This window comes from Aspergillus versicolor, assembly GCF_001890125.1.
Source record: "Aspergillus versicolor CBS 583.65 unplaced genomic scaffold ASPVEscaffold_3, whole genome shotgun sequence".
NCBI classification, from domain to species: Eukaryota; Fungi; Ascomycota; class Eurotiomycetes; order Eurotiales; family Aspergillaceae; genus Aspergillus; species Aspergillus versicolor.
In genome coordinates, this window is record NW_024467526.1 from 1 (window position 1) to 1,016,032 (window position 1,016,032).

The 1,016,032-nt window shown below is 52.0% G+C and overlaps 374 protein-coding genes and 12 non-coding genes across 386 annotated transcripts; 164 read left to right on the forward strand and 222 right to left on the reverse strand.

Moving 5' to 3' along the window:
* Positions 1 to 2,404: 2,404 nt before the first annotated feature.
* On the reverse strand, positions 2,405 to 3,353 carry ASPVEDRAFT_519847 (C2H2-type zinc finger protein). Its single transcript, XM_040814556.1, has 4 exons — positions 3,059 to 3,353; positions 2,797 to 2,988; positions 2,616 to 2,724; positions 2,405 to 2,560 (listed from the first exon to the last, which is right to left on the reverse strand). Exons 1-4 carry the CDS (start codon positions 3,110 to 3,112, stop codon positions 2,508 to 2,510), a joined length of 408 nt encoding a protein of 135 aa, XP_040665329.1. The 5' UTR covers positions 3,113 to 3,353; the 3' UTR covers positions 2,405 to 2,507.
* Positions 3,354 to 6,276: 2,923 nt separating this feature from the next.
* Positions 6,277 to 9,296, forward strand: ASPVEDRAFT_38974 (uncharacterized protein). The gene is made up of 4 exons (XM_040811807.1): positions 6,277 to 6,527; positions 6,581 to 6,874; positions 6,945 to 7,606; positions 7,656 to 9,296. The coding sequence occupies exons 1-4, from the start codon at positions 6,387 to 6,389 to the stop codon at positions 9,007 to 9,009; spliced, it is 2,451 nt and encodes an 816-aa protein (XP_040665330.1). The 5' UTR covers positions 6,277 to 6,386; the 3' UTR covers positions 9,010 to 9,296.
* A 213-nt stretch (positions 9,297 to 9,509) lies between these two features.
* ASPVEDRAFT_187839 (zinc-binding alcohol dehydrogenase family protein) lies at positions 9,510 to 11,240 on the forward strand (the record flags this gene model as incomplete). The annotated part of the gene is made up of 5 exons (XM_040809013.1): positions 9,510 to 9,671; positions 9,718 to 9,847; positions 9,909 to 10,118; positions 10,171 to 10,541; positions 10,609 to 11,240. 5 exons carry the CDS (start codon positions 9,510 to 9,512, stop codon positions 10,792 to 10,794), a joined length of 1,059 nt encoding a protein of 352 aa, XP_040665331.1. The 3' UTR covers positions 10,795 to 11,240.
* Positions 11,241 to 11,591: 351 nt separating this feature from the next.
* Positions 11,592 to 12,627, forward strand: ASPVEDRAFT_26370 (Zn(II)2Cys6 transcription factor domain-containing protein; the record flags this gene model as incomplete). Its single annotated transcript, XM_040809896.1, has 3 exons — positions 11,592 to 11,732; positions 11,786 to 12,082; positions 12,121 to 12,627. 3 exons carry the CDS (start codon positions 11,592 to 11,594, stop codon positions 12,625 to 12,627), a joined length of 945 nt encoding a protein of 314 aa, XP_040665332.1.
* A 1,492-nt stretch (positions 12,628 to 14,119) lies between these two features.
* On the reverse strand, positions 14,120 to 14,879 carry ASPVEDRAFT_38980 (uncharacterized protein). The gene is made up of 3 exons (XM_040811808.1): positions 14,815 to 14,879; positions 14,612 to 14,758; positions 14,120 to 14,528 (listed from the first exon to the last, which is right to left on the reverse strand). The coding sequence occupies exons 2-3, from the start codon at positions 14,652 to 14,654 to the stop codon at positions 14,284 to 14,286; spliced, it is 288 nt and encodes a 95-aa protein (XP_040665333.1). The 5' UTR covers positions 14,655 to 14,758; positions 14,815 to 14,879; the 3' UTR covers positions 14,120 to 14,283.
* A 123-nt stretch (positions 14,880 to 15,002) lies between these two features.
* On the forward strand, positions 15,003 to 15,827 carry ASPVEDRAFT_38981 (uncharacterized protein). The gene is made up of 2 exons (XM_040811809.1): positions 15,003 to 15,206; positions 15,258 to 15,827. The coding sequence occupies exons 1-2, from the start codon at positions 15,063 to 15,065 to the stop codon at positions 15,504 to 15,506; spliced, it is 393 nt and encodes a 130-aa protein (XP_040665334.1). The 5' UTR covers positions 15,003 to 15,062; the 3' UTR covers positions 15,507 to 15,827.
* A 72-nt stretch (positions 15,828 to 15,899) lies between these two features.
* Positions 15,900 to 17,148, reverse strand: ASPVEDRAFT_38982 (bZIP transcription factor). The gene has a single exon (XM_040811810.1). The coding sequence runs from the start codon at positions 16,868 to 16,870 to the stop codon at positions 16,049 to 16,051; it is 822 nt and encodes a 273-aa protein (XP_040665335.1). The 5' UTR covers positions 16,871 to 17,148; the 3' UTR covers positions 15,900 to 16,048.
* Positions 17,149 to 18,716: 1,568 nt separating this feature from the next.
* Positions 18,717 to 19,546, reverse strand: ASPVEDRAFT_69949 (uncharacterized protein). The gene has a single exon (XM_040816045.1). It carries the CDS (start codon positions 19,497 to 19,499, stop codon positions 18,984 to 18,986), a length of 516 nt encoding a protein of 171 aa, XP_040665336.1. The 5' UTR covers positions 19,500 to 19,546; the 3' UTR covers positions 18,717 to 18,983.
* A 1,345-nt stretch (positions 19,547 to 20,891) lies between these two features.
* ASPVEDRAFT_26374 (Zn(II)2Cys6 transcription factor domain-containing protein) lies at positions 20,892 to 22,417 on the reverse strand (the record flags this gene model as incomplete). The annotated part of the gene is made up of 5 exons (XM_040809897.1): positions 20,892 to 21,251; positions 21,309 to 21,400; positions 21,439 to 21,925; positions 22,159 to 22,253; positions 22,348 to 22,417. The coding sequence occupies 5 exons, from the start codon at positions 22,415 to 22,417 to the stop codon at positions 20,892 to 20,894; spliced, it is 1,104 nt and encodes a 367-aa protein (XP_040665337.1).
* Positions 22,418 to 22,702: 285 nt separating this feature from the next.
* On the reverse strand, positions 22,703 to 23,228 carry ASPVEDRAFT_520264 (uncharacterized protein). Its single transcript, XM_040814563.1, has one exon. The coding sequence runs from the start codon at positions 23,100 to 23,102 to the stop codon at positions 22,827 to 22,829; it is 276 nt and encodes a 91-aa protein (XP_040665338.1). The 5' UTR covers positions 23,103 to 23,228; the 3' UTR covers positions 22,703 to 22,826.
* Positions 23,229 to 25,538: 2,310 nt separating this feature from the next.
* On the reverse strand, positions 25,539 to 27,393 carry ASPVEDRAFT_520307 (uncharacterized protein). The gene is made up of 3 exons (XM_040814564.1): positions 27,341 to 27,393; positions 26,590 to 27,283; positions 25,539 to 26,526 (listed from the first exon to the last, which is right to left on the reverse strand). Exons 2-3 carry the CDS (start codon positions 27,183 to 27,185, stop codon positions 25,659 to 25,661), a joined length of 1,464 nt encoding a protein of 487 aa, XP_040665339.1. The 5' UTR covers positions 27,186 to 27,283; positions 27,341 to 27,393; the 3' UTR covers positions 25,539 to 25,658.
* Positions 27,394 to 29,249: 1,856 nt separating this feature from the next.
* Positions 29,250 to 29,938, forward strand: ASPVEDRAFT_38990 (uncharacterized protein). Its single transcript, XM_040811811.1, has one exon. It carries the CDS (start codon positions 29,466 to 29,468, stop codon positions 29,622 to 29,624), a length of 159 nt encoding a protein of 52 aa, XP_040665340.1. The 5' UTR covers positions 29,250 to 29,465; the 3' UTR covers positions 29,625 to 29,938.
* A 1,280-nt stretch (positions 29,939 to 31,218) lies between these two features.
* ASPVEDRAFT_81185 (phytanoyl-CoA dioxygenase family protein) lies at positions 31,219 to 32,345 on the reverse strand (the record flags this gene model as incomplete). The annotated part of the gene is made up of 4 exons (XM_040816993.1): positions 31,219 to 31,644; positions 31,710 to 31,896; positions 31,960 to 32,052; positions 32,119 to 32,345. The coding sequence occupies 4 exons, from the start codon at positions 32,343 to 32,345 to the stop codon at positions 31,219 to 31,221; spliced, it is 933 nt and encodes a 310-aa protein (XP_040665341.1).
* A 537-nt stretch (positions 32,346 to 32,882) lies between these two features.
* Positions 32,883 to 33,794, forward strand: ASPVEDRAFT_81186 (uncharacterized protein; the record flags this gene model as incomplete). The annotated part of the gene is made up of 2 exons (XM_040816994.1): positions 32,883 to 33,442; positions 33,518 to 33,794. The coding sequence occupies 2 exons, from the start codon at positions 32,883 to 32,885 to the stop codon at positions 33,792 to 33,794; spliced, it is 837 nt and encodes a 278-aa protein (XP_040665342.1).
* Positions 33,795 to 34,189: 395 nt separating this feature from the next.
* On the reverse strand, positions 34,190 to 36,186 carry ASPVEDRAFT_26379 (Zn(II)2Cys6 transcription factor; the record flags this gene model as incomplete). Its single annotated transcript, XM_040809899.1, has 5 exons — positions 34,190 to 34,827; positions 34,911 to 35,121; positions 35,173 to 35,444; positions 35,522 to 36,046; positions 36,147 to 36,186. The coding sequence occupies 5 exons, from the start codon at positions 36,184 to 36,186 to the stop codon at positions 34,190 to 34,192; spliced, it is 1,686 nt and encodes a 561-aa protein (XP_040665343.1).
* Positions 36,187 to 37,784: 1,598 nt separating this feature from the next.
* ASPVEDRAFT_520563 (uncharacterized protein) lies at positions 37,785 to 65,828 on the reverse strand. The gene is made up of 3 exons (XM_040814568.1): positions 53,199 to 65,828; positions 48,506 to 53,140; positions 37,785 to 48,441 (listed from the first exon to the last, which is right to left on the reverse strand). The coding sequence occupies exons 1-3, from the start codon at positions 65,688 to 65,690 to the stop codon at positions 37,939 to 37,941; spliced, it is 27,630 nt and encodes a 9,209-aa protein (XP_040665344.1). The 5' UTR covers positions 65,691 to 65,828; the 3' UTR covers positions 37,785 to 37,938.
* ASPVEDRAFT_520462 (uncharacterized protein) lies at positions 65,626 to 70,158 on the reverse strand. The gene has a single exon (XM_040814567.1). It carries the CDS (start codon positions 69,911 to 69,913, stop codon positions 65,732 to 65,734), a length of 4,182 nt encoding a protein of 1,393 aa, XP_040665345.1. The 5' UTR covers positions 69,914 to 70,158; the 3' UTR covers positions 65,626 to 65,731.
* Positions 70,159 to 73,751: 3,593 nt separating this feature from the next.
* On the reverse strand, positions 73,752 to 80,775 carry ASPVEDRAFT_102838 (uncharacterized protein; the record flags this gene model as incomplete). Its single annotated transcript, XM_040805583.1, has 2 exons — positions 73,752 to 79,646; positions 79,711 to 80,775. Coding segments are annotated over 2 exons (6,960 nt in total), but the record flags the coding sequence as incomplete, so codon positions are not given.
* A 4,917-nt stretch (positions 80,776 to 85,692) lies between these two features.
* Positions 85,693 to 86,930, reverse strand: ASPVEDRAFT_38995 (uncharacterized protein). The gene has a single exon (XM_040811812.1). It carries the CDS (start codon positions 86,761 to 86,763, stop codon positions 85,843 to 85,845), a length of 921 nt encoding a protein of 306 aa, XP_040665347.1. The 5' UTR covers positions 86,764 to 86,930; the 3' UTR covers positions 85,693 to 85,842.
* Positions 86,931 to 86,940: 10 nt separating this feature from the next.
* On the reverse strand, positions 86,941 to 88,395 carry ASPVEDRAFT_50984 (uncharacterized protein; the record flags this gene model as incomplete). The annotated part of the gene is made up of 5 exons (XM_040814403.1): positions 86,941 to 87,462; positions 87,519 to 87,981; positions 88,101 to 88,176; positions 88,231 to 88,280; positions 88,331 to 88,395. 5 exons carry the CDS (start codon positions 88,393 to 88,395, stop codon positions 86,941 to 86,943), a joined length of 1,176 nt encoding a protein of 391 aa, XP_040665348.1.
* Positions 88,396 to 88,421: 26 nt separating this feature from the next.
* ASPVEDRAFT_520612 (uncharacterized protein) lies at positions 88,422 to 89,181 on the reverse strand. The gene has a single exon (XM_040814570.1). The coding sequence runs from the start codon at positions 89,092 to 89,094 to the stop codon at positions 88,537 to 88,539; it is 558 nt and encodes a 185-aa protein (XP_040665349.1). The 5' UTR covers positions 89,095 to 89,181; the 3' UTR covers positions 88,422 to 88,536.
* Positions 89,182 to 89,453: 272 nt separating this feature from the next.
* On the forward strand, positions 89,454 to 94,742 carry ASPVEDRAFT_163655 (uncharacterized protein). Its single transcript, XM_040808617.1, has 14 exons — positions 89,454 to 89,716; positions 89,773 to 90,531; positions 90,595 to 90,874; positions 90,926 to 91,159; positions 91,215 to 92,120; positions 92,166 to 92,603; positions 92,655 to 92,778; positions 92,838 to 92,909; positions 92,969 to 93,019; positions 93,073 to 93,137; positions 93,203 to 93,821; positions 93,887 to 93,967; positions 94,027 to 94,401; positions 94,465 to 94,742. The coding sequence occupies exons 1-14, from the start codon at positions 89,510 to 89,512 to the stop codon at positions 94,679 to 94,681; spliced, it is 4,428 nt and encodes a 1,475-aa protein (XP_040665350.1). The 5' UTR covers positions 89,454 to 89,509; the 3' UTR covers positions 94,682 to 94,742.
* A 121-nt stretch (positions 94,743 to 94,863) lies between these two features.
* ASPVEDRAFT_38997 (uncharacterized protein) lies at positions 94,864 to 95,972 on the forward strand. Its single transcript, XM_040811813.1, has 2 exons — positions 94,864 to 95,363; positions 95,434 to 95,972. The coding sequence occupies exons 1-2, from the start codon at positions 94,876 to 94,878 to the stop codon at positions 95,879 to 95,881; spliced, it is 936 nt and encodes a 311-aa protein (XP_040665351.1). The 5' UTR covers positions 94,864 to 94,875; the 3' UTR covers positions 95,882 to 95,972.
* Positions 95,973 to 96,155: 183 nt separating this feature from the next.
* On the reverse strand, positions 96,156 to 96,698 carry ASPVEDRAFT_81194 (uncharacterized protein; the record flags this gene model as incomplete). The annotated part of the gene is made up of 1 exon (XM_040816995.1): positions 96,156 to 96,698. One exon carries the CDS (start codon positions 96,696 to 96,698, stop codon positions 96,156 to 96,158), a length of 543 nt encoding a protein of 180 aa, XP_040665352.1.
* Positions 96,699 to 96,953: 255 nt separating this feature from the next.
* Positions 96,954 to 97,409, forward strand: ASPVEDRAFT_81195 (uncharacterized protein; the record flags this gene model as incomplete). Its single annotated transcript, XM_040816996.1, has 2 exons — positions 96,954 to 97,036; positions 97,094 to 97,409. 2 exons carry the CDS (start codon positions 96,954 to 96,956, stop codon positions 97,407 to 97,409), a joined length of 399 nt encoding a protein of 132 aa, XP_040665353.1.
* Positions 97,410 to 98,314: 905 nt separating this feature from the next.
* ASPVEDRAFT_81196 (thioesterase domain-containing protein) lies at positions 98,315 to 99,243 on the reverse strand (the record flags this gene model as incomplete). Its single annotated transcript, XM_040816997.1, has 2 exons — positions 98,315 to 98,368; positions 98,419 to 99,243. 2 exons carry the CDS (start codon positions 99,241 to 99,243, stop codon positions 98,315 to 98,317), a joined length of 879 nt encoding a protein of 292 aa, XP_040665354.1.
* Positions 99,244 to 99,832: 589 nt separating this feature from the next.
* ASPVEDRAFT_187857 (uncharacterized protein) lies at positions 99,833 to 110,895 on the forward strand (the record flags this gene model as incomplete). Its single annotated transcript, XM_040809014.1, has 2 exons — positions 99,833 to 105,373; positions 109,919 to 110,895. Coding segments are annotated over exons 1-2 (6,504 nt in total), but the record flags the coding sequence as incomplete, so codon positions are not given.
* A 2,536-nt stretch (positions 110,896 to 113,431) lies between these two features.
* ASPVEDRAFT_187865 (uncharacterized protein) lies at positions 113,432 to 129,315 on the forward strand (the record flags this gene model as incomplete). The annotated part of the gene is made up of 3 exons (XM_040809015.1): positions 113,432 to 113,970; positions 118,597 to 122,099; positions 126,621 to 129,315. Coding segments are annotated over exons 1-3 (6,459 nt in total), but the record flags the coding sequence as incomplete, so codon positions are not given.
* A 1,154-nt stretch (positions 129,316 to 130,469) lies between these two features.
* On the forward strand, positions 130,470 to 132,354 carry ASPVEDRAFT_163676 (uncharacterized protein; the record flags this gene model as incomplete). Its single annotated transcript, XM_040808618.1, has 2 exons — positions 130,470 to 131,972; positions 132,019 to 132,354. Coding segments are annotated over exons 1-2 (1,824 nt in total), but the record flags the coding sequence as incomplete, so codon positions are not given.
* An 852-nt stretch (positions 132,355 to 133,206) lies between these two features.
* Positions 133,207 to 149,864, forward strand: ASPVEDRAFT_60557 (uncharacterized protein; the record flags this gene model as incomplete). Its single annotated transcript, XM_040815536.1, has 2 exons — positions 133,207 to 149,184; positions 149,265 to 149,864. Coding segments are annotated over exons 1-2 (16,386 nt in total), but the record flags the coding sequence as incomplete, so codon positions are not given.
* Positions 149,190 to 172,132, forward strand: ASPVEDRAFT_520737 (uncharacterized protein). The gene has a single exon (XM_040814571.1). The coding sequence runs from the start codon at positions 149,397 to 149,399 to the stop codon at positions 171,846 to 171,848; it is 22,452 nt and encodes a 7,483-aa protein (XP_040665359.1). The 5' UTR covers positions 149,190 to 149,396; the 3' UTR covers positions 171,849 to 172,132.
* Positions 172,133 to 172,191: 59 nt separating this feature from the next.
* On the reverse strand, positions 172,192 to 173,177 carry ASPVEDRAFT_39001 (uncharacterized protein). Its single transcript, XM_040811814.1, has one exon. The coding sequence runs from the start codon at positions 173,068 to 173,070 to the stop codon at positions 172,417 to 172,419; it is 654 nt and encodes a 217-aa protein (XP_040665360.1). The 5' UTR covers positions 173,071 to 173,177; the 3' UTR covers positions 172,192 to 172,416.
* A 1,008-nt stretch (positions 173,178 to 174,185) lies between these two features.
* On the reverse strand, positions 174,186 to 175,979 carry ASPVEDRAFT_39002 (uncharacterized protein). Its single transcript, XM_040811815.1, has 4 exons — positions 175,679 to 175,979; positions 175,500 to 175,610; positions 175,129 to 175,438; positions 174,186 to 175,072 (listed from the first exon to the last, which is right to left on the reverse strand). The coding sequence occupies exons 1-4, from the start codon at positions 175,965 to 175,967 to the stop codon at positions 174,343 to 174,345; spliced, it is 1,440 nt and encodes a 479-aa protein (XP_040665361.1). The 5' UTR covers positions 175,968 to 175,979; the 3' UTR covers positions 174,186 to 174,342.
* A 494-nt stretch (positions 175,980 to 176,473) lies between these two features.
* ASPVEDRAFT_128900 (MBL fold metallo-hydrolase) lies at positions 176,474 to 177,750 on the reverse strand (the record flags this gene model as incomplete). The annotated part of the gene is made up of 4 exons (XM_040806591.1): positions 176,474 to 176,950; positions 177,007 to 177,115; positions 177,191 to 177,331; positions 177,395 to 177,750. 4 exons carry the CDS (start codon positions 177,748 to 177,750, stop codon positions 176,474 to 176,476), a joined length of 1,083 nt encoding a protein of 360 aa, XP_040665362.1.
* Positions 177,751 to 178,561: 811 nt separating this feature from the next.
* Positions 178,562 to 180,215, forward strand: ASPVEDRAFT_187884 (uncharacterized protein). Its single transcript, XM_040809016.1, has 2 exons — positions 178,562 to 179,530; positions 179,598 to 180,215. Exons 1-2 carry the CDS (start codon positions 178,671 to 178,673, stop codon positions 179,722 to 179,724), a joined length of 987 nt encoding a protein of 328 aa, XP_040665363.1. The 5' UTR covers positions 178,562 to 178,670; the 3' UTR covers positions 179,725 to 180,215.
* Positions 180,216 to 180,828: 613 nt separating this feature from the next.
* On the forward strand, positions 180,829 to 183,117 carry ASPVEDRAFT_81201 (uncharacterized protein; the record flags this gene model as incomplete). Its single annotated transcript, XM_040816998.1, has 3 exons — positions 180,829 to 181,338; positions 181,409 to 182,571; positions 182,637 to 183,117. 3 exons carry the CDS (start codon positions 180,829 to 180,831, stop codon positions 183,115 to 183,117), a joined length of 2,154 nt encoding a protein of 717 aa, XP_040665364.1.
* Positions 183,118 to 183,191: 74 nt separating this feature from the next.
* On the reverse strand, positions 183,192 to 184,256 carry ASPVEDRAFT_50989 (uncharacterized protein; the record flags this gene model as incomplete). Its single annotated transcript, XM_040814404.1, has 2 exons — positions 183,192 to 183,303; positions 183,358 to 184,256. The coding sequence occupies 2 exons, from the start codon at positions 184,254 to 184,256 to the stop codon at positions 183,192 to 183,194; spliced, it is 1,011 nt and encodes a 336-aa protein (XP_040665365.1).
* Positions 184,257 to 185,539: 1,283 nt separating this feature from the next.
* ASPVEDRAFT_39007 (ADP-ribosylation factor family protein) lies at positions 185,540 to 186,450 on the reverse strand. The gene is made up of 5 exons (XM_040811816.1): positions 186,273 to 186,450; positions 186,178 to 186,219; positions 186,043 to 186,126; positions 185,639 to 185,974; positions 185,540 to 185,587 (listed from the first exon to the last, which is right to left on the reverse strand). The coding sequence occupies exons 1-5, from the start codon at positions 186,345 to 186,347 to the stop codon at positions 185,567 to 185,569; spliced, it is 558 nt and encodes a 185-aa protein (XP_040665366.1). The 5' UTR covers positions 186,348 to 186,450; the 3' UTR covers positions 185,540 to 185,566.
* Positions 186,451 to 186,717: 267 nt separating this feature from the next.
* ASPVEDRAFT_39008 (uncharacterized protein) lies at positions 186,718 to 188,293 on the reverse strand. Its single transcript, XM_040811817.1, has one exon. The coding sequence runs from the start codon at positions 187,845 to 187,847 to the stop codon at positions 187,110 to 187,112; it is 738 nt and encodes a 245-aa protein (XP_040665367.1). The 5' UTR covers positions 187,848 to 188,293; the 3' UTR covers positions 186,718 to 187,109.
* A 2,276-nt stretch (positions 188,294 to 190,569) lies between these two features.
* ASPVEDRAFT_50991 (uncharacterized protein) lies at positions 190,570 to 194,565 on the reverse strand (the record flags this gene model as incomplete). Its single annotated transcript, XM_040814405.1, has 4 exons — positions 190,570 to 192,951; positions 193,001 to 193,040; positions 193,097 to 193,253; positions 193,311 to 194,565. The coding sequence occupies 4 exons, from the start codon at positions 194,563 to 194,565 to the stop codon at positions 190,570 to 190,572; spliced, it is 3,834 nt and encodes a 1,277-aa protein (XP_040665368.1).
* A 1,236-nt stretch (positions 194,566 to 195,801) lies between these two features.
* Positions 195,802 to 196,873, forward strand: ASPVEDRAFT_69965 (uncharacterized protein). Its single transcript, XM_040816046.1, has 2 exons — positions 195,802 to 196,262; positions 196,355 to 196,873. The coding sequence occupies exons 1-2, from the start codon at positions 195,832 to 195,834 to the stop codon at positions 196,791 to 196,793; spliced, it is 870 nt and encodes a 289-aa protein (XP_040665369.1). The 5' UTR covers positions 195,802 to 195,831; the 3' UTR covers positions 196,794 to 196,873.
* On the reverse strand, positions 196,394 to 198,844 carry ASPVEDRAFT_148650 (uncharacterized protein). The gene is made up of 2 exons (XM_040808169.1): positions 198,825 to 198,844; positions 196,394 to 198,771 (listed from the first exon to the last, which is right to left on the reverse strand). The coding sequence occupies exon 2, from the start codon at positions 198,609 to 198,611 to the stop codon at positions 196,893 to 196,895; it is 1,719 nt and encodes a 572-aa protein (XP_040665370.1). The 5' UTR covers positions 198,612 to 198,771; positions 198,825 to 198,844; the 3' UTR covers positions 196,394 to 196,892.
* A 2,025-nt stretch (positions 198,845 to 200,869) lies between these two features.
* Positions 200,870 to 202,330, reverse strand: ASPVEDRAFT_60562 (uncharacterized protein; the record flags this gene model as incomplete). Its single annotated transcript, XM_040815537.1, has 6 exons — positions 200,870 to 201,010; positions 201,060 to 201,540; positions 201,588 to 201,617; positions 201,676 to 201,794; positions 201,847 to 201,959; positions 202,015 to 202,330. The coding sequence occupies 6 exons, from the start codon at positions 202,328 to 202,330 to the stop codon at positions 200,885 to 200,887; spliced, it is 1,185 nt and encodes a 394-aa protein (XP_040665371.1). The 3' UTR covers positions 200,870 to 200,884.
* Positions 202,331 to 202,743: 413 nt separating this feature from the next.
* ASPVEDRAFT_39012 (Zn(II)2Cys6 transcription factor) lies at positions 202,744 to 204,715 on the forward strand. The gene is made up of 3 exons (XM_040811818.1): positions 202,744 to 203,301; positions 203,357 to 204,153; positions 204,202 to 204,715. Exons 1-3 carry the CDS (start codon positions 202,758 to 202,760, stop codon positions 204,421 to 204,423), a joined length of 1,563 nt encoding a protein of 520 aa, XP_040665372.1. The 5' UTR covers positions 202,744 to 202,757; the 3' UTR covers positions 204,424 to 204,715.
* A 128-nt stretch (positions 204,716 to 204,843) lies between these two features.
* Positions 204,844 to 205,227, reverse strand: ASPVEDRAFT_26399 (uncharacterized protein; the record flags this gene model as incomplete). Its single annotated transcript, XM_040809901.1, has 1 exon — positions 204,844 to 205,227. One exon carries the CDS (start codon positions 205,225 to 205,227, stop codon positions 204,844 to 204,846), a length of 384 nt encoding a protein of 127 aa, XP_040665373.1.
* Positions 205,228 to 206,588: 1,361 nt separating this feature from the next.
* On the reverse strand, positions 206,589 to 209,035 carry ASPVEDRAFT_69969 (Zn(II)2Cys6 transcription factor). Its single transcript, XM_040816047.1, has 5 exons — positions 208,751 to 209,035; positions 208,631 to 208,701; positions 207,810 to 208,572; positions 207,559 to 207,762; positions 206,589 to 207,472 (listed from the first exon to the last, which is right to left on the reverse strand). Exons 1-5 carry the CDS (start codon positions 208,826 to 208,828, stop codon positions 206,756 to 206,758), a joined length of 1,833 nt encoding a protein of 610 aa, XP_040665374.1. The 5' UTR covers positions 208,829 to 209,035; the 3' UTR covers positions 206,589 to 206,755.
* A 59-nt stretch (positions 209,036 to 209,094) lies between these two features.
* Positions 209,095 to 211,259, forward strand: ASPVEDRAFT_39015 (alkyl/aryl-sulfatase). Its single transcript, XM_040811819.1, has one exon. The coding sequence runs from the start codon at positions 209,156 to 209,158 to the stop codon at positions 211,133 to 211,135; it is 1,980 nt and encodes a 659-aa protein (XP_040665375.1). The 5' UTR covers positions 209,095 to 209,155; the 3' UTR covers positions 211,136 to 211,259.
* A 246-nt stretch (positions 211,260 to 211,505) lies between these two features.
* ASPVEDRAFT_81213 (FAD-dependent oxidoreductase) lies at positions 211,506 to 212,833 on the forward strand (the record flags this gene model as incomplete). The annotated part of the gene is made up of 2 exons (XM_040816999.1): positions 211,506 to 211,703; positions 211,748 to 212,833. The coding sequence occupies 2 exons, from the start codon at positions 211,506 to 211,508 to the stop codon at positions 212,831 to 212,833; spliced, it is 1,284 nt and encodes a 427-aa protein (XP_040665376.1).
* Positions 212,834 to 213,134: 301 nt separating this feature from the next.
* Positions 213,135 to 214,536, reverse strand: ASPVEDRAFT_128238 (uncharacterized protein; the record flags this gene model as incomplete). The annotated part of the gene is made up of 5 exons (XM_040806528.1): positions 213,135 to 213,448; positions 213,498 to 213,943; positions 213,998 to 214,121; positions 214,178 to 214,304; positions 214,360 to 214,536. The coding sequence occupies 5 exons, from the start codon at positions 214,534 to 214,536 to the stop codon at positions 213,135 to 213,137; spliced, it is 1,188 nt and encodes a 395-aa protein (XP_040665377.1).
* A 777-nt stretch (positions 214,537 to 215,313) lies between these two features.
* Positions 215,314 to 217,161, forward strand: ASPVEDRAFT_39017 (FAD-dependent oxidoreductase). The gene has a single exon (XM_040811820.1). The coding sequence runs from the start codon at positions 215,551 to 215,553 to the stop codon at positions 216,940 to 216,942; it is 1,392 nt and encodes a 463-aa protein (XP_040665378.1). The 5' UTR covers positions 215,314 to 215,550; the 3' UTR covers positions 216,943 to 217,161.
* On the reverse strand, positions 217,010 to 218,170 carry ASPVEDRAFT_883251 (uncharacterized protein; the record flags this gene model as incomplete). The annotated part of the gene is made up of 3 exons (XM_040818285.1): positions 217,010 to 217,568; positions 217,612 to 217,973; positions 218,023 to 218,170. The coding sequence occupies 3 exons, from the start codon at positions 218,168 to 218,170 to the stop codon at positions 217,239 to 217,241; spliced, it is 840 nt and encodes a 279-aa protein (XP_040665379.1). The 3' UTR covers positions 217,010 to 217,238.
* Positions 218,171 to 219,061: 891 nt separating this feature from the next.
* On the reverse strand, positions 219,062 to 220,164 carry ASPVEDRAFT_69974 (alpha/beta hydrolase; the record flags this gene model as incomplete). Its single annotated transcript, XM_040816048.1, has 2 exons — positions 219,062 to 220,051; positions 220,099 to 220,164. The coding sequence occupies 2 exons, from the start codon at positions 220,162 to 220,164 to the stop codon at positions 219,062 to 219,064; spliced, it is 1,056 nt and encodes a 351-aa protein (XP_040665380.1).
* A 275-nt stretch (positions 220,165 to 220,439) lies between these two features.
* ASPVEDRAFT_128068 (uncharacterized protein) lies at positions 220,440 to 221,658 on the reverse strand (the record flags this gene model as incomplete). Its single annotated transcript, XM_040806513.1, has 3 exons — positions 220,440 to 220,764; positions 220,816 to 220,911; positions 220,958 to 221,658. The coding sequence occupies 3 exons, from the start codon at positions 221,656 to 221,658 to the stop codon at positions 220,440 to 220,442; spliced, it is 1,122 nt and encodes a 373-aa protein (XP_040665381.1).
* Positions 221,659 to 222,435: 777 nt separating this feature from the next.
* On the reverse strand, positions 222,436 to 223,695 carry ASPVEDRAFT_81218 (M20 family metallopeptidase; the record flags this gene model as incomplete). The annotated part of the gene is made up of 1 exon (XM_040817000.1): positions 222,436 to 223,695. One exon carries the CDS (start codon positions 223,693 to 223,695, stop codon positions 222,436 to 222,438), a length of 1,260 nt encoding a protein of 419 aa, XP_040665382.1.
* Positions 223,696 to 224,376: 681 nt separating this feature from the next.
* On the reverse strand, positions 224,377 to 226,484 carry ASPVEDRAFT_39019 (uncharacterized protein). The gene has a single exon (XM_040811821.1). The coding sequence runs from the start codon at positions 226,312 to 226,314 to the stop codon at positions 224,671 to 224,673; it is 1,644 nt and encodes a 547-aa protein (XP_040665383.1). The 5' UTR covers positions 226,315 to 226,484; the 3' UTR covers positions 224,377 to 224,670.
* A 284-nt stretch (positions 226,485 to 226,768) lies between these two features.
* Positions 226,769 to 230,029, forward strand: ASPVEDRAFT_187913 (uncharacterized protein). The gene is made up of 3 exons (XM_040809017.1): positions 226,769 to 228,841; positions 228,886 to 228,999; positions 229,051 to 230,029. The coding sequence occupies exons 1-3, from the start codon at positions 226,866 to 226,868 to the stop codon at positions 229,733 to 229,735; spliced, it is 2,775 nt and encodes a 924-aa protein (XP_040665384.1). The 5' UTR covers positions 226,769 to 226,865; the 3' UTR covers positions 229,736 to 230,029.
* A 2,510-nt stretch (positions 230,030 to 232,539) lies between these two features.
* On the forward strand, positions 232,540 to 234,434 carry ASPVEDRAFT_128221 (MDR family MFS transporter; the record flags this gene model as incomplete). Its single annotated transcript, XM_040806524.1, has 3 exons — positions 232,540 to 232,836; positions 232,912 to 233,718; positions 233,784 to 234,434. The coding sequence occupies 3 exons, from the start codon at positions 232,540 to 232,542 to the stop codon at positions 234,432 to 234,434; spliced, it is 1,755 nt and encodes a 584-aa protein (XP_040665385.1).
* Positions 234,435 to 236,127: 1,693 nt separating this feature from the next.
* ASPVEDRAFT_69979 (FAD-dependent oxidoreductase) lies at positions 236,128 to 238,102 on the reverse strand. The gene is made up of 4 exons (XM_040816049.1): positions 237,626 to 238,102; positions 236,961 to 237,550; positions 236,554 to 236,888; positions 236,128 to 236,492 (listed from the first exon to the last, which is right to left on the reverse strand). The coding sequence occupies exons 1-4, from the start codon at positions 237,780 to 237,782 to the stop codon at positions 236,240 to 236,242; spliced, it is 1,335 nt and encodes a 444-aa protein (XP_040665386.1). The 5' UTR covers positions 237,783 to 238,102; the 3' UTR covers positions 236,128 to 236,239.
* A 369-nt stretch (positions 238,103 to 238,471) lies between these two features.
* Positions 238,472 to 240,495, reverse strand: ASPVEDRAFT_148664 (uncharacterized protein; the record flags this gene model as incomplete). Its single annotated transcript, XM_040808170.1, has 6 exons — positions 240,162 to 240,495; positions 240,050 to 240,093; positions 239,777 to 239,899; positions 239,259 to 239,713; positions 238,900 to 239,199; positions 238,472 to 238,545 (listed from the first exon to the last, which is right to left on the reverse strand). Exons 1-6 carry the CDS (start codon positions 240,402 to 240,404, stop codon positions 238,472 to 238,474), a joined length of 1,239 nt encoding a protein of 412 aa, XP_040665387.1. The 5' UTR covers positions 240,405 to 240,495.
* A 364-nt stretch (positions 240,496 to 240,859) lies between these two features.
* On the reverse strand, positions 240,860 to 253,101 carry ASPVEDRAFT_163728 (uncharacterized protein). Its single transcript, XM_040808619.1, has 2 exons — positions 252,499 to 253,101; positions 240,860 to 252,440 (listed from the first exon to the last, which is right to left on the reverse strand). Exons 1-2 carry the CDS (start codon positions 252,967 to 252,969, stop codon positions 241,227 to 241,229), a joined length of 11,685 nt encoding a protein of 3,894 aa, XP_040665388.1. The 5' UTR covers positions 252,970 to 253,101; the 3' UTR covers positions 240,860 to 241,226.
* Positions 253,102 to 253,652: 551 nt separating this feature from the next.
* Positions 253,653 to 256,039, forward strand: ASPVEDRAFT_39027 (cytochrome P450). Its single transcript, XM_040811822.1, has 9 exons — positions 253,653 to 254,052; positions 254,108 to 254,171; positions 254,226 to 254,496; positions 254,548 to 254,662; positions 254,725 to 254,816; positions 254,900 to 255,238; positions 255,296 to 255,406; positions 255,466 to 255,626; positions 255,673 to 256,039. The coding sequence occupies exons 1-9, from the start codon at positions 253,737 to 253,739 to the stop codon at positions 255,833 to 255,835; spliced, it is 1,632 nt and encodes a 543-aa protein (XP_040665389.1). The 5' UTR covers positions 253,653 to 253,736; the 3' UTR covers positions 255,836 to 256,039.
* A 75-nt stretch (positions 256,040 to 256,114) lies between these two features.
* On the forward strand, positions 256,115 to 258,604 carry tpcA (O-methyltransferase tpcA). Its single transcript, XM_040808171.1, has 6 exons — positions 256,115 to 256,967; positions 257,032 to 257,158; positions 257,215 to 257,531; positions 257,589 to 257,645; positions 257,747 to 257,957; positions 258,014 to 258,604. Exons 1-6 carry the CDS (start codon positions 256,595 to 256,597, stop codon positions 258,342 to 258,344), a joined length of 1,416 nt encoding a protein of 471 aa, XP_040665390.1. The 5' UTR covers positions 256,115 to 256,594; the 3' UTR covers positions 258,345 to 258,604.
* Positions 258,605 to 258,850: 246 nt separating this feature from the next.
* Positions 258,851 to 259,302, forward strand: ASPVEDRAFT_521389 (uncharacterized protein). The gene has a single exon (XM_040814582.1). The coding sequence runs from the start codon at positions 258,969 to 258,971 to the stop codon at positions 259,206 to 259,208; it is 240 nt and encodes a 79-aa protein (XP_040665391.1). The 5' UTR covers positions 258,851 to 258,968; the 3' UTR covers positions 259,209 to 259,302.
* A 732-nt stretch (positions 259,303 to 260,034) lies between these two features.
* On the forward strand, positions 260,035 to 261,501 carry ASPVEDRAFT_26418 (uncharacterized protein; the record flags this gene model as incomplete). Its single annotated transcript, XM_040809902.1, has 4 exons — positions 260,035 to 260,095; positions 260,177 to 260,430; positions 260,484 to 260,696; positions 260,770 to 261,501. 4 exons carry the CDS (start codon positions 260,035 to 260,037, stop codon positions 261,499 to 261,501), a joined length of 1,260 nt encoding a protein of 419 aa, XP_040665392.1.
* A 760-nt stretch (positions 261,502 to 262,261) lies between these two features.
* Positions 262,262 to 263,719, reverse strand: ASPVEDRAFT_81228 (uncharacterized protein; the record flags this gene model as incomplete). The annotated part of the gene is made up of 2 exons (XM_040817001.1): positions 262,262 to 263,584; positions 263,651 to 263,719. 2 exons carry the CDS (start codon positions 263,717 to 263,719, stop codon positions 262,262 to 262,264), a joined length of 1,392 nt encoding a protein of 463 aa, XP_040665393.1.
* A 2,170-nt stretch (positions 263,720 to 265,889) lies between these two features.
* Positions 265,890 to 267,678, forward strand: ASPVEDRAFT_127362 (cytochrome P450; the record flags this gene model as incomplete). The annotated part of the gene is made up of 5 exons (XM_040806449.1): positions 265,890 to 266,093; positions 266,142 to 266,632; positions 266,680 to 267,157; positions 267,211 to 267,544; positions 267,596 to 267,678. 5 exons carry the CDS (start codon positions 265,890 to 265,892, stop codon positions 267,676 to 267,678), a joined length of 1,590 nt encoding a protein of 529 aa, XP_040665394.1.
* A 1,842-nt stretch (positions 267,679 to 269,520) lies between these two features.
* On the forward strand, positions 269,521 to 270,132 carry ASPVEDRAFT_128983 (uncharacterized protein; the record flags this gene model as incomplete). Its single annotated transcript, XM_040806595.1, has 3 exons — positions 269,521 to 269,835; positions 269,877 to 269,937; positions 269,996 to 270,132. 3 exons carry the CDS (start codon positions 269,521 to 269,523, stop codon positions 270,130 to 270,132), a joined length of 513 nt encoding a protein of 170 aa, XP_040665395.1.
* A 110-nt stretch (positions 270,133 to 270,242) lies between these two features.
* On the reverse strand, positions 270,243 to 271,839 carry ASPVEDRAFT_187931 (LLM class flavin-dependent oxidoreductase; the record flags this gene model as incomplete). The annotated part of the gene is made up of 4 exons (XM_040809018.1): positions 270,243 to 271,044; positions 271,095 to 271,445; positions 271,504 to 271,702; positions 271,755 to 271,839. The coding sequence occupies 4 exons, from the start codon at positions 271,837 to 271,839 to the stop codon at positions 270,243 to 270,245; spliced, it is 1,437 nt and encodes a 478-aa protein (XP_040665396.1).
* A 586-nt stretch (positions 271,840 to 272,425) lies between these two features.
* Positions 272,426 to 274,593, forward strand: ASPVEDRAFT_81232 (sodium:solute symporter family protein; the record flags this gene model as incomplete). The annotated part of the gene is made up of 6 exons (XM_040817002.1): positions 272,426 to 272,510; positions 272,554 to 272,617; positions 272,663 to 273,453; positions 273,510 to 273,732; positions 273,804 to 273,893; positions 273,942 to 274,593. 6 exons carry the CDS (start codon positions 272,426 to 272,428, stop codon positions 274,591 to 274,593), a joined length of 1,905 nt encoding a protein of 634 aa, XP_040665397.1.
* A 60-nt stretch (positions 274,594 to 274,653) lies between these two features.
* Positions 274,654 to 275,799, reverse strand: ASPVEDRAFT_521640 (uncharacterized protein). Its single transcript, XM_040814590.1, has one exon. It carries the CDS (start codon positions 275,454 to 275,456, stop codon positions 274,941 to 274,943), a length of 516 nt encoding a protein of 171 aa, XP_040665398.1. The 5' UTR covers positions 275,457 to 275,799; the 3' UTR covers positions 274,654 to 274,940.
* Positions 275,539 to 276,325, reverse strand: ASPVEDRAFT_522064 (uncharacterized protein). The gene has a single exon (XM_040814601.1). It carries the CDS (start codon positions 276,041 to 276,043, stop codon positions 275,621 to 275,623), a length of 423 nt encoding a protein of 140 aa, XP_040665399.1. The 5' UTR covers positions 276,044 to 276,325; the 3' UTR covers positions 275,539 to 275,620.
* ASPVEDRAFT_51010 (peroxiredoxin-like family protein) lies at positions 276,285 to 277,028 on the forward strand (the record flags this gene model as incomplete). Its single annotated transcript, XM_040814406.1, has 2 exons — positions 276,285 to 276,461; positions 276,531 to 277,028. The coding sequence occupies 2 exons, from the start codon at positions 276,285 to 276,287 to the stop codon at positions 277,026 to 277,028; spliced, it is 675 nt and encodes a 224-aa protein (XP_040665400.1).
* Positions 277,029 to 277,926: 898 nt separating this feature from the next.
* On the forward strand, positions 277,927 to 282,107 carry ASPVEDRAFT_39043 (putative sensor histidine kinase/response regulator). The gene is made up of 4 exons (XM_040811823.1): positions 277,927 to 278,050; positions 278,104 to 278,981; positions 279,039 to 281,588; positions 281,637 to 282,107. Exons 1-4 carry the CDS (start codon positions 278,028 to 278,030, stop codon positions 281,858 to 281,860), a joined length of 3,675 nt encoding a protein of 1,224 aa, XP_040665401.1. The 5' UTR covers positions 277,927 to 278,027; the 3' UTR covers positions 281,861 to 282,107.
* Positions 282,108 to 282,413: 306 nt separating this feature from the next.
* Positions 282,414 to 283,774, reverse strand: ASPVEDRAFT_81235 (uncharacterized protein; the record flags this gene model as incomplete). The annotated part of the gene is made up of 2 exons (XM_040817003.1): positions 282,414 to 283,485; positions 283,554 to 283,774. The coding sequence occupies 2 exons, from the start codon at positions 283,772 to 283,774 to the stop codon at positions 282,414 to 282,416; spliced, it is 1,293 nt and encodes a 430-aa protein (XP_040665402.1).
* Positions 283,775 to 284,612: 838 nt separating this feature from the next.
* On the reverse strand, positions 284,613 to 285,843 carry ASPVEDRAFT_60581 (type I glyceraldehyde-3-phosphate dehydrogenase; the record flags this gene model as incomplete). Its single annotated transcript, XM_040815538.1, has 4 exons — positions 284,613 to 284,910; positions 284,965 to 285,079; positions 285,143 to 285,712; positions 285,759 to 285,843. The coding sequence occupies 4 exons, from the start codon at positions 285,841 to 285,843 to the stop codon at positions 284,613 to 284,615; spliced, it is 1,068 nt and encodes a 355-aa protein (XP_040665403.1).
* A 771-nt stretch (positions 285,844 to 286,614) lies between these two features.
* On the reverse strand, positions 286,615 to 288,138 carry ASPVEDRAFT_118467 (uncharacterized protein; the record flags this gene model as incomplete). Its single annotated transcript, XM_040805630.1, has 1 exon — positions 286,615 to 288,138. A coding segment is annotated over one exon (1,524 nt), but the record flags the coding sequence as incomplete, so codon positions are not given.
* Positions 288,139 to 291,205: 3,067 nt separating this feature from the next.
* ASPVEDRAFT_187942 (sugar porter family MFS transporter) lies at positions 291,206 to 293,330 on the reverse strand. Its single transcript, XM_040809019.1, has 4 exons — positions 292,100 to 293,330; positions 291,706 to 292,051; positions 291,580 to 291,656; positions 291,206 to 291,531 (listed from the first exon to the last, which is right to left on the reverse strand). Exons 1-4 carry the CDS (start codon positions 293,117 to 293,119, stop codon positions 291,298 to 291,300), a joined length of 1,677 nt encoding a protein of 558 aa, XP_040665405.1. The 5' UTR covers positions 293,120 to 293,330; the 3' UTR covers positions 291,206 to 291,297.
* A 1,762-nt stretch (positions 293,331 to 295,092) lies between these two features.
* On the reverse strand, positions 295,093 to 296,303 carry ASPVEDRAFT_127215 (NAD(P)H-dependent flavin oxidoreductase; the record flags this gene model as incomplete). The annotated part of the gene is made up of 4 exons (XM_040806436.1): positions 295,093 to 295,239; positions 295,301 to 296,029; positions 296,122 to 296,204; positions 296,261 to 296,303. The coding sequence occupies 4 exons, from the start codon at positions 296,301 to 296,303 to the stop codon at positions 295,093 to 295,095; spliced, it is 1,002 nt and encodes a 333-aa protein (XP_040665406.1).
* Positions 296,304 to 296,939: 636 nt separating this feature from the next.
* ASPVEDRAFT_51017 (uncharacterized protein) lies at positions 296,940 to 297,729 on the forward strand (the record flags this gene model as incomplete). Its single annotated transcript, XM_040814407.1, has 2 exons — positions 296,940 to 297,302; positions 297,361 to 297,729. 2 exons carry the CDS (start codon positions 296,940 to 296,942, stop codon positions 297,727 to 297,729), a joined length of 732 nt encoding a protein of 243 aa, XP_040665407.1.
* A 453-nt stretch (positions 297,730 to 298,182) lies between these two features.
* On the forward strand, positions 298,183 to 300,095 carry ASPVEDRAFT_187945 (acyl--CoA ligase; the record flags this gene model as incomplete). Its single annotated transcript, XM_040809020.1, has 4 exons — positions 298,183 to 298,282; positions 298,333 to 298,941; positions 298,997 to 299,310; positions 299,370 to 300,095. The coding sequence occupies 4 exons, from the start codon at positions 298,183 to 298,185 to the stop codon at positions 299,976 to 299,978; spliced, it is 1,632 nt and encodes a 543-aa protein (XP_040665408.1). The 3' UTR covers positions 299,979 to 300,095.
* A 216-nt stretch (positions 300,096 to 300,311) lies between these two features.
* On the forward strand, positions 300,312 to 301,594 carry ASPVEDRAFT_81242 (uncharacterized protein; the record flags this gene model as incomplete). The annotated part of the gene is made up of 3 exons (XM_040817004.1): positions 300,312 to 300,600; positions 300,651 to 300,781; positions 300,836 to 301,594. The coding sequence occupies 3 exons, from the start codon at positions 300,312 to 300,314 to the stop codon at positions 301,592 to 301,594; spliced, it is 1,179 nt and encodes a 392-aa protein (XP_040665409.1).
* Positions 301,595 to 301,610: 16 nt separating this feature from the next.
* On the reverse strand, positions 301,611 to 304,009 carry ASPVEDRAFT_60585 (uncharacterized protein; the record flags this gene model as incomplete). The annotated part of the gene is made up of 4 exons (XM_040815539.1): positions 301,611 to 302,920; positions 302,963 to 303,615; positions 303,664 to 303,807; positions 303,859 to 304,009. 4 exons carry the CDS (start codon positions 304,007 to 304,009, stop codon positions 301,655 to 301,657), a joined length of 2,214 nt encoding a protein of 737 aa, XP_040665410.1. The 3' UTR covers positions 301,611 to 301,654.
* Positions 304,010 to 304,302: 293 nt separating this feature from the next.
* On the reverse strand, positions 304,303 to 306,245 carry ASPVEDRAFT_39052 (FMN-dependent alpha-hydroxy acid dehydrogenase). The gene is made up of 5 exons (XM_040811824.1): positions 306,025 to 306,245; positions 305,765 to 305,975; positions 305,423 to 305,717; positions 304,718 to 305,375; positions 304,303 to 304,668 (listed from the first exon to the last, which is right to left on the reverse strand). Exons 1-5 carry the CDS (start codon positions 306,167 to 306,169, stop codon positions 304,511 to 304,513), a joined length of 1,467 nt encoding a protein of 488 aa, XP_040665411.1. The 5' UTR covers positions 306,170 to 306,245; the 3' UTR covers positions 304,303 to 304,510.
* Positions 306,246 to 306,354: 109 nt separating this feature from the next.
* On the reverse strand, positions 306,355 to 307,687 carry ASPVEDRAFT_522375 (sugar phosphate isomerase/epimerase family protein). Its single transcript, XM_040814607.1, has 3 exons — positions 307,235 to 307,687; positions 306,463 to 307,178; positions 306,355 to 306,415 (listed from the first exon to the last, which is right to left on the reverse strand). The coding sequence occupies exons 1-2, from the start codon at positions 307,595 to 307,597 to the stop codon at positions 306,588 to 306,590; spliced, it is 954 nt and encodes a 317-aa protein (XP_040665412.1). The 5' UTR covers positions 307,598 to 307,687; the 3' UTR covers positions 306,355 to 306,415; positions 306,463 to 306,587.
* A 118-nt stretch (positions 307,688 to 307,805) lies between these two features.
* On the forward strand, positions 307,806 to 308,803 carry ASPVEDRAFT_128423 (uncharacterized protein; the record flags this gene model as incomplete). Its single annotated transcript, XM_040806547.1, has 6 exons — positions 307,806 to 308,078; positions 308,132 to 308,188; positions 308,242 to 308,318; positions 308,364 to 308,427; positions 308,483 to 308,565; positions 308,617 to 308,803. The coding sequence occupies 6 exons, from the start codon at positions 307,806 to 307,808 to the stop codon at positions 308,801 to 308,803; spliced, it is 741 nt and encodes a 246-aa protein (XP_040665413.1).
* Positions 308,804 to 309,078: 275 nt separating this feature from the next.
* On the reverse strand, positions 309,079 to 310,570 carry ASPVEDRAFT_81247 (uncharacterized protein; the record flags this gene model as incomplete). Its single annotated transcript, XM_040817005.1, has 8 exons — positions 309,079 to 309,246; positions 309,296 to 309,335; positions 309,398 to 309,566; positions 309,621 to 309,735; positions 309,799 to 309,867; positions 309,920 to 310,293; positions 310,344 to 310,485; positions 310,541 to 310,570. 8 exons carry the CDS (start codon positions 310,568 to 310,570, stop codon positions 309,079 to 309,081), a joined length of 1,107 nt encoding a protein of 368 aa, XP_040665414.1.
* A 93-nt stretch (positions 310,571 to 310,663) lies between these two features.
* ASPVEDRAFT_522458 (shikimate dehydrogenase family protein) lies at positions 310,664 to 311,827 on the reverse strand. The gene has a single exon (XM_040814609.1). The coding sequence runs from the start codon at positions 311,724 to 311,726 to the stop codon at positions 310,758 to 310,760; it is 969 nt and encodes a 322-aa protein (XP_040665415.1). The 5' UTR covers positions 311,727 to 311,827; the 3' UTR covers positions 310,664 to 310,757.
* Positions 311,828 to 311,885: 58 nt separating this feature from the next.
* Positions 311,886 to 313,046, forward strand: ASPVEDRAFT_70000 (Gfo/Idh/MocA family protein; the record flags this gene model as incomplete). The annotated part of the gene is made up of 2 exons (XM_040816051.1): positions 311,886 to 312,988; positions 313,029 to 313,046. Exons 1-2 carry the CDS (start codon positions 311,930 to 311,932, stop codon positions 313,044 to 313,046), a joined length of 1,077 nt encoding a protein of 358 aa, XP_040665416.1. The 5' UTR covers positions 311,886 to 311,929.
* Positions 313,047 to 313,101: 55 nt separating this feature from the next.
* ASPVEDRAFT_81250 (CaiB/BaiF CoA transferase family protein) lies at positions 313,102 to 314,262 on the reverse strand (the record flags this gene model as incomplete). Its single annotated transcript, XM_040817006.1, has 1 exon — positions 313,102 to 314,262. One exon carries the CDS (start codon positions 314,260 to 314,262, stop codon positions 313,102 to 313,104), a length of 1,161 nt encoding a protein of 386 aa, XP_040665417.1.
* A 154-nt stretch (positions 314,263 to 314,416) lies between these two features.
* On the reverse strand, positions 314,417 to 316,573 carry ASPVEDRAFT_81251 (uncharacterized protein; the record flags this gene model as incomplete). Its single annotated transcript, XM_040817007.1, has 9 exons — positions 314,417 to 314,735; positions 314,788 to 314,928; positions 314,986 to 315,169; positions 315,218 to 315,272; positions 315,325 to 315,459; positions 315,731 to 315,958; positions 316,006 to 316,183; positions 316,230 to 316,282; positions 316,334 to 316,573. 9 exons carry the CDS (start codon positions 316,571 to 316,573, stop codon positions 314,417 to 314,419), a joined length of 1,533 nt encoding a protein of 510 aa, XP_040665418.1.
* A 411-nt stretch (positions 316,574 to 316,984) lies between these two features.
* On the forward strand, positions 316,985 to 318,046 carry ASPVEDRAFT_51049 (uncharacterized protein; the record flags this gene model as incomplete). The annotated part of the gene is made up of 2 exons (XM_040814413.1): positions 316,985 to 317,944; positions 317,999 to 318,046. 2 exons carry the CDS (start codon positions 316,985 to 316,987, stop codon positions 318,044 to 318,046), a joined length of 1,008 nt encoding a protein of 335 aa, XP_040665419.1.
* A 101-nt stretch (positions 318,047 to 318,147) lies between these two features.
* Positions 318,148 to 320,051, reverse strand: ASPVEDRAFT_81253 (uncharacterized protein; the record flags this gene model as incomplete). The annotated part of the gene is made up of 9 exons (XM_040817008.1): positions 318,148 to 318,270; positions 318,318 to 318,500; positions 318,547 to 319,215; positions 319,266 to 319,397; positions 319,442 to 319,471; positions 319,519 to 319,533; positions 319,593 to 319,799; positions 319,851 to 319,928; positions 319,989 to 320,051. The coding sequence occupies 9 exons, from the start codon at positions 320,049 to 320,051 to the stop codon at positions 318,148 to 318,150; spliced, it is 1,500 nt and encodes a 499-aa protein (XP_040665420.1).
* Positions 320,052 to 320,676: 625 nt separating this feature from the next.
* On the forward strand, positions 320,677 to 322,652 carry ASPVEDRAFT_522476 (prion-inhibition and propagation domain-containing protein). Its single transcript, XM_040814610.1, has one exon. The coding sequence runs from the start codon at positions 320,873 to 320,875 to the stop codon at positions 322,634 to 322,636; it is 1,764 nt and encodes a 587-aa protein (XP_040665421.1). The 5' UTR covers positions 320,677 to 320,872; the 3' UTR covers positions 322,637 to 322,652.
* A 203-nt stretch (positions 322,653 to 322,855) lies between these two features.
* On the forward strand, positions 322,856 to 324,238 carry ASPVEDRAFT_26445 (uncharacterized protein; the record flags this gene model as incomplete). The annotated part of the gene is made up of 1 exon (XM_040809905.1): positions 322,856 to 324,238. One exon carries the CDS (start codon positions 322,856 to 322,858, stop codon positions 324,236 to 324,238), a length of 1,383 nt encoding a protein of 460 aa, XP_040665422.1.
* Positions 324,239 to 327,402: 3,164 nt separating this feature from the next.
* Positions 327,403 to 327,951, forward strand: ASPVEDRAFT_148687 (uncharacterized protein; the record flags this gene model as incomplete). The annotated part of the gene is made up of 3 exons (XM_040808172.1): positions 327,403 to 327,528; positions 327,587 to 327,729; positions 327,807 to 327,951. The coding sequence occupies 3 exons, from the start codon at positions 327,403 to 327,405 to the stop codon at positions 327,949 to 327,951; spliced, it is 414 nt and encodes a 137-aa protein (XP_040665423.1).
* A 1,039-nt stretch (positions 327,952 to 328,990) lies between these two features.
* Positions 328,991 to 334,083, reverse strand: ASPVEDRAFT_163771 (uncharacterized protein). Its single transcript, XM_040808620.1, has 3 exons — positions 333,308 to 334,083; positions 330,866 to 333,140; positions 328,991 to 330,803 (listed from the first exon to the last, which is right to left on the reverse strand). Exons 1-3 carry the CDS (start codon positions 333,685 to 333,687, stop codon positions 329,025 to 329,027), a joined length of 4,434 nt encoding a protein of 1,477 aa, XP_040665424.1. The 5' UTR covers positions 333,688 to 334,083; the 3' UTR covers positions 328,991 to 329,024.
* Positions 334,084 to 334,360: 277 nt separating this feature from the next.
* ASPVEDRAFT_148689 (uncharacterized protein) lies at positions 334,361 to 335,881 on the reverse strand (the record flags this gene model as incomplete). The annotated part of the gene is made up of 3 exons (XM_040808173.1): positions 334,361 to 335,351; positions 335,405 to 335,638; positions 335,694 to 335,881. The coding sequence occupies 3 exons, from the start codon at positions 335,879 to 335,881 to the stop codon at positions 334,361 to 334,363; spliced, it is 1,413 nt and encodes a 470-aa protein (XP_040665425.1).
* Positions 335,882 to 335,904: 23 nt separating this feature from the next.
* On the forward strand, positions 335,905 to 337,974 carry ASPVEDRAFT_187964 (uncharacterized protein). The gene is made up of 3 exons (XM_040809021.1): positions 335,905 to 336,641; positions 336,707 to 336,958; positions 337,011 to 337,974. Exons 1-3 carry the CDS (start codon positions 336,285 to 336,287, stop codon positions 337,914 to 337,916), a joined length of 1,515 nt encoding a protein of 504 aa, XP_040665426.1. The 5' UTR covers positions 335,905 to 336,284; the 3' UTR covers positions 337,917 to 337,974.
* Positions 337,972 to 338,285, reverse strand: ASPVEDRAFT_522523 (uncharacterized protein). The gene has a single exon (XM_040814611.1). The coding sequence runs from the start codon at positions 338,242 to 338,244 to the stop codon at positions 338,026 to 338,028; it is 219 nt and encodes a 72-aa protein (XP_040665427.1). The 5' UTR covers positions 338,245 to 338,285; the 3' UTR covers positions 337,972 to 338,025.
* Positions 338,286 to 338,596: 311 nt separating this feature from the next.
* Positions 338,597 to 340,944, forward strand: ASPVEDRAFT_127082 (uncharacterized protein; the record flags this gene model as incomplete). Its single annotated transcript, XM_040806419.1, has 2 exons — positions 338,597 to 339,815; positions 339,869 to 340,944. The coding sequence occupies 2 exons, from the start codon at positions 338,597 to 338,599 to the stop codon at positions 340,942 to 340,944; spliced, it is 2,295 nt and encodes a 764-aa protein (XP_040665428.1).
* Positions 340,945 to 341,371: 427 nt separating this feature from the next.
* On the reverse strand, positions 341,372 to 343,303 carry ASPVEDRAFT_26452 (serine hydrolase domain-containing protein; the record flags this gene model as incomplete). The annotated part of the gene is made up of 4 exons (XM_040809907.1): positions 341,372 to 342,200; positions 342,259 to 342,517; positions 342,578 to 342,700; positions 342,763 to 343,303. 4 exons carry the CDS (start codon positions 343,301 to 343,303, stop codon positions 341,372 to 341,374), a joined length of 1,752 nt encoding a protein of 583 aa, XP_040665429.1.
* Positions 343,304 to 344,031: 728 nt separating this feature from the next.
* On the forward strand, positions 344,032 to 345,625 carry ASPVEDRAFT_81262 (Zn(II)2Cys6 transcription factor; the record flags this gene model as incomplete). Its single annotated transcript, XM_040817009.1, has 2 exons — positions 344,032 to 344,108; positions 344,158 to 345,625. 2 exons carry the CDS (start codon positions 344,032 to 344,034, stop codon positions 345,623 to 345,625), a joined length of 1,545 nt encoding a protein of 514 aa, XP_040665430.1.
* A 1,395-nt stretch (positions 345,626 to 347,020) lies between these two features.
* On the forward strand, positions 347,021 to 347,509 carry ASPVEDRAFT_81263 (uncharacterized protein; the record flags this gene model as incomplete). Its single annotated transcript, XM_040817010.1, has 1 exon — positions 347,021 to 347,509. The coding sequence occupies one exon, from the start codon at positions 347,021 to 347,023 to the stop codon at positions 347,507 to 347,509; it is 489 nt and encodes a 162-aa protein (XP_040665431.1).
* A 951-nt stretch (positions 347,510 to 348,460) lies between these two features.
* On the reverse strand, positions 348,461 to 350,118 carry ASPVEDRAFT_26455 (sugar porter family MFS transporter; the record flags this gene model as incomplete). Its single annotated transcript, XM_040809908.1, has 2 exons — positions 348,461 to 349,534; positions 349,582 to 350,118. The coding sequence occupies 2 exons, from the start codon at positions 350,116 to 350,118 to the stop codon at positions 348,461 to 348,463; spliced, it is 1,611 nt and encodes a 536-aa protein (XP_040665432.1).
* A 2,803-nt stretch (positions 350,119 to 352,921) lies between these two features.
* On the reverse strand, positions 352,922 to 353,872 carry ASPVEDRAFT_51050 (SDR family NAD(P)-dependent oxidoreductase; the record flags this gene model as incomplete). Its single annotated transcript, XM_040814414.1, has 4 exons — positions 352,922 to 353,195; positions 353,247 to 353,508; positions 353,555 to 353,779; positions 353,833 to 353,872. 4 exons carry the CDS (start codon positions 353,870 to 353,872, stop codon positions 352,922 to 352,924), a joined length of 801 nt encoding a protein of 266 aa, XP_040665433.1.
* A 365-nt stretch (positions 353,873 to 354,237) lies between these two features.
* On the forward strand, positions 354,238 to 355,834 carry ASPVEDRAFT_51031 (acyl-CoA dehydrogenase family protein; the record flags this gene model as incomplete). Its single annotated transcript, XM_040814408.1, has 7 exons — positions 354,238 to 354,417; positions 354,468 to 354,573; positions 354,643 to 354,668; positions 354,719 to 354,896; positions 354,954 to 355,187; positions 355,242 to 355,331; positions 355,380 to 355,834. 7 exons carry the CDS (start codon positions 354,238 to 354,240, stop codon positions 355,832 to 355,834), a joined length of 1,269 nt encoding a protein of 422 aa, XP_040665434.1.
* Positions 355,835 to 355,862: 28 nt separating this feature from the next.
* On the reverse strand, positions 355,863 to 357,020 carry ASPVEDRAFT_26458 (sugar phosphate isomerase/epimerase family protein; the record flags this gene model as incomplete). The annotated part of the gene is made up of 1 exon (XM_040809909.1): positions 355,863 to 357,020. The coding sequence occupies one exon, from the start codon at positions 357,018 to 357,020 to the stop codon at positions 355,863 to 355,865; it is 1,158 nt and encodes a 385-aa protein (XP_040665435.1).
* A 181-nt stretch (positions 357,021 to 357,201) lies between these two features.
* ASPVEDRAFT_81268 (Zn(II)2Cys6 transcription factor) lies at positions 357,202 to 359,604 on the reverse strand (the record flags this gene model as incomplete). Its single annotated transcript, XM_040817011.1, has 3 exons — positions 357,202 to 358,657; positions 358,701 to 359,467; positions 359,515 to 359,604. The coding sequence occupies 3 exons, from the start codon at positions 359,602 to 359,604 to the stop codon at positions 357,202 to 357,204; spliced, it is 2,313 nt and encodes a 770-aa protein (XP_040665436.1).
* Positions 359,605 to 359,789: 185 nt separating this feature from the next.
* Positions 359,790 to 361,636, forward strand: ASPVEDRAFT_148695 (uncharacterized protein). Its single transcript, XM_040808174.1, has 6 exons — positions 359,790 to 359,969; positions 360,018 to 360,175; positions 360,234 to 360,695; positions 360,755 to 360,878; positions 360,938 to 361,249; positions 361,302 to 361,636. The coding sequence occupies exons 1-6, from the start codon at positions 359,818 to 359,820 to the stop codon at positions 361,567 to 361,569; spliced, it is 1,476 nt and encodes a 491-aa protein (XP_040665437.1). The 5' UTR covers positions 359,790 to 359,817; the 3' UTR covers positions 361,570 to 361,636.
* A 57-nt stretch (positions 361,637 to 361,693) lies between these two features.
* On the forward strand, positions 361,694 to 362,218 carry ASPVEDRAFT_522581 (uncharacterized protein). The gene has a single exon (XM_040814613.1). The coding sequence runs from the start codon at positions 361,774 to 361,776 to the stop codon at positions 362,080 to 362,082; it is 309 nt and encodes a 102-aa protein (XP_040665438.1). The 5' UTR covers positions 361,694 to 361,773; the 3' UTR covers positions 362,083 to 362,218.
* A 427-nt stretch (positions 362,219 to 362,645) lies between these two features.
* On the forward strand, positions 362,646 to 363,069 carry ASPVEDRAFT_126722 (TMEM14 family protein; the record flags this gene model as incomplete). The annotated part of the gene is made up of 3 exons (XM_040806392.1): positions 362,646 to 362,682; positions 362,734 to 362,826; positions 362,873 to 363,069. 3 exons carry the CDS (start codon positions 362,646 to 362,648, stop codon positions 363,067 to 363,069), a joined length of 327 nt encoding a protein of 108 aa, XP_040665439.1.
* Positions 363,070 to 363,212: 143 nt separating this feature from the next.
* On the reverse strand, positions 363,213 to 366,577 carry ASPVEDRAFT_26463 (uncharacterized protein; the record flags this gene model as incomplete). The annotated part of the gene is made up of 10 exons (XM_040809910.1): positions 363,213 to 363,904; positions 363,940 to 364,270; positions 364,318 to 364,889; positions 364,931 to 365,090; positions 365,225 to 365,365; positions 365,491 to 365,579; positions 365,645 to 365,787; positions 365,838 to 366,161; positions 366,218 to 366,295; positions 366,351 to 366,577. 10 exons carry the CDS (start codon positions 366,575 to 366,577, stop codon positions 363,213 to 363,215), a joined length of 2,757 nt encoding a protein of 918 aa, XP_040665440.1.
* A 460-nt stretch (positions 366,578 to 367,037) lies between these two features.
* On the forward strand, positions 367,038 to 369,259 carry ASPVEDRAFT_127619 (uncharacterized protein; the record flags this gene model as incomplete). Its single annotated transcript, XM_040806477.1, has 3 exons — positions 367,038 to 367,296; positions 367,353 to 368,503; positions 368,558 to 369,259. The coding sequence occupies 3 exons, from the start codon at positions 367,038 to 367,040 to the stop codon at positions 369,257 to 369,259; spliced, it is 2,112 nt and encodes a 703-aa protein (XP_040665441.1).
* Positions 369,260 to 369,914: 655 nt separating this feature from the next.
* Positions 369,915 to 371,650, forward strand: ASPVEDRAFT_883384 (flavin-containing monooxygenase; the record flags this gene model as incomplete). The annotated part of the gene is given in 4 exon segments (XM_040818286.1): positions 369,915 to 370,128; positions 370,178 to 370,272; positions 370,325 to 371,606; positions 371,626 to 371,650. The coding sequence occupies 4 exon segments, from the start codon at positions 369,962 to 369,964 to the stop codon at positions 371,648 to 371,650; spliced, it is 1,569 nt and encodes a 522-aa protein (XP_040665442.1). The 5' UTR covers positions 369,915 to 369,961.
* Positions 371,651 to 372,419: 769 nt separating this feature from the next.
* On the forward strand, positions 372,420 to 374,108 carry ASPVEDRAFT_51039 (NAD-dependent succinate-semialdehyde dehydrogenase; the record flags this gene model as incomplete). Its single annotated transcript, XM_040814410.1, has 5 exons — positions 372,420 to 372,455; positions 372,517 to 372,598; positions 372,649 to 372,825; positions 372,879 to 373,482; positions 373,529 to 374,108. 5 exons carry the CDS (start codon positions 372,420 to 372,422, stop codon positions 374,106 to 374,108), a joined length of 1,479 nt encoding a protein of 492 aa, XP_040665443.1.
* Positions 374,109 to 374,879: 771 nt separating this feature from the next.
* Positions 374,880 to 375,404, forward strand: ASPVEDRAFT_81276 (nuclear transport factor 2 family protein; the record flags this gene model as incomplete). Its single annotated transcript, XM_040817012.1, has 3 exons — positions 374,880 to 375,060; positions 375,108 to 375,328; positions 375,378 to 375,404. 3 exons carry the CDS (start codon positions 374,880 to 374,882, stop codon positions 375,402 to 375,404), a joined length of 429 nt encoding a protein of 142 aa, XP_040665444.1.
* A 552-nt stretch (positions 375,405 to 375,956) lies between these two features.
* ASPVEDRAFT_26468 (SDR family NAD(P)-dependent oxidoreductase) lies at positions 375,957 to 376,754 on the forward strand (the record flags this gene model as incomplete). Its single annotated transcript, XM_040809911.1, has 1 exon — positions 375,957 to 376,754. One exon carries the CDS (start codon positions 375,957 to 375,959, stop codon positions 376,752 to 376,754), a length of 798 nt encoding a protein of 265 aa, XP_040665445.1.
* Positions 376,755 to 377,145: 391 nt separating this feature from the next.
* On the forward strand, positions 377,146 to 377,217 carry ASPVEDRAFT_t46. The gene has a single exon. It is a non-coding gene; the product is annotated as a tRNA-Gln (tRNA).
* A 104-nt stretch (positions 377,218 to 377,321) lies between these two features.
* ASPVEDRAFT_60598 (NACHT domain protein) lies at positions 377,322 to 381,635 on the reverse strand (the record flags this gene model as incomplete). Its single annotated transcript, XM_040815540.1, has 2 exons — positions 377,322 to 378,143; positions 378,171 to 381,635. The coding sequence occupies 2 exons, from the start codon at positions 381,633 to 381,635 to the stop codon at positions 377,472 to 377,474; spliced, it is 4,137 nt and encodes a 1,378-aa protein (XP_040665446.1). The 3' UTR covers positions 377,322 to 377,471.
* Positions 381,636 to 382,076: 441 nt separating this feature from the next.
* ASPVEDRAFT_39063 (potassium ion transporter) lies at positions 382,077 to 384,509 on the reverse strand. Its single transcript, XM_040811825.1, has 8 exons — positions 384,457 to 384,509; positions 384,292 to 384,412; positions 384,111 to 384,247; positions 383,968 to 384,061; positions 383,315 to 383,920; positions 382,547 to 383,261; positions 382,446 to 382,489; positions 382,077 to 382,387 (listed from the first exon to the last, which is right to left on the reverse strand). Exons 1-8 carry the CDS (start codon positions 384,491 to 384,493, stop codon positions 382,138 to 382,140), a joined length of 2,004 nt encoding a protein of 667 aa, XP_040665447.1. The 5' UTR covers positions 384,494 to 384,509; the 3' UTR covers positions 382,077 to 382,137.
* Positions 384,510 to 384,915: 406 nt separating this feature from the next.
* ASPVEDRAFT_39065 (uncharacterized protein) lies at positions 384,916 to 386,417 on the forward strand. The gene has a single exon (XM_040811826.1). The coding sequence runs from the start codon at positions 385,013 to 385,015 to the stop codon at positions 386,072 to 386,074; it is 1,062 nt and encodes a 353-aa protein (XP_040665448.1). The 5' UTR covers positions 384,916 to 385,012; the 3' UTR covers positions 386,075 to 386,417.
* Positions 386,363 to 388,263, reverse strand: ASPVEDRAFT_51044 (uncharacterized protein; the record flags this gene model as incomplete). The annotated part of the gene is made up of 8 exons (XM_040814411.1): positions 386,363 to 386,682; positions 386,758 to 386,869; positions 386,940 to 387,027; positions 387,078 to 387,187; positions 387,236 to 387,390; positions 387,450 to 387,804; positions 387,855 to 387,943; positions 388,002 to 388,263. 8 exons carry the CDS (start codon positions 388,261 to 388,263, stop codon positions 386,363 to 386,365), a joined length of 1,491 nt encoding a protein of 496 aa, XP_040665449.1.
* Positions 388,264 to 388,919: 656 nt separating this feature from the next.
* Positions 388,920 to 392,048, forward strand: ASPVEDRAFT_128891 (uncharacterized protein; the record flags this gene model as incomplete). Its single annotated transcript, XM_040806590.1, has 5 exons — positions 388,920 to 389,395; positions 389,448 to 390,216; positions 390,269 to 390,334; positions 390,381 to 391,251; positions 391,327 to 392,048. The coding sequence occupies 5 exons, from the start codon at positions 388,920 to 388,922 to the stop codon at positions 392,046 to 392,048; spliced, it is 2,904 nt and encodes a 967-aa protein (XP_040665450.1).
* Positions 392,049 to 392,375: 327 nt separating this feature from the next.
* ASPVEDRAFT_39066 (NAD-dependent epimerase/dehydratase family protein) lies at positions 392,376 to 393,715 on the reverse strand. The gene has a single exon (XM_040811827.1). The coding sequence runs from the start codon at positions 393,684 to 393,686 to the stop codon at positions 392,679 to 392,681; it is 1,008 nt and encodes a 335-aa protein (XP_040665451.1). The 5' UTR covers positions 393,687 to 393,715; the 3' UTR covers positions 392,376 to 392,678.
* A 221-nt stretch (positions 393,716 to 393,936) lies between these two features.
* Positions 393,937 to 395,769, reverse strand: ASPVEDRAFT_70023 (uncharacterized protein). The gene has a single exon (XM_040816052.1). It carries the CDS (start codon positions 395,748 to 395,750, stop codon positions 394,086 to 394,088), a length of 1,665 nt encoding a protein of 554 aa, XP_040665452.1. The 5' UTR covers positions 395,751 to 395,769; the 3' UTR covers positions 393,937 to 394,085.
* Positions 395,770 to 396,651: 882 nt separating this feature from the next.
* ASPVEDRAFT_187993 (alpha-glucosidase) lies at positions 396,652 to 398,427 on the forward strand (the record flags this gene model as incomplete). The annotated part of the gene is made up of 1 exon (XM_040809022.1): positions 396,652 to 398,427. The coding sequence occupies one exon, from the start codon at positions 396,652 to 396,654 to the stop codon at positions 398,425 to 398,427; it is 1,776 nt and encodes a 591-aa protein (XP_040665453.1).
* A 606-nt stretch (positions 398,428 to 399,033) lies between these two features.
* ASPVEDRAFT_39068 (uncharacterized protein) lies at positions 399,034 to 401,199 on the reverse strand. The gene is made up of 4 exons (XM_040811828.1): positions 400,454 to 401,199; positions 400,055 to 400,362; positions 399,806 to 399,992; positions 399,034 to 399,733 (listed from the first exon to the last, which is right to left on the reverse strand). Exons 1-4 carry the CDS (start codon positions 401,014 to 401,016, stop codon positions 399,094 to 399,096), a joined length of 1,698 nt encoding a protein of 565 aa, XP_040665454.1. The 5' UTR covers positions 401,017 to 401,199; the 3' UTR covers positions 399,034 to 399,093.
* A 260-nt stretch (positions 401,200 to 401,459) lies between these two features.
* ASPVEDRAFT_51053 (Zn(II)2Cys6 transcription factor) lies at positions 401,460 to 403,509 on the reverse strand (the record flags this gene model as incomplete). Its single annotated transcript, XM_040814415.1, has 4 exons — positions 401,460 to 402,476; positions 402,523 to 403,264; positions 403,315 to 403,418; positions 403,468 to 403,509. 4 exons carry the CDS (start codon positions 403,507 to 403,509, stop codon positions 401,460 to 401,462), a joined length of 1,905 nt encoding a protein of 634 aa, XP_040665455.1.
* Positions 403,510 to 404,461: 952 nt separating this feature from the next.
* On the forward strand, positions 404,462 to 408,072 carry ASPVEDRAFT_187999 (uncharacterized protein). Its single transcript, XM_040809023.1, has 6 exons — positions 404,462 to 405,442; positions 405,486 to 405,916; positions 405,958 to 406,995; positions 407,047 to 407,148; positions 407,195 to 407,308; positions 407,352 to 408,072. The coding sequence occupies exons 1-6, from the start codon at positions 404,509 to 404,511 to the stop codon at positions 407,964 to 407,966; spliced, it is 3,234 nt and encodes a 1,077-aa protein (XP_040665456.1). The 5' UTR covers positions 404,462 to 404,508; the 3' UTR covers positions 407,967 to 408,072.
* A 657-nt stretch (positions 408,073 to 408,729) lies between these two features.
* On the forward strand, positions 408,730 to 409,666 carry ASPVEDRAFT_70028 (uncharacterized protein). The gene is made up of 2 exons (XM_040816053.1): positions 408,730 to 409,250; positions 409,308 to 409,666. The coding sequence occupies exons 1-2, from the start codon at positions 408,775 to 408,777 to the stop codon at positions 409,525 to 409,527; spliced, it is 696 nt and encodes a 231-aa protein (XP_040665457.1). The 5' UTR covers positions 408,730 to 408,774; the 3' UTR covers positions 409,528 to 409,666.
* Positions 409,667 to 410,433: 767 nt separating this feature from the next.
* On the forward strand, positions 410,434 to 411,289 carry ASPVEDRAFT_81289 (uncharacterized protein; the record flags this gene model as incomplete). The annotated part of the gene is made up of 2 exons (XM_040817014.1): positions 410,434 to 410,963; positions 411,055 to 411,289. 2 exons carry the CDS (start codon positions 410,434 to 410,436, stop codon positions 411,287 to 411,289), a joined length of 765 nt encoding a protein of 254 aa, XP_040665458.1.
* Positions 411,290 to 411,645: 356 nt separating this feature from the next.
* On the reverse strand, positions 411,646 to 412,941 carry ASPVEDRAFT_39071 (uncharacterized protein). The gene has a single exon (XM_040811829.1). It carries the CDS (start codon positions 412,759 to 412,761, stop codon positions 411,766 to 411,768), a length of 996 nt encoding a protein of 331 aa, XP_040665459.1. The 5' UTR covers positions 412,762 to 412,941; the 3' UTR covers positions 411,646 to 411,765.
* Positions 412,942 to 414,653: 1,712 nt separating this feature from the next.
* Positions 414,654 to 415,040, forward strand: ASPVEDRAFT_39074 (uncharacterized protein). Its single transcript, XM_040811831.1, has 2 exons — positions 414,654 to 414,716; positions 414,769 to 415,040. Exon 2 carries the CDS (start codon positions 414,771 to 414,773, stop codon positions 414,987 to 414,989), a length of 219 nt encoding a protein of 72 aa, XP_040665460.1. The 5' UTR covers positions 414,654 to 414,716; positions 414,769 to 414,770; the 3' UTR covers positions 414,990 to 415,040.
* Positions 415,041 to 419,694: 4,654 nt separating this feature from the next.
* Positions 419,695 to 422,794, forward strand: dppV (dipeptidyl peptidase DppV). The gene is made up of 7 exons (XM_040811832.1): positions 419,695 to 420,201; positions 420,251 to 420,302; positions 420,347 to 420,579; positions 420,627 to 421,632; positions 421,686 to 421,908; positions 421,958 to 422,402; positions 422,454 to 422,794. The coding sequence occupies exons 1-7, from the start codon at positions 420,137 to 420,139 to the stop codon at positions 422,599 to 422,601; spliced, it is 2,172 nt and encodes a 723-aa protein (XP_040665461.1). The 5' UTR covers positions 419,695 to 420,136; the 3' UTR covers positions 422,602 to 422,794.
* Positions 422,795 to 423,107: 313 nt separating this feature from the next.
* ASPVEDRAFT_60609 (ankyrin repeat domain-containing protein) lies at positions 423,108 to 423,717 on the forward strand (the record flags this gene model as incomplete). The annotated part of the gene is made up of 2 exons (XM_040815541.1): positions 423,108 to 423,588; positions 423,664 to 423,717. Exons 1-2 carry the CDS (start codon positions 423,142 to 423,144, stop codon positions 423,715 to 423,717), a joined length of 501 nt encoding a protein of 166 aa, XP_040665462.1. The 5' UTR covers positions 423,108 to 423,141.
* A 3,300-nt stretch (positions 423,718 to 427,017) lies between these two features.
* Positions 427,018 to 428,852, reverse strand: ASPVEDRAFT_39078 (uncharacterized protein). Its single transcript, XM_040811833.1, has one exon. The coding sequence runs from the start codon at positions 428,644 to 428,646 to the stop codon at positions 427,111 to 427,113; it is 1,536 nt and encodes a 511-aa protein (XP_040665463.1). The 5' UTR covers positions 428,647 to 428,852; the 3' UTR covers positions 427,018 to 427,110.
* An 8-nt stretch (positions 428,853 to 428,860) lies between these two features.
* On the reverse strand, positions 428,861 to 429,212 carry ASPVEDRAFT_523000 (uncharacterized protein). Its single transcript, XM_040814617.1, has one exon. The coding sequence runs from the start codon at positions 429,169 to 429,171 to the stop codon at positions 428,956 to 428,958; it is 216 nt and encodes a 71-aa protein (XP_040665464.1). The 5' UTR covers positions 429,172 to 429,212; the 3' UTR covers positions 428,861 to 428,955.
* Positions 429,213 to 431,169: 1,957 nt separating this feature from the next.
* On the reverse strand, positions 431,170 to 432,609 carry ASPVEDRAFT_81296 (LLM class flavin-dependent oxidoreductase; the record flags this gene model as incomplete). The annotated part of the gene is made up of 1 exon (XM_040817015.1): positions 431,170 to 432,609. The coding sequence occupies one exon, from the start codon at positions 432,607 to 432,609 to the stop codon at positions 431,170 to 431,172; it is 1,440 nt and encodes a 479-aa protein (XP_040665465.1).
* A 422-nt stretch (positions 432,610 to 433,031) lies between these two features.
* Positions 433,032 to 434,632, reverse strand: ASPVEDRAFT_188011 (uncharacterized protein; the record flags this gene model as incomplete). Its single annotated transcript, XM_040809024.1, has 6 exons — positions 433,032 to 433,530; positions 433,590 to 433,685; positions 433,752 to 434,128; positions 434,170 to 434,243; positions 434,288 to 434,337; positions 434,439 to 434,632. 6 exons carry the CDS (start codon positions 434,630 to 434,632, stop codon positions 433,140 to 433,142), a joined length of 1,182 nt encoding a protein of 393 aa, XP_040665466.1. The 3' UTR covers positions 433,032 to 433,139.
* A 1,218-nt stretch (positions 434,633 to 435,850) lies between these two features.
* On the reverse strand, positions 435,851 to 437,822 carry ASPVEDRAFT_148720 (FAD-binding oxidoreductase). The gene is made up of 5 exons (XM_040808175.1): positions 437,580 to 437,822; positions 437,087 to 437,519; positions 436,551 to 437,040; positions 436,280 to 436,503; positions 435,851 to 436,217 (listed from the first exon to the last, which is right to left on the reverse strand). Exons 1-5 carry the CDS (start codon positions 437,682 to 437,684, stop codon positions 435,943 to 435,945), a joined length of 1,527 nt encoding a protein of 508 aa, XP_040665467.1. The 5' UTR covers positions 437,685 to 437,822; the 3' UTR covers positions 435,851 to 435,942.
* Positions 437,823 to 440,233: 2,411 nt separating this feature from the next.
* Positions 440,234 to 441,304, forward strand: ASPVEDRAFT_70037 (uncharacterized protein). Its single transcript, XM_040816054.1, has 2 exons — positions 440,234 to 440,855; positions 440,932 to 441,304. Exons 1-2 carry the CDS (start codon positions 440,425 to 440,427, stop codon positions 441,128 to 441,130), a joined length of 630 nt encoding a protein of 209 aa, XP_040665468.1. The 5' UTR covers positions 440,234 to 440,424; the 3' UTR covers positions 441,131 to 441,304.
* Positions 441,305 to 441,671: 367 nt separating this feature from the next.
* Positions 441,672 to 443,221, reverse strand: ASPVEDRAFT_39082 (peroxidase family protein). The gene is made up of 5 exons (XM_040811834.1): positions 442,806 to 443,221; positions 442,531 to 442,723; positions 442,436 to 442,483; positions 442,105 to 442,376; positions 441,672 to 442,022 (listed from the first exon to the last, which is right to left on the reverse strand). The coding sequence occupies exons 1-5, from the start codon at positions 442,927 to 442,929 to the stop codon at positions 441,853 to 441,855; spliced, it is 807 nt and encodes a 268-aa protein (XP_040665469.1). The 5' UTR covers positions 442,930 to 443,221; the 3' UTR covers positions 441,672 to 441,852.
* A 1,948-nt stretch (positions 443,222 to 445,169) lies between these two features.
* On the reverse strand, positions 445,170 to 447,105 carry ASPVEDRAFT_39084 (phosphotransferase family protein). The gene is made up of 2 exons (XM_040811835.1): positions 446,477 to 447,105; positions 445,170 to 446,427 (listed from the first exon to the last, which is right to left on the reverse strand). Exons 1-2 carry the CDS (start codon positions 447,081 to 447,083, stop codon positions 445,628 to 445,630), a joined length of 1,407 nt encoding a protein of 468 aa, XP_040665470.1. The 5' UTR covers positions 447,084 to 447,105; the 3' UTR covers positions 445,170 to 445,627.
* Positions 447,106 to 447,917: 812 nt separating this feature from the next.
* On the forward strand, positions 447,918 to 449,227 carry ASPVEDRAFT_39085 (putative peroxisomal dehydratase). The gene is made up of 5 exons (XM_040811836.1): positions 447,918 to 448,124; positions 448,174 to 448,222; positions 448,279 to 448,596; positions 448,649 to 448,742; positions 448,786 to 449,227. The coding sequence occupies exons 1-5, from the start codon at positions 448,005 to 448,007 to the stop codon at positions 449,126 to 449,128; spliced, it is 924 nt and encodes a 307-aa protein (XP_040665471.1). The 5' UTR covers positions 447,918 to 448,004; the 3' UTR covers positions 449,129 to 449,227.
* A 126-nt stretch (positions 449,228 to 449,353) lies between these two features.
* Positions 449,354 to 449,813, forward strand: ASPVEDRAFT_148725 (uncharacterized protein; the record flags this gene model as incomplete). The annotated part of the gene is made up of 2 exons (XM_040808176.1): positions 449,354 to 449,452; positions 449,508 to 449,813. 2 exons carry the CDS (start codon positions 449,354 to 449,356, stop codon positions 449,811 to 449,813), a joined length of 405 nt encoding a protein of 134 aa, XP_040665472.1.
* ASPVEDRAFT_39086 (sugar porter family MFS transporter) lies at positions 449,508 to 452,212 on the reverse strand. Its single transcript, XM_040811838.1, has 7 exons — positions 451,570 to 452,212; positions 451,283 to 451,511; positions 451,181 to 451,231; positions 450,800 to 451,120; positions 450,684 to 450,755; positions 450,190 to 450,638; positions 449,508 to 450,135 (listed from the first exon to the last, which is right to left on the reverse strand). The coding sequence occupies exons 1-7, from the start codon at positions 451,745 to 451,747 to the stop codon at positions 449,951 to 449,953; spliced, it is 1,485 nt and encodes a 494-aa protein (XP_040665473.1). The 5' UTR covers positions 451,748 to 452,212; the 3' UTR covers positions 449,508 to 449,950.
* Positions 452,213 to 452,246: 34 nt separating this feature from the next.
* ASPVEDRAFT_51064 (MFS transporter) lies at positions 452,247 to 455,561 on the reverse strand (the record flags this gene model as incomplete). The annotated part of the gene is made up of 4 exons (XM_040814417.1): positions 452,247 to 453,218; positions 453,269 to 453,678; positions 454,253 to 454,866; positions 454,918 to 455,561. 4 exons carry the CDS (start codon positions 455,559 to 455,561, stop codon positions 452,247 to 452,249), a joined length of 2,640 nt encoding a protein of 879 aa, XP_040665474.1.
* A 268-nt stretch (positions 455,562 to 455,829) lies between these two features.
* On the reverse strand, positions 455,830 to 456,819 carry ASPVEDRAFT_81307 (uncharacterized protein; the record flags this gene model as incomplete). Its single annotated transcript, XM_040817016.1, has 2 exons — positions 455,830 to 456,699; positions 456,748 to 456,819. 2 exons carry the CDS (start codon positions 456,817 to 456,819, stop codon positions 455,830 to 455,832), a joined length of 942 nt encoding a protein of 313 aa, XP_040665475.1.
* Positions 456,820 to 457,296: 477 nt separating this feature from the next.
* ASPVEDRAFT_81308 (uncharacterized protein) lies at positions 457,297 to 458,796 on the forward strand (the record flags this gene model as incomplete). Its single annotated transcript, XM_040817017.1, has 1 exon — positions 457,297 to 458,796. One exon carries the CDS (start codon positions 457,297 to 457,299, stop codon positions 458,794 to 458,796), a length of 1,500 nt encoding a protein of 499 aa, XP_040665476.1.
* A 48-nt stretch (positions 458,797 to 458,844) lies between these two features.
* On the reverse strand, positions 458,845 to 460,362 carry ASPVEDRAFT_39091 (Hsp70 family protein). Its single transcript, XM_040811839.1, has 2 exons — positions 459,127 to 460,362; positions 458,845 to 459,083 (listed from the first exon to the last, which is right to left on the reverse strand). Exons 1-2 carry the CDS (start codon positions 460,231 to 460,233, stop codon positions 458,922 to 458,924), a joined length of 1,269 nt encoding a protein of 422 aa, XP_040665477.1. The 5' UTR covers positions 460,234 to 460,362; the 3' UTR covers positions 458,845 to 458,921.
* A 631-nt stretch (positions 460,363 to 460,993) lies between these two features.
* ASPVEDRAFT_163836 (MDR family MFS transporter) lies at positions 460,994 to 462,967 on the forward strand. The gene is made up of 3 exons (XM_040808621.1): positions 460,994 to 461,347; positions 461,394 to 462,200; positions 462,251 to 462,967. Exons 1-3 carry the CDS (start codon positions 461,156 to 461,158, stop codon positions 462,896 to 462,898), a joined length of 1,647 nt encoding a protein of 548 aa, XP_040665478.1. The 5' UTR covers positions 460,994 to 461,155; the 3' UTR covers positions 462,899 to 462,967.
* Positions 462,968 to 464,593: 1,626 nt separating this feature from the next.
* On the reverse strand, positions 464,594 to 465,178 carry ASPVEDRAFT_883457 (uncharacterized protein; the record flags this gene model as incomplete). The annotated part of the gene is made up of 1 exon (XM_040818289.1): positions 464,594 to 465,178. A coding segment is annotated over one exon (585 nt), but the record flags the coding sequence as incomplete, so codon positions are not given.
* Positions 465,179 to 465,899: 721 nt separating this feature from the next.
* On the reverse strand, positions 465,900 to 467,401 carry ASPVEDRAFT_51066 (DUF895 domain membrane protein; the record flags this gene model as incomplete). The annotated part of the gene is made up of 4 exons (XM_040814418.1): positions 465,900 to 466,061; positions 466,107 to 466,203; positions 466,246 to 467,284; positions 467,332 to 467,401. 4 exons carry the CDS (start codon positions 467,399 to 467,401, stop codon positions 465,900 to 465,902), a joined length of 1,368 nt encoding a protein of 455 aa, XP_040665480.1.
* A 397-nt stretch (positions 467,402 to 467,798) lies between these two features.
* Positions 467,799 to 468,880, reverse strand: ASPVEDRAFT_188030 (uncharacterized protein). The gene is made up of 2 exons (XM_040809025.1): positions 468,463 to 468,880; positions 467,799 to 468,408 (listed from the first exon to the last, which is right to left on the reverse strand). The coding sequence occupies exons 1-2, from the start codon at positions 468,822 to 468,824 to the stop codon at positions 467,865 to 467,867; spliced, it is 906 nt and encodes a 301-aa protein (XP_040665481.1). The 5' UTR covers positions 468,825 to 468,880; the 3' UTR covers positions 467,799 to 467,864.
* A 329-nt stretch (positions 468,881 to 469,209) lies between these two features.
* Positions 469,210 to 470,872, reverse strand: ASPVEDRAFT_128867 (putative methionine permease; the record flags this gene model as incomplete). The annotated part of the gene is made up of 3 exons (XM_040806587.1): positions 469,210 to 469,339; positions 469,400 to 469,800; positions 469,844 to 470,872. 3 exons carry the CDS (start codon positions 470,870 to 470,872, stop codon positions 469,210 to 469,212), a joined length of 1,560 nt encoding a protein of 519 aa, XP_040665482.1.
* A 679-nt stretch (positions 470,873 to 471,551) lies between these two features.
* On the forward strand, positions 471,552 to 473,183 carry ASPVEDRAFT_39095 (zinc-binding alcohol dehydrogenase family protein). Its single transcript, XM_040811840.1, has 4 exons — positions 471,552 to 471,915; positions 471,962 to 472,002; positions 472,054 to 472,520; positions 472,572 to 473,183. The coding sequence occupies exons 1-4, from the start codon at positions 471,664 to 471,666 to the stop codon at positions 473,105 to 473,107; spliced, it is 1,296 nt and encodes a 431-aa protein (XP_040665483.1). The 5' UTR covers positions 471,552 to 471,663; the 3' UTR covers positions 473,108 to 473,183.
* A 346-nt stretch (positions 473,184 to 473,529) lies between these two features.
* Positions 473,530 to 475,783, reverse strand: ASPVEDRAFT_188041 (flavin-containing monooxygenase). Its single transcript, XM_040809026.1, has 3 exons — positions 475,220 to 475,783; positions 474,881 to 475,141; positions 473,530 to 474,834 (listed from the first exon to the last, which is right to left on the reverse strand). The coding sequence occupies exons 1-3, from the start codon at positions 475,520 to 475,522 to the stop codon at positions 473,557 to 473,559; spliced, it is 1,842 nt and encodes a 613-aa protein (XP_040665484.1). The 5' UTR covers positions 475,523 to 475,783; the 3' UTR covers positions 473,530 to 473,556.
* Positions 475,784 to 476,265: 482 nt separating this feature from the next.
* Positions 476,266 to 478,035, reverse strand: ASPVEDRAFT_81317 (ankyrin repeat domain-containing protein; the record flags this gene model as incomplete). The annotated part of the gene is made up of 1 exon (XM_040817018.1): positions 476,266 to 478,035. One exon carries the CDS (start codon positions 478,033 to 478,035, stop codon positions 476,266 to 476,268), a length of 1,770 nt encoding a protein of 589 aa, XP_040665485.1.
* Positions 478,036 to 478,578: 543 nt separating this feature from the next.
* ASPVEDRAFT_523802 (CFEM domain-containing protein) lies at positions 478,579 to 480,438 on the reverse strand. Its single transcript, XM_040814625.1, has 7 exons — positions 480,264 to 480,438; positions 480,081 to 480,216; positions 479,777 to 480,037; positions 479,666 to 479,733; positions 479,240 to 479,622; positions 479,117 to 479,184; positions 478,579 to 479,058 (listed from the first exon to the last, which is right to left on the reverse strand). The coding sequence occupies exons 1-7, from the start codon at positions 480,285 to 480,287 to the stop codon at positions 478,772 to 478,774; spliced, it is 1,227 nt and encodes a 408-aa protein (XP_040665486.1). The 5' UTR covers positions 480,288 to 480,438; the 3' UTR covers positions 478,579 to 478,771.
* Positions 480,439 to 481,293: 855 nt separating this feature from the next.
* ASPVEDRAFT_39101 (putative phosphoglycerate mutase family protein) lies at positions 481,294 to 482,023 on the reverse strand. Its single transcript, XM_040811841.1, has 3 exons — positions 481,736 to 482,023; positions 481,437 to 481,659; positions 481,294 to 481,382 (listed from the first exon to the last, which is right to left on the reverse strand). The coding sequence occupies exons 1-3, from the start codon at positions 481,956 to 481,958 to the stop codon at positions 481,304 to 481,306; spliced, it is 525 nt and encodes a 174-aa protein (XP_040665487.1). The 5' UTR covers positions 481,959 to 482,023; the 3' UTR covers positions 481,294 to 481,303.
* Positions 482,024 to 482,912: 889 nt separating this feature from the next.
* On the reverse strand, positions 482,913 to 483,673 carry ASPVEDRAFT_39102 (CVNH domain-containing protein). The gene is made up of 2 exons (XM_040811842.1): positions 483,351 to 483,673; positions 482,913 to 483,291 (listed from the first exon to the last, which is right to left on the reverse strand). Exons 1-2 carry the CDS (start codon positions 483,481 to 483,483, stop codon positions 483,104 to 483,106), a joined length of 321 nt encoding a protein of 106 aa, XP_040665488.1. The 5' UTR covers positions 483,484 to 483,673; the 3' UTR covers positions 482,913 to 483,103.
* A 317-nt stretch (positions 483,674 to 483,990) lies between these two features.
* On the forward strand, positions 483,991 to 484,336 carry ASPVEDRAFT_39103 (uncharacterized protein). Its single transcript, XM_040811843.1, has one exon. The coding sequence runs from the start codon at positions 484,005 to 484,007 to the stop codon at positions 484,290 to 484,292; it is 288 nt and encodes a 95-aa protein (XP_040665489.1). The 5' UTR covers positions 483,991 to 484,004; the 3' UTR covers positions 484,293 to 484,336.
* A 1,291-nt stretch (positions 484,337 to 485,627) lies between these two features.
* ASPVEDRAFT_51070 (Zn(II)2Cys6 transcription factor) lies at positions 485,628 to 488,034 on the forward strand (the record flags this gene model as incomplete). The annotated part of the gene is made up of 7 exons (XM_040814419.1): positions 485,628 to 485,716; positions 485,760 to 486,033; positions 486,142 to 486,355; positions 486,404 to 486,435; positions 486,479 to 487,732; positions 487,776 to 487,790; positions 487,837 to 488,034. 7 exons carry the CDS (start codon positions 485,628 to 485,630, stop codon positions 488,032 to 488,034), a joined length of 2,076 nt encoding a protein of 691 aa, XP_040665490.1.
* Positions 488,035 to 488,091: 57 nt separating this feature from the next.
* Positions 488,092 to 489,809, forward strand: ASPVEDRAFT_26511 (lanthionine synthetase C family protein; the record flags this gene model as incomplete). Its single annotated transcript, XM_040809914.1, has 4 exons — positions 488,092 to 488,272; positions 488,343 to 488,907; positions 488,959 to 488,972; positions 489,019 to 489,809. The coding sequence occupies 4 exons, from the start codon at positions 488,092 to 488,094 to the stop codon at positions 489,807 to 489,809; spliced, it is 1,551 nt and encodes a 516-aa protein (XP_040665491.1).
* A 704-nt stretch (positions 489,810 to 490,513) lies between these two features.
* On the forward strand, positions 490,514 to 491,316 carry ASPVEDRAFT_39107 (uncharacterized protein). Its single transcript, XM_040811844.1, has 2 exons — positions 490,514 to 490,800; positions 490,871 to 491,316. The coding sequence occupies exons 1-2, from the start codon at positions 490,552 to 490,554 to the stop codon at positions 491,090 to 491,092; spliced, it is 471 nt and encodes a 156-aa protein (XP_040665492.1). The 5' UTR covers positions 490,514 to 490,551; the 3' UTR covers positions 491,093 to 491,316.
* Positions 491,229 to 492,975, forward strand: ASPVEDRAFT_523938 (uncharacterized protein). The gene has a single exon (XM_040814627.1). It carries the CDS (start codon positions 491,365 to 491,367, stop codon positions 492,916 to 492,918), a length of 1,554 nt encoding a protein of 517 aa, XP_040665493.1. The 5' UTR covers positions 491,229 to 491,364; the 3' UTR covers positions 492,919 to 492,975.
* A 178-nt stretch (positions 492,976 to 493,153) lies between these two features.
* On the forward strand, positions 493,154 to 493,739 carry ASPVEDRAFT_39108 (MAPEG family protein). Its single transcript, XM_040811845.1, has one exon. The coding sequence runs from the start codon at positions 493,181 to 493,183 to the stop codon at positions 493,679 to 493,681; it is 501 nt and encodes a 166-aa protein (XP_040665494.1). The 5' UTR covers positions 493,154 to 493,180; the 3' UTR covers positions 493,682 to 493,739.
* A 21-nt stretch (positions 493,740 to 493,760) lies between these two features.
* Positions 493,761 to 494,856, reverse strand: cyt19 (putative arsenic methyltransferase Cyt19; the record flags this gene model as incomplete). Its single annotated transcript, XM_040809027.1, has 5 exons — positions 493,761 to 493,798; positions 493,861 to 494,007; positions 494,067 to 494,409; positions 494,493 to 494,597; positions 494,653 to 494,856. 5 exons carry the CDS (start codon positions 494,854 to 494,856, stop codon positions 493,761 to 493,763), a joined length of 837 nt encoding a protein of 278 aa, XP_040665495.1.
* Positions 494,857 to 494,982: 126 nt separating this feature from the next.
* ASPVEDRAFT_523957 (uncharacterized protein) lies at positions 494,983 to 495,668 on the reverse strand. Its single transcript, XM_040814628.1, has one exon. It carries the CDS (start codon positions 495,487 to 495,489, stop codon positions 495,109 to 495,111), a length of 381 nt encoding a protein of 126 aa, XP_040665496.1. The 5' UTR covers positions 495,490 to 495,668; the 3' UTR covers positions 494,983 to 495,108.
* ASPVEDRAFT_39110 (bZIP transcription factor) lies at positions 495,514 to 496,009 on the reverse strand. The gene is made up of 2 exons (XM_040811847.1): positions 495,969 to 496,009; positions 495,514 to 495,918 (listed from the first exon to the last, which is right to left on the reverse strand). Exons 1-2 carry the CDS (start codon positions 495,993 to 495,995, stop codon positions 495,607 to 495,609), a joined length of 339 nt encoding a protein of 112 aa, XP_040665497.1. The 5' UTR covers positions 495,996 to 496,009; the 3' UTR covers positions 495,514 to 495,606.
* A 150-nt stretch (positions 496,010 to 496,159) lies between these two features.
* On the reverse strand, positions 496,160 to 497,095 carry ASPVEDRAFT_128231 (uncharacterized protein; the record flags this gene model as incomplete). The annotated part of the gene is made up of 2 exons (XM_040806527.1): positions 496,160 to 496,552; positions 496,643 to 497,095. The coding sequence occupies 2 exons, from the start codon at positions 497,093 to 497,095 to the stop codon at positions 496,160 to 496,162; spliced, it is 846 nt and encodes a 281-aa protein (XP_040665498.1).
* A 535-nt stretch (positions 497,096 to 497,630) lies between these two features.
* Positions 497,631 to 498,038, reverse strand: ASPVEDRAFT_81327 (arsenate reductase ArsC; the record flags this gene model as incomplete). Its single annotated transcript, XM_040817019.1, has 1 exon — positions 497,631 to 498,038. The coding sequence occupies one exon, from the start codon at positions 498,036 to 498,038 to the stop codon at positions 497,631 to 497,633; it is 408 nt and encodes a 135-aa protein (XP_040665499.1).
* Positions 498,039 to 498,333: 295 nt separating this feature from the next.
* On the reverse strand, positions 498,334 to 500,665 carry ASPVEDRAFT_26518 (GATA-like domain-containing protein; the record flags this gene model as incomplete). The annotated part of the gene is made up of 4 exons (XM_040809915.1): positions 498,334 to 498,843; positions 499,165 to 499,252; positions 499,557 to 500,135; positions 500,178 to 500,665. The coding sequence occupies 4 exons, from the start codon at positions 500,663 to 500,665 to the stop codon at positions 498,334 to 498,336; spliced, it is 1,665 nt and encodes a 554-aa protein (XP_040665500.1).
* Positions 500,666 to 502,740: 2,075 nt separating this feature from the next.
* ASPVEDRAFT_51075 (alpha/beta hydrolase) lies at positions 502,741 to 504,165 on the forward strand (the record flags this gene model as incomplete). The annotated part of the gene is made up of 3 exons (XM_040814420.1): positions 502,741 to 503,154; positions 503,213 to 503,397; positions 503,490 to 504,165. The coding sequence occupies 3 exons, from the start codon at positions 502,741 to 502,743 to the stop codon at positions 504,163 to 504,165; spliced, it is 1,275 nt and encodes a 424-aa protein (XP_040665501.1).
* A 511-nt stretch (positions 504,166 to 504,676) lies between these two features.
* ASPVEDRAFT_81330 (cell wall mannoprotein 1 family protein) lies at positions 504,677 to 505,210 on the reverse strand (the record flags this gene model as incomplete). The annotated part of the gene is made up of 1 exon (XM_040817020.1): positions 504,677 to 505,210. One exon carries the CDS (start codon positions 505,208 to 505,210, stop codon positions 504,677 to 504,679), a length of 534 nt encoding a protein of 177 aa, XP_040665502.1.
* A 1,643-nt stretch (positions 505,211 to 506,853) lies between these two features.
* Positions 506,854 to 508,388, reverse strand: ASPVEDRAFT_128176 (APC family permease; the record flags this gene model as incomplete). The annotated part of the gene is made up of 4 exons (XM_040806522.1): positions 506,854 to 507,242; positions 507,289 to 507,898; positions 507,944 to 508,092; positions 508,118 to 508,388. The coding sequence occupies 4 exons, from the start codon at positions 508,386 to 508,388 to the stop codon at positions 506,854 to 506,856; spliced, it is 1,419 nt and encodes a 472-aa protein (XP_040665503.1).
* Positions 508,389 to 512,314: 3,926 nt separating this feature from the next.
* Positions 512,315 to 513,478, forward strand: ASPVEDRAFT_26522 (uncharacterized protein; the record flags this gene model as incomplete). Its single annotated transcript, XM_040809916.1, has 3 exons — positions 512,315 to 512,722; positions 512,784 to 512,893; positions 512,962 to 513,478. The coding sequence occupies 3 exons, from the start codon at positions 512,315 to 512,317 to the stop codon at positions 513,476 to 513,478; spliced, it is 1,035 nt and encodes a 344-aa protein (XP_040665504.1).
* A 588-nt stretch (positions 513,479 to 514,066) lies between these two features.
* Positions 514,067 to 516,668, reverse strand: ASPVEDRAFT_60628 (dynamin family protein; the record flags this gene model as incomplete). The annotated part of the gene is made up of 8 exons (XM_040815542.1): positions 516,336 to 516,668; positions 516,007 to 516,282; positions 515,813 to 515,960; positions 515,677 to 515,764; positions 515,589 to 515,630; positions 515,451 to 515,544; positions 514,436 to 515,403; positions 514,067 to 514,400 (listed from the first exon to the last, which is right to left on the reverse strand). The coding sequence occupies exons 1-8, from the start codon at positions 516,462 to 516,464 to the stop codon at positions 514,067 to 514,069; spliced, it is 2,079 nt and encodes a 692-aa protein (XP_040665505.1). The 5' UTR covers positions 516,465 to 516,668.
* A 348-nt stretch (positions 516,669 to 517,016) lies between these two features.
* Positions 517,017 to 518,118, reverse strand: ASPVEDRAFT_148754 (uncharacterized protein). The gene is made up of 2 exons (XM_040808177.1): positions 517,845 to 518,118; positions 517,017 to 517,790 (listed from the first exon to the last, which is right to left on the reverse strand). The coding sequence occupies exons 1-2, from the start codon at positions 517,961 to 517,963 to the stop codon at positions 517,034 to 517,036; spliced, it is 876 nt and encodes a 291-aa protein (XP_040665506.1). The 5' UTR covers positions 517,964 to 518,118; the 3' UTR covers positions 517,017 to 517,033.
* Positions 518,119 to 518,637: 519 nt separating this feature from the next.
* ASPVEDRAFT_51079 (uncharacterized protein) lies at positions 518,638 to 519,831 on the reverse strand (the record flags this gene model as incomplete). The annotated part of the gene is made up of 6 exons (XM_040814421.1): positions 518,638 to 518,668; positions 518,720 to 518,827; positions 518,849 to 519,153; positions 519,286 to 519,357; positions 519,429 to 519,451; positions 519,723 to 519,831. 6 exons carry the CDS (start codon positions 519,829 to 519,831, stop codon positions 518,638 to 518,640), a joined length of 648 nt encoding a protein of 215 aa, XP_040665507.1.
* Positions 519,832 to 520,883: 1,052 nt separating this feature from the next.
* Positions 520,884 to 522,999, reverse strand: ASPVEDRAFT_60630 (uncharacterized protein; the record flags this gene model as incomplete). Its single annotated transcript, XM_040815543.1, has 2 exons — positions 520,884 to 522,002; positions 522,996 to 522,999. The coding sequence occupies 2 exons, from the start codon at positions 522,997 to 522,999 to the stop codon at positions 521,062 to 521,064; spliced, it is 945 nt and encodes a 314-aa protein (XP_040665508.1). The 3' UTR covers positions 520,884 to 521,061.
* Positions 523,000 to 523,118: 119 nt separating this feature from the next.
* On the forward strand, positions 523,119 to 523,719 carry ASPVEDRAFT_26526 (uncharacterized protein; the record flags this gene model as incomplete). The annotated part of the gene is made up of 3 exons (XM_040809917.1): positions 523,119 to 523,243; positions 523,285 to 523,314; positions 523,410 to 523,719. 3 exons carry the CDS (start codon positions 523,119 to 523,121, stop codon positions 523,717 to 523,719), a joined length of 465 nt encoding a protein of 154 aa, XP_040665509.1.
* A 1,315-nt stretch (positions 523,720 to 525,034) lies between these two features.
* On the reverse strand, positions 525,035 to 525,982 carry ASPVEDRAFT_26527 (uncharacterized protein; the record flags this gene model as incomplete). Its single annotated transcript, XM_040809918.1, has 1 exon — positions 525,035 to 525,982. The coding sequence occupies one exon, from the start codon at positions 525,980 to 525,982 to the stop codon at positions 525,035 to 525,037; it is 948 nt and encodes a 315-aa protein (XP_040665510.1).
* Positions 525,983 to 528,170: 2,188 nt separating this feature from the next.
* ASPVEDRAFT_26528 (uncharacterized protein) lies at positions 528,171 to 528,638 on the forward strand (the record flags this gene model as incomplete). Its single annotated transcript, XM_040809919.1, has 1 exon — positions 528,171 to 528,638. The coding sequence occupies one exon, from the start codon at positions 528,171 to 528,173 to the stop codon at positions 528,636 to 528,638; it is 468 nt and encodes a 155-aa protein (XP_040665511.1).
* Positions 528,639 to 532,567: 3,929 nt separating this feature from the next.
* On the forward strand, positions 532,568 to 534,436 carry ASPVEDRAFT_524208 (uncharacterized protein). The gene is made up of 2 exons (XM_040814633.1): positions 532,568 to 532,732; positions 532,788 to 534,436. The coding sequence occupies exon 2, from the start codon at positions 532,813 to 532,815 to the stop codon at positions 534,364 to 534,366; it is 1,554 nt and encodes a 517-aa protein (XP_040665512.1). The 5' UTR covers positions 532,568 to 532,732; positions 532,788 to 532,812; the 3' UTR covers positions 534,367 to 534,436.
* Positions 534,437 to 535,073: 637 nt separating this feature from the next.
* Positions 535,074 to 536,057, forward strand: ASPVEDRAFT_26530 (uncharacterized protein; the record flags this gene model as incomplete). The annotated part of the gene is made up of 3 exons (XM_040809920.1): positions 535,074 to 535,346; positions 535,408 to 535,533; positions 535,599 to 536,057. The coding sequence occupies 3 exons, from the start codon at positions 535,074 to 535,076 to the stop codon at positions 536,055 to 536,057; spliced, it is 858 nt and encodes a 285-aa protein (XP_040665513.1).
* A 133-nt stretch (positions 536,058 to 536,190) lies between these two features.
* Positions 536,191 to 536,913, reverse strand: ASPVEDRAFT_26531 (putative haloalkanoic acid dehalogenase; the record flags this gene model as incomplete). The annotated part of the gene is made up of 1 exon (XM_040809921.1): positions 536,191 to 536,913. The coding sequence occupies one exon, from the start codon at positions 536,911 to 536,913 to the stop codon at positions 536,191 to 536,193; it is 723 nt and encodes a 240-aa protein (XP_040665514.1).
* Positions 536,914 to 537,865: 952 nt separating this feature from the next.
* ASPVEDRAFT_51083 (F-box protein) lies at positions 537,866 to 539,399 on the forward strand (the record flags this gene model as incomplete). The annotated part of the gene is made up of 2 exons (XM_040814422.1): positions 537,866 to 538,057; positions 538,104 to 539,399. 2 exons carry the CDS (start codon positions 537,866 to 537,868, stop codon positions 539,397 to 539,399), a joined length of 1,488 nt encoding a protein of 495 aa, XP_040665515.1.
* A 29-nt stretch (positions 539,400 to 539,428) lies between these two features.
* On the reverse strand, positions 539,429 to 542,036 carry ASPVEDRAFT_163887 (alpha-L-arabinofuranosidase A). Its single transcript, XM_040808622.1, has 9 exons — positions 541,733 to 542,036; positions 541,652 to 541,667; positions 541,082 to 541,577; positions 540,944 to 541,027; positions 540,821 to 540,897; positions 540,739 to 540,771; positions 540,556 to 540,695; positions 540,000 to 540,506; positions 539,429 to 539,921 (listed from the first exon to the last, which is right to left on the reverse strand). The coding sequence occupies exons 1-9, from the start codon at positions 541,892 to 541,894 to the stop codon at positions 539,526 to 539,528; spliced, it is 1,911 nt and encodes a 636-aa protein (XP_040665516.1). The 5' UTR covers positions 541,895 to 542,036; the 3' UTR covers positions 539,429 to 539,525.
* Positions 542,037 to 542,782: 746 nt separating this feature from the next.
* On the forward strand, positions 542,783 to 543,349 carry ASPVEDRAFT_39128 (uncharacterized protein). The gene is made up of 3 exons (XM_040811848.1): positions 542,783 to 542,957; positions 543,025 to 543,045; positions 543,108 to 543,349. Exons 1-3 carry the CDS (start codon positions 542,826 to 542,828, stop codon positions 543,138 to 543,140), a joined length of 186 nt encoding a protein of 61 aa, XP_040665517.1. The 5' UTR covers positions 542,783 to 542,825; the 3' UTR covers positions 543,141 to 543,349.
* Positions 543,350 to 544,064: 715 nt separating this feature from the next.
* On the reverse strand, positions 544,065 to 544,953 carry ASPVEDRAFT_128640 (pectate lyase; the record flags this gene model as incomplete). Its single annotated transcript, XM_040806566.1, has 3 exons — positions 544,065 to 544,130; positions 544,187 to 544,527; positions 544,584 to 544,953. 3 exons carry the CDS (start codon positions 544,951 to 544,953, stop codon positions 544,065 to 544,067), a joined length of 777 nt encoding a protein of 258 aa, XP_040665518.1.
* Positions 544,954 to 547,354: 2,401 nt separating this feature from the next.
* On the reverse strand, positions 547,355 to 548,206 carry ASPVEDRAFT_126403 (uncharacterized protein; the record flags this gene model as incomplete). Its single annotated transcript, XM_040806367.1, has 1 exon — positions 547,355 to 548,206. The coding sequence occupies one exon, from the start codon at positions 548,204 to 548,206 to the stop codon at positions 547,355 to 547,357; it is 852 nt and encodes a 283-aa protein (XP_040665519.1).
* Positions 548,207 to 549,288: 1,082 nt separating this feature from the next.
* ASPVEDRAFT_26536 (uncharacterized protein) lies at positions 549,289 to 550,947 on the reverse strand (the record flags this gene model as incomplete). Its single annotated transcript, XM_040809922.1, has 3 exons — positions 549,289 to 549,747; positions 549,805 to 550,228; positions 550,277 to 550,947. The coding sequence occupies 3 exons, from the start codon at positions 550,945 to 550,947 to the stop codon at positions 549,289 to 549,291; spliced, it is 1,554 nt and encodes a 517-aa protein (XP_040665520.1).
* A 662-nt stretch (positions 550,948 to 551,609) lies between these two features.
* Positions 551,610 to 552,068, forward strand: ASPVEDRAFT_39132 (uncharacterized protein). Its single transcript, XM_040811849.1, has one exon. It carries the CDS (start codon positions 551,626 to 551,628, stop codon positions 551,965 to 551,967), a length of 342 nt encoding a protein of 113 aa, XP_040665521.1. The 5' UTR covers positions 551,610 to 551,625; the 3' UTR covers positions 551,968 to 552,068.
* A 546-nt stretch (positions 552,069 to 552,614) lies between these two features.
* On the reverse strand, positions 552,615 to 554,252 carry ASPVEDRAFT_524633 (putative pectate lyase). Its single transcript, XM_040814642.1, has 5 exons — positions 553,833 to 554,252; positions 553,588 to 553,769; positions 553,348 to 553,531; positions 553,242 to 553,301; positions 552,615 to 553,185 (listed from the first exon to the last, which is right to left on the reverse strand). The coding sequence occupies exons 1-5, from the start codon at positions 554,123 to 554,125 to the stop codon at positions 552,723 to 552,725; spliced, it is 1,182 nt and encodes a 393-aa protein (XP_040665522.1). The 5' UTR covers positions 554,126 to 554,252; the 3' UTR covers positions 552,615 to 552,722.
* A 127-nt stretch (positions 554,253 to 554,379) lies between these two features.
* Positions 554,380 to 555,663, reverse strand: ASPVEDRAFT_81350 (isopenicillin N synthase family dioxygenase; the record flags this gene model as incomplete). Its single annotated transcript, XM_040817023.1, has 3 exons — positions 554,380 to 555,129; positions 555,189 to 555,257; positions 555,310 to 555,663. 3 exons carry the CDS (start codon positions 555,661 to 555,663, stop codon positions 554,380 to 554,382), a joined length of 1,173 nt encoding a protein of 390 aa, XP_040665523.1.
* Positions 555,664 to 556,035: 372 nt separating this feature from the next.
* Positions 556,036 to 556,523, reverse strand: ASPVEDRAFT_26539 (uncharacterized protein; the record flags this gene model as incomplete). Its single annotated transcript, XM_040809923.1, has 2 exons — positions 556,036 to 556,115; positions 556,172 to 556,523. 2 exons carry the CDS (start codon positions 556,521 to 556,523, stop codon positions 556,036 to 556,038), a joined length of 432 nt encoding a protein of 143 aa, XP_040665524.1.
* Positions 556,524 to 558,143: 1,620 nt separating this feature from the next.
* Positions 558,144 to 558,515, forward strand: ASPVEDRAFT_81353 (uncharacterized protein; the record flags this gene model as incomplete). Its single annotated transcript, XM_040817024.1, has 3 exons — positions 558,144 to 558,264; positions 558,319 to 558,433; positions 558,491 to 558,515. 3 exons carry the CDS (start codon positions 558,144 to 558,146, stop codon positions 558,513 to 558,515), a joined length of 261 nt encoding a protein of 86 aa, XP_040665525.1.
* Positions 558,516 to 560,315: 1,800 nt separating this feature from the next.
* Positions 560,316 to 561,447, reverse strand: ASPVEDRAFT_26540 (arabinan endo-1,5-alpha-L-arabinosidase; the record flags this gene model as incomplete). Its single annotated transcript, XM_040809924.1, has 4 exons — positions 560,316 to 560,451; positions 560,498 to 560,583; positions 560,638 to 561,111; positions 561,181 to 561,447. The coding sequence occupies 4 exons, from the start codon at positions 561,445 to 561,447 to the stop codon at positions 560,316 to 560,318; spliced, it is 963 nt and encodes a 320-aa protein (XP_040665526.1).
* An 819-nt stretch (positions 561,448 to 562,266) lies between these two features.
* ASPVEDRAFT_39138 (glycoside hydrolase family 43 protein) lies at positions 562,267 to 563,746 on the forward strand. The gene is made up of 4 exons (XM_040811850.1): positions 562,267 to 562,708; positions 562,766 to 562,833; positions 562,887 to 563,316; positions 563,377 to 563,746. Exons 1-4 carry the CDS (start codon positions 562,410 to 562,412, stop codon positions 563,561 to 563,563), a joined length of 984 nt encoding a protein of 327 aa, XP_040665527.1. The 5' UTR covers positions 562,267 to 562,409; the 3' UTR covers positions 563,564 to 563,746.
* A 1-nt stretch (position 563,747) lies between these two features.
* ASPVEDRAFT_51090 (transcription factor domain-containing protein) lies at positions 563,748 to 566,259 on the reverse strand (the record flags this gene model as incomplete). Its single annotated transcript, XM_040814423.1, has 4 exons — positions 563,748 to 565,145; positions 565,191 to 565,872; positions 565,954 to 566,103; positions 566,177 to 566,259. The coding sequence occupies 4 exons, from the start codon at positions 566,257 to 566,259 to the stop codon at positions 563,748 to 563,750; spliced, it is 2,313 nt and encodes a 770-aa protein (XP_040665528.1).
* A 240-nt stretch (positions 566,260 to 566,499) lies between these two features.
* Positions 566,500 to 568,855, reverse strand: ASPVEDRAFT_60641 (putative copper amine oxidase). The gene is made up of 4 exons (XM_040815546.1): positions 568,434 to 568,855; positions 567,797 to 568,373; positions 566,773 to 567,743; positions 566,500 to 566,719 (listed from the first exon to the last, which is right to left on the reverse strand). Exons 1-4 carry the CDS (start codon positions 568,763 to 568,765, stop codon positions 566,581 to 566,583), a joined length of 2,019 nt encoding a protein of 672 aa, XP_040665529.1. The 5' UTR covers positions 568,766 to 568,855; the 3' UTR covers positions 566,500 to 566,580.
* Positions 568,856 to 570,190: 1,335 nt separating this feature from the next.
* ASPVEDRAFT_39141 (putative MFS multidrug transporter) lies at positions 570,191 to 572,446 on the forward strand. Its single transcript, XM_040811851.1, has 6 exons — positions 570,191 to 570,507; positions 570,563 to 570,657; positions 570,716 to 571,039; positions 571,100 to 571,258; positions 571,309 to 571,670; positions 571,725 to 572,446. Exons 1-6 carry the CDS (start codon positions 570,327 to 570,329, stop codon positions 572,269 to 572,271), a joined length of 1,668 nt encoding a protein of 555 aa, XP_040665530.1. The 5' UTR covers positions 570,191 to 570,326; the 3' UTR covers positions 572,272 to 572,446.
* Positions 572,447 to 572,470: 24 nt separating this feature from the next.
* ASPVEDRAFT_t65 lies at positions 572,471 to 572,551 on the reverse strand. The gene has a single exon. It is a non-coding gene; the product is annotated as a tRNA-Ser (tRNA).
* Positions 572,552 to 572,768: 217 nt separating this feature from the next.
* On the forward strand, positions 572,769 to 573,117 carry tfb5 (TFIIH complex subunit TFB5; the record flags this gene model as incomplete). The annotated part of the gene is made up of 3 exons (XM_040817025.1): positions 572,769 to 572,787; positions 572,844 to 572,995; positions 573,070 to 573,117. The coding sequence occupies 3 exons, from the start codon at positions 572,769 to 572,771 to the stop codon at positions 573,115 to 573,117; spliced, it is 219 nt and encodes a 72-aa protein (XP_040665531.1).
* Positions 573,118 to 573,797: 680 nt separating this feature from the next.
* ASPVEDRAFT_39143 (Hsp20/alpha crystallin family protein) lies at positions 573,798 to 574,727 on the forward strand. Its single transcript, XM_040811852.1, has one exon. It carries the CDS (start codon positions 573,987 to 573,989, stop codon positions 574,530 to 574,532), a length of 546 nt encoding a protein of 181 aa, XP_040665532.1. The 5' UTR covers positions 573,798 to 573,986; the 3' UTR covers positions 574,533 to 574,727.
* Positions 574,728 to 575,204: 477 nt separating this feature from the next.
* ASPVEDRAFT_t47 lies at positions 575,205 to 575,285 on the forward strand. The gene has a single exon. It is a non-coding gene; the product is annotated as a tRNA-Ser (tRNA).
* Positions 575,286 to 575,832: 547 nt separating this feature from the next.
* Positions 575,833 to 576,845, forward strand: ASPVEDRAFT_127301 (enoyl-CoA hydratase/isomerase family protein; the record flags this gene model as incomplete). Its single annotated transcript, XM_040806445.1, has 3 exons — positions 575,833 to 575,939; positions 576,022 to 576,644; positions 576,736 to 576,845. 3 exons carry the CDS (start codon positions 575,833 to 575,835, stop codon positions 576,843 to 576,845), a joined length of 840 nt encoding a protein of 279 aa, XP_040665533.1.
* Positions 576,846 to 576,958: 113 nt separating this feature from the next.
* On the reverse strand, positions 576,959 to 577,039 carry ASPVEDRAFT_t64. The gene has a single exon. It is a non-coding gene; the product is annotated as a tRNA-Ser (tRNA).
* A 789-nt stretch (positions 577,040 to 577,828) lies between these two features.
* Positions 577,829 to 578,983, forward strand: ASPVEDRAFT_525161 (rhamnogalacturonan acetylesterase RgaE). The gene is made up of 2 exons (XM_040814647.1): positions 577,829 to 578,157; positions 578,212 to 578,983. The coding sequence occupies exons 1-2, from the start codon at positions 578,058 to 578,060 to the stop codon at positions 578,847 to 578,849; spliced, it is 738 nt and encodes a 245-aa protein (XP_040665534.1). The 5' UTR covers positions 577,829 to 578,057; the 3' UTR covers positions 578,850 to 578,983.
* Positions 578,984 to 579,117: 134 nt separating this feature from the next.
* On the reverse strand, positions 579,118 to 581,592 carry ASPVEDRAFT_26547 (isochorismatase family protein family; the record flags this gene model as incomplete). Its single annotated transcript, XM_040809925.1, has 1 exon — positions 579,118 to 581,592. One exon carries the CDS (start codon positions 581,590 to 581,592, stop codon positions 579,118 to 579,120), a length of 2,475 nt encoding a protein of 824 aa, XP_040665535.1.
* Positions 581,593 to 582,336: 744 nt separating this feature from the next.
* ASPVEDRAFT_51097 (Ketol-acid reductoisomerase) lies at positions 582,337 to 583,539 on the forward strand (the record flags this gene model as incomplete). Its single annotated transcript, XM_040814424.1, has 1 exon — positions 582,337 to 583,539. The coding sequence occupies one exon, from the start codon at positions 582,337 to 582,339 to the stop codon at positions 583,537 to 583,539; it is 1,203 nt and encodes a 400-aa protein (XP_040665536.1).
* A 563-nt stretch (positions 583,540 to 584,102) lies between these two features.
* ASPVEDRAFT_39146 (uncharacterized protein) lies at positions 584,103 to 585,366 on the forward strand. The gene has a single exon (XM_040811853.1). The coding sequence runs from the start codon at positions 584,323 to 584,325 to the stop codon at positions 585,064 to 585,066; it is 744 nt and encodes a 247-aa protein (XP_040665537.1). The 5' UTR covers positions 584,103 to 584,322; the 3' UTR covers positions 585,067 to 585,366.
* ASPVEDRAFT_127193 (putative Rad51 family DNA repair protein) lies at positions 585,235 to 586,572 on the reverse strand (the record flags this gene model as incomplete). Its single annotated transcript, XM_040806433.1, has 2 exons — positions 585,235 to 586,455; positions 586,513 to 586,572. The coding sequence occupies 2 exons, from the start codon at positions 586,570 to 586,572 to the stop codon at positions 585,235 to 585,237; spliced, it is 1,281 nt and encodes a 426-aa protein (XP_040665538.1).
* A 336-nt stretch (positions 586,573 to 586,908) lies between these two features.
* ASPVEDRAFT_81367 (uncharacterized protein) lies at positions 586,909 to 587,275 on the forward strand (the record flags this gene model as incomplete). Its single annotated transcript, XM_040817026.1, has 2 exons — positions 586,909 to 587,126; positions 587,188 to 587,275. The coding sequence occupies 2 exons, from the start codon at positions 586,909 to 586,911 to the stop codon at positions 587,273 to 587,275; spliced, it is 306 nt and encodes a 101-aa protein (XP_040665539.1).
* Positions 587,276 to 587,496: 221 nt separating this feature from the next.
* Positions 587,497 to 588,605, reverse strand: ASPVEDRAFT_127557 (TBP-associated factor 8 family protein; the record flags this gene model as incomplete). The annotated part of the gene is made up of 2 exons (XM_040806469.1): positions 587,497 to 588,272; positions 588,335 to 588,605. The coding sequence occupies 2 exons, from the start codon at positions 588,603 to 588,605 to the stop codon at positions 587,497 to 587,499; spliced, it is 1,047 nt and encodes a 348-aa protein (XP_040665540.1).
* A 485-nt stretch (positions 588,606 to 589,090) lies between these two features.
* On the forward strand, positions 589,091 to 589,664 carry ASPVEDRAFT_81369 (cytochrome c oxidase subunit VIIa; the record flags this gene model as incomplete). Its single annotated transcript, XM_040817027.1, has 4 exons — positions 589,091 to 589,117; positions 589,213 to 589,255; positions 589,463 to 589,498; positions 589,585 to 589,664. 4 exons carry the CDS (start codon positions 589,091 to 589,093, stop codon positions 589,662 to 589,664), a joined length of 186 nt encoding a protein of 61 aa, XP_040665541.1.
* A 1,007-nt stretch (positions 589,665 to 590,671) lies between these two features.
* ASPVEDRAFT_127957 (NEDD8-conjugating protein UBC12) lies at positions 590,672 to 591,193 on the reverse strand (the record flags this gene model as incomplete). Its single annotated transcript, XM_040806505.1, has 2 exons — positions 590,672 to 590,824; positions 590,933 to 591,193. 2 exons carry the CDS (start codon positions 591,191 to 591,193, stop codon positions 590,672 to 590,674), a joined length of 414 nt encoding a protein of 137 aa, XP_040665542.1.
* Positions 591,194 to 592,227: 1,034 nt separating this feature from the next.
* On the reverse strand, positions 592,228 to 595,292 carry chsG (chitin synthase class III; the record flags this gene model as incomplete). The annotated part of the gene is made up of 6 exons (XM_040814425.1): positions 592,228 to 592,365; positions 592,424 to 593,247; positions 593,310 to 594,156; positions 594,214 to 594,575; positions 594,632 to 595,118; positions 595,206 to 595,292. 6 exons carry the CDS (start codon positions 595,290 to 595,292, stop codon positions 592,228 to 592,230), a joined length of 2,745 nt encoding a protein of 914 aa, XP_040665543.1.
* Positions 595,293 to 600,212: 4,920 nt separating this feature from the next.
* ASPVEDRAFT_39153 (uncharacterized protein) lies at positions 600,213 to 601,601 on the forward strand. The gene is made up of 2 exons (XM_040811856.1): positions 600,213 to 600,286; positions 600,341 to 601,601. Exons 1-2 carry the CDS (start codon positions 600,250 to 600,252, stop codon positions 601,585 to 601,587), a joined length of 1,284 nt encoding a protein of 427 aa, XP_040665544.1. The 5' UTR covers positions 600,213 to 600,249; the 3' UTR covers positions 601,588 to 601,601.
* A 585-nt stretch (positions 601,602 to 602,186) lies between these two features.
* Positions 602,187 to 604,142, reverse strand: ASPVEDRAFT_26555 (putative endosomal sorting complex protein TSG101; the record flags this gene model as incomplete). Its single annotated transcript, XM_040809926.1, has 4 exons — positions 602,187 to 603,560; positions 603,627 to 603,898; positions 603,931 to 604,039; positions 604,089 to 604,142. 4 exons carry the CDS (start codon positions 604,140 to 604,142, stop codon positions 602,187 to 602,189), a joined length of 1,809 nt encoding a protein of 602 aa, XP_040665545.1.
* Positions 604,143 to 605,386: 1,244 nt separating this feature from the next.
* Positions 605,387 to 606,591, forward strand: preB (alpha-factor pheromone receptor STE2; the record flags this gene model as incomplete). The annotated part of the gene is made up of 2 exons (XM_040817028.1): positions 605,387 to 606,134; positions 606,188 to 606,591. The coding sequence occupies 2 exons, from the start codon at positions 605,387 to 605,389 to the stop codon at positions 606,589 to 606,591; spliced, it is 1,152 nt and encodes a 383-aa protein (XP_040665546.1).
* A 541-nt stretch (positions 606,592 to 607,132) lies between these two features.
* Positions 607,133 to 609,807, reverse strand: sly1 (syntaxin-binding protein). Its single transcript, XM_040809028.1, has 4 exons — positions 609,549 to 609,807; positions 609,274 to 609,490; positions 608,830 to 609,212; positions 607,133 to 608,778 (listed from the first exon to the last, which is right to left on the reverse strand). The coding sequence occupies exons 1-4, from the start codon at positions 609,586 to 609,588 to the stop codon at positions 607,301 to 607,303; spliced, it is 2,118 nt and encodes a 705-aa protein (XP_040665547.1). The 5' UTR covers positions 609,589 to 609,807; the 3' UTR covers positions 607,133 to 607,300.
* Positions 609,808 to 610,823: 1,016 nt separating this feature from the next.
* On the forward strand, positions 610,824 to 614,928 carry ASPVEDRAFT_81376 (uncharacterized protein; the record flags this gene model as incomplete). The annotated part of the gene is made up of 9 exons (XM_040817029.1): positions 610,824 to 611,387; positions 611,440 to 611,612; positions 611,678 to 611,784; positions 611,836 to 612,346; positions 612,702 to 612,804; positions 612,873 to 613,420; positions 613,483 to 613,871; positions 613,923 to 614,785; positions 614,839 to 614,928. The coding sequence occupies 9 exons, from the start codon at positions 610,824 to 610,826 to the stop codon at positions 614,926 to 614,928; spliced, it is 3,348 nt and encodes a 1,115-aa protein (XP_040665548.1).
* Positions 614,929 to 615,780: 852 nt separating this feature from the next.
* ASPVEDRAFT_81377 (DUF218 domain protein) lies at positions 615,781 to 616,801 on the forward strand (the record flags this gene model as incomplete). Its single annotated transcript, XM_040817030.1, has 4 exons — positions 615,781 to 615,860; positions 615,933 to 616,040; positions 616,172 to 616,223; positions 616,292 to 616,801. 4 exons carry the CDS (start codon positions 615,781 to 615,783, stop codon positions 616,799 to 616,801), a joined length of 750 nt encoding a protein of 249 aa, XP_040665549.1.
* On the reverse strand, positions 616,494 to 617,997 carry ASPVEDRAFT_39159 (spindle checkpoint protein MAD2). The gene is made up of 7 exons (XM_040811858.1): positions 617,856 to 617,997; positions 617,779 to 617,804; positions 617,707 to 617,732; positions 617,618 to 617,656; positions 617,530 to 617,558; positions 617,264 to 617,483; positions 616,494 to 617,207 (listed from the first exon to the last, which is right to left on the reverse strand). The coding sequence occupies exons 1-7, from the start codon at positions 617,902 to 617,904 to the stop codon at positions 616,919 to 616,921; spliced, it is 678 nt and encodes a 225-aa protein (XP_040665550.1). The 5' UTR covers positions 617,905 to 617,997; the 3' UTR covers positions 616,494 to 616,918.
* A 323-nt stretch (positions 617,998 to 618,320) lies between these two features.
* ASPVEDRAFT_51108 (DNA-directed RNA polymerase III core subunit RPO31) lies at positions 618,321 to 625,023 on the forward strand (the record flags this gene model as incomplete). Its single annotated transcript, XM_040814426.1, has 4 exons — positions 618,321 to 618,895; positions 618,951 to 620,210; positions 620,621 to 620,719; positions 620,787 to 625,023. The coding sequence occupies 4 exons, from the start codon at positions 618,321 to 618,323 to the stop codon at positions 625,021 to 625,023; spliced, it is 6,171 nt and encodes a 2,056-aa protein (XP_040665551.1).
* A 411-nt stretch (positions 625,024 to 625,434) lies between these two features.
* bud32 (serine/threonine protein kinase BUD32) lies at positions 625,435 to 626,280 on the forward strand (the record flags this gene model as incomplete). The annotated part of the gene is made up of 1 exon (XM_040806608.1): positions 625,435 to 626,280. The coding sequence occupies one exon, from the start codon at positions 625,435 to 625,437 to the stop codon at positions 626,278 to 626,280; it is 846 nt and encodes a 281-aa protein (XP_040665552.1).
* A 58-nt stretch (positions 626,281 to 626,338) lies between these two features.
* Positions 626,339 to 627,760, reverse strand: ASPVEDRAFT_526398 (putative gamma-cysteine synthetase regulatory subunit). Its single transcript, XM_040814671.1, has 2 exons — positions 627,410 to 627,760; positions 626,339 to 627,309 (listed from the first exon to the last, which is right to left on the reverse strand). The coding sequence occupies exons 1-2, from the start codon at positions 627,430 to 627,432 to the stop codon at positions 626,397 to 626,399; spliced, it is 936 nt and encodes a 311-aa protein (XP_040665553.1). The 5' UTR covers positions 627,433 to 627,760; the 3' UTR covers positions 626,339 to 626,396.
* On the reverse strand, positions 627,649 to 628,842 carry ASPVEDRAFT_81383 (aldo/keto reductase family protein; the record flags this gene model as incomplete). The annotated part of the gene is made up of 6 exons (XM_040817031.1): positions 627,649 to 627,801; positions 627,900 to 628,272; positions 628,364 to 628,545; positions 628,595 to 628,652; positions 628,707 to 628,717; positions 628,768 to 628,842. The coding sequence occupies 6 exons, from the start codon at positions 628,840 to 628,842 to the stop codon at positions 627,649 to 627,651; spliced, it is 852 nt and encodes a 283-aa protein (XP_040665554.1).
* Positions 628,843 to 629,486: 644 nt separating this feature from the next.
* On the reverse strand, positions 629,487 to 630,865 carry ASPVEDRAFT_128955 (amphiphysin; the record flags this gene model as incomplete). The annotated part of the gene is made up of 2 exons (XM_040806592.1): positions 629,487 to 630,619; positions 630,682 to 630,865. 2 exons carry the CDS (start codon positions 630,863 to 630,865, stop codon positions 629,487 to 629,489), a joined length of 1,317 nt encoding a protein of 438 aa, XP_040665555.1.
* Positions 630,866 to 632,483: 1,618 nt separating this feature from the next.
* ASPVEDRAFT_39165 (IscS subfamily cysteine desulfurase) lies at positions 632,484 to 634,480 on the forward strand. The gene is made up of 2 exons (XM_040811859.1): positions 632,484 to 633,663; positions 633,872 to 634,480. The coding sequence occupies exons 1-2, from the start codon at positions 632,566 to 632,568 to the stop codon at positions 634,292 to 634,294; spliced, it is 1,521 nt and encodes a 506-aa protein (XP_040665556.1). The 5' UTR covers positions 632,484 to 632,565; the 3' UTR covers positions 634,295 to 634,480.
* Positions 634,481 to 635,582: 1,102 nt separating this feature from the next.
* ASPVEDRAFT_26567 (indoleamine 2,3-dioxygenase) lies at positions 635,583 to 637,066 on the forward strand (the record flags this gene model as incomplete). Its single annotated transcript, XM_040809928.1, has 2 exons — positions 635,583 to 635,873; positions 635,927 to 637,066. 2 exons carry the CDS (start codon positions 635,583 to 635,585, stop codon positions 637,064 to 637,066), a joined length of 1,431 nt encoding a protein of 476 aa, XP_040665557.1.
* Positions 637,067 to 638,703: 1,637 nt separating this feature from the next.
* Positions 638,704 to 640,277, forward strand: ASPVEDRAFT_81387 (FAD-binding oxidoreductase; the record flags this gene model as incomplete). The annotated part of the gene is made up of 3 exons (XM_040817032.1): positions 638,704 to 638,841; positions 638,894 to 640,112; positions 640,159 to 640,277. The coding sequence occupies 3 exons, from the start codon at positions 638,704 to 638,706 to the stop codon at positions 640,275 to 640,277; spliced, it is 1,476 nt and encodes a 491-aa protein (XP_040665558.1).
* Positions 640,238 to 641,041, reverse strand: ASPVEDRAFT_526573 (uncharacterized protein). The gene has a single exon (XM_040814675.1). It carries the CDS (start codon positions 640,985 to 640,987, stop codon positions 640,310 to 640,312), a length of 678 nt encoding a protein of 225 aa, XP_040665559.1. The 5' UTR covers positions 640,988 to 641,041; the 3' UTR covers positions 640,238 to 640,309.
* A 407-nt stretch (positions 641,042 to 641,448) lies between these two features.
* Positions 641,449 to 643,609, reverse strand: ASPVEDRAFT_148805 (Zn(II)2Cys6 transcription factor domain-containing protein). The gene is made up of 6 exons (XM_040808178.1): positions 643,455 to 643,609; positions 643,142 to 643,374; positions 643,035 to 643,089; positions 642,762 to 642,981; positions 642,566 to 642,702; positions 641,449 to 642,512 (listed from the first exon to the last, which is right to left on the reverse strand). Exons 1-6 carry the CDS (start codon positions 643,541 to 643,543, stop codon positions 641,606 to 641,608), a joined length of 1,641 nt encoding a protein of 546 aa, XP_040665560.1. The 5' UTR covers positions 643,544 to 643,609; the 3' UTR covers positions 641,449 to 641,605.
* Positions 643,610 to 643,808: 199 nt separating this feature from the next.
* On the forward strand, positions 643,809 to 645,733 carry ASPVEDRAFT_188167 (flavin-containing monooxygenase; the record flags this gene model as incomplete). Its single annotated transcript, XM_040809029.1, has 3 exons — positions 643,809 to 644,409; positions 644,459 to 645,513; positions 645,608 to 645,733. Exons 1-3 carry the CDS (start codon positions 643,818 to 643,820, stop codon positions 645,731 to 645,733), a joined length of 1,773 nt encoding a protein of 590 aa, XP_040665561.1. The 5' UTR covers positions 643,809 to 643,817.
* Positions 645,734 to 646,111: 378 nt separating this feature from the next.
* ASPVEDRAFT_128257 (alpha/beta hydrolase) lies at positions 646,112 to 647,030 on the forward strand (the record flags this gene model as incomplete). Its single annotated transcript, XM_040806530.1, has 2 exons — positions 646,112 to 646,260; positions 646,310 to 647,030. 2 exons carry the CDS (start codon positions 646,112 to 646,114, stop codon positions 647,028 to 647,030), a joined length of 870 nt encoding a protein of 289 aa, XP_040665562.1.
* An 83-nt stretch (positions 647,031 to 647,113) lies between these two features.
* Positions 647,114 to 650,682, reverse strand: ASPVEDRAFT_127645 (Pfs domain protein; the record flags this gene model as incomplete). The annotated part of the gene is made up of 3 exons (XM_040806479.1): positions 647,114 to 649,290; positions 649,344 to 649,982; positions 650,046 to 650,682. The coding sequence occupies 3 exons, from the start codon at positions 650,680 to 650,682 to the stop codon at positions 647,114 to 647,116; spliced, it is 3,453 nt and encodes a 1,150-aa protein (XP_040665563.1).
* A 52-nt stretch (positions 650,683 to 650,734) lies between these two features.
* Positions 650,735 to 651,588, reverse strand: ASPVEDRAFT_526643 (uncharacterized protein). The gene has a single exon (XM_040814677.1). It carries the CDS (start codon positions 651,477 to 651,479, stop codon positions 650,778 to 650,780), a length of 702 nt encoding a protein of 233 aa, XP_040665564.1. The 5' UTR covers positions 651,480 to 651,588; the 3' UTR covers positions 650,735 to 650,777.
* Positions 651,589 to 652,153: 565 nt separating this feature from the next.
* ASPVEDRAFT_188172 (uncharacterized protein) lies at positions 652,154 to 653,282 on the reverse strand. The gene has a single exon (XM_040809030.1). It carries the CDS (start codon positions 653,273 to 653,275, stop codon positions 652,394 to 652,396), a length of 882 nt encoding a protein of 293 aa, XP_040665565.1. The 5' UTR covers positions 653,276 to 653,282; the 3' UTR covers positions 652,154 to 652,393.
* Positions 653,283 to 653,538: 256 nt separating this feature from the next.
* On the reverse strand, positions 653,539 to 655,193 carry ASPVEDRAFT_39173 (pyridoxal phosphate-dependent decarboxylase family protein). Its single transcript, XM_040811860.1, has one exon. The coding sequence runs from the start codon at positions 655,186 to 655,188 to the stop codon at positions 653,746 to 653,748; it is 1,443 nt and encodes a 480-aa protein (XP_040665566.1). The 5' UTR covers positions 655,189 to 655,193; the 3' UTR covers positions 653,539 to 653,745.
* A 272-nt stretch (positions 655,194 to 655,465) lies between these two features.
* Positions 655,466 to 657,417, reverse strand: ASPVEDRAFT_883604 (FAD-dependent oxidoreductase). Its single transcript, XM_040818296.1, has 4 exons — positions 656,873 to 657,417; positions 656,558 to 656,823; positions 656,135 to 656,505; positions 655,466 to 656,067 (listed from the first exon to the last, which is right to left on the reverse strand). Exons 1-4 carry the CDS (start codon positions 657,184 to 657,186, stop codon positions 655,648 to 655,650), a joined length of 1,371 nt encoding a protein of 456 aa, XP_040665567.1. The 5' UTR covers positions 657,187 to 657,417; the 3' UTR covers positions 655,466 to 655,647.
* A 304-nt stretch (positions 657,418 to 657,721) lies between these two features.
* ASPVEDRAFT_70112 (uncharacterized protein) lies at positions 657,722 to 658,563 on the forward strand (the record flags this gene model as incomplete). Its single annotated transcript, XM_040816056.1, has 2 exons — positions 657,722 to 657,754; positions 657,799 to 658,563. The coding sequence occupies 2 exons, from the start codon at positions 657,722 to 657,724 to the stop codon at positions 658,561 to 658,563; spliced, it is 798 nt and encodes a 265-aa protein (XP_040665568.1).
* Positions 658,564 to 659,478: 915 nt separating this feature from the next.
* ASPVEDRAFT_81397 (uncharacterized protein) lies at positions 659,479 to 662,310 on the reverse strand (the record flags this gene model as incomplete). Its single annotated transcript, XM_040817033.1, has 10 exons — positions 659,479 to 659,592; positions 659,647 to 659,769; positions 659,838 to 659,867; positions 659,940 to 660,020; positions 660,085 to 660,363; positions 660,427 to 660,743; positions 660,793 to 660,953; positions 661,007 to 662,071; positions 662,128 to 662,172; positions 662,234 to 662,310. The coding sequence occupies 10 exons, from the start codon at positions 662,308 to 662,310 to the stop codon at positions 659,479 to 659,481; spliced, it is 2,292 nt and encodes a 763-aa protein (XP_040665569.1).
* Positions 662,311 to 663,516: 1,206 nt separating this feature from the next.
* Positions 663,517 to 665,326, forward strand: ASPVEDRAFT_81398 (Zn(II)2Cys6 transcription factor; the record flags this gene model as incomplete). The annotated part of the gene is made up of 5 exons (XM_040817034.1): positions 663,517 to 663,754; positions 663,804 to 664,020; positions 664,065 to 664,578; positions 664,626 to 665,108; positions 665,159 to 665,326. 5 exons carry the CDS (start codon positions 663,517 to 663,519, stop codon positions 665,324 to 665,326), a joined length of 1,620 nt encoding a protein of 539 aa, XP_040665570.1.
* Positions 665,327 to 666,330: 1,004 nt separating this feature from the next.
* On the reverse strand, positions 666,331 to 666,998 carry ASPVEDRAFT_70115 (regulator of G-protein signaling domain-containing protein; the record flags this gene model as incomplete). The annotated part of the gene is made up of 1 exon (XM_040816057.1): positions 666,331 to 666,998. Exon 1 carries the CDS (start codon positions 666,979 to 666,981, stop codon positions 666,331 to 666,333), a length of 651 nt encoding a protein of 216 aa, XP_040665571.1. The 5' UTR covers positions 666,982 to 666,998.
* Positions 666,999 to 667,476: 478 nt separating this feature from the next.
* Positions 667,477 to 668,744, forward strand: ASPVEDRAFT_526752 (SDR family NAD(P)-dependent oxidoreductase). Its single transcript, XM_040814680.1, has 2 exons — positions 667,477 to 668,103; positions 668,150 to 668,744. Exons 1-2 carry the CDS (start codon positions 667,616 to 667,618, stop codon positions 668,601 to 668,603), a joined length of 942 nt encoding a protein of 313 aa, XP_040665572.1. The 5' UTR covers positions 667,477 to 667,615; the 3' UTR covers positions 668,604 to 668,744.
* A 141-nt stretch (positions 668,745 to 668,885) lies between these two features.
* On the reverse strand, positions 668,886 to 669,420 carry ASPVEDRAFT_81401 (uncharacterized protein; the record flags this gene model as incomplete). The annotated part of the gene is made up of 2 exons (XM_040817036.1): positions 668,886 to 669,266; positions 669,340 to 669,420. 2 exons carry the CDS (start codon positions 669,418 to 669,420, stop codon positions 668,886 to 668,888), a joined length of 462 nt encoding a protein of 153 aa, XP_040665573.1.
* A 357-nt stretch (positions 669,421 to 669,777) lies between these two features.
* ASPVEDRAFT_163989 (putative NF-X1 finger and helicase domain protein) lies at positions 669,778 to 675,831 on the reverse strand. The gene is made up of 2 exons (XM_040808623.1): positions 675,735 to 675,831; positions 669,778 to 675,683 (listed from the first exon to the last, which is right to left on the reverse strand). The coding sequence occupies exons 1-2, from the start codon at positions 675,743 to 675,745 to the stop codon at positions 669,938 to 669,940; spliced, it is 5,757 nt and encodes a 1,918-aa protein (XP_040665574.1). The 5' UTR covers positions 675,746 to 675,831; the 3' UTR covers positions 669,778 to 669,937.
* A 591-nt stretch (positions 675,832 to 676,422) lies between these two features.
* ASPVEDRAFT_883631 (type I polyketide synthase) lies at positions 676,423 to 681,693 on the reverse strand. The gene has a single exon (XM_040818297.1). It carries the CDS (start codon positions 681,649 to 681,651, stop codon positions 676,459 to 676,461), a length of 5,193 nt encoding a protein of 1,730 aa, XP_040665575.1. The 5' UTR covers positions 681,652 to 681,693; the 3' UTR covers positions 676,423 to 676,458.
* Positions 681,694 to 682,631: 938 nt separating this feature from the next.
* Positions 682,632 to 683,738, reverse strand: ASPVEDRAFT_883635 (uncharacterized protein; the record flags this gene model as incomplete). The annotated part of the gene is made up of 3 exons (XM_040818298.1): positions 682,632 to 682,752; positions 682,811 to 683,086; positions 683,152 to 683,738. The coding sequence occupies 3 exons, from the start codon at positions 683,736 to 683,738 to the stop codon at positions 682,632 to 682,634; spliced, it is 984 nt and encodes a 327-aa protein (XP_040665576.1).
* A 291-nt stretch (positions 683,739 to 684,029) lies between these two features.
* Positions 684,030 to 685,789, forward strand: ASPVEDRAFT_81406 (cytochrome P450; the record flags this gene model as incomplete). Its single annotated transcript, XM_040817037.1, has 4 exons — positions 684,030 to 684,129; positions 684,181 to 684,244; positions 684,299 to 685,257; positions 685,314 to 685,789. The coding sequence occupies 4 exons, from the start codon at positions 684,030 to 684,032 to the stop codon at positions 685,787 to 685,789; spliced, it is 1,599 nt and encodes a 532-aa protein (XP_040665577.1).
* Positions 685,790 to 686,686: 897 nt separating this feature from the next.
* Positions 686,687 to 689,995, forward strand: ASPVEDRAFT_128455 (uncharacterized protein; the record flags this gene model as incomplete). The annotated part of the gene is made up of 4 exons (XM_040806551.1): positions 686,687 to 686,983; positions 687,045 to 687,306; positions 687,366 to 689,536; positions 689,585 to 689,995. 4 exons carry the CDS (start codon positions 686,687 to 686,689, stop codon positions 689,993 to 689,995), a joined length of 3,141 nt encoding a protein of 1,046 aa, XP_040665578.1.
* A 545-nt stretch (positions 689,996 to 690,540) lies between these two features.
* Positions 690,541 to 692,208, forward strand: ASPVEDRAFT_81408 (uncharacterized protein; the record flags this gene model as incomplete). Its single annotated transcript, XM_040817038.1, has 2 exons — positions 690,541 to 691,350; positions 691,402 to 692,208. 2 exons carry the CDS (start codon positions 690,541 to 690,543, stop codon positions 692,206 to 692,208), a joined length of 1,617 nt encoding a protein of 538 aa, XP_040665579.1.
* Positions 692,209 to 692,328: 120 nt separating this feature from the next.
* On the reverse strand, positions 692,329 to 693,671 carry ASPVEDRAFT_188186 (metallophosphoesterase family protein; the record flags this gene model as incomplete). The annotated part of the gene is made up of 4 exons (XM_040809031.1): positions 693,563 to 693,671; positions 693,061 to 693,518; positions 692,722 to 693,011; positions 692,329 to 692,665 (listed from the first exon to the last, which is right to left on the reverse strand). Exons 1-4 carry the CDS (start codon positions 693,645 to 693,647, stop codon positions 692,329 to 692,331), a joined length of 1,170 nt encoding a protein of 389 aa, XP_040665580.1. The 5' UTR covers positions 693,648 to 693,671.
* A 646-nt stretch (positions 693,672 to 694,317) lies between these two features.
* On the reverse strand, positions 694,318 to 695,460 carry ASPVEDRAFT_526796 (uncharacterized protein). The gene is made up of 2 exons (XM_040814681.1): positions 695,095 to 695,460; positions 694,318 to 695,040 (listed from the first exon to the last, which is right to left on the reverse strand). The coding sequence occupies exons 1-2, from the start codon at positions 695,232 to 695,234 to the stop codon at positions 694,557 to 694,559; spliced, it is 624 nt and encodes a 207-aa protein (XP_040665581.1). The 5' UTR covers positions 695,235 to 695,460; the 3' UTR covers positions 694,318 to 694,556.
* A 111-nt stretch (positions 695,461 to 695,571) lies between these two features.
* On the reverse strand, positions 695,572 to 698,207 carry ASPVEDRAFT_148820 (ferric reductase family protein; the record flags this gene model as incomplete). Its single annotated transcript, XM_040808179.1, has 7 exons — positions 695,572 to 696,695; positions 696,757 to 696,878; positions 696,923 to 696,975; positions 697,019 to 697,248; positions 697,301 to 697,642; positions 697,686 to 697,726; positions 697,770 to 698,207. 7 exons carry the CDS (start codon positions 698,205 to 698,207, stop codon positions 695,594 to 695,596), a joined length of 2,328 nt encoding a protein of 775 aa, XP_040665582.1. The 3' UTR covers positions 695,572 to 695,593.
* A 1,463-nt stretch (positions 698,208 to 699,670) lies between these two features.
* Positions 699,671 to 700,906, reverse strand: ASPVEDRAFT_39179 (uncharacterized protein). The gene has a single exon (XM_040811861.1). The coding sequence runs from the start codon at positions 700,547 to 700,549 to the stop codon at positions 699,728 to 699,730; it is 822 nt and encodes a 273-aa protein (XP_040665583.1). The 5' UTR covers positions 700,550 to 700,906; the 3' UTR covers positions 699,671 to 699,727.
* Positions 700,907 to 702,396: 1,490 nt separating this feature from the next.
* Positions 702,397 to 703,928, forward strand: ASPVEDRAFT_164002 (cobalamin-independent methionine synthase II family protein). The gene is made up of 3 exons (XM_040808624.1): positions 702,397 to 702,672; positions 702,729 to 703,151; positions 703,207 to 703,928. The coding sequence occupies exons 1-3, from the start codon at positions 702,480 to 702,482 to the stop codon at positions 703,776 to 703,778; spliced, it is 1,188 nt and encodes a 395-aa protein (XP_040665584.1). The 5' UTR covers positions 702,397 to 702,479; the 3' UTR covers positions 703,779 to 703,928.
* Positions 703,649 to 705,520, reverse strand: ASPVEDRAFT_188197 (MFS transporter). The gene is made up of 3 exons (XM_040809032.1): positions 705,103 to 705,520; positions 704,477 to 705,052; positions 703,649 to 704,424 (listed from the first exon to the last, which is right to left on the reverse strand). The coding sequence occupies exons 1-3, from the start codon at positions 705,487 to 705,489 to the stop codon at positions 703,819 to 703,821; spliced, it is 1,569 nt and encodes a 522-aa protein (XP_040665585.1). The 5' UTR covers positions 705,490 to 705,520; the 3' UTR covers positions 703,649 to 703,818.
* Positions 705,521 to 706,103: 583 nt separating this feature from the next.
* ASPVEDRAFT_128330 (uncharacterized protein) lies at positions 706,104 to 707,055 on the reverse strand (the record flags this gene model as incomplete). Its single annotated transcript, XM_040806536.1, has 2 exons — positions 706,104 to 706,751; positions 706,804 to 707,055. 2 exons carry the CDS (start codon positions 707,053 to 707,055, stop codon positions 706,104 to 706,106), a joined length of 900 nt encoding a protein of 299 aa, XP_040665586.1.
* On the reverse strand, positions 706,810 to 709,081 carry ASPVEDRAFT_39183 (uncharacterized protein). Its single transcript, XM_040811862.1, has 2 exons — positions 708,689 to 709,081; positions 706,810 to 708,635 (listed from the first exon to the last, which is right to left on the reverse strand). Exons 1-2 carry the CDS (start codon positions 709,046 to 709,048, stop codon positions 707,256 to 707,258), a joined length of 1,740 nt encoding a protein of 579 aa, XP_040665587.1. The 5' UTR covers positions 709,049 to 709,081; the 3' UTR covers positions 706,810 to 707,255.
* Positions 709,082 to 709,303: 222 nt separating this feature from the next.
* On the reverse strand, positions 709,304 to 711,546 carry ASPVEDRAFT_70127 (uncharacterized protein). Its single transcript, XM_040816058.1, has 5 exons — positions 711,404 to 711,546; positions 711,071 to 711,323; positions 710,421 to 710,997; positions 709,786 to 710,355; positions 709,304 to 709,703 (listed from the first exon to the last, which is right to left on the reverse strand). Exons 1-5 carry the CDS (start codon positions 711,509 to 711,511, stop codon positions 709,502 to 709,504), a joined length of 1,710 nt encoding a protein of 569 aa, XP_040665588.1. The 5' UTR covers positions 711,512 to 711,546; the 3' UTR covers positions 709,304 to 709,501.
* A 1,127-nt stretch (positions 711,547 to 712,673) lies between these two features.
* Positions 712,674 to 714,004, reverse strand: ASPVEDRAFT_39186 (sodium:calcium antiporter). The gene is made up of 2 exons (XM_040811863.1): positions 713,710 to 714,004; positions 712,674 to 713,661 (listed from the first exon to the last, which is right to left on the reverse strand). The coding sequence occupies exons 1-2, from the start codon at positions 713,875 to 713,877 to the stop codon at positions 712,780 to 712,782; spliced, it is 1,050 nt and encodes a 349-aa protein (XP_040665589.1). The 5' UTR covers positions 713,878 to 714,004; the 3' UTR covers positions 712,674 to 712,779.
* Positions 714,005 to 714,187: 183 nt separating this feature from the next.
* ASPVEDRAFT_39188 (uncharacterized protein) lies at positions 714,188 to 715,141 on the forward strand. The gene is made up of 2 exons (XM_040811864.1): positions 714,188 to 714,771; positions 714,815 to 715,141. The coding sequence occupies exons 1-2, from the start codon at positions 714,513 to 714,515 to the stop codon at positions 715,018 to 715,020; spliced, it is 465 nt and encodes a 154-aa protein (XP_040665590.1). The 5' UTR covers positions 714,188 to 714,512; the 3' UTR covers positions 715,021 to 715,141.
* Positions 715,142 to 715,469: 328 nt separating this feature from the next.
* ASPVEDRAFT_81420 (uncharacterized protein) lies at positions 715,470 to 716,977 on the forward strand (the record flags this gene model as incomplete). The annotated part of the gene is made up of 4 exons (XM_040817039.1): positions 715,470 to 715,694; positions 715,747 to 715,809; positions 715,856 to 716,479; positions 716,531 to 716,977. 4 exons carry the CDS (start codon positions 715,470 to 715,472, stop codon positions 716,975 to 716,977), a joined length of 1,359 nt encoding a protein of 452 aa, XP_040665591.1.
* Positions 716,978 to 717,380: 403 nt separating this feature from the next.
* On the reverse strand, positions 717,381 to 721,360 carry ASPVEDRAFT_126945 (DUF3433 domain-containing protein; the record flags this gene model as incomplete). Its single annotated transcript, XM_040806407.1, has 4 exons — positions 717,381 to 717,921; positions 717,988 to 720,457; positions 720,520 to 720,960; positions 721,018 to 721,360. 4 exons carry the CDS (start codon positions 721,358 to 721,360, stop codon positions 717,381 to 717,383), a joined length of 3,795 nt encoding a protein of 1,264 aa, XP_040665592.1.
* A 1,375-nt stretch (positions 721,361 to 722,735) lies between these two features.
* Positions 722,736 to 724,159, forward strand: ASPVEDRAFT_126399 (cation diffusion facilitator family transporter; the record flags this gene model as incomplete). The annotated part of the gene is made up of 7 exons (XM_040806366.1): positions 722,736 to 722,817; positions 722,865 to 722,914; positions 722,965 to 723,009; positions 723,059 to 723,206; positions 723,402 to 723,677; positions 723,732 to 723,811; positions 723,884 to 724,159. The coding sequence occupies 7 exons, from the start codon at positions 722,736 to 722,738 to the stop codon at positions 724,157 to 724,159; spliced, it is 957 nt and encodes a 318-aa protein (XP_040665593.1).
* Positions 724,160 to 726,095: 1,936 nt separating this feature from the next.
* Positions 726,096 to 729,043, reverse strand: ASPVEDRAFT_127771 (uncharacterized protein; the record flags this gene model as incomplete). Its single annotated transcript, XM_040806493.1, has 2 exons — positions 726,096 to 728,053; positions 728,104 to 729,043. Coding segments are annotated over 2 exons (2,898 nt in total), but the record flags the coding sequence as incomplete, so codon positions are not given.
* A 280-nt stretch (positions 729,044 to 729,323) lies between these two features.
* Positions 729,324 to 729,738, reverse strand: ASPVEDRAFT_526937 (uncharacterized protein). Its single transcript, XM_040814682.1, has one exon. The coding sequence runs from the start codon at positions 729,605 to 729,607 to the stop codon at positions 729,383 to 729,385; it is 225 nt and encodes a 74-aa protein (XP_040665595.1). The 5' UTR covers positions 729,608 to 729,738; the 3' UTR covers positions 729,324 to 729,382.
* A 41-nt stretch (positions 729,739 to 729,779) lies between these two features.
* ASPVEDRAFT_39191 (uncharacterized protein) lies at positions 729,780 to 731,335 on the reverse strand. Its single transcript, XM_040811865.1, has one exon. It carries the CDS (start codon positions 731,317 to 731,319, stop codon positions 729,841 to 729,843), a length of 1,479 nt encoding a protein of 492 aa, XP_040665596.1. The 5' UTR covers positions 731,320 to 731,335; the 3' UTR covers positions 729,780 to 729,840.
* Positions 731,336 to 732,379: 1,044 nt separating this feature from the next.
* Positions 732,380 to 734,129, forward strand: ASPVEDRAFT_39193 (putative MFS efflux transporter). Its single transcript, XM_040811866.1, has one exon. It carries the CDS (start codon positions 732,392 to 732,394, stop codon positions 733,778 to 733,780), a length of 1,389 nt encoding a protein of 462 aa, XP_040665597.1. The 5' UTR covers positions 732,380 to 732,391; the 3' UTR covers positions 733,781 to 734,129.
* Positions 734,130 to 735,959: 1,830 nt separating this feature from the next.
* ASPVEDRAFT_39195 (uncharacterized protein) lies at positions 735,960 to 736,449 on the reverse strand. The gene has a single exon (XM_040811868.1). It carries the CDS (start codon positions 736,237 to 736,239, stop codon positions 736,039 to 736,041), a length of 201 nt encoding a protein of 66 aa, XP_040665598.1. The 5' UTR covers positions 736,240 to 736,449; the 3' UTR covers positions 735,960 to 736,038.
* A 1-nt stretch (position 736,450) lies between these two features.
* fbx15 (F-box domain protein) lies at positions 736,451 to 739,271 on the reverse strand. Its single transcript, XM_040811869.1, has 2 exons — positions 738,680 to 739,271; positions 736,451 to 738,619 (listed from the first exon to the last, which is right to left on the reverse strand). Exons 1-2 carry the CDS (start codon positions 738,827 to 738,829, stop codon positions 736,817 to 736,819), a joined length of 1,953 nt encoding a protein of 650 aa, XP_040665599.1. The 5' UTR covers positions 738,830 to 739,271; the 3' UTR covers positions 736,451 to 736,816.
* A 3,491-nt stretch (positions 739,272 to 742,762) lies between these two features.
* On the forward strand, positions 742,763 to 742,841 carry ASPVEDRAFT_t48. The gene has a single exon. It is a non-coding gene; the product is annotated as a tRNA-Leu (tRNA).
* An 899-nt stretch (positions 742,842 to 743,740) lies between these two features.
* ASPVEDRAFT_81427 (YwbE family protein) lies at positions 743,741 to 744,304 on the reverse strand (the record flags this gene model as incomplete). The annotated part of the gene is made up of 1 exon (XM_040817040.1): positions 743,741 to 744,304. One exon carries the CDS (start codon positions 744,302 to 744,304, stop codon positions 743,741 to 743,743), a length of 564 nt encoding a protein of 187 aa, XP_040665600.1.
* A 233-nt stretch (positions 744,305 to 744,537) lies between these two features.
* On the reverse strand, positions 744,538 to 746,641 carry ASPVEDRAFT_883664 (uncharacterized protein; the record flags this gene model as incomplete). The annotated part of the gene is made up of 10 exons (XM_040818299.1): positions 746,265 to 746,641; positions 746,175 to 746,217; positions 745,957 to 746,120; positions 745,692 to 745,886; positions 745,452 to 745,627; positions 745,313 to 745,390; positions 745,057 to 745,263; positions 744,938 to 745,005; positions 744,788 to 744,883; positions 744,538 to 744,719 (listed from the first exon to the last, which is right to left on the reverse strand). Exons 1-10 carry the CDS (start codon positions 746,535 to 746,537, stop codon positions 744,538 to 744,540), a joined length of 1,482 nt encoding a protein of 493 aa, XP_040665601.1. The 5' UTR covers positions 746,538 to 746,641.
* A 175-nt stretch (positions 746,642 to 746,816) lies between these two features.
* Positions 746,817 to 747,765, forward strand: ASPVEDRAFT_148835 (cytochrome b5-like heme/steroid binding domain-containing protein; the record flags this gene model as incomplete). The annotated part of the gene is made up of 5 exons (XM_040808180.1): positions 746,817 to 746,901; positions 746,954 to 746,982; positions 747,027 to 747,155; positions 747,217 to 747,284; positions 747,340 to 747,765. 5 exons carry the CDS (start codon positions 746,817 to 746,819, stop codon positions 747,419 to 747,421), a joined length of 393 nt encoding a protein of 130 aa, XP_040665602.1. The 3' UTR covers positions 747,422 to 747,765.
* ASPVEDRAFT_81430 (Zn(II)2Cys6 transcription factor) lies at positions 747,453 to 750,082 on the reverse strand (the record flags this gene model as incomplete). The annotated part of the gene is made up of 9 exons (XM_040817041.1): positions 747,453 to 748,037; positions 748,082 to 748,126; positions 748,179 to 748,331; positions 748,380 to 748,459; positions 748,507 to 748,734; positions 748,779 to 748,838; positions 748,885 to 748,993; positions 749,042 to 749,115; positions 749,164 to 750,082. The coding sequence occupies 9 exons, from the start codon at positions 750,080 to 750,082 to the stop codon at positions 747,453 to 747,455; spliced, it is 2,253 nt and encodes a 750-aa protein (XP_040665603.1).
* Positions 750,083 to 750,270: 188 nt separating this feature from the next.
* ASPVEDRAFT_81431 (uncharacterized protein) lies at positions 750,271 to 752,160 on the reverse strand (the record flags this gene model as incomplete). Its single annotated transcript, XM_040817042.1, has 7 exons — positions 750,271 to 750,333; positions 750,378 to 750,532; positions 750,584 to 750,854; positions 750,899 to 751,044; positions 751,091 to 751,345; positions 751,522 to 752,016; positions 752,070 to 752,160. The coding sequence occupies 7 exons, from the start codon at positions 752,158 to 752,160 to the stop codon at positions 750,271 to 750,273; spliced, it is 1,476 nt and encodes a 491-aa protein (XP_040665604.1).
* Positions 752,161 to 752,486: 326 nt separating this feature from the next.
* On the reverse strand, positions 752,487 to 753,933 carry ASPVEDRAFT_70137 (uncharacterized protein; the record flags this gene model as incomplete). The annotated part of the gene is made up of 4 exons (XM_040816059.1): positions 752,487 to 752,885; positions 752,937 to 753,025; positions 753,117 to 753,347; positions 753,396 to 753,933. 4 exons carry the CDS (start codon positions 753,931 to 753,933, stop codon positions 752,487 to 752,489), a joined length of 1,257 nt encoding a protein of 418 aa, XP_040665605.1.
* Positions 753,934 to 754,233: 300 nt separating this feature from the next.
* Positions 754,234 to 754,737, reverse strand: ASPVEDRAFT_26611 (uncharacterized protein; the record flags this gene model as incomplete). Its single annotated transcript, XM_040809929.1, has 1 exon — positions 754,234 to 754,737. The coding sequence occupies one exon, from the start codon at positions 754,735 to 754,737 to the stop codon at positions 754,234 to 754,236; it is 504 nt and encodes a 167-aa protein (XP_040665606.1).
* A 930-nt stretch (positions 754,738 to 755,667) lies between these two features.
* Positions 755,668 to 757,697, forward strand: ASPVEDRAFT_60683 (NAD(P)/FAD-dependent oxidoreductase). The gene is made up of 6 exons (XM_040815548.1): positions 755,668 to 755,897; positions 755,943 to 756,125; positions 756,189 to 756,401; positions 756,450 to 757,076; positions 757,136 to 757,212; positions 757,257 to 757,697. The coding sequence occupies exons 1-6, from the start codon at positions 755,715 to 755,717 to the stop codon at positions 757,414 to 757,416; spliced, it is 1,443 nt and encodes a 480-aa protein (XP_040665607.1). The 5' UTR covers positions 755,668 to 755,714; the 3' UTR covers positions 757,417 to 757,697.
* On the reverse strand, positions 757,688 to 757,760 carry ASPVEDRAFT_t63. The gene has a single exon. It is a non-coding gene; the product is annotated as a tRNA-Trp (tRNA).
* An 833-nt stretch (positions 757,761 to 758,593) lies between these two features.
* On the reverse strand, positions 758,594 to 759,214 carry ASPVEDRAFT_26613 (uncharacterized protein; the record flags this gene model as incomplete). The annotated part of the gene is made up of 1 exon (XM_040809930.1): positions 758,594 to 759,214. One exon carries the CDS (start codon positions 759,212 to 759,214, stop codon positions 758,594 to 758,596), a length of 621 nt encoding a protein of 206 aa, XP_040665608.1.
* Positions 759,215 to 761,791: 2,577 nt separating this feature from the next.
* On the reverse strand, positions 761,792 to 763,927 carry ASPVEDRAFT_883679 (caspase family protein; the record flags this gene model as incomplete). The annotated part of the gene is made up of 5 exons (XM_040818300.1): positions 762,628 to 763,927; positions 762,532 to 762,576; positions 762,410 to 762,485; positions 762,043 to 762,360; positions 761,792 to 761,987 (listed from the first exon to the last, which is right to left on the reverse strand). Exons 1-5 carry the CDS (start codon positions 763,433 to 763,435, stop codon positions 761,792 to 761,794), a joined length of 1,443 nt encoding a protein of 480 aa, XP_040665609.1. The 5' UTR covers positions 763,436 to 763,927.
* Positions 763,928 to 764,545: 618 nt separating this feature from the next.
* Positions 764,546 to 764,618, forward strand: ASPVEDRAFT_t49. The gene has a single exon. It is a non-coding gene; the product is annotated as a tRNA-Trp (tRNA).
* Positions 764,619 to 765,240: 622 nt separating this feature from the next.
* Positions 765,241 to 765,567, reverse strand: ASPVEDRAFT_81436 (uncharacterized protein; the record flags this gene model as incomplete). Its single annotated transcript, XM_040817043.1, has 1 exon — positions 765,241 to 765,567. One exon carries the CDS (start codon positions 765,565 to 765,567, stop codon positions 765,241 to 765,243), a length of 327 nt encoding a protein of 108 aa, XP_040665610.1.
* A 501-nt stretch (positions 765,568 to 766,068) lies between these two features.
* Positions 766,069 to 767,717, reverse strand: ASPVEDRAFT_81437 (uncharacterized protein; the record flags this gene model as incomplete). Its single annotated transcript, XM_040817044.1, has 8 exons — positions 766,069 to 766,688; positions 766,735 to 766,940; positions 766,985 to 767,124; positions 767,168 to 767,259; positions 767,316 to 767,401; positions 767,447 to 767,524; positions 767,570 to 767,668; positions 767,710 to 767,717. 8 exons carry the CDS (start codon positions 767,715 to 767,717, stop codon positions 766,069 to 766,071), a joined length of 1,329 nt encoding a protein of 442 aa, XP_040665611.1.
* On the forward strand, positions 767,692 to 769,949 carry ASPVEDRAFT_883703 (uncharacterized protein). The gene is made up of 4 exons (XM_040818301.1): positions 767,692 to 767,935; positions 768,056 to 768,337; positions 768,384 to 768,827; positions 768,884 to 769,949. The coding sequence occupies exons 1-4, from the start codon at positions 767,855 to 767,857 to the stop codon at positions 769,805 to 769,807; spliced, it is 1,731 nt and encodes a 576-aa protein (XP_040665612.1). The 5' UTR covers positions 767,692 to 767,854; the 3' UTR covers positions 769,808 to 769,949.
* ASPVEDRAFT_t62 lies at positions 769,850 to 769,922 on the reverse strand. The gene has a single exon. It is a non-coding gene; the product is annotated as a tRNA-Trp (tRNA).
* A 114-nt stretch (positions 769,950 to 770,063) lies between the features above and the next one.
* Positions 770,064 to 772,067, reverse strand: ASPVEDRAFT_60687 (uncharacterized protein; the record flags this gene model as incomplete). The annotated part of the gene is made up of 1 exon (XM_040815549.1): positions 770,064 to 772,067. The coding sequence occupies one exon, from the start codon at positions 772,065 to 772,067 to the stop codon at positions 770,064 to 770,066; it is 2,004 nt and encodes a 667-aa protein (XP_040665613.1).
* A 237-nt stretch (positions 772,068 to 772,304) lies between these two features.
* ASPVEDRAFT_527555 (Zn(II)2Cys6 transcription factor) lies at positions 772,305 to 774,433 on the reverse strand. The gene is made up of 5 exons (XM_040814692.1): positions 774,071 to 774,433; positions 774,003 to 774,021; positions 773,277 to 773,954; positions 772,987 to 773,223; positions 772,305 to 772,938 (listed from the first exon to the last, which is right to left on the reverse strand). The coding sequence occupies exons 1-5, from the start codon at positions 774,141 to 774,143 to the stop codon at positions 772,389 to 772,391; spliced, it is 1,557 nt and encodes a 518-aa protein (XP_040665614.1). The 5' UTR covers positions 774,144 to 774,433; the 3' UTR covers positions 772,305 to 772,388.
* On the reverse strand, positions 774,398 to 775,903 carry ASPVEDRAFT_128679 (uncharacterized protein; the record flags this gene model as incomplete). Its single annotated transcript, XM_040806571.1, has 10 exons — positions 774,398 to 774,483; positions 774,535 to 774,695; positions 774,748 to 774,845; positions 774,898 to 775,094; positions 775,147 to 775,270; positions 775,320 to 775,369; positions 775,417 to 775,459; positions 775,506 to 775,590; positions 775,710 to 775,802; positions 775,857 to 775,903. 10 exons carry the CDS (start codon positions 775,901 to 775,903, stop codon positions 774,398 to 774,400), a joined length of 984 nt encoding a protein of 327 aa, XP_040665615.1.
* A 248-nt stretch (positions 775,904 to 776,151) lies between these two features.
* efm7 (putative nicotinamide N-methyltransferase Nnt1) lies at positions 776,152 to 777,355 on the forward strand. The gene is made up of 3 exons (XM_040811871.1): positions 776,152 to 776,476; positions 776,533 to 777,105; positions 777,154 to 777,355. Exons 1-3 carry the CDS (start codon positions 776,333 to 776,335, stop codon positions 777,217 to 777,219), a joined length of 783 nt encoding a protein of 260 aa, XP_040665616.1. The 5' UTR covers positions 776,152 to 776,332; the 3' UTR covers positions 777,220 to 777,355.
* Positions 777,356 to 777,514: 159 nt separating this feature from the next.
* Positions 777,515 to 779,207, forward strand: ASPVEDRAFT_39216 (putative RNA polymerase II Elongator complex associated protein Kti12). Its single transcript, XM_040811872.1, has 3 exons — positions 777,515 to 777,550; positions 777,613 to 777,954; positions 778,026 to 779,207. Exons 1-3 carry the CDS (start codon positions 777,545 to 777,547, stop codon positions 779,022 to 779,024), a joined length of 1,347 nt encoding a protein of 448 aa, XP_040665617.1. The 5' UTR covers positions 777,515 to 777,544; the 3' UTR covers positions 779,025 to 779,207.
* Positions 779,208 to 779,887: 680 nt separating this feature from the next.
* On the reverse strand, positions 779,888 to 782,218 carry ASPVEDRAFT_527461 (putative C2H2 finger domain protein). The gene is made up of 4 exons (XM_040814690.1): position 782,218; positions 781,198 to 782,164; positions 780,871 to 781,140; positions 779,888 to 780,812 (listed from the first exon to the last, which is right to left on the reverse strand). Exons 2-4 carry the CDS (start codon positions 782,004 to 782,006, stop codon positions 780,179 to 780,181), a joined length of 1,713 nt encoding a protein of 570 aa, XP_040665618.1. The 5' UTR covers positions 782,007 to 782,164; position 782,218; the 3' UTR covers positions 779,888 to 780,178.
* A 2,415-nt stretch (positions 782,219 to 784,633) lies between these two features.
* Positions 784,634 to 786,712, reverse strand: ASPVEDRAFT_527630 (uncharacterized protein). The gene is made up of 3 exons (XM_040814694.1): positions 786,256 to 786,712; positions 785,018 to 786,187; positions 784,634 to 784,967 (listed from the first exon to the last, which is right to left on the reverse strand). The coding sequence occupies exons 1-3, from the start codon at positions 786,436 to 786,438 to the stop codon at positions 784,917 to 784,919; spliced, it is 1,404 nt and encodes a 467-aa protein (XP_040665619.1). The 5' UTR covers positions 786,439 to 786,712; the 3' UTR covers positions 784,634 to 784,916.
* A 115-nt stretch (positions 786,713 to 786,827) lies between these two features.
* ASPVEDRAFT_51158 (palmitoyl-protein thioesterase family protein) lies at positions 786,828 to 787,805 on the reverse strand (the record flags this gene model as incomplete). Its single annotated transcript, XM_040814428.1, has 1 exon — positions 786,828 to 787,805. One exon carries the CDS (start codon positions 787,803 to 787,805, stop codon positions 786,828 to 786,830), a length of 978 nt encoding a protein of 325 aa, XP_040665620.1.
* A 674-nt stretch (positions 787,806 to 788,479) lies between these two features.
* ASPVEDRAFT_26624 (uncharacterized protein) lies at positions 788,480 to 792,039 on the reverse strand (the record flags this gene model as incomplete). The annotated part of the gene is made up of 2 exons (XM_040809931.1): positions 788,480 to 791,729; positions 791,819 to 792,039. The coding sequence occupies 2 exons, from the start codon at positions 792,037 to 792,039 to the stop codon at positions 788,480 to 788,482; spliced, it is 3,471 nt and encodes a 1,156-aa protein (XP_040665621.1).
* A 1,262-nt stretch (positions 792,040 to 793,301) lies between these two features.
* On the reverse strand, positions 793,302 to 793,754 carry ASPVEDRAFT_26625 (mediator of RNA polymerase II transcription subunit 31; the record flags this gene model as incomplete). The annotated part of the gene is made up of 1 exon (XM_040809932.1): positions 793,302 to 793,754. The coding sequence occupies one exon, from the start codon at positions 793,752 to 793,754 to the stop codon at positions 793,302 to 793,304; it is 453 nt and encodes a 150-aa protein (XP_040665622.1).
* Positions 793,755 to 793,920: 166 nt separating this feature from the next.
* ASPVEDRAFT_39225 (uncharacterized protein) lies at positions 793,921 to 796,120 on the reverse strand. The gene has a single exon (XM_040811874.1). It carries the CDS (start codon positions 795,754 to 795,756, stop codon positions 794,098 to 794,100), a length of 1,659 nt encoding a protein of 552 aa, XP_040665623.1. The 5' UTR covers positions 795,757 to 796,120; the 3' UTR covers positions 793,921 to 794,097.
* Positions 796,121 to 797,871: 1,751 nt separating this feature from the next.
* On the forward strand, positions 797,872 to 800,481 carry ASPVEDRAFT_164065 (alkaline phosphatase). Its single transcript, XM_040808625.1, has 3 exons — positions 797,872 to 798,261; positions 798,317 to 798,519; positions 798,575 to 800,481. Exons 1-3 carry the CDS (start codon positions 798,149 to 798,151, stop codon positions 800,236 to 800,238), a joined length of 1,980 nt encoding a protein of 659 aa, XP_040665624.1. The 5' UTR covers positions 797,872 to 798,148; the 3' UTR covers positions 800,239 to 800,481.
* An 812-nt stretch (positions 800,482 to 801,293) lies between these two features.
* On the forward strand, positions 801,294 to 803,469 carry ASPVEDRAFT_528409 (uncharacterized protein). Its single transcript, XM_040814706.1, has 4 exons — positions 801,294 to 801,635; positions 801,870 to 802,099; positions 802,151 to 802,583; positions 802,647 to 803,469. Exons 1-4 carry the CDS (start codon positions 801,572 to 801,574, stop codon positions 803,411 to 803,413), a joined length of 1,494 nt encoding a protein of 497 aa, XP_040665625.1. The 5' UTR covers positions 801,294 to 801,571; the 3' UTR covers positions 803,414 to 803,469.
* A 580-nt stretch (positions 803,470 to 804,049) lies between these two features.
* ASPVEDRAFT_39228 (MCM DNA helicase complex subunit MCM2) lies at positions 804,050 to 807,509 on the reverse strand. The gene is made up of 5 exons (XM_040811875.1): positions 807,427 to 807,509; positions 807,255 to 807,370; positions 804,905 to 807,198; positions 804,676 to 804,845; positions 804,050 to 804,568 (listed from the first exon to the last, which is right to left on the reverse strand). Exons 1-5 carry the CDS (start codon positions 807,429 to 807,431, stop codon positions 804,472 to 804,474), a joined length of 2,682 nt encoding a protein of 893 aa, XP_040665626.1. The 5' UTR covers positions 807,432 to 807,509; the 3' UTR covers positions 804,050 to 804,471.
* Positions 807,510 to 807,964: 455 nt separating this feature from the next.
* Positions 807,965 to 809,659, forward strand: ASPVEDRAFT_51165 (putative metaphase-anaphase transition protein (Mlo2); the record flags this gene model as incomplete). The annotated part of the gene is made up of 3 exons (XM_040814429.1): positions 807,965 to 808,077; positions 808,167 to 808,221; positions 808,274 to 809,659. The coding sequence occupies 3 exons, from the start codon at positions 807,965 to 807,967 to the stop codon at positions 809,657 to 809,659; spliced, it is 1,554 nt and encodes a 517-aa protein (XP_040665627.1).
* Positions 809,660 to 810,505: 846 nt separating this feature from the next.
* On the forward strand, positions 810,506 to 811,724 carry ASPVEDRAFT_148858 (uncharacterized protein). Its single transcript, XM_040808181.1, has 2 exons — positions 810,506 to 810,965; positions 811,078 to 811,724. The coding sequence occupies exons 1-2, from the start codon at positions 810,754 to 810,756 to the stop codon at positions 811,334 to 811,336; spliced, it is 471 nt and encodes a 156-aa protein (XP_040665628.1). The 5' UTR covers positions 810,506 to 810,753; the 3' UTR covers positions 811,337 to 811,724.
* On the reverse strand, positions 811,725 to 813,956 carry ssn3 (cyclin-dependent serine/threonine protein kinase SSN3). Its single transcript, XM_040811877.1, has 3 exons — positions 813,518 to 813,956; positions 812,889 to 813,048; positions 811,725 to 812,835 (listed from the first exon to the last, which is right to left on the reverse strand). The coding sequence occupies exons 1-3, from the start codon at positions 813,633 to 813,635 to the stop codon at positions 811,764 to 811,766; spliced, it is 1,350 nt and encodes a 449-aa protein (XP_040665629.1). The 5' UTR covers positions 813,636 to 813,956; the 3' UTR covers positions 811,725 to 811,763.
* Positions 813,957 to 814,180: 224 nt separating this feature from the next.
* On the forward strand, positions 814,181 to 816,326 carry ASPVEDRAFT_528501 (putative MFS glucose transporter). The gene is made up of 2 exons (XM_040814710.1): positions 814,181 to 814,618; positions 814,682 to 816,326. The coding sequence occupies exons 1-2, from the start codon at positions 814,520 to 814,522 to the stop codon at positions 816,044 to 816,046; spliced, it is 1,464 nt and encodes a 487-aa protein (XP_040665630.1). The 5' UTR covers positions 814,181 to 814,519; the 3' UTR covers positions 816,047 to 816,326.
* Positions 816,327 to 817,684: 1,358 nt separating this feature from the next.
* On the forward strand, positions 817,685 to 821,301 carry ASPVEDRAFT_128777 (putative phosphatidylserine decarboxylase Psd2; the record flags this gene model as incomplete). Its single annotated transcript, XM_040806577.1, has 7 exons — positions 817,685 to 817,825; positions 817,910 to 817,954; positions 818,057 to 818,272; positions 818,330 to 818,759; positions 818,808 to 820,262; positions 820,318 to 821,069; positions 821,140 to 821,301. The coding sequence occupies 7 exons, from the start codon at positions 817,685 to 817,687 to the stop codon at positions 821,299 to 821,301; spliced, it is 3,201 nt and encodes a 1,066-aa protein (XP_040665631.1).
* A 945-nt stretch (positions 821,302 to 822,246) lies between these two features.
* On the forward strand, positions 822,247 to 824,203 carry ASPVEDRAFT_81458 (Mis12-Mtw1 family protein; the record flags this gene model as incomplete). Its single annotated transcript, XM_040817045.1, has 5 exons — positions 822,247 to 822,466; positions 822,546 to 823,124; positions 823,179 to 823,346; positions 823,397 to 823,565; positions 823,618 to 824,203. The coding sequence occupies 5 exons, from the start codon at positions 822,247 to 822,249 to the stop codon at positions 824,201 to 824,203; spliced, it is 1,722 nt and encodes a 573-aa protein (XP_040665632.1).
* A 3,945-nt stretch (positions 824,204 to 828,148) lies between these two features.
* ASPVEDRAFT_129064 (uncharacterized protein) lies at positions 828,149 to 830,758 on the forward strand (the record flags this gene model as incomplete). The annotated part of the gene is made up of 1 exon (XM_040806604.1): positions 828,149 to 830,758. The coding sequence occupies one exon, from the start codon at positions 828,149 to 828,151 to the stop codon at positions 830,756 to 830,758; it is 2,610 nt and encodes an 869-aa protein (XP_040665633.1).
* Positions 830,759 to 831,739: 981 nt separating this feature from the next.
* On the reverse strand, positions 831,740 to 831,812 carry ASPVEDRAFT_t61. The gene has a single exon. It is a non-coding gene; the product is annotated as a tRNA-Lys (tRNA).
* Positions 831,813 to 831,893: 81 nt separating this feature from the next.
* ASPVEDRAFT_51172 (cytochrome P450) lies at positions 831,894 to 833,784 on the reverse strand (the record flags this gene model as incomplete). Its single annotated transcript, XM_040814430.1, has 5 exons — positions 831,894 to 832,201; positions 832,261 to 832,687; positions 832,741 to 833,081; positions 833,131 to 833,313; positions 833,388 to 833,784. 5 exons carry the CDS (start codon positions 833,782 to 833,784, stop codon positions 831,894 to 831,896), a joined length of 1,656 nt encoding a protein of 551 aa, XP_040665634.1.
* Positions 833,785 to 834,338: 554 nt separating this feature from the next.
* ASPVEDRAFT_39242 (putative vacuolar segregation protein (Pep7)) lies at positions 834,339 to 837,142 on the reverse strand. Its single transcript, XM_040811879.1, has 6 exons — positions 836,635 to 837,142; positions 836,530 to 836,552; positions 835,953 to 836,467; positions 835,531 to 835,899; positions 835,263 to 835,482; positions 834,339 to 835,206 (listed from the first exon to the last, which is right to left on the reverse strand). Exons 1-6 carry the CDS (start codon positions 836,908 to 836,910, stop codon positions 834,585 to 834,587), a joined length of 2,025 nt encoding a protein of 674 aa, XP_040665635.1. The 5' UTR covers positions 836,911 to 837,142; the 3' UTR covers positions 834,339 to 834,584.
* A 253-nt stretch (positions 837,143 to 837,395) lies between these two features.
* Positions 837,396 to 843,275, reverse strand: ASPVEDRAFT_127562 (ion-transporting P-type ATPase SPF1; the record flags this gene model as incomplete). Its single annotated transcript, XM_040806471.1, has 8 exons — positions 837,396 to 837,855; positions 837,910 to 838,046; positions 838,094 to 841,315; positions 841,942 to 842,282; positions 842,347 to 842,411; positions 842,474 to 842,859; positions 842,932 to 843,051; positions 843,123 to 843,275. The coding sequence occupies 8 exons, from the start codon at positions 843,273 to 843,275 to the stop codon at positions 837,396 to 837,398; spliced, it is 4,884 nt and encodes a 1,627-aa protein (XP_040665636.1).
* A 2,766-nt stretch (positions 843,276 to 846,041) lies between these two features.
* ASPVEDRAFT_128583 (GLTP domain-containing protein) lies at positions 846,042 to 846,872 on the reverse strand (the record flags this gene model as incomplete). The annotated part of the gene is made up of 4 exons (XM_040806561.1): positions 846,042 to 846,336; positions 846,431 to 846,549; positions 846,607 to 846,665; positions 846,728 to 846,872. The coding sequence occupies 4 exons, from the start codon at positions 846,870 to 846,872 to the stop codon at positions 846,042 to 846,044; spliced, it is 618 nt and encodes a 205-aa protein (XP_040665637.1).
* Positions 846,873 to 847,307: 435 nt separating this feature from the next.
* On the forward strand, positions 847,308 to 850,526 carry ASPVEDRAFT_51176 (sporulation-specific 71 family protein; the record flags this gene model as incomplete). Its single annotated transcript, XM_040814431.1, has 3 exons — positions 847,308 to 847,382; positions 847,436 to 849,916; positions 849,972 to 850,526. 3 exons carry the CDS (start codon positions 847,308 to 847,310, stop codon positions 850,524 to 850,526), a joined length of 3,111 nt encoding a protein of 1,036 aa, XP_040665638.1.
* ASPVEDRAFT_188299 (putative mitochondrial inner membrane protease subunit Imp2) lies at positions 850,255 to 851,856 on the reverse strand. The gene is made up of 2 exons (XM_040809033.1): positions 851,172 to 851,856; positions 850,255 to 851,089 (listed from the first exon to the last, which is right to left on the reverse strand). Exons 1-2 carry the CDS (start codon positions 851,663 to 851,665, stop codon positions 850,717 to 850,719), a joined length of 867 nt encoding a protein of 288 aa, XP_040665639.1. The 5' UTR covers positions 851,666 to 851,856; the 3' UTR covers positions 850,255 to 850,716.
* Positions 851,857 to 851,896: 40 nt separating this feature from the next.
* ASPVEDRAFT_39248 (macro domain-containing protein) lies at positions 851,897 to 853,700 on the reverse strand. Its single transcript, XM_040811880.1, has 2 exons — positions 852,594 to 853,700; positions 851,897 to 852,543 (listed from the first exon to the last, which is right to left on the reverse strand). The coding sequence occupies exons 1-2, from the start codon at positions 853,226 to 853,228 to the stop codon at positions 852,147 to 852,149; spliced, it is 1,032 nt and encodes a 343-aa protein (XP_040665640.1). The 5' UTR covers positions 853,229 to 853,700; the 3' UTR covers positions 851,897 to 852,146.
* A 6,291-nt stretch (positions 853,701 to 859,991) lies between these two features.
* On the reverse strand, positions 859,992 to 861,575 carry nsdD (GATA-type sexual development transcription factor NsdD; the record flags this gene model as incomplete). Its single annotated transcript, XM_040806605.1, has 4 exons — positions 859,992 to 860,204; positions 860,268 to 860,588; positions 860,641 to 861,472; positions 861,544 to 861,575. 4 exons carry the CDS (start codon positions 861,573 to 861,575, stop codon positions 859,992 to 859,994), a joined length of 1,398 nt encoding a protein of 465 aa, XP_040665641.1.
* Positions 861,576 to 869,149: 7,574 nt separating this feature from the next.
* ASPVEDRAFT_70172 (uncharacterized protein) lies at positions 869,150 to 870,168 on the forward strand (the record flags this gene model as incomplete). The annotated part of the gene is made up of 3 exons (XM_040816060.1): positions 869,150 to 869,441; positions 869,655 to 869,707; positions 869,782 to 870,168. The coding sequence occupies exons 1-3, from the start codon at positions 869,288 to 869,290 to the stop codon at positions 870,166 to 870,168; spliced, it is 594 nt and encodes a 197-aa protein (XP_040665642.1). The 5' UTR covers positions 869,150 to 869,287.
* A 3,894-nt stretch (positions 870,169 to 874,062) lies between these two features.
* ASPVEDRAFT_127476 (uncharacterized protein) lies at positions 874,063 to 874,530 on the forward strand (the record flags this gene model as incomplete). The annotated part of the gene is made up of 1 exon (XM_040806462.1): positions 874,063 to 874,530. One exon carries the CDS (start codon positions 874,063 to 874,065, stop codon positions 874,528 to 874,530), a length of 468 nt encoding a protein of 155 aa, XP_040665643.1.
* Positions 874,531 to 874,770: 240 nt separating this feature from the next.
* On the reverse strand, positions 874,771 to 877,115 carry ASPVEDRAFT_81471 (glutamate--cysteine ligase; the record flags this gene model as incomplete). The annotated part of the gene is made up of 7 exons (XM_040817046.1): positions 874,771 to 875,775; positions 875,827 to 876,412; positions 876,466 to 876,591; positions 876,642 to 876,784; positions 876,847 to 876,912; positions 876,971 to 877,043; positions 877,105 to 877,115. 7 exons carry the CDS (start codon positions 877,113 to 877,115, stop codon positions 874,771 to 874,773), a joined length of 2,010 nt encoding a protein of 669 aa, XP_040665644.1.
* An 893-nt stretch (positions 877,116 to 878,008) lies between these two features.
* ASPVEDRAFT_127103 (cytochrome P450) lies at positions 878,009 to 879,596 on the reverse strand (the record flags this gene model as incomplete). The annotated part of the gene is made up of 2 exons (XM_040806423.1): positions 878,009 to 878,433; positions 878,495 to 879,596. 2 exons carry the CDS (start codon positions 879,594 to 879,596, stop codon positions 878,009 to 878,011), a joined length of 1,527 nt encoding a protein of 508 aa, XP_040665645.1.
* An 893-nt stretch (positions 879,597 to 880,489) lies between these two features.
* Positions 880,490 to 880,931, reverse strand: ASPVEDRAFT_81473 (NADH dehydrogenase [ubiquinone] 1 beta subcomplex subunit 7; the record flags this gene model as incomplete). The annotated part of the gene is made up of 3 exons (XM_040817047.1): positions 880,490 to 880,594; positions 880,672 to 880,793; positions 880,880 to 880,931. The coding sequence occupies 3 exons, from the start codon at positions 880,929 to 880,931 to the stop codon at positions 880,490 to 880,492; spliced, it is 279 nt and encodes a 92-aa protein (XP_040665646.1).
* A 428-nt stretch (positions 880,932 to 881,359) lies between these two features.
* Positions 881,360 to 883,587, forward strand: ASPVEDRAFT_127228 (putative APSES transcription factor; the record flags this gene model as incomplete). Its single annotated transcript, XM_040806437.1, has 3 exons — positions 881,360 to 881,407; positions 881,501 to 881,687; positions 881,744 to 883,587. The coding sequence occupies 3 exons, from the start codon at positions 881,360 to 881,362 to the stop codon at positions 883,585 to 883,587; spliced, it is 2,079 nt and encodes a 692-aa protein (XP_040665647.1).
* A 2,626-nt stretch (positions 883,588 to 886,213) lies between these two features.
* On the forward strand, positions 886,214 to 887,941 carry ASPVEDRAFT_81475 (uncharacterized protein; the record flags this gene model as incomplete). Its single annotated transcript, XM_040817048.1, has 1 exon — positions 886,214 to 887,941. The coding sequence occupies one exon, from the start codon at positions 886,214 to 886,216 to the stop codon at positions 887,939 to 887,941; it is 1,728 nt and encodes a 575-aa protein (XP_040665648.1).
* Positions 887,942 to 888,688: 747 nt separating this feature from the next.
* Positions 888,689 to 890,794, reverse strand: yvc1 (putative potassium ion channel Yvc1; the record flags this gene model as incomplete). Its single annotated transcript, XM_040814432.1, has 4 exons — positions 888,689 to 889,272; positions 889,359 to 890,317; positions 890,349 to 890,676; positions 890,728 to 890,794. The coding sequence occupies 4 exons, from the start codon at positions 890,792 to 890,794 to the stop codon at positions 888,689 to 888,691; spliced, it is 1,938 nt and encodes a 645-aa protein (XP_040665649.1).
* A 192-nt stretch (positions 890,795 to 890,986) lies between these two features.
* On the reverse strand, positions 890,987 to 892,738 carry ASPVEDRAFT_530561 (translation initiation factor eIF2 subunit alpha). Its single transcript, XM_040814737.1, has 4 exons — positions 892,475 to 892,738; positions 892,244 to 892,406; positions 891,975 to 892,182; positions 890,987 to 891,917 (listed from the first exon to the last, which is right to left on the reverse strand). Exons 1-4 carry the CDS (start codon positions 892,550 to 892,552, stop codon positions 891,440 to 891,442), a joined length of 927 nt encoding a protein of 308 aa, XP_040665650.1. The 5' UTR covers positions 892,553 to 892,738; the 3' UTR covers positions 890,987 to 891,439.
* A 614-nt stretch (positions 892,739 to 893,352) lies between these two features.
* On the forward strand, positions 893,353 to 895,688 carry ASPVEDRAFT_126678 (SulP family inorganic anion transporter; the record flags this gene model as incomplete). The annotated part of the gene is made up of 4 exons (XM_040806384.1): positions 893,353 to 893,669; positions 893,727 to 894,353; positions 894,410 to 894,929; positions 894,984 to 895,688. The coding sequence occupies 4 exons, from the start codon at positions 893,353 to 893,355 to the stop codon at positions 895,686 to 895,688; spliced, it is 2,169 nt and encodes a 722-aa protein (XP_040665651.1).
* A 266-nt stretch (positions 895,689 to 895,954) lies between these two features.
* On the reverse strand, positions 895,955 to 897,058 carry ASPVEDRAFT_81479 (uncharacterized protein; the record flags this gene model as incomplete). The annotated part of the gene is made up of 1 exon (XM_040817049.1): positions 895,955 to 897,058. The coding sequence occupies one exon, from the start codon at positions 897,056 to 897,058 to the stop codon at positions 895,955 to 895,957; it is 1,104 nt and encodes a 367-aa protein (XP_040665652.1).
* A 343-nt stretch (positions 897,059 to 897,401) lies between these two features.
* ASPVEDRAFT_70181 (uncharacterized protein) lies at positions 897,402 to 899,283 on the reverse strand. The gene is made up of 3 exons (XM_040816062.1): positions 899,032 to 899,283; positions 898,456 to 898,971; positions 897,402 to 898,396 (listed from the first exon to the last, which is right to left on the reverse strand). Exons 1-3 carry the CDS (start codon positions 899,163 to 899,165, stop codon positions 897,730 to 897,732), a joined length of 1,317 nt encoding a protein of 438 aa, XP_040665653.1. The 5' UTR covers positions 899,166 to 899,283; the 3' UTR covers positions 897,402 to 897,729.
* Positions 899,284 to 900,519: 1,236 nt separating this feature from the next.
* ASPVEDRAFT_883784 (oxidoreductase, short chain dehydrogenase/reductase family superfamily) lies at positions 900,520 to 901,472 on the forward strand (the record flags this gene model as incomplete). The annotated part of the gene is made up of 3 exons (XM_040818304.1): positions 900,520 to 901,126; positions 901,182 to 901,278; positions 901,338 to 901,472. The coding sequence occupies 3 exons, from the start codon at positions 900,520 to 900,522 to the stop codon at positions 901,402 to 901,404; spliced, it is 771 nt and encodes a 256-aa protein (XP_040665654.1). The 3' UTR covers positions 901,405 to 901,472.
* ASPVEDRAFT_531095 (uncharacterized protein) lies at positions 901,328 to 902,684 on the reverse strand. Its single transcript, XM_040814748.1, has one exon. It carries the CDS (start codon positions 902,447 to 902,449, stop codon positions 901,601 to 901,603), a length of 849 nt encoding a protein of 282 aa, XP_040665655.1. The 5' UTR covers positions 902,450 to 902,684; the 3' UTR covers positions 901,328 to 901,600.
* A 1,458-nt stretch (positions 902,685 to 904,142) lies between these two features.
* On the reverse strand, positions 904,143 to 904,213 carry ASPVEDRAFT_t60. Its single transcript has one exon. It is a non-coding gene; the product is annotated as a tRNA-Gly (tRNA).
* Positions 904,214 to 905,577: 1,364 nt separating this feature from the next.
* On the forward strand, positions 905,578 to 907,297 carry ASPVEDRAFT_39269 (slipin family protein). The gene is made up of 4 exons (XM_040811883.1): positions 905,578 to 905,967; positions 906,037 to 906,151; positions 906,203 to 906,695; positions 906,746 to 907,297. Exons 1-4 carry the CDS (start codon positions 905,775 to 905,777, stop codon positions 906,989 to 906,991), a joined length of 1,047 nt encoding a protein of 348 aa, XP_040665656.1. The 5' UTR covers positions 905,578 to 905,774; the 3' UTR covers positions 906,992 to 907,297.
* A 148-nt stretch (positions 907,298 to 907,445) lies between these two features.
* ASPVEDRAFT_51191 (uncharacterized protein) lies at positions 907,446 to 908,483 on the forward strand (the record flags this gene model as incomplete). The annotated part of the gene is made up of 1 exon (XM_040814433.1): positions 907,446 to 908,483. One exon carries the CDS (start codon positions 907,446 to 907,448, stop codon positions 908,481 to 908,483), a length of 1,038 nt encoding a protein of 345 aa, XP_040665657.1.
* Positions 908,484 to 909,370: 887 nt separating this feature from the next.
* Positions 909,371 to 911,265, forward strand: ASPVEDRAFT_126425 (glycosyltransferase domain-containing protein; the record flags this gene model as incomplete). Its single annotated transcript, XM_040806369.1, has 2 exons — positions 909,371 to 909,574; positions 909,652 to 911,265. 2 exons carry the CDS (start codon positions 909,371 to 909,373, stop codon positions 911,263 to 911,265), a joined length of 1,818 nt encoding a protein of 605 aa, XP_040665658.1.
* A 136-nt stretch (positions 911,266 to 911,401) lies between these two features.
* Positions 911,402 to 912,579, reverse strand: ASPVEDRAFT_39274 (uncharacterized protein). Its single transcript, XM_040811884.1, has 3 exons — positions 912,485 to 912,579; positions 912,269 to 912,427; positions 911,402 to 912,117 (listed from the first exon to the last, which is right to left on the reverse strand). Exons 1-3 carry the CDS (start codon positions 912,488 to 912,490, stop codon positions 911,554 to 911,556), a joined length of 729 nt encoding a protein of 242 aa, XP_040665659.1. The 5' UTR covers positions 912,491 to 912,579; the 3' UTR covers positions 911,402 to 911,553.
* A 496-nt stretch (positions 912,580 to 913,075) lies between these two features.
* ASPVEDRAFT_531134 (uncharacterized protein) lies at positions 913,076 to 913,532 on the forward strand. Its single transcript, XM_040814749.1, has 2 exons — positions 913,076 to 913,338; positions 913,443 to 913,532. The coding sequence occupies exons 1-2, from the start codon at positions 913,157 to 913,159 to the stop codon at positions 913,477 to 913,479; spliced, it is 219 nt and encodes a 72-aa protein (XP_040665660.1). The 5' UTR covers positions 913,076 to 913,156; the 3' UTR covers positions 913,480 to 913,532.
* nop58 (RNA-processing protein NOP58) lies at positions 913,270 to 915,638 on the reverse strand. The gene is made up of 3 exons (XM_040811885.1): positions 915,382 to 915,638; positions 915,113 to 915,271; positions 913,270 to 915,049 (listed from the first exon to the last, which is right to left on the reverse strand). The coding sequence occupies exons 1-3, from the start codon at positions 915,504 to 915,506 to the stop codon at positions 913,585 to 913,587; spliced, it is 1,749 nt and encodes a 582-aa protein (XP_040665661.1). The 5' UTR covers positions 915,507 to 915,638; the 3' UTR covers positions 913,270 to 913,584.
* Positions 915,639 to 915,722: 84 nt separating this feature from the next.
* On the forward strand, positions 915,723 to 917,366 carry ASPVEDRAFT_39277 (H(+)-transporting V0 sector ATPase subunit d). The gene is made up of 4 exons (XM_040811886.1): positions 915,723 to 915,862; positions 915,919 to 916,007; positions 916,069 to 916,952; positions 916,999 to 917,366. The coding sequence occupies exons 1-4, from the start codon at positions 915,831 to 915,833 to the stop codon at positions 917,080 to 917,082; spliced, it is 1,089 nt and encodes a 362-aa protein (XP_040665662.1). The 5' UTR covers positions 915,723 to 915,830; the 3' UTR covers positions 917,083 to 917,366.
* An 872-nt stretch (positions 917,367 to 918,238) lies between these two features.
* ASPVEDRAFT_531420 (ribose phosphate diphosphokinase subunit PRS5) lies at positions 918,239 to 919,936 on the reverse strand. Its single transcript, XM_040814752.1, has 3 exons — positions 918,886 to 919,936; positions 918,511 to 918,834; positions 918,239 to 918,459 (listed from the first exon to the last, which is right to left on the reverse strand). Exons 1-3 carry the CDS (start codon positions 919,813 to 919,815, stop codon positions 918,403 to 918,405), a joined length of 1,311 nt encoding a protein of 436 aa, XP_040665663.1. The 5' UTR covers positions 919,816 to 919,936; the 3' UTR covers positions 918,239 to 918,402.
* ASPVEDRAFT_531303 (uncharacterized protein) lies at positions 919,931 to 920,556 on the reverse strand. Its single transcript, XM_040814750.1, has one exon. It carries the CDS (start codon positions 920,376 to 920,378, stop codon positions 920,046 to 920,048), a length of 333 nt encoding a protein of 110 aa, XP_040665664.1. The 5' UTR covers positions 920,379 to 920,556; the 3' UTR covers positions 919,931 to 920,045.
* A 1,331-nt stretch (positions 920,557 to 921,887) lies between these two features.
* Positions 921,888 to 922,622, forward strand: ASPVEDRAFT_51196 (PIG-H family GPI synthesis protein; the record flags this gene model as incomplete). Its single annotated transcript, XM_040814434.1, has 3 exons — positions 921,888 to 922,221; positions 922,278 to 922,480; positions 922,545 to 922,622. 3 exons carry the CDS (start codon positions 921,888 to 921,890, stop codon positions 922,620 to 922,622), a joined length of 615 nt encoding a protein of 204 aa, XP_040665665.1.
* Positions 922,623 to 922,724: 102 nt separating this feature from the next.
* On the reverse strand, positions 922,725 to 924,716 carry ASPVEDRAFT_51197 (pseudouridine synthase DEG1; the record flags this gene model as incomplete). The annotated part of the gene is made up of 1 exon (XM_040814435.1): positions 922,725 to 924,716. One exon carries the CDS (start codon positions 924,714 to 924,716, stop codon positions 922,725 to 922,727), a length of 1,992 nt encoding a protein of 663 aa, XP_040665666.1.
* Positions 924,717 to 925,114: 398 nt separating this feature from the next.
* On the forward strand, positions 925,115 to 926,468 carry ASPVEDRAFT_39282 (putative Rho-like small GTPase). The gene is made up of 4 exons (XM_040811887.1): positions 925,115 to 925,298; positions 925,394 to 925,628; positions 925,710 to 925,829; positions 925,888 to 926,468. The coding sequence occupies exons 1-4, from the start codon at positions 925,207 to 925,209 to the stop codon at positions 926,047 to 926,049; spliced, it is 609 nt and encodes a 202-aa protein (XP_040665667.1). The 5' UTR covers positions 925,115 to 925,206; the 3' UTR covers positions 926,050 to 926,468.
* A 3-nt stretch (positions 926,469 to 926,471) lies between these two features.
* On the reverse strand, positions 926,472 to 927,689 carry rps0 (40S ribosomal protein uS2). The gene is made up of 2 exons (XM_040811889.1): positions 927,444 to 927,689; positions 926,472 to 927,364 (listed from the first exon to the last, which is right to left on the reverse strand). Exons 1-2 carry the CDS (start codon positions 927,611 to 927,613, stop codon positions 926,647 to 926,649), a joined length of 888 nt encoding a protein of 295 aa, XP_040665668.1. The 5' UTR covers positions 927,614 to 927,689; the 3' UTR covers positions 926,472 to 926,646.
* Positions 927,690 to 927,921: 232 nt separating this feature from the next.
* ASPVEDRAFT_188360 (mitochondrial 37S ribosomal protein uS15m) lies at positions 927,922 to 929,422 on the forward strand. Its single transcript, XM_040809034.1, has 2 exons — positions 927,922 to 928,043; positions 928,105 to 929,422. Exons 1-2 carry the CDS (start codon positions 927,998 to 928,000, stop codon positions 928,956 to 928,958), a joined length of 900 nt encoding a protein of 299 aa, XP_040665669.1. The 5' UTR covers positions 927,922 to 927,997; the 3' UTR covers positions 928,959 to 929,422.
* Positions 929,423 to 930,239: 817 nt separating this feature from the next.
* ASPVEDRAFT_26669 (uncharacterized protein) lies at positions 930,240 to 933,047 on the forward strand (the record flags this gene model as incomplete). Its single annotated transcript, XM_040809934.1, has 3 exons — positions 930,240 to 931,527; positions 931,583 to 932,498; positions 932,552 to 933,047. 3 exons carry the CDS (start codon positions 930,240 to 930,242, stop codon positions 933,045 to 933,047), a joined length of 2,700 nt encoding a protein of 899 aa, XP_040665670.1.
* A 770-nt stretch (positions 933,048 to 933,817) lies between these two features.
* Positions 933,818 to 934,648, forward strand: ASPVEDRAFT_26670 (uncharacterized protein; the record flags this gene model as incomplete). The annotated part of the gene is made up of 1 exon (XM_040809935.1): positions 933,818 to 934,648. The coding sequence occupies one exon, from the start codon at positions 933,818 to 933,820 to the stop codon at positions 934,646 to 934,648; it is 831 nt and encodes a 276-aa protein (XP_040665671.1).
* A 118-nt stretch (positions 934,649 to 934,766) lies between these two features.
* ASPVEDRAFT_128869 (transferase family protein) lies at positions 934,767 to 936,323 on the reverse strand (the record flags this gene model as incomplete). Its single annotated transcript, XM_040806588.1, has 1 exon — positions 934,767 to 936,323. One exon carries the CDS (start codon positions 936,321 to 936,323, stop codon positions 934,767 to 934,769), a length of 1,557 nt encoding a protein of 518 aa, XP_040665672.1.
* A 570-nt stretch (positions 936,324 to 936,893) lies between these two features.
* On the reverse strand, positions 936,894 to 938,931 carry spb4 (ATP-dependent RNA helicase SPB4; the record flags this gene model as incomplete). Its single annotated transcript, XM_040806362.1, has 3 exons — positions 936,894 to 938,013; positions 938,067 to 938,579; positions 938,642 to 938,931. The coding sequence occupies 3 exons, from the start codon at positions 938,929 to 938,931 to the stop codon at positions 936,894 to 936,896; spliced, it is 1,923 nt and encodes a 640-aa protein (XP_040665673.1).
* A 195-nt stretch (positions 938,932 to 939,126) lies between these two features.
* ASPVEDRAFT_39287 (uncharacterized protein) lies at positions 939,127 to 940,960 on the forward strand. The gene has a single exon (XM_040811890.1). It carries the CDS (start codon positions 939,511 to 939,513, stop codon positions 940,675 to 940,677), a length of 1,167 nt encoding a protein of 388 aa, XP_040665674.1. The 5' UTR covers positions 939,127 to 939,510; the 3' UTR covers positions 940,678 to 940,960.
* A 765-nt stretch (positions 940,961 to 941,725) lies between these two features.
* ASPVEDRAFT_126432 (Sds3 domain-containing protein) lies at positions 941,726 to 943,342 on the reverse strand (the record flags this gene model as incomplete). The annotated part of the gene is made up of 2 exons (XM_040806370.1): positions 941,726 to 942,796; positions 942,905 to 943,342. The coding sequence occupies 2 exons, from the start codon at positions 943,340 to 943,342 to the stop codon at positions 941,726 to 941,728; spliced, it is 1,509 nt and encodes a 502-aa protein (XP_040665675.1).
* Positions 943,343 to 943,941: 599 nt separating this feature from the next.
* Positions 943,942 to 946,185, reverse strand: ASPVEDRAFT_39289 (uncharacterized protein). Its single transcript, XM_040811891.1, has 2 exons — positions 945,196 to 946,185; positions 943,942 to 945,131 (listed from the first exon to the last, which is right to left on the reverse strand). The coding sequence occupies exons 1-2, from the start codon at positions 945,929 to 945,931 to the stop codon at positions 944,065 to 944,067; spliced, it is 1,803 nt and encodes a 600-aa protein (XP_040665676.1). The 5' UTR covers positions 945,932 to 946,185; the 3' UTR covers positions 943,942 to 944,064.
* A 921-nt stretch (positions 946,186 to 947,106) lies between these two features.
* ASPVEDRAFT_531819 (uncharacterized protein) lies at positions 947,107 to 947,725 on the reverse strand. The gene has a single exon (XM_040814758.1). It carries the CDS (start codon positions 947,556 to 947,558, stop codon positions 947,214 to 947,216), a length of 345 nt encoding a protein of 114 aa, XP_040665677.1. The 5' UTR covers positions 947,559 to 947,725; the 3' UTR covers positions 947,107 to 947,213.
* ASPVEDRAFT_533361 (uncharacterized protein) lies at positions 947,684 to 948,263 on the reverse strand. The gene has a single exon (XM_040814781.1). It carries the CDS (start codon positions 948,105 to 948,107, stop codon positions 947,808 to 947,810), a length of 300 nt encoding a protein of 99 aa, XP_040665678.1. The 5' UTR covers positions 948,108 to 948,263; the 3' UTR covers positions 947,684 to 947,807.
* Positions 948,264 to 949,377: 1,114 nt separating this feature from the next.
* ASPVEDRAFT_51207 (uncharacterized protein) lies at positions 949,378 to 951,035 on the reverse strand (the record flags this gene model as incomplete). The annotated part of the gene is made up of 4 exons (XM_040814436.1): positions 949,378 to 949,785; positions 949,833 to 949,837; positions 950,089 to 950,852; positions 950,914 to 951,035. The coding sequence occupies 4 exons, from the start codon at positions 951,033 to 951,035 to the stop codon at positions 949,378 to 949,380; spliced, it is 1,299 nt and encodes a 432-aa protein (XP_040665679.1).
* A 2,081-nt stretch (positions 951,036 to 953,116) lies between these two features.
* Positions 953,117 to 953,782, forward strand: ASPVEDRAFT_90323 (serine protease; the record flags this gene model as incomplete). Its single annotated transcript, XM_040818749.1, has 1 exon — positions 953,117 to 953,782. A coding segment is annotated over one exon (666 nt), but the record flags the coding sequence as incomplete, so codon positions are not given.
* Positions 953,783 to 954,724: 942 nt separating this feature from the next.
* ASPVEDRAFT_127537 (protein kinase domain-containing protein) lies at positions 954,725 to 956,832 on the reverse strand (the record flags this gene model as incomplete). Its single annotated transcript, XM_040806466.1, has 2 exons — positions 954,725 to 954,980; positions 955,118 to 956,832. 2 exons carry the CDS (start codon positions 956,830 to 956,832, stop codon positions 954,725 to 954,727), a joined length of 1,971 nt encoding a protein of 656 aa, XP_040665681.1.
* Positions 956,833 to 959,165: 2,333 nt separating this feature from the next.
* ASPVEDRAFT_126628 (uncharacterized protein) lies at positions 959,166 to 959,606 on the reverse strand (the record flags this gene model as incomplete). The annotated part of the gene is made up of 1 exon (XM_040806378.1): positions 959,166 to 959,606. The coding sequence occupies one exon, from the start codon at positions 959,604 to 959,606 to the stop codon at positions 959,166 to 959,168; it is 441 nt and encodes a 146-aa protein (XP_040665682.1).
* Positions 959,607 to 961,043: 1,437 nt separating this feature from the next.
* ASPVEDRAFT_127334 (putative AT DNA binding protein) lies at positions 961,044 to 965,105 on the reverse strand (the record flags this gene model as incomplete). The annotated part of the gene is made up of 3 exons (XM_040806448.1): positions 961,044 to 961,574; positions 961,617 to 962,840; positions 962,985 to 965,105. 3 exons carry the CDS (start codon positions 965,103 to 965,105, stop codon positions 961,044 to 961,046), a joined length of 3,876 nt encoding a protein of 1,291 aa, XP_040665683.1.
* A 368-nt stretch (positions 965,106 to 965,473) lies between these two features.
* On the forward strand, positions 965,474 to 967,413 carry ASPVEDRAFT_39297 (aldose epimerase family protein). The gene has a single exon (XM_040811894.1). The coding sequence runs from the start codon at positions 965,839 to 965,841 to the stop codon at positions 967,210 to 967,212; it is 1,374 nt and encodes a 457-aa protein (XP_040665684.1). The 5' UTR covers positions 965,474 to 965,838; the 3' UTR covers positions 967,213 to 967,413.
* Positions 967,301 to 969,287, reverse strand: ASPVEDRAFT_533500 (putative actin-related protein RO7). The gene is made up of 2 exons (XM_040814784.1): positions 967,498 to 969,287; positions 967,301 to 967,402 (listed from the first exon to the last, which is right to left on the reverse strand). The coding sequence occupies exon 1, from the start codon at positions 969,150 to 969,152 to the stop codon at positions 967,500 to 967,502; it is 1,653 nt and encodes a 550-aa protein (XP_040665685.1). The 5' UTR covers positions 969,153 to 969,287; the 3' UTR covers positions 967,301 to 967,402; positions 967,498 to 967,499.
* A 26-nt stretch (positions 969,288 to 969,313) lies between these two features.
* Positions 969,314 to 972,349, forward strand: ASPVEDRAFT_148911 (crossover junction endodeoxyribonuclease). The gene is made up of 2 exons (XM_040808182.1): positions 969,314 to 969,585; positions 969,713 to 972,349. The coding sequence occupies exons 1-2, from the start codon at positions 969,572 to 969,574 to the stop codon at positions 972,153 to 972,155; spliced, it is 2,457 nt and encodes an 818-aa protein (XP_040665686.1). The 5' UTR covers positions 969,314 to 969,571; the 3' UTR covers positions 972,156 to 972,349.
* A 3,009-nt stretch (positions 972,350 to 975,358) lies between these two features.
* On the forward strand, positions 975,359 to 977,322 carry ASPVEDRAFT_128413 (uncharacterized protein; the record flags this gene model as incomplete). Its single annotated transcript, XM_040806544.1, has 2 exons — positions 975,359 to 976,277; positions 976,340 to 977,322. 2 exons carry the CDS (start codon positions 975,359 to 975,361, stop codon positions 977,320 to 977,322), a joined length of 1,902 nt encoding a protein of 633 aa, XP_040665687.1.
* Positions 977,323 to 977,334: 12 nt separating this feature from the next.
* On the reverse strand, positions 977,335 to 978,371 carry ASPVEDRAFT_533959 (uncharacterized protein). The gene has a single exon (XM_040814787.1). The coding sequence runs from the start codon at positions 978,234 to 978,236 to the stop codon at positions 977,691 to 977,693; it is 546 nt and encodes a 181-aa protein (XP_040665688.1). The 5' UTR covers positions 978,237 to 978,371; the 3' UTR covers positions 977,335 to 977,690.
* Positions 978,372 to 978,505: 134 nt separating this feature from the next.
* ASPVEDRAFT_51214 (extracellular serine-threonine rich protein) lies at positions 978,506 to 980,957 on the forward strand (the record flags this gene model as incomplete). Its single annotated transcript, XM_040814437.1, has 3 exons — positions 978,506 to 978,568; positions 978,637 to 978,822; positions 978,879 to 980,957. The coding sequence occupies 3 exons, from the start codon at positions 978,506 to 978,508 to the stop codon at positions 980,955 to 980,957; spliced, it is 2,328 nt and encodes a 775-aa protein (XP_040665689.1).
* A 1,441-nt stretch (positions 980,958 to 982,398) lies between these two features.
* ASPVEDRAFT_t50 lies at positions 982,399 to 982,487 on the forward strand. Its single transcript has one exon. It is a non-coding gene; the product is annotated as a tRNA-Glu (tRNA).
* A 134-nt stretch (positions 982,488 to 982,621) lies between these two features.
* On the reverse strand, positions 982,622 to 982,710 carry ASPVEDRAFT_t59. Its single transcript has one exon. It is a non-coding gene; the product is annotated as a tRNA-Glu (tRNA).
* Positions 982,711 to 984,662: 1,952 nt separating this feature from the next.
* On the forward strand, positions 984,663 to 986,141 carry ASPVEDRAFT_39303 (uncharacterized protein). Its single transcript, XM_040811896.1, has 5 exons — positions 984,663 to 984,834; positions 984,890 to 985,025; positions 985,077 to 985,245; positions 985,352 to 985,429; positions 985,488 to 986,141. Exons 1-5 carry the CDS (start codon positions 984,816 to 984,818, stop codon positions 985,860 to 985,862), a joined length of 777 nt encoding a protein of 258 aa, XP_040665690.1. The 5' UTR covers positions 984,663 to 984,815; the 3' UTR covers positions 985,863 to 986,141.
* Positions 986,142 to 986,572: 431 nt separating this feature from the next.
* Positions 986,573 to 987,848, forward strand: ASPVEDRAFT_164205 (uncharacterized protein). The gene is made up of 4 exons (XM_040808626.1): positions 986,573 to 986,952; positions 987,006 to 987,164; positions 987,213 to 987,707; positions 987,778 to 987,848. Exons 1-4 carry the CDS (start codon positions 986,615 to 986,617, stop codon positions 987,785 to 987,787), a joined length of 1,002 nt encoding a protein of 333 aa, XP_040665691.1. The 5' UTR covers positions 986,573 to 986,614; the 3' UTR covers positions 987,788 to 987,848.
* An 829-nt stretch (positions 987,849 to 988,677) lies between these two features.
* On the reverse strand, positions 988,678 to 990,282 carry ASPVEDRAFT_60750 (uncharacterized protein; the record flags this gene model as incomplete). The annotated part of the gene is made up of 3 exons (XM_040815550.1): positions 988,678 to 989,123; positions 989,179 to 989,779; positions 989,848 to 990,282. 3 exons carry the CDS (start codon positions 990,280 to 990,282, stop codon positions 988,678 to 988,680), a joined length of 1,482 nt encoding a protein of 493 aa, XP_040665692.1.
* Positions 990,283 to 991,088: 806 nt separating this feature from the next.
* Positions 991,089 to 993,726, forward strand: ASPVEDRAFT_51218 (uncharacterized protein; the record flags this gene model as incomplete). The annotated part of the gene is made up of 2 exons (XM_040814438.1): positions 991,089 to 992,488; positions 993,708 to 993,726. 2 exons carry the CDS (start codon positions 991,089 to 991,091, stop codon positions 993,724 to 993,726), a joined length of 1,419 nt encoding a protein of 472 aa, XP_040665693.1.
* A 394-nt stretch (positions 993,727 to 994,120) lies between these two features.
* On the reverse strand, positions 994,121 to 995,127 carry ASPVEDRAFT_127696 (uncharacterized protein; the record flags this gene model as incomplete). Its single annotated transcript, XM_040806486.1, has 2 exons — positions 994,121 to 994,472; positions 994,562 to 995,127. The coding sequence occupies 2 exons, from the start codon at positions 995,125 to 995,127 to the stop codon at positions 994,121 to 994,123; spliced, it is 918 nt and encodes a 305-aa protein (XP_040665694.1).
* Positions 995,128 to 995,719: 592 nt separating this feature from the next.
* ASPVEDRAFT_81519 (ubiquitin-conjugating enzyme E2) lies at positions 995,720 to 999,147 on the reverse strand (the record flags this gene model as incomplete). Its single annotated transcript, XM_040817051.1, has 6 exons — positions 995,720 to 996,093; positions 996,153 to 998,715; positions 998,765 to 998,857; positions 998,922 to 998,936; positions 998,987 to 999,046; positions 999,130 to 999,147. The coding sequence occupies 6 exons, from the start codon at positions 999,145 to 999,147 to the stop codon at positions 995,720 to 995,722; spliced, it is 3,123 nt and encodes a 1,040-aa protein (XP_040665695.1).
* An 877-nt stretch (positions 999,148 to 1,000,024) lies between these two features.
* ASPVEDRAFT_128822 (PRKRIP1 family protein) lies at positions 1,000,025 to 1,000,609 on the forward strand (the record flags this gene model as incomplete). Its single annotated transcript, XM_040806580.1, has 1 exon — positions 1,000,025 to 1,000,609. The coding sequence occupies one exon, from the start codon at positions 1,000,025 to 1,000,027 to the stop codon at positions 1,000,607 to 1,000,609; it is 585 nt and encodes a 194-aa protein (XP_040665696.1).
* A 121-nt stretch (positions 1,000,610 to 1,000,730) lies between these two features.
* On the reverse strand, positions 1,000,731 to 1,002,626 carry ASPVEDRAFT_127380 (chaperonin-containing T-complex subunit CCT3; the record flags this gene model as incomplete). Its single annotated transcript, XM_040806451.1, has 6 exons — positions 1,000,731 to 1,000,817; positions 1,000,870 to 1,001,507; positions 1,001,562 to 1,002,152; positions 1,002,218 to 1,002,426; positions 1,002,481 to 1,002,547; positions 1,002,602 to 1,002,626. The coding sequence occupies 6 exons, from the start codon at positions 1,002,624 to 1,002,626 to the stop codon at positions 1,000,731 to 1,000,733; spliced, it is 1,617 nt and encodes a 538-aa protein (XP_040665697.1).
* A 369-nt stretch (positions 1,002,627 to 1,002,995) lies between these two features.
* On the reverse strand, positions 1,002,996 to 1,004,235 carry ASPVEDRAFT_39309 (uncharacterized protein). Its single transcript, XM_040811898.1, has one exon. The coding sequence runs from the start codon at positions 1,004,190 to 1,004,192 to the stop codon at positions 1,003,107 to 1,003,109; it is 1,086 nt and encodes a 361-aa protein (XP_040665698.1). The 5' UTR covers positions 1,004,193 to 1,004,235; the 3' UTR covers positions 1,002,996 to 1,003,106.
* Positions 1,004,236 to 1,004,522: 287 nt separating this feature from the next.
* On the reverse strand, positions 1,004,523 to 1,006,407 carry ASPVEDRAFT_39311 (putative Zn-dependent hydrolase/oxidoreductase family protein). The gene is made up of 4 exons (XM_040811899.1): positions 1,005,910 to 1,006,407; positions 1,005,815 to 1,005,856; positions 1,005,120 to 1,005,755; positions 1,004,523 to 1,005,056 (listed from the first exon to the last, which is right to left on the reverse strand). The coding sequence occupies exons 1-4, from the start codon at positions 1,006,032 to 1,006,034 to the stop codon at positions 1,004,678 to 1,004,680; spliced, it is 1,182 nt and encodes a 393-aa protein (XP_040665699.1). The 5' UTR covers positions 1,006,035 to 1,006,407; the 3' UTR covers positions 1,004,523 to 1,004,677.
* Positions 1,006,408 to 1,006,560: 153 nt separating this feature from the next.
* ASPVEDRAFT_81524 (bifunctional AAA family ATPase chaperone/translocase BCS1) lies at positions 1,006,561 to 1,008,138 on the forward strand (the record flags this gene model as incomplete). Its single annotated transcript, XM_040817052.1, has 2 exons — positions 1,006,561 to 1,006,710; positions 1,006,786 to 1,008,138. The coding sequence occupies 2 exons, from the start codon at positions 1,006,561 to 1,006,563 to the stop codon at positions 1,008,136 to 1,008,138; spliced, it is 1,503 nt and encodes a 500-aa protein (XP_040665700.1).
* Positions 1,008,139 to 1,009,058: 920 nt separating this feature from the next.
* Positions 1,009,059 to 1,011,192, forward strand: ASPVEDRAFT_26699 (uncharacterized protein; the record flags this gene model as incomplete). The annotated part of the gene is made up of 2 exons (XM_040809938.1): positions 1,009,059 to 1,009,798; positions 1,009,866 to 1,011,192. The coding sequence occupies 2 exons, from the start codon at positions 1,009,059 to 1,009,061 to the stop codon at positions 1,011,190 to 1,011,192; spliced, it is 2,067 nt and encodes a 688-aa protein (XP_040665701.1).
* A 641-nt stretch (positions 1,011,193 to 1,011,833) lies between these two features.
* ASPVEDRAFT_81527 (putative poly(ADP)-ribose polymerase PARP) lies at positions 1,011,834 to 1,014,160 on the reverse strand (the record flags this gene model as incomplete). The annotated part of the gene is made up of 6 exons (XM_040817053.1): positions 1,011,834 to 1,012,409; positions 1,012,467 to 1,012,549; positions 1,012,602 to 1,013,435; positions 1,013,493 to 1,013,822; positions 1,013,885 to 1,013,998; positions 1,014,094 to 1,014,160. 6 exons carry the CDS (start codon positions 1,014,158 to 1,014,160, stop codon positions 1,011,834 to 1,011,836), a joined length of 2,004 nt encoding a protein of 667 aa, XP_040665702.1.
* Positions 1,014,161 to 1,016,032: the final 1,872 nt, after the last annotated feature.

Here is a 1,016,032-nt window from a genome sequence, read left to right on the forward strand (position 1 = left end):
AACCCTAACCCTAACCCTAACCCTAACCCTAACCCTAACCCTAACCCTAACCCTAACCCTAACCCTAACCCTAACCCTAACCCTAATAACCACCCCTTCATAACCGTGCTTTTCGCGAAGTCTCGTGACTTGTGGCCGGCTGGAATAGTGATCACGCACCTGACATAGTGGTGCGCAAATACTTCTTGTTTTGATTTATAAGATAGGCCCCATCTAGACCACGTTACAAGGATATCTCTGACAAATACGCAAAAGCAAAGCTATAATATGACGCGGAAATCTAACATTAGCTACCTGCTTATACCGCACGAACATTATCGAACACTACCGAATATTATGGACGAATATATCTCCCATTTTCTTACTACAGAAGAAAAGAACGCTATCCATCATTAGTTTCAAGACAGCTCCTGGTGCCGAAATTGCCAAGTACTATGGACTAGAATACCCAGGGACCATGCTTAACGATAGGCTAATAAGCATGATATGCAAACATTGACCACTGCTATAGAGCCCCTTATAGCTAAAGAGAGCAAGTACTATTTATCTATGTAGAAGAGCAAGAAGCAGTGGTCCTTGTATATTAAAGGAGCTTCAGCTCTTTTTGCATGGCATATCTGTGAAGGTGAAGAAGTAACAGTGTTAACGCCTCCACCCCCACGCAGGTTCCATCCATCCGGGTTCACAAGTTACCAAGTTATTGAAGAACCCATACTCAAAGGTGGTATGGAAGGCAAACATGTATCTATTATCATATTAGCCCATCCAGACGTGAAAGGAGCGGAGGACTTCAGATACCAGATTTGGCCTGTTGACAAGACTTCTTCCTGGATTGCTAAATTCGGATCCACTCCGTGTACTCGATGTTGGAGAGAAGTAAAAGTCATGCCATTAGTGCATGGTGCTAATGGTCAGAATCTTCTGTACGTGTTTGAGACCGAGCTGATTAGGATTGATGCTAAAATATTCAGTCTGCCGTCCGCTGCTTAGGCTGTGCAACCAATTGTACGCAGACCTAGTTCACTCGTTACCAACGCATGTTGACGAAGCCATATAAATACGTCCTGCTTGTGTGGACAAGCTTGCATTAACTATGCAGACACTCGGCCACATAGAAATAATTCTCGGAAAACTTCGTGCCATCCAATCAAAATGGTCCGGTAATATCTGGCATTGCGCAAAAACAGAACATACTTGGCAATCTTCCCATCACTCGACCCTGCATAAGTAAACAACCATAGCGCGCGGAGTAATCACAAACAAGGAAAACTAGCAGAATCATGCCGTCTAACGAGAAATGGCGATAACTCGGGCTCAATACAGGATACCCGTCCATGCAAAATATTAGGACTTTGCCACTTCTGGGTTCACGCATACTGCTGTGGTTGTCGCTGCTGAATAAGTTGCAAATATTGTTCTTGGGACCATTGGTATATTTCGGTGTGAGCTGAATTCGCGAGTCACGCTAGCGATGTTGGGACAACATTCCTGCTCGTACTCATCGTTCGGTGGAAGAGGGGTGGGAGTAAACAAGCGTATACGTGTCCGGAACCAACGTGCCAACAAAGGTACGGCATTTTTGGTGTTTCTCTGGCAAATCCCAGAGTGAACCTCAGCTGATCCACACACGAAGTTTCCGCCGCAAAACCACCCTCATAAACCAAGAACGCCGCTCACACTCACTGGAGTCCACGACTCAAACGCCGTCGGGAGTCGCAAACTCTGGCCGGTCCTGTGTTCCAACACAGTGCTCAAGCCCTCTCCATCACATGCAGTATCAAGTTCTATCATCGGAGACCATTCATGCCTAAAAGAACTTTCTGTGGAGCAAGGTCATAAAGAGAGTGTCCTGGAAGCTCTGGTTTGACTCTATAAATGCGATTCACCTTTGCGAGTTATCTTGATAAGTGGTCTCTAGGGTATCGCGCATTTTTACTTGTACTTACCCACGGAACTGATCAAAATCTACATGAACAATCTGTCAGGAGCCTCCGAGCTTGTCATTGGAGCATTATCGTTACGACATCTCATTGGAGCATCATCATTAGGGCATCATAAATGGTATATTACAATCGGAACATTGTCATTGTAACATAGCCACCCCTATATCCACACGGCACTGGCCGTATCAGGTTGTTGCTGCTGGTGGATAATTTGCAAGTAGCTATCTTGCGAATTCTGCAACTCATTGAACGAAAGCAAGGGCTGGACCGACTTCGAGTCATTGTGATTGTATGGGGTGGTTTGTGCTTGTGCTTGTCCTGGAACAGGTACGGCAGCGGTGGCCGAAAGCGGAGTCATTGGTAGATTTAGGTGGGAAGCGAGGTCGGGTGTTGGGGTAGCGATATTGGGACGGTAGCAGTACCGGTACCCCTGCTGAGAGGCGAAATGGGGAATGGGTCGTGGAGGCAGAGGAGGAACAGGTATCGGAGGGAAATAGAATTGCTCTTGCTCCTGTCCTTGTTTAGAGGCTGTGTAGGCTTCTGACAGTGTCTGGATGGCCAGATTCAGGGCGTGCGAGCTGTGTTGGTGGTTTGTAAGGGTTGTTTTCCGGCGGAATCTTCATGAGTGTGCGGATTAGCCTGAGAGGTGCTCCATCGGGCAGATAAAAAAACATGAGACTAAGGAGAAATGTAGGCAGTACCGCCGTTTGCACGTTGGCTCAGGACATACATATGCCCGTCTATTTGTGTGGATTCCGCGATGCCGAGTCAGGCTCGAAGACTAACAGATTTTCGTTTTAGGACATCCAACCCCTCTGCGGTCAAACAACGTAGGATAATATACGGATCATACATCAGAGAAAGCACGGTGACATCCTTCAAAACTGCAAATAAAGGGTTTCTCGCCCGTATGCGTTCGTGAGTGGACTGTCAATGCGCTTCGTTGGATAAAACCCTTGTTACAGCCTTCCACCCGGCAGCGATACGGTCTCTCGTTGATGTGTATTCGGTAGTGTCTGCGGAGATCGGAGTTGCGATAAAACGACTGGGAATGGTTAATGTGAGTCTAAGAGTCTGGGGATTAGTTCCATGCTTGGTTAAAAGGGGGTTGGTACCTTTCCACAGTACCTCCATGGACACCCGAAATCACGCCTGTGACCGGAGGCCATGGCCACGAAGTTTTGGTGTTGGGGAGGCCGAAAGGAAAAAAGGAATAATAGATGCAGGTGGCGGTGATGATAAATGGTTCAAGGGAGAAGAGCGAAGGATAGTTTGTGATGCCTGGAGACAAGACTCTAGGGCTCAGGAAAACAGGTCTCAAAGGATATACCCAACGGAACGAAGGTGTGCAATAGATAGCCAGATATATGAGGAAGTTGAGCAATACAGGAAATGAATAGGCTGAAAAGACACGGCCATCGCAGGGATACTTAAATCCGAGAATTTGAGGAGCCTAGAGTTCCAGAATGACAGATCAACCGGGGAAGCTGCAGCTAACTACTAGTAGCCAATAACCGGCAAGATTTTAGTGTAGCGCTCGAACCCCAATGTTGGAATGTGAGGAGCAAAGCAAAGCCCGAAAAAGGTGGATAAGTCTTTGTCAAACGAATGGGCCTATCCTTCAAAAGGAAATGCATACAAGATATCGGCAATGGGGTCGAGGGGAGTGGGTGTACAGCGTGCAAGTGGGGATGCAGTAAGGGTTCATCGATTCCGAACGCAGATTGCGAAGTTTAGGCCAAGCCAAGCCAAGCCAAATGGAATCGGTAGTGGACATCAGGGATCCTCCAACAACATTGTCATGACGACCTCCATATTATACCAGGTGGGAAAGTGTTCGGTGCGTCACTTCTTCGGCGTTCAGTTGCTCTTTCCATAAAGCTCAACTGGGCCGCTTAACAGGGTGTTTCGCTCTGAAGACCGCAGAACGAGCTTGTTTGTAACCAATCACCCATTGTCCCCAAATTATCCAACCGCCCATCACTTGCCCAGTACTGATCAGCATTAAGCTACGTCTGGCCACTGTGCGGGGAAGCTTGCCCTGGTTCCAGCTCCAGTGCGCCGTTCGCTTCCCATTTGCCGACCATTGGTGACGATCATGAGGCGTTTATATTTCATGCACCATCAATTGCAATAGTAATGGCTTCGTCGATCAGTACCTTGACTCTACCGAATAATAGCGCAGCCGCATTGCCCGGATTTACACTTACGTGCAGTCCGACCGAAATCTGTTGTTGCAAACCAATCGAGATTTGAAGATAAAATTGGTGTCCATCAGGATGTGCTTCTTGGCGCGTTGCATTCAAGTGGTAGAAGAGGCTCGTGGACGGACGGCTTGGCGTTACAAAAGTGTACATCGTATTTGCTCGCAGCATAGCATATTACTCCAACAAGAGAAGGCTTGAGCGGCGGCAGCAGGATCCTTCTTGTAATTTTGTCAATTATAAAGTAATTGCCGCCGTTGCGATATTTTCCTAATGTTCCCTGGCCAGGATGTTAGCGCACATGTAACACTCCCTAGTCAAGCCCCTAGCAACAAGGAACATAACTAGGCATAAAATTAGGGTTTATGCCCCCCCCCCCACATTCACGTCTGCTGCCGGACAGAAAACAGCAACTGCGGAAGCAACCAACGGGCCACGAGGCGATGAAATGCGGGCCAGCAGCAATGAGGAATGAGTATGCTTGACATCCGGAAGCCCCGCGTGGCGTGCTTTTGTCCGACGCGTTGGAGGCGAGCGAAACGTTCCGAAAGGGGCTGGTGGTAATTCCAATTGATAACTGAAATTCGAGTGGCCCACGATAGGAGAGTTCTGGGTGCATGAAGCGCTGCTGAACCTCGTATATTAGAATCGTTGCTGATAGAGTTGGACGAAGTATATATGGTGTTTGTCAGAACGGCTCTTGGGTCATTTTAACGCACACCATGTCCCAAAAACAATAAAAGTAGCTTTACCAGCTGTTGTCGGCAAATGCGCACACAAGCTAAAGCGCACCTTGGAAATGTCACTTGAAGGGGAAGGAAATTAGTCATTAAATAGTTAATTCCAATTTCTTCTTTGTTATTGTCCTAGCGAGGAGCAGGTCAAGAATAATTCAGGCTCCTACGGAAAATGAACAAGTAATCCAAAAGAAGCTATGACCATCCAAGTCATACTAGTAATTATCCCACAGTAAAACATCTTTTGATGACTTACCACCCCTTCTCCAGTCGTGTGCTCCATGACAGCACCTAATCTGCCGAGGTGTATCTTTGGCAAGGGCCGAGCTGATCTTTGTCTAGTCTTAGATGGTCTGGCCCTAGAATTAGCCTTATTGAACTGTAACTAAACCCTAGGTATATTATATAGAGACCGGATCTTCGCTTGCATTATAAACCTGGATAATCTGCGCCACCGTCTGCTACTTGATTTTGAGATCGAACGGTCTCGAATTCCTCCAGCGGTGGTCACAGAGTTCTCTACATATATACTGTGTCGTCACTTGTCATCCTCCATTCTTATGTACTACACGCGGTAGCCGCAACCTGCACACAAGTCACATCACATCACATCAGCTCACTAACCTCTCAAAGCGTGCCAATGGCGTGTCGGAACCCGGGATCCGGCAAAGTGAACTGCGTTAGTAAGGAGATACTCTTAACCTAAAATTTTCCCGCCTTCGAAACCTTTCCCTATTGTAAACAACGGTCGGGTCTGAGAGTGCTGTGTGCTCGTAGATTCCAGTAGTTGCCAGGAAACTGTTGTCCGAGTCAAAGAGTATTATGTTGGGCCTTTGGCTGCGAGTCGAAAAATTGTCCCCGCTGCTTATAGTTTCGGCATATTAAGTGCTTGCAGCGCTCAGGCTAACCCTATTGTTATTCAGTATTGAGGAAAGGGTTAGGGAAGTGGGGTATTCTGCTCATTTGCACGCGCGAATGTTGGATATATCATACTGACACTGGGAGGCATTATGGATATGGATTGGTGGGACTCATCGATAATTCAAAGAAGGCAAGTTACGTTAACTACCGTGTCAGAGGTTGGTCGATCAATCTGCGGAGCTCGCGCGTGGTTTACTAGAATATATACGAAAATAGTCAGTAATCAGGAACTGTCACTCGGTCTGGATGAACTATTACTTTGTAGACAAAGCCGAACAGGCCTCAGAAGGAAAATTTAAGTTTAAGATATCTTTATAAGCCATGAGCAGTAATTAGGTTTTACGGTCGAGAAAGGCCTATCCTGGCTGTTATGAAGTCATACCAACCAGAGCAACTTCAAATGTGCGGGGTTTAATGAGTCATCAACCCACAATTGCTCACAGATCGTGCTTTACTCCGCCCTTGAGCTGACATCACCACCTGCCTGCACAGCTTGGTCAAACAGTATAAAACGCCTTGAATCAATTATAAGTCATGATTGCTTCCGGTTCCTTCAACCGCTCAGTTTGCCATCCAGTAACATGACGTCATCTGCCGCTCATACGTACCGGCGCGCACTCGCCCCCTTCCACCACGATGGGCCTTTCAGACCGAGCCTGCCTCTCCCGAAGCGCACGAAGCGATCAAGTGCCTGTACAGCGTGTAAGGCACGGAAGTCGAAGGTATGTGCATCAAAATGATAAGGAGCAGTGGACACCAAGTAAATTAGTAGTAGTGCAGCGGCGCGCAACCTTGCAATAAATGCATCGAAGTCGGCAGCACGTGTATATTTGATACAGGTCTCGATAGACGCAGGAAATATGCCCAGAGACACGCTGAACAGGAGCTTACCTCGTTGCGTCGACTGATCGACGAGATTGTTGATGCTTTTGATACAGGCGACCTAGCACAGCTGGGCGAGCTTCTTTCGAAGGTACGGAGCAGCAGTCGCTCGAGCCAGGCCGAAAACCAAGAGCATAATCTGCCAAGTGATGAGCAGATCGGAACAGACTTCAAAGACATGGTCATGGTATGGGTTACATTATCCTTGTGTCCTTCTAAGCTTCTGAGCCGTAGCTGACATTTACATGTCTATTCAGTTTGTCCCAGGCAAGGATAAGAGGCGAGTCTCTGCCTCTTCGGACTCCTCTGCGTCTGTTGGATCTCTCGACGAAGTCGACACACTGACTGAAGACCCAAACCGGAATCTGGAAAGCCGGGCAGCCGGTTATATAGGCAAGGAGTCTGAGATCGCATGGATGCAGAAGCTGGAGACTGAAGCCAGCAAGCTGAACAATGAATCGCACCATCGATCACCCCCTATTGAAAAGTCTATCATGTCAATGAGCTATCACGTCGATTATCTTCATATAACAGACTCACTTCCTACCGAGCCACGGCTATTACCCCCGAAACCATGGGCAGCACGTCTTGTAAACATCTTCTTTGAATCAATTGCTCCTTCTTTTCCGCTAATTAATAGGCCATTATTTGCATCCCAGTTTAATTACGCCTTCATGAGCTCCGAAGAACCTACACGGAAGTGGCTTGCTGTTCTCAACCTTGTGCTCGCTATAAGTTCAAAGTATTACCAGCTAGCTGATCCCGTTGCTGGCAAGGATGTTGATGACCGCATGTTCCTTTCGAGAGCAATCTCCCTCAGCACTTCTCACAATCTGGCACTAGAGCATGCAGACCTACATCAAGTCCAGATTGACCTCCTGCTCGCCATTTATTATATGGTCTCGGGCCAGGTAAATAGGTACGGCATTTTTCCAGAAGATACCATGCTCGCTGCTCTAATATCTTAGATCATGGCAGGCCAACGGACGTGCTGCACGCTCCGCAACCTCCCTAGGACTCAATCTACGTGCATCATGTGATCAGATAGACGCGGTTTCGAAAGAGACGCGAACCCGCATTTGGTGGTGCATCTTCCACCTTGAATGTCTGCTCGCCGGCATGACTGGACGTTCTTCATGCGTTGACTACCGGTCTATCTCCCTTTATCCGTCCGTCCCGTACGACGAAAGCATGTTCCATCAGCCTGGCTTAGAGGACCTTCTTGGGGATACTGTATTGCGTGAAGAGCGACTCCAGTGGACTTTATACGCCAGCGATTCAGAGCTCCAGACGAGAAGCAGGTGGTTCCGGAAAATCGGCTCTACCCAGGCCGTCTACTTCTTCCATCTGGTCGACCTCTCTATCATCACCCATGCCGCCGTCGCCGCTATATACAGCGTAACTGCCGCTAAAGATGGCGGTCAAACAAAAATTCCGTACTACCAAGGAAAACTCCAAACCTGGTTATCAACCCTCCAGCCCCCTTTTGCATTTACCGACAATTACAATAGCCCATTATTATCCCGCGACCGCCGTGGCCAGGTCAGTCTGGCTCTAACCTATTACAGTTCACAGATAATCCTCAGCCGGCCATGTCTCAATCGGCCAGGCATGAAAGAAGGAACAAACATCCGCTTCCCACGCTCGCGTTTCGGAAACGACACCGCAAGAACATGTGTCCAGTCCTCTCTCGCCCTCATTTCCGTACTCCCTGACCAACCAAGTACAGAATGGGCCCTCAAAATGACCCCCTGGTGGTCCATCCTCCATTTTATCATGCAAGCCCTGACGATCCTCCTCATCCAACTCTCTATCGGGCCGGTACCATTCCTTACCAATAACGGAGAAGAAGTCGGTCAGGGTGGTAGTGATGCCGAAATTGCGGCAACCGAGGACCGAACTCATGTGACCATACTGTCCGCGTCCAAAAAGGCTCTCCGTTGGCTACACACACTAGCTAAGGATGACCCCTCCTCGCGCCGCGCTTTCCAGATCAGCGATGGTTTCATCCGTCGCATCGGCCGCGCCAAGGGACTAGATCTCGCTGGGATTCCCTCTGCCGCGGAGTTATTAGGGAAAGCGCCATCGGCATTTAGTTCAGGCAATTCGTATCCCTGGATAGAGTCGCCGCTTTCGGCGAGCTCATCGAGTCGGCACCAGAGTGGAGAACGGGCTGCGAGTGAGAGCGGAAGGGGAAGTCGCACGACAAGGATGCAGAATATGATGAACTGGGGACCTGATTGTACAGTTTGTGAGGAAGAGTATGAACGTCAGCACCAACCGTTCGCCCTCGATCCGGCGTTATTCTCGGCTGATATGTAACGTAATATGCTTGTTATCAACAATGCTGTGTAGTTCGAGCTTCGGTCTGTCATCCGTTGGTAGATTATAATTGCAAGTAGGTCTCGTTCGTTGGGCTACACCACGAAGACAGAAGATACGTACAATGGGGGAGTCAAATCTCATCTACGCCCGAAACAAAGCTGAATACCACTGGCAGTCATAGCTGAGGAAATCAGTTCAAAAGCCCATTCAATAGAATTCGGACTGATTGTCTATTAATGGGACAAGCATCAGATTTTCGTTTCAAGAAACCTGTCCCATGCTCGATAAGTATGGTCAGGTAGTTAATGATTGGCTAAACGAGTGTATGTCATGCTTCCTTTTAAAATCAGAAAGAGCAGGCGGTAACGATTCATGAACGCTTCATAACGTCACCACATACCTCTCTCATGGTAGAGCATATCCGTGCCCTATGGCCCGAATATATATAACAATTACCTTTGTCCTCCCCACCTGTCCCAGTCCTTCGGAAAGCCAGTATGTTCCATCCTATCAGTAATAACGCTTTAGTTATAAAAACGACTGGAGGGAAGTCATCATTCGAGCAACGTCTAAGTCAAATTCCCAAGCCGCGCGCGAATCAAGCACTGGTGCGCGTCTCTCACGTGGCTCAAAATTCAATAGATGGCAAGATATCCTACGTCTAGAGACCGTCACCCTCCTTCTACTAATGACCGCATAGTTGAGTCGTTTGACAATGGGAATTTCGGAGACGGAGATGTTCTGGGATGCGACTTCGTGGGCACTGTTGAGGAAATTGGAGATGCTGTCTCCAAGCTCAGCAAAGGTGACATAATCGCTGGAATTGTTCTAGGGGGTATTGACCACTATTGTGAAACGTGCAGAAATAATCTGTACAAGGTGCTGATAAGTTACAGGGAAAATCAAGGGTCTCGGAGGGTATAGCGAGTACACTTTGGCTGACGAGGAACTCTGTTTTAAGCTACCGCCCAATATCCCTCGAGAAGAAGCCGTCACAGTCCCGCTGGCAGTTTGTACGGCCTATCTGGGCCTTTTCTCCGCGGGGTGCCTCAACATTGACCGGAAAGAAGGCCCGGAAGCTTCTATCCTCATATGGGGTGCTAGCTGTAAGTCTTTGTCTCGCCAGCTTGATCTTGTTTGCCTAATAGTCTCCCATAGCTTGTGTTGGACGTTTTGCGATTCAAATTGCTACGATTTATAGATTCCGTGTTATAGCAACCTGTAGCCCCAGCAACTTCGATCTTGTCCGATCGCTAGGAGCAAGCCATGTCCTTGATTACCGTGACATGGACGTGATACCTCGCATCCATGAGCTCTCGCCGAGGCTAGAATATGCTTTCGACACCATGGGGTCATCGAAGACTTCATCTACTGTCTCAGAAGCGCTCACTGGTGTCAGCCGTAGGCTATGCACCATACGTCAAAGCGATGCATATCAATCGAATATCTCTTCATATGCATCAATTACTGACGTCTGCGTTTGGAAGGCGTTTTTGCACGATCACTGGGAAGGTGAAAGGCGGTTCTCTGTGAGCTTCTACCTACCTCTCCACCCACTCCCCGCGCCGGTGGCATTCGTTAACCTGAAATCATTAGCCATCAGTAAGCAGCCACAACTCGGCAACTGAATTGTTTTCCGCTGTCGGAAATTGGCTCCGAGATAGTATAATAAAACCAAACCATCCACGAATACTCAAGGGAGGTTTGTATGCTGTTAAATCCGGCTTTGAACTGGACCGCTCCGAAGGTCCCCTTGATTACAAACTCGTATATGAAATTTAAGAAAGTCGTCAATTCTAACCTGAATGACTTATCGTGACGGCTGGCTCTTTCTGTTTGGTTGGGCAAAAGGGTCCAATCACTGCGTGGTTGATCTGCCCGGCATTTCGAACACATCGCTGGCGGTATTGGAAAACGCGATATTTCTGGGGCCTCCTAATTGACTTTTCTACCAATCTCAGAACATGCGATTTAATGTTGCCCTGCCGGAAATCGTTTTGGTTATACCAGGCTGTATTGATATCGCTGCAAAATTGACTCTACCAAATAAATTTATCATTCCGTTATCACGGGGTCATACTAGATCCTGAATATACACCATCTTTGTTCCGGCGGAGCAGCAGAAAATAGTTGACGATACAAGTGCAGTTGGACTATCTACATCAGATATTCGCTTCCCCGAAGTGAAAGCCCATGGAATTAGATTAAAATTGAGCCCTGAAATTCCCCACCCTGAGACCCCTGTTATACTTAGGCGTCCGTAAAATAAGCCAATTATGCTAGTTACTGCCTAGTTTAGCCATAATGGGTCGTTATGAGCTACAGGCGTTGGCTGAGCAAGGTCTAGACAAAACTGCACTTTGCGCTATGGAATCATATAGCGTCTCGGGCAGCAGAAGTGCGGGGTATCACGCTGCTGACGTGTCTGCACACAATCCTCGCCTATCGCACGCAGAGGAGACATTGCCGCTAATATCATCATTTGTGTGGCAGGACAACAGCAAGAAATATAAACAGTCCCAACAATCATAGGCTCTTACTGTTCCCGCGTGATTTAACCGCCCTGTTGGCTCAGCGACATGACGTCACCTGCCAGCCGTAAGTCCTTGGGCTTCCTCGCCCCTTCCCTCCCCGATGATCCCTCCAAGCAGAGCCTGCCTCTCTCGAAACACACGAGGCAATCGAATGCTTGTGCAGCGTGTAAGGCGCGAGAGTCAAAGGTGCGGATATTTGAAATTTTGCAAGACTGGCTAGTAACAATTGACTTGCCCAGTGTATCGGCGGACAACCCTGCAATGAATGCACTGAAATCGGCAGCGTGTGTATCTTCTCTGCGGGTCGTGATAAACGTCGGAAATATGCTCAGAGACAGGCCGCGCAGGAACTTGCTTTAATATATCAGTTACTGGACAATATTCTCGACGCTTTTGATGCCGGCGACATAACAAAGCTAGCAGAGCTGCTCTTGAATGTACGGGACAGTCGCTTGAGACATGCTGAAAGCCGCAACAGGAGCTTACCCCGTATTAGATATAGCAGTACAGCAACCGATTTCAAGGATACAGTTATAGTATGGAAAATACCTGCCATTGTCTTTTCTTTATCAAGCTGTCGGCTGACTTGAACAAGCCTACCCAGCCCGTCATAGGTGATTGTGTCCGGCGGGTCTCTGCATCTTTTGGCCCGTCTTCTGCGTCAGTCGAATGCCCCGACGAAGCTAACGTCATGTCGAAAGACAGTAACTGCGACCTAGGGAGAAGAGCAGCCAGTTATACATGCAAGGACTCCGGAATTGCCTGTCTGCGGAAGCTAGAGAATGAAGCTAGCAAGTTCAATAAAGAAGGTCAACAGCAACTACCGGTTAATAACTCTGTCACGCCAGTGGAATACCGCCCTGATGATGCTCATATACAAGACTTGTCTTCTGCCGAGCCACAATTACTACCGTTCGGACAACGCAGTGAGCGCACTTCGAGGAGGCCGTCGCCGAGGCATACAGACTTCCAGAAGTCTGCGAATCGGAGCTCAGATATTATTGCTTTTTTTAAGTCAGATCATGAACTGCAGCAGTGTCCATTTGCTTGGAGTCCTGACTTCTTTTCGGTCGATATGTGATGGACCGTTTATGGGGTTACTACATGGTTGATATTTCTCCGCTGATTGCACATTCCAGCAAGAACGACCCGTCTTCGCGCCGCACGTTGCAAATCAGCGATAGCTTCATCCTGCATATGTCACGCAAAGTGGCTCGATCTCACTGGTATGTCACGAAGCTAGACTCCTGGGTTGACGAGCCGTCCAAGCCGCCAGCAGAGGAGCGGTCAGACTGCGGATGCGAGCAGGAGCGGAAACCGCACGATGAGAATGGAGGATACAATAAACTGGGCGCTTGGTAGAACGGTATCTCAGATGGAGTGTGAGTGCGAACGCCAGTGGCATTCTTTCGCTCTGGACACGGCGTTCCTTTCGGTAGGCATGTAATGAATTTAACGTGTCCTGACCACTTTTGTCTTGAGGTTGTTCAATGTCGAGCGGAAAATCGGAACTTGACTTTTCCGTTGGGGCTCTTTACTGATAGTATGCCCCTCGGTCGAGCGTGAGATGTGTCTGTGGCTCAACAATTTCCCGTTCTACTGCCACATCCTGGGCGGCATTGGTAACAAACTGATTCTGGTGTAGCAGGTCTAGCTGGTTTATATTCCAAAATCTGGATCCAACTCTGTTGAATCCAACTCATATTTGTCATGCACGCTCTGAACGAGCAAATTGTAGATACTCTTGATATCAAATTTGCGGAGACGCTAAACTCGAACTGGGTTTGGGAGTCAGAAAACAGCATATAGAAGCTCCGAAATGGTAATGCTTGCTTCAGAGCTTCCGAGTCGAACGCTGCTTTGGCGAAACCCCCTGCTGCAGTGGGGTGGACATGACGTCTGCCATTAGGAAGGCTAGGCACCGGAACTCTCGCTGTTCAAAATTTACCCACCGCCAACTTTAACTCCCCTCCACCTCTATAACCAATATCAGGATCCGCTAAAAGGACCAAAAATATGAAAAGGAAACGTGCAGAAGCTAGGCTTTGTATTGCATCTTCCTGTGCGTATTCCTACTACTCCGACCTGGAGTACCTGGCCCTGGACGAGTGTACAGTATATTCTAGCCGCGCCCCAACTTCCAGTTTCTCTAAAGTATCTGCAAAACAAGGATGCTGTGTTAAGCCGCCAACTATTGAACTTGTATATTATTATACTTCATACAAATATTATATACTCTGGATAGGTTCTTAATTTACCCCACAGGCCCGCAACTGATGTTTTATTTACAAGGCACGTGCAATTCTATGTTTAATTCATAACGGGATCGACGGACTGTTGCGGCTTAAAAGTAATTTGTTTACTACAGCGGTCCGTGAATATAATGCTGCGACCAGCGAGGAGTACTTTTGGCGGTTTACTTACTTCAAGTAAGTCAGCAAGAATGTTATATCCAGTATCACTACTTCTTAATGACGGCTCTGTGTCTCTGAATGCCGGTTGATATATCGCAAAAAGGCTCTGTTGTATTGTCAGCTGGCCTATATAAACAAGCCCAGTTTAACACTCGAAATCATCCTTGAGCAGTATCGTGACTTTTATTAAAGTTGCGTAAAAGTTCCTTTATCTAGAACCCCAACAACTTGAGTCCCCAGCGAATCCAGCCACCTCTTAAATTCGAGCAAAACCAATAAAAGCTTGACTGGGAGATTCAGATGCTTTTATCTTCTTCAACAACTCATTGCAATACAATATCAACGCCGTTAAGAAACTCCGCTGTCAAGACCTGACGATCAGGAAGTTGCCGGACAAAATCTTCATCTACTGATATCTTTCGACCTCCGGGGATTTCGTGGATGATGCGGTGAATTTTTATCTGCGCTTTCCGTGAAATCTGGTCCCTCAATTCACATACTGTCCTGTCTGCTATATATATAGCATGGTGGAAATCATTTCCCGGGAACTTAATATAAAAGCATGCAACTTTGAAAGACAGATAGAATGTCCCGTCAGCAAACATGTGTATCCTGAGTCCCCTGTACCTTGTATATATCCCGTGCACTTACCAGGTTTCAGCAAAGTCGAAATCAATTGTTCATTTTGGGCCATAGTTAATTGTTCCAAGGCCATCACTCTAAGACTCGTCAATCGGGAAACTGGGTTAGGATTTCTCTTCTCACTGCCGAGGGATGATGACAATTTTTGATATAAATCTAAGATTTGTGAGCCACACCGCCTAGTTTCCGTGCACTGACGAAATGTTACGTACTAGTCTAGAGTCGCTCAGTAATTCAGTAATTTTCCGTAGGCACTTAGATAATGGCGTGGTCGGCGGAGAGAAATGTTCTTTATCCCTTACTGAAGTCTTTTTACTGTGGGGTTTCATCGTTTGACAATGACTAATCCGTACTTTAGACGAGGGGTATGATAACAAGTGCAAGAGCTGTACTTATAAAGCTAGCGGTAACCCCCGTGCCAACTAGAAAAAGAACTATTAAATTTCTGTTTCTCTAAATTATGGCCAGCCATGCTACAGAATCCTTCTTACGACCACTACTCCCTGCCACTGCGTCGTGCTCTGCTGATGTTCCCGAAGTGAGCCAGCCCAAGCGAAAACGCCAGACAGTAGCTTGCACATCTTGTCAAATAAAGCGTGTTAAGGTGAGTAATAAATTTAATAAGTTTGAATTTAACTAATGCTTACAAATTTAGTGTTCTGGGTCCTTTCCGTGCGATGGATGTGCGGGGACAGACTTTATCTGCTGTTATGATCCGAGAAAGGATAAACGTCGGAAAGAAGCTCTAAAAGATGCCCAGCAAACCAAGGAGGCCTTAAGGACAATAATTAATATTATTTACCAAGGAACTGATAGTGATCTCGATAATTTAAAAGCTAAGCTCAAGACATTTGCTTCTCCGGAAGCAGTCATGGAGGAGTTGCTTAATAATGTACATATTTGAACAAGAGTCCCCTGGTCGGCTCCACTGGATAAACGTTCTTGGTTTCACCTCGCTTTGCCGTCAACCAATTTCGTCGGGATTTTGAACGAAACCACGGATCCTTTCTTGGGACATTTTCCAGGGCCTAAAAACCCACAGCACGTGCAAACGAATAAGTGCCGTAATGTGAGAGATATCAACAGCTCCTTTCGGACAATCAAGAGGTTATGCGACGAGGGGTGTTCGGTAACGGTCTCCCCACCCGACTAGCTGTCACACAATGCTCCACTCCTGCTAAAAGTAAGTTGCATCTAACCCCACGATCTCATACGAGCTCCGTAGCTAGTCAGATATTTCAGATTACAGTAATGACGTTATCTATTGTATATATACAGTAGATGTAGAATAGCACTTTCGAGTTGATTAAACTAGCAAAGGTATACTCTGCAATGGTAATTGATATTGATCGCGAAGAACTAAGTAGTAAACTAAGTACATGATGATAAACGAGCGTGCTTATATTTTCTGTTGCTATCAGTGGGTGTGGTCATTCCATCTCAGGTTCATCGGTAGTAAGTCAAGGCAGAATAATTAAGGCTTGTAGGATTGCGCTTGTCGTGCGTCCCTAGATGGGAGATAGAATCGCGCTTCGTCGCTTGTTTAACCATGCCGCTAAGATAAAGATGGATGGCCTCGTCCTCGCAGCGCGAGTGCAAAAGGATCTGATCCTTTAAAGAAAGTAGTTGTCTGTGCAGTGTTTTAATTTCGTTAGCAAGGCTAGACCTTTTGTGATTCACTGTTTGGAACCGGCTCTGAAGCTCAGTTGTCTCCCGCTTCTTCTTCTGACGTGATTTGCTGGCTGCCGCGCGGTTCCTCTCAAGATTTCTTGCACGCTTGTCTATGCCGGTCTTCTGGCAGCCCAGCGGAGATAGGGATTTGTTGCTGCTCATGTACAAGGGAGGAGAGCCTCGGTTGTTATCGAAGCTGAGCTCCGTACCATGGCTCGCAGTACAACATCTGCTGACTGAGGTGGATGAGAAGCTCGGCGTAGATTGGTACGAGTGCAAAAATGGTGGCGCACGATTGGTTTTAGTGTCGATCGACTCTGTAAGGCTGTCACGCGAGGCTGGTCGGAGTGCGCCGTTGTGGAGGCGTGGTAGGCTAATGTCGTTATCTTCGCTTTGCATGTTTGGTGCCATGGCCTCCATGGAGCCCGTCTGATTGGATAAAAATGGCATCTCCATGTCTTCGTTCTGGCCACCATTCTCTAATATCGATAGAGAGATAAACTCGGGAAAGAAACTGTTTCCCAGGTATAGGGGCTCTGAGGCGATCAACGAGTCCAAGGACGGATCACTCTGGTAGAAAGCAGCCTGGGCAGACATTCTGCAGATTTTGCAAAAGACGATCCTTGGTTCCAAGATATGGCGTACAAATTAACCAGGCCGTGCGTATTGAAACGTCTCTCTCCACTTCTGAAACTTGACACTTTCGTTTTGGCAATGGTGTACGGATTGCTTGAAGTAGGTAGTAGGTTCCCCGCCAACAAGGATGATTTTCGGAGTACGTACTCTCGAAGGGACAGAAGGTCAAAGTAGCATGAGTCCTCGAGGGTGAACAGGAATGGGACAAAAGGTCTCTGATCAATTCGGGTGGACGAGCTTACTACAGAAATTGGACCCAAGCGTCAAGCTTGTTTGAAATCGACAAGGACATTGGCACGGGACTGAAAAAGAGAACAATGGGTTCAGTAAAGTAGAAATGAGCTCCTACATCAATTTCACGGCAACTTGCTGTAAGCGGGGAAACCTACATTTTGTAAGCGAACCCAGATCAGCTAAGGTCTTGACGTTTTCCAAAGAAAGCATGCCACCAATCAACTAGATGTATGACGCTTTCGCAGGTTGACTCATGACAGTGCAGGCTCTCGCCCAATCAGAGGTACAGGAAAACAGGTGCGTGGCGGTTCAGATCTACTCCAAAGAACATGGAATGGAGGTCCGGACTTTGGAGTGGTTCCACAATGGCGTTCCTTCGGAAAGCTCACCTGCGTTCCTTATCCCAACAAACAGAGCGACCGAACGAGCTACTCCAATAGGCGAAGCAAAAGATTCCGGCCAGATAACAAGGAGGCCATGCTGTGAGCAGCGACACCGGATAGCCGATGACTATCTGTCTACCAGCAAAAGAGGGAAGGTGGAAATGGCTCAACAGCAGGGCGTAGAGTCTAGGCTGCATTTCAGGCAAGCAACCTAAATTCTGGAGACATTGGCCTGCCAGACGGCGAGAGATGAAAGAACACCACCTTCTGAACAGTGTGAGTATTGTATATTGGGCGGTACGCCCACCAATTGTCAGGGCCGGAAGCTCAGCTGCAAGCCGGTGATCGGCGGCTATCCGAATCCGGCGGAGAGTATGTTGGGTCCTCTGCGTCATTCGGGACCATTGGGATTTGCAGGATATAACAGCCGGCCTTGGACGCAAGTCTTCGCATCACCACAGGGATTAAGATGAAGTTATTTGAAATCAGATCCTATTTACTGGCAATGTCGCGTATTACTCCTATAGGTGTTCCGTTATGGTGCGCTGTCTTGCAATCCAGGGTCGTAGTAAGTCATTTCCATGGGGTCCGGCGGGCTACGCTCATACCACCTTTCGAGACTACCCTAGCTGCCTTTGAGCTCCCGGGCCGGCGATCAAGCTATCGCACAAACATAGACCAGAGAGAGCAACCGTACCCTGATATTTCCGAAGGGCCCTATTAACTGACGCCTGCCATGACGACCTTCCGCAAACTTCCGCGAAATCCTAGAAGAACTGGAAAAACTCCAAAAACCCTCTACTCTTCCACACTACGTCGTAGTCCTGTCCCTACGACCTTTTTCCATACACAAGGTTCTCCTTGAAGAAAATTTCGCCGGATTGCCTCGAACATTCGTTGACAAGAGAGATATTTGGGTGGATGTGGAAGGACATGCCATGATAAAACGCATCAGGAAAGGGGCGAATGTACGAGCATCCTCGACCGTTTTGAGTGGGAAAGGCGCGCGAGAAGGGGGCGGACTAATTTCAAGTTGATGGAACCAAAATTCAGATGGCGACAGGGTATGAATGGTACCACATCGTTGCGAATGGAGTGCCTGGGTCGCCTTCTGGCAGGGAAGTTATCGAGATATTCCAACCACTACTCAGCACTAAGAGCAAGCAGTCCTAAATTATGGAAATAATTTGCCATGCTCAGAATATGTCGTCCCAGTATTTTCCACGTTAATTGTAATAAAGTAGTTACAAATACAAGCCAGCTACTTATTAGAAGCACTAATAGTCTCACGAGAACAAAATAGAACACAGCCAAATAAACGGTGTATAAGCAACATCCTCAAAAAAACTCTCACAGGAGTAGAAACATTATATCCAGAACCATGTGCAAAGACAGAAAGAGAAAGATCCGAAGGTATATCGAAAATATGACGTGACTTAACGTTGACCACAAATAAATTAATCATCCCAATACTCCTCGCTTGAATTTAAAAAAAACGGTAGGGCCGATTCACCAGAGATAGGGTCGTTGGGGAAGTACGTGTCATTGGGAACTGCAGTGGTAGGAGTACCAAAACCACCGAAGAGAAGGGGATCTTCGGTGCGCGGGGAGGTGAAGAAAGGTGTGGAAACTGGGTATTGTTGGAAAGCCGTCATGGTTGCTGTCGTTGCCATCGGATCTTGGAAAAGCGGGTGAGGTTGGACGTCGTCTGGGATTGAGGGGTTGAAGACGGGCGTGGAGGACGCAAGAGCCGGGAACTGAGTGGCCATTGTGGCGACAGGAGGGTTGACATTATTCTGTAGAGGTTGTGGCTGTGGCTGCGGCTGCGGCTGTTGTGTACTGCCGTAGAGATCTAACTGGTAATTGGTGGTTGGAATATCACTCACGTTGAATTTCAGGCCTGCAGCGAGACGACGGAAATTCCAATCGCATAATTCCCAAGCACGTCTTGAGGCCACGCTGCACTCGGACATGGTGTGGAGGCAGCGAATACCTTTTTTAGCAGCTTTAAGGATGTTCTTCTCCTCTTGGGGTATATGGACGCAACTAAACGAGAGTTCAAGGAGCAGAACGGTGGTAGCCTGTATGAGATAGTGTAGGATACACCACCAAGGGTAGATCTAGTAGATGCGTGAGGTATCAGGCTTATCAGGAAGCAGACTAATTAGCCGCTGTATAGCTTTAAGGGCGGCCACTGATACCTCGTGACTAAAAGAATTTACTTGATTCAGGAAGATTAATGATTGGATATCGCGGCGGCACAAGCAGGGGTAACCTAGTGTAATTTACGCGCTGTAGTAATAGAACGTGAGATAGAGACTTGCTCGGAGTGTTTCTAGGCTCTGCTCATGGCTTCTGGTCCAGTTATAAGCTTCAGGGAGATTTATATACTAATACTTAATCCTTGTGCGAAGCTCCCTAATTTGATTCTCGATCTGGTCCAAAGGTGTCATGATACAGTCGAGAGAGTAGACTTAGTTAATAATCTCCTGGGTAATAACACCGAGGTCGATAAAGTAAAGGAAGAAAAGAGAGGTACTCGGTGGTAAACTTTTCAAGCGTAAGATATCTTGACTCTCTATTGTATTTTGCGCCCCTTGACAGGGCTGTGTATTCATGGGTATCTGCCGAACAAAGCAGCTCGCCACAGCTGATTCCACGCGGTTTTGACAAAGCTCTAGGCTACCGAGCAGCTCTGTAATAATTAGGTCTTGGAACCGATCCTTGTCTACAGGAAGCAGTATTAGTATCGCGCAGATACTATCCAAGATGCCTGTTATACATCCAGTTATAATCCCAAGCAGGTGTTTAAAGGTGTAGAGACACTACTAAACCCTATATCAGGCTTCTTTGGACGCATTGGAGATGATTTTACTAGTGTTCCTGAGATTTAAACCAAGAGATATGCCTGACTAGAGAGCTAATGATGTAATTCTCCATGCTCTAAAATTTCATCAGTTCAGCTGTGAACCCCCTTGGAAGACTTGTGATATATATGTATACTAGTTAATCTGATCAGTAGAAAGTAGGTAAAATGCTGTTAAAGCCTTAACCTGCACCTGCTGGAGATCAGGCTGAGTAAAGATGGAATTACTGTTTATGCTTAGAGCTTGGGCCCTGGCCAGGTAAATGGAGTGATCACGCTTATCACCGCGCCAGGGCGCCAGCATAAGGTGAGCATGGTAGGATGATATGGTAAAAATTAGGTTTAAAATAGCCAGCTATTTATTACCTGGTCGCGCTGAATTATTGAAGAAATTCCTGAACTGTGTAGAAAAGAGTAGCCGGCTGATGATAGGGAAAACAGGAAAAACTGTATTAAGGTAATTCTTAAAGAGCTTGTCTATAAGATGCCGGGGAGGCACCTAATAAAGATACACGGGTCCAGGAGGTATTATGTCTAAATTATTGAGATAATAATTTACAGAATGAAGGGTGAAGTTGTGATCTGGCTGGAGTTTGGCTGGCCCTGGTAAGTTGCGTGTATGGTGATCACCCTCCCTGCCTAATTGTTGCAGCCAAGTAACCTCTGAATTCTTTCCTATATACCCTGTAGCCCGGGCATGTGAGCTGCGATTTAGATCCTCATCTACATGGTTGATCGTATCTAATGACCCAATAGAAGACGGCAGACTCTTCAAATCAGCCTCGGGCTCTTCATTAACAGCAGACACCGAGTTTGTAGATAGCTGGTCGCTCGAGGGTTCGTTCCCAGGTTCGGCGTACTAGAAAATCGCAAGTCAGCAAGCGAGACCACGGAAGGCAAGACGAACAACACAAACTTTGTCAAGAGTATGCTTAATCTGCTCTGACATCCGGCCGTCAATAAGTTGGTTAATCTCACGGAGAAGGTTCTCATAGTAATTCAACTTGGCTGAAAGTTATGCGAGTTATCTATACCAAGCAACTAACAGTCAGTTATCATGGCGCAAAAGATATGGGGTGCCCAGTGAGGTAAGATAGGAGAGACAAACCCTTTTAATCGCTCGCGCCATGAAACTGGGTACTGACAGTTGATTTTTGACTCTAAACACTGTCTGCAAATGGGTGTGTCACCACTGTATTTTGTTTTGCGTATTCTGCAAGTTTCGCATGCCAAGGGTACACGGTGACTATAACGGGTGGTCGTTCCGGACCGTTGGCGAGGTATTGTGACTTTGTTGCTACTCGACATTTGCTTTCTTTTGGTAATTATGGCACTGCGCGGGGTTTCTCGCGAAACTTGTAGGGATGATCCAGGCGGGCCCGGAGGATTAGAAACCGGAACAATGTTGGGATGACTGTTGGATTGAGGTTGTGAAAGACGTTCGCCGCCCTGTCCATTAGCCCCCGCCTGCGGGAGACTGGACGGCTTCTCCTTGGCGTGGATACCGGTAAGACCTGGATGGGTATCGGATATCTGATTATTAGAGATAAGACCGACGTATTAATAGAGCGAATATAACTCCTTTGCGCCTAGGGCCGGCCAAATGCAAGGCAGATCGTTAGGTTGAGAGAAATAGAACACACAAATCAGTAAACTCATAAATCGCCGACCGCAAAGACCAGTTTGGTGCACAATCACTGGGCAACCTAAGAGTGGTTGCAGGTCAGTACTGTCGCGACCCCTTAGTAATCAACTCCGTAGCTCACCCACGGGATATTCATCGCGTCTTCGCCATCAAAGTCAAAGGTGGAAGGCGGACGATTCACCGTTTGTACAATGAAAGAATCTCTCACAATTGGAGCTACACGATGAAACCCACTTATTACTAAGCTGCTATTGTTGCCTCTCTGCCAATACATACCTGTCATGTGCCACGTTGACATCCGTCCACTTACGGATAGGTGTGCGACGCTGAGGATCAATCATCATTTCAACGTAAAGGTTATCGCTGTGAGAAAACTTCATGCTGGAGTCATAGCCGTAATTGCCAGAGATTTTCTGGAAGTCGACGCGACATACCAGCTCTCAGTATTCCTCTTGTGTGATGCGAAGTCCAACATGACCGTGCAGTTCAATGAACCCATGAAGCTCAATCCGAAATTCCACTTAATACGTATAATTCGCTAAATAAACTCCCTTAATTCGAAAGCTCTGATTTTTGTTCTCACCCTGAGTTCCATCAACCTGTGATAATTAAATGGGAGCCTTAGAAAGCGGACGCTGAAAGAGGTCGAACGTCGCATGTTAGGAGCGCAGACATCGTTATTTGGATGGACCCGTGGTCCAGTAGTTCCAAATTGAGCAGAAGATCTCGACCAATATATCTACCCGTCTCTTGAGCCTACGGCTACGAGAACTGGGTTCCTTCTTGCCATTACCGGGAGCCATGTCCAGACCAGCTAGCAATAAGTGCAATGAGATGAGCTGAAGTGCAGATGGAAAGAAAGCAAAGACTTTTTAGCGATTTGGGTGACGCTACGGATCCAACGGATATGACGAGCTCAGTATCCCTAGACTCAGTGAGGTCAACACTCCTGCAGACAGCCTCCGAAACGATTCTCCCTCTCCACTTGAGTCCGCGAGGGTGAACAGGAATGGGAAAAAAAGGTCTCAGACAAATTAGGTTACCGCAGAAATTGAACCTAAGCATCAAGCTTAGTTTGCAACCGGCAAGCTCATTCGCACGGGATTGTGAAAGTTAAGAGAGAACAATTTGCTGTAACTAAGCTGGGAACCCTACATTTGGTAAGTAACCCCAGATCAGCTAGGAACTTGACACGTTCCAAAGAGTTCACCCCACCAATCAACTAGATATATGATGCTTTCGCAGATCGACTCATGACAATACAGACTTTCGCTTAATCAGAGGTACAGGAAAACAGGTGTGTGTCGCGTGTCGGTTCTACTCCAAATAAGACGAGACAGAAAGAGACACATCATTGCCTGGCAGTTGCTTAGCATTTGAACCTCTGCCGTCTGGTCTTTGGGGTGGTTCCACAAATGGCGTTCCTTCTACAAGCTCAACTGCGTTCGTTATTCCAACAAGCGAAGCAACCGAACGCAGTATCCCAATAGGCAAAATCAAAGGTTCCGCCAGACAACAATAAGCCCCATGCTGGTGGTGGCGACGCCGGATAGCCGATGACTATCTGCCCATCAGCGAAAGAGGGAAGGTGGAAATGGCTGCGTTTCGAACAAGCGACCTAAACTCTCGGAGACGTTGGGCGGCCATACCGCGAGACGTGGAAGAACCTCCATCTGAACAGAGCGAATGTTGTATACTGTGGGTGCGGCCCACCAGTCTTCAGGGCCGGAAGCTCAGCGGCTATCCAAATCCGAAGAGAATACGTTGGGTCTCTTGCATCATTTAACATCATTGAAACGTGTTGCATATATTATCCGGTTTGGTTGCTCATAACCGCCGGCCCTGAAGCGAAAGTTAGATCAGTTCGAGAGACAAAGTGATCGGGATGTGAAGAGAAGTGGGCATGCTTATTGCGATATGGGACGAGAAAAACGAGATTAGGTGTCAAGGCAGAAACGTTATTTTATTTTCTTGTTGCTACTCCTCTCTCTGTTGGCTTGTTTTACCTGAATTTCTCTTATCAGCTATCAACGCGAGGTGGCCCATTCATCTGGTTTTGGATGCGGTGATGCAATCCGAAACAATTACGTCAGCTGGTGTAGGTTGCCGCCGGTTGGTAAGGGTTTGCAACCGCGGATCAGTCCTTAAGGGGATCACGCTGGCCAATAAGACGCTTTGATGACGGCACACTGTTGTGGTTTGTCAATCATTGATGGTTTGAGGAATGTAACGGGCCCTCTGCACTGGGATGATGCAACCAGATAACTTAGCTGAAGACATCTATATATATATATCATCTATTCAACATGATGTAGAACAATACAACAACAGCCCAGACATTGCATTGAATTTTCCGGTCGACTGACTGCACTTGCGCGGTGCTAGGTGCTGGATTTCGAAATCAAAGTAAGTTAACCTTTCGAAACCCCGAGCGGTTATATTCACACATGGCAGGATCTATCAATTGCTGCAGACTGTTATTAATCACGAAGCATGCGCCTTATTACAAGTCGCATCATCGCACCTGCAGGCTACCGGCATCTTTAATGATGCTCCATCATTACGCTGAAAATTCTACACGCAACGTGTCGTCTCCTCCATCGGCTTTGCAGAACTTTTCGACTGCTGCGTATGAATGCAACATGAATAGAACTGTCAAAACTGAGGGCTTAAGAGTAGATGTTACTCAACAGCGACACGAAAAGTCTGAAACACGCTCAGTTGCATTGACGGACTATGGGCTTGGCGGAAGTAGCATGTCCACGGCAGAGATGGATGATGCTCTTCACGAGTACTGCTGTTCATTTGACCAGACAAGACTTCTTAGAAGACGTCTAATAATGGCTGAAGGGGCGGATACCAATCTAAACCTACATCCAAAAACTAGGACCGAGCAAGAGGAATGAAAGACCCGCCTTTTTCCTGTATGAAACTTCGGAGTCAAGGGGAGCCTCCGGCATACGCCTCTTTGACCCCCAGACGCGCAGCTTGTATTGAATTGTTGAACCAATATCAGCAAGAGCCAATTGCCAAGTTCTGGCGGAAGGATCCCAAGAGCTCCCCACAACTCCCTGTCGGCTTAGCTTTTTTCTTCATCTAATTTTCCAAAGAGAGCGCATTCTGCCTGGCAAAACAGGACCTCGTCATTCGCCTGAACTTGTGAGAAACCGCGTGGTTTTCTTGAGCCTGCGCAGCTCGTTTTTGAGCTCTAGTGGTCGGACCCCGCCGTAAAGTGTGGTTCCTCGATGAATCTATCGTAGGCGAGGACTGAGCCGAATGAGATGCCGATGAAGTTTGAGAATTCTTGTCTGTAGTCCCCTGGATAGTGTTGGCCTCGGTCAAGTTCGCCCGTCTGTCTGTACTCGGCTTTCTTGCCTCCATCAACCGAGGTCTGTTGAATCGTAATGTCTCGACCGCGGTCGAGATTTCGGAATCCGAAGAAGATCCATGAAGCCCAAGCACACCCTCTTCCTTCTTTTCTTCAAATTCAAATGCACCCTTGTCTACTCCAACTGACCAATCCTTGCCCCCAGGCAAGATCTGTGGGTCGATCGGCGGAAGCTCGGGGCTCGTACTTAAAGGCTCGGACCCGACGCTTGTAGTGAGGCCAGGAGGACTGGGCTAGCTAGAGGTGCAGGGAGAACAGCCATTGTAATCAGGAATATGCTCTTTATCTTTGACAGGACTCTCATCAGTGCCGCTGCTGAGTGTCGGCTTTGTCGTGCACAGTCCGACTAGATTCCCTTCAGTCTCAACAGGGCGCTTCCAGAATTCGATTACAAGATCATTCGGATTGGCGGATGGTGAGCCGGATCCGTTGCCAGCAGGAATAGGGTCGTCGTAGGATAATACGCGGTGATTTGGAGGATCTGGATACTCCCACATGATGATTTGAAGGTCTTCAGGCCGCCCTTGACCGACTTGCCTCCTTTTCTTCTCTTTTTGCCCTAGCAGGTCCTGTCCTTTTCTTTTACCGGCGCCAGCATGCGACGTGACCTGATCATTGACACCTTTGTTCTTTGGCGATTTACCAAGATCACCCACTTGAGTCCAGATTGCTTTATTCAGCCCATGTATATCGCACAAGTGGTAACGAAGGTGCATCTCGGAGTCAAATTTGACGTTGCATAAGGGATGCGAACAGATGTAGTTATCGCTCATCCGCTTGATATCTTCATTGACATGAGCCCTTAACTCATTGCTCCGTTTCCAAGCATCCATGCGTCGGGAGGGAGGAAGTCTATCGCATCCGAGACAAAATGGACAATAGCCAGGCCGAACGAGGGTATGACAGTACGTGATTATTTCGCATCTCCTGGAGATATCGCGCTGGAGATAGTTCTTGCAATGGTCTTCCCACTCTGCCACAGTGAAGAAATCAAAACATTCATAGCAGTACTTCAACTGAGTGTCTTTACAGCCGGAGGCCTTGCAGCGCTCCTGAAGCCGGCAGTTTTGAACGTGATTAGACCGGTCCGCGCGTTTAAGACTAATGAAGGACACATTAAAAACTTGAATCTGGTAGTTTACGGAGTTCAAAGGTCATACTTACCGATCCAGGTCACAACCCCCCACAGGGCACCTTCCATTAATGGGCTCCTCCCCCGGCCGGTAGAAAACATCATAGTCTTTGTTACAATAGACTAGGAGGTCCTCAACGGTGGAGAGCGTCTCCTGATAAGAGAAAGACTTGTCTGATAGCATCAACTCAGCGACACGCTGCCGTTCAGGTTGTGCCTTGAAGAGGCATTGTGTAATATCGTTATACACAACCACATCCAAAGCCTTGCCTCCTGATTTTACCTGCGCCTCGACGCGATTCTGAATCCATTCATCTCGATATTTTCCTAGTTCGGTGTTGTAAAGGCGGGTCCTTTGAACCTGCAGCTGCTTCTTGGTAAGCTTGATAGTAAACTCGACGTCGTCATCACCAGCAACACCAGCGTCGTTATCGCTACCCTTGACATCATCATCGCTCTGCAGCTCTTGAAGCCGCCTCTTGAGCTCTTGTAGGGCTTTATCATGTCCAAGATTATGCTCCCGCTCTGCCGGCAGACATCTCGGATATCCAACCACACGGTACTTACCCACGCCTCGAAGGTATTCAACATGGTCAAGGCGCATCTTCTCTCCAAGGAACGCATCCATAGTGCTAAGTGCTGAGGTACTGTCGATATAGCTTCTTCCAAAGACATTCTTATCTTTCTGGGTAAGTACCTAGCTCCTTTCAGCCTCGGTCGCCACTTCTATAGACAAATGTTAGAATCGAGGATTACCCGGACGCCAAGCTAACTTAAACTTACTATCAAGTCTATTTGCAAGACCACGCCTCAAGCTATGGATTGTAATAATTTCAGGATATCCTGTATTTATGACGACCGCTCTAAATAGCTTGCAGAAACTCACTCGGGTCCACGGACGTTTTGATATACCACCGGCCATGGTGACTATTCGTAGAACGGGCTCCCCTGCGATAGACGGTTTCCATTGAAGAAGTACTGGATCATTATGATCGGGATTCCATCTTTTCAAGGCCTCCAAGGAGTGGACGTGTGCAAACATACCGTCCTGAATCACTATCTTCAACAACCAGCCGACAGGATTGAACCGGAACTTTCTGTACTCCCTTATTGCGAGACGGAAGCTGACCAAACACTGTCAGTAGGTGAGTTTGAGGTTATTAAGGGTGAACATACACCGTATGCTTTGGATTATCATTGTTCTTAACCCAGATCTGGCTAAGACGGAAAAACAGCTCTAATTCACCATCGTCTGGTCTGCGGTAGATATAGAGCTCGATGTCCTGTTACATATCAGCTAAACCAACAGCCTTAACTAGTGAGCAGGTTCGGGTAAAATACTTGGTAGCGTAGTCCGCGCTTGTCTGCTTTAGATATGTCCGGTATAAACGTGCCAATTCGAGCACCCGAGTAGCAATATATTATAATAGTAAATGCCATCTGCACTCTATACCTCAGATGAATGAAAACAGGGTCATCGTCATTCCACAGTGAGACAAGAATGTTCGTCAGGTCGCAGTGGGTGAACATATTTCATGGCCTCTTTACATCTTCGATCTGTTTTTCCTCTTTCACGAGTTTCTTTTTGATGAACTGTTTTCGTTCAGTGACCATGGACAGGTATTCAATAGATGGATTACGAACCGTATACACATCATCAGAATCCTTCTTATCAAAAGCTGACTTTGTAATGCGTGTATATCCGGCAAAGAAACGTTCCGCAAAGTTCAGCACGGAAGATTTTGTAGGACGCAGCGTGAGAATTCCGTCGGTAGAGGATACGTAAAAGCGCACAAAATCTTTGATCGTGGCGAGGTTGGGCACGGGGTATCCCTTCTGAAGGCCTTTCTCTCGGAGAGACTCATCTTCTTCGGACGCCCAGCTGGAAGGTAAGACGGATAAGAAATCAGCAAGATGATCACACGCCACAGGGCAAGGGGATATATTATATACTTACTTAATATAAACTGATATAACTCTATCCTGCATAGCAATAGAGTCGTCGGAATAGATGATCTCACAGCGCTCCTTATCTTGCTCGCGGTGCGCTCCACGATTGTAACCATTCGCTGCCGCACGGGCTTTTCTATCGATCCTTTGACGCCCTCTTCCCTTGGACATTGTTGCAGCAGAATTGAAATTAGGGCGCTTATCCTGAGGGCACTGTGAGATAGCGAAGTGGCAGAAAAAAAGGCGTGACTTGGCAGGGTAAAAGGGTAAAAAGGACGCAAGAGGTGCACTTTACACGGTGTTTGCGAGGTTCAGGAGGTGGGAGAGTAAGAGAGGAAGGGGATATCCTGGCACCCTCCTGCTGGAGCAGCAGTGGGCCGGCTTTGCTCAGCCAGGCCTGTTACCCTCTCTTGTCTCAGTATCTTGACTTCCTGGTGAAGCAGCTAAAGGAATGGTGTCGGCACGAAGAGAGGACGGCGTGAGTTGGGTGAGTATAGATCTCGAAGGGTGAGCGAATCACCTTAGATAGGCATCTTTGAGGGTGAGCGAATCACCTTCGCGGGTGAGCGGATCACCTGACTCACCCGGCTCACCCTCTTAAAGCAGCGACGTCTGGATCAGGCAGGAAGGGAGTGCTCGCAGTTTTTTGGACGGTATTACTGCCTACCTCGCTAGGTCTCGGTGCCAAGGCTCGGCGAGTCATGGCCAAGGATTTGCCAGCTTTGCTACTCCGTCCATCACCCAGCCATTGGAGAATGCATAAGTTTACATATGTCTACGTGTGCGTGTGTGTGTTCTACTAACATAACGCAAATCCTGGGCGAGTCAGGGCCGAAAACCCGCGTCGCCCACGTGTCCCATCTATTTTCAACCCAACACTCTGCCTCCAATCCGTGGCCGAGATAACCAAAAGACCCCTCTCAAGAGGTTCGCATCTTATGAGCTATCAATCACCACCATGATACCTCTAGTGATTCTATACGGCAACATCGCTGAGATTTACGATCTTCCGTGTTCTACACTATGCGCACGCATGACCAAGCAAACCCACCGCGCCGAGAGACGCGCAAATTGCACTCAATTAACTCAATTAGACGGAGATGTTAAGCAGGTGTAGTGTAAACGCCTTTTCGAGCTAGCGATAGCCTACCTTATCGATAGTCCAGCCGTGACTCCATAGGTACCTCAAATCGCTAATCAACTATAGGTCCGCCTATCCGCCCTAAGTATTTCAATCGTAAGGTAGGAGTAGCCTATTCACGATTGCACCGTTATCCAAGCTTAGCTCTACCCTACCCGCTGCTCCTAGTTGTAGCTAGGAGGTAGCTTAAGGTTGTTGAGACGTTGACCCGTTCCGGTGTTAACGATAGCAATAAGCTTGATTTTCTTCCTGGGTTACTAATAGCGCACTCTGTGGCTTATCAGCGTTCGGTTCATTCGGAACATATCCGCTAGCGCTGGCGCTGGCCTAGTTGCTTTGGATCCGATACGTGTACGTAATAGTCTCAATATCCCCCATCTGTACCTACTACGCTCTCCAACGCTAACACCCCTAGGAACTGCCGCTAGGACTACCAGGCAAATCCATAAACTCGCTCAAGCTAGCAACCGGCTAACAGTAACCTATTCACCAGATGAGCCACTAGGCAGAGTCATCAACTTTGAGGTAGGGTAGCAATGCATGAAGCGGCTTCCCCCAAAAAGCAACTGGCAGGGTCGCAGGCCCTCAACGAGAAGACACACCGGAAAGCTACGCATTCAGCACAGCGGATGTATGTGATAGGGGGCGCATCTATCGCAGGGAATAGGATATTCGATGGTCCTAGTCAATCATCCCGTAACATCCCAGGAGGCGTGGGCAACAAGAACAGCCTACCAACACGCCCGCAGGCCCGGTAGTCCTAGCAGCACAAGGAGGCCTTGCCCACATGCAGCCTTTGCTGGCAGGTGGCTAAATCTGGTAATTTTTGCAATTCTAGATAATCTTTTTAAAATATATCGCGTTTTTGATGGTAAATTCCTATTCAACTTTGAAAATATATTGAGAGGCGGTCGGTGGGCGACCCGCCCAGCGATATACGTTAGCATATTTCTGTATAAAAGGCATTTGAAGCTTTGAAGTTGATATGGAATAAATTCTATGTTATATAGAGTATACCATGATTTATATCAATAAATCTTGGGTTTGTCCTTTGTAGTTGACAGATGCTGAGCTGTTACATGTAATATATCATTTGAAACCAGCGGGTCGTACTCCTGGAGGGCATGAAGCTTCGGCACGAATCTTGAACGAATACACAATTTGGCACGTATCAAATGTCTGATACTGACTCGTTTAGAGCGGCCTATAAAGTCGACATGTCCGCTCGCTGACATGACAAGGGGTGTTTTTTCTCCAAACTCTTTGGTGTGATCGGGAAGTAAAATAACGTCCCACGCACTGTAACACATCTTGACATTGAATGTACCTGGTCTTTGCCAGAAAAAAACAGAAAGAAAATGTCTGGCAGAATATTATCTTTAGGAAAATGGTATTTAATTTGATTCCCTATGGTTGACCGGATTCTATAATGTACTGTCACTTGCCTGAAAATTCCGCGAGGTCAAATCTGTCATGATATACAATCCAGCACAAAGGGCAGCAATAAGATAACACCAAGACTCGTCGTCTATGTGATCAACCTCACTCAAGCAGTGAGGGCCTGGGTGGATTATGTAGCAATCCGGCTCGGCAATGATCCATATCCGAACGGATCCTCCTTGCTGCCCAGGAGGGTGATGGGATCCTTCCCATCTAGGTGGCCACAGTTCGGCTGGCTGATTGAGTACCCCAGTAGAGCCTGGACTTCAGGTTCATAAGTCTTGATAACGTCTAGATCAATGCCTAGGTATTGGTTCTCATCCGCGCGCATCGAACCACGAGTCATATGGCACGAATAGATGATCCGGCGCTCGGGTGGGTTCGTCTTGTTCTCACCGGCGCCATGCCAGATGCTGCCGATGATGAAGACCGCGTCACCCTTATTCATCTCGCAGGTTGAGCAGAGGGAGCGGTCGGCCGGTCCGCGAACGGCTGCCTCGGGCCACTTGTGGGAACCAACGATCACCTGTGTGGCACCATTCTCAAAGTTCGTGTCCTGAGATATAATCGCATTAGCACGCCCGTGGCCGATCATTCTTCCACCCGGTCTGCAACACTTACCACGCCTGCAACAAGCAAACCCAGCAGGGAGCTCTCTCCGCTACCCTCGAGATGATCAAAGTGTTGTGCCATGTCGTCGCGGTGGAGCTGCTGAGCGGTTGAGGGGGAACCGCGGTTGAATGCCTCGGACACGGCCAACACTGGATAGGAGACGGTGTTGTATCTCTTCCCATCGCGATACACGTTGCTACACCCCCACATTAATACATATTGTCCCTTAACTCATTTGCCATAGCTGGAGGACACTTACGATTCCTCCTTCAAGAGAGCCTTTGCGACCTCGCGATAGGTTGGGTGATTGATCGCCTTGTGGGCGAAGGTGGGCGATTTCCCCGCGAAACCACTATACAAATATGGTATGGTCAGTCATGAGGGTCAAAAGAACCGAACTCTCACCGAGTATATTCACCTGAGTGGAGGGTCTGCTGCATCGAACAGCTTCCCACAATATGTTCCAAGTTTACTCCAGTACGGCTGGGATTCCTCCTGAATCTTGTCGATCGTTTCAGGGCTCAAGAAGTTCTTGATGATAATACCGCCATCGCGATTGATGACATTCACGATCTCTTCAATAGGAGCAGAGGCATCCAACTCCACTACCTCGGGGTTATGCGCCTGGTGAGAAGGGTTCGGCATCTTGGTACTGTGTCTAGACTCCGAGAGTGCTGGAAATGGCCGTGAGAGAAGTAGAATATGAACCTTTGTCTGATTAAGTCAAAGAATCGTGGATGGAATTGGCAGCTGGCTATAAGGCAATAAGGCCCATGCAAATACCTAAGGGGTCTGGTTCGGATTAACCAGTTATCCATCCATCTATCGCTCAAAATGGATTACGTAGCCTCGCCTATCGCGCATGCTTATCGATACAGCTATGGCAGGAATTACGAATCGGGACTTTGTTGCGCGGGGATGGATTTGCTAACGATAAGGCGGCGCCTCGGTTATCGTGGCTGAAACGGGCAATCCATTCACCACGTGCATTGCTATTTAGAAGTGTAGGAGAATTACATGGCGGATTTCGCTCTAAGGACTAAGCATATTTAGAGACGTGACATCTCATCATGTGTTCTACCAGTGAATATTCCTCCAACCTTCTCGCTCCTTCGCAACCCCCCATCTTGAGTTCTACTTTACGTCTGTCGAACCTGGCCGCTAGAGTTACGACTGCCCACCATGCCTGCCACTGTTAAGCGCTTTCCCGCCGTCGCCGACCCCCATGTGGTTCATCAGTACCTCAAGGCCGACGGCGTAGTCGTCGTTGAGGGTGCTGCTACGCGCGAGAGCATCGAGGAGGTGCTCGAGGAGACTGGGACAGTGCCGGCGGGTCAGACCTTCGCCTTGGCCGCGAAGAGCTCAACATTTGCCACACAACTTCTGATGAATCCACTATTCATTGACCTGACCAAGCGCATCCTCACCGACACATGCATTATATTTTACGAGCAAGAGCGAACAGTATCCATTTCGGAACCTCAGGTCTCCCAGAGCTCTATTCTGTCCGCAGGGCCTGGTTCAGCCTCCTGGGGTTTGCGCCGCCAGGACGATTGTCATCATATCTCGCATCCAGCCAAGCGTGAAAGCGACTTCGGGATCATGTACGCGGCCAACGACGTTACGACGAAGAATGGTGCTGTCCGTGTGGTCATCGGTTCGAACAACTGGACCGATAAGCGCGACCCGACCGAGGAGGAGGAGTTCCTAGTCGAGCTCCGTAAGGGAGACGCTTTGCTTTGGTTAGTTCCTCTTGTGACCCTCTGCTTGTCTGTTTGGAAAGCCAAGGAACGATACTGATACGCCAGTTGTGACAGGCTTGGTTCCACTTACTATGGGCGCGCGTCTAATACTACCGATCAAGCAAGCGTGCTGTTGAGTGCCATTGCCACTCCCGGTTATCTCCGCCAGGAGGAAAATCAATATCTGGCCGTTCCATGGGAGGTGGCAGAAAAGTATCCCACGGCCGTGCAGCGTTTCCTCGGTTACTACGTGAGCCGGCCCTACGGCGGTGCAGTCGAACACATGGAGCCTTTGGACTTCTTGAAGGTGAAAGGCGACTGGTCCAAGTATGTTCCAGTCGATCTCATCTAATGATGACTCCCATGATGCGATCCACATATGCTGGCTTTTCAAATTTCAACTCTCCCCGAGTCCGGGAGTTGGGCCCAATCGTATGTGCCACCCCAATCAACGAAAGCCCTACGTTTCCTGTTTGGGTTGCGATAGCCGATCCGATTCGAGATAACCACCAAATACATCTCTGTGGCTGGTAAGAGTGGTCTGGCTTATTATAGATGTATATCTTTTTATAGTCACAAGGCTCTGCTTTTGATGTTGCTTTTCTTTTGCCTGGGTGTCGAATTTTTCGATAGTGGACTAGATAATGATAAAAAAGGCCTACACATCTTGTCCGGACGCCTCGTCTCATTCGGAGATTAACCCGAACACCACCAGTAGGGGGTAGCTCATGCCTTATAGATAGATCCTCACAGTAAAATGTTTAATTCCATGCCTAGTTCTCGGATAACCTCTCTCCATTTGACCTTGCCTGCTTCGGTGTTGTCCGACCGTTCCCATGCGTGCTTGAGGGTCGAAGCCACTGACAATGGACCCTGAAACCCTAACAAGACATGCATCTCTGTTAGCTTGGTCATAAAACTTGTGCGTGCTGCTTCTGTCTGGGCATGCACGGCAATCATGAACATAGGGAATAGGCACGCCTGCAGCCAGGACAGCTTCCGTAACGGCTCCAACGACTCCTCCACACACGTCTGCAAGTAGTAGTCACTGGGGCCCAGGCTGTAAATCTCGCTATAGATAAAGCACAGCATGCCCAGCCGCCAAATTTCGTTGAAATGCTGGACCGAATCTACGTATTTAGCCTGCACAGCTGAGACACAAGGCTGCCAGGCTTCGATTCTGTGAACAAGGTCGGCAACACGGGGCATCATTTGCAGTAGCTCCTCCACACCCCCGGGAAGCGCTTTTAGTCGGTCCACCGTAAGAGAGTATTCGGTCGCCTCGCGCAAGAATACATGCATCTGATAGTCCGGTAAGTTATCGAACCACTGTGATTGCTGTGTAGCCATCTCAGTGCCCTCAACTGCACCAGGGAAGGCCGACGCTGGATAGACAAAACACAAAGACAGACGTTAGCACATAAAGGTCCGTTTTAACAGCCTAGGTTCATATATGGGTGTTTCCCACCTTCATCGGTGCATTTGAGTTCATCAAATGTGGCGGGAGGCACTAAGCCCCTTAGTAGTGTTTTCCCCATAGTGACGGCCCAGTTGTATTGTAAGAGCACGCACTGAAGTCCAACATGTGTCCCGCTGCCTGGCATCCGGACAGCCATCTCCAGTAGTCGACGACAGCCGATGAGTCTCGAGCTCCACGTATCCATACCGGTCCCAATGATCTACTGAAATCAGGCGGTTATCCAAAGTACCAAGGAATCGAAAACGCGTACATCAAAGACGACGGAAAGAAGAACGGTAGCTCCCAAACTCCAGGCCTCTCCCCCCTTCTTGAGATTATCGCGAAATGACTCTTGCATTGCCGTGCGGTAGTGCTTGATGGCGAACTTGGGTAATTTTCCCAACTTCGAGAGATGCAAGGCAGAGGCGAGCATGATGGCCCTAAAAAGTGGTTCAGACTGGGTCGCTAAATTTCCATAGACGATCCGGTACGGGTTCTGGTCGCGTTTGACTGGGTAGAGCCTTAAAGAGAGGTTGTCCATATCTACGCAACGTCGTCGTTAGCTTCTCAACCTCCCGTCGGGTGGTGGGGGATATCCGGCCTGCGACCAGAAAACATACAATAACGAAATAGGTACTGATCAAAAGGGTCCCGTGGTGTGAGTTGCAGGGTCGGTTCAGGAATAGATGAGAAAGGCAAGAAATCGATGATGCCTTCATCTTCTATAGGCTGATCGCTGGCGGGAAGCCATTGCCCGGACATAGATACATCCGAGGGTGAGACTGAGTTTGTGCGGCTATCCAGGCAAAGGGTATCAAGAACTTCGGTAGCAACTGCCTCAGATGCCGGCAGGACAGCCAGATCTGTGGACGGGAAGGGCGACTCTGGCTGCTCACGATCAACCTCCGCCTGCGGCATTGACGCAGAAGTCGCGACGTTCGGGACATTCTCGTCATGGGAGCTGTCGCTATCAGGGTCGTCTCTCATCATCTTTGACACCATCTGGCCCTTCACACCGCTGTAGGCCGTGAAATTGGTCAGCGTGATGCCATACCCTCCGCATTTAATCCCGCGCAAGTGACAGTTCCAGCACGTGGGTTTTCTCTCGTCACATTTCTGGTGGCGCTTGCGGCAGGTACGGCACCCTGGAAGAATAGTCAAATTCTGTTTGTCTGGAGAATGGGGTCATGGGGAGAGAGCCAAAGCAAAGATAAGGATACGGGGCTAGAGATAGGCAAGACAAACCGCTTCGGGACCTCTTCTTGAACGCATCATTTCCAGGCATAGCAACGTTACTCTGCGGTAATGACATACGACTTGGAGCTTTTATTTGATGTTATTGGAACCGCAGCTGGGGGGAAGTGCTTTTGATCGAGGAGAATCGGCAGCGCGTTCCTCTTATCATGGGCCCTGGTAGGACAGATAAGCCGTAACTTCATGACACAACTCGATAAGCTAACTAACTGTACGGGCTGAGTTTCGAAACTCCCTTGCCAGGCCATGAGTAATGTGGTAATACCCAGAACAAAATTCTATCTTTCAACACGCCGCGTTCGCCACGAACGAACGGGGTGGAAGGGTTTACTAACCCAAGCTGCCCAACGCCGACGTTGACGCTGCGACCCAACTCTCGCACCAAATCTCCCTCTCACGCCCTAAAACGAGGAGCGAAGTGGAGGGGTTTACAGTAAAACCTTAATAGATGCAACTATTTTAGAATTCCTTCACATTTGCATTTATTTAGTGGAGTATTGCATTCATCAAATTTGACTAGAACCCCATATCAAAATATATATAATTAATATTATGCTTAGTGAATTTGTGCAAAAAAGAACCAAAAGGACAGATTATATATAATTTGTCTCACTCTCAGCTTCATCGCCATTTTGACGTTGTTCTGATTTCGAAATCTTAGCCAAGTGACCTTTGAGCGTTCGCCGATTTCTTGGGCGTCAACGGTGGCTGCACCACAGGCTCGTCCGGCACTGCCAGCCGTTGCCGGCAACTACTACTAGACCAACTATACTGACCTACTGCTGATCCCCGAACACCTCCAGCTACTACTACCAAGAGGTTAATATATCACAATCCTGTAGAAGCAGCTGTGGCCTCGTGTATTCCTATTTAGGAAAGAATTAGGCAAAGGAGCTGCATGACAGCCTGACCAGGAGGGGTCGGCTGAGGCAGGCCTCAGGACTACCACTGATCTGCTGCTGAGAACCACCCTAGGGAAGGATCTATATAACACCTCTAGACGCTCTAGTTCCTATAGATCCTTAAGTAATTCATTATGTCTTGAACAGAGCATTCTAATTGGTTGAACTAGTATTCCTTTACTACATTGACATCGCTCGATAGTTGCTAGATCCTTGGCATTATTTAGTGCCTTACACTACTATATAGTTTATAGATAGAGAAAAATATATTTCAGGTTCCTGGGCCTTACTGCTACTAGTAAAGATTACTTAGACCTTACCAGCCTGTCGCCGGTCCACCCTCCCGCACCATGTATCCGCTGTCACGGCCCAGGCTGGACCAGGTCACGGGACTAGTCCTAGCCCTGGCCATGTGCCATGCTAGTACTTACTAGCAATGACAGCATCCCGCCGAGGACTTACTTCGCTGCGCCTACGCCATTTCCGAGCTGCGCTGATTGCCCAATCCCCATGACATGAGGTGAGGAGAGCGCACGGCCTGGCCGGATCAGGCATGATCCAGGCACATTGCATCCTGATACTTGGCAGGAAGAATATGTCGAGCAAAAGTTCTCATTAAACCCCCCTGCCCTACGCGCGGCGAACTTTGTGGTAAAAAAAAATGGATAGATAGAATAATATAGGACTACTTCACAGCATGTTTAAACGGCAAATCATGGAATCAACAAAAGGAGGCACAACAAAACATAAGAGAGTAGTATATAAAGGATGCAAAGAGATGGAATAGAAAGAAAGACAGAAAGACAGAAAGATAGGAGAGAAATCAAGACGAAAAAAAGAAAAACACAAAAAACACAAAAAACACAGGGCCTGCCTACCCCTCACCGCAACCGCATAAGCCCATAAACCGCTGTCAACGAATTTGTCAACGCCCGAATCCCCGCTGAGGTAGTATCATCCGCTGACGGCCGGAACTTCCCCCGGAGAACCCTCGTCTCACTCCTCGCATCACTCCCCGCACCAGCAGCCCGCGTGGTTCCGTACGGATGTACGATCGTCCGCTTGTCCCGGGAGTCAGCCATGGACTGGCGCACAGAAGGCATCGGGTACCGCACGAGCGAACTGCGTCTTGGGTGGTGCTGCGCCTTGTAGGCTAGTAGCAGAGCTTGATCGCGCATCGTCGGGTTTTGGATTATTTCTTCGACTTGGATGTCGAGTGCCTGGGGGCTGCCTGTGCTGTAGAGGGCGCAGAGCTGCACGGCGAAGATGAGGTCGCCCCATATGTCGAAGAAGGGGGTGTCCGCGGTGTAGGTGTCTGGTGCGATGTTGGTGAGGGCCTGGCGCCAGGCGTTCTCGACTTGGGACCAGGAGGCAAGAGAGGAGAGGGGGGATTCAAAGTGCTCGTCTCTGTGCGCTTGGTAGGTGCGGGTGCGGGCGATGGGTGGGCGGTTTAGGGGGAATGGAGTGTGGCAGGGGCTGGAGAGGAGGTATGTGGAGAGAGGAGCTTCGACGTTGGATGAAAGCGTTTGGATCGAGTCTGCCAGCATGTCCGCGAGCTGATCAGCCAGCGCGGGCGGGAATGTGCGGTCCGAGTAGGTAAAGTCAAAGGTGTACTGGCCCTCGTCGGCAGCAGGAGCCGACCAGATCCATACGTCGGCGCAGTCTGTGGGTGGGGAGAAGGCTGCAAGCTGGACGGAAGTAATGGTTGCTGCAGATGTTTCTCCGACCCCATGGCCCAGATTTGTATGCTGTAGGATGGAGCTGAAGCGCGTCCAGCGCGGCCAGTTGGTGCAGTTCTCGATGATGTCCTGGAAGCCCAGTGTCTCGTGCGGGATCGTCGAGCGATGCTGGTCTTGCACCGCGTGGAGGAGGTCTCCCACGGTCCAGCCGGTGGCCATGCGCACCCGCACGGGAATCATGTTGACACAGGGGCCGGAAATCTCCTCGATGCGGTCGTGACGAGAGTTGCGCCCGGTGGTCACCTGCCCGAAGACCACGTCGGTGGTGGAGAGCAGCTGCCCAAGGACGAGCGACCAGGCAGCCTTGATCAGAGTTGCAACGGTGATGCCCTGAGTGCTGAGCGAGTGAGGCTCGACGGTGCGGATGATGGAGCGGTTGACCGGGTTCTGGAAGGCGGGTCGGTCGTGGACGACGAGCTGCGTGCTGGGCGCATTCTCCAGCAACTGCCGCCAGAATGCGCGTTCCTGGGTCAGATTGGCCTGCTGCTGGTAGTGGATGAACAGAGAGAAGTCGGGGGCTGGGGCCAGCGGCGTGCCCGCGTAGGCGAGCTTGATGTCGTTGAGGATAGTCGGGACCGAGACCCCGTCATACTGGGCGTGCTGGATGCGGACGATGAGAGTGTGCTGGTGGCGCGCCTGCTTGGTCAGGATGAATCGGATGCTGCCGGCCCCCAGGCGCACGGGGCGGAGCATGTCCTCTTGGATAGCCGAGGCGATGAGTTCTTGCCTGGGGCAGTCGTCGCTGTCGTAGTGGAGGAACTCGGGGTTGTAGGCGCGCAGCACGAGCTGGTATAGCTGGCCCTGGCGGGCAACAAAGATGGTGCGGAGGATGGCGTGATGCTGCACCACCTGCGCACAGCTCTTGTTCAGGCGAGACGCATCGAGAGGTCCAGTAAAGGGGATGGCAAAGTAGCAGTTGTAGCCGCGTGTGCGTAGGTGGCCCCGGGCCAGGTTCCACGACTGGTGGTCGGTGGCCGGGAGGACGTCCTCGACCTGGGCTTCGGCGCGCGCATGCTGCGGCGGGGTGCACGTCTCGAGGAATTCGCCCAGGCTGACCGTGCCCAGCATCGAAAGCGGCTGGTACTCGTCCACCACGGGTGTGGGCTCGCCCTGAAAGGCAGCCAGGGCCATTTCGCTGAGGCGAGGGTACCGAAAGATGGTCGCGACGTCGAGCTTAATATCTGCGGCCCTCGCTGCCGCCGTCAGCCGCATCGCTGCGATGGAATCGCCTCCGATGCGGAAGAAGTCGAAGTCGGCGCCGATCGTGGTCGGGGACACGCGGAGAGCGCGAGCCCACAGGCTGCGCAGGCGGAGCTCCATCTCGGTCGTGGGTTCGCGCCTCAGCGAGGCTGCGCTGCTGACGTCCAGGGCGCGGTTGTACGCAGCCTCGTCCAGTGCATCGACCCATGCGGAGATTTGTGGGCGGTCGAGCTTGCCCGAGAGGTTGAGGGGGAGCTCCTCGACTGCGAGCCACACCGTGGGGACCATGAAGCTCGGGAGCCGGTCCGCAAGCACGCCGCGAAGGCGGGAAACGTTGAGGACGATACCCTCGTGGTGCTGGACGTCGACGAGGTGGATGGTAGATGTCTTGGTCTTCCCCTTCTGTTTCTTCTTTGGGGCGAACTGCTTGAGAGCCAGCAGGGCGACGAGGCGCTTGGCACACCGGCCTGCGCGTGGCATGGTGACCATGGCATGCTGGACCTGGGCATCACGGAATAGCTGATGTTCGACCTCGCCCAGCTCCAGGCGCTGTCCGTTGAGCTTCACCTGCATGTCTTTTCTTCCAACGATACTCAATGTTCCATCGGTGTTGTACCGAACCAGATCTCCGGTCTTGTACATGCGGCGGGGGGGTGAGGCCCGGCCCTGAGCCTTCCCCTTGCGTGCCCATTCGGGGTCTGTAATGAACGCCGCTGCTGTCTTGCTGGGCTCCTTGAGGTAGCCACGCGCGAGCCCTGGACCTTCAACTAGCAGCTCGCCAACGAATCCCACAGGGACAAGCTGGTGGTGGTCATCACGATCCACCACCCAGAGCCTGGCTCCAATGTGCTTCCCGATATTGGCCGGACTGGACTGCGCTGTAATTCCAAAGGCGCAGTTAGTCCAGACTGCGCACTCTGCAGGTCCGTAGCTATTAATGAGGCACAGCCTGTTTCCCCACCGGTCGAGGTTCTCCGTGGTGGCGTGCTCGCCGCCCAGGACGAGGTAGCGCAGCGAAGGCACTTGATCGGGCTGCAGGAGACTGGCAACGGTCGGGGTGAGGAAGAGCCAGGTTGCCTGCGTGCGGGTGATGGCGGCGGCCAGGTTACTCATGCGTTCGTCCTCCGTCGGCACGCACACGCAGCCGCCGTGCATTAGTGTCGTAAAGATCTCGCCCATGCTGACGTCGTACGTGTAGGCTGCGAACTGCATCACCCGTGCCTCGCGGTTGATGCGTAGCGCTGCGGCGTGTTGGCGGGCGCCGGAGCAGAAGGCACCATGCTCCATGACGATCCCCTTTGGGGTTCCTGTGCTCCCCGAGGTGAAGACGACAAAGGCTACATTGGACGAGGTGACGTTTGCGTGGGTAAAGCGGTCGTGCATGGCGAGGGACGCGATGAGACCTTCGTCAACCACGACTGCATGCTCTACCAACGACGCAAGCCTCTCCTGGTGCGCAGCACTCGTAAGAGCGACCCGCGCCGAGGCCGTTTCAATCAGGAGCTTCTTGCGGGCAGCCGGATACGCGGGGTCCAGGGCGAGATACCCACCGCCGGCCTTGAGGATCGCAATCATGGCCACGACCGCCCAGGCGGACTTGTGGAAACAGATGGGGACTAGAGATTCAGGTCCGACGCCAAGTGTAGTCAGGTAGGCGCCCAATCGGGAGGTGAGCACGTTGAGCTCGGCATACGTGAGCTGCTTGTCGGCGGCACTCACCGCGGGGTGCGACGGATACTGTGCCGCTACTTGCATGATATTCTCGTGGATACACTGCTCGAGGCGTTGGGGCGCCTCGCCATTCCAGGCGAGCATGTCAGTCAGGTCCTGGTGACCAACGAGACTGACCTGGCGCAACGGCACGTCGGGGCTGCGCGTGAGCTGATCCAGGGCGGTTTCGAAATGCTGCAGCATCCGGTCCATCTGGCCCTCAGAGACCAGCCGGCGATCGACCTTGGCTGTAAGGTCCAGCTGCTGCGGTCCCAGGCGGCATTCAAGCACGATCGGGTACGTGAGGAACTCCTCCAGGCCAGCTGAAGCTACATCCTCCAGCTCCCAGAGCCCCTTGCCTTCGCCATTACTGCCACTGCCGACCTTTTGCGCAGGCTGGATGACGAGCAGGTTCTGGAAATTGGTCATGTCTTCGTGCTGCGGACTCAGCGTCTTGATCCGCTGGAGGCCGGCGTGTTCGTAGGGGATCATCTTGGTACTGTGGTTCTGAACGTAGCGCAGGAACTCCATGACGGTTTGGTCCATCTTGACGCCCAGACGCACCGGGACAGTGGTAATGGTCGGGCCCGTGAGCTCGGCGATGCGCTCGATGGGAGCATTGCGGCCAGAGAGCAGGGCACCGAAGACAATGTCGTCCGACCCCGAGTAGTGAGAGAGAACCAGAGCCCACGCCGCGCGGATCAGGGTCCCGGACATGATGCCCTGTCCGATCAACGAGCCAATGCGGACCGTTCTTGTCACGCTGGTATCCGCCCAGGGCATGAAGCGCTCCGACTGCGGGGCGGGGAACGACTTCGGGATCCCCGTGGCGAATTGGTCGCGCCAGTATGCATCCAGCTCGGCCCAGTCAATGCCCTGCACGTACTCGATGAAACGGCTGAACGGCGGCGGTGCGGGCCCGGGAGGGCCGTCGGCGATGTATGCGCGCTCAACCTCGAACAGGATCAACGGCAGCGACCAGCCGTCGTACAGCGAGTGATGCGCGGTCCAGACGAAGCGTCTATCTGCGTGGTTTGGCCGGACGATTGCATAGCGCGCAAGGGCAACTCCAAGCGCCATCTCCTGCTTGCGGTCCTGCGTGATGTACTCGCTGACCGCCGTGTCGACAGAAACCCAAGGCATGGTCTGCTTCATGACGACCTGGAGCGAGCCAGAGGACTCGGTGTGTATGATGCGGGTCCTCAAGATGGCGTTGCGCTGGGCCGTCAGATCCCACGCGCGCTTGAACCTATTGAGCTCGATGTCCTGCGGCAGTTTGAAGACGCTTTGGAACATGTACGAACCCGGCTGTCGGATCGAGAGGAACATGAGGCCTTCCTGCAGCGAGGAGCACGGCATAATCTCCTCCACATCTTCTCTGTGGATGCCGTGCTGCGTTTCAATGCGCTGTAATATCTCCTCGACTGGCTCCGTCGACTGGAGTAGCTCGTATTGTCGATCAGACGCCTTGGTTACATTCCCGTTCGTCTGTACTTCGAGCGAAGCAGCCAGCTCCCTCAGCTGAGGATATTGGAAGACCTGCACCACGCTCAAGGATAGTCCACGCTCGCGCGCAGCAGCCGCCAGGTTGATGGCGGCCAGGGAGTCGCCGCCGAGCTGGATGAACGTGTCGTCCACTCCAATCGAGGCCTGATCCAGATGCAGCGCGTCGGCCCACAGGGTTTGGATGGTCTGTTCCATCTCCGTGACTGGGGCCTCTTTCTTCTCGGCTGCCAGAGAGCTCTGCCGGATGTCGTCGGCCGATAGGCGAGATACAATATCCGCCAGCTTTCTCCGATCGGCCTTACCTGAGGGCAGTTGTGGGAGAGCCACCATGGGCAGGTAGATTGACGGGACTGCATATGACGGCAGATGAGAGGTCAGCGAGGCCTGTAGCCCTCGGAGCATCTGGCGGAGCGCGTCGGTCATGCTTCCCTGTGAGGGGGAGAGTTGCAGACACGCGACGAGCGCCTGACGCTGGCTCTGCGCCTCGAGAGGCACGAAGCAGACGACGACATCAGTCAGGCTAGGTAGTTCACGTCGGATGTGGTCTTCCACGTCGAGGAGATTGACCTGCTGCCCGTGCACCTTGACCTGTGCATCCCGCCGCCCGACAAAGGTGATGGATCCGTCGAGGTTGTATTTGACTACATCGCCGGTCTTGTACATGCGTCGTGGGGCGCCACCGGGCGTGACGGCCCATTTGGGATCCACGATGAAGCTGGCGCTTGTCCGGACGGGGTCGAGCAGGTAGCCTCTGGCAAGCGTCGGTCCCTCGATGAGCAGCTCACCGACACAGCCGACTGCGGCCAGCCGGTCGTGGTTTGCCACATCAACAATCCAGCAGGACGAACCGACGGGGGTGCCAATGTCCAGTGGGTGGGTACTGAAATCCACCGCCCGGTTGATGATGGAAAAGACACAGGTCTCTGACGGTCCATAGCCGTTGATCAGGTGTACCTTGTCTACCCAGGTTTCAATGTTGTCGCGGCCAAGAGCTTCGCCTCCAAGCACCAGCGTCTTCAGACTGGGCACCTGGCTCGGTGAGATCGTTCGCACCAGCGAGGGAGTCAAAAACACCCACGTCGCTTGGAACTCATCGAGTGCTTGTGGCAGGTGGTTCAGGCGCTGCTCTTCCGAGACAATACACACACAGGCACCATTGACCAGCGCAACAATTGTTTCGAGGATACTCGCCTCGAAAGCGTACGAGGCAAAGTGGAGCATGCGCGAGCTGCGGTCGAGGTTCATCATCTCGCCGTGGACCAGAGCCGCGGTGACAAAGGATCCGTGCTCCATCACCACTCCCTTGGGTTTTCCGGTGCTGCCAGAGGTGAAGATCACGTACGCGGAGTGGTCAGGGCTAGCGTTAGGGGAGACGTAGTAACTGTCTGATGTTTTCGCGGGGAGGGACTCGACCAACTCGTCGTCGACGACGAGAACGTTGTGTACAAACGACTCGCACATGCCGCGATGCCGCGCGCAGCAGAGCATGAGCTGGGCTTTGGCCGCTGTCACGATTCCCTGAAGTCTCTCGCGTGGATGCGCGGGATCTACGAAGACGAATGCACCGCCTGCTTTCAGCACGGCTAGCTGTGCAACAACTACCCAGAGAGACTTGTCAAAGCAAAGGGGCACAAACACGTCGGGGCCAACTCCCATCTGAACTAGAGCGGTGGCAACGAGGGATGAGAGCTTGTCCAGTTCGCGGTATGTCAGAGATCCATCCCATGCATCGATCGCCGGAGAATCTGGATATTCAGTGGCGTAAGTTGAGATTTGCTCGTGGATACAGATGCTTCGACGCGGCGGAGGAGTACCGCTCCAGAGCTCGATGTCCATGGTGTCCTCTTCACTGACAAGCTCGAGCGATCCAATGGTCCTGCGCGAATCCTTGGACAAGCTGATCAGCTGGAGGAGGATGCTCTCAAACTGATACAGGATGCGCTGCATCTGGGCCTCCGATAGGGCCGTCGAGGCATAGCGGGCGAGGACGTGGAGATCGCCTTCGGCGTCCGACTGCTCTAATTCGAGAAGCAGGCCGTACGAGTTGGGGTTCACTCGGAAGCGCTCATGTTCGCGGCGGTTCCAGAAGGCCTCGTCGAGGGGTGGGCGATAGGAGGCAAGGTCCATCTGCAGCACCGTGTCGAAGTGGCAGGCGGCGTCTGCCTCCTCGCTCAGGCGCGCAATGTTATGCAGGCCCATGTGCTGGAACTCGGCGACTTGCCTTCGCTGATCGTCGATGGCAGTGAGGAACTGGGGCACCGTCTGGTCTGCGGTGACTACCATTCGCACTGGCACCAGCGATGTAGTGAACCCGATCATGCGCTGGATCCCTGACAGCTGCATGTCGCGCCCGGGCAGCACCTCGCCGAAGACGACGTCGGGTGAATCTGCCCAGCGGCTCATGACGATCGCCCATGCGCCCTGCGCCGCAGTCGGGAGGAAGTGGTGGTTGTGCTGACTGGGGAGGGTAATGAGGTGGCCGAGCTCCGACTCAGCCGGGTCTCGTTGCGTGCCAACGAGCCCCGAGGGGAAATGTGTTGTCTGGAGGTTGGCCATCTGCGACTTCCAAAACGAAGCTGCGCGATCATCGCTGTTGAGATCCTGTACTCGGTGCGCCAAAGCCGCAAAGGGGAGTGTGGAAGGCAGAGATAGACCCTGGTACGCTCTTTGGACGAGCTGCAGAACCAGCGATATGGAGGTCGAGTCACAGATCGCCTGGTGTACGGTCCAGACCAGGGAGGAAGGCTCCGAAAAGGCAAGGCGCATTAGAGGCTGGCCGTATGTAAAGGGGGTGGCCATGTCCTTCTCCAGATACCCATCCAGCTCGACAAACGTGGCGAGCGTTATTTCCTCCTTCATCACCGCCTGGAATGCCTTTTCATGTCGTGACAGGTGGAAGATGCGAGTGCGCAGGATGGAATGTTTGCTGACAACAGTCATCCAGGCGGTTTGCAGCCGCTTCCGGTCGATGTGTCCAGGCAGGTTGAACACGTTCTGTAGCACGTACGCTGAAGGGTCTCGCGCAGTGGCGAGCATCACCGCCTCCTGCGATGGGGAGCAAGGGTGAGCCTCTTCGATCCCCCCTGACGGAAGCTGGTAGTTGTTCCGGATCTCCTCTATCAGCGCCGCCGACTCTGAGTCCTGGGTCTGCTCGTCTTCAGCATTGCGGGCCTGGTCGACCAACAACGCCATATCGCGCAGCTTGGGCTTCTGGAAGACCATCTCGACGGCCAGAGGGAGGTCCTGCCCTCGCGCAAGACTCGCCAGCCACACAGCGTTGACCGAATCGCCGCCCAGGCGCAGGAAGCTGTCGTCAACGCCGATGGACTCCGCGGGGATATTCAGAGCCTGTGCCCACAGAGCCTGCAGGGCCTTCTCCGTGCTGGTCGTCGGCTGCTGCCTCGTCCCGTCGGCCAGGCCGTAGTGCGCTACCTGCTCGGCGCCAAAGGCCGCTGCAAGCTCGCGCAGAGTCTTGCGGCTGGTTTTGCCGGAGACGGTCCGGGGCATGCTCGCGGTGGGGATGAACAGCGAGGGCACCATGTAGGACGGAAGATGTTCGGACAGCGCGTCAATTGTCTTGAGGAACGTCTCGCGTAGCCCATCCGACACTTGTAGCAGATGCTCGACGCCCGGTACATGCTCGAGTTCCTGCTGGCCTTCCAGACACATAAAGGCTGCGAGCATCCCCTGCCCATCGCGGCTAGAGGGCTTAACCAGCTCGACTGCAAGGTCGTCGACAGCGGGGAGGGCGCGGCGCAACTGGTATTCCACCTCGCCAAGATCCACTCGCTGGCCTCTGATCTTAGCCTGTGAGCCCTGCCGGCCCATGTACGTGATCGTGCCGTCGGCGTTGTACTGCGCAAGATCGCCAGAATGATAGCGGCGAGTAGGCTCCTCGTCGACGCCCGGCAGGGCAGACAGCCTGAAAACAGAGGCGGTTTTCACTTCGTCATTCAAGTAGCCAGTAGCCAGCGTCGACCCTTCGATGGTCAGCTCGCCGACGGCGCCCACGGCCGCCAGGTGGCTGGGATGGGCCGGGTCCACGATCCAGACGCGGCCCACGTAGGGGCGCCCAATATTTCTGGGATCGACCGAGTCGCCGCCCGCAATCTCCGCTGTGGTACACCATATGGTCGTCTCGGTTACACCGTAGATGTTGACTAGCCGAACCTGGTCTTCCCACATGGCCACGTCGGTTCGGGCGAGCTCTTCGCCGCCGAGGGCGAGTGTCCGCAGGGAAGGGATATCAGCTGGGCGAAGGGTACGGGCTACTGTGGGAGTAAGACACGCATGGTCTGCCTGCATGGCTTGGATGGCGCTGCTCAAGTCGCCTACGCGATCCGATTCGGATATCACGCAGACACAGCCGCCCTGTGAGAATGCACCTAGGATATCGCCAATGCTGACATCGAACGTATACGCGGCGAACTGCAGCACTCTCGAAGTTGAAGTATAGCCCAATGCGGATGCCTGCGCTGTCACGCTCGTGCAGACCCCTCCATGCGTTTGGATGACGCCCTTGGGATTGCCCGTGCTGCCGGATGTATAGATGACGAACGCAGGGTCGTCCGGATGGATTGGTGGCGTCTCCAGCGCTGCGGACGCGCCGTCGAGTATCAGTTCAGACAATTCAACAACGTGCTCAACCTCGAGGTCCTGTACGTGCTGGGCGCTTGCTGCGGAAGTGACCACGACAGAGGCACTGACCTCTCTGGTGATGAGAGCATTGCGCGCAAAGGGGTAGGCTGGGCTGAGGGGTACACATGTGCCGCCAGCTTTTAGAATCGCAAGCATAGCGATGATTGCCCAGGTCGACTTTTCAAAGCAGGTGGGGACAAAGACGCCCCGTCCGACTCCGAGGCGCGCGAGGTGCGCAGCAAAGATGTCGCTCAACTGGTCGAGTTCTCGGTAGCTCAGACTGCGATCCCAGCCCGCGACTGCAGCGGCATCCGGGCGGGCCTGGACTTGGTGCTGGAACATTTGAGGAACTGAGATTTCCTGTCTTCCGCCACGGACGGGGTTCCAGTCGAGGATCTGCTGGAAGTCCCGCTCGCTGAGCATCGATAGTTCCGACAAGCGGGCATCGGGGGCTGCGAGGAGGGTGTGGAGGATGGTGGTGAAGGTGGCGGCGATGTTCTCGACGTGCCAGGCGGAGAGGCTTGATCGCCAGTAGTTGAGCGAGACATGGACACTTACTGGCGAAGCAACAACGGTGACGGTCATGTCAAACTAGAAATTAAGCAAGGTCAGCTTGTGCTTCTGCTTGGGGAGGGAATGGGGATGCGCGGCTTACCTCTGTAGGATCATGCGAGGCAACCGGCGCAAAGCGCAGACTCTCCGGGGATGACGAAGCAGCGGAGGTAGAGGGGGACCAATGAATAGACATGATGGTGTTGAACAGCGCCTGCTCTGCGGTCCCGAGTGCATGCTGGACGCTGGCCAGAGAGACGTGCTGGTGCGACAGACCTTCCGCGTAGCGCGCCTGCACCTGGGAAACGAGATCCACCGGCCGGGCTTCTGGGTCGATCGAGATCTGTGATATCAGGATATTGATCAGGGGGCCAACAATCTCGTCAATCCCCGCGACATCGGCATCGCGGCCGGAGGTGATGTTGCCGAAGCAGACCTGGGCCATGCCTGTATACCGCTGCAGCAGCAGACCCCACACGGATTGGAAGACGCTGCCGGCCGTGACGCCTTGGGCACGGCAGAAAGTCGAGAGCGAAGGCGCGGCCCAGTCGAGGTCCATGTTCAACGCTGCGTACTCGCGGGGCGTGTCGGGAAGTGCCTCTGGGAGGGGGAGGTGGCAGGGGGTCACTTCACCCAGGGACTGTTTCCAGAACTCGATCGAGTCTTCTACGGGTTTGGACGCGAGGTACTCGACATAGTTGCGGTATGATGGTGCAGGGCCTGCAGGCAGGTCGTCTGTGTAGCCTCGCGTAAGATCGTGCAGCAGATTCGTCATGGAGCTGGCATCGAGGATCGCATGGCTGGCCTCCAGCTGGAGAAGAACCCGGCCACTCTCCGTCTGGACCACTGTCACGCGATGTCGAGGTCGGCGCTCCTCGTGGCTGAGGGGCTTCTGTGCGGCAAGCATAGCTGCGACGGCGTCATCAGCGCAGGTCAGCAAGACAGTGTTGGCCTCGCTTTCCCTGAGGACCAGCTGGTCGTAGAGGGTCCGCGCGTCGGCACTTTCGACAAAGACTGTCCGCAGCATTGCGTGACGGTCAATGAGCTTCTGCCACACGGCCAGTAGCCGCGAGGGATCTGGGTTCCCAGGGCCGGGCAGGGTAACCTCGTAGGTAAACTTGTTTTCATAGGCGCCCGTCGAGCGGCGATGACTGAGGAGGAGGCCCAACTGCATGGGAGAACAAGGGTACATGTCTTCAACATCCTCGAAGCTCCACACGTTCCACTGCGGCAGCACCTCGTCCTGCAGCCGATCCAGATCCTCGTATGACAGAGCCAGCAGGGGGTAGTCGCTGAGCGTGGGCCGGGGGGGCATCACTGCCAGCTGAGCTGCAGCGGCGCGCAGAGTCTGCTCGTACACGCGCACCCACTTGCGCATGTAGGGCAGCTTCCGCATCCGCTTGCTAAGCACGAAGTTGACCTGCAGCAGGCCGTCGCTGACCACCGCCGATATCTCGATCAATGCCAGCCGGGGGGTATTGTCTGCAACGTCCGACACTGCTACCGTTCGCTCCATCTGCAGCAGGCTGTCGGTCCTCTCGAGCTGCTGGAATTGGCCCAGGTAGTTGAAGAGGATCTCGACTGGTTCATGGTGTGTAAAGGCCTCTTTACCCTCCTCGCTCAGGTAGCGGGATGTGAAATAGTCGAATCCGCGGTGGGGGACCTGGCGACGCCGATCCTTGGTCTGCCGGATGATCTCGCTGAGCTCGGTGATTGTATCGTCGACGGCCAGAGGCAGCATCGTCGTAAACCAGCCGACTGTTGTCGACAGATCCATGTCAGGCGACCACGGCTCGCGTCCGTGGCCTTCAGTGACCACGGAAGGCATACGGCGGTCGGAAAAGACCTGCTTGAAGGAGGCAAAGAGGGCTCCGATCAGAACATCCATGGGTTCCGTGCGGAGGGAGACGTGGCAGTCGTGAAGCAGCGTGCTGGTCGTCCTGGCATCGAGGACAAAGCGCTCCGACAGGACCTGCCCATAGAGATTTGACGCATCGGCCATGCCCCAGTACGCAAGGCCAGCTGGCGGCACCTCGAACGGCAGAACCACCGTTGGGGCCGGGAGAGTCAGGGCGTACTCGCGCTGGGCACGGAGCCATTGCTGGAACGAGTACGAGTGCGGCTCACGGTGGGCAAGCTGCCCGTCCTGGATGTGGTTGGAAAGGTCTTCCATAATGATACGCCACGAAACCACGTCGATAACCAGGTGGTGCGCAACGAGGTACAGGAGCTGTCCGTCGTTGCTGATCTCGATCAGGTCGGCTGAGAAGGCCTGTCCGCTCGTGGGGTCGATCGCCTGCTGAGCATGCTGAAGCAGACTGGCCAGATCTTGCCCTTTGCTGCCTGTGATGCTGTGGGACCTCATCGTGTAGCATCCAGTCGCCTCTCGCGGGATCGACTGACTCCAGCGGCCGTCGCGTGTCTTGCTGAACTGCGCCCGCAGCACCGCATGCTTTAGCACCACTGCATGGACGGCAGCCTCAACCTCTTGGACAGATACTGGCCGGTTGAATCGCAACAGCATGCTTTGGTTGAAGCGGTTGATCTCATTCCTGGCCCCGTCGATGTAGAGCTGCTGCACGGGCGAGAGGCCGAAGGGGGTGTCATACTCGTCCTCTCTACTGGCAGCCTGGTCGACTTGCTGCGATCGTGCAGGCCGAACTGACTCAATCACCTCGCGGAACGTTTTGCTGCGCAGGATGTCGCGCACATGGACAACCAAGCCCTGGGCACGGGCGCGAGAGGACACCTGCATCGCACTGATCGAGTCCCCGCCGAGGCCCACGAAGGATCGCGAGGAGATCAGGCGAGAGCGGTCGACGTTGAGCACGTAGGCAACGATCTCCCGGAATGAGGACTCGATGGTGCCCTCCTTCTCCTGGCGCGTCTCGAGCTCGTCCTCAGACACCGTCTCCATCTCCCCGAGCACGCCTGGATCGTCCAGCTCTTCCACCCAGCGCGCCACCTTGACACGATCAACCTTGCCGGACAAATTGAGGGGAATCGATCGGACCACGATGTACACGGACGGAACCATATACGCTGGGAGCTCGCTGGTCAGATTTCGTTGGATGGCACTGCCGCGAGGATGCTGATCTGGGTGGATTTCCAGCTCGCCCGCAGTCTCCGGTGCTCCGGCAAGCGCAAGCACAGCGACCAGGCGAGACTTGCAAACACCCGCTGCAGGGATCCCCACGACGGCTTGGGTGACCTCGCGATGCTTCAGGAGATGGTGCTCGATTTCGGCCAGCTCCATGCGCTGTCCGTGCAGTTTAACCTGCGAATCCTTGCGGCCGAGGTAATCCAGGCTGCCGTCTGGCGTGTATCGAACTAGGTCGCCGGTTTTGTATAGCCGTTCTTCGCTGCTCAGGCCGAGTCGGGAGGCCCAGCCTGGACGGCGGATAAAGGCGCCCTGGGTCTTTGCCTCGTCGTTGCGGTATCCTCGCGACAGCAGTGGGCCCGAGATTAACAGCTCTCCCACGCAGCCCAGGGGAAGGAGGCGATTGTGATCTTGCGGATCAACAACCCACACTCGGCCCAGCAGGGGCTGGCCAATGTTGGCGGCGTGGTGCGACGCAGACGCAGTCAGATCTCTGCACGTGCTGTAGATCGTACACTCGGCAGGACCGTAGCAATTGAAGAAGCGATCGAGTGGAGAGGCGTCGCCGGTCCAGGTGTCAATGACTTGCTGATTGACAGCTTCACCAGCCAGCACAAGTGTCTTCAGGCCCGAGAGTGCAGAGGGGTCAAGCAGGCTCGCCACAGTCGGTGTCAGGCACGCCCAGTTGGCGGCGAGGCTGGTGATGGCGCCGCTCACACTGTCCAGTCGCTGCTGCTCAGACGGAATGCAAACACAGCCTCCATTGGTAAGTGAGGTAAAGATATCTCCAATGCTAATATCAAAGACGTAGGAGGCAAACTGGAAGACCCGGGCTCCAGGGCCAATCTTGAGGCTCCTGGTATGGGCTGCCATACTGCTGCAGACCGCGGAATGAGGTAACACGACGCCTTTGGGTGTTCCAGTACTGCCCGATGTGTAAATAACAAACGCGGCGCTGCTGGGGACAACGGACTGCAGTGGAGACGTCGGCTGACGGGGTGTGCGGAGGACCGTTGAGTCGTCGATCGTTAGTACTGGGATAGAAGGGGCAGCAGATTTTATCTTTGCCTCATGCAGTGTCGACGCCAGGACGAAAGATGGATTGCAGTCTGCCAAAATGGCCTGGTGACGACTGGCAGGGTGGGCAGGGTCGAGCGAGACGCATGCTGCACCTGCCTTCAGAACTGCCAGCATAGAAACGACCGCCCACTTGGACTTTTCAAAACACAGTGCGACGAATGGTTCAGCCTTTTCTGCGGGGACAAGTGTTCGGAAGTGCTCGGCCAGCTCTGTCGATTTCGCGTCGAGCTGTTCATACGTGAGGTCGCCGTCCCAGGACGAGACAGCGGGCGCCGAGGGAGTCAGCGCAGCCTGCATCGACACGCGCTCGTGGACGAGATCCTCGATCAATTCTCCTTGTGCAGCAGCATGCCACTTCTGGATCTGCTGCTCGTCGCGCAGGCTGAGGATGTCGACCGCGGCGGCTGGGCGGTTGGGGTGGCGGATCATCTGCCACAGGGTCTCTTCAAAGGCGTGCGTCACATTGGCAGCCTGCCAGTCCGTTACCTGCGGAGGATAGTAGCTGATGGAAACGGTGTTTCCAGTGTCCGACGTGTTGATCTGCACTGTCAGATCGTACTGTGGAATGTTAGCCTTGGAACATATATATATTGTCGAGTACAGATGTGCAACTCACCTCGGTCGGATCATGAGCGCCCAGATTCCTAAACGAGAGTGCCTCCGGTGCTGCTGCACGCTCCGTCGTCTTTTGCACCGACAGCATCGTGTTGAACAGCGGCCCTTCCATGGAGCGGCCCAGGCCGTGGAGAATCTGCGCCAGGGAGACGTGCTGGCGCTCGATGCCGTTGACATAGGCGTCCTGAGCTTCGCCCAAGAGGTCTGATACCGTTCCTGCCCCGCTGGCGGTGCGCACGCGGCACGGCAGCATGTTGATAAAGGGCCCGACGGTGTCCCCGATGCGCGGCACAGGGATGTCTCGCCCCATCACCACGTATCCAAAGGTGCTGTCCGCGGTCCCCGCGTACGTGCGCAGGACCAGCCCCCAGGCGACCATGAAAACTACCGCTGCAGTCACTCCGTGGCTTGCGCAGTAGGTGCGCAGAAGCTCGGGGTCCACGTTTAGGCTCAGCGAGGTGGTCTTGAGGATCGTGCGATCCGCAAGGGAGCTGCTGTGAAGGGTCGGGAACAGGCAGGGCTCGACGCCGTGGAGATGGGCTTTCCAGTACTCAATGCCCTCTGCAAGCGGGCGATCCTGGAGGTACCGGATGTATTCGCTGTAGGCGGGCCCGGGCAGCGGATCCAGACGGCCTTCATACGCAGCGGCCAGGTCACGTACAAGGATGCCGAGCGAGGCGGCATCGACGATAGCGTGGGAGAACTCAAACTTGCACAGCAGCCTTCCAGTCGGCGTCTCGCACAGCGTCAGAGAATGGGCCAGCTGGTAGTCCTCGGCGGCCATTCGCGGCTGGGACAGGACCTCCGGTGCAACGGCATCTTCATCGCACACCACGCGATGAACTTGGCCGCGGGCATCCTTCAGGATCACCTGGTCATAGATACCCTCGGTGGAAACAGCATTGACAAAAACCGCCCGGAGGAGCGAGTGGCGGCGAACGACGCTCTGCCAGGCCTCGACCAGACGATCGGCGACGACGGGGGCCCCAGCAAGGGCCGTCACTTCGCTGCGGAACTGCGTCTGATACAGGCTCGACTCGCGGCTCTGGCTAAGGAGCAGGCCTTGCTGCATCGGCGAGCAGGGGTAGATGTCTTCCACGTCTTCAACCTCGGCCACACCAATCTCTGGCAGCCGCTCGTCCTGCAGGTCGTCCAGGCCACTGTACGTGGTTTGCAAGAGCGGGTAATCGCTCAGGGTTAGGCGAGGACGGTGATCGGCCAAGGAGCCTACGGCCGCGCGGAGATCGTGTTCGAACTGCTGCATCCAGCGGGCCAGTTTCTCAGCATAACGCATCTTCTGGTTGAAGATGAAATTGAAGCTGAAGACTCCGTGCACGAGCACTGCAGAGACGTCAACCAGAGCCATCCTTGCCGTGCCAGAAGCCACGTCGGACACGGCCAGCTCCTTGGGGAGTTTCTCTTCCTGTCGGAATAGAGCGTCCTCTCGCTCGAGCTGTTGGTATTGCCCGAGATAGTTGAACATGACTTCGACCCTGGTGTGGTCGACAGCCTTCTTCCGGCCCTGCTCGTTGAGGAAAGAGCAGGCAAAGTACGGCCACCCGTTGCCCGGGAGTGAACGTCTCTGGTCTTTGACGTGGCGAACAGCATCCACCAGCGGGGGATGCTGCCCAAGGTGAGCCTGCAAGGGAGCCATGGTCGTGAACCACCCAACCGTGCCGGCGAGATCGATCCCCTGGTCCCACGGTTCGCGGCCATGGCCTTCTGAGAATAAGATGGGCAGTGATCGGTCCATAAAGACGCTTCCGAAGGAGGTCAGGAGGCATGCCATCAGGATATCGGTGGGTTCTGTTCGCAGCGCCTGGTGGCAGCCCGTGAGGAGAAGGGTTGAGGTTTCCGTGTCCAGGGCGAACGATTCAAGCTTCGCATCTGCGAATGTGTTGGCGGTGTCGGCCATGCCCCAGTAGCTCAGATCTCCATTTCCTAGGGTTGAAGGGATATAACTCGCGTCCAAATGGGTCTCGGCACACTGTGCCTGCATCCGGCTCCAGGCCTGGAAGGGAAGGGGAGTGTCGAGGGTCATCTCGAGGCCGCGCAGGAGCTGTTCCAGATCACTCAGAATCACTCGCCAGGAGACCAGATCGATCACAAGATGGTGAGCCACCGCGTAGACGAGTTGCTCGCCGGTGGACAAATGGTACATGTCTACTGCAAAGACAGGGCCCTGAACGATGTCCAGTTTGTTCTGCACAGACTCCATCTTTTCCCAAACCGCCTCACGTGCGAGACCAGCGTAGCTAGAGAAGGGCCGTTTGGAGGTGGAGGAGATCTGCTGCGCCCAGCCCTCGTCGGACGACTGCTCTACGAAGCGGGCGCGAAGCATCGAATGCCGCTGTACAATCGCGTCGACTGCGCGAGCCATCTTCTCGGCAGCGACTGGCTGCGACAGGCGGAGGAAGAAGCTCTGGTGAAATCGGGTCGCGCGCTGGTGTGAGACGGCAAAGTACAGCTGCTGGATGGGCGAAAGCGCAAAGGTCTGGTCAACGGGGTCCTCCACAGCCCTGGGGGCGACAGGCTGGTTGGGACTGAGGCGCGCGGCCAGCTCAGCCAGCGTCTTGCTCTTCAGCACCTCGCCCACCGACAGCCGGAGACCCAGTGCTCGGACTGCCGCCGTCAGCTGCATGGCCGTGATCGAATCCCCGCCCATCGAGACAAACGAGCGATGCAGGGGCACTCCCTTTTCGGGGCGGTTGAGGATATGCGCGCAGAGGGCTCGCAGCTGGGTCGCCAACTCGCTACTCTCTCCCTTGTCTTCTGTCCCTGTCGTTGCATTCTCATCGTCGAGGACAGCTTCCAGTCCAGACGCCTCGAGGTTCTCGATCCATTGGACGACCGTTTTCCGGTCCAGCTTGCCGGACTGGTTGAAAGGAATGTCCGTCACAGGCAGCCACACATCCGGGACCATGTACGGTGGGAGCGCTGCGGAGAGATTATTGCGAGCAGCGGCTATGAGCTCCCTGGTTTCCCGTCGCTCTTCGGCTGTCAGGAGACGCATTGGAACCCTGTGGGCTTCCGGCTGCTCGACAGCCCGACCGAGTGCCAGCACCGCGGTGATGCGGCCCTCGCAGTTGCCCTGGCGTGGCAGAAGGACGACCGAGCTCTGGACCCCGTCCTGGGTCTGCAGCGCCGCCTCGATCTCTCCCAGTTCCAGGCGCTGTCCGTGCAGCTTGACCTGGGAATCGTGTCGGCCGAGGTAGTCCAGTGTGCCGTCTTCGTTGTAGCGGACCACATCGCCGGTCTTGTACATCCGGCGTCCCTGTTGCGGTTTTCCAAACAGGCGCCTCCATGGGGGGTCCATGATGAACGAGGTGTCTGTTCGCTTGGGATCGTTGAGGTACCCTGCAGAGACGGACGGGCCTTCAACGACCAGCTCGCCCATGCTCCCAATTGGCGCGAGTCGCTCGTGAGAATCAATCTCGGTCACCCAGAGTAAACTACCAACTGCACGCCCGATATTGCATGGCCGAACACCTGGCTTGCCGGGGTTCCCGTTCCGGGCACAGTAGAAAGTGCACTCCGCTGGTCCGTAGCAGTTGTGCAGCCCCGTGAGCGGCGGGTCTGCGCGGGTCCAAATGTCCAGCACCTTCTGCGTAACGGCTTCGCCACCGAGAGCCAGGGTGCGGAGCGTGGGGATGTCGTGGGACCGCAGCAGGCTGGCGAATGTGGGCGTGAGAGTCGCGAAATTGACCTCGTGCTCCCGCATAAATGCAGACAGGGCGCCAATGTCCATCCGCTGCTCCTCAGACGGGATGCACACGCAGCCGCCACGCGTGACAGCGGCGAGGATGTCGTCAAGACTCATGTCGAAAACGTGTGCGGCAAACTGCAGACCCCGAGTGCCAGGTCCGATGGCCAGGGCCGGAATACGTGCACCCAGACTGGAGCAGATATTACGGTGTTGAAGCACTACCCCCTTGGGGGTTCCGGTGCTTCCTGAGGTGTAGATGAGAGACGCTACATCCTCGGGTTTGCACGGCCGGGCAGTCCACGGCTTCATCGGCCGGGCCGCGATTGTGCTGTCGACACGGAAGACGGCAACCCCTTGGTTGCGGAACTTGGCTTCCAGCTTGGAGGATGTGAGCACCGTCCGGGCGGCGGTGTCCTTGAGGATATGGGAGAGTCGAGTGGGCGGCCAGGCCGGGTCCAGCGGCACCAGGGCTGCCCCAGCCTTGAGCACGGCCAGGATGGCGACAACGTACCAGCACGACTTTTCGAAAGCAAGCGGGACAATCGTACCGGGGGTGATTCTAGCCTCAACAAGGTCCGAGGCCAGGATGCTGGAATACTGGTCCAGCTCTGCGTATGTGAACGAGCCGTCCCAGGCCGACACTGCTGGGCTCTGCGGCTGCGCGGCTGCTTGTGCCGCAAACTGGTCGTGCACGCACTCGCGGACCAGGACTCCGTCTTCCTTGTCGGAGTTCCAGGTCTGCAGCTGGGCGTGGTTGGCCTCACTGAACAGGTCGATTGCCTTGATCGGAAGCGAGGGATGCTCGACGACGCCACGGATGGCAGCTGCAAAGGTGCTCGCGATGTTGCCCGCCTGCCAGTCACTCAGAGCTGACTGGTAGTAGCTGATGGTCGTCTTGACCCCCTCGTTCGAAAGGTCTACACTGACCGCAATGTCGTACTCCGTCGGATCATGGGCACCAACGGTCTTGAATGTTAGCGGTGCGTCCGCAGAGGCAGAAACGGTGCGCTGGATTGACATCATGGTGTTAAACAAGGCTCTTCCACGCATGTTGAGACCATGTTGGATCTCCGCCAGCGAGCAGTGCTGGTATTCGAGGCTGGAGGTGTACTCCGTCTGGACCCTCTGGACCGCGGCCACAACATCAGCATCGTCCTCAAACACCAGCCTGCAGACGAGGGTGTGGATAAAGGGCCCAATAACCTCCCCGACATCCTCGACAGGGCAGTCGCGCCCGGCAACCAGATGGCCAAAGCACACGTCGCTGGATCCGGTATACGCCCGGAGGACCAGTGCCCATGCAGTCTCGAGGATATTGGCCGTAGTGACAGAGTAGGCGTCGCAGAACTGTTTCATCACCCGCAGGGTCGAGCTCAGGTCCACGTTGATTGTTTTCAGTTGTGTGCCCCGTGGGGAACCGGGCTTATCCACGGGGATATGGCATGGCTGCACGCCTGCGAGATATCCCATCCAGTACCGGTTCATCTCGTCCTGCGAAACGGACTGCGTGTATTCGATGTAGCCGCTGTACAGTGGGCGGTTCTCTGGAAGCTGGTCGGTGTACGCTCGGGTCCAGTCCTGCAACAAAATCCCCAGCGACGCTCCGTCCATCATAGCATGGTTGATGACAAGATTCCCATACACCCGTCCACTGCGTGTGGTGTACAGGACGAGTCTCTGCAGAGGCCGGGATGGGTCGAGGGCGATCTGGCTTGCCTCTTTAGACAGCGCTTCCTCCGTCATGATATCCGTATCACATGGAATAATGGGTACAGGAGCGTCCAGATGCTTGAGGATGGCTTGGTGAAATGAGCCGTCGGAAGACAGACTATCTGTAAAGATTGCGCGGAGCATCGCATGGCGGTTGACGACGGACTGCCACGAGGCCTGCAGACGGTCAAGGTCGACAGCCTCGCCGCTCCGAGGGAGAACCTCGAACATAAAGTGCACCTCGTATGCGCCCGGAGAGAGACGCTGGCCCAATAGAAGTCCCGCCTGGATTGAAGAGCAGGGGTAGAAGTCTTCGAGGTCTTGCAGCCCTCGGATGCCGAATTCGCCCACGCAGGCGTCCTGTAGTCGGGTGAGGCCCTCGTAGCCGATGCTCCGGCTGAAGGGGAAGTCGTTCAGGGTGTATTGCTTCGGCGAGGCCACGAGGCTCTGGACCAGCTCCTTGATAGACCGCTGTGTCTCTGCGATCCACCGACCGATCTTCTCCTGGTGCTGCATGTACTTGTTGTAACCGAGGCTGAAGCTGGTCATTCCCTGGCCGACGACGACGGAGATGTCAAAGAGAGCCAAGCGGGGCGTCGAGCTCCCAATGTCCGAAGCGCTGGCTGGTCGTGGCTCAGGCTTCATCAAGGCGTCGTCCCGCTCCAGCTGTTGGTACTGGCCGAGGTAGTTGAACAGAATCTCCATCGGCAGGTGGTCAGCAAAACTCTGGCGTGCGTCCGGGTTGCTATAACGAGCGGTAAAATACGGCCAGCCCTTTCCAGGCACTTGACGCCGGCGGTCCTTGACTTGTCGCAGCAAACTCAGGATATCTTCTGCTGTCGGGACGTGGAGGGGCACCATGGTCGTGAACCAGCCCACCGTGCGCGACAGGTCGATCTGGGAGTCCCAGGGCTCACGTCCGTGTCCTTCACTGAAAACGGTGGGGATCGCACGATCGGTGAATACTGTGGAGAATGCGTGCAGCAGCCCTGTCAGCATTAGATCCGTGACATCGGTGTCCAGGGTCTGGTGGCAGCGGTCGCTCAGAAGCTGTGCAGTGAGTTCGCTATCCAGGACAAAGCCTCTCTGGAGCGAGTCTCCGTGAGCATTCGGTTTATCTGCCATGGCCCAGTAACCAGTATTAGCTGGTTCGATTGGGAAAGGAAGAACCTGCTCGGCATGGAGGCCTGCCGCATACTCGTGCTGGAGCCGAAGCCACGTCTGGAAGGGCAGTGGCTTCGAAAGTGCCGCTTCACGACCCTCGAGAATATCCTCGATATCCTGCAGAATGACGCGCCAAGAAACCAGGTCGATGACGAGGTGATGGGCGACGAGGAATACCGACTGCGCCCTGCTCGTCTCCACCGACTCGAAGACATCCACGGCGAAGACCGGTCCCTTTTCGATATCCAGGGTCTCCTGTTGCCGAGCGGCAATGATTTGCTCCCGCTGGCCATCAGAGCATCCGCTGTGCGCTTCAAAGTGATACACAGCCTCTTGCGGCACGAACTGGCGCCAGATGCTTCCGGCACGGGTGAGTCGGGCCCGCAGCATGGAGTGAGTCTGCACGAGTCGTGCAATCGCAGCGCGCAGCTCATTCGGGTCAATCCACCTCGTCAGCGTCAAGAAGAAGCTCTGGTTGAAATGAGTGGCTGCCTGGTTCGACATGTCAAAGTACATTTGTTGGATCGGGGACAGATCAAACGGCTCCCCGGTCTCGTCCTCCACAAGATCCAGCGAGGAATCAAGCATTGTCGCACGCTGGGCGACATCGGCAATCGTCTTGCTGCGGAGGATCTCCTTGACGCTCAGGGCCATGCCCAGGCTGCGAGAGCGGGCAACGAGCTGCATCGCCGTGATGGAATCGCCTCCGAGGGAGACAAAGGACCCGCTTAGAGGCAGGCTAGTGACCGGTTTGTTGAGAGTCAGGGCAATGAGGTGCTGGATCTGCTTCTCCTTGATTGTGGTAGGGCCTGAAAGCTCGGCGGGGGCATCTTCCAAGGCGGAACGTATGTCTTTGAACGCATCCAGGCTCAGATTCTGAATCCATCTTGTCATTCTGGCCCGATCGATCTTCCTGGACGCGTTGAGGGGGATTGAGCTCACAACCAGGAAGTCCGTGGGGACCATGTACCCCGGCAGAACGCTGGACAGGTACTCTCTGAGCGACGAAATTGTTGCCCGAGCAGCAGCAAGAGACTGGGGGGAAAGCAGAGTCAGCTCTTCCTCGGTGTCCGCCTGATTGACTGAGCTGAGCTGCAGAACAGACACGAGAGTCTGCTGGCCGTCTTCCTGGCTGCGCACAAGGGCCACTGCTCTTTCAATGCCAGGGCGCGAGAAGACGTGGTGCTCAATGTCCCCGAGCTCCAAGCGCTGGCCACGAAGTTTGACTTGCGAGTCCTTTCGCCCCAGATAGTCCAGTGAACCATCGGGATTGCATCGCACCAGATCGCCAGTGACATACATGCGCCTTTCCTGGCCTGGGGCTACGTCTGCCCACTCCGGGTTGATGATAAAGGAGGCGGCGGTCTTTTCTGGGTCGTTCAAATACCCTCGCGACACTAGAGGGCCTTCAACTACCAGCTCTCCAACAAGCCCAAGTGGGGTGAGCTTCTGGTGATTCGAGGCTTCCACAACCCAGAGCCTGGAATTCAAGCCGAATCCTATGTTTGCCGGCTGGCGCTGCGCCTGGCCAACATTTTTGGCCAACGCGCAGTAGATGGTGCATTCTGCAGGGCCGTAGCAGTTGAACAGCTGCACGTCGGTCTTGTTCCAGATCTCAATGGTCTTCTGGGTCACTGCCTCGCCAGCCAATGCAATGGTCTTTAGGCATGGAACATCGGAAGGTTGCAGCAGATTGGCCACCGTCGGCGTAATGCCCGCAAAGTTGATCTGCATCTCGTTGATTACATTTGCAAGAGAGTTGACACGCTGCTCTTCAGACGGCACGCAGATGCACGCGCCTCTGGTGAGCGAGGTGAAGATGTCCTGAATGCTAATGTCGAAGGCGTACGAGGCGAATTGCAGAACCCTCGTTCCGGGTCCAATGTTCAGTGCTGACGCGCATCCATGGGCTTCCAGACTGCTGCAGACGTTGTCGTGCTGTAGAACCACGCCTTTGGGTACACCGGAACTGCCTGATGTGTATATCACAAACGCCGCGCTGGACGGGGTGGCCACTGTAGCCTTCTGGAGAGCCAGGAACAGGCCTGGCATCACAGTCGTTTCCTTGAGTGACCGCTCGGAGACCACGAGGCTCTCCACTCCCGTAAGAGGGAACCTATCTTTGTACTCTTCCCCAACAAGGACGACAGCCGCTCCCGTGTCGGCAATGACGGTCTCGTGGCGGGTGACGGGATGCGCTGGATCGAAGGGCACACACGCCCCTCCAGCCTTGAGAACCGCGAGCATGGCGATGATCGCGTAGCTGGACTTGTCGAAGCAGAGCGGCACCTTTGTCTCCGCCATGACTCCCTTCCCAACCAGCTGTAATGCCAGCAGGCTCGAAAGCTCCTCCAGCTGGCGATAGGTGAATTCTCCGTCCCATGCACAGATTGCCAGTGCATTGGGCTGCTCGAGGGCCCGCTGTTGGAAGAGATGGTGCACGCATGATTCCACGCGGTTCAGTGGTACTTCAGAGTTCCAGGCCCGGATATGCACGAGATCGTCCTCAGAGATCATCTCAAGCTGGCCAAGGAGGCTATCGATATTACTCGTATCGCGCAGTTGGCCTAAGATGCGAGCAAAGTGTGCCAGCAAGCGTTCCATCTGGGCAGCTGGAATGACATTCTCGTCAAACAAGGCGGACATATCGACGAAATCCTTGCGGACGACGCATTCCACCACCAGACTGTACGTGTGGAACGCGCCGCGGGGTGTTCCCTCCACCTCAGACGCCGGCGAGACTGCTTCGACGCCCATTCCAGATGCCGCATTGTCGTCCGTCTCTCCAGCTGGCTGGATCACGAGGAGGGCTTGGAAGTTACAGGCTGCTTCTGCATCCGCGCCGAATTGCCGAATGTTCTGGAGCCCTGTGTGCGCGTAGGGGATCATCTCCGTCGCTTGCTGGTGTACATCGTGCAGGAACTGGGCGACTGGCTGGGTCTGCAATACGGGAATGCATAGCGGAACAGTCGTTATTGTAGGGCCAACCATGTCCCCGACGCCGCCGACAGGGGCGTCTCGGCCGGAGAGGGTGATTCCAAAGACAGCCTGGTCGGAGTTGGCGTATCGAGCGAGGAGGAGCGCCCAGGCGGCGCGGATAATGGAGGGCTCCGTAGCGTCGCTCGCAGAAGTCTGAAGAAGAGGCACCGTGCGTGTGAGTGTTCTTGGAGCAGGTGTGGCGTCGGCTGCTGGTGGTGGAGGGAAGCTGGGGGCTACGGCTCCCTGGAGCTGGGACCGCCAGAAGCGCTCTTCGACCGCAGAATCAACCTCCACCAGGTGGCGGATGAACTGATTATACGGCGAATGGCGGATCTCGATGGGGGTTGTGCTCTGGTACGCGTGTTGGAGGTCGGCCATGATCAGCCCTGTGCTCCAGCCATCGTAGACTGCGTGGTGCGCGGACCAGACGAAGAACCGTCGGCCAGCCCCTTCGTCTATGACTGCGTACCGGTTCAGATGGCTGCCGTACTCGACTTGGAGTGCTTGTCTCTCACGGAGATAGGCCTGCAGGGAAGAGCTGTCGTGCCACTGGGGTTCATCGGCGATGACGATTTGGTAGGCGCGCGAGGCGATCTCGGAGAAGGCAACACGAGTCCGTAGGATCTCCACAGATCGAACGACATGCTCCCATGCCATTTTGAATGTGGCAATGTTGATTTCCGGAGAGATGGCAAAGGCCATGTCATTCAGATAGGCGCCTGTCTGGGTTTGAGACAGCGCCATCAGTCCATCCTGCAGCGGCGTGGTGGGATATATATCTTCGACCTTGGCGACCTCAACGCCACAGAGTGCCGCAAGCTCCCTTGTTACCTTTGATCGGGTTCCATCATCCAGAAGCGCAAACGGCGCAATAGCCTCTGCAACAGCGGAATCAAGCTCAAGCTTGGTGGCCATGACCTTCAGGACTGGATGGCGCAGGATATCCGCCACCGTGATGTGGGCGTCGGCCTGCCGGGCCAGGGCGACCATGCGCATTGCGGCGAGGGAATCACCTCCGAGCCGCAGGTAGTTGCTGTTGACGCCCACCTGGTCTTCGGGAAGCTGGAGGATGCTGCACCAGAGGGAGCGCAGCCGTCGCTCGCCAGGTGTCATCATCAGGCCATTGTCGCCATCCTCGCCAGTAGCCGCGTCGAGAGAATACAGTGCAGATTCTGCCCCAGACAGGCTTGACGCCATCAGGGCCAGGGCACGTCGGTCCACTTTCCTCGACGCATTGAGGGGGATGTGGGATACGGGGATCCAGAGCGCGGGGATCATGTACAGCGGCAGGAGAGCCTCCAGTGAGGTACAGAGGGAGACCAGCGTCTTTCTCGTTTGGGTGTCCAACGGGAGAATCGTCGTGTCGCTCGCGGCGTGTTGTGGCAGGGCCACGAATGCAACGAGGCCCCAGTCTTTGACCATCTCCACGGCCACCTGGGCGTCTTCCGGGGCGCTGGACCGAATGTGCGACTCAATTTCTCCCAATTCCAGCCGCTGACCATGCACTTTAACTTGCGTGTCTTTCCGGCCAAGGTAGCTGAGAGAACCGTCAGGGTTGTACTGGACCAGATCACCGGTGCGATACATTCTGCGGCCTGAGCCCCCTCCAACCAGGGGTGTCCACGCCGGGTCTGTGATGAACAACGCCTGCGTTCGACCCGGGTCGTTCAAATATCCTCGGGAGACCAGAGGACCCTCAACAAGAAGTTCACCCGCGCAGCCCACGGGGAGCAGAATCTCCGGATTCGACGGATCAACCAGCCAGAAAGAGCTCGCCAGCGGCCAGCCGATATTCGAGGCGGAGTGCGCAGGGTCTGCCCCAACGTTGCCGTGCCATGAGCAGTAGATAGTACATTCGGCAGGGCCGTAGCAGTTATTGAAACTCTGCAGACCCGCGTTTGACCAGACATCGATCGTCCGCTGGGTGATCGCCTCACCAGCCAAGGTCAACGTCTTGAGCGAGGGAACCTGGGCCGGCTCCAAGAGAGCAGCGACTGTTGGTGTAATGCCCGCCCAGGTGACGCCAAATTCTTGGACAAAACTGCTTAGGCTGTTTAGTCGCTGCTCCTCGGAAGGAATGCAGACGCAGGCACCGCGTGTCAGGCTGGTGAACATGTCTTGCAGGCTTATGTCGAATGCATACGAAGCGAATTGGAGCACACGCTGTCCGGCTTGGATATTGAGGCGGCTGCCGTGCGCTTCCATGCTCGTGCACACAGTTTTGTGGTCTAGCATGACGCCCTTGGGGACTCCAGTACTTCCAGAAGTGTGGATGATAAAGGCCAACGTTTCCGGCTCGACATCCGGAAGCGCATCAGTGACGGTAGGAAGGGCATCCACATAGTCCTTTCCAACCGGCAGAGCGGCGTCAACGAGAGGTTTAAATCGATGGGCCAGAGCATCGCTCGTGAGGATCAGCTTCGCATCCACATTGCGCAGAATCGCCTCCAAGCGATGATCAGGGTGAGACGGATCCATCGGCACCACCGTACCTCCTGCCATGAGCACCGCCATCATCGAGACGACTGCCCACATGGACTTTTCGAAACAGCAGGGAACCAATACACCGCAGGCGCCCAGTACGCTCAGTCTGGTAGCAAGCCGGACCGCCGCAGTGTTCAACTCCGCGTAGGTCATGGACCCATCCCATGCGGCAAGCGCGGGGGCTTGCGGCTGCCTCTGTGCCTCCTTGATAAATTCGCGATGAACTGTGGAACGAACGGAAAGGGTGGTTTCGTAGCCTCTGTTCCATTCTCCGAGTAGAGTTTGGCTGCGTGGCCCGACCAGGCTGAGATTCTGGACCTGCGTGGACGGGGCATCGAGCAGGGCCGAGATGGCGGTTTTCATCGCGTCCACCACGTTACGGACCTGCCAGTCACAGAGGACGGAATTCCAGTATGTGAGCGATATAGAAGTGTGGGCGGCGGAAGACATGACATTGACTGTCAGGTCGTACTGCAAGGAGTCAGTCAAGATTATATATTCTGGATGGGAGCAGCCTTTACCTCGGTGGGATCATGAGACTTGACGCTCTCAAAGGTCAAAGACGGCTGATGGGAAGCGATATCTGTCGCTTGCGAAGCACCGCGCTGCACGGAAATAATGGTATTGAACAGAGGAGCCCCTGCGAGTTTCAGATGATGGTGCAGGCTCGCCAGTGGGTAATGCTGGTGCTCGAGGCCTGCCGCATAGTCCGACTGGGCACGCTTCATCACATCCAAAACGGTATTGGCTTCGTCCATATCAAAGCGGCCAACAAGAAGGTTAATGAAGGGGCCAGCAATGCTCTCGATGCCCGGTACTGCGGCCTCTCGGCCTGCGGCGAGGTAGCCAAAGCAGACATTGTTTGATGCGGCGAAAGTGCGGAGGACGAGGGCCCAGACTGCATGGAAGAAGTTGGCGACGGTCGTTTCGTGCAGCTCGCAGAAGTGGCGGAGGCTCTGGGTGATCTCGTCTAGTGGGATTTCCAAGGAGCGCAGTTGTTTCTCCTGACTTGACGCGTCTGGCATTGGGGGCAGTATGCAGGGCTCGACGCCAGAGACATACCTGGCCCAGTACTCATCCGCCGCATTCGGATCCTTTTCCTGAAGGAAGCGGATGTAGTTCTGATATCCAGGGGCTTCCGTAGACAGAAAAGCTTCATCGTAAGCGGCCTGTAGTTCATGTAGCAAGAGGCCGACGGATACTGCGTCGATCAGGGCGTGGTTCACCCTCAGCTCGACAATCGTCTGCGCTGCACCGCTGTTGGAGATGACCAGGCTGTGGTCTGGTTGAGCAAAGCCTCGGTTTTCTGGACGAGCAAGCGCATCCACATTCTTGAGAACCACCTGCAGATACGCACTCTCATCCGACACGCTGTCGACAAAGATTGTGCGCATGATGGCGTGCCGGTTGACGACCTGCTGCCAGGCCTTTTGAAGGCGATGGACGTGGACGGGAGCACCCTCTGGGGCATGCAGGGCGTAGGTGAAACTTATCTGGTAATTTCCCGGTGACTGGCTCTGGCTCAGCAGAAGGCCATCCTGCATGGGAGAGCAAGGGTAGATGTCCTCGACGAGGGGCTGTAGGTCGCCGAGTGCCTGGTTTAACCGATCCAGTCCGCGGTAGGTGAGCGAGGGCAGCAGGTGGAAGTCGGAGAGACTCCGCCGGGGCTGCATCGTAGGCAGCTCGCTGGCGAGTGAAGTAAGACACCTTTCGTAGTTCTGGACAAAGCGGGCAAATAGATCCAGATGTTTCATGTGCTTGTTGAGGACAAAGTCGAACCGCGCAGCCCCCCGCACCACCACCACGGATACTTCGATCAGGGCAAGCCGTGTGGCGCGGAGGCTCACATCCGAAACTCCAGCAACAGGTGCGTGGGGCTTGAGGAGAGCGTCGGCACGCTCCAACTGCTGGTACTGGCCCAGGTTGTTGAACAGGATCTCCATGGGCCAGTGGTGGCCGAATGCCTCTTGGCCGCCTGAAGTCAGGAAGCGCGACATAAAGTACATCAGGCCCCCGTGCGAAACTCTCCTGCGCAGGTCTTTAACCTTGTAGACCGACTCAGCCGGGCTCTGTAGGTCGCTATGACGCGCGTAGACAGGCGACATGGTCGTAAACCAGCCAACAGTCTGGGCGAGGTCAATGGTGTCGTCCCAGGCCTCTCGTCCATGGTTCTCCATAAAGATGGCCGGCAAAGACTCGAGACGACTGGGGAAGGTCTGAGCCATAGATGATAAGAATGCGGCCAGGAAAATGTCGTCGGGTTCCGTGTTCCATGCTCTATTGGAGTCCTGGAGAATGGATTGAGTGACGGAGGGGTCGAGGGTGAATCTCTCGCGAATTGTGTCTCCATACGTGTTGGGCCGGTTGTCCATTCCCCAGTACGCAAAGTCGGCCGCGGGGATGGAGAATCCAAGTTCTTTGGCCGCTTCCAACTGCTCAGCGCGCTCGATCTGGCGTTGAACCCATGTCTGGAAGGGGAAGGGCCGGTGAGATGGCAGGGATTTCCCACCCAAGAGTAATTCCAGCTCACCCAGGATGACACGCCAGGAAACTAGATCAATGGCCAGATGGTGCGCCACCAGGTATAGAAGTCGCTCATTGCCATTATCAATGAAATCTACTGCAAACACCGGGCCTTGAACGGGGTGGAGAGACTTCTGGCTCGTGCCCAGGATTGTCGCAATCTCCTCCGAGGTTACTCCGTGATGTGCAGTAAACCGATAAGCCTCGCGAGTCGGTGCAAGAATTCGCTGTTCCCAGGCATCATTCTGGTAGTTGAATCGCACTCGGAGCATGCTGTGACGGTGAGCGATCTCGTTGACTGCGTGCAGCATTTCCGACTCCGATATGCGGCATTGAAGCTGGAGGAAGAAGCTCTGGTTGAAGTGTGTCTCGGGCTCTTGAGACATGTCCATAAACAGGCGCTGCACCGGTGCCAGGGGGAAGGGCAAATCTATGCTCTCGGATATCTGCCCGGCCTCTGCTGTTGGCGAGGCCTCCAGAACCCGATCCAGCAAAGCAGTGAGCGATCTGCTGCGTAGTACATCTTGCACCTTGACGGCAAGCCCCTGTCCACGAGCCACGGCGACCAGCTGCATGGCGGTGATAGAGTCTCCGCCCAGTCCCAGGAATGAACGGCTGAAGCGCACTCTCTCCGGTGACAAGTTGAGGATCTGGGAAACGATATTGCGCAGCTGGCTCTGTTTCGGGGTCTGCAGTGCGGCGCCGCTCTGGGCAGGAAGGTGTTCTTCTTCTGTGTCGATGACCCAGTCACTGCGCTGCGCTCCCTGCAGGCTCTCGATCCACTTGGTGATCTGAGCGTGGTCGATCTTGCCAGATGCATTGATGGGAATATCCTGCACGGCAATCCAGACGGAGGGCACCATGTAGTTCGGTAACCGGCTCATCAGGCCTTCCTTGACCTCCATAACCTGCCTGCAAGCGGCTCTCTTTTGGTCAGCATGAACAGGCTGCAAGACGCGAGTCGTGCCGGTCGCTGTCTTGGAATCTGATCCAGCACTGGAATGGAGAGAGACAATGGCAACGAGGCGCTGCTGCTCACTGCCAGAGCGAGGAAAGAGAACGACGCCATCCTGAACTCGCTCGTCGCGCAAGAGCGCATGCTCGACTTCTCCTAGCTCGATGCGCTGACCGTGCAGCTTCACCTGGAAGTCCTTGCGGCCCAGATAATCGAGCGACCCATCGCTCGTATACCGGACCAGGTCGCCAGTGCGGTACATTCTCCGAGTGGTCTCGTTACCCGCCGCGGCCCAGGCAGGGTTTGTGATGAACGAGGCCTCTGTTTTGGCAGCGTCGTTCAGGTAACCTCGCGCAACCAGCGGCCCTTCCACCACCAGCTCGCCCACACTTCCGATGGGCTGAAGGATGTTGTGATTATCGGCGTTGACTACCCAATGTCGGCTCGCCAGGCTGTGGCCGATGTTGAACGGTTTGCTCCCCTGGCCGACGCGGCCATTCCATGAGCAGTAGATGGTACATTCGGCGGGGCCATAGCAATTGTGGAAGTTTTCGAGCTTCGTCTCGCCTGCTGGAGACCAGATATCGACAACGCGCTGCGAGACTGCTTCGCCCGCCAAGGTCAAGGTCTTGAGCGTGGGGACCAGCTTGAGCTCTAGCAAGTGGCCCGCGACGGTCGGGGTGATGCAGGCCCAGTTGACCTGGTACTTGTTGATGGCGCCGGGCAGGTCGTTGTCGCGCTGCTGCAGTGAGGGGATACAGACACAGCCTCCCCTCGTGATGGTGGTTAGGATATCCTGCAAGCTAATATCGAAGATATGTGCTGCGAATTGCAGAACCCGACTGGAGGGTCCGATCTTCAAGGCAGATCCGTGGGCTTCCATACTCGTGCACAGATTGCGATGTTCCAGAACCACTCCCTTGGCCTTTCCGGTGCTTCCAGAGGTGTATATCACCACCGCTGCACTCGACGGGCTCACCGTTGATGCTGGGACCTCGTTGGAAGGCAGCTGAGAGAGGTTTTGCAGGTCGACCATGACAACACCCGAGACCATAACACTGAAATGTGTACTATACAAAGGACTTGTGAGTACGACACGTGCGTTTATATCAGTAATAATGGCCCTGTGGCGCTCAGCTGGGTGAGTGGGATCCAGAGGGACAAAGGCACCGCCTGCCTTCAACACGGCGAGCATGGAAACCACATTGAACGCCGATTTGTCGAAGCACAGCGGAACCAGCACCTCCGGTCCAACCCCGAGAGTTTGGAGATAGTGCGCGAGGCGATTTGCCCATTGGTTCAATTCCGCGTACGTCAAGCTTAGGTCCCATGCGCTGACAGCGGGCGCCGAAGGCGTCTGGACAGCGCGCTCTTCAAACACCTCGTGAACGCAGCGAGCAATTGTTTGTAGAGACTGCGGGCTCCACTGGTTAATCTGGCGCAGAGTTTTATCGGTGGTGAGGTTGAGCTGAGCAGCGAGAATGTCTGGTCGGTCAATCATGCTGCAGAGCGCAGCCCTGAAGGTATTCGCAACATTCGCCGCTTGCCACTGCGAGATGCGCGATGCTTGGTAGCTGAGCGATACTCCATGCACCTGAGCATCGGAGAGGGAGGCATTGACCACAATGTCATACTGTTTTTCCCTCGATCAGTGTCTGAAGTTCAGAGATTGCATTTGGGCAACTTACCTCAGTTGGATCGTGCGCGCCGATATTCTCAAACCGAATCGCAGGGATGTTGGCATCTACCCCAGCAGAGCCAGAAGAGCTCTGAATGGACATGATGGTGTTGAACAGCGGCTTCCCCGACAAGCCCAGAGCATGCTGTATATCAGCCAGCGATGTATGTTGGTGCTCGAGTCCCTCGGCATACGCAGACTGCACGCTCTCCAACACCGTTGAAATCCTATCGCTTGATGCAGACGTAACCCGCGACACCAGCATGTTGATAAACGGCCCCACCGCATGGACAGCGTCAGAAACGGGAATGTCTCGGCCAGAGTTGATATATCCAAAGCAGACATCGCTGGATCCCGTGTACGCGCGAAGTACCAGGCCCCAGGCAGTCCGGAGCAGATTGGCCAGGGTCACTCCGTGCTGGGCACAGAACTGCTTCACGCGGGAGTTGTAGTCGGCGATCTCGACATCCACCGAGTTCAGCTGGCCGATCTGCGCGTGGCGGTCACAGTCGGCTGGAAAGTAACATGGCTCGATGCCTTGCAGGTGAGTCTTCCAGTAGTCGATGCCGGCCTGCTTGGGCTTGCTCTGGATGTACTCGACGTACGACCGGTACAGAGGCCTCTCCGTCTCGAGGAAGGTTGGCTTGTTGTCATACGCCTCGGTCAGGTCACGCAGGATCAGTGAGAAAGAAACTGCATCGATAATGGCGTGATTCACCTCGAGTTTGCAGAAGGCCCGCTGGCGGCCCTCGGTCACCCAGATGGTGAAGCGGTGGGGAATGCCTCCAAAGGGGGATATTGTCGTGCAGTATTCGCTGACCACGCGGACTGCGTCTTCGTCTCTGCACTGGCGAACATCGGCCGGGTTGTCAATTGTTTTGAGCACCACCTGGTCAAAGGCCCCCTGCTCTGCAACGCTTTCAATGAATACGGTCCGCAGAATCGCATGGCGATCCACTACTTGACTCCACGCATCAGCCAACCGAGTGGCATTGATCTGACCCTTGACCTCCCACATGGATTGGACGGCATAGGCCTGCTCCTCTTGGGTGTGGCTGAGGAGAATACCCAGCTGCAGAGGGGTACATGGATAAATGTCTTCGACCTGGTCGAAGCCACCAATTCGAAGAGCAGGAAATATTTCATTCGCGAGTTTATCCAAGCCCGCGTAACTCATCGAAAGCAGCGGGAAGTCAACCAGTGTCCGCTGCTCGCGCATCGTGGGCAGCTGGCGCGCGATCGATGTGAGAATGCGCTGACACACGCTGATCCACTTGGTCAGCTTTCCCTGGTGGGACATTTGTCCAGGATACACAAAGTCAAAGTGAGCCTCTCCCTGAGCCACGGTGGCGGAGATTTCAATCAGGGCAAGCCGGGGCTGCTGGAGATCGACGTCAAAGATGCGCGCCTCGTCGGGCAGCTTCTCGGCGGGCATCAGGAAGGCGTCGCTGCGCTCGAGCTGCTGGTATTGGCCGAAGTAGTTGAAGAGGATTTCCATTGGTGCGTGGTCTTTGAACGCTGCCGCCTGCAGATATCGGAGGTTGAAGTACGGCCACCCGTTCTTGGGCACGCGTCGTCGGGTGTCCTTGGTGTGCCGGATCAGATCCAAGATTTCCGGCTGTGCTCCTTCCGCAGCGGAGACGGGGAACAAAGTCGTGAACCAGCCAATGGTCGATGCGAGGTCGATTGTATCGTCCCACGACTCTCTTCCGTGGCCCTCGATGAAGATACTCGGGGTCCGCCGGGCAGGGAACGTCTCTTGGAAAGAGCAGAAGAGCGCAGCAAGAAAGATGTCGACGGGGTCTGTTCCAAAGACATCGTTGCCGGTCCCCAGAAGCACCGAGGTGGTTTCTGCACCTAGGCTAAAATGACCGCTGACCGTGTTGCCATAGACGTTGTGCTTGGGCTCGTTGAAGCCCAAGTATTCGAAATCAGCCGGCACCACACTGTGCTGCAAAACATCATCCACAGTGTAGACTTCAGCGACATGAGCAGCCTGTGCTTTGAGCCAGGCCTGGAAGGGGAAGGGGACTGTGGCCAGCGGTGTTTTGACCGTGAGCAGATGCTCGATGTCCTGCAGGATAATGCGCCAGGAGACCAGATCAATGACCAGATGGTGGGCGACCATATAGAGGAATTCGGCGCCGTCGTCTGTGTGCACCAGGTCGACGCTAAACACCGGGCCTCTCTCGACGTCCAGGCCCAGTTGGCTTGCGTGCATAATCTCTGCCAGCCTGCTGCGAGGCACGAGGTGGTGCTGGAATCGGAACGAAGATCCAATGTCCTTGGATACAATCTGGGCCCATTCCTGTTCACGACGAACATAGCGTGCGCGCAGCATGGAGTGCCGCTGAACTAGATCTCGGACAGCCCTGGCCACGCGGTCTGGGTCGATAGCATCGCGGAGTCGAACGAATGTGCTTTGGTTGAAGCGCGAGGCCGGGTGTCCAGACAAGTCAACGAAGAACTGTTGAATGGGCGAGAGCGCGAAGACGGTCTCGGTTGGATCAGCCGTCGAAATCGGCGATATTGACGTGTCGGTCTCCGTAACAAGGCGAGCGGTTGAAGATAGTTGAGCAATGGATCTGCTCTTGATGATATCCTGAACGCGCACAAGGATTCCCTCGGCCCTACATTGCGCAGACACCTGCATCGCGCTAATGGAGTCTCCTCCGTGGCTGATGAACGATCGGTGCAGCATTACCCTATCGGACTGGATCCCGAGGACGCGCGCGAGGATCTGCATGATCTGCAGCTGGAGATCTGACACTGGGGCTGCGGAGTCTTCTGGGGTCGCCAGGGCCTCGGCGTGCTGGAGATCCAGCTCGGAAAGTGCTTCAGCCCACTCGCTGGCCCGCGCCACATCCAGCTTGCCCGCTGAACTGAGAGGGATGTCTTGCACCACTAGCCAGGCCGTGGGCACCATGTACCGAGGGAGCTGCTCCAGGAGCGTATCCTGCAGCCTTGTTATGGCGGATGCCACAGTCTCGCGATGGCTGATGTCGACCAGGCGGAGCTCATTGTTCTTCCTCATCAGCCCCGGCAGAGAGGCGAGGGCAACCAGCTGCTTTGCGTAGCGGCCTTGGGAGGGAATCAGGGCAATCCCTGCATGGACATGCGCGCTGAGATGCTGCTCCACCTCCGCGAGCTCCAGCCGTTGCCCGTTGACCTTGGCCTGCTTATCCCTTCTTCCGATAAACTCCAGAGCGCCGTCGGGACGGTATCGCACGAGGTCCCCGGTTCGATACAGCCTATGTGGGCGAGGATGAACATCGACTCGCTGGCACCACTGGAGCTCCTCGACAAATGCTTCCTTGGTCTTGCTCGGACTGCCCAAATACTCACGCGCAAGCTGCGGACCTTCGATCAGGAGCTCTCCGGCACTTCCCAGGGGGGCGAGGCAGTGCGGGTTGTTGACTCTGGTCAGCCACACGCGACAGCCAACGGCCCGACCAACGACCTTGGGGTCCTCGTTGGACGACTTGATATGGTGGACGAGGCTGAAAATCGTTGCCTCGGTGGGCCCGTATCCGTTGATCAGTTCCACCTTGTCCGCGTTCTCTCTGATATTCGACGCTCGAATCGCCTCGCCGCCCAGAACCAGTGTTTTCAGATGCTTCGCCTGCGTTGGCTGGATGAGCGAGGCGAATGAGGGAGTGAAGAAGGCCCAGTTGACTTTCATCTCATCCATGAACTGCACAATGTCCAGGTTGCGGTCCTGGTCGCGAGGGATACACACACTTCCGCCGTGGAGCAGAGTTCCGAAGATTTCGCAGACGCTGACGTCGAACCAGAAGGCGCAGAACTGCAGGGCTCGAGAATCAGCGCTCAGGTTCATCGCTGCGCCGTGGTTGACCAGACTGGTCGCTGCCGATTGGTGCTCGACGACCACGCCTTTGGGCTCTCCGGTACTGCCAGACGTAAACAGCACATATATTGAATCGGTCGGATGCACCGAGGGGAGCGGCTGCTGATTATATATTCTGATACCGTGCAGCATCTCCGGTGTGACTTCGAGTTTGACTCCCCTGAATCGGGCGTGGAAGGAGGTGTGTGGGCAAGTAAGCAAGACAGCCTGCGACGGCAACTGGGCGAGAATCCCTTCGTGCCTCTTGACAGGCAATTCAGGGTCGATTGGCACGTACGCGCCCCCTGCCTTGATGACTGCCAGCATAGAGACAACGGCCCACACCGACTTGTCCATGCAGATCGGGACCAATGTGCCCCGGGCCACGCCCAGCGATTGGAGGTGTCTCGCCAACCGGGTGGACAGCTCGCTCACCTCGCGGTAGGTCATCTGCTCCGTGGCAGAGCAGAGGGCAATCGCAGAAGGCTGCTTCTGTGCCGTTTGTTCAATCAGATCGTGGACGCACGCGCGGTTCGTTGTGGGTAGATGGCTATTCCACCCTTCGATGAGATGCTGCGCGGCTTCCCCAACGAGATCAATGCTCTGCAGCTCTGCGTATGGGTTGGTCAGGAAGGATTCGAGCGCCGTCTGCATGGCTTGTGCGATGTTCTGGGCCTGCCACGACGAGATGACGGGGCTCTGGTGCGTGAGCGAGAAGCGCGGATTCGTCTCGGAGATGACCACCCCAACCACCATCTCGTACTCGGTCGGATCGTGACTGCCGATGGATTTGAATGTGAGGCCATCGGGGTCGCCCGCAGACTCATCGCTGGTATCGTGTCGGACGGTCATGATGGAGTTGAAGAGGCGTCGGCCCGCCAGCCCCAGAGAGTGCTGGATCTCCGCCAGCGAGCAGTGCTGGTGTTCAAAGCCGGCGAGATAGTCGTCCTTGATCTGCTTCAACAGCTGGTTGACACGGACGTCTGCACCTGTCGCCGCGCGGCAGACGAGCATGTTGATAAAGGGGCCCACTGCAGACTCGATCCCCTCGACAGGGATGTCTCTGCCAGACGAGAGATACCCGAAGCACACGTCGGCTGAATCACCGGTGTAGCAGCTCAGGACCAGCGCCCACACGGCCTGGAAGACGGTCGACATGGTGACTTCGTTTTCGCGGCAGAAAGCACTGAGTCGGGCTGCGACTGTCGACAGGTTGATCTCCACATGTTGCTGCTCATGTTTCGGCTCATCGCCACTGCTGCTGCTGCTGCTGTTTGTAGGAAGATGTGATGGCTCCAGCCCTCGTACATATGCTTTCCAGTAGTCCAAAGCAGCGTGGGCCGGACAACGCTGCAAGTAGCGAATGTACGCGGAATACACCGATCCGTCCCCGTCGAGGGTGCCGGTTTCGTATGCGGCCTTGAGATCCTGCAGCACGATGGCCATCGACTGTGCATCGATGAGCGCGTGGCTGATTTCGAGCTTCCACAGCGTCCGTGCGGATTTCGTCTGGCAGATTCGCAAACAGTGCGCCGGCGATCCCTTGTCGCCCGCGGTGTGCTGGGCAGGCTGGGACAGGATGGCCAACGCTTCGTCATCATCGCAGGCGGGCACGAGCTCGACGCTGATTTGAGGCTCCTGCAACACCAGCTGGGTGAATACTGCGCCTTCCGCGACTGCGTCGACGAAGACGGTTCGCAGGATCTCGTGCTTGGCCACCACCTGGTGCCAGGCCTGCACAAGGCGATTCTGGTCCACCAGGGTCAAGGTGCCCGTGCGGAGGTGAGAGACTTCATATTGAAAGTGCACGTTGTAGGCCTCCTCGGAGCGATCTTGTGCCAGAAGGATTCCGTCCTGGATGGGCGAGGTTGGGTACATTGCATCGACCTGGGTCAGACTCGCGATGCCCATGGGCTGGAGGCGGGTCTGTACGATGCTTTGCAGATCTGCGTACGAGACGTCCAGTAAAGGAAAGTCGCTAAGTGTCCTTTGGGGTGCGAGATCCGCAAGATCCCGCGCCATGGTCCGCAGGCAGCTCTCGCAGTTTCGCAGCCAGGTCTGGATCTGGTCCTTGCGGTTGGAGTTGGCATTGTACGCAAAGTCAAACACAGTCGAGCCTGCAGTCACGACGACAGACACTTCGATCAGCGCCATGCGCGTGCTCTGCGGATGTACATCACTCAGTGCCGTTCTAGGGCTTTTGGAGACCATGCGGAACAGGCTGTCGTCGTGCTCCAGCTGCTGGTACTGGCCGAGGTAGTTGAACAGCAGCTCCATGGGCATGTGGCTCTTGAACGCGGTGCGTCCCCGCTGGTCGCCGAATCGCGACATGAAGTAGGCTGTTCCGCTGGCCGGTAGCTGGCGTCTCTGGTCCTTGATGAGCCGGAGGGCCTCGACGATGTCCTGCGCCTCGTCGCGGGCAAGGAAAGAAGGGCCCAGCGCAGTAAACCACCCGACGGTCCCGGTCAGATCCATGTCGGCATCCCATTCATCGGGGAGTTCTCTACCGTGCGTTTCGGTGAATATTGTGGGTGGTTTGCGGTCGCAGAAGGTCTGGTTGAACGAGAAGAGCACGGCAGCCAGGAAGATATCGGTGGCTTCTGCTCGGAAGACCTCGTAAGCCCTCGACAGGACTGTACTCATGGTCTCCTTGTCCATCTCGCACACTGCGTGCGCAACATCCCCGTAGCGGTTCGGCTTGCTCTGCATGCCCCAGTACGCATAGTCCGCCCCGGCGACCTCAAAGGGAAGGACGCGCTCGGGGAGCAGAGCGGCAGTCCCTGCCTGGGCCGCTTGCAGCCGAACCCAAGCTGCATATTGCACCGGGGGCTGGGGGAGGGGCTTTGCCGTCATAAGAATATCCTGCATGTCCGCAAGGACAATTCTCCAAGAGACAAGGTCGATGGCCAGGTGGTGTGCCGTCAGGAAGAGCTGCTGCTCGTCGTCCTCGGTGTGGTTGAGCAGGTCGGCGGCAAAGATCGGGCCCTTGTGAATGTCGATGCTGCTCTGGCTGGCGAGGATAGCATCGTCGGCCTCATCCTGTGTGTTTATGGTGTGAATTCGGAAACGATATGCGGAGGACGGAGAGTGCACACGCTGCTGCCATCGCCCATCCGCCTGGAAGAACAAGGTCCGCAGCATCGCATGTCGCTGCACCACTGAATCCAGGGCTGCTGCAACGGCCGAACCCTTGACGGTCCGCGAAATCCGCACGAGAAAGCTCTGGTTGTAGTGGGAAGGCGTCTGGTCTGCCAAGTCGAAGTAGAACTGCTGTATGGGGGAGAGCCCGAAGACAGGCTCCCCAGACTCCGTGTAGGCTTCGTCCGATGCAGTGTGGCGACCGGCCAGCGAGACCAGATGCACGAGCGACTTGCTCCTCATAATGTCGCGGACGCGCAGCCGGATCCCTCGTTCCTCCCGGGCTCTGGCCACCACTTGCATCGCGGTAATTGAGTCGCCGCCTAGTCTGATAAAGGATTTGCTCATGCTGACGCTGTCCAGCGGCATCCCCAGAACCCTGGCCACGAGTTGCTGGATCCGGCCCTCCATCGCCGTTGCTGGCGCAGAGTCGGCCGGCTCGTCGCGGAAAGAGGCCTCGTCGAGCTGCTCGACCCAGCGGGCGATGCGCGCGCGGTCGACTTTGCGAGACAGATTCAGGGGGATCCCCGCCACAGGCAGCCAGAAGCGAGGAACCATGTGGGCAGGAAGGCTGTCTGCAATGCTCTCGCCGAGTCGAGCCAAGGCTGCGTTGGTGTCTTCGTCTCTCGCTACCATCTCCAATACTCCCCCGGTGGATGGGCTGTTCTGGAATGCGACGACCGCGACGAGCTGGCCCTTGCCTGGACCGGCCTTGGGCACCACGACCAGCCCATTCTGCACGTCCGGAGCAGGCAGGATCCGCTGCTCGATGTCTCCAAGCTCGACGCGTTGGCCACGGATCTTGACCTGGGTGTCCTTCCGCCCCAGGTAGTCCAGCGACCCATCCGGATTGTATCGCACCAGATCCCCCGTCCTGTACATCCTCCGCTCGTCACCGCAGCCCTGAGGGCGGAAACGGTCCGCCCACCGCGGACCAACAATAAAGGAGGCTTCTGTCTTTGCGGTATCGTTATGGTAGCCGCGGGCAACAAGAGGCCCTTCAACGACAAGCTCACCGATCGCCCCGATTGGCACCAGCTGGTCGTGCGCCTGTGGACTCACCACCCAGAGCAAACTGTTCAGGCCGCGTCCGATATTCGCCGCGCTCTGGCCACGGGCCCCAACAGCTGAATTGTGCGCACAGTAGACGGTGCACTCTGCAGGCCCATAGCAGTTGTGGAATCCAGTCAATCCGGCGTTGCTCCAGCGATCCACAGTCGCCTGGTCTACGGCTTCACCCGCCAAGGTTAATGTCTTGACGGTTGGGATCGTTGCAGGGTCCAGCAGGCGCGCCACCGTCGGTGTGAGCCCCATCCAGTTCACCTGCTTCTCGCGGATAAACGCGGCAAGCTCGCTCAGATCCATGCGCTGTTGCTCCGAGGGCACGCAGACGCAGGCCCCGCGCGTGAGCGAGGTGAACACGTCCTGGATGCTGATGTCGAAGACGTACGCGGCGAACTGGAGCACGCGGGTGCCAGGTTGGATCCCCAGTGCTGTTCCATGTGCGTGCATTGAAGAGCAGACTGTCCGATGCTCCAGTACTACGCCTTTGGGGACCCCGGTGCTGCCAGAGGTGTAGATGACGAATGCCGGTGTCGTAGGCTGCGGAAGCTGGCGGCGGTTGAGGGGATATGCCGTTGGCATGGACTCGGTTGCAGCCGCGTCGACCACAACGGTTTGATGCCTTGCACTCATGATTTTGTGATTGGCCTCGGATGAGGCTAAGAGGACCTTTGCGTTGGTGTCTGCGGTAATCTGACTCAAGCGATCGGCCGGATGTGCAGGATCGAGGTGGACGCAGGCTCCTCCAGCCTTCAACACCCCAAGCATGGACACAACCGCCCACATGGATTTTGCAAAACAGAGCAAGACCAGATCATCTGGCCCTACTCCCAGCGACACCAGCTTCATGGCGACTCGCGTCGAGAGGTCGTCAAGCTCCGTGTACGACAGGGAGCCATCCCACGCGGCCACCGCAGGGGCAGACGGCTGCGCGGCAGCAACTCGAGAAAACAAGTCGTGGATGCAGTCTTCGATAGCTGTAGGCATCGCGCTGATCCACGCCGTAAGCTGCTGCTCGTTTGCGGGGCTGAACGTGGCGATGTCGGCAACTGGCTGGTATGGGGCGTCGACCATGCTCTGCAGCGCCTGCGCGTACGTGCCGGCCACGTTCTGCGCCTGCCACGGCGAGACCGCGGGGGAAAGATAGCTGAGGGATATGCGGATGGAATCCTCCATCGTGGTTACGTTGACTGTGAGGTCGAACTGTTCAGGGATATGTATGTCAGTGTCCCTAGACGTTTTTGCGCTCATGGTTCAGAGATCTTACCTCGGTGGGGTCATATGCGTCCACGTTCTCAAAGTTCAATTCTGCATCCTGGGAGCTGCCCGATGGGCCTTGCTGAATTGACAAAATCGTGTTAAACAACTTCTGGCCAGCTTGCCCCAGTTCATGCTGGATCTGGGCGAGCGAGAAGTGCTGGTGCTCCAGCGCGGCGGCGTAGTCTCCCTGCACCTTTTGCACGAGCGTGGCGAGAGTCTCCGATGGCTCAATTGCCAGTCTACAGACCAGCATATTGATAAAGGGTCCGACAATCTCCTGGATCCCCCTCACTGGTACATCTCGACCGTACGCAAGAGAACCAAAGCAGACATCTTCGCTGAGAGTGTATGCTCGTAGGACAAGGATCCATGCAGCACGTAGGATGTTGGGAACCGTGACGGAAATGGTCTCGCCGAGCTGGGCAAGTTGGGAGAGGGAGACGGTGAGCTCGACATCTGTGGACTCTAGCACTGGGGGCTCGTTGCTCCAGGTCGAGGGGAAGATGCAGGGCTGTGCGTTGGCGAGGTGCGTCGTCCAGTACTGGACTGCAGCACCCTCGGGCTTGTCCTGGATATACCGGATATACTCGCTGTAGGGATCCGCGCGTGCCTCGGGGAGAAGGTTCTGGTAGGCGAGCTGCAGATCTCGCACCATCAAGCCGATGGATGCTGCGTCGAGGATGGCGTGGCTGGCTTCCAGGCGGACCAGAAGCTCCTTCGAGGGTGCCTCGCAGACAACAAGACGGTGCAGTGGACGAAGAGTGTTCTCGTCGCCGCCGTGCGAGCTTCGAGGGCATCGCTCGAGGGCGTCTAGGGCAGACACAGAGTCGGGCCGAATGCAGATTGTCGACGGCGTGACACGTCGCAGCACCACCTGGTCAAAGAGCCCATCTCCCCGGGCACGCTCGACAAAGACGGTTCGAAGCATCGCATGCCGGTCGACAACGTGGTTCCAGGCGGCAAGCAGATGATCGACATCCACTGGTCCGGAGGCTGCGGTGAGCCGGAAAGTGAATGCCGTCTCATACAGTCCATCCTGGCGGCTCTGGCTGAGGAACAGCGCCTGCTGCATGGGAGAAGTGGGATAGATGTCTTCGACTGCCTCCTCGAAGTTGCCCCCCGGGAAGGCGAGTGCGCGCACCTGATCGAAGTCGTCGTGGGACGTTTTCCAGAGTGGGAAATCCGCGAGTGTCCGCTGAGGCGGCGTTGACGAGAGGACAGTGCACATTTCCACCAGGGCGTGCTTGTAGTTCTGTGCCCAGCTGCGGACCAGATGCTGCTTGGCCATCCGCTTGCTGAAGGCAAAGTCAAAGCGAGCGACGCCCTGGAGGATCACGATCGAGACGTCGAGCAGCGCCATGCGAGTCACCGTCGAACCGACATCGGACACGGTAATCTCGTCACCCTGCTTGGGCTCTGGCTTCAAGACCGCGTCCGCGGCCTCGAGCTGCTGGAACTGGCCCATGTAATTAAACAGGACTTCCATCTGCGCGTGATGTCCATAGCGCTCGCGGCCTTCTGGGGTGAGGTAGCGGGCGGCAAAGTACGGTCCGCCGTGCTGGGGGAGGCTGCGACGCCGGTCTTTGGTTTGTCGAGCCGCTTCAAGGAGGGAGTTTGCGTGTGAGATATGCAGAGGCGAGATGGTGGTGAACCACCCAACAGTGCCTCCGAGGTCCCACGTCGCTTGATCCCAGCTCTCACGGCCGTGGCCCTCGATATACACGGCTGGCAAACTCCGGTCAGGGAAGGTGGCTTCGAACGAGTAGTTCAGCGCCGCTAGGAAGAGCTCGACGGGTTCTGTTCCAAGGGGAGTGTTGCACTCCTCGAGCAGCTGTTGGGTTATCGCCTGGTCCAGCACAAAGCTCTCGGTCGTGATGTCTGCCTGCACGTTGGGCTGCTCTTGCATCTCCCAGAACGCGTAGTCGGCCTGGGGCACCTCGTACGGCAGCACGCGGTCCAGCTGGAGGTGGTCGCGGGCGTGCCGCGCCTGCGCAGAGACCCAGGCCTGGAAGGAGACGGGCTGCAGGGTTAGGGTTTGGCGAGCCTTGCGGAGCGACTCGAGGTCGCTGAGGATCGCCCGCCATGAAATCAGGTCAATCACCAGGTGGTGCACGACGATATACAACAGCTGGCCGTCGCCCTTGATGTTGAAGACATCCGCCGCCAGGAGGGGACCATGGACGGGATCAATGGCAGCCTGGCTGCTGGCCATGTGGGAGGCGATGGCAGTGCGCGAGTCGACGTCGTGTGCCTGAAATCGGTACGATCCTGAGATGTCGGTGGTGATTGTCTGCCTCCACCCTCCATGGTCCAGTCCAAATCGGGCTCGCAGCATGGAGTGGCGGCGCACGACGCTCTCGATGTCGCTGCTGAGGTCGGCAATTGAGGCTGGCTGGCCAAGCCGCAGGAAGAAGCTCTGGTTGGTGTGGTTGACCTGGTTTCCAGCCAGGCCAAAGTAGAATCGCTGCACTGGCGAGAGTGTGAACCACTGGTCCAGCACCTCTTCATAGTGCGTCGTCTCGGCCACATCGAGTTTGCGGGCCGCAAGGGCCAGCTGGCTGATGGAAGGGCTTTGCAGCACGTCATGCACCTTGATCAGGATGCCTTCGGCCCTGCACCGCGTCACCAGCTGCATCGCCGTGATCGAGTCGCCGCCCAGACGGACAAACGACTTGCCCATGGAGGGTGTTGACTCGGTGAGATTCAGCGTCTTCGCAACAGCGGCCTGCAGCGCCACATCCAGCTCGGTCGCGACAATATCCTCCGTGTCATCGTCGCCCACAGCATCCAGTGCCTGCTGGTACAGCGTCTCGTCGAGGGTTTCAACCCAGTTCAGCAGCCCTGCCCGGTCGATCTTCCCAGACGTGTTGAGCGGAAGCGCAGCCAGGGGGAGCCACACCGTCGGCACCATGTACTCGGGCAGCTGGGACGACAGCTGCTGGCGGACACGCGAGATCTGCGCCATGGCCGCCTCTCTCGCTGCCCCTTCCAGTACCTGAATCGCTTTGCTCGCGGTGTCCTGCCCTGGGAACGAGAGCAGGGCCACAATCTTGTTGGAGCAGTGTCCCTTGCGCGGCAGCATCGCAAGCGCCGCCTGCACCGATGCATTGTGCAGGATATTCGCTTCGATTTCGGCGAGTTCAATGCGCTGGCCGTGCAGTTTGATCTGGTTGTCGCCTCGCCCCAGATACCGCAGGCTGCCGTCGGCGTTGTACCGTGCCAGATCTCCTGTTCGATATGCACGCCCGCTACGCTGTACCAGCTGCAGCCAGGCTGGGTTATCCAGGAAGCTCTGCGCCGTGCGGCATGGGTCGTTCAGGTAGCCGTCGGACACAATGGGCCCCTCGACGACGAGCTCGCCAGTGACGCCGATGGGGGCCAGCCGCTGCGGATCGTCACGATCGACGACCCATAGTGCGCCTCCGATTGCTCGGCCAATGTCTCCGACTTGGCCTGTCTGACCGATCTGGCCCTGCCACGCGCAGTAGATGGTGCACTCGGCCGGTCCATAGCAGTTGTTCAGATCCACGGCGCTCGACCAGATATCGGCGGCGGTCTGTGTGATGGCTTCTCCAGCCAGGGTCAGGGTCTTGATGGTCGGAACCTCCGCCGGTGTGAGCAGAGAGGCCACCGTGGGCGTGATGCATGCATGGTTGGCCTGTAGTTGGTTAATCGCACTGGGGAGGTTGTTGAGGCGGTCGTCCTCCGAGGGGACGCACACGCACCCGCCGCGGATGAGTGTTGTGAGAATATCTTGCAGACTGATATCAAAGGTATATGCGGCAAACTGGAAGACGCGCGACTCCGGGCCGATGCCCAGGACGTCTCCGTGGGCCTGCGCGCTGGTGACGATGTTGTCGTGTCGGAGCAGCACGCCTTTGGGCTCGCCGGTGCTTCCAGAAGTGAACATGACCACTGCCAGGTCGTCTGGCCGTACGCGGGATGTTAGGGGTCCTTTATGAGCCTGGTGCTCATTCCAAGGGCTGTTTGTGTCGAGAGTAACCACCCGGCCTACGATTTTCGCTATGGTGGACGCCGTCGACGCCCCTGTCACCGCAATAGTGGCACCAACAGCCTGGACGATAGTGCGTAATCGCCCTTCAGGGTGGTTTGGGTCAAGAGGGACAAACGCTGCGCCCGTTCGAAGTACTGCCAGCATGGCAACGATAGCCCACTTGGACTTTTCAAAGCACAGAGGCACCTTGACTCCCGGCCCAACGACATGGCCAGCGAGGAGCTGAGCCAGTCGCTCGGACCAGTGCCCGAGTTCCCTGTACGTGAAGCTTCCATCCCACGCGCAGACGGCTTGCTCAGGTGCCCGTGTGTCGACTTGCTGCAGGATGCGCTGGTGGATGCACTCTTCGATGCGCGGAGGAAGCGCGGCATTCCACTCGCCAATCTGGTCCTGGTCGAACTGGCTGACGGTGCCAACCTCGCCCAGCGGCCGAGTCTCCTTGCCAATCAGCAGCTGGTTGACAATGTTCTCGAACTGGTGCAGGATACGCCGGATCTGCGGCTGCGAAATCACAACCTCGTCGTACTGCGCCTCGAGCGTCCATTGGTCGGCGCCGAGCTTCACCTCGACCACCAGCGCATACGTGTGGAAGCCCGGCAGCTCAGCAGGGACGTGCGTGATCTCCAGCGACGAGGGTGCTTGGCGAGTCTGGCTGCTGCTTTTTCCCCGCGCCAGCGCAGGCTGAACGACGACCAGGGTACGGAACTGCGCTGCGGCACGGGCGGACGGGCTCATCTTGCGAATGTGCTGCAGGCCGGCGTGCTGGTGCGGGATCATGGCGGTGACTTCGCCCTGGACTTTCTGGAGGTACTGGGCGACTGTGGACACAGCAGGGACGCGGACGCGGACGGGGACGGTGGTGATAGTAGGCCCGACGAGCTGCTCGATGCCACGCACGTTGGCATCTCGCCCGGACAGGGTCATTCCAAACGTCACATCGTCGACTGCGGTATACCGGGCGAGAAGGATCGCCCAGGCTGCGCGTACATAGGTTCCGGCAGTGATGGATCGGGAGGCCCCGGTTGTCATGCGCATCGAATGGTCGAATCTGGCCCCTGCGCGCGGAGCGAATCCCGCGGCGGGGAGGATTGGAAAATCCGGGGGCTCGGCGCCCTCGAGGTAATCAGTCCAAAAGGCCTGGTCGGTCGATGTCGAGCTCTGGCCGGCGCGCAGAGCCCGGATGAAGAGCTTGAACGGCAGCAGCTGCACCTGGCCGGCCGATCCGGTGCGGTATGCCTCCTCCGCGTGCTGCAGGATCAGGGCCATGCTCCACGCGTCAAAGACGGCGTGGTGCGTCGTCAACACGAAGTACCGCCGGCCGCTGGCCTCGTCGGTCACCAGGCCCAGCTGCACGAGCGGTGCTCCGTACTGGACGGGCTGGTTGCGCGCACCCTCGCTGTACGTGCGCAGGTCGGTCCCGGTCTGCCATCCCAGCTGCTCCTCCGCCTTGAGCACCACCTGCAGAGCGCCCGCCTTCTCCGAGGCGACGATGCGGGTGCGCATGATGTCGGTCGCGGCGACGACGGCATCCCATGCGTGGCGGAATCGGTCCAGGTCAACGGCGGCGGCGAGTTCAAAGGTGTTTTGGGCGACGTAGGCGCCAGGTCGCCCGATGGAGAGCGCCATGAGGCCCTCTTGGAGAGGGGTGCACGAGTAGATGTCCTGGATGAGCTCCTTGCGGATCTTGACGGGTTTCGATTTGCTGTCCGCCATGGTTGCACTGTTGTAGGGTTAGCACGCAGCGAAGGGAGGACTTGCCTGTGTATGTGTGTGTGTGTGTGTGTGTGTGTAGTTGTAGTTTGTTTTCTGTCTTTGCGAGTGTACAGCGTTTGCTGCGATGCAATGGTCAACAGCTCACTCTGAGTGTCTCCTCTTGCATGTCCAGCGCGTCTTCTCAGCGTTCGCAACAACAGCAGCAGCAGCAGCTCCAACAGCTCCAAGCAAAGCATCTCTAGTCCAAGACTGCTAGTCGGACGCTGTCCTAGGGCAATCTACGGTAACGGTAATACAGCAGGCGAAGATGATACAGCTGGTAATGCACTAGTATTGCTCGACTCAAGAACAGGGCCCAGGATTGCCACTACTGCCGACCCCTGCCATCTCAATCTCACAACACGCCACCATCTATGCCGTTGAACAGCCCTCTACCCTGCGCTGCAGCAGACTCCGCACGTCAGCCTGCGAGCGATCCAACAGCCAGTTATCCAGCGCGTCCCTCAGCTCCTCCTCCGACCTCCCCAAAACACTGATCCCTCGATCCACCAGCGCCCATTCCACCTCCGTCACAGCCCACCCGCGTGGGCCATCCTTATCGGGCGATGACAAGATGAGCCTGTCGTCGCATTCCAAGTAGTTCACGTGGCGGTCGAGACGGCGTTGCAGCACGCCCCTTGGGGGCCGCAGCCAGCGAGCACGCAAGCCCAGCACGCCTGAGACACGCACCAGTGCCTCTCTGCCGTTTCCATTGTGCGCGATATTCTGTTGCTGCTGGCCGGAGATGCGCAGCGCGTCCTGGCGCTGCCGGGACTTTCTCACCTGCGAGGGCGTCCGGCATGTCCACGGCACCTGGTTTGCCAGCAGGAACACGACGAGCGGAGTCAGCTCGCCGCAGCACACACAGAGGAGGGCGAAAAGGGGCACGCGCCGGATATCATGGCGATTGCGGTGCAGGAGCTGGAATTGCGTGCGCGTCAGACGGCCTTTGGCGATGGCCTGCGGGACGGTCAGGCCTTGGTCGCGGAGGGAGCGCTGGATTCCGCGTGCACTACGGTAGTTAAGCCAGACATGGCGCAGGCCGGTGCGGTAGAAGGCCAGGTAGGCCTTGCCCGTCGCGTACAGGTGGCTCGCGGCGCCTTGTCCGGGCTGTTGGGCGGGCAGGTCCAGCGGCGCGGGGACGGTCGTACGGAGGTCGATGGCCGCTCCTGCCTGCGCTGAATTGTAGCGAGTCTGGAGCAGGATAGACAGCGGCGTCGCAGGGCGAGCGCGAGGGCGCGCACGCAGTTGCGCATGGAGCGGATAGCGATGCAGCAGGCGTTGGCTCAGCATGGTTGCTGGTGCAGTCTTCCAAGTTGTGGCGGAGGAGAAGAGGGAGAAAAACAGGAAAAGGACGGTGGTAGGGAAAGCATTGGATGAGCTGTGCGCGGTGGGGGTGTCTACCCTAATGTGATAATATTGATATCGAACCTTTCAGCTAGAAGCACACTAATAATATCTCGGTCTGATCTACATTTGGCTGATCTCCACGACCAGTGCGCTCGCGCCTCCTCCTCCGTTGCACACCGCAGCACAGCCCAGCTTGCCCCCTTTCCTCTTCATCGCCGACAGCAGCGTCACCACAATGCGACTGCCCGACGCACCCAGCGGATGGCCCAGAGCGACCGCGCCCCCGTGCTGGTTGACTTTGGCGCGGTCGATCCCCAGGACCTGGATGTTCGCAAGGGTCGCAACCGCAAACGCTTCGTTGATCTCGATTCCATCCATCTCCTCCAGCGTCGCGCTCGCCCGACGGAGAGCCTTGGGGATAGCGAGTGCAGGCGCCGTGGGAAACTGGGAAGGGTCGGTGGCGGCGTCGGCCCAGCCTCGCAGACGGGCCAGCGGTTGGATCAAGAGCTCGCGCAGCCTCGTCCCAGACATCAGAAGCACCGCAGAGGCGCCGTCGCTGAGAGGAGACGAGTTCGCCGCCGTCACGGTTCCCCCGCTGGGGAGGAATGCGGGCTTTACGGTCGGCAGCCTCTCTCGATCGAGCTGTGTCGGTCAGATCCTGTGGTTGTTGCCGTTGCTGTTGCTTCTGAGAATCTCACCTTGCCGGGAAGCTCATCCTGGTCCACCACCTGCTGGTCATCCAGGGTAACAGGCGCAATCTCCTCGCTGAACCAGCCCTGTTGTTGTGCAGTCTGCGCCTTCTCGTAGCTCTCCACACTGTATTCGTCCTGCAAGACCCGCGGGATGCGATGGGTCGACGCGCAGATTTCAGCCTTGACCCCCATGTGATGCCTCTTGCCGTACGCATCAGTCAGTCCGTCGACGAGCAGCCCGTTCAGCGCCTGTTGCCGGCCTGCGTTCGGGGGGATGTACAGAGGCGCGTTCGACATGGACTCCATGCCCCCGGCGACGACGATGTCTGCCTGGCCAGAGGTAATCGTCTGGGCTGCCAGCGTAATTGCCTTCATTCCCGAAGAGCAGACCTTGTTGACGGTGGTGCAGACGGTGGTGTTGGGGAGGCCAGCGGCGAGGGCGCATTGTCGGGCTGGGTTCTGGCCGAGACTGCAGAAGGCGAAGAGTCGGTCAGTACGCGCGAGAGGTATATATATATAGATGTGTGTGTGTGTGTGTGTGTGTGTGTGTGTGTGTGTGTGTGTGCAACAGCAAGAGTAGTCACTTGCCCAGCAGAGAGAACATTTCCCATAAACACTTCCTCCACCGCGCTCGGGTCAATGCCCTCTGCACGATCGATTGTGCCTAACAGTGGGGATCAGCACGCCACACGGAGAAGCCTGCACATCGCGAACGCACCCTTGATTGCACACGAACCCAGCTGAATCGCAGAGAGGCCGCGCAAGGAACTGGAAGGGCGTCAGAACTGTAGAGCAACGCATCCGACAACAAGACTCGCCCGCGGAAGGCGCCCTGGGGGGTTCGGGCGGCCGAGACAATGTAGACCTCCTCCAGCTGCGGCATGTTGCTTACGTGCATGGGCAAAGCTAAGGGATAATTCAGGCCAGAAACGTGGATGTTGGTTGCATTGTGATACATTTATATCTCTCTGGCTTACTCCAAGCGCCTCTCTCTACCAGCCTCCCAGCTTCCCAGCTCCCTCGGTCACCCCCAGGCCACCACCACCCTCTTCTTCCGGCCGCGCACCGGCTCAAAGACCCCCTCGACCTCTGTCACTTCCTCCTGCTCGAGACGAGCGACTGGCGGCCCCTGGCACCACACACCAACTGCTGGTGCTGGTGCTGGTGCTGGTGCTGGTGCGGGCGTGAGTGCTCGTCTAAATTGAACCTTCTGCGCCGGAGGCCCAGACTTGGGTATGTTTGTAATTCGTACAGTCGGCAGACTCTTCTGCAGTGTGCGGTTATTCTTGTCACGCCATGCTTTCCACGAACGTAGCAATGGTTCCCGCCGCGCTGGACTCTCGAACAGGTGGATGAGGTCTTCGGTAAACGCCGACGGGCTGTGGGCGGAGGCGTCAAGGAGGGAGAAGAAACACTCCACGACCGTCTCTGCCTCGTCGGCAGCGCTGGTCAATGGCTGAGAAGAAGGAGAAGCAGGAGGACAAGGTAGGGAAGGAGGGTTCTTTGCCCGCCCGGTTTTCTTTGTTCGCCCCATCGTGCAGTTATCCAATCCACCGTTGCAAACGGGCTGGCCGGGAATCATGCCAGACGCAGCGACGGACGCGTGTTCCACCTAAATAGAACGCAGAGATGGTGGTTATGTTCTACTCTGCTCCATACGGAGGTGCCGATCCCTGTCTGCCTGCCTGCAGCGTTGTAGAGTGTTGGAAACCGCCCCCATGGCCCCCAGACTAGCCTGGCGCTGCATTAGCAATCGACTAGCTGCAGAAATTCCCCGGGCCCGTACATACGCCATACGCTGTATTACGCAAAACGACCGGGTGGGCCGGCCGAACCCTGTTCTGCTGCCGGCCAAGGGGGCTTGGGCGCTTGGGGGCTTTAGGGCGCTTGGGGGCGCTGCAGCGGAGAAACGATGCCCTTCTTCAAAACACACCCCCGTCGCCGATGGTTCGATCGTCCTCCAACTTCGTAGCTTATCGTCCCTATCGCAGCTTCCGATGGACTGCACGCTGGACAACGACCGTTCCTTTGGCCCCTGGGCCGGCGGCTGTCGAGGACAGTTCGACTTCACGCTGCTCTTCGAGGAGAGCATTCTCACCCTCATTCCGGCGGTTGCGCTCCTGCTCGTCGGCCCGCCGTATGTCTGGCACCTGCTGGGGAGAGCCCGCAAGGTGCAGCAGGGGTGGTTATTAGCGGGCAAAGTGGTCGGTACGCCCTCTGGCTGCTGGAGAGCTGACACTAACGCGATTGCACCGGCCAGGCTGTTGCTGCTGCGCTGGCCGAGCTGCAGCTCGTCCTGGTGGTCCTGCGCAGCTTGGACGCATACCGCACGCGGGCAACCATCGCCGTCTCGATCGTCTCCTTCCTCGCAAGCCTGCTGCTCGCCGTCCTGGTGTGGCTGCAGCACGTCCGCACCGTCCGCCCCGGCAATGTCATCCTCGCCTTCCTGTCGCTCAACGTCCTGTTTGATCTCGCCATCGTCCGGACGCTGTGGCTCGTCCCCGTGAGCCGCGCCATCCCCATCGTTTACACCACCGCATTCGCCTTCAAGGCCTCGTTGCTCGTCGCCGAGAGCGTCGAGAAGAAGCGAGCGACCCTGCTGCCCAGCTACCAGCACTACGGACCCGAGGCGCTGGCCGGCTTCTTCAACCGCGCAGCCTTTGGCTGGGTGAATCCGCTACTCCTCCGGGGCTCCAGGGAGATCCTCACGCTGCGCGACCTCCTCTCGCTCGACCGCAAACTACACTCGGAGGGGATCCAGGCCAACGTGACGGACCACTGGCAGCGGCATAGGCAGTCCACCTCACGCAATGCCTTGCTGTGGACGCTGGTCGGCTGTTTCAAGTGGACGCTGCTGGCTGGTCTGGTCCCGCGCGCCTGCCTGGTCGCCCTGACGGTTGTGCAGCCTTTTCTGATCGAGACGGCGATCAATCTCAGCTCGGCGCCCTCGACGCCGGCCAACAAGAACCATGGATACGCCATGGTGGGTGCGTATGCGCTGGTGTACACTGGAATTGCGGTTCGTCAGCCCCTTTCCTGCCCTAGTCCCTCTCCCCGGTTTCCCCTGCTCATCCCCACCCAGGTCACCACCGGCCAGTTTAGCCACAAATCCAACCGGCTGGTCGTCGAGATCCGTGGTGGATTGGTCGCCGCCATCTACCGCAAGACCCTATTGCTCCCGTCCAGCGCCGCCAGCCCTGCCGCCGCCATCACGCTGATGAGCACCGACATCGAGCGGATCGCTGGCGGCGTCACGCAGATTCACGAGACATGGGCCAGTGTGGTCGAGCTCGCCATTGCCATCTGGCTGCTGGAGCGGCAGCTGGGTGTGGCCGTCGTGATCCCCGTCGGATTCGGCATTGGTATGTCGTCTTGTCTCTTGATCTGTGATGCAGCCCGCTAACCGGCCGCAGTGGCGAGTATCCTGGCTGTCATCCTGGCCAAACGCGTAACCAAAGGCCAGACAGCGTGGATTCTGGCCATCCAACAGCGCGTTGCCACCACCGCCGGGACGCTGGGCATCATGAAATCGCTGCGCTTGTCTGGTCTCGCCGGCCCAGCATGGCAGATCATCCGCGATCTTCGGAAAGTGGAGGTCGAGGCATCGAAGCGACTGCGCAAGATCTTCCTGGGGACAATCATGCTCAGTGCGTTCTGCTCGCTGCATCACGGCCCTGTGCATATGTGCTAACCATTCTCCAGCAACCGCCACCCCCGTCATCGCCCCGGTCCTGACCTTTCTGGTCTACGCGCTGACGCACCGCGGCGATTTGAACACAGCACGCGCGTTCACCTCGCTCTCCGTCTTTGCCCTGTTAACCGGGCCCCTGGCGACCCTCTACACCGCAGTTCCGACCCTGATCGGTGCCCGGGCGTGCATCGATCGCGTGCAGGAGTATCTCCGTCTCCCCGACCGCGAGGAATCCCGAGTCTGCGGCGCACTCGATCCGTCCACGACCACCGTCAAATCCCTGTCCAGCCGAGACAGCGCCTCCGAGAAACAGGCCCGGGTCATGGCTCGGTCTCTGATGGCTCGCCACACGGTGGTCGTGCACGAGGGCGCCTTTGGCTGGACTCCCGGCGCCGAGCCGACCCTACCAGCCATCAGCTTCCGCATCCAACGGGGAACGGTCAACATGGTCATTGGCCCCGTTGCGTCGGGCAAAACGACCCTCTTGATGGCCCTCCTTGGCGAGCTTCCTGTCTCTGAAGGCTTCGTCGGCCTGTCCTCCGGGGATCTTGCGTACTGTGCCCAGTCCCCGTGGATCCCCGGTGGGACCGTCCAGCAAGTTATTCTTGGGGTCTACCAGTACCAGCCCGCCTGGTACCGCACCGTCGTGGCGGCATGCGGACTGGAGCCCGATATTGCGAGCTGGCCGCTGGGCGATCAAACGCAGGTCGGCAGCAAAGGCGTGACTCTCAGCGGCGGGCAGAGGCAGCGTCTGGATCTCGCCCGGGCAGTCTACAGCCAGCGCGAACTCCTGCTCCTGGATGACTGCCTGAGCGGGCTAGACAACGACACCGAGAAGGCCGTCTTTGACCGCGTGTTAGGGCCGCATGGTCTCCTGCGCGAACAGGGTCGCACCGTCATCTGGACCAGCTCTAATCGTGAGTTTCTCTCTTGTTCCCTGGATCCGTCACTGACAACTGCAGCTCGACGTCTCCCCTTTGCCGACCACGCTATTGTCCTCGGCTCTGAGGGCCGGATTGTGGAGCAGGGAGGGTATGAGGAGCTCCTGGAGCGGGAGGGCTACGTCTTCGGCCTCTCGCTACCCCCTGTGAAGGAAGCAGCCCCCCGGTCTCTAGCGGGCACCGAGACCCCCGAGACCCAGAGCCAGACCCAGAGCGTCGTCAGCCAGCTCCAGGGCTCGGTCGAGAAGGGGCTTGGGATGACACCGATTGCCCCTGATGTAGAGTCAGTCGACGAAGCCGACGCCGGCCCCAATGTCCAGCTCCCCTCGGAAGAGGACCTGGCGCGCAGTACAGGTGACTGGACCGTGTACCGATTCTATTTCAAGGCCTTTGGCTGGTTTGCGGTGGGCGTGTTTTTGTTTTCCATGGTCATCTTTGTGTTTGGGACGTCGTTCCCCAGTGAGTGAAATCCTTTGATCCTCATCCGCATCGCACTGCTGACCAGGACAGACATCTGGATCAAATGGTGGTCCGAGAGCGAGCTCGAGCATGCAGGCGCCGAGACGGGCAAATATGTGGGCGTTTATGCTGCGCTGGGGTTCGGCTCTGTCATCGCTCTCGTCGTGGGCTGTTGGTATGTTTCTCTACTGGAGGACAAGTCACTGCTTGCCAGCGCTAACGGTGTTGTCGCAGGGATGCATTCCTGTTCATGGTCCCGGACTCTGCGCTTCATTTCCATGGAGTCCTCGCCGATACGGTCTCCCAGTGAGTAGCCTCGTGCCCCCTGTCCAGCAAGGGAACATGTCCTCTAACCATTGAACCAGAGCCACAATGCATTTCTTCGCCTCTACCGACATTGGAACCACGCTCAACCGGTTAGCAGCCCCTCGTCCTCTCCCCCGCTCAGAGTGCTAAACCAAGACGACAGATTCAGTCAAGATCTGATGCTTATTGACATGGAGCTGCCCTCGGCGGCGCTGAGTGCAGCAATCGGTCAGTCCTCTTCATTTGACTCTATCTATCTGTCTCCCTAACCGTCACACGCTGATCTCCACTAGCCGCCCTCACCTGCGTCGGGCAGATTGTCTTGCTCGCCGTTTCGGCCAAGTACATCGCCCTCGCCGTGCCCCTGCTCTTCGTCGTCTTCTACTTCCTGCAAAAGTACTACCTGCGCACCTCCCGCCAGCTGCGGTTCCTCGACCTCGAGTCCAAGTCCTCCCTCTACACCCAATTCGAAGAGAGTCTCTCCGGGCTCGTCACGCTGCGTGCCTACGGCTGGCAAGTCCAATACGCGGTGCGCAACTTCCGCTACCTCGACACCACGCAGCGGCCGTACTACCTCCTGCTTGCCATCCAGCGATGGCTCAACTTTACCATCGACATGATCATCGCCATCATGGCCATTGTTCTGATCGTCCTCGCCATGCAGGCAAAGTCGCTGGTCAGCCCCGGGTATACGGGCGTCGCGCTCTTGAACATCATGTCGTTTAACCAGACGATGAAGTTCCTCGTCACCTCATGGACTCAGCTGGAAACGTCTATTGGGTCCATCTCACGTGTCAAGGCCTTTGCCGCTGCGACAGAGCGCGAGGATACGGGTGAGGATGCTTCTGAGCCGCCGGCGGACTGGCCGTCGCGCGGTGAAATCGAGATTCGCAACCTGTCGGCGTCGTATACGTACGTTACTCGTTTGTGTTAACCCTACCCCGGTGATCAGCCACTAACCAGCGAGTGATGCACAGCCGCGGAGAGCCAGTGCTCCACGACATCAATCTACACATCCGTCCGGGCGAGAAGGTCGGCATTTGCGGGAAGACTGGAAGGTACGACTCGTAGCATCTCTCTTTCTCTCCAGCCCGTTCCTACGCTGACCCGGAAACAGCGGCAAAACGTCTCTGATCCTCTCCTTGTTCTGCATGATGGAGATCGAAGGGGGCTCCATCGTCGTGGACGGGGTTGATCTGGCGACTGTGCCGAAGGAAGTGGTGCGCCATCGCCTGACAGCGGTTGCGCAAGACGCGCACACCTTGTCTGGCACGGTGCGCTTCAACGCAGACCCAACAGGCACAGTGTTGGATGCGGACATCACGACGACCCTCCAGCGAGTGAGCCTGTGGGACCCGATTGCCGCGGCCGGCGGCCTGGACGCGGAGATGGCCCTGGTCCCTTTTTCCCACGGCCAGAAGCAGCTCTTCAGTCTGGCACGGGCGTTGATGCATGGGTCCCGCGTGATTGTGCTGGACGAAGCGACGAGCAGGTAGGCCACATCGAATCCAGTCTGTCTCCCCAACACGCTGTTTCAAAACTAACAAGGTTGCAGCGGCGACAGCGACACCGAGGCCCTCGTAGCGGATCTGCTGCAGAACGAGCTCCGGCACTGCACGGTCATCTCGGTGGCCCACCGGGTCGTCTCGCTGGTGGATTTCGACCAGGTTGCGGTGTTTGGCGGCGGGCAGCTGGTTGAGCTGGGCAACCCCCAGGAGCTGCTGCTGCAGGGGGGGGATTCTGCATTCGCGCAGCTGCTGCACTCCGCATAGTCGTGTTGTTTCCGTGTGTAATTCAGTAATCTAGTCTAGACTGTATTCGAAATATACACGCTAGTATTGATACGTGTGCTCCACCCACCCTCGTCCTGCGAACGGCCCCAGCGGCCGGGGCCGAAGGGATGGATATATTAAGATCGCATCGGCCCCCACCCAGTCGGTACATCGTACGCAACGGCCTCCCCGTCATGGCAGACTCGAAGCAGGACGCCAGTCCACTGCCCCCCGTTTACTCGTCGACCTCCACATCCACATCCAGCCCGGGCCTCCTCTTCCAACAGCAGCAGCAGCACCTTGCCATAGACTACACCCAGTATCGAATCGCAGGCGCCGTCCTGCAAGATGACCGCGTGGCGGTGGTAGCGCGCGACGAGCGCTTCAGCTACGATCCTCACGCCCTCCTACAGCTAATGCACGAGCAGGCACAACTGCCCCCAAAGTTACTCCTACGGATACGCGGATCGCATTCCGTCTATGGCGAGGTCAAGAGCGACTTCGACCTCACCCTCAACCTGCTCCCGCTGCTGGTTTCGGACAGCGAACGCTGGTCGTATCGCAAGCTCGACGGGAGCAGGATCTCTGCCAACGGTGAACCGGTTCCCACGGTTGGAGCTGCACCGGCGGAGCTGGAGAAGCTGGTCGTGCAGTACTGTGAGGATCCCGCTCCGGTGAAAAGGTACGTTTGTTGTTTCTCATCTCCTTGGCTGCATGGTCTTCCATGACTTACGGGCCCTCGCCCTCCTCAGCTTCTCGCTCAAGCGCCGCGTAGTCAACTTCGACCAAGACAGCCTGGAGGGCCTGATCCGCAACACGATCGCCACGACGCGGTACCGGGGCGCCCTGGACATCAGCTTTTCCGCCACCTTTGCAGAGGTGGTCGTCCAGCAGGGGTCGCCCAGGACCTCGTTCAAGGACCTCTTCTACTGGAGCGCACAGCCCCCTGCAAAAAGGGACCCCACGAAGCGCTACGAGTGCATCGAGGTAATCTGGCCTTTCGCGAATGTGCCAGCCAATGAGGCCGGACGACGGTGTGCCGTGCAGAGCGAGCAGGACTGGTGGGCCGGCTGGAGGGATGCGGTGCGAAGCGCTGTCCTCGCCAAAAGACACGGCAATGTCACCTTGGAGGACCGTATGGATGTTGCGATGGGGGTGGCAGTGCCTGAGCCGGGCAAGGACTGGGGTGTTCCAAAGTGATTTCTGTTATTCTTCATTTTTTTTTTTTTTGGTTTCTAGGTACATTTGTCTCGGCGGTGGTTAAGTCATTCGTTATGTATCGTTACGCCAGCTCCAATCAAAATGATGCAAATGATGCTAAGTGAGAAACACTGCGGGCGAAGCCAATCTATATGCCTTGGCACTCGAGCGCTAAAGCTTGAGACAATAAGCATTGCTACTCTATCTCGCGCAAGCGTCCAGGCAGCAACAATGGGCAGCCCCACCGCCCAAGGGTGACATTTTGCACCAAACCCTAAGTAACCAACTCGGCAGGACTGCGCTCCAACGTGTGGAACGGGAGGATTTCCGCATTCTCCCAGTCCCAGATCCTTTCCTGCGTGTATATGTCCAATTTGAGCTTCGCGCGGATTGCCTCAGGATCGGTGTCGTTGACGATCATCACGCTGCCAACAAAGGGGCGGTTCTCGACGGGGCCCTTGACGAATGGCCGGGCGAAGATGGGGCCTGTGTTGGTGTTGGTTTCAGCTGAATGCTCGAGATAATCAAGACAGATGGGGGCGATGGAAACTAGAATAGGAAGGTGTAGGGAAACGAACCGGCCCAGGAGACATAGCCCTCCTTGTGGAGGCGCACGAAATTGGGGGAGTGCTGAGGCCGGATTGCGATACGGCGGGCCAGCTAGTACTTTGTTAGTGCTATGTATCGCAGGTGTTGTGTTGGAGATGGTCCTTGCCACTTGAGCATTGTCGGGAAGAATGACCAACCATTCGCGCACAGGTGGCTTGCTGGTGACCACGGTGTGGAGAGCGCGGGCAACGGTTCGAACAGAAGACATGGTCGCGAGGAGCTGCTGCAATGGGAGTCTGAAGAAGCAGTGTCTGCTGGTCTTTCAGCGTTGAGGGATGGTCCGGCGTGAGCCTGGCGGGGGGGTGTCCCATCTTTAGCTTTTGTAGTCGTCCATATCACGCAGGTCTTTCCCAAGGGAATCCTGGCCAGTCCGCGGGCTTCGTAAGAACGGCAGCCGTCTACTCATCGTCCTTTATCTTGATCTTTTCTCCTCTTCTCATTCATCCCCAGGATCCCTTTCACTATGTCGGCGAGTCCATCCATTGTCCGCGTAGCCAAGACGGCTGCTGCTGCTGCTGCTGCTGCACGTCCTCGGCTCCAAGAGTAGTATGTAACCCTACGCTAGTTCTTACCAGAGCCCTGGATAACAGATGCATCATGCAGTCTCGTGGTGATCCGCGATCTCCCACATGGAGATCGAACGTCCGTGCCCACCGCGCCGATCTCCCTGGCTCATCAGACGTTCGCGGGGCAGATTCTGCATGCCCATCGAGAGGACACGACGACTGCATCTCATCGGAAGGCTGCATCCAAACCTGGGAATGTGATTGCCCTCCGTGCGGCCAGTCGTGAGGCGGTTCACGAGCAACTTGCCAATCACCCGTACGCGCAGGGGATCTGGGATCTCAATACGGTGCGCATTTGGCCGGTGGAGACGGTTCATACAAGTGCTTTGGGGTCGAGGGAGGAGGAAAAGTAGGCATTTTCGATGGCGTCAAGAGACGGTGATGGCTCTTTGTGCTTTCGATGTGAACGACATGTTGTGTTGGGTCTTTTGGTCTTCGGACTGTCCAGCTGAAATGCCGCCTACTGTGTGCCATCTCTCGAAGAATTGTCAATGTGCGATGTTAACAACTATAAGACAGGTTTTTCTAGCTATCTGGAGCCTGATACTGCTGTAATACTATCCATGGTAGAATGTATTCTCGGTACATCATTGTATACTCTACAGCGGTGGAGACCCCCATTGTATATACTGAAGGGTTGCTCTTCTTAGGGCATATGGGGTCACGTGTTTTGTGTTATTGCCTCGTTGCCTCGGTAATGCGGCTGATCGATGTCACTCGCCTTGAAGTAATCAGGACGTGAACAGATGGTTGCTGTGCACTTGGGACTGCGTCGCATTGAATATTAAATTGAAGAGGTGTGCGAGGTGACCCCTGTAGCTTAAGACGCTCGTTTCAGCTGGGTTTACAGTAATGTTGTTAGTCGAGAGTGGAAGATGGTGATCTCCTTAGTGGCGGTGCAGTACAAGATATATATCTCGACACATTGAATCTGCAAACTCGACGACGGCGCTTTGGGCGGGCTGCAAAGCATTAATATCAATTAATTACTACACAGACAGCTTATACAGCCAGTTAGATTTACAAAAAATGATGGTTTCGTGGCAGGATCGATGGAAAAGTAACAGGATGCTAGTCGATCCAGGCGGGATTCGAACGCGGAGCAGTTGTGCAAAAATAATACATAAAACCACTCGACCATGGGATTATGACAACTTCCTGTATTGTTATTTGGATTATGAGCAGGCTAGCGCTAAAGTCTGGTTGAGAATTATGCAGAATCTGGGATGCAAGCTTTCTACCCCGTACCAAGACTGATCTACACGTCCATCTCACGAGAAATCCGGCCCAGCAGCTCCGTAACCTTCTCCAGCTGAGCACGCACGTTAGCCTGAGCCAGAATAGCGACTCGTCACGACTCACCCGATCATACCCCTCGAAGAGGTCAAAATGGTGGCCAGGGATATCGTAGACCGCGTGCAGCAGGGGATACTCGAGGCGGTCCCATCCCAGCTGTGCCGAGTCCCGGTGCAGGTCGACGTCCACGAGGCTGCCGGGCTTCGATCCAGCGGGGACGGGCACACGGTCGGTTGCGCGCAGGAGAACGACTGGGGGAGGAGAGCCAGCCACGAGCAGCTCTGGCGGCGGTGGGGGCCGCCCAAGAATGTTGTCCTGCGGGAGGCCGTGCGCGCGCTGGGTCAGGCTTCCGGGCGGCTCAGCCCGCCCCCCACCTGGCCGTGGCTGCTGCCAGCGCGGGGCCCTCCACCCGTCCAGCAGCCTGTCGCACTCATCCATGCGCCAGTCAACCGCCTGCTTCGTCTTGGCCGATGTCGTCTCCGTCACCCAGACATCGGCATCGACGAAGCGGTCGCGGTGATTCGCCCACTCCTCCGGCAGGGGGCTGTCAATCAAGATCAGTCCACGCAGCTGGAGGCCGGTTGCCTCGCCGGCCAGGATGCGCGCAATCTCCAGGGCTGTGAGCCCTCCAAGCGACCAGCCGCCAAGCAGAATGGGCCCCTGAGGTACGGCCGCGCGGATAAACGAGATGTACAGCCGGGCCATCTCCTCCATGCCGCCCTCCCACTGCTCCGCGCTCCCGAATTTGGGGTCCTGGATCCCGTACACCGGCCGGTCGAGGTCGCCGAGCATGAAGTAGTTGAAGATGGTGCCGCCACCATCGTGAAGCAGGAAGAGGGGTGCTGCGGCCGCGGGGCCCGGCTGGATCAGGGTCGGGTTGTCAAGAAGCATCGTTGAGGGAATTGCAGGAAGAGGGAGGCTGGAGAGACGAGTACAGCCTAGTTGTAGAGGCGACTGATATTGCACAATGGACACGATGTCACCTTGCTTTGGCTGTGGGGCTCTCTAATCAGTCTTGTAATCCCCTGCGCCGAACCAGCGATAGGGCACGCCTTGTGTTGGCTTGTCTCACGCTTGGCTTTGCAGCTCGATGTGCTGGCGTTGGGGGCGGTTTCACATCGCCCACAGGGGACTGGTCACCCAGCCAGCCATGACTCGCACAGAGAACTCGTTGCATACACACGATACATACATACCATACATACCATACATACACAAGTACAGCTAGTACTGCTAGCTGTACTCCAACGGACGTTGGCCGTACCCACCAGTAGAGCTCGCATGTTGCTGGGCCCTAGCTCAGCCCTCGTATACTGCCCGACGAGCAACTGCCAGAGCTGCTCACAGAGTCCTGTTGATTCGCTTGACACAGCTGTCTCAGAGCTTCAGGCTTCAAGGTCACCCCGAGCTCGAGTTGACTGTCAGCGTCTACAACGATAACCATAACCAGAACACAAACAAGAAACATCCAAAACCCTAAGACCCTTTTACCCATGCCTGCTGCTTCTCTGAACAAACCCGAGAGTGACTATCAACAGCTAACTGCCATGTCTGACTCCCAGGAACCAACCATGTTGTCCATCGACGCGATCGAGGCCATGGCTCCCAGCTTCGACGTCACCGTGGCCATCAACGACGACCTGCTCGACGACGACGGCGTCGAGATTGGCTCCAATGCCACCACAACCGGGCTTCGCGAGCTCTTCCGGAAGAGCCTGCGCCTCAGCGAGCCCCTCGACCTCAACGCGACCTTCTTCGAGCTGGGCGGAGATTCCCTCGCTGCCATGCGCCTGGCCGCCAGCGCGCAGACGCTAGGGTTCGCGCTGCGAGTGGAGGATATATTCAAGGTGGAGAAGATTGGAAGCCTGCTGGCTCACGCCGACCACACAACCGCACCAGTGGCAGCGACAGTAGCTCCCTTTCAGCTCCTGGGCGACGCGGCAGACGAAGTCCTTGCTGAGGTCGCCGCGCGCTGCCAGATCAAACAAGGCGAGATCCAAGACGCTTACCCGGCCACCGCACTGCAGGAGGGCCAGATAGCCATCTCAAGCCGGCAGCAAGGTGCCTACACGGCGCATCATGTCTATCGGTTGCCAGAAACGGTCACCCTGGGCCGGCTGCAGGCCGCGTGGCAGACCGTGGTCGACACCCTGCCCATTCTGCGCACCCGAATCGTGCATTCCAATGTATACGGAGGATGTCTCCAAGTCGCGGTCTCGCACGCGATCCAATGGCAGACTGGCTCGAGCGTAGACCAGTATGTAGAACACGACCGGGACGCACCCTTCCTCTACGGCGTTCCTCTCGCTCGCTATGCCGTGATCGAGGAGCCCGCGGGCGACCGGTACTTTGTCTGGACGGTGCACCATGCCATGTACGACGGATGGAGCATGCCTCAGATGATCCAGATGGTCGAACAGGCCTACCGGGGCCAGTCTGTAGTCGGTAGTCCCCCTTTCCAAGCCCTCATCCACCATATCGAAGAGCATCTGCCATCGTCGGAACAGTATTGGCGAGAGCAGCTCCGCGATGCGCCGGCGGCCTCTTTCCCTGCCTCATCTCCCTCACCACTATCACGCCAAAAACACATCCACCAGTTTGGCTTTGCTCGTCGCGCTGGGGATTCGGTCACCCTCTCCACCATGGTCCGAGCTGCCTGGGCGCTGCTAGTGGCGCGGTACTCGGACGGCGATGTAGTGGATGATGTCGTGTTTGGAGCGACTTTGACCGGCCGGAACGTGTCTCTTCCTGGTGTGGACGTCAACACGGTGATCGGGCCGACCATCACCACAGTGCCCATCCGCGTCCGCATCGACCCGGGCCAAAGGGTGGTTGACTTCCTACATGGAATCCAGCAGCAGGCTGCCTCAATGATCCCGTTCGAGCACACTGGCCTGCAGAGCATCCGCCGTCTGGGCCCGGCTGCGCAGGCGGCCTGTGATTTCCGCACCCTGCTCATCGTGCAGCCGAAGCAAGAGAGGGAGAGGTCGTCCATTCTGCCTGCAGAGAGGATCGAGTCGCGCAATTTCTTCAACTACCCGCTCGTCCTGGAGTGCAAGCTGGACGGGCGGAGCATCGAGTTCGTGGCCAGCTTCGACGACCGCGTACTTCCGCCAGTGCAGATGCAACGCCTCTTGTATCAGCTTGAGCAAGTGCTGCGGCAGCTCAATGACCACGAGAATAATGATCGACTCTCTGAAATAGACATGCTGACGGCGAGAGACCTGACGGAGATTCGCGACTGGAACAAAGAGCACCACGAGCCGGTCCCTTTGTGCACCCACGACGAGCTCGCCAACCAGGTCCAGCTTCGACCTGATGCCCCAGCGGTGCATGCCCACGACGGACAGCTCACCTACCGAGAATTGGACCAACGATCCACGGATTTGGCGCTGCAGTTGGTAGCCCGCGGAGTCAGCGGCCCTGACGCCATGATCCCCATGTGCTTGCGGAAATCGGTGCTGGCGCCGATTGTCAAATTTGCCATCTGGAAGGCTGGCGGCGCGGTTGTGCCCTTGGATCCTGCCCATCCTCGCGCGCGACTGCACCGCATTGTTGACGCGGTAAAGGCGCCTCTTGTCGTGACCACCACCGACCTGGAGAGCCTGTTTGCAGACGGTCCGGCGCCGACAATGGCAGTGGACGTACCGCTGCCCTCTACTCCAGATGCATCTCTGCCCCTGGTGCAGCCGCACAACATCGCAACGGTCATGTTCACCTCGGGCACGACTGGGACTCCCAAGGGCATTCTCATCTCACACTCCAGCCTGTCCACCAGCATCGCCACCCACGGGCCCGTTGTGGGAGGCACTCCCGAGACTCGAGTCTTTCAATTCGCCTCGTACACCTTTGACGTCAGCTTCATGGACACTGGGCTGGCCCTGTTCCGCGGAGGCTGCCTCTGCATTCCGGCGGAGCAGGACCGCATCAATCGCCTCGCGGCGTCTATCACCGAGCTCAACGCCAATTTTGCAGACCTGACCCCGACGGTTGCCGCACTGATTCGCCCGCAGGATGCGCCGACGTTGAAGACGCTGGTGCTCGCGGGAGAAGCTCCGACTCCTGCGGTGGTCGACGCGTGGAAGGATGCAGTCAACCTGCAGAACCTCTACGGTCCGACGGAAACTTCGGCGGCCGCAGTCAACACCACCCTGGGCATCAATTCCCGGCCTAGCAACATCGGACGTGGCGTTGGCGGTACACTGTGGGTAGTCGAGCCGTCGGACCACCGCCGGCTGGCGCCTGTGGGCTGCATCGGGGAGCTCTTTGTCGAATCGCCGTTCCTGGCGCGCGAGTACCTGAATAACCCGGATCTGACGGCCTCTTCCTTTGTCGACGGCGCCTCATGGCAAGAGACGCCGCGCCGCATGTACAAGACGGGCGATCTTGTCCGCTACTGCCCTAATGGAACTCTCGAGTACGTGGCTCGCAAGGACTCCCAGGTCAAATTCCACGGCCAGCGAGTCGAGCTGGGCGAGATCGAGCACCAAGCCAAGCGGGCAGATACACGCATCGTCGATGTGGCTGCCCATGTTATCAAGCCGACTGCAGAGATCACCAGCGAGACACTGGCTCTGTTCTTCGCCACGGAATCGGCCGCTGACCAGCCCGTCCGGCCGCTGGAGCTGGACGGCAACTCCCTCGATCTCCAGACAGTGATTGCAAAGCTTGCTAATAGTCTCCCATCTTACATGGTGCCCTCGATATTCATCCGCCTCAACGCTCTCCCCAAGAGTGCATCTGGCAAAATGGACAGGCGAAGACTCCAAGAGATTGCCGGCAGTCTGACCCGCGACCAAGTGTCTGTGTACTCGCTGGCAGACGCCCAGAAAAGACGACCAGTGACGGCCGCTCAAAGGCAACTGCACCAGCTCTGGGCACAGATCCTCAACCTCCCAGACGAGGCTGTTGGAGTCGATGACAGCTTCATGAGACTGGGGGGAGACTCCATCGCCGCCATGCGTCTTGTGGCTGCTGCCCAGGACGTTGGCTTCCGGCTTCGGGTCGCCGAAATATTCGCTTCGCCTGTTCTGTCGGAGATGGCGGAGCTGATGAAGCCTCTCCAGGTAGCGAATGATAAGCGAATGGACCACCAGAGCCCCTTTGCTCTCCTGCCGCCTGATATGACTCGTTCGCAGCTCCTGCAGCTGGCATCAGCGCATGGGCTGCCCGCCGACTCGATCGAGGATGTGTATCCCTGTACACCCCTGCAAGAGGGCCTGATGGCCCTCACCCGTCGCCATCCCGGAGCCTATATATTCCGCAACGTTTTCAAACTGCCTGTAGACTTGGACATTGATCGTTTCCGTGCTGCATGGCAGACAGTAGTCGACCACACCCCAATCCTGCGCTCGCGCATCATCGAAGGCGATAGCGGGACCCTCCAAGTGGTGTTGAGCAGGGAGACCATTGACTGGGACTCCTCGAACAGTCTGGATCAGTCACTGAAAACCGCAGCAATCCCCATCGACTACGGAAGCCGGTTGGCCAGGTACAACATCACCACGGAGGCGGCGCAGACCTGGTTCGTGTGGACTGCACACCACGCCCTCTACGACGGTTGGAGCATTCCAATCATCCTCGACGCCGTGGGGGCTGCGTACAAGGGGACCAATCTGCCCACGGTTGCCCCCTTCTCCGGCTTCTTAAGATATCTTGGGCAGATTGACCAGGCTGCCTGCGATGACTTCTGGCGCTCTGAACTGGCGGGAGCCCCCCAGTCCAACTTCCCTTCGCCATCCATGCAAAGCAAGGCCAACCCAGACTACCATACTCTGAGCCAGACTCTCTCCCTCGAGCGCAGCCAGTCCGACGTGACCACTTCTACGCTCGTTCGGGCGGCGTGGGCCATCGTTCACGCAAGATATTCCGAGTCGTCCGAGAGCGTCTTCGGGGCTACCTTGATGGGCCGCAATGCTGCCATTCCGGGCGTCGAGAAGATGGTCGGGCCAACCGTTACCACTGTCCCTCTGCGGATCTCGGTGGATGCAGACCTTACGGTGGCACAGCTACTCTCGCGAATCCAGGAGCAGGCAGCCCGCATGATCGACTTTGAGCACGCGGGCCTACAGAACATCCGCCGGCTCAGCGAAGACGCGCAGCGAGCGTGCGACTTCCAGAGTCTCCTGGTCGTGCAGCCCGCCGAGAACCAGCGTGCCAGCCCCATCGGCCTGCAGCAGACCTCGCGAGGCGGGGCGGGATTCCACTCGTATCCGCTCGTGCTCGAATGCTGCGTGGCGGAGAATCATATCGAGGTGAATGTCGATTTCGACGCGAATGTGGTTCCCCGGGTCCAGCTGCAGCGAATACTGGGCCAGCTCCACCACGTCCTCCAGCAACTGAGCACTTCTGCGGTTGGGGTGCTCGTCGGGGATATCGACGTCTGCAGCCCGTCAGATCAGATGGAGGTGCTCCGCTGGAGTGCAGATCGTCTGCCTTCTCCTGTCGCGAGCTGCGTCCACGAGCTCGTGGGCCGACAGGTTCTCCTCCGTCCAGAAGCAGAGGCGGTCTCCGGCTGGGATACCAGCTTTACGTATCACCAGCTGGACGAGCTGTCAGATTCCCTGGCCAGCCATCTGATTTCTCTGGGAGTCGGCCTTGAGGATCCGGTGGCGGTTTGCTTTGAAAAGTCCGCGTGGACTGTCGTCAGCATGCTGGCCATTCTGAAAGCAGGCGGAGTCTGTCTGGCCCTGGATCCCTCCCACCCCCCTCGTCGCCTGCAAACAACCGTGCAGACTGCGCGTGCCACGCTCGTGCTGGCCAGCGAGGGTCGCGCGCTGCGTGTGGCTCAGGAAGCCATTCACCACCTTCCCATTCTGGCTGTCGGAGCATCCTTCGTGAACCGGCTCTCCTCCAAGCAGCCCGAGACTGCGGCCCATATCCAGCCATTCAATGCTGCATTCCTCATCTACACCTCCGGCAGCACCGGGACGCCCAAAGGAGTTGTCCTCGAACATTCCGCCGTCTGCACCAGCACCATTGCGCAGGGCAAGGTCCTCCAGACGGGCCCGAATTCGCGCGTGTTCCAGTTCGCAGCCCATGTGTTTGACATTAGCATCCACGATATCTTCACCACCCTCATCCACGGTGGTTGCGTCTGTGTGCCCTCCGAAGAGCAGCGGACTGGTAACCTCGCCGCAGTGATGGCCTCCATGAGAGTGACTGCTGCCTGCCTGACCACGACCGTTGCCTCGCTTCTCCCCGCGGATATCCCTACCCTCTCAATCCTCATTCTCGCCGGAGAAGCCGTGACCCGTCGTGCCATTGACCTGTTTGCGGGATCGGCAGTCAAGATCCATAACTGTTACGGTCCCGCCGAGAGCACCATCTTCTGCTCGTGGAACGGAGACGTTGGACGAGGCCGGAAGCCAGCGAATATCGGCCAGGGCCTGGCCAGTCGCCTGTGGGTGGTCGACACTGCAAACCACGACCGTCTTGCCCCGATCGGATGTGTTGGAGAGTTGCTTGTGGAAGGACCGCTCCTTGCACGGGGGTATCTCAATGACCCGGTCAAGACGCAGCAATCATTTATCAATGCGCCGGCCTGGACCAAGGCCCAGCCGTACACTGGCTCGCGCCGCATGTATGCTACAGGCGATCTGGTCCGGCACGAGGCGGACGGGTCGCTCGAGTATATCGGGCGCAAAGACACGCAGATCAAGATCCACGGCCAGCGTCTCGAGCTGAGTGAGATCGACCACCACCTCGACAATGCCATCGTGGTGTGGCCCACATCGGGTCCTCTGAGGGAGAAACTCGTCGCCGTCATGGAGGTGCCTTTGGCGAGCACCAGCATGGCTGGGCTATTCCCTTTACTCAGCTCGCAGGACCGTCAACTGGCGGAGGGCCGACTCGATGCTTTACTCAACCGTGTGGCAGAGGAGCTGCCCCGATACATGGTGCCCACCGTTTGGCTTGCAGTGCCGAATATTCCCAAGAACACCTCGGGGAAGATCGATCGTGCGCATGTTCGCCGGACAGTAGAGAAGCTGGAAGAGGGATATATTTCCCAGATGGCACTCGGCCAGGCAGAGTCCCATGAGGAGAAAACACTGGGAGGAGAGGCTTGCACACCTGTCGAGAGACTGCTCGCCTCGACCGTCGCCCGCGTCCTCAACCTTGCAGAAGACAGTGTCCCCAGAGGCCGCTCGTTGGTCAGCCTCGGTGGCGATTCCATTACCGCCATGCAGGTGGCTGCCCGTCTCCGACGTGAAGGCCTCGTGGTGCGTGTCGAAGACCTTCTCCGCAGTCGCACCATCTCCAGCCTGGCCCTGCTGACCCAGCCTCGCCATGAGGTCTCGTCAGTGAGCGCAACCGAGACTGTCGGTGAGAAATTTGCCCTGTCGCCAGTCCAGCAGTTGTATTTCGAGATGACCGAGGGACAGCTCATGAAGATGCACCAGAGTTTCTTGCTACGCCCGTCACGACCCCTGGAAGCCAGTCAAGTCTCACAAGCATTGGATGCGATCGTACGACATCATTCCATGCTCCGTGCCCGTTTCGAACACCAGGGCGGCCACTGGAAACAGACCATCACCCTCGAGACCGAGGGATCCTACCACGTTGTGGCCGCAAAGGCATCGAGCCGGGCCGATGCTGCTCCCATCATCGACGCCACCCATCAGGCTCTCGACCCCCAGACAGGTCCTCTAATCGCCGCAGCTCTGATCAATCTTCCATCCGGCCAGCTGCTGTTTCTTGCTGCACACCATCTGATCATTGATCTTGTGTCATGGCGAGTTATCCTCCGCGACCTGGAGGAGCTACTGCTGTCTGGTTCTCTGCAGGCTGACTGCCCCTTCTCGTTCCAAGCGTGGCTGCGTCTACAGGAGGAATATGCGAAGAAGCACATTGAGCCGGAAGAGACAACTACTGTTGCGCCTGTCGACCTTTTTGAGTACTGGGGCTTGACGAGCAACGTCTATGGAGATCTCATCCAGAGGTCCTTTGTTTTGGATGCGCAGACAACACAGCAGCTGCTGGGCGACGCCAACCGAACCTTGAACAGCGAGCCCATGGAGCTGTTCCTCGCAGCCGCAATATTCAGCTTCACCCAGGCGTTCGTCGACAGGGCGGCTCCGACTGCCTTCAGCGAAGGGCACGGCCGTGAGTCCTGGGACGAGGCTGCCATAGACCTGTCCAACACGGTGGGATGGTTCACAACTCTCGCCCCCGTCCGTGTTGCCTCAGACGAGATACCCAACCTGGTCGAGGCAGTGCGCCGGGTCAAGGATCGCAGACGCAGCCTGGGAGCAAACGGGTGGAGGTACTTTACATCTCGCTACCTCAACCAGAACGGGCGTGCGGCGTACCGAGACCACTGGCCCATGGAGCTTGTCTTCAACTACCTGGGACAATATCAACAACTGGAGCGCGATGATGCGCTTCTGCGCCAGGAGCCTCTGACTGCGGCAGAGTACGCTTCCAACCTGGCGGACAATCTGACCCGGTGGGCCGTGCTCGAGGTCTCCGTCGTCATCGACCAGGGCCGCCTGCGTGTCGACATGATGTACAACCGCCATGGCAAGCGACAGGAGCAGTTCGAGGCTTGGATTCGTGGGTATCAGCACTGCCTAGAGACCGCCGCCCGAGAACTGCCTCGGCGAGCTCGAGAACCTACCCTGAGCGACTTCCCCCTCCTCCAGACCTCGTACTCGGGCATCGATCACCTACTTCGCTCCCGCCTGCCAGCGCTGGGACTGTCTAGAATGGAAGATATCGAGGCCGTCTACCCGTGCTCGCCAATGCAAGAGGGCTTACTGGTCAGCCAGAGCAAGAATCCAGACACATACAAGATCCGGTTCGACTTTGCCGTCGTGCCCCAGGCTGGCTCTGGTATGCATGCAGAACGTCTTCTGGAGGCCTGGCAGTCGGTGATTGATCGCCATCCTGCTCTCCGAACATTATTTGTAGACTCTGTGGCCGAGCAGGGCGCCTATGATCAGATCGTCCTGCGCCATTTGGTTGCGCCCACTACACTGAATGGCATTCGCAGCCACTCTAGTAAGGGCGCAGTCCGTGCAATGCACCATCTGACGGTCACAGAGGCCCCGAACGGGCATCTGCAATGCAGCCTGGACATTTCCCATGCGGTCATCGATGCTTCCTCCTTCCGTTTGATTCTCCGCGATCTGATCCAAGCCTGCGATGGGGCTGTGCTGGCGCAGGGCCCGTCATACGGCGAGTACATTGCCTACCTGGGCAAGCAGTCCCAAGAGAAAGCCATTCGCTTCTGGACAGAGTACTTGGAGGGCATCCAGCCGTGCCACTTTCCACACTTGGGGTCGGCAACGAGCAAAGAGCTCGAGGCTGTTGCGGTTAGTTTGGAGGATATTCCAGGCGCCGCACTGCAGGACTTTTGCTCGCAGCACAACGCCACTCTGGCCAATGTCTTCCAGGTTGTCTGGGCCCTCGTTCTCGGTCTGTACAGCGGCACTGACCACGTTGCCTTTGGGTATTTGGTCTCTGGTCGCGATATCCCCGTCCAGAACGCCCAAGCCATTGTCGGCCCGCTCATCAACATGCTGGTATGCCGTCTCGACCTCGACCGCGAGGCCCCGGTCGCCAGCTTGATCAACAGCGCACAAGAGGCGTATCTGGACGGCCTCAAGCACCATTACTGCTCACTCGCGAGCATCCAGCATGCGCTCAACTTGTCCGGCCGCCCGCTGTTTAACACGGTCATGTCCATCCAGCGGGTGGACGAACATGCCTTGGCTGGACAGTCCGTTTCGATCCAGGACATCAATGGGTATGATCCAACTGAATACGACGTTACGGTCAACGTCCAGGTGCCTGTTGACCATAGCCAGCGTCCCAGTGTGTCCCTGGGCTACTGGACTCCCGTCCTCTCTGCCCAACAAGCCGAGAGCGTCGCGCATACGTTTAGTAGTGTCCTCCATCAGCTTGTCACAAAGGAGAGTCCTCTAGCCGGCGAGATCGACGCCCTTGGCGAGCGCGATCTCGTACAAATTCAAGAGTGGAATAAAGCAATGCCACCCCCAGCCACAGAGACCATCCACGAGCTCATTCAGCAGCAGGCCCTGGCTCACCCTGATCGCCCGGCCGTGGAGGGCTGCGACGGCAACCTGTCGTACAGCACGCTGGACGCCCTCGCCACCCGACTGGCAACCAAGCTGATCGAGCTCGGCGTGAATGTCGAGTCCAAGGTGGCTCTGTGCTTTGACAAGTCGGTGTATGCAGTTGTGGCAATGCTGGCCATTCTGAAGGCCGGAGCTGCTTTTGCCTCGCTCGACTCCAGCCACCCGACAGAGCGCCTGAAGTCGATTATGGACGATCTTGAAGCCCAGGTTGTTCTGGCTTCCCCGGTCCTCGAACAGCTGGCCCGGAAGCTGGCACCTCACGTCGTCGTTGTGAGCTCGTCGTCACCGCTCTTGCAAGAACCATATTTAGGAACAATCCTGCCCACCGTCTCTGCAGCCAATTTGGCGTATATCATCTTCACCTCGGGCACCACGGGCAAGCCCAAAGGAACCATGAACGAACACGGCGCATACATTGCCAACCTGCGCACCTACGCAGACAGGCTGCAAATGAACTCGTCCAGCCGAGTCCTACAGTTTGCATCGTACACGTTCGATGCTTCCATCCTGGAGATTCTGACGACGCTGCTGGTCGGTGGGTGTGTCTGTGTCCCCAACGAGGAGACTCGACTTCACTCCATCTCCCGCTTTATCGAGGAGTACCAAGCAAACTGGGCTCTGCTGACCCCCTCTGTTGCTCGCACAATTGACCCCGCGAGTGTTCCCAGCTTGAAGACCTTGGTGCTGGGAGGAGAGGCCATGACCGATGCTCATATCGCTACGTGGTCCAAGAGCGTCACCCTGATCAACGCCTACGGTCCCAGCGAGACCGCCGTCATTGCTGCAGTGAATCATACGGTCACCAGTGCTTCCAACATTGGCAAGGCGTCTGGTGGTCTGGGCTGGATCGTGCACCCCCAGAGTCACAGCCAGTTGGTTCCAATTGGTGCCGTTGGCGAGCTCGTGATTCAGGGTCCCTCTGTCGCCAGGGGATACTTAAAAGAGCCCGAAAAGACCGCAGCCTCGTTCGTGCTGGCGCCTGAATGGTCCTCGTCGAGCGGTAGTCGTGTCTATAAGACCGGCGATCTGGTCCGGTATACGCCCGATGGGTCCTTCGCCTTCATCGGCCGCAAGGACACCCAGGTCAAGCTGCAAGGTCAACGCATGGAACTCAGTGAGGTCGAGCATCATCTCTTGCAGGATGACCGGGTTCTCCATGCCGCTGTTCTTCTGCACAGCCCAGCAGAAGGTAAAGGGCGATTGACGGCGATCTTGACACTGCGAGGGCTCAGCAGCGGGAAGAGCGCCGCTCATCAGCTCCAAGTTATCCCCGATGCCCACCGCAAGGAGGCGTCGACGGCAGTTGCTTCCATATCCCTCGCGGTCGCCGAGCGTGTCCCCCGGTACATGGTGCCCAGCGACTGGATGGTGATCGAAGCAATGCCATTCAGCAAGTCCGGCAAGCTGGATCGAAGCGCCCTCGCTCGCTGGCTCAAGTCCCTGGACGAGACGGAATACCGGGCCGCTCTGCTCACAGAGCAAGTGGGCGCCGACGCCGAGCCAGCGACTGAGATGGAGCAAGTGCTGCGGCGCCTGTGTGCCCGTGTTCTGAATTGCACGGAGCAAGAGGTGCTCCTCAGTCGCTCGTTTGTGGCGCTGGGAGGAGACTCGATTGCCGCCATGCAGCTCTCGGCCACCTGTCGGGCTGAGAACATCCACCTTCGCGTACAGGATATCTTGCAAGGCAAGTCCCTGTCTCAGGTCGCACAAGCTATGCGCCATGAAGACACTGTCGCTACTGTGGCGAAGCAGGATAGCCTGAATCAGACGTTCGACCTGTCTCCGATCCAAGGGTTCTTCTTCGAACTCACAGCAGGCAAGCCCTCTCGCTTCAACCAGAGTTTCCTGCTACAATTGACGCGCCGGATCGATTCTGTTGCTCTGGAGAATGCAATCAAGGTGCTCGCCCAAGAGCACTCAATGCTGCGCGCTCGCTTCAAGAAGACTGCCAGTGGGGGCTGGACCCAATACATTACGGACGACCTCGACAAGCCTTGCTCAGTCCAGGTTCATCATGTCCCTTCGCTCGCCGAAGTCCAAGCTACGGTAGTGGAGGCAACCAAGCAGCTCGACATTGAACAAGGTCCCCTGTTCGCAGCACTGCTCTTCCAGACCGGCGAAGGGGACCAGTTCCTGTACCTGGTTGCCCACCATCTGGTCATCGACCTCGTTTCCTGGAGAGTCATCCTGACTACACTGGAGCAGATGCTCCCCGATGGCAGTGAGGCGGGCATCGTCCGGCAGTCGACACCCTTTCAGGCGTGGGCGCGCGCCCAGGCTGAATACGTTCAGCACCAGGACTGGGATGAAGCCAGTGTGTTGCCATACACGATCCCGGCCGCGAATCCATCCTACTGGGGAATGACCTCTCAAGACAACACGTACGGCAACACTGTCAGAGAAACGTTCACCCTGGATGCACCAATCTCCGCAATGCTGCTGGAAACCGCCAACAGCCCGTTCCGCACCGAGCCATCCGACATTTTCATCACCGCCCTGCTCGACTCGTTCGGACACGTCTTTACTGATCGCGAGGCCCCAGCGGTCTTCGGCGAAGCCCATGGCCGCGAGCCGTGGAGCGACGGGCTGGACGTTTCAAGCACGGTTGGGTGGTTCACGACCATCAGCCCCGTGTCTCTGGCTGGCACGGAGTCGCCCACCGAGGGATTCGAGCAGAAGCTGAGAACGATCAAGGACCGCCGGCGACAGCTTCCTAAGCAGGGCTGGCAGTACTTCAACTGGCGCTATCTGACTGCCAAGGGCCGCGAGTCCCGCGCAGCTGCTGCCCTGCCGATGGAGCTGGTCTTCAACTACATGGGCCGGTTCCAGCAGCTGGAGAGGCCGGACGCGCTCTTCAGGCACTGCTCGCGCGGCTTTGACGACGAAATGGCCGACGTCGACCCGTCTCTGTCCCGCACGGCCCTATTTGAGGTCTCTGCGGTGGTGGACGGTGGCTGTCTCCGTTTCCACTTTGCCTACAGCCGCCGCGTGCAGCATCCAGAGCGCATCCAACGCTGGCTCAAGGCATTCGAGTCCACCCTCTGTGACTGCGCCTCCGCCCTTTCCGAGATGGAGCAAGCGCCTACCTTGTCGGACTACCCTCTCGTGCAGACCAGTTACGGATGGCTGGATTCTGCGGTGGATCGTCTCGGCGGATTTGCTGCCATTGAAGGGCTGTATCCCTGCGCCCCGATCCAGCAGGGCATCCTGCTCAGCCAGGAGACCGACCCTTCCTCCTACCAGGTGCAGTTCATCTTTGAAGCCAAGCCGCCGGCGGGCCAGTTTGTTTCGCCCGCCTCGCTCGTTTCTGCATGGGAGGAGGTCGTTAACCGGCATCCCATGCTGCGGACGGTGTTTGTCGACAAGGCCGGTTCATTCGTCCAGGCGGTGGTCAAGTCTGCAGAGGCCAACACGGACTTCCTCGCTATCAAAGGGCCTGCCCAGCTGGAAGATGCAGTCAAGAACTCCCAGCTTGCCCGCGACCCCCTGCGCCCTCCGCACCAGTTCACAGTCATCGTGACCATGACCAACCAGGTCTTCTGGAAGCTCACCGTCAGCCACGCAATCATGGATGCTGCGTCGATACGGCTGGTGCTACGCGATCTGGCCGACGCAGTTGATGGACGTCCTCTCCCCCACAGCCAGCGGCACTACGGTCACTACATTGAATACCTTCACGCAAACCCAGCGACCTACGCACTATCGTACTGGACAAACTATCTCAATGGGGTAGAGCCTTGCTGTCTGCGCGCAACCTTTGGCACTCCTCGCGATCAGCGGCGTCTCGGCCACGTCAAGGTGGTGATCCCCCCCGAGCTCACGCAGCGACTGGCGCGGTTCAGCAAGGCGCACGCAGTGACCGCGGCCAGCATCTTCCAGACCGCATGGGCCGTTTTGCTGAAGCACTTTGGCGGCAGCGATGATGTGTGCTACGGATACCTGGCCTCAGGTCGTGATATCCCCCTGCAGGGAGTCGACGAGATTGTCGGGCCCCTTATCAACCTGCTCCTCCACCGATCCCAGATCCCCGACTCGGCCAGCATTGTGGATGCAGCTCAGCGCGCCCAGCAGGATTACCTGTCCTCGCTCGCCCATCAGCACTGCTCCCTCGGGGAGATCCAGCACGCCCTGAACCTCCGAGGCCGCCCGCTGTTCAACACCCTGCTCTCCACCAAGCCCGTCAACGATGCGCCCTCGTCTACTCAAGAGACGCGCTTTTCGAGTGTGAGCAGCTACGACCCCTCCGACTACGACATGGCCGTCAACATCCAGATCGCGGGCCAGGAGCTCGTCGGAGTGGATCTGGACTACTGGACCAACGTCTTCAGCGACTGGCAGGCCCGCCAGATGTCCGGCGCCCTGCTCTCGATCTTGCACCATCTCTCAGGGTCCAGCGCCACCACCACATTTGGAGACCTTAATCTGATCAGCCCCGAGGATCTCGCGCAGGTGGAACAATGGAACGCAACGGCGCCGCCGCCTGTCGAGCGCTGCATCCACGACCTCGTCTTGGAGCGTGCCCAAGCGACGCCGACCAAGGAGGCAGTCTACTCGTTCAGCGGGGTGCGGTGGACGTATGCCGAGCTCGAGGACCTGTCCACTCGTCTCGCTGGCGAGCTACAGTTGCTCGGCCTGCCGCGTGGAACAGTCGTGCCTCTGTGCTTCGAGAAGTCCGAGCTGATGATCCTGTCAATGCTCGCCGTGCTCAAGGCGGGCTATGCATTCACTCCCTTTGACGCCAATTACCCCATCGACCGGCTGCAGGCGATTGTCGAGGACACCGAGGCCACCGTCATCCTCTCCTCCGTCAGCCGCCGTCCCCTGTGCCAGGCGATCGTGGGGAACGTGGTCACCGTCAGTACTGACCGCGTCAAGAAGATGCCCCTGCGCCAGCTCACCTGCCCCGTGAGCCCTCACGATCTCGCATACGTGATCTTCACGTCGGGCACCACCGGCCGCGCCAAGGGGACCCTGATCGAGCACGGCTCCTATGCCACGAGCGCAACCTACCACGGAAAGGGGCTGGGCTTCGAGCCAGACAGCCGCGTGCTGCAGTTCGCCACGTACACCTTTGACGCGAGCGTGATGGAGATCCTCACCACGCTGATTATCGGCGGCACCGTGTGTGTCCCCGAGCAGCAGACCGAGGGTATTGCGGCATTCATCGCCGCCTGCCGCGCGAACTGGATGTTCCTGACCCCCTCTGTGGCTTCGACGCTTACTCCGAGTGAGATTCCGACCATCCAGACGCTGGTGCTGGGCGGCGAGCAGATCCCCCAGTGGCATATCGAGACCTGGGCCAAGAGGCTCCGGCTGATCCTAGCATATGGGCCGACCGAGACCTCTGCGATAGCAACTGCTCACCCTGCCACAGAGGCCTCGTCCTCGTCCTGCATCGGCCTTCCTGTCGGGCCGCTCGTCTGGGTCGTGAACCCGCAGGACCACCACAAGCTTGCCATTGTCGGAGGAGTCGGCGAGCTGGTCATTGAAGGCGTCACCCTCGCGAGAGGCTACCTCAAGAACCCCGACAAGACCGAGGCTGCGTTTATCGTCGATCCGGCCTGGTCCACCACTCAATCCGGCTGCTCCTTGGCTCGCCCACGGCGCATGTACAAGACTGGCGACCTGGTGCGCTATCAGCCCGATGGGTCCATGGAATTCCTCGGCCGCAAAGACACGCAGGTCAAGCTGCACGGACAGCGGCTCGAGCTTGCCGAAATCGAGCATCACTTGTCCGCCAGCGAGCCCGTGCAGAACGCCATGGCATTCCTCCCGGACAGCGGGCCCTGCAAAGGCGGGTTGACCGCAGTGCTCTCGCTCAACGCAGACCGGGGCCAGCCCGCGTCCGGTGGACTGAATCTCGTCCGGCACGCGAGCAAGGACGGTGCGTCGGCGCTGTTCGCGGCCACCGAAGCCTACCTCCCCACCAAGGTGCCGCCTTACATGGTTCCCTCGTTCTGGCTCGTGGTCGACAGGCTGCCGCTCAGCAACTCGGGCAAGCTGGATCGCGCCCAGATCACACGCTGGGTGCACCAGCTGGACGAGCACGAGTACCGCCAGTGGATTGGCGGCGCTGACGAGGCCGTTGCCCTCCCGCAGACTGCAGCGGAGAGGGTCATCCAGGCTGCCGTGGCCGATGTTCTCAACCTGTCGTTGGGCGACGTTTCCATGAACAGGTCGTTTCCCAGCCTTGGAGGTGACTCAATCACCAGCATGCAGCTGGCCTCGCGCTGCAGAGCCAAGGGAGTCGTTCTCCGCGTGCGCGACATCATGAAGAGCAACAGCCTGACCGAACTATCGCCGAAGACTGCAGAGACCGTCCAAGAAGCGCCCAAACAGGAGCAGCAAGCACACGAGGCATTCGCTCTGTCGCCCATCCAGAGCCTGTTCTTCAACGTGACCAACGACCAGCCTTCTCGCCTGAACCAGAGCGTCTTCCTGCGCTTGAGCAGGACCATTCGACATGAGGAGCTGACCACGGCCCTGAATGCAATCCTGCGCAATCACGCGATGCTCCGGGCTCGATTCTCTCAAGGAGCCGACGGCGTGTGGCAGCAATATATCAGTGCTGCAAGCGACGGATCGATTGCGCTTCAGCATCACGACCGGGTTACCTCTGACCAGATGGTCGCCGCAGTCAACAAAAGCCAGCTGAGCCTGGACATCACAAAAGGTCCAGTTTTCAGATGCGACCTCTTCACCACCAGCGGCGGAGAGCAGCTCCTGTTCCTCGTGGCCCACCACCTGGTTATTGACTTGGTGTCGTGGCGAATTGTGCTCCAGGAGCTGGAAGAGCTGCTGCAGTCTCCCACTTCGTCTACCAGTCTTGTGAACTCGGCAAGCTTCCAGGACTGGCTGCGATTGCAAGCAGAATATATCTCCGCAAACGCCACCTCCCTCCTGCCCAAGTGTCTTGCCTTGGACGTGCCTGCTCATCCAGACCCGTTCGCATACTGGAACATGGCGAACCAGCCCAATGTGTATGCAGACCACGACTCGGAATCCTTCCAGCTGCCTGCTGGCGTCACCTCGCTCCTCTTGTCGGATCAAGTCCACCGAGTCTTCCGTACCCAGGTGACGGACCTCCTTCTGGGCTCTTTGCTCTGGTCCTTTACGCAGACCTTCACCGACCGAACCCCCCCGGTCGTCTTCACGGAGGGTCATGGCCGCGAGCCCTGGAACGATGAGATCGACCTGTCTCGCACGGTGGGCTGGTTCACCACGATGATGCCGATGTATCTCGAGAACATGACCGACAGCGTTACGCGTGCCATCTCGCACGTCAAGGACTGCCGCAGCCAGACTCCTACCAATGGCTGGGACTATTTCTCCAGCCGATTCCTCTCCGCGCAAGGAAAACAGCGCTTCGCCCACCACGGGCCCGTCGAGATCCTTTTCAACTACCTGGGGATGCAGCAACAGCTAGAAAAGGCCGACAGCCTGTTCCAACCGATCCCACGATCCGAAGGGATGGTCTACGACGTTGGTGAAGAAGTGCCCCGGCACGCGCTGTTTGAAATCTCCGCCCAGATCGAGCAGGGAGTCGCTCAGTTCACATTCAACTTCAGTCGCCGCATGGCGCACAGGGACAGGATCTGCAGCTGGATCCAGAGCTGCCAGACGGCCCTGACGGAGACGGTGCACCAACTGTGCCGCATGGCTCCCCAGCCAACCCTGGTCGATTTCCCTCTGCTGAAGTGGAGCGATTCCGGCCTCGACTTGCTTGTTGAACAGCGGATGCCCCTGCTCGGTGTGGCCGGTCTGGACGAGCTGGAAGACGTCTATCCCGTCTCGCCGATGCAGCAGGGTCTTCTCCTTACTCAGAGCCGTGGTGAAGGCACTTACAAAGTGCAGTACGTCTTCGAGCTGTCAGGCAGCACACAGCAGGCTGTCGATGGCGACCGCCTGTTGAGCGCCTGGGAGGTTCTTGTCGCTCGCCACCCGATGCTGCGGACCGTCTTCATCGAGAGCGTGTCCGACAACGGTGTGTACGACCAGACTGTCTTGAAGCAACCTCGCATCCGGTCGACCTTGCTTGAGGCGGCGAGCGAGCAGGCCGCCCTCGAGCTCCTACAAGGTGTCCCCCTGTTGGACTACGGGGATCCAACCAAACCTCCTCACCAGCTGGCCATCTGCCGCATTGCAGACGGCAGCAACAAGATCGTCGGCAGGCTCGAGGCCAACCACGCCATCTTTGACGCGGCCTCGCTTGGTGTATTGCTTCGCGACTGGGACCTCGCATACAACGGCAAGCTGCACGGCACTGGCCCCCGGTACAGCTCCTACATTGCCCACATTCAGTCCAAGCCAGAGGATGTGGCTTTTGGCTACTGGAAGGGTTACCTCGATGGCCTGGAGCCTAGTATCTTCCCAGTTGCGCGTGCAGACAGCACCGCACCGAAGGAAATACACCATGTCTCGATCGACCTTGCAAGCTCCGCTGGGCGGTTGGGCGCCTTCTGTGACAGATACGGAGTCTCCATTGCCAACGTGTTCCAGCTGGTCTGGGCCATGGTCCTCCGCTGCTACACAGGATCCGAGGACGTCTGCTTTGGATACCTGACTTCCGGCCGTGACGTCCCCCTTGAAGGCGTCGAGGACATGGTCGGCCCGCTGATCAACATGCTCGTCTGCCGCATGAACAACGTCGGAGGCCAGCGGGGGAGCGATGTCGCCCAGACGCTGCAGGCGGACTTTATGGCTGCCCTGGAATACCAGCACTGCTCGCTCGCGGAGATCCAGCATGCGCGCGGGCTTGGAGGCCGGTCGCTGTTCAACTCGGTCATGACCATCCAGCGCAGCTCGCGGCACCAGCCAGCGTCGCGAAATGCCGCTGGACTCTCGTTCCGCACCCGAAGCGGTCATGATCCCAGCGAATATGATCTGACAATTGGGGCTGTCGCCTCCGAAGCCGCCCCACAGGCCACTCTGGGATACTGGAGCACTGCGCTGTCCAAGTGGCAGGCCAACAACATTGCTGCTACCTTTGCCACCCTGTTTCACTCCCTCCTGGAGAGCCCTGAACAGAGTCTGGGCGAGCTGAGCCCCGTCGGTGCAGAGAGTATGCTGCAGCTCGACCAATGGGCCGGTGGTGCTGCACCCCCAGCCAAGGTCGACCGGTGCATGCACCAAGTCTTTGAAGAGCAGGCAGTCCGGCAGCCAGCCCGGCCAGCCATCTGCGCCTGGGACGCCAGCTTCACATACGAAGAGCTTGACCGGGTCTCCACAGATCTGGCACACCACCTAGTCTCCCTTGGTGTGCAGGCAGAGACCATGGTGCCCATTTGCATGGAAAAGTCTGCATGGACTATAGTCGCGATGCTCGCAATCCTCAAAGCTGGTGGTGCCTTTGTGCCCTTGGACCCATCGCATCCCCTTCAGCGGCGCCAGGGTATCGTCGAGCAACTCAACTCCGACGTCGTCGTGGTCTCTCCTGAGACCCGCGAGAACTGTGGCTTGGGAGCGGAGAAGAAGACGACTGTCGAGGTGTCGCCCGCCCTGATCGCCTGCCTTCCATCCCCGCAACCTAGACTGACTGGTCGAGCACACGGCGGCAACAGCATGTATCTCATCTTCACCTCCGGCAGTACTGGAAAACCCAAGGGAGTCGTGATTGAGCACGCCGCCGCCTGCACCAGCACCACCGGGCATGGAAAGGCCATGGGATTCGCACCCGATACGCGTGCTCTCCAATTCTCCTCGTACAGCTTCGATGCGGCGATTGCTGAGGTTTTCACGACCTTTGTCTTTGGCGGCTGTGTTTGCGTGCCGTCTGAGGATCAGCGCATGGGCGGCGAGATCGAGGCCGTCATCAACGAAATGCAGGTCAACTGGGCGTTTTTCTCGCCCTCTTTCGCCACAACGCTCAGCCCCGAGCGTCTCACTGGACTGAGGACCCTGGTGCTTGGAGGTGAGGCAATCCGAAAGGAAAACATTCAAGTCTGGGGAGGAGGCGTGGATCTCATCGACGGCTACGGGCCCACGGAGACCTGCGTGTTCTGCCTGTCTCGCTCGATTGCCTCCAATACAGAAGGCCCCCAGGGAGTTGGCCGTGCAGTCAGCACCCTCGCCTGGATTGCGGATCCCAACAACCACGACCGCCTGGCTCCATTGGGTGCAGTCGGCGAGCTGCTCGTTGAAGGCCACTCGCTGGCTCGAGGATACCTCGGCGACCTGGAGAAGACAAACGCTTCCTTTATTATAGACCCTCGCTGGGCCAACGCCCAGGGCCGTGGGATGGGCCGCCGCCGTATGTACAAGACCGGGGATCTCGTGCAGTATCAACAGGATGGGACCTTGAACTACATCGGCCGCAAGGACCACCAGGTCAAGCTGCGAGGCCAACGCTTTGAGCTGGGCGAGATCGAACACCATTTGACCCAGCACGCAGTGGTCCGGGACAGCCTCGTCCTGATGGTGCGGGCTGGCCTGTGCAAGGGCCGCGTCGTCGCCGTCGTTTCCCTCGCAGCCATCGCCCCAGCATCGAGCTCGGAGATTGAACTCGCCGTCGACGAGGGCATCTGGCTGCAGGTCTCGGCTGTCAAAGACCACCTGGCAAGCCAACTGCCCTCGTTCATGGTACCAACGCTGTGGATCGTCGTCCGGAGCGTCCCACTCAACACATCCGGCAAGCTGGATCGCCAGCGTGTCAACGTATTCATCGAGGGGCTCTCGCAGGAGACGTTCAGCGCCCTGACGCAGGCAAACGAGGAGGCCACCGGGACATCCATCCCGGCCACTGCCACCGACCGCCGCGTGCAGGAGATTGTGGCCCGCGTCCTCAACCTGCAGCCCGCGGCCACCTCGCTCAGCCGTTCGTTCGTCGGCCTTGGAGGCGACTCGATCACGGCAATGCAGGTGGTCAGCCACGCCCGGCGCGAAGGGCTCTCGCTGCGGGTTCCGGACATCCTGCAGAGCGCGAGCCTTGCGCAGGTGTCTCTCTGCGTCCGCCCCGCGCGCCTGTCCTCCTCGATCCCCCCCGAACGGCCCGGGGAAGAGTTTGCCCTGTCGCCCATCCAGCAGTTTTATCTGGATGTCTGCAGCCAGCAGCCGACCCTGTCCAACCAGAGCTTCTTCCTTCGCCTCGGAAAGCCAGCCAAAGCGCATCAGCTAATTCAAGCAATCGATGCGGTTGTCCGGCAGCACTCGATGCTCCGTGCTCGGTTCAGGCGATTGCAGCCGGGGTCCAACTGGGTGCAGCTCATCACCAACGACATCTCTGGCTCGTACCACTTCCAGGCGCACCGGCTGACCGACCGCACTCAGGTGGCCCGCATAATGACGGACAGTGCACGCCGTCCAGATGCGCAAAACGGGCCCCTGCTCTGCGTGGATCTCTTCGATGTGCAAGACGAAGGCCAGCTCCTCTTTATGGTCGCGCACCATCTGGTGATTGACATGGTCTCTTGGCGGGTGTTGCTGCAGGATCTCGAGGACCTCCTTCTCGGGGGCACATTAAGCGATGAGCCCGCTCTCTCCTTCCAGTCGTGGACTGCCATGCAGGCCGAACACGCGCAGACCCTTACTGTTGCCACCGCCCTTCCGTATCACGTTCCGATGACCCCAGATATGGCTTTCTGGGGTTTGGAGACCACGTCCAATGTCTACGTGGATGCCGAACTGGCGAGTTTCACCCTCGACGAGCCCTCGACAACAGCGATGCTGGGCAGCTGCAATGGGGCCTTCCGAACCGAGCTGACCGATCTCCTCCTCGCCGGGCTGCTGCTCTCCTACAGCCAGACATTCCACGGCCGGGCACCCTCTGTCTTTGTCGAGGGGCACGGGCGTGAGCCCTGGACTGCAGACATCGACCTGTCTCGGACTGTTGGCTGGTTCACAGTAATGGCTCCTGTATACCTCGCCCCCGAGATGCTCCACAGTCTCGCCAATACGATCCGTGGCGTTAAGGATCTCCGTCGGAAGCTGCCCAACGCGGGATGGGACTACTTCACGAGCCGGTACCTGTCCGCCAGTGGCCGCGAGGCCTTTGGCCACCACGGCCGCCCCGAAATTCTGTTCAACTACTTGGGTCGCTACCAGCAGTTCGACCGAGATGACGCCGTGCTGCGACAGGAACCTCGGACGGCAGCGGAGAGCCAGGTCTTTGACACCGACCTGCATGCAAACAGAATGGCCCTGTTTGAGATCTCCGCAACTGTGCTCGACGGCCGACTGCAGGTCAATGTGGTGTACAACAAGAAGAGCCGGCACCAAGCCGAGATCCAGAGCTGGGTGCAGCTGTACCGCAGTATGCTGCAGCACATGGCTGACACGCTGCCTTTGCAAGCGCCTGAGCCCACACTCAGCGACTATCCTCTGATGCCCATTGGGTACAGCGCCCTCGAGAAGTTCCAGAGGGAATGTCTCCCTGTGCTGCCCGCTGCCGACTTTTCGGCGATCGAGGACTGGTACCCGTGCTCGCCAATGCAGGAAGGACTGCTCCTCAGCCAGCATCGCCAAAAGGGGGCGTACGAGTCCTTCTTCATGTTTGAAGTGGTGGGAAACTCGAACGTCTCCGTCGAGCGGTTGAACCACGCCTGGACGCAGGTTGTTCAGCGTCATGCGATTCTTCGCAGCATGTTCGTCAGCAGCGTGCGAGACGAAGGCCTGTTTGATTCCGTCGTCCTCAAAACCCTTACTCCCGACGTGCAACGATACGAATCAAAGCAGTCGGAGGACGTGGTCTCGTTCCTCGAAAGCCTGCAGCCTGTCGACTACACCGTGGTGCGGGCGCCACACCGACTGTCCATCTGCTGCACCGAGGAGTCGCGCGTGTACTGCAAGCTGGAGATCAACCATGCCATCATCGATGCCGCCTCAGTCGCCCTGGTCGTCCGAGACTTAACCCGGGCCTATGACTCGAAACTGGATTCACGCTTGGTGGCGCCCTCTTACGCGGCATATATCAAGTATCTTCAGCAATACCCGCACGATGCTGCCTTGACATACTGGAGCGAGTACCTGCAAGACGTGCAGCCATGCCTCTTCCCGGTCACCCACCGATCGACTGTGGAGGACCTTGATGCGCAGCTCAGATACGTCTCCCTAGACATGGGCCATCTGAGTGACTCGCTGGCCAAGTTCTGTGAGCATTACAAGGTAACCCCCGGCAGTGTCTTCCAAGCCTTGTGGGCGATCGTGCTCCGGTGCTACACCGGCTCGGACGACATTTCATATGGCTACCTCGCCTCCGGGCGAGATGTCGATGTCGAGGGCATTGATGAGATTGTTGGACCATTCATCAACATGCTGGTTTGCCGGACGCGGTCAGTGGGCGAGCCGACGGTAGCAGAGCTGGCTCAACAGACCCAGCAAGACTATCTCGACAGCCTTGTTCATCAACACTGTCCGCTGTCAGCAATCCAGGGTGTGGCAGGTCTCTCTGGCTCTCCACTGTTTAACACCATCCTCTCCATCCAGCGCTCTGCATCGGCTACACCGGAGGAGACAGGCATCACCCTCAACAGCATTGCCAGCCACGATCCCACAGAGTACGACCTCACGGTGAACATCAAGCACGACAGCTCCAGCAAGCAGATCTTGCTCTTGCTCGGCCACTACACACAGAAGGTCCCCGAGTGGCAAGCTTCCAACGTTGCCAACACCCTCGAGGCTACGCTGTCGGCAATGTTAAATGGTGCTGAAGAGCGTGCCGGCGACTTGGATATCTTCAGCAAGTCAGACCGGACACAGGTCGCACAGTGGAACCCGGGCTACCCACAGCGTCTGGAAGAATGCGTCGACAGCCTCTTTGCGAAGTGTGCCGCGCTGGTGCCCGACATGGAAGCCGTCTCCGCGTGGGATGCCACATTCACCTACGCGGCTCTCGACCGAATCACCAGTCGTCTAGCGACAAAACTCAGCAATATGGGCGTACAGCCCGGATCGTTTATCCCAACCTGCTTCGAGAAATCCGCCTACGCGGTTGTGGCTTCCATGTCAATATTGAAAGCGCGCGCCGCCTGCGTGCCCCTGGACCCGTCTCATCCTGCGAGCCGTCATGAGACGATTCTTACTGACATCCAGGCCCATCTTGTGCTGACGTCTGAAGCGAACCACGGTCATTTCAAAGCCTTGGGAGCTCGGTCTCTCATCGTTGGCCCAACCCTTGTGCAGGAGCTGGAGGGACAGGCTGACGAAACTCCCGCACGAACGGTGCGGCTGCATCGCTCGTCCTCGAGTCCAGCGTTTGTCATATACACGTCCGGAAGCTCTGGCACACCGAAGGGAGTGGTTCTGGAGCACGGCTCGGTGTGTACAAGCATCGAGGCGCATGGCTCCGCCTTGAACATCACGACAGGGACGCGCGTACTGCAATTCGCAGCATTTGTTTTCGATATCAGCATTCAGGATATCTTCACCTCCCTAACCCGAGGGGCATGTGTATGCATCCCTTCGGAGCAAGAGCGAGTGAACAATCTTGCAGCTGCCATCCAGCGCCTTCAGGCCAACTGGGCGTGTCTCACCCCTACCGTCGCTGGTCTCCTGATCCCCAGTGAAGCTCCGTCCCTCCGAGTCCTTACTCTAGCGGGTGAGGCTGCAACGCACAAGGTGGTCGCGGCATGGCGCGCTGCAGGCCTAGATGGGTTCTTCAACTGCTACGGGCCCGCGGAATGCACTATCTACTGCAGCTCTGCCAAAGACCTCGGCCAGGGGACGGGTCGGACTGCGTCCAATATCGGCCATGCCCTCTCCAGTTCTCTCTGGATCGTGAATCCCGACGACCACGACCGTCTGGTCCCAGTTGGCTGTGTCGGCGAGCTCCTCGTCGAAGGCCCGCTGCTGGCACGCGGTTACCTGAACGACGAGGCCAAAACTGCTGCATCCTTTATTCCACCTCCAAAGTGGCGGCAGTCGTTTGCACCGGCACCGTTGGCCGCGCCCCGTATTTATAAAACTGGCGACCTCGTTCGATACAACCAGGACGGCTCCATGGACTATTTGGGCCGCAAGGATAGCCAGGTCAAGGTGCACGGGCAGCGCCTGGAGCTCGGAGAGATCGAACACCACGCCCTCAGCAGCGACCAAGTCAAGCAGGTCGTCGTGACGCTCCATCGTGAGCGTCTTGTCGCCGTTCTGTCGTTGACCGCCATCGATGGCACAGGCAAGGGCCTCGAGCCCATCAGCCCGATGCGACAAGCCACCGCGGCGCAAAGCGTCCGACGCGTCCGCCAGAAGATTTCAGAGCGTCTACCGGGATATATGATCCCCTCTGCATGGCTGGTCGTCGGTGCGATCCCGATGAACACCTCGTTGAAGATCGACCGGGCCCGGATCAGCCAGTGGATCCAGTCCCTTGACGACAGCGAATTCGAGGAGCTGTCCATCACACTCGACCGCGTGGTCGACATCATCCCGGCCACCGAGATGGATCGCCGGGTGCAGGAGACTGTGGGTGCTGTCTTGGGCCGCAGCGATGTGCCCCTCGCTCGCTCCTTCATCAGCCTCGGAGGAGATTCCGTCACTGCGATGCAGGCTGTATCTCGATTCCGCACGTCCGGGATCAGCGTTCGCATGCTGGATGTTCTCCAAGCGGAGACTCTGGCGCAGCTTTCCGCCATGACTGCCTCAGCCGGAGTCCAGGAGGAGACGGCCGAAGACTACTTCCCGTTGGCCCCTGGCCAAAAGCTGTATCTAGAAGACTCGGACAAGGTGAGCCAGAGTGTGTTGCTTGAGATGGCCCCGTCGGTGAAGACAAGCGAAGTGCTCTCGGCAATCGATGCCCTCGTGCGGAGGCATTCAATGCTCCGGGCTCGTTTCCATCGAACTGGTGCAGCCGAGTGGGCTCAATCCATCTCTGGAGAGCTCAACTCCGCCTACCGGTTCACTTCTCACTCTGCTGTCTCGCGCGAGGCGATCACAGGCATAGTCAAGGCCAGCCAGGCCAGCCAGGCCAGCCAGGCCAGCCAGGCGAGTTCTGGCGCAGAGCCAGGACCCGTGCTCATTGCAGACCTGTTCGAACTGCAAACCGGCGAGAACCTGTTGTCTCTGGCCATCCATCAGTTGGTGGTCGACGAAGCCTCTTGGAAGATGCTGCTTCAAGATCTCAGCGACCTTCTGTCCGATGGAGAATTCAAGACCGAAGCTCCGGTCGCCTTCCAGACCTGTGCTCGACACCTGGCCAGTCGAATGGAGACACAGGTAGCTCCGATTAACTTCGCGTACTGGGGAGTCCACAAAAAGACCCTGGCTGCGCAGGCACATACGAGCTTTACTTTGGGCCCCGAGCTCACGGCGGCCCTGCTCAAGCAATGCAACGCTGCCTTCCAGACCGAGATCCAGGATATTGTTCTCGCCGCTCTTTTCAGTGCTTTTGGAAGCACGTTCCAGGGCACCAACCTTCCGACAGTGTATCTCGATCGCGATGGGAGAGACTGTTTTGAGGATCTCTCTTTGCAACCGTCGGGAACTGTGGGCTGCTTCACCAGCAGAGTGCCGATATATATTGGCGAGACGATCAGCAGTCCGATCGACGCTGTCCGCCGGAGCAAGGATGCTCGTCGTCTTTCACGGTCCATTGTGGACAGCACTCGACCGGTGGAGATTCTTTTCCGTGGGGTTGATGGCATTATGCTCGTCCAAGGGTGGTCCAGTAGGACGCTCAAGCAGGTGCAGGGTCCTTCTCCTGCGCCGCACAAGACCTGCAGCCAGGCCCTCTTTGACCTTTCCGCCTCGATCGAAAATGGATCACTCAGGCTGAGCATGTCATACCCCCAAGAGACCTCGAGGCAGAGTGAAGTCGAGCGCTGGGCGGCAACCATCCAGGCACATCTTGTGCAGCTCAGCGAAACTCTTCCAAACCACCCCGAGGAGAAGACATTGGGCGATTTCCCTCTCCTGCAACTGAGCTATGCCGGCCTCAACCGCTTGGTCAACCGTAGCGTACGGTCTCTTGGGCTGTCGGCGCGTGAGGTGCAAGATATATATCCGTGTTCGCCAATTCAGCAAGGCCTCCTTCTCAGTCAGATGCGATCTCCTGGGGCATCTGACGTCCGTGTGATCTTCGAGGCCACCCCAGCGGCCGGCGCTGATTCCGTTGCTGTGTCGCGTCTGGGATTGGCCTGGATGCAGGTGGTGCGTCGGCACGCAGCCCTCTCCACAGTCTTTGCGCAGGACTCTGCGGCCCAGGATGCACTGTTCTACCAGATCCTGGTCTGTGATCCAGAGACCAGTTACCGATTGATTGAGGCCGAGCAGGACGATCCGATCACAGCCCTCTCCGCCATCCAGACCCCTGATATCCACTGCCGCAAAGCACCCCCTCACCATCTCACGCTGTGCACATCCCGCGACGGGCGAGTCTACGGACGCATCGACATTGACCACACTACGTTTGATGGCCGATCCATGGGGCTCATCTTCCGCGACTTGGCCCGGGCCTACGAAGGGACGCTCAGTGCCGACAAAGCCCCGTCGTACCGCTCGTATATCCAGCACTTGCAACACAAGGCGCCGATGGAAGCCCTGAACCACTGGACCGCGTACTTGCAAGGGGTCGAGCCCTGCTACCTGCCTGTTGCAAAGACCCAGTCCGAAGACCGCGGCCAGCTCGAGTACGTTGAGGTGGACCTGTCGGTGTTTGCGAGCCAGTTGCAGGCCTTCCAGCAGGCGACGGGGACAACCATCGCCAATGTCATCCAGGCCGTCTGGGGCGCCGTCCTGCGCTGCTACACGGGATCCGACGATGTCTGCTACGGATACCTGGTCTCCGGCCGGGATATTCCGCTGCCAGATGTCGCGGAGATTGTCGGTCCCTTCATCAACATGCTTGTGTGCAGGTTGAGCGTCGCCCCTTCCAGCACCGCCGCCGACCTCGCAAGGGCCGTGCAGTCCGACTACCTCCAGAGCCTGCAACACCAGCACCTATCTCTCGCAGAGATCCAAAATGTGATTGGTCTGGCAGGAAAGCCGCTGTTCAACTCGATCATCACGATCGAGGCGCCCGCCGATGCGGTGCAGCGTGATGGCTCTTCTGTGCGTTTCACCACCGTCGGAGGACACAGTCCGACAGAGTACGATCTCACCCTTGGGGCCGTCGCATCCAAAGAGCGGCCCAGAGTGAGCATTGGATACTGGACTGCCAAGATGTCGCGATGGGAGGCAGAGAACCTGGGCAAGACGTTCAGCAAAGTCTTTGAGAGCCTCGTCCAGCGACCAGACGCGCGCGTCTGCGACCTCGACATGGTGCCCGGGGACCACATGCAGAGCATCATGCACTGGAACTCGACGCTGTCCGCGGCCACCAGCAGCACGCTGCCCGAACTGATCGGCGTACAGACCCTCCAGCGTGCCAACGAGATGGCGATCTGCAGCTGGGATGCGGAATTGACCTACACAGACCTCAACAGCTATTCAAACCGCCTAGCGCAGCGTTTGGTGGACCTGGGCGTCGGTGCAGGCGCCTTCGTCCCGATCTGCATGGAAAAGTCGGCCTGGGCAGTGGTTGCCATGGTCGCTGTGCTCAAGGCGGGTGGTGCGTATGTGCCCTTGGATCCTTCCCAGCCTTTGGCCCGGCGAGAGGCAATTGTCACGCAGCTGAGCTCCACTGTGATCATCGTGTCGCCCGAGACGCAGGACAACGGCCTATCCTGCATGCATATAGTTCAAGTGTCGAAGAAATCGCTGCAGTTGCTGCCTTCCCCGGCCACTGCTCTCACCTGGCGTGCCGGCCCACACGATGCGGCGTATGTGATCTTCACATCGGGCAGTACAGGCACACCCAAGGGGGTGGTCATCGAACATGCGGCCGCGTGCACCAGCGTAATGGGCCACGGCCGGGCCATGCACTTTGACAGCACAACACGAGCGCTGCAGTTCGCGTCCTATGGATTCGACGCGAGCATCGCAGAGATCTTCACTACCCTGGCCTTTGGCGGTTGTGTCTGTATCCCGCGCGACGAAGACCGCACCGCAGACATTATCCACACGATGAACAAGATGCGCGTCAATTGGGCCTTCTTCACACCCACGTTTGTCACGCTCATCGACCCCAACCAGGCTACACACCTCGAGACGCTTGTTCTGGGCGGAGAGGCGATGCGGCAGGAGAATGTGGACGCATGGGCCTCGAAGGTGCGCCTCATGAACGGCTACGGACCGACCGAGGCATGTGTCTTCTGCCTCACCCGGGAGGTGACGGTGGAGGACAATAGGGCTTCCAAGCTCGGGCGTGCGGTGAGCAGTCGATCGTGGATTGTCGATATCCAGGATGTCAACCGCCTGGTCCCTGTCGGCTGCGTGGGCGAGCTCGTTGTCGAGGGCCACTCCCTGGCACGCGGCTATCTGCACGACTCCCAGAAGACCGATGCTGCGTTTGTGCCCAGTCCCCCCTGGGCATCTCGCCTCAAGGACTCCGCGCCTAGAATATACAGGACCGGCGATCTCGTGCGCTATGAGCAAGATGGATCCCTCACGTATCTGGGTCGCAAGGACGCCCAGGTCAAGGTCAACGGGCAGCGCCTTGAACTCGGAGAGGTCGAACATCATCTCCTGGCCCACAAATCGACCAAAGACGTGGTAGCTGTGCTCCTCAACGAAGGGCCATTCAGGAACAAGCTCGTGGCCGTCCTTTCGCTGCACGCGCTGGCCGACGGCGAGCAGATGGCGCTCATCGACAACAGCAGCAAGACCCTCGCCCTCTCTCTGCTGTCCAGCCTGCAGGAGTCGGCCTCGCAGAAACTGCCCGAATACATGGTGCCTACCGTCTGGGTCCCTCTGAAACAACTCCCCTTGAACTCCTCGGGCAAGATCGACCGCGCAAAGATCGCCAGCTTCCTGCAGTCCGCAGACGAGGAGATGTATCAGCGAGTGTCCGCCCTCTCCGCCGATAGTGAGCAGACCGAGCCGGCCACGGCCATGGAGCGCGAGATCCAGCGCATTGTCGGTGTTGCTCTGGATGTCCCTCCTGCCACGGTCTCTCTCGCCCGGTCCTTTGCCGCCCAAGGTGGTGACTCCATCATGGCGATGCAGATCTCCGCCTCGTGCCGCCAGCAGGGCCTAGAGCTCGCCGTCAAGGATATCCTGCGGTCAAAGACCTTATCCGACCTTGCCCTTGTCATGAGCCGCTTGGCGCCCGACGCCAATCCTACCGGCGACGCCTCGAAGGAGCCATTCCGTCTGCTGCTCGGACAAGAGGTTATTCTCCGCTCGTCCAAGGGGCTGAGCCACCCTATCAACGAGAGCATTGTCCTGGAATTTCCAGGATCAGTGTTGCCGCCCCGTGTGGAGCGAGCACTCCGGACGGTCATTGGTACCCATGCCATGCTCCGTGCTCGTGTGCATCGATCAAGCACCGGATGGGTGCAGACAATCACCGAGGATGTCGACCAATCCTTTAGGTTCACCCACCGCCGTGTCCAGACTGTCCAGGACATGCACCAGCACATGGCGAGTGAGCAGGATGCCATCCACCCCGAGACGGGGCCGATATCTGTCGCAGGTCTGTTCGATGTCCCTGGAGGAAAGCAGTACCTGTACCTGGCCGCCCATGCTCTGTTCGTCGATGAAGCCTCATGGCGCGTCATTGCTGATGACCTGGAGAGTGTCATCTTCAAGGAGACCGAGCCCAGAAAGCCTCCTGGCTTCCAAGCCTTTGTGCGCCAGCAGACTGAGGAGTCACTTGATATCTCTGCAACGGAATTGGCGCCGTCGATCCACACTTATTGGGGCGTCCAGGACAGGGAGACGGCGACCGATGCTGCGGATGTCAAGTCTCTTGAATTCTCCCTGCCACCCGACGTGTCAACAGGCGTTGTGCGCAGTGAGAACGGACTGCACGCGGAGCCTCGCGATATCTTCATCGCTCTGCTTCTTCACTCGTTCAAGGGCGTCTTCACCGATCGAGAACCGCCCGTGGTCCACTGCTACGAGGCGGGTGGCCGAGATACCACGTACGCTCGTACCGTCGGCCGTTTCTCTCGGTTCACGCCTCTCAAGCTCTCGCTTTCCAACGTGGATGACATGGTCAAGACCATGATTGCAGTCAAAGACCAGCGCCGACAAGCTACGCACCACTCGGTCAAGCAGTGGCCGATGGAAGTCGTCTTCCACCACCTCGACCTCGAGGATCAACGCCAAGGGTTACTCAAGGTCATCCCGATGGGCAGGGAAGTATCGACTGTGCAGCCTAACGCAGTCCACCCGGCTCTGCTGGAGGTCTTCGTTCGCGTTGCAGCTCACGGGGTCCAGGTCCAGTTTGCATTCAGCGGGCAGATGCAGTCGAGCAGCCGGCGCAGTCTTGCATGGCTCAAAGGATACGAACAGGCCCTGACCACTGCAGCCAGTGTGCTTCCTGCCCTGCCGTTTACTCCGACTCCCAGCGACTATCCGCTCCTGTCGCTTTCCTACGATGAACTGGAGAGGCTGACCACCGCTCGCCTGCCTGCCCTCGGCGTCGCGAGTGCCAGCGACGTTGAAGACATGTACCCTTGCGCGCCGATGCAAGTCGCCATGCTCCTGAGTCAGACCAAAGCGCCGGAAACTTATCAAGTGTTCTTCACGTTTGCCGTGCGGGACCCGGCGCGCTCCAATGGACTTGACGTGGATGTTGACCGACTGGCTCGATCGTGGAAGCAGGTGGTGCAGCGTCACGGCATCCTGCGCACACTCTTTGCTGACAATATCTCGCGCGACGATGTATTCGACCTGGTTGTGCTCAAGAACGCGCAGCCGGACATTGAGATCCTCCATGCACCAACCGATGATGAGGGTATGGAGATGCTGGCCCGCTGCGAGCTCCCTCGCTACCACGAGGGCGGGCTCCAGCATCGCGTCAAGATGTGCGTGTCGCAGTCGGGCAAGGTGTTCTTCAAACTGTCAATCAACCACACAATCGTCGACGCGGCCGCGACCACTCTGATTCTGCGCGACCTGGCGCTGGCATATCAAGGCCGTCTCCCGGCAGGCCCCGGCCCCTCGTACGCCAACTTTGTCCGCTACATCCAGCAGCACCCGATCAAGAGGTCTCTTGAGTACTGGAAATCCGCCCTTGCTGGCCTCGAGGGCTGCCACTTCCCCATGGAGACTGCCAGCCGTTCCGTGGAAAGGACCACAAGGACCACAAGGACTCTGGAGGTCGACCTGCAAATCACGTCGGATCGTCTGCGCGTCTTCTGCCGCAGCGTTGGAGTTACCCTGCCCTCCCTGTTCCAGGCCGTATGGGCGCTCGTGCTGCAGAGCTACACCTCCAGCGACGATGTGTGCTTCGGGTTTATTTCATCCGGTCGCGATATCGCGGTCGACGACGCCGAGGAGACGGTGGGACCGTTTATCAGCATGCTCGTCCGCCGCATGAGGATTGCCGCCCGCGAGAGTGTCTCGAGCTTCCTGACCGGGGTACAGTCGACGTATGCCGCCAGCCTCGAGCACCAGCATTGCCCGCTGGGAGACATCCAGCACGCCCTGGGCATCTCCCAGACGGCCCTCTTCAATTCGATCATGTCTGTGCAACGAGAAGGTGCAACCGATAGCGGGACCGAGGCTCTCCGCTACGAACGTGTTGGGGCGCAGGATCCTACAGAGGTAAGTCTTTCCCCGTAATCCATCTGTGCAGGGCTGACAGCCTCAGTACGAGCTGACCGTGCATGTGGCCGTTGGCGAGCACCGCTCCTACGTGGGCCTCACGTACTGGGAGTCTCTCATGTCCGAATGGCAGGCCCAGAATGTCGCCAGCACCTTCACCACGATCCTGCACTCCGTCACAGACCACCCCGGACGGAACCTCGCGTCGGTCGAACGCTTCAGCGACAGAAACCTGGCCCAAGTCGCCGAATATAATGAGGGTATTGCGCCGCCCCGGGATGCAGAAGAACACGTGCACATGCTCGTCGAGCGTCAAGCCATCAAGAGCCCGCACCAGCCTGCGCTCGCAGCGTGGGACGGGGACTTGACGTATGCTGAGCTTGTTCTGCTTTCGAGGAAGCTCGCCAACCATCTCTCCTCGCACTGGGGGGTTCAATCCGGGGTTATCGTTCCGTTCTGCTTTGACAAGTCCAAGTGGGCAGTCGTCTCGATGCTCGCTATTCTCCAGGCTGGTGGCGCCTGTGTTGCGTTGGACCCCTCGCACCCGAGCAGTCGTCATGCCACGATCCTCAACGATACTAGGGCAGCGGTGGTTCTCACCCAGAGCGCGTTCAGTTCCTGCTTCGATGAACTGAGTGTTTTTGCACTGGTCGTGGACGACGAACTGACGACATCTATCTCCCTTGAGGCGCCGACTGCTGCCATGAATGAGGTCCAGCTCTCCGACCCAGCGTTCATCATCTACACCTCTGGCTCTACAGGTGTGCCGAAAGGCGTTGTTCTTGACCACCGAGCCCTCAGCGTCAGCATGGAAGCCCATGGTGCTGCCCTCTCCATCGGTCCGGGCACTCGTTCGTTGCAATTTGCAGCATATGTATTCGATATCAGCTTGCAGGATATCTTCACTTCGCTAACCCGCGGCGCGTGCGTCTGCATCCCATCCCAGACACAGCGGGATAATGACCTCGCCGGTGCGATTCGCCAGTACGAGGCGAACTGGGCGTCCCTTACCCCCACTGTCGCTCGCTTGCTTGATCCACGCAGCGTCCCGACTCTGCGCGTCCTCACGCTCGCTGGTGAAGCAGTGACAGAGCAGACCCGCGACATCTGGCGGGACAGCCACCTGGAGGCGTTCAACAACTGCTACGGACCGGCCGAGTGCACAATCTACGCGACGGCGAATCTCCACGTGGCTGAGCCAGCCATCCGAGCCTGCAATATCGGCCGCCCTCTTGCGGGCCCCGTCTGGCTGGTAAACCCGGCTGATCACAATCAGCTTGTTCCGGTCGGTTGCATCGGAGAGCTCCTGATCGAGGGCCCGATTGTGTCCGCCCAGGGCTATCTCCACAGCCCCGACCAGACGAATGCCGTCTTCATCACCGACCCGTCCTGGGTGGCCCAGTTCGGTAGCGCCAGGGGAAGACGCATGTACAAAACCGGGGATCTCGTCTGCTACAATGCCGATGGGTCGTTCGACTACTTGGGGCGCAAGGACTCGCAGGCCAAGATCAACGGTCAACGCCTTGAACTGGGAGAAGTCGAGTACCACATGGTATCCGACGAAGACGTCCACGGAGCAGTGGCTCTGCTGGCTTCCAGCGGACCCTACAGCGGGCGACTGTTTGCGGTCCTTTCGCTCTCTGCCCGCCAAGGCGAGGATATCCAGCTTGTCTCCGACAATGGACGCGGACAAGTCAAGTCTATCGTCTCCCGCATTCAAACCAGACTCAGTGCTGCACTCCCATCCTACATGGTCCCGAGCATCTGGCTGGTGGTGAACGGGATTCCCCTGAATACATCCAACAAGATCGATCGGCGCAGGGTGCAGACCCTGGTGAGCCGGCTCGACAAGGCTGCAATCGACAAGCACATGGGTGTCACACACACAACCGACCACTGCACCCCATCGAGCAGCAGCGAGGCACGCATCCAGGACGTCCTCGCCGAGGTCCTCAACATCCCCAGGGACCAGGTCGCCTTGAACCGATCGTTCGTTAGCCTGGGTGGTGATTCGATCACCGCAATGCAGCTGGTTACCAAGTGCAGGGCCCGAGGACTGACCACGCACGTCCGCGATGTTCTCCAGAGCGAAACCGTCGCTGCCATCGCCCGTGGGCTCCGGGTCGATCACAGCCCTTGGAGCGAGGTCGCCGTCGTGGAGAACCAGAAATTCGAGCTGTCGCCCATTCAGGCACTGTACTTTGAAATGTCCGATAACGAGGTTACTCCCTTCAATCAGAGCATGCTCCTCCGCGTTGCTGGTGACGTTTCTCCAGATGCAATCGAAGCTGCTCTCCACGCAGTGGTGCAGCGACATGGCATGCTCCGTGCTCGCTACCACCAAGACAAGGTGGGCGAATGGCGCCAGCTGGTCAGCGACAACGTGGAAAGTTCCTATCGGTTCAAGTTCCACAAGGATGCTCATCCTCAGCTTGTTAAGAAGGCAACAGTGACTGCGCAAGCCTCCATCAACGTAACGAGTGGCCCGATAATTGGCGCCGACCTGTTCCAGGTGCCAGAGGGCGAGCGCGTGCTCTTCGTCATTGCACACCATCTGGTAATCGACCTCATGTCCTGGCGAGTGATTCTGCAGGATCTAGAAGATTACCTCCGGGTCCACGAGTTTAGTACCCCGGCGACGATGCCTTTCCCCGCCTGGGTGCAGATGCAAAAGGAACACGCAGAGACTCAGCTGGGCCCAACAGAATCATTGCCATTTGACCTTCCGGCGTCGGACTACGGCTACTGGGGTGCGTTGGGCAAGAGGTTCGTCTACGATCATGCAGAATCGAGCATTTTCAGCCTCAGCAGCGAACAGACCGCGTTGCTGCTCGGCCCAGCCAACGACAGCCTCCGAACAAGTCCGGCAGACATCTTCATCGCTGCCCTGATGTTGTCCTTCTCTCGCGTCTTTGTAGACCGAGAGGCCCCCACTGTCTACACCGAGGGCCACGGCAGAGAGCCCTGGATTGCATCCGCCGATGTCAACAACACCGTCGGCTGGTTCACCTCAGTGGCTCCGGTCCGCATGCACCCAGCAGGCTCCGAGTATCCGCCCCCCGGCCCAGTTGATGCGGTTGGCCGTGTCAAGCAGTGGCGAAACGCCCTCCCGGGGAACGGCTCATCCTACCTTGCGAGTCGCACCTGGAATCCGCAAGGGCAAGCTGCATTCCGCAGCCACTGGCCTCTCGAGGTCCTGTTCAACTATCTCGGACAGTACCAGCAGCTCAACAATCCGCAAGCGAGCCTACAAGCTGCCTCCGGCGAGCAGTGGGATGTGGCACCGGACGTGGGAGCCGGCGTGCCCCGGCTTGCGCTGTTCGAGATTTCGGCATTCGTCAATCAAGGACAGGTTCACGTCTCGTTCATGTACGATCCAGCCATCGAGCGTGTGCAGGAGGTTCGCAAATGGCTTGCCGAATACGAGCAGTGCTTGAACGAAACGGTGGAAGACCTGCTGAAAGCTCCAGTTCAACGACCGCTCAGTGATTTCTCTCTTCTTGGCGTGGACGATGAGGGTTTGAAGCAGGTCCAAGAAGCAATCACGGCGCTGCCGCTGGTTAATACCTTTGCCGATGTTGACGACGTATATCCCTGCTCACCCATCCAGCGGGGCATTATCATGGGCCAGAGCCTCAACCCTGGTTCTTACGAGGTCGAGACGGTGTTCGAAGTCCATCCTGCCTCCAGCCAAGATCCGGTCGATTGCGAGAGACTTGCAGTGGCCTGGAAGGCAGTGGTTTCGCACCACCCCGCACTGCGCACAGTCATGATGCACAGCCCGCTCGAGGCCAGCGATGTGTTCCAGGTCGTCCTGAGAGCAGCTGCTCCCCGGCACCAGATCATTCGTGGTCAGGACAAAGACGCCGTCAGTGCGCTCCACAGCATCCAAAATATCCCCAACGCCATGGACGCACCGCCTCACTTCCTGACTATATATACCACGCCGACAGGACGCGTGCTGTGTAAGCTGGAGATCCACCACACGATCATGGACGCAGCGTCCCTCGCCATCATCATGGAGGACCTGCGTGCAGAGTATCACAAGCTGCCCACCAGCCCACGACCCTCGTATAGACGCTATCTTGAATACCTGGCATCGCAACCTACAGGGACAGCACTCGACTATTGGGTGACTCGACTGCGCCAGATCGAGCCGTGCTACATGCCCGTCACTGGCCCTGTGCGCGGTCCTGATCGTGAACTTCGCTTTGCTTCCCTCCATATGAGCTCCGTGTCGGCAGAACTGCAGCACTTCTGCCAGACGCACCGGGTGACAGCTGCAACGGTGTACCAGGCAGCGTGGGCGCTGACCCTGCGTGCCTACACTGGCTGCCAAACCGCCACTTTTGGTTTCGTGTCTGCCGGGCGAGGACTCCCCATCAACCAGATTGAGAAGATTGTCGGGCCGTTTATTGATATGCTGGTAACGGCGGTTGATGTGTCCGAGGATACCCCCGTCAGCGACCTGGTCAAGGCAGTCCAGCGCGACTACCTCTCTGCGTTAGAGTACCACTACTGCTCAATCGCTGAGATCCAGCATGCCCTTCAAATAGGCGGAAAGCCGCTCTTCAACAGTATCATGAGCGTTCAGCTCGTGCAGCCGGCCATTGCAGCCACCTCTGGACTTTCGACCATCTCCTTCGAGACAATCGGAGGTTACGATGCCACCGAGTACGACGTGACCATTACGCTCGAGTCCAACACAGCCACCTCTGAGACTACTGCTACCGTGGGTTACTGGAGTCCGGCCCTCTCGGACTGGGAGGCGAATGGTATCCTCCATACATTCGGCAAGGCGATGGAAAGCCTCGTTTCGAGCTCCTCCTCGCTGCTGTCAACAGTAGACACCTTCAGCCATCGGGACAAGACACAGCTGGAGCAGTGGAAGCGCACCTACGAGACATTCAACGGCCAAGAGCTCTACGAGCCCTTCTGCATCCACGACCTCATCACCCAGCAGGCATCAGCCAAACCCAAATCTCCTGCTGTTTATGGCTGGGATACCAGCTTCACGTACGAGGAGCTGGAGCACCAATCCAGCAGTCTTGCCCGCCATCTGATTGCGCTCGGAGTCGGGCCAGAGGTCATAGTTCCCTTTTGCTCGGACAAGTCTGCATGGGCAGTCATAGCGCTGGTCGCTATTCTCAAGGCCGGCGGTGCATTCGTCGCCCTCGACCCTGCCCACCCCCGCAGCCGGCACGAGACGATCCTCGAACAGGTCGATGCCTGCGTCATTGTCGTCAGCCCGTCCCAAGCTTCCCGATTTGAAGGGTATCCTCAAGCCGTGGTTACCGTCAGTAAGGACCTCCTGGACCTGCTCGAGGCGACTGGGCTGTCGGGATCGACCTCTATTCTGCCCCGTGTCACTCATAAGAACACTGCCATCATCATTTACACCTCTGGCAGCACGGGAGTTCCCAAGGGAATCGTCTTGGAACACGGCTCCCTCTGCACGACAATGGCTGCCCACGCCGACGTGGTCGGAATCAATGGAAACAGCCGGGTTCTTCAATTCTCCTCCTTCATCTTCGATGCCAGCGTCCAGGACATTTTCACAACGCTTACACGTGGAGGGTGCGTCTGTATGCCGAGCGAAGACCAGCGCCTGAATGACCTCGCGGGAGCCATTCGTGACATGAACGTGAACTGGGCCTTCCTGACTCCGGCAGTCGCAGCCGTCCTGCGTCCATCCGATGTGCCGGGCCTGAAGACCCTCTCAATGGGAGGGGAAGCGATCCCACAGAACGTGGTTGACATCTGGAAGGACTCCGGCCTCGGCCAATTCAACAACTGCTATGGCCCGGCTGAATGCAGTATTTACTGCTCGGTCAATCCCCGACTTGGGGTCTCACACAAGCCGTACAATATCGGCGACCCCATCTCGAGCTTACTCTGGGTGGCGGAGATCACGAACCACCACCGACTGGCGCCGCTGGGAAGCACTGGCGAACTTCTCATCGAGGGTCCGTTGCTCGCAAGAGGCTATCTGAACGACCCCGAGAAGACGGCCCTGTCATTCATCGTCGATCCGGAGTGGGCGCTTGTCGACGGAGTCAAGGTTGGCCGTCGCCTGTACCGCACTGGAGATCTGGTTCGCTATAACGAGGATGGCACCCTGGACTATGTGGGCCGTAAAGACTCACAGGTCAAACTGCATGGCCAACGACTAGAGCTGTCCGAGATCGACTACCACCTCTCCCGCCAGGAGCAGGTGGCCAACGCCATGGCGCTTCTCCCCAAGTCTGGAGCTTGCAAGGACCGAATCGCCGCGGTCGTCTCTTTCCGTGACTTTGACCAACCCGGATCCTCGGAGTTGAATCTGGTTGCCGACGCCCATCGAGAGGCAGTGGCTGCCCAGCTCAACCAAGTGCGTCAGGCTCTGGCCTCGAGCTTGCCGCCTTATATGGTACCAACCGTGTGGCTTCCAGTCGAGACCATTCCAATGTCTCTTTCCGGCAAGCTCGACCGATCCCGCATTGCGGCGTGGCTTCAAGACATGCAACAAGAGACCGTACTTGCTGCAGACCGTCTACAGGCACGGGGTGGAGGAGCAGATCAGCTAAGCTCGGCCGCGCAACGCCGACTGCAGGCTGCTCTGGCAAGAGTACTGGGCCTCGAACCGGAGCAGGTTCACTTCAACCGGCCGTTCATCGCTTTGGGCGGTGATTCGATCAGCGCGATGCAGCTTGTTTCGCAGGCCCGCAAGAAGGGGCTCGGAATCCGCGTGCAGGACATCCTCCAGAGCCAGAGCATCTTCGAGCTCTGCGACCGCGCAAAGCAGCTGGAGGCCGCTGTCGACCTGTGGCAAGATCCAGCGGATTCAGTCTTTGATCTGTCGCCCATCCAACAGATGTTCATGGCCATCTCGGACGACAAACCCTCCAGCCACTTCAACCAGAGCGTGCTGGTTCAGTGCACTGCTCAATGCACAGGCAAGCAGGTCCGCACTGCGCTCGACTCGATTGTGATGGCTCACTCTATGCTTCGAGCCCGCTTTACCCCGTCGGCCAGCGGGTGGAAGCAGCTCGTCAGCTCTGCTTCCGTCGCCGCGTATGCATTCAACGACTACACAGCATGCAGGCGACACGAGATGGACGAGGCCATTGTGCGTACGCAGGCCTCCCTCGACATCCAGAACGGACCCGTCTTCGCCGCCAACTGGTTCGAGCTCGATGACGGGTCGCGAGTGCTCTATCTCGCGGCGCACCACCTGGTCGTCGACATGGTTTCCTGGCAACTGATCCTCACCGCACTCGAGGACGCCCTATCCCCAGAGATCGAAGCCCCTGTCGTCAACGCCTTCCCGTACCAGTCCTGGGTCCAGCTCCAAGCCCAGGCTCCACGCGCCGAGATTGACTTCCCCGTCTCGGAGCCCCCCAAGGGGTACTGGGGTGGAGAAGACAAGCCCAACACCTACGGGGACGCTGTGGTGGAGATATTCACGCTGGACCAGAGCACCACCAAGGTCCTGCTGAGCGAGTGCCACCGGGTCTTCAACACCAACATCACCGATCTCTTCGTCGCGGCCGTGACCCACGCTTTCGGCCTGACATTCACCCAGCGCCAACTCCCAACCGTCTTCGTGGAGGGCCACGGACGCGATGCCGACGAGCAGCAGGTCGACATCACCAAAACCGTCGGCTGGTTCACTGCCATCACACCCGTCCACGTCCCCGACGCTGCTGATCTCGTCAACACCATCCGCTGGGCCAAAGACCGGCGGCAGCGCCTGAGTACGCAAAGCTATCTCGCCTCGACGTACTCCAACCGGGGCCCAGGCCACCGGCCAATGGAGATTCTGTTCAACTATCTCGGCCATTTCCGCGGCATGACCCGCAATGAGGGGATGTTCAAGCAAGGAAACATCCAAGATGTCCCAGGCTACTCCGACGTGGCCAATAACGTGCCCCGGATGGCTCTCTTCGAGATCAACACCAGGATCACAGACGGGCAGGCAACTCTGATCCTCACCCACAGTCGCTACATGGATCGGCAGGATGGAATCAGGCAATGGTTCCACTTCACCGAGGCGTCTCTGAAGCGCATGGCCCGCGAGCTCCCATCACTGCCCGCGCAGAAGACTCTCGCGGACTTCCCTCTCCTCCCATCGCTAAACTACAGTCTTCTCGACGGGTTGGAGGCTGCGCTGAGCGCCGACCTCGCCGTCAAGAGCATTGACGAGGTGGAGGACATTTACCCATCCTCTGCGATGCAGCACGGCCTCCTCCTCAGCCAGGGCCGTGGTGCAGACGAGTATCGCACCAGCTTCAAGTTCGAGGTACTCAATGCGTCGCAGCCAGAGAGATTCGTCAAGGCGTGGCGGGCTGTCGTGCGTCGCCATCCCATGCTGCGCACCGTCTTCACCTCTGCCATTTCCGGCGAGGGCAGCTTTGACCAGGTTGTTCTTCATTCCCCCACCCCGTCCATTGTGGTCGAGACTGTGCAGGACGCACAAGAGGCCTCCAGTGTCCTCTCTCGCCCATCGGCCGACACGTACAGCAGCCGATCGGAGCTGCCGCACCGCATGACGGTGTGCAGCACCCGCGAAGGGCGTCTCTTTTTCAAACTGGAGATGAACCACGCCCTCATGGATGCGGAATCATTGTCGATCCTGCTCAGGGACATCGATGCGGCATACCGCGGAGCCCTCGACCATCTCCCTGCCACTCCGTATCGCGACTACATCAGCTATGTGCAATCGAAATCGGTGGATGCTGCCCTGCAGTACTGGACCGAATATTTGAGCGGCATCCAGCCCTGCCATTTCCCCTCTCGGCCGTCGCTGCACGAGGCAAAGGAGCTCAATGTGACGGAGATCGACCTCAACCTCGACCACGAGGCCATCCAGTCCTTCTGCAGCGCCCACCGGGTTACCGCCGCCAACATCTTCCAGACTGTCTGGGGCCTTGTCCTGCAGAGCTTCACCATGACTAGCGACGTGGCCTTTGGATATCTGGTTGCTGGAAGAGACATTCCCGTTCCAGGGATTGACTCGACCGTTGGGCCGCTCATCAACATGCTCGTCTGCCGCATGCAGCTCGAAGGCACTTTCAACGCAGTCGATGTGCTGCGAACGACTCAACAAGGCTATCTCGCCGCCCTGGACCACCAGCATGTGCCGCTGGGTCGAGTCCAGCAGTCGCTGGGGATGAGTGGCACCGCGCTCTTCAACACCATGCTCTCCGTGCAGAGACTCAGTGCAGGCGGAGCAGGAAGTCTGAGCAGCCCCTCGCACCTCTCCTTTAAGAGCCTTGCCTCGCACGATCCCACCGAGTTCGACTTGACGGTCAATGTTCAGCTGTCCGACCACGGCTCGCGAGCATCCATCACGCACTGGCCGGGCACCATTTCCCGCTGGCAGGTCTCGCATGTTGCTTCTTCCATGACAGCCATCCTGCACTCGCTGATCCAGCAGCCCTCTGCTGCCATCGGCTCGTTGAAGATGGTTGGTGCGCACGACCACAACCAGATCCGTCAATGGGCTCCAACCGTCACGGGCGTCTTGCACAGCACTGTTCACGACCTCTTCCGTCACCAGGCCACCCTCCAGCCCGATGCCCCCGCGGTGGATGCGTGGGATTGCCAGATCAGCTACCGGGAATTGGACGAGTGGTCCACGAGACTCGCGGCTCATGTGCAGAGGATGGGAGTCACACCAGGATCCAGGGTGCCAATCCTCTTCCCCAAGTCTGCATGGATTGTCGTGGCCTTCCTTGCTATCCTCAAGGCTGGTGCAACTGCTGTTTCCCTGGATCCTGCCCATCCCAAGGACCGCCATCGACTCATCCTCGAGCACACTGGGGCCAGGGTCGCTCTGACTGCTAGATCGTGTGCATCTCACTGTGACGACCTCGGCTTAACCCAGATGAGCATTGACGAAGGTACAGTGCAATCGCTGGCCCCTGCCCGCCAGACCCTCCCCGACGTGGATCCAGCATCGCCTGCCTTTATTATCTACACGTCCGGCAGTACCGGTGTCCCCAAGGGGGTGATTCTGACCCATGAATCCGTCTGCACTAGCATAGAGGCGCATGGAAATGCCCTAGGTATTGCAGCAGGCACGCGCGTGTTGCAGTTCGCTGCATTTGTCTTCGACATTAGCATCCAGGATGTCTTTACCTCGCTGACCCGCGGCGCCTGCGTCTGCATTCCCTCCGATGGGCAACGGATGAACAATCTCTCGGGTTTCATGAGAGCAAAAGCAGTCAACTTTGCATGCCTGACTCCGACGGTCGCATCGCTTCTCTCGCCAGCAGAGGTGCCTACGCTACGTACTCTGGTCCTCGCGGGTGAAGCCGTGTCCCAGAAGGCGATCGAGCTCTGGTCGCAGGGCACGAGTCTCACCGGATTCCACAACTGCTATGGACCCGCCGAATGTACCATTTACTGTGCGTGGAACGGGCAGGTCGGCGCTGCAGGCCAGTCTCCCTGCAACATCGGGCGCCCCCTGGCAAGCTCGCACTTTGTGGTTGACCCGCAGAACCACCACCGGCTGGCCCCGATCGGAAGCCCCGGTGAATTGATGGTCGGTGGTCCCCTCGTGTCCCCGGGATATCAGGGGGATCCCAAGAGGACAGAGGCAGCGTTCATCGAGCTTCCCTTGTGGAGAAGTCAAGCCTGGCACCACGACACAACCCCTACTCGGTACTACGCCACGGGCGACTTGGTCGCATACAACGAAGACGGGACCCTGGACTATCTGGGTCGCAAAGACACCCAGATCAAGCTTCACGGGCAGCGGATCGAGCTGGGCGACATCGAGCACCACCTGCAGCTCAACCTGGGCGAAGCCAGCCGAGTGGCGGTGGACCTGGTCCAGCTCAGCGACAGCCAGCAGTCACTGGCCGCATTTGTCTCGCTTACGGGCGATGTGATAGTTGGAGGCTCCGTGGATGCCATCTCGATTTTCGATGTACATGCAGAGACGCGAGCGTTGTTTGCTGCAGCTGCCAGCGCCGCCTCCAAGCTACTGCCAGTCTACATGGTGCCCTCGCACTACATCCCCCTGCAGCAACTGCCGCTCAACACGTCCGGCAAGGTCGATCGGAAATCACTGCGCAGCCTCGTCTCTTGCATGAGCAGCGAGCAGCTGCGACCCTTCTCTCTGGAGACAGGCAACGAGGCCAAGAGGGCCCCCGCGACCGCAATGGAGCAGGCGCTGCAGCAGCTGTGGTCGGAGCTCCTCAGTCTCCCCGCAGAGGACATTGGCACGCAGGACCGATTCTTCCATCTCGGAGGGAACTCGGTGGCGGCCATGCAGCTGGTTGCCAGCGCGCGCCAGCAGGCAATCCGACTGACCGTCTCGGACATCTTCCATCTGCCCCAGCTCGCGCACATGGCCGAGGCCGCGCAGTGGGTGGACCAGGAAGACGACGACAGCGGCAGCCTCGCACCGTTCGAATTGCTGCCGGAAGGAGCCTCGACCCTCCTAGAAGAGGCTGCCACTCAGGCCGCAACGACTGTGGACCAGCTCGAGGACGTGTACCCTTGCACCCCCATGCAGGAAGGGCTGATGGCGCTCTCCGAGAAGCAGTCGGGGGCGTACATCAACCAGAACTTGTTTACCCTGCCGCCAAACATCGACTTGGACCGATTCAAGGCAAGCTGGCAGTCGGTTGTCAATTCACATCCGATTCTGCGCACCCGCATTGTCTTTTTACCCCAGGCTGGGACCTGCCAGGCTGTGCTACGACCGGCGCCCATCGACTGGCGCACGGGCCCCAGTCTCGACCAGTTCCTCGTCGGCGACAAGGAGCAGGAAATGGGCTTCGGACGCAGCCTGGTCCGATTTGCGATTGTCGGCGGGCATTTTGTGTGGACAATCCACCATGCTCTCTATGATGGATGGACTGTTGCGTTGTTGGTGGGAGAAGTTGAGAATATATATCGCAAGAGCACGGCTGCTCGATCGACCCCAACCCCTTACTCGCACTTCCTTCGATACCTCAAGAACGTCGATACTGCCGCCGAGGACCATTACTGGAAGACACAGCTGGCCGGGGCGACTGTGTCGAGCTTCCCCCCGCCAACAACATCACGCTCGGTCCGAGTTCAAGGGACCTCGAAGATCCGCGTGCAGATCCCCTCCACGCCTGGGTTTGGACTCACCGAAACGACCCTCATCCGAGCTGCCTGGGCCATTGTGTCGGCAGCGTATAGTGGCGCCGAGAGTCGAGCCTTTGGTGTGACGCTCAGTGGACGCAATGCGCCGGTTGTTGACATCGACCGAATGTGCGGGCCTACCATCACCACCGTACCCTTGCACGTCCGCCTTGATCGTGATATTCCGGTCCTCGAATTCCTACAACGGCTGCAGCAACAGGCCGCCGACATGATCGCGTACGAGCACACTGGGTTGCAGCGAATCCGGCAGCTGAGTGCCGAGGCCCAGGCCGCGTGTGATTTCCAGGATCTGCTCGTCATTCACGCTGCTGGAGAAGAGGAGATCCCTGAATCGTCCATTGGACTGCAACGCAAGGAACTGGCAGGTCCGGACCAGGCCGGGGATACTGGATTCCACACGTACAGTTTGGTCTTGGAATGCGTTGCCCACAGGGATCATGTCGCCGTGACGGCGGACTACGACGAGACGGCCCTGCCTCCAGCGCAGATGATCCATGTCCTGCATCAGTTCGAGCATGTCCTGCAGCAGCTGCACAACGTGCAACAGACCGACACATGCAGGCTCTCCGAGATCAGTCTCGTCAGCACGTATGATCTGCAGCAGATCGAGGCCTGGAATGCAGGCAGCCTCGCCCCGCGAGAGGCCCTGGTGCACCACCTCTTTGAGCGTCAATCCCAGGCTTCTCCGGACGCACCTGCGATTTGCGCGTGGGATGGGGACTGCACTTACGCAGAGCTAGATGCCTTAGCCACGCAGCTCGCTCTGCAGCTGGTAGGCAAGGGAATCGGTGCTGAGGCCATTGTGCCTGTGTGCTTTGACAAGTCGATGTGGGCGATTGTCGGCATGCTGGCGATCCTCAAGGCCGGCGGTGCCTGCGTGGCCCTCGACCCTTCGCACCCTCTGAGCCGCAGAGAGACCATTATCCACGACACCGGGGCACGCATCGTCCTCGCCGGGTTGGAGACCATTGCACAAGAAATGCGCCCGCTCGTCGAAGAGTGCATTGTGGTTGATCGGGAAGCGTGCAGCAAGCAGCCTTCCTTCACCGGGTCGATGCTGACTGCCCTCCAACGCATGAAGCCGGCATCGCCAGAAAATGCAGCCTTTGTGATCTATACATCTGGAAGCACGGGCACACCAAAGGGCGTTGTCCTCGAACATTCGAATGTGGCGTCTAGCATGGCCGCCCACGGCCCTGCGCTCGGCTTTCAACCCGGTGTGCGCGTTCTTCAATTCGCCTCGTACACCTTCGACATCAGCATCCAAGACATCTTCACGACGCTGACCAACGGTGGGTGCGTGTGCGTGGTCAGTGAGGACCAGCGCTTCAACAACCTCGCCGGTGCAGTCAACCAGATGGGCGTGACGTCCGCCTGCCTGACCCCAACAGTAGCACAGCTGCTGAATCCACGAGAGGTGCCGACGCTGAAATCGCTAACTCTCGCCGGCGAGGCCGTCACCGAGAAGGTTCGCCGGATCTGGAGCTCCACCGAAGCTGCCCTGGATCGCTTCAGCAACTGCTATGGCCCAGCCGAGAGCACGATCTACTGCTCGTGGAACGGACAAGTTGACAATCCCGAGCGGCGCCCGTCCAACATCGGCAAAGGATTATCTAGTCGTCTCTGGATCGTCGAGCCTGACAACGTCCACAAACTGGCTGCCGTTGGCTGTGTGGGAGAGCTGGTCATTGAGGGCCCTCTCCTTGCTCGCGGCTACCTCAATGACCCTGCAAAGACCGCTGAGCGCTTCACCCTCGACCCCGACTGGGCCTCGAGCAGAGAGCCAGGCGCAATGGCGAGACGCATGTACAAGACCGGCGATCTCGTTCGATACAATGCGGCCGACGGGACAATCGACTATCTGGGTCGCAACGACAGCCAGGTCAAGGTCAATGGGCAGCGAGTCGAAATGGGCGAGATCGAGCACCACCTCCTCTCCGGGGAGGAGGTGCAGGATGGCGCCGTCTTGCTGCCCACTGCTGGGGTCGCCAAGGGTCGTCTGGTCGCGATTGTCTCCCTCAGAGCCGCCGCTGCGATGGCGGATATGACCGATTCGAGCATCTCTCTGCTGCCCCATAGTGACAGCCGCCTGATCCGGCAACAGCTCGGGCTTGTTCGTTCAATGATTGCCGATGCCCTCCCCGGGTATATGGTGCCCTCCGCGTGGCTGGTGGTGCAGCGGCTGCCTCTGAACCGCTCCGGCAAGTACGATCGCCCTCGCCTGATGCAGTGGCTGGCCGAGATGGAAGGCCAGACCTTTGAAGCCGCCGTGAGCGTGGCCGAGGAGGAGATGGACCACATGGTGCCTCGCACCCTGGTCGAGGAGCAACTGCAGACGAGCGTGTCGGAGATACTGAACAAGCCCACTGACCTCATCGCCATCAATAAGCCGTTCGTTGCCCTGGGAGGCGACTCCATCACCGCGATGCAACTCACCGCACGCCTGCGCAGTCAAGGGTGGATGGTCTCCGTCAAGCAGATCCTGCAAGCGCGCTCAATGGCGGATCTGGGCCACAGCATTCGTCCTGCTAGGGAGCTGTCCATCGCCCACACGAGCCAGGCGGACGCCATCAACACCCCCTTCAGTCTGTCGCCCATGCAGCAGTTTTACTTTGAGCTCTCGCGCGGTCAGCCCACGCACTTCAACCAGAGCTTCCTTCTACGCCTCCGGGAGCCCCTTGCGAGCGGCCATATCGAAGATGCCGTGCGCAGGGTGGTCGAGATGCATTCGATGCTCCGCGCCCGATTCCAATCGGCCACAGACGTGGTGGGTGGCTGGCACCAGCTCGTGGCAGCCCAACAACCCCACGCATATACTCACTACAGGGCACAGACGAGGGAAGAAATGAACCAGATCATCACCCGGACACAGACGAGTATCGATATCCGCCAGGGGCCAGTCTTCGCGGTCAATGGATTCGAGTTCGAGGGCGCACAGGTGCTGTTCATGGTCGCGCACCATCTGGTCATCGATCTCGTCTCCTGGCGCATCATTCTGCAGGACCTGGAGGCTCTTCTTGCTCACCGTGAACCGCCTTCAGCCTTGTCCCCCAGCCTGTCCTTCCAGCCGTGGCTCCGTGCACAAGAGGCCTATGCCCGTCGCTCATTGACGCACCCCGAGAAGGTCCTGCCGCGTGCGATTGCGGTGTCAGATCTCGCCTTCTGGGGTCTTGACGAGGGGGCGAACTTGCATGCGACTGCGACAAACCGGCGCTTCACGCTGGACAAGGCTGCCAGTGCCACTTTGCTGGAACCTGCTGTCCACAGAGCCTTGCGCACTGACACGAGCGATGTTCTGCTCGCCTCGCTCCTGCTATCCTTCCACAAGGTCTTTGGCAGTCTGCGCGAGATGCCTGCCGTGTTCAGTGAGAGTCACGGGCGTGAACCCTGGGACGACTCGATCGACCTTTCGACCACCGTCGGCTGGTTCACCACCCTGATGCCGCTGTACGTGGCGGCCAGCGAGATGACCAGCCCAGTCGACCTGGTCCGCCTTGTCAAGGATCGCCGCCGATCGACTCCGGCCAACGGCTGGGAATACTTCACTGCCCGGTACTTGACGCCGGAGGGACAGGCCGCCTTTGCCGGGCACAGCCAGATGGAGCTGCTGTTCAACTTCCAGGGCCAGTACCAGCAGTTGGAAACCGCCGAGAGCCTCCTTCAACCCGAGGCCCGCGATGGACTCGATATCGCCGCCGACATTGGCCCTGCGACTCCCCGCATGGCCGTCATTGAAGTCTCGTCCATGGTTGTGCAGCAGCTGGTTGCCTTTGACTTCACATTCCCTGCCAACTGCCTGCACCAGGACATGATCGGGCGATGGACGGCCGAGTTTGCACGATCGACACAGGAAGTCAGCAGCCTTCTCCTTGCGACACCCCCTCGTCCCACCCGGAGCGACTTTCCTCTCCTGCCCCTGCCGTACGAGGGCCTCGATCGTCTCGCTCAGCAGCAGTCCCTTTTCGGGCAGCACGGCGACGACCCATTCAGTGCTATCGAGGACATTTATCCTTGCTCGCCCGTCCAGCAAGGTCTGCTTCTGGCGCAGCGCCTCACACCGGGTGCGTATGAAGTAAGATTCACCTTTGAAGTCGCATCCCAAATATCAGGAGCCCCAGTCGATGTCGAGCAGCTGTTCGCCGCCTGGCAACACGTGGTCGACCGTCATGCTGCACTGCGAACCTTCTTTATCGACGGGGTGTCCGAAGGCAACATGTTTGACCAGGTCGTCCTGCGTCAAGTGCAAGCGCCCACCACGCTCCTCCACTGCGTCGACCGTCCTGATATGCTGAGGAGGCTCGCAGCGCTACCGACCGCTGCCAAAGACCCGGCCAGTCCAGCACACCGTCTGATCGTCTTCAAGGGAATGGACGGCGAGGTCTACTGCAGTTTCGAGATCAATCATGCACTCATCGACGCTGTATCCATGGGTCTTATCTTGCACGACGTGAGCCGCGCCTATGCTCGCCAGCTGCCCCGTGCACGCGGCCCACTGTACAGCAGCTACATTGCCTATCTCCGATCTGTGGGTGCAGACACCGCGATCGAGCACTGGACCACCCACCTCAAGGGCATCGAGCCGTGTCATTTCCCTCTGTCCTACGAGCACTCCGAGGGCCGTGAGCTACGGCGCGCGGATATCCAGGTGCAGGTGTCTGGCTCGCAGATGCAGCAGATCTCGCAGGCAACCGCAGTGACCGTCGCCAGCGTGCTCAAGACAGCCTGGGGGCTGGTCCTGCGGGTGTTTGTGCGCCAGCACGACATTTGCTTCGGCTCGCTGGCATCTGGGCGAGATGTGGCGCTGCAGGACATCAACGAAACTGTCGGCCCCTTCATCAACATGCTCGTTGCCCGGATGGTTGTCGATCCGGCCATGAGCATCGCCGACCTTTTGCGCCAGGTCCACGCGGACCAGCTTCGTGCCATGGAGTACCAGCACTGCTCGCTGGCCGACATCCAGCACCGGCTGAATCTCGGAGGCCGGGCCTTGTTCAACACTATGATGTCCATCCAGCGCAGCTCAGCACAGAGCGTTACTGATATGGCTCTTCACTTTGAGGCTCTGAGCTCGCATGATCCCACCGAGGTGAGCCGTGGCATTTCTTCTTGTCTTCTCTCCTTTATCTCCACTTTGAGCTTCATTTTTCTTTTGCTGACTCTATATAGTACGACATTACACTACACACTGAAGTGACGGACGAAGGCCGTGTCAATGCTCATATCAACTACTGGTCGTCGTCCATCTCCGATTGGCAGGCCAGCCAGATCGCGCACACATTCGACGCCGTCCTGCAGAGCATGGCCTGCAACGTTGAGCAGTCCGTGGGCGACATCAACCTGTTCAACACACCGCAATGGACACAGTTGGCTGACTGGGGATACAATCGCGCACTGCCATCCGTGACTGACAGCTGCGTGCATGAACTATTCTCGAACCAGGCGCGGGCTACCCCCAATGCACCTGCCATCTGCGCCTGGGATGGTCAGCTCTCCTACAAGGATGTCGACGAACTCACCGATCGTCTCGCCGCCATGCTCGCTAGGCGGGGTATTGAAAGGGGATCCTTTGTGCCACTCTGCTTTGAAAAGAGCATGTGGACTCCGATAGCAATGCTGGCAGTCCTGAAAGCCGGTGGCACATGTGTTTCTATGGATCCCTCCCACCCTGCCAGTCGCCACGCCCTGCTAATCGCGGACACCGGGGCCAAGCTGGTCCTGACCTCGGAGGCGCAATTGGCACCACACTCTGCCGGTGCGGTGAATGCAGTCAGTATTGGCCCCAAGGCCGTTGCAGGGCTGGGTCCTCAGACAAATCAGCCTTGGCCTGGCCAGCGTGCAGCCCCTGAAACTCCAGCATTTGTGGTGTACACCTCTGGAAGTACAGGCACGCCTAAGGGAGTCGTGTTGCCACACCGAACTGTTTGCACCAGCATGAACGCCCATGGCACTGCGTTGCAGATCGGCCCAGGCTCCCGCGTGCTGCAATTCGCCTCGCATGTGTTTGATATCAGCCTTCAAGACATGTTCTCCACGCTGACGAGAGGAGCCTGCGTGTGCATTCCATCCGACCACGACCGCCTGAATGACCTGGCCGGGGCGATCAATACCCTCAACGTCAACTGGGCCTGTATCACCCCGACAGTGGCTGGGATTCTTGACCCAGAGACTGTTCCTACCTTGACCAACCTCACGCTGGCGGGCGAGGCTGTGACCCAGCAGGTCGTTGACCGATGGGCTGGCTCGCCACATCTCCAGGGCTTCAACAACTGCTACGGGCCCGCGGAATGCACCATCTACTGTTCCTGGAATGGCTCAGTAGGCCAACCAGGAATGAGTCCAGCAAACATTGGGCGCGGGCTCGCAAGCAAACTATGGCTCGTCGACGAGGCCAACCACAACCAACTCGCCCCTCTTGGAGCTGTCGGCGAACTGGTCGTGGAAGGGCCTCTTGTGGCGCAAGGCTATCTCCACGTCGACAGCGACGCCTTCATCATGGATCCCGCCTGGGCCCCGACGGGCGATCGTCGCATGTACAAGACCGGGGACCTGGCCCGATTCAACCCCGACGGAACCCTCGATTATCTCGGGCGCAAGGATGCGCAGGTCAAGCTGCACGGCCAGCGCCTTGAGCTGGGCGAGATCGAGCATCATATTGCCCGGGTCAGCTCCGTCCAGAGCGCAATGGTCCTACTGGCCCGTCAAGGACTGAGCCGTGGCAGGCTTGTTGCGGTCTTGTGTCTCGAGCACTACGCCTCCCCCACTGCCGGGGACGAGGCTGTCCAGCTTGTTGGGCAGGCCCATCGCGAAGGGGTCTGCGCGCAGATCACCGCGCTGCGTGACTCCCTCGCCGCCGTGCTCCCTTCGTACATGGTGCCCTCGTTGTGGATTCCGGCACCGCAGCTGCCCGTCAACAGTTCGCTCAAGATTGACCGCGCATCGATTGCTCGTTGGGTCGACGCCATTGATGACGATATCCTGTCATCCATCACCAGACTCACAGAGCCCGAAGAGCCCACAGAGATCCTCCCCGCGCAGAGCACCAGCCAAGTCATGCGCGATGTGGTTGCCCGCGTCCTCAACCTCGAGCCCGAGGAGGTCAACTTCAATCGGTCCTTCATCTCTCTCGGTGGCGATTCGATCAGCGCCATGCAGACCGTGAGCGAGGCCCGCGACCACGGGATGCAGGTGCGCGTGCACGATATCCTCAAGAGCCGAAGCCTCACGCAGTTGCTCGACAGGGTGAAGGTCGAAGAGACCGCGGATGTGGGCGCGGCACTGCTGGACGATCCGGTCGATGTCCCCTTTGCTCTGTCACCAGTTCAACAGCTCTACTTTGAGGTTTCATCGCAGCAGCCTACGCGGTTCCACCAGAGCTTCACCCTACGTCTGTCGTCGGCGATCAGCCCTGAGCGTGTCCCTGTCGCATTAGAGGAGCTCGTTGCGCGTCATACGATGCTCCGCGCGCGCTTCCGTCAGAAGGGCAATGCCTGGACACAGTCTGTAGCTTCGCTGACGCCTGCATCGTTCTATCTGGAGCGCTGCACTGTCAGTCGGCGCGAAGAGATTGCTCCTAAGATGGCCGCCGCCCAGCAGGCCATTGACATCGTCAGCGGACCAGTCTTTGCGGCTGTCCTGCTTGCCAGCCCCGAGGCAAACCTCCTCTTTATGACGGCCCACCATCTGGTCATGGACATGGTCTCATGGCGAGTCATTATTCAGGAGCTCGAAGCACGACTGCAGAGCTCTGGCACTGCTCCACCTACGCTGGACGGGCCCCTGACCCCGTATCAAGCCTGGAGCCGCATGCAAAGCGATCGTGCCCTGGCCATTGAGCCCCGGAAAGCCCTGCCCTTCCGAGTGCCCCCGACGCAGCCCCGATTCTGGGCCTTACAGGCCACTGGCAATGTCTACGCTGACGTTGCCCAGCGTACCTTTGCCTTGGACGAGAGTACAACAAGCCACCTCCTGGGTGACTGCAACAGTCTCTTCAGAACGGAGCCAGTCGACCTGTTTATCGCCGCGGTACTGCACTCCTTTGGCCAGACCTTCCCAGAGCGACCGCTGCCGGCTGTCTTCAATGAAGGACACGGGCGCGAGCCGTGGGACGACGAGGCCCTGGATTTGTCTCGCACCGTAGGTTGGTTCACCACCTTGCTTCCCCTCCTCGTTTCCGACGCACTGTCTGGGGTGGGCAGCATCGCTGCCCAGGTCAGCAAACTGCGGTCTCAACTGGCCAACGGCCGTGACTATTTCGCCTCGCGCTTCCTTAGTCCTGTTGGACGGCAATCGTTCCGCAGCCACACTCCGATCGAAGTCCTGTTCAACTACCTGGGCCAGTACCAGCAGCTTGAGCGAGCCGAGGGTGCCTTCCAGCTGGAGAGCACTGCCGACCTGGACCAGACGCTCACGTCCGACATTGGGCCCCAGACCCCGCGTCTGGCGCTGTTTGACATCTCTGTGCTGGTAATGCAGGGCCAGGCGCGTGTCACGCTGGCATACAACAAGAAGATGAAGCACCTCGACCGCATCGAGAAGTGGGCGTCGACACTGGAGGCCACCCTGACGGAGATTGCCGTGCAATTCCCCGCAATGGACCTGCAGCGTGTCCTGACCAGCTTCCCCCTGCTGCCGACACTGACGGCCGACGAGCTGAAGGGCCTGCGTGGAGAACTCCAATCCCTTGGCTTTGACCTAGATCAGGTGGAGGATATGTACCCGTGCTCGCCCGCCCAGCAAGGTCTGCTCCTGAGTCAACAAAAAGCAACCGGTGTGTACGAGATCGCCTTCAGGTTTGCCGTTCGTGCAAGGGGTGGTCTTTTGGTAGATCCAACGAAGCTCGAGCATGCATGGCATCAGGTTGTCGCCCGTCATGCTGCTCTCCGGACCATCTTCCTGGAACGCGGCCATTTGGACGAGGGAGGCTTGCACACGCAGGTTGTGCTGCGCGAGACCGATCTTCCAGTGGCGCAGCTGTCGTGTCCCGATGGCGAGGAGGTCGCAACCCTCGCCGCGGCCGTTGATCAAGAGCCCGTCGTGTCCAAGCACCTGCCTCGTTTCACCCTCTGCCAGAATTCCGGGGGAGGCGTGTTCTGCCAGCTCGAGGCAAACCACGCCCTCATTGATGCAGCATCGATCTCGCTGATTGTGCGTGACCTGAGCCTGGCGTACCAGGATCAGCTTCCCGATGAGCCAGGCCCGCTCTACAGCAGCTACATTGAGTATCTCCAGTCCGTCGACCAAGACGCTGCTCTGGAATTCTGGCAGACCAGCCTTGCAGACGTGGAGCCGTGCCTCTTCCCGGCCCTTGACAAGTATGACGAGGGTTTCCACGCCGACCCTGACGAGCTGCGCGCCACCAAGGCCGATTTCAGCCCGCTCGCCGGCCATCTGCACGCCTTCTGCCGCGATAACGGGGTCACCCTGTCGAGCGTCTTCCAGATGGTCTGGGCGATCGTCCTCCGAAGCTATACCGCCTCGGACGACGTGTGCTTTGGGTTCCTGGCTGCTGGACGAGACATTCCCGTGCCTGGCATCGCCGAGTGCATTGGGCCGTTTATCAATATCCTCGTTTCTCGCTTGACCACCACCCCGGGAGACTCCCTGCTCGACCTGGCACTGCGCATGCAGGACTTTTACACCAGCAGCCTGGTCCACCAGCACTGTTCGCTGGCCGAGATCCAGCACAGCCTGCCCTTGCGGCACGACTCGCTGTTCAATACCCTGATGTCGATCCGGCGTGGCTCGGCCTCGTCGGCGTCTGCTCAGGTACAGACCCAGGCCCAGGAGCCCGCGATCGCCTTCGACAGCACCAACTCGCACGACCCCACCGACTACAACATTGTCGCCAACGTGGTGCTCTCGGAGAGTGAGATCTCGGTCTCGCTCAGCCACTGGAGGTCCAAGCTGTCGGACTGGCAGGCGGCGAATATCCTGGGCACCATCAAGGCCGCGATCCTCAGCCTGCTCAAATCGCCCACGACCCCCCTTGGTCAGGTTTCCCTCTTCAGCCAGCGGGACGAGCAGCTCACACGCAGCTGGCAGCACGCACTGCCACAGCCGGTGCTCAAGTCCATTCCGGAGCTCTTTGCACAGCAGGTTTCCGCCCAGCCTCGTGCACCGGCGGTTGATTCCTGGGACGGGCAATTGACTTATCAGGAACTGGATTCGCAATCCTCGCGACTCGCCCTCTTCTTGACCCACGCCGGTCATGTCGCGGCCGCGGACATGGTCCCCGTCTGCTTCGAAAAGTCACAGTGGACGATCGTGGCGATGCTGGCCGTCCTGAAGACGGGAGCCACCTGCGTCCCCATGGATCCTTCCCATCCAGACCATCGCCTGCAGTCCATTGCCACGCGGGTGCGCGCTGCAACGATTCTCACATCGCCCGCCCACCAGCGGCGCTTCACCCAGTCAACCCGCAAGACGATTGCGGTTGACCAGCAGCTTATGGATGGCATCCCAGACAATGTGACTCTGACTCGACTGCCGACCATCTCCCCTTCAGCGCTCGCATTTGTCATGTTTACCTCTGGCAGCACAGGAGAGCCCAAAGGAATCCGCCTGCCGCACACCACCCTTGGGACCAGCATGCGGGCGCACGGAGCTGCCCTGCTCATTGGGCCTGGCAAACGAGTCTTCCAGTTTTCTGGGTATGGATTCGACCTGAGCCTGCAGGAGATTTTCACCTCGCTTCTCTTCGGCGCCTGCGTCTGCGTTCCGTCCGAAGAGCAGCGCATCAATGATCTGCCCGCCACCATGGAGCGCCTGCGCGTCAACTGCGCCACTCTCACACCCACAGTCGTCTCCTTGTTCCGACCTGCGGATGTCCCATCCCTCCGGCACCTGGTTCTGGCCGGCGAGGCGCTCCGTCAGGAGACGGTAGATGTCTGGCGCCCAGAAGCCAGCGGCCTGGCAAGCCTCAACAACTGCTATGGCCCTGCAGAGTGCACCATCTACTGCTCGTGGAACGGCAACGTCGGCCGCGAAACCACGCAACGACCAGCGAATGTCGGCATTCCGTGGGCGTGCCATCACTGGGTTATTGACCCGTCAAACCACGATGTCCTCGCTCCAGTCGGCTGCATTGGGGAGCTGCTGGTCGAAGGCCCGATCGTCTCCGAGGGCTACCTGGACGTGACGCAGAACAACCCGTTCATCCAAGATCCGCAATGGTCGCGGGCCCAGGATGGTGGCCTGGGCCGGCGCATGTACAAGACCGGCGACCTGGTGCGTTACAACGAAGACGGGACCCTCGACTACCTGGGGCGCAAGGATACACAGGTCAAGGTGCATGGCCAACGCATTGAGCTGGCTGAAATTGAGCAGGCCATCACGGCATCTACGCCCGAGCTCCGCTCCGCCACCGTCGACTTGGTGTCTGGCAAGCTGGCTGCCTTCTTCTGCTACGGAGAGGGTGAGCAACACACCAATGGTACTTCTGCCACTGCTCAAGGGCCGCTGCTGCCCGTCACTTCCAGTCTTCGTGCGGTGCTATCGCGACTGGAAATGACCCTCAGCACGCTGCTCCCCGTCTACATGGCCCCTTCTTTCTACATTCCCATCCAGACACTCCCTGTCAATACATCGGGCAAGACGGACCGCCGACGTCTCAAGGAATGGACCACCCAGCTCTCCGAGGAGGAGCTTCAGCACTACGCCCTTGCCCAAGTCACCGACAAGGTTCCGCCGACAACAGTGATGGAGAAGAAGATCCAGATCCTCTGGTCAATCCTCTTGGAAATGCCTATCGAATCGATTGGAAAGCTCGACAACTTCCTGCGGATCGGTGGTGACTCGGTCAATGCCATGCAGCTCGTCGCAGAGGCTCGCAATGCACGGATTTCCCTGACGGTCGCCGACATCTTCAAGTCTCCGATCCTCCAGGATATGGCGTTGGCAGCCAAATCACACGATCCAGATACCGAAGAGAGTGAGCCAGTGGAGCCCTTCGCTCTGATTCCATCAACAGAATCGGACTCTTTGATCCGACAAGTTGGAGCACAGTTGACTCTGCCTCTCGACGCCATTGCAGATATATACCCCTGCGCTCCAATGCAAGAAGGGTTGATCGCCCTCTCGGCCAAGCAGACCGATGCCTATCTCAACCAGACGGTATTCCAGCTCCCATCCACGATCGATATCGCGGCATTCAAGGCTGCGTGGGAACTTGTCTACCAACAGGCCGAGATCCTTCGCAGCCGGATTGTCTACATCGAGGGGCAAGGCAACCTGCAGGTCGTCTGCAAGGGCGTAATCGAATGGGAAACTGCATCGAGCCTTGCAGGATACTCGACCGGACCGTGTGACTACGGGACCACTCTTACGCGGTATGCCATTGTCCAGGAGGCCGGCAAGGACTACTTCGTCTGGACCGCTCATCACGCCGTGTACGATGGATGGACTACAGCTCTCGTCTTCAACATGTTGCAGCAAGCTCTCTCCGATGCACCAGTTACCCCGGTCCGCCCATACCGCGAGTTCATCAGCTATATATCTCGAGTTCCTGTGGTCGAACAAGCAGCGTATTGGGCGACTCTGCTGGAAGGCTCGACACCCAACAGCTTCCCCCCCGCCATCCGCGGAGAGGCCGGGCAACGCCGTGGGAGACAGATAGCAGACACAGTGGACGTTTCTCTCGCCAACGACGATGGGATTACTCGCGCCAACACCCTCCGCGCCGCCTGGGGGCTTGTCCTCGCCAAGTACTCCAGTTCACGAGAGGCTATCTTTGGAGTCACTCTGACCGGCCGGAACGCCCCAGTGCACCAAATCGATCAAGTCGCCGGACCAACCATCACCACGATTCCCGTTCGTGTGGCCTTTGACCCCTCCGAGTCGGTTCGCGACCTGCTCAGCCGCGTGCAGGAGCAGGCGATCCAATCCATTCCGTTCGAACATACCGGACTACAGCAGATCCGCTCAATCAGTCCCGATGCTCATGCCGCCTGCGACTTCCGTACCCTGATGGTGGTGCACCAGGGCTCGGACGAATTGGCCGAGGACAAGCAGGTTGATGGACTCACCCGCATCCGAACAGCCGCCGACAAGGAGTCTTTCCACACGTACAGCACTGTCCTCGAGTGCTCCATCCGAGGAGACAAGGTGGACCTCTCGGTCAATTACGACCAGCGCGTCATTGGGCAAGCCCAGATGGCCCGCGTGCTGGCGCATTTTAAGTCGGTTCTCCATCGCCTACAACGGACTGGGAACCTCGACCAAGCAGTCTCGCGGGTCAATGCGCTGAGCAAAGACGATGTGCTCACCATTGAAGCTTGGAATGCGGAGCCACCTCGACGAGTGGACCAGTGCGTTCATCACGCCATCACCGTTCAGGCAAAGCAGAAGCCTCAAGCCATCGCCATCCACGGCTGGGACGGCAAGTTCACCTATTCCCAGCTGGATGAGCTGAGCAATCGTCTCGCTGCCCACCTAGTCAAGCTTGGGGTCTCTGCGGAGCAAATGGTCCCAATCTGCATGGAGAAATCGGTCTGGGCCACGGTGGCCATGATCGCGGTCTGGAAGGCGGGCGGAGCCTATGTGGCTCTAAGCCCTGAATACCCGACTGCTCGCCGAGAAGCGATTATGAGCCAGCTGGATGCTCAGGTTCTCGTCGTGTCGCCTGCCACGCGCGCGTCCGCCGGTGTGGATGCACTACACATGGTGCAAGTCTCTGCCAGTCTGCTGGAAGAGCTCAAGTATACCCCGTCCGAAGTCGACCTCGCCAACCGCTGCAGCCCCGAGAACCTTGCCTACATCATTTTCACCTCAGGCAGCACGGGTGTCCCCAAGGGTGTGATGATCGACCATGCGGCGGCGAGCTCGAGTATCGCTGCTCACGGGGCCCGAATGCACTTCAGTGCTGAGACGAGGGCCCTCCAATTCGCGCCGTACCACTTCGACGCGTGCATTGCCGAGATCTTCACAACGCTCGTGCACGGAGGCTGTGTCTGCGTGCCTTCGGACGACAACCGGAGCCCCGAGATTGTACATTTCATGAATGAGTACCAGACCAACTGGGCCTTTTTCACGCCGTCTTTCGTCCGCCTCGTTCAACCCTCGCGAGTCCACTCGCTGACAACCCTGGTCCTCGGTGGCGAAGCGCTCCAGAGAGATAACATCGAGGCCTGGGCCGGGCACACCAACCTGATGAATGGTTACGGGCCTACCGAGACTTGCGTGTTCTGCGTCACCAGAGACATCCTTCCCACGACCGCTCCAACCGAAGCAAAACTGGGATTCCCAGTAGGCTCGATTGGCTGGATCGCCGACGTAAGCAACCCCGACCAGCTGGCGCCGATTGGCACTGTAGGTGAGTTGCTGGTCGAGGGACCGACGCTGGCTCGGGGCTATCTCCACGACGAGCAAAAGACGGCGGCTAGCTTCATTATCAACCCCAGCTGGTCTGTGGCTGATGCCGATCCCAGCATTACACGTCGCATGTACCGCACTGGTGACCTCGTTCGATACTCTGACGACGGGTCGATCAACTACGTGGGCCGCGCCGACAGCCAGATCAAGCTACATGGCCAGCGCATGGAGATTGGCGAAGTCGAAGGCCACCTGCTCGCTGACCCTGCCATCCACAGTGCGCTTGTCCTGGTTCCCAAGCTCGGGCTGTGTGCCGGCCGACTCGTGGCCGTTGTTTCCCTCGCCGATGCCCGTGTTCGCGCCGCTGGATCTCCTCTGGAATTGGTCGAGACTGTCGATGCACATTTAACCCTAAGACCTCGCGAGAGACTCGCACACAACTTGCCTCCCTACATGGTCCCCACCGTCTGGCTCGTGGTCAAGGACATTCCGATGAACGCCTCTGACAAGCTCGATCGTGCGGCCGTCTCTCGCTGGATCCACGACCTCGACCAGGACACCTACGAATCGGCCTTATCGGTGGGATCGGAGGAGGCTGATTTTGCAGCGAAGACATCAGTGGAGGAGGCCCTCCAGAGCATCGTAGGGCGCGTCCTCAACCTCTCCCCCAGCCAGGTTCCGCTCAACAAATCGTTCATCAGCCTGGGAGGAGACTCGATTACCGCCATGCAGGTGCTATCCAGCTGCAAGGCCGCAGGAATCTCCGTCCGCATGGGTGACATCCTCCAGTCGTCTGGTATCCACGAGCTCTGCAAGTCTGCTCGTGCCCGCAACACAACGACAATGGCGGTCTCGGAGGAGGTGGACAAGCCCTTCAGCCTATCGCCCATGCAGTCCTTCTTCTTCCAGCTACCGGTGGCCCGGTTATCCCACTTCAACCAGAGCTTTTTTGTGCGAGTAGCGCAACCAGTTGATAGGGATCGCCTAGCATCCGCCGTGCGAGCTGTCGTGCACCGTCACTCCATGCTCCGCGCCCGATTCACCAAGTCCCAAGGGCAATGGTCGCAGATGGTCTCTACCGATATTGATGCCTCGTACCGTCTTACGCATCACGCACCCGTGCGGCCGGAGGCGGTCGAGCCGATTCTCGCTGCCGCACAGCAAGGGTTCGACCTTGAGCAGGGTCCACTCTTCGCTGTGGACCTCATTGAGGTGTCTGGACAGGATCAACCACTGTTGTTCCTCGCGGCGCACCACCTCGTCGTCGATCTCGTATCATGGCGTGTGATCCTGGCCGACCTCGAGGAGGCTCTGCTGAACGGGCAGATCACCGCCCCGACGCCGCTCCCCTTCCAGCACTGGGTCAAACTGCAGGCTGAGTATGCTGCCCATAACCTATCGCCCAACCAAATTAGCCACGGCATCACTCCTGCGGCCGACTACTCGTACTGGGGCATGGCCAACACTGCGAACATCGTGCGGGACACGGTCAAGGAAAGTATGCTGCTGGACGCGGAGAGCACGTCGAACCTGCTGCACATGAGCGATAATGCGTTCCGGGCAGAGCCTGTGGACGTCCTGATGGCGGCTATCCTACACGCTTTCGTTCAAGAATTCCCCGCTCGCGATGCCCCTGCCTTGTTCACCGAAGGCCACGGCCGCCAGCCCTGGGACGACGAGATCGACCTCAGCCGCACCGTCGGGTGGTTCACCACCATGGCCCCTGTGCATGTTGCAAAGGGAGAGCTGGCGACAGCCGTCGAGTCCATTCGCCAAGTCAAAGAGGCTCGCAGTAGGCTGTCGCGCCACGGGTGGTCTTATTTCACCTCTCGATTCGCCAACGACGCAGGCATCGACGCTTTTGCAGCAGACTGGCCGATGGAGCTCACCTTCAACTACCTGGGCCAGTATCAGCAGCTGGAGGCCGTCGATGCATTCTTCAAGGATGAACCACGCCGCCAGGTCACTGAGGCGTCTTCAGACATCGACCTGGACTTCCCTCGCTTCGCGCTCATCGAGCTGTCCGCCGTGGTGGTCCAGGGCCATCTGCGGCTGGATGTCGCCTTCAACCAACGCATGAAGCACCAGGATCAGATTCGCCACTTTGCATCCAGGTCCATCCAGGTCCTGAAGGCAATTGCCGATGCCCTCCCGCGCTTCAGCCCCAACCCGTCCATCGGCGACTATCCACTGCTCTCCCTGACGGAGAACGGGCTGGAGGTCCTCCACGCATTGATCCCGCAGTTGGGCCTGAGCTCGATTGCAGAGATCGAGGATGTTTACCCTTGCACGCCGATGCAGCAAGGTCTGCTGATCGGCCAACTGCGGATGAAGGGCTCCTACGAGGTCGAGTTCCTGTTCGAGGTGGAAAGTACGCACGAGCCAACAGTAGACGTCGAGAAACTCCTCGATGCATGGCAGCAGGTCGTGCAGAGGCATGCGATCCTACGCACCGTGTTTGTGACCGGCCTCGCAGACAACGCCGCATTCTCGCAGGTCGTGCTTAAGGTGGCGAGCCCGCGAACACAGCGGATCCAATGCAGCGATGACCGGGCGATGCATCTCCTGCAGTCAACGCCCAGGATCGACCATGAAGAGTTACGTCCTGCACATCAGCTGCTGCTGATCGTTGAAGAAGACCGCAATCGGGTTCTTTGTCGCTTCGAGGTCAACCACGCCCTCATGGATGCCGTCTCCATGGGGGTCGCCTTGCAGGACCTTGGTGCCGCGTATCGTGGGCTGCTGCCTTCTGGTACAGGGCCCCTATACTCCGCCTTCGTCAAGCACATCCACGAGATGCCCAAGGAGGAGGCCCTCTCGTACTGGACGGGGTACCTTGCCGGAGCACCGCCATGCATTCTGCCTTCGCACACGGGCAGCTCTGACGAAGCAAACCAGCTGCACTCGGTCCGATTCGACGTGTCTCCAGCCTCGACGCGCAGGCTTCGGGCCTTCTGCGAGAGGCACAGCGTCACGATGCCCAACCTGTTCCAAGCGGTCTGGGGCCTGGTTCTCAGGCTCTTTGTAGCAACCGACGACGTGTGCTTCGGATACATGCTCTCCGGTCGCGAATCACCCATCGACGGTATTCACGACGCGGTCGGCCCCTTTGTGAGCATGAGCGTGTCTCGCTTGCACATCGCCGCCACCCAGTCAGTTGCATTCCTCGCCCAGAAAGCCCGCGATGACTACAGCGCCGCCCTGCAACATCAGAACTGCTCCCTGGCGGAGGTGCAGCACGCTCTCCGCAATTCTGGAGAGCGACTGTTCAATACGATGATGTCGGTGCAACGGGCGGCGGCGGAGACGAGCAGCCAGCATGGTCTGGCCATCACGCACATTGGCAACCACGACCCGACAGAGTACGAGATGGCCGTCAGTGTTTCCCTCTCCGACGATGCTGCCCAGGTTCAGTTGAACCACTACACGGGCCGGATCTCTAGCTGGCAAGCGGAAAACGTGGCCGATACCTTCCACGCCCTCCTCCGTCGGGTTGAAGAGCACGGCGATCAGTCTATTGCGGCGTTCAATGCCCTGAGTCCCCGCAACGAGCTGCAGCTGAAGGAGTGGAATGCAGAGGTCCCCCGGGCCAGACAAGAATGTATCCACAAGCTCGTCGAGGCTCAAGCAGCCATACAACCGGAGGCCCGGGCAGTTCACGCGTGGGACGCCGCGTTCACCTACGAGCAGCTCGACGAGCTCTCGACACGTCTTTCCCTGTACCTGACCTACATGGGCGTTGACGCTGGCAGCATTGTTCCTCTCTGCTTTGAAAAATCCGCATGGACAATCGTCGCGATGCTCGCAGTGCTGAAAGTCGGCGCAGCCTTTGTGTGTCTTGATCCAGCGCATCCCAGCGAGCGCCATAAGAAGATCGTCCTCGACATTGAGTCGTCGCTGATTCTTGCCTCTGCCGCGCAAACGGAAAGGGCAAGTTCCCTGGCCGACGATACGATTACGGTCGATCGAACATCCCTCGACTCTCTTCCCCAAGTGAACAAGAAGATCCTGGAACGCGCCCATCGCAGCAACCGATCGCAGCCGTCGCAGCCTGCGGTCATTATTTACACCTCTGGAAGTACCGGCGAGCCGAAAGGAGTGGTGCTAAGCCATTCCAATCTCGCAACGAGCATGCATGCCCACGGGAAAGCTCTGCGAATCAGCAAAGAGTCACGGATCCTTCAATTTGCAGCCTACGTGTTCGACATCTGCATCCACGACATCTTCACCTCGCTCACCCGGGGCGCCTGCATCTGTGTTCCTTCCGACGACCAGAGAGTGAACGAGCTCGCGCTGGCAATGCAGCAGATGGAAGTCAACTACGCCTGCATTACGCCCACTGTTGCCCGCCTTTTGCAACCAAGTGCTCTGCCGAGTTTGAAGACGCTGGTCCTGGCCGGGGAGGCCATCACGCAAGAGACCCTCGACGTTTGGGGCAACAGCCACCTCACCAGCTTCCACAACTGCTACGGGCCCGCTGAATGTACGATATTCTGCGCCTGGAATGGAAACGTCGGCACCGCTGGTATGTATCCCGCGAACGTCGGCCGTGGACTGGCCAGTCGTCTCTGGGTTGTCGACCCCGAGAACCAGGACCACCTCATGCCCATCGGATGCATCGGAGAGCTTGTCGTTGGCGGACCACTTGTGTCCCAGGGATATCTGCACGACGAAGCCAAAACCACTCGTGCCTTCATTACAGACCCTGTTTGGTCTGCGACCCCCGGCGACCGACTGTACAAGACGGGCGACCTCGTTCGCTACAACCAGGACGGATCGCTCGACTACCTGGGCAGAAAGGACACCCAGGTCAAGATCCACGGCCAGCGCGTTGAACTAGGTGAGATTGAAGCACAGATCAGAGCAGCGTCGCTCTTGATCCGCGAGGTTTCCGTCGACGCAGTGTCGCCCAGAGATCGCCCGGCTCCTACTAGGCTGGCTGCCTTTGTGTGCTTTGCAGAGGACGTCGCCGCTCAGGACCATGCCAACGAAGATGGAATTGCTCCCCTGAGCGACAGGCAGCGGGCTATCGTTGTCGATGTGCTGGCAGCTCTCTCCCAGGCCCTTCCTCAGCACATGTTGCCCTCGGCCGTCATCCCCGTCCGCGAGATGCCCCTGAATCTGTCAAGGAAGATCGACCGTTCCCGTCTCCGACAAATGGGCTCCTCCCTGTCGCTGGACGAACTCGTGCTCTTCGGTCCTGGTCAAGCGGAGGAGAAGGAGGCACCCACAACCCCCGCCGAGGAGCAGCTGCGCACCTTGTGGGCTGATGTCCTTGGTCTCCCGGCTGCCTCCATCGGGAGAACCGACAACTTCTTCCGACTCGGAGGCGATTCGATTGATGCGATGCGAATTGTGACTCTCGCCCAACAGGCGGGCTGGGCGATCAGCGTCAGCACCCTCTTCCGCGGGGGTTCCCTAGCAGAGACCGCAGTCGACATGCAGACCACCAGTGGGGAAGCTGACCCTCTCAGCCCTGAGCCATTCTCGCTTCTTCCCCGCGCGGCTCCGGTCTCGACTCTGCGACAGGAGGCTGCGGCACAGTGCAATGTGCGTCGCGAACAAGTACAAGACCTGTACCAGGCGACCCCTCTGCAGGAGGGCCTCGTGGCGCTCTCTCAGACCCAGCCGGGTGCCTACATCCATCAGAACGTTTTTGTGCTGCCGCCATCGCTGGATCTTCCACGCTTCCAATCGGCTTGGGATGTGGTTGTCAACACCACTGAGATTCTGCGCACGAGGCTTATCTACTCTGCGGATGGGACTACGCTGCAGGTGGTGCTCGACGAACCCCCGTGCTGGAACCACGACGGCGATCTGGACGCGTACCTCTCCCGGGATCGAGAACAGTCAATCGGGTACGGCCAGCCCCTGTCGCGATACGCCATCATCGACAACGCTCAAACTCGCCACTTTGTGTGGACAGCCCACCACGCCGTGTACGACGGCTGGAGCGTGGCCCTGATCCTCAACCGGCTCACCACGGCATACGAGTCGCAGACGGTCGATCCATCACCGGCGTTTGCTGGGTTCATTGCGTACCGCCAGGACCTCAAGCCAGAGCAGCAAGAGGCGTACTGGAGGGCTCAGCTTGACGGGTGTGCTCCGCCCAACTTCCCACCTCAGGGTACGCGGTCCGCCGAAGAGGAGCAACAGCATCGCGTCTTCACACAGACGCTCCCCTTCACCCAGCGCAAAGGCTCCCGGTCGACTGCCTCGTCGCTCATCCGTGCCGCGTGGGCTCTCCTTGTTGCACGCTACTCTGGCGCAGACGAGGCCACCTTCGGCTCAACACTGACCGGGCGAAACATCCCTGTGGCTGGAATTGCAGGCATGGTCGGGCCTACCATCGCAACCGTGCCCGTCCGCGTGCAATTGCGACAAGACGAGTCGCTGCAGGCTCTGCTCTCGCGCATCCAGGAACAGACAACCGAGATGATCGGCTTCGAACAGATGGGACTGCAGAACATCCGACAGCTCTCGCCTGGAGCAGAGCAGGCCTGCAGCTTCCGGAACTTGCTCGTCATCCAGCCTGGCTCCGACGCAGAGGGGCCGGCACTTCCTCTGGGCCTGGAACGCTGCGACCGCGCTTCATCCGGCTTCCACACCCTCGACCTCGTCCTGGACGTCACCACGCACACCGATCGTCTTGAGATCCAGGTGGAGTACGATGCAGGGCTGCTGGCTGACAAGCAGATGCGGCGTATCCTGCACCAGTTCGGCCACCTGCTGCAGCAGCTCAACTCGCTCCCTCTCGACCGGCCCGTCTCCAGCCTCAGCCTTGCCAGCCCCGAGGACGAGGCCGAAATCCGTGCGTGGAACTCCCGCCGCCTGCGGGCGGACCGCAGGCTCGTCCAGGAGAACTTTGAGAACGAGGCCCTCCTGCACCCTGCCCGACCGGCAGTCTATGGATGGGACCGATCTTTCACATACGGCGAACTCGATTCCGCAGCTGAGGCTCTAAGCCAACACCTTGTCTCGCTAGGTGCTGGTCGTGGATCCTTTGTCCCGGTCTGCTTCGAGAAGTCGGCCTGGACGATTGTCGCCATGCTGGCCATCTTGAAGGCTGGTGCAACCGTTGTGGCACTGGATGCCTCGCACCCGACTAGTCGACATAGCCTGATCATTAGTGACGTCTGTGCCACGCTCATATTGGTTGGCGAACGGCAGCAACATTTGTTCTCGGAGCACACCGTGCACGTTCTCGTTGTCAACGCCGCCGTTCTCGAGAGCCTTCCGAGCGCTCAACACCTCCCTACAGAAGAGCCCAGCGCTTCGGATATTGCCTTTGTGATCTACACATCGGGCAGCACGGGAGTCCCCAAGGGGGTCCTCCTGAGCCATTCGGCAGTGTCGACCAGCATGGGCGCTCATGGCTCCGCCTTGAACATCGGCTCGTCCTCCCGGGTGCTGCAGTTCGCTTCATACGTGTTTGACATTAGTCTTCAAGAGGTGTTCACATCCTTGAACCGTGGCGCCTGCGTGTGCGTACCTTCGGAAGAGCAGCGAGTCAATGATCTAGAAGGCTTCATCCGCGAGGCACAGGTCAACTGGGCGTGCCTGACGCCAACCATCGCCTCCATCCTGTCACCAACAGCCGTTCCCACTTTGCAGACCCTCACACTCGCTGGCGAGGCCGTGACTCAGAAAGCAGTGGACGTTTGGCGGGACCATGTGCAGAGCTTCAATAATTGCTACGGCCCTGCGGAATGCACCATCTACTGCTCGTGGAACGGCTCCCTTGGAGAGCACGGGACAAAGCCCTTCAATATTGGCCGAGGCCTGGCCAGCCACCTGTGGGTGGTGGAACCGCAGGACCACGATAAGCTCACCCCTGTAGGTTGTGCCGGTGAGCTGCTGATCGAAGGCCCGCTGGTCACTCTGGGCTACCTCAACGACGAAGAGAAAACTCGAGAGTCCTTCATTGAGGATCCCCGCTGGGCCCTGATAAACGACAAACGGACCGGACGTCGCTTCTACAAGACCGGCGACCTAGTGCACTACACGTCTGCGGGCTCGCTTGACTACCTGGGACGGAAAGACCACCAGCTCAAGATCCATGGCCAGCGCGCTGAAATTGGAGAAATCGAACACCAGCTCCTCCGCGGCGGCGAATTCGAGCATGGGCTGGTCCTGCTGCCTGAATCGGGCGCTGCTCGCCAACGCCTCGTCGCAGTGGTGTCTCTCGCAGCCGCCAGCCCTGGCTATGAGCGCATGCAGCTCGTTGCCGGTCCAGACGTGGCCCATGCTAAATCACAACTGCGTCGCCTTCGCTCTCGCTTAGTCGGGGATCTTCCGTCGTACATGAACCCCTCTGTCTGGTTCATCGTCAGCAGCATTGCCCTCAACATCTCGCGCAAGGTGAACCGCAAGCTGGTGTCTCGCTGGGTGGAAGCGATGAGCGAGGATTCTCTACAAGAAGCGAACACACTGGCTGCAGATGACGAAGGAACCATCGTTGCCTGCAGTAGCAACGAGGCACAACTCCAACAGCTCGTGGCCCAGGTCTTGAACCGCAGCCCCGAGCAGATCCTCCTCAACCGATCCTTTGTCAGTCTCGGGGGTGACTCCATCACCGCCATGCAGCTCGTCGCGAGAGCTCGAGCAGTACAAGTCCAGCTTACCGTTCGCGATATCCTCAAGTCCCCCGATATCACCCGGCTGGCAACCCTCGTGCAGACGACCGAGGGCCCTGTCTCGCTCGCCGAGGAGACACCGGACGTGCAATTCGCCCTCACCCCAGTCCAGCACATGTACTTTGAGATGTCCGGCCAGCAGGCCACGCATTTCAACCAGAGCTTCTTCCTCCGCATCACACACCCGGTGCGTCCCAACCAGGTCGCCGATGCCATCTACCAGCTCGTTGCTCGCCACTCCATGCTCCGAGCCCGGTTCCACAAGATCGAGGACCACAGCACATTTACCCAGCTGATTTGCAGCGAGATAGAGGGTTCCTACCGCTATCGCCGCCACGAGCAGCTCGACCGCCCAGCGATGGCTGCGGTGATGGCTGCCAGTGAACGCACCCTCGACATCACTTCCGGCCCGGTGTTCAGCACCGACTACTTCGATTCTCCCGGGGAGCAGCTCATTTTCTTGGCTGCTCACCACTTGGTCGTCGATCTGGTGTCCTGGCGGATCCTCATGCAGGAGCTGGAAGAGTATCTGCAGTCTGGCCGTTTGGCAGACAGTCAACCCTCAGTATCCTTCCAGTCCTGGTCCAGCCTGCAGGCCCAGTACGCTCACGAGAACCTCTCAATCGAGTCCGTCCTTCCGTACGAGGTCCCCGCCGCCAATTACCAGTACTGGGGTCTTTCCAGCGCGGAGAATAACTATGGCACTGCAGCGAGACAGAGCTTCACCTTATCCGCAGAGCACACCTCGGCGCTGTTGGGCGCCGCCAACCAGGCATACAACACCGATGCGGTGGACCTCTTCCTCGCGGCCCTCGTGTATTCTTTCGGGCAAACCTTCCGCAACCGCGAAACCCCCTCCGTCTTTCTGGAGGGACATGGAAGGGAGCCCATGGACGCCTCCATCAACCTGTCCAGCACGGTGGGCTGGTTCACCACCATGGCTCCCGTTCACCTGTCTGCAGCCGACTCCAGCGATATTGTCGAGACGGTGCGGCGGCTCAAGGACCGCAGACGCCACTTGGTAAGCAATGGGTGGCAGTATTTCACGGCGCGCTATCTCGCCAGTGGACCTGGCACCGGCAACGCCTTCCCGGATCACTTGCCAATGGAGATTCTCTTCAACTACATGGGTCAATACCAGCAGCTCGAGCGCACGGATGCCTTGTTGCGCGAGGAGCCCCGAACCGACCTGCCCGGGGTGGAAGATATCGCTGGCCCTGTCACCCGCCTCGCTTTCTTCGAAGTGTCGGCGGTGATCATCCATGGCATCGCCCGGTTCGACTTCACCTTTAGCGACCAGATGCGCCACCAGACCGAGATTAGCCACTGGATCGAGTCCTTCCAGGAGAGTCTTACCGAGGCCGCCACCGTCCTGCCCGTCATGAGCCCCGAGAAAACGCTCAGTGACTTCCCGTTGATGTCACTCACCTACAGTAGCCTTGATCGGCTGCGCAAGGGGACGCTGGCCGACGCTGGCCTGCTCGATCTCGGCGCCGTCGAGGAACTCTATCCCTGCTCTCCGATGCAGCAAGGCCTGCTTCTCAGCCAAAGCAAGGCCGACGGGGTTTACCAGCTGCGCTTCACCTTCGAGGTCAGCAGCAAGCAGACAACCGTAACTGCGCAGAGACTCTTCGACGCCTGGCAGCAGGTTGTGGACCAGCAGCCCATCCTGCGAACCTTCTTCATCGATGCCGTCTCCCCCAACGCCCTGTTCGACCAGGTGGTGTTGAGTAACCTCGTCGCCCGCACACATCTCAGGAAGTGCACAGACAAAGACCTCGGGGGGCTGTTTGATACACCGCAGCCGCGCGATGACGATAACAAACTGCAGCCGCCGCACCGACTGGTGATATTCGAAACGGAAACGCGCCTTGTCTGCTCCTGGGAGATGAGCCACGCCATTGTCGATGCGTTCTCGCTCGGGATGATCCTGGGGCAGGTCACCGAAGCCTATCAGGGCCCACTGCAAGCACCCCCCGCTCGGTTCAGCGACTACATCCGGCACATCCAGGCCAAGGACCTCGGATCCGATCTTGAGTACTGGAAAACATACCTGAACAGCGTGGAGCCCTGCCATCTACCTCTGGACGGGGCAGCCGGACACCGAGCCCACCTGCGGTCGCAAACCGTCGACCTGAACGTTGAGCCCTCGGCCCTGCACGCCTTCTGCCAGGCCCACGGCGTCACCATCGCCAACCTCTTCCAGACCGCGTGGGCGCTGGTTCTCAACGCCGTCACCGGCTCGGAAGATGTCTGCTTTGGCTATCTCGCAACGGGGCGCGAGGCACTCGACCCAGCGCTAAGCGAGGTGCTGGGCCCGCTCATCAACATGCTGGTGTGCCGCGTCGTTGCAGCACCGGCAAAGCAACTGCGTCAGCTGGTGCAGGAGGTGCAGAGCAACTACGTGACGAGTCTCGGCCACCAAGACTGCTCCTTGGCCCAGATCCAGCACGCCCTGAAACTGTCGGGCACGCCTCTCTTCAACACGATGATGTCTATCCAACCAACCGGCGCGCCCAGCGGCGACGCAGACTCCCTCCTTCGCTTCCGCAGCATCGACTCGCAGGATCCGACCGAGTACGATGTCGCCGTCAACGTCGGCTTCTCTGCGACTGAAATCAACATCACCCTCAACTACTGGGCCCCTGCGCTCTCCGACTGGCAGGCGACCAACGTCTGCCACACCCTCGACGCCGTGCTCCGCGCCATTGTCGCCGATCCATCCCAGCTCGCCGGCTCTATGGATCTGTTCACTGATTGCCACTCCGCCCACCTGGCTGCAATGATCGCGTCGCAAACCAGTCCCCAGCCCGTGGAATCGACCATTCCCGCCATGTTCGCCGATCAGGTCGCCCTGCATCCCTCCGCTCCGGCCATCTGCGCCTGGGACGGCAACCTCACCTTCCGCCATCTCGATACCGTCTCCGACCAGATCGCCGAGCTGCTTGTCTCTCGCGGTGTTGCTCCAGAAGTCATGGTTCCGACCTGCTTCGACAAATCCGTCTGGTACACCGTTGCAGCGCTGAGTGTTATGAAGGCTGGCGGCGCATGGGTCGCTCTCGATCCTTCGCATCCGCCAGCGCGTCACGAAGCGATCCTCCAGGATACAAGCGCAACGGTCGTGTTGACCTCGTCTTCTTACCGCGATCGGTTTGCTGCTCACGCTGCGCATGTCATCTGCCTCGATCAAGCGCTCGTCGACTCGCTGCCACCGCCAGGAAGCCTCCCATCGTCCCTTCCTTGTGCCCAGCCCAGCCACCTTGCCTACGTAGTCTTTACCTCTGGCAGCACGGGCACGCCCAAGGGGATCATGGTGGAACATGGCAGCGTCTGCAGCAGTATGGTCGCCCACGGTGCCGTCCTCAAGATTGGCCCTGGAGACCGCGTGTTCCAGTTTTCCGCCCATGTCTTCGACCTCAGCATCCAAGAAATCTTCACCTCGCTCATCCACGGCGCCTGCGTGTGCGTCCCCTCCGACTCCCAGCGCGTCAACGACCTGCCGGGCGCAATGCGGCAGCTCGACGTGACTGCTGCGACACTGACTCCGACCGTGTGCTCGACCTTCAAACCGGCCGACGTCCCCTCGCTCCGGCTCTTGATCTTCGGCGGCGAGGCCGGCAACCAAAAGGCACACGATCTGTGGCGGGGGATCCCCATGCTCGCCAACTGCTACGGCCCCGCCGAAGCGACAATCTACTGCGTCTGCAATACCGAGCTGTCGACCTCCAGTCATGCAGTCACCAATATCGGCATGCCGACAGGGTGCAGGCCGTGGGTCGTGCATCCGACCGACCACCATCGTCTCGTCCCGGTCGGATGTGTTGGAGAACTGGTCATCGAAGGCCCTCTCATCTCTCGAGGGTATCTGAATGATCTGGCCAAGACGAACGCGGTCTTTGTCCAGGATCTCGCGTGGGCCAACGCTCAAAGATCCTCCTCCTCCTCCTCCTCCTCCTCCTCCACGCCCCGACGCTTCTACAAGACGGGGGATCTGGTGCACTACCACGCCGACGGCACCCTCCAGTATCTCGGCCGTAAGGACTCGCAGGTCAAAGTGCACGGCCACCGCATCGAGCTGGGCGAGGTCGAAACCCACATCAAGTCGCTGATCCCGAATGTCTCCCAAGTCGCCGTCGAGCGGGTGCAGCCGCCGGGCCGGGCCGATCGCACGCTAGCAGCCTTTATCTGCTTCTCGGAGACCATTTCCGTCGCTCAAGAGTCGTCCGACGAGCTGCTGCTCCGCATGACCGACAGCATGCGCTCGACCCTTGCATCGCACCTCGAGGCCCTGGTGCATGCGATGCCCGCCTACATGATCCCCACCCTCTTCGTGCCCCTGCGCCACCTGCCGCTCAACCTCTCCGCAAAGGCCGACCGCAGCAAGCTCCGCCGCCTGCTGGACCACGCCTCTGTCGAAGCCCTACAGACCTACCGCCTCGCCTCCGAATCCCCCAAGCAGCCGCCGTCTTCTCCACTCGAGTCCCGCCTCCACACTCTGTGGAGCCAAGTGCTCGACCTCCCCACCCACGCGATCGGCGTCACAGATCCCTTTGTGCAGCTCGGCGGTGACTCCATCACGGCCATGTACCTGGTCAGTGCCGCACGCGAAGCTGGCCTGGCCTTTTCCGTCGCCGAGCTGTTCCAGGCGCAGACCATTTCCCAGGTCGCCAGGATCGCCGAATACATCAGCGAGGACGACAGAACGTCCGGCAGCGACTCGGTCGAGCCGTTCACCCTCATCGACGATGGCAATATCTCGCTGGATTCGTTGTTGGATGAGGTGACGGCGCAGTTTGACTTTGAGTGATTCCTTTCCTTGTCTTTTTTTTTCTTTCTTCGCCGAGCTACACTTGTTTCTTTTCTATGACTGACTAGTCCACTATCTCGTTCGCTCCCTGGTTATTATTTCCTATGTCTGTTGTTTGCCCTTGTTTTGATCTACAAAAAAAGGTAAAGCAAAAAAAAAAATAAAAAAAAAAAATAAAAATAAAAAACAAAGAAAGAAAAAAAAAAAATAAAAATAAAAAACAAAGAAAGAAAAAAAAAAAAAAAAAAGGAAAAAAAAAAAAAAAAAGGGACAAAATATAAAATGCACAGAAAAAGGGCGTTTGAGTTTTTTTTGGTCGTTTTGGGATATGCACACGGTTGTTGGTTCCGAGTGTTTTGCAAGATCGATTATTCTGGTTATTTCGAATACAATCATGTTCATATTTTAGTACCCTCCATGGGTCGAACGTAGAAATTCTGAACAAGTGCGTAGATTCAGGTAGCGAGTTGTAGAGCGCAGGAGGTACATACATCACAAAGCAAGCAGGGGAACAAGAGACACGACAGGGGAAATAAATGAGAAACACCACAAATAGCACAGAGAGAGCTCAAGAACGACCAAACATGACCATCCCCGCCAGGTGGAAGCTCTGGTTCATCGCCAGCATCGCCAGCCCCGAGATAACCGCCTCGTCCTTGACCAACTGATCCATCGCCCCATCCAGCACCTCAAAGGTGCCCACCCGCGCGTTGGAGAACGCCTCATTGCGGAACTTGACCAGCACTTTGCTGTCCCCCTCACGCACCAGCCGAAAGTTCCCGACCGCATTGTCCCCCGAGTCCGTCTCCCACGTCAGGACGACAGGACCCCCCTCGCCAACCAGCCCGCTCGCTCCGCCCACCGACAGCGCCGGCGAGACGAACGAGTACCGCGTGCTCAGCACCTTCTGGCGCTTGAGCTCGATGTTGCGCTGCTCACGGATGCGCAGCATCACGTCCAGGCTGGTCATCTTGAACTGCGCAGTGCACACACGCGATTCAAAATAGTCCTCTTCGTCCACGGGGATGGGCCGCATCCCCGTCCCAGTAGCGTCGGTGCCAGCGCCCTCCGTCGGGGGAAGGTGGCCCGTCAGGCGGATCATTTCCATCTGCGGCGTCTGCCGGCTGACCTTGAGGTGGTAGAGCGGCTGTTTGGTGGTCGCGTCCAGGAGCGAGAGCCGCTTGTCGGGGGTGTAGTTGATTATGATTGTTTGAGGAGCCATGGTGAGAAACTTGAAGGTGGGTAGAGAGAGAAACTTTGGGCACTATACAGTGGCAAGGGTGTTCGGGATATGTAGACAGTCGAGTAGATGCAATCGTAGAAGACGACATGGTCCCTACCCGATAATATATCTTCCTCCATGCATCAGGCCCCAGTATTCCCAATGCCCGGGCTATCCCTCTCGTGGTTAGGTGACCTGTCGCCGATGTAACCCCACCCCTACGACGTCCAGTGGCGCGACGATCCCACTCGTCCTCTCTCTGTTCGAGGGGGCCATTTACCTTCCTCTCGCTCCCTTGATTGGCCCATTTCACCTGCTATTTACAAGAGATAGCAACCATGATCGACTGTGAATCCTTCAACGAGTACTAGGCGGCAGAGATAAAATGCAGTGTCGTCACCGCAAGCCAGTCTGTGGCTGCAGTGCTAACCCGGCTTTCTCAGCTCCCTGCGTCTGCGTAGTAGGATGTAATGACGGAATGCCAAAGGAACCGGGAAGCGGTAACAAGGTGCGAACTTCGGGCCACGGCCGGTGGTATGTCCTCGCTCCGATGCGTGGACAAGACCTATGGGTGAGACACATCATCCCCGGCAGAGCAGCATATCCTCAAGGCTGACGACGCTGGGCTTCGCATACACGAGCAGCTTGTGGCACCACCACCGAGTACTTATATGTTTCCACACAATGAAATGGCCATGTTGGGCATTCCTTGAGTCAGTCACCTGTTTGCGAGCTAGATAATGATACCACCAGGCTATTATCGTCCTCCTATGATGAGCACTGAAGCGGCTTCCTGTCTGGGTGCCTCAGGCATCAGCTGTGAGACCTGGAGCTGCCCTGGCCACGTGCTATACTAGTACCTACTAGATATGTAAGGCTCCTTCAGGTGCCTGGATTCTAGCAACTATTAGTATTAGGTGATGTTAATAACTTAATACATAAAGAAGGAGTAAAAAGAATCTAGTTTAACTAATTAAAATACTCTATTTATAATAGAATAAATTACTTAAGAATTTATAGAACTAGAAATTTAAAAGATTTTATATAAATTTATTCTTAAAGAGATTTCTAGAGATTAATAGATAATAATTTTAAATCTTAATTATACTATTCTCAGGGTCTTACTTTTATAATACTGATTCAGGAAGCAAGCCCTGGTTAGATAGTCACTGCCCCCACTGATACATATATGCTCATCTATAGCCCCAGAATCAGCCGCGCAAACTCGTACCTCGGTCATTTATTTCTGGTGAGGCATTTGATATTTTGCTATTAAGGATCACAAACTTCGCATAAACCACTGCAATTGCCATCATTAGAACCATGCCACAGCTCCTGGCCTGCTGGATCATGAACAGCATTAACCCATGGGTACCTAGCGAGGAGCTCCTTGACGTCTTCCCATCTCTTAACTTTCAAACCCTGCAGTATGTCCTTTGTTATTGAGATCCACTTAGGATGCTTCCATAGACTTAAAGAGGCTGCTCCTATAAAAAGCAGCCAAAGAAAGGTCTCTAAATCATTCTCGTCACTGTTGAAAGGCCGCTGAACCTCCGAAAGTAGCAACCCAACCAAAGCATCGTTCTGGGTAACCGAACCATCCCAGCCATGTAGGAAGGTCATCAAGAAGGCAGCCATTCCCAAATGAACTCTGTGTTGAAGCCGCGAGGTCCCAGGAGGCAAACCTAGGGGTTTAAGCCTGAGTAGGCGGTAGCCAAGTAGAATCATATCTTGGTCCAACTCAACGGCATGTAATTTCGGCGCAACACCGGCAATGGCCTTATTAAGTAGCGAGGCAAGAAGCAATACGTCAATAAATAAATCTCGATCCTTGGCTGGCAATGCCTTCAACGTGTATGGTTCCAAGGTTTGAGGATAGTTCGATGGGTCTGATGGTAGCCTCAAGCTGGGAAAATGTGCTACGGGCTTGCATGCCATTTCGACTTCTTCAAGACTGAATAAAGTTGGCGAGCCTAATTGCAATGCATACTCAAGATCGATCCTGGAGGGACGTTATTACGAGTTTGGATCCTGAGGGTTTCGTATCTTTGGCCCTACCGTAATATCTTCTGTACCAAGCCAGCCGTGCTTGATATTGGGTTGGACAAACAACCTCTCAACTGCACAATCTGCCACAAACCCTGGACATGAGCAGAACCTTGTTGGAGCTTATTCTGGCGATACTCATACTGGGCCATGCTGACCACTGCCGCAATAGTTAGGTCATTAACTGCACGATTTAGAGACAGTTTCTGATTCACTAGTCGGACTGTGTTTGATGCATGACGCAGTACCAGCACCTTGTCCCCTGGCTGGCTCACAATATTATCCATGCAAAGTAGGGCCATAGCCATCGTAGAGTGAAAACCTGCATTTACATCAATGGAAGTCTTGCGATGGGAAGGTTTCCATCAACGCAGAAGACCTACAGGCTTCATCAATAAACATGTTCTGGACACATAAAGGGGCGCCAAGGCCTCCGTAATCAAGACCGTGGTTTAATTCATATGGGAAGCGCATTGCGCTCATGAATGAGATTACTTAATATTCCTCACATGTTAGTTCTTACTTTAGGGTCTGGTATTTTCTATGAGTTTGCGAGGCATACCTTTCTTCACAACACCATTGGATTCACCTGGTAAGAGACCAGGAAAAAAAAGCCCATCACCGACTGGCCGCTCAATTACTTCATTACTGTCGTGCCTTTCAGCCGGAAGTTCCTCCACCAAGGTCAAAGGGATACGGAATGGCGTTGTTGCAGCCAACGTGGACACATCTTTCCTGGATCTACGCGAGATCTTTCTGCCCTTGTTCCTTCCTACAGCTGCATAGCTGCGGATCTGCTTTTTCACGCCATCATTGAGGACATCATCATTGTTGATAAAATGAAATGGCATATCTAAAATTGCAGGAGTTGGTAGTGGGTGATTATTGTGGCGAGAAGGTGTGTCATTTCTCGGGTTGCAAAGAATGACTAAGCATGTCATCATGAACAACCTTTCCACCAAGACATGGAAGGTAACCTGCCACCTGGTTCCAGGGCGAACCTACCTTCTGGCACCGAAGCCCGGCACTTGATCTGCATACAATGGCCACTGCTTGCTCTCCGCACGAGCTTTGCTGCGTCGCGGGTGATGGCGAGCTGAGTGACTGATGGTTACTCGACAGCTGAGTAGACCACCCCAACGCTAGTAAGGCAATTAGTTCCGTTCATTGGTATGATATAGACTACGACAACTATTGAGTTTCTACATTACATCTCAGCTTATCTAAGAGCCGCCACGAATGTGTTTGACACACGTATTGGAGATCAGGAGTGATGCCGATGGATTTACATCGAACGAGCGAGAAGAACATATCTGTATATGATTTGACAACCGTGTAAATGAACATCCTGACTGAACTAGATAGAGTCCCTAGCAACAGCATCTTTGAAATCTTCCAGAAACCTCCATCGACCAGCTTCCTTCCAACCCTTTCTCTTCCACTCGTTGACTCTACTAGGGAAAAAGTCTATGACATCCAAGAGACTCCTATCGTGAGCGATAATGACAAAAACGTCTTCGTTCCCATCAAATAGCATCATCTTTCCAAGGGTAGTCTCCGCGACGGGGACATCGCGGCTGGGAGCGGGTGCCAGTCGGCTATAATAAGGCTCTGTGCGGCTATTTCTTGGGTGAATTGCCTCAAGTACTGAACCAGGGCAGGTCGTCCCCTGCAAATGCGGTGGAACAGAAAATGGCGACGGTGAAACCTCACTCGGAAGGGGGAGAGAATTGTTGGGCCTCAGGGAGCCGCAGTGATGGCACCCGTCAGCCCCCATAAAGATGAATGTTGAAGATGTCGTACGCGCCAGGCCACACATGTGGCCAATAGCGTGCTGGAGAGTTATGTGAGCTTTGTCGGGCACATGTGCAACTGCTAGGTCATACTTACACCTGGAGAATCCAGTAAGTAAAAACTGCCATCCCCGAAAAAGTCCATGGCACGGAACCCGCCGATTTCTAGCCCTGGTACAAAATCAATCTCCCGCAATTGTCGTCCTCTGAGCCATTAGGTTAGTATTGGTCGGCGAGCGAAGCCAAGCTGCCTCAACGTAGATAGTCAAAGAGTAACCTACGCATAGTCACTTTCAAGTATCACCGCATTGGGATCGGCAGGATATCCCGGAAGAAAGGCATCTCTGAACCCCGGGCCGACGACGAGTTCCACATGAGATGGAAAAGTAGAGGGATCGCCAATATGATCAGCATGCCAGTGGCTAGGTGTGCCAGAAGTTTTGTTAGCCACGCTAAGTAGCTTTGCTATGATGCGTTCGTCATACCTCAGGATAATAGAATCAATCTCGCCGGGAAGGATACGGCCATCTTCTCGGAGAATTGTCGCAATATCCTTCTCTACATCCATCTGTAGACCTGCCAAACCACTGCGAATAACCGGAGGGAAGGACTCTTTGTCTGTCCTGACGCCCAGATCGAAAAGGGCTTTCTTCCCCTCAGAGTTTTCGACGAGGAAAACATAGGCTGGGCAGTCCAGTGTCTCGTGGCCTGGCAAAGGGGCTTCGACAAAAAAACCTAACGGGCAGCGAATGTGAGCTGTGCTATTAATGACGCTCACATTGACCACGTTTTGCGAAAGTGGAAACTGGACACTCGGTGCGAATTCAGGCTCTTGGTCCATTACTGCGAGAAGGGAACTCAATGATCTACCGTCGAGAAGTTAATTGCAAGTAGGAGTTTCTCGGCTACAGGAAGCAACCATATTCTCAGGGGATAGGCTATTTAAGCAATTTCGACCTCCTAGGACCCAAGTATGGAGGACACAGCCATAAGAGTTGAAAAAACAAATAGAGTCTATCAAGATCGGTACATCAAGCGCAATCCCGGGTCCACTGAGTCTGTACTGTCGGTAGGTTGCCCAATGGTGGCAAGTAACCTGGACTGGGTAGTTGCGGAAGACCCAAATGCCGAGAGAGAAGTTCGTCGCCGGAATGGGACCTGCGTTCACAAAGGCTGACCGGGTTCGGGAGTTTCTGGTGCCGCCCGGAGGCTCAAAGAGCCGTGAGTAAAGAGATACCACAGGCGAAAGTGTGGCGGGTCCCTTGTTAAGGAACGGTAAATATCATACCGAACAGCTAATCATAACTGCCTCGATAGCAGGCGTCGCCATGCTTGATGTGCGGTCCAATGGGAGAGCGTTCTCCCAATTAGGATTAGCTGAGCGGGTGTTGATTACACCAATAAGGAAACATCTCTTGGGAATGACCAGTCAGAAGCAACCAGCTACTGGAGAAAGTCCACCGCCAACAGCAGCCAATATGAGATGGCCTTCCTAATCCGGCCTAGACTAACTAGTTAGAGGATTTGTGCTGAAGTTGAGCTCATCCAAGAGACTTGCCTACCTAGCAAGTCGTTGACGCCACAAAAGATGGTTTGATAGATAATTGGCTCTTCTGAAGTGAGTCCCGCGGGACTGCGGATCATGGGATATATGCTACCAAAAGCTTTCAGGCATTACTTGCCAACTCTACCTATATAAAGGTGAAGGGTGCATTCTCACGCTTTCCCATCTAACAGAAGCAACCTCAAAGTCGCTCCAAGATGAATTTCCCACAACCCAAGGTTACTCCACTGCCGCCGTTCATCGACCTCCATGGCAAAACTGCTTTGATCACCGGGGCTACTGCAGGTATTGGTTTGGAGACAGCCCGCCAACTGCTCAAGCTCCAGGTCTCTCATCTCATTCTCGCAGTGAGAAGTAACTCAAAAGGTGAAGCCTGCAAACAGGAGCTTCAACGACTCAACATCCACGCAAAAATCACCGTTCTAGAACTTGATATGGACGACTATAATAGCGTGCAAAGTTTCGCCAAAAAGTTGCAGCTTGAAGTGCCGTCGGTCAATATTGTCATTCTCAACGCGGGTATTGGACTTCTCAAGCTTGAACACAGCCCGAGTGGCCACGAGCGCGTCATCCAAGTGAACTACCTCTCAAATGCGCTTTTGGTTGCCGAGCTATTGCCGTACCTCAAGGCAAGCGCAGAGAAGACTGGCCAACCGTCCCGCATCACCTGGGTGGGTAGCCGAATGTACTATAGCACGTCTCTCGAGAAAAAGGCGCCCATAAAAGCCGGCGAATCGGTGCTTGAGCATATGGACTCGAAGGAATTCTTCTTTCCAAATGACAGATACAATGACAGCAAGCTTTTGTGCGCAATGTTCATGTACAGTCTTGCGGCACGACTCGACAAATCCAAGGTGGTCTTCAACATGGTCTGTCCAGGTATGGTCAACACCAACATGACTGATGTTTTGCCGTTCCACATGCGTATGGTGATGGGCGTCGTGAAAGCCCTTCTCGCACGGCCCGTTGAGGTCGGTGGGCGGCTCTACGTCAATGCGGCAGTGGTGGCAGGGCCAGAGTCACACGGTGGTTTCCTCGGGGACAAGGAGATCATTGAGTACGTACTACCCCTCCATCATCGGTGAAAGAAGATCTTTAGGAACTGATGATCCGTTAATGAATAGGCCATCCCCATATCTTCTGACCCCTGCAGGTCAAGCCGTGCAGAAGAAGTTATGGGCAGAAACTGTCGAGGAATTGGGAATATTAACCAGGCTACCAACTGAATTTTCCTTGAAGGAGTCACAGTAGCTACTCGGGTCTTATTCAGTCATTCATCTGCTTCTTTCATATCGCACTTAATGGAATTCTGAGGCATCCCACACGTCGTGAATGATAGCTGACTTGCGCTGTTCTTTGTAATACTCTCCCTGGGATGTCACGCCTATAACGCAACAGCAAATGGAAAGCAAGATCCCTACCAACCTCAGATTTGTTATCCGGCAGCAAATCAGCACCCAAGCTCGCGAAATAGGGCCACTGTGCTAACTGACGGGTATTCAATATTTCAGGAGAAGGCATGATCTTTGGTGAATTCATTTGCTCGAGGATCTGTTGACCGGTGGACATGGAGTAGTCTACCAGAGAAACTAGACGAAAACACACCCAAGGTTTCGTATCCAAAAACTGAAGCAATCTGTGTCTGTGGTTCAAGGTCACGCTTCCAGACTCCCGTTCCGGAGCCCCCGATGGCATTTCAAGAGATGGGGAAGATTCAAATAAATGAATTGTTTGCTAAGCCCAGATGACACATAATCAGTATCGTAGCCAAACTAATTGGAGCGTGACTAAACCAAGAAGGTATGTGTAACCTATATAGAATATCAGAGATGAGGAATGAAGTAGACTAAACCGAGTAATATGCCATTTCTTTGTATAGGCACAAGAATGTTTGGAGGTCGTGACTTCATGCCAAAAGGTGCGCGCTCTACCGGGCGTTGATTTACTTGAACTTACACAATATACTTATTTGTAGACATTAGAACATAAATTATACTTTGGCCAATTGGGCCTGTTGTGCAACTTGCTAGAATCAACTGATATGATACTCCGAGTTATATATATAACGTCAGACTAAGAACAGTATACGGGTCATCACAAAGTTGCTATCCGCCACGAGGGCTGATCTAGGCCCCTTAAGTAAATCGCCTTGTTTCTAATCTGCTAAGCATATAATGTGACTCAGTATGAACTTGAAAATAATAACATCATATCGAAAATCCAAAAATGCGCTAAAACACGTGTGGCGCTAACAGGATTTATGTTAACTAATTGTTGATTTGTCAGAGCGCATCGGCCATCTCCAAACCTCAACAATCAAGGGATGCACGTCTTCGTTCCAGAACAGAAGGTCAAATGCCTCCCTTCGAGGCGTGCCAGATCAAAAGGCCGCGAATATCGCTTAGTTGTCTCGTCTGCCGCCGTCGCAAAGTCCGCTGTGGCCGCGAGCACCCAGAATGCGCCAACTGTGTCCGCATCGAGGAGAAGTGTGCATACCAACCCACGGACCCCAATGATTCGGCAGTCCAGGCTGTTCCAGTATTTACTGAGGCCTCGGACCGCAATGGCAATGGGCCGGGCACCGTCAACAAAGAGCTTACCTGGTCCCACTGGATCCCCGAAGGAGCCGACGATGGGATCGGTACGCTCAATTGTGAGCGGGCGGATGCTGCTGTAGAGAAGGCATCTCAGCCAGTAACCTCGTGTCAACCAGTTGTCCCGCCACTTGATACTTCTAAGGCTGCTACTTATGGTGTAGGCAACACAGTGCCTGGTGTTGTACTCTGCACCGACTACCTTAGTCTACGGCGAGGTGGTCGCAGGCGATACGTTGGCCAAGCTTTCTGGGGTTCGGTTGCTGGCAAGGTGGGTGACGCCTCGGACTGAAAGCGACGTCCTTGGAGAATAAGAGCTGACATCGATGGGCTTCTCCCAGGAAAATGAGAGTGACAATTTTTTCGACAACAACCAAAACTCCAACCCCGATCTTCCCCCCTCACATATATCAGCTGTGGCACTGTTTGCTCTACTGCGCTCTCTACCCACGAGGACCGCTAGCGACGCTCTTCTGGAAATATTCTTCTACGCAGTGTGGCCGATTGCCCCGATCGTCCACGCGTCTACCTTGCGCGCAGATTATGACCAGTTCTGGGAGTGGTGTGCGAATAACAAAACCGCATTGGCCCCAAGCAAGCTCAGCGACGACCCGACTTTTTTCTGCCTGTTGTTTGCTGTTTTATACTGTGGCGCATCGGCGGCTCCAGAGGCCTGCTGGACATCTGGCGCCCTTCAGGGACTCCCGAAGGAGACGACCGTGAGCCAGCTCAGGGAGGCGTACGATACCTCTCTTTCTCTCTGTCAGCACTTGGAACATCCTACAATGAACTCGCTCGTTTCGATGTTGCTGACTTCGCCTTTTACGCCCGGCGCTCATGAACCAATGCGCAATGTACTTTCCGTCGGCACAATAGTTCGACTCGCGCAGCTTATGGGTTTGCACCGAGAAGGTAATATTGGGTCTGCATTAGGAGCCGAGGAGCGCGTGATCCGACGCCGTGTATGGTGGTATATTGTCAGGCTCGATGTGCACGCAAGCATCTCCTCCGGCCTGCCTACATGTATCGGGAGCGAAGCATTGGGTCAAGTCAATATGATATCTGATGCAGGAGAAGACGAAGACAATGAAGCTGCTGGACACTCGATAGCTAGCATGTTCTCTATTGGCTGTGCACAAGCTGGTTGCCTGCAATCAAGGATCGCTGCATGCCTGCAAAGTGGATCTAATATGACCGAGTATAACCTCCGAGCACATTTCATAGCAGCTAGGAAAGTTCAGGAAATGATTGAGTCGCTTATTTCCCGTGTCCCTGCGCAAGGGATCCCGGAACAAGGATTCATCCCATCACGTCTGGCAAATGCCTCCCCACGCACCCACCCTTCACTTTTCAAGGACGATTCACCAGGACTGCCGACAGTATTTGGCGCATGGGCACGCGTTATGCTCACAATACAAAAGATTGACGTGGCTATATTACTCCAGAAGCCACTATTGCCGCCGCCAGATAGTGCGAATTCGCGATCGTGTAAGTCATGGTCGAGGTACGTTTAAATCTCTTCGCAATTTCGCCTAACAAAATTTGGGTTTCAGACTAATGCGTTACTAGCATCGCCCAGCTTTGTGTGAGTTACCTGCGGGTCCTCCTATTGCTGTATCAAACGCCCGCATTTGAGCCTTACATGTGGTACTTGCGCGGATACCATGGGCCTCTTCAATGCGTGTATTTAACGATAACATACCTCGATTCTTTCCCAGGGTCGAATGAGGTTCCGCTTGCGAGATATTTTGTTGACGAGGCTATCGGACATCTTGTGTCGTATTACCAGGCCAGCCGCTACTCACCAGGGGTGGATACTGATAGCCAGACAAGCTCACCAAAGGTGCAAACCCCACTGGCCATTCAAGTTCTTGTTGAGCTACACAGTCGCCTAGATTTGACGACAGGTTCAGTTCCCTCATCAAGGAATCCAGAGGCAACCGCTCCTCGGAAAGTTCCACCAGCCCCCAAAAATCCTCCTTATCTAGACACCGACTTGCTCGCCGTCGTTGCTGAGCCTGAGCCGTGGTCATCCTCGTTGATTGTCTAACGGCTGACAAATTTACATGGAATCGGATTAGGCATATTCTCACTAATGAAACAGCGAATAGCACTCGGAAGCAATCATTGAAACTCAACAGGAAGCGTCGTCAACTTGCGCATCTCCGCCATCGTCCCAGCCCAGACTCTCTCCTGTACCTCCTGTCCCGCCGGCGACATAATATATGGCCCTTTTCTAGAGGACGAAGTTAGCTAGCTGGCCCGATGAGCATGGATATGAGCAACTCACTCCACAATAGTCTTGTCAATCAAGAACCTCCCATGCGACTTCGCCCCCTCAACAAGTGCACTGTGCAGAACAATCCAGGCTCCGCTCTCGGCAGACCGCGCCCTGATCGCCTTGATGACATTCATCACGAGGCGCAGATGCAGCGGGAGCACATCGCTCATCGACGTGTTGACCATTCCGGGACACATCATGTTGATGATGACCTTATTCGGATCCAAGCGTGGGGCGATGGTATACATGAACAGGACGCAGAGCAGCTTCGAGTCGCTATAGCGCTGGTAAGGCAGGAACGACTCCTCTTTGTCCAGGTATGCCAGGACGTTCTTATCCGTATCGGCATCGTCGAAAAATGAGGATGAGAATCGCGGCTCAATACTCGAGGCCAGGTGTCTCCGGCTCCCAACCCAGCTAATCCGCGCTGGTGTCCCTGTCTTCTCGGCGCTCGCTTGAAGATGTGGCAAGAGCTCGGCAACCAGCAGTACGTTGGAGTAATAATTCACCTGTGTCGTCCGCTCATGCTCACTTGGACTCCGTTCGAGTTTGATGAGCCCAATGCCCGCGTTCAGAATGAGCAAGTCGACCATGGGAACCTCCTCGCGGACCCGCTTCGCAAACGCCTGCACGCTGTCGTACCGATCCATGTCGAGCTGCATAACCTGTATGGCAGCCTTCGGGTTATTTGACCGAATGCGATGGTCCCGACGAAGTCTTTCGGCGCAGGCTTTGCCTTTGGCAACGTTGCGGACGGCGAGGATGACGGTCGATATGCGCAGTTGCAGGAGCTGTTTCGTTATTTCAAAGCCCATGCCTTGGCTTGCGCCTGTCACGATGGCGGTTTTGCCGGCTAGGTCTATTCCGGGAGATAAGGGGTTGACTCTGGGTTGGGTGAGCTTCATCATGGTGGATTTCTGGATAGTGCGAGACTCGATGGGACGCGAAAGAACGCAAGCAGGAGGATGTTTACGTGGCAAGGGGGAATTGAAGCGGATTTGTTATTCTTATAAAAAGTCTTTTCTTTTCTTGTCTAAATGTACCCAGGCATGATTGTTAAGCTACAACTTCTCCAGCATTGGAGGGCTTAGAAATGTCTCCCTCGTGACTCAGTATTCGGCCGACGAGGTTCCCAAAACGGGAAGACCTCGCCCGAGCGACACGGCGTCTGCATAGCGCATCTGAATGATCACCCATAGGCCACATTTCTTTGCTCCTGTCTTCGCAATCAGTAGCGAAGGACCCGAATATGGAACCCATAGTTTCAGATAGTAAAATTAATTTATTTATCATGACAAGATATTCACCAAGCGCTCAGATGCTTGCTGGGTTAGTATATTGTAGATGACTCTCGCCCACGGTTTTATGATAGGCCTGAATATGATCATGATGGAACTGGAAGGTCATCAGGTTCTCCCAGTAGTTAACGTAGGATGGACTATCATTGTTTCACCTGGCCTGGTCCAGTTGTCACTCTGTTGTATTGACACCCCTTTTGCACTATTGGCGTGACACCTCAAGCGAACGGCCTCAAGGCCCAAGACAGGTTGTAGTTAGATATCTATCGGGTCGACCTGCATAGGAATATGGAACACTACAGTCGTAGGAGACTCTCAGAAGCTTATTCTATTCCATTCAAGTATGTAGCGGGTTGGGTATACTAAGGAGTGACCACGTACAAATAAAAATCATATATGACTAATGGACAGGAGCACATGCAAGTATTATATTGATTACACCTTTCATGCTGGGGAGATGGCTTTGGGTCAGGCATAAATGTAAACTGTGCGTTTGCTGCCAGCAGCCCAGTTGCGTAGCCCGTCTCTCTTAACTATCTAGCTAACTCTAATCTAAATTACTTTAAAAAAATATATAAAGTTATATAACTAAAAAATATAAAGTCCTACCCCTGGTACAGGCCTCTTTAGCTAATTATAGTAAAACTCTAACTACTCTATAGCAGGCAGTCCTTTAAGGACTCCATGCCGCCTGTGGGATAGGTTTACTTAGGGTTAATTTGACTGAGGGTTTGAGTAGCTGTGCGGTTTCGTATGAGGAAGGTAAGACTCAGGCAGACACGTCTCTACAGTAGCCGGGCAGCAGTGTGCCCATTTGATAATCAGGATATACACGGGGATATGTCATGAAGACATATAGAGCTTAGGAATATAAGATATTAAGCATAGCATTCATCCATAATTCCATATCATTAACATTGCTAACCCCCACCAAGCAGTCCCTATACCAATCAGCCTCATTCAACGACGATCAAGGACAAGAAATAACTGACAGCTAACCAATCCATGCCTTCATCAATTCCATAGCCATTAAGAGCCGAGCACGGGACAACCTTCCACCTTTGATTCTTCAGTGCTTTGGGTTGCAACGCTTCCAATATCTCCCCCGCGGGCTTTGCGCCATGAAGGTCACTTTTATTAGCAAACACCAGAACAGGAATCTCACTATTCTCGTCCTGGAGCCCAGTAAATTCAAGCAAGCATTTCAGTTCATAGCGTGCGTCGTCCAGTCGGTTGGTCTCTGTGGCATCCACGACATATATAACCGCGTCCGGCGTGGAAAAACACTCCTTCCACTGCGGACGTAATTTATCCCGCCCCCCCAGGTCCTGATAGCAAAATATTAAATTAGCAATGGATATCTGGACAGGATAACTGGCTGTTTCTGTATATATACAAAGATAAGGAAGTTTTTGTCCTTGTGCGTGGCGACTTCAAGGTTGAACCCAACTGTAGACACGGGGATAACGTCACTCATGCCCTGAGAACTAGTCAGCGTGCATAGACCATTCAATTCTCACCATCTAAATACCTTGAGTCGATTGTACAGGATCGTGGTCTTTCCAGAGTACCACTAAAGCAAGGGTTATTTCTGGTCCAGGGTCGACAGGAAGTCGGCGAACATGCAAGTCCCCACATAATGACCCGGTATTCTTTCTTTGCCCTGGATGAGGGCCCCAAATTTGGTAGTGTATTTCCCATGTTGTGATATTGGGTGTCAGAGGAATCAAAGCATGGCGGGATGCTTATACGGAGTACCCACTGACGCTCTGCAAGGCCTGGGACTCTGTGCATGGCATGGTTGTCCTTGTGCGGGAGAAGTCTGCTTAATAATCGCTTGGCTGATGCGACCGTCCCACGGATAATGAGGGGCCCTTAAAAGAATGCCAGTGGGACATTTTATTTTGATCACATGGAAATCCAATTCAATTATACAGAAACCGTGGTAATTACCAGTGATGCATTGCCTATTGCCGAGAATTGACTAGTAAGCCTAATGGCGTGGAGCATGATATTAACATAGGAGTAGATAATGGCAGTTGATGAATGATTCATAAGGTAGCATTGGCATGCGCATAGTCCTGTAGCACCCTAATAATGAATCTACCTAGTCCGTTGGCGTGCCTAGATAGACTGTCGACTCTCGGTTCTGTAACTTCTGTTTCCCCTCCGTCCTCCAGGCCTCTGTCAACTCTCCGCCTAATCTCTTTCCTATAATATGGCACTTGACTATCTCCCCTTATGGGGACAACTCCCTGTCAAACAATATCTAATCGTGAGACTCCCCTTCCAGAACCTAATCAAACTCTGTTGTTAACATTTAAACCACAGGAATCCTGGAACCCTGTATCTACTGAACAACCACCCATACAGCGCGCGCGCCCACTTGATGGTGTCATCCCCACAAGGTTTGAAGTAGTCAGTAATACAAGCTATTTGTTGTGCTCAGAACTGAGATTCCGTTCAAAGAGGAAACTCAATAACGACCTTGGTCTCTTCACGACGGTCGAACCGCCCATAGTACTGAGGCGCATCCTCGATCCCGATAACGGCGCTCACAATGGAGCCTGGATGCAAATGACCAGTGCCGATGAGTTTGAGCATCTCAGTGCCAAGGTCCAGAGGGGACGAGACGCCTCCACGCACCGAGAAGTTGTTCATGAAAAGGGGCTTGATGTCAATCGTCTGTGCTTGGCTTCCGCTGCCGTATACTCCAACGACGCCAATGCCCCCCTGTGGCGCCACGACCTGTCCCGCGTGGTGCAGCACAATGCTGCTGTTTACATTACCCTGTGCATCTTCAGCCTCGTACCCAACACAGTCGACGACACGCGTAATGCCAGCCGGCTCGAGGCGACGCAGCGCTTCCACCGGGTCCTCTGACGCAAAGTTAATAGGAATGGCACCGTGGGAGGCAGCCAGATCCAGGCGGTCTTGTACATGGTCTACGACGTAGATCTTGGACGCGCCGCGCACTCTGGCAGAGAGAATGGCCATTTGGCCCACGGGTCCGGCGCCGAATACTGCAACCGTATCTCCAGGACCCTGCCCGGCAAAGTCAAGCGCTGTCCAGCCTGTAGCGAGAATATCCGACATGAAGAGATAGTCATGAAGAGTGGACGAATTTGTGCTACTGTTGATGGGCACGGGCATAAGGGAGTCGTCCGCGTACGGAATGCGCGCATACTCGGCTGCCAACATATTAGGGTGCACGATACTCAGAAGGACGACTGCGATTTACAAAAGTAAACTCATCTTGCATGCCTGTAGATGATGCCGACGGCGCGTCAATCGTGGGTCCATATTGATAATGACCATCATCAAACGCGAATGGAACGACAACCCAGTCGCTCGTATTCAGGGTCTCGACAGAGTCACCAACTTCCTCTATATAACCAATGGCCTCATGGCCTATCTGTTGAGGGTTCTCAGGCGAAGCTGGATTATCGTGGTATATATGTAGGTCGCTACCGCATATGCCGGACGCTGCAATGCGCACAATGGCGTCGGTCCCATTGATGATGGTGGGCCTGGGCACATCAATAACAGTAATGTTGAACGCGCCAGTCAGGGCGACGGCACGCATGAGAGAACCCATGTTCATAAATGTCGGGTGGTTACTGACAGTGCGGAGGCAAGGGAACTTGTATGAAACTGTCTACATATCAAGGCACTTGTTTATTTATATATCTCCACGTCAGTCTCATACGCTAACGCAAAGAGCTTATTGTATGGAGCCTTTCAACTCAAGCGTCATGGGAGTTGTGGTCGAGTGGGGCCCTTGGCGACGTGTGGGGATTACTTAAATAGGGATAAGGTGGAGGCATCGCTGTTTTCTGTGTGTACTGGCAAGAGGTGAAGCTAGATTGGAACCAAGACATTGAGCATATATATGTGAGCGTATGTTTTATCCAGCGGCGTTCAGAGTTCCAAAACATCTCTCATGACCCAGCTGCGTTGCTCATCAGTGAGCAGGCCTGTGGCCCCACTGATCTTCCTCACAAGAATATGGGCCAACGCCTTGTCCAGCAATAGAAAGGAAGCCTGGTTGACCGGCTGAGGGCGGAGAGGAAGCATCCATACATATGCAACCCCCGTCCCTACCAAAAGCCAATGAAGAAGAGTATGACAGGCCCACAGTAATACGCCTACATGAACTCGAGCCAATTGGAGAATATGCTCCATACAGCAAAGAGCCCGAAGGGTCAGTGTCATTTATCCAAACTATTTGCGGAGTTCACATCCACATCCTCGCCAAAAGGATCCTGAGTCCAATGGCGACATCAACACGCAGGGCCAGACATGTACTAGACCTGTCTTTAGTGCTTGCGGAGGTATGCATGACGTGTCAGGCTTGACTACCATCAGTCTTTAGATACCTTATTCTGGTGCCTTGATCTTGGTGTTTATCGTTATCAGTCAATACTCGAGGTTATGGCGATTTTACTCTTGCTACGGGGACCCCTTTCAAGCCCTGAGCCGCCCTACTTCTAGCCCCCAGCAACCCCAAGTGTATCAAGTCCGCAGCTGCCTAAGTCTTATTCCATCCCACTATCTTTTTGCGTGGGACAAGTTCCATCAACACTATCTAATGTGCACACACGGTACCAACTAGAAACAAGGACAAAAAATACTAAATGGAAGACGTCAAATAGACTACATAAGAGAAGCTATACTACCTATAGCTATAAACGCAGCAGTGGAGGCTTAGATAGAGTTTCATCCAAGTTGCTCACCGGCTGCCCGTCCAACTCCAGCCCCGATAGAGAGTCAGCCTTTCTCCAGCCATCCAGAAGTTGTATGAATGCCGGAGACCCGAGGCCATATCGACCAGCCCTGAGGGTCTTCTCCGATATTATACCCTCGTCGTTGTAGTAGCTGGGCGTGCACTCCCGCAGGAAGTCTTCGCGCAGCTTCCCCAGTCGGATTATGGTCTGCACCCACTCCTCCTCAGCCTCCGCGGATGACTCGATCGTGGTCGCTCCCTTCTTCAGGCTCTCAGAGACCACAAAGGCGATGTGCTTGGCCTGCTAGTTTAGCATCTGCGTGAAGTTGGGCGCCACTGCGCTCTGCGTAATGCTCATGATGAAATGATTCGGAAAGTTGCGCGGATAGAGGCCGTGCAGCGTCCTCGGTCCATCCTTCCAGTGCTTGTCAGGGGCAATCCCCTTCCTCCCCCGCATCACAATGCGCATGCGGTCGCTGTAGTCACTTCCGATATACTCGAAGCCAGACGCGTAGATGATGCAATCAACCTCGGTTTCCACGCCTTGCGCAACAATCCCCTTTTCGGTTATACGTTGAATCCCGGCACCCTTTGTGTCAACGAGTGTTACGTTGTCGCAGTTGAAGGTGGGGAGATACTCGTTGTGGAAGCAAGGGCGCTTGCACATCAGGTTATACCACGGCTTCAGAGCTTCTGCAACTGCCGGATCGTGGACTGTGGCGTCGACGGCCTCGTCCGGCGGAAAGTTCTCGTGCAGGGAACTAATGGCCTCCTTTCAGGAATGGCCTACATGCACGAAACGGGCGGGGACCACTTTGGAAATTGTGGCATTATCCGCGAGCTCGGAGCCGCCAACTGTTGCGTCGAGGGCTTCACGGGTATCGCGTCGGACAAGATACGTGCACAGTTTATTCAATACAGTCACTGTTGTTTTGTTACTGTCCTTCTATCGGGTTGTAGTGCAGTATAAATCTCTTCACTCTCCTGCTGTCGGATGTATTCGCCGCTTCGTCTATATCTTCTGGCTGTCGTGCTCAGTTTCGATTTCGCCCGCCCCCCCTCTGTTCCTGTTCCTTTCTTTGTGGAGGGGCAAGAACTGGTTAATGTGAACTAGAAATCCTATCCCAATAAGAAGTGCGAGCCCAATAACAGAAATAGCCCAGTAGAGCTAAAGAAACGGACCGCCCCAGGCCATAACTACCGGCAACCCTGCTTCAACTTGTCAATCTGCGCCATCCCCCCCTTCACTTCGTTCCCCAATTTCGCGATATCCCCAGCTTCCATGGCCCTTCTTGCTTTCGCGGCCCTCGCAAAAAGTACCGGTGCTTGAAATACATCCAAAATAGCAACGCCACCCAGTAGAGCCAAGAAGATCTCACCAGCCCCAGCATCATGCGCGCTAACAATACTATAGATACCAACCCCCACATCCCCAGCTGCACCGATTGCTCGGAGGGTGATAGCAACGGAAGTCAGCTCAACAGAGTCCACAATTTCTCCTAGCCCCGGGATAATGAGGAGGAAGGCCGAGATAAAAAGAAGAATTGCTTCTTCAACCTTCTCCTTGTGGTATTCTTCGCCGATCTCTTCAACACTTTTCATGCTCGCAATAGAGCTCGAGACCATGAATACAAGCAGCGATGCGCCATCTACAATATCGATTGTGTTACCGGGGTACAGACTGCTGTCTGCAAGCATCGAAATGGTAGACGATTGGTGCTCGAAGGTTGTGATGTTGGGGAGTCGGGCTGAGATGATTTCCTTTGGGTTACTGACGGGGAAATCACCCTCGAGATGGGGCATGCCGTAGTTCTTGCTGCCATCGCATGTCGTCTGTGGTCCTAGCGAAGGGTCCGGATTGTTCACGCATCGGGAGTCATCAACGGTGCCCCATGATAGCTGGTCCACTGTGATCCCGGTTGCTTCTTCAAGATCCGCTAAGAATCCCTTTTTATCCGTCGCTAACCAATCGAAGGTCGCGTAGCCCGTGCCCCTTGGATTTGATGGACACGGGCTGCTCACGTTGTCGCCGACAGGCTTTTGGCTCCACGCCTCCATTGTGTAGGAAGTGCACTCGAAGTAATTGGAGGAATTTGCCTTTAAAAACGCCCGGAGAGCCACGGGGAACTGCTCCCTGACGGCGTCCTGGTACCAGTCGAACTTCTTATCATAGTCTGTTTGCAGTACGTCCTTGTATTCCGAAACCGATTGGGTGAGATTGCTCCTCAGGGCGTCTATCAAGTATAGGTTCATACACTCGGGTTCGATAGAATCAGCTGCGGCCTCGACCTCGTCCACGCTGGCGAAGACTTGGTCGCAGTTTGGTAAGGTTGTTGGAGGCAGTACAGTGCCGTCTGGGAGTTCAGCAACGAATTCAGTCAGGTCTACGGCCCAGAGACTGGTTCCGAGGACGGTTCTGTTGTACCACCATTCTGTGATCCTGTTGTTGCGCTCCTTGCGGTCTGTATAGGCCACCCATGTTCCGTTGGCAGAGTAGGAGATTGTCGATCGACTGCCCTCGTCAAAGTACGTCGTAATATTCTGGTCATCACTCTGCAACCACTCGTCAATCTCGGCATTAGCAATATAGCCTGGGGTCTGGGTGCATCGTCCAGGCATAGCTCCTGACTCCGGCCCCGTGAATTTACACTGAGGCCCGTGGCAGGTTGGGTCAACCATCCCAAAAGACCGGCCATAGCTCGCGAGACCTGCGACGATCTTGCTGTTAGGAACCCCGGCCTTGGTAATCATTGATAGAGAGTTCTCGATCTCGGTATAGTTAACGTGAGACCGGAGACAGGAACCGCTGTCGCACCCATTATCCGACCAGCTATTGTCCCAGTCCCACTGACCGTGTAGATCATAGGTCATATATACAATATAATCGACAACGGACGAGATCTTCGCAATCGGGAAGCCCTTGAGATACCAAAAGGAGGCAGGGGCTGCGATTGAGAGTGTCTTGTCGGCGGAGAGTTTGTCGCGAACTTCCTTTAAGAATTGAAGATATCGAGTACCGTCGTCTGGATCGCCCTTGGGAATGCCAGGGATATCAGGGGCGCTAGGATACTCCCAGTCAAAGTCCAGTCCATCAAGGTCATTATCGTCAGCAAACTTTACAACATTGGACGCGAATAACGAGCGCTGTTCATCCGTGACGCCCTTTCGGAAGATGGCGTAGGAGTCCAAGTCTGTGGAAAACGACCACCCACCAAAGGACAGAACCTTGGGCTTCTTGCCCGGGGAGGAGAACTTTTTAAAATCATTAAACTCGTCCTGGACACTGGAAACATCAACTTCGAACGATTCAGTGATGTTGGCGAACGCGAAATGGATGTGGTCCCATGCCTGGGAAAACGTTGATGAATGACTTCCAAGTTGACCACCCCATTCAACTGTATTGTTGATGGCAGTCACATCCAGATTGAGGCATGGCCGGGTGTTCTGGAAAGCTTCATAGTATCCAACCAGTACAGGAGAGTCGCCGAAGCCGCTATTGTCGTAAACGATGTCAGTGCCACAATTTGAGATGCATCCATTAGTCTCGTCTTTTGCCGTGCCAGGTGCGCCGGTCGCAGACTATTCAAATTGTTAGTGCTGCCTAAACATGAATGGTAAGTATCAATACCTTGGTTCTTGTACAGAATTCCGCAGTAGTGCCGCATTGCCTATAGAAGACAGCGTAGTGTTAGATTGATGAATGCAGGCGGGTTGGATGACTTACCCCCAGATATCACAGCAGGCATTCAGAGGACAAGGGTTAAGACTCTCGATATCGTCCCAATTGTCCGGTCTTTTTGTCCCGGTCTTTTGAGGGCCACAGACCGCATTCTTCATGACAGATGGCATGGGCGGGTCTCCTTTGCTGACACAGATGTTTGCTGTTTGGAAATAAATAAGTAAGAAACAATCATATCAATCGAAACGGGAATTCCTACCACCAGCCTGGACATCATCACACCCCGTCCAGCCCCACGTCTTCGCATTCCAGGTCTCAATATCCTTAATGGTAATGCTCTTCGCGGCAGCAATCTTGCTACACCAATCATCGGTCTGGACTTTATAGCTTGCACAAGTCCCATCGTCGTTCGGCTTGGGGGAAAAGTCCGGCCGCGTCCCAGCAGAGCAGCAAACATGTTGCCCAGCCGAGCAAAGCGCAGTGCTCGGGTTGTACTTTGTGAAGTCGGCAGGGGAGATTCCACAGCGGGCTGCGAGGTCGCTGCAGCCCTCGCCGGCTTTGGCCTGGATGGTTCTGCAAGTCCCAGCTCGGCGATGGTGCTTTTCAGAGAGGAGACCCTTACCATACGAGCGCCTATGTGCATGGCTATGTGCGCTAGTTGCGTTGCCCCGCGGATGAGAGACGCTATCCTGGTTGTCCTCATCGGCCTCGCCAACCGACATCTTGGAGGTCGATGTCCCGCTGTATCCGGAAACACACGCCCCTGTATTCCAAGTCGCAAGGGCTTTTCGCACAGCGGCCAGGGCTCGGGCAGGGTCTGTATTTGATTCAGCAACAGCTCCAAGCGTGTAAGCCGCGGAACGGTCACTGTCGCAAACCTGCATCAAGACACTAGATTTGTTGCTTAGTGCTCCCTCGCGAACCTTGGTCAGGAAGGACTCTATGATACATTTGTCCTTGCCCTTTTCCATGTTGGCGCCAATGAATGCCCCAAAGACGACCCCGTTCGAGTAGCCCATGGAGACTGTAGCATTCCGGCTGTCAGGGGCATCTATATGTGACTGTACCAGCCTCGCTACGGCCTCTGTATGAGACTGGGATGAGCTCTGGCTGGTTTTCTCCTCCCGCCATGCAGTCTCCATGTGGGCAATTTTGGTGGAGTACTGTCTGGTGCTTGTACTTGGCGTACTGGTGTCTTTAAATATGGAGGCCGCAAGCTTGTCCACGTTGACTGTAGAACAGGCATATAGTGGCTGGCGGTGATTGGGGTCCGCTGGGCCGGTAGGGCTGCTCGCCACCATGTTCAGAAGCATTGGATCGGTGCATGATTTCAGAATACGAAGGTCGGAGTAAAAGTCCCAGTCATAAGGATTGGCGCTCTCGCAGGCCGAAGGGCAGGCGTTCCATTGCGTGGCAAGATAAGGGTCGGTTACGCGGACCCCGGAATGAGAGGAGGTTGCAGCAGCTAAGATAGCCAATTGGCTTAAGACACTGAAGTGTGCTAACAAACCCATTGTGGCTTTGGCAGGTCTTTAGCACATGTATATATATTGGGGGATATGGACATGGAAAAAAAATGTGGATGTATAAGTATTATAAACAGTTGTAAAAAGGAATGCGGAAGGACTGAACAGAGAGCTGTTGAAAGGAGAGCACGGCAGAAGATATTGTCTAGTCATAAGTAGACCTCCCTCAACTTCGGTCCTGTGGTAGAGACCATAGAACGTAATGGGTAATGGGGCCACTGCGGCACTGCGGCACTGCAGGTGCATCTGTTGTCTTTCCAGACTGAACGTGGATCTGTCGTATTTACAGACTGAAACGTGCATGGATCTAGATCCGCGCCCCACATGGGAGCCAGGATCTCGCCCTCAATGCTTGGGTTTCGATGCTTAGCGTCGCCTGGCAAACGCTTGTTGTGCGCCTCCACTTAAACGAAGATTTTTGCCAGGTCCAGTGTAGGATTCGTGTCTATTGGCCGTGGGAGACCGTGACCACCAGCATATGCTGTTTAGCGCAGGATTAGCTTGTGATGCTACCTGGGACCCCTGGGAACACCATCCCGGTACCTTTTCTGGTTGAGCGCTAACTTGAGCCCACTGTATCACATTTTCCTATCAAGGAATCGCCCATTGCATGAGATGGCCCCCGGTAGGTAACCGCAGCGCCGCAGCGCCGCAGCAGCCGGTCGCCCCTCTAGTGCGGTATTTCTTCGCAGGGCTGATTTGGAATAATATCGAATTCGGGCAGTGCCGGTGTTAATATCTCATTGTCGCTGCTTCATGTGGGAGGTTGCAAGCTCAGCTTCGCTTGTTGCTCGGTTCTGTGCCTGTCCTCGATCTCGACAAACTGTATCAGCTACCAATGCAGCCCTCGCAGCTCTACTGGCGCGTAAATCCGTATTTCTAGGGGTAGGTGGGGGCAACCATCCGGTGCCCTCGTCGATACGCCAACGCTAAGATGGTACTGCGGCGTTGTCCAGACATGCGGCACAGACGAGATGCATTTCCGAGGAGCTCATCTCGTAGTCTGCCCCTGCAGCAGGAGAGCACCGGATCCCCCGATACCATGGCCCATTACAGGGAGTGGTAACCCGGTTACACGACTCCGTATGAGGTGCTAATGGACAGGCTCCGATGTCCCATCTCCCAGCTGGGCAAGTCGTGTCAGCCGGGTCTGTACTTAACGCCATGTTCTGCATCTCGAGACACGAGCTGTTCATTTCCCAATCTTCCTTTCTGTCTACAAGGTGCCTGTTCTGTCTTGTCATTGTCCACACAATGAAATTGCCTCTTTTCTTCTTGTTTGCTCTTTGTATATCCAAAGCAACCGCTTTTGGTCTATACGGCTGCTACGAACGCCTCTTATACTGGCAAGCGTATCAAATGGACGAAGATTCCCACAATAAGAAGATTGCAACGGCCTGCGCCCGAGATTCAATAACTGCTAAGGTAGTGGGCCCGATCACAGGAGGGCGCTGCAACCTGCGGCAATTTCTCTACTACATTACGGACAGCCAGGATGAAAAGGCAGTAGTCGCGGACAAGAACACGCTTAAGGATTCCGACCTGGCCAAGGAGAGAACCGATCTCGACGAAGTTGCTAAGAAGATGTACCACGCTGGAATGGGGGAACCCTACAACCCGAGCCACATCTACCAGGGTCTGCGCTCAAACTCCCAAATCCATGACCTTATTCAGAATGTTGCTGGGTAAGTCTCTATTGCCACCCCGAATGCCTTGCCTGTGGTACAACTGGCAGAAAATCAACTCGAACTTCCACAATATTGACCGCGAGCAACAGATTCATCCAGCGGAAACGTTGGTTAGACGAAGGGGGTGGCAAGCCCGCCCAAGAATTGTTCGATCAGGCTGAAAGGGCCCGAAGCCGAGTCCAGACGGGGCGTATAGCAAGCGGTCTCCGGGATGTAGGAGTTGAGATTCGCAGGAAATACGATCGAGAGGTTTGGGACAAGCAGCCAAAGAACAGAAACGGAAAAATCAAGAAGAATGCCCCTTTGGTTGACGAGGGACTGGTCAGGGAGCAAAAAGTAATTCCCCCAGGAGCCACCGAGGGGTGGATCTCCTGCAATCCGGACGCCGCACAGGACTCACTCAACGCCGCTGGCAAGGAGGTGAACGTGAGAAAGGAATTCATAGACCCTTGGAAAAATAATCAGGACGGTCACCGGTTGAATATCCAGGCAGTCCAAGATGCAAAGCAGATGATCACCGAGTGTTGAGCGTCAGAGGGAGAGACTTGTACGTGGAGGTGTGAAATGTAGTGTGTATTCAGTATCAAGTTTTTGAACTTCCCAGGTTGACATTTCTCAGAATAGCAACTATTTAACTTCTTCCATGTCTAATAAGTCGAAAACTTCCTCCAGACTGGCCGTCGGGATTTCCTTATCTAGCATTTCTGTCTTCCAGGTCTCTCGCGAGACGGCGCAACCAAGGAACAAAGCAATATCATAATCACCAACGCCGCAGTCCATTCCATTGTATGGACCTTCTTCGCGTGCTCCTGGTTCGACGGGGTCATGGAGCCTCACGATCGGGCTCCGTGTTTTTGGAGAGTACAGATTTGACGCCGCGTAGTAGTCCCCCCACCAGTCGCTGTTCGGATGCGCCACCTTAAATCTCTCCGCGGCATCAGGAACCGCTGCGCAGATGTCGTTTTGGAACTTCTTGTTGGATGAATGGCTGGCTTCGTGCCACAAGCCGTATGATGCATGCTTAGATAGCCACCACAACTTGGGATCGTCAGGTTCAGGCAAGCTCAAAGCGGCAGGGAAGTGTATGTCCTTGAGAAGTTCAGGCGCAGCGAGTAGCACGGCATCCCACGTCCATGTATAGTTTGCAACTATGCAGGCTCTTAGGCAATCCTCAATCATGGTTGGTCTTTTATGTGCCAGTTTCTCATAGGTCATGCAGTGAGCGACATTTGGATACCAAATAAGGTCCGGTAGGAATCCCCCAGGAGCATCCACAGTGAGCCAAGTAAGATCATCAGACATGATGCGGCGGGCATTAATCGCACGCCTAATCTTAATCTCGTCTTTCTTTTGCGGGTGTTCAGGGATCTGTGTACCCCACCATTTAGCGAAGGCTGGATGATGGTAGATACCATGTACAACCATGGCCCATTCATCTTCAAGCATCTGTGGTCGTCGAAGCCGTGCATAGCGATCAATCTCGCCATTATATGCAGCAACTTGGATAAGTTTGTCCTTGTTGATCAATGGGAGATCCGCAGGCAGTGGTGTATACACCAGCGGGAAGTAGTCCTCTGGTGTCTCGGGGTTAGGACCCTCGCAGTCATGGTCATCGATTCCCCAGTCTTCGGTAATATTAAAGTAAGGGGGCTGCTTCTGATATGGTGTCCATGGCATATGGGCTCGGTTAATATCGCGAGGACCAGAGTGCTTCGTGCGAATTGTAAGACTCGCGAAAACAGCGGTGTCACCGTTGAGAAATGCAATTCGACGGCCGGCAGTATCAACCGTACGCGTATAGTCGTTCATGATGTCGAATTTAATGGGTTCGGAGATAATAAGGCTATAAATCTGCTGGCTGCCCTTGCTGTTCCTTTGAGCAGCTGCGTACCCAGCTTCTTCTGCAACATGCACCTCGGGGAGAACGTCCAGCTCTTTATACAGATCAAAGTATCCGGCAGCAGCACAGGCCCGAGCAGCTTGGTACACCATATCTGGATATCTCTGTACCAAAGCCCGGAGAGTCTCCTCTGTTGGAATATCTGGATACCAAAAACAGTAGGGCACCTCCTCAGGCGTTAACATGGTTGGGATAATGCCGCTCATGATATCCCGGGCATTCAGGGCGCGCGTGAAGTCAGACGAGACTCCACGGAGCTCCTGGGCAAAGCCATAATGATGCCGTATACCGCGAATAGTGCACAGTCGGTGAGCCTCCTCGTCTAATATCTCTGGAATTCGCGACCCCTGGATTGCGGCCTGGCAATCTTCTCCATTGTATTGGCCGTCGTCTGGGCTGGAGGCCCGCAGATACGCTTCTATGCTATCCCAGGTAGAATCTGCCATTGTATCGTGGCGGGTGAGTAGGAAGTGGGTGGGAGTGAGTGAGAGCGAGCTAGGAACTGTCTGCAGTGCGCACTTTTAAATTGCAGTATTAATTGTAATTGTAATGAGGATACCGCTGCTCCAAGTGGGTCTGAATCAGTTTTTGTTATTCTGATCTACTCTGTAAATGGTTAGTCCTTTCACTGTATTTCAGTTTTTCTCGGGCGGACTTACAGCAGACCCATCAGCTTAGCGGATGCAGGAGATGGGAATGTGATGGAGTGAGTGGGTGGAGCCAGCGGAAATTGCTTGTTTCACAACACTGCGCCGCAATGTATATTCTCAAGGTAGAGGGGAAAGACTTCAGAAACAGTCCCCAATGGAATATTGATACTGGAATAGCAGGTACTGGTGATCCAGATGGAAGAATACTCGATGCATCCTTCTCAACAGTCAGTGACTCAGCCCAACTCCTTAGTAATCAAGCGCGTAAGAATGCGAGTCACTGGGCGATTAGTGGATCAGCTCTAGTTTACCAACTAACGTACGGGCGAGACCTGGTTGCAGGGGTTGCGTCAGGGTCGAGTTATTCTCACACGGTACTAGGAAACTTCCCCGACACGGGCAACTATTCCGCTGGAAAGTAATTGGGATAAAAAAGGTCACTTTGATTGGCTCAATGGTGTGGTACAAACTTGAGCAGTCGAGCACTCCTTGGGGGTCGGCGTTAACTGTGACTGCCGGCGAATCATTGGATATAATGAGCCCTGATTCTGTTCTTGCACCAACAGCCCCGACATGTAGGAGCAGGCGCTTAAGAAACAGCCTTACTTGGTGGTCATTTTTAGTATGCGATGGTTGCTATAAATATGACTCCCAATACCAGAAATCACCACTACAACATGCAAGGATAAATAGATCCCATCACCAGTAAATTTTCGACAGCCATGTGATTGCCGCACTCAGACCTCTTTTTGGCACAACCTGTCACAGATATCGTGGTCAGGGCTGGTCCATCTGAGCCAAACACACCCAAATACATGAAATCGGCCGGCTCAAGCCGCCACAAACAAAGCTTGTTTCCCAGCGGGATAACCCGGTCTGTTCAGCAGGACGTACTGCTCAGCTAACTGATCGAAAATGGGACACCCTGCAGAAAACTTTCTGAGCTATTACGCTGAGGTTCATCACTTCCCGACTCAAGGGGTTCCCCTGACATCCACCTAACAGCCCATGAGTCCAGCATCCCGATCCCGGGACTGCGCGACCATATTCTGGTTCCCGTCGGAACACACAAAGAGGAAGTGATTGGATTGAAACGACTCATCTGCAGCCAGGATCCATGCAGCGGGGCTCGCCTGTATAGAGACTCTATATTAGGGGTTGAATACCCTCGGGAAAATCAGATATTAATGGACCTTGGGCCCACAGCCACAACCTTAAGGTTATAGGGAATAGATCTCCTTGGAATGCGGGGTCCCTAGTTCTGTATAGCATAAATAGTATCTTGTTGGGCCAAAGACCCCCGAAGGCTGCTGGTAGTAAGCCGACGCGGGCGTTGAGGGTTGTGTTGGCGAATATATATAAACGCCTCATGTGCCACTTGACTACGCATTTCCCTATAGGTTATAATAAGAATGCCTCTCGCCTGTGCTATGTGGACATCATCACTGCACAGTCGTTTAACACCTTGCTTTTCCACGGCGAGATGATTGGTTTGTTTTTATCGCGAAGCGAATCCGTGAACACCACATCAGCAGTTTGTGTCTGGGCTACAATCTCGGGCAGATAACCGCAAATGCCCGTTACTGCTGACGGCGTGGAACAATTCTGCTTGACTGGGACCAACGCCAGCCTCCACATTAAATTTTCGAAGAGGGGATGTCATGTTTATGGTGCCATGGGCAGTTGGTTGTCTGAGTTGACTAGGGAGAATTTAGATCGTGAACCCCTGCGCCAGCCGAGGATGCATAAATGCCTTTAATGCCTGGTTGGGGGCTTCTATCGGGTTTTATAGAAGCATTTCCCGCCCAGCCGGTATAGTGGAGCACAGAAAGGGGCGGTGGTATAGAATCGAATGCAACAGAGGAATCAGACATATAAAAGAGTAAACTGAGCATCCCAACGTCATAGCACACTGCGTTGTCTCCAAATCCATTGAAGATGTACTCTATACACTATACTGGAGGGGATGAAACAGGCGATCAACTCACGTCTGTTTTGTCACCATGAATTGATACCGCAGTCTGTCAGCGATTTCAGTGATTGCGTTGATGTAGAACCCTACCAACGCGCTAGATAGCTGCAACAGGCCAGTCATTATAGTTCTCGTCTGGCGTTTGGTACGGACCATAATGAACGGTGTTGCCGCGATCGTTCGTGGCCAAAGGTATGCCATGGCTGATACGCGAGATGACATCCTATATCGTCAGCCTGCATTCAACATTATAAAACCGTCCCGATACTCACAGGATTGTAGATAAACGGTCGACCAAATGTAATCAAATCAAGCTTGCCCTCTTCGACCAAAATATTCGCCTCCTCAACCGTGTAGTCATGGTTGGCCATGAGCAACGAAGGGCTCCCGGGATACTTTACCAGCGGTCCAAAGTCGAGCACCGGATCGTAGTTAGGAGGCAGAGGATAATCACTAGGCCGGCCAACGAGCCCAAAGAAGTCCCCAGTCCCAGCATTCGGATCAGCTCCACGTCGGGAGAGATTGATAATCCCGACCTTGCGTGCGACTAGCTCCTTGATTAGGTGAGTATAGGTTTCCTTCATCTCCTCGAAGGTGACCATGGAGTCATTGGCAAAATCAGTTGGGTTCAGCTTGACACAGATGAACTCAGGCCAGCCGAATACCTTGCTGATTGCATCGACAACTTCAAGGACAAATCGGCATCTGTTCTCGACTGTACCACCGTACCGATCCGTCCGTTTATTGGCACGCCTGCTAGGGGTTAGTATAATATCGAATCTCCCACAGGTCCCACTTACTTCATGAGGAATTGGTGCGGCAGATAGCCACTGGAGAGCACAGAATTAGTTTGACCCTGTCGCTGTACTACAGCCAAAGAACACATACCCCTGAGCCAACAGTTCTACCCCGTCGAAACCGGCATTTTTCGCCAGCTCTACAGAGTGGCGGTAGGTTTCGATTACTTCCCGTGGATCCTCGATCGCTTCCACATTGTCCGTGTGACCCTAGAGATTACCGAGTAAGCTTTATGCCTGCGCAGTGGACGGGGTCTCCTACCGGGGATCCTGGGAGGTCACGATATTTTCCTGCATCAGCCTTGATACTAGATGGTGCCAAAACCGGACCTCCCATTTGTTTCTTGATTGGCATTTGATCATGCTGGCAGCGACCTAGTCAATATTAGTGTTCGAGTATTTATAACACGAAGTTGCTGCCTGGACGCACCGGCATGCCACGCTTGAAAGAAGATCTTCCCGCCCTCCTCATGAACAGCATCCGTGACTCTTCGCCAAGCTTGAGCGTGGTCGTCTGTGATCATGACGGGCGAGTATTTCCACTCGCAGCCTGTCCAATCGACAAATGTTCCCTCGTTGACAATGAGTCCGACTCCGTCTCGAGCCCGGTCGGCGTAATGCTTGACCTGCGCAGGGCCGGGCTTGTAGTCATCGATGCAGCGGTTGCGTGTCATGGATCCCATGACTACACGGTTTCTCAAGGGGAGCCTCTCACCGACGGTGATAGGTTCTAGAAGGCTGGACATGACTATAAGATGTTCGTCGAGGATTGTGATCAATATGAATTCGCAGTCTTGTCATGAACTACTCAAGAAGGGCTGCTCTCGTGCCAATAGGTCCATATTTATACCCGTCCAACTGCTGTCCTCTACTCAGGATGCGACTTGATTAGAAATACTATGATTTCCCCTTCTCATCTGCACGGCTCGCGGTATGGATGATCGCTGATGCTTGCCTTGGGGTCAGTATAATTGGACCAGTCACGGCGTGGCTATTCCGGTAATGTGGATACATTATTCCAGTAAGCCAATAGAAGCTTGCCATTTCCGACAGCCTCAGCGAAGTAATCAACCAATAGTATCCGTCCATATCCGAGTTCCACTATCCTCATCGGAAGTGTCGGCCATCCTTCGCCCTCCACTTTACTCCAGAGTACATCCACTCATCAGTGATATGAAGGCACCAAGGGCATGTCCACAATGTCGGGAGACCAAGCGAAAGTGCATCCGTCCAGGCCCGGGCGAGCCCTGCAGGTCTTGCCAGCAGAGAAATTTGCAATGCGGTTCGCAGTTGAGACGTCTTACGCCCTCGATTTCCAGGCCAGTCTCAAGCGAAGAGCATCCTATACAGCCTCATGGACAAGGCGAGCACAGAAGTCCGATAGATTTACCCTGGGACACAACAGCAGAGCTTGTGGAAATCTATCTGAATAAAGTCCACGACCAACCCCATAGCATCTTTCATCCGCCAACTCTGCGGATGCAGTTGCGTAATGGGTCTCTGTACGGGGCAATGCTGTGTGCAATCTGTGCTATAGGTGCAAAATTCTCATCAAATCCAGACCGTCGCAACTTGGAAGCACGGCTGACGACGGAGGCAAAGCGACTGCTACAGGCAGAGTTGGAGAATGTCTGCCTCGCAAACATACAGACATGCATTCTGGTAGCCACTCTCAGCGCTGGGAACTGTCAGACCTCTTCAGAAGCCTTATTTGTTCGCAAGTTCCCCCCTACGCACTCGGACAAAATATGACAGAGGCTGATGGTGTATAGGTATCGCCACTGGCATGGCGGAGATCATAAACATAGAGTCCGTCACCAAGAACGGCAGAATCATAGAATCTGAGACAGCACGCAGGGTCTGGTGGTCACTCTATGTAGCAGATCGGTGGTGCTTCGCCGGACTCGGTTTGCCTCGTCGTATGGAGGATCTCGGGGGACGCTGTGGCCTTCCCATGGACGAAATGGCCTTCCGCTCGCTGTCACCGGACCAGACAACGCTCATTCCTCCTTGGAAACCGGGGATATGGGCCTACTTAATACAACTGGCTCGCCTCTTCGGTCCGATCCAGGATCTGAATCGCAGGGTTGCTACAGGTGACGCCGATACTGCAGAGTTGGATCAGGATGTCGACGTCCTTGGCCAACAGATTGAAACATGGAGGGAAACCCTTCCACCGGATATCCAGTTTACCATACAGAACCTCCAAGGCCAACAGCACAATCAGCTTGGTGGTCCCTTCATTGCTCTGCATTTGGCCTATCACCACTACTCAACACTACTCTATTTCCGCTTCCTCGAGGACAAGAACCCTTCATCCTCCTATGTCACCCGTTGCAAACACCACGCATCGTCTTTTAGCAGCCTGCTCCAGCTCTCTCGCCAGGTGCAGGGATGTGAGGTGAGTTACCCAACTATTGGGCATATGGCAGCTGTATCCTCGTCTGTCTTGCTGCATACAATGCTTTTCGGTGATCAGACAGAGCTTCCAACTGCACGACGGGAGCTCAGTGCGAATTTCGAGGCTTTGGTCGAGCTTCAGCAATATTGGCCTGCTACGAAAGCAACGGTACGGTACCACGGTTAATCCAATGGTAGTATGGCTAATGAATCATAGATCAATCGATTGATGACGTTCCAGAATATCTGTCTTTTGTCGACTGAGTCTCACAAACTCGATGGATGGATGGTGAGGTTTCTCTTAGAGCATTCTCTTGCTCTCCAGAAGAGGGAGTTGCCATTTGTGCCACCGAGTGTGGAAGTGGAAGAGGAGAACATGACATCCATAGCTAGAGAATGGATGGAACGGGGTAGATATATGGATTTTAGCAGGGAATGATAGAATTACTTCTAAACTTGCTGATCACTCATTCAGCATGCATTTCAGCCGCTTGGTACTCGCAACTCGCAAAGCTTCCATAATACATTCCAGCCTACGTTCATACACTCTATATCATATCGTCATCATATTCCATAACCACCACGTGTGCTCATGCTTGCTCACATTCGTGGATTGGGACATTACGAGCGAAGGGAACACTTAAGGGGAGACTGGGGAATTGACATGGAATAGGGTTATGTCTATGATTTATATGGTTGGGCATTGATTGGCTATACTATTCATTCCAAAGTCCACGAGCCATAATATAGTAGATCGATAATATTGAGAGGGCTAAGCTACATTCTGTTTCTCTTAATACTAAATAACAACACCGCCCCCCCCGTCATGACAGGCAATAATCATTAGAGATGAACCACCTCACGCATAACATCCAATGCTCCCATCAGGGCGCTTCACACACTGGTACGGCTTGTTGCAATAGTATCCATAAAGACAGCAGTTCTGGGTAGCCGGGTTGACGCAGGATCGGCCCTCGCAGCAGATGTTGTTAGGCCTGCAGCACCAATTGCCGCCCTGACAGATCGTGGGATATTCTGGGTCAAGGCAGTCCCGTTTAAATAGCTGGTTTTCATCTGTACGCGTATTCAAGCTGCGGGCCTTGTCATCGCTGTCCGGGTGGAGTGCGTCGACGATCCTCTCGGTGTCGGCCTCAATGATGGAGCCGTCGTTGAGAGTGAAGGATTCCAGGCTCGCGAGGACACTGTTTGCCGAGAGGGCAAGGAGGAGGTATTTGAGCTGCATTGTGGACTGCCGGTATGTTTTCAGAAGCCAGCAAGATGAGGTAAATTGGTGATTATGCTTCTGCTTGGGGGATAACGACACCTCTTATATATGACTTTCCAAGTCCGCCCTTTCTAAATCCTGCCTTTTCGACCATGGGGGGCATTGCCTTCCTGCTGACTGACAATACGAACTGCGTTGAGGTGGTCTGTTGATCGCCAGTGTAGATCGTTCTCCATCTCGTATTGCGGCTCTCATGATAGAGCCTCTGGAGGTAGCCAAGTCTCTGGGCCGGTTCGCGCTACAGCTGATTCGTGCTCTGGCAGTGATATTGCGTTGACACGTTGGCGATCGACTTCCAAGGCAGGCGTCTGCCTTCAGCTGACGAGCGGATGATAAAACTCTGTCTTCATCGGGCCGCGGCCTTGACACGAGCTGGCCGTTTGCCAGTGCTGCACTGATCCCTCCAATGCGGCAGGAATCTCACATTGGAACGTATCAGAACCTCGATTGATCGCATGTGCTCACTGGCTCAAAGAGGGGACGGTGTGGTTGGGCTGCTCACGAACAAGCCTGAGGCTATGGCCTTTACCTCCCAACCAGGCTGGGCGATAACGTGGGGAGGGCCTGCAGTGGTGCCCTTCGGAGGCTCTTCCCAATGGTTCTCAGGTCACATTGAAGCTTACTCAAGGCAGAGACTCGGCCAGTAATTTCCGAGGAAGGAATCACCTAATTGCAGTGTCAGACGAAGCAGTATGGGCCTCTTCAGTTCCGGGTGAGATGTGATTAATCCTCCCGGTGGAAGTCCGTCCTGAAATTATAAGACATAGACGCTGACATAGCACCTACAACCTAACTAATTGGCGTGCTAATCATGATAGGTTACCAGCCATCAGCACGCTTCAAATATCCTTTTGGCTGTAGCTATCCCGCTCGCCACTCAACCGCAGCGTCTTTAGCGTCCACTTTTGGAGGCTGGAAGCAAGGAAGCGATCATGCCATCCACTATAAATGGCCATTCATTCGTGTGATTGATGGCGATACTGCTGTGGGACATGGCCTGGAAGCAATCTTCACCGTAATTAAAGTTGCCTGATTCGATCTTCGATGTCTGAACTAGATTGCGTAATTACTGGCAGGAATCTTGGATGATTACGGGTTCCAGCGTGTTCCAGACCCAACATACACGAGTGAAAGATAAAGTCTTGCAGCAGGTATTGCGAGGGTTACTTAGTTCCTCGGCAATGCACTGTTCCATAAAAGAGAAATAACTACGCCGAAGCAAGTCATCGAACATAATCTGTGCACCGAGTTTCGGCCCATCAACAAGATCTCGGCACAGCTTGCCGAAACAACCGAAGACAGAAAGATAGAGCAAGCTCCTTCATATTTCATATTAGGTACTTCCCCGCATGGGCCATGCTGACGTGTCTCGAATAACAAAATGACCGTTTATATACAACTTGAACATCGGATTCGATACAAAAGAATCTCTCGTGCTATGCCCCATCGGACCGCGATTAACAACCTGTATCGCCTAGTCATGATCTCAGCCAACAAAAGGCAAATTCAGATGATCCAGATCAAATTCGTCGAAGATCCAGTCCATGGTGTACTTCGCAGCCGGGGCCACGGCGTTTTCTATAATGGTGCTACTTGCCCCTGAATCCGAGTACACCAGTGCCATCCTAGGGCACATGTCCTTGGGGAAAGGGAACAGGCTTGTCAAGATTGGAGCGGGGGCCTCATAAGAGGTTGGTAGTGAATCTTCTTTCTGCTGTGTCTCGGATGGGTGAGTTTTCGGGTCGAACTTGGCTGTACGCAGGCGGTCGATGGTCGTCAAGATGTTGTTGGCAGGTGGCCATTTTAGACTCATACATTTCAGTGCAGTTACAAAGGTATCTAAATCTGTATTGCACAGATCTTGATCTTCGGGAAACATCATGATCCGGTGAATCTGTGGAATACACCCTACCATCAGTGACCAGTTATGGACTGGGGTGAGGTAGTTCGTTTCGTCGTGGTCGTCGATTTCCTGGTACAGGCACGCCATGCAGGACGATGCCACTAGAGATGAAATGGGGGCCATATAAGGGTGAATAGTCTGTCCGTATAGATGGAAAACTAATATAATGCACGTAAAGTAGTGGATGTGCATTTCACTGATGCCTCGTCGATACAATTTGCAACCAGATCGATCGTGAAGGCGCAGACTACTTGGAAGGTGCGCAAGCCATTGCTCCAAATCGTTGAGAATCCCTGAAACCTACGTACAGTCTTGCAATTAGCACAGTGCGATTTCGGGAAGCAATATTGGGTAGGTTTAGTAAGTATTCGAAGAGCAGTACGCACTTTTTCTGGGCATATCCCTGCATTCCGATCTTGGAACTCGACAATCCTTTCGAGGACCATATTCAGCTTCGTGTGTGCAATGAATATCTCTGCTGACGTATCTGCGGCCTCGAAATCTTCAAGATCCAAGGGGCGCAGGTCCATGTTCTGGGACAGAAGGAAGGCAGGACGTCCAAAAGCTGCCGCTTGCAGCTTGTCTACGACCTGGATATAACGTTAGAATTAAGTATTACACTCGGAGTTGCACTGACAAAGAGGAACCACATGATTCGGCGGGCAACCCCTGGGTTGGAGAATTTCGAATATCTCGATTCTCGATGAAGACCCATCTGGTATGCAAGTCGCACGGCGACACCAAGCCAGTGGTAGGAGGAATCTAGGGTCACTACCATGGGTGGGGTTACAATCCAGAAGCATAGGATACAAAGAGTCTTCAACAAGGCGAGGTTATCATGCTCCTGTTTCGTATAGATCAGGGTCTTGATTTTGAGATAACACGATTCGCTCAAAGGCGTGGGTGATTGGTGGTCCCTTGGGTATCGCAGTTGGGAACCAATCAAACAGATTACCTGCTGCAGTAAAATAGAAGCTCCTTCAGCAGCCAAATCGGCTCTATCAATGACAGGTGCAATGTGGTAAAGATGTTGGAAATACGTGTCGGCGAAGACCTGAACTTTGGATGGAGATGGTAGGGACACAGCACCAGTAACTCTCAATATCTCATTATGGATGTGCTCTGGGAAAGAGCCAGTATCTGCCATTGCACACCTAGGAGCCGATGAAGAGAAAGACATCAGAGACTGCTCTCCTATATAACCGGACTGGTCAAGCGGCGAGCTGATGGTTTGATGAGAGGCACTGTGGAGCCGGCCTGAGGTGACCACTCCAGGGTGTCCAGTACAAAGGGCTTCATTAACGATATTCAGTGGATTTGAGGCTACAGACACGGGGCTTGCAGTTACCGGTGGGAGGGCCCGGTTCTGTGCCGCACGAGAAGCCTTTTCATTGTGGCGTCTAGGTGCAAGTGAGTCTGTCAGAACATAAGCAGCAACATTATATCTTCAGAGCTTACTGGCAATGTTGACCACGTCTTTCACAGTTGCTACATACGCCGCTTTCCTGCTTTTGGAGATCGCATCGTACCTATGGCGGGGTTAGTTTCGCCAGCAGCCCGAGGATAGATCCTACATGCCTTCCGGGCGTGACAGTGGTTACAGACAATCCTGGCTCTGTCGCGGGCTTTGGTATTAGAAGCGCTTGGAGGAGTCATGGCGAGGCCTTTCTATCACTCTATAGAGGTAAAGTCTAGATGATTCAGGTCTGATGGCTATTCAAGACTTGTCGCTCTTCTCGGTCCGAGGCCCTTGTGGGTTCGCCGAACTTCGGTAGCCCGCGCTCTCTTGGCGATGGATGCGGTGATACAACTCATCCTGCGTTCAACGAAGCTTCGGCAGGTAGGTCTCAGGCCGAGCTGTCGCCGAGATTGTTGGCAAGCTGCCTCGTGCGTTCAACAGGTATATAAACGCCAGGGGAACCCGTCGCTTTGATGTGACATCACGACTCCGTCTTCACGTGGACTGTACATATGGGTCTCACTATGGCGCAGACTAGATACTCATGCATTCTCTTCTTTCTCTTTGCCCTCATTGCGCAAGCAGTCAAATCCGATAAAATGGCCCTGGATAAGACGCAGCCCAAGCCTGCAACCCATTTCATCATTGATCATCAGAAGCAGATCCGACAGAGTCTGCCCTTCAATGACACCCGTGATTTCATCAATGCGAGAAGGGGGTTTAAGGGCCGCCTCAATCCCAACATTATCAAGAATGATAACGATGAGGTTGTGTGGAATAATGATGCCTACAACTTCCTCGGGGAAGACGCACCCGACACAGCTAATCCAAGTCTGTGGCGCCAGTCGCAGCTTACCCGCCTGGACGGACTCTACCTGATCACTGAGGGTATCTACCAGGTACGCGGGCTCGACCTCTCGCATACAACATTTGTAGAGGGTGACAAGGGTGTTATCGTCATTGACCCCTTAACTTCGGAGGAGAGTGGAGCGGCTGCACTTGCACTCTACCGGCAACATCGTGGCACTGAAAGGGACATCAAGGCCATCATATACACGCACCCGCATGTGGACCATTTTGGTGGTGTCAAAGGTTTTGTCACGGACGAAGATATCAAGGAAAAGGGCATCAAGATCCTTGCGCCCCAGGGCTTTCTCGAGCATGCTGTATCCGAGAATGTCTTTGCTGGAACTGCCATGAGCCGACGCGCTGCGTACATGTACGGTGCTGCTCTCAGCCGGGGACCAAGAGGTCAGATCGGCACTGGGCTTGGACAAACTGTCACCACTGGGACTATCACACTGATCGCGCCTACCGAGGAGATTACTCACACTGGCGAGAAGCGAACGATTGACGGTGTCGATATGGTGTTTCAGATGGCACCGGGTACTGAGGCCCCTGCTGAGATGCTCATCTACTTTCCCAAGCTCAAAGCACTATGTGCTGCCGAGGATGCAACTCACACATTCCACAATATCCTGACACTGCGTGGAGCCGTGGTTCGCGACTCACATAGCTGGGCCAAGTACTTGACTGAGACTATAGACATGTTTGGTGGTCAAGCCGAGGTCGTCTTCGCATCTCACCACTGGCCTACTTGGGGTGTTGAGGAAGTCGTGGAGTTCCTTACCTCCCAGCGCGACCTGTATGCTTACGTGCACGACCAGACACTCCGCCTACTGAACAAGGGTTATAACGGACCTGAGATTGCTGAGACGATGGCCTTACCCCCGTCGCTGGATAAAACCTGGAGTTCCCGTGGCTACTATGGTTCCATCAGCCATAACGTCAAGGCTATATACCAGCGCTATATGGGCTGGTTCGACGGCAACCCAGCCCATTTATGGGAGCACACGCCTGCAGAGAGGGCCAAGCGCTATGTCGAACTCGCGGGTGGGATGGACCAGATGATTGTAACGGGGCGCAAAGCATTCGAAGCCGGCGACTTCCGCTGGGCAGCTGAAGTCCTAAACCACGCCGTCTTTGCCAACCCTCAAAACACAGACGCTCGAGCCCTTCTAGCGGACGTCTACGAGCAGCTAGGATACGGTTCAGAGAACGGTCCCTGGAGAAACTTTTTCTTATCAGGAAGGACAGAACTGCGTGCTGGGAATTTCGGAACTCCTACGCAGACAGCCTCAACTGATATGGTGGCGCAGCTCACACCTGAGATGCTTTTCAACGCTCTCGCCGTTAAAATCAATGGCCCAAAAGCTTGGGACAAGAAGCTGGCCATCGACGTTATGGTCGCCGACATGGGAGTCACCTATCATCTGTGGCTGTCGAACGGCGCGCTCATTTACAGCACAGTTCCACAATTGACCGAGGCTGATGTGACGCTCACCGGGACCGCCAAACAAATGACTATACTTGCAGTGGCTGGGCCTGATTCTGAAGCTCTGGAGAAGGCCGGTGTCAAGATCGACGGCGACAAGTCTGCACTTGACACCCTTTTATGCTTGCTCGACCCGGGCGACCCGAGTTTTAATATTGTTGCGCCATAAAGAATGCTGTGAGTGAAGCTCGCTCGAAGAGACATCGATCTATTTGCATGCAGTAGTCGAACCTGCTGCAATTTCGATGTTTATTTTGAGAGATTCCGTAGCATATTGAGTGGTCTGGGGGTGGATATGATATATATAACCAGCCACCAAGTATAACAAATATAATAAACGATTAAAATACCGAAATATAACTGATAAGCTTGGTATTTCCCCGCATCTCACCCGAGCAGCAGGTCGAAGCGAGCTGGTCAGTGCATGATTCATGGTGTCTCCAACTCCAGCTCGTCTTCCGTTCAATCTGTTGAAGTTCAACTCTTTCTCTTGCTTTAATCTCGCCGTAGTGATGCTTTGATTGTGCTGCTACGCCTAAATGCCCCCCTCAATACTGATCCTCGGAGCAGGCTGCTTCGGCGTCTCTACTGCCTACCATCTGGCCTCTCACGGATATTCGAATATCACTGTCCTGGAAAAAGACAGCGAAATCCCCAGTCGCTTTTCTGCTGCCAACGACCTCAATAAAGTCATTCGCGCCGAGTACGCCGATACTTTCTACACAGATCTTGCTCTGGTTTGTTCCCAGTCCGGTAATTCTAGCACATCTAATTGTTACAGGAAGCAATTCGCAAATGGCAGCGTGATCCCCTGTATAAGCGCCATTATCACCAGACTGGGTTTCTGAACGTCACGTCCAATGCTGCGACTCCCGAGACAAAGCAAGTAGTTGATAAATACTTTGCATCGATCCAAAGACACCCTGCATTCCGTGGACAGGTTAAGAAGGTCAATGGCCAAACCGAGATCAAACAGACTGTTCCCAGCTTCACTGGCCCGGTTGAGGGTTGGTCCGGCTACTACAACAAGCTTGCTGGCTACAGTCACTCGGCAAATGCATTGAAAGCTGTCTACAAAGCCTGCGTCTCTTTAGGGGTCAAGTTTCATACTGGAACTGATGGCGTGGTCGAGTCTCTGCTATACGCATCGGCTCGGACTGGCACTGTCTGCGTCGGGGCCAAAACTCGAGGAGGCCAAGTTTATCTTTCGGATAAGACCATCTTAGCCCTCGGTGCTAATGTCCCAAACTTGATTCCCGACATTGGAAAGCAAACGACAGGCCGCTGTTGGGGCGTCGCACATCTCCAGCTCACGCCCGACGAAGCTCGCGAGCTGCAGGGCATCCCCGTCACCAACGTGCGTGATCTTGCATTTTTCTTCGAACCAGATAGACAAACCAACAAGCTCAAGTTTTGTCACATGGGCGGCGCCTACACCAATTACTCCTGGTCCAAGGATGGTCTGTCCTTGCCGTTTCCTGGGCTGGCTGAATCAAAGTTTCTCCCTGGCGACGACGAACGATATATCCGACAGCTGCTGAAGGAAGTCTTCCCCAAGCTTGCAAACCGACCGCTTATTGACACTCACCTCTGCTGGGTTGCTGATACTGACGACTCGGACTATATCATTGACTTTGTGCCCGGAACAGGCTCATCGCTGGTTGTGCTCTCTGGGGACTCAGGCCACGGATTCAAGATGATGCCGATTCTTGGAGAATTTGTTCAAACACTGTTGGAAGATGGGAGGCAATCGCAGCCCAAGTGGCAGTGGAAGGACTCAAAGCCCCAGTCTGGGGCAGCCTGGCGCAGTGGCGAAAGTCAGGAGCTCTCTGACAGTGGTCGCTCGAAACTGCGCTCGAAACTGTAGCTTCATATCAGCTCAATAGTATTCCGTTAATAAATCAGTGAAATGGTTTCCACGACTCAACGGTTCTGAGAATAAGTTGTTCAATTCTGGTTAGATAAGAGAACGGCACGCACTATATTAGGAAAACAATCCCCATTCTGGCCCTACACCGTTTAGAGTCAGGATAATGTAAGGATCTTGAAGAAGGAGATAATGCGTTAAGGATTTACGCGACAAAATCAGGTGGATGTGTATTGGGAAGCTAGCTGCTAAGGTACACAAACCAGGATCTGATGGCGTTGGATATCGCTGCATCTGGCATCTACTGCAGTTCGGCTTCGATAATGCCTTTCGCTTGCCCCTGAGGCAGCCAGAAGTTCTTCGCCACTAATCCCACTGACTGCAGAAGATCTATCCATCCCTGTCGAGTCCGCTCAATTCCTGGGCACCATGCCATGACGATTATATCGGTCAAGGCCTCCTTTAGTCCGGCATTTTGGTCAGGAACGACGTAATCCTCGATCAGAACTTTGGAATATCCCTTATCCATACTAGCGATCGTATGTTTCAAAATGGTCCGGCAACGATCATCGGACCAGTCATGCATAATGTGCTTGAAGTAGTATGCACGAGCCCCTACAGTATCTGTTAGAACGTAGGAGAATAGAACGTGAGCATAACGAACCTTTAACAGGTTGAGGCTGGAAAAAGTCATGCTCGACTCGCTGAATATCAGGATCAAGCTGTTGAATGTCCTTGATGACCGACGGCAAATCCTCCAGTACAAGCTGACCAGGCCCCGATGGGAATTTCTCCTTGAATCCAGCAATATCATGACCACGCCCCCCGCCGATGTCAACAAGCAGCGGACGGTCGGATAATGCTCCATCCAGCAACTGCTTCTGAACAGGAAACCAGTCAGCCCAATGGGCAGTCTCGTCTCGGCCGCCCTCCATGAAGGTATTGAAGCGGTCGAGTGCGTCCGGGTTCTCAGCCAGCCAGTCCCAACAGGTACCGGTGGTATTATATGCATGTTGGAATGGCCCATCCTTGGGATCCCCTGGATTTTTGTACGCGGACTTTTGAAGGAACTCCGGTGTTTTTTGGATGATGGGTAAAAAGTCGACGAAACTGCTGGTGTTAGACCAGAGATGGTCGGTAGTGGCAGAAGTCGAGCACACTTACAGCGAGTCCATTGTCCCAATCGTTTTCCTCTCCGTCATTTGCCTTGACAGGGCAGTTGGCTGATATTGACCGGGATTCACTTCACTGGCGAAACCGTTGCAAACAAGAACTCGCATGATCCGCTCTGCAAATGCGATCAGTATTTGCACGGTGGCCAATGGAAATATGGGAATTACCTACCTACAAGCTGGATGTCAGCGCTCCTCTCTGCAGCCAGCTCTTTGCAGGTGACAGAAGAGGCGGTTTGGGATAACCGCGCGAAGACACCCAGGTCATGGGCAGTCTTGACGGCCATGGGCACGGCTGGCTTTTGGTCCACGACATTAGAGCTAAGTGGGATATCAGCGATATCTGGGCCATACCGAAGCGAACAGTTTGTAGACTGCATCTGCTGGATTTTCTAGAGCTCGAAGAAGTCTCGTAGTACTTTCAACGGCGTCCAGTCGTGCCTGTTCGGTTTTGGCCGTTTGGTATGCACCAATTGATTCCACGGTTTTCGCGGTCAGGCCAGAAAGATCATAATGCTCCTCGATCGCCATGATGAATGTGAGTTATAATCAAGAATTTTGGATCAGCTCATCGGCGATGGTTTTCTGGGCAGTTTGGCAGAGTTGAGGATATATCGACTGTCAACAAAAAAGGCGGGTGTCGCCAGTGTTTCAATTCCTAACAATTAATTGTGATTACAATACCCCTCTCTCGAAAGTGGCCTGCATTTTGCCTGCATTTTGTGGCGCTACTCGAATCGATAGTTGATGCCACCAAGACTGGGCAGGAAGACGGATTCCAAAAGTGCACTGGATCTTATGCTCCACAACAAGACGCATCTCGTGGTGAGAAATGGCGGTATGCAAGAGCCAACAGTTGTCTGGGCCACTGTACCTGAGAATCGACGATACAGAGCATCTTCATCAGGTGGTGGCTGCAGAGATCCGCATTAGCTTCGCCTATACCGAGGCGAGATCCAGATACAAGCGGAGAGTCAAAACAGTCACCCGCATGATGCTGACATGGGTCCCGTATAAGCAGAGGAAACTGAACTGGATTGGCCACAGGGTAGAAGATCTCTGCTGAATCGTTTGTCGAGACCCTCCCGCCTGCAGCGGAGGAAGAGGAGTGGCCAATATTGGTAGAAGGGGTGCATACCGCTGGTTTACTCACAGGGCTTCGGTTGGCAGTTGAGCTAAATGCCAACCAAAGTATGCAGCGATCGATCCTCCAAAGCTTGCATATGGAGGAAGAGCTGACCACGTCAACGTGAGTAGGAGGACCTTCATAGGCCAATTCTGCACCCCGAACCGCCGATTATTACCAAGCTCGTGCACGGCCTGCGATCTCAGCCAGCCACTTGTGATACATCTACAAACGCACTGCAGTTGTTGCGACAGGCGTTTGTTTATTGTGGCCGTCAGCGGGGATAGACAGCGTCGTCTCATGCGCTCGTGCCATATATCCATACCCAACCAGCAACCACGTTAAGTCCACCAGGACCCTTTTTTTTAGAAAAGGACACCCTGGTTAAAAAGCGCTGCTCTGAACTTCCGCACACCACCATGTCTCCCAGTCAGCCCGGCATCCCATTGAAGATCAATGTCATCGGTGCTGGCATCGCCGGTCTCTCGTCGGCCATAGCACTCTCCGACAGCAACCCTCACCACCAGATCACGGTCCTCGAGTCCAACCCCTTCCTCAGCGAGTTTGGCGCCGGCCTGCAGCTCTTCCCCAACAGCACTCGCATCCTCGACAAATGGGGCCTAACACCAGCCCTGGAGAAGGTGGCCTGCCACTCGTCCCACATGTCCATCCGTCGCTGGAAAGATAACGCAGAGCTGTCCTTCAACTTGAACAACCCTACCACCACCTGGCTCTACGGCTGGCCCCAGTGCCAGATCTACCGACCAGACCTACAGCAAATCCTGTTCGACCGGTTAAAGCAGCAACCGAACGTGTCCGTTTTATTCGGCAAGTCCGTTGCATCCGTGGACCACGAAAGTGGGACCATCCACACGGCAGATGGCGAGGTATTCGAGGCAGACCTCACAGTCGCAGGAGATGGAATCTGGTCCCGGACCAGACGATGCCTGCCGGCATCAAAGGACATCGCCCCGACACCGTATCGCGAGCATCATTACCGGGCGGTGATTCCGCGATCGCGGATGCTCTCGAACCCCGTTACGGCGCCGCTCATGTCCTCGACAGAGACGCAATCGTGGGTAGGACCGGGCATGTTCGTGTTGGCGTACGCGGTCGCCTCGAACGAGTTATATAACCTTGTCATTGGGGTCCCGCGGCCGAGCGAAGGGGTGCCTCTGGGCAGGTGGAATCACCCTGCGGATCTAGACATGATGCGTGGGCTTGTATCGGAGTGGTGTGAGGAAGTGCGCGCCTTGGCTTCGCTTGTTGAAGACGGGGAGTGTGTCTCCTGGACCTTGGGTGAGGTCGGCCCGATCCCCAGCTATGTCAGTACATCTGGAAGAGTCGCGCTGGTTGGGGATGCGGCGCATGCCCTCCTTCCTCATGCTGCACAGGGGGCGGGAATGGCGATGGAGGATACCGCCAGTCTGGCGGAGTTTGTGGGACAGCTAAGATGTAAGGAGGATCTGGCCAAGGTGATACACACATGGAGCCGGTTCCGCCAGGCTCGCGTAGAGCATTTGCGTAGCATCAGCCGGGGAAACGCCGTTGATATGACCCTTCCGGATGGCGAAGAGCAGATTGCTCGAGATACGAAATGGAAAGCCATCCGCGATAAGCAGCGGGCGCAGTTAGCGGAGCTTGTACAGGAGCAGATTAGAGAGAAGATCCTGCAGGAGAAACCGGCCCCTGATCCAGCTTGCAAAAGCACGTTTGAGCCGGGGGGAAGAATGTGGATCAATGGGTTTGATATCAGTGAGGAGAGTAGGAGGTTCTGCCACGAGCATTTGAGACTGGGTGTCTCGGCTTAGAAATGATATGACTATATTAGAAGCAAGCCAGTCGCTTTAAACTACTTGTGATCTCAGCATCGTGGGTATATTGGACTCTGCCTAGTCTGAAAATATGGCGTCGTAAGGAGAAACTGAACTTTCGATATACTTATTAGGGAGTATGAGGTGCGGTTACGGATACACTTGAAACATGATACTTTATTATAATCCAACAATCTGCCGATACCAATTCACAGCTATATCTCTTGGTCTGTATACTGAAAGAAAAGAAGCCAGAGTAGCACCACAGATATAAACCCCGATCAGGGTCATCATCACCCATCACTACTACAAGTAATATACCCCGCCTCGTCGGCTAGCCAGCCCAGATGTCGCAATATAAACTCACTGACATGTACGACCTCCTCACGCTGACGGGGGACGTAATGTGTGCCCTTGAACTTTTGAACCTCTCTCTGCGAGCAAGCGGCAGCGAGTTGTCGGGTAAGCCCCTCCGGTATCATTGTGTCATATTCCGCTATAAAATGCATGACTGGCGTTTTGATCTGGGGTTGGTAGAATGATCTGTAGTCTGGATGCTGCAGCATGAAGCCGCTGAAACACACTGCGAATCGAAATGGAGGATGTCGTGTCTGCAAAAACACCTGGTTAGAACTACACCTACCCGTGGATTCCATTTCTACATACCTGGTTTATATCGAGTCTCGTTCTCCGATTGCCTTCCAGTAAGGATGTTATAATGGCTGCGATGCTGGCGCCGGTCGAGAACCCTATAACCCCGTCGAAGGGACCATGTTTTGCAAGGACGTCCATGATCTTATTAATCGAGGCATCAAGTCCCCAGATATGCGTTTCAGCCTCGAAGTCGCCCTGGCCCCAAGTCCATATATCTGACTCCGGGCCCTCGCCGGCCAATAGCGGACCGTTAACATAGAAGAGCTCGATTCGGTCCGAGCAGCGTTTCGTGTCTCTGTCAAGGGCGATTTCATGCAGAGTCTCTATCAGGCGTGTTGGCTTGTGGTAAAAGAATTGACCTGACTGACCATGTCCTGGATCATTATTAGTAAATTCTAAGGAATGGGGGTATGCTTTACGAACCATGGAGCATAAGAATTCGAGTTGGCCCCTTGGTAGAGGGTGTATGGCCACCATTCCCTGGCGCAAAGGGTTCGAAGTACGAGCGGATAGAAGCCATCTCCAGCATAGGGTGGTCGAAACTTGGTACACTACTCTTGGGGCGATTCATGGTGTCGACGGTTGATATAGAAGCCCCAGTCTGATTCAATCGAGTCAAATCAAAGAAACGCCAGCAAACAAACGGCTTTATGTGCTGGACAATGCAATACACGCCCTTTCAACATACTTGAATGACTCTGCACGAAATCCACATCCTCTGGTAAAGGCAACAGAAGAGACGGGTCTCTCTAATAAAGGAACTTGCTCTGGTCAAGAACAACTCGGTTTTATGAGGGCTTGGCCAGTGCACATATCAAGGGCCCAAGGCGGAATTATGTGTATTATCCTAATGTGATGTATCCATGCCTTCCTGCCCACCCACCACCTTTTATCTTGTTGGTGCGCCACACGTTTTTCATCACTACTGGGTGGGCAGGAAGGCACGGATAGTGAATGATTACAGTCCAGCCATTCAGCAGACTACCTAACCATAAAAGACAACTGTAGCAGTTGATGTGAAAGGAATCATTAGATGTGAATATCCCGTTGCACTCACTCTGTTGGATCTTGCAAGGCAGAGGCCAAGTACAATCACAGTCACTGAGTGTTAGGGAAACTATGCTGACAGCCTGTTGACTGCGAGAATGAAAACGCCGGGGATCAAACCGTACTCTGCCATGTTATCGCGGTTAGCATTGATATAGCTGTTCATTTCCAAGCAATGGCCTTTTGGGATTTGACTTCCCCATGATAGCCTTACCACAGGCTATCTTCTAACTGGAATACGGCCATTTGTACACTGAAGCATTCACTAGAGTGAACTTAGAGTTGGTCTGTTCTCCGTGCCAATAATCCTGGTCCCCGAGGGGTTGCAGGTGATATCCACAAGCCAGAGACGCCGATACGGCGACCATTGGCAGAGTATAGAAGTAAATGAAGTCTATTGTGACTGGCAAATATTCTAATATACAATCATGGCCACGACCTCTTCGACCCTTTCCCTAGGAACTTCACGACGTAGAAGCCATCCAAAATGCCAAATAGTATCCTCCTGCGACTTTATCGACTGCTGCAACCGCGGCCAGAGGTTAAAATGGCCATGAGGCATTCCAGGGTAAGCATCTAGCTTGACATCAACACCGTTGTCTCTCAATACTTTTGCATATATGATGCCGTCGTCGCGCAGAGGGTCGAGGCCCGCGACCTGCACATATGTCCGCGGGATAGCCGAGAATGGCGCAGTCGAGTTGAACGGCGAAAAGTCCTCTGACAGAAAGTCCTGCTCGTAGAGAACCTCGTATCCAAGGCCTTTAGAATCCTGTAGAGGGTTTCCGGAGGAGTCTGCGTTCTGCTCGCGAGACACCCACAGCTCCTTGTATTTCTCGGGCACGGTCTCTTCACTCATACACACCGGAATGCTGGCCAGTACTCCTGTAATTGGCGGCGAGAGCTTCTCCTTCACGGCCCGATGCGCTGTGACGATGGACAAGTTTCCACCAGCTGATCCACCCCCGATGACGAATCCTTTGGTCAGGTCTGCGTCGAGAGCCGACTGATTCTCTGTTATCCACTGGACAGTGTCCCAAACATCGCTCGGGGCAGCTGGGAATTTGTGCTCTGGTGCTCTGCGATACGAAAGCTGGACAACAGTGGCGCCATACAGATATGCGACCGTGCGAGCCCAGGCAATGGACTGGATGTTGGTGCCCATGACAAATGCGCCCCCAAATACAAGAACAACGACGGGGTTTGCAGAGGAAGAATTTCTTGGTTTGACGATGTGCAGTTCGCTCTGGTGTCCATCACGCATGGGGATATTCATGACACTCTCCTGCGTGTCGAATGCTGGACAGGAGTCGTATGCTTTCTTCTCGATTGCGGACACTGTTTCGCGCAGCTGCTCGACGGGCAGCGACATGCCCATCGATGGAGCTGGGGTATGTTTGAGAGCCTGATGATTCATATTAGACAATATTCAAAACAATCTGTGGCTCTTACCTCTTGAAGCTCTGGGTCGACAGCTGCTAGCCTGAGGACATCCTCCTTGGTGGTATACTGGTCCATTGCTGAAGTTGAACAGGTGCCTATGGTACAAGTGGTGTCTATATCGTGGCTCATTCAGCTTTCTTTTTGATTTTGTCTGGTTTCTGATATTGATGGGATTTGTTAGGGTTATATACTGCAGTGCCGGATTAGGCAACCCGGCATCATGCAGGCTCATCATGACTCATGCTTGATCATTCTGATACAGCCAGAATTACTGATCTACACCAAGTAAGTCTTGAGGAGCAGTCATTGAGTAAAAGTCTCTAAATAATTATACTATACTATCACATCTCCTATTCATATCCAGTTTGGATGTGGACCGTCTTGACAATGCTCGTCCTCGTACCGGGCTTTTGGCGTCCGTCGATGAGAGACGTCACACTGGCATGGGCAGCATTCATGACCCCAAGCTCGTAATATTGATCATATACTCCCTTGTCAGTCTGATCGACCGCAGACTTCCCATGTGAGACGAGGTTCCCGGTGTTCGCTCGTCGTGAGGTCGTGGCAACATACGAGGGCCCTGACCCAGACCCTTCTTGTCCTCGTACGAATTTGACGAACCCTGGAATCATGGGGACGGCACCAGACAGGATAACGGAGCATACTTCTGCGATGCTGATTGTCTGGGTTAGCAAGACTAGGAGTGGCAGCGGGGAGGGTACGTACGCCCAAAGGCCAACAGGGGAAATCGCCCATGTAAAGTCGCTTGTGTTGGCCAGAAACACACCGTATACAAGTCGGAAGACACTGGAAATACAGCCCCTAGTAAGGTTAGTCCTGCTCAGCTGAAAGAAGAGTGGTACCATACAGAATTCCAGTGCCGAATACCATCCCCAGGATCATCTTGGTTCGAGTAGGGAGCTGCAGTCGCGTAATCACCATCAACGGGAAAAGCAGCATCGTGATATCGGAAACCACATTGATGGCGGACGAGGCAATGAGCGAGCCATTCGACGAGATGCAGCGGCCGGGCAGCTCAGGCTCCCAGAGCTTCTGACGTGGAACACAGGCCAGAATGAAACTCAGGGTGATGGCGAGATAGCAGGGCACGTTGGTCCACAGCAGAACTTCATGCAGCCAGTAGAGCTTGCCCTTCTTGCTGACGACGAACATGCGTTTCATCTGCAGGAGCATCGCCACCTTGGCCCCCAGGATGGTCGGACAGTAGATGATCTCGATGACATTCGCTCGTTCCACCACGCGCTTGAAGTCTGCAACCGACACATTCCACTGGTGAATCCCCTCCCCAAAGCTTGTCGCTGTGACCATCAACAGAGTGAAGGCGTAGAACCCGGCCAGAGACAGCGCCAGAATGTACTCTTCCAGCTGCACGCGACGCAGAACTCGCGCTTTCATGAAAATTCGGAGGACCACAGCAATCGTTGACAGCACCAGCGCCACGGCCGCCGTGGCATAGAAGTAAACACCCAGCGAGAAAGGATTTTCGAGGTTGCTGGAGTGCCCCGGGGGTGGCTCGAGGGCCGGGGTGGTCAGGTCGGAGCTGTCCATCTGGACGCGCAGACAAGAGGACGTCGAAAGGTCGGGGTGGTGAAGTGGGCTCCGATGGAGCCGTTCATTGATTGCCAGCGGACAGCGACAATGATAGGGGTCATTATTGTTTTATACTCGGTCCTGTTCCAAGTCCGAGGGGTCAACAGTAGGAGCGATGTGTGGGGGGCTTCGATAAAACTCCACTAGAAACCGCCACCCAATGGTTCCAAACGCATTTGCACACCTCTCAGTGGTGCAGGGCTCGTATACAAGATCAGCGCTGCAGAATAAGCTTTGCACCAGGCTCGATATGGTGGTTATTGGCCGTGGAGCCTCGTGGTGGACTCGAAGTGGACTCGAAGTGGACTCGTCGGTGGATTAGGATCATTTAGATGCAATTAGACAGATCCCACTCTCCCTCTTACAGCGATTTGCACTGCTCATCACCGTATCCGCGGAGCTCGTTGCCTCTGAACAGTTTCTGAGACTCTTAAAATAGCTAGATCTGCACCTGTGAAGACACTGCCTGGCTCGTGAGCTCAGGATGACACATTAATTGCTTCAAATGGACCCGCAACGGAGGTTACCCGACCTGAAATCAAGGGTAGGCATTAAATGATTACTTGAAGAGCTAAGTCTGCAGGATACAGCGGTAGTTATACGTATGGTATTTCAACTCCGTTCAGTGGCTATACACCAACGGATGATTGCGGTATACTATGGTCGATATGGAGGCTCATTGACAGATCAGTCCCTGTGAACATCATAGCTGTGCATATTGACCGTTGAGGCCGATCAATCAGAGGCGAGAGCATCGATTAGTTTCTTATACCCCTTAACCGCATCCTTTAATTCCCCCACAGTAAGGGCCTCATGGTCGGAATGGGCCACATGGATACTCCCAGGCCCGTAAAGGTACCGCTTCACATTGCTGGCCACCTCGAGGTTTGGAATATCTGTTCCATAGTTAACTGCTGCGATTGGGAACCCAGGGACATCTGTATCGAGATTCTGGGGCGGATATCCAAGGACATTGCCCTTGTCGTCCTTTTCAAACTCAACCGTCACATTCGCGTCCTTGATCTCTGCCACCGAACGACGCACGGCACAGGTAATAGTCTCTGCGGCGTCTTCATGAGTTCCTGCTGCCAGTCGAACTAGTCCGGTCGCGTTCGCAGACGCAGGAACTACATTCGATGCCACGCCGCCTGCTATAAGGCCGATATTCACCGTTGTCCGGTTATACTTTTCTGAACTGGGCAGCCCACCCTCGCGAGGAGGGATATCCCCTAACTTATCCAGCAAGGACAATGCTGGAAGAATCGACGAGATTGCACTCGATCCAAGCCATGGATACCCCGAATGTGCAGCCCGACCGACACTGCGCACCGTGAATCCCAGTGTTCCTTTGTGTCCAGAAACAAGCGCGCCATCTGTCGGTTCGCCGAAGATGATGCCGCGATATTTGCTGCTCTCTGGGTCATAGAGGGTTCTATTCGCCGAGAAGGTGCGCATCCCCATACCGTCTGCTTCTTCGTCCACGACGAAGAGGAGGGCGAGAGGCGTTGAGGGCGATTCTGAAAGCCTCTCCAAGGCAGCAAAGACTTGAGCAGCGACATTGGCTTTTGCATCGACCGAGCCGCGGCCAGATACGATCACACTGTTGGAGTCTCCGGTTTTGTTGCCATTGCGCACGGAGTATGGGATATATGGAGGGACAACGTCAATGTGGCTTGTGAGAAGGACCTGTGAATCCTCGGGAGAGGAGCCAGATGGATAGGCGAACACGTTGAACGGTGCCTTTTCGTCAGCCTTCGAATCACTCGAGCTGGTTGATACGGGTTGTTTGACCACGGTGAAGTTATGCGCCTCCAGGAACTCAGCGATGAATGTGCCAACTTTGGCTTCATCCTTGGAGATAGAGGGGATTTGAACGATGTCCCGATGGAACGAGAGGAAGGGGGAGTCGTCGATGATGCCCTTCAGACTTTGGTCTTCATATTGAGCTGGCGCTGTGTCGTCTCTTTTGGCTGGGCTCAGACTGTTCCTTGCCATGGCCAGTCTGTCTATCGACAGCGAAATCGCACTGGAACCGCAACATACCAGGGCGACAAAGAAAGAAGACCTCATAATGGCAATATTTTGAATGTTTCTGGAGACTAGTATCGAAACCAAGTGCTCTGATAATTATTCTGCAGACAAGAAATAGCAGATACTTATAGACAGCCATCTTCCGGAAAAGTCGGCAGTCTATACCTTTCCATTGACAGAATGGAGGACATATTACTCCAGTATCGCCAGTCACTGCATTAGCTCAGTGGAGCCCGCTCTCAGGGTCCAATCGTCCGTGAGGTCTAATTCCGCTATATGATGTATTTCCTATATAGGCTGGTATGATGTAACCAGAAGTGCTGCGGGGATTGCCTGTCTGCTTTTGTGAACATCACACCTATAGGCTGATTCGAATTGGAGTAATCTGTTCTTGATCAGCAACTTCAGGTTTAAAGTGCAGTGTCATTTCGTCTTGGATATGTAGTAGGATGGCATTAGGGCCGCTTACAGACTGTAGATGGCGTTGATAGCATAGCAACATATGAATGATCCTGTATTCTAGTATCTATAAGTGCATTACTCGCTCCTTACGGTCTCTCAACGCGATTTGGAGTAAAATTGCTAGATATTTAGGATGATCATCCAACCGCGGGGACTAGGAAAGTTCTCCAACGTCCAAGCAGCTGAGCCTTCGCCGACCCCTTCGACCGAGCCTTGAAGCTTGGATTTCGGGATCCAACACGAGTCCGGCCCATGTGGTGCACAGATCCTCGGCGACTGAAAGGCCTAAGCGTACTTTCTCGCATCAAACACCGAATTTTTCATTAATAATATGCCAGTGCATGAGATACTGTCTTCAAAACAATGCCTATCAGTTCTCGATCACCGTACGTGCAATACCAGGCTCAGTAATATACCCGCGAACTGGGTAAGAATAGTATACATGCCACTAGATAGCTAAGCAAGATACACTGTCAGCTACTGCGCAGTTGGCGCATAAGCGTACCATTCCTTGATTCCCACGCCCGCATACCCCCCGCTTCCCCCGGATGCAGACAAGACAGCACGGATGGACGTTGTCTCTATCTGGTCAAATCCCACTTCAACCGGAGTATCGGAGACCTCTAGCGGATAGGGCGAGCTATTGGACACCTCCGTCCAAGATCCATTCTCCAAATACTCGACATGCCATGCAGTCGGGGGCGCCACGCCTTCCGATGCGCCCGCCGGCTGGTCCGCGAAAAAGACCATTGCCGTACCGTTCAGCGTCACTGCCGAGTCCCAGGAATACACCACAGTACTCTCCCCGAGAGAGTTCGTGCCGTCATACGAACTCCAGATGTCCGGTGGAAGTGGGTTGACACTGATAACGCCGTCGTGAAGAGCTTCCACCCAATATTGAATCGGGGTTGCATTCTCAGAGCTCGCATTGGCTGCGCCCGCAATGTTGCGCGTTTGCTCTGGGTCACTCTGTGGTGCAAATGTCTGTTTGACAGTATTGATGGTCGGGGGAGACTGCGAATCGTCCCAGGTGAGCTCGTCAAAGGCCACACTGCGTCGGAAATGATATCCGCCCTCTGCGTCCGCAGTGTGATAGACAAGGTACCAGCTCCCATTGCTTTCGACGACGCCCGGGTGGGAGGTCGTGGAGGAGACGATGTGCAGCACGACGCCCTGGAATGTCCACGGGCCAAGTGGCGACGAGGAGGAGGCGTATGCAATGCATGCGTGGTAGGAAGTCGGCGTGCATGGCGAATCCGCGCCCGCGTTGTTGGCGGCATATACCATGTAATATGTCTCCTGTCTCTTCATCAGCCACGGGGCTTCGAAATACCCAGTCAACGTCGATGTGTCGACTTCAATGACATCGCCGGTAATCGTGGTCATGTCGCTGTCGAGTTGGTACCCCAGAAGACGACCAAACGTGCCAAAGTAGAGGTAAACGCTTCCATCTTCGTCAACAAGGACGGTCGGGTCAATGTTCTGGATGTCATTCCCTGTCGGAACTGACTGGGACACAATCGGACCGTCCGGGTGGGCATCTTCATAGGGCCCTGTAGGGCTGTCGGATACAGCAACCCCAATAGCAAATGGGTCGGTGTTGGGCGAGTTCGCCTCCGTCACGGGCGCATACAGATAGAATTTCTGGTCAGGGCCCTGAACAACCTGAGCTGCGTATGCGGTGCCCTCAGATGCCCAGGAAAACACTTCAGATGGCGCCGCAATGTTGGGATATAACGTCCACTCTGAGCCCGCCGGGTCAGGGCTGGCCGACTCAAACATGCCCCATTGAGGCATCACAAACGAGTTTGTATCCGGTGGTGCATCATCCTTGCCGCTGAGAATGTACACCGTGTTGTTCACGACAAGCGGTGCAGGGTCGCCAGAGTACCATGAGCCATCAGCCAAGATAGGGTTGCCCTTGGACGTGAAAGTAACAGGATCCGAGCCATCGATCTCTACAGCCTGTGTAATCCCTGCTGCAAGGGCAACCGTAATCCCAATAAGCGATCTCATACCCATATTGAGCTTCCACGCCTTGGAGAGGGGTAAATATATGAATAACGAAGGATCGTGCCACTGCGAGGGATATATAGGACCTGCAGACGTTGATGCCGCCATAATCAATCTGAGTCGCCTGAGAGTACTGTCAGACACACTAGGAACTTGGCAACGACCAGATGTCTGATGGTATTATGCAGAATGCGCCTATCAAGGCCTTGTCGAGTGATCTGCAGGGCAAGAGGCCAGCTAGGGACCAGTTCAGGCCTATATCTGAAACGCAAAATGGCTGTGCCATTGCAGGAAAAACAACAGTGGGGGAGACTATTCCTAGAGAGCAGTAACTTCTATTAAATAGCTGACCGTTGGGAATTGAATGCAAATCCTGGTTCCACTTGGAGTTCTTGAGATTACACATCGCCATTCAACGGCCACACTAACGACTGCTGCACCGGAGAATCTCCTTAATTGTACTAGTCCTCTGCAAGGTGACAGCATCTGTCTCATTTTATTATATGCAGATGGCACTAAAAGGCCTCGTGTCTGCGTCCGTTGTCCAACCCCCGGCGGTTTATCCTCAGGAGGGGATGTCTTGAATACAACCTGCAGTGCCAGATCACCTTGTCTGTCGCATTTCTGTCAATAACAAAACAGCAGAAAATATCCTCACCATGAGGGTTTATGCCGCTGCGCTGGCCGCCGTGCTGGCTGTCTCAGCGCAGGCCCAGGATACCCTGGGCCTGGCAAATGGCTACAAGAACTTGTCGACGACCAACTTCGACTTTGATCTGGTGCAGGACGCTCAGGTTCTCTCCTCTATCCGACCAAGCGGGGGGGGCTTTGACTTCTCTCCTTCCCACTTCCTCCAGTACCGTGCAGCAAATGGCCAGTACCACGTCGGCGACATCAACTTCCGCTATCGCCTGTCCAGCACCGGCGAATGGATCGATGTCAGCACCGCCTCATCTCGACAGGCAGTCGAGGACGTCTCATCGACAGAAGCACTGAGTGAGGCTAATCTCGCGAAGACCCTGCCTGATTCATTGCCACTCGACGTTACTCGCAGGTGGACAAACATTGACGGCGACTTGGGACTGACCTTCACGCTGAACAATACGAACGAGGAGGCCGTTGAGCTCGGAAGCTTGGGACTGCCAATCGAGTTCAACAGCATCTTCTACAACTATACGACGGACGAAGCACTGGAGAGATGCTCTCTTATCGATCCCTACATTGGGCTTGGAGCAGGCTACGTCCAAGTGACGCCAACCCGAGGCACTGGCGATGCGCTCGTCATCACTCCCCTTGGCGATACTCAATTCGAGGCGTGGAATTTCCTTGAGGAACCCACTGACGGAGAACTTCCATACCACAGCCAAGTCTTCGAGGGGTTCTACGAGTGGCAGGTCCTGACGAAGGCCCATGCGGAGCAGGACTGGGCAGATGTTGAGCCATGGAACGCGCCAACCTCCAGGACTTTGAAGCCAGGAGATAGTTGGACGGTCGGGCTACGCCTATCCCTGGTGAAGGACGGTATTCGTGGCATTGGAGACGTGGTCGAGGCTACTGGGACTCCTTATGCAATGGGTGTCCCTGGGTATATCATTCCATCGGACTTGGAGGCATCACTGTATATTTTTACAAACAAAACCGTTGCCAATATCACAGCGTCTCCCACCCAGTCGTTCAATATTACCGAAGGCAGTGGCAGCAACCTGTGGAAATTGAAGCCCCAGACCCCAGGCTGGGGCCGTGTTCGACTCTCCATCACCTATGGCGACGGCGTTGTGCAGACTGTACATTACTATATCACAGACAGCGCCTCCGAGGCCGTTGGAAAACTGGGCAACTTCTTCACTACAAAGGCCTGGTTCAACGACTCGAGTGATCCCTTTGGGCGGTCTCCTTCGATAATCACGTACGACCGCATCGCAGAGAAACAGGTAGAGCAAGATCCTCGCGTTTGGATAGCAGGCCTGATGGACGAAGGCGGGTCAGGGGCCTGGCTCGCAACATTGATGAAACAGGCAATACAGCCCGAGCCAGCAGAAATCACGAAGCTGGAGCAGTTCATCGATGAGACTCTCTGGGGCAATATCCAAGTAAAGGACAACCAGACCGGTCCAACGAACACCAGCGCCGATGTCTACGGCGTTCGCAAGAGCGCCTTCTTCTACGAGCCCAGCTATGTTGCCGACTACGAGTACGAGTCGGATATCAACTGGGGTAACTGGTGGAGCTGGAATCGCGCCGACTCGTACTTGGTGGATGGCAGAGCGTACAATTACGTCCATGTCACTGCGGCATACTGGGCCATGTACCGCGTTTCTCGAGCCTATCCTGACCTAGTGACCTCGCACGACTGGGAATGGTACTTGAACCATGCATACGAGACCGTGATGCGATGTTATGCTCAGGATGAATCAGGCACCTACATTGTGGGATACGCGCTGGTGGGATTGATGGGCGAGACCGTCTGGGGAGAGCTGCTCAAAGACCTTCAACGCGAGAACCAAACGGAGAAAGTGAGCAAGCTGGAAACAGTCATGCAGGATCGAGTCGATTACTGGGATACGCTTCCTGCTCCGTTTGGCAGCGAACAGGCCTGGGACTCGACTGGCCAGGAGGGCGTGTACTACTGGACACGGTAGGGACTCCCCCTGTATATGTAAAAGTATACTGACATGATAGATACTTTGGCAACGATGCTCTAGTGAACAAGACAATCAACAGCATCCTTGGATACATGCCCACCGTGGCGCACTGGGGATGGAATGGCAACGCTCGTCGCTACTGGGATAACATGTATGTTTATCCCCAATCTCATGTTCATGCAAATTCATACTAACTAATCAGCTACGGAGGAAAGCTGCAGCGCATTGAGCGCCAGATTCACCACTACGGATCCGGTCTAAACGCACTGCCTTTACTATCCCACTTTCGCTACAATCCGCAAGACACCCACCTGCTTCACGTAGGCTACGGCGGCATGAACGGGCCACTTTCCAGCATCGACTCCGGCGGGTTTGCAGCAGCCTCATTCCATTCATGGCCGGACACCCTGGCCTGGGATGGATACAGTGGAGACTATGGCCCCAACTTCGTTGGTCTGGCGCTTGGCGCTGCGGTTTATCTTGTCGAGGACCCGAAGCTAGGGCAGGTCGTCTACGGGGGAAATATCAAATCGAACGAGTCTACTGTTGTCGTCGCTCCTCGCGATGCAGTGAAGCATCGTGTCTATATCGCACCCCTCTCGCTCTACATCACGATTGATGCTGGCGCAATCGAGGAGTTCGAGTACGATGCTGGCAAGAGTACTGTTTCCTTGATCATTGCGTCAAAGTCAAGCGCCGCTCCGGAGACAGCTGCAGATGCTTCAGCTGTGGTTGTTTGGCTAGAAGATCTGAGTGGTTCTCAGACGTACACTCTTGATGGAGAATACACAGAGGAACGGGGTGGCTTTAAGGTGCCTCTTGGTAAAAGTTCTGCTACGGTCACTGTTGGGTCGAGTTTATCGAAACAGTATTTTAAGGACAGGTAGTCTAGTGCTATTTCTGGGAAAGGCACTAGGTAGAGAGTTGACAGAGGCCTGCGGGATGGAGGCGAAACAGAAGTTCCATAACGGAGAGCCGACAGTCTATCCAGGCACCAGGGCGCCAACCGACTGGATGGGTTGATTATTAGGATGCTACAGGCCTATGCACATATCAGTGCTACTTTTTGAATAATTCTTCAATTGTTATTATTTACCCCTATGTTAATACTAGTGCCTAGCCCTTAGTGGGAGATATCTATACGAGTTCTTTGTCCTGAGATTAGCGCCTTTTACTACCCGGGTTTATATAGGCCTGTATATACACTACTTATTTCTGTTTACTGCGATGCCACGCGTTACATTCCCTAGTTATAGCCCTGGAGGGATTCGTAATTCGTAATTATCGGCAACATGGAATGCATCACCGGCCAGTACCACGGTTCCTGTATAATTGGGTTGAATTTCCATTATCACGCCGCCGGGGGTATGGCCTGAGCAATGATGAAGCGTGACACCCTGGAATAGCTCACACGTCTCTCCAGAGAAGGTCTTCTAGTTCAGACGGTCGACTACAAAGTAGTCAGGCTGATATGTATCCTTCTTTATGCCGGTTGCAGTCGACCAAAACGCATATTTGAGCTCGTCTTTGTGACCCCAGATCTCCACTTCTGATAAAGTGAATGTTTTCTTGTAATTAAATGCTTGATGAGCTACAACTCGGCAACTATCCACCCCCGTCTCCACGATCTGTCAACTACCACCAAAGAATGGCAAAGGCTGGGGTTATTGCCAAGGCATCAGTGTGGATGTGCATGGATCCTGGACTCGTTTTACTGGCAGCTACACTAAGCTCCACGTAATTTGAACAACGGGGCTACACCAGAGAGCCACCCAGGAAGGAAGTTCTAATTGCTAAGAAATTCATTTAGTAATATATAAATGTGTTGGTGGAATGTTTACGGCTGTTGACGTATTCTATATAAAGATCCTAGGCCAGGCTCAGCTTGGAACATACAGTACTTCACCGTTAATATAAATATATAAAAAGGGTTCTCAATTAGGTGGAATCTGGTACAACAGTACAATCCATGGCTAGGAACGAGTTGTCTGCACAACCAAAAGTCCATGTGATCAAGATAAAATTTCCCTACTCGAATTCTTTAATCTTTTTGCCTGTCAAGGAGTAAGTGCCCTATTGTTATGGGAACTCTGTCGGAGCCCTGATATTAACTCTGCCTCAGGCATCATTTCCTGCGGACCCGCCTCAGGCATTCAAGGTCACGTGTCCGCCCCTGTCAGCCATGTCAAAACTCCAACAGCCCCTGTATTACAGTTCTTCAAGTTGAAGACATGGACGTTGGCATGAGAGTATTATCGGCAGATGAGCAGGGGCTCCCGTGCCATCTCAAAGGCGTGGACAAGTTGATATAAGATATTGGCGTTCATTTGTTGATTATCGACTCAACAATATGGCGTCCTATGTTGGGTTAAATACAGTATACCAGGTATATATGATTGTGAGAGAAACTCGGGCAAGGGCGGACCGTGGAATTTTAAGTCTCCCACTACAACGTCAAGCCCCAATCGTGTACTGGATTGACATGATGACCGATAATGCATTTGAGACCATTCTCGGATAGAATGAGGAACAGATGGTACAGAAAGGCCCTTGATGCCATCCAATATTAAGCTATCCCGTTGTTCTTTGGTCCAAACTCAAGCGTTCCGGAAGGCCGGGACGCCTTTCCGAAAGGTTTCCCACATATTCTTCAGCGAGTAAGACCTCAATAATGTCATTTGATAATCCGTGTCCCTGCTTGGGCGGGCGGGCTTCGATGGATGGACCGTACACAGCTGAAGGTAACCGCAGTGGTAGAGAGAAGTGATGGTATAAGCATTATTATTGTATATTGCCGCATTCCCATATCTCCAGAGATTATGCATTGTGCGCGTAACCAGTTCTCCGTTATATAAGGCGTGCCGTTCACCTACCGGCCTAATGGACAACGATCCCATATAGCTTACCTACCGTTGAAGATTTAAAGAAAGTAACATGGAAAAGCAAAATAATAATAATGAGGCGGACGTTATTGGATCGTCATGGGCTACGAAAAGTAATTCAATTGTTCAATAACGGAAATAAGTAGATGATGTTGAATCATCGCAAATCATACGTACCCCTTCAGCCGAAGGATTGAAGTTGAGTGAAGGCTTGCTTCGACAGGGCTACTAACCCTGGGTTACCCCATACAGCTTGTTAATGGTATTTAATAGGGCCCTCTAGATGATTAGGTGCAGGTTATCTCTAATTTAGTATATTGACAAACGGTGGTTTACCCAAGAACTGATACAAGCCCTTCCCATAGTATCTCGTGCCCTCTGCCCATGGCAGAAAGTCACTGAGCATGCAGTATGCCCGTCTCGAGCTGAAGGTACATTACCCTGTGTGGGTGGGTAGCATTCTAGGGAGAATACTTTCCATGAATGCAACACGAAGCCATGGCAGATAAGGTAGTACAAGATAACTGACGCGCAAAAACCCCATCAACCATTCCATAATATCTCTTTAATCATAACCCCTTATTTAAAAGAGTTCTGAGCCCTCAGGAGATATATTCACGGCTGGATACCAATCTTTGAACGAGTTGTGTGAAGCCATTCTTCACCTCGCAAGGTGGGACCTCGAATATTTTATACACATTGGTCTTGTAACTGTCTTCTTCCTCTTGCGGAGAGCGATCTCAGTTCTTATTTTTCCATTCTCAATCTACCCGATGGGTTGACTTTGACGCAAACAGTGCAGAACAAGCATGACGAGCAAATTCGGCCGCCCTTTCCGCCGAAGCCCAGGCATTTCAAGATCGAGGTCGAGGTTTCTCGCTTTAGGAAGTACAGACTCAGTATGCGAGTCTAATACACAGCGTCAGAGCGAAGAGGAACGTAAGGAACAGATTCCCCTGGATTCAGTCGGAGAAAATGCAGCGCCATCAGAAAGCCCACCGCAGGATGCCACTCGGGAGCTGGCTAAGGAACCGCCAGTCGCATCAGCCTGGAAGCGCGCTGCTCTTATGATCGGCCTAGCCCTCGCGATACTTTGTATGGCCCTGGTAAGCCTGCCGCACCGGTCCCAAGACGTACTTCGATGACGGATGATCGCTGATCTGTCGAACGTTGTCATGCAGGACAACACCATCCTAGCCACTGCAATTCCGAAGATTACGGAGGAGTTCACGTCCGGGAAGGATATGGGATGGTATGTTAGTGCCTATATGCTAGCGCAATGCAGCATGACCCTGGTCTATGGGAAGCTGTTTACCTATTACACCATCAAATGGGTCTACCTCTCGGCGCTTGTTCTGTTCGAGGTAGGATCTCTGATATGCGGCGCCGCACCGAGCTCGATGACCCTTATTATCGGACGTGCAGTGGCCGGAATCGGAGGATCTGGATTATTTGTGGGTTGTTTTATCATCGTCTCTGTAATAACCCCTGTGGAGAAACGCCCATTGTTAAACGGGATACTGTCCAGCTTCTACGCGATAGCTGGGGTGTTTGGGCCCCTGTTAGGAGGTGTTCTAACCGATTACGCGAGCTGGAGGTGGTGCTTCTATATTAATTTGCCTCTTGGGGCTGTGACCGGGTTCTCTATACTTCTCGTCTTCCAGGCGCAGAAGCCAACAAAAAGCCCATCAAGCGCAGTCAAACAACTACTGGAACTTGATATTGTGGGACTTGTCCTCTGTATTCCAGGCCTTATCTCCCTGCTACTTGTGCTCCAGTGGGGAGGTGCTGAGTATCCGTGGAGCAACTGGCGCATTATCTTGCTGCTTGCCGTATTTGGGGCCTTGATGCTGGCATTTGCTGCTGTCCAGTACTGGCAGCAAGACAGAGCTACGATACCCCCCGGATTGATCGCGAGTCGGGATGTCTGGGGTCCAGTAATATTTGCCTTTTGCCTTACGGGGTCCGTGGTCGTTTTCAGTTATTATGTAAGTCTCTCATCTATCTACGAGTACCAACCCCAGTACATAAAGTAACATTTCTGTCATTCCAGCTACCAATCTGGTTCCAAAGCGTTAAAGGCGCCTCTGCAACGATGTCCGGCGTCATGAACATACCTCTCATTCTAGCAGTTGCTGTCACCTCCATGCTGGCAGGCTGGGCCGTTTCCTCCGTGGGATATTACACTCCGTTCATGTACGCCACGCCATTGATAGCCTCGATAGGAGCCGGAATGTTGTCAACCTTGAGAATAAATTCCGGTCCTTCCGCCTGGATAGGGTTCCAAGCGCTCTACGGAATCGGCGCGGGAGTCGGATTTGGGCTGCCGGTGGTTGTGGTCCAGGTTACACTCCCGGCAGAGAAGATACCAAGCGGAACTGCTATAGTCACGTTCACTCAAAGCCTAGCCGGCGCTCTGTTCAACTTCGTTGCGCAAAGCGTTTTCCAAACCCGGCTGCTGCGCGCTCTAGCCGAAGAAGCGCCTAGCCTGGATGCAGCGAGGATCATGGAGTCTGGAGCCAGTATGATTCGGCACCTGGTTGAGCCTGATATGTTGCCTGCTGTCTTGCGGGCTTATAATACTGCGGTGATGCGTGCATTTATTGTTGCTGCGGCTCTGGCTGCTGGAAGTGTATTGGGTGTGCTGTCTTTGCGATGGGTGAATGTTAAAGGGAGGAAGAAGAATGAGACAGCTCCTGCCTAGGGCCTGCGCAATGAAGCTGTTTCCGAGGCGTCTTTACTTTGAATGTTATTTGTAGTAGCAACAAAATCTTCAGTCGGGAGGAATGGTGCCTTTGCTTTGACCTTCAGCCATGTAAGCTAGTGATTTATAGATTCTATATAGCTTTGCACGCCAAATGTCGGACCGAGTGAATCAGAGATCTTGTATAAGTACAACCGCTAAACATGCATAGCACCGTGCAACCGAATCAGGGTTGGATAGACCAAAGAGAGCACAAACTGGAAAGCTGTGAAAAGACGTTTATTAGTTCATCTTCATACCAGCATTAACATCACCTTGCACTAAACTCCTCCATTCCTAAGATATATTATCTGTCTCCCTTTCTAAACAAACCAAGGCATATATACGTAGCCGGAGCCAAAAGCCAAATCAGACCCAAAGCCGACCTCGCTCCGCGTGATCCGTCCGTGCACAAAAAGGAGTTGCAAGTCAGTTCGTAGACTCTGGCTCGTTATGCTACCCAAGATACGGAGATCGTGACCTGCGATTCCGACTCTACCCATTTTCTTTCGAGGTTGAGATGTATACCCACCCCTTATCTGTTTCTGGTGTAATTTACCCGGGTTTGTGAAGGGTGCAGGATGGGCGTCGGATATGGAGAGCCGACGTACTTGGAAGGCATCATCGAGCATCACCTCTTGCACGTCGTGATCTGGTTTATTGAGACTTTTTTTGCTTTTAGCTGGTTTCGAAGAGCACGAGGGCTAACACGTAAGGCGTAATCCTAGCACTGTGAGATGATGTGTGCTGAGTAGAATATAATTAGCAGCATGATACATGATGAGAGGCAAGGTGAGGTCGTAAATTAGACCATTGCATCTAATACCCGGCGAATAGGGAAGCTGTAGAGGGCAATGCTGATACGTAAGGTGCGTATAAGGACATGGGCGAACCATATTTCCCCCGAAGTTCCTCTGAATAGCAGTCATGCACAGTTGCATAGTACTAGATAGAATGTCTTACATGCTAAAGGGCGGTGGTCTTTCTCTGGATCACAAGGCCGCATTATGGTGTAGGATATTCGGCAAGGAAGGGTGTTCGCTCCCTTGCGTTTTGGTGTCACGATAGGTTACGGCCCGCAGTCCTCTCCAACGACTTCAAAGTTTGAAAATAACTTCTCGGCCAGTTGGAGCGGCCTATTAGGTGGTAAGACTCGGCGCTGTTCCCCAACCTGCCAGAAGGCTACACAAGTATGCAAGGGATCTGAATGTAACCCTGGAACGAATGTGGCTATACCGCATGTTCTTGTAGGGGACTTTGGATTGTTGGACAGTCCTCATATCGGGTGAAGCTGGGTGATGGTTTAACCCTGCATATGAATGGTCACCATGCGGTCACTGCGGGAAATTTGTTTCCTAGCACACGTAGGACTAAAGCAGCGACTTTATGCTGTTCATCGTGCTGGGCCTGTCACGGAATTGTTTTCTTTTTCTTTCTCTCAAAACAGGCCGTCAAGATCTTGATGGAATTGAACATGGCCATAGTACCAGTGATATATTTCTCTGCGTCTGCTACTAATGTTGACATAAGACTTTATTTAAGGGAATATCATCCAGACACACGCGCTCGACGATGCCTGTTTTATATAGCAGCACGGCGCACTTGCCCTAGTTCCTCTTCTGACATAGGCGTATGACGCTGACCTATGCAGCGGCCTCAACCCTTATTGCAAGGAGTACAATGGAATTCCTCGCCACCGTCTTTCATCGCAATCCACTCAGCGGCTTCCTTGAAATCTGGCACATCGTTAGCAACATCGCAGCGAACTACATGGGGAGCGGAATATCATTACGTTCGGCAGGAATATTCGTCGGTATATAAGCCTCGCCTGTTTCGATAGACCAGCGCACCCGCTCAAACTCCTCGGACGCATAGCTTCTGCAGCAGTGCTCTGCAATCCAGTCAATGATGCCAATTGCAGGAGCTGCTTTTTTCCCCACGCGCTCGTCCACCGGTGTCTCGAACCATGCATCGTTGACTCTCCATGCGTTGCGCTGGATGAAGGTTGCTCGGTGTTTTCTATGTGCTTGTTAGTCCCGTCTATCTCTGGTGGTGGTGGTGTATCCTCGAAGAACTGCACCGGAGCTCCTCCATAGCCTTCAATCCCAGCTTGATGTTACGCTTTCCCGCGCGTTGTAAGGTGATAGCGATCGTGGCGGCATCTTCAATGGCTTGGGTTGCGCCCTGCGCGGAGGTAGGGAAGAAGGGATGTGCGGCGTCTCCGATGACGGCGATGCGTCCCACCGGTGAGACCCAGGAATCCAGCACACCGGCGCGGAGTAAAGGACAGAGAATGAATTGGTCTTTGGACATTTTGTGGACCACAGGGCGGATCTGATCGATGCATGCCCAGTAGTCGATCTGCCCGAGCATCTCCTCTTTGTCAACCGGGGTGGTCCAGAAATTGTCTACCAGCTGAGTCGTCTAGAAAGTAGGCTTTGTTAGGGGAGGATTTACGCTTGATGTAAGATGGGTAACAAAGTTTACCTGAGTGATTCCAAGACAAAACGACGCCCTCCCTTTTCCGCACGTCGCAAGCAAGACGTACATATTTGGTCCTGCAAAGGCAGTCGCGGAATCATTCTTGCTATCCTTATTCAGGAGCCAGTGGCATTGGGGATCGTCAATGAGTGCCGTTCCATCCGCTTTGCCACGGTAGGCTGAGAAACCGGAGTAATAGGGCCGCGTGTTCCTGGTCGAGACAACAGCGCGGCCTCTGCTGTTCGCGCCATCGGCAAAGATGATGCAGTCGCCTACGGTCTCGATGCCATCCACGACGACACTAGCTTCGGTCTCGTTCTCGCGGAATTCAGTGACCTTCACGCCTAATCGGAGGTCTAGCCCGAGTCTCTTGGCCGTCTGATATAGAGTATGGACCAGGCCCCCGCGAGGTACCAGGGACAGCCCTTTATCCGTGTCGGGAATGGGGTGTTGACCAACGTGCACCCCATTTGTATCGTAAACTTTGCAGTTTGTGCAGTTGTAGGACCATTTCTTGACCCACTCCCCTATGGATCCGGTGTCGTCGAGGTCTCGGAGCACTTGATGGCCATTGGGCGTCAGGATCAGGCCATCGCCTGTATGCACGGAATTCATCAGTTGGTCTAGCTCGTGTATATTACAGCTCATTGAGGAGATTGCCCTTTACTGACCATACGGCTCGAGATTTTCGAGCTTCTCGAAGCCGATCACGTGGTGTCCCTTCAAATGACAGGAAAGAGCCGCTGTGAGGCCTCCGATCCCCAGGCCGATGATTATGACGGTAATCCCGGAGGGAGTGGGAGAACTTGAGCCAGTCGGGATAGTCATTGTGCCTGAGTTTGTGAAGAAGATGGAAGAAAGGGAGGGCAAGACAAGCAAGCAAGTTTTTGGGATAAACTAGCAGTAAACCGAAGTGTACGGGGATGTTGCAGCTTAAGAAAAAATGGCATAGACTGTGGAACGTAATGACAACAGCCACCGGATCTATGGAACAGCATCCGGTCTCCAGATTGGGGGACGGGAACATACGGATTCTGTACAAGTGCACGCGGGGAATATTCGATAAATAATACATAGTCGTACAGAATTTAATCAAACATGCAGTGGGAGGCTCCACTGGAATGCATGTTTAGCATAGCTATTACGTGTGGCACTATTCTAGACAATAGGGAAATAATGAAACATTTGACAGCTCGTGTAGCCAGCAACGAGGGCTGTGTTCTTGAGCATGGTTAGCACCCATGCCCTTCGGAGAGAAAGGGGAAGATTATATCACACTTTTACCACCCAGGCAACAAGTGTCAGCCATTCTCGAAAAGGGCTTGTCATGGCTCGAATTTATTTTTGCATAGAATGTAGAGCATAGCAGTACAGTATTTGACCCTGTGCATTCCATCCTTTCCTTGCTGTTTGTTCGTGCAACATCAAACTAAGAGAAATAAATTATACATTATTCAGGTTCCACTGGACCAAAAGCTCCCGGAGCACACCCATTCGCTCGAATGATAGAGTGAAGCCTAGCTCTCCTTGCTGCTGTCCTTGCGTGAGCGAGGTTCGCCCTCGAAAAATGATATTTCTTGCTGCCAGGTGCCTGTGGAAATGTGAGAAGCCTTAGCTGGCCCTGCTTACCATGCAAAAGCTGATTTTAGATCAACATGACACGTATCCTTTCAAAATAGCTCGAATATAGACCTGATTCGTTATGAACCCAAGATTCGGAGGAATTGTAGAATATAGCGTGCTTGTAAGGAAGTCGATTATCTCCTTGCTACACTAAACTCGAACTCACAAGGGCAAATTTAATATCAGCTAAATAAAATGGACTAAGTTCACCAAAGAAATTGGTTTGCATAATTCGCAAAAGGACCCAATGATCTCGCCAACCAGACAAGCAGAATAATACACGCCAGGGAACGTGAAGCTGGGGCCAACTATACTAAAAAACACTCAATAGCCGCCTCGCACGATCCGTCAATGGAGTATATGTTCCCCAGGCGGAACCCTGCTGCAGTGAGCAGTCGTTGCCACTGTTTCTTAGACCGCTCAGCACCCGTGGTGTTCAGGGTGACCAAGTCTTGTGTGGCAGATTCCACATTAACCCCCTTCGGCGGGAGGACCATATCGGATATAACCACACGCTGTGTCTTCTTGTCTGTAATTGCAGTGGCAATGTTCTCAAGAATCCTAACACACGCGCCCTCGGCCCAGTCATGCAAGACGTGGCGGAGGAAGTAGATTGCGGCACCTAGCTCAAATACGTCAGCAAAACTCACAGTACTGTGACAGGTAAGAGGGGCTACGTGCCTTTGACCGGCTGGGGTTTGAAGAGATCACAAGGTATCTTCTCGATTCCTGGGAGGTTGTGCGGGATCGCATCCAGCACATCGGCTCGGTCCTGCAGGATAAACCGACCCTGGATATCCCCGCAAAGTTGGCGGATTACAGCAAGTGCTTGGCCCTGTCCGCCGCCAACATCAACAACCAGCGGGGTATCAGGGTTGGTCGTGCTCAGCTGGGCAAGTGTGCTGCGGAACGGATAGAGTGCAACGGGCCAGGGATGGGCCGTGGAAATAGCATACATGGCGCTATTGAAGATCTTGGATCTTTCCGGGAACTGGGACATGTGGTCCCACATGTCTTTCCCTCCTGTGTTGTGGGCTAAGGTGTAGGGGCAGTTAGTAGCGTCCTCAGGCGGATTTCCTCCGTTGGAGTCGAGGAAGGCATGTAGTTGGAGACATGCAGGGAGGAATTCGTCCACACTGGCAGAGGCGTGATTAGCGTTGGTTGTATAGCAGGGCTTCTAGCGCATTCGACAAACTCACTAGCCCAGGAACTGATTTGTAACGTTGGGGTCTATGTAGGCTGGGAGAAGGGAGTGTGGCTGTATGTCTCGGTGTCGACTTCCTTGAAAGGTCCCCAGATAGTACAGAGTCTCATTAGGCGTACTTTGAGGAAGTTGCGGGCGTTAGAAGGAGAAATCCTGTATTAAGCGGTTGGGGTAGGGTTAATCATCAAGGAGTTCCTTGTCAGAATGCATCTTCCCAGCCAATTCGCCAGCGCTCATGGCTGAGCCGTCTCTGGGAAGAGCATGGAACGCTCCAAGGCCAAACAAGGCCCGGACGGCCCCAATATGCATCACCTGTGAAAATTAATATATTCATCAGCACATTTTGTGGCCGTTGGAAATGAAAACGGCCAAAAGCGCACCTGCTCTGCAAAGTTAAAGACAGAAATAAATGGCCCTTTGATGGAATTGAGCAGAGTATACGTCTCTTTGACGAGTTCCTGGGTTCTGCCATTATGCGCAGCACTCTCAGCAGGCGAGGTCCTCTCTGAGCCATCACTGGGCAGGCCGGAAATATACCCCTCGACGAGGGAGGTGACTCTCGCCAATTGTTCCTTGATGGCGATTGCCTGCTGATCGGCGGTCACCGCGGTTGTTCTTGCCATTCTGATAATTCTTTTTTGATAGTGGCGAACGATTTCGTGACGATCATGAAGATGATACCCACCCAGTTGCTTATTGAGGTGGGGGTTTTCTTAAGTACTTTTTGGAAACTTTTTTTCTGTAAAAGATCATAAGCCTGGGAACAGCCAAGATACTCCGCTAGACCTGTGCAAGGTAGAGATCTCTGAATTCATGAGCAACCCTACATTCTGCAGGCCATGGTGATAACCATCCACCCCTGGAAAGTGAGGTTCAAAACGCCTCTAACCAACGGAATGTGCAACACAAATGTAAGGGTCGCTGCTGTACGACTGTCTTGCCTCGTTTGGAGCCAGCTGGTGGAATGCAATGGAAAACAGCCATGTCTCCTGCGTACCACCAAGCAGCGTCCAGAATGTACTGAACGCATTCTGTGAAGGGGGAATTTCGTGGGAACCTGGCAATTCATTTCGGCGGCCTCGACTGTCAAGGAGCTAGTTTGGGGAATGGGAAGTGGAATTTGGGACAGCGTTGACGGCTAGAATCTATTCGTTCTATTTTACTAGCTGGAGGGGGTTGATCGCGTTCCTATATACAGCACCCAATGGAAAGAACGGGTTCACGTAGATCTATGCTCAGTATCCCACGAGCCCGGATGTCTCTGTGGTTGATACTTGGGATGGATCGAGTGCTCATCTCCATCTGTGGTCGCGGACAACACCAGGATGTAGTTAACATTGACCCCACTGGCGAGGAGCAGGAGCGCCTTAGGAAAATCTTGACTAGGAACGCTGCAACCACCATAAACAGAACGACCCATGGGCCCCTAAACATCTAAGACGCATTTACCTCTTTAGCACTACAGCCACAGACTGATTGCCCTCTTCACAAAGCCGCACAATCAACTCGACCAACCTCTCGTGCAACCTCTTCGCCTCCTCGAGACAAATCACATTAGGATTCGCACAAAACTGAACACTGAGCACATCACCGGCGGGTTCCGTAAAAATGACCACCTCCCGCCCAGGCCTGAAATAGCCCTGTAGCCTGAACTCCGTCTTCAAACCCTCCAGTGGCATCATATGGTGCAGGGGTATATTCTGGTGCTGCACGATTGAATTGAGATATGTCTCCTCTCCCCATTCCGTGCACTCGTCAATGACTGTTTTGATGTCCATATCATCGTGCGCCACAGTCTGCTGGTACTGCTCTTGAGTGTATCGCAGGAGCTCGGAGATTGACCCGTTTTCGTCGGCGAGGCGGACGCGCACGGGTGTGAAATTGAGACAGCACCCGAAGATGCGTTCGATGTTGGGAAGGGCAGAACTACGCCCGTTGACGGTCTGACCGAAGACAATGTCGCGAGAGCCCGTTTCTTCGGCGATGACTAGGGCCCAGGCGGCTTTGACAACGGTCGCCATCGTTATTCCGGGCGGTGCGTGCGGGGCGGGGTTTAGAATGGTGTTCTCCCAAATTGTCGTGCCGTGTTTGAGATCTGTCTTATCGGAGGCGTGGGGGACGAGTGCACTCATTGTTGCGCCTTGGAGATACTTTCTCCAGAAGGATACGGACTTGCTCTTGTCCCGCATTAACCGGTCATAGACAACTGTTGTCAGAGATGTTGCTGGCTGTAGAATTCGACCATGGTAGGCGTCACCAAAGGCGCTGAAGAGTTCTCCTAGCGAGAGGCCGTCCCATTGCGCGTGGGAGAGCCGGAATATGAGTGAATGTCGAGTGCCATCGCGATGGGAAATCAGTATAAAGGAGCAAGGTGGTTGGTCATCATATAGAGAGGCCGAGATACGGTCTAAGTCTCGTAACTCGCGATTGGCCTCGACGGGGTCTGAATCCGTCACTATGTGATGGAACGGAGCAGGTCGATTGGCGAGGATGAGCTGCAGCAGTTGGCCACGCCATTGAATGAATATAGTTCGGAGAATGTCAAAACATTGATATACTGCCTCGCAGGCATTCTGCATTCGATCGACGTTGACATCGCCTTCGACATCAAAGGTGAAATGGTGCAATGTGGGCCGTTTCAAAAAGAAGGCCTGGCCAGCCGACACCGGCAAGATGTCGGCAATTGTCGTTTTCGGAGGCAGCGTATTGCGAGCGTGCAGTAACGCAGGTAGCAGGTCGCGAGCGTCAGGGGGGCACAGGGAGAAGGCCGTGGGACCAACGCGTTCAACATTATCCGTCCTTTGAGCTGCAGCGGCCAAATCCGACAGTCTGGGACGGGCAAAGATATCAGCAACCGAGATCTCCAGCCCCTGTCTGCGGGCCACCGCCGCGACCTTCATTGCAGCGACAGAATCTCCGCCGATTTGGAAGAAATTGTCATCCACGCCAAGAAGATCGGTGTCTAGGCCCAATACAGACGCCCAAATCTGGTGGAGAAGGCATTCTCCGGGTGTCGAGGGCAACTGCGCCGTCTTCTTCTTGCCGAAGGGCCTGTAGTGGTTCAATTGGTCCGCTGACATATCATCCAGCAAAGACTTGAGATACTTGCGATCTGTCTTACCGGAAGAGTTCATGGGCAGAGTGGCGAGCGGGATGAAATAGGACGGTACCATGTAAGCTGGTAGGCGTTCAAAGACCGTAGCGGAGGCTGTGGCTGCCTGTGCTTGGAACTCTTCGTCTGCAGCCATGATGGGTGTAGCGTCCAACTGTAGCGAGGACATGTCACGATCAACCCAAATAAAGGCGAAGAGACCAGGAGTCCGCTGGGGCCCAGTGTACGCCACATCAACGACGATATCCCGAGCCGACTGGAAGCAAGCCTTAACCTGAAACTCGACCTCACCAAGCTCAATGCGCTGGCCGCGGATCTTGATCTGCGAGTCCTTGCGACCGTGGAAGTCAATCCTGCCATCAGGATAGTACCGGGCAAGATCGCCTGTCTTGTACAACCTGACCGTGGGGTCTAGGTCTTCACGCAGCGCATAGAGCCACCCTGGCGGTGGTATGAATGCAGCGTCAGTGGCCGCGGGATTGTTGATGTATCCTCTACTCACGATAGGCCCTTCTATGAGTATCTCCCCCAGACCGCCGACTGGAGCTAGGCGTTCAGTATTGTTGTGGTCTACTAACCAGACTACACAACCAACGGGGCGGCCGACATCACTTGGGCGACAGGACGTGGTCAGATAGGGATGATTGGTGCTAAATACAGTGCACTCTGCCGGGCCATAGGTCTGCACAAAGCGAACATTGCCGCTCCATTGGGCGATATCGTTATGTGAGAGAGGCTCTCCACCACTTACGAGGACCTCCAAATCCCGCAGCGCCGGTGCCGATATTTGGCGCGCCACAGATGGAGTGAGGAAGGCATGTGTCACCCGCAGGCGCTTCATGGTAACTTCTAGATAGTCACGTCGTTCTACCTCGGTGAGTATGCATGTCGTCGCTCCGATCATCAATGGAAACAGGATTTCAAAAACACTGGCGTCAAAAGCATAAGAGGCAAACTGCATCATACGCGCTGATGGTGTCATCCCCCATATCGGAATTTGGTGGTACGCACAAGCACAAAATGAACGATGCTCAATAACAGCCCCCTTCGGCTTCCCCGTTGATCCGGAGGTATAGACGACGAAAAGCGGGTTTCTCGAGCTCATATCTGCCACTTTTGGCTTGCCATTTGGGGTACCAGCGTGCCAGTTATTGCGGCCCTCCCCCACCACAATGACAGTCTTTCCCAGCTTCTTGCATCGGGCCTCTTGATCCCGAGAGCAAAGAATAATGTTGCTCTGAAGATCGTTGGAAATGGACACTAGGCGGGAATCTGGTTGTGTGACGTCAAAAAGGGCAAACCCTGCATGACTCTTGATAACCGCAAGCAAGGCAACTACAGTCCAGGGACTTTTGTCAAAACAGAGAGGAACCAGCGAGCCTGATCCAACCCCGTGTGATGTCAGATGAATACAAAGGCGGTCCGATATTGCGCTCAGCTCGCGATATGTGAACATGCCCTTGGACCAACGGACGGCAACAGCATCAGGTGTAGCCTCGACTCGCTGCTGGATAGTTTCATGTACATGGGTTTCGTCAAATGCCGGAAGTGTGTTGTTCCATTGATGTATGAGACCCTGATGCTGTTCAGATAGTAAGTCGAGCTCCGTTGGAGCCAGATGATCATTTGTTATGATCTGTTGCACAGCGTGCCCAAAGGCCGAGGATATTAGCGAGGCCTGTTCACCGCTGAGTGCTGACAGCCAGTAGCGTAGGTGCATAACAATACGTGTCGGTTCGATGTCTATGTTGACTGCGATCGCATATTCGGCTGGGTCCTCCCGATGGGCCAAGTTCAAGGTTGTCGATGAGGACCCATTATCTGCTGGCATGATTCGCTGGATTGACACGGCTGTGTTGAACTGGGTAGCCTCACCTTTGCGACGTGAAATGTCGGCGGTTGAATAGGTCTGGTGACGCAGATAGGCCAGGTATTTCGTGTGTATGTGTTGAAGGAGCTCCCTTACGGTCGATCCACTGCTCAAGTGGCGGCGAAAAGTTAACATGTTGATCAATGGGCCCACAACGTCTGCAGCCCCATCAAAGGGCAGCTCACGTCCAGATGCAAGGACGCCAAAGCAGACGTCGTCTGATCCGACATATGCTCGAAGCACCAGCGACCATGCGAGGCAGAATATGTTCGCAGGAGTAACCTGGTGCGAGCGGCAGTAAGAATATAGCTGCTCGAGATGCTGCAATTCATGCGTATAGGACTTGTTTTGATCCAGCTCCCTTGGCTTGTGGTCGGTCAGGGATGGAAATAGGCACGGCTGTGCCCCTTCTAGCTCCTTCTCCCAGAACAACCTATCTTGTTCGCTGTCGAGTGTCTGCAGGTAAGCGAGGAAGTCCGCGTAGTCCGCGCCCTTGGTCTGACCCATCTGGCCATCGTATGCAAGACGCAGATCTCGTTGGATAATATTGAGTGAGTGAGCGTCCACCAGTGCATGAGTGATATCAAGACGAAGGTACACTCTATTCAAAGCACTGTGGATTGTAAACCGGCTTGGACATTCCGGTGTCAATCGAGTGCTTTGCATCGCTTTGTCCTGACCGATGAACTCTTCAATCGGGGACCATGGCTCAGACATTACAACCTGATCATATACTGAGTCCTCCGAGACAGACTTGACAAACATAGTGCGCAGACTCGGATGACAGGAGATTACCTGCTCTACGGCAGCCTTTGCCCTGTCTAGTGATGGAGGCTCGTCTGAGGCAGGGTGTATCTCCCACACCATAGCAACATGGTAATGAGAGGGATTTTTCTCCTGGCTGAGTAATATACCCCGTTGAATCGGCGAGCAGGGGTAAACATTTTCAATTCGGGAGGGCAATTTGAACTTGGAGACTGAGGCCACAACGCTCTGCAGTCGCGCATCATCAGCGTTCAGCAATGGGAAGTCCATGGGAGTGTAGACCTGATTAGATGAGTAGAACCCCGTGGCCAACCTTTCCAATGCTTTCTTGAGATTCGAAACCCACTCGGTGATAATCCCAGATTGATGTCTCCCTCGGGGATGAGTGAAACTAAAAGTAAGCTTGCCATCCTGGACAATGCTGTTGATTTCCACTACCGCCCACCGCCGCACCTCAGGCGCCCTGTCAAAGATCCCCACGGAATCAAAAGACTCCACTTGGAACCAAGACCCGTCTTTCACCAGCTGCTGCGCGTAGCGTCCGCCGTAGTTGAAGACTATTTCCATCGGACTGGATGGCTGACGGGCAGTGAAGGTATCCAAGCCATTCCGGTGCAATCTCCGACGAGCGGATTTGACTTGACCGACAACATCGGAAAACTGGGTCATGCTACTAGCTTTGACCATGATTGGAGCCATCGTGGTGAACCAGCCAACGGTTCGGGTTAGGTCAATGGATGCATCCCACGGTTCTCGACCATGACCCTCAGAGTAGATGGTTGGAGCGGGACGATCAGGAAAGGCCTGAATGAACGCAAACAATATGGCAGCGTGAAGGAGTTCCACCGGTTGGGTGCCGAAGCTCTTGTTCGTGTCCCCCAGAAGCAAGTCGGTTGTACGCTGGTCAATCTCGGCGGTTATATCTTCGCTGTTGCCATAGGTGTTGTCCTCGATGGCGAAAGCCCAGAAGTTTTCCAGCCCCCTCCAGGGAAGTGGATCTGTAGGTGGAAGGTCTGACTCTCCTTGCAAGCCTCGCTGGTATTCAGCGAGAAGCTTTGACCATGTTTGAAAGGAGGTAGATGATGCACCAGAAATCTGAGCCCCTCGCAGGACTTGCTCCAAATCATTTAGAACCACGGTCCAGGAGACGAGATCAACGACTAGGTGATGGGCGACGAGTAAAATAGATTGACCCTCCTTGGTTTCAATCAGGTACCCCGAAAACACCGGGCCAAGTGTAATACTCAGGCTGTGATGGCTTTCAGCAAGAACGCTTGCGATGCTACGATCGAAATGCCAGGCGCAGTGAAATGACCCTTCCACTGTGGTCGGAATTTGTTGCTTCCAGTGCCCATTTCCAGACCCGGGCACAAAGCGAGCGCGAAGCATCGGATGTGCCTGGACGATGGTCTTTATCGCGAACTTCAGCTGGTCGAAGGAGATGCGCTGCTTAAGACGCACCAGCAGATTATGGTTGAACCGGTTGGGTCCCTGATTGCGGTTCACGTCGAAAAAGAGCCGTTGTATTGGAGTAAGATCAAACGGTGTGTCCAAGGAATCGTGACAGACGAGTTCCCGTTGCTTGGTGGCGCCCTGTGCTGCGTGGGCGACGATATTCTCAATCGTGCGATGGCGGAAAATGTCCTCAACCGCTATATTTAACCCAACCTGCCTGCTCCGTGCCTGCGCCACCACAAGCATCGCAGTGATAGAATCTCCCCCAAGGGCGAAGAAGCTCTGGTTCAGGCGGACATCCTCAGTAGACAGACCTAGCACCGTTGCCCAGACGTACTGCAGTTTTTGCTCGGTATCGAGCGGAGCGCGGTTGGGAGCATTTTCGTCCAAGCTCTCATACATGCTCAATTCGGTCCATTTTCTCTGGGTGATCTCTCTTTGTAACGCTCGTCGATCCAGCTTTCCAGAGGCTGTCCGGGGCATGAAAAGCACCGGAATCATCAGAGCAGGTACCATATATGCCGGCAGTGTCTGGTGCAGATTAGAGCGTGCGGTGGAGGCACGGTGACTAAAATCTTCCGTTGGCAAGCCGCATAATCTATCCTTACGCTGTGGATTTGCTTCGCTCTCCAGTAACACGAAGCCGGCCAATGTAGGCCTGTCTCGGGCATCACTTGGGCTTGCCACAACTACCGCTACCTCAGCAGAGCCGGAAAAGGATTGCAGGAGCTGGTGCTCGACGTGGGAGGGATCGAGCCGCTGACCACGGAGCTTCACCTGCTGGCCCATTCTACCCATATATCGCAGACGGCCATCGTGGGTATAACAAACCAGGTCCCCAGTCCTGTAGGCTCGACAGGAAGAACCGCGATGAGCCTGCAGCCACCGAGGTTGGATAAACGCGGACTCCGTCTCTGATGAGTTCTTAAAATACCCAAGTCCGACATTTGGCCCCTCAATAATCAGCTCCCCTGTTGCACCGATAGGCTTCAGAATATTATAGTCACGTGGATCGGAAATCCAGGCAACACACCCCTGCGGAAATCCAATATCCTGAGGGTGCAAACGCGGATTTCCATTATTATATTGGACTGCAGACAGAGGTGAGCATTCTGCCGGGCCATATCCGTTGAGGAGTCGAACACGCGGGGCCCAGTACTCGACGTCGGATGAAAGCAGGGCTTCTCCTGCTAGCATAACAGTTCGGAGTGACGGTACTTCTTCGGCTCGAATCACTCGGGCGTATGAGGGGGTGATAATCGCATGGGAAACCTTCCGTTCTCGCATCGCATGGTGAATATCATTCGTTCGCTGGTCCTCCGATGGAACACATATACAGGCGCCGGCGAGTAGAGTAGCGAAGATCTCCAGAAAGCAAATGTCAAAGGCAAACGAGCAGAATTGTAGAACCCTTGATGTGTTGTCTAGTTGGAGTTCGGGGATATATGATCTCGCGGACGCGCAGAAGGCACCGTGGTTGATGATCAGGCCCTTGGGTGCCCCAGTGGACCCTGACGTGAAGATCATATAGAATGCAGCGTTGCTGTCAATTTCTATGGTGGGGAGAGATATTTCGCTGGTTGGCCGCTTAAAGCAATTGCTAGTGGCCGCCACAACAACAGCGTTCAGCTGGAGTTCTTCCACGGTGCGTACCATCTGGTCCGAGCATAGGACAAGCGGAGACTCAACCTGTGTGCAGATCGCGCGGATCCGCTCGACGGCGTAGGAGGAATCCAAGGGGACGATAGCACAGCCGACCTTTAAAACGGCCAGCATTGCCACGATCACCCAGCGGCTCTTTTCAAACAGGACGGGAAGTAACATCCCAGGTCCAACTCCCTGTAAAACCAATTCGCTTGCCAGCTGTGTGGCGTGGCGTTCCAGCTCCGCAAAAGTCAATTCTCCATCGAAAGAGGAAACAGCTGGTCTTTCTGGTGATTTGTGCGAATTTGCTCGGACGACCTCGTGGACTAGATCCCTGGGCCTTTCAGGGACCCTCTTATTCTGTTCCACCAGCCAAGCCATGTCCGACGGGCTGATATGACTTATAGATGAGAGTTTTTCTTGCGGCCGCGAGATGACTTCAGTAAGAATGACCTGTAGATGCTCGAGCAGACGGTGCACCCGATCAGAGTGAATAACCCTTGCATCAAAAGCCACCTTGGCCTCCATTTGACTTTCGTCGTCATTCAGATAGCATTCAATGTTGAGAGCGTAAGAGGCAAACCCGCCTGAGACCGCAGCGCCTTCTTTACAGCTGGCAAACACGGTAGGATGTCTTCCCCAGGCTGGTTGAATGGTCAAATGGCTCTGGAATGAGCAAGCTACCTCTGCCTCCGGGCTATACTTTTGAATATTCTGAAGCCCAGCTTGCTCCCATGGTAACATTTCAATGGACTGCAATTGAATATTGGCCAGGTTATCAGCCACCGTCGCACCTGGTTCCAACCTGGTCCGAATAGGCACCGTGGCAATAGTTGGTCCTGTTAGCGTCTCTATACCGTTGACCTGCGCTCCGCGGCCATTCACCGTAGCACCGTACACCACGTCCTCCAAACTCGTATTGCTGGCGATTATGATGGCCCAGGCCAGACGTATGTGGCTCGCGATTGTGATCTCGCGAAGTACACGGGTCGGCAAGTTGATAGCATAGTCAATGGCGTGGTTAGCGACTGGCGTAAAATCCGGTGCCGGCAATTCTGGGAAGGTGACTGCCTCAATCCCCTCAAATTGCTTGATCCAGTATTCTGCAGAATGGGGATTGATCCCCGATATGTGCTTGATGAATGGCCAGAACGCAATTCTTTCGTGGCTGATGGCTTCTCGGGCCGCACCGACCCGCTGGTCGATCTGTTCGAGCAACTGGCGGGTGGACCATCTGTCGCACAGACCGTGGTGTAAGGTCAGCACAAAGGTTGGGCCCATTTCAGCGCAAGTGTGATCCTTCAGAAGGCATGCGCGGACAAGCTTCTTCCCCAGCCCCATGGGTTCCTGCTCAATAGCCAGTATATAACTGCCAAGATCGTCCGCCTGGTCCCATTCAAATTGCTCTTCTACGACAGCCTGAATAGTACCGTGTTTGGATGATGCAATGAAGCGCGTACGCAGAATATCATTAGCCTGAAAGGTTTGTTCCCAGGCTGCCTGGAAAAGCTTGACGTTTGTATCCGGCCGCAGACGGCAGACGACGCGGGCTTTATATGAACTCGGGTCTTTCATCGAGAGTGCACAAAGTCCTTCTTGCAGCGGCGAGCAAGGGTAGGCATCGGTTATTTGACCGCGATTCAGTTGTGCCTGGTCGGCTGTCTCAGTTATGATGTCAGATCGCAGCGTATTGGGCAGTAGACCGAATGGGTCCCTTAGGACCGTTGATTCCGTCATAGGTACGAGGCGCGTTGCGAGGTCTGTAAGCACCGGGGCTTCAAAGACGTCTTTCACCGTCAGCTTGAAATTATGATGACGCGCCAAACCCGCCAACTTCATCGCTGACACCGAGTCTCCTGCAAGGTGGAAGAAGTTGTCTTCCATGCTTGCGGATGTAATGCCTAGGATTTCGCAAGTCAATTTCTGAACTAGCCTCTCGTTCTCGTTGGCCGGCTGCCGATTTCCAACCTGCATGCCAGCTGCGAGTTTCAGTTCCTGTATTGTCAGTTGATCAAGAAGTGTCCCGATACGCCGGCGATTGATCTTTCCAGTGGCTGTGGTCGGTAGGGCCACCATGGGCAGGAGGAATTGCGGAATCATGTATTCTGGCAGCCGTTTTCGGAGACTGTTCTGCGCATGCTGCAACTCTTCCACACCCCCCGGGGGCAGCTGCACGCACATGAAGTCTTCGGCTCCCTTAACTAGGGGAACCGGATGAAGTTGGTCACATTGGGGAAGGAGAATCAGTGCAGCCAGCACTTGCAAGTCAGAGCTATCCTGTGGTCTGCATGCTACTACTGGCACCCGTTTGGCACCTTCCACTAGTTCCGTGAGATGCGACTCGATATCGCCCAGCTCGACCCGCAAGCCTCTAATTTTGATCTGGTTATCCTTGCGGTAGAGGTAAACGAGTGATCCATCTTCGCGATAACGCATAATGTCCCCCGTCCGGTATAGCTGGCCAGGTTGTGTGTTCCACTCCGACAACCATGATAGTCCCAGCAAGAAGGACTTTTCTGTCCTGACTGGGTCGTATAGGTATCCATGGGCAAGGGAAGGACCTTTGATGATAAGCTCACCAGGTGCACCAATCGGAACTAGCTGGTCGGGGTTCGTGGGATTCACCAGCCAGGCGTGGGCGTTGATCGGTCTTCCTATCGTTGGCTGACTCGAGGGCCCCACGGTGATCCGGTCGGAAACAGTTAGGGTTCCGCTCCACTCTGTCAGGCCGTATCCGTAGCGCATATCTACCTTGCCAGTCCATTGGTGCACCTGAGATTCATTCATCGGCTCCCCCCCCAGGAGCACAAAACGGAGGTGTGGGAGTTCGTTGGGTCTGAGTGAAGCCAGAACTGTTGGGGTCAAAACTGCCCAATTGACCCTCATAGATGTCATGGTCGGCCCTAGGCTATTCAGTCGTCGGTCTGCTGAAGGGATGCAGACAGTCCCACCGACGACTAGGGTGCAAAAGATCTCAATTATTGACATCCCGAACGAATATGAGGCAAACTGTAGAGTTCGTGACTCAGGATTGAGACATAAGGCATCAGTCTGGTTTACCAAACTTGCAAATGCCTTGTGGGACACTTCGCATCCCTTGGGCTCTCCCGTACTACCAGATGTAAAAAGTACATACGCTGGTGTATCATTATTGGCAGGCTGCATGTATGCTGCACCGGACGAACTGGCTATTGTGGCGGCAGAGACACATAAAAGATCCAGATCAACAGAAGAAGTGAAGAGGTTAACGTGTTGTTCTGTTGTTAATACCAAAGTGGCACCAACTTTTCGGATTATCCTCTCTCGTCGCTCGACCGGGTAGGAAGGGTCGAGTGCAACAAAAGCTGCTCCTGCCTTGTTAATGGCGAGCATGGCGACAACTGCCCAACACGTCTTGTCAAAGCAGATGGGGACAAAGGTCCCTGGCCTTATGCCTCTGCCTTGGAGGTGACCTGCCAACCGGGAGGACGCGGCGTCCAGCTCGCGGTATGACCATCGCCCATCCCACGCATCTACAGCAACTGCAGACGGGCGTTCCTTGGCGTGATTGAAGATAGCTTCAAACATAAAATTGAACGAGTTTGGCACGCATGGGACCCGTTGCCACTGCGACACAATCTGTTGCTGCATTACGCTGAATAGATTTATCTCACCCACACGAGCATGGCAATGGCTCATAATCTCCTGCGAGCACTGGTGGAGAGAGCTAGCCAGGACCGTCGCGAATGCCCGAGGAAGGTATTGAGGATTAAATCGCAATGACAAAGTCGGCGCTCTTCCCAGATTACGCAGCGTGAGACTGATTTGCAATGGCTATAATTCTCAGATTCGTCATCTGTCTGTCTTCGCCAATACGATGGAATGGACATACCTTTTTGATCTGCTTGGATTCCATGAAGTCGTTGTCCATTTCTGCATTTTCGATTCGCACTGAGGTGTTGAACAAATGTGTTCCAGGTATATACGGAGATTGTCTCCAAGCCGAAGGTTTCATCAACTCCCCAATAAGCATTTCGCCGGTTATCGAAGTACTATATGCCTCATGGACATACTCCACTAGCGATCGTTTTCCGACATTGTCATCTGCAACAGGGTGAATGATTAAGAATCCCGCTCCGTCTTCCGCTGTAAATTGCGTCAAAGTAATTGCCCAAACGGCCGCAACCGCCAACTCAATGGTGGTATGATATCGCTTGCATGCCTCCTGTAGGAGTATTCCCATCGGAATTTCCAGTTTTTCATGGCTGTAATCATGCTCCAGCTGCCTTTCTCCCAGGCACGGAAACTGGCATGGGGGATGTTGGTCATGAGATGCGTTGAGCTCTTCGGTTTCGATAGCCATTATTCGGTTCGAGGGGCAGGACAGGTTGGTGTTTGTATGTGTGCTAGTGTAATGGGGTTCTCTGGGGCAAATGAACTGGTGGTGGAATCGCTGCAGCACATATAGTACTCCACTGATGGGATACAAACGCTGCTGGTCTGGCATTTAAATGCCATGATGCTTAACCTCCCACTCGAATTCCCGCCGGAAACCAGTTCTGGGCCCTTTCATTGCTGAATTTCTAACGCATTAGGATTCTAGTTCTCCTTGCTTCTGGTCAGCTATACTGGTCGTTGTTTACAGGCTGTGGGGTTATTAGCCCCGTACTTTTGCCATATATGCTTTCAGTGTCAATGGAATTTACAAATAACGAGACCTTACCTTTCGAGACGGAGTCTCCCCCCTGCCGGGAACCATTTCTCGCCCTGTTGCGACGGACACCAGCGAACAATCGCTGCTCCTAGCATTGTGCCCCCTTGCCATTCTACTGTGTAACTAGGTATTAACCCTTCCTCATGTTGCGCAACCACCTGGACAAGCATTGTTTCTTCTGTTGTGTAGCCATCAAGAAAGCCTTTCGCTCCCAACGTACTCAGCATGCAAGGGGTTTGACGTAGTACAATCATTGCGCGCCCTTGGGCAGAATGTGAGAGCCACAATAATGCGAACCCACCAATTCCTCTCTCAGTCCTCGGGCCAACATTCAAAAGTAGATGTAGTCCGAGGTTGGTGCACCGACTATATCCTCCTCTGTATCGACGTTATACATCTACTGCAATTTGTTCACAATGCCGATCGAGACTGTGGCCGCTTCTAATGTCACTGAATCCAATAGTATCGTCGTTCAAGCTTTGCGAGTCGCACGCGAGGCGGGCGAGGCTAATTTCCTACACGTCCGCCTCCACGAGCTGGTTCTAGGTGTAACCTTTGCCTGGGTAGTTGCGGCATCACTTCGGATAGCTGTCAAGAACACACTATTGAGCCCACTCCGAGACATCCCCGGCCCGTGGCTCGCCGGTCTAACATCCTGGTATGAGTTTTACTACGATGTTGTCAAGACCGGCACCTACGCGCATCAACATGCTGGGATGCACGAAAAATATGGTACCATGCCCTTCCCAAAGATTGTCTACGAGTCCCAGATTTGACGAGATGTAAGACTCGGCTGTGATTCGCATTTCTCCCAACCATGTTCATGTGGCGGATCCGGAGTTCTTTCGCACGTAAGTCTCCGGTGCCATTATCTTACATATTAAAAGCCATCTGACGGACGATAGTCTCTTTGCGATGGGCGCAGCTGGATCCCGCTTCCGGAAGGCAAAGTACTTTTATAACTCAATTGGGATTTCTGCTGCCATAGGGAGCCACTGCGATGTCGAGGAGCACCAGAGACATAGGTCCGCCATGGCGGTTGGGTTCACGAGCAAGTCAATCCAGGCCTTTGACTCGACTATCATCGGCTACGCCCGTGAGATTATGGATATTATCGCCTCCCGTGGCAGCGATGGCAGCCCAGTAGTGCTGTCGCACCACGCTCGTGCGTACACGGTTCGTCTGCAGCTCCGTTCACAGCGCTTAGTTTCTAACTCGGCCGTACAGATTGACGTGATTGCGAAACTCTCCTTTGGCAAGCCGGCGGGAGCGATGCAAGAAGCAGGGCGCAACCCGCCAACTATCCTGGCGATGGATGACTTCCCAAGCCAATTCAACTTCAGTAACGCTCGCCCTGGGTCATGAACAACTTCAAGACTGGTTAATTCTAATGTTGCTGCACAGCCAAGCATTTTCCGTCCTGGCAGATCGTCCTGTCTGCCTTGCCAACTCGCGTTTCCAAACGGATGGTGCCCGGCATGCACTATATACGAGAGGTAATCTGCTGCCCTCTGAAACACAGCCTCTCAGCCCCTGTGCTCTTAATACAACCGTGCTAATCTGACTTGCCCGATTGTAGCTTGGGACTGAGCTCGTCAGTGACCTGATCAACGAACGGGCAAAAGAGGGCCGCTCGGACCACGAATACGAAGAAGGAAAGGGGGTAATCTTCGAGTGTCTACTGAAACCCAGTCCCAAAAAGAAATACACCCCTCCAGACATGAATGGCTTGGTGGAGGAAGCTTGCTCGTTTCTAGTTGGTGGCAGTGATACCACTGGACTTACCCTCCAAGCGGTGGTGTGCCTTGTGCTCAGAAACCCCGATGCACTGCGCCGCTTACGCGAGGAACTCAACGCAGCCTCAGGGTTTATCCGAGATGACTTCGATATGCAGCGGGTGTCCAAACTTCCCTGGCTTGTACAACTTCCCCGCTCTCGTTCTTCTGTCCTTGATCATACACGCTAACCCGTATAGACTGCTGTCATCCGCGAATCCATGCGCCTCTACCCGGCAACCCCAGGCCCTCTACCTCGCGAAGTACCGCCGGAGGGAATCCGCGTGGGGAGGCACTTCCTTCCCGGTGGGGTACGTATCTCCTCCCTTCTCCGTCGGTACCATCTAAGACTAAACAATTGCACCGCCAGACCATCGTCTCCAGTAGCTTGCTCAGCCTCCACTACAATCCGACCCTCTTTCCCGATCCTGAAAGGTTTAAACCACAGCGATGGCTGGGAGATGCGGGCGCCGAACTCGTAGAGTGGTGGAATCCGTTTAGCCGCGGGCCTCGGTCATGCCTTGGGCGCCAGTAAGTCTTCTCTTGTTTGAGCTCGAGCGAGGCTAATGTGATGCAGAATTGCATGGCATGAGCTAACTACATTTGTCGCCCTGTTATTTCTCCGATTTGATCTTGAGCTTTACAGATCCGATGAGGGCAATTTGGAGTGGACTGAGCAGATGTTTACGAAGATCCGTGCGCCTATTCAGGTTAAAATTGTGAAGGATCGGTGGGCGTAGGAGAAAAGCGCGTTGTTAACCCTTCTATGGGTAGCATAAATACTCGACAAGTATATCACGCAACGAACAAGTAGTGATTGCGTCGGTAAGGTAGAGGTGCCTAGATTCAAGTTTTATTCCTATCTCATGACTCAAAAAGTAACTTCTATTTACCTGATTTGGTACATGCCTGTCTTATTAAAATTCTTAAAGCGTAGTACCAGCGATTGCGATTCACCATTCCAGACTCTATGCAGCTCCTCGGTCACACAGCGGTGGCTACTGAATACTTCGCACGGAGCAACCTCAATCCGCTTCCTGTCACGCATGCTCTCCTTGCATAGCGCCCCAACCAGTTCATCTCAAAGTATACGTGGGAAGCCTGTGCTCTGGAAAGGGTCGGAGCCGGCGGTGTTTGTAGACAGCAGCAGCTAGACAACACCTGCTACAGTGGCGGTAAGTAAGAGCGTGCTTGCTTTTCCGCCCAAGTTCATCAATTCCCAGATCTAGTCTGTCGTTCATGCAAGGAAGCAAGGTGTTGTTCTGTACCACGTTCGTGAGCCATCCCTTGGAGTGGCGAGGAACTATCATCCGAAGAATGCTGTAGGGTGCGTTCGAGCAATCTACCTTGCACCCGACAAAGGGAGAGGCGGCCTGACACTCGCAGAGCTCCCCGCGGCACTCTGCTGGGAGTTGACAGCGAAATATATATAACACACCTGACCAGTCCTGCCGTTTCTCTGTGGAATAACGCACTATCTTTACACGCATACTGCTACGATGGCAGCAGGTAAGACCGCACCAACAGCCACACGCATCGACACTCAGAAACTAGTCGAGGTCGGCAACTTGATCCAAAGCAGCATCCAAGCCATCGTAAACGAGGGTCCCAAGCAGTGTCCGGAAGCCAGCGCAACGCCATCATGGGCACTCTATGAGGCCCAGCGTACCGTCATCTCCGCGACGGGCTCGCTACTCGAGCTGGTCTCGGACCCTTCCATGCGGTTGATGGAGTTCTCTGGGCAGTACTGGGAATCGCGAGCTCTAGCGATCGCTGTGGCGAAACGAATCCCAGATCTGCTATCGTCTTCAGATCATGGGGTAAGCCTGGATGAAATAGCCTCAACAACGGGTGTTGAGATCGGTAAACTCGGTAAGATCGCTGTTAGAAATTTATTTTGGTTAGTCCTTTTGTGCTGACGGGGTACACCGCGCAGCCCGCGTCCTACGGTGTCTATGTTCCGCGCACATCTTCCAAGAATTATCTCCAGACACTTTCGCGAATAACCGCATCTCGGCTGCCCTTGTACAGAACGAGCCCTTGCGCGCTTATATCCTCATGTTGTACGTGTTGATAGTCTAACCAGCAAGGAAACCCCGCTGATGAAATGAGTTGCCAGCCACGCGGATCTGTTCTCTTGCGCGGAGCACCTCCCCCAAACGCTCTTCGACAAGGAGTTTGGCCCTTCCTACGATGTGAGGAAGACGGCTTTTCAACGTGCACTGGCAACCCCCCAAAGCCGCTGGGAATGGCTTGAGGGTGGAGCGTTGGCCGAGGGAGATAAGATCTCGGCCGCATCAGCACGGCGCACAAATTACCCAGGTATCCCCGGAGAGAACGACCCCGGCACCTGTTCACATGGGCGCCCTGAGCTGGCACTGTTCAGTATGGCCATGGTCGGTGGAGGCCGGGTCACGGCACGGTCTCATGTAGAAGGTTAGTTTTGTGGATGTCTTTTGGGGCTTTGTCTGATTCGCAATCTGCAATATGCAGACTACCCTTGGCAGGATCTTGGATCCGCGACTGTGGTGGATATTGGCGCCGGCGTGGGTGAGTGGCCCCTGTTCTTCATCCTCACGCTGATTAGTCAAGGAAAACTTCGAAAATGCCCTAGCTAGGGCTTCCAACTGACATCATGTCTCGATGAGCAGGTGGTTTCATGCTCGAGCTTAGCAAAAAGCACCCGCGCCTGAACTTCGTAGTCCAGGATTGCGCATCCAACATCGAGCTCGCTCGCAAGGAGGTTTGGCCTCGCGAAGACCCCGCCGCAATCGAGCAAGGCCGGGTTGAGTTCATCGCGTACGACTTCTTCGGGACAAACCCCGTCAAGGGGGCTGATATTTACTGGCTGCGGTACATTCTGTAGGTCAAGGACGCTCGCCCCGCCGAAGCTTGTAGGAAACTAAGTTCGCTCGCAGACACGACTGGGCAGACGATTACTGCTTAAATATCCTCTCTAACATTCGCGAAGCTATGTCCCCGCGCTCTCGGCTGCTTGTCTGTGAGCAGGTCATGGATACTACTGTGCAAGCGATGAGTGGGACCGCACCGCCACCTCTCCCGGCTAACTATGGTGTTGCGAAACGGTACAGCCATCAACGCGATCTGGATGTTATGGCCATTATAAATGGGATTGAGCGGACGCCTGCGCAGTTTGAGGACCTCTTTCGCCGGGCCGGGCTTGTCCTGGAGAAGGTCTGGCCGTGTCGTAGTCAGGTTTCTATTCTTGAGGTCCGGCTGAAGAGGTAATGGGATAGTCCATGACGGTCTTTTGAATGAGTGCGATAAAATGTCTGTGGCTTCTTTATGGTTATTCACTACATGATGTAACTCTGGGCCTTCCTTTTCGTTCATCCGTGCTTGGTAGTCTCTGTGCTTGTAGAAACAACAGGAACCCTACCCTGGCTAAACAGATAAATGCCTGAATGTCCCGTTTGCAATTATAGACTATGTATTTCTATATCTATAGCTATCGCTAGGTAGCAAAAGTCATCAAACGAGGTTCCGCTCTATCTCTGACTTTGTGTAGGCCCTCCCTGAAAGAAACGAGTGTAGGTTCTAGAGGTCAACTCTAGTCGGGGGAAACTGGGCCAGGAAAGGGATATACAAACTGAGTCAATCAAGATGCGGAGCCACCAACACGAAAGATTAGTCGAGACCGTGTCTTGCCCGGGCCTGTGGGCCTCGCAAGCTCAGGGCGTTCCACAGGAATCTCCAGATGGCTGTCAACTGATGTCGATCATCATATGCGCTGGCACCTTTCCTTCCTTTTACCTTTTATGGTCTTCGACATACCCGGCTTTCTGGGGCTTGCCCGGCATGCTGCAAGGAGTAGGCTAGGGGTCGCTGAGGTCCTCGTTTTCGCGCCGTCCAATGGCCCCATCCGAGCTGCCACGCGTTCTCTCCTGTGTGTCTGGAATCGCTGCATCTCTATTCACTGCACCCATCAGCAAATATCACTTCCCGAGGTTCAGTTTGAAAGCGTTGATTCCAACGCTGTACCAACTAAGTGAAGAGCAAAAGTACAAGGAGACCTCACTTGTGTCGCACCTACAATTACAAGCCTGGGGAGCTTCGAAATGGACCGCCTGGTGGGTCAATATGATTTTATAGGCCCGCTGTTTTACCCATTCAACAACAGCTGTTCCGATATTACTCACCGAGTCGTACTAGAATGCTATGTTACCTTTGCCGACTGAGTCATTTCTGTGGATATACAGATTCCTCGCATCGTCGATCACAGCTTACGTGCGGTGACCTTTTCTCGGAGGTACATTCATAAGCAGTTGTCTCTGTCTGTGCATGCAGACTCGAGGGGGTCCAGTGGCACTAGAGCACAAGATAACACGCAGTGTGGCGCAAGCAAAGAGGTGTTTGCCGCTGTGTCTTACCGGTTTAACCGCATTCCCAACATCTTCAGCTTTCTGCGAGGTGGAAGTACTGATCAAGGAGTACACAGTAACACAGACATTCTCCAGTTGTTCACTATATCCGCACCATTGGCGGTTTTATTGCCTACTCGGCTCCGTGTGCCAGGCTTCCAGCTTTTGGATCTACCAATACAAAGATACTGCGCCGCAGATCGCAACGCATTTACCAAACTCGACATCCCTTCATCATCCTGAGTATTTGAGAATGCTGTCCCTGTTGTGTCACCCATCGGATTCCAAATGCTGGGGACAGACAGCGGCTTGTCGGTGTAGCTGGGCAAGGGCGATGATGAGCTGCTCACCGAGGCTGCCTTAAATACAAACCATTTGTGGAAGGCCGAGGAGTATTTCCCTCATTGAGTCTTGATAGTTGGCGATGACGAAGACCTAGCGTTTCGGACATCGCAGGGACCATCTTGGTATATATCGATCTATCTTTCTCTTTCGCGTCTCCTGGTGGCATTCATCATCTGGGGCAGCAACCATTCACTACCCAATCATCTTGCGATATGACGATTTCTCAGAATCGCTGGTGTTGCCTGGATGTTGGTATTGTCGGAGGCGGAATGGGTGTGATTCCTTTTTTCTTTTCTTGATCTATCCATGTTCTATCGTCCACCCGAACCCATACTAAGAGTGACAACCTTCTAGGTGGTTTGGCAGCAGCCATCGCCCTCCGCCGTGCCGGGCACCTCGTCACCCTCTACGAGAGGTTAGATGTTTACAGAGATACGGGGGCATCTATCTCTTGCCCTGCCAATGGTTCCAAATGGCTCGCTAAGTGGGGGGTGGACATCGGGGAAGGGAAGCCGATCACTATTCTCAAGCAGATTCGCCGTGACCTGGGAACGGGTGAGGTGATAGATGTGTTGGATTTATCTGACTATGCAAACACCTGGGGACATGTAAGAAATGATAATCCGATCGTGTTCTTGATGTGGGGTATATCTGACGCCAGCCGAATACTAACAAGGCTTACTATAACTTCTACCGCGTTGACATGCACAGGATGCTCTTGACCACTGCCACCGCAGCACGTGGGGACGGCACCCCAGTGAAGATTAAAATGAATCATACCTGCAACTTCCTAGATCTGGAAGCAGGCACGGTCTGTTTTACTAACGGACTTACCGCGCAGCATGATCTAATTGTGGGTGCTGATGGAGTCGGTGTAAGGCCAATAAAACCTACCTAATTCCCACCATGCATAATGATAGTCCTCTGCTAACATTATACCAAACTAGTCCTGCATCCGCCGGTTCCTGGGAATCGAGCCAGTGCGCAAGCGAGCAACCTCTTCATGCATCCACTGTGTAATCAAGACCTCAGACGTCTACCGCCTTGGTCTCCCCGAAATGGCACGCAACGATGCTCTCGAATATTGGGGCCAGGGGCTGCACAAGATTGTCTACTCCGCCTGCCGCGAAGGTAGCGTGCAATCATTCTACCTCTTCTTCCCACTCTCCAGCGCAGATCTAGACGAAGACCAAGAGACCTGGCTTGAAGGAACAACATACCAGCAAGCGCTAAAGCCATACTCCACGCTCGACCCTAAACTGCGCATCCTGCTCACCCACTCCGAGGACATCCGGCCCTGGCGTCTCTTCGAACACTCCCCGTACCCGACGTGGCAGTGCGGTCGTACCTGCATTATGGGGGACGCCGCGCACCCAATGCTCCCTGACCAGAGCCAGGGGGCGTGCCAGGCTATCGAGGATGCAGCGGCGTTGGGCGTTATATTTTCTAGGGAGTATACCTTCACTAATGATGTTAATGCTGGCTTGCAGCTTTTTGAACGGATTCGGAAACCGAGGGCGAGTAAAGTGCAGGCCGCGAGTGCACGGGCGCGCAAGAATCTTTCGGAGCGGATTGGGTTCTCTAGTAACAAGGATAGTTCGCTCTACCTGGTGGAGAGTGAGGTTGGCAAGCTGACTATTGAGGAGATCAACGGGTTGGTTGCTCTGTTTCTTTTGTAGATGGGGGCCAGACTGACGATATAGGTATAATATGGCTGAACATATTGCGGCCGAGGTGGACGCGAAATTTCGCTCCGTCAAAGGGAAAATGGTCGACGGCAGTAGCGGGAATTTCCTGCCGCTGTACGCAGAATAAGTCAAGGGACTGCTGTTGTCGTGGTGAAGCTATACCATATAACAATATGTAATAAGTGAATCCTGGCAGGATATATATGCATTGTACTATCCCATTACCCCAGAGTATCTCCAGCTATACAAACCACCCCATAGATCTCCAGCCAGTCTCCAAAAGTATGGAGTGCGGAGGTATTCAACGGTATCATGGCGATACTGGTAAACGCTAGCACAAGTACCGAGCTGGGATGCGCCCGACTAATACAGAAGCTACGGACACGTCCAGATGGAGGTCAAAGAGAATACCGATCTAATTGGCAAACTACTCTATAACAGCTAGATGAGCTCCATACAAGCCTAAACGCCAAACGCCTCCTCTCCCCATGGCAGGGACCCAGCCCCTGCTGTTGAGACTAGGCGCTATATGGAAAGAAGCTCGGTCGGTACCTGATACTTCTATTCCAACTGGAATGAGATGCAAATCCTGTGATGCTCTCCTGGTTCCAGTAATGTTTCTGGTAGATCAGGGTTTATATAAAGCGGCGGTATACCCATACGCCGACATAGTCCAGATGCAATGCGTCCGAAAAGGACTGTATGCAAGCAATACCCAATCTGATTTGAATACCGATGCAATGTGAGACAATCATGTCTGTATTCCCACGATATCAGAGGCCCATAGAATCGAGCCCATGCGCTCTGAGCCCAGAAGCTGGGAGATCTCCTTGACCAGCCGGCTCCCCCAGTCGCCCATCCACCATCGGTCGCGTAGATGGTGGAGGACTGCAGAGTAATGCGCAAATATAATGAGAGCAAGGGGTTTCTTCTCGCGCACAAGCTCCAGGTATCGCGGTGGGACACGGAACATCCACCGGAGAGCAATCATGGTCGGCTCGCCTCCTTTGCTGAGCATCTCCAGGGAGCGGTCGAGCTTTGTAATGGCATCATCGTAGACGGAGGTCTCGTGCGATGAGTCTTTCTTCGCAGTGGCGTTATTGAGGTTGCGCATGGAAAAGATCGTGAGTGTGTATGTACTGGGCAGGTGGCGATGTGGATCAGTTTGGGAGAAGAGCGCCTCCAGCTTGCCTTTCTCGACAACGTCGAGGGCTTTGGAGCTGGGCGACAATGCCCGCACTGTTGTGAATATATCAAGGAGCTCCTGGAGCGAGCGAGAGTGTCCAGCAGGAGAGGGAGGGGACTCTTCTTCGTGGTCGCCTTTGTGCTCCTTCTCCTGATCCTGATCCTGATCCTGATCCTCCTCTGGTTTTTGGCTTGAAGGCTCCGCCGATCGCGAAAAGCTAAATCCATCTTCGGCCAGCGAAGGCGAAGTCAATTCGCACATGAAGAGAATGCTAGCGGTGGAGAATGCAGCGTCCGATGTGGATTCGGGGGTGTCGCTGGAGCTGTCGTCGAGGGATGGGAACTCGTCCACGGCGTGGGTATAGTGTCTGCGGGCGTCCTGCAAGAGGCTCTTTCGCTTCGCAGATCCAGCCTCGCTTTCCAGTGCGAGTTGTGCGGCGGTCAGAGCCAGGGTGCTGTGGCGCAGGGCCGGGTATGTAGCCGACTCGCGGCGGATCATGGACTGCCACGACCGGTCCTTGCCCTTGCTGTGTGTCAGCGACTGCTCAGTCGCAGCAGCCCAGTGCTCAAACAGCCGGCGGTCGTCCGGGTTCATGGTGTCCACAGCAGGGACAGCGTCGGGGGACGTTGACCGCGCATTGTCCTTGTCCTCGGAAGAGTTCGACTCGATTGACGAGGAGGTGGAGCTGGCCGTCGACTGGCGATGGCCGGTGGAGGGAGGAGAAGGAGAGGAGTATACGGAGGAGTCAGAAGTAAATGAGCCCTTGGTCTTTCGAGTGCGAGAACGAGATGAGTGCTTGCGAGCGCGAGTGTCGGACCGGCGGCGGGCGTGTTTGGTAGAGCGAGAGGATGGACGCTGCGACTTGCATTCGTCGGGACGGGCCATGGACTATACAAGAGCAGTCAATGAGCTGTCTTTACCTTTACACAGCAGGGCAATACGACAGGAGCATACCTCCATCGGACCGTCGGCGCTCTGGGCGCATTCAAGCGGAGATCGTTGCTGTCGTCTCTGGACAGGCATGCCTGGCAGTCCACGGGTTGTCCAGCCGGTGTCTAGGCTGGCATTGGCATTATCTTAAATGGAATCATGCCTTGCGACCGGCGAGGCGAGACAGGATGAGGGAGGGCGTGCAGGGAAGGAGGCAGCTTTTGGGACAGCCAACTCCAGCAAGAGCATCGCGGGGGCAAAGTCGAGGAGTGTTCACCTTCTCCAAACGAACAAAGCTCGAGCAGGCAGTGTGAATGGACAGGCAGCCGCGAGCGCGATCAGCGAATCCACCGTGAAAGGGGGGTGTTCAACTTCTGCGCAGGCGATCTATATGGGGGGGTGGGCCTGGCCAGTCCTGCTCGAGTAGGACGCAGTTTCACGCCAGTTAGAACCAGTTAGAGCGTCTTGGCTTCTGTCACTGTGACTGAAATGGAAAATGGTGAAAAGGAATAATGCTGGCCAAGTGTCGCTGTCAGTGCGCTGCAGCAAGACTATTGCGCAGACTTCACCGTACACAGATACTCTCGAGTCCAATTCAAGCCCAATTTGAGTCGATGTCACCTCGTCGTCGAGCTAGTCTACTCTCTTTGTTCAAAACCAAAAACTGAGAACTGGGAGACCTGGTAAAGTGGCAGTCTGCAGGCCTGGTCGAACTCTAAGACATTCAGACCCTCGGTTACAGCCCGGAGTCGCCGGATTTAGGGAGTCCGGTTCAGAAGCCAAACTCTCAGGCACAAAGGAGTGACTGTGCCGCAGCCAGGTTCTGGATCCTATTTCTTGGATCTGAGGGGATCGTGAATCGCGAACGGGGCCGCACTCGGGTCCATAATAGCCCTGGAGGCTAGAGTCAATTCAAGCCATCCCACCACAATTCCACCTGTTCTGATATTGGCGGCCATTATTGATGGAGGCGTATGGCTGCATGGAACCAGTCTGAATCTTGCGCCACGTCAGCGCAGGGATAAGGCCCGTGCATGAGACGGAATGCGGACGGCACAGCGCGGCATCAGGCATGCGAGTGCAGATTTGACAGGATAACGGTGGACGGGAGAGAGACGGGACGGAAGAGAATATACACTGGTAAGTCGCTATATTCTTCAGTCTCAGACTGTGCTGCCGTTGGGCTGTATCAGTCTCACAGGCAGCTGCAGAACCCCACAGATCGATCCGACGCTGCAGCGATCGATCTGGTTCGTCAAGAGAAGCGAAGAGAAAACCAGTCTAGGCCGGTGGAACAGCTAGCAGCGACTAATGGACCTAATGAAGCCCATATGGGCTCCCATTTGCTGCCATTCTTTGCGGCGCGCCACTCCCCACCGTCCCAACCAGCCCTCGGGACTTGCCCCTTTTCGCAGAATGCACCACCGTCTCAGCCAGTTTTGCGTCGTTTCCAGTTTCCTGCGGTGGCTCCTGTGGTTCTCTCATCTCGGACCCTGGCCGCGCTCTCGCCGCGGCCCAGCAAATGCACGTAATTCGAGCGCGCGCATGTGCTGCCTGCCATGCCCAATCTCTGGGCCATTTCCCCGAGGCCAATGAGCACCGCGGCGTATTTGCGTTTAACCTCCACGCGAGGGCTCAGGAAACCCAAGAAACCAAGGTTTGCAAGCGCAGGCTAGAGCTCTGGACAAAGCCGGACGCAGCCAGGCGGAGGTTTAAGGCGACGAGATGCCAGATGCTATGGAACGTGGCGTTTCCGAGAGATTCCCCTTCGCTTGCTGTCCCATCTCGGTGGCTCTGACCCTCTCTGGTCTATCTCGCTTGGGCTGCTGCGATTTCATGCCTGTGCGAGTGTGCGTGCGATTGGCCTGCTGTCTCAAGGCTCCTCCGGGTGCTCGGAAATCAACCAGGGGGGTCATCCAGACAAAGCAAACCCTTGGGGACTCTTTCTGACTCTCGAACCGTTTCTTCTACCGTCTCTACCGTCTCGTCCTTTCTCGTAACCTTTGTCTCGCTTCCACCGGCATGGGACCTGCTCCAGCCGTGCTCCATCCGCTGTTAATTATAGGTCATCTTGGACATCGACACCCTCCGCCAGCGGCCCAGTGCTCCAGGGCCATGCAGTCTTCTCGGAGTATTTGAGCCCAGCACGGCCCCAACTGGCGATGATCCTCCGCAAGATCGACGGTGTACAGAGATCTGCCATCAATATCAATAACCATCTCCATCTCGGAGTCCTCGCCTGCTGAGGACGACTGACAGCACCATGTTGCTGAACTTTGATGTCTCCCTGCTGCCCGCCACAGGCATACTGTGTGCCCTCATCTGCATCGTCGTCAAGCTCTTCGAGACCTCCCCGGTGCCCAAGGACATTCCCTGGGTGCTGAAGAAACAGAACTTCCTCCGCCGCGCTGCTGAGCGCTTCATTGGGGTCAACCCCATCAGCTTCATCCAAGAGGGATATGAAAAGGTAAGCAGCAGTAATTCAAATGTGAATGGTTCAATCTGACCTCTGCAGTACTCCAAGAACCAGCAGCCCTTTGTGATGCCCAGCGTCAACGAGGGTGATGAAGTTGTCCTGCCCAAGGAGCACTCAAACCTGGTTCTCTTCGCCAAAGAGTCCGAGTATAGCTTCAAGGCACACATCCTCGAGTTCTTCCAGCTCAAATATACCAGCTGGCCCCTCGCCTTCTCTGAAAAATACGACTTCTTCGTCAAGCTCGTCAGCAAAGACCTTACCGAGACCCTCAAGTCCGATGCCATTGCAGAGGCCCTCGCCCAGGAGGCGCGTGCCTGTCTCTCTGATATCTGGGGCGAGGACCAGGAGAACTGGACGGACGTCTCGCTGTACTCTGCCATGGAAAAGACCGCTGCTCGCATGATCAACGTCCTCGCTATCGGCCCTGGTCAGAGTGACGATGCTAGCCTGCTCAACGCCATGACAAACTGCTCCAATGCTATTGTCTTCGGGGCCAACGTCATCAAGGCCTTTCCTTCATTCCTGCATTGGTGAGCTCTATCTACACACTCCTATGGTCAATGGCTAACTCGACCAGCATTATCGGCCCCGTCGTTGGCCTCGTCAATCGATGGCAGGAACAGGTCTTCCATTCTCGCATGAAACCTCTCATCGAGGCCAAGATCAAGGAGCAGAAAGAGACCTTTGACCCGGCAGCCCTGCAGGAGAACCTCAAGACGCAGGGCAGTCTGCTGGACATGCTCATCAGCACCGGCCTCAAGAGCAAGTGGCCCGTCGAGGTCGACACGATGTGGTTGGCCTACAGAATCTTCATGATCAACTTCCCCGGCGTCCACACCAGCGGTATCTCTGCCACCAGCGCCCTACTCGACATCCTCAGCTACCCCAGTGAAGAGGGCCTTATTGAAATGCTACAAGAGGAGATTCAGAAGATCTCCGCCACCACCAGCGGGAAATGGACTGCTGCTGAGGTGGAGCAGGCTACGCTGCTGGACAGCGCCATCAAAGAGAGCCTGCGATTCAACGGCATCAACGCTCTCTCCCCTACCAGGACGGTAAGCTTGTCCATACCGTCGCTTGCATTGCTGCAGTATGTCTAACTTCTCAGGTTGTTGCACCAAATGGCGCCACCCTCCCCAACGGTCTTTTCCTTCCCTACGGCACCAAGATCGGAATCCCCCAATACGCCGTCCACCGCGACAGCGACCTCTACCCTAACCCCGACGAATACAATCCCTATCGCTTCTACAACCCCAAAGCAACCTCTACCGAACGCCGCGAGAACTCGATGACCAACACGAGTGAATCATACGTAGTGTTCGGCCACGGCCGCCGCCAGTGTCCCGGCCGCTGGATCTTCGCCCATATCTTCAAGGTGCTCATCGCCGAAATGCTTCTAAACTACGAGATCAAGCCGTTTGCCACACGGCCCAAGATTCACCGTAAGTTTCTCCCCTGTGTCGTCATCGTGGATACACGCTCACACTGTCTAGGATGGGGACGCTTCCAACTACCGCCCCTGACGACGAAACTGACTGTGCGACGACGTCAACACCCTCCTATCACGGCGATCTGAATTTCCTGTTTCACGTATTGAATGTTTTTAGACTTTGCATACCCAGCCTCACATTTCATTCGTTGTATTTATTTATGTGTATTGTATAGCGACCTGTGTTAGTAGTATATAGATGGACGCCTCAGGCTGTCCTGCCTTCATAGGCTCAAAGGCTTCAGGAATATCATATGGCCTCATTCTGTATTTCTTCCCATTGTAATTGCGCATCTAGGCAGTAGTTACTTAGCGATGTGGTTGGTGTTGATTATCCCGTCTGCTGCTATATATATATATATCCGAGTCCACAATGCTGCATTAGCTTGCATATCTATTCAAATACCGGAGTAAACGACAACCTATCAACCACTTTCCAGGGCATACTGTACTACAGTGTACTCTGCACCGACGTCACCATTCCCAACGAGTTAGGGTTGAGACGATCGCCACGTCGTTTGAGACTTGGAGTTGGGGGCCATTCAGCCCCTCCAACGGCTTCCCCACAGACAACGGTCGGGGGGAGCAGAGAAGACGACTAGAAACACCTGAAGCAGGAAGAAAAATTCGGTCGGGGCAGGACAGGGGCTGCCACCGCCACCTGCGCCCCCGCTTGATGCCGCAGATGCGTTTGATCCCGTCCCTGGCGCCCTCGGATCGAGATGCCACGATCGCAGCTAGGAGCTCTTCCGATCCCACCAGGCTGCATGATGCAATCGATCGACAGTGGGCCGTCATGAGCCGCCGTGAGCCGTCATCGGCCGAAGCGCGGAGGATCTGCGACTGTCCAGTATAGCCCCGGCTGCCCGACCTGATACCCCCAGATGGCACGGCTTGGATCCTGTAGGGCATCATCACGTCCAGCTGATCAATATCCAGGTGATCAATGATCGCATCAACCAAAACTCCGAGTCATGCAAACGGCACGGCTGGCAGTGGCGGCATACGGGACATACGGGACATCGAGTCTACTGCCTTGTTTGTTGTATAGAGGCCTCCAACTCTGGCCGACATGCTTCTATTCTCGTAACCGCAGCCCGAGCAGTGCTGCCAATTGAGTACGGCATGCATGAACATGTGCCCAACTGGAAATACTTCGGTGTAACCCTCACTCGACCAGTTTCAGATCGATCCACCCTGCTTGGAAAGTCGGGAGACAATGTGCCGTCTCGGGAGAAGACTGTGGGGGTGACCGTGTGACATGCCAGCCCCCGCAAGGGACGTCATTCGGATGTTCAATATATTGCCCTGTATCAGATGTGTTGCAATCTTGTCGGGGGACGCCGACGCTACTGTTTCTGGTTTTCAACACAGCCGTGCCCATGACGTCGTGGTCGCATAGGCAGTCGATATCGGCATAATTCCAATATATTGAATTGTGCAAGAATAAACACTAAGGAGGTCAACACCATGCTCGCTATCAATAGCAGTCCCTTGCATGGAGAGTTCGTTTGACGGGGTAAACATTCGGCGAAATAATGAGAACGTGTTAAAGCGTATCCTACAGCGTCCAGGTCTTATAAGTAAATAGAACGAGCCGTTTGACAGTACCTGAAGGTGAAGCCCAGTAGCTGCTCTATCTGTTGTTTCTCACATCCAATGGAGCGATTGTATAGCTCAGGCTGTCGTAGCTATGCGGCTGATACTCAAGAGATATGTTTGGCTCTGGCCAAAGTGGGCAGCTTTGTAGGGACTCAGGGATTTTGCTTTCTTCTCATCCTATGCAGTCTTTTGCACCGGTATATTTTCTCGACCTTTCACCTCAGCCTGCTATACGGTCCCAAGTATGCGACTCTGCCGTTGCAAGAAAAGCGACATCTGCGTCTTGTCCATGTGGGCATCGTGATGAAGTCCATGGCCACCCCGATCATGATCACGTCCATATTCGCGGTGATCCAGGATGGCTATGCCTGGTCGGATTCGTTTGGGCCCGGCGTGACTGTTCTCGACTCTGTGAGCTTGTCAACATGCCTGCTAGGGGCATCAGCATTGTTCGACTTGATATATGACGAGAGCCTGCGTCCGCTTTACGTCTGCCATCATCTCGCCATGCTTCTGGCCATACAGGGAACGCCGGCATTAATCATGAGTCTCCCTACTAGTAACGAAACCCAGTTGCTGGCGACTTTTGAGGCCATCAAAGTCGGACTCACATGGGGTATGTCATCGAAACTCTTGGATGCTGTCCATCGCTAACGTAGAGTCAGTTCTCTTCTCCAGTTTAGGGAGTACCCTCTCCAGACTCACATACCTTCTGCGAAAACTCTTCTCATTCGAGCCCAGAACGTTGTGCCGGCTGTTTCTGGTCAACCTCATTGCCTTTGCATCTGCTACTTTCCTTGAGGCAGCCATCGTCGCCTATCTCCTGCGTACTCGATGGGAACGACTCCCAACATCGCTGGCCATAGTCGTAGTGCTATTCCAGGTTTTATTCACGACAACCAAATGCAAGACAGTGGGCAGGCTCTTTGGGGTGTATAGAAATCAGGAAATGGACGTTATGAGACTGCTGTGTGTGACAAAATGGGAGAACGGCAAGAACATAAAGTAGGGAATGAAAATTGATGTCTATCCACCATTCATTGTAATATTTACTGGCTGCTGGAGGAGGCCTTCCACCGGTACTTGGCCCCTGGATGATCACTACTCAGTCTCCCATTCTTTGCAAAATCCGATCCAAGATAGTTCTCCCTCGTCGTTTGTCCCTCTGCAGCTGCTGCGTCCCAGAAGACGCCTCTCGACTTCAGCTCGGGGATCAAGTGCTTGACCACATCCTCTAGATCGCCGGGCCCAACTGCATACGAGATATTGAACCCATCGACATCAGTCTCGGAAATCCATCTCTCGAGAATATCTGCAACCGTCTTCGCAGACCCAATAGCCCGGGGATGCGGCCCACCAAGCGCCAGCTCCTGCGCGACACGCTTTTTCGTCCATTTGATGCCCTCGCTCCCAGGAATAGTAGCCCTCCAGCTCGAGACGATGCTCTGAATCGCACCGGGGCCCGTGAACTCAAAGTTGTCATCATCGGCGTATTTTCCCAGGTCGGCACCCGTCCAGCCACCAAAAAGCGCCAGTGACCCGTCGAGGTCCGCGTAGGACAGGTACTCATCATACTTCTGCTGTGCACGCTCGTCGGTTTCGTCGACAATTACAAGCATCCCCACAATCAGCTTCAGTCCATTCAAGTCCCGACCCTGCTCCAGTGCCGTCTGTCGGATGTCGAGAACGCTCTTTCGAACGGATTCAATGTGCATTCCTGGGAGAAACATCGCTTCAGCATGTCTGGTTGCAAACGTCTTTCCAGCCTTGCTTGCCCCTGCCTGGAAGATGAATGGAGTCCGCTGCCTGGACGGCTCGACAAGATGGGGGCCAGCGACTTTGAAGTATTTCCTGCGCTGAAATCAGTACTCTGATAACTTAATAAAGACGATCAGGTTCACCCTTTATGGTCAATCCTTCGAACCCGATCAGGATGCGTGTACGCCTTCGAATCATTATCAAGGATGACCGCGTCGTCCCGCCAGGAGCCTTCAAGAAGCTTGTACACCACATCCAGAAACTCGTCCGCAATCTCGTACCGCTCATCGTGACTGACTTCCTGCTCCAGGCCGAGGTTCTTGGCTGCGCTCTCGAGGTAGCTGGTTACAACATTCCATGCTACCCTGCCGTTACTTAGATGGTCCAGCGTTGAGTATCGCCGGGCAAGCAAGAACGGAGACTCATAAGTTGTCGACGCCGTGATTCCAAACGAGAGCGACTTTGTGACGGATGCCATGGCAGCAATTGGGAGACTAGATGGTTATAAGTTAAGAAGCCATCTAAATGCACCCAGGGTTATTTATAACCTACGAGGGGTCCGAAATTGGGAACTGAGCAGCACCTGGCAGTACCTCCCTGATATTGCCAGGCCCATTATAAACATCATAAATTCCTAGCATGTCGGCGATGAACAATGCGTGGAAATTCCCATCCAGCAGTTTTGCCAGTTCGATCCAGTATCCTATTTCCTTGTATCGATGAGTCTGATTTCTCGGATGCCGCCATAGTCCTGGATTCCATGTTAACCATTGCCAAAGTTCAACAATATTCCCATAATATACCGGGTGCGACATGAGTTGGGCTGCTCATGGAAAAGGCATTGAGGATCCATTTCTTGGGTTCTTGGGCTGGGTTGGTGGTGGCCATATCGCGGGATACGAGTCGAATAATCGGTGACCAAGAGCCAATCTAAGCAGCATTTGGATTCCGTTTTATATCATCCTTGTGTTTGTTACCTGGTTCCCGTGGTTCATGAATGGCATATTACTGTTCTAAGCGCGCTGATCGCTGTCCGCTCGACTGTGACGTGATCCGGCCAAGGTATGGCACTACCAAGGCTGCCAATGCGGAGTGATAATCAAAATTGCTTTTGGAGTCATTACTCCAAGGGATTTGGCGTTCCAAATTCTGAGCCTGATTCATCATCCAGCTCGCTTGGGATTGGTGAGTGCGATTCTGCAACATGACTCGACATGATCCTGAGATAAGCTCTTGCAGGCTGAATATCGCGAAATCATGACGAATATCACACAAACGGGCAGAGTCCACTATACAATGCCAACAATTGTACCGGGAGATTAAGCGGAAGGGTCGAAAGCAAGGTCTGATGCCGAAGGAACCCAGGCGGGCCTGAGGCTGTTGACTCGCGCGGTTGATTCTTATAAAGGCTTTTCACCATGAGCGCGACGTGAGGCATCCAGGTATTCAAGATTCACGCTTTTTGGATTCCACAATGAGCGATACAAGCCCAGCACCGCCGCTATCTCAAGGGGTTGGATATGGAGTCGTCATTGGTTTAGGGGTTGCCTTTGCAATAGGTAAGGAGGTTCTCCAAGTGCAAGGATATACTGACTCTTGCAGGCATGGTCCTCACAACAAGGGCGTTGAAGAAAGTATTTGGAGAAGACAGCCATACAACGGAGACGTGAGGCATCAACTCACTTTCTACAGACGATGCTGACTTGGATAGTTTCATGGTTGCGAACAGAAAGGTTGGGACAGGATTGACAGCATCAGCGGTGATATCTTCATGGACCTTTACGTCGGCGCTTCTAGGTGCTCCCTACCTTACCTATTGGCATGGAGTCGCTCTACCAATCTGGTGGGCCAACGGCCAGAGCGTCATGATCTGCTGTTTCGCCTTTCTAGCAATCCAAGCCAAACTCAAGGCTCCCAACGCGCATACCCTACTTGAGCTTATTCGTGTACGGTATGGCGCCACGGTGCATATCTTGTGGATAGCGATGGCACTTATCAACAATATTTTCAACTTTACGTCGATGCTGGTAGGGGCGTCGACAGCAGTCTCTGCGCTGACTGGCATTAACGTATATGCCTGCACCTACCTCCTACCGCTCGGCGTCGTGGTGTATACGTACTGGGGCGGACTGAGAGCAACGTTCCTGACAGATTATATCCATACATTTATCATCATGATTGTATTGGTATGGTTCAGCCTGAAGGTCATCGCGACGGCAGAGATTGGCTCAATTACTGCACTTTATGACTTGGTCAAGTCTCTTCCCCAGGAAGGGACAGTCGCTGGTAACCACGCTGGATCATATCTGTCCATGACGAGCAACGAGTCTCTGTTCTTTGGGATCATCCACATCGTAACTAACTTCGGAATCGTGTTTATGGACACAGGATTCTGGCAGAAGGGGTTCTCCGCAGATATCGCCGCCGCAGTACCCGGTTATATTATAGGCGGGAATGCCTACTTCGCGATACCCTTCACATTTGGGACGGTTGTTGGGCTTGGTAACTACATGATGATTCAAAGTATAACGGATCCGATGTGCTGACTCGGTTTCTAGGGGCTCTCGCTTTGGAACAAACTCCAATATGGCCGACTTACCCTCGCAGGATGACACAGGCAGAGGTCTCTGGAGGCTTAGTCCTGCCCTATACAGCGTCAGCAGTCGCTGGAAAGGGAGGCGCTGCTGCGATCCTCTTGATCCTCTTTATGGCGTGCACAAGTGTCGCATCTGCGCAGCTCATCGCCGTCAGCTCGATAGTCTCATTTGACATCTACGGAGGGTATTTCAACACAACAAAAAGCCCACTGACCGAGAACTGATCCGCTGGTCGCATGTAGGGGTCGTCGGAAGTGCTCTATTCGTTTCCACCTTTGCGACTGTCCTTCACAAAGGGGGAGTCGATCTCAACTGGCTGATTTATATGATTGGAATCGTCATCTGGTAGGTACCAGCCACTCGTGATGAAGAATTCCTACTAAAGATTTATAGCCCCGGAACTTTCCCGACGTGCTTTGCGCTGCTGTGGAGGAAACAGTCGAGGATTGCAGCCTTTGTATCCCCCATTGCTGGAATGGCTGCTGGATTCGCTGTCTGGTTTGGCACTGCGTATAAACTGTATGGCGGAATCAGCATCACGACGACAGGAAAGACATTGCCCTGCATGTACGCCTGTCTCACCTCGATGTTCGTACCGCTCCCAGTAGCAGTGTCATTGTCATACCTACGACCAGCAAAATTCAACTGGGATGAGTTTCTGAAAATCGAGAGAATCAGCGACAATAACGCCGCAGAAATGCGCTTTGACCGCAACGCTTATTTCAGCCCGGAGCGCGTCAAGTACATGAAGCGGATGTCAAGAATCGCCGCCATATGGGCTATCGCAACATTCTTTGGCCAGATCGTCCTCTGGCCTCTGCCCATGTATGGCGCAAAGACGGTCATGTCCAAGGGGCTCTTTGTTGCTTGGGTGGTGGTGGGACTGGTCTGGCTGTTTATCACGCTGCTGGTGGCCAATTTCTATCCTCTGATAGACGGTGGACTGCAGCAGATCTGGCAGGTCATTGCAGCAGTCAGAAAGACGCGAAAGTCAGCAGGAGATGAGTCGGCAGAGGTGATTGAAGTGGATGTGCAGAAGACGTAGTGAGCAGCTGTAAAAAGGATTACCCAAATATCTATCTACAAGAAAGACCTCGGATAGATTAGACCTAATTTTATAAAGCAATTATTTATTCTTAAGAGAAGGTTAATCAGGGGGTTATCAATAGCCTAATTAGGTTAATGCAACGCCGACTGCAGGCAGTAATTAAGGCAAAGGGTTGGTATACTAAATATTAATCCTAGTTATCAATCACACTTTATATGGAGTCAAAACACCAAGAATTCATGAAGAAATTAACATTTTCAGGCGGTGTAAAGAGACTTTTGACCTATTAGTGTATCACTTCAATTAAACATATCAGCCAACAAATGTGTCAGAATTGAGATAACTTATAAAAGTCTCTGCTCAGTCCATATATTCTCAGCGAACCTTTTCAGCTCTTCCTGAGGTATCACCAAGTCTCTCTCTAAGGGATGGTGAGGGACACGGTTAATAATTTTCTCGAAGGGTAGATTGAGCTGTGTGGTAGTCGTAGTTGTGCCATTCATGTCGGACTCTCCAGTAACAGATGTCGTGTTGTTTGTTCGAGATACTTGGAGGAATGCAGTACAACGCGCTGAAGGAGGAGACGACCGTGCAAGGTCACGGTATCCGCGAGGAGCAATTTCCCATCGGCGCAATATGATCTCGGGGTTGTCGCGGTTAATTCCGATTGTGACCACGAGTTTCACAGATGAAGACCCAGTCTCAAGCCAACCATGCGCATCAAGAGCAAATTGTCGCGCAGACAGTCCTATTTCCACCACAAAACTCAGGCTTGTATCTGTCGAAGCCGGAGCCCAGCAGGAGTCTGCCTCCTTTGTCCAATCTCCAATAGTAACTGTTGTTGAACCAAAAGGCCTCATCTCATGGTAGACATTCGTGGCACGCAGTTCGAGAGAGATCAAAAAATCAAATGATCTTATTGCCAGTTCATGTGCAGGACCTGGTATGACTTTTGCAATTAAGAGTCCTGTTTCTTTATTAAAGGAGAATCGACAGTACTTGCTTGTTCTCGCCCGATCGTCACTTAGTTTAGATGATTGCACCGGGGAAACAGATGTGAAGGCAAGATACTGGTCCTGGGTTTTGTCTTGCTAAGGGCTTGCTGACGGCATTCTAAACAGCTCACTAGGCTCTCCTCGGTGGTGAATGGTTGGTGTTGCACTTCTTTTGCAAGTTGTGCAGGGGGACCCTCGGACTCGGATTCAACTGATAAGACATCAAAGTGTGAGAGCTCAGAACATGAAGGCTCAGACTCGTTCGATGGGGATAGAAGTAAGTCCATGGTGATTGAGAAGATAAGTAAAAAGTAAGAAGAGGCAAGCAGGTAAGAGAAGGCGATGAAAACAACCTTAAAAGAGAACGTATCCAGTCTAAGTTCTGCCTGTTCTGACCGTCTGGTTCTAGAGGAGGTGTCGTAATGGCATATCAGGCAATTGGATCTTACCATCTTTCTCGGGTCATCCGACCGTCCTCCAAATCCAAATTTATGAGAGTCTTACGCCGCGAGACTTACAATTGAAAATAGCTTCCTTCTGCTTACCAGTGCAGGTCCGTGCGCGGAAGTCCAAGGTTATCTTGAACAGCTCCAATAAACCGGGCGCTGAATGTCACGCATCTTTGCCTTCTCTCTTCACTTTGTTCTACCCTCTTCATCCATCTCTCCCGAACTAAACTTAATCGCTTAACCCATGGCAGACCACGGTGTGGCCTCCGACGCGCTGCCGTCAGCAGAGACCCAACTCCAGGTCGCAGACTTGCCAGTGTTTGACCGCGAGGGAAAGGAGCTTCCTTTCAGTGATGTCTACAACGGTCCCAACGCCACCGACCGGACCCTGATTGTCTTTGTCCGCCATTTCTTCTGTGGCGTATGCTTCTTTATTTACCTCATATCCCAAGTCGTTGGGATTTGCTGCCTCCGCTGACATCTTGACTAGAGCTGCCAGGAATATCTCGAGCGCCTATCGGCCGCCGTCACCCCTGACCTCCTTTCGAAATCCCCAACCGGCACCTCCGTCGCTGTTATCGGATGCGGCGACTATCACTTAATCGACTTTTATGCAGAACAGTCGCGCTGTCCGTTCCCCATGTACTCTGACCCATCGCGCAAGCTCTACGACGCTCTCGAAATGATCAATACGTGGGATGTCGGTCAGCAGCCGGGGTACATATCCAAGAGCGTGCCTCGCCTGGCCCTTGAGGGCCTGTGGCAGGCATTGAAGCAGCTGCCGAAGGGGCTGGCTTTCAAGAATGGCCCACCGCAGCAGGAGGGCGGCGAGTTTCTCCTTGAACCAGACAGCCAAGGCGACAAGCGCGTCACCTGGTGCCATCGCATGCAGAATTCTTGGGGTCATACCGAAATCCCTGCGATTTCCAAGGTTCTTCTCGGACACCAAGAGGCGCAAACAGCTACGGTGCAGGGTGGTGAGGAGTAGGTGAAGCTAGATAAAATGGGTTGTCATCTCTGGGGTCATCGTCGCGCCATATTTATTTGGAGTCCTTCGCAATCCGTCCATCAAACCGCGACACTAATGGCGAAATTTGACACCAGGCCCAAGTGTAGATTCAAGACTCGACACTCGACGAAGCCATCCGCGACGGCACGTAGGCGTATTTCATCTTGATTAGCATTAGCGCTGCCTTCCAATATTGTATTCGATGATGTCATGTATTTGCCAAATACTTTTAAATTCCAAGTCCCTTCCATAGCTCTTGCGATAAAGCTGGCGATTAGCTCCTCTACACTTCAACGGCAAAAGTAAGTTTGTTTCATTCATGTTTTATGGATGATCGTGGGTTTACATTATATTGAGGTGTAATGAGCGACTCCACTGTGATGTCTGGCCGAAACGCAGCGTGGGCCCGGATGTGCCAACCAGCGAATGCCTCGAGACTTAACCAGATCAAAGTTGAATCTAGACTGTCTTCGAGCTTGTCAGTCTGCAATGTGGAGCACAAATTGGGAAAAGCAAGTCAAGGAACGCGCAAACATCCATCGACCGAATGTCCGCCGACGGTCCCGTCGCCTTTCTGCGGTATCCCGTAGTGTCTACCAAGAAGACTCCTCGCCTGACTGCCGTCAACGTATTCCGAGTCATCCGCAATTTACCAGGCATGCGACAGTCAAGACCCCGCCAGGCAAGTGACAGCCCAGGACTGCGAATCAGCGTCTGGATTAGAGCAACAGTCGGGATCTGGCGGCCTCGATTATTGGCGGCTGGGGCATTAGGAACAGGGACCCGCCAATAGGAGCTATATCCAGGGTTGCAAGTGATGCTGTGGCGGAGTGACGGTGGGGTGTTCCAGAGGGGCGTGTTTTGCATGTCTTCTGGCCTTCAGCGGTCTCTTGCCTGCAATATCTCGTCTGGCTTCTTGAAGTCTGGCTTCAAAGGGTGCTGATGAGATCCTTGACCGTCGAGGATAGAGAGACCGCCATGGCCCAGGAGCGCGAGTTCTACAAGTACGAGTCCACCCCATTACAGCATTCAATAAATACGTTCTAACCTTCTTCAGGTACTGCCAGCTCCCCCAGCGGCCTGGCCTCCTCGATCGACCCCCAGCCTCCCCCCGGACGGAAGCCAGCGTCGAGCTGCTCCCCCATTCATCGCAGGACACGACCCTCACTGCGCTGGCGCAGCTGGGGGCTCTGCGACTGAACGCCCAACGCTGCATGATCTCGCTCTTCGACCGTCGCAACCAGTACATCCTCACCGAGGCCACCCGCACCTTGAGCCTGCAGGACGACCGGGTTCACCTCGACGGCGACGCCCTCTGGCTGGGCAGCTGCGTAATCCCCAAACAGGATGGCATCTGTCACTATGTGTGCGAAGACTCACGGCTCAACGCTGGTCCGCTGGAATCGGACTCTGCCGGCTGCGACAGACGCTGTGCCTTTGTCGTTCCCGACCTGACCAAGGACGATCGGTTCAATAAGAGACAATATGTGGTTAACGCACCACGACTGCGGTTCTTCGCTGGCGTGCCTCTCCGCAGTCGTCGGGGCATTGTCATCGGTGCCTTCAGCGTGAGCGATGGAGTCGCTCGGCCAAATGGATTGACTGGCCTGGAGATCCGCTTCATGACTGACACGGCGGCGGCCGTGATGAACCATCTGGACATGGTACGATCACACGAGCAGAATCGACGAGGGGCAAACATGATCGCGGGTCTGGGCGACTTTGTCGAAGGAGGGATCTTCCCATCAAGCAGTCTCCGACGCAGAAGCAACGTCAATTTCGATAAAGACGACCAGGATGGGAAGGGGGTTACCGACACAACTGAGGAAAAGGTGCGAAACAGCGCTCTCCGCACGCGCCGCGCTCAGACACGGTCTGACCGGCTGGGGGTTCAAGGTCGTAGCCAGCAAGACAAGTCTCCAGCATTGTTAGGTAGGGCTAACGAAGGGCAACGTGCTCCGCTTTCCTATGCTGACCCTTTTGCTACAGAGCCAACGGACCAGATGGGCTCTGAGTCGTCTGCACCATCCACCCCGACACGCAAGCGTGAGAACGAAGTGACCCTGAAGTCAGGCACTAGGGAGATCTTCGGCCGCGCCGCTCGTGTACTACAACAGTCGCTCGACGTCCAAGGGGTCGTCTTCTTCGACGCAAGTGTCAAATCGTACGCCAGCCTGGTCAGGAACGCCGACGACCAGCCCTCCGATGGCGAGGTCAGCAGCGGCGCCAGCGAGGCGCTCGAAGGCAGCAGCGACAGCGACGATCTAACCCCAGGACACTCGTCAACTGAGTCGGATGACTTGGCGACGTCAGACGTGCTGGGGTTCTCGCTCGAGGACCCCGAACAGCCTACCGGGGCCATGCGCGAGACCTTCCTACGATCGCTTCTGCGAAACTATCCCCAGGGCGCCATCTTCAACGTCGACGAGAACGGCAGTGTCTCGTCCAGCGAAGGCAGCGACAGTTCGTCAGCGAGCACTGTCTCCCGCGAGATCGTATATCGGCGGCACGAAGGCCCCAAGGTGCAACGTCGGTGGAAACAGCAAAAGCGCCACCGCGCCAGCCTGAAAGAAGAAAACAAAGGCCTGATGAAGATCTTCCCCTGCGCACGCTGCGTTACCCTCTTCCCGCTCTGGGACTCCCGGCGGAACCGCTGGTTCTCTGGTCTGTTTCTATGGACCAAGTCGCCGCGCAGCTTCAATCTGGGGCACGAGTTGGCGTATCTGTACGCCTTCTCCAATAGCATCATGGCCGAGATTCACCGTCTAGATATGGAGCTTGCGAACCGCGCGCACGCAACGCTTGTTGGCAGCATCTCGCATGAACTTCGCAGTCCGCTCCACGGCATCCTAGGCAGCACGGAGCTGCTGGGCGACTCATCGCTCACGCCAGCACAAACAGCACTAGTGAACACAGTCGAGCACTGCGGTCGGTCATTACTCGATATTATCAACAACATGCTGGATTTTGCCAAGATCAACCAGTTCACGCACCGGTCGCGGTCGTCGCAGTTGAAGAAGCGCTCCGCGCTGCAGCGACGGCCCCCACGGTCGCATATGCCCAACAAGCCAGGAAATGGAGTCGTAAATCTCATATCCGATGTACAGCTTGACGGTGTGCTAGAAGAAGTTGCAGAGAGCGTCTTCGCGGGTCACTGTTACAACGCAAAGAGCAAGACACTGGCACAAGCACCCCCGTCAGCTCCAATGATCGACCAGCATGGCGAGTTGGTCATTGCAAGTCCGAACGAGCGCCCCGTTTCAGCATTTAACGAATCATTGACTGTTGTTTATGATGTTGCGCCTGATATCCACTGGCTATTTGAGACGCAAGCTGGGGCGTGGCGACGAATTCTGATGAATCTCTTCGGCAACGCGCTGAAGTACACGGAGTCGGGGCATATCGCTGTTTCTTTGAAGTCGACGGCGCCGACGGCCAGTAAGTTGTCGAAGAATTCCCGCGATGATGGTGCTGAGATGGCTGGCGTCACTCTCACGGTCAAAGATACGGGACAGGGTATCGACAAGCAGTACCTGGCGAGCAATGTGTTCAAACCGTTTTCGCAGGAGGATCCATTGTCGCCTGGTAGCGGTCTGGGTCTCAGTATTGTTCATCAAACTGTGGTCTCGCTGGGTGGCACGGTAGATGTATCCTCCGTCAAGGGCGCTGGCACGGAGGTGATTGTTCATGTTGATCTCGCGCGGACACCAAAGGAGGCCACGACAGACCAAAGCCAGAGTCAGCGAGAATTGCAGCAGACAAGAGATCTCGTACGAGCCAAATCAATCGGCTTGGTTGGCTTTGGTACGCCGTGGGAGCAAAACGAAGAGGCGCTGGCTTTGCTGCGGGGGTCTCTCGCGCGGATGTATGTAAACCACTTCGATATGAAGGTCGGTTTTGTCACACCTGGGGCTCAGGATGTCTATGATATATACGTTGTGCAGCAGACGTATCTCGGCAGCATGAAGGATATATACCGCGGGGCTTCTGCGAAGGGTGTGGCTCCTGCTGTGTTGGTGATCTGCTCAACGCCGCAAACCGCCCAGAAGCTGGCTGGCGAGTGCCGACATCAATCGCATGCTCTATACGAGTTCATCAGTCAGCCGTGCGGTCCGTTTAAAATGGCCAAGGCACTGAAGGCTTGCGTCGAGCGCCAGACACAAGAGCGCCCAATAATGGATACCAAGGAGCCAGAACGAAAAGTCGAGGAACTGAAAACACCATTTCCACTCACCATCACTCCTAAGGGCCTGCAGAACGGCACAGTGACCAAAAGAGACGTCGAGCTCAGTCTCACGTCTGCAGTGGCGACCATCACCGTCAATGACAACGAGGGCGCAGTCAACGAGATCCCAGCGACACTTGGAGCCACGCGGGTCGTCCCTTCGGTGTTATTGGTCGACGACAATTCGGTCAACCTGCAATTGCTGATGGCAGTAATGAAGAAAGCCAAATTCCCGTATTTCACAGCCTGCAATGGCCTGGAGGCGCTGGAGGCTTACAAGGCGCACGCGAAGGAAATCCAGGTGATCCTTATGGGTATGATTCCTTCCCTTCATCATTCACTCGTGTAACTAACCAATTTAGACATCTCAATGCCAGTTATGGACGGCCTGGAATCAACACGGGGGATCCGGCTCGCCGAGAAACAGCAGCGCGGCAAAGCCAAACCCACGACGATCATCGCGCTGTCCGGACTGGGGAGCGCGTCTGTGCGGGATGAGGCGCTAAATTCAGGGGTTGACCTGTTCCTCTCCAAGCCGGTGCGGTTTCAGGAGTTGACGAAGCAGATTAGGGAGCTGATGCGATGACGTGATTATTCCTGTTTGATGCATTTGGCACGTTAGCGATACGCAGTTATGATGGAGGATGAACTACCCAGGGTATATACGGAGTATATATAGAGCATTGGTTTCGGAATATATATTCGCAGAGCGAGAATTCACTTGAGATTTCGGTGATTCGATGGTTGGAAGTTAGAATTGTAAACATATTGGCTGAATATATTTCTCACCCAGCGTTGTGTTACCAATTGAAACAGCGACTGCACATCATCATACCACGAGGCCGCACAACACTACAGCCCTTGTCATACTGATGAACTGATAAAATATTACGTGGTACGGGGTACTCTTACGTTGGAAAATACGAGTGATACGACACTTGTCCTGGCATAAATTCGTCATACAAGACAGTCAGACTAGCTACACTGTCAAGAAAAAAAAAAAGAAGAAATCTCGCTTTTGATATGTACAATCAAATGGCACGGCCTGTCAAAAGGGAGGTGAAGAAAAAAGGAACCTCGAAGGGTGACGAAGAGAAATGGGTAACAAAACAAAAAAACAGAAGAGCAACCGGCTTAGACTACGCCTTAATGCAGTACTGGTAACCCAACCACAAGTTTGTGCAATCCTGCTCCAGCCCGGAGTTCAACTCGCGGAGCTGGTCGACTGTGACGCCGGTTTCAGGCTCGATCTTGAGGCAGTAGTCGCCGTCTTGGACGGTGTAGTATTCTTTGCACGACGAGTTGGCGTTGGGGTAGATGGGAGCGGAGCCAGAGGAAGGAGCAGCTGAGTTGGCAGCGGGCTCGGTGGTGGCAGGCTCAGGGGTAGGGGTGCTCGAGGCATCCACCAGGGTGTAAGTGCTGGTGCTGGTGCTAGTGGAAGTCTCGGTGGCAGTGCTGGTGATCGTCGAGCTGGGGGCCTCAGTAGGGGTAGGCTCCTCGGCAAAGACGCCAGGGTCCGCCTGGGTTGGTGACGGCTCAGGGGTGGACTCGGTGGAAGAGGTCTGAGATTCGGTGGAATCGTTAGAGCTAGAGTCGGAGCCAGAGTCGGAGCCACCGCTGAGGAGACCACCAGCAAAGCGGAAGAGGCTGGTAACGGCCTTGTCCAGGCTGCCAATGGTGTTGTCCTCGCAAGAGCTAGGGCCGCTAGACCAACCAGAGAGGCGGTTGGCGACGTCTGAGGAGTAGCAGTGAGTAGCGATGCCCTTGCCCAGGTTGCCCGAGCCATCGACGGAGCCGGAGTTGTAGATACGAGCAGCGGCATAGTAGGCGGACGAGTCAGTGCCGCCAGCCTGGGCGAGACACTGCTTGAGGCCGTCACCATCGGAAGTGCCGGCCGTGCCGTCTTCAATCATCTGCTTAATTTGGGCCTTGGGGCAGGGGGTCTGGACAGAGCCGCCCTTGTTACAGGAGCCCTGGCCGTTGTGGCTCTGCATCAGACCGGGGTTGATGACGCCGTTGTCGGTGGTGGGGGCGCGGACGCAGCCGTTGCTCTCCTGGACGACGATAGCCAGGATGAAGCGCGGGTCAACGCCGGAGGAGCTGGCGACCTCCTGGATGGCGGACGAGATGTCGTCCATCTCTTGGTCGGAGTTGTTGGGAACGTTCCACTGGTCGCAAGCTTGCTTCATGTTTTCACGGTTGGCCTCGAACCTGTACATTTAGCGGTTAGTATACAACACAACAGAGTAAACAAAGGCAGATGTCCGAAAGGCACGCACATTTTCTCGAATTCGGGCCACCAGTTGTCGTGGGACGGCCAGCCGTCAGCGGCCTTGCCACTGCCTCCGAGGACGTTGTAGGAACGCTTCGCAAACGAGGGAGCGTGGTGAGCATGTCGTTCTGTGTGTCTGTGGGCGCCCGAGTGAGAGGACGAGACAGGAGCTCCGGAAATGAGAGTGAAGAGGCTGCCAGCAGCCACGATCAAAGGAATGTTGACCATTTTGGAGAGAGGGGGCGTCACAGACGGTAAAGGAGGGACAGGAAGACTTGCTTGAAGGAAAAAAGGACGAGAGCGAAGGGGGGAGGCGCAGGAATAAAAAGGTTGCAGGGTAATGGGGCCGACGGGGCTGGTGGGCAGAGGGAGCGAAGCTTCTTAGCAAGTGCCCAATGGGGACTCGGACAAGGCGACAATCGCGGCCCAGAGTCAACCTGAAACAGCGAACTCTGCGCTCTGCGCCCAAACTCGTGTTCCTCGCAGGTCCAGCGCTCGTCCCTGGCGAGTCGGTCCAATGGCCGTTCGATGGCGGATCCTGTGCTTGTGATAATCTGCAAGGTGACTGCGCCCTGGTGTTGGCCGGCTGAAGTCAGCTCAAGTCAGCGTCAAAAAGCCGCAAGTAAGTCAAGTCTCAAAGCCGATTCAGCTCCAGTCTGACAGTCGGATCACTCTGATCAAGGTGATCCAGTTGATATTGAGGGCAGATTTGGTGCTTTTATATAGACCATCGTGGGCTGTTGGTCTGCGGTGACGCGGTCAGACCGCCAGTTTTACCGTTTGATGAATCCATCCGAAGGACCTGATCAATAATTCGACGGCCAAGATCCATCTCATCCTTTCGACGAATATTCCACGAGGCTTCGGCGAATTACCAGTCAAATCAAACAATGAAGCGCCCGTGAACAAAAAAACTGGCGCTGCCCAGGCCGCCCCCCAAGGCACGCCCAGGCACGCCCGCCGAGGAACGCCGCCAACACGGACTGACATTATTGTGAATACGTGGTTTGCTTTCATTTCTTTCATGGTTACTGCTATTCGTCAATTGCGGTTGCTAATGAATGTCTCAATTAACTGCTGCGACATGCGCTGTCAGGTCCAGCAGGCGGCTAGAGTACCCCCACTCATTGTCATACCACGCCATGATCTTGAAGAACTGGGGATTCAGCTCACTACACGATGCCGCGTCCACAATCGCACTGTGTGAATTCCCCGAGTAGTCGCTGCTCACCAACTCCTCGTCTGTTACACTCAAGACCCCAGAAAGCTCGCTCTTGGCCGCGCGCCGAAAGGCCCCCAGGATTTCGGCAAGCGATGTGGGCGCCGCGGTACTGACTGTCAGGTCGATCATGGACACATTCGGGCTGACATTCATTAACACGCCCATCTTCACTCGTATATTTGGTTGAAGGACTTACGTGGGAACACGAATCGACACCCCTGTGACCTTGCCCGTTAATTCGGGAAGCACTGTCGCAATCGCCTTGGCTGCCCCTGTCGTGGTGGGAATGATGTTGTCGAATACGCTGCGTCCTGCTCGTTGTCAGCCATAAGCCGTTGTCATAGTTCGCAGTTCACAATTCGGGGGCCGCTTACCGAGCCGTCTGTTCTTCTTACTATACCCGTCCAGGACTTGCTGCGACCGCGTGGCCGCATGCACCGTCGTCAGGAATCCTTGTGTAATGCCAAACTCCCTATGCAGCACCTTCAATACCGGCGTCACACAGTTGGTTGTACAACTGGCGCACGACACCACCCGCCGGGATTCATCCGCGCGGTACTCATCCGAGTTGACCCCGTACACAAACGTTGGAGAATCCGAGCTTGGCGCTGATATGACCACCCGCTTGGCACCCCCATACGTGACGTGGTCGAGAGCCTGCTCGCGCTTTGTGAACTTGCCTGTGCATTCGACGACGTATTCCGCGCCCAGCGCGCTCCAGTCGAGCTTCTTCAGGTCGCGCTCGGAGGTGAGTGCGATGTGTTGCCCGTCGACTACAATCTCAGTGTCGGAGAGGGCGTGCATGGGGACTGAGTCGGGGAGCTTGCCCATGGACGAGTCGTAGCGGATCAGGTACAGGAGGTCTTGGACGGAGGTGCATGTGTGGTTGATGGCCACTATCTGGATGTCTTTCCGGCTGAGAGCCACTCGCAGGACATTGCGGCCTACACTGTTAGCTATCTTCAGCCAAGCACAGATAGGTGTGTTTACCTATACGCCCGAACCCGTTGATTCCTACTCTGCAGGACGAGGGGGTGGAGTCGCCCACGGGGAAGTCGTTGATAGAGGGAGCCATCTTTAGATGTAAGTTTAAGCGAGTCTGATATAGATATGCTTCGTTATCTTGGTATTCGATTGAGCCTGCAATCTTTCTACTGTCCTTAAACTGACGTCTACCAGAGCTTTATATATATATTCTTTATATCTACTCCACCGACCGATATCTATACCCGGGAATACCCTCTCTATCCTGTCCCATTGGCCCCGGTAACTCCCGCGGTTGCTGCCATCGATACAACTACACAGTGCCAGGACCGGAGAAAACCCCAGCTTTGCACACAAGTGCCGATGACCGGCGATTCGGTCGGGCCCACAGACGGCAGAATGACGCAGGCGTGCCGACTGTTTGATTGGACTGATGATTCGAGCGTTGCTTGAGACTCATCTGTGGACTCCTGCCTTGCGCGATAAACGACAACGGAGGAGAGTAAGTGCGGTGGTCAATAATATCCACCCCTGTTTCAAGCGAACACGAGCGTTTCGCCAACCGCGTCAATTACGTCTCCTGAGATACTTTATACATTCTACGAATAGCGATCGTGAAGCCACCGGACGTGTTGTGTCCGGTTAGACGTTACCGGAGCCACACACTGCCGGGGCCATAGCCGGAGCCACGGCCGGAGCCGACGACCGGCAAGAGCACAACCCGCAGCGACCGGAACACCGGAAAAGCAGCCTCGATAGCCCCGCGGGTGAAAGAATAGGCAGATTCATGCGTAGTCAACATTGAAATTTCTATCATATCAAATTCTTCTATCGTTAACTCAATTCCAGCATTACATTAAACGTTTTCCTTCTGTTCCACCCCAGCACCCTCCTTGGTGACTGCCGCCAATTGCGCCTCGGCGACTTCGCCCTCTGGCAGCTTCCTGGCCATCGAGACAATCTCCCAAGGCGACGACGCATCGCGGAAGACCTGGTTGATGAGTTCCAGGTTGCGGTTCATCGTCTCGGGGTAGAAGAAGTACACCGAGATCGGGATGCACGCCGACAGCACAGTGTACATGACATAGTAGCGGTACCCGATTGTGTTCAGAGCGACGGGGGTGACCATGACGATGACAAAGTTCCACAGCCAGTGGTTGGCGGTCGAAACAGCAGACATGGCAACACGAAGGCGCGCCGGCGCGACCTCGGTCGTGTACAGGAAGTTCCCACCGAGGAAGCCGATCGGGTAGAAGAGGTTGAAGAGGAAGATGAAGGCCGCGGACGCAATCTGCGCACCTCGATTGTCTGAGGGCATGCTGTTGGTGATGGACAGGGCGAGCATGCACGCAGCCATACCGCTGCCACTGACAATGAAGCAAACGCGGCGGCCGAGACGATCAATCGCGAAGAACGAGATGAAACAGCACAGGAACTTCCAGGTGAGAGCGCACGAGGCGAGGATCTTCGACAGGCTCTCGCCGAGGTTGAGGTTCTCCTCGAAGATGGTCGACGCATACACGGAGATGAGGTTCCCACCGCACATCTGCTGGAGGAACTGCAGCATGAAGCAGAGGATGAAGCGGTAGAGCAGCCTCTCCTCGTCATCTTTCTTGAAGATCTCCATGAGCGAGCCCTTGTAGTGGGCTGTCAACTCAAGAGAGGTGTGGATTCCGGCAATTTCAGCGCGGATTTCCTCGGGGGTCGCCTGGTCCTTCAACGTCGCGAGACTGCTCTCGGCCGCTTCGATCCGGTTGACCTGAACGAGCCATCTGGGAGACTCAGGGAAGAGGAAGACGGAGGTCAGGATCATGAGGGAGGGGAGCAGCGAGAGAGCGAGCGGGACACGCCATTGGGTCGTGCCCTCGGCGTATGACAGACCAAAATCGATCCAGTTGCAGAGAGCGTAACCCAGGCACATAAACATTCCATCGAGAATGACGTGCTGGCCACGGTTCTTCGCGGCGGAGGACTCACTCTGCCAGACGGGGACAGCGACACTAAACTGACCGACACCCAAACCGAGGATGACGCGGCCAACAACAAACTGAGCAAGATCGTACGATGCCACCTGCAGGACCTGCCCGATGATAGTCAGGATGGCACCAATAAAGATCGTCCTTCGACGGCCAAAGCGGTCAGACATGAACGTCGTCGAGAGGGCACCGATCAGCGCACCGATCTGGAACGCGGCGATGACGGCGCCCTTGCTGGTGTTGTTGTGGTCCTTGAGCGCGCCTTCGGTGTTGAGGGTGTCGATGTCTGGGAAAGTTTCGACCCAGCTGTCCAGGAGGGCCAGAGGGCCTAGCCCAGCCTGGTTGTAACCGAAGACAATGAAGGCCGGGGCGCCGATGAGCACGACCTGGAGGGTGTGCAGCAGGCTGCCGGTGGCGCCGAAGATGGTGGTAACCCTGTCAGCCATGGCGATGAGAGTCTGGTCTGTCACACTGTGCAGAGAAGGGATAGCAGAACCTGGAGAAAACTCTGAAGGGGAGGTAAAGCTGCCTTTATAGCATCGGGGAGACCCCGTGGAGAGGGTGTAAGCCCTCGTTTACTTCCCCTCGTCCCCTCAATTCAAAATTCAAACTCAACTGACCCCATCTGTGTGTCTCCACGTTCAACCGGTGAGACTGAGGAGAATGCCGGAGAGGGATTTCTCATCACGCGGTACCTGGTGCCTCAGCCAGAGTGTGGTAGACTGGGTCCCCCCGAGTCGTGTAGAGGCCAACTGCGAAACAGAGTCGGACACGGAGGGGCTCGCATACCACAGCTCCACCGCACTTTCACACCTCCGGATTGCGTGAGCTTGTCTGCCAATTGACTTTCACAATGGGCAGCTCCATTGCAACTCGCGAGCTGGAGAAGTCTGTGTGTTCGGGGTTCCCCCGGCGCCCATCACAATGTAGTCACTCAAGCCGGCCCATAATTCACGACTTTCCTCATAACTGGCAACTAATGACGCAAACTCGACTCTCCCCTCCACCACGGCGGTGTGGCACGATCGGGTCATCCTCGGACAGTGTGAGAAATCTCCGGTGTCAGGCTGTCCATGTGGAATGGAGTGGAAACTGTGGGCTGCACTCGGCCAACGTCCGAACCCCAGCACTCGGATCGGCGGTTTCGAGCATGCCCAGATCCCGAGTCAAGGCTTGACTGGCCGAGAAAAGCCCTGGTTTGTCTGGCTAAACGCCTAAAGCTTCTCAACGCTTGGCATGCTTAACCCGGGTCCCCGACTCCGGATGTTTTGGTTGTGTCGTTCGCGTGGCACAAGGCTCTGGCAGGGCTGCGACCGCGATCAGCACCCCACGGCATCTCTCGGCTTCCCCAGGACTTGGCTGTTCCAGGCAACTGTGCATGCATATGTTATTCTGTACGTCCACTGTAAGCCGTCAAGAATATCAAAGTCATGGGATGCCGAAGAGTTTTCGCCGTTTCGGGCGGCAGTGGCAGACTCCACGGTGACCCCGACACGGCTCAGCTTGCGGCCGCCATCCTTCGCTCTCTCGGTCGGTGGCAACAAGGTTAAATTCCATTAGCAATCGCAGCTCTCCATTGGCCAATAGGGCCACTTCCCCCCCGGCTGCTTCGGCTCCATTGGGCAGCCTCCCGTGTGGCCCAGCGGTGCGCACTTGCCGGCTCGTCGTGTTGGGGGCCAGTTCTGGACAGCACCAGGTATATCATCGCCCTCCTGCTGCGGCGTGAGACCTCGCCCAGCCTACAATGTTATATTAACCGCCCCCTCGTCCCGGGATATCTTCGTCAATGCGGGGAAACCACTCGAGCCGTCGTCTTGGAAGCTGCGAACCAGCCTGTTATGCAGCTCGCAAACCCCAGCTGCCCGACCGCACTGGGGCCAGATCGCATCTCTGGGGCTGGCTGTGATGGATAATACTGTCAGCATCTGCTCGTTTAACTTCCGGCTCAGGAACCTGGACCCGGTGTCGCTTTGTCATTTTCCGATGGTTGAAGTCGAGAACGAGACACCCACGCGGGCTGCTGACGCTTATTCTCCAACTCTTCCCTTCTAAAGTTTTGCGCTGCCGATCCGAGAGCCGGGATTCGGGGGTGACAGAGCATACGAGAGTAGGGGATGCCTTGCCGGGGTCAGCTTAGTCTGGTTCTGCATCGGGTCCTATAGGAACTGCTCCTGCTACAATGCAACTCTTCTGCTAAGATATTCACCATCACTACGTCAGCCCGCCTGCTATCGAGAACAGCATACCCCTATTCACGCAGTCCCCGTACCGCCGATATCCTGCAAATTTGCGAACCTGCCCTGCGTCCCGATTATCGTCGAAAGTGGATGAGGAAGACTCCATTCCTTAGCCCGGCCATTGGACATGTCGAATCGTCAACTCTGGCGGCCTGACGCCTACCATCGCGTTCAACGTCCGGTAACGGCAGATAATGCGACAAAGTCAAATTGATTTTTTTCGATCCGGATTGTTGAGCTTGGGATCTGGCGCATCAGGGGTTCCGGAGCCCGTCAGTTCATACGAACATGCACACCGGCTTATTATCCATACTGATCCTTGCAGGAGGTTCCTGGTCAGAATCGGTTTTGGCTGACAAATGGCAGAAACGCTGCTTTCTAATCGGGTGCCACTGGCAGCAAGGGCGAGCATAAGGGTCCAGCGAGTCCCAGCGCGGAGATGCCCCGTCGTGATTCTCCGATTGCGCCCTCCAACATTGCATGGACCGGATGTCAGGAGCCACGCCTAAGACACGGTTCTGCCGGATTCTCCCGAGTAGGGTGGTATCGACCGGCTACAGATTGCTCTTTTGGCTGGCTGCGTTGGACCATTCAAGTCGTTAAAACAGCCTGTCATGTAGACAGCCAGTGGCTCGCAACGTGGCTCGCCACGAGAGTTACAACTGGCAAGCTGCAGCCATCGTAGTCGTATGCACCACGGTTATCACCAAGCGGATCAACGTAATTTCTTATACCCACGGCACTGGGTGGTTGGATGTCATGCAGATGCTGTGCAAGACTCCTGTTTATCCCCAGAATCATCTTGACTCGCCGCTTCTTCGTAGCCATAAACCTGTTGACATAAAGTTCTAATGCTGCTCGGCCACGTTAGCCTATACATCGTCAACCAGATGCTCAAGTCTTCCTGCGGGGACGCAAGGCATCGAACACACTCGTATTCGGATTTGGGCGCCGCACGGGCCAAATTGTCGCAGACTTTGCTGTCGTGCACTCTGGACTTGTGTGCGACGGTCGCAAAATCGACATTTATGACAGTCCATGCCAGCTGTCATTATACCTAGTGATAAGCATTGGAGAGGAGCGTCGGGCTCAGACACGGGGTTTTGGGTGGACTCCCTATTCAGTCGGTGAAGGGAGCAACCGTTGGGAGGGAGCCGATGTCATGGGCAATGAAACATTAAATAGTACCTGATGAGGAGTATGTATCGCTTCAGATCTATGAAGAAACGTCTAAAATATTCGAGTGCGAAACGTGGCTTATAGAATTCGTTGTATCAAGCGCTATCGTAATAATTCGGTGATATATATATATACAGGTGAAACAGCCAGTGTCTACGCACCCACAGCCTCATGCTCATCCATCATCTCATTCTCAATAGCCTGCCTTCTAGCACGCTCAGAACTGGACGAGTTATCCTTAAATACATGGTCCATCTGCTCGAGAGTCCGACCGCTAGTTTCAGGGACGCAGAAGTAAGACCAGATAAAGGCGAGGACACAGAACACCGCGAAGAATACGTACGCGCCATAGCCCGTATCATCGATTAACGGAGGAGTGATGAGGCCCTGACACTGTTAGTAAGACTCGAGGCACATCCACTGAACGAAACTTACGATAATAAAGTTAAACAGCCAGCTCCCGCAGGTGGAAAGCGCCACACCCTTGGCCCGGAGGAAGGAAGAAAAGACCTCTGTTACGTGTTAGTAAAGCTTTTATCTCGGTGTATAGTCTGATCATACCTGCTGGCAGCGCCCATCCAACGGAACCCCATGTCCCACCAAACGCAAGCATGTACACGAAGAGAAAGGCGACACTGACCCAGCCCTGGGTACGGTGCGCGGGCCAATTGTCGGAGTAAATGCCGACCAGGGCTGCAATGATGATATGCGAGATCGCCATGATGGCAGCGCCCCAGAGCAAAAGGGTACGACGGCCGAGGGAATCCATGGTCCAGACACTGGTGCAGACACCGACGAGCTGGGTCACGTTGATGATTCCGGACATGAGCAGCTGCATGTCATAGTCGAGGCCCATAGTTTTGAATAGCGTTGGGGAGTAGTAGATGAGGGCGTTGATGCCGACAAACTATACAAATTAGCTTCTAGAAATAGGTGGAATCATAGAGGAACGTACCTGTTGGAAGAACATAACAAGAACAGCAACGTGAGTCCGTCTCCAGCAGCCACTCTTGAAGCAGTCGGCCCATGAGGCCATCTCACGGAGAAAGCTCATCTTAGGCCCCGGCCCTTGTATCTTGGGGTGCTTCTCTGCGTTAAGTTCCTGGTGGAAGCGCACTTCAACCTTGATATCAAGAAGCTCCTGCTGAACACGGTGGTCGGACTCTGGCAACCGTCGCAGCCTGCACAGACTTTGCAAGGCCTCATCATTGCGTCCCTTGGAGGCGAGCCACCGTGGAGAGAACGGAAGCACGACCACACCAGCAAGGAGGACAAAGCTAGGAACCATCTGCAGCAGGAAGGGCAGTCTCCACGACCACTCTCCAGCCATATACCGGGTACCATAGGTAATCCAATAGGCGATGACAATGCCCAGGACGATACAGAACTCTTCCAGAACAAGGAGCGCACCACGACACTCCGGTGGACTGATCTCCGAGATATAAACCGGGGCAACCATGGACAGCATACCGATACCGATACCACCAATCGTGCGACCAACAGTGAGCATAGCGTAGTCCACAGCGGCCGTTTGCAGGACCGATCCGACGATGAAAATGGCGACCGCGACGACGATGGAGTATCTTCGTGAAATCTTATCGGCAAGCCATCCCTGATTGAAAGCACCAACAAAGGCACCCAGTTCCAACATGGCCGTCATCAGGCCCTTCCAGAAGCCCGAACCCGGATGTCCTTCGGCGATCTCAACGAACCTGCCAAGGAACTGGTCCATCACCAATGTCACGGAGATAACCCCTTGGTCATAGCCAAAGGTCAGACCACCGAGGGTTGAACATGCCGCGCAGAGAAGAACAAATGGGTTGGCAATGACACCCCGGAGGCCTGGTGGTCCGTATGGCTCACGTTGTCTGGACAGTTCGGCATGCTGGGTGTCGCCTTTGATGGAGGACTGGCTGTCTCGGATGGAGGTCTCGGGCCTGATCTGGCCGTCGTCCGTTTCGACCATATCAGCCATAGTGAATTGGAAACTATTAAAAGATAACACGAGAAGAAGCTTCAGAGCTCGAGGCTGCTTTCAAAGACGATAGCAAGGGGGAAGAGGGCAGCATTTATGGGGTCGGCTTGAGGCCGAGATACGCACGGCATGGCCATGGTCCTGAGCTGGAGACCGGTCAAAAGCCGACCCGTAGAAGACTCCAGAGAGATAACTGGACGGCCGGCCTGTCCTTGGCCAGCTGTCCCTGGCTCGTGAAGAGAAGAGGAGAAGAATGAATGAGGGGGGGTGGGCCATAGTCCGGGGAGACTCCGGGGAAGACAGCCAATGGCACATCGCGGAATAGCGGGTCTCTGTTTCTCGCAGGATACCGGTACACGGTGATTGGCCATAACCATCAACATGCAGATTTAACTCGCGGCTAGTCCCAGTCGGGGTTAGGCGTTTCAGTCGCCAGAATGAGCAGAATCACAGAATGCACAGAACTGCCTCGAACATTCTGCACTGAAATGCCGTTATTGGGACTCTTTGACAAAATAGTATGGAGATATTTGATAAAGAATGGCAGTGGTGAATGAAGGGCGGAAGGGGAAACTGTGGTAAGACCGCTCGCGTGCAACCCCATGGGGAACAGCAGATCTTTCCGTTCAGGTGTCTTCGGATTCCAGATTCCGACTGCGACGTCATGGCGGCCTGTTTGTCCCGGGCTGGGATTACTGCTCCTGGCTGCTTACTGCTTGCATCAAAAGGGGTTACGCTTCTCCGGCCTCAACTGCATCGCCGGCTGTGCGTTCTGCCCGCCGCCTAATCTTCGGCCTCGCGTCTAATGCAGGTGTATGATGGCCTGAACCGTCCATACTCCATTGGACGGTGTTTATGCTTATCTCTTAGGCAGTAACCGTCTGATACTACCAGCTTGGCATGGGCCGGCACGGCTATCGCCGTCTCTCCACCGGCGGCTATCAACCAGCTTGTTCAGGGTTAACATCATACTACATTGACGCCCGGGGTTGGTCCACTGTTGCGCATAGCCTCGGGCTGCAACGTGTCGCGTATTGAAGCTGATGACACCGGGCTGACCTCCAAGGCTCCAACAACAGTAAATGCCTCACCGTTGGCAGACAGCACTTTCTCGTAGCGCATACTGAAATTGGCTTGCCCCGAGAATTGCCGTCCCCGATCCTGCTATCGATGTGCTCCGTTCAGCCGTCTTACCGACGGACCGCGCTTGGCTTGATGCCGTGGGCGACAACAACGCGAAAAGATCCTCGTGTTTAACTGGCTTAATCTGAGCCTGGGTAAAGCAGCCGCCTGCTACAACCTACAGCAGGACATTGGGCTTGTTGCTCGAGATTGTGGATGGCACTAACGGTGGGTTGGCCTGTAACTTCTATTATTATATAGCTGAAGATATTATCTTATTAAGGAAGTATATTGTTATTATTAGCTTTCCAAAATATAGTTATATATATCTCTAATGTAACTTTAATCTGCGGAGTATATATATAACTATATTATAGCTCTTTACTGGTAGGTCAGCTGAATATAACTTGCTCTAGAGCTCGCAAGACCGGTGCATGCAAGTGTTGGTGATCGGAAGCTCTGGCGGCTGGCCTGCAGGGATTTGGATCCATCCATTGCAGGGTTGCTTTCTTTGTACCTTCGAAGAGGCCCAATGATGGACTCAGGGCCACGACACGCAGGGCCCACGGGGATATTCTAGCATATTCTAGTTGAATATACATAGAGCTGTGGTTTCAATCCCGCTGGTAGAATCCAATAATTCAGGGTGATTGCTACAAACATAGCCGATGTGGATTGCAAAATGCTGAAGAATAAACTAACTAGTGGGATCAAGCTAAAAGCATAGGGATCTGGACATATTGCTCTATAGATTAACACCGTCTAACTGAACCACATGCGGCAGAATTACCCTAGCCTGCAGCAGCCCATATAGCCTAGTTACGTACCACAGGCTGCATTGAACCTTTGAATTAGATCTTACTCTGAGCCGGTGGCTCCGTATAGAGTGTCTCTGACTTTCGTAGAGCATCAATGGCTTCCGACTCTATGCGTCTAAGGAGCTGCTGGCAGGTCGGGATGTCATTAATGAGACCCATGGCTTGACCAGCATACCACACCTGATTGGATTTGTTAGTTCTTGTATAAGTCCGACAATTGCTCTTAGTGATTGTTACTCACACCATAGTTAACATCGCCATTTAAATAAACTTGTCGGCCCCGTTTACCGTCAACATAAGGTTGGACTTCCTTGAAATCGCCGGTCTGGCTGTTCTTCTCGATTTTCACCGCCTCTTGTGTGACCTTGTTGCGGAAAAGCCTAGAAGTGTTCTTCCATCGACGTAAGACAAGGTCTGTTTGGTGCTCGTCCGAGTTAACAATCGCCTTTTTGACGTCAAGGTGGATCGGCGCCTCGATAGTGGCCATGAAGCGGGTACCCATATTGATGCCTTCGGCGCCCAAAGTAAGTGCTGCTGCCAACCCATGGCCATCTGCAAACCCCCCGGAGGCAATGAATGGAACACTCAACTCTTGTCTTGCCCGACTTAACAAGATAAAGTTTGTGATATCGTGTTCCCCAACATGACCCGCGCATTCGAAGCCGTCAATGGACAGAAAATCAACACCCAATTTGACGGCAGACTTGGCATGTTTTATTGTGGTACACTTGTGGAGAATAGTCACGTTCGCTTTCTTGAGCTTCGCAATCACAGGGCCCGGGTTGTTTCCAGCTGTCTCAACAATGCGGATACCTTCATCGATAATGACTTGGGCGTATGCTGGATAGTCTGGAGGTATGATGGCAGGGAGAAGGGTCAAGTTAACGCCAAAGGGCTTATCAGTCATAGTCCTACATCTGCGGATCTCTTCTCGTAGGGCTTCAGGCGTTGGCTGGGTGAGTGCCGTGAGCTGCCGCGGGTGTCAGAACATTCGTGGTCTATAGAATAGAGATTTCGAGCTCCATATTTCCAAAGCCTAGGATTATGAAAAAGGATACGCACAATTCCCAGGCCGCCAGCGTTGCTGACCGCGGAAGCCATCTCTGCGTATCCGACCCATTGCATACCACCCTGTACGACAGGAACTGTTGTTGGTGTTATTAGCAAGTAGCATTACAAGAAAATGCCAACATAAGCTCACTCGATATCCCAAGTTTCCTGGTCAGGGCTGTGTTGAACGGCATTGTGTAAGTGAGCCGAGAAATGCAATATCCTTTGGGTATAGTTTTGAGATTTTTAAGACGAACGTGGATCGCGGTGAGAATCTCTTATAATTTGGCAAGATTAAATACAGGTGGTGAGAGATCACTGCAGATCACCGATGAATTGCTCCGCGGTTGATCACTAAACAGATATGTCTGGGCAAGCTGAGATAGCATAAAACACCAAGATAAGTGGGTCACTCAGTATAGCCCCTGCTTCGTGTCTCGACAAAACATCCCATACTGCCACCAGTATCGAACTGTTGATATTATACACCGAATTTGAATTGGCGCACTAGTGGCTATGAACTGCCGCCCCTAGGAACTGGAGATAATCTCGAACATCCAAGACAAATCTTCCCGACCAAGCCGAGGTCTTGGGTGTGATTAGTATTCACCAACGGCCCTTGGTCCGACAACTGGTTACTGCTCTCCACATTCATCATCGACGCAAATTGTAGACAAACCTAACCTAAGCAAGCACCTTTATTACATCACATCTATTCCTCCATCAGCTTCCAAAAGTCCAACGTCCAAACTCCAAATTCCAACGCAGCCCTCACGCACGGTCAACCACGGTCTCTCATCTTATCCTTCATAGTTCGCACATACTCAACCATGTCACGCAACCCGCAAAAGAAACCCGTCATTGCGGTTGTCGGCGCCGGCCCGGGCATAGGCGAAGCAGTGGCACGACGCTTCGTCCAAGAAGGCTTCATCGTTGCCCTACTCGCGCGCACAGAGGACAAGCTACAAACGATGAGCACCGGCATCGAGGCCGACTTTGGGAAACACACCGCCCACTACTACATCACTGATCTCCGGGTCGAAGAGCAAGTCATCTCGAGCTTTAAATCCATTAAAGAAGAGCTTGGGCCGGTGGATGTCCTGGTGTATAACGCGGGCGCGAGGCGTGTGAATGGGCGCTCGATTCTAGACACTACGACCGAGGAATTCGAAAACTTCACCAAAATCAAACTTGTTCGGTGCGTTCTGGTCTGCCAAATGCGTGCTCCCCGACATGCTATCTGCCTCAAAGGGCACGATTATCTTCACCGGGGCCACGGGCTCACTTCGCGGCATGCCCGGTCTGTCCAGCTTCTCGCCTGGTAAATTCGGACTCAGGTCTTTAGCACAGATCATCACGCGGGAGTATCAGAGTCGGGGTATCCATGCTGCGCATCTCGTTATTGATGGACCGGTAGATGGGAAGTTGATCGGAGGGGTCACCAGGAGGAAGTGGGAGCGGGCGGGAGAGAGGGAGAAGTTAGAGGAGGCAGATAGGTTTATTATGCAGCCAACGGATTTGGCCAAAATCTATTGGTATTTACATACGCAGCCGAGGAGTACGTGGTCGCAGGAGTTGGATGTTAGGGCAGAGAAGGAGACGATGTTTTCGAAGTTGTGATAGAGTACGATCAGATTGAATTGAATCTATATTAAATTCCACACCCAGTTCCGCCATAAATAGACCCCGTGAATCCTGTTGGTATGTCAAGCCTTTTCAAAGCCATCCACTTTATTCTGTGGGGTTTACCGTATAGGTCCCATTAGGATGCCACTGGGCTCAAATGGCCAAAAGACAAAAAGAAATCCCCAACGGGTCCCCTCTGCCGAGGTCTACGCAAGGCTGACTTAATTGGAGCTGTGAGCCAGGTGGACTCGGCACATAGTAAGTGGTAGGCTCGATGATCACTAATCTCCAGAAAAGCCGAAGTCAGGATAGGGTAGGTCTATCTGTGGGGTTCGGCGCCTCTGTGAGATATGACTGACGGGGTAATTTGCCTTTTAAACCGAGCTGTTTCCCGCTTGCTGTTTGCTTTACCTTAAGCCAATGGACTGACCGTCCACTGTTGCGAACATGCCTACCCATTCAGCTCATCCACCAATTTCCGTGCCAGATGTAGATCTGTGGAGCTTTCTTTTTGAACGAAGAGATCTTGAATACCCCGAAGACCACGGTGAAGCTGCATCACAATTCCATCATTGCCAATTGCTAATTCGGCGATAGCAATATTCGTGGACCTATCCAATGACAAGAGATACACATTCCGAAGTCTCCGCCAGACCTCAATAGAAGTCGGCCGCGGCCTCCGCACAAAATGGCAATGGCAAAAAGGCGACGTAATGGCCATCTTCTCCCCCAACAGTGCAGACATCGCCGCCATAGTCGGCGCCACTCTTTGGGGAGGCGGCGTCGTCTGTCCCATTAATAATCTCTACACCGTCGACGAGCTCGCCTCGTTGCTCAAGAGTTCTGGCGCCAGGGCTCTCACCACCCACGCGAGCTGTCTCGATGTAGCCCGTCAGGCGGCGCTCATTGTAGGGCTGCCACTCGATCGGATCATTCTTGTTGGGGATCCGGATGTGAAGGGGAAGGCAAAACATTTCGAGGAATTGAAGGAGGCGAGGGAGGTCGTGGGCAAGCCAAGAATGGAACCCAGTGAAGATTTGGCGTTTCTCGTGTATTCCTCTGGGACTACGGGACTCCCAAAGGGGGTGATGCTCAGCCATGGAAATATCGTGGCGAATATTCTACAGCATTACTCTGCGGAGAGAGATGCGATGAACTGGAGGGATGACTCTATGCTTTCATTCTTGCCCATGTTTCATATCTATGGTGAGCTCTCAGACCACCGTGCTTCTTATGAAACTAGCTAAAATCAGGGCTCTAGGCATCGCAGCTCTGATATTCCAACCCATTTATAAAGGGGTCACGATGCATATAATGCAGCGCTTTGACTTGGAAAGATTCTTATCCGCGATCCAACTCTACAAGGTCACAATCGCATATGTCGTCCCTCCAATTGTGCTTCTCCTCGCCAAACATCCCCTCCTCGACAAATTTGACTTGAGGTCGCTGCGAATCATGCATTCCGCGGCAGCACCACTCACCCAAGACTTGATCGATATGATATATGCTTGTCTAAAGGTACCCATTAAGCAAAGTTACGGCATGTCAGAAACCGCACCCGCAATATCATCACAGGTAAACCCAACCATTCCTATACCCTTTCTTAAACGTCATCAACGCTAACAATCCCCCAGCAAACTGCAGATTGGAACAACCCCGTCGGCTCAGTCGGCAAGCTCATCCCGTCGATGTCCCTCAAGATCGTCTCCAACGGAAGCGAAGTGCCTGCCGGGCAAGAAGGCGAGATCTGTCTGCGAGGCCCAAACATCTTCAAAGGCTACTACCAGAACCGCTCCGCAACGGCGGAAACATTCAGCGATGGCTGGTTCCGCACTGGGGACATTGGGTATATCGACGCCTCGGGGAACCTATTCCTCACCGACCGATTCAAAGAGCTCATCAAATACAACGGGTTCCAAGTTGCGCCAACTCAGTTAGAGGGGCTGTTGCTAGGCCATCCGGCAATCGACGATGTCGCTGTTATCGGCGTGTATAGCAGAGAGAGAGCGACGGAGTTGCCGCGGGCGTATGTAGTCCTGAGTAAGGGGTATGAGGCGGGGGAGAAAGTAGAAGGAGAGATTATGCGGTGGGTAGAGGGCCGGGTGGCGCCCCATAAGCGGCTAAGGGGGGGCGTGAGGTTCGTGGAGGCTATTCCGAAGAGTACTGCTGGGAAAATTCTGCGACGGATCTTGGTGGAGCAGGCGAAGTTGGAAGAGGAAGGAAAGGTGTCGTCGAAGCTGTGATTAAGAGCCCTTGAGATCCATATTTATAATAAAATATTTATATAGTAGTTCATTACTGTAACACCCTCCGCAGAACTCTCTACCTGCTCGCGAGGAGCAGGGCAGAGCCAATTTTCGTATATTTGGAGGAATACCAGACAAGCAAAGAAGCGGAGACAGGCAGAGGATATAAGGACAATGTGATAGGATGGAATCCTGGAATCCCCACTTTTTATGCATTTTATGCACCCAAACTGGTCCCCGCCGTGCACTCATCATGACTCATGAACAACTCTTTCGATAAAAGGACCCGTCTTGACAAGGCTATTGCCCTAATCATATTCAGGAATTACTATGGCAGACAACCATGCTATCGTGTTCGGGGCAGCCGGCCTGCTGGGATGGGCCACCCTGAACCAGCTGCTGTGTGGATATCCCTCATCCAAGCCCTTCTCACGCGTCACTGCTGTGCTCAATCGACCGGTCAGCGAATCCGATCTTCATCTTCCATCAGGTCCGAATCGGCCATCGCTAGATATCGTCTCGGGGATCAATCTCCTACAGGGGAGCAGCGATGAACTGGCCACGCAGCTACGCGAGAAAGTCGCCAACGTGGAAAGCATCACCCACGTCTTCTACTTTGGTATTCTATTCTAGCTATACTAGAGGTCAAATGGGCTAACACGCTATCAGTCTTCGCTCCTTTCAACGACGACCACATCCAAGAATGCAACCAGAACTGCGCCATCATGCAGCGCCTCGCCGACGCATTGAACACCGTCGCCCCAAAACTGAAATCATTCGTTTACCCAGGGGGATCCAGAGTATGAGCCCATAACGCAGTATCCACACCCTCTCGTTACCACTAACATTCCAAGGGCTACGGCGTTTATATCCCAGGCGGTGTCTTCCAACCACCCCTCCAGGAATCCATGGCCGATACTCTACCAGAAGACTACGCAAAGACGGTCGCGTATCCCTGGTTCCGAAAGATCCTGACTGCAGCCAGTAAAGGGCGCGCCTGGACGTGGTCCGAAGTGTGTCCGGACGCAGTCATCGGATTCACCCCGAATGGCTCAGCCTATTCTCTCGCACTGCACTGGGCACAATTTCTCTCTTTATACGCGTATAACCATAGAGATTCCGGGGGAAAGGAGATTGAAGTCCCATTTCCCGGGAATGAGGCTGGGTATCGGTCGCTGTATACCCCTGTCTCTGGGAAGATTCTTGGGCGGATTTCGATCCATGCTGCGCTGAACCCAGATCTTTGTGGGGAGAAGGTCATCAACATGCTGGATAACGACAAGCCAATCAGTGCCAGTGATATATGGCCAGGGATCGCGGCTTGGTTTGGACTCAAGGGTGTTGGACCTACAGCCGAGTCCGAGGATCTCAAGCCTGGAGAATATATTGAGAAACACCGCCATCTTTTCGGGGAGAATGAGAAGCAAAAGGCTCTGACGTGTGGTGTTGGTATTGGCCATAAACAACTGGATGCTATTGGATGGTGGCTGGGATTCGATAGGCAGTTTAGTGCTGAGCGATTGAGGGCAGTGGGATTTACTGAACAGCGTAACCCGCTTGATGGCTGGCTAGAGGCATTTGAAGCATTCAGAGGAGCAGGGGTTATATTTTGATACAGAGGGCGCTATTAAATTCGAGGTTTACCCTCTAATAATGACAGGGGGTGTCCAAGGCTAGACGTAGCCCTGCCTGGTGATGATATCATATCCCAGGTCTTCTATCTGGATATTCGAGTTGACCAGAAATTGCAGCGGCATCTCAACTAATGTACCCCTGATCTTTGACAATTCCTCTTTGACCTGCTTGACTCCCTCGTCACCATCTGAGAAGTTGCTCTTCTGGACATGGCCCCATTGTCCAAAGTGAAAACCATCCGGCCCAATAAAACGCTTCCAGAAGAGCTCGTCGTACTCCAGCCAGCTCTTGACCGAGTCATCTGGAACCGGAGCGAACACCTTTCTAAAGGCAGCGGTGTTTGTATGTGCAACATCGTTCCAATGCTGCAGAAACTCGTCACTCAGTGGATCCGCCACAAGCTGGTCCTCCTTGGACCCGTGATCGTAGTCATCTGGCACAGGTGCAGGCATAAAGTGGCCATCAGGGTTGCGCATGTCCTGAGGAATCAGAAGGCCAAGGTGCTTGCGATAGAGGTACCGGCGCAGCGTAGCGGCAAACTTGCTTGCTTGGAAGGGCTGGCCATGCATGGTCGTCGCCAGGACATCGCCCCCTTCCACGACGAGTCCCATTTCAGAGTCGCGGCTCCCTTTGAGAGACCGGTCATTGAGGTTGGCAGAAGCACAGACTACCACCTTGTCGTCAGCAATAAGCAACTTGGAGTGGACGTACAGCTCCTCGCTCACGAAGGCATCGATGTCAGGGACAGAAGCGTCGGGCCAGGGAACATTCCTGATGTCGTCATCACCAAACATGTAGCATGAACTGACGCTGTCCCAGTTGCTGTTTCGAGGCCGTGCATTTCGCGCTCGAAATTGCGGAATTGGTATCTGGAAGCCGAATAAATTGACGACATTATCAGGCTTCTCCGGTGTAGCCATATTGATGCGGTCGTAGCTCCTCAAGTTGAAAAAGCTGATATACTCATCTGGGTTGATTCCTTGTTTCTGCAATATCTCAAACACACTGAATTCAGCTCGACTAATGGAGTCGTATTGCAGCTTCATGAGTGCCCGCGGTGGCTTGCCAGCAATGGGAGACTGGAGGTCGCCAGCAAATGCAGGGACTGCAGGCAAGACGACGACGACCTTGTAGCGTTTTTGTTCTCTTGCAGCACGAACAATACGCGCGGCGAGTGCATCACCGACTCTGTTCCATATCGGACCGGGCGACTGGTCAGTGGCGGTGATGAAAAACTGCTGCTCAATGTACACGAAATGCTCGCTTTTGTCGATGATGTCGAGATACGCATTATAAATGCTGTGCTAAGTCAGGGTCCCATGGCTCCAATGCGATACACTACACACCAATTGACAGCTCATCGACCCAGCAGGCTCGTCCACCCTCCGAATGTATGGCTTTGGCGGTGGCAAGGGCTTATATCTCCGCAGACAAGGCAAGCCGCTGTTGTATTTCCGCCTGTGAATAAAGTTCCAGCGATCAACAAAGTACTGGCAGATGTCGGCAAGAACAGGGCCTGTAACACTGAGAGAGATATCCTCCCATCCCATACGGGATGTGTCGCGGCGAAGCAGCTCGTTTCGCTCCCAGTTGGCGACATCTTTAAAGTCCATCACTCGGCCATTATTGTAGTCCTGACCAGGAAATATAATTTGATCCCCGTTGTCACAATGGGCATCAGCAATGGGATGTTGTATTGGGTCCCAGCGGCCGTACGAAAGGTCAATGCCTCCCAAGAACGCGACGTGCTGGTCGACAATGACGAGTTTCTCATGGTGAGTCCATAGCAGAGTCGGTCCTCCTACCATGCCAAAGAGCGTCTGCAGTGTCCTATCTGAGATATGGTCCACATCCGCAGCGTAACCGGCACCCACGCTCTCAAATATGCTTCTCGCCGATGAGAGGATGTCCTGCGCATTTTCGATATGGGTTGGGTATCGGAAGACCGAGATGTTAGGGTGGAGGGACTCTAATGCGCGCTTGGTATGTCTCGAAGCCACTATATAAAGTAAGTCGTTATACCGTAACGGAGGAAAAGGGAACTTACGGATCATTATCTCCTTGACCTCTTTGAATACCACAATATTGACCTTGACGCCCCGCTTGGCAGCCGCTTGAAGCATCCGATCGAGCCGGTACTGTTGATTCTCGGATGGCGGTCGTCTCAGGTAGACTTCGGGCGATAGCCACCCTAACGCTGTCAGACTGGACCATTGCACAGTTCATACATCGAGTGGCATACATCCTAATATCCAAACGGAATCCTTCGCTGTAAGCAATGCCTCTGAAACCGCCCAGAAATAGGCGCAGCCAGCGACATGGAACTTGACAGCGTTACCCTCGGAAACGGCCGCAGAGCTCGAGTAACGGGTTTCAAGACTGTTCGAGGCCATCTGTGGCTCGGTGGTCGCATTGTTGTTGGTGTCGATGGTGTCCTTGGGTTTGAGAGAAGGGCCCTCGGTGCTGGCAGACTGTTCGAGAGAACTCATGGTGATATACCCTGGAGAGCATAATCAAAACAGAGTATGACTGTTTATGTGAACGAATAAACAGGATAAATTGAAATGGTGCTGTAGCGCGAGAGAAGGAGCCATCTACCTCGTAATGTGGTAGAAGGCGCGAAGCCCAGTACCATCGGGAAATTATGCAACGACAGCGAGGACTGTCGGGTTATATATTATTCGGTCAGTTTCATCCAATATGTTTGTCATACCGCTGTTCGCCTTCAGGCTCGTCTAAATATAACAAACCCTGTGCTACATGAGTGCTCGTTACTGCAGTCTCGCTTTGGCTATCCAGTACCGCCATCATTATCTTCTTGAAGCCGTAATCATCTACGGCTTTAGTGGAGCATACGTGTCAGTCAATATGGCAATAGTTTGCATAAATTGTATTCATAGATTAGACCGCGCCCTCCACTTGATATAGGGGTGGTTCGGGCTTGAGGGAACCAAGTGGTCAACATCGGCCGTATTGACCAGCCCTGGGTATACTTCTGAAAGATCCTTGATACCGATGAGCTTCATGACACCTTCCATTTCGGATTTGAGCACTAAGATAGTTATGTTAGCTTGGGTAGGTCACCAGACGCGGAAACATACACTGAATCAGATGCTCAACACCCTCAGTCCCATAGTGCAGTGCATACAAGAAACTGCGGCCGATGCCCACTGCCTTCGCACCGAGACAGAGCGCTTTAATAATGTCTGAACCTCTGCGGAAGCCTCCATCCACATAGACTTCCATAGTGTCAAACACCTCCGGGCAGTTCTTGTGCATCTCCAGCAGGAGCAGAATCGCAGGGGGCGTGTAGTCCAGATTGCGACCACCATGGTTACTGAGTAAAATCCCATCGACCTTGTATTGCATTGCAATCTTTGCGTCCTCGGCGGAGGTGATGCCCTTCAGGATAATAGGAAGGCTGGTCACACTGCGGATCCACGCGATGTCTTTCCAGGTCATTCCCTGGTCGATATAACTCCCCATTATTCGGGTGAGACCGCCGCCTGCCTTCATCGGTTTTCCAGTCACTGGATGAGGGAGTTCATCATTCGACTTGAGTCTTTCGTCTGACTCGCGCTTGCCTCGTCCTGCTGCGTCGACTGTCAAAAAGATAGCCTTACAGCCTAGGGACTCTGCCTTCAACAGCACTTCTTTTGACTTTTCTTTCTCCTTGTTGAGATACAGTTGGAATAGAAACGGATAGCCTGGGGTCTCCTGAACGATTTCCTCGAGCGGGTGGCCAGAGTTCGTGCTAACCTATTGACAGTTAGCATGGCAGGTTCAGTCAGGCTGTAAAGGCATACAATTTCCAAAATCCCTGTAGACTTCGCCGCACGGGCGAGTCCCTTTTCCGCATCTGGATGAATCAATCTGGCTACACCCGTCGGACAGATAAATAACGGCATGGACATTGGCAGGCCAAGCATCGTGCTCGACGTGTCGACATGGGTGACATCTTTCATAACCCTCGGCCGGAACCAGATGCGCTTCAGCATCGACTCATTGGCGTCGCGGGTCCAGCAGTCGGTGTCTGCGGTGGAGTAGAACGTATACGCCTTCTTAGACGCACTGACGGCCGCGGCTCGTTCAAAGTCGTAGCTTCGTGGGGTCAATATCGGATAATTATCCGTGCTGGGTGAACGCACCTGTTGATGAGCGAATGCAGCGGGGGTTTCGAATTGGCGACAGACTCAGCAGACTGCGATTTTAAAGGCGTTTTTGTCCATTCTGGGGTAATTGTCGAGGTATCGAGTCTGCCTTTTAAATTTTCTATGGCGATGTTTTCTCTGATTATTGTCATGGCGTGGACCTCAAGGAATGCGTCTGTGGCATCTCGCCCGGCGTGTTTGAGAATAACTGCCAGATACTTAGCGACCTGCCCCGAATAGAGTAACGGATTGCCTACTTGAAGGTCCCCCCGGATGCTCGTTCAGAAACGAGGTCAAGTCCCATATCTCGCCATTGATCCCCACCCAGCAGTCGTCCGGCGTACTGTGGGGGAGGACATCGTGTGCCGAGATCAGTGGTAGACCGCTCGTATCTCTTCCCATCGGTGCGCAGTATAATAAAATCCGGGGAAATGGGGCAAGCAGGTGGGCGAGTCCAGATTATGAATGGGAAGAAGGCTGTCGGTGAAGATCAGCCAGAACGATTAACCGGCCTTCTCTCCACCCAAGTCGGATCACGTCCGATAAACGGAGTCTCCAATACACTTCATATTATTGGTTAAAATAACTACGTGTTTAGATATTGGGGCTAATTAGATTTGGACAAAAATATCGGTCACAGCCTATGCCCTGGAAATTGTCAGACACATTCTATAAAATCTAGGCAGACCACTTACTCGATCTCAACCCACAACGGGGGGCAAGCTTCTTCCACGACTCCATCCCTCTCGCCGCCCAATCATCGGGGACTCTGGTATTTATGTTAGTACTTGTAGATGCGCCAGGTGGAAAGGCCAAAAACTCACGAGGTACGCGTCTCCCACATGTCGGTATGGAAAACCTCCATAGACACCCACCCCCGGTATCCCAAGTCAAAGACTGCCTTCGCCACATCAACAACCGGAAGACAGCCCCCGTACTTCTCTTCACAAGGATAAATCCGACAGTTGCGTGACTGGGTCATGAACGACGGCTGTGCCAGATCCTGACGCGGGTACCCCGTTTGTTTGGAATCTGCTACTATTGCGTCACTCAGCTGGAAGTATACAATATTTTCCGGATTCACGGTGCGTTTCAACTCATTGAGACTAGCCTGTAGAGCAGGAAGTCCGCCGGGGCGAATTGGAGACTCGCGATTGAACGGATCGCCTGCCTCTCGCGATGCGATATGGAAGGTATCTAGGCAGTGGCCGACATTGGGCAGGTTAACAAGGTCTAAGATTTTCTGCACCTGCTGCCAGGTGTTATTATGAATTCCCCACGATGGTGCTTCGTAGGCGACTCGAAGGCCATAACCTTGTGCTAGATGGCCTAACTTGCGCATATTGCCTGCGATGATTGTTGGATCGTCCGTAATCCTCCTCTCGTCAATCCCGTACAGGGCGGTGCAAATCTACCAGAACCTGCGATTTAGCAAAACTTCATGAGTAGGCTGAAGACCTGGCACACCTGAAAAATGCCAATACGCATAATCTGGCAAAGCTGACACCAGAGTTCCGCCTCTTGGAGACGCACGTCTACGTCTTTGGGGTCCTTGAGCCCATCATACGCTCCAAACGGGTTCAGTGCGATGAGCTCAAGGTCCAACGAGGACGCGCCTTTAAAGATATCAGCGGCAGCTGCACAGAGACGCTCCTTCCGAAACGTTAATGAAGTGAAGGTCGAAGCATGAGCGTCGAGGCATTCGAATGCCAATTCGACGCCGTCAAACCCGTGTGCTTTTGCGGCTTGGAGTTTGCGGTGGATGGTGTGTCCTGCGGCGGACTTTCCTAGGGAGTTAGAAGCGACTGCGATTTTGATCTCAGATGACATTGCTATAACCCTGTATCGTACTGTGACATTGCCAGCGTCTGGAGGGGTAAATTAGTGGGAGGTGAGATGCCAGTCAAGGGCCGGTGTCTAGATTAAAGGCCCGGAGGGAAACTCGGTTAGCCACGTTATTAACAACATAGTCCCCGTGGAGTGGCAATCGGATACCCGAGTATTCTATTTACTAAGTATTATCTACAATAAACTCATTATGCAACAAAGAGTGGCCATTGTCACCGGCGGAGCGGATGGTTTCGGCGCCGCCATCGCAGATCGATTCAGCAACGAAGGCTGCCGCGTAATAATCCTTGACTTAAACAATCAGAAAGGGGAAGAGAAAGCTGCCAATGATCCGAATTTGCACTTTCTACTGGGGGACGTGACTCGACAAGACACCTGGAGCCAGGCACTGGCAGTGGCCAGAGAGAGATTTGGCCGCCTGGATGTCGTCGTTAACAACGCAGGTATAACGGGAAGTCAGAGTGTACGTACTGCCTATATAATGTATAATGAAGGCTTATTGCTTACTGCTACAAGTCTGTGCACACCAAAGACATGCTCGAGTACGAACGGACGTTCAACGTGAATGTCAGAGTAAGTCTGGCCTAGAATAGTGCTGTCCGCGAGGCTTGGCTAATGGCATGAAGCCCATATTCTGCAGCGCCCAGGCCATCGTTCCCTTTATGATGGAACAGGGACACGGCGTCTTTGTAAACATTACCAGGTACGTCGCGACTCACATACGAAAGCAATTCCTCTAACATATCAGCACCGGGTGTACTCGGCCCCGGCCAGGATTTGCCTTCTACAATGCCTCCAAGGCAGCAGTGAACGTAAGTACTTCCTGCCTTTGGGCTGTCGATATACTAACAGGAGAAACCATTGTAGGTGGCGACCAAAACTATGGCGTTGGAATATGCACCAACCATCCGATTTAATTGTATCGCGCCGGCAGTGGGTAATACGTCCATGTATGTACCGGTTGCTGTTGTATACAACTTGTATGAGGCTTACGTGTGCAGGCTACAAGCAAGTACTGGAAACGGAGAGGACTCAAGGGAGCGGCTACAGAAGATCGAGGACATGCTGCCAATGAAGCGAGTCACTCAGCCAACGGACATAGCAAATGCGGTATGGTATCTGGCGTCCGACCAGAGCTCTTTTGTGACTGGAACGACTCTGGAGGTAGATGGTGGGCGGGGAGTATAGATAGCATCAAACCACTCTTTAAGATATCCATATTAGGCCTATTAAACATAGCTTATGGCCGCGACTGTTTTACTCAGATGAACTTGAATGCTGCGTACGCAAAAAGGTGAACTTTCCAATTTGGAGTAGATATACTGTGTTATTTAGTTGGATGTAATGAAAAATAGAAAGACGGCTATACAGCTAGTGGAGTTATAGTTGGACAGTATTTCGATATATTTGGCCCCTAGCACTGATATATCCAAAGTTTGCCCGGGGCCTTTACGGAGTCTATTCTACAGATTGCTCCGTCGTACCTCGCCTCGTAAGACCTGATTCACGAAGTTCGGATCCTCTCGCAAGGGCCTACCAAGCCCTATCATATCGACATCGCCGTGTTCCACAGCTTCTGACATACGATGGCTATCACGCCACCCACCGGTAGTTCCAATGACCGCGCGACTCTATAGCACATATCAATTAGAGTCGACGAGGAGTGCGCGGGGTGCTTACCAAAACCTTCTTGAGCTCCTGCGCCCATTCAATGAAATAGCTAGTAAAGGAGATATCAGTATTGGTACATACGCCTCTGCCATCATGAGATACTCTGCTTACCTTCCACGTTCTTTTTGCGATGGGCGCTCGGCTAGCTCTGTCATGATATTTCCTCTCCACGCAGGCGAGGCATAGGTACCGCCAGAGATATCAAAGAAGTCAACCCCGGCGTCTTCGAGCCACTTGATGACCACGCACATCTCTGCAAAGCTTGTTCCGCCTTCAATGACTATGATTGCGGTCAGTAGAGTAGGAAGCCAGGTTATTAGATCAGGGACCGTACAGTCATGGCAATTCAGCTTCGCAGCAATGACGAATCTGTTCGAGGGCAGTATCGCCTTGATGGCATTGACAATTTCCAGAATAAAGCGGGCACGGCTTTCGAGGCTTCCCCCGTACTAAAGGCATACGTGCGTTGGTAGGACATTCATGGGTAGATATCCAGGGTGGACTCGACATACCTCGTCAGTGCGCTTGTTAATCAGGGGCGAGAGGAACTGCTGCATGATATATCCATGACTGGCGTGCAACTACGTATGATTTAGCTTCATAGACATCTCGCATAGATTCAACAGGCCTTACTATAATTCCGTCCGCTCCAGCCTTATCAAGGACCTCTGACGCCCACACATACCTGCGCACCAAATCCTGAATCTCGCCCTTGGTCAGCTGCGATGGCTTGCCGTACGTTTTGTTGAGACACGGCTGCAGCTGTCGATCGGAGGACGACTTCGGATTCGCGTTCAGGAACTCAGGGACCTGGCGTCCGGGGAACTGTAGCTGGGGCAGGAAAAGCGCACCGCGAGACTTGGCAGCTTTGACGGCGGGTGCGAACGCCTGCACGGGATCCCAGGGGTTGTTGATGTCTAGGACTGCATTGTTGTAGTTCTCGAGGTTATCTCGGTGAATAGGGATATTTCCTGTGCAGATGAGACCGGCACCACCGTCGGCGAGTTCTAACATGCATTAGCTAGTTTCTGGGAGGTGCTGATACGAAGGAACATACCCTGGTATAATTCTGCATATCGCGGCAGTGGCTTTCCGCTGTTCTCGACGTTGTCTTCGTCGTAGGTGGACGCGTATTCACTTAGAGGAGTTCTATACATGCGATTTTTGATCACCTTTCCGGAGAGCTTCAGCGTGATGGGCTGTCGTTTGTTAGCACTATAAAAGCCTTTCATGGGATGTACTGAGTGTACTGACCTGGGCCAGGGGAGCTATGTGTGCCGCCATTGTTGCAAACAGAAATTATTAAAACGGCACTGTATTGAATACCTCACGCTAATAAGATGGTCTTTAAAGCATTCGATATAGCTCCCTGACCGGTGCATTGATTTACAGTCCGGTTTGCGGGGATGAAACACTACCCTCGGTTACAAAGTATATGGAGCGGAAAATTATCTTGGATTGTGCTTTGGACCTACAGTTTGGCTACCTGGGCTTTTGTCTTTTCACTCATCGCTGCCAGTGCTTGCTTGATGCCCGCTTCGTTCGGCATTTCTTCAACCCACAACGTCTGTTGGGCCACACATACTCGCACCAGGACATCCGTCCCCGGCACTGTCTCCCACCCTTTGTTCGCTGCTGTCCTCAACAGCTTTGTCTGCGGAGAGGGCATGTAGCACATGTCCATAAGCAGCCCTTTCTGCGGCTTCCGTAAGACTGCGTCGCAGATTGCCGCACAGAGGATCTCACCCGGCTCCGTCGGGGGATAGTCCGGCACGGTCCCAATAATTATATATGGCGCTGGTAGTTGTTTCACCCTGTCAACAGAGTCAAGATGTCTCAGTTGGATTCCTGGAATTGCCTGTCGAAAATATTGCACGATATCCTCCACCTCTGAGTCGAGCCTGTTGGAAATATAGATCTCGGATGACCCAAACCATTTCCAGAGCGCGTAGATGGCACTGCGCGCTGCTCCTCCCCCTCCTACCACCATAGCTGGCTTCCCTTTGGATGTTGAAGGCGCCGTCGGATATCGCTGTAGAATCGCCTCGCGGATGCCAACGCAGTCTGTATTCGTTCCGATATGGACTCGACGGCCGTCTGGTGCAGTCCGGACAAATGACGTGTTCACTGCGCCGATGATTCTAGCTTCTTCCGTGAGATGATCAAGGGAACTGCCAAAGGTGACCTTGTTGGGCATCGTGATGGAGGAGCCGATAGTGTCGTTCGCGGCCAGTATACCCTCGAACGCTGACCGGTCAGTCGTCTGCACCTTCTCATAAGACCATACTGCATTGGCGGACTTGAACAGGATGCCATGGAGGAGCGGCGAGAGAGATTTTGAGATACTCGCACCGAAGAGAAAGGCGTGGTATGGTTTCGATCGTGATGTAGCGGTCAGTGGTGATTTGCCGTATGCGTACGACTGCCGTAGGATATCCATGTTGCTAGGACGTACAGTAAAGCTCAGGCGAACAGATACAGGAATAATGGTGAAGCCAAGCAGATCCGGCCTTTTATCTATGACCGGCGGTTATATCAAGTCCCGAGCTTCCTCCCCCGCATCCGGTTCAATAAATGAAGGATAAAGCATCTACCGTGTGTTGAATTGTACGTCCAAGATAGCTTATTGCGGAAATTATCGTGATGGCCACGACCGACAACAAGATCCATGTTGCTCTTGTAGGAGGGGGAACTATTGCCCCCCTGCACGCAGAGTATTTACTCTCTTCGTCCACCTGCCTGCTAACCGCTATCATCGACCCCTTTCCCCCAGGCCAGAAGCTGGTAGCACAGCTATCAATTCCATACTTCGATTCCTTGCAATCTCTTCTCTCGTCAGAGACCCCAAACCCCGAAGCATATATCATCTGCGTGCCCTCAAGCCTACACATACAAGTGGCCACCGATGTGATCACAAATGGAAACCCCAAGGCCATACTGATCGAAAAGCCCTTCTGCACCGACTCAAAGTCAGGCTGCCATCTGCTCGAGCTAGCAACAGCAAAATCCTGCCAGGTTCTCGTCGGTCACCACCGTCGCTTCCACCCTTCCCTAGCGGCAGCGCGCGACGCCATCGACAGCGGAAAACTCGGCCAAATCACCGCGATCACAGGAACTTGGACGGCAAAGAAGACAGGCGGATACTACTCCTTTGCCGACTGGCGCTCCTCACGATCCGCCGGTGGAGGTCCGGTATGGACAAACTTTGTGCATGATATCGATGTTCTTCACTATATAACGGGCTCGAGGGTTACCCGGCTATGGGCTACTCCCACAGTCCGACGTCGAGAGAATCAGGCTGTGCCGCCAGAAGATCTTGTCGAGGAGGGCTCAGCGATAATGCTGCAGTTCGCGAATGGAGTGGTTGGGACATTCATCGTGAGCGACAATGTGGCTAGTCCTTTTGGGTGGGAGGCAGCCACGGGCGATAACCCCTTGTATCCCCCGGCTCCTGTAGCTGTTGATTCCTATCGCATTTTCGGAACTCGCGGGACACTAACTGAGCCAGACGGCGTACTTTGGACTTATGACCCGGTGGATGCCAGGAGGCTGGGACTGGAGGTGGGATGGAATGTGCCAATTCGGCGAGAGGTATTACAGGCCAGCGAGGGCATTCCATTCCAGCTCCAGACGGAACATCTCGCGAGAGTGATCAAGAATGGCGAACGGCCAAGGTGTGCTGGGGAAGATGGTCTAGCAGCTGTGAGAGTGTGCGAGGCTGTGATTACTGCTCTAGTTGCAGGCGATGGCTTTCCTGTAGATATTAAGCTTGATACAGCCTAGGCCTTGATATATTGATACAGCTAGATCTGCTATTACAATCGAGAGGCATCTTTAACCTGCAATCCCCCGTTGAGCAGTGCGTAGTCCCTCCCCTTGTTCCATCCCATCCACTGCGACAACGCCTGCTCTCCCCCTTCCCCAAGACCCAATACCTCAACATCCCATCCTGACCGTGGCCCCATGTCCAGTGTTGGCGTCCCGTTCAGGGTCACTCCAGGGCGTTGCTCGTATCCAGCGGCCTCCAGCTCTGCATGGGTAAACACAGGCGTGGCACAAGCATCACTCCCATCAAAGACGTCCTCCCATTCCTTGCGTGTTTTCTCGCGGAACCTTCTGCGGAACGCATCTGCAATAGCAGGCCAAACAGCACGATCATCCCTCTTCGCCATCCAGGGCTGATCACTCAATCCTAACCCCTTAACCAACTGCGCGAAGAACTGCGGCTCCAACCCAGCAACAGCCATATACTTCCCATCATCCTTGCACTCATACACATTATAATAAGGACACCCTCCATCAGACAGATTCTCGCCACGAGGACTGTCCCACTGGCCGGGAATCTTCGTCGAAATCCTCGGCATGGTAGCAAGATAGTTCGCCCCGTCAACCATATTCGCATGAACAACCTGGCCCTTCCCAGTGCGAGACCGAGCAAACAATGCCATCATAATCCCAGTAACGCACATATGCCCCCCAGCCGCAAAATCACCGAGAATATTTCCCGGAGGCGTGGGAGGCTGCACCCGGCCGTCTGGGAGACGCGGCGATGGACCCAGCATAGACAGAACCCCCGATACAGCAAGGTAATTAATATCATGGCCCGCCATATTGGCGTACTTCCCATCACGTCGGAAGCCGGTGAGTTGGGCAACGATGAGGCGGGGATTGAGTTTTAGTAGCACTGTTGTCGGATCGAGGTTGAGCTTCTCGAGAACTCCTGGTCGGAAGGGGTCGATTAGGACGTCTGCTTGTTTGACGAGCCGTAGAAACAGGTCCTTTCCGCCTGGTGACTTTAGGTCTATTTGGATAGAGGACTTATTCCGAATGAGCACGTCAGGACTGGGCTGGTGTGGTGGGTTGACTCGGTCGACTCGAATAACGCTGGCCCCGTTGTCTGCTAGCATCATGCCTGCGAAAGGGCCAGGCGCGAGGCCGGCTAGTTCGAGCACGCGGATACCATCAAGAGCGGGCATTTTATTGTGTTCTGCTGAATGGGTAGACGTCTTGTTTTGGGATGTGTTCTGGTTATATAGTTCTAGGCCGAAGCGAGACGGAGTATATATCGGAATTTTAAAAAGAGGCCGGAGTAATTAACTGCACGTCCTCGGCTATACAGTCTACTTCTAATTACAGGTGAGCCTTTGATCCAGCTCTGTCTCGAAGTTTCCGTCGTAGCAATTTTCCAGTGGGATTTCGTGGCAGTTGGTCAATAAACCGCACTCCCCCCCTGAGCTTCTTGTATCCTGCCACTTCACCTGCAACCAAATCCTGGATCTCTTTCGTGAGACTATCCCGGTCAATATTTGTAACGGGGCTGCTCGGCACAATAAACGCCAGAGGGATCTCGGTTCCCTCAGCATCGTCCCAGATAGCAGTGACACCCGAGTCTTTTACCATGGGGTGTCGTCCGATTATCTCCTCCAGCTCAGTCGGGCTGATCTGGAACCTGGGGACACATTAGCACATGGTATTTGCTAAATCCGGGCAGAAGTGTATACCCCTTGTATTTGATGACATCCTTCAGCCGATCTACAATTATCAAGTACCCATTGTCATCCAGGTATCCAATATCACCGGTTTTGTACCAGTCAGGGCCGTGCATGCTTTCGCGCGTCCCTTCCTCGTTGTCCTTGTATCCGCTATAGGACGAGATTAGCAAGTGCTTATACTCAGGATAATTATGGAATACCACTAACAGCATAATGGTAGGCGTAGAAACGACAATCTCGCCAGGCTGTCCACGGGGTACTTCTTTGCCCTGTTCGTCGAGGAACTGGATCTTGACATTGGCGAGCAGAGTGCCTGCGGCGACAAGAGGGGCGTCTTTATCTCGGACGCCACTTTGCGCAATGCAGGAAGACAGCTCTGTGCAGCCGTATGCTGTGACGAGTCAGGGAAGTGATTCCGTAGCATGAGTGAAGGACTTACTTTGGCACAAGCTGACTTTAGGAAACCGTAATCGTAGCTTTGAAGCAATCGCCGGCTATAGAATATTAGTCTGACCAAACCATATAAGTAATATGCAAAAAGCCTACCTTCAAGGGTGCTGCCGAGCAGGAGAAATACTCGAGATCAGGGTACTGATACTTGCCAACGATCGGATTCTCCGCCAGCATAACCGCGACTGGAGGAACGAGCCGGGCCAACGTTGCACGTTTCTCATGCATAAGCTGGTAAATAGACATCAGAAATACATTCAAATATTCAAACATCCAAGGGGCACCGACCCGGCAATACGTTTCGAGCTGGAACTGAGGAACCATGCAGACGTAGCACCCTAGCCACGGACTCATCAACGCACACACGTATAGGCCATAAATATGCGATACTAAGACGACGGCTGTCAGAAGTCTATGGTAACCCTCAGTTTAGTTGTAAGTGCCACCTACATGGCTATAGACAGTCAGTATCGCTCTACCCTTGACGGGGATTAAGGCATACCGGGAAAAACACCTCTCTCATGGACTCTCTCCAGTTGTCAGGGTTGTGAAAACGCAGCGCCTCACATATTCCAGTCAGATTGTAATGGGACAGCATGACAGCCTTGGGTAAGCCGGTTGTGCCACTGGACAATACCAGCGCCGCGCACCTGGTCCGCGCATCTTGTCCGTCCAGCACGTATGCTTCAGGCTCCACTCGCTTCGAGTTCGAGGTCAAGTCATCGGGGAACTATGCAGGTTAACGAGTTGTAATGTGTGGAGGGGTGATATTTTTACCAGAACGTGGCCGTCTAATCTAGACACCATTGTCATTATTGTCACGTCGCCATAGTTCTGTAAGCTCAGGCCCTCGCGCAGCTTCTTCTCGTATATGCTATCAACAATGAGGAACTGAGGTCTGATGACCTTGACGGCATGGGCAATCTCCTTCGCAGATGAGGAGTGGTTAATCGTACTAGATGGTCAGGGCCCGGCACATACAGGAGGAAGAAATCACTAACCTGACAATCCCACCGGCTGCCCAGACCGCATGAGTTGCAACAATGTAGCCCACCTGGCATATTTAGCGAGTGAAGGTCAGCTAAAAACTAGACCAAGAACGTACGCAACTCCTCCCGATTATGGTGACGGTATCTCCTGTCTTCATCTCCAGGCGATGCCTTAGCCCCCAAGCAGCTTTGAATGCATCTTCTCGTAGACCTTGATAGGTAATTAATTTACCAGTCAAAATGTCCTCGCTGATGATCTTGTTGGGGCTGGCGTTCGTCGTGTTCTCGAGCATCATCTGCGTTATCGACCGGTCATGGCGGAAGTGCACCGTCATATCTGAAATTATGGGAGCCATAGTGGGTAAATTGTTTTGTCTGTATGTTGTACGAAGGAAATCTATAAAGGTCTTCAATCACCCTAGATTGGTTGAATTTATTGGATTACATTAACAGCCACCCATATGGAGAAAGTAGGCAATTCTCCGTACAGCCACACCAACACCAGACGGGCCATACTCGGTTAATCCATATAACGGAATAATAACGGAAATTCAGCCTACAGTACGGCTACAGGCACTGAGCTTAAAACTCCGTTGTTGCGGGGTGAGTCGGACTCTATAACAAGTGACCGGCCTCTGACCCACAGCCAGACTGCGCTTTGACCAGGAGCCATTCTTTACCGTTGCGGTCCTTTGCCTCTACAATGACAAATACAGGTGTCATGCAATTGTCATAGAAAGTGCAGTCGGGATTCTGATCACCACAACATGTCGGCCACTCTATCCACAATCGAAAAGCAAATCGACGTTGCTCGCGCCCCAGGGCACGGACCAGACGTGTTCATCAACACCTCGTCATCGTGGCGGCCAGGAGCGCGAGGGATATTCGGGGGATTCGCTATTGCGCAGAGCCTACGAGCTGCGCAGCAGACTGCGCGTGACGAGTTTGTCGCACACTCCCTGCATGGCTCGTTCGTCTTTGCGGGGACCTCGGACGATAGCATTCTCTACCATGTAGAAAGGATCCGCGATGGCAAAGGCTTTTGTACACGGTCTGTTCGGGCGGTTCAAGCAAAGAAGCCTATTTTTATATGCACTGTTAGCTTCGCCAGGGCAGGGAGCTCGGGCACAGCTGGAAAGGAGCTTCAGCATTTCCCTCCTATGCCTTGTAATGTCCCGAAGCCAGATGATACATACAAGGATACAAATGAATTGCAACTCCCTTTCGTCAACAGCAGCGTGGGTATAGTCGACGACAGCCGACAGGGTCGATCGGAGGACAAGCGAATCCATCAATGGATCAAAGCCTGCGGTCCTCTATCGCCATCTGCCGACTCGCAGATCCAGCAGGCAGCACTTGCCTTCATGTCAGACAGCTACTTCCTGGTCGGTGTCCCTCATAGCCATGAGGTGTGGCATTTTGTGGATACGCCAATATCGGAATTCTATCCTTCACCGCATGGTCCTTCAACGCCGACAGAGGCACACGTTGCTATTCGACGGCCGCATTTGGAATGTCCAGGGGCTAAACCCGGTCGTGGTGAACAGACGGTCTCCATGATGGTCAGCTTGGATCACACCATGTATTTTCATAATGTGGAAGATTTGCAAGTGGATGAGTGGGTACTCTCTGAGGTACAAAGTAGCTGGGCAGGGAACGGGCGTGGAATAGTGCAGCAGAGAATGTGGACTAAGGATGGCAAACTTGCTGCAACTTGCATTCAAGAGGTAACTCTATCTAAATTATTCATCCTGGTACAGAGATCTTGCTGATTGAAACAGGGCATTATCCGTTTGAAACACGACAGCCAAAAGCCAAGTCATTTATAGTACCAGAGTATATCACCAATATATTAGAGTCGATAACGTTCAAACCACGCAGTATAGCCCGTTAACGTTTTCTACAGCCATGCCACCGCCTCTAGAGTGCCTCAAGTGCTGTTCTCCATTTCCTGCACACCCACCTTCTCGGTAACTGAATGATGAAGCCGTTCGAGGAGTGCATCGTCTTTGGCGAAGAGCTGGTCGATCTCCTCCAGAGTCTTGCCAGTGGGCTACAGCTCAGTTAGTGGTGGCCAACATCAGGAATGGAGATACACACATCTGGACACATGAAGTAAACAAAAGGCACGGCGATAACATTGAATACCAGCGGCCAGATCCAGATTCTGGCCCCGACTGTCTTCAAGGCTATGCCTCCCCCAAAGACTGTAATGAAGGTGAATACCCATACCCCCAATAGTCCGGCCGCGGATCCAATATGTCGGTATCTCAGGGGTGCAATCTGTCGAAATGTTAGTTTGTGCTATTTTTGGTACTCAGTGGCATACCTCAGGCCCATAGAGCCAGGGACAGCCGACCCATCCCCAGCCATAGAAGAACAGGTATGGAAACATGATCATGGCGGCGGCCCAGCGTGTAGCGTCAGTTTTATTCTCGATCATATTCAGCACAACAAAGATCAACATGCAGACAGTCTCAATTGACGCCGTGAATATCATAATCCTCCGGCGCCCAATGCGCTCTATCGTAGGAATACAGACCCACGAGCCCATCCACTGGACCGTCAGAGAGATCGCGGCAATCAGCGAGGCCATGAAATCAGAAAGGCCGACTTCCGAGAAGATCCGCGTCATGTAATACACGAGAATATTAATTCCCATGGACTGCTGGATTCCCAGAATGATAAACGAGATTCGGATCCGCTTTCCGACCCGGAGGGGCGTGTTGTCCCAAACGATACTAAGCAAGGTCAGCTTAGTCTCCGACTCTTCTTCCACTCTGAAGCTCGTTATAATGGTGGATTTCATGGCCTGGATCTCTGGGACATCATTATAGTTTGTCATCCCCTTGCGGTATGCACCGTACAGTCGTGCCAGCGTCTTATCCCCTTCCTCCATGCGATCACGGATATAGTACCACCTCGGGGTATCCGGGAGAAAGAACATGCTGGCGCCAGAGAGGATAGAGAAAATGGACTGTATTGCGATAGGCATTCTCTAGAGGAGCGGTGGTTAGCTAGCGACTGAACTTCAGAGGTTGAGCTCACCCAGGACACCTGGTTGGTCATTCGAGTGAACCCGAAGCTGATCCAGTACGAGAGAGCTACGCCGAGAAGTAGGGCTGAGCAGTTGATTGCGACTTCTGGGCCACGCTCGCGGGCTTCGATACTCATTTCAGACTGTCTGGTTAGGATATACAAGGCAAGAGATTATGAATGCCTACCATGTACATGGGTACATTGCATGTAATGAACTGCGGTCATCAGCATCGACAACGGTACAATAAACAAGAGGGTATACCGCAATGCCAGCTCCCTATTTACGATGTCAGTACGTTGTACAACAATTCAATTTGACGTGTGGTAGAGACATACACACAGCACACGAGCCACAATGATCTGGGGGACGGAGTAAGAGGCGGCCTGTATGACTCCACCGACTGTGATCAAAGCATTTCCAATAAGAATACAGTTGCGTCTGCCGAGCGGCATTCCAATTAGCATAACAAGACATGACACAAAGGCCGCTGCGATCGTGCTAGAGGACGCAATCAGGGGGATCGTCTCTGTGCCACCGGGATGCTAGTATAGCATATCAGTTGATGGGCATTTGGCCTTGCAAAGATAACTTACGCCAATTGCGTCTAGGAATGGCTCCGTCTCCTGGACACCTCCGAGAACTCCTGCCTGGTAGCCCTCAATCAGAAATCCCTGCACCGGTGTTAGTCGCGCTTTATCTTATCTTCATTTCCATATCGACCAGGCCCTTACAATGGAGCAGCTGAACCTCGCCAGGCGGCGGAGGGATTTACTCTGAATGTACTCATCGAACATTGCGAATAAAGCCTGTAAGGACAGCGCGATATTGTTTGAATACAGATGATAGAGCTTTAGTATACACAATTGCTGGGGATGAGCACTAGGTCCTTTATACTTTGCCCAGTCTAGGCATATGCGGGGAAACTCTGGGGTAGCGGTCCACCCCCATTCTATTGTCAGGAGAATCTCTAGCCCAGCCAGTGTATGAGAATACATTTGTGAGTGCCTGATCCTACGCATGCCTGACACGGGGCCTTTTTCTATTTACCGGAGAGGCGATGGCCGTTCGCTGCGTTCGGAATATATATTACGATCAACTACCTCGGGCCGCACAGGCTGACGTCCATGGCGACGATCTATACACAGCCAGGATACGATATGTTAGAAGTATGCTCATATAACCACTGAGAATATCTATTACTGATACAGTAATTATTGGCGGACATGTGTGGTGGTAAATAAAAGACGTGGTAACAATTCCCAGATTAACTTTGAACCACGCAGTGACCGGTCGTCCGTTCCAAGGTAGAATACCCTCGTAAGCATCAGTTGCTAGGTTCCGTGATCTGCGAACGGCAGTCATAACTAGACGAAAGGCGCGCTGTCATTTCTTCCGCAATGTCCTACAACAGAAGCGGTTGTTGGGTGCTCCCAGACTTAGGGGTTAAACGATCAAGTCCAGACTCCTCCATGTGACTGGTGTCGCCATCGATTCCTCTCTTTACTTGCAGTGAATTATTAGTTATTAACAAGCCTCAGGCTCATATACCCAAATGCTCTCCGTCCTTAGGCTCCAATCTTACACAAACCAACTCTAGTCAGATCTCCCTGTTATCATGATCGATCCAGTCAGCATCGCATCGCTCTCCTTCGAGGTATTTGCCATATGTGTCCAGGGATTTGTCCTGTTGTCCAAGGCCCAAAATCTGGGGCGGGATGCGTCGTTCCTGGTCACGATGCTCAGCGTGCAGGAGTGTCGCTTCCTGCAGTGGGCTGAAATCGTTGGAGTCGACGACCCGGACAGAACAATTGATCCACGCCTGAATAAAGTGCAGGCAAGCCAGCTCATGGGCCAGATGCAGTTGATGCTGGACAAAGACAATATTAAGAAACGATATCACCTTGATCTGGTAGAAAAGGAGGGGTCCACGGACGGGGAAGGCGTCGATGGCTCTGAAGCGCCGCACGACATCCTGTCAAGTGCTGTTTCTGATAAAAGAAGAGCCGACATTCTGTATCGTGCCAAATTGATCAAATCCAAGAACTGCCTCCCAAAGCGGCTCTGGTGGGCGGGAGTGGACAAAGCCAGGCTTGAGCGGCTTGTGTCCCAGGTCCAGCAAACCGTGCAGGGCCTGTGGGATCTTCTAAACCCCATTCAGCAAGCCAGTATGCAGCAGGCAATACAAGAGATCCTCTCCAAGGTCATCGATACAAGAAATGGCGTGAACGAGCTGCGGGAGCTGCGAACTGCCTTCGAAGCGAACAGTGCTTTCCCCCTGGCAGCGAGTGCGCGGGTCAAGGCTGTCGCCATCGCATTAAACGACACCAAAGACACCAAGGAGGAGTCATCTATTCCGAATACAGCCAGCAGTGGCGATCAGGGACAACAGGCCGGTCCCCAACCTGTAGCCGCAAAGCTTCTACGAGACGACCTGGCGTGCATCGAGAAAACGAAGGATGCAACTAGAAGCGTTGCTCGCTACAAAGGCAAACCAGTCCTACTTGAGCATAAACCAGTGCCGGCCAAATATAAATCGAAATTGAAGCATCGGGTAGTTGACCTGGCCACGCTTCTCTCCACCCAAACCCATCCAGAATTCCTGACCCTTCGATGCATTGGATATGTCGAAGACCAGGAAGGCTTCTCTCTCGTTTACGACTACCCTGACACCCTGGACATCACCTTTAACACATCAAACGCATCAGAAGCGCCTCCTGGTCCTAAATCCCTGCTCGATCTACTCAGTCTTCGCGATCCTCCCCTGAAGCCGAGCCTCTCTGCACGACTCAAGCTGGCTCGAGAATGCTTACATGCCATCATACTCCTCCACACAGCCGGATGGCTGCACAAGTCCCTCCGAGCCTCCAATCTTCTCTTCTTCACAACTGAGGACTCCGCGAGAAAGAATCCCGACAGCGTCCTCGCCCACCCATATCTCGCCGGCTTCAACTTTTCGCGGATCGACAGGCCCGCCGAGATATCTGAATATGTATCTGAAAATCCACAGGCAGATATTTACCGGCACCCAGATGCCCTGGGTGAACCACTGGTCTCGTTTGAGAAGGAGATGGACTTGTACTCCCTAGGAACTGTTCTGATCGAGCTAACTGAATGGCGTCCCTTGTGGGTAATAGTTCAGAAGACTGTTAAAGGTGACAACAAGGAGAAGGATGTCCCCCTTGAGAAGATCAAGGGTGTCAGGAAATGGCTGTTGGAGGCTAAGGTTGGTAATGGAGACGTTGCATTTCGTGTAGGAGATGGCTTCGGGGATGCTGTCGCAATGTGCTTGAAAGGGGAAAGTTGTAAGACAGAGACGAGGCAAAAAGTTCTAGACCGGGAATGGGAGATTGCGAAGAAGTTGGGAGCCTGTCATATTTGACTGAACCGTGTTAAAGCAATGCCAAAATAATCGATTATTCTTAGTGCTATGTAGTTGGTACTAAGCAAGTTGTTCAGGCCTAGTTCGTTCTGAGATCGTGAACCCTGGGTTGGGATGTGGCAAATGGTGGGCTGATAGTCGAGTTGATACGGCACAAAACCAGCGATCGTACTTCCAGTATGAGAAGTTCTTCTGGGAATCATTGTCTGTCATATCACTATGTCGGATTTTGGAAGGCCCAGCACCTCCTTTCCCTCCAGCAGGCCGGACGAGGGAAGGCGGTTTGCCTTCTCGCTATACCCAGATGCGGAGTCTTCGGCTCCTATCACTATGCCACAGAGACTGGCTGGAATACCTGGCAGGTCCTATGTTCCCTACGTAGGGGACCTTGTGAATCTAGGAATAGAAAACTCGCGCACAATCCACCAGTATCTGTTCAATTGCCAAGCTGTGGACTTTGCAACCCCCATCGGACGGGGCGCCTCGTTCACTGTGACGAGAATACGAGTTCCAAAGGCAGAAAGATTGGAGCAAACTACGTTCTCGCACGACTTAACCACCACGCTGAGCATAAAGCCCATGCCTACCCCAGAGTTTGTTGCCTACAAGACCGCCCGAGTGGCCTTTGAGCCTACAGGAGAGCCCGTCGAAAGTGACCAGCGAGCAATGTTTTCTGTATTAATTGAGGTGTCTGCCCTAGTCCATGGGCCGCTTGCAAACCATCCGAACATCGTCAAGCTGCTTGGTCTCGCATGGGGTAGCAACCCGTTCGACCCATTACACAAACTGCCTACGCTAGTGGTTGAGTACGCTCAATTTGGCTCCTTGGCGGAACTCCAAGAGAGACAGGTACTTGATTCATGGACGAAGCTATCTATTTGTTTGGATGTTTCTTTGGGCCTAGAAGCTCTGCATCAGTCCGGTATTGCGCACGGTGACCTCAAGACCGAGAATGTTCTTGTATTTTCAGAAAGAGGCTCCTGCATTGCCAAACTAGCTGATTTCGGATTCTCGATTGTGGAAAAGTCCGTGGATGAGATGGTTTGTATTGGTGGGACATGGCCCTGGAAGGCCCCAGAGGCCAATCGTGCAATCCAACGAGATCAGCTCAAGTACACGGATGTCTATTCCTTTGGTCTGATGGTATGGCGTGTAGCCTGTGATGGGTTGTGCCCTTTTGAGTTTATCAGCGCGGAAGACTCTCCTGCTAGTAGAGACAGAATTGAAGCCTTGAAACAGAGCGGCGACCTACTTCGGTTGTGTGAGCTTGAACACTGGTATCCTGACTTTGCTAAAGGCTCACGCAGCTCCAATATGTCGGGTTCAAAAAACCAGTCCACACAAAGTCCTTTGGGAAAATTCACCCAGCTCCTTGGGGCGAACCTCGCTGGGTGGTTGTCAGCAATGTACGATCAAAGTTCGCCTCTCGATAATGCAGCCAGAGACCAATTCTACCGCATCGTGGAGCCCGTCTTGAAGTTAACATTGCAATCGAGTCCTACTTTTCGAGATCTAGCTGAGGTGATCAGGATCATCCAGAATGGTGCGGGACGAGAGCCGATGAAGTATAAACCCTGTCTAGATTGGCTGGACTATTTCTAATGGGAACAGTTCAATTACCGATACTGAGAGACCACGAGGCAGCTTGAAGAGGGAATCGAATGTAAGAAGCTTAGTCCCTTTCAGCCGTGCATAGCATTAACGATGCAGACCCGTGTGCTTTCATGGCGACCTATCGCGATCCAAGAACCCGCTATCCAGGCCTTCCTGGTTGAAACACTTCGACAGCGAGCTGAGAAGGCTACCAGAGAGGGTTTGGCGTACCACGGAGATATGTTTATACTAGCAGCATGTTACATCAATGGCTATGGTGTCAATGTCAACTACGAAGAGGCCAAGTCAACATTGTGCAGGGCAACTGACGGCGGACATTATATATCCATGGCATATTTCTATCGTATATGTCATTCGATACTCCCTGAATTCCGACCATCACACGCGGGAATTCAACACATTTGCGATATGGCATTGTGCGGTTGTCGAACTGCGCTGGAGGATCTGGTTGAACTTGCCCCAGATGTCATTCCGGCAGTCAAATCGTCACTCAAAAATGCCCGTGGAGGAGTGGGTGCAGACTGGTATTTTTCATCGCAGCTGCTGTATGGGATGCATTGGAATCAGTTAATAGGAGCGCTTGACTCGACTGGAGCACGACGAAGTGAGATTCTCAACCCGCAACACATATTTGATTTCAAAGTCAATAGACGGGGGGATAATTTGTTGCATTTTGCGTCTAGCTGTGCCAAACATGAAGCGCTAGAAGCCCTACTGCGTGATGTCCCCTTTGAGATTGACATCGGCAATGACCAAGGCGACACTGCCCTATTGTGCGCTGCAAGGGCCGGCCAAGTTGTGAACACCATGCTGCTACTGGACCGGGGAGCAAACGTGGAGCAAGCATCGGTCAGTGGCGAAACTCCTCTGCATTGGCTCATATCATTTGAAGGAGAGGAGGTCCTCTTAGTCGGTCGAAAGCTTCTCGAAAGGGGCGCCAGGGTTTGTGCCACGACAGTAAAGCAAGTCGCTCACTCGAACTTCCCGGCCACCCTCGAGACAGACCGTCTATACTGCGGAACACCTTTGGGCTGGGCGGTGCAGCGCAATCGCCCGGATATTGTGCAATTCCTACTTGATGGGATCCAGAACCCTTCAACCCTTTTTTCTCTCCTCTCCGAACAGCGCCAGCCTAATCCTCTTGCACAGGCCGCATTCTACCACCATCCGGAATGCCTGGAAGCGATGCTAAAGTCTATGGAAGAAGCAGCACCTGATCGACTAGGGAATGGATACCAGATGAAACCTCTTCTTGTACTAGCAACGTCTGGAGCAGACCTCTTTGGAATGGCTCTCAGGCATGGCTCTCAGTGGGGGAACAGATTATGGGCGACATTCGATCTTTTACTGAAGAGAAGTTGTCATCGAAACTTTTTGGACGGTCTGGGAGAAGAGTTTGGGGAAACACTGTTGTATCACGCCGTTGCAGGTCAGCATGATGCAGTTGTTCGATATCTGTTGTCTCCCCATGTGGAGCGACTCCTGTCTGAGCAAGCGCCAGAAATCTCAGCAGGCGTGTCTTCGCCCACATCAAGAGGGCGGGCCATTGAAGGGCAACAAGATATTGAAGAGGGTGGCGTGAATCATGCACACATCAGCTCAGCTCCAGTTATAGGTGGACCTGGCATTCTTCCCTTTGTGCGCACTCTTTACACAAAGATCAAGGAAGCACTTGGTGGTGCCCAGCCTGCCTCCGATCCGATGTATACCCTAACATTCTATCCCCCTGATCCGGTAAAGTGCCGAGCTGGGGCATTCCACCCTGAAGACATTCTTCGCCCTTGCGCCATCACTCTTCGCCCACCAATTCTGGAAGCCATTCGCTGGAACCGCAAGCACACCTACGACCTCCTGCTGTCGCGGGGCGCAGATCCGAATGCCAGATCGCGCAACCCCTTCCATTCATCGAGCGTCGATTGGACTGCTATCCACACCTTCGCTTACGCAGGCCATAATGCAGACTTTGGAATCCTTGAAGACCTCGTATACCATCAGAATCATCCCGTTGAAGGTCGCACTGGAGATTGTTTTCAGACAGAGACCCCCCTCTTGACATCCATCTACAGTAACTCCTTCCACCTCAGCAAGTTTCTCCTGGAGAACGGCGCCGATATCAATGCATGCAGCACCTCGGCGGGGCCCCTGGCAACAGAACACCCCACCACTATTCTCGGTCATATAATAGCCTCCTCGGCCAACGGTTCCATTGCCAGATTTGAGTTTCTATGCGCCGTCGATTCTCAAAGCCCTGGATTTATTGTTGAGCCAGCTCGAAGCTTTACGGCGCTGCATCGCTGTGCTATGGGATATGGCGAGCTTCATTGGACCGTGGATGGTCAGCAAGTGACTTATCCCGAATATAATTTTGAAAACAACCAGGAGATGATGGTTCATCTACTAGGGCGATGGGCTTCTGTGGAAGACATTAATCGCAGGTGTGATCTTAATGGCTCAACAGCGCTACATCTGGCTGTCGCATTCGCCAACGTCGGCGCGGTTCAGGAGCTACTGGAGACTGGGAATGTGGATAAAAATATACGAAACAGGGACGGTGAAACTGCTGAAGAGATATGTATCCAAGGTATTCGTACCCTGGAGTCTCCCGAGCACGCTGGAGTGTTTCAAAAGTATAGTAACGCTGTATATGAAATCTTGCACATGTTGCAGGATTAATTTCATCTGAACCTGCTATTAATCAGAGGCCCCCGTGCTATGTTCTTGTCTACTAACAATGATGTAACAACTTCTGATAGCAAGCCCTATAACTTCCGGTGGTTTCAGCGCGCGAAGGAACGCCCGGGGTTTCTGGCCAACAATCTGCAGCCAGGATGATGATCTTAATAGCCAAAGTGTCGCCCATGCCACCGTGAGGCCGAACAGCGTCGATCCTAGCTCTTCTCTTCACTGTTTTCCTGAGGCCGATCGTCTTGGCTATGATTTTGTGCCATTGAACTCAACCCTCATTGACGATCGTTGGGGGCCGTTCTTGCAATGCTGCATGGCCCCCGCGGAAAGATCAAGAGATAATCAGTCTGATCCTTGGTTTTGCCCGGTCTGACTGTGCTGTAAGCAGGCATCGGGTCTCAAGGTTCTGTGTATAAATAGGACGCCAATTCTGCCGGTGTGAACATCATCCCAAAAATACTCTCAAGATGATCCTCACCAAGAACCTCCCACTCTTCGCCACCCTGGTCGCTCTAGCATCAGGCGCCTCCGCCGCTGCCCTGGCGAAGCGCGAGGGCGAATGCTCATTCAGCCTTCGATTCGCTCGGGGCCAGGTACCCCATCCACTCTCTCATCGGCAGGTACGCAGCACTAACCATGGCACATCCATAGAACCCGATTTCGGGTGGCGATAACTCCCTCTCCTGCGTTGGGGAGGTCACCTACGCTGACGGGACGACCGAGACTCTGGCGGACCAGTGCAATACTATCAGCCATGACAACTGCTATAGCTCGCAGCTGTCCAACCAAATCTGGTATGTTATTCTAGACTATCAGTCATGCGTATTTCAAGGCGCTTGCTATATTTGTGGCCGATATTAATGTTGCGTAGCATCCACACCAACAGTGACAACTCGGACGGATACTTGGACTATGGCGCTGAGCACCGTGATTTCAACGAGGATGGTTGCACTAAAGACAAGTGGGCGACCATCTCTGGCGATGGAAACGAGACAAAGTGTACCTTCCCATGCTAGAGATATGATAGTTGCCTGGCTGGCTGTCTATATTGTTACTCTTGCGAGAAGTAGTATCATTAGTATCATGAAACTTTGCAGGTATTATCGCAGGTAATTGGCCGTTGTATGCTTTTGCCGTTGAATAAAAGTGCAACTTATGGTGGTGCCGGCCTTATGATTTGCAGTTATTCGTAAGGGATACATCGTAAAGGTGTTCGTACCTTGGAGTCTGCTCCCAAGGGCACCGGGGTTGCGTTTGTCGTAACCCAGTATATGAGATTTGGCGCCTGGGGCAGGATTAATGCATCTCAACCTGTGATCAACCAGAGACCCTGTGGTATACTGTTGTCTGCTACCGATTATTTAACGGCCGATACAAACCCTGGACGAATAGCTGGCTGGAAAACGGGTGCCAGACGCTAAGATACTAGATATATGTCAATAAAGCATGAAGGATGCATGTATCCTTGCCTTGGCTTGTCGCACATCCCCACTTTACAACGTAAAATATCCAGGGCAGCTTAAGCTTATCTATTGTCTAGAGGTTATGGAACCAGACAGTCAAAAAGAATAGGGAGTATCAGCAGCAAGCAAGGCACGAGCGGGCCAGTACGGTAGTCATAGGCCAGGTTGTGAAGTCACAACCTTGTCCCATGGCAGGCCGGATACTGTGGGGAGGCACAATCAGGCATGTTACTATGATCCATGGGCCCCAAACTGTCGACTGTTGACCAGCCTCGCGAATTCCTGCCGTGATCCACAATTACTGCCGGAAAACACTGCAGGATGCGCGCCAAACGTCGCCAAGCAGGCACAGGGCTGAGCAGGACAAGCGAGGCCCTTGCATTCCCTGGCAAGTTAGAGTACTAAAGACGCTTTCTAAGTTTTACTCTTATTTGTGAAATATTACAGTGAAACGGACCCTCGTACATCAGGATCACTATTCTTTATGGAAACTGAATAGTATTCACCTGCTAAATGCTCTTATAGGTCGCAATCGGTTTTTGATATAAAATTGAATTTTCTTTTCATTTCTCTTTTATAGTCTACAGTCTCTATACCTTTATGATTGAGTATTGTTGTAACAGAATTTATGATTCAACATCATTCTCACCTAAAATGACCTCTTTAAGCGCATCCCTCTCAGCATCCTGCTCGACCATACCCCTGAAGGTACCATTCTCTATTCCAAGCAGGTCTCGCGGACTTCCAAATTCCACGACTCTCCCTGCGTCCAGTACAAGAATGGAGTCGAAATCTGCTACCGTGCTCAGTCGGTGTGCGATGACAATTAGCGTCGTGGAGCCGCGACTAAAGGCAGACCGTACAGATTGCTGAACAAGCTGGTCGGTCAGATTATCGACAGCAGAGGTTGCCTCATCAAGGAGCAATACCTTGGGCTTTCGGACTATCTCTCGGGCAATGCAAAGGAGTTGTCGCTGGCCTTGCGAGAGATCGGTGCCTTCTTCAGCAACCGGTCGCTCCAGCTGAGAAGTCGTTGACTGGGCTACCCCGGTCGCCCATGCTGAAGGTCCATCGTCGTCATAATCGTCAGAAGCAGAGATTTCTGCTTTTGAGCGCCAGCCTACTTTTCCTAGAGCATGTAAGAGCTCTGCATCTTCATATTCGTTGAAGGGGTCCATATTGGACCGGACTGTGCCACGGAAAATGACTGGGCTTTGGGGAATAATTGAGAGTCGAGAGCGGAGATCTTCAAGTCTCAGCTTTGAGATGTCAATCCCATCCAGTATAATCTTGCCTTCGTGTGGTTCAACTATACGGAACATGGCATTCACCAGGGAAGATTTCCCAGAACCGGTACGGCCCACTACACCCACCCTTTCATTTCCTTCAATCTTAAAGCCGACTCTATCCAGCGCAGGAGGCAGATGAGGTGCATATCGTACAGCCAAGTTACGGACTTCCAGTCTACCACTTGTAGGCCAGTCAGCGGGAGCATCAAGGCCTTCGTAATTCTCGGCGTTGAGATCGCAATACTCCAGGACCCTCTCCACGCTGTTCATATCTTGCTCCACGTTTGCGTAATACCGAATAGCCAATGCCATGGACAGGGATATTTCCATTGTAAAGCTGATGGCAAAGCCAGCTGCGGAGGCATCAATGCTTTTTAACGACACGACCAGCGCTGCAGAGAGTGCAGAGAACGCAGCCCCGATCATGTTAATTCTGAACCCCAGCCACCGATTCAGCAGCCAGAGATGCCAAAATGCACGGGCATGAGAGTCGACCTTTTGGCGGAACTGTCGCCGATATTCGTCGACTTTCCCGAACGCCTTGATCACGGGCAGTCCGCTGAGGCACGTATCAAAGTGGTCAAAGATCGGGCTCTTTGCCTCGCTCTCCAGACGCTTGATTTGGCGGGAGGCCGTGAGGTAAGTCCTTGAGTAATGCAAATAAACAGCCGTCAGGAAAACGGCTACCACGAGAAGAACTGGATTAACAAGAATTCCAGCAAACATGCCCATGGCCACTTCGGTTGTGAACTCGAATGTGCTTCTGAGGTCTTCACCCATGCGCGAGTCGACGACGTTTAAATCAGACGAGAATCGGTTCAAAACTTGACCAAAAGGCACATCGTCATGCCATTGCAGGGGTGCCCGCAAGATGCTGCGGAGCATGCGATGGAAGAGGTTCCGTGATGCTTGGAAGGCGACCCGGAAGGTAAAATAACATCGAGCCATCCCCACAGTGCATGCTACTGCAGACAACGCGAGATAGAACGCAAGGTAGAAAAGCAGACTGCGATCTACTGATCCTGTCGATGGCTCGTCTTTGCCGGTTACTTGTTCATTCTGAGATATTGCGGCACCAGCATCTTGACTACTAGTCCAGACATTCAACCACCAGGCCTGAGAAGTCAGTATTCGTTAATTATTAAACTGATTTGCTGGTTGCTTATGGTGTTGCTTACTCGACCGAGAATGGATCCAGTATAGCCCAAAAACGCTGTGAACAAGGCGATCCATTGATAGAGGTGGCCACCTTCTTTCATATAGGTCTTGCAAGCACCCCAGTATAAACCGCTATCGTGCTGGTGGTCTTCGGCAAGGCTAGTGGTCCCATTCCACTCCGGGCTTTCTTCACTCTTTGTGGGTAATTGTTGTTCACGCCCAGTACTGACTGACCCAAAGCTTTGTTCCCAGAGCCTTCGGTCCAGCTCGAGATCTCTCGCGTCCAACGTATCTCTCAGAATCCCCTTCTCGAGAGACACCACGTATTCTGCATGGGGAAGACAAAGGCCGACGTGATGCGTGGCTAGAATTCGAGTCCTACCCATAGCCAATTCACCAACCAACGCATGCTGGTAAAGATGCTGCCTGGTATGCACGTCTACAGCACTGAAGACGTCATCCAGGACAAGAGTATGAGCATGGCTATAGAGTGCACGCGCAAGACACAACCGCCACTTCTGACCACCACTCAGATTTGCACCATTTCCCCCCAACTCGGTTCGGTCTCCTTTGGGGAGCCTTTCGAGGTCCTTCTCCATGGCACAGGCAAAGAGGACTTTCGAGTACCGTTCTTTATTGAAGGGTGCCCCAAACAGGATATTATCCTTCACCGTGCCCCGTTCAATCCATGGCACCTGTGGCACATACGCAATCCCCGATGTCAATTCCCAGGGTCGGCTGGCCTCGAAGGTAACAGGAATCGGCGCTCTTACTGTCCCGCTCAGAATGTCACATTCTCCGATGATAGCTGTGAGGAGTAGGCTCTTGCCCGCTCCAGTGGGACCCATGATGACGCTTAAGGCGTTCTTGGGAAAGCTCAAATTCAAATCCTTCAAAGTGCCTCTCTCCGCCGAAGTAGCAGCCCCAGGCCATGCGACTGATGCATTTGTGAAATCAATCGTATCTGACGGCAAAACACTGGAGATTCCCTCTGGCCGTGCAAGGAAACGTCTGATGCGTTGCATACTTACGGAGCTGGTCGCAAACATGGAAATGATTTCCGGCAGAATAGTCAAGGACACCTCAATCGAGTTCAAGATGGCAATTGACGTGAATGCAGTGGCCGCCGAGAGGAACCCATTCACTGCTACATACACTGTCAATGATGAAGCTGAGAGGATGGCCGGACCAAGGAAGTACATGGATACCATAATAAGCTCCCAGCAATACACAGACCATCGAGAACGCAGTTCAATGTCTCGGAGTTGGTTGATCCTCTTCCCCCACTGGCCTTCCAGAGCAGAGAACTTGACATGTCGAATCCCGTGAAGGATCTCTGTGATCATACTTAACCGGTGATCCCGCGACTGCATCAAGTCCCCTTGGGTCTCGGAGTACTTATTTACCGTGTGGAAGTTGGCGAGACCCACCAAGAGGAGGATAATGGCACAGGCAAGTAAGCATTCCCAGCCCAATATCATCAACAGGAACGCCGAAGCTATGGTCAACTTCAAGGGTATTTCGTATAATAAGAACAGGAAACAGACAAAATCCGCCACATTCTTGGCGTCAACTACAGCCATGTGAACCGGGCCCTGGGATCCATGCTCCTGCGACTCTTCGCTGTCAGTTTCGGAGCTACCTCCACCAACGCGGCTTGCCTTGTCGAATATAGCCACAGAGAGCTGCTGCTGCGTGTGGATAGTGAGCTTGTTGTACGAAATCCAGAACTTCAAGGTTTCCAAGGTGGCCGTCGCTAGAACGGAGATGCCTAGCCCGACAACCCACGACCAGACACGGGCTTCATTCCCTTCTCCGTTCTGTCGATCCTCCAATGCAAGCAAGATGTTTAGCAGTGCAAACGACGGGACGAAGCTAATGAACGACGAAGCGACCGTGATGGAAGCCTGAAACAGCAATGCGCGGCTTTGTGATTGTAGAATGATCATCCATAAGCCCGCGGTCCCGGAGCCCGCTTCCTTTACCATGCGATAGCAGGTATCCAGCAGACTGTCGGTCCGTGAGTGATAATCCAGTTCAGGTAAATCGCCAATCTGTAGCTGGGACTTGTCTTTGGCCATGCGCAAAACAAATTCCGTCCATGTGAAACTCAACCAACCCAGGAAGGACGTGGAGTATTGTCCGTCCACGACTGTGCCGTTTCGGTAGACATCAGGACGACGACGGATGAGAAGAGTAAGGACACTGGCACAGAGAGCAAGAGAAATCTGGCAGCCCATGACTACAATGTTGATTGTATCATCGTGACCAGTGACATGATCCGCATACAGCCGACTGCACAGGCTGGGAACTGCAGCTATGCAACTTAATGCGGCTCGCCACCCGATCGCATAAGTTATCGGGGCCGGAGAGTCTATCCAGAGCATGCTACACTGGAAGGCTAGTGCAGTCTGTGAATGGAATTATATCAGCTAGTTCGATTGCAGAATGGGTATCTTGACAAACAATCTCTCACCCAAATGACCATCTGCGCCCAATCGACAATCTGCACTGTTCCAAGCTCCACGATGGCAACCCCGACCTGCAGAATCGACAACCACATCCCAAGTCCGGTACAGACTAGACTGAGGCGAGGTATCTTACATTTGGAGGCGTTTTCGATTGAATTCGGCGTCGCCTCTCCGTCTTCATCTTGGTAAAAATAGAGAAATCGAACGGATTTGAGTCTCTTCGTCGACATCCACGATACGGCATGTTGAACCGCGAAGACACTTAGCAAAAGCACCGCAACGGATGCCGATAGACTGATCGCCCAAGAGAGGGTATATGGACTTAATGACCCTGAAGCCTGTGCTGCAGCTGTGGAGGCTCCACGCTCCATGGCGTACAGCTGTATACTCTGTACTATATATGGAGAGTTCTCGATGAAGTGCTGAAACGGAAGAAATAATTTGGTTTGAACAGGGATTTTTCCCCCTTCAGGGGCATGTCAGAGGCGGAACTCGCTACGGCGATAGTGGTATGTATGTCTCAAGTATGGGGCTGGTGAACGACCGAGGAAGTAGATCATCGAGACGCGATCGACCCGATAAAGCCAATTTATCTCCATCCAGAGGAACCACTCAACGTCATCGGTAAGAGGGTGGACCATGTAAGCGAGAGGCTTTCGTAAAGCAGTGCAACATGTTGATGTCCCGAAGTCTACTGTCCTCCGCCATCTTAACAGCATTCCAATCGAATCGAGCTGAACCCCGTGTCTATAATCCCAGGCCATAGGAAAGACACGTGGCCTTAGATAGTTTATTATTGAATGGTATTTTACTTGGTATAAACACATGTAAATCACTATGAATCGGTGATCAGTGGACCACTCGCTTGGCGATTACCTTACGATTATCCCTGGTACCTCCATGATCGTCCAAAGAGACTTTAGGGCTTCCGGTTCGGCCGAGCCTCGGCGGTGGAATGGCTGCAATAGCGGTGGATTGAAGCTCAAAATCAAGAAATCTCGGACTTGCTGGATATAATATATACACCACGGAAATCACACGAGATCAGCCTTGTGTGGACCTATCCACAAACCGCATCACCTTATTCCCAGTAGCGCTACGCTCGAAGCCCCTGGTGCCCCCCAAAAATGTCACATGGAACAGAGGAGCATTCACCGGGGTAACCTCAAAGACGCGCTCTAGGATTTTTGCCACCTCATCGTCTGGTTTATCAGTAGTACCTCGGAGAATACGAACCTCGCAGTGATGCGCATGCGAGGCCTCGTCATCGCTCAGGATGAGTTGCCACTGGAGAACACCCAGATCTTCTCGCTGCATGAACTCTCGCAGGAAGTGGAACTCGAAGTAGTTCCCCTGCCACTTGAAACTGAACCGCTGGTCTCGGCCCCGCAGGCGGAGGACTTTGAGGTGCTGCGCGGTCTCGGCAGGGATGGAATGCGTCGAAGGGAGCGGGAGAAGAGCGCCGACGTCTCCGCTGGCATATCGCACCAGGGGATTGCGCAATCGTTGTAGCGAGGTCAGCACAAGGGATCCAGTCTCGCCGTCAGGAAGAGGGTGGACTTCCTTCACGGCGGTCTGGTCGTTGGGATCTGCGCCGGTCTGGCTTTCGTCTACTGCAGAAGGTGAGAGCACCTCTACAAGAATTGTACGGGTATCGAAGATAAAATCAGCGGCGTCGTCTGCTTTATCTCCCGTGATAGCCATGTTCATAACGCACCAGGGTCCAGACTCAGCGTTCGCAAACGCAGAGCAGATCTTGACGGACCCAAAGACAGAGATAAGGTAGTTTCGCTGCGAGCGCACCAGAGGCTCCGACGTGTAAAGAATCTTGTCTATGCAAAGAGCTTCACGCATGGCGGCTGGCAAGGAAGCGACATGCAGGGCAAATTGCAGGATCTGAGACGAGTCCCCACATAGAACATTCGCGCGATATTCAAGGAATAACTGGACGAGTTCCGGATGGGGCATGAGGTGCCCAGCACACAAGACGGATCCACCTGCATACTCCATCCTTTCGGCCATCAGGTCCAGTGATCTGCGAATCGGTTAACACATGCTGGATCCCCCGATCTTGAATGCTTGTTTTACCTGTACAGGTTTCCCGATGTATGCACAGTCACTATCCAATCCCCTGGTTCAATCACACCACAGAGCCGCATGAGTCTCCCGCAGTGTGCCCGCTGAGCGCGGTTCTCCGTGGAATCCGTCAGAAAAGCCATTGGGATTCCGCCACTGCCGCCGCCGGTGGTGCTGATATATGAACTGTGTCGGTACACATTACCCCTGCTGCGATCGGTACTCAGGCGTTGAATCGCCTTGTAACTTCACAACATGTGAGCCCTTCTCGCCATCTGGGTTTGGATGGTGCTGGACTTACAGGTCCTTCTTGTAGGTGAGCGGCACGCTGGCCAATGAAGGTGTGTTTGTGTCCTTCTGTTGCTCAAGAATCTGTTTTATCCGTTCTGCATCGGGGGGATATTGAGCGTCCGATCGATAAAAAGGATGGATGGAAGCGACAGTCAGAATGTCATGCAGAGAGTAGGGCGTCGCAGTGGGATTGTCCATACTTGCTACCCTGACGATGGTGGATGGGACAACCTGATTGCCCAGAAATGAACAAGACCCTTTTATAGACGTGGATTTCATCCTCGCCCTGTCGATGTTCGCTTTATGGTGTGTACTACGGAGTACGTACTGCTGGGTTCCACAGATGGACCTAGCTGAGTCGATGCCCCCCATACACCCACCCGATCAACAGATCTTCCGACCCAGGGATATGTGTCCTCCTGCACGGCTATAGGTGGTGAAATTTCTTGACGATCGGACTGTACTCGCAGTGGTAGCCTGAACCATCGACATTTTCGCGGAATTTCTTTTTCTTTTTTTCCTTTCTGCTCCTCATATTGTTCATTTCTTCATTGATCACTGCTCTGTACGTCTAGCTACTCTTTAAATATATTCCGCAATAATGAAGGCTCCCTCAAATACACAATCCATGCACCAAATCTGCCTCAGCAAAAGCCGGGATGGTGATGCTTTGGTGCTTCCAACAGAGGCCGATGCTCATGTCCGGAGACAGGAAAAGCTCCTGGCGGAATCGAGTCTCGAAATCTCCTGCCCTCGCGGCGCATGGCCCAAGGATTCACACCTCAGCTTCTCCCCTCATCCGATGATTGTAACTGAACGGCATAACGCCAGTGTTCAGGCCATCCATGACGCCCTGGTGCTGGCCGTCACCCATATCATCGAGCGGTGGTGGACCGATCGTGGTGCCAAATTCCCTCAGCGGATGCCGCTAGAGCCGCAGGAAGAAGCGCTTTTGCAGGTTAATATTATCCTTCACCCGTGGTATTTTGTTGAGCACATGTTAATGGACGTGATTTAATATAGTGGATGGACACTTTGGATTCAGATACCCTTCCACCGTATCGTGAACGCCGAGGATCCTGGCGACCGGACTTTCTCGTGGAGAAAGTGACGGACCCCATGAACCCATCATTGACCGTTGAACAATTCCGTGTCTGTGAGATCAATGCCCGGTTCTGTTGCAATGGCCTCTTGCACGCGGCGCATGGGCAACAGGCACTGTCCGATCTGGGGGCGGAGGAGAAGGGATTTGCTGGCGCCACTGATCCAAGCCATGTGAGATTCAATATTTATCATAGCGTGCTAGTTAAACGTGCTAATTCTGTAGCTTTTAAACGGCCTGTTTACTCTATTCGATCCAACGAGACCCTTGCACCTTTTGAAAAGCCAAGAAGCCGGAATCGATATACCCATGTTCGCGCACTATGCGGAACACCTCAAAGGCGTTCGTCTCGCATTCATTCGCCCAGAAGACCTGAGATTGATTCCCGACGAAAAGGCCAAGCTCGGACATAGATTGTGCTGTACTGCCAAAATCCCAGGCAATAATAACACAGAGTGGTTCGTCTACAACGGCGAGACACTCGAGGAAATCCACCAGGTTGGATTAGAACTGTACCAGCACGAACTCCGAGGATTGTCACCGGAGATAATGCGTGCTTTGGCAGTCCGCTGTTTCAATGATATGCGAACTATATTTTTCGTCCATGATAAACGACTTCTCGGAATCATCCACCAAGAGCTCGATGATTTAGTCCACAAACACTCCGTCTTGACGGCCACACAGGCAGAGGTTCTTCGCCAGGGCATCACACCCACCATGCTAGCCGGATCACCGGAACTCGACGCTTTCGCCAAACAATGTCGGGCAATTCCCACATACAAGGATGGATTCGTCCTCAAGCCCATCCGGAGTGCTAAGGGAGCGGGGATCTTATTCGGGGACGAATTAACCCCGGAAGAATGGGAGGCCAAACTTGGACATCTCCGTGATGCTTCCATTGTCCCAGGTCAAGTGGAATACATCGTGCAACGCCAAATACGGCAGATCAAATACGATGTCTTCATGCGGGAACGAGAAGGCCTGCAGTCCAATTTCCTCATCGGAACTTACCATGCTATACATGGGGAAAACCTGGGCCTGGGGGTCTGGCGTAGTGGTCCTGGAAGGATTTGTGCTATCAGCCATGGTGGTGCGTGGATGTGCTCCGTTATGCCGACTGGCTTGTTTTAGTATCATTCATGATTAGAAGTCTCCAACACTTGCATTTGTAGATATACATTTTCTAACCCTATTCGGACATATATATGTTGAGATCAGGGGTGAAGTTCTCTTACAACAATCAGCATAAGAAGCCACTGGTGGACTTGGGAAGAGCTTGCTTCAAATAGCAGTATTGTCTTCGCTGTAACCGCTGTCCTATGCGGGACCTATCTCGGGAGAGTGTCGCTTCCCGTGCTTCTGGCACATAAGACGAGACCCTCCAGTAACTTGACAAGGTGAGAGAACACGTAAAGCAAGACAAATAAGAGCTCAACGCATAACAAGATATGCATGACATATTAATATTTCTGCGTGATCATCCACAGACTTCGAGGGCTGAATCGAATGGCTCGGCCTGGCCCGATAATAAGACGCCGGGGGAGTACGCTATTTGTGACCACGGGTATGCACCACCAGATTCTCAACTACGAACCAATCAGCAGCACCAGGCTAAAATCGCCAGGTTTATCCGATTCCCAAATTCTGGCGTCGTGCTAGCCTATCTAGTGCGTCAATAGAAAAGACGCTAGTGCTTCGCACACTTCAGCCTCGTACTCGACCTAGCCCACAAGCAAACGTTCAGCTGAGGCGGGGTCAAATCCGATTGCCAAAGCCAACTCTTTGCACACCTCAATAGATCGACTGTCGCCATGGCAGATCATTTGTTTTTCCCTGACGAGCCTCAAAAGCCCCTCCGGTTCGAATATGATGGCCCGCTATACGATGGAGGCGACTGGGAAACCTACCCTTACCGCAGTGGGTGGCTGGACGAATCCAACGGCATCACGTTTCACTCCGACACTGTTCCGCCGGGATATCGATCGCGAATGCATTGCTGGCTCTACTTTGGCGTGCTGCACCATGTCTTTGGTGATCAGCTGGACCAGTCTGACTTTATTCTTCTCCGCGAGGACGAAGAGGGCGAGAAACGGTACATCACGACTCGACGGCTGGATAAATATGTTGGCAATGTCGACGAGTGGGAGAATAATGGCTGCGGGGCTCGATGCCTGTGGGTAATCCCCAAAGTCCTCTTATGCCTTCCAAAATATCACCTCTGGATGGGCGAGGACATGTTTATGGCTATTCGGCTGCTTGCCCTGGCCCTCTGGAACGTTGCCGTCAAGCGTGCTGGCGAGCAGCCCACTCCCCGCAATTCGGGGTACTTGTTTATGAATCTAAAGGAAGAGGAAAAGCTAATCCAAGATGGATGGTGTCCGGTGGATGTAGTGAGATGTAGTAAGGCCGGTATGCAGTTGGACGCCCAGGTGTATCTAATGCAATTGGCTCGCTCCAAGCCCAGCTGGTACAAGCGAACGCATGTCTCTTGTCAGAAGACGGAATGCGTGGCGGATAATATAGATGAGAGCACCTATGTCACTCGTCACGTCCAGGAGGATTGTAACTGTTCGCATGTCAGTTCAGATATTGAACAGTTACATGCAATCCTTGAAAACGGAAATATCCCGGTTGTGAGGATAACACCCCGTGGAGAGGATGAGTTCGGGAAGAGGAAGTTTGACGTCAAGGTGGTCAAAAACCACAGCAGCCAGCCATACGTGGCTGTCTCCCATGTATGGGCTGATGGCCTAGGAAATCCCCATGCTAATTCCCTCCCGCACTGCCAGCTGGAATTTCTATATGACCATACGAGGCCCCTTCTTCGCAAGAAGGAATATATTCCTCATTACAAAGAGAAGACATTTGGAGTACTCCATAGTGGTGCCTCTCGAATTGCGCATTTTGCAGCGACTGCCACCCGGCGTGGAGACGATTCTGTCCTCGTTTGGATTGATACATTGTGTATTCCCCATCAAGATGATGTTCGCAACTTGGCAATCCAACGCATTCGCGATGTTTATATTGGTGGTCAGTCCGAGCTGCCCAGTCGTTCATTTTACCCCTAACCTGACCAATCCCAGCTTATCGGACAATGATAATCGACTCAAGCATGATGACGATCGACTCCCGCTCATGCACTAAACTGGAGATATGTCTAAGAGTTTTGTACTGCTCAGGCTGGATTCGCCGGCTATGGACGCTTCAGGAAGCGCTTGCTTCTGAGGAGAGACTATACGTGCTTTTGGCAGATAAGCCAGTCAACGTCAGTTCAATCAACGAGGAGCTAGTGACAAAGGCCGACAAAGGGGAACTCCCAGTTCTTCAACAAGGAATGGCTACGCTGGCTGCGGGGGCCTGGTACATATACTTTGAACAGGCACAGCGCCTTAAGTCTGGCGTCGGCCGCATGCTCTACGGGAGTAACCCAGATCAAGTAATTGCTGGGACCTGGTTCAACGTAGCCGCACGAGCATCCAGCAAGGACCGTGATCGAGCGACCGTCTTAGCCAGTGTTCTCGACCTGGATCTTCGCAAAATACTCAAGGTAAAGGAACCCGAAAAGCGCATGCGCACACTGTATGGCATGCTGGAACGGTTCCCCCAAGACGTGTTGTTTCTTGAGGGGCCCCGGTTTGAAGACGAGGGAATGGGCTGGGCAATGCGAGTCTGTCGATTTACTGGCGACTTTTCTCCGCTCAAGGATCCTGGTGGGAAAATCACGCCTCGGGGGCTTGAGGTCTCGCTGTATGCTTCGCTGGTCTATCCGTCTTGCAGGTTCTGGGATATGAACAAATTCTTCGACTCTGAACAAGACCAGAAGCGAGAGGACTTGGAGAGGTGGATTGATGACTCTCAATTTGATCGGACACAGCCCGCAACAGGCACGAAGGTCTTTCACTTGGAGACAGCAACCCCGCTAGATCTCGGTGGGGGGGTGACATATGGGATTGTCATGAAGGAGCTCGAACTGGATGTTATCAGCCACTGTGCAGTGGTGTCGTTGCAGGCCATTGAAGACGGTGCCTACCACGCACGGTATGTTTCATCGGGGTATATACATGCGCAAATTCTGGATATGCGCGATCCAAACTTGTTCGGCTACACGATCAGAGGCACCTGGGATGATGCAGAGAAGCGGACGTGGATTGTGGGTTAAACCATGGCTAGTTTTCTGTTCTACCTTTTCGGTCTTAATTTCGCAGCGAACTCGTGTGATTTCTCCATGTCAGCAATACTATGTTTAATAGCTGTCATCGAAAACGAGGTCCTTAGCAACAGAGAGAATTCGGTGAGAATGTCACCCACCGGGGTGAGCTACAGAGCGCTACGTAAAACAGGCTGCAATCATTATTCTTTCATCTCTGACATAAATAGAAAGAGCTTTTCCTACTTCTGTCCATTTCTTTTTATTGTCCTATAGTCCTTGATTTCTTTCCTGGCACTTTGGGTTCGCATTCCCAGGCAGTGTAGGTAAATTAGGCAACGCCCGGGCCCCTGTACCACAGCGGATGAAACACTCCCTCAAGCCGCTCTATGTGTAGTGCAAGGAGTACCTAACGAACTCGTGAACAATGTTTTTCTTCTTAGACTCGTGTGAGCGTTTGCCGAAAAGCTTGTGGCCTGATACTGATCGCAGAATCACCGGTCCCATTAAATCCAAACACGAAATCATCAAATGCGTTATACCCGTACACCAGGTTATCTATGGTTTCCCAGCTTCGGCACCCCGACTGCAGAAAGAATACTGCATTCTCCTGTGCCTGGACTACCGACGGGTCCAAAGTGCTATACACAGCACGCCAGGCCGAGTAATTTCTTGATTCGAGACCAGTCGGAAACAGGCGCACTGACAAGTACGATGAAATGCTGCTTGATGCCCCGAACGAGGAGATACTGGCATAGTCTTCGAGAACATCATGCCCGTTCATGATCCAGTTCTTCACATGAAGCCCGGATTGATCGTCGATGCGTAACTCAATGCTGCTGTTCGTCTGACGGTTTTCATATGTGCCTGCATAATTAAGCTTTGCCTCTGCCTTGCCAGCCGCTTCCAAGCTTCTCACTAGGGGCTGTAAGACCTGGGTGGCTATGTACAGCTGGTTATCTAGGCTAGACTCTGGGCCTGCCGATAGGACTGACATGGAGAGACCATAGTCGGGAATGACTGCAAAGAGCGCATTGTAGTCAGGGATATCACCGATTCTAGTATAGACATCGATAATGCGCCCGTCTACAGTCAGGTTATTCGCACGGCAGATCTCCCATGGCGCCCCGACTGAGAGTCCCAGAGACGAAGTATGGGTACGCGGCTTCAACCAGGCTTTAGTCCTAATCTTGTCCACCAGCTTATAGCTCAGAATAGCTTGACCAAATTTTGCTAGATCGTTTGCTGATGAATAGAGGCCTCCGTCCCTGAGAAGGTCAATGAGTATCGCTGAGTGGATATCAACAGGGAGTGTATAGTACTTACGCTTGTTGAAATCCCATTGAAGTACTCCAGAAATTTGATTCGCGTGAGATAAACCCAACGCTATCGTCTTTGGGCTTGGAAGCATAGGTGTTGGTCATGTTGAGAGGTGTGAAAATATGGTTCTGCACAAAATCTCCATAGGACTCGCCTGAGACTCGCTCGATAACGAGTCCTAGGATATCATATGCCACGTCGCTATATGCTGGGGTGGTATAAGGTCCGCATGTTGCTTCCTTCCTACCAAACTTTGTCCAAAAGTCTAAGCGATATCAAGTTAATTTTGTTGCATAACATAAGAGCTACCCGTGACGGAGATTACCTTTCCAGGTACATGGTCTCGACGACGCCAGAGCACCGCATTCACTATGACCATCAGGAGGCAGTTCTGGAAGGCCGTATTTCGTGGGATTAAATGCAGGCTGATTAGCCAGATCATTTCCCACTCAAGTTTACGTTAGCATCGTCAAGTGATCGCTCGCATTGAATACCAAGGGCCATACTCACAGTTATTGCCCACGCCTGCAAGATGACTGGCCATGGAATCGATTGTTATGTGATCCCAGTCCATTATTGTGATATCATTCTGCATGCTTTGCTGCCTTTTGAGCTCATTCAACTCTGGTACGTATTTGGTAATAGGATCAGAGAAGCTGATATTGTCACCGAGAAGAAGCAAGCTCATCGCTGTGAACACTTTACTGACACTTGCGATTCTAAAGACGGTGTCATCATCAACTGCATGTGTGCCAGATGTGTTGTAAACAGCCGGGGTGTATGCTAGGCTGCCGAGAATATCATGCTCGTAAGCTGACGAAACTGACACTGCAACACCTGTGGCGTTCCCGAGCAGGAATTCTACTTCTTCTTGAAGCTCCTGGATCCGAGACAGAGCTTCCTTGACTGCTTCATTCTTCGAAGGCTCTTTGGGCGGCGGAAGAACAGCACCCAAAGGTGGACAGTTACTTACAGCAGTATTGCGGGTGACGATTGTGTCTGCGAGGCTATATCCAGTAAGGGCCAACAGGGCCCAGTATTGAGCTCTCATGATGCTGAACCTTGGAAAAACCTTCAAATGTTCGAACTTGAATTGCGTGTTTGAAATACCACCATAGGTCCTTATATACCTTCCCGACGCCCACCTGGGAGTACGGAGATTGGTAGCTTGCGCGCAATTTCCCGTGTTTGAGAGTAATTTCCAGAAACTGATAGGATGGACATCCTTAGGAACCCGCGATCCCCCAGGATCTGCCGCATATAGAAACGAGTTGGCACTGATTATGCATCTTCTATTTCAAAACCTTGGAGCTGTCTTCCTACAAAATTTGTGTGGCGGAAGCGTAAAGCTTCTCCACTCGTTTTCTACAGTAGGCCTGTGGACACTTTATCAATAGTGATGATATTTCAGAAATGGGGCGAGCTGATATCGAATTAAGTGCAATAACTGCTTCATTAAAATCGTACCAACCGATTGGATGAATTTTCGGCCCCAAGCTTCAGCTCGCCTGAAAATGCCCACAATTGGCTACAGCGTACAGAGCGGGTCCACTACAGCTAGTTCGCGAGGCCAATTACGTGGTCAGCCTCAGGATTATGTTGATGGGCGATTGTGGCTTACGGGTGGAGTTTTCCGGCACTCCAGAAGCTTATTTAGAGCCATCGCGCGCTTCTTTCTACCACGGTAGCTTTCATAGATCAACTTTATTCGCTGCAGCGTAAATTTCATCAAACCATCCATAGAAGTGCATTGCGTTTGCGCTAAACAATCCGTGAACGATGCCTAGTCCCATAGAGGTGGGAAAGAAACGTCGAACCAGCGCTCCGAAGAATCGCACGGGCTGCGGCACTTGCAAGTATGATTTTCTCCCCAATGAGCTGACGTGGAGCTCATCCCGATGATAGGCGTCGACACAAGCGCTGCGATGAAACACGGCCGATATGTGACTTGTGTCGCAAGTCAGGATACGTCTGCGACGGTTATTTCGACCCTTCGACAGGGAAAAGTTTCGGGGGTAATTCACAACACATGAGGCATGTCTCCCAGCGTCTCCATCCGGTCCCTCTGAACCACTTTGACAATGAGCAAGAGGCGCAAGGATTCCGGTTTTTCGAAATAGCAACGACACTGCAGCTGGCTGCTGCTCTTGAGAATCTTGGCTGGACTCCACCGCTTCTTCAGCTCAGTCACCATGATCGCGCCATTCGTCATGCAATTATTGCCAATGGGATTATGAGCAAAAGATACCAAGAAAACCAGTTGTTAGCAAATGCGAACTCGCAGACAGATGAGCTTTACCGGGAAGCCTTGGGGCAGTATGGAAAAGCAGTTGCTTGTTTTCGGTCGCAGCTCCAAGACAGTCAAGAGAGCAGCCGTCAGTCGCTCGAGAATTTACCCGCAATGTGCGTTCTTTTGGTTATGTTCGAATTCATGCAGGGGAACGCAGAAGGCTTGTTGCTACATCTCCAGAGCGCAATTAAGCTAGCCTCCAGGGCAAGGAATGGTCCGCAAGCTCAGAATTTCCACAAACTGCTGACATTGATCGATATGGTCGCATCCACGTGGATCAATCTATACCGGTCTCATTCACACACAACGCTGCAGCTTCCAAAGATCACCGCGAGCCAGATGCCATTGCCAATGCCGTCCGATTTGATCACTCTTTCCTACGACCTTATCAATATCAAGAATGATTTGATGACATTGCGCCATTTTGTGGCATCGGCACCCGGGGCAGCAAGCATACAAATCCTAGATCCAAGCAATTTATTTGAAGCGAACCTGGAAGGAATTCAATGTCGGCTGGAAGCTTGGATTTCGGCATTTATCAGACTCTCCGCCACCGATGCTAAGTCCTGTATCTACCGCTGTTCTCTTCTCCGAGCCAATTACCTTCTGGCGATATTAGAACTTGATGCGATCCGCAAAGTGCAACCAGCATGGGGTTCATACTGTGTTGATTCTTCGGAAAAATCAGATTCACTGAAGGCGAAAATGAAGACCTGCTCTGAGATAGTCGATCTCGTTGAAGAAGTCACCAGAAAAGGCTACACGCCAATGCGTTATGATGTCTGTGCAGGTGAAGAATCGCTTGCACCGACTGGCCTGGTTCCCCTCTTCTCATTTCGGCTTAGTTTTATACAACCTGTTTTCTACGTTGCTCAGAACGCTCCAGATATTGGACTCCGTCGAAAGTCCGTCCGAATTCTACTTCAAAATCCATGGCGTGAAGGGGCATGGCACTCCTTGGTTATGGGCTCAATTGCAGAGCGTTGCCTGGAACATCAATCCAAGGGCTCGGGTATCAGCGCGAAACTGAAATACCGACTGTGCCGCAAGGAGTCTGGGATAAGGGTAGCAGTTTGCCCTTAATGGTGAAGGCTCTGTAGTGAGTTTAGCCGTCCTTAACTCCTGATCTTTGGAATGACCTTTTAAAATCTTGATCATTGGCACTACAGCCCTATTTGATTCAGACAATACATTAATCACTTTACTAGTATTTAGTAGTACTTATGCTAAAAGTACTAGAAATAATATAGAAATATTAGAACACAAACTGGAAAGCTATTGCACCTTGTGGCAAAGTCTGGGTTGTGATATACCTGGGTTAACACTGGTTATTTTACGCTTATGTGTGATACCCCAACCAACGCGGCAGGTCGGTAAGGACAGGTTGTAAGAGAGTGTCTCGTCCTAGGTACCCTATGCTGCGGGTCCGTTAGATCGTCAAATTCCTGAAAAATTGCTGATTATACCTTGATTCCTTCGGAAATTCCGTAGTAATAGTACGAGGCGCAGCAACTACTTACGAAAAGGTCGATCAGCCAGAATCTCCTACCTAGGCTCCGCGCCGAGCCTATAAGGTGGTTCAGATTCGACTGTCGCGAGCAGGATACTTTTGTTACTATCGACTCAACGGATACAAAATTAGTCAGGCTTAGAGGGCCTTGGGCTTGTTAGCCGGTTGACATCTGGTTCATCATCTTCATCCAAATCGTTGGCGTGATTACCAGACCACACTGAGTTATCTAACCGGAACTCTCGGTTATAATGAGACATATCCTGGACTAAATGACTTCTCAGGGAATAAATGTCACCTTACCTGGTATACGGTGTGGGTACCACTGGGTCGGGCTTGCTTACTCCCAGCGTATTTGTAGTAGTTAGCCTGTGAGCCCATCCCGGATACGCGTAAGAATGTAGCGACATTGGGGACATAAAAAAAGATCAAGAAACTGGACTATGAGGGGCAAAGCCTCCAAAATCTGCATTATATGGATATCGTTGCCGGCCACTATATATCGGAGAACTGGAACTGAGGTTGACCGTTCTGTCCACAATCCACGACGTACAGAAAAGCCGAACAACACTAAGGATATTCCAACTTCAGCCTTTGGATCTGCATTTTGGTCCATCGTGAGTCAGTAAAAAGGGGCCTCTACAGGTCCTAGGCTGTTTGCTCCATTCTTTGGCCCTTGATAAAGCAACGACGTGAGATCTGCATCCTGGTAAAGTGGATCGATGTAACCTAACAAACCTGGAAGTTGGAGTGCTGCCTTCAGCTCAGCCCTAGCTACTTCTTAGTGTGATCCGTTCTCCCCTGTATCCTGTCACCGGGATTATGCGGTGTGTCTCCGTGGCACTGGCGTGAAAGAGAGGACGCAGGGGCCAGTTCGACGAAGTATAAAAGACTGCTCGAGACCAGCACCAAGCCGAGTAGAAACAACATCTACAATCTCAACAAAAATAAAAACACTCAACGCAATCATGTCTGCTACCCTCAAAACTGTCCTCTTCCTCCTGGCCGCCACCTCGGCCACCGTCTCTGCCGAGCACCTCAAGGTTGTCTTCTCTGCTGGTGACTTTGGTGCCATTGGCGGCGACAACGGCAACTACGCCAGCTTCGCCATCATCAACGACAACGGCGACGCTATTTACAACGACGGTACTCCCGCCGACCGCTCCCCCTGCTACAACACCGGCGATGGCCGCGAGTTCACAATCGAGGGTGACTGCTGGAGCACCCCTCGCACCTTCAAGTGCAAGTCTGACTTTGCTGGCCACCCTTCCACCTGCGAAGTCAAGGATGGCGATGGAAACAGCCTCGGCACCGGCGAAGGCGTGACCAACACCAATTTCGTGGGTATTGCCATTGGCGAGGACTCCACATGTGTCGTTGAGTTCGACTCCGACGACAGCGGCGATGGCTGCCCTGTTGATGACGGCAACGGCCCGCTTCACGTCACCTCTGGGTAAAGGTTCATTTACGCCGGTTATACAGTGTCGATGGAATGGGAGAAGACTCTTTGTACATAGACTCAACATTGTTCTTTCTTCGGACTTGTGGCTCACTAGGAAGTAGCTTGAAATAACAATTTGACGATCTCTGTACAACATGGAATGCCTGTAGAAGATTGTATATATCCATTAGCTGAGTCACTTTACAGCCCTGTATTTCTCTTCCACGGCTGTGGGAGCTGAAGTAAAGCCATGGTCTGAACAGGCAGTGCTGAGAATAGGTATATTCACACAGAATGCTATTAATGGCGATAGATTGCTCTGGAAACCTCAGTAGTTCGCAGTTCCGGGGGTATCAGCCCCATTTATGGAGCCATCGCCGCAATTGACAATTGGTCGGAGCGTATAGAAGCTCATTTTCCGAACCCCCACAGACCCCACCGTCTTTACACGAGGTACAGTAAAACCTGGCTACAACGAATTGAATAAAAATGACGCGTCATCTCGCTATATCCAGAATCTCGCTACAGCCAGGAAATATATATATCAGTTGATTTAAGCACTTAAATAACTTCAAATTCCTCTACAAACACTAATTAAAGTAATTAAACAGTAGAAATAGTATTAAATCTACTGAAAAGAGGTTCTGATATCGCCCTGGACTTATATACTAAATTTTCGGCCAGTTATAACCTTTTTATAGTAGTGAAGTACATGTAAAAAGGCCTGATCTCTCCTTGTCTGCTGTTCCTTATATAATTAAAGCTTTTTAATTGCCTGGAAGGCCTCTTATATAGAAATGAGAGGTATATTACTTATTTTAGTATCCTTATCCTCTTCCTCCACCTCATTATTATTGCTATATTTCATAATTATCCCACAAAAGCATCAGCAAAATTCAAGTATATGGAAACTCCTAGACACAGTAGATCGGGAGGTTTCTATCTGCCACCTCGCCAATCCACGGCACTATGCATCTTCAAGAAACTCCTCCTTCGCTTTAGCATCGTAAAGATCCGAGTTCTGAATCTCACGACGAAGCTGGACTTCCTCCTCGCGCAGCTGCTCCATAATCTGACCATGGGCATGCCATGTGGGTTTTATCTCAAACAACCGATCCATCAATTCCAACGGCACCCCCTTTGTCTCCGGGATGAGGAAAAACACAAAGACAATAGAGAACAGCATCAGGCTCGCAAAGAAGAAGTAAACTCCGTACTGCATTTCCGCAAACATCTGTGGCGTGAAGCGCGAGATGAGGAAGTTCCACAACCAGTTACTAGACGACGCGACACTCTGCGCCAGCGAGCGCATGTTGGGATCAAACATTTCCGAATTCAACACCCAGGGTGTGCCATTCCACGTCGGAGAGAAGGTGGCCGTGTATATGTAGAAGAAAACAATGGCCATGATACCGGCACTGTCCAACCCGGTGTTGGGGCTGTTCTCGGGGTCTCTGATCTTGCTGTAGGCGCCGATAATCCACATGCAGACGGAACCACCAATGCCACCTGCAATCAGCAGCTTGCGGCGGCCTACATGATCAATGAGGACGAGAAGCCACAGGAAAGTAACAACAGTCTTGACGACACCGAAAATGCCCGACATCATTTGGTTCAGCGAACCGGTAATCCCAAGGCTTCTGAAGACAGTAGGACTGTAGTAGTTAATGGCGTTTATCCCAGAGCAGTTCTGCCAGAAAAACAGTATAAAACCCAAGAACAATCGCCACATCACCTTGGGCTTGGTGGCTGCCGCCTGGAAAGGCTTCCAGAACCCTGTACCAATCTTTGCGTTCTGTTCCTCCAGAGCCTGGTCGATGGCAATAATCTCCTCGGTGATATAGATTTCGGTCTCGGGGAGCTGGCGGATCCAGCACAAGTTCGCAATGGCTTCCTGGCGGCGCCCGCGGCCGAATAACCAGCGGGGGGATTCCCTTATAAACAAAACACCCATCAGGAGCAGGCCAGAGGGGATGAGCTGGACTGCAAAGGGAATGATCCACTGCTTTTTGCTTTCCGGGAGCGTTTCCGACACGCCGAACTGCAAACATGTCAGTCCTGTTCATCGATGAAGGTGCGTACGCATACATTAATCCAGAAACCGACCAATCCACCAATCTGCCACCCCAGCTCATAGATACCGACCAGTCGACCCCGAATGGCGGGTGGCGATAACTCTGAGATATAAATCGGGGTTAAATTCGAGCCAGATCCCACGCCCACACCGGCCAGCACGCGCCCGACGTACATTATCCCCAGCCCGCGGCTCCCATTTGCCCCAAGCATCAAGCCAGAGCCTAGAGTAAAGATAAGTGCAGTGATGAAGAGACCCCATTTCCGACCGCAGTAGAAGCCAATGGGGTAGGCGAACAGGGCGCCGAAGAAAGCCCCGACTTGGTAGAGGGAGACAATGTTGGCCTTGACGAGGTTTTGTTTATCTTCAGGCCATTCCCCAAAACGGAACTCATCGCGGAAAGAATTCAATTCAACTGTTTGACCGATGAAAGCGCTGTCATAGCCAATCATGCACGAGGCAAAGGAGGCAACGGTTGCGAGCAGATACACGCGCCAGTTGTACACTTGCGGTGGTGTCGGCCGGTCCTCGACGAGAGAAAGAAGAGTCATGTTGGATATCTTGAGCATCTTGACGGAAGAGAAAATGAGAACCCTATATACAATAGCCAAGAAAGCGCTTTGGGGTTGACCCCATACGGGCAGTTGATTTGGGCACCGGAGTATATCCACCCCCGGATCAGCATCTCAGGGTTGGCGGGGTACCTGCTAGGAAGACACGTATCTAAATTTATATCTAAAGCAAACGGATTGGACACGTCTATAGAACAACGCGATTTACGTTCTGGTAAAAGGAGAAGCGTACCCATTTAATCATCGAGCATAGAACTATGTACTTTTAATGAACCTATCTTCTAGGGGTCTCATGCATCGTTGGTCATATTCCAGATAGATTAGGGTCCAATGAACCATGAGACAGGACATCTGCAACAGCGCCATCCTCACCTTGATTGCCCATTGAAGACACCAAAGCAACTACGTCCAACGGAATATCATCAATCTGCCAAGATAGGGGATCAAAGAAATCTATGGCCGCGGTAGTCTGGAATCCCCAGTCTGTTGTGCCATCGAACTCTAGTTCAGGTGCCGGGTCTGGCGCGCCAGCTACAGCAGAGCAGTCCGATACAGACGCAATACACACCACCGAGTTCAGTGCCCGCAGTGCTCTTTTCGCCGTGTCCAGCCCCTGCGAGAATTGCTCGAGTAGCTGGTAGGCAAGCTGGAAGGATCGGACGCTGTCCTCGCGTTGTTCTTGGGTAGCCGTTCCACGCATGGCAAGGATGAGGTGATAAATACATTCCAGCAAGGCCGTGCTAAAGAAAAAGCCACAGGGGACAATACTGGGGCATGATTCTGTAAATGCCGCAATGGCATCCACGGTCTCACTGGCAAGCGAGATACAGAGACCGTTACATATGCTGTCCTTGCGTTTCTGGATCGGGTTCTGTCGAATAGTCAATCGTAACAGGTTCAGTCTCTGCTACTATTAGCTACATCTACTGTCAGTCTGAGAGAGGCATACAATGTAGACCGCCAATCGACGACGGACAAAAGGCTCTGGCTCTGGCTCCGCCAAGTACTCTTCGAGTAGCTCTGTTTCCCATACCAGCTCGCTCGACAGATCTCGCTGGACCACCAAGATGCGGGTGTCCATGACCTCTACCTCTCTCGAGTCTATAGGCTTAGGCGCAGTAGCAGCAAAGAATGTATCCCATATCAGGGACCACAGTTTGCCCAAGTCCACCAAGACCTGCATATAGCGGTCAGTCCCCGTAGTCGGGGGCTGAGAAAAGTCTGACACCGCCACTTCAATATCGCGAACGAGATACGGGCTGCCTGTTCTTTGGGATATCTTCCGATCGAGGAAATATATCGTCCACCATAGTCTCTTGCGATTGCGGATTTCGTGTTCGGGTAGAATATCCCATACCCTTTCCTCGTTAAGCCGTGCGCGTATGGCGAGTTGTGCCGCAGTGGAGATAGCCTGTGATGCATCGTAGAGTAGTTCCGATTGCATGAGATACTCCGAGCTGAGGGCGTGATACTGAATGAGGTAGATGTCGATGTGCTTCAGCGACGAGCAGTGTTGGATTAGCTTGCGACCGCGAAGGAACAAGGACCATCCACGGCGGACTTCATGAAGGGGACACCCTGATACGCAGAAACATTCGGCAACAGCAAGTATGTTACAAAGTAGGGCGATGATGGAACAGTCTGCGAATTTCACATCAATGATGGGTTGACTGTTCGTGTGCCCCAGCCGTTGCAGCGTGGTATGAATCTTTGCCTGCGTCCCGTCGCGTTCGATGAATGGAAAGAACGAATCTAGGTCGCAAAAATATACATCCAGTAGGAAAATCAGTCTTGAAGGAGGAGGAAGTTCCACGGGGAATATCCGATCCTGGACGGTGTTTCGTGTGAACGGCGGGCTTCTGGCTTCACTTGCTTTTGGATGTACGAGCTCGCGGAGGCATAGAAGCTGGGACGAGAGTGAAACACTTTGGGGCCGGTGATCCTGGACGTCGTACGCGTCGGTCTCGTCGTCATCCCAGTCTGGAGATGAATGGTTACTGTTGACGCCACTGAAGTCGGGCTTGCTGTATTGCCGTCAGTCTCATTCAAGGGCCTAGAATGGGAATCATACCGGAAGAGAAGGCTAACTCCATCACTATCAGGACTGTTTGATTGTTGCACTGGACTAGATTCCTGTATTTGCATTCCTTTCGTGTTTCCTCGAGCGTCACTGGGTGAATATCAGCAACCGCCAGCACGACGTGTAACTAAACAACGTACCTCCCATCGGAATGGCTCCTTTTCGTACCCTGCTTCCTGCCTCGTCGACTCTGAGGCATGTATATACAGTCCTGGCCTCTGACTCGGCAATTGAGACAGACCTTCTCCCCAGAGCACTGCGCACTGTTAGAACAACCCACTACGAAGACGAAAGGAGTACGGTAGAACAAACCTTCACCTTCCGGCGCTTGCAGTCCTGGCTGGGCAGTCATCAGTATTAACAGAATAATACACTTTCAATAATATCAGAGGAATACCATGCTCGCCCGATATACTTCATCCGCTTTCCGTCTGCTGTCCGCAGGGCTCTATCAACGTGCTCTCGAATATTAGGAGAGTAACCGGTTACCTCCAAGGGGCAGACAAGGCTCTCCTCAACAGATTGTTCCATAATGAAGTTCACACGGGTCAGTATGATGTACGGGTCCATGAATTCAGTGAGAAGAGGGGGCCCATCTCCACATTGCGGGGGTCCGGTCTATAAATGTAGTGAAAATACACCGGTGTGGGGGAGCACGTCCCTCAATTCGTATTGGCATAATATTTCGATTTCAAATTGTAATTACATAAACCGTCCCCCAGTGCATTCAATGCAAGTGCCAGTTACATACGAAGACAGTGGACTGGCTAGAAATAGCATCACCCGCGCAGCCTCGTCCGCCGTCCCAGGGCGACCCAGTGGGATATCAGAAACGTCTCGCCACTTCTTTGCATTTTCGGGGATTCCAAGCCTGATAGACTGGCCTCCTAGCGACATTGCCTCCGACTCACTTGGTGGACGCGTAATCCGCGTATCAATCCACCCATACGCCACTGCATTAGCTCGGACGTTGTATCTGAAACAAAAATCAGTATCAACATGTAGGCCGTATATCAAATAGACTCACCGTCCCCATTCAGACGCAATGGTTTTTGTAAGTCCCACGACTCCAGCCTTGGCCGTTGCGTAGTTGATCTGGCCCATCGATCCATGCAGGCCAGACGTGGAGGACACATTGATCACCGTCTTTGGCATCTCCCTGTTGGCCGGGTCCATCCAGTGCGCGGAGAGCGCTCGTGTCATCCGGAAGGGCACGTAGTTGTGGATTTTCATGATGATGTCGAACTTGTCCTCGTCCATCTTGTGGATTGCACTATCGTGGCAGAAGCCTGGACAGCAATCAGCACACTTCTGCGATCAACGTTTCAGACATACCAGCATTGTTGATGAGGCAGTTGATCTTCCCCCATCTCTTCAACACACTCTCCACCAGCCGGGGTGGGAAATCCTCATCAAGAACGTTGCCAGGAAAGCTTTCTGCTTCGCCCTGGAATTCACGAATCTCTCTTACAACGTCCTCTGCTTTCTCTTTATCCAGATCACTAATGGCGATCTTGGCCCCTCTCTGCCCTAACAGTATAGCGGCTGCCCGTCCGATTCCTGGAAGTAGTGTTAACGAACATATCTTCGTTTTACAGACAATACAAATTTACCTTGAGCACCTCCAGTGATAATGACTACCTGGCCATCCATACGACTGGGGTCTATGGCCGGATCACTGGGTTCCAGGTGTTGATGGATTTGACGTAGTCGCTCGCCCATGATGAAGTGTAAAGGCTAATAAAGGGAGTCTGATAATACTAGAGGGTTTACTAGCACATCAAACTTATTAAAACATATTTAATGCCCAGCATATAATGCCCAATATTTAATGCCATGGTTTCTTATTGCCATCTCCCGAGGTTGTCCTGCTTCGGAATTTTGGCCCAGTCTCAATTTTCCGAACACTCCGGGGTCGGCCAGAGCTCCCCAGATTTTGGATATTTATATTGTATTCGCCTGGTTAATTCTCGTGTTATCATCTTTTTAAAACTCAAGTTTACTCAAGCCTTATAAACATGCCTTCTGCTCTCACATCCGAAATCCCCAGTGCCGATCCGGCCTGGCACCGCCAGGACGACCACCCATTCTACAAGCCCAGCCATTACCGTCTGCAGCGCTTCGTCCGCGAATACGTGGACAGGTACATTGCACCCAATGTCGAGGAATGGGAGAAGGCTGCGGAAATCCCTATTGAAGTAGGATCCCGACTGAGCTACATGTTGGTATACGGACTTACAGATTCCAGGCATTCAAGAGACATGCTTCTATGGGCTTCCTTGCCGCATCGGCATTTCCTCTTCCAAAGGAGTATTTGTCTGGGGTTACTCTTCCGGCTGGGATAAGCATGGATGGTGAGAATAAGTCATTACCGTAGCGGCCAGGTGCTGTGTTATATAACAATAACGCTAACAGATATTCAGAATGGGACGAGTTCCACGACGCCATTGTATGTAGCACCATATCCACTACCCAGTACACCCACTAATAAATGAACAGGTCATTGACGAGATGGCCCGCTGCGGCTGCCTCGGGACGGTTTGGGGCATCAACGGCGGTGCCAGCGTCGGCGGACCACCCATCGACCGATATGGAACGCCGGAGCAGAAACAGAAGTATCTGGCCCCTTTGCTCCGAGGCCAGCAGAGACACTGTCTGTGTGTTACCGAGCCAGCTAGTATGTTGCACATCACATTTTCTACTAGAACGCTTGCACGCTAACCATCAGTGCTAGTCGGGTCCGACGTAGCGGGCCTCACGACCACTGCGACAAAGTCTGCAGATGGAAAGTCCTATGTGATCAACGGGGAGAAGAAATGGGTTACCCAAGGCCGGTGGGCAGACGTTGGCCTGATAGCAGCTCGAACGGGCCCGCCGACTGCAAAGGGGATCTCGGTTTTCATTGTGCCTCTGACAACGAAGGGAATTTCGAGGCGCAAGATGGAGAACTCGGGTGTTAGCTCTAGTGGTAAGATAGCCCTCTCTATACTAAAATTCCAACTAACTAATATTCTGTCAACAGGGTCCACCTTCATGGAACTAGACGAAGTCGTCGTCCCAGCAGAAAACATGCTCGGAAACGAAAACCAGGGCTTCGAGATAATCATGTCAAGTATGGTCCACTACATTCCAGTGTTAAGCTACAACTAAGCAATCATAGCATTCGCCCACGAACGCCTATGGGTAGGAATAACAGCGCTGCGACTGTCCCGGGTCGCATACGAAGACGCCTACCGCCACGCCCTGAAACGCAAGACATTCGGAAAGCCGCTCTTCGAGAACCAAGTCATCCGGCAGAAGTTCGCCAAGATGGCGAACAGACTGGAACCGACCCAGGCGTACATCGAGCAACTAGTCTTTCGGTCTGTGCGGATGCCCGGGATCGAGTTCTCGCCGCTGGCAGCTATGCTGAAGGTGCAGGCCGCGCATCATCTGGAGAAGGTATCGAGGGAAACGCAACAGGTGTTTGGGGGGCTTGGGTATTCGAGGGGTGGACAGGGGTGGCGGGTCGAGCAGATCAGTCGCGATGTGAGGGTTCTGGTGGTGAGTGGGGGGAGTGAGGAGATTCTGCTGGATATGATTGCAAAGCAGCAGAAGCGGTTGGCTAATTTGTAATTGTTATATTTATATTATTTTAAATACATCATAACTGAGACGTCCGAGGTTGCAACCGCCGGACTACCATACCAGCTGCTTCTGTAGCCTCTTCCCTACCTCGCCAGAAAGCAGGCAACGCCGTTGCAGCCGCGGTCAGTTTCTGCAAACCTACCATACCACGAACTGCATGGTCATCTGGGACGTGATCCCCTGGCTGGTTCAGGGAGTGGTTGAATACTTCTAGTGAAATCGGCCCCTTATATCCTGTTGCCAGAACCGCCGCGGCAACCAGCTCCACGGGCATATACCCACCACGACTCTGTTCCATTGGAAATAAACGATGTCCTCGAGACCAGGGCAGAAGGGCCGGTGTATCAGGCTCTGCAGGACGAATAGCTGCAGGCTCCACGAGCTCCGCATCACCACATTGGAAGAAGAAGATGCGATCCCCAGGAACCGTCGCAGCCAGGGCCGCAAGGGACGCCGTGAGAATGTCGATCGATTCCTCAAGCGTCGAAAAAAAGCGCCCATGTCCTGCTGGATTATGCGGATTTGCGAATTCCACCGCAAGCACATTAAACGCGTCCACTATCAGTCCGACGTTAGGGCGATTCGCGAACCGCACTGCCTCCCACGACGACGACCAGGTATTTCGCGCGGCCCATGACAGACCCTCGTAGCCGACTTTAAGCATCGGACCCCTGTCAGCCCTTGCATACTCCGCCGCCATATCGCCAAGCTCAGCCAGATCGGCTGCGACCGTCTGCAAATCCGAGGTTACACCGCAGTCGGTGCGAATGCTAGCGCACATAAACACGAGATCGGTGTCGAACGCACGCATGAATGGGAACCGTTTCGCCACGAGGTCCAGTGTTTCGCGGCGTTCTGCAGGATCCTTGACGCCCTCGATCTTGCGCAGCGGCTGGGTGCAGGCAATGCGCATGCCAAGGGATTTTACTAGATCGCCGAGTTTCCGGGCTACTTGTAAATTCGCAGCCGTGGGTTCCCATAGCTGGTCGCCTGGAAGATTGTGTTCTTCGAGATACGCGGCCCAGCACTCGTCGAAGAGGTCGATCCATTTGTAGCCGGTCCTTGCGGCTGCTTCGAGACGTGGTTGTAGGCGGTGCTCCCTCCAGTTGCCGAGGGAGAGAGTGGCGATACCAAACTCGTTGGGAACCGTAGATAATAATGATTGTTTTGACATGTTGGCAAAACTCCCTGGCGTGTAGAAGAGAGCGATGTGCCTCATCTCATATTTTACAGTAGATATTTCCGGGGAAGCGTTTAGCCAGACCCCGCGTTGCCACCGGCCGGTCTCTATTTTAATGCACCGGCTGCACCCACCAGATAAGACAAATATCCCTTCAAAATAAAAAGGCTATATTTTACAGCAAATCCCCAAACCCGGGCCCAAATATCTCGCGGAAAAAGTCCGCAAACCCGTCACCAGCGACACCAGTCTGGTCGGATATTGCCGGCGTCAAAAATGGGTCCCAGTTTGAGACCAGCGGATTTCCCTGGCTCATCTCGGGCCCAGGCTGCCATTCAGACGGTCGGCGGCGGGCGGCATAATCCTGGGTGTGTGGCGGTAGCTCTCCTCCGAGACCAAGGGCTCTGGCGCGGAGGATCATCATAAGATGTTGGCCCAAGAGCGCCGCAATACCGAATCGATGCGGAGGCGTTGTGCCGGCGCGCTGCAGCTGCAGGGCGACCTGACTTAACAGAGCCAGCAGTTCGACATCACTTCCTGCTCGGGGTCCATATAGGGCAGGAAATATTTTGAGAGTCAGAACGGCAGCGTAGGATATCATCGCCCATGTCGGAGCCAGCATGCAGTACAGCGGCTCTCCTACAGTCGTTAAGTCTCGCACGGCCGTCTCACAGCAGTTGACGGCGCTTTCGAAGCAGTCTTGTCGGATGGCGTCCAGGTTTTCCGCGCGGGAGATCGAGTCGCTTAATGCTAGTGACAGGGTCCAGAGACGTCCGTGCTCGTATACATAGTGTAGAAACGTCATGGAGACTTGTTCAGGGGGTGAAGCGGAGGCGATGTCCGCCGGCTTGGAAAGCCACGTATTGCACCAGTCGTACAATGAAGTATCAACCAGGTCTCGGACCCAATGGGCATCGGACTGTGAAAATTGTGCTTGATGTTTTAGCTCCGTCTGTAGCGACGCCAGCACCTTGCGTAGGATAATAAATGCGCTTGTATATTTGTCCGTCATGTCCGCCAGTGGGTGCAGCCACCAGGCATCGATAGACCGAGTCAAGCTGGTCTCTGGAAAGCTCTGCAGTCGACCTCGTGCGGCACTATTTGCCCTCTCCCACAGGAGAATTCTCAGCCAGGTTCGTTCGCGGTTGCGAACCATTCGCTCTTCGTAGACACTTCTGTCTGTCCACTCTCCGTCTAGAGATTGCCGGGCTACCTGATCAGCCTGAGAGCATGGAGACGGGAGGTTCCGATCCCGCTGCGATTGAGACGATCTAGAACAAGCAGTTGGTCCTTCTTGGTCCATTCCCAGATCCGTTGCGACGCCTATTGCATACATTGTGTACAGCCATGATCGTTCCTCGGTCAGGGTTTTCGCCGGCGTAGCGGATAGGAGTGAAATATAATATCCCTGGACAATCTCGACCGACTTGTATCCGCACGTATGTACGTATCTGGACAGTTTATCCCCGTGCCGCCGTAGACGCTCTGCAATGGATGCTGAGGCAGGATCAAATTGGGCGGTTAGCGCGAGGATCCAGGTAAACAGAAGCGAAGAAAGACAACGGACGGATTCCGGCGTATGCAGCACTGGGTCCAGTATCCCGTTGATAGGGTGTAATCGCGCAAAATATCTAAACGTGTTAGCCTCACTCGGAGGGAGTGGTGAATACCTACATCGGGAATAAGTGATGAGCGTCGTCCATCGTAACAAGCCCCAGTTCGACTGGATCTAGGTCTGGACCGATGTCGCGCTGACGAACACCTGTCCGTTTAAAGTAATCCAGGGCCTGGTGTCCAGCATCCGCAGTATTTAGCAATGTATCCAGGCCTTGGACGAGACTCGCTCGGTCTAACTGCAAACCCAGCGAAACGTATCCAGGTCGGTGCAGAAGACGGTGTCCCTCGGATTCTCCCCTTTGGCGATCCGATTGCCTTCTAGATGCTGGGCTAGACAAGGCATTCACTGACGCTGGACTCGTTTCCGTTGCCTGAGCCGCATCGGACGCAAAGGCCAGAAGCGCCAATGGGTTACTCATCGGTTCCTGGACGGGCTCTACTTGAACCTCCGCGTCTTCCCAGTGATCCGCTTGAATTACGGCCCCGGGAGGTCTCACTTCAGGCCGGGCTTCGCCAGTCGGGGAGAACCTCGGAGTATCAGACTCATTCGCCAAGAAAGAGTCAAAAGCAAGGCTCTCGTCTGCCGGTAGCGACACAGAATCATACACTCCTTCAAGCCCGTGTGAAATGTTTGCCTTTTTCGCCTCCGCCTGCAGCTTCCGGTACGCCTTCTCGAGCCCGCGATACCGCCCCAGAGCCCCTCGCCGCCTGCCCAGTGGCCGTGACTCGGGGATTTTGCACGGGCGATTAGTCCGTTTACACCGATCGCATGGTTCGGATGGGGAATTCTCGTGTCCTTGGGGTCCAGTTCGCGTGCATTTCATCTGCATCGCTGTTAGTCCAATTCTCGGTGGAAGGGGGAAACGGATACCTTGAGCTTCCGGCAGGCCTCGCATGCAGCTGCGACTGCTGAGCGGGCCTTTCCATGTGAGGGCTCATCACGATACGACGGGGTCGACATGTTGAGATGGTTTGTGAGAGATAGACTGGAGATGCAGTGAAAAATGCGGGGACGCTTCACTTTGCTGCCTGAGGCATAAACCCGGCCAGTTTATTTGGTCACCGGCTAGGTGGTGCTACTCACGCCCAGTATATTTATGCCGAAGGCCACTCCATGATTGAACAGGATTTTTACCACTGTCATCACTTGAAGTCAACCTAGTTTCAGCTCGCGATGGAATCAATCAATGTCGACGTGCTAGTATGCGGCGGAGGAATGTCGGGCATGGCGTGTGCCTCCTTCGCAGCACAATCTGGAGCTAAAGTGTTGGTGGTCGAGAAGCAGAATGCTGTGGGCGGATCGTCCAACTACTCTGCAGGCATGTTGTATGTAACATTAACCATTGCTTTCTCCCTATTTACTGACAATTACAGCTGGGGCCCCCAATCGTACGAGAAACTGAGATCGTGGGTACCCGATGGCGATCCAGAACTGCAGCGCGCCTGGTTAGACGACTACCTATCAGCAGTGCAATGGATGCGCGAGAACCAGGTACCTACAGCGCCTCGCTTTGATGGAATCATGACAATCGGTACAAGCTATTCCAATTCGACACTTAGCAAACCTCTGTGCTAATACACGTTCCACAGGAATTGGATTCCCGATCAAGATCCCCCACCTCCACGACCTCCATCGCCGCCGAATTGAGTCCAGCCAGACCGGTTCGGAGATCTGGACAAACACCGCGGTAGTCAAGCTTCTCCAGGAGCATCCTGGCGTCTCGGGCTCTCGCATCAGGGGTGCCATCGTTCGTCGCGAGGCGTCCAATGGCCAACCCGCGTCATACTTCCAGGTCACAGCCCAGAAAGTCGTCCTAGCCACCGGCGGTTTCCAAGGCTCGTCTCGTCTGACCGCGGAATACCTAGGGCAGGGCGCGGACAATGTATTTGTGCGTTCCAATAAAGGCTCGGTGGGGGATGGGTTGAATCTCGCTGTTGGAGCTGGCGCCGCGACAAGTCGAGGCATGAATACTTACTACGGGCATCTCATGGCTGCACCCCTACGCGCCGACCAGGTAGATCCAAAGGACTATCTGCCATTGGCTCAATACCGTGCGTACCAGAAATGCCGCATTCTTTCCGGGTTGTTAAAGATATCTAATGTCACACAGAGAGCAAATACTGTCTCCTACTCAACGAGTCCGGGCGTCGTTTTACCGACGAAACCATCGGCGATGAGATAATAAACCAGTACCTCGCAAAGGAGGAGAAACGTCGAGGATTCCTGATATTCAAGTTCGTCTCCCACGGTCCGACGAATGTTAGTGTCTATACTAACGTGCGTATCCCTACAGTGAGAAAACCCGCCTGCAGCACTGCGTAAGTGCATTATTCCCCAACGCCGGTGACATCGATCGTCTCCAAAAGGCTCGCGAGCATGGATGTAATGTCGGTACTGCATCGACACTGGGTGAACTGGTCCAAGTACTCGCAGGATGGGGAGTTGATGGCGTCAACGCCAGGCGAACGATTCAAGAGTACGACAGGGTGATCCGGCAAAATGAACCTGGGCTAGGGCTCGACGCCCCAGTTGGGCGGGGAGGAGCACCTCCCACCGCGCTGGTAGAAGGAGAAGGCCCATTCCACGCAATCGAAGTTCAGCCATCGTAAGGACGGCAATCCTAGAATGTGTCTACCACAATACTGACGATATCCCAGTATCACCTTCACATATGGCGGAATAAAGATCGACAAAGAGGGCCACGCCCTGACCGCAGACAATAACCGAATTCCCGGCCTCCAGGTCGCAGGCGTCGACGCTGGTGGGTTCAGTAACTTGGGGTATGCGGGTGGATTGGCACTCGCATTTGTGACTGGTTTCTGGGCTGCGAAGGAGGTTGCAAGAGAACTGAAGCTCCCTCTGCCAAAGCTTCCGCCTGCGGATCCGAGGGATGCTGAGGCTATTCCGGTCAAGGGGCGACTGTAAATAGACAGGCGTGGCCGGCCCAAATGCGGACAGGGAATTATTAGACTAATCTATTCCACATTGTAAGTGACGGCTTTCGTGTGTACAACATGATGCTCTTAGATCTGTTGCAATTACAAGGCAACTTTACACTTGGCTGTCCTCGTGAGTTACCAGGATGAACATCGCTCTATGAAGATGTCGTGCCAGGTCATAGTAAATTAAATGCAACGGAGTGTGTATTCTAAGACACGAAAGAATAATCAGGAACTAAATGAGTGGAAGGACTCAATCCAGTTCGGGAACATGCGCAGGGCCACACATTCTGGATTGAAAAGAGGACGGAAAGGTATTCAGAGTTTGCGCTTCTTTGCTGGCCGTTCCTTGCCCGGTGGATCCTCCTCAATCAAAGCCTTGGCCTTGAGTACCAACCCGATCTCCTTCTCGTACTCTGGACAATTGACTGTTCTGAACACATACGGGCAGGTTATCCCAAGGACCCGGTGTCCATCAACCCTGCTTTTCCCCTCGTGAGGCTGCAGGAAGCAGAATGGCAATGCCTCGGAAGTATCAGATGACCATTCAAACCGATCACCAAGGTCACTCATAGTTTTGAATCCCAAAACGGGGGTCTGCGCCAGCATATCTACAGCAGATTGGGCGATGTCCTGTAGTATGTAGACAATGTTCCCCTCTCGTTGTTCAATATCCTCCGTATATCTAAGTTTTATCTGGTTCCTTCGAGTGCTTGCATAAATATATCATTGTTCTAATACCGCTCTTTTCCGTCCATGGGTACCTGCCATTATATATATTGGTTCATACACGTACTGCTATAATGAGTCATGCCGCAGTAAAAGATAACACCACCCTGCTCAAAGACTCCTCCCGTAAAGATGGCATTTATCAATCCACTAGGATGTTTGAGTCAACTTCCAGTTGTCGCTGTGTCCGATGGCGCCTTTCCCGCTATTCCTGATACGATCGGACATCCGAGATCCCGTGAATTGATTAATAAGCGACATCACTGTCGTCGAAAACACCACCAGCGCTGAACACTGAACATCTCTCATCCCACTCAACCCAACTCTGCAACCATGGCCGAACACCCATCCTTCACTCTTTCTGCTCTCCGTAAGTTCTCTTACCGCATGCAATATTCACGCCACCGCTGATCTCGAATAGTCTCCGCTGGCGGCGTCGCCGGCTACTTGAAGACGCGCTCCACGCCTTCTCTAGTGGCTGGTCTTGGACTGGGTGTATCGTATGCCGCCTCTGGTGAGCATTCCCGACTGATAGCTAAAAATCTACTGACAAGATTCAGGCTACCTTCTCAAGCAAAACAAAGACTACGGCGCTGAGCTTGCCCTTGGAAACAGCCTGCTCTTGCTCGGTTCCGGAGTCGCCCGGAGCATCAAAACGAAGGCAAAGGCGCCGGTTCCGCTTGGACTTGCGGCCGCTGGTCTACTGGCATCCTTCTACTATCAGAAGAAGGTCCGAGAGTTCCGCTACGGTGTTTAGCTTTATTGCCCCCGGCGTGGCTCTTCTGTACGATTACTAGTATCAAATGTACCATATCTCCTCTCTAATGGTTGATTCTGTTACCTTCCATTCCTTGTATTCATTCCCGGCCATGCATGACCAACTGCACACTAAATGAAACATCATGCCGTCGCAGCCGATACAGTGTTGTTGGTCCGAATTCCCAATGCAATATCAGCTTCGATCCGAGAACGCCGAGCCTGCTCATCGGCCCCAATATTATCCTTGAAAACATAGTCCATCTCCTCCAACGTGCGTCCATTAGTCTCAGGGACAAAAAACCACGACCAGATGAGCGACAAAGTACAAAACACACAGAAGAACACATACGTTCCGTAACCTGTATTCTGCACCAGTGGGGGAGTAATGAGCCCAACAATGAAGTTATTGAGCCAGTTAGACATGGTGGAATAGGCCACGCCCTTCGCTCGAAGAGACGAAGGAAAAATTTCAGCCGGCATCGCCCACGGGATGGGGCCCCAGGTTGCACCGTATGTCAACATAAAGAAGCAGAGGAATGCAACGCAGGTCCAGGCTTCAGCTGTGTGGGCGGGCCAGCTATCTTTGAACTGGCTCATGAGAACAGCGATGATGAGGTGAGAGATGACCATGCATGTTGCTCCTCCGAACAGTAAAGGGCGACGGCCGAATCGGTCCATGCCCCATAGGGACCAGAAGCACGCCACCATTTGACAGATGTTGACGACGCCAGACATGTTCAGCTGCATTTCATACTCCAGGCCCATGCCCTCGAAGAGGCTGGGGGAGTAGTAAATGAGTGCATTAACGCCACCAAATTCTGCCGCGCTGTCAGCTACTTTTCTTTCGTATGGAAGCAATGGGGCATACGTTGGAAGAACATCAGTCCGATACCGACATGAGTCCGCTTCAGACACCCCTTGCGAAAGCAGTCCAGATAGCTCCAGATATGCAACATAATGCGGCTGAGGATGCTTCCATTCTGGAGCCGTGGGTGTCGCTCTGCACTTGCCTGCTTGCAGTAGGCAACTTCCGATCGGATCTCAATCCATTCTCGCAGGACTCGAGCATCATTCTCGTCGGCTCCACGTAGCTTGCAGAGAGCCTTAAGCGAGGCTTCACCTCGCCCTCTTCCAGCCAGCCAGCGAGGAGAGTATGGAAGAAACGGAACACCGAGCCCTAAAATTATAGCAGGCACCATCTGAGGATATCAGTAGTGGATGCAATATGCGATGAGTGGGGAAATACCTGAATCAAGAATGGAAGACGCCATGACCATTCACCAGCGATGAACCGGGTCCCATAAGTCGTATAAAAGGCAGCCACAATTGCAATCACAATAGACAACTCCTGCATCACCAGCAGGGTTCCACGGATCTCCGGCGGCGCGATCTCTGAAATATAAAGAGGGGCCACCATGGCCAGCATGCCAACCCCAACACCACCAACGAAGCGGGCACCCAGCAACATCTCAAAGCTCATCGCTCCAGTCTGCAGGGCCGATCCAAACAAGAAGATCAAGACCGCCGCCATGATGGACCACTTCCTCGATATCTTGTCTGCAATCCACCCCTGGTTCATTGCGCCAATAAAGGCCCCAAGCTCGATCATGGCCGTCAGCAACCCTTTCTGGAATCCAGCTCCAGCAGCGCCTGGAGCCACCTCTGGGAACATTTCCAGGAACTGATCCATGGTAAGCGTGACCGAGACAACACCTTGGTCGTAGCCAAACATTGCACCACCAAGCGTTGCGAAGGCAGCGCACGCGGTCACATATTTGTTCTTGAAGGCACCTTTGAAGCCTTTCGCGCAGTCAGTGCCTATGTATTATGTATCAAGTAGAATAGCATGAGTTGCATACCACTCGGCCCGTATGGCTCCCTTGCATTTTCCATCAGAACAATTCCGCCTGCGGGGGAGATCTCGCCGTGCTTGCTGCACTCAACGTGCTCTGAATCGGAAGGGGGCTTCTCCATAACAACGATGGCTGCTGATATACCGATGGGTGAAAGTGTGAAGCACTGAATGCAAAATAGTAATCAAGTATGAGATGTAGAGACCGGTGCAGACTCAACACGGTACCGGACTGCGTACTGTGGTGAGGATTATATCGGAATACACCCGGTGCCTGTTTAGGGTTTCCTCCCCGTCTCACTCCGCCACCCCCGCAAGTCGACGATCTCGGAGATGCAATGACGCCTTCCCCATGGGCCTGCAGATGCGCTATTTTCGGCCGGCTTTGCACCCATGCTCGGGCACCAATTCCGAACAGCCAATGGAAGTACGTGGTTTCCCACTGGACAACGTTTAGGCTTCAGATCTTATGTATTGGTGGTGGCTTGTGTCGGACATAAGTCGCCGAAAGTTAATCCAGTGTCAAAGAGCTTTTGTGGAATAGTGGCCAATTTGGAGTAGTCCTACAGAGCCCGTGGACAACAAGGAACTTTCTCTACTGGTTCGTAGTAGTTTCAGTATCTCAGCCGCAGCATTGGATTCACTAACAAAGTAATCTACATCAATCGCCCAGCGTGAATCCCACCCGTGATCAAAAGATCATCCGACGTATGATACGCACTCGCATCCGACAGAAGATACACAATCGGGACCTTCAGGTCCGTCCGGTCACCCATTCTACGCATAGGAGGCTCGTTGTTCATGATATCCCCTAACCAAGGGAAGCGACGGCACTGATCCAGAGTCATATCCGTGGCCATATACCTTATTCAGTTAGTTTTTATTAGTAGAGAATTGTGTTTTGGTCGACTCACCCAGGGGATACACTGTTCACACGGATATTCTTAGCTGCCAGCTCAACGCCCAGGGACTTCGCGAGTGCTACTACAGCTCCCTTGCTGGAGCAGTAGTCGCTGGTCGTCTGGCCTTTGCTTGCGACATAGGCGGCAATTGACGCAATGAATACAATTGAACCTTTGCATCCAGAGTGAGGCGAGGGGTCCTGCTTATCCATCTGCGCGGCTGCAAGCTGGGCGGCGTAGTATGTCCCGAGAACATTCACATTGAATGAACGAGCAACTGATTCTGGTGGACGATCGAGGAAGGGCTGGTCCACACATATACCAGCTGCCGTAACTCTGGATATTTGAGCATCAGCGTGCTTCGCTGGGCGATGTTTCTGGGGAGGTCATACAGGCCATGAATTCCACCAAAGTCCTTGACAATCTCGTTAAATGTACCCTTGAGGAGCTCGAAGTTTGTAACATCGCTCCTATTAGCACAACAGGTTAGTATAAACATATCACAAAGTGTAATGTATGACATACTTGTAAAGCTTGACCTTCACGCCGTAGTCCTTTTCTAACTTGTAGTAGTGCTCGTGCGGCGTGTCAATGTAGTCGATAACAGCAACATTGCCCCCAGCCTCCGCGATTGCGAACGCGAACGCCAGTCCAAGCCCACGACCACCGCCGGTGACAACTATCGTCCGGCCCTTCAGAGACAGAAGGTCGTGAATGGTCCTGGTAAGGAAAGAATCGGTGTTGTGTGACATGGTGGCTGGTAGTGTGTGCAGACGAAATATCAGGGGTTTGATCAGGTAAATAGCTAAACTTGATTGATATTTAGAATGCAATATTCGACTTTTCGAAAATGTATGATTCTAGTCACCAGCTGCATATACCCGTACGGAATCCTACCACCGCGGGCATATTCCCGGCCTGCACTCGGGGGTTTAGATACACTGACTTCGAATCTCTATACCGGAATTAGAACCGGTCCAGACTCGGAATTAATGCTCCAACTGGCGCTTCCGCAACTACAGCCTTTATTCGGGGTCGTAAACATTTGGGCAATTCCCGGTGGAAAGTGTTCGGTCGAAAGCACGAAAGGGCGTGAACAGTGGCTCAGAAGCCGACTACATACAAGGGTTTCCAAATCTTTCCAATCCATAACCATCTCGCCAGCTCCTGAAGTCCTTCAATCCACAGCTTGCGTGCCAGTAACGATTCACCATGACAGTCATCGACCCCAAGAGCCAGCAAGCGCTGGCAAACGGAACAAGCAAGCCAAACGCCAGGCTAGACGAAGACGACCTCGCCGTCCTAGCTCTACGCAATTTCATCTTCGACATATGCAACCAAAACGGCGGCGGTCATGGTGGTTCTGCCATTGGAATGGCGGCCATCGGCGTTGCTCTGTACAAGTATGTGATGCGATACAACCCCTCGAACCCAGAGTGGTTTGACCGCGATCGCTTTGTTCTTTCAAATGGTATGTATCCCTTCCTAGCCGGTAAAGGCTAGTTCAATGTTGACAATGCGTTCTAGGGCACACTGCTATGTTCCTATACGCCCTGAACCATCTCACCGGCTTCGACGACTGGACTATGGATGAAATAAAGGGATACGGTAGTGCAAAGACAAACGGATACAAGACTATATGCCACGCCCATCCTGAGATTGAGGTCCCGGGTGTTGAAGTCACAACTGGGCCTCTGGGCCAGGGTATTGCCAACGCTGTTGGCCTAGCCATTGCGTCTAAGAACATGCAAGCCAAGTTCAACCGGCCAAGTTTTGATCTGCTCCAGTCTCGGGTCTACTGCATGACCGGAGATGGATGTCTCATGGAAGGAGTGGCACTCGAGGCCATTTCACTAGCTGGTAATCTGGAACTCGACAATCTGGTGTTGATCTATGACAACAACCAGGTTACGTGCGATGGTCCGCTCGACTGGATCAACACTGAGGATGTCAACGCAAAGATGCGCGCGAGTGGATGGCATGTTATCGAAGTCGACGACGGGTCTTATGATGTTCAAAGAATCGTGACCACACTGCAATATGCAAAGACATTGACCAAAAAGCCCATATTCGTCAATATCCGCACGGTAATTGGCCTCGGGACGGATGTCGCGGGCACTTATAAAGCGCACCACGGAGCTATTGACAAAGCCAGCATTGAGGCTTCAAAACGTCTTGCAGGTCAAGACCCTGCTGTAACGCACCATATTCCTCCACAGCAACTGGAATACTTCAGGGAGCGAAAGGCCCATGGCGAGAAATTAGAGCACGCCTGGAATTCTCTGGTTAACGATTACGGAACTCAGTACCCAGATTTGCTACAGGAGTTCAACACTCGTCGCACTGCTTCTTATGGGACGGAATGGCTCCAGGCCCTCAATGATCTGGACTCAAAACAATTCAAAGGAATGGCGACTCGAGAGGTTAATGGCGTTGTGATTGAGAAGCTCTGGGCCCAGTATCCAGCCCTATGCGGGGGCGGTGCAGACCTTGTCAACTCCAACAAAGTCCCCTATGCCGATAAAGACGTATTCCACCCTTCTGTTGGATATACTGGTCGTTATATCCGGAATGGAATTCGGGAACACGCAATGGCCGCTGTGGCAAATGGGCTGGCAGCGTACAACCCAGGAACATTCCTCCCATTGACTGCCACATTCCTGATGTTCTACCTTTACGTGCGTATCTTAGAGTTATTTTTCCATCGCTTGGCTAATATCTATATATTGTAGGCAGCACCTGGTGTCCGAATGGGCGCACTCAGCCATCTCCCAGTCATCCACTGCGCAACCCACGATTCCTTCGCCGAAGGTCAAAACGGCCAAACACATCAGCCTGTCGAAGTTGACTCGCTATACCGCGCAATGCCTAATCTGACATACATCCGCCCTTGCGACGCCGAAGAGACCATTGGAGCGTGGATACTTGCCATGTCCAAGCGCACCGGACCAACAATGCTATCTCTCGGCCGGGATCCCGTCGGGCCCGTCCCCAGAACAGATCGGTTCAAGGTTGCAAAGGGCGCATATGTGGTGATAGAGTCTGAAAGTGCAAAACTAACTCTCGTCAGCTGTGGAACAAATCTCCACTACGCTGTTGCAGCAGCCGAGTCCCTTACTGCCTCGGGAATTACTACCCGCGTGGTGAGCGCGCCTAGCTTTGAGCACTTCGACCAGCAGGACAGAAAGTATCAAGCGAGTGTTTTCCCGCTGGATGACACACCGGTTGTCAGTGTCGAGGAGTACGTGGCAACTACCTGGGCGCGGTATACTACAGCTAGCATTGGAATGACGGGCTATGGCTACTCGGCTTCCAACCCTAGCAACTATGACCGGTTTGGGCTGGATGCAAAGGGAATTGAACGAAGGGTGCGTAAGTATCTGGAGGAACTGAACGGCGGGAATGCGAGAATGGCGGGATGGAGACAGCTTTGACTTGTGTTATATTCAGTGTCTTTCTAGTACAGTCGTGGCTTCTATAAAATATATCAATCTGTTGGTTGCAGCTGCCTTGAGTGCATTCGGTCCCTCCTGCCATCTACAGCAGTGGACGTATCGGGAAGGAACTACTTTCCGTTATAGCTCGGTCGTCCCTGCTCTAATTGATTTCACCATGAGCAAAAGCTATCTGACGGGGCACTGAGTGGCTGTACAGAGCGAGATATGTTCAGTTCCAAATTGCGTTAGATTATCGGTTTCCGGTTACCTAGCTTTGACTTCTAGTGTGACAGATGACCCTTATGGACCGCACTAGATCAATCCTGTAGCAGCAGACATCCTGAATGACTGTACTTCGGCATTCAGGAGCTGGTCGTCGTAAGCAACTCATCCGATCCGGAAGTGATCCCGGATAGGAGCCGACGGTGTATACTGCCTGCTGCACGGCCCGGCCGGGGGATGTTTTCCACGCCACGTCCGATCTCACCGGTGTCAATTCCAGTAATTTTGTCGGGAATATGTCTGCGTGTATATGGGCTGATCTATGAGTTTATGTCCCTACTGGGGGACATTTGTATTGGCGGAACCCAAAACCCGCTTCCTCTTCCCAGGGCTTCTTCTTCAGGGACCTCGCAGGGTCGATATTTTCTAAGGGAATTCTTCTTCACAATTGTATCACCTTAGTGAGAGCTATTCACAATGTCTGCCTACGCTAAGGAACTCAATGCGATCATCATTGGTGCTGGCCCTGCCGGCATTGCGATGGCATACCGGTTGAAGCATGACTTGGGGTTCGAGGACTTCAGTATCTACGAGAAACTGGACGGTGTCGGTGGTACTTGGAGGACGAATACCTATCCTGGATGGTATGCAAATTCAACCCTTGGTGAATTCATCTAACATCCTGAAACTCAGTGGCTGTGACTTGCCCTCCCACCTCTATTCCTTCAGTTTCAACCTCAATCCAAACTGGTCCAAGGAACTGTGTGAACAGCCCGAAATATTGCAGTGTTAGTGAATCACCCTCAATTAATAACAACTACCAGTGTTAATGACGCCTAGATATGGACGACACCGTGGACAAATTCGACCTACGCCGCCATGTGCACACCTCAGTCGAATGCCTCGGCGCCGAATGGCACACCGACAAGAGCAAATGGGAGGTTCACTTAAAAGACATTGATACCGGTATGGAGTTCGTGCGATTCGCGTCCGTATTCGTGTCTGCCGTTGGGGCTATTTCATTCCCCCGCGACGTGCGGTTCCCTGAGATGGAAAAGTTCCAGGGTCCTATGTTCCACACAGCTCGCTGGGATCATTCCATCTCATATAAAGGAAAACGAGTGGCAGTCATTGGCAACGGCTGCAGTGCTGCCCAGGTAGTCCCTGCCATCGCGAAAGATGCAGGGTTCGTCAAGCAATATGCACGCAGCGGCCAGTGGTTCCACGCCCGCCCTAACCATGTCTATACCGAGTTTGAGAAATTTCTCTTTAGGTGGATGCCTCTCAAGCAGCGTCTGCTTCGTCTCAGTATCTTCCTTGCCGCGGACGAGGAAACAACCACTTACTTCCCTACGCCCAAAGGCCAAAAGGCAAGGCATGCTGTCGAAGAAGAATCCAAACGTTACATTCAGTCAATGGCACCCAAGAAGTACTGGAAGCACATCATTCCCACCTTCCCGCTCGGCTGCAAGCGCCGTATCTTTGATCCGGATTATCTTGAGTCCCTAAACCGGTCGAACGTCGAACTTCTCCCCGAAGGCATCCAGCAGATGACCGAAACGGGCATTATCAGCAGCTCCGGAATCAAGGACGACTTTGACCTTATTGTCCTAGCTACGGGCTTCCAAGTATCCCAATTCCTCACCCCCATGCAGATCAAGGGTGCCAACGGGGAGTATCTACAAAAGCAATGGGATGAATGCCGCGGTGCGCAGGCCTATCTCGGAACTTACGTGCACAACTTCCCCAACCTGGCCATCATATTTGGCCCAAACACATTCCCTGCCAACAACTCTGCACTCTTCGCTTGTGAGACTCAGGTGGCCTACGCAGTCGAGTCCCTGTTCAAACCGCTAATCGACCGCCGCGCCAGTATCATAGAGGTTAAACAAGCCGCAGAAGACCGCGAGACTAATGCAATCCACGCCCAACTGAGAAGCACGGTTTTTGCAGGCGACTGCTCTAACTGGTACATTGGCAAATTCGGCCGCAACGCAGCATCATGGCCTGGCTTTGCGCGGTCTTACTGGTTTAGAACTTACTTCCCTGAATGGTCTGCCTTCAATATGGTCGGCGGTAGCTTCCTGTGGCCGTTCTTCCGTCTTCGTCGACTGGTCAAGACGCTTTCACCGCTACCTCAGGCTGTCTTGGGTATGGCAATTCTAGCCTTTGCTACTAGGTCTTCGTTCGTCGAGACGGCTCGTATTCTTGTCCGGGCTGTGGCAGGTACATTTGAGTCGTGGACTGCTCGCTTTGCCTGAGCTTAACCATTATACTCTTCTTGACTTCACCCTTTAAATTGTCTTTTTGTTCTGCTACATCCTATGTTTGCTTTTATGCCGGTATCATGTATCGTAATTGGTTGTAAGAAAATACAGAACGTCTATCTTTCTATTTGCTTCCAATCTAATACTGTTTCTATGGTATACAGCTACTTCCATAGTATAATACGATTCATAGTCGGATCTTGCCATGCCCAGGAGTGAGGTATAACAAAAAATAAATCAAAGGTCGGATAAAGCCCAGAAATAATCTTGTACGCTCTTCAGAAGCAGACAGCACTCGATGTGAATCCAGCAGAGGGGAATTCAGCGGCCAGGCTGCGGTTGAGTCCCACGGGGAATTGCTAGCCAGATCTACTCGGCGCAAATTCAACTCGAGATCCCATCGACGTATTCAACCCATCGCCGAACCAATCGCAGCAAATACCGAATTCCCGAATAAGGTAAGATGGTTGTTGGCCAGCCGCAGCACCAGCTCGGGATTCCCTCCGGGCTCCGCGGGATTCATATTGCGAGGCCGAATTAGGGCAACGCCACAAAGCCGTGGGTATATGGATCGGAATCTGGCGCAGTTATAATAATATAACAATTCCGGTTAATGACATGTCTGTCAAATGTCCATACCCCGTCCTACTGAAAACTAAACTTCCAATATGGGATCTACATACCACGAAGCTGCTCTCGGAAAGGTAGGCTGCCGTCGCGATCTTGAACAAGTATGCAATAAGCTAATAACTTTTCAATACCCAGCTCAATGACCACTCTTTGTTCATCACTGATGCCTTTATCGATGGAAAATGGGTCAACAAGGATCAGAAATTTAACGTTTACGGTTGGTCCCGCAACCTATATAAACTATCCAGCCTGACGTATACTCTTTAGAGCCCTCGACAGGCACAGTCTTAGGCCATGTCAGCGACTGCGATCTTCAGGATTTCCAGCACGCTATCCAAAGCGCCCACAATGCTCAAGACCCCTTTTTCTCGACGACTACAGGTGCTGCTCGCGGGGCTCTACTTCGCAAATGGTGTGACCTGATTCTATCCAACAAGGAAGACCGTAAGCCATCCACATTAACCAACACATACTTCCAACTAACATGACTTATAAAGTCGCCACAATCCTGTGTCTCGAAAACGGCAAGACCTACGCCGAATCCGCAGGCGAAGTGTCATACGCCGCAAGTTTCATCTCCTGGTTCGCCGAAGAAGCCACCCGTGCCTACGGAATGACAATCCCCTCCTCAACCCCTCGAACAACCCTAATGACCCTCCGCGAACCCGTCGGCGTATGCGGAATCATCACACCATGGAACTTCCCGGCTGCCATGATAACACGCAAAGTCGGGCCCGCTCTCGCAGCAGGTTGCTCAGTGGTCATCAAACCCCCAAGTGAAACACCATATACCTGCCTCGCCTTGACAAAGCTAGCAGTGCAAGCTGGGATTCCTCCGGCGCTTATCCAGGTTTGTCCTACGAAGAACCGACAGGCCGCTACGGAACTTGCGACGAATCCGCTCGTTCGCAAGATTAGTTTCACGGGGTCGACGGGGGTAGGTAAGATGCTGGCGAAACTTGCATCGGGCACGTTGAAGCGTGTCAGTTTGGAACTTGGTGGGAATGCGCCGTTTATTGTGTTTGATGATGCTGATCTGGATCTTGCGATTGAGGGGGCTATGTTCTGCAAGTTCCGGTGCTCGGGGCAGACCTGTGTTTGGTATGTATTCTGGTTATCCTCTTATATAAGTTGCTGATCTTGATAGTGCCAACCGATTATACGTCCAAAAGGGCATTGCAAAGAAGTTCACCGTAAAACTTGTGGAAAGAGTTGCAGCCCTCAAACCTGGCCCTGGACTGGACCCATTGACTACCCAAGGGCCACTTGTCAATAAGGCAGCTGTGGACAAGGTAGCAGAACACATATCAGATGCCCTATCGAAAGGAGCAAAGGTTGAAGTTGGCGGGAATGTCGTTCCATCTTCTGGATTCGTTTTCCAGCCTACAGTCGTTTCTGGTGTCCGCCCAAATATGGTGGTGAGCAGGGAAGAGACATTCGGACCTCTTGCTCCCATAATTGAATTTGACAGTGAGGATGAGGCAGTCCAGCTAGCTAACAACACCGAGTTTGGTCTTGCTGGATATTTCTTTTCGAAGGACGTGGGCAGGGTCATGCGCGTTGCTCAGAAGCTGCAGGTTGGTATGGTCGGAGTCAACACTGGCAAGATCAGTGCTGCTGAAGCGCCTTTTGGGGGAGTCAAGGAAAGTGGTTATGGTGTAGAAGGGAGCGCTCTGGGGCTGGCGGAGTATCAGAACATCAAGAGTATAACGTTGGGGAACTGGTGATTTAGTCATGTTGACAGGTTTGAACTGCTGTTGCAATCAATATATTGACAGTCTATTTACAGCAGTAGTTATGGTAGTCAATTTGGTTGCGATAAACTACATAATTATCCAGCCACTGAATGCACACCAGGTGGTGAACAGCAGACGAGGGAGTAGTTCCAATTCTGTCAGCTGAATCTTCTCGTCGAGCAAAGTATCAGGCAGGCTCTCTCTGCACGGAGGCCTTACCGCTGCTCAACTTGGTCTTGCTGAGACAATTGGTTGCATCTCATGCATGTCAGCCAGCCACACATCCCTGACCCAGGAAGTCGTATCGGAGCCAATCGCTTCACTAGACTGTGTCAATTGCGACGCGGGGGCAACGAAGAGATAGCGCCAATGCATTCTTGTGGACCACGGTTGACGATGTTGAATGATATCGCACCGACTCTGGAGTCTGGCTCCACATATGTGAGCTGCTCCACAGGTTTGCAGGAACCGATTCAAGAAAACCAGGGTGGGACAATAATTTGTCACAGCACGCAGGAAGACATCATCGCGCAGCTGGAGGATCAACAAGGATGCTCTGACTGGACACACGCAGCCATCTGATCTCGGCGAACAAAGAACAGGACCCAGCACGGACGCCACGTTCGCCGATCGGTAGTCTCATTCTTGGGCGTGGAGTTCGCTGCTGAATTCTCTCGTGTGGTATATATTCTGCCAACAATCCCCAGCTCTGTCTACTTCCTGGTCCCATCCTCAGGCGTCCTCCAAGAATACCACTCGACCATGTCAACCACCAACGGAAATATATGGGCAGGCGCCGGCACGCCCGAAGCAATGCAGGTGATAGAGAGGTTCTACACCCTGCTAGACGCCGAAACGCCCGAGGCAGCAAAGGAAATGAGCCAGATTTGTACCGAAGACGCAGTGTTTATAACCCCAGGACAGACATTCAAAGGCCGTCACGGTAATTGCCTCCGTCCAAAGTTCTAGAACAGTCACTAACTGAAAAAGAAATATACACCCAGCGACTCGGATTCTGGGAGGCATTCCCAGGTATCAAACATGAGCCACTCCGTGTCTATGTCTCCCCCTCCTCGCCGCTGGATGTCGTTGTGGTTAACAGCGTCCTCTTTCCCACAAAGGATGGCCAGGGTACCACGTACACAGCAGCAAATTGGACTCTTGCTGAGAGCGACGGGGCCTATCTGGTTCAGAAACTTGAGCTCTTCTTGGTAAGTTCAAGTCTTGAACTGTCATACTTCAGACCTGATTATTGTACAGAATCCAGCAGCGTTTGGCTGGTCATGAGTCACGGTGCACAAATGATTTCACAGTGCGTCAAATTCGACAAAACCGGCGGATGCAAGAAACCTCCACGTTGCATATCTTCGGGGTAACCAGCCCGTTACACAAATCGAGTGAAAAGGGCATGTGACGCAAGTCCTGCAGCAGGCTTATGCATGTACATACATACCCCTCTCGTTCCTAAATATCATTGTCCTCCATAATTCTGCATGCGGGTGGTCGCCTTTCACCGCAGCCATGTGCAGCCAACACCTGCTGCTCAGTGCCACACTGCATAGAAGATGCATACAGCCTTTTAGATACACCCCGCACGGATGTGCATATGGAATCGAGTCATGCGGTTTAACAGGAAAAAGCAATATAGAGGTCAAGGCGCGTTACAGTACTCGGTTTGCCACTTCAGGGAAGCCGCACTGCCGTCATAAAGCTACATAAGACCATTCCTTCCTGCATTTATGACAAGCACTTGCTTTTTGGTTTATATCCTGCTTCTGCTTGTATCCATTACCTACTAGCTTGATATATGAGTACCCACTCAAGGTCAACATAAGCAAAATGACACAAAGCCAGGAGCCCAATAGCAGCACGCACTCCCAAAGAAACACCAAGTTCACCGGCCAAGTTGTGATCGTCACCGGTGCAGCCGCTGGAATTGGCCGGGAGGTTGCACTAAATTTCGCCGCCCAAGATGCACAAGTGATCCTATTCGACATCAACGACGCCGGCCTCCAGGAAACCAGGGCCTCTATCCAAAAGACTGGCGGGAAAGCAGGTATCAAGCTCTGCGACATAAGCAACGAGCAGCAGGTCACATCTGCAATAAACTGGACAGTTACGACCCACGGAAAAGTTGATATCCTAGCCAACCTCGCAGGGATATACGGCTTCCAGCTTCTCGCCGATTTCCCAACGGACCTGTACCATCGGTACATCGGAATCAACCTCAACGGGCCCTTCTATCTCACACGCGCCGTCCTGCCACATATGCAAGCAGCCGGTTACGGACGTATTATCCATACCTCGTCTACCGGGTACGCGGATCCCAAGCCCGGTTTGACAGCGTATGTTGCAACCAAAGCCGCTGTGATCGGACTCGTGCGTAGTGCAGCCATGGAAGCTGGTCCCGGGGTAACTGTCAATGCTGTGATGCCTGGCGTTACTGATACCGACCAAGCGCGGTCTCTAGAAGGGTTTGAGGCTCTCGCTAAGATGACTATTGAGCAACAGGCCGTTAAGAGACAGGGCCATGCGTCGGACATTGCCCACGCAGTCTCGTTTATTGCGTCTGCCGAAGCGTCGTTCTTTTCGGGGCAGGTGTTTAATTGTAGCGGGGGAGCGACATTTAGTTTTTAAGTCAGTTCAGAGGGCTAATAAGCCACCTAGGCCTTACTCTTCCCACTGAGTGTGTGTTCGCTGGGGACTTCTCGCCCTCCAAACGCTTCCTATGAAGTACTATAGTCTGTAGTCTCTCCCTGACTCTCTCCAAAACCCAGGAGATATATGCCGAGTAGAAAACGTATGTCACGCAGGGACTGCGGGGTGACGAGGTGCTGATCTCGGATGTGCAGTGGGACTGGTATCGACTTCTTATTGGCAGTCTCAGACGGTTCTAGATACAGGGGTAGGGAGGGAGTGGGAGTGGATGAATATCGGGGGTGGATTGTAGGAATACAAGTTAGTTAATAATAGGCTTACATACTGTGTCCGGTTATCAAGGCTAAACTGACGCCCGAAACCATCAATCGGTCCTATGATGTAGAGGTTATCATGCCAGATTTTGATTCTGGACACCCGCGTTCGAATCGCGGTAGGACCTCTTTCTTTTTTCCACTTTTTTTTACTTTTTTTTCCATTTTATTTTCTCAACGTTATTTCCATGAATTATTTTTATTCCAGAATAATATAATAATAATAATCGTCATGAAGATTAAATCCAAGTTCTGTTTTTCACATTGTGCAGGTTACTCAAATTTGTCGCTATTTGTGTCGCTTATATATATTCCCCCGCTTCTGCTTCATATGGGCGGATTCTACCACTACTACATACGTCATATACAAAGCAGCCAACAATTACGTAAAAAACGTTCCCCACCGAGATCTCTGTGGCTCCGGCAATGCTTGCATACACCAGGCCGACAGTCCTCCCTCAAAGACAGGATCCGCGGCCCTCCATTCCTGCGAGAACTTCTCCTTCCAGTCGGCAATCCGTATCGTCTGCCTCTTACCATCAGAACTTTCGAGCACCATCATCCCCTCCGGCAGGCGTTCGGAGGCACGAAGTGCAGGGCCGGTGTAATAAAACTCGTGCTGCGGATCGCAGATACCCCTAGGATGGGAATGGGATGCCGCCGCCTGGATATCATGGTAGCACCGTCGACAAAGGGCCGTCAAGGGGCACGAGCGACAGAAGTACCAGTGGCATATCGAGCTCATCTCACGCTTGCAGCATGAACACTCGGCGAGCTGGGCGACCGAGGATGGGAAATCATCTTCATCATCCGATGCTTCAGTTTCGTCATCGTCATCGGGACGATGCCGCTTCGTCTGTCGCTGACAGTCCCTATGCCAGGCCTTGAGCAGGTACAAGGCCCCGTTACGATCTTCGTCGCTGTCTGCAGCAACGAGGAATGTCCTGAAGAGGCTCCTAAGCTCCTCGTCGTTGGAAGGACGATCATCCGACAGCAGGTGGATGCTTCTCTTCACACGACCGCTGAGAGCTTCTCTAGCGTTCGCGATATCACCCTAGTCTCGCAGCCAACTCGATATGACCAAGCAGATATCACCCGATTCAGCCTTTTCGTCTAATCTCAAAGGGGCCTTTACGCAGAACGGGACCTCTGGACGGGAAAGACACACGGCTGCTAAGCGACTTGCTGACCACGCCTGAGCCGCCTCGATACCCCGGCCGGGGTTGTCAAGGGAGATGACTTCGTACCAAGCTTGGATCCCTGCGTTGACCAGGCCGTGCTCGAAAAGCAGTAACGCCAGTAGGTATTTCGCCGCCACCAGGTTATCGGGTCGAGTCTCTCTTGCCGCGATTCTGGCTTGAACTAAGGAAACAAGGTCAATATACTTCCCATCGTCCCGCATCAGCGCATAGTGAAAAACACGATACATTAGCCGGGGCGCCAAATTGATTGTTAAAGCAAGGAATCCGACCAAATCAGCCTTTTCGGTCCATGGAAGGGAAACGGTAAAATCGAACGCATCTTGAACACGATGCGTCTGGTGCAGCTGCAAAAAGATCCAAAAGAACGAATGCAGCATATCCCTGTCTCGGTATTCATCCTTTTGTTCGACGAATGCCTTCCAGGCCTCATTTGTGGTGGCAACAGCCTTGTCGGTCAGGCCCGCAAGTTGCTCCATTTGCGCACGGTTCAGCAGTTTGTTGATAGGATCCAGGCAGCCACGGTTCTGGGAGTCGAGCAGCGATTCGGCCAGATCAGAGTGTTCTAATGCTTCCTTGTACCTCCAGACCTTGGTACATGTACGCGCCATGTCTCTATGAACCACAGAGAGCGCTTGCTTGCTCAATACAGGCTTCCTGTGATGTTCGTCGAGAGCGATTTGGAACCTTTCGAGGGCTGCCGCGTAATTCTGATGCAGGAGCATCGCCTGGGCGAGCCGAGCATGCCAAATGGGCGTCGTCTCGAGATGCAGCGTCTGGGCAGTATGCAGCAACTTGCGAGGCTCCAGACCGGAGAATAACCCCGTAAGCCTCTCATCGGAGGTGGGCTCAGCAACTGCCATTTGAGTGTACACAAATAACATGATGGAGAGGAGCTCTGGTAGTCCATCCTCGTCTTCTATGTCTTTGGGAACGAGCCAAAGCCGGGAGAAAGACTCTGCCAAATTAGAAAAAAGCACCGTGAAGGGACAAACATCGCTTGCCACCTTCGAAGACCGAGCACAGTCCTGCAAGAGCTGTTTCGTGTCCGGGGACAGCCATTTCAGGACCAGCTCTGCCCTCTCGTTTGCCATATCACGATCTCGAGTATTCCACCAGTAGTAGGCGATCTCTGTTGGTAGGGACGACGGATAGGAGTGGTATTCAGAGAAGCGAGTCACAGAGACGTTTTCAATCAGCCAGTGGTGGGGATTGAATGCCGGCTCCTCGGTGAATAGAGCGGCAAGCAGAGCTTGTATTTCTTCTAGATTTGCTGCTTTCTCTGGGGTTGCACGCGAGAGATGCAGCGGTAGGAACTGCTGAGCATATCTCTTGAGCGGCCATAGAAGCCTTTTGGATATGGGTGCCTCGTTTCTCTGGAGAGCGTAGAGCAAGACAAATACAAAGGACGCTTCAGCTTGGTCCAGGTCGACCTGGATGGATCCAGCGCCCACAGGCCTACTAAAGAATTCGTAAAAAGAATTATGCCGCAGAGTGACAATGACCGCGTCGTCTTCGTCTTCATCCCCAGCGGACCGCAGCGAGAACAGGGACGAGTATACCGTTCGGAGATCGTCTTCGAGATTCAGGACCTCCTCTCCAAGGATGGCCTCCAAGATCAGGTCGAGCTGCTCCACCGTCAGCGGTTTCTGAGCCTTTGTCACAATTGAAAGCAGAATGTTGAGCTCGTGAATCTGCGTCGCCATTGCTTCCTCAGATAGCTCGTCGCGCAGTTCATTCGACGATAACTCTTTAGCCAGGCGCTTCAGCTCTGCCTGCAACATTGCGCTGATGCCTCGGGGCATCGTCAGGACCACCTTGCGAATCTGTTCCTTGGTCCGACAGCTTAAAACCGATTTTATCACCAGGTTCGCCCATTCCCAGAGGCCTTCTGCTTGCCCACATATATCCCGGGCAATCTCGGCTTGAAAGTCTGGAGAACCGCGAAACAACCTGGTCTTCTGCAGCTTCTGAGTGACGTATCTAGCGAGGTCGTCCTGGTTCTGGCTGTTGGTGATTTCGATTTCGGGAATCCAGCCAAGAGAGTGCTCTTCGAGCACGCCGCGCACAGAGTCCCTGCTCAAGAGTACGACTCGGATTGATGGAGGCCCCCCTGTCGTATATGTGCTCTCCAGTAGGCTGCAAAGGACCTCTCGCTCCTCTGGTTCTGCCTCATCGATACCGTCAATGACAAGGCACATTCTGGCGCCCGAGTCGAGCAACAGTTTCCTCCAGACAACGTAGCTGTTGTCTGGGTCTTCTTTCAGACAGAACTCCTCCGCATGCGCTGCAAAGGCCGAGCGCTGGACAGCTGCTTGCCATGCCAGCGTCCGCAACGCTTTGTTAACGGAGCGCAGATCCACATCGTTGCTCTTGAAGAAGAACGATGTGACGATGGGCGCTGTTGGGCTGGACGGTTCTGCCGCGAGATCGCTGATGATTTTTGACGCCATGTACGACTTGCCCACGCCAGGGCCGCCGTGGATCCAAAGGAGAGGCTCGGGTCCCTGTGCCCAGGACCGGATCCTGTCTTCAATCCAGCTGCCCGATCCAGGCATCCGAGTCTCGTTGATCGCGGAAAAGACGCGGCCGGATGCAGAGACGGGGTCTAGTGCTTTCTTCACTCTGTCGAGCCTCTCGCGGTCTGCTCTGCTGTTGTCGCGCTCGAGTAACTCTGCTGTATTTCTGAGCGTCTGATGAGTGAGATCGAGCCCATGCGCAGAGACCATCTTGTGCTCCTGGCTCGTTAACTCCTCCAGCTGGCCCAGCAGCGAGCTAATCGATGTATCTTCAACCAGGACGTTCTTCGTCCATTTTGTAAGCCTTGCCCTGAGCGACCCCCGACTCAGTAGATTCTGCGAGACTGCGCAGACACGGAGAAAATTAACCAGGACATTGACTATAATCGTCTTCATTCCCTCGCTGAGAGGAACGCCCCTATACGAGTCCAGCCGGAGAGCAAAATGCCCGAGTCTGTGAAACAAGCCCGTAAGCATTTCAAACGATTCACTGACCCTGCGGGCACCCCGAACCAGAAGCAGCATGGCGCCCATGATGGAACCAGCTGGTGGGAAAGCTGCGGAGGCTGCACCCGCGATCAGATAGCCCCAGTTCTCAAAGGGCGCCACAACTGCCTGCATCGCGTGCAAGAGCGGGCGTTTCTTCGTCCGGAAGTCTTCAAAATGGTCCCTCTCTGCGTCTAACTGTCGGGACAGATCCTCAGGACCGTGGATCTGGGGGAAGTCGCCGTCGCTGAGTGCGATACCGGTTTCTCTGGCATAGCCGTCACAGGCTGAACGCCAGAGGACGGACAGCTTGTCGTCTAAAGGGTTTGTGGTCCGAGACATGTCGTTACGCGTGCAACAGGAGGGGCAGTACGCACAATCGTGTTCTGGAGTCCGACACGATGCCCCTCATTCTCCTTTTCAGGATTAGCCTGGAAACCTGCAGTATATGATACCATTGCAAGCGAGGAACACGCTTAGAAAAGAATCTAGTAAGTGAACTGGACTTAATGATCCAATTCGCAAGTAGGAGATTAATATTAACCCTAGAACATGCTCTAACCGGTCTAAACCTATGCAGGCTTAGACCTGGTAATTAGATCCTTAAAGTGCTGCAAGTCTAGAATCTAGATATAGATACCCCTATTATAAATCCCAGTATATTCAAACTAGAGGCCAGGGTATAATATTTGTATTTAAAAGCAGGAAATAACAATTAGTCTTATGGTCTAATATTCAAAATCTCCACCCCCGCCCCCCCCCTTCCCGGACCAGATCCATAGTATTGTTTCCAGCCATACCGGAGGACTTGAACTACTATATACCTCAACTATCTCTCTGTACTTCAAGTCGTATACGTAGCCTTCAACTTGGACAAACTCGGGTATTTCTGAATCTTATCACGGCTCTCCGCCTCACCCTCCATATCCGCTCTCTCCGTCGGAAGCACAATGGCACGATCCAGCTGGTATGGCAGACACCGGTGCCGGCCACGGATCATCATCGCGCAGATAACCAGCTTGCTGAAGGTTGAGAATTGCCCGGAGAGCGAGGTGCTTACTGTTGGGTAGCCGAGGCTCATGCCGACGTTGCCGCTAGAAGAGTTATTGTTAACGTCGAATTAGAACAGTGAATGGGAAGAAACAAACATACTAAGCCGAGACGACCTCGAAGAAGAGAGGGAACACGGCAAATGCCTAAACACCGACCATTAGTTATAATATTTTAGGATTTATAGGGATCTGGCAACACACCGGCTCAGCAGGATCCATAATCCGCTCCGACTCGGCGATGCAGATACAGAAGATGCCTAGGAAGATATACCAGAGGTCAAAGGTGAGCTGGTTACGGATATGTGTGAGGACGTAGGATCTGCTGTCGCTCTCGTTGATCTCGCCCTCTTTGTGGTAGATGCCTAGTGATTGGCTCTCGTAGGTGTTGGAGGCGCGGATGCTAATGGCGATGGGGAAGATGGCGATGTACATCATGACGAGAAGACTAAACTGTACAGCCGGGTTCACGTTGGCCAGGTTGAAGCTGCTGGTGCCGGTGTGGCGGGCGGAGGCGGATTGGAAGATGGCTGCTGCGAGACGGGGGCCGCCGGGGAGTTTGTTGACTTCGGCGTTGTCGAGGTCGAGGACGATGATGAAAATGATGTCAAGGACGTTCATGACAACGAGAATGGCAAAGAGGATCCAGGTAGGCTTGCTGGGGAAGAGAAGGGTGTAGCAGCGTCGGGGATGTTTGAGGAGAAAGTCTAGCGGCTCGCGCAGAGAGGAAGTGCGCGGGCAGGCTTTGGACATGGCCCAGATAACAAGGCGCAGCATGCAAGGGTAGAATGTATGGCCGGCATAGGCCAGAAAGCTCATCAGGATCATGGGCCACGCTGCGTCCTGGAAGGCGATCATGGAGTCAGGGGTGAGGGTGAAGCCCAGATTGTCCACCATTGTCTGAGCCGAGTAGAAAGCCCTAACCACGGATTAGCGGAGTTGGCTGAAAAGGAAAAAGATGTCAAAACCCACCACCAGACACTGTTCTGCCCGCACTCGCGGAGATAGTCGCGGTACTTGGGGTCCGCATGGCGAATCCACGGCAGCAAGCAGATCACGCCAAAGAGATGGAGGCCAAAGAAATAGCCCGTAGTAATCTTCAGCAGCAGCTTCAGGGCGCGATACTCAAGACCACCAAGCATTTCGCGATCCTGCTCCGTTAGATTGCGAAAGTTTGAGTTGCGACCAACGGTTGCCCGTGAGGACAGCTCTGGTAGTGCCAGCTGCTTGGAGAGCGGCTCCTCCCGCGGCTGGACGATTTCCCGCTTGGTGCTACTGGTCGTGGGGCCAAGGGTGAACAATGACGAGGCAATGTTTGAGATGGAGAGATCGGTGGATAGTTGGCGTGTCATCCGGCGCTGGCGGATACTCCCCGTAACAGTGCTGCTGGCAATGCTTTGACTATCGCTTGTTCGTGCCTGTTCGAGAGCCGGGTCGCTGTCTTCAAAGTCTACCTCCTCAATGCGGCGTCCCTGATCCAGCTCCCGTGGAGAGGGAATGTATAGTGCCTTGTCATGGTTGGGGGGAGGGTCATCGGCAAAGGTGATGCTCCGCTGCACGTTGTTGGAGGGGACGTCACTGGCAGTGTAAGCCGTCGAAACTTCCAGGGAGGGGATCCAGCATACCTTGCTTCTGGTGGGGACTTGTCCTCTGCTGCAGCCTGAACGGGTTCGGCCTCCACATCTGCAGGTCTACTCCTTGCCGGCCGCAGCGTGATGGCTGAGGATTAGATACGTCAGCTTAGTCGCGATGAGGGCCGACAACGTACCAGCTTCCTTCAGACGCTTCTCAAACCAATGCAGCCGCACAACCACAACGAGGATATTGATGAAACCGAGGTTGGTGAGGATGGGGATGAAGTATATGTAGAGCTGCTGGTACGTCTTGAGATCCTTGACATCAACCCTGCGATGGTCAGCAAGCTTCGGCAAGACAATAGGACGCCGTACGTGTTGAGCCCGGACTCCGTAGACGCACTAGCGCCGAAGAAATAGGCATCTATTGCCCTGAGGTTTCCATATGGGTAGAGCACAATCAGGCCCAGGATGCCCATGGAAATAATGTACGCATCTACCGGTGTTAGCTTGGTTAAGGAGCAAGGAGGGACCGCGCACAGTGCAGGTTGATGAAGTTGAGCGACGGCGTCCACATGGCGAACTGCTCTCTGGTTTGCCTGGTAAATGTCGCAGACGAGCCAGGGAAGAGAGGCCGCCTCTTATGCTTTGGTGTGGCTTCCTCGTTTCCGGTCAGGGCTAGAACAGCTGCCGCAATGGCTGTCCAGTGGAGTTGCCGGATTGGCAGAGCAATTCCCGCATACAAAAGAACCACACAACTTGGCTTGCCAAGACTGCAATGAAACTGCAAACCGCACGATAAAGAAAAATATTACCAACAGAATTGCTCACATGCGTCCAATCCATGAGCACGTGTTCGTGGGACTCTATGTCTATCGAGCTGTCAGACGACGCAGGGAGCAAAAGGGAGTGCGCAATTAATCGACCCAATGAATGACGACGTGATATCCGCTGCGCCACACCCCCAGATGGTGACTGCGCAATTTATCTGGGCCATAGATTGAGGCTGACCGTAGATGCGCTGGATATATGTATGCTCCTGGGTTATGTTGTCGCGGTCATGCTTCTCTTTGATTGCATTCTCTTGTCGTAAGACATGCCTATACCGTTCGTCCATCATCTCGTCAAACATGCAGATACAAACATCCCTGATGAGGAGCAGAGTCTCACCAGAGCTAGCCAGAGCCAGCTTTCAATACAGAGCATCACTTCCAACCAACAGCACCACTCTCACACCATAGGTCGCAGACGGCCAACCAGTATCCGGGGCCGGGTCGCCTCTTATATGAGACGGAACACCCCACAGCAATCACCCCTAGAAGAATGGGAACACTGGGCAACCACCAACCTGGCAGACCGGTCAATAAATACCACCACCATGCGCACAATAACACAAAAGTACGGCGAAATCAGCCGTATAACCGCGGTCAGCGCACACGCAGTCATCCTCCAGCTACACAAGGAACAGTACTGCCCACCACTCGACTGTTTCTATGCCATGAAGCTCTTCTGGCAAAGCCCCCGCCAGACCAAACACGAGTACGAGAAGCGCGTACTGGCTGAGTTCGCCATCCTCTCGCAGCTCCACCACAAGAATATCATAACGACATTCGAGCTGATGCCCTTGAGCACCGCGGGCCCTCTCTACGCCTGCTGCATGGAATACTGCGCCGGCGGCGACCTGCACTCGCTGATCGTCGCCTCGAACAGTCTCCGCCCTGCCGAAGCCGACTGTCTATTCAAGCAGCTTATCCGTGGCCTCGCCTATCTCCACGAAGAGGGTATCGCACACCGCGATCTCAAGCCCGAGAACCTCCTGCTCACGCATCGCGGCTGCCTCAAGATCTGCGACTTTGGCACCGCCGAGCGCTTCTACTCCAAGGGAGACGAGCACATCCGATTCTCCACCGAGCGGCGCGGTTCGGCGCCGTATATCTCACCGGAGCAGCATCTCGGGCAGGGATTTGATCCGAGAGCCGCGGACGTCTGGGCTGCGGCTGTCATCTACATTGCCATGCGAAGCGGGCGGAACGTGTGGAAGGAGGCGACAAGCAGGGACGAGCGCTTTGAGGAGTTTGCTTGGAAGCGCGCAATGGGGAAGAGGAGTAGTGTTGTGGAGGATCTGTGCCAGGTTTGTGATTTCCTCCTTCTCCCTTAGACAGTGCCGGCTGATCCTCTGCACGTAGTACGAGAGCCGCAGTATTCTGTACGGCATGCTGAGTATCGACCAACAGGACAGGCCAGGAGCACTGGAGGTTCTCACTTCAACGTGGCTCGAGAGTGTTTATTGCTGTGTCGCAACCGGGTGAGTTCTTGTTGTCAGACTAGTTTGATGATAGGTACATGTAGCATGGTCTTCTCCAGAGAGTTCTTGTATCGGTTTTACCATTTTGATTAGACCATGCGTAGTATATCACTTTAGGAGGAGCAGCTCGCCAGACCATGCCTAGCCATATACTATCCTATCCCAAAACGACCTCTTGGCCTTCTCAGGCGGATAAACCACAATCCTATCCAGATCCGCGCCCTTGTAATCAAATCCATTATACAGTCCACCAACAGTAATGGTATTCGACCCTTTTTTAAGAGGAAGCAGCAAGGGCGTAGAGAGAATAATGCCCTTGTGCGTGTCTTTCTGGTACAGCGTATGCACATTGTCCGTGTCCCCATTAACCACGACACTGCTTACGCGCCGCAGCTGCCAGGTGCCGTTAATACGATCGGGTTGGCCCATGGGTTGGTCGCCAAAGCCCATGTCATCGATATCTAGCCCGCCGTTGTCAGTATCTGTCAAGCTGGATGATCTTGGTGCCGTCTCGGTAGGGGCTGGAGATTGCTCACTTTGATGGTAGAAGGAGACCCACTGCTCAGCGTCTTGACCTTGGACAGTGAATGTAATGGTGCTATCATTGCCGTAGATGCCAGTCGCGATTCTGTTTTCGCTGCCGAATCTCTATTTAATCTTCTTGTAAGTGCTGTGATACAGATGTATTGGACAGGAGGAGGATGATAGTTAGATGTACCGCTTCTTGAAGATGGGCCTCTCCAGCCAAATTGACATCCTTCGAGATATACGTCTTGCCTTTTATGGGCTTCCACTCACCGGTTTTGCTGTATCAATTAGAATAAATCTTAGCATAGTCGACAGAAAATGAACTCACACGTCAAGGTCATAGATGTCGTGCCAAACAACCTCCAGACTACCCTCTCGCTCATCAATCTCGATAGGAAGCCAGACGTTTCGACTTTCCCAGAGTGAATTCATGTCCCACTAGATATAGCATTAGCGATGGAGTTGGGCTCGCATAGAAGAGCTTACCTGGTCCCCCATATACAGATACGTAGTCTTCCTGGTGCCATCGATTCTCCACGAAAACCCCGACTGCGTGCTGAAGGTCCGGGTATACGCTGGCGCGACGAAGAAGGGCTGTGACCAAGGGCCTTCAAGGCTATCCGCGCGCATCGCAACAACATCTAGTGGTAGTTAGTTGCTGAAATATATCCACCTCGTTGTGCTGTGTTGGAAGCCCTACTATTTGGTCGGTATCCAGTTTTATGGCTCATGAGAGCGTAGTAGCTCCTCTCTGTCTGCAGGATGGTAGGAGCCTCGAAGTCATACTTCGGAAACCGATACGTGACCTCCTCGACAGCTGTGGCGTTTTCGTTGAATCGGCTGAGGTACACGTCGCGGCCTTCTACGGTGTCGCCGTTTGAGTATAGAGCGTATGAGCGCCCGGTCTTGAAATCAGTGAAGGCACCGAAGTCCTGCGACCAGTTGCCCAGTGGGGAGGTCGCATCGACAAATTTATATGGGCCAGCGATATTATCAGACGTTGCGAGGCCCTGGAGGAGCAGCGAGTAGTTGTCGTCGTCGGCGTGCCACCACATCTATTAACTGTTAGACTTTACTGTCAAAATTAAAAATAGAGGAGGCATACGTGGTACTGGCCCGTCTCCTCGCTGTATATGACCTTCGGCCGCTGGATGCGGTTATGAGGCGAGATATAAGAATGACCTTCGATAGGCTCTGCATGCCGTTTATTAGATACCTCTCTATGGAATCAATAGAAATGCGCAAACCGTACCCAGAGCCAGCCCATGGGATTCCCAGGTAGCAAGGTCGTCTGAGCTATAGACCGATATCCCGCCGCCTTCGACCTGGCCCTCGACCTTGTACTCCCCAAACCAGTAGAACCGACCAGAGTCACGATCTACGCAGAGACCACCGGCATGCGCATTGAATATGTTGCCGTCGGTGTCTAGCCAACGCGCACCGGGGACGATCCATTTTGCGTTGACGCAGGCGGCAAGTATGGAAGCAAGATTGATCAGCCTGAAGAGTGCCATTTTGCTAGCGTATTTCTCGGAATTGGAAAGGAAAGACAGATGGGCCATTTTAATTGATTTAGGGGTAGGGCTCTTCTACTAAATAGGACAGGATCGTGTCAGTGCCAGAGGTTCGACACTGGACCCTGGCCTGGGCCTTGGAAGGATGAGACGATCCTTCTCGGGGCAGCCCTACACCGACACGTATACCATTGTCATCGAATTTCAAACCGTCGGTGTAGAGGTCGGCGAATTTGATTATTTCACCGTGCAGATATCAATAACCGGGTGCCAAGTTTGCATTTTCTTTCCTAGAATGAAATGCCGATGCATGGAGATATTTAAGATTCATGCATTGCGGAGGGAGATATCCCGGGGATGGGTTGGGGAAGCTCTATGATCAACAGAATAACCTGTATACCAAGCCAACAACCAACGAGTCTCTGTATACTCCATCATATTCGACGAGTTGGATGTATTAACTGCAGCAAGCCAGGGTCCGCTCCATACTCCGTAATTAGGTAATCGGGATAGAGACGAGAGAGACAAGAAATGCAAGCTCTAGTTGATATTCCACGAATCACCTGCAGGCTAAAGTATCAGTGTCTTCTTATATTAGTATAGTGCTACTTGTGATTCTATGTCATTGCAAGGTGTTTAGACTACGACGTATCAACATGAATAAATGTTGTTTTTTCTTTATCCTACTTTGGGGGATTGCATATTCACTGTTAGAAGAGTCATTGGTAGCATTCCAGGATGCTCCGAGGGCAGTTGAAATCGACAATGCTGTGATACTACGAGACGCGAGCGACCCTGTCGGCGTCCAGATTGCGACGGACAGTTTGGCCGAGGATATGGAGGAGATTACTGGAACAAGGCCCCAGATTCTCGAGTGGGATGGAACACGGCCAGAAACATCAGTTCCTGTAGCCATTATCGCCGCGACAGTGGACTCGCCACTGGTGTCCAAGCTTGTCGCCGAGAGCAGGGCTGTTGTCGAAGACATCCAGGGCAAATGGGAAACGTTCCGGACTGCGCTTATCCCAAAACCTGTTCCGGGAATTGAACATGCGCTGTTAATAACCGGAAGTGACAAGCGAGGTACGATGTACGGTCTATTCACGCTTGCAGAGCAGATGGGGAAATCTCCGTGGGTTCAAACCGATATCGCTGCAAATCTTCATAGAAGCTCACATATCTAGACTCCATTTCTGGGCCGACGTCCCCACTGCAAAGCACGACAAGATCCATATCCTCAATAAATCTACAACCCACGGCGAGCCTAGCGTGAAATACCGCGGGATATTCATCAACGACGAAGCACCCGCCCTCACCAGCTGGTGGGCGAAGAAAGGAAATAGACCAGACTACACCTTCGACGCCGAGTTCTACAAGCATGTCTTCGACCTCCTTATCCGGCTGAAGGCCAATTTCCTGTGGCCTGCAATGTGGGGGTCGTCCATCCCTACGCCAGGCAGGATGTTCTTCACAGACGACCTGCGCAACCAGCAGCTGGCGGATGACTACGGGATCGTGGTTTCCACGAGCCACGCGGAGCCGATGCAACGGGCATCGAATGAATGGAAGGACGACCCGAGCCTGGGTGACTGGGACTGGGTAAACAATAACGAGAATGTCACCAGCTTTATGCGTCAAGGTGTACGACGTGCAGGGAGCAACGAGACATACTTCACCCTCGGAATGCGTGGAGAGAACGATTCGCCTATTGAGGCCGATGATCCTATTGCGGTGCTCGGGGAGGTATTCAATAAACAGCGGGAATTGCTCACTGATTACTACGGGAATACCTCGACGCTACAGGCGTGGACCGTGTATAAAGAGGTCATGACATACTATGCAGCTGGCTTGGTTCCTCCTGACGACGTCACCTTGATATTCACAGACGATAACTGGGGCAACGTCCAACGGCTTCCAACTGACGAGGAAAAGAAGAGAACTGGGGGTATTGGTGTATGTTTCCAGGTCTGCAGGGACAGTTATGACCGATATTGACCGATGGCAGTTGTATTATCATTTCGACTACGTTGGTCGGCCCAAGAGCTGGAAATGGCAAAACAACAATAACCTGGTAAGCCCAACGTGCAAAGGCCTTGGAGAGACTAACATATCTCCAGCCTAAAGTTTACAAAGAGCTGTCCCAGGCGCACGCGCGTGGCGCAGATAGAATCTGGGTGATAAATGTCGGCGACATCAAGCCCGTAGAGATCCCCCTAGCCTTCGCGATGGACCTGGCATGGGATGCATCCCGCTTTGACTTCAGCACAATACCTTCGTACCTCAGGGCGCTGGCTGCTCGGGAACTTGGGGAAGAGCACGCAGAAAGCATAGCGGCGGCCTTGCTAGAGTATAGTCATCTGGCTGGCCTACGCAAATTTGAAATGCTTGAACCAACCACATACTCCATTCTCAACTTTCGAGAGGCAGAGCGTGTGCTTGAAGACTGGAGGACCCTTGCAGAAACATCGCAGGCCCTTTATGACAAAACCCCAGCAGAACGCCGCGATGCCCTCTATCACCTCTTACTATACCCTGCGCAAGCTGGGTATAATTACTACCGGATCCTGCTGGGCCAAGGGAAAAACCGCCAATATAGCTTTGAACGGCGAAACTCAGCCAACCAGGTAGCACAGCAGGTTCTGGACCACTTCGAAGACGACTACGACTTGGTCCTTGAGTACGACAACATAGCAGGCGGGAAATGGGACGGCATAATGTCCACTCCTAAATTCGATATGGGGTTAGCCGACTGGCGTCCGTCATCTCGCGATGTGCTCGCAAACCTGTCCTACGTGCAGCTGAGGCAGGACTTCGACTACGGCTTTGGGAATCTAGGGATATACGTGGAGCAGTCTCTAGGAGCGTACAGACAGGCACGAATGTGCGCCTCCATCAACCCCTCATTACCCACAGACGAAGGATTCTCCCCGGTTATGCCGATGATGGATCCATACGGTCCATCAACTCGAATCGTCGAGTTGTTCCACCGTGGCGACCATCGAAAACCTCTGAAATGGTCCATCGAAACCACCTACGCATGGATTAACATGTCAAAAACATCAGGTGAACTTTCAATGCAGCACCCGGAAGAACGTCTCGAAATGTCTATTGACTGGTCGAACGTGCCAATAAACTTCTCCGACACGGTGCAGTTGCGTGTAGAATGGGAACCGTCGCTACCCTACTTTGACCTCATCTATATCCCCGTCCGTAACCACCGCGTGCCGGACGGCTTCATCGGCTTCCCCGAGTCCAACGGGGTTGTCTCAATCGAAGCGCCGCACTATCAGCGTTCATCATCCGGCCCCGTCTCCTTCAAACACATTCAGCATCTGGGGACTCGATCCCGATCCGGCTCGATTGCTGTCCGTCCATACACTCGATCCCGAGAGTTACAGAACAGCACGAAATCCGCATGGGTCGAATATGACTTTTACACTTTCAACGCAACAGAACCGTTCAACGCCACTGTATACATCAACGGTGCCCTTGACACGGATCCAGACTTGCCCATGATGTACTCACTAGTCCTAGATGGAGAAGACGCTACATTCACAAGAGTGCTTGGCGAGCCTGACGAGCCTGGAGATACACCCCCTGGCTGGGCTGAGGCCGTGGCGGATCATGTTTGGAAGAGAGATGTTGAGTTCGGAGCGCTGGGTGCTGGGAGACATACCTTGAGGTGGCAGGTGAACTCGCCCGAAGTGTACCTGGAAAAGATAGTTCTTTCGCTTGAGGAGACCTTGGATAGTTACTTGGGTGCACCGGAGACGACGCTCATCTAGCACGGCAGGGCTCGACCACAGCTGGCTCGGAGGCGAGTTCTTGATAGTACAGGGAAAGTCCTGCTGGGATGCTAACACCCCGGCTACAGCATGTTTAGCATGTCTAACCTAATTCGTACTCTGTATCGCTATATTCCTTTTTACTCGAGGTGAACGTTGAGTTGCATTCAGGGACAATCCCTCTGCTCCTGCTACCTTGGGAACTAGTCTTCAGGGCAGCACTGCCTACCTACTAGAACGAGAAAAATGACCTTGGTGCTCAGTAGGTTAAGTTGGATTGGTAGTTACTGGGCATTTAGGGGTTAACTTTTACTTTCTCACTGCCATAGCTTTGTTCATCGAGGAGGATGATGCCCTAGAAGATAGAACTACCTTGGGAGATACATATTCTACTTTATTCACCATTGGACTAGCTTGATTCTAGCTATAGTAATATCTTCCTCAGAGAGCTCTCTTATCATTGTTCAAATATCGGTTAGTAGCCCAGGGATAATTTTAGGAGGATTACAGCGCACCAAACCATGCCTGACCATATACTAGTTTACCTCCAAGTCCTATCCCAAAACAACCCCTTCGCGCTCTCCTCAGGCGGGTAAACCACAATCCTATCCAGATCCGACCCCTATAGGCTCATCTCTTCGTATACACCCCGGTGCTCACAGCATGATAACCTTTCATGCCTACCCTCGTTGTCAAATCACTCTTCCACTGTTCGCCACGCACCAATCTCCCCACGGTCTTTTCGAATGTATAATTTGGATTCCATCCTAGTTCCTTCACTGCCCTGCTTGAATCATACACTCTGTCGATCCTCGCGAGGTGCTTCCACCCCTTCTCCTTGAAAACAACATCCACATCAGGAAATGCCTTCCTCAGCACCTCCTCGGGACTCCGATTCAAAGCATCGAGAGTGTGAATATCATTGCTGAAAGGTGGCGGGGCGCTTATGATATATTTCCCCCATAGAATATCCTTGGCCCTTCTCATTGCGCAAACCGATGCGCTGACAATATCATCAATGTCGCATCTGCGGTAGGCGAGCTCTAGAACTTTCAGGTTCTCATCGCCCATGGCGGCGCGACGGTCTTCATCGTCGTCTTCCTCGGGAAAGAAGCGACTAGTTCGGAGAACCAAGACGGGCATTCCACTTTGCTTCTGCATCAGCGCGCACATGTCCTCGGCCGCAATCTTCGTCACACCATATATATTCTTTGGGATAGGCACAACAGATTCATCGATCCAAGCAGCTGGTTGTCCTGGCTTGGGACTGAGCGCCATACCAAATGTGCTCGTTGTGCTGAAGAAGACAAAGCTCTCTATCTGCGTCCTGGATCTAGAGGACTCTTCTAGGAGAATCAAAGTGCCGACAACGTTGGTCGAGATGAACTGCTCCTTGCTGTGGCTGCAAACATGCGGTTTATGCAGTGTCGCGGCATGGAGAACGTGGTTTATCGGGTAAGAATCGAAGAGGGAGGCGATGAAGTCTCGGTCGCTAACAGATCCCACAAGTGTCGTCGTTGGGGAGGGGAGGATGTCGATGCCGAGTGGTTTGAAGCCTAGGGAAGGCAGGGTAAGCATCAGAGCGGTTCCAAGATGGCCAGCCGAGCCAGTGACAAGAACATCATACGATGAAGACATTTTGGAATGGATGCTACTCGTGAGAGTTGTCTGATGCGAGTTGATCTGTTGCACGAGGAGTCTCGTATGTGAGTCACTGGAACTTGGCCGGATTTACGTAATGCAACCTTAGGTCGGAGTGTATACGAATTTCATGTAGATTATAGTATCTGCTACAGGGGCATATTTACCTACTCTGTTTATTGTTAAGGAAATGGACATATATTCTATACCACGCCTAATCACATGCTCGCGACAGGCGTTTAAACCAGCGGAGCCATATATTGACCCTGGGGACAGGGCACCGGCTTGCCCTACTAATACCTTGTAAATTGTAATTATACCTACCGGTTTTGATCGAACAGCTTTGTAATAAGCGGTATCTATAGACCTACCTCGTGCGAACCCTGCTACCTATACTTACCACTCCGGCGCAGGACCCCACATACGACCATCCTCGCCGGGCTCCCAAACACCTACCCTCTTAGCCCACTTGTCAAAACTCGCCTCATTCAGCGTCCCCCGGTACCCCTGCACATCCAACCCCATAGGAACAATATCCGCTGTGCGGCGCTTCTTCAACCGCGCAAGTGTATTGTCCGGACCAGACGGGATATTATTATGCGTCCCTATTGCAAAGAACGTCTTGCGCCCACCCTCGAGGAGAAGCAGGTCAGCATTAGAGTGCCACATGATCCGCCTTCTGACACAGATGTCTGCTATGTGTTTGCTGGGGACATGACCTCGCCAAAGATGCTGTAACCGACGTGGGGGGTTCGCAGAGTCGATAACGATGGAGCGGAGTGGGAGGGGTGGTTTGTTCAATGGGATTGCGGATATTTCGTCCTTGAGACACTCGATACCCTCGATGATTCGTTGGGAGGAGCGACCGTATAGTGCGAATGATTCTAGGCTTCGTGGGAGGTGGCTGACAAATTTTATAGATGCGGCGTGGGCACAGTTATTACCTAAGAGGAGTCGTGGTGTGATACAGAGCTGGCGGAGTTTCGTGAACCGGTATAGAGGGCAGCAAAAGGAGAGGTGGCCGTTTAGGAGGAACGGCTTTGGTAGCTCGTGCTGCTTGTTCCAGGGCACCGGCTTTGGCGGCTCGAATAGATCCAGGTATTCGAGTTGACGCCGGAGAGGGAGTATGGCATCCCATAGTTTGTGGTGTATTGATACGTCGAATTGTTCGTTGACAGTGTCTAGTGACAAGGAAAGCTTGGTTAGCTTGGTAGTATATTGTAGCACCGGCCGTAAATTCTCAACGGGAGAATTGAAGACGATCGTGAGTTCAGTCAGTGAGGTATCCCCTGACGGAGTGTCCGAATCAGATTCTACCTCTGCGTCGATCAGGCGCAGCTCCTGCAGGCTAGGTAGACGCAGAAATGGCCTGCGTTTTCCAATACACAATGGCCGTCGTTTACCTGTTAGCTCCACAGCGATGGAGGACGGGGAATCATCGCTCGGGGAGGCTTCTTCGTCGGTCGCGATATGGAGTCTTCGCAGGGACTGGAATGCCAACCTCGGAGGCGCATTGTCAGTTTGCCAGCTTCGAATAACAGCGCTGGTGAGAAGCGCATCCAGGTAGGGGTCGACTACTGCGACGTGGAGTGCGAGAGAAACAAGTCGCGGACAATGCAGGAGAATTAGGGCTAGTATAGGCAAGTTATTTCCCTTGTTCAAGTCACCTTCGGGGTCACCCACATCTCCAAGGCCGGCTTCAGCTAGTTTTTTCTTTGCAAGTGGTGCCGCTTCCCTGTACATTCCAGCAGCGTCTGCAGGGAGTCGAGGAGCCTTGAACTGAGTGAGTAGTCGGAGATGTCGAACATGGACGGCGAGATCAGGACGGTCCATAATGGTCAGCCAGAATACCCATAACGAGTAGATCTTGCCCGGGTGGCCGTTGAATTCAAAGCAAGAGTAGAGCAGCGGGGTCACAGCCCGGTACCACTTTCGATTGACGAGGCACCACTCTGGGGGAACTTGAATCGGCCGATGCGGCCACTGGTCGGGTCTGTCGCCGAGGACACAGTACAAGATCTGTAAGATCAGCTCCTGGGGGAGGGTCGCTGGATCAGGCATATTGAGCGTGAGGTTGGAGGAGAACAGAATCGAAGTGACAGAAGGATTTTTTATGACTCTACGGTAGGTTTTCATTGGTTGATTTGCATCCAGTAAGCTTGCCAAATGGGGACAAATGGAGAGCGAGGACTGTTCGAGTTAGTTTTACCTCTTTGGTAATATCACCGTCTGAACCGGGTTATATACTCTTGGATACTTGAAGCTACTCCAGGTAACTGAGTACAAAATACTAGGAAAAGTTCAGGTATTTCATAAGACTAATACTCTACTGCCACCTGACAACGCGCATACCGAAGCCGGCCACTGATCTTGGATAGATAGGAATGGACTAGAGTTCCAGTATTAACAGGTTAAGACGGCCCCTTCATGCCATGGCTTCGCCAGGTTGGCCTTCCTGTATTCTAGATTTGCTCCAACCCAATTCCCTGGGAAACATCACACCCTGCTACATATGGGGACATATTTGACAAAAGTATATCACGTCTATCGGCAAACCCGACGGAGAACCCGACGGAGGTTGTGCTTATAATATTTCTCCGAACAGCGTGAATAGTAAAGTGGAGTCATATTCCTCAGCATTATGCGGAGAACGCCAGTAAATCCATGCCCAAGTGGCTGATATAAGTGGAGATTGTGCCCCCAGACTCCAACATCTCCCCAGACACCAGCGATGTTAGGGAATTTGCCTGCCAATCAGGGGCCTATGGATCGGCATACTCGCCGTACCAGGAAATCTTCCTGACCTTGTCCAATCGGCCTTACCGAGTGCGTCGATTCCTTCTTGTTTCGCAGATACACACTCGACGATGTAACGTGGGACCTAGGGCTATATAAGAGGGAGTTGGAGACTTTGAAAAGATTGACACTCCAGGGAAATTCTGTGTGCCGATATACGGTGAAAATGCTTCTTCAGAATATTCTGCTGCTGCTGAGTGCAACCCTGGCTGCGGCCTGGAAACCACAGCCCTCTGCATGGTGGAAGGAGGGCGTGGTCTACCAGGTCTATCCAGCCAGTTTCAAGGAGAGTCGCACCGAAAATGCGATCGGATGGGGCGACATCAAAGGAATTACCGACAATCTCGACCACATCCAGTCGCTCGGGGCGGACATTATATGGCTTTCACCGTTCTACGAGAGCCCGATGAAGGACATGGGCTACGATATTAGCGACTATGACTCGGTGGCCAAGCTGTTCGGCGGGAGCCTCGAGGATATCAAGACATTCATCGCACAAGTGCACAAACGTGGCATGCGCTGCATTTTCGATCTCGTCATCAACCACACCAGCGACAAGCACAAGTGGTTCAAGGAGTCCGCCAGCTCGAAGACAAACCCCAAGCGCGACTGGTACTTCTGGAGACAGCCTCAGTATAAGAACGGGACTATGTACCCTCCCAACAACTGGAAGGGTAACAACAACGGCAGCTCATGGACATACGATAACCACACCGGAGAGTACTATCTCAACATATTCGACTACTACCAGCCTGACTTGAACTGGGACAACCCGAAGACTAGACAAGCTATCTTCAGAGACGCCATGCAGTACTGGCTAGACATGGGCATCGACGGCTTCCGCATGGATGTCTTCGCTCGCTACAGCAAGCCGGCCGGATTGCCTGACGTGCCTGCAAATGACAATGAATTCCACGATGCCATGGACCTCTGGACCAACGGACCCCATGAGCACGAATACCTCCGACAGATGAACCGTGAAGTCCTCTCTCGCTATGACACCTTCACCGTCGGCGAGTACGGCATAGAAACCAACATGAGCATCGTCCAAGACTACGTCGGTGCATCTCGCAACGAAGTAAACACCGTCTTCCTCATGAACATGTGCGACATCGGCCGCAGCGGATTCGAGTTCATCGGATGGAACCTCACAGGTTGGCGAGACGCAATCGACTTTACACAGCGCGTAGGTAGTCCCACGACAGGAGACGGCTGGAACTCGGTATATCTCGAGAACCACGACACCCCGCGCTCAATTACGCGCTTCGCAGACGACACGCCCGAATACCGCGTCCAGAGCGGCAAGGCGCTCTCCGTACTCCTGTCGACTCTGTCTGGCACTCTATTCCTCTACCAGGGCCAGGAAATCGGCATGATCAACGTGCCCGACACATGGAAGCTGTCGGACTTCCGAGACCGCGTCGGGATAGACAATTACAACAACCTTACGGAGCATGGCGTGAGTCCCAGCGAGGCTCTGGCAACCCTTCAGCTGCTGGGCCGTGACAACGACCGTACCCCTTTCAACTGGGATTCCAGTGGACGCGGATTCTCCACCAGCAACACTACCTGGATTCCCCGAGCGAACCTCGAAATCAACCTTGCAGACCAGAAGGACCACCCGAACAGCGTGTATAGCTTCTGGGTGAATATGCTGCGTCTGCGCAAGGAGCAAAAGAGCTCGTTGGTGTACGGAGAATTCGAGTTCCTCGAGTGGGAGGACGAGAACTTCCTCGTATACCAAAAGACAGCCAATTCCGAAGAGGTGGTCGTGTTTATTAACCTGTCCACTGAAGCGGGCAAGCCACCAGTGGCCATCCCAGATAACTCCGAGCTGCTTGTGTATACTCACGATGACCCTTCGGGGGCTGAGTTTCAGCCGTTTGAGGCCAGGGTCTATAAGCAGGCAGGTTCTAGCCCCACACCACGAGCAAACCCTTAGTTAGTTAAATATTTGAAGGCTGCTGTGGCGGGAAAACAGATGCGAATATCCGAGTGCAGGGAATGATATTGTGGAGGCGTTGAGGTTTGTTCGCCTACCCTCGGACAGGCAGGAACAGCGCCGACAGTTTCCGGTGACTTCGTTCTCTAGCCTTACATAGGAATGGATAAGAGTACCAACGTCAACGATTTTTGTTCGTTTTAATCATAGCGAGACACGGCTTTAGATAGAACGGATTTTTTTTCTAGTCAAACCTACCTTGTGCGCGCCCTTTCTAGGGCAATCCCCACCAATAGCACCCGGCTATCCGGTCTATATTTCAGGAGAGCGTCGCTGATAAGGCCTCGCTCAATATTTTCTCCCCGTAGGACCCCCCCGTAGGGGGTAAATATTGTAGAAAATGCGGAGCAGTGTCACTGTTGATTGCATTCGAGATACCCAACCTTCTCAAGATAACGCACCTTGGCTTTCACAGCGTCGCAAAGCACAGAAATAGCCAAAGGGGTACCTACCGGGCGTCTATGTGGATTGCGCACAACAATCACTATAAGGCATTTACTTAGTATGAAGATCGCCTAGCGAGCCATCAAACTACACGAGGGTGACTTGGGTGATAAAACGCATGCATTTGAATTATAGATGTCGAATTTCAAGCAACAGCAGAATCTAGCTCTTCGCAGACGACGGCAACCGCGGCAACTTAATAGGCAGCACCAGGAGTGCAGATATAACCGCAGCAATGAGACAGGACCCGAATGCCAGGCGTAATGCAGCCTCGTAGCTTTGCACTACTTGCTCCCTATATGGTTGGTCCAACTTCGCGATTGCGTCGACCGATGCCCGCGCTAGGGCAATGACCTCGTCTTTTCGCAGCCCGTGAACGAAGATATGGAGGTATCGTAGGAGCGCATTTTGAACAACAACACTGCTTAGCGCGACACCTAGGATTGTGCCTATGCTGCGCCAGATAAAAAGAGTGCTCACAATAATGGCCTGCTCGTCATGCGCAGACGTGGCAAGGACTGCCACAGCGGTAGTGGTGTACTGTAGTCCATTCGCAACAGCGTATGGAACTAAGGGGAGCAAATACACCACAGCAGAGGCGCCCCGCTGCATGCAGACCAGCCAGATGATAGAAAACACATACAATGCTGCGGCGCACACAAGTGGCCAATGCAGGCGTCGCGTCCTGGTAATCAAGAACCCGATCAAAGCACCTGTAGCAGCTGATACGATGGCCGGAAGCATAAGTCGGAGGCCAGACGAGGTACCGCTGATTAAAAGCACGGCTTGAAAGTATAGTGGCCTAGGTTCGAAGCATTGTGGTTAGCAGGATTTTAATGAATCACTCGGAGGGGAAAGAAAATGCTGTCCTTACACGTTGAATAGGATGGCATTTGAGATCATCGCACCCAAGAAGTTGGAAAGAATCAGATTAGCTCGTGGCCTGCCAGAGATGAATCTCAGTGGCATAATGGGCTTTCCCACGCGAGACTCGATCAGGAGGAACGCTGGGAAAGAACTGGTAGATGCCATCAAGGAGGCGACGACAAATGGGTGAGACCCTTGGTAGACGAGTTAGCCTATTCCAACAACACAGGGCATAGGCAAGTTGTCTTAAACTTACAAGGAAGGATATTGCCGCCGAGATCCAACCCAAAAATGAGCGTCGACACAGCCAGGGTAAGCAAGAACGCACCAGGCGCGTCAAACTCTCTAATGACCTTTTCTACAGGCTCCCTCTCCCCAACTACGCCCAAGTTATCTGGAATGACTACTCCAACAATACCTAAGCATATTAGCAGCGGAGGAACCTGCACGCCAAACTCCCATCGCCAGCCGATTGCCTCGGCAATGACACCACCAAATGTGGCCCCTAACCCGGCCCCGATGCCGATTACAACGTTGATATATGATAGATAAATCCCTCGACGTCTGTACCATCGTGAGTTCGAGAGCTTGCTTAGGCTTTCGGGGCTATGGAGCCAAGGGATTGAAAACCAATCTTGGCTAGCCGGATACGTACTCGACAGGTATCATGTCACTCATCATGATACTCCCCATTAGCAGAGTGCCTCCAGCACCTATCCCGCACACTGCCCTTGCGACAATGAGGCTTCCTATACTTGTGGCGAGAGAACACCAGAGCGTGGCTACTGACAAAATGGCCGTGGTGCCGAGAAAAAGCGGCTTCCTACCGAGTGCGTCCGACAGGCGGCCAAGAAATGGCTGTGAGACAGTTGACGTTATCATGAAAGCCGTCGAAAGCCAGGATGCAGAGTGGGCGGCACCAAAGTACGACATTATAGCTGGATGGGAGGATGCCATGATGGTTGTATCAAAGAAGCAGATGAACTGCGTCGCGAGGATTTGCGAGAATATAGTCCAGAACCGCGCTGGTGATAACCCGGCCAGGAATGGAGAGGGCTTCCTCGTTGTCTGGTCCTCTCGTGCAGCAGCAGCCTCGTGTTGCTGCAGAAGGTTGACGTCCTCGCTGGAGATTGGGTCAGTGGCCTTGATCTGCCTCCCCAAGCCAACCCAATGGGCGAGCTTCATCTCCCATTTCTTGATCCATTTCCCCGTGAACATGAAGGTACCGGTTTAGGAGTGCCTCGTGGCAGCCCCGGAATTACTACGTGTAAGACTAGAAATATTAACCTTGGTATAACCACTAATTTCCTCAAGAATCAAGGACTGGAGCAACTCACTCCAGCTGTCTTCTGTCGCCACGACTGGCGAGGATGCAGTTATGGTAGGACTTGCTGGTGGAAACCCAACTCTCTGCGACTCTATTTCTGAACTTCACACCCCAAATAAACTGTCTCTGACTTGGGCAAGGAAACAAGAAATGATGCGGAACCCACCACGGAGTCATGTTGCGATGTTGCATCTCGAATGTTTACTGGACCCCTTGCATGGAGTTAGTCAGCTGCATAGTTGATGAGCGACCCTAAGGGGTTGGTTACTCGTCGCGCCTAGGACGCCTTCAGCTGTTCTATACGGTCGAAAAATCAGAAGATCCTGAACCAATGTTATGTATGGTGTATAATATCCAAATCATGCTCCCTCTCCCCCTTCTTCACCTTCCACGCGGCACTATGCCCCAGCTGCACAAGCTCCATCACAAACTCACAAATCTCCTGAATATGCCCAATCTCCTCCGCGCACAGCTTCTCCGTCGGAATCTTGCGCGTGATATTCCCAATCTCCGACAGGATCAGCAAGTCGCTATCCGCCGGCTGTCCGAGCGGGTGAATCAGGATGTTAATGAACAGCGGCATCGCAGCCATAGGCCCATAATGCGAGACCACCCAGACCGAATCCTCCTTCCAGAAATCAACCACGGTATCTAGGAATCGGAAGATGGACCGGCTAGCTTCGATGGAGAGGTCGGCGCTCGAGTGCACGACGCTGTGGAGGTCGTCTGGGAGATTCCGCTCCAGATCGCCGCATTTGCGAACCAAGGTGTGGATGTTTATCATGGTGGAGAGGTAATCGAGCTGCAGATTTATAAGACGCGTGCGGTCTTCAGGGCTCATGCTTGAGGGGAGGGAGAGGGAGTAGTCTGCGGGTGGGATTGAGAGGCGAGGACGGTAGGGCGGGTCTGTGGATATTCTCCATTCTTCGAGTTCGTCGTCGAGCTGGCGGACGTGAGCGAGCAGTTCGCCCTCTGTGTATTTAAATGCACGTGGTGAGCAGAGGAGGCGACTGGCGTTTTCTTTGATCTTTGCGAGGTTCGTGTCGCGTGGTTGATTGTACCAGGTTGCCTGGGGGCTGTATTCGCCCGGGTGGCTTACGTCACAGTAGTCTGAGGTCAGAAGCGGCGTGTTGTCGGTGCGCAGGGAGGCGTCTTTGTCGAAGCAGTAGCATAGCCAGAAGAGCCGTCGAATGTGGAGCCTGCATTGTTCGTCGAATGTGGGAATGTGCTGCGGGACGATAACCAGGCCGGTCAGGAGGATATGTCCGCCGAGGTCGCATACCATGCGGCAGGCAGTTGAAAATGATACCAATGCTTCTCGACATTTGCCTTTCATTTTCTGATACGCCCACTGCTAATGTTAGTTAAACACTAATCGTGGGTTCTTGGTGGCCTACCAGTAGAAGGGTGGCCTGGAGGCTGTCCAGATTCGCTGCGCCATTGACGACAGTCAAAAGACGCTTGGCTTCTTGAATACAGTCTGCTTCTGGAAAGAATTCGACCTGCTGGGCTTCTTCAGTGCGTGTGACCAGCGCAAGCATGGCCCAGAGACACGCCTCTGCTGATGACCGAGTTCCCAGATCGTTCTTCACCTCGTATGCTCTGAAGATGGTCCCCTCAAAAAGGGCCCTGTCTAGAATTGGGAACACAATCGAAGTCTTTGATCTTAGGAAAGCACCAAAGAGATATCTACATGTCGGTTCAGGAGGCAGCGGTCTCTCCCGCTCCGACAACACAGGCGAGGAAGCACATGGTACACTGCCAATGGGATTCCCGAATATGTCAAAGTTCTCTAGAAAGGATCGCTGGCCCGTGCCTTCATATATCCACTGGCGCCCACGGGATGAAAGGATTCCTACACCCTTGAAATACCAGTTGTTGCCGAGCTGGCATCGCGACAGCCTGTAGGCAGGCGCAGGCGTTTCGGTGGTATTCGCCCGGACAGTTTGGACGTTCTCGCCCTGCTGCCCTGTATCTGGAGTATAATTTGTATAATAGGGAATCTGTCTTGAAACCTCGGGGATTGCTCTTTCAGGCCACGAGACACCGACAGGGGTATTCCCAGACGAGGCAGACCGGATAGCCTCCTCAAGCTGCTCGACCCGCTGGGACAATTCCTGCACAACATCGGTAGTAGTCCTGTCACTACTGTCAGATTCAACCTTTGTAAGGGATCGATATCCAGGTACCTCTTGTTTGGGTCTTTGTGGATGACCCTGTCAAAGGTACAAGACAGGCCCTGACTCGTGCACCAGTCACAAGTGCCTCCCGGAGATCTGATCAAGCATTGGATCTGATAAGATAAGTATTAATATCGCCCAACCCGATGAGAAACGACGTACCTTTCGCTTGTAGCAGACGTCGCAGGCGCGACGAGGAGGCATTTCTTATCAGATTGAAATCGGAAGACGGAAACAAAGAAAACAAGCGGGAGTGGAGACGGAAGACGGAGTCCGATTACTAATACCGCAATTACTATCTCGAATATAATGACCATTTCTGTCGCCTGTTTGCGCTGAATACAATTACACTAAACATCAAAATGGCTCGCTACTTTACTGTTAATATGCACTATTACTGAATTGCAGGAGTGAAGGCATCAGCACCGAGCAGATCTACGAACTGCACAATGTTTTCGGGGTTTGTGAGCCCTCGTAACTCGTAACCGCAGCATTGAGTGTGTAGTAATGTGTACAGGACACGGATGGTGGTGGTGAGTCCAACCGGTAAGACCTTCCGCGAGGCTGACGAGGATCACGAGGGCAGATTAAGGGTAAGCAAGTAGAACGAGGAGCTAAGTACAGGTCGTTTGGCAGTAAAGGAGAGAATGGATTTGTCCAGCCCGTAACGGAGAAGTAGCGTACTTGGCGTGATTCCTGCGAGACTCAGGAGGGGAACGTGGGGGAAAAGAACAGCTGGCTATGTCAGAATTATGAAGGGATTTATGGATATTGATGCGTTGAATGTCGCGAATAATGATGAGAAATAATAAAATAATCAATAAGGTGGAGCATCTCCTTTCCGTCTCCGATTACCAAAGGCCCATCTGGCCGATCGTGGCCTCACTGGTCAAATTAAAACAGAATAAAGTAAATAAATCGTTTCCGACTCCGATTAGCTAAGATCGATGGCGTCTTATCAGATCCCACACTGCCCAATGATTCGCGGAGACACAGCCAGCTGGGGCGCGGCGCGCTCCAGATTTGGCATTCATCCGTTGTCCAGAGCTCACAGGAGACCCTGATCTTACTCGATGTGATTTTTCTTACATCAGGGGCGTGGGCCCTTGCAGACCGCAGGCTAAACATGCTGTTGCTGTTATTATACCGTGACCCCCAGATCTGACAAGAATGATCTCGCCTCAACCGTAAGCTTGCTACAGCATGGCCAGCAACTTGCTCGACCCTAATGCCCTGCTGAGCCCACGCCAGCGGTCAGCAAGCGAAGCAGACACGGTCGTCTCCGCCGAGCCCTCGTTCTGCACCGGCGAGACCACCGCGGCGCCGAGTCTCGTCGTGCCCGACCCGAAACAAGCCCTCGAGCCAGACCCCGGCACCGAAGCCGACTTCCATGTCGTCGATAATCCATTCGACTATAGCCCTGGCCAGCTGAACAAGCTGCTGAACCCAAAGTCGCTCGATGCGTTCAGAGCGTTAGGTGGGATCGAGGGGATAGCTCGTGGCCTGCACGTTGATATCGATGCCGGTCTTAGCGTGGATGAGGATGGACAGGCTTCTGCCGCCAGGACTCGAGTATACGGGCGAAATCAACTTCCGCCAAAGAAGCCAAAGTCGATTTGGAGACTGATGTGGATTACGATGCACGAGGCGGTCTTAGTCATGTTGTTGGTGGCGGGTGTGATATCCCTTGCGCTTGGCCTGTACGAGACTTTCGGTGTGCATAAGGAGGCTGGTAGTCCGACGTCTGTTGACTGGGTCGAGGGCGTTGCTATTCTCGCGGCGGTAGTTATTGTTGTCGTCGTCGCGTCGCATAATGACTGGCAAAAAGAAAAGGCGTTTGTCAAGCTGAATACCAAAAAGGATGATAGAGAGGTGAAGGTACTCCGGTCTGGGAAGTCGATGCTCATCAATGTCAGCGATGTCGTTGTAGGAGATATTGTCTATTTGGAGCCTGGAGACCTTGTGCCTGTCGATGGTATCCTTGTCAATGGTCATAATGTCAAGTGCGATGAATCGTCTGCCACCGGTGAGTCCGATGCGCTGAGAAAGACTGCCGGGCCACACGTTTTCGAAATGGAGACGAAGAGTACAAAGGAGCCGGACCCTTTCATCATCTCTGGCTCGAGGGTTCTTGAAGGTAAGTCGTCCACAACTAGCTAATGATGAATGCTAATTTGCAGGCATGGGAACCTTCCTTTGCACCTCTGTCGGCGTACACTGCAGCTTCGGCAAGATCATGATGTCAATCCGGACAGACATCGAGTCCACACCTTTACAGAAGAAGCTGGAAGGCTTAGCGGTGGCCATTGCAAAACTCGGTGGTGGTGCATCAGCGCTCATGTTCTTCGTCCTCCTGTTCCGCTTCTGCGCCAACCTCCCTCAAGACCACCGACCCCCAGAGGAGAAGGCGTCCACCTTCGTCGACCTCCTCGTCGTGGCCATTTCTCTTATTGCCGTCGCCGTGCCCGAGGGTCTCCCTCTCGCTGTGACTCTCGCGCTCGCCTTCGCCACTACCCGTCTGCTCAAGGAGAACAACCTGGTCAGGGTTCTCCGGGCATGCGAAACCATGGGGAATGCCACATGCATCTGCTCGGACAAGACCGGAACCTTGGTGCGTAACGAAAGCGAGGACCTGGCTCCGCTAATTGATAGACCACGAACAAAATGACCGTTGTCGCCGGCTGCTTTGGAGCTTCTAGTTTCACCTCTGATGTCTCTTCATGGGGGTCGAACTTATCCCAGGACATGAAACAGCTCCTCATCCACTCCGTCGCTATCAACTCCACCGCATTCGAAGGAGAGCAGGACGGCACCCTAACATTTATAGGTCCTAAGACGGAGACTGCGCTGCTCCAGCTCGCCAAAGACCATCTCGGCATGCAATCCCTGGCGGAAACGCGGGCGAACGAAGACACTGTCCTTATCGAGCCGTTTGACTCGATCAAGAAATACATGGTCGCCGTTATCAAAGTCCCGTCGGGCTACAGACTGTTGATAAAGGGAGCATCGGAAATCGTGCTCCGGTTCTGCACGACGCAGATGAACGTATCAACTGGTGATATCGAACCCGTGGACCGCAAAGCCACGGAAGACGCCATCACCGCGTTCGCGGGAAAGTCTCTCCGCACGATTGGCATCGTGTATAAAGATTTCGAAGAGATTCCTGACCTCGAGAATTTGAATGACCTCACACTCCTCGGCGTGGTCGGGATCCAGGATCCAGTGCGTCCTGGGGTTCCCGCGGCTGTCCAGAATGCTCTTCGTGCTGGCGTGAGGACGCGGATGGTCACTGGGGATAATATAATAACTGCCCGGGCTATCGCCACAGAGTGCGGTATCTTCACCGATGGAATTGTAATGGAGGGGCCCGAGTTCCGAAGATTATCTGAAGAAGAGCTGGACAGGACTATCCCACGCCTACAAGTCCTAGCCCGTTCTTCGCCCGAGGATAAACGCATCTTGGTTACACGTCTCAAAGCCGTGGGCGAAACTGTAGCTGTTACAGGTGATGGTACTAATGACGCGCCTGCACTGAAAGCTGCAGATGTTGGTTTCTCCATGGGCGTCTCTGGTACAGAAGTAGCAAAGGAGGCATCTGAAATCATCCTCATGGATGATAACTTCACCTCAATCGTCACAGCGCTGAAATGGGGACGTGCTGTCAACGACGCCGTGCAGAAGTTCCTCCAGGTATACCTATCCTTGCATATCCCCTGATGGCATTTCGGCTAATGTTAACAGTTCCAAATCACCGTCAACATCACTGCCGTCTTGCTCGCGTTCATTACATCCATGTACAATGAAGACATGGAGCCTGTGCTCAAGGCTGTGCAACTTCTCTGGGTAGGTGAAATCTCAGCGAATTCACGTTTGTATGCTAATATATTAGATCAACCTCATCATGGACACCATGGCCGCCCTAGCCCTAGCCACAGACCCTCCCACAGACGCCATCCTGGACAGACCACCCCAGCCAAAGTCCGCACCGCTGATTACCATGAACGTGAGTTACCACCATAAGATATCTTACCAAGCTAACCAATTAGATGTGGAAAATGATAATCGGCCAATCCATCTTCCAGCTCGTGGTAATCCTCGTGCTGTACTTCGCCGGCGGAGCCATCCTACACTACGACGTCGGCATCGCGAGCGAAAAACTCCAACTCGACACGATAATATTCAACATCTTCGTCTGGATGCAGATCTTCAACGAACTGAACTGCCGCCGCCTCGACAACAAACTAAACGTCTTTGTCGGGGTGCACAGGAACTGGTTCTTCATCGCTATCAACCTCATCATGATCGGGCTGCAGATTGCCATCGTCTTCGTCGGCGATACGGTCTTTGATATTGACCCCGACGGCCTAGATGGACCGCAGTGGGCTATTTCAATCCTGGTAGCGGCGTTTAGTCTGCCTTGGGGTGTTGTTGTGCGGTTCTTCCCCGATGAGTGGTTTGCCTGGTGTGTTCATCTTGTTGCGCCGCCGTTTGTCGTTTGCTATCGGTATATGTCGAAGGGGTTTCGGTGGCTTGGAAGGCTTTTTAAGAAGTCTGATAAAAAGGTTATAGAGGCAGGGCATTCAGGTCAAGACACGCCAAAGCATCAGAAGATGTCTGCACCGCCGCCGATTTTTGTTGATGTTCAAATGGAAAAGGTGTGATGCAGGGGCAATGGTTCACTCTTACTGCCAGCGCTCCGCTCGCAGCCATTTGTAGACAATACGAGGAGTAATCAAAATACCACCTCAGTTGAAAAGGTTTAACAATGTTAATGTTCCAACCTCCTACTAGTCGTGTGAATGGTCACCTTTCACTTGTTCCCTCCAAGACCCCTTTTTATAATGCCAGCCTTCCACCCGGAAAGCAGCTTGAGCAGATGTCGCTCCGCTAAAAATGTATATGCCATTTCCAGCACCATTCTGGATAGAGACATCAGGTTAACAGGTATTCAAGGGAGTGGCCGGGCTTATAGAGAAGCAGGTGCGCATCAACGGCGCTCACCAACCCGTGTCATTGAACATCAGCCCCAGTGCAGGCACTGTAAGGCGGGGATATTCACTCTTCCAATCGACAGACCAATCCGGTATCACAATAGACGGCTCAATCGCGCGGCCGTTTTGAACTCGGAGTCCGGGGGCTGTGCAAGAGAGCTCCGTTCGCACCACTCACCCAAATGTGGTGGGGCAATCGACAATTGACAAGCGGCTGTACCGGTAAGCTGACGATCTTCGATGAACCTGAACTGTTAACAACAAGGCTAGTAATTTTGCCATCGAATCAACATGCGGAATCAACATGCGAATGCGTACCGCGCCAAGAATGCAGACTTTCGTCGCATCGCCTTAGCATGGCGAGGCGTAATAGATGGGTATAAATGGACCCTTCATCCGCACCATCTCCATTCAACTGCTACGAGCAAGCCCTCTTCATTCTAACAGTCCTCAGAGCCTTCTTATCAACTTTTAAAGCATGGATTCCTCACCGTCCAATTGTGGGTGGCATTCCGCGGTCCGGGATGACATGAGACACTACCTTGCTGGCACTCCTGGTCCATCACCACCCATAGATACCATTCCACCTGAGTCCGTGTTGCTTAATTGGCATGACATCGCTCCGTGCGATTACATATTATCTCATTTTATCCCCCAGACCTCCGCACAAGCGCTCGGCTCCGGAGATAATTCCCCGTATGATAACCAAGCTCCCGCCGTATGTCGTGACACCGATGCCCCAGCGAATGACGGATTGAGCGACTTTTATCCGCATAGGCCATCTAACATCCAGCCCCAGCTAGCCGGGCAGTCTTCTGAACTTGGCGCCCCCTTGGAGCCCTATATTATTGACCCACCCGTTCAGGTGCAGACAGAGCGACCTCGTCTATATCAGTCAGCATCAAAGCCACGGCGCCGACGGGCAGCTCCTAGATCCAAAGCTCAGGAGAACCGGTACTGTACCCGCTCCTCGATTATAAGTGCTTGAGCTGATGTTCTGGTTGTTGACAGGATAAACAAACAACAACCTGTCGCCGGGACATTCAAATGCAAATGGGAAGACTGCCCTAACACCGATGGCTTCTCGCGCAAGGGCGAGTTGCAGCGACACGTTATTACGATTCATCTCTCACCGCGGTCGTTTGAGTGTCCTAAGACGAACTGTGAATGGGCTTTTAATAGGAAGGATAACCTGGGCCAGCATTTGGATCGTGTGCACGAGCCGAACTAGGCTTTTGTACAGGAGGTTCAATTGGTTAAAAGATGCCATTTGGTAGGCAAAGGCTTTGTTTTAGTCAATGATTGTTCGGGAACATGGCATTGTTGGATTAGGTATGGAGTAGATTAGTAGAAGGTATACTCCTTTTGAGCCCCAAATTTAGTTATTAGTTGGTCATTATCAATTCGTGTTTTATTAAGGAAGTTCATGATGATACGCTGCGTTGCTTCGATACAAAATGCCTCTTATAATTCGTAAAATAGTGAGTTGGCTATGCGATGAGTAGTATTTGTACACTCTGTAAGGTTTGTCGTGGGTGGCCAGTGAATACGTATATATATTGGCATGCAAGCGTGGTTTAGCCAGATTTCCCATAGCTAAACCCCTGCTATACTGAACACGGATACAGCAAAATTACCTGTGGATCTTATTTCACATCGTTGATTGGATGCAGCTGACAAGGAGGCTGAGATTCCCTGGTGCCTCTGGGGTTGAGAACCCCCGCCGTTTCGTAGCCACTCACGTCAAAGTGCGGTGATGCCGATCTGAGTCCATGCGGTTTTCCATGATACGGTATGGTATTGTATGCAGCGAGAAGGTTGCAGGGCAAACGGCAAATTACGAGGGCTGGGCTCGGTAATATTCGGTAATCAGACAGCGAAAGGTAACTCTTCATTCAATCCTTGATTTATCATTGGTGGCTCCCCCCCCCTCCGCTCACGCATGTTCAATTGATTTATTATAAGTTGCCATTTCAAGACTCAGGACTCGATGATGGCTCCTTGAAATATCTGACTATATATTAAACAGTTACTTTTTTCTCCTTCCTTCCTTCATTTCTTTCATCGATCTACTCACAACCTCATCCTATCATAGCAAATCACATTCCTCTCCGTCATTCCACCTAGTTGTACTATCATGCCGTCCTTTCCTCCCAACACTGGGTGGCAGCTCCCTAGCCAATCAGACGAGCCATCTAATGGCTGGGGCGACCGATACAACAACGAGCCTGCTCGAGCCCCGAACCAAATGGTATCCATGGGCCTTGGTACTCAACCTGACCTCTCCCAGACCGAGATGTTCAATCATCCCCTACGTTTCTACCACTCCCACGCACCTGCGCCCTTTGTCGGTTCTGCAGATAGCCTTCCGGCCCAGGATTCCGGCCTTAGCTTACTTGATCTGAGTTGTCTACCCCAAGAGGTGCCCTCAAATGGCATGACTGCCGGCTGCAATGAGCCATCTATGCAGGACCAGGCGATCAACTTGTACCCGGCACCTGACACCAACCAAGCACTCTCCAACAGAAATCCCTCAATGCAGCTGTCAATGCCAGTTCCGGTGCGGACGCAGGCGCAGCGACTGGAACCGGCACCTCGCACGCCACAGTTAGGACCAAGACGAGGCCGCCGAAATGCGCACCCCCGCCGAAGCCTCGATCAGAGAGCGTAAGTAGCCCAACACTATCTACCCCGCTCCCTACCTACTGCCCAAGTTGAAAGACACCATTTTGACAACTTCGCTTCTGCCATATAGCAGGCGCGGCGCACAACGGGTTCGCGTATCCCGATGCGAATGGAAGAATTGCGACCAAACCTTCAACCGCAAGGGAGACAGAGACCGGCATGTCAAATCCCTGCATCTATCGCCGAAGGCCCTAGAATGTCCAGAGGAGGACTGTGGCCGTAAGTTCAGCAGGAGGGACAACCTGCGCGACCATGTGAATAATGTGCATCGTGGGGTAGCAACCGGTCTTTTGCAAGAGTCGGGTTGAATTGGACCATTGCACCAAATATTCAGTTATTTGGGTTATTGGACTGGCGGGCATAGACATCGGGTTTAATTTGATTAAGTTTCGGGAATCTGGGATGGCGTGGGAAATTGTTATTGGATTATGGACGGAGTAGTTAAGTAAAATACATTATTTGGATTAATAGTTGTTCATTAGAAATTTATGCAGTAATTTTATGCAGACACCCACAGGATCATTTGCCATCACCCTCCTAGAAGAAGCCTGGAACCCCCCAGCACCTAATAATGGCGCATACGTCTTGCAGTTCTGTAACTGGTTACTCCCATCCATCTCTATTTCGGGTGTTATCGGTTTGGCGTTTAGATTGTTGGTTGATAGGAGCATCTTCAAGATTTATACCAACGCGGTGTATTTGAAACATTCAACCTTCATAAAGTATAAAAGTTCGTTTTTCAGATTCATATCGTTTATGTACATAACAGAATATGCTGGTTATATCACATTGTTGCAGGTCTCACTTGCTCCATAGCACCCGGCTGTGGAGCATTCCCCGAAGCTTTCCTCGTAGAGCCGGACCAGTCGATCCCCGCGCCAGTCAGTGAGGGCGGGCGTTGAGCCGAGTGGTCTCCATTTGCGCCTCCACTGGTAAAGTCGGAGAAGGTATTGGCGTTGCGAATAAACGAGGTCCTCCGCACCCTATCGGCTTGTTTTGTCCTCCGCGTTTTCGTAATAGCAACAAGCCTACCCAGGACCGCAAATTCCAGCTTAACCTTGACGCTGTATACAAACACCTTTAGACAGACCTGGACTGAGTAGTGATTCAAGTATTCCACCGAAATCACGGCGATGTCGAGGATCATGGTGATGGTGTTGATGGCCAGCAGCTCGTACATGATCTTTTTGGCCCGACTCTTTCCCTCGGGACTAACTTTGAGAAGTTTCACAGTTGACCATATATAGATACTAGAGATGAAGAGTTCCTGGACACAGAACCCCGTGACCTGGAGTCGCTCAGTGACAGCATAGGCGTAGTTCCAGGTAGGTGTACCGATGAATGCCGAGCCATACATGGAAATCGAATTCGGGACGACCAGGAGAATGATGACGATAATAATCCCATCCAGGAGGAAGCGGAGGAACGTTTCGTGGTAGAAAACAAGAAACAGGCGTGAGTAAAGGATAAGCGATTGAACGGGGACGGTTGCGATAAAGCCAACCCAAGCCACGGGCAGGCTGGCTGCAAGGGGTGCGACATTCCAGTAATGGAGTATAGACCCAATGGTATAGGGGATCATGCCGATAGATGAGATGAGAAGGCACCAGAAATATAACCCCCGCCATTCGCGAAATGTCCAGCAGGAGAGCGTGATCAGCTCCAGGGAGTTAGAAAGGGCGAGGGCGAGAAAGACGGCCAAGAGCAGCTCGGTGGTAAAGCTGACGCTGTCGTCTATCCCTTGGACGAGCCCCGGGGGCGTTTGATGTAGGTGCACCATGAACGCAGTGTCAAGATGGCCTGCAGGTATCTGTCGGCATTGTGGATATTCGTTCAACCGGACCTGCGGCAGATGATTATGAATTCCGCAATCTAGCAGGCGCCCAGGTCATTTCAAAGAAGGGGAGTTCAGAAACCTGCAATCCCCAGGTTGGGGAAGGTCTCTAATGGTCGCCACACGTCACATGGCCAGACGTTGAGATAGCATCTAGGCACACTCGAACCATAGTTCGCCGGCGGCCACATTGTACTTCCAGCCTACCACCGAGCGGCGCATGTGGACCACGGACCGTTCGAGCTACCCCACTGCGCCAACCGGCTGCTGTCACTCGTCATTGAGACGGAGCATCTATTATTGGCGTATTTTAACTTTTCGTAGTGCGAAGCCTTGAGCTGGCAGACGATCTGGTATAATCTTGTCCTTATATACTTAATGGAGCGTCGTCTATCCCAACGACAACGCCAAGACATTTTTTCTTTGTTTCATGACCTCGTTGCACCTTCACAATAAGCCTGTGATGAGGTATCCCTGCTAGTCAAGGGTGATGGGTGACATCATCCCTTCCGTCACTGAACCACCCTTGCGCCTTCCTTTCTTTCAGCTCTAAAATGCTGACTACCAGTCCTAAAGGGAAGGCACAACTCCCATCGCTCCTTCCATTCTTGAATCCTGAATAGTCCTAAAATAGCATCAACACATTCACGGCAAGTGCGACCGGTCATTCCTCGACCACGACTACGGAACGGGCCGTCTTATCGGTCTTGTCACTTCAGGATGCCGCCACGAGCAGACTACACCCAGACGGGATACCGAGACGAGCTGTTCCGAAACACGAATGAACAGGACCATTCCGACCAACCCGGCACTACTTCGGTATCTCAGGCCGCGACAACGTGCCCTGTGCGTCACGGGTCCCGATGAAAAGTTCTCCCGCCAAGACTTTGTTCCGATGGTGGCCGGTGTTTCCGTATAGACCTCGTAGGGCATGGTCTTCGCCGATGCCTAGAACGGGGCTTTGACCACTTTGGCTCGTTGTTGCATTGAAGCGCCACTGTAAAGAGGCAAGTATTCTGTATGCTTCTACTGCTTGGGGGCTAAAAGGAACGAACGCGGTGGCGATTATAAAATATTTAGTAGAGATGTTGAGTCATAGTTCTTGGTTTTCTTGGGAATATCTGCCAAGGTGAAGACGACGTAATTGGGAATTGAATATTAATTTTCCAGCACGGTGTGGTAAGTATGGGAATATATCATCGGGTTGACAACATTGGAACAACTACCATAAAGCCAAAACACTACAACGTCATGATCACAAGCTACCTTGCAGGTTTGATATCGGTATAGACTCGGACAGGAAAATTTGCACAGTTAGTCAGGCCGAATGTTCGAAGCCAAGCCGGTGGCGATATCCCGGAGATGGCTCGGCGATAGATAATACACGTCATGAACGGCTTACGTGAGTTATGCGGGAGCTATGCTCAAAAGGGAAGACCTAATTAACCAATCACAACTAGCGACACCATTATGTCACCCCACCGACTGATCATCTTGACCTGTGACAGGCTGTCCATGTGCCTCACCCTGTAATAGCGAACAAACTTTGGCCGCCGTCTGGTCAGTGTTTGGGCTGCTGATGAAATGATGCAAGGACGTTAGCAAAAATTTTCGTACAGCTATAGTGGGTCAGGGACAGGTTTTGCGAGCTTTGGCTGGGCGTTTGCGATAATATGAGTCAATTCGGCGATATCATGGAGATGGTTCGGCGAAAAAAAATCGGGTTCTGGGCTGGCATCAAGTGTCAAGAATTTTCACCTCAAATCTATAAGTAGCCCTGGATATCCGGTGAGATGGACATTGAATTTGGATATCATCAAAAACATACCTGCAAAAGACTACAATAATATATTGTCTAATCTCAATACTTCCAATTCAATACATTTACTACTCTTCTACAAGTGAGCATACCCACCCACTCCACTCTGCCGAACTATATCTAACAATACACAGTCATGGCAGACCTCACTATGAGCCGAGTCTCCTCGACGGACAACAAGTCCCAATCAAGCAGCATCCGCAGCAAGGCCTCTTCCATCTCCGTTTCCCTCAAGAAAGGCTTCTCGTCCTTCAAGGCACAATGGGGTCCCGGTTTGGCCGCAAAGGAGCACTGGGACGACGAGTACACCTTCCCTGCTGGACGTTGGGCTGGTCAGGGCCTCGACCCTAGGTAAGCACCGAGCGCAATTAAACTATTCTTTTAGCTGTATCTAACTGTTTCACAGCTGGTGGACTCCCTACGACCGCCAGATCCATCACGCTTGAAGATCAAGCATGAAACGCGATCGCCGGTATATCACCTGCTGATTGCCCAATCACGAATACAACAACGACGAACAACCTCTAAAACAATAATAACAAAACAAAACAAAAAAATGGATCAAGCGAAGGGTGTTAGGACAACTCGACGGAATTTTTCTTTTGTTTGGACTCGATAGATTACTTCACTCCTCGATGGTCACGGCTGGCCGTCGTCCATAGTTATGATACCCTAAAAATTAATCATAATCTTACCTAAAATTTATCCATACTTCCCGACAAAGTAGTTCTTTACAAAGTAGAATTTGGGCGCGGCCAAAGAATTAGTATCGCATGGGTAATCAATTCTAAAGCTAGAAAGCACCAAACTAGAAACCCTTTCTTAGTGGACGAGATGGGTTTACATCCATATGATGCCAACTGACCTTAAGAAACATCGCGAAATTGAGCTGAAGGGATTGGTTGCTACCATTACCCTATCGGGGGTAAGCAACTGACACCACGCATCGCATGCGCATTAACCGTCGTAGATGAAGATTAAACCGTGGAACAAGAAGGCAGAGAAAGACAGAGAGAGGCAGAACCAGGGAGGGTCGCTCCTTCCACTTATCATATTCGAACCATTCCTTCCTATTGCACTCTGAGAGCTATCGCGCCTTCCATGATGGCTCGTACAACTAAAATTATCCCCAAACGGAAGGTGCAACGGGCCGCCGATGGACATGGGATGGATAGGTAGGTACCAGCCGGTGCTTCCCTATTTAACTGAACTGTCGGGTCGTTATTCTTAATTATATATTAGTCAGATGGGCTACCATACTGGAATACACCATTACATGACGCTTCAGGTGAAGTTTCCTACCGACGTGAATAAGATGGGAGTAGGCCCACGCTTGCCCATGGAAGCTGATACCAAACCGACTGACACTACTCATCTAGTGACACGGCAGAAAATTCCAACTCCTGCAGATTAAAACCAGGGATATACTTCGGCCCTGAATTTTGTTGTGAATAGCGCATCGAAGAGGCTAACTTCGTGAGCGGTTGGCATCAATATAGGGTCAGCGACAGAGCTGGAACCATCGATATCTTGACGATCCCGAAGACGACCCTAAATGACAAAGAAATTATACTATGGAATCTTGCTCCTTATTATGTCATTGGTCATCTCTGGGGCGAAAGGGGAACTGCCACCCCTTCAATAATACCCCAGCATGGATGGAACAGGAACAGACTGATGAGATCGCACAGATAGCTGGGACCTTTTCACAGCGGTGACTCCGGCACAGCCACCGACCAGCGCCAAGCGCACAACTAGCCCCGACAGCCATGGCGCGGCGCGGCCGGATGTAATACAATGGAGGCCAGAGACCGGTTCGTTACCCCGCGGGGTATACATAAATCAATGATGGGAGGATTGAGCCATTGCATGGGAGATTAGCCTTGCCCAATCGTCGTTATATATATTTTACGAGGCTGAAACCCGGGTGGCGGAGCAGGGATATGCAACCTTCGTGGTCCAACTATTGGCGATATCTGCAGCTCGAACTCGCACACAGCCTTGTCTGCAATATGACCCTCGCCGTGCGGCGACTTGTGACCTCCCCATTAAAACAGCATCTTGCGCTGTTTTGAAAAAGAAAAGTAAAAAAAAGAGAGAGAGAGAGAATCCAAACCGTAACCACCAACTCTGCAAGCTGAAATACTGCAACTGTCATGTACCGCCATCGATCGCTGATGTTTGAAGGGTGGTTTTGCTGTCGTTGTCAGAACCTGAATAACCCGAACTTGACGGCTGAACATTGTTCGAGCTGCAATCATACAAAATGCATGGGCTGCAGACATCTCGAGTTTCCGAGGAGCTCGCCACGCGAAACTGATGCAGGCGTGCCTGTGCAAAACACAGTGCCTGGACTGGAAACCGAGCCGCGAAACGAGCCCCAAGTTGGCATCCATACCGAGCCCTTGGAAGAGCCTGGAGGCAGAGATCTGAACGATGCATACTCCGAGTCTGACTCTGAGGACGGTCTCTTCTCAGATCAGTCACAATCAAGTCGCACGTCGGCAATGTCCGCGGATATGACGACGGCTGCAACCACAGAGCTGGTGCAATTACTACTCGACGACCCTTTGATAGTTACATGTGTCAAAGAGGCTTTTCGTGAGACATCCATGTCCAGGAAAAAGCTCCAAAATAAGCTGTGCCGACTTCTCAAACCGTGGGCCCAGGAGTTGAAACTGGAATCCGAACCCAAACCGTACGAGAAGTACGTTGCGCCGATAATTATCAGACGCTTATCGAGGAATATATCTTACCAACTGTGTGCTTCCATTACTGGCGAGGACGGTGGACATTTACTTTTAGACACGGTGCCGGACGAAACAGCCTATCGTGCCAAAGTAGAAGACTATATGCAGCAGAGGCGGAAGCATTACCAGCGAAGCAAACGCCGGTCCCGAGATCCCAACGGAGGCTCTGATGACGGCTCACAATCAGATACCGATAGTGAAGATGATGGCTTCGGGATGGACTTTGAGTTCCCAAACCTGGAACGGCTTCGACATTTTCTCGTCAAGAGCCAACCATACCAATTCCTCCGTGGGAACCTCTTCTACCTTGCGTATCCAGATTTACATGAACTGTTTAAGAAACAAATGACCAGCCTCTCTCGATTGCCCATTCTGCCTCTCAGAGACATTCATCAATGGCAAACCGTCATCAGCGAGACGCAGTACGCTTCTCCGCATACCATGTTTCTCACCCGCCTGGAAATGAAGGGGCGGGTCAATGCTTGCCAGGGTCTCATAGAGAAATGGACTGGGGTGAAGTGGGATTGGTGGCCACTGAGACCGTGTACGAGGACTCTGGCTCCCAGTGAACAAAGGCTGTTCTGGATTTGTGTACGTTGGGAGTTTCTCCATCTGGTAGACACGCACTAACTCGACTGTAGCATTGTGGGCATCAAGGATGGATCGAGCTGACTCCGACGGTTGCAAACGCAGTTCAGCGGTTCCTTGACAAATATCGGGCTGGCGAAGTGAGCGCACAGGGGCTTAGGCAACTGCTATCACAAGACACGCGAAACCCGGGCCAGTCCCGCCCCGGTCAGTATAGCAATCGTCCGACTCGGACTTTAAGCACAAATCTACAATCAAACACGCCGCAGTCTGGTTCTATCCGACCACCTGGCCCTGCTGCCCTATCGCAGCCGAGCAGAGCATCTGTTCAAGCACCTCACCAAGTCAATACTAAGGTACATGGTACTGTGAAGCGAGATAGATACGTAATTATTCTAGTGAAGCGAGGAGACAGATACCTCATGTCCCAAGTTGACGTTGGTCAACTCTGTGATCACACATTCTTCCAGTCCCTTCGCACAGAGTATCGTCGGCTGCGCGGGTGGTTGCGGAATCTGCTCAGCGTGTGGCGATATTCGCACTGTGATTTTTACCAGGTATCCGTTTCCACGTGTACCAGCTGTTTCTCTTTCTAACCAAATGTTTTCGAGCAGTTCGAGAATTCGACGACTCCGCGTATGCGCCGAAGTTGAAGAATGACTACCCACCCTGCAAAGACCACTACGATTATAATCCAGTGCCGATGGACATCATTCCCCCAATAACCGAACATGAATTCTACGCGCGGTTCTATGCCTGTTACTCGCCGAGCCGTTCACCGGTGCATATGTTCCATACATGCAGACAGCACACCAGCAACAACAATGATGCCCTTGGCCTTCTTCCCAAGAAAAAGACTAAACTTGAAGAACATGGTAGCAAGCGAGAGCGGTTCTGGGGAATTTACGCCCAGGAGATTGTTTGCTTCCGGTGGGTCGTCGCATATAATCTCGTCTGTATGCTCCCCATGTTGGTCTTCTTACTTCTGTGGATGCTCCCGTTGGGTTATAGAGGAGACCTCCAGAATGCCTCCGTACCTGCCACTGTCATGGTCGGGATGCTCACTCTGTTTTGGACTGTCTTTCTCGGAACCTTAAGGTATCCGGGGTCGAGGTAATTTGTTTATCTAACAAGTGTTTAGTCATGTCAAATCATCAGGCAGAGGTACGTTAAAGAAGTAGTATATGGCTCGTATCTCGAGATGACAGGGATATATCCTCGTAATTGCTATCGTAATCTACTTGATTCGACTCCTTGTCCAACCAAATACGCATTTACACGGGCCAACTTAGCCTTCCATGGGAAGGCCTTGCTGCGATGATGCTTGTTTATTTCCCGGTGATATTTGTCGGTTATCGGCGGCAGATTCGCTTCTCTTTGTTAGTCCAGATACCAAGTTGATTGGCCAGACCTGGCATGGCTGTTATTGTGCGATTGAACCTTCTCATACATCTCTTCATGGATTTACGAGAAGCGTTGACCCTGCTTGACAGTTTGTTGGGGATTGGCCGTCCCATTCTGTACCTGAAGTCATACAAGCGAATGCAAGGGCAAGCCATGGCTAGAAGTGAAGGAAACATCCAGGGGAATATTCTGGAATGGACGGAACCCGCCGATAGCCTGCATGTCCAAGCCGATGTTAAGCTGAGATTAAAGCGATAGTGTCATTTCCCCGCTTATCATGCGATCGATGTCACAATAAAACCAATCGAAGATAAGAATGACGCGAGCTGCAGCAATCGCATCGTATTTCATCTGGCTTTAATTTCGCTGGGAAATTGACCCCGACAGACGTTACATCCAGGCCACCAGCCACCAGCAGCAGCCAAACAATCGAATATCGTGCAGCTTGGCGTTGCAACCTCGGGGGCGCGATTGTTGAGAACAGGGCGGTTCTCCATGCAGACTAAGTGCAGCTAACTGAGTCCCAGGCTGAGATTCGCCTGGAATGCTTTGTCTCACTCCACTCTGCCAGGGATCCGGCCGATCCCTTCCAGCTCCCGTTAACGCCCTCTGCAATAGGAAGGTCAATAAGCACCAAAACATGCCAGACCGTGCGGAGATGTGCCCTGGTTATCTGCGGCCCAGATTACACCATCCCCTCACCCTATAAATAAGGCCCCCTTGGCCTTGGTTTGTCTGCTGCGCGATCACCGGCTTCACAATGGCTGCTTTCAGGTGGCTTTCGCTTGCAGCTGCAGCTTCGGCTGTGCTGGCTCTGACTCCAGAGTACGTCTTCTGTCCGTACGGTACCTACCTATCTAGCTAACAGTCGTAGGCAGCTGATCAGTGCTCCCCGCCGATCTGAGGCTATCCCCAACCCCTCCGGAGTAAGCACAACACTCCCTTTGGTAGGATGCTCTAACAATGGTAGACTGTCGCAATCTTCTCCAGCTCGCAGTACTCGTTCGATAGCCACGAGACCAGTTCCTCGTGGAGCTTGCTCGACATTAAATCAGGCAAAATCCGCCCCCTCACCAACAGCAGCGATGTCTCGGAGGTGGTCTGGTTGACTGACTCAACGGTCCTATACGTCAATGGCTCCAATGCCAACATCCCTGGTGGTTCTGAGCTCTGGGTGTCGGAGGTTTCCAAGTTTGGCTCAGGGTATGCCTCTAAACCGAGGACTGCGAAACCAATGCTAACCCCCGTAGATACAAGGCCGCCTCGCTGCCAGCTGCATTCTCTGGCCTGAAAATCGCGACCACTGAATCAGGAGACGTCAACTTCGTCGCCTACGCCAAGTCATATCCCAATGGCACTGCGTACAACGAGGAGCTCGCTGCCACTGCTCTCAGCAGCGCCCGCATCTACGACAGCATCTACGTGCGCCATTGGGACTACTATCTCGATACCACCTTCAATGCGGTCTTCTCCGGAAAGCTCAGACGAAGCCAGCACACGCGCTACGTCTCTGCCGGAGGATTGAAGAACCTCGTCTCCCCGGTCAAGAACGCCGAGTCCCCGTATCCCCCCTTCGGCGGCGCTTCCGACTATGACATCTCCTCTGACGGCAAATGGGTCGCATACAAGAGCAAGGCTCCTGATGTCCCGCAAGCCAACTACACTACGGCCTATATCTACCTCGTTCCTCACGATGGCTCCGAGACTGCTGCTCCCATCAACGGACCGGACAATGCCCCCAAGGGCATCGCAGGAGACTCCAACAACCCTGCCTTCTCACCCAACGGCAAAAGCCTGGCCTACTTCCAGATGGAAGAGGATACCTACGAGGCCGACCGCCGCGTGATATACGTCTACGACCTCGCATCCAAGGAGATCACCGCCCTCGCAACAGGCTGGGACAGCTCCCCCGACTCCCTCAAATGGATCGACGACCGAACCATCGTAGCCGGCTCCGAAGACCAGGGCAGCGGCAACCTCTTCCTAGTCCCCGTCGAGAAAGCAACAAGCGACGACTTCATCCCGGAGAAACTCACCAAGGGCAAGTTTGCCTCGGCCTACTATCTCCTCCCCAACAAGACCCTCCTCGTCACCGGCTCGACCCTGTACTCCAGCTGGTACGTCGACACCGTCAGCCTAGACCCCAAGAAGGGTGTGCTCAAGACCCTCGCCTCCGCGCACGAAATCGACCCCGAGCTCAGCGGTCTCGGGCCCAAGGATATCGACGATATCTGGTACACCGGCAACTGGACTGACGTAGGCACCCACCCCATACTGTGATAAAAAATGCTAATATACGGTAATGATAGATCCACGCCTGGGTCATCTACCCTGAAGGCTTCGACAAGAGCAAGAAATACCCGCTCGCATACCTCATCCACGGCGGCCCACAAGGCGCCTGGTATAACTCGTGGAGCACGCGCTGGAATCCCAAGGTCTTCGCGGACCAGGGCTACGTCGTCGTCGCGCCCAACCCAACCGGCTCCACGGGATACGGCGATGAACTCACCGACGCTATCCAGAATAACTGGGGTACCTCCCCAATTCTTCCTTATAACTGACAGAAGCTAACTAGCGACAGGCGGCGCACCATACGAAGACCTCGTCAAAGGCTGGGAATACATCCGCGATGAACTCCCCTACATCGACACCGAGAACGGTGTCGCCGCAGGCGCGTCTTACGGCGGGTTCATGGTAAACTGGATCCAAGGCAGCGACCTCGGCCGGAAATTCAAAGCGCTGGTCACACACGACGGGACATTTGTCGCGGACGCAAAGATCTCCACGGAGGAACTGTGGTTCATGCAGCGCGAGTTCAATGGGACGTTCTGGGATGCGAGGGAGAATTACCGCCGGTTTGACCCGAGCAGCCCCGAGAGGATCCTGCGCTTTGATACGCCGCATCTCGTTATCCATAATGATTTGGATTATCGGTTGCCTGTGGCGGAGGGGTTGTCGTTGTTTAATGTGCTCCAGGAGAGGGGGGTGCCGAGTCGGTTTTTGAACTTTCCGGATGAGAATCATTGGTACGTCTCTTCTTGCTTTCTGTTGACTTATGGATGGTGCTAATAGTGTAGGGTTACGAATCCGGAGAACAGTCTTGTCTGGCACCAGCAGGTGCTTGGCTGGTTGAACAAGTACTCTGGCGTTGGAGAGAGTAACGAGGATGCTATCAGTTTGGAGGATACCGCTGTGTCGGTCGTTGATATCAACCCGCCTGCGTGATGCCGTACATATATAGTACACAGTGCTAGTAATCCATATGATGTCAGGGACACCAAAATAAAGTGTAGACTCCGTGACCTAACAGCATAAATATGACCTTGGTCGGCCGAGATGTGTCACTATTATTTCTGTATTTATTAGAAACTGTATCCCGTTGTTCGGCACTCTTACCATAGAATTCATGTTCCGCCAGTAACCCTAAGCATCCCTAAGCATCCCTTCCCCGGTATAAATTCCATCTCAGTAAGTGCTATGAAATACCAGTTTAATACTCTATGATCAATGTTTTGCCATAGGCTGAGGCTGTTGAAGAAGAACAATATGTAATGGATAAACAGAGATACTCTCAAGCATGCCCCTGTTTATACTCTATGTCTTGCATTGGCTATATGTCAGCTCTCACTGAGGAAATTTCCTTCAGCTGCCAGACACGTGTACTCACCATGATTGCTTTTTTGAGCCCTCCTCACCGACTCCCTTCGACGGATGTGTTTCCGTCTCCCTCACTCGGTTTCCACACGACCCTCCGCCCAGTCCACCATGGGAACCAGCAGCGACAGCATCGGCCATGAGCGACTGGAGCCTGCCCTTGTCCGCGCCGCCTCATGTGATGATGTTGAGGCTCTAGCCAATGTTCTCGAGCGCGCGCGCGATAATGGTCAATTCGGTCCTGCGTTTCTCCGCATCGGATTTCTGCGCGGTGTTGAGCAAGGCTCCATCGCAGCCACTGAGTACCTTCTTCAAGCAGGTGCCGACCCTAATGCACCCTCTTTCAACAAAAAGCCCCCAGCACTACTTCGCGCGATCCATCGAGAACGCTACCGAATTGTTCGGCTTCTTCTTGACCATGGTGCCTCGCTCGAAATCGTCGACGAGAATGGCCGCACGCCACTAATGACCGCCGCATGGAGAGGCATGATCGACATTCTATTTCTATTGATCGCACGGGGCGCCAATATCAATGCTAGAGACTTCAGAAGGCGCAATGTTTTGCATAATCTTGCGGCTGATAAAGATTGTCGCTGGGGTTGGGGCGACGATGTTGTGGCGCTACTGTTAAAGAACGGCTGCAAGGCGAACGAGCAGGATAATCTCGGTCGTACGCCGTTACACTGAGGCTTGCGCATTTGGCAAGAGCCGTCTTGGGGAGCAGCTTATTACTGCCCCTGTGGCGGTTCGTGCGGATATTAACACCACAGATCTTCGAGGTCGAACGGCACTCCATGTCGCCGCGGAACACGATCGCTATGAGACTGTACAGCTGTTGTTGAGGAACGCTGCTTCTGTTAATGCTTTCGGTGACGGTGGTTGGACTCCTCTTCACTGTGCATGCCAGGGGGGCTCTGTGGCCATTGTTCGGCAATTGCTGCTCAGCGGGGCACATATAAATAGCCAGCTCCTGAACGGAGTTACGCCGTTACATCTTGCGGTACAATATGGCCATCTCAATGTGGTTGAGTGCCTCCTGGAGCGGCCGGAGTTGAACCGCCGAGTGCGTGATAAATCTGGCAGTACCCCCTTCCTCTATGCGGCCACTTTCAGGCATAAGGATATTCTACATTTGCTTGCCCCGTCCAACAATCTCGAGGCCCTGTCCGAGGACTACAGGGCTGCCTGTACGCAGTTTGATGCAACCATCGCTGATTTTGGAAAGTTCGGCAATCTGAATCGTGTATTGAGAAGGCCCATATTTGATCTTCTATATGGACGTGATCCAGAGAATCCTCGCAAGCAGGCCATGACTGCCACTACAACGGCTAATAAAAAGACCGCTTTTCGTTGGATTCACCTTCCTGCAAATAATATGGTCTGGGCTGAGGCTCTCCTCACAAAGGCCTTTATAGAAAAAGGCGCACAGGATGTCCAGGGTTTTAGTCGTCTTGAAAAATCCTTGGATTATGAGAGCCAAGGTCATTCTCAGTTCATGCTGGGTCAGACATCTCACAAGGTACAACGAGAAGATACAGCTGCAAGTCAGGATGCGCAAACAGGTGTCAGTGTTGGGTTTTTCATGCCATATCTACATCTCGAGACTGCAGAGCGGGTGCAGAAAATGCAAAAGGCAATACGGCGCCCCTTGACATTGGAGATCCCCCGAATAGGCTCGAATAGAGCTCGCACTCGTGATGAGCTACTGGTCGACGCCCATCTTTCAACTACGCCAACACCGCTGCATCTACGCCAAACATTAGATCAATACTTCTACCCGCACAGCAATACCGAGAGACGTGACCAGGACCAAGTTGTCTACCGATATCAAACTCGAGGCCCTGGTCGTGCAAGAACTCCGCACGCCAGCCCTAAGCTCTTCATGGTCGATCGGCTATGGATGTGGATTCTTGGGGAAGATCTTATCATCACCTGCTTTCCCCAGCGTTGGGATCAACCTAGCAACGATCCTCTCAGCGTTATGGACAGGGTCCTCGAAGATGTCTCATCCAAACTGCAAAGCCCGATTGCATCTTTATATGATGTGGCGACAATCATTATCGAGCGATGCCTGGGCGTTTTCGACAACCAACGCCTAGATGATGAAGAGTATCAGTTTTTCGATATGTTCGAGTCTTCCATCAACCTAGCCAATGACCGAGAAGTCACTTTCTTCTCTGATTTCTACCAGGCGTCTAAGCAGGCGTCGAGTTGGCTGAAAAGTCGCCACAGCCCGAGGAATCTCTTCTCTCGGCTCCAGTCCAAATTTCACCCTGACACTTTGCCAGAAGACTCGCATACCGACAATTATGTTCGTTCCGATAGCTCTCCCCACTTTGTCGATCAAATGCTGGACATTGGCGAGGAAACCGATCTTCTCGCGGAAGTAAAGGATATCCGAGATGAATTGAATATAACCCGCACCCTTCTAGAGCACCAAACCCAGGCCCTAACCCGCTTCCAGCAAACACTCCACTCCATATGCCCCGTTTCACAAACCGTACCCTACGAACGTCTTGAGAATCGCCAGCTCATGGTTGATCTACGGCTCCAACACATCAATCGCATGGACCAACAAGCCGATCGTGTCTACCACTCCATGGTGCACCTGCTCGATTTAAAACAGAAGCAAGCAAATGCCTTCGAGGCGCGGTTCGCCCGAGACCAAGCAGAGGGCACCGCCCGACAAGGAAAAATCATCATGGTCTTCACGATAGTGACCATTGTCTTCTTGCCGCTATCCTTCCTAACATCTTTCTTCGCCATCGATATGCAAGAGTTTTCGGACCTGACCGTTCGATTTGTATCCAAATATACATTTGGGATCGGGTTTGCTATTTCGATTCCTCTTATTTTGGTTGCACTGTCGGTGGATGAGATTGGGGTTTTCTTCAATCAGGGCCGACACTTCCTGTCGCGTCGGAAGAGGCGGATATCACGACACGATCGCACAGATGAGAAGATGGACTTACTGCCTCTCTGGTCACCCGGCCCTGGTTCAACTAAACGCCAAGGTCTATAACCCCCGGGCTTTTGCCATGTGCAAGCCACCTAGTCTATATGCGGTGGCTTTCCTATACAGTAGCACCCGACTTCGCCTTCCATGTCGGAAACATAGCGGTGCTCTTTCAAACCCTAATAATTAACACGTTTTATACCTACACGTAATAATACCAGCTCCTTCTTATAGGATGTAAGACAGATACAAGAGCCTAAAATTAGACTCCCAGAACTCCTACAATGCTCTTGTCACGACGCTCCACTCCTGTCACAAGTATGTGGCGTCTAACCCTAGGATCTCGTAAGAACCCGGTAGCTAGTCTGGTATTTCAGATTATAGTAATAGATATGTTCCAAACCTGTACCCTGGCAAGGGAATCCTAATTGGGACTAGTTAGCTGTGACAATACTCATGTTACTGGTGGGTTGCTGAATTTGGTATTGAGTTGGTATTGGTAAACCATATACTAGCTCGCAAAGAGTAGGGCCACTGGCTGTATGTACACAGACAGTGAAGAGTAGTACTGACGAGTTGATATCACTAGCAAAGGTATACTCTGCAATAACAATGTATATTGATCACGAAGAACTAAGAAGTAAACTAAATCCATGATGGTGAATGAGCGTCCTTATATCCTTTCGCTGCCTACCAGTAGGCGCGGTAGCTGGCTACCCTGTGCATACTTGGTGTTCAGGATCCAGCTCAGGACCTGCGTACTCCTTGGTGTTGGATCTGGGCGGTGGATTTATGGTTACTAATGAACCAATCACCACCATAACTTCAATAATCAACTAAATAGGCAATTCTTCTGATATTTAGATAGATGATAGAGATCTAAATACAGGTAATCTTAAGGATTCTAATAATCTCTTAAATATATATATTACTTGTAAGAGCGTGTGTCCGGGCAAGCACACTCCCAACTGGGCCAAAAGGTCACTATAACCAGACTCTACAGTCTACAATACGACATACAAAAATTCGTAGCTGGGTTACCATGCATCAAGCATAATGAATTGTCTATCATAAATGTCACTTAGGACTCAATCCCAAGCTCATAAACACATAATTAAATATAATCAAGCCATCTCGATCTGCTCATCCTTTGACTCCTTCTTCTTGGCCACGCCACCATCCTCATGGGTAATAACATACGTCTTCCACTCACGCACAGGGACACGGTCCTGGAAGAGCCGCTCGATATCGGCATTACTCCGCCCAGCAGTCTCACCAACGCAGAACCACGAGTACGCAAGCAAGAACAGTGTGGTACCGCCGTAGACAAACCCAATCATGGGGCCCAAGTTACCGTCGTAGTACATATAAGGGCTGGTAAAGACCATGAGCCAGACAGTGACGAAGAAGACGCCGATAGCGCACGAGGTGATCTTGTTTCTGTTTCGGCCGACGGACATTTCAGACGCGATGGAGTAGGATAGTGTTCCGATGGAGAAGTTGTAGAAGATGATATTGATGTACGCGAGCACGACGATTCCAATGCCAATACCGCGTGAGAAGGACCCGTCTGCTTGACGGGTGGTGCCCAGGCCACCGACTGTGATGAGCGAGGCGAAGATGCCAAACGAGCAGACGATGAGGTTCGTGCGGCGGTTGATCTTGTTGCCGAAGACGACGGCGACACTGACGGCGATGATCTGGAGGACGTAGATGATGGTGTTGATGGTGAAGGGGTCAGCGACGCCGATGGACTGCGCAAAGACCACGCCGTAGGTATACCAGAACTGGATGCCGTTGATCTGCTGGACGAACATGGCGCCGCAGGCGTAGAAGAGCTTGCGGCGCTCGACGGGGTCGGTGATGAGGGAGAGCCAGGTTGCGTCGCGGGCCAGCTCGCGCTCGGTCTGGACTTGCTCGGTGATTGTCTCGAGGTCGGCAGCGGGATCATAGTCGCGGTTGCTCTTGTTGATTTTGCGGAGGGCCTTGACGGCTTGCTCGGTCTTGTCCTTGTACATGTACCAGACGGGGCTTTCGGGGATGAAGGGGAGGCAGAGGAGCATGATGCCGGGGAGGACGACGAGGAGGCACATGGGGATGCGGTAGGACTGGGCGCTCTGGATGCTCTGCGTGCCCTGGTTGACGCAGGCTCCGACGAGTTGGGAGATGGACTGCATGAACTGGAAGCACATGAGGGCGGGACCTCTGATGGCAGAGGGGGCAACCTCTCCAATATAGATCAGGCAAGTCGCAGTGAACTGGCCGATACCCAGACCGATCAGGACACGACTGACGTAGAAGACTGCGTGCGAGCCGAAGGAGCAGGCCTGCACGACGGCTCCGACGACGATGCAGATGGAAGCAGCCAGGAAGACAACACGGCGTCCGAGATATTCGTTAATGGGGGCGGCGATGATAGAGCCGACGAACTCGCCAACGTAGATAATACTGGCAGACAGAGACAGGAATGTCGTGCCGAGCGAGTATGAGCCGTCTGCGCCTTTCTCGCCATAGTCCTGGGTGAAGAAGGGCATGCCCTGGATACCGGTGTAGTAGATCGTGTCATAACCGTAGCAGAGTGCACCGATGGCAGCCACCAGACAGTAGAGGATGGCCATGCGGTTCGACTTCCAGTCGATATTGAGCTGAAGGCCTCCCATGGTGGGCAGAGGTCAAGAAGTCAGGATGGAAAGAATAGAGCAGAACGCAAAACCCGCAAACGACCGCCAGATCAGCGAACCACGCGGGGCTTTATAGCCTTAAGACCACGGAGAAAGTCCATGACCGGCCCGGCAAAAGAAGAGAAATGCAAGTCGGGGACGGCCGCGTGTCGAGAAACGGAGAGAGCAGATCTCCACGGGGTTGACGGCGTCGTCCAACATCCCCATATCCCCACCGCACAGAGCCCTTGGCAGGCTAGCCTCGTCAGTGTTTCCCAGGTTGGGATGAGGGTTTCAGCAGAGTTGGGCTCAGGGACGAATCAGGGCCCCGGTTTGTGGGGGGACTCGGGCAACCGTGGGATGCATCGAGGAGACTCGGCTTCTGCCCGAGGGGAAAGCCTTTTTCCCCGGGGGGCAGCATTGACTAGGCCAATGGCAGGCAGTGAATAGCCAGCGCCAGAGACCCATCGAGAGCGCTAGAATGGTTTCAGCCTGCCCTGGCCCCGACTGGCCCCGACACGGCATCCCGCCGATGACGGCAATCCTTCTCTATCAAGCCGAAAGCGCTGCCCAGCCGGCCAAGCACGCCAATCGCAGCTTGTTCTTCCTTGACGAGCACTGTATCGGGATCGATCACCGCTTTCTTGCCCGCTCTCCCTTTTGCAAAGTACAGTCGCACCCTCTCAAGACAGACCCACAGACCACGGCGTTTGCCCGATATTGGGCCGGGTGCGGGTCTCGCTCACCGAACAGGGCAGCCCATTCGATGATCGTGAATTCTCTGAGGCCAGGAGAAACTCCGGAGGCTCCTCGGAGAATCATATGAAGGGTGCGGTATTAATATACTTTTAAGCATCAGCCAGACCAGGGTCGGGGTGGGCAGATTTTGCCACTCAACAAAGTTTGCAAACATGGGGATGCCTCAACCATGGTTACAGCGTTCAACATATCTCAACTATTTGGTTATATTTTCCGCCTCCAGTGGTGATTCAGTATGCAACTAGAGTCGAACATATGCAGCGATTTGCCGCGTGCCAACGCCTGTCATACCCATTAGCAGCTTAAAAGAATCGGAACCCAGGACTATTCTAGAAAAAGCAGAGAATAGCGTTAGATGTCAGGTTACTGTTGATCCTCATTCACTCTACCCAGGCCGGCGCCACCATGGAACCTTGTACAGCTTGTTTAACATTCATTGGTGGCCGTTCGTGGGAGCCGTCCGGTATCCCGTCTACTGACATCATGGATGGCCAATCGCTACTGAAACTGGAGGTGAGATCTTTGGTTAAATGTACATTCCGACCATTGATACTCGTACTCGTGCTGTACCCGTGCTTGATTCGTTGCGTGCTGAAATGTCAGATCCAGCCAGGGTGTCCATGGCAGACTGGCGTTATCCAGTGCCGAGCTGGGCATTCACCATTGCTGGTAGAGTTGCAAACTCCATATTCTCATTTCTGCATATTGAGGGTGCTGATGCCCCGATGCTGGAATAGATTGTGGTCCCAAAGCATGAGTGATTGATATGAGACGTTGTTGGGCAGTGCTATGTAAAATATATAACCCGCGTCTATGGTGCGGTTTCCACGAAATACTCGACACTATCGATGTAAGATTCCGGACCGTGCTTACAAACATAAATCCGTCTGGATTTGGGCTTACTGGTATGTAGAACCAGCTTCTCGCGGGGAAAGGTGCTGTGGGGGATATAAACTACTGCGCGGGGGTTAGGCTGCGAAGGCCAAGGATTGCCAGCGGGGTTGATGGCAGCGCTGGGCTGTGGATCAATAAAATTGATACGGACCCAGTGAGGAGATCGCCCTAGATGCGAATTGACTGGTTACACAAGTGTACCCTGTGTATGGTGTTTCTCCCCACTCGCTGTTTCTGCTCCAGGGCATGGGTGCGGTGGCGAAGGATGAGCTACCCTCCAACACCCTCTGGTGATCGCCCACCAATCTGCTGAATGGCGGTTCTGGACGGCTTCCACCGATTGGATCGAGGACTATCGGCCTGGGAGATAGCACCCATCCACTTTGGCGACACGTTGAAGGAGCAGCGCATCATCCGGAATTGGGGCACGGGTTCCTTTCCAGTGTGCTAGCCAGGGACTGGGAGTGAGTTCCGCTCCTCGATCAGGGCTGCACTGATGCGTTGATCCCATGTCGCAGTGAAGATCGCCGTTGCATGACCAGCGGTGTCGGAAATTAATTAGCGATTCTGCTTACGCTGCCCCTGTAGCACTGCGCAGTACTGAACCTATCTTTATAAATACAGTCAACGACCGGCATCTTGGGCCTCGGATGAAGATTTGACCCTGCACTGGCCGGCACCTGTTCCTAGTGAGGGATTCAGAGGCAGGGAAGAGGCTGATACTGTCAATAAGTTACTGAAAGGAATCTAGGACCATAATCCGGCCAAAAGACCGTCGATATCTGGGTTGTTGACGCATCCCTGGTTTGCTGCTGTTGCTGCTATTGGGACAGAATGAATACAGTTAAACGATAATGCATGATCTATCAACTATGCCTGGTACTTGGGCACCTTCTCGCCAGCCCGCCACTTGTATTTACTGCCTGGATGATCCTCTGGCAGTCTAATCTGGCCCTCTCCCAGGTACGCTTCTCTGGCTGTGGCTCCCTCCTTGTCGACCTTTTCCCTGAACAGCCCTCTGGCACGCAGCTCTGGAAGCAGGAATTCAATGACGTCCTCGAAGCTGCCGGGATTCGTGATATGGGCCAGATTGAAGCCATCCACGCCCGAGATCTCCACCCAGCGCTCCAGCTCATCAGCCACCGTCTTCCCACTCCCAATCAACTTGGTCTGGATCCCTCCAACGCTCAAGAACTCGACAATCCTCCTCTTCGTCCACGGCAGGTTGTCCGTCCCAGGAACCGTCGACGCCCATCGCTTGACAATCGACTGCACGCGCGTCGCCTCTGCAAACCTGAAGTCTTCATCATCGGGATACTTGGACAGATCCACGCCCGTCCACCCTCCAAACAGGGCCTGCACGCCTTCCTGGTCTGCATACTTCAAGAACTCGTCTCTCTTCGCAAACGCCTCCTCATCCGTCGCCGCAACAATAATCGTAATACCCACAATCACCTTGATATGCGCCGGATCCCTTCCCTCACTCTCCGCCACCTTGCGAATACTATCAACAGTACTCCTCACCCCCTCAGGCGTCTGTCCAGCAACGAAAATCGCCTCCCCATGCTTCCCCCCAAACCCATTCCCAGCCTCACTAACCCCCGCCTGAAACAAAAACGGCGTCCGCTGCACCGACGGCTCACAGAAATGCGGGCCCGGCACATTAAAGTACTTCCCCTGGTGATGTATCTGACGCACCGCATCAGGCGCGATATACACCCCACTCTCAACATCCTTAACCACAGCATCATCCCGGAAACTGCCCTCCCACAGTTTATAAAGGACCTCCATGTACTCATGCGCGCGTCGATACCGCTCGTCATGCTCGATCTGCTCGCTGAGCCCGAAGTTGCGCGCCGCCGAGTCCAGGTACGACGTGACGATATTCCACGCCACCCGTCCCTCCGCCAGATGATCGACCGTCGTCAGCCGGCGCGCGAGGGAGTAGGGAGCTTCATAGGTAAGACTGGCCGTCACGCCGAAGATGAGGTTCTTTGTTGCGTCTGCCATTGCGGGGACGAGATACAGGGGGTCGTTGACTGGGTATTGTGCGCCTGCGGCGAGGGCGGGCACGACGTTCGCGGGACCCTTGTAGACGTCATAGGGACCAAGCGTGTCAGCGATGAACATGGCGTGGAAACCGGCGTTGTCGAGCAGTTTGGCAAGGTCCGTCCAGAAGGAGAGTTTGGTGTAGTTTGCGGTTTTGTTGCGTGGGTGGCGCCATTGGCCCGGGGCCATGTGGGCGGGCGTATTCATGACGAAGGCATTGAGGATGATTTGTTTTTTGCCGGTAGCAGTTGTATTCGCCATGATGATGTTCTTCTTTCTTTTTTTCCTCAACTGTTTAATTTGAAATGAGGAGGGGTAGCGGGGACAGCTCTCTTAAAGAGCCGACGTTATCGTTGGAGAGGCGCGCCATCTCGTCCCGCAAGCACGCCATCACTGCGCTTTCTTAGCCCTCAATGGCTGGCGAAAGTATTTCTCATTTTGTTTATCATAGAAAGGAGGGGCAGCACGATCACGATATTTTCCCCAAGGTTTCTCGGCCGGGAGCTTTACCGTTGCACGCGATGCTGTCGCAATGTTGTTCCGCAACGGCGTGATATAGCGGGGTTGTATATAAAAGTCTAGATGCATGCAGGCAACATCAGCATTAATATTATGGAGTATGTCGGTATTATCATTTTCATGTACATATGAAGCTGTGCCAGCTTACCAATTAAATCCCAAACTCCAGGGCACCAATGCCCATGCCGTACCCAATATCCAATACCCAATCATCCATATGAAGCTACATCCCAACAAATAACATACAACCCAATAAAGACCGTGACAGCAATTCAAATCCCCGGCGCAACATGCCGTACATTCTCCTCCCTCACACCATCCGGATCCGAAACCCTCTCGCTCCTCTCCTCCGTAACATCCCACTGCACCTCCTTAAGAATCCTCACGCCCGCCCCAGACGCAGAAGGAGAATGCGAATCCGCCATTCCCTCACCATTGCCTGCAAGTTCCACCTCATCAGGAAGCACCGCATGCTCACTCCTCTGCCGTCGCCACGACCGCAGCGTCGTGTTCCCACCGCCTGTCTTCCCGTAGGTGGCGTAGTTCTTGAAGTAGCGCGCCGCGGAGGAGTTCTCGCCGATGAGCCTGGGGGCGTATCGGCGGAGGAAGTGCCGGAGGAAGGGGAGGCAGGGGCAGATGATTATGAAGTTTGATTCGACGTTGCTGGACAGTATTAGTCCCTACTACTGTGGTTGTCTTGGGTGAGTTAGGGTGGTACGTACATCCAGATATCTGTCCAGCCAATGCGGTATGTCGGGTCGGATGATTGCAGGAAGGGGAAAAGGGTGACGAGGCGGATTATACTTGTTATCACGGTTCTATAGTGGACATTAGCATCTCCATACATCCACTGCTCTTCTTGGTAGGTGCTATAAGAGACGCACGCGCAACCAACAACAAACATGAAAAATAGCCCGATCTTCTGAATGCGCGGCATATTCAAACTCGCCAAAACCGGCAGCGGCACAACCAGCAAGGCCACATCGGTAACCGTATTCGTGATAGCAGTCGCAGTGTACAGGCCCTTCTGGTCAATGCAGGTGCCGTTGATACTCATGTCCCACGCCCTCGCAATCGGTTTACATGCGAAAATCAGCGCGAACACAATGGCAACGCTGTATCCTATTACGACTGCCGAGATGACGTACAGGCAGTATCGGAAGAACTTTTGCTGGGCGACGATGCGGTAGTACAGGATGATGAGGGAGGCTTTGGCGAGGGCTAAGGCGGGGACGTAGACGATACCGGCGACGAAGACGGTCTGGAAATTAGATGGATTCACTGAATGTAGAGTGGTCGTACCTTTTGGTAATTTAGATACATCTCCGGCGTGACATTCCAGAGGTGTATACCGATGCCGCCGTGCGTGTATCCGTCTGGACTGTTAGCTGAGACAGTGAGAAGGCAGGCGGCTTCTTACAGAGACACACAGCTTGAGTTGCTATGGAGAAGGCCTGCCGGTATATTAGTCTGGTATACGATGCTTTGCTAAGGCAAATAAGCATACCCAAGCACCTGTTATTGACACTGCAGCTGGTCAGTCAAGCTTCGCATGATAAACAGAACTGGACTCACCATCATCCCAACCAAACTGGTTCAACAGAGAAGCCCTGGTATAAAGCCGCAGTCCCAGGCTTATCGTGCAGAAGATAATACCAGCAATAATCACAGCCCTGTTCTCAAGATACAGCCACGGATTCGAGTAGTCAGGGTTCCAAGTCTCGCCCTCTGGAACGGGCACCACGCCCTTCTGGCCCTCAGACATCACGGCTCGAGTCACTGCGAAACGAGAGAGATGGAGTCGGTTCTATCCGTCCGATCAAGAAGGCTTGCGGTAACCTGAGACTCGACAGGGTGCGGAGAAGTTACTCAGCGGGACCAGCATAAATAGGTCCGCACCAGGCAAAGGAATTCAGGAGAAGCCATTGCCATGCAGAGGCTTACAGCGCCGCGCGAATGAGAGGGATTCGATCCTACTGGGAGGCCGAAACAAGTAAAGGTGCAGAAGAAACTCTGCGAGTCAGACTATCCATATTGGCCTTTTCCGAACTCCGAAAGCACGACAGTCACCAGGAATAACAATTGTCATTGTACACCTAATAGTCGCACGCAAATCGCAGACGGGATCCGAGCACAACAAGGCCATCGGGGGGAAGGATATGGGTTGTGGAGATCCATACACAGAATCAAGGTTCAACGACGACGTTTAGAAGGTTCGGAGGATCGCATCCCCTGTCATTCCTGTTTCACAGATACGCTGAGCCTGTCATAGGGCATCCGGAGTCTCGTGGGTCTACGCCGTCTGGTTGAGGCAGGTTAGACCCGGTGGCATCCAGACCACTCTGGGACCAGGCCAGTCTGGTCTGACTTGGGATTGCCATCTTTACATCCTCGAGAAAGATCGGCTTGCTCCGCGTCTTGGCCATTCGTGCTGTTTTTAGACTCTGGAAGGATGCCCTGGGCTCCGCTGCGGCGCTGCGTGCTGCAGGTGCATTTGGCTAGAATGGCTTACTGTGGATGCCAAGTGGAGATCTCAAAGGCACATCGAGTCTAACACCCCACGATCGGCATCGAGAATCGCAGTGTGCGATTTAGATTGGTTTACAGGGCGCCTGAGGCCCACCGCGTCGCAGAGTTGCTGTGCTGGCACTGCGCGGCCTCACCCTTCCGCAGTCTTGAGTTATCACACGGCATTGAGCTTCTCAACTCAGGCCAGAAGTGGAATCCGTTCCTGGCTGGCTCTTATGGAGATTGGACGTGCTGGGTTAACTTCGGAAATCAACTCCCAGGATCTTCTGGCGGCGCTGAGACCATGTGGGCCAATAAACCTTGTGGAAGAAATCCCCGATCCTTCGATACTGCTCGAGTTCCCACTGGCTGTCTCCAAGAAATCACCAGTTTCACAGGAACGGTCAAATGATGCTGCTTGCGCAGAAGGTTTCACACCAGCCGATTATACGAACGCTGAGTTGGCAATCAACGAGGGGATTGAGGCATCGTTTCATTAGTCTAATGGGAATCTCCAAGTCAATATCAAATGTCTAGCATAACCTGAACCATCTTCTCCAACACTGACTACGCCTCGCTGACCTTGAAGCCTCCAGGCACCTGGGTCTGGAAGACACCATCGGAGTCGTATCGCTGCGCCACCTGGCGCATATACTCGACGCTCTCGTCGCCATATCCAGCGAGCGGGTTCTGCGAGCCATCTGCATAGTTGAGGTAGACGTACTCGTTGTACTTCCCAGAGTCCCTGGCGTACTCGTCCAGCTCGTTCAACGACTCCTCCGTCAGACGCTGGAAGACCCCGTCGTCAGCTTCCTCCTCCCACGTATAATCATACAAAACCTCTGCAGGTATGTTAGCGGTCATTTCTATACGTTAATTCATTTCACATTGGACGGTCACGCACGGATCATGTTCTCGTCGAAACGCTCAAGCCCAAGCACGTTGCCAATGCCATTGCCCGCATTGCGCTGCCAGAAGAGCTTGGGCCAGGGCTGGATGATGACCACCAGGACGAAGTCCTTGCCTTTAGCTAGGGTCTTTGCGTCGTCTATCTTATTCTTCTGGATTTCCAGGGCCTTTCGCAGGATATCAGCGCTGTTGATGTAGGTTCCTGTCAAGAAAGCGTTTCTGCATTTGTTAGCTGGTGTTACCATCTTGGGGTTCAATTAACGAACCGTTTGCCTCCAGCTTGCTGGATTGCAGTAGTCGCTTCGAGCAGAGTCTGGGGCCCGTTTGTGGAAGAGATGTTAGGGATTTTGTAGAAGTCGTTATACGCAGCAGGACGAGGAACAGGCTTGGTGTACTGCATCAGGCTACCGTCAGTGAGCTCGTCAGTGGTCGCATTATACGTCCACAGCCCGATCCACGAAGCATAGGGGTCCTTCTCGATGTTATCGACGAACTTGACAGCCGATGAGATGACCTGCTCCGTCGAGTTGGGCGTGAACACCGTCAGCCCACCCCACATGTGCGCGTTGTCGATGGTCTTCAGGTCGTACTTGGTGACGATGCCGAAGTTGTTGGCGCCGCCCTTTAGGGCCTTGAAGAGGTCTCTGTTGGTGGAGTTGTTGGCGTTGACGATGCGGCCGCTGGCGAGGACGACCTCGTAGTTCTCGACGCTGTCGCAGGCGAGTCCGACGCGGGCGGCGTGGAAGGAGTTTCCTCCTGCTGGGATGAGCTTCAGTCAATCAAGAAAAGGTATCATTCCTACCTCCAAGCAAGAAACCGCCGACGCCGACGGGGCCAGTGCGGCCCCCCGGGACAACAACATTGTACTCCTCCAGAGTCTTGTATACAGCCTGCCAGCGCGCTCCGGGAAGGATAGATGCAACCCCAGCCTCCTTGTCATAGACGGTGCTGTTCATGTTCGACAGGTCAACGGTAACACCGGTCTCGATGTTATTCGAGCCAGCCCAGGTCATATGGCCACCACTGCGCACAGCGAATTTGCAGGGCAACTCACCACCAGCCGTAGTTAGTGTCTTCACGACGGCCGAGACATCATCTGCGGACTGCGGCTGCACAATACAAGTCGGCTCGAGCTGGACATTGACAGACCAGTACGATTGTACGGACTTTTTGTAGGCGGCGCTGTTGGGACGGACGACCTTGTCGCCGACTTTACTCTTGGAGAGAGCAGCACACTAGAAAGTTAGTTCCTGAAGTCGATTTCTCATTCGCACCTCGCAATCTCGGGTACTCACGCATTGATCGGCGGACGCCTGAGGAGAGGTGTCTGTGCCTGTGGCCAGGGTGAGCTCGGACACAAGGCCGAGCAGGGCAGCCGCTACGGTCGGAGCGAGCCTCATGGTGAGCAGGTCAGACAAGGTTTGAACGACGAGGAGAGTGCAGTAAGCCAACCGAGAACAAATGGACGCCGGGTGGTCTCCTATCTCTTATAAGGATGATGCCGGAGTTTTCCCGCTGATGTCCCGTCAAGACGTAGCTATGGGCTGGAACGACCCCATAACAAGTAGGAGTACCGGCTCTAGCAGACAGGAAACACAACCCGGTCAGCCATCTTGCGGCACTTGGGCTGGTGCCAGCGGAATGCGAGTGGAGGTCCCGGGCATAGTGGGGACATTCGATGGAGATCGTGCTGCCAGCATCCTTCCAAAGTTTATTTGCAGTTGATCGGGGCCAAAACTATACTGTATCTGGTAAGGAAAGGCAGGCTCGTGCAGGTACTCGCTGTTGTCAGCCTCTCGCGTGCTGGCCTGATCGATTCGATGCATCGACCCGACCTTCCCAGTCGCCATGCGAGAAAGGATGATTTGGGTCTGCCCAGCCCTCGTAGGCGTAATGGCTGATGAACTGTCAATGGTCAAGATAGTAGATAGATCAGATGTCTCTGCCGGCGTCCCGGTGAGTAGGAAACGTGGCGCTGCAGCGCAGCATCACCATGTGGGCGCAGGATTCCGTTCGACTCACCCGAGAAATGATCTGGAGCATTGCATCGACCAGGTTTATACTGACTCGCGGAGACAGAGAGGGTGGGGATGTCCGGACTCTGTGGCCGAGTCTGACATATCGGCCTTAACCATGCAATCGAGGTCTGAAGTACCCAACGGAATCGAACTGTATAATCGGCAATTATCTATTTTCAAGGTTGGGGTTATATATCTAACCTGTACAGAGTGATCTGACTCAAAATAGTAGAAGGCGACCTTATTGCTTAATTATACACCAAGAGCTGCATGACAGCTGATGGCAGTCATTATCAGGCATCCGATTGGCCAAGCAGCTGTCATACCCACCAGGTTGTTTCATCCAGATAAATCAGGATAGCTCACCGATGTTATACCGAGTCTTGTATATCATAATCATCCTTCACCAGAGGTCAATATATGAATTTCTCGGTTTTATCCACCACGTTCGTCACTGCACAGGTGCAATACCGATATCAACGAGCCGGTACCGACATCGGACACTACCTTTATACGCCTGATATCGAAAGAGATTATAGAAGCGTTCCCCAGGGAAACCGACAGCGTCCATCCTTCCCTCCTCCGCCGTGCCCTAGTCCCTGCCCCCTAGTATACCCTTCAACAAACGTCGCATCCTCCAAGCAAAGTACCGGACAAAATCCAGCATCCCCTCTCGAGAAATCCGCAACGTTGCTTATACTACTGTAACCAAACTGTGAGCGACGTATGATAAAGTCTGTGTGACAGGTTCCCAGGGAAGGTACGATGGAAATTGAATTCTAGGCAGGTGCGACGCATGAGTGGATTGGATGCCTCCAGCCGTACAGTATTCGACAGCTAGACTGGTGAATATCAGGTCCTTATCCCAGCATGTTTCTCGCCATTCTACCGCTTTGGAAAGCCGGAAGCATGGTTGATTTCTTGATAGGTTCTCGGTATCTCTAACAACGTTTTGACAGTCTAGACCAAAGCATCTACTCGACGACCGAGTCAGATCCCACGTTCGCCTGAGGGCTTGTCGTGGCACGAATACGAATACAGATACCAGCAAGGCAAGTTCCCTGATGTTGCCAGCGTTTACGAAATCGATATTGTCCCTTATTCCTGTCGCCGTCGCACGAGATATCTTGACCAAGCTCGGCGTACCTCGATTATATCCCATCAAAATCGTGGCTCCAATTTCCCTTAACACGAACGGGCTTGCCGATGAGACAAAGGCTGACCCTGTAGCCTTGAAGGAGCAAGCCATATATTCCCATATCACGCAGTATTATAATCGAAAGGGTGCTAGGGTGGGGCGGACTTAAAATTTAAGGCCGTGGTTTACGAACACGGCATATGTTAAGGTCCTCAAGGGCTATAACCGCCTTGGATTGTTCGGAGTGAGCCGCTCCATGTCAGGATTATAGGGTACATGCCATGACAGCCTTGGGCAGCGTTTGGGAAGCTTCTGCGTGACACGCCAGGAGCATTACCGATTCGCTCTCCTACCGTCTGCCATGAGGATAGTAATAGCCACCGCGAATGACGACGCCTCTCTTCAACCGAGGTACCAGTGCAAGTAAGGCTTTTCCAGCTGCAGCAGAGATGCTCGACTGACACCAGTCCAACTATTAAGTAATTGCGGAGGCTGTGCTATGCCAGGAATCTTTCTCATCTGGTGAACACAAGGCGAAAACTGCAGGCGGACAAGGCACAATCGACCTTCTTACGTGCAGACTACAGCGCCTGCTTACCCTTTCAGACACTCATTCAGTTATTGGCCGGATCGGGTCCGCTGTCGCAGAATATCCCTTTTCTTTTTTCGTCTCTTTAACCCATATTGGATAGGGCTCATCGGCGGTTCTTACTGATCGGTCTGTTAAACTCTGCTTCCCTTGCGCCTTTTATGTGATGACGAAGCCCTGAATGGTCCCTATCAGACTGCAAAGCAGCCAATGCCTTGAGATGCCTCGATGGGTCGACTTCTGGAAGCCTCCTTTGGTAAACGGCGCCACAGTTGTCACTGCAGAGGCGTAGGCATCCCTTAACCTTGAACTATATAAGTCTCCCTTCACCAGATGAAACGGTTTCTTGATTGCCATGATTTTTTCTTGTCCTTCTCGTCACAGCCGACGTCAAGATGGACCCCCAACGACCACATGAACACGACCGAGACCCCCCATACACCGAATACCCCCTGGATCCTATGACTGCATTGTTTCCAAACATCTATTCATCCTTGTGTGGTGACTGGACTGGGGGCGCAGGTGGCCCTGTGCTGGCTGAAGCGAACACTGTCCAGCAAGCGCAGTTCCAGCATGCGACCACAGCCACTGCCTCGCAGTCCCCGGTCCCAAAGCAACAGGAAAACTTCAGCGATCGCCGCGCCGAAACTTCTGTCCAACAAACCCTGACTGGCGCTCCCAGCTTGCTCGACCCCCTGCAGGAACGCGTGGACTCGGCGCCAAACGGCGCAAACGGTGACATTGCTAATACTCACGCCCAGCTGCATCACGCTGGATTGCAGGCGAATCCCAGGCAGCCTGCCTTCCAGGCCAGTCAGACGTTAAGGTTGGATTTGCCACTTCCCCAGGCTTTGCTGGCCATTCAACAGGCCATCCTGCTGACGCTGACCTTTGCTAACTAGTCCGAGCGACAGCCCCAGGCTGCAGTGCAGATGGGAGGACTGCACGAGAAAAACATGCTTCCGCCGCGAGGCTGATCTGATGCGCCATATCAGGACAGTCCACGTCTCGCCCAATGCTTATGTATGCCCAGAGCGAAACTGTGGCCGCCCCTTTGGCCGCAAAGATCATCTGGGCCAGCACAGGAAGCGTCGTCATTGATTCGTCTTCTTCTTCTTTCCTTCATTTCTTCTTTTTGTTCATCTTCTGAGGGTTTAATGGGACATGGTATTACGACTGTGATGGGTGTTACGAGAGATGGATTTCGGGTTTGTTATCATGGCTTGACGGGGTTATTTCTAGACTGGCATACAAGTACAAATCGACGACATTATCTCAAGTCCCTCATTATGCCTTAGTAACGTGGTAGCATAGCCTTGTCTGCTTACATCGCAAGGCGCAGACAAGAGGCCATCGAGGCAGCCTCGCCGAACTGATCTTCACAGCACTGACTCGCGACGACGCGGCTGAAACGCTCAATGCGGAAAATGTACAGAATGCAGCGACGCAAACTCCCCCGTCATTCTGCGCTCAGGCCTCTTTCCAGTCTAACCTACTTACCTAGGTATGATTGCCGGCGGTTGTGCTGAGCCGCCAACTGCCAGCGCACCGACGTCTACGTATCACAGCCACGGGGCATCCATGATTTCTAGAATATTCCCCTCCAGCCACAGTAAACAATTACAAGGAAGTAAGAAGAGAGACCGTAATCCATATATTAAACCCAATCTATTAATCAAACCAAGCAGGTCCGCAACAGACCCAGAATCGAAGCAATGTGATGTAAATAAGCAAACCACCGCCCACCCACAAGACAGCCAGACGACAGGCAAGTAGGCAGGCAGGCAGGCAGGCAGCAGTATCAATCCAACTAACTCTCCAGTTTATGAAACCGAGTGAGGGTTTCTCTTCTGCTTCCCAGAGCCGGACTCGGTCGACTCCGTAACCATGTTCAGGGCAGCCTTGATCTGCTTGACGACCTTGCCCATCTTCTCCTCGGTGATGGGTTCCTCGCGGACCTTCCAGCCGAGATCGGTAGGGAGACGCTCGTTTTCTGCAGTACTCAGTCAGCCACCATATACAACCAAACCAAGTATATTCATAAGCTAGAAAAAAGAGAGGAAACATGAACATACCAAAGAAGTACTCCACCCAGTCGCGACGAACAGTGCCCTCCTCCATGTTTCCAAACGCAATAATCGGGAACCCAGCCTCGTTGTAGCTGGTCTCCTCGGTGGTCTGCGGGTACGTGTAGGTCGGGTTAAAGGCCTTGGAGTGGATCTGGCGCGCGAGCTTGCTGTTTGCGAGCTGCACGGCCGTGAGGGTGGGATCGGTCCAGTACTGGCGAGTCTGGGCGAAGACGGTGGGGTCGAAGAGGTGGTTGTTGCCGAAGTAGGCGTCAGAACGGCTGCATTATTTATTAATATTTTCAACACGCGAGTACGGAGATGGGAGCCGGGGGGGTACCTGAGACTGGCGTCGTGCTCGAGGAGGTTGTGGACGTTCATTTGGTCGCTGTTTGGTCAGTATGCCATATAGTGTTGGGGTGCCGGGATACGTACAGATCGAACTCCTCGGCTCCCTTGGAGGTGTTGGAGAGGATAGCATTGCCGAAAAGGCCCTTGGCAACCTGAGGGTCGAAGTTCAGAGCGGTAACCAGGGCGTTGGTCCAGGTTTCCTGCGAGATGCTGCGGCCACCGCGGGGGAGGTAGCCGTGGTTGGCGAGGGTGTTGAGCATAGGGCACGGGCTGCGGGCTGTGGTGTGCGTCAGTTCTCTTTCTGATAGACGATACGACACGATACGAAGATAACGATATCGATAGGGGGAGGGGCTCACCATCATCGGGTCCTGCGGGCATCCAGTCGTTGACGCCCTGCTGCTTGCCGACGTGCACATGCAGGTTGAGATGGGAGGTGGCAGAGGCCACGCCGACAAGGCCGACAAGAACAGAGAGCTTCATTTTGATCTGGAAGAGTATGTCTTGTTGCTGTGTGTCGGATAAGGTATCCCACCAATTTCTTATATGTGTGCCGACCTGAATCGTTCGAATCCACGGCCACAATCACAGGGCCAAGGTGCAGAACGCGGAGGCCAATTGCATTCGGATTATTACGCACTTGCCTGATGCAGTCAAGGTTAGGGCTCCTCTCTCCAGACTATTGAAATTCAGGCCTGCCCAATTGCGCCGATCTGGGCTGCTGCTCGTGCTTATTGGGCGTGGGGACCACGAGCGGATCGCCAGGGAACAGACGGCGCCCGCAGGAGAATTTGTCAAGAGGAACCACAGTTACCACACAGTTTAATTACTACTTTTATATCTGGCCTGCCCCCTGCATGATCCTGCATCTTGGACCGTCGACCCCGCCAGTCTCAGTGCGGGATTCTCACCGCTAACTCTGTGCCTGTCCCGGCTGTCTGGACGGCGGCCCCAGTATTCCAAATCGCCCTGCAGGTTCAACAATCCGGCACGTTCATCGCAAATAACATTGCCGCTAACGTCGCACGACTTGGACCAATGCTTGACCTCATGCACCCCGGCCAATTGGGCTGCGCCCATTCATACAACTGCCGGCAGTCCGTGTTGTCATTGCGCCATCAAATCCACCACCGCGGCACAGTCACCCCCTCCACAGCAAATACCACACATCTGAATGAAATCGACTGCTCACTGCTCACTGCTCACTGCTCAACTTGATCGATCCAGCAAGTGGGACTCTCAACTGCACACATCCCTGTCGACTCAACATCCTCATCCATGAACGGTACCCACAGCCACCCCTCCAATTTCAGTCCACAATCCGCATTTCAAATACAAATCCTCAGAATCCGCTTCGACAGCCTCGCGATCTCTACCGGAACGGGCCAGAACGAATAAACTCAGTCACTCACCCGTCCAGCCGGCGGTCCGTCTCCGTTCCTGGATCCTCGAAACCAGTCCAGCCCCGGCTTACAGTTACTTTGCATCCCCACAACGGCCATATTTGTAATGACTGGACAATTCAGCACGGAGCGAAGCCAAGCCGAGGTTTATTTGAGTACCGGGCAGTGCAGCGAGCGCCTTCTTTGAGCCTTTGAGGTCGCCGTGCTGAGCTGACTTCCCATTTCATCTGTGCTTGAATCCGCAGCAGTCATGGGTTGTGAGCTTGAATGGCCTAAATGCGAAGGGTATCAGATGTACACTCTCCGTTTGTAGACCTGTACACCTGCTGAGGTTGTACTATGTGCGTGGTATACCTCGGTTATGGCTTACTGGGATCTCCCACACTATTTCAGTAGTTGATGACAGTTTGTAGTTTTGTCATTCCAGAAAGACGGTGAGAATGCTATAATAGCGGGTTTGAGAAATGAGAACTACGTCCCCTATCATCGCTTTGGGTAGGTCTTACGCAAACTGGAAGGAGTCATGAATAGTTCACTGTTCAAGCCTTGCGAATTCCAGTTGTTTCATGCCGCCCCGAATCATGAACAGAGGAGTTCGTACTTTTGTTTGGACTTGGCTCTAATTAGAGTTATTGCAAATTGGCTTTCGGCTTTTCGTTGCTCGTCAGCTCGCTCTGGCCAAGACTACAAGGAATTGTGCCTTCTTGTGCAGAAATGCCAAGTGCATATAAGCGGCTGGATTAATATATCAGATCAGCGACGTCATAAGTACCGTTAGTTGGATTGGAAAGTGGTTGTCAGCACTGTTGAAATATATATATATATATCACCAAAGTGGGTATTGTAGGGCATGCCAGTAACCACCATCAACAATTACTACCTTGTAGACAAAAATTATCTTCTAACATTTATCCTTCAAAACTAGGACTAATTTCTGCCTGACAAACTGCATCTCGTTGTCGGTTCATGGTATATTGTTCCTGCCACTTGAATCTGCTATTCGAAATTTCACTAGTTGGATTTGTCTATTAAGACAGGAGGCTTTTTGTCGCTACTTGGTCTTATTAGGCCCGTATTTTGAGACAGTCTCCGGCGTCCATGAGTACAGCCTCCTAATAGGATTCAAAAAGCAATTTAACACCACAGCCCATCAAAAGAAAGTACCAGTATAGCGGTTCTCACCAAAAAAGGCCCATCAAATCTTCAACGTGGCGTCCCAACCTTGATTGATTGGACCTCAAATCAAACAAGAGTCTGATCGTCGACAGCCTAGTGTCAACTATAAATATAGTAACCAGTTTTATGTGTCAAACTGAATAGGGCGTACCCGATCTGGGGTTCGATGTTTCTTTGGCTTTGTAGATGACACTATTTAGACTAGCCTTTCTAGTGATTGCTTGCAAACTATATTATTAACTGGCCTCGTCTGTATCCGGGCCATGATTCGTACTTTGGTTACGACAGAAACATGCACCTTCAGCATATAACAGAATTACCCAATTAGTTAAACTCATTACGGCCCGAGGCAACAAGGCAAGTTGTCGGCTAGTTAGGCTGGGCTTTCGACGTCTGAGCCCGCCCATGGGCTACCCAGCCTGAGTTTAAAGAGTCGTCATGCTGTTTGAGGCAGAAGCGCAGCAGAGCTAACGGAGAAGAGGGTCGAGGCCAAAGCAAGTAATAGTTGGGTGATGAGGGATAATCGTTGAACATACAGGCTGCATCCTCCGTCCTTTTGGACAGCCAAAGTCCTAGAATAGCTTTCCCAACTTGGACTGTAATCAAGCAGAGCCGAGAATGGAGGCCACGGCGGAAATGAAATCCCTTGCTGTCATTTCCCCGTTGTCCATGAGGACCTTGTAATGGTCGACCTTTTCCATGACCTCATCGTAAGCTGAGAGATCTTTCAGCTTGTCAGCTACAAATTTTTCGACCTCCTCTGTATCTCCATAGCTGTTCATGCGCTCGTCCCACCACTGCGCACCCTTGTGTTTTCGCAGTTGCATACATGGGAAGGTAATCGAGTCAAAAAAGCCGCTGGATAGAAGCATATGAAACCACATGGCGCCCGTATCTCTAGACAATTTGATTAATTCGGTGAGTTCGTTCCGGCCATTTCCCATCATCTTTGACTCCTCCTCCTCTAGTACACGAACGAAGATCTCGAGACATTTGAAGTAGCGATCAGTAACCCTTGGGGCCTCGCCCTCTTCAAAGTCCCACTCGTCATTGACAGGGCGATCAAGGAGCAGCCACCAGGGAGCAGACCCAAATAATTGAGCTGGTCCGGCATAAACCCACTCGATGTCTACAAGCCCGGTGATTGTAAGGTCATCCTTACTTCGCACGATGACATTTGCCAGGCCAAAGTCATCACATATAAGCTTAAAGGGCCCGCGTTCATAGGTTGTATTGGTCAATTCGGGAATCAACGACCTCAAGATCGTCAACGCTGCATATCTGGATCTTGCACTCCGCGGCCCTGCTATAGAATTTGGCTGGAGTAACAGCTGTTGCCAGTCTTGGCTGTTGACGTACTCAAAGTATTGCCTGGTCGATGAGATGCCGTGAATCCAATCATCTACTATCATTAGCAGAAGCTCACGCCTTAAACTGCCTGTAGCACAAACCAAGCGTCTTGACACCCCCTAGCCTTAGAATCTCATGCCCTTTCCACGTGAGTGGCCGACTAGGGGCAGGGAATTTTGTTTTCGGGGTCGGCAGGTTTCCCATATGGTTGAAATCAATTTTGAAAAGCTGCAACATAAAGCTTGCCATTTGTCTGTAAACATATTTAATGTCGGCATCTAGAACTTCTTCCTTAAGAAGCCTCGAATCGCCTCCACCAAACACATCATTAAGACAAATGCCGTTGATGAATTCCATCAGTATAAATGGACCTAGTCCAAGTTCATTCTCCTCTGCGAGACCCCAGGCGTAAATTTCGGGGACGGGTATCGATATCTTCTCTCGTATGAGAGGAAGAGCCTCGACCTCCATTGCTACCTTTTCATCTCCGTATTCAGGAGAAACACTGCTAGCACGAGGGAGCCGGAGAAACCAAGTCACTCCATCATCAAAAACAACTTGCTGGCCTACATTGTATGAGCCATTCTGAAACCCCCCGTTCAGCCGACATGGGAGTTTTTCAGGATGGAAACCGGAAGCCCAGCGGCAAATACGTCCGTCGACGCGAGCCGTATTTACCTCTTTAACCCAAAGGGCCTCTTCTGCCATGTGCTGGAGGTCAAGGGGCCTATTGTAGTCCATTATAACTCCCGTTGCCTTTTAGGCACAGAAGGACGGATAGTAAAGGATGGAATCAAAACGTAGATGTTGAGGGAAGACGCGCGGCTCTCCTAGGGGCAAGATGGCCTGTTTACTGACCGCCAAGTTGGAAGATGATGCAGGAATATGCAGTGTACCCAAACCGGAGCCGGGAGAAAAAGATTGAGTGTTGCCCTTGATTTACGACTGCCGAGTGTTTTACGTAGGGCATTCAATCCTTACGCACAGGACAGGAGAGACACAGTCAGCAACAATGGGACAGAAGCTAACTGGCTAGATTCTAAACATGACATCGGGTTTTCTATATACCTCAAGTCTAATCATTAAAATCGAATTGACGGATATGATGATTGGAGTATGAGAATCCATATATACTTTCTCAACAAGGCTTTATTGTCCAAACCTTTATTGCCATTCTCGAAGATTTGACTGGTAGACCATCCAACATCCGATAGTGTAGGGTGTATAAAGATGCAGCTTTTGTCCCAAATACTCACCGTGCTTCTGTAAACGAGAGAATCGCCCAATAATCTGCTGGCGCCTTGACCAAAACCGAATTAGGTGCTGTACTCTGCTGTGAATGTCCGATAAGCCCAGACAAATCTTGGCAGCCGTATCTGGTTTTGAACCGGGATGCCGCCTCAGTCTGGACTTCATGTTGGCCTTGAGTACTGAGACAGCATGAGATTCGCCGACATCGGAGATGATGATTAATCGGCCGAGCTGTCACCGGGAGCTCGGCCTGAGGTTCTCCACAGCCGAGGCCCGTTGTCCCCGCATACCATCAACACACCTTTAAGTACTCTCTCTTCATTTCATCTTCCTTTCAACATCTAAAACATTTACTGCATATACCCTACTACCATCAACATGTCTGGTCCCGGCGCAGGCCACCAATTCCCTGCCCAGGAGGTCTCCTGGCTCAAGCGCGATGCCCTGCTCTTCGCAAACAGCATCGGCGCGACCTCCAAGGAGCTGCACTTTCTCTTCGTAAGCCTCGCTAATGAGACTGGAACCTGGGACGCTTCTAACAGAACAGGAACTGCACCCCAACTTCGCCGTCTTCCCTACCTACCCCATCATCCTGCGTAAGCCCTCTCCTCACCCTCACCTTACCCCACTAGACAGGCACTAACAACAGCAGCATTCAAACTCACCGACCAAGAAGTAACCGACTTCTACGGGCGCTCAAAAGGCAGTCCCATCCCGGGCGTGCCCAAGTTCGACGCCCGCCGCGTCGTCGACGGCCAGCGCAAGCTGACCGTGCTCAAGCAGCTCCCGACCAGCAGCGCCGGCCGCAAATTCGAGCTCCGCAACAAGGTCATCGGCGTGTACGACAAGGGCAAGGCCTCGGTTGTTGAGACGGAGCAGTCGGTTGTCGATGCCCAGTCCGGGGAGGTGTATTCCATTGTCAATAGCAGTGCGTTCTATGTTGGGCAGGGTGGATGGGGTGGGCCGAAGGGTTTGTTTACCTCCATGATATTCTGAATGAGACTAACTGACGACGACTGCAGGACCCGCGACATCAAACTACCCCCCTCCCAAGGATCGCAAGCCAGATGCCGTGAACGAGGTCCAGACGACGACCGAGACCGCCCAGCTCTACCGGTATGTGCCTCCTCCGACCCTACGAGTTTTGCTAATAAGATAGGTTGAACGGCGACTACAACCCGCTGCACGCGACACCCGAGCCCGGACAGCAGATGGGCTTCGGCGGAGTCATCATCCACGGGCTGTACAGCTGGAACACGACCGCGCACAGCGTGCTCGAGGCATTCGGCGGGAGCGACCCGAAGAACTTCAAGGAGTTCCAGGCGCGGTTTGCGTCGCCGGTCAAGCCGGGCGATAAGCTGACGACGGAGATGTGGCGGACTGGAGAGGTTGTTGATGGGTTTGAGGAGATCCGGTTTGCGACGAAGAACCAGAATGGACAGGTTGTGCTTAGCAATGGACGGGCTTTGATTCGGGTGCAGAAGAAGGATGCGAAGCTTTGATCGCTGTCTATACATTATTATTACCCGCCTAGCGGTGGAAATATGACCAATTATACCACTTTATGAAGCCGAAATAATGGTAGACTGTTATTGGACTGGATTGTGACATCGTGTCAGATTTTAGTGCTCGATGTGGCTGAACAGGCAGCATCATTCGGCTGATAAAACATCCATAAAACATCCCCTCCATTTCACAGTAATCAAACCAGCATCTCTTTAACAACCATGCAGTACGAACAAATCCCCAAGAACGACACAGACTCCGTCCCTCCCTACGAGGAGCTTGACATGGACCCGCGACCACCGCAGAACCCTATCTCGGGGGTACAACAACCTTGCCACCCAACACCAAACCCTAGACTAACATTAATGCATATAGTACTCCTCCGTCCCCCAAAACGACACCATTCCAGACGAAGAACAAGCACAAGGCCACCACCACGCCTACCTCAATGAATGTCAGTCATCGTCTCGCCGAGGATGTCGCTCCCTCAATCCCCTCCCGCCACCCTCGACATTCCAGCCCCACGTGCACTGCGAATCGTGCGACAAGTTTATCGCGCGGCAGCATAAGATGCGGTACCAGCGGTTCTGCTGCGCGATGGTGTCGCTGACGATTATCATGGCGATGGTGTGTGGGTTGTTATTGGGGGTTGCGATTGCGAATGCAAAGGGAGATGCGTAAACTTTGTAGGGATATGGCGTCCAAGGTATTGAGGTTTATCAGATAAAGATGAAATGTTTTGGAGTCAACGTAGGGCAGTTGTTATAATGCCTTCTGCAATATATGCATCGTCTACAACGATGTTGCTCTTGACTATGCTATACATTGGCTCCCTTCTCAACCCTCTCGACCTGCTCACCCTGCGGTTCCAAGCCCTTCCCAGTAAGATCGCTGTTCAGCGTCCCTAGAGCCCTACCTCCGAATAGCAAATCAATCTCCTCCAGCGTCTTCTGCTTGGTCTCCCTGAAGAAGAGATAAATCGTCGGAATCGTCACAACAAGATCTACACCGTCAGCACCCAAACCAAATACAATAGCAGACAGGGTAAATAACGTACTCCACCCGGCAAACAAAAAGTAAAACTTCCACCCAATCTTCCCCAGCGCAATCGGCGAAACCTGACTCCAGAGCGTACTAACAGCCCAGTTCCCAATGCCCGTGGCAAACGCATTCCCCTTCCCGCGGATCTGCATCGGCATGATCTCAGACATATACACCCAACTGATTGGTCCAAATGAGAACGAGAAGAAGACAGTCACACAGAAGAAGAGGAATACCCCGCCGACGCTGTACCCGTGGCGGGTCCCGTCTTCGTTCTGCGAGTTGATTGCGGCTTCGCATACCAGGGCGAGGGTTATTCCTGCGGCGCCGAAGAGAAGAGGCCGTCGGCGGCCGACGCGGTCGAGCACGAAGACGATGAAGATCAGGTTTGCGATGGGGCCGACGACGTTGTAGATTCCTGTTACCAAAGTGGCGCGATTGCCGGTGATACCGAGGGCTTCGTACCTGTTCAAATTAGCGGGTGTTAACGCAAGGAGAGAAGATACGTACATGATATTCTGGTAGTAGTTGATCACATTGATACCGGTCATCTGGGTAAACACCTGCACCAATGTCCCAAGTCTATAAAAGTCAGATCAGTCCACATCAAATCCAGACGAACATACAGCAATCTCTTGCGCCACTGCGGCACGCGGAACATAACCAACCACCCAGGCGCGGTAATCTCCTTCTCGGCCTCAATAGTCGTCTTGATCTCGATATACTCGCCCTGGATCCAGTCCTCGTTCGTGCCATCATAGTGCAGCCGCCTCATGATCTTCATCGCCTCCTCGTGCTTGTTCTTCTCGATCAAATGCCGGGGCGACTCGGGGAGGAAGAACATCCCGACGGCGAGCATGATGGCCGGCAAGGCCTGGAAGGCGAGTGGGAATCGCCACTGCACGGAGTTTGTGTCTGGCGCGTGTAGAGAGCCGTAGCCGATCCATCTATAAAACAATCAATCAGACCATCGTAGCTGATTCGAGTCAAGGCTAGGAGAGGCATACGTGCTGACAATAAACCCAACACCGATCATCTGCTGCGAAAGACCAACAATCCTGCAAAATCAGAACTTTTCTCTATCCAGGGAAAGTGGAAGGAGAACATACAATCCACGACTCCGCGGATGCGCACACTCAGCCTGGTAAACCGGCACCGACATACTAAGGATCCCAACAGCCCAGCCCGCAATAATTCGCCCGACCAGGATCATCGCCAGATTCTTCGCAGCGCATTGCAGAATGGCCCCGATCATGGCAATGAACCCGCCGATTTGGATCGTGCCTCTACGACCGAGACGGTCGATTGTCAGACCGGCCGTGAGTGCTCCAACGCATGCTAGACGGGGTTATTAACAGCAACAGGGAAAGGCAGGGAATAATGTTGTTGTCCGCACCTCCGCCAGAAAAAGTACTATTAATCGCGCCGATAATAGAAGACGTCTTGGTCGTGTTGAAGAAATTCAAGAAATGCGGCGACGCAATCACATCCGTCATAACACCGGAATCATAACCAAACAGAAAACTCCCTGTCGCTGCAAAGGCAGCGAGGCCGATGGTGTAGCCCTTCCCCATTGTACCTGCAGTCAGCTCAGATCAGCTCAAGTGCGGAGGAAACTGGAGAAGATCAAAAGACAGCGCAGATCGCAGAATCTGGTGGGACCGATTCCCCATATATTCCATAACTTGTGCTGCAGAGTGAGCTGACACTGACAGGCGGAAAAACTGCTGTGAATAATCTGGGTAAATTGGCAAATCATGAAGCTTCCACCTATTATATTTTGAATTGCACGATTTAGCCAGCCTATAGGCAGCGGCTCCGAGATGGCGCATTGACATTTCCACCGGGCTTTGGCCGCTTCGGGTGCGGAGGCTGTTCCGGTGAACAGAATATAAAGGCCATTCTCTTGTTCCAACCGACTGGAGCAGTCGGCCATTGGTCGTTATAGGCCGAAAGCCGAAGCTGGCTCGCTTACAGACAGTATCCAATCATCCAGACCGGTCATAGAAGACCTCCGTCCCAATACTACGGTCCTGCCGACATATGACAAGGGTAATATCTATTCCTTTACCCTCAGACTGCCTGACTATCCTTATTACCAGGACCACTCCCACTCCCATTACCAGCAGTATCAACAGCAGCAACAGTACCCGGCCCAGAAGCAGTATCAACCCTCCTAAGAGACCAACCCCCCCTCCACCCAACCCACCCCGTCTCCTTCGGCCCCCTCAGCAAACCCACCCCCAACGCCGCCGCCGAAAGCACCAAACTGACCGTCCCAGAAATAACCCACCCCCTGGCCGCATAAACCCTATTCCCCACCGCCGTGCCCATAAGCTGCCCGACAAACGCACCAACCATATACCCCGTATTCACGCGATTCCGCGCCTTGGGCGCAACAGTATAGATCGCCGCACGGTTCGCAACCATGGTGGCCTGGTTTCCGAAATCGAGCAGCGCGGCGTGTAGGATTGGGCCGGAGACTGTGAATGTCCCTGTATATGCGCCTATTGCGATACCTGTTATTGCTACAAGGAGCGAGATGGTTGTTGAGAGCTGGGTGGTGTATTTGTCGATAACCAGGCGGGAATAGATCGGGTTGAAGAACATGGGTGTTAGGCCTGCGATGGAGAAGAGGCCGATTGTGAGGGTGTTGTAGTAGTACGGAGGGCCGGAGAGGAGGAAGGTGAGGGTTGTCCAGAAGGAGGTGAATGTTGCGGAGGTGAGGAGGCCCATTAGGGTTGCTTGGGCGAGGACGGGGTGTTTGGTGAAGAGGACGGCGATGGAGGAGAGGATGCGCGGGTACGAGATGTTGGTGTTTGTGGAGGGGTAGTCGGGCATGAAGAGGTAGAGGAGGATGAAGATGAGGTACTGTAGGGCTAGGGAGAGCCAGTAGACGTTGCGCCAGTGGGAGGCGTTGGCGATGATGCCGGAGAGGAGGCGGGCGAAGAGAAGCCCTAGCACGAGGCCGGAGGAGACAATTGAGAGGGCTGTGGCGCGCCGGGCTGGGGGCGCTAGGTCACCGACGAGTGGGAGCATTATTTGCTATATCATTAGCTTTATAAGATATAGGGTGGGTTTAATGGTTGACGCACTGGAGTGACCGTGGTGACAGAGGTGAGGAAGCTGAACGCCAGAAAGACGCTGTAGGAATTCGTAAAACACAGAGCCAGCCACATCGTCGCCGTGATGAACGTCAACAAGAGAACAAACGGCCTGCGTCGGACCATATCACCCATCGGACAGATCAATATCAACCCCGCGGCATACCCAGCCTGACAGCAGGTCGGAATCAGCGAGGCGCGCTCCTGCGAGACGCCAAAGAAGTCCGCCAGGAGATCGAGCAGCGGCTGCGCATAGTACAGATTGGCAACGGTGAAAGTGCCGGCAAAGGCGAATAACAAGTTCAACAACATGTTGAACTTGGGCGGGTTGTCAGGGTTCCAGCGGCATTGCGGCGGTGCCCAGAGCAGCGCATTGACAAGGCGGTTCGACACTTTCCCCTCTACATTCTGGGGCATCGCGATATCCTGGTCATGTTAGAAATACAAATCAACCCAAGTGAAGTGGATACAATTGATTACCTGGCTGGCATCGCCGTCGGCTTTTTCTTGCGCCGCCATGAGAATACACCGCAGCTGAACTGACGAGGGACCCTGGATAAGAATCAAACCAGTTCAGCAATAAAAGACCAAGAAGAATAAAAGAAGACTCCAATTATTTCAACCCCAGGCGTGCAATTATTTCAACCCCACTCGGAGTCTCCAACGCCAAAGTCCGATAGCCGGGAGTATTCCGCGATCTGCACGCTTAGCCGAGTGTCATTACTAACTATCAGATCCTGCTGTTGTTAACCAACTCGTTGTCATGATCCTGCTGTTTGCTGTTTCTGCTGTTGTCTGGTTGGATTGTCTGCCATCATGATCATGTTGTCGATTACATCACAGCGTCATAGCGTATCCGGCCATCCGAACAATCCCTTTGTACGAAAATGATAGGTAACGGTTCATAACCATAGTAAAGCATACATAAACCATAGTGATATATACAGTCCAGCAGGTACTAGCCCATCCGAATACTAAAGCGCGAGCTGCTGGCACTGGAGCTATCCCCTCCCCACCCCCCAGTGACATTCACTCCCCCAATACTCCTGATCCCCATCGCCCCCAGCGCTGCCTGTCCACGCTGTAGCAAGCCCTCCGCCTCTCCCGGAACAGCCTCTCTGCGCTGCACCCCCTGTCTCTTCAGCTCCAGCACCTCTGCCTCCCCCAGAATCTCTCCATGGCATCTCCCCTGCCACGCCGCCTCCCTCACAACAGGCGCCCACAGCTCCGCGGCAGCCTGCTCACTATGCCCACCCGCATAGATCTTGCCAGAACCACCAGGCAGCGACGGATCCGCCACAGTCTGCGACGAGAACCACTCGGACCGGACGACTTCATACCGCCGCTCCATGACCCAGATAATCGGCCACGTAATCAGCCACAGCTGCAGGATGATGCACGCCCAATACACGAAGGCGTTATTCCTCAGCTTATTGATCCAGTGCGGCGAGTAGAACGTCACGAACCCGTTCGCCGTCACGGGGGTTATGCTGATATGTCCCTGGTATCCCGTCGAGCGGATATGCGACGTCAAAGCCGTGCGCATGGGCGCTGCATCGAACCCGTGTAGTTTGCGCCGATACGTAAACCTTGATTAGCTGTCAGCATCATTATAACCATAGTAGTGTAAGGGAACGCACGACTTCACCGGCGCAGAGTCTACACAGAACCGCTCACACCAGCCCTTAATCCCAGGGTAATCCTCTCCACTCTCCAGATCCATCAATCGCTCACCCTCACCCTCTGGGAGGGCAATGCGACCGGATTTCGATTTTCTTTGCCGGGCAGGAATCCTCCCACCGCGATAAGCCTTCTGACCATCCCCATCGCTAACAACAGAGGTATACGACCATCGCTGGCTGGGCCCATCGCGCTCCTCGCGTCCCCACCGCAGAATCGTGCGTGTCAGGTCAATGCGGAAATCAAAGTCCGTGACGTTCTCGGTTTTGGTCTCGTTTCCGCTGCGGCGGGTTTGTTTGTGGTGGCCGTGGACGACGAGGCAGGGGCGCGGGGGGAGGCGGGTTTGCGACGTGATGAAGGCTTCGAGCGTGGAGGGTTCAGAGGAGAAAGTCGGGTCGAGAGAGAGCGAGCCGGCTGCGCTGTGGGCGCCGCGGATGCTGTGCCATTTCTGCTGGCCGGGGATGGCGTAGGCGGTTGAGGTTGAGGCTGGCGATAGGGCCTGGGTGTCGTCGTCGCGGTAGGGGACTGGGACTGGGACTGGGTCGATCTCGTTGTAGGCGGGCAGCTCGTCCGAGGCGGGCGGTGGCAGTTGGATCTGGCCCATTTTACTGTCTGCACCTCAGTCTGTACTCAGTTTGTATTTCAGTCTCTGTTGTCAATTTCTGATCTCTATTTGAGGGGCAGGCACTTTAAGTCTTTCTCGTTTCTCGGGGGCCTGGTGCCTTGTGCCTGGCCGGCCGATATTTCCGGCCCAAACCAACTGGAAACCGCAAAACCAACAGTTAATTCGAGCTGCTAATTTCATTGGCCAGGTTTCTGTGCCACGGACGCACTGGGCGCTAAACTGGGCCGATTTGTTGGTCGATTCAGCCTCATGTGGAGGGTATGGACCCTTTCATGATTCTTCCAAATACTGTCCTGCCAGTCTCGATCACAGACCTTCTCGGTCTCTGCCGGTGCTTGAGGATCCCTTCCCCTGTCGCGATAAACCGCCTAACAATTCCCATAACAACCCCATCCACACTAGTCTTGCTCTCACAGGATATAGTAACAAAACCAACCCCGAACTTCTCCGCTAATTGTCTTCCTTTGTCCACCAAATGATCGCCCGAGTCTCCCCCAGACCCCAAAATACCCGTAGATGAATCCGCAACTAAGCATATCGGCGGCAGAGGAAGAAACCTGTTCTCCGATCTGTATATTTTCCCGCCCTCCCTGTAACAAAACTTATTCACCAGGAGTAAATTCACGTTAATCCCGTTTAAATGCGGTTTCTGGTCGATTATAGCCTCTGGCGAAACGAGACAGGCCCGTAGAACTGCTAGCTGCAGGTCATATGGGAGGCGCGGGAAGTATTTAAACTTGGAAGACCTCTTCCACAATCTCCCTGAACCTGACGATGAAGGTGAAGGTGAAGGTGAAGACTCAAGCCGCCGACGAATGATTTCCAACTCTACCAGTCTTGGCCCCCAAGTCGCACCCACAACAGCCGCTAGAAGTCCCTCGGCTTCATCCAGCGAAAACGACCAAGTCGGGTCATAGACGATGATAAACCCATCAGGCGGCTCAGTGCCTGTACCAAAACAGTGCAGGAGGTGCGGGTTTTCAAGACGCTCGGTTTCGAATTCCCTCGTTACCACCATGACTTCGTCTTCGTCGAGAGTGCATGGCCTGAGGTGGTAGCTTTGGGTTGAAGGTATTATTGTGTTATGGGCTCGACGAGACATTCGCTCGTGGTTGAACTTGGTTGTTAGTACCTGTACTTAATAAACGTGGAGAGGGGATGGTACTGTGTGGAGGAAGGTGACTGTACTCTCGCACCCGCCCAGGATGGCTATGTTGACTGCATTTGGGATGTCCATGGTATAGAAATTGTGGTCAATATAGGCAGGTTTGACTCGGGTACTGCAATTGGTAAAGATAAGCTGATCCACGAGGCTGTCGTGAAGACAGTGCGGGCAATCCCTGAAACACGAGCCGCAGCCCCGCCATCCAAGTAACCAGCTAAACGGCCCCCTTATGAAAGAGATGTCTTATTCACCTTGATATCTCTGGCTCTATACTTGATATACTAGACTTTACTTGGTGGGTATATAGTATCAACGGCGGTTATATATTCTCTTTTGTGGTGCTGTCGCTCCCGCTTGATGGCCAGGGTTCCATTGATCGGTATTGATGATTCTATGCAGGGAAGCGAAGGCTGTGTTCTTGGCTGGCTGTAATTGGCCACTGCGGTCGTCTCAGCCTGGCAGGCAAGCGTACCTGAGAGGGATATAACATTCAGCACGGGGACATAACCTTCAGCACTGCTCCTGCCCTTTGTATCCTCCATCGACAACATGGCAAATAACCTCCCCACCGAGATCCTCTTCCAACTGCTAGACGAGTTCGAATACACCGACGATCAGGTGCGGCTGCTGCAAGTCTGTCGCAGTTGGAACGTCATCCTATGTGCCAAGGTATATTCGCGGATTAAGCTCTGGGGTGATAATAAGGTGCTCCGCTTCGCAGAAGGTCTTCAGAGGAATCCCCGGTTAAGGCCTCTTGTACAAGAGCTAGACTTCCCATGTCTCTCCGGCTCCGATGATGATGAATCTGGTTTCTATGACCGGGCCCTTTTCCACGAGCTTCTACAATCTTTCGCCGACACCGATAACGAAGTAGCTGCCTGGGAAAAGAAGCTAGATCAAGAGAATGGCTTTGCTTGGTTGGCAGTACTCCTCCTTTTACTGCCCAACCTACAGGTTCTCGATGTGCAGTGGGCCTGGAAGCCCGAGGATAATGACAGACTTCTCTGGACCGTCTCAAGGATAGCAAGCAAATCCCCCCAGGTCGGACTACCACTGCAAAAGCTGCAGAAGGTCTCCGTCACCATCTTTGACTCGCACGACAGATACTCAGTTAAGCAATTTATCCCGTTTCTTACACTGCCGTCAATGCAGGCCCTTCACCTTGAAGGCTGTTTCGAGTTTGATAGATCAGAAGGACTTGATCCATCAGAAGAATCAGGTGGTTCTTTTGAGATTCCCTTCGAGATCAGGCCTAGAACATCGCCAATACGTGAGATTTCTTTACTAGACTCGAACATCCTGACCGGGTTATGCGAGCTTCTACCAGGTTTTACCCAGCTCGAGCGGTTTGTGTATCAGCATACCAACGTCGTTGACTCAACCGAGAACCTTGCAAACTTCCGATGTCACAGATTTCGAGATCCGCTTTTGTCTCAACGGCAGAGCTTGCGCGAGCTACGGCTGAATGATATAGGTGTCACGAAACGTACGGACGATGACGACGATTTCTTTTATAAGGATATCGAGGAACCAAAACAGCAGGCCTGGTTCGGAAGTCTAGATGAGTTTACAGCGCTGAAGGAGCTAAGGATGCCGGTATATAATCTCCTGGATTCAGTGGATGGGGCAGAGCCCAGTGTATCTCTGGACAAGCTCCTGCCCCGGGGCCTTGAGATCCTTGCTCTTACAAAGGTTGATTTCACCCATTACGGTATGCTCGAGGGCCAACTAAGGCGCCTACTGGCTGAACGTCAGCGGTTCCCTAGCCTGCGCAAGATACTCCTGCAAACCTTTCAGTTGGAGATTGCCAATTGTGACTTGACGCGTTGGGAATATGATAATCGGAAAGAGTATACGTTGGAGGTTCCCGAGCGCGCGAAAATATCCTTTGCGGGTGTTTCGAGCAGCTTCAAAGAGCAGGGCATCGACTTTGATCTCATCAAGTATGGGGACCACGAGATTGTGGCTGATGGGAAGGTTATGTACGAGGCCAACGAGCTTTGTAGCGAGGCGGATCATTTGGACCGCTGGAACGAGGTATGGCCCTAGGAATTGAACAGTTTACAACATTCTGACCAGCCTCATCCCAGTCGATGTCCGATGATTCCAGCGTTGAGATGGGCGATAATTGCAGTGATGATTCAGACGTGGATCTGGAGTAATTCTATACACTGTCACGGTATATTCAACCTGTCGAGCCCAGCCAGAATAGCCCCCTTTGCGAAAGGGATAGTTCTGTTGTTCACTTCAATCGTTCCTCCAGACTCCGATATACCAGATTTGACGTTGCGGTTGTAGTAATGGCATCTATTGAACCCGCCAACAAGCAGACAGCCCTATTCTGTTAGCATGGTACAAACCTACCATTCATATTCTCACCTGTATCTGTTCATTTTGTTCATGCATAGCATCAACCTGCTCCCGTACAAGTCCCAACGTCCTCTCCACAGCTGCATCAAAACAAGGATATATCTCATCCTCAGAAAACACCATATATCCCTCCAAGATATTCGCCTCAGGACAATCCATCTCAACACCCAAATCCGCCACCCAAAATCCATCCAAGACCTCTGGGGGGAGATCAAACTTGAACTCCGGCCTTCCCAGGACATCCCCAAATAGCAGATCCTTCTCAAATGCCCTTTTCGCCCGAAGGCGCATCCGAGGCTTTGTACGGCCGTGATCCGGAAATCCCGCTTTATTTATCTTATTTCCTGCGATGGTCATGAATTGTCGAGTTACTTCGGCAGAGCCACAAGACGCCACGGAGACGGAGGTTCGGCGGTCTATCTTCAGAGGAGAGGTTGATTTAACTTGATAGACAGCCGCTTCAACAAGATGCCCGCCGCAGTCAAGGACGAGTATATTATCACCAGCGTTAAAAGTGGGCATTGCGTAGTGCGCGTTGAACAAGGCCGCCTCAAGGCTAGATATGAGCTCCAACTTCTCGCCCTGGCCAAAACCTGCCGTCTTGGTTATTCCCCGGAATTTCTCCCTGGTCTCATCATCCCAGAACGCCGGAACGGTCATCATAAATTGAAGCGTCCCCCTGCAGTCCCGCCATGCGAGCTGCTCCTGGATACTTCGCCGCAAATGACACAGGAAGTCAACCGTGATATCCTCAATCGTCTTCCCGCGGGGGAGCAGCCCAGGTTGAGCCTCAGTTGGCGGAAACAATTGCGCCTTGAAGTCCGGTGCAGGATGTATACCTGGTTTGAGATTTCCCTGTGCGGTTACAACCTCGTCTCGATTTGCCAACCCAGACCACCCGACTACTTCGATGTCCGGGCTGTAGTACACGATGGACTGGATTTCTGCCCCTCTGGGAACTTGATCGAAGGACCATTTCACGGCGTCGGGCCAGTGGTGTAAAATGTGGATTTCGGTGCTGGAGTTAGGGCGGTTGAATGCTGCTGAGGAGGAGGTGCTGCCGAAGTCGATTCCTATGATTATTAGAGAGGTGTGTTTGTGTTTATTGTTGTCCATGGTGATGGTACGGATTAGATACTTCGATGTGAGGTGTAACTGGGAGCTGTGGATTATATATTCTGCAGCATAGCCACGATGTGCCTGCCATAGCCACTCTGGATGTTACAGCTGCGCCTATCATAGCAGGAGTCCAGGAAAGCGAGATTATATCGGAGAAATATCTCTTCGCCTAGTATAATTGTATGTGCTATACCTTGACTCTACGGAGAGATATGGCAGTTTTGCACGACGCGCTTCAAATACCCCACGCCCGGATTGTACAGGTCGTATTACTCTTATTTCGTGTGCGGGCGCATGCATCTAATAATCGCATGCATCTAATATTGAAGCTACACGCGTATTTCACGTGGAAATTGCATCATGGTATAAGTCTAAAGGGAGCGAGATTGTTTGCCGACAATGGCAGAAGCAGGTCTACCATCGTATCACAGCCATTATCTGTAACTCGGCTTAAATTTAAAGCTTAATGCACGCTTGGACTGTACCCCTGGACTTAATGTCAAACGCAGGGGTAAAGCAAGGGGTGCAGCCCAGCGTACACTGTCCTGTGTAGCAAGGAGCAAGGAGCTGATGCGCCACGTTTGAGCCCGTCTGAGCACCTCGAACCCAGCCAGCGAACGCCCAAGCCACAGATTTATTTTTGTTTCACAAGGCACTCATCCCTATGTTCCAGAGATCGGAGATGTTTAGTGACGCCACTGCCCACATTTCGCTGATGTATCATATTTGGCCCCAGCCGCTCCGCAAGGGGGCATGCTGGTCGTCAGCGGGAATCTCGAGGCGTGTCAGTGGCATCTCCGAAATAACTAAAAGAAATCCAGGACCCGCTGGCGAGGCGCGATCTGGGCTCTTCAACCTGTCTCGACTTGAAGCTTCTTCGCTCGTCTCATGCCACCACGAGAGGTATCAAAGGATCAATATGCGAGGCCAGTCAATCCATCTTCAACCCACGACTCACGACGACGGCTCGATAACGGACCTGGTGCGACATGACACGCTGAGCCTTTTCGAGACAGACGATGGCAGAAAGCATGAGCCGGTTTATCCACCCCCGTGGAAAGTGGCCATGATCACGGTTGGGCTGGCCCTGGCCGTGTTCTGCCTTTCCTTAGTATGCCACCACCTGATGCAATACTGTATACTAGCTAACTGTTAAGGACAACACAATCCTAGCAACCGCAATCCCCAAGATAACCGCCGAATTCAACTCGCTGGACGACGTGGGCTGGTACGCGAGCTCGTACCTCCTCGCAACATGCGGCTTGAGCGTGCTCTTCGGCAAACTATACACCTTCTGCTGCATCAAATGGGTCTACCTGGCCGGACTGGCAGTCTTCGAGATAGGGTCCCTTGTCTGCGCCCTGGCAGGAAACTCCACGTCTCTGATCATCGGACGTGCCATTTCAGGCATCGGCGCTGCAGGGCTGTTCTCTGGGTCCCTGTTGATCATCGCGGAGACAATCCCTTTGAGCAAGCGGGCACTATACACAGGACTGCTAACCGGTGTATTCGGGGTTGCCGGTGTGGCAGGGCCCTTACTCGGTGGTGCATTCACCGACTATGTGAGCTGGAGATGGTGCTTCTATATCAACCTCCCTCTCGGCGCCGTCACAGCGGTCTTTATTTCCTTCTTCTTTCCCGCGCGCGAACCCATCAAACAGACGCACGGGCTGGCAGATCGACTCTCGCAGCTGGACCTGATCAGTATGTCGGTCTTCCTGCCAGGGACGATCTGCCTGTTGCTCGCAATACAATGGGGAGGATCAGAATACGACTGGAACAGCGGCACCATAATCGGACTATTCGTGGCCTTTGGCATCCTCATAAGCGTCTTCATCGCCCTGCAGTTCTGGAGAGGAGAACGCGCCACCATTCCCCCGCGTTTAATCAGCAACAGGAATGTCTTGGGATCTTCTGCGTTTGCGTTCTGTATGACCTCGTCCATGATGGTCCTGACCTACTACGTGAGTACCCTACCAATATATGTTGTAATTTAGTATACTAACAGCAATAGCTCCCAATCTGGTTCCAAACCGTCAAAGACGCATCCGCAACAAAATCCGGCCTCATGAACCTCCCCATGATCCTCGGCTCCGTGCTCCTAGCTATAATCTCTGGCGCCATCGTCAACGTTACCGGCTACTACACGCCCTTCTTCTACATCTCGCCCGTCATCGCCGCACTCGGCGCCGGGCTGCTCACAACCCTAAAGACCGACTCCGGCAGCGACCAGTGGATCGGATACCAGGCTCTCTACGGGATCGGACTCGGGATTGGAATGGCGCAGCCGACCGTTGCTGTCCAGGCCGCGCTGCCTCATGAGGATGTCCCTACGGCTATCGTGCTGGTCTCGTTCATGCAGACCTTTGGCGGGGCGGTGATGGTTGCCGTGGCACAGAGTATCTTCCAGGACAAGCTGGTGCATAATCTCATCCGGGACGTGCCGGGTCTTGATTTTGCTGCGGTGGTTGCCGCGGGGGCGACGAAGTTGCGTGATGTTGTTGAGCCTGAGATGCTCCCTGCTGTGCTGGAGGCGTATAGCTCGGCCGTCACGGTTTCCTTCTATGTGGGCGTTGTGGCGGCGGCGTGTATGGTCTTTGGGGCGTTGCCGATTGAGTGGATTAATGTGAAGAATAAGTCTGTGGGGGGGATGGCACATTGAGATCTGTTGTATCTATATTGTATAAACGAAGTTACGTATCTAAAAACAATGCGAATAGTTATAGCAACTTTTGATATCAAGTTGATGTCTCTATATCCCCTGGGTATATCCTGGAATCTGCAGTACAAGGATACTCCTAGTATTGTTCTGGATATCATGCAAAGAGAGAAATCAGACGACATGAGGGAAGTTGCTCTACCCCGGTCTGCTAGCCCTGAATTGTTGGGCGGTTCAACAAATACCTCACTCGTCTACCTGACAGGAATATCAGATGGCTTACGGGGTATCAGCCAATAACAATGCATTCCTTCTGTTTGATTAATGCACGACTGCAGCTGTCGGGTTGGAGCGCCAGGTGACGATCCAACATACTTGAACTCCATTGCAGACAGATACTGATAGCTTACGGATATAAACCAATAGCGTCACGCTCTAACTCAGGCATTTGCAACTGCCGAACCCAAGACGCATGATCAGAGCCAAAGCGTCTCGGCTAGGGAACTTTCACGGCCAGTGAGCGGGCTGGGAACAAGGTCCAGGATCCTAGTGCAAGATATCGAAGCTGGGGCGAAGCAAGCACAGGCCCAGTGTGGGGACGGGGCAATGCAGCTGGAGACCTGCAGGGTTGCTTGACTCCAGCTTTCTTCAACTCACTCCACATTCATATCGACCATCGGCCGTCAGAGTCCGGACCCCAAGGTGATCGGCTTTGGCGGTTGATGGTTTCTGTATGCAGCTTGATAGACGAGCGGAACATCCAATCCCCGGCTCGGTTAGAGGTCGAGATCATGCAGAAGTGAAGAAGTTGGCTGTGTTTCCGCACTCCCCTTCGCGGCCATGGTGGGCTTTGTTCTCGTCCTCTGCAACGGGCGTACCTTTCTGCCTCATGGTAACGATACCAACAATAAAGCCCGCCTCCACGTTCGCAATCATTGGCATCTGTTCACTGCGGTTGTGGGTCTGTTTGGCCCCTACTGTAGCGCCGGGTCCCTGATCCACCTTGAACCATCGGTAGCATGGAGAGCATCTGGCATCTGATACTATAGAATGACAGGGGCAGTGAAGCCTGGTGAGGCATATTACCGTCTTACGTCACTACTATAGCGCATACCTGAGTAAGACATACACACAGTCGCCCGATGAATAACCGGCGCTTGTCTCTACGGCGTATGTATAGATACAATGATGATTTGTCAAGCCAGTTCTTGTTGGTTCTTGAGACTGGAACTCATTGTGTCAATGGGATCTAAACACTCTCCGAGTCAAAATAGTCTTGTTCACCGTGTTTTGATTGTATAAACATCAAGTTGGGCAAGAAACCTGGACCTTGAGAGCAACGTGGGGTCCAGTCTCGTATACTTCAGGAGCTAATAAAAATGGGGCAGAACTACTGCAGAACTGCGGATTGACAGACAACATCACTGAAACGGGAAGATATGATCGCCAACAGCAGGACGTCAAGTCTGCACTGCCGCTCTTGCAGTCAATGTCAGTATCATATGATGACTGTCGTTTTGGCCCCAGTCTACTAGATTGTCAAGGTCAGTATGTAGGATAGAAAGCTATATAAACCGCATGGAGGCCCAGTCAATTCAGCTTTTCAATCAGATTCGAACTTCCATCTCAACAATCGAACAAAGCAACCGTGAGCACCTCTGATACCAAGTTCGAGACGTCGACTAACAACTCCAGAAAATGAAGCTCTCTACCGCCATCCTCTCCACGGCCCTCGCAGCCAGCTCTGCCTCCGCTGCAACCCACAACCCCTGGCTGAACTGCGTCCACCCGCAAGAAGTCGAATGCGGCATCACCGACAGCCCCCCCTCGTGGGAAGACGCCACCGGCATGCGCGAACACTGGGCCAAGCTCGCCGTGAACGAAGTCGAGAACGAGGGCGCAGACCCCGAGGAGGATGACCCCGCGAAATGGGGCGGCGCGCAAATGCAGGGCACCGCTGATGCGTACGGGGATGCATGCAGCGACTGGACTGATGGCGGGGATAATGGTGCGCTTGTCAAGGTGTGCCAGAAGCATGCGGATGGGAACTTTAGCAATGTCAAGTCCATCCCTTATGTTTGCTTCTCGCTGTATATGGATGTCATTATGGATGAGTGTCGGGATGGGGACTCGGTTAGTGGCAAGCTTTGGGCTGACCGCTATGGCGCTGGTCTGCAGATTACTACTTAGAAGCTGCTGAGGCTGTATTGTGCCTGTGCGAGATACTGTTGTTGCTGTATTAACGACACGAGGCGAGAGTCTATTATATAGCCCTCTGCTGGGGACGCTTGTTATATGACGCTACTCTATTGTACACAAATACAAATTCAGGTTACACTGCACTATCATATACAAGTGCAGTAATATCCCAGCTCAGTGCAAATATAGAAGGGCAGTTTATATCTACAGAGCCTTGAAGAGATTTGTACCGCTCTCCTGAATAACCCAGTTTAAGGGCCTTGAAGCAGTATAGAACATTGTTTATAGACCCACCATCCCTAAAATTAGTACCAATCAGGTTTCTATAGGCTGGCCCAGCGGAACCTCAATCAATGGAACTCCTAAGCAGAATCCGGTGTCTTGTTCAGGGCTAGTTTGACTGTCACCAAGGCCGTGGTCCGCAGTGACGGTGGTGCGAATCATAAGAACCCTTCTATACCTGGTCCATGTTCTATATATTGTGTAGTGTCCAAGAAGAGCTTCACATCTGGCAACTTTAAACTCAAGTCAAGCCCCAGGGAGTGCCCCCACCGCAGACGTGGCATGGCAGCGACATGAAGCTTATCTCGGCCAGTTATGGGACCAACAATGTCCAGCGTTGAGATGTCGGCAAGCTCCCCATCAGCCCCAATATCAGCTTAATTTGAAAGCGGGATCTAGTATAAAGCCGTCTATCGTTCCGTTGCCCAAGATTGACATCCAGCTTTCCACACACTTGCTGGGCTCTTTTGTTGATAATTATTTACAAACAATAATTAACTACACGTACTACAGGTTAGTTCCCTTATTGCACATTCTGTGCCTCCCTCTCTACCTTCTTGTCGCCGAGTGATACCCCTATCTCCTTGATAACCAACCAGGCAGGGAATAGGGCAATCGCCCACAGGCCAAAGTTCAAGTATATACTCCCAACAGACGCCATAACAGAGACACTGCTCAAGCCATACTGAATTCATTAGCTCGGTCCATTCAATAAAGTGAAATAACTCACCGACACAGCCTGGGATGCAGACTCCATCCCTCTCAACAGCCCTGCGATGCGCACAACCTCTTCCTCGTTCGTAGCCAGATTGCCAACAACAAAGTACCTATCCCGTTAGCCTTTGTCACTGAATAGGCAAATCACTTACAAAAACATATAGTTCAGCTGAAACCCAACAACCCAGAACAAATAAAGAGGAAACCCCCTCCCGAACCCAGGATCAACCCAGTCGAACGTTGGCTGTTTCTTATTAAAGTCCGTAACAACAATAGTCCCCCACAACCACCACGCACCCTGCAGTCCAAGCACAATAGCAAATCCCGCACGACTGCGCATCTTCAGCGAGACTTTACTATCCAGAAACGCACCGAGCAAATTCCCCGATATAATAGCCATAATCCCAGAAACGAACGAGCCCAGCGCGCGCGCCCGCACCGAGAACCACAGCGAGTTATACGTGAACATCACGGCCTCGCTAAACGTCGCTTGCCAGATCAGCGGCGTAATCAGGAGAAAGTTCTTGCTGACCAGCAGCTTGGACATGGCTTTGATCTCGAACCAGACGTCGTTGGCAATGTGAAGTTTCACCGGGATTCCGTCGGTTCTCTGCACCTTCCCTGGGCTTGTCAGGAGTAATCCGCAGAATGCACCTAGGGCTTGGAGGGTGATGAAGATGTAGTAGACCACGTATGAGACGCTACCTGCGGTTGATCGATCGATGTTCACGCCGATATTGATTGCACCGCCGACGATCTGGCCGAGGACGCGGAAACTGAGCCAGAAGCCTAGGAATTTGCCTTGATTGTGTGGTTCTGGGTATGCGAGAGCAATTGCAGACTCTGCCATCCAGAAAACTCCGGCTGAGAGACCGCACAACGCAGCCCCAAAGAGAGTCAGCCAGTCGCTGTCATACCGCACCTGGGTGTAGATCCCGGCTGCGTATGGCGCGTAGCCCATTGTCCCGACAATAAGAGTCCATTTGATGCCGATGAACTTGACAAGGACACTGCCGAAAAAGCACGACAACACCATGAGGCAGAAGGTAAGTGCATTCGCGGTGTTGACAAGATAGGGCTTCGATGCACCGCCGCCACCGAGAGAGTTCATGGCGCCCCAAATGCCGGGGGCGAGGAAGTTGCACATTCCCAGGATGAGGGCATTGTAGAAGGTCGAGCGATACCATTTTACTTTGTTCTTGTTAGTTTACCCAAGTAGTTGAGAGTGATGGGCGTACCTGGGTGCTTGGTGGTGACAGAGTCATTGGCGACTTCTTCGTCGGTGCTGATATCTTTGTCCCCTGTCATACCGAATAAATACAACTTTAGCGTGTATAAGAGTGTCTGGTGTAATCAAGCTGCAGCTTCCTTAGCTCACGGGCGACAGCTCCTGATATACTTCCAGAAACAACTAAAACGCAACAGCCCCAGTCAAAGAACTTATCATGTCAGTTCCTGGCTTGCTGACACCTCCAGGTGCCTCGAATCAACGGTCGAATCTTGAATTCCCATATCCACTTCCCGGCCATGTTCGTGTTCTGCTGGTTGGCGATGTTGCAGTTCCGGCTCAGAATTACGTGCTCGCACGGCATTTACTCAGAACCAGAAGAGTAGCTGGCAGGTATTATACGAACTGAAAAATACTCATCTCTTATCAGTTACCGAGGTAGATTTAAACAAATAACCATAATCATTATTCATCAGTCTCAGAGTTAGCTAGCAAGCAAATATTAACCTAGTAAACGCAGAACGCACTCATGCAAACTCATAATCATTCAGCAGTATCATCCTCATGAAACACCAACGTCCTAACCTCAATACTCTCCCTGGCCGCCTCATTCTCCGCCCCAGGCAAGGCAAACGCGGTATGCGGCACCCGTCTCGCGCGCCCATCAAGCTTCGAATCAAAACACTTGATCAGCGTAACCAGATCCGGACTCTGCCCATACCGATAATACCACTTCGTATCCTTATTCGCGCGCACACCCAGCGTCTCACCCTCCCGGTCGGGGTAGATAAGCTTAATCGGGACGAGATCCGAATCAGGGACAGTATGCGCGTCCGCAACAGCCAGCGGGTCCTTTAGGATCGGCTTTATCGGTCGCCAGACATTTATAATCTGGTAGCGACCCTTGAGTAGTTTCTCGGCTTCTTGGGGCAGGTGGTGCGTGACCCGGTTCTTGGATGCTGGGTAGGACTGGTCGATGTGCACTCTTTGGACGGGGCCTCGGAGTTGGGGGGTTCCTGGATCTCGCGCGTCGAGGGGGGCGCGTCGGATGGTGTGGTCGAAGATGAAGATTTTGGATGCGCCGGTTCTATAAGTATTGGGTTAGTGGTGGGTTAGGCTGGGTGGTATGGTGTGGACGCACGCATCTTTCAGTAGCTGCTCTGTCTCGGGGTAGTAGACGCGCTTGATCTGTTCGTCGTCGAGAAAGTCCTTCTCGGCGCTGGTATGGTAGTAGAACTGGAAGCCGTTGCCGTCGAGGGTGTAGTCCAGTTCATGGCCCGAGACGTCGTGGATGGTTGCCGGGGCTGTCTCGATGGGCTGTGTACGATATGCCGTAGGGTCACCGACGTAGTTTGGGGTTGGGGGAGAGCCGTCTTCGTGGTCCTTGAAGTAGTTCAGGGTTGTATGGACGTGGCGAGGTTTGTCCTGGGGTGTTTGGACAGGCTGGGTGGTGAGGAGGGTGGGTTTGTCGGCTGTTGGGAGCTGGACCGTTGCTGAGGCCATACTGAAGAGTATGCAAGAGTATACAAGTGGGACTGATAGTTGGGAGAGTGAGCTGGAGATGGAGATCCTCGGGCCATGGCAGGGCTATATGTACTGTATAAGGAGGGGTTGCCAATTTGTCAGACCAGCACGCAATCACGAATGTGACGCCTTGCGTTGCATGCTGATAAATCCAATCATTGGCTATTGGATGCTATTTATGATCTTATAGCAAAATCAAGATGTTAACCGGAGGGTTGGTTTATGGATTTGTAATACGATGCTTGATAATACGGATAGCATCATATACTTGATCGTGCAGGAAGTTGGGTTTACGCTTGCATCAGGAATATGGCAATGTACTTCAAAAAAGAATCAAAATTGCAAATGATAGGTTAAGATAATTCTATGTCCGCACCAACCTCGTAACTGTAGTCCCATCATCCAAGACCTTCTCTTCCTCCTCCAGCCTATACCGTCCCCATTTCGGCAGCAGCACCGTCCATACATACCAGTACAGAATCCCAAAGACGATCCTACTCGTGTCAGTCGAGTATCAAAATAGGATGGGTATCTTAGAATAGGATGGTACTTACACTCCCGTCCCTACAATAGCATACGTAGCATAGAAGAAGTCCACATCACCCTGATAATTCGGCGGCGGAATAAACGGCGCAACCAAGAGCGCCACGCATATGACAATTCTCAACCAGACAGCGGGCAACCAGGCTTTGAATGGACGTGAGAGATAGGGCTCTCGATACCGCAGAATCAGTAATCCGATGGTAACAGCAAGACCGAAGATGGTCCCGGGGTAGCCCTCGACGTCAAGGATGAAGTTGTACACGTCTCCCTGTGGAGGAAGAGTGATAACCAAGATAGATGGCACGTAGTGCACGATCAGGCCCCAGAGAGGCGTGCCAAAGGGCCGCGACGAGGAGAGGACGTCACCCCAGGGGAGGAATCCTTGTCGGGCGATCTCTTGATTGACTCGGGCCTATTCCATTAGGTCTGAACATTTCATTAAAAGAAGGACATACCAGTGCAAAGGTGACGACCATGACATTTCCCGCTGCAGAGATGGCAATGGCCAGAGGGAACAGAGTCCCTCCCACTCGCGGACCAAAGAGTCGATCAAACAATAATGCTGCGACGAGTTCTCCGCTCTGTTTTATTTCATCCAGGGGGACGACAAGAAAGTATGAAGCATTGGCCAGCAGATACAGAACCCCTGATGTCACCAAAGCAGCCGGACAGACAGTCTTGACCGTCTCAATCGGATCGCGCACTTCGCTGAGGACATTGTTGACATTGTTCAATCCAGCATAGGAATAAAGCACCTTGAACAGCGACGTCGAGACCAGATTCCAGCTCCAGTTCGATCCCTCCCAGAGCGTATCCCACGCCATTAACTGCTTTTGCTGAGCACCGCTCTCGAGCCCAGACGGACGCAGCAGAATCACCCATATCCCCGTTAGTGAAATCGACCCGATGAGGAATATCTTCAGCCAGCCGAGCACATTCTGGATCCAGATCCCCGTTTGTCGGAAGCAGCCATGGACTATGGTAATTAGGGTCAGCAATCCCGCGGCGAACAGCTTATGCTGTAGCTCGGTCGGCTCGCCGCCAAACGCGAAGAACGTGTACTTTGCGAAGATGATACAGTTGCTGGCCGTGAAGCCGAGCAGGACCGCTTGCACGGCGACCAGTGTAGATGCGAGGAATCGCGGTCGGGGGTATGTGTATTCGAGGTACACCTTGTCGCCGCCAGAGCGAGGCAGCATGCAGCCGTATTCCATCGACACGACCATCCCACAGCCTGCGAGGATCGTGCCAGCGATCCATAGCAACAGCGACAGTCCGATGCTGCCGGAGGATTTCACGATCGAGCCAGGCGTGGCGAATATCCCGCTGCCGATGACTCGCGAGACGACGAGAATGTACGCGGTCGTCCAGCTGAGATATTTCCCAGGGGTTGCTCGTGGCAGCTCATCGCGGCGAGCAAAATCTTCACCATAATTAGGACACTCGTACGGCGCTTCCAGTAACGGCTGTGTTTCTGCCTCCATGGTGATGGTAGTGGTGTTGGAGGGAAGCTGCCCAGCAGCATTCGCGGTGTTTACATGGTGGACGGACAGCAAGGGGGATGAGCAATACTGGCCTCATCAGCAGCCAGTTGTTGATAGCATCTGGCACGCCATTTCCGTCACACTTGCAATCAGACTGATCAGACGCCAGGCAGCAGATATGCTTCCGGTGCCACAGCAGGTGTCAGATCGGGGGTGAGACGGGGGAATGTCTTCATATGTCGCCGAAGCCCCTATCCAGCACAACCAACCCAGTAAACATCAGCAACCAGCAAATACGTATTAATTAGCAGTCCCTGATTATCGCAACGGCCTGCAAAAGCGGTCCACCGTTCACAAGCCCAAATATCCAGCGCAAGTTGCAAATTGCCACACGATCTGCCTCCATCACGCAATCCAACCCCGCGATTTGCAATGCTTCATTCGTGATAGCACACCACAATTGCGTCCCCAGATCCAATCCATGTGCTTGTCGAATTGCAAATTACAACCCCGTTTGCCCACTTTTCCGTTCAGGCCCGATATATCTTACGCTCTCGTGCGAGAGGTATCGCCGATTCGCGCGACCCGCCTGGCCGGTCAGCATTTAGACAGAGATGCACGTAACGGCGTCTTGACTTGGATCCTCCTTCCTGTATTCTTTCTTGAAGGATTTCTGGCTGTCACTTCTGACTCGCGTAGTTGTGTAAATACTTCCGTCCTCCATAATCTATTCTACAACCTCCATATCTTTGCCTTGCGTCTGCATACATACACCATTGCATACATACACCATGACGACTATAACGACAATGACAGCGACGCTGGACGCAAAGCATCCAGCCGTCTACGAACAGGTCATCATCGAGCAGCGGGATAATGTATCAGGCCGGATAACGCATCAGACGCAGACACATCCACCAGTCGTACAAACGCCACGTTCGAGGCAGCGTGCCTTGCTCGTCCATGCGGCGCAGCAGCCTTATTCTCTTGTCAACGACCATGCCATTCCGTCTATTCTGCATAAAGATGAGATTCTTATCAAGGTATGACGCCTATCAATATATAAAATATAATATCTAACATCACCAGGTTATCGCCATCGGCCTCAACCCAGTAGACTGGAAGGGCCCGTACGTCCACACCCACCACACAAGTCACAGACCACCAGCTAACAAACGCAGTGCATACAATTTCGGCCTCCCGAGTCTCCCCTGGGTAAACGGGCGAGACCTAGCAGGGGTAGTCGTCCAAACCCCCTCAACAGTCTCAGACTCCGACAAGACACCCTCCCGCCTGCAAAAAGGCGATCTCGTCCTCGTTCCCTCAACAGACTACCGCGACATCCGCAAGGCCGCGTTCCAGGAGTACGCAGTCACGACGCATTTCAACGCGGCCCGCATCCCCGGTAGTCATAGTGTGCATGCTGCGGCTTCGGTGGGCGTTGCCTTTGTGGCGTCTGTGCTTGCGCTTGGGGTGAGTTTGGGGGTGGACTTTCGGAAGATTCAGCAGTGTCCTGGGCCGAGTTTACCGGAGGTACTCAAAGATGTTAATAAGGAGTTGATACCGGGTGATGTTCGCGATGAGTGTTTCGCAAGTCGGGACGAGGTTGAACGGCCGAAGAAGGGCGATTGGATTGCTATCTGGGGTGGTATGTCCAGCACCCTATCACTATTTGAGGATTCATACTGACGAAATCTAGCATCAACAACAACGGGCCTAATAACGATCCAACTCGCACGCCTGGCCGGACTAAAAACACTCTGCGTCGCTGACGTCGCACGGCACGGGTCCAAACTCCACGCCGCCGGCGCAGACATCCTCATCGACCGACACGACACAGCGCGCGCAGTGGAGATAATCCGTGGCGTAACAGGTGGAAAGCTCCGCTACGCCATCGACATTGTTGGTGCAGACACAGCAACGCTCCTCCAAGCGACGTTAGATCCTAGTATCGGAATTGACGGCTCGCATGCACACCTACTAGGCCTGACAGGGCTACCTAAACAACGAGACGAGCGGATAGTATACCACACCGTCCCGATTAAGCTGTTCCATTCGAGTCCCGAGGTTGGAGAGGCGATGGTTACGTGGTTGGAGAGTTTGATTGGGAGCAGGACGTTGGAGCTGCCGGAGGTGATTAGGGCTGAGGGGGGCCTGGAGGGGGTGAATGCGGCGTTGGAGACGCTGAGACGGGGGGATGCCAGTGGGAAGAGGATTGTTGTGTCGCTGGACTAACTCATTTATTTTCCTATGTTTGCTGTTATGATAATGATACACTACGATAGAGGCGTTAGAGCTAGAACAAATTGATGCTATACCTGGCTATCCAAGAACTATCCCAGATATCTTGGTTCTGATTATCAATCATAAATAACTGACGCAATCGACCTGGCAATGTCGCCACTGCCCCTCTTCATGGAGGGGCACTTTGGTCGCCGATCCTCGGCCGTACCAGCCAGGGACACGGTGATCATGATGCCATTTGGAGACGTTATTGGATGTACCTTTGGTCCCTGGTCTGGACTGCCGGACATCCGTGCAGACCGGACTAGACGATCACGAATCAAGGATTATCTCGCCTTGTAAAGTATCAATGCGTATTTGATATTGTTTCCTGTAACCATTCTATACAACGCAAATTGGGATTATGAAATTCAGCTAAATCGATAGAATAAAGAGACCATCTAAACATCCACCCACGTCTCCATATAAGTCCTCAAATCAATATCCTGCGGCCTCCTCAGATGCGGCGTGAGATCAGCTCCCTCCTGCGTCTCTCTACTCGTCCACCCATTCCCAAAATACGCAAACCGATTCCCACTCGGATTGAAATGCGTAAACTCAAAGTCCTCCCACCTCGGATCCCGCCGAATATAGTTCAGCATCGCCGCACTCCCCGGAAACAGCCCATGGATTCTAGCCCCCGGCCTGCCACCATTATACCACGACGAACAGTCATCCGTCCACACCGTCCGCGGGAAAAACTGATCCGAGTATTCCAGAAAGTCATCTGTCGCTGCCTTGGAGGGAACAAACGATTTGATCCCCTGCGAGCGGAACTTCCTTAGCACCTTCGCGATATACGTAACCTGGTTCTCGACGCCGTTTGGCACGCTCCCGCCGTGCCCGAGCGCATTGGGGCCTCCGATCCAGAGGTAGTTCGGGAATCCCGGTACTCCAACGCCTAGATAGTTATACGGGAACCCGAAGTGCCCGTCGTGCTTCCAGGCTGTCTTCAGGTCGAGCCCGTTCGCCAGGATCGAGAAGGGCGGGCAGTGATCGACGTTTGCGCCGGTGGAGCAGATGACGATATCCACAGGACGCTCTATCCCGTCTTTCGTGACGATGCCTGTGGGTGTAAAGTGGCTTATGTGAGTTTGTATGTAGCTCACGTTCTCCTTCGTCAGGGCTTCCAGGTATCCCGGGCCGGGAGTAGGTCTGCGACAGTTCGGAGGGAAGTCCGGGATGATTTTATCTGCGAGCTCAGGGTGATCCTTTATACGGGCCAGCATGAGCTGGCTCCATTGCTCGCGCAGGTTAGCATTGATAGGCGAGTCCTTGAATATAGCCCCGAAGCGGGAGAAGTAGCCGTCCTCCACGGACTTGCGGTACGCAAGGTACGTATCTGGGTCGTCAAAGGACTCGATATGTTCTTTTGGAATCAGGTTCGGTTCGAGACGGCGCACGCCGACTGTCCCAAAGGAGTCGGCGATCCAGGTACGGTTGCGTGCGTAGTGGTCGACGTGTGCGGCGATCGGTTGGATGGATGGGAGGACCTGGAGCCCTGATGCACCATTTCCAATCAAGGCGATGCGTTTTCCTTTCAGGTCGACGTCGTGGTTCCAGTTAGACGAGTGGAATAGCGGGCCCTTGAAGTCCTTGATACCGGGGTAGTCCGGCAATTTCCACGCATTGAAGTGGCCGATGGCGTTAAGCACGACGTCCAGCTCCTCTTCGTATACCTAATCGCCATCAGTATATAACTTTCAAGATATGAATTGGACATACCCTATTCTCCTTCAAATCTCGCAGAGTAACCCTCCACTTCCCCTTCTCCGCAAACCACTCGGTGCGCTCCACCTGCTGCTGTGCCCGCACATACTTATACACATCATACTTCCTCGCAACCCCCTGCCAGTAATCCCGGATCTCATGGCCCTGCGCAAACTCCTCCGTCCAGCGGGTATTCGGCTCAAAGTTCGACTGGTACACATGTGCTGGGATATCACATCGCACCCCGGGGTACGTATTCTCATACCACGTCCCGCCCTACCAATCCAATTAGCAAACCCCTACAAAACCAACAACAACAACAACAGGGGACTAATGGGTAGGTAGGTAACGAACAAGATCCGCATTCTTATCATAAATCCGTAAATCCAAGCCCGGCAGTTTTGCAGGCAGGAGTATCCCCGCCGTAATCCCGGACAACCCGCCTCCAATAACACCGACTTTAATCGGTCGCACTTGATCAATGGGATGCTCCTCCAGCCGAAACGCCGGTCTGCTTGCACTATCCTCTACACTCCCATCCTTATGCGATCCCAGGATAGGATCCCGAGGCGGAGGTGGGGGGAGCGTGGTTGGCTTGTTGTACGGGCTGTCCAGGATCTCGGTCTGGGTGACCACTGCCGTTTTGACTGCTGCCATTTTCGATCTGCTGTCCTTGTAGAGACTTGGATTCGGCTGCTTGGGTAGTAGGGGCGTCCTGGCGTGTGCGATCTCTCGGCGCGATGTCCCCTTTTATGAGAAGCAGGTAGCGAATCAATGCGGGGAATCCCATGGTGTGATCTTCCGCTTATAACCAGTCAGTAGATAAGTTAACTATTCGGAGGATCCAGATCTTGAGTCAGCGAGTCAGCCTGTCCGAATGTGAGTGAGTGAGCCGAACGTTGCGAAGCGAAACGAAACGTAAACGTTCCTGGCTGGTCTCTTGATGCTCGTCTGCGCATCACGACATTGTGGGCCGCGATGGTGTATAAGGTGTACAAGGTGTATTTGCACGGCGTATTTTTCATTTACTCTGGTTTCTGGTACGTTGGAGACTTGGAGTAGGGATATATAAGCACGTCTTATCTTTGATTTCGCTATTAATACTTTTTTTTTGTTGGAGTTACTCCAATTGCTTTGTGGTTATTTGCCATTATTGCACGATTGTCGCCATCGCCATTGTTGCAGCATGGCAGAAGTTGGCAATATCTTGCTTGCAGTTGCAGTACTGATTCGAGAGTAGATAGGTATGAAATGACAGGAAATGATTGAAAAGACAGGATTGGATATAAAACATCAAGTCGGCCCGTTTTGTGAAGAAGGCATATTTCTCCCCCTCAAACGCGGCCATCCTTGTAACTCAGAATAAGAAAAGCTCCAAACGATAGTAGTACTTGGCGTCACTAAAAGGACCTTGGACCAAAGACAGAGTTATCCTCCAGCAACTCTCTATCAATCCTCGCGCTGGCCGCGTTATTCAACAGCCTGAAGATATTCCTAAACGGCCGGTTCTCCTCCGGGCCGTCTCCCCAGTCTTTATAGAAAGTCGCGAGCCCAACCGGCGACCAGCCTGCATGGTTCTGAGTGTGAAAAGCCCTACTGCCCCGGGCGAGCAGGATGCGGACAATGTCTTCCCTTTCACCACACGTCGCCAGGTAGAGGGGCGTACAGCCTTGTGCGTCCGGGTTATCAATATACTGCATATACCTGCTGGTCTGCGAACTTTCGCCAGCAAGTACATCGCTGGGCCGCGTCCAGGTCTCGGGGTCGGTATCGTCACCCAGCAGGATAACTACCATTCTAGGACTTCCCAGCTTAACAGCAGCAGTCAGGGCAGTGTCCCCGTTTGGATCCCGGGAATTCGGATCCGCGCCTTTCTGCAGCATCAGAGAGACGAGACTGGGCATGTTTAGCGTGATGGCGTGGTGTAGGGGCGGATTTGCAGACCAAGCCCTATATCGCGGCGTATGCTCACAGGCCCCCGACCCGATTAGCAGTACGAGCATCTCTTCATAGCCTGGTCGAAAGACATTCCACAGAAGTGTGGACTTGTCTCTTGCGGACATGGTATCGGATACCCCCGCCCGCAGAAGCAACTCGGCCATTTCCTTGTTATTGTGGGTAGCAGCACACTCTAGCGCCCAGGGCTTACGCGGGCGAGACTTATGGCCAAAGGGCACTGCACGGTGGACTGGTACGTTGTTCGTAATCAGGACCTCGATAGCGTCTCTAAGACCGTGGGTTATAGCTGCGAGAACGACTCCATTATTCACCGCGGAGTCAAGGGTGGCGGGCGATACCCCATGTTCAAACAAGACCCTTAGAATCTCCACACGGTTCAACAGAAGGCTAGCTACCAGGCTATCCCAGCCGTGTAGAATCGGTTCGACGGTGTCTATCAAGGCCCCATTTTCAAGCAGCAGTCGAGCAAGCTCAGTCCTCCCCAACTTGCAAGCCGCTACGAGCGGCGCTCCCACATTGATATCAGCCCCAGGTATCGTGCGCAGGGCATCAAGAATCTTCCGAACGAGCTCAACATCGCCTTTTTGAATCGCGAACCATAGCGGGGTCCGGTTGTTGTCAGTTTCATACGTAACAGACGCCCCAGCCTCTATCAGCAGCGCCGCGGTCTTGATGTGTCCAGCAGTAATCGCATAGGTCAACATACTGTGTCGGCCTATCAAAGCCGGCCTGGCATTCGGATCAGCACCAGCTGTAAGCAGTAAAGTCGCAATGCCGCAGTCATCTCTGTCAATAGCAGCGTACAGGGGCGAGTCTCCACCTCCGAATGCAGCGGCGTTCGCTATATTCGGATCGACTTTGTACTCCTCCAGTAGCAGGCGCACCATCGCTTTACGTCCGTTTCGGCAGGCGATGCAGAGTGGCAATACTATTGGGTCCAAGGGGTCTGCGCCGGCTGCGATGAGCTTCTTCATAGCGCGAACAGCGCCGCGCCCGGCCATCCAGCCGAGGATCGGTGGTTTAGTGAATATACCGTCGGTTGAGGTGTTTTGTAGAATCCATCGGTACAAATGGTGGTCCAAGAGCGCGTGGTTCGTTCTGCTGGTTAGGGCCAGGGCGCTTTTGTCGCGGCCCTTGTCGAGGTTGTCCCATATTATCAGCTTGAGTTCCGGTGGGAGGCTATTGAAAAATGCCCTAGAGGGTGACTCCATTTTGTATCTGCACGGTATAAGTGGCGATGGGTACGAATGAAGAAGAGAATTAAACGTCTGCTTGGGCCTTATATGTCGAGTTCAACAGCCTGTCAAGTTGAAAACTTTCAGGTACATGATAGAGTTATGGGTTGATCTGGTCAGTCAGGGCCATCCATGTTCGCTGGAAGTATATCCTCAAGGTTTGGTTCCTGACAGGGCAACCGGCGAATAGAAGCATGAGTCGGCAATATACAAACTTTGTTCAGTCCGGTATTGTTCCTGAATGCCATCACCTGAGGGTAATACGTTTCGGCGCCGTCGTCTGTTGGTAACACGGAACCGCAAGATAATCCCACAGTAGACTTCCATATGCAGCGGTGAATCACTGGCCGTGCCCAGCAGACACAAAAGAGCCCAAGACGGGCTTCTGGGACCTTCGCCTGGACCATAATTTCGAGATGACAGTTTGACTTGACACTCTGGATAGCAGAAACCGATTTGCCTTTGCCCAACCCGCTTTCTCCAGCCGGGCTCGACAGCAACGAAGCTTCACCGATGACGCTGACGGTGAAAGCTTGTTATCCGACCAGAATGGACTTCCCCATGGGGCCATCTCCCGACGAGAGTCGATAGTATGATCGCTCATCCGAGAACCAGACGTCCCATCCATGGTTCACGGCAGCTCAACATACTTAAGCAGCAAAAAGAATTTCCAGCCTACGTAGGCTGCGGTCACCAAAGCAAACAAGTCAAGTCACGTCTTGAAACTCTCCGCCGAAATCTCCTGCAGACGGATAAACTCGCCCTGTTCACGGTTCGCGCTTTGGAAGGTACGCGACTGCGTCGCCGGCGACGAGAAGGCGTTGCTTCCGCGACATCTCCCTCCCTCGCCGGAGGATGAGTCGTGGGTATACTGCGATGACTTGCTGTTCAGACGAGTGTAGGTGTAGTTGAAGAAGGCGCGGATTCCTGGCATGCAGGCGCAGATGAGCGAGAGATACACTTCGACGAGGGACCAGATGCCTATTTCAACGAGGGTTTCTATATGATGTCAGTGATGATGGACAGTGACGGACAGCTCCACTTAGCAAGTACGCACTGGTGGGATTTTCCTCTATGTTTAAATTTATGGACGAGACCAGACGTAAAATAGAGATGACCGTTACACTGCCAGTGGTTAATATCACCACCGATCCATCTACAGGTAGACAAGACAACTCACACGATCCCCACCGCAAACATAGAGCAGATGGCGAGCTTCTTCCTCCACGAGAGATTCATCCGCAGCAGCGTCGGCATGGGTAGACCGATAATCACCAGATCCAGAAAGATATTAATACTCGCGTGCGCCCAGATGATGTTCTCATGACTTAAACACGTCCCCTCGTGCTCCCCGTCCCACCTAGTCCAGAAATAGCTGAGAGGCCGGCAGGACAAGACCTTTGTGAGGAGTATCGCGACGCCCCAGGCAGTGGTGAATGCGAGGACGAGCTTGGTAGCGAGACGGAATCCTTCATGCGGGAACAGTCGAAGAAAGAGGAGCAGCATAGATATTTTGGTAAGCGCTATGCTCAGGACGTAGAGGACTTCCACCGCGAAGAAGAGCTGGTGTTGTTAGCGACGAAAAATGGTTTGGGGGGCGGCGTACGTGGAGGATTTGGGTGATATGATCAAAGGGGAGGAACCAGATGTCGTGGCCTAATCCAACGTGTTTCACTGAGAGGTCAGCACAGTATTCCAAGCGAAGAGGGCTACTTACGGAGAAACCCGATGACTGTGATGGCAATCGCATTCGCCTGCGCTGTTAGCTGTGCTGGCCTGGCTGCCGGCGCTGTACTCACCAGCGATAGTGCAGTAACTGCGTCGTCAAGACCAAGCGTGGACCCAATCAGTCGGCCAGCGATTCTGAGTATGACGGCAAGGCTGGAGAGGACAATACCCCCAATAAGGATACCTGGGTAGACGTTGTTGTCGACTGTGACGGGGTAGTCGCAGCTGGTGTACAGGAAATTCATGGATCCTGTTCGGTCAGAGAAGGCTCGCACGTCCAGCAGGAGACGTACTCAGGTTATCTTTTGTAGTGCAGGTCTGCAGCCCGCAGGCTTCGACATCTGCTATGAGCGGCGCATCATGGCATATGCAGTCGAGGTCGAGGATTGAACAGCTCGACGAAGACACGGCTTGCGACAGGCAAGCCAGCTAGAGGCTGTCAGCATATGCCCAGTCTGGAGAGAAGCGCAACTGACCGCGCATGATGGTAACCCATCCATTGTTTCTGCACGAGACCCTCCTCGATCTGGGGCGAGAGCAGATTGAATTGGTTATATCGTTCAACAGTGCGGCAAGTCCGTGCAGGACCCAGCTGCCTCAGCCCCCACCCACCGCGGCACTCCATCCTCAGCTTCTCCTCGTGGGGACTGTTAGTTGATGGTTTGCTGGGAAGGATTTGCAGTTCGCTTCACTCCGCGGTCCGGGGAACAGATAGTGCGGTGCTCAGGCCTCACCGAAGATAAACCGGCCAGTGGCAGCCAGTGGCAGCCGGACGGTGGAGAAGCCAGCGAGACCGATCTGCCATGGCAATGCTCGTTCAGGCAGATTTCATCCCTGAAGTCTGGTTCTGGGTCGGGGCTCCCCACAGCTATCCCATGCTGCTGCATGCGGCCGTACTTTGGCAGTTCACCTTAGGCTGGCCAGACCTTGCTGGAGAACGTTTCCGACTCCCAATTCCTTTGCCTCTCCAGGGAGCGATCGCCCCATAATGAATCATTGACTCGACCGTCCAATCTTCACCTGGGCCTCAATTCCCAGCAGGGGCAGTCCGTCCTCGTTCCCTTCTGCCACCGACCCTCGAATCCCAGTTTATCCCCTAACTTCGTATCCTGGCCCGGGAAGGATTGCCTATGGCTTGGGTTCAGCTTAAAATTGGGTCTGCGTTGTGCACGTGCTATTGTAAATAGTCGTCTATCACTCCCGTGAGCCTGATCTGTGCCGTGTCTTGGTGGTCCGCTTGCTTATTGCTGCCCCACTCAGTCAGTTACTGGCCTGCTTGACTTGCGTCACGACTCTGTGGCGCTGTCTCGGGCATTATATCCGTAGATCATTCAATAGCTAATCTCGTTGGAGAGTATTTACGTACAATCTACACTTAAATCTGGCGATCGCCCCTGACAATGGCTGTCAAAAGTTCGTATTCAACTTCGTAGCATACTCGCCTGCAGTCTCTATCTCTGCTCTTTTACCTCGAAAGGAGAATGTTCATCTCATTCATAAACTCTATCACTGACCTCTAATCCAGCCCAGGACACTGCTCGCTCGACTCCGTGACCTCGCCGTACGGGGGTTCGTCGGTCCAGATCAAATCAAAGCTGCATCGTCAATCAATATCGCAGACAAACTAACTAGATCGCGCAGAAACTCACCTGTCACTGGGATACTCGGGTGCGTCGTCGGCCCCCAACTCCTCAATAATGTCCGTCAATGCGTCGTGCTCCCAGCAGATCAAGACGTTACCCTCGCCGTCGTAGTCCTCGATAGCGTCCTTCACACACTCCGGGTCGTCACGGTCGCATGAGATATCGACTTCCAGTCCAAGGTCACCGGCAAGAGGCTGAACGGTCTTCAGGGGTCGGTTTCGGTGGCCATCTGAGACGGGATACAGTTAGCTTTCTGAAACCACCCCCCGGAGCAAACCAAGCTGTCTAGAAGTAATCAAACATACCATCCTTCGGCGTCATAGCCATGATCTTGCCAATGTTATACTCAGACGACGATCCGAAGACGGAGCGGAGACATTCTGCGCGCTGCTCGCCCTTGGCGCTGAGACCCGTAACATCGTCATCTTCGGGCTTCTCGCCGTGGCGGATGAGATAGACCGTAGGATCGGCGGCAGCGACAAGCGTGCTCACGGCAAGAACCGCGACCGGGAGGATCTTGGAATACATCTCTGGTTTTGTTGTTGTTCGGTTTCGGGTTGGGCAACTCCTACCTCAGAGCACAGCAACAACCCCTTACATACCCCTTATATACCCCTTACACCCAATTCTGGGCCCCCACGGGGCAACAGCCAATGTAACCGTCTGTGAACAGCTTCGCAGGAACAGCTCTTCCTGTGAAGATCAGATAGGCAACACCTGATGCGTATACACCACCTGATTGGCCAGCTGACGCACGTGGTGCAACGCTTCGTTGTGTGCGCTCAGCAGGTCCTCGCGATCATCTCGATTGCTTACCTTAGTTTCCCCACTGATCAGGAATGCTTGTTTCGGATGCACTGCGTGCTCGTTTACTGGGATGGGTTTGGTTGAGGGTTGGGGCTGTGATGTGCATGTTGCGGTTGCAGGTGGTGGATTTGCAGCCTTGCAGGGCTGTATCTCATTCCTGTGGTGACGAGTAGCCAGTGTTATGGGTGTATTGGTGCACATGCGACTGATTTATAACAGGATTACATTTAGTATTTTTTGTAGGATATTGGGGTAGATAGATAAGTGCTCTACAAGGCTGGTGAGACAAGGACACATCTGGTTGTTCACGATGTACTCCTTATTTAATCAGTGGTACTTTTGGTCATCTAAACCCAAATATGAGTGATATTAGTGCTGGTTTCGTCTCGAGTGCATTTATTGTACCCATGGAGGCACGTGAAGCAATACTGAGATTGGAAATATATATACAAACTCAAGTCGACCCAAGCTATCCCCAACAGGAAATTTCCACATCTTGCTACGCCGTCTACGTGTATGGATCTCTTTTAGCCAATCTAAATCTGAATAAGGAACTATATCGAAGATTATAGCTTATCGGACAATTCGAAACAAACAAACATATGACGACAGAAGCCAAGCGAAAGCTTGTGGAAGGGTACAGCCGATACTTACCGATATTCCTGAAAGAAGCTTAACGATGTCTGGTTGGTCAACCACGGTAAGATTACAGCTTAGCCAGTTTTAATTGTGTAATTGACGGGAAGGATCCAGCTTCTAGTATAAAGCAGAAAGCCCTGGTCAACGCGAAGTCTTACAGTCGTAGTTTGTATTTGAATATCTAGTTCCATCCAAATATCATGTGCTGCACTATGAAGGGAAACATATCACGAAAAGTCAAAAGACCCATTGTTATTTCCAAGCCGCTCAGCCAGGTTTACATTCGCCTCAACCGGCTCCCCCTCTGCATTGTCCAATGTAGCGCGAAGGACAGGCACACTCTCATCTCCCTCAAGATCGAGACTGATGTCCGAGGCGCTGCCGCCGAATCCGGCTCCCTCCCATTCAAAATGCCCTGTGAGAATAGTCAGTGACCACGGGGTGATGGAAGAAACAAGCAAGCAGGGAAAGTACCATCGGAATTTCCCAAGATCTCATTCAGGTCAAAACGGGCCTCGACGTATTCTTCGTCTTCGTTCAGGAGGTCGGCGACGAGGATGTGGTCGTCCTCAAGGCGGATGTTTTGGGCACTCGCGTGGAAACTCATTTTGGATTTATATCGACTGGATTCACGAGTTATATAGAAAACAGGTAGTTATTCAATAGATGATGAACGAGATTAATGAGGTAGTGGCCGAAATTATGGCATTAAATAATGGCCGTCTCCTCTCAATGCAATGGCTAAGCAGCACATTAGGCAGCAGTTATTGCACTGGAGTCGCTGTATGCATGACAAGATCAACAGGGCAAGACTAGGCTAGCACCCCGGGGGCCCCAATCGCCAAGGTACAATAAGAGACTGACAAGTCAGCCTTGAGAGTGGATCTGGTCCTCTGCGGGTCATCTAGCTGTCAGACCGCTTGGCTTACTATATAACGATGTATGTAAATGGTCGACTGCCAGGCATGTGGCCCAGTTTTTCACTGAATGCAACATAGTAAAAAATTGTACAACTGCCTGGGCCTGGTCGCCAAGGATTGAGCTAGGGCCGCCAAATGCCATGCGATTGCGTTAGGGACATGGTGGGACTTCAGCCCTGTTCTGTGGTCTGTTGCTGCTCTTGGCGTCATGGCGACTCTTGTGCTGGCTAATCTAGTGGACGCACAGGGAGTATATGCGGATATGCTTGCCATTTTAATATTGGTGCCTGCGATGGTGCATGGGATCCTTCCTATTACAATGTCTTTGACAGCAAGGCTATGCAGTGACACACCCATCAGCTCAGAGAAGATTAGGGACATATGGGCAAGCCACATAGCCACACACAGAAATGCCGAGAGACACATATGTATGCCTTCACCGATTAGGAATGCGAGACTGGAGCCACCCGTGACCACCAACTATCAACCGGTTTGACGGACTATAATGCTGCGCATTGGACGCGGATGACGTTTACAAAGTGAGGCTATGTATATCGATCAAACTAGTAGATAGTTGGTGCCAATCATACTCTGTTAGACTCGCGCATCATAATTCATGAGCGCCGCCCGGTCCTAACGCAAACATCCGCTGAGACCAATCGGGGAGATATTGGGCTAAGTTGATTGCTGCAACTACCATCCATACCAGAATTGGGGAAAGATAAATCTCGTTGCCGAACCGAACTCAAATAAGCTGGGAATAGAACTCGTCATTCCAGATGTAGATATAGAACTTATATATAGAGTATGTATTTTACTAGCGATGTCAAATAGATTCCATGAACCTAGGCACAGTAGAAGGTGACATAACAATCCGGCTTTCCATCCTCATCAATCTCGCACTGATCGATCAATGGGAAGAAATCCTCGTTGGGACAGTTCTGGAGGCAGGTTTTGGCACTGCCGCAGGGGTATCATCTGGACCAGTATGACCACGATGCAGCATCCCAGGTGGTCCGGAGACAGTATCTACCGCAACTTGGCTATCAGCTCTTTCACCAATTTGCTTATAACGGCTCTCTCAAGCTAGCTAAGTATCAGCAGTAATTCTCCAGGCCTCGATCCCAGCCACAGTTGGAAGGCCGTCCACTTCGGGAGCAGGGTTAGTGTCTGATGACATGTTTCGCGCCGCATCAGGGCTGCCAACGTGCTTGTCCGACAGCACGATAAAGTCAGTTGAAGCGTCTTGTTCAAGGGGCGGTTCAGTGCGCGGTTGTGTCGTGTTTTAACATGCGAGAATTGATATCAAAGTCTTCTCGCTGGAGAGCAGCAAGGATGTCCTGGTCATTTAAGCCATCGTCGTACATTAGCGCTCTAATCCGAGCATGAAGGGCCATACCCTTGCTTGCCGTGAGATTATTCTTCCCCACACCCGTAGAGAGAGCCGAGACGTGAGCGTGCGAGTTGTGACTTTAATGCCGTACTTCTGGTTAAGTAGATGTACGATGCCTCAGGCCACGAATCTCAGGGGCTTTAAATTGATACTTGGACGAGGCATGATGGTCTTGGGGCCCAAATGCAGCAAATATGTGAGCTGAAGTAAAGTGATACATTGTCGGAGTGCCTACATTGGACAAAAGAACTAAGAAATTTCCGTGTTTTATTTGTTGTCTTTCCCCTTTTGTCTCAACAGGACGTTACTATGAGCTTAGTCATGTCCACGGCGCCCCCCCAATCCTCGGCCTCCTATAAAGAATACCGATCTACACCAAATCCTGCCACGAATTGCTCTGCTTGTCATCACTAACTGCATGAATTAATTTAACACGCAATGCAGGCTCACGGAGCAAGTGATGGTAAAGTCACCAAAGGCCGTCGGACCCGCATTCCTCTGTCTTGCGAGCCCTGTCGCGCCCGAAAGTAGGGATACCTACCGTTATCGATGCTTAGGCTGACGAGATAGACTCAAATGTAACCGCGAGAAACCGTGTCAGAATTGCTCCGTCCGTGGAAAACAGGATGAATGCATATTCAAGGGATCAACTGCTGGAGCCTCGCTGTCATCACGCGCGCCCAGAAATGGGGACACAATGCGCCACCGCATCGACCATCTAGAGGACATGGTAAAGAGACTGATTGACCAACGCCAGAGCGTTCCATCCGGTAATGCTTTATCAGAGGGGACCCAGGAATCTGGCATTGTACCTGGTTCAGACTCAAGCCGCGTTGGTACGACGGTAATTGATGGAGTTCACTCTTTCTATAAACCAACTGATGATTGGTACGATGTGTTACAAGAAGTCAGTTCGCTTCATACCTTGTTATTCTTTGCTAATGTTGACTAGGTCAATGAGCTTAAACAAGCCTGGAGTGATACACTGGATGAGCCTGATGATGTACAGCCGAATCTTTCAGATGTCGATGGGACCAGTCTTCTCTTCGGTCAGGTCGAGCGGGTGGACCTGCCGGTGATACTCTCGTCTCTGCCGCCCAAGGCAGAGGCCGATACACTTTTCCAGTGGTTCTTTGAATATCACAACTTTCCATTGTCAATTCCACGTGGGCGTGTCCTGATCTGCTATTAAACCCCACGCTTACCGATTACAGCCATCATACATCAACCTACTTTTATGCGAGAGGTATTTCCACTCCCCATAGATGTCGGCTCTTCTAATTGCACAGTACGACGCTCACTGGAGTGATCCTTCCAAAACAAATATTATTTGGATAGGACTGCTGTTCTCCGTGCTCGGAATCACCATGATCGCAGTTCAGTTCGGCGGACCACCGGGATACCAGGGAGTCTCTGATGAATACTTCCATCTCTACCGACTACGCACAGCACAGTGCCTACTCATGGGCGACATTGCAAAGTGCCTACCATACACCATCGAGACCCTTCGTTTCAACGCCACCGCCGAACTCAACAGAAACGACGACAATAGCCGCAGTCTGTGGATCATGACCGGCGTCCTAGTTCGCGCGGCAGTCAACATGGGTTATCACCGCGACCCAGACCATACTCCGTCCTTGTCAACTATCCAATCAGAATACCGCCGCCGGGTTTGGCTTTCCGTAGAGAGCATGGATGACGTTGCCTCTTTTTTGTCTGGCATGCCGCGCATGTTGCCAGCCATAAATTCCGACACGAAAGAGCCGCGGAATATCAACGAGTCGGAATTGACTGAAGGCATAACCGAGCTGCCAGCGTCAAAACCACTATCTGAGCCAACCGCAGCCACTTACATGATTGTCAAAGGCCGGATGTTTCACGGACTGGGCGAGGTCATCGATTTCATCAACGGCCCTGGCGCAAATAACTACACGCGGGTACTTGAAATTGACCAGCTGCTGCGGGATCAAAGGGAACAGGTCCCATCACACATGCTGGTAGAGCCGAACAAAGTAGACTGCAGCCATCTGAAAGTCCCAACCGACTATTCAGCTCTGAATCTGGCATGCATGTATCACCATGGGATGTGCACTTTACACCGCAAGTTCATTCAGAAAGACCGCAACGACCCGCCTGGGAATATCTCGCGTTCGCGATGTATTGCTTCGTCGCTAGCACTGATCGAGTACCAGCAATTACTTCAGCCGTCGTGGTATACAGCTTCACGCACTCGCCAGATGCTCGCCCCAGCTGCGATGACCCTGCTTCTCGAGTTGGAATCTCGGCGGACGAAACCGGTCACAGATTCCGAATTTGAGACCGATACTCTACTGGGAGCATTCGAGAAGTCTGTTGCTCTCTGGCAAGAAGCTCCGAGGTCTTGCGAGGAGGCGTGGAAGGTGTGCAGAATCTTGACTCGCATGCTTCGCGGCTTGAAGACAGCCATCCAGCCAAATCACCATGGTCAATCGCCTTTAAATATGATGGATTTACAGCATTCTGACGACTTACTGGAGATGCTAGATGACAAGGAAATCGACTGGGTGAGTTGTCTTCTCTTTGCGATTGCCCACGCTAATTAGATAGGCATGGTGGGATGGGGTCCTTGAGAGTTCCCCACTGCTGAATGAACATATCACAAGTCAAGATTTCGGTCCGTAAATGCCGATCTGCTAAAAGCTTTTCCTTCGTCCATGATGCTAGAACTGATGGGAATAAACAAGCGAGAACTTTATATGAGCTTATGTCACTCGGTGCCTTACACGTCAGACGCGGGGGAGTGGTGCCTGAATGTCCAGCCCATCAACGCCAGCCACAAACTGCGAAAATGCAAAGCACGCCATAAAGCTGCATCTGACCCAATTCAAGCCTCAATCTTAAGTGTACATCACCTTGCACCAAGATGTCGCACCGCCCGCAGTTCTACCCCAACACGCTTGAATTGCCCCAAATTAATGAACCAACACTTCGCCAAGCGCTCACCGACCTTAGCACGGCAGTCCACAATGGCGTCAAAATCATCGAAAGGGGAGATCCTGCTCGTGGACAGTACGATGGGAGAGGCATATTCACAGGGGAACTAGGTATGCACCGCTTGCATAAATAATCTCACCAACATACTACTTGTTGCGTGGAACCAACTAATGTTTACAGGCATCGTCTTAACATATCTCCGCCTCGCCCAACAAGCGCGATCGCTTGAAGAAAGCGGACAGTCCATCCCAAACTTCTACGCTCTATCTGCCGCCCGAATCCCAGAGGATGGCCCCGATCTCCCACTCCGGATCGGCGGTCTCTCGCCTCTACCGTCGAAATCGCCAATCGCTGCGGTTGCCGTGAGGATCCTGCATAGATCTGCCACGGATATCGCGGGGACCATCTCCGACGCTGATATCGCATGTCTTGGTGACGCTGTTAAACTCGCCCTCAGCCATGGCGCGACCGGCTTCTACCACGGGCATGACCTGGGTGCTGATGAAGTGCTGTTTGGTCGGACTGGGCTGCTTTGGGTACTCTTGAATCTTAGAGCCAAGGCCGACACTTTTCCTCCTGCGCAGCGAGACCTGTTACGTCCTGTATTGGGCGACATTCCTGATCTTCTGCGCCGCATCGTTGACGCCGGTAAAGAGGGTTCAGCTCATTATGTCAAGAAGCATGGGGAGAAAGATGCCCTTCCATTGATGTGGACCTGGATGCCGGGGCATTATGGAATTGGCTGGTATGTACCTGCAACACCTTCTTGAGTCCAATCAACTAACACACATACCAGGGCACATGGATTGAGTAAGCTTACCCCCTACCTTAACATACAGCCAACTAATAAACCCAGCCGGGATCATCCCCGTCCTCCTCGCCACCCGCACAGAGGAGGTAGCGCCCTACCTCACCGAAATAGGATCTACAATCACAGGCCTCTGCAAGCTCTGCATCACACACAACGGCCACCTCCCAACAGCAATCCCCCAGCGCCACTCAACCGCCGGTCGTGAGAGCCCCCTCGTACAGATCTGCCACGGCGCCCCCGCAATCCTCGGCCTCCTCGGCTCGTCTATGAAAAACACCGATCTACTCCTAAACAACTGGACACCGGACTGGGAAACCGCCGCGCGCCTAGCCACCGAGCGCGTCTGGGACGAGGGACTCCTCTCAAAGGGCGGCGGTCTCTGCCACGGCATTACCGGAAATGCATGGCCATTGCTGATGCTACATGATGTTTTCGAGTATAACCGTGAACCATTAAGCAGGGCGCGTGAGAATTACCTCGCACGACAAGGAAAACAGCAAAATGAGATTCCCGAGATACTAAGTAGCGATTTCTTCCTCGCTAGAGCGCTCGCGATGATTCTGCACGCGCGCGAAACGCAACCGTATAACCACGAGAAGTCGCCAAAGACCGCGTCGAATGATTATCGCTTGCCGGACCACCCGTACTCCCTCTTCGAAGGATTAGCGGGGGTGCTATGCGCATGGGCTGAAACGGTCCCTGTGCTTCGGGCCCGGCTGCGCAAGATGGAAGTTGGTCAGGAGGGACTCGCCCAAGATGAGGCGTTTAAGAAATACACCACTCAGCAACTTGGGTTCCCGTGTCTTGGTGGGAATGGAGCGGTTGGGGTGCTTTAATCATCATTACCTATCAAGGAGTGGCTTCAACGGCCTCCATTTCAGCTAAACAAGTTTAAGACAAGACTTGCAGTTGGAGATGCACCGATGCAGCTACTATGGAACGCTAGTTGTCTGCAGGTTCTGATGCTGCCATGTCCAAGTTAGTGGACCAGGCCTGCCTTCCCCCAATTCTTCATCTTTCTAACCCTCTTCCTGTTAAAAGTCGTGGATGTACATTTCTATTCTCTATTATAGGCATTACAAGCCTTGGACATTATTCAGTATATATAAAAAAATCACTGAGTATGAATATAAATACTTCGCTGTGCTTAGATGGAATCTGACACCACAATCTCCCAGGCTTTGGCACCACATTATTAGTCTCTCATGTTGCTGCGCAATTAAGGCGCAATAGAAATTCCAATAATAGCCTCGCGGGAATTTTAACTGCCTGAAATCGCGTGCGAGGACGCGAAAGGCTGAAAGGACAAGACCACCCAATGGTAGCGTAGAAATGGAATTCTACACAAAAATCGCCGTTAGCCAAGCTCTTCTACATCCAATGGCAGCATCATACGCGTTATATCGCGAGGCTGTACCCAATAACGCTGACAAGGCTGAAGGATGCCAGACTAGACCCCTCTTCGAGCCATCTTAACGGGGGCCGTGGAATCTATTTAATGCCCCCCATTCCTCAGCTGAGCCTGAACCTTTACTCACCCCCCGTTCCTGTTTTACCTTTAACTTCCACTATATAAACATGTCCAACGTACGAGATAGCCCGAACCTCATCCGCAACGACTACGGCTGCGGCAGATGGGCAAGCGTAATCAACTACATCAACAAAATGCAGGATAAAACAATCTACATCCCGCCCGGACCCGCCACCATCCACAGCTCAAAGGACTACGATCTCCGGATCGACCTGCAGGGTATCTTTCCGGACCACTCGCGGGCTAATGTTACCTGGTTTAACATCCAGGTGCAGGAGAATAGAGCGCGGGGTGGGGTATGTCCTCTGCTTATACACATTCCACCCCTTGGTGATCGTGATAAGTGCCTGACTCTGGAAAAATAAGGATAATACAACCGTTTTCACAACATACGTACACAAAGAAGGATACGAGAGCTGGAGCGCGCATCACCTTAACAGCTCTACAATCCTCAAGGCCATGCAGCAGCAGGCGCTGCATCAACAGCCGGAATGCTGTGTTTTCATGACGCGGAATGGAAATTCGATCTCTTCTGCAAGGATCCCGCGGTCTCCGGATGGGATTAGCTATACGATTTGGACGCCGTAGGCAGATAACTAGGGTGGATCGGGTTGGACATACCCATTTGGGTACTTGCTAGTTAAATGACGCAGAGCGGGAGATGTCAATTGTTTACTGCCGAACTGCCGATCAACTAATCAGAGAAGACAAATGGATCGTGAGGCACGTGCACTGGAATGGATGAATTGGAGTAGGACAACTAGTTAAATTAAATCATCCAACCATCCAAATAAAATTATTTTCCTGCTCGCACTTCTCTTGCCATTGGAATTGCCCGTCTGCAATCCTCCGCAGACAAGATGCGCCGCCACACCCTGGCCCTAACGGCCCTAACACTCTCTCTAACCCAAGGCACAACAGCAAGCTATGCCTTCTACGTGGGCAAAAACCTCACAGCCAGCGGGGGCACAATGATCGGAGGTACAGGCGAAGAAGTCTCGAGCCACTGGCTGCAACTGTTCCCCGCGCGCTCTCACCCGCCCAACTCAACCATCACCGTCGGGGTAACGCAGGACGCGAGCTACCCGGGCGAACTGATCCAGATCCCGCAGGTGAGCCATACATATCGGTACCTGAGCATGGAGTATACGGATTTCGAGGGGTTGCCGCCGCCGCTGACGAATGGCGGGGTGAATGAGTTTGGCGTTGGGGTTCGGGATGTTTGGGCGGATAATCGGGATGAGTTGCTGCAGATGACGCCTGATCCGCAGCGCGGGTTGCAGTATAGTGACCTTGCGCGGGTTGTTATGGAACGGGCAAAGACGGCGAAGGAAGGGGTGCAGATTATCGGGGATATGATCAAGAAGTACGGAGAGGCGACTTATGGTGGGAATTCGCACCTTATTGCGGATTACAACGAGGGATGGGTTGTTTGGGAGATGGCTGGGGGAAAGGGTCTTTGGGCTGCGCAGCGCCTAGGCCCTGATGAAGTTAAAGTGCTGTATCCAGGGTATATCGAAGATTTCCCGGTTGATTTCCACGACAGCCCTGATTACATGGGCTCCGACAACATCGTCTCCTTTGCAGTCGAGCAAGGCTGGTGGAACAAGACCTCCGGCAAGCCATTCAACATCTTCGACGTCTATGGGCCCCAGGATCCCCGGTATAAAGCCCGCGACGGCGGATACAAGTACATGTCCCAGGCAACGCTGGAAAACGCTACATTGGCAATGGCCCCAGTGACAGAAGAAGACCTCATGGCGCGGGTCCGCGACCACCGCATCTCGGACGACGAATCCGGGTACGGACAAGTCCTGACTCTGAGCCCTGGCGTGGACGCAGATATGCTCCGGATCTGGATCGCGCCGACAGGCTCTGTCTCGGCACCATTCGTCCCTTGGTGGCTGGGCGTGCAGTCCATCCCACCTGAATTCGGGGAACACAGATACCTGACCACCGGAGCGTCGAGCAGCTTCTTGAATACCGATTACCAGCTCCAGGAGGCGTCTGAGTTTGCGGGTCGGGTATTCAAGCGCGTGTTGTACTACATGTGCTCCGCGCCGAACCAGTATCTCCCGCTTGTTACGGAGGTGCTGAATGGGTTTGAGTCGGAATCTCGAGAGCAGGTTTACGGGTGGGTTGAAAAGGCTGCACAGGGCTTAATTGATGCCGGGCAAAGGGAAGAGGCGCAGTCGTTGTTGACATACTATTCGCATTCTCGAGCAGCGAAGGCACTTGAGATTGGTCACCGCTTGAATGGTGCTCTTGACGGGTATATCAAGCTCACGGGCAAGTGGAAGAGTCCTGTTGGCAGCGAGATCAACGACAGTGGCGAGGGGAATGAGACGGTCAACTGTCTGGTTGGATATGATCCTGACCAGCCTGCATATCTACAGCACCAGACCGGAGTTTAATGGCCGTCGTCAGTGAGCACCTAACTTCGTGCATGGCAGTAATAGCTTTAAGTATTTGCCTTAGTAGTAAAAAGTCACTTGTATTAATGCACATATATCAAACAGTCGTAAGCACTAGCATTGTCTAGCCCTAAACATCAATTCCGTGGACGAAATCCGATCCGACTGCGCCCGGAATGCGTCACTCATAAATAAGCCGACAACCCAGATTAATCAAAGCTTCCCATTCCCCTCCCAAAACCTACACCTTAATAAATCCACCATGTCCACATTAACCGCCCTCGGCCTCACCACCAACCCCACCACCACGATCCCGCACTACGGCCCAGCAGCCCTCATCTTCAACTTCATTTTCGCATACGGGCTCCTCTCCTCTCGAACCCTAAAGCAAATTTACGGACTCGACCACAATGTATCCCCACGCGAAGACCTAACAAAATACGGCGACGCCGCAGTCCGGGACGGCAAAATCAGCCAGAAAACGCTCAACATGCTGAAACGGAACGAGAGCGCGCATGCGAACGCTGTCGAGAATTATACGCTTCTTGTTGCGGGGGTTGGTCTTGCTACTGCTGCGGGGGTGGATAAGGTGTTGGTGAATCGGGCGGTTGTGGTTTATACGCTTGCGAGGCTTGCTTATGCGGTTGTTTATATTTCCGTTGAGAGGCCGCTGCTAAGTCAGTTGAGGGGGGTTTGTTGGTGGATTGGGAATGTTAGTTGTTTTACGTTGTTGTGGAAAGCTGGGAGTTTGTTGAGTGTTTGATGTAATGTATATTGGTATATGATTGCATTTCGACCATTATATGAAGTTAATACAAGACTGATTCCAGGTTTCCATGTCCTCACTGACCACCTTTCACAGCGTAAATCTGGAATGAACCTACACAGTGGTTAGTCACTTGCCTCAGGAGAAAGAATCAAACAGGAGAATAATAAACTCACCAACCCACTCATTGAAATCGACATCTGCAAACTTCGCAGCTGGTGGCCTAACAGAATCCCTACCTGAATCACAGCAGCCTACCTGACTGGACTCACAGCCCTGCTTGTAGACATTGATATCGGCCTTTGTATCCACGATTACAACATCTGCACCACGTTAGAAACTATTAGCATCCCCGTTCTATTCCTAGTAGAAGATGGTGCACCTGCAAACCCTGCCCGTGTAAGCCACTCTTCATACTCCGGCACCAGGCTCGCCCCCGAAACACACCCAACATAGAGCGCCATATCACCCAGTATATCCTGCGGTAGTTGCTTTCTCGCCAGGATATCGCTGATAGCAACTCTGCCGCCGGGACTAAGGAGCCTTGCCATCTCTGTGAACACAGCGGGCTTATCCTCCTTGGGAACGAGGTTAATAACGCAATTGCTGATGATACAATCGACGCTTGAATCCCCGAGCGGGATGGATGTGATTGTGGACTGGATGAACTCGGCATTCGTCAGGCCAGCAGATTTTGCGTTTTTGCGCGCGAGAGATATCATATCCTGTAGACCTTGTTAATATACAAAACGCTTACCCCGGTGAGAAAGTACAACGGAACCGAGTCGTGCAAATATGGATGGGATACCTCCGTCATATCAACCCCAATAGCCCTCCCCCTTTCACCGACCTTGCGAGCAGCCAGCAGCACATCAATACCGCCGCCACTGCCCAGATCGACGATAGTTTCTCCCTGTTACAGTCAGCACCACGCAATACCAGCAGTCCAGGACGCGCGAGAAGCGTACCGGCTTTATACTGGCAAACGCCGTTGGGTTCCCGCAGCTGACGCCGAGATTCGCTTTCCCAGGGAGCGAAGAGAGGTCGTCGGCGCTGTATCCAAAAGCCTGCGCGATCTTGTCGTCTGCGTCTTGTTGGGTGGCTGAGTTGGATGTGTCTTTGGCGATGTTGCCGTATCGGGCTTGGACGGTCTCATAGGCGTCTTGGTTCATTTTGGGTTAATAGAGTATATGCAAATATAGAGGATAGCGAGGTTGGCAGTGTCTTCCAGCCAGGATCAGAGATGGTCCCTGGCTATTTATGTTATGTTCAGTCCCCCTTGGCTAAGTTGTCATGCGTAAATATGCTGTTTGCTGATTGGGCAGCTACATAAGTGGTATGTCACCGTTTCAGCTATTGATTATCTTCAATATGCCAGATTTTCATGGTGACATGCCAGAAATCCATATTATCTCGCGGATATATCACACAAGTTCTGCAAGCACAGTTAGAAGCGTCCTGTTATCCACTCGGCATCCCTCCCCCGGAAGAGCCGGCATCCTATACCCGTATCGCAGCTTCGTCTCCAGCTCCAGCACATCCTTCCCTGCTCTGTTGCATTGGACAATGAGATGGAACGCAATACTGCATAATGTTGTCTCGTTATTCACCAAGCCTACGGTTGAACCCGTTACGCCGCCCATATTTTGAACCACCCCAGCCAGGTCTTCCGTTATAGTTAACCCAGCGTTGAAAGTAGCTGTAGCCTGGGGTTGAGATTGATTCTGTCCTTGTTCCGTTGGGAGCGACCAAGGCAAATTCAACTGAAAACTGTCGCCGCTCAGAGGAGTAAACTCGTTTTGCATTCCGCGATCGAGAATCAGCTGTGTGGAGGATAGTGGTTGTAGAGCAGCCTCGTCACCTAGAATACCAGAGATCTACCCAGCTTAGTAGCCTTTATTAATGCTGTAGGAGTCTCAGAGTCATACAGTTGGAGGCCCGACCTCCAAGCCCATAAACTGCATCTCAGACGAATCTGCAGCAAGTGCAAGGTCGTGACCAGAGGAAGAAGCAGTAGCAGGACCGTGGAGATAGCTATTCAACGACATCCCATCAAACCCAACAGACTCCAATAGTCCTCTCAGGGTGCGATTCTCATGTTCCAGACTCTGGACTGAGGCTTCAGTCGCTGCAGCCTCGAGCTGCTCGACTCGTCGCTCTAGTTCTAGGACACGCTCTTTCTTGCGATCTCGGGAGTTACGCTGGTTGCGCCGTATCCTAGCGAGGTCTTCGGCCTAGTTATCTATCATTAGAAATTTTCGGAATACTGTATTCTTAGGCTTGCCTTGGTTTTGCGTTTTGGTCGTGGCATGGTGTATATTTTACTTTACGGAGGAATACAAGTTGTAAATCCTGGATCAAGATATGACTGACCCCTCATTCCCAGTCCTTTAGTCAGCAGTAGGATACATTAATTTAGTTACAATACTGCATATGTCTATTGTCTATAATATAGGCCGGCAGCCCATTCTAACACTACGTACGAGCAGCCTTGGCCGCCTTCACTCTCTTCTCTTCCCTCTCACTATACCGATCCCCAAAGAGATCGATATGCGGCCGCATCAGAATCGTATACTTCACAAACTCCTCCATACAATCCACCAACCGATCGCGATTCCCACTGGCCTTGAGCCGCTGATCCCCGGGCTGTCCCTCATCCGGGAAATGCGTATAAGCCTGCGGAATCGACGACTGGTTCGGGATGGTGAACATGCGCATCCACCGCCCCAGAATCCGCAGTGAGTTTACGGCATTGAAGGACTGCGATCCGCCGCAGACTTGCCCGATGGCTAGAGTGCGGCCCTGCGTTGGCCGGACGCTCCCCGTGCTTAGCGGGATCCAGTCGATTTGGTTCTTGAATGCTGCGGTCTGGCAATGGTGTTAGTATGTGATGCGAAGACGGGAAAAAAAAAAAAAAAAAAAAAAAAAAAAAAAATTAAGGGCCATTGCCGTTCGTACCAGGTTACCATGCTGCTCGGGCGAAATCCAGACATGCCCCTCGCTCCACGCACTCAGGGACCGGAGCTCCTGCACTTTGTCATGGTCCTGGTCGGTGTCGTTCTTCACCGGTAGACCCTCAGGATTAAACACTCGGACATCGCATCCCAGACGGAAGAGGATGCGGGCGGCCTCGAATGCCACGAGGCGCGAGTACGAGCGTCGGCGCAGACTGCCGTACAGGACAAGGACCTTTAAGCGACGATTCGTGAGGGCAATGTCTTTGGCCGCTAAATCCAGAACTGTCGTTAATTCCAGCTTGCTGACCCAGTCGTCGTCGGTCTGGTCGGCGAGGAACGGGCGGTATTGCTGGCGGATTTGGATGTCGTCCTCTGTCTCTGGGAGTGCCAATGACTGTGTACTTTCTATCCCGTGAGACTCGCTGGATGCTGCTAGACTGTTTGCGACGGTCATTGTCCTGTTACTTGTGTGTATGTATCGTGGATATTTCAAGGTGCCAGCTCTTGGTGTATGTTTCAACGGTAGCGTCCTCCCGAGGAAAAGAAACATTGGCACGGGCTTGCAAAATGGTATGCTGTGGCAGAAGCCAAATATATAAAGTCAAATGTATAGAATGTTAATTTGGCCAGATTGAGGGTCATGCGAAGCGACTTGGTGGCGTGCTGGGCGAAAAATTGACGAATGTCACTGCTGAGCGCTGATTGGCCGGCACTATTTTCAACATTTATCACCGGAAATCAGGATATCAGACACGCGATGGAGACAGACACTACGCCAGTACATGTTCAAAACATTCTTGATATATACATGACCGCTATATATGCTGATATCAATAAAATACGAACCGCCTACTCGTGCACCATATCTTTCGCAACTATGAACCTTACAATGATTTAGACCCTCTGGCATGTCCAGGCTTTCAACGACCAACCCATTAGCACCGTAAGAAGATAACAACAGGCGCTAGGTCACCCCCTGATCTGAAAAATCAAGCAGTCCCCTGCAACTCAGCAATAAGCCCCTCCACACGACGGCGGATTTCGTCCCGGATCGGGCGTATCGAATCCACTCCCTGCCCAGCCGGATCCTCCAGTTCCCAGTCAAGGTACCTCTTCCCCGGGAAAACAGGACAGACATCGCCGCAGCCCATGGTGATAACGACATCGCTGAGACGGACTGCATCTTCGGTGAGGATCTTCGGTTGCTGGGTGGCCAAGTCTATGCCGTCCTCGCGCATGGCCTCGATTACTGCGGGGTTGACAGAGGCAGCTGGGGCTGATCCAGCAGAACGTACTTCGATCGTGGCACCGGCGAGGGAGGTGAGGTAGCCTGCGGCCATCTGGGAACGGCCTGCGTTGTGGATGCAGACGAACAGGACACTGGGTTTGGATGACATGTTGGCCGGTATAATGACTTGGGACGTAGTCTTCAATAGGAGGGGCAGGAAAATGAGGATAGCTGTAGTATTATAAAGCTAGGTGCATCGCGGTCACAGAATAGATACACACTTCGCAGCGGGAGCCAATCAATGCCCCCCGGTGACATACATCCCAACTCGGTAAGCAACAGGAGTTATGCCCTGACGCTGTATTGTTTCATTAAAAGCTATTAATCCAGAATAAACCCCCCTCAGAAAATAAATGCTCATAAATACAGTAAATACACAAGCAACTTGACCTTCCAGCAGAGAACTAGGCGTGTATCCCTGTAACGTGATTCATCCTGTCGTATAACCAGAATTCGCTATTACTATCCTCCGCCGTATCGCAGCCAAAGTCCACTGGTTCCAGCAGTAGAGCAGCACTTCCAACTCGTTCTCTCCTTGTGATTTCTCGCTCTTTTCGCACATAAGACTTCCAGCCAGCGGCTCTCGTTCGCGTCGTCGTCTCAAATCGGAGTTTCCTTGCAACTCTGGCAGCAAAACCACCGTCCTTGTAATCAGTTCTTTTGCGGACTGCACGCTGGCGTGGAGAGGCACTATCCACGAACAAGGCCCGGCGAGGTAAATTGGCAAGTCGTAGACGTCGTAAGTTTAACGCGCGGCGTTTTGGTGCCTTGCCCGCATCCGAGCCTTGTGCTTTATTCTCTGGCGTGCGAAGCATATCAGCTCGTAATCCGGCTTTTGCTCTCTGCGGACTCAGTAGATAGGTGCAGTTTGCATCATACGCCCCCGTATTGATACGAGTGTCCGCACCAGCTTTCTAGACGGTGTAAGCACTGGCTACTTCAAATGGAGCGGGGGCTCGAGGAATGTACTTCAGTGCGCCGTACCGAGTTACCTTCAACTTCCGGCTGACAATCATTTGACTTCAGGTTCTTCTCCATAATAGTCATAATAGCTAGCGTCGCGTAATAGATGAGACGAACTGGCGTTACCGACACACCCATGACCAGCAGCATAAAACGCGCTTAAATGCCTGCTATGGGTAAACACGCTGTTGTTTATGTTTTATTGCCTTTGCATGGACCTCGCGTTCGGAATGTGCCAAACCAACCCCCTGAGGCTATTCGCTGTAGCGTACCAGAATATGGGAGCTTTTGGATTGGTGGCGTTTGTGGTATGTGCCAGGCTGCCATTGGGTCTGGAGAATGCCAGTGTCAACATTAAGTCTGGAGAAAATTAAGTATATCAAGCATATCAAGAAATTCGGATAAACAATAATTCGACTAGTGAGTATTCATTGTTTATTCATTTTTCCTGGCCAAAGGTAATGTAATTTCTGTGAGGGGGCATTCTCTACTCTGCTATACTTTGCTAGCATTACTGGCCTGCGTAAACATCTTCCTTTCAAGTCACCATTATTGCATTAATGCGAGAAATACAAAGTGTTCGAATATAGGTACACGTATTAAGATTAAGAATTAAATACATAGTTATATAAGCTAGGGAAAATATTAATACAATGGGATATACCTTTTCCACGACCAACAAGGCGCAATCGCCGGCTGCAAATCAGGCACATCACCATGATATTTCAGCGTAGTTGGAGGCAGCGGAGCAATTGTTTGATTCCCACCATAGGACCGCCTCAGATTCACGATATACGACCTATCCCAGGATAGGTCGTCTCCAAATTCCACGTACTCCTTTTCCATCCCTTCCTCGTCCAGTGTTATAGCGATGCATTGCATGACCTCCTTGTTAAAATGGATTCGGCGCTTTCCACTGCGCAATTGAATGCCGCGGGGAGGTTTCACCAGGTCATACAGCTTTTGTATAATTGGCCTAGACTCCGGCTGTTGAGTAGGGCGTCTTGAGGGGTTGCGAGAACGTTCAGACGCTGATGATTTTGCGCGCAGGCGTGGAGATGGAGATCGCTGGAGAATAGCTTCAGACGCAGTCCTCTTCTTCAGAATCGATTTATGCTCACGGCAAGCTTTTCGGAACCGGCAATAGCTTGCGGGGGGTGAAACTTTCACCGGCTTTATCTGTATACGGGAGGCTTTGAGCGGCCCGTATAACCAGGTGTCGTCAGAATCTTTCATCCTGGTACTGCATTAACTCGGGTACTAAATAACGAAGTGTTAAACATACCAGTTCAGGTCAACCGGGGAGATAGTACCCAGGTTGTCTCTTAGTTTGGCCCATGCTCTCCAAGCAGCATTTTGTAGTCTGGCACTATTCTCATATTTGTCTCTATGAGCGCCAACATATCGCCAGGATTCTCGGACATCTGCCTCACTCCACATGTGCGATAGGTAGTCGACATGCCGTGAAGGCTCCTCCTCGACGGATATATCGTCGGCAGCTGGTACTCTGCGGGGTGAGTGCCGTTCTAGCTCATTGCCCTGTGCAACAGGCGGGCTGGAAGATACGCAGTCCTCGTAAGGAGGTGGGGGATCTTCTGGAACAACCATTGGAGAGCCCGACAGAACAGGTGATACCGAGTCCACAGAGCCGTCATATCCCGACAGAGAGGGCTGTACGCAGGAATTGGCTATCAGATCGTCCAGATACTCTGCGCAGTATCTCTGGGCAATAGGACTCGGAGACGAGGGGTGGGAATAACTCTGGACCGCCATGTAGGCGGGGCTATCCCAAGCCTGCTCTCGCTGGTGGTATATGGAAAACATAAGGGACAGATCGTCAACGAGGGATGACGGCCGCAGAGAACAAGAGTAATCAACACCCGATGCCGAAGGGCATTGAGGGTTTATAACTGGATTGCCAATGCCCCTTGGATGGCGACGTTCTCGGGATGGATTGTGCCAGATTCTAAATCATATGGCGAGGAGATGCTGACCAGCACTTGCAGTCAGGTCGCACGGTTTCCGGTCGGATAATAAGCAATAACGGCGAGGTTGAAAGCTTATTCCTGCTATCCTGGGGTAATTTCCTCTGGCCGTGGACGGGAACAGGCACAGGGAAAGTATAATATGCCTGGGCAGAGTTTGGAGAGTATGGAATGAGGAAGGAAATAAAAAGCACGTTGAAAACGGGGCAGGGCTTCAAACGCCACGCTACGAGACCATGACAGGTTACAGCAGCTAAGACCAGCCCAATCTCAAGACGTCCAGGGTCTGGAATCGCAATGTCGGACCCTTCGCCCCACAGCTGTCAAGACAGCCAGGTAGGTGTCCGTGCTGGTTTCCGGATGCGGACCCGGCGTGGTGGACGGAGACGCTGGAGATCGCCCCTGTCATGTCTAAGTTCTCCTGTTCCATTCCTGCTCTCTTGGCGATTCCCCGGCTCCGGTTCGGCTTCGGGTTGCAAGGGATATTCTAATTATGGCGCTTAGGGCGGCCGGGAGTGGATAAGTTGTCGTTGCGCAATCGAATTCTATCCCTCGATCCTCCCTCCTTCTAGAAACTCAACCCTCTTCTATCCTCCTGTTCCATTTCACTCTTCATCGGGAGATTCTCCCCTCTGGCGGTATAAGCTCGGCCTCCAAGCCCGTCTGACCCTGTCCCACTGAATCGGCAGTGTTTCTCTTGTGTTTATCTTGCATTCTGCGAGCAGTAAACGCCCCTTACAGCTCCATACCAGACGATTCAGGCACTGCTTATCTAGTAGACGGTGCTATGACATTCCTTTATATCAATTAACGTGCGATTGCAGGCCTCCATTCCAGGGATGGAAACAGCTTCAAGCATCATATCAAAACATTCATTTAGCATGTCGATTCGATCTCTTATGCCATTGCAAGATATTAATTCGTGTTATTTTATGACTAAGTTCCTCTGAATTCTGTTTAAAGTCCATCGGTTCTAGCTTTGGGTGGCATGCCGAGTCTCGCAAGGTATCAAGGGGCACAACAACATGGACAGACATCCTGACTTTTTCAACACGTTCCTTTGACGATGGAATCAGTTTTAACCGTTCTCATGAGTCAACACGTTTCGATAAAATCAATATTATCCCAAACTGCCGCCTTCGTATTATCAAAGCATAACAGAGGGCTGCTTGTTACTAGACTAACGCAATATCCTGCGTCAGCACTACTATAGAGACCGAATAAACACATCGTATCTCATCATACCGATTAATAACGTACTCTCGCTATCGGGCTCTATTTGCCAAAGCATGCCCCTGGATTGAGCCTTCAGCAATGCGGTTTGCGCATAGAATACTTGATAAGCCACCAAACAAGGGTTTAGACACGCCTCTTCCGCTTCACATACTGCTATAAGTAAATATTTCTTCCACTTTTACCACTGTGACATCTCATGCTTGTTCAGGGTTAGCAAATTCGACGCGCAAAATGACCTGGACGCAGACCGAGCCACCAGCCCTAAACTTCAGTCTCGAAAGAGAACAGCCCGAAGACTTGGAAATTCTCCATTCGATCCGATGGCTTTGGCACTCTGTTTCGCAGGTCGTTGCCCTTGTGCAAGCGGTGCACAAAGTCCTAGGCATATTTCTCTTTCCCTCTAAAGACCGCCTGCGTGCAGTTTGTTTGCTTGTCCCAACCTATGTTTTACAAGACCTCTCTCGAGTTTTTGCAACTGTTCGCAAAAACGGCTATTCGCTTGTTCAACGATGGAATGGGATCCTTGAGGCTGCACAAACCTATGGAAGACAGCAATGGCTCGGTTTGATATGGACGGGCGTCCAGAGAATTTACGAAACCATAAGCGCGTTCCTTCTGTCGTTTACGATGTGCCGTATCTACGCTGTTTGCATCCTCCTTCCTGTTTATATTCTTCAACTCCTCTATCGCCGCCTCTCTACTATTCCCAGAAACTTTCGCTGCGTTGTATCCCGATGGAATAAGCTCATCGGCGAGGCAGAAACATACCGTCGGCAGGCCGCAGTGCAGGCTCAGCTCCAGCTGGAAGGGAAGTATATGTTCCCTAAAAATGAAGTTCTTCGCGTCAACCTGTCTGGAAAGATGTGGGTTAATGGGATTCCGTGGTACGAAAACGTTGAAGAGTTTGTTGTCTGTGGCGCAAGAGTAAGATATATTCATTTAAAGCCGACTGCGAATGGTGCGGCGAATGGCAGCCATTCGAGGAAGAGGCCCATCGTGTTTCTCCATGGGAATAGAGGCTGGAGCTATATGTGGAGAAAGGTTTGTTGCAAAGATACCCTTTCTTGTTCCATTGATTGACAGTACTGACTCCGTGCAGGTTATGACCAGACTGCTTCTAGAAGGGCACGAGCTGTTTGCTCTCGACTGGCTCGGCCATGGACTGAGCGACAAGCCTGTCCAACGAGATGCTCTAACATTCGAGTTGCATATCCAGACGCTGATCGCCTTTGTCAACCATGTCGAGCTTGATAATGCTATCTTGGTAGCACACCACTGGGGCGGGTAAGCACACAGCAGCATATTTCTATACTTCTATGACAGATCTATACCATTCGACAATCTTGCAAAGTATCTCCCTGCTAACCAGATTCCAGATGCATAGCTCTTTCAACAATCCCATACCTGCCCTCCTCATCGTTCCGTGGCCTCGTCCTTATTAATTCCTTTTTACCCCCACGCCCTCAGGAGGTCAGTATCCACTGCTACCTTCTCCACGCCGTCTGGTTCCTCTTAACCGCAGTCCTCGATGGATATGCCTCTCAATCCACCATCGCGCGCTTTATCTCACCACACATCTCTGAGAAAGATGTTGAATGCTACGAGGCTCCGTACCAGGATCTCCCTACAGCCACCAGATCCAGCGCCGAGCGCTTTTCACGCCACGCCCCTGGCATACCACACTTTAGTTTGAGAGGCGTTCGCGAAACACAAGGATGGAAGATGTGCGAGGCCGTCTTGGGGCCTAAGAACTTCAGTGACCTGAACACGCTGGCACTTCTGTCAGAAAGGGATGACTTTGTCAGGTCCTACTGGCAGAGACAGCGCGAGGAAGACCTGGACAAGGAAATCGGGGGCAGACTGAAAACAGTCGTGGCCTTTGGAGCGCGAGATCCACTTGTCAGAGACTACAAGGATGTTCTGGTGCGTGTTGTTGGCAAGGATAATATGGTTGACTGGGCCCCGAATGGGATCTGGCTTCCGAATGCAGGACATTACCCTATGGAGGATATCCCGGATGATATTGCACAATTGATATCCAGGCTGTGCTGATTCTGTAAAATATTTGGGACTTTACTTTTCTTTTATATTCATCGGTGCCCTTCTGTTTCACACCTTTCGCAGGGGGGTTCTAAAGAAATTACATGTTTAATACTTATTCGAAGGCTCACAAATTTCAATTATCCAGGTCTTTTCTTAGTGTTCGCGTCGTCTACTCATTAATTTCCCTCAGATGTAGCTTGCTGTTCTATCCAACTACATGAACAGCTCAGCATCACCTGCATCCTCGCGTTATAACAGTCTTTCCTATATTCCTCCCTTCCCTGTCGATTGATGTGCGTCACGAATGCCATCCAGTGTCAGGCCCAGTCGATTGGTTAAATGGCATTGTATCTTCCCCGATTCCAGTATTACGGCCCGATCAAGACAGTCAAATCATAAAGCATTTAATCATATTCATTTAAATCATAACGAGCGACTACTTCGTGGCCAGGGACGGTCCATCCTCCACTCTTCGAGCTATATAGCCTCATATTCCTTCCTAGACAGTTCCCATGCTCAACTAAGAGTAGGCAGTAATACCACGGTTGATCTCAGTAACAATACCCTCTGCCAACTCAGCAGCAATATCCTGCAGAGCGTCAGGAACTTTGGGGGTAATAGCATCACGAAGCGCCTCAGCAGCCGTCTTCTGCGCCTGGAGCGAGGAAAGCACATCAGCCGAAAGTCCATCTGTGTCGAAATTCGGCTTGGCATCAATCACGGCATCGACAAGGCTGCCGACGTCACCGGTGAGGGTCTGGATGGGCTCGACGAGCGCGAGGGCGTCGGAGTTGCTGAGATCGTCGAAGCCGCCGACGCTGGTGGCTCCCTCGTTGATCACGTCCACGAGGGTGTTTGCGGCATCCTGGACATCGGTTCCTGGGGTTGAGCCACCGACGTAAGAGGCGACGCTGTCGGAAACGGCAGCGACCTGGGTGCTGATTTTGTCGAAGACGCCGGTGTAGTCGGCGAGGGCGCGCTTCTGGGTGGGGATGGGCTCAGCGAAGGCGCTGAAGGCGAGGGTCAGGGTGAGGAGGCCGGATGCGAACTTCATTTTGGGTAGATGGTTTGATAGTGCTGAATTGTTAAACTGGAGAGTATATTGGGAGTTAGTGAGATGGATGTTTGAAGGCTGGGAGTTTGGCCCTTTTATGCCTCGCAGAACATAGCACGAGAAGGGCAGCCTCGGTCTATCGTGTCTCCTGGGCTTATTCTGAGTGCCCTAGACATGTGCTGAGCTTGGGTAGCTCAGATGAGACGAAGATTAAGCAGGGGTAGTTGGATGTTTGGTTGCAAAGATCCCTGCCAGGTTCCCCTTCCCCGCAAGATGAGCACAATAGCTTTGATTCTTCACAATTTTAGGGCGCCACGGGGCGGACTTATTGGGCAATTTCCTCCACGGTCGACCAGGACAATCTCCATCGCATAACGCCTTGCTAGTTGGTAGTGGGCCATAACTTCCACATCCTGGGGTACCCCGTATACTGGGGAGTGCGGCCGAGGATGCTGACGATCACAGGTCTCGAGCGGCGATCGGCCCATGATCGTACCTCAAGTTGCCCGTTCCTAGTTCAAAGGCCTTGCTGCTTATCTGTTGCTCCAGGCGATCATCGTAGGGCTGGACATCGCTGTCTCCATGCGTAGATGCTGGTCAGCAACAGACTGTTTGGTACTTCGTTTCCATGCAGGGTCGAAACTCGCTGTAATACGTCACCCATCTAACAAACATCGTGATAAAAAGAAACTCGACCAGGGCTTGTTGGCGCCCTTGGCGTGAAGGGCTTAGGCTCTGTGAAAGACTTGTGGCATCCTGAGCCCCGAAGAAAGGCCACGGATGCTACCTCACATTCAGATCCACCAATAATTCTTTCCAGACATGTACAGTGAGTGTTTAGAAAGCCGCTTTGCAGGGGCTGTGCGGTGAGCTGTTGGGGAAGTCTGCATTCCAGCCCCGTGCGTTGCAGACTGTTTTGGGGGCCCTCGGCAGACATTTCGCAACCCAATGTATCCGTGATAAGACTAAACGAGTCCGACGCAATTTAGCTCGCCATGCCAAGCCTATTCAATGGCAAGTTTCTTATTCTTGGGTGCGGGGTGGCGCGAGAAGCACTGTTTGTGGTGTGGATTTTGTGACAGTGGAGCCAGGGATCTCCTGGCGCGATCTGCTCGCATTGGATTCAAGACGTGCGATGCAACAGACGCAGCAAAGACAGCCGGTGGTCAAAAAACAGTGCTAGGGATGATACGTGCGGACAGGCGATCGGGGACTGCACGGCTCTGGAAACCTTTGCGGTGGAGGGGAATTGGACGAGATCCAATGCAAATCAATCTATGAAGAAGTGCGGAGAAACGGGGAGCGCGACACGATTTCATGCAAGTGGCTTGGCTATCCCCTTACACGCTTACACGGAACCGGCTTAAGTTGGTCAATCACAGTCTGCTGGCCTTATTAAAAGGGCGGGATCGCAGGCGCCACGGACGGAAAAGGTGCGCACTGTATGGCGCGTTGATGGTATTGGCTCTAGTCTTGGGGCTGGGCCGTGTCGAATAAACGAACTCCAAGCAAGCCAAACACTGGATGGCGCAGTGCATACTCCATTGGGTTGTTTCCAACCCCGTTTGTCTTACACCATGCTCAAATGACGAGGCCGGTATTACAGTCGCAGGTAGAACAGAACTGGAAGTTGTGGTTGGTGTTCAGCTTACTTTCACCTTGTCCCACGACACCACCGATGATCCATCGGAGAGAATCGACTTTCGAGCAGTCCAGACAAACTTTCCATGTCTGGGAAGCACTACCCATGACACTAGCCAATAAATGGCTGCTCCTGAAAGTACGAGGATGGCCACCACGGAATACAACCAAGGTGGGAGCGCCTTGCCCTTGTCCAACGCTGCAGGCACGAATGGAGTGACTAACAGGAAAATCTGCGAGGTGAAAAATAAATATACAATCGGGTTCCAAGCGCGGAACGTGGGCTGAGGGTTTGGTTTTCTACGGATGATAAACAATCCGATAACAACCAGGACGTTGATTATGGCAATGGCGTACTGTCCAACATCCAGTAAAAAGTTATAGACCTCGCCTAGTACGGTTAGTGTTCTGAATCCGTAGAGGAAAGATAGACTGACCAAATGGAATGAACACGATCATTACTGCTGACGAAAGGAAGACCAGAAGGAATGCTGTGGACGGCGACCCAGACGGCGTACTGGCAGCAAAAAAACGAGAATACGGAACTAGCCCTTCCTTTGCAAATTCTCGCACCACTCGCGACATCGAAAACGATGCTGTCATCAAGCTTCCGAATGACGATAACGCCGCCAGTGTTGCTGTCAGCCAGAGCATTGTACTTCCAAAGACCTTCCCGATCAGGAGGGCGACCACTGTGACCCCGGTCCTGCTGATTTCTTCCGGGGTCGCAACAATGAAGTAAGAGATATTGGTTAAGATATATAGCAGACCAACAGTCCCAACACCCACAATACCGGCGATCTTCAGGACTTTGCGAGGGTTGTGTACTTCGTCAAGCACATATGCCGCATTAGACCAACCCTGGTACGTCGCCAGTATCTTGAACAAAGCATTGGTATAGTGTGATACGTCCGATGAAGATCCGGCGAAGGGATTCGCTAGACTACTAGCTGGATGGGGAATTTGTGGTAGGTCGCCTCCAAGAGCGCGCAGCCCGGAAAGAATGATGAGGAAAAGAATGAGGATTTTCACCGAGGCCAAAACATTCTACTATCGTCAGAACGATCTCACTCTCTTAAAAGCTGTTCGTACCATTATCTTAACTCCAAGAGCACAGGACTTTATATGGATCGTGGCTATGATCGCGAGAACTGCAACGGCGAGCCCTCTCTTGACCCAGTCACTGGCGGAGCCGCTCACAGCAAGGAGGATATTCTCGGCCACCACGACACTCCCAATACCTTTTGTTCAATCAGTCTCTATCACATATTAGCCGTGGAGACTCACCTGTAAACCCCAGAAAAATAACATGGACAGCAAACACCGTGGTCACAAGCATTCGGGGCTTCGGGTACGCGGCCTCCAAGTACACCTTCTCACCCCCACTTCGGGGCATGAGAGATCCAAGTTCAATCCATATGAATAGACCACAGTACGCGAGGATCAAACCAGCGATCCAGAGAGCCAAAGCGGCGCCTGCGCTCCCGACACTCTCAGCAATGGCGGACGGTGTCGAGAAGATTGCAGTTCCAATCATGCGATTGGTGCTAAACATATCAGTAACTCGATCAAATGCAGAGCCATAATCTTACATTAAAAAGGTTGTCGATACAAGTCCCAAGTGACGGCGTTGGGGGGCTGGTTCATCATGCTCATGCTCGTGCTCCGAGCCAGACTGCGGCAGTAGGATCGCGTTTTCATCTTCGGCGATCAAGGTCTCATCCCTCAGCAAATAGGGCTGCATTTCACAAGTATATCAGGGTCTCATTTATGGAAGAGAGGAATCAGGACACGCTGTGACGAGAACCTGGTTAGCTGGAGGAAGATGCAGCAAGTTCGTCTTCCTTGCTGATTGTTGATCCCACTGCACGTGACATTTCCGCCTGAGGTGTCTATACAACTGTACACACTACACTACGCAGTCAATCAATGAGGGCTGAAACAGTCATACTGCACAAAATTACGAATCAGACTGCAATTAATGTAGCCTGCGGATGTCGAATTTGTAGCGTGCATTGCCAACATTGGCTGATCTCCCATGCGGTTACATATTTTGACTTCATTTAGCAGTCAGGCAAAAATACATAGCTGCGATTGCGCTGTCTTACATCGGAAAGAAAGTAAAGTTGAATGACATATTATTTGGATATATACTATTCTAATTAACCCCAGTAACAATTAGCGAGCCACAGATTTAAACGCCCTACCCACCGTCGTCCGAATCCACGTTGAAACGGCAAGCACCCCGTACTGCACCACATTCAGCTGCAATTGAGACCCAGAGTTGCCAGAGATAGGCTTGGTACCTTCTCTTAGCCCTGGCAGGTTGAATTCCACGGACTTAGACCTACTCCTCCGGGATTGTTGACCCACATTGACATCAACTATAGGATCACCATTTTGATGTGCGTCGACCATATTGATATCCTCCGTGTCTAGCCTACTAGCTAGGGATAATCGGGACTTGTCCTCCTGAGCGGATACAGGAGTACCAATCACAGATTCAGGAGCATTGGCGGCAATGGCGTCCTGAGCCACTGGGGACTGGCCACTCGTATAAGAATACCAGGGGTGACGAAGCACCTGCTCAATGGACAATCTCTTAGCCGGGTCACCCTCGGTCATCTTGAAGAGGAGATCTTCGAAAAGCTCTTTCTCTTCAGTATCGACTGCGGTACGCCACTCTTGCGACTTGTCACCTGGGTCGATAACATGGGCGACCATCCGGTTAATCTTACGCTGAATAGTATCCCGACGAACTGCAGCTTCATACACGGTACTCTCATCGTCCTCCAGCGAGTTACCAAAAATCTGTTGCAGCGTTATCCAATGTTCCGACCATTCGGACCACAACGGCTCAGGAAGCCGTCCGCATTGTCTGACCATGGAGAAAATGTAGCTTGGTTTGGCGTCATTCCCGATTATACGTGTCTCATCGTCCATTCTGATAGGAATTGCGTCCACGTTGAACAGCTTGCTGCCGAAGCGAATCTCGTATATTGTAGCGGCGAGTGCCCAGATGTCGCTAGCAGGAGCACTGACTTCGCTCAGAGCAAGCTCTGGAGAAGCGTACGCGAAGGGAATGGCTCCCTTTTCTGGCGGATTTGAGGTCTCGAAGCACTCTCCAAAGTCCACCACGCAGATATCACCGGTTGCGAAGGCGGAATGGAATTCATCGTCGAGATAGACTGCCTTGACCAGGTATGGTGGCGGGTTTGCAGTTTGATTGCAGTCTTCAGATTTGAGAATCCGGAGCGTATCGAGCCCCAATCCTTTATTGATCTGCTTCTCTGGCAGGCCATTTAGGCCATCGAGGCGAAGAAGAATGTTGGCGGGGCGAAAGTCTAAGGATGACAAGTTAGTAGGGAAATATTTATGACAGGGCCTGGGGTTATATTAGATTACTGACCTCCATGGCATATTCCATTCCGGTGCAACAAGGCCATAGCCTCCACAGCCTGGCGACACAGACTACGCAGATACTCATGAGGCTCCGCCACTATGTTCCAGACTTCCTCTACTTGCGACCCAGCAACCGGATAGACAAAACACTGGTGTGTGCCATTCGGACCCTCGAGCTTGAACTCATCCAATGGAAGAAGACAGTACCGCTCGAGCTCCGGGACCGTTTTCGCCAGTTCCTGCAAGCGGCGAACATTGGATAGCTCCCTGCCGTCCTCCCCGGAATCACGGGCAACGAGGATTTTCAAGGCGACATATTCCGTTGGCCGGCGGTGCCGGATACGGCAGAGCCATACATTTCCATATCCTCCACTGCCGAGCTTGTTGATGACCCTGTACTGCCCCTTTGGACCGACGAAACAGTCCGTGATACGCACAGGGTGGTGCCCACCGCGAAGGTAGTCCCACTCGTTTTCCACTCGTTCACACAGACCATAAACACCGTACCCATCTTCACCAAGTCGAGCATACTCCCAGTCAATAGTTTCTGGATCATATTCCTCGCTGTCCGTGAGATTCCCTAGATCGCTGTCATCGCCAGACGAGTAATCATCTTGGTCATCGTCACTGGAGTCGAGAGCAGCAGCCTCAGCAGGTTCAGGCGTACGCATTGTAGGCCTGGAGGACTCTTGTTGATTGATCAGATCTGGTATTTCCTGCATGCAGCGCCGTACATCTTCATGGCGCATGTCGACTTCAAGATTGCCAGTAAGGGTCGGTCGAGCGGGCTCGGCCTGAGCAAAGAGAGCATCCTCATATACAGTGTGATCTCCGCTCTCCGTTTTGTTGCGCAAGCAGGTTGTCTGCTGCTCCAAGTGGTGCAAACTATCCATCTCACGCTGAAGCTGCTCAGAGCAGTCATCATGAGATACGTTAGCCATGGCTTTTCGAATGCTGATGGATAATCAAATCAGGTGTTTATTTGGCGGATATAGCGTGAGAATAGCACGTCCTTTGGGATATTAAAAAAAAATGCAAAGTCTCCAGAAAGGTTCTTAGGTTTGGATTCAGCTGCTGTTATGTATTTCGGTTATGACGAGGCGATGATAAAGAAGTGCCCGGCATCGAGTTCCTTTGTCGTTATATCGACAACGTAACAATGAAGCGTTTACAGCATCCACAGACATAAAACAACTGATACACTTCTAGTATGTCCTTTATCTGTCGGCCGACTTCATATCGTGGCTTTGTTCATCTGTTTACTAAACCCGGCCAGAAAGCCTTCCAAAAATAGCCATCGCTTAATGCGAACGGTCTGCAGGCCCATTTATCAAAGCCGAATCTAATTCTAAAGAATCACAAGAGGAATCGAGATGACCGAGGAATCAACAGTAAATTGAAGGAATAATTGTTTCAAGATAGGAGGTTCCTTACCACCCAGTCCTGCGCTATCACATCGTTGACCCTCCATACAATTTACTACAATGGCCGGCACCAGAAGTACCGCGTCATTATACTAAATGACTACCGGGCATGGATAGGAAAATACCACACATTATAGCATGACTATCTTTGGAAATGGCTGGGCGACGAAGATTCCCGCATCTCACGGAGATTACCATTTCTGTCGAACAAGACAGTCCTGGGAACTTCATGAGAACTGCTTCTTCCCATTAACAAAGCCTAAAAGGGCCAGACTGCCAATCAACAACGCTAACCGAGATCCGTGGTACTGGACTCTCGCACTGGACGTGACTTGGCCATGGAGAGGTGGTCAAAGTCGTTCCTATACAAGGGGAAATGCAGTGGACAAGATTCACTGCTCCATCCCTTTGAATGTATCTATGGTATGAAGCATCAAACAAAGCTCTCAAAGGCAACATCTTTGTATTTGACATACAAAGCAGGATAAGAAGCCATAGTGCATACACTCAGTATTAGACTTGCTGAATTCGAACTTGGAACTCCGTAGAAAGACCAACATTGGCGTTTCTCAGAACTACCCACATTGCCTGATACAGCTATATACTGATAAATAACACACTAATATAACTTTCCAGAATGGCACGCGTCGACCCTTATGCCGATATTGAAGAGGGAGAGATCATCGAGTCGCCCAAGGAGATTCCGCAACAGCCAAGAGCCGACTCGACATGGAGAAGAAGTGACAGACGGATGAGTCCTGCACGAGAGGCAAAGCTACGAGCTGAGCCCTACCCTCCCTCTTATACGAGATCTCGATCTCCGGGACCGGTACCCGATCCAAAGGGCCAGGAACCTGAAAATACTCCACAAACTGCACAGGAGTTGAAGATCCAGCTGGATCAGTTTATTTTCAAATGGAATCAGAAGCAAAAGACAGCGAAGGAAATCCCCATGCGCGCAGACGGGTATGCACGCGCCGTTGCGCGCCTTGAAAAGTTTCCCGTCTGGAGAAAGGTTGGAAACGGGACACTTGAGGACCCTGAGGTATGTTCAATGACTTATTATACTTAAAGCTTCACGCCAACTAATTATGGGTTCCATTTAGATCTCGTGGATATCAGAACCTGACGACTCACCCCGAGGGCGAGTAGCTGGTATCGAGAAGACATGCCGCCAGGCATGCTACAAGATGGGAACAAGGAGGCTTTGGATCCGGTAAGTCAACTAACATCCCTATCCACAACAAGGAGGCCCTGCTAATCGATGCGCTTCCTGAACCATAGCAAATACGACCATGGGACAACACGTACAATCACCCGAACCGCATATGGACGGATCCAAAAAACGATCTCTGAAGACGATCCACACATCACCGTGTACATGGGCGACAGCCTTCATTACCTGTATGAAGGCCATGTCTACTGCTCTTACGACGACACGCGTCCCAATATTCCATCTGGATTGGCCAAGCCCGAGCAACGACGCTTCGCGAAGGACGGGAACACCGATCCGATCCCTGTTCTGAATCGAACAGACCTTCGACAGAAGGCCTATGATACAGGTCTTCTGCGAGATCCATGGCGTATGTCCACTACCTATAATAACAAATATACCCCTGATGTGAGAGCCGTTGCTAACAATGCCGCCCATTCAGATAAGTACGATTCCTCTGCAGTCGCCTCTAACAGCAGGGGTTCATGGCGACGACACACCTCGACCAACCAAACCAATGCTGCTACTAGAGACTCATGGCGCCGACCCAATAATGAACCTTCACTCATTGAGAAACTGTGGGCATAAGTATAAGCAAAGCTACCACTAACAATGCACCGGACGCTCTGGATAGGGGTCGGGATCCCGTCCGTCTATATCAGTTTGCTTTGGTTTGTTTGCGTCTACATTGTACTGAACATGGCCAGTATTTCACGACTGATCCATCGCCTCATCTGTGCTGCCACTACTGCTCTCTCTGTTGCTCTACAGTTTGCTTACCACAGGATGATCCCTCCCAGCCGGACTGAGAGTTATATATTGTTATATCGGATATTATTAGAAGTTCTAGGTACTAACCTTTAATATAGGCCGTATAGGTGTTCTTAGGATAGTTATAGAATGCATCAATTGAGTTGACCTTCATTATTTATTTGTACAAAATTTGGAGAGATACAATCTTGTTGAATTATGCGAGCTGTATGACTTCTGGTACTCTCAGGTATCCCGGGATCTTTGTAGAACAATTGCAGTGTGAGATTGTTAGAAACAGATACCTAGTATCAATTGACACATTCTAGTCTAGGCTATGACGATTTAGTAATTGAATAAACAAAATGAAATACTCCAACAAAGATTTCTTGACCAAATTGAGTCCACAGTCTACCACCGGGCGATTTAAATACCAGCCTGCTTTGCGACTTCAAGGGCCATGTGGAACCGCTCGCACTTTGCAACCAAGTCATTACGTGTAGCAGAAGTCGAGAAGTTTTCTCCAGCGATTCGCAACAGCTCGTTGTCGTCAAGTTCATTCACCATGTCCGAGCACAAGGCCCTGACCGGCCCCTCACGCCCAAGAATGTGTCTCTCCACAATTTGGATCACAACATTATCCGCAAAGCGCTTCAAGGCGACTTTGTAGTACGCCTTCAGAATGTCATGAATGTCGTTGACAGCCTGCTGTTCATTGCTCAGATGCACATGTTTCATGATTTGGTTCATATTGACCTGGCTGGTGAAATCCCCCTCAAATCCCAGTTTTCCAACCTTGCCCGGACTCGCTCGTCGCGGATAGCGCTCAGAGTGTCTGCGTAGTAGTGGTTCACGGTTTGTAGAATCCCGGATCTTTCATCGTTGAGGACGTGGTTGAACTCTTTCACGGCCCTTGAGTGAGTCGAGTCTTCGACGCGAGACAAATGAGACGCCAGTTGTTCCCTGACATCTCCGTCACGGATGATCTGAATTAGAATGTCCTTGTTGAACGCCTTGACAGCGCGGGTAACTCGTGAAATGTAAGTTAGAGCGATCTCACCCCATGGTCTGGACTGCTGGCGGAAGAGGCTTTCGAGCACTCGAGGGTTCACAGTTCCAGGCAATTCTGTTCCTCGGGTCTCTCGGAAGACTTGACGGATCCAGATGAAGATATCGTCCTCGTCATCAAACCCTGACTCTTCATCATCACCTGAACCTCTGGCGTAGTCGTCGTCGACCTCTCCACCGGGGGTACAGAACACCCTGGAATGTCCTTCTCTGGCAATGGTCTTTGCGAATTCGTCGCCCAGTGCCCGTACATGCATGCGAAGCTTCAGCGTACTATCAGAAGCAAGTTCCGGGCTGTAGTTTCCATCCAAGGCATCGTCAACTGCGCGCTGATAGGTATTTGCAGTACGGTTGAGGAAACGCCGTTGATCAATCGCAGTCTGTCTGGAAGGCCCAAGAAGTTCGAGGTCTCTCTCAGTGACTGCCAGCGAGGCCTCGATATCCTTCAACACATTGGGGAACTCGCTCCTGATGTGATCATAGAGTAATCCCCCAAGGAATTTCTTCAAGGCGTAGATCCCAACGCGATCCTTGGGGAGCTCAGTCCAAGGAGCAGTGGTGGAGAAAAACTCCCTTTCCTTCCTGTGTCTACCCTCGACTGTGATGCCCTCTTTTATCTCTTGAGTGGATCGGTTCTTTACTGCGAACCAGCCGTGTGTGAGTTTCTCAACTTCATTTTTGGCGATGCGAAGCACCTGGTTGCGTATTAGCTAGGGTTTACTGGATGGGCCTTGGTACGTACTCCTGCTTCATCACCCGCTTCCACAGCGTCACACTTGGTGATGATTCCGACCGTACGTTTGCCTGCTGGGTCTGCAGCTCGAGCCATTGAGAATCTGACAATGTTAGAGTTAACATCACAAGTGGAAAATATACGTACACTCCTTGGTTGGCGAGGTTGTTCCTTGCGTCCATGACCGCACTAGAAATCGTTAGTTATGTTCTTAGTGATGCCGCGGAGGACGAACAGGATAATGGTTCTCTTGTCGATGATATAGTTCTGGATCAAACCGCGGATGATACCTTTGTCTTCTTCCGTCTGATACTTGGTAGGGTCTGCCAAAGTTAGTAGCTGGTAAAACAGTTCTGAAGAAAACAACATACTGTGGAACAAGCCGGGAACATCAACCACACTCAGATGGTGATGATCCGGACCGGACAGCTCGATCTTGAGAATATCGTCGGAGAACCTCTTGTCGATATTCTCAATATCAGTAGTCCCAGGTCCTGGGATACCCATGGCCTCGGCAGCCTGAAAGCTATCAGCATAACACATGTACAGAATGCAAAACACGTACTTCATCAAAAACACGTCCAAATTCATCACTACCAAATTTGTCCGCCTCCAAAACCTTCTCAAACGCCTTGAGCTTTTCCTCCTGAGCGTCATCCTGTTGAGCAGCCGGACCAGGAATGATGGTAATTTTGGCACCCGCCTCATCGGCCGAAGTACGGCGGAGCACAATCTGCGTCGCGAAACGAGTGCATAGGTCGCTTGCAACTGGGAAGGATAGACCAGTCAGTCCCTCGAGAAGGGAGGACTTGCCGCTAGACTGGTCTCCAACGACGACCAGCTGTGCTGTGTTAGTGATTCTCTCTTATGTTCAAGTGTTGGGGTTATCTATACCTGTGGCAGAGACACGCTCTCGCTGACACCGAGCTCACGCAGTTTGTCGATTATTTCAAGCACTTTGGCTCTCTTCTCATTGTGAAGATCGCCGGCGGCCTTGACGGGCATGTTTGCCTTCATCTGCATAGTTAAGGAAGGATTGCACGTTCGAAATGGGAGTGGAATGGAAGAAGTGTGTTGTTTATCCCAAGGACGGGGAGAGATGCTCCTTTTATACCACAACAAAGGCGATAATTAAAGAGAACCAGTTCGACAACGGTAGAAGAGGCTCTGAGTATGGAAGATAGTAGAGGAGTTTCTCTTGTGTTGTGTGTGTTGTGGGTTGGTGTGTGGCACAGCCATCGATTCGCATATGTTGGCTGGCACTCACAAATCTCCTCCACCATTGGATAAATATCAAATCCAACACCAGCCACAGCCTTGCACAGCCTGATTGAAAGCTCATAATATTAGGCAGCCTTGCCCTGATTACCAGTATTGTCGGTCGCATCCGTCATTGCCGCAGCTGTTACCTAAATGTGAGCAAGCATTTCAATCCAACGACAGCGGCAAGGCTAACTCAATGTCAGTCATGCAACAGCGCCAGTTCAGTTAGATACTGATTCGATGCGAAAATCAGTAAAATGTGAAAGGAAAAAAAAAAGAAATTCAAAAGCCACCAGGGCATATTTATCATTTATCCTATATTCTATCAGTCAATCATTCCCCCTCAAGTCCTCCGCCGTATCCAGTCTCTCTAGTAGCGCCCGGCGGACTTCATTATTCGTGAGCGTCCCGAACCCAAATGCCGGGATAATGCGCATCATGCGCGTCAGAGATGCTGGAATCAAATTCATTCGTAACGTCGTTAAAGCCTCGGACATAGTGAGAGAGCCTTGCTTGTTGTATATTCCAAGGGCGATCAGGTGTATTGGCGTGTTCACTATCTGGCCCAGCACGGGCACGAACAGCTGCGCCAGCACAGCCTTCGATTGCGGGTCTGGGATTACTGAGTCGGGGATAGAAGATGATAAGGTAGCCGGGAGAGTAAAGGAAGTGTGAATGGTGATGATATCACGGACGAGGAAGCCAATGTAAGTCGAGAGTGGCGTTCGGGGCGTCGGTGGAGGGATGGAGATCGGCAACGGCTTGCCGGGTGCCGGACCCGGTAGTTTAGGGCACCCAAACAGCCGGGCAAAGACGGTGTCCTTGTAGATCCCAAGAGGCACATTTGCGGATAATGTCGCCAGCACGGTTAATGTGTTTGCGGCTGCCGGTTCCAGGTCCAGGAACCCGGAGTGTGCGATCGAGGTGGCGAAGTTGGCGGTCCCGTATGTGCCAAAGTAGAGCCCGAACACCAGCAGGCACGGCCGCGATGATGCAAACAGGCGAGGTTTCTGAAATAGCGACTTTGCATGTTTCTTCAAAATGTCCATTGTGGGCCGAACTGTGCACGACTTCTCCACGACGACCCTGGGGTGGTTTAGTGGGAGGTCTCAACGGCGATATCGCCCGTGGTGAACGCACCTGTCCATGACTGTCACGGTCGGCGTAACCAGAACGGCAGCAGCAAATGCAGCAAGGGCATCGATCGTGAGACTCTGATGTAATTTCTCCCCTGGAGAGTCGCGTACCGACGGTGCCATTCTCTCTGCAATCAAGTGGCGGATTGCTTCTCAGTCCGGTCCTTGGTGTCAGTGGTGTTGTTCCAGTAGTGTTTCGTTTTTCAGCGTTCAGTGTTCAGGATATCGTGAGCAGAATGTATACAGCGTTATCGAGAAACAATTTGAGAGCTTTGGTATGACTTCTGCAGGAACTAGCGAAGCCTTTGTAACCGGCCCGGTGCCGGATATCGACTCACCGGTGGAGTATGGCGGGTCCTACAACCGAGCGCACAACATCGGGGGATCGCCATGTGTGAGATGCTGTTGAATTCTGTGCTAATGGATATTGAAGGACGGCGGTATTAATCAAGTCGTTGTTTATATTGCAACACCGACGCTCCGGTGTTGACGTGAGGCTACTGCTATGTCTCGGCGTTATGGGATATAGAAGGCAACTCGTCGCGACAGAGTAGCACCGAGCAAATCTTATTGGCAGATTCCTCCGTTCCAGATCATGCTTCCAGAATCCCTGATCGTCTAGTTTGTGCGGAACGTGGGGTTGTGGTCGGGTACTGTCGGCCTCGATTCGCAATATCCTATCTACACCGCAGAATCCTAAAGAACAACATTCAAAGTATAATATTATCCTGAAATAGGAAAAATAGGAACCCAATGCAATTCTATCGGTAGCAAACCAATCTTACGGAAATATGCAGCTAGCTCAGGAACTTGCGCACTACCTCAACCCTATCAAGCCGTTAGCAACCCCACCATAACAGTCAATTCACGCAGACCTACGTCGCAAAGGTCCCAGCAGACACAGGCATCGCTCTCAGCAAGGCTGATCCAAGAGCCTGGAAGAGATCTCGCACACCGGCATCCTCCGAAGTAGCCTGAAACGTATACCTCATGGTGCGATACCGCTACTCCGGCCCAAAGCCATCACTCTGCATCTTACTCTTAATGACATCCAGAGGCTGGCTCAACAGCCACAACGTCTCCCCAGCTAACCCCCCACATACCACAAACTGCCAACTGCTGAGCTGTGCATACGTCCTCTGCTCCCTCTCCTGCAAGACACCCAGGAGCCCCTCATACGCCGCAAACCACACCCCGTAGCAATGGAACTCTCGCAGCAGGGTAACAACCTGTCCGCGATATAACCCAGATAAACCAGCGGTCCGGACAATCTTCCGCACGCAATCCCAAGGTCCAGAATACAGCCTTCCCGTCTTTGCCATGAGGCTGGGTCTGGAGGCGAATCCTGGTGTGCGACAGGGCCCGGGACGATGCTATTGGCCACACCCGCCGAACCGCCGGCAAGATAAAACTGGGGCAGCCAGCGAGAGATCTGCGCCGCCAACAGGTTTGTGGGTTTGATTGTAGTGTTGGATGAGCTGGCGGAAGCTGTGGAATGCGCCGAATTGGATGCTGACCTGTTTCACATGAGGATTTTGAGTATGCAGTTCGAGGATATAGTCTTGTGATGACTCATGCAGGCGCCAACCCCTAACAAGGGGACCAGGGTTCCTAAATAACCATGTCAGTGGTGTCATAAAATAAGTCAAGTGCGGCCAACTGTATACAAAGCGAGCGGCCCTTCTTGCGTCCAGGTACGACGTGCCACCGAGAGTGCTGTGCTCCCGGCCTGTGTCTGTAGTCGGACCTTGATTATCTACCCAGATGAGTACAACACTCTCGCCAGTAGTAATCATACAGGATTCGGTACGAACCAAAAGGCTGCCCTATTGACCTTGTTAGTTCGCGCACTATACGGTACGCTGAGTGGAATTGTTCCCACCGATAAGCACCTGCGCAGCGCCCCCGGCCGCTCCAGCTGCCAGACCTTTCGCGGTCTCTTTCCAGTGTACTGGTGTATTTGATGGTGTATCTTCGAGTTCCAAAGACATTGCGTGTTACGATGCATTTCGTGGTGTATGTTCGATATGGATGTTTCTAGCTCGCATGCTATTTGACTAAGAAACTTGTTCGCCCTTGTCTCCGACAGGGCGTGTTGTCTTCGGGTGGAACGACCGAGATGCATGGGTTCGTACGTTCAATGTCGCAGTAGGGGTATCATCGTCATAGTATTATCCATCCTCCTTATTGGGTTCGTGTGCTATCGTGAAAGTGGTGGGTACTGCGATCTAGCCCTAGGTACCGATTTAATGTTACTCGATGTACTACCTATTATGAGATAGGACAGCGTAATCAATAAAAGCTTCATCAGAATGATAGTAGGATCACACCGATGATACCAACTCTCCTAAATGAAGCCCCTCTTCAGCCGACGCAGCGTTTCCTTCCTGAGTAAATATTCTTCTCTTGTCCGACCAACGGCATCTCTATTCTCAACTGCCCGGCGCAGTAGATAGGACAGGCAATCCTTCAATGTTCCCCAGCATCTTATTCGGTAGTAATGAATTTAGTATTTTGACACCTTTGACTGTAGCTTTTTCTTTCAATGCGCTACTGGTTATTGTCGATTTGGATTTGGCTCGTACAGTCCGGTGGAAGCGGCTTCTGTACTGTTCGTATCGGGGGAAGGCCCGCGAGTATAGTGTAAGGCAGGCCTTTTTTGTTGACATCTCCTCCAAGACAAGATCTGTATCTCAGTAGTCGTGTATACTGTGCAGTCCGTGGACAGATACTTTACACAGAATGAATGGGTTATGTGGACGTGTACGGTACGGCCCGAAGACCCGGACTCTCGGGTGTGTCACCGAAAGGGCGCGCTTATTGTCGAGATCGAGGGAGGCCAGTGGTAGTTCGTATGGGAGGAACGAGTGATAACGGACTTGTCGCCGAAAGGGCGTGCAGATGGCCAACATGTCATGGATGTCCTGTCAACCCCGCCCCCGCATATGGCCTTATCTCCACTCTAGATCTGGCTGGATGGCTTTCTCTTTGGAGGGTATAATCTTTTAAATAACTAAACAGGTAAAATGGTATATTTGGATGTTGGCCGTTGTGTACCGCTTTTCCTTTACAATTCTCAGCCTGATATCAGTTTTATATCCGTGAGAATGTCAATCACAGACTAGACTTTGCTTTTAATTTATTAATAGTTTATGGCATCTATTCATTTCCATCCAATCTTAACGGCAATGTAGTTCTCAATAAAACATAACTTTTCACATCTAATCCTCCCCAGCGAAGAACAAGAGAACGGCTTCAGCCACAACGTCAGAGTCATCGTCGTCCTCCATATCATGCCGCGAAGATCCCCAGATCTTTTCCAAGTACGACGAAAGCCGCGATTCTGACCACTTGAACGTATTCGCAAATTGGTGGCACAACTCCCCGGTAGCAAAGGCATCGTATTCAAAGTGGCCCTGCAAGGTGAGGACACGACCAGGGTTGTATAGCCCTTGGATAGAACAGCGGTCGGTTCTTCCGATACTCATCCAACTTCCCTCGAGAAAGTCTTCCGTGGTTCCCTTTTCACCGTTCAGTTCCTGGTAGGGTACCACGGCATCACCGTGAATGAGCTGGAGGCGAAGCGGATTGGCGGATGAGAATCGCTGAAGAGGTGCGAATCGGCGCGCGAACTCAGGATTCAGTATTATCGGATGAGGCCCGATTTCGTGGCCGTCTGGCATCCGCTTCACCACCGCCTTTCCAGACAGTTCATCATCTTTCGCATCTGGCTCAGCCCCCAGTAAGGCCTGTCCGATAAGCTGGTGGCCAAAGCACGAGCCAAAGATCCTAACGAAGGGGAACTCGCGATACACTCTTTGGATATATGACTGCAGAGCCGGTATCCAGTGCAAGTCATCGTACGCCGCTGCGGCCGCACCGGTCACAAGTATTGCGTCTATCGGGGGTGGTCGAGCATCCGTATAAAGGCCGTCATCGGCTGTCGAGTCCACTCGCAGACACTCCAGGGAAGGAAATACTCCTCCAACCACATCAAACCCCGATACCCGAACCTCTATCTCCCCATTCTTCAACTCCTGTCCGCTCTTGTTTATCCGCTCTGCAGCGGCCTGGAGCAGTCGACGGAACTGAGTGCTATATAGCCCCCGTTTAGCGTACACGCGATAACAGGGAACATCAGTATCCAGCACCGCGATGTGCACTTCAACCATTTTCTTTAATCCAGGCAAGTGATTTCAAAGTCAATGGGCACGACGCTGTTGAATTTCGCCGTAGACAGATCTTTTTGACCCTTGTCATCAACAGGCGCGCCCAATATCGCGGGGTATCTCAAATCCGCAGGAATGTGGAATGTCGAAGACTCTGTGAGTCAGATTCTCCAAGACTTGTTGTGCCGCCATTGGTCTCTTGGTCTGTCGTCTTCGGAGGGCTATCCGAGGCTCGGGAGTCATCTCCGAGTGACATCCCCAACTACCAAGCATAAATATCACGTATCTCTTTGCACGAGAATGTATATTTTTGTAGTCTATCAGAATGTGCAAGCTCACTTTCAATCTGCATCCCTGGCCAGAATAAATTATCTGCATCGCCTTGCGTATTTGGGTCGCACTTTCCTGTCTCGTAGAGCCGGGCCGCATCGCACCTTCCCCATGGGCCACATTTAGGTCTCATCTAGGAAAGAGCGAATGAGGCAGGTGATTTTTACATCGCACCTGCCCTATGCAATTGACTCGCTGTGGACTGGGTCGCACCTGCCTCTAGGTTTCCAGCTGCGAATCCTCCGTCAATTACATCTGTGATGCTCACACATTAAGTGAACTGCGATGCAGGTGATCATTCGATATTCATTCAATATCCATGCAAGAGCTGGCAGTTTGCATATACCACATCCGCAAACTAGCTACTACTAGATGAAAGGAATGCCCGTGATCGTCAATGTGACAATGGCCTCAGCTCTCGCTGGTCGAGAATTACCCGCAGTGGGACCGATGGCTTTGTATGCCGCATATGGGGTACCGGGGCGTCAATCGTGTCAGGTTGAGTCCAGCGTCGGGCTCATTTTCAGCTACAAGAGTATCTCACTCTGGGCGATCGCTGTCCTTGGGAAAAGATCCAAATGCATGGAAACCGAAGGAAGCGGGGTCTAGCAATGTTGGAATCAGCATCGCGAACTCCGGTCCGGGCTTGGTTGAGCCCATGGTACACGGTTTGGCGTCTGTAAAAGGATATTAAATGTAAAACTAGACAGCCATGACTGCGCCAAGCACAGCTCTTGACGTTTGAGGTTATTGGATGGAATCAGACCGGAAAGTTTATCATGAATCAACAATTAATCGCCACGAGGGAGAACCTGTTCGAATACTTGGAATGGTTGTTGCACATGCAACATCTGAGATGTGCTTTTGCCTCGATCTTCCCGCGCCGCATGAATATCCAAGAGTGGTAAGTCGTACATCGATCCCACATTCAAGGTGTTGCTGCAGGACGCATGGATTGGATCATGACTCCGGCAGGTACGTCATTGATCAGATGCACAGCACAGTCCACACTACCTAAATCGGGATGCCCTGCATCTCCGAGACAATAAAAACCCATTTTATACCTGCAGTTACCCCTTTCGGTCTGGTCTGGGCCAAATTCAGGCCGCCACCAACAGATTCCTCGCAGCCAGGGAGAAGCTTCCCTGGGATCTGCCTGGACAATCGATGTGCCATCGGAAAAGGGTCGACAGCGAGTCAGACAGCGAGAGGCTCTCGGTGTCTCCGCGGTCTGTACTCAGCGACAATGAGAGCAATACATCCGATGAACGTGACCAGGACTATGTTGCTGGCCCTGACTCACTAAAATCGATTGCCATGGTCGGCACGGGCTGTTGGCTTGTAAGAAGCGCTACACATGTTTTCCCTGGGAAATGTTGAAGGCTGGCCGCTCGGAGTGGACTCCAGGACTAAGAAAGCAGTTCATCAAGAAGACATTCCAATATCCTTCGGGAACAAGTTCCGGGGCAGTTTCTGTCTTTGGCGGCACAAAATTCCAGTGGCTCCGTAGCTAGACCGGGGCTTACCTGCAGGCAAATGTTCAGCTTATGGTGCTGCCAAGGGTGGGTAGCACTGCACAGCTTGTGCAGATTGTAAGGAGTCGAGGCTTGTGAAAATTCAAGTATTGCATAATTCAATATTTTATTTATGCATCTATTCTTTTCTCTCTTTTTGGTATTTTTATGTTCCAATTGGTTCCCGACACTTGGTTGTAATTTGCCCTATCTGCGTATTGAATATCCGGCTATATATCTGGAATCAGTGTAGCATGTGCAAGTAATTAGATGTATATACACGCAGCTGCTGTTTAATTAATATATTCTTCCCATATGTATTTACATGGAGAATGGACACCGGGTAAATTGAAGTCGATATCTAATATGTTTCAGTTTGATACCTTTTCATTATTGACTGCATGTCACACTCCCAACAATATCGGAAAAAGGGCCCTGGAAAGTGTGTCGAATACGTGGACCTTGTTGAGTGTTGACAAATCTCAAGACCCGCTCTAATTCCAACCCGTGTCAGACGATTCTACTTGGGTGCTAGTACGGAGTTAAACGGGGTACCTCGCCTAATATCGTCGGCAATGTTCACTTCCAAAACAAAACACCCTCCCCATTTACGAACTCCGGAAGCACAAAAAAAATTCTACAACCCCAATCTCGCAGTACTCATCAGATAGCGGACTTGGTAATTCCTGGTGCAGGGTTCCTGCGTATTCATCACGATCTTGGCATCACGTGGCTTGGTCTCCACGGGACTAGCATCTGCGACCCGAAATCCGTACCATAATCGCGGAACTAAGCTTAATTTAGCAGAACCGCTACTTGGGACCTGCTCTGGCAGCTACAGAGGCCGCGAGACATGGGAAGAAAGAGAAATATATAGAGAATTTTGATTGAGTCTTTTTTTTTTTTTTCAGACCTTGTTGTTTTGAATACAAATAATAATTACCCTTGATTCCAATAAATAACCGGTTCGGCTGTTTCTAGCAGCAGCGCTTGCTTGCTATGACAAACTCCTATCCTATCCTGTCCAATCGTTAAATTAAAAAAAAAGTCACTATCGCTCTGTTTGAAGATTCCGCCGCGCTCGAGGTGCTCGGGATATGTAAGGGCACACGTTTGAAAATCAAATCGCGGGTATATATGTGATGTGTATGCATGGTCGCACGAAGTCGGTGGCTAGCTGACTATCGGCGTCGGGAACTTCCTGATTTTGGTCCTGCTCGGCTTTTGGACACAGGCGTGGGCTCGACCTGTTGCATTCGGCAGCGCCCGTATCTGATGTGTTTGTTTTTTGCAGTTGATCGTGTGAAGCGCTGGCCGCACTGCTCGCATGTGAAGCTCTTCGCCCGCCCGCTCTTCTCGCGGAGATGTCGTTCGTAGTTCCCGAGAGACGAGAATGCCCGACCGCCGCAACTGTGCTCCCAGCATCGGATCGTGGTTTTTGTGACGCGGTTTGTTTTAGTGTTTGGGGTGGCCGACAAGGGTAGGAGGCTGTCCGGCTCGGCGGGGGAGGATTGGGTGATCGGTGTTGTTGTTCCTGACGAAGCGCTTGAGTAGTCGGGAAGTGAGATGCATTGAGGCGTGAGCTCGGGAGTACATGAAGCCGCCGTCGGAGCAGCGGAGAATACTGGAGCAGCAAATGTATCGGTCGCGGGCATCCAATTTGCGACATTAAGTGGATTGTCGGGGAGTTGTCCCGTCGAGAATGAGCTATCCGTAGGGGAATAACTGGAGAGTGGTGTAGTGGGTTGGCTTGGCCATGTATCGAGCGGAAGACAGTAGTAATCCGGTATCGGGTAGATATGTTGTTGCCAGTTGGGTTCTATCTCGAAGTTGCTCTCATCTTGGCTCGACACGGGAGAAGAGTTGACATTCCAGCCCGCCCAGAGCGTTTCTGCAAAAGGGGACGATGGTAGGTTGTACAGCGGGGGCTCGAATTCTGCCATGGTCCGAATCGAAGCCCTTGGTGAGCCAGGCTGAAGGCCAGGTTGATGTAAAGTTGAGGAATCCCGTCTAGCGAGCGGTCTGGTTCTTTCCGCCGCTTGGAAATTACGAACTGTAAATGCCAAAGATGAATTGGAGAGGGGGAGCAGGGGGGAATTGAAGGGGAAGCTCTGAGAAGTTGGGAACATGGACGGGAAGATGCACTGCAGGGAGACAGGAGAGAGGCACGCAGATTGGGACTGAGGCTTATTGAAGGTGCAGATTCCAAGACACCTTGGTATTAGATACGAAGCGCCGAATGCTGGCGGGCAGCCAAGTCTGTGTGTCGTCGGTGGTTCAGCTGAACTGGATCATGGATTGGCAATGGCAGCAAGATTCCCCATAGTTCCGGGCCCACAGAAGGCTGGATGCCTTCGAATCGGAAATGCAGAGACCTTTTGCGACACCGGGTGAATGGCCAGGATTCCCTGTCTTGGATGATCGGCACAAGCTTGCAGGCGAGGTTCGTGAATCGTGACTAGTCTGGGTCGTTCCCGCAATGGCTCCCGTTCCTGAGATTGACCACTCTTTGGCCCAGAACCCCGGACGGCTGGTCCACAAATAGAGCCACCCTGCTTGCGGATATCGAGCCACGGCCTGCACGGCAACGAACTATTGGCCCAGCTGGTCCGCCCTCGCAGGATTCGGATAAAGCATTGGCTGCTGTTTCGGTAAAAGAAAAAAATAAAATAAAATAAACACGGAGTCGGAGTTTCTCGCGTATGAGTTCTGCACCACTGCCAGGCCCCCATCAGGCGCCACCATCAGGCTTGCAGACCTTGTCGTGGTCGAACACGCTGATCATCGCTCCTCTGACAAACACCCCTCAGAAGTGGGTTCGTTGCCTCATCCAGCAGGTCGCTTTGGCCCTCTGGGTCTCGCTTTCTTCGCTCCAAAAATTTCAAAAATGTGAAAATCAAGAGGGTTAAAGAAGAATAAATTGGATATGATGATATGCTTGCTATTGCGTCGAGGTGGCCTGGATCCATCTGATCGGGAATCCATCACCGCGGTTCTCCCGAGATTGATGTTGTTCAGCTTCCCTAGCTGATCAAACCGCATGGCACGAGTGCATTAGGGGCGATCGGGACCGTCATCATTCCATCAACATGCCTTTTCCGAAAATTGTGGCAGGAGGACGAGGTGGTCATAGTGCAGCAAGGCGAGATCATGCAGGCTCCTTCTCTGTGCTTCGTGCAGTCACGATGAGGAACTGCTGTTGTGCTACCCAAAGAAAAGCAGAGAGGGTGGCTATTGCGTCAAAGTCTGAAAATCGAAACTTTGCTGACCGCCGCGAGCAACGTGGTTTGTCCGTCCCCAGAGCTCGAAGTCATCAGCGCTGTCACCACTTGTTTGGGTTTGGCCTGTTGGCGAGCAAGCACTAAGGCCCAAGATCCCTTGTAAAATTAACTCCATCTTTCCTGTGTCCGACCCGCTGTGCCGTGACCCGTGGACACCCGAAAATTGTGTCGAAGCGCAAGTGGGCCTGTTGCAGTCACAGATCGCATTTCGAGATGCGTGATCGACAGCCTGGAGGGGAGATACAAAGGACATTAAGCTCGCCAATTTGGGGAAATGGAACTATTCCGGAGTATGCACATTGTACAATGGACAGAATAATATCGTAATCAATGAATCTGTCTTGCCGTGTGTTTTGGATGTGCTTTAGCAGGAGGACTTCCTTCGGGGCCTAGCTCCAGCTCGAGAATGCCTCGTGGCTGCCTCCTGTCAATAGCTACATAATCCCCATTTGGTATACCTCAGGGACAGGCTGGTTTGAAAAGTCGCGAAATTGCTTCTTTTCTTCCTTTCACTTTAATTTCGTAATACAGTGTGGCAATGGCGCTTAATACGCTGGCAGCTGCGGAATGGTCAGGGACGGCCCTTACGGGCAGTGATGCAATCGAGCAGGGCCGCCGAAAGATTTGCGCAGAAGTGCTGCGCCGTCCAGTGGGAAATCAAGCTGGACAACACATTTGCTGCGCAGGAGGGGACTCTCTGTTGGCGATTGATTTGATGGCTTGCTGCGGGGAAGCGGGCTTTACCGTCACTATCAATGACATGCTCCAGGCGACAAGCATCCGGAAGCTACGCCAACCTGTAAAACTGACAGAGGGCAGTGAGACACCAGAATGCTCGATTTCCCTAGCGTCGCTAGATGGGCCTGTAGGAACCGCTGGTCTACTTACCATGCCGTCCTTACTTCGGCGCAGAAACTCTAACCTTCGGCGAAGGCTTGGGATGACAAATTGTGCCAACTGAACGGCGACATAGCGGAGTCGACCGTTCGCAACACGCTAGAGTCACTCAGGTCGTCAGCCACCATCCAATCCTTCAATGAATGTTACAAAAAAACGCGGAAAGAAGCAATTGAAACTCACCTTGGGTGGTGGAACCCACCCTCTTGCGCACCAAGGAGTCGAGAATCCCGCTTTCGATGGCTCTGGGAAGCAATTGATGAACAGAGGAGACGTGGAGCGGGATGGAAATGAGGGGGACCGACTGTTCGCTACAACAGTGTTGATCCAGCAGGGCACGTGCCTGGCCCGCTATCTTCGGCTTGACCTTCACCGCACCGTCACCAACGCTTCATCCCGGAACACATTTCAACGCGATCTTGTTAACGCGATGCTCGGAAGTACTCAAGGGGGTGGACTTTCGCAGAATTGGGGACCTGGGCAAAGACACAGGCTGGCTCGGGTTTCGGGTCCGATGCCCCAGTCTTCGACTCAAGCCGACTCAAGCGGGGTGAAGAAGACAAACGGCCCGGGATACACAGGGCAGGATGGATTCACAAATGGTTGAAACAACTACGGGGCGGACCTAGCTGTTCTAGAAGTAGACGCAGCACGCCTCGCGCAATTAAAGGACAAACCTATCCATGACGCTTGCTGCAATCGGGCTTGTACAAAGAGTGAAGAACATGCGCATGGGTTTTGTGTCCCATTCCAATACACCACCAACCGCAGACCAGGGTTATATTCTGGTCGAGCTCGCGAGGCTTCGGAGATCATCACCCTCAGAGGAGCTGGCACTTCGGGAAATCTCTCAACGTTATGGGCTCCAGAGTCTCCCACCGGATGGTTGGCGCATATCGAGGAATGCTGGGATTAGCAGCAGATAAAACTGTGTCGACGAGCTCAGGTCATGGACCAGACAGCTCTGGGTCGAGTCACAGGCACATTCCACGTTAGCTTGACGCTACCTCGAAGGATCTGAATGCCACGAGTCAGACGTATCGAGATAGAACGACTCTGAGCGACTTCGCTTGTCTTCAACTGGCTCTTGCGAAACCCGACAGCCTCGTTTCATCCAGGCTCAGAGTAGTAATATGTGATCCTTTCCGTGACGTCCAGGCCGTACTCGCTGGCGCTCCCCGACAGGAAGCGGGTTTGGTGGCTCAACCGGTATATCCACATTTGTATTAGTGCTCCTTCGCGGTTCAATTGAACACAGAGAGCTCCGGTCCCGAGCTTGACTTTACACATCTTCAGGACGCCTGGTCCTTCATGGTGAATCGCCGTCCCGCCCTTTGTACAGGACTCATAGAAGTGCTAACCGTGAAGGGCATTTCGACCAAGTGATATGAAAGGAGGGAATGGGTTCGATGATCTCAGTGGAGAACGGTAAAAAGAAACTCGTCCATCAAATTTCCACGCGCGGTTTTGTTGTCTTCAAGAACTATGGGAAGACAGATGAAGGGACGCTTTGCAAAATATCACCGTCCTCGGTCTGTCTTCGCCTCGACATCTCCCACGCCGTAGTAGATGGGCACTCCACCCAAATATTTTTACGGCCATCTCAAATGTACAGTGGCTAGAAGCTGAGCAGTTGGGTAATGAACGACCGAGATTTGTCAACTACCAATCACAGCCCCCAGTGGAACATTCGATGGTCTATTGGTTAAACTCCCTTTCTGGAGCCCAACCTTCCTAAAGTACTTCCCACTCTATGGTGACCCACTGGGCCGCCATGACCACATCATGGGGACCAATCCTCCGCTCGGCACCGAGGGTCTCGGAGAATTTTGTGGTGAGTTTAGTGTCACTCCCGCCAGCATTTGCCAGATCGCACGGGCACTTGTTCTCCAGTCATATACGGGATTGGGATATGTTTGCTTTTCCTACGCAATAATCTCTGGGCGTGATTCCCCTCTGAAGGGAATCAATACCACCATTGACACTTTTCTCAATGCCGTCATCTGTCGCGTAGGGGTTCCACCGACTGCAAAGGCCTTCGCACAGGCTCGGTGCGACTTGTGGGGAGCCTTGTGCATCATTACTATACTGCCCTTTATGCTGCACAGTTTATAAACTTAGCCTGTCTGGAGGGCGGCACGCTGATTTCATGCCAGAGAAAAGCAGCACCCGAGCTGGCTTGATCTGCCTTCGGTGTTGAGCTGATCGATGCCGCCAGCCCCAATGAGGTGGGTGATGCTCGTGCGGCCTGTGGTATCCACAATGCACCGAACTCACCCAGCGATCAGAGCATGATTTTTCCGTAAGCATCCAGATCGGCAGTGAAGAACTGGAGGTCCTCCGTGATGATCAACCACTGGAATTAGCGAATCGGAGCAGCCGCCGGAGCCCAGTCTCTCGAGGAGCCGTTTCTCAGCATCGTCAGAGAATTACCTTCTTCGCTAGGAGAGATCGATATTATTACATCACAAGAGGTCGCAGCTCCGTGAACAATGGACCAAAAACATCCTACAGAGTACGATGTTACGATCAGTGTGTTGCTTCGTGGATATGTCTGTATCCTTACAATATTCACCTGCACACCTCTCTCTCCACAACGCCAACCGATTGCTAAACTGCGTCCAACAGGAAGTTCTCTCATTAGTTACAGATGAAGATATAACGGTCGGGAATCTCAATGCATTAACTGCTGAAGACATTCGGCAAGTCCGCACATGGAACAATGAGATTTCACCTGTCGATGGAGATCGTTTGATTCATGACTTTTGCTGAGCAACGACTCGTTCGCCCCAACGGAATAGCCGTCTCCGCCTGCCGGTGGAGTATCATTGCACAACTCGGCGTAGTTAAAGCTGGTGGTGCTGTGGTTTTCGTGGACCAAAACCACCCCACTCGCACCTGGGGCCTACCCTCAAGGACATCAATACCTATGTCATGCTCACCTCTGAATAATATGGCCGCACTTATTCGCCTGCCCGCCAGGGAAACTTCTAATATATTTCCAAGTACGAACGCTCCTCTACACTGGTGGCAGGTAGCAGGGTGCGCAAATCTCTCGAACCTCTTTTGTCGTTATTTGCAATATCATCGATGCCGCTCCAACTACTGACCTTCAGTCGCACGCAGCTGCCACATTGCTACAGAAATTCCGAGATCTGATGGCATACGTTAGCATCGACGGGTAGGGGAGCCCAGGCATTGCACGATGGGAAGCTAGTTGTATCGAACTGCTCGAGCACTAGGATATCTTGCACACAGCTTATGTCGCCCATGAGCACCAGTTGATCCAGGTCGATCTTAAGGAATACACTCCACGTCTAAGACATATAACAGATCAGCACTCAGACAATCTACCAGGGATCTGATTGCTCAAAATATGAATCGCCCGGCCCAGCTTGGCCATCTGCTCCTCGAGTTCTCGATCATAACCTCTCATAAAGAAGCCAAACACCGGACGATGCTCCGTTGAAGTCACGGGGAATATGATGATATTTCACTTGGGTAGATTGTTAAGACCCTTCAAGAGATCTATCAGTGCCACCCTTGAGTAAATACATCAACTTCAGCCGGTACATTTCCAATCTCAGAATCAAGGACACGGATCCCAGCCGCGATTATTGGCGACAGCTTCTCAAGGGTATTCCATGCCCGCCACTCCGACGAAATGTGCGACAAACGTCTCCCCTTCAGACTAATATACCATGGGCACGAATGACCCCCTCCCGACTGGCATCACCCTGTCAACCATCATGCTTGCGGCATAGGCACTCACTAGCCACGTATGTAGGCAGTCCCGACGTGATCTTCGGTGATTTTGCCTCAGGCCGCACTTCTGGGCCGCTGAGAAGGCCGCTGGGTGCTGCGCCAATATAGATCCCGCTCGGACATCTCTCAACCCATGTGGACCGTTAATGGCTTTCTCCAATATCTCTACCCGCAGCTTATATCCCGCCTACCGCACGAGTCCATAAGAAACCGCAACGCGATTCGGGCATGTACAGATATGTCTCCGGCACATTGTTCAGCTCGCTTCTGAGCCACCTCAATCAGGCAGCTGAATGTCCCTTGGCCTTGATACGGAAACTACAATGTCTCTGATTTCTCCGATTTATCCATTACCTCAACTGTAGGTGCTGGCCATGTTGATACTGCTATGGCGTACCTTAACGATGGGATCACCTGGAGATTTCGGTCTGAGACGGTGAACGCTTTCATCAATGGAGATGTGGATGCCAAGTTGGGTCCAAACTTCCCGTGCCGGGTGGTGACGTTACGCAACCGAGGGTCTGTGTGGCTCCTCAAAATTTCGATGGAGACTTGTCAATGCCAGCATTGTACGGAGTAGCCTCTGCGCTTCAGAAGCAGGGTTATAAAGTGACTGTCGATGAAGTTGTCCGCCAGGGTTTGACTTTTCTCTTTGTTGTTCCTGTTTTCTTGTGTCATTTTGGTTAAACCCTTCTTGTTTAGACTTTCTCATTGAAATTATCCCTTATGTTGCCACGACAGCCGATCACCCCATGGACCCGGTATACAGTTTCCCCGCATTCTCCAATTAAGCTTTGTTCCCCGCGTTTTATCATAACCGAGGGCCCGGTTGTAAAGCTTGGAGCAAAGGGTCCAGCAATGATGTAGATAGTAGGCTTTATAACGGTTGGGATTGTCGAGATGGGACTCCTCATTGGGGTAATCATACCTCCCACGGTATGTATATATAGCCACTTCCCTGTCCTTATCTCGAGCTCTAACCCTCACCCAGAAAAACAACCAAACCATTCCTCACCATGTCAATCCTCCCTCATATATCCGTAAATTCTTACAACCTCTGGGTTGTGATTCTTGTGGCCGTGGGCACAATCTCAACAGCCTACGGCCTCGCCGTGATCGGGTCAACAGTCGGCCAGCCAAACTTCTACACCTACTTCGGCCTGGAAGCCGACACCAGCGCGCCGGGGTATGCACATACAACGAACATGATCGGGGCCCTGAATGGGATTAACTCTGCTGGCGCCGTCATCGGGTGTATCCTACAGGCATGGACTGCAGACGCGTACGGACGAAAAACAACCATCCAGATGGGTGCAGTTGTACTGGTCGTCGGTGGTGCCCTATGCTCAGGGGCTGTCCACATGGCGATGTTCCTGGTTGGAAGACTGGTTGCTGGTATTGGAGCTGGAATCCTTGCCTGTATCGTCCCTATTTACCAGGCTGAGGTGTCAACGGCTGAAACCCGTGGTGCTATGGTCTGCATTACGGGCATTATGTATGCTGTGGGCTACAGCCTTGCGGGGTGGCTAGGGTATGCCTGTTTCTTCATGGATGGGAACAGCCCGGCAGCTTCGTTCGCATGGCGATTCCCACTCGCCTTTCAAGTTACCTTTCCTCTGTTTGTTCTCGGAGGCAGTCCATACCTCCCAGAGTCACCGCGCTGGCTCCTCGCTAAGAACAAAAGGGAGAAAGCACTAACAATCGTCCAACGACTCCACGCCTCCAGCGACACCAACGCAGACGAAGAATTCGCCCAGATAGAAAAGCAGCTCGAGCTCGACCAGTCCCTTCTCACACAGGGCAAGAAGAAAATAGGAACAGCGCTCTTCTCGACGCCCGCAAACCGCAAACGCTCCCTCATTGCTATGATCCTCATGATCGGGAACCAATTCCTCGGGACCTTCGTTCTCACAAACTACGGTGTCCTCATCTACGCTTCCCTTGGTCTCGCCGGCTCCATCCCTCTCCTCCTAAATGCCTGCTGGACCTCCTTCACACTCATCGGCAACACCTGGACAGCCCTGTACGTCGACCGCTTCGGCCGGCGACGCTTCCTCCTCATCGGCGCAACAGGCTGCACCGTATCCGTGGTCTTCCTGTGCGCACTAACGGCATCCTTTCTCGACACGAACAGTGGAAATATCGCGGGCCTCCGCGCCGCCGTCTTCTTCATCTTCTTCTACATCTTCTGGTGGTGTTTTTTCGTGGACGCGACGCAGTTCGCTTACATCGCGGAGATATTCCCGAACCATCTCCGCAGCCAGGGCGTGGCATTGGGTCTAGGCTGCTTCTACTTATCTTCCGAGGTGACGCTCGTCGCTGCGCCGGTGGCGCTGGATCGGATTGGCTGGAAGTTTTATCTCGTGCTGATTTGTCCGAGTGTGGTTTATATTACGTGTATTTATTTGCTTTTCCCTGAGACGAAGGGGAGGACTTTGGAGGAGATGGGGAAGATTTTTGGAGAGGGTTCGCGGACTCTGGATGGAGAGGAGGGAGTTGGGGTTGGTGGATTGCAGAACAGGGAGAATGGGGAGAAGGCAGAAGAGAGGCAGATTGAGGATGTTTCTTAAGACCCGGCTCGTTATATTCTGTTTTGATTTATGAAAAGTGGTTTCGTGGATCATGCTCTATATCAAATGTCTGTTACTGCCTGCGACGGCCTTGAATGCCCACCGGGTTACGCCCCTTGTCTATGTTGAGGTGTCACTTCTATCTAACTAGGAATATACTCATGAGCAATGGCCAAAGTAGTTTATTGAACGCTGTCAGGTCTGGAAATAAACGAGGCCGGTCGGCTCGCAGAGTTGGTGCCGCCGCCTTCCAGGGCAGATGCGCACAACTTACAGGTCCAGACTCGCCTTAGCCCCTCAAAACATTAAATCAGGTGTAGGCAGGGACGGCGGCTTGTTTTGCTAGTCGGTCGTCAGGCTGAGACACAGCCAGTGCCGTCTCGATTTTATATTAGCCAAGTCCTGCTTTCCGCGGGCCGACAGGCATCGCCATCTCTGAAATTAATTTCATAGATATCTTGAATAAGCATCATGAGTACCAAACACATTTTTCCTCAAATCTGGGTATTATCTTTGGCCAGGTGAGTCTGCATCGTCAGGAACCGGCCATTCCCTTTATCCATCACATGCGCTAGAGGCAGGAAGCCGCATATAGGGCTTGCAGCAGGGATGCGAGAAACGACTATATCTATCACCCCAACACCCTCTCTACAGGACCTCGTCAATTTTCCTCAGCAGTCTGTCGTTACTTCTGCCCCTTAATTATAATGCACTTTCTAAAATATCTTTCTCTCGTTTCTTCCGTCGTGGCCATTGCCTCTGCCACTCCAGATGCATCTCCTGATCGAGATGTTGACGCCACGCTCTTTAAACTCTCAGAGCTGACTGGCCCTCTTGTGGACGGACTCACTACGAGCCTTGCTGGTGTTGCTCTGCCAGGTATTAATCTAACAGAGACCAGCACTGAAGGCAAAACAATCAAGCGGCAAGCCCAGAGTCCACAGCAAGGACTCTCCGATGCCTTGAACTCCTTGTTACCGGTACATCTCACTCTACCCCGTTCACTATGTTAAGCAGCTAACCTGATCTTAAACCAACTAGGGCGTCTCCACCATCCTCAACAACGGCATAATCAACCAAATCTTCGACCTCCTCCGCGACGGCAAAAACATCTTCACCCCCGAGTGGAATGATAAATTCAACGACGTTGCAGACCAACTTACCCCCGTACGTTCCCTCACTCACATCCCCTCTCGCTCTCTCCGTCAGCTAATATAATTGACAAACATCAGCTCGCAAACGACCTCGGCCTCTTCCTCGGCTATCTCATCCGCGTAATCCTAACAGGGTCTTTCAGCGGCACCGGGACAACCGATACGGGACCGACATTCACGCAGCCTTCTTTCCCTGATAACACTGACGCAGGGTTCAACTGGCCAGACTTTACTATTCCCTTGGGGGGTGGGAATGCGGAGGCTTCGTCTACGGAGTCCCCTGTCCCTTCTGCGACGTCGACGGGCTCTGGTTCCTCAGGGCTGGGGATTGATTGGTCTGGGCTTGGTGGGAGTGGTGGGTTTGGGTCGTCGTCGGCTGGTATTAGTGGCCCTACGCCTACGGGGAGTGGTGGGTATACTCCTAGTTTGACGACGCCGACTGGGAGTGTGTTTACCGGGGCAGCTGCAAGTGCCTGTATGGAATCGTTTCTGGGGTTGGGGTTCGTTGCAGCCATTGGTGCCGCTGTTCTTGTTTAGCTTCGAAACACTTCGTTAAATAGTTTGGATTTACCGGTAATAATTGGTGATTATGTAGGTTTAATGGATGAGGATATTTAATGACATTGGAGGGCTATTATCAGGTTCGTCACAGTTTCAAATCAATATCGATTCACTTATTCTCCTTCTCCAACGCATCTGCCATCTCTCCCAGCGTGTCAAACTTCCAGTCAAAGATATTCTCCTCCAAATTCCCCATCGTCGCTCCCGGCCTGACAATCCACACTGACTTAACCCCCGCCTTCTTGGCCGGATGATGATCATGGAACTGGCTCTGTGCCGTCTGGAGCACCTGCTCTCTCTCAACGCCAAATTCTCTCTTCACGGCATCAAGCATGTAACTAAAGTTCCTCAAATCCGGTTTATACGACCCGACGTCCTGCGCCGTGATCACCAAGTCGAACTTGACTCCCTCCAGACTGCCCGCATTGGTCTTGGAAAACGACTCCCGGTCCACATTGGAAAGCACAACTAGCTTGTAAACCTTTTGTAACCGCTTCAATGCAGCGACTGTATCCGGGAACGCAGGCCACTTGCCAACCGACTCTCCGAAAGCGCGCGACTCATCGGCCGTCGGGGGCTGGAGACCTAGCTTCGACAGCAACGGCGCGAGGATCGTCGCAAGGACTTCGGTGTACAGCATATCGGGCGTCTTGGTCTGCTGCGCCCTTTCGAACTCGTGGTACGCGGTGAGCAGCTGCTGGCGGGTGAATTTCCCCGAGGCGTTGTTCTTGGCCAGGCTGGGTTCGAGAGCAGCGAGGATGCCGCCCTCCCAGTCGACGAGGGTGCCGTAGACGTCGAAGGTAAGGAGGCGGTAGGAGGATAGATTGGACATTTTGTGGATGGTTGTGTTGCTGTTGAGTGAGCTGAGTTGAGTTGGAGAAGTGAGGGGTGGAAGTGAGGGGCGATAACTCTTTTTATTCTTATCGACGCCTTCCGATAACAACTCCTGCGCCTTCGCACAACGACGCCTTCTCGCGACATCAGCCACGCCCTGTGACATCCAGAATTCATTGATATTCCATTGCTATCGCAGCGATTAACAGCTTTCAACCGGCCCGGTACAGCGTCGGTACAGTGTCAGTTCGTGCCGGCCGGTTCCTAATCAATGACTGCCATACAAGACTTGTATGCAAGACAGTGTCTCCAGCATCATGGAGATACCAAGTGAAATACGCAATTCACTAGGGGAAAACATTAAATGTCAATATTTATACGGCTAAAACCCTATGCCAGTCATTTCTGTCCAATTTTGGTTCTCACCTGTTCGCTTCTGTTCGCCCCTCGGCATGTATAGAGGGGCGGTATAGTGAACAAAAAAGGTACCGAAGGAAGCAGCGAACAGGTTCGCCGGCGAAGAAACTTAGTATTGTATCTCTGCCGCGCATCTCCCGCTGATGTCCCATTCTTTCCCTATAGAGGCAATGTCGCAACCGCGTCAAGAACCCTGGTGGCGCGACGGGGACCTTGGGGCTGAGAGCTCCCCTCCAAAAGATACCCAGCTCCCCGCACGTCTCTTTCACTTTAGCATTATAGCACGATATCCTTGCAATAGCTTTACAATTGTCGTTCCCTATTTGTGTGTTGGCGGTAGACACCGGTTCTTTCTCTTGGAGCCAGCCCACCAATCTATACTTTAACCCGCAAAGCACGGTAATCTCAGGCAGCCAAGTATGCTATACTTCAATGATTCACTGTTCGAGCTAACAATACCAGGAAAAATCCGTCCGGATTGCGATTAACTATTCTCTATACTGTGCAAGGGAGGTATAATCTAGTGGTTCGCGATGAGCACGCTCGACAACCTACCGGAGGAACTACTCGCTCTCGTCCTCCAGAACTGCGACACCTTTTCTCAGCTACGAAGCCTTGTCCTAACGTCTAAAAGACTGCATGATGCCTGGACATGCAACCAACGTGCCATTCTTTGGAACATAAGCCAGAGAGCCATAGTCAGCTTCAGTGACGCCCTCATCGCAGTACGTCCTATCCTTGAGCCTCTTGAGTACCTACTAACCCTTCCAGGTCCGCGCAACAAGAATAGCTACAGATTCCTTTCTCAGCGGTCAACTTCCTCCAGACCCGTTCCCCACCTCACAACTCAGCGGTGACACAGTTAAGCCCTCCATAGACGAGGTGAAGCACGCTCTCGAATTCGCCCATCTAGCACAGTATCTCGAAGGCAAGACCCGCTCCCCAGTCGGAAAACGGAGAGAATTCCTACCAGATATGTGGTACTTTGACAGTCTTGCCTGGACCCCTCGTACATGGCAGGTCTGGCGAGAAAACTATCACCGGGCTATCTATCGGTATCTCACTGCGGGGGCAGTTCTCTGTCGTGCGTATTACGCGCCGCTTGTTTCTAAAAGAAAGCCAGCTGGGTTTCTTTCTTCCCTGCTCTCTACTCTTGAGGGCATAGCTGTGCGAAGCAACCGTGAATATCCAGAATGGTTTACGGAAGATGAACAACGATATCTCTCCACGATCCCACTCTACGATAGTCAGGCATACGCGCACTGGGAATCGGCATTCAAGCCACTCGAAGAAATCTTTGTGACCGAGAGCAAAAAGCAGTCTCGGCTGTTAGGACCGGTCACCCCTCCACAACCAGCTGAAGGCTTATCACAGTGTCTTCAATGCATCTTCGGGGCAGAAGCGAAGAACCTCCAATCCCTTCACCCTACACATGCAGACACTCTCTTCCAACAGACCCTTCAGTTCCTTAGTTTAATCGACGACGACATCCGGCTACTCATCGCTCTACCAGGGGATACACCACTAGAGCCCATCGACAACCCGATAACCCCCCCATCGACGACCGCATTCCTCTTCGGCTCGTTCACGCCCATGAATATAACCATCCGCCGAGGCCAATGCCAGTGTAAATGCATAACCACGTCCGCATTCGCTACACCCCTCCTGCCTCCTCTCAACAGCAAGACCGTCTCTACTGTCACAGCACCGCAGTATCTCTCCTTCTCCAACATGCACAACTACCTCAAAAAGGTGCACGACGCATCCAGCCTCCCAAACTGCTACAGCGACCCGCTCCGGAAGACTCCACCCCCGATAAGCTTCTTCTCAGAATACATGATGCGCAAGTATTTTGGGCTGCGGTTTGCGTGTACAATGTTTGATTCGACGTACGAGATTCGCTGTGCTTGGTATGCATTCCATCAATTTGGGGGTGTTTTTACGGGGTTTGGACCGGGCCCTGGATCGGATGAGGATGATGTAACGTATGTAGGGCAGGATTTACTGGTGCCTGCGGATGATCCGACTCCGGTGCCTTGCTATGATGAGCATGCGTGGTATTACTAGTGTCATTGTCTTTCTTTAGGTATTTTCAGCGTTCGTTACTTTGTTAGAGTTATACATTGCCAAGTAGATACATAATGCGTCTATATGTTCAGATATCATCTAATGCGCGAGCCGTAACGGAACAAGCTAAGAAACAACCAAAACCGCCACCCCATACGGCGGCATATGCACCGTAAACCCAGCACTCCCATTCTTAATCTCATCCACCGTCGGCGTCACAACAATATCATGCGGCTGGTTACTCGCATTCTCCTCCCCCGCGAGCATCTCCAGCGACCCCGTCTCATTCTTCGCGCCGGGAACTTGCACATTCACCGTGTGGTTCTCCGGGTTATAGTTGGCGAGCTTGATCTGGTAGTGCGTGTCATTGCTCGAGGCAACCCAGTAGATAGGCCCGAAGCCGGAGTCAGATTCGACCGGGTGGATTTTCGTTCCGTGGTTTGTTGCGAACATCTTTTGCACGTAGTATGAGGTTGAGAGGGTGAGGGAGTCGGGGTTTGAGTCGAAGCCGAACAGGGTTGGCTATATCGTCAGTTCTATTATGCCTTCCTGTGTACATCCGAGAAGAGAGATATCAAAGTGAAGGAAGGAGGTACATACCGACCACTGCATATACCCAAAATGCTGCAGCAAGGGCGCATAAGCGGCCATCAGAACAGCATCGCTATTCCTCTCCATGCCAATCATATGCACCGCCTCACTACAACTGCCCTTGACAAACGCCCAGAACAACCCATCGGGGTCCGAGTGATTCCTACACCCAAACTCCCCCACAATCACGGGCTGGTCGCGCGGCTGGTTATCCCAGTAATTGAACATATCCACCAGGACGTCCGGCGTGCGGTAGTAGTGGAAGTCGTACATGACATCGGGCAGCGGTTCCTCGGGGAGACAGTTGGGGTTCATATTATCCACGATTAAGGTGAGATTGGGGTAGGCGTCGTGGATTGTGTTGTAGATCTGGATCAGTCGGTCTGGGTAGGTGGCGCAGCCACCGGTGTAGTCGTCCTCGTTGCCGATTTCGATATACTGTACGGGCCAGGGCTCCTCGCGGCCGTTTTCGGCGCGGAGGGAGCCGTAGGTGCTGTTGGTTGGGCCGAGGAGGTACTATAGCTTCGTTAGACTGTTGGATAAGAATCGGTAGGGTATGGTGTACCTCGAGCTCGTCTAGGATGTCGTCTAGATACGGGTGCAAGTCGTCTCCTGAAAGGATCTCATCGTAGGACTTCCCGTCCCAGACGGTGAGCACTGGGGTCATGCCCATGTCTTCGCACCACCAGAGGTATTCGTCCAGGCCTGCGATGTTAGCCCCAGTCTTGTGAGAGGGAGGTTGACTTACCAAGGGCGTCCGTGTTTGGATAGTGCCAGGGGGCTGTTATGTCAGATAGGCGCTTCGATCACTTCGATACGCATGAACTCACTGTCTCGTCCTGGTCGATTGACCACTGGCCCGATTGTCTCATTCCACTTCCAGCGGCTGTCAACATCGATTCCCTCTCTGTCCAGATTAGCGTTGCATCATATACCTGGGATGGAGATCCTACATGTTATTCCCCCCAGGGAAGCGCAGAAACTTCGGGTTAAGGTCGTAGATGGGCTGTATGATATCCGCTCTCAAGCCATTCGCCCTGAACAATTAGCCCCAATACAAACACCCAGACACCATTCAAGAGGGGAGCCACCTATCATTCCAAGTCGGCGGAAACAGCTGCACAAGGCCAAATCGCAGAATATGGCCCTTGGCCTTCTCCGCATCAACCAGTAGCTGCCACTCGTTATCACCCGTCGGTGACGCATCCGCCTCAAAGGTAGCATGGTACTCCTCAAACTCCTGCCTCGACTTCTCCACCGTGACATTATGGCTCGCGTAGACGGTCCCATCCTCGGAATTGACCAGCCGCAGCATCACCGTCCCATCGTACTCGCCCTTCATCCAGAATGTGCTTGAGTAAGTCGCGTCGAGCACCGGCACACCCTTGTACCCCGTATTTGCGAATCCGACGAAGCCGGTCGCGTCGCTGCGCACGGACAGCGCGAGAGTCGATGTGATCGCGTCGCTGAGGGGGGTGTTCGACTCGGAAATGTGCGCATTGCCAATGGCCTTGTAGCCTGTCAATCCGGTGTCGGAGCCCTGGAAGCCGTTGTTCTGCAGGAGATTGCCGTGGATTCCGCCATCGCCTGGGTATTATCAGTTAGAATCGATCATCTAGGTAGTTCGCACGGTCGGCGTCAGCGTTGGTGTCGCGACGAACCTGAATGATCCATTTCCTGCAAATGTTAGCGATGTCTAAACCTCCTGGGGAGATATCCCTGTGGTGCAAATTCCGCAATACCTCAAACATAATCCCCCACAGATGCGGGCTCGACTGGTTCCCCCCATCAGGCAGGACAGTCAGATTGACGGGCGTGGTTATACGCTCGACGATCTCCTCTCCAGCCTGGCGGGTAATCGTGGCCAGAGTGTGTAGAATCTGCGTCCATGCCTCTGTCTTCATGGTGGCAGTCGCAGACTCGCAGTTGTCTGAATCGTCGCCAGGAAGAGGCCAAGGAGAAAGATCTGAGACAAGCAGCGACAGCTCCAGCGACAGCGACGATCAGGGACTCATTTCATTTCCCGGACCATTGGGCCAACTGATTAGCTGATAGCCCCCACGCGTCGTCGTCAACAGTCACGACACGGGGAATGTGACATCACGAAAGCCCAATAATGTGAGATCGGGCCCTGGAGTGATGTCAGCGACACAGGGACCAGCGAGAGTAACAGGTTCGAGCTTAGGAACGGTTCACACGTCCGGACTGGTTACATTGATGACTGGTTCAGTGGCGGGATGGACCAAAGACGGCGGCACTGATCCCCACACTGCATTCCGCATCGCAGCTGGGCAATTAGGGCTTCACTTCCACCCTTCACAGCTTAATTTGACACCGACAGCCCCTTGATTGCTGTGGCCCACGAACACGAGGCTCCAGTTCCCCAGATTCGCCATTCACCTGCAGAATTCGTATTCCCGCTTGGCATGAGGATCGACCGGCGGAGGATCCGACTCCCTCAGCTGCAAACTATAGGCGTGCAATGGAGGAAAAGCCTGGCTGAGACATTCCCAGACATGGAGTCTGCATGAAGCAGCGGTTTACCCTCTCAATTGGACTGCCTCTGGCGCAGCCGGCTGGGTGATATCATAGCATTCTTGGTCGCTGGGCACCTCGTATAGCTCATTGAATCAGCACCAACAACCAGATTCCAATAGACCACGGTCGCAAACACGAGATCCGTCTTCATCTTGTCTCACGCCGTCTCGGCGCTCGTAATATTGATCTCAAAGAGTTGTGTGGGTTGGGTATAAATAGTCCCAACTGTTTCCCCAGATCCCACCATTCCATCACAACAACTCACTTCAAAGTTAATCCCAGCCTCAATTTGCCAAAATGCATCTTTCTACCGTTTTCGCAATTGCCACCGCTGCCTTTGCCAGCTTTGCTGTCGCTGCTCCTGCAGAGCCCGGCGAGCAATGTCTTTTGATCTGCTGGGCTGAGGAGCACGCGTGCGAGGCTCCTTCGGTATGTATCCACGTCCATCCTCTTTATACATTAGTTGTTCTGTGGTATACTAACAGTCTGCGTATAGTACCCAAAGAACCAAAATGGAGTGAGTATATCCTATCCCTCAATAATGAGAAATCTTGTTTGTATACTGACTGACTCTTGCAGTGCTGGACTTGCTGTACTCCGGTATCCTCTTAGGCTCGACGCAGTCTGCCATTTCCTTAGAGGACGAAAGGTTTAAGCAAGAGAGAGTATGGCGTCTATTTACTTCATATGAAGGATTGGGTTTTGTTAGTTGGAAAATATCACACTCATTATGTAGTCAAAGTCTGGAAACATCTCCAAGCCCATTTGCAATGACACATGTATTCCACTGCGAATAATCAAGTAAGCTCAAGCAAGGCCGCTGTCTCTCGAATACGCCTGCTGACCTTTAAATCATAATAACTGCTTATTGCGGATTCCTCCAGTTAACTTGCAAAAGAAGACCCACTAGCCCTTGAGTCGTATTTAGGCTTTAGTTCTATGGCCACTGCGCTGATCTAGAAGGAGTAGATAAGGACATTATCGTTTCTGTTTCTGGGAGGGACAATAATATTGGTCTGTTTTTTTTCTTTTGGACTTTCTGGTTCTATTGTCAACCTTGCTACTGGTTCAATATCATGATTACTTAGGGTACCCTCCGATATCTTCTGGGAGGAATGCGGGGGCGGACCGCAAGTTTATACTTACATTCATACACCTAGACCTAGTGAAGGAGAGCACAGATCACAGTATGCTCTTCTTCAAGCGGACCCCCAGACTCATACTGAAATGCTCACTGGTTACACCACTGTTCGTTCGACACGCAGCTGCTTGGCCACGAATTGCCGCCGCAAAAGAGGCAAAGCTTTATCTTTCGAGTTGGCGACATACAAACAAAGTTGAAAGAGGATATCAGTACTACTGGATATTTCGCCGCTCTTCGACAGACTGTGATCTACTTAGCTACTCCAGGATTCTTTCTATCTCCTTTAGGGCTACAGCAAGCATAACTCGAGCATCAAAAGGTCCATTGTCTACCTAGCAAGGCTAGCCTAGTTCGCCGCACGCAGCCACAGTAAATTGTCCAACACTCAGAATCTAGCAAGCGGGGAGAGGGTCAGAGTACTGGCAAGCATCGCTAGCACCGGTGCTGATCTCCTCGGGCTGTATTCGCTCGTTAGCAAAAGGAACTACCCTTATTAGGGATCGGTCATGCTTACCTCAGAGCCATCGGTAACACCCTCGTACTCGGTGCAGATAGTCTCGGTGTCGGAAACGCAGGTGTCGCTCTTGATGGTCGCAGTGTCACCCATGTTGCTGTTGATTCCGACAAGAGTGCTGGTTCCGCCAACAGCGGTGACGCCCTCGATGGTGACGTGACGCTCGTACATCTCGTCGCAGTTTCCGCAGGAGCGGTACAGCTTGCCGAAGTCATACACGGTGAAGCCGGAGATGCTGACAGTGCCGCCACCGTTGTGCTGGATGACCTTGTCCTCGGCACCCTGGGCACCACCGCCGGTAACAGTGAAGGGACCGTCACCAGTCTTGAGGGAGAGAGCGTCTGTAGATAGCATTAGGCTGGTTTAATCATATATTCAAGAGACTTGGGTGACATACCCTCGCAGACAGCCTCCCACCAGACGTTCTCGATGGTGCAGGAGCCCTGGCAGTGAACACCCTCGATCTGGTCAGCGCCAATGATGGCGTTCTTCAGGGTACCACCATCCTCAACAGAGAAGACAGCGTCAGAGTCGCCACCCTCACCCTCGGAGCAGCTAACGCCGCGGCCGAAGGTCTTCATGCCACCATCGTAGGTCTGGTTGCCGGAGATGACGTAGGGCTCGTCAAAGGTCTCGCTCCCCTGGGATGCAGGGAGGGGGAAGGAGTCGGCGCGCCTGTTGAGTTTGGTGAGGCGCGAGGGACGGAAGGCGGGCGTGGCCAGCACGCTGGTCGCCATGGACAGAGCCAAAAGCTGCTTGATATACATATTGTACAGTAGTAGTAATAAGGACCGGTGGAAAGAATGAAGCGGAAACGAAGGAATGTGATTATGCCGATGATACCAGATCAACGACTTATTGGTGTTTTTTTGGTTTGGATGCTCAGATCAAGCCCAACAATCGACGGCGTCGAAGAGTCTTTTATACCCTCATCCTCGCGGCGTCAACGCATGCCTAGCTGGGACTATCTTATCTTGGCAGGTTTCGAAGTATTTCTCCGAATTAATCCCGTTGAAACTGATCAGCAGTGAAATCCAGCAGGCCACGAGTCGTACTTCTTGGCCTGATTCGTGCACTTGCGAGCCCAACTGTCAAACTGTCACACAGCTCCCCTGCAAGGGCTTGGCCGGCGCCCCGGGAAAAGCTTGGAAGAGCCCAGGACCCTCAGAGGAGTCTCACTGTCAGACGCCACTAGTTCTTGGCAGGGTCAACCTTAGTTTGCGATGGTCGTTTTCGTCTCCGTTTCGGGATATACCACCGAGGGGGTGCTGGGGTTGTTGTCTGATACTGCTGCCGCATGAGGGAAAACGCCGAGGGATGGATCCTGGCGACTCCAGACTCGTCTCTCGTTTGGACTTGTCCAGTGTCAGCTGTTGGCGCTGTCTCGCGGAAAATTTTGTACAGATCATCGCGATCATCGCTATTCACATTTACTATGGGCTATCTATTCTAGATTCGACACGGTGAGTCGTTCTACCATATCAAATCAGTAAAACAATAAACTCCAACAGTTTTACGGGCGCAAACTGTAGAACGAGGACCCTCACGAGGCGGATGGACCGGTTGTGGGCACTCCATCGTGGCTGTGCAGCTAGGGTCTTGTCAGGAGTATATTGGCCTGTTCCTGTTGGCGGTTAACTCAATCAACCTCAAACAAGGAGCCTCCAAAGCAGCAAATAACATCCCGGCATGTTGCTATCGTCCCCATACTGGTCCAGAACTGAGTCCATCCAACTCCATGCTGAGTGCTCGGTTATCGCACTGACTCGTCACCCCCAACGTCGCCAGGCCAAACCCTAAGTTTAATTCCGAGCGGCGCCATGGCCTTTACCTGAGACTGCCTCCTCAGATATCGGCGCCCTCCCAGTTCTTCTTGTTGTCTGGGGTCTGGAATTCCGATACGAAGTATAGTACTCGTATCTCGCATACGAACTTTACGAGGTGATCTCTCACACTGCTATCGATAATGATACCGGCATCCGTGGAGGCCGGTCCAAATGAACGGAGAATCTTCAGGCTTCCGGTCTCCATCGCCCTCTAACCGCACTATTTCAGCCTGGATCCCAGCAGTACGTACTGTGGTCCGGGCCTCCGGGATTCCAGGCCTCGCAGTCGTCGCCTCCCCGGCTCCATCTGGATGATTCATGTCCGTCGTCACCAAACAATTCTTTTACGCTTTGCGGTAAAAGATACGCATTCACTTCGGATCTTTCGGTCTTTCTCTCGGGATGTATATTAAACGCGGGTTGTGGGCCGATATCTAGTGCTAAGAGTAGTTGGCTGACGAGAACAGACATCACTGCATTCACCATGTAGTAAGTGCATTTGTATGAACAAACCTTTTTACCAGTATCATACCCTGCGTCTATCCCTCTGACAATATCATACACAGTACTGTTATGTAGCTGAGATACGGTATGGACAAGTACCATGCCGTTGTCCGTGCATCTGAATGGGCCAGGTGCGGTATTCTCTCCGATTCGAGGCATTAATTTGGACTCGTCGTGTCTCCAGTAGAGTAAGCCAGCCGCTGCTGATCATCCATCTATATCTCGCGTCGAGAAGACCGACGATCTCTGTTAGCTTGCAGGCATCTGACCTTGTTTTCTGCTGGCTGCTGGAACCTCCAGCCTCGTCACGGTGAGAATCATCTCAAAATTTTCTTAGCTGACATCCAGACTATTATGACCCTCCTACATATGCGACCTGGTACAGGTGCGATCTCTAAATCCCGTACAACTTAACAAGGGGCCCGAATCGTCGGACTATAACGTGGCCGGGAAAGTTTACTTGTGGTGCTCTGTGCAGGATCAAATCTAAGATTTCCAGGGCCCATCCAGCTGGTGACATCTTCGAAGCCGGCAGGACGAGTCCAGATGGTGGAAATATATAACCCGTCTGTACTAAGATACCAAGCATCTATTTTGGTAACCTCAGTGTCGCTCAATCACAGTTTCAGATCTCTTGGGGCAACGTCATATATCCCAACAATCCAAGTCACGTTGAGTTATCTGCCTTTCAACAATCATATTAATCTTTTTGTAACTCGGCAGACATAACACTAATGTAGTGTTGACCCTGACTCTCAACCAATGCAGCTTTCAATGGAGCGTGGTAGTCGAGTCAATGGTCTCTGGAGACTTATTTCCGCATTTCCAAAATCATCATCTATTTTACATCCGCATACTTGTCTAGCGCGTCATACAAACGCCCAAAAGTACCCCCATGCCACCCCTTAACCGCCTCCCACTCACTGGCAGGCAGAGTCGCGCGCGACATATGCAACCACCCACCAACAATCAAATCCGCATAGGTAGCCCGGCTACCCAGAATAAAAGGCCCACTGGTGTCCTTCGTGAATAGCTGAGCAAGCTCACCCAGCATAGCACGGAACGAGTCTATAATACTCTGCCGCGCCTCGCCCTTGACCTCAAAGTCGTCCCAAGACGATACGCCAGCGCGCTTCACAAACACGGCCTTGCTTTCTTCGGCACTGTCCGGGGGGAAGGGCATAGTATAAGCCATGATCCCGACGTGGGCAGTGAAGGCCGCATCAACGTGCATGTTGAAGTGGGAGTACTCCGCATACTCATCACCCTTATGCCTATCCTCCGACAGAGGAACAAGCAGCGGAAGATCCTGGTTAACGGTATAATCCAATTTCTGAGGTGGAAAAAGATCTCCCGCCCCTGATCCTGGATACTTCTTCTGCAGATAGATAGCAATATCCAAAGAATCCCCAATCTTGTCGCCCGTGTTAGGATCAACAAGGATCGGAAGGGTATAGTAGTCGCTGCCGTCCGCGAACCTGCGACACGGCGGTATGCCAAGCTCGTCGCGGCGCACTTTTGGGATCTCCGGCAGAGGAATCCATTTGGTGGAATGCGGGATCGCTTTGAAGTTCAGTGCTAACCGGCCCTTCCATGGGTTAACAGCGCAGCAGCTGGATGGGTCGCGCATGGCGACGTCGTAGTAGTCCATGGGCTTCATAGTCTCGGATGATCCCGGGTTGTTTGCCATTGCCGGTTCTGACGGATGAGCGATTGCGTGATGAAGGATTGCTTATTCGACGTAATATTATCTGAGATGGGTGTTTCTTGGTGGCATGCCATCACGTGGTACTTTAAAATGACTAAGCGGTTTTCTCGTCTTTCCTAAAAGGGACATCCGTTCAACTGTAGTCACGGTATTAATATACAACCTGCAAAGGGCTCTTAGAGCTTCATTCAGGCCTCCATATTAACAGTATGTATAGAATAATTTTCATGCGATATGCGAAATAAAACGGTGATCTAATCAATAAGAAGAATTGAAGATGTTGACGCCTACTGCAGTCAAACTATACCCAGCCTATGGAATTCGAAGGCACGTGCTATGAAAGATATGGTAGGTCGCTCCTTCCAGTTTATCCCATACTTAGTATTATGCCTTCCTCGTTCTATATTCTACATATCATAACGAGTAGGGCAGGCGCGAGGTGCGGCTGTTCCTTCCAAATCAGGAGGCCGCGCCTTCCTCATTCTGTAATTTACATGCTTCAACGAATTGAGCAGGCGCGAGGCGTTTCCCGGGTTTCTGCCGGTTGTCCCTTCCCCATTCTCTGATCTCGAGGTTCTGTCAATAGGGCAGGTACGACTCTGCAGGAATTTGGTCGTTGCTTCCCGGATTATTTCCGCCTATGGGGTCTAGATGGTTCAGGATAGGTATTGCCCCAACTTAGTAGATAGGTTCAATTTGACTTCAGGTTCGCCCTGGTGACTAGTACTAGGTATAGGATACACACTCTGACTGTCTGACCATAGTCAGAACAAATATTTTATGTTTTCAGTAATGTCAATGTTGCTGAGAACTATCAACAAATAATATGTGCTCGTACTTAATAATTAGGTAAATGGTATAGACAAAAACACGAAATAACAGGGTATAGATAACTGGTACCACTCGAAAAGCCAAAGCTCGCGAGGGAGTAGAAGTAAAAAGAAGTTCGGCGAAGTGAAGATATCAGTAAAAGAAAATGTCTCGATAGAGGGTACGATCGGCTTGGATTGTAGTATAAAGAGAGTTTGGTTTGGTTCAGTTGAAAGAAAGACGATGTTTTCGGTTTATGCAGCCTGTGAGGGACCTCCGTACTGGACGGGCGCGGGTGCCGGTGCCTGTGCTGGTACAGGACCAGAAACAGCTACATACTGTTGTTGGGCATACTGTTGCTGGGGAGGCGGGGTCGGAACTGGAGACACGGGTTGTTGATACGGGCTCACAGGCTGGGCCATAGGAGGGGCAGGCTGAGGATATTGGTTCGCGGGCTGCTGGGGCTGGGAGGCAACAGGTGCAGCCTGCGAAGAGTCATCGGCTGGAACCTGGGCGCCAGCAATCACAAGCGCGCTGACAAAGGCGGCGGCGTAGAAAAAGCGCTTGAGGAAGACTTGAGCGTCCTCGGACTTTTCGTAGTACTCTGCCTTGCGGTCTTTCTTGCCATATTCCAGGTCCGCGAACCCGCCCATGAGGACAAGGGTTAGAATTAGAGTCGACAAAATGAGGGCTGGGATGCTGATGAAAAGTAGCTGCGAAGTGTTTTTAGCATAGTCCTTTCAAAATGGAGAAGTTCCGTGTAGACTTACTCCCTTGCGAATGTTGGCGCGGCGGAACAGAGCAAGAGCCATATTCGCGGTGGCCAGAAGAGCAGCAAGAAATAGGAAGACGTAGTAGGTCATGGTGACACCCCTGGTGGATTTGATAAAGTCCGCCTTGGGAACCTCGAAGTCTTTGTACATGGCAGTTTGGATTTTAGAAAAGCAGGCGAGGCTAACGAGAAGGAAAATGCCGCACAATGCCAACCAGGCGCCATGTCCGAACAGCGTAATGGTCTTAAATGTTCCGCTACCCTGCAGCTTCAAGCAAATGGGGAGCAGGATCAGCACAATGAGTAGGTATATCGAGAGATTATCGAACCACTTGACGGCGGTAAGTGCTTGTTGGTATTTGTCGGTTCGCATCATGACGCATTGGGAGAGGATAAGGGTAATCATGTCAATGAGGATATATCTGGTGCTTGGTTAGCGACATCTATTGAGTAGACCATGGGGCACGTACAGAATGGCAAAGAAAAGGGAGATCGGGAACAGGAACCATTTTCCAATGGCCGAGCCCTTTTGCTTGCTCTTGAGCAAGCGGAACCCCGCGACGCCGGCAAGGGCAAGAAAAAGAACAAGGAAGATTACGTCAAAGGCAAGGTCAACCTTCGGTGCGTTCTGCTTGAAGGCAGCATCAGAAACGCAGGTCTTGGATGTCTTCTGGTTGGACAAATCGGAGCCACCATATGCACCATAGGCGCCATAGCCGCTAGGTAGGCCGCCTCCAGAGCTTCCCGTGCCAGAGCCACCAAGGGAAGGGTCTCCGTTAGTGGGGAGATCATCCCAGTCAAAGTCGGACGACGTGATGTCCGAAGAGTCGGAGCCCGAGGAGCCAGAGCCAGAGCCAGAGCCAGAGCCAGAGCCCGAAGAACTGGAGCTGTCGTCGTCGTCGTCGTCATCTAGGTAGTCATCATAACTACTTGAGGTCGCCGTAGGGTAGCTCTCCCCAGTCGAGGTGTAATAGTCCGAGTAGTCGTAGGTCTTTGTTGGATAGGGACCTGTGGTGGTAGAGTAGTCGTCGAGGTAGTCATCGAGATATTGATCATAGTCATCTAGATTGTAGTCATCTAGATCATAGCTGTCTAGATCATAGTCGTCCAGATAGTCGTCGTAGTAACTGCTGCTACTCATGATGGGTTACTGATCCTCGGAAAACAACTTAGAATAAGGAAAGTGAAGAGCAGAAAGGACCGATTGAAGAGACGGAAGAAGAGAGTGTGGTGGCTTCGAGCTCGCAGCCGTGGACGCCCATTTTGTATTTCCCCCAAAACATCGATGTTGGTGCCATGCAACAAGGGTCCCAGCCGAACTGGTAATCAACTGCGGCGATCTCTATGTATCCCTCGCTGTGGTTGGCTCAGAGCGACGAGAAATGCGGCTCCAGCACAGCAATACGAGGTTTATTTTAAGAGGAAATTTGACCAAGCCCAACGGAGCAATCATCGAGCAGCTCGGGCAGACTCTTCAGTCACTAGTGGCCCCAAGATCGTATTTAGTCTTTTCTTGTCAAAGAGACTCCAATGGCTCTTCCTCATTTTCAGAGGACCGGATGCCACCTCCCCCTTGAGACTTTGGCTGAGACCAGCAGCACGTTTTGCAGTGCTGACTTCGTGAGCCACAAACATGCAACGCTCCTGGTCATTTCTGCAAGCGCAATCCTGTATGAGGTTCCTCTATTCAGCTGAAGAACCTGCGTGAGGACTGCAGCTCATATCACGTCTTCTGCGGAGCCAAGCCCTTCCTCGTATTCCCAAATAGCACATCCTTCCAAACTCCACATTTGAAGATCGCAGCGAACACCTCGGAATCATGCCGTTGGTGTTGACTCTTTGCCTGACTCAGAATAGTCAGCCCTGTGTCAAACCAGTCAATTCTCTGGGTGTCTGTCGGTTCGCGGTTTCCCTTTGTCAAAGCTCATCACCAGACCCATGGTCGTGCACGCACCAGCCTCGTATCCGACAGGAAGATCGCCATGAGCGGGAAGTGATCATCTCGAGCAACCGTGTCGGTCGCGCGAGGAAGCGTGAACCCGTGGAACTTGTCTTGCTTTTCCGGACATGGACCTGTTCCTGCCTGTCTGCCTGCCAGGCAACGCTGTGGAGTCGCCAAATCTCGACCATTCTTGCCTCACGTCGAAGGAGACGGGAATAAACTCCGGTCAAAGAAAAAAGCCACCAATTTCTTGCTGATGAATGTTCATTTTCTGGTCGCTGAGTCCCTGACTGCTGGCGCAAGTGGGGTGTGCAACCTTGCTTTACGAGAAGATCAGCGCTCGCTCTATGTGACCCAAAACGGAAAAGGGGAAGAAAACATGCAGTGTCCAATCAAACCTTCCAGTGGAATCCTTCACAAAAGACAATCTTTGGGAATTCGCTGTCGAGTGTTGGCTTGTGGTTCGTCGGATGCATTGAAGACGTTGGAATACACCGGCAGCTCCAGATGAGCTCTGTTGTTGGGTGGATTACTGGATTGGCACATGTCAGATCTTTATCGGAGAATATCCCTCTGTATCTTTGATGTGGATGCTTCAACGGCTAGTTTGGATATGTTCAAGCCTTTAAGTCCTGTCCAATGGATGATTTGACTCGAAGGATTGGAGTTGGGCAGATTTTCTTTCCGGCAAACGTGGACAGCAGTCGGGGCCAACTGAAAGCGCCTCCTTGGCTTTCTCGTCCAGGCTTGTGTTACCATTTTTAGGATCGAAGGGAAAGGCAAGAAGCAATCCCATAAGTTCCTGTCGTTCAAGCACGCTTTTCAAGCAGAAACATTGATTTCGCCGGGCCAATCAGTTATATTTACAGTCACCCAGCACTGTCACCTCAGTATATACAATTGTCTCTGGCCCAACTTAAGACCTTAATATTGGACCAGCACACCATTAACATCGAACTTGAGCCAGGCGATACTCACACACTCCAATTTGTCGTCGCTCCAATCTCTTCTCCACTACTCGGCAAAAGGAAATCACTCCCCTCAATCGTTCCATCCGCGTTTCTCTCACCCTGCACCAACTCAGCATCAACACTGACAAAGCTCCCATCATCCCAATCCCCGTCTCCATCCCACGAATTCCCCTCCGAGACCTGCTCCTCGCTCAATGAGGTTGGCTTCTCGCCATTCGACGCAGCAATATTCCCACTAAGTGTAGCCACCGCGGTGCCGAACCTAAACCCGATAGCAGTGTTATTCCACGCCGTGTTCCGGCTCAGTTCAAAGTTTCCGGGCTGCGAGTTATCAGTGAACCCGTCGTGGCTGTTGCCGAAGGCGATGGAGTTTGTTATAACGTGGTTTGCGGGGCCAATGTCGGCATCGTCGCCGCCGCCCAACTTGAAGCCGTTGCCGTCGCCTTCGAAGGGGCTAAAGTCCCATCTATTTTATTGTTAGAGCACAAGTCCTAAGTATTGGATACTAGGGAGTTGGTTTACCGGTTGAAGCCGTTTCCGAAGGAAATTGTGTCTTCGATAGTCACTGCGGACTTGAATTCCCTGTTTCTGTTAATATAAAACCTTCAATTAGGTCCATGGACCATACCATAGATCCAAACCGTCGTCAACGTTATTCCAGAGCCGCGCGCCCCGGAGGACGTTACCCTCGCCGGATCCCTCTTTACAGGCAAACCCATCGGCACTTTCGCCGTTCTTGCGCGGGTCCCTGTTGCCGTACGAATCGAGATACAGGACGACATTATTCGCCGAAGCCCCCTCTAATTGGAAGCCTGCTATCAATTAGTATTCGTCCCTGCAGGCGAAAGGTTGGCTTGGCGTTGCATACCCGTCTCATAGTTGTCCCGTGTCACAATGCGTTCATAGTGGTTGTTTGATGCATCGCGCGCATAAACACCATACGGGCCATTGATCAGTTCTAGGTCATAGAACTCCCAGTACTCTGCATCCTGGATGTGAAGGATACCTCGGTCTTCGTTGTCGAGAGACCCATCTAGCTCAGCGGGAGTTCTGTATGTGTCGTTAGCTACCCAGAGGCGCACTCGTCGTGTATAATGGTTGATGAAACCCTACCCAGGCAGCTCTTCGCCATCAATGATAACCGCCTCTCTTTCATATGCCCGCAAGACAAACGGCGCGGACGACGTGCCGCTCTTCGAAATCTGGATATTTGTTGTCGGCGTATATGTCCCGGCGCGCAAATAGATTGTCGAACCGTTTGTCGCTTCGTCAACGGCTAGTTGGATGGACTGGAATGGTGCATCGATTGTGCCCGCGGCATCGTCCGAGCCGTCTGGCGAAACATAGAGGTCTGCTGCGAGAATTCCACGAAGGAAAGCCGCAATTACCCAGAGAGATCTACCCATGGTGGATTTGGGTTTGATTCGTGATAGCGGTGGTGGATCTTTGGTTTCGACTTTCGAATCGTTTCGGGGTGAGTCTGATACTTAAATACGTATGATGAGACGGAGCCCGCATGGGCTGCCATTGTTGGAAAATTAACCATGCAAACCCGGCATATTCGTGCTTAGCCAAGCCTGAAATTTAGAGTGGTGGTGGACACCAAGCGTTTCAAGTTTATTTCGGTCCCTTATATTTTATTAATCCTTTTGGTCCTCGCTCACTTCCGTGAAGAATCCGAAGTCGAACCGGGCTCCTTTTTTTCATACTCTCCGAGCGCTTGCTCCAAGAGCTCGGGGTACCATCTCCGGCCCACATCCTGGTGACTTATAATCCGGTGGATGAGCGTTCCTTCGCCCGTGCGACCGCTGAATATCTTATTAAAGGTGGCCTCGGCGTCCGACCATGCCTTTTCATCGCCTACAAGCTCCTTGATATGGGCGGGGAATTCCAAATTTATATCCTCAACCGATAGATCCAAGCTCATCCCCTGGAAAACAGGAATAGAGAACCGGGGCCCCAGCGGTGTACCATGAGCATCCACATAGTTCGATGGCGCAAGATTCACTCTATGTGTCGTCGCCGTACAAACACCCCCCGTGATCGCTTCCAAGGCACGTCCGATATTAACAACTAGCGAACCATCCATTGGTGGAGCAGAAATCCATTCTCCCGCCTTGTTCTGCACTTCAAGGCCGTGGTGGGGAGTTGCTTGTAGCAGAAATGTCAGGAACTCCGAATCTTTATGGGCCCCGACGCCCTGGGACTCGGCATCGCTGGGAGGCGTGGGGTACTTGATCAGTTTCATCTTCTGCTGGACCGGATTGTCGAAAAATTGTTTCAGTGCGGCTGGATGCAGGTCTAAGGCCTCCGCAATCAGGGTCTGGAAGTTGTCTGCTACTGGGCTTAATTCAGTGAGATACGCCTCAACAGAGTGGCGGAAGCCTGGGATTGCATTTTCGTCTGGCCACTAATTTTCCCATTAGATATATCATATCAAAGAGTCTCCGCCCGGGTTGAAATACATACCTGATTCGGGCCGCGAATATTCCTATATAGCGGCTCCTCCGGACCAGGTTCAGGCAGCTCCGTCGCAAACTACAAGGTCAAACCAGATTAGCTCCGTCAGTCCACCTATATAACTCCATACAGTAAGCACCAAAGAGGTAGTGAAGAAACGCACATCAAACTGTTCGCGATAATCCTGTTTCCTTGCCGTAATCTCGGCCCCGAGTCGCGAGTAGCCGAGGAAATGCCGGCTATTGACCATTTCGATCTCGAGTTTCTTCTCCAGCGGCAGATCAAACAGCGCCTCGCATTTTTGCTCGAGATCTTGTCTGATCGCTGACGCTATGGGCGCGTTCACAAGGTAAAAGAACCCCACATTGACCAGCGCGTTGCGGAGATCGGCGAGGAAGACGGGTTTCGTGTCCCGGGAGGAGGACTGGGAGTAGTCGAGGATGGGAATAGCTGTAAATGAACTGGACTCGGTGTTGACTGCCATACTGGGTGGATGTTTGTTGCAGGAATTTTGATCACTGGTGGGGGGGGGAAGCAGAGGGTGAAGTACGAGGAGCTTGGGTGACTGTGGGAGATCAGGCGGAATTGCGCCATTTCAGTTCTGAAAAGGAAGATCGCGAACAACCCCAGATTTTATTTCACTTGTCTTAGTGACATGCAAAGAAATGGATTTTGTTTCTCAAATCTAAATACAGTCTATTTGAAGAAGAAAAAAATTAGGAGATTATATGCAGTATGCAGTATGTACCGTGCCTTGGAAAAGCCATAGCAAAATACGAATCAGGTATCAAAAAGCTCAAAAATGATCTTGCAATATATAGCAACCCCAACAACATTGTTGAAATCATGTTTCAACCTAGACGGCGGCGACAATCATCATAGCACCGGCACCGACACCCATGAGGATGTTGGAAGGAGACATGGCAGAAGCGGCACCTTGAGTTTCGTCAGTTAGCTCATTCTTTCTCAACAGGAGACGGGGGACAACATACCAGTGTCAGGGCAAGAGGATTGAAATTCGGATACGGCGTCAGTAAGCTTGCTAGGGTCCTCAAAGTTCTTGAGTTTTTCCGCGTCTTCCTTGCCACACCTAGTACCCTGCTCCTTCATGCACGACGTGAGAGTGTTCGTGGCATCTTCGTCGGTGGATGTCATCACTTGGTCGATGCTTTGGCAAACACAGTCGTTATCAGTGAGAGAGTCACATCCAGTAATAGTTTTGGCGTAATCCGTCCAGCAGCTTAGCACACATTGGGGAATAACATCGCCAAGGTAGTCTTCAGCAGTCTTGTCGGCGGCCATCGCAGACGTGGCGAGGAGGGCGAGAGGGATCAGGAAACGCATTTTGATGGTAGTTGGGTTGGTTGGCGAAGAAAACTGAGAGAGGATAGATACACAGAGATGTTGAGAGACTGAGTTGAATTGGATAAGTGGACGGGGTGAACTGGGGCTCTTTATATAGGGAAAAGGTGAGGTCTTTTCAGAGATTCATTTCCAGGCTGAGCAGACCGGAACAAATCAGCCTGTGGGGTTCAATGGGACCCTCTCTGGAGTGGCAGTGGTGTCTCCAAGTCCAGCTAAGGAAATTGCTGTGCAAATCACCAGCAAAGACCCGCGCTATCCTTCAAGATCCCCCATGGATGCCCAGAAATGGCCCCTGGTCGTCACCCTAAAATTCTGGGTGTTGAGACTAGCGCCAGGGGAGTTTGGGGGCTGATTCGACCCGCTTCACGGGTTTATACACGCCCCTGCAGACTGCAGAGACACTACGCTTGTGAAGCAGGATATACTTCGTTCGCCAACCAATTCGGTGTCTGTGAAAACAGGCCTTTGTCGAAGGTTTGTCTCAGAGAAAGTCAATTGGGAGCATAAGAGGCACGAGGTCCTCGTCCAGGGACGGACGGGCCTGACACATGGACCGGGCTGAAACCGCCTCTGTTAAAAATTGAGACTAAAGTAGCGGTCCCCTAAGGACTCATCGGTATGGGAAGGATCTCAGGAACCACCTATGAGAAACGGTCCTGGATGATCTGTTCATCAGAGTCTGATTATCCAGAGGGCGCAGTAATCAACATGTCGGTTGGCAGTCACCGCTAGATTCCATTATGTTGTTGAGTATTCTCCACCTGAGAGCCCTGTGAGGTGTGAACTGTCCGCAGTTCCACATCCTCATAAAAATTAACGAGGAAATGCAACAATAGTAAGCCATTATTATTGCAATCTGTGAAGCAACAACTGTCAGCCACTGTGAAGCGCCAACACAGCCATACCTCAGCCGCATCTCCGGGACATCGCCGGGCCACCACGGTCGCAGACTCTAGCTCCGCACAGCCCATTCACGCTCTCCAGATTTCTCCCTGTTCAACAATCAACACTCTTTGCCTTGGACATTTCCTCGTGTTGATCGATGCTAGATGGCTTCTCCCAGATTATCCATGATTTTCTGATAGGGTTGTTTAGCGCTGACGAGCTCGGGCGCTCGTGTTGCCAACACTATTTAGACGACGATTTCGCGGTCGCGCCAGACCGTCAGCGCTGAACAACCCTATCAGGCACAGGTCGTGCAGACGGCAAAGTATTATCGAACTGCACTGATGGTTCCAGAGAGTCACTACTGGCTGTGCCTGAGTCAGTAACACTCCCACGAGGACATCGGGCTTTTGAGCGACACCAACCTTGGAACTTCAGTTGATCGACTTCCAGATCCGATGGATCTTGGAACCTTCTCCTGGTCGAACCAGGCAAACTGCGAAGACGAATTCGTGTTCGAGCGAATCATCAAGGCGTATGGAGAGTCGATGACGATGGTTGACATCATTGCTGAACTCAGTCTGTGGGTCAGAGCGTGGCGCGGATGACTAACCCGCCCAGCACAGCTCTATAAGAGTGGCCTCCTTGTCAGGAACAGGAACCCATCGAACAAAGCATTGTCAGTCTTATTGTTCAAGAGAAATTACCATCAAAATGGACAACATCGGAAAGCTCGGCTCCAACCTTGCAGACAAAGTCAAGGGGGGCAACACTGGCGGCGGCAGCGGCGGCGGCAGCGGCGGCGGCGGCGGCCAAACAGATTACCTTGACAAGGGTACTACAATAGACATTCGACTTTAAGCCTACAGTTTAGCTAACATGGTAACAGGTCTCAACCAAGTCGAGCAAAAATATGGTGGCGATTACTACGATGCCGAGAAGATGAAAGAACCCAACAAGAAGATCACCGACACGGTCAAGGACAAGTTCCACGACGCTACCGGGTACTTCTCCTGCTCGATGAGAAACTAAAATGAGCTTGGCTAACACTTCTCATGCAGCCACAACTTGCCCGGCACGAAATAATGTTCGAAGGTCGGGACATGCCATGTGATATGATGATATGTGATAGTCTGGAGCCACGGTGTTCCTGGATATATATTTGTTTACTTTATAATCATCGATACCTCCTCGAATTATGAATTATATCATAACCAACACTATTGCTTCCATGTAGCAAAGGTCCAATATCTAGTAGTCATCAGGGTAGCTGCGGTGTCCAGTGCATGTCTAGACTGCATCACTTGCGAGTCACGGGTGGTTTTTTTTGGGTGTTACTCTCACCGGCCGTTGTCGCTCAGGTCTTCTTCCACGCGTCTCACCAGTCGCCATCCTTCCGGCCGTCCAGATGTTAATCTCCTCGTGAGAAAGAACAAGCAATAATCGCTAATCAACATCCTGGATCAATTTAGGTTAAATCGCCAACAACCGACACGATGCCCTGTGTCCCAAATTCTCAGCTCGCCCCCAACGACATGCACGGCCTAATAATGGCTCCCTAGTCTCTCCCACTACGGAATCCAAATTGTCTACCCCTGGCTTCGTATATTCCATCAGTGTCAAAACTCAGCCGTGCCAAAACCTCGCAGCTTCGTTGGGGCGGTTCAGTTGGACGATCTAGAGGAAATATTGTACCCGAACGATCGAATGAAAAACCATCGATGACTTGATCACTGAGCGAACCAAAGGTCAAGTGTTCAACATTATACCTACCCTTCCCCGGCACAGGAGAGGATGCGACGATCCAAATTTACAGAGTAGCAGCCGAGTTATTCGAGGGACGAGATCACAGGATAGGACAGTACAGAAGAGGCAGGAGCAGGGTTGAAGCGGCCTTAGCTTCATTGAATCTCAATCGAACATGTCTCTCCAGACCGCATCGCGGGATTTGCTTGAATATCAGGATGGAACACCGACGGCTTGTAAGGCTCTAGCCATATGGCACCTGAGTCAGGGCGGCCCCAAATGTGGAGAGCGGGATGCATACGTCTGGTACTTGCACCGCCAGCTGCTGGCTTCAGGGGCACAAGCAAGGATTGTGAAATTCTGGAGGCTGAGAGATCTAAAAAAGTGTTGCTGCCGGGCTGAAATTGGACCAGGGTCTCGAATAGCCTAGTGGGTAAACCAGTGCATCGCATCCACCCTGTGGCGTACTCTCCACAGTAAGCCAGTGTCAATCACCTCAAGCCATGCCAACTCTGAACAAACTACAGACTCACACCCACCACACGGCGCAAATGGATATCATTGGGCTTTGCATGTTTTCCCGGTAATTAACCTTCGGGCTTGTCCAACAGTCCAACGGGTCATAATCAACCTCACCAGAGCTGGGCAAGAATCTACAACAACATCCAACGTTGCTTTCAGCTTCGCCTAACAATAACGGATACTCTATTTGTTGCAGCTAGGACAGCCCGTGATAATCAACTAGATGTCGGCCAGTCCAGGTTGAAGTATCATTTGGCTTGAGAGTGAAAACCCCGACAACTCAGCCCCTGAATGGCTATATTGGAGCAAGTTTGTCTGCCCTCCATATAGATAAATTAATGAAACCAATGGCAAGTTGATACGCTGGTAATAGATCCCGGCATTTGGTCAATCCCATGAATTCCGCCAGTCCAATTGAAGCCGATGTCGGAAAGCAGTACACCATAATTGAGTTACAGCTGCCAGGCTTATCCTCAAAATATCGTTTCTATAATCCAAGCTATTGATACCGAATTGGCATCAGAGTGAGCGCATTTCTCTCCCACAATCTCTTCACAACACAAATAGGAACCACACTCATCTCCTCCTTCATACGCACACTCGATTCAAGGTTAAGGCCTAGACGACGGGCCAACCACTCGAGAAATCGATGGCGTTCCATCCGAAGAGTTTCTGGCCATCAGCATAGCCAATGTCGGTGTCAACATAATGATAATATAAAACGGGGCCGAGAGTTGGGTCGGCGAAGACGCCCCTGTTCTTGTTAGTCATCCAACATATAAAGAGAAAGAAGAACATACTGTCCACCTGGTCCGTAAACATTATCGTGGCTTTCCAGGACAACCGTTCCCCCGCCCTCAGTGCAGGCAACTCCATCTGCATCAACCTGATTTTGTTAGCCTAGGTCGACAACGTTGCATATCAGAGTTGAAAGCCTTACAAAACCACCTGTGGCTGACGACGAGCGGCATGCCTTGATCTTATACTCTTCTCCAGCAGCTGGCATCGAAGTATCATACCCGCAGCATTTACCCACAGAAAAGAAGAGGTAGTAGTAATCGCCGTTCTTAAACAAGTATGCAGCTTCCATAGCGTGGTCGCCGGCCGGCTCGTATGCGATTTGGTAGGACGCGTCGGCAACAGCATCGGGGGAGTTCATGGGTGCTTGATAAAGGTCACTCCAGAACGACCCAAAGTTCATCAACAAGTTTCCACCGTCGTTGAACAGATTACCGTCAATTGCATTGTATGCCTTTGAGGAGTCGGACTGCACGCCCGTCGATCCATGGTCGGTCCACGTATTAAGGTCCATAGTGTCGGAGCTTGCGACGCCAATCGCAGAGTTCTGCGAGCCAAACGTCGAGACTGAATAGTATGCATAGTAAACGCCGTCTACGAGTTGGACATCCGGGGCCTATGGAGAAGACAACGTCAGAACACTATCGAACACTTAATATAGTATGATTGCTTGCAGATCACATACCCAGAGATCGGTGTTTCCCTCAAGATCGATCGACGAACCATCCGGCAAGACGGACCCGATCGCTGTCCAGGGACCCTCGATAGAGGAAGCAGAGGCATATGAGATTTTGTTTCCTGTTGAGAAACGGAAATACGTGCCATCTGACTCGCGCCTGATCAAAGCTGGGTCGTGGATGTTGCACGCACCCGAGCATGCCCCAGGGGAGCCATAGGCATAGGCCGTGCCCACAAGGAGGGACGTCGACGCTGCAAGAATCGGCAGATACATGATGAAAGCAAGACAAGATTTTTATTGCTCCGACGGGGCAGTCATCGCCATGTGATTCTTAAATCTGCTGCAGAGGACCGTCGGTTATATACACAGACTACCAGGTCCCCCACGGGTGCAACTATTTGTGGAAGATACGGACACACATCTCTCTCTTTTGTCTGGTCAAACCGTGAAATTTTGGATATATTAGAAAATGGATCCTCGCTCTACAACGAGAGCTACTCCGGTGGACCTAGTCCGATGCCTGACACCAAGACTGCCGCCGGGATTAATGGACGCTGTTTGAAGATGAGGCTGCTAGTAGCGCCACTGTTTGAGCCCTCTGATAGAGTATTTCACTGCGAAACCCTTGTGGCTGGACGCCCTGTTTATCCTGGGCATTGGACGTTTCAGGATTGTTATATTATTTCCACACGGACCGTAGCTAACGACGACTTCGCTGAAACGGGAACGGGAAGCGATAGAAGTATCATCGCCCAAACACCAAAAGCAAAATATCAATACCCTTATTTCATGATCTCATAACATCGAAGTGCAGGGGTATTCTGCAGCATCGACAGCCACTACGTCGATCGCGGAGGAAATGCGGGGGTAGAGCAAGGTCGATGATCATTGTCGTCGGTTAATACTCCCACCACTTAACCGAGCTTTACTAAACAGAGTCATATCCCGGAGAAACCCTAGCAGCGACTCGCTACTCCGCATGAATGAAGAAAATAGCGGCAATGAAGCATCTTGGCCAACCGGAGTCAAGCCTGCAGGATGGAGAACCGCACCGATGCGATCTCTCGCTTTTCCACCAATGGTACCTGATGGTGCCATTCGCATGAGAGAGCCTTGGGGCCTTGATGCGGTTGTATAAGAGTGCGATAGCTTTTGGACTCTGTTACTCCTTGACCTTTTAGATTAAGCACTGTCTGCAGGTAATCAAACAAGCCGAAGCCTGATCAATCACCAGGATGGCGTCCTCTCTCCGAAGCGTCCTCCGCTTCCTCCTAACAACCCTTCTACTCCTCGGCTCAACCAATGCCGCTACATTCTCCAACCCGCTCAAGGATCCTAACGGTAGCGACCCATACATGGTGTACGTGGATGGGTACTACTACCTAACAACGACAACCTGGACTGACGTCCAGATCACCCGGGCCACAACCCTAGAAGGTCTGAAGACCGGCGAAGTACAAGTTGTATGGAGCGATTCCGATGCCAGCCGATGCTGCAGTGTGTGGGCTCCGGAGTTCCACCTTATTGATGGAGTGTAAGTCTGGGCAGTAACCTTGCTTCATATGCAAATAATACTGACTCTATGTACAAGCTGGTACCTATACTACACTGCCGGTAGTTCCGATACACTCGACAACCAGCGTGTTCATGTCCTCGAGGGTATGTATCCAGTGTCCACTTCTCTATGGTCTGCAACTAACAATTACATACAGGCGGTGCTTCCCCTTGGGACACATACAGCTATCTGGGCCAGGTAACCCCAGAATGGGGCATCGACGGCACCGTGCTAACAGTCGACTCCCAAAACTATTTCATCTGGTCCTGCATGTCAGAAGACATCCAATGTAACTGCATCGCAACCCTCGACACCCCCTCCACGATCGGCGAGACTCATGTCCTTTCCCGGCCAGTCGAGGACTGGGAAACCGTCGAAGTGCCGGTAAACGAGGGCGCTGCGCCGCTCTACCACGACGGCAATATATGGGTAGCGTACTCGGCGTCGTACTGCTGGACAGCGAATTACTCACTTGCGCTCCTTGCGTATGACGGCTCTGGCGATCCTTTGGATAGTGCTTCTTGGACAAAGTCGGATGGTCCTGTCTTTGTTTCTGCAGATGGGAACTATGGGACTGGACATAATGGGTATGTTTCCTTGCGTATATCATATCTATCTCTTGACACAGTATTTCTAACCGAGCGTAGATTCTTCACCAGCCCCGATGGATCGGAGGTATGGAATGTCTACCACGCAACGGCCATTGCCGAAGGGGCTTGCGATGGGAATCGATACACGGCCGTCCAGGCAGTGAACTGGAACGAGGATGGGTCCCCGAATTTGGGCGTTGCGGTTGCTCTAGGTACAGAGTTGGATGGTCCATCCTGGGAGTAAGCTGGGCCAATTGTTATCCAGGCCTTGTTTGGTTCAGACCAAGCGAGCATATAGTAGTTTCAGTAATAGCGCTATTCCAATCGCTGCACATAACTTTCACAATGGAATTCTCATTCATGGCCACTTAAAAAGCCCAATAAAGTACAGGGTAGACTACGATGGTTAGGTTCCAAACTAATGCAGCCTACAGTAAACCAGCCATAACCCTCGTCAACGCCTCGTCCTCAGCCTCGAATGCTCCAAGGGCATCAGTGACCCCGCTCTGCGAAGGTAAATCACTCCCGTTTCCATTCCCAAGGCCTGGATCCACCCTTGGATCAAAGTACAGCCCACCAGCCATTTCAAAGAAACTCGTCAAATCTTCACAACTATTCTCGTCGACCCAGGTGGCGGTCTGTGGTGAGGAAGAGGACCATAGAGAAGTTGAGGGCTGCGGTGTAAGAAGGCCAGGGCTGTAGTGTGTGTTCCTTGGTTGATTGCCTAAATGGCGGCCGTGGTAGGACGTAGGTATAGAAGATGGAGAGGGGTGAATGGAGGGCGTGGACATATTGGCGGTGCTAGGTCGAAGATTTGGCTCATGGGTGAGTCCAAGTCCAGCTGGCCCGCCAATGTGAGAAACAGAGCCCGGTGTCTGTTGTTTTTTCTGCTGTCTCCTGCTCGGCGACTGTGATCTGCTGTCTAGATTCAAGCGAATGAGTTTCAAGCTCCGGATGATCTTCTGCAGTCTGCGAGAGGTAGGTGCTCTCGTTGACGAGCGGCGGACCATATCCACCGCTGCATAGAACTCAGGTCTGCAGACCTGGCTGAATCGGGCTGGGGCATGAAGGACAGCAAGGAAGAGAGCGGCCAGCGCGGAGATGAGGAAGTAGTTGAATGGTTCAGGGCGTTGGAAGTAGATGTCCGAAACGCGAGAGAAGTAATCTAGCATGTGAACTGTGGATTTGGCTGTTTCGACCGCTGTTGAGGCGCCAGCGATGTTGGACTCGATGCTTTCGCTGCTGAGGAGGTTCTGGCGGTAAACGAGGATGCGGAGTTGGTTTGCTTGCAGCGCTAGGAGTACCTGGAGCATTGTCTTGCCACCTGTTGAGTCTGGGTCTGGGTCTGGGTTCTCAGACTGTGTTACACCTGGCGAAGGGTCCGGTTCGAAGCGTAGTTCGCGCGGGATGGATTGAATCCATTGCTGGACTTGGAAGTCTAGGTAAGAACAGTAGTCGGACGTTGCAGCCTTGGTCCGACTCCTCCACCCCATAACAAGGCCCCAGATTTTGGTACTGAGTCGGGCGTAGTTTATCATGCACGTTAGGTATGGCGTTGCAGCGCCTGGCTCGGGGAGGTTTGTGTCCATGTCTGAGTCCTGGATTGCAAATGGGAGGCCGGTTCCAAAAGACCATTTACGGTCAAGGACATATATACACCAGAATAGCCGGGTAGCGAAGGTCCATTGGAGCTCGCCAGGGAATACTCCGCCTGTTCGGAGCCAAGTTTCTTGTCTATGAAGTCCCAGTTGCAGGGATCCTCGAACGGCCATGCCGATGATTCGCCAGGCAATCACCTCGTCGTCACGGTAGGAATGGAATATAGACTTTTCCTGTTAGCCTATGATATATGACAAGGAAAGAATACATACCAGCAAGGTGAGTATAAGCAATTCCTTCATATCCACTTCCGGGATCTTGAGGCGCGTCGCAAATCGATCCTCCACACTGTCCGCCAGCAATGCAGCCCGCTCGCTCCGTCCATGAGACTCCGTCAGCAGTGCCGTCGCCAGCAGTATCTTGAGCACCTCTGCATCTCTCGCAAAGAACCAGTCTTGGTCCGTCATCACCGATGGCGTCAGCCCATCTTTAAAATAATCATTCACATAGCTTCGCACGCTGTCAAGGTCGATACACGGGTACATTAAACCCACGTTGTTCTCGTACACCGTCACCAGCCTCAGTGCCTCCTCCTTTCCCAGACATCCAAGAGGATCATTCGACATAGCCTCAACATCCGACACAGCAGCCGGGCTCGGAGCAGTCGTTGACTCCGACTCCAATTCCTCGCCCTCACTCTCATCAGCTGGCCTCCGCCGTTGAGTAATCCCAAACTCCGCACTCGTTGGACCGATATAATCCGGCGAACCCGGCCGGTTCATGATGCGCTGCAAACCCGCACTAACCGACGACGACGAGATAGAAGTATTGTTAGTGGCACTCGGCGTGCCTGCAGTTGTAGACTCCAGCTCACGCATACGCGCCGACATGACGCGCATCTCGCGGTGCAGCGCCTCAATCTGGTGGTCGACCGTCCTAAACTTATTCGAGAATCTATCGTCCAATAAACATAAGCTCAGTGCTGCAAGAATCGCACGATATAATGCAAAGCTAGTCAGATTCCGATTAACTTACCCATCTTCGCGGCCTTCGCCCAGCGGCGTTGCAGGGGTGTTGGTCGAGGCGTGACTGCTCGGGGTGTAGATGCATTGGACGTTCTGGGCGGAACACCGCGAGCAGACGGGTTTCCCGTCACATTTTAATTTCCGACGCTTGCATTCATTACTATATATATTAGTTAGATATTCATCACCAGTATAAATAATTACCCAACGACAAATACTAGGTGGGGATGTACCAGGCCAACTGGGTGTACTTGGCTCGTTTCTTGCTCCGAGGCGGTTCCGAAGGACTTGACCTCTTCGACGGGCGCCTCTCCATTATTGTGTGACGAGAGACAAGCGAAGGGGTCACGGGGAAAACGTGGTCTGGGGATATAGCTCCACTCAAGAAATTACAAGTAATAATAAAGCGTGAGAATCTGCATGATTGGAATGTGCAGTGCCAGGTGCTCGGAAGTGGCAGATAAGAAGTTTGAGTTCCGAGGTGGGTGGGGAAAAAGTGCGGAATTCGTACCAGGTTTACATAAATGGTTATACAGCAAAAGTTTATGAACAAAATGGTCTAATATATTGGAATTTTAGCATACATATAGTTTAGTATTTCGTTATTCATACACCTCCCTTCTTCCTCGAGAGTTATCTAGATGTGCGCATTCCGACAGCACTCCGATGAGCCTACTACTCTCGAGGCCGAGTTCTTGCCCGAGGGCACGTCCAAGGATGGGTTGGCTGTGAAGAAGTCAGCCGGTCTAATCATGAGTTGGAAGGTTTCCACGGGCCTGCCTTGCTGTTAGCATATAAGTTGTTTAGTAAAGAGGGAAAGTGTTCTTACATGACAGGCCAGTCCTCCACGCGGGGATTGTGCGTAATGCCGAAAGTACTCCAGACAACAACATCAGTATCATTGACGGAATCACCTCGCTTAACGGCGTCTGATACACCCTCAACTTCCTTCTGACTTTGTAGTGTGTAGCGACCACCAGCGTATAACTCGCCATCCCGGTGCTTTGTCACCCAGACATGGTGCTGTGCGAATTGCGCGCGCTGGGCTTGGACGGAATTGGGGTCCGCCAGCAGTCGTTGAGTAGCCAACGGGGTAAATTTGTATCCGACAGGCTTCTTGCTGATAGGGTTGATCTTGTGCGGGTTAACCATCTTAACCACGCGGTTCAATTCCGGCGCGGCATCGAAGTAGCACGCTCTCTCCAGGGTCTCAGTGTTGACCTTGTAGAAGTTTCCGTTGGGGTTGGTAGCCTCGTTCATCTGGACAGGGCGCGATTCCTCGACCTGCACAGAGTTGTTCGCTCCGTCGACGGCGGGATCGATGCGCACGCAGAAAATGTGCTGGTGGTTCTGTGCGAGGACACCTCCGCTGACTACGTTTCCGTACTCGCTGACCTTTCCGGCGTCGATGTTGACGACATTTAGAATACCGGTCGCACGAGACTCGACAGTGATGCCGGCTGACTGGTCGAACTTGTAGGCGAAGACGTACTCGTAGTTTGCTAGAGTGATGATGAACTGTACAACGAGTTCGCGGTTGCGAGTGACCACAGCACGGCCCGTCCTCCAGTTGGAGTGTTTCCAGCCGATACCACCATCCTGCTCGTGCAGGCAAATGGCATTCGGAAGCTTCTGGGCAGTGCCGTCGGGTCCGGTGATAACAGCGTCAAAGTATTTGATGACTCCAAGACAGTCACATCCGATGGAAAGATTGTTTGCCATGTTCCCGCCACCACCATCGCCGAAGTCAAACGCCTGTTTACGGTGGAAGGGTGGACGGGGGTCGGCATATGGAACAGTCTAACACAACCAAAAATTAGCTGGATCCTTAGATTCTCTCCGGGACAACTTACCATTTCACTGATACTCAGGCGGTGCATGACGCTGCGGCCGTCATACCACACATCGTGGATAGTCGCACCTTCACGGGGGTTGAAGGCAACACGGAAGCGCCACTTCTGCCATTCAACAAGCGACTCGTTCGTGATGCGGAATGAGGGGCCCTCAGGCTGGACTACATTGAGAGGCTTCAGGTCCTTCCTCGTGCCCTCGGGGAGCAACTCGGGGACGTAGTCTGATCCCTTGCAGTGGCCGATGATGTCGCGTTTGAAGGTCTGGTCCCGTAATCCCTCTCCCTTACCACCCGTGGCAGGGCGGTCGACTCTGATAATTTCTTGGGTGTGGGCGTCCATGACGGGAATGAGAGGGAGAGGGTATGAGTAGAAATTGGCATCTGGGTTCTTCTTCGTCGCATCTTGGGCAAAACATAGACCTTGGAAGAACCGTCGGTTGGGCTCAACGAGATCGAGTCCACCATATGGCCAGGGCTCGATAATAACCTCGAACCCTTCCGGCAGGTCGAACTCGGTGAGAGCTTGTTGGAAAAGTGGCGAGGCGAAGCAGCGCTCCACAAGCACATCGAATTCACTCCTGAAAGTTTGTTAGCAAGATCTTCGATGCAGGATTAACTGGTAGACTTCGGCGACCTACACAGTCAAGGCAGCGTGGTGCTCTTTTCCAACAACATGGTGTTTCACACTCTTCCCCGCTTCCACGTCTACTACGGTTTCTTCATATGACGGCACCCGGTCAGAACCGATAACATCGTACTGACATAGGGCCAACCGGGGAGGTCGGGGCGTTGTAGGGCTGAGGCGACCAGCGTGTTCAATGGAAAGGAACTCAAGGAGCTGGTCTTTGGGGGGCTCTTGAAGATAGATCTCGCGGAAATCGATGACAGTGTTGGGGTGCTGGGCGACAACAATGTCGCGAGCGAGGTTGATTTCCTCCTCAGAGAGTATAGCAAGGGGGTGAGGGGCCATGGTTGCGCAACAGATAAAGAATTAATCTGAACGCACTCATCAGCAAGGGGGCGCAAGCATTTTGTATTTGGTTGAGGCGTAACGTTTTCCTGATTTGGCCATGGAGGCGACTGTCGGAACTCTCGGAAATCGCGGAACCTTCCGACCCCCACAAAAGACTGAGGGGAATTCGGCTGGACTTGCTAGATCCAGTATAGAGCTCTATTGCTCTGGGGGGAAGGCTATGCATGCCGAATCAAGTATGCGGACAATCCGCCATGAACGACTTCGACTATTTCGGACGGTCCGCTATAGACGATTTGACTAAACTTTTTCGGTGTCCGCGGCCACGCCTTGAAGCAAGGGCTGCCTTTCAACGTGGCCACCCGGCACGTTTGATCTTGTTGATAAGCTTCCCATCGAAACAAGCACATGGATCGTGAAATGGATCACCTGCCAAGATAGCCATGTATCATGTACCTGCTAACTTGATGACAATGTTGATGAGCTCAACTCATTAGATGCACTATTTCTACTACACTCTGCCTTGCCACGAAGTATCATTTCTCCGATAGTACAATAGTCTTTCATATGGAAAACTCTCTACAAGATCAATATGGAAGGAGTGCACGATTAAACACAGCTATGTAAGGCCAATTAATACCCTCCTATTGCTACGCTAGTAATAAGCAAGCTTTTCTTGTGTGACTCTATGGCGAATACTTCGTCTACTCTGTAAACGGTTGATGTCGATCTAGCCATTTTGGCATTATGGAGGAGTTGAAGAGCCGCCCCTTCAGCGGGATCGTCAATGTCAACATTCTACTAGTGCCGATTTCAATGCATCTTACTAGATAAAACAGCATACGAGGTAGCTAAGTGCGTTTATAATTAAATATTAGGTACTAATCATTAAAATACAGCAACAGTAGCGATTATTGAGGCCCTCACTCTATCGAAGAAACGATACTTCTCGTGACCGGAGCACGTACACCGTATTTCCTGCTCTTCACCCACTGGTCTTAAATATACCGTGCATATACACCATATACACTGCTTTTGGTAAAATGACTTCTCATGCAAGATTCCAACCATACAGCAAAATTACCAGAACGGTTTACTCGGTTCTCACAAGATGACACAGTCGGTGTCCGAAGCCAGCACATTTTAGTTGTACAGTCAAGGCGGGTTATTTCGTGGCATGACGTTATTTGGCTAAGGTATGCAAGAAAGACGTTGTTGGGCGACCGTTGGCGATGGCTGCACGGGCGGGCTGCCGATCTGGCCAAACGGGATGGCTGCTTGCGACTGACAACATGAGATGTTGAGCAATTATTGGTTGCGTCAAAATGGAGTTATCTGATAAATCCGCCGGGAATTTGCTTAGAAATGCGTTGTCAGACAGTCAGCAAAAACATGAAAGTTGGAAGTTGGAACAAGCCAAGCCAAGATTCCAGCTTCTCCCTCATCTCCCTTCTGGATCTATCTCAAACCTTTCTCAAATCCCTCGCTATCGACACCCATCACGCAAATGGGTCTTTTATCCAGTAATTCCATCATTTGAACCGTGAACGAAACCACAATGGCTGCACGCCGTGAATCCGATGCCGAGGCTATCCTCGAGCAGGCCTCTCACGATGAGCAGACGCCTCTGATCAGACACGACTCCGACTCAACGGAGCCGCCCACGGCTCCTGTGCCGTTGTCGTTCAGACGAGGCTTGACAATTCTCCTTACCATGGGGGCATTGATATTCATCCAGGGTATTTAATTGCATTACTCGTCCACAAGCGAGCATGAGCTAAATCTCCGCCTTAGCCATCAACATGTCGATGATGACAACGGCGCAGTCTCAGATCGCTGCCGATCTAGATGCCTTTGACGATACGACTTGGTTCAATTCGGCTTTTATGGTATACTGACAGCCAGCTCCACAATGTTGTCATCTTGAGTTCCTGACATTTCTTCAAGATCGCCGCGTCGTGTACAACGCCTATAGCAGGACGACTGGCTCAGATATTCACACCTCGCGTCTATGTTCTCTTTTCCTGCATCCTGCTAGCAATTGGCCTATTAATCACTGCTGCAGCTCCGAGCCTACCCGTCTTCCTTCTGGGTAGGGCTCTTAGCGGCACCGGTGCCGGTGGGTTAATGGTCACTGGGATTATTCTGACCCTGGATCTCGTACATAAAAAGCGGAGAGGCATATTCATCGGTGTAGTCAATTTCGGAATGACCTTTGGGGTCTCTTTGGGGGCAGTTCTAGCTGGTCTGGTAGTCCCAGTACTTGGATGGGTAAGCATCATCACTCATCCGCTCGCAAACTGAGACCCAGGCCTAACTGTTATCATCCAGCGAATCATCTTTTGGGTCCAGTCTGCTGCCACTTTAGTGCTCGGTCCGGCGTTGTTCTTTGCTATCCCTTCGCGTTCACAACATGAACCGGGGGCCACAAAAGCAGCCTTTCTACTTCAAAAGCTGAAGAACGTAGATTATGCCGGTGCATTGACCTTGGTAAGACCCTGTAATCTGTCCGCCTCCTGATGACTTTCTGACTCCACCAGGCACTCTCTATCTTCCTTTTGCTATTCAGTCTTGCTTCCCCAAAGATACCGATCATGCCCATCGGTCTCTCCCTCGTCTTATTTGCTGTATTTTGGATTATTGAGTCCAAGTTCACCACCGAGCCCATTGTCCCCACCGAGGTACTCAAAGCAAGGAGTGTCATGTTCACTTGCCTGGCCGCACTGGCTGCAATGACTGCCCGCTGGTCAGTCCTATTCTACTCACCCGTATATGCAATGGCGGTTCGGGGCTGGTCTCCAGCCTCAGCAGGGCTTATTTTAACGCCAACCAATGCCGGCTTCGGCGTCGGAGGTCTATTGGTTGGTTGGCTCCATATTCGCCACGGGGAGGGCTACTACTGGTGAGCTTACGGCGTTCATTCTTCCGTGGTACATTAACTTATCTCCCTCCGCAGGTCAAACGTCATTGTATATCTTCTCTTTGCATTTTCAAACCTCCTACTCGTCGCGCTATCCACGCAAACTTCACACACCGCTATCTATGTCACGGCTATGTTTGTAAATGGATTCGCCATCGGTGCATCTATGAACTATACGTTTGCCCACATTCTATACCTCACTAAAACCGAGGTACATTATATTGTGACCGCCCTTGTCGGTATGTCTCGTGGCTTCGCCGGCAGTTTTGGATCAGCTATGGGTGGTGGGTTTTTCCAGCGTGAACTCAAGGCGGGCTTGGAAGATGGATTTGCTCGACATGGTTTGTCTGGAAAAGAGGGGCTTGTCCGCAAACTTCTCGGCAGCCCTGCACTGGTGAGGTCTTTGACGGGTGCTGAAAGGGAGGTTGCCACGCAGAGTTATGAGCATGCCATCCGAATGCTTCTCTTCGGTGGCTTCGTGATCATGGTTGTTGCATCACTTGTTCAAGCTGGAACAGGCTGGGCACCACCGCCTGAGGAGCCTACTGACGAGAATGTTGAAAATTCGCGTAGGGAGGACTAGGCGTTTGTTGGATTGTGTTAGATTTACGTTATATACCTCCTATATGTAGAGGCTTGGATTTCTTGGTTTATATATATATCTCTCCTGAAATGGGTCGGCACCACTGTCAAAAATTTATTCACCTTCTTCCCGCCACCGGTACATGACCAAGTCAAAGAAAAAAAGAAGTCGAGTGTAGTATCAAAAGGCAAAAAAGACTCGACAAGACAGAGATTCGAACTCTGGACCCCGAAGGGATTAGATTTCTAATCTAACGCCTTAACCGCTCGGCCATCTTGCCCGAATTGATGGTAAGTGTGGATTTTTTTGACACTATCCGCCTATCCCAAATTTTTTGATCATGTGACAGGGTCGCGACCTGTCTCCACATTTAACTCCTAGCGTTATCGTGTTTCCGCTCCTCAACAAGGCCGAAGATCTCCTCCAAGCAGTGGCTGATTGCAAGACTCCCGGTCTCTCAACATATTCCAAAGTCCTCTTCTGAATATACAAGCAACATGCCCCGCGCCGTGCGAGGTATGAAGTCACCCACATCTGTTTTCGTATGGCCAGTCTAACCTCCTGCCCACCAGGGGTCCTTATCGAATGCGACCCGTCGGTGAAAGCCATTATTCTCAAGTGTGACGAAGAGCGACACGACTATATCGTCGAGGACCTAGATGATGACCGCCACCTGGTTATTAAGGAGAGTCAGTTACAAAACCTGAAGTTACGGCTAGGAAGGGTGAGAATGGACTGGTCCAATTCAGTCGCGTTATTGGAAGGATTGCATTTGCTAATGGGTAATCAAATTACTAGGAACTCGATGAGAAGGTTATGCAACCAGAGGAGTCGGAATCCGAGTAAATAACCAAATACGACTTCAGGTTCAAAACTCTTGCTCGAAAATGTGCCCTTGGCCTCCCGCCGACATCTTACCGACCGCCGGATGGGCTACCCGCTTGCTAGATACATACTGGGGGGGATATTTCAATAATGATTAAGATGCAGTGAGGTGTTAAATTGAACCAGATCATTTGGTGTCGGTCTCACATGTGACCGTCGCTGGATGGGTCTGTTCTTCATGGTTCGCCCAACGGTTGATAACTACCCCAGCAACCAAAGTGGTGGCCAGGCATCTTAGGTGCAGACCATTGAGCTACATGTGAACCAACATGGCGTTTCTAGGATATCCCAATGGGGGTCTTGCTTCTACTTTGGTAGACGTCTTGATGCAGGCGCATGTTTCTTAGAGTTTGATACCCAACCAGAAAACCCCGTGTCTGGAACCGATACTCAATACCGTGCTCGAAATATCGAAATCCCAATGCAATAGTCTCATGACGAACCATGCAAGTAGACGTTGCGTGACTTGCGTCAGTTGTTTCATCGACCCTTCCACCCAGTCTGTTGTGGCGCGCTTCATTCGGGTCACGTGCTGCCATCGAACCACCGAGAACTATCGGGACTATGCCAGATGGTTCATATCTATGATCGCGACATTTCGCGAAACCTCGACCTCTATCCAGAATATCCGAGCTGTATCGAGGACTGGCGATGATTATCATCGCCGAGGGTTCTCGAAAGCCGCCAACGGATACATAAGGGTCCTCAACCCCTCTACCATCTCGACATCAACTCAGAAACAAACAACTCCATCACAAAGCCAAAACAAAACTACTACCACCATTCAAGGCCACTACAACTCAAATACTTTATCACCTATAATTACCAAAATGTCTCTCTTCAGAACTGTTCCCACTGCCGGAGACTTCTCTCCCCTCTTCCGCCTCTTGGATGACTACGACACCCACCGCTCTACCAGAGGCCAGAACACCATGCGCTCCTTTGCTCCTCGCTTCGATATCCGCGAGAGCAATGACGCCTACCACCTAGACGGTGAACTTCCTGGCATTCCGCAAAACAACATCGACATCGAGTTCACCGACCCCCAGACCTTGGTCATCAAGGGCCGCGCTGAGCGAGAATACCAATCCGCCAGCACTGACCAGCAGGCCCAGGTTGAGACTGAATCCCCGACTCCCGAGGAGGGAACCGAAGTCACCAAGGTCTCTGGCGAGAAGCGAGTGTCCACCGCCAAATCCAGCAACAAGCCCCGCTACTGGGTTAGCGAGCGCTCCGTCGGCGAATTCCAGCGCACCTTCAGCTTCCCGACTCGTGTTAGCCAGGACGATGTCAAGGCAAGCCTGAAGAACGGCATCCTCTCTCTTGTCGTGCCTAAGGCTGCACCCCCGAGCTCGAAGAAGATCACCATTCAGTGAACGAGACCGCCAGCGAACCAAATAATCACAGGCAAAATGAATATGGATCGGATCGTTCGATATGAGTTTACGAGTGCTCTTGTTTTTTTAACTGTTTCGTCTCGCATAGCATGATTGGTGGCTTTGACTGTTGTACTTCTAAATCCTTAATACTTGTCTTGTACTATAGTGGACTCTTTACTTGAGTTAATCAATTAATCTTCGCAATCAGTCTTCGTTTCCAATTTCCTTTGCTTCTCGCCTTTTAAGTAAGGTATAAATACTGGGTAGCAAAACATACAAAAATCATAACCATCATTCTATTTGAATTGGTGATAACCCATACGTCACCTAGTAGTCTCCGGTTTTGGACTAATCATATATAGAGAAAGGGAGAGATAATTTACCAACCACCCATCGATCCAAAAGAGTGCTAAGACTAAACCTACCATAATATATATCTGACCACTCGGCTATTTTTGCACAGCGCTTACCCACCAAAGCTGGAATCCTTCTAGATCCTTGACTTATTTAGTATTATTAGAGACTAGGAAAAAGCCAATTTCACCAGGGCAACCTGTTCCCTATGTGTAGGAGCTATACATCCCAAAGGGACAGAATGCTACGCTCTGTAAAGCCTTATATTTATTACTAAAACATAGTCGCACGGGTCTCAAAAATTTCATCAATTCGGGCAAGATGGCCGAGCGGTTAAGGCGTTAGATTAGAAATCTAATCCCTTCGGGGTCCAGAGTTCGAATCTCTGTCTTGTCGATTTCTTTTTTTGCCCTCTTCTCCTTTTCTTTTCTTGTAACTGCTCTACAGTATTGCACTTGTGTTACGGCCAGGTATTCGTTGTGCTCACCTACTGTCTATTGATCTGCTACACATAGTATATTTATGATTCATTGGATCGGTCGCTACTCGCGACTGCGGGCCGAGGCACGTGAAACCGCCTCTTGAGAGCCAGTTTCCATCTGAATTCAGGCATCCAGCTTCTCCCCGCATGAAACTGCCTCCACATCTTTGCTCGATCGTACCGGGTTGCTTGCCCCGTATTTTACCAGGCTGGTTGCGCTTGGATGCACTCAGAAGATGACTTAGTGACATTGCATTGCATATTTGTTCTTACTGAACGCGTGGTCACGTTGGTGACTGGTACACCTATAAGTTACAACTAATCATCTCTCCACTTATCTTTAACCTCGGCTGCCCAGCTTGGCCGCTATCTTAATATATAAAGCACACCAGAACATCTTATAATCAAGCCTCAATAACAGAGTACAACATATATAATAGTTGCATAAACTATACTGACGCCATGGCCTCCAACTACTCACCCAAACATTTCAACGTCACATTCCCCCAAGAATATGTCGCGCACGTCGAAATCAACCGGCCGAACCAGCTAAATGCGTTTTTCGAAGCGTACGTCTAAAACATCAGAATTTCCCCCTTCGCCCCAAAGCAATGCAAATAAATCCATACTGACGCCCAAACCTATATGTAGCATGTGGATCGAACTCGGCCACATCTTCGCCCAACTCTCCATCGACCCCTCCGTCCGCTCAATAGTCCTCTCCGGCGCCGGCGACAAGGCATTCACAGCAGGTCTGGACGTAAAGGCCGCCTCGCAGGGCCTCCTCTCCGATAGCTCAGCCACCGACTCCGCCCGCAAAGCCGTGCATCTACGCCGGGAGGTCGCCTCCTTCCAAGAGTGCGTCTCCTCGCTCGAGAAATGCGAGAAACCCGTTATCGTCGTGCTACACGGCTTCTCGCTCGGTCTGGCGATTGATCTCTCCACGGCGGCGGATGTGCGCTTCTGCGCTAAGAACACTCAGTTCGCTGTCAAGGAGGTAGATATTGGTCTTGCGGCGGATGTAGGCACGCTCAGCCGCCTGCCGAAGGTTGTTGGGAACTTTGGCTGGGTAAAGGATGTTTGTCTGACGGCGAGGCTGTTTGGACCCGAGGAGGCGCTGCGCGTCGGGTTTGTGAGCCAAGTGTTTGATGAGAAGGCGGGTGCTGTGCGTGCTGCGATTGAGCATGCGGGTCTTATGGCGAGTAAGAGTCCCATTGCGGTGCAGGGGACCAAGGAGTTGTTAAATTGGTCGCGGGATCATACGGTCCAGGATGGTGAGTATCTTTTTCTCTCTTGAGATGTTTGCAGTTTGTGCTAGCATGAATCACTGTGTTGGACGCGAGGCTGACAGGCTGCATTATCTAGGTCTCCGATATACCCAAGTCTGGAACAGTGCTGCTCTGCAGACGGGCGACGTCCAGGCGGCGTTACTATCTGGTATACAGAAGCGAAAGCCAACCTTCGAGAAGCTGTAGATTTGCTACCACCACTATTATACACTATTGGATATCCGAAAATGAAACTAAATTAAAATCAAACCTTAAAAAGGAGTTAAAACAATGCAAGAGCATAAGAAGCAAAAAAGAATCGACAAGACAGAGATTCGAACTCTGGACCCCGAAGGGATTAGATTTCTAATCTAACGCCTTAACCGCTCGGCCATCTTGCCCGGTAGATGAAAATCTACTAAATTGAATGCATAATAAACCAAACTTGTAATTTATACGTACTTTTCTCAGGTGTGCTGAGCCAAACTAACCAATATGTAGACTGGTCTTTTCCCGAGTCAAAATGCCTTGGATTGAAGGTCTCACATTATCAGGTAGATTCCAGGTTGCCAAAATCTAATCTAAGCTCTCCTGGGGCCTGGAGCACAAGGCCATAAAGTTAAAACTAAGCGTATAAGCAACAACGACAGATCAGACAAGAAAGTGACAAGAAACCGCTCCCTTGACCCGAATCGGCCCAGCATGCTTACCCACCTTAGACTTTGCAGGATTCCCCAGATTAAGAAATTCAGCCGGTTTGTCAAGGGGCTTCCACGACGCACAGGGACATATTCAATCTCGGAAGGAGCCTTTGATAGGTGGAGAAAGACAACCCCTGGTGGTTTCACCCGAGTCGGATGATCATCGTCGCTTTTGACGCGGGGCATTGGTAGTTGGCACATTCTGCACGATTCATGCTTTTACTTGAATCATAGCCTGTGTGGGAGCTCCGGCCTCCCTCGAATCTCGCTCCCACCTCCTGGGGTATATTTGGGTTGGTGAATGATAGCCGCCTCGCAAACACTAACAGTGTGTTGATTTGATCCACCAGGTCTATACGAAACCCTAGTACTAATGTGACCCGAAGCCACAACGCTCAAAGCGAGTCGGTGACGGATTTCATGAAACGAACTCCCGCTGGGCCGAGTTTCGTCAGCCTCTTTCGGAGTTTATGTGGGGACCGGGAGAATGGTTGACAGATATACCCTTTGTCGGGGGGTAAAACGCCGAGACTGACAACATGTTCCACGTATACGACGTCTTCCGCACCAAAGAAAGTGCCCAGTAACCCAGATACGGACCTGTGAGGTCAGCTGGGGTATATAAAGAGCCATGCGTCGCATTCGAATCGAATGTGCATCTCCGTTCACCAGATAAAACTGAGGTTTCAAATCACGAAAGCTATCAGACACCTTCAACATGAAGTCCGTTGCTCTTTCTACTCTTTCTCTTCTCCCATGTGCGCTGGCACAGACGGTCTACCTGGCTGGTGACTCCACCATGGCGTCGAGCACTCCCGGTATGTACTCCTTTTAATATCCCGAGGGAGTGTCAGGCTAACTAAACATCCAAGGATGGGGCGACTACATCGCGGACAGCCTCTCCGTCGAGATCTCAAACCAGGCAATCGGTGGCCGCAGCGCACGCTCCTACACCAGAGAGGGCCGCTTCCAGGCGATCGCCGACTCCCTCCAAGAAGGCGACTACGTCGTCATCGAGTTTGGACATAACGACGGCGGTTCCCTTTCTGAAGACAACGGCCGCACAGACTGTCCAGGTTCCGGCGACGAGACATGTGAGACCACATACGATGGCGTCGCCGAAACCGTCCTCACATTCCCCAAATACCTGGAGAACGCCGCGCAGCTGTTCCTCGACAAGGGTGCTAAGGTCCTGATCTCCAGTCAGACCCCAAACAACCCCTGGGAATCTGGCGAGTTTTCCTATAGCGCGAGTCGCTTTGTTGAGTACGCCCAGTTGGCGGCTGAGACAGCAGGTGTTGAATATGTGGACCACGGGGCTTATACCGCCGCTATTTTCGAGTCGCTGGGTGCGGACACAGTTAACTCGTACTACCCTAACGACCACACCCACACCAATGATGCGGGCTCTGATGTCGTTGCCGACGCTTTCCTGAAGGCTGTTACATGCAGCGATGTCGCTCTGAACGATGTTTTGTCAACAACCGATTTCGCTGGTGAATGCTTGTAGTCGATTGATGGGTATCGCGGCTATGTATGAAATCAACATATAAACGAGAAGCAATACAATAAATGTGCGCAAAATGTATGTATCGCTGTATGATTAAATCACGAGAAGCAAAGCAAAGAAATATAAGAGAAATAAAGATATACGGCAAGACCAGGCAATGTCGTCAATGATGTTGATTCTTATTAATTATATAGTGGGAACTGGGAATCGTAAATCTCGTTTCATCGTAGCTGCGGGCTCCACTTGAGCTAAATGTTGAATGGGGCAATCATTCTAGCTCCTCGAGTACTGTTCTGACATTGCCACGCTTCCCGACTCGGTCGTAGTACTGGGACAGTTTGGGATAAGTCTTATCTGAAATCGGCCCTCGGGTTTGGACAATGTCTCTTAAGACTGGCCAGAGAGCACAGTCATCGATTGCTAGGGTGCTCCCACCGAGATAAGACTGGCCGGCTAGAGCTTCTTCCCATGGAGCCAGTGCATCAAGCTTGGTCTCTTTGTCCCTTTCACGGCATTCGCGCCATTCCACAAGTAGGCTATCGATGTCGGATAAATTCTTGCCACCGCACAAAACCTCCACACCTGGCCGGTCTGAGCCCGGGGAGCGCTGGACCAGGTAACGCAATATCGCGGTATCACCGGAAATGTTTGTGCCATCGCAATCAATGTACATTGGTAGCTCTGTCTCATCGCCCGATTGCAAGGCAGGAGGTGATGCTGTGTTGTATCTGATGCCATTCTCACTCAAAGCAATCTGAACCCGCAGATTAGCTGTCTCATCTTGGCTTAGTACCAGCTTTGTTGTAGTTGGCGTGACAAAGTTGACAACATCAAAGCCTTTGCCATAAACGGCATCCCAGTCAAAGTCGAGAGACCTATTCTCTTCCCCAAAAGCGCGTACCAGTCGTTCGGTTTCTTGCGCATCACCGTGTATTACGGGGTGCGCTTCACTTTCGACCTTGGACACGGCACCCTGGCCCCAAATTGCATCGCCATTAGGGTCTAGGAAGGTGCCAATATGTCGAAAAGTGAGTGAGATCCTCTGCCCTCCATGGGAGCGCTCCTCAACTGATTTCTCCGACTCCTGGCGTTTATCAGGTTTAATGCCATGAAGCCAGCGAGAGTTCGTCTTTTCACCCAATACAAAAAGCGACTCGTGAGGCATGGGCACACGCTGACTGATCCTACCTGAGCCTTCTTCGTTTTCTGAACCTTTTTGGCGGAGAACCATGACTCGCTCTGCACCGAGACTGACATTGCAAATTGACGAGCCACGGACGATGTCGAGGGTCTTATCTGAATGCTCGGAAATCCGGTCCTGACCATCACGGTAGAGTTGGATAAGCACATGATTCAAGGGGTGTCCGAGAATACGTTCCACTATAAGGCGAATCTGATCCACAGTCGAGGTAAAAGGCTCAAATGGAGGAGACTCGTCCGCAGGGTGTCGGTAGATTGGTATCGAACCATCGGGTGAAGTTTTCCCTTGAACGGCAACGAGACGGGGTACCTGCCCAGACATGTGGTACATCCTCTGCCAAGCCACCTCTTCGCGAATACGCTCAAATGAATTATCGGGCATATCAACATCATAGACGATTCGGGAATCGCCTTCCCCAATGACATCGCCTGGACGACAGACATTTAGAGAAGGCTTCAACTTCCTGACTCGGCGAGTTTGCGTTCGTGACGAGCCGGACTCATTCTGGTCAGGTCGCTTGCGGCGTACCTTTGCTCGTGTTGGCTTGTCTCTCGATTCGGATATGTGGGACTGTTCACCTCGTTCGGCGTAATAAGAGCGATTCCGTCCACGAGTCAATTCAGCAAGCTCCTTGAGGTGGCCATGTTCGTCATCAGACATTTCGGCTATTAGATCGTCGAGCCGATGGCGTCTCAAAGGAGGCTCCGGACTTTGTGGTTCGATGTCTGAGGTTCTGCTGAGTTTTACACCAAGCTCCTCCAGATCCCCTTCAATTCCGGATGGGGGCAGAGGCCTTGCCAGCCGTGGTTCGCTGCGTGCGATCTGATCGGTCTCGTCGCGGTCAAGCTCGTCTAGGAGTTCTTGGGAGGTGATTCCGTTAGCCCCTAGGATGTCGGCCATATATCGCATGGATGCCTCGTGTCTGGAGAAGTTCCGGTAGCCTAAACAGTCCTCGACTAAGTAAAGCGTGAAGCCGTGGCGGACAGCGTCAAGCGCGGTAGCGTAAACCGAGGCGTTGGAGAGAGATCCGCAGAGGTAGAGCTCTGTTATGAAGCGTGTGCGTAACGAAAGAACCAGACCAGGAGATGACAAGGCTGAATAATCTGATTTATCTATCAAGATATCTGAGTCGGCCTCAATAGCGGCGAGTAGTGGGGCGGGGAATTGAGCTCCAGTAGATTGAGGAAGACAGCAGCGCGGGGTCTCGGTCGAAAGAAAGGCCTCCTCATGCACAGGACCTCTCAGCTCAGGATCTGTTGACTGTTTCTTGATCGCGGCTTCGGCCCGGTTTATAATGACCAATTCCTGGCCATCAGCGCTGAGCAGCGGTTGTTGTGACTCATAATACGAGCGAACCCAGATGACATCGCCCGTGCGACGGAAGGCATTCGCAAGCGATGGAAGGATCTCGACGATCTCCGTCGTATTCGGGACACAGAGGCCGCCATTTGAACGGACGAAGTCGTTCTGAAAGTCGAGCAGGAGAAGTGCTTTTCGGGTCTGGATTTGCGGCAGATCACCGAAGGCGGAAAAGAAATCCATATTAGCTGTACATGGCCAAGAGGAGGGGTGCAAAAGAGAGAAGAGTTTGAGAGGAGAGAGATAACGGTCAGCTTTTCAATAAACCTGAACCTCCAAAAGAAAAGGACCCGGAAAAAAGTTGCGCGAGGGATCAGGAAAAAGCCGCAGACGGCTTTCAAGGATAAAGTGGATTGGAGACCATGCGGTACGTAAGTCAAAGTGCGCCGCACTTTGAAACGTACTTTAAAGGTACTTTGGACTTTGGAGTCGCGAAATGCAGACCGAGCTGTACGGAGTACTTTGTTTAGAGAGACCTGAGGCAATAATAGACACCTCAGACAGAAGTGGGGCCGACAATTGTCAAGTTGCAGTATCGGGGGATAGTCGTCGAGAGTTTTGAGTTCGACTCCAGATTCCAGGCCATAGAGAGGCCGGGGTGAAAGTGGCCGGGGTGAAGCCAGGGCATTCCTACTCTGCCCCAAGCGATTGAGTTCATCACCGAGTCTTGCAGGCTCCATCAGCGGAACTAGACGTTGACTCCGAGATCCAGAAAAGGCGGACCGACATCGGGCTCCATTCACCGGGGAGGGTGAAGACAACTCCGAATCACGTGTAGCCCCAGTAACTGGACTCCCCCAGCAACGACTTTATAAGCTTCTGCGTCCCCGTCCGGTGGTGACTCTTTTTTCTCTCCTATCATCCTCCTGCATTTTCAATCCCTTTCAATCCCTCCAATCTCCCCTCCTCACCCTCAATCCTCACACAATGGCTTCCCGTGGTCTTCCCCGTGCCCTCCGTGTGGCTCGCGTTGCCGCCCCACGATCTGTCGTCTCCGCCGCCCTCCCCCGGCCTTCTCTGGCAAAGGTTGCTGCCAATGCCGTTCCCCGTGTGTCGACCCCCATTGTCCCCGTTCGTGGTGTCAAGAACATCACCTTCGCCGACTCCCAAGAGACCGTCTACGAGCGCTCCGACTGGCCCCGTGAGAAGCTCCAAGAATACTTCAAGAACGACACCCTTGCCCTCATCGGTTACGGTTCTCAAGGCCACGGCCAGGGTCTGAACCTCCGTGACCAGGGTCTCAATGTCATTGTTGGTGTCCGTAAGGATGGTGCTTCCTGGAAGGAGGCCATCCAGGATGGCTGGATCCCCGGCAAGAACCTTTTCGACGTTACCGAGGCTGTCCAGAAGGGTTCCATCATCATGAACCTTCTCTCCGATGCCGCTCAGAGTGAGACATGGCCCGCTCTTAAGCCCCTCATCACCAAGGGCAAGACTCTCTACTTCTCTCACGGTTTCTCCCCCGTTTTCAAGGACAAGACCAAGGTCGATGTCCCCAAGGATGTTGACGTTATCCTCGTTGCGCCAAAGGGTTCCGGCCGTACCGTCCGCACTCTCTTCCGTGAGGGCCGTGGTATCAACTCTTCCATCGCCGTCTTCCAGGACGTCACTGGCAACGCCAAGGAGCGTGCCATTGCCATGGGTGTCGCCGTCGGTTCCGGCTACCTGTACGAGACCACCTTCGAGAAGGAGGTCTACTCCGACCTCTACGGTGAGCGTGGCTGCCTTATGGGTGGTATCCACGGTATGTTCCTTGCTCAGTACGAGGTTCTCCGCGAGCGTGGCCACAGCCCCTCTGAGGCTTTCAACGAGACTGTTGAGGAGGCCACCCAGTCCCTGTACCCCTTGATTGGTGGCAACGGTATGGACTGGATGTATGCCGCTTGCTCTACCACCGCCCGCCGCGGTGCCATTGACTGGTCCAGCCGCTTCAAGGACAACCTTAAGCCTCTGTTCAACGAGCTCTACGACAGCGTCCGTGACGGCACCGAGACCCAGCGCTCTCTCGACTACAACTCCCAGAAGGACTACCGTGAGAAGTACGAGAAGGAGATGCAGGAGATCCGCGACCTCGAGATCTGGCGCGCCGGAAAGGCCGTCCGCTCTCTCCGTCCCGAGAACCAGAAATAAATTAATGCGATGTACAAACCTGGGTTGGGAAAAGTTACGAATGTACCATGACTTGATATTTTCTGTTCATACAATAATACCAATACAAGCATTGGCTTAAGACTGCTATCCTCGAATATCGTAGATTTTCTCTCAATTGACTCATACTTTCCCGATTTTTCAACCTGTGGAGACAATTCAATAATGACTCCGAATTTTTGTTACTCAACTACAACAACTCCGCAATCCGCTTCCACCCCACCCTCATGTTCCTCATCCTTACAAGACAACTCACCATCGTCTCATCCTAATTTAAGTCCTCAAAATGTCACTCACAACTCCAACTCCGACCTCCATCCAAGAAGCCTACAATTTGATAACACCCTACGTCCACCGCACCCCGCTCCTTACGAACCGAACCCTGAACACCATCGCCTCAACCCCGCAAACCCCAGATGCACTTGTCGGCACCCCCTTCGAAGGCTCGTCGCCAGCGCAGCCGAAAATAAACTTCTTCTTCAAATGCGAGAACTATCAGCGCATCGGCGCCTTCAAGGCCCGGGGTGCGTTCCATGCGTTGCTGAGGCTAATTGAACGCGTCGGCGAGGAAGAGGTTAAGAAGAAGGGTGTTACCACGCATAGTTCAGGTTCGTTCTCTTCCGCATCGTAAACATTACCCAGACGCCGGTGGATCTGGTTAAGTACGGTTTTGAATATGAACTAATTGATTTTTGGGGGAAAGGAAACCACGCGCAAGCCCTCGCCCTCGCTGCTTCGACCCTTGGTGTACCCGCGTACATTGTCATGCCGCGAATTAGCACACCGTCGAAGATTGCAGGCACACAATCATACGGCGCAGAAGTGATATTTAGCGGGTCGACGAGCGTGGAGCGGGAAGCTGTCGTTGCGGAAGTCCAGGCGCGGACTGGGGCGATTCTTGTCCCACCTTATGATGACTTCAATATTATATGCGGCCAGGGAACTACTGCATTAGAGATGCACGCGCAGTATCTTGATGCCGTGAAGGAGGAGCCTAAATTGAGTGTGCATAATAAGGCTGGAGGTGCAGGACTAGATGCGGTGATTACACCGATTGGAGGCGGAGGGTTGAATTCGGGAGTTGCGACGTTTTTCTCGGATAAAGAGACGAAGGTATTTGGTGCGGAGCCGAATTTCGAGGGTGCGGATGATTGTCGACGTGGACTTGATACCGGCCAGAGGGTTGAGATCGTGAAGACGCTGACGATTGCGGATGGGCTAAGGACGCCGGTGGGTGTGCTCAATTGGGAGATCATTTCGGATAAAAAGAAAGTGGTGGGCGCATTTTCTGTCTCTGAGGAGCAGATCAAGGCGGCCATGAGGCTTGTTCTGGAGCGGATGAAGGTGGTTGTTGAGCCGAGTGCTGTTGTAGGCCTAGCTGTCTGTTTGTACAACGAGGAGTTTCGACGTCTTGTTGAGAAGGAGGCACCGGAGGGTTGGGATATTGGGATTGTCTTCAGTGGAGGGAATACAACTGTAGAGGCTATTGGGAAACTGTTCAGCTCATAGACCCGCTATTAGATATCAGCTTGCTTGGTTTGGACTTAGAAGTAAATCGGAGGACTAGGACGGCATGCAAAGCGAATGATATAACCTCGCCGAAAGGCTAGACTATAGTAGTTTACTACTTTTAGATAGCGAATGCAGTTAAAAGGTCGCGGAACATAGCCAGTGTGGTCAACTAAATGTAATACCCTCCCGCCCAACATTGAAAGTGAACTCTCCGCCTCCTCGCTTCTTGAGCTCCTCCAGTATCCTTCGTGGCCAATCCTCTCGTCCCCATCCATTCACTGACCCCAAGAACTCTCCCCTCATCACTACCTCTCGGCACATGGGCGCATCCTTTTGAGCCTCGTGGACAGTTACATTAGGCGGAAGCGGGCGAACAACTTCCCGTTGTAGTACAAGTCGCAACGTAGGAAATAACCCCCATGGGGGCGGTAAGGGAGAACGAAAAGATGGGGTTTTCAGTACAGTGTCCAATGGGTTATACGAACCCCACGGTACAGATGAATTCTCCGTTGGTTTCCCGGAAGAGGAAGTAGTGGTATATATGACAGAGCAATCGAAAGTATCTTGCAGCCTCTTCAAGCTTGTCACCAAATCAGCGTATATATCTGCGATGTGGAAGCTTTCTTTCTGAAGGCGTTCGCGTTCAATTTCAGCTGCGGGTCGGCCAATATCCTCAGTTCTGGCAATTTCTTCTTGTAGCTTATCTTGCCAGAAGAAGGCAGTTGCGCTGTCAATAAATATAGCATTGAGAGCTCGGTGGGTTGATGGATGTCTGTGGAGCTCGAGAAGATATGCATCTAACGACTGCAGCGTAGCGAGCAGTGCCAAGGACGACTGTGGCCGGAAAACATGGACGTGCCGTAGAGACTCGAAAATCAGGACCTCAATGGAGTCGTATAGCGAGACATCTGACGAGAAAATTTCTACTCTCGTCTGGAGTTTGCTTTGGATGATTCCGCGGGCAACGGTACGTAGACGCTCGGCATCAAAACGGCCATCATTGTCAATAAATACAACGGCGGAATCGAAGCCATCAATTGAGGCTCCATTGAATCTGGAAGGCAGCACTGCCATCGCAATTAAGTGGTATAGTACTTGAGATTTTCCAGCCGCCGATGAGATGCTGGAGATCTCCAAGACAGGATACGGCCGACTATGAAACACCGGCTGGACTGGCACTTCGACATGAGCCGGTCCATGATCTGCTGGGATTGAGGTGAAATGTACCTGATCACCAGCATTGTTCTCCCCTACATTAGACAAGCTATGTAGAGGCTGGGGGGGTGGCCAGAAGATTCCCAGAAGCTCATCGATGGGTACAATACCGAAACGGGCTCTGGTGCTTTGTGAGCTCTCACGATGCAGTACCCTCAAGTCATGCAGCAACTAAAGCGAGAGTCAGTAAAATCTTACATCACATATAAAAGGCGAAGATCAAAATACCTCGGCTAGGCCCTCTTCATGTACTTCGAGTAGTAGATTCTCCCCAAAACTGGCGGCCATTTGTAAGCCTTGTAAATGAGTATCATTAATTACATATTATTTCAAAGGCAAATCATCCGTAAATCAGTGGCAATGGTCTAAGCCATGACAACCAAGGAGGTGGGAAGCCTGAGCATTGGGACATTGAAGTGGGAGATGGATGGGACGATGGATCAATACCGGCGGCTTTTCTTAGTCGCGGTAACTCCGACCATTTGTTCCGCTCTCACCCCGTCGACCTTCCATACTTCTCTACACAACAAACCACCGCCCACACCCCTCTTGTACATAAATACAGTTTTAAAACCTACCCTACGAAAAATCCCCACCTTCTCGCAAAGTTGCCATTCACCACCAATGGCTCCCCTCGTCCCCGTCTTCTCTGCCGAAAAGCTTCCGGAACATGTGAACATTGTGACCAAGAACTTCCAGGAAAAGCGCCGCAAGGGCGGTGCGGTGGAGCTCGAAAAATGCAAGCTTTTGGAAATGGTACAATATTCATGCAACCCTCCTCAAGACGGGGTCCCCAAACCGGGGGTTGTGGTCTGCAAACCGGTGGTACGACTGTTCAGGCGGTAGGTTGTCGAGCTCTTGTTGCACGTTGGAAGATCGCGAACGGGCTGACTTTTCCTTTAGATGCGCAGGAGGATTAACTGTCGAGACAACTTCATGGGAACCTATTCGGCAAGCGGAAGAAGATGCAAAGCGAAAAGGCGAGGCCTAGGATAGATCGAAGGTCTGAAAATCGGCGAGAACGGGCAGCATTTTGCATATACGGAGTTTGGGTTGGAGTTTGCTTGCTTCTACGGATACGACACGATAGCGATTTTCAAGACAATCTCAATTATACTACACATGGGTATCTTATCGAATAATGCTAAACATAAATGTTGCCAAACGCCGGACGCCGCTATGATGCTCATGCCAAACCCGATTGTCGGGTTCTCACACGCTTACCCAGCTCTCAACTCGTGATAGATCTGGATTCTGCTTCGCGTTGGCCGACTTCTCCTCCGGCCTTTGCCTTGATGACGTCGCGTTTCGCCGCCAGAGACCCCTTTCACAGTTTATAATCGGTGGCAGTTCTATGCCGGCTAAGCCCTTGGTCCTACCTGGCTTTGCTTCAGTCTCCGCAGCAGACTCGACCTCCGTCGCATTAAAGCTGCCCGCAGCTGCATTATTCGGCGCCTTTTTGGATAGACTCTTGACTGTCTTCTCAAACATGCCCTCGAAGCTCTCTAGCTTTCTACCCCATTGCTTCTTATCACGGGCCCCAGAGCCTGGCTGGTTGTCTTTGAATGCCGCTCGAGCTAGCTTACGCAAAGCCTCCTCGCCATGCCGCCCATCATCCGCCGCGCGCTCACGGATTTTGCGCGGATCTCGTTCTCGCTCGGTGAAAACTGGTGTGTGGCGATAGGTATGCTTGCTCGGGAACTCGGGGAAATGCTTCGGAATATATGGACTTCTGGCGCGATCATCTTCTCCACTTAACTCTGGTTCGAGAGAAGGCAAGATCTTGAAATCATCCTCTTCCTCAGGCGGAGGGCTCGGTAGCTGTGTAGGGATCGGTTCAGTCTTTGGGGGAGGTTCTAGGTGTGGGAAAAGCGAATCGACAGGCAGCGAGTGACGCTTCAAAGCATATTCAAAATCGTGGGGAATTGGTTGGAGGCGTCGGCTCGAGAGCATCGATGTGCGCACGTATGATACAAGTCGGAAAAGATCTAACACAACTCCGTCAACAATTGCTTCTATAACGATACCTTGTAATCAGTGCATAACATACACTCCTCTGCCGCATCGCGGAAACTCTCAACCGCGAGAGGATCCGCGATCTCAAAGCCAGAGTTCTGTAAGGACTGCCCAATAATGCGATTCATAACCCCGTCGACGTAGGCGTCATCGGCGATAGCAGGCTCCGGTAGGCTCAAGTCAACAGGATCACGTAAACGATGGTGGTGATGGTAGGGGCGCTTGATTCGTTTCGCATCAGGCTCGGCCGGCTGTTCAGAAAGGGTCGAGAATGACCGTTTAACGGCCGGCTCTGGTGGCGCCATTGCAGAGTGTAGTTGAGGGCAGGGTGAATGAGTGAGTTGTTCACGGTTGAGCGCGGTGATGAAGCCAAGCAGCAGATCCCGTGCAGCTCCACGTGACGTTATTTTGGCCTCAGGCATAAACTATTGCTACCTTAAAGTATCAGGATTTCGGGTCAAAGGTGACTCTTTAAAAGCACTGGAGGATGTCTATTTATGAGCTTACTAGTGAATTTTAAGTAAAGAATTACCTGGAGTCGCTTTTTAACCATAGGCAAGTTGTGTGGTCTTGCACTGTCCTGCAACAGAATCAGGCCACTCAAAGCGGTCGCTTACTGTACCGTGCCGGATCGGAAAGCTTCACTTCGGCTTAACATCCAACATCACCACTCATTCCCTTCTTCTCTCCCCTCTCTCACCTCACCACCACAACGCAAGGCAGTTCCGTTTGCTGCAGCATACTCTCAGGATAGACTCTTCTCGTCAATCCCTACGATAAATATTTCGCAATGGCTGCCGTCGCTCCCATCACTGGCGTACGTTACTCATCCCCACCACTTTCGACTGGCACCTTGGGGCCTTTCCGCCATTGCAAGGAAATGCTTGACCGGCTAACGTACCTGTCGTATAGATTCTCCGCCGTGGCCTGGTCCTTGACCTGAGCACCGCCTTCGGTAAGCCCGTACCCGATAGCATCGGCCCACCCTCGAAACCCAGCACAAGCTAGAAGGGGAAATCTCGCATTGGAGGTTCAGATCACGACTTCCGAGTTTGGGGGTGTCAATACACCGTTCAAGTCTCGGTGGCTGCCGTATCATTAGCAACCGCGACTTCCGCTATCACCACTACCAAGACAGTGACTAATTGCTCTATGGTTATAGGCTTCGGTACCACTTTCGGCTACCTCTGGTGGTACGGTAAGTTGAGATCAAACCACTCCTCATTTCACCCAAATGGGCTATGCTGTCGTCAATTCGTTTCTAACATGCCATCTCTCAACCAGGCTACCACCTCCCCCGCGTCCGCGCCCGTGACAACTACTACGCTCGCCTCGAGGAGCAGCGCGCTGCCGGCCAGGTCTAGACGCCTCATTCAAAATTGTCAATTTCCTCCATTAGCCAGTCGACCAATCCCCAACGATGTAGATGCCCGCGCGCTTTCATTTGAATGAACATCACATCTACATCCTGCGAGTTAGCGAGAAATGCCCAAGGACATATACCCGGGCTCCATTCGTCCTTTACTTCGTTTACTCATTATACCCTGTGGATTATTGTTCAAGTCTGTGTCGGCTGTCTGGTGGAGATTTTGATGTGGTGTGACGGAACGAAATAAGAAAGCAAAGCTATGTTAGACTATCTACTATCGACTATTTTCCTTTGTTCTCTGTGCCCGCGCGTTAGTTGTATATATACACTTGTACTATCAACCGTGGTGTTGTATACTATTCGATCTCCGATGCTCGAGTGCGTAGATGTAGATGCCTTGTCGAAAAGCGTGCAGCACCAACCCGCGTCATGATATGCCTGCACGGGGGTCGGTATTCGCCAGAGGACTAGATCATTTATACCACTAACCCCATACTCAAAAGCAACATTAGTGGCATGCAGCAGAGAGAGCATAGCACCACCTTGCCCGTAGCCTTTGCCATATACAAGAGCAGGAAACTGAGGGTTCGCTCCTAGCAGAAAAAATCGCAATAGTCATATTCATGAGGGAATCTATCCAGTCGCTAAAAATAATTCATCAGATAGTAAGCCTTAATAATTGGGTGTGTAGTGGCGAGTCAATCCCCAGTCCATCCCGTATTCCATTTCCATTCCATTCCATTTATTCCCATCCAGCACCGCCATGACTACTAAGTTGGCCAAGCAGTCACAGTGCCTTCACTGCATCACATGCATTGCGTCGTCCTAGCAAATCGCCACCCGAAGGCGACAATTCGCACCGTTGGCTGATGTATTGTATCTTCTTGTCTATCGGACCTTGACATAGCGAGATCCCAGCTCGTCTTCTATCAAAGAACGAGTGTGGTGGTGGTTATAACGTCGCGAAAGAGAGTTGCTCGTAGGTTATCGTATACCACCTACTTATCGCAATACCTTATCGAAGGAGACGCTGCGGACGTTCCCCCCACCCATCGAGTTCCGGACATTGCGCTTGAAAACATCGCGGTTCTGCCGTAGGTCCTCCGCGGCGTCTTTATTCAGCGGATCGGAAGCGTTCGGTTCGAGGAAGAGGAACTAATAATCCAAACCGTATTAGCACCAGAACAAAAGCAATACACATGATGAAACTTCATCTTCCAAAAATCCAACGTAGGATATGATAAAAAGAAAGGTGAAACAAACCTGCATCCCCACAACAACCGCATTCAAATTCAAAACGGGCTTCCAGTCCTCGCGCAGAATATTAAGACAAACGTTCCCCTCGAGATCAATATTCGGATGATATATCTTTTGCGTGCATTTTACTTTCGGCGGGTCATGCGGGAAGTTCTGGTTCACGGCAAAGGTGAAGACGAACGAACCGCCCTTATACATGCCCTCGTCAGGCTCGATCGTAAGCGTGAAGTTCAAGATGTCGTCAGGGTTCGGGAAGGCCATTTTCATTGTGCTGCCCAGGGTGAGTTCTTGGAGGTCTATACAGGTAAAGAACCCAAGTGTTAGTGGTGATGTCTGATATCTCTTTTGCCGGCAGCGGGGAAAGGGCATCTATCCGGAAACGCCCAACGGAAACCCCGCGGAGGTGGATTCAAAACGTACCTCGCTGGACGCGCAGCTGGGCGGCCGTGACCTTCTTCTTCTTTTTCCCCGCAGCGCCTTCGGCATTTTCAGCCTGCTGCTGCTGTTGTTTCTGTTGGGTTGAGGCGGTTAGCCGGCGTTCGCGATGTTGTGATACGTCCGAAGGGCAGTCTAAAGGGCACGGGGAAGAGAGCATACCATAGACCAGATTTTGAGCATGGTGAATGCCGATGCAGATATAAGAACAGAATGAAAAAACTCAGAAACGGTGTCGAGAGAACCCGGGACTTTTATGGGGGGGGGTGAGGATTAATGTGACGGATAATAATCAGAGGCGGCTCTACGAGGGGAAGCGGGTGGGGTCTGGCGCTCTTAGTTACCTTCGCAAGTGTTGCCACTAAGAGTTGAGCCGACGTAGTTTTAATCGCGGAAACAAAGTCCGTCAACAACTTTTGTAGTGGTAATTAGTAGACTGCGTAAAAAAGAAACGCTCGCAGATTACCTTGAGAGAACTGACTAGGTATGGAGTTCGCAAACGGATGGGAGCGGGCGGAGCCGCAGCCTGACGCCATTCAGCCAAGCCTACATTTCTGCCTTGTACACCGTTTAATTCTCAACAAGAAGCAGGCAATCACGCTTCAGATATCTCATTGAATCTAACTATTAGGAATCTACATCATCTCAAGAACTCCTGCAGGCCTTAACATGAGGGTTTCAGTGGGCACAGTGCCGGATGAGGAAGAAAAAATAAAATAAAAAAATAAAACAAACAGTGATTGAGCATCATATGTAAAATACAAGATCACAATAAAATGTGCCAAGAATAACTCCTGGATTCCCATGCAATACATCCACTTGCAGGGTATCTCGTGCTTGACTTTTCATTAGGAAAACATATGCCTCTACCGGCGGGCAAAGCAGCAGAGAAGACCCGTCTTTCCAAGGAACCAAGTGGCTCCAATAAAACGAACGAGAGCAATAACAGCATTAGACCACAGAAGGGCCTGGAAGAAACGTGCGGTACGTTCGGTTGATACGTTCTGTAGGTTTCCGTTAGTTTAATGTCAAATAAGCAAATAGAGCGTCATCAAAACATACCGTAAATCCGAACTTGTTCACACTTTCGCTGGTAATGCAGACGGCCATCAGACCGTTACTAAAGAGCCAGAGAGTGACCAGCCGAGTACGGAAACTCTTGTATGAGTCATCCAGGGATTTTTCTTCCTTCTCCACCGGTGCCACATAAGGAGTCAGGGCCCGCTTGACTGTGGACTCGAATTGACTGTCAATATCAGCCTGAGGCTTGTCGATTTCCTCAATAACCGCCTCCTTGCCTCCAGAGGTCTTCGCGGAGGGGAGCGCATCCGCTTTATCGGAACCTTTAGTACCCCAGGACACATCGTGCCAATTGCTGAAGGCGTAAACGTTCAGGATATTGATGTACGACGACTGGACAGCCATGTACGCGGGGAAAGACGTGAACATGTGCCACGGGTCCAAGTACATGAACGACGCAACGAAGTAGAGACCGAATGTAGCAGCAAGAGCAATAATAATAATACCAGCACCGCTGGATCCGAAGAACGAGCTCAGGAAAGCGCTAACGCCGTGAGTGGTGTCAAAGGACATGGTATCGCTATTACTAAACGCGCGTACCACGAGGTAGAGCGCGTCAACGACAACGTAAAGCTGGATGATACCAAAGACAATAAACGATGCAAGGTATGACAACTTGGATCCCTTCGGTCGGTTTCCAAGCGCGAGAATAAACTGCAGCAGGAGGAACGCGAGGTAGATGTATTTCACCAAAGTGTTGATGATAGGAGTTGCAGTGTAACCGAATGGGAAAGCAGTGTCACCGTTGCTCGAGCTGGGAGTTCCGACCAAGTCCATAATGACAGTAGTTGTAAGCCAGTAAGATGCTATTAAGATGAATGTTAGCGTAGGTAAACAAATAATCCGTAATCGAGAGTCATTGACTTACCGAGAGAAAACCAGGTCAAGAAAGTTGAGAACCAATTGTACAACATTTGAAGATGGAGGAAGAACATTCGAATGATGTTGTGTCCACTCTTGTACATACGTCCGAAGTGCATGAGCGAATAGATACCGGCAGCAAAAGAACCGTTCAACCAACGACGACGCTGGGAGATGAACTCGGGCGCACCTTCGGGTACATCAGTTTCACCCTTGGACGCCTTGACATACGACAAGTGCCATTTGGAACCCGCTTTGGCCACCAGTTCGAAACACAGGATACGATCCTCAGCCAAGAACATGTTCTTCTTGAAGATGTTCATGCCCTCAATACCCTTCTTACCCAGCTGTTTGGAAAGAGTGTGATCACCATGGAAATACTGTTCAAGAGGACGACCCATGATTGCGCGGAATCGATATGCCGAGAATGCACCAGGCAACACACTGACATAGCCAAAAGAACTCTCCAAAGGCTTATCAAGAATGTTACTGATCTTATACTCGAAGTTCTGTGCGGCAACTAAGGGGTTCAGGAGTTTCTTCCATCCCTTACCCAACATAGCGTGAATTTCACCACATGCACCTCCAAGATCCTTGTCGTTATAGAAAGCTTCCCAGAGGTAGAGCAAAGACTTGTGGCCAGGCTTCGTACCAGCATCGAGCAAAATGCAAACTTCAGGGTTCAGAATACGGCCGAAGGCATTGAAAAGCCATCTGTGAGAGTTGATCTTCTTGCTGTTCTTTTGCTTGAGACAGAACATCATTTGCACAGGAGGAAGAGTGCTAGGGCCATCGTCCGTGGGTCGGATGAGCTGCTGGTTCGGGGTGACAGAGAGCTGGGTGGTGTACTCAAACTACTACTTGTCAGTAAGCAAATCCCAGTGAAAATGTTCAAAAAAGTATGAGCATACAATATGAGCAACGGTTTCCTTTCCATCAACGTCACGTTTCATGACACCATCCTGGTATATACCAACCGTGGCCAAGACATCCAAGGTGTCTTTGTCACAAGGGTCGATACCATCGAAAACAAGACAGACAACAATCTTCTGCCAGGCAGGGCCACCTTTGTTCCAGAATTCTGATTTCTTGAGATTGACAATATCGCGAATATTTTGCATAACACCATGCAGTGTACGCGCAGTAAGCGTCTTATCTTCGTTATAATAGGTGATGGCGATCAGCAACTCTGTATGTCTGTTGTACATCGCCGGACGAAGGTTATAACCGTTGTGGAGTGTAAATTCGTTGGGATCGCAAGTCGCGGCAGTGTCTATTGAGGGTTGTCAGTTCTTCGATTCCAGCCCAGGTCCTTCAAAAGCTACTCACATCGCATATGCGTGAATTCTTCACTTCCACCCTCCAGATCATTCCGATACTTGGCCTGAATAGCATTCTGAATGGCGCTAGGAACAGGGTAGTCCACACTCAGGACGGAACCCTGAACTAGCTTAACCTTTCTGGTAGCATAGCGACGAAGTCCGCCACCGCCGCCGCCGCCGCCAGGGCCAGGCGCCTGTCGTTGCCGCCAGGCTTCTGTAGAGGAAGTTTCGCTCCGAGCGTAGGGCGAAGCTACACGTCCCGGAACGCCAAAAGCGGCCGCAGGGTTCTCTGACTGGCCCGAGTAGACCGATCCATTACCACCGTATGGATCATGGTAACCGGCATCTGGAGCGTAAGACTCTGTCAAACTGTATCCAGAGGTCGGTCTTTGAACTGGCGAAGCCGTCAGGCCACGCTGATGGGGGTCATCGAAGGGGCCGGCGAAAGGGCTTTGCTGGTTAGATAACAATCCCCTTGAGGCTTCTTCTTCATACTAAAATGACAGAGAAAAAGTCTTAGCTCACATACTCGGTAAAAAAAAAAAAAGAGTATTCATCGCATCAGTCGGCGCAGAACTTACAGAGGTGTTGGGGTGTCCCAGATCCTGAAGACGATGGGCATCATCGTATTCTTTGGCCCCAGGCGAGTTGGCGCCGTTGTAAGCCATGGTAAGTGTGATTAAGGTATGGTACCTGCGAACTGGGCTTGCTCGAGGTCAAGCAAACACAAGTTGAAGCAGAACGCAAGGACTCGAATGGAAGGGGTATCAGGAAAACAAGGAGAAAAGGAAAAAAGATTGCCCCAACTTCGAAGGTCAAATAGGAGCCAAGACCGCGTGAAGTCCACGCGACGCGAAAGAAAAGAATGAATAAAGATGAACGAAGCGAAAGAATTGAAAAGCGAGATGGAGCGAGAGAAGCGGTTCAGAAATAAAACAAGACAGAAGAGGGAAGTCTTGAGCTGAGCGAGAGGCGCAGGACGAGCAGGAACGTGGAAAAAGCCGCCAGGGCTGAGGAGGAGGCCCCAAAAAAACAGACAGCAAGTGAGACAGCGTTGAACTAGGAAAGGGAGCGACAAGAGAGTGGCTCCAGTATATTTAGCTGCGACTAGTCTTCACTCTTCGCCCGTGGTTAGGGAAGGGAGGCGGAGGCGTGCAGGATGAGAAAAGTTGTGGTTGCAAGAAGGAAACCGGGGCTCAGCGAAGTAAAAATGAGCCACCCTTTTTTCTCTCCCAGCAATCCAGACACGCCGCGAGAGATTGGAGGAGGTGGTGAGAAGGGGAATCGGGGCCAGGATTCCTTACCACTGGTAACTGGCTGGGGCTGGTTACAAGCGCACGCTTCCTGCAGCTCCAGGGGACGGGTCATTTATCGGCTCTACATGCATTTATCTTGATTCTTAGTTTCTTGAGTTCTAAATAGACAGCAGACATATCCATCGCTCTTCACATCAGTCGAGTTTGACTGTATTCTCCTCATTCTGTTCATGGTGTTTTGATATTATTCTGGATATTCTGGATGTTCACCGCCAGGGGACAGACGATGAATTTGCAAATCTCGAATCCACTCTCCGTAAGCCAATCCCGCCGAACACCCGTACCGGTAATTTGCAACCGACAAATGACTACTTGATCTGTTCACTTCAGTTGCGACTTGCGCCGCCATCATGGTGATCTCGTATATTATTTGGAGATTGTCGACAAAGGAACTCTTGTCCTTCGTATAAAACTCTTTTCGTGCATTTCATTCGTTAGCCCCTGAGCGTTGAGGCACATTGAACTGTGCAGCGAGCCCACACCCGTATTGCAACAGTGACCATGTCTTGAAAGGGTGCATTCCATATCTTCTCCCTTGCCAATGGGTCGGTCTCGTTGCACAGGATTCCTGAGGAACCGCGAAACATGGAAGGCGTCGCGCTGAGGCATGCCATTCCTGGTGCTGCCGCTCTTCCGTCATACATGAAGATAAAATACATCCTGAGGCTTCATGATGCGATGAAGCTCTGTATTCTCAGATCGAGTGTTACTAGCCGTCCGCCGTCCACCAGACACTCCAGGCGGAACATTTCAGGGGGCCTGGCGGGGTCATCCGATGGCCCCGAACCGGTTAGCTCTCCGCCAAATATAGCAGACCCTCTTAAGAGCGACTGTGCGAAACCGTGTTTCTTTGCCGTTGGTCGCTCGGGAAGCCAGTTTTGCATCCTTAATTGTTGCCAAACTCGAGGAGATTGTCCAACCGTCCAATCCGAAGAACGCTGGAGACTGTGGGTGGAGTGCCCACTGCCAGCGGGCTTGGTTAGTGGTCAATCATTGTTTCAGTGGCACCGCCACCCAATTTCTCCTATACGGTATTGTGCTTGGTTTTTGCAAACTCGTCTTGCCCCCTAAACCTATCCGTGGCTGAGCAGCGACTAACCGCGATTTTGGCCGTTTTTCGAGTCGTCTTCCATTCCTATTCTTAGACCCTTAGCGCCAGCTCAGCCGGTCTGCTGGAGAATAATAATGGAGATGGATGCAACTCCAATCAACGGCTTCAGCGTCATGCAGAGCCGCAGACCCCTCTTCTGGAGCTGACACTGACACTGACCGCTTGGGACGGGACATGAGTCGCCTGACGGAACAGCCCATGATTAATGCAGTTCCCTCCAATCCTCAGCTGGAGTGGTTGCATTGCAGGTTACCTGAATATCAAACTCACTGCCTGAGGTATGCTACCCTAAAGATCAGCGCTTTTAGCGTCAAAGGCTGAGAAATCTCAACGCCCCTCTCTCTCTCCCTGGTATCTCCTCCACGGCTCTGGTTTTTCTCAGTTGCTCTGTTTTACATGCGACATCCGCTTCGAGCCTTGTGCAGGCATTTAGCATGACGTCGATCAGATCCTTTGAGTGAACGAGTTCTAAATAGTGCAGATGTCAAGTGAGACCAGCCGCCCAACGGCATGGCATGTCCACACAACGGGATGTAATGCTCGCACTTTAATGACACCGACACAATGTCTCTTCTGGGTCCGCTGAGTTTATTTAAAAAAAAAAAAAAAACAAAATTAATGCACCACACTGCTACCGAAGAAGCAGGCTCCCTCCCTTGTAATAGGTGGCCTTTGCACATCGGCTCTGTCGTTGTGATGATCCACATGTATCTATGGAGACGTACTTCTTGTACCTGGCAGTTATATTTCGGATGCAGCCGAGTCCGAAAAACGGAGCATGTACCTGCAGTTCCAAGCGGCAACAGTGTCATGAGTTCATATCTCGGTGATCGGGGGTAATGTCGACTTCACATCGTCGGTGCCTTGTACCTGGGTGAATAAGGAAGTGCTGGCTTCTAGTAGTAAAACTGGAAGAAAACTTTGTAGCATATCCAGCCATGTCGAAGGACCGCTGGATGCCAATTGGTATTCTTATCGTCGAATAGTATTACTCTATATTCGACAAAATTGAATAATGCTTGGATGGTATAGCATGCGATTGGTGTGGTCTACGTTGTATAAATATCTGCTGCTGTGTGGGCTGCCAAGTCATGGGAAAAGTGGTGGTTGCGGGAATATATATCCATTTTCTCGCCTGCAACACAATCCTCAATGACCTTGAACAGGTGCATTTTTATCAGCTGAACCTGGCAACAGCTGATGCAACAGTGTCAAATCTGTTATCCGACTGGTCTAAGTTATCCCGATAACAGACACACGAGATTTTTGATAGATCGCATTGAACGTTGGGCAACAGCCCTGCGTATATTGGTCAGACTGAGATGCCCCATCACCGTGCAGGCCCAGACAAATGTGCGTCAGGCTGCCTTTAAAACTCTGTCACTCTTTCCCGACACATGCAGGAAAACTGTATGATCGACCTACAACCTCACACTGACAGTGAGTTGGCCTCCCCACTCAAGACCGACACTGACAACTCTAGAACAACAGACAGGTTGATGCACAGTGGACTACGGTGGACATTATGCTCCGAGAGAGCGAACCTTGACAGAGCGACAGCACGCTGCTAAAGTTGCTTCACCACAATCTTAGATCCAAGCTCGCCAATCCCCACGTTGGAGTCTGGACAGTGGTCAATAAGATGGAGACAGTCACTGGGGAACGAATGAGTGTTGTGAGACTTTGGGCCTTTGACACTGATGCGCCTTGAATAATCAGCCTCCAGACTCCACCATGATCTGGATTCTTGATGGTGGACGCCAGCAAGCCGGAAGAAGGAAGGATCGGAGGGCAGTCAACGTTGGCATGAGCGTCGCCCTCGTCCTTTTGATTACCTGCCGTCCGTGCCTCAGGCGAAGAAGCGATGTGATTCGACCAGCTGCCCCGGTGTAATCTCCCTCATCTCCCGGAGAGAACGTGGGTTGGTCCAGAACCACTCGCCCGCTCCAGGAACCACTCTTGGGACACGCCCGCCGGCCTCTCGCGCACGCCCTGCGCAGACGGGATCTGGCTCAATTAGCAAGGACGCTGTGTGAGATGAGACACCGGACCGCCTAAGCTCCATGCTAGGGGCCCTGGCTAGACTGTATTTGGCCCGAAGCAGTTCGACATGGCTGGGTGGGCTGTCTGATCGACCCAAGCGCCTGCCAGGAAAGTTGAAGGATAGTGGACTTGCAACGAGTGAGTCGAGAGAAAATCATTGTTACAGTGTTGGTTCTATACCTTTTCCGGACTCGCTGGCGGCTGCGTGACTGGTTCGCTCTTTCATGTCGCGCATCGAGGCCGAGAGTTTAATATAAAGAAACCTCGAAATTTGGAGACTGGTGACACAGCCGGCCTCATGATATGATCGTGAAATAACCAGGGAGTTATGTAGTACAGAAACGACTTCATATGATTGAAAGCAGCAGCCGTGGCAGCGAACAAAGCCGAAACGGTGGAGGTAGCGAGCGGGAGTGCGTGCGCATAATCGAGACTGTCTCTCCCTGGTGCCTTTAATTGTCGTCTGGCGCTCCCTCTTCCTTCATCTCCACTCCCGCCAACCCCCCAGTTGATGAGACAACTTGAGGCCTTTTCTCTTTCATCTCCTTCTCTTGACTGCTTTATATTACCCTTTCTTTTATATCCCCCTCCTACTTCATCAATATAGTTTCTATCTTCGTTGCCCGGACCTTCGCATCGTCGAGGGATTGTTTTCCCCTCTCGGATTGCTTCGTTTCCCCTGAACCGTCGTTTGCGCTCGTACCTGACCTTCGCCAAACGCGTGTCCAACAACGTCAACCTCCTGGCGGCGGACCACCAAGCAATTGACATCGAGCCACCCATCCTAACGACGCAACAAATTGTCCGATTGGGAGGACCCCGGCCTTGAACCTTGATATATTGAATATTTCGGATCCACTGAATAGCAGACTATGACCATTACTGCTTATAGTCGCCCGTTCTAGTGTGCCAGCCTCGACCTATTCAGTTCGAAGAACATCGATTCCTTTCATGATCCAACTATAACTCCCACGACTCGACGTCTGGAGTATCTGCACACTCGTTCTTCACAACAAACCACGCTCTCTACGCCGTTGACCGGCAAGCCGCTCTTTTATTTTTCCAACACCGTTTAATACCCAGCGAAGCCTTCATATTTGTCACGACAGCACTTTGAGTTTTTTTTGTTCCGGCACTATTTCAAACCATTTCACCATGTCTCCTCACGCTCTTGATCCCCTCTCACCTCACGGTATGTGCTGTTATTATGCCGACCGCTAGCAAATGTATCGCTAACAGAACATAGCCTTGTTTGCCCGTGCCGGCTCAGGCTGTAAAGAATGTCCGCAAGAAGCTCCTGCATGTAACTGCCCGTCGGGCACAACATGCATGATGACAGCACAGTCATGCAACGAATGCGCATCTGTAAACTGTGTCAAAACGTCCACAAGCAGTTCCTCAGACTCACAGGAGAGTTCGTCTAGTGGAGAAGGAGGAGGAGGGGGAGGAACCAACGCGGGCGCCATTGCGGGTGGTGTTATTGGAGGTCTTGCGGTGGTTGGAATCATCACCTTTCTGATCTGGTGGTTCGTCATCCGCAAAAAGCGCCAACAACAATCGGACGAGTCGGAAAAGAGCTCGTACGCTCCCCGTTCTGTTGGTGGTGCCGCCAGTGCTGCACAGTCGAGGAAGTCAACTCACTCGATTGCGTCGACCGTTTTGACTCGAGCGTCGAATGTTATTCAAATTGCTTACATTCCGGGCGTCACAAACCGATCTCCTCCGGACACACCTCTCGTACCCCCTGTTCCTCCTCTCCCTGGCGCGTCGGCCGATCAGCATTTCTTCATGCCTGGGGATCTCCGCGACTCGTCCTGGTCTGATATGACAACCGATCGCCGTTCCATGGCCAACACTCTACGAAGTAGTGTCGCCACGACTATCTACCGCAACGACGCTATTGTCAGCCCTATCCCTGCTCAGCAGGTGACCCGCACTCGTGCTGCTGTTGTTAACGTCCAAAATGGCAGTTCACCTAACACACTGAGCCCTGATGCCCCCGCTGTTCCTGCTATCACTCAGTCGCAGCTCGCCAAGGCAGGAGTTACCGACGCAAACAACAACAGCTCAATTGTGGGCCGTGCTGTCACTGCTAAACCTGTCATGGTGAAGACTCTTGGAAAGAAGAACGACGCGGTCAAATCATCGCCCGTCCAGCCTATTGCGGAGCAACCCGAATCTAGTCCCGAACCCTCGTCCAGCACCTCTGCTGCTGATGTGAGTTCGTCAAACGATGGGGGAACTGCCACAACCAAGAACAACACATCCAGCAACGTAGAAACGACTCGGCGATCGCATGCCCCAACAGTGATCGAAGACTCGCCAGCTATCGTCCAAAGCCCCTTCAACGACCAAACCGAAACACCAACCGAGACAGACAACAAACGCAACTCGGCCTTCTTAGACGGGTCCGACGCAAGCACGAAACGACACAGCGGAGCTCCGCCTCCCCGTGGAGAGAGTCCCTTCGCAGATGTAAATGAAGTAAAATAAACCGCTCAAAAAAATGAAGAGAGAAAAACACCTCATTTACCTCTGTTTATTATTCATGACGTCTGATTCTTTTTTTGGTGTTGGGTTCCCATTTGGCGCACGGGGGGGGGGTGGAAATCTCAATCTCAATCTCACCATTTTGTTTATTGTTATAGATGCGATGCTCTTGATTTACCTTTTATTTGACACCGCCACCCTTTTCTCTGTATATGAATGGCTACGCTACGCCTCCTTCATTTCACCTTTTCTTCTATATATCCATCATCCTATCTGGTCCTCTGTTGACTTCGAACAATATCTACCTATCTACCTACCTACCTATCTTTCTCCTTCTCTACTGTCTTTCAGATTGTTAATTCCCTGCTTCTGTAGTGAATGTATCTTACGCCTGAACTGACCCTTTGATGACTTGAGCAAGAGAAAAAGCCGCTAGATGCTTTTATTAGTAGTAAAATATGTATCAGATTCCTAGGGAAGTATTCAAGTACTGACTGAAGCATTTTAAGTATAAATATAGTTCATCTCATCTACCAGTAGATTAAGATTCATCATCTCTAAAGCAAATGCTATCACATAACGCATAATGTCATTTATACCAACTAAAATCCGTGTTCCTCCAGCCCCATCCCTTTCCCAATCTTCCTGATCAGCGCGCGCTTCATGAATGCCTCACGAGCTAGACCACGGGTATGGCGGGACCAGGTCTCAACGCTGATGACGCCTTTGACGAGGGCAGCTTGGAGAGCGTATATAGCCTGCTGAATGCCTCGTTCCTCGGCGACGAGGTCGTAGAGCTGTTTGCCCACGACTGTCGGGGCGACGAGTATTTCGTCGATTGCGGGGAGGCCGGTGGACGCGGGGTCTGCGCTTGAGGAGGGCTGGGTTGTAGAGACGCGGGACTGGGCGTCTGCGATGACGGCGTCTGCGCGGTGGAGGGATTGTTGGAGGACGGAGGTGTTGGACTCGAGGGTTGAGTTGAGGGTGTTTAGGGAGGAGATTTCGCCTTGGAGATTTGTGATTGCGGCGTGGAGAGAGTGCGATTGGGAGGTTAGAGAGTGGGCTGCGGATTCGGAGTGGGCGATGTTTGCTTGGAGGGTTTCGGTGAGGGCTTTGGAGACAGCTTGGAGGAGGGCGTCTTTTTCCGGGTTTGGGGGAATGGGTGGTGCGGGGCCCGTAGGCGTGAAGGATGGGAGGTTGAGCTCGAAGGGAGATGTTAGTAGATCTTCTGCTGCGGGTTTTGGCTGCAGGGGTGGTTGCTGGCTGGTTGGAACAGTTCGAGGCGGCCCCTGATGAGGTGGATGGGGCTGTACTTGCGGAGCTGGGGGAGGCTGTTGGTGGTATGTCGGGCGAGGAAACACCTGTTGCCCTTGGAGTTGAGGAGGTGGATTAGGCGGGGCAATATCGCGTGTTCCGTTTGGGCCCTGATAGTAACCGGGGCCTGGAGTATATGCAGGACCCGGAGCGGGAGCGGTATGTTGCTGTGTAGGTTGGAAAGGTGGTACCTGCGCTTGCGGAGGATATGGTCCTCCAGGGACATTGCCTTGATGTGGTAGGTACTGGGAAGTCCTGTTCTGTGGGCTCCCGACAGCGCCGTGAACTTGAGATATTGACTGTCGATGGCCCTGCTCCTTCGGTGGTAATGGAGGTAGCGGCGGCGGAGTGTTGTGATGTTGCACTTGAGCGCTCTGTTGCGGTGTATCCGTAGCGCTTGGTAGCTGGCCTGGCTTAGGGGGAGGAGGAGGTGGTACTGGGGAAGCAAGCTGAGGGGATTGAATTGCAGGCGATTGAGGCACTGATGTACGAATGGATGAACTTGCGAGTTCTGGGGGTAGAGGAGGACGCGGAGGGGGTGTCTGGACCTGGTGCGCCTGGTGCGGTTGTTGCGGTACAGATTGCGGCTGCTTGTATTTCACCGGCGGTTCCTTCGCAAAGACGTCCTGTAGAATCGACAAGAGATCAAGGATAGAAGAGCGCTGTGGGGTACAATAGTCAGAAGCTGGAGGACGGAATAACTTCTCTCAAACGCCAGTTGTACTAACCTCCCAAGCCCCAGCCCAGTGCGCTAGATAATGGTGATAGACCCTCCCCTCCAACGTCACATGCTGGCCCACTCGAACCGTCATATACTCTGTCGGCCTCACATAGACAATCGGTGGCTCGCGGGGGTAGGTATTCGGGATCCATAATGCGACAGGAAATTTAAAAACGGTACCGCGATAGTTGACGGGTAATGTTCCTGACAGTTGCAGAAGGAGAGCAGAGAATCCGGTCTCGTAGGCTGCACAGCGCGATGCGTCAATAACTGGGTTTGCTAACTGGGTACCAAGAATGTCCGAAGCTTACTGTAGACCGCGGTTTCAGGGGCGAGAGTGGGAAATTTGGCCAGGACGTTTGCGACATCGTAGTAGGTGCGGTTGGGATCTTGATATGTTTGCCTAGGGTCGTAGTGGTCCTGAATGGGTCAGCGGTGGCCATTCCAGACGATGATTTCAGCGACTCACCCTGATCAGAACACTGTACAACCAATTCAGCGTCCTCTGTGGGACCGAAGCCATGTCGAGGGAGCTCTGGGGGCGGGGAGTTGATCGATGGACACTCACTGACACAATTGGAAGCTTGACGGGAGAGCATCCCCGCAGTCTTGGCCCTTAGTCAGTCATCCCCGGTGCCTGAACTAGATACGGTCCACGCCTACAACACCAATCCTCAAGACTAGTTATATTCTATACCTGAATTGACGCAAACATGCGGGGCACAGGCCTGTGCTTAAGCAGAAAAGCCGCCGGCATGGATAATATCCATTGCTTACGATAAGCGTGCCTACGGCCTCAGTGTATAGACTTCAAAGCATGGCGACTGAGCCAACCGGAGGACGCCATTCCACGTTGACATGGCCAAGGAGATCAAGGAGGCCAAGCAAGGGGCCTTTGAAGTGATTTCAAGCTGCACGTTGGTGTTGGAACTTGGAACTGTTCTCAGTTTTAACCCCTTGTGGCTCACAGCGGCCCTGGCACCCGCGAATCCGGCATGAACCACGCTCTGGAGGAATCTGTTACCTAGGGTGAAATTCAAAATAGACAGGAAGATTTGGGCCATGGATTAGCGGCGATCTCAATGGTCGCTAGTCGCTAGTCGCTAATCTACCCTGGGACGAATGCTGGTCTGGAATGCCGGGCTGTCAGACTGGCTGCCATTTCCGGCCTCCGGCTGTGTACTGCTTCTCTTTGTCTCGGAATCATGGTTTCAATGGATGGACCCCCCGAGGTTATTTTTGAAAGAGATGCAATCACGGCGGACCATGGGAGACACCTTATATTATACTGCGCCATGGAGTTGCGCCCCTAGGTGACGTCGTCCGCAACACCTATTGTTCTTCCGCCACTGCTTGCTATTGTTTGTCTCGAGTCAGCACCGGGCCCCAACACAACCAGCCTGCGGATTGTGGGTTGAGGTGACGATCATGAGTGCCAGTCATTTTTCTTGGCTTGCAGCGAACCCTATATTGTTGCATTTCCTCCTTGCCTGCTCTTGATATTGTTTGTCTTGGGTGTTACACCAGGACAGCAAGACATGGCGATATTTCAATCCGTGTGGCTGCAGAATCAGTGATTATCCAGAGGAACACCCCTCAGACCTTGCAGGAGAATCTGCGTGCTTGAATCTCTTATATACAAATCTTCCTTCCTATACCATCTTTCCTCCTGCAATCCCCTTTGGCGAGTCCCAAGCTCTTCTACAGTCTCTTGCGAAACGGACCAACTACCCCGCCACACTACGCCTGCTCCTTGCATCAACTATCATGTCTTCAGATTTTGACCCCTGGGCCCAAAATGTCACTTTCCACCTCGCGGATGGAACTCCGTTCGACGTGCCCATTGCCATGGTCGACGACTTTGCTCAGTATCCGATCCGGGTGTGCATCAACTACGGCTCGCAGCTTGGAGCAACTGTCGTTCTTCTGGTTATACTTCTTCTGCTGACTAGAGCCGAGAAGCGTGCTTCCTATGTTTTCTGGCTCAACTGTCTCGCACTGCTCCTCAACTTCGCGAGACTGCTCTGCTCGATCATCGTCTTCACCTCGGGCTTCTTGAAAGCCTATGCAGTCTTCACCGGCGACTACTCCCAAGTTCCTACCTCTGACTATGCAAACTCCGCTCTGGGAGTCATTTTCGCAGCTTTGCTCCTGACGATCATCGAGGTATCGCTGGTCCTTCAGACGCAGGTTGTTTGTTCGAACCTGAGACGCATCTACCGTCGTGCTTTGCTTTGCGTGTCTGTCGTTGTTGCCCTCGTCCCGACCGGATTTCGGTACTGGCTGTCGGTTGAGAACGTAAAGAGCATTATCATTTCAGCCAACAGTCCGGTGCCCCTCAACTGGTTGGAGAGCACCGCGAACATTGTCCTCACCGTGAGCATCTGCTTCTTCTGTATGGTCTTCATAACAAAACTTGGCTTTGCCATTCGACTCCGTCGCAAACTCGGTATCACCGAATTCGGCCCTATGAAAGTTATCTTCGTCATGGGCTGCCAGACCCTGATCATCCCAGGTATTACTAACCCCCAAGTGAAAAGTGAACCGTCAGCTAACCAACTCTACCAGCCATCTTCTCAATAGTAAACTACTCAACCGACGTCCCAGAACTCTCCACCAATGTCTTAACCCTAGTAACCCTCTCCCTACCTCTATCTTCTCTGTGGGCCGGCACAACGCTTGACAAACCCAATCAAGCCTCTTCCAACGGCCGCAACCTGTGGCAGATCCTCTCTTTCTCAGGATACAAGGGCAGACACCAGCAATACACGATGGCATCCTCTAATTCAACCGCCAAGCAATGCACTCACTGCTATTCCGAATCGCGGCCCTTGACGGAGAAGGAGGACAAGAACAAGAAGAAGGGTTTCAGGAATGAATCTACTTCGGTTTCTTCTGAGCAGTCCGGGATTGCAGTTGAACATGATATTTCTGTGCGGAGTGCGAGGAGGGATTCGCTTGGGATCGTGTGATAGGGCACCACCGCCTTTTTCTTTGTCTTTCGTTTTTTTCTCTGTAGCATAGCATCTCTTCTTTATCCTTTCTTTCCGTTCACTCATGCAGCGTAGCTGCCCTTTACTCGGGGGTGCATCATGGGGGGTTGTTTATTCTTGCATTGATCGTTAGTTACCATGCCGAGTGGCTGGACTCAATGGGCCATGGTATGCATGGGACGGATGCATAGAGCGGGCCATATATCAGATGACTTTCTTTTCTTTTCTGCTTCCTGCTTTTTCTTTTTCTTTCAGTTCATTTCTCTCCAGTCGGACATGTTGCTATTTTCGTTTTCCTTTGTTTTTATGTTCTACCCGTTTACCCGCCTCGATTCGGTCTGGCTTTGACTCGACTATGTGGTCGGTTGGTTTGGCTTAGACATCGTGGGAGCGAATAACCGTTATTCAGTTTACTTATATAGCATATAGCTAGGTAATAATGAGGTATTAACTCATACGCTACTCTCCCATTCTAGTTCTACGGTGAGAATTCCATGATACGGAGCCGTGACGAAAACAACCAAGAGAGTAAAAAGTCATCTTATTCACAAGTTAAGCTAGGCATTAAATTATAGCAAGTTCAAGTTTTGCGAGGCGGCAAGAAATCTATCGTAAACACAACTCCATCAATAGGAGAGAAGCAGAAAAAGAAAAGAAAGAAAAGCTGTATCTAGAGGCATCTAGATATCTAGCCCTCCCTTCCCAATTTTGCCAAGGACTCAGTCAAGAAATCATTAGCATTCATCAAGTCCGTACTGCCGTAGACAACTCTCCGCCTTGGGCCACCAAGAGGCTCATTCCCGGGGCGGTTGTTATTCGCTCCCTCGTTACCCTGTTGCCCGCTTGTGCGCTGTACCCAGTCTTGCAAGTTGCCATACTCATCCATGCTTCCACCGCCGACCGTGAAGACGATTGCTTCGTTGAAGGCTTGGCGGCGCTGGCCGAAGCTCGCTCCTGTGCCTGGACCGCCGGACGATCCTGATTGGGGGTTGCGGGAGGCGGATGCAGGGGGAATGGTTCCACGGGCGTTGGTGCTCCTTGGGTCGAAGTATAGGTAGTTTTCCGTTTTTGCGATTGCGGAGCTGGATGCTGCAGTCGGATCCATGATTGATTCAGTGATTTTGGTGAGGGTTAGGTCTTTGTTGGCGGGGAGGAAGTTCTTGACGCCGGAAATGAGGGAGTCGAAGTTGGCGCCCAGGGCTCCTGATGTGATGCGGTCTGTTAGGCGGTTGGAGAGGGAAGAGAATCCACGGAAGATATCTGATGATTGCTGTTGCGGCGCAGCTGTGGTCATCATTGTCATTCGAGTGAGCTCGCGGACCTGCCTGATATACGCGATGGAGCTGACGTCTTCGACTCCTGCGCGGGTGAGGGCTTCTTCAAACTGGCCGATGTCTGCCCGTGAGAGTTCAGTTTCGGTGCTCAAGAACCAGATTAGGAAAATTCGAAGCTTGTCCGTTGGGTTGGTGCCCTTGGCGGGGTCATTGACTAATTCAAGCATTTGTGCCTTGGATTGCTTTGTGATGCTTTCTTCAAGCTCGAAGAAGTTATCTAGTTGGCGGTCCTTGATACCTTTCAGAAGAGCAGTGGCGATGTTCATGTGCATGTCTAGGATTGACTTGCGTTCTCGCAGCTCTGGCAAGAGGGTAATGGCGGCCTTGAGGTGTTGCGCGGAGGCACTCGTGTCAGCCTGCAGATCCTCGATCGATGAGGCTCCTGTCTTCCTTGTAATTTCAGTGGCATCCTCCTTATATCGTGTTAATTCGGCATCAATCTCTTCTGCAACGTGCGGAAATGGAGCTCCCGCGTTACGCTTCCAGAAGAAGTCATTACTGCCGAGATCATATGCTTTCTTTGTGGTGCCACTGGAAGGGTTCGACTCGTTTAGAGGTGTTTCTACCGTTATACGGTTCAGTCTCATCTGGAGAACATCCTGCACAAGCGATTGGTAGGTCCACGAGTGAGAGAGCATCGGAACCAGATCGACGTTGCGGTCAACGATAACTAAGACCGGCCGCGCGGAAGGAACGCCGGGAGTGGACTTTTTGTTGGTTGAGAAAAGGTTATCCTTGGAGTTTAGTATGTGATCGCGCAACTTGCGATCCAGCTTCGTGGCGATAAGCTCCGCCGCACCGCCTTTAGGACATCTGATGATTGGGATGGCACCTGGATTCGGTCAGCAAGGGACGCACTTTGTTCGACTACGATTTCACATACCCATCGTAACGCTGACACTGAATAACCCACTGACAATCCTATCAACGATTTCATCGAGGTCGGCATCGCTGGTCTTCGCACTGTTGATTCTCCAGTAGGCATCATTCCCCATACCCAGGCTGAAGAGATCTGGCTCGGCAACAATGAAGTTTAGGTACTGATCGTAGACCTGAGAGATATGCTCGGACGTTCCGGTTGTTGCTATTTGAGACGCAAAGTCTTCGAGAAGCGGGCGGGGAACGGATGACAGGAAATTGATGTAGGCGGGGGAGTAAAGGCCGCGCTGAAGGTCGCTTGCAATCGCCTGGATGTTAGAAGCCGTAGGTTCGACAAGGTAAACAACTGGGACGTCGGGGATAGGGTATCGAGTGGCATTGATGCCCCTATTAAGACTTGGTTAGGCGTAATGTCGTCTCGCGGAGGAAAAGTGGGAGGAGCGCATACAGATGGATGGTTACCCCCCAAGCTCTGAGATCATTGACACGCAGTACACTGCTGATAACATCCCGGCCCATGTTGTCAAACACCAACACCTTCCAGATCGGGTCGCCATCTTCGTTGAGTATAGGGGTTGAAATGAGGCCTTGTGCGGAGGGTTCGTGGGTGGCGTCCTCCGCGGTACTCGGGTCGTGGTTCAGGTTAAGGATTTTCTGAATGGAAACTGAGATATTGTTAGCCAGGAACAGCGCGGTAGAATGGAGAGCGAGCCAGAAACCTACCGACCTGACGGTCTCGTAGAGAGGTGGGCTGGGATGCCATGGTGCCTATTCTCAGTTTACCTAGCTCCAAAGCCGTTCATGACAATAAGAAGTCGCCGATAGCACAAGGGCACTAAGCAACCGAGGCAAAAGTGAGATGGCTGGAGGTGCTCGCAACCACAAACCTGAATCGCAAGAGAGCAACCACGGGAACAGGAGCTCAGCACGAGGACGTCCAAAGATCTAGATAGGACTATCTACAACCACACTCCACCTGGCCTCCTCTGGGAGCTTCCCGTTGAGGAGGACCGGCTGAGGTAATCGGGCTAAGCCGCTTCTGACCGCGGCAGCAAACAGAGCAAACACATCACGTGAACCCAGCCAGCGAGCTGAAAGGGGGGAATTTGCAGCTCTGCCCACTCAGTGAGACCCAGCCATCCCGTCGTCACCACCTACTCCCCTTCCCTAACCACTCAACCCTTCCTGTAAAGCGAGACAATGCTGTCTAACGGCAGCTCTGAGCGATTCTTCTGATTAGGGTCATTTCGTTCCATCTTTTAAGGAAACTTCAAGTTTAGGAGAGCCCGTACGAGAGCCGTACGAGCGGGAAAAAGAGTCAAAGGCTGAAAGGGAAACTGAAGAGGGACCGGTTAAGAGGATACTTTGGGGAAGAAAAAAAAAGCAGAAACCCAAGAGGAAAAGGGAACAGAATTATCTACGTCTATACGTCTACTTGGACCGACAGTACTAATTTTTGGTCGGTGTATTCGAACTGCGTTGCTCCAGCCTGTGCATCGCAAAGACCCTTTTTTTGTTCTGCTTTTTATTAAATAAGAGAAAGGCGAAGAGGGTGCAGCAGCGTGGAACGGGACTCGCAGGTATTCCAGGACTATCGCCTGCGTACCTTAACTTGCTGCTAAGCTCTGAGGGCCAGCAGGAGCACAGAAACCAGCAGTGAGCACGTCAAGCACGTCAAGCAAGTTCAACCCCGGCCAGCTCCCACCGCGGACGCCTGCACAACTGTCCCAGTGAAGGTTCCTGCCCTGCGCTGTTCCTCGCCCGGTCGCAGCCAATCAAACAACGCAAACCTCCGATTCCCCAACCGGTTAAAGCGGCACTGGATCCTTTCCTAATTGGGAGTATCGCACGTGCCAGGCGATACCTTGCGTTGACTGTGAACCAGCTTGGTTTCTCAGGCTTCGTTTACCTACATCCGCCGCCTTGTAGTATTTAACTTGGGTTCTCTTCAATTTGCAATCCTAAGCCAATTCGGGCTGGCGGAGGATCTGCGCCATCATGGACCCAGTAAACCCGGCCTCGCTGCCTCCCGAATACTGGAGTCTGGATCCGTATGCCAACCAGGACTCTTCACATCACCATTCACACCCTCCTCAGCAGCAGTCGACTCCACAACCACCACCACAGCAGCCTTTGGGAATAGGCTGGGACCATCCTGTGTTGCATTCACAGCAACTCCAACGTGACCAGGGCCATGGCTTATATCAACCGCCAACGCCCCAGTCATGGCAGCAAAACCCGCTGCATCACCAACCTGCCATGGCTCCCCCAACACCGCAGGAACTGGGGATGCCGGCGCAGTATCGGCAGGTGCCACCGTATGCCCAGGAACAGGTGACATTTGACTCGAGACCCCCAGCATCCGATAATTCTCACTACCAGTCATACTCATTTAATCCCAACTTCTACGCCCCTCAACATATTGCGATTCCGGATGCCTTCTCACAGTCACACTCGCCGCAACCCCCTCAGCAGCAGCCACAACCTGCCTCCTACCCACCACTGCACCAGAACTCTCTTCCGCAATATGCCATTTCCCCCGGGTTCCCTGATGACCCTACGGTAGGCAATTTACCAAACCTTTTCTCCTTGAGTATTTAACTAACTCTAGTAGCACCCCTCCATCAACTTTCCCAATGAATTTTCACAGCAGCCGCAAGGTATTCCGGAGCAGACGATTAACCCGCAGTTCATCAACCCTCCCCAGCCGGTGACACAGAACTCCTCTCTAAACAATCCCTCTTTAAACAATCAATTTGTTTATGTAAACCCCGCAGAGGATCCAAAGTACGTTCTCCCTTCATTACTTCCTTTTTAGTGCTCATTCTTATGCTTTTAACTAGAATGTATAGGTATTTCCCGGATAATGTACCCATGCAGTCGGTTATGAGCCAGCCTAGAATGAACAGCGGCCTTGTTCCTGGCCAGGCTCCGAGGGCTGCGGTCGCTCCTATCAATGGTATGTTTGTGTTAGATTTCATTCTGTAATTAATCATTAACCCCAAAGTAGGCCTTAAAGCTCCACCAGCAAACCCTCCTTTGGCAGCTAAGCCTGCGCCCATACGAGCTAAACCACCCGCTACTAAAAAGCAGTCTCAACCTAAAAAGGCAGCTATTAAAAAGGCAGACGGGAAAGGCTCGGTTTCTTCGGGCTCAGATAGTTACGAGTCTGATGACTCTCTTGAAATACAGGAGCCAGAAGAGCCATCTCCTCTACCGCCTACTCGCCCTAATGAACCTGAAGCTGCTGCACAGTATGATGCGCTCCGTGCTGTGTGGTCTCCGCGTAATAGACGGCCTAAGGTCGACAAAGTTAAGAACGCATTAGTTGCATTCAAAGACGTTGTTAAAAGCCTAAGGGATACGTGGAAAGAAAGCGCCCAGGCTTTGAAAACAGCAGAAAATAAGGGTGAATCGAGCAATACAAGTGAGCTTAGAAAGCAGGTTGCCCTGCAACGACGCCTCATGGATGTCGTCGTCAGTACCACTCTTGCCAAAGGTCACCCTATCATCGTTGAAAAGTATGTGAATTTCCTCTTCCTTTTCCTTTGTTTTGCCTACCTGGCATATTCTTGCCACGGCCATAGAAGTCAGAAACAAATTGAGAGAACCTCTCATGTAATCTCCCTAATATGGTTGCCATCATGTCTTAAAGAATCCTTACATAATAAGGGTGAACTTTTAACTTTGTACTCGGTGACGATTGCCTTCAGCTGCCTGTGATTTATGAGAAGAATGCTTCTTTCCTAAGGAACAGCAGTGAACACCACATAGAATTGGCAAAGCACCACCGGGTTGAAAGTTCCCCAGGCTTTTGGATTCGATTATTTTAATTATTCTACTCGGTAGTGGGTTGGGAAGCTGACTGAAATTTAGGCTGGGTGAACATCCCATGGCTGTAGCAGCAATGTACTCTTTCCTCTTGGACCGGCACCAAGCCTCCGATATTGACGGAACGTTGACTTTGAATATCCTGAAGGTGAATATTTTATGCCGACCCTTCTGCGGTTACTAGTTGTGTGACTATTTGCTGACATAATTTTCCAGTTGCTCGCCCGATTCATCACTGTTGATGAAGATGTCCTCCAGAAAACGAATGTGGCGAAATTGCTCCCAAGATTTGTGAAGAAGGGCACTCCAGAAGTGAAAACTCTTTCACAAACCATACTCGACAACGCCGCCGCAAGGACCAAGCGGAAGCAGGAGAAAAGAAAATCAGATCCACAGGAAGGTTCGCCCGCCAAAAACCCTGATGGCGCAGCTGTAGATGGTGCGCGTAAAGATATCTCTGGGTCTAAACGGCCACGAGATGGGGAGACCAACGGGCAACAGCCGGCTGCGAAGAAGGTAGTAGTTACGTCAAATACCAAGCCCGGCTTGAAGCCCAGCGGGCCATCCACTAATGGCGCGGCTAAGCGCAATCAAGAGGCTGGGCAAGAGAACAAGGCCCCTGGAGGCGCGGCTTCTATTGCCGCACGCCCAAAGGCGAACATTGTTGCACCAAAACCCACGAACCTTTTTGGAACTCTAACTTCCGCGTCCAAGAAACCCGGTACATCGAATGCGGAGAGAGCCGCCGCAGCCGCTAAGACCAGGTAAGTTGACTAGAACTGTCCGCGGATTCTTCTATCGATTTCGTATACTAATGACGTGACAGCACTCCTGCTGAAAAGAAAGATGCCCCCCGACCAGCATTTTCTTTCGGTGATATCATGGCAGACCTTAACAAGCAGAAAGAACCTGCTCCACAGGAGACTCCTGAAAGTAAAACCCCCGAGACAGAAGAAGAACGGGAAAAGAGACTCCGCAAGGAGGCGCGAAGAAAATTGCGCGTCACCTGGAAACCTGATGACTCTCTTACTGATATTCGCTACTTCACCCACGATCCGGATGAGGAGCTTGGACCGGGTGACCGTTCTCGACAAGTAGGTGACGTGAAGGGTGAAGGAAGCGTCCTCAAACTTCACAAGAATCTGGATGAGCTTGAAGAGGATGATGATAGCGGTGCGCGAGAGGAGCAGCTCTTTGAATACTATGCTCCCTCTGGTAAGAACCCGTTGCCATTTAATCTTGTTCTTCCGTATCTAACTGGCATAGAAATTGATGATGGCGACATCCCCGCTGAGGACCGTGCGAGGAACCATATTAAACGTTGTGGCACCCAGAAACCTACGAGTCCCGAAGCGAAGGCTCAGGAGCATCGGGAAGCCACGACGCTTATGGTGTTCCACACTTCGCCTGCGGATGTGCCCCCGTCTGCTAAGGAGCCCCCACCTCCGGATAATGACGAAGAGGTGCCCGAGGTCCTTCCATTTGGAGAGTTGCCAGATCAAGTCAAGGCTAGACAAGAGCGGTATTATTCGATGACCAAGCCTCAGCCGACTCCCCAGGGCCAGCCGAGCGCGCAGAATAATCAGTTCGTCTTTAACCTGCTCAAGTCCATCCAAAACCCTGGCCAGCCGCAACAGTCAACTCCCCCACCTCAAGCTCCCACCCCGACGCAAACCCCTGCTTTCAACCTGGAGCAAACGATCAGCATGCTTCGACAACAGCAACCTCAGCCGCAGCCACAGGTGCCTCAAGTCCCGCAAATTCCTCAGCCCCCTGCAATCGACCAGCGGCTTCTGGCTATGCTTTATGGTGGACAACAACCGCAACCACAACCGCAGCCAGCGCAATCACAGCCGCCGCCTCAGCCTCAGCCTCAACCTCAACCTCAAGCCCAGCCTCAGCAGCCGGCCATACCGCCATATCTTGCTGCCATCATCTCCCAGTTCAGCAACCAAAATCAAACCCAGCAAACGGGTGGCAGCACCCCTCCTCAAGCCGCGGCTCCAGCTCAGCCTCAATCATCGGGGCACTACGAGGACCCAGAGCGTAAACGTATGCGTGAAAATGGTGGCTCTGATGGCGACGATAGGTGGAAGCGGAACCGAATGAACCCACCCAATAAGAAACACGTAAGTATTTGATCCCAGACCCCATACTCGGCTTTATACTGACTCTGAATTAGCCCAAGGTCGGATTAGTTGCATGCCGATACTGGGCTGAAGGAAGGTGTCTCAAGGGCGATGACTGTACATTTCGCCATGACCCTCTTTAACTTAACTTAGTATCATCGACGAAACCTGATACCCCGACGTGCATTTTCACTTGCATTACTTTCGCATTTTACATACTCCAATTTTTCGGTTCGATCTTGATCAACCCCGACGGTGTTCCGGCGTTGTGACTTGACTTGACCTGATCGGGCTTGACTTTTTTTCATCTGTCGCCACATTTCTTTATTCTATCTTTCATCCGCGAAAACACCATTTCATCTACTAGCATGGCGCTTTGCTTTCACCTGCATACAATACACGCATAGTGATTTCTGTGGAGTTAGGGATGGATATCTAGGATTACACTGGGTGGCGCCGTTCTCATCTAATACCTTACAGCGGCTCTTGTTCGGCATTCGGTTCTGTTTCTATGTCTATTTCTAGCATCGGATTTAAGCCATATGATATATCTGGACAGAGCGAGCATTGTACATTACATAGGTACCCAGTATAGGACGGATTGGGGTGTTTGTGCTGGAATTGAATTGCCCTGAATGGTTTGACAGGGCCTCTTTTGAGGATTTTCCAGGCTTATTGCGTGTGTGTAGTCAACCAAATATTCAATATTCATTATTCACAAAAATTTAACCTGTAAATAACCTACCCTGGTCGGGTTCGAAGAGCGCTCCCAAACAGTAGTGACTTGCAGTAGAAATAAGCTGGATCCATGGTGGGGCTCGTCAAGGGAGGTACACCACTCCGTACCACTGCACCTACTTTATAGTAGCACTTATTCCTTCACACCAGCTGGATTAGGAAGGGCCTGAGATATACCCCCAGTTTCTATCGTTATCATACTCTCTATTACACCCCTAGTTACTACTTTACCAATATCCACAGTAAGCGGCGTCCGAATGCCCACACATTTAATCGTCGTCTGCTGCCACGCAATCTATGTGGGCGGACCAAATAAGGGCCAAGACGAGGAAGAATGGTAAGATTAGACTCATTAATGTTATGGGATATAAGATATACCATAGACTGATATATGTCTGATTATTAACAGGCTAATTGAGCCCTTTCAACGCGGGGAAACGCCTACGTTTACAGAGCATGTCAAGGCAGGTATTCGGCTCTTAGCACAGGATGCAGAGAGTTTACTTGTTTTTTCTGGGTATGTGCTATCAATTAACTAACCATATGTTAATCCTGGACTGGTTGAGAGAATTGTCATGGGATTGGATATCCCCTCCAACCCCTTCTATGAGTGCCTGGCCTTGCTAACTCGACGGACGCTGAATGTAGGGGCGCGACAAAACGACCAGCGACTGAAATTACCGAGGGGAATTCTTATCTGGTAAGTTGATTTAGTAATATAAAAAATGCATGGTATAAACTGAGAGCAACTGATTGATAACTATGAAGAATCTTGCAAAAGACAACCAGTTCTTCGGCTACGCATCTCGTATAGATCCAAGCAGGGTGACGGCCGAAACACATGCCGCGGATTCTTACCAGAATGTGCTATTCTCTATTATTCACTTTCGGTTATATACGGGTGTATATCCGCAGAGAGTGACAGTGGTGACGCATGAGTTTAAGCGAGAACGGTTCATGGAGTGTCATTTCCCGGCTGTGGGGATGGGTGAACAGGGTAGAGGGAGTGTTGTTGGGATAAATCCGCCAGAGGAGGTGACGCCATTAGAAGAGTTGGTGGAGGGAGAGGAGAAACGGGGTATAGGGCTATGGAGAGAGGATAAGTATGGCGTTGGGGGCGAGTTGAAGGACAAGAGGGTGAAGCGAGGATGGGTTGATGGAATGGAAAGGGGACTGTGGGTTGGTGTTGGTTTGGAAACTGTGGTTGAGGATTTGGTTTGCTGGGATAGCGGCGAGTGGTTTCCCTGGATAATAGAGCTGCCTTGGTGTAGAGCGTGATGATCATATATCATTGTTAATCATTATGATGCGAGATATCTGTTATATACCCGGAAATAACCTAGAAAACAACAAGGTGACTCCGACAAAACGCCTGACCAGCTTCTCATTTCACGTTTAATCGGCAAGACGGTAGCTGACCATCGTCTCTACCCTGTGGTTGTTGGTGCTGAAGCTCCGAAGTTGTACCTTCTCGGCATTCTTGATATCTTTGGCATCGCTGTCGCCCCATTCGACCGGAACCTCCGAGTCTGCATCTGCGTAAACAAGGACGTTGAATGTGCAGTCGCCGTCCAACACGGGAAGGAATGTAACAGAGGCAGTGATTTGTCGGAAGATAGCCTGGATCTCCTCTTGGATTTGCTTTTCTGTTTTCTCGGCTTCCGGGGATTCGGACTGGGCATCTCTGGGAATAAAGACTGTCAGCGAGTGCACAAATTTGACGTATTTGACAGAACATACCCCGGCGTATCGTTCTCCTTATCGCCTGACTTGCGAGTCGACTGACTCTTGGACTTCTTCCCAAATATTTCCACATCAAACTGCCATCGCTCCACGTGCTCACCAGTCTCTTTGTCCGTAATAACAACAACGAGCTTGGAGATCTTGCCCCCTAGCATCCATTTGTTCAATTGAGACATGATCTTCTTGATGTACGCCTTCACCTGATCATCGGCGGTGACTGAGTCCGTTAACGGGAGTCGCGGGGAGGGGGAGGGTCGACTAACCGAGCATGTTCAAGCCATACTTCTTGACACTGGACAAAAAAATAGTTAGTTTGTACTCCCCCAAAGTATGAGAGGCATTGAGACTTACGTTGTGAAATCCTCTGGAGGATACACCCCTCGTTGGAACCTGGAGCGGCGTTAATGAGCTGATCCGGAGACCTGCGAGAACAAGCTTACAGGATGGAGTTGATAGAGTATTCAAACTGAATACATTAGCATCAACTATGGCAGTGGCAATGGCGGACTCACGAATTCGGCCACAAGCTTTCCGGATCCTATTGCTGGTGAGTCTCTAGTATGCGGGGGACAGAGGGGTGGGTGCTTACCTTTCAAGGAGAGCTTGTGAACCTTGGACTTATCTTTTGACGCAGACATTGCAATCTAATATGTGTGCAATTGAATATCACCAGAAGATGAGTGCGTTTCTGCTGCTGAAGGGGGTTTGAGAGTGGAAGAAGTTGAGCTTTGTTTACTCGCGATAGTCACCGCAGCAATTTGGTCGACCGCCCGGGACTGGTCACTTCTCCGCAGCCAACTTTTTTGCCGATCGATCTCCGGTCGACTGTCCACCACGCAACAACCCGACTCAGATTCCCTGTCAAGCAAGTCGTCATTCCCATGCTATTGCAGCACTCCCAATGCGAGGATGCCTGCAGTTAGCCGGATGGCTGAGCGCGGCTCCGAAATGGCCTGCGTCCAGCCTTCTTAAGGCGTCCAGATCTTCCTACGCAACCCGGTTTTTTACCACCACCTCTTCCTACAATGCCTCAAGGGGCCCTTCGAAAGTTTCTATGACCGATCTCGAAACCAGAATATCCGCGATCCCAATTGAACGATATCGCAACTTCTGTATTGTCGCGCACGTCGACCATGGAAAGAGCACACTCTCCGACCGACTCCTGGAACTTACCGGCACAATCAAACCGGGGACGAATAAGCAGGTTCTAGACAAACTCGATGTCGAGCGCGAACGAGGAATTACAGTCAAAGCACAGACATGTACTATGATATACAACCATAAAGGGGAGGACTATCTTCTGCACCTTGTTGATACCCCGGGCCACGTCGATTTTCGCGCGGAAGTGTCGCGGAGTTACGCAAGTTGCGGAGGGGCGCTACTGCTGGTTGATGCCAGTCAAGGTATTCAGGCACAGACTGTCGCGAACTTTTACCTTGCCTTTTCTCAGGGATTGGAGTTGGTCCCCATCATCAATAAGGTCGACCTACCCTCCGCCGAACCGGAACGCGCCCTGGATCAGTTGGAGCAGTCGTTTGAGCTTGATACGGAAGATGCAGTGCTCGTTTCAGCAAAGACAGGACTGAATGTGGAAAAACTTCTCCCTACAATTGTGGAGAAGATCCCTGCGTACGTTTCTCTCTTTTCCTGCGCGATTCCATGTGATGTGCTGACAACAGAATAGACCGGTCGGCGACTCCAAGAAACCTCTCCGCATGCTGCTTGTCGATTCCTGGTACGATTCTTACAAGGGCGTTATCTGCCTAGTCCGTGTGTTCGATGGTGAACTCCGCAGCGGTCAGCAAGTTGTGTCCTTCGTAACAGGGATTAAGTATTTCGTGGGGGAAGTTGGTATCCAATATCCTACCGAAACCGCCCAAACTGTCCTCCGCGCCGGTCAAGTCGGATACATTTACTTCAACCCGGGTATGAAACGAAGTAAAGAGGCCAAGATTGGTGACACTTTTACCACGGTCGGGTCGGAGAAGCTCGTGGAGCCACTGCCTGGATTCGAGGAGCCCAAGGCAATGGTCTTTGTAGCTGCGTATCCTGTAGATGCAGACCATTTTGAACACCTGGAGGACAGCGTCAACCAGCTCATGCTTAACGATCGAAGTATCACTGTGCAAAAAGAGTCCTCGGAGGCGCTTGGGGCAGGCTTTAGACTCGGGTTTCTGGGGACTTTGCACTGCTCGGTCTTTGAGGACCGCCTTCGTCAGGAACACGGTGCGAGTATTATCATTACCCCGCCGTCCGTCCCGGTTAAGGTCATCTGGAAGGATGGGAAGGAGGACATTATTGCCAGCCCAGCCAAATTTCCGGACGAGGACACGGTGCGCATGAAGGTTGCAGAGTTGCAAGAGCCGTACGTTTTGGCCACTTTGACTTTCCCTGATGAATATCTCGGAAAAGTTATTGAACTTTGCGAAGCGAATCGAGGAGAGCAACAGAGCTTGGAGTATTTCACCTCAACTCAAGTTATCCTCAAGTACCAGCTCCCTCTGGCCCAACTGGTCGACGATTTCTTTGGCAAGCTGAAGGGCGGGACGAAAGGATACGCTTCGCTAGACTACGAGGAGTCTGGTTGGAGAACCAGCAACATTGTCAAGCTGCAAATGCTCGTTAACAAAGCACCTGTGGATGCTGTTGCTCGACTCGTCCACTATAGCCAGGTGGAGAGACTGGGAAGACAGTGGGTGACCAAGTTCAAAGAGCATGTCGACCGACAGTTGTTCGAGGTTATCATCCAGGCGGCGGTCGGCCGCAAAGTCGTGGCGCGTGAAACAGTCAAGCCATACCGGAAAGATGTGCTGGCAAAACTCCATGCCAGTGATGTTAGTCGGCGAAGGAAGCTGTTGGAGAAACAGAAGGAAGGACGAAAGCGACTCAGAGCCGTTGGAAATGTGGTGATTGAGCACAAGGCGTTCCAAGCATTCCTGTCGAAGTAGCGATTTCAGCTGTACATTGTATTATATAGAAATTTTGAACGTGTACATTATTCAGATTTGGGTTAAAAACATTATATACTTCCAATGGACCTCCACATTCAACCGACAGAACCTGGTATAGTTGGGTTGTCGCTGATTGGACGAGATGAGGGGGGAGCTCTGTCGGCGCGAAAAAAGTTTCGTCGCCGACCCCGCCGTTAACTTGACTTGCAGCCTCTCACTCTCCCACCTCCACGGCCCTCTCAGTTCACTTCTAAGGTTTCTTGACGGCGGTGCTTGCCTACTAATTTATCCAGACTATTGCGCCGACTCCTGTTTCACACCCGAGCGAATTTTGTCCCAGCTCCCGCGCCTCCGACCTCCAACCCCGTTGACTCATATCCTGCCATGATCATTCCTTGAAGAGCGTGATGCAGCCTCTGGAAGGTGTGCAGGCCGACCTGGGCAAGGCCCAGGTCATCGACCGCGTCCCTAAAGTGATCAAGGAGCTGAAGTTTGGCGTTCTGTAAGTGATCGCTGGTCGAGGGTTTCGCCGGCGCAGGGAGAGGCTAACGGCTCCGGCTTCTCCGCAGGTCCAACGATGACATTGTCAGCCAAGGCGTGGTGGAAGTATCCGACCGCAAATTCTACAACCTCGAAAATGACCGAGCCGTCGTTCCTCATGGCCCTCTCGACGGGCGCATGGGTATTTCGAACAAGTCCTCGTCCTGCCAGACCTGCGGCGGTGCGCTGCAAGTTTGCAACGGCCATTTCGGCCATGTGAGACTCGTCTTGCCTGCGTTCCATGTGGGATATTTCAAGCGGGTGATTAGTATCTTGCAGGAAATTTGCAAGGAGTGTTCGCATATCCTGCTTCCGGAATCAGAGCGCCGTGCTTTTCTCCGTGAGATGCGCCGCCCGCGACTGGATAACCTGCGACGGTTGCAGATTGCCAAACGAGTCAACGAACGCTGCCGCAAGACCCGAACCTGCGAATACTGTGGTACTGTGAACGGCGTGGTTAAGAAAACAGGCACCAGCTCTCTTAAAATTACCCATGACAAATTCCGTGCCTTTAATGCGTCGACATCCATGAAAAAGGTCCCGCCGCCTAGCAAGATTGTTTTCGATAGGTCGCTCGAAGAGGCGAGGAGTTCGAACGGGGAGGTGGAGAAACACTACAAAAAAGCCCAGGATGATTTGAATGCACTGCGGGTCTTGAACTTGTTCAAGCGCATCTCAGATAGCGATTGCGAGCTGTTAGGCTTGGATCCTAAGGAAGCAAGACCGGAGATGTTTCTTTGGCAGTTCATCCCTGCACCGCCGGTTTGTATTCGCCCCTCCGTGGGTCAGGATGCTTCGTCCACTGAGGATGATCTGACGGCCAAGTTGGGAGATATTGTTCAGAGTAACATTAATCTCAAAAATTCTTTGTTGAAAGGTGCACCTGTGCAGACCATTATGGAATGCTGGGACTACATGCAGCTACAAATTGCTGTCTATATCAACAGTGATGTTCCGGGTCTCAACAAGGCGGACCTGGGAAAGCCCATCCGTGGTTTTGTGCAGCGTTTGAAAGGAAAGCAGGGTCGATTCCGTGGTAATCTTTCCGGAAAGCGTGTCGATTTCTCTGGTCGAACTGTTATTTCGCCTGATCCTAATCTACGTGTTGATGAGGTTGCGGTTCCGGAGCTTGTTGCAAAGAATATGACTTATCCCGAGGTGGTCTCTAGATACAACAAGGAGAAGTTACAGCAACGGGTCCGAAATGGAACAAAAAAGTGGCCGGGTGCCAACTATATCGTCAAGAAAGGCAACCCATTGAAGACTATGCTCAAGTACGGTAACTTGAAGTTCATTGCCGACCAACTGCAGGAAGGAGACATTGTTGAACGCCATATTGAAGATGGTGATATCGTCCTGTTCAACCGTCAGCCCTCTCTCCACAAACTCAGTATTCTATCCCATTTTGCAAAAGTTCGCCCTCACCGAACATTCCGATTGAACGAGTGTGTTTGCAATCCATACAATGCTGATTTCGATGGTGACGAAATGAACCTTCACGTGCCTCAGACAGAAGAGGCCAGAGCCGAAGCAATGGAGTTGATGGGTGTGAAGAATAACTTGGCAACCCCCAAAAACGGAGAGCCGATTATTGCCGCTATTCAAGATTTCATTAGTGCCGCCTATCTGCTCAGCAGCAAGGATAACTTCTTCGACCGACGTACTTTCACCCAGATATGCTTGTACATGCTTGGCCCGGAAACCCGTTTCGATCTTCCAGCGCCTGCGGTTCTTAAACCACAAATGCTCTGGACAGGAAAGCAAGTTTTCAACATTTTGATGCGCCCAAATAAAGACGACCCCGTTATGGTCAACCTAGACGCCGCTTGCAGAGAATTCAAGCAAGCAAAGGATCGGCCAAGGGACCTGGACCCCAACGATGGATGGCTTGTCGTTCGGAATTCAGAGGTCATGTGTGGTGTGATGGACAAGTCTACAATTGGTTCTGGAAAGAAGGACAATGTGTTCTATATTATGCTTCGTGATTTTGGCCCAGCCGCAGCAGCCGAGGGAATGAACCGTCTATCGAAACTATCGGCTCGTTGGTTCACGAACATGGGCTTTTCTATCGGAATCACAGACGTATACCCCAGCGAGAAACTGATTCGTTCGAAGAACGACCTAGTCGAAGCGGCATACGCGAAGTGTGACGAGGTTATTGCACAATACAAGGCTGGAACGCTGGAAAAATATCCTGGGTGTGACGAATTGCAGACCATGGAAAACCAGCTCTCTGGTATTTTGAGTAAAGTCCGTCAACAGGCTGGTGATGAGTGTATTCAACAGTTGAGCAAATACAACTCTCCACTGATCATGGCTACATCTGGATCGAAAGGTTCCAGTATCAACGTGTCTCAGATGGTTGCTCTCGTGGGTCAACAAATTATTGGCGGCCAGCGTGTGCAGGATGGTTTCCAGGATCGAACCCTACCCCATTTCCCAAAGAATGCCCGACAGCCCCCGTCAAAGGGCTTCGTTCGGAACAGTTTCTTCTCGGGTCTTCTTCCCTACGAATTTATTTTCCACGCCATGTCTGGTCGTGAAGGTCTGGTTGACACTGCAGTCAAGACTGCCGAAACCGGTTACATGTCACGTCGTCTTATGAAGTCTCTGGAAGATCTTTCTACTGGATATGATGACACAGTGCGAAACTCGTCCCAGGGAATTGTGCAATTCCAGTATGGTGACGACAAGTTGGATCCCGTGGATATGGAGGGCAAAGCTAGGCCAGTCCACTTCGACCGAACTTTCATTCACTCCGAGTCTACGACCTATGAGAATGATGAGCGCAGTCTGTCCCCCGCTGAGATCATGCAAGTATGTGAGGAAATGCTCTCAAAGGAGCGTGCCAAGCTTCTACGGAAAGATCTGATGGGAACTGAGCTGGGCTATATGGATCGTACTGACCACGGTATTGACCAATTCGAGAGTGCCCGTGACTTCCTCGAATCTATTCAGCAATACGTTGGAACGAAAGCGGACAAGCTGATTTCTCGAGGTGGCGACAGCGACCCGTCCGACGAGAGGACCATCAAGGGGTTGAACCACACAGGAAAGCTCACGGAGACGACGCTTCGGACTTTCATTACTGAGTGTCTGACGAAGTACAAGAGAGCCCAAGTTGAGCCAGGACATGCTGTTGGCGCTGTTGGTGCCCAGTCCATTGGAGAGCCTGGTACCCAGATGACTTTGAAGACTTTCCATTTTGCTGGTGTCGCCGGTATGAGTATCACCCAGGGTGTTCCCCGTATCAAGGAAATCATCAACGCCTCCAAAGAGATCAGTACTCCTGTTATTGCTTGCGAGCTGGTTGAAAAGCAACACGTTGTCGGTGCCCGCATGGTCAAGGGACGTATCGAAAAGACTTTCTTGCGCGATATCGCCCATTATATCCGGGAAACCTGGACCGGGAAAGAGGCGTTCTTGACCGTCAAGATCAACTGGAACACGATTAGAGATTTGGAACTTGATCTATCGATCCCGAAGATCCGTCGTGCGATCGAGAGCACCCGACGATTCAAGGCAGACGACTTGACGTTCAGATCAACGCGCTCCCACATCCACATTATGATCGATTTGGATCCTTCTAGCAAGGACAAGCTGTCCAAGACAGAGATTGCCGCCACTAGTGCGGATCCCTTCCTCCGCTTGAAGGCTCTCAAGCGTCTCCTCCCCGACATCCAAGTCCTCGGACACCCGCAAGCAAGCCGTGCTATCATCCGTACCGACGAAAAATCTGAGAAGAACACCCTCTTGGTCGAAGGATACGGACTCCGACAGTGCATGAACACGGACGGTGTCGATGGCCTCCGTACCATGTCTAACAACGTTATGGAAGTGCGTGACGTTCTCGGAATCGAAGCAGCCCGGAAGACCATTATCCAAGAAATCAGCGAAGTCATGAAGGACATGGACATCGACCCGCGTCACATGCAGCTACTGGCCGATGTCATGACCTACAAGGGCGAGGTACTAGGTATCACCCGATTCGGTCTGGCAAAGATGCGCGACTCCGTTCTGCAACTGGCCTCGTTCGAGAAAACAGCGGACCACCTGTTCGATGCTGGTGGAGCCGGCCGGACAGATCTCATCGAGGGTGTCTCGGAGTGTATCATCATGGGCAAGACGGTGTCTCTGGGTACAGGTGCGATGGAGGTTGTGCGTAAGATGAATTTCTACGAAAACCAGATCGGGGCGAAGAAGACTACCTTTGAAGATGCTTGGAATGATGTTCACAACCAGAAGAGCAAGAAGAGAAAGGCATAGATTATTCCAGTTTCCAGGGAAAAGCATATTGGGCGTTTAGCGTTTGTACGATTGATGGAATACTCATGGTTCACGTGGTGGCTTAGATCTAAGAATTAGTATTCGATATAAAACAATCTATCAATAGTTTACTATCCTTGCAGCTCCTGTAGAGTACAATCCGTGGTGACTCTCCGCCGTTATCTCGCGGTTCGGCCCAAAAGATAAAAAGTTCCCCACCACAAATTTATCAGAGCTTCTTCCCCTCCTACATTCTTCCCTAAACTTCAACCTCAATCCACCACCTCACCAAGCAAACCAAACCCAAACCAGATGCCCAAACACAAAACCGAACCCTCCGAAATACCACAACCAACCCCAAAACACCTAAAAACCGGAGCAAACGAGCCTCGCCGTCCGAAACCGCCCACAATGCCAGGAACAAACCACCCACCCCCACCATTCAGCAGAATCCTCACCACTACCACATCAGAAACAGACTCAGAACTCTCAACTCCGCTGACGCCGATTTATCAAGGCGCCGAAGCGCACTTATACAAAACCACCTTCCTAGACCCAACTACACACGTCGCGCTCAAGATCCGCCCGTCAAAACCCTACCGACACCCAATCCTGGACCGACGGTTGACCCGCGCCAGAATCCTACAGGAGGCGCGATGCTTGCAGAAACTAGTGAAGGAAGGGGTTAGCGTCCCCGCGCTCCTGGGGATGGACTGGGAGGGCGCCGGCGGAGGGAGCTGGCTGGTTATGGAGTGGGTCGAGGGCGGCGTTGTGAGGGCGGCTTTGGATCAGTGGGAGGCGCACATTAAGGGAATTGAAAGGAGGGAGAATAAGGAACTGGGGCAGGTGGTGAATTTGGAAGAGGAAAAGAAGGTTCGCGGGCTTATGAAGAGGATTGGGACGGCGGTTGGGGGGTTGCATAAGGCCGGGGTTATACATGGGGATTTGACGACGAGCAATCTTATGCTGAGGCCTGTGGGGGGTTCAGTACAGGATGGCGGAGAGGGTTCACCGTCTTTGGAGGGTGAGGTTGTGATGATTGATTTTGGACTGGCGAGTCAGAGTTCAGCGGACGAGGATCGGGCGGTGGATTTATATGTCCTTGAGAGGGCGTTTGGGAGTTCGCATCCGCGGACGGAGAGATTCTTTGACGAGGTTCTTGTTGGGTATAAGGAGAGTCATAGAGGCGCTGTTTCGGCGCTGAAGAGGCTGGAAGATGTACGAATGAGAGGGAGGAAGAGGAGTATGATTGGGTAGTCTACCTAAATTCAACAACGGCCTATACAGGCTCAAACAAGATGCATTGCAATCCAAAGCATAAACGCCACGCTTTTACATGCGAAGAAACAAATCTGTAGACGACGAAACTAAAGTCAGGGCTCAACACAGCTCCCAACATCCGCAAGGGCAAAATAACCCTTGTTCTCAACAACACCCCGGTCCTTCACCACAGCCGTATACTTCACCACCCACTGCGTCTCAATATCCCCCTGCACACCATCCTGCGCATCCGCCGTCGATGCCAGAATCCCTGCCCCACGCTCGCCCGGCCCCAGCAACTCTCTCGTCGTCCCAACAGGCAGGATGTCATTACAATCATTATGCGTCAGCAAATCAATCTTCTCTTGCTTCGCATACAGAATCAGACTCTTCGGGACAACACAGCAGTCCTTCAAATTAATCTGGTCCACAGACGGCTTGACCCGCGTGTGCTCGAGAAACCTCGCCAACCGCTCACTCCCGAACTCCGCAACGCCCAACTGCGAGATCTTCCCCTGATCATAGAGACTCTCTAGACTGCGCCATGTCTGCACCAGGCTATCGAAGTCGTCGGACTGCTCTTCGCTCCCGTCATCAACGGAACTGACTTCCTCTTCCTCGCTATCATCTTCCGCATCGAAGAGAATCCCGGGGAAAGAAACGATCAGCAGGTCGATCGAGTCAACATGCAACTCCTTCAGCACGAGATCGATCGCCTGTTTTGTGTGCGCGCATCGGCGTGAGATGGGGATGCCGGGGAGGTAGAATAGTTTGACGGTGATGTCGTATTGGGAGCGTTCCTCGGCGAGTCCGCGCTGCGAGAAGTCCACAGCAGGGATATATAGTGCATCATCGTCCTTTCTTGTCCATGAGGCCGAGTGTTCGGTTGAAGTCCCGTTGCTTGTGGTCGCGGTTGATTGTTGCGCGGTTTGGATGTTTGCGCGGAGGGAGTTTACTAGTTCGACATTGGATTTGAACGTTGACGGTTGGCGGATGACGGAGGGGCCGCCAGAGGTCATTATATTCCTGGTAGATATTTCAGTTAGTCCTTGTTGACGTGCGATTGTGCTTGTTCGAGGGAGGGCGTTGGGTGGTGGGCTAGGTAGGGATGGCGGGGATCACGTACGAGGTGGAAAGGATTAACTTCATGGTCGCTGATTATAGCAGGCTTGATAATACAAAAAATCTATTTTCGCATTCAAGAGCTTCCTTGTTTAAGAGGGAGGCGAGGGCGAGATTGCAGTTGGAGGGTGGTGATGGTGGGGTTGCAGATGTCAAAATGATCGATTGCTAAGCAGCGCGGGGGCCGATCTTCTACTACACTATCTCTTACCACAGCAGCACCAACTATCTACATCCACCCGTCTAATCATAGTCAAGAGTAGGATCCCAGTCCGTTGGCGAATACTCTCCTGTGTGCAGAATATTCATGTCCTCATCCGATAGTTCGAAATCAAACACGTCCGCATTCTCCTGGATGCGATTGGGCGTGACGGATTTGGGAAGTGGTACAAGGCCCTGAAACCAGTTAATTACCATCAAGTCTGTCCGTACACTCTCCCACCAGATGAAGGTCACTTTGATATAGCGGAAAAAGCAAAGAGGGTAGAACTCACCTTCTGCAACCCCCACCGAATCATAATCTGCGCCGGCGACTTGCCATACTTCTGCCCCAGCTTCGCCAACAGAGGTTCCCTCATCCTCTCACCATGCGCCAAGGGCGAATACGCCTCGACAATGATATTTCGCTTTTGTAGCCACTCGATTATCCCGGACCGGTCACACCACGGGTGTATCTCATACTGCCCAACATCGATCTTGCTCCCATCGCCGCTGGACTGGATGTAAGCTTCTAGTTCGTCAAGATGGTGAATGCCGTAGTTCGAGACTCCGATAGATTTTGTCTTTCCAGCCTTCTGGGCTTCAACGAGGGCTTTCCACGAGCCGAGTCGGGCTTCTTTTCCACCGTAAGGGGCGTGGAGGAGGACTCTACATATCACAAAGAAATCACATAGTTAGTCAGACAAGCCGGACAAGCTGTATGATCTAGGAGGGACAAGGATCGTAACTCTCAACTCACAAGTCAAAGTACTCCTGCTCCGCTGTTTTTAGGCTCGACTCGATTGCCCGCTTGGTGGCATTGTACCCCATTGACCCTGGGGGGATCTTGGTAGTGAAGAAGATCTCGGATCGGTCGATGCCGGACGCAGCCATTGCGCGCCCGCAAGGCTTTTCGTTGCGATACATAATTGCGGAGTCAACCTGTTTGGATTAGCTAGGTCCTTTGAATGGTGGGAAACCGTGGTCGTACATGGCGATATCCGATGCGCAGAGCCTCTCGGGTTGTCTCCTCTGTTTTGGATGCTGGACTGGACGATACCTAGTTAGCGCACGTCTCTATATTTGATAAGATAGAGATTTACATCATATAGACCTGGCTTCTGTTAGTGAACCTGCTGGCTCTTGGTGTGGTTGATTGCTTACACCATATCCTAGAATAGGAATCTCGTGGCCCGAGTTCATTCGGTAGGTGGAACGAAGACCCTTGAGGGCAGCCATGGTTGTTTTTATTGCTGGACTGGAATGAGAATAGAGGAATAGGAGAGTTGAGCAAGTTGAGTGAGCAAGAGCAAGAGTGAGAGTCCGAGTTGGAGTTGGGGTATTTATACAGATGAGATCATTGCTTGGAGATCTGGTGGGGCTCTACTTCTTACTCCACGGTAAAGCACTGCGCTCTTTCTCTTCTATACGATTGAAAAGAACAGTTATTGAAGACATTCCAGCCATTATTGCGTCCATATTTTGTAGATTTACGCTATAACTTTAACCTTCATATGTTAGATTTTTGTATTGTCTACTTAATCTGTAAGGCTGGGTAATGAGGGCTGTGGACAATCCTTATATATGAAGATTAAATTACAAGTCTCTGCAGTAGACGTCCTGGTAGATTGTCACCTTCAATTCGATGATGAAATATTTCCCCAAGTCTACACGGACATGGAGAGTGACCCACTGACAGAGTACTGATGCAGTCGTAGTTCAATTGCTGAAAATCAAGAAATATTATATATACACGGTGTCAATGCCATGAGCGCTGCGGTGTAGGCGAAAGGGCCAACGAACGACAATTCTTTATGCGAGTGTAGAAAGCCCTGGTGAGACTCCAACTCCGAAAACAGGTATAAAATTTGCAGGAAATAGAATTAGAACAGCTGTATATTAACTCCGGTCTCATATACTAGTTCAATTGGACATAGTTCGCTGCAACGCGTTAGTAAAGTAGGACAATAGTCCAAGGGGGGAATCTTACCTGGGAACTGTCCTTCTCGTCCGTCAACACGGCCGGTCCACCACTCGTTTGTATTGTCCGTCCGGTGTACGATTTCGATGACGTCGCCAGCAGTGAAGCTCAAATCACCGTGAGCCTGTGCTTCGTAATCGTACAGTGCTGTAACCGTCTCGGTGGCCGCATTGAATCGAGAAGGCTTCGGCTTCGGAGGTGGAGGTGCTGGCTTTTTGGCTGCGGCGGCGGCAAGGGCGCTTCCACTAGAGGAACCGGGGGAGTAGGGAGGTGGTGGGTTCTCGACAACATCGGGGTCGCTGGCCTTTGATCCAAAGCGGCCCTTCTCGGCAGCCAGTTTGTCTTTAACACTCATCTTCGAGCCTGCTCCCGGGCGGCGACCGCCTGTCGTCTTATAATGGACAATAGTGAGTTCTTCCGCTTTCTCCCTGGCGTCCCCGCGCTTCTCCTCGTATGCCTCCTCAATATCCCGCGTTAAGTCGAAATAACCAATGTTAAGGCCTTGCATTTTGTCGTGCAGAGTATAGAAGATGTTCAGCTGCATGTAATAGAAGGATTGAAATAGCGGTCGGATGAATTCGGCCTCAAGCTGGAACAGTTTGGGCAGCTCTTCCTTGAGCAGATCGTTATAGCCGTTGAATTCTGATGTTGCTTGCTCCACATCACCCTCAGCCTTATAAAGGGCCTTCTCATCCTTCAGCGACTTATCCTTCTTATCTTGAAGCTTCTTGAGGGTGGCACGATGACGGTCGTAGTCCAGCTTTTTATGGTCTCGCTTAACGCCAATCTTGCGAATCGCCTTAATCACATCCAAGAGCTGCTGCGCAGGGCTGACGACGCGAGAGTCAATCATCTCCAGCTCAGGCGCTAGTGATTCCTTCAAGTCCTGCACGATTGCTTCATATTCCTCGCAGGCCCGAATCCCTTCAGGGTTTCCTTCAATCGTATATGTGCTTGGGTCGGAGGCACGGCCAGAAATAGGTTTGTATAACTCTGTCATGGCCTTGGAGAATTCGATCTGGTGGTCCAAAATGCCTAAGCGGGGTACAGTGTTAGACCGGATAAGGCGAGAGTCGTTCGTGGAGAGGGAAACCTACCATTCACGGCGTCGAAGTACTTTTTTGACTCATCGTGAAGTTTCTTGGTCTCCTTCTCGAGTTCCTGAAACCGGCGTTCTGCATCCGAGTAGACCGCATCCTGGGTATGCTCGCCGATGTTGAACTTTTGCTTGAAGGTTTGCGGGGCGCGGGCAATGCTCTTCTGGAAACCCTTTAAACTCATCTCGCACACTGGGTGTTTCGGGAGGCAGCGGAATTGCTAGGTATGGAGTAAAGGGGGTTGTTTGAGGTGGATAACGAGAAAGGAAGGGGGGAAGAAGAACGAGAAACAGGGCTGAGGAAGTAAGTGGGGAGAACGTGGGAATTGGCTGGTTTGCTGGTGCCTTGACTTTCACGAACGCTGACGCTCACACTGTTTGCCTGTGGCTGAGCGGTCTATGACATAATAGGGCCGAAATCGTGGCTGTGCCATGACTCGTGACGGGCTCGTGACTGGCCAAGGGACATTCCAGGTCCCACTCTCGTCTACTTTGCACTCTGTAAGGTTCCTTGGTGAACAACAAGTTGATGTTGATGGCTCCTAGTGATGATTATTATTCCCCGACGGAGTGATGAGGTTGTGGCTTCAGTGTCCCTCATGTTACGGGGCGTCGGTCTGTGGTATTTCTTGCGTTTGCTCCGATCAGGCGCATTGTTCCAAGACAGCAAGTCATGCTATCAAGGGCGCAGTGGAATTCCATAAGCATGCATGCCCAGGCTGAGTTCCTATGGACCCCCGCATGAGTTTCTTGGATCAAATACCACCGCGGCTAAAAGCTTCCAGGGAAGCAATTGTCTGCCCGTCTCTTTGATTCTGAATTAATCAGTATCTCTTGGTTGTCTGGGTGCCAACCAATTTACTTCTAAAATTTCCCTCGAACCAGGCGCACCTACAGCACTAAGGTATATCCCAGATAGGCAAGCACAACCGGCGGATCGATTGGATGTGCCTTCTTATTCTGAGATGGGTAACTCCGGTTTTCAAAGGCAGGAGCAAGCCGCGGACTCGGAATAGGCGGGAAAGGGCAAGTACGGTATTTGAATTAAAGCTGCCATTAACGCTGGTGGTATTTTTGTGGTAGGTATGATTATAACTAGGGTTGTATTTATTGATTAGAGCACCTAATTTGTTGTTTTTGCTGGTGTTTACACTAGTGAGGCGCTCGGGATATTATATATATTAAGTGGAAGCGCATGAACTTACAACGAAATTGTGACCCAACAACAATAAAACCCATATCAAGATAATACTAATTTTCTTCTAATGCTTGTTGATACTACGGAGCAATGGCTAATTTAGACAGAGTGCGTGCGGATCCTTCGATATACTAGGTATTCAATACCCTGTCTAGGTGGCTTAAATTTTTACCTCCCAAATCGCCTCTGCAGTACGGGCCAACTGGCCAGCAAAACCAAGGTTTTAAACGCTAGTGAGAAAATTATGATCCATCTTTAAGAATCTAGTTTAAGGATATTTTGGAAATAATCAGGGAATGGCGTTGGCACTGGTCTATAGTTGCCAATGTCGATGGTCTGGAAACAGCCTGAAGTTTGCCGGGAGGACCTGCCTTCACTAGAAAGAGAAAAAAAAAGTTCCTCTTATTCTCTGATCTGGACCCTATAAGAATTGGAACTGCTCCAGATATGATTGCCTAGTTATCTACGAGTGCACTTATAGAAAAGCCCCGTATGTCCGATCTCCGACCCCGGTCCCCGGTCGGATATAACCTGATCCGGGATAGCGGCTTGGCAATGATATAACGGCCCCGACTTTTTTCGCACGTCACCATCAGCTCCTCTAACAAACCTCGGCCATATTGCCATCATCCACCATCACAACACCAGCTGGATCATTTATGTTGGGGCTGTAAATTGCTATCCATCATGTCTAGCGTGGCTCCTTTCGCCTTGAGACAGGCATCCCGAGCCTATGCGCGCCGGCTGTCGTCAGCACAGCTGCTTCCCCGGCGGGCGCTCGCCACCCCTGCTTACAGGACCTATGTCACCGAGACCAAGGCTGGAAATGCTCAGGTCTCCGTCGACACCGCCATCAAGCAGGAACAGAAGGAATTTGTTAAGAAGACTGGCCTTGCTCCAGGCAGCGCCGATCTTCCGGCCTCTGGTGTCTCCGGAGATGCTGCCATGAGCCCGGCTGCGGGGATCCTCGGACAGGCTACGATAATGGACCAGGGAACGCGACCGATCTATCTCGACGCGCAGGCGACTACTCCGACCGATCCTCGTGTTCTCGATGCAATGCTCCCCTATCTGACGGGGATTTATGGAAACCCGCACTCGCGGACGCACGCGTACGGTTGGGAGTCGGAGAAGGCTGTTGAGGAGGCTCGTGGATATATTGCCAATCTGATTGGTGCTGATGCAAAGGAGATTGTGTTTACGAGTGGTGCTACGGAGAGTAATAACATGAGTATCAAGGGTGTGGCTCGGTTCTTTGGCCGTTCCGGAAAGAAGAAGCACATTATTACGTCTCAGACAGAGCACAAGTGTGTCCTTGACAGCTGCCGTCATCTTCAGGATGAGGGCTTCGATGTCACTTATCTGCCTGTCCAGAACAACGGCCTCATTGATATCAAAGACCTGGAGGCTGCTCTGCGCCCAGACACTGCTCTTGTCAGTATCATGGCTGTCAACAACGAGATTGGTGTCGTTCAACCTCTGGAGGAGATCGGAAAGCTTTGCCGCTCGAAGAAGGTTTTCTTCCACACTGATGCCGCTCAGGCTGTCGGCAAGATTCCGCTTGACGTCAACAAGATGAACATCGACCTGCTGTCCATCTCGAGTCACAAGATCTACGGCCCCAAGGGTATTGGTGCGTGCTTCGTTCGTCGCCGACCAAGAGTCCGTCTCGAACCTATCATCTCCGGTGGTGGACAGGAGCGTGGTCTGCGTAGTGGTACGCTTGCTCCTCACCTGGTTGTTGGATTTGGTGAGGCTTGCCGCGTTGCCGCTCAGGATATGAAGGTAAGCTTGCCTTTTTCTTTGATATGTTTCTGTTTTCTTTGCGACGAAGATTATGTGCTTTATTATGCTTTTTGGAGAGGTTACCGGGGTAGCTACACGCTCTGCGTGTCCTGTGGCCTTTGAAGAATGTAGCAGGGGTGATGAGTCGAGACTTGATTCGGTTCCGAAGAAGCATGGAAGCGAGAATCCTAACTGACTGGCTGTTTAGTATGACACCGAGTACATTACTCGACTATCCAAGCGCCTGTCGGATGGTCTCCTGAGTATGGAGCACACCGCACTCAACGGTGACCCCGAACGCCGCTACCCCGGATGTGTCAACGTCTCGTTTGCATACGTCGAGGGCGAGTCTCTTCTGATGGCCCTGAAGGACATTGCGCTGTCATCCGGTAGCGCGTGTACGTCCGCCTCGCTGGAGCCTAGCTATGTTCTCCGTGCACTCGGCAGCAGCGACGAGAGCGCCCACAGCAGTATCAGATTTGGTATTGGGCGATTCACGACGGAGGCCGAGATTGACTACGTGCTGAAGGCAGTGCGGGAGCGAGTGGACTTCCTGCGGGAGCTGAGTCCGCTGTGGGAGCTGGTGCAGGAGGGAATTGACCTGAACACGATTGAGTGGAGCGGCCATTAGTTTACTGGTGTTTTACAGAGTTTCTGCGGCGTTAGATCTTGTAACATATGTACAGAATGATATAATACATTACATGACCTCACTCCATCACATGACCTTATTCCGCGCAGTACTCCGTACACCGGTGAAGAGACTATGGAGAAAAGACAGACCCATATGCAAATCAGAGACAACGGTAGAAGCAGGCAGATCATCCGCACACCGAGACTGAAACGGGGTGGCGTGGGTGGGAGCGAAAGACGCTAACTCTCGCTTAATTCTCGGCTGGTGAATCTGCACCCACACTCTGCAGCGAGTTGCTTCCGGCTCATTCTCTAGCACGCCCGCTACCACTCGCGCTACCACCCACCCTTATCGGACCCCTCTCGCTTCCACCCAACGCCTCGCTGGTGTCTGTCGTGCATCTATAGACTGGACTATAGACTCAACGGCCAAGTATGGGGTATATAGCTCTGTTGTCAACATGCAACTCCCGCTGCATTCACCTTTTCTTCCCCGTACTGCTCTCCTTCTTTTCCAGCACCTTCCCCCGTCTCGTACCCTGCTTGCTCCCCTCCATCCCTATCATACACCCCTCTAAAACACCACGCGAGGCAAATAATGATCCCGTGCTCGCCTTCCAACTTGGCCCACTTGGCCCCCGGTTGACCTCGTAGCTTTTCCGATCCAGCCTGTTTCCATGGTCTCGCTCGTCTTTAATAATCAATTATGATCATCTCGCAGCGAATCGCGTGCCTGGCCACGGCATCGCGAAATTCTCTGCGGCGTTGATCCCCCCAACCTCTGGTTCCTGTCCCCGGCCGGTGTCGGTCCCTGGCTGCTCAACGGGCCTCAAGGTTCCTGCTCCTGCTGCCTTTTTCTCTGGCTCTGCTCGTTTTACTTCCTGCATCTTACATATTTCCGCGCAGAAACTCTGTCTCGCGGGTCTCGCGGATCTTCTTCACCCCGTTTATCTCCGGGATTGACAAATCCGCCCACACGCGCCATTTCCCTCTCTGGCCAGAGACGGGCAGAGCTATTGGATTTAACCTCCCGGGTCTCCTCGCTGGGTGGCGGTCTTTCACTTACCCCCGCCTCTTTCGTCTCACAGCGTCAGACCCTGTCAATGAGAGCTTCATGAGAGCCTATGGCTGGTGTGACCTCTGATCCTTAGATCCTGAGAGGCCTTTCTTTACGTCTCTATTTGCAAATTGTTTCCAGCCAGTCTCTGAAGGCACGTGAAACTTGGACATATTTATACCGGATTGCCTGATACCATCCTCATCTGCTTCACATCTTTTCAGTCATTATGCTTCCTCCTATCCCCATTCCAGCAGACTACGGCGTCTCGCCAGACTCTGGCTTCCTTCCCTCCGAGCCCCCTCTCGAGCAGTTACCCGACCCCTACTACTCCAAATGGGAATGGATTGCCTCAAATATCCAGGGCCTCTTGCTGAGCAGGAGGATACGCGGAGTTGTTGATGCTATGCCGTTGCTATCAACGTCATATCTCCAGACAGAACCAGAGTGGAGAAGAGCATACTCTATCCTGGGGTTCATTCTTCATAGCTACGTATGGGCTGGTCCCATGCCAGCAGAGGTATGTTGTGTTATTCCTAGATTATCACTTGACCACTGTACTAACGAAACCAGAGAATCCCACCCCAGCTGACCGTCCCCCTCCTCCAAGTTTGTGACCACCTTGAGCTACCCCCCGTAGCGTCATACGCAGGCCTAGTTCTCTGGAACTTCAAGCCGATCTTTCCGAATGAGCCACTGGGCGACTTGGATAACCTAGCCTGCATAAACACCCTCACCGGCTCGTTGGACGAGCAATGGTTTTACCTCATTTCAGTTGCCATCGAAGCCCGCGGTGGCCCCGCAATTTCATTAGTACTGCAAGCAATCGCCGGTGCTCGGGTTGGAAACACCCTCGTCGTGACGAAATGCCTGCAGGCGCTGGCGGAAATGATAGACGAGATTGGAACTTTATTGGAAAAGATGTACGAGCATTGCGACCCTTATGTGTTCTACAACCGCATCAGACCGTATCTAGCAGGGAGCAAGAATATGGCTGATGCGGGTCTTCCCAAGGGTCTGCTGTACGACGATGGGAAGAACCCCGAATACCGTCAGTACGGCGGGGGGAGTAACGCGCAGAGCTCACTGATCCAATTTATTGATATTGCCCTGGGCGTCGAGCACCGACCCACAGGAGAGACTCGTGCTGCTCCATCTGAGGAAGAAGGGGTTCCAGCAGCGCCTCGCCACGGCTTCATCCAGGAGATGCGTTCCTACATGCCTGGATCCCACCGGCGGTTCTTAGAACACACGAGCGCTGTGGCAAACATCCGCGAATACGTCGAAGCTCGCAAATCCGACAAGGCCTTGTCTCTGGCCTATGACGCATGCCTGTCGATGCTCCGATCAATGAGAACTAAACACATCCAAATGGTCTCACGGTACATCATCAACCCATCCCAAAACGCACGGGGCCGGCCCACAACAACCCTGAACCTCGCCACCGCCAGGAACAACGAGAAGCCCGACGGCAGCAAACTACGTGGCACAGGCGGCACCGCACTGATCCCGTTCCTCAAGCAGGCTCGAGACGAGACGGGCGAGCCCGCGGTCGACGCCTGGGCCCGGAGATTGCTGACCACCGGGTCTGTGGAACCAGGCTTTGCATCGCTGAGTAAATTGGGCGAGCATCCCGATGGACACCTGCAGGTGGTTGGTCTATCGGGGACGTGGGCTGCAGATGATAGCGAGGGCGGAATATGCCATTGGTAGACAATCAGTAGTCGGAAGCTTCATTTTCGTCCGGGAGGGTTATTGAATGCACCGCTACGCATTGCATTGCGTATTTTTACATACTACAGAGTTAATTAATGAGCGTGTTCCATGATACCGTTTAACGATGCAATGTCAATATTTTTAAGCCCGTCTATTAATTCTCAAAGCCTCTATTAAATCCGGGAATGTATCTCTGGTTTCCACGTAGACCGAAGCTCTATCTGCAACTCGAGAGTCAATAAACCCCGGTAATTTAACTTTAAAATCATTACCCGGACGCACAGGTAATCGGACAGCTTCACCCCAGGGTAATAACTTACCCTGGTCCTGATTTACCCGGTGTCGTTCGAGGTCCCAGATCCCCGGACTATGCCCCTGCCTTCCATCTGATTCCGATCACTTAGTCTGCTGAACTTAGGCATGGCTTGTGTGTTATTGAATTTTGCCTTATACCTGATAGTCGCGAGACGATATTTTGCTTATTGCTTAGCCTAGCAAAGTCCATCCAGGCGATTGGAAGACGACATACCTTAACAATATCATGATCTCCCATATCTGCTTAGGACATAGTGTTAGTAACATCCTACTAAGACAGCCCCAGCCCAGTCACACAGACCTAGACCGGAACGACAGTACCTATCAGGTAGGTCAGGCCAGGTCGGGTCGCACAGTGCTGTACGACGTCGGAGCTTATGTCCCACCACTACGGAACTGAGCTTGAAGCTTTGCCTAGCAGCTGTGAAGTGATAGTGATGGTAATGGTCGTTCATCCGGCCATCCCCGATGCTGTGTTCCGTGAGGGAGTGTTTTGTTTGTAAGGCACGGCGTAGGGCAGGGTATGGAGATTAGGACTTGGGTAACTGCTGCTTCCTAGTCCTGCTGTCTGTACAGTCAAGGGCAGGTTACTGTCACATCATATTATATAACGGTGCAGATATGCAGTGCTGTACAGAAGTGTTTAGTTATTTAATTTGGTTTTGGTGGTAGCTGTGTGATTACTGTGCAGCATGGGATGAAGCTGGTGATATATGGTCCACGAATTATTCCGAGAAAAACAGAACACTCTGCAGTTATAGTAGAATAAAGCCATTGAGATGGTTAGGTCTCAAGAAATTGATCACTTTGGCAAGTATTCAAAACAATGGTGAATTTATATCGACCTTTGGAAGTCCGACTGCATTACCCTCCGCAATACCTGCATATTACTCGATTTCCATAACTTAAAGATCACAATCATCTATGATATTCAATACTTACTGTTAATATGTTTATCCAACCCTCTCCTTGCTGACGTCATTGCTGTCAAAGTGCATACAAGCCAGAGCCATGGATCACACCCCGTCGTTGTTCGCTACGATTGCCTCTATTAAAGCCATCACTAACACCGAGTCCGAATTTCCGCCGCTCGTCTGAAGGTACTCCCAGGTTGCGCATCTATAGCACTGGGCCCTGAGGTATCCATGGTAAGAAGAGCGCATGCCGGGATGGCCTGATCTGATGCCCAGACTAGACTGTTTGCCACAGATTGATTAAATTGCCTCCAACTTAACATTGGCACTCTTCTCGGGTTAAGAATGCTTCTTTTCTATCCTACATTGAATATTAAATAAAAAAGGAAAGAAAAAAGAAGAACAATGCCCTTCCTACCCTTCTCCAACATCCTCAGCCTGAGGAAAGAACTCGAGGGAACCCACGCTGAGATCTTAACATGGGGATGCGACGGCTACAACAACAGCGTCAAGCAATGGAGTGAAACATGCGATACGGAAATTGTAAGAACCTCCATCCCTTATAATGAAAGGCTTAGAAAACTGACCATTCTAGGGCGCGACGGTCCGGGTGACATCAGCCTCAGAAGCAGCAACCGTAGTCCGATTCGCAGCACAGCATAGTGTCCCATTCACCGTGAAGGGCGGAGGATACTCGACGAGCGGCGCTTCAACTTCCCATGGTGGTATTGTCCTTGATCTATCCCGGCTGCGCAGGATCCATGTAGATCCGCAATTGCGCGTTGTCACGGCCCAGGGCGGGGCGTTGTGGGAGGATATTGATGTTGCGGCTGCACAGTACGGACTCGCTGTGGTTGGGAGTACACTCAGCCATATTGGGGCTGCTGGGGCGACGCTGGGGGGTGGGTATGGGTGGTTGACTGGCCAGTATGGGCTGGCGATTGACAACCTGCTCTGGGTGCGGGTGATCCTAGCTGATGGGAGTGTGGTAACGGCATCTGAAGAGGAGTATTCGGACTTATTCTGGGCTATTCGAGGCGCGGGACAGAGCTTTGGGGTTGCTCTTGAGCTGGGGTTCCGCGCGCATAGACAGGAACATCCTGTGTTTGCTGGGACGCTGCTCTTCGAGGCGGACAAGTTGTCTGCGATTGTCGAGTTTGCGAACAAGTTTGAGACCATCACCGATGGGAAGCAGGGTTTCTGGTTTGGATTCAGAATGCAAGATCAGATGGCGCAGTGTTCTATCTTGGTGGTTGTGTTCTATAACGGACCGGAAGAAGCTGCAAAGGAGTTCTTTGCGCCGTTGTTGTCACTAGAATCGGTGATGGATGGGACAAAAATGCTTCCATATGATAGCCTCAATGGTGTACTTGCCACCGCAGAGACTCAGCCTCCTGATAGCCTGACTGGGGTTGAAGCGCCTTATCCAGCAGAGAAAGCCGTGAGCCCTAGGAGGAGTCTGCGGGGGTCGAATATCACCCTCCCTCTGGGCGCGGGTTTTGTGTTTGAGATATACAACGAGTTCGATAACTTATTGAGGCACTATCCACAGGCAAGAGACAGCAGATTACTCTTCGAGCTGATACCAAACAAGCAGATCAGAGCAGTCTCTAACCAGGCCACCGCATTTGCGAGCCGCGGAACTTACTACAACGTCAGCACACTCTTTGAATGGGACGATGCAGGCCTGGATGACAGGATCAAGTCACTACAAGAGGACTTGATGAGTCGGATTGGGGATGAGGGAGGCATATCAAGGAAATCTGATTACAATGTGTCAAAACATGGAACGGGGCTATATGCAAACTATGCCAGTACGTCCACTGCAGCCATCCCAAGACGGAATACTAACAAATACAGGCCCTAAAGTACCCCTGGAGACAATATTTGGGGATAATCTCCCTCGTCTGCGCGAACTGAAGAAGAAATACGACCCGCAGAATACATTCAGGAAGTGGCACAACATGACCATCAAATAGCAAACATGATATACTTCAAATACACACTCTGCTCAACCAATTTTCATAGCCGCCTCTGCAATCTTCACAGCCTCCAGCTCCTGAGTCTTGATAACACTCACCAAGTAATTCGTCCCATAATCGGACGCCGCATGCACAATCACATTATCCCCATACCCACAATCCCTCTCACCAGGCTCCGCCTCCGTATACTCGGCAAAGCTCTCCCTCGTAACTCCATCCTGTTGCGAAAGCAACACAGCACTCGCAAGCCCCCTCGCCTCTTCATAACTCTCAAACGTCCCCTGCACCGTGATATCCCGGACCACACCCCCTTCATCCCCCGTATACTCCACAGCCGCCTGGACAACATAATAAAGCGGAACCCCAACCCTCCCATCCGCAAGATCACTTGTCAGATTCTTATCATTCAGCGTCGTATCAATCCGCACCCGGAACGCTGTTCCATCAGGTGCAGTGGCGTAGACGACCAGATGCGGCGTGCCGTTCTGCTTCTCGAGCAGGGAGTGCTTGGTCTCGTAGTGCTCGAACCAGTCCCGTTCGTAGCCGGCCTCGTAGAGACAACTGTGCGCGGCTGCTTTTGCTGCGAGGAGGGAGGTGTATGTCCCCGGGATGCGAACCTTCTCGACGACGTTGTTAGGGTTTTTCCCGATGTGTGAAGTTGTGAGGAGGACGTGGTAGAGGTGTTCTGGGGTGGTTGTTTCGGCCATGATTTTATCACTATTATTGTTATTTATTATTTATTACTATTTCATGGAGAGGTGGTTTTATTTTTATTTTATTATTCTTTTCTCCGGTTTTCTCTTAAATAAATCGGTTATATACGGGTGGTGGAAGTTTGGTACACCACTCACACCACCGCGAATCGTCATCGTCATCAGGCCTCCAAACTGCTGGCTAGACCATTGTTAGATATTACAGCCGTGGAACTCTTTCGGCCGGAAAGATGACTTGAATGCTGTTTTATCCATCCAGTGTTCTCGGGAATCGGCTAATGTAAAGACCATATCAACTATAGCAACTCGCTTGAATACACCTTTACTGAAGAACCCAATTCAAGCCTACTTAGACTTGACCACTGTTATAAGGGAGGCAGTTACTGTATCTGTTTCTTTGATGTCACCAGAAGATAGAGCCTTGTCTGTATCTAGCCGTTTAAGGCAGCATAAATGGGTGTTCCAACATCTCGATCTCATTGGTTAGGGCTTAAATAATTGATGAATATTTGTATTGATCCAAATATCGAAGAGGGAAATATTCGAAACCACTGCCATAAAATACAAATTAGCATTAGCTGAATTTTATACTTTTATACTGCTTTTATGTCATCAACCGTAAGTCTTCTTCATCTGAGCCCATATATTCGCTCCAAATCCCTTTCCATCGCGAGATGATGCGGCTGGCCAGGCAAACATTGCTAGCCGAGATTGCACAACATTCCAATCTGTCGTTCCAGTGACAGCACTCCAGGCTCGAACACAATCGCCAAACCATTCATAGAGATCCTGAAGCTCCGCCTCACACGGCCATTTTTCAGGCGTGGAGGTCCACGTATCAATACTCATATGTTGAGACAGAGCTAGAGCACCGAGAAACGCCTTCCAGAACCAAAGGGATTGACGAAAGCTACCGTGAATTCCGCCCAGATCGGGACGGGTCTGTTCGACGTCCCGCTTCAATATTAGAATGATGCGGTACAGGAGCCGGTACTCGAGTGGCTCGCCTGCGTTGAGGATGTTGAGCACACTGTGCATGTACAGCTCCACTACTGCAGAGATGCCGCTCCACGAGGAGTGAAGGAGTGGTTGCGACGGCGTTTCTCCAGGGCCTTGGTTCTCATTATCATTGGCAAAAGATGATATGTGAGAAGTAACCAGAATCAGGAGGAGCTTTGTAGGACCGCCATCGTTCCAGACTCGGTTAATATTCTCAGCTGTGGGATTGGCGCAAACCCGATCTGCTGCCTCTGTCATGTTTCTGAGGCAGTCGATGATAGGCACAGCATCTACTGATTTACGCCGACTGCCATGAATCGGGGGCGGGCTGAAAAAATACGGGAACAGGCGTACAGCCTTTAATCTGGTTTCAAGGCCACCGGGCTCTATTTTATGCCACATTTTCATGAGACGCAAGGCCTCGGCTGAGGAATCGTCGTTGGGGTCGATACCATGGGCCATGCGAAAGAGCGTAAAGTCTTCAAGACGACTTTTCAAGGCAAGTACAAAGCATGATGCTCTATATAATGTCCTGTTAGTGGATGATCCTTTTCAGGATCGCCGAATACTTACAGAAGAAGATAGCGACTAGCGAGCTCGCTATCTATATCATCGTTATTATGGGCATTGGCTGCCGGTCCATGAGAGTCGAAAAGGGTCATGACACCGTTGAGGTGAGTCTCTGCAGCAGCCAGGTTACCAAGGCACGCCTGTAAGACGAATTAGGTAATGTATTAACGTAAGCCATTAGGCGAGACATTATTCTCACCTCAGATAGGGAGATCGTCAAGATCTGTCTCACACAGGCGAGAAAGGTTTTGGAGCCAGCAGCCCCAAGCCAAGAATTGACGATGCGTATGCTCTCAACCTTGTGGAAAAGAAAAGCGGACTCATAATCCTGCAAATTGCCGGTGTTCCAGCAATAGTGGATACCCGCAAGCAGAAGCGTACTTCGGAGTGCATGTTCATCGTGCGTTGCCAGAGCAATACTAAAAGGTATGGATTTACTTCAATGATAGAGCACTAGGTTTGTCGAACTAACCAGTCATATTTTGGATCTGCTGGAGCCACCGAAAAGGCCATCCCGGTGTGATAGACTGGAGTAGACCGAGTTAGTAATGTCAATGTTCAGTGATGACCGCAACGTACAGTAGTGGTATAATTCTTGTGACTTGAACGGCATTTTGATAGGAAGTGTATCAAAAGGGTCCATGGCCGAACCCGGTGCCAACTTTCGACCAGTCAAGCCATCTGCCTTTTCCAATGCCCATGGAGCTTGCTGACCAGGTGGGAGTACATTCTTTTGCAGCATCCTTCGATCCCGAAGTGGGACCACTGGGGCAGCATATTTGCATGATCGGTTACCAGCAAGGCATGTTTGGCTGCCGAGATAACTTTTAGCAAACCCATATCGGCACAAAGCACTCTGACAACTCTGAATTCTGACTAGTTGAGTACATACCATGATGGACGGTGCTCGTCGCATCGGACGTGACGTTGTCTGCAGGTCAGACATCCGGCTCTACTCCGAGTATTCCCTCTCTGCGACATCCAGATGACCGGTATCCGCGTCTCCTTAGTGTCTTGGACAGATTGTCGGTGATGGAGGAGTTGTGGATGCGAATCGTGCTTGTTCAGCTGAAGACGTCAGCAGTCAGCACGGGATATCGCTCTTTCCTATTTGGGACGAACAGTCGAGGCTAAACCGCTTTGGGACGAATACGCGAGTATACTTCTAATAATACAAACTTGGAGATATCTAGACTGCGAATATAAATACCCTCTTTAACATGATGAATGAAAGTAATTCACTTCTCTATCAGCCATGTATGATAACTATCCACCCCTGGCGGCTTTGCCGCAGCTCACCCTACACCCTTCCGTGGACCCTGAACGCCTCGATGCAGCCAAAATCGTCAATGACTGGCTTTCCTCTTTCACCGAGAGTCTGTCCCAGCGCCGATCGGAAGATATACTAGGCCACTTCCTTGAAACAGAGTCGTGGTGGCGAGATTTCGTTTCTTTCTCGTGGGATATCGCATGTCATAACGGAGCCGAGACTATATGCAACTACCTCAGCAGTTCAAATGTTGAGTTCGCAGAGCCTAAAGCAGATCAGCCCGGCGCATTACAGCCACAGCTGGCGGATATGGGCGGTCTGCGGTTCATCCAGTCCGGGTTTGGCTTCAGGACCAGTTTCGGCACTGGGAGGGGGTTTCTGAGGCTGGCCAATGTTGGACCGGATCAGTGGAAGGCTTGGACGGTTTTCACCGTGATTGAGAAGTTGAATGGACACGATGAGCTGTTTTCACGCAGGGCAAAGGAAGCCGAGATGCAGGGTGGTGCCTCTAGTAGTGGAACGCCAGCAGCAAGCGACCAGACTGACAGTAACCTGCAAGTCTTGGTAGTTGGAGCAGGTGAGACATCGAGCTTATTCCTTTATAGACGTATCGCTAATATCACCAGGCCAATCTGGACTTGCCCTTGCTGCGCATCTGCAGCACCTAGGCATCACATATCTGGTCGTAGACAAGGCATCTCAAGCCGGAGACTCCTGGCGAGCCAGATACGACACGATCAAATCGCATACTCCTACATTCTCAGACCACTATCCCTTCCTGAAATACCCCAGCAACTGGCCGCGTTTCCTCGACAAGGAACACATTATCAAATGGATGGCCCACTATGGGGATATCATGGGCCTCAACATCAAGCGGGCCACCCTCGCGAGTAAAATCGAGTACAACAAGCTAACGCAGCGGTATTCGGTCGAGCTTCAGAGCAAGGACAGCACCCAGACTATCACTCCCAAGCATGTTGTGCTAGCCACAGGGTTGTTTAGTACTACGCCGATTGAACCTGCATTCCCTGGAAAGGATCTATTCAGGGGCCAGGTCTACCACACAGCGGAACATCAATCGGCAGCCTTGGTGCCAGACGTGCAGAACAAAACAGTTACAATAATCGGAGCTGGAACCAGCGCGCACGACGTCGCTCAGGATTTCGTCAACCACGGGGCCAAGTCTGTAACGATGGTTCAGCGTCAGCCTATCTACGTTATATCCCTTGACTCGAGTGAAAAGATCCAGATGGTGCTGTGGAACACACCGGGAGTGAGTACCGAGGACGCAGACCTTCTAGGCAACTCGCTGCCAACTGCTGTTGTTCGCACTCTTAGTGTTGGTGCGACACAGATGATGTCGGCGAACGATAAAGCCATGCTAGATGGTCTGGAAAGGGCCGGACTGGCAGTGAAAAGGGGAGAACAAGGCGACAGCTTGATAGACCATCAGCTCATCAAAGCAGGCCATTTTTACATTGACCAAGGAGCATCCCAAATGATCATCGACGGCCGGATTCAGATTCGGAGATGTGCAGAGGGTGTGCAGGGGTACTCCCCAGAGGGAATAGTCCTGGCCGATGGAACGGAAGTCAAGTCTGATATTATTATTCTGGCAACGGGCTTCGAACCCAGTGCCAAAGCAATTGAGGCGCTGATGGGTAGGGCTGTGATGGACAAGGTAGGAGAGATGTGTACTTTGGATGATAGCCAGGAACGGATCGGGGTAAGTCTGCATTGATTTATTTCAGCTTGTGTTGGCTAATTGCTTGTAGGTCTGGAGACCGACTGGGATGCCAGGATTCTGGTATACGACTGGGAGTTTTCTGTGGTCGAGACAGTTCGCTCCCATTCTCGCTTTACAGATTGATGCTATAGAGCGGGGGATGAACAGACAGTAGACAAATTTTCGATTAGAGCTAGATATAAATAAAGACGAGACACTACAATATATCTTTTCTTATCCGATTGAAGACAAATATGTAGTGTATAAAACCAAAACAGTCCAGTAAGATTATACAAAGGAAAATAAGAAACACGAAAGCCAAGGTGACCTGTTATCTGATCAGATAATCTCAGTCCATTAATTTGAATTTAACCCAGCAGGGAGATTATATAGAGACCAATAAGCAGCAGAGCAGGGGCCGATTGTTACTCGACCTGGCATTGCCAACTCCCGAATACGAGGTCGGAGGGGCCAAGGAGATCCAGACACGAGTTTTGCAGATATAATTCTGGTCATTCCTTGCTTGCCTTCCACCACTACAGAGTGCGAAATCATGCGTTCGAGACCAGCTCAAGTGTGCATTCCGCACTCCGAGAACTGGGACATCCAGTCCCCCAGCGGAGAGCACTATATCATCCAGATCTCCTGGCCACTGCACTGGACCGAAGACGATCTCTCAGCCAAGAAACTAGCACCGGTTATGTGAGTCACGACGCTTTCAATCCTAGTGTACTGCATCTGACGCAAGCAGATATATCGTGGATGGCAATGCGCTGTTCATGACAGCAACCGAGGCCGCCTGGCGACGAGCCACAGGGCCACACTACTCTGGCGGAGGAATCGTCGTGGCAATCGGATATCCCCTCGAAGGACAAGTCTATGACAAGCCGCGTCGAGCATTTGACATGACGCCGCCCTGTCCTGATGCACCGGAAGAGTTTGGAGGAGCCAACGCTTTTCTAGAATTTATAAACCAGGATGTGCGAGAGCTTGTGAGATCGAGATTCCACCAACTGACTATAACCCGGGAGGCTCTGTTTGGGCATTCCTACGGGGGCCTCTTCGTGCTGCATGCTCTTTTCACAAGCCCTTCACTTTTTGACTGTTACATGGCTAGTAGTCCTTCGCTCGAGTGGGCTGACTATTATATCTTAAAGGAGGAGAAGGAATATATTGGGAGGTCTGATCTGGCTACCCCCGGTCTTATGATGTTCTTTGGGTCCTACGAGCAAGATCCCCCTCGGTGGCATGGCGAGACTCAGGAACGTTACGACCAGCGAAAGGCTGTGGCAGCGGCGCGAGGAACGGGGATTAATATAAAGAAGATGCGCAAAAGATTACAGGGTAGCGAGAAACTCTCTGCGGTAACCTTGAATGAGTACGAGGGAGAGGACCATGGTAGTGTGATGGCTTGCGCGTTGAGCCGTGCCCTGACAACCTTTTTCGAAGAATGGCCGCTGGATGGAAATTGACATTATGAAACCAGTCTTGACCTTGGATGGAGTGTAAGAGTGGACCGGCACTAGTTTTGGACTGGTAGAATAGGAAACCCTGACTACTCCTCGCTCTCAGGACGTATATGAGACAAAAGCAACTTTGCAAAAGCCGCCGCCGAAGCGGCAGCATACTTCTGCCAAAGTTTATTCTTGTGGCTATCGCAGTAGTCACAAATACCGCGGATAATCAGCGATGGTAGGGTATTCATGATCCCTGCTGCCTCCATCTCGAAGCACAGCACGTTGTGCTCCTCGCCCCATCTGTCCCGCGTTGCCGCGTCCCGTATGACCTTGTTTCCGGACGCAATGGTGCCGTAGTGTATCACCGGCTGGGATGATTGTCTCTGTGGCCTTTGTTGCTCGTTATCACGGCTACAATTGGTACATGTGCGTTCGCCCACGGGATGCGGATAGGAAGGCATATATAACGTGTCATTCTCAGCACCGGGATAGCGATACTCCTCTTCCAAGTCTTCGATGTGTTGGAGATAGTCCTTTAGAGGATCCTTTGTAAGGGCCGGGTCAGACTGCATCTCACTCAGAACAGATCGGACCCGGCGTGGCGCCGAGTCCAGACATCCATTGATTTGGAATACGCCCTTATCCAGAGCCTTTTCCATATCGTACGGCAGTACGCCTGGATTGGCCCCCTGACGTTTACTCACAACGACATCTCCTAGTCGGATATCATTTTGCGAGGGAACGCCCCCACCTATCCCCACTAGGAGACAGATTCGGAGATGCGGGAAACTGCGCTTCATGTTTGAGGCCACATCTGCTGCGGGGTTTGTTCCGTATTCACCGTCTGGAAGACAGGTCGATACGACGTTGTGCTTGCACATACTCCCAAAGACATAGGCATTCTGGTCATATCTAGGAACCGATATACCGCCATGGGAAGCATCGAATAGGAGTCGGACGGCTTTGAGCTCTGTAGAGAGGGCGCATATAATACCGATCGTGTAATCGTCCGAGGTCATGGGCGCAGTAGAGGCGGCGGTTGAGCGGGATAAAGGTGTGTTGATGGGCTCCGACGAAAATTGAGAGTCATCAAATCCCCTGATTGACCCAGATGCAGCATATATATCAGAAGCAGAAGAATGTGCCATCCCTCCAATGCCACTGTCATAGTAGGACGGAGAGGCATCAAGCTGAGGGGTAGTGAGAGGCTGAGGGGAGGGCTCGCCAAGATCACCCCAATACCATGGATACAACGTGTTATGGCCAAAGATAAAGGCCCCGTTATCCATATTCTGATGGACTGCGCACTTCGCTTCTAGACGGTCACCCATGCTGGACGGGAGCAAGACCTGGACCAAGTCAGAATGAGTACTCCCATCCCCAGATAAACAATCGCAAGTGCAAGGAAGACCTTCTGGGATATACCAGATGTGTTCATCCGTGAGTCTGACTGGCGTAGAGAATGGGTTACCGCGCCCTGCGGCAATGATTTCCTGAAGGTCTGCACTGCAGACGGCCATGTAGAACAGTCCACTCGGCACCGTCGACCATTTAGGACAGTTATCTGCTGGCCGTATAATGTCGCCAAAGTCTCGGCCGAATAGTGTTATAGCATCAATCGTCTTGATCAAGTCCATCCAAGACCTGGCGGACGCGTCGAGCGTAGCTGCCCGCGGATGAGCTGGATCACGCTCGTTCGCGATGTCGTCGAAATCCCATCCCTCTAGGGCTGACCTAGTCATACCAGCAGTAGGGTCTTTGTTTAGTGTCCCGGACTGATAGTCGATCATCTTTTCCATCACTTCATAGAACCTAGTGACCTGGTCTCGGAAACGTACATGTTCGTCATCATCGGCATATACCGTCAATTCCAGGTTACTTTTATCGGATAAAACCCATCCTGCAGAGTCTGGTCGATATAAGCGGTGCTCTCTGATTTTTGAAGGGTCAAATAATGTTAAAGCTGAAAATTCACTATCCTTCTCTTTCTCTAGGGACGTGCGAACGAGATGCAAGAGAGCAGTGGCTCCATTAATCAACCACCCACGCTTGCTTGCTTCGTCCCAGATCAAAACGAAACGTTTCTTGATCCACTTGAGCCTCTTCGTGTAGCCATTGCGAGTAACATGTGCCGGGATATCTTTATTTCCAATGCTTATTGCTGGGCCTCCCCACACGATCTGCCCCATGGATATGGACAGGTTGCGCAAAGGTGAATCATAAGGCACGCCTGGGAGGTTGGAGTTTTTGACTTCGTAGTTTGCATCCGAGGCCCCTATGTGTGTCAGTTAGGGTGGTGGTAATGGCTTCATAGGAATGGTTATGTACCTGCATAGAGCTTCATCTCAGAACACCACCCGAGGATATGACGAGCATTTTGAAGGTCATATGTAGACACGTTCGTGGCGCATAGGGAAGCCGCCTGATTATAAGAAATCCGATCGCCACTGGAGTTAAATAATAAATGCCACATTATCAGATCGTCACGATACATTGTCGGCACAACGATTGCTGAAAAGCCCTTGATAAAGACACCCCCTGCGAAAGAATTGACATGGTTGGTTTTGCACAGTACCGCCATCATACCCAGAGGTATTTGGAGTCCTTGATATACAGTGGACCTTCGTGGTATCCTATAACCCTCTACAACGAGCGGGTTCCTGAATAGGTTGTGCCAACACTGACCGTTGGACGTGCCGCTCTCGACTTCACTTTCTTGCCGAGTATTGAAGCTGATGACGGCTCCGAATTCATCGCTGCGATTAGGCAGTTGCCAGCATGAGATACTTGGACTGCAGTAGGCAACCCCTTCTGCGTAGGGTGAGGAGCGCAGAGCAGAGCCCATCCAAGCAAGGATTTCCCCTATCTCAGCCACACTGGGTACAGGTCCTTCCACTTGAATAGCAAGAGATTGTTTCTGATCAGGATGCATTTCAGCCACGAGAAAAACATCGTTCTGTAAGGTCACTGTGCGATAAAGCCATCGTTAGTATACTGTAGAAGAGCAGCTGAGATAGACCCAGCACCTACGTGAAGTCGCCTCGGTCTCACGATCTCGAGCAAACTCTTGTACCAGGTTGAGTATCTCAAGACCGATAACCGGCCAAGTCTGCTGGAGATACTGGGCGCATGTTGCTGCTTGTGCGATGGAGGCGGTGCCTGTCAGGGTGATGGCATCACGTATTGCAGTTTCCGGGGCACCCTGGTAGCACTGCCCTTGGACAAAATGGATTGGATTCCATTCAACTATGAATAACATCTGTACAGCAGAAGGAGGAACCTTTATGCGTATTGTTTCGGGAGTACGAATGGCAGCGTAAATTTTTCCTCTAATGTTGTCAACCATGCTTCGCGTCGCAGGTGCCAACAGGCATTCGTTGCGGACATCTGCTAGGAGCTTTTGGTATGCTGGGGATTCTTCTATGAGCGTAGCATATTCCTGAATTTTTGGAAAAGCCGGACCGGCCTGGAGATTAGCGCGATATGTGAAGGTTCCCTCACTTCTTTCAGAGGAAGGCCTTTCCCTTATCCATGCCTCCAGTGCCGCCTTTTGCAGTCCTTCCAACTCTATTCGCGCCTGCAACTCGCCTTGTATTTGGTCTTTGTCTTGTGTTTGGAAGTCTTCTTCCTCCTTTAGACGTGCGATCAAATTATCTACCGATTCCATATCTTCCCTCAACATAAAATCTCTAAAGCAAAGCGTGATGTCGCTACACGTCTTGGTTAACTAGATTAGTTAACACATATTTTCGTGCAAAAGGCTTACATCTTGTATTTGAGAAGAACCACCATCACGCTGTAATTCTTTCCACCAATACTCAATGCGAATTGCTCGAGAAGATCCTGAAGTGCCTCACAAATTTGATCTATAACGTAATGCGTGGGCCTATAGTAAGCAACAGATTCTGCAATGAGCCTGGCGAGCAGGCAAGCATATCTATATTTCATACGCTCTGGGATATGAAGATCTTCCAGGCGAGTGTTTCCCCAAAGCTTAGAGAGGGATACTGGAGATGATGCGCCCAAATGCGGACGAAAACTAGCTGATCCGTATCCAGAGTCCACTGAGTTGAACCCATGCATTGCGGACGGGCTTGCCTCGAAGGGCCGCCAAGGGCTCATCGAGAAAGGATCGGGATTCCGATTCACGGATTTTGTAAAGTGACTAGGTGGACGAAAACTAGCTGATCCGTATCCAGAGTCCACTGAGTTGAGCCCAGGCATTGCGGACGGGCTTGCCTCGAAGGGCCGCCAAGGTGAGCGAGTAGACCCTATTGGCATTGCAGAGGGACCGGATTTAGCACTTTGTGAAGTACCTTCCGCATCTTTAGATATGCGACCGGGTGAGAAAATAGAGGACTCGTATTGAGCGTGCTCGTTATACCCGGGACTGGAGGATGTGGTGCTTGAGGCGTCGCTAAAGCGTACGGCGGACTTTGCGACACGACGCTTGGGAACGTCCATGTGGTGGTACTCGCGCAGGTGCTCGACCAGGTGGTCACGGCGAAGGAAGCCATTGCTATCCTTGCGCAAGCAGTCAGGGACAGGGCAATTCTGCAAGCCTGGGTAGTGGACGGCACTCCGGTGTCGCCTCAGGTCGGCGGGGCGACTGAAGCTCTCGCCGCAGTCGTTGCAGGCCCATACTTGGACGGGACTACCGTAGTACAGTTAACTTGGTTTCCTATTTTCTTGTCGAACTGGAGGCTGGGAGTGGCATGCCTGGAAGGAGGCTCGGGCTTATCCATCGTGGGCCTTGCTTCTTCTTTTCATCGGAGACGGATGACTTTGACGATAAACTTGTCCATGGACGGGGAAGAGGAAAGGAAAGGTCAAGGAGGGATTGACGAGGCTGCGGCGGGGTCAGCCAGCCCAAGACAAAATTAGCCGCTGTGACGGGGCTGTTGAACTGGAAGCAGGCCAGCGACTGCATGCTGATCCCCCCGCATGGCGTTATTGCTGGACGCAGATAAGGTGAGCGAAAATATCGTGATAGGTATTCAAGGAGACCGCAAATAAGATTAAGAACCATAAGTTGAATAAAGATGAATTAAGACTGAAACAGTGGATATACTGATATACAGCGCAGCGGTTTCGCGATAATAGACCAACTGACAGTCATATCGAAATACTGTTCGACTAAAAAGCTCACCAGTGCTATTAGCCGTCTTCCGGAATGACTTCTTGACTGAATATTGATAGAATAAGACCTTTGGTGATAATGCTTGATTGGATGACGGATGGTTGTTGATGAAGAGTTGTAATTCAGACGGTAAAAGGTCTACGGTTCCATAAAAGTATGTACAATTCGCGTTCGCCAGTCTACCTAATTATGCCACTCCAGTGATAGGAACACAAGTACCAGGCCGCAAGCAAAGAAATCAGCTATCCAACATCTCCACAGCTAGACGATAAGCCCTTTCCTTCATCTCCCACCCCTGCGTTCCCTCTCTGGCAAGCTTATCCCAAGCATGGTCACACTTATCCATGCGCTCATGCACAACACGCCGCCCCGGATCCTCATCGAGTCTCTGTGCAAACTTCTCAGCCTCAAGCGCGAGCGTATCATACCCCGCCGTAATAAACAGAACATTCTTGGGAAAGCGACTCGGCTCCGCAAGACTCGGCGCAATGCGCGGATCCCGCAGGCTGAACTTCGGCGACTGCACGTAACTCTGTCTGAACAGGCGGAGCACAAATGCCGGGATGGGACGTCCGCCCTTCTCAGGTGCCACCAGGGTATACGGGTCGATAAAGGCCGCAACACTGGGGTAGAAGGCGAGGACGGAGCGGAATGTGCCTGGGGGGAACAAGGAGGAGCTCGCCACGAGGGCGAGGTTTGCGCCCGCGCTGAAGCCGGAGATGGACACGCGGGAAAGATCGAAGACCTCTGGTTGATTTAGCACCCAGCGCACGACATCCTGGACGTCCTCAATTGCGGCCGGGAAGGGGTGTTCGGGCGCTAATCGGTACTGGACGTCTAGGACGGTATACCCTGCCTCGCGGCTTAACTGGCGACAATATGCGTCGTCGGAGCCATGGGCGGGGATCATGAATCCGCTTCCATGGAAGTTGAGCAGAACGGGCTTGGGATGGTCCTTGTCTGTTGAGTGGTACAGGTGCGCCTTGATGGTGCGCTGGGGATCCCGCGAGGGGATGTGGCGCACGGCGTCCGGGTAAGACAAGATTCGGCCGGGTAACCGGGCGAGCGAGCGGATGATGGCCGCTGCGAGCTTTAGATAGAGGTACCGCAGAATGGACATGCTTGTTGAACTGACGGAGTGAGAACCGTCACTTCAGTTCCCTTTAATGTTGCGGTGTGCCTCGGTCCATCGGGCGGGTCTGATTGGCTGGAATATTGCAGTTCATATGATAACTCAATTACCACTGGATCCGGTATATGCAGGTACCTGGAGAGTCTTATATTATACAATATCATAGGAGGGTTCTCTTAAGTAGATTACCAACTGAAGAGTACCAGGAATTACAACGCCTTTTAGACAATATTATGATCTGCTATACTTGACTGGATCTATTGATTTCTCTACTATCATTTAACCATAAGTTGCCTTATAGTTATAGAAGGCAGTGTTTATCTGCATTAATGGCAACTAAATCAATGCTTGAAGACCTGTCAGGTCAGCGTAAAAGTGCACTGACTAAATGCTGGTCCCTACCAACACTATCCAACTATATTACTTACTACTATAGGAGGCCAATTGTGGTCTCAAGCTCAAGCACCCGCAGCACGGCGGCTAACCGTGCTTTTGGCGACTCTGTCCATCGCCTGGATTGCCCTTTGCAGAAGCTCCCTGGTCAGAGCTGGGCTGATGGAGCAAATGCGCAAGACCACCTTTCCATGAACCTTGGTGGTCAGCATCCCCGCTATATTCTCTGCGAGTAACTGGCCGGAGATCTCGCGGTTAATCTCGTCCAATTCGCTCTCTGTCGTGCCCGGCGGCGCAAACCGAAAAGTCACAATCGCCAAACTAGCTGCACTCAGGATTTTCCAGTGCTCCAGTTCTCGAACCTGCTGTTCGGCGAACTCGGCCATTTTGATTCCATGATCAATCAAGCTGCTGGTCTGGTCCACTCCCAGGACGCGCAGTGTGAACCACAGCTTCATCGCCCGTGTAGGCCTCGTAAGCTCAACGCCCATGTTCCAGTAGTTCGGTATGTCGTCAACGTCTTCTGCATCTTGCGTATATTCTGCCCCCGTGCGGAAGCTCTCCGTCAAAAGAGATTGGTCTCGCATGAGAAGGAAGCCACAGCCGTAGGTCTGGAACAGCCATTTATGTGCATCCCAGGAGATGCTATCTACATCACCTAGACATTTCAGCTGGCTTTGATGGGAAGTAGACAGAACTGCGGTGGCCCCATAAGCACCGTCAACATGCACCCAGATTCCGTGAGCACGGCCGACTGCAGCAATCTCGTCAATTGGATCAATAGCCCCGGTGTTTGTCGTGCCACAGGTTGCAACTATGAGAAATGGATGGCGTCCGGCTTCCCGATCTTCCTCTACCATTGATATGAGTGCATCGACATCCATTCTAAACCGGCCGTCTGTCGGTACCTTTCGGGTTTGCTTCTCGTGGAATCCCAGAATCCTCAGGCCCTTTGCGATTGACGAATGGGTTTGATCAGACACGTACGCCACCCCAGTATGCCAATGTTCTCGGGGAAGATTGGCGTCTCTTGCAACGGCCATGGCGGTCAGATTAGCCATAGAGCCACCAGACACTGCGATCCCCCCGGCCGTTGCTGCCGGCAGACCAGCACGGCAAGCCATCCAGTGGATGAGTGTGTGCTCGATAGCGCTGGGACCGGAGCTTTGAAAGCGTGACCCTCCATGAGCATTGAAGGTCGTCGACACCACATCTCCCAGCCAGGCGAGAGGAAGCACCGGGGAGGGAATGAAGCCAAAAAAGCACGGGTGGTTCATGCGCGTGCGGTAGTCGAAAATCTCGAAGGCTTCGGTCAGCACATCATCCACTTTATGTGGAGAAGCGTCCGGAGTGCCATAGTTTTGAGTGAGGGAGTTTGCTGTGTCGACGTCTGCTGATTTTGTGACGGGTTCAGCATCGAAGTTTGTGGTTTCGGACAAGTACTGTGAAGAGATCCTGTGGATGGCCTTGGATATATCGCCCAGATCATAGGCAGGGCTGCTGTCCATGTTTGTATGATAGGAAGTGTTATAACGATTGTTCCTGCAGCTCATGGGGTCCCTTGTATTTATGCGTCATAGGCCTTCGGCTATTATCGGGATCTGCAAATTGGGGTAGTGATTTTTTTAATGTATTCACAGAACCGGCGGAGTACTCAGGAAGTCAGTCTAGTATCCAAGAATAAATGAGGCTAAGGTATCCTCCTGGTGAACTTCGTCATGTTCCCTGATGCAGCGGGAATAAAGTCCACTTTGAGTCCTCGGTATAAACTAGACGCACACCAGCCCACTCATGTCCCTTTCCGATCTAGCTTTTTCTATTATTCATGCATGGAGCCGGTGTTAGGTGGTACTTTTTTTTAATTTTCTTGTCGATGTCAGCTATTCCGTTTGGTTGGTTAGGGCTAGGCTATCACTTGACTTCTGACCATGGGATTTACGGAAACAGAAGCCTCTGGCCTTCTCTGATCACAATTTTAGTCTTGTACTCCCATTCGCTGTACCCTGGCTTGATTCCATTTCATCCTCAAACAGCACTTGCTTGGGCCTCGGAGGCGCTGCTGGTGATCTGAGTGAAACAGCCGGTGAGAACGTTTGATCCCATCGATCTATAAGAACACCCGGCAGCAGTGAGGGATACTTGGTCAACATAAATTCCTCTAGCTCTGGCGTCTCCATGGCATCCATTTTCTGCCGCTGCCGCCCCATGTCAACTATCTTCGTGACTCGCTTTGCCCTGAGCTCCTGTACTTCTTCAAACATGCTTCGTATTTCGCCCTTTGACATCCTACCTGCGGCCGGCTGCGAAAGCACGGCCAGCAAGGAGTTTGTCATGGCGGCCACACTCTCCAATGCTTGATTACCCCCTTGGGCAATAACAGGAAGCATCTACCCAGTGAAGCGAAAAAAAGTCAGCTAGGGACACAGAGACAAATCCACGGCAGCCTTTTCTTACCGTGTGACCTGCGTCTCCAAGCACCATCATCCGGCCTAAAGACCATTTTTTATACGTAGTCTCCCTCAGGGGCGTGCAGACAAGGTGTTGTTTGGCCTTGTATAAATCTGACATGCGCAGGTCTGGAGTGATGCGATCATTCCAGTGTTCTTGTACGATTCGCTCTTTGTCCTCTTCCGTGAAGCAAGGGATATTCTCGCCATGATATGTCTTTCCCAGGTTTGTCGCCAGCAGCCAATATGCGCGGTCGTCAGGACCGGTGCCGACCACGTATGAATAGCCATGGCCGAGGTTCCATTGCAGCAATCCGTGGGACAAGCCTGGGACAGCAGAAGATAGCCCGAAGAGGCAAGCGTACGTTGCCGAGACCTCTGATGAGAAGTGGTCAGTGTCAATAGAAGGCAATGGTAGACACAGACATACTGTCGTCTGCATATTCGTGGCCGACACCATGCTCATTTGCACGCCGGACCATCTCCTCCCTCACGCGCGAACGCGTGCCATCTGTTCCAATCAAGATGTCTGCTTGGTAAGTTGATCCGTCTGTCGTCACAACCTCAACACTGCCCTCCCCGTCTTGGACAGTCTCGATTCGCTTCTTGGCCAGCAACTTTGACTTATCGGCGATATGGTCATAGAGGGTCTGAAGGAGCATCTTGCGGTCACACCAGAAACCCGAGTAGCCCCATCTGCAAATATCAGAATAGCCTCTACGATAGCATGGGCAACAGGGCATACCGCTCAACCAGCCGTTGACTCCAGCCATTCGAGATGTGCAATGCCTCGCCACTTGGGTCCCGAACAGAGGCCGTGTCAAGCACCCCTTTGACCTGGTCACGGAGATCCTCATAGCATCCGAGCTGGTCCAGCACCCGCAGACCGTTCGGCAACAAGCAAATGCCAGCACCAGCCTGTGCCACTATTTCAGGGTATCCTTCGAGGAGAACGTAGTCAATTCCGGTCTTTTCGAGCGCCAAAGCCAGCGTAAGGCCAGCGACGCCTGCCCCGGCGATAGTGACCCTGCACGGTCGGAGAGCTGTATTGGGTGTCATTCTGGAGAGCTGCTCGATTCGTCAAAGTGCAGGCAGGGCCCTCTTTGACTTAAGACCAACCGGAAAATGCCCCAGCCCCAACACTGAGAATACTCTACGGCGAGACAGCCAGCCTGGCTTATTGTTGTGTGGGTCTAGTGTAACTATCTAGTGTACTACGCCTAAAATATATGGGGCTGCCATCCGTCGTTAGACGAGCCATCCAACCGGCGCCACGATTAAGCCAAAGGCTCCATTAGCGCTGCGCCGGTTTGGGGGCCGAGTGCGGCTGATATTTGAAAAGCCGTCTGACGTCTCAGCCGTTGTGATCGCCGTTGTCTGCCCATCATTACCCTCCATGCCTCTTCCGACGGCGCCGCCTACTCGTGTCCGAGCATGGACGAAGAGATCTAGAACGGGGTGTCGTACTTGCCGGTAAATCCTTGAGCACCCTTTATCCGATTCATTCTGACCGTAGTCCAAAGTGCCCGTCACGTTAAATGTGACGAAACCCCTATCGCCTGCCGCAATTGCGCATCAACTGGCCGGCGGTGCGATGGCTATGATGCTCAAAGACTGGCCCTGGCCCGTAAGTGGGGAGGGAACACCAGCAGGTATAACACCGTTCCACAGCCAGGGCCGGCTAAGGCTGTGACTTGGGCAATGACTTCTGACGAGCGCCTGTGCTTTTCGTACTTCCATGGCCACACTATCCCGACCCTCTTGCAATCCTTCGACTCGACTCTATGGCAGAAGCTTGTCCCCCAGCTGACGCAGCACGAACCCCCCGTCTACCATGCGATGGTGGCCCTTAGCGCAATCCACCGCAGCTCCGAAGACAATGGAATGCAACTGGCAACTCCTGCGAGTTTCAAGGCGCAGGATGCGTGGCACCGATTTGCCCAGGATCAGCTCGGACGATCGATTACGCTTCTCAACCAGCGTTGTGCGTCCCAGGACCCCTGTCTTCGTGATGTGATTCTTGTTTGCTGCCTGCTCTTTGTCCTGGCAGATTTGCTCCGCGGTCGATATGAAGATGCTTTCAGCCATCTCCGTAGTGGCCTGTGTATTCTAAAGGAGCTACAGGTTGCAAATCAGGGATTGGTTGAGCAATGCATTGTCTCGGCGTTTGCCCATTTAGACATACTCTCTTCGCACTACGACCGCGCCTTTCCCATTTTCTCGTCCGACAGCCAACCAGGGCCTACTCAAAGTATATCTCATGGCATTCCAGGCTCTGGACTTTATTTTCGGTCCTTGCCAGAGGTGCGCATTGCATTCGACAGCCTTCTGCGAAGCGTATATCGGCTCGGCTCACGGTGCTTGGGCATGTCAGATGTGGAGGTCGCACTCGATTACGAGACACTCCAAGGGCAACAACTCGCAGTCTGGTCCTAAGTGGTCCGGTTCAAGCAGCCCTTCGAATCCTTTTACTCACATTTTTACGGCGGCCTAAGTCCAAAAGCACAACGCGGCTTGGACATCGTTAGATTACACCTGCTCAGTTTTCCTGTATGCCTTACAAGCCTTCTCTTGGGGAGTAACCGCGCCCCTCTTGCCTATTACACACCTGATCTGGAGGCTGTCTGCGCTCTAACGGAGGAAATTATGACCAGATTTCCGGAGAGGCCTTCTGTCACCGTGGAGAACGGCGTGGTCCCACCCCTGTTCCATGCAGCCACTGTATGCTGTGAATACCGCGTCCGGTGGTGGGCACTTGAGCTGCTGCGATCCTGGCCACACCGCGAGGGGCCCTTTGACTCCAACTGGGTGGCTTTTCTATCCGAAGAGACACTGAGGCTCGAGCTGGAGGCCAGGTGCGCTGAAGACCCCGGCTTTCGCGAAACGGTATTCGTTCTCGGGGGGGCGAGGAACTCTCCGTTCAGCAAATGCTCGCGAAGATCACGCATAGTCAACGCCAGCAACTAGATGGGCTGCGTAGAGCGGGCCACATTAAAGCCCCGCCTGACGAACCACCTTCGGACTTTTTGAGCACCTTCTCGGAAATCAAGGGCATGCAGAGTTGGTCCTGCGTTCGCGCGTTCACCGCCGCCACATCGCGAACGAAGGAAAATCTCCATATCTACAAACAGTAGGCTGTTACTTCCGCTCGGAGCATCATCACGGCATGTGGTGACCTAAACGCCTAGTGTTCTGTTCCGTGGCCGTGTGGCCCGGTTCTGAACCCTCTATATAACCCTAACCCAGCATTGCACCTAAGATGCGACTAGCTTGCATATTAGCCTTGCTACTTTCCTTACCTTTAGATCTACCTCGTGCTATATTCAAAAGTATTATTGAATGCAGTAATATCTATTCTAACGCATCCTTTATGCCTTGCTCTCTGTCGGTCCTATTCCTCCCGCCGAACCGGTTGGCAATTGTGGAATATATGCCGTCTCCAGCCGTTTCCAGATGATTTTCGAGCTGCCGATGGTCAGCACTTGCTCCGTTCAGGGAATGGTAGGCATTATATATTACCTCGGTGTATTTGAATAGGACCCACCCGGAGAAGGTCATAAACATCAAGGCACCCGCTAAGATGGCCATCCACCACCATCCTGGATTGTCCGCGAGGACGTTGATATTGGCGCCGAAAACACTCTGCTAAATGTTAGCAACCTCAGCCAGTTGTGAGTAAGCGTGGTTCTGAAAAGAGTCAGTCAACATACGGCTGCGAACGTGAGAGGAAGGTATATAAACTGATCTTCATATTAGCAGATGCTCAAGGGCTGATGCCCCTCTGTGACTGTTTAGAAAACGCAGGTGCATACAGTAATCCAGCTCAGCCGCTTCATGCTAACGGACATGCTCGTAGACAGCTGTGCCTCGTGGATGGACACTAGGCTGAATTCCTGGTACACGGGGAAATGTTAGTGTTCGACGTGATAGTATAAAGCTTGCTCGTGAGGGATATACCAAAGTGATAAGATCCTGAGTCAGTTGACTGAGTTCCGAAATCTTCATTTTCACGTCCTTTTCCAGCTGCTCTGTGGATGTCGACACGTTTCCAAGGGCTGAATCATCGTGTAGGCTATCGCGTAGATAATCATGGGTCCGATATACCTCGACCTGGCTCGTTATGCGATGGACCTGCAATTGGAGTGCACTAACCAAGCGAGAGCAGTCAAGACTAGCACGGAGGAGCTCCCGGATTATTCTCTTGTTTCTGCCTTCTTGCTGCAAGACTTTGATGCGCTTTCCATGTATAAGTCAGTTTCCCAAATACATCTGGTCTTCCTTCTGGCTATGTCTGCTCACCATCCGGTTCAAGTACTGCAAAGACTGTTCGTAAACCAAGTGCCAGTCAGAATTCATCTCAACCAAAAGATTAAGGCATAGCTCCGCGGGTGACTCGGGGATCCATCCGCAATCCAGAGTCGAGAAGTATGTAACAACTCGTAGTCTGGAATCATAGGGTTTAGCGTCCTGCCAACGGTCCTCGCTCCCTTTGCTTTCTGCCCTTGTCAACACCCAGCCAATAAATTGGCCTTCGGGTGGAATGTCCTGTGCATTTGCTAATGGCTTGTCTTGCAACCCCTCTGGACACTTAATGGAGATGGAAAATGTGATAAAGACTAGATTTACTCAGCCTCTTGATATTCATCTCGGTAAAGATTCACATACATTTATTTTGGGGCAGTCTTGTGAGATGCGTCAACTGCGGTAGGATGGCCTTTCGCTCCCATCTGTCGTGGTTGAAAACACGGAAACTCAACGGACCCATCGCATGCGACGGATCCAGTCTAGAGCGAAAGGAAGGGTCGATACAGCTCTTAGGAAGGAGCCTGAAGTTGGCAATATTAGCATTAATGGCAAGGGATCGGGCCAAGGTACGTACAGCATATTGATTTCGCTGTGTGCGTCGCAAAAGTATGCAGGCAAATCAAGCACATTGAAATTCACATTGTAGCATCGATGAATAGAATATGTCTGGTTCATGCTTCGGCTTATGTGAATATGGGAATCATTATCCCTTTCAGGGGGACCGAGGGCCTTCCACCAGTCTCTGGCGGGAATCCCATCGATCGATGCACCTCGATTCAGGAGTGCTCTAACTAGCGCTCGTGATGGTGAAGCGTGGTTGAGAACAGATGTTAAAAAGTTTCGAGACAGTTTAGCCATGTTCGCGTCATCTATTGATTCCATCAAGCGCTCACATATACCAATGTCCAGCTGCTTTTCAATAGCCATATGGGCCGGACTGAGCCCGTCTAGGTTCAATAAGGTCCCATCGGCATGAGCAGATAGCAACATGTCAATACAAGGTGCAGACTTCACCATAACAGCAAAGTGCAGGGGTGTTGATCCAGTCTCATCTGGCTGATTGACGTTGTCCAAATAGTCAGGCAGTAGCTCCCTCAACCAGGTGTCCCGCTCACACCAAACCAAGGCGTGAAGCAAATAGGTGTTCTTATCTCGTCTTCTTAGTGCATCGACCAGAGACCGATTGCCATTTTCAACAGCAGTTCCAAGGGGTGTTGAAATTGGAAGACGCATATATTGATAATACAGCTGGCGAAAGACTCCGCTGCGTTCACCAAGGGCTTCAAGCATGAAGATGACCAGAACCAAATCGTCACGAAGTTGTCTTTGTGGACTGGCATTGGACATAAGAAGCAATTCCACCATAGCTTCATCGTCCAATGCAACTGCTATGTGCAGTGGTGTAACCCCCCACATTTCATACGCCATCAGTTCACCTTCGGGGGTACTTCTCTCTAGGAGTATTTCAGCAATCGACGAATGACCTTGTCCTAGGGCAATAATCAATGCCCTTGACACGCATAGTTCTGGGTGTTCATATTTAGATATCCCACTGTCCAGGAATCGACGGCACCCTTCAGTACCCTGTGCCGTCAAAGTGCTTTCAAACTCTGTCATGGCGTAAGGGTCGACTGCGAGGCTTGTACTTAGTATATCTGCTGGCACACTCGGGGACTAGGGGCTGCACTTCAATACCATGGATTTTGGCCTCTGGCGCCTGGCATAGCGTCTCTTGCGCACCTGTTTGTCCTATGTTAGTCTATTTAGGTCTCGATATAGAATAACGGACTACAGCACGTACCCATGATCGAAACTAGGCGCAAGCAAAAATATTGTCTCTTGGGTGTTAGTCGAATTTCTGCTCGACGTTGAGCTCATAATAGGGTTGAAAAGAGTTATGAGGTTCGGCGGGAGCCAGGTTCAGCTGAATACGAACGCATCTTGTCTTCACGATAACCAAAGCGAGCAGGCGGTGGGACTGCAGTGACAAATTGGCATTTCCTGCTAAGGAATTGATATACAGAGTAAGGATGAAGATCGGTGGAGTAGTAGCTTCTTAGTCCGATGCTCCGACTGGATCCATCATACTAGCGATGTAGAAGTTATTTAACTGCGTCGGCTGAGAGTAATAACATTCCTATCTATTATATTAATTATGAATCCTATAATATTATAGATATTGCAACGACAATAGAATATGCTTCACAATATCCCATTAGAAGACCAACACGGGAGGTGACTTATCATATCGCAGATACAGTCAGTGTGTACCGTAGATGCATCACCCAAGCTATACGCATACGCACGTATAGGCTAATCGGAAAGTCGGATCGCGATGGCAATTCGGTGATCGATCGACCAAGGCTTGGGCACGTTGCTTATCCGAGACCTGGTTCCAGGTGATTCAAGTGGAGTGAACGTTGTACTTAATTAATAATAACTCACGCTGGATCATGAGATGGCTCCGCGGGGAGATTTATCCAAGTGTTCTGAGAGGCTAGACGGCATATTACCCGTTCGCTATAAAAGAATAAGAATATAGAAGCAAGAGACAGCCTGTTAATTATTATTAATGTGAAGCTTCCAACGTACGTCATCTGCCAAATCCGGGCCCCAAAGCCCGAAGCGAGGGTTATAGGGTATACGCTCGCAACTGACAGTGGGGAATATCAGCTTAAGCTATGCTTTTAATGATTTGCAAGGCTTGTGTAAGCAATATCAAGGTTTCGGGGAATGAACCGAAGAACATCTGAAAGTTAACCTGGGGCAGTACCATTGCAGCAACGCCCCGTGCCAGCGTACTCGCTTAAATGCTAAACAGGCCATTTCCTGTTCGATGTCATGATAAGCGACGATCTAGACCGCGTCCAAGTATTCGAACCAAGGGTTGCAAGCTGTCAATCTTATCCTGCAAACCAGCAGCCATGTCCCTTGGTTCTGACTCGCACTAGATACAAAAGCGGGAAAAGCTTTGGCTGGGTCGAGGAATGGACATAGCGTTAAATGGAGCAGATCGTCTAGGATCCCATTGACAGGGAAGAGTGCTTTTTGTTATTATTCTTGCGATACTGCGTACTGCGCTCGATGGCCGCGACTCATCCTAAAGCGAATCCTAATCACCGACCCCGCCAGCTCTCAGACGGCCACGGGGCCCAAGGCCACGTCGCCTGCGAGGAATGTCGAAAGCGTAAGGTCCGCTGCGATGGAGAGTCTCCCAAGTGCGGTGCCTGCGTGGACGGCGGTTTGACATGTAGAATCATTGCGAGGAAATCGGCCAGAGGGCCAAAGAAAGGTCTTTTGAGGACCCTCCGAATGCAAGTTGGTACGAGCATTGCTCATAGCTGATACGATAGAAAGCTGACCAGATATAGCTGAGCTCAAGGACCGCCTGCAGGAAAGCGGACTAGGAGGCTTAAAAACCGAACAAGACGATATATCTGGAGCGAAGTACCTGCAGTTCAGCCAGGTCGACCAGGATCCAGTTCTATCGACTAGTCTACCTCCTAATGGCATGCTCTCCCCCGATAGCTACCCGGGAGGACAGTCTCCTAACGGAGGTGGTCTCTCCGATCTAGAAAAGTCAGATCTGTGAGTACGCCTTGAGCAGTTGTGGATAAATGCTGACGGCGCAGAACTGATCTATACTTTGACCGCGTCCACCCATGCATGCCCTTCATGCAAAGGCGCCGCTTCTTCAACTGGTCAAGTAGTTCGCATCTGACACCTGGCCAAACATGCCTGAAGCTCGCTATGTGGACGGTAGCTGCGTCGTTATCATCACAGTACACCAGGACCGCCAAAGGCCTCTACCTCCAAACGCGAAGAGAACTGGAGGAGCTGGAACTCAACAGCTTTGGTTTAGACCCTGTCGACCTTGAACAGGTACAAGCGTGGGCATTGGTCTCACTGTACGAGTTCTTGCAGATGTTTTACCGAAGAGGCTGGCTAAGTCTGGGCCGGGCGTGCCGTCTGATCCAGCCACTGGGACTATACAAAATAGATTGCGAGCACAACATTCTGGCTGAAGCAATGGAGCATTCTCCCACAGAAACCGAGGAAAGACGACGCACCTTCTGGATGGTCTACTGCGTTGATCGACTGGTCAGTATACGCAACAACTGGCCCCTCAACTTCAGCGAATTCGTTGTAAGTACCCTCCATACATCTGATTGTTCTATACTGATCGTTTGAAGATCTGCACCCGACTCCCAGTATCAGAACCAGACTTCCAAGACGAAAACCCGCGAATCGGTCCGTTCCTCTCTGAAGCCATGGCCTCCGAGTCTCCCATTTCCGCATTTACGCAGTTAATTATATTCGTCACCATCTGCGGGCGCTGCGCCTCACACAGACAACAGACACTCGTCGAGTCCGTATACGGGAGCACCAACAGCGATTTCTGGGAGCGACATAGGTGGATCCATGCAAGCTTGCGCCAGAAACTGCAGCTTATCTCGTATACATCCGATGCGAGTGTCTGGTCATCGGGACCCATGCATCTGTTCGCGACTATGATGGCCCATGCGACGGTGATATACCTGCATAATATTCTGCGGGACTTCCTTGCCAAGGATGATTTGGGGGAAGAGGCAGTATGTCTGTACAAGGATGCACAGAGTGCTGCCGCCCAAGTTGCGATTCTGTGTCGGTCGTTGGATAGTTTGAGTGTTTTCAAGGTACTTACCTCATTTCCTATATACGGGAAACGCCCATGCTAACAGATAAGATTCATCCATTCACCCCGTACATGGTCTACTCTGCCGCGGAGTTGCTGTCGCATGAAAACAGCAATCATGCCGAGACACATTTCTCTGAACTCGTGTCCTTCCTCCACCGGTTGAAGCCTGTTAATCAACTGGCCGATAGCTATCTGAGACAGCTGCCACTTTTATAGTGGCCGGACCGGCAAGATGGACCAAGGCGGCGAAGGCCATTTTCTCTTCGTGAAGAGTATATTACTTGTGATAATTGGATAAATGGGAGTGATGGTAAAGAATGGGGCTACTAATAATAAAAGTGTTGAGCTTCGTTAGTTGTATGTGCCCTAAGGATGGATAACTATATATTGAGCATAGAATGGTGCATCTCATAGAACTAGCGACAACCGTAAGAGCTTCTACATTCCCATCTACTCTGTAAACTGCCAGACCACTCAATTTTCCTGCTACTTCGTCTCTACTTCCCATCCGTGGTTCCCTTCGCCTTTGGAGCGGCCTAGCCCCCTAACCTTATCCATCCACCTCCTGCCCCGAACACTCTGCGCCACCCAGCGCCCTTTTCCGGCTTGATCTTACTGAACAAATACGCCGCTTGGCCTATCTCACGGCCAGGTTTTACCAAGTCAGCATCCCGATGATCGGGAATTAGGATTGGCTTGATGGCAGTTGACATAGCACCGCGGATCTTGACAGCATCGAGCTTTTGGATATACTCGGTAAGGAGGACATTAACCTGACCTTTGCACCAGATTCCCCAGATGAGGCACATTTGTCACGTATGGCAGAGCGCTGGTGATGAGGATATTGCGCTCCCCGGGCTTGGGGAGGACTTTCTCCGATTTATGCGTTTCTTCAGACATTTATATAGAGGTGATGTTTTCTGATGTCTTGAGCTGACGAGAGAAGAACAAAGGAATGCATCAAGTAATGACCCACGGCTAAAGAACCCTGCAATATGCAGGAAATGCTTTATCAAGCTTAGAAATATCAAAATGCAGTGTTTAAAGGTGTTGGGGCAATCTTAGAGAATGATTTGAGTAATGTCAAGTTTACAAAATGTCGCTGTTTGGTGCGTAATTTCTTAATGCCACTGGTTTAGGCTTGCTTGAGGATATACATGTCTAGTAAAAAAAAAAAAAAAAAAAAAAAAAAAAAAAAAAAAAAAAAAAAAAAAAAAAACTCAAATATGCAACAATCCGACGACATTCTTCGCCTTCTTCTTCCATTTCCCGTCATCATGGTCTATACTGTATTTCCGCCGATACGGCCATCTAAACCACGTACTCCGTTTCACCTGCACCGCAGCCTCAGAATCAGGAGACGTCGGGGCCAGGTACGCTAATTTCGGCACTGCCGGCATACTTGCGGTCCTTGTGTACACCCTATACATGCGACTTTGCATATCGACACTATTGACGAATTCCGCGAAGACGGATGTCCTCAGTGCCTCCGCAATCTGCTGTACTGTCTGTTCCAGAACCCAAGGTTGGGGCGGAGGATAGTGGGCTAGTAAAGCGTGCCGTTGTTGAGTAGTGATGTTAATCTCATTGATAGACTCGGGGAGTATATAGAGAGACACGAGGTTCTGCCATAATGTAGATAGTGCTTCGCGTTGTGGGTGTTCTGTGGCTGATTCGGGTTCCGGGGCGGCCAGGGAGTAGAGGGTCGCGTAGTGCCGGAAGCAAAGGAGGAATTGGAGGGATTCGATGGCATGGCGCTGTGTTAAGAAGTGTTTGAAGGCGGATAGTGTATATGGCTCTGGGGCTATATTGTCTAGGACATCTTGGAATGACGGCTGGAATGGGCGGTAGGGGCCTTCGAAGGAAACCATGTCTAGACTGGTTAAAGGCTGGATAAGAACGGCATTGTTTGATCTTAATTCTGAGGCTGACACTTGTTTTATAGACCCGAGCGTCTAGACTCTCTCATCCAGAATTTGTAATTTCGCCTCTCGCTGCCGTTACATGCGATCGGCTGCAACGGCGGGTGAGCCATGGTATGGAATAGGTCTCGATCCAAGCCATGTGCACGTACCCAAGGATCGACAGATAAGAAACTGGGCTTTCTCCGCGTGACAGGTAGTCAGCCTGTTCCCATGGTACATGGACCTTGACTCATGGGCCCTAACCAGCCTCCCCATGGGGCCCTGTGATTCGGGTTCAGCGGCGCATAGTTTCGGCCGATTCCTAACGATGGTACCTGGACCGATTAGGCTATCGCGAATATACGATACGGACGAGAAATATATTTGTCATTTGAATATTTCACGTTGTGCCTCTATGGATATATCATCGCCGGGATGAAAATGCACCGGCAAATTGGTGGTCTAGCCCTGGGCTCATAGTTGATCTAAAGAGACAAGGTCTAGAAAACTGGAATGGGATTAATCAAGTTTATAAAAGAGCGTATGTTTCTTGAAGATTCAGAAAAGGACCACAATTTCATGACCTATCAAAAAATACACAATGTCGCATACAGATGAAGCTGCTCTTGTCGACCTCCAGGGAATATTCTCCCTCGATGGCAAAGTTGCCCTTGTCACAGGAGGCAGTCGAGGGCTTGGTTTCCATGCAGCATCGGGGTACGTAGACCATTTCATGGAAACACAGATAAGTACAACGACGCTCACAGTGCTTAGATTACTTCAAGCTGGATGCTCTCAAGTGTTCATAACATCGCGGTCTCCCTCTGACTGTGATAAGGCCGTTGCAGGACTCAATGCACTGCTCAACAAACATCCCAATGCAAAGGCAATTGCCGTGCCTACGGACTGTTCGCGTGCCGATGAGCTCGACAGACTAGTTAGTGTGATATCTCAGTCGACCGATCATGTTGATATCGTCTTCGCCAACGCGGGAACAGTCCGAATGGGACCTTTGGAAGAGCATTCGGACAAAGAGTTCTCCGACGTAATGGACCTGAATGTCAAAGGGACATTCCTACTTGTTCAGAAGTAAGCAGCTAGATCATATTCCAATCAGAAATGCTAAATAAAGTAGACTCCTCCCCCTTCTGTCCGCAAAGGCTCAGCGCGAGGACGCATCCCGGATCATCATCAACTCCTCTATCGCCGGAATGATCGCCGGAGGTACTGGACACCTTGCTATGCCAAGTTACGGTGCATCCAAGGCAGCGCTTATCCAGATGGCCAAGTACCTTGCCATAGAGCTGGGCCCGCGAAACATCTTGACCAACGTCATTGCGCCGGGCTTCTACCCGACTAAGATGTCCTCCATTCTTTCTGATAAAGTAGGCGGCCCAGATGTGCTGGCAAGCATGGTTCCGAACCGCAGAGTAGGGACTCCTAATGATATTGCCTCGTTGGTTGTGTTCTTGAGCTCCAAGGCGGGCAGTTACGTGAACGGGGCAACTGCTGTGACTGATGGGGGGTTTGGCTTATTGCATTCGGTCAATGCTGGTGATGCATCTCAGGATGGGACTTTCCTGGGATAGGATAGAAGGAATTACCAGCTGGAAGAAAAGCTTTGTATATTATTATCTACCAGTAGCTGAATCAATTCTGCAGCCGTAAGGACTGCAAGATTGCCCTGGAGAACCAGCGCCATTACAAACCCAATACTCCCATAAAGCCTGGATAGTTCTCAACGCAATCCCAATTTGCACTCTACTACTGCTTCGGCCATGGCCACCGATTTGGCTGTGACTCGTCTCTCGACCAGGGACCTCGCTTTCCAGATACTCGTGGCTTTGCAAAACCTTGACTGGGACCATGGACTACATAAATGAACCAGCGAGTTCTCGGGCCTTATCATCTGAGCTCGACTCAGGCCCGATCTCCCATCTCCATCGCTGTATGTTGAATACCAGGGGTGCATCCATGGATTCTAAATCAGTGCCCTCGCGCTCGGTGATACCCCCGTCATCGTCCTCTCCTCCTTTGGCTACAGGGTCAAACCCTGTTTTCCCCTCGTTGTAATAGCTGTCGAAACCGTCCAGGCCATAGTTATTCTCTGGCCCAAACCCATATGGGTAGAACATGAGCTTGGGGTCACAGTGGTCGTCGTATTCAATGTGGCATCTGGCGCAGAGTGCCACGCCATTCTCTACCGACACCAGGCGAAAGTTTATCAAGCCCTTTGCCTTTAGTATTCGGACCTAATAATCGAACGGGTTGTTTGTTAGTGTCTATTTATTGTCTTACTAGGGCTATGGAATCCAGAATACGAACCGATTCGTCGGATTCTTCGACGAGATGGGCGCCTTGCTGGCCCCGGTGGCCGCACATAAAACACCGCTCATTAGTCGTCATTTCTATTCCGCTCGTTATGGTACTGAAGAAGAGCTGAGAAGGTGGTATAACGCGAATCGCCGGGCTTCTGTTTGGTGACCGTGGACGGGGGCGTGCTGTTGGAACTATTGTGGGAAGGAGCAACCCCAGTGTAGTAACTGGAAGGAACGTCATATAGTGGAGATGGCAAGAGTTATATAGTGAGCAAGGCCAGGCAGAAGTATGTGGGCAGGTCTGTCATGCCATCTCTTTGCCACACATTAGGGTTATGAATAAGTTCAAGTCAGAGAAGGCCACAAACACTACCGACACTGCCGAGTCAGTAGCTGTAGCAGGGAAGCCCTCGAGATTGCCCTGGAGAACCAGGTGATATCATTCCTCGTGACTGCTATGTATGCAATGTAATTTCTCTATTATCTCTGCTCTGTCCCCATAGGTTGAATATCCTCCCGGTCCAGAGATGTGCGTTCCCGGGACTGCCTATTGATATAAAAGCTGTCATTTCTATGTAATGTGGTACTGCCCCAGAACCCAACGATCATATATGCATTCCCCTCAGCCCATCCTCCAAATCACTGGCCCTGGTTACCCCATCAGCCGTCCGGTGATGCTGCCCTCCAACACGCGCACCACATTCCGGACACGTCGACAGCTGCATCGCCCCTCCACACTCCCCAATAGTAAACGGATGTCCATTCTCGCAATAGTACCAGTGTCCTGTTCCCCTGAACTCGCGCGCCATTGCAGCCAGGACGGCTGCGCGTTCCTCGCTCGTCACAGGCGTGTAAAAGGTTGACCCGTGCAGCATGTTCCGGGTGCCTTCAATTTCGTCGGAAAGGCCCCGTGTCTGCTGGGTATGTAAGTCACATAGGCCCTGGGCTTGGTCTATGGCGCTCGTGCCCTCCTGTAACAGCCTCTCAGCTTTCGCGGCGTCAGTCACACTCTGGCGCTCTAACGCGCATAGCTGGGCAAGGAAGATATGCCCCTCGACCTGCTGCAAGACACGGACAGAGGAAGCAGCCTCGTCGATGAGGGTCTTGCTTTGCTTTTTGTTCTCTGCTAGGTTGACATGTAATATGCTTTCGCTGCTGCTAGGGGCCTGTTTCTTTAGGGACAGGAAGTCAGCCAGAAGAGCAGTATCTAGACGGAGCAGAAGCGAGGTGGCCTGGAGGTGGCCCTTTGTTTGGAGAACATCTTCGTCAAACTCGAACTGGCCTAGGGCTTGGTTGCGTCGGTGGGCCCCCTCGACCATGTTGCGGACTTGGTTGTATGGTTGTTCCTCGAGTTTGACTCTGTTCCTGTACGTAGATATCCTATCCCGAAGGTCTAACAGGAGCTTCCACCGCGGTTTATCATGTTTGTTGATATGGGTTGCCATAAGCCGGACTTGATGGCTAGGGGGGCCTTCGATTCGCACCTTCGAGCCGCCGTGGAAAATCCGCTTGGCTATATCCGCTGTCTTTCGTGTCCCTTCTCCATCCCGTAGCTCAGACAAAGCCTTTGGTAAGGCCTGTGCCATTGGTATATATGATTGATTCAAATATACGATGAACTTCTTGGTGGCCTCGTCTAGCAAGGCCCGTCTCACAAGCCTTCCATAGCGAGATAGATTACGCAGCGATCCACGACAAGTCGCGCACGTCCGGATGTCGTCAATCGAGAACGGCTTTAAAGACGAGGCAATAGACACCGGCCTCCCCTCATCGTTCATATTATAATGGCTCCGGAAATCCATCTGGCCGTCCATGCTTTCAATGGTCAAAAAGTGCCCGCACTGAGGGAAGATGCACGGGTTAACGTCCAGGTCTATTTCCTCGTATACATCACCGAGAATGAAATCGACCGGGGTGCTCTTGATACTCTCCGCTGCACACACCTGACAGAATGTCGCAGGGGGACAAGACTCTCCACAAACAGAGGGACACTGGTGGCCGCAGCTTAGGGGTTTTTCACACCGCCGCGAGCAAGGAACGTGGTTGCAGGGCGCAGCGCAAGGCATTGAGCATGTGCTATGAGGGCAGGACGAGAGACATTCAGATACGGCGCAGGGCGGGCATGGATCAGAGCACTTCTGCGGACATCTCGAATGCCCACACTGTACATCGCACGGCGCCGTGCATTCACCGCATGGCGTGCCATCGTGGCAAGGTGCGCTGCAGGAATGGGCACATGTTGAATAAGGCCGTCCACATGGCTGGGTGCATTGTCCATGGTCTGTCGCAACACCCTCGGCAGTGCGCTGTAGACAGTCGGCGCATCTCCGTTTGCAGCTATGGCCGCATGGGAGGATGGTCTGACATGGGCGCCTGCACTGATACTCCACGCTGGCGACATCGACATGGCATGCGATCGTGATAGAGTGCTTGCAATGCGGAACCTCCTTTTTCACGAGCGTAGGGCATTTGACGGTGCTCAGGTCCTGAGACTGCCAGCAGGGCAGACTAGCCATGGAATGGCCACAGGGTAGGATACGTCCAGCATCAAACACTGGAATCTGGCATTTCTTCGGGCACGGGTCTCCACAGGGCCTAGGGCAGGGATGGGTGCATCCCTTCTGAGGACGCTGACAAGGCTCCGTACAGTACACCGCGGCATGTAGCATATCAGAATGACATTTCTGCTTGCAGGGATGGCCGCACCGGAGCCGCTTGCCGCATTGCAGGCTGCAGCCTCCCTCTGGGGCGAGTTGGAGAAAGTCGTCAGGCTCCGATACTGTGATGGGTGTCTCCGGGTGGCGAGGACAGCAGAGGTCAAGACTCGAACCGATATTACCCTCGGACTCCAAGATATTGATCACCTTATTCCACATGTCGACCCCTTTGGATGTTTCTGAATTACCAATAACGTACATTCCGTGCATGGCCCGCGAGAGAAGGACGTTTATCCGGTTAGGCGTCCGGAGGAAGCCGCATTGATTTTGCTTGTTGCTTCTTACCAGGGAGATCACAACAACCTTGGCCTCCTCGCCCTGGAAGTTATCAATAGTGGCGACTCTGAGGGTTTGGAGAAGAGAGGACTTGGTAATAACTTTACTATCCGAGTCTGTTGTCTCAGCCGCAAATCCTGCATTATCAAGGTCTTCCTGGTCCCTTTCGCCCAAGGTGATTGTATAGGAACCAGCAAGTCTCCGCCGTATGCGATGGAGCTGCCCCAGATAGGGCGTAAGCACGGCTATATCGCCAGAGGCATAGGTGCCCTGTCGGATAAGATGATTAACCAAGGCAATCGTCAGGTCTATTTCGTGGTCGTTCCAGTGGGATGTTGCAATGGCGTCGTCGCCAGACGAATCGCCTTCTGCATGTCGGTGATCCAACCAGAACAACCGATGGCGCATCCCCATAACTTCAGGGTACTCGGAGACTACGGGGGAATCCTGCAGTCTTGGGTATAGGGTGTCACGGACTAGACGAGACATGGACGGATGCATACGGCGTTGCGTCTCTAGACTGCAGAAGGGGAGTTGCACCCCGACTCCATCATCAGGCTCCACAAGACGTTCGAATAGAGATCTATCTAGGGAGTACGCTTTTCCAGAGCTACTTTCCCTAGAAAGCTCGTAGTTCTGGATCTGAGGCCGAAGCTGCTGGTGATCGCCAATGAGGATAACATGCTCCAGAGAAGGTAGCAACGAGGTGAGTAAATGCGCTTCGAGAACCTCGCCAGCTTCTTCACATAAGAGAACCTTTGACGGTAAACGACGCAACATGTTCAGGTTTCGGGCCAGACCTGTTGTGGTGACCCCGATAACGTCTGCCGTTCGAAGGCAGCGGAGGTCGATTTCATCCTGTACTCTATCCAGAGAGTGCTTGGTTCCAGAATGCGATGACAGCAGCGACCGTGCCTCGGAAAGAGCCTCCATTCGGGCCCCGCTAGACCAGTGTGCATGTAGGAGCCGGCGTTCTGACACTGTCATCATATCTACATGGACCATGGCCAGTTCAGGTATGGGGCGAGTATGCCCGTGTCGCTGTCCCCCGTTGAGCCATGAGTGCAGGATTCCAAGAGGTCCTGATTTAGACTGCCTCTGAAAGCCATCCGCATCCTTCTGGAAGAGCTGCTGGTAGTGCAGGGGGTTACTCCTTTTGATATACTCTTTCAGTCTGTGCGCTGGGCCTGCCGAGTTGAGCTTGAGCTCCTGGAACGATTCCTCGTCTTCGTCCAGTGACGTGCGTAATAGCCACTGGTTGTGCTTCTCCATCCGGGTCTTGTCAACCTCTCTGGCAACAGTCCGGAGATTCAGTGGCTGCAAACGCTCGGATTTGGATTGAGACCCAATGCGGATGATTTGGGTGGTGATGTCGTTGTCCAACAGGTCTTCCAGGAGTTGGTCAAGGGCATGATTAGTATAGCACACACAGAGAATAGGCCCAAGCCCCTTTTTGACCTTCTTCTTGTTGGCTAAAAGCACCTTGATCAATGCCACTCCTGTAAAACTCTTGCCGGTGCCTGGCGGGCCTTGGATCAGAGCGATTCGTCTCTGGAGTGAGCGCACCAGGGCTGTTGCTTGGGCATCATCAAGAGTGGACTTGCTCTGAAGAGTCTTTATATCGATGGGCTTGGAATGTTCAACAGTTAAACTTGAGCCGTCATTCATGAGACATTTTAGATCGAAGCTGAATCCGGGGACTACCGAGTACAGCGGCGGCGGCACATCTATGAACTCCGACAGGCTGCTTGTATCGCTGGGTGCAATGAAATCTGACATTGGAATATCAGCGGCCTTTTGCATCTTCTGCAAAGCAAGCAGCGTAGGTTGAAATGAGGGCAGAAGAATCCCAGGGAATTCCACCAGCGACATCGCAGACAGGTTCCCTTTCGCTCCATGGCAGTCTAAAATATATTGCCATGTATGCTCTCCTGGCTCAACAAGCTCCAACACTACTGAAGCCACATTTATGTCCCCCGAGAGTGAATTGGCCATTCTTGGGTCCTTCTTCTCCACTGCACCGGGCCTTTTACTCGGAAGATCAGGCGGAGCTACCGTACAGAACACTGCAGTCCCCCTGCGATCCAGAAGGCAAACGAAAGCACTTGCTTGCAGGCGCTTGGATAATTGCCACCAGTCCTGCTGTTTCTGTTTCGACATACCTCGGACCTGCGTTGGCTGCGAGAACTGCACGAGGAACTGCAGCCCGGAACGCTTGTGCAGGTCCACCTGCTTGACGAGGACGTCTCTATAAATGTGCATTCTGGTTTGCCCCCTCCGACCATGTATCGTAGCCCGGGGCCGGAGCTCCGCGTGAATGGCGTCTCTGAGCTGCCCAACAGTGTCTTCTCGCAAGAGCCGGAAGTTCCTGTCTAGCAGTCCGGCCAGCCCAGGAAGATGCCATTGACGCGGGTCCTTCACGGGGAGGTATTCCGTGCGTGATGACAGGATCTCCTGGAAGGTCGGCATGATCTTAACCTTCCCAATGTCGGCGTGGTCATTGTCGTGGCGTTTCCCAGGCGGATCTTTCTGTGCGACAAAGGCAACAGGTGGAGCATTGGATGGGACTTTCCGCGAAGACCCCAGCAACGTTGGTAGAGAGAGTCCAATATTTAGACGGCGCTGGAGTCGCTCAAGGTAGTGGACGGACTGGTGAAGGCCACTTCCACCGTCCAGGCCATGGAGGGCATTCAGGAGGTCTGCGAACCGCTGGACAACTTGCTGTAGCGACTCTTGGATGAAGGCCGTCGAATTCAAGTCGACAATGTGCCAGAAGGCCGATAAGGATGATTCAAGGTATATACAGGAAGCCTCGCCATCTGCCTCGACTTCAAGTTGTATCGTATCGGCTAGAAATTGTAGAAGCGGCGCTGCCCGACGCGCATTAATCCCGAAGATGCAGTTGTATATACTCCCAACGGCCTGTTCCAGGACCAGCGAGGTCAGTAAGCTGGGATATGTGATGACCTCTATGAAAGGCAGCATCTCCTCAGCGAATATAGTGCGTTTCGCTGTTGGCGACAGGACAGAAAAGTCCCGTTCAATAAGCTCTTGAATCCGTCGCAGGCCACCCTCCTTTGAGAGACACTGGATAACCTCTTGCAATGAGCTCTCGTGTCCCTGAATCAGCTTTCTGGCCTTTTTGAAGAACTCTCCCAGCCTGGAGCCGAGTGGTTGACTTGTTCGACCGTAGGCGATCTGTCTCTTCCATGCAGAGAGCTCGTTGAACTCATCGGGTTCGGAGCCTCCACGTCGACCGGGGCCATTTGCTGCCTTTGGTGAGTCTCCCTGGCGTATATGTTCAAATTTGCATGATTTGAATTTGCAGGTCCCATCTCGTGCGAACTGGTAACAGATCCTGTGAGATCATATCAGCGTGACCGTATATGGAACGAAGTGATTTCCTTACTTTCCAACCATTTTTTCAGCAGCAGGAAAAAAGTGTGTGTTTGTGATTATTCAAAAGGAGAAATACTCGCTGCCGGATTCAGTATTATATATTCAAGGGGTCAGTGGTCAAAGTCCGAGTGAGAGAAACGAAAGCGCCAAATCCCCCTCTTTATGACGACAGAAGGCCCCCCGTCCTACAGGCAAGGCTGTTTTAGCCTGGGCCAGCTGTTCATTGATTCCCAATCGCAAGTACAGCCTCACTAGGTCGAAGCGCCGCAGACCTTGCAATCCTGGTTGATTGGGTCGCCGCAAGTCCGCGGCACAGCAAACTCGCAGGTACTTTTATATGGAGGGGGTAAGGCGCCAGAGAAGAAAAAGAAAATATTCATCACTCAGTAGTATTGGTCCTCCCCCATGCTTTGGCCTTTTGAGTCTTATGCGTCGCATTTCTGTCACTAGAAAGGACCCTGGTCGCTCAAGTTGGCGCCGTGATGTAAGATAAACATGACGCTGAAGTGAGTGTGATATTATAATAATTATACTGTTCTCTAACCCCTCCGCTGAACTACAAGGATGCATATAATGTAGATATCATACCATTCTGGCTGAAAGGTTGTATAGAAGACCACTCTTCTTTGGAGGGCTGTGCCATCTCGACTGCAGTCAGTGTATTTTACCTGATCTTATATCTAATATCCTATATAACCATACACATAATCCTAATACGAGATCCAGTATAAAGATCACGCATTGCCACCGAGCTTCTGGGAAAACCACTCGACCAAGTGCCGCACGGTAGGATGATTCCAAGTGAAGTTTGGCGGAACAGACACATTCAACGACTGCTGCAGCTTTCGTCTCAAAACAACACTCATGACGGAATCCAGCCCGTAGTCGCTCATTGCTGCTCGGGAGTCTACATCGCTGGCTGTTGTCTGGAGCACTTCAGCAACACATGAGCGGATATGCTCGTCGAGGTACGCCTTCAGTTCAGGTCCAGAAGTGGGGATAGTGGTAGGGGTTTCAGCTCCATCTTTTGAAGCTGCCTGACCATCAATATTCCTATTAGGCGCCGAGCGAGTCACTATATCCCGAATAACAGGGCAAGGCACGGGCTCGTCAGGACGAAGGGTGCGCGTACGGAGAACAACACCGTGGTCCATGTCAAACTGTGCAAGATGCATCCAGGCTTGGAATGCCTCATGGCGTGTGATATCTGTAACGCCCTTCGCTTCCAATTCCGCAGCAACAAAGTCAGAATCACTCCCCAGCCCCATTCCACGCCAGGACGTCCACTGGAACGAAATTGTATTATCCCCTAGACTTTGACGGTATGTCGCCAGAGTATCGAGGAATGCGTTGGCACTGCCATACGAGGCTTGACCCTGGAACCCTAGGAGCTGTCCGCACGACGAGTACAGGACGAAGAAATCCAGAGACCCTGCTGGGAATGCTTCATGCAAAGCAAGAGCGCCGTTGACCTTGGGGCTGAAGACTCTGCGGAAAGCGGCTTTGGTGCTATTGAGGACCAACTCGTTTTCTACTATACCGGCTGCATGAACGACACCGAGAACTGGTGGGAGACCTAGCTTATTTAGAGAGTCCTGGAGCTTCGTGGCGGCATCCTGTTCCCCTATATCAATAGCGAGGGTGTGAACCGAAACGCCCAACCTCTCTAGTTCCTGGATCCTCGCTATGACCTGCTTATATTCTTCATGAGCCTGACTCCAGGTTGATCGCGGAGGAAGAGAGCGACGAGACAGCAGAACCAGACGACGAGCCCCATTTTCCGCCAGGAACTCAGCGGTCGCAAGGCCTAGATCTCCCAAGCCGCCAGTGATAAGGTACGTTCCCTCAGGACGAGGGAGGCAGCGAGTTGCCTCTTGTGTTCGTGCTTCTAATGCCAACGAGCGCAGTCTTCCGGTCCGTGGTATCCCATCTTGAATGCGGATCACGTCTTCTCCCTGGATATATTTCATTGCCGTTAGAGGGACGGAGAAGCCCTCGCCATCAATAAGACCCCCGAAGTGTTCAGGATGCTCGCTGGCAATTACCCTGCTCAGCCCTACAAGGGGAGCATTGGCAAGCGCTGTTGGGCAATGGCCCTTGATGGCATCTGTCGTCAGCACAAACACCTTCAGCGGTAATCCAGAATGCACGGCATATTTTATGATTTCGAGCAGCTCCAAGGTTTGTTTCTCGGTCTCTTCAAGGACGTCTCCAAGGGACGAAATTCTTGGAGGAATATAAGCAATCACCGTACCCTCGTTCAGAGCATCGCCAGGCAAAGACTGAAGCTCATCACACCGGGAGAACTGCAATGAATGAACGTGGGCAGGAAGAGAGGAGGCGTATTCCTGCATCAACAACTGATTTCTGCCAACCAAGACGACCTGGCTGATCTTGAAAGGGTCTTCTGCAGGTAGGGCTGGTGGCCACGCAAGTCTATGAACTAGACTACCAATCGATGTGGTAGAACCGGAGACAGCTTCGATTTCAGAGAACTGCATTCCACTTAACCTTGTGAGCACCACGCCTTGCTCATCAAGAACCATAACATCCGCACGGCTCTCAGGACCGGGGTCTCTGCGAACGTGAACCCAGCCAAGCTTAGGTGGATTACACGCTGTACAGATCTCCAGTTGCTGGATCTTCGATGGCATCCGTAGACGAGCTTCATCATAAAAGATGCACGACCCTATCGAAGTTGCAGCATCTAGGAACGGTGCCCATGATGATGCGTCCCAGTCCGGTATGTCGACCCCCGGGGCAACGTCCACTCGAGCCAGCATCTCCTGCGAGTCGCCATAATGATCTAGGACTTTCCAGGGGAAGCCCATCGCAGATACTCCAACGCTTGCTAAGTAGTCGATAGTAAAGCTACCGACTTGCCGTTTCATGGCACTACAGCTCAAGTCAACCTTCTCATAAGGGGTAGAGGTTGAGCTGCCGCTGCAGCACGCAGTGGTGTGTGTAAGCCACGAAGCGTCATGACCGGCCTCATTATCCATATTGCTGAGCTGAGACATAATCTTCACCTCGCGGCCCTGCACGACGACCTGCACCGATCGTGCAACATCAACGGCCACGGGCACTTTCAGATTCACCTGCTCGAGTCGGGTACTCCGCGTAGCCTGCAGAAAGGTATTGAGCAGACAGGCAGCAGGGATTATTTCTGTTCCCGAAACAGGGTGGTCTCCAGGGAAGGGCTTCGATTCTTTTTCTAGAAACGTGCTGTATACTACGGTGTCTGTGCCCGCCACTGGAATATGGTGCCCGACGAGCGTATGCTGGATTGGATTGTGGGTTTCTATGGCTCCTGGAGAAGAGGAGAGCTTCGGTAGCAGGGTTTGATGGTGCCATGCCTCTGTCGGTAGTCCCTGGGCCCAAGGACCTGGCATCTGCATTCTCCAGTCAACATCAACTCCGGCGCAATGCAGTTGGCCAAGGGCATGTAAAATGCTGATATCGGCAGGATCATCGCGTCTCATTGTTGAAACCACTGAGAAGTCTTCAACTCCCGTCTCCATCACCGTCTCGGTGATCGAGTGGGATACGATAGGGTGACTTGATACCTCGAGGAAGACCCGGTAGCCGTCCTCGATGGCACATATTATTGTCTCTGTAAGCCGCACCGGGCTGATCATGTTGTTTGTCCAGTATTCGGCATCACGAAGGGCCTGATCACGGGAATTGGGGAGCGATGTTGAATACAACTTCACGGAGGGGCGTTTCGGGTGTAATGTATCCTTGATTGAAGCCACCAGCGGCTTTCCCAGCGGGACCATCATAGGACTGTGGAATGCAACGTCGGTTTTCACAAAGGATGCCTTAATTCCCTGTTCTCTATACGTATCGGCAAGCAGGGCAACCTTGTCCTTCAGCCCCGCAATAACGCAGGATGAAGGCGACGAGCTAATCGCAACAGTCAAATCTGACCGGCCTTTAAGATCCTGGCTGACATCGGTGGAAGACTTGTTAACGAGCGCCATCGCACCCTGGCCCATAAATTGACGGTATAGAACAGCCCGCCGAGTAACGACCAATGCCCCCTCCACAGGCGAGAGTGCGCCTGCGACAACGCTGGCAGCAATTTCACCGACGGAATGACCTATTATCGCATTTGGTAAGAGACCGTTCGATTTTAGAACAGCAGCGATGCCTATCTGCATGATATATGTTAGGATCTGAATCCTGTCGGTGCACTCGAAATCGCCATCACACAGCCACTGAATAGGCGACGAGTTTATCTCCCTCTGTACAATCTCGTCTAGTGGGCTAATTGCATTGCAGAATACCGAATTGCTGAGCATTTCTTTGCCCATGTCCATCCACTGAGCTCCATGCCCTGAGAATACCCAGACGACCTCCTTGCTAAGGTTGGTAGGCAAGCAGCGATTTTCGCACGCCCACTTGCCTGGGCTCCCTCCTTTGGACAAGGAATCAAGGGATCCAAGAGCTTCTGGAATACTCTTGATGACGGCCGAGAATCGGGTTTCGTGGTGGTCACGTCGAGTTGCTAGAGTAGTACAGATGCTCGCCAGATTCTCCTCTGTCCCATTCGCCGCAATCCAAGTTCGCAGAGATTTGGCGATTATGGGCAGTCGTTTCTTCTGCGGTGCGGAGATCATAAGGACCTTAATATCAGGCCCTCGAATATCCTGGTCATGAGTCTGAAATTCCTGATATTGTTCCAGTATAGCATGGGAGACTGTCCCGCCATAGCCATAGGAGCAAATGGCCGCCCGACGTGGCCCATCGCATTCCGGCCATGCTGTCTCCTTTTGGACAACTTTTAGGCCAGATTCCTCCCAGTCGATGCGATTATTTAAGGTGTTCAGGTTCGCCTGGGGAGGCAAGACCCCCTTCTGGACTGCAAGGACAGCTTTGATAACGCCCATAACACCGGCACCTGCTTCCAAATGTCCGATATTAGGTTTGATAGACCCAATATGGCAGGGGGCATCTCGACGTCCCCCATATACAGCACTCATGGCTGAGACCTCGGTGGGGTCACCCAACGGCGTTGACGTTGCGTGGGCTTCAATATACTGAATAGCACTAGGATCAAGATTGGCAACACGAAGCGCATTATCTGCAACGAGACTCTGTGCAGCTGCATTTGGTGCCATGATCCCATTCTTCTTTCCATCGTGGGCTACGGCGGTTCCCCGGATAACACCAAGGATATGATCGCCGTCCCTTACAGCCTGACCGTGATTTTTCAGAATCACAGCCCCTGCGCCCTCCCCACGCCCGTAGCCCTCTGCACCATCATCGAATGAGCGACAACGACCATCGGAGGCGAGGGCACCGGCTTTTTGGAGGACTATCGTTAGCCCCGGGCCATACAGGGCATTGACACCACCCACAATGGCGATGCTCGACTCGCGATTGAGAATTGCAGATACCCCGTTATGTACGGCAACAAGGGAAGAGGCACATGCGGCATCAACAGCGACGCTGGGCCCTTTCAAATCAAGGTGATAGGAGATCCGGTTTGGGACGCCGCAGTAGGCCGTTCCGATACCCATCCAGGCATCAATCGTGCCTAGATCCTCCAGGAGTAACTTGGAATAGTCGTCCGAGTTCACGCCCCAGAATACAGATGTGTCCGTTCCCCGCAGCGACTTTGCAGGAATACCAGCGTCTTGGAGGGCCTCGATAGCAACTTCGAGTGAGATCCGTTGCTGGGGATCCATCTGTTCAGCTTCCTTTGGTGAGATTCCAAAGAACTGACAGTCAAAATCATCAATCCCGTTGAGGAAATAGCCAAACTTTATGGTTTTGTCGAGTATTGCTTGATGTCGAGGGTTCCGTGTATAGTATGGCTTCCATCGAGAGGCAGGGACCTCGCCAACGCCGTCCTTCTGCGAGAGTAAAAGGTCCCAAACTTGCTGGGGATTGTTGACATTCCCAGCGACGCGGCAGGACATCCCGACCACTGCTACTCCATCGCATGTGTCCTTATGCTGGTCAGTATTTGGTACCCGGGGTCTGTAGATTAACGTACCACCGAGCTGTTATCTGTGGTATAGTTCGTAGTTGTAGTAGAACTACACGGAGATTGAGGTGTGTTCGACATGGTGACAATACGATACAGCAATATGGGATCAAATGCAATAATGGTAGTGACATAAAAATATATATATATATATGATTTCGTGTCAAAAACAGATAAATATATGGTGACTATAGAGCAAGGCATCAAGGCCACATAAGGGATACGCCGTATTGTACTGTACATACCTAGGGGATGAACGAGGCCATCGGGACATGCCCGATCCGATAGCAGATTTGCAAGCCAATATTGTGCAAGATGATGGAGCCATAACTGGCACGGGGTATCAGCTGGTCGGTGTTGCTGATCGAATCCAAAACCCGGAAATTGAATATCCTCCATTGCCGCGATGCACTATGGGAAGTGGAAGTGTTGAATCGGTGGTGTCCACTAGTAGAAACGTCGATGTCCTAAATAGGAAGGAGGTAGGGTTTCGTACTTTTGGTGATCCACAACGTCTTTAGTCCGATCTGCCCGTGCCAGACTATGATTTACCGCAGATCAGATCAAACGATTAAAATGAAAGAAGCAAATACTGTCCCCGTGCACAGTTCAACGAACCTAAAACCACAGCCCGGATTTGGAATCCGAAAGAAATGGCGTGGCTAGCTATTGCGTTTGTCGATCAGAGAGACCTGAATTTTGGGGATTCCGTCCTCTGAACTGGGTGCAGCTGCTGGGTCAATGGTACATTACACTATTGCCTTTGAGAAAGGTGAAATGATGTCTGTCTACATCCAAGGCACAGTCAAATCAGATATGATTTCACTTGCTCGGCGGCTATTGTGAGGCGACTTCTACTGTGGGGAACTATACATGATATTCCTAGATACTGGCCAGTTCGATTCGTCTGATTCAAACAAGATTGGCTGATACGCCTGGCACAATGGCCTCCAACTTCTCCATCAGCTCCCTCCAAACCTTCTGCTGGGCTTGATTCCCCTCCTCGCTTCGAACAAAGCCGGACAAAGCTCCACTATATTAATCGTCAATACGGATACCTATTATAGTTAGGGTTGGTGGGAGCAGCTCACTCGTCGATCTTGCAGTCATTCAGGTATTTGCCATGCGATTCCAAACCAAGGCTTGCTGCATGGACCAGGGTACGAGATCCCTGTTCGGCTGTTCTGGCAAGGGACAGCTTCATTATGTACAGCTGCCAGCCCCAGAAGCCCGTAATGCCATCAACAAGGTGGGTAAGACAATACCCAGGTGTCAGCCCATTGACAACGACCTTTGGGCTGGTGGCGGCGATCTTGTTTGCCAGTTCGCGCATACAAAGAACTTCAAGGAGCTTGGATGCGTAGTACCTGTTATCCCGCAGGATTAGCCCTCACAATCACGGTGGGTCAGGTTCACAAGTGCAGAGGATTACCGATCATCGGGGCCAGAGTCCGTTGCAGCGCGCAAGGTATCGAACGTATTGGGCGTCTTCCACTCAGGCAAGTTGGTCATCACATGCCGATCAGACGCCACGATAACCAGTCTGGGAGTAGGCCGTCCATCCTGCGCGGAGGCTCGAAGTTTCGGTAGCACGAGCAGCGCTAGGAGCATCGTGCTGACGACATTGACGGTAATTGTGCTCTCGTCTTTCTCGGCAATGTAAAAGTCTTGCGACATCTTTCCTGCATTGAGGATTGCCACATCGACGCGGGGCAGGGCAGACAAAGACGCAGCGAAGGCCTTGACCGACTCGTAGTTTTCCATGTCGAGTTGAAAGACATCAATTGGAGTGGTTCTGCCAGTGGACGCCTGGAGTTCCTCTTTGGCTGCCTGTCCCTTGGACAGATTCCGCACCCCAAGAATGATGTGGGATGCATTCAGGTTTAGCATGTAGCGTGCTGTTACCAGTCCCAGGCCGGCATTACCACCTGTAATGACCACGGTTTGGGCCGTGAAGTCGTGGTTTGGTACAGGGAGGCTGACAAACAGCTGGGAGTAGAGAAAAGCCGGGGCAGACATGATCAATGAATGTGAGAAAGAGTAAGCTGAAAAAACTTGCAAATTTCACTTCCAAGGCGGGAGAAGGCATTATTAATGCCATCTCGAGGTTCGCGCACGATCAACATGAGAAATCGAGATAACCAACAAGGTTTGGGTGTGATATGCAAATCTAGTGGCCCGTGTACGGGTGGAGCACACGAACTATCACCATCCCTTAGGGCCAAGGAGCCAACAATAAAAGCCAGTAGGGCCTCACTAATGGCGGGGTGCAATAAGTTTTCGAACCACTCCTTTACCCAACCGTGCAAGATGTACTCTGCTCTAGGGTATGCCGTCATCCTCGCCATCCTTGCTGTCTTGTTAGTTCGGCGCCAGTTCCCAGGCCTGCGGGCACCAAATCTGCCCCCTGGTAGGACCCATTCTTTCCACACCATATCCAACGCAGGCTGACTGTATGAAGGGCCTCCATGCCTTCCTATTATTGGAAACCTTCACCAGATACCCCAAACCGGGGCTCATTTCAAGTACCTGCACACCATACTGTATATATATGCACTAAAACTAACACTGGGCTACAGGTTCACAGAATGGGCTGCGATTTATGGTTCGATATTCTCGCTCAAGATGGGACCACAAACTGCTATAGTCCTCAACTCTCCGTATATGATCAAGCAACTCATTGACAAACAGTCAGCCGTGTACAGCAACCGACCCAGGTCATACATTGCAGACAGTCTAGTCTTCCACAACGATCATCTGATGTTTCTGAATCCCGACACTAGATGGCGACGAGGACGACGCCTCTACCATAAATTCTTCAACGAAACGCTCTGCGAAAGCAGCCATCATCACCTTCAAAACGCCGAGGCAGCACAGCTCCTCAGGGATATCTGTCAGAGTCCAGACAATTTCATGAACCATATCAAACGGTTTACGAACAGCATCATAATGAGTCTGGTCACTGGTATCAGAACGCCAACTGCATCGGCAACTCACATGAAGAGCCTCTATGCCGTGCTGGACGGTATATCTGAAATATTCGAGATGGGAGCAACTCCGCCAGTCGACATCTTCCCTTTTCTGAAGTGGATACCTGAGAAGGTCTTCAATAACTGGAAGTCTCGCTCTGCCGCTCTTGCTCAGACCATGGACTCCGTATACGGCCCTCTGGTTGACCGAGTCCTATCACGCCGGGAGAAAGCAGGGTCACTAAACAAGGGAAGCTACCTGGATATGATCTTTGACCAGCAGGATACGCTGCAATTAACTCGTCATGAAATTGACCTTATGCTCGGAAATCTGCTAGAGGGCGGGTCTGATACGACGGCTATAACTACGATAGCATTTATTCAAGCTATGGCCCTATATCCAGAGGTGCAAAGAGAGGCACATGCAGTTATTGACTCAGTCATTGACCACAAGAGAACTCCGACGTGGGAGGACTTTTCCAGCCTTCCTTATGTTGTCATGGTTGTTAAGGAGACAATGCGCTGGCGGCCTGTGATGCCAACCGCCTTTCCACACGCAACAAGCAAAGGTAGCTTTCTCTGCCTTTCAGACATTTATTACAAACTTGCTAATATAATTGGACAGTGAGCACCATCGATGGAATGACCATCCCCGCAAGATCAGCCGTTATCATGAACGTCTGGAACCTTCACAACGACAGCGCCTACCATGACAACCCCACCCATTTCAACCCCCATCGATACAAAGATTGCACAGATCTTGCGGCCGTATATGCATCCTCCCCTGACTACCAAAACCGCGACCATTATGGCTACGGCTCTGGGCGTCGTATCTGCCCTGGCATCCACTTGGCTGAACGTGGTCTTTTCGTGGCATTTGCAAAGCTGCTATGGGCATTTCATATTACGCCCAAAGTAGATAATACGGGAAGCACTGTGCCGATTAATTGTGATCCCATCACTGGGTATACCGATGGGTTTCTGCGGTGTGCTAGGCCTTTTGCAGTTGATATCAAGCCTCGTTCGGAAGAGAGACAAAGAACTATCCTGGCGGAGTTTGAGCGCGCGGAGCAGGAGGTGTTTAGCAAATATGATATTTAAAGTATAGGATATGAGATATACAACCTTTTTAAGCCATTAGTAATAGGACCGTTGTTGGAGATGGTACTGAATTTGAAATAACTGTACATATCCAGGTTTCGACCAGCTTTCTCTTGTTCAACTCTCTTTGATACGCCTCATAGGAAACGCTAGATTTACTTTAACGTTGAAAATACATTTGTAAGAGTGAGTAAGTGTGATTTCTAATGCTTCGTCTGACTGGCAGTAGCAGGATATCCTCATTTGTTCATGGTCGCTTGGGCTTGCCAGTTTAGGGTTCAATCTATAGATTTGATCGGATCACGCAGCAGCGGGTCAGTTCCTACGATGATCAGATGAGACGCGAACAAAGAAAAAAAAATCAATATGCGACTATTTTACTAGTTTCGTAACCACCTCGGAACTACAAAGACAGGCCGCGATTACGTTTGGCAAGTGATAGGCCGCTAAAAACTTGGCTGTGGGCCATGATATCACAAGGTTTATACTATACATAGCCTCCACTACCTTGCACGTAATGATATCTTTCAGCTGCGCCCCTCGATCGTAGGTTCTTGATATGGGTATTCCAAATCCGATTTGCAGAGTGTCGGATGGGACTGCCAACTGGATGTATTGATCTGCGTTTCCTGGGCCTGTCTTGCACGGCTGCAGTACACCCACCCAATTTTTGGGTACGCGGGTCGATTAGATCGATGCCTGCAAGATGGAGCTGCAATATCTAGCATCTCTAACCGGCCGTAACGGGTTACAGTACAGGACAGAGGGTGTATGTGCTCGTTATTTATCGCAGGTATTCACGGCATCCCCCGTTCCGATATTGTCCATGTCCCATTCATCCAGAGTTCCAGGCATAGTATTACACCTCTTTTTATTGATCAGTCTTCGAATACCATAATGGCGACAGTAGGAAGTCCTCCCATTGGCAAAAGGCTCATGGCCCAGGTCATTGATGGTCTGTCAGAGGCAGACCCAGAGCGTAAGGTGTGCGCTATGCCAAAGAGCCCTGGCACACCTGACGACTATGTGGATTTGCGCGTGTGCAAACTTGCCCAGGCAGTCAATTACACAGCCTGGTGGATTGAGAAGCAGTTTGGAAAAGGGAGCTCGTTTAACGAGACCATTGCTTATATTGGGGGGAACGACGTGAGGTATCTGGTGATGGTGGTCGCGTGTAACAAGACTGGCTATAAGGTATGTACATGTTACACAACCCTGCAGAAGAGCATAGTGGCTAAGAGCATCCGCTTCCTAGCCCCTGCTCTCGTCGACTCGGAATTCCCACGCCGCACACGTTCGTCTCTTTGAAATGACGGGCTGCGCCAAGCTTTGCTATAGCTCTGAGAAGAAGCAAAACGCGGACGAGATTTGTGCCGTTGCGTCTCATGTTGCCAGCGTGGAAATACCTTCATTTACCGATATGATAGCACAGGAAGTCAGTTTGTATCCATTCACGGGCACAATCGAGGAGGTCAAGGATAAAGTGGCATTTATAGCCCATAGTTCTGGGACGACAGGTAAGAATATTTAGCATTGTGTGCTTTAAATGTTGGTATCTGACTCGGTCTCATTATAGGCTTCCCCAAGCCGATTCAGCTTACATTTGGGTATTTTGGAGCGTTGGACCATGGAGCCTATGTCCCTATCCCACCAGGCCGCGTTGCTGGCGTCCCAGACCGGCTCAAACCAAACGATCTCATCCTTTCAACGACCCCGTTCTTCCATCTAATGGGGTTCTCACTTCTCATTATGGCTGTATTCCATGGAATCCCCTGTGTGATGCTCCCGGATAAACCACTATCAACAGACCTAGTGACAAGGGTCCTGACGACCACCAAGCCAACAGCAGCTCTCTTTCCTCCATGTATATTGGAAGATCTCTGTGCAGTCCCAGAATCACGCAAGGCCCTTTCCCAACTGAACCGTGTCTATTTCGGAGGTGGTCCACTCTCCCCAGAGGTCGGCCGGCAGGTCAGCGAGATCACGCAGCTCGTCAGTTTCTTGGGAATGACAGAGGGTGGCTTCGTGCTGTCCCTTCGGCCGGAGCAGAACGAGGACTGGTCCTACTTCGAGTGGAGCTCGACCTTTGGTATAAAGATGGAGCTTGTCGAGGGCGGGCTGCATGAGATGGTCATCCACAGAACCGAGACCCCTGAGTGGCAGCCTATCTTCCATACATTCCCTGAGCTGGACTGCTACCACACAAAAGACTTATACTTGGCACATCCGGAAAGACCGAACCTGTGGAGGTTTCACGGCCGGCTGGATGATGTGATTGTGCTCAACAACGGGGAGAAGTTCAACCCAGTCACGATGGAGAAGATCATTGAAGGCCATCCGTTGGTGGCTAGGGCTGTCGTCGTGGGACTTGGAAGATTCCAGACTGCCCTGCTAGTTGAGCCAAACTGGAGACAAGTTGATTCGGAGGCGTATTCAGAGGCTGAATTCATCGACATCATCTGGCCGACAGTGCAAGAGGGGAATCACATCAGCCCGGCACATGGCCACGTCCTCAAGAACAAAATCGCCCTGGCGTCTCAAGAAAAGCCATTTGCTACAACTCCCAAAGGAAGTACGCAGCGAAGGCTTGTAGCGGACAGCTATAAGGAGGAAATCGATGCTCTCTACGCACGGTCTGATGTAGAAGACCTTCCATTCGTCCTTCCGCCGTCGCCCACCATGCAAGATATCGTTTCGTTTGTGCGAAGCCTCGTAATGCATATCTCAGGTGTCAGCTCCTGCGAGGATGATGACGATCTCTACAATGCTGGACTTGACTCCCTGCGCACCATCCAGCTGGCATCCGCTCTGAAGGCCATTGGGCTCCAGGATATCACTCCCCAAATGGTCTACGTGCATCCCAGCATTGGCAAGCTTGCTACTCTCATTTATGGCCTGCTCTATGGGGCCGGGAACGGAGAGACTTTGTCGAGACGTGAAAGAATAGATGGGCTAGTCGCAGAGTACACAGGAAGCCTTCCTCAGCAAGATCACGTCCAGAACATATGCCGTGACACAGACACACTCACGGTGATATTGACCGGATCTACTGGATCACTGGGCAGCTACCTGCTCGACTCTCTGCGCTCAGATCCATCCATCGGCAAGATATACTGCCTAACACGCGACGGCAACCCCGAGACACAAGCCCAAGCCCTACAAAATCGGGGCCTGGACCGAGCCATTCCTAACAAGGTTGAACTCGTCCGGACATCCCTAGGCGAGCACCACCTCGGTATCGAAGATACAAAATATCAGGAGATGCTACAGTCAGTAGACACAATCATCCACAACGCCTGGCGAATGGACTTCAACATCCCCGTCGAGTCATTCGAGCCAGTCCATATCCGCGCAGTGCACAGCCTGGTCGAATTCTGTGCCCAGAGCGCCCACCGAGCGCACCTCCATTTCCTATCCTCCATTGGCGCTGTTGGAGGATGGTCCACATCTGCACTGACAACTGAGTCTGAAGGTTCTATTCCCGAACTCCCATTTGACGACTGCGATGTGACTCTCCGTCAGGGATATAGCGAGGCAAAGCATATCTGTGAGCGTATCTGTCTGGCTGCGTCTGAGAAGTCCGGGGTCCCGACGAGCGTCCATCGTGTAGGACAGATCGCGGGCTCGTCTGGTGGGAGTGGATATTGGAATAGGAGTGAATGGCTCCCTGCTCTTATTGCTACGTCCAAGTATATTGGAAAGGTTCCATCCAGCTTGGGGGCTTTTGCGGTTGATTGGGTTCCTGTGGTGAGTTATTGCTGCTGGTATATACGGATGGATACTAATGATGCCTAGGATTTACTCGCGAAGATGATCGTGGACATCGTCCATTCCCGCAGTAAGAAAGAGAATGAATCTCCATTTGGCGTCTTCCATCTAGTAAATCCCACCTCCACATCGTGGGAAAGTCTCCTCCCGGCAATTCACGCCATGTATAGCCATGAAAACGGATTAGAGACAGTGAGCATGGAGTCTTGGGTGCAGGAACTGCATCAGATCAAGTATCCCAGTGCAGAAGACCTTGACAGCAAGCCAGCACTAAAGCTAATGCCATTCTATGAGAGTCTCGTTGCAGGCGGAGGTCTGGCCGCACTTTCTGTGTCCCTTGATGTGAGAAATACAAATGCTGCCAGCGCCACCATGAGAGCCCTTCCTCAAATCTCGCCAGATATGATGGCCACTTGGCTCAATCAATGGGGATTCTAATATGGCCAGGAGCTGAAGCTCCAAGGGAATTGCTGTTGTATCTAGATAATTGGCGGCCAATATCATCGCTGCCTCACATTTAACTAGGACAGAATGGCATTGATGAAGCTGGAAGACTCGAACTAGAGCATTTCAATATTTTATTAGACTTGGCAATTTTACGTAGTGAGCAGATACCAAGTCCTGAATTGCTGATGGCCTCCTCTCAACATCCCATGAAGCTCGTGCCACTAATACTTTTCGCCGCCTCCTCACTCAAGCAATATTACAATAATCCTGCCCGTAATACATTACAAAACGCGATCTAGTATAAGCTGAGCTCCACATTTGCGGTGCTCGATCTGATCACGCAGCGTGCAGGATGCAGCGCTAATGCAGTTCATGCGACTAACGCCAATAGTTTACAGTTCGCATCAGGCGGAACGCGGAAAGCCAAGGTCAAGACAGTACGTAGCTGGAAGCTTTACCTGTTTGCTGTCATTTATGCCTTGGACTGATCCCATGTTTTCCTGCTACTCACTCTCGCATCCAGCTCAGCTTCCGCTATGACGAATTTCATATCACAGCTTCTTCCTAGTACCACCTGTGGGATGCTGGGTCGCTGGCTCTCAAGGGGTCGTTTCTTCCAGTTCCCAGAGCAGAGACCCGGTTATGTTCTTCCCGAATGCTATTCATCAATGGCTGTATCCCGGGAGTCGGTACAGCAAGAGATATCCAGCAAGAGCGAGAATTGCACAGTCGACCCTGAGATGGCTAGCAGGACGATGCTTGTAACATGGTATGATGCTACGGACCCGGCGAATCCACACTGCTGGCCGCGGTGGATCAAGTTCATGGTCTATTTCCAAATCAACTTTTACACTCTCGTCGTCTACATGGCCTCCTCAATTTTCTCTGCGGCTCAGTCACAGTTCGAGACCATATACGGACTATCAAAAGCACAGGGATCCCTTGGTCTAGGGCTTGTTCTTCTAGGGTATGGACTCGGGGCTCTCCTGCTAAGTCCGCTCTCTGAAATTCCCACTATCGGTCGAAATCCGCCGTATACCATATCTCTAGCACTCTTCGTGCTGGTCAGCGGCCTTGCAGTGAGAGTTGATAGTGCTGCCGGATTCCTGGTATTGCGGTTCCTTCAAGGCTTCTTTGGCTCGCCATGTCTGGCTACTGGTGCTGCTTCACTGACGGATATCACCGACATCATCAATATCCCCTATGGGATTTGGATCTGGGGCACATTTGCTGTTGCTGCGCCTGCGGTGGCGCCTAGTATAGCCGGATTCAGTATCACTGCGCACGACTGGCGGTGGTCCATGTGGGTGGTCCTTTGGGGTGCAGCGCCGTGTCTTATATTCTTGGTATGGCCCCTTTGATTTGTTTTCTTCATGGTCTGATCATTTTCCTTTCAGTTGTTCCTCCCCGAGACATTCGGCCCTGCAATTTTACACGCGCGGGCTGCACGCCTTCGAGCCCTCACTGGAGATGATTCCTTCAGGGCCCCCTCCGAGATGGAGAGCAGCAGATACTCTCCACAGGCCATCGTCAATAAAGCGCTGGTCATTCCATGGAAAATCAATGCCCTGGATCCAGCTATCCTGTTCACAACCGTGTATACTGCCCTCGTCTATGCCATCTTCTACTCCTTTTTCGAGGTCTTCCAGCTCGTCTACCAAAAGATATACCACATGGATGTCGCGCACATGGGCCTCGTCTTCCTCGCCGCAGTCGTAGCAGCCCTCCTCATTATGCCATTCTATGTCCTCTTCATCCACTACGCCATCGCCCAACCTATCCGGACCAGTAACACCTCCCCACCACCAGAACGCCGCCTCATACCCGCCCTCGTCATCGCCCCCTTCGTCCCAGCAGGAATGTACCTCTTCGCCTGGACCTCACGATCCGACATCCACTGGACCGTCCCCACAGTGGGATTTATCCTCATCATGGCCGGCGTGATTACACTGATGCAGTGTATGTTCGGGTACATGGCCGTAGCATACCCGCATTACTCGGCCAGCCTGTTTGCCATGAATGACTTTGCGCGCTCGACTCTCGCGTTTGCGGCTGTGTTGTGGTCTGGGCCGCTTTATGCGCATTTGGGGGTTGAGGGCGGGACGAGTCTTATTGGGGCTTTGACTGTGCCGTGTGTGCTGGGGATTTGGGTGTTGTATTTTTGGGGGGAGAGATTGAGGAAAAGGAGTCGGTTTGCGGGGTGATGGATTATATATATACTCCAGTATGCAAAGTGGCTAAGGAGCTATTTGGCGAGTTAGGACATATATGTAGGTGCCTGAAGTAGACTACCGGTGGCAGAGAATAAGGAATATATTTATCCTTTATACCTGCTTCAGGCTCACCAACAGCAGTATACATATGTAAACCGAAAGAAAATGCTTCCACGGTGAGATGCTCCTTGTTCCGTGACTCGCATTCTCTACATATAGATCACGACCAAAGCTCGAATTCAGAGTAACTCGCCCATTGACCGTCCCATCCTCTAATCGTATCCACGTCTCAACGGGATTTTCACTCACGTTATGATGTAGGAGTATCTGACGCCCACCTCGAGCCCAGTCCCCATATCCTCCATATCCTGTGCGCCGGCCAAAACACATAATGAGTCCGTTGCCTTCGAGGTCCATATCAGGCAACCTCTCGTTCCAATTAAAACACCTAACTCAATCGTTAACGATAGCCCATTAGAAAAATGTAAATAATGTGTTGTCTACCAATTATTCCCATGGTCATGGCCACTAAACGTCGCAATCAATCCTTCTGTCGCTAGTAATGCCTGCATGAATGGAATATCTCGCCCCGTGTAATCCTCACCATCCCATAGATACCCCTGTTGTTTAACCGGTACGTCGTCATTAATCCCTGGCTCAGTGCTACAGTTCAGACCAGTATCCTGGAATGCCCTTGCTGCATATGTAGGTATATGGAAGAAGGCCAATGATGGTACTGCCCTCCCATATCTGTTCGTGATCTCTGAATGCGTCTCGTTGAACCATTCAATTACCTGCAAGGTCAACATCCACAAAGCATAAGGTTTTACAGTAATGACTTACCGACTGGTCAACCCAATCCGGCCTTCTGCCAGATCCATCTGAGTCCGGACACGAAGTTCCACCCCTGGTATCAAAAAACCACAAAATCACCTCTGGGACTTCCAGGGACTCGTTATGCGGAAACACAAGCAGGAAATAATTCGTATATCCAGCTGTAGAGTTAGGAACCATGCTCTGCGTCAGGCTATCCTGATTTCCCGTTTCCCTCTGGAAGACATCCTGCGGACATAGGCTGGTCGCACTCTCATGATTCCCATACGTAGAAGCCCAGGGCACATCATGCTCAATAAATGGCGCCACAATACGGTCAACGTATGAACTAGAGTTAGACCGGTTGATTGCTTCGCCGGTGATCAGATCCCCATTCAGCACGACGAGTTGTGGGTTTTCGATATTGAGGATCGAGGCCATGACGTTGCTTGTGCGGGCGTCGTTCTCAGGCCCGATTGAATATTGCGCTGCTGCTGTTAGAAGAGCCTATATATGAGATGTGCAGGCTAACATTCTCCATAGTGCAGGTCTGAAAAGATTGAGATCTTGAATGCACCGTCTGCAGTGAACCTCAGTGTTTGGGTACTGTTGGCCATGGTGCGTATAATTATAAAGGGATTGTTCTACAATCCGACCGGTTCGATTAATTTTATTTCTGGAAGAAAGAAATGTCTGAACAGCTGATGAATCAGTGATTACATCACAACGACTTGGCTTTCTATATTTGTCGGTCCCAAGGCTCGTCCTGATAGAGTTGTGGTTAGCCGAGACAAACCAAGACTTGGTGGAAGTACCACCAGATGGAGCCATAAAATAAAACAAATACCAAAAAGTAGCCTCATAACATCAAAATGATTCTTAAAGTAAGATTGCTGTCCAGATATGACCTGGTTAACAACTAGATGCCCTGCATCACCAACCCATACCAACACTCAACACTGTCCGACAGCCCGCAGCCCAATACCATGGGTTGGAGGATCACGCTGGGACTGGACAATGTGAATAGCCTCTTCCCCGATAATCCCTTTCGCAACGAGGTGGCGGATAAACTCCATAGTCCACTCCTGGCATCTCTTGCTGGTTGTCTAGAGAGACTACATAAGCAGACGACCAATAGTTCATACAAGGACTCTCACATCATTAACGGGTGCCAAGGGCTGACAATGCCTGGTAACAGAGTTTGCCCTGGCCACTAAATCAGAGTCTAATCGTTGGTTCTGTACCGTATGCTTCGGGATACCAGTGGGACGGTAGCCTATGCTTCTGGTAGAGTGTAACAAGTCGATAATTCAAGGCAAGGACGGAGTTAATAAGCTGCACAATATCAAGTAATATAATTCTAGTTGCCTGAAAGGTTAAACTTCCACCTCCGCGCTTTCTCACCAATATTGCTCGTCCTCCTTGACAGCTGGACACCCCATTTCCCATGCTGACATACGCTCCACTCAACATAGTAGTAGGAAACAATTAAGACTACAGCGTCACTCCAACCCCAGATCATAAGCTTATTCATGGACCCACGAGAGATTCTGCTGCTGCAGTGCCTCAACACTACCCGGATCGTCCGTCCCCGGAAGAGTGTCCGTCACCGGGTCCCCCATCTGCGCGAGAACATACGCCAGACCCCTGTAGCTCTCTCGCGACGCCATTCCCTCACCAACGGCATCGTTAACGTCGTCCCTAAGCTCCGCTGGAAAGGCCGGGGTGATTGCGTCCTGGACGTAGATGACCTGCATACTCAACATCTTCCAGCCCCTCCTCGCTTCCTCGCCCGTGCGTTCCAGCCGCGACAGAAACCGGCATTGCGAAACAAGATCGTAGTCTACGCCGTCCTGGGAGAATCGGGAGATAATGCTGCCAAGTGATACAGAAAACGCCTTATCCCCGTTGAGCGTGATCTGGACGGGGTTTATTGTATGGATAGAGCTGGTTCCCTGCCCCGCCATACTGCTGGACCTTTCCAAAAAGCCGTCGATGTCGCCGTGGTACCTGGACATATTGTTAGATTGGGAGCAGGCTTTAAGTTTGAGATGGTAGACTCGCCTGATAATGTCGATGAATGTTTTCGATGGGTCTGGATGGTAGCAGCGCCGGAGGGCTTCGAACTGGTCGGTGTCGCGGCAGTATCTCTCCTCTACGACCAGGGCCCTGATGGCCATCTCATCAAGGAGGCTGTCAGACATCGTTGCCGAATAGCTGATCGACGTGCTTTGGATGTAGTGGAAAGAAGTTATGAGATGGAGGTGGCAACTTCCCCACTTTACATGGACTCAACGTGTAAAGTGCGGGGAAACCAACATACGGACGAAAGGAAACGAGAGGGTGGACGCGTCCCATCTAAAGGGTTTACTGTAATCGCCAGACGTTATACATATGGCAACCAGAGAGGCATTAGGGTCTGGGGGATACGTGATCGAGAACAGCCGTAGAGTACACCAATATTTATTTAGAAACAGTTTCATCCATCCATATATACCAATCTATCCGATAAGGCCATAACAGCCCGTTTCATATACACATCCACATCTCAATAGATGGTGCGCTACCACCCAAAAGCCTCCTCAAAATACTCAACATCGTACCTCGTGTCCTTGAGGACTTTATGCACAGCAGCCCTAGTCACATCTGCCAGCGCCGCCGGCCCAGAAGCAAACACCGCTGTACGCCCAGGGCAAGGATCTGCCGCTGCAATATTTTCAATGTTCTGCCGGATTAGGGCTGGGATGTCGGGGCGACCGGTGTTTATCTTGACCAGTCTATCCTGGCTCTCAGCGTTTACGCTGGCGCTTGAACTTGAACTTGAACTTGAACTTGAGCTTGAACTCTCCGGTCCTTGTACTGGGCCTGCTGTGGCAAAGTATTCAGCAGTAAACATCCCAGAACCAGCGGTAAGAGCTCCAAGCTCCGTTGCAAAAACCCGGTTTATAAACGCCTCCTCCTTCGCGGGCCAAATCAGATGCACGGATCTCGTCCGCAGAGTCTTATCGCTCTTTGATGTTCTTGAGAAGTGGTCCCGGATATACGGCATCGTAGCAGTAATTCCAGTTCCCCCGGCGACTAATATTACGTGTTCGTATCTGTATAGCGGCGACGGACCGCCATAGGGTCCTTCAACAAGCAGCGTTAGGTCCATTGGGGACGGGGAAGTGGATTTGAGGCATTGGTTCTTCAATCGCGATGTCCAGCCTGAAAATGGGCGGATGTAGAAGGTGAATTTGTTACCGTTATGCCTGACCTCGTTTGACTGGGAGCTGTAGGTGTCGGATGAAGTGTTCGTGCTGGTTTGGGGCTTCTCAGAGTTTCCATCTTGGACTACATCCGGTGTAACTGTGCTGCCATCGGACCAGGCTGCCAGACTAAACGCGTGGTTCTCATATCCCTTCCACCGGAGCGGTTCGTACAGGTAGTAATGCTGTCCCGGTCTAGGCCTGAGAGAGCCAGAGCCAGGGAAGACATCGAGTTTGATAACGTTTGCGTCCTTGAGGTAGACCGCTGTTGATTTTGTTGACTGGCGTTTCCCGTTTGGAGGGAAGGGCAGATTGCAGTATGCGAGGCGGAGGAGGCGGAATGTTCGCTCGAAGCCCCATATTGCAACGATGGACCAGATGAAGGGGTTGTATTTTCCTTCGAAGATGCTGAGGTGGCTGCGCTTTCTGTTAACACCGTTGGCACTGCTAACACTGGTAAGGTAGGCTGGACACATACTAGTAGAGGCCTACTACGGCGACGACTGCGAGGAGGATGTGCAAGAGGAGCCAAAAATCGTAAATCTTCTGACGGACTATGGAGGAGGATAGACCGACCATGACAGACATGGTTGTAAGAGCCTTTTATGTTAGTGATTACACATTGATCAAGATGGTTGACTTACAAGAATACCGCACCGGAACCAGTACTCGACAAGTGTGGTTTTATAAAATTGAACTGAGCAAGTTAGCTTAGCCGGCAATTAGGTAAATTGACGTACGCTCGACACAGTATCTGGTATATACGGACGCGTGGATAATAGCTAGGACCATGGTGATACGGCCAATGGTGCGATGGTAGAGGTTCAACGTCCCAAACCTCCAGCCTGTAGCCCAAAGGATAATATTATTTCGTCCGGAGAAGGCCCATAGAATAGGAAGACTGCCAGTTGCCATGATCCCCGTTCTGTCCGCGACGTGGCGCTGGATCTGGTGCGGTTTTGTGTCGAAGCTGTTCAGTTAGTCGTGCGTCCGGACTATATTATTTTACGAGTGGAACCCACTAGAGACTCTTGTAGTATATGTAATAGTCCATGGCGCAAAGAAGAATAATCAGGATGCAGTAAAGCACAACCACAATTGTTTCCATGCGGGTTGAGATCTGGCGATGCCACACCCATCCGAGCTTGCGGCAGCCAGAGTCGAATTCAGACGGGAGCAGAAAGTGTGTGTTGATCCATCGATGGACTTTGCTGGTGATTCGAGCTGGCAGGCTGAGAGAGGTTTTCTGCTCTCCTTCAACGTCGTGGTCTACTTCGTATTGCTGGCTCAGGAGGAAGGCGTTGAATACGCGGTGGGCTATGCCGAAGAAGACAATCGCGACCCAGAAGACATATGGCATGAACCTATTCAGTCAGACGATGTACAGAAAAAGAGGGTCGTACTGACGAGTAGAAGTGATGAGCTTCTGTTGCGATGTCCCAGCTTTCCTAGTCCAGTCAGATAGCATTCTTATATAAGGTGTGCACTTACCAGAGTCCTGTAGCCCTGGGTAAAGAATTCCTCGGAAAGCAGTGCTGGCTTCTCCAGGAGACCTGCCGCCCCCTCTGCCATGTTATGAATAACCTTCAAGCCCTGGATATACTCCTTTGTAAACGTTGTGGCAACATCAGAGTAGCGCATAAGAGAGACGCCGTAGTCCTCCTGACATTCTTTATTCTTCGCCTCATAGTATGCAGCTATATCGCTTTCAGTGCAGTACTGGTAGGCAGTAGCATAGAGCGAGGTAATCTTCAACTCGCTGGAGCACTGGTTGGCGAGCTTATCAGCAGAGTCCGTCGAGAAGACAACATAGTCCAGCGACGCCGCAGCACCGGCTAGACAGAGTTGGTCCTTGGGTGTCTCCGCTTTCGCTTTCTCTGCTCTCGCGGCCCCAAGGAGGGCGAAAAGGACAAACGAAGGAAGCAGCATTGCTGCAATGCGAGAATGGGGATGTGGCGAAATGTTTTCTTTCGAGAAGACGCCCTGTCATGGGCGAATCAAAGGGTTTAGTATATAATTGTGCTACATCCCACGGAGCTTCGGATACCGCAGAATCAGATTGACATTCAGGAAAGATCGAATGCAGATCCGGGGCATTGTCGGTCTTGAACGACTGGGTAATAATTGGGCTTGACTGGCCTTTCTCAGGAACGGTCCATTCTGTAGGGCGGTTTCATGCATCTAATCAATCTCATAAGAACCTATATCAAGTGCTCATCTTGCCCTATTCGACCTCGCTCCGAGATACGATACCGGCGAACAGGGATTCTGATACGCCCAAACCCTGCTCACAGATCGGCAGTATTAAACAATGGAGTCATTGGTGATTCCGTGAATAAGACTATCCCCAGCAAGGACAAGGTAGACGGCAATTGACCGGACTAGAGCGTAGAAACGGCGACTACATCGTGTATACCCCGTGGGGGTTACCTGTCTACAGACTTTGTTGTGTATTCCGACCCCACATTCGTGCATATGGATGACGTATATCGTCTGGAAGGGTTCCTAGAGGTTGAAAGACTAAGGCCAAGCAGTACTGGAGTATCTTCGTGAATCTCATAAGGCGCCATGCAGCTTAATAATCGGACTCGGAAAGTGCATTTCCTTGTTCATTACTTGGGTTGTTTTGATTGGTCGAGACCGGGAGGATTCTTTGTAATCGAAGACTGAAAGAGTCGGGCTGAATATCTTATCTGATCCTGAAGACTACAACAAAACTAAGACTGACACTGGGGTCCAGCATCTTGAAGTAACAGACCGCTCGGTCAGCATCGGTCAGCAGTCAGCAGAGCAGTATCCCTGTCTCTGTCGGGTCAGGGCAGACTGGCCAGCCCACCGTGAAATCTCCGGAGAACGTCCGATCCCTGAGCATTGCCGGATCAGGCAGTGCATTCCATTGGTAACAATGTCTCAGATTGTCTCTGCCGGAAGCTTATAAATATCTCGGCACCGGCTCAAAACAGACAGGATTGCCATGAAACCTGGAAACTCAAGAGAAATAAGAGTGAAGATCTGCAGACGACATCTGCCCAGCCTTGGCTGACGAAAATTCTTTCTGTGCCGTCTCGCCCCACAACGCATTCCTTTTCTTTTCTCTCCTGGGCAGGGATAGTTGGGTGGTGAGTCCGGGGTTCTGATGACACCAGCAGATTTGGGCAACCGTGGCACCAGATTTGTTATGATTGATGCCGTGAAGAACAGTGGTTGTTAAATTGGAACTGAACAATTAAACTACCCTTTATAGTGCACATTTTTGATTGTAGTGGCTGAGGTATCACTGGAAATACGCATCTCAGCGCAGATACACTTGATTTTCAGTCTGTCTATATCCAACATACCTATAACTTTATCTTTATTCCACAATTAAAGGAAACTACAACTTGATCCTAATACCAGATGTTAACCACTATTTATTATTATATTTACCTATATACATGTTTATATATATACTATGAAAAACCCGTCGGCGCCTGCTCGGTCAACCAAAACTCATCCGAATCCCTCCGATGCACCATGGCAACCAACATGCCGAGCACTGCAAACTCCAGCTTCAACTTGACGCTATAAACAGTCGCCTTGAGAATGACATGGGTATAATAGTAGTTCAAATACTGCAGAATCACCAGCACCAGGTCCAGCCCGATTATAACCATATTGATAACCAGCAGCTGGAAGAGGATTTTATGTCGTCGCTTGTCGTCGCTGGGCACGAGTCGGATTAGTTGTGTTGTGTAGTAGATGTACACGCCCGATATGAAACACTCCTGGATGGTGAACCAGGTTATCTGGAACCGCTCCATGATGAAGTAAGCGCGCACCCACGGCTGTGAATGGGGGAGGTAACTCGACCCGACATTAAGGATGATAGTCGGGACACAGATGAGCATGAGGCAGCCGAAGATCAGCCAGAGCACGATCTGGAGGATGAGTTTACTGGGTGAAATCAGGTGCAGGCGCGAGTATAGCACGACCGACTGGTTCGGGACCATGAGGATGAAGCCGAGATTCTGCAGGAGCATGCTGAGCCAGAGCGGCCGGCGGCCGAAGAACTGCAGGACGCCGCCGATGGAGGCCGGGATGACGCCGAGGATGGCGGAGGTCATCATGGACCAGAAGTAGAGGCTGCGGTAGCGGCGGAAGGAGGAAGGGAGGTAGATGGAGAGCTCGATGGCGTTGTAGACGGCGATGGCGGAGAAGACGACGATGGCGATGTCCAGGGCGTCGTTGACGTCGTGGTCGCCCACTTCTTCAGGCGAGGTGGTGCCGGACATGCTGGACGGGCAGCGGCCGGTCCGAGCGATGCATTTTCTGCTGGATAGGAATAGAGGGGATGAGATTTAAGAGATGAAGGGATGAAGGATGAAAAGGAGAAGGGAAGAAGGAGAGGGAGGTTAAGCTTCAACTACCCCAGATATGGCACCGCAAGCTGGGCGGATTAGCCCAATAAGAACCCATCAATTGGGCAGGACAGCCCAATAAAAAAGCACCAGTTGAGGCATTTCATTTGGCCAAGGATGCGAAATGAGTGGCGAAGTTACGCATGTGGCCCCCAGTTACGTCCATCTGGTTGGCAGGACTGAACTCTATGCTGCCCATCCACGGATCCTGACCGAGTTCAACGTTTGTCCCCAGCACAGAGTTCGGGTCGAATCGCGTGGCTGGCGGCCAGTGACATCTTTCTCCGCATAGGACGGACTCGCATTCTTTCCCCAGATTGGGCGATGGGGCGATGTCCAGCTCTTGGTTGGCAGCTGGAACTCATTTCCGACGCTGCTTATGTAAGATCGCAGTGTACAACTTACATTATAATATACGAAAGACTTGGGATTATCGGTGGGACGTAGGTATATAATTGTCTGGATAGACTATTAAATTCAAAGAAATAGGCTATAACATGTTATATATATACATCACCAGTCGTATTCTACTTCCCCTCTAACGCTACTGTTTCGATCTGCGGAGGTGGCAACCAAGTGGAACCGTGGACATGGAGCCTCTGTCTAAGGTTGATACAATTCCGGGGAACGAGCAGGCGATTGAACGTGGGTTTCGATAACTTCCAGAAGGAATAGAGGTCTGGTCCAGCTATGTGCATTCGGCTGGTTGGTGTTCAGCTACTGATCTCGCCTAGCTACAGTCAAATTTAGATAAATAGATATGATATCGTTTCCGCACAGCTATGAATGAGATTTCAGTCAATCTACGTGGCAGGACAGTGCTGAAACCGCGACAGTCCAACTACAGTAAAACCCGGCTATACCGAAGTCGGATATAGCGAGATCCTCCTTTTAGCGAGATAACCACCATGTCAAAATTAAAATCTCACCTATCTCTTTATACCGATAATTCGTATGATTGTTCCTTTTCGCCATATAAATCTTGTTATAACCAAATATTTTTCTCTGAATTTGAAGCCTTTTATGGCCTAAAATCTTTATGTAAAGGCCCATCGCGTGGCTATTTTACTTAATCAGAAAGCTACTCTCTATAAAAATACGAGAATATCCATCCAGCTCTTAAAAAGATCTTAAAATCTGGTTTTAAGAGCAATTCAACCATTCACCTTTATCTAGTACTATTACTGAGATCTTAAGTAACAAATATCTTTATTTAGATAATCTGTCGACCTCTTTGTTATCCTTTAAAATAGATATCTGTGTCTTTTATTACGGTATATACTTCACCGCTATAAAAAGATTATAACTGGCTGGAAAGTTAGTATGCAGGCCCAGGGTGATATTAGAACCTTTTTTCAGTAGATTTAATACTATTTCTACTGTCTAATTACTTTAATTAGTGTTTTTTAGAGTATTTTGAAGCTATTCAATTGCTTAAATCGACTGATATATATATTTCCTGGATATAGCGAGATAACACATCATTTTTATTCAATTCGCTGTAGCCGGGTTTTACTGTCGCAACTCACCCGAGACGCCGAACGCGAGTTAATCGTTACTACTTTAGTTAATAACGAAGCTAACAGCCATGGAGAGTATTATTCACTGATTGGCCAGTTATAATTGCCTTCTCCACGAACCCCACAAACCCCTCATTCAAGCAATCATTAGGTACCTCGCAGTGCCCCGGTTTACTACTAACTTTATACTCCGTCTCTCACCTGTATACTAACTTTATCCTCCATCTCTCACCTGTACACTAACTTTACCCTCCGTCTCTCACCTTCTGTACAGCCTCACCAACATGTCTCCTGTGTCTCCCCGTCCCTGCAGAGCAGAACATCTGGGCTCTTTACTCCGCCCAACCAGACTCCTAGAACATGCACAAGCAGACGTAACCCTCCGCCAAATCGAAGACGACGAGATCACAAAGATCGTCAATGAACAGGTGAAGCTCGGATTCAAAGCCGTTACGGATGGCGAATACAGGCGCTCTCGTTCGTTACCACACTAACATAACATACTTGCAAAGATCTAACTAACGGCTTAAAAGTGTTCTTCAGCACATTCTTCAACAACATCTCCGGCTTCGAATCGGTTCCAGTTGACGTGAAAGCCCTCGGTTTGCGAGAATACCTCCCAGACGTGCAATCACTGTCGGCGTGGCAGTTCGCGCTCCCGACTGTGGTATTCTGCACGGGGAAGATAAAACATACCGGGCAGAGTAGCACGCTTGACGAATTCCAGTTCATGGAGTCGATCCTGGGAAAGGCGAATGTTGGGGATGTGAAAGTGACTATTCCCGCGCCGAGCTGGTACCACTTTAGACATAAAGATGGCAAAGCCTATGCGAAGGGCGTATACAATACCGACGACGAGTATCTCGATGACCTTGCTACGGCTTTCCGGACTGAGCTGGGTCTTCTTTATAACGCCGGTCTGAGAAGGATCCAGGTTGATAATCCGCATCTTTCATGTACCCATACCATCTTTCAACATACAAGGTATTTTGACTAACTGATATAAAATAGACCTCTGCTCCCCAAAGATCATTTCAGACTGGACCGCCGACCCAGAAAGCATCAAATCGCCCAACGAGCTGCTCGCGACGTACATCGCCTGGTACAACTCCTGCTTCCGGGACGTGCCCAGCGATATGGAAATCGGGATGCATATCTGTCGCGGCAATTATAACGAGGAGCGCTTCGTTTCGTCGGGTGGGTACGACGCCATCGCTGCGCAGCTCTTCCAGGATCTAAACGTGAATACGTTTTACCTGGAGTATGACACGGATCGGGCTGGGGGGTTTGAGCCGTTGAAGAAGTTGCCCATGGGGAAGAATGTAGTTCTGGGACTTGTTTCGACGAAGAGGGTTGAGATGGAGGATGTTGAGGTGCTGAGACAGCGGGTGTTCAAGGCTGCGGAGTTTATTGCTCAAGGGAATGGGGTTTCTGTGGATGAGGCCCTGGATAGACTGGGGGTGAGTCCGCAGTGTGGGTTTGCCAGCCATTCGAGGGAGAATAGACTGTCCAGGGAGAATATGCTAGATAAGCTGAAGCTGGTTAGGGATTTGGCGGATTCTATCTGGCCTGGTCAGGCTTGATCTGTTGACATTAAACATTAAGTATTATCAGCTAGGTATTCTATATTCTATCCAGATCAACAGGCCACCTCTCCCGAATAACCTTCCCATACCGCGTAAAAACAATCGGAATCGGCACAAACACCAACGCCAAAAACCCCAGCAACGAATTCCCCCATCCCAGCCCCAGCGATTCAAACATCTTCGGCCCAGCCAGCGGCAACAACCCCCCAACCAGGGACCTCGTCGCCGTGAGGCTGGCATTCGCCGACGCCGCATACTTCGGGTAGCAGTCAATCACATACGTCTGGATCGGAATGTACACGCCAATCATGGCAACCCCGAATGGGAACATGCCGATTATCGGCACGATCCAGTGGACGTCGTAGTACACTGTCCAGCCGTACCAGAAGAAGGAAATGGGGAGGATGCTGGCGAAGAAGATCATCAGGGGCAGGCGCATTTCGGGTTCGAAGCGGCCGGTCCGCGCGGTTAGTTTGAGCAGGATCTTGTCGTTTGTGCTTGCGGTAAAGGCGATTCCGGCGATGAAGCCGGTGCCGATGCCTAGGTAGGCGAGGCCGGAGAGACCGGCTGAGAAGTTGTACTTGGTTCGGAAAACGGACGAGATGGTCGTGAAGAAGAGGTACAACAGACCGTATACGAGGGCCTAAGGAATTAGCGACTTCATCCCGGATAGTGGCAGGGATCTGGGAGCTCACCATATAAGTAGAAAGAAGGAGGACAATTGGCGACTTGACAAGCAAGACGAACGGCCTCATCAGGCCAGACTTGAGCGCCTGCCTGACACCAACAGCTGCAGCATTCTCATCATACGCACTGCGCAGATCCGTCCGTCCTGTCTCCTTGGCCAACTTCTCCGTCTTCCACTTTATCAGCACCGGCGCAAACGTCTCCTGGTTAAACACTTCAATCGCAAGCGCCATAACACCCCCAGCAACAAGCAAAACCCAAAAAGCCCAGCGCCATCCAGCCTCCTGTCCAATAAACCCACCTGCAATCGGGCCCGCAACAGGCCCAATCAGCGGACCAAGCCCCCAGATCGCAGTAGCCTTCCCGCGCTGTTCAACGGGGAATAAATCCGCAATCACGCCAGCCCCGAGGGTAATACAGCCCGCGCCGCCGATGCCCGCGAAGAACCGGCAGATGATCTCTGTTTCGATATTCTGGGCGAGGGCGCATCCGATCTGCCAGACAACGAAGAACCAGTTTGCCGCGCTGAAGACGATCCGTCGGCCGTAGATTTCGCTGAGGGGGGCAAGGAAGCAGGGGCCGAACTAGGTATATAATAAGCGGCGGATGTATAGAGATTGCTTGAGAGACGTACCGTGTATCCTATCAGGAAAACACTGACTGTGAATGATAGCAGAGTCTCGTTTGTTTCGCGAAAGTCAGCTGCCATGAAGCCGACAGCAGGGGCAAACATGCTTGACGCGAGGGGCGAGATTAATGTAAATGCACTGATCAGGCCTAGAAGAGCCAGTTTCCTCCCTTCAGGGAAGTTCTGGGGGTTATCTGGGTCATCTTGACCGTCCCAGCCGACGATTCCGCGGGAGAGATCTGTTTCTGGAAAAGGACTGGGCTTGTTTGTTGGTGTCGGCTCGTCAGACGAGACTTGCCTTTCGACATCTTTCTCTGTAAGAGCATAGCTGTTGTTTCGTGGTGTAGTGCACTGACTCAGGCTTTTTGAGCCTTGGGCTGTAGTAGTGTCCATGGTGATGGTATGTAACCCTAACCCAGAACTGCATACATGAGAAGGAAGGGGTATTTATATAAGAAATTTATTAGGCAGACACTCAGAACCCATTCCATTAGTTAATGTGTATACTATCTAGACTTTTCTCTTTCACATGCTTCGGAATGCAAGACGGGATCCCGAAGAAAAGGATCGGTGGGGCCGATATTGCACGCCGGACAGGCCGATGGCACCGGCTGATTGGGCCCAGAAAATCTGCTAGGGAGTGACAGCTGATCTGCTGTGGATTTTCACAACTTATACCGATAGTTATGCCCTCTGGACTGGATATACTGGGCAGGCCGAGTCTTGGCCGAGTGGCGCCATCCGGGATGCCGAGGCCACAGCCCTACAGCACAAGCACATGCTTTTCGTTTTATGACAATTCATGGAGATTTATTCCAAGAGATCACTTTCTACTTGTGGAGCCATAACTCACCCAGTGCACAATCACATGTAAATGTTGTTTATATGCATTATTGATTATTATTTCGGAGAGCGACTTCTATTCAAGGCAGATGACCGAAAACCTGGCGAGACACGTTGGGCTAAACCATACACCTCCTGACACTGATCAACAAACAGCATGGCCATTATGTAAATCCACTTTCCGTCTGAAGCCACGTCCCGAAATCCTTCAGACCAGGATGCATCTTCCTCAGCGCAGCAACATCAGCACCATATCCCTCATCATAAAACCACTGAAACATCACGCCCAGTTCCTTCACAGCCTTCATCATCAGCCAAACAGGGAACCTGAACGTGGTCGGAACATCCCTTCCAATCTTCTGCCTAAACACCGTCGCCATCTCCTCATACGTCAACTCATCCCCAGCAAGTGACAAGAACTTCCCCCTGAACTCCTTCGGATCCATAAACGCCCTCGCAGCAAAGAACCCAATGTCACTCGTCGCAACAATCTGCAGCTTCTTCCCCTTCAACCCCATCCCCCACGCAGTGGCAAACACCTTCCCAAAGAAATCCGCACTCAGATTCTCCATGAACGCGGTTGGTCGGAGGATCGTCCACTGCATGCCATTCCCTCCTGCCGTCTTCTCGATTAGATGTTTCTCGATCTGGTGCTTGTAGATGAAATGTGGGACTTTCGTTGGGTTATTGATCGACTTCTCGCCTCCTCGGTCGACGGAGCTGTAGACGAAGAATTTGACACCTTGGGTTATGGATTCGTTTACGAGGGCGATGCCTTGTTGTAGTTCCTGGTCTGATCCGGGTTTCGCGGCCTTTTCTAGTTAGCTTTCTTTTCAAATATAAACTATATCACAGGGTAGGTACCTGCACACTAAACACCCCCCAAATCGGTCTCTCCGTCTGCCGTTTAGCAGATTCAAACAGACCAGCTGGGTTATCCAGGTTCCCCTCCACAATACGAATCTTAGGCGACAGCTGCGCCAGACCTTGCGCAGAAGCAGACTGCGCACTCCGTGTCACGGCGAGAATGTCAAAGGGGGCGTTCTGGGCTAGGAGGCTCTTTATCACGGAGCCTCCTTGCTTTCCTGTGGCGCCGGTTATGAGGATGGCGGACATGGTGGATTTTAAATATAAATGAGTTGGATTTGTATCTGTAACTACTTTACTTGTATTTATACCTATTAAACCCTGCTGCTAGGGTGGTGTGTAATGTGGCGGCGCTCGGGGCTGATTTCAAGGCCGAGGCTGACAAATCTTGATATACTCAAGAACCATGGAATAACCATGGATCGAGTGTGAAATCGAATCGAGTCCGATTATAGAACCCTGAGCCAGTCTTCAACCGAATAAGACAATTCAGACTCAACACCCGGTTTCGTGACTGGCTCCGCACCTCCGTTCCGTACGATGCTCGCTCGCTCCATCAATCGCGCCAGTGGTCTTTGCAGCATACTATTCATGCGGTGCCGCCCTTGCAGCGACATGTTATAGAACTCTGTAACCACGTCCCAGGCATGCGCTACCTCAGGCGAGGCAGGTCGCACACACAGCTCAGACAGCGCAAAGGCGAGGACATGCTGGTGCTTGTATGTTTTGCTGAGCCAGGCCCATTGTGCTGTTGGCTCGTTGGTTTGGAGCAGGTTGGCGAATTTTAGGGTTTCGATGGCCATGTGGAATATCTCGTCTTTGTTTGTGTTGGTGTCGGTGTTTGCGTTGTCGAGTGAGGCTTGGAGACGGACGACGAGCCATGCTTTTGATAGGGCCAGGCGTGTGATGACGGCGGTTATCCATTGTATTGGGATGTTGAGGTTGAATCTGTCGAGATACTCGTTCTCAAGACGGTTGGATAGTGTCGATAGGAGATTGACTCGGTCTATAGTCATCGCCTGTTGAGGGTTGAAAGATTTCCCAACCCAGTATAGGTTTATCATCATTTCACAATGGATAATGCAGAGCGTGATATCAGTGAAGCCTAGTTTATTAGACGGGGGTAGGTCCATATCCACCGTGAGCTCGTCACTGTCAATATTCACCGGGATCTGGGTATCAAACATGGCTGGCATAATCTGGGTTTCGGTCCCTTGGTCTTCAGAACAGAGCATATCGAGAATGCAAAGGTGCCACCATAGCCGGCGCCGCATTTCAGTATCAAAGGGACTTAGTCCGAGAGATTGGCCATCGCGATGTAGGCCTTGCTTTTGCGCAACACGGACTACGATGGCGGTTTCGGCCCATGCTACTCTGGAGTCACCATTGCAGCGTAGACATAGCAGGAACAGCACTGCGGCTTGCAGTATGCGGAAATCTTGGCTGCTGATGAGGTTGGGCCTTGTCAATACCTGCTCCGTGGCGAGCTGGTAATCCAGGACACAGGAATCGTATGTCTGGCCGGAGATGGACAGACACTCTTCGTCTGTTGAACTGACTGTGGCCGCGAAGCAAATGGCTAGAAGAAGAGCTTTCGGAGCTGGATCGAGAAGTAGGTTAGGGGTTGCGCAGAACTCAGTAACCAAGTCGTCAATGGAGGGCTTGTGTAGAATCGCTATCATGGGTGCAACGTTTCTTTTGTAGATAGACCAGAGTATCTTAACCCGTTCAGGCTCTAACACCGACGATACAAGATAGTCATCACTGTCACGTTCTGGGTCAGATTCAGTCCCCTCTTCCACGTCATATGCTTCTCGCAGCTCGCGTATCTACACCAGCCCATCAATACATAACACATCACCAGTAGAAGCAATAGACAAACCTTATCCCCCAGAACCACAGAAGCTTCATCGCCGACATATCGCCCATTCCCGAATCTCGCACCCACTCTATCCCAATTCCCAGCTTTGCCTTCTGCGTCACTAAAACGTTCACATTCTTCCCTCCCCCGCAGCCTCGCTACCTCACCCTCCAACTCCTTAAGCCGCGCCATAACAACCGAAATAGGAGGCCTGTTCAGCACCCGGGGCACTCTTTTGGCAGACCCAGGGTAGGAGCATTCACTTTCAGCGCTGGCCTGGATGCATCGTGCGCAGGGGTGGGCCCGGTCGCAGCGCACCTTTCGCCGGCTGCAGCGGAGGCAGCTGCGTTTTGACACAGCTTCTTCGGGGTGATAGTTCATGTTCTAAGTTTTCGCGGTGGGTTTCATTTACTGGATGGAGTTGGGCATGGTGGTGGGTGGCTGCGTTGTGTTGAAGTGCAAGATGAGATAGCTGATTACCTAAGCCGGTTGATTCAACAAGTTCATCTATTGAAGTAATTAAGTAGCTTGACTACAAGTATATATAGCCTACTCTTGCGGAAAGTATATGGTATCCGTAAGCATTATTTAGCTACGTTACTAGCTCAACAACCAGTTTGGATACCATTGACAGTGGTGCAGGAGGCTGTGCCTTCAGCTTCCCATAAAAGATATGCGTTTGTTTCCTAACCCTAGTCACATTCACCTAGGGGTTAAGTGTTTATATTAATGTGGCCTGGATATCAAGAGACGAAAAGCCCAAAAACGAAGATAAGCATGCATTGAAAGCCTAGGGCACAATCAAAAGGTGTTGTTCTATACACCGAAATTGCCCTAGTCAGTCCTGCTCCATTCTACATATCGCTCTTTACTAGACACCCCAGCACTCAAGCACCGAGAAAACTCCTCGTGAGCGCCCGTTTGCCCGGGTCGCAACTTCAGCCTGAACGGCCACTTCTTAATGACCGTATGTTTTGCCTTCACAACAGCACCTAGAAGCTCGCCCGCTTTCCGGAACTCGAGTTCATCACAATATCTAAAGGAGTCCTCAAAGTCAATACAACAAAATATACTTGCTACGCCCGCTGGAGACAACTTAAAAAAACCATTATACATACCTGTTGAACACATCGTCATACTCCGTGACCAGATCTCGTCCCATGTTGAATTTTATAACCTTCGAATCATATTTAGAAACGAGACTCCCGCTGGGCGGGAGATACTGTAAGAGCCTTCGCGAAGATGTGCTGTTCTGCGTCATATCTCGCATCCTGTCTTCGTCTGTCATGGTTTCGTCCACCGCGTTCATGAAGAGGGTTATCAGCGTTGCATGCGGATTATCAACCTTGTTTTGGAGTAGCGGGATCATATAGACCAGTGTACGGTGGATTCCTAGCCAGCCACTATCCGATATATTGGAGACATCAATTCGAGCGAAGGAGCCCGGTCCGAGAAGCTCAGGGAGAGCAGTCGCGTCGACTTGAAACAGCTCGAACGAGGCCCCTTTGAGGCCGCGAAGGCGAGCCAAGGATGATGATAGCATTTTTCGCAGATAGAAATACAGCTTCCCATATATATCGGCACTAGCTGCGCCAGAGGGTGTACTTGCGACGTCCTCTGCAGGCCACCCGTGCCGAGGGTCTGCATTGTCTGGCATCGGCCACGTTTTATCGTTCTGGAAAAAGGTTCTTTGCCAGGTTAGACTTGCACGGTATCTTTAGTTTTGGTTTCTTTTTATGGGCTCTTGACTCACGGATTAGGCACTTGGAAGTCATGCCTGGGGAAACCAAACGGGAGAAGGAGACCATCCTCGCGGAACCTGCTGAACGGGACTCGGTGAGAACTAGGGATTAAACACATGTATCGATCTCGATAATCCTTCCTTGATTCCGCTAGGGTGACCTTGGTGCGGCGTGTCTGCGCTTGGTGAGTATCTAAGCCGGCAGGCATGTCAAGGAATGACAGAAGACCGCTCCATGACGATTTCCTAAGTATGACCCTGACAGAGCGCTGCCCAAAAGTCCATGTCTTCCCATGGAGAGTAGCACAGGATTTATCTGCAATCTTCGTGCAGACATCAATGATCAGGGGGCGAATCTGCTGGTGCAAGATGTTCAGATCTGACTCGCGGACGAGCGCTGAATACCAGAGATGGACCATGCAATCCGATGCGGCATCAATATCCTCAACAACCATGGCAACCAGAAGCAGAATTATATTGCGCGCTACAATGTCGGGATCTCGGTCATTCAAGGTTATCTCGACTGCACCGTTGTAGCTGCTCGGTAATTGGGCGATGGTTTTGACAATATGCCGGAGGTCCCCAGAAGCTGCATGGAAAAGACAACACGTTTAGAAATTGGGCACAGTATTCCACACCACCAAAGTAATAGAAAGACATACCAGCACACAAAATACGTAAATCGCCATCGTAGTCACTTCCTTCGTTTGCATCCAGCCGTAACAAATCAAAGGCAGGGACATTTCCCCAGAGATATTTCTTGTCGCCGAAGACGACCCCAAGTCCCGCACCCATAAATTCTGGGGTTCGGCTTTCAACAATCCAAGCCGGTTGCCAGGTATCCTTGCGCAAGGGTGACCGGCACGCGGCCTTGTGTAGGGGCCAGTGCGCTTTCTGGCATGACTGACCACAGTACTAGAATATATGATACTATTAGTGCACGCTCCGATGCAGCAGCAGGGCGGGTGCTTTTAAGCCGTGAAGGTCGAACATACAGCGACTAATTGACAATTCTTGCAACCGTACTTGCCACTCTTTTTGCAGTCGGTGCTGCTGGTGCTGCTGGGGGCCCAGTTGGAGCAGATCTGTCCTAGAGATGCCATCTTGCCTCAACTTGGTTCGAATATAAGCAATCGACCCACAGCTCGGGGGCATTCTCATTGAAGTGGACTCTGAATGGAAGTTACTTGGCAGTTGAGACCCCGCATGCATGTCTGCCCAAAAGGCCTGCAATCACTGGCAGCCAAATCAGTTTTTCCAGGATTAAATGTAGTTTGTGTTAATTTAACTGTCTTTTTATACATTTCATTGACTTGCTGTTTAGTGTTTGACAGATCCATGCCTTGTATAGGTTATATTATCTAGACTTCACTTGAGTCAATTGCTATACAAGTATCAAACTAACTGTCTGGTATTGTACCATTTCGTGACTCAACCAAGCTTGTAATACTCTAGGTCAGTATCGGCTTAGTGCACTTTGGCCCCTAGGGTTCAGGAACAGCATTCTTTCTCTTTGGATGGGAAGCTGAAGGCTCATCCCATCTTATACATACTGAACTCAAGAACCAGAAACCCAACTTGGCGGTCTCAGCCGTTGCTACCAGAGGATACAGGGGAATATATTATTTATGCATGACAAACCCTCGGTGAAGTGGCAGCATCTAGAGTGCTCGACATTTCTTGACAGGCTATAAGATATTCTCATCCCTCGGCAACCCTAAGCCCAGCACAGTGAGATTATGCTGACCAGACTCAGCTACCCAACAATACTGATGCTGTTGTTTCCAGCCTGATGCAGCCTCGAATCCCACGTGACAGCATCTCCTGCGCGAGGGGTGCAGCTTTCTGCAGCCTTGACGCCAGCCCCGCCTGAATGTTCCTGGGCGCATTGCACCGGAATGTGATTCATCTACGGTCTTTTCCCATTATCATTGAGCGTAGGCGTGGGCATTGACCCAGGTGCTGCCCTGGGTGCAGGTGCATTTGCAGCTCCCGCTGTTGTCCTGGGTGCGGTTTTAAATCAGATGGGACGCAACGTTTCTATTGCGCATGGTGTGTACCAGTGGAATGTAGAATGTCACCGGCAAGTCTGCAATCGTTGTGCGAGCATTTTATTCCTAGAGACCAGCTTCCCTAGGCTGCGTGGGCTTGGCCTCGGGATGGAGCGATGGCAGGAGATGGCTGATGCAATGGGGCGTACATTCGCGCTACTTGGGCCAGCCCTCCGCGCATTGGCAATTAGTGTGTGAATGTGTAACACGTATCCTGTGATTTACTTATATTGATTTGCAAGGATGTTTTATCAGTATATACCTCCTACCGTTTTATCCACGCGCGAGTGGCCATCTAAAAGTTGCTGCTATCGTATTATTTACCGTTTATACACAGTAAACTCAAGAACCAAAAACACCAAGTACGCAGCCAGCAGAACAAAACCAGAAATCCGACTTGGCGGTCTAAGAAAGACCACAGCGACAAGTAACAACGCAGACATCCAGACTGTAACCAAATCAAAAAGAACAAATGTATCTGCCTGGCCGGCAGCACCTCCGGAGGCAGCAACAATACCGACGCACAGCGTTAGGAGGAATATGTTGCTGCCTGCAGTTGTTGCAACTATAATGCCCCCTTGTCCACGGAAACCACTGAGCACTGAAATGAACTTCTCTGGAAGGGTTGTGGCGAATGCGATGACCGTTAAGCCGAATACGGTGCCGGATAGGTGCAGGGAATCGGCGATTGTGCCGGCGCTGTGGGCGAGGATGTATCCGGATAGAGATAGTGCAATTAGGCCGAAGAGAAGCTGTAAGAGATGGTAGTAGAGTGGTCGTGGTAAAATCCTGCCTTCATCTGCAGTCGGCAATAGAGGATCGCTCTCTGAATGCTGTATCTGATAATCACGACTGGTGGGTATATCGTCGTCACTCTCACTATCTGAAAGCTCAGGCGGCTCGGCTATACCCCTATAAATAGCATAACCGATAGAGACCATGTACAGTACGAATATAGCGATGAGCACTCCTCCGGTAAGTTGATTGAGCTGCTCACAAAAAGCCAACACCACAACCAATGTTGTCACAGAAAGAAGCAAGGCAGAATACATCTTTGCCGTCCTGTCAAACTCCATTCTTCCTGGATGACATAGAAGACCGAGGGAGAAGGCCCCAAGGATATTTGAAACGCTGGAGCCCATCACATTGCCCAGGGCAAGGGGGCTACGGTGTTGCAGCACTGCGGCAACCACAACAGCGAGCTTACTATATCAGTGTTTATCTGAAATTAGAGGAAAATGAAGGAGTACCTCTTCATACTCAGTCCCGGCCGTCAAGAGGGCAATGAGGGTGGGCGAGATGCCCAGGCGCTGCCCCACGACAACGGTGTGGTCGACGAATTTGTCTGCGCCATAGTCAAGGACAAAGACGCCGGCGATGAATGTCGCGATATTGAAGCAGAGGTTATCCCAGTCCATGCTGTCGCAGGAGATGGTGAAGTTGCTGCCTGCCCCTGAACGAGGGTGGAAATAAGTCTGACCAATCAGTCTCAACTACAACGATCGATAAATGGCAAAAATAGCGGTATTGGGAATCAAAAGAGCGTACAAACGGGCAATTTCGGAGCGTAAATCCTTGAGAGAATGTGTCGCTAGCCTGATTAGATGATGATGATTAATACCGGGCATGGCCAATTAAATCTTAGACAGTGATACTTCTTGAGCAACTGCGAAGTCTGTACTCAGCATGCAATAATGAGTACATGTACAAACCGCCGGCCATCCCCAACTCGACATTTCGTTGGCTCAATGGACCGAATTGATTTCGCCGAATGGCACAACGCCGTATGGCAGATTCGGCGAACTCCGCCACAGCCATGCGGGGTGATGATCTTTTCTATACAAAGTATCCCAGTCCCTGGTCGAATGGACAAGATTCCTCCAAGCTTTGCATATTATTTTTAGATTCCGCGCGGAGACTGGAATTCTGGTGCCTTGGATGATCGACGGGGTTTGGATATAAATTCCTTGGATATACATTCCACACTCCAAGGGCACTCATCTCTATAACTTGAACACTTGTTGGATTTGTTGCATTTAAGGATCTTACTACAATGCGTTCATTCTTCTTCCTATCTGCATTAACCCTGGCTGCATCGGTTTCAGCCCAGGATATCGATTCCAACGACGTCCCATCTCAATGCACAGATGCCTGCGCCTCTGTTGTCAGTCTGACTGCCAGCTGCGACAAGTCCACCCACGACGATGACTCGGCTGAGAGGAAGTGCGTCTGCGATGATCCTGATGCGTCGCAGAGCGTTCCCAACTGCGCCGCCTGCCTCGACAAGTACAGCAAAGACGGCAAAGACAATGGTATTTTTGTTAAAGTAAACTCGGACTATGCTAACAGCTTCAGATGCAAATGATATTGTCCGCAAGTGCTCGTTTGCCTCCACCACATATAACCCTACCATGGCCTCTTCCACCAGCAGCCCTACCTCTTCTACCAGTGCGGCTGCCGAGTCGTCGACACCACCTTCGGCAGGCCATTCAATTGGGCTGGCACCGGGGCTTTTGGGAATGGGAATAGGCATTGGCCTTTTGGGCTCGGTTGGGCTTTAAGTCTTGAGAAGCCGGTGGACATTAGAACCCATTAACAATGCAAATACATTATGACTGTGTCAGTGATGTAGCCTAGAGTTGCTTTAAATTAATCTTGGCTCACTCTGGTTACCAAGTCCCGTGGCTGCGTGGCATTGCAGCATGTAGGATGTAACGCGCCCGATATTCCAGATACTGGTACATAAGCCATCGGTAATAGAATACTCCGTAGATATTCATATCCTGAACTGTCAAGTTGGTTTGTAACGTTACCATGAGCAGTCAATGACGTCGCTGGGTAAGTCAGCTCATTACCCAATCCGGAAATATGACGACCCGATGCACCCAACACCACCATACTTATACCGCCATTTTGCCAGTAACTGTACAGGAGAACTCATATTTAATTCTGTATATTTAGTCAGTTTGTTGTAATGGGCTCCAGTAAGGCCGAAGCGGCCACTAGCACCATGACATCCACCCTGTCATATTATGCCCACCCATATGCGCAGCAGATTGCCCTCCATGCGTTGAAGCGGATTAACGGTGCACGGCTAAAGTTTATTCTTCAATACAAAGAACCGCCAGAGGAGATCCAGGTTGGGGAGACCGGATCCGAGAAGTCCGACTCGACTGTGGTGCTCCGCGTTCGCAGCCCCAACGTGTGGATGAGAATATGCTCATGTTTCGACCTAGTAAGAAATAGCTGTTGATATTGGTTAAGGCTTGGTAACTCATGATGTCTAGGGCTTTGCAGAGGCCTATATGTTCCAAGAAGTCGACTGCGATGACCTCGGTCGAATATTCGACGTGCGCATACATACCCTTCAGATTATCGAGATACTAACCAAGATAGATCTACATCAAGAACAAAAACCGCATTGGTTCAGGGAATCCACTACTCCAACTTCTCCCCCGAGTCGCATGGCTCCTCCAACCAACCAACAGCATCCAAGAAGCGCGCCAAAATATCTCCTCCCACTACGACACCTCCAACGAGCTCTTCAGCGCCTTCCTCTCGCCGGATCTGAACTACTCCTGCGCGCACTGGTCCGGCGATCCCGCAGAGCCCCTCGAGTCTGCTCAGGACCGCAAAGTCCGCAACCTCCTATCAAAAGCACAGCTTTCGTCATCACACCACGTCCTAGACATCGGCTGCGGCTGGGGCGATCTGAGTATCAAAGCGGCGCAGATCTACGGGTGTCGCGTAACAGGCCTAACCCTGTCAGAGAGACAGAAGAGTCTCGCTGAGGAGCGGATCAAGGCAGCGGGGCTACAGGATCGGGTAAGTATCCTTCTTTGCGACTACCGGAAGGCGTCTGCGCCAGAGCAGGGTGGGTTCTATGACCGCGTTATCTCGGTGGGAATGTTCGAGCATGTTGGGCCGGAATACCTGGATGAGTACTTTGAGACTATCTCTAAGCTTCTGCATCCTACCCATGGAGTGATGGTGATTGATGGGATTACTATGACCAACAAGGTTTGACCCCTACACCTATTCAACACTATATCAACTAATAATGTGTTATAGCTACGCGAGACGAAATCCAAAATCCCAACATTCATCGGCCGCTACGTCTTCCCAGGCGGCTACTTACCAACAATCCACATGCTCTTCGACGCGCTCCACCAGGGCTCAGGTGGAAGTCTAGAAGTAACATCTGCCCTGAACATCGGCCCCCATTACGGCAAAACCCTCTTGGCCTGGCAGGACAATTTCCTGCACAACTGGGCCAAGATTGAATCGGACTACCGGGCCGCACGCCCGGGGGTGGCAGATGCCGAAGTCGAGGCGTTTCGCCGGCAATGGCTTTACTACTTTCGGTACTGCGATGCGGCGTTTCGTACGAGGTTGTTGGGGAATTACGTTATTGTTGCGGCGAGGACGCCGGAGCAGATGGTTGAGGTGGATGCGGGTAATACTTCTGCGGATGCGATGTTTGAGGAGAAAGTGATCGGCGATGGTATAGCATACTAAAGAGGTATTAGGACTTACTTGTGTTCGTGCTGGGGTCAAGATGTGGCCTGAATATTCTATATCACCATTTAGCGTTGGTATATTGGTAATGCAGGTGGAGGCGAACTATCATATCTATATAATTCTCTGTCAATTTATCAACACAGCACGGTATTATATGGCATCTAATATATCGCTTTAAAATCCAATAGCCAAGCCGATATAAACATATAACATCATCAAAGCATGAATTTTGAATGCTGTGGTCTAGGACTGAACTGCGGGAGACTAGGTCTATAAACACCTTTCATGAGATATCCAGAAATGCCCAATCGTTCGGTTTAGGCTGGCCTTATAACCAATGTCCGTCTTCTCGATTGAAATGAGTAGAAAGGATAATCCGTCTCAAACGGTCGTGGGGTTGTCATACCGCGCCGCCGCAGTGATTGGTATCATCAGCGTCGATGCCGAATCGTCTTCCAGTCTCATCCGCAGAATCAGGCTGGAATGACGAACTATGCCTTCTTACGCTACCGTCTTCATCATTGGAAACCGCACTATCCTGTAGGGAATCGTTGATGTTGTTATCATCATCACTTCGCTCAGTCTCCCACCAGCCAAGCGTAAAGGTCCGTCCTTGGAACACACCTCGCTCTTTGAGCTGTCGGTCATTGCACCACTCGCTGCCGGGGGGTATCATGCCCGTTGATCTTTCGTGGTCGGCGGTCCTGCCAGAGCCGAGAATGTGGGAATCCGCAAGCAGACTCGCCGCTGCGGCAATACTGAGTGGGTTTTTGGGCAGGATCTCTCGAGTGTCCATGAGGAAAATACTGATAGTCCCGCAGAGAGTCATGGCGGCCAGAACGGCTTGCAGGACGCGTGTTGATATCATGTTCTGGAAATGTCTGGCACCGGATGGGTTCTGCAGCGAGGCTTTGTATACTGGTCGGGTTTGGGTGCTGGCGCTGGAGCTGGAGATGGGGCCGAAGCTCGGGCCGGAGCTGGGACTGGCGCTGAAGGTGGTATATGACGTTGCAGCGGCGGGATCCTTGTAGTCCTCCCGGCCTATACTGTTGATCATTTGCGCTGTGATGATGCTCCAGACCCTTTGCAGTTGCGGCGCTAATATGTCCGCGTCGAGTAGGTCCGAGGCCGGTATGTTTGCCTCGCCGTAAATGATGCTTCGGAACACAGGGTCGAGACCTTCCGTGGAGCTATCTCCGGGGTATATATACAGGATGGCAGATGAGATCTCGTCCCCGTCAGGGGCGGCAAGTTCCCCCGGAGATCCCATGTATCCGTCAAATAGGGTCGTTACCGACCCAGGGACAACGGACGGGGGAGATGATAGATCCAAGGTATAGGAGGGAAGCGACAGCTGAATCAAGACATCCACTTGTTCGACCTTGGGTCTGCACTTTAGCAGCGTGATTGCTGCGAGCGTGCCAGGTGTCGAACCAACTTTCCCATACATCACGACAAGCCCGGGACAACTACTCGGTAACTCGTAAAGGTCATCTGCACGAGATTGGTCCAAGGCATTGAAATATACGTTTCCAGATGAGATGCCGGCTGTCCTCAGATGGTGGGCTTCGAAACCGCAGTCCTCAATCAATGCGGTGACGTTTGCACCAATATGGACCTCGTCGTCAGTCCCGGGATCGGGACCAGCGGTGTATTCCTCGGGGGGTAATTCCTCGCAACCCAGATTAAGCCTCAGGCCAGGAACCTGCGCCTTGACAGAGTACCCACGACCGTTCAGTGCACTGGCTGTTTCGTTTGGAAGACTGGTTTGGTTAACCTGCAGTTTCGGAAGTGAGAGGTCCTGATATGTCCACTGTGGGTATGAAAGGTCGTATTGAATGATCATGTCCCCAAGTTTGACATCCTCGTAATCACTCGTCTTTTGATAGAAATACCCCTCGCTCATATTGACTCTGTTCATCTGGGTCAGGGCTATGTTGCTAGTTGTCATAACATCAGACACGGTGTAAAGACCAGAGGTGACGATAGGCAGGAATGGCCCAATCAAGACAGCAATGCCAGCTGCCATGACCGACCACTGTCTTTTCGTGAGAGCTTCCCAAACGCCAACGATTGCTATGCTTCGGTGTTGGTTGTCCATGATACCTGTCTCGGGTGGTGCGTGGCCGCGCTTTAACTCGTGGTAAGGCTGGAAAACTCGCGCGCTGAAGTACACACATTCGTATAGGGATCGGACTCCAAGCATCACGAGGGGCGGAATGTAGGTCCATGTATAACTTAGGTATCTGGAGCTTGTATCAATGTTAGCAAAGCCGTTCGAGCTTCGCGATTTCTGATATAATATCTCAAGGATAATGATGAGCCCGATTGGCGCCAGCAAGATTAGAGCGCGTACTAGAGGAGCTGCTGCAAAGGGTCGCCACCAGGACAGCTGTGAAGATTGACCGGACTTTTCAATCTCAGGGCCATCCTGCTTGATTGAAAAGACATCTCCCTTTGCTGTAGTGGCGTAAACCTGGCTAGAGACGACCTTGCGAAGGTCTGCCTTCGAGGCATGGCCCTTACCGGACAAGGCGTCCATAAATTCATGGCTGTTAGCGAGGATCGTTCCAAGGCCACTGATGGATCCAGGATCTCGTGAGCAAACGGCAGAAGGAAGAAAGAAAATGCAAAACAGCAGAGATACTACAGCCAATAGTCCCAAGATCGACACGATAGCATACACAGACTCATCTCGGACAGTTAGTCGAGTCTCCTGAATCCTCATAGTCCCTGGCTCTGTGCTGCTTTCGGATCTGGGCCTGGGCACCATTAGATAGTCCGATGTAAGGTGAACTGCAAGAGCATGAAACATTTCAGTGACTTGGTCTGTAAGATTCTTGACATCAAACACGTCCTCGAGACCGCGCCCACCTGTGTTCAAAAGCAGATAGGGGGTACTGCGTGCAGTTATACTGCTGGCAAACTTGGCAACTGAAAGGTAAGACCCGTATAATATACTGGATGCACTGACATCCGCTAGTTCAGGGATTTCAACAGGGTGTGCGAGTTTCAAATCAACAGAAGGGTTGCCAGTATCCCCAGACCCCATCAATGTGACGTTGCCACGATCAGTAGAGTAAGACAGCTCGCACATCAGGCCGATAATGTCGACGTAGGCAGTATCGTTGGGGTAACCAGCGTACGGCACCGGATGTCCATTGGGCTCTTCGCGCATCGAGTCTGCAATGTATATCCAGAATCTCCAGTCTATATTTTTGACATCCATGGACTCGTAGTCATTGAAGTCCCCAACGCCTGAGAGGGTGCCGTCACAACTTCCTAGCGCCGTCCGCGTGAGTGGGAATTGATTTATGCTGTAATCATCTATCACCATGGTACAGTCGTCAATCTGCAGCTTCACGTCCGAAACGTGTGCGTATGTTGTTACAGACGTCTCATGGCATTCAAGTGATGGGGTAAACACATCAACAACAGCTTGGTACGTCGTGTTCTCCAAATACATGGGTGTTCCCGCTGAAGGAGTAATGTTAGGATTAAAGTCCACGCAGGGGAGTCGAGTGCCATTTCTTACTCACTTGGACTGGTATCGTAGAAGAAGTTCTGGAAAGCATGTTTGTCCATAGTCCCCTGCGGATGGCTAAGATTATGTTGGGCAACCCCCCACGCTTGGACATAGACCCGCGAGTCTACAGCAGATTCGTTGAAGCTACTCCCTTGGAAGTCTTTCTGTATCTGAAAATCTTTGGTTAGTACCAACTGGATATCTTTCGCGAGGAACAGGCCCGTGGACAGGACTGTCATCAGCTTGATGACCAGTGATACTGCGATCGGAATCGATACCATGTAATGACCACGCTTCAGGGATTTGAACAGGGCTGACACATTCCACATGGAAAGGTAGTCAAGTAGAACGCTATCTGACGCTGAAACAAACCCACGAGACATCAGGCGCCATGGGAAAAGCTGCAGGGCTCGATATTGGACCTGGCCCCATAGGGCGCTGACAATTGTGAAGACTTTACAAGGTATTATTAGCCCAGGCCATTTTCCTTATCACCTTCATCGACACTTACCGGCCGTGGGGCCATAAGTCCAGAGATAATAGTTGCTTGGGTTGACGGTGCTCAGCCCTTGTTCCTTCTCAGAGATCCGCCATATGGTCGTTAATGCAACCAGCAGCACAATAAAGCAGACAGTGAACGCTAAGAGGGCAGTTCGACGCAGGAAAAAGGGCGCCCAGAGTCGTTTTGTGCCGACCGCAATGTTCTGCTCAGTCAACAAGCTGGTGGTGGAAGAGGTCTCGTTCGCGCCCGTCTTAGCATGGCGTTTGGTTGGATCCAAGAATCCAAGTTGAATTGCGCAGCCTTGATCGGCTTCTGGGCCAGAAGCAACACGATGGTGCTTGGTCGCCGACATGGCATCTCAGTGTTGATTTCCAGGTGAGGATTTCATCAGCCTCTATGGTCGGGGTTTGTCGGAGACTTTGTTATAAAATCATTTCCCCTGCAGAGGGGCATCAGCGGGCAGGAACGTTTGACAATCCAGGAGGGATTTATTCGTAGGTGTGTAGCACGAGGCTGAGCCTGGAACCAGGATACAGGACTTATAATATATACTCAGCCACACAGCCCCTGGCAGAAGGGAATCCGACAAACCCCAGCGAATCAGCAGCCAGAAACATGTGATTCTCATGAAAGATGCAGGCCTCAGCATCCCTGTTCAGTTATTAATGAAGATTTAGTCTACAAGGTTCCATGGCTGTGTTATTTAGCCCCTGTGCTAAGCCTGGTTTAGCCTTATCCTATATACCCAGGTGAAAATACTCCAGAATTGTCAAAAGTCCGGCTGCTAATTGCTTGTGCGAGCGCCTTTACCAATCTCCCTCTTGCTTATCCTGTCTCTTTTCCAATGGAACAGACCCAAATGTTGCATCGATTATTGATCTTTAGCGTGCTCTGGCCGAAGTGTCAAGTCAGGACTATATAAGGATCTTTCAGACCAGGTACTTTTGGCATCCTGCGAGAGGCATTTTATAGGTGCCCTGTCCGGCAGGACGAACAGAGAGGGCCCAGGATGGGCCTGCAAAGAGGAGCCTTTTCGGCATCGATTCCATGTTCAATTAAGTGGTCGTCGAGTGCGATGTTGAGGGCAAACTGATCGGCGATGGGGTATAGTAGACCAAATAGGAATTGAAGCATTACTTATATTCATACTAGGTATATCTGTGGGCCTATTTACTCTATATTATTATTTAATATAGGATATTAGTAATGCTGCTTTACGGCGTTAGTGATAGCTGAACTGCTTAATCTATATAATTCTTACTCTATCAATTTATTAGTATAATACAGTATTACGTAGAATTAACTATAACCTTGCTTTAAGCCAACGACCAAGCCGATAAATATATAATATTATCAAATCATAAATATTAATTGAAGCCTGGCTAATTACCGTATCGGATTGAATGGACGCAATGTCCTGCATCCAAATAGGGTTTCCAATAGTAATTCCAGACAGACTTGCCACAACCGGATACTCTTTAACCGCTGGAGGTTATTATCACAGGCTGTTTCCGATATTTAGCCATTCAATAAGAAGCCCTGTATGCACTTTATCGTGCATGAAGAAATGCTGGGTCCACCTTAATGAAACACTCACGTCCGAATCGGGAATATGCCGATCTCTGGTCTTCCTTCACAACTTGCAGTATATGGCATATAAGGGATAGGAAAGTGAACATTGTTTTCGTAATGTTCAATCCTGTTATTGTTAGAGTATATTTGCCAAAATGCCATTCAAACCCTCTCGGATCCAACGCCTCAGCGTGGTGACGGGCATATCAATGACATTCTTCATCGCTGAGATATCTGGTATACTACCCTATCCGTTGAAGGCCCTCATACTCATTTATGTACAGTCGGCTTTTATACAGGCTCTCTCGCTCTCATTGCCGATGCCTTTCACTATGTATGTCGCTAACAATATGTCTACCATACTAGGTGACTGACTGTATCAAGCTTAGCGATGTCGTCGGGTTCATGGTTGCGCTGGTCGCCGCCATTGTACTATCCCACATTAAAATAATCACGGTTCTATACTGATATATAGCAGGTCGAGAAAAAGCATTCGCCACCGCCGTCCTTCACATTTGGGTGGCAGCGATCCCAATTACTCGGTGCATTCTTCAATGGAGTTCTACTGTTTTCACTTGGGATTAGCACATTCTTGCAGTCAATTGAGCGGTTCATCAGATTGGAGAGTATGCATGCCTCTGCCGTTGATTTCAAGTTCAGATATTGACTGCAGTCACTACAGTTGTTCAGAACCCCAGGCTTGTCATGATCATTGGTTGTGTAGGGTTTGGTCTGAATATCATCAGCGTGGTATTCTTGCACGGTACGCCTTTCGAACACCATTACTGAACTTAAATAATTATATTAACTTGTCCATTAAGAGCACGGCCACGAAGACAGACACGATACCCACCGCGATGAGAATTCAGACACCGAACAAGCCATCATCCCACACAAACAGCCCAAGCCCAAGCCAAAGCCAGACCTCGCTCTAATGGCAGTATTGGTACATATCCTGGGCGACTGCGCAAACAATCTCGGAATAATCATCGCCGGCCTCATAATCTGGCAGACGGATTACAGTGGACGTTATTATGCAGACCCCGCGGTGGGAATGGCTATTGCAGTGATGATCTTCCTCTCGTCTCTTCCTTTCAGTGAGTTGTGGACACTGTCTATTTGTTATTAATTTCAGATTCTGATATACCAAGTTAAGCGAGGCGGGCGTATGCTGCTCCAGAGCGCTCCGGACGGCGTTGAGCCGGAGAATGTGAAGCGTGATTTACTACAGGTATGTATACAACCCTTTCTTGAAAGCTCCATTTGCATCTTAGTCCTTGCCCTTCTAACGAAAACAATGCAGATTCCGGGAATTACCGCGGTGCATGAGCTTCACATATGGCAGTTAAACCAGGAGAAGTCCATTGCCTCCGCTCATCTCGTCCTCGAAAACGACGATGAGGTAGACTTCTACAGGCTTGTTAAGACAGTGAATGAGCATTTCTATGGATACGGAATTCATCATGCTACAATCCAGCCGGTGGCAGTAGATGTGAACCAGGAAGATGTCAGTGTTGCTACAGTGGAGAGTGGCAAGCATGGAAGAATGGAAATGACTCAGGTGAGAAGTATTTGGTAGTCATTTCTCACCATTTTGTATTATTTCAAGCCGCGAAGCGGGCAGCATAAGGCTAGTGAACTGGGCTTTGTACATTTATTGTGGCGTTCAAAACGCTTGGGAGGCCATGGTCGGCCTTGGACTGGGAGGGTCCATGTTTATAGACCAGTATACAAAGCATTCTGATATCATGCTCGGTCACTCAAAGTCGCTCTTTCGAACCCAAATGCGTACGGTACCGTCATCTCCGCTAGATGCGAACATATCCGGATTGCGTGGATTTGGTGTGAGAGAACCTACACAGCCTGATTTATGTCCTTCCAAGATATCCACAAGGGCGCCAGTGCCCCGATCCCATACATATATGCGAGGATCTTCACTACCACTGAGGACGAGGTCTACACCAAGGAAAACGCTTCCTATCACGAATCGTTCCTGTCGGCTCCCCCTGAACCGACGGATAACCGTTCCCTGGTTGAAGTCAAGCAGTTGAAGTTCACCACGAACTAGTCTGACAAGCAAATTCCCAGAATTAGGATCTGCTGCCAGAAATGACGGACGAGAATCTGTCGCGAACAAAAGCTTCCTCGCGCGTGTTTTAATATCAATAATGTGCAATTCCCTTTTGGTAGAAACCAGTAAGTGACCATGGTCTGGTGTTATACAGCAACAGGATATGCGTTCGTTGAACGGGTTCCGCCACCTATATATGCACGACCCGGCCAGCGTCCAGTGGCTGAGAGAAGTAAGGGTTGGAACGATGATCTCTTCGTCCGTCATCCAAGGCAGCGAATTATTCGGTGCTGTATCTTTCAAGATACCTACGCAGTCGTAAGTCTGAGATACTGTTAGCGAGCCTCGCAGCTTCAGGTATACAACCCACCTTTGCGTCCCAGATCTTGACGAGCCCGTCCTGAGCTGATGTCGCTAATCTTGTATCGTTGGGGCTGTATGCGAGGCACAAGATCCCTTTTTCATGCCCACGCAGGTTGAATACTATGCTAAAAGTCTTTGTCTCGTAAACTATTAAACGGCCGGTACTGTCTGCTGTGCAGAGGCTGGATCCATCATGGGAAAATTCCAAGACCCAGACTTCGCCATCACGGTCATCAAGAACTCGAGTCTGTATAATGGAACCCATTTGATACGCTGTTTTTGCTGCTATACTGGGCGTCTGGATAGTGGGTTGCGTATCCTTCAGTGGAGACATATCTTGCCGTCGCAGCCTGTTGTCCTCGGGAAATGCAGCTGCTATTTGACCTTCAGTGACCATTAGCTGTCCATTGGGATTTTGCAACAGCAAGACCATAATGTCGGCGTCAAACCAGTGGACAGCAATGTCGAGCACTCGTTTGGTCACGGTGCAACTCGAGCCAGCATTGAGGAAGAGCATTATCAATTCCTTGCGACGCGTCCAAGGGTGTGATGCGATTGCCATCAGCAGTCTTTCTGTGAGAACAAGATCCATATTCCCGTTCTTCAGGAGTAAGTTCACATGGTGAGCACTGTGCTTGTTGTAGATAGCAGCCTCCCAGATATCTTCTGTCGTAACAAACTGCTCAGGTGTGTAACCAAGTAGCAATGAAGCAAGCCTGGTTTCACGCTGATAGCACAGAGCAGCAATCAAGACATCCGGGGTCACGCAGTAATCTGAATCCAGACACTCATTGAGGAAGAATTCCATTACTGCCAACCCCTGGTCAGGGTTCGCTGCTGCTGCTTTGAGCACCTCTTCTGTGACCAACGACTGAAGGCGCCTTCCTCTGAGAAGCTGCAGTAGTTTCGCCATCCAGTCTATACATCCTGCTGCTGCCTTGATTACGGCTTCAGTGACAGGGATTTGGTCGCCTTGTCGGTCTAAGAGGAGTTTTATAATTTTCTCTCCGCTGTCCTCGTTGTACACTGCATCCTTGACCACCTCTTCTGTAATCTGGATCTCACCTTCTCTGCGGTCCAAGAGCAGTGCCAGAATATCTGGGCCACTGTATGCATTTCGTGCGGCTGTTCTCAACACTTCTTCTGTAAGCTGAACCTGATCTCCCTGTCGGTCTAATAAAAGTTCCATAACATCCCTTCCACTCCGACTGTTGTCTGCTGCAGCCTTCACCACCCCTTCAGTAATGGAGATTTGGCTTTCTCCTTGATCTAGGAGAAGTTCCATGACTTTCTTTCCACTCTGCCCATTATATGCTGCACTCTTCAGCACCTCTTCATTGATCTCGGCGTGGTTTTCTTGTTGGTTTAGCAACAGCTTCATGACGCCATACCCGCTTTCCTCGTTGCGTGCAGCAGCTTCTTCGAGTGGTGTAACTCCGCTCGCTGTTTGGAATTCTGCATCATGGTATGTTCTTTCGTGTTGACGCAGTTTTTTCTCAAATCCCCAGAGAATCAAAGGTATAATCTCCCACCTTGCTGCCGCATGGAATATGCTGAAGCCTTCCTCGATTCCATTATATAGCCCTCTGCGCATACGATCGTACCATGCGAGCCATTTCTCCCAAGCCCCTGAATCCGACTCGAAAAATGATTCTTGCTGCGGGCCTACGGCCCAAGCTGTATCGGCATGCCCAGCATGTTCAGGCCAACATTCGACTGCATATTCAAGAAATGGGATTTCCTGATCGCTGTCAAATTCAACCAACTCCAATATGAAGTCGATGCAGCGATTTGCCATATCAGCATGAGCCTTCGTCTCCTCGATTCCAAGCTCTTCCTTAACCAGAAAATCTTTCACTGACTTGTGTAAGAGCCGCACATGCTTGTCTTGAATAACAATCATTAATCGGCACAGTTCAATTAACTCCTTGGTGAATTGAAGACGGCTATCCTCATCGTCATCGGGGTATAGTTGGCAGAGAGCACCAAGTTCAAGCACCGTCAACGGCCGCCGCGCAATTGCAACGAACTTCATCAAATTCTTCATGATTTCTTTCTCGTCATCATCATTGCCTCTGTCAACTAGAGCCGTCTGCAATAACTGCCGATACAAATCATGCAATCCTCGTGGCATTTCCTTGAGGATCTTGGTGGCATTTCTCGATCGTACTTCTGGTCTAGCGAGTTCACTGCAGGCAATTCCTACCCATAGGAATGTTCCCTCAGCCTTGTCCTCTAGGATTCTAGAGATTTCCTTTCTCACCGAGTCTGGGTACTTTTTTCTCGCGGCCAGATCGTCAACTTTTGCTTTGATCATGATCCTGATATCGTGCTTAATCGCTCTGTAGGAGGCCAGATTTTTATTTGTAAAGTTGGATAGGTATTCGCTGATCTCAGGATAGGGACGACTAGTTATAAGGATATGCAGGTGAGACGGTGGTGAGTCTGCCAGCTGTTCTCCGAAGGATTGCTGGATCTGGCGTAGAAGGTCTTGCTGCGAATCCGATTCGCATTCGTCCAACGCGTCAATGATGCAGTATATCTCAACGGCAGAGTCCTTTCCCATTTCCATCAGAATACCCCATAATGCATCGAACGAGTTATTCCAGCCCTCCTTTCTCTCGTTATACTTTGGCAACAGGAACTTGGCCAAGTGTGGACACTGCTTCACCAGAAAATGGATCAGACCACGTAGAATCGAAACAGCCGTACGCTGTTTGTCGTTGCTAGAGTCGCAAAAGAAATAGGCCAGGACTTTGCGTTTGTTCGTAAAGGCCTGTAGCTTTGGGATCTCGTCTGCCATCGTCATCGCCATAGTCGACTTTCCAGTTCCAGGGTTGCCGTGCAGCCACAGGATACTTGAACCTCCTTGGGAATCTGACATTTGAAGCCAGTCCATTAGTTCATCGGTTTCCAATATCCATTCGCATGTTCCAGCCGCACGGCCGCCCTTGCGTCTCCGCAGAGCATTCTTATCATCTTCCGGGTCTGTGAGAAACAGACTCTGTAGACATGCCTCTTCATCTGCTGTAAACCCGACTTCATACTATTAGCACTCTAGTTCGTTTATATTCCATGCAATTACATACCTTTCTCTGGTTGTTTGCTATTATTTATAGTCACTGGAACCGTGGATAACAAGGTTTTGGCATATGCAGCCGCAGTCAGCGCTGCATATGGCTGCCACTCCTTGTGCTTGTGAGAATCACAATAATCACAAATCCCACGTATAACAAGGGAAGGCAGCTCATCCATGATCCCAGCCGCCTCCATTTCAAAGCAAAGAATATCCAGTTCATCCGCAATAGAATCACGCGTCTTGGCATCTTTCATAACCTGGTCCCCGGATGCAATAAGACCATAATGAATACACGGTTCATCAGATTCGTCTCGTAACGGGCGATCGACCAGCTGATCCTGATCACATGCTGAGCAGTAATCAGGTTGTTCGTGATAGTAGTCTGCCTTGAAGAGCATATCCCTTTCCGGACGTGCAAATTGTTCTCTGATTGTATGGTCCGTCTGGCTCAGAACGTCGCGAATCTGCCTTTTTCCCGCCATCTGTTCACCTTCTAAATGTGCCATTGCTTTCAGCAAGACCTGGGGAGGTTTATTAAGCGATCCTGTGCGCTGGAGCTTTCCCTCGCGAACTGTCTTGCCATAATCATACCGAATCACCCCGGATGAAGACCCAATTGGCCTGCTAACAACGACATCGCCGAGGCGAATATCAGCTCGAGCTGGAACTCCCCCTCCAATACCAACCATCAGCCCGAATTGGATATTCGGGTAAGTCGAAACCATATGCGACACGGTTGTGGAGGCTGACACCGTCCCGTAGACTCCAAGTGGTAGGCATACCAACACTACATTATGGCCTTGTACAGTCCCAAGCATGTAGACGTTATGGTCGGTTTTGGGCTGTGGTAGGGAACTGTGAATCTCATCCAGCATGGCTTTTGCTGCGATGATTTCTATCGGTACGGCGCAGATCCAGGCCACTGTGTAGTCATTGTGTGTTAAACGCATCGCGTTGGACAAGATAAAATGCCCTGCGTCCTAATGATGGCAACCTTTGGGTAAGAAGACAGGAATAATAAGATGAAAAGGAAGCTGAGGCGGGGTAGTCAGATTGGCGCTGAACCCGCAGCTGAGATCGGGCGCTTCGTTTTGCAGAGGGGCTGTGATGAACGAGGCTGATCTAGTACTCGTTTGGTGACAGACCAGCATGAACTTTTAGTAGTATTATTTCGGCGAACCCATAAAGGAATACCTTGTCTCCATCTCCTTTGAATGGAAAGTCCCATGCCTTCTAAGTTATGTGTATATAAATATCGTAATCCCTTCTACTCCGTATGTGTAGATTTCTTAAGTTCTAGCGGTTGAAGAATAAATCAGCTTCTCCGTCACATTCTTCAGTGAATATGCAAGTGGTCCTACCCAGCTCAATACAAAGACAAGTGAGCACAACAACAAATGCAGAGCAAACTGGGAACACCATTTATACTCAGAGTATGGAAACGATAATGCTGTGTAATATATTTTGGCGCCAGAGATAAAAATAAAGGTTGTGCCCGTAATTACGACCCACATCTATCCGGTATAGACCCCGTAGATCTTACCGTCCACGCATCGTCTTGTACGTATTAAGCGACGTATTCAGGAAGATTGCTATTGGTATGCATCGGGAAGAGATGAAGATGTCTATGGCTACCTAGCATCTCTATGCCCAATGCGCCTAGAGTAAATCGTAAGAAGCTGAAGTCTGGAATTGCTGAATGGGTATAATACATGGCATCCTAGTCTATCTAAATTTATAACGTCTATTAATTTGAATCTGCCGCCACAAACTCCGGAACTTTAACATCTGGGTTCTCAAACACGGCCTCCCAATGCTCCTTCGTCCGCTCACAGAGCCTGACTTCTGACTCCCAGGATTTAAAAGCCGGCCGCATATCACACACAACGATCAGCGTCTCCTCCCAAAAGGCCTTCTCGACATCCCATCCTAGACGTTGCATCGCCTCGGGAGGGTGTGTCCATAGCCTGATAGGTTCCCCGTTAATATCTGTTAACTTTTCACCTAATAACTCTTTCCCTGGGTTAAATTCTGGGTCTCCGGCATGAATAAAGAAGGCTCGAGGTGGACTAGAGACTGAAGGATCCTTGACTCTCCATTTCCCTTGGCTGGTCAGACTATAGTCCTGGATGGGATCAGCCTGGATATAGCCAGCGTTAATTGCAATATTTGGATCCCATGGATCGGGGTTTCCTATATCCACCACTGTTTCACTAACAGCATAAAAGGTTTGGTTCAAAGCGGTTGCAGCATGGAGGAAGGTATCTTTGTCACCTGCACCCGGCGCACCCTGCCCGAGCAGTATGTAATAATAATCTGGGCCATAGTAATTGTAATAGGCTGCCAGCATTAACGTTGAAAAGTGGGTTTCTTTTGAAACAAGCAGTATTCCAGCCTCTGTTGCCTGTTGGGCAGTGGAGAGCGGTTCATCTTGTCGAGAAATATTCAAGTATACCGGTGCTGCCGAATTAGCCCAGAAATCCGGCCACGTAACAAATCCAGTAGATTTAAAGGACTCAGTGTTTAGTATTGACACTGGATCATAGAGAGCAACGCAGTCCGCGTCCAGCCAGAGGATGCTCTCAAACGAAGAGAATAACATGGCGAACGACTTGATCTGAAAGCCATCTATCCCTGGCATACTCTGCCTATTTTCCTCGCCTGCAACATCCTGACCTGCAAGAATATCCGACAGCACCACGCATTTTGCGCCCAGCGGGGGTAAGACAGTTTCGCAAATTTCAGGTTCATACTCGGTCTGGTCTTTCATAAACAACTCCACCGGCAGAGTCGATCCAGTCCGCCGCAGCAACAAGAGGGATACCAGAAAAGTAGGCAGATAATCACCTCCCGCAGAGGACACTATGCCAGTTGTTCCGTGTACATAGGGACGATTGACTGTCAGATTGCGGATAGCTTGCACAAAGCCATCATGCACTGCTTGCATGGGGAGTTGAATCTCATCAACATTGGAGACGTAGTTTTCACGGGGTGTCTCGTTTATAGCATCAAATCTTCGGGCACCTGCGCTGTCATGCAGGGCTGGTTGAGGACAATCTGGCTTGAATTCCTCAAGCAGGGGGTGAAGCTGCTGCCACAGCTGGGAGCGCCGGTCTTCAAGTGAGATGGCGGGTTGGCGCTCCCAATGCGAGTAAAAATAATAGAAATTAAGTAAGAAGAGACCAGCGCAGAAGTATGCGATTGTTGTTCTTGGAGGAGCCAGCATTTTGTGCACTCCTGCGATGAGGAAAGAAAGAAAGACAGAAAGACAGAATGCAGCTGTTGGAGAATGGGGGGATGTAACATGTCATACAACACTGGTAATATACAACCAAAACAGCGGGCGCCCGTTCTTTGTTGTGAATGGGGCGGGTGAGTCCGCCCTGCGTAAGCCCCTAATTTGATTGGGCTGATCTCGGCTCTTGCCGTCTTGTGTCTTACAAGATTTTGTATTGAAGCCTAAGCACTGCAGTCCTGCCATTGCACTGAGAGTAGCTATTCACATAGTCGATGTATATTTAATCTGTGATCCTACCCCATGTATATCATAACAAATTGGTATTGTCAAGGCCTATGCGGGCCTACATTCAATCACGTTCTACCCCACCCCCGAACAACCTCGTCAAAATGGGACTTTAATCTTCCCTGCCAGCATAGTTATCCTCCCGGCTCTCAGCATCAATATCAAACTTCTGAGAATATCCAAACCGCCCAGGCTGCTACCCCCGGACCTTCCCGGTAACCCGATACTAGGCCATCTTCCACTCATCCCCAGGAACCATCCCGAACACACCTTACACTCGATGGGGCAAGCAGTACAAGTCAGACACCCTATACTTCAACGTTCTATCCCGGCCGATAATCGTTCTCAACAGCATGGAATCTACCCACAATTTACTCAACAAGTGTAGTGCCAGCTATGCGCATCGCCTGCGGTTTGCCCTCTCCGAAGAGATGGGCTGGGAAGCCACCACCATGCGCTAGTCACAGCAAGCAAGATAATTGTTACAATCTTAAATCTTATATGGCTTCAATTTATGCTTGGCTATTGTGCTGTTTCACTAAAAGACGGTATCCGAATACAATCGGGTTTAAATGTCAAGGTTTACGTTCTCAAATGCGCTGGGTGATCTCCAATTACTCCTGTAAAGTAAAGTAACGTATATCTTCCTAGTGCAGTTCTGCTTCCACATTTCCCAATCTTTTTGATTTTGATTTCTAATCACTATTACCTTCTTCTACTCCTTCATTTCACTTCTTGATTTTAGAAAATCTTTCTACCAACTACGCGCTACAAAATGGCCACCGCCGAGATAGCTATACAAGCCCCTGGCTCTACGCTTTCCCCATCCAGAAACAGGGCTGTTTCGCAAGATGGACCCTACGAGATGGACATCTCGCCCATTCCAAAAGCAAATCCTGCTCCTACTACCGACGAGGCCGAACCTCAAGCGACAGACCCAGAAATCGCCCGGACAAACATCCATTGGAAGGCCAAATGGCAGCTGGTCAGCGCATGTCTCATGAGTCTCGGAAATGGAATGAACGACAGTGCCCCTGGTGCTCTGCTTCCATACATCGAAAAGGATTACAGTATCGGTTACGCCACGGTCTCGCTCATCTTCATTGCCAACGCCGTAGGCTTTATCCTTGCGGCTCCGGTCTCGCACAGTATCAATGCAAAGCTCGGCCGCTGCAAAAGCTACGCGCTTGCTACAGGCTTCACTACTGCGGGTTACGTGATTATTGCCTGCCATCCGCCATTCCCTGCGGTCGTGGTTGCATTCACCGTTTTAGGGTTCGGTCTGGCGCTGACTCTTGCGTTCAATAATGTCTTTTGCACAAACCTTCCCAATGTGACTACAGCCTTGGGGTGCTATTCTGGTGCCTATGGAATCGGCGGTGTTGTCTCACCCTTGTTCGCAACAGCCATGGTGTCAAGTGGTGTCCAGTGGTCGTTATTCTATACCATAACCCTGGCGGTATCTGTCCTCAACATGGTATTCGCCTGCTGGGCATTCTTCAAGTTCGAGGACAATGCACCAAATCTCGTCCAAACCAACACCAGACAAGACGAACATCCTACCCGCCGTGAAGTCCTCAAAAACTCCCTCAAAAACCGCACCACCATCCTCGGCGCCCTCTTCATCTTCGCCTACCAAGGCGCCGAAGTCTCCGTCTCCGGCTGGGTCGTCTCCTTCCTAATAGCGCACCGCTCCAGCTCACCCTCCCAAATCGGCTACGTCAGCTCCGGCTTCTGGGCAGGCATCACCCTAGGCCGCTTCCTCCTCGTCTATCCCTCCCACCGCATCGGCGAGAAAATCGCCGTCACAATAATGACCGTCGGCGCCATCGCCTTCCAACTCCTCACCTGGCTGATCCCCAACGTAATCGGCGAGGCTGTGGCAGTCGCAATCCTAGGCGTGCTTCTAGGCGCAGTATACCCTTGCGCCATGGCAATATTCGCAAGATTACTACCGCGGAAGATCCAATTATCGAGTCTGAGCTTTGTCAGTGCCCTTGGCAGTAGCGGGGGTGCAGTATTCCCGTTTATGACGGGGCTGATGGCGCAGAGTGCGCGAGTTGGACTTGGGACTGTTGTGCTGCATCCGATTTGTTTGGTGTTGTATGGGGTTATGGCGGCGAACTGGGTGTTTCTGCCGAGGGTCATGAAGAGAAGCGAGTAATGTTGATATTGGTGTTGTGATGGTGCGTAGGAGAATGTCCTGTAGCCCTGTTTATGGAAGGTGTTGCCTGGTTGTTCTTTCCTGATATATTGAAAAGTTGCATGGAAAGTGGTTTGGCAGATGAGGAAAGCGCGATTGCCAGTTACATGAGGCAAGTGCAGCCCGACCTGGGATTCTGTTCATACGGAAACTACGACATGACTGAATCGAGCTTTCCTTGTTGAGGAGAACATATTGGGAAAGTACGATCGCATCGTTGCAGTGAATGCGGCAGGTGCGGCCTGCGAATGGGTTGTGCAAGTGTTATTGCAAGACAAGTGTATGGTTATTCTATTGATAATTAAGTATAGGCCTAAAATTTTAATAGAGTTTTCATATCTCTGACTTGTCAGGCCATGTGTACCTACGATGTGTAGATGCAGAAATGGAAACTCCAGGAGGAACGACTGCAGTTCACCAACCTCCGTTGCGTAGGAGATAAAATGAGCCTGCTAAAATGAAACTCAACGGGCTTACTGGGCAAGAAGGTGCAACTGGCTGGTCACTCTTTCCTCCTACCGTATGGCATTGCAAAGAGTGGGCGAGGAAGGTTCGAGGGAGAACATGTTCTATAAATGGCAAGTACGGCCACTTCAAAAGCTAGTTGTATCGGGCAGGTATGGATATTAAGGCACGGTTGTTCTTTCCTTGGATTATTATCGGTTCCTTCAGGAAGGCGCGTTTTGGAATGAAGAAGGCGCGATGGAGAAAGTGGTTGTATCAGGAGGAAAGCGCGAGCCTCGAAAGAGTTATACACGGCAAGTACAACGAAAGGGTCTTGTTTGTTCCTTCCTTGAAAGAGGAAGTCGCGATTGGGATGAGCTTGGTCGTGGTTACTCGGTCTAGAAGGGTTTGATGGTGTATGGAGTATACGAGGTATAGATTGCGTGAGGCATCGGACTTCGAAGGCTGACACTATGCTCTACAGTAAGTATATCAAAATGCAGTTAGTTGTATTATTCGCATGGAGGCTTATCTATTATGGTAAGATGCGTCATGTCAAGGCTATTGCCCATTGCTCTTCGGGGCTGCTCAATTTTGGAATACTTATCAATCCAAGGGCAGTTTAACAAAGCAGAACAGAGTGTGCAAGGACTTAGACTCTCTGCTGACAGATAGGGGGTGTCAAAAGGTGAACTCCCGGGATTTTTAGGTCAAATATGCCGGTCCAACTCAGAGAGCCCCTCTTAATCAAGGAATGGGAGGTTGAGACGGGGGATTTAATTCGCTAAAATCCCTTCACCATTCGGGCTTCTTAGATTACAGTCGGTAGATTTTCGGTTCTTCTATCCAGGCTTCACCTTGCTGGAAGTTCATAAAATCGGCAAATGATAGGCGCCTCAATTCAGACTCTCTGCCAACCTCACTCTTATCCACCCTTGTCAGCCGCAAATAAAAAGGACCGTTTGCCGTTTCTGAGACGGTACAGGCCAGAGGATTTCAAAGGGGAGGTAAAAAGCCGATCAGGGAATTGACTCCCGAGAAGAGGACTTTCACTTCTCTCAGGAAGATCTGCACCGCAGGAAGAGAGCCCCCACCAATCCCGATGACTGCACCGACGAGGCGACTCCGTTAACCATCATATATCTCGAGCGGTGAAGAAACCGATCACGAATGGCCAACGGCGAAAGGATCTCCCTGAATGGTGAAAGGTGGGAATATGTGCGTTTTGGCCAATCAGGTGCAGTCAAGGACGGCTGCACCCCATTTGAGAAATCAGATACGACGTCTCTCGTCTTGGGTCTGGAGACTGCATTGTCCTTGGCTTGGCTGTCCTCCCGAAACGGCATGCGAGATCGATCCTTCGGTCAATCCAAGTCCGTCCAGACAAGGTTAAGGCCTGATTTTGCGTGCTCGGAGTTGGGGCCTCTTTTCGTTATGCTCGTATCCTAACCTAGTCAGATGTGGAACAGGGAAGATCGGAGTGGGGAACGATGGGATCATTCTAATCACTTGCGGAGTAGTGGCTCGTGTTGATAGTTCTTGAGTTTCTCGAAGAGAGCCAGGTCCGGGCCCTTGGTGCACAAATTCCCTCTGGCCTCTGCTCACAAAGGCGGCTGTGATTACTATGGCATGACTCAAATTGCCCCACTCAGTCTCGCTTTTAAGCTTCAGCTCCATGTCAACGCTGGCTGTCTTCGTACAAGAGAAACGGGGTCTGATGGCTTGCGAGGTAGTCATGTGGCGTAACGGGTGCAAATGCTGATGATGGCATGGTTTTAGGCATCACAGCAATATCCCTGAGCGGGGAGGAAAAGGAGGTAGGTCTGTGCAGATGAATTACTATTCCTGCCCGGGCGTTGGCGTTTTGTTGCCACGCTGATCAACGACGCTGTGTAAGGATACAGTGGCGTGGCCGAAGGGGAATAAACTCCCGCCAAGTTATATCCCAGGTTGACCCTGCTGCAGCGTTGGCGCATGAAGTATTCACGCAGAAAGAAGACATTGTTAGTTCATCCCCGTAAAGACCAAGACACGAGCCTTGTCGTCCAAGGATGACTGCCCGATGTGGGCCCCGACAGCAACGTTTGTCCCAAAGCAGTGTAGGATATGAAATAAGTCACAGGCAAAAAAGGCCGCAGCTTAGATTGCACAGGCATTTCCTTGGCAAGCCAGTCGAGCTAGTGATTTAGGGCCTAGGCTTGACAAACGAGGCTGAGGGGATCCTGTTTCATCCACTCGTCCAATCTTATTTGCGAGGACGAGTAAGACGGCCATGCTTGCAAAGGGGGTTGATTTGTTTGCTTCCAGCGTCTTCAAGTTGCTTCGCTTTAACTCCGTCGGTTCTTCCGCACTGGGGGCTATCACGCATTTCGCGGTTTCATTGTATCAGACGTAGCATTCGATGTCTGCAATTCTGGATATTATTTAGTTAAGATTACTCCATAAGAGGCTATCCACTACTCCACAATACTGCTGTTGCCTGCAGTGGCTGTGCATAGTGTGCCAAACTGCCTCCGCCTCCTGACCTCGACCGTCAGCCCCTTCGCCCGAGAGTCATCGAAACCAGAAGCCACGGTCGATGGCGAGGTACATTGCCGGCTCTTCCCGGACAGTTGGCACGTTTTTGTTGGCCTGTTTCCCTCCAACTGTTGTCTGCATGGCTGACCGGTCCTGGCCAACGTCACTCGCGTTCGGCCGTTCAATGCCAACCGGCGCATCAGTCTTTGCTGGGGCGCCAAGATGTCTGCCGAAATTCAGTCGCTTCAGCCCTGGCAGCCGCAGCGAAGGGTCAAAGTTGATGAGGATAAACGCCTGGTCGCCAGGCTGGAGACCGTCCCGGTTCACCGAGTACACAATGGATCTATCGTCCGCCAGGGCTTGAACTTGCCCGCTTCGCTTGGAGGGGCATAGTAAGTTATTTAATTCTTCAGGAGCGTCATCGGGGGGCCAGAGATGGACGCCTCGGGTTTCGAAACGCTCCTCGCTGTTCTCTACCAATCGCCCGTCTGCTTCGCTAAGCTCAGGTTTGAACAGAAATCCCGGCTTTACCTGCACACCTTCCTCGTCGATAGGGCACTTCCGCTTCCTCGATACGACGCGTATTCGCATTCGATCACGGGGCACGAGCTCGCCGCTTCGCGCCTTTGGGAGCGGGTCATTCACGAGATCAACATAGCTGGATGCGGAGATATTATATGTGCGGAACTTGGTTTTGGCCAGGATGAAGTCCCGTCTAGGCTGTGGTTCGGCGCCTCCCTCGTACTCGGAGTGGTAGTGTCTGCGGAGACGCTTTCTTGGTCGCTCATAATTGGGTTTGCAGTTCTCGTCCAGGGTCTTAGCGAGTGGCTCGTCAGGTAGAGGTGTCAGGTAGTAGTCAGAGGGCGGCTGTTGTTTGTCGACGTCGGCCGGCGCCGGCAGCTGCTGAACGTAGTACGTTCGACAGTTCTGACTCCCACCATCACGCCACTCTCTGCGGCACTCCAGAATCATTGGCTGTCCAGTTTCTTCGTCCTCTCTGAGTGAGAGGTCGGACCAAGTGTCATTGATCGGGCCCTCTCGGTGCTGTCGACGCCAGGTGCGGTGGGTCTTGACGCCGTCCTTGTGTGTTGTGAGCTTGGGATCCAAGCAGATCCAAACGTAATATGAGGTCCAATCAACTTCCTCCTCCTCGAAATCAACCAGGGTCGAAATAGCGTAAAGATGGTCCTGGTAGACTTCAAAGCAGACAGTTTGCCCAATCTCACTGCCGGCAAATTTATCCAACACAACCATATTTTCACTCTGTGTTTTTCCATCCCTCAGATCCACACAGTTGACTTCCCATTGAGTGTAGCCGTTAAATCCAAGCGCAGAATGTGTCCCGTAGTAAAGATATCTGCTGTTGTGCCGAATGAATAACCGTTGCGTTGATTGAATTGCCTTCCGGCATCTCAGACGGGGACTTTTCCCTGGCAACTGGCGCCGCAGGTCCAGGGCCAAAATGTAAGCCTCAGCCCTGTCGTCCATTTCTACCAGGAATGCAACAATCCAATCGCTGTAATTCATGAGTGAGACCTGCGTCATCCCGTTGTCGGGATTGTAGCCGGGGATTAAGCGCCGCAGAACGTTGGGGAGATTCAAAACCTGCTCGACGCGGCTGGCACCACGCACGTCCAGAGCACGGATTTCATCATTGTAGATGTAACACAGCGAGCCCCCGGAGTACAGGAAAGAACTTCCATAGCCAAGGACAGACGCTGAGTAAGGCTCGGCGGTTGCAAATGACTCCTTGATGTCGTACAGATGGCCGATGGCTTTGCGGTAGCCCGTCTTGGTTCTCTTCGCTTCTCGCCCTTCCCTTGTATGGGAAAGTGTGCTCTGCGGCGGTTCAAGTCAGCGTTTGCCCCGAAAGGTGAAGGGGACTGGGGAGAGACGCACCCTGACGGTGTTACGAGCAATGGAATCGCCTCTGGTCAGGGCATTGAGAGCGCGGTTGGCTTGGCTGAGGTGGATGTAATCATGGCAATCGAGAGTCGAGGCCACCTGGAAGAAGACATCGTATGGGATGGAATCCAGGTTCTTTGTCATTTCTTCTATAGGCAGAAGAGCGGACAGGACGCCGGGAAACTAAAGGAACGAGAGGACAAACGAACCGATGCAGCGAACTGATCTTCGACATCTGATCTCCGAGGTCGAAAATTAAGGGATTGAGCAGCCGAGCAAGTGGTGCTGACTGGGAAGGGAAATTAGTGAAGTGTTTAGGCGGGCAAGACCCTTGTTATGGTAGAGTGAAGCAGGCATTGAACAGCGACCGATTTATTAGGGCGACATGAGGCTCAACCTCGCGAGAGTGTGGAGATAAAGCATGAATTGAAGCACGGGCTGGGAATGAGGAATGGGTCAGTTCCATGGATGGAGTAAAAGCCAAAGATTCCGGTGTGGGTGCTCAAGCACCGTGAGGCTCAAGCTCCCAATTTCGAATACCCGGCGTTCCCCCACCAACACCAACACCACCAAGTTACCACCGTGCAGCACTCGCCTGTCTGGTTTCGCCCCTCTGGGCCATCCGGTCACGATCGTCCAGTAACTCATATCTTTCCCCTACTTCAGTGGCAAGGCTGCTGACTCTCCCTGCTGTCCCCATCTCAGTTTGTGGCGACTCGCCCAGCCACCAGAGCTGAGTCCTCTTGGGCCGATTATTTTGGATCGCTACGTTATTACTTCATCTACAAGAGTTTGCTCATCTTTCACTTGCTGCTGATTCTTTGCTGACGGACGCCCTAAAGCCACCGGTATAACTAAGTCTTGTGATGAAGCCCGGTCGCAGGCCACCAAGCAGGCCACCAAGCCGCCGTACTACCCAGAGTCCAAGGCTGCCAGTCCGGCAAGGCTGAACGCTTGACAACCAAAGTTCTGCTGTTTCCCCAAACTTGCGTCTGAGCAGTCTTGTTTTAGCCGGGCTCTCCTTCGGGAGTTACCCTTGCTCCTAAGAGGGAGGCTTCGCAATCCTGGGCTGCCGCTGCACAGCCTCCCACCGTCCCACTCAAGTTGCTGCAGGAGCTCCGGCCCACGAGACTGCGCTCAACATGGCCTCGACCAAACGTGAGTCTGAAGTAACTCCCCGCGTGATGCTGTCCGAGCATGAAGTGAGTATACTCGACATCCTGCTGCACTGCCAATGCGTAAATCTGCGTCAAGTTTGTCGACTTGGCCCATCCCCTGTCAACGTGTTCACCGGCTTGTGGTCCTAGGCTTCTTTGTTTGTTGTTCCACCTCGGTGAATTTCCAATCATATACGCTCAAGGCTCTCTTCAATCGACAGGCCAATCGCCGTGGGCTCCTGCTCTTATCGTGAGGGGTACATCCAGGCCATTGTACCTGTGCGACGGTGCAGAACAAACTTGACTAACTGCAAGGATAAATCGGAATCCCTGTACTCGCATTCGTTTTGCCCGGGCTAATCGCTCGTGCTTCCCCTCACTTATCTCGCAGTTCCTTTCTACGAAATCCTCTTTGTTCCCTGGACTTTTGTTTCAATTCTCTGCCAAGATAAAGCGCTCAGCACGCAAAGCTTCCAGAACAAAATTAAGAACCTTTAGCATCTATTCTCGACGTTCCAGAACTATTCTAGAACTTCTCTCGAAGCTTTCCTAGTCAGGTACTTGACCGAGGATCCTTGTCGGGTGCCTCTGTCGGATGCTGAAGAAAGATCCCAAAGAGCCAATTGATTCGAGAAACGTGTATACTGCCGAGATCCGAATGCAATGATCCACCAAGTAGTTGTATTTATAGAATATGTTTTCCCCAGCTTCAGAGTTACACAGCACCTCCTGTGCAGGCCAAAGCCTCGTCTCATTCAGAAGCCACGACCATCCCACAGCAAGGACTATCGATTCTGTGTTCTGGCCTCTGTGTTCTAGCCGCTGAGTCCAAATCCATTAAACCTTTCAGGGACTAGGACCGGGCCCCATTGCGGCGCTTCACCGTACATTTGGCATCGGCAGTGGCGAGAAATTGAGCCTCCAACCATCCACCAATAAAACACGCAGACGATGACCTCGCCCTTTGTTGAGCCGCTTCTTGGCAGAGAAAACGAGTCTGTCTCGGGGAAATGGCTGGGATGATACGAAACCTGTCCAACTGATCCAGATAGAAATGAAAGCTTTCCGAGTGCCTCACGACGGCGTCAAGGACTGGCTATCACTTTCTCCACCAAAGCTCGGTCGGACTCCCAGCGTACGATCTCAGAGCCTCATCACTGTGTATAACCTGTATAACCCTGCGGGTCACGTCATTGGCGTTTTCCAGGATTCCATACCTATCACAGATCGTGCTACTGTAGTCCGTGCCATCAAGCTTACGCGGCTGTTGTCTTTCAGATGAGCTCTCTGTTGTGCTGGTGAAAGTCAGCGGCTGGGCCTGTTTGAACAGTATTCCCGAGCCGCCTAACAGCGTGGAGCCTAAACTAGTCAAGCCGTACGGGATGAAATTGTATATTCCTTGGTTCATGATACAAGACTAGGGATCAACTCCACTCAGAGGAAATAGGGGAGGACAATCATCATTGGCAATCCGATCCTCACTTAACCCCTATTCATTATTATTGGCACAATGCAAGCGTTGAATTCAATATCGACGGCGACCACTTCATCCAAGGTTTAAAGCTGATGCGTGACCGACTTCAAGGGCGATATCTAGCGTATGCTCTGCAATGCAGGTGCTGTCACGCAGGATCTCGTGGGGTAATACCTCGTACTTTACTTAAATTATCTCTCGGGGCCCAGCTTACATCCCGGGTCTTAGCATGCTGATTGCTGCACGCTTCATCTGACACTGTTCTCAGACAATATTCTCAAACACGGCCCCCTCATCCATGCGCGATTTGCATCAGAACACACCCTCTTTCCCATCCCTGTTGACCTGCCTAGACCTGATTTGGAAGGACTTTGCTGGGTGATTGGATGGCATTATTCCCGCGTGATTACCCTCACATCCTAGACTAAAGCTAACAAGTGCGTACCGACCTGCTGTCGAGCCACGAAGTCCAGATTCGTTCGTTGAGCACGCGGGGCGGTCTTTAGCTTATAGAACTGGTTTAGTAAAAAGAAGAAAAAGAAAAGAAAGGAAGACAATTCTAAATAAGCCCAGACCACTGCTGGTCTGCAAACTACTTGAAGGCGTGATCACTGTACAAAAGCTCCAGTACCAATGGGGGCTTGAATATTGGGACCGTGCGTGGATGTGTGCTGTGTCATAGTGAGGCTGTGAGGTTGATCCGGGTTTGCCTGTCGCGTTAAGTGCGGGGCATGCAATAGACTTTGTTCGTATCTTTCCTGTCTTGTAGAGATACTTCAACCGTTTCAGGCCAAAGGCTATGGATGTGGGATGTATGTAGGATGTATATGTGCTGGCACCACGCATCGTGGGGTCCCACTCTTCAAGGCGAGGGTGAGGCCTTGTCGTTATCACTGAATCAGCAGTTTGAGCACTTTTCGGGTAGCGAGAAAAAGTGGCTCTTATCGTTTATGATTATGAGAATCTATTATTCACTGGGTTGTTTGAGAAACCCGGGTTGATCTTGTGGTAGACGGAGGATGTTGTCATCTCAGGTGCTCGGCGGCCCTAAGTACTCTGTAGAAAGGCCCAACCCCTGGGTATATTCGCTACCGAGTTAGCCTGCTATGAAAGTCCACTCCACGTCTTGCTTGTGTCTTCATAAGCAAGCCTGTTACTAATAGTCAAAAACGCCTTTGTGCGAGCATTAAGAATCATTAAGAACACTACCCGAAATATATATCGGAAAAGCTATTGTTGAATAACTACAGTGGCCACAGCTCTTTGAACTTATATCTATCAACGATACTATAGTATTATAGAAGTACCCTCCAAGTCTCTTTCATTCCGTAAAAGAATGTTGTTTGTGATGGGTGTATTTGCAGATGCACAGCCTGCAGGCGTCCTAATCTGTTCAAATTAAGCTCCAGCTCTCGTAGCCAAATATTGAAGAATCTTGCATAATCAGATAACGTGGCCGAGTGGTTATGGCGCTAGTTTCAGGTACTAGTGGGAAACCGCGCAGGTTCGAATCCTGCCGTTATCATCTGATTTTTTTTTGCCTCTTTCCGTTTGTTCACCTTGAATAATTTACTTAGAGTTAAAAAATATGTTGCTCGACTGCATCAATACAGTTTTGCCAAGTGGTTTTAGAGTTATTATAGTGGGGAACCATTTGCAGCAGGCAATCATGCACCCTCCTTGCGTCGCCTGCGATGCCAATGGATGCATTCTTTCGCTTCTTCAACCTTCATCTTGCTTCCATACCATCCGCTGTTTCATGCCTGTCTAACTCCTTGCGTTATGCCATCCTTCAAGTTCTGCATTTTGCTGCTCCATCAACCCCTCACCTGAGCAAGCATTCCTCCCAGCACCCGCTGCCTGCATGGATCTCCTTCTCACCATCTTGCAAGACGCCCGATGCACAAGGAATCCATGCGCATGAAACATCCCCCCCTCACTTTCTGTTGCACGAACATGGGTTCCCAGACAGATGGATGAAGCACCGCATACCCTGATTGGCACAAATTCCAGAGTTGCACTTCGGATGCCTTCTCAGTACCAGCGTGATGGTGCCCGGACTGGAAGCCCAAATATGGCAAGTAATCCTGGCGTTGCAAAGTGTGGTCTCTGTCTAGCCCTTGTTATCCAGTAGAATGGCATCTGCGCAAGGGATAGAAGAGCAGATATCGAGACCGCTGTGTTTGTTCCAGCTAGATGGTATGCACTCTGAACGAGTAGCTGAGCGCTGTTTCGCCGAGCGTGGGTTGGCGGGGGATGCAGAATGTCCCTTTCTTCTTTGTAGAGTTGCATCTTCTGCTATTCAGGGGGACAATGTCCTAACTGCCGCCGTCACAGCCATACAGGTGGAATTCGTGGCATGTAGTTGACTGATGGATCCCGAATTGGGACATGGAAAGAGCCTGACGATACTGTCTTGACTTTTCACTCCGCAAAATGGCTTCCCACATGATACGCAACAGCCATTTCATCGCCTTCAAAGTCCCCGCAAACAGGACAAGTCACTGCAGGCGCTTCCACCGGCGGCGGCGGGCTTTCATTCCCAAGTTGCGATTGCTGAGACGCGTCGTGATTCGCACCTCTCCCCCTCCCCCTCCCCTTCCCATTCTGCCGGGGCTTCCTGCCTTGCGTGATGTACGCATCCAGGCCAATATCACCCGATGGAAGCCCCGCCTCGGAGTCCTCAGTAGGTCCTCGACCCCTCCCCCGACCTTTCCCCCTTCGCGGCGCCCAATCCTCAGCCGGTTGCACTTGAGGTGTAGGGAGATCACTGGTACCATCCCCTCCTCCAGTACCCAGTTTCATAGACTGCACCCTCCCCACACGACCATCCGTCAGCCGGACCTTGATACCCCGCGGATGGTTTCCGCGGGTGAGCACATCGGCTATAGCGCCCGAGACGGTCCGGCCTGTGCGCTGGTCGGCTTTGAGGATTATGTTGACTGATGCGCCGGGGATGACGTCCTTTGTTGTTGGGACGCTCGGCATTTTCTATTTAACAGTTTTTGACTGTGGTGGGGTGGGTGTTGGTGTTGAGATGGTTGGTTTGGAGCGTGGATTTTGTGTGTTTGTGCATAAATATACACGTGATGGGCTATGCTTTGTCATCTGTGCATTAATGCGTTTCTACTGGGCGATATACTTCAATATATACTTCAAATGAATCCTTCTCATGGCAGCGCTTCATTCAATTACATATACAAGTCATGTTTAAAGGTATCTCAAACCAAATACCGAAACCCAAGCCCACGTACGCCATTCTCCTCCATGGCCACATCCTCCGCATCTAGTTTCCTATTTTCCCTCCCGAGGCAAATCCGCAGTACTGTCGCAAAGGCACAGCTCATAGCGAGCATGGCGATATTGATACAGAAGGCCTTTGTGTATCGTGGGGCATCTGAGTCTAGCAGTAGTGATTCTGGTTAGTGTTGCGCTTTCGGCTTGCGATGGTGCAGGTTTTTGTCAACTCACTAGGATAGAAATAAGAGGTATAAATCTGGCAGGCATTGCTCAGACATGTTATTATTGCTATTGCCGCGGCGCGTTTGTCTGCTGGTCTGGGGATCACTATTTTTTATTTGTTGTTAGTGTGTACCCTTAGAAGAGACAGGGGGAAGATACCGTTTGAGATATATCCCAAACCAACAATATACCCCGAGTATATCGTGCTGATAAGGAAACACATAGATCTAGGAGCTGTTATTTCTCAACGTTCACCTCAACGAATGCAATGAACTCACATATAACGAGGCACAAAAGATGTAGTCGCAGCGCCGAGAATAAACGCTGCGATTGCAAGGACAGCCGGTATGAAGATATGCAAAAACCGCTCGCCGGTCTTGTCAGAGTGCCAGGCATTCCCAATGAGAGCTACAGCGCCAATCAGGTATGGAGGTGTCGTAAGAAGGAGTGTTTCGACGTCTCCTCTTCCGAGTCCTTTCATTACACTAGCTTCATTAGCATGACCAGAAAAGCCATTATGCATAGGGCACCCACGCCGGGAAGAAATTCGTTATAGAGCCTGCGGACGTTGTGCCGTATACTGTACCAAGGAGGAGCCAGACTTTGTAGTCACTGGGACAGTAAAAGGGAGTTAGCCACTCAATTAGGGTTTAGCGAGGACTTGAGAACGTACAGGAATGCCCTCTTAGCCCCCAGATAGAATGACTGCTGCTCGCCGTCTACCCAGTCGTCTTCTCCGATATCCTCTTCGAGTCTCCACGCGGCTAGTTCCTTCTCTTCTTCACTGAGCCAGGATGTCGTTCGCGGAAGATCCGGTATAATGAAGTACGCGATAAAGGCAACTGCAATCTATCAATCGCAATGATGTCAGTAGTGCAGGTAAAGATTATGGCCAGTGAAGGCAGGGACTTACAGTAATTGCGCCCTCGATGATAAACAACCATCTCCAGGCTAATAGGCCTCTCGCGCCATTCAGATTATTGATAACACCCGCCGCAATAAGTCCAGAAAAGGCGCCCGAAATTATGGAGTCCGAGTAGAGCAGCGCAGTTCGTTTCACCATTTCCTTGCGGGTGTACCAGCATGACAGGAGATATAGGCAACCAGGCTAGTATGTCAAAATATCGTTAGCATGTTTCTGACAGTACCAATATATTCTGACAAATTCGAAGACCCACGAAATAGGCTGCCTCCGCGAACCCAAGGAAGAATCTACAGGCGACTAGGCCGCTGAACGAGGTTGCTGCGGCTGTGGCGGTTGAGATGGTCCCCCAGATCACCATCGCTGTTGGGAGGTAGAGGGACGGTTTCCCAAATTTATTTAGAAGCAAGTTCGAGGGGACTGTCAAGTAAGTCAGTACATACCCTCCATCTTAATGCTTAATTGTGCACCTACCCTGCATCAAAATATACCCAACGAAGAGAATACTGACTGTGGTCTATACATTTTAGACAACAACACCAGACAAAACCAGAAATATCATACCTGAAACTCATTCCCCTGCAGCCCAAGATCCTCTTCCAAACCGCCGAGCTTTGCAGAGGCGATGTTGTTCCGATCAAGGTAGTTGAGGACATACATGACGAAAGTCATAACCAACAGCCTGAAGTCGATTTTTCGAACCAGTTTACGCTCCATCCGAGACCTCTCTTCATCGGTCATGTTTTGGAGAAAGGAGGGCATTGCCGGTAGAGCAACGGCCACGTCCACGGGTTTAGCAATGTCGACATGCTCTGTGCAAACCGATTTTGGGCTCATAGCGGTAAATTATGGGTGATGAGCTCGAAAAAAGAGCGAGGAGTAAAAACTGAGTGCTAAAAAGGATTATGTGCAGGTACTTATTTACTTAACTATTGAATCTGGGGTCTGGGGTAAAACTGGAGAACGTAATTGTCTGTAGGTGATTGGAGGCATATTGCCCATCCGGCTAGTAACGGCCACTTTACAAAGAAATGCCCGTGAAGTTGGAGTACTTTAGGGCATACCAGGAACCAGATCTAGGTTTACTCGGTTTACTCCAACATTTGACACTATACCATGGCCGGGAAACGAGAGTTCTCAAGGGCTCACCTTTCAAGACTTGCCGACAAGAATAATCTTCATTTGCTGATTCATGGAAAAGGTTGGCTACCAAAACCTATGCTGTAACGTCCACTGATGCCGTTCTGATACAGTTTACAATGCTCAAACCTTTGTCAATGAGGTAGGTAGCTTATCGAAACGTGAGCTATTGCTAATATTATTTAGCACCCCGGTGGTGACTTGGTCCTTCTTGGTGAGGGAGGGAAGGACGCAACGAAAGCGTGGGAAGACGTGCAGCATTCCGAGGAAGCAAAAGAGCTGATGAAAGATTATCTCGTCGGATACTGCATCGAGGTGAGTTGAGAGCATACTGCCTATCAATACCCCGAGGTGTACTGACTCGCTTCCTTGTTAGAGTCCTCAAACATCAACATCCGAGTCCAGCCAAATAACTGCAAACGAGAAATCGCGATTGATAGCAAGGTATGTACTCTAAAATAAACACCCATTTACAGTCATTGACATGTGATAAAACCAGCCAACAGCCCGTCCTGGCTCTTTTATCCATCTTCCTTGCTATTCTACTTGGTGTATACTGGCAGGCCCAATGGCCAGTATAACCTTGTAGCATATAATAAACAGATAAAGAATTTATACCATATTCCAATCCATAACCCCGGACGTAAAAGGCTCCCAAAACTCCCTATCTTCGTTCCCAAACAGCGACGCAAGTGGCTCAGAAGGTAAAGGTCCACCCCAAGCTGAGTTCAAAGGCGACTCTTCCGGCGCAAGGCCAAAAAGGGCATCAATATCAGACGCCAGACCCTGAAACGGCTGCTCAGCGACAAACGAAGACTCCCTATTGCCCAGTAAGGCGGGAAGACTGTTATCACTCTCGCCAATACTATCAAGTAAGTTATTAGACATAGAGTCGGACCAGTTCACACTGGTATTTGCAGCCGGCCTGGGCGAGGACGGACGGGTAAGAGATGGAGTCTGCAGGTCTTGATCGCGGTATATACGGCCCAGTAAATTGTGTAAGGCAGAAGAGTAGCGGACGCCAGGATGCTTAGGGTCTGAGGAAGCGGTTGCCATGCATTTTGTGAGCGCGCGGATTAAGCGTAGGATGGCTCGCTTTTGGGATGCTGGAAGGGGGACAATCACGGCTGCCTTAAGGAGGAATACCCCTGCGTGGCTGAAGTAGAGGAAGAACCGGAGTGGCAGGTATGACAGGGCCTGATAGGAGTTAGGGGGTTGTTTGAGTATGGCAAGCAACGCACTTTTGAAGGATGGAGTCTGCCTATTGCGAGGCGGAGGACGTCTGCCTGGAAGTATGGTCAGATCCAGGACGGGGCTTGTACTTTGTGGGTAATATACCGCCGCATTAATAGCTTCAATAATAAAACGTGCATCAGAGGATCCCATAAGACCAGTTGGAAAATAATTCAAAGGGCGATGTGTGTCATTTCCACCAGCCCGCTGCATATATGCTTGCAAAGAGAAGGAGTAGATATACAGCCGGAGATGGTGCTATCAGAGAAAATCAGTATAACAGTTTGTTATAAATGAACCACGCACAAATGTTATCCAAACGCATTCGTTAATAGGATAAGTCCGCCACGTCTTCTTCTGCCATCGACTGCGGAATGCGGATAGCGCTGACAGGTCAGCAGTGCATGCTAACGAATTATAATAAATATCTTACTCTCTGTAAACTCGTCAACATGTTTATAGTAGTGCTCAGCCTTTGCCAAAGCTGCTGAGCGGCTTTTAGAAGGATACAAGAGGTCGTGGGCATTCGAAAGGACCTGCGTTATATGCACCAGACACTGCAGATACCCAGCATAGTCGTCCTGCACACCAGGTATGTCGCGCATCTCAGGAAAGTCTTCAGCAGGATCCATGTGCAGATGCTGATGCGTCATTCCAGGGCCTAGTATTATTAGACGCTTCTCTGGTAAGGGCATTGGCACTCACTCCTATGCCAGAAGGCCTTCCCTACGCGTATAGAAATCTGCCGGTCGAGCAAGTAGCAATCTGCAATCATCAGCAGGTTAGCCATTCCAGACTGTGTTAGACTTACAGCTCCAAGCGACCTTTCCCCTATCGCGATCATGGGCTAGCTTCTCGTCCAAATCCTCTGCTTGCATTCCCAATTTCTCAAGCCCGAGGAGATATCCTAACCTTACAGCCTAGCAAAGTCAATTCATATAAATACAGGAAGAACAGGCTAAACTCACTGTTCCGACAGTCATCCACGACATTCGATCCTCATCACCAAGTCCGGTGCCGTGGCCCATGTTCGGGGGATATTCTGCAACTCTCATTAACTCTGGTATGTCCAAAGCGTCCTGTCACATACCAGAGAGTAGTATCAACCCTTCAATAACCTCGATAGACGCATCTACACCTTTTATTGCCACCTCTGCAAAAAGACTCTGCACCCTCTGCCATAGCCGGTCATGCAGCGCCTGGTCACCCGCTAGAGAGGCCGTAACCACTAGAATTGCAGCCATAAAATGCGGTTCTTCGCCTGCCATTTTCAGGATATGCTCCGGTGTGATCTGCATTCGTTTATAGGGTATCAACGGCGTAACCGGATGGACAGAGCGAACATAGAAACTGAAAAGCCTGAATAGAGCCGTTTCGTCGATGAATCCTTCTTGAATTAGGAAGAAGGGTGGACTGGAAACATTTGAACCCAGAATATTTGCTGTTTCGCCTGGAGTCCCATGCTGTTCATCTTGGTGTACATCCTGAGTATTCGGCCCTCGATCATCCCCAGATTTACCCTCTGTCTGGTCTAACAGTCTTATGGCATCTGATGTATTCCGCAATGGGAACATCGCCAGCCTTTGACTAGCCATCTGCTGCTCGTAGCTCGTTGGTGTTTGATCGAGACTACCCCCAGAGCTAGAGACATCGTCACGGCTCTCAACAACAGGCTCGAACGAACCCATAGATGCCTGCCACGCGGGGTGAGACGTGGAATCACAACCTGCACTATTACCAGGGTTCGGAGTAATCGCAACTGCAGTTCTGCTTCGACCGTCGCGAGATGTCTTCGGAGGACGGCCCTTTCGCTTCTTCTTAGGGAGCACACATGGTAGACTTGCTCTGCGGCAGGTATGGCAGGGTGGGTTTGGACTGGCTGGATCTCCCAAGTTACAGCGCTGTTTCTTGCGCCGGCAGTTTTCGCAGGCTTGATAGACGCGTTTGAAGCCGGGTTTGGGTGAGGCGTCTCCTTGAGAGGCTATGCCTGTGTCTGCTGTGGTTGCCATACAGGAATTTTAATTAGAGTATAGAGTAAGAAGGTAACAAAGCGAATCGAATTTACAGAGGGAGCTGGTATAGCCGAAGGAGGGGAAATGGCCGGAAGTAGCCGTTGGAGAAATAGAATACTACGTGCACGCACTCTCTACTTTAACAATCGCTATGGAATTCTCTGAATAATTCGAATTCACAAAAATTAATGTAAATCTCGCCTTTCGAACCTCTCCCTAACTTTCATGGGAAGACCACCCCGAATGCCCTAAACATATCAGCACTCCGTGAACGTAAAGAAAGAGAACGTACCATATTCATAGCAGCAAGCGGCTCATACACCTTGCTATCATCTGCCAGGATAACATCAAACCGCTGAAGAATGGCACTGGTGATGGTGATGCCCTCGTACGTAGCAAGAGCACGCCCAAGACAGCTGCGCGGGCCCGCGTTCCACGAATGATATTCTAGACACGGTTAAGACGGAATGCCCTGGTGAACTGAGAGTGTATACTCACTGAATGGACTGTAAGAAATACTCTCCCCATTATCCTTGAACCACCGACTTGGCTTAAACACGGCAGCATCTTCCCCCCATACCTCGGGCATTCGCGCAAGAACGTAGTTCTGGTAGCCGACGATATCGCCCTTTTTCACCCGCCGAGGAGGCATATTCAGTTCTGGAACGGCGGGGAGAATATCGTCCTCTGCTGCTTCCATCTGCCCTGCTGGGGAGACGGTGTTGAGCCGGGCAGTTTCGTCCCACATTGCGTTTGCGAAGCGCATTTTCTTCGCGGTTAGTTTATGTTTTTCAGATGGTTGGATATACATACAGGAACGTCTCCGTAGCCAAGATAGCTAGAAGAGAAACCGAGATCGTCTGCCTCGGTGCGGATTCTGCTCACGGCGTCGAGATGGCGGTTGTCGACGTGGTGGATTTCCTTCATGAGCCAGGAGGTGCTGTATGCTGTTGTGTCGCCTATAAAACAGTAAGTATCTACTATCAACCTCAGATGTATACGCACGTCCGGCTGATAGGAAGGAGAAGACCATTCCGCCAAGTTTGTAGACGTCCGTCGTCGACTGCAGGAAGATATCCAGCAAATCAACGCCGGCATCGGGATTAGGCTTGTATCCATTGCGCATTGCCCCCAGCCTCTTCATAATCAGTCCGTCAATCTTCCCATAGAAGAGATCCACCGCCCTTTTAGTGACCTTGTCCTCGCCAGAGAGTCTTTCAGTAATCTTCCAGAGAGGATCCCGTCTTCGTCGGTCAAACACTGCCAAATCAGCCAGGCCCACTATCAAGAGGAAGAGAAACATACAAACAGTAGCCTGATCAAAAGCCCTAATATAATCCGGCTTCGTCTCCAAACTGACCGGATCTCCCGACAGCAAATCCAACGCAAGCCCCTCCTCATGGAACGCAATCTGCAAGAAAAGACAAAACAAGAACCTCCCCATCCCTCCTGGAAGTCAAACTCCCTGTTTTCCCTCGCCAGATTCCCCAGCAACTCCATCAAAACATCCAGCCATCTATGCACAGACGCCGTGATATGCGTTTCGAAATTCCGCTTACTGAACGCCCTCGTCGCCGCCTTGCGCTGGAACTGCCACTCCGCGCCATCGACCGCAAACACGCCAGACCTGTGCAGTGCCCCGAAGACGTTCTGCGTAAATGCGCCCCGGATGTAGTTCTTGCTGTTGTGTTTCTGGATGTGCTCGAGGTAGGTTGGGTGGTTGATAATATGCAGTCGGAAGAAGGGGATTGTGAGCTCGTAGGCCGGTCCGTACCGTTCATACAGCGAGTACCAGGCTTTGCAGCTGGCGGCGCCGTTTGTTTGGAGTTCTTGTACGTTGCCTTTGAAGGGTTTGCCCTTGGGGCCTAAGATCCAGGGGTTTAGAGAGGAGGAGGACCGGAAGGCGCGGTTGCGGTAGATCCAGAGGAGGCCTACAACCAATATTAGTATTTCATTTGACTCTGCTTGTCAGATTGGGAGTTACCGGTTGCTGTGAGCAGGATTAGCACTGCGGTGCTTTTGAGTGATACTACTACTATGTTTAGCACCTGCTGGGCGTCCATGTTGGCCGACATAGTGGGAATTGGTTGGTAAGAGTTTACTGATTTAGGCGCAAGGCGACTCCATTTATGTCTCAGAGAGCACCGCAAGTATCCGAGTCTGGAAAGTTTCCAGTATGGATGGTGGTCCGGATACTATCGGCCATTTTCATATACACTACATTACTTTCAATATTTAGCTTATCATAAAGGATAAACCACGCTGTTTGATTGTTAAAAACTGCCAGTTGGACGTGGATACAAAGGGCTTTGGTAAGCTAGAGAGCATTATCAAAATAAACCACGAGAATTCCGAGTCCATCAAAAAGTGCTAGATATGGGAATTCCGGCCCGTCTTGTGGCTAGGCTTGTTTCAAGCGCACGTCAAGCGCGCCTGTAATGCTCTTTATATCCTGGAGCAGGTCGGCCGTGGCAGTAAAGTAGGAAATGTCCCCCTTGTCTGAGGCACCAAACAACATCCCCAGCACATCACCGTTCGCATCGAAAAGGAGCGACCCCGAGTCGCCAAGCTCGAGAAACGCTCCGGATGGCTGTGTCACTACGTGCTCCCATGTTTGACGACTAACCGTATGCCCGTTCTTCGTTTCATTTTCCAGGGAACATGATTGTAGGGCGCCGAACTGACCAGATGTGAAGCCTGATACACGGCCTATCTTGTACACTTTCTCGTCCTTTGGGGGTAGGGCAGTTTTGAATTGGCCGACATGGCGTCTATGGAGGAAGCCACTCAAGGTCCCGATCTAAAATCCTCGTTAGACATAATAACATGCCTGGACAGGCGAATCACTTACATCATTCTCCCCGGCTGAGCGGCCACTCTTTGGCTGTACCAAGGCCCAGTCGCGAACAGACAACTTGCTCGGATCGCTAGTCGAGGGAACTTCACGGAGTTTCCCGAAGCGGCAAACACATTTCCAAGGACATGCTGGCCGGTTTGAACAAATGACTCTCTTCGTCCAACTCCGACAGACAATCTGATGCCCTCTTCCATCCCTCTTGATCACCGGAAGAACTAGATCTGCCTTGCGCTCTGGCCCCCTCAACTCTTCGGTAGGCATGATCGGCCTTCGTTACATCTATCAGCGACTCCTTCGCGTCAATCCCTGCCTTGATGTCGCGATAGCATGGTGCATCCACAGAGAGCAGACGAGCTGCGTCCGGGTCACCAAAGCGGACTCCTTCTTGCTTCCACTTCCAAAGAACTAAAAAAAAAATTAGTTGATGATATTAAAAATGCTGTAGCAACTTACTCTCTTGATCTTCATCATTTAGTGCGCCTCTTGGGGGAAGGCAACAATGTGTACAGGTAATGGCAAAAGACACCCATTGTCCGGTTCGTGGGCTTTTGAGCTCAACCCACCCTCTGAGAGTCCCAATCGCATCCTTCATGTTGTGCGGGCCTAGGCTATATCCCAAGGGAGGGTCGGGGCGACAATCGGAGGGCTGGATGGGGTTTCTTTCGATGTTGTTGGCTCTCCGGGGCTTCTTATCCTTCCTGATGCGGACCCCAACACTCTCGAGGCCCCGTGAATTCAGGGCACTGACTATCGCTTCCCGAACGACCTTCCAGTCCCTGAATACCTGCCTGTCTATGCCCACCAATACCGTCGGTGGGCAGCGTAGCCGGTCCATGTCGCTCCCGATGCGGAAACACCCAATGGTGTTGATTCCCGTGGTATCATGGACTCGCGCAAGGATATCATAAACGATGTCCGTCCACACCGGGACCACGGCGTCATTGGGATGGCAGCTATGGATTTTAGCGTCCTCTTCAAGCCGTGGGTCCATTATCTCCACTGATAGTCCCGGTAGCATGGCACATTGCTATCGGAAATAGCAGTGGTCACGAGTCCACTGAACTTTGGCATTGGCTTTGCATTCTTTCAGGATCGACCATTCCCATAACTTCTGCTCGTCAACCCACTTATTGTTGACCGACTCAAAGCGATCGCGGATAGCTGAATAGAGACGCCCGTGTTTCTCACGGCAATAGTCGGCAGCTGCTTTCCAATCCTTGGGAGTGTATGCGGAATATTCCTTTATAAGTAGTATGTCCCGCAGAGCGACGGTTGTTCCATCTGCACTGACCTATATGTGGGATCTCTTCTCTTTGTCCTTGTCTTCGGGGGATATGGCCTTGAAGAAGACTGTCTGGCCTGCTTGTATAGTAGTGTTTCTATATTTATCTCGCCGCGGCGGACACCTATCCGACATTATTCTGATAGGGATAGACAACAGGTAATCAGCTTCGGAGGTATCCATGATAGGACGGCGAGGAGGAATAGAAATAGATATACCCAATGAGGAGTCCAGGAAAGGGTGGTATCTGAGATTTGTAAACCGGAAGGCTTGACCAGAATTCAGGATATCATTATCTCGATCATGGTAGAAACCATCATTAACCTCATGGTGCTTTAGTCTCCCCTTCCCCTTGCGGCCTTTTATCTCGATATCGGAAGGTTCCACCAGCACGAGGTTCTTCTCTGGCTTGGACGACAGAACGTTGAGGTAATCGTCCCTAATTTGGCCCTTGTCCGCGCAGATGATACTGTAACTTCCGTGCGATATTCGCCCACCCCCGTTGAGTGACATCAGGCCGGCTCGCGCGTATCAGCAAAGTCACAATAGGATCTCTTTCGGGAGTGTAGATTGAGCATCGCCCGCAGAAGTTTATCGACGGGTAATTCAGACGTTCTCGGTTTCAGATGTCCATCAGATGGGTTATCAGCTGATACCCATTATGGCCGTCAAGCGCTTCATAGTATTCGTGTGTTCTTGGGATACAACGGACGGTCTGGCAGGGTGATTCGCATAGTTGAGGACCTCCCGTCCTAAGATCGACTTCGGCGAGTCCGTCTTGTGTGGGAAATGGCGCTGGGAAAGCTGCCAGATCTCCGGGATCGAACAGATGTAAACCGCACTGGAGGCAGATGACACTTCGGCGGGGATGAATGGCATAAACAGAGGGTTAAGTTGAATGGAAACTGAGATGAGAATGCGGGGGAACCTGGGGCTATTTATATGTTGGGGATACGGCCCTACTGCAATGGCGATGAAGGGAAAACATTAAATGAGTCATAGGACTACCTGTGCCCTTCACCGTGTGGGAGAGAATATGAAGGCCGTGATGAATGTTCGAGTCAGTGCTCCGTCTCAGTGACTGAGGCGGTGGTCTGCTTTGGTTCTGCAGCGTAATTGGCTCTGGGGGAAGTGGAAAGTAACATCCATATTGTTTTATCTGCGTCTTCACGGCGGCTAGTCGTCTCTTTAGAGAATAAAGCTAGGTAGCGCAGTGAGAAGCTGTTGGGTGAAGAGGAGAGTCACCAGCAACAATATACTGCGTATAATTGTTCTCATTCAAGCACTTGCCAAAATATCTTCATCGACGGCAACTTCCGACCCTATTCGGAAGTATACGAAGGACCAATAGAAACAGACACTGCAAGTGCATATAAGCGGCATTATGAATTAATGGCGTGCTATGCAAGTGGGGTCATTCTAGCCATTCTCCAATTTATAACTCCCAACATCACTTCACTCATTCAACATCCGGCAATCAAACAAGCAGCATGTCGCAAAAGCCAGCGGTCCCAAATGGCAGTATCCCTAATTCAACACGCTATGGCTTCCCAAAAGAAGGACGCTATTCACTATCCTACTGGCTGCAGGGCGTCCAAGGCGATCCCCTTCTAAACCACCGCACGACAGCCGAGCTACCTTCATCTGCAGATATCGTCATCATCGGCTCTGGGGTACGTCTACCAACCCTCTATAATGATTGGTAGCTAACGGCACAGTTGTCGGGAACACTAATCGCCAACCACTGTCTCAAAGCCTTCCCTGGAAAAAGCATAATAATCCTCGAAGCACGAGAATTCTGCTCCGGCGCCACAGGTCGAAACGCCGGGCACTGCAAGCCCGATCAATGGCGCGGATTCAGTGCGTATGAAGCGGCGTTTGGAACGGAGCAGGCTCTTAAGGTAACCGCATTCAACTTGCCGTATAAACCTTTCTTATGCTCTGTATGTTAAACTAATGTGTAGATCCTCGAAAACGAACAAGCGACCTGGACCGCCCTGGTCGAATATATAAGACAAAACAACGTCGACTGTGATCTCTGGGTTGGCGATACCCTCGACGTCCCCGTAACGCCAGAAGTGGCGGCCGCGGCAAAGACGAATTTCGAACGGTTCAAGGCTGCCGGGGGAGAAGTCGGGCATATCAAAGTCACGCATGATCCGGTGGAAGCACGCAAGGTAGACCCTCCTCCTTCTTTATATTTACCTAAGGGTAACACTAGATAGATATCACACATCAAATCCGCACAAGCATGCTACGCCTGGTCCGCATCAACCCTCTACCCCTGGAAACTAACAGCACATATAATGCGCGAGAACCTATCAAAGGGCGCAAACCTGCAAACACGCACCAAAGCAATCAAAATCATTGAAACACCAGATTCAAACCCAGAATCTTGGAGATGGATTGTTCAAACCCCCCGCGGCCCCATCAAAACCAACCAAGTCATACACGCCACAAACGCATATAGTTCCGCCCTAGAACCGTCCCTGCGCGGGCTCATCTACCCCTCGCCACATATGTGCAACCGGATAAAGCCGCCGGTGGAGTTCGAGGATCCCAACCCCGCCGGTCTAACTAACTCCTACGGCGTGCTATTGCCAGAAGGAGGGCTGTTCAGTATCAACCCGCGTAGCACGAGGGAAGGATCTGTGCTATTTGGCGGGAGTAACCCCGGCCAAGCGGCGTTTGAGCGGTGGGTGAATGAGCCCGGATATCCGGAGCGGGGGGTTGATGATGGGATTGAGGTGTTTGGGGCTGTGACGGGGGCAGTGAAAGACTTTGCGGAGGGGGCGATTGAGGGCTGGAAGGCGGAGTTTGCAGTTGATGGGTGGAGTGGGATTATTGGCAGGGTATCTCCTTCTTTTTCTCTTCTTTTCTTATTCCGGTGGATTATTGCTAACCGGTGTAGAGCGTCGACAATGTACCCTGGATAGGAGAATTACCCGATCTCCCTGGTCAATGGGTTTGTGCTGGGCACAATGGACAGTAAGTACACCTTAATCTACCATACCTCAATCTAACAGAGACAGTGGAATGGCACGCATATTCACCGCCGCACCAGGCCTCGTCAAGCTCATGGCGGGGCGTCCATGGGCGGAAACGCAGCTGCCTGATGTGTACCAAATTACCCCATCGCGGGTGAATAACCTGAAGCGTGCACGGGATAGTGGAGATACCTCTCGTCTTTGATATCTGACGGATGTGGAATGTTGTATCGCGGGGAGCTAACCTGTACCTCACGTGGAGAAACTGGGGATGTCCGTTTGCGGGGGTAGGATTTGATCATTAGACTATGTTGCACCTATTCATGCGGGGATGGAATGAGATCTGGGGATAAGTCATTGGTTAAGTTAGACCTGTTATATCATTCTCGGCTTTGTCACTACCAATAACAAATATCCACCATAAGGAAAGCAAATAAAGGGAATACAAAAGAAAAGTCAAAGAAAAAAAAAAAGAATGAGGCTGGTCCGTCTCGATCGGGCAACCTTGAGATCTGGAGTCTCACGCGCTACCAATTGCGCCACAGCCCCAATAGGTGGAAGAAAGTTCCCGAGTTTTGCACCCAAGTCGGACAGTTCCCGAAACAGCAGGGGGGAACAGACATCCATCTTTGGTTACATTTTATTTATTTGTGGGGATGATCTATATCACAGCGCATGTATGACGCCATGCAGGGGTCCCATAAATATGGGGATGAGATTTTCAAACGGTCGGAGATCGCGGTTTGGACGAGTCTATCCCTTGGTGATGCAGGTCTGCCTCCTACAGGGCTGGGAATGAGACCAGTCATCCAGGATGGAATCTCGCTTAATTAATACAGTGGACAGTACGCAAAAGAATCAGTTCGATATCAACGTGTTGATTAAATACACCAAAGCCGGCTGGCTGTATACACAAAACCCCGCCCGAGCGAATCGGGGGATATGTACAGATCAGATCAGTCATTATGCTGCTAATAACAAGAACGAAATAGAGGCAGTCCATATATCGATACCCAGCGAATACTTGTAATAAGGAGGGAAATAGTAGGAAAGAGTATCCAACGCCGAAGATGCTGTCGCAAATAATAAATAAACAAAGAAAACAGAAGGCTGGCACAGACGAAAACAAGAGTGGCGCTGCAAGGCAGCGGGTGCTTTTGATGAGTCGCAAAGATTAAGGAGCGCAGGAACGGGTCGCGGATATTAAGTGGCTGATTAGAATTTGGTGGTGGTGGTTCCGATGCAGGAGACAAGTCAGGTTCGTGAAGGTATCCAAGAATCCAAGAATCAAAATAAAGAAGCAAGATCGGTCGGATCATGCAAGGGGAGTCAGCACCCTGCATGTCCAGGTGTAGAGCCTCCTTGAGACCTTCCTGGCTGAATCAAAAATTGCTGGAGCCGATCAGGTTTGGCTGGGAAATGCTGGCATTCCCGCCGCGGTATTTGTTCCTGCGCTGGGAGAAGCTGAGCGACGAGAGCCGGCGACTCAGCCTCCGCAGCGGCTTATTCGAGGCCTCATCGTCGGCCGGGATTGGCGGCGGCGGCGGGAACGACCTCTCGGAGCTGGCGCTAGAGTTGAACGCCGAAGCCGAAGCCGAAGTCGAGGTCCGGCTCACGCCCAGCGTCGGATTCGAGTTGTTGTCGAAGAAAAAGGACGAGAAGGTCGACTGGCGGCGGGCGCGGATGGCGTCGGCGGTGTTGCGGGGGTTGGGCAGGGGCGTGGAAAAGTCTTCCTTGATGTCGTCGAGGGCGCGCGAGAAGCGAACCAGGCGACGGGGACGCTCAGCGATGGAGGGCTCGCGCTCCTCGAGGCCGTAGATCTGCAGCGGCGTGCTCTCTGGGAGGTCCTGGTTCAGAGGCGTTGAGTAGAAGCGAGGATACTTGGGGACCTCTCTGCGCCGGGGCACGATGGTCGGGTACCAGGCATGTTGCTGGGGAGGAAACTGGCTGATGGGGCTGTCGAAGGAGGACTGGGACGAGTTGGACGAGGATGCCGGGAGCATCTTTATTTCTTGTATTGTATGTACTGTATGTATATTGTATAGTGGTGTAGGTGTAGTATAGGTGTGGTGTATGTGTAAGTGTAGTGTAGGTAGGTGGTGTAGGTAGGGTAGGTCAACGCACAGCACCGACCGGTGATGGAGAGAAACGGATCGGGGGATACAAAATAATTATAGCAGGAGGAAAAGCAAAAGGAAAACACGACCAAGGGGAGCGAAGGGTGTGGAACTGCCGGAGACGTGCGATTCAATCGAGTCTCCAGTCTCACTGGCGGAGCCCCAGCATCTCTGGTTCACCCTGCAACCCGGCGCCTCGCCGTTATGGTCATGGATCTTACTGGACGGCGGGCATTACATGACTGGCATTGGCATGGCTGGCGAGGAATGTAGCGCATTGTTCAAGTCACTCCTGCTGTCCTGCCGTGCATTGTCTGTATCCAGCCCCGAGAAGAGAATGCAACATGGGGCAGATCCTGCGTCAGGTTGATGGTGTCTCACGATCCGACATCGCGCCAGACAGAACCAGTGATCCGCCCGTCCAAGCATGACGCGACTCATCCAATCAGGCGAGCACGCCGGAATGTTATAAACATCTCCCATCCCGAGCACCGTGGGCAGCGTGGACCCAGAGCGGAACCAGCGGGCCAACAATCTCGGACTTGACCTCTCCAGTTTCCAGTCTCTCCAGTCAAACACTAAACTCTGAGGTTCAAAACATTAACTGAGTATGTATTAACTGAGCACACTGCAAAGTTTCAACATCAGGATGACTCGTCAGCATCACGCAATGCCCCTGTCAGATAAAAAAAGAACGGTGGCGGTCCCAAGAGTGAGGACTGAACTGCCACACGCTAGCCCCAAGCGGCCTAGTCGGGAGTGCTGATTTTATTCTCAAACACCCCCACTCGCGCCATCTCTCCTTCTCTTGCTGTAATGTCCTCAGGTGGGCTCGTCTGCAAGTCTCCAATCCTGTCCTTGCCTGCCTGAACTCTCGTCTCCAGTCTCCAGGAATGTGCGTGCTCTCTTTTCTGACCTGATTGGCTCGAGGCTCTATCGATGGCAGTGCTGAGCACTGAGGTCAGAGGTGCTGTCCGCATCCGGAGCAAACTCGCAAACTCGGCCGGACAGAGGCTCCCAGGAGGATCGTCGTACGGGGTACATGCCGGACGCAGTGACCGTCCACATGGAGTGGCAGTGGCAGTGGGAGTGGCAATGGCACTCGGAGAACCGAGTGGAATTGTCGCCGGAGGATTTCCAGGCAACCAACCTGTGTTCATGCAACATACATGGGATGCGTGGATGTGGATGCGTGGATGCGCTGGCTGTCCTACAAAGATACAAAACAAACAAACACCAGATTTTGAAGCTGCCTAGCTGGACTGTACCACAACATAGCCTCCTGCTAACACATGATCACAATATTAATGCCCTGATTTTCGTTGATTTTCGGCTATGGACTCGGGAATCGGCTGCCAGCTAGCTAGCTCTCTTTCCGAAGACAGTAAGTCGAGCAGGGCACAGCACAGCACCAGCAAGAGGAAGATCGACCGATCGCCCACTCATCTCGGGGGTAGAAAGAATCGACGTCATGGAGCTTGACTTCAGTTCACTTCCTTCACTATCATAGACAATGGGTATTCAAAGGAGGGGGGGATAAGTCGATAAAGATTCAATTCTTATCCTCTCCGATCTGAAAACTGGAAATACCTCAGTTCGACCTCAGATGGAAACATGATTCGCTCCCGGTGAGACATGTTTGTGCGCTTTTTTGGATCGACAGACGTGGCCCACGACTGGGACTCAGGGGACCTTGGTTGGACTTGGATTGGAGTGCTCGTAGCCTCCCGTTCCCACTCCTGCATTCCCTCAACCACGCGTGAATGGATGGATGATCGCTGCCAGTGTCAGACTCTCTGATTGATTGCGATCTGATCCCCGAGCATGGCCGTGGCAGGCATCTCTGGTTCTGGTTCTGTCCGGTTCCATGGGTTTGCTGCATGTTCTTGTGTGATTTCTAGAAGATATCGTGGTCCAATCACGGCGGTGCCAGTGAAGAAATTATTTAGGAATAGTCCGTCAGACTGAAGAAAAAAAAAATATGCATAAGTAGCAAGTACAGTTACAGTACAGTACAGTGGATGCGAGTCTAACAGTAAAGGGGAAAGAGAAAACCGTTAACCTAACTCCTCGCTCGCTGATGATTTTCCTCCTGCATGGCCACGGATCGTGCCACGATGTTATCTTATCTACATATTCCACCTGGTTAATTCCGAGTTGACTTGACTTTTGGCGGTTTCAACGGTCGGCTGGCCACGCAATATTCGAGAATGTTCGTAGCTAGTCGACTTTGGCTGTCGAGTTCCGACCGGCAGACAAAAGTACATACGTACGTGCGTGCGTTGCTGGTCTGCCATGACTGCCTAGCGCCGACTCAATGCAAGAATAGAAGTAAGAAAGTCGCTGACTGAGTTGACGCGTCTGGCGCGTCCTCTATCGTCGTCGTCGTCGTCTTCGTCGTCATCATCATCATCGCCGTCATCATCGCTATCGTCGCAATAATCGCAGTCATATAGTCCGTCCTCACATAACAAATAACAAATCAGTATCCAGCGGATGACTGCAGCTCAGCTGCGGCTTCTGCGTGTACTTCCCGTCCAGCTCCGCCCGAATCAGATTCAGCAGCTGCACGTAGCTGAGATTCGGGTACCGCTGCAGCACCTTGATGAACGCCCAGCTGAGCGCCCCGCGCGCTTCGCCGTCTTGGAAGGTATCGGCTCTATTTTCGTTAGTTTTCAATAACGGCAGTGACGGGGTTAGAATGGGGTACGCACGAAGTCTGGGTGTCCTTTGAGCCCGAGAACATGACCACGTCTGCGGGCGAGGTCTTGGTGCGGACGGTGCGCTGGCGCGCTGAGTCGCCGAGAGCGGCTTTCTTGAAGAAGCCGATGGCGGTCTGGGCGACGCCGCCGAGGTCGCCGCGGCTGTAGGAGGTGAAGGCTGAGAAGAGGTCGGAGGCGGCTTCTTTGGCGAGGTTTGGCTCTTTCAGGATGCCCTGGGTGGAGTAGATGTATGGGAGGTCGAGGGCGGTGCCCGAGTGGCAGGAGTCGAAGACGGCTGTTAAGCGCACTCCGGGTTGGAGAGGACGGACCCTGTTGAAGTTAGTTTGGTTAATAGATGGGATGGATGGATGGTACTGACATGATGTCGTGCATTTCGTCGTCGACAATGTGTCCGGCTGTCCGGTAATCCACGGGGTAGATCACGTCGTCAAAACCTGAGCCAGTCAGCATATTTCCCTTGATTGATTGCAGGGACCTCACCATCTTCTTCGTCACCGTCGAGATCAGGCGTCCGTCCGCCGTGTCCTATAGATCGTCAGTGTCTACAGTATATAGCACCCGGGGGAGGGTTTGTACCTGAAAAATGAATAAAAAGCGAGTCGTTCGGCTGCGCTTCATGCACCAGCCACTGCATGGCCCGAATAATATTCGACTTGGTAGGCACACTCTTCGGGTTCTTCTGGTCGTCGGTCAGAATCACCATGTCCTCTCTGCGATAGCCCTTGCGCTCGTGCAAGAACGAAGACACGTTCGTGACATCATTGATACAGCCCTGCAGCTGGTTCGGCTGGCCAAAGTAGTTGATCCCAATCAGCAGAGCCTTCCGCCGCCCCGTACAGGCCGAGTACTGGAATCTGTAGTTCGACGGTGCACCGTGCCCGAAATGCTGGGCGCCCATGGGCGGGCGGGGTGGGAGATTGGGGCTCGGGGCCGGGCTGGGGCTCCATGACGGGTCTGTCTGGGTTAGCCGACGCCTGTGCTTTTCAGTGCGGTATGGGTCCGCGGGCCTACTTGAAGAGTAATTCCTCGAATGGGTTTGGCCCGAGGGCGGCCGTTGAGGGAGTGGCGGTGTGCCGTATGACGGGGCCGGGGAGTGGTGAGGCTGGCGGGGAGCATAACCCCCGGGAGGAGGATAGCCCGCAGGAGGGGGGTAATTGGCCGGTGGAGGGTAGTTGTTTGGTGGAGGATAATGTCCCGGAGGATATTGACTATTCAGCCACTTAGCAACATTCTTCTTCGACTCCTTTGAATCCGACTTTGAACGCGATGTAGAACGCGACACTGAGTGGGTTGCTGACCTGTATTGTTGCGGTGGAGGAGGCTGCGCCCATTGCTGAGGCCAACTCCCCGGAGGCGGGGGAGGAGGATGAGGGTAGGAGTACATCTATTCTCGCTGACAATTGCAGGACAGGAACTTCAAATGCCGGACTATGAGGATTCGCAGCGAGAGCGATTCGAGATATAGCAGCGGGCGTTGTGAGCGCGGCCTGGAGGCGGAACTTTCTCGGTTAAGTAGAACAGCAGGTGGAGGCTCTCACAACAACAAGCTCACAAGACTGCAAAGGAAACCCAGCGAGCCTTCACAGCAGTCGACTACGGTTCACGAGCGAAGACAAGAGAAGAAGAAAAGAAGAGAAAAGACGTTGAAGGAGATTGTTGGCCGGGCGTCCCTGGAGCGACAGGGCTGGCTGATGCCTGCTCAGCACGGGCGCTGATTTGCTGCAAGAGACGCCGGCGGGGGGATTTGCTGCTTTTGCTGCTTTGGCGCTGCTCCATCCGTAGGGCAGAGACATTAACACATGGCATGGTTGACGTTTCTCCTCTTGCGGTTAACCCGTGAACTCTCATCTAGGCAGTAGCATTTTGTCACTGTCGGGACTGGTTCGACTCGAAACAACAAAGCCCCTGGCCTGAACCGTGGTACTCTCAACTTTGTCCAGTCAACAAGTCAGTCAACTCAGCCGGGCCATGGCTGCTGACTGCTGACTGCTGTCAGGCCCCCGAGGACTTGATGACTCGACTCGACTCGCCAAGAGCATGTTCAGCGTCTGCAATGCAGTGATCCCCAGTTCCGCCCCGGATGTCGGCAGCGCCTGCGCCCCGCGCCTCCAGCCTTGTCATCGCCATCGCCATCGTCATCGTCATCGTCATCATCGTCATTGTGTGATTGCCCAAGTCATATCCACGGTGGATACCGGGCATCTAAATGTGATCAGCAGCTCACAAATTGGTCAAGTGGTGTGTTTCTTCTCTATAGTGCGTCTGTAAGGCGGGAGGAACAATTACCTCCTACCTTAGTACATCCATCCGGTCGTGACATATGCCAAGACAGGAACACACTCCTACATGGCAATGACAACAGCATACTCTCGTAAACCTCACAGATCACCAAAAATGCCAAAAGTGTTTTGTAATACTCAGGCTTGTAGGATGTTTTGCTGCTGAAAGCCGCCCTGAAAGACAGTGCCAAAAATTGGCCAAAATTTCCACAGTTGGGGCTGTGGCGCAATTGGTAGCGCGTGAGACTCCAGATCTCAAGGTTGCCCGATCGAGACGGACCAGCCTCATCTTTTTTTCTTTTTACCCAACTTAATTTGTTTATCTTAACTTATCCATTTGATAACAAATTTATGTTATCTGCCTTGTGTTGTGTTGTGTTGATTTGATTGATGAGACCAATATATGTAATATGAAGTAGATAATATCAGCTGAATGTTCTATAGCGGTTTTCTGTTTCCAACTACCGCGTCATAAGTAATAAGTAAAATAAAGAAAGTGGCTGAATTGCTTCGCCCTGGTCCGAGACAACGCCGACACAGAACAAGTGAAGAATGAAGAATGGAATGACCGTAGGTATAATGAAACCAGAACGCTTCTATCCGTAGCAATCGATAAAGTAAAATAAAAATAAATCAAGATAATAAACCCCCAACTCCTCAATAAAAGATCGACGCATTGAGTGACTAGTCCAGGCCGGACGTGGAGGGGCCATCCAAAGGCCAACATTGCCAGATGTAACCCCGCACATACCGGTACATGACGGTGTCGACTTCCCCACGCTATGCCAGTACCGGAACCCTCATCCTGAGTGCAACCCCCATCTTTGCAGTGGAAGACACGCTGTACTGTAGTGTGTGTAGTGTGCGTAGTTTGTGTAGTGTAGTGTAGTGTAGTGTTGTATGGTGTAGTCTATAACGAAACGCCCTCGAGATCCCTCGTCACAATGGCCACCTGCGCCCGTTTCGCGGCTTCAGCGACGAGACTGAAGTCTTTCAGGAAAGGTGCAGTCGCGGTCGGGCCGCCGTCCCCGGTTATTTGGTGTGGATAGGCCTGGGACTGTGCTTGTGATTGCGGTTGTGTGGTATCGCTGGGTTGGGGCTGGTTTTGTTGGCTGGGCGGTTGCGGTTGTGGCTGGCTTTGGGACTGCAGTTGGGCTGCGGCGGGAGTGCTGAGGGTGGTTGAAGTTGAGGGCTGGGGGTTTGAATGGGAGAGGCCGAGGGCTGGTGGGTTGTCCATGGTGGTTGAGGAACCCTCGAGAGGGGGAGGGTGAGGGTGAGGGAGGATACGAAGGGCGATCAGTGAGGTGGTGAGAGGGAGGTAAGGATGACCTCAGGTGGTGGGCTGGGGGGTGTGGAGGAGGCGTGGAGATGCGGAGGTTGGAGAGGGAGAACTCAGACGAGGGCGTCCGGTCGGTGATGGCGAGGAGAAGGACGAAAGGAGGAATGGAAGGAGAGAAAGAAAAGAGAGAGAGAGAGAGCGAGAGGATCCACGCCCGATGAGGAATTGCGTCTGCGATCGGATCCACGTGGGGCCTCGATGCCGCGGCAGAGACGAGTCATGACGACGACAGACGGACAAGACGGACAAAGAGCAGAGGTTATGCACCATGGATGACTTATAAGAGATCGAATTACAGTTAGGATTAGGATTAAGATAAGGATCCTGTTCGACCTGTTCGGCCAATCTCATGCACATGATGCAATAAGCTGCATACATCTATACACCGAGGTGAGATCTCTACTCCTTCTTCCCCTCCTCCTCCTCCTCCTCCTCCTCCTCCTCCTCAACCGGCACAATCACCCCCTCCTCCACGAAATAGTTCGTCTGCTTCACATACCCAACCACAACCCAACCCAAACTCACCACCCCCGCTACATAAAGCACCAACTGCAGGATAACCTGATCCCGAATCTGCATTCCCTGCGAGTCAACCGTAAACGAAACACACATGCCCAGACTCACCGTGCCCTTGAACGCCCCCGCATAACGCGCACACAGCGCCGGGTCGTTGGTCAGCGCTGCCAGCGTCCACTGCACCATGATCTGGAAACAGGCGTAGATGACCCCGAAGAGCAGATACAGCACTATCCCCGGCCCGAAGGCGGACTCGGTCCAGTCCACTGCCGGCGGCGGCGTTGCGGAATGGCTGACGTTGTTGCGGATTACCCACGCCAGGAGTCCGCTTACCGCGCTGAGGGTTACGAGGGCGAGGCTGGCTGTCCCTGTGGCGCCGCGGGCTTTGCGCGAGGACATGCGTTTGTTGTCGAGGATCCATGCGAGGAGCATGGGGGTTGGGATCATGATTGCCTGGAAGAGGAGGTTGTTGAGGGAGCGAGTGCGTAGGTTGAAGTAGTACACTTCCTATATCAGTACAGGTAAAGACATGACGAAGGGGGTGCTGACCGTTGATACTGCTCGTCAAGGCCAGGCACATCTCAGCGACAAACATGGCCGGGAGTAGGATGATGATCTTTGGATCCGCCATGACAGACAATATCCCAAGCACTTCTTTCTTGAGCGTCGGTGCCTCGAACACTGCAATATGCTGGCCGTTGTCTCGAACGATGTCTGCTGGATCTGCCAGAAAGAAGAACGCTCCTACTACTGCACTGCTTTGCATTAGCATTGACAGTACGTAGTAGGCGTAACTTACACAGCCATCACCACAATAAAGGCAATATACACTGCGTCGGAGATTCCCCCAGCTTCCGTTTCATGAACTGTCATGGCAAACGCAATGAGAGCACCAACTGTACTCCCCGCGGAAGTCAGGATCCATTGTACAGCGATGTACTATGAGAGTTAGGCAAGTCCTGCAACTGTTCGTCAAGCCTACCGTTCCTTTATCCTTCTCTTCCGGGTACGCAAACTGGATGTACCCCGACGTTGTCCACATAAGCCCAGCACAGACACCAAGGATGCCACCAGCTAGGCGTCGTATATCGTCAGTATTATCCCAGTTCGAGTAGGCTTAAGAAACCAACCTGCGAGCGGAAATGGCTGCTTGCCAATTCGGTCATAGTACCATAGCGAACCAACGTAGAGGGGATATCCAATCCCACCGATTACTCTGTTGTATGTTAGACTGTCTGCTGTGGTGTATGGTTATACTCACGCTGTCCACTTTGGCTTCAGGTGATTTAGAACAGGACCTGCGCACCAGCCCGCGACGGTATAGACACCGTAGAGAATGCTGACGGTGTTAACCAGGATCTACTGTAAAAGTTGGCTTATATACCTATTCGTCAAAGCCGCGGTTTCCTGCGAGTCTGCCTGTCCACCACCAGCCCCAAGACCAGTCAGGGCGATATAGATACCGGGGAGACAGAATAGGACGCTGTTGGTCAGCTCGATCACCAACAACTGGGGCAGCCTTACCATCCCATTATGGTGTTCTGGACAGCGGGCCTATTAAGGCGTATTTTATCTCTCATGTTCGGATTCATGATCATAGTCTTACTTTCTAGTCAATGTCGTTGCTCCTATTTATACAGTATCCCCAGATATCCTGCCGTCCGGGGAAATGGAGTCCGCGTATCTATCGCTTAAAGCAGTTAACCCATACATTAGACGTCTATCTGCCCGCGTATCCATTTCCGAAAGAGTATATTCCCTTGGCCCCGCCCCCGCAGGATGCTTATCTGTCCCAAAAGGGTTCAGGATACGCCATCCACCCAGGTACTTATTCAAGCTGTTATTCTAGGCTGATGTTCTCTCCAAACAGTCAACAATTATTGTGACAATGTCTTTATCCGAACGTATTAGGCCAGCACTCGAAATCCGGGCTCAAACCCTCGAGCCAAGCGCGGTCCTGCCAAAGGACTGCTTGCTCCCGCGAAATGTAATGGGGGTTCCTCGCGCCAGTGGGCTGCTTTCAGACCGTGAGCTTGAATTGACGGAGAAGTACGATGCCACTGCGCTGGTGAATATGCTGGCTGAGGGGGTGGTTACCTCGGAAGCTCTCCTTTTGGCATTCAGGAAGCGGGCTACCATCGCTCAGCAATGTGTATGAATCTTTCAATGAGTATATATGCAATAAGCTAACGAAACAGACAAACTGCCTCACAGAACTAATCCCGCAAGCAACAAACGACGCCCGAGCCTGCGACGAGTTCCTAGCAAACACCGGCAAGCCCATGGGACCGCTCCATGGGCTGCCAGTTTCCGTCAAGGAGCAGATCTCTATCGCTGGGCGACGCACTAACGTCGGGTTTGTTGCAATGGTCGACAATGTCACCAGCGAGGACGCCCAGATCGTCACCTCGCTCAAGAGACTGGGTGCTGTGGTCTTTGCGCGCACGAACCAGCCGCAGTCGCTGATGCAGCTGCAGACGAATAACAATATCTACGGGGCCACTGTCAATCCGAGGAATACGTCTCTTACTGCGGGTGGCAGCACTGGCGGCGAGGCAGCGCTGATGGCGATGCATGGGACGCCGCTGGGCATTGGGGGGGATATCGGGGGATCTATCCGTGTGCCTGCTGCTTTGAATGGAGTAAGTTTCAAACATACTCTTTCTCAAGTTATCCATAATGTTAATACGCATGTCAGATCTACGGCTTCTACCCCAGCGTCGGCCGAATCAGCGGCGAAGGCGCCCTGGTCCCATTGCCCGGCAACGATTCCATCCCAGGAACCCTAGGCCCCTTCACGCGCTCCCTCCGCGACATCTCGCTCTTCTGCACGGCCTACTCTCTCACAAATCCCTGGCTCGACGACCCCTCCCTCCTCCCCATGCCTATCCTCTCCCCCTCGCCAGCCCTCTCCCCAACTAACCCCCTCCGCATCGGCATCCTAACCACCGACAACGTAGTCACTCCCCTCCCACCCGTCCAGTGCGCCCTAAAACAAGTACAAGCCCGCCTCCACCACGCCCCAAACATAGCCCTCGTCCCCTTCCAGCCCTACAAGCATGACTACGCCTGGACCCTCATCAGCGCAAACTACTTCGAAGACGGCGGCGCAGCCATCAAAGAACTATGCAAAACAGGCTCCGACCCCCTCCTCCCAGCAACAGAATGGATCCTCGCGCAGTGCAAACAAAGCATAGACTCACTGTCCCTGCACACAATACAAGCCCGCAAAGCCGCGCGGGACGCATATCGCGTTGCGTACGCAAAGCACTGGAACAAGGCTGCGGTTGATGTGCTGATTGCGCCTGTGACGCCTAGCACGGCGCCGAGGGTGGATTCTAGGGTGCCGTACTGGGGGTATACGGCTGTGTGGAACTTGTTGCAGTATCCGGCGATTGCATTCCCTATTGGTGGATTTAAAAGTGGTCGTGGTGATTTATCGGATTATCAGCCGCGGAATGAAAAGGAGGAAGGGATTGCGAGGGAGTATGTCGCTGAGGAGGCGGAGGGGATGCCGGTGGGATTGCAGATTGTGGCGAGGAGACTGCATGAGTCCGTTTTGGTGGAGGCAGCGCGTGTTATTGAGGATGCGATGAGGTTAGAGATAGGTTGTAGGTTGTAATATGGTATACATGTTATAATAATATAATAAAAAAAAAAAACATGAGGCTGGTCCGTCTCGATCGGGCAACCTTGAGATCTGGAGTCTCACGCGCTACCAATTGCGCCACAGCCCCAATGAGTGACACTTTTTTTCTGTTTTTGACGTCATTTTCGGACACATCCATTTCACTAAATGGACCTGCTCTATAGTTCAAGCATATAGAAAAATAACCTTGTTATTGTAACTTAATTTCCTTATCTAATATGCGCTGTGATTACAACTTCACACAGCACGACTTCCCCGTCTCAACCTCCCTCGACCCATTAAACCCCCTATTCTCCGGCGGAACATCCAGCGCAGGGTTCTTCTCAAAAAACCCTGCCGGCTTCAGATGCACACTGATTCGCTCCACAGGCATAACCGGGAAATCCTCCGGCCGCGGGTTATGCGTCAGCGTAAATGTATGCCAGAAGACCAGGTCGGCATCCACCACGCTCTCGCCTCTGCCCGCCCACGTCTCCAGCCCGCCATTGTCCGTGGACGACTTGCTCTGGTTCGTGAACTCGCCGGCCGCGTAGAGCTCGTTGTCGCGGTACTTTGTGATCCAGACGGGGTGTTCTGCGAAGCGGGCGCGGCGGCGGTTAAACGACTCGGGGCGCATGAGCATCGGCTGTGTGGGGAGGGTCTGGATCTTGTATGCGACTGCGGCTTTGGTAGTGGGGTTTATGATGTTGTCGTTGCGGATTTTGAAGACGCGGGACTTGGATATGTCTGTTTCGGTGTGGCCGGCGGTTGTTAACGGGGTTGTTGTTGCGATGTAGCCGACGCCGTAGGGGTCGGGGATGCCCAGAGATGCAGGCAGTGGGTGGCTTTCTTCGTAGACAGCGGTGTTGTGGAAGCCGTCGATTGCTGGGTCGATGCGCAACGAGAAGACGTGCTGGTGGTTTGGTGCTGTGACGCCTGGTCCGACGTTCGTGGACCAGGGCACGGTGATGTCGTTGTCGATGGGCATTGTAGAGAGGATACCCGTGGCGCGGACCTCGAATTCGATTCCGCCTGCTTGGTCGAGGATCCAGGCGAAGATGTACTCGTAGTTCGAGACGGTGCAGATCATCTGCACGACGAGCTGGCGGTTGCGCACTACAGTTGCATGGCCGTTGCGATAATTGCTGTGCTTGTGCAGGATCCCACCGTCCTGCTCGTGCAGGCAGATGACATTCTTCAGGGTCACGGCGTTACCTTTGGAATCCGTGCGGCAGCCGTCAAAGTACTTGATATGGCCCAGGCAGTCACAGCCCAGGGCAAGCTGGTTGCAGGTGATTCCAAGCCCTACGTCGCCGACATCAAAGGCCTGCTTGCGGTGGTACGGCTTGCGCGGGTCGCCGTAGGGCACCGTCATTTCAGACAGAGATAGCCGGTAGAACACGTTGCGTCCGTCGTAGGTGATATTGTATAGAACCAGGCCCTCGCGGACGTTGAATCCAACCCGGAAGCGCCACTTCTGCCACTGCACCAAGTGCCCGTCAACCTGGAACGACGGGCCCTGCGGCTGCTGCACAATATAGGGCTTCAGATCGCTGCGTAGCGGCTCGTCCAGCAGGTCGTGCGCATACTCCACAGCCTTGACTGGCTTCCAGGCCTGTGTCTCTTGAGTCTCATGCCCACCGCCAGTCGGCAAATTATCGATCCTCACCAACTCCTTCGTGGCAGCATCAAAGACGGGCGAAAAGTCACAGGGCAGGGAATAGTGGTTACTCTGCGGGTGATGCACAGGCACGATGTACATATAGCACTGGTACAACCTGCGGTCCTCTCTCTCGTCATCAGTCCCGTAGACCCACGGGTCCGTGCAAACCGACATGCCAGCCGGGAGATTCATCTTAGCAATCTCCGCGACCACCGCCGGGTGCTTGAGGCAGACCTCCTCCATTTCAACTAGCTCGTCGACGTCGGCAGGGCCCTGGACGTCGCGCGGGAGTTCCTTGATGGAAACCACGCGGCGCTCAGTGAGGTTCAGGAGTGCCTTGAGGAATGAACCTGTATCCAGCCGGTGAAAGTACGAGAAGACAAGACGTGCAGGACGCGGAATGTCGAGGGTCCCCTCATTGCGCCGTTCGGCTTCGATTAGTGGGATGACGGCGGTTTTTATGGGCTCTTGGACGTCGATGGTCTTGAAGCGGACGGGGGTGTTGGGGAGGGCTGCGCGGATTATGGCTGCTGCGAGCTGGACCTCGCTTGGCTGCAGCGGGTCGAAGGGGTGGGCATTGATAGAGGACATTTTATAGATAAATTGTTTCGGGAATGGGAGTTGCGAATGGATGTCTTGTGAACTCGGATCTTTCTCGCCTTTATATACCATCACTACCCAGACAGACTACGTTGAATATTACCAGATACGGTTTGAAATACGCTTCGTCAATTCCTCAAGGCGTCAGTTTGTCTGCAAGAAGTAGAAATTCCTACCAGCGATGCTTTTTCCAGATTTGGAAATGAATACGCCGTCTCCACCCTCAAGCCCTAATGCAACAATATACGTTTATCCTCAGATATTACTCTTTGGAAATCATAACATTGTATGACACTTCTGTTATAATAAATCCTAAGAAAGCATCAAATCCCACTTCGACCGCGCCAACAGCTCCCTCCATCCAATCCTACCACCTACACTACCAGCAGCAAACACCCTCTGCCTCCAAACCTCACGCACAAACGCCCCAACAAAATCCATATTGCCTAGACGGAAATTCACCCCAAGACCCTCCACCCTCTCGAGAACAATCCACGTCTCCTCGGGACTCTCTGCAATACAAGCTACAATAAATAGAAGCGGCAACAACCCCGGCTCTTCGGGAGCCCCAACAGGGACTTGTAAAATCTCCACAATACAATCGGCTACGGCTTGTTCTTTTGTCGACGGAACCAGATCATGCAATCTCTGCCAGAAACACAGAGGCCCTTGTTGGTTCTTGTTATTCTCAGCGACGAGATCTCGTTCGGCGAGACTATCGATGACGGAGTGCAGGTATGCAAGGATTGCGCTTTCGTACGCGCGCGCGACATAGATCAGCACGCTGGTTGAAGCCGGTGACATCTCGCGGGGGATGAATGCGAGTTTCAGCGTCCAGCTTCTCTCTTTGATGAGTTGGAGTCTGGCAAAGTTAATAAGTTGAATTCAACGTACACATATATATACGTACATGGCCTCAACTTCACTCATTAACACCACCCGCTGGATTTCATCGTCGGATTCAAAGTTGAGAAGATGTGAGACGCGCTGTAGAGTTAGTACTAGGTCCTGCGAGATTCCCATGTACGGATCGACAATATACGACGAGCCGTAGGACTCTAAATCCAGAGTCTGGTCGTAGCACGTATTGCCCAGCATTAAGGCTGATTGATCAGTAACGCTGGCAGTGCTGCGATGGTACAAAATACTGACCCCGTTAATTAGCCTATCCACAACAGGAATACAGGTCAAAAGACGTACAAGCTCCGCGCATACATCACCACCTCGGACATACCCGCCCGCTCGTCACTCGCCAGTAAGCGGCAAAATGACTCAATGGCAACCAAATGCGAGCGCCAGTTCGCAACACCGGCTTTGATAATCTCGTGTTTACACAGGAAGATGGACACGAGCACCGCCGTCTCCAGCGACTCTGTATCACCGCCGTACTGTGCTGTGTCCTGGAGCCATGAGATATATGGGATCCACTGCTTGAGATTTGACAGCGCGCGGAGGTAGTATGCTGTAGCAGCTGTCTGGAACTGCGGTTTCTCAATACCTGCACCGTTCGCGCGGTGCTGGGCTGATATTGAGCACACGGCTTGGAGCAGGAGTGGTGAGGAGGTCATTCGTGGTACAATTAGAGAGCGCAGGGGGTTGTATGGTGCATGGCCGTTGAGGAGAAGATCAGAGAGCCTCTCCACGTAGTATTGGAAATACTGCCAGTCTTGCTGGGATAAGGCTGGGATGTTGTTGACTTGAGCGGGCAGTGAGTCTGGAGATGATTCTGGCGATGCCGGCGATATTGATCGAGGTTCATCCAAGCTCAATATTTGCGTTTCGTTAGGGGACTCTTGTGATTCTGGACTTGCAGGCTGGAAGTTCCGAAAGCCATCGCTTTGTTCACATTTGAGGTTTAGGCGCACGCATGCGTCGCATCTAGAGGTTGGTTAGATAGTTTGGACGGGCTAGTTGATATAAACGTGCCTAGGTTTATTTCCGTCGCCTGCACAGCGTTAATCATTACTATTATATGTATATCTGTCTGCACGTACATTTCTTATGTCGTTGCTTGCAGGTGGCGCAGCCTACCCTGGAATAAGCAGCTTTGCGGACTCGACGCGGCATGACAGAAGGCGAGGGATGGTGAATGTCTACAGAAATGGTGATGGCATCTAAACGCGGGGGTGACTGCAGAAGGCCAGATCAAAGACCAGCTATCTCATGGAACTACTTGGAGGAGTAGGATTGGGTCCATCATGGATTTGGAGTCATCTTCCCTTTTGGGTTCGAGATACGCGCGGCCAATGACACTTGCATTCTGTGATCTAACCGACCCACAAGTCCCTCATTCCAGTGCTATCTGTGGAGTTGCTCTTCTCTCACGCAGCCTTTCCCACAACAACCGAGTTCGCGGCGTTCTTCTCGGCCTCTTCGTTCCAGAGGTTGATATTCCATGGTGGAACGACTAGCCAGTATATCAGCGGTGCCCCGCAATATAGGCCATTTGGGAACTTACAAGTCACAGGAATGTTGTAGCGACGAGGGACGCTGCCAATAGCACTGATCGCGGTAAGAGCGCCGTCTGGGAGCTCGATCTCTTGGAAGTTGGCGCGAATACGAGACGGTGTCACCGACTTGGGTATAACACTGTGTCCGCCACTCTGGGCCCATGCAAGCCTACTCTGGTTAACACTTTAAAGCCAATGGGGTTCTGTCATCTCAATCTCACAAGACTTGAGCAGGGGTGGCCGAGAGGCTCTCCGCGACCTGCTTGACTGTCGGGTGTTCTAGAAGAAGCGGTGCCCCGACGTTGTTGTTTCCGAATGCCTGGATGGTATACCATGTCAGTACTAGAACTCCAGCAGAGAAGGACACTGACCGAGTAGGCTGTGATGTGAATTCCCTTTTCCTTGGCGTACTTCACCAGAGTGTCATTCTGTTGCAGGAGAGGATGGCGCTCCACCTGGTTGACGACGGGGCACACTCCGGTAGCGTCGATGATGGCCTTGATGTGCTCCGGTGTGAAGTTGGAGACCCCGATAGCGCGCACCTTGGATTGGGGAAGTTTTATCATTGCTGATTTTGTTTGTTATGTGTGAGCCTTGGCTGGGTAGGGGCATGACCGTACCTTTCCAGGTGTCAATGAGCGAGACAGAATTGTCGATTGCAACTTGCGTGCCATCATTGTCCAGGGGCGAGAGCTGGTTGTCACTGGTCTTTTGAAAGGCAACGGGCCAGTGCACAAGGTACAGCTATTGGGAGGTCAATCTTTGGAGGACGCAGTTAAAGATATGACCTTACGTCGAGGTAATCGAGTTCGAGCTCTCGAAGAGTCTCGTCCAGAGTCTTCTCTACTTCCTCCGGGCGATGCGAGCTGCTTCACATTAGCCAGTGCAACGGTTTAAAATGACAGGTACTCGCTTATTCCAAAGCTTAGACGTCTATTCTTGGTTAGCAAGTGAAATCAAGATATCGGGCTCGCGTTACAATAAATATATCCTCCCTCTTCAAGCCAGGAGTGTCAGCAAGAGCTCTTTTGATTCCCTGTGCAACTTCCGGCTGGTTCTCGTAGCTGCAATATATTAGCATGACTCTGTGTCTTGTGGTATCTTGCTCGGTGACATTACATCTTTGCAAGGTCCTGTAGCGCTCAATATTAGTTGTCCATATGTTGGTTTCTCACTTTGTGACCTTACCAGATGGCGATATCCGGCTTTCAACGCTTCATACACTCCAACCGATACCTCCCCAGGCGATGATTGCCAAGTTCCATATCCTAGGGTACTAGAAGGGAGGTTAGGGCGATGTGACAATTGGAGCCAAATACTCCGTACATACGGAATTTGCTGTCCAGATAAAAGTGTAACTCGTTTGCCAAACGACATTTTGATGGTTGGGTATGAGAGCGGTGTTATCGATATCGATGAAAGAGAAGAGGGTACCATGGCCTATTTATCCTCAATTCCAGGCCAGACTCTAAATCTCCCGATCGGGTTATGATTCCGCATGGTGGAGGCCAGCGCATCAAGCGTCACGCAATAAGCCGTTCCAGTTAATCCGGTTAGATCACATTAGCGAATACGACAACTCTACAATATTCTCTCACTGCAGTGCTAATACCACCATATAATATTGGTCTCTCTACTATGATACTTGTAGATCTCTATACAAGCCGGGACGGTCATGTGACTGCGGGTCCTGATCTGCCACTTTCTCTATGCGGAAACGATCGTCTACCCCGCCGTGAATTATTTCAACTTTTGCGATTGTGAATTCCAAGTCATTGTCCTGACATATCCAGCAATCTCAGCAAAATGGCAGACGAATTCGACACTGGGGACATGTTCGCAGACCCCGAGGGCTTCTATCCCCCCGAGAAGGAGCCTACCTACGCAGATCACCAGATGCTCTCCGGCCAGGTCGTCCGTGTGCGCCTGGTCGGCAGCCACCCTCTATATGTACCTCCCCTCTCACCACATCCCTGTACTATCCCCACACTAACACCTCTATGGAGGGAAACATGCTCTGGAACGCCGGCCGCATAAGCTCAGAGTATATCGAAAGTAACGCCCCCACCCTCATCACCGGCAAGAGCGTCCTCGAAATCGGCGCCGCAGCGGGCGTGCCCAGCATCGTCAGTGCGATCAAGGGCGCCCGTACCACCGTCATGACGGATTACCCGGACCCGGATCTCGTCGATAACATGCGCCAGAACGCCGAGTCCTCTGCGTCGCTGATACCCACCGACCCGCCTTCTGCGCTGCATGTTACGGGCTATAAATGGGGGAGTGATGTGTCGCCGCTGCTGGCTTACTTGCCCGAGGAAGAGAGGGCGAAGGGCTTTGATGTGCTTATTATGGCGGATGTCGTTTATAGCCATCGCGAGCACGGGAATTTGGTCAAGACGATGCAGGAGACGATGAAGAAGGAAAAGGATGCGGTTGCCTTGGTGATATTTACGCCGTATGAGCCGTGGCTATTGCCCCAGACGGAACGGTTCTTTCCGCTTGCTGAGAAGGGTGGGTTTACGGTGACCAAGGTGTTTGAAAGGTTAACTGAAAAGACTTTGTTTGAGAATGATCCTGGGGTATGTCGACTTCATTTTTGTGTCTGGGGTATTGCTAACAGTTCCTAGGATGAGAGACTGCGGAGGACAGTCTTTGGTTACGAGCTCCGATGGGCTGACGATCAACTACGATAGACATGATACCATATAGATTTGCGGATTTGCAGTTAAAAGCATTTGATAGACTTCAAAATTATATTCTTGGACTGCAGTTTTACGCTGCGAAACAGCCACAACCAAGCCAGAGCGATTATACCAAAGTATTACCTGTACAGAAACTTCAAACTCATCAGTAAATCAGTGTATCAGTAAATAAAATAATCACAACGTTGCTCTTCAATGCCCAAGGCGATAAGCAAAGGCGGTCAACACCAAAAAAGCGCCCCGCCATCCCCGCGCAGAAAACCACCAGCAAAATTATTCCAGACCCCTCACTCAATCCGCAATAGCCTCGCCAACCATGCCTGTAAGTTTCAATTCAAACAACCCTATCCCAAGCTCGAAAACAAAATCTAACAACTCATCTAGCTCATAGTCCTAACCGGTTACCCCTGCTCAGGGCTAACCTACCGCGCAAACCAACTCGCCGCGGCCCTCGAAGAAACCCAAACCCAGCTCTTCTCCTCCGACACGCCTCCAAAATCCAGATACAAGATCCACGTCGTCTCGACACACGATAATGTCAACCACCCGCGGACAGTGTACGATACGGCGCGTACGGAGAAGGAGGCGCGTGGGATCGCGTATACCCGGGCAAAGCGCATGCTAGGCAGGGACAGCTTTGTGATTCTGGACGGCATGAATTATATCAAGGGATATCGGTATCAGCTTTGGTGTGAGGCGAAGGCTTTGGGGACGACAAGTTGTGTTGTATGTTTCTCATTTCCCACTTTTTTCTTCCTGGTGGAAATATCCCGGTGTCAGTGCTAACTTGCTGCTAGGTTCATGTTGGCACGCCGATTGACCAGTGCGTTGCGAATAATGAGGCGCGGATAGAGAGAAAGAATGCCTCTAGCGAAAACAAGAACGAAAGCAACGAAAGTGAGAACCAGAACTCGCCCCCCGAGTCTTCACCAAACACCTCGAATGAAGCCGGCGAGGCCAGCGACCCCTACCCCCCCGAACTACTCAACAACCTCATCTTCCGCTACGAAGAACCCTCCATGAACAGCCGCTGGGATAAACCACTCTTCACAGTCCCCTGGTCCGACACCGAGCCCCCCGTCGCCGAAATTTGGACCACCCTAACAGGCGTCCCACACCCCTCCACCATCCCCCAAGAAGGACAGGAAGAACCCTCAATATCCCCCCTCACAGCCGCCCTCAACTCAACATCCCTCTCCTCAGCCGCAAGCACAACAACAACAAGAACCCCAGGCGCAGCCACCACCACAGCAGGAGGCCGAGGGGGAGGCCGAGGCACGCTCTCATCGCGCCCGCGCGTCGCAATTAAACCACACCAGGCAACCGTCCTCCCCGCAACCTCCGACTCCTCGGCCCTCTATAATATGGAAAAGCGCACTTCTGCAATCGTGCAAGCAATTCGCACTTTCACGCTGTCGAACCCGTCTGCAAAGGCCGCCCTCGCAGCGTCCAACCAGCAGCAGCAGCAGCAGCAGCGCCAGCTTAAACAACCCGATGACGCCCCGGATCGCCGGGAAGAGGGAATCTGTATTCCTGTTCCAGAGTCCTCGACACCTATCTTCATCCCCGCGCATATCGTCTTAGGAAGCGTAACGGATGACCTTGCTGCTGCGGGGGGTGTGCTTACACTCCCGCGGCTGCAGAGGCTGAGGAGGCAGTGGATTACGCTGAATAGGGCGTATATTGGGGCGCCTCATGCGGCGGGGAAGGGAGGTGGTGGGTTGAAGGATGAGGAGCTGGGGGATGCGTTTGTGAGATTTTTAAACGCGGATTTTGCGGATGAGGTTGAGGCTTAACCTTAAAAGGTAGTCTCTATACTTGTAGTTGGATTTGAGGGTGTTGAAGGCACGAGACGTTTTGGGTTATGAAGCGTTCGTAGACAACTAGCATAGCATCATAGTATGACATCTTACGATACGATGAGAGAACAAGATTTCTTGTATGATATATATATTCATTCAATAATATAAATAACCCGAAAGTGGTACCTAATGCATCTAGGTTAGGTAGGTAGGTAAGTAAACACAAAAAGACACAAGAATCCGAAAGCCACGACAAGCCAGATCCACTGGCTGTCGAGGTGCACACACAAGAAAAGGAAAAGAATATTCACACACGGAGCAGAAACAATAAAAAAACAAAAGTCTAATAACATATAAATCTCACAACAATAACCCGAAATGATTTCCTTCCATTCCGTTCTGTCTGGGTGTTGTTGGTGTCTGTCGCTGCTGTATACATTCCGAAAAAAAAAAAAAACCAAATCAACCTCCCTTGTTTTTTTTTTCTTTTTTTGTTTTTTCTTTCTTTGCTTCTTTTTTGTGTTCTTTCTGTCTTCCGCAAGTGCTGGAAGAGAGCAAAACAAGTAAACAGAAATCCACCCAATCAGTATAACAAAATACAACAAGTGGTACAAGCATCGAGCGCACGCAAGAAAACATGGCGCGAAACAGAGAAAAACATTTTCAGCGAAAATGAAAATAGAAGAGAAGAGTTAGCGTGAGGAGTGCCAGGGTCCTCGGGTTAAGATCCTAGGAATTCCCATCCCACCTGCGGTTGAGGCTGGGTTGTTGTTGACTTTTTAATCACTGGGTGGTTAACACCAATCAGTTCAAATGATTTGGGTCCAGGTCTACCGGTCGGTCGTGAGCATGGTATGCTTCCTCTAACCGACATTGGGTCCATGATGCGAAGTCAACTCCTCTTGGAAAGTAGACATAGGTTGCAATCCCTGGCAGACTGAAAGAAAATTCGTGGGCCGTTCCAAGCTGCGTTTAGCCATTCATAATGTGCATGTACAGGGAGATCAGTTGCTCCCGGAGCTCGTAACAGAAAGGCTAAGCTCCTATTATGCAGTAGTGGAATAAGTGGTCCCGTCGGGCGATCCTTGAGAAGGACAAGGAAAAGGGAAGGTGGTCTGCAATGTTAAGCATCGTCATGCTTCCTTGATTCATGCAGGGACTCCATTTGTAATCTGGGCAACGGCCTGACTGGCCTGAGCCTGACGGTAGGTGATCCCGAGCGTAATGAGCTCTTGGAGGCTGGCATTAACCTTGTCGTGCATGGCAGAATCCTGGGGGCTAATGTTGCGGAGCTGCTCAAGGAGGCGTCCGTGGCAGTTATAATAGTTCCTTTCAGCGGCCTGAATGTTCTGACCGTGGTGGGCAGTGGTCTGCTGGAGGGCCTTCAATGGGTTTGTCTGGGACTGGGTGGAGCGGGTTCGCTTCATGGTCTGAGCACCGCTGACACCAGTGACTCGGCGCTTGCGTCCAGTGGTCTCCTTCTTTTTGGTCTGACTGGTGGTGGGGGAAGCATCCGGGGAGCTGGGGCGCTCAGAGGAAGCGTAGTCGTGCACTCGCCTCATGTGGTCAAAGAGATTCCAGCGGCGAGGGAAACCGTATCCTGGAATAGAACGGTCACATCCTTCAAAGAGGCAGAGGTGGGGGTTATCTCCGTGTCCGTGGAGTCCATGGGCTTCGCGCTCATGTCGGAATAGGCATGCATTGGAAGAGAAATGAAGTTGAGCATCCATACAGCTCGGGACCCTACAGCGGTATGGCTTCAGGTGGGAATCCAAGTACTTGCTGCTCTCGGTATTAGTCTCCGTAACTTCAGGCACATGCAGGGCAAAATCCGACTTACTGGTAAGCACACTTCTGGGTAGTTGGTGGGTGGTTGCAAGGCTTGTCTCCATTGGCGAACGGGCAGTAGTACTTTCCATCGTTGTGGGTAGGCAGGGAATAGAAAGGGTGGTCACGAGGGTTTCGCGACTCACTGCCATCCTTGGATCTTGGTCGGAGTGGCTCCTTCACGGGAAGTGGTGGGAAAAATTCGGAATCCTGTTTGACCTGCGGCTGTGTCGGGGACAATTGCAAAGTGGGCCTGCGCACACTCTTTGACGGGCGGATGGTCCTGTTGTAAATTAGAACGCTTCTCGGATAGGGGAGGTTTTTGCCAGATCCAACTAACCTGTTGGGGTCCTGTTCGTTGAGGGGTGGTGTGAGAGGGAAAATTGGGTCTCCTAGGTTGATTCCTTGGCCGCCAACGGGAGTGGCTGTGATGTCTTTCAACATGGCATCCTCATGGGACATGAAGGCGGGGTATCCAGAGTGGGAGCAGGAAGAGGTAACAGAGAGATCATTGCTCGCTTCCGTCAAGGGAGGGGAGACAGGCATGTGCTGGAAAACATTTCCAGAGAAATGATCCACGGATCCTTGGTTATATCGGGTGTCCACGATGGAGTTCCAGGCGTCGCCGGCAGGCGAGCCGTGTTCTGGGGTGCACGAGGTGTGAGTGCCATTTTGGCCATTGACATCATTATCAAAGGCAGAGAAATCAAATAGGGATGTATAGTGGCTGAAGTCCTGGGTCTTGGAGAAGTCCATATCAGTCTGTTCACCAACGTCAGGGAGGCCATGGAAATCGGAACCAGCCGAGTACATGATGTCGCTGGCGCCAACTGCAGAGTGCAGTAGTGCATGTTGAGATAATGAAAAGGAGAGCATCTGAACTGCTGGAGAGTCAGGTTTGCTTGACGCAATGGAGTTGCTGTCAATTGAATCCACATCATTCATCGCCCATGGCTTGTCGGAGGTGTCATGGCTGTGGGCAGTACTTGAACACAAGGAGAAGTTATCCTGGCTCAAAAGTTCATCATCCTGGGGTCTTGAGGCCAAATGAGAGTTTCCTTGGATATGCCTTGATTGGGAGTGGTGGTCCATGTGAAGCATTGATTGAGGAAGAGACATGTTCTCTGGGTCGGTCTTGATGGAAGACATTATGAGTTTGTGATCCAGCGGTAAGCTGGTTGGCGTTCAAGGACTATATGCAAGGTCAAGTTAGTAAATCTACAATCCAAATGCTGAAAGCGACATCAAAAATAAAACAAAAAATCAGAACATCATGCGTCCGAGGTCCATAGTCTTAAAAGAGATGCCTACACAATCATTAGTTCCACGTTCGCTGGTCAAGGGCACAAAGAAAACGAACCGTTGAGGTTAAGTCCATAGGGCAGTTCTCCAGGGGCGGTCAAGTCGTCGCTTGGGATTGAGGCGGAGTCCATTACGGGGCGAAGTCATCCAGTATCCAGGTAAAGATCAGATCGAGGCAACGGAAGAACAGAATTCAGTCTGCACGGGGCTATCGGGATCCTAAGAAAAATGTCGAAGGTTACTCCTTGGGAGTTGAGGGCATTCCATAAGACTGGGACTGTTTCCACTCAGTATAGGATCCATTGGGGTATCTTCATTGCCTGGGTCAACGGAAGTGCAACAACATGAGATGCACGGTAATTCCTTTTCTGTCGGTGATACGAGATTCATCAAGTAGGCCATCATCAGGCAAGTTCAAAAGAACTCTTTTGAAATCCAGGGAGATACCTGGGGTCACATTCTGTACTTCTTCAACATGCAAGGTAGGTAGGTAGGTTCCGCTCCGGTTGGAGTTAAGTCCAGGTAGTAGTCACAGATGAAGTCATCAAGAGTCATAAAGTTATCCAGGTCATTAAGATAATGTCATTATTGGTTCATCCATGGAAACGTCCAATCCTCCACCCCAGGTTTGGAGTGAGGTAATCATAGTCCAGAGTAGTAGAGGGGATCCTCGGTGTCGAAAAGAGTGTGCCAAAATTAAACAACACTCGTAGTGTCCAGTCTCACAGCGGACGCTGCAGACAAAAAAGAGTCACGGCCATGTGAAAGTCATCATCATTATTTTGGGTAACCGCGATGCGGCACCGAAGTCCGGTAGGAGCAGGCAAAAGAGAAGTTTCAGGTATCCTTAGGTTGGGTGTGTTGGAATGTCGACGTTGGTCCAGGGGGTATCCATTGGCAGGAGGCGCGCATGTTGCAGAGCAGGAAAAGCAAAAAAACGAGCTAAACAGTGGGACGAATAAGAAATAATCGAGGGGACTACCTGTTATATGTCGAGAACGCTCAGACAAGAAGCCTGGGAGAGATGGAAACGAAAAAGAAACAGAAGCACAAGTCCTATCCTGGGAGCGGATTGGAGTCCAATGGGTAACGGGAGTCCGAGGTGAGTATAGCCAGGGGCTTCAATTGTGTCCAGGTCCACGGGTGAGACTGCTGAGAGAAGAAAACAAGAGTGGTCCTTCAGAGCAGAGAGCAGGGGGGTGATTTGACTGTGACAAATCTAGAGTTGTGGAGAGGAAAGGGTATCGTGAAATGGTAAAGGTAACAGGGTATCAGGTGGTCAAGTGATCTTGGGTATCCTAGAGTCGGCCAGATGAGAATCGTCGATGAGATCCTGGGAGAGACGAGATGAGATAGAACAGAGAAGATCAAAAAGAACGAGGGACGGGAGGGGGGAGGGTCACCTTATAGCGCCGAGAGGAGTGAGATGAGCAGAGAGATGAGGGGCAGCGTGGAAGCACCGCAGAACGCAGCCGTTGCAGAAAAGGGAAAGATGCTGCCTCACTCTGCTCTCACGCGGCGTTTTGATTCGGCAGCGTGAATCCTGCGGGCTTGACGTGGCCTTGGGGGACGAAACGAGTGGTTCAGAGGGAACGGCACGTCCCGATTCTCAATCCTTGGGAGAGGCAGCGGTGAGCACACTACGCCTTAATTGGCGACGGGGCCCGGCGGCATCATGCAAATCTGCACCCCATCGATTCCATCACAGCCAGTCTTACGCTGTTGAGGCAAGCATGAAACTCACCACTGGCGCCCGGGTTGGCCCTGAGCCAGTCACGTTGGAAACTGCTTCAGCTGGCGCTCCTCACCCGCCCCGCCCGCCTGAAGTCCATTCAGTCCTCTGGCTGAACACTCGTCCACGTCAATCCGCGGAACATGGGCCTGCGCTGCAACTGCAGGCTGAATCCCACGACCGCAGATGCCACCGTGTCAGAGGCAGACCCCGCGTCGCAAACTCATCGCGCTGGCCGAAAAAGTACGGCGCAAGCACTGCTCGGAGGCGATGCATCAACTGCTGCCTCGTCGATGATTACTTACAGCCACGTCCGAGTGGTGAGGGTCAAGATAGGAGAAAAAGCACGGACTTGTTGGGCAGCAACGCGCCCAAAGCATCACTAATATGGAAGTTTTCGGGAATTTCGACTCAGGAACCAAGACATTATTTTTCATTTTCTACTACTGAGGCTATCTGAATGGCCCTAAATTTGCGTTCATTCGTCAGCTCATCGAACAAGATCAGGAGATGGTTGCATAACAAGCAGGCGAACGGGCAATGATGTCAGAAGTAAATGGTGATGGTACTGTTGTCGTTCAGCGATCCGAAGATCTCAGGTGAACTATGCTTTATGGGTATGGTGCTCATCATAATAGAAATGGGTCCCGCGGCCCAGCCTCACTAAAAAGAATCGGAAATTTGCTTACCTTGCGCAAGAACGAAAACTTGGAAATTGTTTGACAGCAAAGCAAATTGATCGAGAAAAAAAAAAATGAGGCGCGTCAAGCACCCTGCCGGCTTTCATCCGTCCGACATTCAGCCTGTTGAACGAAGCGTGGCCAACACCTGTGTCAAGACAAGACCAATTACGAGCAAGATAGCTTCAGCCTCGACAGCATTGACCTTCCGACTTTTTTCGACTGGGCCAGCTGGCGTTGAGCCCTGTCGCCGTCGACCATCAATGTTGATGAAGAAAGAAGTTGTTTCGCATGAGAAAGAAGATTTTGTGGAAGAAAATGCGGAAGCGAATCACGTGGTTTCAGTCACATGACTAGTGGGGTACAAACACCAGCCCTGACTACGTTAAAAGTACACTGGACGCCCGGTCAGAAGGGAATCAAAAGTTAAGATATGCTTGGTAGACTTCGTCATTTGCAGTATCCCCATCTGATTGCTCACCCGAGCTGGCTTCCCCGTTCATATTCCCGTCCATACCCCCGTTCAAGGACACGTTCGCGTTGCCGAGTACAGGGCGTTCAGGTCTTCCTTGTCTGGACATTAACGCCCTGACAACTGCACCAGGCTGCTGGCTGCTCATTGGTCGTGGGCTAGGGCTCGATGGTGGAAACTGCGAAATCTGCTGAAAGGTTTGCCCTGGTGCAGAAAGTTGGGTAAGGTCGTCCAGGTCTCCATTAGTTTGAGGCGCTCGCTGGAATATTGTTGCCGGTATTCCCATGGGAGGTCCCCGAGGAAACATCCTTACGGGTCGTTCAAGCGCAATTTGACCCTGACCCAAAGGTTGGGCAAATCTAGATGGGGAGCTAGCCGGAAGCCTTCCCTGTCTGTCAACGAGCGCTTGCGCATCGCGTATTTGGTCGTCGATCGTAAATCGTCTGCGGACTGTTGACGCAGGTTCAGGGACGATAGAGCTACCTCTGTTAGACTGCGATGCCTCCATGGTGTACCCCTGCTCAAGCCATTGGCTCACGGATAAGTGTGGTTCGCCGTTCATTCGAACGTGGTTCGTCATCATCACTCTATCACCATGGCGCTGGAGACCGCTGGAAGACCTGAACAGCGAACTTTCGTTTCTCGCTCCTCTCGCTACACCATTTGTGCTTGGGAGAGAGCTCTGCATGCCAACGCCGTTGTCCACGTCGAGGGGTTCATCTTCTAAAAGCATTGGTTGGGAAGATCCTCTGCGGGCATCTATGGGTGGATAGTATGAAGTTGTGTTAGCCTCAGTCAAACTCGGTAGGCTCATTGGATAAGAGCCGGCACCGAGCATGATATCATCGCTGCCGTCGGACAAGGCGTTTGCTTCATCAACCCGTCTAAGAGGCCTGCCGGGCATCGTTGTAGATTTATTCAACCGTTCGTGGTCGTCTCTCGTAAGTCTTCGTCGCTTGCCGAATCTCTCAGGCTCCTCCTCAGGCATAAAGACAACTTGAATGGGACGTGCCACGCCCACAGCAGCCCAGTCAGCTGTTTCGAGCAACTGGCGCTTTATCCGTTCTAAACGATTGGGTGGCTTCGAATTTGCGTTCGTGCTAGTATTCGACGAAGTTTGAGGTAGACGTTCCTCCGTCCTATTCTATAAACGAGGTTAGATATCCTATCTTGCATATTGCAACTTGATATGATTGCTTCAATCTCACCAACCTCTGAATTTTCCGTACTGCGTTTTAGCTTCTCCACGTCCTGCCTTTTGGCAAAACTGTTGAGAAGAGTAATCTGACGGGGACCGTGGCCTTTGCTAGCTGCGCTTGTACTCCCAAAGGTCTGTTTCCGCGTTTTGGAATTGATTTGGGAATGACGGCGAAGCCGGCCTCCTGTCCAGTTCATGTTAGGAATAACACTGGTGTCGGGGTTTTGAAAATCTCATTTGTGGTGTCGCACGTCGTAACGTCGCAGTTAATGATGGCCAGTCACCTGTGGGGGTGACCGTGAGGTCGCCATTTAGGGAAATCACATATCATGTGATGGTTGTTTGATGCCATCAAAGGGCTCAGCACTGCTATGCACAGGGAAGGCATATCAAGCTTTAGAGTATTCACAAAGTTTGAATAGCTTATAAAGAGTTATAAACATCTCTGTTCTGGAACTTCAATAGCAGCCCTTCCCTATGGACATTGAGCCTTAGGTTCAGATAGACAGTCTGTATACTCTTGAACACAAACACAAAGCGCTGGGTATTCAACAAAATCCACGAGCAAGATCGATATAAAAAGGCTCTAATAGCCCCCTTGGTTCACAAGGACCTCTCTCTGGCCCTGCACAGGGGGCAAATCAACCTCCACAGGCCCAAAATACTCTGTAAACACCCTCTCTAGGTCCTCCTCGGCCAACTGCATATGATTCCCCTGCAGGGTCTTAAACTCCAGCGCGCCCTTCTCATCCAACTCCTTCAATCCCAGCCAATCCTCCTTGTAAATCTCCCTCTCCCGCAATGGCGTTACCTCCCCAGTCTCCTTATCGACCTCTGCAAACCACGACGTCTCCTTCGGGTGTACAATCTTGTCGTCCTTGAACATAAACATTGCAAATCGGTTCAAACTGCTCAGGTTTTCTTTATAGGTCGCATTCTTCACCGCCCGCTCATTATTCACATCCGCCAGGAAATTGCTGTTCTCAAGGTACGCATCCAGCTCAGCAGGATCGCGGAAGTACTGCGCCGGCACAAGCTGCGACTGCACAAAGTTTGACCAACGCCCGGCATGCAGGAGGGCTTCCGCGCCGCGACAAACAAAGTCGCCCCAGCCGCATTCCTGGAACTCGGAGATGCCGTTGTGCTGGCTGCCAAAGGTGACGAGGTTACGGACGGGAGGGTTATTGCATCGCTCGATGTAGGCACGGAGGAACTGACCGCCCTGCGAGAAGCCGAGGGCGTTGACGGCCGGTGCGGTGGAGAGGATGGGTTCGGCGGCGAGTTGATCGCAGACGGTAGAAACCTGTTCGGTGACATTTCCGAGAAATGTCGCCTGGCGATCGGCAGAGGAGGAATCGCCGATGTGGATTAGGTGGACGTAGGTCCCTGGGTTTGTGGACTCGGCGAAGGAGGCGAGGTCTTTGAGGCCTGCGCGCATGAAGTCGTCGCCTAGGCCGTGCCAGATTACGAGGGGGAGCGGAGTGAGTTCTGAGGGTGAGGAGGTCGGCAGTGCGGCAGCAAAAGCTGGAACCGCGAGGAGCGGAAGGTGTATTAAGTGTCGCATTGTTGGGTTTTCGGAGTTGTGTAGGGAGGTAAGACGAGAGGGGGAGAGAGGTATGGAGATGGTGATGGAGACTACGGAGAACAACCCCAGGTCACGTTTGCTGACAGTCTGACACCATCAACATGCATTAAATAATGCCCCTCAACTTGTTTCAAATTCTCAAAGTTCAATGAAAGATATTCTCAACCTGGTTCAATGTATTCAATCTCCTTGTTTATTCATAGGATATGGTATTAGTCTTATAACGGTGACCCTTTTTGCCTTGTTATCTATCTATACTATATAGTAAGGGAAGGGCCCAGTATATAATACCAGCAATCAAGGCATACTACCCACTAAACATTCAACCAAAGATTATAGTACTAGGATAAAGGGTTAAGTACAAAATCTATAATTTTCCATACACGGAGCCATAACATGGTCAAATAACAGGGATATGATACCAAAAGAAATCTAATAGGTGCAAAAAACAGCACAAGGAACGGATGCCGAAGCCTTCCAACAGGCTAGGGTGAGAAAACGGAATGGAGAAATATGTGCAATGGCCGCGAAAAAAATGAACAAAATATACCTGTAAAGGTCGTCGAGAGCTCTCAGAAAGTTCATAATCGGAAAAAAAAAAAAAAAAAAAAGATGCAAGGAAAGTATAGTAAGGAACGTAAAAGATAGCTTGACTAGTACGGGGGCCGTCCAATACCCCCGGTTACATTCCGTCGACCAATGTAGCTCGACGTAGATCTCGGAAGACGGGTGGTATCGGTATCTGACGATAGAAAACCGTCTAAGAGCTTCTCCACGTCACGTCGTTGAGGGTTTTCTTCTACTTCGATGCCGTAAGGGGAAGCTCCCTTAGATTTGCCGTTGATGGCTACCTCTGGGACGTCAAATCCATTGGCGAGCCCAGCACCGGTCCGAGATTTTTGCCTATGAAGCGTTTTGCTATCATTTGAGGCAGCGATATGGGACTTCCCGTTGACCCCGTTAACAGAGTTCTGTTTACGTGAGGCAGGAGCTGTTGAGGGACGGTCAGATGACGACAGCGAGCGCTGGGAGCCATTGGGAAACCCGCCTGGAATAGATAAATCTTGCGGAATTGGTGGTACTGGGGGAATTTGAAACGAACTTTGTGCCTGCCCGTAGAGCGGCCCGTTGCCCGCCAAAGCCCGAGGTGTCTCCACACCATCACCGTATAGTGACTCTTGTCCATCTCTCGTTGATTGCGGCCGGATCGACGCTCCATCTTCAAACTCGGAGTTAGAAAACCCGCTAACCATACTCTCGCTGCTAGAAGAAACAATACTTCCATTGGAAACATCAAGGCGACCACGCAACGGGCTCAACCGCCGGTCCTTGTCTGGGGCCTGTACAGAGAGGACACGCCTCAATTCATTCACATGAACCGGAGAGTCTCTGCTTAAGCTGTAATTTGAAGTCGCTGTTTTGTCCGGCATACTCATTCGGCGAGTGTTCTGTGTGCCTCCTGCTGCGTAGACTGCGGAGGGTGAGCTTGTCGACATGGAACTATTGGTACCATTGGCGTGGGGATGGCCACGCGTGGGTAGGGTTCCTGTTCTTGAGCCACTAAGTGAAAGAGCTTCAGCCTTTTCCCGTTCTGCGGCTTCCAGGGCACTTTGCTTGGACCACGGTGACAGCATTTGCTCTCTGACTGTTGACGGGAGATTATCACCTGGGATCGAGCCGGTAGGAGACATACGTCCTCCCGGTATCACCGGCTTCCCAACATTCCGTCCCGGAGAACCTGGGGGTGTGTGAGTAGATAGCGTATGATTGTAAGATTCCTCGATACGGCGGACAAGCTCTTCAGCGCCATTTTTAAACGGAAGCATCCTATTTGTCTCTCTGATATTATGACTGACAGCATGTCGATCATCTTGAATAATGCTTTCGAGGCTAGTCAGAGAAACACCGATATTATCAAGCCAAATGCCTCGGCTTTTCCGTTTCTCGATTTCACTGAAGATCTCCTTTCCGACTCTGAAAGGATCCAAGCCAAACTTTTCGGTTAATACCCAAAGGTACCCGTACACCAGACTTCCGATGTTCACCCTACATGCAGGTGTGCTGACGCTGTCTGAAGCCGCCATGTCGTCTTGGAGCTTCAATATCATTGGCAATCCAAATCGAACCGCATTTATGCCGAGATTCTCGACGAGGCTGGCCAAAAGTAGGTGAAGTATTCGGATCTCAGTTTCCTCCGATGGGCGTTGAATGGCAGCTTCATAGGCGGTCAAATGAAGCAGGCGGAGAAAGTTCGACTGGGCAATGACTACAGCCTTTTCCCTTTGATGAGCTCCCGTCGCTCGCTTAGCAGCTCTTTCAGAGGTATCTGTCAAATCACGTCTTGGCGATAAGGTAGCAGTCTTGGTTGACCGATCCTTCAGCCTTAGGTCATTTTTGGTGGTTTCCAATTTCAGCCAGTACAGAAGTGCGTCAACGTACGCATACCTAACATCCTTTTGCGGGTCCTGGAGAAGCCAGTGCGTTCCTTCCCAGACGTGGATCCCGACTGGATTCCTCGATTCAACCCCAGTAGACGCCTTGGGCCGTTGAGAATTGGCTACCAGTAGAATGTTTTTGATAGCCTTGAGAGCGCCCACCTTTGCGCTCGCCAGAGAGAGAGACGTGGGGTTTGTTTCCTTGGAGACGTTATCTGGCTGTTCAGGCGCTGTCGAAGGTGAAGTCTGGTCCTGGTTGTGCACCGGTTTGATGCGAGTTAAGATTGCCCTAAGCATGTCGACGACCTGGTCTCCATAGTAGATGTGGGTGGTCAGATCCCCAATGCATCTTTGGAGTAGCAGAAGCAAATCCTGCTCCTTGAGCGAAAGAGCTGCATTTTGATCGTTGTGTGTCTTTTCCTTCTCACCCAGCTGTTCCTCCGCGGCTCCCTCAGGCGCCGGGGACACCAGGATTGCCATGTAACGCATCAAACCCAGCAAGATGTCAATCACACTCAGTCCAATCATGTTCACTGAGGATTTCAACAGATAGTCCATGAGATATACAACGGTAAAGGCCCTGTCCAGGGTCTTTTCCTTGGGAGGAATCTCGAACAGAACTTCCATAGCTGCCGTCAAAATTATGAAACGAGCCTGAACTGGACACCACTTAGCCACTACCTCAATCAATGATGTGGCCCAGTTTTCCTCGTTGGTGCCCAGCGACAAATAGGTGCCGTTCGATTGTCCCTTTCGCAGAATGAAATCCAACACAACCCTCGTGGTGACACGGATCTGGCCACGACTGCTGCCGTTGAGAATCACCTGTTCTAGACAGCCGAGGGCAAGTAGCCTCATATCTGACTCAGCTTTCCTGTCGACATCATCAACATTCTGGACCGCCAATGCCGGGTCTCCCTGCGCCGTGTCAACCGTTTCAACCGTAATTGCGCTGTGTCTTCGTCGTGCGGCAGGGTCCGGGGCAGGTCGTTCCGTTTCGTGAAGTTGGCGCTCAAGGGACTCAATCAATATATCATCACTGTTGTACAGATTCTCCAGAATGACCGGCAGGATTAACTTCAGTGAATCACCACCGTCTGCCGCCAAACAAGCTTCAGAGGAGACAACCCCTTTGATAGCTCGTAGTCCCGCATTCTTCCATCGTATCGTCTGTGGTGTACTGGGAGCAACCTTGCTCTGAGGCTGGGCCTCTTCATGGGCATAACCCGCGTAGATTTTGACAACTCCTCGGTATTGGTCCGCAAAGTCCTGATCAGCTGACAGCGCAGCCATATCTTGATTGTGGCAGAAGGTCTCGAATGTCCCAATCGACTCCTCCACCATGGATATATCGCGAGACCGAAGCACTGTTTCGATGACGGTCAACACGGATCGGGCGAATATCGGCAGGTCGCGGGGGATTTTCTCGATGAGCGCGCTGAGGATTTGAAGTGTGACCTGGACGTTTCTAGCAAGGAGGTTCAATGTCAGCGAAAGGAACAATCCCACCAGTGCGGCAATCAATCAACCCATGATCCAAAACCTCCACAAACTCACCCGATTTTACGGCGCCAGACATCTCGGGCAGCCCTTTTCTCCAAGAAAGCGCTAACCTTGGGGAGCTTGCTGCGTCGCGTGCTCACATAGTATAGGAGGTAGGAGAGTTCGCTGGAATTCGGCTTGACATCCTGAACACCCTTCTGATATTGCGGATAGCACTTAAGGACAAGGATTTGATGCTTTGGGCGGCATTTCTGTCGCACGGATTCAATCGCCATGGTGAATTTAGTGACGTAGCGAATCCTCCAGGGGTATATATAGTTTCACAGGGCGAGCTCCGGCTCAGTCCAACGTGGGAATCCAGGGACAGTCGAAATTAGAAAGGAACGAGGGCGAATTAGGGCGACTGTTTATAAGAAAGACTGCTGCTGTTTAACCATCAGGAGCGCTTGATGTCACCTCGCAGTAGCGATGAGTGGAGACTGGTGAGCCAGAGAAGTTCGCGGCTAGTGCGGGTCAAGGAGAGAAAAGATCCATCTATAGAGCGGATCCAATTTGTAGTGCGGACTTTGCATGCAAAGCCAAAGTTGCTCGAGTACGACAAGGATAGGGGGGTTGTCGCTGGGAAATGAAGGAGGAGGCTCGAAGGGGAACGGGCAAAATAAACGTGGTTGGAGTCAGCGTCAGAGAATCGGCAAATTCACCCTGTCCGAAGACCAGACTTGGCGATCAACTTCCCCCCGGAGAGCGGACAAGAAGACAATTAACGAGTAGATTTTTTAAGGAGGGGTCAAGCTACTATTTAAGATTTCTCCAATGATGAACAGTGCTATTCAGGTTTTCCTTGACTACTGTGGTAAGTGGTTCGCTGTGCCTCACCCGGCCGGCCGATCTTGGTTCCTTCCACCTGCAAGCTGTCTGACCAGGGGTGTCGGGGTTGGGTCACCATCAAAAGGCGAAATCTGAGATTTATATCTCCAGCCTCGTCTCGAGCCTCTGCTCCCCTGACAGCCTTGCCTCAACACGCTAACCGACGCGCGATTGAAGGCGTCGTTCTCAAGAGAGAGAAAAGTCCAACATAGAGAGTATACTTCGGCTGGTCACGCTCCCCCACATTATTCTCCCGGTTGGGGACTTAAGCACAGATGCGCACCCTTGGAGAATAGCAAACGTTGAGAATCTAGCGCGCGCTCGCGTGTGGGTGTTCCTTTCGTTCCATGTTCCCAGAATTACCGGCACCGTTGACGATCACAGGTGCTACCTCGGTCACACATGATGTCCCCAAAAACCCAAGCAAACCCGCCATCGCGGCAAAGTCCACACGCCAATGAAGACACGGGCGATGGAAGAGATGAACCTTGTCCCAAAGCAGATGACGTTCGACCGATTCCTTTTCGGGATTCTATAGGTCTCTCGTTTGCGGGGGTTTCGTCCGATTTCCAACCCCACGGGTGCGTCGGGCTTCCGAATAGTAAAAGAAATGCCAAAAAATCCATCCTTGTCATGGTAGCTTCAGTAAAGGCTTGCCACCGTTGTTTCCCTAAACACCCTGGTCGGTTTTTTTGGGTTGGCCATCTTGGTCTCCGGACTCTGCTGGGCCGCTTTGTTCGCCGTTGACGTCCATCCCCGCCAAACCCTCAATCACCTGTGGACGAATGATATCACGACGAAATGTTTCCTCCTGGAGAAGTCGGAGCGCTCGTAATGTGGCACCGGGATGCGTTAGGAATTGGGAATATTCAGGCGTCTTCCAGTAAGAGTAAAGGTAGGCAAGGTAGGCTGCGAACGCCTCGGCCTCTGGGTCGGAACTGTCGTCGTTCACATCGCTATCGTTACCGGATTTGGAAATCCCTAGCAGGTTAGGGTAGGTTACCGCCAGGTGGGAGAGATAGTATGGGTTCGCGAGGGAGGATACGAATTCAAGCTCAAGCGTAAACCGAGGATTTGTGAGAGTCGCGGGGGGCTGCGCTTGATCAGGATGTTGCTGAGCCATTGTAATCTTCACAACCGATTCTCTTCTTGTCAGGGTTGAAGAGCTTCAGCTTAAGATAGAAGAGGCCTCTGAGGAGTCAAGGTGGGGGGTGTTGCGGTGAAAGCGACGAAAAGTGAAGCATGAGCTCAGCGGTGCTAGCTCGCCAAGACCGGAGATAGCTCGCCGCAGTCCGCATTCTCCAGCTCCAACATCCTCCGTCACGGCGTCACCATCCACGCACCCTAAATCTACAAATTGGGGGATATTTGACGTCATGTGAAGACTATATATATTGCTAATATGTACAGTTGTTTTCATTTCGCATTGGTCCATCGCTCTATCCTCGACAGCACACATCCAGTCCTTACCCTTCCTCACCGAACTCCTTAACGATCCATTCGCACCACTTCTCAAAAGCAGCCCTCCATTCTGTCATCCGGGCAGCCTTCAACCCATTGCCGTGGCCCTCAATTCCCTCAAGCCACTCAGCTTCTGTCTCATCCTCAAAAGCTGCCCATCTAATACTATCCTCCGCCATTGTCGCCAGCCCCGTAAGACCCGTGTTCTCAAACGCTGCCATGACCTGGTAGAAGTCGTGGCTTAATCCATTGTTTCCATGCCCGAGTACGGCCGGGTCGTCGTTGTTCAATGAAACAGCCACGCCGCGCGACAGGAGCGCGGGCATCGGGTGCATCAGAATATTTGAGGTCAGGCGTAGCACTTCATGGGAGATAGGGCACATTTCGATGAGGATTTTCTTGTCCTTGACAATGTCGATAAGGAGAGGATGTTTATACAACGAGAAGGCGTGCCCGATTCTTCGGGAGTTCAATAATATGGCATCGACGATATTACCGTCGGTGCTATTGCCATCGCCTAGGCATTCGCCGGCGTGGAAGAAGAATGGTATTTGAAGTTGCTTCTCGGCACATTGTTGCTCGAACCATTTGGTAAGGGGGAGTAGGTCGATCAGAGTCCGGCCTAAATCTTCCTGTCCGACGTAGTCAAAGCCCGCTATGGAAGATGGGTATGCCTTCTTGCAGGCTATGCAGTGCTTCATGGATTTCTTGATTGGTTCGTCAGAGAATCCACGAAGGGCTGTCCAAATTATCCTCGCGCCCCAGAACCCAGCGCCTTGGGGAGAGGATACGTAAGAATCCACTTCTTCTTGAAAGCATTGCATGAAGTACAAGAAATCGGGCTCTGCCACGTCCGAGCCCTCGCGGAAGAATGGCTGGTTGATACCTAGACGCAGTTCGACGTATCTGATGCCGTCTTCGTGGAGCTGCTGTAACAATCTCGGTATGCAACGTCGAAATATCGGCTCCGTAAAGAATAATCCAGAAATGGCGATAAAACAGGACCCAAACTTCTTCCAGATATCACTAATCCCATGATGATGCTGTAAAGCCTCTTCCTCATTGATAGTCATCCTAGACACAGCCCATGTTTTAAAGGCCTCCACGCCACCGGGATACGTTCTAGCCGCAGCTGACACCGGGACAGGTTGGTTTGGTGTGTAATCCGACTGCCAAATATCGACCTCAGCCCCATCCTGCGCACCAGGCCGATACACAAATTCAAACGGCTCCGACCACTTATCCCCGGGGAACAGCGACTTTGGACTCGTAATGTAAAACCCTGGAATCTCAAGCGCCTGCTCAATAAGCCAATCAATGTCAATCATAGCTTCCATATGCGCATGCAACAGAGAGCCCTTCGGCATAGCCGCAATAATCTTCCACAGCTTCGTCTTCTCCATGCGATCCCGCGACAGGGTAAACGACATGCCCGGGAACATAACCTCTTTCAAATCGCAGCGAGCATTGGAATTGGAAGATGTCGCAGGCGCTGTCCAGAACGTCTCCAGTTCCTTTTTGCGAATGTTGGAAAGGATGGCCGCCGCACTTTTTGCGACCGGGGACATGCTCTGTTTGAAGACGTGGTCGTGTCTACTGAGCTTTTCTTTCTCCAGAAGCGCTCTACGCTCGGAGATGTGTTTTTCGATCCCGGTTTGGGCCATCTTGGCTATGTTATTTGCTATGATTGTCGCTGGTTGAAGCTGAAGGTCTTTGCCTTGCTTTGCGATGTGGTGATTGCGGTACAGACCACCCGCAGTTTTCTTGCGGGGCAAAGTGTCAAAAACACTGGCCTAAGTAGTGATTGCAACGTCGGGATGCGTACTCTTTGGATCTAGGCTCCAAGAGGTACAATAGGCAGAAATTGAAAATATACCAGGATGGTTGCTTTCCTTATCGGTGGCTCCACAAACGCCCAGTCTGCCCAATATGGAGTTCGGAGTTTGCCGAAGAGGACGACGGGCTGAGGAATAGTTTTTTGTGACATTGGTCACAGTAAACAGTTGTTTTAAAATTACCCTGCTTTTAGATAGGCATAGTCTGTATGTATATGCGTGCTGCTTTGTGTTAGTTGTTAAATCTCTGGTCATTTAATGGAGGTATCAGTTATATATATTTGGAACATTGAGTAGTGCTTATTTGTATTAGACCTTTACCAACAACTAAAGCATGCCGGCGCAAAATAAATAACAATACTAAAGTATATTCAACACAGAGAATCGACAGCTTTCAAGTACCCATTTAAGTACTAAATAAAGGGCCGCATGGGTAGTTGGGTGCCTAGGGCTAGCTATCTCATAAGGCATATTGTTGAAACGCAGCCCCTCTGCAGCCGTATTTGCAGACGTAGAATAGATTAATGTCACCGGCGGGACTAGTAAATACAAGCAAAGAGTTTTTTAACAGAGAGAGCTCAAGGAGACTATTCATCCTCATGAATGACTGCACAATATGACTTGCTCAGATAGTTGCTCATTAGGGCAAACTATTTGACAGACTGTTGGTGAATTGAAAGTAACTTACCAAATAGAGGCTAAACCGATTGGAGTCTGCTCGAGTATCCTCCCTGCCAGGTCTGTCTTGCCTGCAAGGTACGCGCTTTAGAGCATCTTGAGCCCTGTAGGGCAACTAGCCTGGTGAGGACCTTGAGAGGAGATCGACAGGGCTCGATATAAGCTTGAATGACAAGCCTTTGATATCAACAACGTGGGCCTATTGTTTAACTATGTGTCTATAGTGATTGTTTGGGTGGATTGTGTTAGAACTACACATGTAACTTGTCGACATGTAGAGGTGAAACTCCATGTCAGCCTATGATGCACATTCCGACGGGATCAAGGATCAACAGGGGTTGTGTGGGGAAGCTCAGCAGCCATCCATGCAGAAAGCTTCTAGAAGTATACCCTGAAAGGCATGGAATTAGAAACGTGCCTTGTTACCTTGGTGGGTATGCTGATCGGTTCGTGTCCTGTTGCGTTGGATAGAGTAGAAACCTCGGAATCTTTGGAGGTTGCATAGTGAGGTAGAAATAGAACAGGTGTGCGATGCTTAGTACAGCTTAGAAATGATGAACTGAATTGGCTGTGATAGCACAAGATCTCGACTTCTGGTAGAACCCTTGGCCATACCTCATATCTGAACGTGGACTCATACTTTACTTAAGGCAACCCACACCAAACGCACGATCCTCTTCCGCAATCAAGAAAGACAAGCGAATATTCGTGTACAGACTTGGACTTTGAAGTTGCTCGGTCATGACCAACAAAAAGTCCCATGTATCGACATGATTCGCACAGGTGAAACCTCGCACGTTGACATCGGACTAACCCCATTCTCCAGATGCCTCTAGATCTGCCCGAGACAGAACATGGTCGAGTTGGGTACTCAGATTGGCGGGAGCAAGGCCACGAGTTGCGCCCCATGATGTGAGAATTCCCACAGAGCGTTGGAGCCATGGAAGGGGGCACTGAGGGGGCTCATTTCCGAGCAATATCGGTTATGCCGGAGGATGATTGCATGTCGGTTCGTGTTCCAATCTTCCATGCATCAACCCCACCCGGAATAGATGGAATCGAGCCGTTCTGCGATCGCACGAGAGGAGGACTGGGGGCCAGGGAAGCCCACTCCTTCCATTGCAGGACCCCTCTCCCAGCACGTGTGCGCCAGAGGAGGGCAAGAGATACTTGGCGCCAAGCAGGGCGGTCTTGGCTGGAAGCTTCATGCCAATCTTTCGCCGCCGCACGTGGACGCGTTTGTCCCTTGTCATTCGCGCTCGTTGCCCAGAATTTACGATGCGTCGCATCTGCCAAGCCAGCTAGGCAGGGGTCTGGATATGCGGGCTGTTGACATCGCCTGGCTCCCGGCAGAATTCCCAGGTGGCCAGGCGAGAGATGGAGAATTCCGTTGCAGCTCTCGCAGCTGCCCTGCCATGCGAGCACTGTCCATGGGAAATTGGATAAATAAAGCGGTCCGTCCCCCTCGTCTGACAGCGCTCTATCGCCATCCACCACTGCCGGGGTGAATTTGTTGACAGTGCTTCACTGCTTCCCGATCAACATGAGGCCCGCTTCCTTTGCCGGTGTGGCACTGTTTGCTGCTGGCGCTTTTGGTCAATATTTCCAGCGTCTGGGTGGCTGCCCTTCCCTGGGCTGTGTCTTCCCTCCCGACCAGTAAGCCCTCCCGCATGCTGTTACAGGGCGATGAAACTCACAATTGAGTCCGCAGGGCCGATTTCCTTCCCGGACAACACTTCGATATTCGGCTGGAGGTCCACTCTCCTGTCAATGGATCTGAGGCGCGCAAAGGCGTCCCTGACCCTAACTTCAAATTCACCGTTGGCAAGAAGGGACACAAAGGCGTCGCTGTGACCGAGTTCTTCGACATCGAGGATTCCAAGCTCGAGAACTGGCAATTCACCTGGTATGAAGGTAGGATAACTCGCCATACTATTGCTACTAGCCGTAGAATGCTTATCCTTTGCAGATCTATTCGCCCAGGATGCCGACAAGCCCTCCCTTGTCAACGTTACCTCCAAGGCCTACAGAAACCTTGCGCTCTACGAACCAGGCGAGTATGAGGCTATCCTGACCTACTACGGCGAGGAGCAGACCGTTGCCAACTGGCTCGTCCGTGATGTTCCCAAGAAGCGCCGCGCGAAGAACGTCGTCCTCTTCATCGGCGACGGAATGACCACCAACATGATCACTGCTGCTCGCTTGATTGCACACAAGAGCATCAATGGAAAGTACCAGACCAAGCTGCAGATGGACAAGTTCCCTGTTCTCGGCCACCAGATGACCCATTCCATGGACTCTTTCATCACCGACTCTGCCAACTCCGCCGCTGCTCTGTACGGAGGCCACAAGACCACAGTCAACGCCCTCGGTGTCTATGCGGACTCGTCCGAGGATCCCTTTGATGACCCCAAGTTCGAGCTTATTCCTGAGATCTTCCGTCGGCAGCACCCCAATGCTGGTATTGGTATTGTCTCTACGGCTTTCCTTGCTGATGCTACTCCCGGTGCTCTTACTTCCCACACCCGTCTTCGCAGTGAATATGACCACGTTATCAGCACCTTCCTCGACGGTATCACTAATTACACATGGACTGATTTCGATGGCCCTGATGTTCTTTTCGGTGCTGGTGCTGAGAACTTCCTCTCCAGCGAGGACGCCCCGCGCGACTACTACAAGCTGTTCACCGAGAAGGGTTACAGCCTCAGCCTGAACAAGACCTCTCTTGAAGCCGCATCTAACGAGGACCGCGCCCTTGGTCTTTTCTCCCTTTCCAACCTACCCACCTGGCTCGACCGTAACGTCTACCAGTCTAACCTCAAGGAGCAGGCCAACCACCCAGACGGATCCGGCCGTGATGCCGAGGACCTGCCCGGTCTCAAGGACATGACCCTCAAGGCTATTGACATCCTCGACGGCCGTCGTCGCGACGAGGGTTGGTTCCTGATGGCCGAGGCTGCCAGCATTGACAAGCAGATGCACACTCTTGACTATGACCGCTCCCTCGGTGAGCTCCTTGAGCTTGACGACACTGTCCGCGCCACCATCGAGAAGCTCAAGAAGCTCGGTTCTCTCGAAGACACGCTTGTCCTTGTCACCGCCGATCATGGCCACGGTTTCGACGTCACTGGTGCTGTCGACACTGTCTACCTCGAGGAACAGGAGGATGACCGTGACAAGCGCCGTGCCGTCGGCGTCTACGAGAACTCTGGCCTGTCTCAGTACACTGTTGGTGGCGCCAATGCTCTCCGTTACTCTGAGGGTGTTCACTTCCCCTCCCGCTGGGACCCTCGCTACGCCATCCACGCCGGTACCGTTGCCTTCCCCGACCACCGTGAGAACTACAAGGTCCATAAGGATGGCCCTCGTACCCCGGCGGAAGAAGGCGGCGACGAGACTATGTACGCAAGCTACAAGGATGCCGTCAGCGGCTTCTTGATCAACGGAACCCTTGCGCCCGATGCCGACCAGGGAGTCCACTCCCTAACGGATGTCCCTGTCTTCGCTCTTGGTCCTTGCCAGGAGCTCTTTGGCGGTACCTACAGCTCCATCGATATATTCTTCAACATCGCGGAGTGCCTGGGCCTGGCCGAGACCAAGGGTGGACATCACGATGGTGATAGCCAGCACTAGGAGTCTAAGTAGAACGATTATTTGACATATTTCCTTCCAACTTTCTCGACGGACAGTCGGGACTGTATATTACGTTTCCACATATATATTAGAACCAATCAATGTTGTCTGTTTTCTTTAGTATGGTTCTGAGAATTAACCGCATAAATGCATGTATTTATCCCAGTCCATAAAGATACAGACACTACGCCGTAATACGGTATACTATTTTTCGTCACGGAGCTACGAATCCGATTCCACCCGCCAAGAAACGCGCAACATTCCACGGCGATCAACACACGACTAAGGGCCTCCAGGCGTGTCAAAGTGGAAGGCAAAAAAGCGTACGCAAGGCGGGCCTCTCAGAAATGACCAAAGTGGCAAGGCCAATGCCAATCCACTCCTGAGTTCGGGCTTGGGAAATGCCGATCGAAGGCTGGGCTAATTGGATTGCTAAATGACGGGCAAGCGACGAATTGGTCCATCCTCGTTCTTCAGGGAAAGACGGCGGACGAGAGCAGGTCGCAAAGGTCGCGAGCAGGGGCATGGAGGGCGAGGATCCCTTGATATTTGTAGCGCCAGCGGGGGTGGTCTTGACCCTGGAGATGGTTGCAGCGATCTTGCATTCCGGGCTATTTATACTGTGGGTGATATCATGGCGGCGGGAGGAATGTGCGGAGCTGACGTACACTCTGAACGCAGACCAACCTTCTGCAATCATCTGGAGGTGCAGAACTGGGAAGACGCGGCAGTGCCAGTGTAGAGAGCAAAGCAATCAGCAGGCCAATATGGTGGTGAATTAATAATATCACGAGACAAACAGACAATCCGGCACTGACGCCGACGCCGACGATCTGCAGCTGCTCAGTTCGTTGTCTGTCACTTCCAAGGGGTCTCTCCTGGCTGTTGCTCGTTCCTGGTTCCGTTCTTCCTCCGCTTCTTCACCTTTTCCTTCCCTTTTTCTCCTTCCTCGTTCTCCCTCCCGTGCTGTCTCTTCTGCTGTCTTTCTTCTTTCTTTCTCTTTCTCTCTTCTCTCCCTCTCTTTCTCTCTCGGACCTATCCCACCGCGCGACCGGGCTGCCTCCGTCGCTCACAGTCTCAAACCCCACTATTGTCGCTCGTGCTTCAAGTGCACCCCTCCAATAATCGCACCCCCCTGACCGACTCCCGCGGCTTCGCTGTTTCAGCAACTTCTTGCGCGCTCTCTCTCCTGACCCGGTTTGAGCTGGTTTTTGTGCCTCGCGCTCGTCCTACGTCGCACCTTTTCGTTTTCCTCGATGGTAATTCCGTCGTTTCTCCAATCATCCTCCCCGGTCGCTTTTGAATCGTAGCTGCCTTGCGCAACGTTGCCAAAATGAGCGCCCCTCAACAAACCACTTTGTCCTACTACCCACCCGGCGTCTCGCTGGGCCCGCAAGGTGCGTCATCTACTTGATAGCTCTTTATTGTGTTATTGGACTGTTGTTTTGTTATTCTTGTCGTCTCCATCGATCTGTGTTTCAAATCGGCGGACGGTGCGCTCCCCTGACACACGATTGCGACAAACCTCTTTGGTCCCTTATTTTCGGTTTCTATATTTGACCTGATTTATCGCCCTGCCTCTGCTGCTTCTGCTTCCACTTCGGAAAACTAACCCACCTCTACATTTCCAGGCTCTCCTTCTCCATCTTCCCAGCAGTTCCCGGTTAACTTGGGCTCCAACAACCCCTTTCGAACTCGCACTCTGTCACCTTCCAACTCTATTCCGTCAGGCGGGCGGCCCGAACGACCAAAGTCGACAAACCCCTTTCTGGATGATACCGATCCCATTTCGCCGCAATCAGCTCCAAGTGCTTCATTGCCCGACCAGCCCGACATGACGCAGAACACACGCGATCTCTTCGTATCAATATAAAGGGGCCAGGCTGACCAACCGCCTCTTTTGAATAAACAGGAAAATCTCTCTTTAAACGCCGCTCCTAAAGCCAATGGAATGCGGCCAGCGCCCCCTCGTCCCGAGAAGCCTTCGCAGAATGCTCCTCTAAAGAGCCGACCTCCACGACCCTCGAGAGAACGTTCCCAAGGTCGATCCGAGGACCCATTCAACATATTCGCTGATCCCCCGGGCAGACCCCCGAAGCCTAATGGATCGGATTCCAGGTCTCGGGATCGCGAAAGACGACCACGCAGAAACTCGGAGTCATCTATCATGGAGCGAACCCCGAAATTGCTAGATGATGATGATGATGGTGAGCGACGCCGACGCGAAAGGCGTCGACGTGAGCGTGAGGGCCGTCACAAGGATGGCAAGTCCCGGTCGTCTCGAAAAGGCTACCAACTGGATATCATCGATAAGCTGGACGTGACCAGCATCTACGGCACTGGAAGTAAGCATTGCCTATTGTTCGTGTTGAAAGTTTTGGAGGACTGGTATTAACTGGCTATTTTAGTGTTCCACCACGATGGTCCTTTCGATGCCTGTAATCCCCACCGCAACCGCAAAGGACAGCGCGCCGCTCCACTGCAGGCGTTCCCCAAGGACTCGTCCAACATGGCTCTTGGTGGTGCCGGCCCCAACAATGAAAAAATGGATCTTGACAGGTTCCACGGCCGGATGCAAGAGGGATACAACGACTTTGCTTCGACTGGCGTGACTGATAATAGCAAGAGTGAGGGAGTGTCGTTTGACCCAACCTCGCGCATCGAGCCAATCCACGGAGATCCTTCCATGGGCCTGGGTACCAGTACCTTCTTGGACGGTGCTCCTGCCAGTCGCGCAGCTATCCGCGAGAACCAAACCGAGCCGACTAACGGTGCCGGTGGCCTGCAGCGGAAGAAGAGTCTTGCGCAGAGAATCCGAGGTGGCATCAACCGTCCCCCACCCCGCGTACTATCTCCGCAGTCATATGGCTCTCCTGGAACTCCAAACTCCCCGCGCAATGAGAAGAACCCATTCTTCCAGGACTACGACGACGCTTGGGATAAGAAAGGCGCTCGGATAAACTCCGCTGATGAGTCACGTATTCCGGAGGGTGGACGAGTCCGTTCATCTAGTAGCCCTAAGCAAGCAACTAGCTCCTTGGAAAGACAACATACAGAAGAGCGAACCGAAGCGAAAGCTGAAGAGACCAAGAATACCGGCGGAGGCGGTTTCATCAACCGAATGAAGAGTCTGCGAAAGCCCCAGCCGCCAAGAAGGCGAGTCACCGAAGACTGAGCTCTTCGATCATATTTTTGAAACTTCAGTTTAAGTTCCATATCTACCAGTCTTTGGCGAATAAAGGCTGAACGGGTAAAGAGTGCATCGAAATATAGCCCGAGGCTACGCTTACCACACTAATCCCGCACTCAACCCGGGTGTCAGAGCTGCCCGGGTTAGCCATACCCTGTGGTGCGGCGAATCTTGTACATCAACAGGAGTGTGGCCCGTAACTCGAATAACGTATGTTACATGCGGCGCTATCTGGACGCATTTCGTTATTAAATTGCATGGCGGGGAAACCGATGGATTTGGCGTGGTGCGATATGTCTTGTATTTTTCTCCCTGTTTGTAGCGCACTGGATGGTGGATTGGGCGTTTGATTTTTGACTTGACAGCTCGTGGCTGGGAATCGGTATGAGCCGGACTTATTTTGTTTCTCACCTGTATTGATCCCATATGATTTTTTTCGTGGACCTTCAGCTAATCATCAATGCATCTCATTTGGAACATTATATCTACCCATTATTTTGTTCAATACGCTCCGGCTAATCTTCTGCTTACCTAGTAAGGGAGATATATTGATCCCTGTGATCGCCAACCCGCGTGGCATCATCATAACAGCTGTCGGACCGTAGCTGAGCACTTCACAGTAAGCACCAATTAAAAATAAATAGATAGAGTATACGACATGCAGGTGAGTGTTTTCATAAAACTCTAACAGTAATGAAACAAACCATAACCCTAAAACCCCATAACCAAATCACATAAAGCATCACATAAAGAAGAGATTTCATCTCGCATCCAAATCCGCAGCCCTAGCCACTAGTAAAATGTAATATGCAGTGTACCACATCAAGAAAGCTGTATAAAAGCCCTTAAATAAGATAGGAGGTGCGGTAGGCCTATGTATATATATGTATGTCTTGCATGTATTGCAAGAAAGCAGGTATAATGAAACGCCGAGTTGGGGGCAAGGGGAAAAAAAAAAGAAGAGAAAGAAGCGTCATGACATGAGTATTAATTTTAAAACTGAGCTATTCCTCTAGCCTATTCCGTCTATTTCATTCATCTATTTACCTTGTCGCCTGCGACCTTCTCGTGTCAAAGGGGCCCTGCGCTGAGATCCCGGCCTTCCGTTTTGATTGTGGCTTTGGTCGGGAGAGTGTGTATCTATTTTAAGCGCGTTAGTCATTTGACTCTCTCTTATGGGTAGAGGGTGGCCATGAGGGGAGAGGGTGGTGAATAGATATGGATGGATGGATGCGATGGGAACGTACTTAGCGAAAGCCCTTGATAACGCGCGCTTGGCGCTGACCTTTTGGCTGCCGATGAAAGAGTCCACGGTGACGGCAATGGCCCGGTCGATGTCTTGAGCAGAACAGTATTCGGAGAGGCGCATTTTGCAGAAAGCTTCGGCGATACGCATGATTGCTTCAAGGTGACGCACCTACAGACATTTTGGGTTAGTTTCACGTTGGGAGGGAAGGGCACTGGAAATGGACATACAGTGATTGGGTATGCGCCTGTGGCGAGAGATTCACGGCGCATGTCGGCGAAGAGACGCGCGATCTTGTCTTGGTCGATCTGGTAGAGCTTCGGGTGGCAATGTTCTCTGGCGTAGAGAATGTATTTGCGGAGAAGCTCTTGCGGGATCTCGCCTTCTTTTTCGTCATCCTCGTTGTCCTTTGCGGCGCTGCGGGCTTCAGACTCATCGGGGCGAAGGGGAAGGCGGTTGCCTTCGTTGTCGACGCGGTAGCCATCCTCATCAATACGTTCACCGTCAGTGTTTATGAGGTTTCCTTTCTCATCGCGGAGAGGCTTTGAGGGGTTCGCGCGGTGGTGAGATTCAATGACGAAGCTGGCTAGGCGCTCGTCCTCGCTGGGATCGACGAGGTCACGGACGACACAGAGGATATCGAAACGGGAAAGAATGGGTTCAGTGAGTTGAACGTTCTCGGAGAACGGGGCACTGCTGTTGTAGCGGCCACCGATGGGGTTGGCTGCAGCGACGACGGCGCAGCGAGCTTGTAGAGTTGTGACAATACCGGCCTTGGAGATGGAGATAGTTTGTTGTTCCATGGCTTCGTGGATGGATGTACGGTCCTGGTCGTTCATCTTATCGAATTCATCAATGAGACAGGTGCCACGGTCCGCAAGCACAAGCGCTCCTCCTTCCAGGGTCCATTCGCTTGTGAGGGGATCGCGGCGGACACTGGCCGTCAAACCGACAGCGCTAGCTCCTTGTCCAGTCGCAAAGACCGCACGGTGGGCAGACTTCTCGACATACTTCAGGATTTGGGATTTGGCAGTACCAGGATCACCAAGAAGCAGGACGTTGATATCCCCACGGATCGACATTTTGCCTTGAGCCTCTTTACGAACACCACCGAAGAGAGAGAGCGCGACGGCTGTCTTAACATCTTGATGGCCGTAGATACTGGGAGCAATTGAACGGATAATCTTCTCGACAACGTCTGGATCGCGAGACAGGGCCCGGATCTCACGTTCGTCTTCTTCTGTCAGATGAAAACCAGCCTGCTGGTCGTGAGATTTGATCACATGGTTGGCTTCGATGATTGTTGCGAAGACAGGGAATCCGTTCTTGTTGTTCAGCTGTGCGTCATAACTGTTACGGTAGATACCAGTGATTTCGATCTCATCTCCAGGCTTGGCTGTGTCGATAAGATCCGCAAGGAGAATCACCTCCCGCTGTCTGGGAAGTCGACCAGCAGGGACAGATCCGGGAGATTCTTGCAGAGTTAGTTTCTGGTAGTTTCTGTACACAGTCCTTTCTGAGTTGACAGTAAATGGGCCTCTAGATGAGCAATTCTGGCAGAAGGAGATCTTCACTTCAGAGCTGGCCTCTTGCTGGAAAGGACCTAGAGTAGTGCCACATTTTCCACAGGTGAACATGACATATTTCAACTGGGGGAAGACACCCGTCCGGCGGGTGACGACTCCACTGACGCGAACGAGACAGTTCAGATGAGACTGGCGCAGTTGGCGGAGGGTGTAGACGATAGGGAGATCGGTAATTCGGACATGAATTTCGTTATGAATGTCATGATATTGTGGGTAGTGGAACAAGGTAACGTCTAGGGCGACCTGGTCGAAGACCTTGAGAACTTCTGTGGGTTCGTTGGCGAGGAAATATCCAAGGACGGCCTTGGTACTGCTCAAGTGCGTGTATGAAACCTCGAGCGAGGCAGAGTTTACCTCACCGAGAGTTTTAATTTTGTTTCCGTAGACCGAGCTACCGGTCGGGTCAGTGAATTCCGTCAAGAAGGCTTTGAATTCTCGGTAAATGGAGCGAAGGACTTGGGGCTGTGTCACCCAGTCGGTAATGTTAGATGATTTGATATCGACTAGCTCTTCTAATGAAAGCTCTTCGAGGCCGTCGTCGACCATCTCGATATCGTCGCGATCCTCGTCGTAAGCGTGTCTACGACGACGCGGCTGTTGAGTCAAATCGATATCGCCATCCTCGTCGTCTTGTAAGAAGGCCGCCGGCATACGGCGCCGCCGTGACAGCTCGAGATCTCTTCTATCCAGTCGAGCCTCGAGTTCACGACGTGCGCCAATATCGATTTCCTCCTGATCATCGTCATCATCAATGTATCTGCCCCGGTAGCGATCGTCTTTTCCGCTCCGATAATCTCTGTCGAATGTGTCACCGAAAAGATCGATTCCATCCTCATCCTCTGCCATCTCCTCGATGTCATCAATGTCTAATTCAGCTTCCTCATCTCGCTCGTCCTCATCATCGTCGAAAGGCAGCATAGGAGGGGAAGAAGGGGGTGCTATAAGCTAGTCAGATCGGTTGCCGCATACACCACAATCTAAAAACAAAACTTACGACTCGAAGGAGGGGCTACTGATGAAGCATCGTCATCGGGCTCTCTGGATCGCTTTCGCCGACCCAGGTTTCCCAAGCCGCGATTCGCAGCAGATGTGCTTGGACGGAGGGGTGAACTAGTAATTGTTTAGCAGAATTAGATTAAAATGGCAGAGAGGGGTCTGCCGCATACCTCATTGTGTGTGTGATGTTATTTGAATGCTAAATCCCCAAAGGTTTGAGCAGAGTGAAGCAATTCGCACAGTTGAGTCTGGGTTTGCAGGCAGGAGAGATCGAACAGCAAGGGAGCGAGTTTTGCTTGGCGGTACCACGATCGACGCGTCGACGCGACTAACCGCGTTTCTGTCAATTAAACCCGATTGGGACATATTGGTTTTCCAGCTCAACGCCGCAACAAGCGTGATTGTGGGGCCTTCTTTTAAGGAATAGGCAGCTCGGAATTGTTCTTCCAATAATAATAAAGTCCCAGAATTCAAGCCGATATCTCTAAAGGGAGAAAACTTCCCCAAGTTTACTCGTGCGCTGAAGGCCGCACCAAATAAAGTGCAAACAAAGCAAACACTTACAGTAAAGCGCTCGCGTTCCCGCGTCGTTGAGATGTACAAGACATGGGCAGTGCATCTATCGAACCTTCACACCTCCACATCAATTTTATCTCTTTTGTTTATCAATTAGTTATCGCAAATTCTTTGTGATTCATGTCAAAGAAGATGAGCAGCGACGAGACCCCCGGAACTCCTGGACTCCCTCAGACAGTGCATGGGGAAGATGTTGTGAACAGGCGGCCTAGCTGCAGCTCTCAGGATTCACAGACTGCAAAACAGTGAGTTAAGAATCAACAATGATGGATATAGCGCATTGCCTCGTAGCTGTATACTGTGAATTTTTATGATACTAACATGCCGTTGGCAGATTCATCGAGTCTCAGATGCGCCTCGAAGCCGACGCCCGCGAAGTGCTTCCATATGTAAGTCGACAAATTGTTCTCCTTTCTCAAGCAAAAGCAACTAACAATGCAGTCATTCGACTCCTGCACACAAAATCTTGGACCTTTACGACAAAGTCTCTTCGCATGCCTTACCTGCAACCCTCCTCCTGCGACCCCGGACGCGCCCTTTACTGCTGCAGGTGTGTGTTATTCCTGCTCCATCATCTGCCACGGAGAACATACGCTCGTCGAGCTTTTCAACAAACGGAACTTTGTATGCGACTGCGGAACGACCCGGATTGTTGAGTCTACGCCGTGCACGCTCCGAAGCGATCCGAAAACCGGCGCAAAAGGCGTTAAGTCAGAAGAAGCGCACCCTGGAAACCGGTATAACGAGAACTTTCAGAACAAGTTCTGTGGCTGTGGTGAAGATTATAATGCACACGAAGAGAAGGGAACGATGTTCCAATGTCTAGGCTTAGGGACGACTGAGACCGGCGGCTGTGGTGAAGACTGGTGGCACCCGGAGTGCCTTATAGGTCTTCCACGGGACTGGTACAAGAACTCGAAGAACAATGAAAGTTTAGAGAACAATACCTCTAGCGAACAAGATGATGGCGATGATGAAACGCCGCTGCCTCCACGATTCCCTGGCGAAGATGATTTTGAAACCTTTCTTTGCTATAAGTGTGTCGAGTCGAACCCTTGGTTGAAGCAGTATGGCGGCACACCAGGATTCCTCCCCCCTGTCTTCAAAGATGGCGGGCTTCAGAATGATGTAAAAGAAGAGGATGTAACTGCTTCAGAAGCTCCAGCAGCCGATTCAGAGAACAAGCCCGACGACAACCCTAGGAAGCGCAAAGCGGAAGACGACGCCGATAGCGAAAACAATAACCAGCTAGCTTCCAAGCGACCCAAAGAAGAAACCAAAGATACGGCCTCTGCACCCGCTGAAGCCAAGCCAGAGTTCGAACAACAGCAGAAGCGGAAACACGAGTCACTCCCCCAAACCATCCCATCAGCTCCCTTCTCCCTTTTCTTCAAAGAAGACTTCCGCGACCAATTCTGCCGGTGTCCGGACTGCTATCCTAATCTAGCCAAGTACCCTCAACTCCGCGAAGAAGAAGACACCTACGAACCTCCTCTTTCTGAAGATGGAGACGGTGCTGGAAGCACGGGTACCGGAAGTATCTATGATCGCGGCGAGGCGGCTCTCAACAACGTCGATCGCGTCCGGGCCATCGAGGGTGCAATGGTATACAACCATCTCCGGGACAAGGTCAAAGAATTCCTGCAACCGTTTGCAGATAGCGGCACAGCTGTTGGTGCGGACGATATCAAGGCCTATTTTGAGAAATTACGAGGCGATGAACAGCACATCAAGGACGCCTCGGGGAAGGGCTCTACAGGCCATGGTGGTGATGATGAGAATGGTAATGAGGACGGGGGCGCGAGGCAAGAACAAAGTGGTATGTGACGACAATTCGGCCATTTGGATTCTCATGCTTTACTAACACGGAATAGGCTACTGAGTTCTCTCCTAACCACCGTATTTTCGGGTTGTTTATGAGGGCTGCTTCTAGTCAGGGCACACTACACAATAATAATGAAATATTAATGCAACGCAGAATATGCACTTTTCATGTCAATATCAATAAGACAAGCTTAATAGCGCAGGCTCCAGCATCCTATATTGCACTCATAATTGCGGAAACACTCCAGTAACCCCAATCGCTTTCCCAGGGAACAATTCAGCGAAGCTCTATTGTTAATCCAGACATTCTAATCCATGTTTCTCGGGCGAAAATAGAATCCCACCCGGACCATCTTATCGGTTTTAAGCACGGCCCGTAACCCCCTTTTTCTCCATGGGATCCAATGGAAATTCTAGGGCAAACCCGGAGAGCATGGTAGTCGCTCCATACTTCCACACCAATCCCCGTCAGAAGATCCTGTACGACTTATGCCTCGTGTACAACAGCTCCATCAAGCACCTCTAGAGGAGAGGTTTCATAACCGCCACGAATAGCCAGCACATCATTTATCTATTTTAGGAGACTGAAATCTATGTCTTTTACAGACTACCACGCTCAGGCGTACACTCATCTGACCCGTCAGCGGATGACTCGGTCTCTGCATGTTTGCCAAGTGAACCTCTAGCCATTATTATCCTTTGACGGCGTGTCCCGGGGTTATTTCTGGCTCTGGACCAATATTAGGTCCTGCGTACGATACTCCCTACACGCACGAGTGGTGCTTGCCAGTGCCCTCACCCAAGTGATTCTGGCCACTCCTTTCCAAGTGTCTTACCAATCAGTGGTACCACCGCCACTCATCATCGGCGATGCGGCTGAGACCTGGCGTCCATACGAGAAAAAGTGAGACATGCTTGAGACATGTAGTCTGTATACATATTCTTGGAGTGCATACAATGGCTGGACCCCCCAACATATAAGAACCAAGAGGGCCTCCAACTTCTGGTCTTCATAATTATCATCACGCTCCCCCAAAACAATCACGCTTTAACAGAAATAGTACAAGTAAAACCAGTTAAACTCCGAACCCACCAAGATGAAGTTTACTTTCACTACTCTCGCCCTTTTCCTCGCCAGCACCTCCGCGGCACCTGCTGCCACGCCAACCCCAAACCCTTACGCATACAGCATCGACAAAATCACCCTCTACCATCTCATCGAAAGCAACACCTGGGATCTAACCATCTCCCTAACAAAGCGAGACCCCTACGGTACCGCACTTGAGTCCACCTCCTGCCACAGCGCCTGGTAAGCCACATACCCACCCACCCATCTAACCTACCTGATAAACTTTTTTACCCGGCCTACCCTTCAAACAACAGGTTTGACAACCTACTAACTCATGAATCCAACCGTACAGGATTGACGGTGCTACTTATGTCGCTCGCGAAGTCTGTCAGGACCCAAACTACGCCTTTTGGCTGCCCAATGGCGCACCTGACCCCAAACAGGGCTGGGATGTCATTGTTGATGGACCGGTGGGGCAGGCCGATGGCGTTATTGAATACGGGCCTAAGTACAGCTGTGGCCCGTATAATGGCGAGATTGGGAATATTGATACCGAGTGTGCGACGAGGAACGGCGGGTGGTTTTTTCTTCATGAAAGAGAATCTGTTTAGCCGTGGGCTAGGTAAACCGCTGCTATACTGGAGGAGCTAGGAGGCTTCGGTATACGTTTTACCTACTTATGTTTGGATAGATTAGTGGGTATTTAGTGGGGAGCCTGTTATAGAATACGTAAATGTACCTAATATATGCTCGGCTTTTTTTTACTGAAAGCTGAAGGGCAAGTCGAAAATTAGATGTGGAATAGGGCGACTATATTCGTTTCTTGGTTTTCCATTGGAAAGCATCTTAAAAGCGAGTAATATTGAGCAGCATAGTTCAATATAGCAAAGTCTGATTTAAGGCACTGTGGACTAATCAATGCAAAGCCATAATAATATCCTGAACGCTCCTAATGCAGCTCCCTACAACGCCCTTGAACGCCAGCAACAAATGCATTCCAAAAAAAAAAAAAAAATGTGCCCATGTTCTAGTACTCGATCACTCTTTCAACCGCTTCGAAGCCCGGCCCATCAAGCTATCATCGGGTAAACCACTCCGCTTGGTTCCAGGGAGACTTCCGGTTCTAATATCGTTGTCGTCTTGGGTAACACGACGGTGGGGATATTTGCCTTCGGATCCATCAAAACAGTTTGCTGGGATCGGCCCTCCATTTGTAAAATAAGGATGTTCCAGAGCTTCAGCTGCTGTGATTCGTCTGGTTGGGTCATAATCGAGTAGCCGCGAAAGTAGATCAAAGCCATCATCGCCGGGTGTGCCGACACTAGACGTGGCAGAATAGCCACCATTCTTCAGGCAGTTCTGATACCAGCTTTGCAGATTTGAAGTCCTGCTGATATGATTCGGAGCGCGAGACATGGTCAGAGACTGGAGCTGGGAGTATTCAGGCATTGATACAATTCCCGGCCAGTTATCTTTGTGTGGTAGGCCCATGATATCAATGATTTTCATCATTTGATTGCGCTGGAACGGAACCGTCTTCTTGCTGTCCATCTTGGCTTCCTCTCCTTTGAATATGGGGCGGAGGGAGAGCAATTCAGCAAATATACATCCAACGGCCCATAGATCCACGGCAGGGGTATAGTGCCGGCTGCCCATGAGAAGTTCTGGGGCACGATACCAGATGGTAACGACCACCTTATCACCAGAGAATAGCGAATTTAGAGGCTTGTAGAACAGTCGCGCGAGCCCTAAATCCCCGATGCGAATAGCACCGCCAGATGTTACAAGGATGTTTGCTGGTTTCAAATCTCGGTGTAGAACCCAATTCGTATGGAGATATAGTAACCCGTTGAGAAGCTGAAAAAGAATCGACCTCACCATGGCCGCTGGAATTGGGTGTCTTTGCGGTTGGGTGTGGTGATGGATAATCTGGAGCAAATCATGCTCAGTATACTCGAAAACCATGAATATACATTTGTCTTCCAAAATGATCTCGGCCAATTGAACTACGTTAGCATGGTCGAGTTCAGAACACAGGGCCATCTCTCGAATTGCAGACTGCGAAAGACCTGTATACTGGATTATTTCGCCTTCTTTGTCCGGCTTGAACCTATTCACACTCAGTTAGTAATCCGAGGGAGAATATAAATTGGAGTCCCTGACTTTTTAATGGCGAATTCGCCTTTCTGGCCATTTTTGCCAAGGGCCTTGTACACTCGGCCATAGGTACCACTGCTGATGAAACCGACAATGTGGTACCTATCCCGTACGCGAACCTTACTGGTATATCCAGTCCCAGGCTGTCTCCTGGAATTGATATTTTCTTTGCATGAGGAAAGAGTCAGCATCAGGGACCCCAATGATCAGAATGCACAAAACCGTCCAAGCGAGCATTGATATAGAACAGATACCGAATGACTTAAAGTAAACGAGCAAGCAACAGCAACAGCAACAGCAACATTGGGTGCCTCTCAAGCTATTAATAGCCTCTGAGGGTTCAAGGGAAAGCCATTACCACGTGGATAAAACCCGCCGAGAGAGTTGAAGAACGGAAAATTCCTTCCAAGCATTATGAAAGGAATACAAGTAGTCAATTTGTTGCAAACCGAAATTCACCGTCAGAGGCCTGAGGTATAGGAAAAAGATTGACAGAAGCCTCTTCAGTCGGTGTACATGCTGATGGACCCAACTAAGTAAAGAACTGGTGGCAATAGAGCTTGTCCGTGGAGAAGGGGATCAAAGAAAATGTGAAAGGGCAAAAATAAAAAATAATAGATATTAATCAATATTACCCTCAACGGCAGTCTGCTGCAGACTCCTTTTTAAAGACAGATTCTGGCTGACGGCGGCCGCTACGGGCCTGGAGGTTGCAGTTAAGGGACCAGACGAAGGCGGGTTCGTCAGACTCATGGAGAGGACGCAGGAAATTGGCAGGAAAAGTGGAAGGTGGAGGTGGAGGCCGGTGCCGGTGGTCAGCTTGCCAGCTATCAATCAGAGCCAAGCGGACAACTCGGGGCCCATGGATTATGGAAGCACAGTGCCAGCGGCAAGCGACACGGAGAAATGCAAGCCCACTAAAGCATCTTACTCAATGAATGCGCAAGGAGTAATTTAACTGACGGTGATTGATGGACGGATGATGGGGAGTTGGAAAAGCGCAGCCAGTGGTTGGCGGCTGTTGAGCATGAAGCCGTGATGGGCGGGCCAGTGGTTAGTCAGCATTTAGCTGGGGTCCATGCCTAGGACACTTAGACAAGGACATGTTTAGGGCGTGTCGAAACGGTCCTAAAGATTCGCAGCCGCCGGGACTAGTCTGTCCAAGAATAAAGGCATTGCTACCTTAATTTATATGATGGGGGCCGAATTGGGCCAGGAATAACGATACGCAAATTGCGTTCCGCTGCACATAGCTCGGGTACGAGAGACCCAGTCAACGGCAAGATACCTGCACGACATGAGAGGCCGATTGGGTCCAGATTCACTTCGCAAAGATCACCCTTGATAGTACAGAGTAATTCTGTGCAGATAACTCCAAATACTAAGGAAATCATACCTATACACTATAGATATGCTGCTTCAGACCTGGGGACGGATGCTATCAGGTGACCTCCGGAGAGATAAGCGCACTAACCCGCCCAACATCCACTCCCGGCTCCTGCGACGTCACTCACCTCAACTCCTACCACAAGTTGACACAAACCCATCATCGACAGCTTCAATTACACCAGTCACAAAATCCCTTTTTCGATGGATGCAGTCAGACGTTTATAGCAGGATAGAGCTCCGATTTTCTCATGACATCTGGTCATATGGCTCAACCAAGGGTCACTCCATATCTCATCTACCTGGTGTTTATCACCACCTTGGGTCCACTTCAGTTCGGTTATCACCTGGTGAGCATACATCCGAGACCGGTCGACCATGACATGATCGTTGCTGACATTTAAATATAACAGGCTGAGCTCAATGCGCCCCAAGCTGTTATCACCTGCGAAAGGAAAAACATCCATTCCTCATCCATCATATCCGAAGGGCTACCGCAATGTATCCCCATGAGCCCATCACAGTTCGGCCTGGTTTCGTCGATTTACACCCTTGGGGGTCTTATGGGAGCTCTGCTGGCAGGGCCGGTGTCAACAAAACATGGACGTCTATTAGCACTACGAGCTACAACCTTTTTCTTCATCGCCGGTCCAGTGGCCGAAACACTTGCATTCAATATTCCAATACTGAGCCTTGGTAGACTTTTGTCCGGCGTTGGCTCCGGGGCAGCTATCGTTGTTGGTCCTATCTACATCTCCGAGATTGCACCACCTAGTGCCAAGGGATTTTTTGGTGCGTTCACGCAGGTCATGACCAATGTTGGTATCCTCTTCACACAAACACTTGGTTATTTCCTGAGCGAGGGGACTATGTGGAGGACCATCCTCGCTGTTGCGGGGGTTATCGGAGCTCTGGAGCTTCTTGGCCTCGCGTTGGTCCCGGAGAGCCCAGCCTGGCTCGTTGACCATCAGAAGCATGATCTAGCCAGGCGGGTCCTACAGCGGATACGCGGCAGGGACGCAGATATCCGTGGCGAAATAGACGGCTCCACAAGGTCCGAGGAGGACGCCGGAGAAGAGCAGTCGCTTCTCACTCCTCCCTCGAGCAACCTAACCCCCAAACAACCTCCAGTGACGATGGCACGGGTATTCATGGACCCTGACTACCGCCCCGCCATTATCGCTGTTGTTGGGATCATGGTAGCACAACAGTTCACGGGAATCAACAGTATTATCATGTACAGTGTCTCGCTATTGCAGAGCATTCTGCCAACAACTGCAGCCCTGCTTTCTGTCTTGATATCCGCTATAAATCTCGTCATGACCCTCGCTTGTTCACCACTACCCGACAAGATTGGTCGGAAGTCTTGCCTTTTGTACAGTATTAGCGGCATGGGTTGTAATTCTATCCTACTAGCTATGGGGATATATTTCAACGTGAAAGCCCTGTCTGCAATCGCCGTCTTACTTTTTGTCGCTTCGTTTGCGGTTGGTTTGGGGCCTGTGCCATTTATTATGGCCTCCGAGTTGGTCGGCCCAGAGGCTGTTGGGGCTACCCAGAGTTGGGCATTGGCCGCTAACTGGATCTCAACGTTTGTTGTGGCCCAGTTTTTCCCAATGTTAAATGACGCATTAGGTGGTCGGGGTAAAATATACTGGCTATTCGCTGCAATGGCCGGTGTTTTCGCGGGGTTTATCTACTGGAGAGTCCCTGAAACCAAGGGCAAGAGAAGCGTGGATGAGGTCTGGGGCAGGGAAGATCAGCGAAGGAGAGATTAACTGGTATTCCACTCGTAAGCGCCATCAAGCCTCAAGTGTCAGGCGACCGGCAGTTTTTTGTTTCCTATTCTCCATGAATTCCTCGTAAGGTATGACAATTCAGCAAGTTCGATCTACATCAAACCGGTCGGACCGAGGAACAGATACGCTGAAGGCGGTGCCGACGTCGACGACGGTCCTCCCACCCCAAGCCTAGCCTTAACCAAACGAACAAGTGGGATGTGCTTAGCATGACTGGGCGACGTAGATATCCTTGTCGGCCACCAACCCTGCTTGCGGCATGACCGCTTTGGGATGGAATGTAAGCAATAATATGGATGTTAGCATTGGGCTCCGGAGAGATTTGGCTCCTCGCTGGTCCGTTTACTCCAGAACCAGAATATGTCGTACACTCAACGTGGGGCAGCCCCTTGCGAGATAACAGAACACATAGCCACGCTGCTGGCGTTGGGTTCAGCCATGGAATGGTAACATTGCAGCAGTGCCAGGGGCTGTCCGTACTTTCGTACTATCATAGTCTCGCGCACTTCGAGACCCGGTTCTTACAGGATATACATCCTCAAACATGGCAAACCATGCAATTTGGGTCCTCGGCAGGGCCTAACGGCATTGCGGGACTGTGCACTCTATTATTGCCACGAAGCCACGGTTGACAGTTCCCCGCCGGTCGAAGTGCAGCGGATGAGGGGCTGGCTGTCAGTTGCGGGATTTTCATGCGGAGAGACTGAGAGTCGTCCAGTTGCAGACTCTTGGATGATTGAGATTCCCCATGGGAGGTTACTCTGCGCCATATCCCTAGCCACAGAGACAGTCTCGGCATACTAGGCAGCCACTTCTTGCACCCAAGAAGTCGGTGGCAGTGAGCACCGAGCAGTTGCCCTCTGGTGGGGTTATTGGTGGATCTGTGCTCTGCCTTGGCCTTGTCTAGCCTCATCGTTGTCTTGTTGAATCCTGTTCCATGTCGATATCAGACGCAACTATAGGTAATTTGATACCGCTGTTGGGGCTTGAGTAGGTGTGGTGATAGGGCAAGCAGGAATCCTCGTTGTCTCCAGGCGATGTCAAACCCTCACACTTCGTGGGCCGTAAGAGTGCGTACTAGGTACTGTAATTGAAGAGCAGCTTCCTGTCTCATGGACCCCACATCAGCCATGTCATTCGGGAGACTAAGCTATTCTTCCTGTTATTATTCACTCTCTGCTCTTCCTTCCACTTCGATCCGCTCTCCCTTGATTGCCCTCTTGATTTCCCTCTAGATTCTTAATTCCCTTCGCCTGTAAACTGTTAAGTCCCTTGTAATCGAAGCGATCTCCTTCCTCGTTCTCGTCTCCTCTGCAGTGACCTCATCTCGTGGTCATCCTGGATCGACTCGGGCAGATCTGAGATCGACCCGTATTCAGCGAACAAGCCAAGGCAATCGCTTCGCAAGTCCGCGACACCTGTCCGCCGCTGGAAGCGCCCCCAGCTCGCACGCACAGGCCAATCCCTTCGTTAATTTCCCTCAATTATATTCGCCGATCTCCTTTTCCCTCTATTCATACCCCAGAATTTCCTCCCAAGTTCTGCCCGGTCCCGTGGTTGACGCGTTTCTTCCGCGGCCGCCTTCTGCTTCTCCCCCCGCACTCTCCGAATAACATCATGGTGCGGTTAATGCCACAACGTCTCAGCTCTCACCTCAGCACCAGAAGCAATGCTTCGACACCGGGTCAGAGTAGAAGCACGAGTCCCATGAGGTCTCCGGATGTCCGGCCGCTGACCCTCAAAGTCTCAGTCCTGCGGGTAAGACGAGCCTTTGCTTGAATTACGTTTCCTGTGCCCCCGACCGTCGTTCATTTCGCTGACTCGTACTGTTCATTCAATTAGGGAAGAAATCTTGCCGCCAAAGATCGAGGAGGAACTAGCGATCCCGTAAGCATTCCCCGAGGAAATTACAAGCACCCGCACACCGGAGGGAGCTCGCTGCACAAGACCACACGCTTTGGTTGAATTTGCAAGCTGACGGCTCTTAAGTATTTGATAGTCACGCTCGGAGATGCCAGGCAATCGACGCCTACGATACCCAAGACATTAAACCCAGAATGGAACGTGACGTTTGAAATGCCGGTCGTCGGCGTCCCGTTGCTAGAGTGTATCTGCTGGGACCATGACAGGTTCGGTAAAGATTACCTAGGCGAGTTCGATATTGCTTTGGAGGACATATTTACGAACGGGGATATCCAGCAGCAGGTGCGTACCCGCAGCTTCCCTGCACCCTTGGGGACATGAGCTCATTATTATCAACAGCCGAAATGGTATACTCTCACGTCGAAACGGAAATCCGGCAAAAGGAAAGATAGCAACGTCTCCGGCGAAATCCTGTTACAGTTCTCGCTATGTGATTCTGTGGACCCTGCGGCTCCGCCGACGGATATATACTATAGGTTCAAGACCTTGGTCTCTAGCGGTGACGAAGACGATTACTTCCCCTCAGTATCTTCGTCAGCTATCATTGAGGAAACTGGGGAGCGCGATGATGAGGAAACGTCAGATGAAACTGATGATCCAACGAAACCAGAGGTGGTTGAAAAACGCAGGAAAAGACTGCGCCTGAAGCGCCTAAAACGCAAGTCTCTGGCAGCCAGAGCGTACCAATTCTCTGGTGTCGGCAATGGCGTGCAGGGTATTGTATTCATGGAGATTGTCAAGGTCACTGACCTCCCACCTGAGCGAAATGGTATGATTGCCGTTGATCGAGTTGATCTGCAGAAGCTGATTATTCCAGTGACTCGGACATCATTCGATATGGACCCCTTCGTCGTGACTTCACTTGGTCGCAAGACGCTCCGAACTCCCGTCATACGTCACAACCTAAATCCTGTATACCACGAGAAGATGGTTTTCCAAGTCATGAAACACGAACAGATGTACACAATGAGTTTCACGGTCATGGACCGAGACAAATTCTCGGGAAACGATTTTGTTGCTTCAGCGGGATTCCCGCTGCAAACCCTCATTCAGGCCGCTCCTGAAACCGATCCAGAGACAGGCCTCTACATGCTTTCTGAAGATGAAACTGGATCTCCAGCGAAATCCGATACTAAGATCAGCCCGGCTCCATCGTCAACTAGTCTGTCAAAACAAGCAAATCCGCTCACAAGATCGAGGAGCTCTACTGCGTCTCTATCGGTGCAGGCACAACCGGAGCCTCCAGCGACCCCTGCACTGATCCTTCCTGATGAAACCACAAGTAGTGGTCTCTCCGACGTTTCTACAGCTGCTAGTCCTGTCAAGCCAATTGGCTACGAATCAGATGGGCTCAGGCTCTATAAGATTCCACTGACGTTGAAGAACAAAGAAAGATGGGAAGATAAGCATTTCCCTGAGTTAATTGTAAAAGCGAAATACCTGCCTTACCGTGCATTACGGCAACAATTTTGGAGGCTGATGCTGAGGCAATACGACGCTGACGACAGCGGTAGCATCGACAAGGTCGAGCTGACAACGATGCTTGATACTCTTGGGTCCACGTTGAAGGAGTCAACTATTGATAGCTTCTTCGAGCGATTTGGCGAGGAGAGTGGATCAAACGAGCCTGTTTGTTTATCATTTGATCAAGTTGTGGTGTGTCTTGAAGATACACTTCAGTCGCTCCAGAAAAACTCTCGGGCTATGGGCAAAAGGCTCAGTCCAACTACGTCGACGGGCAGCCAGGAAAGTGATGGGCTCAGCGGCGACGAGCTCAATGTCGAGACTAGCTCATCCCTGCCGACCAATGCTGATCCTCAGGCTACATCTGTCCCGACGATCCCGACTTCGGAGCAAATCCCTACAAACGACGAAGAGCTCCATCCTGATGATTTGGGCGACGAGCGTGGAGAGGAACACGTTATTGAAATCCGAGAGTGCCCGCTTTGCCACCAGCCTCGACTTGGAAAACGGTCTGATGCCGATATCATTACACACATCGCAACATGTGCAAGCCAGGATTGGCGACAAGTAGACAACCTTGTCATGGGTGGTTTCGTGACTTCAAGCCAGGCGCAGCGCAAGTGGTATAGTAAAGTCATCACGAAAATCTCTTACGGTGGCTACAAGCTAGGCGCAAATTCCGCCAATATCCTGGTCCAAGATCGTATTACTGGGCAGATTAATGAGGAGCGGATGAGTGTCTACGTCCGGCTCGGAATCCGGCTCTTGTACAAGGGCCTCAAGAGTCGAGACATGGAGAAGAAGCGAAGTGAGTCTACCGGTGGTCTTATTTGATGAATATACGGAGCTAACCATTACTATAGTCCGCAAAATCCTCAAGTCGCTCAGCATCAAGCAGGGTAGAAAATATGACGACCCAGCTTCTGCGGCACAGATTCGAGACTTTATCAATTTCCACCAACTTGATATGGCGGAAGTTCTGCTACCTCTAAATCAGTTTAAGAACTTCAATGAGTTCTTCTATCGTGCACTGAAACCAGACGCCAGGCCTTGCTCTGCTCCCGATGAACCCGGTATTGTTGTTTCCCCCGCCGACTGCCGGTCCGTGGTGTTTGATCGCATCACCGAAGCAACGGGTATCTGGGTCAAGGGACGAGAATTCTCCATCAAAAGGCTCCTTGGCAATGCCTACCCCGAAGATGTTTCACGCTACCAGAATGGAGCACTGGGCGTTTTCCGACTTGCCCCTCAAGACTACCATCGGTTCCACATACCCGTAGACGGTGTAATGGGCGCTCCGAAAACTATTGAGGGTGAGTATTACACAGTTAACCCCATGGCTATTCGCTCTGCACTCGATGTATACGGCGAAAATGTACGAATTCTGGTGCCGATCGATTCTGTTGCGCACGGCCGAGTGATGGTTGTCTGCGTTGGTGCAATGATGGTCGGAAGTACGGTTATCACACGACAGACTGGAGAAAAGGTCTCGAGAGCCGAAGAGCTAGGATATTTTAAGTTTGGTGGTAGCACGCTTTTGGTTCTCTTTGAAGAAGGGAAGGTCAATTTCGACAGCGATCTGGTTGACAACTCAAAAGGAGCTCTGGAAACTTTGGTAAGTTCCTACCCGATCCCTTGCTGCATCCGACACATGGTTTCTAACTTGAACTCCTTGTTCGTCTCAGGTACGAGTGGGTATGTCTGTGGGCCATAGCCCCGATATTCCCCAGTTTGAGCCGGATCTGCCAAAGAAGGCAGAGGAGGTCAGCGTTGAGGAGATGCAAGCCGCCAAGCGCAGAATCGAAGGCAGCTTAGCGCCTCCAGCGCATGCCTCAGGGCTGCAGTAGGCGCAATCTGGACTGACACTGTATGATGGATGAGACTTTGTTTAAGCATTACGCATTGTTATTTTTTAAGGCGGACCTTTAAGCATACATACTTTTAAGGGCTGGTGAGATATTCGCGCTCCAACTCAACGTTGAGCGCCTAGCATCCCATTGGTCATGCATACGCACATAGATGAAGATTAGCATATGACGACAAGAATCTATAGATATTGGCTATAACAGTAGACATTATAACTAACACACCGCATATTTTTATTGAACGCTTCAAATGGTAGAGACGTTGATACCCTGTGGAGGGAGCTGGGGGAGACGAGGAGTTCCTAAAACAGACTAGTGCAGTCCCCACGCGCCACGACCGACCAAAACAACCGCGTGCTGCGGCCTTGCAAACCAAACCCCCTCCCAAAGCCAAACGCCAACGTCTAGATCGGTGCGCAGCAGCGCAAGGAGCGGCATTTTGAGGCCTACCCATTTATATTCGGATCATTACTGTCGCTCTCAGCGCCTCGCCTTCAATTGCGGCTTTACGTTCGTGGGTGGACGAAGCGCGACCGGGATACATCGACACACGCTTCCCGAGCCCCCGTTGATGAAAGGCTAACACTGGCTGCTGCGAGACCGCGCAACGCGACTTGTATACGGATATCGAAACGGCTATCAACTTGGTCTAATTACGAAACCTCGAATTTGCGATTATTGGTTTATAAAATCCAATCATTGGCCGCGACTGTCACTGCAGCCGGTCGGTCGGTCGGGACACGCTCCTGTCGGGACCGCCAACACAGCACAGCACAGCAACGACGGGAAGAAGAATCCTCGCGATACGCAAGCTCTTCTTTTAGTTTCCGCCAGTCTGGACCTAGGAACTGTCGCAGAAGGGGGGTATTGTACCGTGTCTTTTGCCCTTTCTCCTAACAGCTGTGGTTGCCTCGGTCCGGCTTTGACATGACCGCCACTGTCCTAGCAACCACTACGACTCAGACGAAGCGTCGCGAACCTCTGAGGGTGCTTGATATGGCAGCGTCCCAGGCGCGGACGCGTCATGCGTCGTCCGCCGGGCCTGGCGGGACCGGTGGAAAAGGTACGGGAAGGAGAACGAGATCGAGTTTGGATAAGCAGGAGAGGAATGATGAGGGTGTGAACGGGGATAAGAAGCGCAAGGCTGGTGAGTTCCCAACTGGCGTGCTCGACTGCGCTGTTTGGCGCGATTTTGGGTGTAGTTAATGACTTGTCGCGCGGTGCAGAAATTTACGACGAGGATATAGAAGGATTTCAGTTCTCACGCATCACGAATAACAAGAAACAGAAGGCATCGAAAGAGGCTGAGAAGCCAGATCTTCCAGCTCCTGAAGAGCCAGCGCCGCAGTCCTCGCCAAGGAGAGGTCGACCGCCGAAGAAGGTCGAGCAGAAACCGAGCAATGTGACAGAAACGAAGAAGGATCCTGAAGGAGCGGTGAAAAGAAAAACGCGAGGAAGCGCTAGGACCGCTCCGGAGCCAGAACCACAACCTCAACCTCGACCCCAAACCGAACGAAGTACACGCGCAACGCGAAGGCAAGACGAAGGGGGACAGGTTCCCGTGGAGAAGAAGCGAAAGAAAGGCCGGCCGAGCAAATCCCATGAGGAGCAGCCCAATGGATTTGTGTCACCAGAGGCACCGCCGGCGGGGACGGCTACTATTGCGCTACCCATGGCGGACACACCGGTCATACAGAGGAACCGAGAAATGAGGGGGAAGAAATCAGAGAAGGGGAGCCGGCGCAGTAGCCTCAGCATGCGGGGGCGGAGGGCCAGCTCATTAATTGATTCTGGGGCATCAAATGGTGAGAGCGTCCAGGTGGTGTTATTGAAAGAACGCTTAACTGACTGCGTATCAGCTTTACCTCACAAGAAAGTGGACCCGGCGGAATTTTATAAACACATCGCTGCGGACGGTTTAGTGGAGCCCAGGCGGATGAGGCAGCTTTTGATATGGTGCGGGACACGAGCAATGGGGGATAAGCCATCGGGCTCCCGTTCAGGGGATGAGAGCGCTCGTTTAGCAGGTATCGTTAGAACTATGCGGGTTTGCGGTTGAATTACTGACGGAGTTTAGCGCGAGTGATCCAAGAAGAACTACTCAAGGAATTTGGGAGCAATTCAGAGCTTTCCAATTGGTTTTCGCGAGAGGATACAACACCCCCGACAGTTGTCGTGAAGAAGGCAAACCCGAAGAACCTACAAAATCAGGAGAAGATCAGGGAGTTGGAAGAGCAAATACAAAAGTGAGTTATTTTGTGCTAGGCTGTATTACGGACGATACTAACAGGTTTCCAGGCTGCAAAAGGAGAGGCATTCTCTCAACGCGTTACTCCGACCTCCCTCAATTCCAAGGGTCGAGCCCGCACAAAAACAGATGCCGAATCGTCATGCAGAGACTCCTTCGTCCGAACCGGAGAAGACAACCCACTCGGCCACCGCGAACATCGATCTATCAGTATTAGACCCCTCCCAACAGCACATCCTAGCGTCTATAGACCCAGACGCAGCAAAGCGATACCAAGACACACAACCCCAAGCCGAGCAAACACCCGAAACCACAAACCTCCCTCCAGTAACACCATCAAGCATATCCACACGTCTGTCCCGATTAACGAGCCGGCTAGCACCAACACTCGACTCCTTCGCAGCGGGGGTTCACGACATCGAACTCTACCGCGCCATGTCAGATACTGTTTCGTCACAGACATTACAAATCTGCGCGGAGCGACTCGAGGAGCGAGATACACGGAACGCCCTTCGACGACTTGCCATTGCGGGAGCAGAAGGGGAGAGCGAACAAAAAGACGTCGCTCTCCGACCAAGACCAAAGGAAGACCTAGGCCCAATTCTGGGGGCTTTGAGTCGGGTGGAGAGGCGGTGACCTTCTCTCCTACACGACCGTTCATTTTCGATTTTATACACCTTGTTTTTGTTTTAGTTTACCGGTCTCACCCACAGCGTGACCGGGAGTTTGGGTTGGTTTGGTTTGGTTCAATCATCTTCTGTTCTGTTCTAGGCATACGCGAGCAAAGCAATGGAGTTGGGGAGTTGTACTGCCCTGTTATGTATGATGAGGTAGGAACCGGATTGGATTGGATTTGATTGTATGGGATGATACTGATAGTTAGCTGAGCTAATGGACCTTATACAAGCACTTTTACTTCTTGGCGGGGTTTGCACAGTGTATGCCCTGAAATATATGCATATACCTAGAAGTGTAACATCTAACTAGGAGATTGTTAGGGCTGTGGAGCTCGGCACAGCACAGGCTATACGAATTCTGAATGGACTATATATTAGAGTATAAGCTCTTAGGCGAGAGGCGAAGAAAACCTCGAATGTCAGCGTGACGTACTGTAGCACAGTGGGCCTAAAGTTCAGGTGGTGTACTAAGTAGGTTGGTAAGCCCATAAGGCTACTGAGCCAGATTCAAATTGTGGATACTGGATTCTAAGAGCTGAGATAGCGAACTGCTCTAGTTTTTAGGGCTGGGTAGGTCTTGATAACATCATAAACTCGGACTTGCTGGAGTATCGGCGCATGGTCACATACTGAGTGAACTGGTGGTATCTACCAAATCTGTCGGACCCAAGTCCCGCTTATCATTGTGGATGTAGACCTGCAAGTCCAGGCTAAGGAAGCAAGGGGAGAAAGACAAGACACCTGACAGTTATCCAAACAAGTTTTTTTTATTTATTAGTCACTTTCACATAGTGTAAGTGGGGGTTTTCCTGACAATGGCAGTGACCAAGTCATCTGAATATACCGCAGTCGAGTTGGGAAGGAGCGACTGAGGTGACTGCCTACCACTTTTTTTCTTCAACCTGAACTCTCTAAACCATGAAAACTCCCAGGTCTATTGACCACATCCCCATCCTGTTGCCAAAGCAGCTATATCATGAAATAACTACTAGTCTAAGATTCACTATCTACGAATTACGATCCAGCTGGTCGTCTCATGGGACCTACGGAGCAGAGGCTCCCCGATTTGAGGATATCGACCTACGATGGACACGCGGTAGATCACTCGGCTCCTTTCTCCCCGGTGCCAAGTTCCAGTTTCTAACATTCTGTAGTTGAAAGCTCTCACCGGAAATCCCAGGAAGAAATAATCCGAGCGTCCCGATTATGAGCCTCGTGAAAATCGACAATCTCTGCTGCATCCCTGAAAGAGAACGGAGTCTAGTCAAGTAAGCTCGAATAAGCTCGGATCCACCAGGAACTCCGGCTCATTATCAGGAAGAATATTTTCCGAAGGTCAGCCAGAATCCTTGGTAGGCATCGAGTCAATAAGAATCCAGATGTTGCCGACCAGTCCACGCAGCCTGGCGCGGTACTTGGCGAATACTTTGGTACCCACTCATACAGCAGCTGGACGGGAGCATACTTGGTCCCTTTTACCTCTCATGCTGGTCTCCCCTCTTTGCCCCCTCTCTTGTAGCACTCCAGCAGCACCTATGGCAGAAGCCATACACCCGGCGGGTCGGCATGGATTGGTTCCGCGGTTAGATAGGTAGGACAGGCAAATGATAGCGGATTCCCAAAGTCTCGCAGTCTCGCCATGTCCACCGTTGACAGTGGTTGCCCGCTCAGGCTTATTAAAGACTGGTCCCTGCGTCTCGGCGGAGTGTGGGACGGGCATCCTCGGCCAAGGGCGCTGCAGCAGGCATGATTGGAGGCGTGAGCTGAGCGGGATCCGTGATTGGGGTGGTACAGTTTGAGGAGGGAAGGGGTGGAAGGGAGTGATAGTGAATAGCCGTTGAGGTTGGTGTGATTAACTCGTTGAGGTGTTGCCGTGATGCTGTATAATTGCCCCGGATAAGGGGGGGGGATTTGTGTCACATCGGCAGCTTCGCAATTTTGTTTTTTTTTTTTGTTTTTGTTTTGTTTTTGTTTTTGTTTTTGTGGTCACTGCCATACAAGATCTTGACATCATATCCAGGAATTTCTGGGCACTTCTGGACAATGGTTAGTATGATGTAAGTTTCAGTCCTTTGTCCTGAACAGGGTTGATACTCGGGCATAGGTACTCCTATCTCTGATGGAACCGATGTAATGGTGGGTCAACTCCCTGTCTATCACGTCAATCACTCAACTACTCAACCACTCAACCACGTCAATCATGGACCTCTCTCGGTCTTCTAGATCCGCCCAATTCAAGCCATGTCCGACCGACGACTGTGCTGGAAATTGATCTAAAACCCCTAGGGCTGTTGGTTTCTGACCCAGCTGTCGTGTAGGTTGTTTGGAAGGGAGCATGAGACACAGCAAAGTATATATCGATCCTGGGGACATTTAACGGCCAAACGTTGCAGGCTTTTAGCGAGAGGCACCAACCAACCCTTATAGCCAAAGGAGGCTACCATTTATTTCCGACCATCAAGGGCGTGGTGCGCAGCAGGAATTGGACTCGTAAGCCCGCACGCAGCGCTTCCTACTGGAAGCAGTAGTGTGCCTCTACGTACTTTTGCCCAGTGGTTCTTCATATCAGTTCCACCCTCGTGCGAGCCGTTCTAGACTACTGCGAACTCCTCTATTGACTGTCCAAGATCCACTTCGGTTTGCCGCTGAAAGACTGAACATGTTCTCTAGTCTTGCCGGTGCCACCGCGTCCAAGGCCCGTGGAACCAGTTTGGATCTCTTTGCTTTAGCTCACAGCCCGTGATCATTCTTTCACGTTTATTATTCCTATTTTCTGAACGGCCAAGGGGATTTCGACTTGCCATCTTGCATTATGGAGCCAGAGCTCGCTGGTCTAGAAAGGCCTGGACAATCGCTTTCGATGCAGGCTCTGGGGCTCCTGATTCATTATTCTTCGCAGTCTGGACCATGATTGCTAATTGCCCTTTCTCCTGTCTCTGGTCTTGGTCTTCTGGTTTCCTCTCAGCTTCACTCTCTGGTTCTGGTGACTTATGTGGCAAGCTCTCTGCCTGGTCTGATACAAAACATCTCGTCTTGCTCCACCCCCCGTCAGAGACTGCCTTTTGAGTCTCAGATTTCCCAAGAACAGAAGCAGGGCCTGCTGCAGATTCACATATATTCATCATCGGTCCGCCGAGGCAAAGTGTTGCTACACAAGATCGCGCACCTTCGTGTTTTCATATGATCAGCTTCGATCCTGTCATTGGACTCGCTGCTGTCTCTTTCGGGAACCGTTTAATCGCGGACTCGGCGTCTTTTGTTTATCATAAGCCCACTAAGGTCTAATCCGTGCCTGCTCCTCCAGTTGCGGTCGAACCCTCGGCGGCGTCCAAAGCTGCCATCGCCTCCGCTTTCGGCATCAACCTCAAGAGACAGGGTCTAAATTCTGATGCTTGTTTCCCCTCCACCTCTGGGCATCTTTTAATTCCTCTCTACTTGGATCCTTCACTACATTCTATCGTGGACGGTCTATCCTTTTTATATCCTGCTTCCTTGCCACCACTGGAGTCTGGACTATGTATCAGTGACGTATCTCCATTCCTTGAAGCGGGCCCTTTACCCCTTCCAACCCACCTGTCTGACTTTCCGACGCTCTCCTCCATTGTTATTGAGTCGGAGAGATTAAGGTATACCGTTCGTGCCTCCATCGCCGTTGATTTATCATCTTTTGGCGCATATCTCCAGGTTCGTGGAAACTTAGTTGTGACTCTGACATGCTCTCGCCCCAAACCGCCCTGATCTGATCTAGCTGTCTAATTGATTTGCTATTCAGATTCGATCAAGAGCTACAAACACCACGGGGGTTAAAATAGAAATAGAAAACAAAAGTAGGAACACGAGGTGACACAGGCCTCAGCTTCCCGTTCTGAAGAGGACGCTACGTCAGTCTGGAAGGGAAGAAACAATGGCCGGCGGTTATTTTGATCTTCCTATATCTTCGTCTTCCCGCCGCTCGAGCCTTACTGATGTATCTGGAGAAGGGCGATCTCCTGGGCCGCGCGTATCTCCTCTGGAGACTTCCAATGAGGGCTCACCGGAAAGGTCGGTACAAGACCCCAGCGAAGCTCAGGGCAAGCAGCGGAATGCAGGCATTCTGAAAAGCGCCAACCGGGTCAAGTTCACAGTTAGCGAGGCGGGAATGGGCTTGAGCCCGGTCCCATCCCCCACACCACAGCAGCGAGTGGATGGAAGGGGCGCGACTCTGCCGCAGAAACCTGTGCCTGCTGCTGGCATTCCGTCTGCTGAGCGAGGAGCACCCGGTCCCCACTCGTTTCCATTTTGGGATATCAGCTCCAGCTTTCCTGCTGGCAGCCCAGCTCACTCCAGGGATAGCTCCCCTGGAATTGCTGCATCTGATGAAGTCAGTCATGAGAAGGGCAGAGCTATCCACTCGGCGTTCTCTGCGCAGGAGCGAGCCCAGAAATTGGCCTCTCATTTGGGGCGTCCCACTAAGTCCCCCAATCTGAGTCCGTGGCCAAGTCTGCCGTCATCTGTTGCATCAACTCCCACCGAGGCGTCACAGCCCGTCGAGGACCGTGATGATATTCCTATGATTCGACTATCTGAGAAACAATTCGACTTCTTCCCCGACGAAGACGATGACCACTACGGCTTGGTAGATGGACAACCACAAAATCGCTCCTCCGAAGCTCACCAGCTTGTCCAACAGATGGCTCGCAGAGACTTTAACATGTTGAACCGTATTCGTGCTCATTCCCCCGTCCTACGTTCTGGCCAAGTCACTCCTATTGAGGAGCGGGACCCCGACACTTACGTCCAGCGCCCTACCCACTACCGTGGGGGGATACTCTCCTCTCTCCTGAAGCTCTACGAGCAACCGATACCAAACACCTCCCGCGGCCGGTATGGCCACTCTCGTCAGAGTAGTTCTGGCGATATGAGCGGCCGCGGCATTTCCCCGGACCCATCCTGGCGTTTCCCCCAGAAGCCCAGGAAGTGGTATGAAAAGTCTCCGAACCAGTCCAACACGTCCCTGTCTGGCTCTACGGCAAAGAACTCGATTGGATCGCCGTTGGGGATGCTCAAACGCTCACGTAGTAGCGGGGCCATCTCTGGGATGCCTAAACGGATGGGGAAACCTGGGCTGGAGGAAGAGATCCGCATTACCGTCCATATTGCCGAGCTACTCTCACGCCAACGATACCTTATCATCCTTTGCAAAGCCCTGATGAAATTCGGCGCCCCTACCCACCGGTTGGAGGAATATATGAAAATGACAGCTCGTGTACTGGAGATAAATGCCAACTTCTTGTACCTACCAGGCTGTATGATCATCTCTTTTGACGACGTCTCGACCCACACAACAGAGGTCAAGCTTGTTCGCGTGAACCAAGGGGTTGACCTAGGGAAACTATCTGACGCACATGCTATCTACAAAGAAGTTATACATGACGTGATTGGGGTTGAGGAGGCTATGCAACGGCTGGGTAAGCTGGTGCAAAAGGACGACAAGTACCCAATCTGGCTCCTCATTCTTTTCCACGGCCTAGCCAGTGCGTCCGTTGGACCGTTCGCATTCGGGGCTCGGCCGATTGATATGCCTATTGCTTTTCTTCTTGGGTGTCTCTTGGGCGTTCTACAGCTTGTCTTGTCTCCTCGCTCACACCTCTACTCCAACGTCTTTGAGATATCTGCTGCTGTCTTGACATCATTCCTAGCTCGGGCATTTGGTAGCATCCCCTACAAAGATGGCTATCTATTCTGCTTCTCAGCCCTGGCTCAATCTTCTATTGCGCTGATCCTTCCCGGCTACCTTGTACTCTGCGCCAGCCTGGAGCTCCAGTCACGCAGCATGGTGGCCGGTTCCGTCCGTATGGTATATGCTATCATTTACTCTCTCTTCCTCGGCTTTGGGATCACCATTGGTACCGCTGTCTATGGGCTTTTGGACTCGAATGCCTCTGCCGAGTACGTCTGTCCCACAGGGCCGGTCCACAATTCATATCTCCGGCGTTTCCCCTCCGTCATCGCCTTCACCTTCTGCCTCGCGGCTGTCAATCAGGCAAAATGGAAACAGATGCCTGTGATGCTCATCATCTCCTTCGCCGGCTACGTGACAAACTTCTTCGCCACGAAACGTTTCTCCTCTAGCATACAAGTTTCCAGCGCGCTCGGCGCCTTTGTTGTTGGTGTCCTCGCAAATCTCTACAGTCGTATTCGCCATGGATTGGCCGCCGCAGCGATGCTACCTGCCATCTTTGTTCTCGTGCCTTCCGGTCTAGCAGCCAGTGGATCTTTAGTTTCTGGAATTGCCACGGCTGGACAAATGACCACGGGCCAAACCCCCTTCTCTCCTCCCAGCAACGGTACTCGGAGCTTCGTTGATGCCGCCATAAACATGACCTCGAGCGGTAACAACCCATTCCAGGGTGTCGTATTCAACATCGGGTACGGTATGGTGCAGGTTGCAATCGGGTTCACGGTTGGGCTGTTCCTTGCTGCCTTGGTTGTTTACCCTCTTGGGAAAAAGCGAAGCGGTCTCTTCAGTTTTTAGACTGTCAACCACGTACCTCCAATATCTCCTGGTAATGCGTCGTCTCCTGCTCCTTTTTATCTCAATCCGTTTGTGTTCACCCTTGTATTTCTTATTTCGAACAAGGTGATCCGCTTACTGTCTCATGCCATTTAGCGAGCGTGCTTTGGATTCCATGCCGTCGTTTACTTGTCTGGTCTCGCCCTTCTTATCAGCTGAATACGCACAACGCACTCGCAATCGCATAACTCGGAGTTCTTACGGGATCAGTACGTTTTACTATCGTCGATATCGTTCTTTAAAATTAAAAATTCTCCTTCGTGGGCTTTCCCTTGAGTTCCGGAGTTGGGTACTTTTCTTATTACCTATGTTCACTTGTTTTCACTTGTTTGCTTTTTGCTCTACCTGCGTTGCATCTGCGCTGCCCTTTGCGGCGATATATTTATACTCATACCCCCCAGCCATCTCTGGTATCTCGTTGTATATGTGTATCTATTATACTCTTATATATGTATCTCCCTCTCTATGTATCGGTATATATATGTACATTACATCGACTTGATTCAGATACAAATCGACACAAAAAAGCAAATCCCGTTTGTTTATTTAATAAAATAGTTCTATTTACCATTTATTTACACTCGATTATTTAGCCTTAATCAAGTACACCCTCTGTAGATAATATATATATGTGCAGGTACAATGTAATTGAAGTGTTATACGTATACATTGATAAAATAAATATATAACCTTCGTTCTTCGATTACCAGTCTACCAAATCTTATATCTAAAAAAGTTGGATTTCAACGAGCCCTAATTTCAAGGTAAGGTCCATTCATCAACCATCTGAAATGCGTGTAGTCGGGATGAGGCACGTGACCAAATCCCGCTCAGCCAATCAAATGAACCGCACCCGCGCACTTGAAAAAGTCTTCAACTGTTCTGCTTCTCCTCAAAATGGCGCAGTGGAGACTATCCAGAATGTAAAAGAGCAAAAAAGAAAGCCCAACGCGGGGCTCGAACCCGCAGCCTTGAGATTAAGAGTCTCACGCTCTACCGATTGAGCTAGCCAGGCTAGTTCATATCTACCGTGCGGGCTTTTTGGCTTCTTCCCGCTGTGTAGGGGCCTGGGGAGGTCTGGCGGGCCACCCACTTATTATTGCCGTGGTTCAAAGACCAGATTGAGGTCCGGTGCGTGGGCTGTGAAGTAATCCCGAAACCCACCGTTAGCATCGAACAATGTAGCAATGTCCTCTTGGGATGTGCCGTCTGGAAACCGAAGTGAGAATCTCGAGAGTAGAGAGTAGAGGACCATACGTATTTCGAGGTAGGCGAGGTTCTTCCCAGCACAGGAATACGGTCCATTTAGGAACGGGTAGAAGGCGCCTTTGTAGGTTATGAGCTCGGGGGACGAGGACCAGCGGGATGGTATGAAGGATGACGGGCTGGCAAAGTAGCGAGGGTCTATAGGTTGCTGATTAACAGGGAGCAGATTCAGAATATCAATGAAGGAAAATATATACCCCGGTGCAATGAATACGTTGGAGTTGAGACGATCGTATCCCCTGGTATGTATCTGCCCGCGATATTTATCCCACCTGGAGGTGTAACGCGCTGTACCCCACCTGGAATGACTGGGTAGAGGCGCAGAGTCTCATTGATGCAGCTGTTCAGGAAATGTGCTCCTAAAAGCATCTTATGAGATGGCCCCTCACCGTCAGATTGCTCGGCCAAAGAATCAAGTTCTTGTTGTAGAAGCCTTTGCTGGTCTGGGTGCTTGGCTAAGAGGTACAGCACGGCCGCTAGGGTGGTGGAAGTTGTGTCACTTCCTGCTATAATAGCCAATTGAGCATCACGAAGAAAGTCGGCTTCCGAGAGCTGAGCGGCTTCCGTTCCTTCGCCGCCGTCGCTGAAGATGTATGTAAAAAGGTCGACTCGAGATTGGTCCATCTAAATTTAATAAATATGCAGCTTGAGAAGAGACCGAATTTGTTGAGACGTACTTCTTTCCTACCCTGGAGGAGGGTGGAAAACCATTCAGAAGAGCCCATTCGATTCCGTGCTCTGCCAATCCTAGGTGGCCTAGGAACAAGTCCCAATAACCAGGGTACACAGCGTCTGATGGCAGGTCTAGATAAAGACTTGATATATAGGTCCAAGATGGGGGCACTTGTGCCATCTTTCAACATATTGAAAGGGTTTCCAAATGTGAGATCACCAATAACGTCAAACCCGAAGTATGTCATCCATAGCGAAACGTTGACAGGGGTTCCGACTCGCTTAGACATCTGTGTAACAAGGTCATAGCAATGCTCACGGACTCGGGGGAAGTAGTGACCAAGAGCTGCTGGAATTAGTGAAGATAGAGAGAAAATTTAAGAGTAAATACGGACCCGTGGTGGTGAACCCCCGATCCCACACCTTCCTCCGCTGAGCGTGCCATACCTTATTACGAGTTGAATGGAGGGACTGTCCTGGATGTGAACCATCATACCAAGGGCCCTTAGTGCAAACGGACCCTGCGCCATGAATGTCACGTATAGCATCAACATTGTTGATAGATATCTCACGAGGGCCTAAATAGAATTTAGCTTGTCATCCAGATTTCCATAACGTCCACGAGGTGGAGAAGAGTTAAAGGAATGCTTACGGATGCGCACAAAATCCCCATATTTCCGATGAGCATCGTCAACCGTAAGATGGAATCTGAAGTCGTGAACCGTCTCCCTAATGGACCATAACGTGCTCAGCTTCGCTAGTGGTGGGCCTGGGAAGCTGCGCAGCGGATGGAAGAATGCACGGTAGATAATTATGCTGCTGAAGAGTCCGAGGAAATAACCTAAATTCAAGGCAAAGAAACGAGAAAGTATGGTCCATGTCCCAAGTTCCAACTGTCTGGAGATGATCGCCAGCACAAGGGCCTCTGTTGCCATGTAGTAGGCTGCTAATGTCGAGCTAGCTCCGTCCCATTCGCCCCGGATGAAGAATGCCAGGTGGCTCGTAGAACCAGCTAGACCTGCAGCACCTGCCCAGTGCACCAGTGACATAGTAGGAGGCTGTAGAGAGCTAAAACAGACTCAAAGTCTTGGTTAAGTTGGATTACACTTGTCCTCCTTTATATGCCATGTGTGCATCTGTGATAATGGTTCAGGGGTAGGCATGTTTCTGGCGGGATATTAATCCCGCTCTTCTAATCCAGCCAAACGGCGGCATTGGAAACATCAAACATGAGAGAGAAAAGAATGATGCATGGAAAGGAGTCCTGAACAGCGGAATTTACTCAACCCCTTAGAGCCTTGGTGGGATCTCTACCGGAATTGGGCGAAATCCGAGGGGTCTGGAGAAGTGAAATTGATCCATCACGATTTCATGACTGGGAGTTTGGCAAACTTTGACAAGGGAAGTTCGCAGTAGTTGAGGTGAAGTTGGAGTGAGCGTGAATTGGAGTTGGGTAACTTGGCAGATGTGAAGTGTCACATCCCACCTTCCAAGTTGATCACGGACTATGCCTATCGAGGAAGCTCAAGCATTACTAACCCCAAAGCGCGAAAGGCTAGGAATTGGCTTCTCTAGCGGTAGACCACTTATTTATGGAGAACAAGCCTGATTATAATTTGTCTTTTAGTATAGAACATGGTAAGAAAACTCCGTGAAGACGGGCGACTTGAAGCGCCTAAGGACGCCTATACACAAAACGCCCAGTGCTATGCTAGAAACCCAAACGCCATGCCATACTGCCACAAGCACCAAATATATATGTATAGCAAAGGAAACCATAGAGAGAGATAATCCAACAATGCAATGTCGGGAACAAGAAAGAGAAAACAGTGACAGGGAATACTGAGTATTATGTCTGCTGGGTACCCATATAGGCACCTTCAAAGTCCAACCCGTCGAGCATGCCGTTGACCCGGTCTATTTCTCGGGTAAGATCCTCAATATTCATGGCAAGACTGCTGACCTCGTCGAACTTCCGTCGCCGGTTCGCATCTGCAATCATTTCGGAAACGAAGAACTTCTGTTCTTCTAGCACGATCAGTCGTTCACGCAGCGCTTTTTCTTCTGCTTCGAGCGCAGAAACAGCGCTGCTGGCTTCACTCGTTATGCTGGCATTGCTAATGCTAGCCGCAGCGTTTCCATTTCTGATGGAACCCAGAGCTGAGCTTTGTCGCCGATGGCCTTCAGTTGATACACTACTGGGGCTTCCGGGAGAAATCGGCTGATTCCCGTTTAGTGTGGCATGCTTTAGGATTTTAGGTAAAGTCTTCAGAGGGAGCATATGAAGATGTAGAAAATTGCTCGCTTGCTGGTGAATTGCTCTCTGAAGGCGCTGCTGGGCTGGAGAGTCGGTTGGTAAGTCGCGGATGCGCCTAGCGGCTGTATCATATTGAGTAAAAGAATCCGTCAAACGTTTACGGACTTTCGCCGCATCCGCTAATTGAGCGGCTGAGGGCGGCCGCCTCGGGTTTCTGTAAAAAAGACTAGTCAATACCATATGGTGCGAGGCATAATTCCAAGAACTTACTGCAACGCTGTGAGGAGATTCTGAAACTTGGGCATGAGAAGTCGAATCCCTCGCTCGAACTGTCTTAGAATCTCATATGCTCTGACATCTGCAGGCTTCCGCGCAAGGTCCGCATCAAAGTCACGTTTGTCAAATAACGTTGACTTGCAGTCCTTGCAGAGCCTGACATCAATATTTACAGAGCCTACTTTGACTGACTTCTCTACATATGCTTTTGATACTAAATACAGTTAGCCAAGAACAAAACTCGGTCGCTTACAGCACATACATGGAGTCACACTTAGCGGCATTTCAACAGAGCATCCCGTTGAAACATCACCACAAACAACTCGCCCGCAAGTTCTGCAGTGATGCCGTCGAAAAGTATAGCTTGAGAAATCCTGCTGACAGAATGGACATCTTGGAACCGTCGCATCGTCCTGCCAGCTAATGACCGTTTGTTCGAGAGCCTTCCGTTCGTCATGTTGGAACGGAATTGGCCAGAGTTTGTTCGACTGCAGCTGCTCCGGAGGGAGACTGGCCAGTAGTTGAGTGAGCCTTGTCAAGCGCTTTTCTAGCCGCGAGACTTCAAGCAGAGATTTGTCGACATTTGGCTTCCTCACGGCCTTGAACTCGTCCATTCGGTCCCTTATCAGGCCTACCACATGTTAGAATCTGCTTTCCTAACCCAAAGTGAGAATAAATAAATACCGTTATGGTCATTATACCCCTCCCGGGACTTATAGCAAGTTTCGCAAACCCTATACCACAGCCCCCGAATGGGTTCATGTTGCGCTGACCTCGAAAGCTTCATTTGATACATCGTATGTTCCTCGCAAAATAACTTCCCGCATTTCCGACAGTTCACACTCCCATTGGTGGCGTTCAGACGTTGTCCACACGATGGCTCTAGGCAAGAATCATAAAATCCGCGAGGCTGCCAATGCTCCTTTGTTATGATATCCTCTGGATCCAGCGGTGGTCTCGGTTGTTGTTGTTCAAGTGTGAGAGTTTGCGGGTGGTTCTGCGAGGGACCAGGCGGCCGACTCGCGCCCGTTAAGGTTTGCTGGTTCTCGTTTGACTCGAATACATCCAGCCCCTTAAGCTTCTGGTTGAGCACAGCCAGCGGCTGGAAGCGCTTGGCTTTCTCCATTTGTGTTTTGAACCAATCCTTAACTTCATCTTGTCGGTCGTCTTCTAGGTTCTGGTGGATATCGTCAAGGTGCCTGCAAATTTGTGTTAATCGCAGCACAAGGGGTAACAGCGGGATAGGCGCTGCGTTGAATACCTGTTTAACTGTAGCAATGTAACCTAGATAAAGTTAGCGACGTGTTCTCATCCACATTTCGCAACGATCTCACAACAAGCACGGGGGCAGAACAGTCAAACATACCATCTCCTCGCTGCAAATCGGGCAGGATAACTGGGCGCCGGCCGCAGCCGGAGCTGCAGGTATGGGCGTGCTTCCATTCTCGAGTGAGATGCGGGAGGTCAGATCTTGAGTTTCGGTTGAGGCCTGGGAGGCGGACGTCTGAGAATTGAGGGAAAGGGTACTCGCGGAGGGGGATAGAATGCTCGGTCTTTGTTGGGGAGACGTTAGAGTCGCTGCTGGAGTTCGAGCGTTCGCGGAGCCCAAGACACGACCTCCACCCAGCGTCCTCCGGGACATGGTGAACTCGGATTATGGGAGCATGGGAAGCGAAGGCCGCGGAAAGCGGAAGGTGGGAGTTGTGACGGACGTAGTCTACAAGTCAAGACGAAGAAAATAGAGGAAGGCCGGGGCCTAAGTGTATCGTGAGAGAGGAAGCCGAGGTGGACTCCAGCTCCAGGTTGGCATGGGAGAGCAAGCACAGCGATCTGCGATTGAGGGGGCGGAGCTTCGGAGGCTGGCGTCTCGGCGCCTGAGGCAGAATATCATTCTTGGAGCCCATCGACGCCCCGCTGCCAGGGCTACAAATAAGCCTTACACCTGCAACTATAGCAATCGGAACAAAAATTAATTCAAGTCTATTAGGATTGATTCCACCATTCGTATATATCTGAAATACACAATAATGATTACATTCTTCAAAAGTCGGTGCGATCCCCACATTGAAAGTTTCTATCATGAGATCTACCCCTACTCCAAAGAAAATCTTGAAAAAGAAGGGGATTCTAAGCGGGCCTTGGTTGTCCATTTGCGGGGGCCTTCTCAAGTGCCTCCTTGTGCTTGCGCTCACCTTCCCGCTGGAGTTGGTCCGGACGGCGTTCAGCAATGTCCTTGGGCCGGAAATCACTGAAGAGCGTCTTGAGAACGTTCTCGATTACCCAACAACCACCGTAGTCGAGTGCCATCAGAACGGTCAAAGTGACCTTGAACTCGTTGCTGAACGGGACAAGGCGAAGCTTTTCGTTCAACTCTGGAACGAACTCAGTTGCGCACGAGAATGCAACACCCGACGCGGCAACCAGTCCCCAGTACATGGCCCTGTTTTCGCGAATAGACTCTCTGAACGGACGGCCCTGGTAGTTGATGGAAAATGTAGAAATCTGCTGGATGAGCTGGAGGAGGTAAATGGCGCTGTTGAGGAGCGATGGCTCGAACTCGCCCTCCAGGTCGATATCAGATTCTCGCCTGCGGATTGTTAGTTGGGTTGGAAATCAACATAGAGTATGGGAAGGAACATACGGCTCAATACTGTATACATAGTTGGAGAGGTAAATCAAAGTCGCAATATGGATGGCGAATTGTCCAAGAACGGAGCCAATGATGTAGATGTTGAAGATGTTGGGCTGGGGGCGTTCCTTAGACAGGCCTTCGACAGACTGTGGGTTTGTTAGAATTATCCATAAGCAGGAGATCGCAATCTTACCTTGGCACGAGAAATTGAAAGGAAGCAAACACTCATAAGCATACCGCTAATGGTCACCTGGCCGTCACCGAACTTGATGCCATCAAGATAGATAACACTCAAACTGTAGGCACTAATCAGACAGTTTAGAGCCAGGATCTTGTACATTTGGATCGTCGCGACGAGAGTGCAACGTCCTTGACGAAGGATATTGAGAATGGCAACGACATTGGCCAATTTACTGGTGAAAGGCGCAGCAACAGAAGCATCTCCTAACTTGATAGTTGGGGGCTCAGTGTCATCGAGCTCCTGTTCCATCATGGACGTAGTAAGCTTGTCCGCAAACCCGGCAGCCGCGACTGAAGCCTGCTGCTGGCGTTGTTGCTGAGGGCTCATATTAGACTGCTGTAACGCTTGCGCACCAGGCGACGTGATGGTGGGGATTTCTTCCGGCTGGTTTGCCGCATTCCTGGCACCTCGTTTCGCGGCCTCTCTTTCCACGGCCTTCTGGTAGTGAGGGTTTCCGGGGCCAGGCGGGTAGATATGGGCAATCTGCGCAGGTACAGGTGGTGCAGGCTGGTTAAAGCGTTGCATCATGCCCACCTGCTTCTCATATATTTCCTTCATCTTGGTGGTACGATAGTGTTCAGCAATTCTAGTCAAGTCGTCTGGAGAGCCGTTCAGAAGCGCAACGCCGACATGGGCTTGCTTCAGCGCACCAACATCGTTGGTACCATCACCGCACATCAAAGTTGTATATCCAGCATCCTTGAGGCCAAGGAGGATATCCTCCTTCTGTTTCGGGGATACGCGAGCATAGACCCAGGCGTGGCGAAGAAGATCAGGAAGAGCTTTTTGATCCTTAAACTTAGCCAGCGCATAACCAGTGATACAAATATCCTTCGTCTTCAAGACCTCTGAGTCCAACGGCTTCGTAGGGTCGACATCGATGTTAACTTTATCATCAATGCTTCGCCACACCACTCTAGTACCTGAGGTGTCATGTTCGGGAGCATCAAGGATTAAAACGTCGCGGTCCACGATCTCAACTTGACGTGCAACATGAACAGCAGTAAGCGGGTTATCTCCAGTGATCATAACGACACGGTGGCTGCTCTCGTTGAGCATGCGCACGGCCTTAATAGCGTCTTCCTTCAATGGGCATTGCAAAACAAGGAAACCAGCAAACGTCAGATCGGACTCAATATCCTCCCTGACATAATTGTTGATCCGTCCCTGTGAGAGTTCGGCTTCGGGAGAGAGATACTTGTAGGCAAGAGCAAGAACACGAGCACCATTACGGGTGAAATGCTTGAAGGTCTCCTCGTAGTTTGGCGGCATGTCAACAAGCATGTTTCCAATGGTCTCTGGGGCACCTTTCACGCCAACGAAAGTGGATTTGATCTTCTTGTTTGTCTTACGGTCGTTAGCGATGACGGTCGCGATCGTGCTCTGTCGCTTCAAAGCAGACGAGAACTGGAAGCGCCTCTTGACCTGAACCGATTCAGCAGAGCGAGGAGCGCCACCCGCCGCTCCACTCTTGCTAGTAAGAACATCATTCTTGCCCAAAGTCCAACCAAGCCAGTTAAGAGTTGCTTTCTCCATTGGGTCACCGACAACATCACCTTCATCTAACTTCACCAAAGCGTGAGCGCTGGCAAGAACAAGGGTGGTATCGGTCGGGATGTTGTGGCTCTTGCTCAAGTCAGTATGAGCCCCATCCTTTTCAACCTTTGCACCACCACGTCCAAGAGTGAGGCCGGCAACACCATCGACGACCAGATCCTCGCCGGTCAGAGTACCGGTCTTGTCAAAGCACGCAACATCAACGCGTCCAGCGAATGGAATGCGGAAAGGCTCAGTGCAGAAAATCGCGAACTTGCTCAGAGCAGCCAAACTGGTATTGACGGCAAGACTGAGCTCCATGGGAAGCTCCGGAGGAACAACACTCGTAACGATAAGAACACAGTCTAGCAACAACTTTGATCTCTTGCGATCCTTGGCAACGCCCTCCTGCCAGACATACCAAGACGCAGCAAGGGCGAAAATCAGGAGGAACAGGATGAAAAGCAAGGCTTCCGCGTTGTTGGCGGAGACCCGTTCCGTAGAGTAAATCATAGTGCGAACAAGGCTGCCCTGGCTGGTCTCGAATCCGGTCTTCACGACAACACCGATAGCTCCATTGTCAGGAGGCGCATTGACCTTGGACGTCTTCTGCTGTGCTTCATCGCCATTGGTGGTGTTGGGGTGGGTAATCTGAAGAACCTTAGTTCCTCCATGTACGAAGGCATTCTTATCCAGGCCATCCGGTTCGATCAAATCATTCCCAGGTCTAAGCTGAACAGACTCCTTAAGGAGTGGTGTACTTTCTCCAGAAAGCATAGCTTCGTTGACAATAACGCTACCCTCAATGAGAAGGATATCGCACGCAACACCACCGTCTTCCTTGGTCCGGTTCACTGACATCAAGTCGCCGGGGAGCAGCTTGTCACTAGTGATTTCCTGCCACTTGCTCTCCCGGTAGACCCAAACGTCGTAGGGCTTAATGTTCATCCCGCGGAACTCATTCAAGGTTCTCTGTCGCTGCCACACAACGGTGCTCTCGAACATAACGAGCATAAAGAGAGTGAACAAGGAGTAGTACCAATATTCATCTAACATCCACAATCCGACGCAGAAGATCTGAAAGACAAAGAAAGGTGCTACCGCATGCTCTTGCCAGAGTTCAATAAAGCCGGGCACAGGGATATCGAAAGTATTATCACCATAATGATGCTGGACTCGTTCAACCTCAGCCTTGGAGGCGAGACCCTTAGCCTCCTGGAACGACTTGAGGGCAGGCTTGGGCTCCGCGTCCAGAACGTAAGATAGGGGGGCGAAGGCTTTACGCTCGGGGTAGTAAATGAATCTTCTTTTCTGGAATAAGAACGAGGTGGTGGTAACTCCTCCCAGTGTATCCCGATCCAAGCGACAGATCTCAGCGGAACCGGAATTGGCCTCTGGAATCACCTTGATAAGCTGGGCAGAATCGGGAGACCTGGCCTTGGTTGCCGTGAACAAGGTACGAATGTTGATATTCCATTTTGTCATCAACCAGAGAAGCGATTGAAGGGTGATGATTGACCCTGACCAAACAAAAGTCCATTCTTGTCCTTGAATGTACGTGTCATAGCGCTCGGGGGAGAGGTAGAAGGCGAAGAAGGCTGGCCAAATGATCAAGAACGGCCAGACATAGGTATGCAGCTGGGTGGGTATAGGGTTGTGCAGCGACGCGTATTTGATCTGGGGATCTTCCACGAGTCTCGCCCTATGATTGAATATTGTTGTTAGTAACATCGACGCGGCACGATAGCTTATGATACTAACATGATGAGATTCGACTGGCCACCAGGCGGGCCAGACGAGGTTTAACTTCAAACGAGAGAGAAAGCGGGATTCAATAGCTCATAGGACACAAGCTTATAGCTATCCAGATCCAAACCCTCCGAGAAACCCGCAATCAGCATGAAAAGAGGGAAGTTGACGAAGAAGCCACCTCTGTGTATAATTTTGCTCAGGGTTGGGTTCGCCGCCGGGCGGAGGGCTGTTGTTGCTGGCGATTGGCCAGCGCCACGTGCCGCCAACGATGGCGGAATTTCGAATTCTCCGCGTTTCTAGCCGCCTCCATGTTGTGTACGCCCCAGCCCAGTTCTCCAGCTTCTCCATATCATCTTAGATCTTTCGACGGGTAATCGACTTTGGTCAGATCTGCATGTCTTAGTCTGTTACAAGATTACCAGGTTTCCGCTGCCTAATAAATATTACGTATATTTGACTATCTATAAGTTTAATCAAGCCTCATCAGTCGTCACAAGGAATGACTTCTGTACATTAACTCCAGAGAATGAGCTCTGCTTTGGGTTGAGATCCTCCTGGCTGCTATTTTGGCTTCCGCGGGATGTCTGAACAGTGGTGGTAACGCCATGGTTAGACTGGTTCGCAAGATCCGGCCGCCAGTACTTATTTCCTGGCTGCTCTTGCCGTGCATTATAGCCCCCGTTCATGCTGGATAAAGGCATACTACCAGCCCTTCCATATGTTCTGCTCTTCGAGCCCTCATAATAAGATCCTCGGAACCAGCGGAAAAGTGGGCGCAGAGTGACGAGGCTGCCGGCGGTGATACCTAGACCAGCTTCGACGTTCGACCAAATGGAGATAGGTGTTGTGGCATCTGAGAGTTCAAGATGTATCAGCATGTGTATTTAGGATTTGGAACCAATGATTTGAAAACTCACACAAAAACTCATCATCCTTATAATGGTGAAGGTATGGAATGCGGACTATAACGGCGGCACTGGCACTGTACGTGGAGAATTAGCCATGTTCTGGACGCGAACTTTTTATAGAGCGCCAGTGACTTACACGCATCCCATACTCAAAATCCCAGCAAGCGCAGCCTTAGTTTTGGAGTTCATGTTTAACTTCCAAACAAGCGCAATAGGAAGAAGACCAAGGATGAAATCGCAGATTGTCGCTATCACACTGTATAGATAGGCAATATCGAGGATGTAGTCCGTATTTATACAGGTGCCAGAGATTGTGAGCCGGTGCCAGAAATGGTCCACGGGGCTGCACTGCAGCGTAAGCATGAACCAAAACACCAGCCCGATAACGATAGAAACAGCTATAACACTCCACAGGATGATTCTGTGTGTCCTTGTTATCGTGAGACGAAGTAGCGCTAAAGCGATGGATACTTTCGCGACCACGCAGGTGATCACATAGCTCGTTTGGCCCAGCCACCACCACTGTCAAAGATGTTAGTAAAATCGCACGTTGGCCAGGTTATATGGCTTCGATTTGATAGAGGGCGGACGTACAAACAGAGCGGTCTCGAGTTCAATCATGGAATGAGGCGGAGTACCGAAATCTCGCATCTTCCGTCCCAAACCATAGCGGGCACCTATCATTCCACACAGAGCAAATAGGATGTTCAATGCCTAGAATTGTATCAGCTCCAATGCCCAACCATCCCGCGCAGCTTGTGACCACGGCTGGAAGCATCACATACCATCGCAAATACCATCAAGGCATCATCCCAACCAAATGCCTTTACCAACCTCAGCCGGACGAAACATCGTAACGCAACGGCGATGAACGAGACTATCAGGAACACGAGTGTCACAACGAAGATGGTCAGACTGCGGTCCTCCAGCGGAAACATCTTGCAACAATTCCCCTGAAGGCGACTATTGAAAATAGGCGCAAGTCGAGATATTACGGCATTTCCTCCTTTTAGGAGTAAAAGCCCAGCGTAGCTCCGGTGGTCTCCCTCAAGGGCAGCGCTCGTTGCGACAGGGATGACAGAAAAGGAGGGGGGTGGTAGGAAAAGAAAAGTATTTGCTTGTTGTGACAGTTTCCAAGCGAAGATCAGCTCGACTAGGTGGCGATGGAATCGGAAGACCAAGGCCTGACCAGAATGCAATGTGCCACTGTCTAGTGGAGATGGGCCGAGTAACTGACGTGCGACTTGTCATTTGAGCCTGTGTCCCTGAGAGGCTTGCAGGGCAACGGCATCGCCAGTGGAATGGCCATTCATTGGACTAGAAGTTTTAGCAAGAATCTTAAAAAGCGGCCTTCCGAGGTGTCGGGGACACACATTTACCTAGTTAGCACATGGGTCCGAGGGCTCGTGGAGGTACCCGACAGAGGAGTTAGACACTACGAGCCCTAGATGCATGCTCCGCACGCGGCGTGGGTTTTGGAAGCTTTGGAATCTCGACGGAAAGTTGGAAACACACCCACATCTGGCGGCCATAGCGTTTACCCCAGCACGGCGAGAGCAGCATCTAGCGAGTCACAGTAAAGAAGCAAAAAAGTGGACCTGGTTTCATTGCCCATCAGGTGCAGACTGTACAATAATAATAATGAGAAGAGCGGCGCGGAGAGTGGTTCATCGGTAATTGGATAGGGCAGATGCACAAATGGGGGTTGGTTGGTGGAGGCAAACATGGATGTAACGTTGCCGACCCAGTCTAATCGAGGTAAACAGCCGACAAGTGAGTGTAAGCGATGAGAAGCGTTGGCATATTATTTGGCATCAGCGGGGGATCCAACGCTGGCGGCCCCCCCTGTTCTGCAGCTGTTTCACCTAGCGGAAATGCACATACTCCGTACATGTTGCATGACAGAACTAAGGTAAGGCCATGCAGAACTCGGCGATTATCTTGACTCCTGGTTTGATGCTTCCTTCATGAGACATCTGGTATCCCCTTCTCAAGCCGAACACGGCTCAGAGGTTCGAGGAAAGCAGATGAGGCTGAGATCCTCTCTATCGCTGAAACGCCGGTGGACGGCCGGATCAGCACAGTTCCAAATTGGCGTTTCTTGATGATCCATCCTACGATTTCAATTTCCACCAGGTTCCGCAACTCTCAAAGCGTCAGAGACGGAATTCAGCATGTTCAAATGTTCGAACCCGTCAGTTGCCAACAGACATCCATGGATGGATATTGACAATGGCTTGCTTCAACCATGGGTATCCTTCACTCGGGTTGACAGGGCAGGACAGACCAATTCGCAACACAGCTACAACTCACTTTCGAAATGTGCAGTTCGCCAAGCTTGGCCAGCTCGCGCCAAAAGCGAGATTTTGCAAGATGGGAATAATTTCCAGGCGAGATCAAACACGCGATCAGAGAAGAATCGAGGCTGAGATCGACAGATAGCGATGGTATTCCAGCCGTCAAGTTCCGCGGGTGGAGAATGAGATCCCAATAGCGAACCGCCGAACGGCATCGGATGTGTGGTCTTCACATTTCGATCAACAATCGAGCCCACCAGATCCGGGCTTCAAGGTTCAAAGGCTCAAAAGGCGAATCGAGCGAAGAAGATCAGGCTCGCGAGTCAGAAACCTGGAGTCAAGCTGTTGCCGCACTACTGGCAAACTATGGGAAGTTGGGAACCGAAGACAGGAAAGTTTACTACGTAGTAAAGTGGTTCGAGGAGTTGACAGGCTGCCTGTCAGTGTCAACTTTGTCTGCTCGGTGTTCCTCACTTTGGAAATTTCTGCATGAGGTTCTGGGCCCTCGGGCCTCATGAGAGGCGAAGCGTTAGCGACATTTAAACTTTCAGTCTAGTTAAAGAAAGGGAGGAGATGGAGATTTCGCCGGATATGGGCTCGCATTATTATTATTATTATTATTGCAAGTTTGCCGCCCTGAACGTGCTTCGATCACTTCGTGGGACGCCAGCCGATGCGAGCCTGGCCTTGCTGGACCCGCGACCTGGCAGACAGACTGCGGTAGGTATTCCCTGTTTGGGACTAGATATAGCACCGCTGTTACACGATGATGTCGTAGGAGAGAGGTCGGTTGTTTCACCTTCGCGTCTCGGGCCGGGGAGGTCTTTCAGAAAGTACTGGGACACTGGACCATTCTGCCATCAGCCTCGAAAACACCTCGTATCAATGCTGCCCAAGCGCATATTCAACTTCTTAACTTTTTTCTTAACTAAATAGTCTAATTGAGTTTATTTACACCACCATGCTTTTGCCTAAATAAATATATAAGCCCGCCATCGACTGAGCCATAATAAATCTCCAGAAACTCCCCACTTGTCGTGTGCATTAAATAGATATGTCGGGACATCACTCCAACCTATAGAGTCGAACTGTAAGCCCCCGCCCCCAACAGCTTCCGAAACGATAAGCAGTTCCACAGAAAATGCTGGAAAGCCTCTTAAAAGGCTAGGCTTCTATAAATAACGTTCAAAGGTTGTCCGCCTTTATACAACGACAGCGCCGTGGACAAGAAGGATTAAGCCCTTCCATAGTTATAGACCGTTTCATCAAAGACCAGGGTACTTAATTGCTTGGTCTAGTTTAGTCCGGCTATGTAATCGAGATGTTGCTGGGGCATATATACAATTCTAAGGCAAATGACCTAGACGTGGCACGAGCGCTTCGCATATCAATCCAATCAAACATAAATCACCACTTGGCCTCCTTGCGGTCCTGGAAGGACTTTAGGATAGCCACTCTCTCCTCCAGAGCTGCCACCTCACGTTCCAAAGATGCCTTGACCTTGGCATCATCACTGCCCAGCTTGGCATAGAAGTCCTTCCTGTAGGGGGTTGCACTCATGGCTGCGGAGAAAATGGGCTTAATAATGAAGGAGTGGTGCTTTTTAAGAGTGTTGCCGTATGCATCGCGGAAGGACTCGGACAGCTCTTTCGAGGCATTGTCGATGTTGTGGCGGAGGGACTGGGCGGTGAAGTCGAGACCTCTATAGTAAGAATGTAGGTTAGCTAAAGCTGAAGCTATATCTGATAGACCAAGGTTCTCTTGGTTCCCTTCTTTAGACTTTGGGCGGCACAAACCTGACAAGCCAGACCAAACCTTCTGCTGCAACATGCTTCCCGGTCTTCAACTCGTTGAGCACAAGGGTTTGAAGAGTTCCAGATTCGCCAGGGGCAGCCAGCTGCCTCTCTCTAACTTTCTGCATGCACAATGCACATCAGCGCGAGTGACAGTTAAATGCGGGGGATATGCGGACCTTGATGTTGCCAGTCAGGTCGTTCTTGACAGGGGAGAACGCGGCGGAACCGAGGAGGTCTAATCCGGGAAACAATTAGTATCAGCCACCTCCAGTCAACTCCAATAGGCGTGTAACATACCAAACAGCGTAGTGAGAGACTCGGCAGCTTCGAGGAACTCGGTGGTAGCAATCCCATTGTCGTTGGCATTGTCAACCGGGACATCTGCGAAGGACTTCTTGATGGTATCAAACCAAGTACCACCAGCGGGGATTTCAGCGGCCATAGTGAATCGTCTGTAAAACTGCAGCACTGGGAAAGAATCGAATGGGTTGTAGGGAGTGAAAGAAAGGGGATTTGGGGGAGCTCTCAGGTTTCATCAACAGCTTCACCGCCACTAGCAGGCCACGCAACCATTGAAGCCAATAGGCGGGGCGAGGTCCCTCGTCACAAACGTTACAAATGTTACAAACAGTGCAAACAACGCCGATCACGGGCAGGCAACGACGTCATTTCTCCAGGCGGAGTTTATGCTCTGCGTTTTCTGGAGTTGAAGCAGTAAGGGGCGTGGCGTGGGTTGGTCATTTTGATTGTCGATTTTCTCCATCTGATCTGATCACCTTCCTAAGACGCAGCCTTACTCCGCTCCTTTTTGCAACTACACACTTTTTTGGCGCCCTTGTGAATGTCTGGTGCTGGCACCCAGAATGCTGGCGACGCGATGGAGTCTAACTCGCGCCCGCCTGAGGATGGCCTTCCGGGCCTTGAACAAGGGTCCTATACTTCTGAGAAGCTAGTGAGGGACCCTCTATATTTGAGTGTCCTGCAACATTGCTAACAGCCAACAAGCGTCACGCTTCCCCGGGCCACCTCCACATAACCAACAAGCGACTCTTCATCGGACCCATACCCAAAAACTGGCTACAGAGTCATCGCAAGTCCTGGTACAAAACACGATTTAGTTTCAGAAACTACAGGTCGAAGGCCATTACCTTCTCTGCAGAGTCGGACTACGCCCAAGAGACGGAAGCACCACAACCTGGCCCTCCACCGATCGAACCAGAAGAGTATGGACCGGATACCGAGCAAGAATATGACAGCGGCCAGGAAGCTTCGCGGCCCCAACAGGATCTCAGGACCCTGACCCACGAGTACGAGGAAGATGATGAGCCACCGTCTCCGCTGCTCATGCGCGATGGCGAAACGCCAGGTACTACCAAAGGTGACTCAAGGTCGGCATATTTTACAGCGCGAGAACCGACTCCAAGTCTTTCTAGCATAACCCAAATTCCATCAATTAAACCCGGAGAACAACCGGACTCGAGATTACTACGAGTGTCACAAAGCGAGCAGGGCCGAAGTGTCCCTAGTCACCTTAATGTTAATCAGGTATCCCCGTCAGCAACCCCCAGTGAGGCTGGCTCGACGGTACCATTGCTAAGCAAAGACAAGGGGAAGCAACGCAGCGTTCAACCTCCTGTCCTTCAACAACAAGAGCCCGAACGTGTGGTTTCCAGAGAAGGAGAGCATGGTCCGCGGCATAGGCGACAGGACACACGTCTTTCACACATTGCCAACCGACTCACTCTCAATGACAATCTACATAACAAGCAACAGCGGATTACGTCCAAGATATCGGGGACAAGGCACAGGGCTCAGCAAAAAGCTCAGCAGAAAGTCCCAGTCTGGCTTTCTCGGCGCAAGATTGAAGAAGGGGAAGTCATCAAAGCTGAAAGGATGCTAGTTCGCGTCGAGGAGACGTTGCATGATGATTTACCGGACGATTACAACGAGTTCGACAGCCTACGGATGGAAACACGCGTGCAAGATAACTGGAGGGAGTTTCTAGTGGTTTGCCGTGCAACATCGGACAAAGAAGCTCCATTTACCTTGCAGTTGTACAAGACGCGCGTGGTGCCCAAGATACAGGAAAGCGGAAAGGCCTCACCTTATCATGAAATTGCCCTCGGCCGAAGGTCTGCGAAAATGAACCTCTACTCGTCCCTGGATAAGACAATCGCGGTGTGGCAGAAATCTAAGCGGGGAACGAACATTTACATATTGCGACCCAAGTCCACTGCCCACGCTGTTGAGTGGTACACTTTCATTGCATACACTTTGGGGAGAGGCCGTACCCTTGAGCTCGGGGTCAATGTTCCGGACCTTGCGGTCTCCCTTATATTCAACAATCCATTCCGAGAGATTGAAGCTAGCAAAAGACGTGACAGCATATCGAAACTCGCGGACGAATCTGCATACTTGCGGATTATACAAGGGTGTATGAAAATGCTAGAAAATCGTCCAGAGTGGGCTGCAGTCATGAATGAATGGACGAATATGGAGGCCATGGGCCTTGCCTGGAAACGATATGATCGCCTCGAATGGGTATATGGCGCTAACGAGGAGGAAATGTACGGATCTATCGCAATGCAGGGGACACATGACCTAGAGCTACGCCCAAAGCAACACTACGATACCTTTGTTAGACATGGGTCAAGGAAGGAAGAAGAACCAGCGCCTGTTGAAGGTTTCTTGATTCGACTCACCTCTCAAACAGGCGCACATCAACGGATGAACAGGATGTTCTCCAAACGTCTCTACTTCTTTTCCCAAGATCAATATCTCTTCTTCTGCAAGCCTTCGCAAGTCCTACCGCCTGCACCTCCTAGATTATGCGCGCCAGATTCCGGTATCCCTTCGACTGAGGAAATATTAGACAGAACGCCCCTTTCCTATGAGGTTGACCCGTTTCCGTTTCAAGATGGAGAAATATCATGGCTATCTAATGGAAATGCGGAACACCTGAAACGGCGCGATGAGGAAGCATATGCACAGTCGCAGCGAAACGTCCACAACCTTACTAGTGCGGAGGGATTCATTAATCTATGCCTAGTGCAGCAGGTTCGCCAAATTCAGGAGGACTCGTCCACTACGTCAAATGCCAATACCCAGAGAAACCGGGCGACAGGAGCCACTGAGACGAACAATATGCCGCAGGGCGGAAGTGCAACTGATCAGCCTCTCGAAGATGCCGGCTTTGAAATGCTTCTGGACAACGGCCTTGTCGTCAGGTTTCAGGCCTACAACAGTGCCACCAGGGATGCGTGGTTGAATAGATTGGAAGAACTAGTAAAGTACTGGAAAGCCCGAACGGCGGCTGACTCTGCCGAGCTCAAAGATTTACGACAGAGGAACCTAGAAATTCTCGGTATCGACGAGGGACTGGAGTCTGTTATAGGGCAGTACGCAAGGAAGTGGGAAGTAAAAAAGGCTGAGGCATCGCCCCTCCTCCACAACATGTGTTCCCTACTTGGCTGTCGCACAATCAAGGTATGCCTCCGGACACTTTTGCTTCAAATGCACCAGGTTTAACCTCAAACTTTAGATGTCGGGTCAACTTCACAAGAAACCTCGCCGTCACGCATCCTTCAAACGCTTTAACGTTATTCTCGCAGCTGGCAAACTCCTCGTCTATCACAGTTCCCTCCGAAAGCAGAACGGTGCTGAAATACCTCACATCCACTCCCATATCGAGTCTACCATTGATCTCGAAAACTGCTACATCTACTCAGGTATTCTAACAGAAAACGACCTGCTCTACTCAAACCAGACGTTCGATAGCAATCACCCCGGTCACGGCGCGTTGCCACGGGCATATCTCTCGTCGGATATGTACACGAGTACTGACGAGGACACAGCTATCACATTTGTGATCTGGCAGCCTCTCCGGAAAGGACTGTTTCGTGCGAGTGAGTCCAGTGAGAAAGGAAGGACGCGACAAACATTAAAGTCTGTTTCGAAGCTGGGTGTGCATGGACGGACGATTGTGTTCAAGGCGCGGAGTAGGGTAGAAAAAGATAGGTGGGTTCTGAGTATTGCTTCAGAGATTGATCGGTTGCAGGAGGGGCAGGCGGAGGATGTCAGGTTGACTTCGTCTTAAACCTGTCTCCTATTCTCTCTCATTTAGTAAATAGACATGTAATATATACCCATACTTCCGGCCAGCACACGATAGACTATAATATAATATACATATATATGTACAGTGCTGCCTTTTCTATAAGTACAAAGATGGTTATAGCATCTACACTCGTCCTCTAACAAACGTCGCTCAGTAGATAGGTAGTAGTTCAACTCAAAAACGGTCTTTCCAGCTGAACAGCCCCCTTAATAACTCTCTCCCTAGTCTCTTTCCGATAATCACTCCCAAACCTCCCCTCTTCATCCCCTTCCACAACTCCCTTCTCCCAACCCGACCAATCCAACCACCTAAACCGTGGCGACAAAACCGCCATCACGCGGCCAGAGATCAGCGAAACACTCACCGGCCCATATGTATTACTATCAAGCGATCTCCTCGGATCCACCGCATCCCCTTCCATCCAAACATGGTTAAAGGGCACAATCTGCGAATCCTTCGGGCACGGTTCACGCGTTTTGATCCGGTCCCCGGGGAGCCCAATAATGCGTTTTATGGCGAGGTTGTGGGGGTTTCCGGGTGAGCTACACAGTGGTTAGCATTGCGCGATGCGATTTGCAGAAGGGAGGGGTATGTATATATCTGTCCATGTTTTAAACAACGTACCGAAACAAAACAACCATCCCCCGCTCTAACCTCCGTTTGCGCTCTTCCCGCCATGGCAGACTGAATCCCGCGCCGCCAAACGGCCACATGTTAACGAGGACGATGTCCTTCTTCGTGTGCATGGTATCGTAGTCTTCGTTTAGGTATGGTGTCATTGAAGGCCCGTTTACCCATAGGACCTGCATGACATGCTCGGAGAAGAATAGGCCGATAGGGAGTATGGGCGCTAGAACTTTGAGAGAGCGGAGCGTTTGGCGAGCGGGACGGGGCAGAGCGGCATAGCGGGCGCGGAGGAAAGAGGAGAAGCAGAACCGGGGAGTTGAGGGAGAGGAGCGCTGGGAGGTTTTAGAGGCTGAGGGTGTTGCTGGTTTCTGTGATGCGGACGGGTACTGTGATTCTGAGAAGGGTGCAGGTTCCGGTGCTGGTGATGAGGACCGAAGCACTTTAGCGTCTTCTTGGGATAGTACCCGGAGTTTACGAGGTTTCTCTGGCATGTTTTATTATGCCCCTAACTCTTGAGGCTTTTCCCGACGTCGGTCAAAAATGAGGTCTGGGTATCAGGCAGCGGAAGTGGAGGATCCAGGGTATGACGGATTGCAATCGAACGTCATAGCACAGTCGTGAGATCAATTGAATAAGTTCAGTAAGGAGCAAATTATTACACAAAGAGGAGCATCGAGACCCATGACAAAAAGTTGGACTTATCAGATTGTCAGGCGACGTTCCGAATGATCTGATATAGCTTGTTTGTACTGTTTGCACCCTTTCCCTCCTTGGTAATAGTATATCACAAGCCTCGGCATTTACTGCAGGTTAAATAATTAAAGTTCAGATATATATTTCACAATAAAGATTTGCAGTTGATTTGCAGCGCTTGATACAAATACCTAACCCAAAACATCAAGAAGCAACGCCAACGCCATACGAGATTGACTATCGACTCGCGACGTCAAAATCAACAAATAGTAAGTATTATTAGTCTTTCCCCCAGTGACTATCCGTCGATTGAGAGTGGACCATATCGTCCATAATCCCGCTTGACTGTACACTCTGAACATCGATGTCTGAGGAAGGTTGATCAATTTCGACGGGCTCGTCGTCTAGCGTGTTCGTACGACCAGCATCGGGTTTATGGACTTCTTCCCACTCATCTTCACTCTTCTCTTCGGAAAATGCAGGGATATGTGCGGTCTGGGTCCCTGCATCAGATGAACTGAGTTTCTGTTTCTTGCTTTCTGGTTGACCTGCTAAAGTGGGCTCTCGCGTCGGCGGGTCAGGAAGCGACGCAGCCAGGACCTCAGGAGGTGGAGATGCACTTTGATCGTCTCCGTCTCCTGTACTCTGGGGCTGTTCTGCAGGAGGGAAAAGAAGCCTAAGCCAGTCAGCATGTTATAAAACGAAAGTGGGATACGGGGCACTCACGGAATAAACTCCTCATAAGCCCTCTCATCTTTGAACTCAAAATTACAGAAAATGACCCGTTCTAGGCTCCCGATATTGCTCTCCTGTTCCAAAAACTGGCGTGTCTCGTCAAGGGCAGTCCTAGCTGCCTCCCGGGGCGGATACCCGTACACACCCGTACTAATTGCCGCGAAAGCAATGCTCTTCATGTTGTTCTCGATAGCTAACTCAAGGCTGCGACGGTAGCAACCCCGCAACAAAGCCTCCGGTCCACCCTCACTGACGCGCCTTTCATAATGGTATATAGGGCCCACAGCGTGAATCACCCGTTTATAGGGAAGATTGTATGCATCTGTTATTTTGGCATCGCCAGTATCACAGCCATTGAGTGTCCGGCACTCTTCCAGTAAGCCGCGGCCAGCAGCTCGATGGATTGCGCCATCAACGCCGCCGCCGCCGAGAAGCCGTTCATTAGCTGCATTGACGATGCAGTCAATGCCCTCGAGCTTCGTTATGTCATTTCGGATTAGTGATATTATATCATTGAGTGGTTTTGAGGGCGTCTTGAGCGGCTGTGGATGAGGACCCAGGCGCTTGAGCTTGTATAGTAACGATACAGTTGGGATTTCAGCAATAGGTATGTATGGCGGTGCCATAGCGTCGGTCTTGTGCTATACGGAAAACGAACTCCAGTGTTAAGACAGAGGCGGATGGGATTAGTGGATAAAAAATATATATTTACCACACTTTATACTTGGGAAGTTCACTCCATTGAAGCTTTCAGCGGATATTGATGGCTCCTTCCAAAGTCCAAAGATTCTTGGACTTGTTCACTGTCACCTACCAAGAAGTGGGGGAGCTCCAAAGTCATGTGATACCACCTGACGATAAGCTTATCAGTGTCTGGAGATGGAAAGAGCTTCACTCCAGAGTTACAGAGTACAGCAGGCGTGACCATTGCAAGTCTATTCTACACCATGGGCAAGGAACCGACGATAGCACCTACCCAGCTGGTTGAAACAAGACCATATGAAATACGATTAAAATTGCGGTCTGTTTGAACAAGTTTCGCGCCGCATTAGGGAAGACGCTGAACGCGAAATGTACTCTGAACAGTACTTTAATGGCTTTAATGCAGTAAATGTCAAAAAATCGGTGAGCGAGGATGCATAGATCGGATGAGCTCACCGAGATCTTTGACCCAAGATCCTTGTCTGGAGATGCATTGATCTGACAATAATAGATAGATCATATGCGCGTAATAACACTCAGCCTCAAGTCCAATGTTGTTTGCCTTGTCTGGCTCTCTTGATTCAACACTCCAGACCAGACAAGAGCCTCAGCGTCATCGTAGGACAGATCATATTGTTCAAGATCCTGATACAGAAGATTCAAATGCGATAAACAATAGCGCCGTCAGCGCCCGAGAGGGTCTGCATTGATGCGCTTGGGCCTTGGATATGCGAATTGTCCGTGCTTGAGACCCATCTGGAGACTGGGTGTATGAGATGCAGTCCCTCCCCTCCTCCGGAGAACGCCGGACGACGGGGTAGATCGAGGATGGGTGTGAGGACCGTAACATCGCGATCGCACGATCACATCCGTATGTTTGGGACGGTATCCGGAGATTTCTGGTAAATACCATACCGCTGCCTCCTCGTTGCCTTGTACAGCCACCGGGAAAAAGCAAAAAAAAAAGGTTAGAGCAAAGATACAAGCAGTACTTGCAAGTTACAAATATTGATGGCTACAGCTAACTATCAATTGTGGTTATTGTTGACAAAGCCCTGGACCACGGTGGGTTCTGGCATACTAATAGGGACCTGTAGTGATCTTTTCTCACAATGCCACTTCTCATAAATTATGGGTTCATCCACGATTTCTTCCAGCAAGACTCGAAAGGAACAACGAAGAGAAAAAAACAAGTTACAAAACCAGCCGAACCAATCCCATTTTGGTCTAAACTAGTAAACATCTTGTCCCACAGCAGTGGATCGGTATGGCATTCTAATGCACGCGCTATACATGGATGATCCAAGATGCCAGATCGTTATTCCAAATACCTCTAGCCCAATCCTCGGAATATTCCTAGCCTGCACTCCCATCTTGGATTTACCGAGGACCCGAGAAGCTTTTGACGGAGCCAACCTCCTTATTTCTCGAGAAGAACTGGGGCACTTGCGCAACGATCTGCAACCTTCCTCAAGTCTGCCAGAGACTTGAGATGGACAGTGCGATGATTCTCGAATTTGCCCCAGAACCAGACTCCACGCCGTGGTCCAAAATAGTATCACAATATGATTGTCCCGTTTCCAACACAGCCGCTTCGGTATGGTCCACAGCCCAACCCCAGCCTGACGAACAATGAATCGAACGGGTTTCTGCGTACGCTGTCGAAGCGGTTTCACTCAGAATGCTCCCATGTGCGGTCGCTGAAAACCGCTAGCGAATTAGGTCTGTCCATCTTTCTCCATGTGCAGGCATTCTTCCAGATCCCAGATTTGCAGAGTGGGGTCGCGATGAGATGAGAATCGTCAGATCCCCGGCGTCTCAACGGTACAACACGAGGCAGCGGTTCCTCCGTTTAGATTCTCCAGCCCTAGCACTGAATTAGCTATGCGGATGGTCGCGCCAGAGAGAGGAGGATGGGGATCGGGTCAATGATCATCGAATTCGCCGGCGCCCAAGCCAACTCCAACCCCAAAGCCGCGTCGCGGCCGAAATCGATCTACAATCTTGTGAAGAAGGATATTTCAAATCTCGGGTCTGGAGAGTTGTGACTCTGCTGTGCCTAGTTGTCGGTACGTACATCGCACATACTACGTGGCGGGCAACGGATTGTTACGTCGTAGCTTGTATTACCGCTACGTATATTGTTAGGCTCGAAAGGGAGTTCATCATCATGGCTGCATAGAGACGGGAACGAAATCAGAATCAGAAACAGTGACGGCGTTGAAGCTTGAGATGATCTCCACCCGACTTCTGGAATAATGTCTTGATTTGATAGAATCGCTGTCGGAGAGAGGGTTTCAATATGCCGGTATAACTCAGGACCGTGGCCACACAGTCACAAAGAGCTCCTGGTTTGTTCATCCAAATACACTGCCGGTGCTAATCCACTCTGATGTATTATTGATATGCCCAGTGGGTTACGAGTGCCGAGTGTCGATACAACAAGAAAGGCGTATAGACCGAACCAATATAGCAATAGATCAGATAGTCGGTGAAAAAACGAGTCTCAACCAAACTTGGGAGGTGCAAACCCCGGTTCGAATTCTGCAGCAAAGCCAGAGCAGAACCGGGGTTCGCATTCTCCAACATCAAACCCTATAATTCACGCGACCACCAGTCACTGCGAGTCAAAAGTCAAACTCCAAGCTAAACACTCTAAAAAACGGCATGTAGTATTTGAAATTGTACCCACTTCGCACCTTGTTTCTGAGCCGGCTCATCCGCGCAGTGCGAGTCTTAGTTCGGTCCCCGATCCACTGCATCTCCGCGACAAAGTGATTTTCACAAGTCATCGGTCAGAACCTCACAACTTCTCGAGATATCCACATTATTATCATCCAGTCAGGGCGTGCTAAGGTAGTACTCCGGACACTACTGCCCGGTGCCAACTGGCAATTCCTGGAAATTTCCCAACTTGGAACGCGCCGCACTTGCATATGCATGTAAAGAAAAGCTCAGTCGTACGACTTTCCTTAGTAGGGCATCTTTGCATCGCATGGATGGAGCACGAAAATCGGACAAACAACCCCGGAATCAGGCGAGTGTGAACTGAGAGTCAGCCTTTGATTTTTCGGTTTCAATTCGTAGATACGGGGGGCACTGGCCCACCCCTCATGTTCGTACCTCAGAATCAGGGGGCCTGACGTCTGTTGGCCCAACAGGATTCTTGTTTCGGCCGATGAACTCGGACCACGAGAACACGACTCAAGGCTCGCAAATCACGATTCGTCAGCCTGTGACATCGGAACGAATCCCAGCAATCAATGTTCAAAGGGGCCCACCCACTGGCAGCCCACAGAAGTAAACTGGGTCCCGACGCGGCTTGGAAAATGATGTGAAATTGGGAAAACCCAATCAACTGCCAAATAGACCTGGACTAGTTTAGGTTGCCATCGGGGATCCATGTCCTCCCGCTTCAGACTAATAGGAATAAGATATGGTTTGGTGGGGATGGGGTGGTGGATCGGCGGTGCAGAAGGGATTGAACGATACGGATTCGAGTGGACGAACTTGGCTTGGGTTTGAAGATGGAGGATCGGTTTTGCGTCCTTGTGCTGACAATTCCTGGTTCATGGTTTCAGGTTCAGGTTCAGGTGCAGCCTTGGGGGTTCGTATTATTTTGATGATTTGAATTATCAATTGAGGCTTGGTGTGCCCACTACTCCGTAGATTTACTCCGTACGTATCTCGTATACTCCTTTTACGGAGTTTCTTTTATCTGACAGCTGACATTGACAACCCTGAAATACCTCAGTATTGTTGGCTTGCAACCAAAGTGTTGCCCATAATAACACAGCCGATCATCCGACGCGGGTAAGCCAGCCTGACAGACCAGAAAGGAACCGCTCCTTATGATGGAGATAGGAGGAATGGAACAGCCAGGGCGTGTTCCACCGCATCAGATTTATGCAGTTGATACGGAAACCGTATCTGAAGCGAATTATATAGACCCTGAGAGTGAGACCCTTAGTGGAGTGGGATATGAAACCTGTTTGACTGTTGGAAGTGCGAGATTTGAAGGAACCGAGCACCTCCATGTTTGCTCCTTCGTAGTGTTTGGTCTATGATTGTAAGAATACAGAAGCAGGCGCAGTCAGAGTGGACTTCCAAACAAAGTTTTGATCGAACATACGCAGAATCATCTTGCTTGAAGTGGCGATGAGCGACCCACCGTGCCCAGTCTTCTGAGCCTGCGAGCACCAGAACGCGCTCCATTCAGCAGCCTTATAATAACAAGGGTAATCCCTGCACATTTTATATGATGCCCACAATAACTGCACCAATGCCTGTTTTCCTTCTGCACAAGGAGGCAACTGGACGAGCATGTAATCCTGCAGAGAAAATTTCTGGCCAGGGTATAGGTATCATACAAAAACAGCCGAATTTGTAAAACCCGCGGTATGAAAATTGAAAACCCGACGTGACCTCTGTGAAATCCGATCGGGATCTGAAATCGAAATCGAATCGAAATCTGAAATCGCAAGTGGCCCGGCTCTGCTACTATTACTTAACCAGTTAGTTCGGATCTCGCATCCGGCTGAGTCAGCGTCTGCCACGAACCCATCCGAGGCTGTCGTCGTCTTGTATACACCGTACAGAGCACGGCGGTATTATTGAGATTGCCTCAATTATTGATCGAGGTATCAGACCAACCTCACAGCATGGCGGGCTCGTGGCTGAGGCGGCCACGCTCATGGGAAGTATAAATTGGATTCTCCATAGCCTGATCACTTGGGACGAAGGGAAAGAGAGTTTTTATTGGGTCGTAAATCACCCGGTAACCGTGTTGCACGACCCCCGAAAGACTCCCCCGTATATCGATGGAGGTCAATCGGACGCCTCAAGTCTGCCAAGTAGACTTCACAATATCGTATAGTTTTGGTCCCCGAACCCACATTTTGGGGGAGAGCTCAGCTCTCCAATTACAACTCGGTGAACCATCTGTTTGAAAGCCTTACTTCACTGCTAGTATCCACCTTCACCGCTGCTGAGCCCGACAGACTGGGTTGGCTGATAGTAGTGATGGGTCGGTCCCCCGTCATTGTATGGTACGTGTCGACTATTCTTTCTACTCCTGTTGAGCGGAGTCGACGCTGGCCAACTCTGCCCCCAATAATAATGGAACCACCGCACCCTCCATTCCGGCTGATGAAATTATGTTTCTTCAACAGTCGCAGCGAAGAACTTCAAACTAAGGATCGTGGTGATGGGGGTGGGGCCAGGGGAGGGGAAAGCACCGATCGCATCGTGATCCATTGTCTGAAGGCGATCGCTGAGTCTGCTAGCGTGGAATTGGAGGGAATGAAATGATGGTCCAAGCAACAACCCTTCAAGCCAAGTCTCCAAGATAGGCGATCAGAATTAGATCTCCGCGGAAACGCGCGAATTTCTTTTCAAATTCATCGCGGTGGGAAATATTATTGGGGTGTGGTACCAGATCTGTGAAGAAAAACACCCTTGTGACTCCCTCTGGAATTTGGATCTGGAATCTGTTGGAACCACAGGCTCAGCGGCAAACAACGTTACCCAGCAGACCTTATCTCTGACGGTGACGGCATTGGTCTTTAGTAAGCTGACCAGGGCGATCGTGAACCAAGATAACCAAGGAGGCTAGCGGAGGCATCACATCATCATCAGCGCAGGGCTTGGTGAGTGTCGGTCAAGGCCCCCAGGCCGGTCTTTCTGCAATATGCGAATCGATCATGCGACGCGACGCAACACGATGCGCCGGCGGCGATGAGATACGATGAGATGCGAATCGATCATGCAACTCGATGAGATCCGATTAATTCCAGATTCCAGATCGCCGACCACTCGGCACTTCGAAATCGCCGCGAGCCCGCAACCCGCGATAGGCTTGCGCCGAGTTAAATTCGATAGTTTCCCGCGCTAAGAACCCAGAACTGAATGGAGTGGATTTTTCGGTCCCCCGTTCCAAGCCAATCACCATCATCCACGACAACGCGCTTAATCGATTTTCAACATTCGAGAATTCCACTCGTGACTGCAGCAAGTGGTGGGCCCACCTTGGGAATGCAGTGGTGGAAATGGAATGCTGGCTGATGGCGTTCTGGCAGGGGACGGACGTGGCCTCCATCAAACTGGCCACGAATGCGCCCCTCCAAACAACAGGAGGATTGTCTTGTACCAGCAGCAACGAGGAGCGTACCATGGTCCAATACAAGAATCATGTTTCAGCCACGCGCGAAGCGATCGATCAGCAGGCGTGCTCGGCTAGGCTAACAGCTGATTGGAATCCAGACCCAAGGTTCCAACTCCAATCTTTCCAGGGTCCGGACTTCGATCGTTTAGTTTTTGGAATTGGGGGGATTTCTGTTCATGGCGATTGCTGCGTCTTTGTATAGAGTATATTCGTATCAATAGCACTAAATAAAATCGATTCATTCGCGTTACATAACCGGTAAGTTCGCGATCACAGTTGCCAATCTCGAAGCAAAGTCTATTCAAGATGCCCTTTTTCCCGCAACATCAAGGGGTATTACGCAGTAATTCCACAGACAAATAGAAAAAGACATAAAAACGGTAGTCCGACAGGTTTGCATGCAATTCCAAATCAGATGAAAAAAAACGCAGAGCATGAGAGATTCAGCTCGCAGAACGCCTGACACTTCTAAATCCCAAATCCGTTTTCCAACGCCTCGTAATTATGTAATGCTAGCGTGTTAGTTAATGACTCCTCGGTGAGACAGAGTCGAGTGCAGTCTTGGGCTTGAGGTTGGAACCTAAGCCCGCTGCTTGTTTAGCGCCCATTTTGCGAGTCAACTTCGCATAGTGTAAGCCGCAGGCATTACACAATGTTCTCGCGCCATCTGGGCCGCGACGCCATTCTGGCGTTTCGGCACGGTTGCAGCTATGGCATCGTCCGGGAGGAGCAGCTTTCTAGAGAATTTGTTAGTTATGACCGCTGAGAAGGGGAAAAAATAATAATCAACTGAAACATACACCGCGCCGTTTCTTTGAGTCTGGTCCAGCAAATCCGCTGCCCTTAAATTCCTCCTGGTACATCGCCATGCGGTCGTCTTCATGCACTCCAAGCTTAAATGCCTTTCTCTGTGCCATCTGCTCGGCCATGGCGTGTTCTTGGTTGTAGACCGCGGTCCTTATGCGCACAAGAGCATCGTGATTCCGCCGTTGGATATTGAGCATTTCTTCGACCTCTTGGAGAGAGGGCAGAGAACCCATTACCGGTCCAGACCGGGACTGGTGTGCTTTGTTCGCATAGTGTCGTGAGAAGTCCAAAGTTCGGGTGCTCAAGTCAACCATCTATGATAGAAAGTTAGCGACCGTAAATCCAAAGTTTAATTTCACCAAATACCTCATTGAGTGATGTCTCAAAATCATAAACATCGAGATGGCGTTTCACGGAGTCATTCGGAGGCCCGGCAAAATGAGGACCTGTAATTCCAGCTTTCACTTCATCTACGCGGGTACCATAAGGCCGAGCCTCGTACGATGCAGCAGGATACACCGGCGCCCCCGGTGGGGGTTGTGACTGGAATGGGAAAGGCTGTGAAAAACCACCATATCCGCCTGGCGAGGCGACACTGCCAGCTGAGGGTGGCGCATTATAATCATATGCTGGCCCTGTCTGCGAACCCGATATTGAGGTGATACCTGTGCTTGCACTTTGCGTTGGAGATTTTCCAGAACTGCTAGAGTGAAGCGACGGATTCCGTGACTCTTGTGTATTCAAAGACACTAAGCTCGATCGTGATGCTTCCCCCTGTAGTTGTGATTGGTGTGACATAGATGATTCACGAAGGTAAGAACTTCCATTTGAAAACGGGTTTGGGGGGCCTGATGGCCCTTCGCCACGGCCGAGATTGGAGGAAAGGTGATGCGGAGGTTGTGCACTATTTGGTTGTTGAGGAGCGGCTGATGCTGGAGGCGGTGGGTATGGTAACGGATTGTCATTCCCTAACGCTTCATGTATAGACGGCAACGACTGCCGCGGTGCTTTCTCTTTCTCATCGTCGGCGCGTCGCGATTCCGGTGGCGAAATATATCCAGGTCCTCCGCTCGTTGGAGTCGTCGAGTAGGAATAAGGAAGAGGTTGATTTGGGTACATGGTCGTCGGACTGATGAGGGGGGCTGGAGATGTGGCGGGGCCCCTAGAGCCTAGAAAACCGATAGCTGGGAGATGATCTCTAAAGAAGATGAGGTTGTCAGCGCCATCACGTAAAATATCCGCGAACTGAAATATGGTCAGAGAATTTACCTATGCCTATGTCCAGCTTCTAATGATCCCATGATGCGGTGTGTTATTTGAGGTTTCTGGGCAACGAACGGTGCTTAATATAAGCCCGTTCACCAGAGATCTCTTTGTACCCAAATGATAGCCCAACTCTTTGAATACTCGCAGGTTGCCAGGTAGCGAGCTCGGGGAAGCTTGGGATAAATCGCGAGGGTAGTTGGAGCAGAGCAGTATCCTGGAAACAATGCAAGAGTGACGAATAACTGACCCACTTCCGAGCGAGGATATGAATGCCAATTAAATAAAAATAGAGCCAAAAAACTTCGGGAGGAAAGTTATCGGTGCCACTGGTTTCGACCAGATTTGTCTGGAGACGGTGGCGTCTGTGCGGAAGATGATATCGGATGAAATGTGAAACCTTGTCGGCCACAGGGAATATTCGGTCCTTCTCTGGGTCGGCCGAGGGAGCAACGAGCCAGCAGTGATTGGGGAAGCCCTCTGACAAAAAGTGGCGTCGAGAGACCAGGCAACCCAGCAGAGGATGCAGTTGCGATTATAGGAACCGAAGCTGCGGAGGACTGCGTCCTTAGTAGGCAGAGTTGAAAAAAGTACGGCAAGTACCCGCAGCGAGCAGAGAACAGATCAGATCGGGACGGCCCTGTCTGTGATTCGAACCACCATCTGCCTAAGTCGAGATAAAAATATCAACAATCAGAATCGCCCGCCTCAGATTTACGCGACGGTTGATTTGACAATGTTGGGCTTGCGGGCGGGAAAGAGGACGACCAAAGCGCAAGGGATAGAGTTGAATGCGTCGCGTGGAAAGGGCGGCGTTCCTAATCAACCTTGGAACCTGAACTCTCTGCGTGTGGCAGGTGAAATCAAGAATGCCGTTGTGACAAAATATCTCACAAATGAAAATCTCCTTCAACCGTCAAAAGAGACGAGAGATGATGTAAACGAGCTGTACGGGCTGTATATGTGGTCAAGGTGAAGGGCGCAGGAGGGGCGAAAGAGGGCCGACGATACGAAAGGAACGGTGTCGAGGGTATTTCGGCAGGAAAGACGGGAGGTAGGTATACTTGATCTCTCTGCCTCCACCCTTTCTGAGTGTAGGTCAAAGAAAAGAAGGAGAGGAGAGAGAGAGGTAACTTGGAATAATGAGTGGGAGAGGAAGTCAAGATGGCGGCGATAATAAGAGGGAAGTGTCAACAGCTACGACTGACTGGTATTATAGCGAAATAACTCAGCTGGATGATAATTCATGTTCAAAAAAACATTATTTGAAAATAAAATAATAAAATAAATATTATTAAAAAAAATACTGGATTTAGAACGAAGGCTAAAGGGCGATTCCTTCCAAAAACCGCCACAGTCAGGCCCGCACACACGCGCGAGAGATCTCGGAGTGGGAGGAAGATGTCGGTCCAAGACTGAGATGAGCTCAGACCCGAAAAGCAAAAATCAAAAATTAAAAAACGGAAAAAAGAAAAGGAAAAAGGAAAAAAAGGAAGAGAGATACAGAAAGGCGATCAAACCAGACTGGCAGTTGGGGCCAGCTTAAAGTTACGGCGAATTACAAAATCTTTACGGGCTGCGAACTGCGGATCGTCAACGAAGTGTGGAGTGTCTTGGGATCATATTTAGCGATTTGTGGACATTGGGGTGGGTCCAACTCCTCACTCAGGCGCTGTCCCTCTCGCTGTCCCTGGCCTGGAAAAAAATAACTGAAATTTACCGTAATACCGAGGCTTACGCGCGTAATGATGTATTTCCATCCCAGCTCTCGGCTCTGCCAGATGGACGATGAACTTGACGTTCAACTGTTCCTCAGCAGCTTTTGATATCCGGCCAATAAGTAAATTATAAAACCTATACATTTGTATAGGTCAGTCTCTAGTAAATCAAATGCGAGGCCTTTGCCTTATAGGGCTTCCCAAGCAGGCTCTCCGCCATCGTGACTTAGCCGAGATCAGATTTAATATTTAGTATATTACGCTAATCGGCTGGTCTTCATCTCAGATCCAACCCGATGGGGAACAAGATCTCGCCCAGGCGCAGAGTCGGCTGGCAAATATAATAATGACTTGAAATTGCCGAATGCGTGACATGAGCGCAGGCGATTTTCATCTGGAGTCTGGATGAGTGGTGGACCTTGAAATTCGAAACGGGAACTCGGGAGCGGGATTGGAGGTTGGATGAAGAATTATCATCGGCGCAATATGATGAAGTCCAAGCGGGCTGGCAGGTTCGAAGAGACGGGAGTGTATCTCAAGATCCATCGATCGCACGCTACTCGGATTAGGGGAAAGACCGACAGGCTTTAATTAATGAAAGGCGAAGAAAGGCAGGAGACTACTCGCTAGCTTCGCTCCAGCGCGGGAGGATGAGAGCACACTGTGGGCTCACTAAAGGCCCAAGTCCGAGTCAGCGGGTGGTAGGAAGGGAAAGGCAAAACGGTGTCGTGGTAAAATTAAGATGAACTCCTGCCGAATTTTTTGAAGATTCAGTTGACGTTGACGTCGACGTCGACGTCGCCGTTGCCGCTGCCGTTAGAAGCTTGGGCTGAGCCATTATTTGGAGACGCTGTCAGAATTTCAGAAAGGAAAGGAATCGTTTCTTCTATGGATAGAGGATCTCCCCCAATGCCCCATGTTGTGGCTTGCGTAAGGAATTTGGCTGTGACCTCGAGCGATCTTTCCGTGTATGGCTGTACCACCTTCCTGGTGTTCGAGTTTGCAGATTGGGGCTGGCAGGCCTGAGAAATCGCAGCTCGAACGAATATCTCTTCAGCCTTGAAGAAAGGGTTGCAGCTTGCTGCCACTCCTTTTGGCTCGGATCTGGAAGTGATCGCGGCGGGGAAGCTGGATCGCGCATCAGCTCAGAGCGTGCGGAATGGCAGACATCATACATGCTCCTCTTTGGCCCATGGAGCCGACGCCGTTGAAATCGCAACTGGAGATCCGACCACCACCTCGATGTGCAGTGCGACGACTCAAAGTCCGCCTGGACGGCCTGCAGCCACAAAGCCCAGTGCCCTCCTGCAAGAGCGGACGGATCTCTCGTTGTTCTGAAAGTAGAAATCATCAAGAAGCCGTTGGCTCTGGTCGGGACGGAGAAAGCCTCCTGCTCTTCTGACGGGCGCTCCCCCGCTTTCCTCCCTTGAGATCTCGGGCGCACCCGCTTGGTCGCTGGCGTCTCCTTCCAATCTCGAGTCTCGGCCTCCTTCCTCTTCAGTTTCCCCCATCCCAGGCGTCCACCCAACTTCCCCTTATCGCTCAAACTTCAGGGCCCGAGTGAGACACGAGGTTGGACAGCATCTTCCATTCCATCCGTGCAGACCGAGGTTGTGCAAAAAAAAAAAAAAAAAAAGCACTGACGGACTATGGCTACACGCAGAGGAATGGCTGCGCCCACTTCCTACCTAGACTTTTGGGATTGCCTTTTCCGGCTGCGTGCGCAGATTCCGAGGTGTGCAAAGTATACATCTCCACCTCGTCAAATACGTGGTACGTTATACTCGAGGCCGGAGAGAGGGAATGTCTGCAGTGACTTGGAGCTGACAGTGTTCTGGGTCATTGGCCCTCCTTCCCATGAACCCCGAATTTCTGACTGCGCAGCCTTGCTCTATCAAGTTAGCTGAGGCTGATCACCTCCATCGCCTTTTCAAAGGTTTCAATTTTTTATTGGTCTATGGGAAGATACAAAACTGATGTGATCCATCACCTCGTCAGGTTCGACTCAACCGTTGCGGCCTGTGTGACGAAGTACTCTCCTACTGAGCACGAAGTACGTACCTTCCAAGGCCTTCTCCAAAGTGTGCCGGGCGCTGCCCGGCGCCCATGGATGCACTGTTCTACTGATACCCAACCCATCCCCCGAACTTCATCGATATATACATTGGCTGCATATCCCGCAAGGCCGATTCAATAAAATCTGTAATAGGCGAACCTGATCGGAAGAAATCGATGCTAGGAATATAGAGTTTGGGATAGTGCTGCGTATTTCCTGCGGCCAATCTCGTCGAAGCCGGCTGTGCCTTTCTCCCTGCAAAGTTTGACAGATGGCCATGTCGCTCGGCGCCACTTTCCTGCATTCTGGTCGGTGGGCACTCCAACTAGTTTCTCTTAGTACGAGCTCTCCCAGTGGGCGAGGAATATTAATTGTTGAGTTTATTATTATCTGCGGCGTTGACGGAACTTGGCGCCGTTGGACAGTGGCTTGTGGGTGGCAGAAACCGGTTGCCCATGAGATTTCCAATCCAGCCACCGCCCTACCGAGTTCGGTACCAGAATAAGTTTCCCATGTGGGGGTCGTGGCTCTGGGTAACACGCTTGCCAGTCTTGCGAGGACACCAACACAAGCCGTACGACCCGTTGGGAGACAAGTCGAAATTCAGCAGCCCGTACTCCTCGCAGATGCCAGAAGATGGTTGAGAGACTGTTGGCCTGATATTATCCGAGGGTCCCGGCTTTCCTTCTCCTTGGTCGGGTCCAAAAGAGCGCCAGCGATGCCAGGAGCCCGGACCTCTAACGGACCTCTAACCCAACCAGGCCAACCACGCATACGGAGTACTACTATAACCTGGTACAATAATAATACGTACAGAACAACAGCACAGTCAACTTCCTACATGCTTCCAACACCGTCATATAAAACATATAGATATCGGTAACGTCTCTTGTCGCACAACTTCTCTGGACGTCTTGGGGAGCCGAAGACAACATGTGACTGTCGCTTCATCACCACAGATTTTGCCAGAAAACGCAAACTCGCAGGCAGATCTCCGGATTTCTAACATCATCGTAAGAAGTTGCCGTGGTTGCCTGAACTATCACTCATTAGTACCGCGGCTATCTTCCAAGCCCCAGCCTTCGACAAGGAGTTGACATCCTCCACGGCATGACGCCAGCCTGAGTCGAGGCTTCTCTTTCTCCCCGAGAAAAACAATCGCACAGACAGCATGGGCGACTCAGACTCCAAAGTAGTCTCGATCTAACGGTCACCCGAACAATCCACCAGCGCCAATTAGACTTTGTGACTCGTGAGAAAACGTTTTGTGTCAAGATCTTACCAACTAATACGTGACACCGATGGTGATTAGGTTGGGTTCCCGTGTCAGAAGTTCAGAACCCAGCTCACCACAGCGCCGGCGTCTCATTACCGCCGAATTCCAAAGCTGTGTTTCGAGCCTTTGAGATTTGGTGGCCTTCAACATGGAGGTGATGCTCTCAATGATGGCTGTCCGTTGACCATTTACAAGCTGACAGGCTGGAGACCTCGTTAAAATACATTCCCATCCTAATGGCTAAGCTTGCTTAATGCAGAGACGACTCTTGTGGCCTGTGTCAAGCTTTACCCGCGGCGAGAGTCTGCCTGCCTGCCAAGTTTTACGTACCGTAAGCCATCTGACAGGTCCAGATCAAGGAATCTTGATTCTTGAAATTGAGATCGCTTTATGTGATGAGCTTGAAGGGCTGCAGCTATCGCGGCTCGAGCTCTCTCAGCAATCTTCTGATAGATGGATACTCTCTACGGTTCCTTTGAGTGACAAAAAGGGAAAAATGAAGAAGAGAAAAAATGAAGAAGAAAAAGAAAAAGAAAATAAAAACGGCCCTGGTTGGTATGCAGATGCAAGAATTGACTTCAAAAATATCAGTGCATTCCCTCTTTAGAAATACCCAAAACTACTGCGTGTGCCTGATGCATATTCGACTAAGCCGTTCATCCCGAAGTGGCAGCTCCAGTTTCATCTCGTACCATGTATGGCCAAAAACGCGGGACCGAGCTTCGACGCTCTCCAGAACCCAAAGGAGAAAAAAGACACTTTTGTTCGCCTTGTCCAATATTATTGCACATCAAATTAACTACCTGGGACCAGATACCTGATTTTCTACTCCATCCTCTCCTCGGCTATCAGTGCAAGCGTTGGCCCGTTCAAAGGCAAGAGCTTTCCGAGTTTCATGACTCGATCAAAGTCTGATTCCAAACGTCATCCAATTGGGGCCATATTGCCCGATATATTCGCCTTCTTCATCTGGAAGGTCATCTACAAAAGTCCTGGACCAAGCGACCAGAGAAGGACAGCCCCTCCCAATGAAAGTAATAATATCACCACCGACAGTTTGGTCAAGTGAAAGTGGGACGAAGACATGGTTTCATGATCGCTCAACGATGATCAGATAATTGCCCAAACAGAACAGGAAAAGAGCGACAGCGCCTCGACTAATGCGGCAAGAGCCTAAAATGTGATCGTAATCTTCCAACGATGATCAACGCGTTGAGATGGAGAAATTCACCACCCGCTTTCCTTCGAAAGCTGAACGTTCTCGAGCGTTCACTTCTTCTCATCAAACTCCAGAAATCCAGAGGTCTTAACACCGAGGGCCCAACAACGGTGCAGATCACACCTAAAGCAGTTATTGAAGAAACACCTACGGATTCTCGATTCTGAAGGGACGGGCGCTTTCAGTCTTTCTAGCTAATGTTTTATGGGGATCTCAGATATAGTCATACAGCCAGTTCAGTTCAGACGGGCCAAGCCCCGAGAGCCTTATCTCCAGAGGTTGGTAAGCTGGCGTGGATGATAAAAGCTCGCCGCGCCTCGATAATCTCTCCGAATCGACTTCGGTTTCCCCTCCAGGTTAAACAACGGTGGCAAAGTGAGGATCGCAGGAGCGAAGATCGCGCACCATCCGGGGCGAGGGATCGGATTCGCGCAAAAGGAGATATTCGAGACTTTCTGGAGGATGGGTTTGTCGGATGAATCAATCAACGTCGTGGTGGAGCCTCCACCTGCAAAGTCTCCGGCGGCTTTACCTCAATGGGAAGTTTGACAGCTGCGAGTCCTCGAAACAAGAAACCAGGTCACAAAGAACGGAAGCGGCCCTGAAGCCACTGGAGAAAGGGGGGTTTGGAAATCTGCTGCAGCCAGACAAATTGAGTACTGGACAACGCTTCTCTATCCTCTGCCCAGAGAGTCGAGCCCGTCCTCCGTCTCGACCCTGGTCTGGCCCTGAAGAACAAAACAACTTGTCACATGTTAGTGCACTGTATAGACTCCGTCGTTTATTTTATTTTTATTTATTTTCATTTTTTTTTTTTTTTCAGTGCATGGGCTCGGTACACGTCCCATTCAACAAAGGTAGTGGCCACAAGTCGAAGCACTGACTCTTCAAAGTAAATTTGAGTTCTGCTGACTCCTTTTTTCCGGCTGAGGTTCGTGCCGCCTTGCAATGAACTGAGGAATGGTGGATATCTGCGGGATACATAGCCTATCGTGTCCTTACTTGGAAAGAGCCAGGCAAGAGGCCAATCTCCGTTCGTAGATACGGTTCATTGTTCAATAATCTTAATCTCCATCTCGCTCTCTGCCTTTGCAACCCCCTACACCGTAAACGGACACGTGAAGTGGGTGCGACTTTATCGGTTTCTCCCGCCTTTGGCGTACCAAGATTTGGCGTGACCGGAGAAGCGCTGGCCGATTTGACGAATCCGGGTCAGGCTCGATGCCAACAGACGCCGGTGTGGAGCTAGTCGTTCCTGCTGCATGGTTGACAGATTGACAGGTTGACAGGTTGACATCGTGCAGGTGCATGATTCCCGGTCCGATCGAAAAGTCACATCAACCACCAAGTCCTCGATCAGACCTCCCAACTTCTCTTTGTTATATTTTGTGAGCTATTAATTACTCCTGTTACTTGCGGTTCCTGTCACCGGTCGTAAAATTAGGAATCGATTTTCTCCCATTGGACAGGACGGGAGAGCGATGAGAGCTCGCTCCACCAAAAAAATACCGCCTTCGCCAAACCGAGGAGAGGGAAAGCAGCGTCGCGGGTACCCAATATCCATCATGGATACGCTCCAGGTTATCCGAATAAATCGCATGCAAATCCTGCGGGCCTGCAAGATCCCTTTTGATGGTGTGCTGGATGTTTGATCCTCCTTCCCCCTTTCGGGGTTGTACTGATTGGTTCTCCAATGGAGCTCTTCCAGAAAAAACGCCCAATTTTCAAGTTTCCAGACCGTTGAGTTTCCCCACTGCATCGATCATCTCATGGAACCACCTCGACTGTGACTACTGACACCAAATTCCGATCCACTTACGCATGGTCCGGAGTTGAAGGGGGAAACAGGTGGTGGCGCTAATTTCGAAGGATCCATTTCGTTGTCAGTTGCCGTTCGAGCCGTGAGTGGAGGACGAGGTAAGTAAAGGACAATACTGTATTTCGGTTATTATTATTACTATTACCCTGATGGAAGTCTCCTGGTGGTACTCCTGGTGGTACTCCTGGTGGTACTCCTGGTGGTACTCCTGGTGGTACTCCTGGTGGTACTCCTGGTGGTACTCCGGAACTGACTGGATTTGGATCGCCACAGCAAAAAGTGGTAGCGACATGGAGAAAAGGGTACAGAAAAACTCAACACGACCCAGTTTCACCGCCACCTGTCATACAACCCGTGCGGTTGGGAAGGAATCATAGCGTCGCCGTCAAGTTCCATCATCCGAAGAAACTCGTCACAGACTTCCAACCTAACCCAAATCCAGGATGCAAATGGTGGGGACAGCAGCAGTGGCCCCCTTCCAGAAGTGAACAAAGGTCCCTTCTCCACGTCAGACGGAGCTTTCTGCCTCCTCAATCCTCATAACACCCTTACGGAGCATAACGGTCGATGATCAGCCTGGCCCGCTAATTATTCTCCGCCCCAGTAGTGGCCACTCTTGAGTCTTGCTTGACTCGCACCGGCGACAGTTAGCCTGTTGGGTCAGATTCCGGATCTCGGCCGGCGCAGTGGTGAGTTTGCTTGATGACCACGACTCATGAATCAGGGCGAGATAATATGTCATGCCATATGACGCTGGATGGCGATCATTAATACATTACTCATGCCATGTGCTTTCCAAGAGACCTCGGAGATGATAACAAAACAGGTATAGAGCTGGTTCAGCAGGAGGATTGAGACTGTTGAGATACTATGGAGTATGGAGTAGCTTCACCGTCCACCGTTTGGGCTTGATTATAGTAGCATTTGTTATATCCGACTATCAACGCAATCTCCATCAAGCCACGACGAGTGGGTGCACGAACTAGTACGTAGTTATCAAGGAGTTTGGATATCGTCATCTGAAAATTACAAGGTCGAGAGTGAGGCATAGTGCCATCTCACTATTCCGAGCTATGTTGTCTTGCCTGCATCTGGTTGTTCGGGCTTCGGAGTATATTTCTGCAGGGTCTCATGATGGTCATGCTGTGCCGGAGTTTAACCAGTGAATAATACTACCGTAGCAATTCTTGCTCTCCCAACGACTCTGTCCTAATCATACCTGTACTCAGAGTAGTGGTGTTACTTGTCTACCTCAAACCCCGGCAGCAGTGCGAGAGTACACCAAGGTATGAAACTTCTGATGCTCCATGTAAATAGGCACCCCTCGAAGCAGTATACTCCGAATTACCCACGTGGTACTATGTATCCGTCCTCCGTCTGCTATGGGTGAACCATCCATCTATCAATCCATCCAACTGGTCCCGCATTCCATGGGATTGAGTTCGTTGGTCAAAACGGTGACACCTCGCCATGTCTTTCAAGTTCCCGTACTCTACCCCCTTATGCGGAAGAAACTCGAGTCATTCGGACGCGGCTCGTTGGTGTAAATCTCCAGAGAGGGCGGATCATCCAACAGTAGTTCCGTTCCTGAACCATCCAGGGACGAGAGTAACTAGCCCCCGAGCACAAACCCCATAGCGGCAGGGCAGATGGAAAAAGGAGATAAGGTAAGACTCTCCGAGACTTAAGCGTGTCTCACCTTTCCTTTAGGGCACACGTGGTGGCCCCCTTAGAGGTGGGCCGAGCGGGAAGAAGGGGAGGGGGGGAGAAGAGGGGGAAAGAGGAGGTGTTCAGTTCAGCTGAGCTGGAACACATGGGAGAAAGGGAAGAGAGAAGAGAGTCGTCATTCGTCGCAGCTCCGGATTGAGATCCAGACGAGGAGTCGGCCCGGGGTCCTAGAAAATAAAATACAATCAACAAATATTAATAATAAAAATGGGGTTCACTGAATCAATCAATAGTTCCCAGATTGTCTCGCTGACTGACTCGCGGGTATTCCGTGTGCATCATCACCGGCACCCCCATCTCCAGCTGCTGAAGAACTTGAAGAAAGGAAGGAAGATTTTGGGTGTGGGTTTTGAAACGGCCGCCGATGGAGGAATGGAGAAGAGGGGCTGGGTTTGTATGGATTTATTGGACGATTCAACACGAGGGCGATTCGATCGATCGGGATAATTTCGATCTTCGGTGTCAGCGCCGGGAAATTTTGCGCGCTAGGGAACCAGTTTAGACTCCATCAGTATTGCCTCGTGAGGACGTTGGGAACCGCAGCTTGACGTTTGATTGCAGTTTAATCTCTATCCGGTTCTGTGGGATCTGTCCTGTGGGATCTGTCCCGTGTGGAGTCAATAATTCCAAGACAGGTTCCTCAAGGAATGTCAGTGTGTATTTGCCAGAAACGGCAGTACCACTTGTGGTCCAAACGGTCAACAACACAACCGTTGCTGATGAATAATGATGAATAATTGATGGCTGGGGAGCACGACAGACGGGACGGTGGATGGACGGATGGGGGCCCCGGCATTTGCTCGAGGTTGCTTCAGCGCCAGGTTTAATTAACTCGATGATCCATCGACACTTCCTCGCACTCTGCTTGACTCAGTATTGAAGACTCAGCCGCCGTGGTAACAATACTTGGGTTTGATTCTTATGTATTTTTGCGCCGGTAGACTCGCCCGACCAAGATCCTGGTTTTCAGTTTCCGATTGCATTGTCAATGCGTGACAGGGGTTGAAGGTGTATTGATTCAGCTAGTATGACGCTGATGTCGGAGCAATCCGTGAGACGACGCCCCTTGTGTACTCTGCACTCGAGGCCTCCGAGAGTGCCAACGCACGATTCATGCTGCTTGTCGCTGTCACTATTCAAGCCCTAGTTAATTGGTAAACTAAGCCCTAGGAACAAAAAAAAAGAAAAAAGGGAATAAATGACTTTGCTGTTTGAATGGGCCATGTACGCTCTCCGTGAGGAATGGTTTAAAGCATGTGTGCTTATCATATTTGGGTCCGCAACGCAATCAACATAACAATTGGCCGTCCACCACATGTTGAGGGCTAGGGCTATATCGCCAGATCTCCCGATTCTATCTTGTCGGCCCCCGTCAAATTTGCTTGTGATGGTTCCGGGGGCGACTTCTCGCCTTGGCTCAGCATGGGTCTTGGATAAGCAGGTTGGCACCCATGTGCTGCTTGTAGTGGTACCAGATGAGATATTGTATGACCACTGAGCGATGGAGGTCGATGTCGATTCTAGATTTGAGCCGCCTATGGTGGGTGTCTCTGGCTTCATTCCTGGCTACTAACTGAGTTCTAAAATTCGGGTACTGCTCGACACTACTTGGGAGATATGCTAGGTGTAGGTAGCAGAGTATTGATATCCAATCCAAGCGCTTGTGTTACATTATATATTCCTGTTCGAGGCTGGATGCTCGGTTGGCTTCAGCTTTTTTTTTCTTCCCCCTTGGATTGAAAGTATATCTCGACACGGTTTTTGGTCGGTGGGTAACGATTTAGATATTTTGCATTCTTTCCCTGGGCTCACCTATGTATACATTTTGGCGTAGTGATCCCAGTCCATTCCCAACCTATATCTGGAGTAACAGGTCCCTCACAGTCGGACCGCTTTGAGACCCGTATAGCAATATAGTCAGCAGTATCCCACAGCATCTGGTTATTATTAGCCGATCTCCTATAACCAGGCTCATTCGTACCCGTGCTCTTCTCGTGAGGTCGTGACACAATTTGTCATACCCCAATTTCCATACTATCCAGGGTCGGTTGCATTTTGCTGAGGGTGAGATTGAAGTGGTAAGAAAGGTCGTCAAAGGCAAGTGCGTGCTCCTGACAGCGGTTTAAAATGTGTGGTGCTATCACAAGGTATTTGGTATGGCCAGTCGGATGGACTTCCTGTGCTTGGTTGTGTTACACAACCTCATACCAACGTGGTAGAGGGCGGCATGACTTGCATTGGCCTCCTTACGAACTGTCGACATTTCCCTGTGGAACAATCTGACACATGCTGTATTAGCACTGCGACGGTAGCAAATCTATCTATATAGCTTGCTTGCCTTTGGTTTTGCGAGTCAGGAACCTGTGCAGTTAGGGAAAATAGTACAATGAGAACCACAGAGGATTACCGGGTATAAGTAAGTATCGTCTATGCGACGTCGACGAGTGCAGATAAAAAGGCTGAAGCTTTGAGGTTCGCCTGTGTAGTACGTACTCTTCCGGCCTTTCACGGAAATCCGCAGTAAGTAAGGGTGCACTGGCACGAGGAGAAAGATGGCCTGCGCCTGACGTACGTACATCCCTTCCCATGTGGTTACAAGGAAGGTATTTGAGTACCAGTCAGTATTTCCTCTCGGTGATAAAAAGAGACACAGAAAGGCCTGCTTACTTCTCTATGTCACGTACTGCCTACAGCTCTCCCCAGACGAGGATGGGTTGGTCGCTGCCCGCCGTCTTGACTCCCACCGCACCGACGACAGCCCTCAACCAGTCTTCCTCTGAAGTTGACTCTATAATCACAGTTATAGAGGGGTTTGTATCCGCCCTGAATGCCAAAAATTCCATCGAGTTTGAGAAATACTGCGTGCGGGCTGGAGGGATGTCATTATGGCCGCCTGCTCCTGCAATGCCTAGATTCTGTACGATCGGTTCCTTCGTAGAGCATATCGCGAAACTTGAAGACGAGATCGATGAGCAGATATGGGACCCCGAAGTCAAGTTATACGAGGCGGGGAATCTTGCGGCAGTATGGGCACCTTTTCGGGCGAAGATTAATGGTGCCGTTAATCATGTGGGCGTTGAGCTTTTCATCTTGCACAAGCTCAATGGGAAGTGGAAGGTGACTGGGCTGGCTGATTCATGTCGACAACCGACAGAGGACGAAAAGAGTCTACTTTGAGGATCAATTTCCGTCGAACCGCCACCTTGACGTGGCATTGAAGCGGCAGGAGAGGGGTGAGGGAGAGCAAGCGGAGAGCTCTGGTGTCAGCAGGAAGCGGATGATTGAAACTGGAAGGCACGAAAGTAACGTGATATGGGAAAGTAAACAACGGTTATGCTATGTACCTAAAATAAAGCAAGGGCAGGGTATATACGGGAAGTACCCATGTCTATGTCTGCAGTATATATGCTCATATGCTCAGGCCTTCCTGCCTCTAAGCATTTCCCATCCAACGCTCCGATTTGCTCCTTCTTTAACGCTCATCTCATCAACGGCTTTCACAAGATCATAGCAGATTTCCTCGGACACGGCACTGTCCTGCTTGTACGCAGGGTGTTTTGCGACAAATTCTCGAATCCACTTCGCACCGGTCCATAAAGTGCCGTTAGCCCGCTTCCGTATTAAGTCGAGATACCTTGCCAATGAACAGCGGGTTTCAACATCTACGTTAACACTGTTCAGGTAGGACTCAACGAGGGGAATCAAGCCTGGGAATGATCCATCGTTGGACCCGTTGATGATGTCGGAGATGCTCATAAGTTCGTATTCTGACTCGACGGGGCCAAGCGGGGGAGAGGGCGGAGGCGTGTTATATGCTGAATGTGTAGCTGATGAAGTGTTGCTTTCACTAGATGAAATTTGCTGCCTACGGACAGGCGGCGAAAATGGGTTCTTTCGGAAATAGAACTTTTGATCGAGCACAGCATTCCGTGCATGTGCGGTCTCCATGTTTTCCGTTGTTCTTTGAATGGGAATGTAGAAGTTGAGGTCAAAACTCAAGATAGCGCGGGTGACGAGCACAATGAAGATAGAGAACGCGGCGTTTTCAAAGTCCGTCATTTGAATTTCCATCGACCGAAACTCAACCCTCCAGCCGATATCGTGTTTCTCAGGTGGCGGTGGCTTGAACCGCATATGTTGCCAATTTGTGGATTGTAGGTTCTCAAAGTGATCAGCTTTGTTCAAATCCAACTCCTCCAGGTCCTCGGAGAAAATGACAATGGGATCACGAATGAATAGATGTGCAAAATGGGTTGCCAGAAGATCGTCCATGCCGTCTTGCATTAAGCGTTTCTTAATATCTTCATCCACGATCAAATTTGGATCCAGGTATTCTTTCCGTAGTCTAGGGTCTTGTGAGATATAAGTCGAATTCGAGGCATATCTTGACTTTGGAATCCTCCACCTGTCATTTTTTAGCGGCTACAGCCGGTTAGCTAGACTCTATCAAGGTCAAACAAGATAAGAACTCACAAGCTCGCCAAGTTCTTCCTTTGTCCGGTCGTCTACCGCGTTGCCGATCTGGTTCCACCGAACATCTGTATCCACCAGAAAGCCCTTGTAAATTGGGGTCGCAGCCGTGAGTGCTAAGAGTATCGGCCCCAGTGGGCTTAGCTGATCATATAATTTCCTTCCCTCCGGTACATTTTTGGCCTGGAAAGTGATCTGAAGGCAGCAACTTCCCATGCCAAACGCCATTGCATCCATGTAAACATGGTCTTCTTTTGCTGCCCCGTTCCGGACATCATCATCTTCTGGCCAGATGTGAAGATCATAGTTCACTGTCGGGTCCTTGAACGGCTGGGGAGTGTTCTGGTCTTTGAATACAGGAACATTCAATTCAACTTTCCGACCTCTTCTTGACCTGATATTAGCCGCCAATGTAGGAAACCTAATGTGGGGGTTTGCGATTTCATCCGGAACAAATTGAGACCGCAGCGCCGGCCCTGATGGAGGATAATAGGGCTGTATATAATCATCTTTCGTGCCCAACCTAGGGAAGGTCGTCAGGGTCACAGGTGACTCGTTCGGTGCCATATGAGCCTTTGCTACTTCTCGCCTAACATAGGGTCATTAGTTGGCGCATAAAGGGGGTTTCAAGGAAGCCAATACCTCCATCTCATATTAGACTCCACCTTGAGAAGGTCCTTAAAGTCTATCCCCCATGGTCGACCAGGAGTAGCCTCAAGCATGAAGCGCCCAAACTCGGGGTGGAAATGAGGGGGCTCCTCACCCTCGCTACTAATCATCAGAGAATGGTCGTCAGATTTCTAATAGGGCCAACCCACTGTTCCTTGTTCTCAGAATATGTGCATGACCCTTCTTTCCAAAGTGCCTCGTCTCGGGCCAACGACTTGAGTATTTCCGCTTGCGCAAGCGATAAACGAGCCTTTTTTGTTGTATCATCCAGGGCGACGACTAGATATTCAACCTAGAGCAATGAAGTTTTGTTAGTTATATTGAATAGGTTCAGCAACGAAAAGGAGCCCTTACCTCGTCTCCCCAAAGAAGGGCATCGCGCTCTTTCCCTTTCGCCCTATGCCAATTCGCCAGCAATTGCTTTTATGCGTTAACTGAATCCAAGATTCGTTGCTCCCCAAATCATTGAGGCACTAACCTCAATTCCCCATTTGCGAACCTGGTCCGCTTTCTTCTTAGCGTCCGGCCACTCAAGTGCAGTTCCTAGCGCTCTACAGAGCGGCGGAAGTTAGAAATTTGCGCTGGGTTGCCGGCCAAAATGACTTGACGTACAGCAGGCCCATGGTAACACCTCCGCCGCGATCAGCAATTCAAGTAGGCAGGCAAAGAGGGGAATATAATATGGCGAATATGAAAATCCGATCGCTCCGCGGGGGTTGACGGGGTGCGCGCCGAGAGCCCCTCCCTTCGTAAAAGAGCTTTCCTTCGGTTTGAACAATGGAAGAGAGGGCGGATGAGTGGAACGGCCGACAAGAAGAAGCAAGGTAGGCACGGAGTAAGGACGATAAATGAGGGGTGTGGAGGGGAAAAGGTCGCTGACAAAATCCTATCGCCAACTGTATGCCCTTGGAGATTCTCGCCTGTTCGTTGGAGCAGAAAACACCATTCCTATTGGTGCAAGGGTGTGTCTTGCATGGCGGGACCAGTCAGGCTGCAGCGGGGCATTGATTATTTTATCGAACGATAACGCGAATAACGCATTTAGCGGCAGAAATCCTGTGGCTTGCTTGCTAAGCACTGTGGTACAGCTGCGGAGATCCCGAGTCACGTGATCTCGTGCCTGTCTATCGATGGGGTTTCTTTTGGTCATTGTGCCGAATTGAACTCTACTGTAACTGGGGTGATAGGATGAGGAGTCCATCGAGGCTATATAGGCACGTTTATCCTGGATATGAAGTGTTGGGTGTGGATTTGTAGTAAACTAGGTATAGATATAAGCCATGCTTAAACGGTGCATATCAGTGAAGGTCCACAAAAAGGAGAATGGCTTTAAGACAGGGTCTTAATAGAATCTGATGATAGGAAGCATTTGGTAATATTGACAAATAACGGATAGTTGTTCCTTTCAAAGGGTTCGAGTAAAGAGGTAAAATGGAATGATCCCTTCGCTCCTTCCACAACGGTACCCATGTTATTTTTGATGATCGCCGTTTTTAGCTTTTAATGCAGACAAAGTTCAGACAGGCGTGAGGCACACTTTGGTTCCATTTCGCGAGCTCAAGGTTAGAGCCAGTGATTCTACCCATGGACCTGGATCCCGGCTCTCCAAGACTCGGAACTCCTGGGCCATCCGGACCAGAACGTAGCTAACCTCGGTCAAAGCATATCGCTGGCCTATACAAATACGGGGGCCCCCGTTAAATGGTAGATATCCCCAGCGTGGCTGTAGCTTTCCATTCGCCCAGCGCCCTGGACGAAATTCTCCTGCATCTGGACCATAGATGTCTGTGCGTCGATGCATTGCGTATATATTGTAGGACACCAGGGTACCCTTGGCCACGAAAACCGGTGAGAGGCCATCCTTACCTCCCCCAAGTGGTAGGACAGTATCTCGTACAGCCTCGCGCTCATTACGTGGTACCACTGGATGTAAACGCAGCGCTGGGAATGTCAATGAGATGAAATTATGGGGAGGAGCAGCATAGTAGAACTTTAATCTTACATTCATTCACGCAGCATTGAACATACTTGAGGCTGCGAAGCTCCTGATACGTTGGTGCCCTACCCTGTAAGACAGCTACTTCTTCGCGAACCATGGCCCAAATCGCTGGGTGCTTAGCCAGCATGAAGAATAGATTGCTGAGAAGACTAGCAGTCGTATCACGACCAGCTAACAACACATTCATCAGTTCATCTAGGACACGACGCCTATCCGATGTGCGCCATGCCAGCTCGTGTGAAAAAATACGCTTCGGGTGCTTCTTCTTATTGAGTTGTTTTGGATCTTCCGTTTTGATCTCGGCCGCATGGAATGCCTCATCGACGAATTGCTCGACAAACTCGCGGCAAATACGATTGCACTCGTTGGCTTTTCGATCGTAGTAAAACATATTAAGCGGGCCCAGCATTGCCCGCACTATGACAGCCCTTTGGGCATAATGAAATGCCTGGGCAAAGTTCGGCTCCGACTGAGTCTTTTTCAGAGTACCGACTGATTCTCCAAACAAGAATTCAGTCGCTGAATCAACGGTGTAGCGAAAAAAGAGCTCCTGCAAATCCACCACTGATTTTCCGTCACGCGGCAGTAGGAGAAAAAGGTCCTGAATCAGATTTTCCAACGAAGTTAAGTCGGCAACCTGGTCGCGGGCGAAACTGGGTCTAATGAGGGCGCGCGAAGAGGCCCAATGTTCGCCATCTGTGTCGAAGATGCCCTCCCCTAGCAGTGGCTTAAAAGGCGCAAGGCGAAAGCTGATCCCGTAATCTTTGAACTTAAGCGAAAGGACTGTCTTTATATTCTCTGGCTCTATGGTCAAGATTGCGCGTCTTCCTAGCTCTCTTACTGTAAATGTGTTGCCATAATCACGGAAGAGCTCGCAACCTCTGCCAAGGATTCGATGCTGCGTAACAGCGCGGATCGTATCGGGTAATGTATCGAGTCCTAGGAAAGGTTCCTTATTGAATGATTTGGCCACTGGTTGGCATCCAGAGCGGCAGATCAACTGACGGCGGATAAAGAAGCGGCTGATGTGCACCCATGCGATGACTGCCAGCGCCACGACTAACAAGAGTGCAGGCTTCGGATAATAATTCCAATAAATCGCCATGGCCGTTGTTAGATAGTAATGGTAACACCAAAAAAAGTTGATGTTAGGATATACGGAGCACACATTGAGAGCACCATCAAATTTGAGAGGTTTACAGAGTAAGCTGGAGCCTAGAACGGAGGGGACCGCAACGATAAATGCCACTTGCGAAGCGCAGTTATCCAAACGTACAACTATCTTCGGGCTTCTGAGGACCCGATTGATTTTCCATCGCAAGCTTCTCTCTAATAAGAAAGAACCCACTAACTCGATCCTTCGTTCTTGGCGTGCCCAATCATCTTATCGAAGATTGGGCGAGGCAGCACATCAGGCGTCTTGAGTTGAAGCATCAGCTGTACACGATAAACATCGTCAAAGAAATGTATATAAGGCTTGAATATAGTCATAGACAAGAATTCTCTCAAATAAAAGGCTGCTTGTCTAAAGGCAGCAACCGCAGAGGGTGCCGAATGGCCAACGAGATAATGGTATGACCCTGACTTTTGCACACTCCCCAAGCACGACAATTTCGATGTTGCTTTGATATCCTGGAACTAATATGAAAGAGTAGGCAAAAGTAGTATCCTTGGAACCTTGATAAGTCGCAATCATCATCGTAGGCATGTCGGTTTATAAGAATTTCGCCACAATATAGAAGCGGCCACCATTTTGTCTTGAGGTTTCAGACCGGAGCAAGTTTAGGAGAAACCCAAAAGCAGATATAGGGAGCCAATATTAGTCGGTTGGGCCGAAGAAGTGCTAAATGTAGCTGCTGGAATACGGCAACGGAAGATCTCGGTCAACACTTAACATCAATGTAGGTCCATGGATAAACGATATCTGAATCTCTATTTACATAACTCGCTGTTTCGTACAACTCGAACACGTTTGTTGATACTGGTGTATCATTGGTATCAATTGCTCCGCGCACCGTCCTTAGCAGCCCGGAGTTCATCCATCTTCGCAACGCGCTTCTTGAACTCCTCGTATTGGCACTTCTCGTAGCCGTGTCTCTCGTCCTATAGCATAATTTGACGTCAGTCGCTGGCCCGGAAACAATTGGAAGGATTGAACACTTCAACATCAGAAGCCATACCTCGCACTTCCAAGGAAGGTAATACTCTTGCTGCCGGCATCGGTTCAACGGTATCAAAAGGTGTGCGCAGGAATCGCGGTACTGTAAGGGAAGGCGAGCAGCAGACATCTCCTCGCGGGTGGCTAATCAGGTTGTTAGCATTTCAAAGCTTTAAAACCAAGCATTTCTGCCCCCGCCGGGGACGCCAATTGAGCCAAAAAAAACATACCCTGGGTATCAGCCAGCCCAACGGCGCTTTTTACCGACTCAACGACTGTCATATTGTGAAGAGGAGGCGGTGCGAAGGGGGTTGATCGTCAGAGAGGTCGGCCGGCTTGGGGTTTGCAGCTCTTTGGGGTAAGGTTGCTGTTCCTTCCTTGTGAGATCAGGTGATGTCATGTGATTATTATCTAAAGAGGATTAGCGCCTTAATTCCACTTTACGCGGTTGGAGGCGCGTCTCGAGCCAGCCCTGCGAACCATCGCGTTTTGAGAGGGATCATTGAGTCCATGACGAGCCACCTGTGGCTGTTTTCGCGTTTATTTACGTTCTCAGTTTATGAATTGCGTATTATCATAGATTGCATTGCTCTGAATTGAGATTCATGACAGGGAGGGCCTGAATCTTTGACCCTCGGTTTTCAGACTGAAGCGGCGCTCAACACTCCTGGGAATCTGCTGGGCAAAACCAGCCCACGAGGTCGCATATCATGGCGGCGGTAGACTTTTCAAACGTCTATTCCGCTACCTATAGCAGCGTGAGTTTTGTCTTGTTTATTTTCGCTGCTGGCGATCGCCGTTTTTGTTCACTTGTATTGTGCAAGCGAACCTGGGCTAACGGTATTGATTAGGTCCCGGTATATGAATATAAGATTGGCTCTGACAGTATTATGCGAAGGCGATCCGATGACTGGATAAATGCCACGCACATCCTCAAAGTAGCAGGATTCGATAAACCAGCGAGAACTCGTATTCTCGAGCGCGAAGTGCAGAAAGGGGTTCATGAAAAAGTCCAGGGCGGTTATGGCAAATACCAAGGTATATCAAGTTCCAGATTTGTTGACTTGTATTCGGTCCCTTAACATATTCCTTAGGGACATGGATTCCCCTGCCTGAAGGTCGCCTACTCGCCGAGCGCAATAACATAATCGACAAACTACTACCCATATTCGACTACGTAGCGGGCGACCGCAGTCCTCCCCCAGCACCCAAGCATACAGCAGCTTCAAAACCAAGAGCGTCAAAAGCCAGCAACAGGAAAGTTACAAATGAAGAGGTCTTTGCTGCAAAACCACATCGAAGCATGGGACCGCCGAGTTTCCACCATGAACAATATGAAATCAACCCTGGCTTTGATGAGGACGAGTCTATCGAACAAGCAACACTCGAGTCATCATCCATAATAGCTGATGAAGAAATGATATCAATGTCCCAAAATGGCCCCTACTCGTCAAGGAAACGCAAGCGAGGAATGAATGAAGTGGCCGCCATGTCACTCAGCGAACAGGAGCATATCCTCTATGGAGACCAACTTCTGGACTACTTTATGACTGTTGGTGATGCTCCAGAAGCAACGCGTGTTCCACCCCCACAGCCGCCGGCTAATTTCCAGGTGGATCGCGCAATCGATGATTCAGGAAATACCGCCCTCCACTGGGCATGTGCAATGGGTGACCTGGAGATCGTTAAAGACTTACTGCGGAGAGGAGCAGATATCAGGGCATTGTCTGTTCATGAAGAAACACCACTCGTGCGTGCTGTTTTGTTCACGAACAATTACGAAAAGAGGACATTCCCCGCGCTTTTAGACCTACTTCTTGACACGATCTCGTTCAGGGATTGGTTTGGTGCTACATTATTTCATCATATAGCACAAACGACAAAGAGCAAAGGGAAATGGAAGAGCTCTCGGTATTACTGTGAAGTGGCATTAGAGAGACTGCGCACCACGTTCTCCCCAGAGGAGGTTGATTTGTTGTTGTCCTGTCAGGATTCAAACGGGGACGCAGCCGTTCTGGTCGCTGCGCGCAACGGGGTGTTTCGCTTAGTCGATTTACTTCTTTCTCGCTGCCCAAGAGCGGCTGACCTGGTCAATAAAAGAGGCGAAACTGCCTCCAGCATCATGCAACGAGCCCACCCTTTAGAGCGTGACATCCCTCCACCCCCGTCATCCATCACTATGGGAAATGATCAAGTGGATGCTGAAGCTGGCGTTCCCACCAGCTTGGAACCACAGTCCGTCACTACGCAACCTGAAGCGTCTCATGCTACTGCGCAATTACTATCTCGAATTGGTGTAATCATGGCAGAGGCAAACAAAAAGCTTGCTTCAAGTTATGGCAGTGCAAAACCCAATCAGCAAGACTCGGATGATGTTGCCAATCCAGAAGCGCTGTATGGGCAGCTAGAGTTAGACCGGCAGAAAATCAAGAAGCAGTACGATGCCTTGGCTGCCAAAGAAGCTGCGGAAGAATCGAGTGACGCACAGTTTGGCCGATACGAACAATTAAAAAGCAACTACGAGTCCCTGCTAGAGCAGATGCAACAATCCCGCTTGAAGGAACGTCTAGCCTCAACTCCAGTTCCATCCCAGATAATATCCCCGTCGTCGAACGAGCAGGCCAAGTTAATCACCTCCTTCCAATTAGCTCGCGCACTGTGTTCTGAACAAAAGACAAGACGTGTTGCTGTGAAGGAGCTAGCTCAACAAAGAGCCGATGCCGGCGTCAGCACGAAATTTGACATACATCGCAAGCTCGTAGCACTTGCCACGGGCCTGAAAGAAGAGGAGCTCGATCCAATGGCAGCAGAATTGGCTGAAACCCTTGAATTTGACCGAATGAATGGGAAGGGTGTTGATCCTGAGTCACCAGACGCAGATCAGAAAGACTCGGCCTCATTACCTTTTCCAGGGCCAATAGTATCAGTGGATGCTTAAATGATAATTTACTCACAGTTGATACGCCTGATGACGCTTAATATGCCGTTTCTTCTACGACTCCCTCAACACGGAGTATATTGTCTTGATTTTCGAGTCTATTTTCCACGTCTATTCATCTCATAACCTCTTTTGACTTGAGAGTTATTGACTCCGTGGAAGGTAGTCTAGTGTTTCGTTCTGTCTTGTCAGCAGATACCCTATTATTTTTAACTGCTCACTCTGGATTTTGTGAGCAGGATCCACCTTGTATAAGGCGGAGAGCAGAAACTTTGGCTGGACTGTTTTGGGGCGCAGACTCCCTGTTCTAGAATATACAATCCATGCATGACAGGATTGCGAAGATTACAGTGTATATAGGAACCGTCATGCAATAATTCCAACGAAATTTTGTGTTTACGCCGTATTCATACTCCTCGGGTTTTAGGTAAAAAGCATACGCAGCTACTTGCCCCTCCCGTCTATTTGACGATTGGTCTCTCGTAATAATTTCAAGAACTCCGGCAGCTGCCACGCCACTCAAGCAGTCAAGTAGAACCTCCCCATTCGCCACTTGCAGTGAGTCAAAAAGACTCCAGCCCACCAAGCAGAAGGCAGCCAGTCATCGGGACGGCGGTTCCTGAGCGAATCTTGCAAGAGAATCCAATCTGACTGGCGATGAGGAAAGCCACGTCGAACAGCGCTAGGCCGGGGCCCAGGAGCTGTGAGCCAATTATATTGGTGGGTCAAGGATGTGCTTCACTTGAGACAGGAGGGTTCTGGGGTTGGATTGGTGGAGGAGAGCGGCTGTTTCTTTGACTGCTGCAGGTGATATTAAGGTGGGCAGGACTCCAGCAAAGAGCGGGGAGAGGCGATGACCGGGCGACAAAGGTTAGCCTGTGTGGTAGGGTGAAAGAAATATTTTATTTTTATTTTGAATATGCAAGTGAATGCTAGTAATAATAGACCATGCCGGTACTATGAAGGTACTCGTAGTTCCAGCAGGTCAAGTTCATGGGAACGCACAGGGCCTGGGGCACAGACCGGTGTGAGCTCGGGTCACGGGTTGCAACATCGACTTCCTGGGTTTTCAGGCACTGCTGGTGATGTCCCAGTGGCCAATAATACAGGGTAAATGCCTGACGGTCACTTCTCGGCTCCAGCCGCTAGCTGGATTGGGAATAGCCGTTATTCAGGAGTTCAGCTCACAGCCTGAGCCCTGAGGTGTCAATGTCTGTGACTGGGATACGCGAAGCGACCAGAGAGAGAAAGACCGTGTAAATGGTGGTATAGAGAGAGGGTAAATAGGCATTGCATATTAGGATTGTTGATTTGATCGTCTCAGTGGCCGTGAAATGTTGAGATGATTTCTGCGTATTAATAGCAGCTTCATTGTGATTAGCGTGACTATTGAACTCCAGGTCCGGGCTGGCGATTCTGTTTCGTCCGTCCGTCTCTTCGTTCTTCCGCTTCCTCTTCCTCTTCTTCGTCTTCTCCTCCGACTCTCTTTCTACCCTCATTCTCCCTCTCTCTCTCTCTTGGGCCCCGACTCCCGTCCTTCTTCCTTTCTTCTCCCTCAATCGACTTTGTTCGTCTAATTCTCCATTTGCTTTCTTTCCTACCTTTCTCTTTCGTTTCTTAATCCATATCGTTTCCTTCCCCCCTACTTTCTTTTCCGTCACCAGTCCCGTCAACGTCTTTCTCATTTCCCGTCGGATTTTCGTCTCTTGCCTTGAAAAGCATAGAATCACAGAAATCTTCGAAGAATATCTGGGCTTTTCTTGCGTATAACTGCGAGAATCAGAAACAAAAGGCTCGAAACGAGGAAATAACGTGTGGGAAAAGCGACAAACGCGCCGAGACCCAAACCGCACCCAACTCACAGACTTGAGGTCTCGTGTCTTTCACGCATCTTTCACCCGAAACTTTAGAAAGCTTTGGGTAACGGAAAAGAACCGATAAAAACACAAAAAGAAATAAATACATCAAAAAGTTGAAAAGGGCAGAAAGCCAAATCGCGTCCCCCCCTTACAGGACTTCGGAAGCGGCTCTTCCCACCAATTCACCCGGCCTGACACTCAAGCAATAACTGCTCGATATTGTCACGCTTTTCGTTTCAAAAGAACAATTCCCATCTACCTTCAGAGTTGCAGAGCATCTCTAGGGTCTATTTTACTATCGCCTACCATTAATCGCTGACCCCGACCGCCATTCCCTTCGATCACCGCTCAGTGGGATCGTTGACGATCGCGTTCCACTGTCCATCCTTGACTCCATTTACATCGAATCCAGCTATATCGCACCACCTGCACCTAGACGCTTACATCCGCTAATCATACGCCTGGTTACTTGCTTTTGCTCGGGCTTCTCTCTTATTTTGCGAGTAGGTTGTACTTCTCGCTTGCCGTACAGAGGTTTTGCTAATCGATATTCCGAAGCTCACAGAGACCCGAATTGCCTTCTTTCATTGCATAACCCGTACCGCTCTCGGCTAATTTTTGGTGGACCATCTCTACCTTTGAAGTCCTCTAATCTGATAATTGACGAATTTCCCCTCGCGTATCGACCACATAGCGTCGTCTTGCATATTGAGATACCACGACTATTATATTCGTCTATTGCACATACAACGTTCTGATAAACAACCATGAGTATGGACGCTGGCGGTCTTGCTCAGATGACCTACAATTCATCTTTCAATAATGGCCCGTCCCTGGGTGCACCCGGATCCAGCTTTGGGTCTCGGAGGAAAGGCCCCAACGTTAAGCGCTTGAGTGTTCCGCCACCGCATATCTCAACTATTGATGAATCGCAACCTTCTGCGACAGTTGCTACCCCACGAACTAGTCGCTCGCACCTTTTGGCCGGCCTGAGAACTGCTCCTAAGTCAGCTACTGTTCCCTCTAACAACCAGCGCCGGCAGCATCTCGGTCTGGAGGGAGATCGGTATGGCAACATCTCCAATCGCACTGCCGAGCGCAACATCCCACAAACCGCAACGGGAACTGGATTCCCACGACACTCCTTGACGAATAACCAGAGTCACGACACGAATACTGGTCGTCCTATGTATACCTTGCCGGAGCAGGTCCTCGCACCTCCGGCTATTGATTTTCCTACTGACATAGCCATGGACGATAATCTCTATGCGGAGTTGATGTCAACAAACTTGTTTCTTGCCGCTCAGCAGCAACGCTTGCAACAGCAACTGCTGAGTGTCACTGCTGCTGCCCAGCAATTTCAAGGTCTGAGCTTGAGTGCAAATCTTGCTCAGCAGCAGCAGCAGCAGGACCTTGCCCCACTCCCAGTCCCGAATATGGGTTTCTATCAGCAGCAGCTCCAGCAGGGCGTGCAGCCAGTGGTTCAGCCTATTGCTGGCCAACCGGGGTTGTTCTCGGTTTACAATCCTTTAACTGGCCAGTTGAATTATATTTATGACAACAACACGCAACAGGATCTTTCGCCGCCGTACCAGTCGGAGGAGGAGGTTCAGTCTCCGCCCCTGCATGTCCCGCCTTTTCGGGCTGAGGTCTCTCCACCTCTTGAGTCAGTCAAGTCGCCCGTGAATGTATCGGAAGAAGCATCTTCCAACGGTACACCGTCTTCAGAAGATTGCATTGCACCGCTTCCTCCCCCTTCCGCGAATGCCTTCCGCAGAGCCCACAAGAAAGATACATCTTTTGGCCCAGGACCCAAAACTGGAATTGACATCAATAAAGCTAACAACATTTCCCATGTCGCCGGCCCCAGAACTGCTCCCGTCGCGACCCCGGCCACTGGAACCTTCGGGCCAGGTCAGGGCCGTGCAGGAGAGCATCCCATCCGCCAGCCACGTGGCCCGCCGTCGCTGGAAGAACTCGTTGCCAAGCCAACCTCAAGGCACGAAGGAAGCAAAAATTTTAGTACTCGCCAGCGTCGTCGCGCCGTTCACAACTTGGTCCGTGCCGGCATTGAACGTCGTGGAGACTCTCGAAGCATAGGACACAGCAGTGGTGGCACCAACACTCCTGCAAGTGAAAAAGAGTTTACCTTCTCTGACAATGATGATGCCACGGTCCGTAGTGGCAGTCTTTCGAGCAAACCCAGCTTAGGCAGCCTGCGTGCTGTTGCCAATGGTGCTATTGGCTCTGAGAGGAAGGAGAGATCTTCCCGCGAGCGCAAATCACAAGACAGCCCGTTCAGCACAACCCCCCTCAGTGAAAAAGACGGGTATTTTGCCGGCAAATTCGCGGACCACCCTTCTCCTCAAGGCGGATCCCCATCTGTGGCTGCTGTCGTCGCTGGCCAGAAGACGGCAGCTCAGGGTACGGAGAGACGCAAAACGCCCATGCTTGTGCTGTCAAGCGCCGAAAAGCGCAAGACTCCAATCATGTGATGCGCACGTCGTACATAAATAATATGACCGAAACGTAACGGACTGGCTACCACTATTGGGATGATTGTCTTTTTGTTTGTTTGTTTGTTTTCTATGTTTAGCTCTCAAATGTTTCATTTTCGTTTCTTACGCCTAGGCAACTGTGACCACGGTACATTACCCCATCTGAAATCGACGTCTACGAGACTTGATCTATTGTGAGATGGTTGTGGGATTCTGAGAGCTGATTCTCTCATTCATTCTATTCTCTACAAACTGTGTTTGGAACCTCGAAGACTCAAGATTCGACAGTTAGTCCATACTTCTTTCTTTGGTATGATTGACCTCGCCCACTGGATGGATCGATGTGTCTGTTTCCTTTCCCATCATATATTTTTTCATTACCATCAAGTATAACCTCGGAAATTCCATTATCCAACTCTTATCATCAAACTCCAGTTTCCTTTGTTTGGATTTTTAGAAGTTCTCGGTAGTAACAAAAACGAACTCAACTATGGATGTCTACGTTGACTATATAGCGGTTAGGCTGGAACGCTGTCTACGCTATAAAGGCCCAGCTAAATAAAGGCAATCGGTATTTGACAAATATTCGCAGGGTAACTATGCAATATCAACCCGTTTACTGCCGAGATTGCCATATATAGGTCAGCCAATAGATACAAAAGCAGAGCAGAGAAGGCACAACCCACTCATCCATCTAAAACAAAAACTCAAAACATCAATTAAGTACAGCAACCAAATCGTCCATTAATCAGCATCAGACCTCGTCTCTCCTACATTTCCGCCACCCCCAAAACTCGAACTACCTCCCATCTTCTCCTCAGCTAGCTGCCTTACCAACTCCGTCAACGACTGAATCTCTTCCCTCAACTGTGCAATCTCAACACTACTCTTATCAAGATGCACGTTTGGCGAACTCTCACGCACACGCTGTTTCCAGGTATCATCGATCTCAAAGTCCACCTGCTCTGCTATATGCTCCCACTCCTCAACGCTATCATCGTCTTCCTCACCGCGGCGGCGGTTATGCCTGATTCGGCGCGCTTCTCGCACTTCAAGGAAACCGATTACCAACAGGAGCGGTGAGTAGATTATACCCATTACAATGTCGTTAAGTTTGGCGTAAGATGGACTGGGGAGCCACCATTCGAAGGGGATGATCAGGAAGAGAATCTCGACGATGTTGAAGGGTGGGATGAAGACGTTTTCGTCCGGGGCGCGCACGAATTGCATGGTTTTTTGTGCGAACATCGCCATGTATTCATCAATAGCGTTGCCGGAGATGGCTTCGTAGGCGCTGTTGTAGAGGGCAATAAGGATGTTAAGGAGAACTATCGAGTCGTGCAGTTAATACCATGGTCTGAGCAAGCTGAAACCCCTGGGAGACGTAAAGAGGAAAAAAGGAGGGAGGTCATACTGGTTAGGATGATGAATGTATAGAAGTAATACAGGATGATACCGAACGGAAACGCAAAGTCCTCGAACATCCCGAATTCTGGACTTTGCATGATACTGTTTGCCATTGCAATTATGATACTTTTAGTACCGAGGGGTCCATCGTCAACTTGGGCCATGCCCGTGAATGCTTGGAAGAACCCGACCAAGACGACGAAGAGGAGAGCAAAGAAGATCAGACTCTCCTTCATCATGACGCGCAGGACAACAAACATGGCGCCGAAAAAGCGGAAAGTGTCCAGGTAGAGCATCATGCGCATCCAAAACATTGGACCAGCGAAGGCTAGGAAGTTGTAGCTGAGTTGGTTTAGTTCCTGTCTCTTTTCGTCCCCCGCAGATGGAGAGTGTGCTAGGGCTGCAACGCGAAGGAAGAACGAGACCGCAAGGATGGAGTAAAGTGTAGAGTTAAATGCGTTCCAGAAGTCAAAGTAGCTTCGCCCTATTTTCCAAAGCTTGGTCGCTTCGTCGCTAATAAAGGCCAGGGTCATAATGTAAAGTATTCCCTCAACAACATCCAAATCACCGGTGGGGTTGACGGTGTTGATAATCTGGGTATATAAGGCCAAGTAGACAAGCGAGAACAAGATTTGGCAAGCGCTCTGGTAAATGGGAGCCCTCATGCGGTCCGGATGGAAGTGCACTGAAAACTCAGTACTATCCCTATCTTGATAGGGAACAAAGTTGGTTGGGTTGCCTTCCTGCTGGCACAGCCAGCCATTCCAGAGGTACTTGATGCACTTCTGGTATCCGGAAGACCCAATGACCCTCAGGGCATGGAGATCAACAGCTCGCTCGATGACATTGGCGGGAGCAGTTTCTTCGCCGTCTTGGAATATTGAGTAGCGCTTGAGTAGGATATGGACGAGAAGATGATTCTGGTCTTCCTCGGATTCAATGCTAATGATCGTCAGTAAAGAACATCTTAAGTAATTACAAAACGAGGTCGTAATACATTCGCTTCGCAATGACCTCACATGCGGTCGCCCGCAGCTCGTGGAGGTCGGCATCCCACAGCTCCTGCGAAGCCTGGTGTTTAAACCAGCGTAGACACACTAGTAAGCAGAAAGGGACGCAGGTGCGAAGATCATCTCCCCCGGCCTGCATAGCAGTCTGGACTACATCATGAGTGATGATCCGGCTATTGGGGTTTGTGACTGAGTCCTCATCCAGCTCGCAGGGGATAACTTGCTCAAGCTGGTATTTCAGTCGCAGTGCAAGTCTAGTAACTTCCTTTGCAGGATGGTCCGTGGGAACCTCATCACCTTCGTGAGTAGGGAGCACTAGAAATTGTTTTAGATACTGTGTCTCGAGAAGCTTCCTGAGTGACGTACATCGATGCCGTTGAATGTCCTGCCGGAACTGTGTCGCGTCAGACGCGAAAATGTCCCGCCAACCCATATTGACGAAAACTTGGATAAGGAGCAGATAATTAATGCTATTGCTCCTAGGAAATAAAATCGGATGGAAAGGGTTGTGAACACAACTGGGATGGGGAGAGACGGGAACCAAAGTTTATAACAAGAGCAGACCGCTGCCCCGCCCCCAGCCACTTTCTGGGCCCATAATGGTATCGACGTCAATCAGTTTCAAAGGAATTTTGATAGCACTTTAGATGTCTAAGCCGGTCCACCGGCGGTGAATCACTGATGAGAAAGCTTATTTACATCGGAAATAGTAGGATAACGATAAAATGGAAGTTCCCAACCCCAACCATCTGGGCATGAAAACTATATCCACAGATCGAGGATACGCACAACGTCGTACAGACAGAACGCCTCAATCCCAGTCACGCAGGTTCGCCTCGGAACACTGATGCTGATCCAGACCTCCCCTCCATGCGAACTAATCCGTCCTTCGTCTCATAAGTCGTGACACGTTTGGAAAACTTCTAATGAACTTTTTGCCCTTCTACCCGACAACCCAACTGACCCCAGAATTGCTCCCAGCGCGACACGATACACGGCGATACGTGTAATCTAGACCATCTCGGACCCTTTTTTTCTAGCCAAGTCCCAGGGACGGTGCTGAAAATGACGCACAGTCTTACTCGGGGACGCCCTCATCGCTATCAGACTGGCTCTCGTCTCCGCTGACCTCCATGTTCTCACGCTCGCGCTTCTCCATGAGCTCCTGAAGAGCCGCATCATCGTGCTCCGTAACAGCCTTGGGAGCCATCTTGATCGTACAAGCACCATTCGCGCCCTTAATTGTGGTTTCAATCCTTTGAATGGCCTCTTCGAGCATCTTCACACCATAGGTCTTGTCCAGGCACTGGCTTGTCAGGACATAGAGCGGAGGAGCAACCAGCTTAACCTTTATTTGGTTTTCAGGGGTGTTCTCCGCTTCAGCGGTCCGCAGAGCGGTCTTGACCGCGTCGATACCTTCGTAACCAAAGCAAGTAACTTCAATGTCGGCACGCACTTTCGTTGGGTGAGGCGTAAGACGCTTTCCGATGTATTCAGTCAACTCTCTCTTAACAGCATCGCTGGGGAACTCGACATCGGTCCAAACTTCGGTGTTCCTAAAAGAGTATGAGTCATTTGCGTAAGGCTTTGGTGCACAGCTGGAATTGCCTTACGTGATCGAAATCTTGAATGCGTCGTGGGAATGGCCGTATTTCCGGTTCAGTGGCCACGCGATCTGCTGGTATAGCGTCTCGAGCGGGGTCTGGGTGGCCTCTGCAACATGCCGCAAGATTGAGTGCACCGCCTTGCTCTTGTTGTACCTCTCCTCGCATTTGATAACGTCCTCCGGAGAAACTCGTCTCTTCGACAGATCGATGTAGCCTAAATTTGAAAGACAAGACTCGTTAGAATATCTACGTTGATGAGCCGACATTGCACTCACCCTTCTCCTTGTCCACACGGAGCACAATAACAACCTCGTTGCGGCCAATACGGATAAGCTTCTGGATACTACGGATACGTCTTCGCGAAAGTTCGGAGAGTAGGATCATTCCGTCGATGTTATCATATTCGAGGAGCTTCACGTAGGCGCCCATCTCGGCAATCTAGAAATTTGCAAGACATAAGTTATTTTTGCCCCGTGAGTGTTGAATCCACATCTGAGAGTTCGTACCTGTTTCACATTGACCATAACATAGCTATCCACCTCCGGATACTTCTCCTCGTAGAACCGACAATTGGTTAACGACATTTTGGCGGGGTTGCGCCTTTTTTTTGCGGGCGAGAATGCGAATTCGTTGGGGTTGAAAGAAGTATCTTGTAGGCAAACAGTGAAGCTCTGAGGCTAGAAAATTCCTGATGGGGGATCTGTCGGTGAAATTTGGCGAGGAGAGTGAGAAACCGACAGGGATGATTGTCCTCGATATCGCAGCACAATTCCTTCAAATCGCTTTGTGGCGGCTCAAAACCCACTTTGGGCTTCGATTGGAGTCACGTGGATCCTTCACCGCCCGGGCAGTATCCACGTCGTTATCGACATCGGGCTTGTCTCCAACTAATATCGCAGCTTTCTCATATTATTGACACATAGGCCGTCCGAGCAAATCCTTCGGTGGCGAAAGAGAATTACCGGCCTGGCTATATCAACGCTTGTCTCTTTGAACTCTAGCACAACCGTTTTGGTCGCCGTCTTCGCCTCGTTATGCATCGTAAGATCCCAGGCCTCTTCTCTTTATTCTCGGTGATGGTTACTAACATGAGCGGTGTAGTAGTACGGAGGTACTTTCGACGGCGGCTTATCTTTATTTCCTAACTTTAGATTTACTTGAGCTTTCAAGACAAATTCTTACCCATATCCGGGCCGTCAATATCTAGAGAATAGTCTTCACGCACTGTCTCTACATGGCGTTCCATGGCTCCCACTCTTATCGAATATAACCGATTCTGGATTATCTCAGTTGGATCGAAACTGCAATTTGCGGGAACTGTGCTCGATATCTTTCGTTCATCTACATCCCCTAGTATTATACTTTGACAACGCATACCTATACAATGAGCAACGTCAATGATTCTGCGGGAGGGAATCCTGCTCGGGGAGTCGACTCGCGAACACCTTTACTGGCATCGTATGACCGGCACGAGCCTCCATGCGGCATGGGAGATGCTTGCGACCATGGCACCTTCACTCCGCGAGTGGAAATTGATGGGCCTGCATGGCGTACAGCTGATTTCGCTGGTGAACGTGAACGGTCTCGCATCGGACATCTCAGTCGGCAGTCTACCGGCGCGGCACCGAGCATACATGGACCAGAAAACCTACCTCTGACAGGGACTTCGACCCCGCTTCCAGTAAACCATAGTAAATCGCTGTATGTTAATGCTTTGACGCACCAGTCGTCAAAAGCAGTTGGCTAATGATTACTCAGGTATATATCGTATTACATTCCATTCTTCAATTGGATTTCCCAGTACAAGTGGTCCTACCTTCGAGGGGACCTCAGCGCTGCTTTGACAGTTGCCTCGATTTACATTCCCATGGGTCTCTCTTTGTCCAATATTGCGCATGCGCCTCCGATCAACGGTCTCTACTCTTTCGTTCTTCAGCCCTTCATATACGCGATATTGGGAAGCTCCCCGTTGTTGATTCTGGGACCGGAAGCAGCAGGGTCGTTGCTGACCGGAACAATCGTCAAGGAAACTGTTAAACCAGGGCCATCTGGGGAGGAAGATGAAGCTGCAAATGCTATAGTTGTGGGTGTAGCTACTGCACTGGCAGGTGCTATGATCTTGATTGCTGGAATATTCCGACTTGGGTTTCTGGACAACGTTCTAAGCCGGCCTTTTCTTCGAGGCTTCATTACCGCCATCGGATTTGTTATATTCGTGGACCAATTTATTCCCGAGCTTGGGTTAGCGGCGGAAGCGAAGAATGCTGGCATAACACATGGCAGCACGGTGGATAAGCTCTTATTCATAATCAGGAATATCAAATACTCGCATAGCTTGACGGCTGGTGTTGCATTTACGAGCTTTGCTATCATCATGTTATTCCGGTATGTGCCTCCTTCAATCTACACACAGATCAATTTCTAATTAGGTCTATCTACAGCACCGTTAAGAGGTTTCTCCAGCCGCGGTTTCCGCAGGTCATCTATTTCCCAGATCGTATACTTGTTGTCGTTCTGTCGGCTATTTTAACACAGCAGCTCGGGTGGCATGAGAAAGGACTTGAGGTCTTAGGGCGAACTAAGAACTCCGGCAACGGTGTTTTTAATTTTGAGTGGCCCTTTCAACCCAAACATTCAGAGCAGATACGCGGTGCGTTGAGCACTTCATTTATCATCGCGCTTCTCGGCTTTTTTGAGTCGTCTGTCGCCGCCAAAGGTCTCACAGGAGTCGCAAATAAGGGTGTGAAAGGAATACAAGTTAGCCCTAATAGAGAGATGGTTGCTTTAGGCTTCGCCAATGTCGTAGGCGGGTGCTTCATGTCTCTCCCTGCATTTGGTGGGTATGCAAGAAGTAAAGTTAACGCCTCGACTGGTGCGCACTCGCCAATGAGCAACATCTTCATTAGCATTATAACCGTGACATGTATCATGGTCCTTCTGCCCTATCTCTACTATCTACCGGTGAGTTTCACGCGGTGCCCTTTTTTATCCAAAGACTTGCTCATGAGGCCATAGAAAGCCGTGCTTTCTTCCATGATATCCGTTGTCGCCTTTTCACTAATCGAGGAGTGTCCTCACGATGTGGCATTCTTTGTCCATCTACGGGGTTGGACAGAGTTGGCGCTCATGCTTCTCATCTTCGTGTCGACCATCTTCTACTCGCTCGAGTTAGGAATGGCATTGGGAATGGGGTTATCCGTGCTAATTCTTATCCGTCACTCTACACAACCTCGCATTCAGATTCTCGGCAAAGTGGCAGGGAGTGATCGGTTCGACAACGCTGAACTCCGGCCGGAAACTGTCGAGGCAGTTGAAGGCTCTCTGATCGTCAAAATTCCAGAACCCCTAACATTCGCAAACACAGGTGATCTCAAGAACCGACTACGCCGACTAGAGATGTACGGCACAAGCCGTGCTCACCCGTCAATGCCACGAATTCGTCCTCCGGAGCACAACCAAAACATCATCTTCGATGTTCATGGTGTTACTAGCATTGATGGCTCAGGAACACAGGTTCTGTCTGAGATTGTTGACGGTTATGCGCAGAATGGGGCAAGGGTGTTCTTCTGCCGCGTTCCCAATCGCGGGGTCTTCCGCATGTTTGAGCGCAGTGGCATCGTTGCGCGATGCGGAGGCACATCCCATTTCGTAGCGCACGTCGACGAAGCGCTTAAGCTGGTTGATTCCGAAACTCAAACTCTCAGTGCTTCCAGTGTTTGATCGCCTGTGCCCAATTCCTTCTCTCTTTTTGTTTCTGGGTGTATTTTGAAGGCTGGCTCCCAACATCATAAATGAAGTTGAAGTCTATGGCCGCTCATTGCTCAGAATACACACATATTCCCATTATCGGCACGAAGACAAGATACATAAGCCGGAGTACTTCTTACTGATGTTGCCTTAATACCTCATATTGTAAAACAAAAGCAATGTATGCGCCTGTCATTCCTTACAAATTGGTATCCATATCAAATCAAGAATCAATCAAATCAACCTTGTTCTCCCTCTCTATCAAACCCTGATCCAGCCCTCTCTAAAATAGCCTTCACCAATGCCTCCCCGCCTTTCAACGCGCCCATATTCTTCTCATCCTCGCTTCCCTCTCCAGCCTTCGCAACAACTTTCAGCCTCCCCTCCCCTGTAGCAACAAACCCAGCGCAAGCAACCTTCGTCAGCCGCACATAACCCCCGACTAAAGAACCACTGCCGCCAGTCGCACTCGTCGGAAATGGTAACGGCAGTCCGAGCTCCAAAGCAAGATGTTTCTGTAAGTACTTAGAGAGACCAGACAGCACAGAACTCCCCGATCCCGCTCCGGTACTGGAGCCAATCGAAGAATTCGGCGTCCGTAGAAAATTCATCAATGTTTCGCGTGGTATATTAACAGTCAGCGCCTTTAGCGAGGGCGCAATGGGCGGTGCAAATGAGAGGGCGAGCTGCATTTCCCGAATGACATCTTCCACACTCGTGCTAGAGCTTGTCGAAGAGGCCACGCTCGCGACATAACTCTCCAAAATATCGCATAGCCCAGCGGATGAAATCCGTAGAGAAGAAACATAAGTGTCGAAATTAGAAGATAAGAACGCGATGAAGCTCTCCCGTAGGGATTTGGGGAGGCGCGTGAGAAGCAGTGGGAGGTATGTTGATGACGATGATGATTTCGAAGGGCGACCTCTCTTACGCGCCTTTTTCTGTGACTGTGGTTGCACGCCAGGCCGCGCGAGGAGGGCTGCTCTGTACGTGATTGTTTCGTAAGAGAGCGTTATGAGAAGCCCAGCTGGCTCCCGGTCCTGGTCCTGAGGCCTATCTTCATGGATACCCTGCGGACTCAAGAAGGAGAGGCTTGAGATGGGTTCCCATGTGCAGGATTGGAGTGCGCCGATTGCTGATAGGGCTGTTGTTGGGTCATCCTCCGCGGCGCGCCAGCCTTGCGCGTCCGCGAGAGAGTTGGTGAGGTGGTCTCTAAGACGGGTGGCGTAAGTTTCTAGCGAGACTGGATTGTTGAGGAGATCATCATGCTCGAGTCCATGGTGGAGGGGTGAGAGACGATGTGATGTCCATGAGATGTTCAGTAGATGGTGTGGGTTTGCCATGGTGATGGCTTTGGTTATATATGAATTGCTGGTTCTTGGGTTACTGCGTCCCTTTCTTTTTTAAGTAAAAAAGGGTACAATTGTTAAAATCACATGTCGATACCATTCGCCTGCTCTATTCTCCAGTTTCAGGCCGATTAATAGATGATAATCTCTGTTTTATGTTCTCTTGGATCGACTGGATTTGGCTCAAGACGCGACTAAAGACAAACCAAACAAACATAGGTACCACGTGCCAAGAAAGGCTGCTATCAGGGCTTAGGGTTCCTCCGCTACAGCTAACTGAACGTCAAACCCAACCATTGACCTCATTGAAGGTTTACATACGAATAACTAGGATATGCTCAAGTTCTAGACGTCAGGAATTTTGGTGCCAAAGGTGGCGGTGCCACCACCAATCAGCCAATAGTACGGGTAGGTCTCAGGTGATTGAGCGCCCTCGATAGTTAAAATCATAGATGACAATAAGACCTGTGCTATGTTATATGCAAATAACATCCGCCATGATGGAAACACAAAAAGCTCAAGACCCCAGGGAAACAACGCGCCTATCGCAATGCATAAAACAAACTGCACATCCGTGGTCCATGTTCTTTAAAAAAACGCCGCAGCCCGTGGGAGATATAATGCCCAAAAGAAAAAATACAAGAGAACATGACAAAATCAAAAGGTTAACTTCCATCAGAAACCGTGACATCCGTATTTTGCAGAGTATACCAACCATCGGATAGGCCGGGCTTGCAACCGGGGCAACCAAATAGAAAAGGCACCTGAGGATGAAGCATTACGCGTTCTTTCTTATGGTTTATCGCTCTTCGCGATTCCAATTCAGCCGCAGCCACATCAAACCAGACATCCTGAACCGAGCGGTGAAGGTGTACGTTAGGTGCGCTCTCGAACACCCGCGAGTTCATTTCATCATTTTCAGTCAACGTGATGTCGTTGTGGAAATTGCGCATAAAGACTCTGCGTTGCACTCGCTGATTGCCACCGTCTCCTATTTCCGCCGAGAAATATTCCACGATACGTTGGAAAGGCGACACAGCCAGCAGTGAGCCAATCCAACTGTCGTCTGAGATATTCGGTTCGTCCGGAGGTACGGTGTCCCGCAACCACAAGACCAGGAGCCGCATACAATGGTTGGTTGATATGAGTGTAGACGTATCCGTGAATGGGGGTGCCTGGATGATCTTTTTTTGTAATCCCATGTACAGATTCTTGCGGACATCTGGCGGTATTGGGACAGGTAGTCTTCCAGCCTCGAAATCGCGCAAAAGGATGTTGGTCTGCTCGCGTCTGGCATCGGCATACGACTCGAGGAAGTATAAGGTATAGTACCTAGTAGATCAATCGGCATTAGCATTTTCAGGTGGAGCTTAATAACAGGGTGAACTTACATGAGTGGTGAAAGATAAGACCAGACCCTCGCGATTGCTTTTCTTATAAACTCTGCACGTTTGGTTCTTGAAGGGAAAGAAGTTTTCATAAACGTCGACTCGACATCAGCAAATCGTTTCACGATCCGGTCCGCAAGGTAATAACACAGCCTTGAGCAGAGCTTCTCCCGCCTTTGAAAACTAGATAAATAGCGGAAGGTACAGAGCTGGCCACCTTTTGCACTCATTGTCGGGGGGAAGAGGTCCGACAAGAGGACGACATCATCCTCCGGTTTCCAGGTATATATTCTTTCGTCGTCTAGCGGGGCCGGGAGAGTCCCATGGCGGCGCTGGCGGAGGTATTGCCGCGCAATCAATTGTTCATGCGTACTGAGTATTTGATTGAAGGCTTTGCAAACCAATTTCAGCGTGAGAAGATCTGCGATCCCGCAGTGGGCGAATATTATGATCTGAAGCTCTACCGGAAGGAGATCCCATGGCGTCGAGGTGGGTATTGGGTTCTTAACTTTCGCGACACTAAAATGATTATTAGCACAAATAAGTAACAGCCCTAGACCCACGACAGGACCAACATACACTGACAACGAGGAAGAAGACGGAAACACCCTGTGCCTGAAGGTGGCACGCTTATCGGGGTCTGCCTGCTTCCTCAGGCCGGAAGCGCGGGCTCTTTTCACATGGGAGGATATCAGGTGCAGAAGAGAACTCATTATCAAGTATAAACCGACATGGGGACAGCCACCCCAGCTTTGCAAGCACTGGGAAACGGATTTAAACGTCCAGAACAAAGGGCTGGGATGCACTCGGTGCTTCAGAATCCTGTTTTCGTCATGCTGGGCCCCTTCTCTGCCGCTGTCGACCGACCGCCTGGCGCGGGTTTATGTCGGGCTAGTCCCATCCGGGACTAGCGTTGTCTCTGATATTGTCTGTCCCCAGCCGTCGATCCTCTCCTTCTTTCATGCTTGTCTTGGACTCTTGGTTGATTGTGACCGATCGATCTACAACGACAAATCCACATTTGCACCACCCCGGTTGTCGACATTCGTGTTTCGACTCTGGGTCTCTGACAAATCGACGATACTCGAATTCTCCTAAACTGAACCAATAGCTTTGGCGGTTGCAAGCTCTCCGCGGTCACAGTCTCGACCTCGTGTACATGTCTATTCAAGCAATGACAAGATCCCGTTGATTAAAAATACACCCTCATGAGAAAGCTGTCAGTCCGATCCCTTGGTCACTGCTGGCTTCATTGTCAGACAAGCAGGTGCCTCTGCAGCTTGTGAAGCTTGAGGAACTTCATTCCACCAAGCTCCCTGCGCGAAGCATATACTACGTTAGACAACTGCCTTAACACCTCCCTCGCATTGTCCTCTCGGATTCGGACTTCTGCGTTGGCCCCAGTGTAGCTCTTACTCGCCGCATCTTTAGTCATGCTGGCGAGCCCTGGAGGGGGAACAATATCCACTTCAAACTGACCTTGTGCTGATCACAAATTTGTAGCACGAACACTCGGTCGGCCCATACCCAATGTTAATTCTTTTAGCCAAGGCTGATTTTATCATGCGCCTTATCGACCTTGAGGGTCCGCAACGCTATTGACTTCCATCTGGACGGCTGACCTCGACCATGGCTGCAACTAGTGGGCTAAGTTCGGGTGCCCTACACAAGTTTATGGCGTTTCCAGCCATGCTCCCTACTCGTAAAATCCCGGCCGCCTGTATAAAGCCTTTCGGATAGTCTGATATACAATGTCAACGTGAGAGGGACTAGATGGGCGCCTAAGCCGGCACACTGGGGCAGTGAAATCCAAACCCGAATATGGCATGAGCGATCATTGTAGTTTCACGAGTGCCCTCTCGGATACGTGAAAAAAATTAATATCTTTTTGTTTGTCGGCAGTTGGCGATGTATAAATGTACATCAGCCTCACCTTGGAACTGTGATGACTTACGTCATTTACACGAGCGGTTGCGTCAAGTCATCTACATTCTTGATGAGCTCGACGTGAAAAAAAAAACTTTCCAATTCAACAATTTTCCTCACATAAATAACAGCATAGTCAGAATGAGCAAAAACATCCTCATAGTCGGAGCTACAAGAGGGCTAGGCGCCTCCCTCAGAGCTCTATACGACTCCAACCCCTCCACCCATCATGTCTTTGCAACAACTCGATCCGACAAGAAACCCGACTCTCAAGCCCGGGTTTCCTGGCTCCAAAACATCGACCTTACAAAGCCAGACGTCGGCGACAAACTAGTCTCGCAGCTCCCTTCGTCAACAAAACTCGCAACCGTCATCATCTCAGCGGGGTACTTTGGCCTCGAATCCTTCGACACTCCAGACTGGGACAAGCAAGTGCAGATGTACACCACATCCGCAATCGCCCCGGTGTTCGTAGTCCAGAGGCTGGCCAAATCTGGCTTTCTCGGCGAGGGCAGCAAGGTTATTCTCGTGAGCAGCGAAAGCGGCAGCATCACACTCCGCCATGAGAAAGAGGGCGGCGGCAACTATGGCCATCACGCTAGCAAGACGGCCCTCAACATGGTGGGGAAGTTACTGAGTCTGGATCTGAAACCTAGCGGCGTTGCCGTGGGTCTGGTCCATCCGGGGTTCATGCGGACGGAGATGACGAAGGGCGTGGGGTTTGATAAGTATTGGGATGCTGGTGGAGGTGAGTTTGTGTAACGTTACTCATCTATGACTCTTCTGACGCAGTTTCTGTCTAGCTGTCACTCCGGATGAAGCTGCAAAGTCACTTGCGGCTTTTATTGATGACTTTGATATCAGCAAGACTGGGCAGTACTGGGCACCGCGGGGTCCTGGGTAAGTCTTATATACCATCGGGTGAGAGACTTGGGGCTATCTTATACTGACCTATTCAGGGACATTGGAACCGCGGAACCTGTCTTGGGTGACAACCTACCTACCCCTCTGCAGCTACCCTGGTAATTTCTATAACGGGTAGTCAGGGTGAAGGCATGAACGAGCAGCTCGGTGATCCGGAATTATTGCGACTTTACCAATCCACTTCCATAATGAATTGCTTGATTCGTCAACTTCCCCATAGCCATTAAAGTATTCATTATTATACTAATTATATACAATTATTAGTCGTTAAATATAACTATACACACAATATAGAAATTCAAGCGTCAATCTCAGGCCGCTCCATGGTCGACCCTAATCCCCCATGAACCACCAACAAGAATCTCTTCTGCTCCAACCCGCACTTGATCTGACAGTTTGCCAGCCCAATACCCAAATTTGACGCAGCTCCCGGGTCACCAGAGCCAGCATGTCCCGTAACCCCCGCACGTCCTCTCAGACATGAGCTCATACACTTGGCCGAACCCTTGCTAAAAACCCGACACTGGCTGCCCATCCCCGTATGCGTACTCGGCAGCCACCCAAACCCTCTTTTCGTGCAGTCAAACACATCATCCTCCCCGTCATTAAATAGCGGCATCGTGTTCTCGATCAAGACCTCGCGCGTACGCTCGGGGCTATGCAAAAAGACAACATCGTCTTCCAGGATGAGGCATTTCGCTTTCGACCCGGCTGCGCATGCGTCGAGGACTTGTGCGTATTTCTCGCGGTATAGGCTATCCTTTGTCCCGGCGCTATGGCTCGTGTGTCCTGTTTTCTGCTCTTCTGCTTCTGCTTCGGCGGTAAGAGAGGCGGGGGGCTTGAGGCGCAGTTGGTTGGTCGTCACGGCATTGCACTCCGGTGTACCGAGACGGTTGGGGACTATGGTGAGGGTGTTGGAGTCGAATTGGGAGGCTGCATCACTGGTGTATCGGCCACATGATGCGGTGAGGACGAAAGCCTGGAATTGGCGCTGGAAGTATGGCTCGTAGGAGATGTCGTGGAGGTGGGAGTTTACGACTTGCGGCACGCGAGAGGTGAAGTAGACAATGAAGAAGATTACTAGGGCAGCGATGCTGAAGGATCGGGAAATCCTTGGTGTGGAAGGTGATCTGAACGCCATTGCCATGGGTTATGAGTATAGGCCTTATTCATGCGGCGATTGTCTCAGGTGAAGCTTGTTGGAGTTGGCTTTTGGCAAAGTGCAGACAAGAAGATGAGGGCTCAGGAGTAATACTGTAGGCTGTGCAGCCACGCTCTTATCGGCCGCGTAATGGTTCGAAGGCCCCCCCATCTCCACAAGTGATCGCTCAATGAGCCGCCCAGGGGAAATTAGCGTTCTGTACTCTGTTTAGACTTCATCCTGCAGTGCAGTAAGCCAGACGCGACTGCAAAGCTGGTTCAGCGCCGCCTAGTGTCGTTCCCAGCTGAACACTTGACAGGGCATTCACTCTACCAGAAAAGCCCTGTTATTACCCTGAGGGCCCTTTGAGTGTGCCTGGGTGAGCCTTCCACCATACAAGTTGATCATAGTCCGGAAAAGGCAGGGGAGGGGGCGATTCCAACAGTCGGGCCTGGTGGTGTGCAAGGAGTGGGTAATGGGTGTGGGCATAGATTCTTTTCCGAAGTCGCCGAGTACACCAATAATGCTTGAGATGGCGTGTCAATCGGCAGCTAGGGGAAACATACGAGCCTCCAGAGTAATGATCTCCCCGGGACCCCGAGTCTGGTCCTTGGAGGACAGAGGGATGGAAACCCTATCCTCCGCAGTCCACACCCGAAGACCGGCTCCTGCAGTCCTGTCCCTGTACATCCTTATCACGGACAGGCGGGGGTTCTACAAATTGAAATGTACATGTAACGTCCAACCTGCATATGCCATTCGCACTTTGTCAGTTTATTTCTTTCTTTTCTTTTTCTTTTTTTATTTATTATAGATATATATATATATATTAACTCCAGCATGAGAATGTATTGAATCCCTGGCCGACCTCCCGGTCGCTCATAGTGTGACCACAGCAGCGACAGCATCAGGAGGCTCTCCTGGCATGGCAGCCAAGATGAAACGCATGGTAGCTTGATCAATGGTGTGGTTAGTATACCCGTATTGCGTGGTATATCGGAAATAAGCATACCTATATATGCTAGAAGAATACATACCCCAGCTGGCAGTCAAATTGCTACTTGAATACAGCCATATCTTCTCAGACGTCCAAAATCGCAATGGTTCAAATTATTATAAACCGCCATCACGCTTTCCATATGGATTTAGGAAAACATGAGCTCTTGCCATCTAGTTGTTGAAACTATAAGGAAGGAGCGATGGTATTCATGCTCTCCATTGCACCTTCTCTCTTGAGTATCTTCGTAATAGGCAGGCGCAGTACGCTCCCGTCAGCGTCACTGGGCTAGGCAGGAACCAACGGACCCCGGCCCATCGCAATTGCCTTCAAACCACGAACCAGTGTCGAGGAAGGCACGATGGAGGAATATATGAGCTGGGAAAGCATTCATTGTATACCTCCCAACCTAGTATAAGTATGTATACCTACACCGCAGGGGGGTAATTTAGCTAGGCATATAACTTGGGATGCTGCAAATAATGCGCATTATCGATGAGAAGACGCTACAAATCTGACCATAGAAAAGGAAGCTGACGCGCTTCATTCTTGTCTTTCAGGAAGGAGCGACGGGCGTTCTACACACGGAAGGCACGAGGGAGACCTTGGCAAAATAGGAAGCTGTCTGCATGGCAGGGACAGGGTTTGGCTATGATGGCGAGGGGTGGTGGTCGGCTGAAAAATTAAAAGAAAAAAAGAAAGTGCATCATCCGTGAATCGAACACGGGCCTCATCGATGGCAACGATGAATTCTACCACTAGACCAATGATGCTTCTTATTGAAAAACTCTAATTAGATTAATTATATGAGCCTTTGGATATATTGCTCGCATCCAGGAATATTCTCGTCCAGTAGCGGACTTATTAGGTGCGACCAAAGAGATAAGGCAAACATTTTGACAGTATTGCTTATATTTCATACCAGCTCAACTGAGCATGTGTCGAGTCTCGATAAATGGTTCGTTCAATGCGTCGCCTTAACATTATATGCGCACTTATGTTTCTAGGACTCTATTGACCGATATATATCAACACCGAGACTAGCCTACGTGCAGAATGTTAAACCAGATATTGCACCCATCGCTAAGAAACATACCAACGGGCTAGCTCAGTATTTCCATGATCGATATGCAATTCCCCCGCAAGGAGAATACATACCGCACCTCAAAAAGATCCAGAAAGAGAAGGTCATCAGCCAGTATTATGCATAGATGACCAGGAGTATGCCGTGAACCTCAAGGAGGACCTCAAACAGTGAGTTCAGACACCCTGATACACCAATTTGTGCACCTGCGCAGCGGATATCCCCATATGCCTGCCCTGGAAAGAACCCAAAGTACCTGGGCCCCATTTGATGAACCACTCCATGCACCATGGGCATTCCCATTTACGCCGGGTAAAATTACTGGCGCAACAAAAGCATTATTCGGGAATGACTACATCGTCATCGATGCATGGCCACATGCAGCTGTCTGCCTAGGCCGGGAAGAGTGCCGATTCACTAATCTGGTGATACGAGGTCATCCCAAGGAACCTTGGTCTGGTGGAGCACAGCCGCATTGCGCCCGTCGCCCAGAAACTCCCGGGCGCAGATGTATGGGACTTGGCGCTAACTGAAACTTTGACTTCTGTCTCCGCGGAAGCAGGACGCACTCGATCTCAGAAAACATCAATAGCACTGAGCTTGTTGAGAATGCAGGAAGGCGGAAGAATGCACCGTGTCCCAGACAGCACACTGACAGGTCACCAAGTTACACGAGAGACGATGAATTGAATTCTCCCGGCTCACATGACATCTGCAAGCCTCCAACAGACTGGTTGGCTGGCTGCGGCTGTGCTCGAGCTTCCAGAACCCAGAATGATGTCAGAATGTGAGAACCCGATGCGATACGCCGTGAGCGTTTACGATGGCTCATGGCTAAGATCAGAAAACTAGCAAGACCTTGGGTTAAGTTGCTCGACGAATCGCCTGTAAGCAACAACGACTGAACCAACGGAGGAATATCGACCCACTCTGGGCTCAGCCTTGGGGGCGGAGGCTGTTTCGTTGGCAGGTCCAATCCAGAGCTGCTCTGGGCGTCTCCGCATATTAGTTGCACTGCCCAGGGGATGGATTGCCGCAAACATGGCGTACCCCCAATGCGCCGTGTTTCCCGACCGTGTCATCCATCCAAGAACCAAGCTGCGGAGTTGCCTACTTAAATCCCAGAGTCGCCCTTTCTTTTTGTCATTCGAGCTCTGGTCCCTAAAAAGTCCATTCACAAGGATATAGTGGACTTTCATCAACCGCAACATAACTCAAATTATTTATCCGCAACTAGTCGCACCCTCAAGATGTCCGCTGAACAAAGCGCCGCAGTTCCTTCAAACGTCAACGGCAAAGCTCCTGCCCACCCGCATCACAACCCCGACCATCCTCTTGTCGAGGTTCAGCCCCCGCGCTTGTCTGATTTGCAGCCAAAATACGCCTCGGTGATCCAGCACGACGACAGCAGCCCCGAAGCGCACGGGTGGTACGCCTCGTTCAGTATGTCGAACCCGGGAAAAAAAAAAGAATCCGTTGCTCAGTAGCTGACCAAGCGTCTCATTTTGATAGAGCACAGCATCGGAGAATGTGTCGGAGGGCTGGGAATTATCCCCTGCTGCCCTTGCCCGAACCCCTACAGGCCCGTCCAGCAAGGTGAAGTCGGATTGGTGACGCGTTTCGGCCGGTATGTATATCTGATGTTGAAACTAGGATGAGTGGCTAACTTTGTCTTTAGATTTGAACGCGCTGTGGACCCTGGTCTTGTCAAGGTTAACCCTCTTAGTGAGCGACTCGTCACAATCGACGTCAAGATCCAGATTGTCGAAGTGCCTCGCCAGATCTGTATGACCAAGGACAACGTGACCCTGAATTTGACCTCCGTCATCTACTACCAAGTCGTCTCTCCTCACAAGTCCGCATTCGGTATTTCCAACATTCGCCAGGCGCTCGTGGAGCGTACCCAGACTACACTGCGCCATGTCATCGGTGCGCGCGTCCTCCAGGATGTGATCGAACGCCGTGAGGAGATCGCCCAGTCAACATCCGAGATCATCGAGGAAGTGGCTGCAGGCTGGGGTGTCAACGTTGAGTCCATGCTTATCAAGGACATCATCTTCAGCGATGACCTCCAGGATTCTCTGTCCATGGCCGCCCAGTCCAAGCGTATCGGTGAGAGTAAGGTTATTGCTGCTCGCGCCGAAGTCGAGTCTGCCAAGCTTATGCGCCAGGTATGTCACCCAACTCCAAGTTCTCCAGATAGTTGCTAATTGCATCTCAGGCTGCCGATATTCTTTCTTCTGCTCCCGCTATGCAGATCCGATACCTTGAGGCGATGCAAGCCATGGCTAAGACGGCGAACAGCAAGGTCATCTTCCTTCCCGCGACAAACCAGACTGTGCAGCAGCAACTGGCAACTGCCGAAAACGCCGGCGAAGGACCCAGCCGTCATGCCCCACAACAAAATGATGGGTTCCAAGATGGATTCCAGCACGCGATCAACGCCCGCGTGGTGGAGGACATCTAAACGCGACGCTCCGGCGCTTGTATAAGTGGGTATGAATAACGGCAATAATTTGGAACGCCTTTAATATGTTTGGCCCATGATATCCTGTCTTTGTTTTTGGTTGAACTACGATACCCGCCTTCTTTTGACGTGATGTGTATTAATTATTTTCATGAAATCGCGGCATTCTCCGTAGCCGTCAAAACGTACATATGTCTAGTAAATGCGCTCGTCATTGAGGAATACATCCTTAACAATAATAGTAAAGTGAAATAAAGATAATGAGTTAACAATATATTGAGCGAGAAAGCAAATGTAGTAAAGGCGGGCGGTGAGTCTATGCTCGAGGCCAATGTGGGGACCCCAATCTCGCCCAGGTACAGCAATCACCCGGGGCCCGCCTGGACATTTACTGCTCTGGGAATGCCAACCGATAGAAACCATCTTCCATAAGACCAAACCCACGATCCCAGGAATGGCCCCCTCAAAAACACCCAATATTGCGCTGCCATACGCATCCACGACGAATCCACCGAACCCTGATTATACAGACCCGTCCTTCGATGCCGTCGACTTCCTCAACGATGCCCTCCCGCCATTGTCCCTCCAGTCCTCGCAATCGCAATCACAGTCACAGTCACAATCCACTCGCCCCGTGAACCTCACCGAGCTCTCCTCCCGCGTTCAATCCCTCCTCTCTCAGACAAACGCCCAGAATGTCCGCCATTCAACGAATCTTACATCACTCACCGATGAAATCCTACGCAGCGGCAACCGGCTCGCATATGAGGTTGAGGTTCTCCGCGGCGAGACAATAACACTCTCCGATCTGGTAACGGAAGGGTTAGCGGAGGAAATTGAGAAGTTTACGACTAAAGCGGAGACCAAGTCGTCTGCATCTACAAAAGGAGGAGAAGAACAAGGAAAAGAACAGGAAAACGAACAACACAACGAGGCCCAAAAGGAGGGACAACAAGAAAAGAAGGACGAACCGGTCTACGTCACAAACCTCCGGACACTGAACCAGGTACGCGCACGCCTGGAAGAGGTCGTGAAGACCTTTGGCGATGCAATGGAGTGGCCGCTCCCACCGTCCGAGACTTCAATTACGTCCTCGTTTATATCTGTTTCAGCGCCGGAGCCGGGCACCGATAGTCACAGCCGCGAGGAGAAAGGGCAGGAGGTGGCGAAGAAGCTGCGCGGGGAGATCACGGAGCTTCTGGGGGGCGAAGGTGGGGTTGAGGCTGCGATGCGCAGGGCTGAGGCCGTGCGGACGCTGGCAATGGTGTGGAAGGGAACGGCGGAGGAGAAGGCGAGGATGCGATTTGTGGAGGGGTTGATGAAGATGGTTGAGGAGCGGAAGAGGGTGATTGAGGCGGCCGCACAGTCCGAGCAGCTGGCCCAGGGGAGTCATGGCTCTACAAGGGGCCATCAGAGACAGGTGAGCGAGGGCCCTGGAGGTGGGATTTTCCGTAACCTGCAGCGGTTGCGGGAGGAGATCTACTTGGAGTAACTTGTGTTCGCCGGTCTTATGTACATGGAGTTTGGATGGGCCTCTTTTTTTTATATATACCTTGTCATGGCATACGTGGTGTCTTTACTGGCATTGTCCTTTATTAGTAGCTGCAAAGATTTAACGAGCGAATTTGATATAGACTTGGTGTCTAGGAAGCAGTGCCGTGCTAATAATGAAAACTGCGGAGACCAGGAACTATACCGCGAACAATTATGTGGCACCCAGTGTCCTGCGCCAGGAACCGCCAACCTCCAAGCCCCTCGGTTGCCGTGGGACAGGGATCCAAAGATCGTCCTGCTACACGGTGGTGGCCAGCCCATCAAATCCACCAATTGAGGCACTAGGTAGGGCTGTCAACCTGAAACGACACGAGCTGGGGTCTGATTACGCGGCCACCGCTAGTAAAAATAGGCCGAGAGCTATCAATGACACGAGTAAGCTTATTTGGGGGCGTTGGCTATTGAGGGACTGTTTCGCGAGGACTCAGGAGGGAGAGAGAGGACAAGAGGCAGTTGAAGGGGACAGTTTGATGCAATTTGCAGGCACCTGCAGAGATATCCATAGTTTAATTAGCGACGTTGGCCTGAAACTCGGTGCTGTTGCAGAGTCGGCCGGTCGTGGCGATCGCAGTTGTCGTCATCACATCGCCCGGTCTGAGTTGACTGCAACTCTGCATTCTGCAACATGGCCTCTTTGCACTCTCGTTGATCATCGCCCTTTCTTCTTAAGCCCCAGCTCATCCTGTACCCACGGGAGAAAGTTTCCCTCGCTCTCTGCGGTCACCACGTTCGCGCCGGAATGTTCATCTTCAACTTTTTCCTGTTCCTGTCCCACAGCTGAATCGACGATCCCCCTTGCTCTCAGCAATCACCGCAGTTGTCGAGATGGCCTCCCGCGGCTTGCTCAGCGGCATGGATGCCTCTCTGGCTGGTCCCTGGGAGGAGAAATACAATTCCTGGCGATTGTCCGCCAACCGGTTCCTGCAGCAGAGCTATAACCCCCGTCCGCGGCCGCGACCGACGCGGGTGGCTCTGGTCGTCGCAACATGTTTTCTTGTGATGTATCTTTTTCTGCGAGGCCCTCGCGAAGTAAGCTTTCCCCTCTATAACCCTTGCCATAAAAAAAAAAAAAAAAAAGAAAAAAAGAAAGAAACTGACGTCCCTAGCCGGATGTCAACCACTGGCTCCAGTACCCCTCGTACCATCCTTTTCATGAAAAGCCTGAAGACGCCACAGTCATTTCACCGAGACTATCACTCACCACACATAACCATACATTCTTGGACGAATTACAAAAGAAGAACTCTTCTTTCCACCTTGTTCTGCCGGCGACACGGAGCAATCCCGGACTATGCCGTACTTTGACTTCGGCTATGATTTTGAACTATCCGCCGCCAACGCTGGTCCGCTATGGTAGAGAACTGCCGACAGGCTCGGCGGGGCATGACTACATGGTGGATAGAATTACTGGTATATACAACTATTTAGCGTATACCCCAGGTTTGCAGGACAATGATATAGTCCTGATCGTGGATGGCTTCGACATTTTCTTCCAGCTTCCGCCGGAGGTCCTCGTTAAGCGGTATCAAGACCTTTTGCGCGAGATGAACGCCAAACTGCTCGAGAAGTATGGAATGGTGACGGTAGACCGGCCATTCCGCAAGGATGGAGTGGAAACTTTGCAGAAGTACTCTCAGCGTGTGATTTTCTCCGCAAGCAAGGAGTGCTTTGGCAACCTTACGGAAGATCCTGGCTGTCGCAGTGTTCCTGGGTCTACTCTACCTCCGGATATTTACGGGTGGAAGACGGATACGGAGGGCCACTTGACCCGGCCAAAATGGCTCAAGCCGGGTGCTGTTATTGGGCAAGTAGCGGATCTAAAATTGATCTATGCGCAGGTTTTGCGCTTCGTCGAGGAGCACCGGGATACCGAAGGCGATTACCTGGCATTGACGCAGATGTATGGCAGGCAAGAATATGTGCGTGAGCTCGAACGACGGAGAACTGCCAACGGCTTCTGGGAACTGATGTACCGATGGATTGGGATTTCTGAGGCTACCAATATGACTGGTGTACCCCCGCACCTTGAACCCGGTCAACGGTACGAATATGGAATCGGTGTGGATTTTGAGTCCCGTCTATTCTTCGACACCGTCAATGCTAAAGGAGATGTTGAATGGCTGCGATATAACAATGTCACAAAAACATCAACCGCACAAATGGAGCACCGCGTGCCCCGCGAAAGCCGCCTTTTGATCCCGGAGGATGTATCTGATCACAAGTTGGGCAACCCATTCAAACAGCCAAAATATAACAAGCACGAGTACATCAACCCTCCGTGGAATGAAACTATGGATAGGCTCCCAACCAATCGCTCATGGAGCAATATTCCTCTAATGACGAATGTCCATTCTGCGGAAGTTCCAGTTCTTGTACACATGACTGCGCAAGACAAAAGAATTGTCCGTGACACATGGTGGTCGAAAATGTGGTACTTCCCCTGGGCTCGTGGCCTTTTGCGCAAATATATGCGCTCACACTCAGGATTCGATGCCGCCCAAAGTGCGCTCCTTGGCCAGAATTTCTGGGATATGCGCGGTGGTGTGGGAGGTGTCTGGACAGACAAGGGTGAGTGGATTGACTATCCGGAGGTTTGCACCGGATTTGAGCGCGACATATTCGACGACGATTTTGGAAAATTCGGCGAAGAAGATGGAGGCGAATATGGCGGGCCCGTCTATAATCAGTGGGGGAGTCTGATTAAGGGGAGAGAATTCTAATCTCGTATCCTCTACTTTACGTCTCACCGGACTTCCGTGAGCTATATCGTTGGCATTGGTCTGTTTTTCTCTCTACGGTTGGCGTACGGTTCATATTTTTGCCGTTTTTTCCTTCTCTCTCGAAGATACCAAATAGATGCAAGCGATGCGTATAGCTGCAGCAGCAGTAAATTGATCATCGAATCAGTACTCCGTACTTTTTATCCGTGTCCTCTAACGCCCAAGTCCAGTATATACATGACCAAAAAAGATATCATACACAAGCATCTCCCAATATATGCACTCCATTTATGTCGTTGCAGCGCCTAGCGTCTCCCGGATAATCGCCAGAATCTCTAAGACGTTCTCATCGCTCAGTCGCTGTTCTCGTTCCTCAATAACCGTATCAATCAGCGCCAGAGCACCATAATCACCCGCCTCACCCTCTTCCCCTTCCCCTTCCCCCTCCGCCCCAGCCTCACCCTCACCCTCACCATCGCCGTTCGCCATTTGTTCCACCTCCTCAACCCCATTCCCAGTTACGGCTGCAGAGTCGTCCCCTTCCCCACCCCCATCAGCATCCTGCCCATCAACATCCATCCCCTCACCTTCTCCCTCCCCCTCCCCTTCTCCCTCGTGAGCCTCCCCTTCCTCACCAGCACCAGCACCAGGCGCAGCAGCCGGAACACCCACTCCCAAATTAACAATCATAAGCACTTCGCCCTTCGTCAGTCCATAGGGCTGTAACCGGGCAATAAGTTCCCGCAGCGCATTATCCAAGGGCGTTTCGCCGGTTTCCGCTTTCAAGTCCGAGGATGCATATTGCGGGTATCGGAGGAGATGCGGGGAGAGACGTGAGGCATAGTTGTGTATCTACCGTGAAGTTCCATGGTTAGTATTCATATACAACTATGCGTGGAATTGAACGCTTTCTGCTCTGTCCTGTTCTTTTCATTTTCCCGCTCCAATTGGGAACATGGATACGGAAGCGATACAAGACCGTTTCGGAAGAAGGAGGACATACCTCCTTAACAACGGTATTATGGTCCCGGAGATCTGGGCTCGGGATCCAATGTTTCTGGTTCACTCCTGGGGGTGCATTTGGCGGGCGCCGTGGGGGGTTGGATGAGAGGTAGGAGAGGACTTCGATGTTTGTTAGGGTTGCGTCTTGGGGGTTTATTATCTGGATATTACTGCGTTAGTTTATTTCTTGGAACAAAATGTAGGTGTCAAGATGTACCCGCATGATTGGAGATTAGGTTGTGTTTTTGGTATTAGCGAAATTAACTGTCAATATATGGTGGTGACTCGTGAGGGGAAGAGGAGGGAAAAATTAGGCGGTGGGAGGGGAAAATGTCGAGATTTTGGTGGCAGAATTATGGTTGGCTTGGGCGTATGGGTGCTGTGTGTGGCAGGCGGTGTGCTACATTGTGTATAGGCCTACAATGGCCAGGTACGGATACGTATCTGGCAATCAGATGCATAGATAGCCATAGCGATACATGTTCGATCCAGAAAGCTCATTCTCTACTTGTGTCAGATCTAATTTTCGACAGGCCTAGGCTGTACATTCCTCGCAGCCCCATCGTCAAGCCCATTCCCCCACTGTTTCACCACCTCTTCTAACATCTTCATATTCCCTCCACATCTAACGTCCGCAAGTGGACCCTCCTTGTACAAAATTTCTAGCATCTCCAAAAGCCAGACCCGGCACGTAATGCCGTCTTTGTCGTTGAGTTTGTCATCGTGACTACGGAGGGTGCTGTCGATTTTACCATTCAAGTCATCGATGTTGGCGTTGGTGTTGTTCAACCCCGCGACGCGGATAAGGCCAACTTGAAGGAAGGATTTGAGAATGCTCGATGGAGATTCACGACCGTGACCGGCGATCCAGCCGCGGCCTTCGTTGGTGATGTGGTATTTCGTTCCGCTGTTTGTGGTGTGGTGGTACAGGGCCCAGTGGAAATCGTTAGGGAGGGGAGGGTCGGAGCGGAGGAATAGTCATATGTACAGGCTGTCTGGGAGAAGGAGGGTAGCCATCTTGAAAAAAAAAAAAAAAAAAAAAAAGTATAGATACGGTGGAGTAACAAACTGGTAAGTAGATTGGTTTAAATGGCCGAAAATTTGAAGTCCAACACTTGTATTAACTTGGAAGATAAACTGACGACACCTTCAATGCGCCGGGAGGGACCAAAAAGTAATATCCCTCCTAATGCCACCCAAACATTGCAATAAGACCAAGAGAATAAATCACAGGAAAATCAACCCACATGGTGTGATATCATACAGAAGAAAAAAAGAGATCCGTCTCAAATAGTAAAACTTTTTTTTAGATGTCCCTTAGTCGTCCCTCTTCTTCTTCTTCTTCTTGCCGTCCGCGTCTTCATTCTCGTCTGATCGCTTGCGCTTCTTCTCGTCGCCCTTGGCGGCCTTCTTGGCCTCCTTCTTAGCTTTCTTCAAATCCTTCTTGCTCACTGAGCTGGGAGCTCCGGCCGCATCGAACTGGATCTCGCCTCGCTCGAGCTTCCGCTTGTACCGCTTGACGCTGAGACCAGCCTTTTCGGCTAGCTTCTCAATCTCTGAATCCTTGCTCTTGCTCTTCTTGGACTTCTTGGTTGATTCCTCCTCGGATGAGTCAGAGTCAGCACCGTTAACGACAGGCTCCTCATCAGAGTCAGCATCAGCCATCTCCTCGTCTTCAACCTCCTGGACGAGCTTTTTCTTAGCGGGTGTAGCCTCGTCCTCATCCACAGCGTCAGCGTCGGGGTTGTATTTCCGTGCTTCGCTGATGTTGAACTTTCCGGGTTGAGCAGTGGCGCCGTTAGGACCGATGGCCACACCGCGCGGCTTGAGCGGCTTGCCTTCTAAGGCAGCCAGCTTCCTCTCGAGGTTGAACCGGGCCTCGGTACCGAGAGCAGACTTGTCCTCCTCAGCGACATCATCATCCCATTCAGCCAGAGCATCGACACGGAGACCGAGAGAGGCCTTGGCAGCCAGCACTCTAGCCATCTTACCCTTGTTCTTTCCGGTGGCTTGGCCAATCAGAGAGGCGTGGTAGATCAAACCGTACTTGGGCGTGTCGTGCTTGGTCTTCAGAGCACGGAAGAGCGCCTTCTCGGCACCAAGAATCTGGAGAGTACTGGCAGGGCTCTTGGACAGGTTGGTTAAGCTACCAGCGTGGGCAATGAGTCGGGCACCGACAAGGTCACCAACCAAGGCAGTCAAGTTGGGGGCAATGGCGTTCATACGCGCGGTGATGTAGCCGGCGAGTTGCGAGCGGTAGTCGGAGAAGCCGATAACCTGCTCAGCGAGGGCTTGGATGTTCTCCAAATCTTCCTCGCTGATTTCTGTACCCATAGACCTGTCTGCCGCAGCCTTCACAGCGGCCTCAATCTCTTCAGGGAGGATCTCTGTGAGATCGGATGATTCAAAGTTGGCTCGCATACCCATCTTGAGGACAAGTCTTGAGTAGGCGATGTTGTCGTTGAGGATCTTGGCAAGTTCGGGGAAATGCCATCCGTACCATTCCTTCACACGCATAGCGTAGTTGTTCAGTTCCTTGTCTAGGTCATCCAACAGACCAATAGCCTGAACGATCATAGTATCAATCTTGTCGGGAGAGAACTTGAGCTTGTGTCTAGCGAGAGAGTGGGACAAACCCAGGGACATGGTGGACATGTCCTGGGGAAGAAGGCCGGGAATCAGCGTGGGAAGATGTTCACGGATCGCGCGGTAGATGTCGGCGGTCGTGGAGTCGGCAATCAATGAGATATCAAGACCAGGAAGTTTGCCAATGGCATTTCCTGTACATCATCCAGTCAATTACACAGTTGGCAGGCTGATTTTCTTTTCGCGACTACACTTACCTAGCTTGGGATCGGCAACGGCCAGGGAGACCTTCTTCTCATCTTTAATCTCATCGAGGAGGTTGGCAAGGCGAGGGGTAACCTTTCCTTCAACGACGGAAGCAACTTCCTCTAGAGCTGCAGTAGCGCTGTCGAACTTCTGAAAGCTCTTCAACTTAAGGCTATCTCATTTGTTAGACCATTTCGCGCCCAAAAAAATTTTCGTCGGTGAATTGAAACTGCAGAGCAGACTGTGCATGCATGACACACGAAAGCGATTGGGGTATCATACAGATTAGAGACACCCTCTGCCGTGGAAGCCTCAGTAGTAAGGTCATCACGCTTCAGAAGCTTCTTGTCCTTAGCTTTGAGCAGGGCATAGCCCGCGCTTGTTTCCGTCAAGATAAAAAGCGTCATGGTGTGCGGTCACGACTCCCAGATTTAAAAAAATATAAAGGACGGCAACCAGGAGAATGAGGGAGGGAGGGTTGGGCGAAGTGTGGGCGACCGTGGACTCGAACCTCCGAGAGCGTGCTGCTGGAGGGATTTTTTTTGACCTCCAGAGTAAAAAGTGCAGAAAAACCGCTACGGTGGCTGTGACCCGCAAGTTGTGGCTAGTGTGTGCGAGGCGGTGCGCGGCTTACATAAGACGTACGCCAAAGAACAGCAGCATGTTGTCTGGAGCTTCCCGATAGTTGATGCGGAGAGCCGTTCTGGAAATCTGCCATTCATCATCCCACCATGGAGGGACTGTTCTTCAACGTTAACAGCGGGTATGCTGATACTCTATGAGACATCGGTTGCGAGGCGGCTAGCTAACGAACTGCAGCTACATCGAGGGGATTGTTCGCGGATATCGGAACAGCCTGCTCACCGGACAACATTATTCAAACCTGACACAATGCGAAACTATCGATGGTGCGTTATCCTGGTCTACCTTCCATCCTTTTCTATTTGTCTAACTCATGTCTGGTTCCAGATGTCAAACTGCAGCTGGCGCCTGCATATGGCGACTTTCTCGGAGCTCTCCCCCCCAACCCCTCCACTTCTGCTCTCGCGGGCAAGATGACCGACAAGCTCGTCGCCGAGTTCCGCTACCTCCTTGCGCAGGCCACGGGCTCTACAGCGAAATTTCTAGAGTTTCTGACTTACGGATACATGATCGACAACATCGCTCTCCTCATTACCGGAACCTTGCACGAGCGTGATACTCGGGAGCTCTTGGAGCGATGCCACCCCCTTGGATGGTTCGAAACTTTGCCTGTACTATGCGTTGCAACGAACATTGAAGAATTGTACAACTCGGTGTTGATTGAAACGCCATTGGCTGGCTTCTTCAAGGGCAGCCTCAGCCACCAGGATCTGGACGAGCTCAACATTGAAATCGTACGCAACACGCTCTACAAGAACTACCTTGAAGAATTCTATAAATTTGTCACTACACACCCAGACTTCAAGGGTACGCCAACGCAAGAGGTCATGGCAGAGATCCTGCAATTCGAGGCGGATCGACGTGCCATCAACATCACATTGAACTCATTTGGCACAGAGCTTTCCAAACCCGAGCGGAGAAAGTTGTACCCCGAATTCGGTAAATTGTATCCCGAGGGCTCATTGATGCTCTCTCGGGCCGATGATATTGAGGCCGTGTCGCTGGCCGTGAGTATATCTGCGGATTACAAGGCGTTCTTTGATGCCGTGGGCCTTACCCAAGGCGGAGGCGGCCTTGGTGGCATGGGAGGCTCCGACGGAAAGAGCCTGGAGGATCTGTTCTACCAAAAAGAGATGGAACTGAGCAAGCTTGTTTTCACCAGACAGTTCACTCCTGCTATAGTGTATGCTTGGATGCGGCTGAAGGAACAGGTGAGTAGTTTGATTTGGATCTAAAGACCCCAACTAACGTTATCAGGAAATCCGAAACGTCACCTGGATCTCCGAGTGTATTGCTCAGAACCAGAAGGAGAGGATTGGAAATTTCATCTCTGTCTTCTAAGCTTCTTCTTCACCCCCCATTCATGTGTCTCGATACCTTCCCGAACTCGACCCCAGTGGGTTCGACCCGTCTCCTTCATGTCTCCCTGCTTTTGTTGAACATTACCCAATTCTACGAGCGTATCAATTCATCGGCATAACTTATGTGCCCGTGCCAACCCGTGACCAAATATGTTATCTCTTATCTAGGCGTTTGGGACATCTTCGTGTGACATAGTACCTACATAGCACCACCGTGGTGTTATAATATAGATGATAAAGAAGTAATCTTCTTTTTCAATTGGCCTTTTTTCCAGTCCCGTAACTAGAGATTACATTAACCAGTACAGTATATTAGTACTACGTAAGTACTAGTTAAGATCTGTTCACAAATCAAGAATTCAAGAATTGCTGTAGGTTTACCGGCCAAAACTCTGTCTCCAAACGTGGTGTCTGTGACTGGAGGTATTAATGCAGTAAATCAGAAAGCGTAACGTGGTGGTTTAATTGGAATGGAATGTAAGAAACTTAAAAACCTAACGTACTACGCAAACTCAGCCCCTGTATTTCAGCCGTGATGCAAGTGTGTTACATTCAGGTGAAATGTGGCGAGTTCGCAACCGAACTAACGGGATTGTAGCTTCTGCAGCCTTGAGAGAACCTGGTTCCTCAGGTGGATACTAAGCAGATTATCCAGTAACGAAGAAACCGCTGCAGCCCGAGTTTTCTAGGGGGAGGGATATTTTAAGAAACAATACTTTAGATTCGCTCTAGAAGCCAATTTTGAAAATGTATTTCTTTGCTATTCTTGATGCACCGACCGGGGATCAATTGGTAGAATATGGAAGTGCTATATACATCGGTTGTTAGAAGAAAGGACGGCGCGACAGAAAAAAACAGTGCATGATCTGCTGGAAAGAGCCGCATGGTTCCGAGTCTATGCCGAGGACGTATGTTCGCTACTTGCGACGACCGACGGTTGAATGCCCTGTATTTGCTGTGACGAAATATCATGGTGTTTGGAATTCATTATTTTTTGAATGTCGTGAGATGCAAAATGCGAATGATATGTTGAGCTGAATGGGACAGCCCAAAATGGCCCTATAGGCTTGGTTTGGTTGATGCGCACGGCATGGAAAACATGTGATGTGTATATTGAGTCATTCACATATGGAAGCATGAAAAATTGCAAATGTCTTGCGTATATCGCGTCATAAAAAAGGAAAGGAAAAGAAATCCAGTATATGGCTAAGCTCAGTGCTACTTTTTGAAATGATTTTCATATCGGATCTTTCTCGCCAAAGGCCCAATAGGAGAAAAGAAAACGTAAATATTAGACCAGTTATTCGTACTGGAAAAGAGCACTGATACTTTCCCCGTGGTGGACGCGACGAATAGCCTGAAACATGTGAGTCAAAAGTTTCTCAATGAATTGAGTTGGGCACCGTACCTCTGCGAAAACATGACCGACCTCCAAAACTTCCAGCTTGGGGCATCGGCGCAAGTGGTCTGCTTGAGTAACGCTATTGGTCACAACAACCTTGTCGAGAGCGCTGGCATTGATGCGGTCAATAGCGTCACCGCTTAAAATTCCATGTGTCACCAGGGCGTAGACTTGCGCTGCACCTTCCTTCTTCAAGAGTTTGGCAGCGCGAGTAATGGTGTTCGACGTGTCAGCGAGATCATCAATTAGGATCGCAGTCCGATCCTTCACATCGCCAACCAGCATCATGGTTGCATTTTGACGGTCCGTAATTCGCGTTGGACGTCGTTCCTAAAGAGCACATTAGGAAAATACAGTGTGGGAAGAGTCGAAAACACAAACCTTGTGAATCAATGCAAATTCCATGCCCATTGAGTCCGCGATCGCGGTCGCTCGTTTGGCTCCTCCGGCGTCCGGACTCACAACAACGGCTTCCTTGTAGTTAGGAATGTTCCGCAGAATGTAGTTCTTCAGAAGCGGGCGCCCGTATAGATTGTCTACAGGGATGTCAAAGAACCCTTGATACTGGGGATCATGCAAGTCCATCGTGATGATGTGGTCCGCGCCAGCACAGGTAAGCAAGTCAGCCACGAGGGTACCAGCCTGAGCCACCCATTGTTTGTAGCCGGGACGAGGCTGGAATTTGTTGATTTTGTCTTGGCTGTCATCCACAAGGCCATTGGGAAGTGCGGACTTGCTGCTATCTGACTTCAGAGACTCAAGAGTGTCGCTGCGGGTAATCCCGTTTGCCTGGCGTTTCTTCACTGGGCTACCGTTGGAATCTTCCAGTTGAGCCTTTGCCAAACTCTTTTGTAGGTTATCAACGCTAACACCATTGAGCGGGTTTCCGGTCTCAAGTTTCCCGGGACAGGGAGTCGAAGGTGTGCTCTCAAAGGTGTATCCATTAGAGGCTCCCTGCTTTCCTTCGACAGATGATTTCACAAGAGGAGCCCCCGATTTGTTGTAGGGAATGTCACTCTGGCGAGAATATGGGAACAGCGGGAGAACGGCGGTGACTCTTCGGGCGGAGGCAGTCTTACACGCCGAAATGGTAATGAGCAATTCCAAGAGATGGTCATTCACCTTTCCGCCACCGGATTGAAGAATGTATACATCTTTCCCTCGCACGGATTCTTTAACCTCGACTCTCGTTTCACCGACAGAAAACTTTGACAGCAGTACGTCGGCTGGAGGAATCCCGAGGATGTCGCAAATCGTCTGAGTCAGTTGAGGGTGAGACGTGCCCCCAATGACGACGATATTTCGAACCATCGTTGCCAGGATGTCGATCTGAAATGAAGTCTTTTAGAGAAGCTGGACGGGAAGGGCGCGAGGAGCGTTTTTGGGGGGTTGCCGATTCGGAGGCGGAGAAAAACCTAGGAAAATGCGTAGAAGCGGGTGGTCTGGAGGGGCGGTATGGCCGGGAACGTTAGCTTGGTAGACACTAGGCGAGCGAAGTGTTGAACGAAAAGTTCTGGAGCATGCAGATACAGGTAACTAGATCATGGCGCGGAGTAGTGAATACACTGCAAGGCCAAGGACGACAGAGACATGGATTGAGAAGTAGTGGATCTGGATGTCGTGTGAGCCCGTAAACCGAAGAAAAGGAAAAAAAAGACTCTAGTGGAACCTGCAGTTCGGGTTTTCTGCCGTTGGCGCCTCAGGCCCCAGATTGCCCAAACAGGACAAAGCGGTGCACATGAAGGCCCCTCGTTTCTGCGATTTCTTCCAACGGCCCCGCAGATGACGAACGCCCAAGCAATAGCCGGCCGGTGGTTAGCAAGCACACGACATGAATGAACAGCGGGGAAGCAGAGCAACGACATAACATCCATTCAGCATGCGGTTAGCCATAGTCTCTCTCAGACTCAACAGTAGATGCTTTGTCTGTTACGAAAGGGCTAGGGAGCTGCTGATTACACCAAAGCATAGTCTCAATTGACCAATAAGTACTTGAAAGTGAAAAAACCAGATTCGAGATGAAATGAAACAGTGCCAAAGAAAAGGAAGCATCAGAGAAATCCAACGGTATCGTTCACCGCTCCAAGTCCAGGTTCAAATCCAGGTCCAGGCTCCACGGTTGCACGGCTAGGGAAAGGGCCAAGAAAGGAGTTTGCGTTGTATTAAATCTGCCAAATAATGGTGGATACAGTATCAATTGCCAGTTTCAGTAGCCCTGTAAGGTTCATCGTCAGTAAAGGGCCATTCTGCTGGGAAACTCCAGAGCATTGTCACAAAGACCAAACATGCCAGAGCTAGGCTGGGTGAATCGCTCACAGTCACGAAGAACCCCCGATATGGTTGGGAAACCCGAGCGTCTAACCATAGCTATCCTTCCGATCGGTTGTTGAGGAAGTGAGATAGCAGATGCACAGCATTGTTTTATCATTGCCCGGAGCTTCACTTACTGGAGCGTCATCCTGTAACTTGTTAGTGTGAGACCCTGGGCTTATGCGCTCCAGAGAGGCAATTGCGCACTTACAGCGTACTAGTATGAGTCATGGATGCGGAGTGATATTGTTTTCCTGGGGTTGACTATGTGAATGTCCATCTTCAACAATAGTAGCGGCTCCAGCAGCATCATAGTACCAAGAGATTTCTCTTCGGTATAATTCAGATGAGTCCACAAACTAAGGATCAAAGCAAAAAGATACTGCTTTCATGGAGTGCTGCCATGGCGCTCGGTTTGAGGCATGGTAAACTCATTAGTCCGCCCTGGAACTTATGATGCGATGCAGCCAGAGATAGAGGAATGTCGAAGACTAAGAGCCATTTCAATTAATAAAGATAGTCTATTCTCCGGACCACACTCGGAAACCAAGAAGGATGGTCTTGGGCCTGGGACTTTCGTCGCGAGTCCTCCTTCAGGCGACCGTGTCAGTTTGCGGATACCGTGTCGGTGGTGCAAGGCCGATGATCCCATGTGAATTGTTTGCCTAGGCCCATGATAGTTACCTCTTGAGGTGGCCTTTTCATGATAGTACATCTCTTGCAAGATTACCAGCTCCTTGGGGCGAGGCCTTGGTCAGATCAGGCAACAAGCGAGAGTTGGGCAATAATCATTCCCAGTCACCTGCAGAACTCTGATCGGAGAACAGATGCATGAATCACGTGAGGTCTCAGGAGTATAAATAACACTATACTGTATATGGACTAGCGTATATTATATGACGATCTCCGATTGAGAGAGGCTCCGAGCTTCAGCGGGCATTTGCAACTTGGTTTTCATATTATGGGCTTGATTTTGCCAGTACTTCAGCGTGAGCTGTGTGGTCGCCTCTGAAGTCCGCGTGGACGCCAATACTTATAATATTGCGCAATTGGTCTTTTTTATCTCCGTCTAGATGCCTCTTCATCTTATATCCAGGCGTCCTTCGACGACGACGGCGTCATTCACAGTTTCCAATGCCTCCAGACATACGAGCACTGCCGCAAAGCTCTTCTTCTACTCCCAATTCCTCGCCCGCGCTATAGTATTTGCAGGAGTACTTTTTTATCATGCTGCGCGATTCCGCCATGTGTTCTTCGTCCAAGACGGATCTCTTGTGCCCTGGATCGCAGTATGGGCGAGTCCGCTGGGCTCTTTTGTTTGTCGCATTGCCGATACCTACAACTTCGCTTGTATCTCAGCCGTGAGCGCCATAGTCATTTATGCAGTGTTTAGAAAGGGCTATACAGGTTTGTTGATAATAGGCGCAGTCTTATGACCCCCTTACTGACCTATTCTATAACAGAAGAATCCCTCTTAGTTATCCGTGGCCTAGGCATTCAAACTTCCACGTCCTCCCCTACCTATCTATCCAAGGCTGCGACAAGGTTCATTCCAACAACTGAAATCCAGGACATTGTCATACATGAGGCTTTCAAGGGCTTCGAGGTGCGCTTCTACCTTGCTGTGGTGGTTGTAGGCGAGCCAGAGGTTGTTGTGGTCTTTCCAGTAAAGCTTCCCAATACCCGTTGATCCATATCCAGGGGAAAACATCTACTTACTCCGTATTTAGAAACTCCTACCGAACAGAGCAAAGCTTGAAGAAGTTTGGAGAGGGTCTCGGCATTGTCTGTACGACTCGAAACCATGAAGCGGCGAGATATTCCCAGTCCAGTTCGATAGTATGAGTCCCCAACCAACGGCGTGGGTCTTTCCATATTCACATTTCTATAAAGGTATGTACAGGCCATGTTTATGCATCCGCGTTCCCTGCCTGCTCTATTCTGCGTTGTTTTGCTGTAAGCCACCTTGCGTTGAGGACTTCAACAGTCTCCATCTTCCTCTTCTGCATAAGAGAAACATATTTCCCGCCAGTTTTGCCCTCGTTGGCCCCGTGAAAGATCTTTTCCACTTTGCTCTGCTTCTCTCGCTCCAAATTCTTGATGTTCGCTTCCTGAACACCACTCTGATCACCTTGTTGAAGCGCTAGATCTAGCAGCGCGCCTGCCAATATTTCGTCCATCTTACGCTGTCTCCAGACGGACCAGAGATCATCAACCATGCCACCGGCGCCAAATTTACCGCCTCCTTTGGCGTACGGGCTTCTCGTCTGCCTGGTGTCCCCAGCATAAACCCACTCCAAGGAATCCTCTCGCTTGCTACTGTCTTTCTCGGGGAAGACACAATCCCAGAGAACAAGCGGCGCATCAGATGCCATCTCATACATTGGCTTGCGTGGGTTATTTGATACATCAAGCAGTTCACGAACGGCGGATGGTGATTCGAGTCCCTGGCCCACTAGGAAAAGAATACCGACCATATGTCTCACCTGGTGCCAGAGGAAAGCGGAGCCCTGCAAAGTAAAAACATACACCTGACAACCAGGCAGAGTTGTGTCCCGGGAACCCCCAGCCACGGCATTCGCGACAGGATTCTCCAGAGCTTGGAACTCCGGTCGACTCACGTAGCCTAGCGGGCTATTTTGGGGGTCAAGTATTTCGATATCGGCCCGATATATGATTCGCTCAAAGTTTTCGATCTGCTTGCTCGTGTCCACTTTACAAAAGTTTCGAAAGTCGTGCACACCCTCAAAGTACTTCGCGGCTTCACGCATAGCGTCGATATCCAGCCATCCTTCTCGGTATTTTGGAGACTCTTCGTTTCCTCGTGGAATAAGTCCAAGAGGGCCCGGCGTCGGAGAAAACGCGGGCTGCGTGAAAAAATATTTATAGTGACGCTCTCGGCAAGAGAAGCGAGCATCGAACCCCTCCGGTGGACGTGGGCACCATGCTAGCACACGGATGTCTTCTGGGAGCTGTTTATTCAACAGGCTGATGTAGGGTAATTCATCCGCAATATCATCCCACTTCTCATCTGCCGCCTCGGCCTCGGTTTGAGCCACTTGATCCGTAGTTTCAGTAGTACCATCCAAACCCGGAACAGGCTCCGGCTTTGCGCGTTTCGGTCGAGCACTGCGGACTTTAATCCCAATTACCTGACCAAAAGCGCTGACGCCCCGATCTGTCCGTCCAGCCTTAGAGTATTCGCACCCCTCCCAACTAAGTGCGAAAGGAGTACTCTTCCGTCGACCACTCTTGTCATCTGGAATATCCTCGTCCTCTAGATCAGTCGGGAAGATCAACCTTGTCTTTCGTAATGCTTTCCACATTTCCTCCTCAATAGTCGGCAGCGGGGTGACATTCCCATTCGCATGCTCAAGCCCATTATACCGCTGGCCCAGATACGCAAACTTCAGCGCGATAAACCGGAAATTGTATTTTGCTGGGTCCATCTTCCTCTGTTTCTTTGGGAGACGAGCTCCCGGCGCATGCGTGATATCATTTGGATCGAACTTCCCAGTCGCCAGCCATCTCGGTATCTCTTTTGGCGCTTGTTGTTCTTGTTGTGACTGCGGATTCGGTGCCGATGCGTCTGGAGCAACTTCTTGTGTCTGCGCGCTCGCCGGGGTGGAAGACTGAGAAGGAGACGTGTACTCCGCTGTTCGGGAATGCAATTGGCGCTCTAACTCGGAGATCCGTTCAATCAGGCTAGTAGTGCTCCAGGTCGAGTAGTCCGGTTGGGCTTGCTGGCCTTGTTGCCCCGGCCCCGTGGGGTTATTGCCGGACATGATTTCTGCAGCGAGGGAATCGAGCTTGGAGAGGCCCTGGTGGCGGAATCGACAGAGAGTTTTGCTAGATTGAACTTGACAAAGGGCAGACAAGGATTTCCGCTGGAATCTCCACATCCCCTCAGTGGTGGTGAGGGGGTTTGTTTGGCTTGTCTTGAGGACTGTTCGCTCGTCGGCAGAAAATTTTGGGCCTTGATGCGGTGTAATATTCAGTAATGGCTGTGTACTGGTTGGTATTTATGGATAAGATAAACATGACTGGAGTGGCCCGTGCGAAGTCTCAGAGACATGTAAAGCTTTCCCTCATAAGCTGGCTTGTTGAGTCGAAATTAGTTCATTCACATGCTATTTAAAGATTTAGTAGAGCTTTTCATGATATATCATGATATTATACAAGCGCACCGCGAGTTGTACACAACATTTCGAGATGGATCTATGGTCCATACCAAACACAGTTAGCGTGGTCCTTATCAGCGACCTTAAGCCCGATAAAGTTCCACGGCAGCAACCACGACCGTTGTTCAACGTTAACTCTCATATTCTGTTGCAGCACTGCCTTTACCATATCAGGGTTTGAGGCTTGAGCTGCTTCACACTATAGCTCCTAATGGAAACACCGGGCGCCAGAGAAGCCATAGAGACACCGATCACAATCCTGCTACTCGGTGACGCAGGATGTGGGAAATCGACCTTTCTATCGTGCGTCTACCTTTTATGCTTCGTTCCTAGTCCAGATTAGGTTTTTAAATCTATTCCAGACTATAGACTGCGCAGGACTGATACCAGTATTTCAGGGGTTTAAAGTGCATTAGAGGCCAAAAGCCGGGAAGCAGCCTAAAGGAACCAATAGAGCTTCTCCATGATACCGACCAACCTTTCGTATATGAAATAAATTTCTCCAAAAAGTCATTTACACTTGAGATATATGACACGGAGAACCCTAATCAGCACTGGACTACGCTTCAACCGGATGTGGTGCTCTTGGCATTTGATATCTCGAATCGAAAGACTTTGGACGGTCTTAAGGGGGTGAGTTCTGACAGCTGTCTGGTTAACTGGCTACAACATAGGTAGAGTCAAGTGCCTAATGCGTTGTACCTGAACATTTAGTGGCGAAGCGATGTTATCCGTTACTTTCAGCAGGGAGAAGGCGAGCGAATTCCCGTCATGATGGTTGGTTTGAAGAGAGATCTGAGAAAGCCTGGTGAAGGTCTTATTTATCCTCAAGAAGTGAGTACTACTCAATACCGTTTATGCTCGCCGTACAAACTAATAAACCTCGCTGCAGACATACAGAATTGCACAAGAGCTGCGCTGTGATCGGTATGCAGAATGCTCCGCTGTTACTGGGGAGCTCATGACGCAGGCTTTTGAGGATTTAGCGAGGCTTGCGTACATGACTACTACGGCCGAAGGTGGCCAGACGAAAGGGGGCTGCGTTGTTATGTGAGGATCGGTGAAGCGAATTTCTTGTACACAAGTGTTTTGATACCCATTTTGACTACAAGTGGAGCAGGGATCTATAAATTTATCGAGTCGCAAAAAAAGGCCGTTCCGTTAAGCTCATACGCTTACTACGAATGGATCCATGGATATTGGGGGACGGAATGGTAGCTTGCATCACTTTCAATTACGAGTATAACATACAGGGAGAAACCAAGGTAACGATTAAGTCCACCTTGTGAAATTGACGGTACAGGGCTTTCCCCCAGAAGTTCATTGATAAAAGAACAACTGGATATCTTTCCCTCATAAGTGCCGATCAATCATTGACAAATAATTCCTCCCCGATGCACCATAAACAAGACGTAACGGCGGGCTGAAGGTATAAAAGATGATTCGTAGCAGCATACCATAAAAAAGTGGGTAGAGAAAAAAAAGGTTGAAGAAATTTGGCTTTCGTGAATTCTTTTCCCGTTTTTTCTTTTCGTCTTTTGAGATATTTGCGGAACAGGGGCTAGGATGACATGCCAGGGGATATATTTTTGGTCCTCCTTCTCTCCAGACATTCCTCCTAACATTTGCTCTCACTACCGGGTAAAAGTTTTTACCACTTGGCGGCAGCCTCGGGGTTCTGAGCCTCAGCCCAGGTCTCACCACCGGCGGGGGGGGCGGAGCTGGCAGCCCAGTCACCACCGTCAGCCTCCCAGCTGGTAGCACCGGTAGTGGCGAAAGTGGTGGGAGCAGCAGTAGCCTGAGCATCCCAGCTCTCACCAGCGAAGCCGGATTCGATGGCACCGGCACCGACTTCCTCGGCGCTGGCAACCTTGGCCTCCTCAGCAATCTCCTTGTTCTCCTCGGCCTCAGGGTCACGGTAGAAGTAGAGATCAACAACGACGTCCCAGTCGACCTCACGGTTGGCGAGAGTACCACGGAGACGGAGGACCTCACGGGCAAGGAGCCACCAGATCAGACCGATGGCGTGGCGACCCTTGTTGTTGGAGGGAATGGCAACATCGACGAAGTCGGTGGGGGAGTCAGTGTCGCAGAGAGCGATGACGGGGATGTTGACGTAGCTGGCCTCCTTGATGGCCTGAGCATCGGTGCGGGGGTCGGTGACGATGATGAGGCGGGGCTCCTTGAAAGAGCGGGTGATGTAGTTGGTGAAGTTACCGGGGGTGAAGCGACCGGCAATGGCGGTGGCACCGGTGTGAGAAGCGAACTTCAAGACAGCACGCTGACCGTAGGGACGAGCGGAGATCACACAGATGTCGGCCGGGTTGTCAATGGCAGCGATGATACGGGCAGCCAAGAGGATCTTCTCCCTATAATGTTTCGCGCACGAGTTAGACCCCGTTCAAAAAGCTCCGAAATATACCATTAAAGTCCTCCCAGTTAACGTACCAGGTCTTGCCAACGTTGATAACGTTGACACCGTCAGGGCGAGTCTTCCACAGGTAGGGTTCCATGTGAACCTGGAGGTTCTTGGATCCCAGGTGGCATTGAGCTGCGAGGAGCATCTCAATGTCCTGAGGAGTGGGGTTGAAGATTGGGGGAAGCTGAGAGGGAGCCATGATGGGCGATTGATAATGCAAAGGTCGGCGATTTGAATATATCAATCGTCTGGCGCTTGTCGCGATGTGAGGTCGAAGAGAGGACTGACGCGGAAGACAACTTTTGCTCCGCGGGAGATGTCGCACTGAATTTCGCTTCCTGTTTGTGAGTTTTAGGGCTAGGGTTGGCAAATCAGCATCGCCCCCGAACGAACCCGGTGGACTCGACCTTAGTCATCAAGATCTTCTCCAGAGACCCAAGTCACGTGTAACTACCATCCAAAACAGGAATAGCGTATTATCTCTCAGAGTTGAGATTTTGGTCCCAAGTCGAAAGCGCAGTGACACTGAGGGTTGGTGATTGCCTCTGCCACAACTCAAGAAGACTGTTGTGGCTTACGCAAAATGCCTCCACGAATCCCATTCCAGCCTTCACTCAAGGCTTTCAATGGTACGCTGCTCCTTTGCCGGTTATTGTATTGTTGCTTGTGCTAAAACTGCTCCCGATTCAGGCTCCTCATATGTTCAAAGCCCGCTTGCTAGACTCTCGCTGAACCCGAACAAAACATCCGTGAGAGCCGGCTCCGCTGAATCGAGGGAACGCAAACGACATGATCCGTTTTTAATGGCCCAGTCGCGTCAGCGTAAAGCTGCCAACCTATCCCGTCAACAAGCTCTTGCCGCGGAGCGCGATGGCTCTGTCGGCGACCCCGTCCACGGACAAACAACACCGTTTATCGAAGAGCTACAAGTCAAGCAATTTGGAAAACATGAACCGCATCCCAATCATTTCCTCACGCCGGAGGAGCTCAGCAAATCTCTTGAACATTCGAAGCGCTTGACCTCCCCCATCGAAAACCTGAATCGAGCAACAGCAGACCCGCAGCTGGAGAAAGAAGCCGCCGAAAGGCACCTCCAGGAACATCTGAACGCGCAGGAAGCAATCAATCGAATTGTGAATATCAGAAATGGAAATACTGCTGATCAAATGCGCCTCCGTATACAGAAATGCATTGAGACGTTTGGGCGACACAACACGGACAAGACGTTGCCTCCGAAGCCCGCCAGCGTGCCACCAGAGTCGGCTACCGTTCATTTGGAAAAGACTCCTCGTGCTGGCCCCGACACTGGCTCCCCGGAAGTCCAGGTCGCAATTCTCACCGCGAAGATTTTGAACCTGTCGAGGCATCTGGAAACCACTAGGAAGGATAAGCACAATAAGCGCAACCTGCGACTACTTGTTCACAAGAGACAGAAGCTGCTTCGATATTTGCGCAGGAAGGAAAGGGGAGGCCCTAGGTGGAAATACCTGATCGAGATGCTTGGGTTGTCGGAAGCTTCATGGAACGGCGAGATTAGCATGTAATTGATTCTGGCGTTTGTATACTAGCTTGTTTTTCCTTCCGAGTTTCTTCCCAACGAAGCGTTGGCCTGTACCTTTACGATATTCGATTATAGTGGCATGTCGGGTCGTTTGACGCTGCCCTCACATTTCTTTTTACTTGTATAGATACAACTTGCATTAACTGATGCCAGCCAAATAGGACACCCCTCAATTCCTCTTGTTATTCAATTATAGAATAGCAACTGTACCCGCTTGCTCTCGGTCAGAAAAACTACTTTAGTGAGCATGCTCGACAAGCTCTACCTTCGATAACCTCGAGAGTGTACTCCGTAAGCTCTGGCGATCTACTTAGCAACGAATATCAACGAGGATGACCAGCAAAAGCTCCTTCCAGTTGGCCACGCAGGCTCACCCTGTCAAGTATTGGCTAGATTTAAAGAAGTAATTGTGAGAAAATTTTGGATCGATGCCCAGCTGATAGGTATCATCACCTGCCTTACTGGTTGGTCCCCGCAGTGAGGATGATAAACTCTAGGTGTCGGCAATTGTTGATGTTCTGGTTAATAGGCGATCCTTCGACGCATTTCTACTGTTGACTAGGCTGTAGGTATCCATGACCTGCCATAGGTAGGTATGCCAGCGAATATCGGGGTCAAGAGCACACTGAGCCGCGAGTCGAGCATTCGGCCTGTCCCAGGATAGGGCCATGGTCCGATGCCGGAATCAACCTTGCCTAGTCAAGCCTTGGGCATTGGCCAAACGTTCGAACTTAATGCAAGGAATTCACCAACTCCCACCCAATCTAGTAAGAAGAGCTGCCATTCAGTGCGTGGCTGGCAGCAACCACTGCTTGACACGTTGTGGTACCGACCGCCTTCCAGGTTGGATTCTGCCCGAACGTCACTGCCCGCTCCTCGATTTTCCGGGACTGAAATCGAGCTCCTTCACTAACACAACACTTTTTATTCACTCAAAACAACCACAACACAAGGTAGGTGGATGTTGCTAACACTTCGGGACGCGCCGCCAAACTTGCAGCAACACAACCGTTGACGAGAGCGATTTCCCCTTCCCACTTCCTCACTTTCTCGTTTCCACCCTTTCCCTCCTACAATACGCTCCTCGTTCTCCAGGTTTCCAAACTGCGATTTCGTCTCGAAGTACGTCCTTTTCTCTTGATCGCTGAAATATCCAGTCCCAAAATTGGCCTGATATCTTCAAATCCAGTCCCCTCTTGACTTTCTCTCGCACGATTTCACATTGAAATCATTATCTTACAACACCAAAACACGCAGAGTCAAAATGCGTACTCGTTCTCAACCAGCTTCTCCTGGTGGTCTCGTTTCTCTTGATGATACGAAACATGCTACTCGACGGACGACAAGATCCGCTTCTCGGGGTGCCTCTCAAGAGCCCACTTCGCAGCAAGCCAGCACTCAGCAGCCCAGCGAGCCTGTAACAGAACAAACAACTCGCCCCAAGAGTCGACCACGCACAACAAAGAAGACTACGACCACCAAGAAAACCACATCTACTGCATCAAAAACTAAGCCGCAAACTCGCAAAGGCCCCAAGCGTGGGACGCGAAGCACTTCGCGCAGCACTAGTCAAGCTGCGACAGGAGAAGTGCAAGAGTCAATTGGCGAGAACTACATTGATAGCGTGGAAATGGATAATGAAAATGTTGCTGAAGCGGGCATCGATGGACATGAATCTGGTGCATCCACAGGTGCTGCCCTATTGGAACCTAAGAACACAGAGCGTGAGTACCAGCAATCTCATTTACCACCACAAATTCCACACCCCCCTTCTACAACCCCCTCTTCTTCTTCTTCTTCTTCTTCTTCTTCTTCTTCTTCTTCATCATCATCATCACCACGATATCTTTCATGTTGCAACGAGTCCTCAGAAAGAGTTGGCAGTACAACTACACTTTCACCACCCCTCGCAGTTCGAGAGGAGGGCCCCAAAAGATCATCAAAGAGCGGCAGCTCATCCAAGAGGGCACCACATGCTTCAAAGACTCCCCTAACCACAAAGAACCAGGACTTGCCACAAAAGACCAAAGTTAGAAAGAAGCTAACCGATGATAAAGTCAACAGGAAAAGGTCGCGTACCCAAACATCGCCTGATATGGACGCTGAAGACCCTGTCACCCCACATGCGAATAAACGCAGAAACCTAGGACCCCCTGGGAGCACGCCTTATGCTCGGCGTACGAATCGCCGAATATCAAGAGCCGTGCCATTAACTGACAGGCAGCGGCGCCGTACAGTAGAAAGTGAAGGTCGTATCCATAATACAATCTTCCGTCTTCCTGAGTATGTAGCTCAGACTGAAGCCGACCGTCGCGCTTCCGAAACCTCTGCATCACCCGCTCCACCATCCGAACCTATACAGACCAGTCTCGATCTATCTTCTGAACAGGACCAGGCGGCTGCTGTGGAAGAAGAACCCACTGTCGCCCAGGTGCCGACCACCCCAGAAACCCCTCGACGCAGCTGGCGTGGACTATTCGGCTCTGTGCCACGCAGCTTTAGCCGACTACTACCCAGATTCGGGCGTGGCCGTGCGAGCTCGGAAGCTCCAGGTATGTCTAGTACCCGAAACTTCCTCATTAGTATTTTGGTGCTCATTAAATGTAGTTACCCAGCAACCTGCATCCGAGCGCATTCAACGTACTCGGCCAGTTGAAGCGTCCCCAGCTGCCGCTCCGGAGGTGGAATCGCAGCCTCGCCGCCGTTCGAGCGAAGAACCACCTGCAAAACGCCCCCGTAACCTATCGTACTCACTTTTCCCGGCTCCAATAGATCGCAATCTTTACCTTGGGGATATTCCAGCCAAGTCTAACGCAACCGCTACCGCTGCCGCCGAGCCTGCCGCCGGGCCGACACCTGAGCCTATATCTGAGCCGACACCTGCTCTTCAACCTGCCCAGCAAGATATGCCCCAGAAAACAGAGACTCAGCTTTCTACCACATCCACCGAAAGAGGCCGCGAGAGCACCAAAAACACTGCAACTGAAACACCAAAGAAGAAGCGCAAGCGCTCTCCATCGCCAGATGTCATCCCCAACCCTGTGGGGTGTAGTTATGGAATGGATCTAGATTACTTCTGCTACAGCTCTGGGAGCGATGATGAGGCGGAACCTGCTGTTCCACAAACCGAACCTAGAAAAGCCGATACTCTGGGTAAGACCGCTCTTCGAAACCTCGCTCAGACAGAGAGACCAGCGTCAAAGAAGGTGCGCTTTGATGCGAGCCCTGAAGACACACCTTCGAAGCGTCGCGCTCGTGCCACCGACCCTTATAACGGAACGCACTTTATTGGAATGGGTGGACCCCAGGCATCTTCTGCACCTACTACACCGACACCTGAATCTCGCTTAACCGACCCCCGACAACGGCCTGGTTTTATCCCTAATAGATCGGGAACCTTTGAACTTGATTATGATGCCTTCTCGGATGATTCGGACTCCAGTGGTTCTGAGTCTCCTAGTGTTCCTGCTCCCGCCGCCGATACCACGCCTCCCATTTCCACACAACCTGATATCCCTCAAAAGTATAGTTCTGTGCTCAAACAGCCGAGAAATAAGTTTCTAACTGACTATCTAGTACCCAACCATCTTCTCCCCGCGCTTCCCCGCACCCTGCCGCACGTCCTGCACAGGTACTCTCGACACCTGCAAAAGTCAACCCCGCCCTGGACAAGGCCCGTTCTGAGGCCGAGAGATACAAGCCAAAGACGCCTAGTGGACTTCGTACTGCTAGCCGTTATTCAAGCCCTCTAACTGCTCCCACACCTGATCTTACCCCGAGACAGCCCGCAGAGAGACAGCCCGCAGAGAGACAGCCCGCAGAGAAGAGCACTGAGAAATTCGGCGATGACCAATTCGCAAAGGATGCTCAGTGGCTGTATGAAAATTGCCCCTCCGGTGACCTTCGTCAGCTTGTTTGGCCCGAAAGGCAAGCCTTCGGTGAGGGTCTAAATGTCAGCGCCGACTCCCTTCGCATTTTGGATGAAATATGGGATCCGGCTGAGGTTGACAACGCATATACCGTATTCCAACGTGAATATGCTGATTTCCAGAAGACGAATGCTATTGCATAGGGGGTTCCTGTTATTAGCGTCGTCGTCGTTCACAATCCATTGCCTGCTGTAACTCGTCGTTTAGGATTTACTTTTCCTGGCTGCATATGTGGCGCCATTTATTGACCGGGAGGAAACCGCGTTGCACTTTTGTTTGCCTCATTTATTGTGTTTATTAGGATTCGGCGTCTGTCATTTTAGTGCAGTACCTGTGCTCAATGGTCTTGCCGCCATGATGAAACTGGCTGGCTTCATGTTTTGAGTTTGCTTTTTTAGTTGTTTTGTTATTGGATGGTCTTAGGGTTTGTTTCTTCGTGCTTTTATTGTTCTTTCAGGTTTTGCTATGGCATGTTGGGATGGGGATTGCATCTAGCGCTCAATATCATCTCTGGATTCTTCCAATTCGACCAGACTTTGCATAGATAATGTTTCATGACAGCTTCGCAAGGTAGACTTGCCGTTGAAGCTGGGTGGGTGAGTACAGAAGCCGGATAGCGACAGGCAGATGCACCGTCTGCCTCATGAGTGTTTGTCTCAGTCGTTTGGTTTTGCTTCTGGATAGTTGTTTTAGAGACAGACGCAGTCTAGACACCAGAGGTCTCAGCCATGCCAACAAAGAATGCAAACCATGAACGCATCCTCCTGTCTCAGGAAAATTATAAAGAAGAGCTATGTAGCGCGCTGGCCTAAGAATTCTCATCCGCAGGCTTACATTCGACATTATAGGCGTCTACCTGAGTATTTCTTCTACCATATCCAAAACCCGAGGACACAGCACGAGCCATACAAGAATGTGCTTCTACCAACCAAACCCCGTGGGCTGCAGATGCACCTTCTTCCAGCTCGTCCAACCCTGCGCATTCGCAAGGCTCCTTCCACCACCCAATCCAGCACAAAACGCCAACCCGCTCATCGTCCCCTGCAGTACAAAATACATGGCACAGGGTGTCGGCGTACGCATTTGCACCCACTGTCAGGCTTGGTATGGAGGTATGCCGGCACCGACGGTGGAGCCGATGAGCAACGGCATGGGAACGCGGATACACGATCCAGATCCGGAGAGGGATACGATGTATAGGAACCCGATGTTTGAGTGGATGGGGAGGTACGACCGTGGGTATGAGAGCAAGAATACAAATTCTGGCCCTAATGGGATGGGGAATGGGACTGTCTCTGTCATGGAGCCGGTAGAGGGACAGATACTCTCGTCAGGTTTACCATTGCCCGACCCGTCGTCGGTGGATACGTCTTTTCTGGGTTCTTCACGAATGTCTGCGACTGAAGATACAGAGGGACAGGCAATTTTTGGCGAGAGCAGCGAGTGGTTTGGAATTGGGGGGAGTTCTTTGGCAACGGGGGATCAGAAGCAGGGAGAAGATCAAGCACCGAGGTACACTCCTGCCATTGGGGATGGGGTCAGGGTTGACTTGGCTGCCGCTGAGGAACGGACAGAGGTTACGTCTGAGGAGAGAACAGACACGGAGGCTGCGTTAGAAGAAGAAAGTGAGGAAACTAATGCGGGTGGGAAGGAAGAGGACGACGCAGAAGCCGAGCCACTGAGATTGCCCATTATTCAGAGGGGGAACAACGAGGATAATGTAAAGACAAGAGATGTTCTTTAACAATACGCTGGGACAGCGTTGGTATGGTGATTTTATTTACATTGAAGGCTGGAGTTCCATTGGCGTTTTACAGATCTGGGTTATTTTTGGGTTGCTGAGGATAGAATAGAACGAGTTCCTATAAATGAAGGTCGGCTTTCAATCTCTCCATTGCATCAGTGCCAAGAGACACCATAACATCCACGCCGTCATCATACCAATGTTGCCGCTTGCCCTCCGGTCTACCCTCCATCAAACAAAGTATCCCATCGTACACCGGCATGTACGGTTCAACAAATCTTGGTTTCCCCCGTCCCCCTCCAAAGTCAGCCTCATACAAATGTAGATGCGCCCAGCTTGTGAATATCGTATGCCGTGCACCTAAATACGCCGCCCAGAATCTCTGTGGAGCGCATTCGAAGCAAAGGTCATGGAGCTGTGCTTTCAACGCTACCTCCGTGTACAATGATAAGTTCTCATGGATCTTGTCCGCAACATCACGGACTGCAAGCCCGCAAGCATCCTTCCCCGTCATCGACACCGACGTAAGGAGTATCGGGCTTCCTAAGAATGAACATGGTAAACCCAGGCGTCTCCTCAGTCCAAAGGAGATGTGCAAGGAAACGTCCCGTTCATCGGCGCCCCAGCCGCGAGCACGATTGATCGCGCTCCAGAGGTGAGCAACAATCGCCTCGTGACGACTGGCACCAGGTCCCGCAAGTTCCGATATTCTTTCAATCTGAGCGGCAGAGAGGTGAATTGTCGCGTGGGAGACTGGCGCTAAGGTGTCCCAGTCTGCTGTTGGCATTGGTGTTCCTGGGGTTTTGACCATGGAGCGCGCAAGGCCCTGTGGAAGATTTTGATCGGGATCACCACTATGTGCCGGCCAGAACCAGTCATATCGTGAAGACGGAAGGGAGCGTGCTTTTGCGAGGAGTGTTTCATCTGGCGAATCAGCGTCGACGTCTCCCGCTGCGCGGGCATCCAGAAGCTGAGGGTCAAATGTTGGCGGCTCTAAATTAAAGGAGGGATCTGAGGGTGGTGGCATAGTTGTGACCTGGTCGCAGAAGAGAAGACTGTGTTCGTAAGACCAGCGATGCATAAAGACAGCTAGGGTTTGCGCGTCGGCCAACGGATGTGATATTTTAACGCCGATGCTGACACCGCCGCAAGCAAACTCTGTAATTCGTATCGATACAGGAGACTTTGGCGTTGGGTCACCTTGCACTGTGAGAGACCTCTTGGATAGATCTGGGAGAAAGGCCTTTGCAGAGCAGGACAAGTTCCATGGCTGAAAGTTGCCGGATTTGCGCTGCGCAGGACTAGGAGCCACTTCATTCAAGGAAACAACACAACGAGCGATGCTGAACTCAACACCAGGATCTGCGGCTGCACCGAAGGTGACTTGGAGTCTCCCAAAACGCTGTGTATGGTTACCCCCAAGAACATTCTCGACCTTGCTCAATTCACCGGCGAAATGGGGAAAAAAAGACAGAGTTACTCGAAGGGACTCCTGCAGGGTTGAGGGCCAGTTCAAATGTACACTGTCTTCGATCGGCGCATCGAAGAACCAGACGGCGGTGGTTGGCGCATAGTTGGTGACAACCGCATCGAGAATTGAAAGAGGCACGGTAGTTTTGCTCTGTTTTTGCGTGGGAAAGATGGCGGAGCTCTCAACGAGCTCTATCTTAAGCATCTTGCAGCCGTAGGGTGGTGTTTATCTCTGGCAATGGCATGATTGAGAGGCGTCTGCTGTCCAGCTTATTTATATGTCGGAATCCGCATTGCCACATACTCGAAGTCGATGGTGCGCGAGGTGGAAGGAGCAAATATTGGGCAGGTGCTTAGCACCCCGAGCTGGGATAGTTGCCTCGTGGTTGACCGCAAACGGCACTGGAATCACTATGAGTCACTATTATTGACAGAACAAACGATAAAATGAGCCCGTGTTCCTTGTACTGTTGACCTGCGATACCATGCAATTGGCCAACGATGATATTTCGATGTCGGTGACAGTCATCGTCGAGGTAGTACGTACAGGTACAGGGATGAGTGGACTACTGGGCACTGGTAGTGAGGCAGCCTCGCCACTTAGGGCATGATCGATATGATATGTATATATTTTGGCCTTGTGGGGCTGAGCTCCTGGGAGTTCCGTAGTAACGCAGACCGGTTTTTGAATAGCTCTATAGGACATGCAGATGCTGGGTATATAGGTAGGTGGTATATTGAGTGTGAACACTTCCGTCTCAATTAATTGTAAAGCTCAGTCGAAGCCTTCGAATTCTTCATCTCCTTCGGTGTTTGCATCTTTGTTGGCTTTTGCAGCGGCGCGCTTGAGTTGCCACTGTTCTTCGTTCTTTGCCTTGATCTGCTCCACCATCTGTTCCGTTTCCTTTGCCTTCTTCTTCTCTTCCTCAGTCATTTTCTCCCATCGTTTCTTCTCTTGACGGACTTGCTTTTGGTCTCGTCGCTTTGCTTTCTTGTTTTTGTTCTCGACGTTGTTGCTCCACGACACGCTGTCATTTGGACGTTTCTTGTTTGTTGGTTGTTGTTGAGGGTCATTCTGTGCCGTCTCCTGGAGTACTTCAAGACGGCGCTTCTCCCGTTGCTTATCCTTATAAGTATACGTATCCCAATCCATGTCTACCCCTAGCGAGCGGTCTCCTGAGAAATTCCTCAGCTCGGGCATCTTTGGTAGTTTCAGCAGACCCCAAGCTTTCCCCAGGCCCTCCCAATCCAAGTCCGCGACACGGAAGATGCTGCTTGCTTGATGTTTACTGTAGCTCCTCAGCCAACTAACAAAAGCCTTTTGTCCTCGGTCATGAACCGCACGGTCTGCCCGTGCTGCCCTCCGCGCAACCTCTGTGGCTACCTCGGCATCGGTGTCCGAAAAATCAATGGGTTGAGGGAACGGAGCGACTGGAGTCTTTCGTATTTCTAGGAAGGAAACATAATCCTCTTCCCTACCCGGATGCAGTAAGACCACACTAAGACCCCTACGACCAGCCCTACCAGCACGACCACAACGATGGATGAAGGTCTTCGGATCTGAAGGAGGGTCGATTTGGACGACGAGATCAACTGATGGAATATCTAGTCCGCGTGAAGCAACATCCGTAGTGAGTAGGATAGCTGGAGTATGGGCATTTACAAAACGGTTGAAATTCTTTTGGCGCACGTTTGCCTGGTGTTTGCCGTGCAGTGGTACGAGTTGGAAATCGTCACCCAGTATCAATGGAAGAATTGTGGAGAGATAGTCGACACCGGAGCATGTTGACACGAAGAATATTGATTTTGACGGAGTCGGTTGCACGGAGTTTAAGATGTGCTTCAGGGAGGAGAACTTATGAATTGGGGGAACGGTCAAATAAGTCATCTGAAGACTGCGTCGCGAATTAGAATATGATATTGAGTGGGTGAAAGAAAGAATGCTTACCTGGCCGGGGTACGCTTATCATCGATTCCGGATCCACCTTTGACCTTGACTACGACCTTGACGGGGTTGCGCAGCCCTACACGGACGATCTGATCGACAGCCTCGCTCACACTAGCACTGAATAGCCCTGTTCTCCGTTGCTTTGGAAGTCTGCGCAGAATGTTTTGTAGAGTCTCCTTAAATCCGAGATCTAACAGCCGGTCTGCCTCGTCCAAGACGAGCATCTCGAAGGACGATTGCGGGCAGTGTACGTGGGGGGATGAGAGTAACTCCAAAAGTCGGCCAGGAGTAGCCACCAAAAGATTGGGAGAATGTTTCAAGAAACTGCTAAGATCCTCCGCAGGAGTGGTTGAGCCCCCAAGGAGGAGCTGTGGAACAACCTTGAGTGTCGACGAAGAGTATTTCGTACGCGGAGTGTCTTCGTCGGTTTCGGAGGGCTTGATTGCAGAAGCTGATGGTGGATGAAATGCAAGTAACGATAACAGCACGTTGTATATTTGCGACGCAAGTTCTCTGGCGGTGGGTTAGCAAACACACTTATCGCCCATTCATTGATCAGCGGGGCCAAGAATTACCGGGTTGGGGAAACGATGATGGCGCCGACATGATGTTTTTTGATGGGCTCTTCGAGGCGCAACAGCTTCTCCACAACTGGAATCAGAAAAGAAAGTGTCTTTCCACTACCAGTAACAGCCTCGACAACGACATCTTTGTGAGCCATAAAGAGGGGAATGGCAGATGCTTGAACCGGGGTCATTCGAGTGAATCCCATTGAAGAGACAGCGTCAAGCACCCATCCTGACAGCGGCGGATTCACAGCATCCCATGACCGGGATGAAGTGCCCGACGGAGGTGTAGGGGCCATTGTAAATCGCTTCGTTTCTCCTTTTGCTCTCTTTTCGCTCTGCTTTTGTCAACGGGAAGCCGAGCGGAATTTTTTCCTTATCGAAGGGCATCCCGATTAGATAGCGAGGCGGTGAATTTCTGCCGTCGGCGTCCTCTTTTTTTTTTTAAACATTTGCACGTGATGCACGACCGGCTTTGGCGGAAAGCAGCAAGTTGGAAGCGCTTTCGATAGACCGAGTTTGTGGTCAGCAGAGAGCAGATCGTCATTCGCCCTGGTACACCTAAACAACCGACCCAATTGGAGAGAATATTCCCGACGCCAGCACTCTATTTGCCCAGTTCGTGTGCGGTCTGACAGCAATGCGCGACGCTGTCTCTGCCTTGGTACTCTAGTCAACCTAGCGAATCTTACGCTCAGCCACCAGTCCCACGTTTTCTCTCCTTTAAAGGACACTTGCCCACCATTCCGTCCTCCGAGGCAAGCGATTTTCTCTCCCCCTGTGCTGTGGCCTCCAGTGTCTGTTGTGCCCCCAGACGCCCACTTTCCGGCCTGAGCATCGCTGCGGTACTTCCGCCCTTCTCCGTCAGAGCGGCCGAGATGTCGTCGGCGCGAAATCCAGGAGCTGTCCCTGCGACACCAAGGGTCATCTCTCCTTCGCCGACCCCATCAGAAGGCGGAGCCTCATCAAGATCGCGGGACGATTATTCGGCGCCTACAACACGTTCGGCAGCCCGACGGCGGCAGCGCCTTGACGAGGTTACAGAAGAAAGCCAGGATGTGACGACAGATTCTTCCCCTACGCAATCGCGTCGACGCAAATCTAGATCCAAGGCCTCTAAACCCGAAGAACCCGAAGCGTTGATAGCGAGAACGAATGGCCACGCGCCACAGACCAACGGCTACCTCTTCCCGTTGTCGAAAGCTGACGGCACCCGGCTTGTCGACAGTATCTCGCGATCACCTTCCCCACTCGGCCTAATTCCTCTACACACACGCTATCGCAACTTTATCCACCGCCACGAGATCCCGCGAAAACTACTTCACGTCTCAATCGGATTCCTAACGCTTCACCTGTATAGCCGTGGTATCCAAACACACCAGATCACCCCATGGCTCTTTTCAACCCTCGTCCCAATTGCCGCTACAGATATACTGCGTCACCGGTCTGAGAAGATCAACAAGATCTACATCCGATGCGTGGGGGCACTCATGCGCGAAACCGAGGTCTCTGGCTACAACGGCGTGATCTGGTACCTGGTTGGCGCATATACAGTCCTTCGCTTCTTCCCCAAGGACATTGGGGTTATGGGTGTCCTTCTCCTCTCCTGGTGCGACACTGCCGCCTCCACCTTTGGCCGACTCTACGGCCGTTACACCTACAGCCTGCGTAAGGGAAAGAGTCTTGCGGGTACTCTTGCCGCCTGGGCTGTCGGCGTTGTCACCGCGGCCGCCTTCTGGGGCTGGTTCGTTCCATACGTCGGAACCTTCCCCAACGACCCCGAAGGCGCCTTTCTATACACAGGCCGTATCAACCTCATACCGGACCCAGTGAAGCACCTAATCGGTTGGTCGGTAACATCAGCGTCCGATGCCGAGAGCGGCACGGTTATCACCGGCTCGTTAGCACTTGGTGTCATGAGTGTCGTTTCCGGCATCGTCGCTGCAGGCTCCGAATTCATTGATCTTTTCGGTTGGGATGACAATCTCACCATCCCCGTATTGAGCGGCATTGGACTATGGGGCTTCTTGAAGGTTTTTGGGTGATTCAAATTGTACCGAGTATTATTAGATAGACTTTCCCCACCACTATGTTATACGGCGATTCCTCTTTACTTACACCACCTTCCCACTTACTCTCTCTCTACCCCCTCTCCATTTATTTCCCCTGTCCAATAACCCATGTCAGCCTATGATTATACTTGCATGCATGCACACACATATACTTATGCCTATACCACCTATACTAATATCACTACTCAACTCTTAACTGGCCCCGACCTTTACTCAGCCATAGTCTCAATAAAGATATCACGAATAGAAAACTGGGCATGATAAGCGCTACAGTGTAACTACCAAGCTGCCTCTGCCAAATGCATTCAGATCTCTCGTGGTTCGGTTCTTGGATAGGTACCACGAGTTTAACCCTAAATTAGGTTTCTCATAGTACATGAGCGACAAACTAATGTTAAACCAACCGCTCAATGCCACTCATCCATGGATAGAGACAATAAGCATGGCAACTTAGATTACACACGTGGCGGCGGCTGCGCCGGGTCTACCAGCGAGCCGTATCTTCCAAGGTTGAAATAAGGAAAGCCATGACAAAAGAAATTCAAAAATGGCATTTCTAGTAAACCAGAGGGCAAAGGAATGTACATTACTATCAATGCCGAACTGATCTGCTCTAAGGGATACTGGTTATGCGAAGAAAACAGGTGAGTGAGTACGTGCAAGTCAAGTCAGGTCAAGCCAAGTACTCGGAGCCCCGGAACGTGGTATCCAATGCAATAATACAACGGATATGACGAACCTTCGCCATTCCACTTGCGTAGATTTAATCCGTAAAGCATGAACAAGGGGATGGGACAGAAAAGTGAGATAAAAAACAATATACCACGGAAAGAAAAGAAAGCAAAAAAAAATGAGAGAAGGGGTGTGAAAAAAGTAAATGCCAGAATATAAGTAAACTCAGTAGTCACGCCAATTCGACCTAAACGCCCAGCGGTAATATGTCCCTTCCGGCCCGCTATTTATTATGTGTATCTGTACCAAGTAACGCCATAAGAAGCGATTGCAGTAACCGCGGATATATTCATCCTGTCCTCACCTTCTTGGCGCGCTCGTTGCTCTCCCCGTCTTTTCGAAGGGGGTATAGATGCATACCCACCTCCGTTGGGAAGTCGGGATGGAGAAGGTTGAACCGGTTTGGGTTGGTTGGGATTCCATCGATTTCTGGCGGAGCTTGCTCAACTAGAAGATGAATGAGGTTCTTATCGACATGCCCCAAATGCTTGTTCTGCATTTTATCCATACGGATCCAATCGTCGTCCACTTCCTCGTTCATTAGCGGAGGCAGTGGAGGGGCACCGCTGTTGCTAGGCCGAGCGTGGTAGTTGGCTAGGATATTATACGGGAGATTCGGACGGACAGCAGGCTTATCGGACAGCTCGGCCAACGGGTTGAGAGCGTGGTTGCCATGCGTCCGGGTCGAACGTGTAGCATGGAAATTCTGGCTCGCAGTTCGCGCCATGTCGGTGGCGGGAGTGCCGTTGTCCTCGGCACCGGTGCCGTCCATGCCGGATGCCTCGTCTGCATCCGTATTGTTCCCATTAGTTGCCGCACCGGAGGGTTGGTCGGGACGTTTGGACGTAGAAAAGAAATGGACTGTGGCAATGTGGGCCTGGTTCGCATGTGCACTGAGTTCCTTTTCTGTAAAGAGAGACTGAATAGAGTATGTCGGCGCAAGTTGTTGCTGGGCTACTTGGGCTTTTGCCCGCTCCGCCGGGGTCTCACGGACTGGTGACCCGACATCTTCCTCTGGAGCCTTTCTCTTTCTCTTATTGAGATGATCCGACATGATCCCGTTGCCTAACTCGTCGAGATCCACACGATGGCGAGTATGTCTAGTTTTGCGGTTCCCGTGTATTCCACCAGGGCTGGCAGGATTGGTGATGCTGAATTGACTAGGGTGGAGAAGGAGGGAATTTGTGTCCGCGATGTCAAGATGCTCTTTTTCTCTCATGAGGCGAGCTCGCTTGCCTGAGAGTGTTTGCACAAGACGCTCGCGGAGGGTTGACGAGAGGTTTTCGTATTCTTCTTCTGCAAAATGCGCGCGAAACGCATATTCTCGCTGGAATCTTTCCAGATTATTATTATGGCGGTGCTATATCCAAGATTTCAATCAGCGCTCGACTTCACCAGATAACACATCCGGGGGCGAAGGGAGTAAAAAAAAAATAAAAGAAAAAGAAAAAGAAGAAAAAAGACTTACCACCAACATAGCGAGATCTGCATCTCGGTCTGCTTTGACCTGGTTGACCTCTTGAACGAAGCGAGCATACCACATGCCCGCTAAGCTAGCCATCTCTTTCGCGAATTTGCCGCCTCCAACCGTGTTCTCAATCAGATGGGCAATTTCATCCGCCGAGTCGGGGAGAGGGCCCGGATTGTAAGGATCAGCATTGTTGATAAGGGTCATATCGCACTGAAGAGCGTGCAATTGTTGGCGAAACTGAGTATCACGGTTCTGGCTGAATGAGGCCGTAAGATCGTGGAGGCGCTCTTGTAGCGCGCTGCGTCGCTTGTCCCGCTTTGAGAGCGGCATGCTGGTTGGAGGACTGGTCGACCGGCCTCTCGAGTGCAAGCCATTTGACATCATGGGGCCGCTGCCTCCAGTGCCAGGAGAAGGGGGAGCAGGGGAGTAGGCCATAATCTGATCGAGCAGGCTGGTTGCTGAGTAGAAGTGTCGTCACGCGGGAGGAGGATCTGTAGTCAAGGCGCTTTCTGTGAAAGGGCAGGGGGGTAAAGACGTTGTCCGAAGAATAGTGCTACAGCATGGAAAAGAGACAGCTGCACATCATACTTGGCCAAAAAATGCAGGTAGGAGGAGTATACATGGAGGCACTGAGACACAAGAGGAGGGAAACCGAGAGGAACGTCGAACTTGAACAACCATCGGATGGGGCAGAAAGGCCGGGCGGGAGGCCTATCTACTGGAATAGGACTAGCGCTCATCTCTCATTTGCACTCACCGCCCATGTGACGAGCACCAGAGCTGGAACATGCAATGGAAAATGCTACGAGACCAAGGTTTATCAGGAGAAATATAAGGTAAATTTCAGTTGTTTCATAATGGTGTACATAGATAATGTCTATCCAAACTAGCTATTCATAGTCATCTCATTTCAAGCCAGTGCATAATGATAAGCCAAAGCGCCAAAACAAGACGTAGCGATAGGGTATTATTCGTGTCCAATGCATCTCGGGAATCCACATTCCCGATGTATCCCATCCTAACACCAAAAAACGCCATACCATGAAGATCCCTTTTGTATCGCCAAAAAAAAAATTAATCACTTCTCAAAAACAAATAAGCCATGTTGCATGGCTAAGCGGCTGAGGCCGCATTGTCGGCACCGATTTGCAGATTGCTTAGTGAGATCGGCGAATCACGAAGATGCCGAGTTCAACTCCATCTCGAGGCTCCATCTCATATGGCCGCCTTCGAATACCATCGATAATCTCGCTGAGCAGCATAGCAGACGTCACTTCTTTATTCTCCATGCGATGATAGCCGGAAGTGTTTAGTGACGGCTTCGACCCTGGAAGACGACGGCTGTTCTGCCAATAGAGGCTGATCACTTCCTTCATTCGAGCCTTATCTTGGTGGATATACCATTCGGACCAAAGTTTTCGGTCAAGTCGGACACTACCTTTGCGGGCATCCACGATGTTGAACCGAGAGGAGGATGAGCTCATTGAGTCACAAAGATGGTCGAGATTTTCCCGCATGGTATCGAAATCGTCCATGTGAGCGACGGCGGAAACTTTGCCTAGGTAGCGACCGATCTCTGCTGACAATTCGTTCACAACGACGAGTTGTCGCAGTAAGGGGTCGAGGATGGGTCCTAGATATTGTGACTTGAAAGTTGATGCACCTCGTCTGGTGGGATAGATGAAGAGCATCGAACCACCGTCAGGAGAAAGCTCACTTAACCGATCGACAAGAAAAGACGGCCGGTGAGAAGAAAAGAGGTCTTTGTATTCTTGAGTTGAGGAGGGGGGCAGGTAGCGTTCGAGAACTGAGATATGGACGCTGAAGGGGGGGACAATCGGCATTGGGAAGTGCGGTGACTTGGCTTGAATTGGGCCTCGAAAGTCGTGGTACGCCGAGACCACGGCTGCGCTGGAAAATACTGCAGTCTGTCTAAAATAGTCGTCGGATGGGGCCAAGGAGTGAGGTGTGCTGGGAGGAGAATGAGGGAGATTCGAAAGGCTGAACTGTTCCGGAACAGCATGGGTGACGTTGATATATGGAGATTGCCCGTGCTGTAAGCGGTGCTGAACTGCCTGCACAATCGAACAGAAAATACTCTCGTTGATCTCGGGACTCGCAGGTTTATCGGTGGGGCAATCCGTGGAAGGGCATGGATATGGAAGCATTTGGTAAACAATTTTCGTGGCTTCACCTCGGGCATTTGAAAACGGCAACGATGACACTAGGAAAACATGTTAATTTTTGGCTCATTTGCTGGAAGATCACGCAGTTGAACGGAAACTTACAAGTTGCTTGCACACTGTTCTCTAGCCATGAGCTGGGGTCGCAGTCCATGTCGCCACTAGACGACTGTGGACTTCCGCCGGAGCTTGAGGGTGATATGTTATCTGACGGACTGCCCAATGTATCCGAATGCATTGTACCAGAAGTGGTGTCCATGTTGGGACCTTCATCCATGGGCATTAACCCCGGGTCCCGGTTGATGTGCGATTCAAACAGCAGCATATTGTTCCGAGGGCTCCACGCAATATGATCGTCGTCTTCGGGTGGTGTTGGTGGTAAGGTTGCGGGATAATCGTCCCTGTCTGTGGATTCCCACGCCCGCGGGGAGGACTGGGTGGTTCGAGCCGCCAGCGAACTCGAAGCGGTAGAAATCCGGAGACGTGAGTCGAGGGAGTGTGTGCGGAAGTCGGCGGAGCGGTTATAGGATTTTGTGACGGAACCGGGGGTATCGACAGTGGGAGGATGGAAAGAGGCGCTGCTGCGAGACAGGAAGCGAGAGACAGAGGATGGCTTGGTTAGAAGCGAGCCCTGCGAAGCCCGACGCTTGAGTCGACCCGAGCCTGGGCTCTGGGACAAAGATACTGGAGTGCGTGGACGTTGAGAGTTTGAATGTGAAGGTGATAGAGGTTGACGCTGTTGGGTATGATGTTGACTGGACGGTGTCACGATGCCTTGACGCGATGTACCGGCTTCTGCGGATGCATCTGATGGAGGATCTGAGGAAAGCGGCGAACGCATGACAGGAGTACTATTTCGCACTGTTGAGGCAGACAGGCAAGGTCCATGACACTGTGGAGAATACATCCAGGGTGCGTCGGATTCAACGGGCGACGAGCAGGCAACCGACAGTTGTAAGATGGTACCCGAGACGCGGAAGAGCGATGAAATCAGTCCGTCGGTCGCTGGTGGAGTTTATTTCGAGGATGGTGGGCGCAAAACACGATGCAGAAAGCGAGACGTGCGTTTTATTCTAAGACGAAGAGGACGGGGGGAGAGAGAGAGGGAGGGAGAGACGAGAGACGAGAGGAGTTGAAAAGGACGACGGAAGAGATGGTGAGAGAGTGACGATGATACAGAGGGAGACGGTGGAGAAGAGGGAGATTGAAGGAAGGGAAGAGAAAATTGGGAGACAGTCTGAAGGGTCTAGAATATGGGAGGAAAGCGACCATTGAAGGGCAAAGGATTAATGACGCCTGGAAACGATCGTGACCCAAGGAGCGACAGTCAGACGGAGTCTGGCGCAGTCTGGTTCCCTCGGGCTGCGACTGGTGGTCCTGCGGTCTAGACCAGGCCTCATTGGGAGTCCATGACACGAGTCCCAGCGGCTCCTGCTCTCTTTCTCGCCCTCACCGATGTCGCGGCGAGCATCTACAACACTGCGGGAGTCAGAATTCAGTTTCAAGAATCTCACGCTGGGATTCCTCTGCCAGAAAGCGAAGAATCTGCACTAAAATAACCTGCCAGCAGACAGGGTGAGGCCAGACGCGCGGACTTGTCTAGGCCCCCATAGTGGCTGATCCGGACGCTCCACCACGGTGACTGTGCTGCCGCTAGGCCGAAACGGGAACACACAGACCTGCCTCGCTCAGCCCCACTCTGGCTGACTCTGACACTGGCAGTCTGGAACTGGCCAGCGTCTGTTTGATATGGAGAGCATTTTATTCCTCTGTCTGATGCCCATGTCTGAACCGGACGATGGAGCCTGGAGTATGCCAGATCGATTCGTTTCACTTCGAGCCCCAGCATGGATATCTCACGCCAGCACACCTGCAGCCCCAGCTGGCAGCATCTAACTTTTCCCCCCTCGGTATTTGCTTTTTCTTGCGCATACAACAGTGTCATATTATCCCTAACCTCTCCTCCAAAGCAGCACTCAAATACGGACGTAGATCATGCCTAGCTCAGCCCGTGGACGCATCAAGCTCTGCATTTCTGTTCGGTCTTTCCATTTCTTTGTCCTACCCGACATATCTTGCAGCTACCCGTGCAAATTCAACACACAACCTTGCAAACGGAGAATTTAGCCCAATCCAATCACCGCAATGTTCATCGAGAGGCTTTCAACAATAAAGAAGAGAAAAAAAAAAGTTAAAAAGCAAGGAAGCAGAAGAAATCTCGAGTAACAATAAAAATAAAAATAAAATAAATAAATAAAAGAACAGAAAAAAAGTAAATAACGTATGACACTGCAACCGCCAAAAGTCCAGAAACGGGCTGATCGGCCTGCGCCACGGCCAGCATCAGCTTGGAGGAGTGAGGTACAGTACAGTCTCGATCTGGCCGGCCTCTTCTCAATCTCAATGCGGACTATGGAACGCCCAACGCTGGCATGGCAGCCATCTCGCATCAGCATCAGCATCAGCATCGCCTTTGGCGATCGGTGCGATCAATGCACAAGAGACCGCCAGTTTGCAGCTATTTCGAGCTGACCGTACCTTTCCTGGCGAAAGCACATTGTTGACAGGGCTGGCTGGGCCGACCGCCATCCTGTTGCCTTCAACTATCAACTCAACCCAACTCGCACTGCAAAGCCCGTCAGATCAATCAGGCAAGAAGTGCGATTATCCGCACCAGATCCAAGGCTCTGGAAGCAGTGGGAATTCCCCAACCAAAGTCAACCAACAATATCCTTGACGTCGAGACTTCTCGACGCACTGCAATGTCCGGTTTTCTGCCTTTTCGCCTCCATCCGCCGGCCAATGGTCGGATGGCCGTGTGGAATTTTCCATTGGCTGGGCCGACCCCACTGCCGTTTCCGGCCAGGCTGGAATTTCCTTGATCTCAGTCTCAGCCTGTCGAGGCCTGGCTCGGCCCTGCCCAACTGCCACTGCCGCTCACTTCCGTACCGCTGTTGTCGACCCGGCTCAGGGCTGGCTTTTCGACACGCCGGATGTGGAATAGTGCTGCCTTCCATGCTTATTTACTTGCAAAAGTGGCAGGCAATGTACTCTGAAGCTCTGGGTGCTCCAGCTTACTCCTCTTCTCAGTCAGAACGAGCATGATGCATCCCCGTAGCTCCGAGACTTCTCCTGTACCAAGCACTCTAGTCCGCGAACAAGACTTCGGGTGCGGGCACGCGCGGAGAATCCAAGATACCGCATCGGGCAGGATGCAGCAACTCGCGCCGTCCACCCCCTCCCACCATGATACTATCCCACCCGACTCTCCGGACGGCTGCCTCGTGGTCGTGAGCCGTGACCCCCTGAGGAGTCAGTAGTCAGTCATGTCATTCAGTCTCCAATTTCAGGCTGCTCGGCTGGGTGTGAATTCCGAAATTGGAGCAAATATACATGGAGCAACGACTTGAATTGCAAGTCTTACGTATACGTACTGGACTACAGTAGACTCTGGTAACCGAGATGAATATTCTATCCCAAACGCCGCATTCCATGGACACACTGGGGGGCGGGGAAGACGTACGGAGTACTCGCTTACATTTGTACACCGTCGATAAACAAGGAAGTTGGAAGGCACTTACAATCTTAGTGGTGCCATCTCTCTTCGTAACGGTCGTATAGTTTAGTTAATTCTCGACTGTTGCTGCTGCTGTTGCCACTTCGGGTGCGAGATCAAGTCACTCCGTATCCGCTAGATTGCACCGCGTACCCCAGTGGATTTACACTGTGGGTTACCTCCTGGAGAGCGGACGAGTTATGCCGCCGCATAAGTGACTTGATGATCTAATTCAAGGGTCTTGCCGTCTGCCGGATGGGCGATATCCCGTGTCACCCCGCCATTGTGTCTCAGATTAAGTGCAGGTTGTTGATCGATCAGGATTCATCGGGACTGCTGTGGGTATGGGTGGTGGGGGGTTTCTCGTCGAGATCGGACTACGATTTAGTGATTATGCTGGTTTCTTTCTTTAGAGTTGGAGTTTAAATGCGATTTTGATTTGTATTGTTTTGCTATTGTTGTTTTGTTTGTTGGAGTTATGACGAGGTGCTTCGATAACAAGACGGGCTATTCTTCCTCTTCCCCTCGCTTTTGGCAAATGCTTCCGACATTCCAAGAAGAGGACGGCACGGTATATACCGAGTGAGTCACACTGGAGTCACTAGTTATTTGTTCCAGAACTTCCAGAGCCCACAGCAAAGTCTGGGTGACGTTTTGCTGTTGTTTTGTTGTTGTTTTGCTTCGTCGTGTTTCGTCTCGTTTCGAATGCGCACGTAATCGCCTTCAATCGCTCAGAGGATTGCATCTACCTCAATCTCCACGAGCATTCTCTCATCGACGAATCCATTGCGCACCACCAGCATTGTCGCCGCAGCTCCGACGCCTGGCTGGCTCTTGCGTCCTAGGATTTCCGTGAACCCCTCCCCGACAGCAGTGCAGTCCTCGGGGCGACTGACGAACATTCTCACCCGCACCACGTTCTCAGGCCCCTTGCCGCCGAGGGCTTGGACTGCCTTGATACATTCCTCAAGTGCCACGCGTGTTTGCTGGCGTGCGTCGCCTGGGAAGAGGATTTGCGGGGCGTCAGCAGGAGATGCGGGGTCGACTGCAGTGGTTCCAGACACGAAGACTTGTTGGCCGTGGCGAACCGCTCGATAATATCCGATTCGCTCTTCGAATGGGGATGGCGTCGAGTAGAACTGTTTATCGGCGGAGGTTGGGTTTGAAGTCATATTGGGCGAGTTACGCAGGCTTCAGAGCTTGAGTTGCTCTTTTGCTGGCCATATCCCCTGACTTATATGCTTTTTGCGAGCTAAGTCAATAGGGAATGAGTCATAGGTCGTTAGCCTGTTACTTGGCCCCTTGACCTCGTATAACCAAAGGTTGACACTAGGAAGAACCTTGGAATGGTGTGAATGGCTCAATGCCGCCCCTTCCTTTCGAAAGGAGACATGGTCAACCAGGATCGGCTCAAGAAGTCACCGATCGGCTTCGAGTATCACCTTCCCGCCTCGTGTGAAATCTCCGAGGCCGCTCGGCCCAATGCGACTGCAGGCACCGATTCGCAGAGATCTTCGAGCGTTGCCTCGAATCCGTCGCATGCCCGAGGGGCAGCTGTGAGCAGTCGGATGCACCCAGAGGGACCGGATGAGCAGGCAACGACTGAGTTACATCACGCTGAAACCGACAGTTTGCCTTGTACGGCGTAGTTGATTGCAAGTTGTGTCGGTCTAGAGCTGTTTGGAATTCCAGGCATTGCAGCGACAACATCTGGACGCCATTGATGAGTGAGCATGCACGATATTCGATGTCGGGCCAGCAGTCAGCGCCCCAAAATGGATCCTCGCGAACTGCCATTTCAAGCGCCTCAAGCCAGAAATTAAAGCTAGGCAGCCGTCGACTGGAGTTGAGCAGGCCTGGATTGAGCAAGTCGTCGGACAGGAGACACGCCACGGCAACAAAACGGATGGTGGGTTCTGAATGCAAGACGTGCAGGCCGATGCAGGCGGGGCAGCGCTCAGTCATATACCAATCATGCTCCTCACTAAAGATGCAATGCAGCCAAGCATAAGCATCGCGTGCTTCACCTCGAAAGGCTCGCTCTGACTCTGTTGCTTTACGGCCGGGCAACATGTTGACGGCAACGCGAGACGCTTGGTTATGGAGAAGGAATAGGGGGAGGAGCAGGGTGTGTATTATATCACGATGCAGGCGAAACGACTCTTGTTCCTCGTCCGAGCACGAATAGCGGTGGGATGTGCAAAAACTGAAAGGCAACCAGGCGTCAGTAACATGACGCATACTCGTGATAAAAGGGGTCTACCAACCTTGGGGCTTCAGAGCCGAGCTCCTGGCGCCTGAGATTCTCTCTAATTGCTCGAAATGCTTCATTGCGAGCCAGCCGATCGCTGGCAGCCCGCGAAATGCGGAACGGGCAAGGGGTAGACATTGCCTCGACGATGAATCGTCGACCGACAGCGGAGAGGATTAAGAGGGCGATTCGAGGGGGATTCGAGTGCGTCCGGGATCAACAACTCGATATAGTCGAATTGACTCGTACGTACTCACTGACGTCGAGTCCAGATGGCGAGAGCGCAGGGGCCAATCAGCGACACTGGCGATAGCGAAGCTTCCAGTTTCCCAAGATAGTGACGTTTGACGGGCGCAGAACCAAGGGTCGCATGGTCTGGACAGGTCAGATTTGACTGGGGAACGCCGGGTAGGGGCAGGAAGGGCGAAACCATTGAAGATGGAGAGGAAGAAACAAAGAGGGCTTGAAGTAGTAATAAAAGATTGCGCCCGCGGCGAGCGCAGAATGCAGCGATGTCACTTTGGGGGACGAGATGAAAGCGGGCATCTGAGTGGGCGACGGAGACGGGGCAGGGGACACATCCACGCAAGCTGCTGTCGATCCTCTTTTGGCACAAAGTCCTGCTCATTTCTATTCGATTATTTGGCATTCCTGGTTTTTCCCCCTGTAGACTGCGGCCTGCTGCCGTTTGTATCTTGATTGCGTAGTTCTGTGCTCACCACGGCGTCGCTTTCAACGAGGAGTTGTCGGCGTTGTCTCAGTGCCCCTCCTGCTCAGGCCCTGCAGACTCGCAGCCCGAGCACTCTCGTTTTAGCAGATCGCAATCGAATTGTTGTCTGAGTGGAGCCGGAAAGGGTCTCGATCGTTGCCCAGATCCGGCTTCTCAAGCCTGAAAAGCCTGTGCATGACGGTATCTGCCGATTTCAGGAGGAAAAGGGGCCGACCGTGTGTTTTGCAGTTATCGTGACTGGCGAGCACTGAATCAGGATCAGAGCAGATGCAACAGGTTGATGATACCCGCTGCGAGTCTTAATCTTGCTGCCGACTGTTCGAAACCCTCGTGGTCGCAGGGCTGAAGCGGATCTTCGTTTTCCCTTCAATCGTGTTTTCTGCTCTTCTGATCTTCTCTGCAATTTCTGTATTTTCTTCTCGGCAGACGGAGTGTCCCGAAACTCAACGGCGTCAACCTCCCAACTGCCACAACTGCCACAACTGCCATCTCACTGCAATGGTGAATCAGTGTCCTCATTGCGCTGAGGAACAGCCGGCCCATGTCTTGAACGTCACCCGCTGATTGACTCGTGCAGATTACCCCCGCCACAAATCGCATTGTCGTCCTCAATATCACCAATCATTTGCCCTCTCTATTCAATACGCTGGATCTGAGCTGAGTTGAATGGATTCTCGAGAGCAGACTGTGGTGAACACTGTCTCAGCTATAATTAGGAGGCTTCTCACGTCTGGCCTCCATCTCGGGCAGCCCGGTGAAAGCAGTCACCCAATTTCAAGAGTGGAGCACCGATGATGGCGTTTCGCTGTGATGGAAGGCCGTTGGCTCAGGGCTGTCAACCGGGTTTATTCCAGCCAGCTTCCAAGTTCTCACAATAATGTGTGTTACTGTGGTCGAGCTATTGCGGGCCATACTTGACTACGAAGCTGCGGTACAAAGCACCTTTGCAGCAAATACTATCGCTTTTAAATGCAAAGATAGGGTCGCTAATGGCCACCAAGCAGTAGCTGTCCCTCATTCCCAGAGACTACCCCGTTTACGTGGACGTCAAGAGCCTGCTTGTTCAGGAACTGACAATAAATCTTGTCAGAGTAAAGTAGTGAACATAGCGGAGATAAAATTGGATTCATTGCTCTCCAATGGCTTTCACTGGACAGGTTTGTTGTGAATATTGAATCTTCTAAGGTCTTTATAACACATTCAGCCACTACAAGCTCTGGAGGCCATGCATCTCACTTCAAATATCCTATATATCGGCATGGCCGAGGCTGTTCCATAGCCGATGTTTTCACTAAATCTATAACTTCCCAAGTCAGTACACTGGGCTGTCAAAGTGAACGCCCTCTCATTCTCTCAGTGTTGAGATTGGACATAAATACAACGATCAGTCCCAAGACACTTCTCACCTCCATCTCTCCTTCTATCTCAAGCAATTTCAAATTGTGCCCACCAGCCTCGCAGCAAGATGCCTTCTCTACCCCTTCTTGTCTCCCTCCTCTCCCTCTTCTCCCTCAACACTGTCGCAGCCCATGAGGCCATCGTCGGCGGACACCCAACTACAGCTGAGAATTACCCCTACCAAATCAGTCTGGAACACCTGGGCCAGCACGTCTGCGGCGGTTCGATCATTGGCGAAAAGTCCATCCTGACAGCCGCCCACTGCACACACGAATTCCCAAATAACTTGACCGTCCGTGTGGGCACGTCAACTATCGGCCACGGTGGCGACGTCTACCAGCTGTCCAAGATCACGCAGCACCCCAATTTCAACCCCAACACAGGCGATTACGATGTCTCGGTCATAACCCTCAGCAGCGACATCACCTTCGGCGGCTCAGCTCGCCCCATCACACTCAGCTCCACAGCCCTACAGCCCGGCCTCAACTGCACAGCTACCGGATGGGGCTTTAACCGTGAAAACGGCAGAGTCTCCGAGCAGCTACAAGCCGTCGAACTGGAGACAGTCTCCCGGGCAGAATGCCGCAATGACTATCAGGGCGTCATCCCGATCACAGACCGCATGGTGTGCACTTATACGCCGGGGAAGGATACCTGCCAGGGTGACAGTGGCGGGCCGCTTGTGTATGGTGGTGTGCAGGTTGCTGTTGTTGGGTTTGGGCTTGGCTGTGCGAGGCCCGGATACCCGGGAGTCTATATGGATGTTGCGAGTGAGGAGCTTCATCGCTTTATTATGGAGGCTACGAAGAACCAGGGGACACTGCAGCCGCCTGCGGGATCGAGTACATTTGTGCCATCGAGCACGGCGTTGATCCCAGGCTCGGCGTCCTCTAGTATGGTGCCATCGAGCTCGATACCATCAAGTGTGCCGTCGAGCACACTGCCATCAGTTTCAACACCATGGACTACTATGCAGTCGAGTACAGTTCAATCGACCACACTGCAGACGAGTATCACCTCTCAAGCCGCTGCTCAGCAATCTGGCGTGCAGCAACCGGGTTCCTGCCGCCCAAAAGCTAAATAAATGATTGCTATTTACGGGTTTTGATATCTATTGGGAGTGATCAGGTTGCCGAGTCGAGGGCACGGTACAAAATTTTTTTTCTACCTTAATGTGAGTTAAGGGTGTCTAAATTATAAAAGCAAATAATGTTATTTTCCATTTCATTTTTTATAGTCTAATACCGCTTGAGTAGTAACTTAATTAAGGAAGGCTGGTGGCTATTTCCGTCCCATCAGGAGCGTCGGAACTACGCCAAAAATAATCTCTTAATGGAAGAAGTTGGGCTACAAACTTAAAAGCAAAAAGGCGATCATTCATATTTAATACACCAATGTCCACTCCAACCAGACCGCCATACCGTTATTTCATATCAATCATAACAAACTTGATCAGGATCAAGGCGTAAAAGTGCAGAACAAACATAGGTGGGAGAGTACAAACTGGTCGGCTCCAGAAAGCCGGGCAGAAATGATAAAGTACAGTCTGATTAGACGAATAGGGACTCTGCAATAACGGGTATATAACGAAAAAAGAATTAGGGCTTTAAATGCCAAAGAAATATATTAGTCTTTCAGAGCCATCCATGGAGTCGCGTAGCCCCATGATAGATCATTTGTGAGTACAGGGCTCGATCCTTTATCTGAAGACATGCCACCAGCTCTGCTCGACTTTCTCTTGCTTTGTTTCCGGTTGGGTTGTTTGGAGTTCGCTCTTCGGGGCTCGTGATCTGATTCGCTGCTGGTAGAAGACTCGGTTCCAGAAGAGCTTAAATATGCCCCTGGCGTGGATTGAATCGTTGGACTTAAAAGGCCGTTTTCGTCTTGGAAGTAGGCTTCTCTCTGGCTTTGGTCTTTTCTTGCGCTTCTCGGAGAAGCAGATGGTGATTGTGACCCTATCCTTGGCACAGTCACTCTCTCATCCTTAGCGGATCTCATACCGTCCGGGCGTCCGTGGTGACCAGGATACAGGTTTGACGAGCAACAGAGTGAAACCTTACTCTCTGCCTTTTTGATAGAATAAGCGAAAAACTGCTCTACCTGGAAGGCAGAGGGCCGATTCCCCGGGTCTTTGCTGACCATGTCTCGCGACATTGCAAGCATTGGTCGAACAGCTTGGAACACGGGGTCTTTGCGCTTCTTTGCGTCGCTATCAAGAAGAGTAATCCACGAACTCACTTGGCCAATGTTCCGGTCCAGGTGGAAGGAACAATCTGCAACGCCGCCACCACGGCCAGCTGTGCGATTCTTTGCGCCACGGTGGCTGGCGAACGCTGATACTTTTCGCTTGCACAAGCATGTAAAAATATCCAAAAATACTGCACCGAGGGAAAAGATATCGGATGCTTCAGGATCGGTTTGCCGAGACTGCCATGTCTGGACCAATGCTCCACCACTGCTATGCGCAGTGGGCACCCCAACGGAGTTGAAAATCATGGACCCGCGCTCTTCCGAAGACCCTGAAGAGTTGGATGGAGTTATAGACGGAGTGTAGAGTATGGGGCGTTTCACCGAGATGCCGCGCCGACGGATGCTCCCGTTACTTGACCCCGAGGAAGAGGAAAGGCCCATGGAATATCGAGAAGACGGGTCCCTCTGGCCAACATGAATAACAGTGCCATGAGAAGCAACCGACTCTGGAGGCGGGCTCAGTGACTCTGGATCCGATATGCGCAATCCCTTCAAGCGAGTTAGGTTCAATGCCCCTGGACGTTCGCCCACCTTACGACCGGAGCGTCCTCCTGATGGAAGTGTGCTGCTCGCAGGGCCGCTGTTCTGGACGCTGATAGAGCGCACCCACCTTTCCGGTGGGCCATATTGGTAGGACTCAACATCATCCACCTTTACCGGTGGAAGTAAGGTGTCCAGGGCTTCGAATTGACCAATGAAAACTCGAAAATCTGCATCGATTAGAATATTGGATGGGCGAATAAGGCCATGAACTTGGCCATGGGCATGCAACCAGGATAGTCCATGGCCAAGACAGTGTGGCCAATTGATTAATATTTCTCGACGTCGTTCTTTTGCGAGCCTTTTGAAGGATTGAGGCGTATCGGCCAGGAAAGACATGAGGTTTCTTTCATATACTCCCGAGAATAGGATGCAAATAGTGTTGTCGGCAAAGTATGATGCGTAAATGGAGTAAACATGGTCATGGGCCAATCTCCTCATAGATCGAATCTCTTCGAGAACTTCGTCTTCGTCGAAGAAATGTGGCGCGCCACCGATGGTAACTTGGGTCCGCAAATAGATCTTGCAGGCTGCTCCAGCAAGGACGACCCTTTCAACGCCCTCTCTCACCAATACAGTGCCCGTATCCAGTACTTCGACAGGGACGCCTTCGTTATCGGTATACTTGACATGCTCGCCTTCGCCAATGCCCCTGACGACAAAACGCCATTGGGCCAGGAAAAACTTTGAATCTAGTTCAGAATTTGGATCCTGAGCAGAAAGCTGCAGCCGGTCAACACTATGAGCAGCAATTGGGAGGTCCTGGTCGTCAAAGGATTCATCAACCAGGTGAAAGATTCGTTCAGGAATACCAATATCAAGTAGAATAAGAAACAGCCTTCCTGCTTTGGCAAGGATCCAGTCGAGGTAGGTCTCGCTCGTCAGGCCCTCGCCCCAAGGTAGGGGGGCAACAAGGCGGGGCAATGTACTTTGAGGAAGGTGCTTGAAGACAAAATCAGAACAGATAGTCGTCTGGACGCGGTCCTCGGGCCACCAGACAGAAGTCAAGGTGGGCATGCTGAACTCCGCGGAGGAACTCGAAGCAATGAAGCACGGAAATGGTTGGGAGATTCAGAGCGTCCTAGGAACATTTCTATGCAAGGTTAACAAAGAAGGGAGGTACATAAAGGCGCAGTAAATACATATATAAGGGTCAGCTATTAATGAGACCGGGGAAATACCTATGTCGGAGTAGTTTGTCTCTGAATGGGTAAAGACGACGCGGCTTATCTTGTGGCACTAGACAGAGGCCACCATCCTTCAGGCACATCAATAGTTGCAACGAAGGGCGAAGTTTTGTGACCGGGAGAAGCATGGACCAAGAGGGAATGAAATGATTTCATGGCCATGGGCGGAAGTGAGGGAGATCCTCAGCGTGGCAACGGCGCGGCCAAGCATCGAGAAGGAATGAAGACCGTTAGGAGGCACGATAGATCAGAAAGACAATGCAGCGTAGCGCGTGCATCATTGGACAGGGAACATTGGCAGCGACAATCAAAGAAAAGACAATTAAGCGCAAGCTGATAAGGGGAGAATTGCATTCTTGTGATTGACAGAAGTGAGAGCTGGGGTGAGGTGACTGGTCATCCTGGCCCAATCGGGAAATATGCTTATCAGTTGACAGCTGCCTGTCGTTTTATTCCGTAAAATGCGCTGATAAGCCGCTTCCTCTCGTCCACACTCTGTCTTCCCCAGTCGAAAATCGCTGACTCGATGTTGAATCCTTCGACGAGCTCGTCCTTGAGGTCTGCGGAGTCCCCTTTCTGGCAATGTCGCTGTCATTGGATTCTAACCGCCGCTCTCTTAGGAAGTTCCCGGCTTCCAGGCCACATGTGAACCGCCGTGAACCGTCGAGGCCTGTTCTTATCTCTTGCGCCGGAGCCCGCCGTACTCATTAATCTGCTGAGTCGAACCAGGGTCATGGCGCTGACGTGCCAGAGACTCGTCTGATAGCCAAGTCGAAGGATGGCTTGGATACTACACAAGGGGACCCTGGAGTTTTCTGGCTATTGTCTCGGCTAATCACTTTTTTTCTTGCTCCGAAATGATGTTTGGTTGGTCCCCTTCCTATAGACAGAGTGTGCGTCAAGGGCGCTTTCGTTGCATCACTCCCTTAACATCATTCTTGGATTCCTGGGGAACGCAATACCCCATACTGCTATCTCCAGATCCACCAGCACAGACACACCAACATCCAAAAACCCACAAAAATAGCAAGCATGTATCCTGCGTTTCCGAGTTTACGGGTCTTTGGCTTTTAGGCAGTTCCTGACTCATGCCAAGCCCCATCTGTGTTCTTTCGCAATCGTTGATGATAAGACCAGTGCCAACCACCCAAGCTTTCCGCGAATCGCGCGCAGAATCGCAGGTCAAATGCACAATTTCCTGAATTGGCGCTCTCGATTACCTACTATTGAATCCGTGCATGGTACACCGAGCCATGGGGACGGGACCACACATGATAGGAAGACAAGGAGGACAAGTCAGAGGGTATGCCTGGTTGACAGCAGTTCGTCGATCATGAGGCTTGGGCTGATAAGCATACACGAGCATATTTACATCTGTGGACAGAATCTTCTTTAATTAGAGCACTAGTAAGTGGGTGGACCTAGTTAAACCATGCATGGTAGTCTAATGATATTGGATCCAAGCGCTGGTACATACTCCGTAGTATTCACATTACTGAAGTCCACATAATGCCATTCTCCCTTGCATCCAGTACCGGTGGACTGGATGGTCACATCTACCTTGTTCTATTTATCAGTGACTTCTTCAAGTTTGGTTCATGGAGTGTCCCTGACTTGTATAGGGAGGGTGGGAAATCTTCACGGCCCCTCTATTTCCCACCTTATCAATCTCTCTTTGCTACAAGATAAGTTGCAATCCACCAGGACGACACTCCTACCTGCACTGACCAAGTCCATCTCCGTTTCCGGCCTTCTTCTCTTGGCATGTTATCATGCTGAGCTTAATCAGTTCATCCTCCAGTCCAGTCCAGTTTAGTTTCTTCCCCGAATTTTCCCTAGTCGCACCGGCAGGCTCGCCGTTCGTTGTCCCGGGGTCAGTCGTTGCGGCTGGTCTTGCGGTTGATCCTGTTCTGAACGCCTTCGGGTTCGATCCCAGGCTTTGCGAAAGATGTTTTGTTCGTCACCGATGTGTCTCGCACGATTGTTGAGGAACCCCTCGTGTGCTTCCTTTTCCTCGCTCAACTCTTCAATCTGTTTCTGTCAGTGTCCATCATCTTTCTTTCCCATATGTCGGGATTATTTCGAGCGATGGTTCTGATCTGAACTCGGTTTAGAAGACGCAGTGACCTGCGTATCCGTCTGCGTTCCCGTTTGGTCTGGTGTCTATACAAAAGAAACCCCAGCAGCGGGCGAGAGAAAACTTACACATTTCAGCCAAATTTCTTGCTCCGAGCTCCATGCTTTCTGACACCTGGCCAGCTCAGCTCGTGCATGTACAAGCTGCTTTTCTTGCTGCATAGTCCATCGACTGCTCGTCTGATATTTGGTACCATCCCAGCTGACTAGTCTCTTCCTCTTCCTAGTAGCAGCAGAGACCGATGTGCTAATGCCGACAAGGTCGACATCTCCATCAGACTCGATCTCTGATTCAACATCTGATTCATACTGCACCCGAACTGTTTGAGGGATGCTGGTGTATAACCCTTCGTCGAGGTCTTCTCCGGCATCTATGTCCTTCCCTTTCACGTTCATTCGCTTTGTCTTGAGAAACGAAATCGGAAGACGGAAAACATACTTGGACTTGACGCGTTGGCTGACTCCCATTTTCACTCTCTGTTACCTAAGCTCGGCCAGTATAGAAGGATATGTAAGGAGAGAGGGCGACAAGGTAAGGAAAGTATGTTATACCTATCCGCGAGTAAGCCTCTTATAGTTGTAAAGATGAGGTCTAACGGACATGAGAAAGCCCGAATGGAGTCCATGCTTATATACCCAACCAGTCCATCCGTCTCCGCGCATCAATGCCATCGAAAGTTTGCCGCCCCATCCTCAGAAATACCCAATATGGTCCGATTTCCCTGGTCCGAAACCCGATAATCCGTCCAATAGTACCGTTACATCCCTATCCTTGCCGCCACAAGCGTTCCGACAAACATCCAGAAGTCAAAGCGCCCCCATGTGCCCCATGTGCCGCCGTCTCTCCAGTCTCCAGTCTCCACACAGCAACCCAGATCACCGAAAAGCCGCGGGGAAACGCTTTTGTTCTTCCCAAAGACAGTTCTAGAGTCCAGGCCCCCTCATCTCGTCAGCGCTGGCCGCTATGTGTGGCTGCTTTAGCCCTTGAAAACCTGCAAGATGCAGGCCCCAAGTGCCCCGGTCTAGACTAAAAAGGAACACTAACACAAGTCCGACGCTAGCAGTCTAGCACGAGGCCAGCTTCCCCGAGTTAAGGCGCCAAGGGCGGAGAGGGAAAAGGGCTTGCACGTTTCTTAGGACGGGGGCGAACCCTTTTGGGTCCCGGGTCTGAGGCCTGGAACGGGGACGGTAACTGATCCGCAGGGTTTGTCAACGTGGCGGCCAGAGAGTTGTTCTGGTGCAGGGGGATCTGTAGACTACTCTGTATCCTGGGCACTACATATATACGGTGAAGACACGATGACGTCGTGACCAAGGAAGCCGCCACGGGCCTGGGGTTATATACCCTGGATCTCTGTATCAACCATACTGACCACACCTTATACTCAGACTTAGAAACAGACTGTTATGAACACAGGCAATGCAATGGCCCTTGGTCTCAGAAATGCTCGATATGAACAGGTGGATAAAGAAAGAAACAGTCAAAAAGGAAAAAGCAAAAAGAAGGAAAATTAGTTGGGCAGCTGACTTCGTGATGCAAGCCCCAACATCCAATCAGAGCTCCACCTCCAGAAAAGAAATAATAACATGGACTGGGCCCTTCTTTCTAAGTTGCTTCAGGTCAAAGTATTCAAGAGAAAATAATCGCCTACCATCCAACCGCTATAAATGACAAAAGATGGATACATTCTAACAGCTATGCAAAAGGCAACCAAAGTCAGCCAAACACCATCCCCGTCCAGGTTCGCCAGCACCGGAACGACCCGATTAAATGTACCCTGACATCAAACTGCATAAGAGAAAAAAGACCAAAAGAGAGAGAGAGAGAGAGAGAGAGAAAAGTTAGACATCACTTCATATGCAATAAACACTAAGCCCTACCCACCGCGATGCAAACCAAAGCAATCAGCCCCGCTGGATAATACTCCTGGGCTTCGAGCGCGTAGGCCTTGATTCGTGGGCGCTCTTCCTGTCTGCTCTGGTTTGCTCGCCGATAATGACGCTGACCAGTCGGCGATGCAAATCAGCGTCTGTCCAGCCGACCCATCCCGTGCCTCCGGACTTCAGGTCCTCTGCGGCTAATTCCTGCCTAAACCGGTACACGATGGCAAATTGGAGTTCCGTGACTGGGACCCCGTAGGTATTGTCTGAGGTCCAGATATAATCACCAATAATGCCGGAGTGAGAAGGGCTGGAGTGGTAAGTAAAGCTCTCGGGGGATTGTTTAGCGAGGCGGTAGAGACGTCGGAGGAGAGTGTAGTGTGCATTTGAGAAGTAGCCAGACGTTTCAAGACGCGTTGGCTTCTCTGGCGACTTCCCTGTCGTCGTTGGTTTTGGTTCCTTCTTTGGCGCTGCTGAAGTACGTTTGACTTTGGGCTGGGGACTGGGAAGCCAAATTTGCTCAGTCTCGGACTCCAAAACGGCATCGGGCTGCGGCTTTTGGATTTCCCTCAAGTTATCTTCCTCCCGAGAGTCCACAGGATGTTGTTCTTCCTCTTCCTCCTCCCCTTCTTCATTCTCGTTATCCTGGTCCCTATCCTGGTCCTCCTGTTCTGAGTGTTCTGACTGCTCTTCAATCGGACTTGCTTCTTTCGAATTCGGCCTACTCGTCGGTGGGCTTGAATGCTTATTCTGGGGACTTGAGTTTTGGAGCGGAGCCTTTAACCAGCCGGGTGTGAGACTTGTGATCCTTTCATACCAGGATGTTGCTTGGCCGCCCCTATTGGCGGGTGCTGGATTCTTGGGCGTCAACGTCTCTTCATGCACGGGCGGCTCATCGCCTGCACCATCCGAAATGCTAGCATTATCTGCGAAATCTGACGGGTAACGTTGCATCTCGCTTTCATGTCTGGTGGTCGGATCAATTTGGAAGGTCTCATCTTCTAGGTCTTTCTCTGGGCTGAAGTCCAAATAATCTGCTGGCTCTTCTGCTTCTTCCAGTTGGCCCAGCTCATTCTCGTATCTTTCCGCATGTTTTTGACGATGAGATGCCGCAGACGATAGCATGTTGTGCTGCGGGGAATATCCTTGAGCTGAGCTCAATGGACTACTCTTCCCATAATAGTAACGGGCACGATTGGGTGTGTCCTCCGCACGAAGCAGAGCAGATATATCAACTTCCTGTTCTCGTAGTTCACGGACACGCGATTGACCCAAGGAAGGCATCTTGCCCTGCCCATCTACCCAGTGTGCCGGAGAAAAGGACATGCTGTAACCCCGTCCCGCAGGAGTTGAGCCACCTTTCTCAGGGCTTGACTGTACTTCTTCCTGAGGCTCTAGCATGGACTCTCGACCCGAATTCCCTTCATCTTTAGCTTGGTCCTGCCAAATATCCTCATATCCATCGTCCTCGTCGGCATCAAGGCCATAATCTGCCCCCTCCCCATTGACGTAGTCTTCTTCCACCACTTCTGAATGTTGATCTTCGTCCAGCCTGGGGATTCGGGGACTTCGGCTAGCAACGTAGTCCGCTCTGCCCTTCTCGACGTCGAAATTTTCCTCATCCGCCGCTCGCTGGTGTTCTCCTTGCTTTGGCATCCAAAGGCTTTGGTCATCATCATAATCACTCCGCTGTTCCTGATTGCCGTAGTTATCCTCTTCCAACTCCCCCTGCTCTTCTTCTTCTTTTTCTTCCTGTCTTGGTTCTCGGGAACTTTGGCGAGAATTGTAGATTGCCCCTTCCTCCTCATTGTCGTATTCGTCCTCTCTCACCTCCTGGTGATCTCTATTCCACGTTGACGTCCACCGACTTTGGTTCGCATCGGCCCCCTCGTCCATCTCTAATTCCCTCTGCTGTTCTTTTTCTTCCTGCCCGAGCTCTCGACGATTTTGGTTATCATCATAGACATCCCCTTCCTCCTGGCTATCGTAATCGTCATCTTCCACTTCCTCGTGGCGCTTTCTATTCCATTGTGATACCAAAGGAGTTAGATCCCCGACGTCCCTCTCGCCTGCGTTGGTATTCGGCGTACCAACATCGCTATCGATGACGATGACTTGGCTTGAATTCGCCATTTGTATTGTGCGACTGACTGCGTCCCTTTCTCTCTGCCACTCCGCGAATCGCTGTTTCATATCCGTGTCCGGGGAGGATGAGACTGGAGAAGGATCGGCTGCACCATCATATTGTCGATTTGGAGTTCTAGACACTTCACGTTTAGTGTATTCAAAATCCAAACTAGCGTGGTCATCCTCTTCTCCTAATTCTTCCGCAGCCAAAGCTCGCCGTTGCGGACTCCTGAGCTCCATCATTTTTCGCCTGATTGCAAGTACTTGACCAAGTCCTAGAGCTGCCCCTAGGACCCGCTGTGATTCCGGATTCAAGTCGCTAAATATTACCTCTAGCCGTTGCCTAGGCGCCATGTAGTCGGGAACTGCATTTCCTGGACTATAAGGAGGGTTGGAGTGGCTAAGAACGCGTTCGAGAGCGATTCCAGCCTTGACTAACTTGGCCAGACGGAGCAAAGGCTTGCGCTGGGGTGCTGGGGAGGACATTTTGGTGGGTATAGGAGAAAACGGTATCCGTTTCGCAGCTGAAGACCGGATACTGCCCCGCGGCTGGGGAGAATCAAGATGTCGCTGTGAAGACAGCGCTGGGTCAGGACTTGGGCTGGGAGGAGATGTCTCCTCAGATTCATGTTCCGGAATGTTCGTTTTTCGCCTCAGAACGCCGTTTGTTTCCCGTTCGATGAATGGCTTGAGAGCACCCTTGGCTAGCTTCGGATTGCTTCTCAGTCCATGTTGTTGGGCTGAGGGTAATGTATCTAACGAAACCATGCTGAAACCTTCGCTCTCTATAATAGAATCGAACTCTCTGTGTTCATTTGTAGGATCACTAGGACGAATGGCGCTCGGCTTCGAAGAACTCGCGGATGGTTCACGGGAAAATCGGTTACGTTCTGGCTGTTCATTGTCTACCAGAGACGTTGAAGCCGGTGTCGGGTACGTACGAGGTGGCATTGGCGTATGGCCCGCATGTATACTATTTTCGGGAGATACGCTTGGAAGTTCGCGGGTTGGCGATGGCATTTTGGAGGGAGTTGAATGTAACTCATCATCTCCCTGTTGGTAATTAAAGCGGTCTATCGCATCACCGTTGGGAGTATCGTACGTTGGTTCGATGCTTGGTTGCGGGTTAGGATCCTCAGTAGGCGGGTCGGGCTCCGCGAACTCGGTATGGGCAGGGGCCTCAAAGGGTATATCCAACTGCTCATTGTCGTAAATCCCATCGTCCGAATCTGCGTCGCCCGCCAGGTTCAGTGGGCTCCAGCTGTGTCTTTCCAGCTCCGTGCCAGCCGGAGCAGGGTCCACCATCTGCACGTCCTCCTCAGGTTGCTCGTTATTCTCGATAACATTGTTTTCGGCGGTAGCATCAGATTCTGGTTTGTGCTTCCTTGGCCGACCTCTCCGCCTCTTCTGTTCACTGTTCGCTGGGCCCGGAGTGTTACCGGGACTCCCAGCAACCGGAGTCGTATCGGGGGCGCCAGACTTTCTGGGGCGGCCTCTTCTTCTGGGTGTCTGCTCCGAGGTATCCTTCAGCGGGACCTTTGTAGTGGTTGTTTTTTGCTTGGGCCGTTTACGCGACGGGCTGCCCTGATTTTCCTGGTCGTCTTGTGTTGCCTCAAGCGTGACGCGGATCCGCCAGGGACTAACATTCCCATCCGCATCTACCTTGTCGGGGGAAGCAGAGCGTCGGCCATCCAAATTCCTTGTTGGCGAGCCCGGGAGCACAATATCGTCGAAGCGGATCGAATGTGCACTCTTCGCAGGGCTGAGGCTAATGCGCGACCGTTTCCGTTTTGCGGCGCCGGGGGTCTGGAGGATGCGGCGGTTTGCGGGCGACATGAGGCTGCTTTGACGACCGGGGAATGGTCTGAATGGCGAAGAAATCAAGTAGTCGGCATCGCCAGGCGGCGCAAGAATGTCCGGGGAGGAGCTTTCGCTATGGGAGGAATGGGAAGCGAACATTGGATGCAGCATGCGAGGGAGACCAGAGCGACCGAGAATGAGCCTACCAAAGTGAATTCAAGCGCGTCAACAAGCCAATCCAAAACACGTCATCATCCTGTATCTAGAAGCAAAAGGGCAGAAGAATAGGAACAATTGAAATATACAAGCAGCGACTAATCGCACGTAGCGGGGAAGACTAGCTGGAGCAGCAGAAGACGGAATAAACACGTATTCCCAATCGGGAAGGTGAGAGACATAGCCACCTCAGGCACAGTAAGTATTATGTCAGCGGTCATATGACGGTCATGCGATGCCGCTTCCCTGGTTGGGACTAGTTTGTGTTCTGATTGCAGTGGACAATGGGCTTCATCCCACCCTCAGACTCTCAGACTCTCAGACTCTCAGAGTCCCAGACTGCAGTCACGCAGCAAACGGTCCGACGCTTGGATTTGGGGGCCAGAGCCAAACGGTCAGACGGTCACGGCCCGGTGAGCTCCAAAGTTAATGCGATTGCACTCTCGCGATCTCATTTACGGAGCGCACATCACTGCCCAGAGTGGTATACTTCCGGAGGCAGCTTACGTCGTTGGTCAAGCATCCTTCTCCTGCGAGGCTCTTGGGACCAATTGACGGAGATTCGCTTTGTTCCCCCGCCCTTTCTCCGCACGATGAGGTGACATCCACCGGAGATTCATTCCTTGCACTTGGTGGACTGGTCCGGTCCCCAATCCACGATTCACTCGCGCAGTCCATGGCCGCCATTCCCGGGGAAACTATAAAGGAGAAAGCTTCCCCGGCAATGCCCTCGCCCTCGCCGCTTAGGTTCCTGGTCTGTCCCGCGCGTTTCTCTCCTCGCGTCGCCCTTCTCTATTGCTACGTCTTTGTCGGAGTGTCTGCGCTCCTAACATACATTATGTATTTCAAACATTCTACCCCAGCCTTCCTCCTTGGGCTTCTGGCCTCGACGCAGGATGTCGCCGCTTTGCCCCAGGCCGGTTCAGCGCCTCAGCCTCCCAGCGCAGACCCTTACAAGGTCTACACCATCAGCGCCAACAATATCACCGCTAAATTAATCCCCCATGGGGCGCGCTTGACCTCATTGCTTGTTCCCGACCGCGACGGAGCCCCTCAGGATGTTGTTGTAGGCTACGATGACACGACCAAATACAGCGCCGACACGAATTTCTTCGGCGCAGTCGTCGGCCGCTACGCCAACCGCATCAAGAACGGCACCTTCACCATCGACGACAATGAGTACCACATCCCCAAAAACGAGAATGATGGCCTCGACACTCTTCACGGCGGCGACATCGGCTATGACCAGCGCAACTGGACTGTAACTGCCCAGACTAACTCCTCGATCACTTTCTCCTTCTACGACAAAGCCCTGCAGGGCTTCCCCGGTGACGTTCTCACCCACGCAACATACACCGTCGACAACGACAACCTTTCGGGCTCCCCACAGCTCACCACCAAGCTTGTCTCTCTAGCCCTAACCGAGACAACACCCATCATGGCCGCCAATCACATCTACTGGAACCTCAACGGCTTCCGTGATGCAAACGTCTTAGACGATGTCACTCTCCAGCTGCCCCTCAGCTCACGCTTCATTTCCACCGACGGGATCCTCATCCCCAACGGAAAAATCTCCACCGTGGACGCCTATGATGGCTCTCCAGACTTCACCTCGCCGAAGCTCGTCGGCAAGGATATCGATTCCGCTGTCGGCCTCTGCGGCACCGACTGCACAGGATACGACAACTGCTTCATCGTCGACAGACCAACAGGGTACGCTGCCGACGCGCTCATCCCAGCCGTCCATATGTCCTCCAAGAACACAGGTATCACCCTCGATGTCACAACAAACACTCCGGCGATCCAAATCTACAGCTGCAATGGTCAGGATGGATCCGACCCTGTTAAGCCATCGCAGATCCAGCGCGTCAAGGAGGCGGGCTTCAATGGTCCCACCACCCTCGACAAGAACGCTTGCGTTGTGATCGAGACCGAGGGATGGATTGATGGCATCAACCAGCCTGGTTGGGGTCAAACCGACAACCAGATCTTTAGCCCGGGCGGCTTGCCCGCGGTTAATTTGGCGGTTTATAAGTTTGGAACGGCCTAAGCTCCGGATCTAATCGGGTCGTATTGTAGGATCAAATATCCATGGGCTACGTAGCGTACCTCGTTTTCAGGTACTATATGAAATTTATCTAATTAATTAATTGGTTTTAAATTGAAAGTTTTCGTCGTATGCTATATATGTATTTGTATATTACTTCCCAAAAAGGAATGCAACCAAATTGTAGATTATACTGTAGTATTGGGTATCTATTAACAACCACATCTATCCAAACATAACACAACGGGCGAATGACACCCTAATACATGATGATATAGGAGATCTCACCATCACCCCCAACCCGCCAACGTCCAACTAGATCTATCTCCAGCCCGCAGCGAGCGCCGGTCTGGAACACCTTCTTTGTGGCTATTGGCAAGCTCCGACTCTCGAGTGGCACCCGCAAGGCCATGCTGCAGGTACTTTTCACGCTCGATCTCCACCAAGCCCCGGATCTTTAGGCCACTGACAAGGCTGGCACCCGCCCAGGACCCGAGGGTCTCGACTTCCCGAAGGGTCCCTTGGACAGGGTTTATGACATCTTTTTCGCGAGTGCGGAGGAGTTTCTGTTCGATTGGGTCGACTTCTACCCCCGCATCATTTGTGCCCTCTGTTTCGTCCGCGGTTTCGTAATCAGACTCATATGGGGTGTCGTTCGCAGCATCAGATGAGGCTTTATTTTGCCCATGAGCTGCGTTAGAGCGCGGCTCAGGCTGCTGGGAGAGTTTGAGTTTCCGTAGTTCCTGTATTTGTTTGTCTACAACCCTGCCACGCACGGGACTCCAACCATACAACTTGACTAGGTGAGTCACTTCGTCGAGAATCCGGCGTCGAACACCTGCGATATTAGAGCCCCCGCCGACAAACACGATGCGCGACATGCAGATACCCCGGACATCCGGCGGGAGACTCAAAAGCGTGTTGTAAACTACCAACGGAATCGACTTTTCTTCGTCATCTAAGTCATAGTCCGCCTCTCCTTTTGCGAAAAGCACACGCTCAACAGGCTCTGTGAGTTTGGAGAAAGGAAGCTCAACGTCGAAAGACCCAGGATTCGAAGGAGAGGGAATAGAGACGGTCTTGTTTAGAATGTCAGCCAATGAGTCATCTGGTGATTGTCCCTCCTCGCGCGGCCCTGAAGGCTCGCACCACATAAATCGACTGGCGACTTCCTCGCAGAATTCAAAATCCACTGAAATTGTATCCCCTGACTTTGAGTCTCCTCCCAAAAGCCGTGAAAACATTTGTCCTGTTTCTTGCAATAATGACCTCATTGCCCTCGTACTCCGTTTCGTAGCAACCTCTCGGTATTCATAAATCCCGGAGACGACTGTTTCTGCCCAACCAATATCAACCACTAATGCCGACCGCAGTCCAGCTGCTGTCGCGGCCATTGCAGCACTTGTCAATAGTGAAATGCTAGGTATTTTCCATCGATTAAACAACGTTGTCAAGACCGAAGACAACAGGGGGTGCGATATCACAGACGGTAGGACAAGAACTAATCGTGCCGAACCCGCGTCCGTCAAAAGATATTTGTTGTAGGCTTCCCGAAACGTCCTCTCAATCTTATCCTCAACAAGTCCCATGTCAACATCTCGTAAATCCATCTTCCACAACTCGTATGGTCTCGTCCAGTCCTCCGGTTTTGCGGGTGGCATCGGTAGCGTGTCGTCGGCAATGGGTGTACCCTTCAACCATTGCCTATAGTCACCAGCCCTCCGTGACTCCTCAGGTCCAAATCCTACCACGCACTTCGGTTCGCTCTCTCCCTCGAATCCGGCTCGCAGCCATCGAGCGCCGAGTTCGAATATAATTGCATCTTCCTCGACGCGGTATGTGGAGCCGGACGACGTACTCGCGAAGGAATTGTTGTTCGAGCGCAATTGGTGTTGCGGAGTGCGAGGTGGTGACTTTGAGGACTGGCTATGCCGTAGACTCATTGGGAGTTTGATAGTAGGTGTTTTTCGTGAAAAGTTGTGTAGGGTAGAAAGCTGCGTCCGTATAGCTGTTTGGGCGGAGGGCGGGGAAGGGTCGGGGTTGAGTGGTGAAGGAATAGCAAGTCATGCTCCCCACAGCAACACGCACCCTTTGTTTTGTATCTCCAGCGGATAGCAAAAGATATGATTTAAAAGAAGTCCGGGGGAGAAATCTGGAATAAAGCGGTCATAGTAGCTAGAGTGTCACTCCTAGGCCATTGGTCAAGAAGGAGCGATGAAAGGCCGGATCTTTGTCGGCCCGTCACTGCCGTTCGTTGATGTCAACAAAACAACCTCATGCAGTCCTCAACAACCTATAAAACAACCCCTTTTTGTCGGTTTGGTCGGCTTGTTTCTATTTTTGTGCTCTGGAGCCTTACTCGATGGGTATTCCTGGGTAAGAATAACTCTTTTATTTCCATTCAACTTTTGGTTGCTGCCCCTAAAGTGGGGACGTAAACAAAATATATATCTTCCCCATTACTATCGTACTCTAGAACTATATGGCTAATATACAGTGACAGGCTTATCAATGCACTCGGAAACGGGGAGCGAATTTCCTTGTCTAAGTTAGCAATATCTCATTTGGAGCGTACCTCACGACCTATTCGGGTAGCCGTTGATATCTCAATATGGTTGTTCCAGGTGCAAGCCGGTCGCGGCGGCAAGAACCCAGAGCTCCGTACACTATTTTACAGGCTGCTCAAAATATTGGCTTTACCAATCCATCCGCTTTTTGTCTATGATGGCAAGGATAAGCCGCCCTTCAAGAGAGGAAAAGCTGTATCAGGGCGGAGCTACGGGAATGCACCGATCATTCAACTCTCGAAGATTCTAATCGATTTGTTCCGATTTCCACGTCATGACGCCCCTGGTGAGGCAGAAGCAGAATGCTCCAGGCTACAGATGGCTGGAGTAGTCGATGCAGTAATGAGTAATGATGTGGATGCACTCATGTTCGGGTCGGCGTTTACTATCATGAACTTCTCGAAAGAACCTGGAAGCAGCTCTGGTGGCGCAACACATGTTACCAGTTACAAAATGGGTGGCGATGACGCATCAAACGTGATTCTTGATCGTTCTGGAATGATTTTATTCGCCATGCTAAGCGGAGGCGATTACCTACCATCAGGTGTTCCTAAATGTGGCAGTAAGCTCGCCGCGGAAATTGCGAAGGCGGGGTTCGGAGCAGATCTGCTAGAAGTGTTAGAAGCAGACGGGGGTGAGCTCGATGCACGACTCAACGAATGGAGAGAAAGGCTTCAGTACGAACTAGAGGAGAACGAAAGCGGATATTTCCAGACAAAACACAAAGTTGTTCGTATCCCAGAGGAGTTTCCCGATCGGACGATCTTGTCATACTACGCGAAACCTGTTGTTTCATCAGATCGAGATATTGAGTCTCTGAGGTCTCGCCTCCAGAATGCATGGGACAGAGAGGTCGATGTTTGGCAAATAAGACAATTTACGGCTGATGCGTTCGAATGGAATTATCGCTCTGGGGCGAGGAAGGTAATAAGGCTCCTGGCTGAGCCTCTGGTCTCTTATAAGCTTCGTCTCGGACAACATCCTTCGACATTTGGCAGGCCCAGATTGTCCAACAGTGATGTTCGCGTCCTACAGAAAGTATACAAAAGTCGAACGAGCTTTAGCACCGATGGACTGACCGAACTTCAATTTGATATGACTCCAATTGATATCGTTGGATTGGATCTACTGAGCGAGGAGCCAAATCCCCCGCTACCTTCCCAAGGAACAGAAGCGGCCTCTGGCGACGAAGAAGAAGAAGGAGAAGGCGAGGCAGAAGTTGTTCCACAATCACCAACTAAGAAAAGATCTCCAAAACGGTACGATCCTTATTCTACCGAGAAGGTGTGGATTTTTGAGAGCCTGGCTTTGATGGGTGTTCCAGATGTCGTGGAGAGTTGGAAGAAGGAACAACAAGCAAAAAAGACCGCAAAACAGCCCGCACCAGGAAAGACGACAAGCCGGAAACCGGGCCCGAGAAGACGGAAAGAGCTAGATCCGGGCATGAAACAAGGAAGTATCCTGAAATATGGTACTCTCAAAAAAGGGCGCTCCGACATGACGGAATACAAGAGCGCGCAGTTGTTCGAGGCAGCAGTTTCCACGACATCTCCATCCAAGTCTCAGCCAATTTCAAGCCCTGGAATGTACGGACTAACAATGTCCACACCTCCAAAAATTGGCCAGCGTGCGGATGGCTTTGACTATCTAGTTGATCGGTTTGCATCGTGCAGCCTATCTGGATCCCCGGTTAAACGACGCCCGGTTACGAGATCTACGAATGCTCGACGTACGACTTTAGGACCGGGTGGTGGCACAGAGATAATTGAAATCGCAGACGAGGGTTATTCTCCGCCTACGACACCGAGAATCTACATGAGCTACTCAAATACAAGCTTCAGGGAATTGCGCTGCCATGACCATTTCACGCAGCCGTGCACTGTCACGCCACCAAGGTTGAATAAAGAGAAATTGTCATCGGAAATAGACAATCTTGAAAAAGCCGTTACATCTCTGCAGCTGGATCTGCAGTTGGAGACGCGTGATGCAAAGGCCACTGAACAATCGCCCAAGAAACCACCCAAGACGAAACCTAAGAAGCCAGAAGTCGTTTCCGAATTGGTTGTTCCTGACCGAAACAATTCGGAAGTTCAGGAGGAAGACCCACCACCAAAGCATCGAGCGAAATGTGTCGAAGACGAAGATGCTGTTGTACCTGTGAAGGAAGCTGCGCAAAGTAAAGCAGCCTGCCACGATTTCGCTGAAACCAAGAAAACCCCAACTCACATTGAATCTGTCACTGTAAGTGGGGGGTACTGGAACGTGGATACTGAGCCTCCAGAGGACGAAGATGAGCATTCTCAAGATTACGAAGACAAGTGCAGGAAGACGACGAAGAAGAAGCGCATTCCTCGAGTCAGCATTCTGGACCTGACTTGACCCCTCTCACAACATTACCACCTGTGCAGCACTCTTGCATATGTTCTTCCAGCGTATATTTGATTTTTGGATTGCAGATGTTACACGACTTGCTACTTAATAGTTTCTGGTGCATTGCATATCGTTACTAGTATTTATCCATCTTTAGACAGGTTGGCCATACAACTGGAAATCAAGCAAAGGATTGCCCTAGTACATCTTTTAATGTGTTCCTTGATTCCAAAGAAGCACTCTTCCACGTATTTCCCAGAGTTCCAGTACTTTTGAAGGTTACAAAGAAAAGGCCTTAGTTTATAGAATCGGCAATCAAACACTTCCGGTAATAGATACTGGTGAAGAGATGGTTGTTTTCAAAGAAGTCTAGAAAGCAGATAGAATATCATGGCTTATATAGTATAGCATAGCAGTATCTCCGCACCTCCTGTATTGAACACCACTTTAAGGGAAAAAGGATGATTGTTTTAAAATGGCTTTTGAAGAGAAATCACAATTGAACCCCTTCGGTTATAATTGATATAGGTGGTTGTTGCTGGCATGAGGTTATGCAAGTATTACAATACCTCGCTTCTTCTATCTACGATGTCCGAACGAATCCGAGAATTTTGTTGCCACCAATCTCATTTTGACATAAAGATCATCTTGATATTTATCTAAATATACCCAGACCGCTCCCCTGTCCGCTGCCTTTCATGCTAAATTGAAAGCATTGTCCGCGGCAGCTCGGGGTTCGATTCCCCGTATCGGGGTCAAGCATTGTTGTCATTGTCATTGTCATTATAATTATTTTTTATATAGGGTCAGTTTTATCAATCTCTTCAACTGGGCAAAGGTGATTCCTATCGAGGTCGGTATGATGCTCCCGAGTCGGCCTTCAATAGCCCGCATTTGCTGCGGGGGGGAATCCCAGCCGTGAGCCAACCGATCGAGGACTCCGACATGGTCGGGGCTTTCCATGACTTGTGTGAAAAGACCTCCATCTGCAGCTAAAGGAAGGAACTGGGGTCAAGCCAGCTGTCCCCTTTACCGCTTCTTTGAGCCAATCTCATTGCTGGGTTTCTTGCAGTAGGTTGCATGTAGATTGTACCTACTTTTCCTCTTTAGCGCTGGAGGAGGGCTGAGCCAAAAATAATGCAGTTTCATGACAGGCCATCCCTGAGCAGGGGCCAAGGGTGATTCCTGTTTGTCACGAGTGACGAGCGGCTAACAATAACATAACAATCTGCGAGCTTTGCCCACCTGTCTTTCTGGTACGGAGGTGCTTGTTTGCCACTCTGTGGGGAATAATGGACCGGATAGGAAAACTCGGACATGGACGACTGACTGTTTCCGGAGGCGAGTATCATCTCCCAGGCGAAGGATGATTATTCAAGGAGGGCGGTAGCAGTGAGGCGCTACAGAGTGGTATTTTATTGAATTTTGAAACCGCTAAACCAGAAGCAAGACTAGACTACCACGAAGTTACAATCCATAGCTAGTCTCAAAAATTTGCTTCCTCGGTCTTCCGCCTCACAGGAGTGATTTCTTTCCTCTTTGGGAGCTGAGCGCCACTACGTACATTCCTGAAGAATTTGAACAATGCAAAATTTTTTTTGTAGAATCTCCCCGCTTGAAGTCGCCGACGCTTGTTCTCAGTCCAAAATCCCGAATCTGATCCATCACTCCTTTCCCCAGGGTGATGTCAGAAATGTAAAGGATGAGTATGCAGAGCACGGTCCAAAAACTGCCCCTCACATGGTTGGATTCTGCCATTGCGCGCCAGGCGTGATCTGCATTAGGCTGCATGTCAATGATCTCTCAGTCTCCAGTTGTACCCAGTCTCCAGTGTCCAGTCACTAGTGTCCACCATCCTCTCAACGCCATCCGGATTATGAAGTCGAGAGCTTTCTCTGGTGAGGGAGGCAGCTAGAGTCATGCAGGTTCCCCAGATGAGTCACCTCCAGCGAGCTGACCATGGCCGGGCATTTAGTCTGATATCGAAGCAAATCAGCTTGCCGCTGAGAGTCATGGACAGCTGGAACGTGTCTGGACGATCGAGCACCAGCCGCAATTGTACCCAACCAGATGGGACTGCTCCGGACTGGACCTGGAGGACATGCAGACTTTTACGGCAGTTTCGCACAAGACACCCAACACATGTTCCTCTTGAGTCAACCCGTCCTCGAGACTTTCGACTCAATCTACACACCCAATCCCTGGCAGTAGCTACGTAATTGCCTTTGTTCCGTCGTCGACTGGCAGTCCTGCATTGCGATACCTCGTAATTTTATGACAGCCTTCCCGGGAAAAAGTGAGAAAAAGCCTTTGCAAGTAAAAAGACAAAATGCGGTGAACAGCTGTCCACCAATTGCCATCCACGTTTATACAGTATCGAGCCAATCACAGTCCGTAAAAATCGACCAACGGGGACAAACTCCACCAGCGCAGGCAAACGACTCCACTGCAGCGAATGCGAGGCGGGTGTGGAATCGAGGCGTGACGGTACGGTACAGGATCTGCTCCCTGCCATCTTTTCCATAATAACACCGATCGTTGCTTCACCCCTCATTCTTTTTCTTTTCCTTCTGCTCTCTCATCCAGCAATCCAGTCTCCGTCCAGTCTCCATCACTTCATTCAAATCTATATCATCCAATACCCTTTCCCCAATATACCAGATATCGTCAAGAGTTCCTGCCGCCATGGCTTTCGTTGAGCTGTAGATTCCTCGCTGGGGAGCCTTCTCCCGGCTCCCCAGTCCAGCAGCTCCGAGTATCTCCCAATTTGACTTGACGATATTTGTCCCTCTTTCGACGCAACTGCCAGGAGCGTCGAAATTGCCCTTCAGTACTTTCACGGAAGAAGCACTTGGACGTCCGGATTGGACGGAAAGGTGTTCTTGTGGCTATTAACAAAATCTTTTCCCCCCTCTCTCCCTTCGATCCCGATCCTGCCATTCCTCCCACACTCCCATCCTCCTAACGACCTCATACGGCGACTCTGATTATCTCGACGCTCTTACGATTAAAAAAAAGTTTTACCACGACCGATCCTCCTCACAGATCCTCCTCAAACCCCGCATAAGGTATTGACGCAATTGACCTGTTGCGGGTAATAAACTTTATCGATTTCCAAAACATTTCACCTATACCCCCACTTCGACTGCGTGCTGTTTGTCCCCGAGCACACCTTTAACTCGAACCCCAATTACAACCTTATTGTCAGAACAATGCCGAAAACTGTTCCTTCCAAGCGGGCCTTAAAAGGCAACTCAAGCCCTCTCACCAACTCCGGCAAAAGATCTAGCAAGTCAGTATCACTCGGTCAATTGAGTTCAGATCGGAAACGGAGGGCTTCCTCATCAACCGTCTCCAGCCTTTCCTCGGTCACCTCAATGGAAGGCCTGAGTGATGAGGATGAAGGTGCGAATGATTCAGAAGATGCAGATGATGAAGATGATCAACCGATTCTTCTTACCCCGTCATATGTGAATAGATCTCATACGGCGAAACAGCCGAAACGTGCAAAGACGAAAGCTGTGCAGGACGATGATGAACTTAGTGACGGGCCCGATTTGGAAGACAGCTCTGATGATGTCTATGCTGCCGTTGATTATATCAGTGATGGCGATGACGAGGAACAAGACGTCGAGATACTAGAAGAACTCATGATTTTAGAATCAGAAGATGAGCACGATTTATCCAGCGGGCCTAATAATGGTATTGGAAACACTCATGACTGGGCTGGCCCCAATGTTTTTGATGATGATATGTTATTTTCCGGGGCACCATTTTTCGACGAGCAGCAGTTATACAGTGCCATGGAGGCCTTTGGGGAAACTGATGTGGCAAGCGAGACTGCAGTGGAAACGCCTGTGCCGCGTCGGGTGCATTTTGAGGAAGATTCCGATTCCTCATCCGATAGCGACTCGTACACTGAGGATGAAGTCCCCGGTGATTTCCTCCAGCAGGAAAGCCTCGATCCGCAACTACGTCACATGATTGAAAACGACAACAATGAGGTCAGCCGTCGTTCGTCTCGCCGACAGTCTGACGAGATCTACGGAGACTCGGACTATGGACATTCCAATATCTACCACGTCGAGTCTGACGGCGCCGCTTCTGAGGGGGCCTCGAGTGGCTATGAGAGTATGCACAACACCGAAATTTTCAGCCACCTGTGCCCTCGGTATTTGCTAACATACTTGAAGCCGATGATGGCGAGACTACAGATGAAGACCTCCCACCCCCAGCAACCATCACTCACCCACGATCTATTCTCCGTCGCGATTCCTCTGCTTCTTTGGTTGGCGGAGTTGAAGAAGAAAAAGCTGAGCCTACAAACCGCCGAAGGAGAGGCCCCATCATGGGCACCTTTGTTGCTGACCCACACAAGCCGGTTGCCCTAGTTGATTGCAGCGGCAAGCATCTTGTAATAATCCCCGCCTATGCATCCTCTCGGCATGACTGGCTTGAATCTGCCGCTACCAGCGCCTGTGGAACCGCAAACAACAGCCCACGCGCAACTACGATGCACCTTATTGATGAGAGTGACACCGACGCTCTCGTGTCTCCAAACGTGGATCTCAGCCCTATGCTAGCGTCTAGTGCTAATCTGATGATGACTGCTCTGGGCAATGATATTGCTCCTGGTGGTCAGGTCATGGGTCCTCCCGAGGCGTTTTATCCGGCTCGCGATTTCGCGATTGACAGTTCCTTTGAAGAGGATGACGAAGAGGATGACCCGGAGGCACAATTGAACGTAGATGATTTCATTGACTTTGGAGATGGCTCATCGGATGAAGAGCTTGACAAAGAATCTGACGAAGAAGCTCTGGCATCCCCGATGACAGTGGCGGCTCCTGGTAGCACAAACGGCACACCTACCCCCAAACGCGGAGCAGACCCTCACCAAAACAACAGCGCAGAGCGATTTTTGAATCACCTTGATCGGGGCATTGTTACTGCTTTCCGTCAAAATCACAACCGATACCAAGCATTGTTGCGACTGCCGCAGCACCGAGAATTCATGCCGGCCAATTCCCCCTCCCGACCGGCCAGTGTGTTTCGACACGCGCGGCATGCAGACCAGCGTACCCCTACGAGAAAACGCAAGGCTAGCGGGTATGCGGGCGGAGAGGCAGTGCGGCGAAAGCTTATGAACGCTCAACGGCAGAGCCAGGTACCGTTTTAGACGAGCGATGAGTATGAGATACATAGAGTGTTTCGGCTGTTGTATCAGCCAAGCCAGCCCTCGGAGAGGGGTTTCGAACCGCACATGGACCAGGGTCGTGAGGGATTCGCGGAGGAATCTAATCCATGACCAAAAGTTTGAGTTTGATGACGATGACTATGAATTTCCTTTTTTGTTTCTCCATTCTCTCTCTCTTTTTTTTTTTTTTTTTTTTTTCTGTCGTTGTTTTACAATACCTGGAGTCGGAGTGGCTTTCGGGATATACCTCATACCTCAATTCTCCTGGTGCAGAGACGGACTTGTTTGTATCTTTGTGGATATTCAGCAAAACCAGCTACATAATTGGTTCACCATATTTGAAATCAAGATCAAGTAACCATATTATTCCTATTCTTGGACACGTAGTCGATCATCTGCAAAGCAAGCTGGGCTGACGAGTGAGGACGCGCCCGGGAGCTCCAGGGTCGGCGGTTAAGCACCTTCCTTCCCTGCTCTCTCGACTCGTCAGGCTCGACGACTTGGCACTCACCACCCTCCCTCCCCCGTGGACCACTCTTCTTCTTCCCTGCAGGAACAATCTCCAGTTTGACGACCCCGAACCGCTCAGAGATACCCTGACTCTCCACACCCCTCCGCTGCCTATCATGTCGGCCCAATATATTAATAGCCCTGGCGAGACGCTTCTGCAGGGCCGGCGGCCACCCTGAAACGGCCACTGATTGGCGATGGCTTCGCGCCGCCAGCGTTTCTGCAACGAACCAGTCGAACCAGCCTGCCTGGCCCTGCAAAGGGCTGGAACCTGCGACAATGGCGCTCTCACTTTGTCTTACCTGCACTCGATGCGACATTCTTTTTGTCGCCCACTTGCTTTGAGAGGCAACCCATTGCCTTTGTTGTTGCCGCCGGTGTCTCATGATGAACTCTTTATAAGGACCCTCCCGTCTCCTGCTCCTCCTCTGGCCTGGCTTATATTCCTCTGTATCGCTCGATTCTCTTTCTCTTTTGCAGCTACAGGTACAGACACTCGTTACTGTCTTGTCCTTCTTTCTTTCTTTCTTTTTTTTTTTATCGGTCGTTCCTGTTCTTATACTTGGTACTCTGTTCCTTCTAGGCTCTCTCTAATATCGCTGGTCTCGATATCATCTATTGTATCTGTTTTTTATAGATATCATATTCTTTCACCATGAAGACCACGTCCTTGGTCTCAGTCCTTCCCTTCCTGGCTACGGCTCAGGCCACTGGCTTGGTAAATATCGCCTCCATTATCTTTATGATAAAACCCATGGAGCACTCAGTGCTAACTGTCATCTACAGTGGTGGGGTAGTGATGAGTGTTACACTGCGCCTGACACTGTCAACAACGAGTGTACGGAAGAGCAGCAGGCAGGCTTCAACTGGGAGAGTCTCGACATCGGTGATTTCTCCTCGTACGGTGGCTTGGACTTCTCTGGTTTCTCCTGCAGCAGCGGCTTTGGTGGGCTGCGCACCCGGACGTTCAACGTAAGTGGCACTTCCTCACTACAAGATTTACATGCATGAATACCAATGTTCTCTAGAATAAATGTATTACCGGAAAGGTTGGCAAGGCATCGGCTCAGAAGACCACTCCGGGCCCGTCTTTCTCCTGCGGCGAAGGTCAATCTGGGTTCTCAATCGATAAATTCCATCTCTTCACCTCCATAGAGGCCGATGTTACCATCTCCTTTGGCATGCCGGACGGGTCTACCTGTAAAAAGGTCTCCAAGTGCTCATCCGCTGGTACGGAGGTCACCAATGACCAATGTGGTGGTGCCATCTCTGTTGGCTTCGAATTGCCAGACCACGTTGAATACGACGACTGTGACCTCGGTATTGGAAGTATTGGCTTCCTCTGTGGTCCAGGCAAACCTACCTTCACTCCTCCAGCTGAAACCCCGTCGGATACTCCAACTCCAAGCCTTCCATCGTCCACTCCGGAAGCGCCTACAGGCCCCCCGATTGCCTCCACTCCGATTGTCTCCGTTCCTAATCCCACTGGTTCGAGCCCCGTCACGTCTACTCCCGTGATCCCCCCTACTACGTCTTACCCTCCGGGCAGCAGCTCCGTGCCGTCTACAATCTCGACTGTGTACAGCACCAGCGAGGTTACTATCACGCAGTGTGCACCCACTGTGACAAACTGCCCTGCGGAGTCCACGCAAGTGACCACCTCGACGGTCTTTGTTTCCACCACTTGGTGCCCCGTCACACCCACGGACACTCCCTCGATCCCAGCTGGCCCTGGTGAGAGCACTGAAGTCCCTCCACCGGTGGAAACCGAGTCATCAGAGACTCCGGCTCCATCCACCCCTATTGCAACCACCCCTGCTCCAACCGAAACGCCTGATGTTCCTGGAGCCACCACTCCGGTTATCCCAACCAGCGTCGACGCAGGCTCGTCTTCCGTTCCTCCATCAGGAGACATGACCACTACGATAATCACCTACTCGACCGAAACCTACTGCCCGATCACCGACACCGTTACTTCTGGCGAGTCCACGTTCACCACAGTCACCAGTGGCTGGTCTACCACCACCCTGACCATGACAACAACTGTCTGCGGTGGCTGCAGTGTCACGGATATTCCTGTCCCAAGCCCGACTGAAACCCCTGTTGCGCCCACTGATACTCCAGTCACGCCCGCCGACACTCCAGTTGCGCCTACTGACACTCCGGTCGCGCCTACTGGAACTCCTGATGTCCCAACTGGGGTCAGCCCCACGACCACCCCAGGTGCCTCCTCTCCCCCTGACCAGACTGTCACCGAGGTTACCTATGAAACTGTCACTACCTGCCCTGTCACCGACACCATCACCACTGGTGGCTCTACAGTTGTTACTACATACACAACCACCTCTACGGCCATTCTCACTTCGTCTTCAACTATCTCTGTGCCAGCCGACGCCAACCCAACCTCAACCCCAGAGGCACCGGTCCCGACAACCTCTTGCCCTAACGTCGTCCCCAAGTGTATCAACACCTGGCTCAACCTTATCCCCGACTGCAAATCCAACAGCGACATCACCTGCTTCTGTCCCTCGTCCGATTTCACCGACAAGGTCATCTCCTGTATCCAAGCCTGGGGAGCCTCCAGCGATGAAGTTCAGTCGGCTCTGTCTTACATGGCTGGTATTTGTGCCAACTATGTTCCTGAGAACCCGGGTATTATCACCAACGTCCCCTCGACAATTACCCTTACGCCTCCGGCAGCACCAACCCCCACAGGCGTGAGCCCTGAACAGACCGAGAGCCCTGCACCTACTGCACCCCCCTGCACTACAATCACCTACTCGACCTTCACCGTCACCGTTCCCCAGGTCTCCTTCTCCACTGGAACCGTCACCGAAACAGCTGGCACTGGTGCTGGAGGCAGCACCGGTGTCAGCCCCGGTACCGTCGATCTTATCCCGCAGGCTCCCGCAGACGCAACCCCAACCGGTCCAAGCGAAACTGGCTCAACCACCATCCCCAACCCCTGGACAACCCTCAGCTCAGGCACTCCTTCCTCAACTTCAAGCCCCTCCCCCTCTCCACCACTATTCACAGGCGCTGCCTCTTCTTTCCGCGCGCCCATGACCTGGCTAATGGCCTTGGCTGTGCCAGTGCTAGCTCTCTAGAGCAACCCTCAACCCACATTCCATGTTTCTTATCTTTCCTTCTACATCGTCCAGTTCATAAATTTATCTGACGCATTTATTATTTTATTTGGTTGGTAAACGTATGCCCATGTTCTCACGTTCATCCTTGTCTAATACACACACACCATCTGGGATGATCGGTCAGTCAATCGCCTCCCTAACAAACACTCCTTATTTGGCCCAACTAATTCGGATCGGATCCTGATATTACGTCCATCCGCATGTACAATTGTCTAAACATGTTACATAAAATCCATCAAGACTGGGAAGAAAAAAAATAAACTCTGCATAGGTGAACTGGATTTAGATTTTTTTCATCTTCATCACGGCTCTATTACAGTACGCAAAGCAATATCGGTCCTTGCTACCATTTCTCGAGTATGACAAAGCCACAGGTGCCTCTTGTTAATGCAAGCTAAATAAAATATCTTGCTGCAATCCCGAAAAGTATACAGTATATCGGTCTTATCAGGGAAGTGGTGATATATGTCTATCAGACAGGGGTGTTGTTTAAATGAATGCTTGCTGTTCACGCTTTTTCTCCTTATTTTGAGGCAAAGAGTGGATGTTGTAGGTAAGTGCATGAGAGTAGTAGACTCATTCAAGACTGTATGATATTGTAGGGCAGGAGAGGAGAGCCGGGAGGAGAGGTTAAAGTACTAGGAGTAGACCTTGGGTTTGGTTTGACAAGAGTCCGTCGGTTGTTTAATTTTACGATAAACCGTTCAGTGGTCGTTCTCTGCTGGGGTTCAATGGTTTTCGGGGACAACATATCCTCGGGATGATACTGGGCAAAATTTCTGACACTGCGGACGCACCGTGGTCAATTCGTATAATCAGAGACAGATAGAGAAACGTATCATCAGAGCCAGGGCATGACAGGAGCTCAGGGCTGAGTAGTAAAGAAGTCATCCTTAGAGCTCCAGAGAGAAGCAGTTGGCAAAAGAGGATGAGGGGATAGCTCTGAGTGATTTTGTGTTGACTACTTAGGCTCCTTCTCTCACTTTCTTTCTTGAACTTATAACACCCTTCTCCCTATTCTCTCTATCTCACCATCCTCCTTGACCTCAACACATACTCTTCCATTCTACTCCTCCCCAAACATCTTCTCCCCAGTAGGTCTCTACACTCCGTTTCCTCATCCTCTCTCAGCTCTTGTAACACTTGTTCGGCTTCTTTCAATCTGTTTAATAGTGCGACGCTACTTTAAACAACAGTCATTTTCTTGTCCTTGTTATGTCAGAGACAGTCGAATCGACGCGGTGGCTTACCGCGGGTGGTGCATTTGGTCGCGGCTCTTTAACAGGTTAACAGGAAGAGCCTGACCGGCGGTCCATTAATCGAACCTGGGTATTGAATGACATCATAACTGATCGTAGGGCCTCATAAATTCCAATACCAGAATTTGGTTAGTAAATCGTCCGACATAGTGTAACGGCTAACATAGCTGCCTTTCATTAAATGAAAGATTGACCGCAGCAGCTCGGGGTTCGATTCCCCGTGTCGGAGTTATCTTTTATGATATTTTTTTTTGCTTTACTGGAACTGGGGGGCCGCGGGCGGCGTTTGGTCTCCTCTGTCTGACCCGAATAAAAAATATATATGTGGGGAAAAACCGGCCATAAAAAAAGAAGATATCTAAACTCCGACACGGGGAATCGAACCCCGAGCTGCTGCGGTCAATCTTTCATTTAATGAAAGGCAGCTATGTTAGCCGTTACACTATGTCGGACGACTTGTGGGAGAAACTCCCACTTAATGGGATAATGAAGTAGCACCCGCTGCTACCATTGTATTCGTCTGAATAATCAGGTGTCAAAGTACGTGTCGCACCTGCCTCAGGGACCTCTACCTACTTTAGTATAGGCGCCATCTATTGTCCAAGCTCAATGAATAGTCCAATATCATAATGCTAAGCCAGCCCTTTATGAATCTTGCGGCCAGACTGCATTCGTGAGGGCGAATATGTTTACATCTTCAAGTTGTTTCCCGAGAACCGAGTGCTTATTTGGGCTATGGCTGAGAGCCTGACCAGCACCACCTCCCTCGCCCTAACTAGTTTTCTGTCCAGCAAATCCTATACGGTACGAAAAAAAAGGGTTTCTTTTTTAGGTCCGCCTAACTTGTCCTTCCCAGTACGCGGTGAGCTTGAAATTGAGACATATCACTTGGAGAGCATATTATATATAACTATAAATATCTTGATACCGTTCTAGATTCTTACGGATGACTTTTGTCTGCACCGTGATCACCCCGGTGCTGGACTTGGTCGAATCCTGTCGGCATTCACTGTTTGTACGGTAAATGAAGTATTCACTACGGAGTCACACAAGGAAAGCTCACCTAGTACTAGTGTTGTAATAGAGAAATACAAATGGGCCTTACATAGCTGTGTTTAATGCGAAATCATGCACTCTTTTCATGTTGATCTTGTAGACAGTTCTCCACAAATTCTCCCCCTCGGACCTGTGTCACACTGAATTCGCGGTATACCAAAACTATCGCATCCTGTATTAGTGTATCCCAGTTGGTCTCGGAAGGTATCTATTAGAGCTTCAGGCACTCCCATTTGCGCCTAGCTGGGCTCGATTCCAATCGCCTGTTAAGCATATGGAAACCATAGCTTGCAAGATCATGCCCGATCCTCAATCATCATTCCCCTCCTTATTAGATGCTACCTGAAACTGGATGAAGACACATAGGCCCGAGATTCTAAAGGCCAGTTTTTCACTCGACCATCGGTCCAAATCATCAGACAGATTGTCTTCCTAATAAATACTATTTTCTTGAAGTTCTCCATTCTATACAATATCTTAATATAGTCAAGGCCACTCTGACAATACCTTGATGGCTAGACAGCAGAACAGAACTTGGACACAGCTTGTCCAGTCCCCCGTTGCTCGATCTTATCAGTATCTAGCTATTATACCAAGTACCCTTTCAAGAAGCATGGAGATATTTCTAAATACAGGTATGTACCATGCCCTAGGCTGTGCCTGGCATATTTACTGATATAAAACTCGATGAGGTAGAGTTTGTTCCCTGGAACACATCTTGAAGTCTGAGTTTATATTACAGGTCCGTTCTCAGCTTCGCTACAGTTGTATTTTTGCGAATGACTCTGTACAAGGATTGTTTTGAGATATGAATCTAAGCATTGGTGAGACAAATCAGTGAGTGTATTTTCTTTTCTATATTTTCTATATCTTCTATGTGGAAGGTGCTATTACGATCTCGCTTCCTGGCAGGAGAAAGGCAAAGCATATCACAACCAAGGATATAACCTGGGGGCGCAAATCATCATTTCAGATAGTATATGCATACTTTTCGACAGAAATTCTGTATGAAGTCTATAATTATCCCAAGTATACGGCCGCTCAAACACAGGGTATCTTCGCCGGGAACCCATGAAGCTATCGCGGCTTGGCTATGGGAAAGCATGAAGGCTTTGAAATTCGGCACCGTAGCTTAGCGACATCAGAATACCGAAGAAGGTTGTCAAATCCGGGCAAGGAATTGATTAAGGAATTTAGTAATTCTAGCTAAATTGATGATCAAATAAAAAGAAAGGCGGCGCGTGGCAGCAAACAAGAGGTGTCTGCGGACTTGGTCTGTGGCGAGCTCCGTTCTTTGCTTGTTGGGCGCTTCTCTCACATTATTATTCACTCTTCCCCTTCCTTTCTTTCATCCTCCCAATCTCTCACATTTTCCATCAAACCAAATCCGCTCTTTACTATAACCAACTTAATTATACTCTTGCATCATCTTTACTTCCGTTTATTTTCCTTTTGTTGATTCGAAGCAACCTTTAAAACACGTGGTAAGTGACGTCGCGTCATGCCGTCCTACCGCATAGGTAAGAAGGAACCATGGCCGCCCAGTTAATCGAAATGTATCCCTAACCAATATAGAACTCGCCTCTACTGGCCGTGCAGGGTGCACGAACAAAGAATGCAAGGACAACAAGATCAAGATCCCCAAGGGCGATCTGCGATTCGGCTCTTGGGTCGACAATGGCCAATTCCAGTCGTTCTTCTGGAGACATTGGTGAGCTCCTCAATTGGCGTAGCCAGTTCCTCCTCTGACTTTGTTTTTTAGGGGCTGTGTGTCGCCCAAGATCGTCAGCAATATTAATGAACTTATTGGAGAAGGTGATGACAGAGACCTCGATATGCTTGATGGCTACGAGGACCTCTCACCTGAGATCCAAAAGAAAATCGAGAGAGCCCTGGAACAGGGTCACATTGATGATGAAGACTGGAATGGCGTGAGTTGCTTCCTTATTCCCCGAACCACTTTCACCCGTCTGCTTTGAGCGGGCGCGCGTTCTTTGAAAAACTAAAAGGAAGAAAAGGCTTACTAACGTTGTATAGGACCGTGAAATGAATGTACCTGGCTCGAATGGTTTCCGGGTGAGGACACCCAAGAAGAAAGCCAAGGCCGCAGAAAAGGTATGTTCCTTTGACTTTGTAACAAGTAGACAAGCAGAGAGACTGACCCGATATGCAGGAGGAAAAGGGCGGAGAAAAAGAGGAAGAGGAAAAACCCAAATCTTCGAAGACCAAAAAGCGTAGCCATGCCCAGGTTGACGAGGATTCCAAAGACGCCGGGACCGCGGAGCCCAAGCGACCTAAGCGAAAGTCTGCAGGCGCTACAAAGAAAGCACCCGTCTCCTCTGAAGATGAAGATGAGAAAGATGATGATTCCGAGTTCCCGGAACCAAAGGCCAAGGCCTCGAAACGGGGCCGTCAGTCCAAAGAATCGAAGCCTGCTGCTACTACTGGTGCGAAACGCGGAAGAAAGGCTAAGGGCGCGGATGACGATGCTGAAGCCGAGCCTGTTGAGGAGAAGCCCAAGCGTGGACGTAAGAAGAAGACTACTTGATATCCCTCTTTGAATTTCGAACATTTTCATCGAGCGTTTTCTCGAGGTGTTGTATGGTATGTGTGAGTATGTATGAAAGGGGTTAGTCGTATGCTTGCAGCATTTCTTTGGACGAGCTTAAAATGCTGTGTCCTTATCGTCATTCTCTGGAGTTTGCCATTTCTGTTTGTGGTGTATGTATGTTCGTCAACATGTAGTAGTCATCAGCTCTGCTTTATACCATGTCATCGCCACGGTGTTTGAATCTCATGCTAGTGTTAATCCAAGTTTTCTCTGTACACATTCTTCTAGCTATTTTTGCATTACGCGAATAACCATAAATAGACTATGTTCCATCCGTCCATAGTCCAGTTCTCTTGTAAAGGCCTGTTGGCACTGACTCACAGTCACAACGCCCAGCCGCCAACCTTGCCAGCATATTATTGGACGAGTCTTGATGTATAACAGAGCAACTAATTCTTAGTTCTCCAATCACCTTCCGCTATCCAGGATATTTCTGTCAAGAAATGTCTCTCGCACATGACTGCCTATTGGAACCGTCACATGATGACGCTGCTGCTGCCTTGTATCTGATCGTCATCGTCGGCGCTTCCTCTCTTCTTTTCTCTCTTCACGCTTCACAGAGTCGACAAATCCACGCTGCGGGCATCTACATCTTATTTCTAGACGAAATAAGTAGATGCGCGTCCGCGCAAGCTGTCTTTCCAGGACTTTGTTCCTTCTAGCTCGCGAGTAGTCGGCTTTCAGCGTCAATGAAGGCCTTCAACTACGAGCCGGATCTTGTCTTGGAAAGGCTTCCAGGACTCTTCCCATGCAACGTGCGTGATTCGGCTACGTCGTTCATTTCCGACTACGCCGTCCGCTCTTTTCCCCCTTTCTGGTTTCTTCTGTCGCTCCTTTGCCTCTACACGTGGTTGTCTCTCGTCTCGTTCCTGGCCAAGTGGATGGATAGTAGCGACAACGCCATGGCTGTTAAACGCTCTTTTTTCTCTAGGGACAAGGTGGCCAAGTCCACCAAAGCCCCCAGGAAGTCCTTCGATGGACATGCGAAGATGAAAATGCAGGAGTCTCTGACAAGTCCAACGGAAGAGTGAGTTGGCGACCTGTATGTGGAAATGCTGGAAACTGACGTTATATCTACAGTCCCTTGCTTAGCCCCCTAGTCACTTTGATTGTGAGTCGGGATCAGCGTCTTTTCGTAGCTCATGAAAGCATTCTGTCTCGGTCTCCTTTCTTCGACTTGGTGCTGAGGGATCAATTTCCTATCGGGAGCGTAAACAAGGCCTTGGTCTTGTCAGACGAGTATGTTTTTTATCTATGGTTTTGGCTTGCCATTCTAACACAACGCAGAGAACCAGAGGTCTTGTCCTGTGTTCTCGAGTTTCTATACAAAGGCGACTACACTCCGCGCTTGCAACGAAACAAAAGCCGGAAGACATGGGAACTCGAGAGCTTCTTGGACGACCATCACCCCGGTGGCAGCGGCCTGAGTCAATCGACGATATTTCACTCTGGATTGGGTGATCTCGTTCTCCGGGATACTGCCGTGTACTGCGCAGCCGAGAAATATGGCCTGGAGGAGCTCAAGGACCTTGCTCTCCGCAAACAGGGCCTGCAGACTGGGATCCCTGTCGAGATCATTATCCGGTCCGCGCGGTACGCATACGACAATACTCCGGACTCAGAGTACCGGCTGCGCGCTCATTACCTGGCCATGATGATTCGAACCCGCGACATCTTCAAGCGCAGTGGAACCATGCAATTAGAGATGGAAATGGGACACAAGTTCTTTTTTGATCTGTTTGTTGCCATGTGCAATCATATGGATGATCTTGGAGAACTGAGGTAATTTCAGTCACTACTCTGTTGACTAATGCCTAACTAGCACTGATACTATCTCTATAACTACTCTCAGCTTGAAATAATTTCTCCAGGAACGCCCATGGATCACATCACTCAGAAAACAGAAAATTCGAAAAAAAAACTCTGTACCAACGCAAAGCACATCGTTTACAACCAGAATGCCAGAACAGCAGATGCAACAGTATTTACCTGATTTTAACGGCCTAACTACATTCGCAGCTCCCGGGCTGGTCAACCGCAGCGACGTTATGATTGTTTGCATTGCCCGCGTTAACCGTTGTAACTCATTTAACCTCATGATGAGCGTTCCTCGAATCTGGCTTTCTTGTGTTTTGTACAACTGAAAGAGACTGCCAACTACCATCCATTTCTGTACCATCTCCACTCTTTAAATTTCTTATGGTACCAATTACCTGGTCTTGAAGATGGGCCACCGGGAGAGAATATAATATTTGACCAGGAGATGAAGTTTACTCTGATAGAGTTCATAGGCCTTTCAAGTTCGTATATTTTACGCCAGCACCCGGTAAATTTAGACTATGGTTATATTGTCTTGACGATATTCGATTTAACTCCCTGGACCCCATACGGACCCCCAATGGAAAGTAAACTAAATAAAAATCATTAATAGTTACACCGTGTCAAATTGAAAATATAAATTGATCAAGTTTTGTTAGTCCTTTGTTGTTCCCTGGGTCAATTAAACTTAACTCTTGCCATGCCAAATGACAAAATCTAATAGGAACGTGATCCTTTGGAGTTTTTTAAAATCATGCCATGGCCAGGTGAAATGTGAAGCGTGTTTATCTTTAAGGAGTGGGTGGTAGTGTTGGGAGTATATGTGACTGGCATTATTTCTTTTCTATATTAGAACGCACCCTGGTATACCAAATCCTCAAAATATCAAACAAAAGATATTATATAAATCGTAATCGTCATAACTAGCCGCCCCTCATGTTCCCGGATACGGTGTAACCTTGCTAGCAGTAGTAGGAGTCGAATTTGTGCTGCCAGATCTGCCGAAGATGGATAATATCGATTTGGATCTTGTTGGTTTAATAGGCTCATTCTCCAACCGGACGGGCTTATCTTCTTTTTCGTTCTCTTTCTGCCCTTGTGCTTGCGCCTGAGGTTGTGTCTGTTCCTCGACGACGGAAGAAGCCCTCTTCTCTCGAGCCTTCTGTGCCTCTTTGATGCCCTCGCGGACTTCAGAAGCGGAGGCGCCCTGTGCAGCGGTTGTCGTGAGGGTCTCGGTACTCCGGATTTGAGATTCCGTTCCTGGTCCGTCAGAGGAGTCTTGATTCATCTTCTCGATTTCCTCCTCAGTTACGAGGCGCTCGTTTTCGAGACGGACCTCGCGGCCGCGTTTGTGGCAATACCAGAGGACGAACAGGAGGACTATCGGACGGTTAGATCAAACAAAGTCAAGTGGATAGTTATGGGGGTAACTCACTGAATAGCGCTAACGACCAGAGAACATTCATTCCTAGTACAGCCGGGAACCGAGCCCTAAGGAAGGCCATGATGGACCGTAGCATTCCCACGATCGCGGCAGGTTTCCCAACCAACTCCTTCAAGCTAGGTACTTGAATGCCCATCTTATTTGCAGCGGCAGCCGCCTTGCCGACGTTGTCAACATTGACACCACTCTTGCTGGCTCTCTCTGCAGCGGCAGCGATCATTTCAGGGGCTAGTGTTTCAGTCCACCGCTCGGGGAGCTTCTCAATTAGTTTCTGAAGGAAGCTTGGCAGATTCGAGTATGTGTCCTGTAATTGCCTGTTGCCGTTTGTGAGCAACATTTCGAGATCGTGGTATGCCGTTGGAACACCATTAATCAGGTCCTTGAATATAAGCTTGAATTTCCGAAGCAGCTCCTGCGTTTCGTCCGAGATTGAGAAAACGCGGTTATTATCCGCCGCAAGGTTCAGTTTATCGAGGATCTCGGTCATATCTTCGTTTTCCTGTTGCGTTTCCTTGCCACTAGAAGGGGTGTCCGTGGTCGCAAGAGCTGTTGTTGGTGCTGGGGCTGCTTCCGGTTCACGGGTTTCCGGTGCCTATAGTAGGGCAAAAACAGTTAGATATCACTCGTTATTAACAACTAGACCACGCAAGGATAGCATACTTTCTTATCACTCTTCTTCCAGAGCACACTCCACGGTCTCCTCTTCTTCGGACTCCCCGATCGCCCAGCCTTCGCTGAAGGCTCCGCCGCAGTGCCAGTCGCACTTGACTCCTCATTACCAGCAGAGTGCTCTGTCAGAGACTTCCTGCGTTCTCGTTCACCCAGGTCCTTCCCGAACTCCTCTACCGGCGAAATAGGCGCCGGCGCCGGGGCATCGCCAGACAAAGGCGACGACGGTTGATCGCCGGCTTGTTCAGAGGCCACAGCATCTTGTGCTGTCGCCGACGGGGAGTCAGACGTGACACTCCGCAGGAAGGCCTCATCTTCTGGCGACAGGACGGGGTCCTGGGATTTGCGCCGGGCTGGAGGGGGTTGGGAGCTGTTGGCGCTAGTGTTGGAGTTCTTGTTCTTGAAAAAAGTGTTGAATTGTTGCATTTTGTATTGGACAGTACTATCGCATGACAGTGTCTAGAGGCAGAATAGGATGGAAAATATTTTATCTGATATATGTATCGTGTTGAAATGGATTGAGGCGAATCGAACAAAGACGGAGTGTTGATCTGAGATCCATCTGAGATGACGCCGATGAGATCATTTGCTGCCTGGGGTATCAAGACCCACCACAAGCCCCGCTTTAGCCATAGCACCGCCACAGTGGCTGTAAATGTTGTGATTGGTTGGATTGGCTACTATATCGGGATTGAATTCCAGTTCCCTGATCCCGGCCATGGACCGTGGATGGATGAATGCTTGGAGGCTGGTGGAATAGAATAGTAAGTCTAAACTCGGCGTGGCAGTCACATGGAATATATAGCGTGCTTTTGTTTTTACCGGGTTAAATGTGACTTTAAAGTTCCTAAATCGATTTTACGTTGCACCGGCACCTGAGACTCCCCACGAATGTTGGTCAATAACATTTATATCCTTATTTTAAATTGTGGACGCGACGAGCGATAAAAGAATAAGTAATTACCTGGATCACTAAGGGGAAAGAGGGGCTCAGTACCCAAGCAGCAGGGTGCTGCAAAAGTACCCTAAACGAAAGCGAATGATAAGCCGTGCTTCTCTCCAATTCGTGCTTTCGCCGCAAAATAGCATCATCACGCATTGATAGGACACAAGCTTTCCTCACAAGGCGGAAAAAACAAATAATAAATAGGAGCTCACAATAAACCCCAAATCCCAAACAATCGCTCTAAGTTCCGGAAAAATAACGAAATAAAATACTTAAGGAGGGGGAAATGACTCGGCGCTACTCCTCAGTAGCCGTCATAGGTTCCGGCCCGGCGGGAATTTCAGCCCTAAAAGCTCTCCATGACGAAAAGGCATTCGAAACGATCCGACTTTTCGAGCGAAGGGATGGTCCCGGTGGAACTTGGAATTATGATGCCGTCCCTCAGCAGTTTCCGGGGACGTATTCGGAGGGACATGGGCCGTTTCAGAAGCCATCTACATTCCCACAGAAGACATCACCGGCAACCCCACCAGATGCTACGACACCAACAGCGATGTATAGTTGGCTAGACACCAATGTTCCGGCAGAGTTGATGGCATTCACGCACACGCCTATTCCAGATGCAAATTCACCCATCTCGATAGAGCGGTATGGGGCTGAGAATGCCACACGCCCATATCATGTGGTTGCTCAGTACCTTTTTGATTTGCTGAAGAAGTATCATGGAAATGTTTCATTCAATACCACGGTGGTATCTGTCGAGAAGATAGAAACCGGGAAATGGAGACTGACTCTCAGACGATTGGAGGTTCATGGCACAGAGGCCAGTGATATATGGTCGCAGGAGGAGTTTGATGCGGTGGTTGTTGCCACAGGGCAATATAGCCTGCCATTTCTCCCGAGAATCTCCGGGCTGGACGAGGTTGTTAAGACACATCCAGAGGCGTTGGAGCATGTGAATGCTTATCGATCCCCTGACCATTATGTCGGCAAGAAGGTGGTGGTCCTTGGAGGCAGCTTTTCAGCAGGAGATGTTGTGGGTGACATATACGCGTTTGTACAAGGCCCGCTATATGTTTCCCAGAGCTCTCATAGTCCTTTCGTCACCGAAATATGGAACCTGCCTAGTGTTGTACTAAAACCAACAATTAGCCGCATCGACGGCCATCACTCTTCTAAGCTCCGCATCACTTTCTTTGATGGATCTCGGTTGGAAGACGTGGACAAAGTTATATTCGCAACAGGATATCGTTTGTCTTTTCCATTCCTGTCCCCTGAGCCCGTCATGGTTGCCGACCGACTCTCTGGAATATACCAGCATGTATTCAAAATTGGCGACCCGTCCATGGCCATCCTAGGCCTGGTGAGAGCACCTCTACTCTTCCGCATGATTGAATATGAGGCTGTAGCCGTGGCCCGTTATTATGCTGGGAATGCGGGCGATCTACCTAGTCAAGAGGATCAAGAAGAATGGGAAATAGAACAGGTAAAGCTCAAGGGTGATGGCTATAAGTTCCACGATGTGACAAAGGAGATGAGGGAGCATATGGAGTTTTTGCGGAACCTAGCAGGCCCTCCAGCTGCTGGGACCGATGCGTACGAGCTGCCCCAAGTTGCGGATGAGTGGCTGGACAAATGCTTTTCAGTCTTCCGGCTGAAAGACCAGTATTGGGGTAGGGTATGGCGGCGAGAAGCAGAAAACCAGGTATGCAAGACTTGTATATAGAACCTTAGATGTCATAACACCATCTCAAAAGGCTTTACGACTCAACGGCCTGGTCGGCAAACGCTGTAATTTCACGAAAACGATTCCGACACTGGTCCAATTCAACAGCAGTGACATCCTGCTGCATCATAAACTCTGGTTCTTTCTGACTGCGAATTAAAGCAAGCGGCTTCCCATATCGCGAACGTTGGGACTCGATCGAATTCAATCTCAGATCATCGACGCGGTTGTATAAAACACTCACTCGTCTCAGTGATGGTAGACGAGAAACCTGTGCGCAAAGTACAGCCCACGATAGCTGCTCCCCCAGAGGGCCATTGCGGACGTATAGCGGTGCGGGGTAAAGTCGCAGGTACCGTATACTATCGCGCGCTAGGTTGGAGAATCGATCGAGGAGGAAGGTTAAAGAAGTCGGGTTGGAGGTAAACCCGAACGATACACCGGAGTATAGGACAGGAAGTGCTTCATCGTAGATGTTGTGGTTTGTCATGAGAAGGGCGACAGGGAGGAGCACTGCTGGGCTGCGGGTGTACTTCAGCTTGATCTGACGGGAAGGCTTGAAGATGACGCCAGTGCGGTGGACCAGGTGATTCCGCTCAACGGTGACGTGAATAAGCTCATTTGAGTTTGACGAGGACGAAAAGACGTACTGGTAGATGATCAAGCGGATTTCCTTGGGAAGAGAGAGGAAGCTCGATGATCTTCTGCCGGAGAAATGGGGAATTAGAGGATGGCTTGTCCGGCTGTAATCAGAGAGAGTCTCGGATTCACTCTGGTCCGCGCAAACGGTTTCTGACTCGGTGCTACAGACAGAGATAACATCGGGTTCATGATGAGTCTTTCGGCGTTTTGGTTCCATCTCGATGATGATGACGATGTTGTGAGGGTGATGGGATAGATGACGCCGTGAGGCTGAGGGGTTTTAAAATGAACCCCGACCTCCTGCAGCCTCATCCTCGAGGCTATCATACAACTCAACTATCTTCTTAATAGTATGCGAAAAGTGGCTCCTGGGTTTGAATATCACCAATCGTGTCATCTTTATGTCGTCGTCGGCTTAGAAAGATCGACATGCAACAATAGTGAGTCATTTGCGTACTACGTAGCCTCAGGCAACCTGTCATTGCAGGGCAACCTTTGGATTTATAACTCTTTCTAATATCATTTTTAGAAGTAAAGGCTTTCAGAAAGAGCATAATAGAGATGATTCCAACTCTCTGCCTGCAACTAGACTTACATCGGCGAATCATTATTAAACGAGCTTAACAACAGTTTGTTAGAGCATTGTTCTATCTCACAGCTCAGCCACGGTCCTGATGGTAAATGACTGGACCGGTTTGAGCTCTGATGGATAGTATAGAAGCTCAACCTTGGTTCAACAAGAGATAATCATGAGATTTTATCACTGAAAATCCAACAGTCTTCACTCTTCGAACGGAGCAGGAACAATCTGTATAGAATCCCGTGGTAAAGACAACAAATGAAGAGTGAGGAAAAATACTTTTGAGGAACATGGCTTCTTAACCCTTTCCCCGAAACCATCCACGGACACAAGCCCTATGGCTAGGTACTATATCTCTTAACTAACAGCCTCACTTCCCATCGAAAGGAGAACGCTTCCTAATTCCAATAAACCAATGAGTCCAAAGAAAAGGCCTTATGCACAGGCTCTGCCCGCTCCGAAACTCCCATTCAGCGGTGTGGTCAAGACAAGTTCGTTCAACCAGTCTTTCTAGTTCATTGGGTGTGCGGGTACGAAATGTAGACACGACTGCGTCAACAAACATCATGAGCGGGATCAGCGGGAGAAGATAAGTGAAAAGGAGATGGATAGGGGAGCGTCTATATATCGGTGTAGCGAGGGTGAATATGAATGGGTAAATGAGGGATCCTAGCGCGCAGGAGAGGAGGGAGCTGAAATCGCGTTGGGCGCCTTCTTGTATGCTGCGGGTTGGATAGCCTTTTGTTAGAATCTGTGTTTAACTAAATTTTGAGGGTGTTGTCAAGAGGAAGGGGGAAACCTGTAGTCATACATAAATGCATCTGCTTCATTAATTACGCTCCTCAGAACACCAATAGCACTCTCATCGTCAAAATGGTGGAAAGAGGCATTGAACATCCGACACTCTTTCTGTATAGGATCAGGTGAAATGCGTTTGCAATCCCGTGCATCGAGTGGCGTCTCTAGGAAGGTGATGTTGGCGCTCTTCTCTGTGATGGCCCTCCATTGCTGAAGAGAAGGGTATAGGTCTGTCAAGACAAACTGTGCGGTGTCTTTGCCCTGCTCTGTGAGGGTGTTATTGAGGAGTCGCTCGATTATTGGCGTGGGACCGCCGGCGCCGGCACAGAGGTCGACGAATGTAAAATTACATGCATCTGAGAAATTTTGGATGATAATCTCGCTGACGGAGGCGGCAGGCGTATTAATAGTGAGACCTCGGATATGGAGATCCCACAGGCCCTGGAGGAAAGCTTGAGCATAGCCCCGGAACCAGCGTGGGCACCATGGCTGGTCTATGAACTCGAAAACGTGGAAGCGGGGAAAGAGAATTATTGTGTCTGTATTGTCACTTGGAATGTGGACTGCACAGGGTGGCATACAGTGCGGGGAAGTTTGTGATGTAGGTTTGTACAGTGTGGTAGTAGGGTGATCTCAGAGATTTATGAGCGGTGATGTGGCCTGGATGCTGGCAGGGGCCATGAAACTATTGGAATTGTGTAACTGTCATGCAAATTCCGATCATGCCCAGTTCGGGAATAAAGCTCGGGCATATTGATTGCTACAAATATTGTAGTCGGGCCCGGCATAGGGATGTTTGCTTGTCGCTCAGGCTCGTACAGCATAGCATACATGATGAGGTGGTGGAGCTATGCCATCTGGAGAGCGATATAAATGGATATTCCCAAAAATGGTTGACTTTCGAGCTCGGGAATGGGAATGCCATGTGGCGACTCCATTTTTACTGAAGATAAGAATTTCATGAAAGAATATGAAAATGATCAGAGATGGAGTGGAGTGGATGACAGCTGTTTTAAAGACACATCAGTGTTGTCACGGCCATGGTCGAAGTGGAGTCTCAAAAAAGAAGGCTGTCTTCAAATGCCTCCTAAACGAGTGAAGCGAGTTGGACCAGCTTGCGGAAATCAAGCCAAACTAAGACCTTTGGTAGCTACATGAGACTCTCACCTACTCAGACGGCCATATCTAACTCCATTTTCTCAAGAGCCTCAATATGTTTTCGCAACACAATAACAGCACCAAGGCTTAGTCGGTGACAGAAGGCCGAAGCTTCAGATCCCTGTCCAGTCTGTTCTGATGTGCAGTTATGGTGCTCGATCATCCCCAGTGCATCTTCAATAACTTTACGCAACAGCCGCGGACGAGTAGAGGACGAGGACGAACTGGGGCGGTAATGCCAATCAAGTACATCCTCGAGCCCAGGCACGTGGTGTTCCAGCGCATGCAAAATGAATTTGCGCGTCAGGAGAAATACTTTCTCTGTGTACCTGGAGGACTCGATGCATCTGTCATTCTCTGCGGCGAGGGCTTCATAGCCGGCTTCGTCTGGGAGGGGTTTAAGTACGAAGATCAAACAAAAAATAAAAGACGAACGAGTAACTTACTATAGAATGGATTGTTGACGAGGACAAGTCCCATTATTGAGACTAGTACTTGCAGTAACGTGGACCTTCCAGGTGACCAGTTCTCTGCGGGATTCCGACTCGGCCATGTTCCAAGAATGCTTAGGCAGATGAGGCCGTCTTCATACAGGTTGGGGCTGATAGGACCTTGTCCAGAAGTCCATGAATGGAAATACATCGTCGGGAATTCGTAGGGATACCTTGAAGGGAGGTGTATATCAAAAACAAAAGGAGCATGCTCATACGGCGTGCCTTTTGGGCCTATGATCATTACCCGTAAAAGATCCATATGTGACTCCCATGATCGTACAAAGATTCCCGACGGTAACGAGCTTTGGAGTATCTCAAATTCGACTCGAATGCGTCTCGCACGATCAGCGGATGTATCTGAGTTCTTCTTGTTTATAAAGCGATGATCCGAGGGTGGTAGATCTTCTAACACAGCGAAGCACGGAGGGGGTGACTCTGGTACTGGTGGGCGCAGAGCTGATGGTTCATTGGGGCCTTGAGATGTAGACATAGGCGGGTGATCAGCCGAAAAAAAAGCATCGTTGTCAGAAGACGGTGGTGAATTACCAAAAGCAGTCTCTGGTAAATGCATCATGTTTTCTTCCAGGTCCTTAAGTTTGAGCCTGAGTCTCCCATCTCGAATATGAATATATCCATCAGATTCAAGAGAGTCATCACTCTCATCCCCAGCAACCCAACCACCACCAATCATATCAGAAGCAGGATCATCATCCTCGTCTGAATAATCATCCGCCCCAGGAATCACTGGGGAGGAGTCAATCACTGTCATGATTCGCTCAAAGGGGATTTGAATATCGTGGCAGCCGCTAGCACTCGGGAATCGAACAGTGATGATACCACTGGTATCCATTGCAACAATCTGGCCAAAAAAATCAACAGGAGATGTAGCTTCTTCCTTGTGAACGCTATATCGCCGACGCAAAGGAGGCTTTCGTATTGTGGTTGTATTTTTGAACCAATCAGATGCCATCATTGCGGACTTTATCCTTTGAAGATACATTGACCAGTAAGCACGTGCAACAATACTGTGCGGTCGAAAAGGGTTGCTGCGTGCGGTTGTATCATCCATAGGAGGTGAAATCATGATGGATTGATCAATAGATGCGGGGGCAACAACGACTAGATCACCATTGTACTTATTTAAAGCAGGAAAAGTTGCAAGCTCGTAAATAGACACAGGTGTAACCGCATCATCTAGCCGGCCCATAGTTGACCCTGGGTTTAGCACACTTCCCTCATGCGTCAAGTCAACAACCGAATTTTGATACCAGCGAACATAGGCTGTCTGTTCTTTGCTTTCAACTGTCTGAATAACGCCAACTTGTTGTAGATGCATTGTCCCTTTCGAATGAAGGAAACGCGGCACAGGCCCACTTCTTGCACTGGCAGGGTTGTCGACAGTTTTGATGCCGTCCTTCAACGCAACTAGATCACCAGGGCACAGTTCGCGCACCCAATTGTAGCCTACCTGCAAGGAAGTGGCATTTTCAGTGGTACAACTCCCATCTTGCCATTGTACGATGGCCTCGGTTTTGGTTGAGACAATTTTGAATACGTTCATGTCGTACCCAAAGGTCTGATGTTTTGGAATGCGCCGATAGTTGGGATGCTTTTGCGCGACACTTTCATCATGGAATCGAACCCTATCCCCAATACCAAGGAGAGAGGTACAGTTACCTACCATGGAGTCCTGATTTGGTGATCGCGAGAAATCGCATTTTATGGCATCTGCCTTCAATGTTGATGCCCTAAACATCTCAGTTAAATGGGTATCGTCTTGAGGCCCTGAAGAAAACACGTTGGGACACAGCCATTGGACGCGGACTTCCTCTACAGGAGTCGTCAGCACATAGGCCTGGGTCAATGACTTTTCACTCCCAAAACGACGACTAGTCCGGTCGAAACTCGCTCTGTCGGCCAAAACTGATTGGCCGGGAAAGGAACTTGACCCTGAACCCCAAAGGTAATTTTCGTCTTGGATGGCCCCCATATCCCAGCGAGCTAATGAGACCAGATCCGCAGGATTGGCGCGCATAGGAACCTCTAAGGTGATCGGTTCAAGAGGAGTTACAACTGTTGAGTCCGGAAGGAGTATAGTGACACCATGATCGACTCTGATGACTATTCCCAGCTGCTGGTGATAGATGATATAATCGCCTACTGTAAACTCGTTGGCATTGCGGAGTTCCGAGTTTGGGACGTCGTAGAGCAAGGAAGGGCTAGTTTCAGGAGCCCCAGAAACGGGGAAGCCTTCATGGCCGCCAACGGGTCTCTCTGTGAACCTCGGTTGAAGATGGTCTCCTGTTATAGGGTCGAGTGGTTGATAAACAATTGGCTCGAGGGTGCATTTTGTTGTTGCACCGATTACCGTGCCATGCATCGAGTCATTTAAATCCCGCTTGACTGGCTCACCAAGCTCGATCGAGCGATCAATGAGCTCGAGGTCGTTTTCGTGAATAAGAGCGCTGCCATTCGAGTTTTGACCGAAAACAACAAAAGCATATCCCCTCGGCGGCTAGATATGTTAGGACGCATATAATGGAAAAAGGATACAATTTACTTACGGTACCTGATTCCCTGAAAGTAGCGAGATCTTCCTCAGGAACCTGAGTATACCGGTAGATTGTGAAGTTGGCTAGGGTTCCAGGTTGCACTATCTTTGATGGAGTTAATCCACCATATCTGTATTATCAATATTGTTGATACAGGCAGCCAACATACATCATAAGATGTTCTCTGTTTGACAAAGTTAGTTTTGCGGGTGATAATACATCTAGCCAACTTACAGCAACATGTCCTATTAAGGACGGGTCAGATTTGAGACAGCAGAGGTCATTACGGTAGAACTGGATTGGTGCATTAGCGCAGTTGCGCCCACTTTTGGTTTGCGCATTCTAACCGACAGCAATAAATCAAAGGACGCACTCACCTTCTCATTAATCTCCATTCTGGCTTGAGAATCCAGGGACGAACTGGATTGCAAGTCCACTGCACTGGGTGTGGGGTATCTGTGTTATCAGAGTATGCTTTGCCAGGCTTTGGAGTGGGATAGATAGTATATTGTAGCCAGTATCTTTTATACTACTCCCTTATCTCAGGTATATGCCGTTGGTGCTAGTTAGTTGAAGGAGATAAGAAGTTGGAAGTGGCTTCAAGCCTGTATCGCCAGTGGATTGGAAACGACTACGTTCGTAGTTGAACATACAACCATCGGGTAGCAGTTGGGGAAAGTGATGTGGATATACTTGAATTCACTAAAGAGAGAGAAAGACAGGAGGATACAAAAGTTGCATTTACAGAAAGACCGAGGTGATACTGCAAGAAGAGAGGGATACACCATGAAGAGACCAGGGGTCGACGGACCAGGCCGGCTGTCACATGCTAGCTCCTTGGCCGGATTTCGCATCGACAGAGTCTCGATCTTGAAGTCAATCGAGTTGTTTTCGAATTCAGCCATGGTCCAAAGTGATGGAAGTCTGTTTGTTGCTGGAACCTGGCGGAGATGACAGCTTGATAGCGATTAGCTTCGGCCACTGACGATCTGATCCGCCGAGACTGCAAGGACCAACCTTTTTTTTGCTCCTCCTTCCACCACTTGGGCACCATTCTCACCATCACCCGCGCCCACCTACAGGGTACCTTGGAACTGCGATATATCTACGCGCCTTTTGAACTCTCCTCTTGATTCGGCCGCACGCCTTGTTTCCCATTCGGAACTTTATTGTCTCCGTGGTGATCCGTTTCATCTCGGCGCTACCGCTCTTGAACCAGCCTTTCGCAACTACCTAATACGCCCTCCCATCACCCATCTCAACACCCCAACCATGTCTGAACCCGGGCCCTCCTCGATCCCAACAAGTGCCGACCCTCGCAGTCAGCGCCCAACGAAGCGCCGCGCCGTAACCCCTCACGGCGAACAAGCCGACGCTGTTGCCTCGCTCTTCCGCGACCCAAGCAAAGAAATAAGGTTGCCCGGGACATCCAACCAAAAAACCGCGTCATCGCTTCCCGCGCCCCCCGAAATCGTCGCCAACGTGCAGGGTTCGTCGGCCGGTGCGGGGTCCGGCGAGTTCCACGTTTACAAGGCTAGTCGGAGACGGGAGTATGAGCGGCTACGGCTTATGCAGGATGAGGTTGATCGGGAGAAAAACCAGGATGACTGGCAGAAGAAGCAGGAGGAGGTGAGGAAGAAAGACGAGGAGAAGACGGAGAAGAATCGGAAGAGAAGGGAAAAGAGGAATAAAGCGAAGGCAGGGAAGAAGAAGAACGGGGGTGCTGGGAAGGAGGACGATGTGATGGACACTACGGCAGAGGGAAGAGGCCCGACAAATGGGTCTGGAGGACATGGTGAGGGGGACCAGACGGAGGCGGCTGTCGAGACGCCGGGTGTTATTATCCATGAGGATTGAGGATACAAGGAGCAAGGAATGTACAATTTGAAGATACCCATTGTAATTTTAGTCTAGGATATTCATACAAATCATGATTTGTGGCATTATGTACGCATTTTTATTCCCATAACCCTAACATTTATTCCTCGCCACCAGCGGGGCCACCCGGTTGCTGAGCAGTCTTACCACTGCAGATATCGTCGACGCGAAGCAGCAGGCACGCAGACTATTCGTGGTTAGCTAAAGTCACATAGTTATAAAGAAAACAACTTGCTTACCTCAACAGCCGTCTTGATGCTCTGGAGCTTGACGGCTTCCGGCTCCCAAACGCCGTACTCCTTCATGTCAACCAAAGCACCAGTGTCGCCATCAAGACCCCATGTGGTGTGGCCTTCGACGTGCTTGGCCCTCATGCGAGTGAGAACTCGGATAGGGCTGGCTCCAGCGTTCTGTGCTAGTGTTCGGGGAATAACCTCCATAGCATCCGCAACAGCCTTGTACGGCCATTGCTGGACGCCTTCAATGGACTTGGCCAGCTGGCCCAGTTTAACGGAAACAGCCATTTCTATGGCACCACCACCGGGGCACAAACGCGGGTGGAAAATAACGTTACGCGCAACGGACATGGCGTCCTGGAGGTTACGCTCAATCTCGTTGATGATGTCCTTAGATGGGCCGCGGAGGAGAACTGTGCAAGCCTTGGGGTTCTGGCACTTCCGGAGGAAAGTGAAGTATTCGTCGCCAATCTTCTCGATTTCGAAGAGACCGCACCCAGTTCCCACGTCGGATTCCTGGATATCGTCCACACGGTTGACGATCGTTGCACCCGTAGCTCTGGCGATACGGTTGTTGTCCGTCTTCCTCACTCGGCGGAGCGCTGTGACGTTGGCCTTCATCAAAAAGTGCTGTGCGAGATCTATACACCAATGTTAGGGACACATAATCACTAGTAGTTCATTGTAGCGCTTACCAGAGACACCCTTTTCGGTGATAACAATATCGGGCTTCAAAGCCAGGACGGCGTCACACATGTGCTTGACCTGCTCCTCCTCAATCTGCAGGATACGGTTCCAGTCGTCTTCCTTTGAGATTTCAATGTTGGTCTGCGATTCTCCTTTCTTGTACTCCAACGGGCAATCCAGCAGGACGACTCTGGGGTTCTCGATTCTTCTCCGCATCTTGGGGTGGGTAATGTCCTTGTTGACCATCACGCCATCGATAACCTCACTGTCCTCGATCTGACCACCGGGAATCTTCTCAATACGGGCGTAACGCTTGATGTCGACTTCTCTCTTTCCACCACCGGCATCGAAGGACACAGTGCGGACGGCTCTCAGTGCCAGGTCGCACATTAAATCAGACCATCTCGAAACGAACTTCGTCCCAATGGATGATTTAATAAGAGTGTACATAGCTTTGTCATCATCAATGTCCACGGGTAGCGCGACCTCCTCAACGATTGCAAGTGCGTCTGCAAGGGCACGCTTAAAGGCCGAGATAATGACGACGGGGTGGATATTACGTTCGAGCTGAGGGAGGGCCTGGGCAAGCATTTCACCAGCTACAACAGTCAGCAACATTCCATATATGAGCCAGGCCGGTCAGATCATAGATATGAAGAAATACCGAGAATGATAACGGTGGTTGTTCCGTCCCCAACTTCCTCGTCCTGTGTACGACTGAGCTCGATCATGCTCTTAGCGGCGGGGTGCGACACCTCAATTTCTCTGAGAATAGCGTGTCCATCGTTCGTAAGAACGATTCCTCCCATGGGATCGAGAAGCATCTTCAGCATAGCCTTGGGTCCCAGGCATGACCGAATAATATCCGCAACCCTGAATAATATACGTTAGAGCGGAAGCGGGGGTCCAAGTGGAATGGTCACGTACGTCTTTGCGGCAGTAATGTTCGACAACTGGGCTTTGCGACCGACCTGTCTCTCACCAGAGTTGGTGTCTGATTTGCGTTAGCTCTTAGTAGAGTAGGGGGTTCGACTTCTTGAAAACGTACTCATCACCACCACCGGAGCCTGCATTTTGGCGGTGTTTTTGGGGATGTAACGGGGAAAAGTGAAAGAGCGCAACAGATACCGGGGGCAACAAATGAGTGGTATCCAATGCAAGGAAGTAAAACTGTCAAAAAGTCGTGTTCCGGGGGTAAAGGTCTGGAGATGTTGTGCCCGCCTTTACCATCAAATTTCCAGCGCTGCTCGAAGTGGGATTGCGGACTGGAAGCTCACCGCCACTATCCTCCTTCAGGACTAGTGCGTACTTCCCCTGTTCTTGATCTTTCTGCCTCAGGAACCAACTTACTTATTCTCCAGGGTCCGGTTCAACAACTTCAGTTTATTTCAACTAAGCCTAATATCAAGTCTGCAGACTGACTAGGGAAAAAAAAAAAAAAAGGGAGACCTTAAAACCATACACAATACCCTATGTTTCTCGCTTTCCAAATCCCACATCGAAATCCAAACGCTAATCAGCACTCTGAACTCACAATCAATCCAATAATGCATTCACTTCTTGAAGATTTGTTTGATGTTTTGGGTCCTTTTGCGGGCCCCATTATACGCTTTTGAAAGTAGCGACGGGGGCTTTTTAACAAACTGTTTCTCGCCCTGGCAACCTTTTTGAAGAGTGCCAGCCTCTAACTCATAGAACGGCCCAGAGCACCTCCACCACATATACCCTTTGTTAGGACGGGGTCGAAAGTAGTCTTTTTCAACGACTGTCTCTGCTTCAGACATAGGAGAGGTCTGGTGGCTACCGATGCCGCACAATCTAGTGCGACTACCCGGAGACCTATCGTCCACCTCATTCTCTCCATGTTCTTGCCCAAAGTAAGCAGGAACCCATGTATGCCGTACTGGACACCAAGTCATATTCTCCAGAGTCCCAAGGCTATCAGCATTTTGCCCCTGCAACATCCTCGCATCCTGCTCTCTTGTGGCCGCCACGCCCGCCATCATGTTCTTGAACCACGTTTCCACGTATTTGCTGCACTCATTGCCCCTGAGCTCAAAATCCGACTCGGAATCTGCTTTCTGTTTCCGCTCTGGCTTCTCGCGTTTTCGGTGTCGAAAGCAGAGTTGACGCTCGTGCTGGGGTTGCTCTCCTGGGAAATTGTTTTGTTGCCACTGTTGGACTCGCTCTGCATGAATTTCACGCATATTATTTTGAAGATGAAGTGGGAGTAGTGAGAGAGCCTCTTCGTCGAGGTCTGGTACAATTTCCTCTTCGGAGTCTGTGTAGTTATCGTCGTCGCTGCCATCCTTTTGCTTTGTGGGTTTGTCGCGGCGATAGAAACGACATTTCCTGGATTTGGTACTTGCTTCGGTTTCGACCTCCTTAGATGAGGGGGTCTGGGAGACAATTGGCATAGGGTTGACGTCTGTGCCTCGTCCGTACCTCCTGTTTGTGCCCTTTTTGGTGTCATTTTCCTTGGATGCGTGCGGCTGGGGGGCGATTTGCTTGACGTATCCGGTTCGTAGGTGCCTTCTGGGCATTGTGGGTGTTTTGGCGTTCGTTCCATTATAAGAGAACGGCTGGAGGAGCGCCGACATATCGAGGCCGTATCCGTTTTTTCTGTACCTCCTCGGCATTTTGGGCTCAGGGTTGGATATGTATTTGTGATGTGTTGTTTGTGGTCCGGGCGCTGGAGAGAGGACAGATTAAAGGAGGCTTAGCTGGGCAAGTGTGGTGTGAGGAATAATAGATTTGATTTGAGAGAGGAGAAGCAGTGTATAAAGGGAGACGGGGCATTATTGGTTTTATTTATAACCTACTTTAATGCAATCTATCTAAGTGACTTGTGTACACTAGTACCTAGAAGTTAACTAATGGCCCACGTTTAACGTGTGATGGTGAACCTCCGTGGGAATCTAGAACTGGAACAATAGAACATCAGAAACTTGCTTATTCACTAGCACTGTAGGTGAATATAAGCATTAAAGGACAAGGGTATCTAGTGGAGTGTTCCCAAATATTGTTACACAAATGTATCAGGGAGCCAGTAAGCAGCTCACGAGTAGATTATAATACATGAAACAACAGTGATCGCACTAGTGTAACAATTCTATCTTAAATTTCAAAACTCTCGGCTCTCACCAATGTCACAGATATCGAACACCCCAGTTTCCGGGATCTCATGCTTCTTCAACGCCTCCTTGAGCTTCTTAGGGGGCTCGAGGACATCCTCTTCAGTTAACACCCAGGTACCCCAGTGCATGCCCAGAGCTTGCTTGCACTTGGTATCCCGGAAGATCTCAACAGCGTCGTGAGGGTCTGCGTGCATAGGACTCATGAACCATCGTGGCTGATACGCGCCGATAGGGATTAGTCCAAGATCGAACGGGCCACGGAACTCGCCCACTTGCTTGAAAGCAGGGCACGAGGGAAAGCTGTACTCCGGGGCATGGTCGTCCACATCATTTGGAAGAGTTGGCACCGAGCGATAACCAGTGTCACTGAGTGGAGGATTTCATTCAGCTGTTACACATGTGATAGGGTATGGTTTTAGAACTGCTTACCCTGCGAAATATACCCTGCGGCCGCCGGACTCTACATACCACGAGGCCCAGAGGGTTTTACATCGGTCAAATGGTGTTCTGGCGCTAAGGTGCTGGCAAGGTAAACAGCCGATCCGAGCAGCAATATCCGCTGGTTTCAAGGTTGTGCTTTGATCGGTTGTCTCTACCTGGGCTGAGGGTTGCGATGGAGAAAGGCGGATGTTGCGCTCATCCCACCAGTCGAGTTCCGTTGCATTCGATATTCCGGTCTTGTCAAACCATTCCTTGTTTCCAAGAGGGACAAAGAAATGACAGTTCGGGTGCCGCTTATGAATATCCTGGACAGTCGGAAGAGACAAGTGGTCATAGTGATTATGGGAGATCACGACTGCGTCGATGACAGGAATATCCTTGATGTCACATGGAGGCTGGGTATAACGCTTTGGTCCCAACCATGATAGTGGAGAGCATCGATCCTCGAAAACTGGGTCGAATAGTACTCGCAGTCCGCCAGGAAACTCGACATAATAGCAAGCGTGGCCTAGCCATGTCGCTCGCAGGGTAGACGTCTCGCGACTAGGTAGAAATTCTGGTTTCTGTACAGGAACAGTTGGAGGAGAGGTGTCAGGGCGATTACCCTTGCCAGTCACTACGTGCCTAACATTGGTGAGGATTTCATTCGCACGTCTGCGCGACTAGACCCTGAGCAGACTCACCACAGAAACTGTCCCTGTTTGTCAAAAGGCGAGGTAAACGAGCTAAGTCGACTAATCAGTATAGGGTGTTGGCTGTAGTGGTAGTGAAGGCTCACTCCCAAGGGTTGTCAAACCCGTTTTTGACATGATGTGCCTTCTTAGTGGCATCATCCGGGGCTGACGAGCCCGGAGAGGCAGAGACTGTCAGGGCGTAGAGAGCGGCTGCCGTAGAGGAGGCCATCCTGAGCTTTGTAGTAGGGGCGAAAGTCCGAGAGAAGGCGGGACTTCTGCTGTATGAACGAAAGGAGAACCAGCGTCGCAGAAAGGGTTGCATGCCGGATACTACGCCAGGATCGCCGTCCTCCGGGAAGAGAGGGGATAATATATTGTTCTTGGGTACATTTTCAGGTCAGAATCTGGCGAAATGGCACCGTTTTCTGGCTGGTGAGAGCCACTGTTATTGCCGATAACCCCGAGGAATCCCTCCGGTCGCATCCCAGACTCCGCCATGCCTCAGCCTTCAGACGGCCCAGTCGGCGCATCAATCCCTCCGAATGGTCTTCAGAAACTCATTAGTTCTGAGCTAAATACGTACGCCTTTGCCTAGTGGTGCTGACTGCGGACCAAACTAAGCATTAAGTTGTGCGAGGCAGCAGGGTCGGCACGTGTCAGCGCCGACCCCGGATGATTGAATGGCCTAGTCCGATCTGGGCCGCCTTGTCCAGGCATCCGTCGACTTGATCGAATGACTTAACTTGATGATTGGTATGGACCAAACGGGGTCAAATTCTCCAGGGTTGCCCTCGCCGGGGCCCTCGCTTGCCCAGCAAAGGAATGAGGCGATCCAGGCTGCTACGCGGCCGACAGGAGACGGTGGACTGCTGGCCCAATTCACGAGCAATCCTTTTTTCACAGCGGTAAGAAACGCTTGGAACTCGGGTTTATGCGCGTTTTTGACGACAGAACATCTTCTAACAAAGTATTTCTGCTAGGGATTCGGTCTTGCAGGGCTCGGAGTCGGCGCACGAGTTGCGCAGCATGGTCTTCGACGTGGCGCGGATTTGATTCGGAGACGGATGCTTGTCGATGTCGAGATCACACATAAGGACGATTCATACCCATGGTTTTTGAATTGGATGACGATGCATCAGGGGACGCAACTTAATGCATCTCGATCTGGGGCCAGCAGGTCTGGTATTGTGGACTCGCTCTTGAGCAAAATCACCCCCAGAATGCACCATTATTCCATCAATACGAAGAAGATCGAACACTCCAACGGATCCATCGACACGGCTTTCGCATTAGTCCCGGGGCCGGGTCGACACGTCCTACGCTATAATAACGCGTTTATTTTCGTCAATCGGGTTCGCGAGACCAGGACTCAGGATTCCATGTCCGGTAGGCCATGGGAAACCATCACCCTAACTACGCTATACTCGCAGCGCCATGTGTTCGAAGAACTTTTTACGGAAGCGCACGCGTATGTTGCAGAGGCACACCAGGGGAAAACCACGGTGCTGCGCGCCGATACTGCAGCGTGGACGCCTCTTGGACCGCCCCGGCACAAGCGCCCATTGAACTCAGTGGTCTTAGACGAGGGAGTGAAGGAACGCATTGTGGAAGACGTCAAGGACTTTCTGTCAAGTGCGCAGTGGTACCATGACCGAGGAGTTCCCTACCGCCGAGGATATCTTCTGTATGGTCCACCGGGTACTGGCAAAAGTTCATTTATCCAGGCACTGGCAGGGGAGTTGGATTATGACATCGCTATTTTGAATTTAAGCGAACGAGGGCTAACGGATGACCGACTGAATCGGCTTTTGACCATCGTTCCCAAACGAACTATTGTGCTACTGGAGGATGTGGATGCAGCCTTCTCGAATCGTCGTACCCAAACCGACGAGGATGGTTATCGTGGCGCCAATGTGACCTTCTCTGGCTTACTGAACGCCTTAGATGGCGTCTCAAGTGCCGAAGAGCGGATTGTCTTCCTAACGACAAACCACGTGGAGCGTCTTGACGAGGCCCTTGTACGCCCGGGGCGAGTGGACATGACAGTACGTATGGGCGAGCTCACTCGCTACCAAGCGAAGTGTTTCTGGGATAGATTCTACGGTGATTTGGACACGACTCATTCCTATCAACAAGCCTTCCTCTCTCGGCTCGCGGAACTAGGGCTCGTTGAGGACGAGAACGGCCAAAAAGCCGACCCGTCGCGGACCACAAGTGCTGCGGCTCTACAGGGTTTGTTTTTGTATAATAAAGGAGATATGGCGGGTGCCATTGCGATGGTTGAAGGGCTCACGTATGGACTCCATGGAGGCATGGTGGACTCGAGGACCTGAATCATCTGTATATTATGTGTCACGATATATTTTTCAATAGACGTAGAGATTGAGAAAGTGTACAATAGGGAAAGTCCGTTCTCACCGAAGATCGCTCACTTCTTGATGGTTGCAGCTTGGCAGCCGTTTCTCACCTCCAGGGTAACGAGCCACGAGCAGCATCCAGGCTTTCATCACACTTCTTCTTCCTCATCCACCTCGCCATAAAATCACAGGAACTTGATGCGTGCATATTTCCGGCATCGGGGGCAGTCCAGTCAGCTGCAGAATACGTTGATGGCCCGCCAACCAATCCGGTCTCTCATCCGTTCTTCACAACATGCAGCTGGGGCCCCTCGTTGCCTGGGGACGTGATCCTTCAGTTGCTCAGCGCTTGGATGTCAGCAAATCAGCAACTTCAATTTAGCATCTTCTAAGCGCTGTCAGTGCAAGCCAGCCACCCCGCTGTGATAGACACCGGCAGCCCGCCGACGGACCATCGAGATGTCGGCGTTAAGCGCCCGCGCGGGCTCTCAGCAACATCGCGCAGGACAAATGTCTGTTCTTCACACTTGCAGGAGCCTCTCATCGCTCAGACCCTTCTTCCCCACCGAGATAACTTTGTGACCATTTTCAAGCCAAGATATGGCTGCACGCACCTGGGTAAAATCCGTCAGCGGTTAGCCACCCGCAGACGGCGACGATGGTATTTAGCAATGGCTGCTGTCCTCCCCGTTTTTCTCAATCAATACTGCTTCAGATTAGGCCATCTATGCTCTACTCTGTTGCTATTATACTTCATTGGTTGAGTCGTGAGGTTGCGTGTATGTATCAATGCGACTGCTGCGCAACTCCATCTAAGACGGCTGCCAGTTGACTCCCATCCTCTCATTGCATCGAGCAGATCTGGTTGATCACAAATCAGGACATACTGCGCAACCATGACCAATGCGCAATTCCAGCTTTTCCCACCCCCTGCTCCCCAGGGGGTCCCCAAAAACCCTTTCCGAAAGGGCACCAGAAGGCCATCGATTGATACCCACTCAACATCTTCAACACCAATCGAAGACCCCAAGACCACAGGCACTGAAGCGAAGGCCGTGGTCTTTCAAGTCGTCGAGCCGCATAGTATAAAGCCCCCACCGAAGGCAAATGTACCTGCTCCACCACCACGGTCTGTTACTCCCGAACCAGCGCATGCACCTTCCACGGAATCGCTATATAGTTCCAACCCGCAACCTGGAAGAGGCGGATCTCTGACAGAAGAGACCAATTCATCTGCCAGCCAGGGTGATAGGGGCGATTCCCAAGGAATTGGGCCTACCCAGAGGTCCCCACAGTCGTGTATCTCTCCGGTTGTTCCTATAAAATCGATGTTTCCGCAGTTCAATCCCAACGTGCCACTCAGCCAAGAACAGTACAACAGCGATATCTCGAACAATTTTTCGCGACCCCGTCACCGACCCGCTCGGCTCAGGCTAGATATCACACCGGCCCCAGAAATTGATCGAGCACTTGGGCCGAATACCGTGCCCGCCGACGTTCATGACTTCCCGGGCAGCATCCTCTCGCCAGTCGGCATTCAATATTCAGATCCCGAGCAGCTTAAGGCGCTATGGGAAACCGCAAATGGACAGAAAACCGATAGCCTCTCGAAGGCTTTCAATCTTCGGATGGAGCGGTATGAATTACCTTCACTTCCCTTAAACGGTTGACCGGGCTATACTGACAGACTTTGGCATTAATAGCCTTGACCCTGCAACATTTGTCTTCGGTGACCCAAACTTACCATTCTATACTATGCAAACGTTCTCTACAAACGAAATGTCTATTACCAGAGGGAATCCCTCCGTTCCTAATAGTAGCATACCCATCATGATGCTCCAGCTTGAGGACCGGCGGCGTCGTGAGCCTCCAAACGATGGCCTAGTCTCTCACCTCTTCTCGCGACTTGCCGCCATGCTCGCAATTGATCAGGCAACAGAACTATCAAACCAACACCAACTGTCACCCTCCGATGCTGCGGAAGTGGAAGCGAATGCTCTGAGACGAGCAGCCGCGTCAGAGTCATATAAACTGTCTTGGAACGCGATGAAGGGGGCTTACGAACTACGCCACCCATCGTTGAACAAGAAAGCTCATAACCAACCGTCCCAACCCGCGACACCACCTTCTCTAGTCGGGGCAGCAGGAATCCCACTCTCTCCCGAGCGGCCTCGGCACCAGAACGATAGTTCTCTACATATCAGCGTTTCAACGCCAACGAACCAAGGACAGCCCCAAGCACCGACAATCCTCGTCACGGCGCCACTCCCGAACAATGCAATTGATGTCGCTACTGTAGCATCACCACGTACTTCTACTCTCCCGCTTTCAGGGTCCGAGTCAGAATCAGACGAAGCCCTTGCCTCCCTTGACCTCCGCACAATGACCCTCTCAATTTCAGCACTGGCAATTAACAAAACCATCCCTTCCTTATACGCTATTGATTCCATCATCGCCGCTATACTTGCTGTAGCAGTCTCAGACGTTTCCACGAACCATGTACTAGCTGATATGCCTTTGTATCATGCCCCGAAACCACAAACGCGGATGCCGACACCACCAGAACCCACTTATACAAACCCGCCCACCAGCAGACCAAAGCTTTTCGCGACCCTTGCAGAGCGCGAAGACAACGACGATACCGATGCCCCTCCGCTCGCCCTTCCGTCACAAACACATCCTCAACCTCCGGCGAAATCTCATCGCAAGTGGTACTCATGGTCTCTCCTCCGCTCAAGAATCTCCGAAATCCAACACTCTCGCCGTCAGAAAGCGAAAACGAAGTCTAACCAATCACCAACGTCCCCAGCTGTTGAAGAAATCGATCTAGAAAAGTACGGCGTCGGGCCAAAAAGCGCTAAAAGAAAAGAAAAGGAAGAAGAGCTACCAGGTCTCGCCCGAGGCCTCATCAAGCTTTTCGGCTGGGGCTTCAAGCTATTTTTCTGGGCGTTAACGGTAGCGTTCAAGATCCTCGGTTGGGCGTTGAGTCTGGTGTATAGATGTGTTACAGGCGAGAAAGCCTCGAGCTGAGTAGAGTTTGTTCGATGCTTCTTTTCTCTACTCTTCTGCTACCTGATTTCGTTTCCTTTATTTACGATTACATGCTGGGTTAGGCGTCTGGTTAATTGGATGGAATTAATGAAAACCATGGCTTTTATGGGAGATAAGACGGTTTATGCTTCATGTATTTTTGGGTTATTTGTTTATATACCTTTTCCTTCGTGATCTGATTTGGTTGATCTGCTCTGGAGTAGATCGTTCTTGCACTACACGCCGCGTTCTGATATATATCTCCGAAATGAAATATTGCCCCACTACAAATCTAATAACGAAAAAAGAACGAGTCACAGAGAAAATAGAAAAGAAAGCCCAGTCCGCGATTAAATTATAGAGCTTAGCAATATCTTCAGCTTCAAGATGTGACCTGCTTGGTGTAGGGATTGGATGCCAAGGAAAGCGCCTGGAAGATTGAGAGAAGGAATCCTCAATTTGACTGATTCATCATGCTGTAAACCGACTTTTGCCTTGGGACTGGAAAATAATATAGAAATACAGGTCTCAAACCAGAGATTTGAAGTGAGAATTGAAGGAAAGAACAGGCTCAATGTTAAAGTAGCTGTGCTGCTGTGCGCCATATCCCATGCTACATAGAAAGATGAAATGTCGAACTTTTACCGCATATCGACAAAGAATAGATACCTCAGTCGGATCTGTGCGACATCGTACACAATGTACTCGTTGTACGCAAGATAACCCTGGTTGGAGTCACGATTTGCCGTCCCTGAATTTGTATCAGGCACCTGGATGCCTTTCAGGTTCGGATGAATGCAACCGGCATCTTTCCACCCAGCTGGGACAGTCCGACCTTTACCCAGAGTCGCGATCTGGCCCTGTTTCTTTGCGTTCTCACCAGCGTTGTAGTCAGAGCTATAAAGCTCGTTCATGGGGTCGCCTAACTCAACATCACCGAGTAGGAGTAATGCCTTCTGGCCGCTGTTGTAGCTGCAGCAGTAGTTGGCGGATTTGCTGGACATATCGGCAAAGTAAACACCCTTTCCAAACATATATCCACTGACAGGCGCTTCAGGAGGCGCAATGCGCAGACCCTGGCTGAGGATACCACCGTAATTGGTACTGCGAGAACCGTGCCAGAGTAAGCGGCGGTTGCTGTTCTGCATGTTGGCGTATGAAGATGAATTGAATCGATCATATTCTCCTTGGCGCTCGATTCGGAAGATATCGATCACCTAGAAAGGTATCAGGATAACTGAGTTGGCGGAAACAGAATGTGAGAGAAAGCCAACCTTGTATTTCAAGCCGTGTGTTGATGCTCGTGATTCTGAAAGATATTTCTCCAGTTCTTGGAATTCAGTAGAGGCATGATCCACTATCGAAGATTAGCTTCAAAGTAGCACGCGTTGGACAAGGGGTTATCTCACGTGGAGCCATCTCCTGCATCCCAAGGCCTGCGTACTGGCTATCGATCGGATTAACATCTTCCATTTTGGTTGCATCCTTTAAGATGCTGTTGGTAATCTCCATATCGGTCAAAGCCTCCAGAAGCTCGACTTCCTTCTTGATATAAGTTTGGTTATCCAAGACTGGCGGTCGGTTTCGACCGAAAACGTGAGGAATTGTGGTAAAGTAGCGATTGCTCAGTAGCTCCAAAGCTGGACGCAGCTGCATCTGATATCTCGAGTTTGCTAAAGCCGGCGTGGCTGCAAGCTCGGCCAATTCTTTCAGGGTTTCAAAGCCCATCATCAGGGTTCTCTTGCTCAGTTTGCCAAGTGGCAGTTTCTTCGCGTCGTAAGACATTTGCGCCATGGTCTCGAGGAAATATGCTTGGTTGAAAATAAAGCTGATGAGTTTCTGGATAGCGGCTGGCAGTTTGCTCTCGGGGACGGTTGACGGCCCTGCTACAATCTTGCTGTCGGCTTTTTCGTCTTCGTCTTCGCTCTCTTCATAGTTGCGTTCGATAAATGTATATTTGTTGTTCTTCGGGGTGCTGAGTCGGTCTTTCCATGCCAAACCCGACTTGTCCTTGAATTTCTTCCCGAAGAATAATTTGGCGCTGTCGAGTGTGCCGTCACCCAGATGGGCAGACTGACCATTCTCCCCAACTCTCCCCCAGCGAGTCCAGACCTGGTACTGGTCGCCATTCTCGGACTTTAGCAGCTGAAGGCGGTAGAACTTGTTGTTATTCGCGGCTGAAACAGTCTGATTCAGCGTAGCATCCCAGATGAGGCCAGATTTATCAATATAGACGCTGGGTGCTGTTTCTTTGGGTTAGCATTCATCATAGGCATATGGTCATAGGAAGGAAAGATTACCTCTCCACGCAGTTTCTTTGGGCCAATAAAGTTCGTCAACTTCGACTTTTATCTTGCTCGCTTTGTCTGCGGTAATTCTTTGCGCATCCCCAGTAGCATTTTTAGGTTTCTTGTTGGACTCATCCGCGTCCACCTCAGTATCATCTACAGCATTGGCGCTCCGCTTCTTCTCCTTCTTCTCTGTTTTCACGGGAACACCATCAGTCTGGCTGTTGGTGGATGCACCCAACTGATACGACTTTTCTGATACCGGTTTCTTTGCCTTATCCGAGTCGAGCAGCCAGCTAATGGACACCACTTCACACTTCTTTAAACCGCAGGCTTGTTGGTCTAGTGTTATAAGGCGTGTGAGCAACTGCCATAGGGTGAAAATGCCAGTAACTCCAACTCACATTTGGTACTATTCTTTTCGACCTCCTTCTGGGTGGTTACAAGATGTGTACAATCTGAACCGACGGATGAACTGAACGTAGCACCATGGCTTTCTACAGTCGTTTTTAAGTCGGCTGTAGAATGGTAATAAGGGGTCAGCTTAGGATTTGTATACGGGGGTAAAGCTCCGAAATTGGAACCTAAAGTAGATATAAGGTGGGGGGTCGACCTTGTTTGTAGCCAGGAAAAGTGCCGCTCACGGCAATGACAAGTTTCTTGAACGATCTTTGAGGCATTTTATTATGCGATTGATGCCAGTGGGATGATTGAGGATGCAAAAGCGCCAACAAGAGGAGAATGATGTTAAGGGGAGAGACCTGACGAATACGAGAATCCGCTCAGCTGAGGCTGACTCGCTAACGCCGGGGTTCTGGATCTAAAACCAAACAAAAGAGGCTGAGCAGGGAAAGCAATTCTAAGATTGGACTGTAGAGGTTGTGAATCGTACGCGGAATTGGGGGCGTTGGAGCTTTAAGAGGTGAAGCTGTAGAAGGTGTACCAGACTTAATTGCCTGATCATCCAGGCTGCCGCAGCTGTGCCTAGCAGGCACAGCCGGAGGCAGAGGCTCACCACCCCAGGCTCTAGGCACCAGAGGACAGAGCGGAGAGCCCCAACGAGAGCAGTTGGTCTCCATTATTATTTGCCCAAGATCTTGGCTAGAAGCTTCGATAACTGCAGCAAAGTGAAAGAAAATCTGAAAGCAGTTTCTTTGGTTAACTGTTGGTACAGGCTGTTGCCTCGCTTGACAGAGATTAATATTTCATCGCAAATCTCGACTCAATTGAGTCGTCCTAACAGTGTTTCCATCCTTTCCCATTGAACCACAAATTCATCAACATTGCGCAACTTAAGCTGGCGGTTTGCAGTTTGTGGTTCTGAAAACAAGCGACCGGCGAACTGATGGCGGGCGCCCAGAACACAACAGCGACGGGACTGAAGGTAAACAAGTACTAAACAGTAAACAGTGACATCTAACCGGCGTCTCAAATTGAATCATTGAATGCTCGTGTAACTCTCCAAAATGTGCAATCAATATGGGACCGGACCGGTCGTACTTCGGATATTGCCCCGTATTCTAGAAATCCGGTCTGAGCAATCGCAATTAAACCCTTGTCGCCAGTCCCTGAATATCCGATCCTGATGACCTCAACGGTGGGCCGAGGCCAGAAATCAGGCTGGAACTATCCACTCGGAGGCGGCCGCGAACCGCCTCGAACGAAGGACTCAAACCCGGTTGCGACCGGGAAACGAAGCTGGGATGAGCGCCAGGACTTTTGGGGAGCAGGTTTGTTGACATCATGTCCCGATCAGCATGGTGCTGGAGAAGATCAGCCTGGATAAGTTTTGGCGTCGAGTTAAACGGCCAGTAATGGTTATTGATATTCAAGCCGGGTGCGAGGAGTTGCCAGGCTTGGGGAGAGCTCAGGCCCAAAGTTCCGTCGGCAATTGTCAAACAACGGAGCCGCCCCGGAGGAATGGAAGTATGAGATGCAGCTGCATCAGCGCTGCAACTGCCACAGCCAGCAGCCCAGCAACCAGGTTGGGGGACGGTGAAACGGTGAAAGTGAACTCCCAGAGCTCTGGCGGGACGGCTCGGACCCACGCCTGGTGCCGTGGATAACGGCCAACAACTCCTGCTTGGGCTGACCACGGTTCGCGGTCTCGTGAATCAAAACAGCGACGAAGGCGATACGATCAATCAGACGATGGGGGCAACAGCTGCAGGCTAAGCGCCGAACAGAGTTGCCTCTCAAGATGACCCATCACAGCACCTCGCTAACCCAGCAGGGTGCCAGGAGGGCCCCAGCTCCAATGTTGCTCCAAATCAACATCTGTGATTGTGAATAATTGGTACGACAGGGCGAAGACAGGGCGGCCCCGTCTGATAATTAACAGAAACAAACCCAATTGACCTCAAAGGGCAGAAGGCAATGAAATTGGGATCCCCGGCAGCGTCGAGCTCAGCGAATGGATGGAGAAACTCCGACGCAAGGACGGGCTGCAGGAGGGACGCTGTCAGACAAGAAGCAGAATATCAATCAGAAGACAATGAAAGAAGAATATTATTTTGAAACATCGTCAGCACCATCGAGGTGTGGAATCTGAG

What these genes read in the sequence shown, in the direction of transcription:
- ASPVEDRAFT_519847 (XM_040814556.1), bottom strand. Translation starts at nt 3,112, where the DNA reads ATGGCCTCCGGTCACAGGCGTGATTTCGGGTGTCCATGGAGGTACTGT. An exon ending in CATGGAGGTACTGTGGAAAG is followed by an intron (nt 2,989 to 3,058) that starts GTACCAACCCCC and finishes AACCATTCCCAG; the next exon opens with TCGTTTTATCGCAACTCCGA. An exon ending in ACATTTCTCCTTAGTCTCAT is followed by an intron (nt 2,561 to 2,615) that starts GTTTTTTTATCT and finishes ACACTCATGAAG; the next exon opens with ATTCCGCCGGAAAACAACCC.
- ASPVEDRAFT_38974 (XM_040811807.1), top strand. Translation starts at nt 6,387, where the DNA reads ATGACGTCATCTGCCGCTCATACGTACCGGCGCGCACTCGCCCCCTTC. An exon ending in ACTTCAAAGACATGGTCATG is followed by an intron (nt 6,875 to 6,944) that starts GTATGGGTTACA and finishes ATGTCTATTCAG; the next exon opens with TTTGTCCCAGGCAAGGATAA. An exon ending in GTCTCGGGCCAGGTAAATAG is followed by an intron (nt 7,607 to 7,655) that starts GTACGGCATTTT and finishes CTAATATCTTAG; the next exon opens with ATCATGGCAGGCCAACGGAC.
- ASPVEDRAFT_38980 (XM_040811808.1), bottom strand. Translation starts at nt 14,654, where the DNA reads ATGGCCCAAAATGAACAATTGATTTCGACTTTGCTGAAACCTG. An exon ending in TTCGACTTTGCTGAAACCTG is followed by an intron (nt 14,529 to 14,611) that starts GTAAGTGCACGG and finishes TGTCTTTCAAAG; the next exon opens with TTGCATGCTTTTATATTAAG.
- ASPVEDRAFT_38981 (XM_040811809.1), top strand. Translation starts at nt 15,063, where the DNA reads ATGGCCAGCCATGCTACAGAATCCTTCTTACGACCACTACTCCCTGCC. An exon ending in GTCAAATAAAGCGTGTTAAG is followed by an intron (nt 15,207 to 15,257) that starts GTGAGTAATAAA and finishes TTACAAATTTAG; the next exon opens with TGTTCTGGGTCCTTTCCGTG.
- ASPVEDRAFT_38982 (XM_040811810.1), bottom strand. Translation starts at nt 16,870, where the DNA reads ATGTCTGCCCAGGCTGCTTTCTACCAGAGTGATCCGTCCTTGGACTCG.
- ASPVEDRAFT_69949 (XM_040816045.1), bottom strand. Translation starts at nt 19,499, where the DNA reads ATGTCCGAGTGCAGCGTGGCCTCAAGACGTGCTTGGGAATTATGCGAT.
- ASPVEDRAFT_520264 (XM_040814563.1), bottom strand. Translation starts at nt 23,102, where the DNA reads ATGCTTAGGTTCAATTTCTGCGGTAACCTAATTTGTCTGAGACCTTTT.
- ASPVEDRAFT_520307 (XM_040814564.1), bottom strand. Translation starts at nt 27,185, where the DNA reads ATGGATGCGTTCCTTGGAGAGAAGATGCGCCTTGACCATGTTGAATAC. An exon ending in GGGGGTTGTGACCTGGATCG is followed by an intron (nt 26,527 to 26,589) that starts GTAAGTATGACC and finishes GTCCTTCATTAG; the next exon opens with TCTTAAACGCGCGGACCGGT.
- ASPVEDRAFT_38990 (XM_040811811.1), top strand. Translation starts at nt 29,466, where the DNA reads ATGATACCTCTAGTGATTCTATACGGCAACATCGCTGAGATTTACGAT.
- ASPVEDRAFT_520563 (XM_040814568.1), bottom strand. Translation starts at nt 65,690, where the DNA reads ATGTCTTCCGCCGCCCACACTTCTATATCGCTCACATACTGGAATTCC. An exon ending in GCGCTCATGATCCGACCGAG is followed by an intron (nt 53,141 to 53,198) that starts GTGAGTTGCACA and finishes AACATTCCACAG; the next exon opens with TACGATCTGACAGTGCAGAT. An exon ending in CCTCGCATGATCCTACAGAG is followed by an intron (nt 48,442 to 48,505) that starts GTAAGCCGCGCA and finishes CTTAATTTCTAG; the next exon opens with TTTGACATGACCGTCACCGT.
- ASPVEDRAFT_520462 (XM_040814567.1), bottom strand. Translation starts at nt 69,913, where the DNA reads ATGCTCGCCGTGTTGAAGGCAGGCGGTGCCTTTGTCCCTCTGGATCCC.
- ASPVEDRAFT_38995 (XM_040811812.1), bottom strand. Translation starts at nt 86,763, where the DNA reads ATGCTGAGCCAACGCCTGCTGCATCGCTATCCGCTCCATGCGCAACTG.
- ASPVEDRAFT_520612 (XM_040814570.1), bottom strand. Translation starts at nt 89,094, where the DNA reads ATGATTCCCGGCCAGCCCGTTTGCAACGGTGGATTGGATAACTGCACG.
- ASPVEDRAFT_163655 (XM_040808617.1), top strand. Translation starts at nt 89,510, where the DNA reads ATGGACTGCACGCTGGACAACGACCGTTCCTTTGGCCCCTGGGCCGGC. An exon ending in CCCCGTCGGATTCGGCATTG is followed by an intron (nt 90,875 to 90,925) that starts GTATGTCGTCTT and finishes AACCGGCCGCAG; the next exon opens with TGGCGAGTATCCTGGCTGTC. An exon ending in CCTGGGGACAATCATGCTCA is followed by an intron (nt 91,160 to 91,214) that starts GTGCGTTCTGCT and finishes ACCATTCTCCAG; the next exon opens with CAACCGCCACCCCCGTCATC.
- ASPVEDRAFT_38997 (XM_040811813.1), top strand. Translation starts at nt 94,876, where the DNA reads ATGGCAGACTCGAAGCAGGACGCCAGTCCACTGCCCCCCGTTTACTCG. An exon ending in GATCCCGCTCCGGTGAAAAG is followed by an intron (nt 95,364 to 95,433) that starts GTACGTTTGTTG and finishes CGCCCTCCTCAG; the next exon opens with CTTCTCGCTCAAGCGCCGCG.
- ASPVEDRAFT_520737 (XM_040814571.1), top strand. Translation starts at nt 149,397, where the DNA reads ATGGCCTGCAACGTTGAGCAGTCCGTGGGCGACATCAACCTGTTCAAC.
- ASPVEDRAFT_39001 (XM_040811814.1), bottom strand. Translation starts at nt 173,070, where the DNA reads ATGGCTCCTCAAACAATCATAATCAACTACACCCCCGACAAGCGGCTC.
- ASPVEDRAFT_39002 (XM_040811815.1), bottom strand. Translation starts at nt 175,967, where the DNA reads ATGCCATTTCATTTTATCAACAATGATGATGTCCTCAATGATGGCGTG. An exon ending in CATGTTTATTGATGAAGCCT is followed by an intron (nt 175,439 to 175,499) that starts GTAGGTCTTCTG and finishes ATGTAAATGCAG; the next exon opens with GTTTTCACTCTACGATGGCT. An exon ending in TTGGTACAGAAGATATTACG is followed by an intron (nt 175,073 to 175,128) that starts GTAGGGCCAAAG and finishes ACGTCCCTCCAG; the next exon opens with GATCGATCTTGAGTATGCAT.
- ASPVEDRAFT_187884 (XM_040809016.1), top strand. Translation starts at nt 178,671, where the DNA reads ATGAATTTCCCACAACCCAAGGTTACTCCACTGCCGCCGTTCATCGAC. An exon ending in GGGGACAAGGAGATCATTGA is followed by an intron (nt 179,531 to 179,597) that starts GTACGTACTACC and finishes GTTAATGAATAG; the next exon opens with GCCATCCCCATATCTTCTGA.
- ASPVEDRAFT_39007 (XM_040811816.1), bottom strand. Translation starts at nt 186,347, where the DNA reads ATGGGAAATACACTACCAAATTTGGGGCCCTCATCCAGGGCAAAGAAA. An exon ending in GGGTCATTATGTGGGGACTT is followed by an intron (nt 186,220 to 186,272) that starts GCATGTTCGCCG and finishes CCCTTGCTTTAG; the next exon opens with TGGTACTCTGGAAAGACCAC. An exon ending in TCCTGTACAATCGACTCAAG is followed by an intron (nt 186,127 to 186,177) that starts GTATTTAGATGG and finishes ACTAGTTCTCAG; the next exon opens with GGCATGAGTGACGTTATCCC.
- ASPVEDRAFT_39008 (XM_040811817.1), bottom strand. Translation starts at nt 187,847, where the DNA reads ATGTTGGCAGCCGAGTATGCGCGCATTCCGTACGCGGACGACTCCCTT.
- ASPVEDRAFT_69965 (XM_040816046.1), top strand. Translation starts at nt 195,832, where the DNA reads ATGAAATTGCCTCTTTTCTTCTTGTTTGCTCTTTGTATATCCAAAGCA. An exon ending in CTTATTCAGAATGTTGCTGG is followed by an intron (nt 196,263 to 196,354) that starts GTAAGTCTCTAT and finishes CGCGAGCAACAG; the next exon opens with ATTCATCCAGCGGAAACGTT.
- ASPVEDRAFT_148650 (XM_040808169.1), bottom strand. Translation starts at nt 198,611, where the DNA reads ATGGCAGATTCTACCTGGGATAGCATAGAAGCGTATCTGCGGGCCTCC.
- ASPVEDRAFT_39012 (XM_040811818.1), top strand. Translation starts at nt 202,758, where the DNA reads ATGAAGGCACCAAGGGCATGTCCACAATGTCGGGAGACCAAGCGAAAG. An exon ending in TTCAGAAGCCTTATTTGTTC is followed by an intron (nt 203,302 to 203,356) that starts GCAAGTTCCCCC and finishes GATGGTGTATAG; the next exon opens with GTATCGCCACTGGCATGGCG. An exon ending in GGCCTGCTACGAAAGCAACG is followed by an intron (nt 204,154 to 204,201) that starts GTACGGTACCAC and finishes AATGAATCATAG; the next exon opens with ATCAATCGATTGATGACGTT.
- ASPVEDRAFT_69969 (XM_040816047.1), bottom strand. Translation starts at nt 208,828, where the DNA reads ATGACTCCTCCAAGCGCTTCTAATACCAAAGCCCGCGACAGAGCCAGG. An exon ending in ACCACTGTCACGCCCGGAAG is followed by an intron (nt 208,702 to 208,750) that starts GCATGTAGGATC and finishes ACCCCGCCATAG; the next exon opens with GTACGATGCGATCTCCAAAA. An exon ending in CAGGGATATGCCCAGAAAAA is followed by an intron (nt 207,473 to 207,558) that starts GTGCGTACTGCT and finishes GACTGTACGTAG; the next exon opens with GTTTCAGGGATTCTCAACGA.
- ASPVEDRAFT_39015 (XM_040811819.1), top strand. Translation starts at nt 209,156, where the DNA reads ATGGCGCAGACTAGATACTCATGCATTCTCTTCTTTCTCTTTGCCCTC.
- ASPVEDRAFT_39017 (XM_040811820.1), top strand. Translation starts at nt 215,551, where the DNA reads ATGTCTCCCAGTCAGCCCGGCATCCCATTGAAGATCAATGTCATCGGT.
- ASPVEDRAFT_39019 (XM_040811821.1), bottom strand. Translation starts at nt 226,314, where the DNA reads ATGGCGGCATCAACGTCTGCAGGTCCTATATATCCCTCGCAGTGGCAC.
- ASPVEDRAFT_187913 (XM_040809017.1), top strand. Translation starts at nt 226,866, where the DNA reads ATGAGGGTTTATGCCGCTGCGCTGGCCGCCGTGCTGGCTGTCTCAGCG. An exon ending in GGCGTGTACTACTGGACACG is followed by an intron (nt 228,842 to 228,885) that starts GTAGGGACTCCC and finishes CTGACATGATAG; the next exon opens with ATACTTTGGCAACGATGCTC. An exon ending in CGTCGCTACTGGGATAACAT is followed by an intron (nt 229,000 to 229,050) that starts GTATGTTTATCC and finishes CTAACTAATCAG; the next exon opens with CTACGGAGGAAAGCTGCAGC.
- ASPVEDRAFT_69979 (XM_040816049.1), bottom strand. Translation starts at nt 237,782, where the DNA reads ATGACTATCCCGACTGGCTCAAGTTCTCCCACTCCCTCCGGGATTACC. An exon ending in TTTGTCTTGGAATCACTCAG is followed by an intron (nt 236,889 to 236,960) that starts GTAAACTTTGTT and finishes TAGACGACTCAG; the next exon opens with CTGGTAGACAATTTCTGGAC. An exon ending in AAGGCTATGGAGGAGCTCCG is followed by an intron (nt 236,493 to 236,553) that starts GTGCAGTTCTTC and finishes ACAAGCACATAG; the next exon opens with AAAACACCGAGCAACCTTCA.
- ASPVEDRAFT_163728 (XM_040808619.1), bottom strand. Translation starts at nt 252,969, where the DNA reads ATGGCTATCGAAACCGAAGAGCTCAACGCATCTCATGACCAACATCCC. An exon ending in AATCCAAGCAGATCAAAAAG is followed by an intron (nt 252,441 to 252,498) that starts GTATGTCCATTC and finishes TGAGAATTATAG; the next exon opens with CCATTGCAAATCAGTCTCAC.
- ASPVEDRAFT_39027 (XM_040811822.1), top strand. Translation starts at nt 253,737, where the DNA reads ATGCCGATCGAGACTGTGGCCGCTTCTAATGTCACTGAATCCAATAGT. An exon ending in GCATGCACTATATACGAGAG is followed by an intron (nt 254,817 to 254,899) that starts GTAATCTGCTGC and finishes GCCCGATTGTAG; the next exon opens with CTTGGGACTGAGCTCGTCAG. An exon ending in GGCACTTCCTTCCCGGTGGG is followed by an intron (nt 255,407 to 255,465) that starts GTACGTATCTCC and finishes TTGCACCGCCAG; the next exon opens with ACCATCGTCTCCAGTAGCTT.
- tpcA (XM_040808171.1), top strand. Translation starts at nt 256,595, where the DNA reads ATGGCAGCAGGTAAGACCGCACCAACAGCCACACGCATCGACACTCAG. An exon ending in GGATATTGGCGCCGGCGTGG is followed by an intron (nt 257,646 to 257,746) that starts GTGAGTGGCCCC and finishes CTCGATGAGCAG; the next exon opens with GTGGTTTCATGCTCGAGCTT. An exon ending in TACTGGCTGCGGTACATTCT is followed by an intron (nt 257,958 to 258,013) that starts GTAGGTCAAGGA and finishes GTTCGCTCGCAG; the next exon opens with ACACGACTGGGCAGACGATT.
- ASPVEDRAFT_521389 (XM_040814582.1), top strand. Translation starts at nt 258,969, where the DNA reads ATGGCCCCATCCGAGCTGCCACGCGTTCTCTCCTGTGTGTCTGGAATC.
- ASPVEDRAFT_521640 (XM_040814590.1), bottom strand. Translation starts at nt 275,456, where the DNA reads ATGAGGCCTTTTGGTTCAACAACAGTTACTATTGGAGATTGGACAAAG.
- ASPVEDRAFT_522064 (XM_040814601.1), bottom strand. Translation starts at nt 276,043, where the DNA reads ATGGTAAGATCCAATTGCCTGATATGCCATTACGACACCTCCTCTAGA.
- ASPVEDRAFT_39043 (XM_040811823.1), top strand. Translation starts at nt 278,028, where the DNA reads ATGGCCCAGGAGCGCGAGTTCTA. An exon ending in GCCCAGGAGCGCGAGTTCTA is followed by an intron (nt 278,051 to 278,103) that starts CAAGTACGAGTC and finishes TCTAACCTTCTT; the next exon opens with CAGGTACTGCCAGCTCCCCC. An exon ending in CAAGTCTCCAGCATTGTTAG is followed by an intron (nt 278,982 to 279,038) that starts GTAGGGCTAACG and finishes CTTTTGCTACAG; the next exon opens with AGCCAACGGACCAGATGGGC.
- ASPVEDRAFT_187942 (XM_040809019.1), bottom strand. Translation starts at nt 293,119, where the DNA reads ATGGCTGATATGGTCGAAACGGACGACGGCCAGATCAGGCCCGAGACC. An exon ending in TTGTTATGTTCTTCCAACAG is followed by an intron (nt 292,052 to 292,099) that starts GTACGTTCCTCT and finishes TAATTTGTATAG; the next exon opens with TTTGTCGGCATCAACGCCCT. An exon ending in TGGATGGGCGCTGCCAGCAG is followed by an intron (nt 291,657 to 291,705) that starts GTATGATCAGAC and finishes AACACGTAACAG; the next exon opens with AGGTCTTTTCTTCCTTCCTC.
- ASPVEDRAFT_39052 (XM_040811824.1), bottom strand. Translation starts at nt 306,169, where the DNA reads ATGGGAAGAGATACGAGCGGTCTACCACTGATCTCGGCACACGATGTC. An exon ending in GCATCCGGGGGGACCTTCAA is followed by an intron (nt 305,976 to 306,024) that starts GTAGGCAATCCG and finishes AGTATCTGGCAG; the next exon opens with TTATTCTCAAACACGCCGGG. An exon ending in CTACAGGGATTTTGGAAATT is followed by an intron (nt 305,376 to 305,422) that starts GTATGCCTTTAC and finishes AACTGTCAATAG; the next exon opens with GTTAGCACGAACTCTGGCCA.
- ASPVEDRAFT_522375 (XM_040814607.1), bottom strand. Translation starts at nt 307,597, where the DNA reads ATGTCATCTGAGATCAAAATCGCAGTCGCTTCTAACTCCCTAGGAAAG. An exon ending in TGCGTATTGGCATTTTTCAG is followed by an intron (nt 307,179 to 307,234) that starts GTGTGCCAGGTC and finishes AGGTTCTGGTAG; the next exon opens with ATTTGCACCGCCCTGTACGG.
- ASPVEDRAFT_522458 (XM_040814609.1), bottom strand. Translation starts at nt 311,726, where the DNA reads ATGGATATCCTACGGCAGTCGTACGCATACGGCAAATCACCACTGACC.
- ASPVEDRAFT_522476 (XM_040814610.1), top strand. Translation starts at nt 320,873, where the DNA reads ATGATCGATCCAGTCAGCATCGCATCGCTCTCCTTCGAGGTATTTGCC.
- ASPVEDRAFT_163771 (XM_040808620.1), bottom strand. Translation starts at nt 333,687, where the DNA reads ATGGAGCGTGGAGCCTCCACAGCTGCAGCACAGGCTTCAGGGTCATTA. An exon ending in ATTTGGGTGAGAGATTGTTT is followed by an intron (nt 333,141 to 333,307) that starts GTCAAGATACCC and finishes CAGCCTGTGCAG; the next exon opens with TCGGCTGTATGCGGATCATG. An exon ending in CTGGATCCATTCTCGGTCGA is followed by an intron (nt 330,804 to 330,865) that starts GTAAGCAACACC and finishes CTGACTTCTCAG; the next exon opens with GCCTGGTGGTTGAATGTCTG.
- ASPVEDRAFT_187964 (XM_040809021.1), top strand. Translation starts at nt 336,285, where the DNA reads ATGAAGGCTCCCTCAAATACACAATCCATGCACCAAATCTGCCTCAGC. An exon ending in AGGAAGAAGCGCTTTTGCAG is followed by an intron (nt 336,642 to 336,706) that starts GTTAATATTATC and finishes GATTTAATATAG; the next exon opens with TGGATGGACACTTTGGATTC. An exon ending in GCGCCACTGATCCAAGCCAT is followed by an intron (nt 336,959 to 337,010) that starts GTGAGATTCAAT and finishes CTAATTCTGTAG; the next exon opens with CTTTTAAACGGCCTGTTTAC.
- ASPVEDRAFT_522523 (XM_040814611.1), bottom strand. Translation starts at nt 338,244, where the DNA reads ATGTCATGCATATCTTGTTATGCGTTGAGCTCTTATTTGTCTTGCTTT.
- ASPVEDRAFT_148695 (XM_040808174.1), top strand. Translation starts at nt 359,818, where the DNA reads ATGGAATCAATCAATGTCGACGTGCTAGTATGCGGCGGAGGAATGTCG. An exon ending in TGATGGAATCATGACAATCG is followed by an intron (nt 360,176 to 360,233) that starts GTACAAGCTATT and finishes CACGTTCCACAG; the next exon opens with GAATTGGATTCCCGATCAAG. An exon ending in GCAATCGAAGTTCAGCCATC is followed by an intron (nt 361,250 to 361,301) that starts GTAAGGACGGCA and finishes ACGATATCCCAG; the next exon opens with TATCACCTTCACATATGGCG.
- ASPVEDRAFT_522581 (XM_040814613.1), top strand. Translation starts at nt 361,774, where the DNA reads ATGCAACGGAGTGTGTATTCTAAGACACGAAAGAATAATCAGGAACTA.
- ASPVEDRAFT_39063 (XM_040811825.1), bottom strand. Translation starts at nt 384,493, where the DNA reads ATGTGGACGCCGTCGCTCAACTTCATCAACCTGCACT. An exon ending in TTATGGATCCTGCTGAGCCG is followed by an intron (nt 382,490 to 382,546) that starts GTGTGTTGCCAG and finishes GTCGGTGTTTAG; the next exon opens with GCATTTGCCGTGTTCCCTCT. An exon ending in TTCGAGGTCGTCTCGGCTTA is followed by an intron (nt 382,388 to 382,445) that starts GTATGTTTGTTT and finishes TAACTCTTCTAG; the next exon opens with CGGCAACGTCGGCATGAGCC.
- ASPVEDRAFT_39065 (XM_040811826.1), top strand. Translation starts at nt 385,013, where the DNA reads ATGCCTATACCGTTCGTCCATCATCTCGTCAAACATGCAGATACAAAC.
- ASPVEDRAFT_39066 (XM_040811827.1), bottom strand. Translation starts at nt 393,686, where the DNA reads ATGTCTTCATCGTATGATGTTCTTGTCACTGGCTCGGCTGGCCATCTT.
- ASPVEDRAFT_70023 (XM_040816052.1), bottom strand. Translation starts at nt 395,750, where the DNA reads ATGCCTGATCCAGCGACCCTCCCCCAGGAGCTGATCTTACAGATCTTG.
- ASPVEDRAFT_39068 (XM_040811828.1), bottom strand. Translation starts at nt 401,016, where the DNA reads ATGTTCACGGGGAAATGGATCAAGAAATGGGAGATGAAGCTCGCCCAT. An exon ending in AGTGACATGATACCTGTCGA is followed by an intron (nt 400,363 to 400,453) that starts GTACGTATCCGG and finishes ACGATGGTACAG; the next exon opens with ACGTCGAGGGATTTATCTAT. An exon ending in CGGCGGCAATATCCTTCCTT is followed by an intron (nt 399,993 to 400,054) that starts GTAAGTTTAAGA and finishes TCGTCTACCAAG; the next exon opens with GGTCTCACCCATTTGTCGTC.
- ASPVEDRAFT_187999 (XM_040809023.1), top strand. Translation starts at nt 404,509, where the DNA reads ATGGCCAGCAACTTGCTCGACCCTAATGCCCTGCTGAGCCCACGCCAG. An exon ending in CGGACAAGACCGGAACCTTG is followed by an intron (nt 405,917 to 405,957) that starts GTGCGTAACGAA and finishes GCTAATTGATAG; the next exon opens with ACCACGAACAAAATGACCGT. An exon ending in CACCGCTGATTACCATGAAC is followed by an intron (nt 407,309 to 407,351) that starts GTGAGTTACCAC and finishes CTAACCAATTAG; the next exon opens with ATGTGGAAAATGATAATCGG.
- ASPVEDRAFT_70028 (XM_040816053.1), top strand. Translation starts at nt 408,775, where the DNA reads ATGGATTCCTCACCGTCCAATTGTGGGTGGCATTCCGCGGTCCGGGAT. An exon ending in TCCAAAGCTCAGGAGAACCG is followed by an intron (nt 409,251 to 409,307) that starts GTACTGTACCCG and finishes GGTTGTTGACAG; the next exon opens with GATAAACAAACAACAACCTG.
- ASPVEDRAFT_39071 (XM_040811829.1), bottom strand. Translation starts at nt 412,761, where the DNA reads ATGGTGCACCTACATCAAACGCCCCCGGGGCTCGTCCAAGGGATAGAC.
- ASPVEDRAFT_39074 (XM_040811831.1), top strand. Translation starts at nt 414,771, where the DNA reads ATGGCAGACCTCACTATGAGCCGAGTCTCCTCGACGGACAACAAGTCC.
- dppV (XM_040811832.1), top strand. Translation starts at nt 420,137, where the DNA reads ATGGCTGCTTTCAGGTGGCTTTCGCTTGCAGCTGCAGCTTCGGCTGTG. An exon ending in ACACCGGCAACTGGACTGAC is followed by an intron (nt 421,633 to 421,685) that starts GTAGGCACCCAC and finishes CGGTAATGATAG; the next exon opens with ATCCACGCCTGGGTCATCTA. An exon ending in TTTCCGGATGAGAATCATTG is followed by an intron (nt 422,403 to 422,453) that starts GTACGTCTCTTC and finishes CTAATAGTGTAG; the next exon opens with GGTTACGAATCCGGAGAACA.
- ASPVEDRAFT_39078 (XM_040811833.1), bottom strand. Translation starts at nt 428,646, where the DNA reads ATGGGAGGCCTTCAGCTCAATATCGACTGGAAGTCGAACCGCATGGCC.
- ASPVEDRAFT_523000 (XM_040814617.1), bottom strand. Translation starts at nt 429,171, where the DNA reads ATGCCGTGTCGGGGCCAGTCGGGGCCAGGGCAGGCTGAAACCATTCTA.
- ASPVEDRAFT_148720 (XM_040808175.1), bottom strand. Translation starts at nt 437,684, where the DNA reads ATGAGGCTCGCTCCGACCGTAGCGGCTGCCCTGCTCGGCCTTGTGTCC. An exon ending in CGGCGGTTTCTTGCTTGGAG is followed by an intron (nt 437,041 to 437,086) that starts GTAGGAATGATA and finishes TCATCCCAGCAG; the next exon opens with GAGGAAACTCCTTCCACGCC. An exon ending in TTTCGACGAGAACATGATCC is followed by an intron (nt 436,218 to 436,279) that starts GTGCGTGACCGT and finishes ACATACCTGCAG; the next exon opens with AGGTTTTGTATGATTATACG.
- ASPVEDRAFT_70037 (XM_040816054.1), top strand. Translation starts at nt 440,425, where the DNA reads ATGGACCCCCAACGACCACATGAACACGACCGAGACCCCCCATACACC. An exon ending in CAGGCCAGTCAGACGTTAAG is followed by an intron (nt 440,856 to 440,931) that starts GTTGGATTTGCC and finishes TTTGCTAACTAG; the next exon opens with TCCGAGCGACAGCCCCAGGC.
- ASPVEDRAFT_39082 (XM_040811834.1), bottom strand. Translation starts at nt 442,929, where the DNA reads ATGAAGCTCTCTGTTCTTGTCGGCCTTGTCGGCGTGGCCTCTGCCACC. An exon ending in GCCCGCAGGACCCGATGATG is followed by an intron (nt 442,724 to 442,805) that starts GTGAGCCCCTCC and finishes CGCACACCACAG; the next exon opens with CCCGCAGCCCGTGCCCTATG. An exon ending in GGAGCCGAGGAGTTCGATCT is followed by an intron (nt 442,484 to 442,530) that starts GTACGTATCCCG and finishes CTGACCAAACAG; the next exon opens with CGACCAAATGAACGTCCACA.
- ASPVEDRAFT_39084 (XM_040811835.1), bottom strand. Translation starts at nt 447,083, where the DNA reads ATGGCAGAAGAGGCCCTTTGGGTTAAAGAGGTAAATACGGCTCGCGTC. An exon ending in AGGGGGTGTCAAGACGCTTG is followed by an intron (nt 446,428 to 446,476) that starts GTTTGTGCTACA and finishes TAATGATAGTAG; the next exon opens with ATGATTGGATTCACGGCATC.
- ASPVEDRAFT_39085 (XM_040811836.1), top strand. Translation starts at nt 448,005, where the DNA reads ATGTCTGGTCCCGGCGCAGGCCACCAATTCCCTGCCCAGGAGGTCTCC. An exon ending in TACCTACCCCATCATCCTGC is followed by an intron (nt 448,223 to 448,278) that starts GTAAGCCCTCTC and finishes TAACAACAGCAG; the next exon opens with CATTCAAACTCACCGACCAA. An exon ending in GAGACCGCCCAGCTCTACCG is followed by an intron (nt 448,743 to 448,785) that starts GTATGTGCCTCC and finishes CTAATAAGATAG; the next exon opens with GTTGAACGGCGACTACAACC.
- ASPVEDRAFT_39086 (XM_040811838.1), bottom strand. Translation starts at nt 451,747, where the DNA reads ATGGGGAAGGGCTACACCATCGGCCTCGCTGCCTTTGCAGCGACAGGG. An exon ending in TAGTACTTTTTCTGGCGGAG is followed by an intron (nt 451,512 to 451,569) that starts GTGCGGACAACA and finishes AACCCCGTCTAG; the next exon opens with CATGCGTTGGAGCACTCACG. An exon ending in CATCCGCGGAGTCGTGGATT is followed by an intron (nt 451,232 to 451,282) that starts GTATGTTCTCCT and finishes CTGATTTTGCAG; the next exon opens with GATTGTTGGTCTTTCGCAGC.
- ASPVEDRAFT_39091 (XM_040811839.1), bottom strand. Translation starts at nt 460,233, where the DNA reads ATGGACAACAATAAACACAAACACACCTCTCTAATAATCATAGGAATC. An exon ending in AACAAAATGAACAGATACAG is followed by an intron (nt 459,084 to 459,126) that starts GTGAGAATATGA and finishes CTAACAGAATAG; the next exon opens with GGCTGTCTGCTTGTTGGCGG.
- ASPVEDRAFT_163836 (XM_040808621.1), top strand. Translation starts at nt 461,156, where the DNA reads ATGCGAGGCCAGTCAATCCATCTTCAACCCACGACTCACGACGACGGC. An exon ending in CCGTGTTCTGCCTTTCCTTA is followed by an intron (nt 461,348 to 461,393) that starts GTATGCCACCAC and finishes CTAACTGTTAAG; the next exon opens with GACAACACAATCCTAGCAAC. An exon ending in TGATGGTCCTGACCTACTAC is followed by an intron (nt 462,201 to 462,250) that starts GTGAGTACCCTA and finishes TAACAGCAATAG; the next exon opens with CTCCCAATCTGGTTCCAAAC.
- ASPVEDRAFT_188030 (XM_040809025.1), bottom strand. Translation starts at nt 468,824, where the DNA reads ATGGCCTCAGCAACGGTCCAGCTCCCAACAGCCGACAAACCCACCCTC. An exon ending in GAGCAGCTACTGAAAGATGC is followed by an intron (nt 468,409 to 468,462) that starts GTGCGTCCACAC and finishes CAATACTTATAG; the next exon opens with AACCGGCGCATCCAAAATCT.
- ASPVEDRAFT_39095 (XM_040811840.1), top strand. Translation starts at nt 471,664, where the DNA reads ATGACGACTATAACGACAATGACAGCGACGCTGGACGCAAAGCATCCA. An exon ending in AAGATGAGATTCTTATCAAG is followed by an intron (nt 471,916 to 471,961) that starts GTATGACGCCTA and finishes TAACATCACCAG; the next exon opens with GTTATCGCCATCGGCCTCAA. An exon ending in CCAGTAGACTGGAAGGGCCC is followed by an intron (nt 472,003 to 472,053) that starts GTACGTCCACAC and finishes TAACAAACGCAG; the next exon opens with TGCATACAATTTCGGCCTCC.
- ASPVEDRAFT_188041 (XM_040809026.1), bottom strand. Translation starts at nt 475,522, where the DNA reads ATGGCAGCAGTCAAAACGGCAGTGGTCACCCAGACCGAGATCCTGGAC. An exon ending in ATGATAAGAATGCGGATCTT is followed by an intron (nt 475,142 to 475,219) that starts GTTCGTTACCTA and finishes TTGGATTGGTAG; the next exon opens with GGCGGGACGTGGTATGAGAA. An exon ending in GAGATTTGAAGGAGAATAGG is followed by an intron (nt 474,835 to 474,880) that starts GTATGTCCAATT and finishes GATGGCGATTAG; the next exon opens with GTATACGAAGAGGAGCTGGA.
- ASPVEDRAFT_523802 (XM_040814625.1), bottom strand. Translation starts at nt 480,287, where the DNA reads ATGGATGGGTTACCATCATGCGCG. An exon ending in CACTACAAAAGATAACCTGA is followed by an intron (nt 480,038 to 480,080) that starts GTACGTCTCCTG and finishes CTGACCGAACAG; the next exon opens with GATCCATGAATTTCCTGTAC. An exon ending in ATGTTTGCGGTGGGGATCGT is followed by an intron (nt 479,185 to 479,239) that starts GTGAGTTGTCTT and finishes AACCACTGGCAG; the next exon opens with TGTAACGGTCATCTCTATTT.
- ASPVEDRAFT_39101 (XM_040811841.1), bottom strand. Translation starts at nt 481,958, where the DNA reads ATGTATTCCAAGATCCTCCCGGTCGCGGTTCTTGCCGTGAGCACGCTT. An exon ending in GGCTATGACGCCGAAGGATG is followed by an intron (nt 481,660 to 481,735) that starts GTATGTTTGATT and finishes ATCCCGTCTCAG; the next exon opens with ATGGCCACCGAAACCGACCC. An exon ending in CCCGAGTATCCCAGTGACAG is followed by an intron (nt 481,383 to 481,436) that starts GTGAGTTTCTGC and finishes TTGACGATGCAG; the next exon opens with CTTTGATTTGATCTGGACCG.
- ASPVEDRAFT_39102 (XM_040811842.1), bottom strand. Translation starts at nt 483,483, where the DNA reads ATGAGTTTCCACGCGAGTGCCCAAAACATCCGCCTTGAGGACGACCAC. An exon ending in GATCTTGGGAAATTCCGATG is followed by an intron (nt 483,292 to 483,350) that starts GTACTTTCCCTG and finishes CTATTCTCACAG; the next exon opens with GGCATTTTGAATGGGAGGGA.
- ASPVEDRAFT_39103 (XM_040811843.1), top strand. Translation starts at nt 484,005, where the DNA reads ATGGCGACTCTTGTGCTGGCTAATCTAGTGGACGCACAGGGAGTATAT.
- ASPVEDRAFT_39107 (XM_040811844.1), top strand. Translation starts at nt 490,552, where the DNA reads ATGTCCAACGTACGAGATAGCCCGAACCTCATCCGCAACGACTACGGC. An exon ending in AGAATAGAGCGCGGGGTGGG is followed by an intron (nt 490,801 to 490,870) that starts GTATGTCCTCTG and finishes TGGAAAAATAAG; the next exon opens with GATAATACAACCGTTTTCAC.
- ASPVEDRAFT_523938 (XM_040814627.1), top strand. Translation starts at nt 491,365, where the DNA reads ATGCGCCGCCACACCCTGGCCCTAACGGCCCTAACACTCTCTCTAACC.
- ASPVEDRAFT_39108 (XM_040811845.1), top strand. Translation starts at nt 493,181, where the DNA reads ATGTCCACATTAACCGCCCTCGGCCTCACCACCAACCCCACCACCACG.
- ASPVEDRAFT_523957 (XM_040814628.1), bottom strand. Translation starts at nt 495,489, where the DNA reads ATGCAAAACGAGTTTACTCCTCTGAGCGGCGACAGTTTTCAGTTGAAT.
- ASPVEDRAFT_39110 (XM_040811847.1), bottom strand. Translation starts at nt 495,995, where the DNA reads ATGCCACGACCAAAACGCAAAACCAAG. An exon ending in GACCAAAACGCAAAACCAAG is followed by an intron (nt 495,919 to 495,968) that starts GCAAGCCTAAGA and finishes ATAGATAACTAG; the next exon opens with GCCGAAGACCTCGCTAGGAT.
- ASPVEDRAFT_148754 (XM_040808177.1), bottom strand. Translation starts at nt 517,963, where the DNA reads ATGGCACCGTCGGTACGCGACTCTCCAGGGGAGAAATTACATCAGAGT. An exon ending in ACCGTGACAGTCATGGACAG is followed by an intron (nt 517,791 to 517,844) that starts GTGCGTTCACCA and finishes AAACCACCCCAG; the next exon opens with GGTCGTCGTGGAGAAGTCGT.
- ASPVEDRAFT_524208 (XM_040814633.1), top strand. Translation starts at nt 532,813, where the DNA reads ATGTCAATCCTCCCTCATATATCCGTAAATTCTTACAACCTCTGGGTT.
- ASPVEDRAFT_163887 (XM_040808622.1), bottom strand. Translation starts at nt 541,894, where the DNA reads ATGAAGACAGAGGCATGGACGCAGATTCTACACACTCTGGCCACGATT. An exon ending in CCGCCGACTTGGAATGATAG is followed by an intron (nt 541,028 to 541,081) that starts GTGGCTCCCCTC and finishes CTAATTGTTCAG; the next exon opens with GGCGAATGGCTTGAGAGCGG. An exon ending in TTGGGTATATGCAGTGGTCG is followed by an intron (nt 539,922 to 539,999) that starts GTATGTACCTCC and finishes CTGACGATATAG; the next exon opens with CCAACCCTGTTCGGCTTCGA.
- ASPVEDRAFT_39128 (XM_040811848.1), top strand. Translation starts at nt 542,826, where the DNA reads ATGCATCTTTCTACCGTTTTCGCAATTGCCACCGCTGCCTTTGCCAGC. An exon ending in ACGCGTGCGAGGCTCCTTCG is followed by an intron (nt 542,958 to 543,024) that starts GTATGTATCCAC and finishes GTCTGCGTATAG; the next exon opens with TACCCAAAGAACCAAAATGG. An exon ending in ACCCAAAGAACCAAAATGGA is followed by an intron (nt 543,046 to 543,107) that starts GTGAGTATATCC and finishes TGACTCTTGCAG; the next exon opens with TGCTGGACTTGCTGTACTCC.
- ASPVEDRAFT_39132 (XM_040811849.1), top strand. Translation starts at nt 551,626, where the DNA reads ATGCCGTTGGTGTTGACTCTTTGCCTGACTCAGAATAGTCAGCCCTGT.
- ASPVEDRAFT_524633 (XM_040814642.1), bottom strand. Translation starts at nt 554,125, where the DNA reads ATGGGTAGATCTCTCTGGGTAATTGCGGCTTTCCTTCGTGGAATTCTC. An exon ending in GATGGCGAAGAGCTGCCTGG is followed by an intron (nt 553,770 to 553,832) that starts GTAGGGTTTCAT and finishes CGACACATACAG; the next exon opens with AACTCCCGCTGAGCTAGATG. An exon ending in GACGACGGTTTGGATCTATG is followed by an intron (nt 553,302 to 553,347) that starts GTATGGTCCATG and finishes TAACAGAAACAG; the next exon opens with GGAATTCAAGTCCGCAGTGA.
- ASPVEDRAFT_39138 (XM_040811850.1), top strand. Translation starts at nt 562,410, where the DNA reads ATGGCGTCCTCTCTCCGAAGCGTCCTCCGCTTCCTCCTAACAACCCTT. An exon ending in TTCCACCTTATTGATGGAGT is followed by an intron (nt 562,709 to 562,765) that starts GTAAGTCTGGGC and finishes TCTATGTACAAG; the next exon opens with CTGGTACCTATACTACACTG. An exon ending in TATGGGACTGGACATAATGG is followed by an intron (nt 563,317 to 563,376) that starts GTATGTTTCCTT and finishes AACCGAGCGTAG; the next exon opens with ATTCTTCACCAGCCCCGATG.
- ASPVEDRAFT_60641 (XM_040815546.1), bottom strand. Translation starts at nt 568,765, where the DNA reads ATGGCCCCTCACCCCCTTGCTATACTCTCTGAGGAGGAAATCAACCTC. An exon ending in CACCACGCTGCCTTGACTGT is followed by an intron (nt 568,374 to 568,433) that starts GTAGGTCGCCGA and finishes ACAAACTTTCAG; the next exon opens with GAGTGAATTCGATGTGCTTG. An exon ending in GCCTGAGTATCAGTGAAATG is followed by an intron (nt 567,744 to 567,796) that starts GTAAGTTGTCCC and finishes TGGTTGTGTTAG; the next exon opens with ACTGTTCCATATGCCGACCC.
- ASPVEDRAFT_39141 (XM_040811851.1), top strand. Translation starts at nt 570,327, where the DNA reads ATGGCTGCACGCCGTGAATCCGATGCCGAGGCTATCCTCGAGCAGGCC. An exon ending in TAGTCCCAGTACTTGGATGG is followed by an intron (nt 571,040 to 571,099) that starts GTAAGCATCATC and finishes GTTATCATCCAG; the next exon opens with CGAATCATCTTTTGGGTCCA. An exon ending in CACGGGGAGGGCTACTACTG is followed by an intron (nt 571,671 to 571,724) that starts GTGAGCTTACGG and finishes CTCCCTCCGCAG; the next exon opens with GTCAAACGTCATTGTATATC.
- ASPVEDRAFT_39143 (XM_040811852.1), top strand. Translation starts at nt 573,987, where the DNA reads ATGTCTCTCTTCAGAACTGTTCCCACTGCCGGAGACTTCTCTCCCCTC.
- ASPVEDRAFT_525161 (XM_040814647.1), top strand. Translation starts at nt 578,058, where the DNA reads ATGAAGTCCGTTGCTCTTTCTACTCTTTCTCTTCTCCCATGTGCGCTG. An exon ending in CATGGCGTCGAGCACTCCCG is followed by an intron (nt 578,158 to 578,211) that starts GTATGTACTCCT and finishes TAAACATCCAAG; the next exon opens with GATGGGGCGACTACATCGCG.
- ASPVEDRAFT_39146 (XM_040811853.1), top strand. Translation starts at nt 584,323, where the DNA reads ATGCCGCGAATTAGCACACCGTCGAAGATTGCAGGCACACAATCATAC.
- ASPVEDRAFT_39153 (XM_040811856.1), top strand. Translation starts at nt 600,250, where the DNA reads ATGTCTCCTCACGCTCTTGATCCCCTCTCACCTCACG. An exon ending in TGATCCCCTCTCACCTCACG is followed by an intron (nt 600,287 to 600,340) that starts GTATGTGCTGTT and finishes AACAGAACATAG; the next exon opens with CCTTGTTTGCCCGTGCCGGC.
- sly1 (XM_040809028.1), bottom strand. Translation starts at nt 609,588, where the DNA reads ATGGCATCCCAGCCCACCTCTCTACGAGACCGTCAGGTCG. An exon ending in TGGGGGGTAACCATCCATCT is followed by an intron (nt 609,213 to 609,273) that starts GTATGCGCTCCT and finishes AAGTCTTAATAG; the next exon opens with GGGCATCAATGCCACTCGAT. An exon ending in CAGTGTCAGCGTTACGATGG is followed by an intron (nt 608,779 to 608,829) that starts GTATGTGAAATC and finishes GACCGAATCCAG; the next exon opens with GTGCCATCCCAATCATCAGA.
- ASPVEDRAFT_39159 (XM_040811858.1), bottom strand. Translation starts at nt 617,904, where the DNA reads ATGTCTGCGTCAAAAGATAAGTCCAAGGTTCACAAGCTCTCCTTGAAA. An exon ending in GAAAGCTTGTGGCCGAATTC is followed by an intron (nt 617,733 to 617,778) that starts GTGAGTCCGCCA and finishes TAATGTATTCAG; the next exon opens with TTTGAATACTCTATCAACTC. An exon ending in CCTCCAGAGGATTTCACAAC is followed by an intron (nt 617,559 to 617,617) that starts GTAAGTCTCAAT and finishes TTTTTTGTCCAG; the next exon opens with TGTCAAGAAGTATGGCTTGA.
- ASPVEDRAFT_526398 (XM_040814671.1), bottom strand. Translation starts at nt 627,432, where the DNA reads ATGAAGTTAATCCTTTCCACCTC. An exon ending in AAGTTAATCCTTTCCACCTC is followed by an intron (nt 627,310 to 627,409) that starts GTACGTGATCCC and finishes AATATCTACCAG; the next exon opens with GAATATAATGACCTCTGGCG.
- ASPVEDRAFT_39165 (XM_040811859.1), top strand. Translation starts at nt 632,566, where the DNA reads ATGTCTAGCGTGGCTCCTTTCGCCTTGAGACAGGCATCCCGAGCCTAT. An exon ending in TTGCCGCTCAGGATATGAAG is followed by an intron (nt 633,664 to 633,871) that starts GTAAGCTTGCCT and finishes CTGGCTGTTTAG; the next exon opens with TATGACACCGAGTACATTAC.
- ASPVEDRAFT_526573 (XM_040814675.1), bottom strand. Translation starts at nt 640,987, where the DNA reads ATGGCCGAAACAACCACCCCAGAACACCTCTACCACGTCCTCCTCACA.
- ASPVEDRAFT_148805 (XM_040808178.1), bottom strand. Translation starts at nt 643,543, where the DNA reads ATGTCGCAGAGAGGGAATACTCGGAGTAGAGCCGGATGTCTGACCTGC. An exon ending in GCAGATCCAAAATATGACTG is followed by an intron (nt 642,982 to 643,034) that starts GTTAGTTCGACA and finishes CATACCTTTTAG; the next exon opens with TATTGCTCTGGCAACGCACG. An exon ending in GCTAGTCGCTATCTTCTTCT is followed by an intron (nt 642,513 to 642,565) that starts GTAAGTATTCGG and finishes GACATTATATAG; the next exon opens with AGCATCATGCTTTGTACTTG.
- ASPVEDRAFT_526643 (XM_040814677.1), bottom strand. Translation starts at nt 651,479, where the DNA reads ATGGACGTTCCCAAGCGTCGTGTCGCAAAGTCCGCCGTACGCTTTAGC.
- ASPVEDRAFT_188172 (XM_040809030.1), bottom strand. Translation starts at nt 653,275, where the DNA reads ATGTCCATTCTGCGGTACCTCTATCTAAAGCTCGCAGCGGCCATCATC.
- ASPVEDRAFT_39173 (XM_040811860.1), bottom strand. Translation starts at nt 655,188, where the DNA reads ATGGACAGCAGCCCTGCCTATGATCTGGGCGATATATCCAAGGCCATC.
- ASPVEDRAFT_883604 (XM_040818296.1), bottom strand. Translation starts at nt 657,186, where the DNA reads ATGACACCCAATACAGCTCTCCGACCGTGCAGGGTCACTATCGCCGGG. An exon ending in AGTCAACGGCTGGTTGAGCG is followed by an intron (nt 656,824 to 656,872) that starts GTATGCCCTGTT and finishes TGATATTTGCAG; the next exon opens with ATGGGGCTACTCGGGTTTCT. An exon ending in CCACGAATATGCAGACGACA is followed by an intron (nt 656,506 to 656,557) that starts GTATGTCTGTGT and finishes ACTTCTCATCAG; the next exon opens with AGGTCTCGGCAACGTACGCT.
- ASPVEDRAFT_526752 (XM_040814680.1), top strand. Translation starts at nt 667,616, where the DNA reads ATGTCGCATACAGATGAAGCTGCTCTTGTCGACCTCCAGGGAATATTC. An exon ending in ACATTCCTACTTGTTCAGAA is followed by an intron (nt 668,104 to 668,149) that starts GTAAGCAGCTAG and finishes TAAATAAAGTAG; the next exon opens with ACTCCTCCCCCTTCTGTCCG.
- ASPVEDRAFT_883631 (XM_040818297.1), bottom strand. Translation starts at nt 681,651, where the DNA reads ATGTCCTGCCGCGTCGCTGGGAATGTCAACAATCCCCAGCAAGTTTGG.
- ASPVEDRAFT_526796 (XM_040814681.1), bottom strand. Translation starts at nt 695,234, where the DNA reads ATGTCTGACAGCCTCCTTGATGAGATGGCCATCAGGGCCCTGGTCGTA. An exon ending in ACATTCATCGACATTATCAG is followed by an intron (nt 695,041 to 695,094) that starts GCGAGTCTACCA and finishes CAATATGTCCAG; the next exon opens with GTACCACGGCGACATCGACG.
- ASPVEDRAFT_39179 (XM_040811861.1), bottom strand. Translation starts at nt 700,549, where the DNA reads ATGTCCGGCACCACCTCGCCTGAAGAAGTGGGCGACCACGACGTCAAC.
- ASPVEDRAFT_164002 (XM_040808624.1), top strand. Translation starts at nt 702,480, where the DNA reads ATGTCTCCTGTGTCTCCCCGTCCCTGCAGAGCAGAACATCTGGGCTCT. An exon ending in TGGCGAATACAGGCGCTCTC is followed by an intron (nt 702,673 to 702,728) that starts GTTCGTTACCAC and finishes ACGGCTTAAAAG; the next exon opens with TGTTCTTCAGCACATTCTTC. An exon ending in TGATAATCCGCATCTTTCAT is followed by an intron (nt 703,152 to 703,206) that starts GTACCCATACCA and finishes GATATAAAATAG; the next exon opens with ACCTCTGCTCCCCAAAGATC.
- ASPVEDRAFT_188197 (XM_040809032.1), bottom strand. Translation starts at nt 705,489, where the DNA reads ATGGACACTACTACAGCCCAAGGCTCAAAAAGCCTGAGTCAGTGCACT. An exon ending in TTTTCCTGATAGGATACACG is followed by an intron (nt 705,053 to 705,102) that starts GTACGTCTCTCA and finishes TTATATACCTAG; the next exon opens with TTCGGCCCCTGCTTCCTTGC. An exon ending in TCCTTCTTTCTACTTATATG is followed by an intron (nt 704,425 to 704,476) that starts GTGAGCTCCCAG and finishes CTAATTCCTTAG; the next exon opens with GCCCTCGTATACGGTCTGTT.
- ASPVEDRAFT_39183 (XM_040811862.1), bottom strand. Translation starts at nt 709,048, where the DNA reads ATGAACTATCACCCCGAAGAAGCTGTGTCAAAACGCAGCTGCCTCCGC. An exon ending in CTGTGGTTCTGGGGGATAAG is followed by an intron (nt 708,636 to 708,688) that starts GTTTGTCTATTG and finishes GGGCTGGTGTAG; the next exon opens with ATACGCGAGCTGCGAGAAGC.
- ASPVEDRAFT_70127 (XM_040816058.1), bottom strand. Translation starts at nt 711,511, where the DNA reads ATGGCATCTCTAGGACAGATCTGCTCCAACTGGGCCCCCAGCAGCACC. An exon ending in AGAATTGTCAATTAGTCGCT is followed by an intron (nt 711,324 to 711,403) that starts GTATGTTCGACC and finishes CATATATTCTAG; the next exon opens with TACTGTGGTCAGTCATGCCA. An exon ending in GACTTCCAAGTGCCTAATCC is followed by an intron (nt 710,356 to 710,420) that starts GTGAGTCAAGAG and finishes AACCTGGCAAAG; the next exon opens with AACCTTTTTCCAGAACGATA.
- ASPVEDRAFT_39186 (XM_040811863.1), bottom strand. Translation starts at nt 713,877, where the DNA reads ATGGACTGGGATAACCTCTGCTTCAATATCGCGACATTCATCGCCGGC. An exon ending in CCGGGACTGAGTATGAAGAG is followed by an intron (nt 713,662 to 713,709) that starts GTACTCCTTCAT and finishes TGATATAGTAAG; the next exon opens with CTCGCTGTTGTGGTTGCCGC.
- ASPVEDRAFT_39188 (XM_040811864.1), top strand. Translation starts at nt 714,513, where the DNA reads ATGCGTTCATTCTTCTTCCTATCTGCATTAACCCTGGCTGCATCGGTT. An exon ending in CAAAGACGGCAAAGACAATG is followed by an intron (nt 714,772 to 714,814) that starts GTATTTTTGTTA and finishes TAACAGCTTCAG; the next exon opens with ATGCAAATGATATTGTCCGC.
- ASPVEDRAFT_526937 (XM_040814682.1), bottom strand. Translation starts at nt 729,607, where the DNA reads ATGTGGGTCGTAATTACGGGCACAACCTTTATTTTTATCTCTGGCGCC.
- ASPVEDRAFT_39191 (XM_040811865.1), bottom strand. Translation starts at nt 731,319, where the DNA reads ATGCTGGCTCCTCCAAGAACAACAATCGCATACTTCTGCGCTGGTCTC.
- ASPVEDRAFT_39193 (XM_040811866.1), top strand. Translation starts at nt 732,392, where the DNA reads ATGGCCACCGCCGAGATAGCTATACAAGCCCCTGGCTCTACGCTTTCC.
- ASPVEDRAFT_39195 (XM_040811868.1), bottom strand. Translation starts at nt 736,239, where the DNA reads ATGCGCCAACGCTGCAGCAGGGTCAACCTGGGATATAACTTGGCGGGA.
- fbx15 (XM_040811869.1), bottom strand. Translation starts at nt 738,829, where the DNA reads ATGACAAAGAACCTGGATTCCATCCCATACGATGTCTTCTTCCAGGTG. An exon ending in TTGCTCGTAACACCGTCAGG is followed by an intron (nt 738,620 to 738,679) that starts GTGCGTCTCTCC and finishes GAACCGCCGCAG; the next exon opens with AGCACACTTTCCCATACAAG.
- ASPVEDRAFT_60683 (XM_040815548.1), top strand. Translation starts at nt 755,715, where the DNA reads ATGTCGCAAAAGCCAGCGGTCCCAAATGGCAGTATCCCTAATTCAACA. An exon ending in TCGTCATCATCGGCTCTGGG is followed by an intron (nt 755,898 to 755,942) that starts GTACGTCTACCA and finishes CTAACGGCACAG; the next exon opens with TTGTCGGGAACACTAATCGC. An exon ending in GAACGGAGCAGGCTCTTAAG is followed by an intron (nt 756,126 to 756,188) that starts GTAACCGCATTC and finishes ACTAATGTGTAG; the next exon opens with ATCCTCGAAAACGAACAAGC.
- ASPVEDRAFT_883703 (XM_040818301.1), top strand. Translation starts at nt 767,855, where the DNA reads ATGGAGTCCGCGTATCTATCGCTTAAAGCAGTTAACCCATACATTAGA. An exon ending in CTACCATCGCTCAGCAATGT is followed by an intron (nt 768,338 to 768,383) that starts GTATGAATCTTT and finishes CTAACGAAACAG; the next exon opens with ACAAACTGCCTCACAGAACT. An exon ending in TGCCTGCTGCTTTGAATGGA is followed by an intron (nt 768,828 to 768,883) that starts GTAAGTTTCAAA and finishes TACGCATGTCAG; the next exon opens with ATCTACGGCTTCTACCCCAG.
- ASPVEDRAFT_527555 (XM_040814692.1), bottom strand. Translation starts at nt 774,143, where the DNA reads ATGCCGCGTCGAGTCCGCAAAGCTGCTTATTCCAGGGTAGGCTGCGCC. An exon ending in GTGATGTATGCGCGGAGCTT is followed by an intron (nt 773,224 to 773,276) that starts GTACGTCTTTTG and finishes TAACGGGGTCAG; the next exon opens with TATTTTGTACCATCGCAGCA. An exon ending in ATGAGTGAAGTTGAGGCCAT is followed by an intron (nt 772,939 to 772,986) that starts GTACGTATATAT and finishes TAACTTTGCCAG; the next exon opens with ACTCCAACTCATCAAAGAGA.
- efm7 (XM_040811871.1), top strand. Translation starts at nt 776,333, where the DNA reads ATGGCAGACGAATTCGACACTGGGGACATGTTCGCAGACCCCGAGGGC. An exon ending in TCGGCAGCCACCCTCTATAT is followed by an intron (nt 776,477 to 776,532) that starts GTACCTCCCCTC and finishes ACCTCTATGGAG; the next exon opens with GGAAACATGCTCTGGAACGC. An exon ending in TGTTTGAGAATGATCCTGGG is followed by an intron (nt 777,106 to 777,153) that starts GTATGTCGACTT and finishes AACAGTTCCTAG; the next exon opens with GATGAGAGACTGCGGAGGAC.
- ASPVEDRAFT_39216 (XM_040811872.1), top strand. An exon ending in TGGGGACGACAAGTTGTGTT is followed by an intron (nt 777,955 to 778,025) that starts GTATGTTTCTCA and finishes ACTTGCTGCTAG; the next exon opens with GTTCATGTTGGCACGCCGAT.
- ASPVEDRAFT_527461 (XM_040814690.1), bottom strand. Translation starts at nt 782,006, where the DNA reads ATGTCTTCCATCAAGACCGACCCAGAGAACATGTCTCTTCCTCAATCA. An exon ending in AACGAACAGGACCCCAACAG is followed by an intron (nt 781,141 to 781,197) that starts GTTAGTTGGATC and finishes AATTTACAACAG; the next exon opens with GACCATCCGCCCGTCAAAGA. An exon ending in ACCCAGAAGTGTGCTTACCA is followed by an intron (nt 780,813 to 780,870) that starts GTAAGTCGGATT and finishes TACCGAGAGCAG; the next exon opens with CAAGTACTTGGATTCCCACC.
- ASPVEDRAFT_527630 (XM_040814694.1), bottom strand. Translation starts at nt 786,438, where the DNA reads ATGAACTGGACAGGAGGCCGGCTTCGCCGTCATTCCCAAATCAATTCC. An exon ending in GCAGTACGGAAAATTCAGAG is followed by an intron (nt 786,188 to 786,255) that starts GTTGGTGAGATT and finishes CCTCGTTTATAG; the next exon opens with AATAGGACGGAGGAACGTCT. An exon ending in GGGATACTGCAAATGACGAA is followed by an intron (nt 784,968 to 785,017) that starts GTCTACCAAGCA and finishes CCGGGCGTCCAG; the next exon opens with TGTACTTTTAACGTAGTCAG.
- ASPVEDRAFT_39225 (XM_040811874.1), bottom strand. Translation starts at nt 795,756, where the DNA reads ATGGCCCAAACCGGGATCGAAAAACACATCTCCGAGCGTAGAGCGCTT.
- ASPVEDRAFT_164065 (XM_040808625.1), top strand. Translation starts at nt 798,149, where the DNA reads ATGAGGCCCGCTTCCTTTGCCGGTGTGGCACTGTTTGCTGCTGGCGCT. An exon ending in TGTGTCTTCCCTCCCGACCA is followed by an intron (nt 798,262 to 798,316) that starts GTAAGCCCTCCC and finishes TTGAGTCCGCAG; the next exon opens with GGCCGATTTCCTTCCCGGAC. An exon ending in GCAATTCACCTGGTATGAAG is followed by an intron (nt 798,520 to 798,574) that starts GTAGGATAACTC and finishes TATCCTTTGCAG; the next exon opens with ATCTATTCGCCCAGGATGCC.
- ASPVEDRAFT_528409 (XM_040814706.1), top strand. Translation starts at nt 801,572, where the DNA reads ATGAGCGCCCCTCAACAAACCACTTTGTCCTACTACCCACCCGGCGTC. An exon ending in CGTCTCGCTGGGCCCGCAAG is followed by an intron (nt 801,636 to 801,869) that starts GTGCGTCATCTA and finishes CTACATTTCCAG; the next exon opens with GCTCTCCTTCTCCATCTTCC. An exon ending in AGAACACACGCGATCTCTTC is followed by an intron (nt 802,100 to 802,150) that starts GTATCAATATAA and finishes TTGAATAAACAG; the next exon opens with GAAAATCTCTCTTTAAACGC.
- ASPVEDRAFT_39228 (XM_040811875.1), bottom strand. An exon ending in CAGGCGCATACCCAATCACT is followed by an intron (nt 804,846 to 804,904) that starts GTATGTCCATTT and finishes AAATGTCTGTAG; the next exon opens with GTGCGTCACCTTGAAGCAAT. An exon ending in TTATCAAGGGCTTTCGCTAA is followed by an intron (nt 804,569 to 804,675) that starts GTACGTTCCCAT and finishes CGCTTAAAATAG; the next exon opens with ATACACACTCTCCCGACCAA.
- ASPVEDRAFT_148858 (XM_040808181.1), top strand. Translation starts at nt 810,754, where the DNA reads ATGAAGTTTACTTTCACTACTCTCGCCCTTTTCCTCGCCAGCACCTCC. An exon ending in ACCTCCTGCCACAGCGCCTG is followed by an intron (nt 810,966 to 811,077) that starts GTAAGCCACATA and finishes CCAACCGTACAG; the next exon opens with GATTGACGGTGCTACTTATG.
- ssn3 (XM_040811877.1), bottom strand. Translation starts at nt 813,635, where the DNA reads ATGAGTCTGACGAACCCGCCTTCGTCTGGTCCCTTAACTGCAACCTCC. An exon ending in GCAGCAGACTGCCGTTGAGG is followed by an intron (nt 813,049 to 813,517) that starts GTAATATTGATT and finishes CCTCATGCAAAG; the next exon opens with AAAATATCAATTCCAGGAGA. An exon ending in GGCGAATTCGCCATTAAAAA is followed by an intron (nt 812,836 to 812,888) that starts GTCAGGGACTCC and finishes GAGTGTGAATAG; the next exon opens with GTTCAAGCCGGACAAAGAAG.
- ASPVEDRAFT_528501 (XM_040814710.1), top strand. Translation starts at nt 814,520, where the DNA reads ATGACATCTGGTCATATGGCTCAACCAAGGGTCACTCCATATCTCATC. An exon ending in TTCAGTTCGGTTATCACCTG is followed by an intron (nt 814,619 to 814,681) that starts GTGAGCATACAT and finishes TAAATATAACAG; the next exon opens with GCTGAGCTCAATGCGCCCCA.
- ASPVEDRAFT_39242 (XM_040811879.1), bottom strand. Translation starts at nt 836,910, where the DNA reads ATGTCCCGGAGGACGCTGGGTGGAGGTCGTGTCTTGGGCTCCGCGAAC. An exon ending in ACATTGCTACAGTTAAACAG is followed by an intron (nt 836,468 to 836,529) that starts GTATTCAACGCA and finishes ACAAATTTGCAG; the next exon opens with GCACCTTGACGATATCCACC. An exon ending in GGGGTATAATGACCATAACG is followed by an intron (nt 835,900 to 835,952) that starts GTATTTATTTAT and finishes AACATGTGGTAG; the next exon opens with GCCTGATAAGGGACCGAATG.
- ASPVEDRAFT_188299 (XM_040809033.1), bottom strand. Translation starts at nt 851,665, where the DNA reads ATGCCAGAGAAACCTCGTAAACTCCGGGTACTATCCCAAGAAGACGCT. An exon ending in GGGATGGTTGTTTTGTTTCG is followed by an intron (nt 851,090 to 851,171) that starts GTACGTTGTTTA and finishes ACCACTGTGTAG; the next exon opens with CTCACCCGGAAACCCCCACA.
- ASPVEDRAFT_39248 (XM_040811880.1), bottom strand. Translation starts at nt 853,228, where the DNA reads ATGGCACCGCCATACATACCTATTGCTGAAATCCCAACTGTATCGTTA. An exon ending in GCTTATGAGGAGTTTATTCC is followed by an intron (nt 852,544 to 852,593) that starts GTGAGTGCCCCG and finishes TGACTGGCTTAG; the next exon opens with GCTTCTTTTCCCTCCTGCAG.
- ASPVEDRAFT_530561 (XM_040814737.1), bottom strand. Translation starts at nt 892,552, where the DNA reads ATGTCGTTAACCAATTGTCGGTTCTACGAGGAGAAGTATCCGGAGGTG. An exon ending in TTATGGTCAATGTGAAACAG is followed by an intron (nt 892,407 to 892,474) that starts GTACGAACTCTC and finishes GCAAATTTCTAG; the next exon opens with ATTGCCGAGATGGGCGCCTA. An exon ending in CCGTGTGGACAAGGAGAAGG is followed by an intron (nt 892,183 to 892,243) that starts GTGAGTGCAATG and finishes TTTCAAATTTAG; the next exon opens with GCTACATCGATCTGTCGAAG.
- ASPVEDRAFT_70181 (XM_040816062.1), bottom strand. Translation starts at nt 899,165, where the DNA reads ATGAGTTCTCTTCTGCACCTGATATCCTCCCATGTGAAAAGAGCCCGC. An exon ending in TCTTCTTCCTCGTTGTCAGT is followed by an intron (nt 898,972 to 899,031) that starts GTATGTTGGTCC and finishes TAATCATTTTAG; the next exon opens with TGTCGCGAAAGTTAAGAACC. An exon ending in TCTTATCTTTCACCACTCAT is followed by an intron (nt 898,397 to 898,455) that starts GTAAGTTCACCC and finishes TTGATCTACTAG; the next exon opens with GTACTATACCTTATACTTCC.
- ASPVEDRAFT_531095 (XM_040814748.1), bottom strand. Translation starts at nt 902,449, where the DNA reads ATGGCAATGGCGTTCAGATCACCTTCCACACCAAGGATTTCCCGATCC.
- ASPVEDRAFT_39269 (XM_040811883.1), top strand. Translation starts at nt 905,775, where the DNA reads ATGTCCGCTGAACAAAGCGCCGCAGTTCCTTCAAACGTCAACGGCAAA. An exon ending in CGGGTGGTACGCCTCGTTCA is followed by an intron (nt 905,968 to 906,036) that starts GTATGTCGAACC and finishes TCATTTTGATAG; the next exon opens with AGCACAGCATCGGAGAATGT. An exon ending in CTGCCAAGCTTATGCGCCAG is followed by an intron (nt 906,696 to 906,745) that starts GTATGTCACCCA and finishes ATTGCATCTCAG; the next exon opens with GCTGCCGATATTCTTTCTTC.
- ASPVEDRAFT_39274 (XM_040811884.1), bottom strand. An exon ending in ATAATACCGTTGTTAAGGAG is followed by an intron (nt 912,118 to 912,268) that starts GTATGTCCTCCT and finishes ACTTCACGGTAG; the next exon opens with ATACACAACTATGCCTCACG.
- ASPVEDRAFT_531134 (XM_040814749.1), top strand. Translation starts at nt 913,157, where the DNA reads ATGTGGTATTTCGTTCCGCTGTTTGTGGTGTGGTGGTACAGGGCCCAG. An exon ending in TACGGTGGAGTAACAAACTG is followed by an intron (nt 913,339 to 913,442) that starts GTAAGTAGATTG and finishes GGGACCAAAAAG; the next exon opens with TAATATCCCTCCTAATGCCA.
- nop58 (XM_040811885.1), bottom strand. Translation starts at nt 915,506, where the DNA reads ATGACGCTTTTTATCTTGACGGAAACAAGCGCGGGCTATGCCCTGCTC. An exon ending in GCAGAGGGTGTCTCTAATCT is followed by an intron (nt 915,272 to 915,381) that starts GTATGATACCCC and finishes CAAATGAGATAG; the next exon opens with CCTTAAGTTGAAGAGCTTTC. An exon ending in GCCGTTGCCGATCCCAAGCT is followed by an intron (nt 915,050 to 915,112) that starts AGGTAAGTGTAG and finishes TGGATGATGTAC; the next exon opens with AGGAAATGCCATTGGCAAAC.
- ASPVEDRAFT_39277 (XM_040811886.1), top strand. Translation starts at nt 915,831, where the DNA reads ATGGAGGGACTGTTCTTCAACGTTAACAGCGG. An exon ending in TTCTTCAACGTTAACAGCGG is followed by an intron (nt 915,863 to 915,918) that starts GTATGCTGATAC and finishes AACGAACTGCAG; the next exon opens with CTACATCGAGGGGATTGTTC. An exon ending in GGATGCGGCTGAAGGAACAG is followed by an intron (nt 916,953 to 916,998) that starts GTGAGTAGTTTG and finishes TAACGTTATCAG; the next exon opens with GAAATCCGAAACGTCACCTG.
- ASPVEDRAFT_531420 (XM_040814752.1), bottom strand. Translation starts at nt 919,815, where the DNA reads ATGGTTCGAAATATCGTCGTCATTGGGGGCACGTCTCACCCTCAACTG. An exon ending in AATTTGCATTGATTCACAAG is followed by an intron (nt 918,835 to 918,885) that starts GTTTGTGTTTTC and finishes TGTGCTCTTTAG; the next exon opens with GAACGACGTCCAACGCGAAT. An exon ending in TCGGTCATGTTTTCGCAGAG is followed by an intron (nt 918,460 to 918,510) that starts GTACGGTGCCCA and finishes CACATGTTTCAG; the next exon opens with GCTATTCGTCGCGTCCACCA.
- ASPVEDRAFT_531303 (XM_040814750.1), bottom strand. Translation starts at nt 920,378, where the DNA reads ATGGATGTTATGTCGTTGCTCTGCTTCCCCGCTGTTCATTCATGTCGT.
- ASPVEDRAFT_39282 (XM_040811887.1), top strand. Translation starts at nt 925,207, where the DNA reads ATGGAAACACCGGGCGCCAGAGAAGCCATAGAGACACCGATCACAATC. An exon ending in GGGAAATCGACCTTTCTATC is followed by an intron (nt 925,299 to 925,393) that starts GTGCGTCTACCT and finishes CCAGTATTTCAG; the next exon opens with GGGTTTAAAGTGCATTAGAG. An exon ending in GTCTTATTTATCCTCAAGAA is followed by an intron (nt 925,830 to 925,887) that starts GTGAGTACTACT and finishes ACCTCGCTGCAG; the next exon opens with ACATACAGAATTGCACAAGA.
- rps0 (XM_040811889.1), bottom strand. Translation starts at nt 927,613, where the DNA reads ATGGCTCCCTCTCAGCTTCCCCCAATCTTCAACCCCACTCCTCAGGAC. An exon ending in ATCAACGTTGGCAAGACCTG is followed by an intron (nt 927,365 to 927,443) that starts GTACGTTAACTG and finishes GAAACATTATAG; the next exon opens with GGAGAAGATCCTCTTGGCTG.
- ASPVEDRAFT_188360 (XM_040809034.1), top strand. Translation starts at nt 927,998, where the DNA reads ATGCCTCCACGAATCCCATTCCAGCCTTCACTCAAGGCTTTCAATG. An exon ending in TTCACTCAAGGCTTTCAATG is followed by an intron (nt 928,044 to 928,104) that starts GTACGCTGCTCC and finishes CTCCCGATTCAG; the next exon opens with GCTCCTCATATGTTCAAAGC.
- ASPVEDRAFT_39287 (XM_040811890.1), top strand. Translation starts at nt 939,511, where the DNA reads ATGTCGTCGGCGCGAAATCCAGGAGCTGTCCCTGCGACACCAAGGGTC.
- ASPVEDRAFT_39289 (XM_040811891.1), bottom strand. Translation starts at nt 945,931, where the DNA reads ATGCGTTCGCCGCTTTCCTCAGATCCTCCATCAGATGCATCCGCAGAA. An exon ending in GAACAGTGTGCAAGCAACTT is followed by an intron (nt 945,132 to 945,195) that starts GTAAGTTTCCGT and finishes ATGTTTTCCTAG; the next exon opens with TGTCATCGTTGCCGTTTTCA.
- ASPVEDRAFT_531819 (XM_040814758.1), bottom strand. Translation starts at nt 947,558, where the DNA reads ATGCTGATGCTGATGCTGATGCGAGATGGCTGCCATGCCAGCGTTGGG.
- ASPVEDRAFT_533361 (XM_040814781.1), bottom strand. Translation starts at nt 948,107, where the DNA reads ATGGAAGGCAGCACTATTCCACATCCGGCGTGTCGAAAAGCCAGCCCT.
- ASPVEDRAFT_39297 (XM_040811894.1), top strand. Translation starts at nt 965,839, where the DNA reads ATGGCCGCCATTCCCGGGGAAACTATAAAGGAGAAAGCTTCCCCGGCA.
- ASPVEDRAFT_533500 (XM_040814784.1), bottom strand. Translation starts at nt 969,152, where the DNA reads ATGAGTCTACGGCATAGCCAGTCCTCAAAGTCACCACCTCGCACTCCG.
- ASPVEDRAFT_533959 (XM_040814787.1), bottom strand. Translation starts at nt 978,236, where the DNA reads ATGAGACACCGGCGGCAACAACAAAGGCAATGGGTTGCCTCTCAAAGC.
- ASPVEDRAFT_39303 (XM_040811896.1), top strand. An exon ending in TCGTTCTTCTGGAGACATTG is followed by an intron (nt 985,026 to 985,076) that starts GTGAGCTCCTCA and finishes TTTGTTTTTTAG; the next exon opens with GGGCTGTGTGTCGCCCAAGA. An exon ending in AAGCCAAGGCCGCAGAAAAG is followed by an intron (nt 985,430 to 985,487) that starts GTATGTTCCTTT and finishes CCCGATATGCAG; the next exon opens with GAGGAAAAGGGCGGAGAAAA.
- ASPVEDRAFT_164205 (XM_040808626.1), top strand. Translation starts at nt 986,615, where the DNA reads ATGAAGGCCTTCAACTACGAGCCGGATCTTGTCTTGGAAAGGCTTCCA. An exon ending in CTGACAAGTCCAACGGAAGA is followed by an intron (nt 986,953 to 987,005) that starts GTGAGTTGGCGA and finishes TTATATCTACAG; the next exon opens with TCCCTTGCTTAGCCCCCTAG. An exon ending in GCCTTGGTCTTGTCAGACGA is followed by an intron (nt 987,165 to 987,212) that starts GTATGTTTTTTA and finishes AACACAACGCAG; the next exon opens with AGAACCAGAGGTCTTGTCCT.
- ASPVEDRAFT_39309 (XM_040811898.1), bottom strand. Translation starts at nt 1,004,192, where the DNA reads ATGCCGAGGAGGTACAGAAAAAACGGATACGGCCTCGATATGTCGGCG.
- ASPVEDRAFT_39311 (XM_040811899.1), bottom strand. Translation starts at nt 1,006,034, where the DNA reads ATGGCCTCCTCTACGGCAGCCGCTCTCTACGCCCTGACAGTCTCTGCC. An exon ending in GGGTTTGACAACCCTTGGGA is followed by an intron (nt 1,005,857 to 1,005,909) that starts GTGAGCCTTCAC and finishes TAGTCGACTTAG; the next exon opens with CTCGTTTACCTCGCCTTTTG. An exon ending in AAACAGGGACAGTTTCTGTG is followed by an intron (nt 1,005,756 to 1,005,814) that starts GTGAGTCTGCTC and finishes CACCAATGTTAG; the next exon opens with GCACGTAGTGACTGGCAAGG.